At 35.8% G+C, this 1,144,076-nt stretch overlaps 2 protein-coding genes, 1 long non-coding RNA gene and 2 pseudogenes across 8 annotated transcripts; 3 read left to right on the forward strand and 2 right to left on the reverse strand.

Annotated features, from left to right (window-relative positions):
• Positions 1-76,350: 76,350 nt before the first annotated feature.
• Positions 76,351-463,643, reverse strand: LOC125961784 (uncharacterized). Its single transcript, XR_007472789.1, has 2 exons — positions 463,484-463,643; positions 76,351-76,468 (listed from the first exon to the last, which is right to left on the reverse strand). It is a non-coding gene; the product is annotated as an uncharacterized LOC125961784 (long non-coding RNA).
• On the forward strand, positions 124,040-958,168 carry RALYL (RALY RNA binding protein like). Of its 6 annotated transcripts, XM_049700753.1 has the most exons (10): positions 124,287-124,402; positions 125,133-125,232; positions 445,510-445,788; positions 763,722-763,797; positions 791,430-791,462; positions 835,423-835,470; positions 846,086-846,246; positions 882,444-882,557; positions 896,071-896,243; positions 957,203-958,168. In XM_049700753.1, the coding sequence occupies exons 3-10, from the start codon at positions 445,533-445,535 to the stop codon at positions 957,218-957,220; spliced, it is 879 nt and encodes a 292-aa protein (XP_049556710.1). In that variant the 5' UTR covers positions 124,287-124,402; positions 125,133-125,232; positions 445,510-445,532; the 3' UTR covers positions 957,221-958,168. The 6 variants fall into 6 exon arrangements, with proteins under 6 accessions (XP_004276207.1, XP_033295720.1, XP_049556710.1 ...); XM_004276159.3 differs by lacking the exon at positions 125,133-125,232 and having other exon boundaries at positions 124,040-124,402; XM_049700755.1 differs by lacking the exon at positions 896,071-896,243.
• LOC101270302 (40S ribosomal protein S27-like) lies at positions 298,276-298,524 on the forward strand (annotated as a pseudogene).
• On the reverse strand, positions 815,595-817,865 carry LOC105748309 (interleukin enhancer-binding factor 3-like). Its single transcript, XM_012535331.3, has one exon. The coding sequence runs from the start codon at positions 817,662-817,664 to the stop codon at positions 815,655-815,657; it is 2,010 nt and encodes a 669-aa protein (XP_012390785.2). The 5' UTR covers positions 817,665-817,865; the 3' UTR covers positions 815,595-815,654.
• Positions 958,169-1,128,990: 170,822 nt separating the features above from the next.
• LOC101278986 (solute carrier family 7 member 13-like) lies at positions 1,128,991-1,131,552 on the forward strand (annotated as a pseudogene).
• Positions 1,131,553-1,144,076: the final 12,524 nt, after the last annotated feature.

A 1,144,076-nucleotide genomic window follows, 5' to 3' on the forward strand; every position in this document is an offset into this window, starting at 1 on the left:
GATTGCTGGATCATATGGTAGCTATATTTTTTGTTTCTTAATGAACTTCCATACTGTTCTCCATAGTGACTATACCAATTTACCTTCCCACCAACAGTGTAGGAGGGTTCCCTTTTCTCCACACCCTCTCTAGCATTTAGTGTTTGTAGACTTTTTGATGATGGCCATTCTGACTGGTGTGAGGTGATGTCTTATTGTAGTTTTGATTTGCAATTCTCTAAAAGCCATGTTGAACATCTTTTCATGTGTTTGCTGTCCATCTGTATGTCTTCTTTGGAGAAATGTCCAAGTAGGTCTTCTGCCCATTTTTTGATTGGGCTCTTTGTTTTTTTGATATTGAGCTGCATGAGCTGTTTGCAAATTTTAGAGACTAATCCCTTGTCAGTTGCATCATTTGCAAGTATTTTCGCCCTTTCTGTGGGTCATCTTTTTGTTTTGTGTATGGTTTTCTTTGCTGTGCAAAAGCTTTTAAGTTTCATTAGGTCCCATTTGCTTATTTTTGGTTTTATTTCCATTACTCTAGGAGACAGATTGAAAAAGATATTGCTGTGATTTATGTCAAAGAGTGTTCTGCCTATGTTTTCCTCCAAGAGTTTTATAATATCTGGACTTCCATTTAGGTTTTTAATCCATTTTGAGTTTATTTTTGTGTATGGTGTTAGGGAGTGTTCTAATTTCATTTGTTAACATGTAGCTGTCCAGTTTTCCCAGCACCACTTATTGAAGAGACTGTCTTTTCTCTGTCATATATTCTTGCTTTCTTTGTCATAGATTAGGTGACCATAGGTGGGTGGATTTATCTCTGGACTTTCTATACTGTTCCATTGATCTATATTTCTGGTTTTGTGCCACTACCATATTGTTTTGATGGCTGTAGCTTTGTAGTATAGTCTGAAGTCCAGGAGCCTGATTCCTCCAGCTCTGTTTTTCTTTCTCAAATTGCTTTGGCTATCTGGGGTCTTTTTTGTCTCTGCAAAATTTACAACTTTTTGTTCTAGTTATGTCAAAAATGCCATTGGTAACTTGATAGGGATTGCATTGAATCTGTAGATATCCTTGGGTAGTATAGTCATTTTGACAGTATTGATACTTCCAATCCAAGAACTTGGTATATCTTTCCATCTCACCTGATACATCCCTATCAGCCATCAGTGTCCTCATCTGTGTCAGTCATACTTCCAGAGGGAAACAGAAGGCACATTGGGTTAGAATTCCAAAGAGATTAGAGAGATGAAAACAAAGTTAAAAGACTCAACATACTTTAGCCTGGCTATGCCTTTTATTACCTGACTTACTGTAAACAGGGCAAAAGATATTTGGATATTACAATCCAAGGAGATAAGTACCCAGAGCACAGCTCACTGTAGAAGAGGGCACATGATGGACCTAGATAGCAAATGGAGAAAAGCCACCCAATAACCTACTGCATACAGGATTCTGACTGCAGCTCAAGTGTATCTCCACAGCTCATAAATTTTAACTCCAAAACTGTAAAACATTGTAATTCTACATCATTTTAGAGACTGCAGGAAAAAAAAAAAAAAGATCCAATTTAATAGAGACCATTTTGCTTTTTCTTAACAGAAAAACTCTGTTTTTTAAACATATGAATATTTAAAATATAATTCATAGAAATGATATAGTAAATATGAGGATAATTAAACTTTAAGCAGAAACTTTAGATTATTTTTCTACTCATTCTATTTTACTTTTTTACAATGATTTTCTCTTTGCATTATTTTGAATTATCAAGGCTGGCTTTGATCTCTGAATCATCCCAGACTGGTTGTCATTCAGTTCAAATCTAATTGCTTACTTCTCCAAATGTTGACATCTCTTTCTGGGCCAGTTATTTTTGTTAACTCAGCACCCCTTATTACATGAACACTTCTATCTTTCCCTATTTTGTACCTCAGAATAGCCAGTAAAGAAGTAGTAAGCAAAATCACGTTGCTTCTAATTTGGTGTTAAAAGGGACTTTCCTAATCAAGGCTCTATTTTACCAAACTTGTAAAATACTGTAAACTTCCATGATCCCTAGCCCATTGTATATAAGCAAGTTTTTTTATAGAGCTTCAGCATATGTTGTACCCTTTCTGTGTCTCATTATCCACCAAATCCCATCAGTTTGCAGCCTTAATTCTCCTCACAATGGGGGGAGAATCAGCTGGTAGGAAACACTATTTCCACTTAAATTTGAGACCTTGTTACAAACAACTTCATCTTTGAAGTCCCTTGGTTCAGGGCAGCGTGTATTATGTATTGTGGGGTTTAGGTTCATGAAAAGGAAGGTAATTAAGATGACAGAGAGAGAAAAGATATAATTGTAAATGACACATTTTATTAAAAAAAAATGAGGACTAGAGTAAGGGAGAACATCACAATAACTGAAGATATTTAAATATGGACTAACAAAGTAGACTATCATGTCTATTTGCAAATATCTAGTATTTAAATTTTTCCAAATGACTTTGGCACTTACAACAACCAAACCATGTTAAATAAAAGTGCATCGATATAGTCTGTTGTGAGAAAAGACCTGAATATTAATGCTATATATCCCTCTGTCAGTACTGCAAAGTTTATCAGTACTATCAATCCTCATATCTAGAGAACTAATGAGTTTGCAATCTTCAAATTATTCTTAGCAAAAAATTGTATAAAAATTATGTCTAAGTTTATATTTTATATAAGCTAATATTAAATAATCAACTTTAATCTGAGATGAATTTTATATCTATGATGTAAAACAAAATGATTTAACTTATTATGTTAATTATACAACTTGTGTTGTGTATGTAAGAGGTGCCATGTTTATAAAGGTTTTATCTATTGGTCAATACACTATAGAAATATTGATAATAAAACCTAGAGGCAAGCATTTTGAAAATGTAAGGACAAAATTAAGACATACTACAAGTCTTATATGACCTGGACTATATTCATCATCAATGCTGAATTTCATTGCTTAACATTTCTTATTCGTATCAGCAGCAAAAATTTTATATTAAGCATACATAAAGGAGATTATGGAAAAACAAACTAAACAGAGAAGAAAGAAAAAAAATTGTTCTTAATTTTCAACATAGGAATTAGTGTATCATGTCAATGTGATAAAACATACAGGACATAAAATAAGAAAAATGGTTGATTTAGAACAGATCACACTTTTAGAATATGTATTTCATGGAAATTGTGTTAAAAGCTTTTTTTCTATTGTTTTAATTAGAAATTTAAAATATATATAAATTCAAGATTATTTAGCTTATATACATAAAAATGTCTGATTGGTAATATTAACCTAATGTCTTATGAAGTCTTTTAATACTTGAAATTATTTCTCACATTGACAGATAAAAATTATTTTGCTATTGATCTTTGGTATGCTGCCCTAATAAATTTGTATTGCTTCCTCTCTCCATTCATACATGACATCATTTTATTCATTCTCTGGCAATTCTATGTTGAGACTCTTCCTTAGTCTTATCCAATAATTCATTTAAAAATTTCCCCTAGCATACATATATATATATATATATATATGTATATATATATATATGTATGCTGAAAGCTCAGCCAGAAGGAAGTACTCACTCTTATTTCAGTCTGACTAAAGCTCTAATTATTTTTCACCAGGAACTCTTGAGTAATCCTATTAAATCTCACACCCTAGGGCTGTGTTATTGCCATACAAATATGTAAGCCTGAAATAACACATACCTACCTAAAAATTGCAGAATATTGCCCTGTGCTAACTGCAGTGTTTTACATGTTTGTAAACATCAAGAAACTTTTTACCTTCTTTAAAAAATGGTAATAACAAAAGAATTATATAAAATAATAAATAAAATGAAAAGAGGAAAAACTAAAAGATGAGAACAAAGAAAAACTCAGATCTGAAAAAAAATATCAGATAACCTGAAAAATGAATTAAAAAATCATATAACTGGGGCTTCCCTGCTGGCACAGTGGTTGAGAGTCTGTCTGCCGATGCAGGGGACACGGGTTCATGCCTACCTCAGATTTTGTGTGTTGGTGGGAGGATTATTGCGATAACACACTTAAAATATTTGGAAGTGGGACTGGCAAATGGAAAGCCTTCAGTGACAATTATTACTATTTTATTATTTGACCTGTATCTATAACAAATTCTCAAGGGCTACTAAAGCTCCCGAGGCATCAGTTAAAATGTGTTTCAGCTGCAAAATAACTGAAATGCCTCATTCAGACTGGTTTAATTAATAAGAAAATGTATTTTGTACATTGCAGGAAGTCCAGAAATGTGTATGTAGTAAATGGTAAGTGGTCTAAAGATCAGTTGATGCAGGGACTCAATGAGAACCTCAGTTTTTTCAATTCCTCTGCTCCATCTTTTACCAGACGGCTTCATCTTACAACTATAGCAAAAAGGTCTCTGCTACTGCAATCGTCACATTCACATACCATAACAGAAAAAAAAAAAAAAAAAAGAGACACATTGTTTTCTTTGTCTTTCTTTTTAGAGTGTAGATTTTTTTCCCCAAAGGCGCACAACATATTTATCATATATTATTGGCCTGAAGTAGTTTGCATACTCATTACTGAACCCGTGGGTCCAAAAGTGATGTTAGCTTTCCCTAAGGCTGGGTGGGGTTCATGGTCGAAAAGAGGAGTTGGGATGAAAGGAAGGAATGGGGGATACTGGATACCTTTAAAAGGCAGGTTTCTACCGAAAAGGAAGAAGAGGGAATGACTGGAGGATACACAACTGATATGCTATCTTCTATAGCAAATATGTCACTTTGAAGTCATAGTACCTATGATTATGTCCTGCACAAGATAAAAGTTCATGAAGTATTATTAACATTGATGTTGCTGATGTTGAAATGTCTTCAATAATATACAAGTTTTAATTAGCTCCAGAATGCACAATTATTCATTCTGTAGAATGTTTAATACTGTCCTAATTATACATTGATTTTATAACTTAACTGTGTCAAATTCCTTACAAATAAACACAAATCTTTGGAGAGTTTCTTCATCCCTTAAATATGCTGTCAAAAATGAGGTGACAGAAAATACACAGTGCTGAAGATACAGGTTTGTGGTTGACAACAGTAGCCACATTTAATCTCAAGTCATTCTGGTTCCTTTGTGGCACTCCCTCTTTCCCCACTAACACAAAAAACACACACTCTACAGCCCACTGCAACCCGTTAATTGACTTGACGTTATGCTTATTTCAAAGTTGAGTGGAGCAGATTATCAAAAGGGAGATATTTTTCTCATTGATACCCTTTCTCAGACAATGGTTGGCATCTCCACCCTTCCTTTCTCTTAGTGAGGAGCTATTCAGGAACCAGCTATTCTTATATTCTGTGAGTCTTGCTATTTCAAATAGCAAGGTCAGAGTGGAGCTTTACGGCTTCCTTTGATCGTTTCCCATCTATAGTAGAAATACCTTGGGAAAATATTATGTGACAAGTATTGTGTCATTTGCTGTGAGAAAAATAAAAGTTGTATGATATATACTCCTGGTCCTTAAGTAAATTAGAGTGTTATTGTAGAAGCATCATAGATGTATGTAATTTAGAAAACATATATAATAATTTTCAATTTTGTATTAACTAGAAGATTCTAAAGGTACACTTCATAAGAGTTTTAGAAAGGTAGAAGTTATTATGATTTGTAAAAATTGGCAGACTTGGGAATCAAAACGTGTTCTTTTAATATTTTTATTCCTTAAATTACTTCATATGAACGAAAACAAAGTCTGCAATAAAGATTGTAATAAAATTTTAGAATTCTTATATTTGGTTGCATGAAAGGATCATATGGCTAATTTCAAAAAAAGGCATCAGGGCTTCCCTGGTGGTGCAGTGGTTGAGAGTCCGCCTGCCGATGTAGGGGACACGGGTTTGTGTCCTGGTCCGGGAAGATCCCACATGCCGCGGAGCGGCTAGGCCCGTGAGCCATGGCTACTGAGTCTGCACGTCCGGAGCCTGTGTTCCGCAACGGGAGAGGCCACAACAGTGAGAGGCCCGCGAACCGCAAAAAAAAAAAAAAAGGCATCAGGTTGGATAGTGCAACATGAGACTAAGTGAATAAAACATTAAAATGATTTTAAGAATTGTTCAATTTAAATGTTTAACAATGACCCACACAAATTGGATGTGGGAATAAATGAAGATAATGCAAAAAGAGAATGTCAAAGTTAAATAAAGACTACATTGAAATTTCAAAATACACTAAAATCATCAATTATCTTTATTTGGCAAAGGGAAGACAATAACAGTAAAATGCATATCGGCACCAACTGTGATTTGAAATTTAAAGCTCTAAAACTCCTTTAAAATCAGGCTGGTAATGATGTACCATATGCACTGATCTACAGTTGCCTGAGGATCCCTAACCCGTGGCTTCCTTTTTTCTGTCACATTACCTTGTTAAATAAGGATGAGTTGAGAATGTTTAAGTATTCACAAGATTGTAGATAATATAAAAGTTGACAATTTTAGCAATGTATATTTTTCTTCTTGCCTTATGAGATATTCTACATATCTGTTTTAATTTGCCATGTATGCTTGTTTCCAAATTTTAAATATAATGTAATAAAAGCTATTTATATGGAGTAAAACAAATTAGTCATTCTGACTACAAATTTATAGATACATTCTGTCTGGTAAGGGAACTGGTTTAATATGATGATTACAGACGTCTATTAATCAAAGCACTGATCAGAAGTGATAACAAAAATGATCCATATTTTATCACCATCTTCCAAGACACCCAGTTCTTTACACTACTTTATTATTCACCTTTATAAATAATTCAGTGCCTATTTTCTTTTCCATACACTTATATCTCTTTCATTAACACCTGTGAAAGCTGAGATTTTATACTGAGGATATAAAAACCAGCAGCTATAGCTGAACATTTTCGTTTTTTTAGCTCAGAGAAATTATGAATAAATAAGCTCTGGGTCTATGAGATAAGTGAAATAACATTTTTATTTATATGTTTTTGACAAATTGATTATTCACATTATTTTCCTTTTCCAGGCTTAGTGGTTTGTCCTTACTAAACAGGCATGCCACCACTAGGATTTTCACAGGAGGAGAAAACTATCTTTGAAGTTATTACATATAGTTACGTAGTTTTAAGGCTTGAAATTTAACACATGAAAATTTTAAGGCTGCATGTATGAAATTTAATCTCCACCAAGTTAACTGACCAATCATCCATATTGTAAAATACATTACACATTTTTAAGAGGCTGGCATTATTTACTTTCAAAATTAATTCATTAAAATTCTTTGCTATCAAGTGACATAATCACAGGAACCTTAAATTTTATTACTTGAAGACATTAAAAGTCAAATATTCAATTCTCACATGACATTTCCCTTTCTCTCTCTCTCCCTCCTTTCTTCCCTTCTTTTAGATGAATTATTCTAGAAAACTCTCATGCCTTTTTAAAGAGGAAAAGGGATTTGAATCATTACTGACTTCCTCCCACTCTTTATCCACCTGCTTTCTCCCCACCCCCATTATTTTTGAATAATAATAATAGTTTCTGAAAGGATCAAGTGGAAGAGCACAAATATTCATTTATAATCACTTGAAGTAAAATAAAAGCTTGTTTTTGTTATATTACTTGCATGCATTGTAAAGTGTAACATGAGTCAACACACTTTTTCTGTAAAGGGCCAGCTAGTAAATATTTTCTACTTTGTGAGCCATACAATATTTGTCCCATGTCATTTCTGTCATTTTAGCACAAAAGCACTCTTACAGTATACGTAGATGAATGAATATGGATGTATTTTAATACAACTTTATTAATGGACACCGAAATTTGAATCTTATATAATTTTACCTATCAAAATATTCTTAATTTTTGTAAATTAACATCTAAAATACCTTCAAAATAATATCTAAAAATATAAAAACCAGTTTTATCTCTCTGTTCCAAAAGGGATGGCAGGCCATATTTAGCTTGCATGGTGTATAACCCCAGGTATATAATAATAATACATAGAATGGCTTCCAGTTAAATCATGATTCAGGTAAAAAACCAATAAATACACATAAAATAATATTGCTCAAATCTCAAAGTTTTTTTTTTTTTTTATTGATCTGCATAATACATAGATATTTGCAAGGTCAAGTATCTTATTCCTGTGTGTTTTCTACTGTTTTGAAGGAAATTACTTTGTTTCCTCATACATATATATGCATATATATATGTGTGTGTGTTTGGGTGTCTGTATTCCTTCCTGATAAGATGTTATAATCCAAATGCAATTAATATTAATATTTTTCAAATCATAATCATAATCAATGAGTCCATTCTGCCTAGACACCTACAGTCAATTCATATCCTCTGTAAATAATTTGGAAATATACTTGGGACAAAGTTGAAACAATCCCTGATAACTTCCTAACCTTTAGTTCCTGACCCTTCTATTTGAAAGTGCAAAATCTCTTTAAATGTCTGTTTAGAGGTTCTGGCATTGTTATATGCCCAAATCAGTCCATTTGTGTGTCCCACCTATAGATCTAGAAACACCAAACAAAGTACCTTGTGATTCTTCCTGCTTGGATGCACATAAAGAATCAGTTTGACCCTTGACTCATTGAAAATGCTTCCTTAATTGTATTTTTAAAAGCAAACTTAGAGCTTAGAGGAAAGTTCCTTTAAAAGCTTTGGTTTTACACTTGCAAATAAGCTAATTTACTTACTTTTGGGGTTAAGCATTATATTTTTGAATCATCATTTCTTGTTTCTGACTTTGAATTTCTTTCATTTATTTAAAATATATGTGTTAAATCTCAAAGAAGCAGCAATCTTTTTCTTTTTGTTTTGAATTTTATTACCTCTTTGCTATCAGAAACATGATTTGGTGGATAATTCTATATGCATTAAAGCAATTTTGCCCCCCACACCAAAAATGTAACAAATAAGAAAATACTGCTCAAGGTAATCCATTTGGGAGCAGAGAAACATTTTCAGTTATGTCATGTGACCATTATATTTTAGAATAGGAATAAATGTGCTTCACTTAATGTGTACCCTAATTTCCATATATCTTTAGGTCAGCAATATTTTTGGCATTAGCAGACATCTAGACTAAACTTAGGATAGAAGCTATATATAATTAAATAACGAGGAATGAGGTCTGTCTCCGACTTTGACAAACTCTATACTTTTTATAGGTCAGTTTGATTATAATATCAAGCCAGATCAGAACCAATTTAGAACTGTTTACAATAAATACACAGAATTTTTGCTTAAGATAGATTTAGCCTCACTAAACTTTAGACAGGTTTCTGCCTGACTCTGGACCTCTCTTGTCTTGGAGCATTTCCTTTAGAAAACCTGTAAAATGTAAATTCTTTCTCTGCCCTTTGAGGTATAAATTTTCTCCCAGCCTCTTTCCAGTTTTACAACCCAAGAATGTCTTCCTCAAGGACCTGGGAGTCATTCCTTTCAAATATAATCACCAAGAAAAATAGCACCCTTATCTCCCAGACTCCCTGAAAAGGTAGCTGTCTAACTTCGATCAAGATCAATGTCAGTTAGCAAACGTAGATGGTCTAATCACACTGACCAGTCCCCCCACTAATGCCCTCCAGCACTGCTCCACTAGCTCACCCCAGTACTTAAAAACTTTCCTGCTTTTTGTTTTAGCAGATTTAAGTTCAATCTCTCTCCCTTATTTAAATAGTCTTGAATATAGTCTTCCTTTCCTCTGGTGCAATTTTTCTTTGACATTTTCCTGCATCTGTTTTACTTGAAGTAAGTATGAGTGTTTCTGGTAGCAGACTGCATACATGCACTACATACACGCACTACATACATACATTCCCACACCAGAAAGAGTAATGCAGTAATAAATCATTCCAGGATAGAGTATAAATGCTGATAAAGCTATTCCTTGTTTCTTTATTTTTCCCCACAGAAAAACATACATAATTTCAAAGAGAAGTGGATTTGGTGGGAAAAGACAAAGTGGAAGGTCTATTCCATTAGAAGTTCAGTTAATTCTTACCTGCTACAAGTGCTGCCTCTTCCTCACATATAATGGAATGTGATTCCATTTGGAAATACCTGCTGATGGGTTATATTTTGCTTCTAATTCATTAGGTAGGTGTATTATTTATCTATTGCCACAAAAATGTTGAGTAACAGAGAACATCAGTGATATAAAATAATAAACATGTATTTGGCTCCTGAGCTTACAAAGTTCAACTGATTTGGACTGGGCTCAGCTGATCTTGGCTGCTCTCTCTAATGCTTCTGCGATCAGTGGTGAGTCAACTAGGCAGCTCTAATGACCTTGTATGGTCTCATTCACATAACTGAGTTTATAAAGGAAATCCTTGGCTGAAAACTTGGACAATTTGGTTCTGTTCCACATATCTTTCATCCTCCACCAAACTAGCTCAGGCATATTCTCTGGCAAAGGAAAGAAAGGCAAGTGGAAATACACAAATACATTACCGAGTCTTTTTTGCATCACATCTGCTAGCATCACATCTGATAACATCTTACTGAGCTAAGCTAATCCAAGATAGCAACAAGGCTAATCCAGATTCATGGTGGTGGTAGCAGTGATGTAAGAGTGAGGAACATAGTGAAAGACCCAAAAAAGTCACATGGGAAAGAGCATGAATACATAAAAAAGACCCTAAAAAGTCACATGGGAAAGAGCATGAATACAGTGAGAGGCAGACAATTGGGGCCTTTCATATGCTTGATCCACTAAGGTAGAAATGTGCTCTCTTAAGTCTATTTCTGCATCCCTTTTTTGGTTTACAATGTCCTACTTTATCCCCAGTACTTGGAGGAAAAACAGCTAATTATTTTGCAAATATATTTATACATATGGTTTTATTGTAAATTTTTATGATCCAAGCCATCATCTGCTATGGCAAAATGCTCTATTTCAAGTATATAGTAATCATGAGTTTTAGAATAATGTGTTCTCTCATCCTTGGTTGAAATTTTTTTGATGCTCTAGGCACCTTTACTAGAAGAGGGAAGTTAAACATTAATAAAGTTTTCATTTTGAAGCATTTTAATTAAACTTTGGGTGATTTTACATTTCACTTAATCCTCTTACATTATCTCACATTTTTGGAAAAAATTAATGAAAAGGACACACAGTATTCATGTTTTATTAAAGGGTGGAGGCAAACTCAGTTGAAATAGATGTTCAACATTTTGCAACACTAGCCTCAGGATTTGTTACATACAAATCCTTGAGGTAGAGCTTCCACTTTTGATAAACCCACCACCATCTCATCTCATTTTAGGCAGGATTCTGTGTTTCTTCTGTATTCACAAACAAAGACACTGCAGTTCAATTGTTTGTATGGCAGCTAAAATTATGCAAATGTTTGATTCATTGTAGTCCTTGATTTTCTTTATCAGCTTGTATTCTTGCAGGGCCAGCTAGAGTTTAATGTTTCCTAATTGTAATCTTCCTAGTTGGCCACAAGCAGCTGGTTGAAAAAAATTAATTTTGTAGTCTTTAAACTTCCCACCCTTTTACTTGAATTTACTGCAAAGCACTGTGGCAATCATGCTAATAGGAATACTTGCACAAAGTATGCAGTTTCCCCAAAACTCCAGATATATGACTAGAAAAGTAAAAATTTAGGACTCTGCAATTCAGAATACTCAATAATCCATATTTTTACTTTTTCTCTAAGAGACTTATAAAGCATTAGTTTACATGTCATCAAGGGGTAGTCTATGTGGACATCACTCAGAATTTTCAAATACTTTAGCTATTAGCCACTTGTTCCACTGATTCAATAACCGTATCTGCTAAGAAGCACACAGGAAAAAAAAAATCTCCATCTCTGTACTATTTTGACCCTGGATTTGGGTTTGAGAAGAAAAAATCTTGCTTTCCCTTCTCTTCTCTATCATTACTTACTGTATGATTTTGGTTTAAGTCACTTCCATGTCTGAATCTTAGTTCATCTTTAATACGAGCTTAATATGATCTACCATTCAAGATATTGTAGAGTTATAGACAAAGCTACACAGGTCCCAACTCGGTGACAGCTAGACTATTAGCATAATTATCATTATTATTAGACTCTTCTGAAGTCAAGGGTATCTGTACAACACTAACAACAAATTCAGTTTTTTAATTTATGAAGTCCCAGATAAATCATGCAATTGCTAGTCACAGAGATTCTCCTCATGTGTGTGTGCAACAGGCTGGGTACTTTTTATGGGGGGGATGGGTATTTTTAATCCATTTGATAAATTCATAATATAGATAATTTAGACAAATAAACAGCCATTCCTAATTTTAAAATGGTTGAAGAGTGGTAGCTTTGATCAAAATGAGTAGAAAAGTCCTTAGAATCTGCCCCACGGAAAAGAATTGGTTTTAAAGCTGAGTTCTCTATGGAAGAAGTCCTTTGCAGCCTGGAGTTTTGGCTAACAAGGCTTCAAAATAACACTTCAAGATATATGAAGTTTCTATACACTCAAATTGACTAAAAATGACATGTCCTGTTGAAAGTGGAAAACATTAAATCATATTTTCTAGTCATAAATTTACTTTTCATAGGAAAACTATTAAATTATATGGAATAGTGACAGAACAATCCTGGTACCAGTTTTCATTACTGGGTTGTAAGTGCTGTGAAAAAAATTTATTTCTTTTTGCATGTTTGTGGGGTATTTATAAAATCTGTGGAATTTGGAATTTTGTAAAATTACAGTTATATGCCAGTAGTAAATATAATTTAATACCCTCTATTCAGGAGGTACTATGATAGGCACTTCTACACACATTATCTCCTTTGATAGACTGGTGAAGCTACTCTGTTTACAAAAGAGCACTTTTATAGATAATACCTTTGTTGAACAGCAAGAGAGTTTTAATCAGTATGATAGAGCAGCTTACTTGGGGTGGTTGAGTTTGTTATTATCACATAAAGATAAGGAAAGTATCTTTTATGATAAATTTTAAATTTCCAAATTTTGTTCTTTATTTTAAATGTGTACACAATAAAAAGAGTTGACATTATAGAAATTTAATGCTAATATTTCTTGTTAAAGTAAGAAATACCACACTTATATGCATGAAATAATAATTTCTGCTGGAAATCCTAGCAAATCATTGCTACTAAGTATAAAAAGAAAATTATTAAGCAACTAGTTAGGCACAAACAGGGCTAGACTCAGGACAATAGCGGTTATCATAGGGTAAAATAACACATAAAGCTTTTTAATATCAAAGAGCAGGAGAAGTACAAAATAAATAATATTATATATTACATACAATATTTGAGTAGTTTGTCCTGAATATTCCATCACAGTCTCTGACATTAGATTAGGGCTTTTTTTACTGCCAATACATTATGTTTTATTCTATTCTTATTTAACACACTCTCACTCTGATCCCACCACCTCCCCTGGTGGCTGAAGCTGATAGTTCTGAAATCTGGAATTTTATTTTATTGTCCTCTGCATGCTCAATCTCTAACAGTTTACTGGACATCTCTCTTTGTTTTTTTCAGCAAGCAACTCCAGCTAACTATGTCCCAGAAACTTACCCTTTTTTTATATTTCTTATTTTAATTAGTGACCCTATGAGGCACCCATGATGGAGACTTGGAATTTAACCTGAAATTATTTCAATAGGCTTAATAACTACTTCTTAAATGCCTGTGTTTTCCACTCTATACTTATTGCAAATAGTTCCTTAGTTCAGATCACCATTATTCTTGTATGGCTTAATGCAATATACAGTATTGAAATTTATTGTGGAAAGTGATGGCTTAGCTGTGCCATTTGAGTAGTTGGAGGATATCTTTAAGGTCTGATGGTAATTTGAAGAAGTTGCCACAAGATAGTGTTTTCTTCTTTTTAGTTTAATTATAGACGTTTGAAACCTTGACTAAGCCATACAAGATAGGTATGATATATGAATTATATTTTCATTGTTGAAGGACTGACTTATGAAGTAGTCAATACATACATATATGAACTATGAGAGATTGTACCAATTGAAGTAAAATAGTGAGGGATATGGTATCCAAGTTTAAATCAGTGTTTTCAAAGTTTTATAAGCAATATTGAGTGCTTGGCAATAGGGTAGTCCACATATACTATTAAGCTTCAAAGAGATTCTGCACTCTAATAAGGGGAACCCTATTAGTAAGATCATAATTTTATCTGTAAGGAGAAAGCAGCACAGGAGATGATAAATCAGTTTACTAGCTTTCAGACTTTTGACTTTCTTGCATCCCAGGATTCCATAAATTCCTGGGTCTTTTGTATTCAATAGTCTTTTCTTCTCTATTGCAAACTTCCTAGTTCCCAGACTACAGTTTCTATAAAGACAGCTCCCCAGTCCAAAGCTCTAGTGTCAACTATTCTTTCTAGAGCCACACACACTTTACTATAAACCTATTTATTTTTCAACACTCAGTAGTTTCTGTTTAACCTCAGATATTATTTTTATAAAAGTCAAAGCATGAATCTTCAGTCTTCTTTGATTGTATCCTCTTTCTCATTCTGTCCCTATCCGCACATCCATCCAAAAAGATGTCGCATATTCAATATTGTGTTCTAATTTGTTCTCAAAGCTATTCGTTTGTCTTTATCCTAATGACTTTAAGGCCTTATTTCCTCATCTTCTAGCTCCAGAAGGCACTTTACATATATAAACACTCACATTCATCTCACAGAAATGCACACACACACATACATACACAAAAGTTTTGTTTTTAAAATAATAAGCCAACATATATCTGTCATATAATATTTATGTCATATTATGTATATATAATACAGTATATATTTTGATACATCTGTATTAATAAATAAAGAGTTGTTTTTAGGTAAAAGAGCTCATAATCACTTATTCAATTAATGCATATAAATCTACATCACTCCTTATTACCTTCATGTCATGATATTATATGGATGTTCTATAATTAAATTTGTTTTTTCTCTATAATGGACATTTAGGCTGTCTCCAATTTTTTCACTATTGCCAATAATATTACAGAGAATATCCTTATAAATGTGTCTATGCAAGACTTTTTCCCCCCCTGTGAAATGGAATCACATATTATGAATCATTTGACTTTGTACTTTTAAAATTTTTGTAGCTACTTCAAGCTATCCTCCAAAAATGATATATTAAGTTGCACTATCACAAAGGTAAGAAATTGCCCATTTTTACTTATATTTAACAGCAAAGATATTATTATTTATTTAGTATTTCCTGAATTTACCATAAACTGTTGTTTTTGTAAATTTACATTTATAGATATATGTTTAATGAGGTTCAACAACTTTTTAGATATTTACTGGTCATTTTTGCTTCTACCTTGAATTTTTTCATATCCTTTGCCCATTTTTCAATTGATAGTTTAAATTTATTATTCCATTTATTTGTGAGAGACTTAACATAATATGTATATAGTATATCTATACATATATACTGCTATTGTTGTTAGGATATCAATTCTCCCCCAAAGTTTTAAGTGATTGCTAATTTTATCAAAAGTTATTTCTATTTCTCATCAAAAATACCTTTTTGCTTCTCCATATTTCTGAATTTTCTATTACAAATATGTGATATTTTAGTTTAGGAAAACAAAACATAATTATTGCTTTAAAATTACTAGTAGAATTTGCGGGGGTGATAAAATTAAAGCACTGTCAGTCTTTTTTTTTTTTTTTTTTACAGCTTTATTGGAGTATAATTGCTTTACAAAGGTATGTTAGTTTCTGTTTTATAACAGAGTGAATCAGTTATACATATGTTCCCATATCTCTTCCCTCTTGCATCTCCCTCCCTCCCACCCTCCCTATCCCACGCCTCTAGGTGGTCACAAAGCACTGAGCTGATCTCCCTGTGCTATGCAGCTTCTTCCCACTAGCTATCTATTTTACGTTTGGTAGTGTATATATGTCCATGCCACTCTCTGACTTTGTCACAGCTTACCCTTCCCCCTCCCAATATCCTCAAGTCCATTCTCTAGTAGGTCTGTGTCTTTATTCCTGTCTTACCTCTAGGTTCTTCATGACATTTTTTTTCTTAAATTCCATATATATGTGTTAGCATATGGTATTTGTCTTTCTCTTTCTGACTTACTTCACTCTCTATGACAGACTCTAGGTCCATCCACCTCATTACAAATAGCTCAATTTTGTTTCATTTTATGGCTGAGTAATATCCCATTGTATATATGCACCACATCTTCTTTATCCATTCATCCAATGATGGACACTTAGGTTATTTCCATCTCCTGGCTACTGTAGATAGAGCTGCAATGAACATTTTGGTACATGACTCTTTTTGAATTATGGTTTTCTCAGGGTATATGCTCAGTAGTGGGATTGCTGGGTCATATGGTAGTTCTATTTGTAGTTTTTTAAGGAACCTCCATACTGTTCTCCATAGGGGCTGTACCAATTCACATTCCCAACAGAAGTGCAAGAGGGTTCCCTGTTCTCCACACCCTCTCCACCATTTATTGTTTCTAGATTTTTTGATGATGCCATTCTGACTGGTGTGAGATGATATCTCATTGTAGTTTTGATTTGTATTTCTCTAATGATTAATGATGTTGAGCATTCTTTCATATGTTTGTTGGCAGTCTGTATAACTTCTTTGGAGAAATGTCTATTTAGGTCTTCTGCCCATTTTTGGATTGGGTTGTTTGATTTTTTGTTATTGAGTTGCATGAGCTGCTTATAAATTTTGGAGATTAATCCTCTGTCAGTTGCTTCATTTGCAAATATTTTCTCCCTTTCTGAGGGTTGTCTTTTGGTCTTGTTTATGGTTTCCTTTGCTGTGCAAAAGATTTGAAGTTTCATTAGGTCCCATTTTTTAATTTTTGTTTTTATTTCCATTTCTCTAGGAGGTGGGTGAAAAAGGATCTTGCTGTGATTTTTGTCATAGAGTGTTCTGCCTATGTTTTCCTCTAAGAGTTTGATAGTTTCTGGCCTTACACTTAGGTCTTTAATCCATTTTGAGCTTATTTTTGTGTATGGTGTTAGGGAGTGATCTAATCTCATACTTTTACATGTACCTGTCCAATTTTCCCAGTACCACTTATTGAAGAGGCTGTCCTATCTCCACTGTACATTCCTGCCTGCTTTATCAAAGATAAGGTGACCATATGCACATGGGTTTATCTCTGGGCTTTCTATCTTGTTCCATTGATCTATCTTTCTGTTTTTGTGCCAGTACCATACTGTCTTGATTACTGTAGCTTTGTAGTATAGTCTGAAGACAGGGAGCCTGATTCCTGCAGCTCCATTTCTCGTTCTCAAGATTGCTTTGGCTATTTGGGGTCTTTTCTGTTTCCATACAAATTGAGAAATTTTTTGTTCTAGTTCTGTGAAAAATGCCAGTGGTAGTTTAATAGGGATTGCATTGAATTTGTAGATTGCTTTGGGTAGTGTAGTCATTTTCACAATGTTGATTCTTCCAATCCAAGAACATGGTATATCTCTCCATCTATTTGTATCATCTTTAATTTCTTTCATCAGTGTCTTATAATTTTCTGCATACAGGTCTTTTGTCTCCTTAGGTAGCTGTGTTCCTACATATTTCATTCTTTTTGTTGCAGTGGTAAATGGGAGTGTTTTCTTGATTTCACTTTCAGATTTATCGTCATTACTGTATAGGAGTGCCAGAGATTTCTTTGCACTAATTTTGTATCCTGCTAGTTTACCAAATCCATTGGTTAGCTCTAGTAGTTTACTGATAGCATCTTTAGGATTCTCTATGTATAGTATCATGTCATCTGCAAACAGTGACAGCTTTACTTCTTCTTTTCCAATTTGGATTCCTTTTATTTCCTTTTCATCTCTGATTTGCTGTGGATAAAACTTCCAAAACTATGTTGAATAAGTGTGGTGAGAGTGGGCAACCTTGTCTTGTTCCTGATCTTAGTGGAAATTCTTTCAGGTTTTCACCATTGAGGATGATGTTGGCTGTGGGTTTGTCATATATGGCCTTTATTATGTTGAGGAAAGTTCCCTCTATGACTACTTACTGAAGGGTTTTTATCATAAATGGGTGTTGAACTTTGTCGAAAGCTTTCTCTGCATCTATTGAGATGACCGTATGGTTTTTCTCCTTCAATTTGTTAATATGGTGTATCACATTGATTGATTTGCATATATTAAAGAATCCTTGCCTTCCTGGAATAAACCCCACTTGATCATGGTGTATGATCCTTTTAATGTGCTGTTGGATTCTGTTTGCTAGTATTTTGTTGAAGATTTTTGCATCTATGTTTGTCAGTGATATCGGTCTGTAGTTTTCTATCTTTTTGACATCATTGTCTGGTTTTGGTATCAGGGTTAACGTGGCCTCATAGAATAAGTTTGGGAGTGTTCCTCCCCCCTCCCTGCTATATTTTGGAAGAGTTTGAGAATGATAGGTGTTAGCTCTTCTCTAAATATTTGATAGAATTCGCCTGTGAAGCCATCTGGTTCTGCGCTTTTGTTTATTGGAAGATTTTTAATCACAGTTTGAATTTCAGTTCTTGTGATTGGTCTGTTCATATTTTCTATTTCTTCCTGATTTAGTCTTGGCAGGTTGTACATTTCTAAGAATTTGTCCATTTCTTCCAGGTTGTCCATTTTATTGGCATAGAATTGCTTGTAGTAATCTCTCATAATCTTTTGTATTTCTGCAGTATCAGTTGTTACTTCTCCTTTTTCATTTCTAATTCTATTGATTTGAGTCTTCTCCCTTTTTCTTGATGAGCCTGGCTAATGGTTTATCAATTTGGTTTATCTTCTCAAATAAACAGCTTTTAGTTTTATTGATCTTTGCTATTGTTTCCTTCATTTCTTTTTCAGTTATTTCTGATCTGATCTTTATGATTTCTTTCCTTCTGATAACTTTGGAGTTTTTTTGTTCTTCTTTCTCTAATTGCTTTAGGTGCAAAGTTAGGTTGTTTACTCGAGATGTTTCCTGTTTCTTAAGGTAGGCTTGTATTGCTATAAACTTCCCTCTTAGAACTGCTTTTGCTGCATCCCATAGGTTTGGGTCATCGTGTCTCCATTGTCATTTGTTTCTGGGTATTTTTTTATTTCCTCTTTGATTCCTCAGTGATCACTTCGTTTTTAAGTAGTGTATTGTTTAGCCTCCATGTGTTTGTATTTTTTACAGCTCTTTTCCTGTAATTGATATCTAGTCTCATAGTGTTGTGGTCAGAAACGATACTTGATACAATTTCAATTTTCCTAAATTTACCAAGGCTTGATTTGTGACCCAAGATATGATCTATCCTGGAGAATGTTCCATGAGCAGTTGAGAAAAATATGTATTCTGTTGTTTTTGGATGGAATGTCCTATAAATATCAATTAAGTCCATCTTGTTTAATGTATCATTTAAAGCTGTGTTTCCTTGCTTATTTTCATTTTGGATGATCTGTCCATTGGTGAAAGTGGGGTGTTAAAGTCCCCTACTATGAATGTGTTAATGTTGATTTCCCCTTTTATGGCTGTTAGTATTTGCCTTATGTATTGAGGTACTCCTATTTGGGTGCATAAATATTTACAGTTGTTATATGTGTATATATATATATATATATATATATAATATATATACTTGGATCAATACCTTGATCACTATGTAGTGCCCTTCTATGTCTCTTCTAATAGTCATTATTTTAAAGTCTGTTTTGTCTGATATGAGAATTGCTACTCCAGTTTTTTTTTTTTTTTTTTGGTTTCTATTTGTATAGAATATATTTTTTCATCCCTTCACTTTCAGTCTGTATGTGTCTCTAGGTCTGAAGTGGGTCTCCTGTAGACAGCATATATATGGGTCTTGTTTTTGTATCCATTCAGCCAGTCTGTGTCTTTTCATGGGAGCATTTAATCCATTTATATTTAAGGTAATTATCGATATGTATGTTCCTATTCCCATTTTCTTAATTGTTTTGGGTTTGTTATTATAGGTCTTTTCCTTCTCTTGTGTTTCCTGCCTTGAGAAGATCCTTAGCATTTGTTGTAAAGCTGGATTGGTGGTGTTGAACTCTCTCAGCTTTTGCTTGTCTGTAAAGGTTTTAATTTCTCCATCAAATCTGAATGAGATCCTTGCTGGGTAGAGTAATCATGGTTGCAGGTTTTTCTCCTTCATCACTTTAAATATGTCCTGCCAGTCCCTTCTGGCTTGCAGAGTTTCTGCTGAAAGGTCAGCTGTTAACCTTATGGGGATTCTCTTGTGTGTTATTTTTCCCTTGTTGCTTTTAATATGTTTACTTTGTATTTAATTTTTGACAGTTTGATTAATACATGTCTTGGTGTGTTTCTCCTTGCATTTATCCTGTATGGGACTCTCTGTGCTTCCTGGACTCTATTAACTATTTCCTTTCCCATATTAGGGAAGTTTTCAACTATAATCTCTTCAAATATTTTCTCAGTCCCTTTCTTTTTCTCTTCTTCTTCTGGAACCCCTATAATTTGAATATTGGTGCATTTAATGTTGTCCCAGATGTCTCTGAGACTGTCCTCAGTTCTTTTCAATCTTTTTTCTTTATTCTGCTCTGCAGTAGTTATTTCCACTATTTTATCTTCCAGGTCACTTATCAGTTCTTCTGCCTCAGTTATTCTGCTATTGATCCCTTCTAGAGTATTTTTAATTTATTTTATTGTGTTGTTCATTATTGCTTGTTTCATCTTTTGTTCTTCTAGGTCCTTGTTAAATGTTTCTTGCATTTTGTCTATTCTATTTCCAAGATTTTGGATCATCTTTACTATCATTATTCTGAATTCTTTTTCTGGTAGACTGCCTATTTCCTCTTCATTTGTTAGGTCTGGTGGGTTTTTATCTTGCTGCTACATCTGCTGTGTGTTTTTCTGTCTTCTCATTTTGCTTATCTTACTGTGTTTGGGGTCTCCTTTTAGCAAGCTGCAGGTTCGTAGTTCCCGTTGTTTTTTGGTGTCTGTCCCCAGTGGCTAAAGTTGGTTCAGTGTGTTGTGTAGTCTTCTGGGTGGAGGGGACTACTGCCTGTGTTCTGGTGAATGAGGCTGGATCTTGTCTTTCTGGTGGGCAGGTCCACGTCTTGTGGTGTGTTTTGGGGTGTCTGTGGACTTATTATGATTTTAGGAAGACTCTCTGCTAATGGGTGTGGTTGTGTTCCTGTTTTGCTAGTTGTTTGGCATAGGGTGTCCAGCACTGTAGCTTGCTGGTCGTTGAGTGAAGCTGGGTGCTGGTGTTGAGATGGAGATCTCTGGGAGATTTTTGCCTTTTGATATTACGTGGAGTTGAGAGGTCTCTTGTGGACCAGTGTCCTGAAGTTGGCTCTCCCACATCAGAGGCACAGCACTGACTCCTGGCTGGAGCACCAAGAGCCTTTCATCCACATGGCTCAGAATAAAAGGGAGAAAAAGTAGAAAGAAAGAAAAAAAGAAAGAAAGATAGATAGAAAGAGGATAAAGGAAAATAAAATAAAGTAAGGTAAAATAAAATAAAGTTATTAAAATAAAATAATAATTATTAAGAAAAAAAAACTTTTTAGTAAAAAAAAGAACGGATGGATAGAACCCTAGGACAAATTGTGAAAGCAAAGGTATACAGACAAAATCTCACACAGAAGCATACACATACACCCTCACAAAAAGAGGAAAAGGGGAAAAAATAATAAATCTTGCTCTCAAAGTCCACCTCCTAAATTTGGGATTTTTCGTTGTCTATTCATGTATTCCACAGATGCAGGGTACATCAGGTTGACTGTGGAGATTTAATCCACTGCTCCTGAGGCTGCTGGGAGAGCTTTCCCTTTCTCTTCTTTGTTCACACAGCTCCCGGGTTTCAGCTTTGGATTTGGCCCCGCCTCTGCGTGTAGGTCGCCGGAGGGCATCTGTTTTTCACTCAGACAGGATGAGGTTAAAGGAGCCGCTGATTCGGGGGATCTGGCTCATTCAGGCCATGGGGAGGGAGGGGCACGGATGCGGGGCGAGACTGCGGCAGCAGAGGCTGGCGTGACGTACCAGTCTGAGTCATGCTGTGCACTCTCCCGGGGAAGTTGTCCCTGGATCCCGGGACCCTGGCAGTGGCGGGCTACACAGGCTCCCCAGAGGGGGTTGTGGATAGTGACCTGTGCTCACACACTGGCTTCTTGGTGGCGGCAGCAGCAGCCTTAGTGTCTCATGCCCATCTCTGTGGTCCACGCTTTTAGCCGCGGCTCGCTCCAGTCTCTGGAGCTCCTTTAAGCAGTGCTCTTAATCCCCTCTCCTCGCGCATCAGGAAACAAAGAGGGAGGAAAAAGTCTCTTGCTTCTCCGGCAGGTCCAGACTTTTCCCTGGACTCCCTCCTGGCTAGCAATGGTGCACTAACCCCTTCAGGCTGTGTTCACGCCACCATTCCTCTCCCTTCACTCCAACCAAAGCCCGAGCCTCAGCTCCCAGCCCCACCCTCCCCGGCGGGTGAGCAGACAAGCCTCTCGGGCTGGTGAGTGCTGGTCTGCACCGATCCTCTGTGTGGGAATCTCTCTGCTTTGCCCTCTGCACCCCTGTGGCTGCGTTCTCCTCCGTGGCCTGAAAGCTCCCCACACTGCCATCCACAGTCTCTGCCCGCGAATGGGCTTCTAGTGTGTGGAAACATTTCCTCTTTCATGGCTCCCTCCCACTGGTGCAGGTCCCATCCCCATTCTTTTTGCTCTGTTTATTCTTTTTTACTTTTGCCCTACCCAGGTACGTGGGGAGTTTCTTGCCTTTTGGGAGGTCTGAGGTCTTCTGCCAGCGTTCAGTAGGTGTTCTGTAGGAGCAGTTCCACGTGTAGATGTATTTCTGGTGTATCTGTGGGGAGGAAGGTGATCTCCACGTCTTACTCTTCCACCATCTCTCCCCTTTTCCCCAGTCAAATTCGCACTGTCAGTCTTGATGTTAAATTGTAAACCTCCTTTTTCTTCTTCCCCCTTTCTGCAATCAATCTCTGGCACTTGCACACCACACAGAAAGTCAGGTATATAACTAGACAGGCAAGGGTGAAAAAGGAGAAAAGAATCAGATTCTTTATGGTATCTATTCAGATTGCTCAATGTCTTGTCATACCAATTGTCAAATATTTTAAATATCACTTCTGCCAATGTCAAGTGTAAACTCTATTTAAGGTTTCTTGTTTTACATTTAGAAATCAAATTCTACTCTTGCCCCCATACTATGACCCTGATGGTAACTAAAATTCATACAGCTTCCAAAACTCACCAAATACAGTCATGCGTCTTATCTCATGACGTTCACAAAGATATGAGAAAAGTAGGGTAGTAACTAATATTTGCATTAAGGAGAAACAGAACTGAATCAAAACTAAGATGTTACTCAACTTGTCTAATATTATTCAGTTAATCAAGTGTTGGAACCAGGACATGAACTTAGCTTTTCTGATGCTACCCATCTATCAGCATGGCTTCTCTGTTGAATTGAATTGAATGCTTTTCTCTAAACAATCCCTGCTCTTTACCAAACTCCTGTATTTTATAATACAGTTTACTTTATTTGGAATCCTTTCTTACTAGGATTGCCATATTTAGCAAATAAAAATACCAAAACACCAGTTAAATTTCAATTTTAGATAAACGATTTTTTAAAAATAATAGGTTTGTCCGATATATTACATAGGTCATACTTATTCTAAAATAATATTTATTGTTTCTCTGAAATGCTCCTTTAACTGAGAGGCCTGTATTTTACCTGGTAACCCAAATTCCAGTCCTGTTTGTTCTCAGAATCTTAGCCATTCTTTAACAAAATGGATTCTTCCTCCTTGAAATGTATCCTAACCTTCTTAACTAATCACTTTTCTTGTGACTCATTAAATTCGATCTTATATCATAGTTTTGTGGCTTCTCCTTCCTTTCTACTATGTTACAATGACTTTGACAGATACAGGTTATTCATCCTGTAACATCCCAAAACAACTAACATCCTACATAGGATGTTCAAAAAACTTCACTAACTTGAGTTAGTATATGCCAATCTCTAGCCATCATTTCAAGTTACCTGTATGTATTATCTACGACAATACACACTAATAAGAACAAAAAAAAAAACTGTTCTTGTACATTTTAAAAGAGAAATTGTCTGAAATTAGTTAAATCATAAAGATGTTTGTATATTTGGGATATCTGCATGTTTAGAACAACTTCTTTTTCAAGGTGCTAAGTAGCCAAGGTCATATCCTACCTGTTTTCCTTTTTAAGCTCCTGAGTAAAAGTCTACTTTTCTTTCAAATTCTTCAAATAATTGATCATAATCAGGATGAGAGAGCTGGGTCCGATTTTTTAAAAAATCTTAACAATAATTTATAAAGTTTCTCTTACATTCAAAGTAATTTAATTTCCAGATGCTGTCAGTGACATTGAAACAAATAATTGCCTCCATTTAATGTTTGGGTACTCTGTGCCAGGTCCTGTGTTAGAGATAAATGAAGTTACATGGTCCATGATCTTAAAACATTCACATTTGAAATTATATATATATATATGAATTTTTAATGTAGGCTCAAAGTTTCAACTTATACTTTACATCTACCTTAAAATTAGCTTAAGGAAATGATGGATGCAAAAATTCAGCTAAACAGATGTCCATCCCATCCTATGTGTGAATGAATATATATATATATATATATATATATATATATAAATGAAGTTGTGATAATATTGTCATGAAAAAGATGTTTTCAAGAAATTGTTCAGTGAAAAAAATTAATCATCATGGCAAGAACTATACAGTTTTTGCTTTTTTTGTATAAAATAAATGAGCCTATATGCATAGAAAAAAATTAAGAAAGGCAAATGAATCCACTTCAAGGAAAATGATTTTTTAATATCACTATATTTTTTACATATTTAACTCTTTTTATCTATTTTTCTGGTATACATATGTATTTTACTTTTCTATCTACCCATCTTCCATTTATATAAAAGTTAAAAAATAGTAAATAAAATTGTTCTAAGTAAAAGTTATACTTGATATTAATAATTATTTTGGATACACAGATGCAGGAAACAACACAAATAATGTCACTGAGATTCAAGCTCCTTCTGTGACTAACCTACTCAATCTCAATGAATCCAGTTACCTCCAGGTACAAACAGCAGATTTGAGGATTGGCCAAAGAATTTTGATCCAGATGAAGCACTGATGGTGTTAAATGCATCTTGGAAAGGAACAATGGCATGTTTATGCTAGGTTAAACACACACACACACACACACACACACACACACACACACACACGTCAGATTGACCATCATTGAAAAGTCTACAAATAACAAATGCTGGAGAGGGTGTGGAGAAAAGGAAAACCTCCTACACTGTTGATGGGAATGTAAATTGGTGCAGCCACTATGGAAAACAGAATGGAGGTTCTTCAAAAAATTAAAAATAAAGTTGCTATATGATCCAGCAATCCCACTCCTGGGCATATATCCCAACAAAACTATAATTCAGAAAGATACATGCACCCTTATGTTCATAGCACCAGTATTTACAATAAATAGCCAAGACATAGAAACAACATAAATGTCCATTGACAGATGGATAAAGAAGATGTAGTACATATATACAATGGAATACTACTCAGCCATAAAAAAGTATGAAATAATGTCATTTGTAGCAACATGGATGGACCTAGAGATTATCATACTAAGAGAAATAAGTCAGAAAAAGAAAGACAAATACCATATATGATATCACTTATATGTGGAATCTAAAATACAACACAGATGAACATATCTATGAAACAGAAACAAACTCACAGATATAAAGAACAGATTTGTGATTGCCAAGGGGGGGAGGATGGTGAGGGAGAGATTGATTAGGAGTTTAGGATTAGCAGGTGCAAACTATTATATACAGAATGGATAAACAACAAGGTCCTACTGTATAGCACAGGAAACTGTATTCAATATCCTTTGATAAACCATAATGGAAAAGAATATGAAAAAGAATGTATATATTTCCATATAACTGACTCACTTTGCTGTATATCAGAAATTAACACAACATTGCAAATCAACTATACTTCAAGAAAATATTTTTTTTTTAAAAAAAAGCTTTCCCCTTCTGTCACTGTCTTTATTTCAAAATGTAAATATGTCAATTCACCACAGTAGAAGTGTCTTTTTTGAGCTCAGCAAATCAGTTTGGAGTTCAGTTTACCTACTAGGAGTTAAGTTATTTTGCCCTTCCTTCTGTGACATCCTTTACTCTAGTACCTGCCTCACACAATATTATAAATATGTAGCTCAGCTGCTCTGTACTTAGAGTCTATCCATTTGGGTCAGACTTAACTTGTTAAACTCTTCCTCCTGCTGGAGGCTTTTCTATTACTTTTTTATAAGGTGACTGTTCTCTAGAATTTAGCAAGTGAAATTTATTTAACTTCAATAAAATAAATATTTGTTCCTAAAATTTTGGCATGAATTTAGCTTAGGATTTATGGGTAAGTAAAGTATATAATTTTTAAAAGAACTAAATCTATTTGTGTAATAACGTTCACATTTTAAAGAACATATTGAACATGTCAATAAAATTTGTTAAAGTACACACACAAGTGTTTCTAGATACAAAATATATTTTAATGAAGTGAAATTTTCTTTCTTTTTTTTTATTGTGTGTTCACAGAATAGATACAGAATAAACGTAGCAAAAGAGCTTTCCAGTACTCTTATAAAAAATGTGTCAACCATGTTGTATACAGAACACCTCTATGGGTGAGATGATAGTTCAGTGAGGATGTTGATTCAGTTTGTATCATTGACCGAGACTGCCAACAAGGGTACCACTTGCCAACTGGCACCCATTACCCTGGCTTTTCCCCTTAGGATAATTGCTTACCAACTAGGAATTTCATTTATTCATTGGCACTATAAATTTAACTTCAGTTTTTGAGGCAAGCTCTAATACCTCCAGAAATTTTGTCAATAAAATTATTTGAGATTCTTTTATTAGGCTATTGTTTGAAAACATGGTATTGTTGGCTGATTTTGTTCCTCTTCACTGCACTAATTGTTTATAAAAATTACACTCCATAAGCTTTTTGAGGAATCAAGTACTTTAATGAGCACACCATTTTAAAAATTGAGGATAAGTGATGTAGGAGCCCAGGCACTTTGCCCAGAAATTTGCCTCAAATTATTTTAAACATATCATCCAGCAATCATTATCTCACTAAGTTTATCACAGGTAAAATTCAGAAAGGTTATGATTTTATTTATGTCTACTCAAGTGTGATTCAATGACCTACTAGAGAAGGAGCAGGAAACTCGCTTGTACCTCCGCCCACTCTGATTAATGTGAAATTTACTGTGAGGAGTTCTGCTACCATAGGCAATGCATGAGAGGAGAGGGGTGGAGAAGAAAAATCAGCTCAGATCTAGGACCCTCCACTGATATGAAGCAGAATTCTGCTACCACTGTGGGAAGAGCAGGAATGCTGAGGGCACTCTACCAATGAGGCACTGCTGGAAAAGGTCTACCAGTGAGAAAGTGAGAGAACTAAGACACTCTTCTACAATGAGTAAAAAAGGAAGAAGAGTTTATTGCTGGGGAAGAGATAAAAGAAGAGAGAGAAAGAGACTTCTTCTATGACAAATTCATGTAGGACTTGTTGGGGAGTAACAGAAATGCTAAGAAATACTTCTCAATACTCTAGGCCTCATATTCTGCACAAGACATTAGCTGCATACAACCAAAGAAATGTGAAGCCTCTGGTTCCCTGAAGAGAACTAGGACAATCAGAAACCCACACTCAGCTCAACTTCAAGACTGACCTTCTCCTAATGTCAAGAAAAAAAAAAAAAGAGTTTTGCACATTTCTAGGTTTAAATATTATTTACCTCAACCCCTATTGTTCTTTTACTTACAATATCTAGCAGTCTATCAAAAATAACGAGACATTCTCAAAAACGCAGCACAAGAGTATAATGCATGGCAAGGCAGAATAAACAGTAAAACAAAATAAACAAACAACCAAAAAATGAGACTCAGAGGCAAAGGAAAGTATTGAAAATATTAGAGATTTTAACATAACTATGATTAATATATTGAATCATTTAGGGTACAGGGTGAAAAACAGGCATGGACAGATGGGGAATTTAAACAGAGATGGAAACTTTAATAAAGAATCAAATGGAGGAGATTGAATCAAGATGGCAGAGTAGGAGGACATGAAGCTCACCACTCCCCACAAACACATCAAAAATACACCTACATGTGGGACAATTCTCATGGAAAACTAGCTGGAAACTGGCAAAAGAACTCCTATACACACAAAACTGCAAGAAAGATTTCCATATAACCAGGTAGTATGGAAAAAAGGCATAGGGTTGGGACCTCCACCCCAGGATGGATGTGAAAGAAAGAGAAGCTCTACACACATGAACCCTCACCCTGGAAAGCGAGCAGGTCAAGCTACAGACTGGGCATTCCACTCCTGGGTTCCTACACAGAAGAGACAAGCTTGCTTGGCTGCTGGGAGAACTGCAGGGATAGATAGGAGGGCTAGAGAAGCTTAGATTCTGCTCACAAAGAATGTGTAGGTGCTGGCTTGCCAACAATCAGAGTAGAGAGAGCTCTGCACTCATAGCTGCTGCCTCACTGTGTTCCCCAATCCAAGTGGAGAAGACACCTCAACCCTGATCTCTCCACACCACAGCTGGCATAGGATCTGGGTCTAGCTATGCAGACTGCCCATGGGCCTGGGGTGTAGTCCAGTTTGGGTGGTGGTGGCCATACCTTGGTCCCCACTCCAGGCCACATCTCCCAGCCAAGGGAATTCTCCAGCCCCACCCACTGAACACTACAGCTTGGTGCAGGATCTGGGGCAAACAGGTTCTGAGAGAAGACTGCCATAAAGGCAGCCCAGATATCTGCCATCAGCATGGCCACCTCAATTCCTGCAGCCATGATGACTTTAACCCCATTGTCAGCCTAGCAGATACTCTGACTCCACCCACTCCATGCTGTAAGCTTACACTAGGTCTGAGACAACCACAACAGGGGAAGGGACGTGACCTTTTACTGAATGTGAGCAGAGCTGTGGACCCCAACACAGGTGGCACATCATTCCTCTTTTAGCATGTAGGCCTCACTTGCTGCAGAAAACCCCTCCTTTTGGGCAAAGCACACACTCAAGGGGAATGGAGCCTGATTGAGTCGAAGCCTCAGGGCTTCTACTCCAACATCTAGGGGGCAGACCAGGACCCTGACAGAGCAGCAACATCCACAGAGCATAGAGGAAGTCTCGCCTGCACAAGCTTTAGATATTCCAACACCAACCACTACCCAATCAAAGTGATAGTGGCCAGTACACCCTGAGGAAAGATGTGGCTGAAGTCCATATCAAAACCAACCCTTGCACCAAAAACACTGAACACACAGCTTACACAGAGACACTCACATAAAACACCCCTTCAAGACCAAAATAAATAACTGTTTCTCCTAAATTCACAGAGACAGAGAAAGTTAAGGAAAATGAAAAAAGTAGAGGAAGTATTCCTAATTAAAAGAGCAAGAGAACTCCCATGAAAGAATACATAATGAAAAAGAGCTCATCAGTATACCAGATACTGAGTTCAAAAAGGTGGTAAAGAAAAAAAAAATACCTGGATTAAAAAAAGATTATCTTGATAGATAATCTTGTGGATCACTGCAACAAGGAACTAGAAACTATAAAGACAAAACAGAAACAATCAAAAATAGATAATTCAATTTCTGAGATATAAAGCAATGAAACAGCAATGAATAGCTTACTAAATGACATAGAAGAATGAATAAGTAATCAAGAAGATAGAATAATGGAAATCACCCAATCAGAACAGCAGAAAGAAAGACAAATAAGAAAAAAAAGAAAGCAACATACAAGAGCTGTGAGATAATATAAAATGTGTCTACCTATGCATAATATGTGTTCCACAAGGAAGAAAAAGAGAGAAGGGGAACAAAAAGGAGAAAGTATTAGAAGAAATTAGTTCTGAAAAATTCCCAAATCTGAAGAAAGAAACAGATATCCAGGTAGAAGAAGCTCAGAGGATCCCAAAAAGATGAACACAAACGGACCTACAACAGACATATCATAATTAAAATTCAAGAGTTAATGATCAAGAGAGAATTCTAAAGGCAAAGAGAGAAAAAACAAAGAGTCAGTTACAAGGGAACACCCATAGGGCTATCAGCTGATTTCTCTGCAGAAACTTTTCAGGTCAGAGGGAGTGGCATAATATATTCAAAGTCCTGAAAGGGAAAAAGTGCAACCCAGGATAATCTACCCAGAAATATTATCATTTAGAATAAAAGGAATGATAAAGAACTTCTCAGACAAACAAAAATTAAAGGATTCAACAATACTACACTTACTCTAAAAGAAATACTGAAGGGTCTTCTCTAAATAGAAAAGAAGCTAGAATCTATAGGAAAGGGAAAAATCACAATAGGAAGAGCAAATATATGATAAGGAATGAACTTCACTTCAGTAAGCCAATATGTAGATTAAAAGGCAAACAAAAAAATTGTAAAAGAGATTACAACAACAATAATCACTAAAAGGATAAGCATGGGGCTTCCCTTGTGGCGCAGTGGTTGAGACTCCACCTTCTGATGCAGGGCACACGGGTTCATGCCCCGGTCTGGGAAGATCCCACATACCACGGAGCAGCTGGGTCCATGAGCCATGGCCGCTGAGCCTGCGCATCTGGAGCTTGTGCTCTGCAACGGGAGAGGCCACAACAGTGAGAGGCCCACATACAGCAAAAAAAAAAAAAAAGTATAAGTATGAAGATGTAAAATAGGAAATCAAAATCACAAGACATAGGAGTGGAGAGTATAAAAATGTCATTATTTAGAATGTGTTTGAGCTTGAATGATTATCAGTTTAAAGCAAGTATTGGGTTGGCCAAAAAGTTTGTTTGGTTAATTAATAGGTTGTTCAATAAAGTTCTTGGTGAAAATGAACAATGTGTCTTTTATTTTTTACTTAAAACAGAATGAATTTTTGGCCACCCCAATAGATATATTTATGGATCAACATATATGATCCCATGGTAACCACAAATGAAAAACTTAATAGATTTACAAAAGCCAAATCAAAAGGAATTCAAGCATACTACAAAAGAATATCATCAAAACACAAAAGGAAAAACTAAAAGAAATAAACAAAGAACTGTAAAAACAACTTGAAAACAAGGAATTAAATGGCAATAAGTGCATACCTATCTGTAATTACTTTAAACATCAATGGACTGAATGCTTCACTCTATGCTTCACATAGAGTGGTTGATAGGATTAAATAAAATAAAAGAACCTGCAATATTCTGCCTCTATAAGGCTCACTTCACAGTGAAAGACATACACAGACTGAAAGTGAGAGGATGGAAAAAGATATTTTAGGCAAATGAAAATGACAAGTAAGCAGGAGTAGCAATACTCATATTGGACAAAATAGACTTCAAAACAAAGCCCATAAAGAAAGACAAATAAGGGCATTATATAATGGTATATATGATAAAGGGATTAATACAAGAAGAGGATATTATTATGCTTATTAACATATATGCACCCAATATAGGAGTAACTAAATATATAAAGGAAATACTAACAAATATAACAGGAGAAATTAACAATAATACAATAATAGTAGGAGAATTTAATTCTATGCCTTTGGATTGGAAGAGTTAGTATCGCTAAATTGTCCAAAATGGGTAGCCAAAGCAATATACAGGTTTTAATGCAATCCCTGTCAAAATACCCAAAACATTTTTTGCAGAACTAGAACAAGCCATCCTAAAATTTATACGGAACCACAAAAGACACAGAATTTCCAAAGCAATCCTGAGGAAAAAGAACAAAGCTGGAGGTATCATGATCCCTGACTTTAAACTATACTACAAAGCTAAAGTAATCAAAACAGTGTGTAAATTACACAAAAACAGAAACATAGATCAATGGAACAGAATAAAGAGACCAGAAATACGCCCACACACCTATGGTCAATTAATCTATGACAAAGGAAGCAAAAATACACAATGGAGAAAGAGAGTCTCTTCAACTACTAGTATTGGAAAAACTGGACAGCTACATGTAAAACAATGGAATTAGAACATCCCCTCACATCATCAAAATGTTTTAAACTCAAAATGGTTTAACTACCTAAATGTAAGACATAATGCCATGAAACTCCTAGAAAAGAACATAGATGAAACATTCTTTGACATAAATCATAGCCAAATGTTCTTAGATCAGTCTCCCAAGGCAAAAGAAATAAAAGCAAAATAAAAGTGACACCTAATCAAATTTAAAAGCTTTTGCACAGCAAAGGAAACCATCAACAAAATGAAAAGACAATCTACAGAATGGGAGAAAATATTTGCAAATTATGCGACCAATAGGGTTTAATATCCAAAATATACAGACAGCTCATACAACTCAATATCAAAACAACAAAGAACTCAATCAAAAATTAGGCAGAAGAGGCAACTCCCTCCCGTCAGGAAAGTTGCAAAAGTCTCTTAGATAGCCTCATCCACCAGAGGAAAGACAGCAGAAGCAAGAAGACTTATAATCCTGCAGCCTGTGGAACAAAACCCACATTCACAGAAAGATAGACAAGATGAAAAGGCAGAGGGCTATGTACCAGATGAAGGAAAAAATAAGACCCCAGAAAAACAACTAAATGAAGTGGAGATAGAGAACCTTCCAGAAAAACAATTCAGAATAATGATAGTGAAAATGATACAGGACCTCAGAAAAAGAATAGAGGGAAAGATTGAGAAGATGCAAGAAATATTTTAAAAAGACCTAGAAGAATTAAAGAACAAACATCTAGAAGAATTAAAGAATAAACAAACAGAGATGAACAATACAATAACTGAAATTAAAAATACACTAGAAGAAACAATAGCAGAATAACTGACGCAGAAGAACGGATGAGTGACCTGGAAGACAGAATGGTGGAATTCACAGCCACAGAACAGAATAAAGAAATAAGAATGGAAAGAAATGAAGACAGCATAAGAGACTTCTGGGACAACATTAAACACACCATCATTTCCATTATAGGGGCCCCAGAAGGAGAAGAGAGAGAGAAAAGACTCGAGAAAATATTTGAAGAGATTATAGTCAGAAATTTCCCTAACATGGGAAAGGAAATAGCCATCCAAGTCCAGGAAATGCAGAGAGTCCCAGGCAGGATAAACCCAAGGAGAAACACATTGACACACATAGTAATTAAATTGACAAAAATTAAAGACAAAGAAATATTATTGAAAGCAACAAGGGAAAAATGAAAAATAACATACAAGAGAACTCCCATAAGGTTATCAGCTGATTTCTCAGCAGAAATTCTACAGGCCAGAAGGGAGTGGCATGATATATTTAAAGTGAAGAAAGGGAAGAACCTACACCCAAGACTAATCTACCTAGCAAACATCTCATTCAGAATCGACAGAGAAATCAAAAGCATTACAGACAAGCAAAAACTAAGAGAATTCAGCATTACTAAACCAGCTCTACAACAAACACTAAAGAACCTTCTCTAAGTGGGAAACAATAGAGAAGAAAAGGACCTACAAGAACAAACCTGTAGCATTAAGAAAATTGTAATAGGAACATACATATTGATAATTACCTTAAACGTAAATGGATTAAATGCTCCAACCAAAAGACACAAGCTCACTGAATGAATACAAAAATAGGACCCATATATATGCTGTCTACAAGAGACCCACTTCAGACCTAGGGACACATACTGACTGAAAGTGAGGGGATGGAAAATGATATTCCATGCAAATGGAAATCAAAAGAAAGCTGGAGTAGCAATACTCATATCTGATAATATAGACTTTAAACTAAAGAATGTTACAAGAGACAAGAAGGACACTACATAATGATCAAAGGATCAATCCAAGAAGAAAATATAAAAATTATAAATATATATGCACCCAACATAGAAGCACCTCAGTACATAAGGCAAATACTAAAAGCCATAAAAGGGGAAATGGACAGTAACAAAATAATAGTGGGGGACTTTAAATAACACCTCAATTAAACCAATGGAGAGACCAACCAAAGAGAAAATTAATAAGGAAACAGAAGCTTTAAATGACACAATAGACCAGATAGATTTAATCAATATTTATAGGACATTCCATCCAAAAACAGCAGATTACACTTTCTTCTCAAGTGCACATGAAACATTCTCCAGGATAGATCACATCTTGGGTCACAAATCAAGCCTCAGTAAACTCAAGAAAATTGAAATTATATCAAACATCTTTTCTGACCATGATGCTATGAGATTACAAATCAATAACAGGGAAAAATGTAAAAAAACACAAACACATAGAAGCTAAACAACACGTTACTAAATAACCAGGAGATCACTGAAGAAATCAAAGAGGAGATCAAAAAATACCTAGAATAAAATTATAGCAAAAACACCATGATCAAAAACCAATAGGATGCAGCAAAAGCAGTTCTAAGAGGGAAGCTTATAGAAATACAAGCCTACCTCAAGAAACAAGAAATATCTCAAATAGACAATCTAACCTTATACCTAAAGGAACTAGAGAAAGAAGAACAAACAAAACACAAAGTTAGTAAAAGGAAAGAAATCATAAAGATCAGAGCAGAAATAAATGAAATAGAAACAAAGAAAACAACAACAAAGATCAATAAAAATAAAAGTTGGTTGTTTGAGTTTGATAAGCTTTTGGCCAGATTCATCAAGAAAAAGAGGGAGAGGACTCAAATGAATAAAATTAGAAATGAAAAAGGATAACTTACAATGAACACTGCAGAAATACAAAGCATAACAAGAGACTACTACAAGCAACTCTATGGCAATAAAATGGACAACCTGGAAAAAAAGGACAAATTCTTACAAAGGTATAATCTTCCAAGATTGAACCAGGAAGGAATAGAAAATATGAACAGACCAATCACAAGTAATGAATTGAAACTGTGATTAAAAATCTTCCAACAAAAAAAAGTCCAGGACCAGATGGCTTCACAAGTGAATTCTAGCAAACATTTAGAGAAGACCTAACACCCATCCTTCTCAAACTCTTCCAAAAAATTGCGGAGGAAGGAACACGCCCAAAACCATTCTACGAGGCCACCATTACCCTGATTCCAAAACCAGACAAAGATACTACAGAAAAAGAAAATTACAGACGAATATTGCTGATGAATATAGATGCAAAATCCTCAACAAAACACTAGCAAACAGAATCCAACAACACATTAAAAGGATCATACACCATGATCAAGTGGGATTTATCCCAGGGATGCAAGGATTCTTCAATATATGTAAATCACTCAATGTGTTACACCATTTTAACAAACTGAAGAACAAAAACCATATGATCATCTCAATAGATGCAGAAAAAGCTTTTGACAAAATTCAACACTCATTTATGATAAAAACTCTCCAGAAAGTGGGCATAGAAAGAATCTACCTCAACATAATAATGGCCATATACAACAAACCCACAGCAAACATTCTCAGTGATGCATTTTCTCTAAGCATTTCTCTGAAAGCATTTTCTCTAAGATCAGGAACAACACAAGGATGTCCACTCTCGCCACTATTATTCAACATAGTTTTGGAAATCCTAGCCATGGCAGTCAGACAAGTAAAATAAATAAAAGGAATACTGATTGGAAAAGAAGAAGTAAAACTGTCACTGTTTGCAGATGACATGATACTATACATAAAGAATTCTAAAGATGTCACCAGAGAACTACTAGAGGTAATCAATGAATTTGGTAAAGTTGCAGGATACAAAATTAATGCACAGAAATCTCTTGCATTCCTATACACTAATGATGAAAAATCTGAAGAGAAATTAAGGAAACACTGCCATTTACCATTGCAACAAAAAGAATAAAATACCTAGGAATAAACCTACCTAGGGAGACAAAAGACCTGTATGCAGAAAACTATAAGACACTGATGAAAGAAATTAAAGATGATACCAACAGATGGAGAGATATACCATGTTCTTGGATTGGAAGAATCAATATTGTGAAAATGACTATACAACCTAAAGCAATCTACAGATTCAATGCAGTCCCTATCAAACTACCAATGGCATTTTTTACAGAACTAGAACAAAAACTCCTAAAATCTGTATGTAGACAAATAAGACCCTGAATACCAAAAACAGTCTTGAGGGAAAAAATGGAGCTGGAGGAATCAGACTCCCTGATTTCAGACTAAACTACAAAGCTATAGTAATCAAGACAATATGGTACTGGCACAAAAACAGAAATATAGATCATTGGAACAGGATAGAAAGTCCAGAGATAAACCCATGCATCTATGGTCAACTAATCTATGACAAAGGAGGCAGAGATGTACAATGGAGAAAGACAGTCGCTTCAATAAGTGGTGCTGGGAAAGCTGGACAGCTACATGTAAAAGAATGAAATTAGAACACTCCCTAACACCATATACAAAAATATACTCAAAATGGATTAGAGACCTAAATGTAAGACTGGACACTCTAAAATTCAGAGGAAAACATAGGAAGAACACTCTTTAGATCCACCTCCTAGAGTAATGGAAATAAAAACAAAAATAAACAAAGAGGACCTACTGAAACTTAAAAGCTTTTGCACAGCAAAGGAAACTACAAACAAGACGAAAAGGCAACCCTCAGAATGGGAGAAAATATTTGCAAACAAATCAACGTATAAAGGACTAATCTCCAAGGTATATAAATAGCTCATGCAGCTCAATATTAAAGAAACAAATAACCCAATCAAAAAATGGGTAGAAGACATAAATAGGCATTTCTCTAAAGAAGACATACAGATGGCCAAGAAGCACCTGAAAAGCTGCTCAACATACTAATTATTAGAGAAATTCAAATCAAATCAACAATGAGGTATCACCTCACACCAGTTAGAATGGGCATTATCAGAAAATCTACAAACAACAAATGCTGAAGAGGATGTGGAGAAAAGGGAACCCTCTTGCACTGTTGGTGGGAATGTAAATTGATACAGTCACTATGGAGAACAGTATGGAGTTTCCTTAAAAAACTAAAAATAGAATTACCATATGACCCAGCAATCCCACTACTGAGCATATACCCAGAGAAAACCATAATTCAAAAAGACACATGCACTCCAATGTTCATTGCAGCATTATTTACAATAGCCAGGTCATGGAAGCAACCTAAATGTCCATTGACAGATGAATGGATACAGAAGCTGTGGTACATATATACAATGGAATATTACTCAGCCATATAAAGGGATGAAATGGGGTCATTTTTAGAGATATGGATGGATCTAGAGACTGTCATACAGAGTGAAGTAAGTCAGAAAGAGAAAAACAAATATCATATATTAATGCATATATGTGGAACCTAGAAAAATGGTACAGATGAACTGGTTTGCAGGGCAGAAATAGAGACACAGATGTATTGAACAAACGTATGGACACTAAGGGGGGGATATTTGGGGGGGTTGTGATGAATTGGGAGTTTGGGATTGAAATACATACACTAATAGGTATATAATGGATAACTAATAAGAACCAGCTGTATGAAGAAATAAATAAAATAAAATTTAAAAATTCAAAAGAGAAAAAATAAGCAGAAGACTTAAATGGACATTTTTCCAAAGAAGACATATAAATGGACAATAAGCAAATGAAAGAGGCTCAATATCAGTAATTATTAAAGAAACAAAAATCAAAACCACAGTGAGTTATCACCCACACCTGTCAGAATGGCTATTATCAAGAAGTCTACAATAATACACACTGGAAAGGATGTGGAGAATAGGGAACACTTATACACTTTTGTTGAGAATGTAAGTTGGTATAACCTCTTTGGAAAACAGTATGGATGTTACTTTAAATACAAAAAATAGAACTATCATATGATCTAGCAATTCCATCCCTGGGTATTTATCTAGAAAAAATCAAAAATACTAATTTGAAAAGATGCATGCAATCCAATGTTCATAGCAGCGTTATTTACAATTGTCAAGGTATGAAAGCAACCTAACACAGTATTTAAATCAACTATACTTCAATAAAGATAGATAGACAAATAAACGTAAGAAATTAAATTAAAACACTTCCTAGTCTAGAAAAGAGTCAAAAGGAAATTCTAGAAAACAGAAACACCGTATCAGAAATTAAGAATCCCTTTGATGGAATTATCATGACACTTGATAGAGCTGAGGAAAGAGTTAGAGAACTGAAGGTTAGTTCAATGGAAATTATCTAAACTGAAAAAAAGAGGAAAAAATGTAAAACAACAATCCAATAGTGTATTCAAGAGCTGATGGACAATATAAACAAGCATACAGGTAATGAATATATTATAGAATATACAAAACCACCACAACCAATCAATTTACCCTAATTGACATAGAAATCTAAAAAAAAAAAAAAATACAAGGAGAATAATTATTTCCAAATTATCTGCAACATTCACAAAATAGACAACATTCTGGGCCATGAAATAAATCTCAATACATTTAAATGTTAAAATCATTTAAAATATGTTCTCTGAACATAAGGGCATTAAGCTATACATTTTAAAAAACACAATAATTTTCCATAAAATACCTAGAAAAATCTACAGTGTTCACAAATTAAGCAACACACTTCTAAAAAATCGATGGTTAATGAAGAATTTACTTAGTGAGAAAACATTCTAAATTAGATGGATCAAGAAAAATTAGAGAATATGCAAGTCACCAATATTAGGAATGATTGAGGGAGTATCATTACAGACTCTACAGAAATTAAATAGATAATAGGGATAATTATGAACAACTTAATGACAATCAATTCAACAATTTAGGAAAATAATCAGATTTCTTGGAAGACACAAACTGTCTAAGCTTATTCAAGGAAACATAAATAACCTGCATAGCCCTATATTTATTGAATAAATTGAAATTATAGTAAAAAATTTACTCAGACAAAATTTCAGACCCAAAAGTTTTCACTGGGAAATTCTACTGAACATTTAAGTAAGAAATAATCCAATTTTACATAATCCCTTCTAAGAATGGAAAAATAAGGACAAGTATCCAACTCATTTCATGAGAGCATCCATATATTTGTTCCCAAAACACAGACCTTACCAAAAAAAAAAAAAAAAAACAACAAAAACTATAGACTATTTTTCCTCATGAATATAGATACAAAAATCCTTAAGTATATTACAAACATTATATTATAAAATAAACAATCATTATATTATTAAAAATTATAAATAAAATCTAAAATGTATAAAAATGACAGTACATTTTGACCAAGTAAAATTTTATTTATTTATTCCACTGATACGAAGTTGATTCAAATTTGAAAGTCTTCCAATGCATGTCACCATATCAAGACACTACAAATTGAAAATGTTATAAAATCTCAAAAGATGCAGAAAAACCTTGATAAAATTTGATGTCAATTTATGTTGAGTGCTAAGCAAACTAGCAATAGATCAGAACTTCCAAAATCTGATAAAAGCCATCTAAGAAAAATATACAGCTAACATCACATTTAATGGTGAAACCTTGAGTCTTTTTACTGAAAATGTAGTAAAACAAAGGTGTCCAGACTTACCATTTCTACTTAACATTACTAATGTAAGTCATAATCAGAATTATAATATTGAATATCATATTGTTATATAAGCTTATGTATATATCTTATGTCCATATATATGCTTATGTATGCTTATAGATAAGTGAAATGAATGACAGCAATGATGAAAGTGATGGGAGAGAGGAATTACAATTATTTTGTTATCATAAACTAATCACACTACCTGTGAAGTAGTACAATGTTACTTGTGTGCGAACTTGAATTAGCTGTAAACTGTAATTCAAACTAAAATATGACCACATAGAAAAGTGTAAAAAAAATATAAACAATATGCTGAGAAAGAAGACAAAATGGAATTACAGTTGAACCTTGAACAATGTGGAAGTTAGGGGGGCCGACACCCCAGCAAGTCAAAAAATCTGGATATAACATTACGGTCAGTCCTCCACGTCCGAGATTCTGCATCTGTGAATTCAACCAATCACAGATCCAGTAGCACTGTAGTACATATTTATGGAAAAAAATCCACATATAGGTGAACCTGTGTGTTTCAATCATGTGTTGTTCAAGGGTCAATTGTATATAAAATTCTCAAATAAAACCACAATTTGTAGGGAAAGTTGGAAGACAAAATTAGGAGCAAAGAACAAGAGCAACAAATATGAAACAGTAACAAATATAGTAGATAACTAGTTTACCTCTATCAATAGTCATTTTGAGTGTCATCAACCCAAATGTATCCATTAAAATAGATAAGGGAGATTGTCAGGGTGGATCGAAGCATAAGACTCAACTATATGTTTTCTCCAAGAAACTTACCTTAAATATGAAAACACATATAGATTAAAAGTAAATGGATAGAGGAAAATATACCATGTTAATCAAAAGAAAGCAGGAGTAGTTATATTAATTTCAGACAGAGCAGAATTCAAAGCAAAGAGAGTTATCAGGGATAAAGAAGGGCATTACATAACAATTCTTAATGTGTATGCACTTAACAACAGAGCATCAAACTATGTTAGCCAAAAACTAATAGAATGGCAAAGAGAAATATATGAATTCACTATCATAGTTGGATACTTCAACAATCCTGTATCAGAGACGGACAGATCCAGCAGGCAGAAAATCAATAAGGACAAAGATGAACCCAACCACACCATTATTTGACTGGATATAGTGGACATTTATGGACTGTTTCATTCAAAAAACAGCAAAACACATCCAAGAATTCATTATTTTCAAGCTCGTATAGAACATTAATTATGATAGACCACATTCTGGGCCATAATGCATACCACAACAAATTTAACAGAATAGAAATCATACAATGGTTGCTCTCAGATGATGATGATATTTAATGATGATGATGATATTACTAGAAGTAAATAACCAAAAGACAAACTGGAAAATCCCCAAATTCATGGAGATTAAACAAGACATGGTTCAAAGAAAAAAATATCTCAAGGAAAATTTAAAAGTATTTTGAGCTTATATGAAAATGAAAACACAACTTATAAAAATTGGTAGCAAGCAGCGAAAGCAGCGCTTAGGAGAAAATTTATAGCATTAATGCATATATTAGAAAAGAAGAAAGGTCTAAAACCAATAATATAAAGTTTACACCTTAGGAAACTAGAAAAGAAGAGAAAATTAAATCCAAAATAAGCAAAAGAGAAGAATTAATAAGAAGTAGAGGAGAAATCAATGAAATGGAAATAGGAAATCAATAGAGAAAATCAATGAAATCATATGATTCTTTGAAAAGATCAATAAAATCTGTAAGTCTCAAGCCAGGGTAACTAAGAAAAAAGGAGAGAAGCCACAAATTACTAAAATCAGAAATTAAAAAGGAGACATTCCTAGACATCTTATAGACATTAAAATGATATTAAGGAATACTGTGTACAACTCTATACCCATAAATTTGATGAACTAGATAAAATGAACCAATTTCTTGAAAGACACAACTGCCTAAACTCATAAAAGAAGATATAGACCATCTAAATAGGTCTATATCTATTGATGAAATTGAATCAATAATTAATAACTTTTGAAAATGGAAGGCACCAGGCCCAGGTGCATTCACTAATGAATTCTACCAAACATTTAAGGAAGAAATTATACCAATTCTCTACAATCTCTGCCAGAGGATAAAAGCAGAAGGAATACTTCCTAACTCATTCTGAGGCCAGCATTATTCTAATACCAAAACCAGATAAAGATGTTATAAGCAAAGAAAATTGCAGACCAATATCTCTCATAAACATAAATGCAAAAATTCTCAACAAAAAAATTAGTAAATTGAATCTAAAAATGTCTGAAGAGAACCACACCGCAACCAAGTGAGCTTTATCCTAGTTATGCAAGGCTGAACAGCATGTGAAAATCAAATAATGTAATCCATCACATCAACAGTTTAAAACAGAAATCAATTGATCATATCAATAAATGCAGGAAAGCATTTAACAAAATCCAACACCCATTCATGATAAAAAGTCTCAGTAAACTAGGAATAGAAGGGAACTTTCTCAATTAGACAAAGACTATGTACAAAAAGTCTACAGCTAAACACCACAGTTCATGGTGAGAAACTCAAAGCTTTCCCTCTAAGATCAAGAACAAGGATAAGACATTCCTTCTCATAACTACTTCTCACCATCATACTGGTATTTCTAGCTAATGAAAAAGGCCAAAAATTAATAAATATATAAAAGATGAGAGGCCAGCACAGTGGTGTGGTAACAAACCAGATCTCTGGGAAGGAAAGAAAGAAAAAATAACCTGATTGTAGTGTTGGGTAATTTCTGTGGTGTAAATACTCCCACCATGGGGAAAATTTCGAGCTACCACCATACCACTGAATATGGAGTTAGACGTAGAGTTGGACATATGGAACACAGGGTGAGACTGGATTTTCTAGTCTTATACATACTGGTTCCAGCAAGCTGCTGAGTTAACACCCAGCAAAATACTTTATTTAAAAATTTCTTGTCTCTTTCCATTTGCTTGAGTGCAAAGGTGCCCACAACTTGCCCTTGATCTTTTTCAATATTATGAACTTGAGGCAGTAGGCTATGTCCCATAAAGTTCCCAGAGTGCTTGGTTCTCTTGGGTACATAGTGTGTGTCTTCTCCAATCCAACCAGGTCACTAGTGATATGTTGAATCTAAATTCAATGCCCAAAACAGCCATCAGGTCCTGATTTTTTTTCAACATTCTCACTCATGACATTTCATGGAGCTTTATTTTCATTTTCGTTCTCACTCTCCTTATTTCAGATAGAATTCCTATAGTGACCAGGCTCTTGTTAATGGCTCTTCCACTACCCACTCATTTAAAATCTGCCAGTATTTTTTCCCCCCGATCAGATTCTTCTTGGTTCTTGCCTCTTAAACTATACCTGAGCTTATATTGCCATGCAAACCCCTTGTATTTTTTATTAAGGTATAATTGATATATAATCAAACCTCTTGTATTTTATCTCTATTTTTGTCAGTATCAACCTTCAGACCACAATTTATGCCTCCAATTATCCACACATTTTTTTACCTACTATTTCTTCTCTGAGCATGCCATTCTGTCTGTACCAATAGCAATGTATTATTAAACTGTGACTGGAAACTGACCATGTTGCTCTGAAGGCAAAAAGAGAGATATAAATATAAGCATATATAAAAATGCTCAGTGTATGTATAAATATCATATATGATAGAATATGTAGTTACTGAGAGTATAGACATATCTCCCCTATTTGACTGTATGACAGACTCTTCAAACAATAAAATACTACAGAGATTTTAACTATATTTGCTAAAATTATTAATTAATGTAATAAAAACATATCACAAAGATAGTACTTTTTACCAATACTGTGAGAATTCTTGCATTTAAAAAATAATAATGCTTACAAAATAACTTTAATACTTTTCAGCACACAGGTCATTATACAAAAATGTAAAAAATGAAAACAACTTTTCTCAACAAGCTCAATGAAGTTTTCATTGCTAGTTTAAAAAAGAAAAACAAAATTCAACATATTAAAGGCAATATAATAAAAATTTTTGAGTTATATGCTATTCAAATAAAACACTAGATATACACTAAAATGTTAATAGTTTTTTTTCTCAAAGTTACAAGGTTGTGAATGGCTTTCTTTTTTCTTGCATTTTCCACTTTTTCCATAGTGAGTATGTATCACTCTTATAATGAGAAAAAATTTAAATTATGTCCAAAAATTACTTTTTTAAAGGAATATAATGTACTCAGTTTAGTTATTCCTTTTAAATATTACTCAATGAGCTGAAGGAATCATTGGTACACTATCTTTAACAGGAAGAAAAAATATTTATTCCATTAAATGAAAGGGCTGATTTAGCCATTAAAAACTGTATGAAGAAATATCAGAGAATAGCAAAAGTTTTGATTAAAACATCTTGAAGTTGTGGGGAACTATAAAAAGATTTTACAGTTAGCAAATATGGAAAGGCAAAAGTTAACTCAATGAAGTATTCAGGCTGCTCTTCTAAAGTAATGATTTTCAAAATCTATTTAGTCATAGACCTCTTCCTTCAAAGAAATCATACCTGGAGATCTAAGATACAAAACAGGCAAAAAAGAGAGCTGCCATTGTTGAAATAAAGATGGGGAGACCCTCAGCAGCAGCTCCTTCTGTGAGACCCTGGGGCACAGTCTAAAAATCACTTTTCTGGAGTATAGAAAAGAGCAGTAAAATTAGAACTGAGAATATTAATAACAAGCAGGTCCTAGTATATACAAGTATTATTTAATTCCATAGATATTAAAATATCCCAAATCCTTGAGATGAGTCTGTGAACAATGACAGAAAAGAAAGAAAAAAATCAAAAGAAAGTATCCTGAGCCCAGAAGCTTACCGTGGCTAAAGAGTAGAGATTTATGCTGGCAGCAATTAATGAAAAGACAAACAATGCTGTGTTGCAAGAAAGAAAAAAAAGAACACATTTTCATAATCACTACCTCACAGGGAAAAAAAAAAACTTCGATTTTGAATACACAATTGTATAATACAAATGTGGTGTTCACAAGGCAGAAGGAGAGCCACATAAGGTTTATGTCTTTAAAGATCCACTTATTCACTGGAAACAGCATTATGTACATAATACACAATATAAAAATATGCACAGGCAATTGTACCACAAGATCAAAATTAAGCATGACATTTCTATAGAATGCTGGATTGAAGAGGAACAAAACCAATTCCAACTAATATAAACCAAGTAGAATGTGCTGCATACAGTTGTAATTGTATCTTGAATGAATAGGACTGACAGGAGGGTTTAGAAAACTTAATTATTCTCCCTTTGACCATTCAAACGCTTCCTGTGGGTTAGGTTATTTCCCTGACTCTGGATGAGATCTAGTGCAAGTTTATTATCTCAGATAATAAAAAGACTTACAGATTCAATGATTGGTATATTCAGTCCTGTATGACAAAAATAAATAAACTCCAACTTTCATTTAAAGGTAAATCTCCAGTTTAGGTTCGATACCCTGTATCTCCACTCTTTGTTTTAGAAAAGGAAAGGAAAGTTAGTTAAGGAAAAGGAAGGGAGAGGAAGACAGAGAAGGGAAGTGAAGGAATGTCTCCCACCTTCATTGAAAAGGTAAAGCTCCCTACTGCCTTGGACCTGCTTCAGGCTGGCAGGCTGAAAGTTGAGGGTTCTTAGTAACATTTCTCTTTCCTGGTAGCCAGTTCCTCACCCCTGCTCTTCAGGCTGCCTCTGACTTCCCCAAGGCTGAAGAGAAAGAGGGAAGGGATGGATAGAGGTAAGGGAAAGAAAAAGTCACACTTAACCAGTATCAATCTAATCTAATCTGATCTCCATTTCCTATGACCTGATCATATGTTTAAAGCAGACTTTTTTCTCTTATCATCTGTCCTTTCTGGGTCATACTAACTGCAGCTGCCATGGGAAGGGGCTAGCCTGTCTTTGGCTTGCTGCTTAAAATCACCCATCAGGGTCTGCATCTGTCACCTCATCTGACCAGGACACTATTTCTACATCTGACTGATAGGGACAGAGTAAAGGGGCAAAGTAGGTAATTAAATAGTTAACCCCGCTAGGGGATTGTAAGTAAAGGAAAAAGTATGGGAGTTAAGTAAGTTAAGTAAGTTAATGATCATTCAAGAAAGCAGGTTTGCTTAACCACAAAACCAAGCAGGCTTTGCTTAGCAACAAAACCATGCAACAGAAGCATACCCCAAAAGAATAAAATAATGGTGACATGAGACCCACTTCCTGCCCAGTGATCTCAGTAATTTAATGACCCCTAGGATATACTCTTTGCACACATAAAAAACAATAATTTATGGAAAGGTGACATTTCAAAATGAAAGACCCTCATTGTACTGAGACCCAAAATAATTTTTCCATAGTGCCATGACAGTCCTGGCTCGACCATGTAGGAACAAGAAATATTCCCTGCCCAACCTGGAGGAGGAGCTGCTGATGAAAACTTGACATCTACTCAAGAATTTGGAAGAGGGTGGTCTTTTCCCCTTCCCCACTTTTCCTTTGATTATAAAACTGTAGCCCACTAAGTTCTCGGGGCACATCACCCTCTTACCTGTCCATTTGTAAGCCTCACAAGCGTTCTATTCTAATCACTTTTTTTTTACTTACAATTATCTTTGTTTATTTAAATTTTGCATTCACCAAAGTTTGTTTGTTCTCTTTCTTGATTTTTTTTAAATTGATACCATTTCCTTTGTTTAAATTTTTCTTTTTGTTTCAAATTTAAAATTATGTTTCTCTTCCCAACAATTGCAATTTCATTAAAATGTGTCTAGATGTGACTATATTTTCAATGCTATCCAAGACTCATCTCTGTATTAAAATCTGGGAAATTATCCACCATTTATGTCTTTAAATATTACCTCTTGTTCATTCTCTGTTCTCGCTTTCCATATAAATGAGAGAGTGTCCAAGATGAAAGCCAGTCTTTTTTTTTTTTAATTTGATTTCAGAAAAGGCATTCCATCATTTCTATGATATTCAACTTTGTAAAAGTCAAATAAGTCTAGCCCACACACAGGGATACGAATCCAGGACACAGATATTATTAGGGATTATTCTAGAGACTGCCTACCACAATAATTAAAGTAATAAATCACTTCTTATCTATCATTTTGCTTCGCACAGAATTCTTTCTGCACTGAGACATAAAGAACCAGAGGTCCTAGGAGTCCCCTGAAATGCCACCTAGCGGTTTCAGACCTTGAACCCACCATCAGTGCTAGCAAATTAATCCCCATAGAGCCTGTTCCCTGCTGCCCTGGCTCCTCCTGCCACTCTTATCTGTAGTTCCATTTTGTTATGGACATAATTCAGACATTTGTCTACTGTGTTTCCCAAAATCCAAGGGACAGGGAGTTAACTCTCACCGGAGGTTGACTCTCAGGTTAACTGTCCTTCTTGGGGCTCCTCTCCCTAAGGGCGTGGGGTGATTAGCAAGCAAATTCTGCTCATCCCCACAGGAGTTTGAGGTAGGTGCAACAGCTTATCTAAAGAAATCCCCTCCCTAATCCTCAGGCCACTTCAACTTCAATCCTTTAATACCTCAAGTATTTTTATTTTGTAAATTTTATATTTATTATAACAAAAATGGCATGTTAATTTGTGCATTCTGCTTTAATATAACTCTTGGTATGTAAATGATTTAACTGAATTCTATACAATCATGCTGATTGTGGCAGCGGTAAGGAACAGAATTAAAAAGTGTCTGCAAAAGAGGCTGGGTGGGAACAGTAGAGGAAGAAAAAGGGTCAGAGGCCCCTCAGGTGCAGATTCGTTTCCAGTGGCCTAAGGTCCACCTTTTTCAAGAGCAATGCTCTTAGCGATGCTCAGGCTCATCATTCAATGAGCTAAAAAGTTGGGGGATGAGGGGGTTGTGGGCGGGAAGGTGTGTCAGAGGGGAAGGGAAGGGAAGTCAGTTGTTTGCGTGTCTACAAAGCCAGTCTTCAATGGCTCCTTTGCAGTCCCACCACGTTATTTGGAAAGTGGGAGTACTTACGACCTATGGATTTGTATTTGCCCTTGGAGCTTGAACCAAAACTAGGACAAAAATAGTGACATTTTAACATCCTGTAGTATTAACTAATGGAGCAAAGACGATTTTCATCCTGTGCACATGAAATACAACTGCCACAGTACTGCCAGAAAATCATATCTGAAATGAAAACATGATTATAATGATAGAGAAACCTATAAGTTGAACTAGTCTCTTCACAATATATAGGAATAGCTATATTTATATATATGATCCTGGTAAAACAATAAATCATCTCTTATCAGTACTCTTAATTTTAATTAATAAGCTAATAAAGTTTGAAGGACAAAAATTAAATTAATTAAGCAATTGTCTCCCTGAAGTCAAATTTTATTATTCACCAACACACCTCACATGCACACACAAACAAACTCAAACACATGTTGTGCTGATTAAACTGATGGCTGTTTTCTGTGATTTGGAAATGGTTATGAGCATATAAAGATTCTCAGTGTTTCTTAAGGTTTGCATAATGACTCTGATACTTAGGATACCACAGTAAAACAAATCCAAGCACAATATATGTAGAGAAACAAAAGTAAAGTGGATAACTGAAACAATTATCTTGAGATTTCATGCCTAATTTGCTGAAATATCCAGATAATACCAATTACAGGCTATGAGTATAAAAGCTTCTGGAGAGAGGAGTCATCTCAAGCCAATACCCCACTATCTGGCAATGAAATGTTGTTTTTTGAGGAAACAAGGCTTTTTAAATTTTCTGTTTAACATATGGTTACAGAAGGCAGGTCTCTTCCTCCAGGAAAAATCACTAATGAGCATATGCTAAAAAAAACTCAAATCTGGTGGCAGGATCTGAAGATGCAGGGCAATCTTACCAGGCTTTACCACTTGATAATAGGAAAAAGCATTTAAAATTTTCTGAAAATGTTCCTTCCAGGTATTAATTCTTCTATTGTTTATTTCTCCTTCTCTACCTCCTTTGCTTTGTATTCTAGTGAGTTGGTAAGTATGCAGGGATGTCAGAACACATTTTTAAATAAACTTAAAAAAATTTAGATTAGTTTTAGATTCTCAGACAAGTTGGAAAACTATTTCCCTTACCTCCTCACCCAGCTTTCTCTATTATAACATCTTACGCTACCAGGGTACATTTGAAACAACGAACACTGGCTCATTACTATTAATTCAACTTAGATTTCACTAATCTTTTTCTGTCCCAGGATCTAGGGCACCACATTACATTTAGCAGTCACATCTCTCTACTTGCCTATAGTCTATGACAGTTTTTCAAGTTTTCCTTGCTTTTCATGACCTTGAGAGGTTTTTGAATAGAAGGAAATTATTATATATAAAAGTTCTCAGTTTCTGTTTGTGTGATGTTTTTCTCCTGGTAAGCCTAAGGTTTAGAGGTTTTTAGGAAGAATATGATAGAGGTGAAGTGTTCTTCTCACAGCATAGTAAGAGTACAGGTTATCAACATGACTTTTCCCTGACAATGGTCACCTTGACCACGCGGCCAAGGTAATGTTTGCCAGGTTTCCCCACTGTAAATTTAATTTCCTCTTTTCATACTCATTTCTTTAAAAGTAGTCATTTGGTGCAGTCAACACTCAATGATTAGGAAGCTAGTCAAAACACATTTTCAAATGCATAATTGTCTTTAGTTACAAAGTAATTTTGAGTCTGATTCTTCCATTGGACACAAAATCTATAAGTTTAGCTGCATCATATTTTGAGAGGAAAACAGCAATTCTATGTAGATTTTCATATTGTTCCATGTAGACTTTTGATTCAAATATTTTTGCCTTCTCAGGGGTTAATGCAGTATGCATGTGTTTGTGTATCTACATGCACAAGAAATTAATGTAAATATTTCAAATATAATTTTTTTGTATTTAAAGGAAACAGTGCATTTATAAATGCACAGTACCGAATATCTGACAGTAATTTGGCAGTATACCAATTATATTAAGACCTGAGTATACTCATAAATAATTTATCCCAATATTTATAATAAACATTTTTTATTGTTTTGAGTGCCATTTATTAATATCCATTCTTTGTAGAATAAAACAATGGAAAATAAAGCAAATATAAAGAAAATTTAAATTGCCCAAGATGTAAATACCTAAAATTGTAAATGCCTTGCATCAACTATATGTACTTATAAATCTTTCTATTCAAAATGCCTTTCAGAGTGAGCACACTTTTCCTTTATAGGTGTAAATATCAGTTTATTGTCCAAACCTTAGGCCAACTTGTCATAAATAATTGGAGAGATTTTCTCAAACTTACAATTGTATAAATCATGATGCATATATCTTGCATAGAATTTCCTCTCACCAAGATAATTTTTCTCGTTACTCATGATCCATCAACTAGATTGTCTGAGAAAATGAGAGCAATACAGTCAAAGGAACATGGAAGAAAGATTGGTAGCCAAAAAAGAAACAATAATCTAACATATTAGAATAACTTAAAGACACAGGTTGACTTTCAGAGCAGAATAAAATTTTTTTTAATTTAATTGTGTAGAATAACATTCACTTATGCAATCAACAAATATTTATTGATCTATCAAATACTAATTACATGACAGTCACTCTTCTAGGTATTTGAGTTTTAAGAAAAATCGCCTGCCCTTTCAAGGTCATATTGGAACATATTAACAGGTACGCCCAAGATTATTTAATTATCAAGCAAACATGCCTTGTTGATATATGCACTTTCTTAAGGAGGCTCATCTTTTCATTCACTCAGCATGTCCTATGTGCATCCCTGTAAAACATTTTGCAAAATATAATTTAAAATAATTTTAAGACCTTTCTGGGGACTCACCTTTAATGGGAAGTTGGGGTTATTACTAATATTTATGATTTAATGTTTTGTCCCTGTCACCTATAGTCAACAAAAAGAAACTCATGCAGTATTTCTTGTAAACCCCTCTTCTAGTTGTAATTATGTTATTTCCTCCATATTATTAAATATTTTCAACATTATATGAATGGCATCTGTCATTTGCCATTTATGTTTCTCCAATTTTCCCTTATAGTCAAAAATTCTGTATGTATTCATCCTTTTAATCAAATATTTGATAACTTCCATGATTTCTTAGGAAAAATTCCTAGAAAATAAATGTTGGGGTCAAAGCACATTAATTTTTTAAGACTTTTAATATATTTTACCAACATTCCCTCTGAGTAGATTATTGATTTTGATTTTATTGCTTACTGAAATGTTTTCACCTCTTTCATTTCTTGGATCTTATTTAACCAAATCATTAGTTGGATCCTGGACTGGCATAGTTCATTTTACAGTTTATAGCAGGGTTTATTTAGATAGTTCTCCACCTACACTATAGGTAATAATTGCTCACTTCTTATTTTATTGATTCTTAATATAAAAGTGTCTGAATCAGTTAGATCTGGCAGCTTACATGCTTTCATTATGGAAAACATCCATGCTTTTTAGTATTTCTCACTGCCTTCTTTATACATTTTTCTCATTTTTTTCCTAGAATAGCTTTAAACTACTCTTTCAGGCTGCACAGTAGGCCCTGTGATTCAAAGATTCAGCATTTCTGCTTTCAACAATTGGACAGTAACCACTGAAGTCTAGGTCACATAATTATTGAAATTTTGCCAAACAGAAATTTGAATGGTAGCAATGTGAGTCATTTAGTTAATGCATCTGCATCTCTCTGCACATCTTATTTACTGGCAGATTCATCTCTGTTATCTCTAGGGAAAGCACTAATTCTTATTTACTGTGAGAAATAAGGCCTGAAAAAAATTCACCTTATAAAGTTGGAGCAGAAATATTAGATAAAACAACGGGTTTTTAAAAGGCTTTGGATATCAATAAGGAAATAGAGAGTTTTGGTTAAATAAAGCAGTGACTTTATTAATATCCACAACCAAGCTGTGGATCTTATCTAAGCTATTTTTGCTTTCATCTCATGTTGAGTAGAGAAAACAGGGCAGTACTTGCCACTTCTCAGCAAGGGCCTTGACAGTATGTTGCATCAACTTAGAGGTAATACCTGAGAGACTTTAAATACTACTAACTTGTGTTTTGAGGGTATTCACAGCAAAGACATACCTCTTGAAGAAAACGCAATCCAGGTTAAACCCAGGAACCTGTGCAAACATTTCCACAAAGGTTCTGAACAAAAAATAGTACTGTAAATAAAAGTTGCTATTGAGAATTTTAAGAAGAATTTAATTGGAGAAGCAGCTTTTGCCAAATATGTACCTGCTAAGGCTTAGCCTCCCAAGCCAAAAAACTTCACAGAAGGGAAGGTCCAGAGGCCAGAAAGAGTCAGTGAGGACAAGCCTGTTTGTACTGAAGAAAATGCCTTCCTGACTAGGCAAGCATTTAATCCATGCACTGCTCAGCTGTAATCATCATTCATCACCATTGATTCACTTTGCTGACTCAGAGAAGTTCAGAGTTAGGTTACTACAGTAATAATGTAATGTAATGTGGAGTTTATTTTAAAGGCAGAATTAATTTTAACACCTTTATAAATTACTTTAGTTCTGTATTTATAGAACCATTAAAGTTTTGAAGGGGTCAGTCATTTTTTAGTTACACTTTACTGCATTTATAAAGAAAGTTATGTGTTATGTTGGTATGGGTGAATTAACAGATTTCAAAAGCTCTAAGGGTGTCGGACTCAAGAATATACTCTGTTCTGAAACATAAGTTATGAGTTCCTCTACCCTCTCAGCATCTACAAGTTTATTCTCACACTTAAGTGAATAATTCTCCCCAACACTTGCTTTCTCATGGGAACCAATAAATTCTCGAAAAATCTAAACATCTTTAAAAGGTAAAGTGCTGATTAACCAAAGGTAAAACTAGTCTTCTTTGTAAGTGCCTCCATTATTTTTCTTTATCATCCATCATGCCCTCTTGCTTTAAGCACAGGCTGTGACTGACCAAAGAAGAAATGAATTACAGAAACAAAGTTAGAAAAAACAACCTAAATACCTCTTCTCTCCACTGTGTAAAGTGTAAGAACTATATGTAAAAGCATAAAAGGTAAACTTGCTTATCAAAGAAGGTATTGGAAAAGAGGCATGCTGCATGATAATTATATGTTAAGATCTTAAGATTTTATATGATGATACCTTAAACTCATCTTGGAAATTAATTGAGATATTTTCTTAAGAATAATTACCTCTAAGACTATGGACTCTAGAAAAAATCATAAAGATGCTGTCAAACATATTTCAGTAAGCAGCAAATGAACCACACTTGCAACCATAAATCATTAATCTTTAATCACCAGCCAATTTCTCAGTAAGCTCATTGGCATAGAAACTGTAAGATACTCAAAGGATAGTTCTCGCCAATCTGGCATGCATGGCTGGCTTGTGCGTTTAATTACTGTTTATGCATCGGCAGGATCCAGGCTTTTGTATGCAATAAATAGAATGCAGTCATAGTGTCCAGATGGTTTTAGATGCAAGGCCCAGGGATCATGTTTGGAGATTACAGGACTGATTTACTTTCTGTTTGCACCAGTTCAATTGTAAAAATCATGCTAACAGTATGCATATCAAGAATTCTGCATTATGGAAATAAATGCAGTGCTATACTGGTTACTTTGAAAGACATTTAAATTTGACTTTACCTTATCATCAGAAAATTTAAAGAAGTTTTGAAGCAAAATTAACGTCTTTGTTTAATATTGTGTTCTTTTATTTTTGAAGGAGACAGAAAGACAATACCTACCTAGGGTCTAATCACTACCCCATGAAATGGGTTTTTAAAATAAATGAATATATGAACAGATGTTTTCTAATAACAACTCAAAACAATCCTTTCACAAATTAAAAAAATTCTCATTATTCATGGTAGTATTCTTAATAATAAGTTGTAGGAGTGATAAAAGTGTAACCACTGACTCATTTTCTCCCACTCTTTTGACTTAATTCCACATTATAATATTTTTAATGACAAGATCTGAAATAAAAGTGAATTAAATAAAATATTATCTATTGATAATTACTTTATTTTCCTCATATGAGTTATTTTTGTTTTTGGAAAATTCAGATACAGGTTGTTAAATGCAAGTTTTGCTGAAATAGTAGAACATTTTCAACATATGGATAATCCAAAATCCTTCAGTGTCATTCTAACTGGTTTGAATCATGAGCTTTGCCACCACTCTTTATTAAAAGGAGGAGGAAAAGAAAAAATTTTTTAAAGTTTAATACTCTTTTAAATGACTGGTTTGAGGACTAAAATTAGAATAAGCTAAAAAAACAAAAAAAAAAGAGGATATTCTGTACTCAATTTCAAAATCTATAAGAACATTTCTATCCAGGAGTCTGTAATTGAACATTTACAGCTGTTTGCTGAAAAAAAAATCTATAAGAAAGAAAATTGTTCTAAAACTGGCCTTTGACAGAATTTGTGAATGGGTAGAATCTATTATCCCTCTGGGAAGTAATTAGAATTCCTATTAAAATGTCTTAGTAGAGACACCAATTATTTCAGAGTCACTCTGAGAAACATGTCCATTTGTATGTCATTCTTGGGAAGGAGCCTAACCAGACTTACAAAGAGATTGTGATTTTTAAGGAGAATACAGTTTAATAATGATCATCTAGCTATTCCATTTTCCCTATAAAATGTCTTTAGCTTATGATTTGGCAGGTTTGAAATACAATTTATCAGCATTCTTAATGGTTTGTCTGAGAAAATGTGTTAACATGTACCAGGAGATGCCGATGGGAGACCTCAACACACAAGGGGATGGGAGGAACCCCCTGAGCAACCAGGTAAGACATGCAGGGGAGTGAGGGGGCAGAAGAAATGGAGGCCAGATGGGACCAGCGCCCCTGAGGGGTGGCTGGGGGAGAGGAGTTCCCATGCCTGGAGGGACCATGGGGGGTTTGGAGGATGGGGGAGAGGTGGTTAGTGTTTCCCCTGACCACTCGGGCTCTGGGAAGCCTGCTGAGGTCCAGGGCCTGATCATCTGCACTCCAAAGCCAGAGGCACTACAGGGTCCCTCTGACAGCATTTATCCTAAGCCCTGCCCCGCACCACCACCACCCCCAGCACCTTTTCTGGCCACGTGGGTTCTAGACCTAGATCCCACCCCCATCTAAGACCTGTCCCACCTAAGCACCTCCTCCACCTAAGCGCAACCCCCCCCCCCCCGCCCGCCCTGTGACAAGCAAGGTCTTTTCTGGCCATTTTTTTTTCTATTTCGCTATTGTGGTTCTGTTTTACCTTCTGGTTTTTGTTTCATTTATATATATATTTTCTAACATACCTGTTAGTTTTCAAATCTTATTTTATTTTTTGCTCTTTATTATTCTGCTTTTTTTTTTTCTTGTGTCATATGAAAAAATTCTTGGGAAGGTAAAATTTTCTAAGACTGAACCAGAAAGAATTAGAAAATGTAAGCAGACCTATCACAAGTAATGAAATTGAAACTGTAATTAAAAATCTTCCAACAAATGTCCAGGACCAGATGGCTTCACAGGCAGATTCAAACAAACATTTAGAGAAGAGCTAACACCTATCCTTCTCAAACACTTCCAAAATATTGCAAAGAAAGGAACACCCTCAAAGTCATTCTACAGTGCTGCCATCACCCTGATACCAAAACGAGATAAAGAAATCACAAAAATAGAAAATTACAGACCAATATCACTGTTGAACATAGATGCAAAAGTCCTCAACAAAATACTAGCAAACAGAATCCAACAACACATTAAAAGGATTATACATCATGATCAAGTGGGATTTGTCTCAGAAAAGCAAGGATTTTTCAATATATGTAAATCAAACAATGTGATACACCATATTAACAAATTAAGGAATAAAAACCATACGATCATCTCAATAGATGCAGAGAAAGCTTTTGACAAAATTCAACACCCATTTATGACAAAAACTCTCCAGAAAATGGGCATAGAGAGAAGCTACCTCAATGTAATAAAGGATATATATGACAAACCCACAGAAACATCATTCTCAATGATGAAAAACTGAAAACATTTCCATTAAGATCAGGAAGAAGACAAGGATGTCCACTCTCACCACTCTTATTCAACATAGTTATGGAAGTCCTAGCCACAGCAATCAGAGAAGAAAAAGAAATAAAAATAATACAAATTGGAAAAGAAAAAGTAAAACTGTCACTCTTTGCAGATGACATGATATTATACATAGAGGATCCTAAAGATGCCACCAGAAAACTACCAGAGCCCATCAGTGAATCTGGCAAAGTTGCAGGATATACAATTAATGCACAGAAATCTCTTACATTACTATACACTAACAACGAAAGATCAGAAAGAGAAATTAAGAAACAATTTTGCAACAAAAAGAATAAAATATATAGGAATAAACCTACCTAAGGAGGCAAAAGACCCGTACTCAGAAAACTATTAAACACTGATGAAAGAGATCAAATATGACACAAAGAGATGGATAAATATACCATGTTCTTGGATTGGAAGAATCAATACTGTGAAAATGACTATACTACCCAAAGCAATCTATAGATTCAATGTAATCTCTATCAAATTACCAGAAGCATTCTTCACAGAATTAGAACAAAAATTTTACAATTTGTATGGAAACACAAAAGACCATGAACAGCCAAAGCACTCTTGAGAAAGAAAAATGGAGCTGGAGGAATCAGGCTTCCTGACTTCAAACTATACTGCAAAGCTACAGTAATCAATACATTATGGTACTGGCACAAAAACAGAAATACAGATCAGTGGTATAGGATAGAAAGCCCAAGGTTAAACCCACACACCTATGGTCACCTAATTTATGACAAAATAAACAAGAATATACAATAAGGAAGACAGCCTTTTCAATAAGTGGTGCTGGGAAAACTGGACAGCTACATGTAAAAAAATGAAGTTAGAACACTACCTAACACCATACACAAAAATAAACTCCAAATGGATTAAAGGCCTAAATATAATACTGGACACTATAAAACTCTTAGTGCAAAACATAGGGAGAACACTCTGACATAAATCACAGCAAGATCTTTTTTGACCCTCCTCCTAGATTAATGGAAATAAAAACAAAAATAAACAAATGGGACCTAACTAAACTTAAAAGCTTTTGCACAGCAAAGGAAACCATAGACAAGACAAAATGATAACCCTCTGAATGGGATAATATATTTGCAAATGAAGCAATGTACAAAGGATTAACCTCCAAAATATACAAACAGCTCATGCAGCTCAATATTAAAAAAAAAACACAACAATCCAATCTAAAAATGGGCAGAAGACCTAAATAGACATTTCTCCATGAGTACATTCAGATGGCCAAGGCACATATGAAAGGATGCTCAACATCACTAATCATTAGAGAAATGCAAATCAAAACTATAGTTAGATATCACCGCATACTGGTCAGAATGGCCATGATCAAAAAATCTACAAACACTAAATGTTGGAGAGGGTGTGAAGAAAAGGGGACCCTCCTGTACTGTTGGTGGGAATGTAAATTGATACAGCCACTCTGGAGAACAGTATGGATGTTCCTTAAGAAACTAAAAATAGAACTACAGTATGACCCAGCAATCCCACTACTGGGCATATACCCTGAGAAAACCATAATTCAAAAGGACACATGTTCCCCAACATGGAAACAACCTAAATGTCCAACAACAGATGAAAGGATAAAGAAGATGTGGCACATATATACAATGGAATATTACTCAACTATAAAAAGGAATGAAATTGTGTCATTTTTAGAGATGTGGATGGACCCAGAGTCTGTCATACAGAGTGAAGTAAGTAAGAAAGAGAAAAACAAATATCATATATTAATGCATGTATGTGGAATCTAGAAAAATGGTACAGATGAACCTATTTTCAGGGCAGGAATAGAGACACAGATGTAGATAACAGACATGTGGACACAGGGAGGGAAAGGGAGTGTGGGATGAATTGGGAGATTAGGATTGATATATATACACTACTATGTGTAAAATAGATAGCTAGGGGGAATGTGCTATAAAGCACTCAGCTCGGTGCTCTGTAATATCCTGGATGGGGGGGATGCGGGGTGGGAGGGATGTCAAAGAGGGAGTGTATATATATATATATATATATATATATATACACATACATATAGCTGATTCATTTAATCATACAGCAGAAATTAACACAACATTGTAAAGCAATTATACTCCAATTTAAAAAAAGCAAAAAAACAAAAACAAAGAAAACAACAACAAAAAATAATCTATCAGTATATCTAATTTAAGGACCGAGCAACTAACAGAGAAGTAATATGTTTGCATGAGAAATAACAAAAACAAAACAGTAAACAGGCTCACACACCTACAGCCACTTGATTTATGACAAGGTAACCCTGAAGTATATTGGGTAAAACATGTTCTATTCACTAACCCTTGAATCAATTGTATATCCACAAGGAAAACAATTAATCTTGATCCCTACCCCACACCATACATAAAAATCAATTCCTATGACTAACAAATCCACTCCTTGGCATGTACCCAACATAAATGTGTTAATATATGTACAAAAAACATGAAAAAGAATGTTCATGGAGGTATTCTTTGCCATGGCCCCAAACCGTAAACAACTCCAACTTCTATTGGCATAGAATAACAGTAATTTGTTCCTGGCAAACTTTTGGAACACAATTTGTGCATCAAAAATTTTAAATATTTTTTAAGGGTTTGGCCATATTATTCTTCTGAATTTTTGAAGTTAATGAATTATATCAAGGTGGCACATTCTATGGATACCTTGAGTACTATTCATAGGTATTTGCTGAATGAGGCAAGCATAAACATAGGCTGGAAAGAGTCCAACAGACCAGATATTTCTATTTATATCTGGGTGCCTGGTTAGGAAGAACTTTTGTAAAGATGCCAATTAAAAGTTGCCAGATGCTTCTTTATCTACCTGGATTTCTGGAGATTATATATATTATTATTTTATTATATATATTATTATCTTATAATATATGTAATCTCCAGAAATATGTAAAATATTACACATTTTTAGACAATATGCATTTATATAGTATACAATATAAAATACATACTATATATATATCATATATTTTATATTATATTTAAGTTATGTTCAACAATGACTATATGTGTGTGTGTGTGTGTGTGTATATATATATATATAGAGAGAGAGAGAGAGAGAGAGAGAGAGATTCACCTTTGATCATATCTTCTGTGTACTGTGAAGAATTGGTTCAAATGGTTTAAAAGCTTAAAAAAACTTCAAACTTAAAAAAGTAGTTATTCTTAAAGTTGAGAAATTGAAAAACTACAAAATTACACTTGAGTGTAATATAAACTCATTCCTGTAAAATAAACTGATTCCCAGATGCCATATACATCTTAATTTGTTTTTCCTCTGGCTGTAATGTCTTCAACTTCTAGTGCCACCACCATCCTCTCTACTTATCTAAGTTCGTTCATCAGTTAGTCTGCACTAGCATTTCAAATAGATCTAGAGACCATGCAATGTGGATTCAAACATATATATATGATATAAATTTTCCTATCCTCAAGATGCCTTCAGTCTATAATATCAAATCCATTTGTAATTAATAATTTGAGCTCAGATAATTCATTTTCATTCTGGTATAGCAGAGGAAAGATGGCATCTCCTACTTCCTTTCTCAGAAATAATTTACAATTGATTAGAAGAGCAAGGACCAAATATCATCTTCTGTGAAATTAAGATTTATCTATATTCCTGGACTACAATGGCAATCAAGGTCAAAAAGAAATATTATAAGACTTTGAGAGAGGATGTCCATCAGACATTGCTGGTAGAGAATCCTACTCTGAGGAAGGTGGCACACACCTAAAAACAAATAACTCCTTGTTTAGAACAATGAACATCATTACAGGCACCTGCTGTAAGAACTTCCCTGAACCAACAGACAAGTCAAATTTGCAGAAAGAGGTTTGTAGAGGAGGTGTGGTGAAGAAAACAATGCTGTCAGCACATCTATGGCTTCCAAGCTCTGTTCGTTGTTGCATGGAGAGGTATAACACCTAAAAGATCCAGCCCTGCCTTACACACACACACACACACACACACACACACACACACACAAATATGTGTCACAGAGGATTTGTACTAGCCAGAAACTAAGCTTACTCCCTTCTCAACATAAACATCTTGGTTTAAGAAGAATATACCTCATAGAAAGGTAAGTAATAATCACAAAGAAACCAAAGGAAGTATAAGATGCTCCATGACAAAAGGAGAAAGGGAACAGGAAAGGCTAATGGCAAGTAAAAGACATTGGCCAGAAATATCTCTTCACACTGTAAATGAAATGAAATGCTCATGAATGGAATGAAATGCTCATACATACAGTCATTTGTATATGAAATAACAAAAAATTGCATGTGTAAAAGACCAAAGCACAGATATAAAAATTCAGGGTTAATATGGCAAGTCAATAGGAATAATTAAACCATGAGCTGGTAGAACTCAGGAGAAATGGAATTTTAATAATTAAGTGAGTGGACATGTCAAATGCTATAAACTATTTGACATTGGCTAGGATGACAGGATAAGTCTTCAAAGAAGAGAAAAAAATAATATAGCTATTAAAGGATGAACAGAATTGAGGTCAATCTGGAGACAAAAATAAGTCTAGTCATATATAACATGTACAAAGGCATAAGTGTATTTTCACTTATTGTTATCACTAATTGGATAAATTGTTATCCACATCTGAAATATGGGATATGAGAGAGAGAAAAGGGACAGGAATTGTAGATAAATACTGGATTTTGAAGAGTATTTTTTGCCATGCTAATAAATATAACTTCATGTTATTAGTGAAGAGGATCTGCTAGTGCTTTATATCAGAGGTTTCACATGATCATTTGTATTTTAGAAAGATGATTATGTCAACAGTAAGGGAGGAGGATAGATTAGGCTGAAAATGGGGGGTAGACAAAGCTATGAGAATAATGGTCATTCCTTTCAACAATCTAGATAAAATATAATGTCATAATTGTATATATTGACTATAGGGATAGAAAATAGTGGGGAAAAAATGTTTAATAATAAATATCCACAAAACTGCTTGGTCAATTGAAAACAGTATGAAAGGAAAAGGACTTAAGAATGACGCTAAGTTTCTGCAATTCTTGACTGGTTGTACGTCATCATAGCAATCAGTATACACAGGTTTGATGGAGGGAAGCAAGAGGAAGAGATAATGAGTTACTCATAAGGGAGTATATTATAATAAATCGAATAATCCAAATTACTAAACTTGAATAAAAGATGATAAGGTATCAATGCTCAATACCATAATGATACTGGCAAATTTTGGCTGTTGTTAAAATAAGGAAACAATCCATGTTTTCACAACAGATTTCATGAAGAATTTTCATCCAGCACGGTTTTAAATGTCTTAAAATATTAAAAATCATCACAAATTGTGTTTCTCTAAGTAGCACTAAGCTGTTGGAGGAGAATTTGCACAGAAATTAGGTAATTTTGAAAAGTAAATCTTCAAGGAAATCAACCTAAATTACTGAAATCATGTTATAGACTTGGTTAGGAAACATGAGTACTCTCTACTTAAGAACAACATTACCTTCCTGTTTTTTCCTAAAGTAATGTGTTCTTTGTAACTTTATAATATCAACAATTCTAGATAATAACAACTCATTCTATTTATTTCAATCTTTTCATTTAACTTTTACTTTCATGTTGATTAATATGATGAATATAATCTAGATTTTCTGTTGTGCTATATAAATTTAAGGATACCTTTTTTCTTGATGAGTATAGTTGCTTTACAATATTATACTAGTTTCAGGTGTACAATATATGGACTCAATACTTTTGTAGATTATACTCCATTTGAAGTTATTACAAAATAATGGATATATTTCCCTGTGTTTAAAATATATTCCCATTGCTTATCTATTTTATACATAGTAGTTTGTATCTCTTAATCCCATACCACTGTCTTGCCCCTCCCATTTCCCTATCCCCACTGGTATCCACTAGTTTGTTTTTTATGTCTGTGAGTCTGTTTCTGTTTTATGTATACATTTGTGTGTTGTATTGTTCAGATTCCACATATAAGTGACAACATACAGTATTTGTCTTTCTCTGACTTTTTCACCAAGCATAATATTCCCTAGATCCATCCACTTTGTTGCAAATGGCAGAATTTCATTCTTTGTTATGACTAATTTTCCTGTATGTGTGTGTGTGTGTGTGTGTGTGTGTGTATACACATTTTCTTTATCTCTTCATCTGTTGATGGACACATGGATTGCTTCCACATCATGGCTACTGTATAATAATAATACTGTTATGAACATTGGGGTGCAAATATCTTTTTGAATTAGTGTTTTCTTTGTTTTTTCAGATGTATACCCAGGAATGGAATTGCTGGATCATATGGTAGTTTTATTTTTAGATTCTTTAGGAACCTCCATACTGTTTTCCACAGCTGCTGCACCAACTTACATTCCCACCAACACTGAACAAGGGTTTCCTTTTCTCCACATCCTCACCAGCATTTGTTATTTGGAGACTTTTTCATGATAGCCAATATGACAGGTGTGAGGTGATATCTCATTGTGGTTTTGATTTGCATTTCCCTGATGATTAGTGATGTTGAACATCTTTTCATGTGCCTGTTGGCCAACTGCATGTCCTCCTTGGAAAAGTGTCTATTCAGGTCTTTTGCCCATTTTTGAATTTTTTTTTTATATTGAGTTGTATGAGTTATTTATATATTTTGGATCTTAACTCTTTTTGGTCATATCATTTGCAAATATTTTCTCCCATTTGGGAGATTATCCTTAAATTTTGTCAATAATTTCTTTGCTGTGTAAAAGCTTTTAAGTATAATTAAGTCTCATTTTTTAAAATTTTTGCTTTTATTTCTTTTGCCTTAGGAGACAGATCCAAGAGAATATTGCTATGAGTTCTGTCAAAGAGTGTTCTGTCTATGTTATCTTCTAGTTTTATGATTTTATGGTCTTACATTTAAGTCTTTAATCCATTTTGAGTTTATTTTTGTATATGGCATGAGGAAATGTTCTAATCTCATTCTTTAACTTGTAGATATCCAGTTTCCCCGGCACCACTTACAGAAGAGTCTTTTTATCCATTTTTTATCCTTGCCTCCTTTATTTAGATTACATGAACACAAGTGCATGGGTTTATTTCCAGTCTGTCTATTCTGTTCCATTGATCTATAATTCTGTTTTTGCACCAGTGTCATGCTGTTTTGATTACTGTAGGTTAGTAGTATAGTCTGAAGTCAGGGAATTGATACCTACAGCTTTGTTCTTTTTTCTCAAGAATTGCTTTGGCAATTCAGGGTTTTTCATAGTTCATTATGAATTTTAAGTTCATTTGTTCTAGTTCTTCAAAAAATGTCCCTGGTATTTTGATATGGATTGTGTTAAATCTGTAGATTGCTTTGGGTACTATGGATATTTTAACAATATTAATTCTTCCAATCCAAGAACACAAGATATCTTTCCATTTCTTTGTATCACCTTCAATTTCCTTACTCAATGTTTTATAATTTTCGGAGTATAAATCCTTTACCTCCTTGGTTAAGTTTATTCCTAGGTATTTTATATTTTATGATTCAATTTTAAGCTGGATTTTTTTAAACTTTTTTTTTCTCCAAGTTCATTATTAGCATATAGAAAAACAACAAATTTCTGTATGTTAATCTTGTATCCTGGAATTTTACTGAGTTCATTTATTAGTTCTAGTATTTTTTGGTTGAGACTTTAGGATTTTCTACATATAGTGTCATGTCATCTGCAAATAATGACAAATTTACTTCATCCTTTCCAATTTGGATGCTTTTTATTCCGTTTTTGTGTCTGATTGCTAAGGCTAGTACTTTCAATACTTTGTTAAATATAAGTGGTAAGATTAGGCATACTTGTCTTGTTTCTGATTTTAGAGGAAAGGCATTCAGTCTTTCACTGTTGAATATGATGTTAGCTATGCTTTTGACATAAATGGCCTTTATCACGTTGAAGTATGTTCCCTCTACACCAACTTTCATGAGAGTTTTTTTACTATGAATGGATGTTGAATTTTATCAAATGCTTTTTTTGAGTCTATTGAGATGATCGTGTGATTTTTATCCTTTCTTTTGTAAATGTGGTTTATCATATTAATTGATTTGCAAATATTGAACCATCCTTGCATCCCTGGAATAAATCCCACTTGATCATATTATATGATTCTTTTAATATACACTGAATTCAGTTTGCTAATATTTTGTTGAGGATTTTTGCATCTATATTCATCAAAGATATTGTCCCTTAATTATTTTTTTTCTATTTTGTGGTGTCTTTGTCTGATTTTGGTATCAGGATAATGGTTGCTTTGTGCGATGAATTTTGGAGTGTTTTCTCCTTTTCAATTTTTGTGAAAAGTTTGAGAAGGATAGGTCTAAGTTCTTCATATGTTTGGTAAAATTCCCCAATGAAGCCATGTGGGTCTGAAATGTAGATCGCTGGGAGATATTTTTTGGTGTGTGTGTGTGTGTGTGTGTGTGTGTGTGTTGTTTTGTTTTGTTTTACAGATTCTATTTCACTTCTAGTGAACAGTCTCTTCAAATTGTTTGTTTCTTCTTTACTCAGTTTTGGCAGGCTATACGTTTCTAGAAATTTCCATTTCTTCCTTTATATCTGCTTGTATTTGCTTTATATATTTAGGTGCTCTTGTATTTGGTGCATATATGTGAACAAGTGTAATATCCTCTTCTCATACTGATCCTTTTATCATTATATAATGCCTGATTTGTCTTTTGTTAAAGACTTTGTTTTAAAGTCTATTTTGTCTGATATGAGTATTGCTACTGCTGCTTTCTTACTGTTTCTGTTTGCATGAAATATCTTTTTTCCATCCTCATTTTCAATCTGTGTGTGTCTTTAGCTCTGAAGTGAGTGTCATGATAGCAGTGTATACATGGGTCTTGTTTTTAATCCAATCAGTCACCTTATGCCTTTTGATTGGAGCATTTAGTCCATTGACATGTAAATTAATTATTGATAGGTATATACTTATTGTCATATTATTACTTGTTTTCCAGTTGTTTTGTAGTTCTCTACTCAGTTTTTCTTTTGTTTCTTCCCTTTTCATTTGTTTGATGATTTTCTGTAGTGTTATGCTTGTGTTCCTTTCTTTTTGGTTTTTGTGTATCTATTGCACGTTTTTGATTTGTGGTTACCATGGGGTTCATATATGTTGACCTATAACTATATCTACTTATTTTAAAGTGGTAGTCATTTAAATTCAAACACATTCTAAAAGACCTACATTTTTTGCTCTGCTTCCCCCCACATTGTATTTTTGATGTCCTACTTTGCATCTTCATGTTTATTCCCTTTAATTTTAAATGATAATCTTGCTGAGCAGAGTATCCTAGGTTGCAGGTTTTCCCTTTCAGCATTTTGAATATATCATGCCACTCCCTTCTGGTCTGCAAAGTTTCTGTAGAAAAATCAACTGATAACCTTTTGGGGGTTACCTTGTATATGACTCTTTGTTTTTCTCTTACTGCCTTTAGAATTCTCTCTTTAACTCTTGCCATTTTAATTACGATATAATTATGGTGTTGGTCCATTTGGATTCATCTTATTTGGGACCTCTGTTCTTCCTATACCTGGATATCTGTTTCCTTTTTAGGTTGGGGATTTTTTCAGCCATAATTTCATCAAATACATTTCCCAACCTCTTCTCTCCATCTTAACCTTCTGGGACCCCTGTAATGTGAATGTTGATACACTTGATGTTATCCCAGAGATCTCTTAAACTGTTCTCATTTTTTTGGTTTGTTTTTCTTTTTGCTCTCCTAAATGGATGATTTCCATTCTTCCCTCTTCCAGATCATTCATGTGTTCTTCTGTATCACTTAGTCGGCTGTCCTTCTAGTGTTTTTATCATTTCATTTATTGTATTCTTCAGTTATGACTGGTTCTTTTTTATATTTTCTAGTTCCTTATTAAAATTCTCACTGTATTCATATATTCTTTTCTCTAACTCAGTTAGCATCTTTATTACTAGTGCTTTGAATTCTTTATCTGGTAACTTATTTAACATTGTTTAGTAATTTACTTTTTCAGGGGTTTTCTCTTACTCTTTCAATTGAGACCAGTTCCTCTGTTTTCTCATTTTGCTTAACTTTTTTAGGTGAAAGAGTTATCCATTGCATTCTTGAAGCAGTGTCCTTATGTGGGAGCATCCCTATATAGTCTATGTGTTCTCAGGCTTTGGTGGGAGAACTGGATTTGATGTGAACACAAGTAATGTTTTTCCTCAGGGAGTGCTGGCAGTTATCACATTAGTAAGAGGTGGGGCTGGAGGAGGGAATAGGGCCCAGAGCCATGTGTGAGGTGGGGTTTTCCTATGCTCAGTGGCCATCACCTCCTTATCAGGAGCAGGGGCAGATCCCAAGTTGCTGGAGAAGAAGCCCTTAGGGTCAGGTCCAAGCTGACCCTGTTCCCTTCAAATGTGTGCTTTCCCCTCTCCCAACTCCAGCACCCCTGCCCCAGAGGGGAGCAGTGCTGGAATAAGAGGGGTCTGTGTGAGCTCTTGGCTTGTGATGGGGTGAAGGCTCTGGTGGTCTAGCCACAGACAGAGGTTTGGGCTGCCTCTGATGCACTGCCCATGCAAGTACCAGTAATGGCTTTTCCTTCCCCACTCAGACACCGCTTTGGGTCAAAGTGTGTCCCATGGCCAAACTCTATCCTCAGTCTTGGCAGCCCTTGCTCCAGTGTGGACCTGTGACATGAAGTAAACAGAGCTGGAGCATTTGCTCAGCTTAGGCTGGGGTGTATGATCGGTGATTGCAAGAAACTGGGCAGCCACTAGAACATTTTCAATCCACCATCTCTGCCCCACCTCTGGAACAAGTCAGTGTGCATGTGTTCCTCACAAGTGAGTGCAAGCTTCCCATAGCTGTCCTGTTAGTCCCACTGGCCCACCAATCAAACAAGGGGGTTCATATTCCCTGCATCAGACTCCATGGCTGTGGACACCCCACATATGGCTCAGCCTGCTCCCTTCCCAGGGCAGTTACGCACCCCTGTGATCTCCCTTTCCCTCTAAGACCCCTCACAGACACACATATCCTTACCTGATTTCTTCTTTTCCCTTCCTACACAATTCCATGTGGATCTTTCTTACAGCCTTGGTTGTACAGGAGTCTTTCTGTCAGTTTCCAGTTAGTTTTCAGTGAGAATGCTCCATGTGTATGTGTACTTTTGATGTGTTCATGGGGGGAAGTGAGTTCCAAGTCCTCCAACTATGCTATCTATCTCTTCACTTTACTTTTGTGAGTGAAAAATGTTGCCTGCCATATCAGTAAACAAAGGATGTTGCAGCCATCAAGCCATCACATTACAGCTGTCCCAAAGGTGAGCCCTGAGGGAACTCAGGATAGAAACAGGATGCCTGCCATTGAGCCATAAGCCACTGCAGCCACCCCCAAATGGTGCACCCTGAAGAGGCTCAGGATGGGAAAACCCAGGATACTGGCCACGGATAGCTGAGGTACATACCAAAGGAATGATTTCAATAAGACCAGAGTTTTATATCTTCCCATACCTAGAAAAGAGCTAATTTCTTATCTTGAGATATCTGGTTTTCTTTTTTTTTTTTTTTTTTTTTGTGGTACGTAGGCCTCTCACTGTTGTGGCCTTTCCCGTTGTGGAGCACAGGTTCCAGATGTGCAGGCTCAGTGGCCATGGTTCACGGGCCCAACCACTCCGCGGCATGTGGGATCTTCCCGGACCGGGGCACGAACCCATGTCCCCTGCATCGGCAGGTGGACTCTCAACCACTGCACCACAAGGGAAGCCCTGGTTTTCTTTAATTAAAAGTAATCTTTTGATTTTTTTTTTTTTTTTTTGGTGTTCTTTGTTGCAAAAACTCCTATATATCCTGTCTCCTCCGTTACCTCTTTGGAACAGTCTCTCAGAGCTATCTGAGGACCTGCACCCCGGGCTTAAGTCCTCAGTTTTGTCCACCAAGTAAAACATAATTGTCAACTTTCACGTTGTGTATTTTTTTCAGTCAACAATTTCGAGTATAAAGATTGCAGAAGATTTGTCATCAACATGCAAGATCTCAAGAAATGCTTTCCCCATGAGTCTTTACTTAAAATCTACTAAAGAATCAGCTTCAGACAACCAAAATGACTGCAAAAACTTTGACATTAATGATGATAAGAATTACAGACATAGTGATTTACCTATACAATCAAAATTAATGTAGGCTTTAAAGGTGAGAGTATAAAATATATCAGCAGCATGTTCTGATGATGGGTACAATAAAACTATGAATAAATAATAGAGAATGAGGAGAGCATTTTCAAAAATGACTTTTTTAAACTAAATTGGTGCTATTGTTGCTATTATTATTCTAAATGTACTTTGTATGTAATGTACCACAAAATAAACATTTCTAATTTTATCATCCCCAGTATCCTTACAATTCAAGACATCCAATGTTGGGGAGAGGAGGTATGTATGTAAAAAATAGAGGTTAATATTTACTGAATATCAAGAGGAATTTCTGGTAAAATCAAAAGGTGCTTTACTTTTAAAATATATACATATCTATGGCTTTTTCTACATATGTGTATATGTTCATATAGATAGATGATAGATTAGATAGATGATAGATAGATAGATAGCTAGCTAGATAGATAGATAGAACACCCATAAATTTTCTAGTTCTGTTCACCGGAAAATTCTTGAAACCATGATCAACCCATCAGGAATGAAACCCCTTTTCTCAAATTGTGATCTCTAAATAACATCTCCCACTAAAAGGAACCAGGGCTACTTGGATAACTGTCTGATTTCAGGCCTGAGGCAGGAAATGTACAGTATTCTTATAGCAAGACATTAAAGCAGATTTATAATTGATGAGGGAGAGAATATGCCAGGTTTCTGGGAAAGAGCATTCTAGACAGAGGGAACAGCAAAGTCCATAGGTAGGATTGTTTGCTGTATTGAGAAAAAGTTAGGAGATCCTTGTGGCTGTGGTTTAGTAAGTAAGGGTAAGTGTGGTAGGAGATGGGGGATGGTTTGGAGGTGGGCTAGATCATGAATGACTTTGTAGACCATTTTAAACAATTTGGCAAAAAAAAAAAAAAAAAACAATTTGGCTTTTCTCTGAGAGAAATAGTTCATAGAGTTATTTTGAACAGAGAAGTAACATCTGATGTTTAGTTTTAAAGGGATGACTCTGGCTGCTGTGTCGCATTACATTATTGGGGGAAGAGTAAAAGCAAAAGCAGAGAGACCAGTGGGAGCCTACCGCAGCAACCTGGGCAAGATTTAGTGGAGGTGTGGACCAGCATGAGAGAGAAAGTGGTGAGGAGAAGTGGTAGGGTTCCAGATATCTCTTGCATGTACAGTCAGTGTGTTTTGTGATGGCTAAATGTAGGGTATGAAAGAAAGAGAAATATTAAAGACCATCCCAAGGTCCTGGGCCTCGTCAGTTATAAAAATGGAGATGGCAATTCCTGGGACAATGAAGACTGATGTGTTATGAGGGAATAAATCAAATGTTAAATTTTGCATAATTGTTCACTGTTATTAAAATTATACTGAAATATTTGTTTTAAAATATTTATTTTTTCCTACCACTACATTAGACAAAAAAATTATAGTCAATCTTTGCAAACGCAACTTTAATGTCACAGGCTTTGTCAAAATAAGGGCAATTTTTTGAGCCATCTAACACATTTTAAAGAGTATATCAACTTCACTTCTATATGAGTTGTGAGAATTAGGTCTGATATTGTCCCTGGACACTTGATCATATATATAAGACTTTTTTTGAAATATTTGTCTTATAAATGTGAATATGTGATCTCAAAATATAAACTGCTCATTACACTATAATAAATCTTAATACAGTTCTATAAAGTGTTCTTGAAAGAACTAAATAAAGCCTTCTTTAAGAACTAAGAAATAATTATTGTGCTATTATTTTTAAAGAAACTAATATCATTCTTGGAGAGTTACAGTTGAGATTAACTCATAATGGTACAGAGAAGAGTTATGCAAAGTCTCCCAGTGAAACAGTACTCTGAAGTAAAGACATTCTGGACAAAATTGAAAGTATTCATGTATTTAAAGAAAGAATGTGACAAACAGAAAGTGATTGATAACCTAAGGAAAATTAGAGAAAGAATAGCAGTAGAGGCATTGGCATTTCCAAGTGTCCAGGGATGAAGGCATTTTGCCTGAGGGGTTTTAGGTATTTTGGCCCCATTGGTAAAACCATTCCCATTTGAGATAAACACAAAAGTTTATCTTTTTCAATTTCTCTAACGCTACTCATCCTACTCATCCTAATTACATGTTTTACAAGAGAACTTCTGACTACACTTTCTTATTAGGGAGAGAATAATCTGACTTCACCAAATCATGTTGAAATAATTCAACTGAAAAAAATTTTAAAACAGAATTTGATCTCACATATCAATCTGTATCATTCTCCATTTTTTTTTTTTTTTTTTTTTTTGCAGTACATGGGCCTCTCACTGCTGTGGCCTCTCCCGTTGCGGAGCACAGGCTCTGGACGCACGGGCTCAGTGGCCATGGCTCACAGGCCCAGCTGCTCCTCGGCATGTGGGATCCCCCCGGACCGGGGCACGAACCCGTGTTTCCTGCATCGGCAGGTGGACTCTCAACCACTGTGCCACCAGGGAAGCCCCCATTCTCCATTTCTTTACTCCCCTCTACATCATTCTTCCAAGGACTCACCTGTTGTCTCTCTTGATAATTCCTCTTGGCCTAATTTCTTTTGGTTGTACATAAACCACTGTGAGCATCTGTGAGAGTCACCACTGCAATGGCAATGCAATGGCATTTTGTACTCTTATTACTTAGTATCAGCAGATTTAAAAATTATTATTAATTTTTCACACATACACAAAAGTAGAAAGAATAATACAATGAAACCCCATGTAGCCTTTACATATATTTTTAAAACACATTCTTTTTTTAATTTGTTTTGTAGTAAGAACACTTAACATGAGATCTATTCTCTTAATAAATTTTTAAGTGCATGATACAATATTGTTCACTACAGGAAAATGTTGTATATCAGATCTCTAGAACTTATTCATCTTGCATAACTGAATCTTTTTACTGTTAAACAGAAGCTCTTCATTTCCCCCTCCCTTCAGCCTCTGGAGACCACCACCTGGAAATGGTGAAGACCACCATTCTACTCCCTGTTTCTATGAGTTTGACTTTTTCAGATACCTCTTATAAGTGTAATCATGAAGCATATGTCATTCTGTTACTTGTACACTTTTGGAGGGAATGTAAAATGGTGCAGCTGCTATGGAAAATAGTATGAAGTTTCAAAAAAAATACTAAAGATAGAACTACAATATGATCCAGCAATCTCATTCTGGGTATACATCCAAAGATGTATCTACACTTTCATGTTCATTCACAACAGCCAAGATCTGGAAACAGTGTAAATGTCCACTGATGGATGGATGAATAAAGAAAAGGTGATTTATATATACAGTGGAATATTAGTCAGCCTTTAAAAAGAAGGAAATACTGCCATATGCCACAAACATGGATGAACCTGGAACACATAATGCTAAGCCCTTATATATTCAAACAACGTCCCTCACCTGTCACTCAAATTTAACCACTGTCAAGATTTTATCACATTTCTCTTTTTTCATTTGCTAAAATATGTATAGCTTGTGAAGCCAAAATATGTTAAAGCAAATTCCCAAATTTATCACTACTTCAATATGCAGCTCTAAAAAAATAAACATTTTCCTGCCAAAACCCCAAAATACATGATCACATCTAACAGAAGAAACAGTAACAAAATTAAGAACAAAATAAAATAATACCCAGTCTACAACCAAATTTCCCCAATTATCTAAAAATTGTGTTCATATTGTTGCTTTATTCTAAGTAGAATCCAGATAGGGCTTTTATTTTTTTTTATATTTTTCTCTTTTAAATAAAGAAGCTCTCTCCTGGGTGGTAGGTTGTTTTTTTTTCTTAAATGGCATTGAAAATTAGTCTCTTGTCATACATTTTATAATTTCTTCCCGGAGCATTTTTTGAATGGTTTCCTAGATATGACTGGGTCAAGTATAAATGCATATATTATTTTGCTAATTATTGCTCAACTTCTTTCTATAGGGGCTAGAATAGTTTCATTCCCACCACCAATATATGAGTGTTTATTTCTTCACAGCTTCTGCACCAGGGAATGTTGTCAAAATTTTCGATGCTTACCAACCTGATAGATAATAGGTGGTATCTCAATGTAATGTGAAATTTCATTTCTTTTAATTAAGTACAATTAACTTATTTCATGTGTGTAAAGACCATTTTTAATTTCTTCTAACTACTTTGATGTCATCAGCTTTCAAAATGTTTTATCATTACCTCTTTGATATAATAGTTTTCTTCTTTTGATTTCCAAGGCACATCACTTGCCTTGCTTCTCTTATCCTTCACTGATCTTTCTTCTCTCACTCTTATGCCAGATTATTCTCCTCTTCTCAACCTCTAAATGTCAGCTAGCTCCAGGGCTCAGTCTTTGAACATCTTCTTTTCTCCATCTATACAGTAGACTTTCCATATTCTCAGATTCTTTATCTGCAGATTCAACCAACTGTGATGGAAAATATTTAAAAAAAGTTCCAATAGGCAAAACTTGAATTTGCCACATACTGGCAACTATTTACATAGTATTTACATTGTATTATGTATTATAAGTAATTAAGAGATGATTTAAAGTATATGGGAAGATGTGCATAAGTTATATGCAAATACTATGCCATTTTATATAAGGGTCTTGAGCATATGTGGATTTTTGTATCCATGTGGGTCCTGGAGCCAACACCCCCACAAATACCTAAGGAGGATTGTACTGGTTCACTAGGGGATTTCACCTTAAAATACCACCTACACACCAAGGACAATACCCAAATTTATAACTTTAGCCCTTAACTTTACTGTCAATTAAAGAAAAATACACAATTGAGTATTTGATATGTCCATTTTAATATCCAACCATGTTATTGATCATCCCCACACTCTAGAGTGAACATCCCCTAATATTCCCCTTTTCTGCCTCTTTCCTGTAATTGCTCAAGCCAACCACTTAGAGTCATCAGGACTCCTCTCTTTCTCTAAGACCCCTCTTGTAATCCAGAAACACATTTAAATTGACTCTACCAGAATCTGACCATTTTTACCATCACCTACACCATTAGAGTTCTAGCCCAAAACAACATCATCACTGTCTTGGATTTTGGGATAGCCGTCATACTGGTCCCCTGCTTTCACCTTGTCTTTCTACATACAGCAAGCAAAATGATCCTTTTAAAATAAGTCAGATCAGCTCTAGTAATTCCATTTCCAGTTATATATCTAGAAGAGTTGGAAGTAGGATCTCAAAGAGATACGCGTATACCCATGTTCATAGCGGCATCATTCACAGTAGACATTAGGTAGAAGTTTATTATCCAAATATCCATTGATGGATGAATGGATTTACAAAATATGGTATATACTGACAAAGAAATATAATTCAGCCTTAAAAAGGAAGGGGATTCTGACATATGCTACAACACAGATGAACCTTGAGCACATTAGTCTAAATGAAATAAGCCAGTCACAAAAGCACAAATACTGTGTGATTACACTTCTGTGAGGCATGTAGAGTAGTCAGACTTATAGAAACAAAAAGTACATGGTGGCTGCCAGGAGTTAGGGAAAGGGGGAAATGGAGAATCGTTGTTTAATAGGAAGAGAGTTTCAGTTTTGTAAGACGAAAAAGTTCTGGAGATTTGTTGTACAACAATATGAATATACTTAGAACTACTGAAGTGTAAACTTAAAAAAAATGGTTAAGAGGGTAAGTGTTGGTGGGTGGTGGTGGTGTGATGAATTGGGAGATTGGGATGGACATATATACACTAATATGTATAAAATGGATAACTAATAAGAACCTGCTGTATAAAAAAAATAAATAAAATAAAATTCAAAGTAAATAAATAAATAAAAACAAAAATACGATCAAGATGACACTGATCAGACCACCACATGACCAATTAATTTCAGGATGATTGTCAGAGCTAACTGTGCTATTCTGCCTGTATCCCCCCTCCACCCACCTGTGAATTCCTGAAATTCCCCTTTAAAAGCTCTTTCCCCCTGACTGGCAATGGGGAGTTGGTTCTTTGGGACTTGAGTCTACCTTCTCCCAAGGATTGCCAGCTTCCTCAATAAAGATATTTTTCCTTTTACCCGACAAAAAAAAAAAAAAGAGGGTAAATGTTATATTTATTTTACCAAAATTAAAAAAAAATTAATATCAGATCTTAAGTAAGGTATATTTCCTTCAAACCCACCAATAAATTTCCTCCTTTCTTAGAATAAGTCCAAAATTTTTCCCAGACCTTCAATGTCTTATATGATCTGCACCCCTCCCCGACTCAACATTCTCCTCTGACCTCATCTTCTACTACCTACTCTCTGACTCATTCTGTCACTGTTTTCCTGTTGTTGCTTGAACTTGTCAAAAACACTTTTCCCTCAGGTCCTTCACTATTGATGTTCCCAGATATATTTACATAACTTATTCTCTCATTTCATTTCACTACTCAGAGAAATATTCCCTGACTACACTATCTAGCTAGTACCTTCTTGCTGTCACCTTTTAACATTTTTTACTCTGATTTAATATTCTTCATACCCCTGAGCACCACTTAATATATAACACTTATTTTTTGTATTATTTTCCTCTCTCTTTTGATCGTTCATGTGCCTTAATTAGTTTTTCTACCTCAATTATTAAAATATTTTTTTCATTTCCAATGTCTCTCATAAATGAGTTGCCTTATATGTTAGGATTTTCATCATTCATTACTATTTTCTTCTCTGTGACAATATCACACTGCCTTCATTTCTGGAGATTCCTATCAAATCTTGATATTTGTTATATAAAAGGCAACAACTTATCTTTCAAAAATTGTCTTGTCTATTCTTGCTCTTTAATCCTTCACATCTATCTAAGAATCAGCTGGTCAAGTTCCATGACAATAATTTGCATAAATTTTAACTGGAATTGTGTTGAATTTTTACATTATTTTGTTGGAGAATTTACACCTCTACATTACTGGTTCTTCCTATCCTTGCATATAATGCAATTTATTTAGGTTATTAATGTTTTTCAATAAAGTATTCTGATTTTCTGAGAAAGATCTTTTACATATCCTGTGAGATTTATTTTTAGTATCTTGTACTTTTGGTAATACTCATAAATAACATATATTTTAAAATAAAAATTTATCTGATTTTCTGGTGTAGAGAAATGCCATAGAATTTATCTTATATTTGGCTACCATTTTCTAATCTCTAATTAATTCTGTCTGTAGAGTTTTTTGGGGCTTCTGTGTTGGAGATCATACATCTATGAATGCTGATATCTTTGTTTCTTTTTCAAAACAGTATGTCTTTTCCTTTCCTCTTATTCTGGCTAATCCCTTTAAAACAATATTGAATAGAAATCAAGACAGTGGGTATCCTTGTCTTATTCTTTATTTAAAAGAGAATTGCTTTTAATATTTTACTATTAAATGTTATTTTCTTCTCTAGATTATATCACATTAAGGTTCTCTTCTGTTCCTGTGTCAATAAAGTATTTTTTGTTTTAATTCCTGAAAGATTTTCATGATTATTTTATGCATCTATTGGGATGATCATACTTTTGTCTTTAATTTGTAAATGTAATAAATTACATCACATTAATAAGTTTTCTAATGTTGAATTAGACTTGCATTTCTTTTATAAACCAATTTGGTTGTGCTGTTATGTCACTAGATTTGGTTAGCTAATATTATCTTTAAGATGTTCCCATTATACATACAAAAGAGGTTAACCTGTAATGTTTCATTTTCACATGGTTATTTTCTGTTTTGCCAGCAAAGTTAAACACATGCCATTAAAAAAATGCAAAGATAAGTTCCTTGTTTTGAAAAAATTCTCTCATAGACATGTGCAAGATAGCAACTAATTTTCACTTTTTTTTTTTTACATCTTTATTTGAGTATAATTGCTTTACAATGGTGTGTTAGTTTCTGCTTTAGAACAAAGTGAATCAGTTATACATATACATATGTTCCCATATCTCTTCCCTCTTGCATCTCCCTCCCTCCCACCCTCCCTATCCCACCCCTCCAGGTGGTCATAAAGCACTGAGCTGATCTCCCTGTGCTATGCGGCTGCTTCCCACTAGCTATCTACCTTACATTTGGCAGTGTATATATGTCCATGCCTCTCTCTCGCTTTGTCACAGCTTATCCTTCCCGATCCCCATATCCTCAAGTCCATTCTCTAGTAGGTCTGTGTCTTTATTCCCGTCTTACTCCTAGGTTCTTCATGACATTTTTTTCCCTTAAATTCTACATATATACGTGTTAGCATACGGTATTTGTCTTTCTCTTTCTGACTTACCTCACTCTGTATGACAGACTCTAGGTCTATCCACCTCATTACAAATAGCTCAATTTTGTTTCTTTTTATGGCTGAGTAACATTCCATTGTATATATGTGCCACATCTTCTTTATCCATTCATCCAATGATGGACACTTAGGTTGTTTCCATCTCCAGGCTATTGTATATAGAGCTGCAATGAACATTTTGGTACATGACTCTTTTTGAATTATGGTTTTCTCAGGGTATACGCCCAGTAGTGGGATTGCTGGGTCATATGATAGTTCTATTTGTAGTTTTTTAAGGAACCTCCATACTGTTCTCCACAGTGGCTGTATCAATTTACATTCCCACCAACAGTGCAAGAGGGTTGCCTTTTCTCCACACCCTCGCCAACATTTATTGTTTCTAGATTTTTTGATGATGGCCATTCTGACTGGTGTGAGATGATATCGCATTGTAGTTTTGATTCGCATTTCTCTAATGATTAATGAAGTTGAGCATTCTTTCATGTGTTTGTTGGCAGTCTGTATATCTTCTTTGGAGAAATGTCTATTTAGGTCTTCTGCCCATTTTTGGATTGGGTTTTTTGTTTATTTAATATTGATCTGCATGAGCTGTTTATATATTTTGGAGATTAATCCTTTGTCAGTTGCTTCATTTGAAAATATTTTCTCCCATTCTGAGGGCTGTCTTTTGGTCTTGTTTATGGTTTCATTTGCTGTGCAAAATCTTTGAAGTTTCATTAGGTCCCATTTGTTTATTTTTGTTTTATTTCCATTTCTCCAGGAGATGGGTCAAAAAGGATCCTGCTGTGATTTATGTCATAGAGTGTTCTGCCTCTTTTCCTCTAAGAGTTTGATAGTTTCTGGCCTTACATTTAGGTCTTTAATCTATTTTGAGCTTATTTTTGTGTATGGTGTTAGGGAGTGTTCTAATTTCATTCTTTTCCATGTATCTGTCCAGTTTTTCCAGCACCACTTATTGAAGAGACTGTCTTTTCTCCATTGTATATACTTGTCTCCTTTGTCATAGATTAGTTGACCATAGGTGCATGGGTTTATCTCTGACCTTTCTATCCTGTTGCATTGATTTTATTTCTGTTTTTGTTCCAGTACCATATTGTCTTGATTACTATATTTTTGTAGTATAGTCTGAAGTAAGGGATTTTGATATCTCCAGCTCTGTTTTTATCCCTCAAGACTGCCTTGGCTATTAGGGGTCTTCTGTGTCTCCATACAGATTTTAAGATATTTTGTTCTAGTTCTTTACAAAATGTCATTGGTAATTTGATAGGGACTGCATTGAATCTGTAGATTGCTTTGGGTAGTATAGTCTTTTTTTTTTTTTTTTTTTTTTTGTGGTATGTGGGCCTCTCACTGTGTGGCCTCTCCTGTTGCAGAGCACAGGCTCCGGATGCACAGGTTCAATGGCCATGGCTCATGGACCCAGCCGCTCTGTGGCATGTGGGATCCTCCCGGACCAGGGCATGAACCTGTGTCCCCTGCATTGGCAGACAGGCTCTCAACCACTGCGCCACAAGGGAAGCCCATCTCTCCATTTTTTGTGTCATCTTTCATTTCTTTCATCAGTGTATTATAGTTTTCTGAGTACAGGTCTTTAACCTCCTCAGGTAGGTTTATTCCTAGGTATTTTATTCATTTTGTTGCAATGGTGAATGAGATTGTTTCTTTAATTTCTCTTCCTGATCTTTCATTGTTAGTGTATAGTAATGCAAGAGATTACTGTGCATTAATTTTGCATCCTGCAACTTTACCAAATTCATTGATTAGCACTAGTAGTTTTTTGGTGACATCTTTAGGGTTATCTATATATAGTATCATGTCATCTGCAAACAGTGACAGTTTTACTTCTTCTTTTCCAAGTTGTATTCCTTTTGTTTCTTTTTCTTCCCTGATTGCCATGGCTAGGACTGCAAATCTATGTTGAATTATAACGGCGAGAGTGGACATCCTTGTCTGTTCCTGGTCTTAGAGGAAATGCTTTCAGTTTTTCACTGTTGAGAATGATGTTTGCTGTGGGTTTCTTATATATGGCCTTTATTATATTGAGGTAGCTTCCCTCTATGCCCATTTTCTGGAGAGTTCTTATCATAAATGGCTGTTGAATTTTGTCAAAAGCTTTTTCTGCACCTATTGAGATGATCATATGGTTTTTATTCTTCAGTTTGTTAATATGGTGTATCACATTGATTGATTTGTGTATGTTGAAGAATCTTTGCATCCCTGAGGTAAATCCCACTTGATCCGCTCTATGATCCTTTTAATATGTGGTTGGATTCTGTTTGCTAGTATTTTGTTGAGGATTTTGCATCTATATTCATCAGCATTATTGGTCTGTAATTTTCTGTTTTTGTAGTATCTTTGTCTGGTTTTGTTATCAGGGTGATAGTGGCCTCATAGAATGAGTTTGGGAGTGTTCCTTCCTCTGAAGTTTTCTTGGAAGAGTTTGAGGAGGATGGGTGTTAGCTCTTCTCTAAATGTTTGATAGAATTCACTTGTGAAGCCATCTGGTCCTGGACTTTTTTTTGTTGGAAGATTTTTAATCACAGTTTCAATTTCATTACTGGTGATTGGTCTGTTCATATTTTCTATTCCTTCCTGGTTCAGTCTTGGAAGGTTATACCTTTGTAAGAATTTGTCCATTTTGTCCAGGTTGTCCATTTTATTGGCATAGAGTTGCTTGTCGTAGTCTCTTGTGATGCTTTGTATTTATGCAATGTTCATTGTAACTTCCCCTTTTTCATTTCTAATTTTATTGATTTGTGTCCTTTCCCTCTTTTTCTTGTTGGATCTGGCTAAAGGTTTATCAGTCTGGTTTATCTTCTCAAACAACCAACTTTTAGTTTTATTGATCTTTTCTTTTGTTTTCTTTGTTTCTGTTTCATTTATTTCTGCTCTGATCTCTATGATTTCTTTCCTTTTACTAACTTTGGGTTTTGTTTGTTCTTCTTTCTCTAGTTCCTTTAGGTGTAAGGTTAGATTGTTTATTTGAGACTTTTCTTGTTTCTTGAGGTAGGATTGTATTGCTGTAAACTTTCCTCTCAGAACTGCTTTTGCTGCATCCTATGGGTTTTGGATGGTCTTGCATTTTTGGTCATTTGTCTCTAGGTATTTTTTGATTTCCCCTTTGGTTTTTTCAGTGATCTCTTGGTTATTTATGAACGTATTGTATAGCCTCCACGTGTTTGTGTTTTCTATGTTTTATTCTCTGTAATTTATTTCTAATCTCATAGAATTGTGGTCAGAAAAGATGGTTGATATGATTTCAATTTTCTTAAATTTATCGAGGCTTGGTTTGTGACCCAAGATGTGACCTATCCTGAAGAATGTTCCATATGCACTTCAGAAGAATGTGTAATCTGCTGTTTTGGATGGAATGTCCTATAAATATCAATTAAATCTATCTGGTCTATTGTGTTATTTAAAGCTTTTGTTTCATTATTAATTTTCTGTCTGGATGATCTGTCCATTTGTATAAGTGAGGTGTTATAAAGTCTCCCACTATTATTGTGTGGCTGTTGACTTCCTCATTTATAGCTGTTAGCATTTGCTTTATATGTTGAGGTGCTCCTAAGTTGGGTGCATATATGTCTAAAATTGTTATATCTTCTTCTTGGATTGATCCTTTGATCATTATGTAGTAGCCTTCCTTGTCTCTTGTAACATTCTTTATTTTAAAGCCTATTTTATCTGATATGAGTATTGCTACTCCCACTTTCTTTTGATTTCCATTTGCATGGAATATCTCTTTCCATCCCTTCACTTTCAGTCTGTATGTGTCCCTAGGTCTGAAGTGAGTCTCTTGTAATCAGCATATATATGGGTCTTGTTTTTGTACCCATTCAGCGAGCCTGTGTCTTTTGGTTTAAGCATTTAATCCATTCACATTTAAGGTAGTTATCAATACGTATGTTCCTATTACCATTTTCTTAATTGTTTTGGATTTGTTTTTTTTTTTAGATCATTTTCTTCTCTTGTGTTTGCCACTTAGAGAAGTTCCTTTAGCATTTGCTGTAGAGCTGGTTTGGTGGTTCTGAATTCTCTTAGCTTTTGCTGGTCTGTAAAGCTTTTGATTTCCTGTCGAATCTGAATGTGATCCTTGCCAGGTAGAGTAATCTTGGTTGCAGGTTGTTCCCTTTCATCACTTTAAATATATCATGCCACTCCTTTCTGGATTGTAGAGTTTCTGCTGAGAAATCAGCTGATAACCTTATAGGCATTCTCTTGTATGTTAATTGTCATTTTTCCCTTGTTGCTTTTAATAAATTTTCTTTGTCTTTAATTTTTGCCAATTTAATTACCAAGTGTCTCAGCATGTTTCTTCTTGGATTTATCTTGCCTGGGACTCTTTGCACTTCTTCAACTTGGTTGGCTAATTCCTTTCCCATGTTACGGAACTTTGCATCTGTAATCTCTTCTAAAATTTTCTCGAGTCCTTTCTCTCTCTCTTCTCCTTTGGGGACCCCTTTAATGCAAATGTTTGTGCATTTAATGTTGTACCAGAGGTCTCTTAGGCTGTCTTCATTTCTTTTCATTCTTCTTCCTTTATTCTGTTCTGTGGCAATGAATTCCAGGTCACTGATCTGTTCTTCTGCCTCAGTTATTCTGCTACTGATTCCTTTTAGTGTATTTTTCATTTCAGTTATTGTATTGTTCATCCTTGTTTGCTTGTTCTTTAATTCTTCTAGGTGTTTGTTCTTTAATTTTTCTAGGTCTTTGTTAAACATTTCTTACATCTTCTCGATCTTTGCCTCCATTCTTTTTCCAAGGTCCTGGATCATCTTCACTATCGTTATTCTGAATTCCTCTTCTGGAATGTTGCCTACGTCCACTTCATTTAGTTGTTTTTCTGAGGTTTTATCTTGTCCCTTCATCTGGTACATAGTCCTCTGCCATTTCATTTTGTCTATCTTTCTGTGAATGTGGTTTTCATTCCACAGGCTGCAGGATTGTAGTTCTTCTTGCTTCTGCTGTCTGCCCTCTGGTGCATGAGGCTATCTAAGAGGATTGTGCAAGCTTCCTGAGGGAGGGACTGGTGGTGGGCACAGCTCAGTAAAACTTTAATCTGCTTGTCTGCGGATGGGTGGAGCTGAGTTCCCTCCATGTTGGTTGTTTGGCCTGAGGCAACCCAGCACTTGAGCTCACAGGCCATTTGGTGGGGCTAATGGCACCTCCTGGAGAGGTCACACCAAGGAGTACTTCCCAGAACTTCTGCTGCCAGTGTCCTTGTCACCATGGTGAGCCATAGCCAACCCCTGCCTCTGCAGAAGACCCTCCAACACTAGCAGGTAGGTCTGTTTCAGTCTCCTGTGGGGTCACTGCTCCTTCCCTGTGGGTCCTGGTGCACACAGTACTTTGTATTTGCCCTCCAGGAGTGGAGTCTCTGTTTCCCCTCACCCTGTTGAAGTCCTGTAATCAAATCCTGGTAGGCTTCAAAGTCTGATCGTCTGGGAATTCCTCCTCCCATTGCCAGAACCCCAGGTTGGAAAGTCTGACGTGGGGCTCAGAACCCCCACTCCAGTGGGTGGACGTCTGTGGTATAATTGTTTTACAGTTTGTGAGTCATCCACCTGGTGGTTATGGCATTTGATTTTATTGTGATTATCCCTCTCCTCCCATCTCATTGAAGTTTCTCCTTTGTCTTTGGATGTGGGGTATCTTTTTGGTGAGTTCCAGTGTCTTCCTGTCAATGATTGTTCAGCAGTTTGTTGTGATTCTTGTCCTCTTGCAAGAGGAAGTGAGCACATGTCCTTCTACTCTGCCATCTTGAACTAATCTCCCTTGCTCACATAATTTATGTTTTAAAAATTATTGCCATCAAGTTCATAATATTGTCTCATAATTTGATGATCTCTGCTGCATCTATTTATCTGGGCTTTACTTCTAGTATGGCTTTAATGTATATTCTTTTAATCTTATCATCCTGCCAGATGTTAACTGTATTGATATTTAAAACAAACACATGCAACTTTTTAAATTCTCTCTATTGCATCACAGTTTTATGTTTTTAATTAAGTTCTGCTCTTATATATTTTTTCTCCTCTACCTAAATGTATTTGTTTATTATTCTTTTTGTAGGTTCATAAATTGGATACTTAGGTCATAATTTATTAGGCTTTCTTCTTATCTAATGAAAACACTTACATTTCACTTTAACTGTATATCACATGTTTTGCTCTGAATAATTTTTATTATCACTGATGCCAAGTATTTTCTAAAGTCTAGTATGATTCTAACCTGACTATTGATTATTTAGAATTATATTTCATATAAATTTTTCATGTTTTTTTAAATTCCTAACTTTATTTTTGTCAGAAAGTAAGTTCTGTATTTTTAATTTTTTGAAACTTTCTGCACTTAATTATAGTAACTTTGGTTCAAAATGCCATTTATTGTTATGAACATGTTATTCTAAGAAGGAATTAATTTCTTAAATTTGAAAGTGAACTTTCTATCACCAAAATTCTGAGCTTTAGTTTTCTCATGTATTAAATGAGAATAAAAATATCTACCTTGAGAGGATTAAAAGTGACATATATGAAGTACCTATCACAGTTCCCTGACAATAGTAGATGTTTTTAAAAATAATAGCTAAATAAATGGACTCTCTTGGGTGCATATGTATTTTGTTTCATGCACTTGATTAAAATCTTCTTGAGAGGCATGAATCTGATTTTTGTTTGTGTGTGTCAATTCAGTGCTTTCTAATGTAATACCTTGCATAAGGTAACTAAATACTATCTGTGATTGATTGATTGACTATTTGGGTGATTAATTGTAAGTCAATATTTCAGAATTTTCCATAACTTTTTAAAAAATTCATGTTTCAAATGTTAATATTAAACATACAAGAAAAGCACACTGATGAATAAAGATTGTTGACTAAAATAATGTTGAATTCATTGCACCACTTCCTGTGTGGAGATTTCCTGAAAGAGTGGTTCAACGAATGATCTCTTATGGAGAAATGTTAAGGATGAACCTTAATACAGAGGCTCTGGATAGCTGTATATGTATGTGTACACACACACACACACACACACACACACACACACACACACACTCTAATGCTTCACTGAAGTCTGTTGCACACATTCAGTATTTTAGAGTACTGCTATAGGAATTAAAGAATATAATACCTCCTGCAACACAGTTAGGCAGGAAATAACAGTATCACAGCAAATGTATAATGATTCTAGTATGAGAGAACAAAGCTCAGAAAGATTTGAGGGAAACACTGAGGAGCATATGACGTGAAGAAGTAGATGCAACTGGAAGATTTGTGACAGATGTTAGTTATCCTCCCTTTCCACATATACTACAAAAGGTCCCTCTTGAAGAAAATGAGACTGAACTTTATGGCACTCAGCAATGTGCACTTAGTCTGCTTCTCCAAGAAGGCCAATGTTATCTCTGATGGGATAATTAAATTATACATGCACTATCCCCTACTCATGCAAACCAAATTATGTGCTTCTTATCAGCTTCATTGCAAGCTTCTCTATCCATCTATTAAATATTGTTTCTCCCAATAGCTCATTTGTTTTATTTTTTGAAGATGTTTTTATCTTACTCTCAGCCTTCATCTCTAGTATATAAGGTGACTCCAGTGTTGATATGTATGGCCAGTCCAACATCTGATCCTCCAATGTCTTGCTCTTAGTTGATTGCAGTTTCCTGCTCCTCTGCCTACCCTCCTTATTGTCTCAATCTTTGCCATCTCTACTCTCACCAAAAGTCGTGATTTTAGTATTCTCTCTGATCACAACCTGGTCTCCTCTACATTACTTATTCAATTATTCACATTGTAGCTGCTCAATTAAATATTTTGAAGAATTACTTTATACTGCTCTTACCTTCATAACACTTTATATAAACTTTCACCAACTCCTTTCACTTTTAGTTTTACTTTCTAAACATGTATTGCATCTGTCACTAATTCTAGTCCTCCAAATTCTCATAATCTCTTTCCTGGGCTACTACAGTAGCATGCTAACAGCCTTTTTGCACTTACTGTGGTTCTGTAGCCAATCTGTAGCCAAACTGATATTTTTATAAAGTTCATCTATTCCTTCATCTCTCCCTCATCAAGCTTAAAGTATTACTAAATATTTACATTATTTTTAAGATAAAGACTAAAATCTCTAAATGCTCCAAAGGGCTGTCAAGATCTTTTCCCTATCTATTTCTCTGGGTCCATTAGCCTTCTTTCAGTTCCTAGAAAGGCCCATGCTCCCACTTGCCCCTAAATCTGAGTGTCTGCCACAGCCTCCCTGACCCATCCTTCCCCTTCAGCCCTCTCTTTCCAGTCAATTCCTATTCTCCTAACAGAATAAAGCTTGGTATTTTTTAAAATAAATATCTATCATAGTGACAATGATATGCTTAAGAAGTTTCTTTGATATACATTTATGGAAAATACTTATCTTTTTCTTTGGCTAGATAGATTTGGCTGAATGAACAAAAATTGTCACTTCAGAAGCAACACAAATATCAGGAAATCCATAATACTAAAACTGGATGGTAAATTTCTGATAACATCAAAGAATTTATGCCTATTTTCCAAAAAATATTTTAAAATGCTAATTTTGTATATTTATCAAGGGAGATTATTAATGGTGAATAACCAATATCAATAGAAAAACATCTAAAACCCCCTGCTTGAGTTGCAAATAGTTTAATTGACAATGCTAATTTAAGTAAATATACAATTATAACAGATGAAAGTGCAATAATCAAACAAATTCAGATTTTCTTTTCCTCTATGAGTGGTTGGCTTAACTAATGAATGGAAAGTTGGGTTTTCCTTCTGACTCTAGTTATTTTAAGCATTAGACAGAGAGCTCAGATCAGTAGAGAGGTCAAGTAAAGAGGGAAGGCAGGATAAGGACTGACAAATATCTCTGGATTTGGCAAATAGTAGGCTACTAGTGTTTTTGGAGAGAGCAAAAACACTGAAAAGTGAGTCAGAAATCAGGTTGCTAAGGGTTAAGGAAAAAAATGATGGGTGACAAAACCAAGATAAGAATGCCTACTGTTATTACAAAGAGCATGGTTCTAGGGAGAAGAATATTGGAATGCTAGCTTAGAATATAGGATGAAGGGGGTCTTTCTCTTTTTTATTTTATTTTATTTTATTTTTATTTTATTTTATTTTTAGTTTTGGGTCTTTCTCTTTTTCTTCTCCTTCTCCTACACCTCCTTCTTCTTGGAAAGATTAGCTTGAGAATATAATATTTACAAGCTGAAAGAACAGTGCTAGTGTATATGAATGGGTTGAAAGTAAAGTTGAGAGGAGGCAATATTTGTGAGTTGAGATTATCAGATTAGACTAGAGAGGACAAGATTTAGAGCACAGGTAAAGTGATCAGTTTTATCAGACAGAGCTTAAGAAATGTCAGGTTTATAGTCAAATTCTAGAAATTATTAAATGGAGGCAGTATATTTTTATTGAGTACCATGTAGGTGGCACTTTTGAGAAAATAAGATAGACAAGTAAGAAAGAGATATGACAGGGCTTCCCTGGTGGCGCAGTGGTTGGGAGTCTGCCTGCCGATGCGGGGGATGCGGGTTCGTGCCCCGGTCCGGGAGGGTCCCGCGTGCCGCGGAGCGGCTGGGCCCGTGGGCCATGGGTGCTGAGCCTGCGCGTCCAGAGCCTGTGCTCCGCGACGGGAGAGGCCACGGCGGTGAGAAGCCCGCGTGCCGCAAAAAAAAAAAAAGAAAGAGATATGACAAAGAATAATAAGTACAGCTCCTTCCTTCAACACACTGGTAGTTTTGTTGGAAAAAAAAAAAAAAAAAAAGAAAAACAATAAGCCCGCATTATGTGCCAGGCACTGTGCTGGACATATTAAGTGTATTATCTCACATAATCCTGTAACCTTCTGAAGGGGAGCATTGTTATTTTAATTTTACAAACAAAGATAGTGAAGCTGAAAAAAATCAAATAACTTGCCCAACTCACAAAGCTAGTAATTGACTTACTTGGGATTCAAGCCCAGATCAGTTTGAATCTAAAACTTACCCTTCATCCATTAAGGTACACATTTGAAAAAAATACATCAAATCTTGAATGATCCTTATGTCCTCAAGAGGATTGAAACATATAGAAAATTGAAAACTAGGCAGTTAGATTTCACAGCTATGGTTTCTTTTCTGCCAAAATGAGATTGGTTGGTTTGAATAATTGTATTTGTTACTCTGATTGCTTGGGCAAGATAACGTTTCAAGTATCAAAAGGCCATAACCAAAGTCATTTATATCATGCATAAATCAAAATTGTAACAGACAAAAATATAAGTTATTTTAAGAATGTGATTATAATATTTAAAACTTGTACACATACCCAGATATTTATGTACTGGGAACATTTTGCAAATTAAGGAAAAATAGAGTGGGGTCAATATCCAGCTTCAGTTAGAAAAAGCAAAGTTTTCAATACAAATTTAGATGTTTGGCAACTCCTATAATTTAGTAAGAGAAAAAATATAAGCCATTCTTTTGATATCTAATGTGTCATCTTGTCCTTTATTATGATGCTAATAGCAATGCTGCCGCTGGTGTTTGACATGAAGCATCTGGTACATTTGGACTGAAGCTTCTAAATTTTTTCTAACAATACATGAATTGGATCTCAGGCATTGCTGTGTGGCATACTTATTGAACCAACTAAGGAGTGGTAATTCGCAGGACTTTTGTATTTATTTATACTTAATTTTAGACTTTCTCAAACTAAGGTGAGCTATCTAAAAGTCCCTGCACATTCTTAGGTACTCACGGGGTGGGAACTTTGAAAAATCTAGATGACAAACTGGTGATGATGGAATGAGGAAGTCATAAGTAGAGTAACCATACAATGTATTAACTCAGTTGGAACACATTTTAGAGCAAAAATGTTAAAATGTATGGACACCAGCACAACAGGTCTTATTAGGACTTGCCAAGGGAAACCAATGCAGAATCCAAACTAGCTCTAAGTAGCATGAGTCACAAAAGGGACCCAGGTGACTCTCAATCTACGTTTGCCTTCTCTGCAACCAGTCTACTCCACATATTGATTTGCCTGTGCTGAGTTGAACTTAGTATCAGAACACATGGAGATTAAAAGAGAAAAATATTTTAGGATATTTCAGGGAAAATCAAAAGTTAAAAAAAAATTGAAACTATTTTCAGACTGTAAGTTTCTTGAGGATAATAGTATATTTGATTTTATGTTTTAATACTGCAATTCCTTTCAAAATAGCAAAAATTAAAGAAAATTTTTGTTCTGTGATTATTAACTTTAATTAACAAATATTTGCTAAGCAGCTCCTATGGATTTGGTGCAGTCAAACACTCTGTGATAGGAGAATATGTTGGATATAATGCCTGCCTTTACAGGCTAGGGCAAAAGTGTGTGATTCATTCTACAAGAGAAGAAGAATTTAATGCATTTTACATTAAGATTAAGCAATTTTACAAGCACTCAATAAATCTGATTAATTCACTAAATGATAAAATGTTCAGGTTGCATATTAATATGAAAGAATGATAAGAATTAACATTGAAAATAATTTGTTAACCTCCCACAACTACTTAATGATATAAACTCTTCATACATATTTCTTGGCTTGGGCTTCCCTGGTGGTGCAGTGATTGAGTCCACCTGCTGATGCAGGAGACACGGGTTCTTGCCCCGGTCCGGGAAGATCCCACATGTTGCGGAGCAGCTGGGCCCGTGAGCCGTGGCCGCTGAGCCTGCACGTCCAGAGCCTGTGCTCCACAACGGGAGAGGCCACAACAGTGAGAGGCCCGCATACAGAAAAAGAAAAAAAAAATTCTTGGCTTATCGCTAATTTACTTAGAGAAAATCTTCAGTATACCATAATAAAAACAGACACAAATGCACAGAATGCTACAGAATGTGGCAAATCTAAAACTGAGATCCTGGGAGCTGTGAGAACAAAGAAGAGAAAGGGAAATCTCTCCCAGCAGCCTCAGAAGCAGCAGATTAAAGTTCCACAATCAACTTGATGTACCCTGCATCTGTGGAATACATGAATAGACAATGAATCACCCCAAATTAAGGAGGTGGACTTTGAGAGCAAGATTTATGATTTTTTCCCTGTTTCCTCTTTTTGTGAGGGTGTATATGTATGCTGCTGTTTGAGATTTTGTCTGTATAGTTTTGCTTCCAACATTTGTCCTAGGGTTCTATCCATTCGTATTTTTGTTTGTTTTCAATTTTTTCTTAATAATTACTTTTTATTTTAATAACTTTATTTTATTTTACTTTATCTTCATTCTTTCTTTCATTCCTTCCCTCCTTTAGACAATGCATCATCCCAAATTGAGGAGGTGGGTTTTGAAAGCAAGATTTATGATTTTTTCCCCTTTTCCTCTTTTTGTGAGTGTGTATGTGTATGCTTCTGTGTGAGATTTTGTCTGTATAGCTTTGATTCCACCATTTGTCCCAGGGTTCTATCTGTCTGATTTTTTGTTTTTTTTTCTCTCTTAATAATTATTTTTTTATTTTAATAACTTTATTATATTTTACCTTATTTTATTTTACTTTATCTTCTTTCTTTCTTTTTTTCCTTCCTTCCCTCCTTCCTTCCTTCCTTCCTCCCTCTCTCCTTTCCTTCTTTCTTTCTTTCTTTCTAGTTCTACTAACTCTTTCTTTCTACATTTTCTCCCTTTTATTCTGAGCTGTGTGGATGAAAGGCTCTTGGTGCTGCAGCCAGGAGTTAGTGCTGTGTCTCTGAGGTGGGAGAGCCAACTTCAGGACAGTGGTCCACAAGAGACCGCCCAGCTCCACATAATATCAAATGGTGAAAGTCTCCCAGAGATCTCCATCTCAACACCAGCACCCAGCTTCACTCAATGACCAGCAAGCTACAGTGCTGGGCATCCTATGGCAAACAACTAGCAAGACAGGAACACAACCCCACCCATTAGCAGAGAGGCTGCCAAAATCATAATAAGTCCATGGACACCCCAAAACACACCACCAGACGTGGACCTGCCCACCAGAAAGACAAGATCCAGCCTCATCCACCAGAACACAGACACTAGTCCCCTCCACCAGGAAGCCTACACAACCCACTGAACCAGACTTAGCCACTGGGGACAGACATCAAAAACAACAGGATCTACGAACCTACAACCTGCAAAAAGGAGACCCCAAACACAGTAAGATAAGCAAAATGAGAAGACAGAAAAGCACGCAGCAGATGAAGGAGCAAGATAGAAACACACCAGACCTAACAATGCAGAGGAAATAGGCAGTCTACCTGAAAAAGAGTTCAGAATAATGATAGTAAAGATCACCCAAAATCTTGAAAATAGAATGGACAAAATGCAAGAAATATTTAACAAGGACCTAGAGGAACTAAAGATGAAACAAACAAGGATGAACAACACAATAAATGAAATTAAAAATACTCTAGATGGGATCAATAGCAGAACAACTGAGATAGAAGAACAGATAAGTGACCTGGAAGACAAAATAGTGGGAATAACTACTGCAGAGCAGAATAAAGAAAAAAGACTGAAAAGAACTGAGGACAGTCTCAGAGACCTCTGGGACAACATTAAACGCACCAACATTCAAGTTATAGGGGTTCCAGAAGAAGAAGAGGAAAAGAAAGGGACTGAGAAAATATTTGAAGAGATTATAGTTGAAAACTTCCCTAATATGGGAAAGGAAATAGTTAATCAAGTCCAGGAAGCACAGAGAGTCCCATACAGGATGAATCCAAGGAGAAGTACACCAAGACACATATTAATCAAACTGTCAAAAATTAAATACAAAGAAAACATATTAAAAGCAGCAAGGGAAAAACAACAAATAACACACAAGGGAATCCCCATAAGGTTAACAGCTGATCTTTCAGCAGAAACTGTGCAAGCCAGAAGGGACTGGCAGGACATATTTAAAGTGATGAAGGAGAAAAACCGGCAACCAAGATTACACTACCCAGCAAGGATCTCATTCAGATTTGATGGAGAAATTAAAACATTTACAGACAAGCAAAAACTGAGAGAGATCAGCACCACAAAACCAGCTCTACAACAACTGCTAAACGAACTTCTCTAGGCAAGTAACACAAGAGAAAGAAAAGACCTACAATAATGAACCCAAAACAATTAAGAAAATGGAAATAGAAACATACATATCGATAATTACCTTAAATGTAAATGGACTAAATGCTCCCACCAAAAGACACAGATTGGCTGAATGGATACAAAAACAAGACCCATATATTTGCTGTCTACAAGAGACCCACTTCAAACCTAGAGACACATACAGACTGAAAGTAAGGGGATGGAAAAAGATATTTCATGCAAATGGAAACCAAAAGAAAGCTGGAGTAGCAATTCTCATATCAGGCAAAACAGACTTTAAAATAAAGACTATTAGAAGAGACAAAGAAGGACACTACATAATGATCAAGGGATCGATCCAAGAAGAAGATATAACAATTGTAAATATTTATGCACCCAACATAGGAGCACCTCAATACATAAGGCAAATACTAACAGACATAAAAGGGGAAATAGACAGTAACACATTCATAGTAGGGGATTTTAACACCCCACTTTCACCCATGGACAGATCATCCAAAATGAAAATAAATAGGGAAACAGAAGCTTTAAATGATACATTAAACAATATGGACTTAATTGATATTTATGGAACATTCCATCCAAAACAACAGAATACACATTTTTCTCTAGTGCTTATAGAAAATTCTCCAGGATAGATTATATCTTGGGTCACCAATCAAGCCTTGGTAAATTTAAGAAAATTGAAATTGTATCAAGTATCTTTTTCAACAACAACGCTATGAGACTAGATGTCAATTACAGGAAAAGATCTCTAAAAAATGCAAACAAATGGAGGCTAAACAATACACTACTTAATAACAAAGTGATCACTGAAGAGATCAAAGAGGAAATAAAAAAATACCTAGAAACAAATGACAATGGAGATACCACGAACCAAAATCTATCGGATGCAGCAAAAGCAGTGCTAAGAGGGAAGTTTATAGCAGTAAAATCCTACCTTAAGAGACAGGAAACATCCCAAATAAACAACCTAAACTTGCACCTGAAGCAATTAGAGAAAGAAGAACAAAAAACCCCCCCAAATTTAGCAGAAGGGAAGAAATCATAAAGATCAGATCAGAAATAAATGAAAAAAGAAATGAAGGAAACGATAGCAAAGATCAAAAAAACTAAAAGCTGGTTCTTTGAGATGACAAACAAAATAGATAAACCATTAGCCAGACTCATCAAGAAAAAAAGGGAGAAGACTCAAAACAATAGAATTAGAAATGAAAAAGGAGAAGTAACAATTGACACTGTAGAAATACAAAAAATCATGAGAGATTACTACAAGCAACTCTATGCCAATAAAATGGACAACCTAGAAGAAATGGACACATTCTTAGAAATGCACAACCTGCAAAGACTGAATCAGGAAGAAATAGAAAATATGAACAGACCAATCTCAAGCACTGAAATTGAAACTGCGATTAAAAATCTTCCAACAAACAAAAGCCCAGGACCAGATGGCTTCACAGACGAATTCTATCAAATATTTTGAGAAGAGCTAACAACTATCCTTCTCAAACTCTTCCAAAATATAGCAGAGGGAGGAACACTCCCAAACGCATTCTACAAGGCCACCATCACCCTGATACCAAAACCAGGATGTCACAAAGAAAGAAAACTACAGGCCAATATCACTGATGAACATAGATGTAAAAATCCCCAGCAAAATACTAGCAAACAGAATCCAACAGCACATTAAAAGGATCATACACCATGATCAAGTGGGGTTTATTCCAGGAATGCAAGGCTTCTTCAATATACGCAAATCAATCGCTGTGATACACCATATTAACAGATTGAAGGAGACAACCATATGGTCATCTCAATAGATGCAGACGAAGCTTTTGACAAAATTCAACAACCATTTATGATAAAAACCCTGCAGAAAGTAGGCATAGAGGAAACTTTCCTCAACATAATAAAGGCCATATATGACAAACCCACAGCCAACATCGTCCTCAATGGTGAAAAACTGAAAGCATTTCCACTAAGATCAGGAACAAGACAAGTTTGCCCACTCTCACCACTCTTATCCAACATACTTTTGGAAGTTTTAGCCACAACAATCAGAGAAGAAAGGGAAATAAAAGGAATCCAAATTAGAAAAGGAGAAGTAAAGCTGTCAGTATTTGCAGATGACATGGTACTATACATAGAGAATCCTGAAGATGCCACCAGAAAACTACTAGAGCTAATCAATGAATTTGGTAAAGTAGCAGGATAAAAAATTAATGCACAGAAATCTCTGGCATTCCTATACACTAATGATGAAATATCTGAAAGTGAAATCAAGAAAACACTCACTTTTACCACTGCAACAAAAAGAATAAAATATCTAGGAGTAAACCTACCAAAGGAGACAAAAGACCTGTATGCAGAAAATTATAAGACACTGATGAAAGAAATTAAAGATGATACAAATAGATGGAGAGATATACCATGTTCTTGGATTGGAAAAATCAACATTGTGAAAATGACTATACTACCCAAAGCCATCTACAGATTCAATGCAAACCCTATCAAACTACCACTGGCATTTTCACAGAGCTAGAACAAAAAATTTCACAATTTGTATGGAAAAACAAAAGATCCCGAATAGCCAAAGCAATCTTGAAAACGAAAAATGGAGCTGGAGGAATCAGGCTCCCTGACTTCAGACTATACTACAAAGCTACAACAATCAAGACAGCATGGTACAGGCACCAAAACAGAAAGATAGATCAATGGAACAGGATAGAAAGCCCAGAGATAAACCCATGCACATATGGTCACCTTATCTTTGATAAAGGAGGCAGAAATGTACAGTGGAGAAAGGACAGCCTCTTCAATAAGTGGTGCTGGGAAAACTGGACAGGTACATGAAAAAGTATGAGATTAGATCACTCCCTAACACCATACACAAAAATAAGCTCAAAATGGATTAAAGACCTAAATGTAAGGCCAGAAACAATCAAACTCTTAGAGGAAAACATAGGCAGAACACTCTATGACATAAAACACAGCACGATCCTTTTTGACCCACCTCCTAGAGAAATGGAATTAAAAACAAAAATAAACAAATGGGACCTAATGAAACTTCAAAGCTTTTGCACAGCAAAGGAAACCATAAACAAGACCAAAAGACAACCCTCAGAATGGGAGAAAATATTTGAAAATGAAGCAACTGAGAAAGGATTAATTTCCAAAATTTATAAGCAGCTCATGCAGCTTAATAACAAAAAAACAAACAACCCAATCCAAAAATGGACAGAACACCTAAATAGACATTTCTCCAAAGAAGATACACGGACTGCCAACAAACACATGAAAGAATGCTCAACATCACTAATATTAGAGAAATGCAAATTAAACCTACAATGAGATATCATCTCACACCAGTCAGAATGGCCATCATCAAAAAATCTAGAAACAATAAATGCTGGAGAGGGTGTGGAGAAAAGGCAACCCTCTTGCACTGTTGGTGGGAATGTAAATTGGTACAGCCCCTATGGAGAACAGTATGGAGGTTCCTTAAAAAACTACAAATAGAACTACCATATGACCCAGCAATCCCACTACTGGGCGTATACCCTGAGAAAACCATAATTCAAAAAGAGTCATGTACCAAAATGTTCATTGCAGCTCTATTTACAATAGCCTGGAGATGGAAACAACCTAAGTGCCCATCATTGGATGAATGAATAAAGAAGATGTGGCACATATATACAATGGAATATTACTCAGCCATAAAATGAAACGAAATTGAGCTATTTGTAATGAGGTGGATAGACCTAGAGTCTGTCATACAGAGTGAAGTAAGTCAGAAAGAGAGACACAAATACCATATGCTAATACATATATATGGAGTTTAAGAAAAAAAATGTCATGAAGAACCTAGGGGTAAGACAGGAATAAAGACACAGACCTACTAGAGAATGGACTTGAGGATATGGGGAGGGGGAAGGGTAAGCTGTGACAAAGCGAGAGAGTGGCATGGACATATATACACTACCAAACGTAAGGTGGGTAGCTAGTGGGAAGCAGCCGCATAGCACAGGGCGATCAGCTCAGTGCTTTGTGACCGCCTGGATGGGTGGGATAGGGAGGGTGGGAGGGAGGGAGACGCAAGAGGGAAGAGGTATGGGAACATATGTATATGTATAATTTATTCATTTTGTTGTAATGCACAAGCTAGCACACAATTTTAAAAAAACAACAACAGACTCATATTTCATTTAAGAAATGCAAAGAAAACCCATTAGTTTATTAAAAATTTAATTTAATTTAATGTTAATAGACATGGTAGAGACAGTTCATAGGATTCTTGATTCATGTGGCCTCTGCTTAATTAAAAATTAGAATTTACCTTTTATGCTAAATCTACAAGGTCTTTCCTGAAGCGTGTCTGATTCTGAACCATCCCCCTTGGGATATGGAGAGCACTATTAGATTATTATATTTACATATCATGAGATTTCCAGTTGATAGAAAGTGTGAAGTACTCAATCATAAGTATGATATAGCAACCTGGCTAAGACCAATTATAATATCTGGTTTCCTAGTTAAATACCTAAGAATTGATTACCTAATATAAATGGTAAAGAACTAAGACAATCAATGATGATATAATGTAACTGTATTCTTCCTAAGCTCTTTCAAGTTCTCTCCCATTGTTCTTCCTAAGCTCTTTCAAGTTCTCTCCCATCAACTTATACAGATCATCTCAGGGTACAATTCAAGTCTCCCTCATCACAATTCCATCCTACATATTGTGACCCACAGTATTTGTTTTATTCACACTCTAATAATTATGATATTTTACTTTTTTTACTTGGACAATTTATACTGTCATACACTTATTGAATGTCATCTGAATCTTAGACTTTTCTTGGAAGTGGGTTCACAGCTTTGAGCAAAAGGGACACAAATTCCTGCCCTCAAGGTGTTTGTATTCTAATGGGAGAGACAAACAATAAACAGCATAAGTAAGTAGATTATAGCATATAATAAATGGTGATAAGTGCTATGGAGGAAAATATACCCTAAAAGAAGACTAGGAAGTGTTCAGAGGGGAACTGCCATTTTTAGTAGGATGGTTACTGAAGGCCTAAAAGAGAAGATCATATAAGTAAAGAGAAGGAAGTGAGAAGCTAGCTGTGCAGTGCATAGATCAAAAAGTGTTCCAAGAGAGGCAACATCAATTACCTAAACTTTGGGGCAGGATTGTATCTGTCCTGTTCCAAGAAGAACAAGAAGGTCCTGAGCTCTTGTGGCCTAGAAAGAAATGAAGTCAGAGAGCAAAAATAATGCAGACCCTGTAAGGACTAGAGAAGGCAGTTGCCTAAATCTGCATATCAACCATACCCTTGTTTATTTTGTTTTGCCTGAAAACCTGCCATAACTGGTTCCTCCACTCCATCTTTTGTCTTTAGCTGGAGATGGTACTCATGGTGATCACTTAGGCCATTTTGGGAGTTATTCAGTTTTTCTGGGTATTTCTCACGTATACAGGAGGCCTACATGTTATTAAGCTTTTGTTTTTCTACTGTTCATCTGTCTTTTATTACAGAGGGATCTCAGCCAAGAACTTAGAGGGTACAGGGGAAAATCATTTTTCCTCCCCTACAATATCAACCCACTTTCCAGAAATGGAAACTGAGATGTAAAGCTGTTGAGTAAATGCCCCAAAATCACATGGTGACTAGGAAGCAGAGAGGGAATTTGAAATCAAACTACCCAATCCTGTGACATTTACACAATAGCCTTCCCATACCTCTACTCACCACCAATGATTGTGGCAAAAATTGACCTTGAGGGGAATAGCACAAAGAGACACTTTCAAGGTATGTTTTCACCAAAGTATAATTATTTTTATGACTAATTCTTCAAAATTTAAACATTTTTTACTATGTCTGACTTCTTGCTTCCACCATTCATAAGTTCAATATTTTGCTTTTGCAAGTTTCAGGCTTCCTAAGGGGAAGCTAAGTTTCTATCAGAGAGTTTTAAAATATTAACCATAAGGATATTGCAGATGGAGAGGTATTCTAAAGCAATTAGCTGAGACAAAAAAAAAAAAAAAAAATCGAAAACCACTAATGAAAACCTTGGGTCATTCAAGTCTATTTTGCCTTAAGGAAATAGTAACAGATTTCTGAATAAATCACTTAGTGAAAAATGACAGGGTCATTTCAAAAGGTTCTGAGCCTTCTGTGTAGTTCATGCCAAATTTTTTTGAAGATTAAGCTCTAATAATAGGTTTCAATCTCTTTGGGCTTTGAACCTCTAATAATCCTTAACTCGTCTCAAATCTTTAAAAGATGGACTTCACCTAGCATAGAGCCTAGCATTTAGTAGGCACTCAGTAGATAGTTGTTGACTGAATCAATGAATGAATGACCAAATGAATGATTAGGATCAGAAAATCCCAAACTATACTCAGTCTCCACATGTCGAAGTTTTACATTTGATCTTTGTTAACTTTTTAAAAGAAAAATAAATTGCAATATCAAAAAACTCAGAATTACCCAACCTTAATATTCTGCCTTTATGTGTTAATATTACCTACAAAACAGGTAGAATAAAAGCTTTTTGAAGTTAATGGAGAAAAGAATAAAGATTACCCTGGAAGACTAAAGAATGCAGCTGTAGAATGGCAACAACAGCAACAATCATAAAACAGCAATAGTGGGTAGTATTCATTGAGTGCTTTCTATGTGCTGAGCATTGCACTAAGTGGATTATCTAATTTGCCTCTTCATAACACCATGTAATATAGTCCTTATAACACTTTGGGGGCACTGGGTCAAATTTCCATTGTTGATGCTAGTTAACTATGCAAGCTTTGGAAAATGGCTAAAACTCTCTGTATTTCTGTTTTCGTTCTGTAAAAATAATAATAATAGTATCTACCATGTAGCTGTTTTAAAGATTAAATGTGTTACTAGATGTAAAGTGCTTAGAACTAAGCAATTGCTCTATTCATATTAGCCATTTGTATTTCTCTTTGTAAGAGTAAATAAATTGAGACCTAGTGAAAACAGTTCTTTTGCCCCTCTTCTGTTTGTCCATTTCTGTTCTGTTTCTGTCCTCTAACCTTAAAAGAACATAATTATAGGAGTGAGACCACTAGGCAATTTAACCTAACTCCTGACTTATGCTCTCCTGAATGCACACCATGCCTTGCCTAACCTGTTGACTCTTTTCCTAGATAAAAAGAAGTAAGAGTGAAGAATTAAGCAATTAAAAAATGACCAGCTCTCTATCCCCAACAGCTCCCTTAGCAATCCTGCAGGCAGATCACACAGGCAAGATAACATCTGAAGAAAGAGTCAGCCAATCTCCATGCAATGGAGAATGATGTAGAACCCAACCTCCTGCCTCGATGATTCACTGAGATTCTTCCCCATTCTTTCCCTTTAAAAACTGTCACGGCTGAGCAGAATCTTCGGAGGTGCTCTCTGGACACGAGTCCACCTTCTCTCCAGATTGCCAGCTTTTCTGATTAAAGCACCTTTCATTTCTACTGACACCTGCCTCTTGAATTATTGGCTTATGAGCAGTGAGTGGCCAAATCTGGGTTTGGTTACAGGACTACCAAGCCCAATTTTAAAATAATTCCATTTATCAAAAATGAGAGTGGAACAAATAACATGATATCACTTATACGTAGAATCTAAAATATGACAGAAATGAGCCTATCTATGAAACAGAAACAAAATCAGGGGCATAGAGAACAGACTGGTGGTTGCCAAGAGAGAGGGGGTTGGGGGAGGGATGGAGTGGGAGGCTGGGGTTAGCAGATGTAAGCTTTTATATATAGGATGGATAAACAAGGTCCTACTGTATAACACAGGGAACTATATACAGTATCCTATAATAAACCATAATGGAAAAGAATATAAAATATATATATGTGTGTGTGTGTGTGCAACTGAATCACTTTGCTGTACAGCAGTAATTAACACTTCAAAAAATAAATTAAAAAATATGAGATTGGGTATAAAGAAAATACTTACCATGGAGGTTAGTACGACTCAAATCAGAGACCCTCAGATATCGATGTCCCCTAGCATTAGCTTTCTTCATTATGCACAGAGAATTAGAAATATACCTATAGTATATTCTAAATTTTAAAATTATGGTTCAGACAAAGTAATCACGTTGCCCAGAAATCAACAGCTTATTAAAAGCTAAGCTACCAAGCGTTCCAATTTGGTAATACCAGAGTAATATTAAGTAGGAAATACAAAGAGAAATGAGGAAATTCTGAGAGAGAAATGGTGGCAACCATTAGGGTGTGAACTTATTGCCATCAGCAAGGTAATTCTGGAAGAAAACATATGACCATGGAAGGACAAATACAAACTGAAAATAAGAGGCTTGATCCTCCCTTTTGAAAATAAAGGAAGAAATTTTCCTCCCCTTCTTTTTCTTAGAATATTTGCCTTAAAAACTTCTAAGTACTTTTTCTTGTCTTCGAAGTGTGTATAATTCCTTTTGAAACTATATAGGCCTTTTGTCAACTTTATGAACCAAGAATGTCTTTCTTAAGGCCTTGCTAGCCATCTCTTTGAAATGTAAATGTCAAAGAAGACAGCACGCCTATCTCCCACTTTCTATGGGAGGGTAGGAGGCTAACTTTGGCAGGCACTTTACTCCAACTAGCAAAACTCCTGTAGTAAAGATGTGAGAAGTTTGTACTTCCTTTGGGTAAAGCCAGTTGCTAATAGGAATAGTCACTCCAACTACCAGGTGAATCTAGGAAGAACTATGCTTGACAAATTGTGTGGCCAAATCCTCTTACCTGAGGACTAGTATTGCTTATCTTGAAGAATTTGTATGGAATAGGTTGTATCTGCTTCGCTATATAAAAGAGTGAGATTTCTTTCTGTCTTTGCAATCTCTTAGTGGATTATTTTTTAATGTGCATTATTTTGGATTTAATGCTTGTTTAATAATAAAGCTGTTTTCTTTTTCTACTACTTTTATGAAGAACTCTCCTGGGTTGGGAGAAAATTTGGTTTTTAATTTTATTTCTCCAGAACTATTTAACTGAGAAAAGTATCTGTTATCAGGATGACATTTAACTCAGGTGATATAAATAATTCATTTACTACCAATGTTTGGTACAGCAGGAAGACTCTTTAGTTATTAGCCAGGAATTATTTTCAATTTCTTGATTATATATTTGATCTTTATAAAATCTGAAGAAATATACAAAGAGAAAGAAGAAATATATCAAAATAATTTCAAGTTATTAAAAAGCTAAATGAACATTTTTATCATTTCAATTAGTCATCTACCTAAGCATTCTAGATAATTAATATTCTAAAGGTTGAAAAGTATAAATAAATCAATAAAGTTATCCTTATGGTGACAGTTGTCAAATGTTTTATCCATCAATTAATCAATTCATTCATTGAATATTTTATTTGAATGACTAATGGGTGATAAACATTACTCTGGTCTCTGTATACGAGGCGTTGAAATAAAATAGAATGTTTCTAAAGGACCTGTGGATGTTAACTGTTGAGTGTGGCCAATGCCTCTCAGTTTTACCAGCGTGGCTTGGAATAACTCTGGTCTAAATAGATACAGACTGAATCGAGCATGTGTTTTATTTGACCAACTTCTAAGCACAAACCTCTTGCACAGAGCTGATTTCCTCTATTCCCTCCTCCCTACTTATTCTAGGAGGAATACAACCTTTGATAACACCAAAGACATTCTCTTTTTATTGTAAATTAGATCATCAATACTGATAGAAACAATGTGCTCACTGCTGCAAGCTCATTGTGCTTTCCCATTGATCAGTTTATGCTAGGGATCAACGAGGGTTTTCTCCTTGCTCCCTGACTACCCACCAACAACTTTGAAAAGTAAAACTATTCATTAACATATGAAAGCCAGATCCCAACACCCCCAGAAGCTGGTTTCTCTAGAATAAATCCAGTTTGATAAAAAAATCTATTCCTTTTCTAGCAGAATTAACATTAGATTGCATGGTTTTTAAATTTTGCTTTATCAATTGTTAAGCACTTACCACAAAAAAGAATATATTACTAATTCAATTATTTTTATACATAAACAATATAGTATTGTATATAAAAGATTTTCTTGTGCTTGATTTTCTCCTCAGCATAGTTTTTATCTGATCTTTGAGTAGTGATATAGTCATATCAGAGGAATTTTATTATTTATGCTTCAAACATTTTGATCCATATATCTAAGCTACATATTTTCTTGTGAATAACAATTTTATAATTTTATATGCCATAATAACATACTTTTACTAATTATTTTCTACTGAGTCTTGACAGTTCTGTCAGAATATTAACTTTAAAATATATATTTAATTGTTTGATAATATCTGGCACATAAGTATAGGGTATGAAAACTACTCAATAAAGTGTCATGTCATCTCAATTCAGAATATTAAAAGTATTCAGATAGTTATTTCATTTGTTCATTCACTCATTCAATATGTATTTATTTTTTTTTTGCGGTACGCGGACCTCTCACTGTTGTGGCCTCTCCCGTTGCGGAGCACAGGCTCCGGACGCGCAGGCTCCGGACGCGCAGGCTCACTGGCCATGGCTCACGGGCCCAGCCGCTCCGCGGTATGTGGGATCCTCCCGGACCGGAGCACGAACCCGTGTCCCCTGCACCGGCAGGCGAACTCCCAACCACTGCGCGGCCAGGGAAGCCCTATATTATCACTTTTTCTGTCTGAATGTTCTCATTTGTGAAATAGGTGTTGCTTGTAAAAAAAATACTGGTCTAACATGAGGAAAAACAATTTAAATCATGCCTGAAATGTCTCCAAGGGATACCAAATTAAAAATCCTTTCATAATGTTAAAAAACTCACACAAAATAAAACCCAAGAAACAAATATCTTAAGATCCCTTTTCTCTATCTCTCAATATTTTGGAGGGCAGTGTCTCCCAAGGTATGTGCAGGACCCTGGGGGAATACTTTTGTGGGTTCCTGGCAGTATAGATAATTTAATTAAGATGTGTAATACAAAACTCATGTGTCTATATGAGATATAACTATGCACAAATAAATATTTAGACTAGTGGGTAGAGAAAATAGAACTACATATTTTTTGATCCTTCAATCACTGCATGTGAGGATCCTTCCTTGTGTTCAGGCATTTGTTTATGTCTAGAAAGCATTTATTCCTGTTATTTATTGTCAAATGTTTCATTACTAGCTAATTTCGTATCTCCCACCATGAGAAAAAGGTAGCAACACTATTATTACTTGTAATGTCATTGCTTTTGGAACCTGTTAATACTGAAACAATTTAGGCCTTCTTGCCTCTACAATTTCCTAATACCATTCACTTAATGCTGGTTATATCTTTACTCATGATTCTAGATTATCCATCATGATGTCTGAGTGTATTGGCTTCCAGTGACTGCCTCATAGGTTATTCCCATGCTTCAGGTCCTCCAAATGCAAATCTCAGCCAGAGAATGCAGAAATGTGAAGAACATTTCATTTTCTGATCATGTTAAATTTACTATTGTAATTTTATAGACTAACATAGAACACGTCTTCCAGCCATGTGTTCTTTTGAAATCTTTAGACAGTAAATAATCACATTTCTAGAATTTGAACTCTTTCAGTGTTGGCCATGATCTCCCAAGGGATTTATGTAATAGTTATGACGATGACATCTTCCAAAGCACTCAACAATGAAACAAATTTTGAAAAGGAGGGCTTTTTCACCTTTTTCAGAATCGCAGTGGAAAACTTGTCTATTTTATCATGGCAAGCTTATTGCAGTATGTCACATTGGGACAAATGCAATGCCGTGAAATATGTAGGAGGTAAGGCTAAAATCCCAATCACAGAGCATTTCTTTTAAATACTGTGAGTGATAAATCTGAGCACTTAAGTAACATTAGAGGAAAATGCCAGGCAGGTGTCAGGTGATGTGCAGCATTTTCTAGGACTTTTTACCATATAGGGATCCTGAGCTATGGGAATCTGGGACCACATTGATTAATCCAAAATAATTAGCTGAAATAATACATTCCTCTTCAATTAGAGATTAAATCTAAATCCCACATAGGATGGAATGTTTTTCCAAAAAGCAGAAAAGGATTTTATTGTTCAGTGAAACCCTTGCTTATCCATCCTGATTTACTTATACATATTGCTCTCTTGAGGCCCATAGGGACTTTGAGTTTTTGTATCTTCAGCGGACACTGCAGATCATGAATTCGCCAAAGAAATCCTAGATCACTAGGTCTAACTGAATCATCCAGAGAAAGGAAGATGCCTGATATTTAGTGAATGATTATTATATGCCTTGATAAGGAGAGATGATTTTATTTTGTTTATTTCTCAAAAAACGTATGGGATAGACATCGTTATTTTCACTGTATTCAATTCCTTCAGCTGAAAGCCATAAATCAGCTATTAATCTTATGAAACAATGTTCAGCATTTACACTGTGGCCACGTTATCAGGTTCTCACCAATGGGACATGAGCACAAAGCATGCCTCACTTGTTTAAAGGAAATTGCTTGCATCTTCCTGTCTTTTTCCTTTCATCTGAGCTGGAATACAGAAGTGTAAGAGATACACAATAGACTCAGAAGACTAGGACAGTGGTGATGAATGGACAAACCAAACTGAGAAAAAAACAATGATCTTGTGAAGATGACATACCCACCAACCTAAACATACTTAGATGAAAGGGAAATAAACTTCCATCTCAATTAAACCACTGTATTCTTTTCAGTCTTTTTGGTATAGCCACTTGTCCTTTACTGTTCTAATTAATACAAGTGATCTTGTCCCTGGATGGCCTAGACACCTAGCATTGACTTTGAACTTGTGGAGTTCTAATGGGATATGGTGGGTACTTTCTGCTTAACACTCTTTCTCCATTGACTAAATTACTTGCAATTTCAATGTTATGTCCACAACATGCTGCTGCATCTATTTTTGTTGATTTATAATTAGAGTATGGGAAATGCGAGCAAATGGAGAGAATTATCACCACAAATTGTTCAAATGGTCTATGTTGTTTACAGAAAATCTCACAAAAAAAATTCTGTATTTCTCTGTGTGATTCTACAAATGTTAAGTTTTGAATCGCATTGCTTTTGGTTTTTAAGAATCGTCCTAGGGACTTCCCTGGCAGTCCAGTGGTTAAGACTTCACCTTCCAATGCAAGGAGTGTGGGTTCAATCCTTGGTCGGGGAGCTAGGATCCCACATGCCCTGTGGCCAAAAAAACAAAATATAAAACAAAAGCAATATTGTAACAAATTCAGTAAAGACTTTGAAAACGGTCCACATTAAAAAAAATAAAAATAATCATCCTGAATTCATTCAAGAAATCTGCTTAGCAAGAAGAAATTTTATATGTATTTTACATATTTTACATATCTACATAATTACATAGATATGAAGTTATGAGAAATGTTTTAGAAGGCTTCAGCCTTAAATCTTCAAATAAGCAAAAATACACATACCACATACAGAAAAGAGGAGCATATGTGTGTGTGTGTGTGTGTGTGTGTGTATATATATATATATATATATATATATATATGAACATAGAGTTGACCCTTGAACAACACAGGTTTGAACTGTGTGGGTCCACTTATAAGCGATTTTTTTTCAATGTAAACATTACAGTACTGTGCTACAATATCTGTGGTTGGTTGAACCTGAAGATGTAGAACACCAACCATGGAACTTGATCAAAATGGATTTTGTAGGTTCCTGGAACCAATCCCACAAAGATATTGAGGGATGACTATATATATACAATTTTTCATAATGGACATCTCATTTCCATCATAGGCATTTCCAGAAACCTACCTAGAAGCCACTTTTGTGCTCTGACCTGGAGCTGAAAAATTTCAACACATACATGAAATTACCACTTTTTTTTTTTTTTTTTTTTTTGCGGTGCTCGGGCCTCTCACTGTTGTGGCCTCTCCCGTTGCGGAGCACAGGCTGCGGACACGCAGGACCAGCGGCCATGGCTCACGGGCCCAGCCGCTCCGCGGCATGTGGGATCTTCCCGGACCGGGGCACGAACCCGCGTCCCCTGCATTGTCAGGCGGACTCTCAACCACTGCACCACCAGGAAAGCCCTGTACTTTTATCTATTGACTAATGGTTACAAATTCCCTTTTAGTTATAACACTCTTTGTAGACTTCTCCTACTAAATCCGTTGCCTGGCAGAAGGACTAGTTACATAATAACAAAATAGAAAGTATGAAGGAATGAGATCAAAGAAAGATAAATTTGCTGTTGATAGTGAAAGTGGGTAGAGTATATGGAACCAGCTGAGGAAAAGCAGATCCGAGTGCTAAGATTCAATGACAGGCTTTCGTTGCCTAAATAGGCAAGCATAAAAAGCAAATGATATACAAAATCACTAAGAGTGGAAATAAAGAAGGTAAAGGGATGCTCAAGTCACATTTTGCCTGCTTCCCAGGGTTTCCATATCACAAGACACCAAGACCTTTGCTCCAGACAAGTATTTTACAAGATATATAGCTGACCTCAGCTCCCTGTATTTATTCTCCTGGAATAATCACTTCTTAAAAAGGAAGGGTGATCTTAAGGGAGAGATTATAGCTAAAAAGATTTTGTCCAGGAAATCCAGGAAGGATAACTCTTTATAAGGTTAGGAGTTAATCTCTGCCACACACCACATCTCATGGATGGGACAGTTCTAAGGCTGTAACCATTCTCAATTGCTTTGATTTATCTGTACTCCTTGGAAGTTATAAGATTTTTTTCTATTTGAGACTATCTCAGATTTGTTACTACAGATGCGATTTCATTTTCCAGTTTTCCTGATTTAATCTATAGATAAAATGTACCAAGAATAAATAAGGATATGCTAGGAGAGGGTTACACAGATATGAAGTCAAGAGAAATGTTTAGGAAGGCTTCAGTCTTGAATCTTCAAATAAGCAAATGTATACATACTATGGACACAAAAGTTTTCCATTTGTTAAAGTTCCGCAAGAAGAAAAGGGAGGAAGAAAAGTTTGGATTTTTGAGCACTTTCTTGTTGCTATGTACTCTTCACATTGCATTGAATGTATTACCACTGTTCATCCTTTCCTTGTTAAGGATTTTCCTTTTTTTTTTTTTTTTTTTGCGGTACGCGGTTCTCTCTCTCACCTCTGCGGCCCCTCCCGTTGCGGAGCACAGGCTCCGGACGCGCAAGCCTAGCGGCCACGGCTCACAGGCCCAGCCACTCAACAGCATGTGGGATCTTCCCGGACCAGGGCACGAACCCGTGTCCCCTGCATCGGCAGGCGGACCCTCAACCACTGCGCCACCAGGGGAGCCCCTGGGATTTTCCTTATTTTTGATGACCTTAACAGTTTGGGGCAGTACTGGTCAGATATGTCACAGGATGTACCGCAATTGGAGTTTTTCTCGTGGTTAGACTGTAGTTAAGAATTATGGGGAAGAAGAGCACAGGCAAGGTGTCATTCTCATCACGTGATAAAAATGGTACATTCTTTCAATATGACATCACTGTTAATGTTCACCTTGATCACTGGTCTAGGTTAGTGGTTGTAAGTTTTCTCCACTGCAAAACTGCCCTTTGGCCCCTTTCCATACTATACTTTTTAGAAGGAAGATGCCACATATAACCTACATTTAAGGAGTGGGGATTTATATTCCTCTTCCTTGAGCACAGTGTATCTACATAAATTATTTGGAATTAATATGAGAGATTTATCCATCTGCCTTCATTTATTTATATACTCAGTGATTCAATTCTGTATGGGTTTGTAGATATTTTATACTCAGGATTATAATTCGATACCGATACTACTTGTTGCTCAAACTATTCCATTTTTGGCCATCTTTGGGAGTTTTTCAGTTGACTTCTCTGTCCCTCTGACTTTACCTCATCAATGTGTTGTGGATTGTGTGTGTGTGTGTGTGTGTGTGTGTGTTAGCACTTCCTTAGTTTCTGGCACTGCAAGATGCCCCAGGATCACTTGTGTAGTCCCTGCCCTAACCCTAAATTCAGCTATTTCTCCAAGGAGTCTTGGTTCCTTTTATTAGAGAAAGGTATTAGGAACCAAGATTTGCATGCTGTGTGGACTAGTCACTTTCGAAAATCTAGACTCCCTTCATTCACCAAGGACTGAGAACTTCTGTTCCTATCTATTGTCTCAGATTATTCTGTGCCTGCCCCTCAAATGCTGGTATTTTTTATCCACAATTCCTTCAATTCCCATTCTACATGCTATTTGAGTGATTTCATCTATTTTCATGTCTTACACTACACCCTGTACATTGCTGGCTCCCAAACTCTGACCTTTTCCCTCAACTAAAGACTCCAACTGCCTGATGAGCATAAATAAAAGAATTCCACAGATGCCTCAAGCCAGACATTCCAAAACTGAATGCACCATCGTTACCTCACCAAATGGGTTATCCTTCTCATAATCTCCATTAATACCACCACTGTGTACCCAGCCAGCCTCCAGTCACTAGAATTATCCTAGTCTCTTCTTTCATTCTGCCTCCTATTCAACAATCAAGCCCTGTTCATTTTACCTCATGAAAGACTGTCAGATCCTCTCCCTCTTTTTGATTGCTTCAGCTTCCTTAATTCCAGCCTAGCTCTAGTCTTTACCAACTGTCACATGCACTACTGACATCTCACTGTCTTCCGTCCTGCATCCTCAAAACCACCCTCCAACCTGAGGTCACAAGGACTTGCTACAAATACTAATCAGACTCTATCATTCCTCTGTTTATCATGTATTACTTATACAATCAGGCAGTTAAAAAAAGGGGGTCTTGTGTTTATGTCATTATTACTGTCGGAGCACTTGGCACAAGTCTGACACACAATAAAAGCACATACAAATAAAACATCTTGACCACACCTATACTCTAAGTTTTTATTAGCACTGTGGTAGGTGCCAGAGCAACAAAAGACTTGAGAAGAGGTGTCTCATGGTCTAGTGAAATGACTGAAAAATGAATTCCAAAAATATACGTCAAGAAGGAAAGTATCATGCTTATCATGACAGAAGAGTGATCTAAGAATCAATATAATAGCACTTTAAGGAAAAACTAATGATCAAAATGCAATGCTGTTTCTTTATGCAGTTATCCTTAATTTCTGGGTAGCAAGGTTTTGATGTAATACACTCATTTTTTGAGGCTACAGACAATTTGCTCCTACTAATAAGGAACTGAAATATGTGAATGATTTACAAGTTTGATAAATTAAATTTTCTAATATAGCCATAAAACAGGGTCTGTTTGACTCATGTCTATGGCAGTGCGCTTTCTTGAGAGGAGGATTAAAGTTGTGCCTGCAGTTAGCAACCTGGCAACTCTGGGGAGTGCTGCAAGCATTTGAACAGCCCTCTCCCTGCTCTGACAGAAAATCAAAGAGGTAAGAACTGCTACTCTATGTACCAGCAAAACAGAGCTGCCGCTGAGGTCTTTAAGACGCTGAACTGCTTTCACCAACAACATCAGGCCAATTCCACATGATGGATCCCTTACATCTGTCCCTGAAGGATCACTCACTCACCCCAAATATCTATTCAACAAGCATTTATTCCAGTTCTGTGCAAAGCACGTGACTAACAGAATTCCAATTCTGGCAGCCACTTCCAATATCATTCTGTTTAAAGGTGGACATTCATGTACAACCCAAGTGTATTTTCCATTAATGAGTATGATTTATGCCTTAGCAAGTATTTAAATAACTAATGAAGTCTGTGAGCACGCACACCAGAGGTTTAAAGAATACAGAAATAATGCCATAGATTAATTCCAATATCCCACAGACATCATCACTCAGCTTACTGCCAACTAGTATATAGGTTTATTTTTTATTCTATCCATCAATGTTGTGTGTGACACAGTTAGGATATATAGTACTCATCTGCTCTCAATGACTTTAGAATCTGATTAGAAAGATACAACTCTCTGTTTCTCTCTCTCTCCCTCTCTTTCATATACACACACATACCATCACACACAGGGACACATATTGTTAAGTAAGGAGGTAAATAAAACAATGCAGTATATACCCAAAATGAGTGGTACACAGAAAATAATTTTTTTTTTTTTTTTTACTATTTTTGCAGAGTGTGAAAATGTCTGAGTGGATTTTCAACAAATTTCAAGTGTATGTTTGGGACTTCAAGTGCAGGCTATGTGGCATTGATAGAATTCACTTAGGAGTGCTTTGGGGGCAACTGAAAGAAATTGCAATAATGCCTAGAGTAGCTGAAATGTAGTCCAAGAGGCCCATGTGGATGGATGCTATCTGCAACAGACCTGCTGTACTGCTGAGACAATTCGGACTGAGAACACACTGTTTTTAAACGTGAGACAGGAATTAGAAGTCATGAGGGCAGGTGTTTCATTTCGTAGGCATTGGCTTGTAATTGAGCTGCATCGTACATAGGGAACTCTATGAAGCATACTCCAAAGTAAAGATCAACAGATTTACTTATAGCTGTGGGTTATGAATTTCCAAACAATACTGTGGAAGTCAGCCATACAGTAAGTGTAATGGATTCAGCAAAAAAAAAAAAAAAAAATTGCTGTTTGCTTATATGATAAGAGGGCAGCATTAGAATGTGATTTTAATTGAATTTGAACCTTTTAAAAATATCTATATTTTGGATTAAAAAGACAAGGAATAAAGCTTCTTAAGACAAGGAAAGAGATACTGGGAAATGACCTGTTTTAAGGGTTGACTTCCAAGCTAGACTATTCTGTTTGGTTATTATGCTGATGCACTTGTGATGGCTTAGCCCAGACTTCAGTTCATTTCACCTCCCAAATTCCCAAATGTCAATCAAGCAGTTCCTTAAAATTTACTTATCAGTGAATTTTGCTGTTTAAAAAGGGGGATATGTTCCTTTTCATAGTATAACTTCTAAATATACAATTCAGCAAACTTCAGTTTCACTGAAAGATCATGTTACCCATTCCTTTTCAAAATCACACTGGATCCATCTCTCCAACACTTTTTTTTTTTTCAAATCAAATAAAACAAAATTAAAAACCTTATTTTAGTCACTCTTCTTCCCCTCAGGCAGGAATTTTCTTTCCATACTTTAGAGGCTTTCCTAACTACACAGAAACTAACCTCTTTTTGCTATGTTTCATTTCTGGGCAACCATTCAATCAACTTTATTTTTCAGTTCACATCAGTTAGGGAGCCTTCCTTTGCATATAAGGAGAATATTCTACATTCTTCTGCCAACGTGTTCCTCTTAAGTGTGTGTATGAAAATTACATGTGTATGTATGAAATTAGTTTTGGCTCCTATGTATTACAAATATCTAAAAGCCAAAACCGAACTACAGCTTTACAGTAGTTCTCATTTAGAAGAGCACAAAAAATGTTTACTTGTGTTCATTGTTTTGTAATGTCCTTATGGCTCCAATTTGAGAATAAGATATGTAAAAAATGGTGTCCGCATAATTTATGTCCTTGATTTTACCAACTTTTTATATCTGACTAATTTTTAGCATCATAATGCAAATACTATAGAAAATATGATAGATTATAAATATTAGCCTATTAAAATATAGAAATTTTGTTTAAAGTTTCTACATAGACATTATAACGTGTAACAGTTGAATTACAAAACCTGTGTTATTTTTCAATGACTGGATTAAAAATGTGACTTTTCTGACTAAAAAGATTTTTTTTGTAAGACAGTTTTATTATTTCTTCATAAAGCAGGAATGTTTATAATTATCCTTTTATATCCATATATTTTACCTTATATATGTTGACAATTAGTTTCTGCTGACAGGGTGTGGAAATATTTTTCTCTTTTGATAAATGAGCATCATATTTGAAAACGGTATATATATCTACTTGTTTTATAGAATTATGTGAACCGCTATATTCTAATTACAATGTTAGTCACCATCAATAATTGTATACTCTAACGAATATGCTTCTTTAACATGCCAATATTATTACTGTTTGCAAATATTCTAAGTTCGGTCTTTCCTTAGCATGTACATTCTTCTTTTTTAGAGAAATTTCATTTAAGAGCGATTTATGAAACCTACTGGTTTTAAGTTGGTTTTATACTGCTACTTGCAGCTTATTTTATTTATTTATTTTTTTGCGGTACGCAGGCCTCTCACTGTTGTGGCCTCTCCCGTTGCGGAGCACAGGCTCCGGACACGTAGGCTTAGCGGCCACGGCTCATGGGCCCAGCCGCTCCGCGGCATGTGGGATCTTCCCGGATTGGGGCACGAACCCGCGTCCCCTGCATCGGCAGGCGGACTCTCAACCACTGCACCACCAGGGAAGCCCTGCAGCTTACATTTAAACTGACTATTGGTATCATTATAAACTCAAAGAATATGCTGCCTATTTGAAGAGATGCAGAGATAGGCAGTGGTAAAGAAAGGAATACATGAATAGCAATGTAGTTCACTGTAACTTATATCCCACTTTGCGAATTCAGCAGGAACAAAGTAATGAGCATTTAAAACAAGACACAAAAACCTTACACATATCTCATCATTATTTTACATTTACAGGAAAAAAATTCTTAATTTTTTCTAACAATTAGTCACATAGAAATTTCCTATCATTTTTTTCTTTTGATAAATAATCTACCTTACCAGAGTTTTCATTTTAATTAACTTGTGATTATCCTTGGTAATGGGAAATTATATAAAACAGAGAGAAAATATATTGGTAAACTTCAAATATCCATTTTTATTCACCTTTCTTATTTCGTGTTTGACTCAAAAAATGCTTTTAGCAATTTTATTGAATTTTAAAAAAATTTATTTACTCAAATTTTCTGCAACTTTCAGACCATTTGGTTATTGAATAAACAAACATTAGTGCTACTATTGCAGTTCCTGTGCTGCACACCAATAAATATAGTTTAAAATTCTAAAAGACACAGAATCCCTGTTCTTTTATTTCTCTCAGTATCTGGTAACAGATTTGTATATCTGCAAACACTATGGTTGCCTTAATAATACCTAGTCTCTTCTTTGTTAACAAACCCTGATTTTCTTAAAATGCTAATTAAACATAGTCACTTTCCTGGCTTTCCTTACCTTTTTGCCTTTTGACCTTCTCTCCTTCCTTCTGACTAGAAGGCAGATATGATGCCTGGAGTAGAAGCAGCCATTTTGGTACCAGGATAAAAAAAGCCACAGGCTCAGCATAGCATAAAAGAGCCATAGAAGACATTGGGTGCTTCAGGACTTCTTGAGACAATGCCCCAGCCCTGGAAAACTGGGGTGTTAAAGAAGTACAGTGTGAGAGAGAATTGGCAACATTCACACCTGTAAATCATTCTTGCTGCCATTAACTGAATCCAGGTACAAAAATAACTTCCTTATTGATGGAGATTCTGAAAGTTGGGTAGAATATTAAGTTTTCTTAGGTGTTATCTCTTTTAATTTGGCACAAACATTCATTAAGACACTTAAGTGTTAATTTTGGTTGCTGAATATATAGTCAAAGGCATACTAAAGAAATCTTTAAAGTTTGTTTCCATGTTAAAACCAAAACGTATGCTATATCAGATTATGCCACCTGCAAAGTTCTGCAAGCTAAGTTAATTTTCTGGTAAGAAAGCCTTAGTTTGGGTGTATTTAATAACTCTCTTCTTATTCTAATTGGGTAATGTTGGTAAATTTAAATGAAATTTAATTTCTCTAAAATGTGTTTGAAGATATTTTCACTGCCTGCCTCCACCACTTTCCGAGAAAGATAGTACAGGCCTTGTTATTCATGCCAGCTTTGGTACTGTTTCAATTATCTCATGGTTCAGGGAGTTGTTGGGTTTTAAATGGATACTCCCGCTATGGGAAATGGCTGCTGTTTTTCACCATATTTTCTCTTATCATCCACAGATAATTAGTTCTGCCTGACAAAGCACATCACAAGGGACAACTCCATGGCTTTCATAAGCATCTCAGCAGTATCTTCCTTATGGCTAATTCTTCCTGAACCTGTTTAAAACTGCTTCACTCTAATTATTATTCCTCATCACTTGTCCACACTCTAAACATAGGCGGTATTAACAATATATGTAGCAGATATCTGCATGTCATCTTTTTAATGCTCCTAGATATTTGTATAGAAGGAAATTGGGGCATTAAAAAAACAAGCCTATTCCTCTGACACTTAGCATCTATACTCATACACCACCACTAGAGCCCTGAATAGATCATTAATGCATCTTAAATTCCTAAATATATTATGTCCTCCCACACTTCACATAAACTGATTTAACATGAAAGATAACAAATAGTCTCTCTCATTTACAATACAGTAAGTTCCCCTACATATGAACCTGCAAGTTGTGAACTTTCAAAACTGTGAACTTGTGTTTGCATGTCCAATAAAGTAAGGCGTGAGTGAAATTGCAGCTTACCCTCCCTCTCCTATTGCTGACAATCCTTCAGCTCTACCATCTCCCATCTCCTCTCCCTCCTCCAGTCAGTAACTCTTCTTATCTGTTCACTCAATGCCAGCCCCTTTGGTCCCTTGTTTTACTTTGCTCTTTAACTTAGACTTCTGAAAATTTAGTCCCTCTGATATCTCCAGGTATTTCCTTTGGAGGCTCATCCATTCAAAGAGCTTCTGATCTCAAATCCATGGCAATTACTCTCAAGATTGAAGAAACAACTGGAAAATTTAGGTTATAAAAAGCACATTTTTCTTATTACCCAGTGAGTAGTTCCATTTGTGTAGCTTTCTGTCACTTCTAGCCTAGTATGTCTCCAAATTAACTTAATAAATTTTTCCTTCACTAGTCCCAACGCCAACTTATCCCCCTGCCTTTTTTTTTTAAACCATGATACCTCTGTTCTTCCAGTAAATAGGTGGCATCAGATTATCTTTTCTCTTTTCTTCTCAATTGTCCAAAATCTGGTAGTGAAACAGTACTTAAAGCATTGACCAATTTAAACTGGCTTTGCCTCCTTAAATAAGTTGTTGATTAATCAAACCTTGAGTTATTTTATGGAGACCACACTGCGCATTTTCCAAACCTGGATGGCCCCGGAACCAAGAACCTTCAGTTTATAGAACTCTGTTAGAAATGTTGCCACCAGAGCCCCACTACAAAGTGGTCTTTCAATATGGAAAATCTGGCTTCCAGCAGCCCAAGTAGCTTGATTACTGATTTGAGGTCACCAATCAGCTTCTGCCCTAGCCCCTTAAATTTTGCCCTGAACCCTGGATCCAGGAGACAGATTTGAGAGCCTTGCCCCATGTCTCTTCGAAATAAAGCTCACTCTTTGGGCTTCCCTGGTGGCTCAGTTGTTGAGAATCCACCTACCAATGCAGCGGACACGGGTTCGAGATCTGGTCCGGGAAGATCCCACATGCTGCATAGCAATTAAGCCTGTGCGCCACAACCACTGAGCCTGTGCTCTAGGGCCTGCGTGCCACAGCTACTGAAGCCCGCTTGCCTAGAGCCCGTGCTCCGCAACAAGAGAAGCCGCAATGAGAAGCCCGTGCACCGCAAGAAGAGCAGCACCCACTCGCCACAACTAGAGAAAAGCCTGCACACAGCAACGAAGACCCAACGCAGCCAAAAAAAAAAAAAAAAAAAAAAAAAGCTCACTCTTTTCTCAAAAGCTAGAGCCATAGTATTGGCTTCTAGGTGAGTCTGGCAGTGAGCCTTTGCTCTGTAATAGTAGCAAAGTAATCTCAACTCACTTCTAAACACGTCTCTAGTGACATTCTTTCCACACTTGTTGGTTCCCAAACTCAGGAACTTCCTGGATGAAATTCAAAACTCCTGCACTCCCACCCCCAGAACACGAAGGGCCAGTAGAGTCCAAAGAAAACTGGGAATTTACATGCGAGGCTTGTTTTGGGGTGTCTGCAAGACTAGTAGACATCTGCACCTGCACACCAGAATCTTAAATGTTTATATAGAGGCTTTAATGGAGTTCAGTCATGTATACAGTACAGATTGTTCTCTCAAGGCTTCCTCCTTGAAAAGGCTTTTGATGTGTGAACAGTGGGTGGAACGTACATTACAAAGGGGGGACGGGGGTGAGAAGCCTCCAGCTTGTGGGTCACCTCATGGTCACGTACCCTTGAAGACCTCCTCCAACAACTCTGGTGAGGTTTTTCTCTCAAGCATGGAGAGCAGTAACAAACCCTTCTGCAGCTGTGATGTTCAGATTACACAGTTCTCACCAATGAGATATTTTTAGAATCTTTCCAGTGCTTTTCTTCATATCATTTGCTTCAGTACAAAATCACTTCTCTCCCTTGAACACTTAGCAACATTTTCCTCTCTTGACCACTCCTGCTTTCTTGAAACTCTCTTATCTTCCATTGCATTCTGACAGTTCCTTTGTGGTATGCGGGCCTCTCACTGTTGTGGCCTCTTCCGTTGCGGAGCACAGGCTCCAGACGTGCAGGCCCAGTGGCCATGGCTCACAGGCCTAGCCGCTCTGCAGCATGTGGGATCTTCCCGGACCAGGGCACGAACCCGTGTCCCCTGCATCGGCAGGCGGACTCTCAACCACTGCACCACCAGGGAAGCCCTCCTTTTCATTCTTAAATGTTGGGAGCTTGTTCAGAGCCGGAAGTAACACTGTCTGAGTGTGAATTCTGGCTCTGCAGAATGGTGTGTAACCCTGGGTAAATCATATCACCTCTCAGTGTATCTATGCCATATGGTCATTATAACTTCAACTGATTTTATCCATATTTATTAGCTCTGGTTAGCTCACTGTCCTGAGCTCCAGATAAATATTTCCAATTATGCAATGGAGATTTTCACTTGGATTTTTCACAGACATCTTCTTCCCTCCACTCTTTATTCTCTCCTCCCTCACCTGTCCTCACCTGCCTTCTCTGTACTTCCTCCTACCTTTTAAAACTCCAGATTATCCTATAAGCTCTAGCTGGTCTGTAACCATATGTAGGAGCTAAGATTAAGTGCTGAGAGAGAAGAGAACAGAGAAGGTGTAAAGAAAAATGAACCAAAGACAGAAAGAGAGATAGAAAGAGATCAAGCACAGGCAGAATTTGTAAACGGCCATACAGCAGCAATTGGAGATCCTTCATCTAGAGGAATGCACTAGGCATAGTAACTTGCTTCTATCTTTGTCTTCCCAGCATCGAGCACAGTGTAGAGAGCACTGCATGTCTGAAATAATGTTCACTTCCGTGAGTGAAAGAAGCTAATGGATGAGCAAATAAATAAATAAATAAATAAATGGTGGTACCCATGCCTCTGAAAATTTTTGCTCCCTGGCATTTTATTAGCTTCTGATCGCAAATCAGCAGCATCTACAAAAGCAATCTAGTCTTGGGTAATTACTACTAGAAATAAAAGTTTCATAATATTATTGAATGGCTATTTGGAACAAGCATCTTGCACTGTCAAAAGGATAATGATAAGTAGTCTCATTCAATAAGCACATGGACTTGGATACTTCTGGGAATGCTTTTAAGCTCAACATCCTGGCAGATCCCTAAGAACGCAGGTCTGTTCAACATCAGAGCTGTTTTTTGTTTGGGCTGCAGATTGAAATAATTGTCCCTAAAAAGGTTCAGGCCCTTGTTGATCTTTTTTGGTTTTTCCCCTTGGCAGGATTCTGGATCTTCATACAATGCGGAGCCAAATTATTCAGCGCTTTTTTGAAAGCAAAAAAGTTGAACCTATATATGGGAATCTGCCCTTCATCACACCACTTTGGAGAAGTGGCTTGCTTCTCCACCTCAGTGAAATATACATATCAGGCCCTGGATTCTAACAGAGAATATCATTTCTGCTTCCTGAACACCTGGTATCTAAAGCATATAGATATCCATTCAGCAACAGCCTCTATCAGCACTTTAGGCACTTGTCAAAGAATTCAACCATGATTTGACTATGATCTAGTACTTGGGAAATGCTTGCTTGAAAATCTGATATTAAGAATGTGTAGGGAGCACATTAACTGTCCATGACTCTACATTCTCAAAAGAACACAGAATCCTGCAGAAATGCTTTCACCAAGGTAAAAATTAATGTTAGGTCCTTAATTTTTATAGAAGGACAATATAAAATATTTATTTGAAAATGATTCTGTATTTATTACAAGAGAATCATTACAAAGATATATGGAATAAAATCCTTTGAGATCTCAGCATTAGGGTAAAGTTAATCCTTCCTGGTGAATTTGTGTATTTCCTTGATCAGTCAATGAGAACAAAGGTACAGAGAGAAATGTAATCCCTTGTTAAAGAAACTGATGCCAGGTACCTGGTACATTGGTTTCTCTGCAACTTTTGAAGATATTTTGTTTTATCAAACAAAATCATGCTTTTTAAAAAATTGAAAAAGAATGAAATAGGATCAATAAACAAATATTTTATTGAATTTAAATTGAATTTTATTGAATTTATTGAATTTTAGTCTGATTTGAGAATCTTTACATACGACATGCTTTGATTTCATCTTAGTTAAATTTGACTCTTGAATAAAGAAATCCAAGTCTGAATTTTTGAATATCTTTTATGATCCATATTGTAAGTGTTTCCTGGAGAAGAGAACTGAAGCATGTGTTTCTTTGTACATTTTCACAGTCATGTTAACAAAGTTTCAGCTCTGAGATTATTCCGTCAAATTTTCCCCATTATGCATCCCCAACCTTGCTTGAATAGGTTGAAAAATAATTCTACATATTGCTGGATAACTGCAAATAGTCACATACTTTAGTGTACCAAAGGAGCATTTCTCTAACACAGAATAAATTTATTTCATAATAACAAATGAATGTCTTTATAATCATTATTTAAATTGTACATGGCTTGTAGTATATGAGTAAGGAAATTGTGTAAGTTTTAATAGTCTATCTACCTCCCTAATCTGTTTATCTACTTAAATGTTATACTTGTCAATTCATTGTCATAGCCACTGGATTTTGTGGTTGATGATGATAAAAATACATTATATATAACATTTAAATTAGCATATAATTATGAGGTATTATATTTCAGGACTCTAATTAATGTCCTTATCCTGAATAGAAGAGATTCTAGCTTTATTGGTAACTATACTCAATTCTAGGAACACCTCATCAAACAACAGAGCAGGTTGCTGGAACAAAATTAGGAGATGCATTTCTTTTTGACAAAATTATATCGACCAAATCTCTCCTCCTCTGCAAAAAGGAATGTAATCTTAATGGGGAATTTAGATTTAAATTTCCTATCTTTGTTTTCTCTTTGTAAACTTTCATTTAGTGTACTATAATATTTTGATAATGGCCTTTTCAATTAATTGTGCCTCCAGTAAATGTCTGAAGAATGTTTTTTGATTTATTCTTATAAGCTTTAAAACATGTTATATCTTTGGTTGTACAAATAACAAAAAATTACAGACTGTAAGAAAAATAAGTATCAAGTTTAAATATTACATTTTGTTTGGAATTTATACATTTTTTTTTTAATCTCCTGGGCTTTGAATACAGTTGATTTAGGGACTACTAATAGAACATTCTGTTTAAGTTTTTGTTTTTATTTAAAAAAAAATTAGTTACCAATTCTTCTTGAAAACAAGCAAAAAATGATGTGTGTCAAATTTTAATGAAATCTTTTTATAGTTATGTGACAATAGAGAAAAGCCCTATGTTTGATTTTCTGTAATTTGTATAGACAAATGCATCTGAAATTGGCACTCATGCAAGAACATGTGACTACTTATAATGAATGGTGAGCTACTTTCCTGTGATGTGAAGCTTAACTGGAATGTTTGTCTATTTATAAGTTTGTAGTTTGAAATATTCATATTCTGCCCAGTGGCCTACTAGTAGTTTATTATACTTTTATTTGGAAAGCCTGTGTTTGATCCTTGTTATTCTTTTCTCTGGAGTTTTAGATGAATAAAATAACAAATAATTTACTACCAGAAGCCAAACAGACAAGGGCTGTGATCTTTTCAGATCTTAACATGTTTGACCTCTCTCCACACTGAGGAGGGAGATATCCATAAGGGAAAAAAGAAATCTGGGGAATACAGACATACAGATATCACATTCATAATTGACTATTCCCTAAAATCATTTTTTTTTTTACCAAATGTCTACTAGCACATTAGCTAGTACCAAAGATTTCTATTAATTAAATAAAGTAAAAATCAAGGAATTAATGTATTACTATGTCCTATCCCCTCCCCACATACACACTCTGAATATGTATAGGAAGATAAAAGAGGTCCAAGTTCTGAGATGATAGAAAAAAGGGAGTAGAGAATATCAGAGGAAATTAAGAATATAAAACAGAATAATTATATAAAAACAACATATTGTTTCAATGAGACCAAAAATACAGATAATACAGATCTATACATGCCACAAATTAGATTTAATTATTTCCTATTATTTCCTATAATCATTTTTTAACCAAACGTCTATTCACACATTTGTTAGTACAAAAAATGTTCATGAGCAAATACTGATTATTTAAGTGTCCAAATCTGGAGAAAGAGGCTTAGAGTGTATGTTGTCACATCATTTGTCAGCATAGAATTATTTTATTATACTTATCTGGCTTGTGAAAACTCTTCATCTCATTTCTAGAAAAATTTTGTTTTCAAATGTAAGCTTTATGTTAATAGAAATAAATAACTTAATAAATTTCATAGAAATTAAAAGTCCTTCTTATTGACAGGAGCTGGTTAATAATAACCAACAAATCTCATACTTCCATGTCTTGAATGTTATAATCCTTAAACAAACAACAAATGAATAACCCTTACCTCAAAGAAAAAAAAAGTACAGTTTAATTAAATTAATATTGATACTTAAAATCCAGATCATCTCTAAGCCACATGTTTTAAAAATTACAAGTAAACAAAGATTAAAAAATCAACAGGAGAATCATACCTATAGCTATACAACTATATCACTGTACATAAAGGAGCTACTTCATAACTCTGAATTTAAGATCTTGTGAACAGACAATAAAATGTCCATTTTTTACTCATACATCTTCAAGATTTTTCTCTTTAGGCAAAACTATTTTTCCAATGAAACCATATTGTCTTCTGTTGCCAGTCTGGGTCATAGGATAAATCAATCTCTTGATTTTTAAACACAGATGAAGATAGCTCTTTCTGGTTTTCTCTCTCTTTTTAAACATGTTACTTCCTCCGGTATACAGTTTTGTTAACCTCAGCAAGACTGTTTTCTGGAATTTTCAGGCAACATTTAATTTCACCAAAGAAACATATTGTAAAGTCTGCAATATTTTTCTAGTGTACTTTTTGTCACATGTCTTTTAGGACTCTTCTGTGTGACCCAAATCTGTCCAGTGTTTGCACTTGTCTTACATTTCTCATGTATTTTGGGGGGAGATTTTCCAGGCCCCCCAACCAATGCTCTTGGTCTCACAATTTCCCTTCCTCCCTCCTTCTCTCCTCTGTCCTTGCTTCCTCTCGTCCTTTCTTTCTATTCATTCCCCTCCCAATCCCTCTTTCTCCTCTGTATTCTCCTCCCCTCCTGCCCTCCACGCACTAACACTTTCTCAATTTCTTAGCTGTAGTGATGGCACTTTATCATTAAAGTTACTTTTCCCATTGCTAGAAAAGTAATGAAAGCTCTTCTGTTCCATTTTTTTAGTCCAGTGTCCCTGAGCAGAGTCATTTAGAATCTCAGTTTCAATTATGTAGATTTTAAGACAGTACATATGACAAGCAACTAAAATATAGTAAGCAGTTATTAAATGGCACATATTTTCCCTTTATGATGTTTCTCACTTGTATTTTGTTTTGTTTTGCGTAAATTCCCCTTCTTTTTTGTTCCCTTCAGGCTCCCTGTATGCTTATATTATATTAATACATAAGAGTGTTTTAAAATTAACTTAATATTTTAAACCTTTAGCACCTTTTCAGAGGCACATTCCTGGCTCTAGGATTACCACATTTTCATCTTTAACTCTTCAAATCTAAAGAGATATCATGGATAAATTCATAGCTTCTAAATTTAAAAACTGATATATTTTATCCTCTTTAGAATGCATGATTGTCACATCAGTAATCAATGAATAACAACAAATGGTGCAGAACACTGAACATGTCACGTGCTGCTCTTTTTCCTCTCTGTGCCTAAAGTGTATTTATCAGGAAGCTCATCAGGGCTTTCTTGTGTACACACTGTCACTTTTGCTGGAGGTCACTTTATCACAGAACTACACTCAATCTGTTTAATGCAAAATAAATACATTCAAAGTAAGAATATTAATTGACACATTAATTTGTTTTAAATTAATTTTCCTAGCATATTTTATTAATTTTATATGGAAATAGTTATGAGTGTACATAAATCATAAGAAATTTTGATACGTATTTTTCTATACTTCTGATTTTTTTGGATTCCACAAAATATGTGAAGAATAAAATATATATTAAAAATTAAATTACACAGAAATTTTGATAGTTCTTTCTTCCTTATTTTACTCATGCCATATACACTGCTACTGTTTATTTTCATATCTTCTAATCACTTTCTTTGATAATATGTACAAATTATTTGATGAGTTTTGGTATTTGCAGTTCCTCCAATAGAAGTACTGGAAAAAGTAAAGGAAACCATTCAAACTTGAAAGAGACACATAAGTGAAGTATGTTCATAGGCAGGGATTGGAAATACAATGGAAAAAATAATAAAATTAATCAAAAATTAAAATCAGCTAATTATGAAAAAATTATCAAGCAAAACAGAAGAAAATGATTTGAGGGCATTGGATGTAAAAGTGTGCATTGAATCCATGATATTGTAGCACATAATTTCTAAGTGTATATTCATATGCAAAATATATGTATGCATATATGATTCATGTATTTCAATATTTTCTAATGGAAAAACATTGAGATTATGTAGCATAGATTTCAAAGTAGATTTTTCCTTAATCATCATTATTTGTCTGTCTTATTGTAAATTTAGTATACTTTTTAGTATACTTTTCAGTTATGAATCTTCCATAGCTTACTTCAGAATGGATATAAAAGGGCCAGTTCACAATTGCAACTTTGCTTTAAAGTCTCTATCATTAACTCCTGAGGATGTGACCAGGAAGTTCATGATCATATTTTCTGTACAGATCTTTGCTAAAGAAAAAGTTAACCCCTTCATCTCTGCTTTTGAGGAAATTTCATTTCCTTCTCCATGTGTTTTATGGAATCAAAAAAGTGTACGAAAATATGTGTGCTACTAACTTGGGAATAATATAGGCAAATCAATTCCCACAAATTTATTTTAGATCTACTTAATTAATTAGAATATCATGCATTTATTAATTGGCATCAGTAGCAGTATTTGAGAATATTTAGTATCTTTCATGTATTTTTTGGAAATACTTTATTCTAGCTCTAAAACCAGATAAAAATGTAGTTCAATTCCACCTCTAATACTAACAATGGAATGCTTGACAAATTACTTAAATCCTCTGACTTTATTTTCCTAATCTGTAAAATGAGTATAATAGAATCAATGTCATACAGCAGTAACAAGAACTAAATGGGAGGCTATGCTCAGTAAATACTAGTTCCCTTGGTCTAATTTTGTTTACTCTTGGTTTTAATATGGTGATGCAACTTAAAAGATAAAAATGGCACACTGGAAATAAAATAAATGGAATATTTTGAGCACCTTACTGTCATTACATAAGTAATGGGAAAAGGCAGGGAGGATATTGATGTCTCCCTTTTTCTTCAGCAGAATTGCATTTAACATGAAGGGTAGTCATTTTATTGAATAATAAAAGCCTGACAATCACTGTGATTGGCTGACAGCCATTACTGCAGTGTAATTCTAAACAGCTTGTTTTTCAAAGTTCTTCTTGCATAACTCTTTAAGACCCAGGCACTGCCCAAGCTAGTTGAAGGGTTCAAAACTCATTTTTAAAGTAGAGTTTCTCAATACTGCTGTAAAAAAATGCATTAAACAGTATTTTCTTATTAAGTGATTAGAATCAGATATTTTTTGACATGGGAGGAAAATTTTGGAAAATTTAGCAAACAAAGGGTTTTATTGTAGGGAAGAATTAATTCATGACTCAGAGAAGAAAAAGACCACATTTGGAGAGTTTTTTTTTTTTTTTTAAAGAAGCCCAATGTATTTTACAAATGAAAAGCACAATATTTGATCTATACTATCCAGCTTAAAATCCTGTCATTTCTGAATGGAACTCAGCAAGCTTTCCAAAATTACCAGATCCACTTTGATGCATTCATCTTTCTCAGTCAGTATTTCTAATCAGCAAATCTCACCTTAAAGTATGTATAATAAGTGGGTATAGAGTTGGCAATTCACCAAAATAAATATTTAATGATATTTTAATGGTTATTTTAAAACTTTTATTTAAATTGGGATTAATACTTTATGTGGTCAATGAATGCTGAACCAGAGTGCTTGAGAAATATCTTTGCTGTTGAAGCTCTCTATAGTGGATGTGTACTTAATTTTCAGAATTGTCCAGGCTAGATCATGTCTGGTAGAGGCATTTTATCTTAAATGTCAACATTGGAAACATTGAGATAAAGATCAGGGGCAGAAATCTGTGAACTGCAGAACTGTGTCAATTGCTCATTCTCAAACATAGCGATGCTAATTAATTCCACACAACCCAGATTCAAAGCAGCACAGGGAAACCGTCCTGATATTAGTATTGCACAAAAATGAAGAAAAATAGATGTGTTCAAGCTCCCAGAAAACTGATTCTTTAACAGGAAGCAATAGAAGAATCCCACTGCATCCAGCGATGGAATCTTTGTTCAAGCGATAGGCATCCTAACCAGATGCTAGGTGGAGTAATCCTTCTCTCACCCTCACCTTCACAATCCACAGCTCAGCCACCTGGGCTCTCGCGGGCTGCGCCGCCGCCTCACTCCCGGTGCACGTCTCCCCCTCTCGACCGCCAAGTGCTCACTCTCTCCCAGGGAGCACTTACACAATGGACTCACTTGTTTCCCTGGCACCTCTCCTTTGACTTCCAGCCCCAGCCCACAACTTGGGGAACAGTCTGGCAGGAGCCTCTTGCCATGGATCAGGGACCTTCCAGAGGAGCTTGGAAGCACGCGCGCACACGCAGACAAAACAAACAATGCCTGGTCCAAGAATGAATAAATTAACGAACCCCCCCACCCCCGCCCATCGCTTTGAAACCTGAAGAAAGAAACCCCGGACCAGGTTGCCTAAATGAGAGATTTTGTTTTGTCTTTCAAACTGCGAACATTCCTGTCTGACGACTGCAAAAGAGATGCTGTGGGTTCTGTTGGCAATAAAGATTGACGGTGGCTTTGCCCGTGACAACGCCCCCCGTAGCGCGCTGAGCCAGGTTCCCTGAGAACCGCGAGGGGGAAGCGCAGATCTAGGGGGAGGGAATGGCAGAGGCCAAGGCAGTTTAGGAGGGATGAGAAATTGGAAATCAGGGGGGGAAAAAATGACTGAGTTCAGTAGGGCTTTAATAGTGAAACTTCGGGAGAGAAAGGGATGGGATCTCTCCCCAGGTAACTACGCTGAGATGAAAAATAGATGAATACACAAGGAAGTGGCAAGCAACAACAAGTTTGAGGTGAGCAGCAAGTTGTTCACTTCCTCCCAGGCGTTTGATCAGCATCCCCCGAGCTGCCCCCAGAACACGCGCTCCCCATCGGAGGCGGCGACCGCGGCAGCAGCCTCAGCAGCAGCAGCAGCAACAGCAGCAGTACCAGCGGCAGCTGCGCGCCTCCAGCCCAGCCCCGCTCGGCTCCCCCTCTCGCCGGCGCCCTGCCTGTCTTGCGTGTGCGTGTGCGTGTGCTCAGCCACAGCGTGAGGGGCACCTGCTCGTCTGGGCTCACAGCGGAGGAAGCCTCGCCGGGAGCTGCAGCTGCTGCCGCCCTTGGTGCTGCCGCTCGCAGGCGCCGGGCTCCCCGCCGCCGCCGCCGCCGCCTGGTCTGCTGGAGTTGGGCTCCGTGGGGCTTCCCCTCTCGCAGCCTCGGTCCTTCCCGGCTGCCTGCAAGTCAGCCTGGCTGCGAGTCACGTGTCAGTGCCTGAGGCAGAGACTGAGAGAAAAAAACGCGCTTCATTCCTTCTTCCACCGCCATACTGTATTTTATCCTAAATCTCATTTTTATTCCAACATTTTACTCCCTCTCGGTGAGTACCTTCTCAGTGGCATTCTTGTCCTATTCTTTTTTTTGGTCCCCCTTTTTTTTTCTTCTTCTTTTTTTTTTCCCACTTCTTTGATTACTGTTTATATTTGGGAAAGCTGGAGGAGCATGGTTTTGAGCCTTTTCCTGAATCCAAGTTTTTCTAGCATGCGATGGTTCTGTAGACAAGGCGCTGTGTCTGGGAGTCCGCGGCGACTGTGCCCGCTGGGAGCGACTCCCAAGTCCAGCAAGATATGCAACTGGTTTGAAGGAAAAAGCGATGTATGGTGCCTATTTTTTTTTCCTTTGTAAAAATAAAAAGCATGTTTCTAACTCTTTTTTTTGGCATACTCTTTTTCTGATAAGATTTTTGTATAGGTGGGATTTTACGGCAGTGTTTACAAGTTTGTGGTTTTGCAATACTGGTACAAACCACTGAGCAAAGACATGCATTTTCTATTTTTGTGCCCTTTTTGGAAGCCGGGGAGAACAAATTCGTTTTTTTCCCTCCTGTTTTTGATACCCATTGATAACATGAAACTTTTCTTGCAGCTGGTTACTGGGATTATTTTTAAGCGAATACTTTTTTCCTCCTTTAAATTAACTATGACTTTTGAACATCTGACTTTTTTAAAAAACCGAGATAATTTTATGAAAGATATCCTGATATCTATATCTATATTATCCTTTCTTCCTCCCCCTCCCCTCCCCGTAAATCAATTTTCAAATGATGGCAGTGGAAGGTTTTTTCTGGAAAAAAAAAAAAAAATGAAGTGCGGTTTGGTTTCCTTGTCAACGGAGGATGAAGTGAACAGCTGAGCAGCTCGCAGAGAGCAGGTACTTGGTCCCCTTGGAGGCGTTTCCCGGGTTTGCAATGGCAACACTGGTCCTGGCAAAGAAATCTCTGTGTGTGTATGTGCGTGTGTGTTTTGTGTGTTTGTGCGCGTGTGTGCGCGCTCGCGGCTCCGGGCAGTGTCCGAGCCCGGGGTGGGGAAAGCCGTGCAGGGAGCTAGGGGAAGCCAAAGTCAGTCCCCGGCTTCGGGCTGGTTTTTGGATGTGCGCAAAATACCGTCCCTCCCTCGGCTGCGCCCAGGTCGTCTCCGCAGCGGGCGGCGTCGTGCGCCCCGGGCGTCGCCAGCCGGGGACGCGGCAGCCGGCGGGCCCTGTAAGTTTTCCGAGGGCCACTTGCAGAGCAGGAGGGTCGAGGGTCGAGGATGCGGCTCGGGCCGGCCGGGGCGGCCCCTACGTGCGCGCGGGAGACTGGGGGAGAGAAGCGGCAGGGGCGGCATCTTCCGAAGGGGCTGGCTTCTAGCCACGGGGCCCGGGAGCTGGAGACCTTTCCAGATCCCTGAGGATGGCAGCGGCCCCCGCAAGCTCAACTCCCGCGCCTCCTGTTTGCATCGAGTAAACAACGCAGTAGGTCTTTCCCAGCCTGTTTTGCCGGTTCCGAAGGGTTTGGCTTTTTAGCGGTGCTGTCTTTGGACTTTTTCTTTCCCTGTTGTGTTGCTTTGGTTTTAACTGCCTGGAGCCTTCCAGGGTGGGGGGAGATAGTTACTTTCTGTGATGGTCAGTTGGGTTTAATGTTGAGGACGAAACTGTTAGTTTGCGTGAATGAGACTACACCCATAAGGTTGAGTGTTAAAGGGACAATGTGTTTTCCCTCTTTTTAACTACTTCATGGTGGTGACAAAGGTTTTTTTTTTTCCCCCTGAGAACCGGCCACAGGACAGGACTAGGGGTTGGTGATGGTGGTAATAGATTTCGGTGTGTTGATAGCATTGCACAGTACTCAGTGCTGAATGTATTCTATAGAGTTTATGGTATTTTATGATTGTCCTGTGATGTTTCCAGTGTAATCTGGTACTACTTTTTGGAGATGTACCACAGTTGGTAATAAAAAGCCTCTTCTGTATTTAACACAGTGACAGAATCTGCTGGAAAACTTGTTGGCCAAATAAATTTTGTGTTGTCTAGAGGCCATTATTTAAATGATTTGATTCTGAAGCTTTGTATAATTTGGATTCTGTTAAAATAAATATAAGGCAAGTGAAATAACTTTTACTTCTCAGATTAAGTTTTCTTGTAGGTTATAAAACTAGGCATAAAAACTAAATCCAATATACAAAAGGGCCCATAACAAACATGTTAATAACATACACTATGGATTTTCAAGCAAATATTTAAGTCTGCAAGCTCAGTTGGTGGAATGAAGTTTTATGCCTGTATTTCTTTACTCTTTGTGGTGAAAGAGGAGTGCAAGTGATCATTTATCTGCAGAAGATTAAAATTTATTGCAATATTTAGAAAGCTATATATTTCTAAATTCACAATGCACTCTCTCATTTCAGAGGTCTTCGGAAGTAGCAGTGTGAGTTACTTTTGTACCCAGGGTAGCTTTTCTCTGTTTAGAAAGTCCTGTTGCATGTATACACCAGACTTGATATCCTGAAGGGCATAGTTCAAAGATTTGACACAAATATTATGTAACGCAGCTGTAAATTTTGATTTTATTGCTGTGGTGAGCACTCTACTAAAATGCAGTTTTTCATATGATTTAAACGGCCAGCAAAAACATTTAAAAAGCCCCTTGCAACATTCTGTGTTTTTTAAATCATTTTTATCATAATAATGTATGTAAGTAGATATGCTCATTTATTTAAAAATGCAAGACAATGCATGTGTATAATATTTCTTTGTAGGGTGTATGCACTGTAAGTCATTTAGTTCTTTTAGAAGAGAGAGACCGTGAGTGAGAAAGAAAAACTTGAGTAATAATACCAGAATTTTCATTAAGAGGAGCACTTGCTTCCCTAAGATGGAGGTAATTGTGTCTTAAGATTGGTGTCTTAAGAATGTAGATGGTACTGTGTGATGTTTCCAAATGAGATTAAAACCATAATGGGGTGGAAGAAGATGTTCATAGGATTTCAAGTGGGAATAGATATTTAGTTGTGCAAGTATTCTGTAAATAAAGATCATGTTAAGAACCTTTAGTCATAGTAGGTTTTCATGGAATATTGATTGTCCATTATATTACATACTTATGTTAAATTTCTATTACATTGAAATTTTGAAATTTCCTCCTCCATGAATTATATTGGGAATTCCACAACTCTTTAAAAAACTGGTCACCTGGTCTGTGAGTGTTTTGGTTTAAATCTTTGAATGTGGTATCCTAGAGTTAGCACCGCCTACTGTTTTCTCATGGAAAAATAATATTGTTCTTAAATTCAGTAAGCAACCCACCCTGATTCTGATGAACTTAATCATGCAAACTACTTTTTACTGCTTACTGAGAGGAAATAAAAAGTGTTTCGCTGGGAGAGAGGGTTTGGGGTGAAGGTAGAGGATGAGGGAAAGAAGACACATAAGATTAAATTGGCTTCTGGACCACTAACTGACCTTAAATATTTTATTATCTGAATGCAACAAAGAAATAGTCACAAATTTTAAACAACCTGCTGAATTTGCTAGAACTTTTCTAGGGGATGCCAAAATTTGGACATTTTGAAAAATCCTGTATTACTGAATTAACTTTACATTTTTTGTCCCAGTCTTGAACATTGTAGAGAAAAAAAAACCCTACCTGGGGTTCTGTCTTGAGTGTGTGGTCTGTCCAAGAATTTTTAAATGGAGAAATTTTAATCATTAAAAGTAAACATTTAATTATTTCTTATTTTTATCCTTACATGATTATAAGCAAGCAAGTAGCACACTGATTTTTTTCTTAGTGTGTATCAAGCAGCCACACTGTGGTGGTGTTAGATATAAGGGGGAAAAGTTTCAAACACATATTTATAAAGGCACTCAATTACAAAAGATATGTTGCCTTTTTAAAAAAAGATAGTTTATTTTCTCTAATTTTTATGAAAGGCTAGTGGTTAAAAGAGCTACCAAATTTGTGCAGAACAATGATGCTATCAGAATGTGAAAATAATGGAATAGAAAAAGAATGCACATACATTTGATATACAAAAAAATTATATTTTCCTAGTTAGAAAAATCGCATGCTATATGAATAATTGTTTCTTAACTAAAACAGTCATTTTTTTAAAGCAGCTAGCAAGAAGTGTGTGGAAAAGCTCCTATATCTGTTACATTCTTGAAAGCATTTGACTAAAGCAAATGCTTTGCTTACTGTTTACAGATATTGTAAGCACTAATTATACAGTGCATCAAATCGAATAAAACTCTACACTGGAAGCAGAAGAGAAGTGAAATGGGTATTTAGAATTGTTTCCATGCTAAAAAGGAAATTGAAAATATTTTACTTACAATTTAATTAATTTATTCTCTCTGACTTTTCAAAATTTTATTTTTAAATGATGATTAGCTGTGACTTTAAAAAATACAGCTATTTTCTTCACTTCTTTTATCATATTGCCATTAAGAAAATTCTATTTTGTGTATGAAAAACTGAGGTAATGTTGAAATGTATTCTTCAAGTTGTTTATGGAGCTCCGAAAGAAATTAAAAATTAATCTAAAAAATTCCTTACTGGTCTGAAGTTGTTGTTATTATTTTCTAATTGTTTCATTATTATTATCATTTGCTACTTCTAGTGACATGCATAAATACCTTTAAAATCCTATTTTCATAATTCGGTGTGACGTTTTAATAAACTTCGGTAATTGACAGTGGCAACAAACTTTCACATTAGTGACAATGAGGGCAATTACTTTTACTACATCATGACTTTGAGAACAATAATTATTAAATAAAATTTAAGTAATAGTTTGATTATTGAATGTACCAGAAAGTAATTACATATTTAGCAAGTCTTACATAAATGTCTGTCATCACTCCTCTTTTTATTATTAAGTCTTGACATGTAGAATACATATTATAACCCAGCTATTGCCAACTTTTAGTAGTTCTGCTTTTTCCTGTAGCTTTTTAGATTTTCAAGAAAATATTGGGGAATTTTTTTGTTGTTTTGTTAGACTCTTGTTAAATAGCAAACTTACATTGTGGAAAATTGATTTTGTGCTTTTCTAATTCTCCCATAAAATTAAAGGTTTTTAATTTATGTATGATGCAGTTATTCTGGGACTGCATTCTGGAAAATATAGAGGTGTTGATTTCCTTTTTCTTTCCATTCCTAGGCATAGAGAGGGCAGTGGGAGAACTTCAGTTAGTGTTTAGGATAAATGTCTTCTGGACTGTCCTTGGAGACTCCGCAGCTGGGGTCAGGACTGCAAGATTTATTTCTTGGGCCGTGTATAAATCTAAATGGAGAGGAGAATTTTAGCGGAGATCATAGGAACGTTATCCTGCTTTTCTGAAAGATGCAATGGAATGCCTCAATATGCACCTTCATATTAAAGAAAAACTAGAGATTTTACTTGCATCAATATGTTTCATAAAATTACATATGACTCATCCATCTATCTATATATTTTTTTCTTGCTCAGAATAATGTAGTTGAATATTTTGTTTAAACTTCAGCGGTGGAAATTAATTGCGTTTGTACCTAATCCATGTATTTAGAGAAAATATTTATACACATTTTGGTAGCCATATGCTAAATTATAACTGGAGCAACATATTTTTGAGTCAGTTTGGAAATTGTTAACAGGCTGGAGTAGGGAAAGGCTACTTTTTCATTAAATCAAGAAGAGAGGGAAAGAAAAGTAAGACTACATTTATTGATGTGTCAGATACATGCACTTCGATGTGTCCTTCCCCTCCATGAGTGATACCATCATTTTTATATTTTTGGGGAAACTGAAACTTGGAGAGATATGTAATTTGCTCAAGGCTCCATAGGTAGTAGAGGGACAAATGATAGGAATGTCTGAATTGACACCATGTGTCTCTCCCTCTGTACAGGGATGCTCCATTTGTAGAGATGAAATGTTGTTTGTTTCCTTTTACCTAGCATAAAACAACTGCTATATATGTATTCTTGGTACATTATTTAAAATGACTGTATTTTGGTAAGTTTTTACTACTGAGTGCTGTGGCCAGAAATAACAGAAAATGGCACCATTTACACAGAGACTCTTTACTGGTGCTGAAAGGGCCTTCAAGTGACCATGCCATCACACAGCTCTCCAGGACCGTAGGATTTTCTGAACAGACCCAATACGTGGACATTTGTGAGAAGCCACTCATGCTCTGTGGTCAGGACAGAATAGATGGTTCTGTGTCTATGGTGGCTTTGATGAGGTTGTGGGAAAAGCACTGCATAAATATTTAGTACAAAATGCAGTCTCTACTCTTGAAGCTTTTGCAGTGTGATGTGGAAAGTTATTCTTTTGTAAAGGAAAACTGAACAGCCAATTCTTCATAACACAGTAAATCTATAAATATGGGTGTCTCTTCTGTCTACCAACATCTCACTATCAATATCTTCTCCACCTCAGAATTTCACTGTTACACATATTTGTATGTGACATTTTTCAAGCTCATTTTATCTGTTTGTTAAAAACATAAAACACATATAACTGCAAGATGTTATTTTAGGATGCTGTTTTTAATTGCCTCTTCAGATGTGTGAAAAAGGATTTTATTATTAGTTTCCTTGGAACTTAAAAATAATATTTTTCAGTAAAGAATAGGAAATATAAACTATAGTAGAGGCAGTGTGAATGAACGTGATGCAATGAATTTCAAAGATGATGGTCAATCTGCAAGTCCATAAAATCAGTGAATTTGGAGGCCAAGGTGAAGGGACTATCAAATGCTGCTTTTGAGTTTTGGAATCTGGATATCTTGAAAACCAGGAGTATAAAACAAAACAGGAGAAAATAAAAATATCTAGAAGAGGGCCTGGTTTGGTTGGGGGTGGGAGAATGGTTCAGTTTTGGACATATCACTAACATGAAGTTCTAATATTAACCTGGATAAAATGTCCAATATGCAATTGAAATTCAGATCTAGAGCTGGAAAGCACACTGAAAACTAGAGAAAGATGTTACAAAATTACCTACATTAAAACTTTAGGAGGCAGACATTTGGGAAACACCTGCATTTTTCTGAGTGGATGTAAAGGGATCTGGTTAAAGGCAGAGAAAGAGAAAAAGGAGGATAGCCACTGAAGCTTGGGAGGAGTGTGTGTGTGTGTGTGTGTGTGTGTGTGTGTGTGTGTGTGTGTAGAGAGAAGAGTGTTGTTCAGCAAGGCTGATGTTGTATAGGCTTGAAGGAAGATGAGATCTGAGAAAAAGGTCCTTGAATCTGTGATTAAAATCTATTAATTTTAAGAAGAAACTAAATGAATGAGACATATTAGACTTAAATAAGTGAAAAAACATTCCATGATTCTGGATATGGTGTGACAGCATCATAAAGAGATCAGTTCTCAAGATTGTATGTGTCACATTCTTATGTGGGGGGTGTGTGTGTGTGTGTACATGCATTTGAGCATGTAACATGACTAAATAGGACGACCAGTAAGAAGATTTTCTGGAACTAGGTAAATTGATTTTAAATTAAATATAGAAGAAATAGAAAAAGCAAGAATAGCTAGGGTAACTCAGAAAAAGAAGGGCAAAGGGGGCTAAGCTATCAGATATTAAAATATACTGTACATATTTTAAAAATAGATTTACTAACTCTGTCTCCTTACTTCCAAGCAATGTTTCTTCAGCAGCAATGAGCACATCTAGTGCACAAATTATGGTTTCTAAATACCATTTCCCACTCAAGGGGACCAAACTTTCTGGAGAATTTGCTGATTTTAAGTCCGGGCAGAAAAAGTATAAGATGAGCCTGGGATCTCTCATTGTGCCAGGAAGTGAGGAAATGACCCCAGACAAATAAGGTTGTATAAACCTTATTTGTAAACTGTAACTGTAAATAGGAACTAGCTTGAAGAGCCTCCCAGTTGCCAAATTCAGATAAATTTGAATATCAGTGGTTGTTGGTTCCCAATGTCAGGTGAAATTAGAAACTGGCCCCTGTACAGGGAGGGCAAAGAGAGACTGTAGAAAGAGGCAGACTACTCCAACTTGGTAGGTGGCAGTTTTAATAATCAGGACAACTTATGTACAAGGCTTTTCTTAGGTGGCTGCAAGGCAAATCGATTTCTGCATCCACGCACCAGGATCTTAAAAGTTTATTCAGATTTTCCCCACTCTCTGAAAGTGGAGCGTTGCCGTGAAACCTTTTGTAAGCCGAAGTGGTGTAAAGAGAAGAAGCAATTACCCTAGGACACATCTTGCTAATAGATGCACAAAATAAATCAGGATAAAGCACAGATGCTCACAAACACAATTAAAGGTACAGGGGCTTGCTGCTGAGATGCTGAGTGTAATTCCTGCAAAGGGAACTTGGCGGTGCCACTCTCAATGCTCTGGTGTGTGCTGTCTCTATGAGGCTCGATGCAAAATAATGAATGCTATTTTCGCTTCTTGATTTTATTCATAAAACGAAAATCCTCTTTGGATTTCTTTCAGTTAGTGAAAATGGGTACTAATGCAGGTCTTTAGTAAATGTGAAGTGGGGGAATCCCTGTATAGAAGCCTTGATGGGGTTCAGTCATGTAACCAGTCCAGATGTTCTTAACAACACATTGCTTTCTCAAGACTAAGTCCTGGAAGTGCCTAAATATGCATTCCAAGTGTTAGTGGAAGAGGGTCTGGAGACCCCTCCTCCCGTGGGCCTCGGTTGTTGGTAAGGACGCAAAGAAGAATTTGAGGTCTTAACTGTTGCAAGAGAGTTTATTGAAGATACGGAGAGAACAGAGAGAACACCTCAAGAGAGAGGCGGGCCAGGCCAAGAAAGGCAGTGGCCCGGGAGGGCTGGGGTATAGAGTTTTTAAGGCAAGGTTGTTGATTGACAGTTTTGATTGACAGCTGCAGGTTATATAACAAGAGGCTCTGCTGCGCATGTCCTTCCCATAATTCAATCTGTTATAATCAGATGTATGTATTCGTAGAATATTTATGAACATTTAATGAACCTAATGGCCGCCAAAGTTTATCTATGGACATGATAGCGTGAGGTGTGTACATGGGCCAGAGTGCGGAAGGTCCCTCCAGTCGGCCAGTGGGGGATCTTTCTGGTCCCCTGACTGTTTTGGCGTACTGATGGGGGCATGTTTGGGGCCGGGTTGGCAGATTGTTTGGCAGGATTAGGCGGCTATGGGGCGCACCACCTCTTGTTGCTCAGGGCTAGCTTCCTGCCTAACACAAGGACAGGAGAGGGGGTAGGAAGCCTCTGATTGTTTGGATCCTACTCTAGGGTCAACCAGTGGTCACATCCTCTCAGTGACTTCCTCCAACAAGAGTGACTGTAACAGACTGTAAAACATTGAATAAAGCCCATGAGTCCATCCTGATACTCTAAATAAAAAAAAAATATTAATAAATCGATTCTGAAAATAATATAAATTGAAATAAATGGTTGGCTTTCCTATTAGGAGGAACTCTTGTTTAGTTGATGAAGGACAGCTCTTCTTTACAAAATATGTAAGTGTAAGAAATGCTAGAATTAGCTGTTTGTAATTCACATTGAAATAAATGATTCAAGCAAGAATCATCAACAGGTGCTAAAACCATTAGTTACAAATATTTTGGGGAATAACGTGTTCTCCTTGTGCTCAAGGATTACTTTTTTTTTTTTTTTTCACTGCTGTGGCCTCTCCCGTTGCAGAGCACAGGCTCTGGACACGCAGGCTGAGCGGCCATGGCTCACAGGCCCAGCCGCTCCACAACATATGGGATCTTCCTGGACCGGGGCATGAACCTGTGTCCCCTGAATCGGCAGGTGGACTCTCAACCACTGCACCACCAGGGAAGCCCAAGGATTACTTCTTAATTGCATTTGGCATTTACCTTAAAGAGCTGAGTGATCGAACCCGGTGTCACTAATAGCCTGAGGTCATAAGCCTCTTGATGGATGCAGTATGAAGTCTTCAGAGCCATTTGTGAAATATTGTTGCCAGAATGTTTTAAGCTGAATCTAAAACCTATTTAGGCTTAACTTCTAATTTACAGAAAAATACAGGGAAAGTGGAAGCTGTTAAACTGAACCATGAGGAAATAATCATACAAATTCACAGGGCTTAGTATTTTTCATGAAGATACCAGACATGTGGCCTAGTCTCTTCAAAAGACATTATCACTGTGGGGAGACTTTTCTAGATTAAAAGAGACTAAAGACAACCAAATGCAGTGTTTGGAGCTTTATTTGATCTCAGTTTTTTTAAAAAGGCTATAAAAAAGATCAAATTTTGGTAGAATTGGGAAAATTTGCACATGGGCTAGGTTATAAGTGATATTAGGAGATGCATGCTGAATTAGTTAGGGATAAATGCCATGATGTTTGCAACCTAATTTCATATAAGTCATGGTAAAGTGTGTGTCTGTAAATCAAATCATTTGTTAATAATTTTTGAATCCAGGGAGTGATTATTCAGATTTTATTGTATTATTCTTTCAAATTATCTGTTTGAATATTTTCAGTAAAAGTGTTGAAAAGTCTGTTAGTTGTCATTGAGAAAAAATGTGCATATTAGGGTTAAATACAAGCAGAAATCCAGTTGTCCATGTTTAAGGTCACATGGGCTCTTTGAAGATATGAAGACAAGAAGTAAGTTCAGTTAAGTGTTAATTGTAGAAATGAAATATTATTCAAGGGAGTAATATTATTGGAGGAGGGATTATTTTTAAGCCATAATAAAGGATCTATGGATGTGTATTTACCTTTTTCAGGATGGAACTCCCTTAGCAAGAAGAGATAGAGGTATTGGGGGAGGAAAGTAATTTTCAGGAGCAAGTTTCAGAATGTTCTAAGAAGGTTGGTATGATCAGTAGTAGCACAAGAAGAGGCTGGTCACATCTTAGAAGAGGAAGGGAATTGTATCAGTTTGTTAGTTAACTAAATTCATTATTTATTCAGCCCTGTACTGGAGGATGGGGACTCAGTGGTAAGTAAGACTAGTTAAGGACCCTGCCTGCAGGGAGTTTGCCATCTAATGATTAGTTTTCTCAGGTAAACTCAAGGTGGTAGGTTGAGATTAACTAGCATAGGGATAGGAATTTAGCAGAGAATATGCAAGAGGTCTATACAAAGAGTCTACAGCCATAAGGAGGAAGTTGGCAAAATTAACCATTTGTTTTCACTAGCTGACACAATTGCATCACTCTCTCTAGCAATGCAACATGTAATTTGAATGGGTCAACAAACAATTGATTTTTCCTTGATTAGGAGATTAGCAAGGCACGCATAACGTAAAGCAAAGAGCTGGGCTTTCTAGGTGTAGTAGGTATTTTATTGCAGACTGACCATAAATCTGGGCTGGGGAAGGAGGCAAGGGCAGCTACAGAAGATGAATCGACTAAGAACAGAGAAGATTTGGGAGCCTGAAGGTCAAAATGAAAAGTAATAGTAAGTTCACTGTTTTTAATAGGATAAGAGAGGTGCAAGGATGGATGGTTTTGATCAGAGGAGAATATTGTATTTCGAGATTTTGAAAGTGGAGCACAGTCAAATGATGACACATTTCAGAGTTTGGGAAGGCATGCAGCTAACTGAGGCAGTTGCTGCTGATGTTGAGAAGTTGAAAGTGTTGTGAGGAGAAGCTGAGTGTTGAAGGGGTCACTTTTAACAGCTTTTAAAAGTTCATAAGGGGATGACAGGGAAAAAAGTGAAAAGGAAAACTTTGAAACGTGCTAAAAGTGTCAATGACATTCTTGGAAGTTTATGATCAACTGATGCCATAAAGGAATTTTTTTTCTTTTGTGACTGATGGGATTTTAGTGCTTTCTTTTGGAACATTATGAAAGCTGTATATATATATATATATATATATATATATATATATATATAAAAAATATATATACACATATATAGTATGTCTATATAGTATATATATATGTATATATATATATACATATATATGTATATATAGTATGTGTGTGTGTGTTTATCTTGTTTGTGTTTGATTAGAATTATTAGGTAATACAGAAATAAATTCTGCAATGATACTGCAACCCAAAGTTGAGTGTTATAAGAACATAACTGATCAAAACCAAAAATATAGAATACTGCAGTTCAGTACTTTCTAAATAGAGCAATAAATGACTCATATTTAAAAGAACATTATAGAGTATCTGTTATATATTTTGGAGTTCAGTTCAAACTCCTTTTTTAAAATCAGACGTCCAGTTGGCAGGTAGATAGACAGTAGCACTTGCTACTGCCAGTTCTGTTGCTGCACTGCTACTGCTTCATTCCATTTATAGATCATCCCTCCTGGATCAGACTGATTGCTAAGTGCTTAGTCATGTTGTGCCTCATCTTTGTAACACCCTGAAGGAATTTATTATTACCCTAGATGGTAATATCAGGAGGAAATTGAAGATCAAACAAGTGACTTGTCAAATGTCCCACTGCTGTCAAATGGCTGGGTAAAGACTTGAACCCAAGACTTTTTGGCTTCACAACTTGAGTTACACCACTGTGCCTTATTTAAAAGGTGGAGAAAAAGGGATACTTTGATGTGTACATCAATAGGTCAGTGACATTTGTGTAACAAAATAGACACACTCACAACAGCTCCCTATGTACAGAAGATTTAAAAACACACAATGCTTTCAGTTGGAACTGTGCTGCTATATATGTTCCAGTTCTTGTTTTCTCAGAGTCTTCCGTAGTGTTTCTGCTCTGGGCATAATTGGTGAGATTTTGAACACTTGTTTGTTCATTCAGCCAATATTTGTTGGGAATCTACCAAATCTAAGTCACTGCGTTTTAGAGATTTAAAGTTTAAAAACAAGACCAGACATTGGGCCTACCCTCATGAACTGACCGTCTACTTGGGGAAGGAAATGGTACATGTGAAAAGTGGCAATGCATGAAGTTATCAGAATTAAACAAAGTAACAGTGATTACTTATGGTTATTTAGGTCATTAAGACCCTTGAAAATTTTGGAATGCAATGCTTCTCCCTCTTCTCCAATGACTTGGCAAGATCCTCAGGTTGGGAGATTTGACAGTACTCTCTTGACATTGTTATCCAAAGTCAGGAACATATGGGAGCGTACAGGGGAAATGTGTAGCAGGAAAAGTGTTATAAAAGGGCCAAGGAAGAGGACAAAAGCAACACAAGATTTAGAGAGGGCTATCTGGAAAGAAAATTGGGAGATGACAGGAATGATAGATTTTTGAGGAGCAAAAGAGGCCAGCAGAAAATTAATATGTGTGTGACTTTGTATTCATGCACATTTTATGCCCTAAAATAGAGTCCAGTGTTTGGCAAAATGAATTTTATTTTGGAATATGTTGAGATTATTTAATATTTCAAATAAAAATATCTTATCAGAAACAAATATTATAAAAACTATAAAATGAGTTCAGAAATATCTATGCTTTTTGCTCTTCCATATAGACAATATAGTTTTAGTAATAATTTAGATTAGTGAACCAATAAAATATGAGAACATTTTGTTGTATTTAATTTCTGAAACCATACCATCATGTTTGCAGTCTTTTTATTTCAGAATCACTAGATCTTCCTTTCCTCTTCCAGACCTCTCTCCTGACATTGTTGCAGTTCTAGAAAGGAAAAATGAAGAAGAAAAAAGAAAGAGTAGGAGAGGGAGGAGGGGAGATAGAGGAAGAATGCATATAAACTTTCATTATAACTCTGTGTGTTATTACTGCCTACAGGTTGTACCTCTATATTTTTACGTATCCCTGATCAATATCAATTTTTACTTAAATCAAGTTACTCTGCTTTGTCTTCATCTATTATTTGCTTTACAAAAATGTCATCTTTACAAAAATGTCATCTCACCATACTGTGCTCCCCAAAGTACCACTGTGACATTTTGCTTTTTTATAATATTTGGTGAATTCTTAAATGTATCTTTTTTGTGTATACCATATGTTCAACTACTGTCACAAATTTCTTCACAAAGAAAGATTATGTGGGTATTTCCAAAATCATTTCCAAAAATAATTTACTCTTAAAACATAATTTTAGTAAGCAAAAAGAGTATTCACTATTATTAGGTTTAAAAAATAATGTATAATTGCTATTTAAATTCTTACTATGGACTAGGCAAAAAAAAAACATGCCTAAGTCTCTGAGGTTCCTTATTTCTGTTCCTATTTTATAGATAATAAACTGGGGAATGGAAAATCAATGAGATTAAGTTACTTGCCCAAAGTGACAGAGCTAGTAAGTAGCAGAGCCAAAACTTCAGCCCAGGTCAGTCTGATGAGAGGCTCTGAATTCTAACCCACTAGGTTACTGTCATCTCATAATATATGCTGTGTTACCTAGGATTTTATTATTTACAAATATGACCCTTTGTCTTAGTCTGTTAGGGTTGCTATAATTATACCATAGACCAGGTGACTTACAAAGAACAGAAACTTTTTCTCACAGTGCTATAGGCTGGGAAGTCCAAGATCAAGATACTGGCAGATTCAGTGTCTGATGAGTCTTTCTGGTTCATAGACAGCTGTTTTCATGTTTCATCCTCACTTGACAGAAGAGGTGAGGGAGGAGCTCTCTGGGGTCCCTTTTATATTGGCACTGATATCATTTATAAGGTCTCCACCCTGTGACATAATCACTTCCCAAAGGCCTCACATCCTAATACTCTCATATTGGGGGTTAGGGTTTCAACATACGAATTTTGAGGGGACATAAACATTCAGTCCATAACAGTCTTTCATCTGATGTTGATTTTTTTTTTTTTTTTGGCTGGCAAAACGTGTGTTGACCCCTTAGCATGTCTTCAAAGCCATTGACCTCAGATAATGTTCTCAATATACAGTTATTGAACAGTTGCTACCTTGGTTCAAGCCAGCTAAAGTAACAGCAGTTTATAAGTTTTACTTCCATCTCTCCCTTATAGCTCTTGTGTCTAGTGTCTCAGGGTAAGATAAACAGTTCAGGATGAGGAAGACCATATGGCTGGAAATCAACTGTATGAAGCCCTTTCCTGTTCAGGACTTAAGGACTGATCTGTTTAGGTTTGAATTGGAGAGGATTCTAAAAATATTATAACCTGAAAATATTGCACAATCCCCCTCCAACACATATGCAGGGTGTTTGGAAGAGAAACCCCTGCCGCTCTTTTACCTGGATGTTTTATCTTTTCAATATGCCTTGATTCCACTACAGCACATTATTTGAAGGAACAAGTAACCTAAATTCAATGTATCTTTGGTAGGGGATGTGGGGACTAGAAATAGCAGAGCTTTTCTAAAACACTAAGTTAGCAATAAAAAGAACAAAGAGAAATCCATAATTTCAAGGCATTTATCTTTGTGCATATGCCTTAAAAAGTGTGGTCTGAGAAGGAGAAAAATAGCAAATTACAAGTTTTAATCAATCCAGCAAATAAATGATGAGTATTATGTTAGTTTGCTAGGGCTGCCATAACAAGATTCTGCAGACTGGGGCTTAAACAACAGAAATTTATTTTCTCACAATTCCAGAAGCTAGAAGTCCAAGATCAAGGCGTCAGCAGGTTTGGTTGTTTTGGGACCTCTGTCCTTGACTTGCAGCCTTCTTGCTGTGTCCTCACATGACTTTTCCTCTATATGCTCACATCCTTGGTGTCTCGATCTCCAGTAATACTTGGTTAGAGCTGACCCATATGATCTCATACTACCTTAATTACCTCTCAAAGGCCCCATCTTTATATACGGTCACATGCCCAGGTACTGGGGGTTAGAACCTTAACATGCAGAATTTACGGACATGTGATTCAGTGCTTAACAAGTTTCAAGTATTCTAAGCACTGTGGGAAATACTAGGAAACTAGATCACAGTTCTGGATTTCAAGGAGTTTGCATCCATGACATTAGTGTGTGGATGATCTGGAGGTAATTCAAACCTTTCTCATGGCACCTAAAATTAGGAGACCTCATTTGAGTAGCTGGGGAAGTGTTTTTTACTCAGTCACTCAAAAACTACTCATTTTTGTGCTTTCCTGGTGGCGCAGTGGTTGAGAGTCCGCCTGCCGATGCAGGGGACACGGGTTCTTGCCCCGGTCCGGGAAGATCCCACATGCCGCGGAGCGGCTGAGCCCATGAGACATGGCGGCTGGGCCTGTGCGTCCGGAGCCTGTGATCCGGAACAGGAGAGGCCACAACAGTGAGAGGCCCGCGTACCGCAAAAAAAAAAAAAGACAAAAACAAACAAAAAAAAAGCTACTCATTTTAAGGGGCACTTTTCTTACTAGAAAGTTTAATTATTTCATCAAGACTATCTACATGCGACACTGGAAAAACAGTTCAGTGGGAGCATATGATTAAGGGTTTAATCAATGTTATAAACATTCAAATTAGAGGACAATATGAATTTAGGTTTTTAAGTGAGTAGTTGAAGTTATCATTTGATAGAATAACTGACTGATGCATTAGGAATAGGGAGCACAAGTTTGGAATTGTCTCTGTGGAGGTGATATGTAATAGTTGAAATGCAAATGCATGAATCTGAGAATAGGGAATAGTAGGCAGGGAAGAGCTTCTTGTATAGCATTTATGTCCAATGTTAGTGGGTGAAAGCAAGGCAAACCAGTGAGGAAGTTGGAAAGATTGTGTAGTTCTGTGGAAGCTGAGGGAGTAATTATTAAGGAAAATTGGTCTATCAAAAATAGAGTCTATCAAAGTAGAGTTCACAATTTGCTGTTTAAAAAGGTTATTAATACATTTAATTTGTTAAAGTATTATTAGGAGCAAAGATTTTAGCTGCAAAATCCTGTTAGCAACTGTCAAGTATAGATCAAATTCACCATTTTTCAGTCAACAATTTGAGTTTCCCTTATGTATGGTGGCAAACATATCCCATGACTCTGTCTAAGGAACACTGAAGTTGATTGGCTACACAAAGTTCTTTTCTGTAAAGTATTAAATTGTGAAATCAGTAATGAGAGTATTTGCATTAGAAAGTTGTCATTACTACAGGAACCAAAATCTTTTAAAGTTATTATCATTATTATTATTTTTACAAAATAGTAGTTTAAAAAAAGTCAGAATTTTCTATCTTTATATCTAGGTAAATCAGAATATACTAACAAATTTAGAAAAGTTATGAGTTATTATTTTCTCCTCAAAATGTAATTAGTACATCAATCAACCTTTTCAGACTTACTCTCTGAGCTGAAAGAGCTTAACTGTGCCTGGTAAATTTTTTAACTAGTCAGTTCTTTGCACTGTTGTACTTGTGATGGTTCTTAATACCTTCAGGAGGAGCATGGGCTTTCCAGAAGGAGGGTTCTCAGCTCCTCAGGAAGAGAGAACCTTGGAAGGGCCTTACAAGTGCAGGCACAAGGACCTGTGTGTAATTCCTGCCCTGGCCTTTGTGCTCAATCGCACTTTCTTTGAGCCTCAGTTTCCTCATCTGTAGAAGGTGGCATTAAATTCCTTTACCCTGGGCTTCCCTGGTGGCGCAGTGGTTGAGAGTCCGCTGCCGATGCAGGGGACACGGGTTCGTGCCCCGGTCCAGGAAGATCCCACGTGCCGCGGAAAGGCTGGGCCCGTGAGCCATGGCCACTGAGCCTGCGCGTCCGGAGCCTGCGCTCCGCAAAGGGAGAGGCCACAGCAGTGAGAGGCCCGTGTACCGCCAAAAAAAAAAAAAAAAAAAAAATTCCTTTACCCTGTCTGATTATTGGGATGATGGACAAAAATGAGCACTTAAATAGTGTTATTCAAATCTATTATTTATTTAAATGTGTAATTTCAAAAAAAAATAAGGAAGTTTTAAATCAGGGCTCTCAAGGCTGAAATTGCTCTTTTTTGACATAAAAGCGTTCTCGAACATGGCTACCTGAGAGTAGCAGCCCTGTCTAAATATGAAGTCTTTTGTTTCTAACATTTTGTATCTAGCAATCTGGGCGGAAAGAGATAAATAAGAAAGAAGGAGATGGAAGATCGTATCGGCTACATGAAGTTACCATCCCTTTGGGAGTTATGCAATGCTCTGCTTTAATATTTATTTATTTATTTATATATTTATGGCTGCATCGTGTGCGGGGTCTTTCGTTGCTCTGTGCAGGCTCTTCGTTGGGGCACGCAGGCTTCTCTCTAGTTGTGGAGCACGGGTCCCAGAGTCCGTGGGCTCTCTAGTTGCAGCATGCAGGCTTAATTGCCCCACGGTATTTGGAATCTTAGTTCCCGCTGGACAACCAGGGGAGTTCCATGCTCTGCTTTAATTTTGAATTAGAGAAGCTTGTTGCATACACACACACACACACACACACACACACACTAATAGTAATAAATAAAAACATTAAAAACGAGTTAACTAACAAATATTGCAAATATAGTCCCTCCCCTCAAAAAGCTCTTCATGTCAGATATTACAAGGAGACTATTTTTTCAGGAGGTATTGTCTTTTGGAAATTTGCTGACATCCAACAGATTCACATGCAGTTTTCAAAACACCACTGCTTACTGAACAAAATACACCGCTAGCTCTTTGTGAGTATCCTTTCACTGGACACTTTGTGACCCCAGTTATAAACTCCATGGAAGCTTTTTGGTTTAAGTCTGGTGTATTGTGAAAAGCACACCTTTCGAATCAGACAGATCTGGACTCAGATACCGGTTGGCTTTTCATCCTAATCTCTGAAAGCTTTCTTTTGTCATCTGGAAAATGGGGATGATAATATCTAACTCTAATGGCTGCTGTGAGCATCACCTTTCATAAACTGAACCACCACATGGCAATGTTTTTTATAAATGATGGCTTCTGTCTTTTAACTCAGTGGCCTTATATCGAGTTTAGAAGCATCTGAGAGCAGAAAAAAAATCCTCTGTGCTCTGACTACAGCTTTCAGACTCAGATTTCTGGGGATTTAGGGTGGAGCTTGGAAGTCTGCATATTAAAATTACCCTGGTTTTATTTTAAGGTGCTATTGGGATGGCAACCAGTGTTATAACCCCATCAGGTAAATAAAAAATGTTACAAAGTAGATTTAGCATTCTGGTGTAGTGTTCCTTTACCTTGCCACCCCCACCTGTGTGTGTGTGTGTATGTGTGTGTGTGTGCGCACGCGTGCGTGCTTGTGTGTGTGTATATGCACGTGTATATGTTCCAATACAATGACTATTTCTGAATAGGCAACTATCATTATTTGTACAGTATGCTGCTTCTCTGTACTCTCATCTTATTTGCTTTTGGTTGACAACTTAGGTAGTGTGATTATGAATTAATGCAGCTTTTCTCCTATGGCAAAACCTACACAAAGGCAGTTATTAAAGAGGAGTATGACAACAACATTGGAATAAGTGTATATCTGTGAAGCTGATAACTTTGGATTGACAATACAGACATCAGGGTAGATATTCTGATATGTTTTAAAAATGAATCTCACTTCTTTATATGCTCTCTAGTTTTATAGCCTCAGAACTGTACAAGCTTAGTCATAAATATACATATGTGTATATATATGTCTTGTTATTTTTTATAATTTAAAATTACTTTTGCAGAGTCTATATTGACAGCTGATAAGCCTTTAAGTCTTGATAACATTTTGATAACTGGTATTCAATACATTATAGATTTCTCACAATGGATATTTTTTAGCAAACTTCTTATATTACTATACCATACTATAAGCCTCGATAGAGCTAGTGGCAGCACGAACTGCTTCTCTTTCTCAATTAATGCATCGTCCATAAGAAACATTATTCCATTAGCCTCCAAGAAAGACAAGGCTACTATGATGTAAACAAAATATATACAAGTACTGATTGAAGAATGCAAATAGAAATGGAGTGTACATCATCTGCTCTTCTGAGTCATTCCCTCTACCAGAGCAGAAAATGGAGAAATGCTCATAATATAGTACTGTGCTTTGTTTTACTCATTTGAAGAATCCAAGTAAGGTCATGGGCCACTGAAAGTTTATTTTGTAGTTGGCTCAACATTTTTTATTACATTTTATTTTCACAATCTTAGTTCTTTAAAATGAGACTCTGTACTGATCATGCTTATATGAGACACACATGTACATAGATTATCCACTTTGTTTCCATAAATTGCATCAGCAGCAGCAGCATCATAACCAACTTTGCCTGCCTAAGGTGTGCTTGGCAGTGATATACAATGGCTAGTGTAATCTCCATGTTGTTCATGTAATTCTAGTGAGTGATAATAGAGTTGTGTATGATGTTAAATGTTGGTTTCTTCCTTAATGTATTTTATAATTTCATGATGAGAAGTAAAAATCAGCACTAATACCTGAATACAACCATGTGCCAGGTATTCTGTAGTCATTGTCTCTAGTATTGACATGATCCCTGAAAGGTAGGTGTTTTATTATCCCCATTTTATAGATGATGGAACTGAAAATTTAGGTCACTTGCCCTATGTCAGTCAGCAAGTAGCAGAGCAGAGATCGAAGCTGAATCCAGCTTCTGTACCCCGACACCAAAGTAAATCTCGGAGACAGTTTTGGGTGAAGTACAGAAGACCAGCTTTATTGCTTTGCCAGTCAAAGGGGGCCACAGCGAGCTAATGCCCTCAGAACTGTGTGTCCCAACCTGGAGGGGCTAGTGAGGAGTTTCATAGTAATGGTTCAAAGAGGATGTGATCAGCTCGTGATCATTCTTCTGATTGGTTGGTGGTGAGGTAAGTGGGAGTCGGCATCATCAACCTTATGGTTCCAACGGGTCTGGGGTCTTTAACTGTTTACTTCTCCCACCTGGTGAGGGTTTCAGTATCTGCAAAATAGCTCAAAGATTTTGTTGTATTTATCCTTCGATGGGGAACCAGGATCTTGCCCCAAGGCTGCACTATTGTTTCTCTTTACTGTTTGTTTCCTCCCTTGTCTTTTTTTTTTTTTAATAGTGATCTTGGGGTCTTCTTATTTTTTTAAAATTTTTATTTTATTTATTTTTGGCTGTGTTGGGACTTCGTTTCTGTGCGAGGGCTTTCTCTAGTTGTGGCAAGTGGGGACCACTCTTCATCGCGGCGCGCGGGCCTCTCACTATCGCAGCCTCTCTTGTTGCGGAGCACAGGCTCCAGACGCACAGGCTCAGTAACTGTGACTCACGGGCCTAGTTGCTCCGCAGCATGTGGGATATTCCCAGACCAAGGCTCGAACCCGTGTCCCCTGAATTAGCAGGCAGATTCTCAACCACTGTGCCACCAGGGGAGCCCTCCTCCCTTGTCTTGCATCCCCTCCCTTCCCTACTTAACAATTGTTTGAACCTGCTGGTTGGAGCTCAGGGAAGGTCTTGGAGGCTGAATGAAACCTATTTCCTTTAATTAAAGAGATGGGGGACACAGGAAGGTTTTTGTGCACAGGAGCCCCACGGGGTCCTGCTTGGTGTCAAGATTTGAAAATATGTCTGTGTGACTCCATACCTGACCTCTTTCTTGTAAATGATACTGTTTTATTATCATAACCTCCACTTCCGGTTCTGTTACCCAAAGATCATAAGAATTAGAGTTCGCAGAGCCCCTTAGTTATTCTCTAACAACTCATCTTGATTTGAAATGTACAGCTACTAGCTTTCTAGTCACAGCTTGGACTGGGGCCTAAAATGGTCTATTGAGTGTTTAGTTGTATAAATGACTGCAGCAACTTGCCCAGCTTCTCCATCAAGCCACTGAATAGTAATGTAATTAGATCCAGCACTTAGATTTTGCTTCCTCCCATGATGTTTTTATCATTTGGTGATTAGATTACAATGTCAGTGATTAGCATGCATAGTTTCCCCACTCTAAGCAATAAGAAACTCTGCATTCTATGTTTCAAGTTGGCTGCTGGGTTAATCCACTAACTGCCTGTACCTTGATCCACAATGATATACTGATGAATGGTGATGAATTCCATGAAATGCAGGAAACTGTTCTGTTGGCTGACATCAAGATGTGTTATGATTTGATATGGCTGTGTATAAATGTTTACACTCAATCAGAACCCAGGAAAATATGTTTAGAATATAGAAGAATGAATTCATGGAGCTGGAGAGCCATCCGTAGGGAAATCTATGGAGACAGTATAATAATAATAATAATATTAACATTCTCAAAAACGTATTCACTACTTGTCTATTTGCCAAGCAATATTCTAAGCACATTGCATGCATTAATGTTTTTAGTTATCACAAAAGCATTGAGGAAATCGAAGTATAGGGAAGGTAAGCCCAGGTCACAGAGTGGCAAAGCCAGGATTGCGGCTCAGGCAGTTTTATTAAAGACAGATTCTCTTTGTTTTTTAACAGTTTTATGGAGATATCATTGACATATAAAAATCGTGTATATTTAAGGTATATAACTTGATGTTTTGATATACATACACACTGTGAAATGATCACCACACTCAAGCTAATTAACATATCCATCACCCTAAGATTCTGTGTTCTTAACCATCGTGAATTCTGTCTTTCAGAAAACCTCATGTGGATATAAATGTAGTTCTGAGTAAAAAAATGCAGATTTACATGAGGATTTCTAGCACAGAGATGAATAATTCTGAATATAAATTTTGAGTAAAAATATTTTTTTGTGAATTACATAGTGTTGTTTCCTGACAATAAAATGGAAGTTTCACATTTTATTTTTTTAACATGAAAAATGCTATCATAGCCTTCTGTCTTGCCGTAATGACAATACCATCTTTTGTTTCTTTATGTTTTATTTTTTGAAACCCATTTCCAATGAGTAAATTGATGTGATCCTCATAACTCCTTTGTGTTTGGGGGCAGGTGGTGTTTTCTAAATCTATTAATAAAGAAATTAATCACAGAGCTGTGTAATGAGTAGCACAAAATCACCAGCAAAATGAATCTGAGGCTTAGAATGAGAGCACACATTTGATCTCAGAAGAAGCAAAGGCTATTGCATCATCCAAATTTTGATGAAATGGCTTAAGACTTCAAGAAACAAGGTTTTAGTAGTTATATGTGGAGCTATAGGTGGAGTACAGGTAGCATAATTGAGGTAAAGGAGGTGTGAGAACTATACAACTAGAAATGTTCCCTTTGAAAAACAAGACATGATTTCAGTATCTCGCTAAAAATATACTCTGTGAATATATGAATATGTACTTTAAAAAGATCATTATTCTCTTAAACATGTTTTTTTTTCAATTGTCTTTTCATCTTTTGAAACAAACAATTTTATTGGCAATTTTTATCATGAAGAGTTTCATAAGAAGATTTAGGTATGTAACAGAAATGACATTTCAGTAGTAATTAAGTAATAAAAAGTTCAGTAGTAATTAAGTAATAAAAAGTTCCCCATTTACTTCAGTCTACCAAAGTAGACTACCAAAGTAGTCTACCAAAGTAGACATTGTTCTCTATAACATGCTTCAAGAATCATCTGTGTTTCCTTTTCCTTACTTTCTGGGTTATTCTCAAAATACAGATATAACTGGTAACTGTCTTATTGTGTGAAAATAGATTTCTGCATATAATGAAAAGTTATTTTATATTTAAAATGACTATTATTTTGAAACAATGCATCAAACTTTATTTAAGCGATTCCCATGTTTCTTAAATTTATTTTATTTGGAATAAATGAAACATGGATTCCCATGTTTCTTAAATTTATTTTATTTGGAATAAGTAGGTTATGTTTTCCTCAAAAGGAATTTGTGTGTGTGTGTGTGTGTGTGTATGTATTTCTGGTTCAAGATACAAGTAAACACTTATAACACTGACACAAAATGCAAATTAAAAATCAGCTTTCATAAATCCATACTTGTAATTTTCAGAATAAATCCATGACATGATTTTCATGTTTCCCATTATTATACTTTAAGGAATATAATAATTGCATATTTGTATTTAGATTCTATTCTCAGAATATGTACCTGAATGTTCACAATTAACATACATACACTATGGAGTTGTGTACAACAACTGTCGCTGTATGTACCATGAATGTCCTCAGTATATATTGTTAGTGTAAGAAGGATTTCTTTATAAATAAAAGTATGGCTCTTTCACTGATATTATTGGAAGTTGAATTAAAAAAATGTTCGAGTTTAGTAAAAAATTTTTTATTGTTAAAATTCCCTTTTTTTCCCTAAATTATTAACACTACCTCAATTTTCTTTGTCTTTAGCTAATTTAATTTTCTATGGCTGTGGTCCATTATTATTATCAATTGTCGCAATCTGTACCTAATACTTTAGGCCTATTATGTACAGAATATGCTAAATTAGGCTATTTTTAAAAAATTAATTAAGTAATTTATTTTTGGCTGTGCTGGGTCTTTGTTGCCGCGCGCAGGCTTTCTCTAGTTGTGGTGAGCAGGGGCTACTTTTCTTTGCAGTGTGCGGGCTTCTCATTGTGGTGGCTTCTCTTGTTGTGGAGCACGGGCTCTGGGCATGCAGGCTTCAGTAGTTGTGGCACGCAGACTCAGTAGTTGTGGCTTGCGGGCTCTAGAGCACAGGCTCAGTAGTTGTGGTGCACGGGCTTGGTTGCTCTGCGGCATGTGAGATCTTCCCGGACCAGGTCTCGAACCCGTGTCTCCTGCATTGGCAGGCAGATTCTTAACCACTGAACCACCAGGGAAGCCCTAAATTAGGCCATATTACAGTTGTTACCCTTGGGTGGAAAATATAAGGCAAGGTAATCAGGCAGCATGTAAATCAACTTTGAATAATGAAAATTGATAAATTGCACATGAGAAATTTGTATTATTTCATATACATAAAATGAAAGTAGAATGTTGGTATGTTTTTATGTTCAAACTTTCTCTTTTTTTGGCTGCATTGGGTCTTTGTTGCTCTGCATGGGCTTTTCTCTCTAGTTGTGGCAAGCTGGGGCTACTCTTCACTGTGGGCTTCTCATTGCGGTGGCTTCTCTTGTTGTGGAGCATGGGCTCTAGGTGTGCGGGTTTCAGTACTTGCAGCACGTAGGCTTGGTAGTTGTGGTTTGCGGGCTCTAGAGCACAGGCTCAGTAGGTGTGGCACATGGGCTTAGTTGCTCTGCTGCATGTGGGATCCTCCCGGGCCAGGTATTGAACCTGTGTCCCCTGCACTGGCAGGTGGACTCCCAACCACTGTGCCGCAGGGAAGTCCCCAAACTTTATTTTTATTTGGGGCATTTATGTAGATTGAGATGGAATGTATATTTGTGCTTTATCAAATTTATATAAACTAAGTAGAGAAGATACTGTATTTGTATACATCTTCATATGCATGAACACGACCACATATTTACCAAAAAAAGGCTATTGAACTGAATATTTCTAAAATATGCAATAAAATTTATTTTGTCTTTTCAGCAGTCTGTTAACATTTTCAAATATTGTGAAAGAAGTAATTTAACATTTTTACTATAATAACTACAATAACATATAAGTGGTGGGTGTATATATATATGAGAGAAGAATTATTTGAGACAAGAATCGTTTGAGACATTTTTATTGAATTGTATGTTAGCCTTCTTTCCAGGAAAAAAAGAGTGTGGTGTGATTAACTTAGGGCTACTCAGAAGGTGATCTGTGGGACCACAGTTACTTCACCAGTGTTTGTTTTGGGTCTGCCAGGAGACAGAAACTGAGAGTTAATATTTAAGAAGCTTTATAGCAAAATGACAGAGTAATTTTTACCTATTGAGTCTGATAAACATTTTGGCTTTTCTTTTTGTATGTAGGTTTTATTTCATTTTCCTAGTAATTAATTTTTATTTTATCAGTCCACAACAGATTAAGGGTGGGGAGAAGGGAAGACTGGTTCCTCATTACAGGGTTTAAAAAGCACTGATTTATCTGATTCATGATTCCAGCAGTTCAAAGTACAACCAAAATAAGATTTAAAGTTTAATATTATTGGCATTACAGTAAAATCTGTACTACTTGAATAAATGTCATGTCCTTAATGTTTTTTTTTGACATAAAATGCAAAAGCTGGCATTACCATTTGACTAACAAACAACTTTTCATCAAAATGGTCAGCAGTACTAAAATGTATCCTTTCTGTTTATAAAGAGAATATTTATACCTTATTATTTATTGATTCTGTATAATGTAAGTGATCTTACGTTAAAAATACTACTCATATAAGGGGGATACTATATTAAGTACAGATACATTAAAATTTTAATTATTTTATAAAAAGTTCTGGATCATATTTCTTAACTTATCTATTCTGCCACTTGCATCTTCATTTTTCTCTGTAACTTTTCCCTGCTACTTAGGTAGGTTTTCTCTGTCTTTTAGACAGTGGCCTGTTTATCTTTAATCCATAAGCCAACCAATACTTTAGTTCTGAGGATGTTTGGGTGACTTTTGTGATTTCTGGTCATCCAACCCACACTACCTCATCCAGCCCCAAGGTCGAAGAGAAGAACATGGACAAAGGATCTTTAAAGAACATTTTAAAAATGACTCATTTGAGTAACTAATGTATGCATGTGGCACACACATAAAAATAAATGGTACAGAAAGTTATAAACCGAAATTTAGGTCTCCCTTCTCATCACTGTACACACTTCCTGGAATAAACTGTACCACCTACTTGTATGAGAAAATGTAAATATTCTCCCATATAAAGATATACTCACAAGAAATTCTTTATGGAGTCAGAATTTACAGTCTCAGTGAAACATTTGAAAGTAAATGTTTGCTTCTGTAAATAATGCCACACATTTGCACTTACTGTTCATAAGGCACATAACAAACATCCTCCTCATTATGCTATGACCCCAAGTGTAATTATCCCTGTGGTACACATGAAAGTGGGCCTTACATGTTGAGTAGTTTGCAGGGATGCCAGATCCTGAATCTGATCCTAGTTTGTTCTTAGAGACTGTACAGACATTTTGGCTATGATACAGTATATTCATTTCTGAAAAATCAAACAATTTGCTAAATTATGCAGTAAAATTTATAAGGCTTATGGGGAAAATGGACCTAGGCTTTTATCACTGTAAGTCTGTGTAACCAGATCATGAAGAAAAATAACACTATTTTAATAGAAATCTCAGCAGTGTTTAAAAGAAATATAAAATTCCTAATAAAAAAAGAAGTAACAGAACAGATATAAGAATTAACCTTAAAAAATGGTGAAGGTGCGGGCTTCCCTGGTGGCGCAGTGGTTGAGAGTCCGCCTGCCGATGCAGGGGACGTGGGTTCGTGTCCCGGTCCGGGAAGATCCCACATCCCGCAGAGCGGCTAGGCCCGTGAGCCATGGTCACTGAGCCTGTGCGTCCGGAGCCTGTGCTCCGCAACGGGAGAGGCCACAACAGTGAGAAGCCCGCATACTGCCAAAAAAAAAAAAAAAATGGTGAAGGTGGCAGGTGGAAGGAGGCGTAAGGAAAGAATAACACTGTGATATTATTGAGGTGAGTGAAATGCACAAAGATCAGGAAGAAGCATGCAATAAGTACTTTTAAGACTGAGTATCTGAGTCAAGAGGATAAAGGAGGCATACTACATTAAGGAATTCTTGTTGCTTGCAGCTCTGCTAATGGACTTTGTGTTCACTTGCTGCTACTTGGTGGCATAGATCCTTAACTTTTTGGGCAATAGTAAGTATAAACCAGTGCTACTGTCAACTTGAATAATAAAACAGCCAGTTTATCTCACCCAGCAGAGTGAGTTTATTCAGGAATAGCCAGAGGAATTGCAATTGAGGATATTCGAACTGTGGTGGACCATAGGCAAATCCAGAGAACAAGAAGGGGAGCTTGCTATAAGGGAGAAGGGGGTGTTCGGGAGAAGCTCTAATACCGAAAGAGTCCATTGGAGGAAGTATGGAGGCTTCTCATTGGTTGGGTTACTACAGTCCCTGATTCACTGGGCTGTCATTGGCAGATAAAAATTTGTTCTTCCTGCTGGTTAGTGAAGTAGGCAACACCTTCCTGGGGGAGATGTAGGCCTACTGTCTTTCCCTGTTTGGAGTAATGGGAGGATGTCTGATGGGTCGTGAGAGCTCCCCCTTTAGGCCTATCCCAACTCTAATTTTAGCTGAGGTTTCTTTAATTAATTCCACACTATCCAGTAGAACTTTCTGTGATGAGGGAAGTGTTGTATATCTGCACTGTTCAGTAGGCTACATATGGCTAACGACCACATAAGATGTCATTACTGGGATTGAGAAACTGAATTTTTAATTTAATTTTAACTTATGTACATTCAATTACTACAAGTGACCGGTGGCTACCAAATAGGACATTGCATGTAAAACCAACTGATTTTCACATTGTACTAGTATCATTCTTCTATTCATTAATCCATATGAGCTAATTCACTCTCCAGATAGAGATGGTGCATCAGATCAGATGGGTCTCATAATCAGTATTCTATGTTCTTGTCCTGAAATAAAATTGGACCTAGCTTACATATTTAATGCTGCTAGTAGATTTATGTCTGTAATAATAACACAAAAGGTTGTGATGGGTTAGAGTCCTTTATAAATAGAAGCCGCATGCTGGTCACTGAACACAGCTTAGCCTCTGAGCTTGCCCAAACTTTCTGTCATTAATATGTAAATCTTACCTTCAGTAGGTAAGCTCTTTCAGAACTGTGATCCACTTAGTGTGTCCTTGTTTCTCCGTGAATAATTGTTCCAGACAAGCACATTTTGCATTTTAATTTGCTGCATGAGTTTAGTTTTTAAAATCTACCATGCTATTTAAGGTCAGTGTTTTCTATTACAAAAAGAGACTATTATAATTTCCAAAATAAAAGTGGTTTAGGAAATGCATGTTAAAACCAATTTTGAAAACATCTTAAGGTATTTAAAATACACTAAATATTAAATATATTTGAACTAAATTATTTTTTAAGTTGTACGTGTACAATATTAAATAAAAATAATTATCAAAAGAGGATGACAAATTATGCATTATTAAAGAACTGGAGGCCGACACTTAAGCCTAGATCAGCAATACACTGAGAAGGAAATAATTATGAGTTAAAGGTGAGAATATAAGTGTTTTAAACCCCTCATATATCTTGATCATATAGATGTTTCTTCAGGCTTGTACAACTTGTTCCATGTATAATAGAAATCCTCAGATCCACTTGAAAAGCAGAATGCTTGGAAAGATTTTATAGTAGATAATTCTTGGAAATAGTTCTCTTACTATTTGATGTTTCATAAACATGCCTGTTTTGATATGCCCTGCATAATCAGGCTGTAAAATAATGGTTGAGGATAAAACTAGTGGGATATTTTATAAGCTGGTTTTCTTTACTGATCCTGTAGGTTAAGCATTGTATTAACATGTTTTCTGGAAAAAAATTACACTCTTTAGAAGAGAGATTTTGGAACATTTTATTTCACCATTTATGAAAAGTATGGGCGAGCTGAAACCATTTCTCATAAGTGGATAACCTGGTCATCGACAATTTATTCAAGCCTCTTTCCAAGTGATGATGATAGTATTTAAGTCTTTGTGGAGAGTCAGTGGGACATATAACACTTTATAACTGGAGAGAAGCTAATCGGGTTAGTTATGCTATCCCAATAGAAATATTGCCCAAGCAGTGTTTTGCAGAATGATAGCTTCCTGTATATCATCAACTCTAAGATGCCTGTGATGGTCAGAAGCATCATTATTTTATGCACTGATAAGGGAGAATGTGCTGTCAATTAAACTATGCCATGCTCTCAATTGTATAATATTGCTTTCTTTCAGAGATGTTAAAAAGTGAAGAATATGTGCCTAAAATGTTATAAAATAGTGCAATAATTTTATGACAAAGAATCCTCAGATGACTATTTCTGGTGCAATAGTTTTTTGAAATACTGTGGATTGATGGTTTGACATCAGGGTAGACCTTCATGCCCCACAGGTTAGAATTCCAAAGACATTTCACTCCCTGCGGAGAATGTGCCCCTCCTCTTGGCTCCCACAGCACCTGTGCACAGCTCTGAAGAAGCTTATCCCAGCAATCAATTTATTGCTCTTCTGTGCCTACCACATGATTTCTGATCATCCAGGGCATATGATAAACTTAATGCAAATTTGTTGCGTTGGGCCCAGTGTATGGTTCTTGTTAAATGACTCTTTCACGAATGAATAAATGGCTGAACAATAAACACAAGGGGTGTTGATGATGTAGTAGCCACAATGCCAAATGGAAGTCTTCTTTTTAAACTCTTCCAACAGGCTAACAGTATGATTTTCCCACATCTGAATCACAATTCAGTGACATTTTCAAGTTATCCTGGAACCTGGAAAATTTAGTGCATACGCTTAGATCATGTGACGTCAAACTGAGGCCTGGAGTTAGTTACAGTGAACATAAATTAAAAACTATAAGCAAGAAAAGCTGACTGTGTACTTTGTAGATTTTATGTGTTGTTGTTTTTTTTTAATGTAATGATCAGCTTGCTATTTTTCACTCACACTTTGTATTAAATGTAAGTTAAAATGAATAGGACACCTCTGTGTTATTTTTCTTAACAAAGTAGGGAAAGTAAGCATATTTTCCTCAAGGGAAGTGGATGAGGGTGCATGATGAAGCATAGAGTATGTGAACAAAAGGAAATAAAAAGGAATTCTAATATTGAAAATTATTAAGTAATAGTAACTTTGACTGGGTATAACACAGTAGGCTCTACAAGGCAAGGAAATAAGGACACTGGCACCAGAAGATTACTGCTATCTCCATCCTCCTAAAAAGTAATGATAATAGAAGACATGTAGACGGGCAAAGAGGAATCTTGAGATTGGTCAAACATTCTTCCTGTGACTGGATGATATGAAACTAAAGAAAATGGGGTCCTTTATTTTTCTGGCTATGACAACAATAACAATTCGATTTTTTTTTTTTTTTTTTTTTTTCGGTAAGCGGGCCCCTCACTGTCTCCCGTTGCGGAGCACAGGCTCTGGACGCGCAGGCTCACCAGCCATGGCTCACGGCTGTAGCCGCTCTGCGGCATGTGGGATCTTCCCGGACCGGGGCACGAACCCGCGTCTCCTGCATCGGCAGGCGGACTTTCAACCACTGTGCCACCAGGGAAGCCCACGATTCGACTTTTTAGTTACATTGATATTCCTAACCTAGTCATCTAAATGAATGTTTGACTAGGGTACTCTGGAAAGTTTGGATACTCTCAGGTGCATATTTTGATATGGTCATCCAGGTTTTCCTAACAAGGTAGATAAGTGTGACTAGATAATCTATTACTCATCTCTTTAAAATATTGTATTACTACTTTGAGATTAATGCTGCTACTATTATAAACAGTTATGCTGGGGCTTCCCTGGTGGCGCAGTGGTTGAGAGTCCGCCTGCTAATGCAGGGGACACGGGTTCGTGCCCCGGTCCGGGAGGATCCCACATGCCGCAGAGCGGCTAGGCCCGTGAGCCATGGCCGGTGAGCCTGCGCGTCCGGAGCCTGTGCTCCGCAACGGGAGAGGCCACAGCAGTGAGAGGCCCGCGTACCAAAAACAAACAAACAAAAAACAAACAAAAAAAAAACCCAGTTATGCCATCATAAGTATTTTAAGATTGCAGAATCCTGTTTGTTCCATGTTTATATATTCAGTCATTCAATTTGTCATTTATATAAGTATAATACATTTTGGAATGATTTGGCTTGATATAATATGTATGGTTTTACTGTGAATCAAAAGACGGTATTTCTGTATATGGAGAAATATGGTATATTTTTGTCCCTGATAAATCGACAACTGGAAAGCAGATATTCTTGTAACATTACCTTTGGGAAATGTTTATCCCAGAAATGATTGATAGAGAGCTCACTGTTTCATAATATGTTTCTAGAAGATTATGGTAAATGATAATAAAAAGAAAAACACCCCACTTCCAAATATCTTCCTGATTTTTACATAAGAGCATAATTTTTATGCACACATAATAGCTATTTGAAACAATTTCCATATTAGCCAATATTTTATTTCCCACAGGTGATGAAACTAGCCACTCATTTTGAGTTTCTTTTGCAGTGAATTTCATGCAATTAAACCAAACAAGAAGAACAATTTCTGTAAACCACAGTCTGGAAAAATTAAGTAGAATTTGTACATAAGTGATTAGAAGTACATTATTAATATATATATTTTTTCCTATACTTCATACAATTTATCTCTAATGCATTTATTAATCTAAGCTGTACTGTCATAGTAAACCCCAATAAACTCTAAATCATTTAAAATATTCTATTAAATATTTATATCATGATATTAGCTTGTATTGTGCTGAACCCTTTACACAGCCATCATCTTCAACACTTTCAGGTGAGATAAAATATATTTCTCTTGTATTTCCTCCTAATGATATGGTTGACTGTAAAAGAACAATAATCACTATTGCCTAGGGGTAAATAGGCTTTGAGATTCATTAACCATCTTAGTTTTGCCTCAGCCGTTAATCTGAGAAGGCATTTATTACTTTGCATATTACAATGAATAGAGAATATTCATTAATTAATTCTATTGGGAGGTTTTGGTACCAACATAAACAACATTTAAAAATAAATTAATTTTCTAGGAAAATAGAGAGTAGAATATATACATAATATGCACAAAGAGAAACAGAACTGCAAGTAATTATTTTCACATTTGTAGAGGGACAAGTAGTTATAACTCAGGAATTCTTTACAGGAATGGAGGTAATAACAAGAAATAGCATTTGATGGAGAGAAGTCAGTATAGCATTGTGGGTAAGTGTGTGGACCAGAGAAAGCTTGGGTTTAGATATTTGCTGTATTGATTCCTAGCAGTGAGATCTTATGCAAGTTACTTTTTTTTCTCTAAACCTGGGCTTCGTCCACATATAATGGAATAATGATATTGCTCAAAAGAGAGTATTTAAAGAATTAAACAAAGTACCGTAAACAAGTACCTTGTATTAAACAAAGTGTTATAAAATGTTCAAAGTAATGCTAAATAAAACTTACCTGTTTTTATTAGATATCACAAGTCCAAGTAATAGAAATGTGTTTTTCCCAATCCTATCATGACACAAAAGGAAATCTAAAATTAAAGCGAGAAAAACATAATATTTCTTATGTTTCAGTATCCATATACTTGATATACTTGGATGTAGGTTAACTGGAGTGCATCTGGAGGGGAAATGTCTATACTCTTCAACTTCTGGTGCAGCCCATCTTCCTAGAGCCTGCCAATCTTCTTTTATTTTTTAACACAAAGCAGAAAATTGCTGTGTTTTATTCATGACCTTAAGTATTTTTTTATATAGCTATGATTTAACTATTCATTTTTGTGTTTAGATATAGTATAACTATTTTAAATATTTTGAAGTAAATGGATACCGTGGCTGTGTATTAGGCAAGTAAAATAAGCATTGCTTGATCATCTGTGTAATGGGTACATTAATATCAGTCCCCTCAGGAGTTTTTTGAGGGACAATTGAGATTATTTATTTTCTGAAATAGTACATTGTAAAATATAAATGACATGCAGAAGTAAGTAATTATTATGCTTGTAATAAGTAAAAAATATCTTTCAAGTATAAGTTGAAATTCATCCATGTAAATCAGTAAAAGTCCAGATTATTTATTGAACGCCTACCATGTTCTGTCCTGCATGTTAATCTGTGCTGTATTAACACACTAATTAACTTTATTTATTCCAACAGTGCATATTTAACAATGCTTGTGTATTAGCTAGTTACAGAAACAAATATATAACCTGGATCCTGAATCAAAGTGCAGTGTGTTGAGTGCCATCATAGAAGTAAACACAGTGAGGCACAGTCATAGGTCTGTTTTATTGATCAGAAGATCCTGGGAGGGTTTCCTTAAGATGGTGATGCTTAAATCTGTGTGGAGAATGTGTAAAATTTCCTCTATCTCACTTTGGGAAATGATGAAAGGAGAGCACAAGTTCATCTGTACCCTGGAAGTTTATGTATAAAATTATTTTATGGGCTTGTAAAACCTCACTGGAAGGATACAGTAAATCACTTTGGCCAATAGTAATCTGGTCCCTGATGCACAAAAGGTCCTTCAGGGTTCATATGCCACTGATAACCAAGGAACTTCTGATGTAACCAACAGGGCTAAAGGGATGGGGGAAAGAATGCTATAAAAATACCAAGTCTTCGGTTGTGAGCTGAGGGTATGTGATTGGCCTTGATTCTTCTCTTTGCCTTGCCCCTCTATTCTAATCCTGGGCAAGTCTTACAGGTTCTCTTACAAAATGGATCTTGAATTTTTCCACCTTTTTATCCTATCTCCCATTGCCCTAGGCCAAGTTACATCATTTCTGGCCTAGATTTACTGAAGTAGTCTCTTAACCGGACTTTCATGTTTATACTTTCTAATCCATTCTTTACATAACAGTTAGAGGTGATTTTTCAAAAATGTAAATCAGATCATGGCATGAGTTGACTTACCCTTTCAGCAGCTTTTCATTACACTTAGAACAAAATCCAGCTTCCTTGCAATGACTTACAAGGCCCTGCCTGATTTGGTTCCTGCTTATCTCTCCAATCTTGTCTTATTCCTTCTTGCTGATTATGTTTCAGCCATAGAGTCTTTCTCAGTTCCTCAAGGAAGCATTAGTTCTGCCCAGATTCTTGGCCATTTCTCTGCATGGGAATTCTGGCCTTAGCTTTTTGCAGGACTGACGTCTTCTCGTTTTTGAGGTCTCCGGTTTTATTGCACCTACTGAAAGAGGGGCTCTTTAGCCTCAACCTTGTATGCCTTCTCCCACTCAGGTTTTCCTCTCTCACAGCACCCAGTATATGTCCTTTGTAGCACAATCCAGACTGTTTGTGCTGTTTACTTGGCTGCTACCAGTTGGCTTCTTTAGAATGAATACTTCATGAAGACAGACACCACGTCTCTCTTTTTCCCCATTGTATCTTTATCACCCAGCCCTGTGCCTGACACATGTGCAGATCCAATATGCTTTGGAAGGAATGAATGACTGAGAAATAATGAGAAGTAGGTTTTTTAGTGAGTTTAACAGGCGTAGAGGAGCCAATCACTATAGGTAGCAGCATATCAAAAACATAATAATGTATCGAGGGGTAAGCATGGCTACCTGTTTATTTAGATCAAAGAGGTGCTGCATTTCTTCAGGTAAGATCTCATATATCTTCACAAATTTCATACGCTTATTCAGATTAAAACTTAATATTTTATTTAGATGTTTGTTGAGTACCTAAACTTATCATTCACACCTTCATTTATCTGTATTATTTCAATGTATTCTTTTTTTTGTTTTGCGGTACGCGGGCCTCTCCCGCTGCGGAGCACAGGTTCCGGATGTGCAGGCTCAGCGGCCATGGCTCACGGGCCTGGCCACTCCGCGGCATGTGGAATCTTCCCGGACCGGGGCACGAACCCGTGTCCCCTGCATTGGCAGGCGGACTCTCAACCACTGCGCCACCAGGGAAGCCCTCAATGTATTCTTTTTTTTTTTTTTTTTTTTGCGGTACGCGGGCCTCTCACTGTTGTGGTCTCTCCCATTGCGGAGCACAGGCTCCGGAAGCGCAGGCTCAGCGGCCATGGCTCACGGGCCCAGCCGCTCCGCGGCATGTGGGATCCTCCCAGACCGGGGCACGAACCCGTGTCCCCCGCATCGGCAGGTGGACTCTCCACCACTGCGCCACCAGGGAAGCCCTCTCAATGTATTATTACTCATTAAAAATAAAGCAACTATTACTCAACCCATCAGTCAAACTATAAAGAATATAACTAAGAAACATAAAATCCCTCTCCTTAAAGTTTTAAATTTGGGAGAAATTATTGTTCAGAAGTCTGTTAAGAAAGTATGATAATCTATGCATGTTTGCAGGGATTTTTTGGAAAATAGATTATGCCTGTAGTAGGTTAGGTATTTCATGAAACTTGATTCAGTTACGTGTTTGTACATATTTATGTTACCTATCTTTATTGTATCTCAAGAAAAAATGTATTTCTTGAAAATACTGTGATAAAAAAATGTTTGAAAGCTGCTGTTCTAGGTGCTATCATTCTTAAAAACTTTGTGTCTAATTCTTGCTAGCTCAGTCTTATGCAAAGTTGCATGGAGAGGGAATTCAATACTTATTTGTAGGTATAACCAGAAAATGACAATTCGGTCAGTACTTACGAAACAAAATTTATGTAATCTTCTTCTCCACGATTACAATTTATAATTTTATTTAAAAATTTTGTTTTTTGGTATTTTCATCTGAGTGTCCTATTGTAGTATCAGAGTCACACTCTGTGATAATATTTTCCCCGGTCAGCTATCCCCCCTGACTCCCCTATTACTGTTAAGGAATGATGTAAAATTGATAAGGATTAATTATGATTACAGTAGTTATGGGTCTTAGAAATTATTTTCAGTATTGTAATCATGATTTAGAAAACAATTTTTCTTCTTTGACTTTTTAAATTATTACTATCATATGTCACAATTGTGTATCTATTTATCAAATATTAATCAAGGAGCTACTTTGTGCCTGTCTCTGCAAGTTAAAAGACAACCTCCTGATCCACAGGGAACATGTATTTAGGCAGAGAATACAGACTTGTAAGCAGATAACATTATGCAGTGAGAGAAATGCTTCACTAGGCACAGTATAGAACTGTAAGGGAGTGAATTGAAGAGATGCTCCCTCATTCTTGAGTGTTCAGTGAAAATTTTTTGTCTTGTGAGTGTTATTTAATCTGAGACATGAAGAATGAATATGTTAGCCCCCAGAATGTGATTGCGGTAGTTAATGTTCTAGTCAGAGAAAATAGCGTAGTATGGGGGAATGAAGGTAGAGGAGGGCCATGAAATGGACAAGGGTAAGACAAGTTAAAGAACTTAAACTCCATCCTGGGTGTAGGGGAAGTTTTCAAGTGTATGAGGAAGCACGTACAAAATTACCAGCAAAGAAGGATTTTGATAGCACTGCTAATCCAAGTACACTTGACCATTAGATGGCTTGGTTAACACTAGACAATTTTTTCTTTTTTTTATAAATTTATTTATTTTTGGCTGCGTTGGGTCTTCATTGTTGCGCGTGGGCTTTCTCTAGTTGCAATGAGCGGGGGGGCTACTCTTTGTTGAGGTGCGCGGGCTTCTCATCGTGGTGGGTTCTCTTGTTGCGGAGCATGGGCCCTAGGCACGCGGGCTTCAGTAGTTGTAGCACACAGGCTTAGCTGCTCTGCGGCATGTGGGATCTTCCCTGACCAGGGCTCGAACCCGTGTCCCTTGCACTGGCAGGCGGATTCTTAACCACTGCACCACCAGGGAAATCCTAACACTAGACTCTTGAGAATAAGACTAACACTGGACACAAAGAGTATGAACTGACAAAATCCTGCAACTTTTGTGTAGAGTTGGAAACGGTAAGAACATCAGTATTTCAAAAAGAATCTTCAAAATTTTGAAACAGGAAGCACATTATTTGCGTATCATGCACTGTATTAAATGTGAATAACTCATCAAAGTTTTATTTTGTAGGTGCTCGCGTGCACACACACACACACACACACATGCAATATATGTAAGAACTTATATGCCATTCATTTCCATGCTGTGATTTAAACATCCTCCCAGTCTCTTCTTTAAATGGCGCTTAATACTCAGGTCCCAGATCTTCAGTGTCATCTCATTCTACTCATTCATTTATTCAATTTGTATACATACATACATGTGTACATTCAGACAATCATTCAGCCATATTTTGGACAGAATTTATAAAACAAGGCATACTTCCAGTTTCTTTGGTACACAAAATAATCTGAAATGTAATTTTCTGTCCTTGGAGAGGATATAGGATGTGTTCAGAGTCATAATGGAAGTGTGTATGAATTGCTCTGTGTCTTCATCAGGAAAACAAGGATGGTCTCGTAGAGGTACTGGGATTGGAATTGATCCTTGAAGAATGAGCCTGTTGAATGCACAGTAGAGGACCAGCAGTCCTCAATGCACAGAGGGGAAAAGCACATTAAGTGGGTAATAACCCAGTTCCCCTTGTATTGCTTCAACTCAGAGGGAATATGGAACTATTTATTCCATAAAATTAACATCTTACTTGGGGTCTTACTGATCTCAGGTGGCCTCGGCCTGCAGCAGCTTGAAGCAAGATTTCTGTTCCTGGCCAGAGACTGAAGTCAGGCTGAGGCAGTGAGAGTGCTGAATCCTAGCCACTAGACCACAAGAGACCAGTGGCCAGTGACAAGACCCTGGCCTGTCAGCTGTGTAGAAATGAATTTCCACATAGAGATGGAAGGTACTGTAACAAGTAAAGTGTTTATTGGGAGGAAAAGAGTACGTGTGGATAGACACACGGGCAGACTCAGAGAGAGTTGTGCCCTTGTGGTAGTGGTAGTTTGAATCACTTTTATGGGTGTTGGGAAAACTAGTAAAAGAGTCTTGTTCAGGCTTCAGAGGCAGAAGCAGGCCTCTGCCCGATCTATGACCCTGCCTGGACTGCGCGCCTGCTTGCACACCTAACAACTGCTGCTAGCAAGTCAACCTAACAATTGCTGCTAGCAAGTCAAGCAGCACTTTCGATAAGAAAGGGAGTGGGTTTTGGAATTTCTTGAGCCCTGGGCACCTGGCCAGTCCCCCGGGGTCTGGAAAATCTTGTGACTCACATGGTGAAACCAACAGCATGGTTAAAGTGCATCCAGAGCTGCATTTTTGCACGTAAACTGATGATGTCAGTTTGCAGCCTGGAATTATAAACGGAAGCCCCCAGAACTCCAACCTGAAGTCTCATCCGTGGGGTGGACCCACCACCTGGGACCCTTCCCAACTGGGGCTCCAGATTGCTGTCCCTCGGGACTTCCCAGCTGCTGTTTGGATCTGGAAGTAGGTGTTGGCCCAATTCGGTGATATATACCCTGTTGTGCTTCTGTGATATTCTTATTCCTTTCATTCTAACAAGTGTATATTAAAATTAAGTTAAATCACCTTTCATTAAAGAATTGATTAAAGCTGTTTATTTGTGTGAAACAAGTGGTTATTTTGCCAGCGAATCCAACGAACCTTAAAACTGAAAATGGGCTTTTGGCAATACAATGGGGCATTTCTTCCAGGTTTCCTTTGACCAATCATCCTGCTTTGCCTGGTTCTGAGTCCATGTTTGGTATATCTCAGGGTCCTCCCATGTGTGCTTGTGCATCTGTTAGCCAAGATGGATTCACTATGATGTGACGCCCCCTCCCTTTTTGACCTTCAAGGAGCCTTTCTGCACGTGCGTAGTCAGTCGGGAAGGTCTCCTTTACTTAGAGAATGGGGAATATGTGGTCTTTTATCTCTGATCTGGGCAGGGCTCAGCTCTTCTCTTGCTCCTGCTATTGTGGAGCATCTGTCCACAGGGGGCAAACTCTGGCTCTTCAGTCTGGGGCCCATCTATCTCCTGCCTCATTACTGAGACTCAGTCACTCCAAGAACAGGCCACGCTAACCCAAACACCTTTTTTCACTCCTATCATAATCATTTATGTAGATGCTCGTATCTCTCACTTCATGTTAAGTTGACTCAGGTTTAAAATCTGAGTAACTGGAGAATAAGTAGGGACTTCAGAGTCAGAAAAGAGAATGGATCTTTTAGAAGAAAGAGAAATTATAGATAGAATAAACCCTGAGGTAGTTCCTGTCCAACTTTCTCATGTTATAGATGAAAATGTAAGTTATGTGACACCTGAGGTCAAGTACTCTTGCAGTGGCAGAACCGGAACTAGAACCCATGGCTCCTGACCTGCAATGACTTTCTTCCCATGTTAAGAAAATCTGATTATATAATACAGGGTAATAAAACTGTTTGCAGAATTAAAATAGGAGAACTTGAGTGTGATATTAAAAAATGGACAACTACTAAAATAATTTACATATTCCTTTTATTGTATGCCATCCCTAATTAGTTTGAGAAGTAGATAGGACATAAATGACAAATCAAAGAAATAATGTATATTTGACTAAATAAAATTTAACCTAATAGAGTCCACAGATACAGGGTTCATTGTTAATCTCTATTAGAGCTAACAGATTACATAATGACATAGAAATTTCTTCAAATTTCTATTTAAAAAATATTTGTAACAATTCCTAAAATTTTCTATGGTAGCTGATTTAATTAAGGAAATTTGCATTTTGTTCAATAAGATAATTAAATTCATAAAATTTATGAGATAATTTATACATTGAGAGTTATTACCAACCCCATGACATTATTAAATATTACAGAACAGCTTGTGAAAATGACACAAATTCATTTATTTAATTTGGATGAGGAAAATAATAAACAATAACATGCATAAACAGAACTTGTGTTTCTTTAAATTTAATTATATTTGTGAATTTCATAAATTTTCTTATGAATAATGTGACAAAAGCAAATTGTAGTATTTAAAAACGTATGTATTTACATAAGTTTAAATATAAATTAGTTTTATAGTAAATTATTCTCTAGTTATTCTCCTTAAGAGAGATTTTTACAAATCCTGTAGAAATGGAGCCTTTTTTTTCAATTTTCATACTAGTATGGTCATTACTATGGACACAACTTAATATTTCTTATTACTGTTCGCTACAAATAGCTACCATTATTGAGCACATATCAATATTTTATGCCTAACACTGTACTAAGTCCTTTACACAGAATCTTATGAGGAAAAGGAAATTACTCAGAGTCAAACAACCATTAAATAGCAGAGGTGATACGTTAAGTCCAAGCCTCTCTGATTCCAAAGCCTTGCTCTTAACTTCCATGTTAAACTGCCTTTATTCAGTCCACATATATTTAGCAAGCCTCATATAGTAGCACTCTTTCAGAAGCAATGGAATCTTACAGATGCTGTGGGAGGAAAGCACTTACTATGAGGTGACACCCCTCCCTTTTTGATCTTCAAGGAAATAATATGCCTTATTTGATGTCCTCACTACATTCTGATGTCTTTATGCTTTTCTCCCACAGTATCTGTAAGATTCCATTGCAATTGTTTTTTTTAAATATCCTCTCTTCCTGGAGAAGCCTGGAAGAGCTTCTCATGTATCTTGGCCTCCCTAGCATCTGAAAGGTTGACATTTCAGACAATCATAGAAAAGGCAGATACTCCAAAAGAGGCCTTGATAAAACGTAGTCATTTGGGAAAAATAGTCTGGTCATTTCTTCACTACTTATTCCAATATGAATTCCAAATGCATGAGAGATTTAATTTTAAACATTGAAACAATAAAAGTACTCAAAATTTGGGTGATTTGGAATGTAAAGGGGTTTTTAGTAAGTGATACCAAGGGCAAAGATTCTAAGAGAAACGATAACATTTGGCTACATAAGACAAAATTTTTCTACTATAAAATAACATGTAGGGGCTTCCCTGGTGGCGCAGTGGTTGAGAGTCCGCCTGCCGATGCAGGGGGCACGGGTTCGTTCCCTGGTCCGGGAAGATCCCACATGCCGCGGAGCGGCTAGGCCTGTGAGCCATGGCTGCTGAGTCTGCATGTCCGGAGCCTGTGCTCCGCAACGGGAGAGGCCACAACAGTGAGAGGCCCGCATACCACAAAAAAAAAAAAAAAAGAAAAGAAATAACATGTACAACTTGAAAGAAAAATGTGAAAATCGTTTTCAACATGTGAGATATGAGTGACCAATAAAATAGGCAGATATATTCAGATTTTCTAATAATCTAGTAAATAAAAAAATGATAATGAGATGTCATTTTAGCCTATCCATTTGAAAACTATTTTTTTAAGTTAACAATATTCAGTATTTTTCTGAGTGTTTGGAAGTGGGCATTTGAATATACTCTTTGAGGGCATATAAAATGGTGTAGTCCTTCTGGATTCTATTTTGTTAATATGTATGAAAATGTTTAAAAAATGTATATATTTAGTCATATAATATATACACATCAAGGAATGTACCCTAAAGAGATAGTCATACAAGTTAATAAAAATGATGTTCAGCAAAGGCATTTTATACAGTTATCAATTTATGTGTAAGATTAGAACACTTGAAACAACTTTAATTCCTATCTGGAAGGAACTAGTTAAAAGCTATGTATTATAAAAATATAGCCATTGAAAGTGGTAAAAAGTAGATTAATATTTGTGGATATGGAAAATCCCTTGACATATTGTAGATATCTTTTGGCAATTATGTTATGGGTAATTTCTTTCTTTGTCATATTTGGATTTTTATTTATGACATATTTTAACAGAGAAAAATAAAGGCTTCCATTTTATAGGAAAAAAACTGATGGATTTGGTGGAGACATGTTTATTACTGTGGCAGGTCCTGGGTCTGGGTATGTCTACGACGCTGTCACAGACTAATTCCAAACCTAGCAGCTAAGGGGCTCAAAGCGCCTAACTCACTCCAGCTTTTGTCTTCTATAGTTTAGGAACTGAGTAGAGTTAGAATTAATATTTTAGTTTTGCAATTTTGAGGCAGAAAGGAAGGACTGGCACTGCTTCCATGTTGCCATTTTGCCACCTCCATTCTTCCAGTCCCTCCATTTCAAACACTGAAATTTTCTTTGCTATTTCCCTCTCTTTGTTGTGGTCACCCTCACTGCGTACCAAGTCCCATTAACTCTCCATCCATTCTTTTTTATTCCACTTGGACCATCATCATATTCTGGGCTCTTCGGTGTGTTGATGATGCACTAGCTTTCTAATTGGTCTTGTTTCTCTCTCTCCTTGTCTTTAGTCTATTCTAACACCACTGCTAAAATGGTGTTGGAAATGTCATTATACAGCTCAGACTCTTTAAGTTACTTCTCATCACCTACTTGAGAGTGGCTTCCTTTCTTTGTGTGCTTTTGATGTTGACTGTGAAACTTTCAGTTAGGTAGCCATTGTGCCATTGATGTACACTTGCCTTTCCTTTCACATTTGTCTAGAATATCCTGCTGCAATTTTGACTACCTTGCCTTTCTTTCCAATTTTTTTTGGCAGCTCTTTTACCTATTTATTATTTTGTACCTCTCTCTGGTACAAATTACAAACAGAAATACAAAGGAAAGCTAGGTAACTCCCCTAATTTTCAGTGCATTAGGGATTTTTGGAAAAATTCCACGGTTAAAGTGATCATATGCTCTGGAGTCTAGACATTGCTAATTAGCCCTTTTTGCTTGGCCATTTCTTAGCTTTGGCATTTCTTAGATTTGTCCACTTGTCTTTTGATTCATCTGAAAAAAAAGATTCTTGCTTTTAAGAGCACTATCACATATAACTTTTATCCTTTTTTTTTATTCAATGTGATAAAGTGACATGTTTCTGTCTCATTTCTCCAACAGAAATCACCTGATTCCTAGGCTTTTATACCTGATGACCAAGGTACAATATGGCATGGAGAGTAAATATTTGATCTGTAATTGTAAGAGAGAGAGATTGGTTTAATATATTTAACAGATATAAATATCTCTTATAAACTGATCCAGATGGATGACTTTGGGCAAGTTATTTAACCTCCTTAAACTTTCCTTTTCTTATCTGGAAAGAGCTACCACTTTTGAGTGATTTGCCTTCATTGGAATGTCTTTTCCTTTTGTCAACTTTTTAAAAATTTGCAACATATTTTTTTTTCAGTTTGTAAATTTTTTCTTTGTGCCCTTGCCCATTCATCCCCATTAAAGCATTCATCCCCCTTGTAAGATGTCTTTTTATTTATTTTTTCTAGCTTTATTGAGATATAATTGAAATATAACATTGGATAAGTTTATGTTGCTTTGATACACTGACATATTGCAAAATGTTTACAACCATAGCATTGGCTAACACCTGTATCACATCACAATTATCTTTTTTTGTGGTGAGAATGTTTACAATCTCTTTAAGCAACTTTCAATTATATAATACAGTATTATTAATTATAATCACTCTGCCATACATATAAGAACTTATTCATCTTATAACTGGAAGTTTGTATACTTTGACCAACATGTCTCCCTTTATACTTACCCCCCAACCCCCAACAGTTCCTGGTAACTACCATTCCAGCCTGTTTCTATGAGTTTGGCTCTTTTAGATTCCACATATAAGTGACATCATACCATATTTGTTTTTCTCTGTCTGACTTATTTCATTTGGCATAATGCCCTCAAGGGTTATCCATGTTGTCATAAATGCCAGGATGTTCTTCTTTTTGGTGGCTATACTATTCCATTATATATATATATATATATACACACACCACATCTTATTTATCCATTCATCCATTTTGGCTGTTGTGAATAATGTTGCAATGAACATGGGAATACAAATATCTCTTTGAGATTCTGTTTTTATTTCCTTTGGATATGTACCCAGAAATGGGATTCCTGGATCGTATTTTTAATTTTTTTGAGGAACCTTCATACTGTTTTCCATAATGGCTGCCCCAATGTACATTCTCACCAACAGTGCAGAAGGGTTCCCTTTTGTTCAAACCATCTCCAATACTTAGCTCTTATCTTTTTGATGATAGCCATTCTGACAGGTGTGTGGTGTTATCTCCTTGATTTGCATTTCCCTGATGAGTAGTGAGGAAGAGCACTTTTTTTTATGTACTTGTTGGTTGCTTCTATATTATCTTTGGAGAAACATCTATTTAGTTCTTCTGCTCATGTTTTTTTTTTTGTTGTTGTTGTTGTTGTTTTGTTGCGTTACGCGGACCTCTCACTGTCGTGGCCTCTCCCGTTGCGGATCACAGGCTCCGGACGCGCAGGCTCAGCGGTCATGGCTCACGGGTCCAGCCACTCCGCGGCATGTGGGATCTTCCCGGACCGGGGCACGAACCCGTTTCCCCTGCATCGGCAGGCGGACCCTCAACCACTGCTCCACCAGGGAAGCCCTGCTCATGTTTTTAATTAGATTTTTTTTTTGCTGTTGTGTGAGTTATTTATATATTTTGGATATTAATGCCTTATCAGATACACGATTTGCAGATATTTTCTCCCATTCTGTAGGTTGCGTTTTCATTCTGTTGATGGTTTAATAAAACTTGCAACATCTTAAAATCAATTTTCTGGGAGGACATTTGACCTAATTTTGTTAAAGTATTTACTGAATTTGAAACATTAGAAAGTTTTGTTTTGTTCTAAGTGTCCCTTTCCATTTGTCTCTTTTGAACATTTTAGGAAAATTTCATTCATTGTTTGCATTCTTCTTCAATATTTATTTTCATTTAATTATAACAGAAATTTTACTTTTCGTTAACTTTAATGCAATTTCATTTTCAGTTTAAGACATTTTTTTTTTAGTAATTATTTTTTATTGGAATAAAGTTGCTTTACAATGTTGTCTTAGCTGCTACTGCACAGCAAAATGAATCAGCCATGCATACACTTGTATCCCCTCCCTTTTGGATTTCCCTCTCATTTAGGGTACCACAGTGCATTAAGTAGAGTTCCCTGTGCAATACAGTATGTTCCCGTCTGTTGTCTATTTTACACATAGTATCAATAGTGTATATGTGTCAATCCCAATCTCCCAATTCCTCCCACCCTAAGACATTTTTTAATACAAAATATTCAGAAGAGTTTGAAATACAGGTGAAGAAGTCAGTTAGGCAAACTGGTTTAGGGGAATATTCTATTATCTGTCACCCCGCTTCTACACTATATAACTTTGGAATCCGTCCTTTTTACTTTGTATGCCAGGACAAAGGTTGAAAAATTATCCTTTTTCTTCCCTCCTCCCTCCCTACTCCCTGTCTTCATCCTTCCTCTGCCTTTTAAATCTGATTCGTTGAACTGTTTTTCTCTTCTCTAAAGCTAACAGATATAATTAGAATATCACAAAATAATAACTTTGATGTTTATAGTTTTGGTGTTTATACTTTAATGTTACCATACTTTTAGTGTTATAAACTTATTCAATCATTATTCCTTCTAGAATGTTCTATTTTCCCAAGCATACTTACAATATATTTCACTATTATTTACTGAAGTCCCCTCGAAAGTCTGGAAGAGCTTCTTAGTTACCTAGTTCACGGATCTATCTATGGACTTAATTCACGTAAGGGGTATCATTTTGTCCTTTTGACTCTCTTTTTATGATCCTTATTTTATGTACCTTCTAAGGTATTGGCTAAACAAAGTTTTCATGACCTTAGCTGGTTTACAGGTATACCTCAGATTGACAGTTATGTCTCTTGAACAACAGTCATAGACAACTATAGTTCTGAATTTTGGACTGTCCTCTTGGGTTTGTATTAAACTATTTGTGTTACCATAATTTAAGGACCACTTGAAATTGTGATGGTCAGAAGATAACTTCAGAATGTTTTGCAAGATTTTGATACATTAGGCCTGTAAGTCATAGAGTGAAAACTCCAAAACTACCATTACCTTTCTAGGCTGATTTAACTGCAGAGGTGTCTCCTGGCCCTGGCAGCCTGATAATTACTGAGTAACCTTTCCATCTCCATAAGGAAGTGAGCTGCATGACTACTGAAACAGAATTCTGGGAATGAAAGACAAAAGATATGTGAGTGAAAAAGTAATATATTTATGTAAAATATATGAAATGTGAGAAAATAGGTTTTTGAAAATTCTTATAATTTTTCAAGTTAATTATCTACCTTGCCATACACCTGCTTTAGCTTGACGTCATGGAAATGAATAAAATGTGTCCTTGTTTTTGAGGCACTTATTTACCCTCTGACCCTGTGCAAAAAAGGCAGACTTAACAATAAGTAGTATTTACTGTTCTCATTAAAAAAAATTCATTTCATGAAAACTGATAAAGGAGTATTTCTGCATGGGGGGGTTAGAGATCTTGCATTGGAGATCATTGTATAATTCTAAATCCACTTATTTATATGATTATGAATAACAAGGCTAATGCTTTGAAATTAAACATTTGATTTAAAAGAAACTACAAAAATAATGTTAATTATGGGAAGTTACATTTTATTTTATTTTTGTGGGGAAAACTCAGAATTTAATCTTTTAATGACTTTTATATATATCACACCACATTGTTAATTATAGTCATCATGCTTTACATTAGATCACTAGTTCTTTTTTTAAAAAAAATTTATTGGAATATAGTTGATTTACCATGTGTTAGTTTCAGGTGTACAGCAAAGTGAATCAGTTATACATATACATATATATCCACTCTTTTTTAGCTTCTTTTCCCATATAGGCCATTATAGAGTATTGAGTAGAGCTCTCTGTGCTATACAGTAGGTCCTTATTAGTTATCTATTTTATATATAGTAGTGTGTATATGTCAATCCCAATCTTCCAATTTATCCCTTTCCCCAGAAGTTACGTTTCAGATGTCAGAAATTTATTTTTTAAATTTTTATTTATTTAAAAAAATTTTAAATTAATTTTTCTTGGAGTATAGTTGATTTACAATGTTGTTTTAGTTTCTGCTGTACAACAAAGTAAATCAGTTATACATATACATATATCCACTCTTTATTAGATTCTATTCCCATATAGGTCATTATAGAGTATTGAGTGGAGTTCCCTGTGCTCTACAGTAGGTTTTTATTAGTTATCTATTTTATATATGGTAGTGTGTATATGTCAATCCCAATCTCCCAATTTATCCCTCCCCCCCTTCCCCCTTGGTAACCATAAGTTTGTTTTCTACATCTGTGACTCTATTTCTGTTTTGTAAATAAGTTCATTTGTTCCATATCATATGATATACAAACAGTAAATGCTAGAGAGGGCATAGAGAAAAGGAAACCCTCCAACACTGTTGGTGGGAATGTAAAATGGTACAGACACTATAGAGAATAGTATGGAGGTTCCTTAAGAAACTAAATAAAGAGCTACCATATGATCCAGCAATCCCACTTCTGGGCATATATCTGGAGAAAGCCATAATTCAAAAAGATACATGCACCCTATTGTTCATTGCAGCACTATTTACAACAGCCAGGACATGGAAGTAACCTAAATGTCTATCTATAGATGAATGGATAAAGAAGATGTGGTACATATATGCAATGGAATATTACTTAGCCATAAAATAGAACGAAATAATGCCATTTGCAGCAACATGGATGGACCTAGAGACTGTCATACTGAGTGAAGTAAGTCAGAGAATGACAAATATCATAGTAATTTCTTTATTTAACTAAGGGTCCATTAAATTCATTTATGAAGGCTAAACAATTTAAGCAAAACAGTTTAATCTTCTGACTTGTTTACCATTCCTTAGTTTCTTGTAGATTTTCTATGCCAGAAATAGAGCCTAGAAACTTTGTATAGATATCAGGTTCCCTCAATAATGCATTTACTTATCCTCTTCGCCTGTGGTCAATGAACACATTTAGTTGTTTGGGAGTCATCTGGTGGGGAAGATCTCTGAAACACTTTACCTGCCTTCATTGTAGCTGATCAACAGTTGCCAGTTGTGTCTCCTGGAAAGGTAGTCAGGCAACTTCAGTTCTGAATTTTAGTCTGTCCTAAATTTGTATTAAACTAATTTTTGTTGGCATAATTTGAAGACAACTGGAAGTTGGGATGACCAGAAAGTAAGCTCAGAATGTCCAGCAAAATGTTGATATAAAAGATATATAAATCATAGAAGGAGAACTCCAGGAATGGAATCTCCAAATTAACAGCTTACCTCAGCAACGGTGCTGGCATCTCAACACAGCAGCTGATAATTCATAGTGCTTTTAGTAAGTACAGTATTAGCAGTTCAAATCAGTTGAAGCTAGATTGATATGAAATGCTAAATATTATCTGATGAATTTCTCATATATAACCAACATGATTCCAGTTGTTTAAACCTGTTTATATGGCTGTGTTTCACTGTTTATCCAGATAGTTTAATTGTACCACATGCATCCAATATAATCAACCTGAGTAATACATTTTGCAATGTGTATACACACACATACACAATGTCTATACAGCATATTTGGGAGGATGTGAACTGCAATGCATTTTTAGTCACATATTTATGAACAAGTTTTTGATTTTGCATCTTTCCAATAATATAAAGTTACTCAGGATGAAAAAGAAACAATGCAAACAAATTACTTATAGTACTCAAAGTTGATAGTAATCAAAGTTTATGCTAAGCATATGCAAGGAATGGAGTGAGAATGAATTTTTTTTTCCTGTCAGATGAAGTTACCAAGATTTTCTGATTTGTCTTTGCTGAATTACTCTCCCTGTCGGTCATTTCTGGTTGGTTTGATGCCATTCAGGGGTGAGTGTTTGGGTAGAATTGGGGCCTGCTCATAATGGATACCTGTTCTACTGTACAGTGAATCTGGCCTAATTCAGGTGATCAACTTGTCACTTCAATGTAAGACACAGGTCTGTGCTGAAAGGAAAAGAGTTCTAGGGAGGGCCCACTGGGGAACATTTTCACAAAAGACTGCCCTGTGTATGCCAGGTACAGATGTTGCAAGGACCCTGCCTTCTGATCACTCAGTATACTTTTCCAAACAATATCTTCATACAGTAACCGCAGTGATGACATTTTTACCATATCAAAAAACTAAGACAGGGCTTCCCTGGTGGCACAGTGGTTGAGAGTCCACCTGCCGATGCAGGGGACATGGGTTCATGCCCCAGTCCGGGAAGATCCCGCATGCTGCGGAGCGGCTGGGCCCATGAGCCATGGCCGCTGGGCCTGTGCGTCCGGAGCCGAGGCCACAACAGTGAGAGGCCTGCGTACCGCAAAAAAAAAAAAAAAAAGACAGACATAGTAAAAATGCAAAAGAAAAAGTTGGAAACAAAAGGAATATGGTTCCAGGCTTAAGACAAGTGTAGAAAATAACAAAATAATGGGAGATGACATGTACTTTACCTAAACTTTATTAAACTGAAGGAAAGAGTATGATATAATGTAATTTATTGAACTAATTCCTAATTAGTAAATAAACCTGTATGGTTCTTAAATGGTAAATCATCTAGATTCCTACAGGATAATGATGGCTCTCTAAATTTAGTCTCTCCAAACATCCTGCCAAAAAAAAAAAAAAAAGAAAGAAAGAAAGAAATCAATGAGGAGAGCAAGTAAGACTGCTTATAATCCATGCCTACAGAGTAACTAGGAAATGAAGAATACAGCAGACTTCAATGTACTTCTAAATGGGAAATAAATTATATGACATCCGCACATCCAGTTCCAAAGCCCGTGCTGGAATGGAGAATCAGGTGGAGACTGAGCAGTAGACAGGTGAGTTCATGAGGATCTTGCTGGTGTAAACACAGATAAGATGATTCCCAAGAAGGAGGGAGAAGTACTGAGAACAGGTCAGGCACCTGGTGGATCACAACCCTGGCTACTGGGGAATATAAGGAAGGTGGCAGCAGCCTAGGAAGACATTGCCTAAGGGTGAGATGAAAAGAGGAGGAACCCTTAAGGGCTGAGAGATGAAGGAAAGGAGAGAAGCAGTTGGTAGAAATCACAGGTATTAAAGAGGGGAAAGAGTATCATGCAATCATACAATGCATCATCCTCTTTCTGCTTAATAGTTAATTAAAAAAACTTTTAAATTAAATAGTTAATTAAAAGCACAATATAATAAAATGTATTATATTTTAGTATAATGAAATACACTTATTATACCAAAGAAGATAACACTAAAAAATTTCAAATCCTTCATTCCTGGATAGAACCATTTTCTTGTTGAGGCACAAAATCCCAAGATCATTTAAAATGAATAGAAAATATCAAGCAATATCCAAAGTACATTACTGTAAGAAGAAAATAAAAAGTAAGAATTAATATTTTTATCAGATGATTATACTTCCCAAGTACCATCCACAGAGTAGAAGAAAATGTAACATGAAATAAACATCATTAAACCAATATTTGCATATGTGAAAGAGCATTGCAAAATTGGAAATTCTAAGACTCAGAATATGAATGGACAAAAAAACTAGAGGATATGAAACAAGAGTTGATAAAACCGGGAAATATAAGAAAAAGAAACATCATCTCAAAAAAAAATGTTCCTTCTAAAAATAAAAGTATTTGGAAAATAGCTGTTAAAATATGAACTTGTAAGAAGACATTAATTTCAGTCATAAAATTAATCTAAAATTGCTTGTATAGCATTTAGCAAAATTAAAATATTTTGAAGTATGATCTACCCTTTCTCCTTCAAAAGACTATAATTATCTATTATCAAAAGTGGGGGTACATATTTTTTTCCAGAACTTTTCACGATGCTTTATGCATCCTAGGTGCACAGTTAATGTTTGCTCTGTGAACTAGAGCACGTCAGCCAGCTGTTCCTTACCTTATAGCAGAAAGACTCACATTTTAAGTAGAGGATAACTTTCCTTTTTATATTGTCTTGAAATTCATATGAGTCCAGTGAATCAGATCAGAGAGGTGTGTTGACTGAGCTTAGCTGGGAGGCAGTGGGGAAGATGGGAGAGTGGTAAAGCCTTGGAGGCAGCAGTGACAGGGTGTGAGGAGGAGAAAGGGGAACCTGAGAGCTTCTCCCTTGGGGCTTAGTGGGGGATAACGTTCAGAGTGGACACAGGGTAACAGCAACCTGAAAGCAGAAGGCACAGTGGCAGCTGCTGCCTCTCAGTGTGTTAATTCTGGCTTTCTAATAAAAAGTACAATGAATTCCACATGGTCTAGATTTATGACAATCTATACCATGCATCCTGTTTCCGGGTCAGAATTAGAAGCTATAGTGTGAACCATGGACTTGACCTCAGCTGTCAAAGAGATGAAGGCATCTTTTTTTTTTTTTTTTTTTTTTTTTTTTAGCGGTACACGGGCCTCTCACTGTTGTGGCCTCTCCCGTCGCGGAGCACAGGCTCCGGACGCGCAGGCTCAGCGGCCATGGCTCACGGGCCCAGCCGCTCCGTGGCATGCGGGATCTTCCCAGACCGGGGCACAAACCCGTGTCCCCTGTATCGGCAGGCGGACTCTCAACCACTGCGCCACCAGGGAAGCCCGATAAAGGCATCTTATATCAGACACCAGACGGCCCTGTAATATGTAGCAGCTTCCTCTCTTATACATACTGGGGATCAACATATAAAAACAGCATGAAGCTACCCAATCATATTGTTGGTTTCCCCCCCTGTTTTTGGTTTGACACTTCCAGAGTTAATAGGAAATGTCTTTTTAAAAATTAAGATGTTTTCATCATAGGGGGCTGAACAAATTCTCACCAACTGAACGTTTATATAGCTGATCATTCATTCATGATCAACTCAAATAAAAATATTCTGCTATTTTGATAACTGTAATTGATCCCTGTCATGCATTGAACCATTGGGGCATTTTCTAATTGCATCAGAACAGTAAATACGTCGTAAATTAGAATATGCTTATCTGCAGAAAACTTTTTAAAAATAGCTACATTGTGTTTATAATGTTCCTGGCACTGCTCAAAGCCTTGACGTGTGTCAGCTCATTGAGTCCTCATGGCAGTGTGACATAGTAATTATTATGTCCATTTTACAGATGAGGAAAGTGAGGTGCAGTGAGGTTAATAGGAAAGTGAGGTACAGTGAGGATAATAACTTACTCAAGATCACTCAGCTAGTAGCTGCCAAGATTCACACTAAGGCACTCTGTCTCTGGTGTATGTGCCAAAATACTGAATCATATCTGGTGCTTTTTCCTCAAAATGGATTTTACAGTGAAAAAGTGATAGATGAAAAATAGAAAGCCAGTATTTTAATTCATCATTGAAGAATCACTTGCAGAAATGACTATTTTCTAAAATTATTTACCAGTGTTTGTCAGTATTATTGTAGGCTGTAAAAATTATATATATTTCCTAAACCAGAATTGAGACAAATGAATAACAAAAAAATTTCCCGTAGCCTGTGAATTTAGCTGATTTATAAAAGTATAAAATTAAGTAACAATTATATTCTTGATTAGTTATCTTTATTTAGAAGTTAAATAATGTGAAAATTTGGAGTTTTCCAGAAAATCATTCTATCTAGAATTCTCTTCAGTTCTGATCTGGTGTGTTAGACTGTCTTCTAAAATTCTAATTAGTGTCAATTGAGGTATTGCTGATTTTGACCTCCTGACTTCCTGAGATCTAGAATATTGAAAGTCTTGGCCTCTTTCCTATAATCAATTCCAATCAACAGATATTTATTGAGTGCCTACTAAGTGTAACGCTGTTACAAAGAAATAAATATCTTCAAAGAACATGCATTGTTGTAGGGAAATTTAATGCTTCAAGATGATACAAGAAATGTCACAAATGATAGCATGACTCATTGCCACATGCATAAAATAGACAGAAAGTGCTATTGTGTTTCTGAGAGAAGAGAGAGTGCTTCGAACTCTGTTTCACCCTCATGGTTAACTATGTTCTCAAGGCAAGACTGCTGTGCATTAACCATTTGTGGGAACCTTGAGTCAGTAACTTAAACTCTTTCCAGCTAAGCAATAGACTTTTCAGCTTAACCCGAAACAATGGAAAGGGTAAACTAAAGAGGATCAAATTTGAGAACCAATTATATCCTAGGAGCAGCACTGTGCATTTTAAAAATATGTATTTTTAAGTTAAAACAATAGCTTAAAAATATAATAGTAGTAATAAGCTTGTAAAGAAAAAATCCCACCCTCTACCTCCCTGTATTAAAAGGGAAAAGCACTTTTAGTTCTCTTAAATATTTCTTTTAATATTTGCCTGCATATATTAAAATAATACAGGCATTGATTTTCTATTACACATACCTTTTCTCTTAAACAAATATGCACATACACACACAATCATGCACATGTGCATGAGCACACACACCGAGATACTTCCCCTCCTCATATTTCCCCACAACTTTTAGTAAGTTAAGGTGCATTGTCAGTATGATTGCTCTTTGTAATTTTTTCTTTCCTTTCATGGTCTCTGTTTCCTCCTGGTTTTATTTTTCTTCTTGTTTTCGTTGGTCTCCCATTTTTGTGTGTGTTGGGAGCATCCTCAAATGTCTCATGGTCCCTAGTTATGTTGATATGTAACAGTAAGGCACTAAAGCTCTGTGTGCTTGGGGTGGGGTTGGACAATTAAGTGGGAACATGGTGGGCGGGACAGCCGCTGGGTTTCCTAGAGAGGAGCCAGTGATCTGGGCTGAACTGTCTATCGATGAGCTCTTCCAAGCATCAGTATCCCCAGAATTTTTCTTTGAAGTTCATCAGAATTTCCAGGGTGGAATACTTTAGTTTTCTATCTGGGAGGTGTGTACCTCTCTATCCAAGTTCTGGAAGCTCAGTGGGAGAAAAGAGCTAAGGGTCCCATAGTTAAATATATAGACTCAATTACAGCTCCTCCCCCACAAATTTACTTCATGACTTAATTTGCCTTATTCTTCCCTTTGCTATGCCGAAGGTCTTCCCCTCCAGGGTCTCTCAGATTTTGTTTCTTAGGAGATACCCCCTTTGCAGGATTGTGTAGTCATGGTGTAGCAGCCTGAGGGTGTCCCTATCGGGGTTCATGAGTTGGGGACCTGCATTCTGAGTTAGGGGTTCTGGAGGACATGAATCAGTGCCCCTCTCTTTGCTAGTTCTCTTTAAAGTCAGACTGGCTTGGCTCTGCTGACTCCAGTTGTTATTCTTCTAAGTGCTTTCCCTAAACTTAAATGGGTATGCCTCTCTTTCTTGTTCTTTTCTTTCTTCTTATCACTTTGTCCATGTAGTTTCGTACAATTTTGTTCTCTGTTACCAACTTACTAATTTAGGAGGAAGGTCAGGAGATGGCCATACATGTTCAATCTGCCACAATGAAATAGAAGCAACTATATTATTACTGCTGTTTTTAAAATAAACTTCCCAGTAAGCCTGTGAAGTTATCCCATTTAACATATAAAGACATCGAGATTCAACTAAGGTTAAATGAGGCTTGTTTCAAAAGCTTATACTTTTCCCACTGATTCTCAGGAAAAATAAAGTATCATGACAAGAGAGGATTGCAAACTTTTTAACGTTAAGGACAACTGTTTAATATTCCCTTTATATTCTATGCTTCAAATAATTTTATTGGCCAAGCAAACTGTATATATGAAGTTGTGCACCATTGCATTATTTTCCCTTTTTATGTTTATCCAAGTACACAGGCAGATTTTTCTGAACAGCATTAAGTAGCCAGAGTTGTCCCACAGGGCAAAGGTCTTCTTTCTTCCAGTTTTCAGTATCATGGTTTTACTTTCCTTTAAGTCATCCTGAAGGCCATCAGGCTTCCTCTAACAGATTTTTTTCAAAACCCTCCCATCTTCTCCCCACCATATAGGCCCAAGTCCGCTGAAACATTTTTAGGTTTTTGTTAGGACAGCACCTCACTCCCAGGTCTTAGTTGTCTTTTCTGCTAACCCAGTTCCCACACAACATATTGGCTTAAAACACAAATGATCATTCATAATCTCTCTTTTGTGGGTCATGAATGCAGACAGCACAGTAGCTGTGGCTAGTCTCTGCTAGAATCTGGGGACTGGCTGGAAGAATCAGAAGTTGGGAGCCAGAATCATCAGAAGTCTCCTACACTCACATCTAAAGATGGATGCTGGCCGTTACTTGGAATCTGTGAAGACCTGTAAGGCATCTGAGGTTGCTCTTAACGTGTTCTCAGCATCTCAGATGCTGGCAGAAGATACAAGACTCCCAGGTTAGAGGCGAAAGACTGTTACTCAGGGCATAGCAGGCAGCATGATTTTCAAGTTCACATTGTTACTCTTCTCCTTAAGACCCATGGAGGGCATGGGGGAGGGGTGGAGTAACTTAGTTGGGTGCTGCACATGTAGTAGGTGTACATGACAGCTGAGGAGGCTTAGGAAACCTCAGTCTTTTCAAGGGGTTGCAAACAAACTTGCTCCAACTTTGTACTGGAAGGCAGCATGATCTTTATTCTCATACTTGCTATCAAAGAATTTACCCTTGTTCCAGAGGGAGGCACTGTCTAACTCATCAGGTTTTTGGTATACAAACACTTTTGGAAAGAGAATCTGGAACAAAGGACAGTAAGTTTCTCTGCTAGTAAGATGTGCAGAAGCACAAAAGACCCATTGAGAGCTTCCCTGGTGGCGCAGTGGTTGAGAGTCCGCCTGCCAATGCAGGGGACGTGGGTTCGTGTCCCGGTCCGGGAAGATCCCACATGCCGTGGAGCGGCTGGGCCCGTGAGCCATGGCTGCTGGGCCTGCGCGTCCGGAGCCTGTACTCCACAACGGGAGAGGCCACAACAGTGAGAGGCCCGCATACCGCAAAAAAAAAAAAAAAAGACCCATTGAGAAGATTGTCTCAGTGAAAGGAAGAAGAGAATGGGTATTGGAAAATAATTAGCAACTTCTGACACATTGTTTATTAGAACAAACTGAGTTATCAACAAATAATTTTACCAAAGTTTAATAAGTATAAGGGAATTTAGACTTCTTATTTGGTGTTCTAAAAGCAATCTGGCAAATTCTGCTTGCGGACTCTGATTCAGACAAGGCTTCAGATACAAAATGCTCAAAGGAAGTAAATTAGATACTGAGGAAATCTTCTATTGTTGTCTTATTGTTATTATTGTCATTAGCTCTTTGAGTATATGCATATGACTTACCACGTCTAATATGCTTCAGTAGTTTTGGATGACGTATTTTCATAAGAACATTTATTACAATTAAAGTAAATATTTAGCCTGGAGAAGGGCAGACTCAGGGGTATGCATGAAATAAGAGATTGCCAGGTAAAGAAAGAGGGAACTGTCATAGAAGACATGATGGGAAAGACCATAGCACATTTAGAAACAGACAGAAGGCTGCCAATGTGGCTAGAGCAATGTTGATGTGGGGAAGTGGTCTGAGGTAAGGCTGGAGAACTGGGCAGGGTCCAAAAGCTGAACTTGGTTTCTACTTGGAGACCTGTTTGGTGGCGAGGAGGTATACATGAGGATAGACCTGCAGGAGGCTGTGGCCATAGTCCGGGTGAGATGTTTTGGTGGCATGGACTAAAGAGCTGGCTTTGGAGGAAAGACATGGATGGATGCTTTTCAACATCACTGAGTAGAAGAATTCACCAATTCTAGAAAAAAAGACTTTATCATCCACCAGTATTATTTTCTAAGTGTCATAAGTCGTATATGGCCCTTTGAAAGCATGAAGGTTGACAACACAGGCTCTGGAGTGAGACTAGCTGTGTCCAAATCTTACTTCTACCACTTCCTAACTACATGAACTTAGGCAATGTGGCCTTCAGATCCCTCAACTGTAAAATAAGTTGCTTAGAAATATCTTCTTATAGCATCTGTGTGATTGTCAAAATGGCGATGATAATTTGTGGAAAGACAGCACAGGCCAAATATACAAATTTGTTTAACTTAAGGAAGTTTACAAGAACCTAACTGGGTGGCAGGGGTTGTGCAAAGCAGGAGGCTTTCCTCCTTATCTCCATTAGAGGAGCAAATGTCCCAGACCTTCAGGTATGTCAGAGGTGTCCCAGCATTCCCCTGACTGGAAGGCCGCCCATGTGGCTGGTCTTTCTTGGTGTTTACCTTGCCATTCTTATGTGATGCCTTAGCCCCTTTTGGCTTGTAGCAATATTTATGAATTGCTCATTAGGTGCATGTAACTAACACTCCCAACATCTTACTGCATTTTCCTCAAGGTTAGAACACCTGTGTCTTTTAGCAAGTCAAAAATTTAGGTCTGTTTGAAGTTTATTCCTGCAACTTTGTGCAATGATTTAATGATGTAATTGTGTAAAAAACTTGGCCCAAACCTAGAAGATTGTAGTACATGATAGAATGCAGGTGTTAGTTATTAGTGAATCGTTAAGTAAATCTGTAGTTTAGTTTTAGTTATTCTAAATTCTATTATAAAGTTCTTTTCTAAAAATACTTTCTTTTATTATTTTCCAAGAACCTGGAATAAAGTATCCCTTCAAGTGTAATAATCCAGACATGTCTAAACTAAGTGAACCAGCTCACAGTTCTGCTGTTTAGGCAGGGATAACAGTAAAAAGAGTCTGCCAGAGTTTCAGTTATGCAAATTTAGTAAACGGTGGGACCCAGACTAACCTTGCTTTGCATTAATTTGTAACTCTTAAAAAAACACCCACATGGAAAAAAATCCCTCTATGTATTATTATGTCAGGTGAATATGTTTTATAAAAGCTCTTTGTTAAGTGAAAAGTTTCAAAATATTAACAATTTTTATGCTTAATATTACTGAACTAATAAATTACAGCCATATTAATAATAATAATAATAATAATCAGCAATAAGGTTCGTGTGGCTTTATTCCTTCCTTAATTTGCTTAAGGGATTCCTTTACGTACCTAAGAGGAAAAAAATAGGATCACTAATTAATATGCTAGGTAGTAAAATATCTGACTGGATCAAGTTTGGTTGGGTACATCAGGCTGTCCCAAGACATCTCTTCAGAATATTCATAAAGAAATTTACCAGGTCTAGTCTTACAGCTTGAGGACGATTCAGGGGCTCATGGGAGTAATTAAAAGTAAAGATTAAGTCAGTAATGGTCCTACTCAATAACTGTATCAAACCTGGGCCAAATAATCTGCTGATAGGAAAAACAATGCCATGCCTTTCCCAGGGGATAACACCTGATCTGTCCCTCTTAATACACTTAGGAGCTCCTGGTTGTCAGAATTCAGACATCATTAATGATTATTCTAATATTGTTTCCCTAAAATAGCAGCAGTAATTTGATCCCCTCTTCTCTTGCTGTGAATACAGTCTGCCTCTGCATAGTCCTTAGTCATCCTGGGTTCACCTCCAAAACTTTTTCTCCTGGTTGTAGATTTACATTGTGAAGCTGCAGATGGGGAAAAAATTCTTCCTCTTAACCCTCTCTCGTTATCTCTTATGATGTTATTGGAGATTTTGAGTTGAGAATCAATAAAGAGAGGGGACGGGAAAAAGAGAGAGAAAGAAACATCACTTTTTATTCATGCCTCTCTTCTTATATATTTATTTATTTCATAGTCATGGAGGAACTATTTCTTGAACAAAAGTAGTTATTCATTGTGATAAAAAGGACAACACCATGAATGACAATGATCTATGCAGACAATATTGAAACAGATGAATATAAAAATAGAAGAAAGGAGATACTTTTTAAAAATCTGGCCTTACCAAATTGAGGTAAGAAATTAAAAGAAGAGTACCTGGAATTTGACTAACTAAATTATAAAGTTACTATGTTCTTCCTTTGCCCCAGTAGAATTTACTATAGTTGGCCAGATACAGTTACTTGACACTTATTCGGATTTCTCTAAATTTTTCAATTAAACAGATGTAGTGGAAGAGATCACATAAACGGTTATTTCTCATCTATCTGAGATCCACATCAATGAAGAGTAACCACAGTACAACTGTCATTTAAAACTTCCTCTTTAAGATTCCCCAGCAACTTAAATTTTATCAATAAGCTATTAAAATTTATAACTTTACCAACACATTTCTGAGATAGTAACTGAAACTTTTAACTTGATTTTTACAATTCTACTTTTTTTTTAATACAAAAACTTGAGGAAGTGATAAAAGATGAATGTGGAATTCTGTAGTCTTAAAATTGAAAAAGAGTTGAGGATTCACTTTGCATTTTATAGTAAACTAAGCTGAGTTCTAGAAAATCAAAGGATGCTATGAGAATTTTCAAGTCCAGGACCAAACTCAGTTTCTTCATGTCTTAGAGAATGTCTTCTTCACTATACTATACTACATTTAGAGAAGATTCTAAGTCTTGAAAAAAATTCCCTGAGAGAAAGTATGCAAAATAATACCTGATGTATTTGTTATTATTTTCAGTGCAATGTATTTTTCTTTATACACACATAAGTGAGCTATTAATAATACAATAACAGGAAAAATATAAAAAGCTAAATTTCTTACATTAAGGAAAATGTTTGGGAAACAAGTCCAAAATTTATAAAAATATTGGTACAGAATTTCTGGTTTTAATTTTATTTTAAATTAGTTTATCACAAAGTCCAATGTCTTAGTTCATTAAATAGCTAAGATAATATAGAAAGGAAACTGAAAATCTACTTACATACATATACTTTTTAATTTTAGGGAAACAGGCTTTCTAACAATCAACAACTGATACCATGACAGTCAAATAACAGTTAACATCTTTTTCTGGATTTTTAAAAAATTTTCTCTTTGAACTCAAATCCACATAAGCATCTGAGCAGTTGGTTGGTAGAAAGCAGAACTTCAGGTGTGTCCTAGCTTCATACATAATCTACTTAATTTATATTCAGATTCAGTGTGGTGATGTTGTGTTCCAGTTTTAAATGTCTTTTATTCTATTAGCCCATGAAATAATGGCCATTTTGGATATTGTTATATACAAAACTTTGCTTAGCACATTAATTTATAAGAAATTGCAAGATAGAAATATGGAACTATGTGGATTTTGTTTAAAAAAATGGAAACAAATAGTATAAACATACTGCTTAGTTGCTTGAAAAAATCACACACAAAATTTAATACTATAGTCTATACTGATTTTCCTTAGTATGAAAGGTGATTTTTTTTAAAACAGTCTGCCATGTACTTTCTTAGAGACTTTTACTACAGATTTCTTAGCAAGTTAAAGGCAAAATAGGGTGTAATGAATAGAAAATAGAGTGACAAGTAGCCCAATTTCTGTTTCCAACCTTAGTATATTAGAAAGCAACCATTCCATACTTTGGAAGAGTATCTCCCTTGTCTACTTCTACTCAGGCATGTCAGATGATTTTTATACCTTCTTTGCAAAGGTAATTGCTCCTAATTCGCCGATATTAAATATTTTCTTAAAATTCTAAAAAGTAATGTTGAAAGAGTGTTCCTTGTACGCAATATGACAGATAAAGAAGCTCGAAGTGATGTTTACAAGTCTTTTTTTTTTTTTTTTTTTTTGCGGTACACGGGCCTCTCACTGTTGTGGCCTCTCCCGTCGCGGAGCACAGGCTCTGGACGCGCAGGCTCAGCGGCCATGGCTCACGGGCCCAGCCGCTCCGTGGCATGTGGGATCTTCCCGGACCGGGGCAAGAACCCGTGTCCCCTGCATCGGCAGGCGGACTCTCAACCACTGCGCCACCAGGGAAGCCCTGCCATTTATTAGTTGTGTGACATGGACCACGTTATTTTATCCCTCTATGTCTTAACTGCCTCGTCTGTAAAATGGGAATGATAAATGGGACCTTCAACCTGGAGATATTGGAATAACAAATGAGTTAATACGTGCATAAGCACTCTGCACAGCACTTGGCATATTGTGTTATGTGACTTAGTCATTCATTTCTGATAACATTCATCATATTTTATATTACATTTATTGGTATTTTAATCTCCCTGTTGTAGGAAGCTGCACCTAGATACAAGGAAGTTCATTTAATAAACATGAGGGCTAGAAATACTGGTATATAATATGTAGTCACTGCTTTCAAGGAGCTTACAGACTAGTGGGAAAGAGAAAAAACAAGCTGATAACTGCAGTTGGAGAAAATGTTATGGGAAAGGTCTATGAAAGGTCCTATGGAAGCAGAGTGTAGGAAGTGTAACAGATGAAGGAAGAATTCCTTACAACTGGAGCCAGGCAGGGTGTTTGGGCCATGTTTCATTCATTTGCTCATCCTGCCCTTCATTCATCCATTCCCCCATCTGTCCAATATTTAATGAGTTCCCACTGTGATTTAGGTCAGAGTATTAAATTGTGATTTAAAAAATAAACAAACTTCTCTCCATTTTTGGAGTCTAGAATTTAGTTAAGGGGACTGATACTAAAAAATACATTCTTTAAAAAAAATTCCACTTTGACTGAAATTAATAATCATGTGTATATTTAATCTTACCTTATATGATATTTTCTTTTAAATAGTTTTTTATGAAAGCACATATGGTTGATTTTTATTTTCAGTCTTCAAATCTTTGTCTTTTAATAAGAGCATTAATTGATTTACTATTGCTAATAAGAGCTAGAGCTGTTAGACTCTAAAATTTATTGTTTTCTGCTTTGTTTATGATTTGCCTCCTTCTTTTGATGTGTGAAATTTATTTTCACTCCTTTTATTTTTTCTCTCTAATGATTTGGAGAGAAGATTTACCTTCTGTTACAGGTTCACCTATTAGTTCTATTTTACTTTAAAAACTTTTACTTTACTTAAACCTAAGTTAATGTTAATGGGGAAATTATATCAACTATTAGAGGGCAGAATGAAAGAATTAGCACTCTTTATTGCTCCTATGCCCCCACTCATCAATTTCACAGGTTTTGTTGATATAATATTAAAGTTAACTGTCATGTTTTTATCTTTAAGACACAGATATTCACAATTATATTTTGTAGTGTAAGACAAACACGGAGAGAAACTTTTAATACTCTGTTGACACTGTTAGTAAACCATGTCTTGCCTATTCTTCTTATCTATTTTATTTCTAGACAACTGGTGCTTAGTTTGGGATATAAGTTTTAAGAGTGCCATGAATATCAGAAGACAAGTTCTTTTGCCTCAGACATGAATTCCAATATTAATTAGTTTAAAAATTCTCTGTAGACTACAGATTAAAGGGAACTCAAATATATGCAGGGTCCAAGCTGGAAGTTAAATCATGAAGTGTATCAGTTATAAGATATTTAGATAAAGTCTATGGCAAAAGGGAGAGGTGCAGACCTATTTTGAAGGCATTCATATTCAATTTGTTTTTAAGCGGGGAAGGAAAAAATGACTGTAAGCCCCATCTGGCTCATGGATAGCTACTGTTTCTGTAGACACTGCTTGAGTGATTTTTACAATTTAGTGGTGAAGAGGAGAAGTCTGAGACAAACATGATTCTTTATGTATATGACCTGTTTTTTGTTTTGTTTTAATCTGGACTTTTCCCCCCTTATCCCTTGAAATAAAGAGAAAAAAATGCAATAATAAAGTAATTTTTAAAAATTAAGTTGAAATATAATCAGTAATCCCTTTCAGTTTTCAAACTCAGGTTTTGAATTAAAGTATTTTATTTTTGAATGATATTTCTTTGCCATGTGTTCTGGCCTTTTCTTTAAAAATATCTGTGTCTCATTTTTCACTTCCTTCCATGTTAGTCAGGGTTCTCCAAAGCAATATATTTTATGTTACTATAGCCAATTCCTATAGTAACATTATATATATTGCTTTGGAGAACCCTGACTAACACAGTCCCCACAACTGGCTGATCTAGAAAAGTCTGTAGGATCTTCAGGCCCTGTGATCAGGGAAGTCAATTGCCTTGGTGGGAGGGATGGGTAATTTCTCCTTTAACTGTGCCTAGCCTAAGTATTCTTCCTGAGGACTCCAATTGCCTTTGGCTTTTGAAAACATATTCTGAGTTCCAGAATATCAGTACTATGGGAATTCTAAGGTGTGTATATGTTAAATGAAATGAAAAAGTAAAGGTATGTCAGTTTTGTATCACAAAATGATGCATGCTTACGCCGAAAATCATAATTATTTTAAAAACTTAATTCAAAGAGTACTTAATGAATAACTTTTATGTGTTAGGTAATGTACCAGACTGTATAGGACATACAACTTTAGATGCAGACTCTGCCTTCCAGAATTTCCCTTATAGTACTAAAGAGTTGCCAAACCTAGATGACTAGACTGTAAAGCCTGAGACGTCATGTAAAAGGGATTTACAACTGCTGGAAAAGGACTATTTCTGGTTGGTGGAGATCATGGAAGGATTATTTGAGATAACGTTAGAAGTATGTTAAACTTAGACAGCATTGGGAGAAGCATATGAAAAAAACACATTTTAGAAAAAAATATGTGGAGTATGTAAGTTCAGAGTGTATTTGAAAATTCAAAAGAAGCTGGGTTTAACTGATGCTCCAGGTCATTGATGGAGGTTAGTACCAGTTATTCTGGAGAGTTCTGTTAGGACTGTTGTGTGGAAGGCTTTGAGGTCCAGACTTAAAAGTTTAACTTTTTTATAAAGAAAATTTTCCTTATTTGTGTTTCTATCCATAAAATGTTGCCTAACAGTAGACACTCAATAAAATATTTGTGTAAAATGAAGTCATGAAAATTGTAACTGCACATCCAAAATGACTCTGTATGTGCTTAAATTCACTCATGTAGAGTTTTTTTTTTCTTTCAGGAATTTTTTTTAAGTTTTTCAAAACCAATTTTATGGAAATAGATGAATGAATGAGATTTGCATATAATCACTGTAAACTAAATTAGAAGATTTTTTCCCCTTTAGTAAACAGGAACATAAGTAAGGATACCACTTAACAAAATTATTATAATTATGAGTAAGGTTTCAATTAAAAATATGTTGAAAAACATGGATTGAATATCATGAAATACCCAGCGTCATAGCAGAAGAAGCAATTTTCCACAATTAACAGGTCCACCAAAGGCCAGAGTTGCAAAGGGTATGTCTGAATACTGGTGAAGGGTGTAATTATCTCTGAGGTTGGAGAAGGTTTCTATGCATTGGCTTGTTTGCCGACATCTGTCAGCTGTTGCAGGTTGCCACATCTCTGTTCTAGTTTTTAGCCTTAATATGATATCCTCAAATGTGTAAGCTGAGTGGAGTTACATACAAAAGTATATGCTGGGTATTTTTCTCTGAACATATGTTCTTCCACAAAGAAGAACATTTCCCATTTCTGAAAAGCATTTTTTATTTGCCAGCAGAAACTTGTATTTTAACACATCAGTTTTCACTAAGTCACGGCGTTTTCTTAAATCAAACAGCAGGCAAAAGGTTTCCTGTGGAATAAGTGGGAGTGACTTACATTAAAAGATATTCTCTGACATAAAACAACTTCTAAAGGCTGTGCTTGCTGTTCTGAGAACCTTTAGAGTAATCTTGGCTCTAATTGATGTCCCCATCTTGTCTACATCTTAAAAAAAAAAAGGAATCTTCATGCAGTCGTGGTAGAGAAAGTGAACTGGAATCAGGTAACAGAAAGTTATCAGAATCAGGGAAGTGCTACTTTTTGACTATATACCTTTCAACAAGTGATTTAACCTCTCTTTGTGTGTCCCAGTTTACTTTTCTTATTCTAAGGGCTTTATATGAATGTCTTAATTCTCACACAACTCTAGGGAGTAGATACCATAACAGGAAATTCAACTACAAGTAATTTATTGAAGCAGATAACATGTAAGCCTAGGAAATGAACCAGGTTTCTGTCCCCTGAGTCATAACCTTACCCATTTTCTTCTGTACCTATCAAACACTATGTACTTTATAAGAATCTTATGAGGTGTAAATGTCTGAACACAGCAGGTGTTTATTAAATGGTTTTTGATTCTGAATATAAACTTTTGAGAAGTAGAGATTTTAAAAAGTTTAATTAAATTAATTAATTAATTAATTAAGGGTGTGCCGGGTCTTAGTTGCAGCAGGCGGGATCTTTAGTTGCGACATGTGGACTCTTAGTTGTGGCATGCATGCAGGATCTATTTCCCCAACCAGGGATCAAACCCCAGCTCCAGCATTAGGAGCTTGGAATCTTACCCACTGGACCACCAGGGAAGTCCCCTAAAAAGTTTAAATTTTTGACAAAAATTTTTATTCTTGTTAAAATAAAGAAAACTTGCTGGGAAAAATATTTGTGAACAATATTGTCAGTAAAGGTAATTGGAACACATTCAGGTGGTTGGTAGAGCCCCACTTTCAGCCTGAATTACTTTATGGAGCATTAGGTCACAGATTATTGAATCTTCGAATTATAGTGGAAAATTTATGCAGGATTTCATTGTTTTTGCCTACTTAAATTCCAATTACCAAAGGCTATGCCTGGAGTTGAAGGGTCATACTTAGAACAATGACACTTGGAAGAAATGAAGACCCACTTAATTATTTAATGGAACTGCGAAATGCCAAGTACAGCCATAAAATGCTAAAATTCATAGTAGACAAATCTTTTGGTATTATACATTTTCATCAGCATCATCATGGTGATACTAACATATGCCTTCTAATACCAGGTCAGAAATTATATCATGCTTGGTTTGTGGTAAATTGTTGGTTGACTGGGAGTGACTCCAGGGCAGTAGGCAATAGACTCACATCATACCAAAAGCATGTTTTCTCTGTTTGATTCTATAAGCTTTCCTAACTGGATAAGTACATTTTCTGAAATTGCATTGGCTTCATTTTCTCAGTAAAGATTTTAAGTGGGATGAAATGTTGGTTAATCATATGGGTTTGTGAGTATTTTAAACTAATTTATATTTTAAGGACCAAGCTCTTTTCATGAAAAAAAAAATTAATGAGTTATGGTTTCAAGTGAGACCATTAGGATAAAGCTGTCTTTAAGCAAGTTGGATAGCAACAGGGGAAAAGGAGGACACATGGGAATAACTAGATGTTTTGCAACACTGGGTTTAGAGTCCTTGTGGGGTATCTGTGTGAAAATTCTGGAAGATAACTAGACATACAGTACTGGAACTTAGAGGAGAACTAGTGACTTTAGACATCAATTTGAGAATCATTAGCTTATTTGGTGCTGGAAGAATGGGAGCTGAGGTAGCCACACACACAGAGTGTGGTTTATCAGATTTTTCAGTAAAGTGGAGTATCGTGGCAGTAGGATTTGCTTATTACTCTCTTCTGCTATTTATTTTTTTTAATCAGTGATTTAGATTAGCACATAGAAAGTGAGTGGGCTTTTCAGGATTCAGATATGAACTGAATGGCTTGAGTGCCTGATGCATTGAGTCAGATTCAGCTATTTTCATTTAACTGGAATCAGTGTCTGAAAACAAAATGATAATTTAGAGGAATAAATATGAAATGTTACATTTAGGTTGAAATATTAAATACAGCTCTACAGACAGGATAGCAAAACCAGGCTTTAAAAGGCTTAGTTTGAAGATGGACTAGATATTTTTTGTACACAAGTGATAGTTTCTTTGCACCTCTCCTTCCCTCCCTTCCTTTTTTTTTAAATTTTAATTAATTAATTAAATTTATTTTTGGCTGCGTTGGATCTTTGTTGCTGTGCGCCGGCTTTCCCTAGTTGCAGAGAGCGGCTAGCGGGGGCTACTCTTCATTATGGTATGTGGGCTTCTCATTGTGGTGGCTTCTCTTTGTTGTGGAGCATGGACTCTAGGCACCCAGGCTTCAGTAGTTGTGGCACGTGGGCTCAGTAGTTGTGGCTCACAGGCTTAGTTGCTCCGCGGCATGTGGGATCTTCCCAGACCAGGCCTCAAACCCGTGTCCCCTGCATTGGCAAGCAGATTCTTAACCACTGTGCCACCAGAGAAGTCCCTCCCCTCCCTTCCTTTTCCTACCCAAACAAACTAATTGCTGTCTTGGATGGTATCAACAAAAGACATTCTCTATTTCAAAATTTGTGTCTAGAACTTGGTATATTGTTGCTTTTCCTCCTCTTCCTTATTCTTCTTCAGATCTGTAACACATTCAGAAGATGATGCCAGTTTGACTGGGTGATGAGTAGATCTGTAAATTATGTACCAAGAAGTTAATGTAAATACTGTTTAAGAAATTTTTAGCCAGGTGATATTGGGAGCATGTTAACTACCTGCAAATGACTAAATGGTTGTTACTATTTATGCTTTTTCACAAACTCATTTTTTATATTTCCCCACTAACTTATTCTCGTAATTACCTTTCAAGACTCAATTTTAGAGACACCTTCTCTGTGATTACCTGCCTGATGGTCCGAGGTGGATGGATCATTCCCTCTTTTGTGTTCTCTGTGTCCCTGCCCCATCCTTTTTGTTTCAGCACTTACCACATTGAAGCACATTAATTTATTGACACATGTGCCTCTCTCCACTAGCCTGCAATGGATGTGAGAGCACAGACCTCATCTTAGTATTGTGTGTTATTCATATCTGTAGCCCAAGTCCTAGTTCAATTTTTGATAGTATGCTTTTGTACTGAATTGAACTGGGGGTAGAATAGAAATGTTCTTCTTTGCTCCGGAGGAATAAAATAGGGTCAAAGTGCAGAAGTGACAAGGACGCAGATTAGTTAAATTCATTACTAACAATTAGAGCTGTCTGAAAATGAAATGACCTGCCTTTACAATGTAGGTTAAGCACAAGGTGAATAATAATGCAGAAGAGATGTTGCTTAGCCTGACTTCTAAATTCCCTTCCAACTCCTATATCCCATGCCTTACATTTTTATCATGTGTCAGTAAATGCCTTCTTGGGTAGCCTTCAAAAGTACTTTCATATATATTATCTCATTTATTTGAACAAATGTCCTGTGATGTATGAGGGATAGGGATTATCATTCTAATTGTTCAGTATAATGAGGCATAAAGAAATTAAGTGACTTGAACAGGGATACTCCATCAGCATGAAATTTGAGACCAGAATATCCTCTTCCTCATGGTAGTTTAGCATTCTTTTATAGATAAAAATATCTGAAATGGTCTGATTTGGACATTCGGGGTACATGCTCATTTAGATATTCATTAAGAAATATGTTTTTTTCCTGTTTATGCTTTTATGCATGGTTAATTTTTTAAATGATCAAACCACTGCCTGTCTTTTTCATGCTATTTTTAATTATTGTATTTTTTTTATTGTTCTGAATAGCAAGGACAACAGAAAAGCATACATATAAAACAGTGCCTAAGAAGAAACAGTGATAACACACCACATATTTCAAAAGTCTGGCTGCGTGAAGGTCTCACTATGTGAGCATACCCCCTGCATTCCATGTCAGGACCCCCAAGAGTGGAGCCCGGGCTATTGTAGGTCAGTGGCCGGATTTGACAGCAATATCTGCCTTCAGCACATTCCCTGGAAAGGCTAGAAATAGAGAAGAGTCATTCTGGATTGCATTAAACACCTATTACGGATTTTATTTTATTATGTTCTATCTGTGTTCCTACTCTGACAGCTGTACAGGAAGGATTGCACTTAAAGTTAGATATTTCCTGCAGTAAGGTTACGATCATATGAGGAAGTAAACCAATCATTTCAGTTACCTATCCCTGTGTAACAAACCACATTAGAATTTAGTGGCTTGGGGCTTCCCTGGTGGCGCAGTGGTTAAGCATCCACCTGCCAATGCAGGGGACACGGGTTCGAGCCCTAGTGCAGGAAGATCCCACATGCCTCAGAGCAACTAAGCCTGTGAGCCACAACTACTGAGCCTGTGCTCTAGAGCCCACAAGCCACAGCTACTGAGCCCACATGCCACAACTGCTGAAGTCTGGGTGCCTAGAGCCTGTGCTCTGCAAAGAGAGAAGCCACCGCAATGAGAAGCCCACACACTGCAGTGAAGAGTAGCCCCACTCGCTGCAACTAGAGAAAGCCCACACACAGCAATGACGACCCAAAGCAGCCCAAAATAAATAAATAAACAAACAAATAAATAAATAAAAATAAATTTATATAAAAAAAGAACTTAGTGGCTTAATACAATAATTCTCTTTTTCCTCATGATTCTGTGTATTGACTATTCCTCTGCTGGTCTTAGATGTCATCAGTCACAAAGCTACATTCAGCTGGTGGTAGGACTGGGATTTCAGCCAGAGCTCCAGCTTAGTTCTCCTCCACGTGGCCTGCCCAGATGGCTAGCTTGGTATCTCATGGCGCGGTGGTCTGAGGGTTCTAAGAGAGAAGTGGAAGCTGCCAGTCCTATTCAGGCCTGACTCTAAAGTCCAGGGATGTCACCTCACATTTATTATCAGCCACATTGTGTTGATTAGAGCAACTCACAAGGGCGGTTCAGATAAAAGGGGAGGAGAAACTGACTGCACCTCTTAATGGTAGGAACACCTCTTAATGAGTAAAAGGGGTAAGGCAGGTTCTTAGTGGCCATTGTTGGTGGTCATAGGTGTATGTACTTTATTACATTGGCCAAACAGGAAAATAGTAACATGCAGAGAAGGAAGATGTGAGCTCTGGAATCACATTGCTCCTTTGTCAAGATCATAGAAGTAATCACCTAAAAATTATATGAATGATGTTTCTCTCCATATTGATTAAAAGCCCTAACAATCCTGACTTTCTGAGAGTAAATCAGTTTGCCATTAATTCTGTTGTTATGATTATGCTTTTCCTGTCTGTTTAGTTATATTTTTGTAATTTTGAGGTGAGATAAACACTTTCTGAAATATAGCAGATGATAATTTTGGGTTTGCAAATTTCTGTCATCCATATATTGATTATTTAACTGTTTGTGCTGCATTAATTATGGTTAAATATGATCAGTACCACCAACTTTTGTGTAACTATAGTAAATTGTTTCCAAAGATTCATTTATTACTATTGTTATTAGTATTATTATTATGTATTACTTATTTTTTGAATGTTAGGTAGAATTGAATTAATTTTTAAATAATTTTAAAATCAAATTCTTTAATACATATCTGACTTATGTTATCTCAGCAAAATCCTGAGTCACATTTGCGTTTATTTACCACTTATTGATCAATATATAATAAAAGTTCTCTCTATATACTATTTTGAGATCAGAAAATATGGCTCTACAATATTAGTCCAAAATGTTTGGGCATGTCTTCATTAATTCTATCTAAATTTATTCATTTTCTAGGCATTGGTGTTTGAAAATTTCATTTTCAACATATGTTTATTGCTTTATGACACAACATTAAATTAGCCATCTTAGTGATTTTAAGATATATAGATTGCTTTTCTTTTTTCTTTTTTTTTTTTTTTTGCGGTGCGCAGGCCTCTCACTGTTGTGACCTCTGCCGTTGCGGAGCACAGGCTCCGGACGCGCAGGCTCAGCAGCCATGGCTCACAGGCCCAGCCGCTCCGCGGCATGTGGGATCTTCCCGGACCGGGGCACGAACCCGTGTCCCCTGCATCGGCAGGCGGACTCTCAACCACTGAGCCACCAGGGAAGCCCTAGATTGCTTTTTTATAAGTTCATTGCATCAATTCAGATTTTTGTAAGTTTAAAAATAAAATCCGTATATGTTTATAAATGAATTGCCTGGGGATAGACAACATAATACAACACTTGACAGAGGAAATTTTGTCTCATCATTTACTCAACTCAAAGCTATATTTTTAAAAATAGTTTTTTCATCAGTAACATACATATAATATTATCATAGCAATAAAGTCAGCTCTTTTCTGTTGATAGAAATTTGCATGATACCAGTGACTGTAGGAGTCATGGTTCCAGATCAGAAGTTCTGTATAAGGTTTTCTGTTTGTAGATGTTATTAATTTCAGTGTTTCAAGCCTAGTCTTCTGATTTAACATTTCATTCTGGCAACTGTGTTCTTTCACTAGTGGAAAAATATAGAGTACTTTTTTTATTGCAGCTTGTATATGCATAAGAATGTTTGTTTTGATTCACACTGGAGACTCAAAATAACATTTCCAGTTTACTTATGAGCTAAGAGTATTTACAGATCTAAGCCGAAAACAGACCATCTTTCAATGTGTTTATCAAAATGTTTATAATTTCTTTTTCTGGTGGTATCAAATAATAAATATGGAACAAAGTCTGAGTCTGTTTCTTGAGCATTTCTGTAAACAAAAAGTAAACAAACTATGATTTATTGGCTTTTATAACTCTTTGTATAGTGAAAGATACAGCATTTAAGTGTAATTTCGCAAATTGTCTGTCGTATCCCGTTCTGTAAAATAACTACCATGAGTTATTTTCTACAGAGTTTTGAATTGATAAAGAGAAAAAAAGTTTCTAAGTTTTTAGATGAATTGTGTAGAATGTTCTGGAACAATAGTTTTCCAACCTATTGGTGATCTATTAGTGGCTGATGAAATCAATTTTAGGTTAAATTTAGCATTTTTAAAAGACTGGAATAGAATTGAGTAAACTAGATTAGAATAGAAAATAGCAGAGTACATAGGCATGTAGTAAAGAGTAGATGTTTTATGTAAGCTTTGTTTGAGTTTTATACATTTGTATGTAGTTGGTCACAGTGTAAAATATACCTCTAGCTGAGAGTCATGGTCAAATCAATTTTGAAGCTATATGCAACTTTATATAATTCTTCAGTAACAAATTTACACCTCGCTATTGAACTAAGTTTGGTGTCTCCAACTGTATTTTGATGAAACACAGATTAAAGATGAGCTGTTATTAGTCAAAAAAAGTGTGAAATTTTGGTCTTCCACATTTTAATTAAATATTGGCCTCCTGTATTAAATGCTTATTTTTAATAATAAAATGTGTGTGACTCAAATCTATTGATTTATCTCAAAGTTTTCAGTTTATTCTTCATAACTGTAGTATAGTTGTCAGTCATTCTTGAAGTATTTTGACAGGAAACTTTCTATTGATAGGATTAAATCTATTTATTTACAGGACAGAAAGAGCTGTAATATTAAGGAATATATGGTTCTATTAATCTTATGTAATTATGACCTGACAAGATACTTTCAAAATGAGATGATGGGACTTCCCTGGTAGTGCAGTGGTTAAGAATCCACCTGCCAATTCAGGGGACATGGGTTCAAGCCCTGGTCCGGGAAGATCCCAAATGCCATGGAGCAACTAAGCCCGTGCACCACAATACTGAGTCTGTGCTCTGGAGCCTGCAAGCCACAACTACTGAGCCCATGCGCTGCAACTACTGAAGCCCACATGCCTAGAGCCCATGCTCCGCAACAAGAGAAGCCACCGCAATGAGAAGCCTGCGCACCACAGCAAAGAGTAGCCCCCACTCACTGCAATTAGAGCAAGCCCACACACAGCAAAGAAGACCCAACGCAGCCAAAAATAAAATATAAATAAATTAATTAATTTAAAAAAATGAGATGTTGGATAGTAAATAATGCCAATTTCTTCCATTCTAAATACAATTTAAATCACTAGTTTATGCTTAAATTTCTGAAGTTGTTGATCAAAGATTAATATATTACTTTGTTATTGAAGACTGATATTTTTTAATATTAGTACTTGGTCATTCATATATTTAATGTTTGTGCCTTGGCTTAGCATTCTGCTAAAGCACCAAATGTGTGAATCTTCCTTCATGAGGCTAGTGTTTTAGTTGAAGAGACAAAATAGGATCCTAAAACACATGAGCTCCTTGAAGTCAGTAATGATGCATAGTTATACTTATGGTGGCTACACCTTCAGGATTTCCTTTAACAAAACTTAGTAAGTATTGTTGAATGAATGGATGATTGAATGAATTAATTTAAATAACGTAGGAAAAACTGAGGTATTGCTCATGAGTTTACAAGTTTAACATGCTCGTGGAAAAGCATGAAATAATATGAGCTCAAGTTGCTTTGAAAAGGGTTTTGAAGGAGATTGGACTACAGCTGAACTTTAAAGGATAGAAAGGGATGGGTTCTAGATGGGGGAGATTGTATGAAGAAAACTACTATCATGAACTAGAAGTGTTTGTAAAGCCTGCTCTTTCCTACCTCTTTTCTCTTTCCAAAGGGAAACAGCTTTCTCCTTAGGCTTCCATGTCTAGGTGGTTGTGGTATGCAGAATGATGACACCTAAAAGTTGTCTACATGCTTATCTTCTGAACCTATGAATGTTGTAACCCTGTAGATAAAAGGACTTTGTAGATATGATTAAGGGTACGGCCCTTGGGATTGGGAAGTAATTCTGGGCTATCCAGAGGGAAGGAATGCATGAGGAGGAGTGGTTCTCTCTTCTTTCTGTTTCACAGTGTCTTAGGTTTGAGGACCTCAGTGGTATATTGGTCAGTTCAAGCAGCATGGTTCAGGGAGCTGCTAAAAACTCTGTGATTGCTTTTAATAGGCGCCACCTTTTTCCTAGTTAACCAGTCTTGAAATGTGCCACTTACAGCCTTCTCCCCACTAATGTATTATTTTTTATCAAGATCAGATATTACAGTCTTTGAGTAGTTTTAGTTCTCATATTCATTCCCTTTTCCCCTTTCTTTTTCCCACGTTCCTTATCCTGGCCTGATCATATCTTGAGTTGCCAACTCCATGAGCCTCCTTTCTCTCACCCTTTCCATCTAGGTTCACCTAAATATAGCCCCACAATAATCTTTTAAAACTCCTTTTGATCATGCTGCTGCCCGAGTCAAAACCTTTAAATGGTTCCCTGACATTTATAGGCTCATCTGTAGTATAGCTTTCAAACTACTCGGCAGCCTAGTTTCAACTCCCATTTATCATGCCTCATATCCCATTATATTTCTATAGAAATCATCTTCACCAGACAAGTTGGCTCACTCTAAATCCCCTAAATATACCTCTTGGTTTTTTGCCATTGCAATTTTTGCCCATTTCATTCCTCTCACCTTCAGTGTACTCCCTGGCACACTTTGCCTGTTCAAACCCTAGTCCTCTTTTGTTTCGTGTCTTTCCAACTAGGAAATGTTTTGCTGTGGAATAGACTGTGGTCCTATTCTTTTAATAACAAGGAAACTTCAGAGCTCCACGAAAACTAGACCAATGATATTATATTTCCTTTCTTTCCTATCAAATGCAGTTTCAGATGATAGTAGGGTTTTTTCAATATCACTTTTATCTTTAGTTCTGAAGGTGGGAATCTGCAAATATGAAACTGTCCTAGACTTCAAAGTTGGGTCTGGCAAATCAGGCTAGCCTTCTGGCAAGGGGTGTTTTGACCCTTTGTTTTTCATTACTTTCCCTGGGACAGAGATTGAGAGCCCCTGGTGAAATCAAATTACTACCTCAGTAGGTAAATGCCAATCCTTTCAATTGGTGTGAGAAACAAAGGGATATCTCTCTCCCTCATCAGTATTCAGGGACTTATACTGAGAAAGAGTATAAACATGGGGACTTAAGCAGCAGATGTGCTCATTATTCACTCTGAGAGCAGAACTGCAGGAATCTTACAGGAAAGGGCAGAGTGATCTTGCTTGGCAGCCTTGATAAAGGAAAATGATCATAATCTATTCTTTGCATCTTTTACATAAGAAAGAAAGATTGTTTTGTGGTAATCTATGAGTTTTAGGACTCATTTGATTATTTTCCTGAGGATCCCTCAAAATACCCAGCTCTAATTCTAAACCCTTTTAGCTATATTGCCTAAAATGTCCTAAATTCTGCACCCCTACAGTACCTAAAGCAGACATTGATGATTAATCCCAGAGTGCCTGATGCCTCTTATGCACTGCCTTTCACTCTGTTTTAGTCATACCTCCATCGCCAAATTATCAGGTCCTGGAAGGAAGCCACTGCTCCATATTTATTGTACCTCCAAAGGTGCCCCCAGAGCTTTCATTCAAATGTTATTTACTGAGTGTTTACTATGAGTCAACAGTGTTATGGATACCCACATCTTGACTATGTGACATTGTTTTTCTCATCTCTAGAATGCCACTTAAAAATATCTGTTAGCAGGAAAGCAGACTCAGATATCTGCATCCAAAAACACAACTTACTTGTTCCTCGAATGTTCACTGATGTTTTCGCACTGGATACAGAATACCTTATAATATATCTGATTGGACCAAAATAATTCAGAGTTTAGGCTCAATAACTGAGAGCTATTTTTCACCAGGGTTTGCATACACTCCATCACTGCAATTGAAATCAGAGTAGAAAGAATTCCAGGAACTTTTGACTATACAAGATTCAGCATCAGGTGGTAGGCTACTCTGTTGCTGATTTTATTTTCCCAAAGGCTTGTTGCCAGGACTATCAATGTTTACCAGTGTCAAACTTGCTCCATTTTTCAGGTCATTAAAAAATTGGATAATAAGCAGAATGGTTTCAAGTGAGGACTGGAGGGCAAACTTCTGTGAGAATCCCTGAGAATAACTTAAACAATGTGTGGTAGCTGTGAATGGTAGGGCTAATCCTAGATGACATGAAGCTATCAGAAGTAGGGTACATCTTTATTTAGCAAATGCTTCAGGAGATCAGGACTCTAAGAGACACTCTGATATAGTGAGGGGCTCTTCAAATAGCTGCAGTCATGAACTAATGACAACATTTCATTTATTTCATAGAGGCTATTTAGACGGCCGTTAGTCTTCTGCCTTTTTCAGCCATACCCATTCACTTACAAGCCATAATCACCTCCCTGAGAGGCATCACTCTTAAGAGAAATCTGAAATCCAACACATACTGTAGAAATACATAATACAAAACTAAGCTCCAAAGAAATAATAGGAAATCTCAAGGTGGAAGAAATGATGTGGAAACCCACAGGTGGAACAGTAAGCAAGGGTGATACTTTTTCCCAGAGGGTATCAGTCCAATGCCTGGAGGATGATAGGAGATGCAGCCTGGGCTCGCATGAGGTAGGGACCTAAAACTTAGACTCTTTCAAAAAGCTGGTACCCCCTCCTCACCCAGTGAAAGGAGGATTAAAAAACTCTGACCAAGAAAGTTCTGAAGGTCACTTCTTTAGGCTGTGAGTAGAAAAACGGGATTCTTTGGGAGAGTTCAATCCCCAGCTGGGCCGTGCGTGAATGTGGAGTGTGATTTAACACTGTGTAGGATGCGGAGATTCCAAAGTGAAACACCTGAAACCTCCTGGGACCAACAGAAGCAAACACGAAACCTCCCTACAGGGATGTTTCCACAGCCCAGGGGTAGCAGATTGTCACCAGAAGATAAAGAAAAGATAAATGTGAAAAAAACGACATTTTCAAACATAGGAAGAGTCTACCATCCAAAAGATTTTGGCTGAAGGAGCCACTAGATTGTACTCTGGTGCAAAGGAAATTGAACCCAGAAAGAATTTCTTACAACTTCAAGTAAAAAGACAAAGAACCCAATTTAAAAATGAGTAAAGAATCAGAATAGACATTTCTCCAAAGAAGACAGACAAATGGACAATAGTCATGTGAAAAGTTGTTCAACATCATTAGCCATTAGAGAAATGCAAGCCAAAATCACAGTGAAATACCATTTCATACCCACTAGGATGGCTATAATCAAAGACTGAAAACAGTAAATGTGGAGAAAATAGATCCCTCATATCCCTCTATGCAGGTGGGAATGTAAAATGATGCAACCGTTTTGGAAGACTGTTTGGCAGTTCCTCAAAATGTTAAACATGCTGAGTTAACCATATGACCTGCATTCCACCCCTAGGTATGTACATATAGGAATTGAAAACATATGTTCACACAAAAACTTGTACATGGATGTTCATAGCAGCATTATTCATAATAGCTAAAGGTGGCACAATTCAACTCAAATATCTATCAGCTGATGAATGGATAAATAAAATGTGGTAAAGCTATACAATGGAATGGCATTTAAGATAAAAAAGGAGTACATGATACATGCTGCAAAATGGATGAACCTTGAAATCATTATGCTAAGTGAAAGAAGCCAGTTACAAAACCACACATGGTATGATCCCACTTATGTGAAATGTCCAGAATAGGCAAATCCATAGAGAAAGTAGATAAGTGGTCTCTGGGGGCTGGTTGTAAAGGGGAAGGGAGACTGACTGCTAATATATACGGTTTCATTTTGCAGGTGGATGATGAAAATATATTAAATTTAGACACCACTCTGTTATGTTGAGTTGCAAAAAAAAAAAAAAAAAAAGCAATCTGCAACCCAGTGTATAATGTATAGGTTCAAAAGCTAGTGTTTATCAAGGAATTATTGGGGGTAAACTTGGCCTAAAGTAAAATAAAATCCAGTAAAATAAAACTATGAATAAGGGAAACAGTAATAATAAATGCATTTTCTGTAGTTTATTATATTACTTTGTAGTTTATTTCCTTTCTATGTTTGTTTCAATAAACCATAGGTATATCCACTTTACAAATTAAGAAAAAACTATAATTATTATAGTATAGTCACAATTTTCAGTGTTAATTGGAAGTGAAAATGTAGAACAGAGGCTATCATAGCACTATTGCTTTCTTCCAAGATGGTTGTTTTGTTCAGTCCATTCCATCCAAGCAATTTCTATAACAAAGTATTGCTGACTGTCATGTGCTGTAGCATTCTCCAGTAAGGGGGAAGACTGGATGGGCCCTTTGCCATCTCACATCCTAATGAACCGTTCCTTGCTTTCTTTGGCATCTAAGTTCTTCTAAGGCAAGGCAAGCATACTGTTTAACAGGGAGGTGGCGGTGGGGGGGGTGGATGGGGAAAGGCTTGCATGTTATACAGTAATCTGTTAGTATATACAGTCAAATTAAAGACATTTAAAAAAGTCATTCTAACACCCTCCCTACTGCATATAATAAATCCAGAAGATGAAAGAGTACTAAGTAATTAGCCCTGAGTGTAAACGGTGGAATCGCAAAGCATTTACACATGTAATAAACTGCTGGTGTTGCTGCTTTTCAGGTGATCACTGTGAGTTTATAATTCATTCTTTCTCTAAAGGTTTTAGTGCTTTCAAGAGCAAGATCTCTTATTTTACACTGTAGGGATTACATAATTAATATGGGAAAAAATGACTCTACTGCATAGTCAGAGTAGAAGTGTATTGGTGAATACAGATAAATTAAAATCTAATTAATTTGAAATTTATGGACTGGTGGCCACTTATGCCATGACACATTGAATGCTTTAGTAAGCAACTGCATTATTCAACAGAATCCTTAGTGGGAGTGATTGACAAACGTGGGGATGTAGGTCTCCTGTCATGAATACAGATGGAGCCAGAGGTAGCTTTTTTTCCGTAGTCCTTATTTAATGATTTTATCTTGTAAAATATATTATTTAATTGTTCCCTGAATTGACTACTTCTTTGGCTTTCTGTTCTTTTAGTTTCAATTCCAATATCTAATTTAAGTTCTTTAGGAATTAGAAACCACATGTTGTCCATGACAGGAAAATGTAGTCCATTAAATTTAATTAATAGTTAAGACTAATTAACAATGGCTGAGTAATATCAAAATGATTTCAATAACAGAGTATTTAATGTGTGCCAACAATTCTAATTATTATTTTAAGAAAGATCAACTCTGAGTGTTTGTGATTCAATGCTATATTTATGGTCAATATCTTTTCCTATTTTTATAAATACTTATTGGGAGAAATTGGTGTTAATACTTGTCAAATCGTAGAAATAACTATCCAAATATATCATTGGAAAATTAAAGAAAATTATAATATAAACATTAATTGAAGTACTTTTTTGATCATTGGTATTTTAAAATTATAGTAGAAATGTTTATCTTGATCATTTCCTGAAGTTTTTAATGGTAAGAATGCAAATAAACTAGTTTTTAACTATATAATTTTAATGTGAGAACGCCTCAATCATAGCAAACACAGCTCATTATTAGTCATAATAATGTTGTTGTGGAAAGAAGACCACAGACTCAGACATTGCCATGCATATGAGTCACATTACTTGAAGGCAGGGTTGAGCATTCACCAGTAAAGGACTGAACCATGACAGCAGAGTTCTTAACAAGTCAAAAGAGCAAAGGGTCTTTTATATCTGCAGATACCAAGAACTCTTCTAAGATTTGACTTGTAACCAAGTACAGGAGACTAGAGAACTGGGTACTCTCTAAGAAAGAAGTGGCACAATAATGGTCAGTAGGAATGGTGATGTTGGAACTCATTATAAAATAATAGATTTCAAAGATGCTATATGGAAAGTTTGATGATTCATGAAAGACAAAAGCAAATATAGATTTGAATAGAGGTTATGATTTGAAAATTTGAAAGTAGAGATTAACATTTGAAAACATAAGTCTTCAAAATAATTGTTTAGAGAAGGAAAGGGAGGATGCTGATATTGAAGAAATGTAAAAGGATTTTGGTTGCTCGAGGGAGTGCAACACCAGGAGCCTTTTGGCTTGAGTTTTCAACTGACCACTTGATAAAGTTTATATATCCCTGTGTGTGTGTATCATTTTCACATATCTTTCTATAAAAATTATTATGCAGTGTACTGGCCTAAGGATGACACTGTAACACTACAATGTTTATATAGAATGTCACATTCCATATCTTTTATTCTTAATTATTATTTAAAATGAAGAAGTAGAAGAAATTCCTTCCGCATTTCTTAAAGTTTTGAAAATAGCAAATTAAACATGTTTAAAAGTTAAAAGTAATTTCTATTGGCTGAGTCTGACAACAAATCACAGTGAATAAATTAACTTAGAGGTAGATCTCATGGGATGCCAGTGTGAGCACAATCATATGGAGTTGAATTTTCAAATTCTGCTATAAATTCACAATGTGGTTGGGGATATTAGCTCTTCTTTCTTCATTACAGCTTTCCATATGCAATTTTTAAAACATTACATATTTTTTGTAACGTTATAAGAAATCCATTTTTGCTCTCGACTGCACATGATTAAAGTTAAATGCCTTTAATTTTTTTTGGTATGCATGTATTTGTGTTGAAACTGTTGTATCTTTCTATTCAAAATTTTTATATCAACTAGGTCACGGAGTACACACACACACACACACACACACACACACAAATGAAACTAGAAACAATCCAGAAATAACATAAAAAATTGGTAAGATTCCCATTCATGATAGCATCTAAAAGATATAAATGTAAAAACTTCTAAAAGAAAAAATAGGAGTGAATCCTTGTAATCTAGGGATTAGGCAAAGATTTTTTAGTGTGACAAGTATAAATCCAAAAAATGATAAATTGAACTTGTATCAAAATTAATAATGTTTGCTCTTCAAAAGGCAACATGAGAAAATAAGAAGACAATCTAGTGAGTGGAAGAAAATATTTGCAAAACAGTTATCTGATAAGGGACTTGTATTCCAAAATACATGAAAATAACTTTTTTTAAAAAAGACTTATTTTTTAGAACACTTTTAGGTTTACAGTAAAGTTGAGACGAAGGTACAGAGATTTCCCATATACTTCCTGGCCCACACTTGCATAGCCTCTTCCATTATCAACACCACTCACCAAAATGGTATATTTTTATTAAGGATGAACTTATATTAACACATCGTAATCACCCAAAGTCCATACTTTAATGTAGGGTTCACTCTTAGAGTGGTACATCCAATGGGTTTGGACAAGTGTATAAGGACATATATCCACCATTATAATATCACATAGATTATGTCACTGCCCTACAAAACTTCTGTGCTCTGCCTGTTCATCTCCCTGTCCCTTGTCAGAAATTGATATTTTAATTGCCTCCATAGTTTTGTTTTTTCCAGAATGTCATATAGTCATAATCATACAGTATGTAACCTTTTCAGATTGGATTCTTTCACTTAGTGATATGCATTTAAGCTTCCTCCATGTCTTTTCATGGCTTGAGAGCTCATTTCTTTTTAGGGCTGAATAATATTCCATTGTCTGGATGAACCACAGTGTATTCACCTCCTGAAGGACATATAAGTTGCCTCTGCATTTTGGCAGTTATAAATAAAGCTACTGTAGACATTCCTGTGCAGGTTTTTGTGAGGTCCCCTATGGGGGACCCCAACTTAAGACCAAGGACTGGGTGTGTTTGATGCTTCTGACACCCCAGGCCAGGCCCCTTTGCTGAGAAGACTCCTTGGATTATTTCCCAAGAAACTCCCACATACACCCCTTCACAAGCCACCCCTCCCAAGAGGCAGGGGGCCCTCCACCCCCTCCCCTATGTACTCTCCACCTGTGTTCTGTTTGACCAGCACAGAAATTTTAAACGTCCTCTATTCAAAAAAAATTTTTTTTTCCAACTTTTTTGGGTAAATGGCATACTATCCAGCAATAAATAGAATGGACTACCAATACATGTGAAAACACAAATGAATCTCAAAAATATTTTGCTAAGTGAAAGAAGCCAGCCACAAGAGACTACTTGTTGTATTACTTCACTTATACTGAAGTTCTAGGAAAGGCAAAGCTGTAGAGGCAGAAAGCAGATCTGTGGCTGCCTGAGGCTGAGTGGGAGTGGGGATTGACTGTAAATGAGCACAAAGCAATTGGGGGGTGGTTTAAAGCATTTAAAATGTATTGTGATGATCATTGCACAACTGTATAAATGTGCTAAAGCTGAATTGGAGAATTAAAATAAGTGAATTTTATGGTGCTAAATTAACTCAGTGGTGCTGTTAAAAAATTATTAGGCTACCCTCAAAATAGGATTTTAAGATTATTTTCTATTATTAGTAGAAAAAGTATATATATATATATATTTAATTAAAAGAAAGACATTGAAGGTAAAAGCATCCATCTGGGGAGAAGACTAGGAGACCACTACCTGTGAGATTTCAGAGTGTCTTTCATTAACTCAGTAAATTTACTGTGGTGGAACATCTGGCTGAGAAACCTGATTTTATCACCAAATGAGAAATTCCATTGTCACATGGGCCAGAATATGTGTCCATATGACTAGTTTATTTACTACTGTAGACAGAACTTTATGGCAGTGAAATGAAATTTCATTTAGAAATCATTATGAAAGCACATTGGAATATTTTGGAGAATAGTAGAGGCAAGGATTTCAGCCTGTATGAGTGGCTTATAAGCTACATCATAATCAGAAAATTGCTTGACAAACACAGAGTCAGAATTAGTGCAGTTAATTAGATCAAGTTGATATTCACTGGTATCAGGATACAATAGCGTGTTCATTCTGTTTTGCAGCCTTTTCTTTGGCCAATCAGCCCCCTCAGATAGATGACATAGATATAAATATAGATACAGATATGGATATAGAGATATAGAAATAGTTATATACATTTGCTAGGTTGCTGCCTTTCAGTCTAGCAATTATTCAGCTTGCCTTGGTGGATCTGTATTTTTCAGCACTGAAAATTAATTTGTTGATCATAATGTTTTATAGTTTGAGGGCAAATTTATTGCTTTTTGTATTAGTTATCTATTACTACCTAGTCAAAGTTAGCACCTTAAAACATCACACGTTTATTATCTCAGTCTCTGTAGATCAGGAATCCAGGACCTGGGTGCCTCTTACTCAGGGCCACATGCAAGGCTGCAGTCAAATCATCTCAAGGCCCTTCTGAGGAATCATCCACTTCTAGGCTCAGTTATGTGTGGCCCTTGGCAGGCCTCAGGTCCTCTCTGGCTGTTGGCCACGTACTTGGTATGTGGGCCCCTCTGAAGGGCAGCTCATGGTATGGCAACTGGCTTCCCTCAGAGCAAGTAAGCAGGAGAGCATCCAAGTAGAAGCCACAGTTATTTTGTTACAAATCTCAAGTAAACCCTATCACCTCTGCCACATTGTATCCAATAGAAATAAGTCATTATATATCTACTCAAGGGGATAATATTACACAAGAGACTAAAAACTAGGAGATGGGGATGTTGGGGGTCATTGTAGAGGGTGCCAACTACATTTTTGTTTGTAGAATTTAGGAGAAATCTCACTTTAGCTGCCAGCATTGTTTGAGATGTCATCAAGGATGAAAATATATTTCTTGCAAAGAAAGACTGAACTGGAGAGCAAAAAAATCAGACAATATAATAATAAGAAAGGAGAGAGGAGATATATTTTATCTGGTGGGGAATGAGAGATACAGGATTACTTAAATACAGTAAGCATCATGCTTCCATGTAAATTGCTATTATTTATTTTTTTATTTAGAAAAAATAGGAACATGTAAGCATGGAAGAGACATCTTTTGTGTCTCCCTTGTCCACTGCCTCTGTATCCCTGTCTCCTTTCTCATTCTAAAACCTATACTTGCTTTTTGATTAGTTAATTGGCAAGAAACACATTTTTCCCCTATCAAGCTGCTCTGAGGTCTCCAAAATCCAGGGTCATAATCAAATTCCAAGAATGACATTTTGCTTAAATATAAATATGACATTTAAAAAAATCTTAATACTTAAATGTGATGATAGTGGTGGTGGTGATGGTGCACCTGTGTGCTTTAGTTTAGTAAACTGTTAATAAACGTTACAAATCTGAGTAAAAGCCCTTTCCTTTTTTCTCCGTAATAGTTTGTTTTTAATTATATTTTATTAACTATTATTATTTTGCTGTGCTGAGTATTACTGAAATCTAATAATTGAGAGAGAAGATACACTAATGTTTTCTCAGTTAAATTAGGAGTCCTACCTGTATATTCTGTATTTAGTATTCTGCATAATCTGTACACAGTATCGTGAAACCAAGTTTACTCACTCTTAGGTAATATTTAGCTAAGTAGCTCAGAAGAAAGAATAGGATTTTCATTTTCCAAAGTAAAACTAAAAGCACAGCTTTTTGTATCTAAGATTTCTTTTTTGAACATTAAAACAAACTGAAAATTTTTGCTTTTAATCTCACCACTGACATTTGTAAAACTTGCTGACACCCATGAGACACTATTCCTTTGGTCCTGATGTTTTTGTATAATTCAGAAATTTTATGTCTGTAGGTCATGGAAATCCAACTCATATGAGCCAAGGAAAAACTTAGATTTTATTGAAAGATTCCTATATTACTGAAGAGAGGGTTTAAAAAACAAAGCTGCATGAAAGTCCAGAACTCTGCCCAGACTCTGTCCCATCTCTTCTCATGGTAGGTTTTCACCATGTGCCATATGAGAGAGGCAGTCTTCAAAGATCCGTAGCTGAGACCTTGACCACCAGAGTGAAAAATCCCAGAGATATTCTCTGATAGCCCAGGCTTAGGTCACTCTGGGGTCAGTCACCTGTGTCCAGGGGATCAAGATCCTGTAATTAACACTACTTGGGTCTGGTGTTTCTCTTGTACTGATCAGCTGCAACCCAGCAGGTGGCGTGATACACAAACATTATGTAAGTCATAAATCCACTCCTTTTGGCCTTTAGGCCTAATATATTTTGTATATTTTCAGAAATTTTTATAGAGTTCTAGTAAAAGTATTAAGAAACACTGTCTCTGTGCTCCATGCTTATACTGGAAAACAAGATAGAGTAGAAGAAGGAACAGTTTTCACAGGAAGAGAAGAAACCTAGGAAAGTTTTAAAAAATGGCATTGCCATCTCTCAACCTCTCATGTTTTTGAAAACTTAGCCTATTTGTTGAGTATGTTGTGCAAATATATTCAATCCCCTTCACCTTGCTAATATGCTATCTTAGAACTGTATTGGGAAGGGGCAGATATACATGAGTTGGATACCAGTATTAAATTTGGAGTTCTTATACAAGCAACTTAAATTTACAAAATCAGTGCTACTTTTTCTCAACCGAACATTCATTTCTTTCTCAAAGACATCCTTTGGAAAGATAAAATAGGCCATCTGATCCATTTTTAAAATTTCTTAGAGAGTTCTTTATGGATGTCATGCCTGACATGAGTTAACTAGGAGTCAGTAGCTTTGAGACAATCTTTGTATTTTGGTTCTTTAAGGAAAAAATTAAGTTTACTTCTGCAAACTCATTTTTTAAAGTATGGTATCTGGGGACTTCCCTGGAAGTCCAGTGGTTGGTTAAGACTTCGCCTTCTAATGTAGGAGGTGTGGGTCCAATATCTGGTCGGGGAGCTAAGATCCCACATGCCTTGTGGCCAAAAAACCAAAACATAAAACAGAAGCAATATTGTAAACAATTCAATAAAAACTTTAAAAATGATCCCCATCAAAAAAAAAAATCTTAAAAAAAATATGGTATCATTCAATTCCAAGCTCACTAGCCTACACTACACATGTAAGAAATCATGTTGCATTTGCTCTTAAAACATAGCAACTTAACTGTGACATTTACATATATGAGTTATATATAGAGCATAATCTTTGAAGTAAAAAGAGCCCGTTGATAATAAGCTGCTTTGTTTTTTTGTTTCTTTGTTAATAATGTGTAATGTTTTGGAAAGAAGATGAGCTCTGGAGACTAACTTGGAATCCCAGCTCTGCCACCTATTAGCCAATGTGAATATGGACATGATTCTCACTGTCTTTGTGTCACAAATTGTCCTATACTCAGTTACACTTGGGAAGGTTAAATGCTATGGAGTGTGTCAGGTGTCTTTGTGGACCATAACATGGCTCAGCAAATGTAATTTTCTTTCCCTCTCTTAATAGGTACTTGCCTCCCCAACTCTTTATCACTCTTCAGTTTACAAAGCTCTTTCTTGTAATTTGTGCTTTTTGAATCTTGACAGCTTCTTTTTATGGGAAGAAAGCTATTATCTCCATTTTTCAGTTAAGCAACCTGAGAAACAAAGTTGAAAGTAGTAGACATTAAGCATACTTTTTGAAAGTTATTAAAAGGCATCTGATCCAGGCCTGCTGTAAGCTATCCTATTTTTTTTTTTTACTTTTTTTAATAGTAAATGTTTATTCAAGTATGAAAAGTAATGTTTAAACATTATCCAAAAATTATGCTGAGTTTAACAAGTATAAAACAAGACTCTGACAAAAAGTTTACAATTCAGTATAAAATACTTAAGAATATACTTTGACATTCACAGTGAGGATTTCTGAAAAATAAGTTTTGCTAATAAGTTTTAGAAACAAAAATACAGTCCCAGAGGAAATAAACAAGTCCTAAAGTAGGGAACAGGTCTCCCTTAGGATGGATAGTTAGCATTTCAAAACAAGATTTGTATAATAATTCCTTTTAAAATAATGGTAAACCTGGTCCTGTGTCCTAATAAGCAGACAACAGTGGGATGGAAAGGAATTTAAGGATAAATCATGGGGGATGAGGAAGACGTGAGTGTTAAGTTAGGTATGAAATTTAAAGTTTAAATTGGGCTAAATTTAAACGTGCTGTACATATCCTTCAGGGACAGGGAAGGGATTAGAGAATAGGGAGTATTAGAGTATAGGGATTAGAGAATAAAATAAAATGATTTAATACTTGTAACCCAGTGAAGTTTAGACTTTTCAATAAAGCAGTTACACTTACTACATTAGAATTTTATACTAAAACACATCTACCCTCACCAATCTGTCCTCACCATTTTTTTTCCCCTAAGAGATAAAGGCATTCCTGACATAACAGTGAAGAAAGCACACAGTTGTCATGAGAACAAAGTTTAATGTTCACGTCCATATCTTTTGTATTTCTATTACCTATTCTACTTACTTCTTTAGTACTTATGTAGCACTTACTATGTTTGGGATGTTCTTTCTAGTGCTGGGGTTTCCGCAGCCAACAAGATAGACAAGTTCTGTGCCTACAGTAGAAAGTTTATATTCAAATATGGAAAGAAATTTAGTAAAAAAAAATACAATTTAGAAACAAGGCAATTTTAGGTGGAGGCAAGTGCTACGAAGAAAATGAAAATTAAGTGTATTAATTTCCTTTTGCTATTAGTGACTTAAAGCAAGACACCTTTATGCTCTTATAGTTCTGGAGGTCAGAAGTCTGAAGCCAGGGTGTCGGCAGGACTGTGTCATTTCTGTAGTCCTTGGGGGAGTATGTTTCTTGCCTTTTTCTTCTTCTAGAGGTTCCCTGCGTTCCCTGGCTCATAGCACCTTCTGGCATCACTCCTCTGTCTTGTTTCCATTCTGATATCTTCTACCACTGATTTTGAACATCTTGCTTCTCTCTTTTTAATTTTTTTTTTTTTTTTTAAATTTTTGGCTGTGTTGGGTCTGTTGCCACGTGCGGGCTTCCTCTAGATGCAGCAAGCAGGGGCTACCCTTCGTTGTGGTGCGTGGGCTTCTCATTGTCGTGTCTTCTCTTGTTGCAGAGCATGGGCTCTAGGGTGCGTGGGCTTCAGTAGTTGCAGTGCTTGTGGGCTCTAGAGCGCAGGTTCAGTAGTTGTGGCACACATGCTTAGTTGCTCTGTGGTATGTGGGATCTTCCCGGACCAGGGCTCGAACCCGTGTCCCCTGCATTGGCAGGTGGATTCTTAACCACTGTGCCACCAGGAAAGTCCTCTTGCTTCCCTCTTAAGAGACCCTCATGATTATTATATTTGGGGCTCACCTGGATAATCCAGGATAATCTCCTATTTCACAATCCTAACTTAATCTCATTTGCAGAATCCTCTTTGCCATATAAAATAACATATTCCAGGTTCATGGGATGGGATCATGGACCTCTTGGGTAGGGGTCTTTTTTCAGCCTATTGGGTGAAGTTAAATAAGAGAATGATCTAGAATGGACTGGGCACCTTCATATAGTGTAATCACAGGTGATTTGTCTGAGGGGTAACAGTTGAGCTGAGATAAAAATGCTGAAAGAATATGCATATAAAGCTTCTGTGTGGTAAAGTACTCTTAATGTGAAAAAATATGTTCCTTCCACTTGGCCACCATTTTCTCAGTAGAATCAAGGTAGATTAAAATATATATATATATATATATATACACACACACACACACACACACACACACACACACACATATATATATAACAGTTACCTCATCACCAGGAACCAGTGTTGAGAGTCCTGAAGAGTGGGAGATAGAGACAAATCTTGAGTCCTAATAGCTGTACTGGTGAAGTCATCAATTATGTAAGTTTAAGAACTTGCACTTTGGTGGTTTTCTCTGAAAAGAATTATTAGCACATAGGAGAGATAGAGTCTACTGATTCTTCATAACTCCAACTTTAAATCTGTGTCTCAATCATGAGTATACAGTAATACACTTGCATTTGCCTTTCAAAGCTTTCAACAGCAAAGTATTTGCATTAAATCTCAATGACTATCTCTGAAGTCACTAGGTAAGAATTGCTCATAGGCAAAGAACAATATGCCCAACTTTCTATACACAAAATATTAATTTAGAGATATTTTTAAAAAATCACTGAAAGACGGGTTGTAATATATTCACTTTCTTTCCTGAAACACCAAAATATACAATGCCATACCAATTTTGTTTGTCATTTCCCAAGTTTACCTAATACAATATGTCCTAATCTAAGGATTTGGAAATTTTCAAAGGGAAGTAGCATAAGAAACTCAGTAATATCTTTCATTTCTGGATTTAACACCATACACATTAAATAAAGGTCCATGAGATTTCAAATATCCTGACTTCAGCTTTGCACGGATCATGTTTCCTTGAGTATGTCATATCTCAGCTTTGAATTCATGGTACCCAGAATTGTACTGGTGCATACTAGATCATACTAGGTGATTCCTACAATTTCTTCAAGGACAATTTGAATTGAGATTTTATATATACATAATTTTTTTTTTTTTAAGCAAGAGAGGAATGGTGTGTTGCCTCTCATAAGTGGTTAATCTACATGAAAACAAATCTCTTTTGGGAGGAGATAACATATTTGTTGTGATCCCACGATGTACAAACATGGAGAGTAGTCAGACTGCTTTCTTCACTTGAGTTTATTTTCCAGCTTTAAAGCTCTGGGCTGCTGTGAGCCTGTGTTTTCACACTTCCCTGCCTGGAGTGAATGAGAATCTGCACCATAGCTATGCAGCTCTTTCATTAACACCAAAAAGGGTGTTAACATGCTCCTATGGAGATGTTTCTTAGGCCTGAGTCCTGGCTTGCTTTCTTTTTATTTATTTATTTATTTTATTTGTTTTTTTTTATTTTTTAAAAATTTTTATTGGGGTATAGTTGATTTACAGTGTTGTGTTAGTTTCAGGTGCACAGCAAAGTGAATCAGTTATACATATACATATATCAACTTTTTTTTAGATTCTTTTCCCATATAGGCCATTACAAAGTACTGAGTAGAGTTCCCTGTGCTATACAGTAGGTCCTTATTAGTTATCTATTTTGTATATAGTAGTGTGTCTATATCAATCCCAATCTTCCAGTTTATCCCTACCCCGCCTTTTATCCCATGGTAGCCATAAGTTTATTTTCTACATCTGTAACTCTATTTCTTTTTTGTATATAAGTTAATTGTACCTTTTTTTTTTTTTTAGGTTTCATATATAAGCAATATCATGATATATGTCTTTCTGTGTCTGACTTACTTCACTCTGTATGACAATTTCTAGGTCCATCCATGTTGCTGCAAATGACATTATTTCATTCTTTTTTAGGCTGAGTAATATTCCATTACATATATGTACCACATCTTCTTTATCCATTTCTCTGCTAATGGACATTTAGGTTGCTTCTATGTCCTGGCTATTGTATATAGTGCTGCAGTGAACATTGGGGTGCATGTATCAAATTATGGCTTGCTTTCTAAGTGTTATTCTGGATTGAAGACCCAACTTATGGTGGGAGGTCTAAGTGGAGCAGTTTCTTAAAGTCAGTCAGGACACGGGAATGTCCTAAATACCGCTGGAGAATTTCTAGATATATGAACAACACAAGGTTATTTAAATTTTTTTCCAGTATGGATTAATCATATCAATTTTGCTCTGTCTCTCTTTTTTTTTTTTTTTTGCGGTACGTGGGCCTCTCACTGTTGTGGCCTCTCCCGTTGTGGAGCACAGGCTCCGGACGTGCAGGCTCAGTGGCCATGGCTCACGGGCCCAGCCGCTCCGCGGCATGTGGGATCTTCCCGGACCGGGGCGTGAACCCGTGTCCCCTGCATCGGCAGGTGGGCTCTCAACCACTACACCACCAGGGCAGCCCTGCTCGGTCTCTCTTAAATTTCATTTTCTGTTGGAGAGAGAAAAGTGGGGTGGGGTATTTCATATCTCCACACTTGAGTATATGTTTTTCCTCAAAAATGGCTAAAAAATGTAGACTTTTACAGATGAATGAAAAAAATTAAATACTGTAAGCCAAATATAACTCTACCCAGAGTGTTCTTTCTTGAGTATGTACCACTATTTAACTTCGACCCCCAGGAGTATGCTATATTCTTTTTTCCAGTATTACCATCTTCAAAGTCTAGTATATGAATTATCAAAGAGTTTTTAGAAAGCTCAGAAGGAACTAGTTTGTCCTAAAGCTCTACCCTAAACTTTCTTTCTTTAATCTATCCACCTGAAAGTAATAGAAAGTAATGAGAAATTTCATATATATATATAATACATATGGCAATATTATGTATTATATATTATGCAATTATATATAATAATAATATACACTTATTTTTATATAATAATTTTACCCTGTCCTCCCACCCTCATTTGAAAGCCTCCAGTGACCTCCCATTTTACATGAACAAAACCCAAATTCTGAATTCTATCATGATGTATCCCCTGCCAACATTTTCCATTTTGTCTTACTTCCACTCTTTTCTCTGTACCCTGTGCTTCAGCCTTGGAGGTATCCTTTCACTTCTCTGAGCATGCCAAGTTCTTTGCTGTCTTACGATGTTTCTTCTCCTTGGAAATTTCTTCCCCCCATGCTTTATGTGTCTGTCCTCCTCTTGTCCTTCAGTCCTTGTCTTAGGAAGTACCTTCTTGGAGAGACCTTCCTCTCATAGGAATTTTATCTAAGTTGCTCCCCTCTGTTATCCTTTATTACTACATGTACTATGTAGCATATACACACTATATAGCACTGAAAAAATGTTAATTATGGGTCTTTGTATCTGTTAAGTTGATTATAGACCCTCTTTCTCAGTCGATTGAAAGTTCCACAAAGTCAGGGACCCTATCACTTTGTTCTGTAGTATATACCCAGTGCTTAGCTGGCACATAGTAATTTCAAAAGCATATTTGGATGAATTAGTGAGTAAATGAAACAATATTGATTTTTTTTTTCTCTCTTGTTACCCTATATTATCATCCTTTTCAAACTGTGAACTTTTTGGCCTGCTGGGAAGAGAAAGGTAGCAGTGGGTGGGAGGTGGGAATGGCTCCTAACTCAAAGGTTCATCCTTCAACTGCACAAAAACTCAAGCACGGTTTGCAAGGTCCTCTTTATATATTTGTTTTGCCATTTTTATTGAATTGGTATTGATCAAAGGACAATGCTGTTTTAATGGCTGAGGAGCAGACATCTAAGCAAGAGATATAAATAAAATGTGTGAGGTCACCAAAATCAAGTGACTGTGTATATGTCACCAAGACTTTATGGGCTAGACCAAACACAGAATGGGAAATTACAGAATGCTTTTATTTTTTTAAGTTTTGAAAAGTGAGGAGAGCCAAGAAAACCATTTGAACTTGACAAAATGGAGCAAAGCATTCAACTAAGTGAATTATGTGCTTCACTCCTGGTTGGCGTAGAAGTTAGATACCTCTCCTCCCTGTTTTTTAGTGGTATTTAATAAAATAATTTACATAGAAATGTGGTAAATTTCTAGTAATTAGAAGTGTATCCAAATATAGCTAGCTTCTTAAGAAAGTTTGGAGAGGGATTTGGAAAGAATTTGTGTAACCAAATTAGGATGATGTGTAAATTTTGAGTTAAGAATGAAGAGCTAACCTGAGCCTGCTGTTGGGTATTTTCCTTAGACATTGCTCACCTGTTGTATTTTCTTTTGACTTTAGTCAAGTTGTTGTAGGCAAAAATCATGTTTTGACATCCATGTTATGCTCCTACTCTGCTTGTCAGCAGCACTGCCTAGAAAACGTCATTCCATTTTTCCCATTCCCTCTTTGTTTGTGGGATTACAGTATGGGGACATGTTCCTGGAAAGGTAGCATTTATCTTGTGATGACCATCATGTAATTAAATGGAGGAAGAAATTCCAACATGATGTTACAACTGTTTAAAAGAACCTAGGTCCTTGTATAATCACTGAGTGAAACTTGGATCATTTTAGTGAACAATTACTGATAATATTCTTATGATTTGGGCCTCAGTTAGTTGGATTTGCTATTATTTGTAGCCAAAAGCATCCATTTTAGACTTGTTGCTCTTATTATCACGAAGACTTTCTGGACTTACCTAAGACAAGGGGGAGGAGGGCAGCATATCTAAAGGATTAGAAATTTCCTCAGTGGTGGAAACTTGGAGCATATATGATGTCACATAATTCTCATGGTTAATGAAATGACTGAAACTCAGAAGTGAATACATATTCTAGTGGAGTAATAAAAGGTATTGGTTGTATTTATTAAATGGAGCATTTAATAAATAAAATTTAAAAATTAAAAAGAAATTTAATTTTTTCTAGACCAGGTAAAAAATTAAAAAGAAATTTCAGCACAGCAAATTAAAGAAATCAATTAAAATAGGATATCATTTGTAAAACCCACTGTAATTTTGTTTCAAAGGCAAAGAAAAGATAGAACAACAAATAGATTGAAATAGTTGCCAAAGTAGGCTTTAGAGGATTGTTCCTGTATTATAATAAAATGTGGCTAAACAAAATATTGCAATGAGAAGCAATCTTATTCAATGATAGGCATAAAGTCTTTCCTTCCCCAGATTACCAGGTATGAAAATATCTTACTTAATAATACTGTTTTCTTCCAATTTTCCATTATGTAAAAGGTTAGTTATTCTCAGAAGTCAGGCAGTAATGCAGAAAATTGCTATTCGGATGATTGTTTTTTAACTTCTAAAGTCATCTGTGGTTCAGTGTTAGAGAGATGTATAATGTTTGGCTATATAAAATTCATTTTTATTGTCTTATAACAGTGACATTGGTGTTTTGTTAAACAAGCCAGGGCATTTCCAGTAAAATAATGTAACGTTTAGATTCTTAAGTATATATGACTCAGTAATATTTAAGGACCAGTTATGTAGCTTTCAATTTTTTCTTGTTTAGATATTTTTGCTATTTTATAACAGGATTGTTCAAGGAGAGCTCTGTAGAAGTATAAAGAGATTTTCAATGTAAAGGTTTCATAGATGATTAACAGTATTTAACCTTACCACAGTCAGGCTGGGCATTTCCTAGAGATTTTTGGATTAAAGGAGCCTATGAAGTCATTAGATGAAAGAGACATGGGTTAAAACTCATTTGGGAGAGACTCTTCATACCCAGTAATGGCAAAAGATGATTAGGGCCAAGTTCTTTCTTTCTAACTAGAGATTTTTTCCCATTGTTTTAAAATATCCACTTTGAATTATATTAATTTCAGTGAAAGATATAATAATTTGGGGACCTAAAATTAGTGTCACTTCTAATGCTACGAGTATATTCAACACAAGGCCTGATTGGGTGTCTGTATTTAAGCTGAAATATTCAAGTGAATTCCCTTCCTGGAAAAATAAAGTGAAGTACAAAGGAGTGGAGAGTTGAAGAGGGGACAGGGAAGGAAAAATGAGGGGAGAAAAATATAATTGTATATGATGTTGAAAAGCAAAAACTTAATAAATTCATTTGTTTTTCCATTTCAGCACATAAATTTAGCCTTAATGAGATTTTGGATATTATTTGAATTCCAGATATTGCTCTGTCTTATACCTCTGAGGAGCTGGGAAATTTGATCAAACCTATCATGCCTATGAAATTACAGTAATACACTTCAAAGCTACAGTTAAAAAATATTCTTACATGAGTCCCAGGATTTAAAAAGTAATTTAAGTATATCTATTCCAGGGAATAGATAATATGTCTTGTGATTTAAGAGTTATCATTAATAATGCATAGAGGGCTAATTGTTAGATGACAAAAATTGTTACTAATATCTACACTTCACCTCATGTTTTTAAGATGTGGGGACTAAACCTAAGGACAAGCCTACTAGTGGGAGACAGGTAAATGAATAAACAAAAATGAATCATATAGTGTGATAGAAAGTTACAAATGCTGTGGAGCCTGGAAGGGGGATAAGGAGTGCTGGGATGGCGAGGTTACCATTTGAAATAAGGTAGTGACTGAGAAGATGACATTTGATAAAGCCTTGAAGGAGGTGAGAGAAAGAGTTATATGGATATCTAGGAAAGAGGAACAGGGAACAGCAAGTGCAAAGGCCCTGAGGTGAGAGTATGTCTAACATATTAGAGGAATGGCAGGGAGGTCCGTGTGACTGATGAGGTGTACGCGAGAGAGAACAGTCATAGGAAATGGGGTCAGACAGAATAATAGAGGTACTTACCTGCAATGTTGAGGACCTTCTTTTTACTGAGTGAGAGTAGAAGTTATTGGAGAGTTTTGAGTAGAAGAGTAACACAATTTTAAAAGGATACCTATGCATGCTGAGTTGATGGAAGCAGTGGGACCACTGAGGAGGCTATCACAATAATAAAAGTGAGAAATGATGGTGGTTTAGACCACAGAGGTAGAAATGAGGTGGTGGCAAACTATTGGATATCAGATATACTTTGAAGGTTTAACTGGCAGGATTTGCTGATAATTGAATTTATGGTATGAGACAAAGAGTGAAGTCAAGGATGAGTTAACTATTTTTGATTTGTGTAACTGAAAAGGTGGATGCGCCATTAGATGACACAGCTTTGTCTTTTTCTCTGTCCATGGTTGATTATGTGCCAGCAGAAACAAAGTATGGTGAGAGTTAGATGTATCCAAGTTTGACCTTCTGCTGTATGAGTACAGTGAGGCAAGAGAGATGTTAAGGAGTTGGATGTATATACAGAAAGTTACTACTTTATGATGGGCCAAACAATATAATCTGGATAAATAAAAAGGTGAAGATGTGATGGGGGTAGGTGTGGATGAGAGAGAGTAGAGATTACATCATGGAAAAGAAGAGGTCAAGAAATTATGAGACCAGTTTATTGGGAAGATCATTGAAATCACCAACAAATTTGAGTTAGAGCTGGAGAGAGTGACAGAAACCAGGAGCTGATATCCTCCAGAAAGGAGGGAAATTAACAAGGTGGTTGGTAGATTAATAAAATGATGAAGGGTCATGGGTGGTATCTGATTTTGTGACAGTTAGGAGATTTTAGGAAAAATGGAGGGAAACGAACTGGTAGTGGCAAAGAGGAAAAGCTATTGTTTCAAGGACTGTGGGAGAGAAAATCAGCCACCTTAATTTGAAGGGCTGTAGGAGAAGCATTATTCTGGAGAGACAGACAAGATTTAATTAGAGTAAGAGGATGATCAGAATAGTCAGAGAAGGATGTGTGTGGGTAAAGAATTTTGCTGATAATTGAACATGACTTCTGGAAGATCTAATGATTTCAGGATTGGAGAGTGGTGGGTGATGGTATCAATCAGGGGGATGTAGAAAGCTGTAAAAGATTTTTGTTGGGTTTGAAACATGACCTTGGATCCTGGGCTTCTTGTGATGATAGACATGCAGGCAATCCTCACTTGGCCCAGTTCTTTGATTACTGAGATCAAATCAAGTTACCATCAAATCTCAGTTACCATAGAACTGTGCAAATGAAGGACTGCTGGTATTCTGAAATAAAAGGAATAAAGAAATTAATCCAGCTCCATTGGACAGAGAAAGTCCACAGGCTGAGTCTCAGGTTGGAAGTCAGGCCAGTGTACATGTGGATACAGTGAAGTGATACTGAGGGATATATGCAGGACACCAAGCCTATTGGTTACAGTGGTGATTCTGTAATATTTCTGCACATTAGAAACATCTGGGACTTTTAAAAAATATCGCAACACCCAGGCCAGCCCCCCAGCATCAGTATTTTTTAATATTCCCCAAGCTGACTCCAATGTGCAGCCACGTTTGAGGACCATGGTGCTGCAGTATCTCTTAATCCTACGCTATTCAAATCATTGTGGGCATCTGTCATGTCATCATTGCTGAGTTTCTCTTCTTCCGTTGTCATCTGTGCAAACTCTGACAGGACCTCATTTTTCAATGGCTTAGTTTGCTACATAAATAGTTGCAGAATGTTGCATTCATCAATTACATGGAATTCTGTGTATATGGAAGATCTCTAATGTCACCATGTGTTCCTTTTGCATTTTAGTTGTGCATTATTGTTCTATTGCATTTTAATGCCCTGTTTGAAACCATAATTAGCCAACAAAGATACTGACCCAAAGAATGGGAATAGATGCATGATAGTTTCATTTTACAACTTACTTCCCTACTTAAAAATCTGTGTGTGAAGATTTATAAAAGGAAAATTTTTTCTCTGATGTATTTTATTTGCTTCACAATACTTATAATTTAAGCAATTAGTATCATTGAACATTTAATATTTTTCTTTTTGCTATCATAAATCACACATCACTATAGTAATGCATACCCTTTTATGCTTCCAAACCAAAAATTGCACTGGACAAGTTTAAGCAGGAAAGGTAGACTTTATTTAAAGCTATCACAGTAGTGGAGAGAGACAAGAACTGAATTCAATTCTAAGAAATGAAGGGCAAGAGAACTTCTAAATGCTGGGGTGAGAGGAAGACCAGAGGCCATCTGTGTTTGCTAATTGGTTTTACTCAAAGCAAAAGTGAATTTTCTCTTACCTTTGTGTCAGGAGATAGTTTTATTATTTGGAGCAAGGCACAGGCAGAAGGTAGGCTCTCACCTCTCACAGAAACTGGGAGATAGGGGAGCTGTCTCCTTTGATAGTTACATTTCTAAAGGATGGCTCCCAGGTCCTTGAGAAAGACCTTCCTGTGTTGTAAAGCTAGCAAGAGGCTTTTAAAGCCTCAAAGGGCAGAGAGAGAATTTATAATTTCAACTTTTCTAAAGTAAACACTCCAAGATAAGGGAAATTAGGACCTAGAGTCAGAACAATGTCTGTCTAAAATTTAGTCAAGGCATTTTCATCAATGTACACCTCATATTAATTCTTAAGGAAGAGTTGTGAATTGCTAGGTGAGTGCAAGAATGCTTTTAAAATATTTGATTCATAGTGGAAAATCGCTGTCAGACTTTTTTTTTTTATTTGTATTGTCACTAGTAGGGTATAAGGGAATCCATTTTCCTATATGTGTGCCAACATGGATTTGGTAAAAGAGACTATTCTCAGTTTTTATTTTTATTTTGACCAATATGTTTTCTTAAAATTCACTTTATTGAAGTATAGTTGATTTACAATGTTGTGTTAGTTTCTGGTGTACAGCAAACTTATTCAGCTATACATATATATATAATAGTTTGCATCTGTTAATCCCAAACTCCCAGTCCATCCCTCTCCCACCCCTCCTCTCCCTTGGCAACCACAAGTCTGGTCTCTATGTCAGTGAGTCTGTTTCTGTTTCGTAGATAAGTTCACTCGGGTCATGTTTTAGATTCCACATATAGGTGATGTCATATGGTATTTGTATTTTAACCAATTTGTAAGTGAAAAATGGAATATCATCCTTTTAATTATCACTGAGATTGAACTTTAAAAATATATGTATTGTCCATTTGCAATTCCTCTGTTGGCAATTGCTGTTTCAGGAAGTTTTTTTTTTTTTTTTTTCTTTTATAGTGTTTATGTTGCTTTAAAAAGAAAACTGCAGTGTTAACCCTGATTAACAGTTCATAAATGGGAGAAAAATCAGTAAAATGAACCAAGAGTTAACTATAAATCTAGGTATTTGTTTTTTCCCTGTAAATTTCAAACCTCAGTTTTGACTGAATTCCTTAGTTTTTTATAAGAACAGCTGCAGTAAGAGAATATGTCTAGCTTAAGGGTATTTTCTTCATTTTGGCTTCAGGCAGAAGGAATTGCTATGTCTTAGCTTTAGCGAAATATTAGACACTGACATTTCTGTTTCATAGAAGACAATCACTGCTTGTGGAGGGAGAAAAGGAGAGGATAAATATTTTACAAGAAACATTAAATGACAATCAATCTTTCCTCTCTCTGGCTGCCCACCCTCTTCCCCAGAAACAACCACCCAGCAAACCCAGATGTGTATCTTGAATGTTTCAGCTTGTTATAGTAAATATTCTTGGTTGTAACACATCCACTGTCACCTCTTGTTTACATACTTTGGCCTTTTTAAGAGTCCCCATCTTTAAATGTCATTAAATTCTGAAAGCTTCAATTTTTCTCAGAAGGAGCCATAAATCATTGGAGAAAAGTAGCACATTGAAATGTAGTTCTGCTTTTGATATCTTCCAGATCTCTTTCTTTTCTTTGTCTATTAATTTTATCTCTCACCTCAGCAAACCCGGATGTGTATCTTGAATGTTTCAGCTTGTTATAGTAAATATTCTTGGTTGTAACACATCCACTGTCACCTCTTGTTTACATACTTTGGCCTTTTTAAGAGTCCCCATCTTTAAATGTCATTAAATTCTGAAAGCTTCAATTTTTCTCAGAAGGAGCCATAAATCATTGGAGAAAAGTAGCACATTGAAATGTAGTTCTGCTTTTGATATCTTCCAGATCTCTTTCTTTTCTTTGTCTATTAATTTTATCCTTCTGTCACCTTTCAAATAATTAATGAATTGATTGCCTTTCGGACATAGACACTGTGTATTCTTTAGGCTTGAAATAGTGAAATGAAACCCTACAAGCTCATTCTAGAGGAAACAGTCATACAAGCATATAATTTCAATGCTGTGTGTTTAACTGTAGACTTCAACAAAGGTAGAAAGTGTGAAATGAGGGAAGGAGAGGGAGGGTAACATAAGTTCACTAAATGTCTTCTAACTGCCAAGCACTGAGAGAGGTCCATTTACTTAAATAAGGGACATGATTGACTGAATGATCTGTGAGGAACACTGTTTATACTTAGTTTCCTCAGAGTTTACCATGGATCTGACACATAGTAGACATTAAATAAATTTGGGAAATAAGGGACATTTAAACTGGTCTTAAAGGTTATGTGGAATAAGTGAGCAAGCATTTAAAAAATTTAATATAGTATATACATTTTCATAAATATTATGAATATCAAAAATATCAGTTATTTCTCTCTCTAATAAATATGAATTATAAAAAATTGATTTTAAATCATTGCCTAAGAATTAAAGCTGACATTTTATTGACCTGTTAATAACATGACCTTATTGCTGATTGAGAATATTAGTTAAAACTAGTAAAATATTATGCAATGTATATTAACTACAAAAATGTACTTACTGTAAATATAATTGGCATCCAGTTTCAGGAGGGCTTATCATTTGAATGGGGAGGGCTTGCCTTTATAAAAATGACAAATTTTATCTCAAATGATAATCAATAAAATGACATTATATTTTTGTAGAATCTCAGTGAAGCTGCATAATAATCAATTATACTTTCTCTAATGAGCTGTTGGTTAGATGAGGGAGGATACTATCTCAAACTCTTTATGGTTCAATTCCAAGAAAGTAATTAAAATAAAGGTATAATTATACATAAAATCTACATATATAGGGATTATGTATATTCTATAATACATATATTAAGAATATATATTAGCTGTATATATGGAATATATATGTGGAAAATATACATATGGAGTATGTATATATGTTAAATGTATATGTGAACATATTTATGTTAAATGCATGTATATATACGCACATAATTTACAATTCTATCTACCCTAGAACCCCAAGTTACAAAGTTACAAATGGATACTATTCTATTCTCCACATAGTATTGATTTGAAATTTGAGTCTCACTGATTTTTCTTACTAACATGGGATTGTTAACTGAAAAAACTCAGTTTAAAAACCTGGCCTTGAACCCCAGGGAAATAGCTCCTCATTCAGTCCTCCCCTTCCACGTCACATTTTTATGCTTTGAATATTTGTAATGCTAATAAATTCTTTTTTAAAATTACTTCTATGTTACATTTTTGCTTAATATGATAATGGGAAAAGTGGAAAGAGGATAAAGAACTACTTCTAGATTTGAAATACAAACAAGATAATTCATTGTTAATACCAACAAACTCACCAATAAGGGAAATTTTTAAAGAAATAAGGAGAAAGAGAGAGAAACAAAGAAAGAACCATCCCTAATTGTGTCTCTATTAATTAACACTTATATGGCTATCTTAACAGAATTGTATGTCACCTAAATGTCAGTTGCCTGGGGGTTCCCAAATCCTCTGGCCTTTATTCTTCTTTTATTATGTAAGTGAAATTTAGCTAAGTTTCCATCCCAATTATTACAGAAAAGTCAGCAACTCCCCCACACTATCTGTAAGAATACTTGGGATCTACATTTCTCCCATTCACCTCTTGGCCTGATTTCACATTTCCCCTGAATTCTCAGTCTTCTGGCATCTTTGTACATTCCGGGTTAGGCATCTTTTTTTTTCTGGTTTTTCAAATCAATCATGATCACAGAACTCTTGAATTTAGCACAATTTTTTAAAAACAATTTCGGTTGTACAGTATAGAAAACAGTAACAAATTGATCCTTAGAATATTATTAACAGTCTCATAGTTATTCCCACTCTTGTAACTTCTCACAGGCTGTCATTTGTCATCAGACATCGATATCCCCATCTCCTCACTGTTTGTGATCTTGCTGAGATTCATGATCCCCACTCTTGGAGAATTGAAACTTTCCTCACTATTTTCCTTCTTCTTCTTTGTTTCTCCACATTTTATTATGTATGAAATTTAGTTCTTTATTTTTTCTGTTGCAGAAAGCTCTGACTATCCAAAAAACAACCTGTAATGCTATTTTTCTGAGTAGTTATCTGCGCTGGAGAAAAATTATGTGTCTCTCTCCGAAGGCACATTATATGTTTTCTTTCCTCCTGCATATGAAATTGCAGGATATATTTTCCTTCTCCACTCTCTATAAGAAAAAATAATAAAGTCCTCTATAGTCTTCTTTTTAATTTATTTTAGTTCCTTTTCAGGAAATAGATACTTAGAAAATGCCACTGGCATTTAAGAAGGATTTAAAGATAATAAATTGACAATTTAACATTATCATAAGTGATGCTGAAGGAAATAAAAGTGAATTGTGATTAGTTAACCAGGTATGGAGCTAAAGAATGAAAAATGAGAAATGTAGAAGATAGTTTTTTAAGTGGCAGGATTTGGTGGTGAATTTTTTATGTGAACGAGATTATGTTATTCAGGAATGCTTGCTTTTGTTATCCTGAATTTCATATGAGAAAATCAGTAGTATCCAGAGCTAAAGTAACTTTTAAACTCTTGGATGGGCAGGGAATTTGCTAATTTTTCTTAAAAGCTTGACTGAAAATTAGTAGTTCTGAAGAATATGCTGCCAATTCATTCTTCTAAAAGCTTCTCTTATAGTTTTGAAATTCTGTTGTGAAAAACCAGCTCCTGTGGAAAGCAAGGAGAACCACTGAAACGGGAAAAATAGAGGCCATTAAGTTGGAGCTTGTTGTAACAGTGAAGTCAGCCACCATCACCTGTATTTGGCAGAGACTCAAAGGCAGATGGGAGTGGGAAAGCTCAGCGTAACAAAAAACCTGGGAAGGTGTTCGTTTTTCTCTGATTGGAGGTTGTTGACATCGGAAGCTGGAGGTGGGCTGTCTAGAATGTGGGACATCTTTTGTGATTGGTTGGAGAGAATATTTGACCCTTTCTGGTTCGTCCTGAGTTTGAAGTGGGGCCAAAAATCAGGGAAATCTGGCAGTCATTGACCCAAGTCCTGCCCTTTGCTAGCTGCTTGCTGAAGAGGTTGTGGGTTGGAGTTCTTTTGTCACATATGGTCTGTCACTCCCCAGACATTACTAACCAGAACCTGCTAATAAGACAAGGCTGAGTTTATTGCTTGTCTAGGTCACGGAGAATGCTACCTCACAAAGCTTTGACAGTGCTTTGGCATGGGGGAGTTAAAGGCAGAATCTGTTGAGAATTTTGTTAAAAAATACACCAAAGTGTGGTTTTGGTTCTCAATGTGCAGGATGAGTGTGGGAATAGATAACCCTTGTTCTCTCTTTTCAATTGGACCATCTTCTCTTTGCCTCCCTTAGATGCCATTGTCCTGTGTTGAAGGTTGCATAATAGATGAAATAGTTATGTTAATTTCATGTCCTGTTTACACAAAGCAGTTTTCTTCAGAATTGTACCCTACATTCCAATGTAGAGTGGTTTTCTCTGCAAATGCTGTCTGTTCCACCCAGAGGTCTCCCGTATGGGTCTAAGAATCCTTGTGTCATTTAGCGCTTGATCTTGTTTGGTCCTGCTGATGATAGAAGGGAGACCTTCTCTGAACAAAATCAGTTAATGAAGTTTGTGTGTCTGAAACATGGTAACATAAACTATACTTTCTTCTGCTGGTACCAGGAGGCTCAGAGCTGATTGGGAGAAGCTATTGAGGTGGGGAAGCAGTGTAGCTCTTGGTGAGTAGTTGCAATGTAGGTATTGTCCTCAGGAGGGGGAAGTGTGTGACTCCAGAATGTCTATGAAGTAGATTTTTTTGTGCAGTTGTGTTTTCATGACAAGCATGCCCCCCCTTTTCTTCTTTTTTTTTCTTACTGTATGTGTCTTTCAAGTAACTTGAAGGTATATTATTCTCAAAACAATAATGTAGCATCTACTACTGGCTGAATGGAGGTTTCCTACAGAGGTACTAATTATTCAAGGCATGGAAATTTTCCTAATACTAAACTCAGATCAGAGAGTTCAAAGCCAAAAGATTCCCAATCAACCAGAGTATTATCTTAGTGAACAATGTTTTTAATCCCACACATATGTCCCAGGATACATCTTTCCTGGGGCTGCTACATTCATTTTATCCTGTTCACTGTATTCATCTTCCCCTTCCCTTGAAAAGGCCCCAGGCTCCTTATGTTAATTATTCCATCCAGTTTCCAGAGCTCTGCATGCAAAAATGTGGCACACTGAGTCAAGAAAATGTCCTGTTTTACCCTTTCCTTAAGGAAGGAGACATTCAGCTCTTGCATTTATTTGACCGAGAGGTTTACCACTTAAAAAAAATGTAGGAAAAATTAAATCTGCTCCAAGCTTACTTGGTTCTTCATAAATCTAAAGTAATTTGTAGTTTCTCTTGCTTAAAAAAATCAGAGGAGGATAATGAGGGTCTGGGAGAGACACCCACACACTACTGCATAACTAAACGGATACGTAATGTTGATCAGCTGTTTGTTATTCTTTAATCTGTTGCTGGAAGAGACTTAGAAATGTCAGCATTGTTGCTTTTATGGAGTAGGTATACATGTATTTAGAGTGTAAATAGGCAACAGTTCAATTGGTCATTGAAGAAATTGGATGACTGTGGATTGATGTGTTGTAAGATTAGAATTAACAGAGTACAGGTATTTCTTACTTTGTGTGGGAGTGTGAGACCATATAAATGACTGCAAGCTGAAACTATGCAAAGTAATTTTGATAATCCATATGGGAAGTTATGCCTGCTCTATGACCTTTCCATTTTTGTCAGCACATCAAAAGCTCTCTTACTTGAAAGTGTAAATAAAAAATTGTAAAACTAATATTTATTTAGTATACTGTAATTTAAATTATTGTGTTAGTTATAGTAAAAATTATAGCATTAAAATTAGAAACAATGAGAATTAAAATGTTTTATTTCTTTTAAATAACTTATTAATTATAGTTTGAATAGTACTTATCTGCATCTTCTCTTCATATAGCTTATGATACTGAGTGAACGTCTTTCCTTTGCCCTGGCAAATTGTCATATTCCTTTCTAAGAGTAGATCAGCATCCAATATTTTATCCATTGCACTTGCCATACCATAAAATATATCTGAAAATTTCTTTAATGAAAGCTGGAGTATCCTGTAAGGAGCCTGAACTATCTTGTGTTACTGAACCAAACCTGGGTCCCCTGGCCCACACAAAGTAAAGCTAATCTATTGATACTAGGTTGTGGTGAAGGAAAGTGCAGTGTTTACCGTAGGTGCCAAAGAAGGAATGTGGGCAGCTGATGCTCAAAAACCGCAAACTCCCAGGCGGGTTTCAGGGAAGCATTTTTAAAGGCAAATTGAGAGAGGGGAATTGCAGGGTATGTGATCAGCTGGTGAGCAATTCTCTGCTTGGTTAATGGTGAAGTAACAGGGTGGTATCACAGGGGTTAACATTATCTATCCTCAGGTCCAGTAGGCTTGGGGCCATGTGCTCATGGTCATCACATAGTTAACTTTTTCTATTTGGTGGGGGTTTTAGCATCTGTAAAACAATTCAGGAAGTGTGCTTTAGATACTGTTATCTAGATTCTTCAAGGAAGGACTAAAGATTCTGTGACAGTCATATGGCTGATTTAAAGTTTAAATTGTTATTAGTTCTCCTGGCCCAACTGCAATTTTTGTCACTACATGTTGACATCCTTTCTATCATTAATTTTTGAACCAGGCTTTTGTGACTCAGGGGAGGTCTGGGAGACTCCAGCTGGAGGCAGGCAGAGGACATGATGGGTGGAGGGGAGAGTCTGTCCTAGGAAGGCCCTAGAGGGTCCTGCTTGGTTACATAAGGTCAGTGGAAAGCCATTTAAGAGTTATATGTAGCAGAGAAATGAGGTAGGCAGCTTCACATTGTTATAAAGATATCTGTGCAGAATTTTAGAAAATGAAATGATGTTGGGGAGTAGGTTTAGAGGGGGTTTGAATATGAATCAAATGATGGAGATAGGAGAGAAGGAAGAAGAATTAATTAATGCAACACGTAAGGCTTAAACAGGGGAGTATGTGGATATGCTGTGCATTGAGGCAGGAAACTCAGCAGGTTTGTATAGCAAAATGATTATAGGGTCTGGAGGGCCCCCAGGGAATTAATATGCATGAACTGAGTTTTACATGAATGGAGTGGTTTTGGGAATTCCGGAAGTAGAATATTTTTTGTCCAGATTCTCCTGGGGAGTGTCAGGGATGATGGAGAGCCATGGTATCGGTTTCTTGACTCCACTCTAGTGACCAGTTCGGAGGCCTAGGAAAAAAAGGAGGGCTGTAAATAAAGGTAAAATGTGTTTTTGCATGAGGAACTGTATAACACAAGTATCAATGCTTCAGTACACAGGTGGCAATGTGTGGCCAGAGTTTGGGTTAGTAGCATTCTCACCATCCCTGTACAAAATAAAATCTGGCTCTGGCACAATGAGAAGTAAAGTCAGCCTGTTTGGCTGCTTAAGGGTGAACAGCTTTTGGAAAACAAGGGACCGCACCAGAGGGAAGAGACACTGTTCTATAAAGAGCACTGGTGGGAGACACACTGCTGAAGGGAGTCCTCCAAATTCCTTTGAGGCAATGAGCACTCACAAGGATGCTGGGGCAGAGTAATGGGAAATGACTGGTCAGGAATTTATATTGGACACCTGAGGCACTCCCAGAAATAATTTGGGAGACTTTGAGATGGAGCATCTTAAGTCCTACAGCTATGTAGGTGGGAGTCTATAACCGGAGAAATTGAATATTACTACTAATATCATTTCATTTTTACCAATATTCTGTTGAAGTTAGAGAACATTCAGGGTACATTTTCACTTATAATAATAAATTAAATTATTCTCTATATGTGCCTGTCTCTTCCACTAAACTGCAATCTGACTGATGGTCAATAGAGTGACATATTGGTGTTTCTGTCTTTGTAATAACACAGCACCTGGAACATATTAAGAACATAATGAATAAATGTTAGCTCAGTGAATGTATAAATGAATGAATTATAGAAATGGTATGTAGTTATTCAAATTACCTTATTTAAGTTGGGTAAAATGTGTTGTCTATTATTTACTATGTTTAAAAATAGACTGAGATAAAATTTAGTAATGAAGAACCGCATTATAAACAGTACAGAAACCACTTTTAGATAACATTTAATAGCTTTGCAAGTGTGTTTTAATGAACTTTAAGGTATACCTTCACCTATAATTGCTAAAAACTCTGTTGTTGTAGGTTGAAGATCACACATGCTTATCAAAGGTCCTATTGACTTATACTTGTTCTGTTTATTGATTACTTAATTAGTTTTCCAAGATAGCTAATCAGGGCAAGATGTAGGTATTTAGGAGTCTTTCATTAAACCATGCTAAGAAATTTAAAACAGAAATGTGTGACCTGAAACTAAAGCTTAGTAATTGCAAAACTCCTGAGAACCACGGGTATAATGTAACACTCAATCATAAGTAAAATAGTTACATATTTCTATTTTCTTCTTCAGAATAATATTTTCTTTTTGGTCCACTGGATGAAAAAAGATATCACATATACACTTCTGTGGTTATATGGATATTACAATTTCCATCTGAATCAAAGGTTAGCAGAAGTAAATGCACATTTCTATGGCCTATATATGAAACACATTTCTGTTATGACACTCTCTTTTTATTAGAAATATATGATAAAATATAAAATTCATCATATCTTTTTCATGTTTTAAAGTTGTATTTTTAAATCTGTATCAATTTTGTATTTCTGGTCACCTGTTAACTAATATAGTGTGATATTAGTGAAATCTTTTACCTAGCAATTCTTTAACTTCAGTTACTTCTTTTGAAAATGAGCTCTCTTTTTCTAATCAGTTCAAAACCACTAGCACTTTAAAATCATTCTTCAATGTTCTATGTGAAATGAATTCCTACAAATATTTACACTATCTTTTAAAAAGGAGTGACTTCTGATTTTCTACTTTTCTCACAATCACACAAGTTTTTAAAGAAAAGTTACAGGATTATTTTGCTTCTTCAACATAACTGTACATTTTGTTAGATGTTTTGGTGCCTTATTTTTCATAATATTAAAGTTTATCACAATGAATCAGAATAGATGGGATCGTGCAACAGTGAAAGCAGAATGTTAATGGTGTGTGATTAGCTTGAGGTCTGAACTATGTACCTTGAGATAAGAACACTGATTCTAGAGAATTCTAGATGCTGACTTGACTTGTGGTAAACTCATTAAACAGTTTCTGTTCTTGAAATTTTTGTGTACTAGTGATGAAGGCTTTTATTGTCGAGTTACATTTTTTTAATTAAAACTATTTTTCATATGACTTTTGGGGAACAAATGATACAGAGCTGATTTGTGAAAAGTGCTTGAACCTAACAGAGTGAGAAATTGAGGTGATAAAACTAGAAGATATCTTTAGTTTTTCTGTTTTAAGCTTAAAACCTAAGACATATATGAACTATTGAGTAAAAAAACCCCACTCATTTATTCATTCTTTCATCCAAGCATATAACTAACATTTATTAAGCATATAATATTTGCTCATATGAAAACTGAATCAAGAGAGTTTTTTGTTTCAGGGTAAATTGTTTTCATTTAAAAATTCTTCATATGGAGTAATAAAAGACTTGGGTATAACTCTAGCTGTCACTGATCCTTTCTTTAATAATGCATCTAGTCATTCAGCTGATGTTTATTCAGCAACATATGCTCATTCACATAAAATAAAAAACAATATGTTCAGGAAGTGGGGGAGATTAAAAGCACATAGTTATTTAGAAAATATGAATAAGCTTTAATTTAGTGGAATATATATGGGGCAATTAGAAAAAAATCTGTATAGTTTTAATTGTGTGAAATGTGAGGAAAGGGAACAGAAATTGCATGACAAAGAAGTAAATGAAAAGAATGTACATGTTTTTCAACTTCCTTGAATTGTATTTGTTTATTTTCTGTTATTTATAGATAATTTAGGAGTATAAATTGAATTCATAATGTGTCATTTGTCATATTAGTTTATTAAAAAGCTTATATTCCACCTTCTAGTCCTATTCTTACTCTTCCTCCATTTATGGTAAGGAAACCACACTGGTTGGTAATTGAGTGTAATAGGGATCATTCATCTCAGGAGGTGACATAGCCTCCATTACTGAATAGTTCAACACCAGTAGGAAGATTTGGATTGGAAAACCGAAGGTAAAGTAGAATATTAATGTGAAATGAAGGAAGGCATTCTACAATCTGTAGGGGAAGAAAATAAGAGAAGAACATGTAGCTCCAGTGTCTTAAGGCAAAGAGATTTTTGGAAACTAGTAACCTTTATCAATGGCAAAAATTATTCCAACAGCATTCAAAATAAAACTTAGATGTCTATGACTATGCCCAAGTAAGATTTCTTAAGCAAATATTTTGGCTGTGATGAGTTTTTAGGACATTTTATAAATGATAAATAAAAAGAAAAATATTGTTTCCAAAGCTAGACTTTGGGTGGGTCTGCGAGGTAAGTTGATGCTGGAATCCTGTCTACCAGGCTAAGTGTTTTCAGACTATCATCTAAAAAGCTTTGGTCAAGCTTCAGTGTTGCAGTGGGTTCAGTGGTGCTCCTCCTTGATCTCTCATCAGGGCCAATACACCTATCCTCAGTTGCCTCAAGTACCAGTGGTACCTCTCTTCAACTTTAGGAAACTGCCTGGGCCAGGGTTAAACCTCCTCTCAGGGGACATCCCAAGGCCACTGACCAGGAGGTGCAGGGCTGGGCCCCCTTCCCTCAGTTCAGCTGAAGGAACTACCACAACTTGAAAGTGAAGAGCATTGGAAGTGGACAGAGGATTTGAGGATTAACGGTCTTGGACCAAGATGAAGAACAAAGCCTTCCCGTAACTCTAGGAGACTTGTTCTACAAAAGCAGAATTCTTATCCTCATGGAAGTAAGTTGAATTACCAGAGCTCTGTATTCTGGTACTTCAGATCAGGATCAAGAAAACTGGAGAGACACCAGAAGTTACCCTGAGGGAACTTTTCCCAGTCTTAGCATGTACATCATAGAGCATGGAAAGAGTTAGACAATTTGAAAGCCTTCGAGGTCCTTCTATCTTGAGTGGATGGGGGAAGAGTGACAAGTTCTGTTACAGTATCTATGTGAGTATAGCCAACTTACCTAACTCCTGAAGCAGTCACCAGTGCTCCTGAGGCCACCAGTGAATGGGGGACTCATGTTGGCACCTGCCATGATGATTTGCATTCATTACAGAGGGAGGAACAGTAACCTTTCTGTTAATTAGGAAGAACATAGAAACTGCTTTTCTGGAATTTCTCTGTGCATATGTATGCAGAGTAGACTTGCCTTTCTTCCTTCCCTTTAGATTCAGCCGATTATGTGTATACTTCACCCTGGCCTATAATGTGATAAATCAGTCTCTAAATCCACCTGGACAGGTGTCTTTGCCTTAAAACCTAGGAAAATACAAACAATGGGTCTTTGATCAGAAAAGTAAAAAGAAAGTAGAAAGTATATCATCTTTCCTTCTAAATTCCAGTTTATATGTTTTCACAGACAAATTTTTAAAAATGCATAGCCATATATATTTTTAAGTAAATTTTTTCATTGATTAAAGTAACACTAATTAAAAATGACATTCAGAACAAACATTTCCTCTTTCTCCTTCTGAAAATTACTCAAGGCCAGAAGGAGAATAGAAAACAAACTTCTAATTATATTTGTGGAGACAGTAAATTAGAAGGGCTACCAAACCCGTGGAGAGAGAGAAGAGAATAAAGAAGAAAGGGGAGTGGAGACGCCCACAGTGCACATCTCAGAAAGCTAGTCAAGTTCACTTTTCAAAGGTGCAGGGAACATTCTGAGACACAAGACCAGGTTCTCTATTTGAAATAGTTAGAATGGGGTGCATTGGCTTGAGTCAGGAACTTCCCAGAATATAGTTGGTTTCCCACAAACAGAGGGTGGTGATAAATGAAGAATATTCACCTAAGCTGTACTTTTAGGAAGACATCTGTCTCCATAGCAGCGTAAATAAGGAAGTCCTTGACTTGTGAAAAGAAATATTAGTTGAATATTTCCACTAGCTGTTAATAAATAAAGGCTTATTGAACCTCAACCCAAAACTCTATTTAAGAAAAAGAAAATCCCACTCATCTTAAGAAATAGCTATAATCCCTCCTAAACACAAATCATATGTAAATAGATCATCAAGGAAAAATTCAGAGACTTAAAGGATGAGTAATCAAAAAGGAACCAACAAAATGTCTGTACAAAGATTCTGCAAAAAAAAAAAAAAAGGAAAAAGGAAATGAAAATAAAAGGCAGAAAACAAAAAATACTTACAAAAAATATGTGGTCACATAGCAGAGAAAAATTTTAACCATCTTGCCCCAAATTAAAAAATCTTATGCATCTATGACCAAGTACCAAACATAGAGAAATAAGAGCTCATGGAATACATGGAAAGACAAGAAACTTATTATTATGTGTTAAGTCTTTGAAAAATCTAAAATAGTCTTCCCTCCGTCACAGGTTTTATCATGCCTTTGATTTGGTGCATCCTGGCGCTTTCAAGGTCTCTTTCTAAAGTGGTCAACAGAAGGTTTCAGACAATGGTCAAATGGTCCTTAAATGGTTTGTTAACTGCAGGTGTCCAATCATGCCACCTAGAATGAGGAAGAAAGCAGTGTGCTTTTCAGATAGTTTGTACATGCCAGTGAAGTTGTAACAACTCCTACCCAAAAGCAACTGTAAGAGGCTGAAGAGTGTATTACTTCATGGATTTTAATAATCCATCTCAATTTCAGAGATGTTAAAATGTGAAAAAATGTGCATATTAAAATTGATGGAATATATTAAACTGAACTGTCAGAAACAAGACAAATATTTGTGGTATAAATAAATAAATACGGGTTAAGTATAACTATTAAAGCAAAAATAATGCTATATTTGATCACGAATCAAAGCTCAATTTTGTCCTTTAAACAAGAGATACTTCTATAATAAGGTGATTCTTAATGATTGATAATATAAGCATGATAATAAAAACATGGGCAATGATTAAAAAATGCCAATAAACAGCTATCAAAGACTGTGACTGTTAATTTGCAGAATGGTGAATTAAGGTCAACTGCTAATTTATACACAATTATAATGTTAAAGTATACATAATACAATGAAAGTATAGCAATTACAATTATTTTGTATACAAACAATATAGCTTAAACCTCTAAAAGCAATCCAGAAAAGCAAAAACATCCAGAAAAACAAAAACATCCAGAAAAGCAAAAACCATATGAGATAGAATTAAATAGAACAGAGTCACATTATCAGCAAACATTAATTTACCTGTCTCAGTCAGTGATAAATTAAACAAAAATAAGGGAGATTTAAATAATATAATTAGATACATTAAATTAATCTTTCTACACTACTATAACCTAAAAAGATCAAATATACATTCATAGCATCAGTGGAAAATTAATAGGAATTGATAACATCTTAGATTGTAAAGACAGTTTCAATCAATTAGTCAAAGTAGAAGTAGTACAGAAAGCATTCTGTAATAAAACACATCCCATACAGAGTGAAGTAAGTCAGAAAGAGAAAAACAAATGTCATATATTAATGCATATATGTGGAATCTGAAAAAATTGGTATAGACAATCTTATTTACAAAGGAGAAATAGAGACACAGACATAGAGAACAAACGTATGGATACCAAGGGGGAGGGGGTATGGGATGAATTGGGAGATTGGGATTGACATATATACACTATTGACACTATGTATAAAATAGATAACTAATGAGAAACTACTGTATAGCACAGGGAAACTCTACTCAGTGCCCTATGGTGACCTAAATGGGAAGGAAATCCAAAAAAGAGGGGACATATGTATACATATAGCTGATTCACTTTGCTGTACAGTAGAAACTAACAAAACATTGTAAAGCAACTATACTCCAATAAAAATTTTAAAAAAAGAAAACAAGAAATTAATAACAACATTAAAAAGTTAAAGAGTCTGACCACTGTGGTATTAAAAATAAGAAAAAATAGTTGATAAAAACCTTCTATTTGAAAAAGTAATCCTAAAATAAAACCTTGTACAAATTCTAGAAAATTTATAAAATAGAAATGGTTAATATCTAAGTAGTTGGAATGGAGGCAGGAAGCTCAGAGATATATTCACACACCTAAACATTTATATTAGGAAAAAAATAAATTAAATATCTTAAGCATCTAAGTTATGAAAACAGTGGACTTAAGAAAAGTAGGAAACATTAATAGAAGTAAAATGGGAAAATAATGGATTGAAAAAACAAAAAGAACAATAAAACTTCTTAAAAAGAGAAATCTCAGAGCTACTTTTTGAAAGAGAAAAAATTGGCTAACCTAATTAAGTAAAATGGAAGAATGCACTATGACCAAAAATAAATAAATAACAAGAGGCAAATAATCTTACACAAAGATGAAAATATTAATACATACAAATATTATTACATAGTATATATATTTATTTATTTAAATATGTATACAATAATGTTTTCCAGATATACAGTCATTACCTTTGCAAATAATGATCAGTTAACTGAAAAATACATCAAAAAAATAAACAGAAAAGCTATTATAAACAATAGAAGAATTTAGCAAGGAAAATAAATCACTTTTTTCTATTCACAAACAACATAGTTTAAACATAGAATGATTTTTTTCAAACTCCTTTTTACTCTACTAGCAAAGCAAAAATACTACAAATAACCTTGTAGAAATGTGCAAGACTTATATGAAGATTATTCTATGTGCTTGGAAGATTGACTCTACAAAAGAGGACTGATTATCTAAAAATTTCTGAAATTCCCCAAATCCCAGTAAAATACCATGGGGATTTTGTTTTAGTAACTGATGGCATTATATCTAAGTAATAAAACCAGAATAAATAGTTAAAAGAAAAATATTAGAAAGTGAAGAGTAATGATACGAAACTAGCCTTACTAGACACTGAGATTTATTATAAAGCTGCGATCATTTGACAGATGTGATTCTGTATACAAACTTAGAAAGACTGCTAGAACAATAAAGCAGAAACAAAATAAAAACAGAAATAGAAAACATACGTACAGGAATTTAATGTAAAATAAAAGTGACATTCAAATTGGGTGGATTATACAATAAATGATGTTGGACAATCTTGTATCTACCTCGAAAAAAGTAAATTTGGGACCATGTGTACTACCTTAAACCCACAACATTCCAAATTGAGCACAAAATACATGTATAATTAAAAGAAAAAAAACTGGAAAATATTGGAAGAAAAATAATTACAAATACATATACATGTGTATATAACATATGTGTGTATACATACATGTGTACAAAACTTTTGTAAATATGATACAAAACTCAAACCCAATTAAAAAATAATACGTAAGCACTTTAAACAAATTTTGCCGGTGCATTACCATAAGCAATATACAATGACAAAAGTGACAGACTGTGATATATATTTTCCAAGATACATATAAAGAGCTAATATTAGTTCGTAAGAAAAAGTTGAAAAATTCAATAGAAAAATAAGCTAAAGATATGAACTAACAGTTCACAAAAATAAATAGCTCTTAAACATATTGAATTCCTTCAAAATCACTCTCTGGTGTGTGGCTTTAGAGAGGCAGTTGCTCTCATGCATAGCTGGAAAGCAAATTGGCAGTTGCTATTGAAATTACCATGCATATCTAAGAATTTCCCTGTAGGTACATTCCCATGTGTATAAGAGGATATAGACTAAAATTTATTCACTTAATGTTATTAATGATAACAAAACACTGGAAACAAAATTAACGTCCTTCAGATAAATTACATTTTATTCACACAATCCATCTAAGAATTTTTCTATACCTATATTTCCATATGTATAAGAAAATGGTGATTAAGTGATTTATAGTCTACACTACAGAATAATAGCCACCTTTAAAAAGTATTGAGGAAGCCTTTATGAACTGATGTGTGAGCATCTCCCAGTCATATTAAATGATATGCCAACAGTGTGCTTACTAATTTTATATCATCTTTATAAAGCTATTTGAATAAAAGAGAGGCAAAGAATATTTATACGCATTTGTTGGATATGCAAAAATATATACCTAAATTCATACAGAAGACACTGATACAATTTGCAACTTGTGGGAGGAGGACTTGCAGGTCTGAGGGAGAATTGCACGTTAGGAGACTTTCAATGACTGCCTTTTTTGCACTTCCTGAATTTTGAACCATATAATTTTGCCTCACCTTAGGCAAAATAATGAAGATTATTAATTTCAGAGGAATCTACACATTGATCAAAGTTGGTTGAATTAGCTGCCCAATTTCTTGTTAATCTATGCCTAGTTAAATAGACTTTGCATACAATGAGGATTCTTGTAGCCTTTTCATGGAATATAACCTGAGTCTAAGATAGTCACTACCTGCATAGTTTATAACAAATTCTGAATATTTAATCTGAATGAGAAATTTCCAAATTCTGCTATTCAACTGCCTGGCCAACTTTTTCAATTTTCTGAATCAGGTACACAAGTATTAAAATTGTATATAATATTTCCTTGAATTTTTAAACTTAATGAAAATTATAGGTTGCTTTGATAATAGTTCATTAAAAATTGGAGTAAGATTTAGCTTTTAGCGTAACTGATCATGTTTAGTAAAATTACTTGACTAGAAAGCAAAGAATCTAATACTTTGTAAAAATTATTATTTTCAATTTAGGGAATTGCACGTGCATATGATTACTGATGTATGTAAAATCTGTGTCTTCCACTTGGCTAACTTTTAAGACCCAGATAATCAGACATTTAGAAAGTTCTTTAAATTCATGTTTCTATCACAATTTTATCAAAGTCAATCTTTACTTTGATTTCCTAGGAATTACTAGAACTTCTCTTGTTAATCAATTTACTCTTCAGCATCTCTGTCCTAAGTCTGTCTAAATGCCTGGTTTGCAATTTACAGAAATTCTGGCTAAGAAAGGTATGGAAAATTACTGGTGGAGTTCCATTCTATGACCATATTTCAGGTACTCTAAATCATTCATTATTCTTTTCTCATAAAGTAATTGTGTAATATCATGCTCAAAATTGAGAAAGATGAGAAAGATAAATTAACTTCCATAAGTTTTTTCAAGTTATTATTAATACTTGTGTTAACATGTTTTATTAGTTGATATAGAAAATTAGGTAGAAAATTAGGAAAGGTGGATTTTATCCATTACATGCGCATTTTGGTAAGTATGGTTTGAGTAAAAGCTAAATCTTAAGTTATTTACTATTTTGTCTAATATCCTTTCTTCCATTTGCTTAAACATTGTTAAATTTAATTGTAGTTGTTTCCCTGGTGGATCTCTTTATTTTTTTATTTCAGCATAAAATATGTTACATTGTTCAAATGTTTATTCTCATTCTGTACCCATAAATTCAATGATTTAAACTCAGCATCTCTCAAGAATTTGAAATTTAAGAGACTACCCTTCTTTACATTTGGAATCTTTATCAGTCTCTATTCTGACCACATTAAAAATAAGCCCATTAGTTGTTTGCAGATTTTCTGATGATGCCCATTCTAACAGGTGTGAGGTGATATCTCATTGTAGTTTTGATTTGCATTTCTCTAATAATTAGTGATGTTGAGCAGCTTTTCATGTGCTTCTTGGCCATCTGTATGTCTTCTTTGGAGAAATGTCTATTTAGGTCTTCTGCCCATTTTTGGATTGGGTTGTTTGTTTTTTTAATACTGAGCTGCATGAGCTGTTTATATATTTTGGAGATTAATCCTTTGTCTGTGGATTCATTTGCAAATATTTTCTCCCATTCTGAGGGTTGTCTTTTCATCTTGTTTATGGTTTCCTTTGCTGTGCAAAAGCTTTGAAGTTTCATTAGGTCCCATTTGTTTATTGTTGTTTTTATTTCCATTACTCTAGGGGGTGGATCAAAAAAGATCTTGTTGTGATTTATGTCAGAGTGTTCTTCCTATGTTAGTTCTTCCTAGTTAGTTCCTAGTTAGTTCTTCCTATGTTAGTTCTTCCTAGTTAGTTCCTAGTTAGTTCTTCCTATGTTATGTTTCCTCTAAGAGTTTTACAGTGTCCGGTCTTACATTTAGGTCTCTAATCCATTTTGAGGTTATTTTTGTATATGGTGTTAGGCAGTGTTCTAATTTCATTCTTTTACATGTAGCTGTCCAGTTTTCCCAGCATCACTTATTGAAGAGGCTGTCTTTTCTCCATTGTATATCCTTGCCTCCTTTGTCATAGATTAGTTGACCATAGGTGCATGGGTTTATCTCTGGGCTTTCTATCTTATTCCTTTGATCTATGTTTCTGTTTTTGTGCCAGTATTATATTGTCATGATTACTGTAGCTTTATAGTATAGTCTAAAGTCAGGGAGTCTGATTCCTCCAGCTCCGTTTTTTTCCCTCAAGACTGCTTTGGCTATTCGGAGTCTTTTGTGTCTTCATACAAATTTTAAGATTTTTTGTTCTAGTTACGTTAAAAAATGCCATTGGTAATTTGATAGGGATTGCAATGAATCTGTAGATTGCTTTGAGTAGTAGAGTCATTTTCACAATATTGATTCTTCCAATCCAAGAACATGGTATATCTCTCCATCTGTTGGTAAGATCTTTAATTTCTTTCATCAGTATCTTATAGTTTTCTGCATACAGGTCTTTTGTCTCCCTAGGTAGGTTTATTCCTAGGTATTTTATTCGTTTTGTTGCAATGGTAAATGGGAGTGTTTCCTTAATTCTCTTTCAGATTTTTCATTATTAGTATATAGGAATGCAAGAGATTTCTGTGCATTAATTTTGTATCCTGCAACTTTACTAAATTCGTTGATTAGCTCTAGTAGTTTTCTGGTGGTATCTTGAGGATTCTCTATGTATAGCATCATATCATCTGCAAACAGTGACAGTTTTACTTCTTCTTTTCCCATTTGTATTCTTTTTATTTCTTTTTCTTCTCTGATCGCTGTGGCTAGGACTTCCAAAACTATGTTGAATAATAATGGCGAGAGTGGACATCCTTGTCTTCTTCCTGATCTTAGAGGAAATGCTTTCAGTTTTTCACCATTGAGAATGATGTCTGCTGTGGGTTTGTCATATATGGGAATGTAACTTGATACAGCCACTATGGAGAACAGTATGGAGGTCCCTTAAAAAACTAAAAATAGAATTACCATATAACCCAGCAACCCCACTACTGGACATATACCCAGAGAAAACCATAATTCAAAAAGACACATGCACCTCAATGTTCATTGCAGCACTATTTACAATAGCTAGGTCATGGAAGCAACCTACATGCCCATTGACAGATGAATGGATAAAGAAGACGTGGTACATATATACAATGGAATATTACTCAGCCATGAAAAGGAATGAAACTGGGTCATTTGTTGAGACATGGATGGATCTAGAGACTGTCATTCAGAGTGAAGTAAGTCAGAAAGAGAAAAACAAATATTGTATATTAACTCATATGTGTGGAACCTAGAAAAATGGTACAGATGAACCAGTTTGCAGGGCAGAAGTTGAGACACAGATGTAGAGAACACACGTATGGACACCAAGGGGGGAAAGTGGCCGGGGGTGGTGGTGGTGGTGTGATTATTTGGGTGATTGGGATTGACATGTATACACTGATGTGTATAAAATTGATGACTAATAAGAACCTGCTGTATAAAAAAAATAAATAAAATAAAATTCAAAAATTAAATAAAAATGTGACACAGACACTAAGTAAGCAAATGCTGTTGGAAAAATGGTGCCAATAGACTAGCTCTTTGCAGGGTTGCCACAAACCTTCAATTTGTAAAAAAAATACAGTATCTGTGAAGTGCAATAAAGTGATACAATTAAAAAAAAAAAAAACCCCAGATAGGGGGTTCTGTATTTCAGCAGAGGAAATAACATACTAAACCCTTTTTGAAATACAACATAATTTGAAATTACTAGAGAGCTTCATTTTGTGTGTGTGTGTGTGTGTGTGTGTGTGTGTGTGTGTGTGTGAGATCATTTGCTGAGCACAATTTTAGTTATGAATCTGATTAATTTTGAATAGCAGATGTTAATTAAAATTTAATAACACTTCATTTAACTAGGTTACTTATTCTCAAAAGCACTCCACAACTCGATTTTACGATTCATAGAAGCAAAAATACCCACTTCTTATGCAATATAATGATTCCAAGTTAAATGGAATATAATGAGAAGAGCAGGGATGAAGTACATGTAAATCAGTATCAAATATTATTTTGTGATACTTTAGCTACATGTAATCCTTGGCTCCTAAATTAACTCACCTTTCATAACGTAAGATATAGTTATGAGATTGAAAACACTGTGTTTAATGCTTGGGGCAAAGCGAAGATGAATAAAACAGCCTCTGACCTCAAGGATATTAAATCTAGTAGAGGATTAAACAAAAGGAATTTTATGATTGCACATTAGAATTTCTGAAGTAGATGCTTAGAGGCTCTGTAATTCAGCAGCTGAGCACGGGTTTTTAGCGTCTTGCTGCCGTGTTATTCTGAGCTTGTAGTCTCTTTCCTCATCATGTCAAGATGGCTGCACTGATTCTGGGTTATGTGGCAAGGTCAAGTGGGAGAGGGGAGGAGGAAATAGATGTGTTTCTTTAGCAATGAGAAAGTACGTTCAGAAACTCTCAAGCAGATTTCCCATCACATCACATTGGACAGAAATGTGCCACACCCTGTTTCTAAACAAATAACCACCAAAGGGAATGGGTTTGCCCTGACTGGCTTGCTGAAGCACACGGCCTTGTAAAGAGGGGTTTCAACTGAACACAGTCAGGCCTCTGGTAGCAAGGAGGAAAGGGAAAAGGGATAGACTTTATTTAGGTAACTGTTAATACCCTCTGTATTATTAAACTTTTTTGAGGAGAGAAGTGTCATGATCAAAGCTGTGCTTTTTATCTTGGCAAGTGAAATGTAATTTGGCACAGTTTTAAAAGCACATCCTAGGTTTCATGGAAACTGGCTATTTTATGCTTCTCTTTTTCTTCTTTCCTTCCTTCTCTTTCTTTCTTCCTCTTCTTTATTATTTTAATTAATTATTTCACTTACTAAATATTTATATCTATCACCCTTACTTTTTTCCTGTTAAATATAATTTCCTTTCACCTTCACCTTAGTCTTACAATTATTTCTTTTATAGACAACTAAAATATCCATAAAACCTATCTTAATCCATTGTTGACCCCCTACAATTAGATTGGCTACATCATTTGTGAGGCCTAGTGCAAAATGAAGATGCAAGGCTTTTTTTTCAAAATTTATTAAAACTTTAATATGGCAACAGCAGAGCATTAAACTAAGGACGTAACCCTGTGGCATCTGCACAGGCTACATTCCTGTGAACCTGGGCCCTGATTAACAGTTTGTCCTCCATCCTATCCCCAAAGAGATCTTTTCTATTGTTCTTAGGATGAGGACCTACATCCTTAATATGAGCTAAATGTTACCATCCTAATTCTCCATCTGCATCTACAACACACTTGTCCCTGCTCTTAACTCTGGTCTCCAGCCATAGTAGTTTTCTTTCACTCCCCCTCTTATACCAAGCCACTGGACACTTGCATATGTTATATCTTCTGCCTGCCCCTCCTGTCCTGTTTATCTTTCAAATCATATCATTCATCACATCCTCTTAAAACATCCACTGACTTTGTAATTGTGGCAAACTTTTATCATGTGGCGCTGCTTTTTTGTAACAATTGTAACATTTATAGATGTTACATTTATAAATGTTACATTTATAAATAAATGTATTCTTGTTTTGCATACTTTTTTTTTTAACTGTTTCCTGGCCATTTGGTCAGGAAGATCAAATGTCTTTACCTGTTGTTTAAAATCTTACTGCCTAGCACAGTGTCAGGCATACAGAAAGAAGTGTCTCAATAAATACTCAGCAATTCAATGGCAGAATGGGGGTGATGAGGATAGAGTGGAGAATAGGACAGATATAGTTTCTGTTACAATAATGGTTATAATCTAGACAAACTGGGAGTGAGATTCTATGAAGCTAATGCATTCGTTCCATTATCTGTAAAATTTTTAAATATTTAAAATATTAAATATTTAAAAATAATATTAAATATTTATATTTTAATATTTTAAATTAAATCAATGAAAAATGATTTATATTTTTCCTCCTTATATAATTCTTACAGGTTTTATTTGTGCAGAATATGGGTTGGTTTTGATATGGGTAAGACTGGTTTGCTTAGGAATGACCATTAAGTGAATTGAAGTGCTTAACACACTCTTTGCATTGATTCTCAACCAAGAGCATTTTCTTAAGTGAATCTGAGATATATACATGCTTCCCTATGTGGCTGAATTTCAGCCAATTATACAGTTGCATCAGGAGCTGGAACACAGTGTTCAAGTGGACATCTTGAAGAAGGTTTGTCTCCCTTCTACTGTACATTCATAGAATCAATAGATTTGTTCTACTTACATTTAAAATAGAGAAATTGTTGTATTTATGCATGATGCTAAGACTGTTTTAAGTCAGCTGGAAATAATTTCTCAATATTTCTTCACAGTACTCTGTCTTCATGGTGAAAATAGATGGTAAAGTTTTTCTAGGAAAGGTTTGACCTCTGCAAGGGGTCAGATTTTGCCCTTGGTCTGAAGGTAGTTTTAATACTCGTAATAGAAAGAACTGCATTTATGTTGTGAATAGCTGACCAAATGCATAACTTTCTCTCCTTCTGAGGAGCGGGACCAAAATTCCTTCTCATTGTCTGTGATAGCAAGACAGAGGGAGGGTTTCCTTAAGTTCTTCTAAAGGTTGCTGCAGATACCAAATGACATGGTCAGAGTGCTTTGCTGGTCATCTTTTTAACTTCCTATTCCTTTAATCACAGCTAGGAGACAGGTCTCTTAGGAAGTTTCGATATTTTCCAAAGGTAAGTAAAGCTTTTATTACTAACAGTTTCTGAGTCATTTGTTTATAGAAAAAACTTAGGAAACATGAAGCTATATTTGAGGTGAAGAAACACATTTTTTTCATCCTTTCATCACTTAAATATATTAGAATGTGTTCCTGTTAAACTTCCAAAGGAAATGTATCTTTTGAATGGTGTTAGTCATAAAAGAATTGTTTTTCAAAAGGTACACATTCTCTAAGGAATTTTGTGAAAGTGGAATACAAACATGTAACCAGTTTTATTCTGTTTCTTGTTCTCCAAATTATTTTAAAATGTATATGTACGATTCCTGCAGTATACATAAAATACACGAATGGTGTCAGTTGTACATAAATACTTAAGTAAAATGTTTTCATTTAAAAATGTAAGCTGGGGGCTTCCTTGGTGGCACAGTGATTGAGAGTCCGCCTGTCGATGCAGGGAACACGGGTTCGTGCCCCCATCCAGGAGGATCCCATATGCCGCAGAGCGGCTAGGCCCGTGAGCCATGGCCGCTGAGCCTGCGCTGAGCCTGCGCTCCGCAACGGGAGAGGCCACAACAGTGAGAGGCCCGCGTACGGCAAAAAAAAAAAAAAAAAAGTAAGCTGGGTAAACACTTTCTCCATATTCAAATTCCAACATTTATAGTTGAAATTCTGAATTTCTGTAGTAGAATTGGTTTTATAGGAAAGAAAACACATCTGTCAAAGTCGGAATAATGATATAAGATTCAGATTCACTATATTTGCTTAGGTTTTTCATGAAGGGCATAATACCAACTAATAATGTATGTTATCTAATCTAGAGTGATATGAACTATAGGTAGGTACATGGTGGGCATTCTAAGCTTGAAATTTTCCTTATCTATTCAGATTGCCAATCCCCTTTCCACTCCTCTCTCTCTCTCTCTCTCTCTCTCTCTCTCTGTATGTGTACCATATATACCTACACATGAATATATATGTATGGCCATATATGGCCATACAGCCTATATGTATATGTGTATATATATATATATATATATGTGTATATATGTATATATACACACATACACACAGGCAAAACAAACAAACAAACCTGTGTCCCACTCCCAGTTTATTTCACTGTAATAAAGTTGCATTCCACACGTAATTACAGTTGACCCTTGAACAATGCGGGACTTAGGGGCATCAACATTGCCTCCTGCAGTAGAAAATCCTCCTATAATTTTACAGTCATCCCTCTGAATTGGTTGGATTCAACCAACTGTGGATTGTGTTGTACTGTAATACATATTTATTGAAAACAATTCAGGTATAAGTGGACCCATGCAGTTCAAACAGTTGTTGTTCAAGGGTCAACTTTATATACGTATATGTCCTGTGTGTTGGCTGCATAACACAATTAAATACAAATACAAAACATACAGAACTTAATTTATATTTGCAGTTAGCTTTAAAGTTAAAATGAAATGGAGTCATTTATTCATTCATTCAGCAAATGGTTACTTAATACCTGCTATGTACGGGAACACAATAACCTTATTCCTATGTGTAGGTATAAAGACTTCTTTTCTCCCAGTGCCTTTCTGTGTACTCCATTTTTGTTTGTTCGTTTGACTCAAATGAACTAGAGTAGAAAATTAAAATATGATTTTTGATTCTTCATGGTTCCAGCTAAGATTGTTAGGAAGTTTTTATCTCTTTCAGCAATGCCTCTGTTTATTGCCTAACTTTTGAATTTCTAGGAGTAATAGAATTCCATGCCTTGGAATTTTCCATGAAAGTAATTCTTACTTAGACTTGATGACCTATCATGGCACCATTCTTCAACTTGTTTTCATTTTTTGAGATGTCTCAAAATATCTAAATTTCCTAATGAAAAGTCATTGGTTAAGGAAGACTATCATTTGTATAGTGGTAAAAAGCTTTTTCTTGGTCTACTACTAGAAAGAAGAGGGAAAGAAAGTCGATTGTCGGGAAAATAAAGAGGAAAGGAAGAGATTTAAAAGCAGGACTTGTGATTTTAACTTCAACATGTAATGATCTTGGAAGTCATCAGTCATGTCCTTACAACAAGAAAAAGTTGAACAAACTGAAGGTCAATGGCTTTTCTTGGAAGCATCAGATAAATGAGGTCTCGTGGCAAACTGCCATGCTGAAATTTGGAGAGAGGCTAATGCAGAGGCACATCCAAGATCTGTTTACCTGGAGCAGAAGCCCTGGAGTAGTACACTGGTTAAGTAATCTTTAAATTATAATTTTCATGAATGGCTAGAGGCTGTGGACTAGTGTGATTGTGAAAAATTCTGAGTAGTACAGTCTTAGGGAATACACCCATACTTTCATGGGTTTTACCTCCTGAGGAACTAAGATCCTTTCTTGGTTCTGGAAAAGAGAAAAGAAGAGTAATCATTGTGAAATATGTTCAGGGTGTTCTCCATCACAAAGACCTGCTCTTCAGGGAAAAAGATCTTAAGGGTAGGGGGGATTTCTGCCACTACAGTACCTCTTGTCTTCCTTTGTCACCTGGCGGCTGCGGGGGGAGCGAAGAAACCCTTATTTGTGTAGGTCAGAACCTTGGAACATGGGGCCACTAAAAGACCAAGACTTAGTCATAAGATTACGGAACTCTCCCTCTTCTCTGTATGCTACCATCATGCTAACAGGGCTCCAGTATAGGTATAGGGAGATTATAGCTGAAAGGGTTTCAAGATACAGACTTAGATCTAAAGAGATGGAGAAAAATATATCATGCTCAAAAGAAAGCTGACATGACTATTTTAATTTCAGAGAAAGCAGATATCAGAACAAGGAAGATCATCAGGGGAAAAGAGAGTACAAAGAATTTCAGTAGCTTGTCAGTGACAGTCAAGATTCAAAACCAGAGACCCTACCTTAACCAAGACTTGATTTTGTTTATTCTATTAATATGGGGTTAAGGCTACCTTTTATGAAGCTGAGCTGGATACCTCAAATCTAGAATGGCTTCATTCATCAGTGACCATGTGTGGGGTGACCAGCTCCTGTTTTTCCCATGTCCTTTCCCTAATCAGTCTCCAGTCTCTCTGACACCAGCCAACCCTCTTGGATCACAGACCTTCCTCCCCATCTGCTGTAAACCTTGGTTTCCTCTGCAGATCAATTTAGAATGCAGGGATGCTTTCATCAAGTACCCCGCATCCATCACTTCATATGATTTAAATTAGTGAAAAGGCTATTATTATAATAAAGTTAGTGACATTGCAAGTAGAATTTGAGAGTATCAACTATTTTTGGGTTATGGGACCAGGATTGGGGTAGAAGCTAAATAGAGGAGATGCTTAGAATAAGGAACCCGTCATTTTGTCCTTCTAAATTGTGATATAATATTCCTCCAAGCAAAGATGGACTGCAGTACTTCGCATGATTCTTAAGGGCAAGGACCATAACTTACTCATCTCTGTTTCCTCCAACTTGGGATTTGTAAATAGAAGTTGTTTTAATAAATGTTAGATGAGTTACAATCCCTCATAATCATTTAAAATAGTAAAACATGCCTCAAGTTTTAGGAAAAGCTCATAAATATATGATAAATATATTGCATACAAAATTAAATCTATTTTATACAAAGGTATGCAGTGTGGCATTCATATAACACATAAATAATATAACTCGATTGTATCATAAATTTTGCCTAAATCTAACAAGCTAGCTATAAAAAGCATTTTCATTTTCTTGTTCTTTTAAATTTAAAATCATTTGATAGAAGGTTTTAGATGACCTAGGTTTCTGAAAAAGGCTGTCCTTGGAACTTTGAATAATGCTTTCCTTTTATCTCCATATATGTCTCTTAAACAAAAAGTCATTCCAATTCTTGGCCTAGGGCTGAGCTCTTTAAAAAGGAAGTCTCTTTTCCTTTTTGCAATTCAATGCACAATGTTCAATTGGTAGACCAGTACAATAATAGGTAAAGGCGCTTGAAATGTAGTTCTAAATTAAATATCTTCAAATAAACAGAATGAGGAAAATCATGGGCTGCCTACATGACCACACATTGTAAATTCCAGGGATTTACCATGAAAGGAAATTTCTCTTGTATTCTGATTTCCATCATTCATCACCAAACAAGTGTTTTGTCTGTTAAAATTTTAAACATGCCATCTTACAACAGATGAGAGTGCTACAGCATGACTCAGTGCAGCAATTATTCTGGTAATCACAGGGTTGGAATACTAGAATGTGTTAAAAGAGATTGGAATGTCACTACAGCAGTTATGTAATCATCTTTTTAAATATTTTGTGAGTCTCTTGTGTTCTATAGTTGAATCATGTAATATAGTTAATAGCATATTTAAAACCATAGAACTGTGCTCCAGTGAATTTTGTGTGTGTGTTTGTGATAGTGTGTGGGTTGTGAGTGATGATACTCTATCTACTAAACATGTATTTTGATGAATTAAAGGGTCTCTATTTCACTAATTGGTTTAAGATTAGTATATTGGTGATTTGCACTATTCAACTAAGTCTACTGGTTATTTGACTATTGAATATCTTGGTTCTTTTACTGTTGAATCAATCAAGTTTTTAATTGATACATGGCTAATTTTCCTCTTTACTTCCCTTCCTCCCTTTGTTCCCCCCTTCCTCCCTCCCTTCTGCCTTCCTTCCTTCCTATGACTGTGGGTAACATTATTCATAGTTTGTACTTCAAACAAGATGAACTTTTACTGGTAGTATAGTCTAGAGCCATTTACTAGTGACCTTTCTTAACCATTGTGTGACTCAGTTTCCTCATTTAAAGTTAACCTCATCAAGTTCTTTTGAAGAGTGCCTGAAACATATTAAAATTCTCAATATATTAAGAACCCATTCAGTGGAATTTCATTGCAAGGATTGTATTCCTTTTGGAATTTTTCAAGTCCCTGTTTATGTTTCTTCAGTATTACGTTTTTCAGTTAACACTTTACTTAAAATTAAGTTTTGGTGACTGGTGTGATGCTCTTGTTTTTACACTATTTAGTATTACTATTATAGAACTATTCATGCTTCTCTGCAGCCTGCTTTCTTCCTACTTCACAAATGCATGAATGTCAATTTCCGAACAATTTCTCACTTGGGGAAACTAGTTGTAGCCCTCTACCTCCTACCTGGGATTCTGAAGGTGTTAAATTCATAATTCTGTCACTGACGTGTGCCTCCCACATAACCCATAACACCATGCTTTCGTTAGGAAATGGTCCTAAATATATCATACAGGCTCTTTCTGCTCTTTACCTCCTGCACTGTTACTTCCTCTGGTACTCGTAATTCTAGGAAGCCTGGATCAAACTGTATACATGGTTTATCCATGCCCAGATTTCCAATAACATTTCCCATTGTAGCGTAGGATGGTTGTGCTGGTGGGAAAGGAGTGTGATTTCCCTTTATATTTATATATTATATTATATAATATATAAGACACCCACATTTCTGTGGAATGTTCAGTGGAGGTCACCAAGTCCACTTTTATAGATTCACTGTTATGGGGACAGAGCACCTCACCACTCACTCTCGAATACTACCTTCATTATTTCATTATCATCAAACTACATATATTTTTAATGACCAAGTGATTCTGTTACATTACATGCTTGATGTCCTAGTCAATTTCATTCATGGAATTTTAGATTTCCCCTTTCCTGGATAAATTCCTGTAATTATACTGGTCTCTGACAGCCTCTGCCATTACTACAAAATCACTCTTCATAACTGATGAAATATATTAAACTCATTGTTCCCTGATTGCCTCAGCTTTTCTGGCATTTGGCATGCCTTCATTTCAGCCACCAGTGGTAAAGCCAAAGCTTGAAAAGTGTCATCATTCAGAAGTACTTCACCTTCAAGTTGAAAACTAACAAACTCTGAACTGACAATTGACAAATCTGAACCTGAATTTAACCCTCTTGTATATTCTTCTTCATGTGTCTCTTGGGAAAAAAATCCAAAGAATAAAAACATTTGTGTCTCATTTGTTTATTTAAGAATAATAAGTAGTTAACACATTACAAACTACTAGGTTAATTTCATATTAACAATTTAATATACATATATGATTACTTACATTATAGTGCCATATATGATTGTATAAATTACAGCACCTGGATTTCAAGGAAAATTCTGTTTATGACTCTAATCCTTAATATGTTGTTTAAGATACTCTCATGGTCCATTTTAAACTGTATCAGAGTCTAACCTTTCTGATTACTTCTCTGCTAATGGCCACTTACTGTCCTAATTGGACTGTTCATTCCTTTTGTAGGAGATAAAATTAGAGTGTTTTCTCTTTGCATTTAGCTAATTGCTTAACTTTTCCCAATTGAAATAATTGCTACAACAGGTAGACAGTTGAAAATTTTAATTATTTAGTTTATGCCTTAAACATTAAGCTACTTTTATTTTAAAATACAGTTATAATAACAAGGAGTATTTTAAAAAATTATATACCCACCTAATAAATAAATATTTTCATATTCTGTAGCAATACATTTTAAGATCAGAATACTAACATTAAGTATATTAATTATAATTATATTGTTTTTAGTATAACTAACGTGACAATGTAATCATGTATGACAGACACTGCAATGAGAGTAATTTAAAAACATAATTTCTTTCTCACATAAAAATCTATGTTGGGGGGCTTCCCTGGTGGCTCAATGGTTGAGAGTCCGCCTGCCGATGCAGGGGACACGGGTTCGTGCCCTGATCCGGAAAGATCCCACATGCCGCGGAGCTGCTGGGCCCGTGAGCTATGGCCGCTGAGCCCGTGCGTCCGGAGCCTGTGCTCCGCAACGGGAGAGGCCACAACAGTGAGAGGCCCGCGTACTGCAAAAAAAAAAAAAAAAAAATCTATGTCCTCTCCCTTTAAGGGCATGGCCCAGAATTTGCATACATTACTTCTATGCTGATCCCATTGGACAGAACTTTTTTGCCAGGGAGGTTTTAAATATACTCATTTTCAAATATCATATGATACCACTTATATGGGAAATCTAAAAAAACAAACAATGATACAAATGAACTTATTTACGAAACAGAAACAGACTCAGAGGACAAATTTATGGTTCCGGGGGGGAAGGGTGGGAGAGAGGGATAGATTGGGAGTTTGGATTGAATGTACACACTGCTATATTTAAAGTAAAATGCCTTTCCATGAAAAAAAAAGTCATTTTTTTAAGCAGCCATCAGTTTGGCTTAAAATACCAACTCTACTACTACTAAGGATGTTAATGGCTATTGGGAGGCAACTCGCAGTCTCTACCTCCTATATTAATGACTTCTCCGGTCTTATTTCAGAGACAACATTTTTTGAGCTCTCACCATAAGCCAGATCCAGTTGATTTAAAATGAATGGAATATAATCTTTACCCTGGAGATTATAAATTAGTCCTTGTGATAAGCAGGGGTGGAGGATAGGAGTATGATGCAATGTATTTTCCAGGGGAAGAATAGGCTAAGACATTCTAGGTAGTGAAATGTATCAGAACATGTCACTTCAAAATATGCCACTTTGGTATATTGATTATTTTGAGCTGATGACACTTGAAAAACAGCAAATGCAGATAGAGGCTTTCTCTGAACTCTGCTTATCTGCCTAAAGACTTATCCTTCAAAAGAAACTCAGCTGTCAACAGTCTGGTCCCGTCCCTGGGATTTTCATCAACCAATATTGACTTTCATCACAGGAGAGGAGACTGGAAGTCCACACCACACCCAGACACACTGTAACAAGCAATGATACCTCCCATCTATTATTCTAAGGGCTCATTCATTTTTCCTAAAAATCAATTGACTTCTAAGAGGCCTGCATCCCCACTCCCCCTGTTAAGATGGTATTTAATCCTGAATTCTAAGCCACTTCAGGGAAACTCATTTTTTCCTGAGTACCCACCATGCATACATGAGGTATACATGCTAATAAACTTCTGTTTGTTTTTCCTCTGTTAATGTCTTTTATTACAGGAGTCTGAGCCAAGAACTCAGAAGTACAGAGGAAATTTACCTTTCTTCCTGCACAGTAGTGAGATAGGCTATGAAAACAAGCTGTGTCATGAAATGGCACAATGTAGAGAACAGGAATAAGTTCAATATGGCAGTATGTAGAGAGTTTGTAGAGGGAAAGTAGTAGGAGATGAGCCCATGGAGGTATCTTGTGATGTGATGTGAAGGGCTCTGTGTGTTTGAATTTTACCATGTAGACCAAGGATCCACAAACTAGGGCCCATGGGCCAAATCCAGTTTGCCAGTTTTTGTAAATAAAGTTTTATTGGAATACAGTCACACCCACTTGTTTACCTCAAGTATCTATGGCTGCTTTGCTGCTACAATAGGAGAGTTGAATAGTTGTGACGGATGCAGTAAGGCCCACACAGCCTAAAATATTTCCATCTGTCCCTTCACAGAAAAAGACTGTCAACCTTCCAGATGTAGACAAGGATTGCTCTTTGGAAGGAGCACAGGCTCCAGACGCGCAGGCTCAGCGGCCATGGCTCACGGGACCAGCCGCTTCGCGGCATGTGGGATCTTCCCGGACCGGGGCACGAACCTGTGTCCCCTGCCGAGGCAGGTGGACTCTCAATCACTGCGCCACCAGGGAAGCCCCTCTTTGTAAACTTTAAAGCAGTAGAAATCTCTAAACCTAGAAATCTGTCAGTTTTCCGAGTGACTTCTTCAAAACCAAGTTACCCCAAGTTTTCTTAAACTCGAAGCTTTTAAAGAGCTCTTCATGAAGTTGTCGTATGGTATTAATGCACAATGATCATCATTCATTAAGTCTACATTAATCTGATAGACATTATACTTCAAATAATTCCTGCCTACTGCATTACCTTTGTCCTTTGTGAGCTTAAATTTCACCTGTCAACAGCAATCGCTTTGGAGTGTGATATTTGTATATACACACAAAATAGTCTTGCCTTGGCAAATGTGTACTTGAAAGGTAATGCCTTAAGCCACGAACTTTTGCACTTTTCTTCACTTCATATATTACCATATTTTTATAAGGTTTTAAGGTTTAGTGTTTCCCTGTGTAATTTTTTCTGTTCTATTGTTATAAATAAAAGTATTTCTTTTACTAATGCAATATAAATCACTGTGACTTGTTATTAAATAAGCAGATTCTGTTAGAACTCCTTTATTCCTCATAATTTAATTTACCATCAATTTCTTGCATTTTAAATGACAACTGTGCTATCGAGCTACCTTTTGTTTTGCATAGTGAGGATGTAGAGCAATCTGATGCCTTTAGATGCAGCCATGAGTCTTTGTTTTTTCAGAGAGTCTCTGCCTTACTGGAAAACAGATAAATCCCTTCAAGACATTTTAAAAGCACTATGTCATAGTTAAAACATGAAAAACAAACTGGTAAATCAGAAAAAACTGTATTATCATGAATATGTAAAGAACTTAAAAATCATAAATAGGGACTTCCGTGATGGCACAGTGGTTAAGAATCTGCCTGTCAATGCAGGGGACACGGGTTCGATCCCTGGTCTGGGAAGATCCCACGTGCCGCAGAACAATTAAGCTCATATCTCAACAGAAATTAGAAAAATGTGGATATTAAGTTCACAATGTCAATAGAAATGGCTAATAAATATGTGAAGAGATGCATAACCTCAGTGAAATAAAAGAAATGCCAATTAAAAACATAAATAAATACTAATATTTCTACTTATCTGATTATAAAGGTGAATAAAAAGTATTAGCTCCAGTAGCTTGGGTCCATAAAAATATAAACACTCTAATCTTCTGTTGACAAGAGTATGGTTTTCAGTCTTTCTGGAAGACAGTTTGGCTATATATACTACATTTTAAGTGTTATGCTATTTACAGCATCATTCTGATAATTTTATAGGAATTTATGCTAAGGAAATAGTAGAACAAGGGCATAAAGATGCATTCATAAGACGGCTCATGTGATAGCATTGTTGGTCCTGAGAACTATTGATAGAAATAACAAAGTTATTATCCACTGCGAGCTGGCGGAATACCATATGGTGCATTCATCAGATGGCTGTCATTCAGCTACTATGTTGTAAGTGATGAGTAAAAATAATAGTTTCTTTCTTTTCCAAATACTCTTCCCTTTCCCTCCTTCACAGCATGCCTGTATTTGCCTCTAAGTATCTGAGTTTCACCTCTCTTTGAAGGCTCATCCTCCCTAAACTAGCAGTAAAATTTTGGATTTCACAAAGTTCTACCTAAGACTCATTTCCTTTCTCATACTGTCTCCCTCAGTCATATTTTTTCAAAGTGTCGTTGGTGAACAAGTCATGAGTCATGAAATCAATACAGTGGGTATTATTGGTTATGGTTGGGTAATAACCAACATTTTAAACACTTATTGCAAGGAAAATAGCATGTGCAAAGGTACAGACATGGTGGTATGTTTGAGGAATTTCAAGAATTTCTATAAAACTAAACAATTATGTTCATTTGGATAAGATTTAAAAGTTGAGCCTGGTGAGAAAGGCCATGGAGGGTGTTGTATGCTAAGCAAAATGGACAGTATTTCATCTTGAAAATGATAAAGAGACACTGATATTTTAAGCTGGATTTTATTGAGGAATTTAATATACTTTCTCTATAAACAGGCAGAATAGTGAATATTTATTCGATTTACTGAAAATGTACATTGTATCATCTTAATGCTTAGGATGCTATCCCCGCTCATCAGAACATCTCTGTAGAGACTGAGCTTGTATCGGTAATATTTTAAGAACTATTCAAGCAGCTAGTCACCATAATATTCATCATTGTAATTTCACGGTTGTTTCATTTATAAAAACTGTCTGTGATCTTTACTATTAAAGCAGTATCCCAGAGCATATGTGTCTGAATCACAGAAAGAAGACTGTTCATCTTATCCTATACAGTTACAGTATGTGTAACTCTGGAGCCACAGCATCAAATTCTTATAATCATCCTCATACCATTTGGATGTAGTAAAACCCAAATTTACCTTTTAAAAGAGCTGCTATTTTGGATAGGTTATAGACTCTGTGAACTTGGACTCCACAGGTTTCTTCAAGCCATCCTCAGAAATCCCCAGGAAGCTCGTTCTTTTTTTTTTTTAATTAATTAATTAATTAATTTAATTTTTTTGGCTGTGTTGGGTCTTTGTTTCTGCGTAGGGGCTTTCTCTAGTTGCGGCAAGAGGGGGATACTCTTCATTGTGGTGAACGGGCTTCTCATTGCGGTGGCTTCTCTTGTTGTGGAGCATGGACTCTAAGCACGTGGGCTTCAGTAGTTGTGGCAGGGGGCCTCAGTAGTTGTGGTACACAGTCTTAGTTGCTCCACGACATGTAGGAATCTTCCCGGACCAGGGATCGAACCTGTATCCCCTGTATTGGCGGGTGGATTCTTAACCACTGTGCCACCAGGGAAATCCTGAAAGCTCGTTCCTCATTATGCATCCTGAAGTCAGTAACTATGCTCATAGTCAGAGTCTATGAGAAAGGCTTTCTGAATAAGAAAAACTTACCTGGAAAGCCTATGCAAATTAATTTTTTCCCAAAATGTTTGTCACTGAAGTAAATTTAGCTATTACTAAGTTATGCAGAGATAAAGTCAAGCAGGGACTTCCCTGGTGGTGCAGTGGATAAGAATCCGCCTGCCAGTGAAGGGAACACAGGTTCGAGCCCTGGTCCAGGAAGATCCCACATGCTGCGGAGCAACTAAGCCCGGTGTGCCACAACTACTGAGCCTGTGCTCTAGAGCCCGCGAGACACAGCTACTGAAGCCTGCGTGCCTAGAGCCCGTGCTCCGCAACAAGAGAAGCCACGCAGTGAGAAGCATGCACACCACAACGAAGAGTAACCCCTTCTCGCTGCAACTAGAGAAAACCCGCGCACAGCAAAGAAGACCCAATGAAGCCAAAAATAAATAAATTAATTAATTAAAAAAAGAAAATCAGTTTATCATTGTCTTATTTTCTCATATCAATGACAATGTTCAAATAATATTACACATGCCTTGACTTGTTAAGCATAATATTCTGTAATCAAACACATAGTTTCCATCTTTTCAGAATGATTCAGTCACAATTATAGTCTTTTTAAAATATTTATTTATTTGTATATTTATTTGGTTGTGTCAGGTCTTAGTTGCAGCAGGCGGGCTCCTTAGTTGTGGCTCTCCAGCTCCTTAATTGTGGCTCACTGGCTCTTTAGTTGCAGCTCACTGGCTCCTTGATTGTACCATGTGAACTCTTAGTTGCGGCATGCACATGGGATCTAGTTCTTGGACCAGGGATCGAACCCTGGCCCCCTGCATTGGGAGCGTGGAGTCTTAACTAGTGCACCACCAGAGAAGTCCCTACAATTATAGTCTTGCAAATCTTAACGTTTCCTTAAATTTGTACAATACATTATAGTAAACAGCTATAGGCTATATTATTTGAATCATGTGAAATTACGTTTGCGTTATGAAGTTCTTAAAATAATCAACGCTATTTAACTGTACATTTAATAACTCCTCCTCCAACATTTGGGAGTTCTTGAATCTACTTTTTACAGGCTTTCTTACTTCCATGTCTTACTGGATTGTAACTTTCTCTTGGTTCCATAGGCAATGTGGCTTTCTCAAATAATATCTTTCCTTATAAGGAAAAGACAATGATTTTTGTGTGTAAAACAGAAGGGCATTTTGTTAAAATGTCAGTTTAAAGTGTCATCTCACTTATTTATTGATTGATTTTTTTGAGCCTTATGGTTCTAGTTACCTATCACATACTTTTCTTTTAGTACTTTCAGGGTCAGATTCTCAAGAAAATACAGAAGGCACCTGGGAAGTGGAAGGGTCCACAGCTTGAGGAAGGGAAATTAAAGCATTACACAAGGTTTGATCCAGTGCCCATTATTTGTTGATAGTCTGATTCAAAGGAAAAAACAGAAGACAAAGGAAAAGGAGAAGTCACTCAGGAGCATGAGAAATGCAAATAAAAGGATTATACAAGATTTGATCCCATTAAAAAAAATCAAAGAAACAAAAAACAAGTAACCAAATGATCAATGAAGGAACAGGTTAATAAAGAGCCATCTTAACTATTCACATTTCATGAAGAACCTTGATAATAATATTCAGGTTTTTAAGGATTTTCCCCTTTTGAATGTCTCTGAGTTTATTACTTTAAACTCCAACCTATTATTGCTGGCTGCTAGTGTCTGTCTCCTAGTGACTCTCAGAACCTGAGAAGGACTCTAATGGAAGTATGCTGTATAATGGCAGCAAAGATGCATCCCCAGAGGCCATTCTTTGGATTCAGAGAAGAGTCAGAGGGGAGAAGGGGTGACCTGGAAACTAATCTAAGATCCAGATGTGAACCCAGACAGTTAAATCTTATTGAAGGTCCCTGGGTGCTTTCCCTAAAAATATATCAGTGGTCCTTTTATTTCACACCACTTACGCATAAGAGCAGACTATACTCTACTACCTTCCTGAACTAAGGAACAAAATTTCCAGAAAGGGAGAGGAAGACAGAAATACTCTTAAATATTTTACAGAAGAGTAATATAGCTTCTTTGGACTCCATTTACCTATGGTTAATTATGTATTATTTTTTTTTAATTTTTTGATTTCTTTCCCCTACCAGGAGAATGATCTGAAGGCTAACTCTAAATTAACACCTTTAAAAAAATTGTGGTAAGAACACTTAATATGAGATCTATCCTTTCAACAGAGTTTAAGTGAACAATACATTATGTTTTACAGCACATCTCTGAGCTTATTTACCTTACCTTACTGAAACTTTATGCCCAGCAGTTAATAACTCTCCATTTTCCCTTCCCTCTGAATTTACACTTTTAAATAACCAATTCATGGCCTCACCTTTGTATGTTAACATTGGACACCTAAATGCAATGTTTTAGTTCTTTGATCAGTCTTTCATGAATATCAGTGAGATGACATATAAAAGTGCCCAGTAAAGAGCCAGAGGTGTCCTTTAATGTTAGCGATCTTCTTATATAAATGAAATAACCTGTGTGAGGCACAATAGAAACTATTAACATGAATTGAAAGCAGAGTCTATCCTTAGAAAGTTCTCAGTCTAATAGGGAAAATCATACTTACATCTTAATAGTAGCTAAAATAGAAAAATGTTAAGAACCATTAGAAGAACCATGAAGTCTTCTAACTTTTGACTTTGAGATGACCACTCATTGTCTACCCCCATTTCCCTAATAGTAATCCATGGACATTTACCTTATCTTCCTTATCTGGCTGAGTCAGCAATGATCTCCTCCTTAATAAGGTGGATTGGTCTAGAAAGCTTGCAGACTCCTTCATTTTCAGAAAAAGTTCTGCCATGTTCCAGTTTGGGTCAGATGAGATTGGCTTTCTAGAATTGAGTCAAATGGCTTATGTGGGAATTGGAGCTGTGATAGCTATCTTTGGAAAAGTCAGTGGTTGCATACTTTCTAATGCAGAAAATCCCTTAGAGTATTCACCTCAACAGTAAATATTTTTTTTTTTTTTTTTAGAATTTGACCAGAGAGGCTAGCTCTAAGGAGACCATGTTTTATACTTTTTTAAAAAATAGATTTTAGCACATTTAGCTCACCATAGTCAATATTTAAAGTCATTTACATATTTGATCATCAAAAACAATATTGGCAGGTAGAAAGTTGAATTCTTTGGCTTTATTTTTGTCTACTTCAACAGAGCTACTAATGAGCTCCCTGGTATTCATATGGGGGAAACCTTATTTCCTGATTGCATTTAGTTCCTGTCAAGCTGAATGTGCTTTCATTTTGACACCTACATTCTGCTTTTTAAATTCCATACTATTTGCATGGAAATTTGGGTGTATATGGTCAATCTTTGACTTATTCTATCCACACTCTTGCAGAATTAAATATCTCTGCATTGACTTTGAGTACAATGGGGACATTGGGATTTTGAGGCAAGAGAATTATTTTTTAGGTCCTTCTTCTAGAGTTAAAGGCATTAATCACAGAAAATTTCTTTTTAGATTTATATTTAAGTAATCTGACATGGATTAATGGTAACATGTGGGATAAATGTAGAAGAAACTTTTACGGTGTTTTCAACCTGGATACCAGCATCATAGAATACATTTTAATGATCTCTTCTGTACTTTCTGTAGTCCTTCCAGTGATACCGTTGTCCAGGTAAAAGATGTATTTTTCACTGTCATTTTAACATTGTGGAACTGTCCTTTCACTATCATTTTAACTTGGTGTGACTGGTTTGATTTGTGGAATGAGAGAGTTCAAATTTGTCTATCCAAGGGACTTGGTAAAAAACAAACAAATCAAACTCACTTGTCTTGAAGAAGTTCCCCTCTTGCCTCTTTTCAATGAATTGTTAAAAACAAAACAAAAGCAAAATGTTTTATCTATGTCCAGAAAATGTAGACTTAAGCCCTCTAGTTTCTAATTTGTTAAATATATTGAGTCAGGAACAAATGGCATAAAATAAGTCTTGACCAGGTTAGAAAAATGACGTCTAAAATAAAAATCAGAAGTGGTTACATTCAGAAGTGAGTCATATTAAAAGAAAAGTTTACCATAAACATGACATTGTCTTGATACATTGAGACATAATTCATCATTTGGGGAAGATAGAGGTGAACCCATAGTTTTGGTAATGAGGTGCTGCCATAATCACCTGAGGTATGTATTTAGTGAGTGGGGCTATGGATTCTCAGATTCTGGTTGACTAAGGAAAAATGTTTTCCTCTAGTTTACATTCCAAAGTCAACTGCCTTGAAGTCTGTAGACTACAAGCTGGCATCTGATTGCCCCTCCATATAGCACAGTTGATAATAGAGCATCCTATGAAAATGTCCTGTCTCTAGAGCACTCCAAGTGCCACTCAATCATGTAAATTCCTGTCCTTCCCAGTGTTTAACTTTATGAACTTTACTAGTATGGTCCTCTTTGGTTAGATTCAGATTTATTTTTTTTTCACTTTTAAAAAGGAGTCAACAGTTCTTGCCCTCAAAATTATAGACTGAGCTTAAGAACATAGAAAAGATATTATTTCTTATAAGAAGATAGGCTCAAAACATGCTTTTTCTATCTCTAATCAAATTTATTTCACTAGTTGAGAAAGCCAAAAAGAACAACATTATTTATGATGCATTCCAAATTTTACTTGGCTCTGTTTCTTTGGACCAGGAATATGTTATTGGCTAAGGAGTACGAAATCAGTATAGAACTCAGCTTATTCATGTTTTCTTAGAGTCAACCTCTTAGATTTACTGCAAAATCCAATATTACAAATATGTAAAGGTGACTTGCCCTTTTTTAGCCTCATCCTCCCACCTTTGCCTTTGATGTTAAGCTTTTGGTCACATGGGCTTTGTTTCAAACTCTCATACTCATTTGTCTCTTTAATCATGCACTCTGCTTCATGGCCTTTGTATTTATTCTTCCCTTTTTCTGGATCATCATGTCCCAGGTGTTTGAATAGCTGCTTCTTCATGTTATTCAGAATTAGGCTCAAATATAATCTCCTTGCCATATATCCCCCTTCCCCATGTTTTCTTTTTTCATAGCACTTGATGCTGTCTAGAACTGTGCTGGTAGTGTGGTAACCGCTAGCCACATACAACTTTTTAAATTTAAATTTGTTAAAACCAAAGGAAATTAAAAGTTCAGTTTCTCAGTCATACTAGCCATATTTCAAGCGTTCAAGGGCCAGCTGTAGTTAGTGGTTATCTTATTCTGTAGTACAGATCTAGAACTATTAGGTTCAATTATTTCTTTACTCTTTTATTATCTATTTCCTCTCTATGTACACTGCTGCCACCTCTCTTTTTGCCCCTCTCAACTAGAATATAAGCCACTGGAAAACTGAGATCTTGTTTATCTTCTTTACTGGTGTTTCTTCAAGCCAGGAGCAATTGGTCAAGTAGTGGATTCTCCTTGAACATTTGCTCAATAAATAAATTAATGAATATTAAAGACTAGAATGAGTGGCATTCAGGTGTGCTATTCCAGAATAGTGGTCAACATTTGAAGGATGTTTCTCACTATGGAACTGATTTAAACATGAAAAAACTATACTGTATTCATCTAAGTGACAGTGTAAGACCATCCTGGGAAATCTGTATTTTTTAGAGGTTGTTTGGTTATACTACTCTATTATTAGCAACTTCTCTACATAGATTATAGGAGAATTTTCCCTCAGTTTTCAGTTCTAGGAACAGCTGTACTTCTCCTCAGTAGTTTTTTTTTTTTTTTTTTTTTTTTTTTTTTTTTTTTAATGTTTTGGACACTACAGTTGAATGTTTTTCATTTGTGATGACCACTATATCCACTGGAGCTAGTATGGTTGTTCACGTCTAGAAAATGTGCAAAACTCCAAGGTCCATATATTTTGTCTATAGATAAAACCCAGGCTTTATTTTCCTTCCCTTCTTTTTTTCTTTCAGTGAATTTCCTCACATTTTCCTTCAATTATAGCCTGGCATTAGAAAAATCCTTTTTGCAACAAGTAAAGTATGAATAAATTTATAGGAAGGATAGATAGCAATATTTTATTTCATATCAGGGAAGAGCTTCATTATAGCTTTCTATATACTTTAGGGACAGGATAGGATATTTTTAAAGTATATAAAGAGCTAAGTGTTCTAATAGATACTTTTAGAGTGGTTAGGGAATTATTTAAATATAAGACAAATCTTTAATTATTAGGGAATTTTCAAATTTCTTTAGATGACAAACTCTAAAGAAGCAGGCCTTATTTCTTTTTCATGGTTTTAAACAACTTCTGATGACAGTTTAAATAGAGCCATAACCATAGCTGCAGCTGATACTGAAAGCAGAAAGTGAGGGCCACCCATTCGGAGTCCAGAACATGACTGAGCCGATGGCATGCAGTGTTGTGGAGCAGAAATGATGCTCACTGAGAGCCTAGGAGAACAAGGCCCTCCGCAGACACTAGTCTGAACACTACACTATTTACATTGGATTAAATGCAAGACTGAAACCTACACATGGATTATCGTTAGCTTGTTCATTTGTATTTATTTGGGGATAATTATACTCTGTGTGTGTGTGTGTGTGTGTGTGTGTGTGTGTGTGTGTGTGTGAGTGTATATACGGTTGTTTTAGTCTGCTTATTCTTGGGCTTTTCAAGGTAGAGTTAGTAGGTCATAGCAGTTGGCTGTGTCTGATGAACTTTGCAAAGGGTTAATTTGATTATTACATTTTTACGTGAAGCCTACATCACAGAATTACACACAGTGGAAAGCTAGACTATTACTGTTCTATTTTCACATTCGATTCATTTCAATATTGTTAGAAAATTAATACAGCGTTGTTTTTCTGATGGTGTTTCCCATTTTAGTGACTATAGAAATGGAGCTAATCATGTCAGCTCATTCAAGGAATACAGCTTCAGGAATGAATGTGTTTTTTTTTCCTTTATATTGAAATGGTAGTTTTCTAACAGAGATACTGAGTGTTGTGTATTCAGATATCTTTAAAGGAATACTTAATTCAGAATTGAGTGCAAAGAAGCTGTAGAAGATTATTCACTCATGTAGATACAATTATATCGTGGTAGATAATGGATTTGTGTTATTCTTAATGTCTATACATGGCTACAGCGAGACTAAAGTTGTTTTTATAACTTTTCAGTACATTAAACGAAAGAAAAATATGACAGTAGAAAGCATCTGATAAATTAAATGTGACATGTTTTTTATCCATATAAAATGGTTTCTGAGCAGCTGGTAATTGTGAATATTTCAGCAGTCATTTTTGATGTGGAATACTTCTGTGTTCCACACTAATGAGTTGTGAGTTGTACTTCATCAAATTTACAGTTTCCTTACTTTTGTAAATAGGCATGCAATACACCTTGTAAAAGCTGGTAAAAGATACTCAACTCACCTTTTAAGTGTATAGAGTTTTTTTCTTTTCTCTCTCTTTCTCTCTCTCTCTCTGTTTAACTATAAACTTTTTCTCTAAGGGAAGGTAATATAAAGAGGGGCTCACATTCACTAGGTGCTTGATAATTTCCAGCATCATGCTGTGTGCCATAGCATATTCTATCCATTGGACAATTTTTACAGCTCAAATCAACTCAAAGGAAAAAGTGAAACTATGCATTAGCCAAAGTAGTAAATGAGTGCACCAAGAAATTAGGGATAGCTTAAAGTGTTTTGATATGAAATATTTGTCTTTGTTGTTGTTTTTAATATAAATTATTTTTAGAGAATAAAAGATACCTTACATTGCTCCAACTTTTATAAAACTTTATAGAATATTTTTACAACACTCATATTCTTAATAATTCTGTAAAATGGGAAGTTTATGCACTATCCCATTTTAGAAGTTAGGGAAGTTAAATAGAGATGAGTGTTAGTCACAGAGTGGGACCACAGTGCTGACACTTGTGCTTTAAAATATAGTACTGATTTCCTAAGTGATAGAAAGAAATGAATCTAACTGTACTAGGAACATGGAAGCATGTAGAATAGGAATTATCCAAAAAGAACTAAAGATGTTAAGACCAATTAATCAGGAGGTATATTTTAATAAATCTAAAAGGCTGAAATTAGCTGTGGTACTGAAATGAATAAAACATCTTGGAACTGATTGAGTGTTATTAGCAATATTAACCCAGCTAATTCTCTGGGGAAACATATAAGATTTCTACTAAAACAAGCACATTAATGTAAACTTTGAGTGGAGAGGAAACTTAGTGTGCAGCTGCTGCCAGACTTTCAAATCAGTCAGCCCTCTCTGATCTGTTTTATACTCTGGGATTCTGTATAATATCACCCTGAAAACAGAAGTCCAATGTTAACTAACATATTGTCTCACTGCTAGTTATCTATATCTTCACGTAAACTTCCAGTGATAATAATTTAGAATCTCACTAATAGAAATAATGATGATACTTAGTGCTCTTATAGAACATTATGGTTTTCCAAGGAATGTCATTTTGATGCTTCTGGAAATATGTCAAAATTAGTAACCTGAAATCACAAAATAAGAGCCTAGGCATTCTAAATAAAATAAATTTTTTGCAGGCATAGATGAGCTCACAAATAATTAAGAGATATCCTCAAAGATCATAAGAGCCAAAGAGTGCCACATACCAAAAGAGCGCCAAAACTCAGACTGGGTCAGACATGAACTGAAGGTGGACTTAACCCAGCGCTGAGGGGGGACCTGGGGTCAGTCTTGGTACCAAGGCTTGTGATTTACCATTTGCCCACGTGAACAAAATTGTAACTTGATCTACTCCATACATTAGAACCACTGAAAGACGGTAACCTAGATGGCCCAGAAAACAGCTCCTCCGTCAGCGCAGGGAAATGACAACGAAACACTCAGCGGAAATTTACTTTTGGCTCTTTCTAGTCCTGCTAGCAGGAAGACCTAATGCAAATCTGATGCTTCTCCATGAAATCGCGCCTTCACTTTATGAGACAGGTATCATGTCTCTGTTAAGCCTTGCCTTTTCTGGACTAAACATTACCATTTTTTCAAGTATATGTGGCATTATCCTTATTATTACATAATCATGTTAACCTTCCTCTGAACTTGGTTAAACACGGAGGTTAGCATGTAGAAATTCTGAGTTCCAATTCTAGCTCTTTGAATGCAGTTTCCTTGACTCTAAATTTGAGATAATTGTTGCCTGAGATATAAATGAGGTTAGTAACTATGCAGTTCCTTAACACCTGGCACATAGTTAGTGCTTAATATTTCCTTTTTTAAACTGCTGCTTGTTTTGTAAACTGCATCACTTTGTTGTACACCTGAAACTAATACAACATTGTTAATCAACTATACTCCAATCTAAAATAAAAAGTTAAAAAAACGCTGCTTGTCTATAATAAAAATCAGTTTTGCATTGATATACCTATAATCATGTTATGTCAGTGTGGACCTGTAGTAAGGAAAACCATTGTTTAGATATGCTTCACTCATCATGAAGTCACTATTCAATTCACTATTCAGTAATAATAAATATCAATCATTTGGAAGTTGTAGAAGGGAGAGTGTTTGGAATCACACAGCCTTGGGTTATTGAGCTCCATCTCTTAACACTACCTTCAGTGGGAAACTGGAAAATTCACTTAACATCTTTTTCCTCAGTTTTGCCATGTGTAGACTATAGTAGGCAATAAGAGGTCATAACTTACAGAATTGTAATGGGGATTTAATTAGGTTACATATGTAAAGTGATTAACACAGAGCATGGCACATGGTAAAGAGTAAATGCTATTATTATCATTGTCATTATAGAGATAAGAAAAAATATTTTAATCAAACTGCACTGACAAGTTAAATGCAATACAAATGTGTGCACACAGACACACACATATACACACACACTTACACTAAAATTGATCTACTTTACTTTAGAGGAGAACCAAACTGTTACTCAGGAAACCGTTGCTTAGAAAATTTTTAAAAGAAAAAAAAACCCATTATAAAGTCAGTTAAATTCACAGTAGCAAAAATTGTTAACAATACCTTGTCAGTAAGTGAAGGTACAGAACGGTTTAAAAATACATATCTATAAAACTCAAAAAGCATAGTCATCCCAAGTCATTTAGAATGAGAGCAACCAGGCCTACACACATTAATCACTGTGAAGGCATCAGCACAGACATAACAGAGAAATATCTAATACATTTCACAGAAGATGAAAATTAACCCAAAAGCTTTGGTGTTTAAGGCGTGAGTTTCCATTATCTAAAGAAATCAGTGAAGTAGATGTTTATTTCCAAATGGTGATGGATAAGTCAAGGGTTTCCATAATTGCTTACTGAATAAATAAACACTTGACCGAAGCTTCATATGCCCATTAATCCTTGATGTGCTACAGTGGGACCCAGCCAGCCAAGGTAATGCAGATTCATCTCATGTCCCTTCTGCATGCCTGAGTAGTATTTTGTTTAGTCAAGTTGTGCTTTGCTTTGGCTTCCTTTGTTATATCAGTATATTACAGAAAAAAGAAATGATCTGGATGGGAAAGTCTGTTGAAGCTGGTGTTTTGTCCTAGCTGTAATCACTATATATAATGTATATCAGATAAGCAGAATCCCAGTAAGGCCTCCATCTTTTTCTACTGTTCCAAATCTGAAACAAGAGTCACAATGGAAGTATGCAAATCTCTCAAATGCAAAGAAAATCTAAAAAGTGATATAAAATGCTTAACCATTGATCATTTGGTATTCATCATGGAAGTAAAGAATTAAATCATTGTACATTCAAAGTGGATCAGAAATTGACAGTTGTGTGTACTGGCATTAAAGAATAATTTCTATCAAAGGGGTGTATTTTAAAGATTTAGTTCTGTATGTTACCTCTTAATGAAAATTCATGGGAAAATCCTCTCGCAGAAAGGTACAAAGAATATTTACTGTTGATAGCTTTATACTGTTAGCAAGTTATATTCACAGTGGTATGAAATACTAGTTCTGTCAGTTTTTTACAATTTATGGGACTTTTGCAGACCTTCAGCAATGCAGATAAGCATTGCTCTGCTCACTCGGAATATCAGATACATCCTCCTTGCACTTTTAAAAGCAAGTAAAGTACATACATTTATCAATCCTAACATTGATCCCTTTCTACCTAGCTCAGCAAAGAATCATGTAAATAATACAAAATTGAAAAACTGGAAGGCCAAACAGAATAAGCAGTCTTATATTTTATAATTGAAAGGAAGAAATGAGTTAAGTAATTCTACTCTGATTTAAAGTAATTATTTTTCTTTTCTTAATTCTCCCTCTCTAAAAAAGCTGCATATGAGCAGGTGACTAACCACAATGAGATATGTTTTCACAATTAAAAATAAGACAAAAACAACTTATATAAAAATTTTAAGATATGGCCCTGAGGTACGGCAATTGGTTTACTGATCGCGCTTAGAAAAATCCCCAATGTGTCTAATTTCACATTAAAACAACTATTACTTCTTAAAATGTTTATGTATCATTAATAATGTGATCTTGTGTAACAAGAATTTCATTTTTATAATAAAGGCATTTGCCACAGTGGGAGGGAAATTTGAAAAGGAACTTACTTCTTCTTTGGTTTATATTTCATAGCAATTGCAACCCATGATCTCACAGAGGAGAATATGATTAAGTGTAATACAAATTAAACCGTTAAGAAATGCTTGTGATTCTGACAGTTAATCAAGAAAAAATGTGTCTTATTACATAAAAGAAAGCTATATTGTTTTTCAAAAGAAATACTCTGTTACCATACTTTTAAATTCTACAATTTTCTCTTTCTATCTTGTTTTAAAAAAGAGTATTGTAAGTAAATTAGGATAACACACTTAAATACTTTCAGGGGCCAGGCAGTGACCTAAGTGAATAAATGACTGAAGTGGGAAATGTGTAAGATTATGGCAGCAACCAGATTGTAGTTTGACCAGCATAACACTTGCCTTGTTATATTTACTATTAAAATTATTTGGGAGGCAAAGAGTATATAGTCTTGGTGTGTACCGGGCTAGGTACAGCTACCAACTAGAGCTTCCTGTTTAATGTTACTTAGGAAGATGCTCCCAGAGCCTGTTAGATCAATGGTACTCATGTGCTTTGCATTAGGAAATATTAGCCTCTTCTCAAAAAGGCAGTTTGGAAAAGCATCATCATAGAAGTTAAACAAAATTCTGTTGTATTTACTAAACGGTCTCTTCCCGTTCAATCCATAACACTTTATATTTACCGCAATAGTATCATTTGGATCCATGGGTCTTTTCATGTCTTCTCTAAGTAATTAATGAATTTAATTGGTTGAAATATCACCTTTGAAGTAAAGTCTACTCTTTTTCGTTATGACCAATACTGTCTTTTAAAACACTCTCCAGTCTGTCCCTCTCCAACCCCACTTGTTTCAGCCCTGTTCTTCTTTCTGCTTCCATATTCTAGAATATGGAAGCACATTCCTTCACTTATCCAGTAATGGAAATTGAGCACTGACAATAAGCCAGGCCCTGTGCTAGATGCCGGTGTTAAATATCAGTGAACCAGAAAGACCCCATCCTACTCTTGGGAATCTTTACAGAGGCTAATGGGGACATTACCTAATAACTATAACTCCAAGGCCTGCCATGGGACAGTTCAGGTACCATGCACTGGGTGGCAGTCTTCCAGATTGCCTGTTACTACTTTATACCTCTACCTGTTCTTCCCCTCTATGAAGCCTTCTTCAACCCTCCAACCTGCATTAATTTCTCCTTATTTGGGACAACCATTGTACCTTCTATGAATTTCTGTTATTTCATGTATCCAAAATTACTCTGAATGCAGTGGTTTGCCTGCTTGGATGTTTCCACCCTGAACTGAAATTCGTTAAGGACAAATGCTTGATTTTACCTTCCTCTGTGGTACTTATTCAGTGAGTAATAATAATAAATAAAATATTGCAATAATAATAAGGAATAAAATAATGCAATACCAGTAATAATGAGGAAAGAATACTGCATTGCTTAATTTTTAAAATTATATAAATTAGTATTGAAGCAAGTTGACATCCAGTATATGATTAGATTTGCCAAATTCAGATGACTGTAAACCTCAGGTGCTTCTACTACTGGTGTTAATGACTGACTGACAAGCTAACTTTTCTTTAAACATAATTTTATTTCTTCATGTTGATTTTTGTATTATAAATGGTTACTGTTTATCACGAGAGTGTATTTATATTTATAGTAGAGAGTTAATAAATATGTACTGCATGAATGAATGAATAATTATTCTAATTGTAGGGGAAATTGATAAATGAAAGTTTCTAATGTTTCTTTCAGGCCTGGAATTTTTATGCCAAAATGTTGATTTTATTGGAGACTTGAAAAGTAATACAGTCCAAAGCTCGAAAGTAAACATGTTGGAGTACATGAGTATACACAAATAGAAATTCTGATAATACAGAGTTGATATTTATGAAATATTTATAATAAGCATGTTTACTACTGTAGTATTTTTTAGCCCCTCCATCTTGTTATTATTAAGAACTCTAAACTCTTGACCTCTTTGCTTTGCTGTCCTTCCCGTTGCTTTTCCATTTTTGCATCTTTCTTGTGCAGATGCTGTTCTTGGGCCTTCGGTGCCACCCCATCCATATGAAATCTCTGGTATCTCTAACCCTTATTGTGTTAAGGTCTCTCCATCCCTTAACCACTGATGACCTTATTTTCTATCTGTTACTGCTTCATCTGTGATTCCAGGCTTCAGAGGAGCCTGCCCAATCTATCCTCTCTAAGGTGAATAACCCTGTTCCTTGTTGATTAGTTAGAATCTCTTCCTATTTAGTGTTTTTTTTTTACATCTTTATTGGAGTATAATTGCTTTACAATGGTGTGTTAGTTTCTGCTTTATAACAAAGTGAATCAGCTATACGTATACATATATCCCCATATCTCTTCCCTCTTGCGTCTCCCTCCCATCCTCCTTCTCCCACCCCTCTAGGTGGTCACAAAGCACCGAGCTGATCTCCCGGTGCTATGTGGCTGCTTCCCACTAGTTATCTACCTTACGTTTGGTAGTGTATATATGTCCATGCCACTCTCTCACTTCATCCCAGCTTACCCTTCCCCCTCCCTGTGTCCTCAAGTCCATTCTCTATGTGTGCATCTTTATTCCTGTCCTGTCCCTAGGGTCTTCAGAACCATTTTTTTTTTGTAGACTCCACATATATGTGTTAGCATATGGTATTTATTTTTCTCTTTCTGACTTACTTCACTCTGTATGACAGTCTCTAGGTCCATCCACCTCACCACAAATAACTCAATTTCGTTTATTTTTTATTTTTTTTAATTTTTTCAGTACGCAGGCCTCTCACTGTTGTGACTTCTTCTGTTGCGGAGCACAGGCTCCGGACGCGCAGGCTCAGCGGCCATGGCTCACGGGCCCAGCCGTTCCGCGGCATGTGGGATCCTCCCGGAAAGGGGCACGAACCCGTGTCCCCTGCATCGGCAGATGGACTCTCAACCGCTACGCCACCAGGGAGGCCCTTGTTTATTTTTAGGGCTGAGTAATATTCCATTGTATATATGTGCCACATCTTCATCCATCTGTCCTATTTAGTTTTAATCTAACACATCCTTCATATTTTCTCTAAAACTACTTTTTACCTATAGGTTGATCTTGGTTCTAATCCAGGCAAGGGCATAGGCTCCTATTGTCTATTTTCTGAGCAGAAAATATAAAGTATGCATAAACTGCATCTGAATATTTTAGTCTTCTAATCATTTGTGTTGCTTAGCTTTGATTGGAATTGGCAACTCTAGCTTCTCTGCAGAGTGTTAGTGTCTGCAGCTTTGCCTCTTAGGCTCTGTTGACAAAATCACTTTTTAAAAAAAAAACATTATTGGAGTATAGTTGCTTACAATGTTGTCTTAGTTTCTACTGTACAACATAATGAATCAACTATACGTGTACATACATCCCCTCTTTTTTTGATTTCCTTCCCATTTAGGTCACCACAGAGCATTGAGTAGAGTTCCCTGTGCTATACAGTAGTTTTTAATTAGTTATCTATTTTATACATAGTATCAGTGTGTATATATGTCAATCCCAATCTCCCAATTCATCCCATCCCCTTTGAGTAAAGATCTTACAATTTGGTATCTTTGTGCCAGGCCATCTTGTGAAATGCTGTGACTTTTCCTGAGACGAGGTTTGTTGTTTGAAGGTATGACTGCTCTTGAAATTGTCTTGCATGCGTTTTTTCCTGCATCCTCTGTTTACCATTGCTTCATTTCAGTTCACCTTGCAAGAACTCATTGAATGTCCCACTGCCATCCATTCCTCTCAGGCTGTTTTGCAGCTAGATTGCCATAAACATCACTTTATAAAGCTGGTTATTTTACCCAGTCAGTTGTCCATTTAATGTATAGAAGTGTCTGGATATAACTGAGCAAATCATTGCACAATGCCAGGCAATTAAACCACCAGGAACTGTTACTGCTTTATCGACCTTGAACATTTTTTCTGGAGTTCAGAATAACAAGAAAACCATGTTCCAGCAGCTTCTCAAAAGCGTTCAATTTATATGTTTAATCCAATCCTAGAAATATTTATTGAGAACCAACTTTCTTATAGGTTCCAGGTCTATGATAGAAGGTTTGTGGTGTGTGTGTATGTGTGTGTGTATGTAAATTAACATGAGAGAAGTGGAGAGTTCTGACATTTGTGGTCCACTCACCTATGGTTAAAGTAGCCCTCACCTGCAGGCTGAGTTCAAACCTGTTCTTCAGGCAACACTTACACAGTCTGGACAGGGAAGAGAAGCCTAACACCACCGGTTTAGATTTGCTGCTCTACGCCTTGAGATCATTGTCTCCGAGATTAGTGTCTTGGCACCCCCAGGTCCAGGAAGCAACAATTCAGACACCATATTTGCTGACTTCTCCTGGGTTTGCCTTCTTACCTAAGTTTGTCATATTTTCAGACCACACATAGAACCAGGGCCTAAAACCCATTATATTTGGTTAAGATCCCAGGTACCCAATTTAGCATTTATACCTGCCTCTATCCGGGGCTATGTCCACAAATTAGGTGATTCACCCAGAATACTCAGCTATTGTCCCTTTCTTGTCTGTATAAAAACAACCTATACTGACAACTGTGCTAAGCATTTTACATAGATTATATCCAACTCTTACAATAATATTATGTATTACAATTTAAAAACTTGAAAAAGTACAAGAGCTGAGATCCAAACCCACATCAGTCTCTGACTTAATCTGGGATACCATAAGCTCCCTAGAACTTCTGTTGCTGCATCCTTTGGAGCAGATTGGACGCCTTTCCTCAGCAGGTCAATCATGTGTAGTTATCTGAGCTTTAGATTCTTGAGTCTACCTTCATATTTTTTCTCCCTGCCGCTCAATCTTGCAGCCAATCAGTATTAGTCATTGCTCTTAATTGCAACCAACAGATACAGACTTTAAATAACAAAGGTATTAATTATAAGGCATTTGGTAACTCAGAGAATTGGTGGTCATCCTGGAGAACCAGGCTTGAAGCTAAGTCTTCAGGAGATAAGCTTACAAGCATGTCACAAGAGCATTAGCCCTGTAGCTACTTGTGCCGTAAGATGGAGGAATGCCTACCATCCCAATGAGGTTAAGTCTGGTCCAAGAATTGACCTTGCATCATTTGGGTCATTATTGTCCCTGATGCTGTTACCAGGAATAGTCATAGGCCACAGCAAAACCCCCAAACCTCCAACAGAATTAAGAGCTTCTTCCTCACATTATTCCCATCCAAATGCAAGTGTCTCAATTCCTGCAATTGATTTCTGGAGCCTCAATCACATACCTCCATCACAATTTAAGGGAATTTGGGAATATCAGTTTGACCTTTGAATGAGAATGGAGAAACTCATATTTTGAAAATTTGTTCAAGTACCAAAGGGCTTTTCAAAAGACAGTGTGCAGCCCTGTGTATGGCCAATGCCCACCACAGTTGACTAGCCCTATAACTAAATTACCCCTGTATACTCTCCACTGCCAAATACCTCCTTCAGTCGACCAATTCACAGGCCCCAAATGCCAACTGTAATAACATTTAATAACATTTGCTGTACAGAAGTAGAACTATGAAAAAGCAGTTGGAATTGAGTGTTATTTGCAAAGCTTTTTCTAAAATGAAGAAATTGTTTCCTAATATTTGCCCATGATTTCAAGTTTTACATTTATTTACTTGGGTTTATAATATTCTTCTGAAATCTATATTGTCCCTGGTTTACCCAGTACTATACTGGTCTGCCTGAGGTCCCCAAGATGAAATAAGTAAGTCAGTAAGCAAGCAAGCAAGCAAATAAGTAAGTAAAAACAAGTCATGGGTACATTGCTCCAAGATCAGAGCGCTACAGTACACTTCACAAAGGCACATTAATCAGAGTGCTGCACCATTTACAATGACAAGTTGCCCCTCCTCATTATCACTGCGACAATACTGCCAAATAACAAAACACAAATAAAACTCTCTAGAGGAAAATGGCTACAAATAATTAGGGGCAAGGAGTTTTGTGGTGACTGAAATGCTATAATTAGAAGGGAAGATTGGAGCACTATTTGATGGAGGGGGATCGATAGAAGAGTTATTTTCTCTGCTCGCAAGAGCTTTTTCAGCTATCTTTGTTCAGTGGTAAAATGGAGTTATCTTGGAGTAGATAATGACCCTGGGCTTTTAAGGACCTGGGACCGCCTTGGGATGGGGAGGGGGCCTGATGGGGCTGGGAGGTTGTGTTATAGCATGAATTTTTGCAATCATGTTGTTAATAGTAAAAAAAAAGTTATCAAAAACAATAGTGATAAATAATTTATTCCCTTCTGTTTGTTCTGGGTTACTTTTCCTTTGAACATTAGATATCATACAATATTACTTTAAGTGAAATGCTTGTTTGTGATACCCAATTAAAACCAGTTCAATACTGAATAATAATTTACTGTCACTTTGGATCTGATTACCTAGATATTTTGTTTAGAATGTTCTAAACTGATCAATAACTAAGAGGAAACTTAAACTCTGAATTCACTTTCCCATATTCCTTTTCCGAAAGTGATCATGATATTGCGTACTTATATTCATATGGTTTATTCCTCAGGCTATTTCTTACTGTGGTTTCTTTTGAATGTGTATTTTGTAATTGGGTATCCATTTCAAAAGGTGGTTAACTCTATTATTTGTACTTAGCATTACAGAATCCCATGAACAGAGGGACTTTTCCACCTCTCAGGGATGACTTGAATTTCTTTCTACTGCTTTGCTGGCCAGTGGGTAATTGACTTGCATCTACAATATCCCTAGAAAGTGGCCACCTCGTTGTTCTTGAATATAGCCCATCTTTGGACTGTGCTCTCTGACAAACTGTCCTGTTATTAACCTGAAATTTTTCTCTTGGCAGTGTCTTCTCATTTGTCCTAGTTAGTTCTTTTAAGGTTAGTAATTTTTGTTTCTGTTTTTGCTGTTTATCTGTGGCATAATATGGTTGTTCCGCAACTTTATTGGAGGGTATATAAAGTGCTTGTTATGCAGTAGATCTTGAAATGCACATTGTGCTTATATATTTGTAATAATAAATCTTTTGGCATTTTAACACATTGGTTATATTTTCAATTTACTTAAGAAAAAAAAGAATTTAAGTTTATAGAGACTGAATGGAGTGGGAGTGAGAGTTTGCAAAGTGACATAGAGAAGTTAATTTCACAGCATACAATAATTGTTAATTTTTCCATTGAGATATATATCTGTAAACCTGACTTTTACCCTGCTGTGGAGAGGGAGCTGCAGAGACTTTAAAGCAAGCTGATTAAGAATGCTCCTCATTTAAGAAAGTTATATCCACCAATATCTCTTTAATTTAATTCTTGCTTTGTTAGTGGAGATATTGGAAAGTTTTCTTTTTCCTTTAATTTGCTATTCCAGTGCTAGTAATACAAATCCCCCTGTACTAAGTCCAGAGGAGAAGATCCCCCTTGTTTTTGCTTTTACCTGGTTCTTTCTCTGGTTATACTCTTCAGTAATTCAGAACTTTTGAAAAACTGAAACCCCTTCAACAAGTTGCTGGTTTTTTTTTTTTATTTTATTATATCCACCTCATTTATATAAATTGAACCAGAATTAATGAGGAATAATAAATGAAAAAGGAAAGCTAATCAATAGGAGATACAGAAATTATAAATACCGAGAAGAAATAAGTCTTTAAAAATCACAATAGACAGAGTTCAAATAAAATTAGGATATTTGAAAGGCCAGTTGATATGTTTTTGTGATACCTGTGGGTAGGTACCACTTGGATTCCCATTTTATAAAAGAGGAAACTGAGGATCAGACAGTTTACTTTCCCCACAGCCGCAGGACTAGCAGGTGATTGAGACTAGATAACTGGATTAAATATGGAAATAGGCTGCGTTTAAAAACTGCTAGTGAAATGGAAAGGGAACTAATACCCATTGAATGTAAACTATATGACAAGTAATCTGCTGTCATTTGGTGCTCAATTATTTCTCATTACAACGATATGGATTAGATTTTATCATCTCCATTCTGAAGACAATGAAACACAAGCTTGGAGGGGTTAAGCCATTTTCCTACACTGCCCATTTGGGCAGCTAGAATTTGACCATTGAGCTCTGACTGCAAAACCTATGACTTTTCTACTCTACAAGAGAATTGCAAACTCGTTTAAAGCCAGAAAATAACTTTACTTGAATATAAATACCAAATTCTGGGCCTTCATAGAGCTGTTGTTTTTACTGTCATTACTACTCCAATGAGTCATTTAACATACTGTCTTGATTATATGTGTACATGTTCCATCTAGATTGTATGCCCCTATGGGACAGGACTTGTGTTTTCATAATTTTTGTGTCTCACACAGATACCTACTGCAGCAGTATTCCCAATGCACCCCTTCTTTTATATTTTTTCAATCATAAACAATATAAACTTACAGTTTCATGAAACCTATCCCTCCACTTAAATAGATTCCAGCTGTGGCAATGTTTATAATTTCCTTATATCTTGAACTTTCATCAAATTTCTACTTTTAGAAATGCAAATTTGCAATTAATCAATGAATCACTCAGAAAGTAAGATTCACTCTTTTGTCATAGGGCATACAGAGGTTTGTTATAAGGTATGAGACTGAACATTGACAATTTCTAACTTATGAAAAACATTTCAACCACCTAAAAAGAGATTTGTGAGAATTTGTTAGAGGACTGGAAGTTGTTCTCTGAGTGGTGTTAACAGTGCTGAGTAAATTTTTTAATAAAGTCTTCTAAAATGAAATATAAATATTTTCATTCATATTTGATAGTGTCATAAAATATCTTTGTTCCTCTTTGAAACCTATTATATTACAAAATAATTACTATATGTAAGAGGTTTTCAGTTTTCAAACACAGATATATTTGTTATTAAATATCCTAGGATAGTTTTTGAGAGTCTGAAGTTATTGCCAATTACTAACCATGGAAAAGTGCTTTTTGTGTAGGTCTTTGTTTGCATGCCTGAGGCAATTACCATTAAAACATTTTTTCATGTGGCCCCTTTTTATCAGGATTTTGTTCAAGCTTTATTGAGGTATAATTGGCAAAATTGTGGGATATTTAAAGTGTACAATGTGATGATTTGATATACATCTACATTGTGAAAGGATTTCCCCTCCCCCATTGAGTTAATTAAGATAGCCATCACCTCACGTTTTTTTCCTTTTATTTGGTGAGAATATTCAAGTTCTACTATCTTAGCAAATTTCATTTATACAATACAGTGTTACCAACTATAGTCACCATGTTACACTGATACAGTAGATCCTCAGATCTTATTTATCTTATAAGTGAAAGTTTGTACCCTTTTGCCACTGTCTCCTATTTCCTCCACCTCCATCCCCTGGCAATCACTTTTCTACAGTTTCTTAATGTTTCTATGAGTTCAGCAGTTCTTTAATATTCCAAATGTAAGTGATACCATACAGTGTTTTTCTTTTTCATTCTGGCTTATTTTTTCACTTAGCATAATGCCTTCTAGATTCATCCATATTGTTGCAAATGACAGGATTTCCTTCTTTTTTAAGGCTGAATATCTATGTGTCTATATCTATATCTATTTACTTGCCTACCTACCTACCTGTATCTTATATTTTCTTTATGTATTCATCTGTCAAGTGACACTTAGGTTGTTTCCATGCCTTGGATATTGTGAATAATTCTGCTGTGAACATGGGAGTATGTATATCTCTTCCAGGTAATGATTTCATTTCCTTTAGATATATACCAAGAAGTGAGATTGTTGGATCATATGGCAGTGCTATTTTTCATTTCTTAAGGAACCTCCATACTGTTTTCTATAGTGACTGTATGCATTTATGTTCCCACCAGCAATATACAAGGTTTTCCCTTTCTCCATGTTCTCGCTAGCATTTATCTCATCTTTTTGATAATAGATGTCCTAACAGATGTGAGGTGCTATCTCATTGTGGTTTTGATTTGTAATTCCTTTATGATTAGTGATGTTGAGCACCTTGTCATGTGCCTGTTTGTCACTTGTTTGTCTTCTTTAGAAAAATGTCTATTTAGATCCTATTGGGTCTAACCAAATTGGGTTATTCGTTTTTGTTTTATTACTGAGATGTATGAGTCCCTTGTAAATTTTGGATATTAACCACTTAATGGATATGTGATTTACAAATATTGCCTCCCATCCCACTAGTTGTCTTTTCATTTGTCAAAGGTTTCTTTTGCTGTGTAGAAGCTTTTTAGTTTGATGTAGTCCCACTTGTTTATTTTTGTTTTTTGTTGCTTTTGCTTCTGGTATCAAATCCAAAAAATCATTGCCAAGACCAATGTCAAGGAGCTTATCCTCTATGTTTTCTTTTAGGAGTTTTACTATTTCAGGTCTTACATTCAAGTCTTTAAACCACTTTAAGTTGATTTTTGTATATGGTATAAAATGATGCCCATTTCCATTCTTTTTCATCTGACTGTCCAGTTTTCCCAGCATCATTTATTGAAGAGACAGTCCTTCCCCATTGTGTATTCTTGGCTCCTTTGTCATAAATTAATTGACCATATATGTATGAGTTTAGTTCTGGGCTCTATATTCTGTTCCATTGATCTATGTTTGTTTTTATGGAATACCACAGTGTTTTGATTACTATGGCATTGTAATATAGTTTGAATGCAGCAAGTTTGATGCCTCCAACTTTGTTATTTTTTCTGAAGATTACTTTGGCTTTCAGGATTTGTTGTTGTTGGTGGTGGTGGTTCCATACAAATTTTAGGATTGCTTTTCCTATTTCTGTGAAAATGATATTGGAATTTGATGAGGATTGCCTTGAATCTGTAGATTGCTTTGGGTTATATGAACATTTTAACAGTATTAATTGCTCCCATCCATGAACATTGGATATCTTTCCATTTATTTGTGTCATCTTCCATTTAGTTCATTAATGTCTTATAGTTTTCAGGGTACAGGTCCTTCTCCTCCTTGGTTAAATTTATTCCTAAGTGCTTTATTTATTATGATGCTATTGTAAGTGGGATTATTTTCTTAATTTCTCTTTCTGATAGTTACTTGTTGGTGTATAGGAGCACAACTGATTTTTGTTGATTTTGTATCCTGCAAATGGACTTAAATCATTTGTTAGTTCTAACAGTTTTTTGATGGAGTCTCTAGTGTTTTCTGTATTTAAGATCATGTCATGTGCAAGCAGTGACCCAGTACTGGAAGTCCTAGTTGGACGAGAAAAAGAAATAAAAGGCATCAATTTGAAGTAAAGGAGAGTAAAAGTGGCAAGAGCAGGTATCATTGTCTTGTTCCTGATTTTAGAAGAAAAGTTTTCAGCTTCTCATCATTGAGTATGATGTTAGCTATGGCCTTGTCATACATTGCCTTTGTTATGTTGAAGTATGTTCCCTCTATAATCACTTTGTTGAAAGTTTTTATCATGAATTGGTGTTGAATTTTGTAAAATGCTTTTTTTTTTTACATCTATTGAGATGACTGTATGATTTTTGGCCTTCATTTTGTTAATGTGGTATATTACATTAATTGATTTGTGGATGTTGAACTTTCTTTGCATCCCTGGAATACATCCCACTTAATCATGGTGTATGATCCTTCTAATATATTGTTGCATTTGGTTTGACAATATTTCATTGAGGAATTTGTGTCTATGTTCATCAGGGATACTGGCTTATACTTTTATTTTCCTTGCAGTGTCCCTACCTAGTCTTGGTATAAGGATAATTTTGGTCTCATAAAATGAATTTGGAAGTGTTCCTTTCTCTTCTGATTTTTGGAAGAGTTTGAGAAGAATTGGTGTTAATTATTCTTTAAATGTTTGGGAGAATTCACCAGTGAAACCATCTAATTATGTATTTTTTGTTGTTGTTGGGAGATTTTTGATTACAGATTCAATGTCTTTATTAGTAATTGATCTGTTTATATTTTCTATTTCTTGTTGATTCAGCCTTGTGAGGTTGTATACTTCAAGGAATGTATCCATTTCTTCTAGGTTGTTCAGTTTTTTGGCAGATACTTGTTGGTTGTTCAGGTTTTTGGCAGATACTTGTTCACAGTAGTCTCTTATGATTCTTTGTATTTGTGTGGTATCAGTTGTAATGCCTTCTCTTTCATTTATAGTTTTATTTCTTTGCATTCTCCCTGTTTTTTATCTTGGTAGGTTTAGCTAAAGGTCTGTTGTTTACCTTAAAAAAAAAAAACTCTTAGTTTCATTAATCTTTTCTCTTGCCATTTTGATCTCTATTTCATTTATTTCTGCTCTGATCTTTGTTATTTCACATGGCCCTTTAAAAGACATTTCCTTGTGGTTACGTGAATAAATTATTAGAAGCTGTGTTAAGGATTATAATTTTATATATATAGTAATGACTTTTCTTTTGACCAGCTTGGTGAAAGCCATGCTGACTGAAGACAGTTTGTTAGAGTTTTCAAGTTTTTAGAAGGCAGTTTACTCAATGTATTTGACAAGCCTTGTAATCCTACATTCCTGCCCTAAGGCATGATCTCCCTTAAAATAAAATATAAAACCAACTCGGGACAGTTCTACTTAGAAGTTTTACTCAATGTTTTTAGTGCACAGTAGGGTCGGGATCATACACCATACTTCATGAAGCAAACTTCCTAAGAAATCATTTTCTTCCTTCTCTTTCTCACAGGGTCAGATTCACCCAGACAGCTCTCCACAGCTCACTTCTCCAGCTCTAGCTGGAATTCCAGCTCTAGCTCCAGGCCTTTCTCATTCCAGTTTGACTCTCTTCTCCCTCTTAATTTTACATTTTCTGTGGCATGTAATTCATTCTTGTATAAAGCAGTTTAGCCTCTCAAAGGGTCTTCTAATTTTTCTCTACATTGAATTCCTAAATCAGTAGAAGAGTTTTTGGAGCCAAGCAGAGCAATGGAAGAGTCCTTCTTAGAAGGTGCAGATAGCAGAAAGCTTGTGCCTATTTATACTTTGATATTTTTGCCCTATCACAGTGAGAATTTAAGATTTCAGTTTACTTCTGGGCAATAGTCCTTTGGGAAAGCCACACCAATAGGGCCTCACAAGTTAGCTTTACTTAGGTTAATTTACCACCTTCCAGGGAACAGCCCTCAGCTTTGTAATGAATCTGATTTTTATGATCATCCAAGAGCACTTCTGTCTCACACTAATCACAATCATATGAGACCCATGTGTAAAATCAGAATGATTAATTTATATTGGCAAATGCAACTTTTAAGAGGGCAGGTCTCTGTTTGACATGCCTAGTTCATTTCTTCCCTGAGGACGACCTAGGGAGAGAGCCAAATTTTATCCTAGGAAAATTGTTTGTTATATCTAGAATAAGATTGGGGAGATTAAATAGTTCATTCTTCCATTCATTCTACCAGTATCATTTGATCACTTAGTCTAGGACAAGGGCTCTGCAGGGAAGCAGGACTACAATGATAAGTATGTCATATCAACTGTCCTCATGTTGCTTAGTGTTCATGAGAGTGAGTAACACCTGGCTGACTGAATATATGGTTAGAAAAGGCTTTTCCAAGGAAGTGATGTTTTAAGCTGACTTCACTTGAAAATGGCTATGAGTTAGCAATGAAAAGAGATTTTGTGTGTGGAGTTGGGTGGGGTGGTGGAGACAGTGGGAAGAAGGGTTTTTCAGGCAAGGGAAATAACCTGGCTAATGTGTAGATTGTGGGACTGATGTTATGTACCTAGTTAAGGCTTTGGAAATTTGTTCTGCAACAAGAGGAGGCTTATTTTCCTGAGAGGACTAATACGATTAAATTTGTATGTTAAAAAGTTAAGTCTGTTATGGGTAGAGAATATGGTTGGGGGTGAGGGAGACCCAGTGAGGCCAATTAGAAGGCTATAGCAGAAAATGCAATTAGAATGTGATGGTCATTTGGCTTAAGATGCTAAAAGGGGAAAATGAAAATGTAAATGACTTCCACATATTTATGAGGTCAAATCCATAGTATTTAAGACTGATTAAATGTGGGAGATGGATAGTAATAAAAGTGACTCTAAGGTTATTAGCATTAACAGCTGGGTAAATGGTGGCATAGAACAATGGGGAATAACCAGGTTTGAAGGTAAGGTATTATTCAATAAATTCAGTTGTGTACCAGGTACAACTGATTTAGGCTGTGTAAAATCCAAATAACAGTCATTTAAACCATGTAAACCCCTCTACCCTGATATATCAAGAAGACTGAGAGAGTAGTTCCAAGGTGATCCATTGGTTCAGTGGCATTTGCCCTTTTGTTCCAAGTTTGTTGCTTCATTGTTACAATGCAATTGTGTTTTCATTGAAGGCATGAGGATGGAAGAGTAAAGACTTGACAAGATCTCCTCTATTCTTTCCCCTTTTAGAATAAGCAGTAAGTAAATGTTTTCCTCTAAGACCACCAGAGGACTTCTTTACTTCTTTATAGTTTTCCCTGTCCTTGGCCTCCCCTTGCTGCAAAGAATGATGAGTGCTTGGTAAAAGAGAAAGGGATCATCACAGTTGGCTTGGAACAGTGGTTCTCAACCCTGTTAGACACCAAAACCCCTTTTAGTAATCTGAAGTGAAATTCATAGACAATATAATTTGCCTATATACCTCATATGAAAAATATATTTAATGATCTATTTGTCATAAAATAGAAAAATTAAACGATATGTAAATGTTTAGGCAAGGTTCAAAATGAGGTAATTGGATGTTTGCAACTCTATATATAGTGCAGTGGGGTACATGATGTTTGCAGCAATATGTAGAATCACCACAACATAGCAGTGGTGATCAGACTGACACATATGTGCTGTATTGGTGTCACAAACAGCATGAGTGGTGTTGCTATCAACCTCTTCTAAAATGTTGAACAAGTCTTGGTAACACAGTGAATAAAACAAACTATAACAACATGCTAGTTCCAATCCTGGAGGTACATTGAAGAGCATGTGGAATGCAGAACAGTTCTACAATATGTACTTTTGTCCCTCATATTGCAGGGAGACACACCTGGGACCCCACCAACCTATGCCAGTACTGTCTCTGATCATTGTGACAAGCAAATTTCCAGGAAAAAAAAAAAGTGTGATTGATACACTGTAGAGCAGAGAAGAAATGTAAGAGCAGCTGAAGGCGAAGAAAGATTGATTTCCCTGATTTTGAGTGGCATCTCATAAATTCCCATGTACTGTCTACAGCTATTACAGACATTCACCATAAAGTTAAATTAAAACTTACCCTGCACTAATTCTCATTATGTGTCTAGCCCTAAGGAGTCTGATTAATTCTGTCCAGCATAACACTAATTGAAGGTCAAGGTTTCCTTGCGAAATCTTGCTCAATACCTTAGGCACTGGGGAAATATATCTAGTGAAAACAACTTTTAATCCATGTTCTCAGGACTTTCAGTGAAATACCTAACTTATATTGTTTGATCTCTAGAAAAAAATTTTCATCATTTTAGGATATTTTCTTTTAAATTATTGGCTCATGTAGTTCATCATCCTATACTGAACTAGCTAGACTTCAACTTTTTCTTTCTTATTATTTACTATAGTCTAACTTGCCAAACTTTTTTGCTGATGGCTATTTGCCCATTAGAAATCAAAAGTTAAAAGCAGTTAATCTTGAAAATGATTAACAGAGAAACAAAAAGAAAATTAGTATAATAAAGTTTCAAATGCTTGGCTTTTTTTCTTCTGCTACATGAAGGAAATAAGAATTTTTCTTTGAAATCTGGTTCTCCATCTGCATGGACAGCCTAGTAAGAAAATAATTTTGAAATAAAAAATAATTTTGAACAACACATTAGTATTTTTAGAGACATTAAAATTATATTTTGCATTTAAGTTAAATTAGAATTATTTCACCAAACAATTTCAAGTAGCAAATAGAAAGAGATGTCAAGGAATGAATTTAAATATCAATATTTTATTGTTTTTCATTTGGAATATTTTAGTGAAGTCATTGGTCTTAAAATTTCTAAACCCCATTTAAAATATTTAGTTTAGGTAAGAAATAGTCATTTTATTAATTTATCAACCCAAAATGAAATATTTGGGGAATAGGACTTTACAGCAGAATTTGGAGAATACCCCAGAATCACAGCATTTAGGCAGGAAGACAAAATTGTGTGTGTGTATGAGTGTGCATGTGTGTTCTGTAAAATAATAAAGACTGTTACCTCTATGAATATGTGAAGTTTTGTAGTTTATTGCTATGAGGTTTGAGATCAGAAAACTATAAAGCAGGACAGATTAGCAAAAGATTAGAGAAGAGATTAGTGAATGATAGATTAGCAAATCATGGGCATAGTTTTTAGCAGGGGCTTGAAGGAAATGATGAATATGTGACAGTGAGAATATTGATATGACATTGAGGGCTAAGAAAATATGGAGAAAATAAAGCCATCTTGAACTGGTCATGGAGGAAGAATGGCTTGGCTGCACTGATAAAACTGTGTTAATGAGGAATTGAAAAATGCTTAGAAATATGAATGTTGAGAGAACGAGGAGGTGGTTGATTTAATGTCATAGATTCAGATGACAAAATGCCAAAATCTTCCAGAGATGCTTTAGGTAAGAGGGTGGTGTTACACGAACTATATGTGAAATAGATTTATGGTATCTTATTGGATAAGGGCAAGGTTAGAGGGATCCAGAACGGTTATAAAATTGTTGAAGTAGTTCAGTTATGAGGTGAACAAGGACTAGGTGATTAAACTGCTGGAAAAAAAAAGAATACAGATGCTAGAAATAGAACCTGGTAATGAAAAAATGAAAAGATATGTTTGTGTGTGTATCTATCTATCTATCTACAGGTATATATATATATATATATATATACTATTTAACCAATTTAATCAATTTTATTAAATATGAATTAAAGGAAATATTATTTTTCATTATTATTTCACAGTATATAACTGTAATTTTATTTCCTAGGGGATGGAGGTGGGGATGAGAGACTGAATTACAAGGTAACAATCCTTAAATTATTTTGAGACAGGGTTTGAAAGTGCAAACAAACCCAGACAAAAATTTCCAAAATTTAATGCTATTATCTTGTAGGTTTCTACTGAATCAGCATAAACCACATTTGTTAAATTAACCATATATCCTTGTGAAGTGAATAGAATGAAGGATTGAATTAGCTGCTGGATTAGTAATGAATCACTTGTAAATTCAAAGATAAATGTGCTGTAGTAAAGTAAGAAAACATTTATTCTGCTTACAATATACTTATTTTATATATGAGTTTAATATTTAAATCTTTAATGTTCTTAACTATCTTCAGGAATCATTTCTTTTATTTTAGTTTAAAATAGAAGAATTTTTAATGATAGCTAGTATTCCTACCTGTACATTTTCATATTTTGTCTGACACTTGGAAAATACTAATTTCATAAAATAACTATATGATAAAAGAAAGAACAGACTTTCCCAGTTTGTATATACAAAATGGATACTTTTAGAATCTGAATTCACTCTTGCAGTAACAGGATATGCTCTGAGATAAAAAACATAAACTCACTTTTCTAAAATTTAATAATTTCCAAATAAAATTTCTAATATACAATTTTATAGTTGTATTTACTAGACATGCCTTGTGCAATCCAGTAGTCATTAGCTACGTATGGCTTATTAAAACTAAATTAATGAAAATGAATACAATTTAAAATAGTGTGTTCATCTCTTGCTGTGGAGCACAGGGGTGTTATTTGAATACTCTTTGATCTTTTTAGGGTTTACTTGTTTCAGTTAATGCTAGAGTTTGGAAACCCCATACTCCTGTAAACTACTAAGAAATATTTTCTGAGACCCTCCCAGGTAAGCACTTGTGCTAGATGATAAACATGAACATTTTGTATTAATCTAATAATTGTTGTGAAGTTTGTAAGACATTGTATTAACATAAAAACTACTTACTTGTAAAAGACATTGAAATATTCAGGAACTTTCTAGTGAAAGAGACACTGAAATGTTCAAGAAAGTTATAATGAGTTATTCATTCCAGTGAAGATTAAACACCAATAAATAAGACAATACAGAAAGCATCCATTTTTTTAAATTGAAGTACAGTTGATTTACAATATTGTGTTAGTTTCAGGTATACAGCAAAGTGATTCATATATATATATATATGTATATATATATATATATTTAAGAAAGCATCCATTCCTAATCTTGACTGCAAATAGGACAAGAGGAAGCAGAGGGCACAAAGATACTATAGAATAAAAGATTTTAGTTAGATATAAGGAAATGTTTCCTGGTGTGGAAAGTAATTCCACACTGGAAGGATTTACTGAGTGACGTTATGGGATTTCTGGAAATCTTTAAAAATAGAATACATTTCGATCTCTCTAGAGAGGTATGTGATATGCCGGCAGGCATTGAGTTGGAGGATGAATTAGATTCATTGCCATGTTTTTTTCACAGCAACAGTTCTATGAATCTGTAGAGGACAATGACATTGGATAATTCTCACTGTGCTCTGCAGGGAGTCAGGTCTCCAGACTGCTTGTCCTTACAGAATCAGGGCCAAAATATTATCCTACATTCAACAACTTCTCAAAAACAGGAAATTAAAAAACCTGAAAAATACAAAATGCTAGTGTTTTGCCATTTTAAGAAGCAGTTTTTCTTGAAGTGAATTAGCATTTCCTTTCCTATGCACGCTTTAGAAGCTGTGCATAGTTCTAATTATGTCAGACTGTATATTCAAACTGTAATTTTATGGTTTAAAAATTAGAAAAGTATGTAAGGAAGTATAATTGCCACTATTTTAAAATAGTTCAGTTAAATACTGCTACAATATTTGTGTTGTGCTTGAAAATATGTACAGTTTTTTCAATGGTAATACCTTTTCCTGTCCTTAAATATATCTATAGAGTGCCTTGATTTTAACATTACCTTTTTTCCAACATTATCTTTTACAAATATTAATAAGAGTTGTTGCTTTTAGAAACTCTACAGGAAATAATAGCTGGAAAACCCTCTGTAGCTTAAGGTCAGTCATTAAAACTCACAACAGGGTAAGTAATTAGAACTACCCACTCTTAACTTGTAAATAAGCATAATTCGTTCCAAAGAGGAAATATCGAAACTCGGTTCATGTCTACTGTAATGTATTACTCAGATACTACTGAGCATTGCACATTAAGAACTTATTTCAACAACCACAACAAAGACCAAATCTGAACTGCTGATGTGGCTGTTCTGCAGTGAATGGGCTAATGTATTTACTGTGATTTCAGAATACATATGAAATAATGATTTGTGCCTTTAATCTGAGTGACATGATAAGCCCCACTCCTCACTTTGTGTGAAAATATTCCATCGGAGTTATACAAGTTTGATGTTCCAGCTACCTGGATTGTGTTCTAGCACTCCAATATTCAAGCCTGCGGCTGTGATGGAAATGAGGCAGTGGGCACCCAGGTCAGAGCCACAGAGAACCAGGAAGTTGGGAAGTGGCCTGAGTACACCCACTAGGGAGGCATTGGAAGAAACTGGACAGTTAGGAAACTGGGACAGGAGGACTAGGTAGGTTTGCTGCCATAGTTGACGGCATGGCTGCTTCAGAGCTGCAGTGAATCTCGTCACATGTCCTGTACATCAAAGAAGAAATCCAAAGCCACAGCTCACCCGAAAAGCCAATGACTAATTTTTTTTATCCATTGATGTCATTCTTAGCCAGATTTAAAATGGAAAGCAGAAGCAGGTCAGGCTGAGTCATACTCACAAGGCAGAATTTGGGAGAAGCAGGAATCAAAGGCTGGACCAGATGGCATTTTAAATCTGCAGAAAACTGTGTTTGAGAATAGCCGACCAAATAAACAATGAAAAATAATAACTGACCCTGGAAGGAGAACATGCTCCTGGGAGATGGGTGGGTGAAGAAGTCAAGATAAAATTGCCTGTGTGAGGCTTCGCCAGAGAGAAGGTTCTTTTGATAGGCAGCCTGATGTAGCAGAACAAGCCGCTGCTTTGGGGTGAGACAAACACAAGTTTATTCTCATACACTGGCTGTGTGATTCTGAGCAAGATACTTACTTAATCTCTGTTTCTTCATCTGTAAAATTCCAATAATAATTCTTATCTTCCAGGTTATTCTATTTAAAATCGAACAAGTACTGTGCATAATAATGTAGTAGAGAATCAGTGAACATTATTATGTTGAAGTTTCAGTGGATGGAAAGTGCCTTTAGCATTCATTCATTCACTGCATCATTCCTTCCTTCATTCATTCAGTAAGTAATTCTTGAATAGACACAAAATGCCAGAGAGTGCTGGAGGCAGAGGATACAATCAGGAGATAGTTACATTTCCTTAGAATATAGATCACTGGTAGCAAAGTATCAGCATAGTACTTGCTACAGAGGGGAAGGCACCAAGATTTAAGTAAAGTACAGAGAGGAATTGCATGAGTTGGGTATTTGTTCTTATCGGGATCATATGGTTTCAGACATCTCAACATTTCATGTGTCCCTAATTATTCTCTCTAGAGGGATTTCTTCCTCTCTGGGTAATAGCACTTTAGCCAGTCTCACAGGAATTGAGGCACTTACTAAAGGCTTTCATATATATATATATGAAATGTGTGTGTATATACATATATATAATATAAATTAGAGTTTGAGTAAGAAAGCAGAACCATCATGAGTGGTTTAGACTAAGGGATTTTTTTTATTATTATTGGAATTAAACATTTCACAATTGTAAGAAACACTGGGAAAATAAAGATCTGAAAAGGGGTGATTGAGGGATCCGAAAAAAACACTAATTAATGGTGAAGAAGTTCTGTGGAAAGCTGCTACCTACGCATGTGATGACAAGCATGACGTCCTTGTAAGTCAACTGGACAGCTGGACGTAAAGCAGAGATAAAGCAAGGACAAGCTGGGAGCCAATGAGGACACTCTGGAACCCACAAGGACAAACCGGAAGCCACGTCCATCTGTCACTACATCTAAACTCAGTGTTGTTGGCTATTTGCTGAAGAAACTGATGGCCTTCATCAGGGACCTGCACATGCACCTCACTCAGGACACCAAGGAACTGGAAGAGGATGGGGAGAAGGGTGAGTTTGAACGAACTGCCAGTTTGGCTGCTTTCCTGTGCGATATGGTGCCATCAAATTAGCCACAAAGGGAGTGAAATGCAGCGGCTCGCGGGGCCCTGCACAGACCTCTTGAGGATAATGAGTGATGCTTTATCGCCACCTTCCAAACATCGTGTATATTCCTGTATGGCCAACCTAACCCAATACCACAAAGGAAAGGGAATTCCGGGAGATTCAGTTTTCAGCCTTTCCAGGCTGGCACAGTGCAAAACCACCCCTGAGACAGGGAAGCCTTTTGGTATCGTTATCCTTATAGACAAACTCCCTGCAGTGTGATTCCATTAAACCCTGTCTGCATCTGTGATTCTCAGAAAGAGGCAGAGGAGGAGTTGAGAAGGGTAGAGCTAGGTGAATAAGGGGAGGCATCCAAGAATCACTTCAGGAGCATTTTCTAACTGCTCACCTCTGCTTCTGTTTCTTCACCTCCCAACGCCCTGAGATTTTAATTACATACTTTGATTTACAGCAAGAGAACTTACTCTGCTACTGCTGCAAAAATCACAGCACAGGGCTTCCGTGGTGGCGCAGTGGTTGAGAGTCCACCTGCCGATGCAGGGGACACGGGTGCCATGGCCGCTGAGCCTGCGCGTCCGGAGCCTGTGCTCCACAGCTGGAGAGACCACAACAGTGAGAGGCCCGCGTACCGCCAAAAAAAAATCACAGCACAGCAATTACCGATACTGGTGGAAATGTGCCCCTTCCATTGGATATGTCTGTGTGGAATATAGATGAGTACCGCTGTTTTGTATGCTATAGTAGTATTTGTTTGTTTTTACTACTGAATTCTCGGCTCCTTAAAGGCAAGAGGAGAGTCTTTCTTCTGTCTTTCACACTCTGTTCCAATTTATGTTTAGTCTTGTTATGCAGTAACTCTCAGTTCTCAAACTCAGGTGCCCTCAAGGGCCAAATACACAACACAAATGTGCGACCAAAGAGGATGGTGGGGGCTGAGTGCTAGAACCAGAGTAGCAGTACCTAACCTAAAGCCATTCACATGGGGCGGGGCAAGTGGGAGGCAGGGGAGGGAGAGCGAAGAGTGAGAGTGATTGATAGGGGAAGAGACCAAATAAAATGCATATACCATTACCACCTGCCCCACCCCCTGGGGACGTCTACACACCACCTGCCATCACTTCTGGGAAAATGGTGGAGGTTGCCATTTTAATATATAAAGTTTACTTTTATTACTAGGAGCCTAAGGTTCATCTAATGTGGCTTACATTAAGGAATCAAGTATTATGGATTATACTGTGACCAGCAAATGATGTTCATAAACAATACAGATCTCTAACAGCTTTGACAATAACCCTCTAATGGAAACTAAAATATTTTAATATTTCAATGAAGTAGCATATGACCTACTTAAAAAGCCCTTGATTGCAACTTATTGACATAGCTGGAGGAAAATAAGAAGTGTATTAATATATAACATTGGCTTATTTGTTCCTCCAATTAGTAAAATATTAGTTTAATAACATTAAAACTGTGAATGTGATCTGGTATTAAATAAAATGTCGTTTACTGTTATAATTAAATTAAGCTACTAAAAGAGTAAATGATCCTGAATTTACAAAAATAAATAATATTTATGTTAGTAAAAAGTCTGTATGTTGTGATAAATCTTGAGTTTCATAAATGCTAACTTATAAAACATGGCTTTGCATTTTAAAAATTTTACAAACAATACTTACTAAGAAAGTACATTTCACACCAGTTCTTCAGTTCATAATTTTTTCTAGTTGTTCAGTTTAAGCTTTTAAAATGTTGCTAAAATGTTACATCAGAAAATTAATTGCCACATTTTAAGATAAATTAATATATAATTTAGAAAAGTCTACCATATATTGGATACAGAAATTTAGAGAAAATCTTATTTTCAGCTCCAATTTTCAATTTTTTTTTTAACTTTCTATGCAATGCATGTACCCCCCCCCCCCCCCCACTTGCACTTCAGGGCACAAACGTCCACTGGCAGTGAGAGGCACTATTAAACTTTCATAGGTAATAAACCAGAGTTGACAACTGGGACATGCTTGGTGCTTTTGGAACTGCTCGCTGATGAACAAATAACTGAATGAGTAAGTAAATAAATGAACGATTTCTACGCTTTGATTATTAACTAGTCTTCCTTTTAATGGTAAACTATCCTCCAGTCAGTTGTTAAAATACATAGCTGTTTGGGAGTTTCGAGATATACCAGTCTGATACATTTTATACTTTACATAATGTTCCACCTGTCCTTTCTTACATATTGAAGGCACAAATATGTCTCTCATATATTCATCCAATATTTTTCTCATTTACAGATAGACACTATTTGTTTTTCTTTTCCAGAGTTTATTAATTACTTATAAATCACTCTTCATCTGTAGGATGAAACAGATTTACAGTGTTGCAAAACTAATGTTGGCCACAACAGTCAATACCTTGCCTACACTCTATAAGCTATTTATGTAAAAAATTGATGTTAGTCATTATAACCCAATTTATATCATAAATAAAGGGATAAAAAAATGAACAGTTAAAAAGAAATTATTGGCAGTGGAAGGTACCACTGATAGGGCCTAGAAAATTAAATTTATGAAAGCAGTGAGATACATATGATGGAAAAAGAATAAAGCTTTACGGGTCGGTGAGCCTGTGTGCTAACTCAATACTGACATTATATTCAGAGATTTTGGGTGTAAACAACAGAGAGCAAATATGGGTTTTAACCATGAAAGGAATTTTTTTTGGAAGGAAGTTGTTAGCTCATAGAGTTAAATGGAATGCTGGAAACCACAGATTTCAAAATGGTTAGGAACTTAAGACAGCTACTTGGCAAAATCATGCCATTGGAATAGTGGCTAGGATCATTCTGTTGCTGATACTGGACCCCACACTGACCATACTGACACTATTGGCACTGACACCACACGTGGGTGCTGCACTGTGGCTGTGGTTATAGTTGGTTTTTAACTGCCCTTAATTCTTTGGGTCACTTGCTCTAGATTCACAGTCCCAGATGATGTCTTCCTGAGTCACATGTTGATGCTCTGAGGCCTGGAACCAGAGAAAGCAAGCAAGTAACTGGAATGTTCTGGTTCTACTGCGGGAGGGAAGACCCTACCTCTAACCAAAAGATAATAGGAAGACAGAGTCTCCAAAACTGGAAGCGTGAATTGTATGTATGTTAAAGTGAAATTTGTATGTATCAAAATGACTAATAAGCACTAAAACCATTAAAAAGCTGTGTGATCTAAGAGGGCACATGATTCAACTTCTCTGGATATAATTTTATTTTTTTTTAATTAATCAATTAATTTATTTGGCTGCATTGGGTCTTAGTTGCAGCCTGCGGGATCTTTCATTCTGACGTATGGGCTTCTCTAGTTGTGGAGCACTTGCTTGTATCTAGTTGTGGCGCATGGGCTCCAGAGTGCACAGGCTCAGTAGTTGCGGTGCATGGGCTTAGTTGCCCCGCAGCACATGGGATCTTAATTCCCTGACCAGGGATTGAACCCGCATCCCCTGCATTGGAAGGTGGATTCTGAATCACTGGACCACCAGGGAAGTCCTTGGATATAATTTTCAAACCTGCAAAATGAAGACGGGATATCCATAATGTCTACCTTAAAGCAGCATAGGTTTTAAGTTCACTTAGAAAGATAATGCAAGCACACTGTGCAAACAACAACAACAATCAGTGAGAATCTGGACCACTGGGGGTGAAATGATAGAGTACTGGTAAAGAACATGTTTACACTATTTGATAACTAGTGATATCAGAGATGAGTAACTTGGGGGCTAGTCAGCTCTTTACCTGCATGATGTATACAATTCACCACTTCCATGAACACCATAATGACAGGTAGATGTTATTACTTTTAAGGTAAATTTTCACAAGAGTGATGAAAAGGATGAGAGCTTTTGGGAGGAGCAGGAAATAGAGTCTGTGACAAAACATAGCAATCTTTCAGGTTATTTACAACAGAAAGTGGGGTAAAATATTGTGGAGTTTGGGGAAAAACACTTTACAGAAATTCTCTTGAAAACAAAGTCAGCTACATAGTGATTGGAGAGAAATGTACCTCATATAATATACCATTATATGTTTCATAATTTTTCATATCTTTCAATATAGTTTATATCTGTAAGAAAAAAATTACTACTTTTCAGTTGCCTTAACAAATCCAAAGGTTAGAATCATCATAGAAGTACTCAAGTATTTTTCAGAATATTTTTATTTTAGCAAATTTTGCCTTGAGACATAACAGTCTCTCCCATACTTCTTTTGATAATAAATAACACTTTTATAACACCTTTTATCTAAGACCACTTCAGTATCACTATAATTTTTCCCTATCCTTTTGCTCATAATTTAGTTAAGGTATCTAAGCAAATATGTAATATTGAAAGGGCTTAAACCTCAGTGGACTAGAATTTTTAAAAATCTGTGTTTCATTGATTAAAATTTAAAAAAAAAAAGATTGTAGAACCTCACTATCACCAACTCTGTGCTTAGGAAGTCACTTTTTCTCTCCCCTTTCCAATGTTCTCATATGACAATGAGAGAGTGTCCTAAATGATTTCTAAGATTACTTTCATCTCTGAATCTATGTGATTCCATCATACCACTTCTTACTTCAGCAAGTCACAATCTCACACTGTGTGCATAAGTAGTATTGAGTTGATGTTTCTTGACATATTTAACTCTCCTGTTAAGAATGTGTAGCTGACAATGGAAAGTTAAATGTGTAAGAAACACAAATGTCCATGTATCTATTTGGATATGTGCTCTCTCACTCTCTCTCTCAAAGAGAATTATAGATATAGGTAGATAGATCTCTGTGTCTATTACATGTATGTTCTTAAATTATGATAACATAATTTATTCTATGGATATTTATATTTGTACTATTATAATTCCTGATGTAAGTCTCTTATCTAAAAACCTTAGAGGCATGTTTTTGAATTTATAATCTGAAAAGTAATATAATGCATATACCATGTTTTATATAACACCCCCAGAAGGATTTGGACAGCAACCCATACTCAAATATTCTACAAATATTTCTACATTCAAATATTTCTATGTTGAAATGTATTTACTATTCACAAATAAACATTGCAGTTGAATTTTTACCATGTGCATGTATTATACTTAGATAAAATCAAAATACTATTAAAAAAAGAAAAGCAGAATATTGTGTTCAGAAAATAAAACCCTGATGTTTAAAAAAAGAAAAAAAAACAGATTTCAACAGCTTCACGTCAAGTTCATGCCTAGTTTGCCAAATTAGTTCAGATCAGGTCAAGTTTGCCATCAAATGAATTAGAAAACAAAACCTTTAGTTTTAAGAGATTTTTGGATTTTATTTATGTGCATAATGGATTTTGAACATGTCTATGCTTTGTCTGACCAGAAAGGCCCTCTTTTTAGAAACAGTTTTTGGATTTGCTTCTGTTCCAACTAGATGTTCTGCATTGAAGCTTAACGACATCTACAGAACACATCCCTTGCTGAACACAGTTGCTTAGCCCACCTGGGGACATTTACCTCCAGCTATGACAATCATATTTTTCCTTGGGAATTTTAAATTACAGCAAAAAGACATGAGTGCATCTGTCACTTTCTCTCTGGTGGCAGAGGTTTGAGAACCATCAGGAACCCTGTTTCTTGGCTTGCGGGAAAAGTTTGGCCGCACAGAGAGAAAATGAAGGGACCCTATATGGAGATACAAGGGTGAGAAGTGGAGAGTGTCCTGTCAACGTTGCAGTCTCTGATTCTTGTTCCTGAAGCATCCCATTTGCAACCCTCTCCTTTCCAACAGTTTTGTGGTTCCCATGGCTTTAACAAACCAGTGTACATTCATTTACCTTTAGTAGTTTGAACTGGGTTTTAATTATTTTCATCTGAAAGACCCCTAACCAAGAATGGAAATATCTTTGTTGAGCTGCAGATGTTCATTTTGATATTTGAGCCTTTCCATTTGTCTTGAGTCCTACAGAGTAACCCAGGTGCCCATTAATACCTTCATCTCTAAAGGGCAAGCCTGTTTAATCAGAGGTAATGCTGTGGCAACAACTTAACCCAGAAATCTCCTTTGTTTAACACAGCAGAAGTTTGTTTCATGTTTACTGTACCTCTAAGTCAGTTTGCAGAGAGCTCTGCTTCATGTGGTCACCCATGGGCCAGGCTGACAGAGGTTCCACCATCTTTTACTTGCACCATCTGGGGAAGGTGGCCTCCTGGTCACTGTGAAGAGGAGGAGAGGACTGAGGGATCAAGCGCATACTCTGAAATGCTTGTGTCAGGAGTGACACACACCACTTCTGTGCACAGCCTTTTGTACAGAAAGAGTCAGTGACTCTACTGATGCACAGGAGGGCTCCTGGTGCTGAGAAATGGAGAGCGGAGCGCACGGGTTATTCCGTGAACTGCAGCCACACTGTCATCTTGGAATCCAATAAAATCTAGACTTAAGTTTAAGGGGTATCAGACTTAACAGTTGTGATGGACAAAACTTTTTTCTTGGAAAATAATTAATCAATGGAAGCCAAAGGAAAAGAGAGCAGCCTCTGTAGGGGACTGTGTGCCAACTTTCTGTCAGTAAAGGCTTCTGATTGGAGTTCTGGGCTCTGCATGTTGTTTCTCTTCTCTGACTGTGAAGACACCTTTCTGTCCAGTTCAGTCATTTCTTACAGATCTTCTGATCAAGATTTAAGTGATAGATGAAGGGAACTGGGGAAGGTCAGCGGGATAGTAGGTTATAGAAACATTTCCAGGAGAATTCCTTTCTCCTTTAATCACTAGTTTTACTTTCACTCAAGCATGTTAATGTAGATGTTCTTAAGTCAGGAGTATATTTATTTTGAACCTTTTAACACTGCAAATCAGCAAGCTGAGTTTCATATTCTAAAAGAACAAGGTAAACAAATGACACTAGTGAATAGAAAATATTAATCTCTCACATGCTTTAGTTTAAATAGTTATAGGAAAGTGCTCTCCTATTAAAATACATTAGCCTATAGCAAACCATTAAAAAATTCCAATGAATCCTTTTCTTCCCAAAGAAAACTATTTAAGCATTCAATCAGTTAATATAATGGATTAAAATAGAACATCATTTTGGTGGCACAATTTCAAAACAGAAGGAATTAGAGACATTCAGATACTGAACATTCAACACAAGCTATGATTTCAGCAGGGAGTCTTATTTGTCCTTTCTTCATTCTAACTCCATCAATTTCAAATTTCATTAACAGCAATGGGACACAAAAAGGTCCAACAGTGATGCTTTACAAAACCCTGCAAGTTTTGAATAATAGTGGTCTTTGTCATCATTTTATTTCCAAGTGTATGTGTTTATATTGTTTTGCTGAGGAATGACTCAGTATTTCTCCCAGTGGGCATTGAAGAATTAAGTTTTAAAAGACAATGAGTATTCAGTTTCACTGTGTATAGCTGAAATAATCTGATTTAACTTGGTTAGGTGTAAGAATTGGGGTAAGACTAAGATGATTACCTAATTACCTTTTGAGAAGACTAAGATGAATTACCTAACCTTCTTAATCATCTGCTGAAATAATTAGATTTTCAAGAATAAGAAGTTATTATTTTCATGTAAATTAAAGGTGTTTTCAGAGTAGTTAGAACTAACACAGGAAGTTATACACACACACACCCACCCACCACACCCATCCATACATGCATAAAGTGATGTTTTGTGTTTCAGTGTATATTGCCCATGAATTGTGTAAATGGCAAGCCGTATGATTTGTTCAGTAAAATTAGTATTTTAGAGTGGTAAGGGACAGAAGTAGGAACAAAGGAAACCAACGCAATTTCCCAGCTTCGAAAAAGTAGGTGTGCTACAAGTGATTATCAGTGTAAACTCTTCAGTACTGCTAGATGGTGGTGGTTAGCGCCATGTTTTAGGACTTGAATAATTACACAAACTACAGTTGGGTAAGTGGTCAGAAATATTTTCAACACTGTGAAGGAGCAAAGTGGCAGAAGCCTGGCAGCAGGATGAGGGCAGTACCTTTTAGTCACTTCGTGGGAATTAGGAGGTTAGGGTTGCTCTGGGGTCAGTAGGTTATCAGATTATCGGAGGTTATAAAACAAAGTCTCAAATTATCAGAGGTTGCAGAAATGCCTTGTTTCAGAGAAAGGAGAGAAAAAGAGTCTTACTAATAAGATTATTATTTCTGGGTAAAATATCCTCAAAAAGTGCTACTACTGAAAAATTAAATTATTAGGCAAACACACCCTGGTCTGTGATGTTGAGAAGAGAGATTGAATAGAATAGAGTGCTACTCCTTTTCCTCATAATCCGTTTCTCTCATGCCACACACACACACACACACACACACACACACAGAAACCCACTGATTTTGCATTATGTTTAGTTTCTTTGTTTCTTTTCTTTTTTTTTGCGGTACACGGGCCTCTCACTGCTGTGGCCTCTCCCATTGCGGAGCACAGGCTCCAGACGCGCAGGCTCAGCGGCCATGGCTCACGGGCCCAGCCACTCCGCGGCATGTGGGATCTTCCCAGACGGGGGCACGAACCCGTGTCCCCGGCATCGGCAGGCGGACTCTCAACCACTGCGCCACCAGGGAAGCCCATGTTTAGTTTCTTAAAAGTCTCCCAGAATCTCTATTTCTACTGTCTTCTATTCCCCTGTTAAAGGAAACCTCTTCAATTCCCATTTATTCAGTTTATTACATGCCAGGAGCTGGGCTAAACACATTAATGTATTTAATATTATCTGGTTAAAAAATTTTGTGATAACAGGCATTGACACTATTTTTCTCTTCACCATGAAACATATCTGTGGGCAATATCCTAGGAGGGAGATGTTTAGAGATTTTTAGTGGAAATATTTAGTGGCATTTAATACCCCTCACTCTTTCTTTCCAACAAACGAAAAACAACAAAACTGTTCAAAACTTACTACTTCCTTATTATATTTCTATATTACATTTTTTGTGATTATAACTGCAACTGTCATAATCATAAAGGAGAGCAATGTAAGACCTCTGGAGCTCAAATTCAGGAAAAATGGAAAACAAATTTATAGTAATCATTCATATGTATATAGGGGAAACTTTTGACATCTTATTTAAGTGAACTTACTGGACACTAAAATCCAAAGTCCTTAGGAGACTACATTCTGAAATGTAGCTTGGCTACATTTCATTAAAAAATTATTAGACTTTCTGGGATGATGACTTCCCCATGAGAAGATGCCACTTGCAAAGGATTTCCTTCATCTCTCTGCAAGATAGAAGAGGAAACACAAGGAGTGCCTGATGCAGAGCCCCAATTCCTACTTCATGAATGTGAAATGCCTAGGATGCTATAAAATCACCACTGTCTTTAGCCATGCACGAGCAGCAGTTTTGTGTGTTGGCTGCTCTACTGTCCTCAGCCAGCCTGCAAGAGGAAAAGCAAGGCTTACAGGAGGATGCTTCTTCAGACAGAAGCAGCATTAAAAGTACCCTGAATCAAGATGAATAGGAAACCATACCATAAACACATTTTGAATACAAAAGCATCATTAAAGATGAGAAAAACTTTAGATTCTTCAGCAAATTGGAGAACTGTTCATAAAGGTAAACCCTTTGAAGATGTCTGCCTTAATGGACAATGTTCTTGAAAAAAAAGTAAAGTTGGTAAATTTTAATTCTGATGAATTCAGGAAGCACAGTGAGAATTCAGTGTTGTGGAAGGTGATAATGACACTGCATGCAGCCAGCTTATAAGACACTTAACAGCTCTGATTAGCAGTAGAATAGCCTGGCCAGAGCATTAAGTCGTCTGCATGAATTTTTAAAACATAAAAAACCGAAAAGAAAATAAAAACCAAGAAGTATTTAAAGTGCTTGGCAGCAACTGAAGTAATTTATATGTAAACCATGCTAGAGATTTCAAGATATAGAGGAAGAGAGAGAACAGTGGAGACATGGTACCTCCTGGCTGCTAATGGAGGATGTCCAGTATCCACAACAACAAAAACTGTCCCTGGGCACATTTTTGTGAACATTTCTGATGGTTATCTACCACTAGGGAAAAAGGAAGACCAGGTATTTGCCTTCTGAGAACTCTGGCGGATGAGTGGCAGACATTGGGCTACACTCAGCCAATCATAAGCATCCTCCTGGTGTGTATTTAGTCTGGATGTATCATTAAAAAACAGGGATAGTTTAAAATCTATTCTGCAAGTGGCAGCAGCAACAGCACCCTCTTGGCTCCAATAGGGTAGTGGGCATGGGAGCAAAGGAGCCAAGAGCAGTTTAAAAACACAGTCTTTGTGAGGTCATCTTGAGTGTGGTTCTAACCACCAGGATTCCTTTGATTTCTGAACATTTTCAAGCCCGAATCACCCTCATGCCCTGTCATCCAGAATCTTGACTGCAGCCCACATACAATAGCCAGATACCACAGTGGATACAAATTGTCCCAGCTTCCACTGTGAGCCAGATCTCAACCATATGATTCTTTACCATTGTGAGATTCTTAAAGTTTATACCATAAATTTACTGTTTGCAGTCTGGAAGAGAGCACATAGCGATATTTAACAAATACCTCTTGAATGAAAGAGTGAAGTAGGCATTTTATGCATAATTCAGTGGAAGTTTGAGCCTCACAGATTCAAAGACCTAAAGCTATTTTATAGAATACACTAGAGCCGGTAACAGGAAGCTATACAGAGAATTACTTGAGCACAGGCAGGGGTGTTAATGGTGCAATGGTGGTATGCAAATATATGCCACATGCTTTACTAAAAACTCAATTCTAATGATTTTTTAAACATCTTTATTGGAGTATAATTGTTTTACTTTGTTGTGTTAGTTTCTGCTGTATAACAAAGTGAATCAGCTATATGTATACATATATCCCCATATCCCCTCCCTCTTGCCTCTCCCTCCCACCCTCCCTATCCCACCCCTCTAGATGGTCAGGAAGCACCTAGCTGATCTCCCTGTGCTATGCGGCTGCTTCCCACTAGCTACCTATTTTACATTTGGTAGTGCATATATGTCAATGCCACTCTTTGTAAGAACATTCAACTTAATTTGCTGAAGTAGATATAAATAATTTATAAAGATAATGTCACTCAACAAAGGACTGGAAATGTGTAAGAGTGAAATGTGAAGTCTTTGGCCAAAACATAGCCACTACTTTGTAATGGTCAATGTACCAGAATCCTGGCTGATTAAGCAATGTGACTGCCATCCATCAAGGCTTCAAAAAGACTAGTGATTTTCATTTTCTAATCTTGCAACCTGGTGGACTAAAACAAGTTGTCAGTGTACACCCTTTGAAGAGAAAATAATAAAATGTGAGAATGGTGAGTGAATATTTTTCCATGGTTTATTTAAAGAATTTAATAAAGCAATAAGATTATTAACTGAATGACGCTACCCACGTGGTGCTTTTAAAATAATGTTTAATACAGTAGTCTCTTTTTAGAACACATTACTTTGAGAATTTCTTGCTTGGAGAAATTCTGCGTGTTCTTAATTATCCTGAAACAAGTATAGTTAAAAATAGATTTTCACATAATAGTTTTACCTCCAAGGGAATGATATTTCATGTCTTTGTAGACATCTAAGAAGAAATAATATATGTATATTTAAAATTCAATTGCATAGACACCAGCATCCTTCTAAGAACAATAGATGAGTTTGGGAGACTGGAGAATTGGCCTTCATAAAATCTCACTATGGTTGTGGCTGAGTTATTTATTTATAAAATGGGCAAAATGCATTAATCATAAATGATAGCTTTTTAGAATACAGAGCAGAGTCTAGAATTATGATTATCATGTGTTTCCCACAAGATCTAACTGATATGCCATGTTGAGATGGTAACTTCTGTCCTTGAGGCACTTCATTTGGCTCTTTTCACTGCTCTCTAGAAGAAAATAAAGCTCCTTACCCTGCTTTGAGTTTGCTGTAATATGGCCTGTGATAATTTGGCATCATAGTTTATTGCTTCAGGTAAACTCATAGCATGAAAATAGGAAACTATTTATTGAGTGCTCACCACATGAGAGATCAGATGTACTAGTTCTGGGTTTCTATTGTTTGCCCCTATACATTGAACTGCTGGTGGTCTGTGAACTTGCATTTCAAATTCAGTTTTGCCCTTGGAAACTGCCTGTTCTCTCAGTACCTATTCTGCTATCGATTGCTGCCTGTTTTCTCAGACTTAGCTCCATGTTCTATGGATATGTCCCAAATCACTTTCTCATTTAGATCAGGCTTCAGTCTGGAATATGGAAATTTACATTTGATCAGTACATTATAAAAGAAACAAAATTCTAATTGCCTCCCTGGGAAATCTCACTGAAGGAGGTATTGGGAAGATACTTAACAATTTTTGTAATCCTCTGATGGATTAGTTAATGATGATTTACTTGTAATAATTATCGATAATAACAGTGGTGAGAAGGGTGATCAAATTAGGACTAAAGTGTTTTTCACTGGTTTAAAAACAGTGCTTTATGTCACTTTGACTGATTGTACAACTTTCATTCACATACAGGGAGGTCAAGAGTTGTTAGTGCGTACATTCAAGTGCTTGTCAATAAAAGAGTAATACCTCCCAGCATTCATACTACTCTGACAGTGTATTTATATATATTCCTGATACCAGCTTTAGTAATGAATACAACTTGAAATAAATTTAATGACAATTTAAAAACTTTCCACAGGTGCCAGCTTATTAATTAAAAGATTTTCATCTACAGTGTACTCTCCTTAAAGATATATGAAAATATGCCTTTAATTTGCTTTAACACTGGTTGATTAATGTTAGAAGGTTTACATTGAGAATTTTTATGAATGACCTGATTTCACAGCATGTTTAGTGAATTGTGTTTTATCCATTACTCCATCATATGATATGAAATTTTAGTGCTGGTAGTCTATATGTTTCTTAAAAGATTAGATGCTTAATTTTCTTTTTTTAATAAGAAGACGTTTATGTAGGTATGTATGTATTTATTTATTTGTTTGTTTATTTTTGTTTTGTAGGGTTTTTTTGGCCACATCTTGCAGCATGCGGGATCTTAGTTCCCAGCATGCGGGATCTTAGTTCCCTGACCAGGAACTAAGTCCCCTTCATTAGGAGTGCCGAGTCTTAACCACTGGACTGCCAGTGAAGTCCCAGATAATTTATTACTGTAGAAAGAATATGCACTTAGGTTAGAATTCTGGCTTTGCTTCATTTGATGTCGTGCAGGTTACTTAATTCCTCTAAAGCTTTGGTTTATTTATCTGCAAAGTGGGATGAATGATGTCTATTTCATAGACTTCCTCCCTCCTCACATCCAATCTGTTTTGAGCCCTGTAATTTCTTTCTGTAAAATACTTACGAAGCATAATATTTCTGAGATATAAACCGATGTATTTTCTTCCTTGGTAATCTCTAGTCCCTGGTTGCCCATAGGTTTACATCAAGAACCACCCCTGGTGGACCTTCACTGGAGAGTTATTTTCATGTTATGGAGAAGATAATCTTTACATCTGAGTTCACAGGACTGTGAGGCTTCCTACCACTAAGAATGAGGACGAGATGATGTAAGATAAATTTAGATCACATGGGAAGAAAAATAGGAAAGCTTGTTCCTTTTGCTGCTTTAGAGTGCAAGTAAAGAGAAGCAAGCAGCCAAGTTACATGTATTTCCTGTTGAAAATCCTAGAAGTGGAGAGGGAAAGGCAGCAGGTGCTTGGGTCTTCCATCATAAACGTGGGAGAAGACTGCAGCTGCCTGGGGTAGACCAGCATCAATGGTGGCGACCCAAGCAAAGTAGGAAAGTGGTATCACAAAACACTTAAGAGAAGAGAGGGTCAAAAGTAGCCATCCCAGATTTGCCTGGCAGGATGCAGAAGTTTCTACCTGCTTTGCGGTATATGGCACGATATATGCATTCAGCAGCAGTGTACTTGTATCAAGTCCCCCATGACTGAGCATGAGGTGTCCCCCTACAGAAGCTGAGGGCTGGGCAGCTTTGGAAGGAGCTGTTGGAGGACGTGGTTGATCTTAGAAGGTCCACCAATGCCACCAACTGAAGGTTAGGCCAAATCAACAAAAACAAACAAACAAACAAACAAAAATGCCCTCCCCCCGATTCTAACAGTCATATCAGGAACAGAGAAGCCAGGAAAACTCCCAGCGATCAGGTGGTAAAGGGAAATCACCAAAAAGAAAGAGAAAACCCAATGTATAGCCGTGAGCATGCCCCCTCTACTCTCAATGAGAGTGTTTAAGCATCCTTCTTCACTAAAGTCACATTCTCCTATAACATCTTACATAATTTTAAAGCTTTACTATTTATTCCTAAGTCTTTAATCCACAATGATTTGTTATATGTGTGTACCCATAGGAGGTGTAGTCAGGATCTAACTTTACCATTTTCCATGGAGATAACTCCTTGTTAAGGAACCATTTATTAGAAAGGTGTTTCTCTCCACATTGAATTGTAATACCACCACTTTCAAACAGTATTTCTCTCTCTAAATATCTATTTATCTATCTTATCATCTATCTACCTATCTATCTATCTATGGATTCCAATCTATTCCAGTGTTCTATTTGTCCACCCCTATATAACTCAATACACCATGTTTATTTATTTATTGCCATAGTTTTAAAATTAATCTTGGTATCTGGTAGGGAATGAGCCTTAACTTTGTTCTTTTCTTCAAAATTGAAAAATGTCACTTCTTGGTAGTTTTTTATAAATTTTAGGGTCAGTTTCTCTAATTCTGTGAGAAACTTTGCTAAGATTTTGATTGAAATTGGTGTAAATTTATAGTTAAATTCAGAGACAAAGGGCATATTTGCAATGAGTGTCCTCCATCCAACAACAAACAATCTCATGCTGTTTTTTTTCCTGGTCTGCTAAAGTCTCTCAGCAATATTTTGTGAATGTCCAAAGGACAGCTCACACCTATTTTGTTGGACATTTCTGGGTACGTTATTATTTTGTTGCTATTATAAAAGGGTGTTTTATCTCCCCACTTATTCTTTCAAATCAGCTATTTCTGGTATAAAGGCATGCTATTAATTTTGTAGACTGCTATAACACCCAGCATCTTTGCAGCAGTTTCCTTAGTCCTCAAACTTTACAAATACAGTTTTATCTTTTCCTTACCAGTTTTAATATTAATAGAAGTTTAGACAGATGGTTCTTTATTATATTCCTAATTTTATGTGAATATTTTAAAATGCTTCCATTAAGTATTGTTTACTTTTCATTTTTGATAGCTATTCTTTATCAATTTAAGGGGTTTAACTTTTTTTCTAAGCATATTTTTATTCAATAGACAATTTTTTTTCAGTGTTTTTTTTTTTTCCTTTTATTGAGATTGGTACATGGTTTTCCTTTTTTAACCTATTAAGTTAAATGTTACTTTAGTAGATATTCTTGTGTTGAATCATACTCTGGTGACAATATTACTTTATCCTCTTTTTATATTCCCATTTCAACAATTACCAATGTATTTCTTGGTATGATTATTATTTTTTTTTTTACCTTGTTTCAGGTCCCCCATTTCTCAGTGTTTGACCTTGTCCTCATCCCCTTCCGCACTTAAAAATTTACATGTGCATCTCTTCTCTCAACACTCCTTCTTATCTTAAAGTAAAAGGTGTCCTTAACACTCACTCTTCCCCATTCTCTCTGTTTCACCATCTTTCCATCTTCTTCAGTTACTTATGCTATTTCATTTCTGATGTACAGCTTCTTCTTTTCTACTACTTCCATATTCTCTGCTTCCAAAGGTGCTTATGCACCTGTTCCCTGCAATTCCTTCGATCTGCACTTATACCCGAGATGGTCTACCCTTTTCTTTATTTGACATCAGATTTTGTTTGTTTGTTTGTTCTTTTGTTTTGCCCCAGTGTGTGCCTTGTGGGATCTTAATTCCCTCATCAGGGATCGAACCTGGGCCCTCGGCAGTGAAAGCATGGAGTCCCAACTGCTGGACTGCCAGGGAATTCCCTGACATCAGATATATTGGAGGGATAGAAAAGGCTTGGTGCTCAGGACCTCAGCTCCCCCACCCCCCATTGTTCTCAAACTGCACTAAGTTTATCTGTGACCTAATTACTAAGTCAATTAACCTGTTTTCATCCTTCATTCAGTTGAATCTTCTTGATGCATCTAACATGGCCTGCTGTCTTTTTGATATAGCTGTCTTCATTAGTTTCTGTGACACTGTTTTTCTTTGATTTTCTTTCTATATACTTGATCATTATTGCTGTAACTTTTTTCCTTGCTGTCTCCCCTCTAAATATTAATGAATTTGTACATAGGAAAAAAACTAAAAGCATCTTTTGAAACATTAAAGGTCTGTTGATTACATAAGTTTCACTGATGATTGGAAATTCTGTCTAATGTGGTTTTTGAATGCCTCTACATTATAAATAAATTATATGGTCAAATTAATATCATCAAAAATTAATTTTTTTGCATTAGAGGTATTTTCTCTCTTTTGTCTCTGTAATGATTGAGCATATCATACATGAGAATGTCAAAAAGTGAACATCTGCTGGTTAAAATACTTACATTTGGGATGGGAATTAAATATATGTTCTTTTTCAACATTAAACCAGCTTAAGGATAAAAAATTATTGCAGTCAAGTTTTTTTTTTTTTTCCGAAATATGACTAACATATCTCTTTTGAAATAGTTATTTTTAAGGTTGTCTTTAATTTTTTCCCATGGTTTAACATTGCTAATTAAGCCTACAAAAATCTGTACATAATGCATACTGATGCATAAAGAAAATGCATCAGCTTACCAGATTGTTCTATGATGGCTTAGATTATCAAACATTTGCAAGTTAAATTCAATATTACTGTAAAAATTTAAAGAATTGGTGGAAATTAACATAATTTATCTGCTCTGTTAATGAATAACCAAAATTTTAAAGTTCTTCAAGCTATTTTATATGCCTATTAGGGTACTTTTAATTATTCATTTTTATTTAAAAATTAAATGACGTTAAGCATACAGTGTTTGATGAATATAAAAATATATACTATTGAATTATAAATCATTTTCCCTCTAGCTTCCAACTTGAAATGCCAATCATTTCACTGATCTTCATATTTCACGTAATGTAGAACCATTTATGGTCCCTGTGCTGCCATACGGAAAATAGCAATACTCGTCAACAATTTAAGCTTCATAAAGCCAAAAGGCGTTATTTCATTTGTGAGCTTCTTTTGTAATAAATACTGATCAACTCTCCTCTCTTATTTTTCTTTGTGACTTTACATGATGTTAGGAAGTTAGCACTCACCATGGAGGGTGTTTATTTGGTTTCTCCATGGCAGGAGACCACAAGCTCAGTGAGGGTGGCAGCAGGTCTTTCTTATTTGCCATTATATTCTCAGCACTTAACATAATGAATGGTTAGCATGAATGAATGCATTTATTTTCAAACTTTTGTTTCTATGCTTTTGAATATAATTATTAATTAAAAATGAGCCACCCCTATGTCTTTATCACTGCTTGGTCCCTAGGGCGTCAGAAGAATATTAAAACATGTTGCCTCCTGTCAAAGGCCTTCAGCATAACTGGAGATACAGATTAATGAATATGGATCAGTATAAGACATTATATAATTAAGATCCTACTTGAATTTCATAAAGTATAAATCATGTAGGTATTCATTATGAGGGCCTTCTACAGAGAACTAGGTCATGGAAGTGATAGCAGAATGAAGCATAAGAGAAGAAATATGTGCAAGAAACAGGGGAACTTTGGTTTCGGCATGAATGGAGCAAGACATTGAAGGCTTGCGGAAGGAAAAATCATAAAGCACTGGAGGGGCAAGAGGACCCAGGTCTCATTAAAAAAGAAAAGAGTGTTTGGAAATCGGGTAGTATTTGTATCTTGATAATAAAGGATTCTGAAAGGCAGGTAAAGTACTTTTTACCTTAGAGAGAAAAAAATATAGGGATCTAATGAATATTTGTAGGGAAAGAATAAGCTGATGGTATATTGCAGTAACTAAGGTAAAATCATAAATCAGATAAACTGAAGTACAGTGTGAAATTCAGTGAGTGAAGACCTGGGATTTAGGTAGAGACAGCAGGAAGTAAAAGAAGAAAAAGATGGGGTGACTGACTTCAGATAAGTAAATGAAAAAGAGGTGAACCAAGCTGTCCAATTTGGGTAAAGAAATGCACTGGGCTTCTGTAGTTAGAGATAGGAAAATTGAGAGATGAAGGTGAAGTTTTGACACGTGAAATTTGAGATGGTAGCCAGATAGTTACATGGAAATGTCCCCAAAAATAACGAAACTACTTATGGGCTTCCCTGGTGGCGCAGTGGTTGCGAGTCTGCCTGCCGATGCAGCGGACACAGGTTCGTGCCCCGGTCTGGGAAGATCCCACATGCCGCGGAGCGGCTGGGCCCGTGAGCCATGGCCGCTGAGCCTGCGCGTCGGGAGCCTGTGCTCCGCAACGGGAGAGGCCACAACAGTGAGAGGCCCATGTACCGCCGGAAAAAAAAAAAAAAAGAAAGAAAAAAAGAAACTACTTAAACTATACTATACAAAATAATTTCCCAAGCCCACCTACCTGCATACATATTCACACTATTTTATTCTCTTTAATTGTGTCTGTTTCTTCTAGAACATTTTCATCTTATAAATTTTATTTAGTTTTCACTATCATTTTTTTAATTTATTTTATAAATGGGTAAGTGCTTTCAGTAGGCTACTGCAGTTATCAAGAAGAGTGAAATGTTGTACAATCATTCTAAATACAAAATTGCTTATTTGAGAAAGATATAAAGTTTCCCTTCCTTTAAAATGGAGATGATAATTCTTGCCCTACCTAGCTCACAGAGTTGTTGTAAAGATCATCAGAGATGATGGGCATGAAAGCACTTTGAAAACTAAAATCCTTTACAAATGCAAGCTCTCATAATTATGATTATACAGTGCCCTCTATATGAACCTGAAACAATTTTCAATTTTCATCTATCATGTCACTCTTCTAATTCCTGTAGAGTATGTCCCACAGATTTTTATCATAGGACCATATTTTAATCAACGACAAATGCATTTTCATGAAAGCATAATATTGTTTCTATAATAAATATTCTTTGACCTCTGGATGAAGACTAATATGCATTTCAAGGACCATTATACTTCTGAGAGTTTCTTCCTATCTCTTTCATTCTATAACTTCATCTTTTCCCATTCTGTGCATTTTAATTCTAGGATAAGCACTACCCATGGGCTCTACCTGCTTGTACCAGTCTGTCCTAGGAATCAAACCAGACATTGAAGGTCTTGTAAGAACATGGCACCGTCAGCCTCATCATTTAGAGCAGCTTGGAACTGGGGCTTGGTAACGACCAGACCCAAAAGCTGTTGTGTCAAAGAAAGTTCTAATTTTTCTTAACTCTCCTCCAACTCTCTATCAAATTAGTACTGAGACAATGCTTATAGTGTTTGTTTTGGCCATTGACATAATGATGACAACAAGAGTGGCATAATCCCTTGGGTAAACACGGGTTTTATGATTATCATCTCTTTCTGCCCCCCAAATCCAGAAAAGTAAAGCAAATAGTTCAAATTCTCTAGATGTACAGTATATATTAGAGCATTTTACATGCATATGAGTAATCAAATGCTCCATTGACATATGTTAATATTGCCATTTTTGGAAAAAATTGAGTCAATTTAGTTGTTACAATACTGGGCTAATTTTATGTTCCAAACCTCTTAAAAGATAAAAAAAAAAAGCATTGCTGGTTGGAATACTAAATGCAAGAAGTTAAATTTAATCAATTTCTAAGAGACATATAAATGGATTTTTGGATAAGACAAATTTCAGATATGTACTGTTATTTTTAAAGAAATCCTTAAAAACCATCTAATCATGTGAGAAAAGTTACAATAAAAATGAAACTTCGGTATTATTCTTACTTCATCTAAAGATCATTTTAGAATGAAAATGACAGGGACTGTGATTCCCCTGCATCTACTCTCAGTCCTCAATTCTGAAGGGCTTCTTCCTAGGTCTTGGGAGGAATAGCCCCATTGTTCTGGATCATTGCATAACTTGTATTTTTATTCCTTGACACCTCTTCCCTAGAATCTTTTACAGGCCCTCTTCTCAAGGCTGACTCTCTTTGTATCAGAACCTGATGAAACTGGTCCTAGGTTTATGAAGCCCCTTGGCCTCTGCATTGTGGCTTTCCCAGCTGCACCTAGGAAAGGTGCCAGAGGTGTCAGGGCCAGCTTTTGGTTTTAGATCAATCTCAGACATCCCACACACTGCACCTGGTAAGCTGGTCTGTGGCTGGCCCTGAGCTTGACCATTCACCCTTCTGATCTAAGTCTGTTAGCCAGTTTCACCACACTTCTAGGAGGCTGTAGTGAGGAGCTGATTGTAGGAAAAACTGCCATATTCTTCCCACTATATCATTCTGCTGCCTCATAAGATGCCCTCATTATATTTCACCCTGATAACTTTAACTGTCTCTCCCTCTCTCTCTCTTTTCGTGGCACTTATACAGAGAAATGCAAACATCCACTTAGGGAAGAGGGCATCCTGTCAGAGTTGGGGCTTCTTTGATACTTGGATTAGGTCACCAAGTCACTGCAGATTTATGGAGGAAGGAGAAGCACTGCACTTGAGAATTTGCTATAATTGCCACAAGCTCCAAACCTGTAATTACTATTGCCACTCTGAGAACTTCAAGTGAAGCCTCCATAGTTAGCTTTTGCCCTTAGCTGTCCTGAATTTCCTGCCATATTTTTCTATGTTTGCCTTTGTTAGAATGTATAGTGGAAGCAGAAATTTAAAGAATCCAGCTGAATGTTTTTAGACTAGTACAAATAATGGGTTTTTAGAAATTTGTTTGATGCATAACACGTATCAACATGCAGAGGAGAAATTTAATTACTGGTAATATAATTAACTGTTCATTTTAAGAAAAATTGGGGAGAGTTGACTGGTATTTTCAGTGTTTGTGCTCATAATATAAGACTTATGTAGCATTTTGTAATTCAGCATTTCAGTATAGTCCCATGAAGTAGGTGTTATCTTTACTCCATTTAAAGACAAGGACATTAACGGGCTTTACAGATGAGGGATACTAAGAGGTCAGAGAACTCACAGATTGGCCTGATTCAGCAACTAGGGGCTCTCAGACTGCAATACCATACTTCTGGGTTCTGTGTAGAGATCCCTACATGGCAGTGACCACTACCTTACTTAAATTCATCCCTTAGTTCCACACTGTCTTCAGGGTAAACGACCAAGGAGGGTTACAGGTATTTCATTATATCACTCCATCCTGCAGCTCTGTTCTCCTCTTGCTACGTCCCTTCCTGTACCTTGGTCATCCTCGACCTCTTGTAGAGCCCATCATTTGGAAATGTCATCCCTCTTTTTAACCTGGATAACTGACTCTTATTTTAGGGACAAGATCCTTTGGGAAAACCTAAGTGTGGTCTGAGTTGGCCTCTGATGCCACCTTGTACAATCTCTATTTGAGCCATTAGCACCGTTAATTTAGCTTCTCAGGGTAATGACTGCCTCTTTCACTTTTGTTTCTGCTTTCTTTTCATCTATAAAATAAATAGAACAATAGCTACCTTGTAGATTTATTGGGAGGATTAGAGGTAACGTATGTAAGTAAAGTAACTAACAGTGCCAGAGACATGGGAATAAAACTAACAGTAACTCATATTTATTAAACTCATTTTCTGTGTGTCAGGTACTATGGAAGGCATTTAATGTGTATTATCTATAATCCTTATGTAATGATTTTATTCAGTGGTCTGAACTCAAAGCCAATATAAGCAGAAAGCACTTTTACTTTTTGTCTTCAACTGTGTTATCACATCTTTGACCCTGTGATTTGATACATGTAAGGCAGAGGCCATAATTTTTCAGACCGTTGGTTATAAACACAATTTAATTTCAACAACTGAAATTTATTTTCAGTTATTAAAATTTTCAAGCTGTCCTAAATTCAAATAAAATTCAAAATGTCTCCCATCCCCTCAGTTCAGGCCTGCCACTAGCTCTAGCCCTGCATTTTAGAGTAATTTGTGAATTGACTGGGATTTTTCTAGTCTCTCTCAGTAATAGATATCTCCGTTACTGGCAGGAGCTGTCTGCTTTGTGGGGTATACTGGTAGGCTCTTTAGAACCCTGCTATCTCCCCCATACCACCACTATTTTGGACCTCAGCTCTCTGACAATGGACGTTTGCATTTTACTTATCACCCAGCTCCAGCACACAGTAACCAATCCAATAACCTCCTTCTCTTACTTTGGCAGGAAATACTTTTCTGTAGGATCCTATAAGGATAGCAAAATACTTTCAGTGGGATGCACCGAGCCTATAGGAGATGCAGGCATTCTTGTCCTGACAAGTAATGGAATGTAGGTCTGCTTGTCTGCTGTCTTCCAGCCAGCATTCTGCTTTCTGAATTCTCTAGGAGGGAAAGGGTCAGTCATTTTGATGCTCAAATGCTTCCCCAAAATCCAGGGGCCACAAGCCAGCTGTTCCAAAATCTTCTCATCACAGTGGTCATGCAGAAATTTGTCTGCACACTTCTGCTCAGCAAGCCTGTGGTCAGAATTGAGGCACTGGTCTGATCTGCCCCACACACTACTTTTAAATCCCTTGGAGCTGGTCCCCTAGGATAAGTGTGTGGAGTGTGTGTGCGGGGCAGGAGATAAGCTGAAACCGCTCCTTTGGATAACATCTCATTGCCTTGACGACTTTCTCTCATGATGCACTCCAAATTCTGCATTTGATGATCCAGATTAAGGGCTAGGTTTGTAGCCAGTTTTGCTGCTTGTTAGGAAACCCTAGGAGAGGTGCCTAGCAGCTACTCTTTAGAGTCCTTTCTCTTATCGTTCTCTCTTTTTTTTTTTTAACATCTTTATTGGAGTATAATTGCTTTACAATGGTGTGTTAGTGTCTGCTTTATAACAAAGTGAATCAGTTATACATATACATATGTTCCCATATCTCTTCCTCTTATCCTTCTCAATTGAGGCTTTAGCTGAAATGTTTGAAGTAACAGAAAAACCCTGCTTCACATCTTGTAATATATAAAGCACTCATTTACACCTGAAGAAACTGTCTCTAGGAGTTATGTTATTTTTCCTATGGCCACTAAACTTATTTAGTGAAAGTCAAAACTCAATTTGCATCTAGGTTAGTGTGATCCCAAACAGACGGTTCTGTTCACTGTACTGTTTACCTCTGAATGCGATCGTTCAACTGTAAGTGGTTACCAAAGGGCATCTACAAGTTGAGACAGACATTAGTGGCACTCTTTGGGATTTATTTAGATACTTACCACGTAAAATGGAGCTTTGATGCTGTAGGCATATAAAGGCTTTTCTAACTTAATTGACTCCTGCATTTGTGCTGGTAACTATTAGTCATTTTCCCCCAGTAAGTGAGGAAACATTTGATATAACAAATGTGGCACCCTGCTCATTGTGAGAATTCAGTAAATATTTGTTAAAATGAAAGACTGCAGGAATTCAAAGTCCCCGATGCATCTACTAATACTGTAGAGTTTTGTGACTGCTTTCATTATGCAGGTCTCACTGTTGTTTATCCATCCATCAACCCTTACATTCAAGGAAATGTCTTTAGCATTTTTATTAGATGACTGCATGTCTCTTTACTTGCAACTTCGAGAAAGACCAGGCATTCAAAAGCAGCCTGATTGTGTCAGTGTTGAAACTTTAATCAGCAAGAACCAATTTCACAGAGCCAAGTTGTAGCAAAATCCAGAGAATTCTAACTCTAAATGTAAAATCCTTTCCTGTTTCCCTATAGCCTCAACCTTCTTTTAGCTGTTAAATTAAAAAAATGCTTATAAATGGCCACTGCAGAATAGCTTAGTACAGTACAATAGGTATTCTCATTTTTCTCTCAATGTTCAGAGGGAAAAATTCTGGATAAATTCTGGGGATCTTTGAGGAATTTTAGAAACTGTCTTCTTGATCAGATCAATTTATTAAAGATCAGTTAGTAAAAATTCCACTGGAAATATTTAGTCTTTTTCTTATAGATAATATTATTTATTGTAAAGAGAATCTATTGAAGAGATTTACATATAAAATTATGAATGAAAACAAAAATATTAAATTCAGCTACAGCTGACTTATATATATGGTCTTGTATCTTTACACCTAGTGCATTTGAAATATACACTGAGCATTTAAAAACATCTCTGTGTATGAGATTCTAGAAAATGTAAAACTATAATGAGAGAAAGTTGATCAGTAAATAGTTGCCTGAAGGAGTTAGGAAAGAGGCCTGATTGCAAAGGGGCACATTAGTTGGAAATGCTTTACATCTTGTTTGTGGTGGTAGTTACATGAATATTTCTAGCTTCGAAAATTTATCAAATGGCATACTTATAATGGGTGAATCTTTTGTATCTACATTATATTTCAATAAACTTGGGGGAGTGGAGGAGAAAAAAATCTTTGTTATTGAGTTTAGGCTATTTTACTTGTAATATCTTTTATTCTGATAAAGTGGATAGGAACATGGTGAAGAGTTTATTTTAATTATGTTTTACATGAAATAATAATAGAATCTCAAGTTTCAAATTATCTTAAAGATCAATTAGTTTAATCCTTTCTTCTTTCATTAGCTTTCCACTTAGTTGGTATCCATGGCTGCTTTCTGTGTTTTAGGAACTGAGTTAGTTGCTGGATACATGAAATCTAAAAAGGTATAGTCCCTGCCTCAGGAATGTGTATTAGTTATCTACTGCTGTGTAACAGATTAACCCCCAGCATTTAGTGGCTTTAAACAACACACATTTATCATCTCACAGTTTCTGTGAATCAGAAATCTAGGCCCTGCTTACCTGAGAGAGATTTCTATTTCAGGCTGACTTACAAGGCTGCAGTCAAGATGCCAGCCGGGCCTGGGACCTCTCATCTGAAAGCTCAACTGGTAAAGGATCTGCTTTTAAACTCACTAATGTGTATGTTGGCAGAGTTCAGTATCTTGAGTGCCGTTGCACCTAGGGCCTCAGTTCCTTGCTGGCTGCTGACTGGAAGCTGCTCTCAGTTACTTGGCTAGTGACTTAGTCCAATATGACCCCTTCATTAAAGAGCACAGACAGAGAAGGCAATAGAGAGAATCAGCTAGGAAACTGAAGTCATAATTTTTATAACCCAATCACAGAATGACAACCCCTCAACACTGCTATATAATCTTGGTTAGAAACAAATACTCAAGAGAAAGGCATTAACAAAGATATCAATACCAGGAAGCAGGGATCCTTGGAAGGCATCTTAAAAGCTGCTTACCACAGGAAGCCTACTTGATTCAGCTAACTACCCAGGCTTAATCCCTGAAGAAGCCATCTGACAAGTGCTTTAATTCTTTTCATATTAAGAATAGTGCATAAGAGTGGGGGCTTTATAATCAGACTCTTTTTGTTTAACTTCTAGTTCTACCACTTACTAACCATACGTCTGGGAATTTATTAGACTCTTTAAGCATCAGTTCCCTAATACATGACAAAATTGCCTTGAAAATTAAACACAATAATGTATGTAAAGCTTTGAGCATGGTAGCCAGCAAATAGTAAGTGTTCAATGAATATTAATTATTTTTTATTTTTATCTGTGTACAAATCTTATTCCTGACCTGAAACCTATCTCTCTGAAACTTCTTCCTGTTGGACTAAGTTGAAAAACTTGGGACTTACTAATCAAGTCAGATTCACTATCAAACGCTAGCCCTGCCTTTAGTTTGTTGCCTCCATTTTTCCCCCTCCCCTACACATTCCAGGCCTCTCTGTTTCTACAAATGTTCCTGGTATAGCATGATTTCAAGCCTGCAAGTCACTCTCTTCTTAACATTCCTGTTAGATTATTAGTCGATCTGTAAGTTGTTACACAAAACTGAAAAAAATTTTCAGGTATATTATTTATTTATTTATTTACTTATATAATTTTTGGCTGCATTGGCTCTTCATTGCTGCGTGCAGGCTTTCTCTAGTTGTGGCGAGTGGGGGCTACTCTTCCTTGCAGTGCGCAGACTTCTCATTGTGGTGGCTTCTTTTGTTGCGGAGCACGGGCTCTAGGCACGCAGCTTTCAGTAGTTGTGGTGCACGGGCTTAGTTGCTCCGTGGCATGCGGGATCTTCCTGGACCAGGGCTCGAACCTGTGTCCCTTGCATTGGCAGGTGGATTCTAAACCACTGCGCCACCAGGGAAGTCCCTTCAGGTATTGTTAATCCATGCAAAACAAATAATTATTTATGAAAGAAAGAAAGAGAGAACAGGAGGAAAAAAGGAAGGAAGGATTATTATTAATGACATGGATAGCCTATAATTATAGAATAATTTTAAGTAATTAGTTTTTTGAACATTTTTATTGGAGTATAATTGCTTTACAATGGTGTGTTAGTTTCTGCTTTACAACAAAGTGAATCAGTTATACATATACATATATCCCCATATCTCTTCCCTCTTGTGTCTCCCTCCCTCCCACCCTCCCTATCCTACCCTTCTAGCTGGTCACAAAACACCGAGCTGATCTCCCTGTGCTATGTGACTGCTTGCCACTAGCTATCTATTTTACATTTGGTAGTGTATATATGGACATATATACACTACCATTCTTTCACTTTGTCCCAGCTTACCCTTCCCCCTCCCCGTGTCCTCAAGTCCCTTCTCTAGTAGGTCTACATCTTTATTCCCGACTGGCACCTAGGTTCTTCATGACCTTTTTTTTTTTTTTTTAAGATTCCATATGTATGTGTTAGCATATGGTATTTGTTTTTCTCTTTCTGACTTACTTCACTCTGTGTGATGGACTCTGGGTCCATCCACCTCACTACAAATAACTCAATTTCGTTTCTTTTTATGGCTGAGTAATATTCCATTGTATATATGTGCCACATCTTCTCTACCCATTTATCTGTCGATGGACACTTAGGTAGCTTCCATGTCCTGGCTATTCTAAATAGAGCTGCAATGAACATTGTGGTACATGACTCTGTTTGAATTATGGTTTTCTCAGGGTGTATGCTGAGTAGTGGGATTGCTGGGTTGTATGGTAGTTCTATTTTTAGTTTTTTAAGGAACCTCCATACTGTTCTCCATAGTGGCTGTATCAATTTACATTCCCACAAACAGTGTATGAGGGTTCCCTTTTCTCCCCACCCTCTCCAGCATTTATTGTTTGTAGATATTTTGATGATGGCCAATCTGACAGGTGTGAGACAATATTGCATTGTAGCTTTGACTTGCATTTCTCTAATGATTAATGATGTTGAGCATTCTTTCATGTGTTTGTTGGCAATCTCTATATCTTCTTTGAAGAAATGTCTGTTTACATCTTCTTCCCATTTTTGGATAGGTTGTGTGTTTTTCTTGATATTGAGCTGCATGAGCTGCTTCTATATTTTGGAGATTAATCCTTTGTCAGTTGCTTCCTTTGCAAATATTTTCTCCCATTCTAAGGGTTATCTTTTCATCTTGTTTATGGTTTCCTTTGTTGTGCAAAAGCTTTTAAGTTTCATTAGGTCCCATTTGTTTATTTCTATTTCTCTAGGAGGTGGGTCAAAAAGGATCTTGCTGTGACTTATGTCATAGAGTGTTGTGCCTAGGTTTTCCTCTAAGAGTTTGATAGTGTCTGGCCTTACGTTTAGGTCTTTAATCCATTTTGAGTTTATTTTTGTGTATGGTGTTAGGGAGTGTTCTAATTTAATGCTTTTACATTTCCCAGCACCACTTATTGAAGAGGCTGTCTTTTATCCATTGTATATTCTTGACTCCTTTATCAGAGATACGGTGACCATATGTGTGTGGTTTGATCTCTGGGCTTTCTATCCTGTTCCATTGATCTATATTTCTGTTTTTGTGCCAATACCATACTGTATTGATTACTGTAGCTTTGTAGTATCGTCTGAAACCAGGGAGCCTGATTCCTCCAGCAATGTTTTTCTTTCTCAAGACTGCTTTTACTATTCGGGGTCTTTTGTGTTTCCATACAAATTGTGAAATATTTTGTTCTAGTTCTGTGAAAAATGCCCATGGTAGTTGGATAGGGATTGCATTGAATCTGTAGATTGCTTTGGGTAGTATAGTCATTTTCACAATGTTGATTCTTCCTATCCAAGAACATGCTATGTCTCTCCATCTATTTGTATCATCTTTAATTTCTTTCATGTGTGTCTTATAATTTTCTGCATACAGGTCTTTTGTCTCCTTAGGTAGGTTTATTCCTAGGCATTTTATTCTTTTTGTTGCAATGGTAAATTGGAGTATTTTATTAATTTCACTTTCATATTTTTCATCATTAGTGTATAGGAATGCAAGAGATTTCTGTGCATTAATTTTGTATCCTGCTACTTTACCAAATTCATTGATTAGCTCTAGTAGTTTTCTGGTAGCATCTTTAGGATTCTCTATGTATAGTATCATGTACTCTGCAAAGAGTGAAAGCATTATTTCTTCTTTTCCTACTTGGATTCCTTTTATTTCTTTTTCTTCTCTGATTGCTGTGGCTAAAATTTCCAAAACTATGTTGAATAATAGTGGTGAGAGTGGGCAATCTTGTCTTGTTCCTGATCTTAGTGGAAAAGGTTTCAGTTTTTCACCACTGTGGATGATGTTGGCTGTGGGTTTGTCATATATGGCCTTTATTATGTTGAGGTAAGTTCCCTCTATGCCTACTTTCTGGAGAGTTATTATCATAAATGGTTGTTGAATTTTGTCAAAAGCTTTCTCTGCATTTATTGAAATGATCATATGGTTTTTCTCCTTCAATTTGTTAATGTGGTGCATCACATTGATTGATTTGTGTATATGGAAGAATCCTTGTATTCCTGGGATAAACCCCACTTGGTCATGGTGTATGATCCTTTAAATGTGCTTTTGGATTCTGTTTGCTAGTATTTTGTTGAGGATTTTTGCATCTATGTTCATCAGTGATATTGGCCTGTAGTTTTCTTTCTTTGTGATATCTTTGTCTGGTTTTGGTATCAGGGTGATGGTGGCCTCTTAGAATGAGTTTGGGAGTGTTCCTCCCTCTGCTATATTTTGGAATAGTTTGAGAAGGATAGGTGTTAGCGCTTCTCTAAATGTTTGATAGAATTCACCTGTGAAGCCATCTGGTCCTGGGCTTTTGTTTGTTGGAATAATTTTAATCACAGTTTCAATTTCAGTGCTTGTGATTGGTCTGTTCAAATTTTCTACCTCTTCCTGCTTCAGTCTCGGAAGGTTGTCTATATCTAAGAATTTGTCCATTCCTTCCAGGTTGTCCATTTTATTGGCATATAGTTGCTTGTAGTAATCTTTCATGGTCCTTTGTATTTCTGCAGTGTCAGTTGTTACTTCTCCTTTTTCATTTCTAATTCTATTGATTTGAGTCTTCTCCCTTTTTTTCTTGATGAGTCTGGCTAATGGTTTATCAATTTTGTTTATCTTCTCAAAAAACCAGCTTTTAGTTCTATTGATCTTTGCTATTGTTTCCTTCATTTCTTTTTCATTTATTTCTGATCTGATCTTTATGATTTCTTTCCTTCTGCTAACTTTGGGGATTTTTGTTATTCTTTCTCTCTAATTGCTTTAGTTTAAGGTTAGGTTGTTTATTTGAGATGTTTCTTGTTTCTTAAGGTAGGTTTGTATTGCTATAAACTTCCCTGTTAGAACTGCTTTTGCTGCATATCATAGGTTTTGGGTCGTCGTGTTTTCATTGTCATTTGTTTCTAGGTATTTTTTTATTTCCTCTTTGATTTATTCAGTGATCTCTTGGTTATTAAGTAGTGTATTATTTAGCCTCCACGTGTTTGTATTTTTTACAGACTTTTTCCTGTATTTGATATCTAGTTTTATAGTGGTGTGGTTGGAAAAGATACTTGATATGATTTCAATTTTCTTAAATTTACCAAGGCTCGATTTGTGACCCAAGATATGATCTATCTTGCAGAATGTTCCCTGAGCACTTGAGAAGAAAGTGTATTCTGTTGTTTTTTGGATGGAATGTCCTATAAATATCAGTTAAGTCCATCTTGTTTAATGTATCATTTAAAGCTTGTGTTTTCTTATTTATTTTCATTTTGGAAGATCTGTCCATTGGTGAAAGTGGGGTGCTGAATTCACCTACTATGATTGTGTTACTGTCGATTTCCCATTTTATGGCTGTTAGTATTTGCCTATGTACTGAAGAGTTCCTCTCTTGGGTGCAGAAATATTTACAATTGTTATATCTTCTTCTTGGATTGATTCCTTGATCATTATGAAGTGTCCTTCTTTGTCTCTTGTAATAGTCTTTGTTTTAAAGTCTATTTTGTCTGATATGAGAATTGCTACTCCAGCTTTCTTTTGATTTCCATTTACATGGAATATCTTTTTCCATCCCCTCACTTTCAGTCTGTATGTGTCCCTAGGTCTGAAGTGGGTCTCTTGTAGACAGCATATACACAGGTCTTGTTTTTATATCCATTCAGCCAGTCTATGTCTTTTGGTTGGAGCATTTAATACATTTACATTTAAGGTCATTATCGATATGTATGTTCCTATTACCATTTTCTTAATTGTTTTGGGTTTGTTACTGTAGATCTTTTCTTTCTCTTGTGTTTCCTGCCTACAGAAGTTCCTTTAGCATTTGTTGTAAAACTGGTTTGGTGGTGCTGAATTTTCTTAGCTTTTGCTTGTCTGTAAAGTTTTTAATTCTCCATCAAATCTGAATGAGATTCTTGCTGGGTAGAGTAATCTTGGTTGTAGGCTTTTCCCTTCCATCACTTTAAATATGTCCTACCACTCCCTTATGGCTTGCAGAGTTTCTGCTGAAAGATCAGCTGTTAGCCTATGGGGATTCCCTTGTATGATATTTGTTGATTTTTCCCTTGCTGCTTTTAATATTTGTTCTTTCTATTTAATTTTTGATAGTTTGATTAATATGTGTCTTGGTGTGTTTCTTCTTGGATTTATCCTGTATGGGACTCTGTGCTTCCTGGAGTTGATTAACTATTTCCTTTCCCATATTAGGGAAGTTTTCAACTATAATCTCTTCAACTATTTTCTCAGTCCCTTTCTTTTTCTATTCTTCTTCTGGGACCCCTAGAATTCAAATATTGGTGCATTTAATATTGTCCCAGAAGTCTTTGAGATTGTTCTCAATGCTTTTCATTCTTTTTTCTTTATTCTGCTCTGCAGTAGTTATTTCCACTATTTTATCTTCCAGGTCACTTATCCGTTCTTCTGCCTCAGTTATTCTGCTGTTGATCCCTAATAGAGAATTTTTAATTTCATTTATTGTGTTGTTCATGATTGTTTGCTTGGTCTTTAGTTCTTCTAGGCTCTTGTTAAACGTTTGTTGTATTTTCTCCATTCTATTTCCAAGATTTTGAATCATCTTTACTGACATCATTCTGAATTCTTTTTCAGGTAGACTGCCTATTTCCTCTTCATTTGTTACATCTGGTCAGTTTTTACCTTGCTCCTTCATCTGCTGTGTGTTTCTTTGTCTTCTCATTTTGCTTAACTTACTGTGTTTGAGGTCTCTTTTTCACAGGCTGCAGCTTGGTAGTTCCCGTTGATTTTCGTGTCTGCCCCCTGTGGCTAAGGTTGGTTCAGTTGGTTGTGTAGGCTTCCTGGTGGAGGGGACTAGTGTCTGTTTTCTGGTGGATGAGGCTGGATCTTGCCTTTTGGTGGGCAGGTCCACATCTGGTGGTGTGTTTTCGGGTGTCTGTGACCTTATTATGATTTTAGGCCGCCTCTCTGCTAATGGATGGGGTTGTGTTCCTGTCTTGCTAGTTGTTTTTCATAGGGTGTCCAGCACTGGGGCTTGCTGGTCGTTGAGTGGAGCTGGGTGTTGGTGTTGAGATGGAAATGTCTGGGAGATTTCTGCTGTTTGATATTACTTGGAGCTGGGAGGTCTCTGGTGGACCAATGTCCTGAACTTGGCTCTCCCACCTCAGAGGCACTGCCCTAATGCCTGGCTGGTACACCAAGAGCCTGTCATCCACATGGCTCAGAGTAAAAGGGTGAAAGAAAGAGAGGAAAGAAAGAAAGAAAGAAAGAAAGAAAGAAAGAAAGAAAGAAAGAAAGAAAGAAAGAAAGAAAGAAAGAAAGAAAGAAAGAAAGAAAGGGATACAATAAAATAAAGTAAAAAGTTATTAAAATAAAAAAATAATTATTAAAAAAAATTTTAAGTAATCAGAAAGAAAGAAAGAACAACAAAACCAAAAAACAAATCCACCAATGATAACAAATGCTGAAAACTATACTAAAAATCAAACAAACAAACAAAAAACGGGCAGACAGAACCCTAGGACAAATGGTAAAAGCAAAGCTATACAGACAAAATCACACACAGAAGCATACGCATACACACTGACAAAAAGATAAAAAATATATATATATCGTTGCTCCCAAAGTCCACCTCCTGAATTTTGGATGAGTCGTTTTCTATTCAGGTATTCCACAGATGCAGGGTACATCAAGTTGACTGTGGAGATTTAATCCACTGCTCCTGAGGCTGCTGGAAGAGATTTCCCTTTCTCTTCTTTGTTCGCACAGCTCCTGGGATTCAGCTTTGGATTTGGCCCCATCTCTGCATGTAGGTCTCCTGAGAGCGTCTGTTCTTCTATCATAAAGGACTGGGTTAAGGGAGCAGCTGCTTCGGGGGCTCTGGCTCACTCAGGCTTGGGGGAGGGAGGGGTACGGAGTACCGGGTGAGCCTGCGGCAGCAGAGGCCGGCATGACGTTGTACCAGCCTGAGGCGCGCCGTGTGTTCCCCCGGGGAAGTTGTCCCTGGATCACGGGACCCTGGCAGTCGTGGGCTGCACAGGGTCCCGGGAGGGGAGGTGTGGATTGTGACCTGTGTTCGCACACAGGCTTCTTGGTGGCGGCAGCAGCAGCCTTAGCATCTATCTCATGCCCGTCTCTGGGGACCGTGCTGATAGTCGCGGCTCGCGCCCGTCTCTGGAGCTCCTTTAAGTAGCGCTCTTAATCCCCTCTCCTCGCGCACCAGGAAACAAAGAGGCAAGAAAAAATCTCTTGCCTCTTTGGCAAATCCAGACCTTTTCACAGACTCCCTCCCGGCTAACGGTGGCGCACTAGCACCCTTCAGGCTGTGTTCATGCAGCCAACCCCAGTCCCCTCCCTGGGATCTGACTGAAGCTGAAGCCCGAGCCTCAGTTCCCAGCCCCACCCACCCCGGCGGGTGAGCAGACAAGCCTCTCGGGCTGGTGAGTGCCGGTTGGCACCGATCCTCTGTGCGGGAATCTCTCCGCTTTGCCCTCTGCACCCCAGTTGCTGCACTCTCCTCAGCGGCTCCGAAGCTTCCCCCCTCCGCCACCCGCAGTCTCCGCTCGCAAAGGAGCTTCTGGTGTGTGGAAACCTTTCCTCCTTCACGGCTCCCTCCCACTGGTGTGGGTCCCACCCCTATCCTTTGTCTCTGTTTTTTCTTTTGTCTTTTGCCCTACCCAGGTACGTGGGGAGTTGCTTGCCTTTTGGGAAGTCTGAGGTCTTCTGCCAGCGTTCAGTAGGTGTTCTGTAGGAGTTGTTCCACATGTAGATGTATTTCTGATGTATTTGTGGGTAGGAAGGTGATCTCCGTGTCTTACTCTTCCGCCATCTTGAAGCTCCCCTCAAGTAATTAGATTTTGACTAGTACAATGATATCCATGAATATTATTCTTGAAAATGATAGTAGTTTACAAATGATCTAATGGTGGGTATAATATTATTTAACCCCTTACTTAAATAGAGATTTATGAAAATAGGTATGAAACAAACTGAAAATGAAGTGCAGCTATATAATTTGATACCTCATGGTTCTTCTTTTATATATTTCATTTAACATGAGTAGATGATTTAGCAATAATATAATCAGGATACTTAGAGTAAAGAATCCTATTTCTGTCATTGCTTAATATTAATCCAAGCCTAAAAGCAATTCTTGAGGTTGAATTGTAATTTATTCCCTTATACATAGAAAGTGGCATTTCTTATCTTTTAAATAAAATATGTCACTGATTAAAATAATCATTTAACAGCTTGATCAGATTTTTTTCTTAGGGTTATAAATATACAGTGTTTATCAATATGCTATGATGAAATCTTAACTGAATATAAATGTGATGTTATAAATATTTTTGTCTATGGATTTTCATGACTCAATAAAATATACTTTCTTGATAATCCACAATTTTGTGCAAAGGATTTCCAAAGAAAGATAAAAGTAGCTTTAAATATTTTTTTCCTAAGTGAACAATTCTTACAAGTTCACATAGAAATAGAAAGTGCTATTTTAGAAAAGTCAGGCATAGTGTTTTCTATTTTTTCTCCTTAGAAAGTATAATGAAACTAAGATCATCTTTATTTTGGCTCATAGATTAAACATGAAATTTATTTTTAACAGAAAGGTCAATATTGTTTAGTTTTGCTTGTTAAAGTAATACATGTTCCTGGCAAAACATTTGGAGACACCCAAGATATAAAGAAGAAAATAAAAAATCATCATAACCCATAGAAACCACTGTCCACATTTAGTGTATATTGTTTTAGACATTTATCATAAGCCCACTTTTTATTGGGATATTCATATTTTATTTAATGGTTTTTAAAATGTCTTTGATTTATGTAAACATATTCATGCATGTAGTAGAGATTTAAGCTTTATGTGTTCTTTTTTTCTATCTTTGTTGTCATGTTCTATTTCCATTGAATGTTCCTTTCCACTGCAAAGACATTCTATTTCCACTGCACCTACTGCCCCAACACCTAATTCCCACTTCCCTATTTCCAATAAAAATAGAATAAAATATTTTAAAATATAATTTTATATGTATTTATTAATGAATTATGCAGTGAGGTTATTTTCAGTAACTTAGAATTTTAAGTTGAAAATATTTCAGGATTTCTTGTGATCAGAAATTTATGTTTATTTTCTTTTGTAAGAAGTGCCAATATAATTAGTTTCAAAAATCTTCAGTGTTATCTGTAAATGAAGTAATTTACCATCAGCATTTGCATTTTCCTTCAAATTAGAATAGAAATTCAAATCAATGACATTTATTATTTTTCTATTGAATAACATTGAACACATTACAAATATTCATATAATCACTGATATTTTTTAAAAACATCAACAAAATTTAATGTGCACATGGGATCCTGAGGTAATGGAGAATATTTGTATGAGGATTAATTATTTTATTTAAATGAGTTCTCTTTCCTTTTTGAGACTGATAGTGAAATAAAAACCATATCTTTGGTAAAATTTTCTAGAATGAGAAATATTAAGGGTGAAATGTTTAGAAATTTAATATAACTGTGAGGAAGCTACTTCATATATCTTTTCCCAGGGATATAAGTTTAAGTAAACTAATTTTAATTTATAGATCATGTGTTAAAGTGTTCTTGCTTTTAGATAAGGGTGTAATTCTCGATATGATCATATATTAATTTGGAAGTTGATTTATTAAACAATTTTAGAGGAAATGTATTTTTTTAAAGTCTTAACTATATTCATTTTATTTAACTTTTTGTTTTGCTGCACATAGGTTAATTATTTATCAATTAAAATATTGCTCTTGTGCCTTGATAGTAATTATTGAAAAAAATATACTAACTGTTTACAAATTCAGCAAGTTGTTAGAAATGTGTTTGAACTTGTCATGTGCATCTAGAGTAAGTCCTATATCAGGATGCTTTTAAATTAACTTGAAATAAGAATAATATTTATGGATCATTTTTATTTGAAAATGTTTGTATTGTAAGATTGACTTATTAAGGACTTCTTTAAAAAGTACTAACATGTATTTGGAATGAGGCTTGTCTAAAAAAGCTTTTATATAGTTCTCACAAGTTGATTGAACATCAGGTTTGCATTTAATATTTCAAACAGCAATGTTACTTTGCTTTGAAATGTGGAAAGATAAAAGTAGAGTTTTGTCTTTTAACATATAGCCATCTGAAATATAGCTTCATTCACTCACTCATTCATTTTAATAAACATTAACAGAACCACTTACTTGTGTTTTAAGTTCTAGGTATCTAAGCACTTGCAGACCAGAACGGGAAATGACAGACACATTAAAAAAAAAAAAAAAAAGAAAAAAGAAAGAAAAGAAACAAAAAGAATTAATGAAAATTGCTTTGACATAGACATTTAAATCTTATCTATATTTGAAATGTTCAGTTATTCTTAATTAACAGAGAGTAGCAACTCAGAAATTTAAATATTTAAAAGTTTGGGGGTTTCCCTGGTGGCACAGTGGTTGAGAGTCCGCCTGCCGATGCAGGGGACACGGGTTCATGCCCCAGTCCGGGAGGATCCCACATGCCGCGGAGCGACTAGGCCCATGAGCCATGGCCGCTGAGCCTGCGCGTCCAGAGCCTGTGCTCTACAAAGGGAGAGGCCGCAACAGTGAGAGGCCTGTGTACCGGAAAAAAAAAAAAAAAAATTGTCAGTAATCTTTATAAAGTTTGGTGAAATATGGTTTTAGAAAATATTACTTTGAAAAAAATGGTCACATTACAATTATTGAGATTTTCTTCTGGTTTTGTTTATAATCAATACACATGGGGCCTAATATCTAATGTGTAAATACATTTCCATTAAACAATTAACTTAGTACAACCTTGCTGAAGACAGAATAATGGCCCCCCAAAGATGTCCACTTCCTAACCCCCAACACCTGTGAATAGCTTACCTTACATGGCAAAGAGACTTTACTGATGAGATTAAATTAAGGATATTGAGATAGAAAGAATCCTGGGTTATCTAGTTGGGGCTTGATGCAATCATAGGTTCTTTATAAGAGGGAAGCAAAAAGATCAAGGGCAGAAGAAGATGGGATGAAGAAATAGAGGTTGGAGTGATATGCTTTGAAAACAGAGGAAGGGGCTCCAGCCGAGGAATATGGGCAGCCTTCAGGGCAGGAAAAGGCAAGCAAATGAATTCTTGGGAGCTTCCGGAAGGAGTGCAGCACCGCATATATCTTAATTTTACCCCCATAAGTCTCATTTTGGACTTCCAACCTCCAGAACTGTAGAGAATAAATTTGCATTGTTTAAGTCACTAAGCTTGTGGTAATTTGTTACAGCAGCAATGGGAAACAAATACAAATTTACACAGTAATAACACTGTCAAAAGGCTTCTATTTTGGTAATTTAATTAGAATCCTAAATTCATTCACCAGATGAATCACGGCAGAGACGCTTATCTAGTAGAGCGGAATATGAAACCTTTTTATTACTTCCAGGGAAACATAGGTAGGTAGCTGCTAACTCTACCCATCACACTAAGTCTTCACAGGAAACAAAGCAGCCCAAAAGCAGGTGCTGGTGGAACCTAGGCCAGAGCCATTGCATTTATTGATTGTCATAGTTTGTTTTTAATTGAGTCTCCAGATACCACTGGAATTCTAGGGAACAGCATAAGAATAAAACATTTGAATGTGAATACTTCAGATGCCTCCTCAACTGTTACACGTTCAAAAAAGAGCCTTTCCTGGTAAATAATCTGAGTGGTGCTGTTTGTATATCAATCGCAGACAAGCAGAGAGCTAAACCCTGTACTGCTTCTCCTGTTTTCTGGGAGTATTCAGTGTTCGAGAGACCAATACTCTTTTTTACAAGGTGAGGGGAAAAACTGTAATAGCTTCTATGCCATTATTTTTGAAACTCTAGAGTTCATTAAAACTCTCTCTGGCTTTCTTCACTGCCATCTTTCTCCCTTCTTATGACTTATTCAAGGCAGATTTCAGTTGAGGTAAACAGTTTGATTTGAAGGTTTTTGTATCTGGATTTAGATGCAGTAAGAAGTGTTAAATGTTCAGAATTTTAAGTGTACAGAATGGCACAGACTCAGCTATTAAGATGGAAGACATTTGCTGTTAACGCTCTGGGGCTGCTGTTGCGACTTCAGCTTGGTCCTGTTTGTCATTCTGAAGTAGGCAGGCATTATGGTGCCTGTAGTATAAATCAGACTTTACAGAGTGCTTGGCCCCCAAGCACTTTGAACATTCTAATCCACCTCTCAGTTAACAGAACATTTTTTGATTTTTACAAGGTAAAGTTTCCCTTTTTTATTTAACCTTGCCAATGCATTATTAATCTCTATTAGTTTTCAGGTATTCTATACCAAACAACAAAACATTTTTAGCCTACGTGTTTTCTTGTGGATAAAATGAGGTTATAAATTTTGACTTTTTCTTTCAACAAATAATGTGAAAGCTAAGAGGACCTAGGAGACATTTCATTTTTTATAAAACTCAAGGTAAGCCTGAGTTTTCCTTTCCTAATAATCATCTCCTCCTTGGATTCTGTGTCTTAATTTTAATTTTTTTAAACACTTAGCTCATGGAGTTACATACCTGAAAAAATGATGTATGAAACACATGGCTGAAAACTACATTTGCTTTGGAACTAATGGGCAGAATTGTTTCAGTGCAGTGTAGCACATTTAAAAAACCAATCCAAGGAAATCTTATTATAGTTCTGTCATTTACTAAAGTTCACTTCCCTAATGTCAGTTTCCATTAAAGCAGTCTACATAAAATTATGTTTGTAAAATTATGCCCAGGTGGTACTGCTTTTAGGCAAAGCATTTTACTCATGTTCTCTGCTCTCACATGATGTCATTAGCAGCAGGGGTTTCATTTCCTAAGGAATAATGAGAACTAACATTTATTAATTACTATATGCTAGAGCATGTGCTAAGTACATTACATGCCTTATCCAAGTTAATGCTCACACTGACTGTATGATATAGTTTTGGCTAGTATCCCACCGTATAGCTAGAAAGTTGCTTGCAGGGCAATAGTCTTGAATCAACCTCTCTGACATCAAAGTCCATGCTCTTAAATACTCTGCCAGTAATTGCAAATTCAAACATGTATAAGAACATAGATTTATGAAGTTGCCCAGTATAATGTAATATGGGATGATGGAGACTTTAGCAAATTGATTACAATTTAAATGCATTTACATTTAAACTACATACTGGGCAACCGGTACATATTTGTGGATTGTATTCAGCTTTTGTCCTCAGTTTTAAGCTCTGCACAAAGACATGTTGCTTTCAAAAGCATCTACTTATATGCATAATTATTCCTTTATTAATTTCAGTTTTATCAGGGAATATAAAAATTCCTGTGAATAGAGTATGAACAGAACTATGTTGCCCAATTACCCTTTCATGACAAAGACCTGTGCTTTTGCCTAGTCATGTGGCCTATCTGGTCTCAGGATGGAAGAGGGAGCTTCTTATCTGAGCCTGGGGCAGATACTGAAATCAGAGGGATGTTCAGATTCAAAAGTCAAGGCAAAAGTTGAGCTCTGAGGAGGGCACATATATTGAAGGGACTAGAAGAACATATTAAGATCTAGCCTATAGCATTGATTGTCTTATGGCCACAGATATGAGACTGATAGCAGCTAGTAAAGGCAACTGAGGTAATACTTCTAAACCAGTCCTGTAGGTGATTGACCCAGCCATGGTGTAGGGCAGATATGGGCCATTTTTGAGGGATGAGGGGTGAACTGTATGTAAATTTTGCACATAAAGATTTAAAGATAGACAAAGTATTTAAATTATCTAAGAGAAAGCTGTGAAAAAACTCTGTAGGTACCATTAGTTTCTTTAGGTGTGGAAATCCACTTCAGGGATTTTCATTGCCCAGTTTTCAACTAACAAAGAAAGGTAGGAAAACATTTGCTATTTGTTTGATTATTTAAGAAGGAAATATATTTTTCTGACTTAACACAGTCTTTCTGGATAAATTTAATTAAATTATCCCCTCTCAAATATCTCTAATAACTCCTCATTTTAGTTATAGCAGACATCCTTAATTTGATAAGTTATTTTAGTTCTCTGGTCTTTAATTTCCATGAAACTGGGAATATGACTTATAAACTCTCTTCACTGGATATGCCAATAAAATATGAAACTTGAAAATCACTGAGACTGTGCTTGATCAGATCCCCGTCAGCTCTAAAATTCAACAGGTCAATAGTCAGTTATGACAAGACCCTTCATTACTTGGTAACCCTTTCTACTATAATGCACTTAATACACTTTTTCCCCTATTCTATTTCATTCTTTTAAAAAACAAATTTCATTTAATCCTTGACTCAGTGGTTGCTTGTGGGAACGGCTTACTTACCATTAGGGGGCACTTGAAAACATATGAGGGAATTTTCTGTTTTCTCCATAACTAATGGAATAGAGGGGACCTATTTAGTAGCCAGAGGTCAGGGATGCTGTTAAACATCCTACAGTAGGTGGGAAAATACTCTCATGTAAAAGGTCATTATCACTTTTATGAGAAATATTGTAATGGGTCATGTCCTTGAAGTTTCAAGATCACTGCAGTAGAACTAATTCCTTTTCTGATTAAGACTTCCTTGGTTTGCTCACGCTCTCTCTGCCTCTGAGCATTTCTCTTGGTTACCCTGTCCAAAACCTGATTGTTTTTTTAAGGCTCAGCTCAGATCTCATCTCTTTTATGAAGTCACTTGTAAACCTCTCACTTTAAGCTCAGAGATCTTTCTACTTTTTGATGGCCCTTGTGTAATCTTTCTCTTGAACACAAGTTTGAATAATCTCCAAAGGCATAGGCAACTTGAGAAAAATGTCACTCCCTTACCCACTTCTACTTTCCACATCAGTTTAGCAAAGAGCCTTGTAAATGGTCAAGAGATCTGGCTTTTGTTTTGTTTTGTTTTATTTATATTGATGCTCCTATAGAGAATTAGACAATAAATAATGAAATGATAATGACATTTTCACCAGCAAAAGCATCACTGTGTTAAACATGTTACCTAAGATGAAGAGCTTGAGAGCTCACCTTACGTTGTTCATTTGTATTAATTTATTGCAGGAATTAAATTAAATTAAATCTGTTTTTTAATGCCCTTTTCTGTTGGTTTTGTCTTGAATACATGACTTAAATTTCAATATATAGACTACATAATAGTAATAAAGATTTTTTTTTCCAGAAATAAAGGTAGCTTTCACGGCTTCTCTTAAAAAAATAAAAAAAGTATATAATCTACTAACTACCAGTTGACTAAAACAGGATCAAGTGCATTGGCCCAATAAACTCAATAAAGGAATCAACACTATCCTTCAGCCTGATGATCTTGACTTTAACAAGCAAGACGTGCTGTTTCCTGCCACATGTTGGTAGTGAAAGTAGCTACTGCTAACATCGTTTCCAGGACTTATGTCTGGAAACTACATGCTCTTTCAGATTTTCAACTCATTTCAAAAAGATTAACATATCCTTTGAGTTTGTAGTTTGAAAGACGACTTTGACATTAAAGTTTTAATAAGAGAATAGAATTGTGTCTTTGAATATACTAATCTATTTTGGAAGGATATTATTCAAACCATAAATAATGATGAGACTCTTCATTCTAAATTTTTTAGTTTAATAATCTACATGTGTTCTTATTACTTTTTATTGAGATATAATTGGCATATAACATTATGTTAGTTTCAGGTGTACATCCTAATGTTTTGATATTTGTGTATATTGGGAGGTGACCAGCCCAGTAAGTCTAGTTAACATCCATCACCATACATAGTTACCAAATTTTTTTCTTGTGATGAGAATTTTTAGAGCTGCTCTCTTAGCATCTTTCAAATATAAAATATGGTATTATTAATTATAGTCATAATACTGTACATTACATACTTCATGAGTTATTTATTTTATACAAGGAAGTTTGTACTTTTTAACCCCTTTCACCTATTTTGCTCACCCCGGGCAACCACCAATCTGTTCTCTGTATCCATGAGCTTGGTTTTTAGTTTTTGTTTGTTTTTGTTTTTTTAGATTCCACATATAAGTGAGATCATACAGTATTTGTCTTTCTCTGTCTGACTTATTTCACTTAGGATAATGCCCTTAAGGTCCATCTATGTTGTCTCAAATGGCAAGACTTCCTTCCTTTTTATAACTATATAAATTTCCCTTGTGTGTGTACATATGCATGTGTGTGTGTGTGTGTGTGTGTGTGTGTGTGTGTACTGCATTTTATTTATCCATTTATCCATAGATGGACACTTAGGTTGCTTCCATATCTCAGCTATTGTAAATAGTGCTGCAATGAACATAGGAGTGCATATATATTTTAGAATTAATGTTTTTGTTTCCTTCAAATAAATACTCAGAAGTTGAATTGCTGGATCATATAGTAGTTCTGTCTTTAATTTTTTGAGGAACCTCCGTACTGTTTTCCATAGTGGCTGCACCAATTTACACTCCTCCCAACAGTGAACGAGGGTTTCTTTTTCTTCACATCATCACCAACACTTATTATTTCTAGTCTTTTTCATAATAGCCATTCTAACAGGTTTGAGGTGACATCTCATTGTGGTTTTGATTTGCATCTCTCTGATGATTAGTCATACATGTTTTCATTCTTAATGAATAATGTTCATAAGCTAGAAAAACAGTGCAAATGAATTGTAGACTTTTGCTTGATGTGAAGGAAGCAAGATGATTCTATTCCATTTAGGACCTAAAAGAAAAGGAAAACAGTTCAGTTAACTATACCACCACCTCTTTTATTCCTAATTTGGATCTCAGTGTTTTAAGTAAGAGACTGTTGTATATATGTTTACCTTTCTTAAGGCATTTTCATGGCATTGGTTTTTTCACATTTTTAAGTGGCTACACAAATAGTTGAGTAGCTGAATTAACACTTCTGGAATTCTGAGTATATTAGTAAGTGTTATCTATTTATGTACATCTAGGTGCTTATTATTCCTTCTTTTCAGTTAGAGTGTGCATTTCCAGGATTTAGGGAATCTAGTTATATTTCTTCTTGAGACCCTGGGTTGTACACTCACTTTGAAAATCAATTTGGCAATATGAAGTCACATGGGGGTAATGATGAAGGTGGGTCGGTGGTGAAAATAAATGGGGAGAAAACCTCCCTTACCTTTTGCTTATTTTACTAAATAACATTTGGGAATATAATATTAGGTAAATATATTCAAATTTATTCTGGATTAGAAAGTGCTAGGTAAGTGGAAAGTAAGAGGTGGCACTTCTGTCCATTTCCTTTTGATATAATATTGCCATTTTAAATAAATCTTTTGCACAAACATGTGCATATTACCTCTTACCCAGGAACATCAAAACTGAATACTTAAGTTTATATAATCAGGAAACATTTCAACTACCATGGGCCTAAGAGTCTAAGACATGTTGAAATAAATAAAATACCAGTGCTCTCTAAAAGCATTAAAGAACCTCTTGCATTCAGTGTTTGCTGGAATTTGTCCTTTTTGGCATTGAAAGGAGATTATGGGCAATTATACGGTCAAAGCTTCTGGTTCTCAAATATAATCTTCAAAGGAATGCTGGTGCAGACCTAGAATAATTTTAACAGACTTTGAAACATCTGGAAGCAGGGAAGAAAACTTACATAGCAACAGGAATTTTGTGAGTATTTTTTGCTTTCCTCTGTCTCTCTCTAGGAGATATACACATGATGCTTCAATGTTTGAATAGAAAATAGAGAATTGTTCTCTTACACAAAAATATTGGTAACATTTTTTTCTTAAATAATATTAAGATACATTTCAAACTTTATTTTATTCTCTATTTCAAATCCTGTAGGCTTCCTCCAACACATTCTCTTTTTTTTAAACAGCTTTCTTGGGACATAATCACGTATCATTCAATTCACTTACTTAAAACGTACAATTCAGTGTTTTGCTGAGTATTTCACAGAGTTGTGCATTTATCACTACAGTCAAATTTAGGACATTTTCATTACCCCCAAAAGAAATCCTGCACTCCTTAGTCTTCATCCCCAAACCATCCCCACCCTTCTATACATTTTTATCCCAGGCAACCACAGATCTATAATCTGTCTTTATAGAGTTGCCTTTTCTGGACTTTTCATGCAAATGGAATCGTACAATATGTTGTCCTTTGTGACTGGCTTCTTTCACTTAGCATAATATTTTTAAAGTTCATCCATGTTGTAGCCTATATTAGTTCACTGTATGCTTTTACCACATTTTGTTTCTCCATTCATCTGCTGATGACCATCTGGGTTACTTCCATTTCTCGGTTATTGTGAATAATGCTGCTGTGAATAGGAGTGTGCAAATGTCTATTTGAGACCCTGTTTTCAATTCTTTTGGATATATACACAGAATTCTGGTCATAAGGTAATTCTATTTTTAATTTTTGAGGACCACCATACTGCTTTCTAAAGCAGTTATACCAATTTCAAATCCCACCAGCAGTGCACAAGGGTTCCCTTTGATCACTTTTAAATTGGGTTATTTATCTGTTTATTATTAAGTTGTGATATATTAAAACCATATTTCCAACACATTCCTAAATAAAACCACTACATGGATTAATATAGTATTTGTTATAGCTAAGTGTATAAGCTCTAGTTCTAGAATCAGAGTACAAACTCTGGCCTTGGATGAGCTATGTCACCTCTCTATCTCCTCTTTTCCTGTTCTGTGAAATGGAGATAATAATAGCACATAATCATAGGTTTGATTTGAGGGTGAAATCAGGCACTTAATGGCACACAAAACAATGACTGACAAATGATAAGTACTAATACTGCTAGTTATTACAATTATAATAATGTTATTCTTTCAGACATGAGCATCAGATTGTTTTGACAACTTGATCTCTGTGGTGTATTTATACATCTTTGTGTACATTTTCAGTGAGTGGTAAATCCTTTAGTGGTTTCTGTTCTTGTTGTTGTGCATAGCTGGTGGTGGGAAGACGCACCCCTGCACAGCTTGCTGCCTTCCTCATCATGGCTACTAGTTCCAGAGTTTCAAAAGAATACAAAAGACAAGAACAGAGTTGTTTTTTTGTTTTTTATAATTTCTATTATAGTAAATTTCAAGCATGCAAAATTAGAGATAATGATTGAAGTAACCCTATATACCTATCACCCAGATTCAACAATGATCAACAGTGGCAAACAGTGTTAGAATAAATAATGTGCAGACATAATGAAAATATCCTGACTCAAGACTGAACAGGTTTAGTTTCCCATGTATTTTTTATGTACCTCTTATTGTATTAAAATTTCCTGTATCTCTATCACAAAGAAATGTGTTTGCTGATGTTGTTCTGTCTTTGGACAGAAGGTGGGAGAAAACAAACTTTCTGAATGCAGAGTCAATTTTTACTGGAAAATGAAATGTTAAATTATAAGTTTTTAAAATTGTTTCACTTTGAAAAGCTGATTCTCTTAATAAAACATGTTGATCTTTCATCATCATGATAACAATAATAATATTACCTATAAATATTGATCACATACTATGAACCAGGCTCAACATCATCTCAATTCTCACAGCAACCCTATTAAAGACTACTATAATTATATAGATGAATAAATTGAGGCTTATTCCTAGTTATAAATTGTCCAAGGCAAGTGACAAGACTAGAACATAAATAGAGGGCTGTCTCTAGAGATTACTTCTAAGCACTATAATGTATCTAAAAACATTTTACAATCTTTAGCCTAATAATCTAGGAGTAGGAAGGCTATGAAATATTACTTTATTTAAAAATAAAGTTTTTTATGTATTTATCATTTTAATTATACCTGCAATGATATAAATCTAAAAACTATATATATATAGGCTAGGCCAGCTGCTGCACTAATAGATCCAAATATTAAGATCCCACATGCCGCAGAGCGGCTGGGCCCGTGAGCCATGGCCGCTGAGCCTGTGAGCCGCAACAGGAGAGACCACAACAGTGAGAGGCCCACGTACCGCAAAAAAAAAACACAAAAAAACAAAAAAAAAACGATTCCAAAAAATGACTAAAATATTTTGTACATTTTTATTCAGAATAATAATAAAGGTATAGCTCATATTGATCAACTGCTTACTGTGTACTAGGCTGATCATCTCATTTAATCTTCACGATAGCTCTATGAGTTAGATGACCAATATTGTCTCCTTATAGAGGTGGATTTTGAGTCTTAGGTTATATATCTTACCTGAGGGCACAAAGATAGGATGTGGCAGGACCAAGATATGGATGTGCTTCTGACTACCATGGTGCTTTTCAAAGCACTTGTAGCCATCTAGGAATAAGAATGTCATATAGGTAGGGCTGCTAGATAAAATATCGGACACTCATGCTGTACTGGGGACATGTTTGTACTAAAAACGTATTTAGCGTTTACCTGAAATTTAAATCTAACTGGATGTCTTATATTTTCATTTGTTAATTCTAGCAACTCTACATACAGGATTATAATTTAAGAGAAATAGAGAAACTGTTGATCTTGCATTACACTTTCCTATTAATGTTTAGAATAACATTACCATTGAATACTTAGCACTGTGGTGTAATTAACTATAGACATCCTCACATGGGGAAAGTAGTGGGATAAATCTGTCTTGATTATATTATGGGAGAAAAATGTGTGCTTAACTTCCCCGAAGGAGATGACTAGGGTTAGAAGCCAGGTGCACTCATCACTAGATCATCCATAATGTTGCATAAACTAACTTTAATATGAAATATCTTAATATTTAACATTAAATGTATATCAGGGCATATTTTTATATTGTTATTGAGTTCCCTTTACTCATGTGTGATATGCATTATTTTATTCATTATATATTAAAAATTATTTGAATATTACACTAGGTACTCTAAGATATATAAGTGAAAATTAATATTATCTCTGATTCTTTACAATGTGAATAATTTATTATCCAAACTGGACACTATTGAGAAATAAAAGGATGCCCTTAATAATTATTCCAGGACAACAGGTGAAAATTGGACAGTCCTGAGAAACTGGGACAAATAATCACTTTGTTGGGCCAGCTTTTTTTAAGATTTGGGATCATAGACTCTTAGAGGAGGAAAGCAATCACAGACTTAATTTACTGTAATATTATATTAAAGTGAGAAATCTGAGGGCCAGAGAAAAAAACAATATTTTCTATAGATTAATGATTCTTATTCAAGTTGATGGCATTTTTAAATTAGTGATTAATATGACAATTTTGCCATCCATTCACTGCACTACATGGGACATAGGATCATTATATTCTAAAACAATATTAACATCAGCTAAGACTCTAAAGGTCAGAATTAAATCTTTCATATTAATAACAGATATCTGTATTAATTCCTTTAGAACACAAATTCACTTCTTCTAACCCTATTAAGTATGTGTTATGTGAAGTTTATTTTATATATATATATTTTCATCTTATAGTCCAGACTATATTTTTTATATCCTAATGACTCTATGTTGTAGAACAAATAACATGTCTCTCTTTGACAGACCATAGAGCTGAACCAAGAAATGGCCAAGCCGCAGAAGCTCCATTAATACGGTCTCTGGTAAACATAAGGGCAGAACACATCTTTGGTGTTTCTAGAGATAGCTAAATATGAATTTCACTTGAAATTACTATATTATTCTTTGAGTGTCTACCATATGCCAGACACAGGTTATTAATTGGTAAACAAGAAAATACTCTCTGAAAATTTATCCCCTGATTAACATATATTTAAGCTTTCTCCTTTGTCTACAATAATGTAAAGGGAAAGACAGTATTAAGTGATGTTAAGAATCTGCACCCTAGAACAAGACTACCTGGTTTCAATTCCTGACCCTGTTAACCTACTACAGTGATATTATGTTAACTTTTTGAGCACTTTATAGATTAAGCAAAAAAAAAAAATGATTTAATAAGAGCCACTGCCTGTGTTTGATTAAAGTGTGTTTATTTTACCATTGTCCTCTTCTTAATGCTTAAAGAAAATATTCCCCAAGTATTTAAGTTGGAATTTTAAAGTGTATATTAGAACAGAGCAGGAGAATACAGTTATTTTCTGCTTGACAGCTTATGATATACATACAAAATGAGAAAGGAAATAAACTCTAGGATGAATCTTATTTCAGTAAGTTATAGCTTTTTTACTGAAAGTGGGAGATTTTTTTTTCGAAAACAACACCCAAGGTCAATAAATGTTCTTATTCTAGGTTTAGAAACTAAGATAATATTTTTTTTCAAAAATTTCTTGAAAATGAAATAAACATATGGATGGGAATTTGACAATAACCAGAACAGACTTTTTTTTTCAAAAAATGTATCTTGTTTTCAGAATGAGCAAGTCAAATATTTTATGCTTGACTTTTTCCGATGCTCCTGTCATTGAGGATACTTACTCCAGCACCCGTGCTTTCCACTGCCATTCCTGAACTGCAGAACATTATTAGAAAAAAATAGAACAGCTTGCTGATGGGGTCCACTACCTACGAAGCTTCAGGTTAACTCTCAACTGGTATTTCACAGTCTCTTTTCTTTCTTTCGTTCTTTCCTTTTTTCATTTTCAACAACTTAATTTTGTTGCCCTTTCAGTGGCTTTTCCAATATTTCACTATTCCCATCAGTTTCACCACACTTTTTCTATTCCCTCTCCCTCTAAACCAGGTGATCTCAAGCTCCTTAACTTAAATGGGGATTGTTGAACTCTCTTCACTTTTTTCCTGGTTCTGTTCTTTAGAACAAGCAGTTCAGTTCAACAGTTTCCACCATCTGTCTGCAAGTTACTGTGGCAAGCACAGTCCTCACCATTATGAGGATTAAATGAGATGATCCATGTAAAGCACTTAGCATAATGCCAAGCACATAATAATGATAACTATTATTTCTCTTTTACCCTATTAAAGAGTGGGCAAAGATTCAGCTACGGATTATTTTTTTAAAAACTTTTCCTTCAGTTGAAATACTTGCCTTTGAAAACAAGGTATTTTTACAACTGTTGGAAATTGCCATATGTCATCTAATATCCAAAAATAACTGCATAAAATAGTGGTTAGGGGGCAAGAGCCAGACTCCCTGGGCTCAAATCCCCTCTTTGTCACAAGCTATGGGACGAATATCCAGGTACTTAAACTTGCCTGTTTCCTCATTGGTTAAGATGGGTTATAAGAGAGTCTATGGCCAGTGTAATAAAGAGGAGGAAGAACATTAATATATGTAAAGTGCTTATAAGTACCTGCATGTGCTAAACACTCAAAAATGTTAGCTATGACTAGTTTCACGGTATTCAACATTCATTATTTCAGCAAATATATTGAATCTTTAATCACTGTGATTTATTTTAGAACACAAGGCAATTTAAAATATATTCCTTCTAAGGAGGAACAAATATTAACGAAATAAATACAAAAATACAAATAAAACTACAAACTATATTAAGAGCTAGGAAAGAAAACATCCAGTGGACTGAGGGAATCTGATTGACTATGTAAAATGGAGAAAGTGTGCGATCCTAAGGATGAGTAGGTGCTTTACTTGAATTTTATTTTATTTTGTTTTGATAGAGGTAATGTTTTATTTTCTGAATATAATAAAATCTAAAGCATTATCTATGTTGTTTATCTGAATGTTCACTTAGAGTCTTCTCACATGGATCCTAGATTGTCCTTTATTAAGGAAAGCAGGACATTTTTGGTCTAGAGAGATTTTACTGTGGGTTTTGTTTATATCACAAGTGAATTGCAGATCCCAAAGTCTTTTACATTGTAAGATGATATTAGTAGTTGGGATACTAAGGTCCCAGTTTTACTCTTTTAATAACCTTCTAATTATAGATTTATTTTCCTTTAATTTCAGCCTTTATATTAATGATAAAAGTAATCTGCAATCTCTCTGAAATAACTTTTAGGCTAAAAGCAATTAAGTAGATATCTTCTGGGCTCCTTAGAGAGAAAATAGATTAGACATGCAGGAAAAACTTTGTCATTAAGGGCCCAGGTAACTGCAGTCCTCTAATAGTACAAGGAATTGGGCTCAAGTAGTGGCATATAGTATAAGGTAAAAACATTTTGATCCAAAATTCCAAGTTGCGTTCATAATTGGTGAACTTACCGAGAGGTTATGAAAGCAAAACCGTACAGACTTTGGAGGATTAGGTGGCAAGTTCACTAAAAGGAAAGGCAGGAAGAGGAATCAAAAAGAAAGAATGAAACAGAGAAGAAGTAAAAGGGTTAACAAAGGTCTTGCTAAAGAAATATTTACTAGAATTCCTTTCTCACTGCTATTTTATAATACTAATTATATGTATTACTAATTATATAAATACTAAGTAAGTAATTATGTACTGAAAGTTTTCTAGTTCTTCAAAATCCATTATCAAAATTAGAAGTCTCCAACAAGACTGTCATGTTAAGACCAAGAGAAAGTCCTGGGAATTTAAAAAAAATTAGGTATTTTAAATATTTTCAGATATTTTCAATATTTTTTAAGTTATCCATTTCTCAGTTATTGTTATACCTTGTGTAACATTTTCATTAATTTAAAGATTATAAATGAATATTATGTTTATTTATTTAGAAATATTACAGTTTTTTGGGGGAAAGTAGGTGTTATTCTAACTGGACACTATATGTTTGCAGAAGAAGGAAAAAAAAATCCCTCTTCTTATCAGACACAGCTATACTGATACCCAAATAATATGTTTAGAAATGTTTTTGGATGAGCAGCTTAATTTATTGGATATTCTAAGATCTTTCACTGTAAGTTTTGCATATGAAAAAGGAGAATTTATCTCACTTTGTCTCATTTTTTCATGATTCTCTGGAATGTATTCCTTGTAGAAAGCCTTATATTTAAAGTTGTCAAACACAGTTGATCTTCAATTAGAACATGCATAAAAGTGCAAATTGTTGTAATGTCTATCTTATGCTCTACTCAAAATGAAGGAGAAATGCATAAGGTTTTATTTGAATTGAATAGACAGTCTTCATTTTACAAATGATTTGCATATAGAATGAGTGTTATTATAGGGAGTTACTAATGTAATCAAGAAGATCAGTTTCTTGTTCTCTGTTTTAAGTCATGATCCAAATCTTTCATCAAGTATGTAGCTTAGAGTTTCCTGATTGGAATGTATTATTATTTCTAATCTTATTTTTCTTTGTATGTCTTATATGTCAGTGGGGTTTTCTACCTATTGAAAATCTAATTTTTGTATGCTAGATTTTTTATTATATTTAATGTAGTCTCAAATCCTTTTAAGTAAAGAAATCTTAATATGAATTTATAAAAGAATGTAATTAAACATAGCTTCTGGTATGTTAAAAAAAATGGTTTCACCATGTTCCTCCCTTTTTGTCCCCTGTGAGATTTATTTTCTCATAATCTCATAATAACATTTTACCACTTTGTAAATTTTCTTGAAAATTATATTCAACTCTGTTGATATAATTCTACATCAATGGTTATTCTTTGTAGTAAAGAAACATTAACAATATTTTTGCTGTTTTCATTCACTTTTGGTCTATTCTTGATGGTCCTCCTTCTATTTTAGTCATAATACATTAATGTGAATTTCCCAGGAGAAAGTTTGCTGAAAATAGCCTCTCTTATCATATATGACTGTGACTTAGAAAGTTTACTTATGTCTGTGTTTCAAATGGCTAAATGTCCTTGGTTTCTATAATGGCAGGAGAAGGGCAGCAAATGAAGATGTAGACCAAATGTAACAGACTGATGCAAAACATAGTTAGATCTTGTATCAGTCTATTATCCCTATGTTTTTGTACTTTTCACTATGATTTTATAGCATCCAAGGTAAATGATTTTGAGTATAGTTGATGTGCAGACTTTTTAAGATTCAACTACCAACATTTACATTATCATTAAAAATGTAATAAAGTTCAGGTGCCATTTTATCACTACAAGTGAAGTGTCTGAATATCTGAAAAGAAGTAACTTTAGTTTCTTTGTTTGAATTTTTATGGCTTGCTGGTGTTTATACTTTATTTTCCCTCAAAATAATAAAAAATGTTGTCCTGGGAGAGACCTTAGAGGTCCATACTGAAACCCAATTATGTGGCCTAGGAAATCTGGAATAAGAGAGGTGATTGTAGTGCTGCTGTGTTCTGGTTTCCATCCCAGTACTATACTGGTTCTCATCTCTGGATGTATATGATAATCATCTGAAGCTCTTTAAACAAGATTAGACCTATACCCTAGAAACACTGAAATCCAAGATTCAGAATGGGTCCTAGGCATTCCTAATTTTTAAATCTATAGGTGATTGTGATGGACTGTAAGACTGAAAACATTTATTTCATACATTTAATTTTCCAGAAAGAATACAGGACTCAAGTGATTTCTTACTAGCAGAACTGAAATTATAATTAGGCTACTTGATACTACCTTCACTATAAAATACTGTCTCTGTTTTTAAAGAATGGAAGTATTCTATTTGGAGACACATTTTCAGTTTAACCATAAACTTGGTAAACAGTTTCCTTGCCTGGATCCACCAGCCCGCTCTGCAATTCTAACTGAATTGTTAAATTCCTCTGTGTCCTAGAGGCACTGTGTCCTTATGTGCAGACCATATCTAGAAGTGAAAACTGATATTCTTGTATAGTTAACAAAAATAAATTACTGAGTTGCCATGGCAATATTACTTAATCTTTTAATTATGTGTATCTTTGTGTGTGAATATAGAATTTTTATGTGTAATTTTTTTAGGAAATGCACTGATTCTCTGTTATCAACACACTTCTTTCTCATTTATTCATTTATTCATTCATTCACAAAATATTAAAGGTTTAACACATCTGTTACTCTCGGATACCAACATCAGTCATCAGACTTTTTCAATGCCAACAAAACTACATGATTAAGTGTCATTTAAAGATGAATTAAAGGTTATAGACATCTTTGTATCATACAAATGTACTGCTTATTTGGCACTTTGAGATTTCTTACATAGTAATCACCCTTTGGCAGTGAAAGATATTCTGTTCTTCATATATCTGCTAACTTTTTATTCACTCAATATTTATTGAGCATTCATTATGTACCAAATACAACCTAGGAACTGGGAATACAAGATGAGCAAAATTATACCTCATTCTGGTCCTCATTATACATAAGAGCTACTGGTTAAGACAGACATGAAATATAACAAATAAATGTAGAATTCAACCTGTGATAAGTGCAGTAGCCCAAGGAGCTAAGCTAGTCTGTGGTAGGAGTCAGGTTGGATGAAGGATCAAAGGAAGGCAAGGCTTCCCTGGGATGGTGGCACTTAAGTAATCTTCAGATGATAAGGAGGCATTAAACAGGCAAATATGGGATCAAACCCGTGTCCCCTGCATTAGCAGGTGGATTCTTAACCACTGCGCCACCAGGGAAGCCCCTAATATTGTTTATTCTTGGACCAAGTTACAGAAAAATGAATTCTTGTGAATGCATACCCTAGGAAAACACTGCTTTCTTAGATGTTTTATATAATTTCTTGCTATAGAGCAATAAGCCACCAACCAACCAATCAGTGTTTAATCTTTTTCCTTCCCTTTCTTCCTTTTCTTCTTTCAAAGAAATATTTGAATATTTATAGAATGTCTACACTGTGCCTGGCCGAATGCTAGGCAATGAGTACATGGCAGTGAAAGAGGAAGAGGAAACAAAATGAATTTGAGGAGGCTTTTGAGACAGCATAGGAACAGCTGTAATATGTGCACCAATTAGGAAAGGAAAAAGAATATTTTTAGAAACATTCCTGGAGAGTAGTTTCCATTTCTTGGTGTTCCAAAAATATGAACTGAAAAATTCTATTCTTCCAGATTCTTTATGCCCAAAGCTCCAAAAACCATTTTGACAAGGTAGGGTAGAAATTAGAAAGTCCAAATTAGAATACACAGTATTCAGTAGAAGGAAGAAGAATGCTGGGAACAACCTCTTGTAAAGCCTGGACTATTTTCTTTTGATAGTGACACTACTTTTCTTTTGGGTTGCAACAAAATTCAAGGGGTAGAAATAGTATCACAAAATCAGAAGTATTTTGTGTCCTTTTTCTTGTGTGACATGCTTTCCCAGGTGAATTGAGTTTGTCATGTTCCTCATTGCTGGGACCATAGCCATCTTTCTTTCTTACTCTCACTGCATGGTATGAGATTGCTACCTTCAGATACCTAGTTGGGAAGGGGGAATGGGTTCCCTCTATGCTAGATTCCCCACACATGTATCATGATATCTCAGGGGAAAAGAAATAGGCAAGACAAAAGGCCCAGCCCAGAGACACACTTCATGTTGATATGTATCTTGCTCAACTATCCAATTCTCTCTTTTCTCCATGAACTCCATTCTGCTTTAGCAAACTCACTCTTTGTCATCACTTCTGGTTTTGCTTCCATTGTTCTGCCTGGAACTCACTGTCTCTCCAGTCTTTTCAACTCCTTTATCCAGTTCTGCACCTGTAACACCATCCTTCCTACCTTCCTTAATCTAATAGACTTACTTGTCTAGTCCTATACAGAGATGCCTATCAAAATTGATAATTCAAATTATGATCTTAACTTTTACATGTTCTTCAACATCTTCTTGTCTGATTTTGCTAAACAGCAATTCAAAACTTTTCCCTCCAGCTAATTATCAAACTCGATGTCCTATCCTGACTCCAGTGGAAACTTGATCAGCCTAACGGTGGGATCCAATTGCAGGATCAGTTGTTAGGAAGCAAGATTTGTGTGTGTGTGTTGGGGGGGGTGCAGTGCTTGGAGAGTAACATCAGCAGTTGACAACTTGAGGTGAGAGGTAAATCTGGGTTTGGTTGCTTCCATTGCAGCACGTGTGCAGTCTCACTTGGGGCAGTGAAACTGGGAAGTAAAGCATATCTCTCTCTCTCTCTCTCTCTCTATCTATCTATCTACCTATCTATCTATCTTTCAAAGTATAAAGAAATTCAGGATAACAGTATATATTTTTTTACTTATCTTTGGCTGAAAATCTCTCCAAATATCTTCCTGAACTGAGATCCAGGGCCATTTTACTAATTTTGAAGGCCCATTTACTAAGATAAAAAACAAAGAGGAATTTCACCTTGGTTATTCAAAATGGAAAAGAGCAACTGGGTATGTGGGAGAAGACTGAGTGTTAAAAGCACATTAACGGGATGGTACGTACCAATGTTTGCCTCAGCAGTTAGAATAGGCTGTCAACCAGAAGTCCAGACTTTGCCTCAGCGCCCCCATCCTTTCTCCTCACTCTCTCCAGAGTCTTTTTTGTATAAAGAAGCTGATAGTGTAGTGTTCTTGTTGTACTTTATTTAGGAATGGCTCTCAAATTTAGACTTCCACAGAAGCACCTGGGGAACTGGGTAAAATGATGATTTCTGGACTACATCCTACAGATTTAGATTCTGAGCTGGCCCAGTAGTCTACGTTTTAATTAAACATTCTGTGTTTCTCTATTGCTACTGCTCCAAAAATCACATTTTGAGAAAACATTGACCTACATAATGATGTCCAAACACATTTACATGAAACAAAAGACCTTTTGAAGTCCATTCTTTATTATCATTTTCTGCTATCTGCCCTTAAATATTTTGTGCTTATGTATATTACTTGTCTTCTCATGTTCTCTCTCCACTCTGTATGTACGTATACATATGTGTATATATACATATATGAACAGACGTAGAAAATCGTTCCAGATACTTCGCTCATATTGAAATTATTTTAAAAATGAAGATTTCTGTAGAACATATAAACTCTTAAATTATTATTTATACTTTCCTTTAAAAAACATATTATTATTTCTCAAAGCTAATATTAAACTAAAAAGACATTCAGGTGGCCAGATGGTCATTGATCATAAGAGCTTTTCCACATTCGTAAAATTTCCATCACTTCTAAGGAGTCCCGCATGTATTTTGGCTTCATTCTAACATGGGCTGTGAAAAATTGGTTTCAGTTCAGATTTAGAGTTTAAATGATTTACTTCCTTTTGTCTTATTTAGAATACAGCTAGTCAGAAATGGCTCATGGTTAAACAAAATCTTAAACACAGAGCTCTTGTTCTAAATGGATTTAGTCAGCCTTAATCCAATTAAAGATTTCTCTCTTTCTTTGACCCTTTGTCAATGTCTTTGCTTATTGCTTCCAGAAATTAAGTTAGAAATTTTGCTATAATATCTCTATCAATTTCAACCTTTTTTTATTTGCTCACAATACATGCTCACATGTGCACAGACACGCATAGAAACACACAATGTATTCATGAGATGAATTCAGAAAGATAAAATATATAAGTGGGAAGTTACCTGCTATCATTACCATAGGACCTTCTACTTTAAATCTCCTAACTTATCTAAAAAACTAGAAGTTAAATACGAAGGAAATTAAGTGTTGGTTATGTCTACTAAAACGTTACAATTTATAATTCATAAACCACTTTTAAGGTAGAACAAATACTATTTTAAGGGAGAAATTGCCTATTGATCAATTTTTCTTCTCTTATATATTTTTTTGTGTTTATTTTCACATGAAAGATTTATGGGGGTTTCTTTTCTGTTTGTTGTAACAAAATTTATGGCCACTTTTTCTTATCCAAAGAAATCCAAGAAAAGCGAAACAAAAACAAAACCCCTTTTGATAAGAAACGCAGAGTGCCTGAGTGAGAGGTGTAAGGAAGAGGTAAGAAGAATCATATTCTATGGTTTAATGCTCCGGGCTTACAAAAGCGTGGTGTTGGAATGGTAATTGGATTTCTGAGCATTGCTTTTGAGAATAGACTGCTTAAATCATTGAAAAGGAAATCATTGCAGAAAAAAAGCAGTGAAGAATTGCACAGGCTGTTTAAGTACTTACAAAATGAGAATAACATAAGGAACAATGAAGAATTGGTTTAGTGCTGTTGAGATTCGACATCTTTAAAAACCTGATATTTTAGCTGTAGTTTTGATATTTATTCTATTGTTGAATATAGTTCCAATGTATTTTGGACCAATATATAAATGAGAAGTGAAATAAATGAGACCTTTTAAATGTTTTTAAAGAAAAAAACAACATTTTTTCCTCCAAAGGCTACCTTATACTTCTGCATGAAAAATAGATGTGGACAAGTATACATCTCTATTTTTAGTTTGTTTCACATGTTTACCGCTGAGGCAGTTTAATTGCTTTTCTTAAAATGTTAGGAGATTCTTAGGTCCCCGAACTTTCATGTTAATAGAGTGGCTGGCACAGAGGAAGCATTTCCCATTTATTTTAATGTGTGTCGGGGGTGGGGTGGGGCTTAGATGATGGAGGTGGAGGAAAATCTAGATATCAGCCTCTTAAAATCTCCAATTAAATTTCCCATCAGCAATTTTAAGTAAGACATGACATTTACTAGGCAAATCGAGTTTAAGACATGTCCCCTAGCCCCCTTTTCAACAATACTCACTATCCTTGTATGGATAGCATGGACATGGGCAAAACTCTTACCTTCAGGTAACTTAAGTGTATGACTCCCACCCCAGATTTTAACATTTCGCTGCAAAATAAGCAGGAGGAAATGACAAAAGGCAAAGCACAGATTTCTGCAGAGAGTCTGTTGTGCCATTTTTCATGGAGATTGTGCAGTGCAGATTTTCACTTCTCCTTGTTAGATTTGCCACAGTAGGGACATTTGTTTAGTGCACACTCTGTGCTAGACGGTCTGCTAGTTACCTCAGTTCTATATTTACTGTGCTCTCCCCAACAGCCTTTTCCTTCTTTTACAGTGAGAGAATGGAAAACCCAGATAGTGACGAAACTTTCTCAGGGATGCCATAGCTTAGATTTCATTCCACTTTTACCTGCCTCAAAAGCCCTTCTTTCCCTCTATCATGCTATCATATATATTAAGCATTAGTTATATTTGAAGACAGTTTTGTCTTTGGGGAATATTCACTGCTTTTTGGATATCCTTTTTATATCTATACTCTGTTGTGAAGTTCAAGTGCAGATGTACTTTTCTTTTTGTTCAAAGTGTGGAAGGAAAGTCACTGACAAAGTGGTAATGCACAGAGACTAGAAGAACATTCTTATTCTCCACCTGAAACCCAGCTTTAGAGAGACAGTAAGAACCACTGTGAGAAAACCAGTGAGCGTCAGTGGCTTCCTCTAGTGTAAAATTTGAAATTATTTCATGAAATGATTTTCAGGGAGGAAATTTTAGAAATTAGGAGTTTCATGTTTTATCTGTAAACGATCAGTTCAGGTCAGGGTTTAAGTGCATAAATAACCAGCATTAGAGAGTTACCCATTTGAACCAAACATTCAAAATACACTTTTCTCTTTTTCCTAAGTAGTATGTTTGGGCTTTTTTATTTATCAAAAAATATTCTCAGGGTGTAAAATCAAGATAACTTTGTAAAAATCATGTAAAATAATTAATTATGTAAAAAGCTATTTTATAAAATCATACAGCATAAGACACAAATTTACTCTTTTTTTTTTGCGGTACATGGGCCTCTCACAGTTGTGGCCTCTCCCGTCGCGGAGCACAGGCTCTGGATGCACAGGCTCAGCGGCCATGGCTCACGGGCCCCCAGCCACTCCACGGCATGTGGGATCTTCCCGGACCAGGGCACGAACCCGTGTCCCCTGCATCGGCAGGTGGACTCTCAACCACTGTGCCACCAGGGAAGCCCTGTATTTTTTAAAATAAAATTATGAATAACTGTTTTGAATTTTTTAATATTGTAAGCATTATTTAGTATAAAATTTCCTTACTGGATAGATTCAGACTATGTAAATAAAACATATATAAATTACTTACTTTCAAAGCAGATTAGTGATCAAGGAAATGTTCCTCTAGCATGTTTCTTTTAATTTATTTATTTTTTATTTTTGGCTGTGTTGGGTCTTCGTTGCTGCACGCAGCCTTTCTCTAGTTGTGGTGAGCAGGGGTCACTCTATATTGTGGTGCACGGGCTTCTCATTGTGGTGGCTTCTCTTGTTGTGGAACACAAGCTCTAGAGTGCAGGCTCAGTAGTTGTGGTGCATGGGCATAGTTGCTCTGCGGCATGTGGGATCTTCCCAGACCAGGGCTCGAACCCGTGTGCCCTGCATTGGCCAGCGGATTCTGAACCACTGTGCCACCAGGGAAGCCCTAGCATGTTTCTTTTATAACTGGGGTTAGTTTCATGTGTTTCTAACTGTGCCCTGAGATGGGACAGTGCCTGCCACAGCATCGAAGTAGCATGTAACTAGGTTTCATGATGTCACATTTACTTTCTGTGTGATATGAGGCTTATCAGTTAACCTCCCTGAGCATGAACTTCTCTTGTTTAAAGTAGGGCTTTAATGTCTGTCTCATAACAATTGCAGGGGGAATTAACTTACCAACGTAGTAATACAGTGATGGTAGCTGGCATACTAAGTACTTAGCACTGTGTCCACAATCTCCTCATCTTTACAGGAGTTAGTATATTTACCCTCAGAACAACCTTGTAAAGTATGTCTGTACAGTTCACCTCCTTTTACATATGAGAACACTGACGGGCAGAGGGGGAGGTTACACAGCAGAGTAGTGTCAGAACCAGCGTTGGAAGCCAGATGCTTTGACTCCATAAATCAAAGTACTATGTACTTGATCAACTTAGTATGCTGACTCCCACCACCTACAACACACCAAATTTCTCTTAAAAATATCCCTATCGGGCTTCCCTGGTGGCACAGTGGTTGAGAGTCTGCCTGCCGATGCAGGAGACACGGGTTCTTTCCCCGGTCTGGGAGGATCCCACATGCCGCGGAGCGGCTGGGCCCGTGAGACGTGGCCACTGAGCCTGTGCGTCCGGAGCCTGTGCTCCGCAACGGGAGAGGCCACAACAGTGAGAGCCCCGTGTTCCGCAAAACAAAAAACAAACAAACAAAAAACCCCCTATCTATCTATCTATCTATCTAGTTATGTGTTGAATTGTGTCCCCCAAAATGATATGTTACAGCCCTAACCCCCAGTACCCCAGAATGTGACCTTGTTTGGGAAATGGGTCATTGGAGATGCAATTGATTAAGATGAGGTCTTACTGGAGTAGAGTGGACCCCTAATGCAACATGACTTGTGTCCTTACAAGAAGATGATGTGAACACACAAAGGAAAATGCCATGTGAAGATGGAGGCAGAGACAGAGGCATGCAGCACCAAACAAAGGAACAGCAAGGATTGTGGGCCACCCCCAGAAGCCAGAAAGAGGCAAAAGAAGACTACCCAGAGTGTCAGAGGGAAGATAGCTCTGCTGACATATTGATTTTGGACCTCCAGTCTCCAGAACTATGAGACAATAAGTTTCTGTTGTGTTAAGCCACCTAGATTTTTAGTTTGTGGTCTTCCTGATAGGACTTCTAGGAAACGCATATATAATAGTTACATAATATTTATATAATATTATATATGTGATTGTAAGCAATGTGTCAGTGTAATAATCACTCCATAAATGTTTATTACTATCTTTTTATAGGTTAGTGGTATGGGAATCTGTGCTTATGGCGACCTTAAAAGAAAAACCTCTTCCTATATATCATTTTCTAAAGTTAAAAATCTATAAAACCTTGGAATTCTTGTATACTTCATCAGGAGACAGATATATATCTCTGTGGACACAGGTGTTTCTTTTTCCTTCAGCCTAGTAGCAAATGTACCCAGAACTTGCACTTATAATTTATGGCACCCAGGTGGGCCTCTATATGGCTGTGCCGTATTTATTTTTATTCCATCTATGTTATTTTTTTTTTCTGTATTTAGACTGTAAATTCTTAGAGAGGAGGGATTATATTTTGTACTTTTGTAAAATACATAACACCTAAAACAGAATGATGTTTATACATGGGGTATATTTTCTTTTTCAAATTTTGAACCACGACAAGAACTATTCTTTCAATCAGTGATGTTCACATTGGATGTTTGTAAGTGGGAACCACCATTGTTCAGCTCAATGGTGTCTTTTGTTCTCAAGGAGAACATTGCAAGAAGGTATACTAGTGTGCTAGGGCTGCCATAACAAAGTACCACAGACTGTGTTGCTTAAAACTGCAGAAATTTATTTCCTTACAGTTCAGGAGGGTACTCTGAGATCAACATGTTGGCAGGGTTGGTTTCTTCTGAGGCCTCTCTCCTTAGCTTATAGATTGGCCATCTTCTGTGTTTCCACATGCTCGTCCTCTGTACATGTCTGTGTCCTAATTTCATCTTCTTACTACTAGGGACACCACCTTAATGACTTCATTTTAACTTAATTACCTCTTTTAAGACCTGATATCCAAATACAGTCACACTTTGAAGTCCTGGTGGTTAAGACTTTAAAATATAAATTTTGGAGGGACACAATCAGTCCCAAACAGAAGGCATGAAATAGCTTGTGTCTGTATGGATTTTTAGCTGAGGACCTACCTAGCTTTCGAAAGCCCTAAGAAATATTTGAAAGTAGAATTGATATGGGTAGCTAAGACGTTTCTTTAAAAGCAGATTTAGTACCATTTCAACAAAAGTCAATGTATATTAGTAATAGAATTGCTTCTCAACCTGGTAATTTTTTTTTAAGTAAGAAAAATATGTATATTTAAGTTGAGAGATTTGAGATTTCATTTTTGTTGCTATTTATTTTGTTGAAATACCTGATCAAACTGGCAATATATGTTTTGATTTTAGTATAGTATTGGGTTGGCCAAGAAGTTCATTCAGTTTTAAGTAAAAATAAAAGACACACTTTCATATTCACCAAGAATTTTACTGAATGATGTATTCACTAACAGAACGAACTTTTTGGCCAGCCCAATACGTTTCTATTATTTCAAGTAATAATATCTCTAAAAAGTAATGAATGGGAAGGATAAACTAATATTCTGAAGATACTAATATGACTATTCTAAAAAATATGACATGACCTCTTCAGTTGCCCTCATTGGATTTTAGATGGACTAAAAATGCATTAGTCTCGGGACTTCCCTGGTGACCCAGTAGTTAAGAATCCGCCTGCCAATGCAGGGGACACGAGTTCAAGCCCTGGTCCGGGAGGATCCCACATGGTGCAGAACAACTAAGCCTGTGCGCCACAACTACTGAACCTGCACTCTAGAGCCCGCAAGCCACAACTACAGAGCCTGTGTGGCACAACTACTGAAGCCTGTGTGCCCATGCTCCACAACAAAGAGAAACTACCGCAATGAGAAGCCTGCACAGCGCAACAAACAGTAGCCCTGTCTCACTGCAACTAAAGCCTGTCCACAGAAACGAAGACCCAATGCAGCCAAAAATAAAAATAATTAAATGAAATAAAATTAAGAAAAATGCATTAGTCTCTTAAAGGATGCACTGTCTCAGTTTGAGAAACTTGGAAGTGTAAGAATAACAGCTAATGTGGAAAAAAAGAAAGTCTTTACATTCTTTGATGTGTAGGATTATGTGATTCTAGGAATCTGTGATTATTTCTCTCTGTACCAGAGCTTAGTAGCCTACACGGATATTAGAATTCATAGCTTTATGTAACTCAAATTTATTTCTGTATGTGAGAAGGGATGTGATTCTCTTTCCTAAAAAACATCTAGTGTAGACATGACATTATCACTCTGTTATTGGTGGGGATGTTGCAAATCTTGGATGAAAATTTCTTCTCAAAGTGCAGATTTATGGTGCTGAGTATGTTGATTCACATCAGGCATCACCTGCAAAGAAGAATATTAAGTAATAATTTGTAGTTTTCGGAATATTTACAGAAAAAAAGAGAAAATCCCTTACTCAGAGGGGACTTTTAAATTGACTCCAGATACATTAATACATACTAAATACATAATATAAGTAAATTAGGCATGTGCTATAATTGCTTTATGCTACCTGCAATATGACAAGATTGGGTTATGTGAGGTTCTTTCCTTAGATTTTGTCATTTTTAATCTCAACATGTCATAGACCCTATAATTTCCTTGTTCTCTAGGAATCAGATATTCAGAGCAACCACTACCATACTCACCACAGAGACTGAGGCCAGCCTGTCTTCCATGAAGCCTGGTAGCCCCTACTTACTTCTAGAACTGGCCTTTTCTTTCACTCCTCAAACTAGGCATCACACTGTGTTTTAAGGTCAGGAGCTAATCTCCCCTACTCTTTCTTAGCACGGTATCCCCCAGACTCACTCCCTTAGAGCTGTCCTTCTAATAGAGATGCAGGATTGGATAGAGGATGCTTCCTTCTCTGGAAGCATTGCTGTGCTGGATTAATAATCTTCCAGCAGTCATAGGAGTCATTTTTATTCCAGCTTTCTCCCTTTTCTCTAATGTGTTCTCCCCACTGTCCTTGTTGAGACACCCCTGTTTTATATGACATATGGTACTTGTCTAGAGGTTGCCAACTCAATTAAATGTTAATTTCAAGCCTAGGTATACATAATACAAGCAGTGGCAGAGTTTCTCATGTGCACTTTGATGTAAGCATTGTTTTAGTTTGTTTTTTTGTACCATATTATTTTGAGGGGCTCTTGTTCCTATAAGTTACTTACATCATCTGTAGTTCTGTTTTCAGGATTTTTCTTTCTGCATCATGGTGACTAGATTAATTATGATTGATATATTGTTGTTTTTTATACATATGTCATTTTATTCTGATCATAGTTTTCATTTGATTTATGTTCCTAATTTTAATAATTAAAACACAGATGACTATACAAGTATTTTCTTCAGCCAAAATTAATAACGTGTCAGATTCTTATGTTTACAGTAAGGAAAAATGTTTTTGAAAATGTGTTAATACTTAATTGCAATTTAAAAAATTAGCAGGGACTTCCCTGGTGGCGCAGTGGTTAAGAATTCCCCCTGCCGGGCTTCCCTGGTGGTGCAGTGGTTGAGAGTCCGCCTGCTGATGCAGGGGACACGTGTTCGTGCCCCGATCCGGGAGGATCCCACATGCCGCGGAGCGGCTGGGCCCGTGAGCCATGGCCGATGAGCCTGCGCTCCAACGGGAGAGGCCACAACAGTGGGAGGCCCAGGTACCGCAAAAAAAAAAGAATCCCCCTGCCAATTCAGTGGACACGGGTTCGATCCCTGGTCCAGGAAGATCCCACATGCCGCGGAGCAACTAAGCCCGTGTGCCACAGCTACTGAGCCTGTGCTCTAGAGCCTGCAAGCCACAACTACCAAAGCCCGCACGCCTAAAACCCGTTCTCCGCAACGAAGAGAAGCCACTGCGATAAGTCCGCGCACCGCAACGAAGAGTAGCCCCCACTCGCTGCAAGTAGAGAAAGCCCGCGCGCAGCAATGAAGACCCAATGCAGCCAATAAATAAATTAATTAATTAATTAATTTAAAAAATCAGCTGATTGGCTATGCTAGATTTATACTTGCTAATCCTTCACTCATGAAAACCAATAATCTTCACTTGTTTAGCCTCAATTTCAAACTTTTCAAGGTAGCAATGCATAATGATGTATGCAGTCATAGTTACTTTCAGAAACAAATTTTAAATCAGTACAGTATATGATAGAATGAATATTAACTCATAATATCTCCAAGTTATGTTATTTTACATTTTTAAAATATATTTTAAAATATATTTTAAAATTTATAAATTAAATTTATAATTAATGCAGAAGGTAGGAATTTACTATGAAATTTTATGAGAGAGAAAAAGCTTACAGCATTTCATATACAAGTGACTTTACATATTAGAGCTTTAGGTAGGTAATCATTTGGAGTATTTATTGACCAACACTAGTGATATTTATTTTCAGGACTTGGAACACATACATTCTTCAAGGACTGAAAAAAGGTATGTATTTGTTAATGATAAAAGTGATCTCTTTTATGACATCTATTTTTTTTTTATAAACTTATTTATTTATGATTTTTGGCTGTGTTGGGTCTTCGTTGCTCTGCGCGGGCTTTCTCTCGTTGCGGCAAGCCGGGGCTACTCTTCGTTGTGGTGCACGGGCTTCTCATCGTGGTGGCTTCTTGTCGTTGAGGAGCACGAGCTTTAGGCGCGCGGGCTTCAGTAGTTGTGGCTCACAGGCTCTAGAGTGGTGGCGCACCAGCTTAGTTGCTCCGTGGCATTTGGAATCTTCCAGGACCAGGGCTCAAACCTGTGTCCCCTGCATTGGCAAGAGGATTCCGAACAACTGCGTCACCAGGGAAGTCCCTGACATCTAAAATTTTGACATGGCCCTAACTCTGCGAGAAAAAGAATAGAAAAGTGATTTAAAAAATAAGAGCATGCGTTCAAATTGTTTTTTTTTTTTTTTTAAATCAGTGTCTTCTGAGAAGAAAGGATAAAAATAGTTTCTACTTCTCATAGGATTATTTTGGAGGGATTGAATAAGATAATGGTACATGACAAGCACACAGGAATGCAGCTACTCTTAAAATTAATCTGCTGTATTCTCCTGTCCCTGGTGAAGACAAAGCAGTTTTCTGTCCCTCTAGTTTTACCTTTGCAAGAATGTCATATGAACGTAAATATACTGTATGTAGTCTTTTTAAAGTCTTGCTTCTTTTTTCACTTAACATTTGACATTCATCTACTTTGTTCCACGTATCAATAATCAGTTCCTTTTTATGTTGAGTAGTATTCCATTGTGTGGATATGTCACAGTTTGTTTATCCATCATCGGTTGAGGTTTTTGCATTCTTACCAGAAATAAAGGAGTGTTTTAATTGCTTGACATTTTTGCCATCATTTAGTATTATCAGGATTTCATCTAATAGTTATGTAGTGGTGATGTATTTATTTAAATAAGAAAAGTACATTTTCATCAAGCATATGAAAGTATAAAACAGTCTACAGACTAACTGGTGAATACAAATTTGTACATTTTCTTCTAAGAGAATTTCACATTTCCTCCTTTACTTCAGACTTTTCAGGAGGAGAAGCTCTGTTGAATTTCACTTTTTTCTATGAGTTTTATAAGGCTCTGTGAGGCACTCTGAAAATTCAAAATTTTATAAGAAATGGTCCTTGTCTTCAGATCGCTCATAATTTATTGGAGTTTGGAGCCCTGAATAGAGGCCTAGGACTATTTAGGAGAGAGACCACAGTTCAGCGCAGCAGTTAAATGTGTGAATTTTGTTGATCGGCCAGTATGGATTTGAAAAATGGTTGTGCTGTTTATGACCACAGGGCATAAGAGAGCTTTGAATGATAAGATTTGGACATTTAAAATTACCTTCGTTTTTGAGATAGCTATAATAATACTTAATCTTTTTCAGTTTGCTTTAGAACCCTTAAATGTGGATGGTAGTGTATTCAAAATAACGGAACAGGTAGAATGGTGAGCTGCAAGAGATAGAAGAACCGAGGAAAGAGAAAAAGGGAGGTAGAAAAAGGGAGGTGTTCTGAGTAAAACCTTAGGTCTGTGCCATCTTAAATCAGCAAATTCTTTCATATTATGATTACTTAAGTACAATTCATATTCCATTATAAGCATCAGCGTTTTTTGGGGACAAATGGGCTTTCACTTGTGGCTGTAGTCCTTCAACTGTTGACTCTGTGCTTAGAATTGCACTGCAGTCATTTGTGTGGGTTCTTGATTAAAGCATAAACAGAAACTTCCAATTGGCTTTGAAAATTCTTCTCTGGGTCAAAGTATACTCAAATGTTTTTCTCACAGATACAGGTATATGTTCCTCTAACCACCATTTAAGAATGAACTGAACATAAGCATTAAGTAGAAATACAAAAAAAAAAAAAACGCTTTGTAAAAAAATGCTATTTTAAACAAAAGGGAATATCACTGAACATTTGAATATTAGACAACAGCAAAAAAGGCAAAAAGAGAGAAAAGCAAGAAAAGCTATGGAAATACATTTGAGATGTTTGTTACCCTCTTATGTGGTTTTACTTTACAAACTCTTCTGAAATTTAAATTTTCTTGGCATACACATTTTTTGAATAAATATGAGAAAAAACTATAAATATACATCACTGTGATGACACAGCTAAATTTAAGTGGTAACAAAATATATTATGGATGCTCCGTTTTTAATTTAGGATGTCTATTTTAGCACTTGCAATTTGATTCTAATTAAATGCTTCAAATTTAAAAGCTGCATATAGAATCTATTTTCCTCAAGATCCAAACCTGTACACGGCTTTTATTATTTGTTCATTCCCTTAGTCCTCAGACAATGACCATTTTTGCTTACCTTCTACATATCAAGAACTACAAAAAGCTTTGAGGCACAAAACTGAATAATATCTCCTTCCTAACCCCAAGGTGCTAACTCAAATGTGGGATAAAGTTTTCATAGGAGCCCCTATGGAAAGAGAAGACAGACGTTGACTCAGTAATGTCTGGGCTGCAATCAAGGATGAATAGAAAGACTTTCCTATCATAGATGACAGCATTTAAGGAGACGAGGATGTGTTGAGCTGCATGTTTGGATGCAGGCTTGGGGAAGCAGATGCTCTATGCAGGTTTTAGTATTGTAAGTATCAAGACAAGGAATAACAGAAAACAACTAGGGTTTGGTCATGAAAGAACTTGCATATCATGCTACAGATATATCTGTTTATCTGCCACTTACTGAGAGGGAGTCAGCATACTATATTGGTCAAGTAGTGGATGATACTCTGGTTTGTGGAGTTAAAACGCCTGGCTTCCAACACCAGTTCTGACACTCCTCTGCTGTGTACCTCCTCATCTGTGAATAGAGGTGGCCATACACACATATCTTACAAGGGCTAATTATATAAATGCCTGCAAAGATGAGAAGATCATAGCCACATTGTTAAGTACTTAGTATACCAAGTACCATTATTACATTACTACATTGGTTGGTTAATTCTCCCCACAATTTTCATGAGCTGGATGTTAATGACCTACTTTACTGAAGAGAAACTCATGCTCAGGGAGGTTAACTGACAAGCCTAACATCACATAGGTAGTGAATGGCACCACCTAACAAAGCACCATTGGAGGTTTTTTCTGCAATTAGAAAATAACTTCAGGGAGTTTTGCCTCTATGACTCTATGAATTGGGGAATCATTGACACTAGTTAAGTAAAAAGCCCAAAATGAAGACAAGGAGAATAACTAGTGTGTCCTGGATATTTTTATTTTCAGTTAATGTTTGGGAACTCACCTCTCACAGCCTGAAGCTTCTGTCTTATCCACGCGTGAGCAGTAGAGCTGGTTGGTTGCCTTGTGGTGAGAATGTGGACTGGGAATCTTACCCCACAGGAAGAGCTTGAAATATATGAGTTTCATGCATGTTCACTCAGTCTCTTCCTATGAAACACTTAGTTCCCGCTGGTACAGAGTGAGTACTTGGGGCATGCCCTGTGATCACAATCTCAGTGCCTCTGGGAACCAGGCAGACACTGAGGAAAGCAGCAGGATTAATTCCATAATAGTTTCTTAAGTTAATTCTTTGGATGCAGAACATCTTTCTTTGAATTTTTCTGGAAGTGCACAGCCCCTTTGTTTAGCTTTAATTTTCCCATTTTTTGATATTGACTTGGATAGAAAAAGTGCTTCACTATCCTCTTAATTCTATCCTAATAAATAAAATAACACAAATTTGACGATGAATAGTGACCTCCAATGCCAGTGAAGTGGTAAAGTATGGCGTGGATGAATTGGGGAAAACATGCCACACCTAAGCAAACGTACCTTGTAGTTCTGCTTCACTGCTGATGGATGAGGCCCCAGTATTTTCTTTTTTTTCAGTTTTTCAGTGGAAGCTAGAGTAGCGGAATCTTATGTTTTATCTTATTTTTCTTTTTGTGGATACGTAATTAAAATAAAACATACAAAACAATACACTGTGTGGGCCAACAGTATGAGAGCCAGCCAAAACAGGCACATTGTGTAACCTGCCAGTCAGCTGCCTCTTTCTGGGTAAGGAGAATATCAGGAGACTGCTCAGCAGAAGACAGAAATGGTTAGATCTGCATGCTAGATAGATCACTCTAGCAGACCCATTTGTCTACTGTGTCATTATCCTAGAGGTTGTAGTGAAACCATGAAAGAAGATAAAATTTCCAGAGAAATGGAAAAAGTGGAACAATCAGAGAGTCCTGGTTGAACCCTAGGCATAACCAATAATGAGAGACGGGCATATAGAAGAAACAGAAGGAGTAATCAGAGAGGAGAAATAAGTTTAAAAGAAGTACACATCATATGCTTCAGAAGAATCCAGTGAAATAAAGACAAAGTCCTTTGAATTTACTGGGAAATTAATAGGAGGAGTTTTGGTAGATGAAAAATGGTAGTGGCCAGTATATGCTACGCTTTTGAGAAGTTTAGATTAGGAAGGAAAGAATAGGTGTTGAAAGTCAGTAGAAGGGGAATTAGCTATCGGGAAAAAGTTTATTTTTATGAAAAAGACTTAAAAATATTTATTATCAGGGAAATTTCTATAATGCTTACCCAAAAGGTGGAAAGAAACTACTTTTTATTAACAACTACCAAATGTCAGTTCCAAATGTGTTTAGGTTATCTCATTAATTCTCATAACTCTGCCGAAAGCTAGCTGAACACCTTTCTTTTATAGATGTGGGAAATTTAGTTTCATAGAAGTTACATATCTTTCAGGAAGTTATGTGACTCTATAATCAATATTTATCCTTCTGTTTGTTATCCACCCAATAGTTGTTCTAGAAAGATTTAAGATGATTTAGAAGAAGAGTTAGTACATAATCATGAACCAGGAGAAAACGAGTCTGTACTTTTTCTTTATAGCACACTATCAGAGCAATATATATTTTTTAATTTTTATATTAAAACTGTATTACATGTTCCATTTGCTTCTTGCATATCAGGGAGAACATATCATGTTCTAGTTTTGTTTGGGAAATAAAACATTAAAAAAATGTTTTCTCTCATCTCTTCATGAAATGAAGGGAAGAGGTCTGCTGATATTTAATATTAATTTATATTTTGTTATCAATAATAAATTATGCTATAAAATTTAGAGCTTCATATTTGGTCAGGATCAAATTACCTTCATTTCATTTATTTGCAATGTGTTTGAATTAATTGAAAAAAACATGGGCTCCCTCTTGTGACAAAATCAATGATCTTAAATGATTTTCTGTGCCAAACTAAATCACTCATCTATGCCTTTTTGTTTTCAAATAATATTATATATAAAATTATTTAATCATTTATACTACTTTCTTTGATAATTAATTCTTTCAGTTTTTTTTAAAAAGAGACCAATATTTGATTCTAATTTGTATTAAAATATGTATATATTTTAAAATATTGAATTTTAAAGTTATGTTGAAAATACCAAGGAGAAGAGGAAAGAACAGATTTGTCTTCCCTTCTTTTGCATTTTATATGCATTAGTATATGTTTCTGAAAACTCTTTGGAGAAATTAGTCCTTGTAATATTTTAACTGGCTGGCACTCCAAGCTACGCATACAATTTATTTTATATTCTAAATGTTCCCCATGCTTGATAGATGTGCTTGTATTTCTCAAAATGTGTGGTATTTCTCTCTGTTTTGCTCTGCAATCTATCCATGTGTATTGTTTCTACATTCCCCAAGGAAGCAGCACGCACACTGAACTATTAGGAATGTCCACAATGAGAAAGTCTAACAAGAACAAATTAAATTTTCAGCTATTTTTTTAAAGGAAGGTTATATGCTATGTTTGCATGTGTGTGCATGAAAGAGTGTAGTGGGGGGAAAAATCACTTAATAGTTAAATTCAGGGACCCAGCTCTGAAAAGGTCTTTTAAGGTCATCTCAGTACCAGGCTATGAAATAAAAGAACTGGATTTAATCTTGGCCCTATTATGGACTACCTACATATCCTTGGGAAAGTCATTTTCCTTCTTGGAATGTCTATTTTCTCACCTGTGTTATAAGGTAATTAACCCACATCAGTGATTTGCAACTTATTTTCTGTGTAAACATATCTGTGGGAAATAACATATTTCTATGACTCACTTGAGTATTAATTATTGAGGCAATGTCTGTGGGGTGATAGAATAGGGACTTTGGCAGCCTGTGAATGAAGATATCAGGAGTGAGGGCTGTAAAACACAGCCCAAGACAAACATATGTTCTGGAGCTGACAGGGGTGCCATGTAAGGGCCATTCCCCGCTGGCTAATCGTAAACAAGCTAGATTCCCAGTTTTATATTTTATGTTCTATAAGGCTAAACCATTTTGGCATTGCCATATTGGTAGGTAGTATGAGAGCCAGGACTGGGATTTTACTCTCCTACCCATGTTATTCTTTTTCTATTTCTGTAATTGATAAATGGTCCAGCATTTTGCTGGAGTCATAAACTATAGGTTATATATTGCCCACCAATTTCAAAAACTTAAATGCAGGGCATGAGCTTTCTTTCCACTCCAAGTGCTATCAGTCTGCTGTGATTTTGCATAGCCTACTTCAGTCATTTATATTACTTCTGAGACTCCAGGAGGCCATTGAGTTTGTGGCCTGAAATGACATATCAGGAACTGGGGTCCATTACCTGTGTCACTAGTGTTGCATTTTGCCCAGAGAACTTCTATGTCACCAGCATCTCCTCAGGTTGAACGACAAGCTTCTCTAGGGATCAGCCACCAGGTTCTTCACCTGCTCAGGAATGCACTCCACTTCTGAATCATCTTGTCTGGATCCCTACACTCTTCTTAGTGTCATATTCCTGGGCTTCTCTCCTTTTGGAGTGGCACCTGTGTGGACTACTTGCCTTGTCTTTGAGTTTCTTTTGATTCCTGGGGTCCATTTCTCAGATCATATGCTGGTCCACAGTCTGTGGCCCATTGACCAATCCTTCCTTTTACTCTGTACCTTGTCCAAGTGCTGATTCATCTGATATCAGTCAAGTTAAAATGAGCCACAGCAATGGCTAGCGAGATATTTAACACTGTCATTTGTCCACTGCTAGTTTAGGCTAAAAACGTTTATTGGATGAGTGCAATCTAGTAATTAGATCCCTTTTGCATTAAGAAATTTGGTACCAGATGAAACCCTTTGTGGGAAGCTCAGGACAGAGAACTGTTTCTGATCCTTCAGAGAGATATGAAAAAATAAGATGGACATGGGTATCTTGGTGTGGACAGCCAGAGCTAGAAATGCATGTGTGTATTTGTTTATTCAAGGAAATCTATTGTTTGCCTTCTAATACTGTTTTAAGATTCCACTGAGAAAGAGAGACATGAAGGAAGGGAATACATTGTAATGCACATCGTATTGTGGGTGGTGGTAGAACATACAAATTTTGTATATAAGCAACCACAGGAGCCCTTATTGTGCATGGTAGCTTTCATGCTGAGAGAAAGATTTTTGTATGGCTTAATATATAAATGAGATTATATATGAGTAACCAGAGTCAATGTCATTTTTTGTTGCAGTTATTAAAATAGATAAATTACTAGGAAGGGGCTCCATAGGTGAGAGGAGGAACCTTCCATTTAGTAGCAACTACCCTCCAGCCCAACCACCCTATGATACATACAAACCTAGTTTTTTATCTTAAGCCTTTTATGGCTTGTGTTCCTGGGCATGTGTGTGAGAGTGTGTGTAAGAGTGTGTGTTTGGGGTGTGGCCGGGGGGAACTGGGTAGGAAGAGAGTTTAGAGGTTTTTTGGTTTGGTTGTTGATATGTTTAAATTGATGGACAATTTCCATTTGATGACTTGTTATAAATAATGTTAATTCTGAAAAGTTTTTTTTTTTTGTCTCAATTCAGTTTCTGGCTTCCTACATAGTGCACAAACAATTTATGAAGAGAGATGATGTACAATTTTCGTACAGGATTATTCACACTCTAGAATTTGTGCTACATGACAAAGCACTAGTAGAGACTCTTTCTTTTTTTCTGCAGTAGGGAAATATCAGTAACTTTGGAGTATCACCTCTGTGACTCTGAATTGGGGAATCATTGACCCTAGGTGGGTAAAGAGCCCAAAATGAAGATAAAGAGAGCATCTATCTTGCCTTTCCTGAATCCTGGGGATTTGTACTTTTAGTTAATGCTTGGGAACTCACCTCTCAAAGCCAGAATCTTCTGTCTAATCCATCGGTGAGCAGTAGAGCTCCTGGGTGACTTGTCCAAACAGGGACTGGGAATCTCATCACAGATGAAAGTCTTAGGATATACGAGCTTCACACATGTCTACTCACTCTCCACGTTTAAAACTCTTAGTGCCATGCTTGGTGCAGAGTGGATGCTGGGGTCATGATAGTTCCTTTCTCTTTCTCTCAGCTTTGCATTCTTCCAAAAGAAATTCAGAATATGAACTGCTATAATAGTCTCTGTTTATCCTCACATGTAATGATAATATGCAAATATCCAGCAAACATGAGATCCAGTCCCTTCCAGATAATGGAACCAAAATATTAAAGGTTTGTGAACTATCTGATTTTCTTCCTGATTTCACTGTTTCTATGCTAATTGCAGAATGATCCCCTCTCAGGAGATTAAAAAAATAAATCCTTAAACAACAGAATTTTGCCTCTCCTAAAATATGTCTATATTTATATTGATCTTTCTTTTTGTCTTTTTAAATTGCTGTTTTCATTCAGGACAGAGCAGGACTGCAGAAGGTGCATCCTCATCCCAAATGCAAAAGTGGCGGGCTTTGAAGCACTTAGCACCTTCACAGCAAAGAGAGAAGGGATGTTATGTTCCTTGATGGATTCAGGAGAGAAAAAATGTCTTATGATTCTGTTTGAGTGCTGCTTGCAAAGCTCTTTCCCATTACTAAAAACCCTTTCCTTTATAGCTGTATTCTCTCTTCCACCATAAATGTCCCCACATGTTCTTTGGCTAAACCTAGTGGCTGAGTAAGGGATTTGCTTCTTTTAACTGTTCAGTGCCTCCGTGCAGTGCTTCCTAACCCTGGCTCCCCAAGAGAGTTTCTGAGTCATAACTCAGAATATTAGTCTTTTGAAGCTAAGGTTCAGAAGGAAGGCATTTTCATATCATGGGTGTTTAATAAATCTCAACTGAATAAAACAATGGACTTAATTAAATTTTTATGTTTTCTCAAAACTATACTCTCTCCCCTAATTGATTTGCATTATTAATTTTATTCTTCCATCCAATCTTTCTAATTTGTTCCTAATATGAGGAGGCAGTAAGGGGAAGGGGTGTATGGTAGTGTGGTGATACATCCATTTGCTCACGTAACTGCCTCATTATTGCTTTTACCATATTCTAGTGCAAAAATTTAAGTACCTGTCTCCCTAGAGTAGATTTTGTGATCCTTGATGGAGGGACCATGGCTTCCTCATTTTCATGTCCCAGGACACAAGCTCATGTCTGAATTTGTAGAAGGTGTTCAGTAAAAAAAAAATGAATGAATGGATTAGTTATAGCACTGTTCAGATTTTTGTTTAAAAGATGCGTGAAAAGTTCTAGAAGTATTTTAATTTAAGCATACATTAAAACTTTAGCTATTACTCCAAAAATATGGTTTAAAATGATACCACCTAAGCGACTGGGTCAGAATTCATTAAAACTAACAAAGAAAAAATATAATTTGGTTCTGATGCAGTTTACATAACACATTAAGGAATGCTTACTAAGAAGATGACTGCTTTTAAAGGGCCTGGGAGAACTGGGAAACTTTTGACAGGGGAAATCAGAAATGTGCAGTCCAGTGAAGAATTGAAGTACTGGGAGTAATAATATGGGCTGATGCACTCAATGTAGCAGTAATGCTCTCTGAGAAGGATAGGAAATAATTCAGTTCCTCTAGACTGCATGGAAGCTAAATACAGTATGACAAGAAATAGTAGCAGTGCTCATTATGTCTGATTGCTAATTACCCCTTTGAATGATTCAGTTATGCCTGCTACTAGATAATTAGTTTAGTAATTTATGGCTGCAGCACAAACTAGTATTTTAATTGTTGAAGCACAGTTTTCACAATACCTACAGTTCATATAATATCTTTCTTTTTTTATTCAATTCTAAATTGCTTTTTTGAAGGCCTATAAAAGAGCAAAAATCCTTGAATTTTTTCCACATTATTTCATGCAAAAGTTAGGCACTTTATGGAATTTTATTTAACTTTAAACTGCAGGAAAATAACATCTTATTAAGTCCTGTTTCATTGTGCTTAATTGTTACAATTTTGTGAGCAAAAGGGGTGAAATTTTTTAGAAGATTCTATCAAGTGACTCAATTTAACAAGATGCCAAATTTCATGTTCCAGAAAGACATTGAACTTTTGATAATTTAAGTAGATAAATTTCTACTTCATGCGTGGGTTCTGTTTCTCCTGGATATCACCTAGGAGTAGCCAGTGGAGGACAGCTGTTCGCCACTCCTACCCAAGTTTGGTGTGGTACACAAACAGGTAAAGAACTAGATTGTAGGAGGGTTCTAATATTATCCTTTATTCCTATTTGAGTAATGTGATTAATTCTAGCCAAAGAAAGTAGAATTGAGTCACCATGGGTACATTTTGGTCTTGGATCGTTTATTTCTTGAATCCACCTGCAGTCCGCCAATACAGCAGCTACCTTGATGGGTTTTGTAGTGGGGTAATGGTCATTGTCTTAAAATATTTTGTCACCGTTCATAAACACTTATTTTTAGTTCAACATTCCCATCAACTTTTAGGTTGTTTCCCAAATTCAGATAGTGTTAAGAAACTAAATCTAACGAAGTTCCCTGGTGGTCTAGTGGTGAGGAATCGGTGGAGATGCTGCAAGCCATGCGGGGTGGCCAAAAAAGAAAGAAGAAACTAAATCTGAGAGAGAGAGAGAAAGAGAGAGTGAGAAGTTGATATTATGGCATGCTAAAAAATTCTGATGATTCCAATATAATTTCAGGTTTTCAGCCCAAAGGCAACATTGATCAATTAAATTCACATGACAATTTCAAGTTAATTATATATTTATTTTCTTTATTTGTGTAAATAGTGGACACATTTGACAAACTGTTGAGTAATATTATGAATTAGGATCTGACTTAAAATATGCCTTATTTAGATTTTGGATTATGAGGGCTTGAATTCTGAGTAGCTGTTAGAAAAATTGTGACTTAAAATCAATGTAATTAAGACTAGATAATTTTCACAATGAGAGGGAGCAGCATAATGCTTAGAATAACGATTTTTTTAAAATCTCATTAAGCATTTGGTTTTGCCATCCCTAATATATTAAAATGAGTGCTTTGAATATTAGTTGACAATACCACAGACACATTTGCCTTATGGCTCAGAGTTTTTATCTAGCAACTCAAAATTAAGAATGTTTGGCATTACTTGCAGCTCCCCTTTGCTTTCTACTTGGTACTTTTTTTGTTTGTTTTTTGCTGTACTACGATTCAAAATGCCCATGGTTTGTACGTGCTATATTGTTCTTGTACCTGATATTTACCAGTGAGGGATCAATGTTCTAAAGGGCAGCCCTGACTGTGTTATTTCAGTGAACATCAGGCTGGTGTTTATTACAGACTGAATCTATGCCCTTTATTGCCAACAGTCTTACTTGAAATATGTGTTCCTTGACCCATTTAATAAATGGTTCCCCACAGATAAGGCAGTGTTCAACTCTTCCTTTTTTCTCTAGATGCTTTTTTTTAAAAAAATTCTTACGCATAAGGCAGTCTGTCTAACCATCAAAGCATCATATTGACCTTTCCAACTTTGTTCAGGGTGACAGTTGGCTGGTTGTTGATGCTTCTTTTTTTCCTAAGTTGCTAACTAGAGAGCTAACAGAATTGTGTGCTGCCAGAGTCTGAGTCCAGTCAGCTATCTTCAGATGTGTAGTTCATTCGTCATTACTTATTTCAATTCTAATTGTTGATAACCTAAAATAGAATGCAGCTGTTATAAAGTGTATAAATATATCAGTAATAAGTTAGACACAAAATTTACATGTAGATAGATTTTTGCCAATATTATAAAGCCCAATAACATATTACTTTTTAGTCTATATTATGAAATTATTTTGGTTCTCCTCCCACTAGTAAAAAACAATGAAGAAAACATTGCTTATCAAAATTGATATGGTATGTTCTTAAATGAATTAATTGTTTATAGAACTCTTTAGAAGGAAAATACTATAAATCTTGTGTTGTAAGTCTCAGCCAGCTCAAATTTTTTCAAGAGTTAAAGAAATGTTGTCATGGCTTTCAGAATTGCATTGTTCACAGAACATTATTATATTTGGTGTTGAACTTTTCATGCCTTTTTCTACACTTCTTCCTTGACCTTTAATTTTCTAAATATAAAATATAATAGATTATTAGATAAAAAAATCTAAAAGAAAGGGAAAATGTTCTTTGCATTTCTGTATATGTATATTACCTATAGTTAAGATATTTTTGGACATTTTACCTCAGGAAAAGTTAGCCCATTTCCTAATATTATAAATTTGATTTACAGTGATCACCTTTATCTTATTTGAGTACACTGCTTAAATACTTGCAGTGCAGTATGTCCTACTGTGTCTCATCAGTGCTTTTAAATAATTAATTAGACTGACATAGAATTTGATAGTTCTAAGTGTTAAGAATTTTAGTCATAATTCCTTGATATATGATATTATATTGCATCATATAACTTTGTATAAATATGTAATTTTTTATACTCACACCCTCACATATACATGTGTGGATGTATGTGTGTACATATACATACAATATACAATTGGAGTTCTTGGCTGTTTACAAGTTCAACATCCAGAGGTGCTTAACAATCTCTAGAGACTCTTGTATTCAGACACGATATCTCTGAAAACAAGGGAATGAGGGAGGAGTGAGTATGGACATCATGGTTGGTGAAGAAGTAACATTTTAGCATACTAATTATTTATTTGTTTTGTTAAGCTTATTGAGCTCTATGCCAAGAATATAAATAGGAATATAAATAGGAGCAAGCCAGACTCCATGCCCACAAAGAGTTTAAAATCTAACAAGAGAGATAAATGAACACACATAATTTATAAGCAGTCAAAACAAGAGACTGCAATCAGAGAAATAGACTCAAAGTGCTCATCTGACCCAGAGAAAGGAAAGGACAATTAATTTAGTCTTGAACAATTGTCTCAGACTGACGCTGATATTGTCCTCATTCAGGGTCACAGTATTAATGACATGAGCATTTCTTGTTAAGAAATGAATTAAATGTGCCTGATAGTTTCATTAACATTATCTCAAAAAAGTTTCATTGGTTTTAAAAAAAATTGTGTACTTTGGGAGCATATAGGTATAAGCAGACAAAAAGAGCATTTTAGATCCTTAAGTGGAAATGAAACTTTGACTGCCTTTCTGTTTGCAAAATTTTGCACCATTTTATGTTTGTATGTATGTATGTATGTTGTTTGCCAAACCCAGGTGTAGGCTAACTCAATCTCAAACATAAAAGGCTAGCAGAAGTTATGATTCTGGTATAAAAGCATGCTTAAAATTGGATATAATAGAGGATTTCATGCACTTCCAGAATTCCAGTGTCAGAAGTAGCACAACTCTGGTCTCAAGGCAGACTGGATGCTTCCACAAAGAACAAAATGAGTATACTGTAATGTGAGGGTCCTGCAGGTGAGTACCAGTGAGAAGGAGGTAGGGTCTTTTCCAGGTAAGGCAGACATTATGGACAGAATACCTATCCAGACCAGAGTCATTCTAGAGATGCAAGATGGGGGCAGTGGTAGCCAGCATCACGAAGATGAACAATTAGACATCTACAAGTTCTGTGTTTGTTTGGGGCAGTGGGGCAAACCTTTTTTGAAAATCTGTTGTGAGCTTTTGAACTCTTCCTGGAAAATTGCACACATACATACAAACTGCTGTTATGTAATTTCAAGGACTTCATAGACTAACTGAAACCTTTACCGAGTTAAGGACCAGTGGTTAAATAGAGGCAGGGATAATGGAAGGAGGGTGTTTTCCTTCAGCTGAAAAAGAGCCTTACATCTCAGATCAGCCTGACTGGTGTTCAAAATTACATCCTTATCCTGGACACTGTAGTTAAAACCATGAGCTGGAGGTCTGGGGGCTGGAGGTCATTTGGCTGATCTGGCCACGTGCACTGGCGGAATCTTTGTTGTCAACTCTTTGTGCTCTCTCTCATTTGGTGTATTCTTTCTCATCTAGTTTAAGAACTAATTCATACATTTACTACTTCAGGAAGCTGTTGTTTAACATTCATTGCTTAGTACCTTTTTTTTAATCTCATAATTCTCTGCCATAATAAAGTCACAGCTTTTCGGGAGAACGGACAGTGTCATTCATTTCTGAATCTCTGTTCCCAGCGCAGTGCCAGGCACGTAGAAGGAACTCAGGAAACCTTTATTTTATGAATGAATAAAAGCCAACTGCTATATTGTGTACAGCAGGTTTTGCTCTGTGCTAGAAACTAGGATACTCTTCAGAGCTTCAGAAAGACTAAATCAATGCATAAAAGATTCACGTAATCTGCAACAAGTTATTTTATATGGATTGAATTGGGATAAATATACACAGTATAATATAAAATGCACTGCCACGCAAAGGGGAAAAAAATGAGCCAAGCATAGCACAGAATTTGGGAACAATGACTGGGGAACAATTTTGAAGTACAGACCTATTATGTGAGCAAATCTCTGGCTGTTAATCAGTCTCTCCTGATTGTTCAGCTAATGTCATTTCAAAACAGCCTGTGCTTTCTTCATGTTAACTCTTTTTTTCTTATTGAAATTCCTCAAGGCTTCAGGACTGGATAAGGGATACCTTGAGTCTGGTATAAAAGATAAGGCATTCACTGTGGAATACAAAACAGAAAAGTGGGATTATTTTCTTCCAACAGGAAAAAAAAAAAAAGTTTATTATGAGAGAAGAAGAGGCTTTTTAATTAGAGTAGGGAAAACAAGATCAAATAGAATAAATCTGTGATTTAGCCATCTTCCAAAAGTACTAGCTTTTGCTCAAATAAGTACCCCAAATTACTCAGATGTTTGTATTTGTAGAGAAAATATAGTATTTTATAGGACTCTGGACCATTTTCTTTGTTTCAAAGAATTATGTCATTCAGGACTTAAATATCAAAAAACAGATTTAACCTAAACCTGATAGTACACAAAATCAATCACAAAAACTATGATAATCAAATATCAAGAGCTTCTTTATATTTACTTATTTTCATATACATTAGGAAATTATTTCAGTTATTCAATCTCTTGCTTTTAAGAACTCTAAGTTAACTGGACTGAAATCATCGTTAAGTCAGTTTCCATAAAAATTTTCACATCTGTTTTATCATTGTACTTGAGATCTTAGAAACATATTTGTTCCCCAAGCAATTTACATGAGACCTTACCCATGGTCATTTTCTCTAGTCTGATTTCCTAAATCTTTCTAATAACATCGCAGTTCCAGCCTGTCTTCATCCTTGCTATTTTCTCTACCTAGAACCCTAACTCCAACCTCAGTTTTATCTGATAACCCTCTAGGCCTTATTGATCCTTTAAAACTCAGCTCAACTTTTTCAGTGTATTTCAGCTGACTCATTTTGTTCCTTGAGCAAAATGTACACAACTCTAAAATACCCTTGTCTCTGCCCCACTTTGGCTTTTTGAGACAGAAACTGTGCAAAGGGTTACTCTCTAGTGCCCAACACAGATGTTGGACCATGGCAAGTTCTCAAATGTTTTCCAGTACATTAATGGATGACTTTTCAAGCTCCAATCTTACAGCTATTCTAAACACTTTACATGTATTAACTCATTTAATACAACATCCATCGGAACTTGGTATCCCTCTTATACCAAAGAAGATGGCAGAGTGTACTAAGGTTTAGAGAAGTTACTTTACTTTCCCCAGGTCCGGCAACTAGTAAGTGGCGCAGTACTTACTATAATATGATAATCGCGATACTGACCCTAGACATCTGCTGCAGAGCACACACTCTTCCTGATTGTGCTCCGTTCCCTGACCTATCCTTGAAAGTACTGGATGATTGACCTTGTTCTGAAGAGAACAATGAATGATTTATTGCTCATATGCATGCTCAAAGTACTTATTAACCTCTGTCTAGTCATTAATTCAATAAATATTTATTGCATCCCTACTATGAGGCAGGCACTGGGAATATACAAATGAATAAATATACAATGACTACGGGTGACCGAGACTCATAAAGGCAAAATGTATTATTAACATTCTGTATTTTGTTAACGTGTCATAGGAACTTTAAGTCTATATTACTTCATTTTAGAGTAAGAACAATGACATTAGAGAAGTTTTAAAAACTTTGTTCTCTATCATGTAGACATTTGACTCTGACAAAGATATTAAAGTACATTTTGTAATGAATTATCATAATTGCTCTCCATAGATGCTCAATTTTAGGAATTGCTTTTGTATCCATACATTTCTCTGCAAAGCATAGAGTTTATGAAACTATCAGAAAATAAAAGACTAATCTAAAATTAAGAATCTCTATTTTATTTTTGTACTGACAATGAAAATGCTTATCTAAAAATTTTTATTTTATTCCCTGTTCATAGCCAAGCCCAACTTTAACACTTCTAGAATCTTAGTTTCCTTTCCAGTTGTCATTCTGAAGAATAAATGGAATATAGGGTTTGGATATTTGCTTTTCATGAATAAAAAGCAGTAAAAGCTGTTTCCCCCAATCCCTAAATTATGTAGCAATGACTCACAGAGCAGATAAGGGATATTACAAGATGTCATTTTCACAAGCACTTTTCTAAACCTGGCAATGGATAATATAAAAATTTGAGTATACTTTAAAATTTTTAAATGCTTTTTGATGGCAGGAGTGGCTTTCATTTTTGTTTTTATTGATAGTGTTTTTCCTTTCTTGATTTAACTGTAGTCTAGTAGACCATTTCACTCTTTCCCAAATGTCTTGAGGCATTCTAACTACATATAGCATGTTGTTTTGCAATATTACAGAAAAGGGACATACTAACATTTCCATATTTAGAAACATTTCTTGGAAGGAATAGAATCATTTTATAATCGTGCTGTTGTATGACATCATTGTAGATTTACAAGACTTTGTGACCTGTGTGTATTTAATGCATTCTGTTATATTCTATTCTTTGCCTTGTCTATTTCATTACCCCAGTTGTGGGAATCACTCAGCTATTGCTTATTCCTAATGTCTTTTTATCTCAACATCAATCCCATTCTTTTATTTTTATATTGATAACATAGTTTTATGCTAAAGTGCAATTATAATTCTTCAATAATTTACTAATTATGAAATCTGTTAAGAACAAAATATTTTTAAAGTAAATCCTCTAAATGAGAGCATTGAGTGTGTCAGGATATTCTTTTAAAATATTGATGGAAATAATTATTAATGATGACCAAATGATTACATTTTGAAATTATGGGTGATAACTAGCAAGGCAAGGTTTAATGCTTTGTTCAAATTTTTACTGTTGCAAATATGATTGATGGGTATATTTGTGCTGTTCCTCAGAAATTACTTAACTCTTTCAAGCTTCTGAGATATCTATCTATTTATGGATCTCACCTTCCTGATGGAATGAGTAATATCATTAAGTTAGGTAAGGTTTGCATAACGGTGCCTGGATTTAGGAAACAATAAATAGTAGAAAAAGTAATTCTAATTAAATTTGTCTTTTTAAAATACATATATATCATGGATCATGGTTGAATTACAATGCTGTTTACCTAAATTTGTACTCTTTTTAAGCCTAATTGTTTGCATATGCTTTTCTCCTCTCCATTGATCTTGAACGAATGAACTTGAATTACTCACCCTTCTGAAATGAATTTTAGGTCAGAAAAAGTTAGATTTCCTTTCCTTGGTGTATCTACAGCTCTTTTTGCTTTCTCATATTATTTCCAATTACCACCTTATAGTGAACTTGTTTAGGTAACAGTCTGTCTTCTGAATTATATGATGACATCCACAAGATATCAAACTCTATCTTATTTATGCTTTTAGCCCCAGTGCCAAGAATACTGTCTGGCACAGAGTAGATCCTCAGTAAGTGTTTTTTAAACTGCTGAATAGTTTATAGTATAAAAGGCCTTAGGCATCTGCTCAACAATTAATTTTTACAGCCAAATAAATCAATGTCTTGTTTAACTACAACTTAATTCTTTAATTTGTCAGGAAATAATGTTGAAATTGTATGAAATAATCAACTTCATCTGTATTTTTCTCTAATAGTTCCCTGCATGTGACAGTTGATTCTTTGCTATTTAGATGATATGACAAATGTCAAATATGATTAACGTGTAGTCTTGCATCTTCATATACTGGTCCAGTGTACATAGTTGTAGAAATTTCTATATAGGTAAAAAAATGAGGTCACAAAAGTACAATTCTTTATTTCCAAACATGACTCAAAATTAAATCTTTCCACCACTCATTTTAAAGGATGTTGTTAAGGTTCAATACTGTATCTAAAATTGTTTTTATGTTTAATGTTGGTTATATCAAGTCTTGAGTCTTGGGACAGAAAGTCATTTTTTTTTCCAAATTTTGTTTCATATGACACTATTATATGCTTTCTCCCCTAGTATAGAACTACTCCATTATCTTTGCTCTCTTCTTAATTAAAAAAGTACATTGAAACATTTGAGAAAAAAAATTCAAACTTATAAAATATATTTCACAATCATATAAAAAGAAAAGGTACGTCAAGGCTGGAACCTACTAGTATTTATAATGCTACCTTAAGTTTATAACTGATAAGAAGAATGATGTAACACATAAAGAGAATTTTGGTTAGCTTGAAAGAAATTTCAAAAAAGATTTTATTATATTTATTATGGCCTTAAAATATAAAATCAGAAAATATTAGTGTTGATAAATGGATATTTATAAAAATATCATAAGTGAATAATTTTTATTTGATCACTCTCCACCCCAAATGAAGTATATATTTATTTTTTCCTTAAAATGAAGTGAGAAAGCACAAGAATGAAGAATTCTCATGGGAGGAAAATCATAATGATCAATTAATTTGATTTTATTTTCAAATTAAAGCATCTGGTATTAGAAACTTTTGAGACGTAGTAGTGAAATGTAAAAAAAAAAAGGATAATAAGTTAAATAACAAGTCCATGCCAATTTATTTATAAATATTTTTATAACATATTTATTTAGCTTCTACTCTGTATGTAAATCTAATGGAATCAATGTCTACCTAACAGTGATTGTATACGATGTGATAAATGCTATGGTTAAAGTCTACAAAAGTGTTCATGAGACCACCTAGAAGTGACATCTGACCAAGATGAGAGGTCTAGAAAATTTTTCTAGAAAGTGTTGCATTTGGGTTGAGTCTTGAAAAAGTAGGAGGCATAATTAGGTGAATAGTAAGTAAAATGAAATGCATTTCTAACAGGTAAGAGATTAAGGCAAACATGGCAGATCAGGGAATTGTGCGGGAGTATAATCTGTACATGGAAGTGAAGAGACATAGAAATGAGCGGGCAGCAAGGGTTCAAATTCTAAAGGACAGTGTAGGTCATGTTAAGGAGTTTATCCTAAGGGCAATGGGGAATTACTGAGAGGTTAAGCAGAAGTGCCAATGTCAGTCTCACATTCTTTTCACTGGAGGCAAAGATATTGGTAGTTATAGGGGCGAGGGAGCTGGGAGAGAAGGCAGAGAATTTCTCTTTGATAGTTTCTGTTTTCTCTATAAGTAAATTGCTGAAATCGTCCCCTGTGGGTGAAGAAGAGGAGAGTGGAGTAGTGTGTTTATGGAACATGGTGAAGACTTATAGTAGCATCTGTGGGGAAATGGGGCAGAGAACTGACCGGGAAAGTTATGAGAAGTGATTGCTGCACACTGTCAAACTTCCTTTTCAGTTTATCGTGGTACTGGTTCACGTCCTTTTTCTCCTTGCTTGGAAGTCTATAAGAAAGGCCAGAAAACACTGCAGCTAAGTCCCTAAAGCACAGACATCTCAGTTTAGGTTGATGTGAAATTTAGGCTTTATCAAATATGGGAAACAGGAACAGAGTTAAGGGTGTTGGAAAGCAGCCAAAGTGATGAGCTGTGGAATCTTGACTAGATACAGAAGGGGTTGAAGACAGGTTGGAGCAGATAGATTATATACTGAAGCCTAGTAGTCTAGAATATGTGGAGAGGACATGGGGGTATGAGAATCTTGAAAGGATAGAAGGAGATGTTGAAAGTGTAGAATACTGGAGTTTACGGTTTTAAAGGTGGAGGAATTTGGGGAAAGTTCAAGAGATTCACCTAAAAGACTTAGAAACAATGATGTAGGGACTTCCCTGGTGGTCCAGTGGTCAAGACTCCGCACTTCCAATGCAGCGAGCCCAGGTTCTTTCCCTGGTCAGGGAACTAGAACCCTCATGCCACAACTAAGACCCAGTGCATCCAAATAAATAAATATTTTTAAAAATATTCAAAAAAAGAAACAATGATGTAGTTTTATAAGAGTGAAGTGAAAATGTAATTAAAAATCAATTGTCTTAAAGAATCTTATTATTTTTACTCCTATGATTATTCACCAGGAAATAATTTAGGGTGGCACAAATATTGTTAACAACTTAGGATGTTCATCAGAGCCTTGTAAATAATAGCAATGATTGCAAAAACTTAGAAGTGCAATAACAGAGGAAGGTTTAAACAAGTTATGATAAACCAAAATATTTATGGAAGAATAAGTTAGTAGAACATTTATGGAAGCAATTTTGCCTTGTCCATCAATTTTATATGCAAATGTCATTCAATCAGGAATTCCAATTCTACAACTTTACCCTACAGATATATTTATACACATGCAAAATGAACAAGGTAGTTTGTAGCTGCATAGTTTGTAAGAGCAAAATGCCCATCAGTAAAGAACTGCCTGGAACATTATGGTACATCCATTAAATGAGATATTATGAAGTTATAAAAACTTAATGTGAAAACTCTTTACTGATGTGAAATGTTCTCTAAGATACATTGTTATTTTGAAAAGTAAAACAACAACGTTCAGAACAGAGCATGTGGTATAATGCCATCTTATATTAAAAGGGGGAAGTTCATACATATATTTACATACATATGTATATACATACAAATTATTTTCAGATAAATTTATGAGAAAATAATAGCATTAATCATTGGTGAGAAGAGAATTTGGAAGATGAGGAGGACAGAAATGGAGAAAGAACTTTCATAACCATTTTATTGTACATCTTTTCATTCTTAATGAATTTTGAATCATAAGACTGTATTACTATTTGGAAATTTAAAAAACTCATACTATTGACAAAACAAATCTAAACATAAAAGTTATTGTAAACTTTTATTTTAGTGACTTGGAGAAATGTTCAAAATAATGAGTCTGGGGACAGGGGAGAGAAAATTCAAAAGATAAGGGTATATAATGAAGGCACTGTAAGATAATAAGAACGTACACCCCAAAATATCAGTATGGATATAACAGGTGATAGGATTGCATTGCAAGCAATTTTTGTTAAAGAACATTGTGAATATATCTCAGTGAATACGCATTATTTATATTTGGGTAAGTTGAAAAGTATTTTTAAAAAATACCTTTCAATAATTCCTAAAACTTCATTCTTTCTAATGTGGAAACCATGTTTTGGATAGTTTGCAATAAAATTTAATAGAGATAAATGTGGATTCTTCTATAGTATGTTGAATTTGAACAAAAGGCCAGTCTTGTGACACATGTCCCTACCAAGAACTTTTATCTGTTATCATAAATAAAATATATTCACTTATATAAATTAAGAGAATATTGCAAGAATGAGTCTCCAAGAAAAAATTAATGAAGAATAATATAGATTGTTAGAAGGCACACATAACTCACAACTAAAATGAATGGCCATTTTGTTTTACAACTTCAGCATAACTGACAATAAAGAAGTAACTTACATTAAACATTCAGATGAGCATATCTTATAAGTACAATCTCTGCAAAATTTTGGTTTCAGGCAGAAGCTAGAAATTCTAGTGACCTAAGGTCACTGAGATTTTTGACTATGTTATCTTCTAGGTGTTTTATAGTTTTGCACTTATGTTTAGGTCTATAATCCATTCTGAGTAATTTTTGTGAAAAACATAAGGTCTCTGTCTAGATTCACTTTCTTATTATGTGGATGTCCAGTTGTTCCAACATCATTTGTTGAAAAGCTTTCATTAAAAAAATATTTTTTTTCTATTTTATCTATTGACTTTCTATTTCCACTCACGAATTGCAGGTATTCAAACTCATTTCTACTCTGTACTGCAAGTTTTCTCCCCAGAATACTACACTTTTAGAAGAAATCTTCCACGTTTTCCCCAACCCCTTGTCTAAAGAAGAAATCTCTTTCATAGCCTTCCTGCAGCTTATCATCAAATCCTTATTAAAGGGAAGGTGATGACTTCATAAAGCAACTCATACCTTGGTTGGATAACCCAGTTATAATTCATTCATTCATTCTGCACACTCATTATATGTCAGATATTGGACTAAGAAGTTACACTGAGCCTAAAATTAGAAGATCTTCGTGCAATTCTCTTGAGCAATATACAAACGTCAATGTCCTCTTCTATTGACTTTGTTAGATGTTAGAGTGCCTCTCACTCCTTCTTTCATCTTAACACTTTTCTGTTCTTTCAAACATTCCTAATGTGACATTGATGCACCTTAATCAGAATGAATTATTAAGTAAGCCTTAAATCTTTGGTGTTCTTGCTGCCAAAATGGCATAATACACCATTATATTAAATTCATTATGAAGTTAACATTTGCCTGGTGGTCATATTCAATATTGTTTCTTAAATATAGAAAATGTCACTATGAGATGCCTTGAGTGAATGTAAGAGTAGGGGACTAATTTTAATTGAACTGAACATTATACTAAAGTATCCAAAGTACTATAATAAGAAAAATGCTGGATATGGCATTGGAAGGCCCAAATTTAGCTTGTATCTGATACATATTAGCAGTTGTCCACAAGTAAGTTATTTAACTTCTTTGAGCATCAAGTCCTTCTCTGTGAAATAATGAAGATAACAATACTTGCCCCATCTATCTTCTAGTGAGTTTTAGAAAATTAATATGGAGACATATATGAAAATAATTTCTAAGTAAGGTTCACTGAAGAATAATTTACATACAGTAAAAATCATCCTTTTTAGTGTACAGTTCTATCAGTTTTAACAGATCATACAGTTATGTACATACCACTGCAATCATGGTATAGAATGATTCTACCACCCATCATATTCCCACCAGCCTCTTTGTGGTCCACCCTTAATAACCACTAATATACTATATGTCTTTATAGTTTTGCCTTTTCCAGAATGTTATATAAATGGAATCATACTGGATGTGGCTTCCTTCACTTTTCATAATATTCTTTGATACTTATCTATGCTGTTATATTTATCAGTAGTTTGTTTCTTTTTGTTGATATATAAAGAAAAAGTAGTTTTATATAATTGTATTGAAATCCAATTAATATATTTTGAGAAAAAGATAAAAAAATATTTCTTTGATAAAATTATTATTAAATTACTTGATTGAATAAAGATATGTAATACATCTATTACCATAAAATATAGACAATGGCATTTTAATAGTTCTCTTAAGCCCTGTACCATCATTTTGGAAATATTTATCTATTTCTTTCAGGTGAAAACTGAATTCCCAAGGGCATAGTTTTCAGAAACTATAACTTTGTAATGTTTGTAGTCATATAGTTAGAGATGAAATTAAAAACAGGAGGTGGTTTCCTTGAAACATGGGATTGAAAGGCCAAGGTATGACTGATTGTGTAGGATTTTTTTTTCCTGTTGCCAAAAAAATGTCTTTTTGAGCTGAACAAGAGAGGTATAAAATTAAAGTAATTGCACACTTCAGATTTTAGTAACACTGTGAAATCTTGTTGGCAGTGTGCTGTTTTACAGACATTGTGGCCTGCTGGCCTGTTGCGAGGTACATCACATGTGAATGCTGTTATTATTCCCAATGATTTTCTGAATGATCTTGTGGAGTAGCTCTTATGATATAGCAGCAGTACACTGGCTGAAAGGCAGCTTGTGTTCCAGAGCCTGCTTCTTTAAATCTGAAAGTTATTCCATTTCCTTTTTTTTTGTTTGTTCCTAATTCCCTGGTCATTGTGTATAATTATATGTTAGAGGGGTGATTACACAAACGAATTACAATCACACTTGGCTTGTTAGTACATAAAGCCTTGGTTGTTAATCGCAGTTATTTAAGCAGGAGCTCACTCTCCCTGAAATGCAGATGCCACGTTACTATCACTTAGAGTTCCTCAAATCAGGCCCTGTTGATGTATCAGAAGGACCATTTTGGTGTCGTGTTCACCATGTCACTTTTGTTTAACACTGGACATTGCCTCTTGGCTTTAACATTGTTTGGTGAAACGAATCAATATACAGACATGGTGTCAGAAGTATGATTTCTCCTAAAAATTGTGATGATTTTCTAATTGTTTTTTTTTACATAGAAAATCAAATTACACCACACCTGGTGGGGAACATATTGAACTATTGTATTTCAAAGTTATTGCTGTAAACAGAAATAGGGATTTTTAAAATAACGTTTTTGATTTGAGGCTTTTTAAAGACAGAAAACAACAAGGATTAGAAGTCTCCCAGTTTCCCAAACGTCACATTACCATAAATTAGGACATATAGGATTATTTTACAGCCAACATTCTACAAAAACAAACAAATAAGCATTTTGTAGAGCAAACCTCACTTGAAAGATGCAGCATAGACCATGTATCCTCACTGTGACCTTGGGTAAATCTCTTAACCTTGTGAGCATCAGTTCTGCGTCTATAAAATGGGGATGCTAAACTTTCTCATGGGATTTTATGAGGAAAAATGAATTATATTGATAAAGTTCTTGGGACATTTACTTGGCTCACAAAAAACACTATGGAGTGTTTGTTATTTAAAAGAAATAGATCTGATAATCTTGGCAGTATATTGAATTACAATACTTTGGACAATGACTTACACATAGAAATTAGGGGCTCAGTGTTTGTCTACTACATGACAAACTTCTCAGTAAAAACACTTTTATGACTTCATTCATGATTGGTACTTTAATCTTTACCCTTTTATACAAAATATTCTAAAAATTTACCCTGGATTAGCTAATATCTCATCTGCTGCTAATCCGGTAGCCATGCATTGATGTACAACTTGGTAAAAATATCTTTTGTCAATTCATTCTTTCATTTGACCGTTCATTCATTCATCATTTATTTATTCATTCAGAATCTACTGTGTCCTTGGCTATACATATCTGTATAAGGTATTCTGCCTCTCCTTTCAAGGGAGATAACTATATGAATTTTTATAATACATGGGGATAAAATGTTACTGAACGCAAGTTTGTGTGTCCAACGCACAACAAAGAAACCAAAATGTCAGGGTTTGGAGCAGAGAAAGGTTTATTGCAGGGCCATGCAAGGAGATGGGTGGCTCGTTCTCCCCAAACCCCAAACTCCTTGAAGGGTTTCAGCAAAGCACTTCTAAAGGCAAGGTGAGGGAGGGGCGTGGTTAGTTGTTGCAAACTTCTTGGTGTCAGAATTTTTTTTTTTTTTTTTGTAGCTGTCCATGTAGGTCAGGTCACTATGTTCCTGTAAACCTCCAACAAGACAAATGTTATTCTCTGTTCTGCAAATTTTAATCTCTATATGAATGGACTCTTAAATGTCCGAGCCCTGAGAATAGGCTATCCTGTCTATTTCAGGCTATAAGTAACATTCTTTTACAAAAGGTGCAGAGCCAGCATGACTAAGCACAGGAAAAGGAATAGATCTAATATGGAGTCAGATTTGTTCTTCCCTATTACAAAAAGTTGTTTGGTGGCAGAAGAAAGATGAAGAAAAAAGTCCCAAGGGAGTTCAGAAGAGAGGAGCTATTAATTCTCTCTGAGATTGGGGAAGGCTTTAAATTGAGCTGAAGAAATAGTTTGAAACATGTAAAGAGAGAATTCCAGGCAAAGAGAACTATAGAACCAGGGGATCAAGCAAAGTATCTTAGTGTTGGGGACCTAGTCCATTTAACTGGAACACATCAGGTACATAAAGAGGGGCTGGGGGAAATAAGATTGGAAATATAGTTGGACCAGCTCATAGAGGGCTTTGAATGCAAATGAGGACTTTGTGCTTTATTCAATGGCAGAGTGTGTGCATTCATACCTGGAAAAGAGTAGATGAGTTCACATCTTTTAATGAAATCAAGCTGGATATTACTTAGATCTTGAATGAGGATGAAAAATGCCATATGACTTATTTATTTTTACTTTTCTGAAATCTCTCCTTCATTATAATAGCTTCAAAATTATTATTTTCTTCCCAAAACTGTTCTATGTGGATCACCTACTAGCTTACTCCCTTATAAGGATTTATTTTAATGGAATTGTCTTTGAAACTCTGCCACAAAACTCTTTTTATGGCAGCTGTGAGACCAAAATCCTTGACTTTGGTGGCTCACAACTTTAGAATACTGTCAGCAAAAAATAAATAAATAAAAAATAAAGGAAAAATTTAGGAAGCTTTAAAAGAATTTCTTGTAGTAGTCCTTTACATTCCTGTACATATCTGTGGGGAGAAGGGGTGGTTCATTTAGAATGATCCATATACTAATAGTATGTTCTATTTTTGCCCCCCTTTAGTCTTTTCAACTGATTTATTCAGATTTCTTTAAGAATTAAACTTCCATATGTAATATAATATTTGTGCTACAAATTCTTAAGAAGTCTCTAATTTAAATTATACACTTAAAAGCAAAGGAATGTCAAAGAAAAGTTTTACATTGAGCAGATAATCCAGTTAGGTAAATAATGATAGAATACACTTGACTCTGCTTAGATGGGATATGTTAGGCTCTTATTATCATCATCATCATCTTTAAGATGTTTAATAATCTTTAAAATACTTTTACCAAGAGATAAATAAAAAATTAAAAGTGAGTTTATGCAATTAACATTTAGTATAAAATACTCAAATTTACTTATTACTTTTACTAATAGATCTCCTTTTTTAAATTATGTTTCAAACTTTGGATGTTTTAAAGAATGAAATCTTCCTCTTTATTTGATCTTTTTGCTTTAAAAAAATAATCCTCATATGATAAAGTATTTTAATACAATATACAACATCCTATATATCTCACACTTTTGTATGTGTTAATTTTGTATACATTTCATAATTTAACAATGTGCTTTGAGTTTCCATTAGTTATTAGAAATAATTTTAAGTTGGGAAAATCTTAACATTTCAACCTGTTAGATGAAGGCAGTATTAATTCAAGAAATGAAATTTCCATACATTTATAGGTGCCAAGCCATATTATTTATGTTACATTTATTACCCTGGTCTGACATATGAAACCTGCATAATATGCAAATAAATTCCTTCTATATAAAGTATTCTGTGTTATTGGTATTGTTATTATAAATACTATAATATTATCACTGGTATGCATAATAAGATTAATTTTTAAAAATCTCTGCCTCAAAGAATAAAATGGAATTTGGTTTATCAATATGAAATTCTTGATTATATTAAAGTGCCTTCTAATTCAGGGAATTAATGTTTCTGATGCATTAAGTAGCCTAACTATGAGATTCTTGTCATTATCAGGTATAGGATGAAATAAAAGTGGGTTTATTTGCTGTTTTAATAACTGATTTCTTGTCAGCTTCGCCACTATTGGCACCAGCTTTGCTACAAAATTTAAAATGGGAAAGAAACGGAGACTTAATAGTGAAATGAAGTGTTAACTGAAGATTATTTCAAAGCAGAAAGGTTAAATTAGCTGAACACAAAATTTTAATAGCACATAATTTCCACTTCAACAGTTTCATGCTTGTGCCTGTAAAAGTCTTATTGTTATTTGCCCAAAATTTTGGAAATCTTTGGAGTTGTTTGAGTTTTAAAAAAAATCTTTTTAGTAAAAGTAGTAAGAAACTGTTATGGAAAAGTAAATTTCTAATTATTTTTCCCTATTAGAAATGTGTGTTAATTAGTTATAAACTATTGTTATAACAAGGAAATGGGATAAGTGCAAGTTTATGAGCAAACTGCATGGAACTATAATAAATTTTCTAGCTCTTTAAAGCATGTACATGTGGAATAAGTTCCTCCAATGGAGTTTCAAGCTCTGTAGGTTATTACTTAGGAAATACATTTGCAATTATATTATGCAATAATCTCTCAGACTTTATCTTGACTTTGTACTGAAGGTGAAAAGTCCAGCTCCATTGCATTGGAGCCATCCCTGCAAATGTACTTCCTACAAGTGCATTTGCTGAGGAAACTTCAATTTTTAGAAGTATGTTAGACTAAGTTTTGTGTGGTGAGTGTACTCTGTACTCAGCTCTCTATTTCTTTGAAATAAAGAAACAGAGCTTCCCTGGTGGCGCAGTGGTTAAGAATCCGCCTGCCAATGCAGGGGACACGGGTTTGAGCTCTGGTCCAGGAAGATCCCACATGCAGCGGAGCAGAAGCTCGTGCCCCACAACTACTGAGCCTGTGCACCACAACTACTGAAGCCCTCATGCCTAGAGCCCGTGCTCCACAACAAGAGAAGCCACCACAATGAGAAGCCCGTGTCCTGCAACAAAGAGTAGCTCCCCGCAGAAAGCCTGCCCGCAGGAACGAAGACCCAACGCAGTCAAAAATAAAATAAATAAATTTATTTTTAAAAAAAGAGACAGAAAAATCACGGATGTAAAGGCAACTGCTTTTTAAAGACATTTTAAAATGTATAAAACAAGTTTGGACAGATTGGAAAAGTCTCTACTATAAAATTTCCAAGGGCTTAGTGAAGGGCCAGAAAGATAGAAAAATGTGTTTAGATGTGTACTGAAGAGGGGAGACTATAGTTTCTTTTATGAGGATTGTGAATTGTGATAAATTTTAGCTGGTACGTTAGACAATAATGTTAAAAGAAGTTTCTAGTAGAGAAGATGTTTTTGGTACCTAGTGGCTAAAGAAATTATTGGTATGGTCTCTAGGATTTTTTTTTTTTAACCTACTGCAGTTGCTACTGTCTCCTCACTTTGAAGTGGATCAAGTCTGTTGTATTAATGAACTCTTTCAAGAAAACATATTAGGTTGGCATATTTTGGTTGAATGCATGATATATAAAAGTATTAACTATTTAGTCAAAGGAACAACAGTAGAGAAGATTTTTCAATTTGGCTTTAAGGTTACTAAATGACACGAGGTGAAATATGAATCAGTTTAAGAGGTCGGAAGGATTATATTAATAACAGACATTCATTCAACAAATATTTGAGTTATTTTTACCTTGTGTCAGGGATAAAATGGTGACTGAAAATGGATACAGCTCCTGACTTTCTGTATCTTACAGTCTTAGATAGAGGTGGTTTTAGGGTCCATATGGAAAATCACCATTAAGAAGAGGAACGTGTCTGTGGTGGAGCTTTTTGACTAGTTGGGGAGGTCAGAGGCTATGCTCATTAAAACATGGGATGAATGCAATCTTATTTCATATATCCAATTGATTATTTATATCAAAGGAAAGTTAGCATGGAATCATCTCTGTATAAAACTTTTATATTCCACAAACAACCTAATAAATATCAAAACATGTCTCAAGCTTCTACTTATATACCCAATGCCTTGACTCTGTGGAAAATCTGCCTTGCTTTCTAAAAAGATCAAAATCAAGAAAGCTGAAGTATCCTTAATCTTTTTTTAAATCTCATCAAAATGCTATTCCTTCAACTCTTATCATTATTCCCTTGAGGTTAACAGAGGTTTACTTGCTGATAATCTCTAAAGATTCATCATATTCCTTTTGATACCTGAAGGTTCTTGACTCACACTTACTATCTCTTCCAACCCGTATCCATCAGAATAGTATCTTTATTCCTTCATTGCCACATTTCTCAAATACATTTAATCTACTTATAAAGATATCCATGGAACCAGAGCAAACACATTTCTCATGCTCTCCCAGGCTTGTGATGTCTTACTAATTGGGGGAAAATGTTGGAGCTATAAAATGATGCAGAAAATGTAGAAGAGGTGCAACCTTAGAAAGATGTTTTAATTCAGTTTTGAACATTTTCATTTTGAAGAGGCCCTGTAGGTAACTGCAGTAACTACACCTGGAGCTCAGGTGTAAATACACCTGTAGCAAAACAGATTTTGTAGCATTAGATTTTTATATGGTAATTAAGGCACAGTTTTGGAAGGTGAAGTGATTCAGTGATATAATATAGGGTAAAAGGAACACAAGGAAGACCTCCGTGCTCCTCACGCAGGGTAAAAACATTGTGATAGAAGATTTGGGATCATAATATGCAACTTTCTTTGCTTCTGTTTGATTCACTTATCCTTTTGTAAAGTATTGATACAAATCTTACCCATACTTTATTTTCTAGATTAAATCTCAGATCTTTCTGTTCCTATTATCCCCACAATGGCTGTATTGGTCATTTTGACCTAACTCACAGAAGGCTTTGAACTTCTTTACATCATTCATGCATGTACATCTAATTTTTGTTAGGCAGATTGTAAGTGTTGAGTTTTCTCCTTTAGAATCCAACCCTGTGTCTTTCTCACCAAGAGCATTCTCTCTATTTGTCAAAATTCATTGTGACTCCTGGTTCCTTTTCATAATCACTTTAGGCAAAGGTAAAAATACTAAGCAGTTTTTGGAAGTTGCATTTCAGACAAAAGAATTGGATTACAGCTTCACAGAAAGTGATTTTTAGCATTTCATCTTGATTCTCAGAGCAGAGACAATAATATTTCTAGCATTATTTCTCATAAAATGACTACCAGTGATATCTTTAACTCCCTTCAGGATTCAGAGGAAGTTATGATACCTGTCAAATAGGCTTAAACAATAATTGCATCAGACCAAACAAGTAAAGTGTAAGAGTATCAGAATAGAAACTCCTTTTATTCCATAGGTGAGGAATAGTTTTCATTGATTTTTGTAATGTCTCCAACTAAATACTTGTTGAATAAATGAATTTTTTTTTATATTTCACAGCTTGAATAACATTTTAATTTTTTTTACTTTAAAACTCCCTATTTCTTGCAAGCATGAATTCTCAGTCTGAAATTATCAGTAAAAGTCTTTGTGATACAAAATATGTATTAATGTGGATTACTAATAGTTTTAAAATCTATTTTAGATTTTAAAACTATTAAAATTTAAATAAATTTTATTTTTAAAATTAAATAAATAAATTTTAAATAAATAAATAAATATATAATATATAATATATATAATTATATAATAATATAATAAATAAACAAACAAATAAATAAATTTTAAATATTATTTTAAAAATAAAATTTAAAACACTTGTATGTTTGTTTATGTATGTTGATACAGGTGTCACTTATCTGTGATTTATTTATTATTTGTTTATTTATTTATTCCTTAACGAAGTCCATCCCTACCTCTGTTCATAATATTACTGATTTATCACTACTAAGGCCATAAATGCATCTTGGTTAAAGAGGTGAAGAGATTGCCCCCTATAGTGAGAATTTATCACCAAATGGAGGAAAGACAAAAAGGTAGATAAATAAATAAATAAATAAATAAATAAATAGCAGTATAACATGTTCTGAAGATGGGAAGGGAGAAAAGGAAATCTGACCTAATGTCTAAATAAAAATAACTACAACGTCCAGATTTCTATGATAATCACTTTTTGCACAAGCAAAAATACTGAGCAGTCTATCAATATTGTCTATATGTCAAAATCATCTATTTTGGCCTTACAAATTACAGATGCCTGGCCCTACCCTAAATAAATTGAATCAGAATATCTGGGGATGGAAACTGTTTCTCTGTAATTTAAAAAGCTCTAGATATTATTTTAATGACCTCTGGAAATAAGATAACCATACATCTTGTTTGCCCAGGAGAGTCTTGGCTTCCATGCACTAATTTGCCGGCAGTCATTCTCTCTATCTCTGTCTCTCTCACTGTTTCTGCCCAGAGGTGTCTTCTTCACATACTTTCTTCAGGCTGTGTCATCACCACCTCCCTTTTATCCACTCAGATGGTATGGACAGGGCTCTGCATGTCTCTTGTGCTTTCCCCTTAATCTCACACACTTTTGTAAACAATTTCTGTATTAAAATCTCCAAAATACCCCAAATTAAATGTGCTTTCTTTTCCTGAAGACCATGACTGTTCATCATCATTATACACAAATACTACATGACAATTAGATGCTTAAAATAAAGCTCCTGTTTTGAATGCAGAAATCGATCTTTCCTGCTTACTTCCATAAACATTGTAACGAAGATGGGCAGCATAGAATAAACACAAAGGAACATTTGGGCCAACCATTTTATTAACCACAATAAATGGCACAAGATTTTTCCCCCAAATGACTGGAACCTGTGTTTAAGATTCAAATAGTGCCTGATGTTCCAAAACTAAGGATACATTTCACCTTGGAAAGCAATGAGTAGTTATTTGCAAATTATTTTAATTCATATCTTTAAAATAGTCAATCAGTTGACACTTTAGAGGACTTTATTCTGGAAACTCTAGTATATTGTTGGTATAATTAATGATTATTCTTATAAGAGAGGAAAATTGTAGTGTAGCAGGAAGTGCACTTTACAGACTACTTTGCTACTACTTATACTGTTGCCTCCTCCTCCTGAGTCTGGTTTCTAGATATTAAAAACAACATGAATTGTAATTCTCAAGTGTCCTCTTTCTTAAAGTTGAAGTATAGTTGCTGTACGATATAAGTTACAGGTGTACAATGTTGTGATTCACTATTTTTAAATGTTATACTCCAATTATAATTATTATGAAGTATTGGCTATATTCATTCCCCATGTTGTGCGATATATCCTTGTAACTTATTTTATACCTAATACTTTGTACCTCTTACTCCCCTACCCCTATATTGCCCCTCCCCCCTTCCCTTTCCCCACTAGTAACTACTAGTTTGTTCTCTCTATCTGTGAGTCTGCTTCTTTTTTGTTATATTCACTAGTTTGTTGTAATTTTAGATTCCACATATAAGTGATATTACACAGTATTTTTTTCTCTGACTTATTTCACTTAGCATAATACCCTCCGAATCCATCCATGTTACTACAAAGTAGTCTCTTAATTAAAATCCAGCTGTTTTCCATTTGAGCCAGTCTTCTCAGTGTAGATTACTTAGTCTGCTGAGAATTTGGAAACATTAACCACTTCAGATAATCAGAACATCTTTTAATGTCCAGCAGTTGTAAACTGCTTTGACTGAAGTTGGAAATTACATCCTGAGATTTGGTATTCAAAGCAGATTTGGGCAAATGGATTCTGATCCACAGTAGCATCATAGACTAATCTTACTGAAAAGAGAGAGAGAGGTAATACTGGGACATGGTTTTGTTTTCAAAGGAATTGATACCAGTTAATTCCCAGATATTTACTGAGAGCTTAGGCTGTGTCCTACTTGAAATAGTTAACAATTGTATTTTTAATTTAATCTGCTAACACCAGTAAACCAGTAGACAAATGGGGCCCTTGCTCTTATTGTTGTTAAATAAATAGGCTTTGGTTATTAATTAATTATATTTAAAGCTGAATATAAACAAAATATTATTCTGAACTCTTCAAGAGATATTCATCTAATATATATTCCAAATTTGGTACATTATGAAGAATAACTGGAAAATATAAAATAGAAAGGTGCACTTTAATTCATGACTATGACTCATTATCATTATCAAAAGAAAACTAAAATGAGTTAATGATCTTGAGTTTGAGTGTACATTGGTGCTTGTAATGATCTTGCCTCAGTGAGGGAAACAATGCTTACTTTAAGAGCTTTCTACAGGATTCCCTTAGGAAGACAACTGTCTTTGTTTAGCAAGGCACCTTAATGAATGCCTTTGGCTTTCTAATTAAGGACACCTGTGCACATCCTAAATTGAATAGAGTAAGAAAAACAGATAGCTTAAAAGCTCGGTGGGAGAAACTACTCGGCAGAAAGATACACAGAGAATTTTGGAGGAGGTAGGCAAGTAAGTCAAAGAGGAGATGGGGAGAAGAAAGTCAAAAAATGTAGTGATAGGCTAGGGTTCAAAATAGAGTGTTGTAGTTTCTATTGGGCTGAAAAGAGAAACCATTTTCTAGAGTCCCTGGTAGAAGGTAGAAGGACTAGTAATAGTGGAGAAATGACTTTTATATCCCTGCAGATTGCTGATTCTGAGCAATAAAGCATAGCTATGAATGTGTGCCAAAAGTAGATTTAATAATCTTGGTTGTAATTAGTTTCTGCTGCAACTGAGGGATGGTTTTCTAAAGTAAAGAGCTAGTACTCCATGAAAAAGGTTTAAAATAAATTAAATATTTTAATATTCCTTTAATGTTTTATATTAATATAATGCTTAGTATCATCTGAATTTACAGATCACTGAGTATATTAACTACCCAATACATGCTTTGTTACCATAGACAATTATTATTATTATTTAACATCTTTATTGGAGTATAACTGCTTTACAATGGTGTGTTAGTTTCTGCTGTATAACAAAGTAAATCAGCTATATATATACATATATCCCCACATCCCCTCCCTCTTGCGTCTCCCTCCCACCCTCCCTATCCCACCCCTCTAGGTGGACACAAAGCACTGAGCTGATCTCCCTGTGCTATGCAGCTGCTTCCAACTAGCTATTTAACATTTGATAGTGTACATATGTCCATGCCACTCTCTCACTTTGTTCCAGCTTACCTTTCCCCCTCCCCATGTCCTCAAGTCCATTCTCTATGTCTGCCTCTTTATTCCTGTCCTGCCCCTAGGTTCTTCAGAACCATTTTCTTTTATTTTTAGATCCCATATATATGTGTTAGCATACGGTATTTGTTTTTCTTGCTCTGACCTACTTCACTCTGTATGACAGTCTCTAGGTCCATCCACCTCACTACAAATAACTCAATTTCATTTATTTTTATGGCTGAGTAATATTCCATTGTATATATGTGCCACATCTTCTTTATTCATTCATCTGTTGATGGACACTTAAGTTGCTTCCATGATTGACAATTATTATAAAGAGCAGAAACAGTGTTCAGTGTGCCAGCAGACGAATGTGTAGAAGTCTTGGCCAGGTCAGGATATAAAGGACAGCTAGAATTTGAGAACAGTCTATTTTTAAGAGATTATTTGTACCATAAACATATTCATCACCTCAAAGTTTCCTCCTACCCTCCTTATTTATTATTCTTATCTCCAAACTTATTAAGTTATATACATTAAATATGTACAGCTTTTTTGTCTATCTCAATGAAGTTGTTTAAAAAAGATTCATGGTTATTATAAATTGTATTTTTCTAAATCTCATTTTCCAACTGTTCACTAGATTATATAGAAATACAATTGATTTTTTGTATGTTGACCTTGCATCCTACAGTGCTACAAAATTGAGGTATTGATCTTCTAGATTTTTTTATAACATTCATAAGGATATTTTCCATAAACAATGATATTGTTTAAGAATAATGACCATTATACTTCTTCCTTTCCAATTGTTATGCCTCTTATTTCTTTTTCTTAGAGTACTGCACTGGCTAGATATTCCAGTGTTGAAATAAAATGGTAATAGGAGACATCTTTTCCTGGTTCCTTCCCTTAGGGGAACAAAGATTGATATTTCATGATTATGTATGATATTAACTGTAGAACTTTGGTAGATGCCCTTTTTCAGGCTGAGCAAGTTCCCTTCTCCTCCTATCTTGAATTTTATCAAAAAGATATTTTCATTAGTGCTCACAGAAAACCTGTTTATAATAGGCAAACCTGGAAACAATCTAAATATTCATCTACAAGAGAATGGGTGAAACACTTGAATAGATTTTTAAAATATTCATACTCAGCAATAAGAAGGAAAGGAACTACTAACACATGGACCCACATGGATAAATCTTACAGACATTATGTAAAACATAAGAAGCTAGGGCTTCCCTGGTGGCGCAGTGGTTAGGAGTCTGCCTGCCGATGCAGGGGACGCGGGTTTGTGTCCCGGTCCGGGAGGATCCCATGTGCCACAGAGCGGCTGGACCCATGAGCCATGGCCGCTAGGCCTGTGTGTCCAGAGCCTGTGCTCCACAATGGGAGAGGCCACAACAGTGAGAGGCCCGCATACTGCAAAACAAACAAACAAAAAAAAACCCATAAGAAGCTAGACAGAAAATAGCTCATATTGCATTCCATGTATGATAACAGAAAAGTAAAACTAATTTATGGAATTAGAAGTTAAAAAGATGATTGCCTGAGGCTGGATAGTGTGGTTTGACTAGGAATTGACAAGATACTAGTGAATGATCTTGTTTTATTTTGTTTTTAGTTTAAATAAATTAAATAATAAAAAGCTAAAGTCAGTGACCTTCAAAAAATTAAATTTAAATTAAAAAAAAATTTAAATAAATAAATAAGAGCATACCCAAGCAGAGCTTTTTCTTCTTCCATTTTTTTGAGATATAATTAACATACAGCACTGTGTAAATTTAAGGTGTACAGCATATTGATTTGACATACTGATATCATGAAATGATTATTACAATAATTTTAGTGAATATCCATCAGTTCATATAAATAGAAAATTAAAGAAAAAGAAAAAAAATGTTTTCTTGTAATAAGAACTCTTAGGATTTACTCTCCTAACAAGTTTTATATATAACATACAGCAGTGTTAATTATATTTATCATTGTTGTATATTATATCCCTAGTACTTGTTTGTCTTACAACTGAAATTTTGTATCTTTTGACCACCTATATCCAGTTGCCCCCTTGCCCACACTCCTCCTCTGGTAACAGCAAATCTTATCTCTTTTTCTATAAGTTTACTTGTTTGTTTGTTTCTGAAGTATAACTGACAGACACAACTATGTTAGTTCCTGTTACACAACATAGTGATTCTATATCTCTATACATTTTGAAATGATAGAAATATGTTACTTAGGTATTGACTATATTCCTCACACTGTACATTTCATACTTGTGACTCATTTATGTTGCCACTGGAAGTTTGTACCTCTTAATCTCCACCTATTTTTTTTCCTGTCTGACCCCTCTTCTCTCTGGCAACCACCTACATGTTCTGTGCATCTAACTCTGTTTTAGGTTCCACATATAAGTGGGATCATACAGTATCTCTCCTTCTCTATCTGACTTATTTCCCTTAGCATAATACCCTCTGGGTCCACCTGAGTTGTTGCAAATAACAAGATTTTGTTCTTTTTCATGGCTAATATTCCATTTATATATACACACACACACACATACACACACACACACACACACATATACATACTATATATATATATATATACACACACATACAATATTCCATTATGTGTGTGTGTATATATATATATGTGTGTATATATTTACACACACCACATCTTCTTTATCCATTCACCTATTGATAGGCACTTAAATTTCTTCCATATCTTGGCTATTGTAAATAAATGATGCTGCCATGAACATAGGGATACATTAATCTATTCTAATTAATGTCTTTGTCTTCCTCAGTTAATTACCCAGGAGTGGAATTGATTGATCAGTTTCTATTTATATTTTTTTTTGATGAATCTCCTCTATTTTTTTCATAATCTCTGCACCAAATTACATTCTCACCAAGAGCCAATGAGGGTTACTTTTTCTCCACATCTTCACCAGCACTTGTTATTTGTTTTTCTTTTTGATAATAGCCATTCTGGTAGGTGTGAGGTGATATCTCATTGTGGTTTTGATTTGCATTTCCCTGATGATTAGTGATGCTGAGCATCTTTTCATTGCCTGTTAGCCATCTATATATTTTCTTTGGAAAAAATGTCTATTCAGAGCTGCTATTTTTAAATCAGGTTGTTTATTTTCTTCACATCGAGTTGTATGAGTTCTTTGTATATTTTGGATATTAACTCCTTATTGGGTATACTGTTTGCAAAAATCCTCTCTCATTCAGTAGATGTTCATTTTGTGTTTTTGATAGTTTCCTTTCCTGAGCAAAAGCTTTTTAGTTTGTTGTAGTCTCATAATTTTTGGTTGTTTCCCTTGCCTGAGGACACATTTCCCCCAAAAATATTACTAAGTCTTATGTCAAACAGTGTACTGACTATGTTTTCTTCTACAAGTTTTATGATTGCAGGTCTTACATTTAAGTATTTTATCCATTTTGAATTTATTTTTGTTCATGGAATGAGAAAGTAGGCCAGTTTGATTCTTTTGCATGTAGCTGTCCCATTTGCCCAACACCATTTATTGAAGAGACAATATATTTTACCCATTGTATATTCTTGCCTCCTTTGTCTTAGCCCATGTAAGTATGGGTTTATTTCTAGGTTCTATATTCTGTTTCATTGATCTATATATCTGTTTTTGTGACAATACCATACTGCTTTGATTACGGTAGCTTTGTAGTATGGACTGAAATCAGGAAGTGTGATGCTTTGTTCTTCTTTCTCAAGATTGTTTTGGGTATTTCGGAACTTTTGTGTGTTCATACAAACTTTAGAATTATTTGTTCTAGTTCTGTGAAAAATGCCATTGGTATTTTGATATGGATTTCATTGAATCTGTAAAATGCCTTGGGTAGTATGGTCATTTTATGTATATTAAATCTCCAATCCAAGAGCAACTTTCCATCTCTTTGTTTAATCTTCAATTTCTTTCATCAGTGTCTTATAGTTTTCTGAGTAAAGGTCTTTTACCTCCACAGATTTATTCCTATGCATTTAATTCTTTTTGATGCAGTTTGTAGATGGGATTGTTTTCTTAATTTCCCTTTCTAATAGTTGGTTGTTAGTGTAGAGAAATGCAATAGATTTCTGTATATAAATTTTGTATCCTGCAACTTTACCAAATTTATTTATGAGTTCTATTAGTTTTTTGATGGTGTCTTTAGAATTTTCTGCTTAGTATCATGTCATCTGCAAAGAGTGAGTTTTACTTCTTCCTTTCCACATTGTCTTCTTCAACTATATATTAAAAGGACCATTCATCATGATCAAGTAGGATTCATTCCAGGATTCATGGATGGTTCAATATCCACAAATAAATCATACAAGCAAAAAAAATAAAAAGAAGAAATCTATGCATCCCATAGATTTTGCATCACTGTGTTTTCATTTTTATTTGTCTCCACGTATTTTTTTTAATCAGAATCCATTGATAGTATAGTAGCACATTGTTTAACTTCCATGTGATTCTTGTGTTTGTTTGTTTGTTTTACAGTTCTTTTTTGTTTGTTTATTGTAGTTGATTTCTAGACTCATAGCATTGTGGTTGGAAAATAAGCTTTATATGATTTCAAACTTCTTAAATTTACTGGGACTTTTTTGTAGCCTAGCGTGTGATCTATTCTGGAGAATGTTCTGTGTGCACTTGAAAAGAATGTATATTCTGCTACTTTTGGGTGGAATGTTTTCCCTATCTCTCTACCTATCTATCTACCTATCTATCTATCTACTGTCTATCTATCTGGTCCATTTGGTCTAATTTGTTGGTTAACTCTTTATTAAAAACATTTAACTTTTCAACTCTATTCATCCAATTTATCTTGAGTTCTTTGAACATCTTTATGATCATTACCTTGAACTCTTTATCAGGTAGGCTGTTTATCTATACTTCACTTAGTTCTTTTTTGTGGTTTTATTGTGTTCCGTTGTTTGGAACATATTACTTTGTTGCCTCATTTTCTCTAATTTGCTGTTTTTACTTCTGTGTACTTGATAGGTTGGTTTTGTTGCCGAACTTTGGGGAAGTGGCCTTTTGTAGGAAATATCTTATGTGTCTCAGCAGTGCACTACTCTCTGGTCACCAGAACTCTATTCTCTAGGGGTGCTCCATATGTGGGCTGCATGGGTCCTTCTGTTTTGGCAAGCTAATGACTGTGAGCAGTCTGGTAGGCATGGCTGGCCCCTGGCCCAGTTCATTGCCAGACCCTGTCTTGTATGGTGGCTACTGTGGCTGGTAGGCAAGGTCAGGTCACAAGGCAACTTTCTGCAGAGTGTTTGGTGGTGGGGATGTGGTGCCTAGCCCACTGGTTGGTGGAGCTGGGATCTGGGGTGGGTGACTATGGGTCTGTGGGGCTATGGGACCAGCTCTATTGTTGGCCTGCTGGTAGGTGGGGACAGTTCCTGACATTGCTGGAGGCAGGATCTGAGGTGTCCTAAAGATGATGTTGGCCTGTTGGCAAGTGGGGCTGGATCCTAGGGAAGCTGGATGAGGGGTTCAAGTTGTCTTAAAGTTGGTATTGGCCTGCTGATGGTCAGAGACAGGGTCCAGGGGTCCCAGAACTAGTTCCAGCTCAGTGGTATGCAGAACCTGGTCCCAGGGACTCTGGGTGAAGGACACTGGGGTCCTAGAACTGGTGTTTACCTGTTGATGGGTGACATTGGTTTCTGACACTGTTTTTGTGGGATCCAGGGTGTCCCAAAGTAAGTGTTGGCTTGTTCTTGGGAAGAACCTGAGCCCATGGGTTCCTGTGGCTGGTGCCATCCTGCTGGTGGGTGAGACTGTGTCTTGACATGGCAGACAGTTGAACTATGGTGATCCTGGGGCTGGTATCATGCCAGTCTACTGTAGGCACAGCCTGGTCCTGGGATCTCTGGCTCCAGGGCTCTGGGAGTCTTAGGGGCTACTAGTTGGTACACTCAGCAAGGCTGAGGCCTAAGACCTCTGGTAAATAAGGTCAGTTTCTAGGATGGCTGTGTGGTCGGGGGTCTTTTGGCAGCTGGCTTGCTGGTGCATTGGGCTGTGTCCCCTCCTGGCTAGTTGCTTGGCTTGATGTGACCCAGTACTGGCTGTTGGGCATGGCTAGGTCCCAGGGTTAATAAGTTAGAAGGAGGATTCCAAAATGGTGCTTAATAAGCACCAGTGACCTCATGGTAAACAAGTTCACAAAATCAGCTAATGCCAGTGTCTATGTCCCCAGGGTGAGCTTCAGTTGTTTCCCGCCTCTCGAAGAGGCTTTCAAAGATCAGCACGTGGATCCTACCCAGGATCCTTTTAAATTACTGCTTCTACCCTGGTTCCCAGAGCATGTGAGATTTTGTGTGTGCCCTTTAAGATTAGAGCCTATTTCCCAATGCCCTCTGGCTTTCCCTTAAGTACGTCCTGCTGACCTTCAAAGCCAAAATTTCTGGGGGCTTATTTTCCCAGGCTAGGACCTCCAGGCTTGGGTGCTCAGACTCCTCACTCCTAGAGGAGTACCTCTGCAAGTTGCCCCTCCTGGTGTATGAGTCTTAACTATACTGCATCTCTGCCCCTCCTACCCATCTCATTTTGGTTCCTTCTTTCTCTCTTTGGTTGTAGAAGATCTTTTCTGCTAGTCTTCCAGTCTTTCTTATCAGTAGTTGCTCTGTAAATAGTTGTAATTTTGGTATGCCCTAGGGAGGTGAGCTCAGGATCTTTCTACTCTGCCATCTTGGTGTCTCCTTCCTAGCTTGATTGACCCAAATTTCCAGTGATTCTCAAGTTAGGTCCTAACTGTCAGAGTTAGTATATTCTTAAAATTTCAGGTTCTAATTATAAGTATGCTAAATTTTTTTAAAGAAGAATTTTAAGAACCTGAATTTGGCACTACTTTTTTAGTTCAATTTATTAATGTTTAAAATTTAAACTAATACAATTATATATCCTTAGATAATTTCTAGTTTACATTTTTAAAATTTATAGTAATACCTCAGCATTAGCCACCATGGTGAAGTTTGAATCTAGGACTTAAAATCTTTGCTTTAAGTATGTTTTCAACAAAATGGATCCATTAAATAAAATTGTTCCTTTGATTAAAAAAGGTGATGACTGCTTTGTTATTCCCTATTCAGAGTAGACAAACATGTAATACTGGCTGAAATATAGACTTATCACAACAAAAGTAAGAGACCAGAATCTAGTTTTTCTTGGTTGTTTTAAGACATACCCTGGAAGAAACACATACTTCTCCACTAAAAACCCAGATATTGGTTACAATCCAGCCCCTTGGTGGTTTCCATTTAAAAAAGAAAAGAATAGGGCTTCCCTGGTGGCACAGTGGTTGAGCGTGCGCCTGCCGATGCAGGGGACACAGGTTCGTGCCCCAGTCCAGGAAGATCCCACATGCCGCGGAGTGGCTGGGCCCGTGAACCATGGCCGCTGAGCCTGCGCGTCTGGAGCCTGTGCTCCGCAACGGGAGAGGCCACAACAGTGAGAGGCCCGCGTACCACAAAAAAAAAATAATAATAAAAATAAATAAATAAATAGAAAAGAAAAGAACAAGAGAATATCATAGAGTGATAGAAATGTGCTATAGCTTGCTTGGGCAGTATTGTGTAAATGTGTACGTTGTTAGCCTTCATAAAGTTGAATATTGTATTCAAGTGTTCATTTTTAATGTGTATGAATAACACCTAATTTTAAAAAGGAAAAAAAAAATGAAACTGAAAATTTAAAAAAGAACTGTGTTCTAATGTTGTCTAGAAATATATTCAAAACCAGATAAGGAAAATTGATGTTTTTTCAATAGTGTGTTTTCTTCAATTAATATATGATTTTGCTTTACTGTAGTACTTAACAAAACCAGAAAATTAAAAAAGAATAAATCGATTGGTAGAAACACATTATTGAGAACAGAGGAGTAATATCTTATTTTTTTCCTTTTTTAATTTTCCAAATATGGATAAAGATAGTATCCCATATTAGATAGCATTTTTGAAAAAATATTGTGTATAACAAAGTTGTTTCCATTTTTAATCCTATGGTCTGTAATAAAAGTACTTTGCTGGTCTGGTGAGAATGAATATTTAGCACACTAATTTTATTTTGGTTTTGACTTTTTTGTGTGCTGTTTTATGCTCAAAGAATAATTTTGTGTTTTTCTATTAAATGATTGAACTATTTATCTGTATTCTTCTGCAAAAATTTAGCTAGTCTTAAATTCCATTCAACATTTAGCAACCTCAAAAATCTCCATCAGTCTGTAATTGCCTGCACTCAAGTTGCTGAAAATGCTCATGAAAAAAGACCAACAGAACATAGACATGCACTACAAAGATCTGTGTGTGTCAGGGTATATGTTTTTTTAACAGTGGTTCCCAGTAGCACTTGCTTTTATTTTAACAATTGCTATAGGGACCTGTGCATCTGTTTCATTTCCTGCTCTTATAGGTATAAGATCATCTCTACTAATGCACCCATCATTAAAAGAATTACATTATAACCAAATAATTTGGTGTGTGATGGCATAAAGTGTAATGGTATTTGCACTTTCATGAGAAATAATGACACCATTGTAGGTCACTGATTCACTATTGATAAATGAAAGTCCTAAGCAGACACACAGTGAAAATAGCACTTTTGATTTTATCCCCAGATTGGTAAGGCACTGTATATAAGAACTATATTTGATATTATTTTTCTGTATTGTGTCTCAATTAACCTCCTTATGGAAAAGATATACTTTTGAGGTTCTTTGCTGTACGGTATATTTTAAAGGATCTTGACAATACATAAAGCAGAGAATCAGAATAAAATCAACATCAAATACAGTATTCATGTAGATTTAGCATTTAAAATAAAGATAAAATTATTTATTCCAATTTCTAATTGCAGATTTCAGTTTTATGTCTAAATGTGATGTTATTTTCCTCTAATTCACATATTTATATAACATGATATGGTGCTTTGCTAATACTCTAAAAAGGCAGCACTTAAATTTTTTCCTCTGGAGATTAGACATCTTATTTTCAAATACTGATATTGGTACATCACTTTTTCCTCTTTGTCTTCTCATTGAAATGGAGAGTATTAGTTGCTGCTATAACGTAGCAACTGTGAAGTCACTGAGGAACTCTGAGTGCTTGGGGTCAATCAGGTCACAATGTTGTGACTAATTAATAACTTTCTTAGGATGCTAACACTCTGAAAATTTTAACACCTTAATAGTACTCTGCTCTCTGTTTAATAATAACACAATGATTATAAATCACTTAAATAATGTGCCTTTGTCCTTAAGCTTAATTCCACCTATGCGCAGCCAAGCAAGCACATTGTCAATTCAAGGGTGGTAAATGTAATAATTGATGAAAGGATGAGATGATTAACTGGGAGGGCAGTTATCATCAAGAAAGAACAGAGAGACAGAATTATCCTATTTTTGCAAAGCTGTTAAGAGATAAAACAGAATGGATTGGAACTGAAAGCCAGTTTTGAAAGAAAAAAAAAAGCCTGCCACTTTTTTATGCAATGTCATTTTCTAAGAGAGAATATAGTTTTACTGTAAAATATTTCACATCTTCTTTCACTTACTCACTTTACGTATTTTCTGTTCCTGTTATAATGTTCAGATCTCCTTTTAGATAGACATTACTGAATTACATCAATTCAAAGATGTAAATAACTTTTCCATTTTAATATTTCTGAAATTAAGTTGCATTTTTAAACTGGCATATGTTTAATGCAGCTTTCCTTTCTGGAAAAACATTTCTTAAGTCTACAGGTTTTCTTGAAATAGATAGCACCTTAGAAGTCAAGAAAAAAGGGTCATTCAATAAACTAATTCATTTAACAAATATTGAGCACCTGCACTTCCAGGAATAAGGTTAGATGCTAAGAAAACTGCAGCAAGGACAGACGAGATTTCAATTTTCTTAGAGTTTTAGAAGGTAAAATAAATATATAAACAATTAGCTATAATACAATCTAGTAAACTACCACTGCAGTGTAATACAGATATATTTAAAATGCCATAGGATAACCAAAGAGAGAGTTAATAATTCTGGACATGCTATTCAGAGGAGAAAGAACTCAAGTGGTAGGATACCAAGCAGGGGAAGGAACATAAGCAAAGGCAGGGAGGTGTGAAATGTCAGGGTGTGTGCAAGGAATGATGAGTAGTCTAGAAGAACTGTAGTATAGGGCAGTTTCTTTCAAACATGAGTAGTGAACAGAGCACTTTAAAAGGAAAGAAATATCTTGCCAATCTGTAGTGTTGACTCAAGTTATTTTTATTGTTATTTTAAATATGTAATATTTATTTCATTCTACAATGATAAAAGTCCAAAAATGTATTTATTCATTAAATATGAACAAAATCACAAAACCAATTAAAATATAATTATCAACATTAATTTAAAGTGATATGTGAGTTTTATTTTGGAGCACAGTGAGCTTCAACTAAGCAATGAACTAGTTTTTATTTCTTTTTTTTTTTTTTTTTTTTGTGGTATGTGGGCCTCTCATTGTTGTGGCCTCTCCCGCTGCGGAGCACAGGCTCTGGACGCGCAGGCCCAACGGCTATGGCTCGCGGGCCCAGCGGCTCCACAGCATGTGGGATCTTCCCAGACCAGGGCACGAACCCGCGTCCCCTGCATCGGCAGGTGCACTCTCAACCACTGCGCCACCAGGGAAGCCCTGAACAGGTTTTTTTAACTAGTTTTTTTCACTGATCTGTGAATTAGATATAGACCAATCAATTTAAGTATATCACAAAATATACTTATGACTAACAATGGTTAGTTTCATTGAGTGCATACTGTATGCAAAACATTGTACTAACTTTTTTCAGTCAATATCTTATTCTTGCAAAGACTTTTTCAGGTGGCTTCACATACACCATACAGAAGTGTGCTTCCTCTCTGGTTACCCCTCTCAGACATCTTTGCTGATATATCCTCTTCTTCTAAACTTCTAATGCTGGAGTGCTTAAGGATTCCATCTTTGGTTCTATGTACTCTGTTCTTTGGTAATCTCATTTAGTGCCATGTATTTCATATCCCTCTATATCCTAGCAACAATCACATTTCTATATCCAACCCAGACTCCTCGCCCATACTACAAACTCATATATTAAACTACCTACCTGACATCACCACTTTGGTGGCAAATAGATATTTCATACTCAACACATCCAAATTTGAATTACTGATCTTCTCACCAAACCTGTTCCTTTTACAGCCATCATCATCTCAGTTGATGAAAATTCTATTCCTACAATTATTCAGCACAAAAAACCTTGGAGGTCTTCTTATGTTTTTCCTCTCATCTCATGTTCAAAGTTCTCCAGGAAACTAAATGGGTTTAATTTTCAAAATATATCCAGAATGAAGCCTGCTCTCACAGCCTTCACTGTTACCACTATTATCTATTATGTCATCCGTATTTTTGAAATAGCTCCTCATCAGTCTCCTTTCTTCTATGCTTAACTCTCCCATAATCCATTGCAATGTGTTCTTTTTCTTAAATTAATTTTTATTGGAGTATAGTTGCTTTACAATGTTGTGTCAGCTTCTACCGCACAGCAAAATGAATCAGACATACATATATATATATATATATATATATATTCCTTCCCTTTTGGATTTCCCTCCCATTGAGGACACCACAGTGCATTAAGTAGAGTTCCCTGTGCTATACAGTATGTTCCCATCAGTTGTCTATTTTATACATGGTATCAATAGTGTATATGTGTCAATCCCAATCTCCCAATTGCTCCCAGGCCACTCCTTTCCCCCTTGGTATCCATACTTTTGTTCTCTCCATCTGTGTCTCTATTTCTGATTGGCAAATAAGGTCATTTATACCAGGGATCCCCAACCCCCTGGTATAACAGCTGTGCTGTTAGGAACTGGGTGACACAGCAGGAGATGAGCTGTGGGCAAGCTTCGTCTGCCACTCCTCAAGGCTCCCCATTGCTCACAGTACTGCCTGAACCATCCCCACCCCTGTCCGTGGAAAAATTGTCTTCCATGAAAATGGTCTCTGGTGCCAAAAAGGTTGGGAACCATTAATCTATACCATTTTTCTAGATTCCACATATATGAATTAATATATAATATTTGTTTTTCTCTTTCTGACTTACTTCACTCTGTATGACAGTCTTTAGGTCCATCCATGTCTCTTCAGATGACCCAATTTTGTTCCTTTTGGTTTTGTTATGTTTTAGTGTGGTTATTTTACCATGTAAGCTACATTATGTCACTTCTTTAATTACAAAAAAAACATTTTTTTCCTTTTTTAAATTTAAATTTTATTTTATTTTGTAGCATAGTTTATTAACAATGTTGTGTTAGTTTCAGGTGTACAGCAGAGTGATTCAGTTATATATATATATATATATATATATATATATATACACGTATCAATTATTTTTCAAATTCTTTTCCCATTTAAGTTATTACAGAATATTGAGCAGGGTTCCCTGTGTTATACAGTAGGTCCTTGTTGGTTATCTATTTTAAATATAGTAGTGTATACATGTAAATCCTAATCCCTCCCACCAACCCTTCCTTCCTGGTAGCCATAAGTTCTTTCTCTAAGTCTGTGAGTCTGTTTCTGTTTTGTAAATAAGTTCATTTGTATCATTTTTTTTTAGATTCCCCATATAAGCAATATCATATCATACTTGTCATTCTCTGTCTGACTTACTTTACTTAGTATAATAATCCTCAGGTCCATCGACAGATGAATGGATAAAGAAGATGTCGTACATATATACAATGGAATATTAATCAACCATTAAAAACAATGAAGTAACGCCTTTTGCAGCAATGTGGATGGACCTGGAACTTATTATTTTTTCTAAGAGTGAAAATTCTGACAATGGCTTCTAGGGCCCATGTAATCTGCCCCCTAACTCTCCATGTTATGGAGTGTGACAGCAGTGTGCCTACTATACTTGACACTCGTGGGGGACTCTTGCTTAAGACTCCCTTCCTCTATACAATAAAATATATTTAGTAATAATAATGAAATGAAACAAGTAATCATAATGGTCAGAAAAGGATTCCAAGCAGTGAAATTTTTCTTTTATTGAATTTGTATGTATATACCAGTAAACATAAATAAATAAAGAATTAAAAAATAAAACAAGTGTCCAGTAATGGTGCTTAATACTTACAAATTATATTAATACACTTTGGGAAAAAAAGGAAAAACTATGTTTTAGTTTTTTGCAAAAATAAATACTAACATTTTGTTTTCCAGCTTTAACTTCTGCAAATTTTCAATGACTTTGTCCAAATTAATCTTCTTTGTATATTCATGTTCAATAGACAGTATAAATAGATTTGTTGATCTATCTATGCTCATATCTGGGAAATAAGAGATATACACAAACATAGAAAAATATTCTTAATATAAGACTAAATTAGAAAGGGATGCATAAAAATTCCACTTCACAATAAACTCCAGAAAATTTATAAATACATAAAAACAACAAGTAATGACATCAAATGACGAAGGTAAAATAACTCACATTCAGTTTCTTCTTGTGTATAATCACAGTATCATTCTTGTTTATATCTAGCCTACGGTTTAAGTGCAGGGATAGGGATATGCAGTAGCACAGGGTTTGGAGACTGAACTGTGCCTAAAGTGGGTTCAAATAATCCAAAACTTCACAGAAACTTCACTCTTAAAATACTCATGGATGCTCAGAGACTGACTGTATAACAAAGTCGTCAGAATTAATGTCCATATAGAATGTCTTTTTATTTATTTTTAAGGATAAATAATAAAAACAGAACAATTTGAAACTTACAAATAAAGCATTAAAATTCAAAAATAACCAAAGCAATTGTTTAGAATTTAGACCCATCAACAATAATTTTCATGGAAAGGATTTTTCACTGACACTGGTTAGAATCACCTGCACCCTGGTATACTGCTCCCACTGCCCCACCCTTGGTAGATTACTGGATTACGGGATAATAATAAGAAAACTAAGATAAATATACTTTAAAAGAATTCTTTGGATACATTTGCAGAAGTCAAGTTCTGCTTCACTTTGGCTGAATCTTTGATATACAATAAGTACACTCTGGAACTGGTGGTTGGTTAATAGAAAAAGACCTTTAATGTGTGAAATTATTACCAGATTTTTAATATAGAGCAGAGGTCAATAAACTATTGCCCAGAGGTCTAATCTAGTCTACCACCAGATTTTGTAAATAAAGTTTTATTGGAACATAGCCATGCTCATTCATTTACATATTGTTTATGGTGCTTTAAGCTACAACGGCAGAATTGAGTAGTTGAAATAGATATCAAATGGCCTGCAAAGCCTAAAATTTATACTCTGTCCCTTCATAAGAAGTCTGCAAATACCTTTGCTATTACAGTTGTGTACAAATTGGGTGTTAAAGTTTACTTTATAATGAATTTATTTATTAAACTCTGTTAATGAGAAACAGAAAAGCAAATGAAATTGATCTAGTTTGGCAAAGATGTACGCAGTAAGGATTTACTATCAGAGAAAAATGTTACTGAGGCAAATGTTTGTAACAGGACTGTGAATTCAACAGAAGAAAGATGTTTGTTTCCATTGAGTGAGATTATGAAACATTAGCTCTGTGTTTGCATTAATATTGGAACCAAAATAGCATTATAGAGAAAGAATGATTGAAGTGTTAGCATCTGTGCAAGGTAGGATAAGAGGAAATAATTTATCATGAGATAATTTATAACTTCACTTTATACAGACAGTTATTTTCATGGTACACATACTTTATATCTGGAAAAGATTGTAACAAATGTGATTTTTTTTCCGCTTCAGCTTAAGTTGTATGGCCTGCTTGACAAGTTTGGTTGTACAAATATGATTGAATACTGTACTTGTGCAATTAACTGCATGAATTATCACTTACAGCGTTTAGCAAAGAGCTTAATATTAACTTTTAGAGGCCTTGTCAATCCAGAATTGCAATGGGTTTGGAAGTTTCTTAGTCTAAAAACACACACAGGTGAGTAGTTTGGAGCCCAATACCCAAGAGATTCCCATTTTCAAACGTCCCTGGTTTTTATTGTTGTCCCTGGGTTTTATTTTTGCTCCTGTTTAATTGCTATAAATTGCTCCTGAATATAAAATTTCAGTCTTCTCTGGGTCCTGGGCTGAACCTCTGTGCCTTGCTCGTTTTCTTCCCAGGAGTCTCCTTGGACTCTTTTAATTGATCTATTTCCTCCTTTACTTTCATTTCTTATTACCAAAGGACACTGGCTGGGGCAGTGTTAGTCAGACCATTGGAGGTCAAATTATCCCCTGCTCCCTGTTCTCTGAAAGATGATTACTCGCCATGCATTTGCATAGCTGAGAGACCAGTTAGTAGACTACTATAGAGAAGATCATTTCCAGGGTAATACTGAGCCCACCTTGGAAATAAATGGACTATATATAGCTTCCTGTTTCTAAAATAATGTTTAACATCTGCCTTACAGTGTTGCCTGGAAAAATTCCTGGAGCCAAGCAGCTTTTAGTTATTGGTGTTTTAATGCTTCCACTAGACACTGAAGGCTGGAACTGTCAAGTAAGAACACGAGTCAATGAGAATTGACAAATCTGTTGAGACATTTGACTGTAGGAGGAAGGAGAAAAGGAAGGCAGGGGCTAGAAAAGAATTTGAGAAGAGAACGCATATTTATTATGTGAAGGAAAAGAATGTCTCCAAGAATACGTTTCAGGAAGAAAAGATTTGAGTGCAATTTAGGCTTAGGGTAAATTAGAGATGGAAAATTTCAACTTTAAGAATGGCAATTGGTGGTATTTCTGTGAAGGAAGCAAGGATTTCTAGAGTACAGGTAGAAGAATTCTGGAGGGATCATTCAAAATTATTTAAATTTATATTTGTATATATTTCAAACATTCATTCATATTTTTAGAGATCCTTCATATAGAGAAAGGATTCCATTTATTTTGTGGTATTTTGCAAACAGACATGAAGACCTCTGGGAGGAGTTATGAGGAGTCAAAACTTGGAAGAACTCTTTTTCCCAAAATAAGAATAGATTTATTGTTTCCCCTGATTATATAAGTAGTCATGCTAATAATTTTTAAAAATGAAGACAAGTATAGGTAAGAAAACCAAAAAAATCTGAAGTCCCATTACAAAAAGTCTTTTTGCTAACTATTTTTCATACCACTTTCTCTATAAGTACCCCTACATATACAGTTGAGGTAAATAGAATTATATGATACATGGTATTTTCATCAGGGGTCATTTTTTAAAATAGCCCTAAAAATATAGCTCTTTTTTCTTTTTCCCATTTTCCTTATACTCTCTAACCTTACCTGTCTCCAACTCAGATAACCATAATTAATGATATTGTGTATTAATCTGTACCTTAGAATCCTTTATAGTATTTTCTCTGTCATATTTCTAGTTTCCTAGGATATAAGTGAGGAAATCTTATACTATCTGACTATTTTCCTGTAAGTTATTATTATTATTATTTTTGTCTAGAGGTCATAAAATTTTGTCTGACACTTTACCTGAATATACTTATGTGTACTTAAAAAAAATTCCTGTTTGGAACTAGCCTTTTTGTGACACAGAATTAAATCTTTCCTCAAACTAGGGAAATTCTGTATTATTATCTTTTGAATTTCTGCCCCTTCTCCATGAGTTAATGTGTTTCCTTCTAGTATGACTTGTGTTTGCATTTTCTGTCTCCTGGTTTTGTCATAACCTCCTCATTACTATATTTCCCTGATTATTTTTATCTTTTTACATGTTTTCTCTATGCTTCGAAATACATTTTGCTTTTCAGTAGTGAATGACATTTTGTCTTTTAGTTCCTGAAGTCCTTAATACTTTAAGTTGGAATTCTCATTAGGGGGCTCTTTTTTCTTTCCTTCTTTTTCTCCTTTTGTCCTTTATTTCTTCCATGAAAAGACAGGGAGGAAGCTTAAATACATAATACTAAGTTAAAGAAACCAATCTGAGAAGGCTATATACTATATGATCCCAACCATATGATATTCTGGAATGGCAAAATTATAGAGATGGTTTGTCCTTCCTTCTTTCTTTCCTCTTTTTCTCCCTTCCTTCCTCCCTTCTTCCTTTCCTTCATTCCCTATTTGGGAAAATTGCTGTCTTTCTCCTCTAGCAGTGTTACTTTTCTGGGAGCCACCTATTCTAGTACTGTTTTTCCCCCTTTCCCTAGTTCTGAGGTCTGAGGTGCTTGGTATTCTCTTTTATCTTCTCGTGTCTTTGTTGATGCTTGGGGCAGGTCAAGCTAGTGGGAAGTCTCAAGAGGAAACAAACCAGCAGATGCAGGAGCAGCAGTGTCTTCTGCTGTGGCTGGTTTTGTACCAGTTCTTAAGCTCTCTGTCCTCCATTGAGCAGCCCCTAAGCTCCCAGGTCTTTATGGTCTCAAGACTTCGGCAAATCTCGGCTGAGGGATAGGACAGAAGTCAACCTACTTTGGTAGCTTTCAAAGCAGTTCTTACTAAGCCAGGGATACTCAGTAGGTGCTCCTTTCAGGGGTGGGCTGCAAGGTATGGCCATGCAGGTCATTCATGGTTCCACTTCAGAGGCCACCATGCCCATAGATTATCATAACAATGGCATCTGTAATGCTGCAGCCCTGTCCTGTGGACCAGGGAGAGTTGAATCTTCACCTTACCACCATGCTGCTGCAGTCCTCAGTGTTCCTGTGTGATCCACGGGACAAGAAATTCACTCTCTCTGTGCGTGGCAGAGTGTAAATCATCCACACACGGACAGAGCCAGCCCATCTGTTAGTGTTGTACTAAGTCTCACAGGAGAGTTTCTTAGATACAATGTGAGGGTGGGGGCTCTGGAAGTGGCCCTACATTTTTTCAGCATTTTTTTATGCTTTAACAAGAATTAAAGATGAAAGTTCCAGGACAAAACTTTCTACTATCTAGGGATTTGTAAAAAATGAAGTTGGATGTCTTATAAAATAAGTAGTTAACCTAGATCAAAACTAGTCTTACAGACTTTTTTTTTTTTTTTTTTTTTTTTTTGCGGTACGTGGGCTTCTCACTGTTGTGGCATCTCCCGTTGTGGAGCACAGGCTCCAGACGCGCAGGCTCAGCGGCCATGGCTCACGGGTCCAGCCGCTCCGTGGCATGTGGGATCTTCCCGGACCGGGGCACAAATTTACAGACTTTTTAATGACAATTTTTAGAGAGGTTTTAGATTCACAGTAGAATTGAGAGGAAGGTAGAGAAATTTTCCATATACCCTTTGCCCCCAAACATGCATAACCTTCTCCAATATCAACATCCTCCACCAGAGTGGCGCACTTGTTACAATTGACGAACCTATATTTTTGCATTAGAATTACCCAAGTCCACAGTTTGGTTCACTCTTGATGTTTTACATTCTATGGGTTTGGAAAAATGAGTAATGACATTCATCCCTCATTTTAGTATCATAGAGAGTATTTTTGCTACCCTATAAATCCTCTGTGCTCAGCCTATTCACCACCCTCCCAGCCCCTAACAACCACTGATCTTTTTACTGTCTCTATAATTTTGCCTTTTCCAGATTGTCATATAGTTTGATATATCAGTGCCCTTTTAGATTGGCTTATTTCACTTAATAACATGCATTTATGGTTTCTCCATGTCTTTTCATAACTTGTAAGCTCATTTCTTTTTAGTGTTGAGTAATATTTCATTATCTGGATGTACCAGAGTTTATTACCTACTAAAAGACGGCTTGGTTCCTTCCAAGTTTGGCAGTGATGAGTGAAGCTGCTAAATATCCATGTGAAGATTTTTGTGTGGACATAGATTTTCAGCTTCTTTGGGTAAATACCAAAGAGAATGATGGCTGAATGATACAGTAAGTGTATGTTTAGTTTTGTAAGAAGCACCAAACTGTCTTCCAAAATGACTGTACCATTTTGCATTCCCATCAGGAATGAATGAGAATTCCTATTGTTCCATACCCTCACTAGCATTTGGTGCTGTCAGTGTTCTGGATTTTGGCTATTCTAGGAGCTGTGTCATAAATTTCTGATAATGATCTTTCATGGATGCTATAGAGTCAATTCTAATGTTAAGAAGCAAGTAGTTTTATAACACAGATTTCTTTCTAGTTTTATTCTTATTCCCTAGATCCTTATCATTCCACTTTTTTTGGTAAAATTATGAAAATTAATAGGTGAACAGCAATTTGTGCTATCCAGTTTTAAAGGTAAAATTTTTCATACAAATAAAGCAATGTTCTAGAAGTCACACAGTAATTATAGAATCAGTATTTGACTTAGAACTATAAACAACCAACTTTTTTTTAGAACTCTAACATTGCCACTTGACAGTAACAAAAATTTAATTTGAGAGAATGGAAGATTCAAATACACTGCATAATGTAGTGAGGATTTATTTCCCCTTCTTTTCCTACATTACTTTTAAATTTCAGTGTGAAGGTAATACATAACCATGGTTTTAAAAAAATAAAAATAAATGATAGAAAATCAGCAGTAACTTTCCATTCCAAACCCAAAACAATAATCCCTGTTCTGAGAAGCAATCACGCTTAAGAAACTCATTTATGTAATCCAGTTGTATAAGTTAAAGCAGAGCTTTTTAATTAATTTTTTTTTTTGGCGGTACGCGGGCCTCTCACTGTTGTGGCCTCTCCCGTTGCGGAGCACAGGCTCCGCACGCACAGGCTCAGAGGCCATGGATCACGGGCCCAGCTGCTCTGCGGCACGTGGGATCTTCCCGGACCGGGGCACGAACTCGTGTTCCCTGCATCGGCAGGTGGACTCTCAACCACTGTGCCACCAGGGAAGCCCCTAAAAATATTTTTTAATTAATTAATTTATTTTTGGCTGTGTTGGATCTTCATTGCTGCGCGCAGGCTTTCTCTAGTTGCAGCAAGCAGGGGCTACTCTTCATTGTAGTGTGCGGGCCTCTCACTGCGGTGGCTTCTCTTGTTGCGGAGCACGGGCTCTAGGTGCACAGGCTCAGTAGTTGTGGTAAACGGGCTCTGTTGCTCCGCGGCATGTGACATCTTTCCAGACTAGTGCTTGAACCTGTGTCTCCTGCATTGGCAGGCGGATTCCAAACCACTGTGCCACCAGGGAAGCCCAAGCAGAGCTTTTAAAAGAGATTTGCTTACAAAATATTTTTGCAAATATTTAGATATTGTATTATAACTCTGCTCCAAAAGCTAACAAATACTTCGGTAAATCCTCCTTGCTCTCTAAATTACATTCAAACTCCTTTGCTTAGCATTCAAAATCTCCACAATCTGACCTTAATTTGTCTTTTCAGCATATCTACAAACTGCTTCTTTATATGTATGTAGTACATTCATCAAATTGAATATTCTATGAAGCTGTTCATGTTTTTTTTTAATCTGTTGAAAACCTTTCTCTTTAACTAACCATTCAAATGCCTCAAGCTTCATTAAGTGTACTGGATACCATAGAAGATTGTGTTTTTCCCTACTATGATTACCCATAATACAAATGGGTACACATTATACAAATGAATGAATACATCTTTAACAAGGCATTACACATAACAGTTTCTTGTGTTATAGTTATATTTGTATTTATGGTTGTATTTGCCCTTTAATAGATTATAAACTCTGAGAAGGGTCCCATTATTATATATTTTCCACACCAGAGGACCTACTTAGAACAGACACAACATACATTCATCTTTGATATACACAGTAAAGACTAAGATCTTCACTTTAGCTCTTCCTTGGGGAACAAATTTCTATTAAAAAAAAAGTGACCTGCAAATAAGCAAATGGTGGATACTTTATATGCGTTTAGATGTGCCTAAAGTGGTACATGGATTCTCCCTCTTTCCAGGATAACTGGAACAGTGTCAGAGAGATGTAAAATATTTTGAGACATCGATTTAAAAGTGTCATTTTGAATTTGTGATGGCTTATTTAAAGCTCTGTTTATTTAAATTTTGTATTTTCTGTTTTTAGTACACATTATTCTTTGATATTTTAAAAATATCCATCAATAGATGATATTTTAAAGAAACATAACGATATAAAAGCATGCAGTTTCATAGTTTTACATATTTACCTGGAATATGGAAGCTTTTAGGAACAGGTAACTAATTTATTTATATAAGTTGTATGGTATTTGGAAATTGTTCTGACTATCTTATTGATCTTTCATTTCCACTTATCTTCATTCTGAAAACTTTAGGTACTCACTTTTCTTACTTTTTACAGCCTTAAAATTAAACAGTTTTATGTTTTCTCTTCTATCTGTGCTCTTTGGCTCTTTTTCACAGTATGAATAGAAGTAAATGTATAAGGCATCTCTTCAGAAGGAGCAGGAATGAGGAAACCATTGAATTACCAGTTACTGGTTACTATTTACTATTTTGTAGTGCAAAGATAATAGATTTTTTGAGGATAGACACACTGATTCAACACTCTCTAGCTGTATGCTTTTGAATAATTATGAACTTCTCTGAGTTTCCATCTGCTTATTTATAAAATATTTAATATGGCTTGGTGACATTTAAGTATAAGTGGAAGCACTGTGCCTGACACATGTAGGTACACATTTATTGAATACCATCTACTGGAAAAGTTGCTCTTTATGGTACAATAAATGATTTCAGTTAGTGAGACTATTAATAGAAGCAGAAATAAAAACCATATTGAATTTATTATTCATTTTATTTTGTTATTTTAGGTTTAGTCATGGTGTTATGGGCCATTTAGACCCCAGTCTCTTTTCCACGTGAACAAGCAAGGTAGTGAAAGGACTGGTTATACATGGAATATCAAAGATAGTCACGTTCCAAAGTTTGCAAGCTAGTTAGTACTATCACCAAGTGTTCAGTTTTGGATTAGACGAGTATGTTTGGAATGCTGTAGATTCCCTCAAAGGGCAGTTTGACAGGGTTGACATGATATTGTCCTTTCCAGTGTTGTTTAGATATTTCCTTCTGTGGTAACAATCAACTCGTAACCGTGCCTTTAGTAACTAAGCAAATTTAACTACTGAGTATATACTCAAATAATTTTGAGACATAACTATCATTCTCAGAATGAACCCTCTTAGTGAAGCAAACTTTAGCTTATCTATATTCATGAAAAAGATGCAATGATATTCTTATATGTAACCTGGGAATATATATCTAAATATATCTACATACGTATCTAAGTGTATGTGTGTGTGTGTGTGTGTGTGTGTGTGTGTGTGTGTGTGTGTGTGTGTGTATTTCCAGCCCTGACTTTTAACTTCCCAAGAACACGTCAAACTACGGTCAATCAGATTCAAAGTAATGTAATTGCAGTGTTATCTTCACCCTTCTCCCATGTTTTTGTGTTTATTATAAGTAATCAGTATAATGTTAGGGCAATTTTGATATTTTTTCCATGGTATTATGGCCCCCAAATCCAAAAAAAAAAAAAAGAAAAAGAAAAACAACAGAAATCTTCCTCTCATTCTTACTGGAATTCTCACTGAGGCTAAACACATGAAGAATAACTGATAAGAACCAAAATGTACCTTAATAGCTGCTGGAGCACTTAACATTCTAATTCAAACTCTGGAAAAACTGGGTCATGACACCGCTTAGGCTCACGATCTAGTAAGGGGCTTCTTACTACCCATTAAAACCTCCATCCAGATCTTGGGATCCTACTACCATCTGGTAGTAGATAGAGAACCAGTAAGTACTACAACATGGTATAGAAACGTGTCTATGTGATCACCACTCAAATGTCTACATGGAGACAGAACAAGAGAGAGGGAACCTACAGGGCCTCTTGTAAGGCCTGAATCAATCTACTGACTCAGATCTACAAAACAGGGAGCAAAGTATGGGTTTATACCTTTCATAACATGGTGACTACACCTGCTAGTAACTGTAGTTTATTAGATGACTCAAAATCAATTCACCTATTTAACTGCTGCTTCCTGATTTGCACATATGTGTAGAATGGAAAGAATGAGCTTTGGGTAAGAAAGTTAACTTTCTACCCTTTCATGATATGCTAAACTCTTAAGATTGTATATATAGGTATAGCATTGTGTAGGTTATTAACAATATTTTATTTCATCTATATCATAAGAAGAAATGAATTTCAGAAGAAGAAATGAATGATTTTTAAGTTTGCTTTTATTTATTTATTATTTTTTGTGGGTGGTACGCGGGCCTCTCACTGTTGTGGCCTCTCGCGTTGCAGAGCACAGGCTCCGGACGCGCAGGCTCAGCGGCCATGGCTCACGGGCCCAGCCGCTCCGTGACATGTGGGATCTTCCCGGACCGGGGCACGAACGTGCGTTCCCTGCATCGGCAGGTGGATTCTCAACCACTGCGCCACCAGGGAAGCCTGCTTTTATTTTTGAGCAGTAAAGAAATCATCTCATTCCTATTTGCTAGAAGCCAACATAACTCTGTTGTAATTATTAATCACTGAGAGCCGCATGCTTATCATGTGTCCTGTAGAAGCTAGTATAATACCCAGGTTTAAAAATTAGAAATTCATAAAAGTTTCATGCTCCAAATGAATAAGCTCTCTTGAGTTTGCATGTTGTAGACTGAGTATCATCACCCTAGGATATTATTTCCATTATATGATTAGCTCTTCAAAATTCTAACTACTTTATTGAACAGTATCAAATCCTTCTTTTTATATTCAGTGTCATTTTCTGTGATTGAATTGAATAATAACCATTATTCATAATTCCATTAATTACTTATTTTTACTAAAAAGCCTCATCGCAATGACTAATATATCCCTCTTAGGGCTTGTTAACATGACACCTCGAATAAAGCACTCAGTGTCTGGTAGCAAGATGTACTTCTAACCTTCCTAGTATTGAAGATGCCCATTAATAGTACTTTTAACCTCTAGTGAGGGAAATAGGAGATGCTGGAATTGATATGTATTTAAGTTTAATCATCAAAGCTTCCATAGAACTCTATATATTTTGTTCTTATTCACATCTAAATGAAACTGCCTTTTTGTAATATATTCCTTTAGGAGAAACAGGGTAATTCTTACATACTTTTCAACATGCTAAGTTGAAATGTTGTATTTCCTAAGACAATAGGAAAGACTTTCTATAATTCCATAAGAACAAGTCCAAATAATATCCAGCATTAAAATTATATTCATAGCTTTTTTATTTCCTTTCACCTAATGATGATTGATGAACACCTGTTAATTCAGGGTATAAAAGATTTTTGCTGATAGTTTATCTTTTTATGCTGCCTTAATACATGTTTCATTAGGCAAACTTTATTAAATATTTACTATGGGAACAGCCTTGTGAGTAAAAGGAAGAAATACAATATTGAGAATATGCAACCAGCTTTCTTCAGTAGCTTATATTGTGGTAGAGGAGCTTATAATGAATTCTTTAAATTGCTTTTTCAAGCTGAAGTTCTTCCTTGTTATCAATAAAATACCGGTTTGGGGAAAATAGGAGTAAATATTAAATTAGTGAATTGTGAGGTTTCTTGGCAAATCTTAAAGAAACAAATTATCACCACAATCAAGCATTAGCTTGACATATCCATCACCTCACAGAGTTAACATTCACCACCACCAATATCCCACCTTCATAAGGATACTTACCTACTCCCTTAGCAAATTTCAAGTATACACACTGTGGTGTTAACTGGCACCACCTGTTCTTTGGATTTCTAGAGCTTACTCATCTTGCAGAGGTGAAACTTTGACTATTTGACTAACATCTCTCCATTTGCCCCTCCCTCCAGCGCTGACAACCACCCTTCTACTCTCTGTTTTTGTAAGTTTGACTATTTAAGATTCCATACATAAGTAAGATCATTTCATAATGTATGCATATATTAAAACATCAAGTTGCACACGTTAAATATATACAATTTTTATTTGTCCATTTTACAAGCTGAAAAAAAAAGACTCAAAATGAGAGACATTGAAAATCATTAATAAGATCTGACAATTATTTTTTTAATTTTTATTAAAATATAGTTGATTTAGAATGTTGTGTTTCAGGTGTAAAGTGATTCAGATATATATATATATATATGTATATATATATATATTATTTTTTTACATTCTCTTCTATTATAGGTTATTACAAGATATTGAGTAGAGTTCCCTGTGCTATACAGTAAGTCCTTGTTGGTTATTTATTTTACATATAGCAGTGTGTATTTGTTAACCCCAAACTCCTAATTTATCTCTCTCCTCCCTCCCATTGGGTAACCATAAGTTTGTTTTCTGTCAGAGTCTATTTCTGTTTTGTAAATAAGTTTATTCGTATCCTTTCTTTAGATTCCACATATAAGTGATATACTATATTTGTCTTTCTTTGTCTGACTTACTTCACTTAGTATGATAATCTCTAAGTCCATCCATGTTGCTGCAAATGGTATTATTTCATTCTTTTTTATGGTTGAGTAATATCCCACTGGGTATATATATATATATATACCACATCTTCTTTATCCATTCATCTGTCAATGGACAATTATTTTTATTTAAAGTTTGTTTACCCGTATTACCTCCTTTTAACCAGTAAAGCAGTGGTGTATTTTAAGCATTGAACACAGACAGTGGAGACTTGTTGTGCCTTATCCTCCTACGGTGTGATTTAGGGAACTCCCAGACAAGGCAAAGCCAATCAAGAAAAAATCATGGTGCTTCCTCACATTTCTAGGGAAAAGGTCTAACCTTGCACTTAATTGAGGGATCATTAAACTCATTGGCATTTCTTGAGCAAAAACCTATTCTCTTTTTTGAGAGTTTATAGATAAGATGATTTGTAAATAATTTATTTTCTTTTACAACCAGGATAATCTGAAGTATAATTTAACATCATGTATGTAGTACTAACTATAAAACTGAAATACAATGATTTAAAAAAAAACAATCTTCAAAATGTTGCAAATCGTTGCTTTTCTGTGTCTTTTAGAGCTGCAGTGTTTATTTTGCAAACTTGTTCTGGCCTTTTACTTCATGACATCTGGTAAACTTTACTGATAATCAAAGCTGAATAACTTATAACATCTACAATCAGAATGCAATCAAATCTGATGAAAAAACATTACACATGCTTATTTCATTCCTATATATATATAGTTTTTTTTTAATGAACTATTTTTAAGTGCTGCTATTTAACATCTTATCCTGTAGCTCTAGAATTAGAAAAGTTCTTTTTGTTACTGATGTCCTGGCATGAATGGGAGTGTTCAAAATTAATGTGGTATTAATGATGGCAATTAAAATCCAGGTCTTTATGTTTTATTCTGCTTGTCCTTATCTCCATTCTAATACTGATTTGGGGGTTAATACAGGTATTTGTAGGAAAACTGCATTCTGAGGAGTCACTTCTAAATACTTGGCAACCAAAATGTTACTAAATGAAAATTAATTGCTTTTCATAAAAAAAGGACATTTTACAACACTGTGCAATCATATTAAAATAATGACTGGCATTACTAATGGAAATTAAATGTGGTCTGGGTGTTCTGGCAGCATAGCCTGGGAGCTAGGTTTGCATGTCGAAGTGTAATTTCTACCCCCGTTGAGCAGAATTTTATTCTCAAAATAATTAGTTCTGTCAAATAATTAATGTTGTTGACAGGACTAAGTTGAGAATATGCAACCTCCCTCACATATATTATAATTATTGGGAATGACAAGATGATATTAAACAATAATCTTCAATTCTGGCTGTCAAACTTGATTGGATAGTTTCTTTTAATACTGAGGTTCATGTTAATAACCTTGAATGTAACATATAAGTCATCATCTGCAATGCTGTTTACATATGGAATGTTCATTGTACTCATCGAATTTACTCTGTGTGTGTGTAGGAAATGTTACTGTTTTTACAAAACACTGCAGTTCACAAGGAGATAAGTTCTAGGCCAACATTCCAATTTTAATATACTATTTTCTAAGACTCCTTAAAATGATGCAGTTATATAAATTTATGTGTTTCTTTTGCTCTTCAAACTCAAATAACATTTAAAAAATACATACTGTTACCCTTCAAATGTCATTTACACATCCAATTTAACTTTCTTCATAGATTTTTTAGAATGTTAGAAATAATGAATCATGTCTTATATACACATTCACACACAATTGATTTGCCAACGTAATTCTTTATAAAACTGTGAAACTTTGTGATATTACAATTCAAGTCATCAAAATACTTCCTATTTAATATTATTCTGTTACGTCCATGGTCAATGCAATAAGACATAAACATAATAACATATTTCAGAATGATGATTTCCCGCAGACAAAATGAAAACCAATTATATAAACCAAAAAGAACACATTATAATAAACATGTGTTCAAGAAAGTTAGAGTATATTAATCTATTGATCTATGTCTATTTTTAAGTCTGCATTTCTATCTTTCTGTCTCAGTCTCATAAAATCAAGATCTTTGGGGATGGAGCCCAGCTGTCATCTTTTTAGAAACTCCTTACGTGGTTCTTTTGTACTTCCAGGACTGGGACCTATTGATCTGTAATTTAAAAATTAGAACTTTACTCAAGGATTTTAAAAGAAGCCTTAAGTAAATTAATATATACCAGCCATGTTTCTAGGAGGCAAGATTGACTATTGTAAAGATATAGATTTTTTTCAAATTAATTTATAGTTTGTATAGCAATCCAATGAAATACCAAATTCTTAAACAATTTGGGAAGTGACAAATTATTCCAAAGTTCTTATCTAAAAGTATATAGTTACATTTCTATACACTATTTAAAAGAAACGTAGTAAGAGTAGCACTTTATATATTCATACAATACACATCTGTACATACAATAATTAGCATAATCCTCATGTGTATAAGAAATGTATTGCAACCATTGGCTAACCAAATTATTGTTCAGTGAATGGTGTTGGAATAATTGGCTGTTCTTAGGGGGGAAAATCAGATGAAGATACAGAAAAATCAGGTACATCCCTTGATCAATTTATTTTTATTCTAGGAATCCATAACAAAGTTAAAAATTAAAGTGCACAAAGATGTAGACTTACTTATGATTAGTAATAGGGAAAAATAAGCAACTCTAAAATTCCAGTAATTATTAAATTCCCATGACAGAAAAGTCTAAAAATAGAATACCAAAATTTTATTTTTAAAAAACTGAAATAAGAAATAAATTGGAAAGAAATATGACAGAATTAATTATATCCTTTGGGGGTTATTTTTATTCTTGTGTGTTTTTAGTTTTCTTAGTTCCCATGTGCTTTTAAACAAACATGAACTTATCATGAGTTAAAAAAATATATATCGAATACTATATATGGGAGTTAATTTATTCACTAAAACTTTTAAATTTCACTGAATATAATAAAATTATCTAAAAAATGGCTGAAAATATTGCTGTATGGGAAGACTTAATATCAAAATGTCTTTTCTAAAAATTTAATCTGTATATTAAATTCAGATTCCATCAAAGACCCATTTTTTTAAAATGTAATCATTTGGTACCTCCAGTGTCATGCTGAATAGAAGTAGTCATGGGGAACATACTTGGATTTTTCCCAATCATTGAGGGAAAAACTTCAAGCTCTCACCTTTAAAAATGATGTCTAGGACTTCCCTGGTGGCACAGTGGTTAAGAATCTGCCTGCCAATGCAGAGGACATGGGTTCGAGCTCTGATCTGGGAAGATCCCACATGCCACGGAGCAACTAAGCCCGTGCACCACAACTACTGAAGCCTGTGCTCTAGAGCCCGCGAGCCACGACTAGTGAGCCCGAGCGCCACAACTACTGAAGCCCGTGTGCCTAGAGCCCGCGCTCTGCAAGAAGAGAAGCCACCACAATGAGAAGATGGCACACCTCAACAAAGAGTAGCCCCTGCTCACCATAACTAGAGAAAGCCCGCACCCAGCAAGACCCAACACAGCCAAAATTAAATAAATAAAATTTTAAAAAATTATTTAAGAAAAGATGTCTAGTGTTGATTTTTTCTCAGCTTTATCGAGATTTAATTGACATATAACCTTGTGTAAGTCCTTTTAAGGTGTACAGTATGATGATTTGATACATGTATATAAAAGACCCAATCTTTTAAAAAGCTGGAAAAATAATGTACAGTATATTGTGAAGAATGAATTGGAGAGAAAAATTTGAAAAGGAAAAACATTAAAGAATTTTTTGACCCATCCATTTTGATATCAGAATGTTGGCATAGCAATAGATAAAATATTATTAACTAGAAAGAAATTCCAGAGAAATTTTTGATTACTGTGAGAATTTAATGTATTAAGAGGCCTCATTTGTTTCCAATGGAAGAAATGGTAGTATAGTTGATAAATAACATTGATATATTGGGCCATCCATCTATAAAAAAACTCAATTCTACCTTTAAACCTATAAAAATAATGAAAACAAACCAAAAATATCCAGAAGATTGTAAAGATTCAAAAGTGAATATTAATTATTCAAGTATTAAACAGATATAAGAAAGTATATTAATCAAGATATGAAAATGATTTAAAGGAAAATATTAATATACCTAATTTCATAAGAATAAAAATGCCTTGCTGATGAAAGTCACCATAGAATCAAGATACAAAGAGAATACTGGGAGATACTTAAGTAAAATAAAGAATTACTATGGTTCTTGTGCAAAGAGCACCTAAAAATTGATAAGAAAAATACAACTAATGTAGTTTAAAAAAATAGACAAATTATGTTAAAAGGAAATTCAAAGGGAGGAAAAGCATATGGATAATAAATATATGAAATGTTAAAAATCATTAATAGAGAAATGTAAAAGGAAATAACAATGAGCTATCTATTTCACCCATCAGATTGGCAAAAACTAAACTTTTAATAATATTGAATGCTTTTGTGGCAATGGAAAAATTGGTACCCTTACATGTTTCCGGTGGAACTGTGAGTTGCTATGAATAATAATTTTGGAGTTAAGATCACCATATCTAATTAAAATTTTAAAAAGTATATAATTTTACCCAGTAATCACGTTTGATAATTTTTCTACATAAACAAAAATGCCAATATATTAATCATACATGCATCGAATGTTTTTGCGGTATGCGGGCCTCTCACTGTTGTGGCCTCTCCAGTTGCGGAGCACAGGCTCCGGACACGAAGCCTCAGGGGTCATGGCTCACGGGCCTAGCCGCTCCGCGGCATGTGGGATCTTCCCAGACCGGGGCACGAACCCGTGTCCCCTGCATCGGCAGGCGGACTCAACCACTGCGCCACCAGGGAAGCCCTGCATCGAATATTTTTAAATTATTTATTGCAATGACAAAAATAAAGTGTTTGCATGGTAATGGTATAAGGGACTGGTTAAACAAAATATATTTAATCTGTTGTAGAAAATATTATGCAAGATTTAAAAAGAATAAGTAACTTTATATATACTGACTTGAAAGGATGTCCATATTGTATTGTTAAGTAACATAAGCAAGTTGCAAATAACGTGTATGATATGATACTCAAGTGTGTTAGGTAAGTTATAGCATATACATAGACAAACAGACACATGCACACATGTATACACACCAAGTAAAGCTATACTGTTTCAGATTTAATTAGTCAAAAACAATCAGTACAGAGAAGAAGTGAACCAGTGTACTTTAGCACTTATTCCCTTGGCCCCAAGGTCATGAGCTGGGAGACTGGAGAGGCTCAATTATTGCCACTCCCGCACTCCTACTCTTTTATACTGAACGTATAAATAACTAATTGGGAAAAATTTTAAATTGTCGATTTCTGTTATGCTGTATATTGACTCACCTGTCTTTGGAGTCAAATTCAGTATCAACAGCACTTCATTCCCATCTGAGGGAAGAAAGGAGAGTCAGATGCTGCCTATCCATGAACAGTACATCTGCCTCCATCTTTTCAGCATCCTAGGATTCCCATTTACCATCAGCCTGCACTGGATTCTGATTCAATACCTTTTAATCTTCTTGGTTCTAAAATAGAGTTTCATCCGGGCTCCGCAATTCCAGAAACATTTCCCTCTTTCATAATGCTTTTGTGCCTAAAAATTTGATATATTCCTATATACATTTTTTTGTCTATGTTTATATATGCTTCAAACAAGATGGGCAAATACACATTAAACAATTCATATTTTAATGGAGAGAGAGGAGAGATGTGTTAATATTGAAAGAAAAGATTAATTTTTATCTATAATTTTTTTCCTGCGTTGTTTTACTTGTCATATACTAACAGTAAATTGTATGATTTTTATCAGTTAAAAAACATTTCATGAAAAGAAATAACTAAAATTAAAAAATATATAGAATAATGTGGAGATTTTTGGATGATTTAATATTAAATGAAAATAATCTAAAATTGCATGAGATTAGAAATATTTTTCAAAAGGTAATCCCAAAATAGAATAAATAAATAGCCGTAAGGGAAATTTATTAAAATTTTAACAATAGTTGTTAGGTGGTAAGGTTAAAAAGATAAAGTTCATAAAAATGTTGGCAGTAGTATATTGTGCATAGAATCACTGAATATATGGTGACTATTTTTGTTTATTTTCTAATTTTTACTCGTGTAATTATCATTATGTGTTTAAGCTTGTTTTTCTATTTTGTGTATCTTCTTTATATTTGTTAGCATATTGTGGTACAGAACTTCATAATTACTATTTAAATGGTAGCAGTGACAAAGTTAACATTGATTAAATTGACCATGACATTAGAATGATACTATTCTCTGCAACTCCTGATTTGTTTTTATGCATCATTGTTTTTTTTGCTTTATGACCAACTCTGTTCCAACTAGATCACCATGCTGTAAGTAATATTTTAAGTGTTTACTATGTACCCAGGCATTGTAATAATTGCCTTCATCTTCTTTCTGGGTTTCTGAGAAAAGTGACATCATTATCCTAAATTTACAAATAGAGTAAACAAAGGTGAAGTAAGTTACATATCTTTCTCAAAGACATGCAACTGCTGGGAAATTGTGCTGCCATTTGAACCAAGGTCATTTGATTCCAGATTCTATGATTTTAGTATTCTGTTTTTGCCTCCAGGTCTGTAATTTAATTCATAGAAAATTGGATTTTTCTAAGTTTTATCTTTGTCATTAATTATTACAAACTTTATAATTCAAATTATCATTTGCTAAAGCACTGGTAATCAAAATATTTTATGAAGTATTAGGTTATTAGATTTTTTCAGATTTGGAAATATATTTATTTATGCTAAATGAAACAATGATTTTTCTTATGACAAGGAAGTTAAGTAGTTTTTTCTAAATCCCATTAGGATTAAAAATGGTTTTGAAATTTTAGTCAAATAATAGATTAGGTTGCAGTAGACTAATTTCCAATTACTTTGTATTTTGTCCAAAAATATGGTTTAAATTATTCAGCAGATAAAAAAATAAATCTACATTCATAAGATACACGTACTATTTGTGACCTTTAAATAGCTTAGTTGAGATGGAATAAAAATAAAAATGTACCTGGTTGAAATATCATTTTTAGATTGCATCCTTTCAGCCTAAATCAATCTGTTCTTTAAACTTTCATGATACCTGATATTTTGCTCTCTTCTGAAGGTAGCAAAGGCAATATAAGTTTCCACATCTGAAACCTGTCATAAGGCAGAGCTCAGTTTAACCAAAAACTGTATAGACTTATGTAATCAGAGAAAAGCTGTCATCTAGTTGGTGTTTATCTAGAAACCACTATACTTTGACAAATGTGTCTAGAACATACGATAGAACTGTTTTTTCTTTTTTCCCATCGACATGGTAAATTAATGATAGTGGAGTTTGTATTGTCCTCCACTATTTCTACTCTGCACTTTCCCTGCCCCATCTCCTTTTCTTAAAGAAAAACAAAAATGTTCTAGAATTACTAGGATACTATCCCCAAAGCCTATTTATCCATCAGATCTAGAAACATAATTGTTTGAGTTAGAGATTCTGTTTTGATTGATTCTTATTAACTTCAGGTGCACAGAATTAAACTAATAATTCTTGGTTGATGAGACAGGCATTATTGGTCCATATGTGACCCATTTTATTTTAATTAATTATTTAATTATCAGATACTAAAATCTAATTATGAATTCTTCAAATGTGTCATTCTTAGTAAAGCAATATGCAGAGATTGTGGCTGGGTGGGATAAACTAATAGTTTTCCAGTCTAAAATGCAGGCTGTGGCATCTGGTTAGTATCTTGCAATTAGGAGGAAATAAAAAGGTCCATCTAAGTACAAAGTATATTAATTTGCCATTAAGGATGGATTGTCAAGTCTCATTAAGCACATAGGGTTTTTCTTTGCTCCTTTCCTGCTCTGTGACACAGGAGATAAGCCTGAGTGACTTTACAGCTAACAAAGGTTTATATTTCCCTCCAATGGCAGGGCACAGGTTTGACACAGAGGTCTTACCCTGTATTCACAGAGGTGAGCTTTAGCCAATGACTTTGGACATTGGCATAGACAATTACAAGCTATTTGCTTGGGTTTATATTTCACACAGTAATTATTAGGTCCTTATAACAGTATATTTCACAATTAGCTAAAAGAGAATTTTAAATTTTTGCTCTGGAAGGCCTTGTATACAAAGTTAACCCTTTCTGAAGGAGGGAAATCAAGGACATATTTCACTAGTTGATACCTGGCAGTAGATTAATGACTGACATTTCCAAGACTGTGTTGAAGAATGTAAATAAATACTAAACTTGATGCATTAGAGTCAATGTGCTCTTGTCTCTATCATTATAAAGGGAAATGATTCAGAGAAAAAATTAAAGGAAGTCATGTTAGGCACATGGAAAAGGTCTTACAGAACTTCAGAAACACTATTTTTTTTTAAAGATTATTATCCCTCAGAATAGAATTCTCATACAATTTAATGTTCAGGTTTGCACACCTTGAAAAGAAAGTAAGATCCTCTAATTTGTGAACAAGGTAAACACTTTTCCAAGTATTACTTTTGACGGTCACTAAAGTTACAATGAATGAGTTAATCCAGTGGTTTATACTAAAATACATCGCAAACAGAAAGAGTGTTATATAATATAAATGCTGCTAAATTAGGTGTTAACTGGTCCCCAGTACTCAGCTCTGTAGCTGCATGATCAATATCACTGGATATTTGAGCTTTAGTTGGTTTCTGTGTAAACAGCACCAGTGATACAAGTCCCATCTACTTCACAAGGTTATAAAAATCAATGAGATAATAGTAATTAAGCATTTCGTGAGCTTCAAATTACTATATAAATATAAACATAAGCTAAATAAAAATCTCGAAAGGAACTGTAGTGTGACAGATATGCTGATCATTAACATTTATTAAATGAGTACTATTTGCTAAGTACTGCACAAATTATCTGTAATATTTTTTTAAAACTGAATTTTTCAAAGTTTGCCTTGTGATTGAGTTTTATCTTATAAAATGTATAACCCATTTTACTCAGAGGAAATCAAGAATGCGAAGTTAAGCATTTTGCCTTAGATCAGGGGTCCCCAACCCCGAGACCACGGACCGGTACCAGTCTGTGGCCCGTTAGGAACCAAACCTCACAGCAGGAGGTGAGCAGCGGGGAAGCAAGCAAAGCTTCATCTGTATTTACAGCCACTCCCCATCGCTTTCATTACCACCTGAGCTCCACCTCTGTCAGTTCAGCGGTGGCATTAGATTCTCATAGGAGCGTGAACCCTACTTGAGCTGTGCATGCAAGGGATCTAGGTTGCACACTCTTTATGGGACCCTAATGCTGGATGATCTTAGGTGGAGCTGAATCAGTGATGTTAGCACTGGGGAGTGGCTGGAAGTACAGATTATCATTAGCAGAGAGGTTTGACTGCACAGAGACCATAATAAACCAATGCATTTGAATCATCCCAAAACCATCCCTGCCCCCGTCCTTGGAAAAATTGTCTTCCACAAAACTGGTCCCTGATGCCAGAAAGGTTGGGGACCACTGCCTTAGATTATGATTCTTAAGCTACCACTATTTCTATTGTACCAGGCTGATGATGCATTGTAAAAATTCTAATAATAAAGGAGTTCAAACAAATCTTTTAAACTCAGACATATTTTATAAAATTTAAGAATTAATTATAAGAAGGATATACATAAACATGTTAGATGAACATGAATGTGACTATAGTTTGTAAATAAATAAATAAATTTTGGATTCCCCAAATATTGTTCTGCTTACACATTTGCTTGCCAAAATACCTTTAGAAAAAATATATACATAGCATGTTGATTTTATATATATATATATATATATATATATATAATACTATAAAAGGTATCTGGTTGGAGAAAGAGACATTTCTAAAAACAACACAATGCATTATATGCTACAGTTTAAAGAATTGGGGGGTTATCTGCCTGGATGGACACATCTAGGGTTGATGTGTCCACTCTGGTTCACTAGGATTGATGCTAGTACTTCAATAGGGTTCTTCAAAGGAGAAGATCTTCTCAGAATGAGAAGGAATTGCATGTTTTTGAGTTGCTCTGCTTCTTTGTCAAATCCTCCAATATTGAAATTTTGAAATGAATTGTGATACTGAATGAGGTATAATAGCATGATGGACTGGAATGAGGCCCACTTTGGTCTGAATCTGAACTCCACTGCTTTGTAGTTGTGTCACTTCAGACAAGTTAGCCTCTGTGTGCATCATTTGTTTGATCTCTGCAACGTGAGTAACACTGCTTGCTTGCTGTTTTTTTTTTTTTTTTGATTTAGTGACAACTTATGAACTATCTAGGACAGTCTCTGACAAATGCCCACTGAAGGGCAACTGTTAATAACCCAACACAGAACTGACAGGATGAAGTCTAGCTAAAACCTTGATAGTTCTCCTGGTTTTGTTTGTTTGTTTTGTTTTTCCCCTTGGTTACTCTTTCTTTTCTTTTTCTCTTCTTAATTTTCAGACAACGAAAAGCTATTCTTCTGGGTTTTTTTGTTGTTGTTATTGTTGGTTTTTTGTTGGTTTGTCTCATTTCCTTGCTTAGAGGTTATAACTTATGACTTACACACCCAACTTAGATTGTGCCTCTTCTCTGTATACTGTGTGTACAAAAGCGAAACATATGTAAGCCCGGATATTGTTGAAGTATTACTTTTTTAACTGTATTGACAGGTAATAAGGATTAGTTGTCCATTGACTGTCAGTCCTTACATTAATGCCTTAGTGAAGAAACTTACCAGCCAGAAGACACTATTTAAGAAATGATGGTGTCCATGGGGGTTGTGGCTGCTGATTCTCACTGAGGTTTGTACTCCACAGTGCACAAACTCATGATTTTGAGCCATTTCTTGAACATCCTTCTTTGAGGTTTGGTATCAGGAAATGTAATATCTTGTTACATTTAGATAAGGTTTCACTGGTTTAGTTTTTTTAAATGATGCATATATTCTAAATTAACTTTCTTGCTGATAATAACTATAATAGATATAAATCAATTACCTCATGAAATATAAAATATGGAAGGAAATTAATATTAATGAAAATGTATCTAATATAAACTCCTTCTCTGAAGATAAGAAACACCAATGTGTGACACCCACCTAGGTGTCCTGACCTACTTTAGCTTTACAAAGTAAGGAAGTACAATGCTGCTTCCTCTAAATAATAGTATACTTGGGAATTTACTATCACTGAAGAGTCAGAAGAGCTAATAATGTGGTAAGACCTTCTTAATGTCAGATTTTGTTTGATCTCCAAGTGTTTTTAAAGTTTAACAATGGACATCAGTTTTATCTTACTCTAAGAATGGACATTATGAGCCTTCACCGAAATTCTAAGCAGTCTTTGTGTTGTGCGTGGCTTGCACACAACGTGGGCTACCCCAGAAAAGACACAGGGTTTCGCAGATGCTAGCATTATTACAGATGAGGAAGTCCTCTGGAGAGCCCTTGGAGTTCTAACAGGTGGTCCTCTAGAAGTGGCTGTTATATGTAAAGTGTTTTATGGAAACTCAGAGATAATCAGATAACACTACAGATAATGCCCACTAAATATGCAATAGGTAAGAAAGTATCAGCACTCTTTTAAAAATCATTTTGCCTTCTGGACTCTCAAGACTATAAAATCTACTTATATATTACAATATCTATGTTTTTCTGTATAAATCTTTGAAAAGTTGAGGACCTTACTGACTGTGTTTATGACCCTAAGTGACATTCAAGTTTATTTTACCAAATAAACTACACAGCTATCAACTAAACAATAGCTACAAAGGGATAGCTATTATTTCTAAATATACTTTAGTAAAATACAGGCTTTTTTTTAATATCATGGAGGGAACTACTCCCCATCCAATTTTCTTAATAGCTCTTATTTCCTGTTTGAATCTATTGTGTATTGTGGGTGTTAAAATGTTTTCATAGTGAGGAATGTGTTTTTACACCATTTTAAAATAATGAGATCCATTTCCAGTATGGAATTGCATGTCCCTTAATTCAGTATTGAGTACATATTCCTTTCAATGCTGTTCACAAAAATTGTGAAGATGTTTAAAAGCATACCATTAAAAATAGTAGTCAAAAGTATTTCTTACATATATCAGATTCTCAAAATTGTGCTTTTTTCCTCCAGAAATATGATAATCCCTGCCAGATTGTGTATTTCAATCTATTTAGTTTACATGTGTATTTAACTTATATAGACTCTTCTATTTGATTTAGATGGTTTGCACATGCCAAGAAGGACAGTAATCATTCTTTGCATGTATAGGATATGTATATATGGAATAAATTTTCAGTTGAAAATTATATATATGGAATATATAGTATGTATATGTGTGTGTGTGTGTGTGTGTGTATACACACACACACACATATACATGGAAAAATTTCAGTTGACACAACTGGGAAAAAAACATAGCTCTTGCCAATGAGATATGACACAGCCTTTTACAAATGTTAACCTGTCAGAAAGATTTTTCTCCTCCAATGGAATCTCTTACTGCTTCTGTCAGGAATTTTGACTCTCAACACAATTCATCATACAATCATTGAAGGCAATGAATTTACCAACGAATATTGTCTTATAAAATTATCTCAAAGGTTAAAAATAATAATCTAATTGCTATTTGTCTGGTTGGGGAGTTGGAGTGGTAGTGTTGATGTAGAAGTATATATTTAATTCAAACTAACAACATCAATAAGAACTAAAAAGAATTTTAGACACTATTTCAATCATTCATTCATTTTTTAAAATTTTTCATTTACAAATTTAAATGAACTCAGTGAGAGTTAAGCATCTGTGGTATTCAAAACCCTGAGCTAAATTATATCACAGAGTTAAAATGTATATTATATATAGGTGTGTCTATATATGTATATACACATGTAATGGATAATATATTTCATTCCTGCATTTAACTTAGTAAGAAAATAAGAGACGTGTGAAAGGATAGATATAGGCCATAAGTAGTTCACTTTGATCCTACACATTTTCCCCTAAGTTGTCTATAAGGTCAAATGTACAACCATTTTATGCCTATTTGCAAAATTTTATATAATTCATTGACCAGAAAATTAAATATCTTAATTGAAACCATAACCTGAAGAAGGTATTTTGTTGCTTACATTTGGACCTGCATGAATTCTTCTAGGATTATAGTTTGAAATATTTTAAATAATAATATGTTCTGAGAAAAATTCATATATGAAGTTTGTTTTGAAACTCTTCAGTGACAACTCTATTGAACCAAACTTTCATGTCAACCCAAGGTTAAGAGTCTCTTTAACGTCAAGAAAAGCTAGAATACCTTAACTGCAGGACAAAGACTGTATAAAGCAGGAGACTCTACACCATTCTCCACTTCTCAGGTGTAAGCCTCCCTGGGTGTCCAGTCCCCAGGAGGATATCTCACTGCAAATTGTTTCCCTATCCAGGGTGGTGTTCCCTTTAGCTGCGATCCAGGTTTCATATGTGTGAGACACACAGAGCTGTTCTGCCTGCACCTTGTCATGTTGGCTTAGTACAGACATTTGTAAATTATAAACCATTTCTATCAGTGTGCATGTATGTGTGTGTGCAACTTACCATATGAATATTAATTTCTATCTGTTTCATCACCTTGGAAGCTAATAGAAGCCCAATGCAGCATATTTCTGAATACCTACAGTAGTCTGCATACAATTGGCCAATCTCTGAAATCTGACTTTCCCAGAATTTTACCCCCACAGACTATCTCATTATTTCTAGCAGAAATTATATCATTATTTGCAGCAGCATCTCAAATTTATAGAAGAAATTTCTAATATAAATGTTCAAAAAGAGCCCTAACCAACACTATTACCTGAGTACATGAAATGTACACTCCAGATGAAGCTTAGATCCACATAATTCTTGTGGTCCCTCTGTAGGCTATTGCAGACGTTGCTTGCAAAATCAAGAACTCAAAGAGAAGATGTATAAAACATGAAGGTTATTTCGGAAATTTTATGTACAGACCAAAACACTAGAACTTCTATAGCATCAGCCCTTGACAATGATACTCAAGGGCTAGGTCATATTGCCAAAGGCAAGATACCTGTAGAATCACAACTGCTCATGAATACACAGACTCAACCAAGGCTGTGATGAGTCACATGTTAATTAAAACCTCTCCAGTATGTTGATTCACAAGAACCCCTTTTGAGAACAGCGTGCTGACTTTAAAGTTGCAATGATCTCAGATATAATATTATTTGAATCTGTGTCACTCTGTGTCTCTAGAATTCCCTGTAAAAGCACTCCGGGAAACATCTGGTATAAAGCACTAGAAATCAGAGTCCAAATCCAGCCTCAGAGAAGTTATCAGATTACCAGAACATTGCCTGAGAATCTGGAAGCAGTCAAAGGGGAGATGTAAATTATCCTTGGGTCAACTCTATGTATCTGAAAATGGATAAATGTAATTTTCACTGAAGAAAAATAATCTAGGGAATAACTTTCTAACCTATCCATGTATTCTGAATAATAACTCAGCGAACATTTTTTAATGAATTCCTGTGTGCCAAATACTGTATTTAGTGCTTTACTGCATCTCTTTTAAGTCTCTTAGGAGTCGTATCAGTAATTGCTATTGTTATTCCTAAATTTCGGGTAAGAAATGAATATCAGAGGTTAAATAACTGCTCAAAGTTACTCACCTAAAAGGAGGCAGAGCTGAGACTGGAATCATTGTGTGTGTAACTCTAGTGACAGCATTCTTTAAAAGGTAGGTTTCCTCCTCAAGTCTGACAAGTTATACTAGTTATGCCAATATTAAAAGCTACTCTATATGTGTTACCAAGTCCAAGCTTGTACTGCTTGCTGCACAACAGGTCAATAAATCGAGAGACAAGTTGTTGGGGAGTAATAGCGACTTTATTCAGAAAGCCAGCAGACTGAGAAGATGGTGGACTAGTGTCCCAAAGAACCATCTTACCCAGGTTTGGATGCTAGTTTCTTTTATAGAACAAAGATTGAGGAGGTGAAGCAGTAAAGTAATAAAGGTGATAGTTGCTGCAAATATTTCCTGGTTTCAGCCAGGCTTAAAGGATGTTAATTTCTTATTTCCTGCAGCCTTTCATGGTGGGTCTGGTCAGAATGTTTTTTGTGAACTGAACAAAGGTATTTTAGCTTAAAGTTCAGGCATGGAAGGCGAGGTTCCCAGAGATGAGCCAGTATATATGCTTTAAGTTATAGGTAACAGCAGTTTAGTGATTAACTTGTAGCGAAACAAATAGAATGCAAAGGTTAAAGTAAAAAAAAAAAAAAAAAAAACAGATCTAGGGCTTCCCTGGTGGTGCATTGGTTGAGAGTCCGCCTGCCGATGCCGCAGAGCGGCTGGGCCCGTGAGCCATGGCCACTAAGCCTGCACGTCCGGAGCCTGTGCTCCGCAACAGGAGAGGCCACAACAGTTAGAGGCCCACATACCACACAAAAAAAAAAAAAGAAAAGAAAAAAGAAAACAGATCTAATATGGAGTCATATTTGTTCTTCCTTATTGAATGTGGAGACTGCAAACATCTAGAGAATTAAGACACTTAAGTGGCATAGTTATGTCTTACCTAGAGTCAACCCTCTTCTTACCTATTATTTCAGGAGTAAGGTCTTAACAAATGTTAACTTTTACTAAGCGTATGAATGGGTGATCATTAATAATAATCCTATAGCTTTTATTCAGAAAAGGGAATCCATAATTTTTAATTTCTACATCACTTGGGATTTTCTAATGTTTTGTGGAGATTCTGCCTTAGATAGCTAAGGGGAGGGGAGAATTGGGAAGTCTTGATTGTCATCATAGAAAATTATATCAACAGGGCTGGGATTTATTCCACCAAGGAGAAATTATGTTCTGAATTAGCTTTTTCAATACGTGGGTTGCTAGATGCTATCATGAATAACACTGCATCTGCCTTCATAGCTGTGGAGTTTAAGGAATTTGTAAACAAGAATTTTATCTGATCTAGACATACAGTAGGCATTTTCACTATATCATTTTTATTGCTACTTAATACAACCCCAAACATTAAAGTTTGTGAAGGGAAATTCACCGTTGCACTTATTGTAGGGAATTTATTTATATTTTAGGAGAGTACAGAAATTTCAGGGGATTGGTTGTGTGATTTAAGACCTTTCACTCTAGGGCCAGTCTTCCAAAGCCACATGGATAATGATTGAAAATTGTTCATCTCTGCAGGCAATTTAGTAGCCTACATGAAATCACTTAGTGGTCTGAATTTAACTCCTGAGGGAACAGTCATGACTGACGTTTGAACAAAGAGGACAAGAGTGGAATGGACCTGTTAAGTAGGAGTGAGTGAATTTCTCCTATGGGCATGACAATGTTTACCTCCTGCAATTTAGCTTTAAGTGACCTAAGAGTTTTAAAATGGAGAAGGATGCTTTGTTCAGTGGAGGCATACGGGGGATAAAGCAGAGTTTTATTTCAATGAATACACAAGAATAATTCTCTTACTATTTCTCCATTGCTGGCCTCATATCGTACATCAATTAGAAATGAATATTATGATGCTTTTACTTCGAATCTCCATATTTTCTTTATTATACTTGATTAAGTGAACTACACCATACCATTTACTATTTTGTGAGTCACAGAAGAAGGAAATACAAAGTTGTATGCTTTCTATTCTTTTATATTATTTCAGGGAAAATCTAGTTGGAGTTAGTAAATAGATGGATCTTATAAATTCTGGGAAAAAAATTATCAGAATAATCTCTGGGCATTCTCAAGATACTGTGTTACCTATGTGTCATTCTTAATATAATTTTTAATATAAATCACAGACTGAGTCTTAGCAGTTTGTGGTTATTCCTGTTTCAGCATAATGTGAATAGTTTTGGTGGTGAAGAGGCTTCTCATTATAGAACCCTTGGGCACTGCAGTGATCTGTGTCTTCTTTAAGTAACTTGGAACACTTCTCTGGAAATACTCTAGATCCCAGAGGAAATTAGAGGAAAAGGTAGAACCCTCTCCTTACTACTGTATGTGAATGAATATTTTAATAAGCACTTAAACCAACAGCAGGTATATAATAAGTGCCCTGTGCTTGGTAAATATAAAGTAAGTGTTTTAGAACTGCTTTTGAGATAGTTTTAATAATTTATAGACCATGTTTTAAAATACAAAATCTCCTAAATGGAACCTGTTTAGCAATGTTTATAACAGGCATTACAAAAGAAGAAGGGGGGCTTCCCTGGTGGCACAGTGGTTGAGAGTCCGCCTGCCGATGCAGGGGACATGGGTTTGTGCCCCGGTCCGGGAAGATCCCACATGCCACGGAGCAGCTGGGCCCGTGAGCCATGGCCGTTGAGCCTGCGCGTCCGGAGCCTGTGCTCTGCAACGGGAGAGGCCACAGCAGTGAGAGGCCCGCATACAGCAAAAAAAAAAAAAAAAAAAGTGTTATGTGACAAATAATGAAATGACACTGAAAACTTGTTCCATACTTTATTTTGACTGCGTGGTCCCAGCCCACTGAGGGATCTTTTCAAATAGGTCTTGGTCTCTACTTGGATGTGGTTGACTACTCACAAACCAAGGTACTAGTGCCTCGTGATCCATGGCTCTCTGCCAACTAATGGTTCAAATAGCAGTCAGTGTCATAGGGCTGTGTCTGTCCTTGTTGTATGATCCCTGATAATATAGATGTAGCGCCAATCACAACATCTCCAGTGGTTCAGAGGGAGCTTGTTTCTTAATTTTTCCATTTCCCAAGACCCTTATATCACAAGTGGGTACTAACCCTGATTGACCCATTTCCCCCAGTCAAGTCGAAAGAGTCTAATTATTATTGATTTGACCTCCCTATATAACTCAAAACAATCTTCTGCCTAGGTCATGTTGACCAGTAGAAAGTCATCCTGGAAGCATAATTACAGTCATTATCTTGGACAATTTGTGTGATTAAAGGCTCTATTTTGCATAGAATATCATATGCAGTAAATTTCATAGAATTATATCAATTTGTTCATATTCTAGAGAATATAAGTGTACCTAAGGACTTATAAATGCATACTTTTGAGTTATACCATCATATAGTTTTATCTCTTTGAATCTTTTGGTTTTAAAGTTGTTAGCAAATTTTTCTTATTTGTAAAAAATTCACTGGAATCTTTCACACTGAATGTAGTTATTGGATAAATAGACAATGTTTACATGATCCCTGATAGAATAGATATAATATCAGTCACAACATTTGTAGTGGCTCAGAGGAAGCTTGTTCCAATTGCTGAAAACTCCAAACACAAGTGGGTTCTTAACTTTGGGTGACGTGAGCTTCTATGGACTAAATTATGTCCCCTCAAAATTCATACACTGAAGCCTTAACCTCCAGTGTGATGTTATTTGGAAGAAGGGCCTTTGGGAAGTAATTAGGTTTAGATAAGGTTGTGAGGGTAGGGCTCTCATGGTGGTATCACTGTCTTATAAGAAGAGGAAGACAGGCCAGAGTGCTCTCTCCACCATGTGAGGACACAGTGAGAAGGTGATGTCTGAAAGCCAGGAAGAGAGGTGTTACCAGGAAATGAATCGGTTGGCACCTTGATCTTGGACTCCCAGCCTTCAGAACTGTGAGAAACAAATGTCTGCTGTTTCAGCCACCCAGCCTATGGTAATTTATTACAGCAGTCCAGATGACTCATGCATGAGCAAAGAAAGGAGTTACACTGATATATTCCCTAATTTATCCTTGATGCTTGGCCCTGCCCAACCATGTTCTATCATATTGGCCATGATTTCCATATGGATGTGTCTGATCTCTCACAAACCTAGGTGATGGTCTCTTAAAGACTGTAACCCTCTGCCCAATAATGGTTGTATCTGCAGCAACTCATTAAATGTCTCTCAATAGATGGTTTAACACTTATCATTACTCTGTTTACAAAATTTACTAATTTGCATTTTCCAAAATAATTTTAACTCAGTTTAACACAAAAGTTGATTAATATCCCAAATTCTTAACTAAGTTTGAAATGCTGCCTTACCAATATTCATTGCTTTCCAATTTTATAGTTATAATAACCAATAAAAAATCATTAACTTTTTATAACTATAATTGTTACATTATCTATACTTATATATTTATTTTTTTCTCACCAGTCAACTACTTGATCTCAATCTCTAGATGAAAAATACTTATTTCTCAGTAGCTAATGATTCTTTTCAGATCTACTCACTGCTATGAAGATATTTTAGCTAACATAGTTTGCTTTACAAAATTAATGCCATTTTTATTTATATAGTAATTTTTTCAATTGCTTACACAATTTTATTAAATTTTTATGTTCTGCCTTGAGCTATTGAATGAATTTGCCTCATTTTTTAAACCTTTCTACATCATATTGTCATTTTAAAACATGTTTCTTCCAAAAATATCTCATATTAATCAATTTCTATGAAATTTATCATATCACCTTTATTATTAGTGAGTCCTTATTAAAGAAAACTATTTTATATTTTTAAATATTTTTACACATAGATTTATAGATAAAAAGGAAAATGAAAAATGGGTTTCTAGTTTCTTATATCATGCTACTGTCACAATATTTTACTTGGTTTCTGAGGCACATAGTTTTAAAAAGGTGTAAAAAATAATATGATGTGAATATAATTAATATGTTTTCAAAAACTGTATAACTAGGAAATTTCACTTTTTCTTCTGAATATCATTCATAATTGTAGCAACTCAATTGCAATACTAAGATAGAAGGGCTATCTATCTTATCAAATGTTTTAATATGTAGTGTTTTTTAATTTCTATATTATCAACCATTAATTTTTTAATAAACATTGAACACATACTATTCACCAATATTTTAAAATATAATATGTGGATTTAATAAAGTGTGCATTTAACAAATGAAATCAGAATAACGTTTACTACATTTTAAAATAATAATGACTTTCATGATATACCTGGAAGCTCCAAACATTAATTCATTTTCCCTGAGTACAAGGGAATTAGGCTGTTTCATTATTTGCCTGTCTAGCTAAGCTCTTAAACAAACTTCACTTACTTCATTTCAGAGATCAGATTATCCCTCTCATTTAACTTATGATCTGCCCATTCCTCCTTTTCAACCTATTGAGTCAGAAAATACTTTGAATACTTAGGGAAGAACTGGCAGGCATCAAAACTACTTTGAGTAACCTGAAAGAGCCACTGCTGCTGGGAGAGGAGACGTGCTCAACCTTTCCAGAAAGTAGCTGAGTACTGATAATTAAATAACTTAAAAATATATTTTTTCCATCTTATATTATAGATTTTTTTGTGATCTAACAAAATTGGAATCAAATTTAATATTCATTAAGAGAATGAAGATTATGGTATAGCTTTATTACTATGTAACTATTTGTTATATCCAGTAAGATTATTTAACAACATGATAAAATGGGTATTGCAGTAATAAGTAATGGCACTTGGATGTAAATTATGATGACTTTTTTTTTTTAATTTACATTTTTTTCCCAAGTACTAGAAAGAAATGACAAAGAAAATACATCAAAATTTTAACAATGAGTATTTTTTCAGGTCGGGGTTATATTTTTTCCTTCATTGCACACATTCCCTAAAAGTCTTTACTTTTGAAAAACTACATTTGGCTTATTTCAGGGAGTAGTTTGAGGCTTAAGAATTGAATTTAATTCTAATTGTGATATTTGTTTTTATGAATGGTAGAGGTATCACCAAATATACTTGGTGATTGCCCCATGGCAAAAAAAAAAAAAAAAAAAATCAAAAGATTTTTCACAAAATAGTGTTTATGATGCTTAAGATCTGTTGAAGAATTGTCACTGCCCTGATGGATATGTTGTATCTTTCTGAATTGGGGATGGTTTTCTCAAGAATAAATTCAGACTTTTCTTTTCATTTATTTTGTCCAGAAGAGTTGCTTAAAAACATTAGTTTATTTCAGTTCAGTTTTTCTTTTTCCTTTTTCTAATTATAAGTCAAAGCAATTTTATACCAACTCGTTTAATGAAAAAATTATTCAAGTATGTGTATATGAGTTAAAGTATTTAAAAAAACAACTATCTTTCTGTGAATGCTGAGAAACTAACTGTATGCCCAGTGAATTCTTAATAATATCCTTTAACGATTAATTCATATATCATCTGCTTCAAAAAGTTGTCATTGGTCTTCTTCTCATTTGGATATGATCACTTTTTTTTCTGAAATTACAACTTTAGTTTGTATATCTTGCAGCATTTGCCAGGTTTTACCTTATCTTATAGGATTGTTTTGAGTACCAGCTTTAGATTTCAGCATATGATGAATTTTAGGGTATGACTTGGTTTTATAAATTCATTTTTGGATCCCTTTAATCTCTTCCCGGGTTCTTGAATACAGTATGTGTTAATATTGTTGTTTGACTTTTTGAATCCTGGGTATTTCTCATTGTTATTCTTATTTTTGTTGTTTGTTTCTTTTTATGGCTGAGTAATATTCCATTGTATATATGTGCCACATCTTCTTTATCCATTCATCTGTTGACGGACACTTAGGTTGCTTCCATGTCCTAGCTATTGTAAATAGAGCTGAAATTAACATTTTGGTACATGTCTCTTCTTGAATTATGGTTTTCTCAGGGTATATGCCCACTAGTAGGATTGCTAGGTCGTGTGGTAGTTCTATTTTTAGTTTTTTAAGGAACCTCTATACTGTTTTCCATAGTGGCTGTATCAATTTATATTCCGACCAGCAGTGCAAGAGGATTCCCTTTTTTCCACACCCTCTCCAGCATTTATTGTTTGTAGATTTTTTGATGATGGCCATTCTGACCGGTGTGAGATGATATTTCATTGTAGTTTTGATTTGCATTTCTCTAATGATTAATGATGTTGAGCATTCTTTCATGTGTTTGTTCACAATCTGTATATCTTCTTTGGAGAAATGTCTATTTAGGTCTTCCGCTGATTTTTGGATTGGCTTGTTTGTTTTTTTGATATTGAGCTGCTTGTAAATTTTGGAGATTAATCCTTTGTTAGTTGCTTCATTTGCAAATATTTTCTCCCATTCTGAGTGTTGTCTTTTGATCTTGTTTATGGTTTCCTTTGCTGTGTAAAAGCTTTTAAGTTTCATTAGGTCCCATTTGTTTATTTTTGTTTTTATTTCCATTTCTCTAGGAGGTGGATCAAAAAGAATCTTGCTGTGATTTATGCCATAGAGTGTTCTGCCTATGTTTTTCTCTAAGAGTTTTATAGTGTCTGACCTTACATTTAGGTCATTCATCCATTTTGAGTTTATTTTTGTGCATTGTGTTAGGGCGTGTTCTAATTTCATTCTTTTACATGTAGCTGTCCAGTTTTCCCAGCAGCACTTATTGAAGATGCTGTCTTTTCTCCCCTGTATATTCTTGTCTCCTTTATCAGAGATAAAGTGACCACATGTGCATGGGTTTATCTCTGGGCTTTCTATCCTGTTCCATTGATCTATATTTCTGTTTTTGTGCCAGTACCGTACTGTCTTGATTACTGTAGCTTTGTAGTATAGTCTGAAGTCAGGGAGCCTGATTCCTCCAGCTCCGTTTTCCTTTCTCAAGACTGCTTTGGCTATTTGGGGTCTTTTGTATTTCCATACAAATTGTAAAAGTTTTGTTCTAGTTATGTGAAAAATACTAGTGGTAGTTTGATAGGGATTCCATTGAATCAGTAGATTGCTTTGGGTAGTAGAGTCATTTTCACAATGTTGATTCTTCCAATTCAAGAACATGGTATATCTCTCCCTCTATTTGTATCATCTTTCATTTCTTTCATCAGTGTCTTATAATTTTCTGCATATAGGTCTTTTGTCTCCTTAGGTAGGTTTATTCCTAGATATGTTATTCTTTTTGTTGCAGTGGTAAATGGGAGTGTATTCTTGATTTTACTTTCAGATTTTTAATCATTAGTGTAGAGGAATGCCAGAGATTTCTGTGCATTAATTTTGTATCCTGCTACTTTACCAAATTCATTGATTAGCTCTAGTAGTTTTCTGGTAGCATCTTTAGTATTCTCTATGGATAGTGTCATGTCATCTTCAGTGGCAGCTTAACTTCTTCTTTTCTGATTTGGATTTGTTTTACTTCTTTTTCTTCTCTGATTCCTGTGGCTACAACTTTCAAAATTAGGTTGAATAGTAGTGGTGACAGTGGGCACGCTTGTCTTTTTCCTGATCTTAGGGGAAATGGTTTCAGTTTTTTACCATTGAGGACAATGTTGGCTGTGGGTTTGTCATATATGGCCTTTACTATGTTGAGGAAAGTTCCCTCTATGCCTACTTTTTGGAGGGTTTTTATCATAAATGGTATTGAATTTTGTCAAAATCTTTATCTGCATCTATTGAGATGATCATATGTTTTTTCTCCTTCAATTTGTTAATATGGTGTATCACATTGGTTGATTTGCTTATATTGAAGAATCCTTCAATTCCTGGGATAAATCCCACTTGATCATGGTGTATGATCCTTTTAATGGGCTGTTGGATTCTGTTTGCTAGTACTTTGTTGAGGATTTTGGCATCTATGTTCATCAGTGATATTGACCTGTAGTTTTCTTTCTTTGTGACATCTTTGTCTGGTTTTGGTATCAGGGTGATGATGGTTTCATAAAATAAGTTTGAGAGTGTTCCTCCCTCTGCTATATTGTGGAAAAGTTTGAGAAGGATAGGCGTTAGCTCTTCTCTAAGTGTTTGATAGAATTTGTCTGTGAAGCCATCTGGTCCTGGGTTTCTGTTTGTTGGAAGATTTTTAATCACAGTTTCAACTTCATTGCTTGTGATTGGTCTGTTCATATTTTCTATTTCTTCCTGGTTCATTCTCAGAATGTTGTGCATTTCTAAGAATTGGTCCATTTCTTCCAGGTTGTCCATTTTTTTGGCATATTGTTGCTTGTAGTAATCTCTCATGATCTTTTGTATTTCTGCAGTGCCAGTTGTTACTTCTCCTTTTTCATTTCTAATTCTATTGATTTGAGTCTTCTCATTTTTTTTCTTGATGAGTCTGGCTAATGGTTTATCTACTTTGTTTATCTTCTCAAAGAACCAGCTTTTAGTTTTATTGATCTTTGCTATTGTTTCCTTCATTTCTTTTTCATTTATTTCTGATCTGATCATTATGATTTCCTTCCTTCTGCTAACTTTGGGGTTTTCTTGTTCTTCTTTTTCTAATTGCTTTAGGTGAAAGTTTCAGTTGTTTATTTGCGATGTTTCTTGTTTCTTAAGGTAGGATTGTATTGCTATACACTTCGCTCGTAGAACTGCTTTTTCTGCATCCCATAGGTTTTGCGTCCTTATGTTTTCATTGTCATTTGTTTCTAGGTATTTTTTGATTTCATCATTGATTTCTTCAGTGATCTCTTAGTTATTAAGCAGTGTATTGTTTAGCCTCCATGTGTTTGTATATTTTACAGATTTTTTCCTGTTATTGATATCTAGTCTCATAGCATTGCGGTTGGAAAAGATACTTCATATGATTTCAATTTTCGTAAACTTAACTAGGCTTTGTTTGTGACACAAGATATGATCTATCCTGGAGAATGTGCTATGAGCACTTGAGAAGAATGTGTATTCTCTTGTTTTTGGATAGAATGTACTGTAAATATCATTTAAGTCCATCTTGTTTAATGTATCATTTAAAACTTGTGTTTCCTTATTTATTTTCATTTTGGATGACCTGTCCATCGGCTGAAAGTGGGGTGTTAAAGTCCCCTAGTATGATTGTGTTACTGTTGATTTCCCCTTTTATGGCTGTTAGTATTGAGGTGCTCCTATGTTGCATGCATAAATATTTACAATTGTTATATCTTCTTCCTGGATTGATCCCTTGATCATTATGTAGTGTCCTTCTTTGTCTCTTGTAATAGTCTTTGTTTTAAAGTGTATTTTGTCTGATATGAGAATTGCTACTCCAGTTTTCTTTTGATTTCCATTTGCATGGAATAACTTTTTCCATCCCCTCTCTTTCAGTCTGTATGTGTCCCTAGGTCTGAAGTGGGTCTCTTGTAGACAGCATATATATGGGTCTTGTTTTTGTATCCATTCAGCCATTCTATGTATTTTGGTTGGAGCATTTAATACATTTACACTTAAGGTAATTATCAATATGTATGTTAGTGTTTCAGGTTTCTTATTGTAGGTCTTTCCCTTCTCTTGTGTTTCCTGCCTAGAGAAGTTCCTTTAACATTTGTTGTAAAGCTGGTTTGGTGGTGCTGAATTCTCTTAGCTTTTGCTTGTCTGTAAAGGTTTTAATTTCTCCATCAAATCTGAATGAGATCCTTGCTGGGTAGAGTAATCTTGGTTGTAAGTTTTTCTCCTTCATCACTTTAAATATGTCCTGCCACTCCCTTCTGGCTTGCAGAGTTTCTGCTGAAAGATCAGCTGTTAACCTTATGGGGATTCCCTTGCGTGTTATTTGTTGCTTTCCCCTTGCTGCTTTTAATATTTTTTCTTTCTATTTACTTTTTGATAGTTTGATTAATATGTGTCTTGGCGTGTTTCTGCTTGGATTTATCCTGTATGGACTCTCTGTGCTTTCTGAACTTGATTAACTATTTCCTATCCCATATTAGGGAAGTTTTCAACTACACACCCTTCAAATATTTTCTCAGTCCCTTTCTTTTTCTCTTCTTCTTCTGGGACCCCTAGAATTCGAATGTTGGTGCATTTAATGTTGTCCCAGAGGTCTCTGAGACTGTCCTCAGTTCTTTTCATTCTTTTTTTTCTTTATTCTGCTCTGCAGTAGTTATTTCCACTATTTTATCTTCCAGGTCGCTTATCCGTTTTTCTACCTCAGTTATTCTGCTATTGATCCCTTCTAGAGAATTTTTAAATTCATTTTTTGTGTTGTTCGTCACTGTTTGTTTGCTCTTTAGTTCTTCTAGGTCCTTGTTAAACGTTTCCTATATTTTCTCTATTCTATTTCAAAGATTTTGGATCATCTTTACTATCATTATTCTGAATTCCTTTTCAGGTAGACTGCCTATTTCCTCTTCATTTGTTAGTCCTGCTGAGTGTTTGCCTTGCTCCTTCATCTGCTGTGTGTTTTTCTGTCTTCTCAATTTGCTTAACTTACTGTGTTTGGGGTCTCTTTTTTGCATGCTGCAGGTTCATAGTTCCTGTTGTTTTTGCTGTCTGTCCCCAGTGGCTAAGTTTGGTTCAGTGGGTTGTGTAGGCTTCCTGGTGGAGGGGACTAGTGCCTGTGTTCTGGTGGATGAGGCTGGATCTTGTCTTTCTGGTGGGCAGGTCCATGTCTGGTGGTGTGTTTGGGGGTTTCTGTGGCCTTATTATGATTTTAGGTGGCCTCTCTGCTAATGGGTGGGGTTGTGTTCCTGTATTGCTAGTTGTTTGGCATAGGGAATCCAGCACTGTAGCTTGCTGGTCATTGAGTGAAGCTGGGTCTTGGTGTTGAGATGGAGATCTCTGGGAGATTTTCGCTGTTTGATATTACGTGGAGCTCGTAGGTCTCTTGGGGACCAGTGTTCTGAACTTGGCTCTCCCACCTCAGAAGAACAGCCCTGATCCCTGGCTGGAGCACCAAGAGCCTTTCATCCACACGGCTCAGAATAAAAGGGAGAAAAAATAGAAAGAAAGAAAGAAGATAAAATAAAATAAAGTAAAATAAAATGAAGTTATTAAAATAAAAAATAAAAGAAGTATTAAGAAGAAAATTTTTTAAAGTAAAAAAAAAAAAAAAACTGACACACAGAACCCTAGGACAAATGGTAAAAGCAAAGCTATACAGACAAAATCACACACAGAAGCATATGCATACACACTCACAAAAAGAGAAAAAGGGAAAAAAGTATATATATCTTTGCTCCCAAAGTCCACCTCCTCAATTTGGGATGATTCATTGTCTATTCATGAATTCCACAGATGCAGGGTACATCAAGTTGATTGTGGAGATTTAATCCTCTGTTCCTGAGGCTGCTGGGAGAGATTTTCCTTTCTTTTCTTTGTTTGCACAGTTCTCGGGGTACAGCTTTGGATTTGGACCCGCCTCTGCATATAGGTCACCTGAGGGCGTCTATTCTTCGCTCAGACAGGATGGGGTTAAAGGAGCCGCTGATTCAGCGGCTCTGGCTCAACTCAGGCCGTGGGGTAGGGAGGGGCAAGGAGTGCGGGGAGAGCCTGTGAGGCAGAGGCTGGCGTGATGTTGCACGCTGTGCATTTTCCCGGGGAAATTGTCCCTGGATCACGGAATCCTGGCAGTGGTGGGCTACACAGACTTCCGGGAGGGGAGGTGTGGATCGTGACCTGTGCTTGCACACAGGCTTCTTGGTGGCGGCAGCAGCACCCTTTGCGTCTCATGCCCGTCTCTGGGGTCCGCGCTGATAGCCGCAGCTCACGCTCGTCTCTGGAGCTCCTTTAAGCGGTGCGCTTAATCCCCTCTCCTCGTGCACGGGAAACAAAGAGGCAAGAAAATGTCTCTTGCCTCTTCGGCAGCTCCAGACTTTTTCCTGGACTCCCTCCCAGGTAGCCGTCGTCGCGCACTAGCCCCCTTCAGGCTGTGTTCATGCCGCCAACACCAGTCCTCTCCCTGCTATCCGACCGAAGCCCGAGCCTCAGCTCCCAGCTCCCCCTCCGCCCCGGCGGGTGAGCAGACAAGCCTCTCGGGCTGGTGAGTGCTAGTCAGCACAGATCCTCTGTGCGGGAATCTCTCCGCTTTGCCCACCGCACTCCTGTTGCTGTGTTCTCCTCTGCGGCTCCAGAGCTTCCCCCCTCTGCCACCCGCAGTCTCTGCCTGAGAAGGGGCTTTCTAGTGTGTGGAAACCTTTCCTCCTTCACGGCTCCCTCCCACTGGTGCAGGTCCCGCCCCTATTCTTTTGTCTCTGTTTTTTTCTTTTTTCTTTTGCCCTACCCAGGTACGTGGGGAGTTTCTTGCCTTTTGGGAGGTCTGAGGTCTTCTACTAGCATTCAGTAGGTGTTCTGTAGGAGCTGTTCCACATGTAGATGTATTTCTGATGTATTTGTGGGGAGGAAGGTGATCTCCATGTCTTAACGCTCCCAGCATCTTGAAGCTCCTCCTGTCTGCAGTAGAGTTTTGATTACCCCTTGCAGAAAGGGCAGGAGCAAACTCAAACTGCTTGGGTCTCTGCTGCATTTTAAGTCTTTACACTCCTTTTTTTTTTTTTCCTTTCCCTTTGTGCTTATTCTTTCACTTGCTCGTAGGATGCCTCACTTGGAAGCCTTGTACCCAGTGCTTCAGATGGAGCTCCTAGTGAGAAAAAAATCAATTTTTCATTTTAGATATTACAGTTTTCATCTTTAGATGTTCCACTTCATTCTTTCTTGTATTCTTTAATTTCTCTCCTGATTATGGGTCATAGTTTTTGATCTTGGGATCTCTAGGAGGTTTTAACTGGATTCTAAAGATTTTGTATTTTATGTTGTTGACTGTCTGAGTTCTAGTTTTCATAAAGAAGTATTACGCTTTGCTCTCATAGACAGTTAAGTTGTTTTTTGGTTTAGTTTGATCATCCTGAGAGTTGTTTTTAAGTTTTGTTGGGGTGGTCCTTGAGTACTTTTTACTCTGAGGATTATTTATGCCCATTACTAAGGCCTGGTCCTTCTGATGTCTAAATTTAATGATTGAGGGATTCAATTTGGACTTTCTACTGTCACTTGTAGGAATTGAATGATACATAGCCTTTTGTGGGTCTGGGAAGCATTCAGCTCACAGCTTTCCAATAACTTTTTAACCAGCCTCATAGAAGTTCATCTACTGCATGCATATCCTAGGAATCAGCATAGATTCAAGGGACCCCTAAGGTGATTTCTGGAATTACTTCTCTGTATAGCTCTCTTCTCTCTAGAAATCTGCCTCACAAATTCCTGCCTCTTTAGACGCCTTAAACTCTGATCTATCACATAAATTCAGTAAGGTCACTGTCTCTGCTTTCAGTGATACACACACACATGCACACGTGCACACACACACACACACACACACACACACACCAACTCTATGACATGACATATGCTTCCCAGACAGAAAGCTGGGGCAAGCCTAGACCTTACTTTGTTATTTATTTACTTATTTTTGCTCAGCTGTCATAGATCTGCACTGCCTATGGCTTAATGTCAGAAAAAAAATTTGTTCCATGTATATTAGCCTGATTTTCTAGTTGTTTGAGTCAGAGAGGTAATTTAACCCTTGTTATTCCATCATGATGGAAAGTGGAAGTCTTTCTTCAACTGACGAAGAGTCATGTAACAGAGAAGCACAAACTAAATATTACATTATGAGTTAAGGCTTAATTTTTCAGAGAATATTGATAGTGTACAACACAGTGACAAAACTCTTTCATTAATAAAACCTGGTAGAAACTGGCAAGTCAGTCTTTATGTGAGCAGTTAGATACACAGAGACTTTAAGGTGATCAAAAGTCATTAAGTGGAATTACACAAAAGGCAGTTTGGACTTACAGTTATGAGAGTCATCTACATATAGTAAAAGGTTGGAGTCAGAGAAAGCATGTTGACACTTACAGTAAGAATTCAGAGTGCAGCTGTGCCCTCATTTTAAATTTGACTCAGGGTCACTGTCAAAGAAAGACCACTGGGCTCTGTAAACCATGTTTATGACCTCTTCTAACAATTCTTGTGTTTCCATTTTAACCAATTTATTCCTGTCCAGGAATAAATTTTCTTTCCTGTCCAGGAAAGAAAATGTCAACCATAAGAATCATTAATTCTTAAAAGTAGCTTTATGATATTTCTAAAAATATCTATCACATAAGAGCAAAAAGAAAATAATATTATTTCTATGGATTGCATTACTGATGTTGGACTAGAGTTGTAAGAAAGGTAGCCCTTAATACATTCTGGAGCCAAAAAATGGATATTTAGTTTATTTTTCCTCTTCAGTGTGGTTAAAATACACTAGATTATATGAGGAAGCTAAATGTTTAAAATACATATGTACACCTTAATTTTTCTTATTTGAATTGATTCTCAGAGCATTAGCTTAAGGTATGCAATAGCTCAAATTGCAAAATTAACAAAAAAGAATCAACTTTCATTTCCTTCAACCCTAACCTTGAATAATTCTTAAAGGAAGCCCTTAAATGTAGCTAAGCCAAAACAAAACAAGGCAGCAATATAATCCCTGTTTTTAATGATGCCATACTCAATTTTTATGTGAATAGCTGTTTATGAAGTCAGCCCTCATTATAAAGAGATATGTATAATGTTGTGTCCAATATTTAGTAAAATTTTAATAATCCAAGAAGTAATCATTAACAGCCTAATTTGAAACATTTTTGTGTTATGTGGTTGCTCTTGATTTTAGAAGTAGCTGCTTTAAATGAATAGTGAGTAAATTTTCAAGTATATCTAATTTACATGCCTTTAAAATTTCCACCCCTTTAGTGCTCAATTTAGAAATGTCATTTTAAATTGTTTTTAAAAAAATATACACTTATTATTTATATAGCTATAAGATTTTAAGATATTATTTGTATAAAAATATGTCACTGATAAAATGTATCAATTAGCTAGTGTTCAACAATTATCATCAATATTAGAGATTGTATCCTTGTTGAAATTTTAGTTTCACCATACTAGTTTCTTTAAATTGGTAGGCACTTTAGAAGATGATGTCTGGCAAAAAAAAAAAAAAAAAGAAAAAAGAAAAAAAAATAGTGCTTAATAAATATTGTTGAATGAATGAATGCATTTTTAAAGGCTTAAAAAATAAATCTGTAAGTGCTGGAGTACTTGGAAATAAAAGTTTCATTGAGTTTAATTAAGCACAATTAAATACTCTGCCAAACTCACAAAACAGTTTTTAGAAATACTAGCAGTCCTTAGGCAACATAGGAGCCATTAGGTAAATGAATTAAAAATGAGGTTGAGAATGGAAATTTCAGTACAGATGCCCAGTCTACTAATTTGCTGATCATTGATGAAAACTAGCTACACATGCTGTTGTTTTTTTTGTTTTTGTTTTTGTTTTTAAACTGATATTTGGTATTGGTTACAGAGAATGTACAGAATTAATTCTGGTTAAATCTTTTATTTTCAAAATATGTTTTTCTTATGTTAAATTTTCCAATAAAATTTTTAATTCCTTTTTTTCTCTTCCACAGCATTTAATGAAAATAATTGTTAGTTTCTGATAGAAGTGTTTTGATAATGAAATAGCTAACATATCTACGTATTATAGAAAATGTAGAAATTAAAATGCATGTTCTCCACCATAAATGGAGGTTACAGTACTATATTCCACCATCAGACCTTAGCCATTCTGGATTTTCTTTTTCACTGATAGATTAAGGTGGCTTATTTCTCATACTTGCTTCTGAAATATTGATAGACTTAAAAATAAAAACTACAAAAACTATCACTGTGCAGGCCTGAATTTTAGATAAATTAATCAGGAATTTATTTATAACTGTATGCTAAATAATTATAATTATTTTTCTACTTCATTTTGCAATGCAATATTCACCTTTTATTAATATATTATTAAATTTTCTTCTCAAGAAAATCAGTAGTACTTGGGGATTTGAGTTTACCTGATACACTATTGAAAAATTGTTAAAAGCCAGTGGTATCCATTCAATCTAATTATTTTCCTTTTGATTTTTTTGTTGTTGTTGTTTGTTTAAGGACTAAAACAAGGTGAGCCAACCATGACTGGCAAAACACAGACCAGCAATGTCACCAATAAGAATGACCCCAAGTCCATCAACTCGCGTGTTTTCATTGGCAATCTAAATACAGCCATTGTCAAGAAAGTTGACATTGAAGCCATTTTCTCAAAGTATGGAAAAATAGTTGGCTGCTCAGTTCACAAAGGTTATGCATTTGTACAGTACATGAGTGAGCGGCACGCAAGAGCTGCAGTGGCTGGAGAAAATGCCAGGATCATCGCAGGCCAACCACTTGGTAAGTCCCTCTCCGGTATGGGTTTCACATTAGTGTTCTAGTTTCTGAGCATATCTGGACAAGCACTACTATTATATTTATCTCTTAACCAATTATAGTACTTATATATTTATAATTTATATTTTTTTCTTGTTCTCATATTGGTTTACTTATAAGTGCCTTATTTTCTCTACAAATTTATAAGCTTGAGATCGTCTGCTTTGTAATACTTGTTACCTCCACCAGTCTTAACAGGTCCAGGCAGATAAAAGATACGCATCATGTTTAACTTTATTTGACTTGCAATGATGTCTTATCTTCTAGGAAACACTTTGTGGAGCAAAAAATAAAATAAAATAACTACTTTTTATACTTATAGCACTTGCTCTGAGGGGCTAATGTATTTTCCTCATTTACTGTTTTTTTTTGTGGGGGGAGAAGGGATAGAAAATAGCAAAAGGAAGTAAATCTTAATTACTGGAAAAGGAATATAAACTATTCTTTCTTATCTAGGCAGGAATCTTGTATGTCATGCCTGTTCAGTCATGTGCAATAATCACATTTATGTCTGATGTCCAGGGAATAATATAGTTTTTTTTTTCAAAGAAATAAGAATATAGTCTGAAGTAAAAGGAAAATTCTTAGGAGAAAATACTTTGTAGTAAGTATGCAGATAAAAATATGAATTAGACACTTTTTTCTACATAAGGAAAAAGTATAATTAACACATCAGTGATTCCCTAATTTATATCTCTTGTGAGGTTCAGATTCTTATATTAAACTGATTATACCAGGTCTTCTTTTGGATATCCACATCGCAACTTCCTTCACCTGCATACTTCTCCATCACAATAAATGGAACCTTCATTTATCCAGTTTTTCAAACAAAATCCTAGGTATCAACCTTGATTCTTCTCTTCCCCCCACACTCCAAATGTAATCCATCATCATGTTTCTTACCATCAATATATCCCAAACCCAATCAACTTTTAAATCTATACCAATAGCCGTCTTATACAGGCCACTATTATCTCAGGTGGACTACTGAAATAACCCCCTAACTGGTCTGCCTCTTCCCAGTCCTGCCAGTGTCCCTTTAAAAACATAAATGAGATTTTGCCATTAATTTGCTCTTAAGTCTGTAATGCCTTTCATTGCACCCAGAATAAGGTTTATATTCTATACCATGGCGATGATGCACCACATTACCACATCTTCAACTCCATCTCCTTCTCTCTGCCTTCTTGTACCACTTCAGTGTTGCTGGCCGTCTTGATATGCTACAAACATTCCAAGATTGTTCCTACCTCAGAGGCTTTGGACTTGGTATTCCCTCTGCTCAGAAGACAGGTCCTTGCTAATCATTCTTTCCCTGCTTTACTGTATACTGTGCTCAAATTTTACTTTCCCAGAGAGGCTTTTCTGACCAACTTATCTAAAATAAAATAGTCTTCTACCCTCTTGCCTGCACTGTCTATTCTATTATTGTACTTTGTATTTTTTTCATAGCCCTCATCAGTATCTGGAATTATATATTTTTATAAAAAAATTTTTGGCCACACCGCGTGGCTTGCAAGATCTCAGTTCCCCAACCAGGGATTGAACCTGGGCCATAGTGAGGAAAGGCCAGAATCCTAACTGCTAGGCCACCAGAGAACTCCCTGGAATTACATATTTTAACTTATGATGTTACTTCTATCATGCCCACAGACATAATAAAGATGAAGGAGCATATAAAAGAAACAAGCTATAAAAGCATAAACAAATCAAGTTAGAAGAATGTTAAGAATGTTGTATTATCAAGTTATACAATGTAATTACAAAAAATTGGGGGGAAGGTGTGGAATTCAATAAAGTGAGAGTGAAGCCTGAGGTAATAGTCTTGAGGAAAAAAAGATGTTTTACATAAGTGCTTGCAATAAAACCACAAATAATCATTACCGTATAAGAATATAGTTTTATTTATATTTCTCCAATTCACTTTTCTATATTTTAAAGAAAAGTAATGCCATCCAAAAGACATTGGTAAGTTTTACATATGTTTTTTTTTTTTTCAATGTCCCAATTCTACTTGTTTACCTTGATATTGGAATTTTCTGACCAATTTTGCTTTAACTTCTAAGTTGAAATCTCTACTTAGGGCCACATCTGAGCCAAAATCAGAGAAATACCCATTTATTGCCTCTACCCTGATTGTTATGAGATTAGTACATACTAGTAGAGATGCATTTAACTATTAATTTTTAAAAATTAATGACCAATGTAAAGTCCAGTTCACGTGTTAATGAACTATAGATAATTTTCCAGAGTCCCTTTCCTATGTCAGGGAGGGGGAAATTTCCCCCTCTACTCCTCTTGAGTACTTGTGGGTGGGCTAGTAATAAAATTGACACAACACAGATTAACAGGAGAAAAGGGAACAAATTGTAATTTGTGCACATGGAGGTCTCAGAAATGGGGCCTGAGAAGTAGCCAGAGCAGGCAGCTTTTATACTTTTGAGACAAAGAAACAATAATTTTTTTTTAACATCTTTACTGGAGTAAAATGGCTTTACATTGTTGTGTTAGTTTCTGCTGTATAACAAAGTGAATCAGCTATATGTATACATATATCCCCATATCCCCTCCCTCTTGCCTCTCCCTCCCACCCTCCCTATTCCACCCCTCTAGGTGGACGCAAAGCACAGAACTTATCTCCCTGTGCTATGCGGCTGCTTCCCACTAGCTATTTTACATTTGGTAGTGTATATATGTCAGTGCCACTCTCTCACTTCATCCCAGCTTCCCCTTCCCCATGTCCTCAAGTCCATTCTCTACGTCTGCGTGTTTATTCCTGTCCTGCCCCTAGGTCCTTCAGAACCGTTTTTCTTTTTTTTTTTTTTTAGATTCCATATATATCTGTGAGCATACGTTATTTGTTTTTGTCTTTCTGACTTACTTCACTCTGTATGACAGACTATAGGTCCATCCACCTCACTACAAATAACTCAATTTCATTTCTTTTTTATGGCTGAGTAATATTCCACTGTATATATGTGCCACATCTTTTTATCCATTCAAAAGAAACAATAAATTTGAGAGGAATTGACAGGACAAAGAAACTTAGGTTTGGGGACTTAATTAGTAAGGAGTTTAAGCAAAGTGTGGGCTTGAGTAGCACGTTAGTAAAGAAGTAAGAAGGTTTGTTTAGACAGGTTTCTCTGCCCAAATTCCCTATCGCTGGCAATAAGGGTGTTCTTCTACCTCCTGTTGTAGGGAGGGCACCTTTCACATGAGAGAGATTTATTTCCTGACTTTAGAGAGACAGAGAGGAGGGTTAGTGTCCCTCTTGCATCAGCTCTTTCTTAAGTAACTTTAATTCAAAATAATCAATATGTCAATGAGGCATATTTTGGAGCACACTACCCTGGGCCCTAACACCTGTCACTGCTCACTTATTCACTGTCCTTTTGAGAAGAATGCAGTGAGGAAGGAGCAATACCCACACTAAAATTTAGTGCCTTATTTAGAAAAACCCAAGGAAAAAAATGACGACACCAAATTACTATGCTTTGAGAGCCACAGAATTAAATTGTGCTTCTAATAAGATACATTTTTCATTCCCAGTCATTCTGGGATCCTCTCTCGGTTGTGTCCTCCAGTTAATCTCTGGAGCACCTATTTAATCAGCCATAATCACCCTTTCTGCCTGAATCCAAGTCAAAGACTTTATTCTTTTAGTTGAAATCTAGTCTCTCACTCCTTGTGTCTAAGTTGAATGCCTTTTCATACAAAGCAAGTGCTTTATAACTTAATAACCTTGCTTTTCAGGGCAAGTGTTTCAACATACTCACCTTTTCTTAAACCATATTGCTGGAGACTCAGGAACATCTTGTCTTCCAGATGTTCCTTATAGGAAGCTGGTTCCTGAAGAAAACGGTTTCCCGGGAGGTATATTAATTTCTGGCTTTAAGTATTTTGCTTTTGGTGATAGGGGAAACTTAGGTTTAGGTAAAATCACTGGCTTCTTGAAATTTTTGATACTCAAATAAACGTTTTATGATTCACAACTCCCACTAAACCCTATAAGCCCTTGACTTGAAGTGGATTGATTATGGATAAAATATAGACCACTGACATAAGAAATAGATATTAACGTCATGTACCACAACCTATTTAAGCATTGTTATTTCTCTTTAGAGTGGGAAGAAAATTAATATTAAGCCATGCATTGGGCTAGTACTTTACCTATATTATCCTATTTGACCTCAATGCATATTCAAGTAACTTCTTCTAAATAGAAACAATCTTCATATAACAATGTATTTAAAATTTATATGTACAATTTAGAAATTAGAGTTAAACATCAATAGTACCAGAAAAAATTAAACATCCTAATGTGAGTTCTTATAGTACTATGGAATTATAGATTTATCCTTAAACTAAGAATCGGTTATGCATGTGATGAAACCTAGCATTTATTAAATGGAAAATATTAATAACCATTTTGTGTCTACAAGTAAGGGGAAACACTGAAATATTTTAAGTTGGGGAGTAATATGTTGACATTTTTTAATTGAAAGAATAATCCATTAGCAGATTGATGGATGGATTAATGTGATATAAAACTAGAAGCAAGGAAATGTGTTGGGAGCCTACTGGAAGAGTCAAGGTATCTAATTATGGAAATGAAGAAGGAAAATGAGATAGGATCAGTAGGACTTAATAACTAGTTGGCACACTGGGTGAGACAGAGGGAGAGAAGACTCAAGAATGATTCCCATATTTCTGGGTTGAGTTCTCTGTTGGATTGACTTGCAGAGCACTAGGATGATGGAGAATGATTTCCAAAGGGAAAAAGATTTTTGTGTAAGACAATGAGTTCAGGATTGAATAGAGGTATTAAGATTGATGTACATGCCTCAAGATATCCAGGTACCTGTATCTAGTAGAATCTTGAATATGCAGGTCCAAACTAAGAGGAGAGATTTGGACTAAGAGTAAAATATTTGTGAGTTGGGCTTCCCTGGTGGCACAGTGATTGAGAGTCCACCTGCCGATGGAGGGGACACGGGTTTGTGCTCCAGTCCGGGAAAATCCCACATGCCGCGGAGTGGCTGGGCCCGTGAGCCATGGCCGCTGAGCCTGCGCGTCTGGAGCCTGTGCTCCGCAACGGGAGAGGCCACAACAGTGAGGGGCCCGCGTACCGCAAAAAAAAAAAAAAAAATTGTGAGTCATCAACACAGATAGTGTTAAAACTATGGGGATGGATAAGCTCACTCTGGGAAAGTATATAGAGTGAGAAGAATATTGGCTGAAGACAGATCTGTGGAGAAATCTTTGGGTCCAAATAACTAGAAGAGACTTTCTGATAAGCCTTCTGGAAATCTAAATCTGAACTACTTTATGCACAGCTCTTTGATCTCCCAATTCTAAGTTGTAGTTACTATGTCCTTCCTAAACTTCCTAAACTTATTGGATGACTACTTTCTTAGTTATTGATTCTTGTATCAGTTCCTTTAACCTACTAATGATTTCCAAACTGCCAAGGCCATATATGCAAGTGTTCTTTTTGATTCTAATATTTAAAAAACTCATTTAGGAGAGCTTAGTCATAGGACCTTTAAAGCCTAAGTTTCTTTCCATTTCAGTGTCTTCTATACCCAAAGCCATCTGCCCAGCTGAGTAGCAGAGAAAACATAAAATGAGAAATTATTTTAAAAATTGCTGGATTCTACCTAAAAATTATAGTTCATAGAGAAACTAAGGGAGATCAGTAATGAGAGCTCAAAATATTGGAACTCTAATCTGATTTTTGAAAATAGGTCACAGTCTATTATGGTTTGATTAACTTTTCTTCCTTGGATATTTTATTTTTACTCTATTTTACTATATTTTACTATATCGACAAAGATTCCTAAATTTTATACCGCAACACATGAAAAGTCACCTTGAAATAGTTCCATGGTCTGTGCATTTTACTAACATGATAATGAATATTTTATTGAATACATGTTTTTTTTCCTGAGGTTATTTCCCTTAAAGACATATAGCATATAAACTAATAATTAAGGTGATATTTTTCCCTTGGGGTAAGACTCCTATATATTTATTACCCCAGAGCAATTAAACAAAAACAAAGAAAAGTACTTATTTCCCCAAACTGCAATGAATGTTCACAGTTCTTTTTTTTAATCTATGATCAAGGTATGTCCCAAACTTGATTGTGACTTTGACATATTTATTTTGGGTGCCCTGTCCCCTTTTCTGTACTACTCTTTAAAGTTTATGCCTTTTGTTTTTCATTGCACAGTTCACTCATTCAAACTTGTGTGGCATGTGACCTCATGCCAGCTGTGACCCCAGTCTGTGAAACGTGTTTCAAAATCATTCCCTCTTCGTTTCCCCAGTGATATCTCCTCTTCTTATTCCCATGTCAAGGTTGGCACTCTGAGGAAATTTACCTGATAAATACCCTTTGTCATGTGTTTTGAGATATGATAACTTAACACATTAAAGGATTTTAAATAAATAAACTGGGTGAAGACATGGATTTTTGGTATTGCTGCCTTCCGGGTACCCATCACAGCATACACTGTGGGTATTATGAAGAAAAGGAAACTTGGTCACAACTTAATTTTGCTGTATTATATGTTTTCAGCTCTTCAGCACATCTTTTTCACCACAGTAGAAGAGGGGATATCCCTTTTTTAACCCTGGCTTCCTGCCTTTGACATGTAATGAAGGATTGCTAAACTGTGGAAAAGAACAATTGATTGTATTTTCATCCACAGTACTTGGGGATTCTTAAAAAATCAAAATCTGTGAAATTATTCTGAATAATTTTTGTAAAAAACACATTTTCTATAATGTAAAGCTCACTATAAAAATGTATTTCAATTTGGTTATTTAAAATAATTTATATTTAAAAATTTAAGAGAATCCTCTCCTTAATAATTCATTGAAATTGGATTCTAAATTTTGTTAATATTAGAAATATTTATTATATTTTTAATCGAAATTTAGCCATTGCAACTGTTTTTTCTCAAACACATTATGTGAAAGGTGAAATAAACATCTTAAATGTTTAATACTGACAATTTTTATATGAGAGGTCACACATAAAGTGTTCTTTTGTACCAAAATACCATGCAGAGGTTGGAGACTAAGTCTCGATCAATGTCAATTTCTACTGATTGCACTTTGTTTGATTACACACAGGCTATAAATAGACATTTGTAAGGTCTTTATTTTTAGATACTTTCACTCTTAGGTTGGTTGCAAAAGCACAATTTATGAACTTAGGAAGTCAGTTATTAATAATAGGAAGAATCCAACACTAAAAAATCATTTATCTGTAGAAATCATTTTTTCTCTAAAGCCTGTATACAGGTTCTTTTTGTTGAGGACCAAAGTCTAGCTTAAAAAAAGAATACATAAAATAGAGAATTAAATTAATTTTATTACATTATAAAGGTCTTATAAATGCTTAAGGAATTCAAAGAAAGAACATGAATAGGGATTGCTAATTTTAAAGTAAATCTGGTGAATATTCTTAATTCTGATCATGAGGGAAGTAATGGAAAATTCATTGATAAGAAGGAATATATTGGAGAGCAATCCTGGGTGTCGACAAAGAAGAAGAAAACAAATGCTGGTAACGATCTATCAAGGGTGTCCTAGGAGTAATGGATTTCAAAATTGTTTTTATTCTCAGCTACCATTTTGCATCCAGAGTGATCTTTTCAAAATACAAATTTAACCGTATCACCCTTTGATAAAAACTATGTATGATTTTCCATTGTTCTCAAAAAAGAAACTGAAACACTTGCTGTGGCCTACAACTTTCTATGTGATTTGTTTTCTGCTCATTTGCAGACTTACAACATCATCTTCTGAGCCTTTCTTGGTGCTCCATCTGAATTGACTTATATCAGTTCTTTGAACAAGTCATCTTTTCCTCACCAGGACATTTGTGCAGGCTGTGTGAGTGTGTGGAATATGCTTGCCAAGCTTGCCACCATCTCACCTCACTTCCCCACTTCTTCACTCCCTTCAGTTGACTGTTCATCCTTCAGATCGCAGGTCAAGTGTCATTACTTTAAGGAAACCTACTTTGATACCTCAAACCTACTGGTATCCCTTTCTAGCACATACCTTCTTTTCAATTATATTTTTATATTTACTGTTTTGTGATAGGTATCTTTTCCTTCTCCCCATACGCTAAGCTCCTGGAGAACAGTGACTATATATGTTTACATTAATCTTCTTAGCACCTTGAAGTGTGCTGACACTTCCATGGCAAATGCTCAGTAAGTATGTGCTGGGTGAATGGTTGGATGTTTAGAGGAATGGATGGATTTCACTAAAGGGCATTTTACCCCCATTTAAAAGTGTAACACAAGAAGATGAAGAGAGAAAGAAAAAAGGAGAAGGAGGAGGAAGAGAAGGAGAAAGAAGAAGAAGGGTTGGTTGCAAGTTCCCTGAAAAGCAAGTAATTGCAATGGGTTTGCTGTAAAGGGAAGGCAATATGGTCTCCATGCAAGGGGATTCAGTCTCTCAAAAGTCAGACACCTGAGAAGTAGCTATGCAATAGGCCTGATTTCTCTAATGATTAGCAATGATGAGCATCCTTTCATGTGTTTGTTGGCAATCTGTATATATTCTTTGGAGAAATGTCTGTTTAGGTCTTCTGCCCATTTTTGGATTGGGTTGTTTCTTTTTTTGATATTGAGCTGCATGAGTTGCTTCTATATTTTGGAGATTAATCATTGTCAGTTGCTTCGTTTGCAAATATTTTCTCCCATTTTGAGGGGTGTCTTTTCGTCTTGTTTATGGTTTCCTTTGCTGTGCAAAAGCTTTTAAGTTTCATTAGGTCCCATTTGTTTGTTTTTATTTCCATTTCTGTAGGCAGTGGGTCAAAAAGGATCTTGCTCTGATTTATGTCATAGAGTGTTGTGCCTATGTTTTCCTCTAAGAGTTGGATAGTGTTTGGCCTTACATTTAGGTCTTTAATCCATTTTGAGTTTATTTTTGTGTATGGTGTTAGGGAGTGTTCTAATTTCATTCTTTTACATGTAGCTGTCTAGTTTTCCCACCACCACTTATTGAAGAGGCTGTCTTTTCTCCATTGTATATTCTTGCCTCCTTTATCAAAGATAAGATGGCCATATGTGTGTGTGGGTTTATCTCTGGGCTTTCTAGCCTGTTCCATTGATGTATATTTCTCTTTATGTGCCAGTACCATACTGTCTTGATGAGGTATCACCTCACACTGATCAGAATGGCCATCATCAAAAAATCTACAAACAATAAATGCTGGAGAGGGTGTGGAGAAAAGGGAATCCTCTTGCACTGCTGGTGGGAATGTAAATTGATACAGCCACTATGGAGAACAGTATGGAGGTTCCTTAAAAAACTAAAAATAGAACTATCATATGACCCAGCAATCCCACTACTGGGCATATACACTGAGAAAACCATAATTCAAAAAGAGTCATATACCACAATGTTCATTTCAGCTCTATTTACAATAGCCAGGACATGGAAGAAACCTAAGTGTCCATCAACAGATGAATGGATAAAGAAGATGTGGCACATATATACAATGGATTATTACTCAGCCATAAAAAGAAACGAAATTGAGTTATTTGTAGTGAGGTGTTTGGACCTCGAGTCTGTCATACAGAGTGAAGCAAGTCAGAAAGAGAAAAACAAATACCGTATGCTAGCACATATCTGTGAAATCTAAAAAAAAAAAGATTGGTTCTGTTGAACCTAGGGGCAGGACAGGAATAAACATGCAGATGTAGAGAATGGACTTGAGGACACAGGGAGCAGGAAGGGTAGGCTGGGACGAAGTGAGAGAGTGGCATGGACATATATACACTACCAAATGTAAAATAGATAGCTAGTGGGAAACAGCCTCATAGCACAGGGAGATCAGCTCAGTGCTTTGTGACCACCTAGAGGGGTGGGATAGGAGGGTGGGAGGGAGAGGCAAGAGGGAGGGGATATTGGAATATATGTATACATATAGCTGATTCACTTTGTTATACAGCAGAAACTAACACAACATTGTAAAGCTATTATCCTCCAATAAAGATGTTTAAAAAAAAAGCCTGATTTAATTTTTCTAAATATAATCCTGTCTTTAGTAAGCATCAAATGTTAACATATACATATTTTATTCAAAGTTTATAGTAAATGATATATGGGTTTAAAGAAAGGTTTTATTCATTGAATACTTCCTTTACATTCCTTAAAATGGTACACTTTCATAGTTTTGTCTTATTAATGGCTAGATATTTGCACTGTACTTCATCATTGTCTAAGCTTTTCAAGCACAGATTATCTTTTTTGATGCCTATTCTGCTGGATAAGAACTGAAGCTCTGAGAAATAAACTTGCCTTATAGCACACAGATGCTTCTGCAGGATATCAAGCTCATGTAATCTCATCCTAATTATTTTCAATATTTATTCTCACCAGCAATTTTTTTCATATAAGTATATTAGTAACATGACTGTACATCTTATCATCCAAACCAGGATACTTCTGAGAGTGAGAAGGGATGCTATTAATGATTATTCTGTGATGTCAGGCTTAAACCAGCCAACTTGAATGCATGGTCTTTATTATCTATTGCATTTTTACTTAAAGTAGAATCGTCAACTTACTTGATCTTTCTCATAAGACAACTATTGTATAATATTTTAGTTAAAGTATACCAGCCTCAGTGTCAGATAAACCTTGACATTTCAATAATTAACATAATAGAAATTTATTTCTTTCTCACATAAAATACAATCAGTGTCCTAGGGAGGAGGTGGGTGAGGATGGAAGCTCTGCCCCTCTTTCATCCAGGGACCAGGCTGTGGGATGTTCTGACATCTTTCAGTGAGTGGCTACTATAGGGGAGGTGAACATTTCCTTTCTTCTCTTCAAGGTTTTCTGGCTGATATAATTATTAAATTAATATAAGACAGATTAACAGGAGAAAAATTTAATTTGTACATACAGGACCTTATAGAAATATGAAACTAAAAAAAGTGACCAAAGCAGGCAGCTTTTATACCTTGTAGACAAGGAAACAATAAATTTGTAAAGAATTGACAAAACAAAGGGGTTTGCCCTTGGGGTAGTAAATTAGTAAAGAAGTAACAAAGTTTGTTTATACAGGTTTCTAGGCCTCAAATTCCCTATTTCTGGTGATAAGGATGTCTCTTTAATTCCTGGAACAGGAAGGGTACTCTTCCCATGGGAGTTTCTTTTTTTTTTTTTTTGCGGTACACGGGCCTCTCACTGTTGTGGCCTCTCCCGTTGCGGAGCACAGGCTCCGGACGCGCAGGCTCAGCAGCCATGGCTCACGGGCCCAGCCGCTCCGCGGCATGTGGGATCTTCGCGGACCGGGGCACGAACCCGTGTCCCCTGCATCGGCAGGTGGACTCTCAACCACTGCGCCACCAGGGAAGCCCTCCCATGGGAGATTTATTTCTTGCTTTCAGGGGGACAAAAGAGGGTTAGTGTGTCCTTCCTGTATTGGCTGTTTCTCAAGTATTAATAACTATAATTCGAAAGAATCAATATGCCAAAGTGACATATTTTGGGGTGGCCTCTCCTGAGCCCCTCACTATCATGGAACACGGAAAGAAGTCAAACCAGCAGACTGGTGAAAAAAGAGGGAGGATTGTGCTCTGGAAGTTTCTGCATTTCAAGCCTGGAAGTAGTCCTCATCTTAATGCTTACATTTCATTGACCACACCTAGATGCAAATAGGACTAGGCAGCCATTCCCACCCATAACCAGTGTATCTTTAGTGTGCAGATGATTCTTTGCCACAGTGGTAAAGTAACTTGAAGAAGTTATTCCCTCAGAATTCATTTCCTAGCCTGTAAAATGGAAATAGTAGTGTTTAGTTCAGTGTACAATGCAGAACTCATATGTTTGTGAAGTGCTTAGAACATTGCTTTTATATGGTGCAAGCCCTGTAATAAAAATTTACACATGGTGATTTTAGCCCCTGAAATCATTCTAGTGCTATGAGAAATCCTCTGTTTTTTTTGCTTTTTTTTTTTTTTCTTTTTTTCTGGCTGCACAATTCTGAGCAGATTTTGAATAGATGGTATAGGCAGTCCATAATAGTAGGGTTAGTGATTGCTGAGAATAAGAAATTATTTCAGGTGATTACAAGTGTGATGGGAGATAACTCTAGAAGAGGAGAGATTTCAAATTAGTGTTATAAGGATGGGCAGATATGGAAAGGTAATTCTAGGTGGATGAAGCATTATACCTGGAGTCCTAATTCAGGCAGAAGTGAATAAAGCCCTGTGGATGAAGAATGGTCTCATAGAGAAGAGTGGAGAGAGATAAGATTGACACCAGGCTGTGCAAGGTCTTACATGATTAATCTAAGTGAGTAGAAATACTTATGAGATTGTATTCAGTCTAATAAAGACTGGCTTCAAAGGAATATCTTATATTTGTTAACTATCATTTAAGTTGCTGTTATGCTTTAGTTATGTAATATATTATTTAATATGCACATTGATTTCCTAGTAATGTTGAAATATTCATTCACTTCTTCATTCATGTGTAAAAGAATTATTAATGTTCTATTACAGCCAGGACATCAATTAGGGTGAGGTCCACAGGAAATGAAAATTACTCTCAGATTTACAATTGTTACAAGCTATTTACTGAATATTTTATTTTTTATTCTTGGTTCTCATAATGTAATTATCTGTCATTAAGTAACATGGTGCCTGTATTTTGCAATTTCTGGTGGACTGTATATAGCACTGCCTCTGTTTAGAGCAGTGTTTCCTAACCTTGGCAGTATTTAAATTTTGGGCGTTTGTTATGAGGGCTTGTTCTGTGCATTGTGGGATGTTTAGCAGCAACCCTGACTTCTACCCACTAGACACCAGTGGCACCCACTCCTAGTAGTGACACCTGAAGATGTGTCCAGATATTACCAAAAGTCCTCGGAGGGAGGACTAGTTAAAACCACCACTGGTTAAGAAGCACTACTTTAGAGTAATCATAACAAAACAAACTCCATTAATTTAGAAATCTTACAATAGTTTTAAACAAGATAAACTATATGAAAACAATGCCTTGCATTATTTTGACAGTAACTCATAATTTATAATATGGATAGATCTTTTCCCGTTGTCTGGTATATGCATTTCAGAGCAATTATTATAATGTGTTTATGGCCATAGCTTACCACTTGTATCACCAGTTGTTTTTTGTTTGTTTGTTTGTTTTTGTTTTTTTTGCGGTACGCGGGCCTCTCACTGTTGTGGCTTCTCCCGTTGCGGAGCACTGGCTCCGGACGCACAGGCTCAGCGGTCATGGCTCACGGGCCTAGCCACTCCGCGGCACGTGGGATCTTCCCGGACCGGGGCACGAACCCGTGTCCCCTGCATCTGCAGGCGGATTCTCAACCACTGCGCCACCAGGGAAGCCCTCACCACTTGTTTTTTTTAATCCGTAAAAACACAAACACCAGAAACAAATTAAACATCTATACAGTTGACATGTTTATACGTTTACCTATTTAAACAGTTTTTAAAGTTCTCTTTCTCTACACATCTTTAATATAATTCCTTTAAGAGATGTGATTTTTTTTTCATTAAATCCTTCCATTCAAACATTTCAGATCACCACTAGAAATTATGAAGAACAAGCCTTATAAAAATGTTCCATGAAAAATACTGAGTTCTGAGACTACTCAGATGCTTTAATGATGTTCAAATATATTTTATTCAACAGTACCAGTAAAAGCTTGTTAAAACAAAGAAATTAAGAATTGCAGCATCCCTAGTTGATGTTTTCTCTAGCAAATACATTAGTTCTCCCATTGTGTCTGTCCTACTCCATTTTGGTAAGAGTTATTCTCCTGCATATGCCTTCATGTACAAGTTAGATGCAATGTCTGAACATCCAGTAAGGACAGACTGACAGAGAGCCTGGGCTGAAATGATGAGCACAGTTGATCACTTCAGACATTGTAGTCTATTGCAGAACCCCTTGCAAAGTGCAGAACCCCTTGAGAAGTATACAACCCTTGTAGGGGCTTCTAAGTTATGAAAATCTTGTAGAAAACTTCCAAAGAATGCTGCCAGTAATAGAGAACATTTTTAGCAAGGCATCATTATATAAAACAATTACAATTTGTATTGATAAAAAAATAATAGCTTTTGCCTGCCTCAGTGTCTAAAGAACATATTATCATCATAATTTCTCAACTTGATAGTTTGACAAAGTTTTCAATTCCCAGGATATGACTCGTAAGCTAATCCTTCAGTTAATTTAAACATTAGCTGCAGTGAGAATATGAAAATTGAATTAGTAAATCTTTGACTTTTTTTTCCTTTTGAACTATTTGCCATTCCAGCATTTTTGTCCACTAAAGAAATGTCAAACACATCCCTATAGTTGAAACAACCAATTTTCCAACAAATTTTATATTATCCAGATATACAAAGTGGTTACCAGTTGCAAAATGTTATATTTAGATGGCCATTATATTTGTTTTCAAAAATCTATTCACAAGGCTGTGAAGGCTCTTGAATGGTATACATGAGTGAAGGCACAAAGAATTACTTATTGGATGGTATTCAGTATAAGTCATTTTTATTTCATCTTTTCTGTAGTTAAGAGAAATATGTTACCATTCTAAAATAGTAGATTTGGGCTTTCCTGGTGGCGCAGTGGTTGAGAGTCTGCCTGCCCAGGGGACACGGGTTTGTGCCCCGGTCCGGCAAGATCCCACATGCCGCGGAGCGGCTGCGCCCGTGAGCCATGGCCACTGAGCCTGCGCGTCCGGAGCCTGTGCTCCACAACGGGAGAGGCCACAACAGTGAGAGGCCTGCGTACCGCAAAGTAAATAAATAAATAAATAGTAGATTTTAGCAAGAACATTTTCAGCTATATGTTATTTTCACTCATCAAACTTCTCAAAGAAGTTCAAGATTCACTTCATTACATTTAAAAAATAACTTTTCAACATCCTTCATGGATGCTAGATAATTAATTTCATTAACCCCATTTTACAAATAAGGAAATCTTATACTGTACTAAATGTTATAGAGAGCATGTTTTCAAGAAAACAAAAGCCTTGAAACTTCCTTTTAATATTTTTCAAAATTACTGTAGATTATCCTTCATTCTACTCTCCAAACTATACATATTTGGTAACTGCTTGAGAAGTCTTTGTCCTCTTCTTCCTCCTTCCATGTTCATCCTCATAATCCACTGTTCTCAGATAATAAATACTGAAAACAACACTCTGGACTGCAGAGCACAAAACACTTTTCAGGTTTTCAATAATTAAACAGGGCTACTTTATGTGCTCTAAACAAATGCTAATTAGCAAAATTCCAAGATATGGTGAATTAAAGAACTAACGTTTGTCAGCCAGGGAGATACATGCCCCCATATATGATAGAAAGACTGAGGTATTTTCTTTATGTCTCTAAAATTGTTTATTTGACTCAATCACTGAACCTAAATTAGTGAAAGCAGTCGTAGATACTGTTTATGAGCAATTTTTCACTAAGACTATCACTGGAAACTCCTGAGCAACAGTGAGAAGAACCTTATTAGCTCTAATTTGTTCTAACTTCTTCCCTAGAACAAAGCTGGACACAATGATAGATAAAATGCAATGCCTCAAGTTATCCTTTAGTCTTGTTAGTAAAATATCTGAAAATCACAGTTGAATTAATTTCAAAATGCCTTACTGATAAGAGCATTTATTCTTTCAATAGTATTTGTATAATTGTGTTAGATGCTTGCCAACACATATCAAGCTCTAGAAGGGAGTAGAAACACAATGCCACACCAAAATAAAATAAAATTAAAATAACATCGAGTAAATTATAATGTAAAATAATACAATAAAATAGAGGACTGCCCTTAGGAAATATTTTAATCATGTAGTAAAATATGTAGACATAAAATAATATGCAACTGAATACAGCAAATATAAAATAAAGCATGAAATAATGCAGATCAAGTACCACAAAAGGAAAAGTATTGTAAGTTTATTGGGGCAGTTGTTGAGTGATATATACTGGTATTAAATCACATACAATAGAGGGTGGAAAATGTAAGATAAAACATATTATAATGCCAACATTAAGTATAATGCCAACATTTTTTTAAAGGGATGCACTATTGTAAGACTGGAGAAGATCTTTTGGGAAATGTAGACTTGAATTTAATTAGCTCAGAAACAGTCGGTGGCAAAAAATTCAAATATTAATCCTATCTAATTATAGATACTGCAGTTCTGAACTTAAATGAATTGAAACTAAAGCACAGGAATTGAAATTATACCTTCCAGTGTTTGTGAAAGATGGTGGTTAAGAGTACAGGCTCTGGACTCAGGCTTCCTATGTTAGAATCCTAGCTTTCCACATACCAGTTGGGTAATTTGGGGCAAGTTACTAAAGATCTTGGTGTTGTTCCCTTGGTGTTGTCTGTAAAATAGAGATAATCATAAGAGAACCCACCTTATTCAGTTGTTTTGAAGATTAAATGCTTCAATATATACAAAATGCTTAAAACACCACCTGGGACATATAAAGTGCTATAAAAAGCAAAGGAAAATAAAAGGCTAGGCATCTTATTAAGTCCTATTGTTAAATTGTTCTCAAAACCTTCTAAAATTTAATTCAGAAAATTGGAGTCCTGGTCTTTGATTTTGAGCTTCCTGGAGGTGTTGAGCCTATTCAAGAATGTTTCCTGTCTGGGCTCTGATTTCCTCATACGTGAGCAGAGCATGGGCTGTAAGTCCCCAAGAAGTCCTCATGTCCGTTATGGTTTGTGCACTTTTTGTCCCATTGAATAACTGCTTACTCAATTGTCACAAATACATCCTCCAGGTTGCCTTCTAAGGGGATTTTTGAATTTTATTATTTACATTTATATTTTAATACATCTGGAATTGAATTTTTTTATGTTGCCTGTTAGTGAACAAATTCACTTATCCTCATATGAATATCCAATTAATTCCATTTCTGAAGGATCTATTCTTTCCTCACTGCCCTGAAATGTCAGTGTGGACACAGAAAAATATGTAAATATTTATATATAATATAAAATATATTTCATATGTAATTAGACATATAATTTTATTTAGTATCTATTTATATATATAGTTACATTTGTGCTATAGATATTATACTGTAAATGGTACTGATACTACTGTAAATGGCATCATTTTGGACATTTCATTTCTTAATTGTTCATTACTGGCATATTTATTGATATACTCATATGTCTTCTGAATCCACTTATTACCTTGTGGTCATAAAAGATACTTAATATGATTTTAGTCTTGTCAAATTTATTGAGACTTATTTTGTAGCCTAGCATGTGATCTTTCTTGGAGAATGTTCCATGTGAAATTGAACAGAATATTTATTCTGCTCTTTTTGGATAGAATGTTCTGTATATATTTATTAAGTTCATCTGATTTAATGTTTTGTTTAAGGCCAATGTTTCCATATTGATTTTCTATCTGGATGATCTATCAATTGATGTAAGCAGGGTGTTAAAATCCCCTACTAATATTGTAATTCTTTTAATTTCTCCTTTATGTTTGTTAGTATTGGCTTTATGTATTAGGTACTCTCATGTTGGGTGCAGATATATTTGCAAGTGTTTTTTTTTTTTTATTGCTGAATCATATGATAATTCTATTTTTAGTTTTTTAAGGAACCTCCATACTGTTCTCCATAGTGGCTGTATCAATTTACATTCCCACCAACAGTGTAAGAGGGTTCCCTTTTCTCCACACCCTCTCCAGCATTTGTTGTTTGGATTTTCTGATTGATGCCCATTCTAACTGGTGTGAAGTGATACCTCATTGTAGTTTTGATTTGCATTTCTCTATTAATTAGTATGTTGAGCAGCTTTTCATGTGCTTCTTGGCCATCTGTATGTCTTCTTTGGAAAAATGTCTATTTAAGTCTTCTGCCCATTTTTTGACTGGGTTGGTTGTTCTTTTAATATTGAGCTGCATGAGCTGTTTCTAGATATTGGAGATTAATCCTTTGTCCGTTGACTCATTTGCAAATATTTTCTCCCATTCTGAGTGTTATCTTTTCGTCTTGTTTATGGTTTCCTTTGCTGTGCAAAAGCTTTTAAGTTTCATTAGGTCCCATTTGTTTATTTTTGTTTTTATTTCCATTACTCTAGGAGGTGGATCAAAAAATATCTTGCTGTGATTTATGTTAAAGAGTGTTGTGCCTATGCATGTTTTCCTCTAAGAGTTTTGTAGTGTCTGGTCTTGTCTTACATTTAGGTCTCTAATCCATTTTGAGTTTATTTTTGTGTATGGTGTTAGGGAGTGTTCTAATTTCATTCTTTTACATGTAGCTGTCCAGTTTTCTCAGCACCACTTATTATTATTTTTTGTGGTATGCGGGCCTCTCACTGTTGTGGCCTCTCCTGTTGTGGAGCACAGGCTCCGGACGCACAGGTTCAGCGGCCATGGCTCACGGGCCCAGCTGCTCCACGGCATGTGGGATCCTCCCGGACCGGAGCACAAACCCGTGTCCCCTGCATCGGCAGGTGGATCCTCAACCACTGTGCCACCAGGGAAGCCCCCAGCACCACTTATTAAAGACACTATCTTTTCCCCATTGTATATCCTTGTCTCCTTTGTCATAGATTAGTTGACCATAGGTGCATAGGTTTATCTCTGGGATTTCTATCTTGTTCCATTGATCAATGTTTCTGTTTTTATTCCAGTACCATATTGTCTTGATTACTGTAGCTTTGTAGTATAGTCTGGAGTCAGGGAGTCTGATTCCTCCAGCTCCGTTTACTTCCCTCCTGACTGCTTTGGCTATTTAGGGTCTTTTTTGTCTCCATACAAATTTTAAGATTTTTTGTTTTAGTTCCATAAAAAATGCCATTGGTAATTTGATAGGGATTGCTTTGAACCTATAGATTGCTTTGGGTAGTATAGTCATTGTCACAATATTGATTCTTCCAATCCAAGAACATGGTATATCTCTCCATCTGTTGGTATCATCTTTAATTTTTTTCATCAGTGTCTTATAGTTTTCTGCATACAGGTCTTTTGTCTCCCTAGGTTGTTTTTTCCTAGGTATTTTATTCTTTTTGTTGCAATGGTAAATGGGAGTGTTTCCTTAATTTCTCTTTCAGATTTTTCATCATTAGTGTATAGTAATGCAAGGGATTTCTGTGCATTAATTTTGTATCCTGCAACTTTACCAAATTCATTGATTAGCTCTAGGAGTTTTCTGGTGGCATCTTTAGGATTCTCTATGTATAGTATCATGTCATCTGCAAACAGTGACAGTTTTACTTCTTCTTTTCCAATTTGTATTTGTTTATTTCTTTTTTCTTCTCTGATTGCTGTGGCTAGGACTTCCAAAACTATGTAGAATAATAGTGGTGAGAGTGGACATTTTTGTCCTGTTCTTGATCTTAGAGGAAATGGTTTCAGTTTTTCACCATTGAGAATGATGCTTGCTGTGTGTTTGTTGTATATGGCCTTTATTATGTTGAGGTAGCTTCCCTCTTAGCCCACTTTCTGGAGAGTTTTTATCATAAGTGGGTGTTGAATTTTGTCAAAAGCTTTTTCTGCATCTATTGACATGATCATATGGTTTTTATTCTTCAATTTGTTCATATGGTTTATCACATTGATTGATTTATATATAGTGAAGAATCCTTGCATCGCTGGGATAAATCCCACTTGATCATGGTGTATGATCCTTTTAATGTGTTGTTAGATTCTGTTTGCTAGTATTTTGCTGAGGATTTTTGCATCTATATTCATCAATGATATTGGTCTTTAATTTTATTTGTTTTTGTAGTATCTTTGTTTGGTTTTGGTATCAGGGTGATGGTGGCCTCATAGAATGAGTTTGGGAGTGTTCCTTCCTCTGCAATTTTTTGGAAGAGTTTGAGAAGAATGGGTGTTAGCTCTTCTCTAATTGTTTGACAGAATTCACCTGTGAAGCCATCTGGTCCTAGACCTTTGTTGGTTGGAAGATTTTTAATAAAGTTTCAATTGCAGTGTTTGTGATTGGTCTGTTCATATTTTCTATTTCTTCCTGGTTCAGTCTTGGAAGGCTATACCTTTCTAAGAATTTGTCGATTTCTTCCAGGTTGTCCATTTTATTGGCATAGAGTTGTTTGTGGTAGTCTTTTAGGATGCTTTGTATTTCTGTGGTGTCTGTTTTAACTTCTCCTTTTTCATTTCTAATTTTATTCATTTGAGTCCTCTCCCTCTATTCTTGATAAGGCTGGCTAATGGTTTATCAATTATTCTTTATCTTCTCAAAGTACCAGCTTTTAGTTTTGTTAATATTTGCTATTGTTTTATTTGTTTCTATTCCATTTACTTCTGCTCTGATCTTTATGATTTCTTTCCTTCTGCTAACTTTGGGTTTTCTTTGTTCATTCTCTAGTTCCTTTAGGTGTAAGGTTACATTGTTTATTTGAGATTTTTTCTTGTTTCTTAAAGTAGGCTTGTATAGCTATAAACTTCCCTCTTAGAATTGCTTTTGTTGCATCCCATAGGTTTTGGATCATCTTGTTTTCATTGTCATTTGTCTCCAGGTATTTTTTGATTTCCTCTTTGATTTCTTCAGTGATGTCTTGGTTATTTAATAAAATATTGTTTAACCTCCATGTGTTGGTATTTTGTACCATTTTTTCCCTGTAATTCACTTCTAATCTCATAGCTTAGTGGTCAGAAAAGTTGCTTGATATGATTTCAATTTTCTTAAATTTACTGTGGCTTGATTTGTGACCCAAGTTGTGATCTATCCTGGAGAATGTTCCATGTGCACTTGAGAAGAAAGCGTAATCTGCCCTTTTTGGATGGAATGTCCTATAAATATCAACTAAATCTATCTGGTCTATTGTGTCATTTAAAGCTTCTGTTTCCTTATTTATTTTCATTTTGGATGATTTGTCCCTTGGTGGAACTGAGGTATAAAGTCCCCCACTATTATTGTGTTACTGTTGATTTCCTCTTCTATAGTTGTTAGCAGTTGCCTTATGTATGCAGGTGCTCCTATGTTGGGTGCATATATATTTATAATTGTTATATCTCCAACTTGGATTGATCCCTTGATCATTATGTAGTGTCCTTCCTTGTCTTTTGTAACATTCTTTGTTTTAAAGTCTATTTTATCTGATATGAGTATTGCTACTCCAGCTTTCTTTTGATTTCCATTTGCATGGAATATCTTTTTCCATCCCCTCACTTTCATTCTGTATGTGTCCCTAGATCTGAAGTGAGTCTGTTGTAGACAGCATATATATGGGTCTTGTTTTTGTGTCTATTCAGTGAGACTGTGTCTTTGTTTCAAGCATTTAATCCATTCATGTTAAGGTAATTATCGATTTGTATGTTCCTATAACCATTTTCTTAATTGTTTTGGGTTTGTTTTTGTAGGTTTTCTCTTCTCTTGTGTTTCCCACTTAGAGAAATTCCTTTAGCGTTTGTTGTAACGCTGGTATGGCTGTGCTGAGTTCTCTTAGCTTTTGCTTGTCTGTAAAGCTTTTGACTTCTCCATCGAATCTGAATTAGATCCTTTCTGGGTAGAGTAATCTTGGTTGTAGGTTCCTCCCTTTCATTATTTTAAGTATATCATGCTACTCCCTTCTGCCTTGTAGAGTTTCTGCTGAGAAATCAGCTGTTAATCTTATGGGAGTTCCTTTGTATTTTATTTGTCATTTTTTCCTTGCTGGTTTCAGTAATTTTTCTTTGTCTTTAATTTTTGCCAGTTTGATTACTATGTGTCTCAGCGTGCTTCTCCTTGGGTTTATCCTGTATGGGACTCTCTGAACTTCCTGGACTGAGATGGCTATTTCCTTTCCCATGTTAGGGAAGTTTTCGACTATAATCTCTTCAAATATTTTTGCGGGTCCTTTCTCTCTCTCTTCTCCTTCTGGGACCCCTATAATGCGAATGTTGGTGCATTTAATGTTGTCTCAGAGGTCTCTTAGGCTGTCATCGTTTCTTTTCCTGCTTTTTTCTTTATTCTGTTCCTTAGCAGTGAATTCCACCATTCTGTCTTCCAGGTCACTTATCCGTTCTTCTGCCTCAGTTATTCTGCTACTGATTCCTTCTAGTGTAGTTTCCATTTCAGTTATTGTATTGTTCATCTCTGTTTGTTTGTTCTTTAATTCTTCTAGGTCCTTGTTAAACATTTCTTGCATCTTCTCCATCTTTGCCTCCAGTCTTTTTCCGAGGTTCTGGATCATCTTCACTGTCATTATTCTGAATTCTTTTTCTGTAAGGTTGACTATCTCCATTTCATTTAGTTGTTTTTCTGGGTTTTTTAGCTTGTTCCTTCATCTGGTACATAGCCCTCTGCCTTTTCATCTTGTCTATCTTTCTGTGAATACGGTTTTTGTTCCACATGCTGCAGGATTGTAGTTCTTCTTGCTTCTGCTGTCTGCCCTCTGGTGGATGAGGCTACCTTGTGTTGTGTTTTCTTATTGGATTGATCCCTTAATCATTATGTAATGTTCTTCTTTATCTCTTGTTACAGTCTTTGTTTTAAAGTCTAATTTGTCTGATACAAGTATTGCTACTTCAGCTTTCTTTTTGTTTCCATTTGCATGGAATATCTTTATCCATCACTTCGCTTTCAGTCTGTTAGTGTTTTTAGAGCTGAAATGAGTCACTTGTATGCAGCTTATACATGGGCCTTGCTTGTTTTTATTCAAGCAGTCACCCTATGTCTTTTGATTTGAGCCTCTTTTCTATTTACATTTAAAGTAATTTTTGGTATGTATATACTTATTGCCATTTTGTTAATTGTTCTCAGCTGTTTTTGTAGTTCTTCTCTGTTCCTTTCTTCTTCTTTTGCTCACTTCCTGTATGATTTAATAACTATGTTTAGTGTTATGTTTGGATTCTTTTTCTGTATTTTTTGTGTATCTATTATATGTTTTTAGTCATGGTTAGTTTGAGGTTCATATATAATGATTTACATATGCATCTGTCTATTTTAAGTTGATGATCTCTTAAGGTTAAATGCATATAAAAGCCCTAAATTTTTACATTTCCCCCAATGTTTTATATTTTACATCTTTTTATTTTGTGTATCCCTTAAGTATTCATTTTAGATGTAGATGATTTTACCACTTTTTTCTTTTAACCTTATTACTAGCTTTATATGTTGTAGACCCACTAACTTCATTATATGTTTGTCTTTACCAGTGAGATTTTTTTCTTTCATCCATTTTTATTTCTAATTGTGGCTGTTTCTTTTCTGCTTAAAGGAACCACTTTAATATTCCTTGTAAGGCCAGTTTAGAGGTGATAAACTCTTAGTTTTTGCTTGTCTGTAAAGTTCTCTATCTCTCCTTCAGTTTTTTTTTTCTCCTTCAATTCTGAATAATAATTTTGCCATGTAGATTATTCTTGTTTGTTTGTTTTTTTCTTTTAGCACTTTTAATATATCATATAACTCCCTTCTTGTCTGCAAAATTTCTGCTTAAATGTCTGCTGATAGCCTTATGGGAGTTCTGTTGTATATAACTAGTTGCTTTTCTCTTGCTGCTTTTAAGGTTCTCTGTCTTTACTTTTTGCCATTTTAATTATAATGTGTCTTGGTGTGAACCTCTTGAGGTGCATCTTGTTTGGGACTTCTGTCCTTCCTGGACCTGTATTTCTGTTTCCTTCCTCAGGTTAGGGAAGTTTTCAGCTATTATTTCTTCAAATAAGTTCTATGCCCCTTTCCCTCTCACTTCTTCTTTTGGTACCTCTATAATATGAATATTAGTATGCTTGACGTTGTCCCAGAAGTTCCTTAAACTATCTTCACTTTCTTTAATTCTTCTCCCCCACCCCCATCTCCAGCCTGGGCTTGTGTGATTTCCACTAGTCTGTCTTCCAGATCACTGGTCTGTTCTTCTGTATCATCTAATCCACCATTGGTTCCCTCTAGTATATTTTTCATTTCAGTTACTGTATTCTTCAGCTCTAATCGGTTCTTTGTTATATTTTCTTAACTTCCTACTGATGTTCCCACTGTGTCCATCCATTCTTCTTCTAGTTCTTTGAGCATATTTATGATCATTACTTTGAACTTTTTTTCAGGAGGTTGCTTATCTCTTTTATGTAGTGGTTTTTCTGAGTTTTTTTCTTGTCCTTTTATTTGTAATATACACCTTTGTCTTCTCATTTTGCCTAATTCTTTCTATATATTAGGTATGTCCATTATATCGCCCCATCTTGGAGAAATGGCCTTATGTAGGAGGTGTCCTGTAGGGCCCAGCAACATGCTCTGCTTTGACCACCAGACCCAGATGCTCCAGAGGTGTCCCCTGTGTGGGCTGCATGCTGCCTTCTGTTGTGGTGTAGACAACTGTTGCTGGAATGCTGGTAGGAAAGTGAGGTCTCTGGCCCAGTTGGCTTTGAAGCCCTGTCTTACATGGTAGTTGTGGTAATACTGGTGGGTGGGTCAGGCCTCTTGGGACCTCAGCATGGCTGACTAAGAAGCCCAGCTGCATGCAACTTCTGTAGGCCCACTGGTGTAGGTGTGGTACCCCTATGCGACTGGCTGCAAAGCCTGGTGTTGTGTGAATGCTGCAGGCACTGGTTGGCAGGGCAATCCCCCAGAGCTAATAGGCTAGAGAGAGAATTCCAAAATTTCTCCTGTCACACTGGTGTCAGGACTATACAACAAGATAGCAAAAATGGCTGTCACCAGAGCCTCTGTTCCTGAAGAGAATACTAACTGCTTCCTGTCTCTCTGGGAGGTTTTCTAAGATCAGTAAATGGATCTGACCCAGGTTTTTTTCAAACTAAGTGCATCTGTGCTGGACACTGAGCATGTGAACTTTTGTGCATGTCTCTCAAGAGTGGAGTTTGCAGCATTTACTGTTTTTTAGATTTTTTGATGATGGCCATTCTGACTGGTGTGAGATGATACCAAAGGGAACCTTCCTACACTGTTGGTGGGAATGTAAATTGATACAGCCACTATGGAGAACAGTATGGAAGTTGCTTATAAAACTAAAAATAGAACTACAGTATGACCAAGCAATCCCACTCCTGGGCATAAACCCGGAGAAAACCACAATTTGAAAAGATACATACACCCCAATGTTCATTGCAGCACTATTTACAATAGTCAGGACATGGAAACAACCTAAATGTCCATCGACAGATGAATGGATAAAGAAGATGTGGTATGTATATAAAATGGAATATTACTCAGCCATTAAAAAGAACAAAATAATGCCATTTGTGGCAACATGGATGGACCTAGAGATTGTCATAATGAGTGAAGTAAGTTGGACACAGAAAGACAAATACATATGATATTGCTTATATGTGGAATCTAAAAAAATAGGGTACAAAAGAACGTATTTACAAAACAGAAGTAGAGTTACAGACGTAGAAAACAAACTTATGGTTAACAGGGGATAGGGGAGGGATAAATTGGGAGATTGGGATTGACATATGCACACTACTATATATAAAATAGATAACTAATAAGAACCTGCTGTAGAGCACAGGGAACTCTACTCAGTACTCTGTAATGACTTATATGGGAACAGAATCTAAACAAACAAAAAATGCAGATATATGTATATGTATAACTGATTCACTTTGCTGTACACCTGAAACTAACACAATATTGTAAGTCAACTATACTCCAGTAAAAATTTAAAAAATAAATAGATAAAGAGTGGAGGTGGATTCCTACAGCTCTCTGGTTTTCCTAAATGTAAGCTTTGCTGGTTTTCAAAGCTTGATGTTTTGGGAGCTTGTCTTCCCAGTGCAGTGCCCCCAGCTGGGGAGCTGAATATGAGGCTCAAACCCCTTGCTTCTCAGGGAGGACCTTCTATGTTGTGATGTGCTTCCTGCTTATTGGTTGCTGTGCCAAGGATGGGGATCCTAATTATACTACATCAAATCTTCTGTTAACTGTCTCATTGTGGCTCCTCCTTTATATTTTTAATTGTGCAAAATCATTTCTGCTAGTCTTCAGGTTATTCTCAGTAATAGTTGCTGTGTACGTAGTTGTAATTTTGTGGTACCCATGAGAGGAGGTGAACTCAGGAACTTCCTACTTCACCATCTTGATCCCAACTTCTCAATAGTTTTATTTCTTATCTCCCAATGTTTATTTCTTTCCCTGTATTATTATATTGGCTATTATCTCCAGAAAACTATTCAAGGGCAGCAGTTGTAGCAAATATTTTTCTTATTACATGAGAAAGCTGTCAATATTTTGCAATTATCATTTGCCATAGAATTTTATTTTTGTGGAAATTCCTTATCAAATTAAGAAAGTTCTCCTTATATTTCTATTTGGCTATTAGTTTTCATTGAATTGTATTCAATGTTTTCCTATATAGAAATAAATATGATTTTTCTCCTTTATTCTGTTGATATGAAGAACTACAATTGATATTTGGATGTTGAATCAATTTCACACTCGTGGAATCAATGTAACATGATAATAAAGTAGTATCTTTCTTTTTAAACCTTTATGTTCATGATAGAGATTTAGAGATTGGCCTGCATTATTTTTTTTCCTGTTATGCCCTTACTAGTTTTGTTATTGAGGAGATTCTGTCTTCATAAAATGAATTAAGATGTGCTCCTTTTATTCCTGTTCTCTGGAAGAGTTTGTACATGATTGGTATTATTTCTTTATATATATTTGGAGAGTCTACCAATTACGTGTTTTGGGGTGGGAATATTTTGTGGAAGCATTTTTAATACAGATTAAATTACTTTAATAAGCATAGGACTATTCAGATTTTTAAAATTATTCTTGTGCCAGTTTTGGAGAGATATTTTTTTTCCAAAGGATGTGCTAATTTGATATACATTTTCAAATGTATTGGCATAAAGCTCTTCATGGTATTCTCATATTTTATAGTCATTAGGATCTTCAAGTGATGTCTTTCTATTTTCTAATCCTAATATTAGTAAGTTTTCCTTAAATTTATTTTTTAAATCACTTTAATCATTTATTCCAATAACCAAATTATGGCTTACTGTATGTTCTCTATTGCACATTTGTTTTTGTTTCATTATTCTGTAATCCTATTATTTGTTTTCTTCCATTCTGTTTGGTTTAGTTTGCTACTCTTTTTATACTTCATGAATGAAGACCTAGATAATTCACTTTCAGCTTCTCATGTTTTTAAAAAATGCATTTCATCTTATAATTCTCTCTGAGCAGAGCTTTAGCTTTATCCCACAAGTTCTAATACATCATAATTTCAGAATCAATAATTGATAAATATTTTGTAATTCACATTGAGATTTCTTCTTTGATCTACGGGATTTTTTAGAAAGTTTGTTATTGAATTTATAATTTTTAAAATTGTTTTTAGCTCAATTTCACTGTAACTAGAGAATAAATTAGAATTCAAGGAGACCTTTTTCATAGCTCTGCATATCGTCAGTTTTCATAAGTGTTCTTTCATAAGCATTCACATGTATTCTGCTGTTGTTCTGTGCAGTCTTTTTATGTGTCAGAAAAGCAAAAATCACTAACTGAATCTCTCTGATTTGCTGTATCATTATTGATTTTTGTCTTTTTCTATCAATTATTAAGAGAGATGAATTATGATTATTGATTCATGTGTTTACCTTTTGAGTTATTTTAATTCTTGCTTTATATATTTGAAGCAATAATATTTGGTAAATAAAACTTGAAATTATATCTTTCTAATGGATTCATCCTTTTATTAGTATGATGTATCTCTATCTCTAGTAATTATTTTTGTCTTAAAGAAAAAACGTCTAATCTCAATATAGCTGAACTCACTTCTTTTGATTAATGTTTGCATAGTATATCATTTTTCATCCATTTTAATTTCAGTGATTCTGTCTTAATATTTAATGTATGCTTGTAAGCAAGATACAATCTGTTCAAAAATAGTCTTGGAGCCTTGTCTTTTCATTGTAATAATCTATTCACATTTAATTACTGATATATTTGAATTTATATCTACAAGTGTGCTATTTTTTGTTCATGTGTTTCATGTTAATTTTTTCTTTTCCTTTTAGATTAATCTTTTATTATTTTATATTTTCAATTATATTAGTATGTAAATTACATACACTTCTACTGTTCTTATAGTATTACCCTAGAGATTGCAACAGATATCCTTTATTTATCAATTTAATGTAATTTATTTGTTACTTCCCAAATCATCCTAGATTCATAGAATACTTTAAGTTCATTCTTCCCCTTCTCACCTTTTGTGTTATAACTGTCATGAACTTAAATTTTGCATATATTTTGCTTTATTTCTTAACTTTTTATTTTGGTGATTTTCAAGTATATTTTAAGAGTGAAGAAACCAGCTTAATGAACTAGATGTACACATGACCCTATCTTAAAATTATCAGTACATAACCATATTATTTTTTCTATACCTCAACCATTTCCTTCCTAGTCTCTAGATTGTTTTGAATCAAATCCCAGTCATCATTTAATCTGCAATTATATGTATATATGCATATATATAATATATATAATGATTTTTAGAGAAAATAAAAGCATGATCTCACTGAATAAAATTGCTACAATTCCTTAGTATCAATCTAGTAATAATTTCCTGTTTTTATAATCCTGTTTTATACAGTTTTATTAAATTATTTAATTGGAATCCAAATAAGATACAAAGATTAAGATTCATTGATATGTCCCCTTCAGTCTCCTAATTTATACATTCTCCTGATATATTCTTGTTGGAGGAGGTCATAGAGAAGATGTGACCACCACTTGCCACGTGAACTGGACCCAGGCAATTGGAGGCTCCTTACTCCCCACTGCCCACCCCCATTCTTGGAATGTGCATTCTGCTTGCCTTTCCCATTCCCAGAAACTGCCACAAGGATATAGCCTTGAGACAATATGTGGTGTTGAGACTATCTGGATGGTATATGTGGCTGAACCCAATTAAAGCCTGTATATAAACTTAGCGGGTGAGTGTGGAAAATTAGTCCTCTAAGGGCCACTCAAGACAAGCCTCATAATTTCCCTAGCTTATTAAACTTGCCACCTACCAACATGGAGTGGTCTGCTGCTTTCTTCAGTCTCTATGGCCTCCTTGTATAGGAGTCAGTTTCAGATTACACCCTGGAAGCTCCCAAAGAGGTTGTGAACTAACAATTTCCCCAGCTCCCTTTGCACTTTATCTGAAAGAACTGGGACATCTGTCCTATAAAGTTTCACAAATTCTGCAATTTGGTGATTGCATCCCTGTGGTACCATTAAACATGCTTCTCTCTTGATTGTATTTCCTAAAATTTTTTAACTGTATCTAGAGGCTTGGTCAAATTCAGGTGGAAATTTTTAAAGATTTCTTCATAGGCGATTATGTGTACTTGTATCAAAAGGTACATGTGTCTTTTTTTCTTTTCTTTTCTGTTGTGATGCTAACAGCTACTGAATATAGTATTCTATTTCTATCATTTTTATTTGCTTATTAGCTGGAATTATTCTAAAATGAAAATTCTTTCAGCATGTATATGGTTACCCTGAGTTACTGTTATTTAGGGGAAAAAAAGGATAACTTCTTTCCCTTTATACTATTATTCAGTATAGTAAGGTGATTCCTTAGCATCCTTTAAAGATTAAAGTGAATTTTAAGAAATTGTTAATAATTTTATAAGTTCAAGAATTAAACATATTTGGTATGTTTTAGTCCCTAAAGAATATTTGGTGTGTTTTGCAGTTGTGATCTCAATTAATGATTAAATTATCCTTTTTCTTGTGGCACCATATTCACATTGTTCCTGGCTCATTTTGATATAACTTTAGTGGGGTTTTTTTGTTTGTTTGTTTGTTTGTTTGTGTGGTACACGGGCATCTCACTGTTGTGGCCTCTCCTGTTGTGGAGCTCAGTGGCCATGGCTCATGGGCCCAGCTGCTCCACAGCATGTGGGGTCTTCCTGGACTAGGGCACAAACCCATGTCCCCTGCATCGGCAGGCGGACTCTCAACCACTCTGCCACTAGGGAAGCCCATTCTAGTGTTTTTGATAGTTTCCTTTATTTTTGATATGACAAAATGTTCCAAGACCATAATTTCCTGCTTCATACTGGGAATCAGTCAGTTCTCCAAAGAGCTTTGAGCTTTGATACCATTTAATGGAAAATGTTATTTAGATCCAACATTCTTCTGGGTGCTAAGGAGGCTCATTGCTACTGAATTGTTTCTTGATTCTCAGTTGCTTCAGCAGTCAGAGCTAGACTACACACACACACACACACCCGCACACCGATACACCCCCACACACACATTAAAGATAAATAAATCATTTCTGTTTATATATGTATACTTCCTATTAAAAATAAGGACTACAGGAATTTTAGTTAACCTCATCAATCTTACATCTATATCTCCTTTCAGCATTACCAGAAATCTCACTTCTCAACATCACTTTATAATTACTCATTTGATTTTTCCATAGCATACATTTAAGTGTCTCACAAAATAAGTATCATCAGCACCAATATCATTATGATTTCTGAAACAGTTTAATATTTTCTTTTTTTTGGTGTGTTTTTTCATAAAGAATATTCTACTAGGTAATAACAACAAAACTATAAACTTTTAAAGTCCTTTGAGGTGGTTCCTTTCTGTGAGATTATGTCATTAAGTAGATACCCAATTAAAATGCTGGATTATTAGGGATTGTTTTACTTTTTTGTTTTAACTTTATTGAGGTATAATTGTTGTAAAAAATTACACATATTTAATGCATACATCTTGCTGAGTTTGGACATATGCATACATTCATGATAGCAACTCCACAATCTAGATGCTAAACATCCATCACCTCCACAAATTTTCTGTTCTTTTGTGTATTTTTTGTGTGTGGTAAGAAAACTTAACATGAGATCTATCCTTTTAACATATTTTGAGGTGCACAATACCATATTGCTAGCTATTGGTGCTATTTTGTATAGCATATCTCTAGATATACACCAGCTCCTGGAAACCACCGTTCTATTCTTTGCTTCTATGAGTCTGAGATACCTCATAGAAGTGGAATCATGCAGTGTTTGACCTTCTGTGACTGGCTTATTTCACTTAGAATAATGGCTTCAAGGTTCATCTACATCAAACTAAGAAGCTTCTATAGAAGAAGAGAAACAACAGAGGTGAAAAGGCAATCTATGAAATTGGAGAAAATATTTGCAAACCATTTATCTAATAAGGGGTTAATATCCAAAACACAAAAGAATCTCCTACAACTCATTAGCAAAAAATTTAAAAAATAAAAATAACCTAATTAAAATGGACTTGAATATACATTTCTCCAAAGAAAATAAACAAATGGCCCACAGGTATATGAAAAAGTATTCAACATCACTAATCATCAGGTAAATTCAGATAAAAACCACAATGAGATATCACTTCACACCTGTTAAGATCACTATTATCAAAAAAAAAAAAAGATAACAAATGTTGGAGAGCATGTGGAAACATTAGCCACCTTGTATATACTATTGTTGGAAATGTGAAAGGGTGCTGTAGATAAAAAGTATGGAGATTCCTCATAAAATTAAAAACAGAACTACCATTCAGTACAGAATTTCCACTCCTGGATATTTATCTAAAATAATCTCAAAGAGATATCTGCACTCCCATGTTCACTACAGTGTGATTTACAATAGTCAAGATAACCCAGTGTTCATCAAAAGACAAATGGATAAAGAAAATGTGTTATATACGTACAATGGAATATTATTCAGTCTTAAAAAAGAAGGAAATCTTTCCACTTGCTTTTCTTAAACTTATTTTGTTTTACAACTATGTGCAATACTTACATGACTCCAAAATCAAAGTTAAAATAAGATATATTCAAAGACAGGTTAGCTGTTATCCCTAGCTCCTCTAAAGTATGCTCTCACCCCTATTTATAAATTTTTAAAATTAGCTGTCTTTTGTTGGTCTGTCTATCTCATTACTTGTCTATTATGTAAGATCTAATCTATTTATCTATACACTATCCATTTTAGATAAATAATGACATACTAAAAATACTTTATCCATATTTCCTTTTTTTGTGTGTAGTCTCATTGGGTAACAATTCCATATCTCTGAGATATTTTCATTCTTCTTTACAGCTGCATAGTATTCTTTTGTGTAGATGTTCCATGTACTGTACCTTTTCCACCAGACCTCTGAGATGGGTTTTTGAGTTTTCCCAATCTTTTTCTACTACAAATAATGCTGCAATAAATAAGTTTTGATATGTTCTTTCATATTTTACTCAAGGTTCTCTGGAATGGATTTCAAGAAATGAGAGTGCTGTGTCAAATAGTAATAACATCTTACATTTTGCCAGATATTTCCAAATATCTCATTTGTAGATGTTATTCGATTTTACATTCCATCTAGCAATGCATGGCTGGGCCTTTTCCCCACAAACTCCCTAAAAATGTATGTTGAAAGAATTCTGAATGATTTTCCCACCTGATGTATGATACATGGAATCTTATATAGCTTGAGTTTGCATTTCCCTAATTATGAGTGATGTGAGTTAATATTTTTCATGTATGTTAGTTTTCCTCTGCTTGTGGAAATTAAAAAATAATAATTATTTAATTAAACTCATTAACATTTTCACTGTCACTCTTGAATCATACTTATATTTATTTATTTTTCTTTTATTTTTCGGCTGTGTTGGGTCTTAATTGTGGCACATGGGATCTTTCTTGAGGCATGCAAGCACTCTTCACTGAAGAAGCACTTGGGTTTCTCTCTAGCTGCGGCACTCAGGCTTCTCTCTAGTTGTGGCATGTGGGTTTTCTATCTCTAGTTATGGTGCGCAGGCTCCAGGGTGCATGGAGTCTGTAGTTTGCAGCATGTGGGCTCTCTCATCGAGGCACACAAGCTCAATAGTTGTGGCAGATGGGCTTAGTTGCCGCTTGGCATGTGGGATCTTAGTTCCCCAACCAGGGATCAACCCGCATTCCCTGCATTGGAAGGCAGATTCTTTACCACTGGACCACCAAGGAAGTCCCTTGAATCATATTTATAAAAATGTTTTTCTATTCCTAGGTTCTATAAGAACTCACCCATTTTTTAAATTCTGTTCCTCATGATTTTTTTTATATTCATTGCTCTGATTCATTTGGAATTTATCCTGATATGTGAATAAGGAATTTTCTAATTTTACTATATCCCATATGGCTATCTCATTATAACATCATCACTTATTTTAAAATCCATCTTTTCCTTTATGATTTTGAATCCTGCCTTTATGGTATACTAAATTTCCATAAGCAATTTGTTCTGTTTTTGAATATTTTTTCCTGTTCCATTTGTATGTCTCACTTAAAACCAATCAATACTAAATTATTTTCATTAAAGAAGGGTGTGTCTTGACATTTGGTAGGGTATATCCCTCCACAATGATTTCCTTTTTTCAAAAATGTCCTGCATCTACTACCAGTTTACTCTTTCAAATCATTTTTTATTCAAATTCAAATTTTTATTCAAATTTTATTCAAAATTTTTATTCAAATTTTTATTCAAATTTTTAATTCAAATTTTCTAGGTACAGAAAAAAATATTTTTTATTGGGTTTGCTTTAAATTTATAAATTAACACGGAAGATTGACATCTTTGTGATAGAGACTGTAACCAAGAGCATGGTATGTATTTCTACTTTAGTATCTTTCAGCAATGTTTTATGGTTTATTTCATATGTTATCCATATATATTTCTTTTTCAATTTCCACTTTAGTATATTACTTTAATTTTTTTAGTGTAAATGGAGTCTTTTCTTACATTGTATCTTATAACTCATTTTTTATATATAGATACTATTTTTGGTAGTACACTAATGATCTACTAAGATCATTAACTACTTAAACTGTCTATTAAGTGGTCATATTGATATTTTCTGGTTGTACTAGGATTATGGCTCCTTTTATAATTATCACTGCTTTTTCTTGTCAAATTATATTGAGCTCCAAATGAAACAAATATTAGTGGAAGTAGTGGGTGTTTTTCTGTTGCTCCTGATATTGTAGGAAAGTTTCCTGTGTTCCCACATTAGGGTTTTGGTTTGGGGAGACCAAGTTTATGTATGTTTGTGTGTGTGTGTGTCTGTGTGTGTGTGTCTGTGTGTGTCTGTGTGTGTGTGTGTGAGAGAGAGAGAGAGAGGAATTTTAATGTAAATGTGTACTGAATTTTATCAAACATCATTTTAGCATTTATTGAGATCATATGACTTTTATCACAGATCCATTAATGTGATATATTCATAGAAATTAATGAATGTCTTAAATATTGAACCATCCTTGCATTACTAGAACAAACCTCACTTGATCACAATATGTTTGTTATTGTGTTGCTGGATTCTGTTGGATAAACTTTAGAATTTAGTATTTTACCTTGATTTTTATGAGTGAATTTGATTGGTTGTTTACTTTTTTTGAGAAATCTTAGTCAGAATTTGACAATAATATTATACTCTATTCATTATATGAGTTAGTTTGGAAGTAGTCCTTCTTTTTCTTTGCTTGGTGTAGGCTAAGTAGGTTTGAGATTATCTGATTGCTTAAAGATTTGGCAGGATTCTCCTGGATAATCTGTGCTTAGGTGCTTGGGGGTGTTTGGAACACTTAAATTACTTTGTTTATATCTTCAATAATAATTGTGATATCTTACCTCTCCCCAACCATTTAATTTTTATTATGATAGTGGTCCATTTTGTTGAACTTTTCAAAGGAAAGCTCTTGAATTTATTATTTTTAGTTATTCTATTTTTACCTTCAATATTTTTAGTATTTTTTTTCTTTTCCCGATTTTTGAGTGTGTACTACTTTTTATTTTTGATTTTAAAGTTTTATAGATTTTTATTGCTATTTGTAGCATTTGATATATTATGCTCTTATTCTATTTTTAATTCTGTAATTTTATTTTTATCTACCCTTTGATCCAAGTTACTTAATATTTTCTTTTCTCTTTTATCTTTAGGAATACCTTTTATTGTTATTAGTTTTTTGTCTTACTGAAGTTTTCTTTGTAGCCTAATTTGCGGCCACATTTTAGTGAACATTGATGTCTTCCATGTTAACTTCAAGAAATGAAGTCCCCAGTATTATTTTTTTTAATTTAATAAAGTGCAATAATATCTATCTTACTGATCATGTTGTTTAGGTTTTCTATACTCTTACTATATTTTAAATGCTCACCACAAGTACTTATCTATGTCTCCAGTGGTTTTCCTTGTCTTAAGCTTGACTTAAGCAGATTCCTCAGAAAGGCTCATGGGAATAATATTTCCTGAGTTTTTACATTTTTCCTCAAAGCTGTGGCCTTATTGTTGAAAGTCAGTTTGAATTGATATGAAATCCACCTCTTATTTTGCTTTCCTGGATTCTTTCTTTTTTTTAATTGAAGTATAGTTGATTTACAATAGTTTCAGGTGTACAGCAAAGCAATTTGTGTGTGTGTGTGTGTGTGTGTCTGTATGTGTGTATATATCTATATATATATATGTAGATATATATTCTTTTTTTGATTGTAGGTTATTACAATATATTGAATATAGTTCCCTGTGTTATACAGTAAATCCTTGTTTTTTTAATCTATTTTATATATGGTTGTGTGTATCTGTTGCTTTCCTTGATTTATAATTACATTTCTGCATGGTCTTCTGCTGTAAAGGTTTGCTGTAGGATTCTGATGACTAACTGACTTTCTTTCCATTATAAGTGACTCAGTGTTTTTGACAGAATGTCAAAAGGATTTTTAAACTATGTTTTAAAAGACACTATCTGTTGGTGTTGGCTGCTTGGGGTCAATTTTCTCAGGTATGCAATGTTTTCTTTTATTATATATTTTCAAGTCATCTTTTCTTTCAGGAAAGTATTCTTTAATTATAATTTATAATTGTTAATTTACATTGTTTGAAGTTTCTTTGCTATCTTCTATGTCTATCACTTTTTCTCAAATTCTTTTTATCATTTTTCTTCACTTATTATTGATTTTAAAAATTTACCTCCTTTCCATCTCCTACTTCTCCTAAGACATTATCTGATGTGTTTACTTGTTCATGTGTTCCTCATAACTTAGATTTTCTTTAAGAAATTATTTTTTTCTATTAATTACAAAGTTTCCTGAGTTCTGTCAGATATTTACAGATATATTTCCACTCACCTTATTTAAGAGAGTTTCTTATTTTGATCTGTGTAGTTATTTCATAAACTTCTGTAATTTCCTTAAAATAGTTAACTAATTTAGAAATTGTATGGTATAATTTTGTTGTGTTTGTAGCCATGTATTTTTGGTATGCTTTTATTGCCTATATGAATGCTTTCATCTTCCTTATTATATTTTATTTTCTCTTAAAACCTATTTTGGGACTTATGTAGCATCTATTTTTGTTTCTCATTCTAAAATTAAATTCATTATCTAATGTTTTTAGAAGAGAGACAGTAGGACAAAAAAGGTTTTCTCATTCACAACTTTAAAATTCTTATATTGTTTTCACAAATGATTTTAAAACATGTCACCTTACAATCTGAGATCTCTTTCCTGTGCTCACTTTTCAATTTAAGCTGAACCTTTCTTTTCTTTCCTTTACTTTTCTTTCTTTTGCCCTTATTGTCCTGTTCTGTTAAATTTAGAATTTTTTTGCCTGCAAATTTTTGTGGGATTTTGCTTGGAATAATATTGCTGGTTGTTAGTTAAGAGCTTAAAAGGTCAAAACTTCTCTGGAACAAAAAAGGTTTCCTGAAAATTCAGACCCCTCTTTCCAACAAATTGGATAATAACAGCCATCTTAAGGTTTTGGCTTCTATTTCCATATGGGTCTATTACATTTTCAGGGAATCACTGCTTGTAATGCTGACCAGTTATTGTTATTACTCTTCATCCAACACAGATGCAGTCATGCTTTATAGGTATTTTAGCAGGTGATGATTTTGTTCCATGTACTTACTCACCCTCAGAAGTCCAAGGGCATATCTTTGTCAGGAGCTCAGCTGAGCTGGAGAGAGTTAGCTGCCAGATATCAGAACAGTTGATTAAAACAAGAAGCCAAAATGAAAGTAATGGTCAAGCTTTTCATGTGATATACCATCATATCTTGATGGTATAAGCAAGAGATTAAACTGAGAAAAGGGCCAACTCCTCCGTGTTCCATTTTTCCCCAAGGGCTGGCATACTGGTTGAGGGTCAGGTGAATTAGCAGAGATGTGGGGGTCATCATCGTCTTCTCATTGCTTAAGGGGCCATGAAGAAAAGCTTCCTGCCTTTTTATGAACCTGAGGCTAAGGGAAGAGCAAAGGAGAAGGGTTCAGTGTGGAAAAGTACTGAGTATTGAGTCAGAATGTAGAAGAGTATTTCAAGGCTTCCTGCCTCCCCCAGCTAGTAGGTTTTGGCAGAGACTCTGAGGGAGATATCTTGGAAAGGCACCACACAAAGAAAGTTTTGAAGAGAGATGCCTGGGATAGGAATGCAGATACTCAGAAGAGCACGGCTGGCCAGGGCACCCTGAGTTCCTGACTGCAAGTCTGCAATGCCATTCAGAGACTGCAGTACATTGGCTGTGCACCACATCTGGTGTAGGGAGACAGCTTTCCCTCATGAGACCCTTCAGGTAAAGGCTTTGTAATTACAAAGTGTCAGACCTGAAAAATCCATAGGATTTCTGGCTGGGAGATGAACTTCTCAACATCCTTACTGATATTTGTTGCATATGTTGTATTTGGATTTGTACTTTCATTGCTCTCTCTGTTAGAATCCATGCTGCCACCATCACCTACCCATAATATTCACTACATGTATTTTAAGCAGTGTGAGATTATATGTTTATTTTTCTGTACAGCCAATAACCGTTAATATTTACCCAAATATTTACCCTTCCTGTTACTCCTCATTGCTTCTCTTTTTTTCCTTGTTTCTCTCTGAAGAATCCTTTTAGCATTTCATTAATATCAGTCTGATTGTAAAACTTTCTCTCAATTTTTATTTATATGGCAGTCACTCTCTCTCCCCCTACCTTCTTGTCTGGTTTCACTCTTGAAGGTTCTTTTCACCAGTTATAAAACCTAGGTTGGCAGTTATTTTGTTTCAGCTCTTTAAAGATTCCAGAGAAGTACTAGGGGATATAATATAGATATTTTCTAATAATTGAACAGTCTTGCTAACATAGCAATTAAACTTTAATCAAAATATGTGAACAAAATTATTTGCTTTATGTTTCCTCCATGATATTGAAAATATTATCAGGTTTTAGATTTCAAATAGTATTATAGCATTCCTTGCTTAACCATTTAATCACTAAAAGTGAGCTGAAAAACCTGCCTATGTAGATTTAGTTAATATAATGATTATCCAGTTCTAAAAAATATACTTTTTTATTATACAGCTTTCTACCTTACTTTGCAAAAGTAAAAGGGGGTTTATATTATAACAGAAATACTGTAGCCCTTTAGAAACTCATAAGACAGTCTCACTATTTCAGAATATAAAACTTATAAACAGAACTTCTACAAATGCTATTATTCTGAAAGTTTTCTCCAACAAATCTTTATGAAAATAAAGTTTTCTCCAACAAATCTTTATGAAAATATTTACAATAAAAAAATAAAGACTCCAAATTTCTTAGTAAGTTTTAACCTTTTTTGTTTACTAGCTATAAAATATCATAAGAAACCTATAAACAATTATTTTTCAAGGTAAGAAAATAATTACAGCATTGCAGTTGAATCTTAGTTCTGTAACTATCACTCATAGTAGAAATATAATCTAATATTTAAAAGAAAAACAAGGAAAATGAGGTACAACAAGAATTTTCAAAGCTACAGACATTTAGATGCAAACTAAGGAGACATTAGCAAGAGAATATGTCAGTTTTTCCTAGTTTTAAAGTTAAATTTACTATATTTATTATAACTTCCTGTTTTATTTATTTTCCTACTGAAATTTAGATCTTTTCTAGATAAACTCTAGAGAAGAATGCAAATGGCACATGAAATTAACCTTTTTGAAATAATTATAACAGAAACATCCAAAGTCATATTTTTGACAATATAACTTTTTATTGTTTCAGTTAACAAGCTTTTACAAAAAAAAAAAAAAAATTGTGGATGAGCATAGTTGTTGCTGTTTTGAAAAATGGGAATAATATAAGACAATTTGGACCTCAGGATCATATAAATCTAAATCTACCTGTAGTTCATAGGATTAATAGATTATTTTATATATACTTGCTAGGTGAACATGGTATAAAAAAGAGAGGAAGTTAAGATGGGATTAATTAGGTAAAGTTTTTCTGCCCTAAAAAGTGACTTTTGAGTTAAAAAAGTTGTCATTAATGAGGTGGTAGAGTTATAGGTAAGCACATTGCAGGTAAGAGGAATAGTTAAACAAGAAAGAACTGTAAGGAAAGAATATTCTTAGGTGGATGATACATACAGGTACCTAATGGCAGTGATTGATTACACTGGAGAGCAAGGAAAGGTAATTACAAAAAAATAGTGGGGATATGTTGGGGACAGATACCCACATCTACGTTGTTCAGGGTTGTATGCCCTTGTCCTAGGCTAGTGAGTGGTGCTGAATAAATATTTGTTGGAATAAATCCATGTCATTTCTTCCATGGTTGGACCAAAATAGTAACTGTAAATGAAAAGGATTCATTAAATCAGTCATTTTTCCTCAACTCTGCTTTGAATGCCTACTGCAAAGGGAATAAAACATTGCCCTGGTTCTACAGATCTTCACATTTTTCTGGAGGCTATAGAGTGACAGGAATATACATAATTTCAGTACATTTTGATAAGTTCAAAAGGAGAGTGATGAATAAAGTAGGAGTAACTCTGTCAGAAACTTTTAGGAGAGGAAGTTTTATGACTTAGTTATTGGATATCGAAAGTAGAAAAAAAAAGTTGAGAGAAAATGAGTTTGAAAATCACTCCAAAGTTGAGCTGAACTGGGAGCAATGTGGTTTCAGAAAAGTTCTGGAAAAAAAAACAAGATGGCTATACTTCCAATTAAATTTAGAACATATTTTTTTTTTCATCTGTCATGTGAACTACAGTGAGATGTGTATTCATTTGGGAAATGGAAATTCAGCAAGGTAGTTGTGTCAAAGTGGGGTCATTGTTGGTGAATCTGTCTCCCAATATGGCCTCATCCAGACACACATCTTGTTCTTAAAAGGTAAAGCAAATCAGCGAAGTTTTACAGATGAGAAAAGTCCCACTTACAAGCTAAAGCAAACAATCCTGTTAAGATATCTGTGGCTCCTTTCTTGATGTTACTTGATTTTATAATCTTGCTATTATTCAAACCTGGCACTCTGATTTTGGATCTTTGTTGTGACTTTGGCTTCCGAATTAGACCCACTTTTTTCTTCATATTCCAACTGCTGACATTTTTTATAGCTTCATGTAGTGGTCATATTAATTCTATCCAATTTACCAGCCTCATGTTTAAAATATTTCCATCAACTCATTATATATAAGAAGTGACTTTTGAAATTTGAAATAAGAAGTTATTATATTTAAAGAGTGTTCAATGTAAGACAGAGTGATAACAGAGATGTGGTTATTCAATTAAGTAGTTTAAGATGCTGGGGTGGGAGTCAAAAGGCATGAGAGAGAAAGTCCACACCCAGACACACACACACAGACACATACATAAATGAGCTCGTTGAGGAAGAAAGAAAACTTATGCTATTATTCAAAAAAATTAAATGTCAAGACATACAAATTTTAAACAATTTCAAATTCACATACAGTAAAATCAATCAAATCTTATATAATATGTTAAGGAAAAGACACTACTCATTGTTGCCAAGCATGGAGGAGAGATCAATGACATATTCTGGGTCTGAGCAAGTTGTTTCTTACAGATCTTACCTATAAACCTTACATCACCCCTCAAGCGAGGCATGTTTTCAGGACTGAGCTATGTACCTCAAACTGTTTCAAGGCAAAAATAGTAACGCTGAACATTAGAAGTGTTCCTATAAGAGTGTCTAATAAACTATTTAGTAACCTCTAAAACGAACTAGAGTAACCTTTTCTTGAGGTATTTAGAACACCATGAAAATTAGTAGCTTCCTGGCCTCTGTGCCCGGAAAACATATGAATGAATATGTAATGAAAATCAAGTCATAAACCCAAGTAAAATCAAGTTATAGGTGACAGTGGACCTTTAAGAAAATTAATGTTCTTGGCTTTTGCTGCCCATTTCCTTTTTAATATGTATATCTATGTTAGCAGATATTTATATACTATTAGCCTACTGATATGAAGTGGTGTATGCAGAAAAAGTAACTGTTGTACAAACATTTGCTGTGAGGTGAATCATCTTTCCATACATATAACTATTTAAAAATATTTAGAATACTAAATTAACCTCTAAAAAAGCATTTAAGACAGAGTTAGTGTGACATAATCACATTCTTAATATAGTTTTATTTTCTCATATTCAATTATCTTACAGAATTGAAACTTAGTAGGTTTCTTTTAGAAACTTGATTATAGTGATGTAATAGTAGTTTTAAAATAACAAAATTCCTTGCAAAATTAAGCTATCATAGCTGAAAGACATTTATTCATGTTTGTGTAGGCAACAGTGTTTTATCATTAGCTGAAATCATCTCAGTATTTTTCACTTTAAGTTAATTAGACTATCACACATTTAAGAAACTGAAAATGTAACAGACAACAATTTTTTGCAATTTCTGGGAATTCATTGTGTTTTTCTTTGCAGTCAGGATGAGTTCAGTTCAATGTGAGTGTGTATCTTTTGAAGAGAAAATATCAAAATGACTATTACTTGTCCAGTGTTTCTATTATACATAAATATAACTATTAAAAATCCAGTTACCAGGTTTCTCTGTCTTTGCAAGGGATATTTACAAATAAACACAGTTGAAAGAAGCAAAAATATAAAGCTTACCAAATACACCGCTCTGACCTATTGTTTTCTCCAGCAACTGTTAGTTCTTGGGAGTCTTGTTCTCTGCCTCAGAAAAATCCTTTTACCCAGAACAAATTCCATTTCCTTATCACAAACCAAATCTCAATCATTTTCACCCTCATTTCACTACCTCCTTTGCAACATCCTCCTATACAACAGCATCTCATGCCCTAAGTTAAATAATCCTAGATAAATCCAAGTGAATAAAAGGTAAATGTCCAAAGCATTTTTTAGGCCCAACATACAATTTTTTATAAATTATTTCTTCCAAAATATAAAGAATATGGTGAAAAGGCATCAACCTTTATAATGTGAGTCATATATTTTTGGTCTATTTAAGGGATTTTTCATACATGGTCATTCACTGGGCTCTTGATGGGCCCTATTGAACCTCATTAGGCTGTTGCATGCCACAGACTCACTGGAGGAAATCACTCCCCTCTGTTTCCCTAAGTGGTATAGCTCCATCTTAAGAACCATTTTCCTAACCAATGAACACTTGAATGAACAAAAGTAATGCTAAGGTTTTGGTTAGAAATTTTCATTTAATATGTTCCAAGGTTTCCTTTACGTTTTTTTTTTTTTTTTTGGAAATAGATTTAGCTTCTGAGAAGTGGCCTCTTATCTTCTGGAAACTACAACATGCTCAACATGTAGATCATCTCTTAAGTATGTGAGGATCATTGTAGCCTATATAACATTTTCTTAATTTGAAATACATAACAATCAAGCTACTGGCTAACAGTTTAGTGTGAAATAAATATAATAACATGTAGTTACTTGCACTAGAAAGAACAGGGGGAGTGTATAAAATTTTCACTGTTTTGGATAATTTGCTTTCGTGAAAAGTCATGAACATTAGAACATCAGAACGTAAAATGGCCTGCTCACTTGAGCTTACTTTTACACATGTTTTATTATGAAATTTGTCTACTCCCTTCCCAGATTAATTGCTTTCATATCATATACATTTGCAGGAACAATGTGACAAATGATAAAAACAAAATAAGGTCATTTTATTTGATTAAAGACAAGAGTGATTCATGCAAAATAGTATTAAAAATGACTATTTAAATTGCACATTGCTTGAACTTTTCAGAATTAAAGGGGTATGAGGTGTAGAGATGATGGATGAGGGAGAGGTGGAAAGCATATTAATGTACAAAATTCTAAGAGGATATTCAAGATTTTTACATTATGTACCTCATTTAATACTTAGAATAAAGCTCTGAGACCGATATTATTAATTTTTTTTTTCAGTTGAGAAAACTGAGACAGAGAGGGTTTGCTCCAGATCAAACAGCTAGTGAGTGTCAGAGTTTTAGTCTCATCATGGCTGCCTGACTCCAAAGACTGAGCTTCTGGCCACCAGGAGGGATTTGTAAAAGACAAGAAAATCAGCTATATTGTTTAATCACATCCCTAACACATTATTTACAGTGGTAATTTTTGTAACATTGGGCTCAGTTTTTGACTTCTTCCACACTCTTGCAACGAGTCCTTATAGGCCGAGTTTTTCTCTACCCAGTTGTCAGGGTTGCTCATGAAACTCGTTTTGACTAACAGAACATGAGAGGACATGAAATATGCTACTTCTAAGAAGCAGCTTTAAATGTGCTCATATTGTTTAATTTTGCCGCTTCTGTTTATGACCATTGTTAATGTAACAGCATGTCTCAGGCAGGGCTGCTCCTTCAGCCTGAGTCTCTGAGAAGACAATACTGCAGATCTGAACACTGACCACACTGACCACAGCCCAATACAAAGGCATAACCACTATAATTTGAATGGAAAATAAGTATTAAAGCCACTGATATTTTGGACTTAGTTGATCCTCAGCCTTAGAGAAATCTGAATAATTCATTTAGCAAGCATCTAGGAAATAATCTTACATCTAAATTGACAATTGGGAGCAATTTACAATAGAAAACCTAACTTGTTACAGTTCTTTTTTAGCATGTATGGAAAGCAGAAAGTTATTCTAGAAAAATATATTCATCCTATATAGATAGCATTGGTTAATTAAATTTAATTCTGTCAACATAGACAGAATACTATTTTTCAGCATAGTTTGGTTTACCTAATGCCAAGAAAGGGGCTTCTATGAAAATATACATCCTTACTATGGTAGGTGATAGAAATTCATTCATTTTGTATAAGCAGTGCTTTCTCTACCTAGGTAGCTTTTATAAATAATCCTGGGAGTGGTAACTCATTATGAAAACAATGCTTTACTGTGCATGTGTTCATCAAAATAATTTTCTCCATGATTGGACAGGTCTGGGGTGGGCACAGAACAATCAGTAGTTACTGAATGGAAAGGAAAGGATAGAAGTCTAAAAGCAGAGGGAAAAGAGTCACAGGCTGAGGAATGAAAGGACTATTGTGACTTCCTTTATATCACTGTGATCACTTTATAAAACAAGTTGGAATAAACATTCTCTTTAAACATTTTGATATATGTATTATGGTATGTGAATGAGAATGATACACCATAATCTGAATTGTATGAATGACCATCTTTTAAATGTGTATATTGCACAATTTCAGTGCTAGAAATTTACAAAAGTTTGTATTTACAATAGAGTTGGCCCCGAATATCACAGCTATAATTTCCTGGGCTAATGGGAAAAGAACAAATGCTGATGTAATAGGCCGTTGATTCATTTGAGTGAAGATAAAAGTTACAAGACTTCAAGTCACACTGCCCGAAGGAAGATTTTGCAATAGTTTAACAAGAAAAGCCATAAAATGTTGTCATTAGTGTCATAGCCCTGGGATTTAACACAATGCAGAAGTGTAAAGAACTGCACCACGCAGCTAAGTTATGTGTTCATTTTGTAAGCTGCTATTTAGTTTATGATACAACTTTATCCATCACATTAAATTTATGTTGATAATTTGAATTTATTGATATTGTGGTTTTTTTCATTTATGTCAGTTCAATTTTATATGTATAGGTTATGTGTTAATTCTATACCTAATTTATATATAAATAGTTTATAACTAGTTTCATGTTTATATATATTTTAAGTAGTACAAAAATATAATCTAACTCAGCACTGAGGTTTGCAAGAAATTTGCTTTTTCTTTATAGAGTTCTACTCATTAAAGAAATCCTATTCTCAAAGTATGCATATATATTAATTTATATATGTAATATCCAGTTGAGATTCTTAAGTGATTTACTTATAAAATGTCCCTACTCTAAGTAGGGCATGGGTTAGAAAATCTGTGTTGGATAAATGAATATTTAGAGAGAATGAGACTGGAAATCCTGAGTTCATAGTCTACCCTACTTCAAGGAAGTTTGGGAAGCAGTTGTGACAAAGCCTACTCTTGACAGAGCCTTATTTTAATTTTATGTGAATTATGATATCTATATTTACAGCTAACCTAATGAGATATGAAAGGGTATTTTTTGTTTAAATCCAGTAATCTTTACTGATGAAATTTAGAATCCTTTGAAGGCAATCCTTGTTCGATGTAACAACAGCAATAAAAGGCTTTGTTCACAGACACTAGCATCTTTATGCCAGGTTTTGAGAATATTGACATACATTCAAGGTGCTTACATTGATGAAGAAATAATTATGTGTTCTAAGTTCTCATCCATCATTAACTGATGACTTCCTTGGCTTGTCATGCATCCAGCTGTTGCACCCTTCTACCCAGATTGGCTTTTCAGATGTTCTCCTACACAACTAGGTACCCATTAGATGCCCTGTAGTTCTTTGAACTATAACCCAACACCCTGGAGAACTCTGCATGAAAGTTCCTTGAAACATCCTCCTCTTCCTGGAATAGTGTAGGTTGTTCATCGGAATATCTGAGTATTTTGTGAGTAAAGCTGCCCAGTTTATTGTTGTGATCATTTTAAACTGTTCTTCAAAATAATATTAGACCCATACATTTCATGCAGAGAAACTTCTTCCTTGAAACTGATGCAGCCAATGCACCTGTGTTCCTGGCCAAATTCCCTGTGATTCCAAGTGATAAAAATTTTTCCATTGAAAAAATTCATCAAACCCTTTTTCTCTTCTTTTCAACTGACCTTTATGATTCATTTGAGGCTGTAGTTTCCTTGTGAAAATATATGACTCTGCAAAACTGATCATTAAGAGGTGAGAAGTCACTATTTGTGAACTGTCATTTATAGACTTTTAGTTGTAGACGATTGGAGCATTTCTTGTATTATATTTAAGAATACTTTTTAAAAATTTGTTTTGAAATGATAGTTGCTATTTCTGTTAGTGGAACTCACTTCTGTACTATTTCTTTTAGCTGAAATCACTTCTCTGGGTTCATTTCCCAGTTTTGCAATTATCAGTTTTTTTTTTTTTTCTTTCTGCGTTTATGTTGACCTATATATACTAAAATTTGAATTTAAAATTTCTGGTCGCTGGAGATGAAAGTTTTCCTACAGAGATAATTAGGCAGTATGGATGTAGTTTTTCAACATGTGCTATAAATTTCAGTAAGGATTGTCCTCTATAATTGCTTTTAGCACTTTCTAATTTTGTCCTTGGCACCATGTTTTGAGTTCCGTGGCACCTGAAACACATCATTCTCTTTCCTCTGAAGAATGTCACTAGGCTTTGCCCTATGCAACTGCAACTGTCCTGAGACTGTGAGAGAGCACAATGACAACCAACAATAACATTAAGCTATAAACAATACCGTAATAGCACATTAAACATTAATCACATTTTCATGTAATTATATTTTTTCTGAAAAATAATTGAATGTTTGTTAACTGAAGCTCAAAATAGTACTTTCCATTCATTCATATGGTTCTTTCTCTAATATTTTTGTTTCAGTTACTGAATGATATTTGCTATTTATTTGGGAAAAAAGTGATAAAATGTTTTTTTATCCTTATATTAGTAGTTTGATTAATGAAGTGTTTTGTAGCAAGTTTATAAGTATTTAATATAAGACTTATTTTGTAATCATAAAAATGCACAGTGTGAAGACATACAGAAATAATTGTACTTACGGATGTAAGAGTGGAATTTTCTTAGAAGCAAACAAGAATTTTGTTTAACCTCCTTTGGAACCACAAAATACATCTAAGGACACTCTCAAAAAGCAGAATTGAGACTCATTTTGTTCTTTCTTTCTTTATTTATTTTTAAATTTTGAAGCTATTAACACAGCCTTTGCTATAACCCATTCGGCAGTTTGAAAAATATTTATCTTTGATGGAATTAAATTTATATTTCATGCTGATTCATTTTTCATGTAAAAGATCATGATTTTAGCTTATTGTATTGACTATTGTTTTGAATAATCATGGGAGCATTAGAAGTGGTATAGTAGAATGGGAAAAATTAGTATATGATTACTAAATAAATAGTAACAAGGCAAAGATCTGGCTGATAAAAATTACTGTTAATGACAGTGAGAACTTATTTCAGAATATAAGGGGCTCAGGTGGGGAAAAGGTGGACATCTCAGGATGTGACCAATCTGTGGTCAAGTTTTCAAAATAGATAAAATCAGGTCAGAGCAGAGAACTAACACAGGTCAGCTATGAAGGGGCTAGAGATGGGAGGAAAAGTAGGCTGCTCAGAGATAGTGAGGGTTAGGTAATAAGTTCCAAGGGAACTGTGGAGGCATATTGAGAGCATGCAAAATCCCAATCACGTCAAATCAATGTATCCTAATTTTTTAAGTTCCCAGAAATAGATACTAGGCTAACCTAAGCAAAAACAGAATTGATTGAAAGGCTGTGTGAGAGCTTATAGCATCCAGGAGAAGATTAGAGAAACAGACATGGAAAACAATAAATCCCAAGTAACTCTAGGGTCTAAAAAGTATGACTGCTTCCTAGACTCATGGGGGCACGTTTTCCGTTTTCATTCTTATGCATGATTCAGATTATAAGGAGAGAGTCCAAATGCCAAGCTCAGGTTACCCGAGCTACCTCTTGGCTAGAGAAGGGCAACGCAATTTGATTAAGGCTCTCCCTGGGCTACAAACTATAGAAGAGGAGACAATTTCTCAGAAGAAGAAATTACCCAAAGAAGGTGAAATGGATACTAGACAACAACAACAGAAATTAATAATAATAATAGCAACAAAAGGTAGAAACTCTCTAATGCCATAAGTAATTCTATAGATACCTAACAACTTCTGAAGGACCAACACAACAACAGTGGAGACACCATAGCATAAGATATAATGATATTTTTATTAAATAATCCACCATGATCACTATTTCAGTTTCATAATTGTGATTACTAGTTGTAGCAATGCTTTTCCTCCCTGAAGAAACTATGAAAAACTCTCATCAAAGATATCAAAGTTAAAGCATGTCAGTTAATCTAATTTTTAAATTGGAGCTAAGTATATATGAATACGTAAAGAATATCTAAAGAATAATATCGAGGTAATAGCTCTGGAAGAGGAAAGAAAACAAAATTGACGAACATGGAAATTGTGCTTCATTCTGTGTTTCTCTTTGCAAAACTGCTGGTTAAAAGAATTACCTTGGTTTAGGTCATCCACGTACTTTGAAGTATGATTGAAGCCTGTATCTATGAACCATTTTCAATGCAGCCTTTCAGATTTTCCCCAACAGTCATTCTCTGATTTCAGAATGTAGGATGGTTTGGTCTACTGCCATTTCATCCACAGCCATGCCAAGCTTCAAGCTGTAGTTCAGTTTAACTTCCACGTGTTTGCTCATCTACTCTGCTTATATTAGTGATTAAATGTCCAAACTCAATAGCCAAACATTCTTGGATTTAAATCCTGACCACACCACTTGCTAGTTGTGTGACTTTGTGAAATATATGCCTCTGTTTCCATATATCTGCAAAATGGTGAATATAAAAAATACCTGCCATGCACAGCTAAAACAGTTAACCAGGTACTGTTGCATAATAAGCATTCAAAAGATATTAGCTGTTCCTACGTCATTGTTCAATTCACTTGGCTTCCCTTCTTAGAGAGTCATTCCAGAAGTGTTCCATTTGAGTGACCATAGTTCTGGTTTTGATCAATTGGGCAATTATAGAAAACTGATGTATTTTGTTATTTAATGTTCAACAGAAGCCCTCTAGAAGATTGGTTACCGTCATTTCCTTAGTTTCGTTTATATTTTGACCTAATAGTCCTACTTTTTAATTGTCTCCTATTGTTTGATTATCATGAATCATATTATACAGTATAAGAGAACAACATTCCCCATAATTCCTAAAGTATGTTGGGTTTGCATATAGTTTTCCTGGCACAGGTTTATATGTATTCTTGCTATCCTTTAGAGCTAGGAATGACTCAAGTGTTTATGATATAGACTGTAAGCTCAACAATGGCATATGCTAAGTATTTTTTAACTTGGGCACAAATGGGCTTGACCCTCAATGACAAAGAGCTTGACCCTCAATGACAAAGACTAGGGAAAGCAATAAAAAATTGCATCTGGCACAATAGTCCATAATCACACCAACTCAGAAATCTACCAAAGGAATAAGCTGCACCATCTTGTAGCAGCAGAGTTCAACAATGCAGCAGTGCAGAAAGTCAGAAGAAGGGAGGCCATTCTGACATACTTGGTTTATGCCTTCACAGCCTCGCCTACAGAGGCATCCCAGGCACATGCCAGGATGCTCTGCAGCTCTGAAGTCCTCTGCAGCACCTTCTGTTTACCCTCCAAGCCCTTCCCCAAGGAATCTTGTCAGATCCTCCACATTTGCCCAATTCCTTCCACCAGAGGAGAGCTTACCAGCTAGAATGTAAGCCCATCCTTGATTGATATTTATTTTACTGGCATAGGGTTTTACTCTTTATAATATGATTTGCCTATGGAGAGTGAACTGTAAGCCGTCCATCATGGTTAAGGCCAGCACAGCCCTTTCCACCTCCCTGTGGTTAACTTCTGCCATGACATTGATGCCCTCCATTTTTAAGGGTATCAAAAATCTAGAACAGGGCTTCCCTGTGGCACAGTGGTTGAGAGTCTGCCTGCCAATGCAGGGAACACGGGTTCGAGCCCCGGCCCGGGAAGATCCCACATGCCTCGGAGTGGCTGGGCCCGTGAGCCATGGCTGCTGAGCCTGTGCATCTGGAGCCTGTGCTCCACAACGGGAGAGGCCATAACAGTGAGAGGCCCGCGTACAGCAAAAAAAAAAAAAAAAAAAAAAATCTAGAACAAAACTTATCCATGTCTTCATATATGATTGGGACCAACGCATATACTAAAAATTCACCACTTTAATACAAATACATTTATATCAATATAATCTACAAATCATTTCAAAGCAAGCAAAATTATGAGATTATTTCTTCTTTTTTGAATTTTATTTTGTTTTTTTATACAGCAGGTTCTTGCTAATTATCTATTTTATACATATTAGTGTATAAATGTCATTCCCAATCTCCCAATTCATCCCGCAACCACCACCTCCTCCCACCCTGAGCTTCCCCCACTTGGTGTCCATACATTGTTCTCTACATCCATGTCTCTATTTCTGCCTTGCAAACCAGTTCATCTGTACAACTTTTCTAGATTCCACATATATGTGTTAATATATGGTATTTGTTTTTCTCTTTCTGAATTATTCACTCTGTATGACAGTGTCTAGGTCCATCCACGTCTCTACAAATGACCCAATTTCATTCCTTTTTATGGCTGAGTAATATTCCATTGTATATATGTACCACATCTTCTATATCCACTCATCTGTCAATGGGCATTTAGGTTGCTTCCATGACCTGCCTATTGTAAATAGTGTTGCAATGAACATAGGGGTACATGTGCCTTTTTGAATTATGGTTTTCTCTGGGTATATGCCCAGTAGTGGGATTGTTGGGTCATATGGTAATTCTGTTTTTAGTTTTTTTAAGGAACCTCCATACTGTTCTCCATAGTGGTTGCATGAATTTACATTCCCACCAACAGTGCAAGAGGGTTCCCTTTTCTCCACACCCTCTCCAGCATTTGTTGTTTGTAGATTTTCTGATGATGCCCATTCTAACTGGTGTGAGGTGATACCTCATTGTAGTTTTGATTGGCATTTCTCTAATAATTAGTGATGTTGAGCAGCTTTTCATGTGCCTCTTGGCCATCTGTATGTCTTCATTGGAGAAATGTCTATTGAGGTCTTCTGCCTATTTTTTAATTGGGTTGTTTGTTTTTTAATATTGAGCTGCATGAATTGTTTATATATATTGGAGATTAATCCTTTGTCTGTTGATTCATTTGCAAACATTTTCTCCCATTTTGAGGGTTTTCTTTTCCTCTTGTTTATAGTTTCCTTTGCTGTGCAAAACTTTTTACTTTCATTAGGTCCCATTTGTTTATTTTTGTTTTTATTTCCATTACTCTAGGAAGTGACTCAAAAAGGGTCATGTTGTGGGCTTCCCTGGTGGCGCAGTGGTTGAGAGTCCACCTGCCGATGCAGGGGACACAGGTTCATGCCCCGGTCCAGGAAGATCCCACATGCCACGGAGCGGCTGGGCTCGCGAGCCATGGCTGCTGAGCCTGTGCGTCCAGAGCCTGTGCTCCACAACTGGAGAGGCCACAACAGTGAGAGGCCTGAATACCCCAAAAAAAAAAAAAAAAAAAAAAAAGGGTCATGTTGTGATTTATGCTGAAGAATGTTCTTCCTGTGTTTTCCTCTAAGAGTTTATAGTGTCTAGTCTTACATTTAGGTCTTTAATCCATTTTGAGTTTATTTTTGTGTATGGTGTTAGGGAGTGCTCTAATTTCATTCTTTTAAATGTAGCTGTCCAGTTTTCTCAGCACCATTTATTGAAGAAACTGTCTTTTCTCCATTGTATATCCTTGCACCTTTGTCATAGATTAGATGACCATAGGTACGTGGGTTTATCTCGGCTTTCTATCATGTTCCATTGATCTATATTTCTGTTTTTGTGCCAGTACCATACTGTCTTGATTATTGTAGCTTTGTAGTACAGTCTGTAGTCAGGGAGTCTGATTCCTCCAGCTCTGTTTTTTTTCCCTCATGATTGCCTTGGCTGTTCGGGGTCTTTTGTGTCTCCATACAAATTTTAAGAATTTTTTGTTCTAGTTCTGTAAAAAATGCCATTGGTAATTTGATAGGGATTGCACTGAATCTCTAGACTGCTTTGGATAGTATAGTCTTTTTCACAATATTGATTCTTCCAACCCAAGAGCATGATATATCTCTCCATCTGTTTGTGTCATCTTTGATTTCTTTCATCATTGTATTATAGTTTTCTGAGTACAGTTCTGTTACCTCCTTAGGTAGGTTTATTCCTAGGTATTTTATTATTCTTGTTGCAATGGTGAATGAGATTCTTTCCTTAATTTATCTTTCTGCTTTTTCATTGTTAGTGTATAGGAATGCAAGAGATTTCTGTGCATTAATTTTGTATCCTACAACTTTAACAAATTCATTGTTTAGGTCTAGAAATTTTCTGGCAGCATCTTTAGGATTATCTATGTATAGTATCATATCATCTGCAAACAGAGACAGTTACTTCTTCTTTTCCAATTTTGATTCATTTTATTTATTTTTCTTCTCTGATTGCCATAGTGAGGACTTCCAAAACTGTGTTAAATAATAGTGGCAAGAGTGTTCATCCTTGTCTTCTTCCTGATCTTAGAGGAAATGCTTTCCGTTCTTCACCATTAAGAATGATGGTTGCTGAGGGTTTGTCATATATGGCCTTTACTATGTTGAGGTAGGTTCCTTCTATGCCCATTTTCTGGAGAGTTTTTATCAGAAAAGGGTGTTGAATTTTGTCAAAAGATTTTTATGCATCTATTGAAATGATCAATAGATATGGATTTTCTTCTTCAATTTGTTAATATGGTGTATCACATTGATTGATTTGTGTATATTGAAGAATCCTTGCATTCCTGGGATAAACCCCACTTGATCATGGTGCATGATCCTTTTAATGTGTTGTTGGATTCTGTTTGCTAGTATTTTGTTGAGGAGTTTTGCATCTATATTCATCAGTAATATTGGTCTGTAATTTTCTCTGTTTGTAGTATGTTTGTCTGGTTTTGGTATCAGGTGATAGTCGTCTCATAGAATGAGTTTGGGAGTGTTCCTTCCTCTGAAAGTTTTTGGAAGAGTTTGAGAAGGATGGATGTTAGCTCTTCTCTAAATGTTGGATAGAATTCACCTGTGAAGCCATCTGGTCCTGGATTTTTGCTTGTTGGAAGATTTTTAACCTTAGTTTCTATTTCATTACTTGTGATTGGTCTGTTCATATTTTCTATTTCTTCCTGGTTCAGTCTTGGAAGGTTATACCTTTCTAAGAATTTGTCCATTTTTTCCAGGTTGTCCATTTTATTGGCATAGAGTTGCTTGTAGTAGTCTCTTATGATGCTTTGTATTTCTGCAGTGTCAGTTGTTACTTCTCCTTTTTCATTTCTAATTCTATTGATTTAGAGTCTTCTCCCTTGTTTTCTTGATGAGTCTGGCTAATGGTTTATCAATTTTGTTTATCTTCTCAAAGAACCAGCTTTAATTTTATTGATCTTTGCTATTGTTTTCTTTGTTTCTATTTCATTTATTCTTGCTCTGATCTTTATGATTTCTTTCCTTCTACTAACTTTGGGTTTTGTTTGTTCTTCTTTCTCTAGGTCCTTTAGGGGTAAGGTTACATTTTTTATTTATTTATTTGAGATTTATTTATTTATTATTTGAGATTTTTCTTGTTTCTTGAGGTAGGATTGTATTGCTATAAACTTCCCTCTTAGAACTGCTTTTGCTGCATCCCATAGATTTTGGATGATCGTGTTTTTATTGTCATTGGTCTCTAGGTGTTTTTTGATTTCCTCTTTGATTTCTTCAGTGATCTCTTGGTTATTTAATAAAGTATTGTTTACCCTCCATGTGTTTGTGTTTTTTACCTTTTTTTTTTCCTGTACTTTATTTCTAATCTCATAGTGTTGTGGTCGGAAAAGATGTTTGATATGATTTCAATTTTCTTAAATTTACTGAGGCTGGATTTGTGACACAAGATGTGATCTGTCCTGGAGAATGTTCTGTGTGCACTTGAGAAGAAACTGTAATCTGCTGTTTTTTGGATGGAATGTCCTATAAATATCAATTAAATCTACCTGGTCTATTGTGTCATTTAAAGCTTGTGTTTCCTTATTAATTTTATGTCTGGATCATCTGTCCATTAGTGTAATTGAGCTGTTAAAGTCCCCCACTATTGTTGTATTACTGTCAATTTCCTCTTTTACAGCTTTAGCATTTGCCTTATGTATCGAGGTGCTCCTATGTTGGGTGCATATAGATTTATAATTGTTATATCTTCTTCTTGCATTGATCCCTTGATCATTATGTAGTGTCCTTCCTTGTCTCTTATAACACTCTTTATTTTAAAGTTTATTTTATCTGATATGAATATTGCTACTCCACCTTTATTTTAATTTCCATTTGCATAGAATATCTTTTTCCATCCCCCCACTTTCAGTCTATGTGTGTCCCTGGGTCTGAAGTGAGTCTCTGTAGACAGCATATATATGGGTCTTGTGTTCGTATCCATTCAGTGAGCCTGTGTCTTTTATTGGGAACATTTAATCCATTCACATTTAGGTAATTATTGATATGTATGTGCCTATTACAATTTTCTTAATAGTTTTGGGTTTGTTTTTGTAGGTTCTTTTCTTCTCTTGTGTTTCCCACTTAGAGAAGTTCCTTTAGCATTTGTTGTAGAGCTGGTTTAGTGATGCTGAATTCTTTTAGCTTTTGTTTGTCTGTAAAGCTCCTTTGAATCTGATTGAGATCCTTGTTGGATATAGTAATCTTGGTTGTAGGTTGCTCCCTTTCCTCACTTTACATATATCATACCACTCACTCTCTTCTGGCTTGTAGAGTTTCTGCTGAGAAATCAGCTGTTTACCTTCTGGGAGTTCCCTGTATGTCATTTGTCATTTTTTCCCTTGCTGCTTTCAATAATTTTTATTTGTCTTTAATTTTTGTCAATTTGATTACTATGTGTGTTGGCGTGTTTCTCCTTGGGTTTATCCTGCCTGGGACTCTCTGTGCTTCCTGGACTTGGGTGGTTATGTCCTTTCCCTTGTTAGGGAAGTTTTCCACTATAATCTATTCAAATATTTTCTCAGGTCCTTTCTCTCTCTCTCCTCCTTCTGGGACCCCTATAATGCAAATGTTGTTGTGTTTAATGCTGTCCCAGAGGTCTCTTAGGCTGCCTTCATTTCTTTTCATTCTTCTTCCTTTATTCTGTTCTGTGGCAGTGAATTCCAGCATTCTGTCTGCCAGGTCACTTATCCATTCTTCTGCCTCAGTTATTCTGCTATTGATTCCTTGTAGTGTATTTTTCATTTCAGTTATTGTAGTTTTCATCTCTGTTTGTTTGTTCTTTAATCCTTCTCGGTTTTTGTTCTTTAATTCTTCTAGGTCTTTGTTAAACGTTTCTTTCATCTTCTCAATCTTTGCCTCCATTCTTTTTCCAAGTTCCTAGATCATCTTTACTACCATTATTTTGAATTATTTTTCTGGAAGATTGCCTATCTTCACTTAATTTAATTGTTTTTCTGGGGTTTTATGTCATTCCTTCATCTGGTACATAGTCCTCTGCATTTTCATTTTGTCTATCTTTCTGTGAATGTGTTTTTTGTTCCACAGGCAGCAGGATTTTAGTTCTTCTTGATTCCACTCTCTGCCCTCTGGTGAATTAAGCTATCTAAGAGGCTTGTGCAAGCTTCCTGATGGGAGGGATTGGTGGTGGGTAAAACTGGGTGTTGCTTGGTGGGCAGAGCTCAGTAAAACTTTAATCCACTTGTCTGCTGATGGATGTGGCTGAGTTCCCTCCCTGTTGCTTGTTTGGCCTGAGGCAGTCCAACACTGGAGCCTACAGGCTCTTTGATGAGGCTAATGGTGGACTCTGTGAGGGCTCACACCAAGGAGTACTTTCCAGGACTTCTGCTGCCAGTTTCCTTGTCCCCACAGTGAGCCACAGCCACTCCCCGCCTCTGCAGGAGACCCTCCAACACTAGCAGGTAGGTCTAGTTCAGTCTCCTATGGGGTCACTGCTCTTTCGTTATGGGTTCTGTTGTGCACACCAGTTTGTGCCTGTGTTTGTTCTTCATTGCTGTGCACGGGCTTCTCATTGCAGTGGCTTCTCTTGTTGCAGAGCACAGCTCTAGGTGTGTGGACTTCAGTAGTTGTGGCACACAGGCTCAGTAATTGTGGCTCATGGGCTCTAGAGCACAGGCTCAGTAGTTGTGGCACATTGGCTTAGTTGCTCCACAGCATGTGGGGTCTTCCTTGACCAGGCCTCTAACCCTTATTCCCTGCACTGGCAGGCAAATTCTTAACCACTGTGCAACCAAGGAAGTCCTCTTTAGTGCTTCTTATTTAAACAAACAAGCAAATATGTAAATAAACATTTGAGGCATCTATGCAAATTGTCTTACTTGAAGTGTCCACAGCATCATTACTCTACTATGTCTACTTATTGTTTTGTATTAGGCCATGCCCCAAACAATCAGAGAAGATTGTACAAATTAGTTAAATGTCAGTACCTAGAACTGGAGTGGAGAATGGAGTCAAAGAAGCCAAGAATAATATCAAAATGTTATGAAAACAGTGAATTCCAGCCAGTTGTAATTAGCAGTTCCAGCAAGTGGGCAAATGATTGTAACAAGAAATTCAGGGGGAAATGTTCTCGAAAATGAAACAAATGGACATTTGGCTTTAGCATTGAGCATCATTCATCAACGAGCCAGACTTGTGACCCTGGGGCTTCTCTACTCCACATGGAGGGCACAAGCAGGCAGGGCACTTAAAGAGTTGGAGAAGGAAGTTTAGGAATATGGAAATATGAATAGACTTTCTTGCTACTTTTCTCTTTACAAATCATTACTAACTACATTAACTACTCCCTTGTTATACAAAGTATGTTCTGCAGACAAGAAACATCTACCTCACCTGGGAGACACATGAGCTCAAATGGAGACCTACTGACTCAGAACTTGTATTTTATTAAAATCTCTAGATAATTTTTGTACACATTAAAGTTAAGGAAGCATCATGTTAATCTCCTGATGTTCTCAGAGACTCATCAGAGACCATGCAGAGAGGTCTTGAGCACAGGACTTAATCACCATAAGTACAGTATAGGAACCTGTGGTTTTACAGCATAGAGTCCTTGGGATATGATGGTCAGAATACCTGGAACTAGCTTTGTCTACAGTAAAGTGTAGCTTTTGGAAATGAATTGCAGTAACTGGTACATGGGCAATCCTAGGAGTACTTACCTGATGATTCCTTTGTAACAGATGAGCAGCATTGGTGGTATAGTGGTGACTATAGCTGCCTTCCTTTGTAACAGATGAACTACACAGTACTGGCCTTGACAGCAAGGAAACCTGGCAGCAGAGAAACTTTATGATGCCTTCAGTGGAGGACACATGGCTTGCCGACTGGTATATGACAGGCCCACAGAACAGAAAGTGCAGGTTTTTTCTACATAAGATTCTATAGCATATTGCCCTGATTCTCAAAAGAAGCTCATGAGAAACAAAACAAAACAAAACAAACAAACAACAAAACAAAATTTCCCTGAGTGCACTGAGAAATTAAACAGAAAATGAAAGAAAGTAATCACCACAGACATCTGCTAGGGAAGAAACACAAATTGAAGGAGGCAGACTGTTACTTTCACCAAACAGAAATAATAACAAAAGCAACCAAAGGAATCTATTGCATAAAAATTTACACTGGAATGACAGAAACATTTGAATTTAGAAATTCAATAAATGAATTAAAGAAGAGGTGGGTTACTGCTGAGAATTTGATTATTAGCCTAGAACACCTAGAATAAGAAATATTTAAAACACAGAGCCAAAATGCAAAGAAATGAAACCATGAAGGAAAAGGTTGAAATGAGACAAGGCATTTCAAGGCAGTGCTTTATAGGAGATACAAAGAAAAAGTTAGAGATGGAGGAAAATCAATAAGTAAAACATACTAGAGAAACATTTCCCTGAGTATGCATGTTGAAAGGGCTACAGGAAAGCTTGAATACAAAAGAAATTACCTGGACATATCTTGCTAAAATTCTCAAATTCCATGCCTAAAAAGAAAAAAATAATTCAAGCTTTCATGCAAAAATAACTTAAAAGGAAGAGTCTGTTATCAGACTTCTCATTTGCAACATGAAGCTAGAAGACAATAGAATAACATTTACAAACTACTACTGAAGGAAGACGTTTACAAGTGAAGAAATATATACTTAGTCAAAACACCATTCATCTGTCAGAAAAAAAAAAAAACTTTCAAGAAGACAAGGACTCAGAGACTATATCCATATTGTGTACCCTATTTGTCAAAAATACTTTTAAAGTTACTTTGTTAAAAGTACTCTTAATGAATCAGAACAGAGACCTAAAGAAGGGAGTAGAAGATGTGATAAGGAAACAGTAATAAGCATTGAAACTTGCACACTCCGTTTGTGTACATGAGTGAATATGTATGCATGAATCTATGTGAATAATATTGGAATGACTGGGAATTTGTAATAAAATGGCTAAATAAAGATTTTCGTAATAGAGGAAATGTACTTAAAGAAAAGCCTAGTAGTTACTTGGAATTAAGATTTTTATACAATCTCAGTAGAGCCAAGGTGGTAGAGGAGGACAGAGTCAGTAGAGGGAAAGCATTCTACTGTGGGAAAGGGGGTGAGAAGCAGTGCAGAGTGAAGGGAATTTAAAATCTCATCAACCTGGAAGGGAAAAGAAGGAGGAGGTGGCAGTTTTGCTTAGTAGGTGGGGGAAGATGGATATAGCTTATATTTTTTTTCATAAAATAGAGAAATATGTGTTTGATTATGATCGTGGAAGTGGACAGCAAACCTCTCCTGGAATGGAAAAGGAAACAGGGTATGAGATAGTTATCAGTCATCAGACTAGCCCCTCTGATACACCCAACAGGTAAAAATTCAGTTATCCTGAGGAGGAATGGAGTAGAATATAGAAAGATTTAATGAGCATTAATTAGAGCATTATTAGAGCTACTTAAATTTCTCCTAAGTTAACAGTTGTGGCTAATGTTAAATATCAATATTACTGTCAATGCCATTTAATATTTAAAATCTAATAATCACTTTATATCTTTAGAATTGTAAAACTGTGAACTCATGATGGACACTGTTTTCATAGTATTTTTCCAGCAATGTCTGGTAATTTGAACTTTCTTATTGTTTGGATTCTGGAGTAGGAGCAAATATTTTCATCAGTCATCATTAATGTGAAAAAAAATCAAAAATAGCCTTTTTTAGAAGTGAAAGTTATCAGATGACTTATCTGCAAGAGATAATTATTCATATTTATAGCTGGAATCTTTGAACACACATCTGAAAGTTCACTTTGAACATATCTGAAATGATCCCAAACTTTTCATGCACTTGTTCAAATTTTCAAATGGTTACCTGTTATGCTATGTGATTGTTAGTCTTCTAAATGTAAATCTTTTGAAGTTTAACTTGGCTAGTCAAGAGATTATATTTAACTCAAGTAAAATTTAATAAATATATTTCAGGAAATAAAGAGTGAGCATGCCAATATGATATAACTCTATATGATCACAATTTCTTTATCTAAGCCTTAATTTCATCATCTGTAAAATGGGAATAATGTTTTAACTGTGACCAGCCCTGGGCAATCTGAGTCAATCTGCATCCTCACTTCTGAGTCCTTTTGCCACCTCCAGCTGCCCCACTTCTCCACATCCCCAGAGGCCAGGATGGGCAATTTCTTCAGCAGAACTGTGTCAGGGTCACGTCATGTGTTAAATTCTGGCTCTAGCCCAGTCCAGGAGATGTATATCTTCAAAAGGAGGAACAAGAAGAGATGCCTCTGTTGGAGAAAATCTAAGAATGATGAATGCATCCATTTATCCACAAACTTACCTCAAATCACACAACCACAGCGCTGGGGCTGAGGACAAGAATGGGGTATAGTTGATAAAAAAAATGAAAATCTTACCCTTATTCCACAGTTACCATAATTATCACAGTAATTTCATTTTGCAAACCCACATAATTACTAACAAACTCAAGTCCCTAAAAATATAAAATACAGTCCTATCTCATGGACACTGATATTAGATATGGAAAATGGTTATATATGATATAATTTTGCATTCTTTGATTTCATATCTTTTAAATAGTTGTTAAGCATATGGATAGGTGTTCTCTTTCTATATTTAGTGTGACTCTCTTGGAATAATTTTCTGCAGAGATGTAATTTCAGGTACCAAGGGAACCTCAGGGAAAACTTTGTGCCTTATCTTAGAAACACCAGTAGTTTGGGACAGATTTAGAGCCCTTACTGTAAGCAAAAGCTGAGCGATTAAATTGGGGAACTTTTAAAATTTTTATTTGTTTATTTTTTGCTAATTCCTAGCAGTCAATATGTTACAGTGAACTTAGACCTTTTCTTTGTTGTTTTTATGTGCAGGAAATTGCTTCACTAGAAATAAACCTTCTTTTCCTTAAATTGTGGTTAAAGATAATGCCTTAAAGTGATGTCTCTTTGTTAACTTTTAAAGTTTATGATACTATGAATCTGTTGCTTATTTTAATAACAAGATTCTATATATATTTGGTAGATATACTTTATTATAGATTTTACCAAATGTTACGTTTAATTGTTTTTTTTTATCTTTACACTTGAGGACCATAATTTTAACAGTTTAAAAATTTCAGTATTAATTCAGAAATTCCTAGATTTTTATATTTATATGAAAGCATATTTGATAATTTCCCTGGAAGAAATTAGGATATGTCTAGACAAAAAAATGTATTTACATAAACTACACTCAGGTGACTGGGTATTATCTTACAGTTTTCTTATCTCTCTCACATGTAATTCTTCTAACCATGTTTGTTCTGTCGATTCCAGCCTTAAGATCAATATAACTGATGAAAAAGTTGGATCAAAATTATACGTTAAATAGCCCTGCCTTCTCTATCATCTCTCCTTTTATTAGGTGCTCGTGTGTACTCGGAATAATGAATCTTAGGAAGCAAAAGGACACTAGATATCCCTAGCCCAATCTCACACTCAGTGTAGAAATGCCTCTGTATAATATCTGTTAAAAATGATAATTTGGCTTCTCTTGAATGCTTTCAAGAATTATTACTTTTATTACAAAATATATTCTTGGATTAAACCTAAATCTGTATTTTTCTAATGTCTACTGTTGTCCCAAGCTTTCCATCTGCATCTTTAGAGAAGCTTAACACTTTATCCATATAATATCCATTTAGATATTTAAAACTGCCATCATTGTCCTATGAAAGTCTTATATTTTCTCTGTGCTAAACAGCTCAAATTCCTTCAATATTCTTCCCATGAATGGTTTCTAGACCTTTTGTTTTCCTGCTTGTCCTTGCCTGGTTTCTACTGAAATTGTTGGTAACTTTTGGGAACAGTGGGGATTTTAAATATATAAAGACTTTTTCAATTATTGCCTGAACACTGGAAAGGAAGGTTTTCCTGGGTCTGAATCTCTTAAGCTATACTTTACCATATTTATGTTAATGTTACCCAAATTTAATGGATGACTTAGCAATGCTTTATTTTACATTGTAATGATTTTTCAGTCAAAAAATATTAAAATCTTGTTCATATAAAATAGTATTTAGGCAAGTCCCTTTCATGCTGTCTTCATGCAATTTATTTATCTGAATGTAAAACTAAGGCATTATATTTACCACTGCTAACATTCATTTTGTTAATTTGTTTTCATAATTTCCCTTTAGAAAATTGTTTTAAATTTTTAATTTTATTTTCTAATATAATAGCAACCACTCCCAGACTTGTGTTACCTATATTCTGGTGACTAATGAATGGGACAGTATAAAATTATACCCTAGAAAACCTCTCTTCAGAACTATATAAGTGACACATGTAGATGATGATAAATAATTATCTAATACTATTTGAGTGCAGAATTTCAAAGACATAAAGCTACCAAAGTATATGTTTTTTTTTTTTGAATTTTACTTTATTTTTTATACAGCAGGTTATTATTAGTTATCCATTTTATACACATTAGTGTATACATGTCAATCCCAATCTCCCAATTCATCACATCACCATCCCCACCACTTTCCCCACTAGGTGTCCATAATGTTTGTTCTCTGCGTCTGTGTCTCTATTTCTGCCCTGCAAATCAGTTCATCTGTACCATTTTTCTAGGTTCCACATATATGTGTTAATATACAATATTTGTTTTTCTATTTCTGGCTTACTTCACTCTGTATGACAGTCTCTAGATCCATCCATGTCTCTACAAATGACCCAATTTCATTCTTTTTTATGGTTGAGTAATATTCCATTGTATATATGTACCACATCTTCTATATCTATTCATCTGTCGATGGACATTTAGGTGGCTTCCATGACCTGGCTATTGTAAATGGTACTGCAATGAACACTGAGGTGCATGTGTCTTTTTGAATTATGGTTTTCTCTGGGTATATGTCCAGTAGCTGGATTGCTGGGTCATAGGGTAATTCTATTTTTAGTTTAAACTATATGTTTATATAACCATATTTCTATAATATTGCCTATTTAGCTAGCACAGGAAAATTTATGAAATATCTTGCCAAAATCAGGATTTTCAATTTCTATAGCTTTTAATTTATGTACTATTTCTAGTATTCAAAAAGAAAATATTTATTTGAGTATCATTTAGTTTTACTAAACTCAAGTTAGTTTCTAGTGTTTAAATAACTACCTGAGGATCAGAGAACTTCCATAGTAGCCCTAAACAAAGCTCTTTTTTCTGGTAGCTGCAAGGTTGATATAGCTGAAAATGAAACACAAAATGTAATTGTGTGTGTTGTTATATTACAATTCCAGTTTAATTCACAGTCTCAGTAAAGGTCTCATATGAGTCAATTAGAGCATTAACTGATAGAGAATGAGACGCTAAATCTTGGAAAGGGTACTCCTGTTGTTCAACATAGATGAAACTGACAATCTTGGGCCCCAGAGCATTTTGAGACTCCCATTCCAGTGGAAATAACTTTCCCTCCAGTATCGGAGAACACTAGCTTTCTTTCTCTTGAAAAACCTGTGATAACCTCATTTGGGATGAACATCTGAAAAAGGATGCCAATTCGCAAGAACTACTTCCTCCCCTTGCTTCTATACCCATAATTAGGATAAAATGTCATCATATTCCAAGAGCAACAGTTATATATTATTACCTAGGAGAAAACAGCTTACACACCAAAAGAACTGCAAGTCTTTGCAAATATATGTCAAGAAATCTGAGGAATGAATGGGAATGGATTCTAAGGATGTTAGACCAAAGGAGAATGGAATAGAAACTGAAATCTGGCTGAGTTCATTGATATGGGTGGAGCTGCTGGAGATTCTGTTTTTATGAATTAGGTGTGCAGCTGGAGATGGCTCTGAAAGATTACTTGGTTCATCGACTGAATGTTGTTGGACCTCATGGTAGTAGCCTACAGTTAATGAGGTTGACACCCTACTGCTCCTCTAGCATGATGTGGAACAGGGAATCCAAGGACTTAGGGAGTTAGAAATGTTGGACTGAATTTATCATGTATAACTATGTTCCGTGAGAAGGCCCAGAAAACATTGCCCTCAGTAAGGCACTGAGAAAACACTTTAGTGAGGGAATACCTGCATTCTTGAAAAGCTTTGTGGTTACTCTCCTTTCATGGAGGTAGGGCAGAATTTTTTACTGTAGGCACTATTGACATTTTAGATGGAATTATTCTTTGTGTGAGGGACTGTCCTGTGCATTGCAGGATGTTTAAGAGTATTCCTGGTCTTAACCCTCTAGATGCCAGAATTACCCTCCCCTGAGTCATGACCATCAAAAATATCTCCAGATATTGCCAACGTGTCCTGAGGGAAACAAAATTAATCCTGGTTGAGAACCACTGTTCTATGGAGTGAAGCCCATATTAGTTGCCTATTGCTATTGTAACAAATTACCAGAAATTTTAGTGGTATAAAACAACAAAGATTTATTCTCCTACATTTCTGGAAGTTGGAAGTCTGACATAAGTCTTACAGGGCTAAAACAAGGTGTCCACAGTGCCTCTTCCTTCTGGAGACTCCAGCAGAAAATCTGTTATTTGTCTCTTTCAGCTTCTAGAAAGAGCTCATGGCCCCGTTTCAATATTCAAAGTCAGCGTAGGATATCTTTTCTCTGACCACCTGCCTGTCTCTCTCTCGCTCTTAAAAGGACCCTTGCAATTATATTGAACTCACTCAGATAATCATGAACAATGTCTCCATCTCAAGATCATTAACTTAACCACATCTGCAAAGTCCATTTTACCATGTAATGTAATATATTCACAGGTTTCTGATATTAAGATGTGAACATCTTTACGAAGAGGAAGGAAGGGGATTGTTCAGCCTACCACACTATCATTAAATGGGTTCCCTGATTTCAATGGGGATTATAGGATCCCAGAGTAGCAAAAGCCAATGCCAATATTTAATTGCCGAAGACAGATAGGAACATGTGTTCTAAAGGTAGCAGGGACATATAGGTAATCAGAATGCCTTGGCCTCATAGATATCTTTGGAGGTAAGCAATCACGCTTTCTCTAGGAACAAAATACGTGGGCAGACTACTAGAGTATCACTTGACCTATGTAACTGGAAATGTTCTAGGTCTGGTGGCCATAGACCTGATCTGAGTCTCCACAATGAGGAGCCATGGCTCTTCACTCCCTTTCCAGATCTATGTCAATTCACAGGTCCAGAGTCTCTTGATTTAGGGGGAGGCCAAGTCCTCTTGAAGAAGTACCCTGCACCGCTGGTAAAACTACACACCTTAAATCTCCCTCTAATTCTTCCCCAGATGGATGTGGACCATTTACTATGTTTGAATGTGCAAAGTCAACCCATTTAAAAAGTGACCCATCAGGCTGCTAGTTTTGAGTAGGGATGAGAAAATGAGAAGGCTCTGCACCAAGTTCAGGCTGCAGTGTAAGCTTTCTTACCACACAGGCCTCATGATCTAGCAGATCCAATAATGATACTTCAAGTGTCATTGGCAAAGAGAATTTCTATATAGAGCCTCTGGCAAGCAGACCTCTAGGTTTTGGACCATATATATGTCTTCCTCTGCAGGTAATTACCCTCCTTTAGAGAAACAACTTCTGGTTTGCTGTGGGGCCTTGGTAGAGACAGAATGTCTACCACAGGACACCAGATGGCCATGCAGCCTGAGCGCCCCATTGTGAGTGTTGTCTGACCCACTTAGCCAGAGGGCTGAGATCAGCTATACAAATGGTATAAAAAAGATCCAGTTTGAGCAAGGATCCAGAAAGTTGTGGGAGGTAAATTAATTTGCATGAATGAGTATCTTGGGCTCCTTTAACATGAATCATATAGTGATTATAACTAACCAGGTATTTTAAAGACTATCTGAAACACAACTCTTTCTAAGGACAAATTAACTACTGAATTTTCCTAAAGTTCCTATTGGGTGTGCCTTTATTTCTGGTTTGATGCAGTGAGGGGGATTTAGAGTCAGATTTTGGGGGGTTCAAATTTTAAGTTTGCTATTTACTCACACTGTGAATCTTCGACAATGTACATAACTTTTCTGAGCTGCCTCAATTTCTTCATCTATACAATGGAATAAGCCCAGTTAACATGGGCTATTGTAGTGATCATTTTGCAACTTATACAAATATTGAATCATTAAGTTGTACACCTGAAATGAATTTAATGATATTTCAGTTATATCGCAATAAAAAAGTAAACAAAAAAATTATACAGTAGATAGAACAGCACAAAATTGTCAGTTTCCTACATTTCTTCATCCCGTGCCTCTCCCCAGTAACTAAAGATGAAAAGGCTTAATTGCCTTGTTCCTTAGTACATTGAACACAAAACCAATTCATTTGAATTAGGTCAGGCAGAAGTTCAGTCATTTGGCTAGTAGTATCCATCCATAATGGAAGTATTACAGTGTGTGTTTTTTCATAGGGGCCATTAGACTGTAGGCCATTTGAATGTCTTTAGAAGAAAGAATGATGATCTTGAATTGCATAGAGCATTTTGTGCTTTCTCATTCTATAACATTTTCCCTTTGCCTTTTTAAGAGAAAGTCCTTCTGCAACAAGAGAACTTAAAAACTATATCCTGGTGATATTGTGCTATATTGTAATAAAAATTACAAATACCCAAATAAATTCATAATATGAAAAAAATTGTGGGGCAGGGTTGGGGACTATGAAAAAAAAACAATCAAAACAGTGGGGATATGTTCTTGAATTAGAAACAATTATATACTGAATGACTAAAGGTTTTAGAAAGCTATGACAAAATAAGGATTTCTTTTTCCTCTTTACATATGCTACAGCCACTTATTTTTCTGTTTGATTCATATTACACTTATTATATAACTGTGGGCACTTTTACTTTTGTTAGCTATTTTATTTTATTTTTATTTTATTCATGTACTACAAATATATATTGACCTTCTGAATGTTCAGAAATAATATAACTAAATGAGACAGCACACCCATGATTTTTTCAGATGGTTGCAGACATTATGGTTCAATTATCTAAGTTAATGAAGGAATAGAGTCAGACAGCTAATCCTGAGAGTACATAATCCAAATTTTACTGGGTAATGTAGTATTTTTAAAAAGCTGAAATGAGGCAGGTGACATACAGTTTTTCTAAAACCAGTTATTATTTTGGGGTAAGTTATTTAAATTATTGAAGTGCATTAGGCCTCAGTTTCTCAGGTTACACTGTTTTGTAAAACGAGTATACTCTTGAGTCTGTGATTATATTAGGTTTTTCAGACTGACTATGATCATATATCTGAATATAATTTTCCTCATTAATGGTTTCTTTTTATACCTATCCTATATCATGGAACAACTTCTTCCTATTCATCATTTTCATTGAATGTGGACAGAATCTCATCTTAGAGTTATTCAAATTATGCCTAAGGAATGACTACTTGCCCTCATTTCTCCTCATGACTTCCAGAGGACTAAGAGGGCTATTAATGGTTTAGATTCAAAGGCCTTCTGAGGTCTTTCTGGAGTAGAGTGTATAAGGAAAAAAAAAAACAACATAGGCCATAAAGATCCCTCAAAAGACCTGCAGTAGTAAAGTGTGTTATTGTCTGCACAAAGAAGTGTAAATTGATGTTTGCTTTAAGTGTAATAATTGAAAGTGTATTGTAATCTAGAGGTTAGTGGTTCTCAAAATTTGGATTGTTTCAAATATGTTAAATTCTTAAAGGTCTGAATCCTGCCCCAGATTTATTGGGGTGGGGTAAAGGAAGTTGGGGAAGGGTAGACAGCTTTGTTTTTAATTGGATTCTAATGCATCAAAATTTACCCATTGCCAGAACCAGTATTTATGGCCTGAATATTGGCACATCCTCTTACTGAACTAGAGTGATCATATAATAACTTCTCTAAACAGGGATTCATTTGAAAGAGGGATCTCTTTAATAATTATGTCAGTACAAAAGATAGGACTTCTGGGGCAAACTAGAACCAATACCTAAAACTTTTTAAAGAGAATTGAGAAACTTCTTTCCTCTTGTGTAAAAAGGAAGTAACATCTTTTCGAATCAGTTTACATGCTGTTTCACATTGTAATATTTTCCTTAAACCTCCCCCTTTCAAAACTCATATTATTTGTCTACATGATACAAAGATAAATTGTTTTGAGGATAATAAAGGTTTCTGAAAACAGAATATGAATAACAAGTCACAACCTGGCTTGTCTTTCCTTCCTTCCATTAAATCAACTATTTAACATATTATGGGAACAGATGTGGAGATTTCTTTTTTTAGTAAATTAGGCTTTACAGGGAGATTTAAAAAGATTGATTTTATGGACTTTCCCCTGCTCAGTTTACAATCAAATGAATGAAACTCAGTTCATACACATGAGCAAAAATAGGTCATAAGCAGAAGGAAACCAACATTAAATGCATACTGTATAAAGAAGGCATCTAAGGAAAAATCAGTATTGAATGGATTTACTTGTGAGAAGGGAGGTTTTAGCAAACAGAATGATATGGGTTTTGGATTAAATAAGACGGGAAGAATGGTTCAAAAAGAAAGACAGTAAAAATGATTGTAATCAGACTCATAGGTGGGATCTAAGGTTTGCTAATTGTGATGGTTAAATTTTGTGTCTAGTCATATGATCAAACACTAGTTTAGATGTTGCTGTGAAGATGTGTGTAGATGTGATTAACATTTACACTTACCTGCCTTTTATGTAAAGGATATTAACCTTGATAATACAGATAGGCCTCATCCAGTCATTTGAAGGCTTTAAGAGCATAAATTGAGCTTTCCCAGAGAAAAAGGAATTCCGCTTGAAGACTATAACATACAGATCCTTCCTGAATCTTCAGCTTGACCTACAAATTGTGGACTCAAGACTCCAGCGTCAACTCTTGCCTGAGTTTGCAGCCTGATGTACTACCCTGTTGATTTCGGATATGCCAGCTCCCACAACTGTGTGAGCTAGTTCCTTAAAATTACACACACACACACACACACACACACATACACACACACATATATATCTACATAACATAAGTAGAAAATTTTACAATGACATATAAGGAAGCAATTTAGTCTTAAAACATCTGCATTTTAATTGGAGTGTTTAACCAATTTATATTTAATATAATTATTAACATGGTTACATTAAAATCTACCATCTTGTTAATCTGTTTCATTCATCCCACCTTCTCTTTGTTCTTTTCCTCTTTTCCTATCTTCTTTTAGATTAATTGATTTATTTTTAGAATCCCATCTTACCTCTTACTATTGGATTATTAGTTATATCTCTTTGCATTTTACTTTTCAGAGGTTGGTCTAGAGTTTACAATTTGCAAGTTTATATTATCACAGTCTACCTTCAAATCCTGTTATAATATAACTTCATGTATAAAATAACATTACAACAGTATACTTCCATAAACTTCTATGGTCCTTTTCTGGCCATTTTTTCACATTATATTTTATATATATTACTAACACCTAATACATTGTTATTATTTTTGCTTTGAACTCTCAATTATCTTTTAGAGAAACTAAAAAATGGGAAAATATTTTATGTTTATCCATATTTACCATTTCTAGTGTTCTTTTTCCTTTAATGTAGACTCAGTTTTCCTTCTGGGGTCCTTTTCCTTCTATCTGAAAAACATCACGCAGATCTACCGGCAACAAACTCTGTTAGCTTCTGATGGGCTGAATTCTTGGCCTTCAGTCTTGAAGGAAAATTTCTCTGGATATAGAATTTTAACTTGACAGTTTTTTCTGTCTATTCTTTCAAAATGTCATTCCATTGATTTCTGATTTAGATAATTTCTGATAAGACTGGTAATCTTTGCTGCTAAGTACAAAATATGTCTTTTTTTCCTCTGTTTTTACAATTTTTTTCACTGGTTTTCAACAATTTGATTAAGATGTACTTGGATATGGTTGTCTTACGGTTTACCCAGCTTAGAGTTTTGACAGGTCTTGTAACTGAATGCTTATTGGTTTTATTAAATTTGGAATATTTTTCAAATATAGTTTCTGCTTTCCCTTCCTTCTTGAACTCCAATTCATGTATTTTAAGCATCTTAATATTTTTAAACATGTGACCAAATTACTACTTTTTTCTCATTTATTTTTCTCTGTGCTTCAGTTTGGATATTTGGTATTGATATGTCTTCATTGATCTTTTTAGAATAAGTGTCAAATCAGCTATTAATCCCATCTATTTAGTTCTTCACTTCGGATACTGTGTTTTTGATTCATAGAAGTTCAATTTGGCTCTTTTCTTATATACCTTTCATTTTCTCTTCATTGTATTCATGTTTTCCTTTAAGCTTGAGCCTATTTATAATATCTCTTTCAAAGTCCATGCTGAAAAAAAACAAGCTGATTTAAAAAAGGCCGAAGACCTTAATAGATACTTCAGCAAAGAAGATACACGGATGGCAAATAAGGATATGAAAACATGCTCCACATCATAAACCATCATCAGGAAAATTCAAATTAAAATAGCTGTTAGATACTGCTACACACCTATTAGAATGTCAGAAAGTCTCAGACAAACCCTTATGCAGATTTCTGAATCTCTTTCTCCATTTTCTTTAGGCTTTTGCCCTAGATATTCGAGCTGCTTCAGTTTTACCAAACGAATATCTCTGCCTCTTCAACTCAGAAAGCCTACTGTTTCTACTTATCTTCACCCTCTTTCCACCTTTCCAGCACAGTGATCTGGAAGCAGCCTCCTTGCAGAAAGCTGGGATGGTTATCATAGGACTCACTTCGTACATTTCCTTTTTCTCTGTTTTCACAGTCCAGTGCTGTCTGCTGTTCAGTATCTGAGCATGTTTGTTTCATATATATTTTTCATGTTTTTAGTTGTTTATGGCAATAGGACAAGATGATTCTAGTAATTCTGTCAGTTGAAAGTGGGAGTAAATAATGCTTTACTTTGCATTTTTAATCCATCAATAAAGCTAAATATTTGGGTATGTCTCCACTCTTCTGTCATCAGACTAAAACTTGATTAAGAATTCTTATCATATTTTTTCTTTCATGTCCATTATTGGGCAATATTTGTTTATGTGACATACAAGGTAAAAGTCCCTGGAATGCAGAAAATTCTGGCTAGTTTTCACCCAATGTTGCAATAATCACAATTAGGTTTTGTTTTCATTTTACTTCCATAATGATGCAGAAATCTTCAACCTCAGATTTGTAAAATAAAATGGAAAAACATTGACTATGATTTATAATATTATTACATTTTTATTCTGCAGTAGAAATTAAAAGTCTTTTCTATTTATTTCAGTGATACCAAATCTCCCATTTAGTCTCCCATTAAAATCTCATATATGTCTGTTGCTGGTCTATAAGTCAGAACTAAATATTTGTGTTTATTTTTTGTTTATAATCAAATATAAACATAAAATATTGTATTTGAAATATATACCATTATGTAAAATAAAGTTCATTTTTTGAAAACTAAACTAACTAAAGATAGCTTGAAAGACTTGCTTCCTTCCATAGAATCCTAGAAGGGGAGCAACTGTTTTGTGTTAGTTTAGTTTAAGAACAATTTTTTTCCATGAAACAACTTGTTTTACAATTTTAGGCATTAGTGCTGGTCAATAATTGTCTAGTGTGGCATGGAAAGTGTTCTCACTCACAAGATTGAGAAGAACAGCTCAGTCAATAAAGGATCATTCTTGTGGGGCGTATCTTGCTGACACAGCAAAAGCTCATTCATTTTTTTTTAACACCTTTATCAGAGTATAATTGCTTTACAATGGTGTGTCAGTTTCTGCTTTATAACAAGTGAATCATTTATACATATACATATGTCCCCGTATCTCTTCCCTCTTGCATCTCCCTCCCTCCCACCCTCCCTATCCCACCCCTCGGTCACAAAGCACTGAGCTGATCTCCCTGTTCTATGCGGCTGCTTCCCACTAGCTATCTATTTTACATTTGGTAGTGTATATATGTCCATGCCACTCTCAGTGCTGGTCGGCACTGATCCTCTTTGTGGAAATTTGTCCGCTTTGCCCTCCACACCCCGGTGGCTGCGCTTTCCTCCGTGGCTCTGAAGCTACCCTCCTCCACCAACCGCAGTCTCCGCCCGCGAACAGGCTTCCTAGTGTGTGGAAACCTTTCCTCCTTCACAGCTCCCTCCCACTGGTGCAGGTCCCATCCCTATTCTTTGTCTCTGTTTTTTTCTTTTGCCCTACTCAGGTACGTGGGGGAGTTTCTTGCCTTTTGGGAGGTCTGAGGTCTTCTGCCAGCGTTCAGTAGGTGTTCTGTAGGAGTTGTTCCACATGTAGATGTATTTCTGATGTATTTGTGAAGAGGAAGGTGATCTCCATGTCTTACTCTTCCGCCATCTTGAAACTGCTCCGAAAGCTCATTCTTAAAGCACAGGTCTATCAATGAGTACCTGTGTTCCATAATGAATAGAGACTTGCACATTCCCTCCATTTTATTAATCAGGTCAAGGTAATGGGAGAGAATCCTCTCATTGCATATCCAAGAGTCTATATTTGAAAATTAGAAGAAGTGATGTCAACCACATAAATCTGATTACTTTTGAGACAGCAAGCGATTAAAGACAACCCAGGCTTTGATTACCCTACAGTCTTTAGAAATGGGAATACTGGATATGAAACAGTTGATTATTCTATCACATCCTTCCTTGATTGTAAAACAAACAAAAATACCTTACAATAGTTTATCCATTAGTTATTATCTACCATAAGGCACAATCAGTGTATATTTTCTTCAATCACTTACTTGTTAGTTTGAAAAAAAAAGACTCATTAAAACTCTGTATTTTAGACTTTCATTTATGTACACTGTGAGATTTTTATGTTAGTTTCTTCTTTACCCTAGAAATATAAATAAAACAAGCAGTGAACTTAAGTATTAAGGAATACAAGTATAGAAAAGTCTTTTTAAAGCATGTGTTTTGATTACTATAAATAAAGTTGTTTAACAGTTAGATATTTATATTTAATTTCAGATTGCATGAGAACACATGGCTGGAATTTAGGAAAATTGTGCCAACTTTTATTTTGCCTGTGACAGTAGATAAATCAGTAGCTGAATTGAATGGCAGATGCATTGGTTTTTTTGCAACCAAAAGTGAATGACTTCAGGCAATACATTTGCTCTTCCGGTTGACACAGTTGCCATCACTCCCTGTAGCAGTATAGCTTGAGGTTAAGACTGCAGTCTCCAGAGGTAGAAAGCTTGAAATTTAATTCCACATTTTCTTATGGCATGACCATGGCCACATTACTCCAGGTCTTAATTTACATATCTGAGAAATGAAGAGAATCACAGTACCTTATAGCACTTTTGTAAAAGTTAAATAAATGTATATAAATATTTCTTGAAACCATATCTGGCATATAATAAGCCAGCAACAATTGTAATAGCACTAGTAGCAGTAATAATATCTGGTCTTTCCACAAATATTTTACCTGCTTGGCTCCAGAAGACATTTGAATTTGTAACAGAAGCTCTAAACCTTAGTTTACACTGTTCCAGAACAGAGCGACATGGTTATTGGCAGAACTCCTGGCCAATCTACTTTCCAGTCTACAGAATCTATTACTATTTTTGTAATTCCACCACCTTGGCTGTTTTCCTGTTCACTGAACTTTTGACTGTACATAGAAGCTGACAGGTGTTTTTCCAGAGCTGACACCAACTGCTTCACACAGCTGCTATCTGACAGTTTTCAGGTCCTTCTGAGGAGAGCACATGACAGAAAGGCCATCAGACAAGCAGGCCAACAGTTACATTTGGCATAATTACATGCTTCTTCAAGGAAGGAAACAGTCAATCTCACAGTTTTTAGTCAGGCTGACACTATCCACCTATTTTGCAAGGTACATTCACAAAGTTCAAATAGTTGATTGACTGAAGCTGAGGAGGAAAGTCTAAATGTCAGCCTTTTAAGATGGAATTGGTGGCAGCTCTCTAGCAGCCTGGCAGGTAGAGTAAAAGTCTAGAATTAAGAGTGACAGAGGAATGGCCAGTGTTGAAGAGAAGTCTGTGTTAGCTGGAAAAGAAGAGTCAGCCCATGGTTAGAGTATGTATGGGTTTTGATTAGGGGTAGAAAGGCTAGAATGCATACTGATTTATGTTTGCACAATTATTTCAACATTCAAAAGAGAAACGTCCGTGATTTTACTAAGTTAAAGCTTTAAATCTCTTTACTTTTGTGATGTTAATATAAATTCCTCCTTTTTCAAACGATCCCAAGATACTGAGATTCTGCTTAAAGATCATTTTATATATTTATTACATTTTTATCATGCTGGTCTCTGCTTTAAGAGGTGTGAAAATCTAGGAAAATAATAAATATATTACATTGATAAGATGGCAGAAGGTAGATAAAATAAATTCAAAGTTAATGAGAAAATAAAATATGTGAAAAGTTTTGATTCATGGTATTTCAGTATAAAAATAAAGTAAATATTTTAAATAGTACAACAAAATAGTAGATAAAACATCTTTAATAAAACTCAGCATCTAATGTGACACCATTAGCTTTACTCTGTGTGTTTCTAACACTAACTCTTTTTTCCCCCCTTATTGTGAAATGAGAGGCAATTAAATTCATGTATTAGTGACCTGGACTATAGAAGTCATTGCATAAATTAAACACAGTCTTCTTGCTCTTCAGAATTGGAGAAAATTGTGAGAAGATGAGAATTATTAACTAGATTCTGTCCTATTTTTTTCATTAGTTAAGTATCTAATAAGTTTTCAAGAAAGAATTATGGTTATCCAGTTCTATCCAATAGACATACCATGTGAAACACACTTAAATTTAAAATTTTATACAAATCTAAAAAAGAAACAGGGGAAATTAATTTGTAATATACCTTATTTAACCTACTATTTAAAGTATAGTTTCAACATATAATCAATGTAGAAACTATTGTGATAATGTACAAAATATTAAGTGGTTAACCAATATAAAATTATTAATGAGATTTTTACATCATTTTTCATGCTAAGTTTTCAAACCCTGGTGTGTATTTTACACTTATAACAATTCTCAATTTGATCAATAGCCACATATGGCCAGTGGCTATCTACCACAACCAACCACACCGATTTAGATACTTTACCTTCATTTCATTCATTCACTCATTCATTCATTCATTATGTGCTCGAAATCCATAAGTGAGATAGTAATTGATGCCAGATGTATTTTATTTTCTAAATTACATACTAAACTGTATTTTCAAGTTCTTTTTGGTAATATTTTGTTTTCAGCTAAAGAATATCCACTGTTAGAGGTTTTTCTCAGACGTATCATCATTATAAATATTCTTAAAATTATTAAAAACATTGTTCCAGTTGCTATTGCTGCATAACAAGCTACCCCACATTTTATCAGGATAAGACAACCATTTTATCATGCTCACAGATTCTGTGGTCAGTATTTAAAGGGGCAGAGCAGGAGTGGCATGTCTGTGATACCCAAGTTCCGGAGCCTTGAATGTGATTCAGGAAGTCTGAAGAATGACGCAATGTCTGGGACCTGGAATCATCTGGAATCTTTTTTCACTCCCTTATCTGTGGCTCATATGGGTGAACTGGGAGACAAGAACTACCAACCACAGCACCTCCATCTGGCCTCTCCCTGTGGTCTGGCTTCCCCCTGTGGCCTGGCCTCCTTACAGCATGGCACGTCAGGGTGGTTGGGCTTTTCCCGTGGGGCTCAGGACTCCAAGTGTAAGTGATTCAGCAAATAAGACCCAAGTTGCATTGTCTTAAAATTCCCACAGTGTCATTTCCACTCCTTTCTATTGGTTACGTGCTAGTCATTAAAGTTCAGTCCAAATTCAAAAAGAGGTGACTCACTTCTCCATTTGAGTGTCAAAGAATTTGAGAACATATTTTACAATCATCATATAATTTTGCTTTTTGAAAACTTTGCTCCCCCATGTCCACAGTTATGTGTGCTCTATGAACTTTCCTCAGTATTTATCTATTGTAACTCCAGATAATCACTGTATCCAGAGATTCATCAGAGATCTCATTTCTGCATGCCCAGAGTCTGACAAAATGCCACCTTACTGCACACGTAAGTTATGGACTTGTGAGGATTACATTAACTGATAACATGGTAAGTATTCTGCAGAGGCTTGGAACACTTTATATACTCAATAACTGTTAGCTTTAAGTGTCCTAGAGAGCTGTTACCATAATGATACTCTTTAAGTTCCAGCTCTACTGCCTTTGACATGTTTTACCTTCATTAAGTTGCTTCAATTCTCTAAGTCTCTGTTTCTTCTTTGTAAAAGGAAAATAATAGTCAATTTTATAAGATATTAGGAGTAATCCATATAAATGATTATTATAGTGTCTGGTACATAGTAAGCAAAATATTTTATGAAAGTTTGTCCTGAAGTTTTAATTCCAACAAACTTCTCTATAGACTATTCTGTGGAGGAAGGACTTTTAATCAACAATGCAGAGGAAGAGGTAGTTACTTATTCTAATCAGTAGAGAGGGACAAACCTGGGGCAGTTTAATGATGATATATTTTATTACATAATATCATTTGTGTTCTTGAAATAGTCTAAGTCTAATCAAATCAAATTTCCAGATTGATATTAAAAATGACTGAGCATTGAAAATATTTATAATTAATTAAATAAAATTAGGATAATTAGGTGTCTTCTTACATGTCTGATTCTTACCCTAGTGTAGAAGGTTAAGAAAAAAAAGAGTTCCACACAATGTTTCATTGTGATATTCCTTTTCATATATTTTAGTACATCCAATACTTCCAAAGAGGCTAAGAATTGCTCTTCATATATGTTCAACCATAATTACATACTCCAGTCATGACTATCAGAGTTTAAAACTCTGGTTAATTTTACCAATAAACATTGAAGACTTTTTGAACTGCAATGATAACTACTGTTATAAAAAATGTAACTTGGATTTTTTGTTCAAATTTTACTTTTATTTCCTGAACAGTAAAAAGACATAAATGCATAAAGAATCACACTTTCTTGGAAATAGTATATCAGACTGGTGAGTTAGCATCAGCTGTTACCCACTTCACAATGTAACTGAAAAAAAGTTCCAGGCATCCTACTTAGCTTGTTAAAAGATCTGTCATTTTTCCACATGACACATTTGATTGGTATTGCTACAAATATGTAATATTTTCTTGTTTTTGTTTGTTTTTGTTTGTTTGTTTTGGGGTTTTTTTGCGGTACGTGGGCCTCTTACTGCTGTGGCCTCTCCCATTGCGGAGCACAGTCTCCAGACGCGCAGACTCAGCAGCCATGGCTCACGGGCCCAGCTGCTCCGCGGCATGTGGGATCTTCCCGGACCGGGGCACGAACCAGTTTCCCCTGCATCGGCAGGCGGACTCTCAACCACTGCGCCACCAGGGAAGCCCTGTAATATTTTCTTGAACATTTTTGTTATCCTCCTATTTATAGTTCACTTATGATGGTAAGATAACTATTTTAAAATGTAGATGAAACTGTTTAGTAAAAACATCACTGAGAGGAGTTAGGAGAGCTGGGTTGCAGTCCTGCTCAACTGCTAACAAAGTAACTGATTTTTGAGCATGCCCCTAACCCCTCCAGGCAGGTTTGGTATATAATGGTTGGTATGGTCTAGAAACTATAAGGGCCTTTACCTACAAATGTTCGTTGATTTCATAAACTATGCATAGATTTATGTCTCATTGTAATGATCAATATTACATATACAATTTTTATAGACTAAAAGCTATATATAGTTTGGGATGTTATGAAACACTAATTTAAACTTCCTTTATTCCTAAGTAATCAATGGCATTCTTAACAATGACATCCTTCCTGACTCCCATGTATTTGCATACTAAACGACACTGAGCTGCCTTAGTGACAGAAATCAATGACAGTGATTTGGTCTTTGATATCTTTGTTCCCTGTGTTTTATTTTTACGATAAAAACTGACCCAATATTTTCTTGATCTTCTGATAAACAGCAGTGCTCTTTCCATGAAATGAAATAACCTTATAGACTTTTCAATCTTTAGTTCACATGTGAACTTACTGAAATCAGCTTGCAGCTAGCTAGGGTAAGAATGCTTCCAGATTGTTGAGTCGGAAGGTTTTCTAAATTAATTGTTGAATTCCAGGATATGAGTAATAAAGTTAATTGATGAAAGCTATGTCTGTATATGGTAAACTTTCTTCCTATCTACTTTGAGACCTTAAAATGATCTTTAGATTGTTTTATATTTCTGGAAGAGTGAAGGAAACATCCCTGAATAATTATAAAGCTTAGTCCAAAAAAAAAATCCAACATCTTTGATGACATAGTATATGCCAAGCTTTGCTTGGTAGCTTAAATATCTTACATCATTAAATCCTTGCAACAAGGATGTAAGTTGTTATTGAAAAGTCAAGAAAACAGAGGCTTAGAAATAGTGAAATTATTAGCCACATTTATTCAGCTGGGAAAGTTTAGAGCCTGCATATAACCCATGATCACAAAGTTTAGGATACCCCACATTTGATGATATTTTTAATTGGAAAAAGTCAGATGATATCAGAACATATTACATGCAGAATATATACAGAAAACTTATGGAAGCAAATACACCACATTCACATAACTTCTTATCTTTCTTAAATACCTTTAGAGATTTACTCTTTAATAAATACCTTTAGAGATAATATAGATTAAACTTAATAAGGATTTAATCATTTTGATTATTTTTTTCTTATTCTCTTAAGAAAGTTATTAATATTTAAGTGTATTTTCTTTCAAGTTTCTTTTTCCATGCAGTAATATTATTTTGTAATCGCCTGAGATATGCAGAAGCAAAAGAAATTCGACTGATATTGTGTTAAAGAGCTGAGATTGTGAGTCGAGAAAAAAATAAAGTAACTATCACACAGAGGTAACGGATCCACTAAAACACATCTCTTTTCCATCTCCTAATATCTTCTTAGGATGATGGAGAAAATGCTAGACAGATGATTTTTCACTTCCACTAAAAGCTTTCTGTAAATGACATTTCCTAGAGTGACTCTGTTCTCTGCCATGTTACTCAGCATCTAGGGAAATGCAACGCTTTTTCTGCCTTACTGATTGTTCAATGAGTAATATATTCAGGGTCCTTCCTTGACTTGAGACATTTAAGTCAACCTTCATCCAGAATGTGTGCTTGAGTCTTTGTGATTGTTATGGGTATTTTTGATAATGGTGTTGAATTGTGTTAAACAATTTAGAATCTCTCACTTTCCTCTTAAGCATCAGGTATTGATGTATGTGCCATGATGTCACTCATTCTTTCCCTGAATGCATTAACCTTCATTCTCTGTGTTTGTGTCTGGTCTGCCTGTCTAATTTGGAATTAAAACTGTCTGGGAAAAGCCTAATTTGGTGCTGTGTACATTCTAAAGTCATTGCATGAGCTCAGTAAATGTTTATTAATGAATATAATTGTCAACATTGTTAGTGGGTATTATTGATTCATAGTAGTGATAATAATATGCATTGATTGTTACTGGAAGGAGGTAACTAGACCTAACTTGTCTTAATGAGAGAAATACAGTTGCGTGTGTATACATATACATCTATATTTATTTTTGTGTGTATACACACACACACACAATTATATATGTGTGTGTGTGTGTATGTATATTTAACAATGGTTGTTTTTCACATCCACATTGTAACAGAAAATGTTTCTTGGATGACTGTTTTATGCTTCATTTAAATATACTTTAATCTAAAATGACAAAGGAAATAGGAAGCATACATCTAAATGTTTGCATTGGAATTTTAATTTATTCAGAAAATACCTTTTATTTATACATTAACATATTTGTCAAATGTGCAAAATACTCTGCTACATATTGGAGACAAAGGAGAAACAAGAAATGGTCCTGTTTTCAAGCTGCCCATCATGCAAGGTACATATGAGTAAGCAGACACTTGCAGTCTTGGGTGCTGAATGCTGAGACAGGGTCAGGTGTGCAAAGCTTATCTAAGATTCCCTTAGGAAATTTGCTTTTTAGGATTCTTTCTTGATTCCAGGAGAGGACCTTATTAAGCACTACCATGTACTAGCCCAAGTTAAGCTTCAAAAGAACCATAGGAGGTATTTGATTTCCATTTCCATATGAGAAAACTTCAACTTAGCGTTATTTGTGATTGACTTGTCCAAGGTCACAGAGCAGCTATTTGAATTCAGGCTTGCCATACCCGAGTCCAAAACTCTTTCTACTTAATGACTCCCTAAATCAAGCCGTCAGATCCAAGCACTTAGAAAATTAGGAAGCCTTCCTTCATTTGATCTATTAATGGATGCATAATAAACCTATGATTTGACTTATTAAGAGTTATTATCCATAGAAGTATAGTAACTAATATTTATTTATTTTTTTTAAACATCTTTATTGAAGTATAATTGCTTTACAATGGTGTGTTAGTTTCTGCTTTATAACAAAGTGAATCAGCTATACATATATCCCCATATCTCCTCCGTCTTGCATCTCCCTCCCACCCTCCCTATCCCACCCCTCTAGGTGGTCACAAAGCACCGAGCTGATCTCCCTGTGCTACGCAGCTGCTTCCCACTGTAACTAATATTTAAATGCTTAGTCTCAAGCTAATATTGTAAAATTAAGCTGGAAAATAATACTAGTAATATTTTCTTTAAAAAAAACTACATTGCAGGTTTCTATATGCTCCTAGGGCTAAAGGTAAATCTAATATTCTTCTTAATATTTAAAAATATGTCTTATGACCTGATAATACTCTGAACTTACTGGAGAGGCATATTCTTTTCTTATGCTTTGACTCGGTAATGTAAGTGTACCATATAAAGTATTTTTGTGATGCCAACATCACTGTACAAAAATTGTATGACTCATTTTCGTTCACTTTATCTGAGTTAAAAAGCAATATTTGTGTCCAGGCCTGAAAAATGGATGGCTACAGCATGTATTATTAAATACAGTAGTCAGTGAAGTCAGCATAAGCTTCAAGTAGCAAGCAGTACTCACCCTTGAGAAGCAAGAAGTACAGACATAGCCCAGTCAAATGCAAATTATTTTTCTTGATGTTGCCATTTATCTATTCATAGAACATACGGTTATGGAATAAACATAAATTAAAAGTGGACATTTTCTTCACTCATTATGATGGGAACATTGAGATACAGTATTTTTGGGTAAATGTTATAGTATCAAATTATATTTTCTATTAATTTTTAAGTTTACTTGAGGTTGCAAGTTCCTTGAGATGGAATCACAAGAGACTAAGTCCTAGAGAATCACTCACTTCTTAAGGCATTGATAATTGACTTTAACCTACAGTCCATTCCCACTTCAGAGCAATCATATTGAATTTCAGAAGGCTGTATGTTAGTTTTTAAATTTTATTTTTAAGTCCACAAATTGTGTTTCAGAGACACTTATTCCATAAGATATAATAGTATTGACAGTTTATGTAGAAAAAGTGTTGTGTAAACAAAATTAAATAAGTATGTTTTTTCTATAACACTTTTTAGAACTTTTCATCTCCCAGAAAAGAGTTACAGAAAGCAGGGTTTCCAAACTTATTTGACTAAGAAATTTTTTATGATTAGAAACTAAAATTAAGGATTTTCCAGGCAAAATACCACAATAGTTATAACATGCTGTTTTCATTAGCTGAAATTTTAAATTATATGTATAAAACTTATATAAAATTTACATAATATATAAAACATATAATTTATATATCTATATAAAACTTAAGGACTTTCTAGATATCTCAAGTTATTGTTGAAACTCTGAAACTGAGAACAACAGCTGATGCTAGTCCACAACCTACTTAGAATGGCTAAACACATTCATAATAAGTGAGTAAAAACAGGGTGCTCGGCAGTTTTTAAGTCTCCTTCAACCCATATGAGAATGCCAGAAATTCAACAGGATGATGGCATAAAGCCATGGAAATAGAGTTGTCAGCCTCGCTAGAGACTAAAACGTCATTTCATATGCCCACTTCTATTCTGAGCCTGTACCACCCCTACACACACACACACACACACACACAGGAGTGCAGGGGACTCCTACTACCTCTCTAAGCCAAGGGAACCACTTCACAGCTTTGTGGTTTTCTGGAATGTCCAGGGTGGCATTGCTCTCTTCAGTTGGTGAAATGTTGAGCTGAAGAAACGGGTAGAACTCACGTGTGTATTTGAGGGACATTTAGCAAGATGATTCTTTTTTTTTTTTTTTTTTTTTTTTTTTTTTTGCTGTACGCGGGCCTCTCACTGCTGTGGCCTCTCCCGTTGCAGAGCACAGGCTCCGGTCGCGCAGGCTCAGCGGCCATGGCTCACGGGCCCAGCCGCTCCGCTGCATGAGGGATCTTCCTGGACCGGGGCACGAACCCGTCACCCCTGCATCGGCAGGCGGACTCTCAACCACTGCGCCACCAGGGAAGCCCCTAGCGAGATGATTCTTGAGAGAGCTTGATTTAGGTCACTAGATTAAGGAATGTATGTGAACATAGAGACTAGTACCTGATTCTCATGCTTAAGCTTTTTCAAGCTGTGGACAGTTACGGTTTAAAAAAAAAAAAAAAAAAAAAAGGGCAGAAGGAGGAAAGAGGTTTCTGTTTCTTCATGCCCAGAGTATGTTGAATGTATGAGTTTAAAGTGGACCAAGTGGCTCAATCAATCATCAAGATGGCTTTTGCACAGCAGCCACCTGAGAAGGCAGAAAGAAGCTGTGCCGCTAGGAATGGCTGCCGGAGGCGGAAGGAGCGTTAGAGCCACCTGACTCGCTTTACGGAGCTGTGCAGAACTCTGCGTAGGGTATATGGTATAGAGCAGTGTCTCGAGGATGTCTTTGAGGAAATCACATATGTGCCTCACAAAAAAGCCAGTATTTGTAGATGGGCCATAGTGGAGAGCATGATGGTCAGCCAATATTAGCCAGATGAGAACTACTAAGGAACTAAGACTTTTGCATGCCTGCCTGAAATTCCTCCTCGCTTGCACTGACCCTGGAAAATACAGGAGTTAGAGGTGGCAGGATAGCTGATGACTAAGTCACACTCCCTTCCCCACTGGGAGATCCAGAACCACAGTTCAGACCAAAATGAAGGGAAAAGAAGAGCATTTAACTAGTTATAAACATGAATTTTAGATTTATTTAGGACTGGAGTTATCAATAAATAAGAGTTGTTTTTGTTCTTTCCCCCATCCCCTGATACGGGACTTGTTCTAATCAATGATGGTGACTGTAAGGCTATAACATCTCATGGAGATGTATTCTAGGGATCTGAAAAGGATTCCCCAAAGAACACATTGAACACATGGGTCTTGAGAAAAATAAAGCTTGTTTATTTACATTTATTTTTACTTATTATTTATTTATTTATTTTGGCCATGCTGGGTCTTCATTGCAGTGTGCAGTCTTCTCTAGTTGTGGTGCGTGGGCTCAGGAGTTGTGGTGCACAGGCTTAGTTGTGGTATGTGGGATCTCAGTTCCCCAGCCAGGGATCAAACCCCAGGCCCCCTATATTGGAAGCATGAAGTCTTAACTGCTGGACCACCGGGGAAATCCCAAGCTTTTTTTCTTAATTGTATCCTATTAGATTCTGTCCGTCCGATATGCCAGTTACAGGCATTATGTTTAATTTCCTTGAAATTAATTTTATGTTGAATTATCAAGTATTCATTATTAAAATAATACAAATTTACTAACTTCAGATGAGGTTAATGATGCCACAATCTTGGAAGTAGCATATATTTCATATACAGGTGCATAATTTATATATAGTAGCTTATGAAATATTAATGAACATAATTGTGGAAATACATATTTTAGAACATTAGATTATTTATCAGGAAAATACTTTTAAACAGCTAATATTGTATTTTGTTATCCTAATTCATAGCTTAAAGCCCAATTATTAATCATATTCAGCTGATCATATCTAGCACTGTCAGAACAAGAGGTCTAATGGCAACTTAAATTAACATCTGTGTCACATTTTAGGAGAAGAGCAATAAGAATGCCAAAAGGGGAAAAGAAGCATAAGAGTATGAAATAAACTCAGGCATTCTGTGTTGTAAAATTATTTAAAAAGTCATATATAATATTTCTATATCATGTAGCTTGTGGCAGAGACATCAGTCATCATATTACCTGTACATTGAACATGATGAATTGATTGTGTTCCAATGAGAGGACCTAATTACTTAGAGAAATGAAGAGGACATATGAGAGGTCTTTAGCCCCAATGGCCATATATTATCATTAATAACACTGAATCCTGTGTGGTTTAATTCCTCTGTTCTGTACATTTTGGAGCACAGAATCTTCCTAATTCATTTCTTTAGAGAGAGATCAGATAATTAATCATTCTCCTAAAAATAGCGAGGGAAAATATCACATGAAATTCAAGCAATAATGATCAGAAGTTTTGCACATCAAATTTTTTTTTGGTCCTTGTTAAACCCCCATAGGTAACAAACATTAAGTTTATGCATAATCATTGGTTCAGAATATAGTTGTTAAACTCATTCAGTAATTTCTGTAGCATATGTGATCATCAAATTATGTTGTCACCTTGCTACAGGTATAAAACAGAATCAAGACTCAAAATTATTTCAACAGTCTGGAATTCAAGGTCAAAATCAATAAGATGAAATTTAACAGAAGAAATGAAAACTTGTGTGTTTGGGCATTAATGGTCATTTGTGCAAATGTAGCATATGGAGACGTATGTTGATAAATGAACTGCTGAATAAGAGCCCACTTAAGAGTGAGAACATTGCACAACAGTTGAAGGACACTCTTGTGGAAGGAGGATTAGAGCTGTAGGCAGGTGAAACTATGGAATTTATCTTCAGATGGTTTTAAATTCAAGAAATAACATGTTAGGGTTTCCCTGGTGGCACAGTGGTTGAGAGACTGCCTGCCGATGCAGGGGACACGGGTTCGTGCCGCAGTCTGGGAAGTTCCCACATGCCGCAGAGCGGCTGGGCCTGTGAGCCATGGCCGCTGAGCCTGCGCGTCCCTAGCCTGTGCTACGCAACGGGAGTGGCCACAGCAGTGAGAGGCCCGCGTACCACAAAAAAAAAAAGAAAGAAAGAAAAAAATAATATGTTAGCAACCAGAACTATCAAATATGAAAATGACTACTTTGCAAGATAGTGAATGCTTTCTCCCTAGTGTCCTTGGATACTTCCAAGCAATGACTATATAACTATGACAGGAAGGCTGATTCTATAAAAAGCATTTCTGCAATCAAATCTGGAAGAAATGATTATGTCACTAAGGTCCCTTCTGATTTTAAGATTCCTGGATAGTATTTTTTTTCACTTATGTAACCCATCACCTCTCTCCATGGCATTTATATTCTATCTTGCTAATCACAGCTGTTTATGTACATGTCTAGTTTCTTACTAGATTTTTTTCTTATACAGTGAATTCCATAAGATTAGTAAGTGCATTTTATTTATAGTCTTACCTCCTATAGGAGGTCTAGAAGCCTTGAACATAAAAGCACAACATAAATATTTGGGAATATTATAAAATTAATATGTAATAGTACTTTCTTGAACATATAACATTTTCATGAGAGAGGGCTCTCAAGAACTGTGAGAAGTCTGAGGTTTTACCCAGCTTGCATGTTAAGAGGTTAGCCCTACCTCAGTTTTATGTATGCTGACTGAACACTCAAGATTCTTGGGTCAGAGAATGTTAACAGAGGACCCAGGATGCCTGGGTTAGAGACACAGGATTTTATTACTCACAATAGAGTGAAGACTATGAGCATTAACATAAGTGAGTCAGTTCCCCTTACCACCAGGTATGGGTGGCGAGTGGTCATCCATATGGGCCAAGATGGTGCATGCATGTAGCCAATGGGTTGCATTACAGAAGAGAAACCTGAACTTGGAACCCCAAATATTTTATAATGGAGAGTAACCATGTTTTTCCTCTGCTCCAGAGGGAGAAAATATATCATCCTAGGCTGTTTGTTATATGAATATCTTCGGATGAAAAAATAGTTCAAAGGAAGTTTAGTTGGTGCCTCTCACAAGACATGCAAAAACACAAGAGACCCATGAAGAATTGTCTCCCACTCATAAAATGCTTCTGCATTGTGAACAAAGGGTGCAGAGTTTGAGCCACACTTTGATATAGCACTGTGTGAAAATGATGGGGAAAAAGAAAGCACTGGAACATGAAATTTATAAATACATTGTGTTAGAAGTGACCTCAAGACTATGAATTACCATTAGATAAATAATTTGTACAGGGTACAAATAGCAGTGGCTAGCTATGGCCTCTCATGATATTGGTCACTTTTTCATTGTTAGAACAACTCTGATTCTATCTTCACAATAGTTTATTTCTTCTTTGATGTTCAGATGTTACTTTTGTACCTTTGTTAGTCTGTACTTTAGTTCTTATTTTACTGGCCACACGTGTGAGCAGCTAACCTGTCATTTTGAAGGGATGGTGTTCCTAACCAGGATGGGAGACTTAAAAAAATTGACCTATAAAACACAACTTCCAAAAAGACAGGTCCTCTATAAACATTTCTGTAACTTGGTTGGTTTACATACCTTAGAGACCAGCAATTCTATTTAAAGGCATAAGAAGATGATAGTAGATATTATCATGAAAATATACAGGGACAAGATCCTTATTTACTTTAAAAGTTTCAGAGAGAGCAAGTTCCTTTTCCAAAATAACAGTATTCACTCTATTCAGAAATAACAAAGGCCTTCATTCTCTTTGCTTTCTTTTTTCTTTCCTCTGTAGATAGGCAAGATTTGTAAATTATACAGATCTATTTAGGATACACAGAATGTATGGTTTAAATTTCTATAAATTCTGTGGAATTTTTTGCTATAAATAATTACTAATTTTAATTGAATGGAACCTGTTATCATCATTAACATCAGGTTCTATTTTTGAAGTACTTAATTGAATGTGGGCCTTTGAATACTGTTGAACAATGATAATTAATGCATACAAAATCAAGTAGATGATTATAATGATATACTATCCCACAATAGTAACTGAAACAGAGGAAATATCCCATAACTTATAGTTGAACTGAGCAGACTGGGTTTATGAGGACAAAGAATAAAAATCAGAATTTTCATAAAATGTTTCAATAATTATGAAAATAACTGAATATCATTTTCATTATTAAACTTTCATTTCTGCCTTCATCACTCTCTGATTTTCATACAAGGATAAGGATATCCACTAATAGGTTAGTACTGTCTTATCTAATACATACATTTTTAGCCTGCAGGCTCTCTGAGAACCACTGAGACATTCTTCTTGGGTGAATATACTGCATTGGTAGATTCCAAAACTACATTAAGAGCATCAACATTACACATGTGCTTTTACACCTCGTCTACTTACAGTACATTTTAAAATGTACTTGTCTGGATCTTATTCTTTTACTTTAACATAAGAATAAGGCAATGACTATCTTATTCGTTTCAGAAGAAAAGATGGTGTCTCTAAATGTTACACTGAGGTTCCAGAGACCCTTATCCTTTCAGTGTGACAAGGTGGTTCTGAGCACAGGTAGAAAAGACAGCTGGATGGAATCCTAACTCTACCTCTAACTCTTTGTGCTACATACAACACGTTCCTTAATCACACCAACTTAATCCTCAGTTTCCTCTTGTTTAATGGTGACAATTCCTACCAGATGAGGGTCATGCATATCCCATGAGACAAGATATACAAAGGACTAAGCATAATCCTTTGCACGTATTCAACTATATGATTTCAGCTTCTCTGGGTCTTAATTTCTTTAACTCTAAAAATAAGATTAGACTATATGATCTCTAAGGCATTTCCAGCTCTAACTTTATTGGAATTTTACCTGGGGTTCCTCATTTAATATTGCCTATAGTTCTCCTTACTTTTGTTATCTTTCTAGGGTAAAGTTTTTTTGTTTGTTTGTTTGTTTGTTTGTTGCTTTTTATCCACTGAGTATGTAGTACCTAGAGACTAGAGTACAAATGTATGATCATAAATATATAGCACACCATCATGACAGACATCTAATAGTCAGACAGGGCAAGTGAGGATTTTTGATACGTAGTCTTGCTACTCTCCTGGCTCTAGTTCACCTTTGATAACCAAATCATTGATGAGGACCAGAAAGAGAGGCAGAGAGACAGAGAGGGAGGGAAAAAGGAACTGAGGGAGGAAGGGGAGGGGAGAGGATGAGCATCCCATAGATTCCACAAACTGAGTGCTACCTAGATGTTGATTAAAAAGATCAAGGGATAGGGTATGACAGAAATCATAAGCATTCTACAGAATTGGAGTTCTAGATTCGGAGCCTGTTTTCACTGAGAACGGCTCTTGACATGCAGAAATGAGCCCTATATTTGTAAAGGCCAATTGATCAAATGTTGTTAGACAGTAAACTCAATTGTCTCTTAAATTCTAGATATTATCTGATACTATATTAGATACTTAAAGTAGTTTAGAAGCTTTTTCAGCATGAAAAATAGCAGTAAGCAGTGTCTCTAGTATATTTAATGAGAATTAGCAGATAGGTAATTTAGAATGTATATGGCAGGCATATGACTCAATAATTACCTACTTTCACTTAAAAATTACCCATTTTCTCTGAAGTTGTAACTGTAGATGTTTTAGTTTTTAGAGGAGGCAATCATACACATACATATAAATAATTAATTAAAGACCTCAAGGCCACTGTCCTATGCAGAAGTTCAGATAGGTTTTCCCTTGCCCACGAATGTAGTTACAGATTTAGGACTTGTATTAGATCATTGTTGGTATATCTGATATAGCCCTCTTGCTTCCCTGGATTGTAAATAGCTAAAGGACTCTGTCTTAGTCATTGATATAACATTAAGACACAGAAAACGCTACCATCCTTGTCACTGAGGAAATATGTGCTGAAACAATGTGAAGTTGAACACTTGATTTTTCTCTTTTGATCTAAAAATTTCACAGACATAGAAAACAAACGTATGGTCATCAAAGGGGAGGAGGGAGGAGAGGGATAAATTAGAATTTGGGGATTAAAATATACACACTATTATATATAAAATAGACAACCAACAAGGACCTACTGTATAGCACAGAGAACTATACTCAATATCTTATAATAACCTATAATAGAAGAGAGTGTGAAAAAAGAATATATATATTTTTATATATGCATATGTATAAACGAATCACTTTACTACACACCTGGAACTAACACAACACTGTAAATAAACTATATTTCAATTTTTAAAAAAGTAAAAATAATTCAAAAGTCATTCTAATATATCTTAAAGGAATAGTTTAGTGTCTCAAACTATTTCTGTAAATCTTATATGTTTTTGCCCATAGAAATGCTGGTTTTGCTTTTCCAAAGTGTGTTCAGTGGTCTTCCAAGTTGAAATGTATGGGGTTCCTTTGAACAGCATCAGGGCTTTTCTCCTTGGCTACAGTCAGAATTCTGAGAGTATCTTTTATCTCATCAGTTGAGTGTTATATGAGAAATAACTAGCCCACCTCTCTACTTCTATGATGTGGGGAATACACTTCCTCCTTCAAGAACCTTACAGAATGTTCCTTCCTCTGTGAGGTTCTCCTGAAATCTCCTAGGCATGTTTAGTTGAAATGTCCTCTATAAGCTAGCAATACTTTGTAAACACTATTACTATAACAGTCATCACTTTGTATTGTAGTGTGTTATCTTTGTCTCCTTTGTTAAACTGAATTACCTCGTTAAGCCAACAACCAACATCTCTTGGTTATGTCATCATGAGGGTGCCCTCCTTGAGTCCCATACATTGAGCATATTATTTCAAATACATGGCATGAACAGAATACAAGTTCTCTCATTCTCGCTTGTATCCAGCCCAAGTGAGAATGAACTGAACGGAATACTTTAAAAAGTATGACCTACAAAATGTTATTTCCAATGAACCAGTTCCTCTGTTAACATTCCCTGTATTATTCTCAAGGGAAAGAAATATTTTTGCTCTTCTCAGAATTAGCTGATTGTTACCACTATGAGCTTGTAGAATATATCACCTTCTAAAAATACTTTTTTTTTTTTTTTTTTTTTTTTGCGTTACGCCGGCCTCTCCCATTCGGGAGCACAGACTCCGGATGTGCAGTGTCGGTGGCCATGGCTCACGGGTCCAGCCGCTCTGCGGCATGTGGGATCTTCCCGGACTGGGGTACGAACCTGCGTCCCCTGCATCGGCAGGTGGACTCTCAACCACTGAGCCACCAGGGAAGCCCTAAAATTATTTATCTTTTAACATAACACATATATAAAATTTACGTCTTCATTTTAAATGATTTTTATACTAAGGACAGAGAAAACATACACTGAACAAACATTTGTTATTTTGTTACTTTCAAAATGTTGACATAAGTTACAGTTATACAATAAAAAGACTTTTTCCTGTGATATATTTAGTACCATAGTTTAAAAAACTGTGATCCTATAAATCTCAGTGTTCTTGAGGTGAATAGGGTCTCTTGAAAGAAAGTGGAGGTCACAGTGGATTTACTTTATGTGTCAGACGTGTCACCTTTGGGCACTGTATTAGTTTCCTAGGGCTGCAGTAACAAAGTACCAAACTGGGTGGCTTCAAACAAAAGAAATTTATTTTCTCATAGTTTTGGAGGTTAGAAGTCTGAAATTAAAGTATCAACAGGGTTGGTTCCTTCTGAGCTTCTGGTGACGACCAGAAATCCTTGGCATTCCTGGGCATGTAGATGCATCCTCCAGCCACTGTCTCTTTATCATTGGCATTCTCCTTGTGTGTCTCTGCCTCTTATTATAATTTCATCAGTTTTTTTGGATTAGGGCTCACCCTAATGACCTCATTTTAAACTGATTACATCTGCAAAGACGCTCTTTCCAAAAATGGTCACATTCACAAGTACTGGGGGTTAGAACTTCAACATACCTACTCATATCAAACACATATGTGTTCATTATATCAAACACACACATTCATTCAAAATGTATGTATTCAATTCAGCATCTGACAGGCACAGTTGAGTCAGGGTTTGTAATTCCAGCACTAGAAAAACAAAGACAGACGTTGTTTGAAATTCTCAGCTTTACCTATGTTAACAAGCACTATTGGGTGTTTTGGGGTCTTATGTCTGTGTGCATTAGTATATCAGTTCTATACCAGGAAAACAGTTGGGCATAGCGCACATTATAAACACAAAAATCTGTTTTAAATGAATGAATAGGTTTTACTAGGAAGATCATTGAACATGTAATCTAGACACTTGATTTTACAGTACAAGAGGCTGTTGACAGTATGAATGTTGAAACCTAGGCTAGTCTCTTAATCACTTTTATGAATTCTCAAAGTTTAATTTGTGAAGAAAGAAGTCCAGGAAGATGCCTATAATACATATTGACACATTGATTTTTCTTCACAGGTAAAATTTTAAAATTGCCTAAGAATAAGAAAATTTCCACTTGAACCAAGTCATCCCCTACATAAACAGATGGGAGTTTTCTACAGGAAATCCACTGCTAAACACCCAAGGAAAGAATGGTTTCTGCTCATTAGATTTGGGGATTTTCCCTTTAATTCTTATTAAAGATCTTTCTGCATAATTCCATAGCTTCATAGCACACACTTAAGACAGTGTAGATCGTGGAATTGCAAACATCTTCATGTAAAATCTTCTGGTAGCATCTTCTGAATTCATATAATAGAGACAAACTTGTATTATGTTATGTAGTAACAAGGGTGATTCTTGTAATGGAAAATGTGGAAATGGGGCAGATAGGTGTCTGTGACACACAGCCAAAATTCAAGGGAATAGGAAAAGATATATCACTATAATCTATGGACCCTGAAAAGTTATTAATAAACTGATAGAATCCATTTTTTTTGACAACAGCTTTTTGAGATATAATTCACATATAGTGTACCACTTTAAAATATACAATTCAATGATTTTTAGTATATTCACAGGATTGTACAACTATTACCATAATCAATTTTAGAACATTATCATCACCCAAAAAAGAGACCCCATGCCCTTTGACAGCAACCCCTCCCCATTTTCCATCCACCCCCAGTTCTAGCCAATGACTAAACTACTTTCAGTCTCTATGTATCTACCTATTCTGGACATTTCATATAAATGAAATCATACAAAATGTGTTCTTTTGTGACTGGATTCTTTCCCTTAACATATTTTCAAGGTTCATCCATGATGTAGCATGTGGATATACCACGTTTTATTTATCCATTTATCAGTTGATACAAATTTGGATTTTTCTACTCTTTGACTATTATGAATAATGCCACTATGAATATTTGTGTACATGCTTTTGTGTGTACATTGGTTTTCTTTTCTCTTAGGTACACACTTAGGAATGGAATTGCTGAGTCATATGGTAGCTTTATGTTTAACCTTTGGAGGAAATGCGAGACTGTTTTCCAAAGTGTCACCGTTTTACATTCCCACCAGCATTGTATAAGTGTTTCAATTTCTCCACTCCCCTGCCAACACTAGTGTCAGCCTGTGATTATAGCCATCCTAGTGGATGTGAGGTATCTCATTATTATTTTAATTTGCATTTTCCTGATAGCTATCTAATGATGTTGAACATCTTTTAATGCACTTAGTGGCCATTTGTTTATCTTCTTTGGAGAAATGCTTAGGTTTATCAGATACATGATTTGCAAGAATTTCCCCCTATTCTGTGGGGTTTTGTTTTCACTTTCTTGACTGCGTCCTTCAAAGTACAAAGTTTTTGTTAATTTTGATGAAGTCCAATTTATATATTTTTTTCTTTGGTTGCTTGTACTTTAGGTGTCATATCTAAGAAAACATTGACTAATCCAAGATCATGAAGATTTACATCTATGTTTTCTTCTAAGAGTTTTATAATTTTAGCTCTTACATTTAGGCTTTTGCTCCATTTGAGTTAATTTTTGTATATGGTATGAGACAGGGGTTCAGATTATTTTTTTTCTGCTTCTGTAGTTCTTATATTACCTACAACCTTATTCAGACTCTCCCCTGTATATCTGATCTTCTCTACCTCATGAATTCTGCTCACTCATAACTCCTGATTACTCATAGTTTCTGCAAATCAAGCTTTCAGCTGTTTCACATTGTCTATGCTCTAACTTAAAGACTCTTGGCTTCTTTTCTATCAACTGATAAACCTTCTCCATGTATCTCCAATCTCCAGTTGAGTGTCCTGAAAAAGAAAATCTGGCTGACACTAGACTCCAGGATCTTAACTTGGGCTAAGCTTTGGAAAAGCTCCCTAGCAGCTTATCAACTGGCTTTTATCCAGTATATGCACACACTTTTTAGCATCTACCCTTAAATAGAGGACTATATGAAACAGAATGTGGACACTTAGTATATTAAATCATATGTAGTCATGTGCCTTCAAACAGAGCAGAAGTGATGGACATGTTAGAAGGTAAGCTTTAAGTACACAGGCATTTTTGGTTTTATGTATCCAGTGTAAATCTCTGTACATACAGACCATTTGTAATTTCATGGATTGTATTTTTTTGCCTCCAAGCTGGTTCATTTAAAGCAGAGGCCAGAATAGCTTATACATTTTTTATCTTAGGCCTAGAGGAATATTGCATATATTTCTTTGGTTTGAGATATAGCTTTTCCTTGGCAAAGTGAACATCTTTCTTCATAGCTGCCTAAGTTCAGGTCTAGTCTCTCTACCTTTTCCTATATTGAACACACCCATAGACGCACCAGTCTTTCTTAGAACCTCCCCATCTGCTTGTGTAAATTTATCTTCCATGTGACTATACCTCATGAGCCACTATTCTTTTCCTCACTGTCTCATTCATGGTAGCATCTGTGCCCATTTTAATGGTCTTGTACCTTTCTACATCAGTTTCCACCATGTTTTCTTACAGATCTCAACATTTTCTACTTAGCTTCATTTACATTCATATCTCCACCCTAATCTTCATTCAGTTCCTATGATCTGGCTTCTAGTTTCCCAGCCCAATTTCAGTATCATCTATCAATCAACCCCAATACCTAAAAAACATTAACATCTCTGAAATATTTATTCTTATTTAAACTTAACTTTTTTGTTAGAGATGAAAAGAGTCATAGTACAATCTACAATGAATTAGACAAAATAGGATACTTTGAGCAATATAAAAATGTTGCCTAGCATTTAGTGATATACTAAAAAATCTTCTAAATTATTAAATTATTCACCATAAGACAAAAAAGTTCCTCCATTATAGGTCCTAAGTGGAAACCTTTTAAGGGTTTATTTTATTATCAAATTATGTTATATTATACATATATATATATATATGTAAAAATGAGTATAATTTGTTACAAAAAAAATCAATATTCAGAATATTTATATTGTTATCAATAGCATTGGGGTAGCAAATAATTGAAGCATTATAATTTAACTTAAAAAAATGTGCAAACAACAACCAACCTGTCTCTTTTAATAGAGAATACATTTTATTATTATAGCACAAATCATTATTTCTCCTATCTCCACAATCATTACTTCAGTTAAAACCAATATGCTTTTGGCTAACATAGGAGAGGAGACATTTTCATGTTGACAGCCCTGAGATTTTTTTTTTTTTAACCTAAATGATTCCAACCTATTGATCCTGAATCCAAATATTCAAATAAAACTGATTCATTTCATTAATGGAATGTTTAAAACGGAGAAGTCTATCAAGTTGTGGTTTCAGCTTGAGTGAACCATCTCCATTTAGAAAATTGATAGTCCAGTCACACTTTTATTAACCTTGAATTTTTAGAGCATGGTTGCTTTTAAAGAGAGAGAGAGAGAGCAAGCGAGAAATTATCTCTAGTAACATTTTACATCATTGACAAGTTAGAGTCAGATATAAAATGGACATTAGAGGTAACTTTGTTTATAATAACCTCTCCCCACACAAGTTAAATGAATAATGCATATATTTAAATATGTAAGCTAGGTAACATGTAGAGCAGTAAGTAGGAAGTACTGCTGAATAGCTGCTAGGACACAATGCACACTGGTAATTCTAAAAAAGAAAAAAAAAACTCCAGTAAAAATAATAATTCCCCAGTGATAACTTTTATGCACTAAATTATGATAATAAGTTAATAAATTACTGAATCATATTTATGAACTGTTGAAAATGCCTCTTGACTCATTAAGAGAAAGGCATTGTTGGGATATGATTTGGTGCCCAGAATTAACTGGACACAAGGTGACTCAATCTAAGCAGTTCACAAAATACTAGAATACTTACTGGAAAACTGATTTAGAAGGAGACCATTTGGTGGAGTAGCTAGAATGCAGGTTTGGAGTCTAATACTACTAGATTCAAATCCTGGCAGCAGTGCTTGAAGTTATGAGTCTTTGGGTAAGTTACTTAATTTTCCTTAGCCCTTTAAAGTTAGGATAACATGTACTTTCATAGATTTGAATGTTAGACAAAGTATTTGTAGTTGTGATTCCTAAAAAGGAGCCACTCTAATAATGGTGGCAATAAAATATGAAACATAACTACTAAGGGCCATCGAAAATCCCATCTTCTGGCAACAGCATTTTTCCCTCTGTAGAAAATCACAGGGAGTGAAATTAAAATCAGAAAAGTGTTTTTGGTGTCCAAGAAATCAGAGCAAGAAGGATTTGTACTATGAGCCTGATGTTTAAGACACGCACCTCCAAAATAAAAAATATATATATCATGAAAACTGAGCAGGCATGATATTTAGTGAGTTTAACCCTTCCAGGGAACAAGGTTAGAGAAACTCAGACACCTGCTTCCCTAACCTCCCATTCTTTCCATCTGGTTACCACATTTCAAGTGACATACACGTTCCTTAGAGGGAACGTGAGAATTTGGGCCAGCACCATCAGTTTTCCAGAGTTAGAAGAAACAATCTTACTCAGCAAAGAACACCTTCTTCCCTCATACATTTTTGTTAAGCTATGCCTCTTGGCAATTTATGTAATGTCATTCTTAGGTTTCCTCACGGGATTAGTTCCAGGACCCCCACAGATACCAAAATCCATGGATGCTCAAGTTCCTTATATAAAATGACATAGTATTTGCATACAACCTATGCACATCCTCCAGTATACTTTAAACTATAGATTACTTATAATACTTAATAGAGTAAATGCTATGAAATAGTTCCCAGCATGCAGCGAATTCAAGTTTCACTTTTTGTAACTCTCTGAATTTTTTTTTTTTCAAATATTTTCTATCTGGATATTTTCTATTTAATCTGAAGATGTAGACCCTGTGGGCTGAATGTAATGTTAAATTCATTGGCCTTAACTGCTTGATTGTCATTCTTCCTAGCAGACAGTCTGGTGGGAACAAGTTATGATGAAGCCAACCCAGCCCAAATACAGAAACAAAAGTGAATTCACTTTTTTCAAGTCTCCAGTTTCTGTCCAAACTGCTTTTTGATACCTACAGACAAATTCTTCCTGGTCCCAACTCCCCTGAATAATTCTTAATTACCCAGTTGAGGGTATAGAGAAGAAAGGAATCCCTGGGTTTACAAGCATTTTTTTTTTCTTCCATTGGTATTCTTTGATTTGCTGTTGCCCTAGCTTCCTTCCTCCAACTCTTCAGCAGGGACCAGAGTGCTCAGCAGGGCTCTCCTGGGAAGTTGGGAGGGTTCAGTAGCTGATACAGTGTAGACACACATCAATGTGTGAGACCTTTTGCAACGTTCAATTTACTTTTGTTCTCCAGCAACAGAAATCCCACTTAGGAGTTTAAAAAAGTAGTTGGTTACCATTCATGTATTTTTCTTAATTTCCAATTAAAACACTATGTTCAGATAAGAACATTTTGTAAGTTTTTAGTTATCTATGTTCAGATGATAGTGTATAACTGACCATAAAAATCACTTACAGATATTTTATTTTATTTTATTTTATAGTTTTCATTCATTGATCTCCAGGCAAGTCAGTAAAGAAGACTTGCATCTTATTTTAATAAAAGTGATCACTTTATTTATTTATTTATTTATTTTTAGTCATCCATTTTATACACATCAGTGTATACATGTCAATCCCAATTGCCCAATTCATCACACCACCACCCCACCCACCACCACGTTCCCTCCTTGGTCTCCATAAGTTTGTTCTTTATATCTGTGTCTCAATTTCTGCTCTGCAAACCAGTTTATCTGTACCATTTTTCTAGGTTCCACATATGTGCATTAATATACGATATTTGTTTTTCTCTTTCTGACTTACTTCATTCTGAATGACAGTCTCTAGATCCATCCACGTATCTACAAATGACCCAATTTCATTCCTTTTTATGGCTGAGTAATATTCCATTGTATATATGTACCATATCTTCTTTATCCACTCATCTGTCGATGGGCATTTAGGTTGCTTCCATGACCTGGCTATTGTAAATAGTGCTGCAATGAACATTGAGGTGCATGTGTCTTTTTGAATTATGGTTTTCTCGGGTATATGCCCAGTAGTGGGATTGCAGGGTCATATGGTAATTCTATTTTTAGTTTTTTAAGGAACCTCCATACTTTTCTCCATAGTCGTTGCATCAATTTACATTCCCACCAACAGTGCAAGAGGGTCCCCTTTTCTCCACGCCCTCTCCAGCATTTGTTGTTTGTAGATTTTTGGATGATGCCCATTCTAACTGGTGTGAGGTGATACCTCATTGTAGTTTTGATTGGCATTTCTCTAATAATTAGTGATGTTGAGCAGCTTTTCATGTGCTTCTTGGCCATCTGTATGTCTTCTTTGGAGAAATGTCTATTGAGGTCTTCTGCGCATTTTTTGATTGTGTTGTTTGTTTTTTTTAATATTGAGCTGCATGAGCTGTTTATATATTTTGGAGATTAATCCTTTGTTGACTCATTTGCAAATATTTTCTCCCATTTTGAGGGTTGTCTTTTCGTCTTGTTTATGGTTTCCTTTGCTGTGCAAAAGCTTTTAAGTTTCATTAGGTCCCATTTGTTTATTTTTATTTCCATTACTCTAGGAGGTAGATCCAAAAATATCTTGCTGTCATTTATGTCAAAGAGTGTTCTGCCTATGTTTTTCTCTAAGAGTTTTATAATGTCAGGTCTTACCTTTAGGTCTCTAATCCATTTTGAGTTTATTTTTGTGTATGGTGTTAGGGAGTGGAGTGCTCTATTTTCATTCTTACATGTAGCTGTCCAATTTTTCCAACACCACTTATTGAAGAGAATGTCTTTTCTCCATTGTATATCCTTGCCCCCTTTTTCATAGATTAGTTGACCATAGGTGCGTGGGTTTACCTCTGTGCTTTCTATACTGTTCCACTGATCTATATTTCTGTTTTTGTGCCAGTACCATATTGTCTTGATTACTGTAGCTTTGTAGTATAGTCTGAAGTCAGGGAGTCTGATTCCTCCAGCTCCGTTTTTTTTTTTCCCCTCAAGGCTGCTTTGGCTATTCAGGGTCTTTTGTGTCTCCATACAAATTTTAAGATTTTGTGTTCTAGTTCTGTGAAAAATGCCATTGGTAATTTGATAGGCATTGCATTGAATATGTAGATTGCTTTCAGTTGTATAGTCATTTTGACAATATTGATTATTCCAATCCAAGAACATGGTATATCTCTCTGTCTGTGTGTATTACATTTAATTTCTTTCATCACTGTCTTATAGTTTTCTGCATACAGGTCTTTTGTCTCCCTAGGTAGATTTATTCCTAGGTATTTTATTCTTTTTCTTGCAATGGTAAATGGGAGTGTTTCCTTAATTTCTCATTCAGAGTTTTCATCATTGGTGTAAAGGAATGCAAGGGGTTTCTGTGCATTAATTTTGTATCCTGCAACTTTACCAAATTCATTGATTAACTCTAGTAGATTTCTGGTGGCATTTTTAGGATTCTGTATGTACAGTATCATGTCATCTGCAAACAGTGACAGTTTTACTTCTTCTTTTCCAATTTGTATTCCTTTTATCTATTTTTCTTCACTGTTTGCCGTGGCTAGGATTTCCAGAACTATGTTGAATAATAGTGGTGAGTGTGGACATCCTTGTCTTCTTCCCGATCTTAGAGGAAATGGTTTCAGTTTTTCACCATTGAGAATGATTTTAGCTGTGGGTTTGCCATATATGGCCATTATTATGTTGAGGTAGATTTCCTCTATGACCATTTTCTGGAGATTTTTTATCAGAAATGGGTGTTGAATTTTGTCAAAAGCCTTTTCTGCATCTATTGAGATGATCATATGGGTTTTCTTCTTCAACTTGTTAATATGGTGTATCACATTGATTGATTTGTGTATACTGAAGAATCCTTGTATTCCTGGGATAAACCCCACTTGATCATGGTGTATGATCCTTTTAATGTGCTCTTGGATTCTGTTTGCTAGTATTTTGTTGAGGATTTTTGCGTCTATATTTATCAGTGATATTGGTCTGTAATTTTGTTTTTTTGTAGTCTTTGTTTGGTTTTGGTATCAAGATGATGGTGGCCTCATAGAATGAGTTTGGGAGTGTTCCTTCCTCTGCAATTTTTTGGAAGAGCTTAAGAAGGATGGGTGTTGGCTCTTCTCTAAATGTTTGATAGGATTCACCTGTGAAGCCATCTTGTCCTGAACGCTTGTTTTTTGGAAGATTTTTTATCACAGTTTCAATTTCATTACTTGTGATTGGTCTGTTCATATTTTCCATTTCTTCCTGGTTCAGTCTTGGAAGCTTATACCTTTTTAGGAATTTGTCTGTTTCTTCCAGGTTTTCCATTTTATTGGCATAGAGTTGCTTGTAGTAGTCTCTTATGATGCTTTGTATTTCTGTGCTGTCTTTTGTAACTTCTCCTTTTTCATTTCTATTTTTATTTTTATTTGAGTCCTCTCCCTCTTTTTCTTGATGACTCTGGCCAAGAGTTTATGAATTTTATTTATCTCTTCAAAGAACCAGCTTTTAGTTTTATTGATCTTTGCTCTTGTTTTCTTTGTTTCTATTTCATTTATTTCTGCTCTGATCTTTATGATTTCTTTCCTTCTGCTAACTTTGGGTTTTGTTTGTTCTTCTTTCTCTAGTTCCTTTATTTGTAAGGTTAGATGGCTTATTTGAGATTTTTCTTGTTTCTTGAGGTAGGTTTGTATTGTCATGAACTTCCCTCTTAGAACTGCTTTTGCTGCATCCCATAGGTTTTGGATCATCGTGTTTTCATTGTCATTTGTCTCTAGGTATTTTTTGATTTCCTTTTTGATGTCTTCAGTGATCTCTTGGTTATTTAGTAACGTATTGTTTAGCCTCCATGTGTTTGTGTTTTTTTATGGTTTTTTTCCCTGTAATTGATTTCTACTCTCATAGCATTGTGGTCAAAAAAGATGGTTGATGTGATTTCAGTTTTCTTAGATTTACTGAGGATTGATTTGTGACCCAAGATATGATCTATCCTGGAGAATGTTCCATGCACACTTGAGAAGAAAGTGTAATCTGCTGTTTTTGGAAGGAATGTCCTATAAATATCAATTAAATCTATCTGGTCTATTGTGTCATTTAAAGCTTGTGTTTTCTTATTAATTTTCTGTTTGGATGATCTATCCATTGGTGTAAATGAGGTGTTAAAGTCCCCCACTATTTTTGTGCTACTGTCAAGTTCCTCTTTTATAGCTGTTAACAGTTGCCTTATGTATTGAGGTGCTCCTATGTTGGGTGCATATATATTTATAATTGTTATATCTTCTTCTTGGATTGATCCCTTGGTCATTACATAGTGTCTTTCCTTGTCTCTTGTAACATTCTTTATTTTAAAGTCTATTTTATCTTATATGATTATTGCTACTCCAGCCTTCTTTTGATTTCCATTTGCATGGAATATCTTTCTTCATCTCCTCACTTTAAGTCTGTATGTGTCCCTGGGTCTGAAGTGGGTCTCTTGTAGACAGCATATATATATGGATCTTGTTTTTGTACCCATTCAGCAAGCCTGTGTCTTTTGGTTGGAGCATTTAATCCCTTCACGGTTAATGTGATTATTGATATGTATGTTCCTATGACCATTTTGTTAATTGTTTTGGGTTTGTTTTTGTAGGTCCTTTTCTTCTCTTGTGTTTCCCACTTAGAGAAGTTCCTTTAGCATTTGTTGTAGAGATGGTTTGGAATTCTCTTAGCTTTTCCTTGCCTGTAAAGCTTTTGATTTCTCTATTGAATCTGAATGAGATCCTTGCTGAGTAGAGTAATCTTGGTTGTAGGTTCGTACCTTTCATCACTTTCAGTATATTATGCGGCTCCATTCTGGCTTGTAAATTTTCTGCTGAGAAGTCAGCTGTTAACCTTATGGCAGTTCCCTTTTATGTTATTTGTCATTTTTCCTTTGTTGTTTTCAATAATTTTTCTTGTCTTTAATTTTTGCCAATTTGATTACTGTGTGTCTCGGTATGTTTCTCCTTGTGTTTATCCTGTATGGGACTCTCTGCTCTTCCTGGACTTGGGTGGCTATTTCTTTTCCCATGTTAGGGAAGTTTTTGACTCTAATCTCTTCAAATATTTTCTTGGGTCCTTTCCTTCTCTCTTCTCCTTCTGGGACCCCTATAATGCAAATGTTTTGCATTTAATGTTGTCCCAGAAGTATCTTAGGTTGTCTTCATTTCTTTTCATTCTTTTTTCTTTATTCTGTTCCACAGCAGTGAATTCCACCACTCTGTCTTCCAGGTTACTTATCCGTTATTATGCCTCAGTTATTTGGCTATTGATTCCTTGTAGTGCATTTTTCATTTCAGTTATTGTATTGCTCATTTCTGTTTGTTTGTTCTTAAATTCTTCTAGTCTTTGTTAAACATTTCTTGCATCTTCTCGATCTTTGCCTCTATTCTTTTTATGAGGTCCTGGATCATCTTCACTATCTCTATTCTGAATTCTTTTTCTGGAATGTTGGCTATCTCCACTTCATTTAGTTGGTTTTTTGGGGTTTTATCTTGTTCCTTCATCTGGTACATTGTCCTCTGCCTTTTCATCTTGTCTATCTTTCTGTGAATGTGGTTTTTGTTCCACAGGCTGCAAGACTGTAGTTCTTCTTGCTTTTGCTGTCTGCCCTCTGGTAGATGAGGCTATCTAAGAGGCTTGTGCAAGTTTCCTGATCACAGTTTTTTTTTATAAATCTATTTTCCAATTACCAAACTATTCCATCACGTGTAATTTTGTTTCTTGACAGGACAAGTATGTTTTCTAACACTAACCTTCTCTATGGGCCAAGAACTTGCTTAAAGTTTCTACTAAGGCAGCCTCAGTGATTCTACTGAAAATCCAGTGATTTGTGTCTAGCAACTAGAGGAACCTCATACCGATCAATGGAGCAGAAAGGGAGAGATTGGTAGGGTCTCCCTGTTACTTAAAGAAGCAGGGTGCAAGCTTAAGGAAATATAAAATAAATAACAGAAAAAAAAGAAACACAAGGTTCAATAAACTGAGTATAAGCTTCAATATGAAAGTTAACTATTTTAAAAACTAGCTTCTCTGAAGTAAGAAAATTTCAAATAATGCAAGGTGCCCAGTGCAGTGAAGTATGTTCAGAAATATAAAACCAGAAAGAACAGGCAAAAGTCTTTCTAAAGTAATGAGACATAGCTTTAGTGCAGTGGAATAAGCCCTTGGTCACCATGGCATTTAAATTTCTCAGAATTCTCCGAATCTATCATTGTTTGTCCTAAACTGCACCCTGTTCACTTAACTTCTCTATCATATTTGGTGATACCACCATCCACCTAGTAATTCACTCCAGAAACCTGTATGTATTTTGTAATTTCTCCCTTAGGTTAATCTCTTAATTACCTAATTCTGCTGATTCATTGCCCAAATATTCCAGATTTTTTCCCCTTCCTTTCAATTTCTACTACCAATATCCTTGCTCAGGCTCACATAATTCTTATATTGAGTGAATGAAATAGACTCTTAATAGGTCCCTATGACTCCAGTCATGTCTCATTCAAGCCCATGCTCCATAGATTTGGCCATAGTCATACATCTAAACAAGGATGAGCAAACTACAACTTGTGAGCCAAATCTGACCTGCTGTCTACTTTTGTACAAACCGCAAACAAAAAATGATTTTTATATGTTTAAATGGCTTTGAAAAAATCAAAGGAAAGTAATATTTTGTGACACATGAAAATTATATGAAGTTCAAATTTCAGTATACATAAATAAAGTTTTATTGGAACACGGCCACACTTCTTGTCTCTGGGTGCTTTTGCACTTTAACAGTAGACTTGAGTAGTTGCAGTAGGGACCATAGTCTCCATGAAGTCTGAAATATTTACTATCTGGCCCTTTGCAGACAGCGTTTGCCCAGCCCTGCTCTAAAGCAAAAAGATGACCCCGTCATTCCTCTGCTCAAAGTCTTTTTTTTTTTTTTTTGTGGTATGTGGCCTCTCACTGTTGTGGCCTCTCCCGTTTGCGGAGCGCAGGCTCCGGACGCACAGGCTCAGTGGCCATGGCTCACGGGCCCAGCCGCTCTGCGGCATGTGGGATCTTCCCGGACTGGGGCACGAACCCGTGTCCCCTGCATCGGCAGGCGGACTCTCAACCACTGTGCCACCAGGGAAGCCCTGCTCAAAGTCTTTTGCTGATACTTCATCACCTACAAGATAAATCAGTCTCCTGAGCATGACATACAGACCTCTGTTATCTGGGACTTATGTCTGTTCAACATCAGACTCTTTGTATTACCTTCTGCTATGTGGTAGTACCTTGCCTGGGTTCCTATGTGTTTCTCCCTAGAATGCCTCCTTCCTCCCTTTTGTCAAGCTAAATGTTTCTCCTCCCTTTAGTAGTATGGAAGCCATCTCCTCCAGGGATTTCCCTACACCTCCCTCCACAGTGATGTGTCCTCCCTGACTTCTCTTGTCCCACTTATGACATATTTTGTGGACATTGATTTATGCATGTGTCTAAATAACAAGCTCTGGATTTTAAGCCTATTAGCTGGAAAAGAGTCTTGTTTACTTTTCTACCCCTGGTGAATATCACAGTGTGTTTCACTTAATATTGCCTCAAGTAGTGTTTGTTGAATAATTTAAAAAACCTGACATGTGAGTTAATTAAAAATAGCTTAGGTTTAAAAGAGGACTTTGTATATAATTATAAAAAATATCATTCTATAATAAAAATGTAACATAAAATTATTTCCAAACATTTAATTTTTATAAAACATTAGAAAAAAATATGTGATTTTCAGTTTGGGAATATTGCAGAAAGAAGTGTATAAACTTAAGTTAGTTTTTTACATGGAAAAATAAATTTCTATCATAGGGCTGGATAACACATTTAATAAATACTTAACAAATAAGCTTGTTATTATCCCTTATTAACATGTATCATTGACCAGTAAAAATTTCATAAATGTATTATGATTATAAATGGAGAAAATTAAAACCTCATGTAGCTGAAATATTTTATATGCATTCTCTAGGCTAGAAGAAAAGATTTAGTATGGTGACAATAAATTTCTAGATGATGCTTTGTATATATTTTGTGAGTTAACAAACTATATAGCAAAATAAGCTGCTTCCTCCCATAGGAGCTAATAAAATAACCACAGTAAATATATCACTATTTAAATATTAGTGAAATGTTATTTTAAAAAATTAAGATAGTCTATATTTATTGAACTTACTATGATTAAAATTTACTCTTGATTATTGAGATATAAAAAGGAATTACTTCCTTTGATATTTCTAAGGAAGAAAATCTAGTGTTTTAAGTGTTTTACCATTCATTTATTTTATCACTTCCCTCGAAAAAAAGCATGTGGAATGATTCAATTGTATGTATTGGGTTGGCCAGAAAGTTCTTTTGGGTCTTTCTGTAACATCTTATGGAAAAACCCAAACGAACTTTTTGGCCAACTCATAAATGTATGTGTGTGTGTTTCAAACAAGGGAAGCTTTGCTTCCTATATGAAAAAAAAAGGTACTCTTGCTTCAAACTAATTGTTCCTAAAAAGGACACTCTGCTTTTGTTATTGCAGAGTGATGTGAGAAATCGGTCCAGGGTTTAAGAGGGTATGTACCTATATTCTTTCTTTTGTGATCAACCTATTCATTCTCTTGGCCTGATCTAATTTGACAATAGGATCATTTTCTGTTTTGAATATAATTTTTACATTGCCACTCTTTGCCAAATTAATGGGTAATATCCTAAGCACATATAATGGTGGGTTTTCAATCACTATTTGACTTATTCATTCCTGAAACTTTTAATTTAAAAACGTGCTTTTATTTTTTGCCTTAATTTTGGTTTTATTATTTTGCTTTTTTTCCCTGAAAGCAAAATAGCTGGTGTAATCTTTAATTTCACTCTGTCCCCTAAGTGGGACTCATCCTTGTTTCACCAAATTAATTCATTTTTTTAACTTTTTATTTTATATTGGAGTATAGTTGATTAACAATGTTATGTTAGTTTCAGGTGTACAACAAACTGTGTACAGTTTATGTGATTAACTGTGATTCAGTTATGCATATACATGTATCTATTCTTTTTCAAATTATTTTCCCATTTAGGTTGTTACATAATATTGAGCAGAGTTCCCTGTGCTATACAGTAGGTCCTTGTTGGTTATCCATTTTAAATATAACAGCGTGTACATGTCAATCCCAAACTCCCTACCTAATCCTTTTTTTTTAACCATGTAAAATAATAACACCAATCCAGGGGATGAGCTGAGGCATTTGGTTCTTTTTTGTACCAACAAATCATGGACTGATTGTGAGCTATTTTCCTACATTGTTGGTTTATATTAGACTCCTTCTCTCAGCTTGATTTATTTAACCTTGTGACCATCCACTCTCTGTTATTTGCCTGCTGAGCACACAGTCTCACTTTTGCACACTGCCTAGAAAGGTCTGCTCTTTAAGAAGTTAATAGGTAAAGAGAGATTGGTATTTGAGGCAAAATGTATTCCTAGGAGGATGTTCATCGCTGACATTTGCTTTCTTTGCAGATCTCCCAGTCTGAATTTGCAGGCCTTGGGGCTCCATGCACAGCCCATCTGGTGAAGCAGCCCTATGCCAAGATGATTTGGATATGACTGAGGGGAATGAGGAGGGAATTTGAAAAAATCATTTTTATGAAGATTTGTTTTTCTTTTAATGCAAAGCCCCATTGTTGGAATGAACATGATTCTGCCACCCTGAACAAACTGACAACGTGATATTAGAACTAAACATCAAAGAGAGCCTGCTGAAATGTCCATTTATATTGGGAAAGGCATCAGATTTAATGTTTCATGTATTTCTACTTAATAGTTTGCATCATTGTGCTGTTAGTTACCATCAGGAAATAATTAGATTCAATAAGAGGTTTAGGAAATATTTAGTGAGCTCCTATAATGCATAAAGCAAGGTTATAGAAAATCTTAGATATGTGAAGGTATCTAAGATATGGTTCCTTCCTTCAAGAAGGTTCCAAAATGGCAGAGCTAAGATGTAGTCAGAGAATGCTATAAATACATTTGATATATACAAATAGGATACTATTAATATTGATAACACATATCTTATTATTATATATTATTACTTCACTAAACTATATTACAAATTATTTAATTTAATAATTTAATCTTATAACAAGTAATCCCCATTTTACAGGGGCAGAAACTGGGGCCACAGAGAAGTTGTGGTCTCATGTTCCATAGGTAGTCAGGAGTGGAGCGTGTCTGTCTTATTTCTTAACCTATGATATTTACCACTAAGCAACAATACCTAGAGAAAGCAAAGACAGAGAAGAGGAAACCAAAAATGTGTTCAATGCTGTGGTAGACGAATACCTCTATTGGAGATGATATAAAAATGAAATACTCATTTTTACCAGCCTTCCTGAAATAATGACATTGGGGCAGATTCTGCCCAAAAGTCTACTGATGAGATTTTAAGTAAGTCAGATGAGGCTGACTCTGCTTGGCTTCACCCTACCCTATCTTCCTGCTTTATACACAGATACAGTGGCCAAAGCTGTTGCCACCATCCTGTAACATAAGAAAAAATGCAAGAGAATTCTACAGACCTGGCTCAGAGGACTTTATGACCATCCCTAGCAGCTGTCCTCCTCTACACTTACTGTATATTGAGAAAAATAATGCTCTGCTGGTTTAAGTCAGTGTAAAGCAGGTTTTCTGATATTTAAAGCTAAACAGTAACTTAAATAACAAAATCCACCTTTAACCTAAGCTAGTGATGCTGTGATGATAGTAGCATCTTCCTCCTTTTGGACATTTTTGCTTTCATTGATTTTCATGGTTCTATTTATTCTTGGTTTTGGGATAACTGTCTGGTTACTATATTTCTTCTGTAGACTCTTTCACTTCCTGTCTCGGTGCAATTCCCATTATTCCCCAAGGTCACATTATTTTCTTTTTTCCAGCTTTATTAAGATATAAATGACATATAACATTGTTTAAGTTTAAGATGTAAAATTTTATACATTTATATATTGCAAAATGATTACATGACCTCACATAATTATCATTTCTTTTTTGTGGTGAGAACATTTAAGATTGACTGTCTTAGCAACTTGCAAGTATATAATACAGTATTGTTAACTATATTCATCACACTATCCATTAGATCTCAAGAACTTATTCATCTCATAAGTGAAAGTTTGTACCCTTTGACCAACATGGCCCCATTTCCCTCAGCCCCTGGCAACAATAACCAGTCTACTCTCTGTTTCTATGAGTTTTGATTTTTAAGAGCCTATATATAAGTGATATCATACAGTATTTGTCTTTCTCTAACTTATTTCATGTAGCATAACGTCCTTGAGATCCATCTCTGCCATTACAAATTGAGGAGTCCCTTATTTTTCATGGGTGAATAATATTCCACTGTGTGTGTGTGTGTGTGTGTGTGTGTGTGTGTGTGTGTGTGTGTGTATGCCGCATTTTCTTTATCCATTTGACCATTGGTGGACACTGAGGTTGTTTTCCATATCTTGACTATTGTGTCTGATGCTGCAATAAACATCAAATAGCAAATATCTCTTCAAGGTAGTGATTCCATTTCTTCTGGATATATAACCAGAAGTGGCATTGCTGGATCATATGTTACCTCTATTTTTTAATATTCAGGGGAACCTCCATGCTTTTTCCATAATGGTTGTACCAGCTTACATTCCCACCAACAGTACACAAAGTTTCCTTTCGCCACATTCTCACCAACACTTGCTGTCTCTTGTCTTTTTGATAATAGCCATTCTGACAGGTGTGAGGTGATATCTCATTTGGTTTTCATTTGCATTTCTCTGATGATTAAGTGATGAGCATCTTTCTATGTACTTGTTGGCCTTTTCTATGTCTTCTTTGGAAAAAAAATGTCTATTTAGTTCCTCTGCCTAGTATTAATTGGGTTATTGTGTTTTTGCTATTGAGTTATGTGAGTTCTTTATATATTCTGGATATTAATCCCTTATCAGGTATAATATGATTTGCAGATATCTTCTCCCATTCTGTAGGTTTCTTTTTCATTTTGTTGATTTTTTTGGTGTTGTGCAGAAGCATTTTAGTTTGCCGTAGTCCCACTTATGAAATTTTGCTTTTGTTGTTTTGTTCTTGTGCTTTTGATGTCATAACCAAAAATATCATTCCCAAGACCAATGTTAAGGAGTTTTTCCCTATGTTTTCTTCTAAGAGTTTTATAGTTTCAAGTCTAATGTTTAAGACTTTAATACATTTTGAGTTAATTTTGTGAGTGGTGTAAGAAAGGGGTACAAATTTATTTTTCTACATATGATTATCCAGTGTCCTGAATACCATTTATTAAAGGGATTTCCAAATTTTCCCACATGTTTGGAAAATATTAAGCCATTATTTCTCAAAATAAACTTTCTGCCTACATCTGCTATTGTTCTTCTGGAAACTCCAATAATTTGCAAACTGGTTCTTTTGAAGGTATCCCATAGATCACATAAGCTTTCTTTAACCTTTTTCATTCTTTTCTTTTTTCTCCTCTCTATAATTTAAAAGGGCCATGTCTTCTAATTCACAGATTTTTTTCTTCTGATTGATCTTTTCATATGTTGATGCTCTCTATTTCTTTTTTTATTTCATTCATTGTATTCTTCAGCTCCACAATTTCTGTTTGTTTCCTTTTTTATAATTTCTTTCTCTTTGTTAATATTCTCATTTTGTTCATGTATTGTTTTTCTAATCTCATTAAATTGCCTTTTAGTGTCGTCTTTTAGCTCACTGTGTTTCCTTAAAACAATTATTTTGAATTCTTTATGAAGTGCATCATAAGTCTCCATGTCTTTTTTCTTTAACAAATTTACTGGAGTATAATTGCTAAACAATGTTGTGTTAGTTTCTGCTGTATAACAAAGTGAATCAGCTATATGTATACATACCTCCCCAAATGCCCTCCCACTTAAGCCTCCTTCCAACCCTCCATATCCCACCCTTCTATGTAGTCACAAAGCACCGAGCTGACCTCCCTGTGCTATGCAGCTGTTTCCCAATAGCTAGCTATTTTACATTTGGTAGTGTATATATGTCATATAATACTCTCTCACTTCATCCCCACTTACACTTCCCCTTCCCTGTGTCCTCAAGTCCATCCTCTACATCTATGTCTTTATTCCTGTCCTGCCTCTAGCTTCTTCAGAACCTTTTTTTTTTTTTAGATTCCATGTATATGTGTTAGCATACGGTATTTGTTTTTCTCTTTCTGACTTACTTCACTCTGCATGACAGACTCTAGGTCCATCCACCTCACTACAAATACCTCAATTTCATTCCTTTTTAAGGCTGAGTTATATTCCATTGTATATATCTGCCCCATCTTCTTTATCCATTCATCTCTCGATGGACACTTAGGTTGCTTCCATGTCCTGGCTATTATAAATAGTGCTGCAATGAATATTATAGTACACATTTCTTTTAAAATTATGGTTTTCTCAGGGTATAGGCCTACTAGTGGTATTGCTGGGTCATAAGGTAGTTTTTTTTTTTTAGTTTTTTAAGGAACCTCCATACTGTTCTCCATAGTAGCTATATTAATTTACATTCCTACCAACAGTGCAAGAGGGTTCCCTTTTCTCCATACCCTCTCCAGCATTTGTTGTTTGTAGATATTTTAATGATGGCCATTATGACCGGTGTGAGGAGATACCTCATTATGGTTTTGATTTGCATTTCTCTAATGATGAGAGATGTTGAGCATCATTTCATGTGTTTGTTGGTAATCTGATATCTTCTTTGGAGAAATGTCTATTGAGGTCTTCTGGCCATTTTTGGATTGGGTTGCTTTTTTTTCTGATATTGAGCTGCATGTGTTTTTATATATTTTGGAGAATAATCCTTTGTCTGTTGTCTCATTTGCAAATATTTATCTCATTCTGAGGGTTGTCTTTTCGTCTTGTTTATGGTTTCCTTTGCTGTGTAACAGCTTTTAAGTTTAAGTCCCATTTGTTTATTTTTGCTTTTATTTCTGTTACTCTAGTGGTGGGTCAAAAAAGATCTTGCTGTGGTTTATGTCAGAGTGTTCTTCCTAAGGTTTCCTCTAAGAGTTTTATAGTGTCTGGCCTTATATTTAGGTCTTTAATCCATTTTGAGTTTATTTTTGTGTATGGTGTTAGGGAGTGGTCTAATTTCATTCTTTTACATGTAGCTGTCCAGTTTTCCCAGCACCACTTATTGAAGAGGCTGTCTTTTCTCCATTGTATATTCTTGCCTCCTTTATCAAAGATAAGGTGACCATATGTGTGGGTTTATCTCTGGTATTTCTATCCTCTTCCATTGATCTATATTTCTGTTTTTGTGCCAGTACCATACTGTCTTGATTATTGCAGCTTTGTAGTATAGTCTGAAGTACAGGAGCCTGATTCTTCCAGCTCCGTTTTTCTTTCTCAAGATTGCTTTGGCTATTCAGGGTCTTTTATGTTCCCATACAAATTGTGAAATGTTTTGTTCTAGTTCTGTAAAAAATGCCATTGGTAGTTTGATAGGGATTGCATTGAATCTGTACATTGCTTTGGTAGTATACTCATTTTCACAATGTTGATTCTTCCAATCCAAGAACATGGTATATCTCTCCATCTGTTTCTATTGTCTTTAATTTCTTTCATCAGTGTCTTATAGTTTTCTGAGTACAAGTCTTTGACCACCTTAGGTAGGTTTATTCCTTTGTATTTTATTCTTTGTGTTGCAGTAGTACATGGGAGAGTTTCCTTAATTTCTCTTTCAGATTTTCATTGTTAGTGTATAGGAATGCAAGAGATGTCTGTGCATTAATTTTGTATCCTGCTACTTTACCAAATTCATTGATTAGCTCTAGTCATTTTCTGGTAGCATCTTTAGGAATCTCTATAGATAGTATCTTGTCATCTGCAAACAGTGACAGTTTTATTCTTCTTTTCCAATTTGGGTTCCTTTTATTTCTTTTTCTTCTCTGATTGCCATGGCTAAAACTTCCAAGACTAGGTTGAATAACAGTGGTGAGAGTGCACAACCTTGTCTTGTCCCTGATCTTAAAGGAAATGGTTTCAGTTTTCACCATTGAGAATGATGTTGGCTGTGGGTTTGTCATATATGGCTTTTATTATGTTGAGGTAGGTTCCCTGAATGCCCACTTTCTGGAGAGTTTACCATAGATGGGTGTTGAATTTTGTCAAAAGCTTTTTCTGCATCTATTGAGATGATCATGTGGTTTTTAGCGTTCAATTTGTTAATATGGTGTATCACATTGATTGATTCACATACATTGAAGAATCCTTGCATCCCTGGAATAAATCCCATTTGATCATGGTGATCCTTTTAATGTACTGTGGATTCTATTTGCTAGCATTTTGTTGAGGATTTTTGCATCTATGTTCATCAGTGATATTGGCTTTTAGTTTTCTTTTTTTGCAATATCTTTGTCTGGTTTTGGTATCAGAGTGATGGTGACCTTGTAGAATGAGTTTGAGAGTGTTCCTCCCTCTGCAATATTTTGGAAGAGTTTGAGAAGGATAGGTGTTAGCTCTTCTCTAAATGTTTGATAGAATTCACCTGTGAAGCCATCTCGTCCTGGGCTTTTGTTTGTTGGAAGATTTTCAATCACAGTCTCAATATCAGTGCTTGTATTAGGTCTGTTTATAGTTTCTATTTCTTCCTGGTTCAGTCTCAGAAGGTGGTGCTTTTCTAAGAACTTGTCCATTTCTTCCAGGTTGTCTGTTTCATTGGCATATATTTGCTTGTAGTAATCTCTCATGTTCCTCTGTATTGCTGCAATGTCATTTGTTATTTCTCCTTTTTCATTTCTAATTCTATTGATTTGAGTCTTCTCCCTTTTTCTCTTGATGAGTCTAACTAATGGTTTATCAATTTTGTTTATCTTCTCAAAGAACCAGCTTTTAGTTTTATTGATCTTTGCTATTGTTTCCTTCATTTCTTTTTCATTTATTTCTGATCTGATCATTATGATTTCTATCCTTCTGCTAACTTTGGGTTTTTTTGTTGTTGTTCTTTTTTCTCTAATTGCTTTAGGTGTACGTTTAGAGTGTTTATTTGAGATTTTTCTTGTTTCCTGGGGTAGGATTGTACTGCTGTAAACTTCCCTCTTAGAACAGCTTTTACTGCATCCCATAGGTTTTGGGTAGTCGTGTTTTCATTGTCATTTGTTTCTAGGTATTTTTTGATTTCCCCTTTGACTTCTTCAGTGATCTCTTGGGTATTTAGTAAAGTATTGTTTAGCTTCCATGTGTTTGTATGTTTTACAGTTTTTTTCCTGTAATTGATAACTAGTCTCATATCTTTGTCATTGGAAAATATATGATTTCATTTTCTTGATAACAATTTCAATTTTCTTAAATTTACCAAGGCTTGATTTGTGACCCAAGATATGATCTACCCTGGAGAATGTTCCATGAGTGTTTGAGAAGAAAGTGTATTCTGGTGTTTTTGGATGGAATGTCCTATAAATATCAGTTAAGTCCATCTTTTCTAATGTGCCATTTAAAGCTTGTGTGTCATTTATTTTCATTTTGGATGATCTGTCCATTGGTGAAAGTGAGGTGTTAAAGTCCCCTACTATGATTGTGTTATTGTTGATTTCCCCTTTTATGGTTGTTAGCATTTGTTTTAGGTATTGAGGTGCTCCTATGTTGGGTGCATAAACATTTAGAATTGTTATATCTTCTTGTACTGATCCCTTGATCATTATGTAGTGTCCTTCTTTGTCTCTTGTAATAGTCTTTAAGTCTATTTTGTCTGATATGAGAATTGTTACTCCAGCTTTCTTTTGATTTCCATTTGCATGGAATATCTTTTTCCATCCCCTCACTTTCAGTCTGTATGTGTCCCTAGGTCTTAAGTGGGTCTGTTTTAGACAGCATATATATAGGTCTTGTTTTTGTATCCATTCAGCTAGTCTGTGTCTTTTCATTGGAGCATTTAATCCATTTACATTTAAGGTAATTATCAATATGTATGTTCCTATTACAATTTTCTTTACTGTTTTGGGTTTTTTTTGTTTTTGTAGGTCTTTTCTTTCTCTTTTGTCCTGCCTAGAGAAGTTCCTTTAGCATTTGTTTTAAAACTGGTTCGGTGGTGCTGAATTTCTTAACCTCTGCTTGTCTGTAAAGGTTTTAGTTTCTCCATCGAATCTGAATGAGTTCCTTGCTTATTAGAGTAATCTTGGTTGTAGGTTTTTCCATTTCATCACTTTAAATATTTCCTGCCACTGCCTCTGGCTTGCAGCATTTCTGCTGAAAGATCATCTATTAACCTTATATGTTTTATGTTATTTATGGCTTTTCCCTTGCTGCTTTTAATATTCTTTTCTTTGTATTTAACTTTTGATAGTTTGATTAATATGTGTCTTGGCATGTTTCTCCTTGGATTTATCCTGTATGGGATTCTTGTGCTTCCTGCACCTCATTGACAATTTCCTTTCCCATGTTAGGGAAGTTTTCAACTATAATCTCTTCAAATATTTTCTCAATCCCTTTCTATTTCTCTTCTTCTTCTGAGACCCCTGTAATTCGAATGTTGGTGTGTTTAATGTTGTTCCAGAGGTGTCTGTGACTGTCCTCAATTGTTTTCATTCTTTTTTCTTTATTCTGCTCTGTGGCATTTATTTCCACTATATTCTTTTCCAGGTCACTCCTCCATTCTTCTTCCTCAGTTATTCTGCTATTGATTCCTTCTAGAGAATTTTTAATTGCATTTATTGTGTTGTTCTTCATTGTTTGTTTGCTTTTTAATTCTTCTTGGTCCTTGTTAAACATTTCTTGTATTTTCTCCATTCTATTTCCAAGATTTTGGATCTTCTTTACTATCAGTATTCTGAATTCTTTTTCAGGTAGACTGCCTATTTCCTCTTCATTTGTTTCGTCTGATGGATTTTTACCTTGCTCCTTCATCTGCTGCATATTTCTCTGTCTTCTCATTTTGTTTAACTTACTGTGTTTGGGGTCTCCTTTTCGCAGCCTGCAAGTTTGTAGTTCCCATTGTTTTTGGTGTCTTCCTGCAGTGGGTGAGGTTGGTTCAGTGGCTTGTGTAGGCTTCTTAGTGGTGGGGACTGGTGCCTTGGTTCTGGCGGGTGGGGTTGGATCTTGTGTTTCTGGTGGGCAGGACCACATCTGGTGGTGTGTTTTGGGGTGTCTCTGAACTTACTATGATTTTATGCATCCTCTCTGCCAATGGATGGGTTTGTGTTCCTGTCTTGCTAGTTGTTTGGCATGGGGCATCCAGCACTGGAGTTGCTGGTCATTGGGTGGAGCTGGGTCTTAGTGTTGAGACAGAGATCTCTGGGAGAGCTCTTGCCAATTGATATTACCTGGGGCTAGGAGGTCTCTGGTGGTCCAGTATCCTGAACTTTGCTCTTCCACCTTGGAGGCTCAGGCCTGACAGCTAGCTGGAGCACCAAGACCCTGTCAGCCACACGGCACTCTTGTTTCCAACAGACGCTGCAAGCAGAGATCCAGGAGACTGACTGATGTGGTAGGAATTCTCACCTTCTGCTGGCTTCTGTCAGGTGTCTCAACATCTCTTACTGCAACAACTTTGTGGCAAGCAGTGTCCATGCATTAAATTTGTATCCCATTCTCATCCCAGCTGTTGGTTAGGAAGATTTGCCCTCTACCCTTCTAGGTTCTTCTAGGCTGGTCCTTCAATAGACAAAATAGGTAATCGGCAAGAGCTTACTCTATGGCACATAGAACTTGACTCAACACACTGTAATAACCAGAAAAGAATATATAAGACTGGTAGAATCTCATGTCCATATCTCCTTGTGGTGGGGTTCCCCCCTTCCGCATCTTTACTTAGATTCTCCCCACATGGGGAAGACAGCACCCTCAACAGCTGGTTTGCATGACTTGGAATTTGCCCCGGGGATCTCCATGTCTTCAGGATGGGTTACTGAAAGATTATAGTGATTTTTTGCCGGTGTCATGTTTTCTCGATTTTTTCTTGTTCTTTGAAATTTTTCACTGCTGTCTTTGCATATTAGGTCTTTACCACCAGCATGTTGCAGAAAATTTCCTCCCCACAGCCCTCTGACTAGGACTTCTGAGGCTTTTTTTGACCGGCTATGGATACACCTGCTCTAGGCTTCTTGCTCCCTCTTGTGGCAGAATTCTTAAGCTTGTGTGTCTTTTCTAGATCGTTCAATGCACCAGCCTTCCTTTTGTTTTTCTAAAATATGGCACTAAAGCTCAAGTTTGTGTTCTCTCTCTGGTTCACAGATTTGGGCCGGCTTTTTGTGTGTGCTCACTAGTCACCTGCCAAAGCTCTCTCTTGCCACCACTGTGGGAAGTGTGCACAGCGAGCTAGCCACAGGGTTGAGGGTTGTGTGGGTGAGATGCAAGTAGCACTGGGGGTGCCCATGGGCCGGCTGTAGGGATCTGCAGGCTAGGTATTCCCAGTGGCACATGGGAGGGCCTCTTGACAGAGTCTGTGACACAGTTAGTTGGCTCCACATCCCTTTAATGCCCTCTGAGAGCCCTATCTGCCACTCTCCCAGCCTCTCCCTGCCCCCAGTCAGGCAGCTCATGATTCAGTATTCTGGATGAGGTGGGAGAGAAATGATCCTCTTTGGCAGCATCTCACACAGCTTAGGAAACTTGGTGCTTGCTCACATGCTCTCACTTTCCACCTTGGGAGAAATCAAAACTGAGATTATCTCTATTGGTTTTAAGCTGTTTTAAGGGGCAGGGGCAGGGGGCAGTGTGATGTGGATAAAGTCAAGCTGTTCTCCTTACCCTGCTCAATGCATCTAAACTTCTTGTTGTGGGTCCAGTGGTGTGCTGGAATTTCTCTGGAAATTGGGGCTTCCACAAAGGCTCTCTTGGCCATGGGTGATTGTCTAAGACATTGAGCCTCCCAGATTGCAGCCAGGAGTGGCTGGAGCCCATTCATAGGCCGCTTCAGGGTCCACAGCCAACACTGAGGGTTATATGCCTAGTGCCTGAGACATGGGTTGGCAAGACCCATCCTGTGTCTGTTGGCATTTATTGCTGTATCTCACAGCTTCCACATGGGCACTTTTGAATGTGGATGGATGCCAAAATGTCATTGTTGAGGTGGGGACCAAAACAAGAGATGTTTGATTCAGACAGGATGCTGATGTCGCTGCCATTTCCATTCTTCTCTTCTAATTTTCTCATTGCATGCACTCGTCCTAAGTGAGCTCATCCACACTTTGCTGTCAAATAGCCATGTATTGTTGCCATAAAAGTACCCTAATCATGACATCATAGTCATTTGACTCCCCAGTCTGCATCCTAGACCTTTCCCCTGAGCTCCAGACCAAAATATACCCAACAATCACTTTAAGTTCAGAACACTCAATACCTGCTTCACATCTTTACAAACAAATTTTGTTTTCTTATCTACTCAGTCACCCAAGTCAGAAATCTAAGAAGTCCTTTTAGACTTCTCTGCATTCTCCCTTTATTTCTAATCATACACCAAATTCTGTCCATTTGTGATAACGCATGAATCTATTTAATCCATCCTTAGAGCTGCTCACTTAGCTTACCCTTTTGCAGCATTTTCTCACCTGAATTACTGCAGCAGGGCCTTGATGTATCTCCCTAATTCAAGCCTGCCCTGATTCCAATCGATTCCCCTACATTTTCACCAGAGTGATTTTCTATACTAAAAATGCATTGGTTCCATTTGTCCACTGAGATCTTTCCAGGATTTTCCAGCACTTTTAGGATTTAGTGCAAACTTTCAGCATTTCCTGACCTCTGTGTAGTTATCTAATCCATTCTCTAGCTGTCCTACCCCTTGTGTTCATGTCCATTTATCCACTGAAGAAATAATTACTGAGCACATGATATGTGTGAGAACCAGGCTAACTGCTGGGGCTACAGACTTTCCTTGACCTTCATTGTGCTTAAAATGGAGTAAGGGAGACAGACAATTTAAAAAGTCAGCGAAATGAGATCAACTTGTGATGAGTAAAATAAAATAGATTTCTTTCATTGAGAACGATGATGGGGGAGAGTAGTTTCTATTGTATGATCTGACAAGGTCTCACTGAAAAGACAGTCTTGAAGTTGAAACTTAAAGGATGAGAAGGACTCAACCACATGAAGTGTTGAGGGTAAGGATATCCTAAGCATAAGGATCAGAAATTATAAATGTCTCAAAGAGGTAGAGTCTGGAACGTTCTAGAAATTGTCAGAAGGACTGTGAGGGAGACTAAGTAGTGGGACAGATGTTAATATGAACTACTTGTAATTCCCCCCCAAAAGTGACACACTCTCTATTGCCTCTTCTTTATGTGTGCTTATAATAATAATTATTATTATTATTACTATTACTATAATTATAACTGGTCATTTTTTCAAATTCCTTTGGGGAACAGGACTTAGGTACCCCTTCCTAACTTCTCATCCAATACTGTGAATAACTCTGATAGTAATGATCACATTCCAGTGTAATTACATGCTTGTTTCTCCCCTTAGACTAAATTCTTTATAGGCTTATGCTGAGATTTATTCATGTTTAAATCAACAGTATCTAGCAGAGAAGCTAGTATTGATATGTAATTAGAACCTGATAAATGCTTATCGGATAAATGGATGCATGAATAAAGAATTGTGCCATTGTACTACTGCTACTGTGTGATAGCTGAGAAAATATGAAAACAATCAGGGAGAAAAGGGGAGGGGAAGAAAGGATTCTGACGTAGGTATGTAATTTCACCAGACTTCACAGTTCAAGGCGAGGAGAGGGCTATCATTTTATTCACTCTAGAGCAAAAGAAAACAGAGGTGAGAGAGTTCAAGTAACTCACCCAAATTGGCACCTGAGTAAGTGAAAGAGCTAGGATGCGACCCCTAACCTGGCTGGCCGAAAAGTAAGCGCTGCCCCTACTTTGAAAACTAGACTTAAATAATAAGTAATACTTTCTCTGACACACGTGGACACTTGCACTATAGGCTACAGACATGTCCTTGTGGTTATGATTTGATTAAATCTAATATCTGTGTAGCTCACTGTCAGTCACTTCATTCAAGTCTCTGCTAAAATATCACTTCTTGAAAAATGCTTTCCCAGAGTTGACGTTAAGAAAAATCTCACCGTCCTTGTTCTAGACCTTCTTTCTCAGTTTTTTTTCCTTCTTTCTTATTTTTAAAATAACACTTGTTCCTACCTGGCATTTTATATTCATTTGCCTACATTTTATGATAGGAGAACTTTTATGGAGCCAATGACTTGAGTGAGAAAGCTAATACAAAGTTTTTCCTTCTTCACGAAGTTTTCTCTGAGCAACGAGAAATATAAGATGGATATTTTTTTCCTCTTATAAAATCAGTGCCCTTCACCTAACAGCATGTCTTTAGACTAATCTATTTGAACCTTTAATGATAAATAATGAATTTCCATGCCCTACTCACTCAAAATATTTTATTTTGAGTTGCTTGTAAGCTGTGAAAGTTGGGAAAATATTCTAAATAACATGGGGCTTATTGTCTGTCAATACAAGATCTCCATTTTGGTTGCCTTTTTGTTGATCTCAAACACTTTTTTCTTAAACCTTTGCTGCCTACATAAAGGGCAGATGTTAACACATGCAATAAAGTGGATCTGAGTGCCCTCCACGCAAATGTGAGATTGATGAGAAATACACTGAAGGCTGTCTGTACTCCCAGTGCCAAAAATATAGTCCTGTTTTCTTGCTTGTTCCTGCAGGGTGTACCATGTTTCTTGCAAGAATTCTTACATACTCCTAATTCAAATTTCTGCAAACGTTTTAAAATATTTCTACAAATATGTTGAAAACACAGAGATCTGACACACACTCTTTAAGAGGTTATTGTTTCTGAAATTGTAGCACATGGTAATAGGGTTGTTTTCCATCTATTCTTATTCCTTAACCTTAACCTCATATCAGTTTGCAATCCATCGATGTGTCACATTCAGGGTTTGCTACCAAGAGAAACTTAACTGTCAGGTTTCCTTTTCCCTTTTAGAGGATGAAGCATGCTCTGTAGTTTTTACTTATTATATGTGATAGATGAAGGAAAACAGCGAACGCCACAAATATATAAAGGCAGGAAGGTAGATCTTTGAAAAGCCCTTTGGTGCCACCCTGTGGTAAACATTTGGTATTTTTGAAACTGTTTTGGGACATTGGGTTCTCAGTCTACTTGCATACACATTATCTTCCTAAAATCCAGCGGCCCCATTATCCTTGAAAAGGTGATTTTTTATTATAAAGTAAATCAACGAACTGTCTGAAATTGATTTGGAGAACATTTAACTTTTCAGCCAAAGTTCTTTCTTTCTATTTTTTTCTTTAAATGTGAAATAGGGGGAAAGTTTTAACTTACAAACTTCATTTAAGGAATTCCAAAAAAAAAGAACATTATCTTTGAACAATATCTCTCATTTGGGTTTCCATCTTAGTACACAACCTCAGGTAGGTGTATATTTGTGTTCTAATCAAAAGAGCATCATCCCTCTGACTCTTTTTATTTCCAACATTAATATGGCTTACTAGGACACAGACACTATTGTAAGCAATCCACAAAAACTAACATTTAATCTTCTTGACAACGTTTTGCAGTAATTACCGTCACCACAACCATCATCATCATCATCTTCAGTTTCCATTCCTGCACTGGCTTCTGTAGCAGAGCCCCTTCTTCACTGCTCATGGCCATGGTAAACCTACTGATCATTGCTATCAGCCTCTAACTTCTGCAGAGTCTCTCACTTACAAGGAGTGTCCCCAGTCTACAGTCTCTGCACTGGATCCATTACTAGTCCTAGACTGTACTGTGTTTGGGACAAGCCCTGTAGATGTTCAGGTCCACTGGCAGTCATTCTTTCTCCCTATGCTGTTGGCCCAACCAGCATGAACTCCTGCCACAATAACCTAGCGCACCACTTCCTCACTTCCTTTTTTTCAGAAATACATCTCAGGTTCCAGGTTAGAGAAAATTAACAAAATATTAATTTAGCAAATGATGATCCAGTAGTGGAGAAAGGACACTGGCCAGATCAGCAGGCCTGGACGTGGTGCTGGATAAGTCATTGCCTGGGCAGGTAGCTGCCTGATCATTTCTCTCATGTTTCTGAAATACATAAAACAGAGATATCAGCTTTTTGCTCTGCCTATCTGATACAGTTATTGTGAGAATAAAATGAGACAAACACAGATCTTTAGAAACTATGAAGTGCTGTAACAATCTGATTATTTATGGAAGTGTGGAGAAGGGTACAATTTAGAATATGTTTTTTCTCAATATATTATAATTATTTTCTCTCTATATATAATTATTTTCTTTCTTTTTTCCCTAACACATGTAACTTTGAGACCTTCATGTGATACTATTTTATAATTAACACAGAGAAATTTATCCGTGGCTTCAGCAGTCCCTGCTCCTAAAATTTCATTTACCAGAGATTATGAAAATATGCCTGTTTTCAGGTGTTTTTTTTTTTAACAAAACCTATTTTACATCAAAGAGAAACAGCCCTCCTAAGACTGTTTAACTCCTGATTTAGTTTAAGTACATACCTAGTTAATGACTATTTGACTAAGTAATCACCTCATAAAAACCATAAAAGAAATGTATGCTGCAAGTTTGAAACATTGGTGATAGACCAGTTTTAAGGAAATATAATTTTATATGCATATATACACATAGACATAAATATAAGGATGAAAAAAGTATTTATTACATAATTTCCAAATCAAAATTGAAGAATATTAAATTGGCAGTTAAATATGGCATTAAGACTCCAAAATTTGAAAGCCAAAAATAGCCAGAATAAGAAACTCCAAATTGTTCTGAAATGATCTAGCAGAAATTTTTAGGAGACACAACATTGTACAGATCTTCCACGACTTACAGTGGGGCACCATCCTGACAAAACCATCATTCATTGAAAATATCACAAATCGGAAATGCATTTAATACACCTAACCTACCAAACATCATAGCTTAGTCTAGCCTACTTGAAATATGCTCAGAACACTTACATTAGCCATCTAACACAAAGCCTATTTTATAATAAAGTGTTGGATATCTCACACAATTTGTTGAATACTGTGTTCGAAGTGAAGAACAGGACAGTTGTATGGGTCCAGAATGGTTGTAAGTGTATCAGATGTTTAACCTCGTGATCACATGGCTGACTGGGAGCTGCAGCTTGATGCTACTGCCCAGTATCATGAGAGAGTATTGGACCACATTATCACTAGCCTGTAAAAAGATCAAAATTCAAAGTACAATTCCTACTGAATTTGTATTGCTTTCAGACCATCTTAAAGTAAAGAATTATAAGTCAGACTATCATAAGTCAGGGACCATCTGTATAAATGTTTGCTGGTGGATAATGCTGGGGCACTTACTAGATACAGAAGGAGTGTTTTGCTAGTGGGAAGCAGCTGCATAGCACAGGGAGATCAGCTCGGTGCTTTGTGACCACCTAGAGGGGTGGGATAGGGAGGGTGGGAGGGAGACGCAAGAGGGAGGAGATATGGGGATATATGTATATGTATAGCTGATTTACTTTGTTATACAGCAGAACCTGACATACCATTGTAAGGCAATTATACTCTAATAAAGATGTTAAAAATAAAAAAATTTAAAAAAAGAGTAGCCCCCTCTCGCCGCAACTAGAGAAAGCCCATGTGCAGCAACGAAGGCCCAACGCAACCAAAATAATAAATGTTTAAAAAAATAAATTAAAAAATAAAATATATACTAAATTAAAAAAATAAGAAGGAGTGTTTTGGGGATATCATATTAAGACCTATAGTTTGAGACCTTTTTCCCTAGTGTGGTTATGGATGAAGCCAATTATACACACACACTTGACCAATTAATATTCACTCACCATGTGAAGAAGCATTCTGATTTACAAAGCCTATTTCAGTAAGCATGTTTTCCATTTAAAATTTGAAATCAGGTCAGATATCCAACAATTTTCTCAAGTGTGTTCCAACATGCCTGAGGCCATAGGTAGACAGAACCCCTGATCATTGTGCAAACTCTGCTCTCATCCATTATGAAACTGTAGAAAGCAGGGTCGTTCAGTCAAATTGGGCAACTATTTTGCTCAAACTGGACCCTGATCTTTAAAAGCTCCACTCTATCCTCCACCTCTGTTTTTCTCCGCATCTGGTGAGGAATCTGTAGGTCCAAGTGTATGTGTGCATCCGAATTCGCATCCTTCTTCTCAACAGTGTTTCTCAAACTCTGTTGGAGGAAAGACCCATTTTTGTCCCCCACTCTGTTGAGGATCAATATTTTGATTAAAAAACAATAAAAATAAATTCCTAGAAAGATAAAATTTATTTTAAAAGATATATAAATTCTAAGCCTCTAGGGTTTTTTTTTATTTTTAGTTTCAACAGACATAAAATTACTCTATCAAGTTGCTGTAATGTTCTTTACAAAGAACTCTCAATTTTTGTAGATATTGCCTTGAGTTCCAATAACTAAGAGTTTATAGACAGCAGGCTGTCTGTGAACACACATTGAGTAGCATTGTTCTAAACCGCAGTCTCAATACTTGAGACCCTCAAATTCCCTATCCAAAGGCCCCATACCACCTCCAAGGGCCTGGAGCCTCTCCTCCAAGTTTTTTCTCTCAAAGGTGGTAAGGAACCCCTAGGCCTGAGCATGGCCCAGGGACAACTGTTGGCTTGGCGGAGGTTGTAGGATTGTGGCTGGAGCTTGAGCGCGTGGGCCTAAGTGTCCTCAAGTGAGGACATGAGACCCCATGCAGGACCAGGTCTGGGATGAGAAGAGAGGGGCCCAGGCCCTCAGTAGTGCCTTCCTTTACTCTTTTCCCCTCCTTCCTGAAAATGTTGGATTTGGACTGGGGTAGCATTGCTGTTTTGTCAGTGCTTCTGTGCCTCTGAGAGTCTTACTGCTCCCCAGCCCTTCTGTCCCTTGAGTCCAATCTCCTTGGAACTGCTGGTCCAATCCTGCAGTTCCTGCCTGCCTCCTGTGTGGCGCTTCTGCTGGCCTTCATTTTCCATGCAGTTGTTTCATATACCCATCTGGGGTTATTCTTGTTCCTTTTTTTTGGTGAATGAACTTATAAACAATTATCAGGTTCTTAAAGGGAAATAAAGTGTGCATATGCTAAATTCATAGATTCCTAAGATACAATTTTTTAGAAATGACACTGATATTTGAATTCTGGCTGCTTTAACAACACCTCTTTGCCAAGCTGCCTCTGAAAAGTCTATTGAGGATACTGGTCCTGGCCCCAGCTCTGCCGTGATTCCGTGGTTCAGTTTAATTCAGCAGAGATGTGGTGCACACCTGCTAGGGGTCAGGCACTGCACTGGGTGCTGGGAGAATCAGGCTGCAGAAACCCAAGCCCATCCACTTAAGCAGTACACAGTCTCATCGGCCTTTTTTTTTTTTTTTGCGGTACGCGGGCCTGTCACTGCTGTGGCCTCTCCCGTTGTGGAGCACAGGCTCCGGACGCGCAGGCTCAGCAGCCATGGCTCACGGGCCCAGCCGCTCCACTACATGTGGGATCTTCCCGGACAGGGGCACGAACCCGTGTCCCCCGCATCGGCAGGCGGACTCTCACCACTGTGCCACCAGGGAAGCCCTCATCGGCCTTTTTTAAGCAGACATAGAATCAGAAGTCCAGAGCTTAGGCAGTTACCCCAAATCTCCCAGCCAGTGCATGGGCCAGTGGAGGAGCCTCACAACAGGCCTTTGGCTCAGAGTCCAACGATCTTTCTGCTTATCATTCTTCCTCACATGTCTGAGAATGGAGCTAGCAGAAATTTCTGAATTATGTCAGTCTTTGCTGCATACTGTATACATCCAGATGATTTGTGTAAGCAGGAGTTTCTACTAGGTCTGTTAAGTTCCTTCCAATTTGTAGGAGGCATGGAATAGTGGAAGGAGTCAGGGGCTGGAAGTCAAATAACTCAGATCTAAACTGAGCATCTTAATTTACAGTTTCTCCTTGATCAACTTCAACCCTGAACCTCAGTTCCTATCCATGAATGGGAATCTTGTCTACTTCATAGGGTTCCTATGAAAATTAACGATAATGATATACATGTAAGTACCTATCCCCAGTGCTGTGTTATATTATGAACTCAGTAAATGAGAATTCCTTTCCCTTTCTAGTACATTTTTTGAAATCCAAACACTTGGGCCTATTAGATGTAATTGTACATGTTAAAAATACTAAGTAGAAGGTGCAAATTCATTATAACTGTGCCTGGTTCAATACTGGATTTGTATCAATATACTATTTTGGGGGAATAGATTTAGATTCAAAGAAAAAAACTGAGCAGATACTGAAGAGGACATATAAATCCCAGCCCCCGCCCCACACACAGTTTCCCCTATTACTAACATCTGATATGTTTGCTCCAATTAATGAACCAATATTGACACATAATTATTAACCAAAGGTCATAACTTTTTCATATTTCCTTTGTTTTCACCTAATGTCTTTTTCTCTGTTCCAGGATCTCATCCAAGATACCAGGTTCCATTTAATTGTCAAGTCTCCTTAGGATTCTCCTTAGAATTCTTGGCTATGACATTTTCTTAGACTTTCCTTGTTTCTAATGACCTTGATAGTTTTGAGAAATACTGGTCGGGTATATTGTAAAATGCCCTTCAGCTGGATTTTGTGTGATGTTTTTGTCATGATTAGACAGGGATTATAGATTTTTGGAAGGAAAACCACAGAGGTATAGTGTCATTTTCATCACATCATATTATGGGTACATACTCTCAACATATTTACAACAGCTGACACTGACCTTGATCACCTGGCTGTAGTAGTGTTTGTTAGGTTTCTCCACTGCCAGTTTCCTTCCCTTGCTCTCCTTTCTGTATGGTGCTCTTTGGAAAGAAGTCATTTCATTCAACCCACACTTAAGGAGTTGAGAATTATGCCTCCCCTCCTTTAGGATGGAGTATTACATATTAATTTGGAATTCTTCTCATGTATTTATAAATTTACTCAGCTATTTATATCAGTATGGAGCCATGGATATATGTACACACACACACACACACACACATATATATTTGGAGTTATAATCCAATATTGCTTCATTTTATTTGTTGCTTACATTGTTCCAGCTTTGGCCATCGGGAGCTCTTTCAGTTCGGCCCTGTGCTCTTTGATATAGCCCCATCAGTGTGTGTGTGTGTGTGTGTGTGTGTGTGTGTGTGTGTGTGTGTGTGTTGTAGCACTTCCTTACTCTCTGATGCTGCAAGATGTTCCAGGCACATATTGTCTACTTCCTGTCCCACTCCCAGAATCAGCCATTTCTCCAGGGAGCTTATGTTTTTATTCAGTGGAGAATGACATTAGAAACTAAGATCCCGACACTAGGTATCTTGTTGCTCCTGGTGTGCCATTTCTTTCAGGCATTTGGATCTTAATGACCACATTCATGGTGTTATTTTATCATGGTTTATCCTATCTTGCAAAAATCTGAAAGTGCTATTCTGTGAAGAAGCTATTGAGTGTGTTTTGTAAATATTTCATTCACATAGGGTTTTCAAGTAAGTGACTCATGGTCTGACGTGTAGAAAGTGTCATTAACTTCCTATAAGTTATTATATACATGAGAGAGGTAAGGTAATTTTTTTTTTAAATTGGGGTATGACTGTTTTACAATGTTGTGTTACTGTACAGCAAAGTGAAATAGAGTTCCCTGTGCTATACAGCAGGTTCTCATTAGTTATCTATTTATACATATTAGTGTATATATGTCAATCCTGATCTCCCAATTCATCCCACCACCCCCCTTCCCCTCTTGGTGTCCATATGTTTGTTCTCTTCATCTGTGTCTCTATTTCTTCCTTGCAAACCAATTCATCTGTACCATTTTTCTAGATTCTGCATATATGTATTAATATATGATATTTGTTTTTCTCTTTCTGACTTACTTCAGTCTCTATGACAGTCTCTAGGTCTATCTACGTCTCTATAAAAGACCCAATTTCTTTCCTTTTTATGGCTGAGTAATATTCCATTGTATATATGTACCACATCTTTGTCCATTCATCTGTCAATGGACATTTAGGTTGCTTCCATGACATGGCTATTGTAAATAGTGCTGCAATGAACATTGGGGTGCATGCATCTTTTTGAATTATGGTTTTCTCAGGGTATATGCCGAGTAGTGGGATTGCTGGGTCATATGGTAATTCTATTTTTAGTTTTTTAAGGAACTTCCATACTGTTCTCCATAGTGGCTGTATCAATTTATATTCCCACCAACAGTGCAAGAGGGTTCCCTTTTCTCCACACCCTCTCCAGCATTTATTGTTTGTAGATTTTCTGGTAATGCCCATTCTAACTGGTGTGAGGTGATATCTCATGGTAGTTTTGATTTGCATTTCTCTAATAATTAGTGATGTTAAGCATCTTTTCATGTGCCTTTTGGCCATCTGTATATCTTCTTTGGAGAAATGTCTAGGTCTTCTGCCCATTTTTTGATTAAGGTGTTTGTTTTTTTTGATATTGAGCTGCATGAGCTGTTTGTATATTTTGGAGATTAATCTATTTTTTAAAAAATTAGCAGTGATATACACATATTTTCCATTTGCCAACACTTTTTCTTCCAAGGGTGACAACATCCCAGTTTTCCTGGGACTGAGGGAGTTCCCAGAATGAGGTATTTTGATTTTTAAAACTGGGAAAGTCCTAGCAAGCATTGGTTAAATGTCCACCCTAACCAGAGCTCTTATAACCATTGCAATTAGGTATTAGGCATAGACAGACTCAGGCAGAGATACATAAGTATGTGTATTTATATGTGTGTATGTGACATACACACAAACACATATTAAATTTGGGATTTTATCTGAATATTTTTATCACACATTCCCTTGCTTACTGCCTGGCTCACAGTAGGCACTCAATAAATATTTGTCAGCTAAGTGAATGATTTATTATATGAATCCATAACATGTTTGATTAATGCAATAATTATGTGGCCAAACCTCTTGTTAAATATTTTCATATTACATTTCTGTTTTTAGAAATATTTTCCATCTACTTTCTCTTTATCATAGTTCATTCATCCATATTTTCTCTATACTGTAGATATGTTGTGGTGTACAGAATAGTTTAGAAATTTTACTATTACAGCCACATCTGTAGTGGGTGTACATTCCCAAGAAGACAAAGCATTATCTTCCTGATGGACAAAATAGAGGGTTTCCTTTTGTGAGCTTGATTTTTTTTCCTGTTTTTGATAATTTGTCTCTCTTTGCTGTTTTTTATGAATTCATTATTCCTTTTTTGTAAACTTGTATTTGTATATTTGTCTTACTAATAAGAGTTCTTTCCTAGCAATGCTACTAGCCTGTTTTCTAATATAGACTGAACTTTTTTCCCTCAGATTGTGGTTGGTCTGCTTGCCATGTAGAAGATTTCAATTTGGGGAATTTTTGTTTGTTTCTAGTGGTCAAATATATTGATTATTTCTTATGATTTCTGACTCGTGTCATTGTGACCTAAAAAAGTGTTATTTATTACAAAAACAGCATCAAAAGTGGCTCATATGGCTGTCTGTGTGCAACCCAAATCATAAGTACCTGGCCATATCAGTTACCAGAATGGCAGATGTTGCAAAAGCACAGCAGAAAAGCCTAGTCCCTGTGATGAAATCTTGCATTTGTAAGCTTTGTTAGCAGTCCATAAGCTGCTTATCTCTGATCCAGAACAAGACCACTAATGCATTTTATGAAGCCAATAAGCAGCCACTACCTGCTTTGGGAAGTAACTATGAGAAACAAAATAGATCCAGCCTGTTACTGTACTCCAGAAGGGAAAAGATAAAATAAAAATTAATAAGTTTCAATATTCCTTTTTTGAGAGAATATGATTCTTTTATTTGAGGCATCACATTTTCTTTTCTTTTTATTAGAACAGTGTAAAAAACTTTCGGAAGATGTACATCTCTGTATTACTTAGGGGTACTGCTTTGTGTGGTTTGGTGTAAAAGGGAAAACTGCAAAAATCATTTAAATGTACTCTGAATAAACAAGGGATAAAAAGAGTAAGACAACTTTCGTTCAATATACTTGGAACAGCATAGCTAATGTAAGTTTAAAATGCATGCTTATGAATCCATAGTGACACAGTGACAAAGAAAAAGATTGTCACTGCATGTAAATTGCTTGTATTTTCCAGTAAATATAATTTAGTTATGGTAGTAAAACATACCGTGCAGAATGGATTATGTTCAATCTTTCTTTTGGAGGTGGTTGCAAAGTGTGATTACTTGTGATCCAAGTTCAGGGAGTGCAGAAGCTCTTGAAAAGATTAGGGGCAAAAAAAAAGAAAGAAAAGAAAAGATTAGGGGCTTATGAATTACTGTGGGTAAAGAACATAAATGGTTGGAAATATAAAATATATAAGTAAAAACAGAATTTCAATATAAAAGATTTAAAATGGAAAGAGTTATGCTTGTCTTATAGAATTATGTCAGAAAGCCTAAAGCCTTTATTTTCATAACACCTAAAAATGAATCCTTTAAACACAATAAATTTAAGCACAGTAAACTCTTAGTTGGAAACAGTAGAAACATAAAAGGTGTATTTCTTTAAAAATATACATCTCTGGGCTTCCCTGGTGGCGCAGTGGTTGAGAGTCTGCCTGCCAATGCAGGGGACGTGGGTTCGTGCCCCGGTCCAGGAAGATCCCACATGACACAGAGCGGCTGGGCCCGTGAGCCATGGCCGCTGAGCCTGCGCGTCCGAAGCCTGTGCTCCGCAACGGGAGAGGCCACAACAGTGAGAGGCCCGCGTACAAAAAAAAAAAAAAAAAAAAAAAAAAAATATACATCTCTGAAATAGTTTGTCGTGTATTGATCCTTTCAAGAAATAATTGATTCTAAATGTAATTACAAAATTTTGGCAGAAAGCTCATATGATATTTTCCTGTCTTTTAATATTGTAATAATCACGATAACAATAGTTAGAATCTACTGAATACTTGCCAATTGCAAGACGTTGACTCTTAGGTATCTTATATGTAGTAACTAATTGAACCCTCATAGCAGTCGTATGAAGGAGATTCTATTATTAACCCTATTTTAGATAAGGAAATTTATTTATTTATTTATCTATTTATTTATTTATTTATTTATTGGTTTGTCTTCCTTTTTAATTTTTTTTAAACCTTTATTGGAATATAATTACTTTATAATGTGTTAGTTTCTGCTGTATAACAAAGTGAATCAGCTATATGTATACAGATGTCACCATATCCCCTCCCTCTTGTGTCTCCCTCCTGCCCTCCCTATCCCACCCCTCTAGGTGGACACAAAGCACCGAGCTGATCTCCCTATGCTATGTGGCAGCTTCCCACTAGCTATCTATTTTACGTTTGGTAGTGTATATATGTCAATGCTACTCTCTCACTTCGTACCAGCTTACCCTTCTGCCTCCCTGTGTCCTCAAGTCCATTCTCTACGTCTGCACCTTTATTCCTGTCCTGTCCCTAGTTTCTTCAGAACCATTTTTTTTTTTTTTTTAGATTCCGTATGTATGTGTTAGCATATGGTATTTTTTTTTCTCTTTCTGATTAAATCACTCTGTATAACAGACTCTAGGTTCATCCACCTCACTACAGTAACTCAATTTCGTTTCTTTTTATGGCTGAGTAATATTCCATTGTATATATGTGCCACAGCTTCTATATCCATTCATATGTCTATGGACACTTAGGTTGCTTCCATGTCCTGGATATTGTAAATAGTGCTGCAATGAAAATTGTGGTACATGACTCTTTTCGAGTTATAGTTTTCTCAGGGTATATGCCCAGCAGTGGGATTGCTGGGTCATATGGTAGTTCTATTTTTAGTTTTTTAAGGAACCTCCAAACTGTTCTCCATAGTGGATGTATCAATTTACATTCCCACCAACAGTGTAAGAGGGTTCCCTTTTCGCCACACCCTCCCCAGCATTTACTGTTTGTAGATTTTTTTGATGATGGTCATTCTTACTGGTGTGAGGTGGTACCTCACTGTAGATTTGACTTGCATTTCTCTATTAATTAGTGATGTTGAGCATCCTTTAATGTGTTTATTGGCAATCTGTATAACTTCTTTGGAGAAATGTCTATTTAGGTCTTCTGCCCATTATTGACTGGGTCTCTGTTTTTTTGATATTGAGCTGCATGAGCTGCTTGTATATTCTGGAGATTAATCCTTTGTCAGTTGCTTCATGTGTAAATATTTTCTCCCATTCTGAGGGCTGTCTTTTCATCTTCTTTATGGTTTACTTTGCTGTGCTGAAGGTTTTAAGTTTCATAGGTCCCATTTGTTTATTTTTGGTTTTATTTCCATTTCTCTAGGAGGTGGCTCGAAAAGGATCTTGCTGTGATTTATGTCATAGAGTGTTGTGCCTATGTTTTCCTCTGAGAGTTTTATAGTGTCTGGCCTTATATTTAGGTCTTTAAACCATTTTGAGTTTATTTTTGTGTATGGTGTTAGGGAGTGTTCTACTTTCATTCTTTTACATGTAGCTGTCCAGTTTTCCCAGCACCACTTATTGAAGAGGCTGTCTTTTCTCCATTGTATATTCTTGCCACCTTTATCAAGGATAATGTGACCATATGTGGCATGCATGTGTTTATCTCTGGGCTTTCTATCTTGTTCCCTTGATCTATGTTTCTGTTTTTGTGCCAGTACCATACTGTCTTGATTACTGTAGCTTTGTAGTATAGTCTGAAGTCAGGGAGCCTGATTCCTCCAGCTCCGTTTATCTTTCTCAAGATTGCTTTGGCTATTCAGGGCCTTTTGTGTTTCCATTGCAAATTGTGAATTTTTTTGTTCGAGTTTTTGTAAAAACTGCCATTGATAGTTTGATAGGGATTTCATTGAATCTGTACCTTGCTTTGGTAATACTACATTTTCACAATGTTGATTCTTCCAATCCAAGAACATGGTATATTTCTCCATCTGTTTGTATTGTCTTTAATTTCTTTCATCAGTGTCTTATAGTTTTCTGAGTACAAGTCTATTACCACCTTAGGTAGGTTTATTCCTAGGTATATTATTCTTTTTGTTGCAGTGGTAAATGGGAGTGTTTCCTTAATTTCTCTTTCTGATTTTTCATCGTTAGTGTATAGGAATGCAACAGATTTCTGTGCATTAATTTTGTATCCTGCTACTTTACCAAATTCATCGATTAGCTCTAGTAGTTTTCTAGTAGCATCTTTAGGATTCTCTATAGATAGTATCATGTCATTTGCAAACAGTGACAGTTTTACTTCTTCTTTTCTGATTTGGATTCCTTTTTTTTTCTTTTTCTTCTCTGATTGCTGTGGCTAAAACTTCCAAAACTATGTTGAACAATAGTGGTGACAGTGGGCAAGCATGCCTTGTTCCTATTCTTAAAGGAAATGGTTTCAGTTTTTCACCATTCAGAGCAATTGTGGCTGTGGGTTTGTCATAGATGGCCTTTCTTATGTTGAGGTACTTTCACTCTATGCCTACTTTCTGGAGAATTTTTATCATAAATGTTTTATGTTAAAAAGTTTTTTATCATAAAACTTTTTATGATAAAAAGTTTTTTATCATAAAACGAATTTTCTCAAAAGTTTTTTCTGCATCTATTGAGATTATCATATGGTTTTTATCCTTCAATTTGTTAATATGGTGTATATATTGATTGATTAGTGTACATTGAAGAATCCTTGCATTCCTGCGATAAACCCCAGTGATCATGGTGTATAACCCCTTTAATTTGCTGTTGGATTCTGCTTGCTAGTATTTTATTGAGTATTTTTCCATCTATGTTCATCAGTGATATTGGCTTGTGGTTGTCTTTTTTATGATACCTTTGTCTGGTTTTGGTATCAGGGTGATGGTGACTTCATAGAATGAGTTTGGGAGTATTCCTCCCTCTGCTATATATTGGAAGAGAAGGATAAGTGTTAGCTCTTATCTAAATGTTTAATAGAGTTTGCCTGTGAAGCCATCTGGTCCTGGGCTTTTGTTTGTTGGAAGATTTTTAATCACAGTTTCAATTTCAGTGCCTGTGAGTGGTGTTTTATACTTTCTGTTTCTTCCTGGTTCAGTCTTGGAAGGTTGTGCTTTTGTAAATATTTGTCTATTTCTTCCAGGTTGTCCTTTTTATTAGCATAGAGTTGCTTGTAGTAATCTCTCATGATCATTTGTATTTCTGCAATGTCAGTTGTTACTTCTCCATTTTCATTTCTAATTCTGTTGATTTGAGTCTTGTCCCTTTTTTTCTTGATAAGTCTGGCTAGTGGTTTATCAATTTTGTTGATCTTCTCAAAGAACCAGCTTTTAATTTTATTGATTCCTGCTCTTGTTTCCTTCCTTTCTTTTCCATTTATTTCTGATCTTATCTTTATCCTTCTGCTAACTTTGGGGTTGTTTTCTTGTTTATCCGACTGTTTTAGGTGTAAGGTTAGGTTGTTTATTTGAGATGTTTCTTGTTTCTTGAGGTAGGATTGGATTGCTATAAACTTCCCTTTTAGAACTGCTTTTGCTGCATCCCATAGGTTTTGGATTTTCATGTTTTCATTGTCATTTGTTTCTGGGTATTCTGTCATGTCCCCTTTGATTTATTCACTAATCTCTTGTTTATTTAGTACTGTATTGTTTAGCCTCCGTGTGTTTTTATTTTTTACAGGTTTTTTTCCTGTAATTGATATCTAGTCTCATAGGAAAAGACACTTGATAGGATTTCAATTTTCTTAAATATTCCAAGGCTTGATTGTGACCTAAGATATGATCTATCCTGGAGAATGTTCCATGAGCACTTGAGAAGAAAGTGTATTCTGTTGTTTTTGGATAGAATGTCCTATAAATATCAATAAGTCAATTTTGTTTAATGTGTCATTTAAAGCTGTGTTTCATCACTAATTTTCATTTTGGATGGTCTATCCATTGGTGAAAGTGGGGTGATAAAATCCCCCACTATTTTTGTTCTTTTTTTTTGCGGTTCGTGGGCCTCTCACTCTGTGGCCTCTCCCGTTGCGGAGCACAGGCTCTGGACGCGCAGACTCAGTGGCCATGGCTCACGGGCCCAGCCACTCCACAGCATGTGGGATCTTCCTGGACAGGGGCACAAACCCATGTTCCCTGCATCGGCAGGCGGACTCTCAACCACTGTGCCACCAGGGAAGCCCCAATTTCCTCTTTTATGGCTGTTAGCATTTGCCTTATGGATTGAGGTGCTCCTATGTTGGGCACATAAATATTTACAATTTTTATATCTTCTTTTTGGATTGATCCCTTGATCTTTATATAGTGTCCTTACTTGTCTCTTGTAATAGTCTCTATTTTAGAGTCTATTTTATCTGATATGAGAATTGCTACTCCAGCTTTCTTTTGATTTCCATTTGTATGGAATGTCTTTTTCCATCTCCTCACTTTCAGTCTGTATGCATCCCTGTGTCTGAAGTGGGTCTCTTGTAGACAGCATATATACAGGTCTTGTTTTTGTATCCATTCAGTCAGTCTATGTCTTTTGGTTGGAGCATTTAATCCATTTATGTTTAAGGTAATTATCAATATGTATGTTCCTGTTACCATTTTCTTAATCGTTTTGGGTTTGTTTTTGCAGGTCTTTTTCTTCTCTTGTGTTTCCTGCCTAGAGAAATTCCTTTAGCATTTGTTGTAAAGCTGGTTTGGTGGTGCTGAAATCTCTTAACTTTTGCTTCTGTGTAAAGGTTTTAACTTCTCCATTGAATCTGAATGAGGTCCTTGCTGGGTAGAGTAATCTTGGTTGTAGGATTTTCCCTTTCATCACTTTAAATCTGTCCTTTCACTCCCTTCTGGCTTGCAGAGTTTCTGCTGAAAGATCAGCTGTTAACCTTATGGTGATTCCCTTGTATGTTACTTTTTGCTTTCCCTTTTCTGCTTTTAATATATTTTCTTTGTATTTAATTTTTGATAGTTTGCTTAATATGTGTCTTGGGGTGTTTCTCTTTAGATTTATCCTGTATGGGACTCTCTGCTCTTCCTGGACTTGACTGACTATTCCCTTTCCCATGTTAGGGAAGCTTTCAACTGTAATCTCTTCAAATATTTTCTCAGACCCTTTCTTTTTCTCTTCTTCTTCTGGGAACCCAATAATTCAAATGTTGGTGTGTTTAAAGTTGCCCCAGAGGTCTCTGAGACTGCCCTCAATTTTTTTCATTCCTTTTCTTTATTCTGCTCTGTGGTAGTTACTTCCACTATTTTTATCTTCCAGGTCTGTTCTTGTGCCTCAGTTATTCTGCTATTGGTTCCTTCTAGAGAATTTTTTATTTCATTTGTTTTGTTGTTCTTCATTGTTTGTTTGCTCTTTAGTTCTTCTATGTCCTTGTTAAGCATTTCTTGTGTTTTCTCCCTTCTATTTCCAAGACTTGGGATCATCTTTACTATCATTCTGAATTCTTTTTCTGGTAAACTGCCTATGTCCTCTCCATTTGTTTGTTCTGGTGGGTTTTCACCTGCTCCTTCATCTGATGCATATTTCTGTTTCTTCTCGTTTTGCTTAACTTACTGTGTTTGGGGTCTCCTTTTCTCAGGCTTCAGGTTCATAGTTCCTGTTGTTTTTGGTGTCTGCCCCCTGTTGGCAGGGTTGGTTCAGTGTTTTGTGTAGGCTTCCTGGTGGAGGAGACTGGTGCCTCTTTTCTGGCGGTTGGGGCTGTATCTTGTCTTTCTCATGGGCAGGGCCTCATCCAGTAGTATGTTTTGGGATGTCTGTGAACTTAGTATGACTTTGTCAGCCTCTCTGCTAATGGGTCAGGTTGTGTTCCTGTCTTGTTAGTTGTTTGGCATGGGGTGTCCGGCACTGGAGCTTGCTGATCATTGAATGTAGCTGGATCTTAGTGTTGTGATGGAGATCTCAGGGAGAGCTCTCACCATTTAATATAATGTGGGACTGGGATGTCTCTGGTGGTCCAATGTCCTGAACTCAGCTCTCCCACCTGAGTCTCAGGCTGGAACACCAAGACCCTGTTAGCCAAACGGCTCAGAAGAAAAGGGAGAAAAAAAGAATGAAAAAATATAATGAATTAAAAAATAAAGAATAAAATTATTAAAAAATTATTAAAATATAAATAATTTTAAAGTAATAAAAATTAAAATAATAAAAGAAAAGAGCAACCAAACCTATAAACAAATCCACCAATGATAACAAGTGCTAAAAACTATACTAAGATAAACATAAACATCAGAAACAAGTCAGTCGTAGACAGAAAACCCCAAGACTACAATTGCTCCCAAAGTTTACCACCTCAATTTTGGAATGATTAGTTGTCGATTCAGGTATTCCACAGGTGCAGGGTACATCAAGTTGATTGTGGGGATTTAATCCACTGCTCCTGAGGCAGCACAGAAAAATTTCACTTTCTCTTCTTTGTTTGCACAGCTCCTGGGGTTCAGCTTTGGTTTTGTCTCCACCTCTGTGTGTAGGTCACCCTCAGGCATCTGTTCTCTGCCAAGACAGTTTGGAGTTAAAGGAACAGCTGATTAGGGGGCTCTTTCTCACTCATCCCAGGCGGAGGGAGGGGTACAGTAGTTATAACTGGAATGTGGGGTGAGCCTGCAGTGGCAGAGTCTGGTGTGACTTTGCAACAGCCTGAGGCACACTGTGTGTTCTTCCGGGGAACTTGTCCATGGATCATGGGACCCTGTCAATGGCATGCTGCACAGGGTGGTGTGGATAGTGACCTGTGCTTGCACACAGGATTTTTGGTGGCTGCAGCAGCAATGTTAGCATTTTATGCGCGTCTCTGCAGTCTGAGCTGATAGCTGCGGCATGCACCAATCTCTGGAGCTCCTTCAGGCAGTGCTCTGCCCTCTGTGGGCAGACAGGGAAGGAATCCCCTCTCTTTGTGCACCCCATAACAATGGTCTCTTGCCTCTTAGGCAGGTCCAGACTTTTTCCCAGACTCCCTCCCAGCTAGCTGTGGAACACTAGCCCCTTTCAGGCTGTGTTCACATAGCCAACCCCAGTCCTCTCCCTGGGATGTGACCTCTGAAGCCCGAGCCACAGCTCCCAGCCCCCACCTGCCCCAGCGGGTGAGCAAACAAGAGTCTCAGGTTGGTGGGTGCTGGTCGGCACCAGTCCTCTGTGTGGGAATCTCTCCACTTTGCCCTCTGCACCCCTGTTGCTGTGCTCTCCTCTGTGGCTCTGAAGCTTCCCACCTGTCCATCCCCGTCTCTGCCAGTGAAGGGGCTTCTTATTGTGTGGAAACTTTTCCTCCTTCACAGCTCCCTCCCAGAGTTTCAGGTCCCGTCCCTATTCTTTTGTGTCTGATTTTTCTTTTTTCTTTTGCCCTACCGAGGTATGTGGGGATTTTCTTGCCTTTGGGGAAGTCTGAGGTCTTTTGCCAGCGTTCAGTAGGTGTTCTGTAGGAGTTGTTCCATATATAGATGTATTTTTGATGTATTTGTGGGGAGGAAGGTGATCTCCATGTCTTACTCCTCTGCCATCTTGAAGGTCACCCCAGATGAGGAAATTTAGACACAGAAATGTTAGATGTCTGGGGTCACACAGTAATTGGAGTGAGTAGAAAGCAGTTCAATATAGATTATTGGTAATTTGTCCCAATAAACTAAACTGCAGCTATATTTTCAAAAGGCTGGGAAAAGAATAAAAAAGAAAGAAATATAACCAAGCCACTGACTGGGGCAATTTAAAGAAAGTTATAAAATATACTTTGGTCAAATTTCATTGGACTGAGCACTTAAATCTTGTGCATATATAAATAATAAGATAAATTCAAAATTAAACAAAAACTTTAAGGAAGAAAAAATAATTTAAAAAATAAAGCTATAAAAGTGTCTTCCTAGCTTGTCAGTTATTGTTATTTCTAAATCATTGAAACTTGCAATTTAATGACTAGAGATGCTTCCTAGAGAAATTGTTCCTTAACTACATTATATAAAAGAATTGCTGGATGTGAAAATACTATTAAAATTAGGTTTCCAGTGCTGCACCCTTTGAGATTCTGAGTGAGTTGGCCTGAGCTGGGGACAGTTGTCTGCACTCTCTCATTTGTTTGTTGCAGGCTGGACTGGGCAGGTGTGGCTTCCAGGTGCCTGCTAACAGAGAGAATGAATGTCTGGTTGAGAAACACAGGAAAATTGCTTACACTATCTCTCCAAATGAAAGACGGATCTATCTTACTAAAAATGGCAAGAAGAAACTCATGTGTAGATAAGACTAGCATTAGGTAAACAATATCCATTAAAATAAAGTGGCCGTGCATTTGAGAGCAAGTTAGACAAGGCTTTAAGCCATGAATAACTTTGCCAGGAATTGCAGAAGCAGCAAAGCAGAAGTAGTGAGGCCATAATGTAATAATAATGGTAATACTAAGCTAACATGGACCAGCTCTTCCCATGTGCATGTCACTGTGCTAAGTGTTATGTTGTACTATTTAATTTAGCAACTGTTATTTTCTCCATCTTGCAAGTGAAGATTCTGAGACTTAAAGAAGTTATGTGATCTGCCCAAACCCCCAAAGTAGTGGGCAAAACAAAGATGCAGACCCAGTTCCAGTCTGCCTCTGAGCTCATAGTCCACATTAGTGCTTGTCAAAGCTAGTGTGCATATCTGCCACCTCGGAATCTTGTTACAGTGCAGTTTCTGATTCAAAAGTTCTGAGTAGAGCCTAAGAGGTCGCATTTCTAAAAACCTCTCGGGTGATGCCAATGCTTCTGGTCAGAGCTGACTACATAATTGGTAGGGTCCAATGCAAAATGAAAATGTGGGTCCCCTGGTTAATCATTTCTGAACTGCAGAGCATTAAGTCAAGTTCAGGTGCTTCTTAGCAGGGCCCTGTGCTGCTGTCCAGGTTCCAGACCCATGGAACCATCCCTGCATACCATGAAGACTATGGAAATCACCATGCACTAAAGTCTGTCTTGTCCACATAGAGCTAGTGCTTTTTGTAAGTGCTGGGCAGTAGTGGGATATCAGTAAATATTTCTCATAATAAATTTTCCTTTAAGTTTAACTGTACATTATAAAGAACTGATTTCCATGCTTCTCCTCACATGAGAATTTTTCAAGTTCAAGAACCTACTGTGCTTGGCACATAGAAGTCAATTGATCTAATTTAGATTCTTCTTTCTTTTGAGAGCTTCAGAAGCTTTCTAAATTTTCTGAGCACCCTTTTCTTCATTTTAACATATTCATACCATTCATTCTTAACCACTTACAGAATTCTATGGATTCTTTAAAATAATATTCAGGAAAGAGAGGCTTTTGAAAAACTACATAGCCTTACACAATTAAAGGATTAATATTATTAGGTTTTGCAGTCTTTCAAATATTTTTCTAATTTACACTGAATCATTTCTTAAAGTCAGAATTCTCTCTGCAGCTTTTACTCAGAATAATTTGCTTCATAATGCTTGACAAATTCCATATAGAAACTTTGCCATTCCACTTCTACAGAATTTGAGGCCTACAAGCCACCTTCTTTCCTTGGGCTACATAGTACAGTGTTTTGAGGCAAGGTATCTTCCCTTTCAAGTTACAGCTCTTCAAATTATAAGCTCTAGCAAACTAATTAAGTTATTAAGCCTTGGTGTCCTCATCTGTAAAATGAAACCCATTAATAGTACCTACCACATAGAATTGATATAAACATTATTGTTAAGATTAATTTTCAAATATCAATAAATATAAAGCACTATCGCTGTGCCTGGCACACAGTAAGGACTAAGGAAGTCTTCATTGTTGCTGTTGTTATTAATATTAGTGTTATTATTATGCTCAGTGTAGGTTTCAACGTTGGTGTCAGAATTGATCTTACAAGAACAGAAGAAAAATTATTCTCTCTACTCTGAGATTCTGTGCTGAAATTATAAGAATATGATCAGTTTACATCTTCCCCATCTCTCCAAGTAGACTCTGGCCCTAGCTCTTCGAACTTGCTCAAGAATAGGTTGCTTAACTTACCTGTGGAATAGCTGACAGATTCTTAGATGTTTAAGGCTGGAAGGGACCTTGGATATCATTGAATTCAACTCCTTGTTTCTGCAGAGGCTGTACAAACAGTGTGCTTACTAATAAAAGAGCTGGGACCACAGTCAAATTTTTCTTCCCTTCTTCCTTTTTTTCACTTTCTTCTTTTGAAAACATGTACATATTTTGGATGATAAGGAGGATGCAGTGTATATGTTGCATATGGCATTTCCTGACCTCAGGAAAACATCACCCTGATACCTGTCCTTGAGTAATGATAGCATAACTAACTGTAAAATCAGGCTATATAGGCAGAAGCCACTTATTGTATTTCCTTGTGTGCTATTATATTTTCAGTCTTTTTTACAATGCCTAATGGCTAATAGGTATTTCAAAAATACTTAATAAGCAATCATAAGCACATTTCCTTTTAATTAGAACCATCTCATAAAGTTCCACTTTTAGATACTTTATAATATTTTATGGAAATTTTTCTAAAACGGATTAGCACTTTTTTGCTGTACTCTTTTTATTAAACTGAGTTTAGTTTGCCTAATTTAAACTAACAGAGAACTGTTATGGAATCTTTCTCTTCTGTTAGATCTTGATTCCCAACTGTATCAGCTTTAAACAGCTACCCCCCGCTTTTCTGCTATCATGTTAAAAATTATGAAAAAGAAAAAGGGTAAACCAGACAGTGTCTTAGTGCTGAGTTTGGGCTTTTGCACATAATAGGATAATATAATAGTTCTATTATAATAGAACTGTGGAGGGAACAATTCAAGGCAAAAGTAGTAGTGAGTGAAAATTGGAGCTATGCTGCTATAAAAATGGGAAGGAAGATGTGTTTGATGCCCCAAAGCAGAGAGAGCAGTGGATGGTAGTAACCTAGAGAGAAGCAAAGGAAAAGCTTGTCCCAAGTTGTATTTCAGCATGAAGGGCTTGTTCAAAGTTTATTCTAGGAAGAATATAGAAGGGTTTGCTTTATTGATAATGTCAAATAAATCCCAAGAGCGATTTTCTTCCAGCTCAGAATTCAGTCTCAGACATGAACATTCATTATTTATTGGGCCAGACTATGTTGCAGGCATTGAAAAATTTTAGAATCTAATTGGGGCCATTAAACTCTGAGCAGGTTTTTACAGAGTTGCCTGAAATTTCCTAGAAAAATGGCAGCCATAAATGTAGAATTCCCTCAGGGCTAGTGTGCCCAAGGGGTCAGGTCATGTGCTCAACAGAGTCTCATGGGCATCAGTATAATTTTCCTAGAGAAGTCCCTTTAAAGATCATAAAACAAATTCCTGTCTAATTTCCTTACTGTCTAATGAGAAGGATTCAAACACCTGTGTGGTGTATAAACCCTACCAACATAAAGTCCTGTGGATCATGAAAAGCTCACATAGTATATAATGGGAAGTAAAGGAAGCAAAAATACTTTTTAGTTTGAAAAATAGACATATCTCTGTTTCAAAGTATAAGATTTGAAGTACGTATCCCAAGGTGATACCTATATGGGAAAAAAAAAAAAAACTATTACAAGATTGATTTATTAGTGAAAGATCTGTAGTCTTATAAAAAGTAAGAATTAGATAGACCCTATACCTTTATTAGATAAAATTTTAAGTGAATATCTCTTGACGGCATTGTACACATCACATGCTCAAAAATTCAAGATATGTATGGCTAACTAAAATTTAAATATGATTATAATATGTACAGTTCTCAGAAAACAAATGATAATAATGATGATAAGCCTAATAGAAACTTAAATGTCACCCTAAATGAAGAGCTAGCTCTTAGTTTTATTTCATTTTTAAATATTAAGTCAGTTCCATTCCTTGGTTATGACATGCTGTTGGATTTGTTCTTTAATTTTATTGCTTAAACCTTCAACAGAAACAGGTTTTCTATTAGGTAAAGAATTAGTGAGTCAAGTTACAATATTAGTCTAAAAGCATGAAACATTATTTTGATCTAGTTCACCACATAAAATAATTATTATTACCCATATTCTGTTTTAAAAAAGCATTCGTTCTTATGAATAGGAAATATAGTGGTTAGGATAGATGTGTTTGTGAAATTAATAAATCTCCTAATTAGTATCTTGAAAAACACTTGACCACTTAAGTCTTACTTTTTCTAGTGGTAAGTCACCAACAGCAGCAGAATTCAATTTATATTCTCTTAATGTTGAGATTATCAGTGACCTTGATAAAAGTTCTCTTAGAGAAGTATGGGGAGGAAATTTTCAATTGGGTACATTTAGGAGAAAGTGTGCTGTGGGAACATGGAATCGAGGATTACAAACAGTGCTTTGAGAGGCTTTTTGTCATTCACTAAGTTAGAGGATACTTGAGGGCAGAAAATAAGGTAATGTGAGCATACTGACATCGAGCGGCACGTGGGGATTCCAGGCTGTGCCACCAGGCAGTTGCCTTCATGTGCCTGCACTGTGTTAATTCTGCCTGGCTTTACCCTCTAAATGATTTGTCAGTAAAATTCTGAATATCTAAATAAAGAACATAGAAAATCGACTCCCATTCTCTACTGTTGTTGTATTATTAGTTTTTGACCACACGATGGAGACCTTTCTTCACTTTTCCTCATACTGATTTTTCTTTTAAGAAAATCCACCCAGGTAAATACTAGATGTAATAAAAGACATTTAAACTACCAGAATATTCCTCTGCAAAAAATGAGGCTCCATTTGACAAGGAAAATTAATTCAATGAGTATTCACAACCAGCCAGAGATTATTTCAGATGTAACTTGAGATTGCTGAAAAATATTAGTTAATTAAGGAACATCGATTTTAATGATTCTTAGAAGAGACACTGAAAAAACATAAATATATAACTGCTTGAGAAAGAATGCTGTTTCATAGTGATTGATTTAATACAAACTGTCAGTCTGAATCAAGTTTTAAATTTATTAAAAATAGTTGAGTGATTGTACACAACATATTATCAAATTACATTCCATTGTATGCATATTTCTGCCAAATTTAATATATATTACCAAAGGTTATCGGTCTTTGACCTTTGATTAATAACGTTTTAGAATAGAGTAATAATGAGTAATAATAAGGTTTATTATTAATAATAAGTAATAAAAAGTTTGGAGAACCTTACTGTTTGCTGTGTGTTCACAGGCTTTATTTCATGTGATGCTGAAGGACCAATCAAATCCGTATTCCAGAGAAAATTTAAAGGCCTGACAGATTTGGACAAAGTAAAATTGGTACCATTACCTCCCTCCATCTTACATATTTATTCTACCCTTGGCATAGCCTTGTTCTTGAATGTATCTTTAATTAGATATCCTAAGTAGTTGCAATGTTTTTAAATTAAATTGCAGCCATAGAAGGACATAGTTCTTGTCATTTCTGGGCTGGATTGAACGAGCTAAAAAACGTTGTAAAATATTAAAACTTAGCATTCCTCTCCCCAGTTCAGAATCCCGTTTTTTTCATTAGGTGGCACAACTCTTTTGGAATGATTCCCTTTTAAACCGTGATACTTTTCCATTTCAGCATCTGGGTCCCTGAAATTCCTGTCCAAGGGTGACATCTTTGTGTTAAAGCATTGTTTGGAGGAAGCCTAAGTGGTAGTACATTCATTCTTTTTTATTTTTATTTATTTTTTGTTTTATTTTTGGCTGTGTTTGGTCTTTGTTGCTGCATGCAGACTTTTCTCTAGTTGCAGTGAACGGGAGCTACTCTTCCTTGGGGTGTGCGGGCTTCTCATTGCAGTGGCTTCTCTTGTTGCAGAGCACAGGCTGTAGGCGCACAGGCTTCAGTTGTGGCACACGGGCTCAGCAGTTGTGGCTCGCGGGCTCTAGAGTGCAGCTCAGTAGTTGTGGCACACTGGCTTAGTTGCTCCACGGCATGTGGTATCTTCTCGGACAAGGGCTCGAACCTGTGTCCTCTGCATTGGAAGGCAGATTCTTAGCCAGTGCACCATCAGGGAAGCCCAATGCATTCATTCTTAACCTAATTTTCACTTAAAGTCCTTCCCACTGCTCTCCAGAAAAAAGTCTTTCTGAGCTCACCAACAGTAGCAAGGTTTATAAGTCAATGGATAATTTCTAGTATTGATATTTATCTCTTAGGGTCTCTCACTGATACACACAACATATCTTTCTTCCTGCAACAGCGTTCTTCTAGGTTTCATGCTACATTTCTAGCCAGTCTTTCTCAGTTTATTTTTCCCTATTTTCTTCACTTATGAATCTATATTCTGATAAATTCCAGATTTATTTCTCTAGCTCAGACCCCTTCTCTAAGTTCATACCTTGTAGCTAACATTGAATTCTTGATGTTTTCCACTTTCCCATTGTAACAAATGGTACAATCATCCATTCTCTCACTTGTTTAAGCCAGAAACCTGATGCCCATCCCTGATTCCCCTTTCTCCTTTAAAACCCCCAATTCCAATATACTCTTTACAATTTTTTTTTCAAATTATGTACCCCCCTCCCAAATTAAATTCTTTCTATCTCTATTGCCATCAGCTGATCCAGGCCATCATTTCCCACTCATTCTACTGTATTAGCCTTCTAATTGGTGTGATATCCTTCTCTCTTGCCCCTCTTTCAATCCATTTTCTGGAACCTCAATCAAAGTAATCTTGTAAGAATATAAATAAACATGATGATGGGCTTCCCTGGTGGTGCAGTGGTTGAGAGTCCGCCTGCTGATGCAGGGAACATGGGTTCGTGCCCCGGTCCGGGAAGATCCCACATGCCTCGGAGCGGCTGGGCCTGTGAGCCATGGCCGCTGAGCCTGCGCATCCGGAGCCTGTACTCCACAACGGGAGAGGCCACAACCGTGAGAGGCCCGCATACCGCAAAAAAAAAGTCATACAGCATCTTAGCTTTCCTTTGTAAGAGCATTATCTCTGAGAACCTGGAAGAAGGAATAAGGACTCCAAGCATAATTCTAATCACCAAAAGAGAATATCATTTAAGTGAAGGGAAATTTAGGAGAATCAGCCAACACCGTTTAGAATTTGTTCCACCTAAGATTAGCACAGAAAATTACAAAAAAGAAAGAAAGCAAGAAAGGAAGGAAGAAAAGAAGGAAGGAAGGGAGGGAGGATCTAAATTGAAAATAATTCAGAATGGGTAGAAGACTCTGGAAACTGAAAATCTGACATCACAAAGGTTCTACTGATTAGGAACCTGGGAGTCATCCTAAACACAGCTTGGCTACACAGTGTGCTCTGCAATGAATTCTTTTTTTTTTAAATTTATTTTATATTGGAGTATAGTTGATTAACAATGTTGTGTTAGTTGCAGGTGTACAGCAAAGTGATTCAGTTATACATACACATGTATCTCTTCTTTTTCAGGTTATTTTCCATTTAAGTTATTACAAAATATTGAGCAGAGTTCCATGTGCTATACAGTATGTCCTTGTTGGCTATCTGTTTTAAACATAGCAGCATGTGTATGTCAGTCTCAAACTCCCAATCTCTCCCTCCCCCCACCCTTCCCCTCTGGTAATGATAAATTCTGGAGATTATCATACTAAGTGAAGGAAGTCAGACAGAGAAAGACAAATGATACCATATGCAAAATCTAAAAAGGTGATACAAATGAACTTAATTACAAAACAGAAACAGACTCACAGACTTAGAGATAAAACTTATGCAACAAATTCTTATTATAAATGGGACTGGACTTATGTGAAAGGAGGTTTGTAACACACATCAGATATGTGCATATTGCCAGGGAGGCCAATGAGCTTTCAAAATTTTTACAACAGCCATTCTTACAGGTGTGAGGTGATAACTCATTGTAGTTTTGGTTTGCATTTCCCTGATAATTAGTGATGTTGAGCATCTTTTCTTGTGCCTGTTGGCCATCTGTATGTTTTCTTTGGAAAAATACATGTCAGAACAGATATTGTCAAAAAGACAAGAAATAACAAGTGTTGGCGAGGAAGTGCAGAAAAGGGAACACTTGTACACTGATGGTGGGAATGTAAATGGGTGCAGCCACTATGGAAAACAGTATGGAGTTTCCTCAAAAAATTAAAAATAAAACCACAATTTAATCCAGCAATTTAACTCTTGGATATTAGTCTGAAGGAAACTAAAACATTAATTCAAAAATTACAGAGAAAGGAACACTCCCAAGTTTGTTCTATGAAGGCACCATCATCTTAATACCAAAACCAGACAAAGATATCACAAAAAAAGAATATTACAGACCAACATCACTGATGAACATAGATGCAAAACCCTTCAACAAAATACTAGCAAACACAATCCAACAACACATCAAAGGTATCATACACCTTGATCAAGTGAGATTTATCCCAGGGATGCAAGGATTCTTCAATATATGCAAATCAATCAATGTGATACACCATATTAACAAATTAAAGAATAAAAACCATATGATCATCTCAATAGATGCAGAAAATGTTTTGGACATAATTCAATACCGACTTATGATAAATGCTCTCCAGAAAGTGGGCATAGAGGGAAAATACCTCAACATAATATAGGCCATAAAGGACAAACCCACAGTAAACATCATTCTCAATGGTGAAAAACTGAAAGCATTTCCTCTAAGATCAGTAATAAGACAAGATGTCCACTCTTGCCATTATTATTCCACATAGTTTTGGAAATCCTAGCCATGGCAATCAGAGGAGAAAAAGGAATAAATGGAGCCCAAACTGGAAATGAAGAAGTAAAAGTGTCACTGTTTGCAGATGACATGATGCTATACAGAGAGAATCCTAAAGATGCCACCAGAACACTACTAGAGCTAATCAATGAATCTGGTAAAGTGGCAGGATACAAAATTAATACACAAAAATTTCTTGAATTCCTATACACTAACAACAAAAGGTCAGAAAGAAAAATTATGAAGCACTCCCATGTAACGTTGCAACAAAAAGAATAAAATATCTAGAAATAAACCTACCTAAGGAGATAAGAGGGCTGTACTCAGACAATTATAAAACACTGATGAAAGAAATAAAAAATGACACAAACAGATAGAGAGATATAACATGTTCTTGGATTGAAAGAATCAATATTGTCAAAATGACTGTACTAGCCAAAGCAATCTACAGATTCAGTGCAATCCCTATCAAATTACCAATGGCCTTTGTCACAGAATTAGAGCAAAAAAATTTTACAATTTGTATGGAAACACAAAGGATCCTGAATAGGCAAAGCAATCTTGAGAAAGAAAAATGGATCTGGAGGAATCAGGCTCCCTGACTTTAGACTAGACTACAAAGCTACAGTAATCAAGACAGTGTGGTACTGATACAAAAACAGAAATATAGATCAATGGAATAGAATAGAAATCCAAGAGATAGATCCACACATCTATTGTCACTTAATCTATGACAAAGGAGGTAAAAATATACAATGAGGAAAAGACAGTCTTTTCAATAAGTGGTGCTGGGAAAACTGGACAGGCAGCTACATGTAAAAGAATGAACTTAGAATACTCCCTAACACCATACACAAAAACAAACTCAAAATGGATTACCGACCTAAATATAAGACTGAACACTATAAAACCCTTAGAGGAAAAAATAGGAAGAACACACTTTGACATAAATCACAGCAAGATCTTTTTTGACCCACCTCCTAGGGTAATGAAAAGAAAAACAAAACTAAACAAATGGGACCTAATTAAACTTGAAAGTTTTTGCACAGCAAAGAAAACCATAAACAAGGTGAAAAAACAACACTCAGCATGAGAGAAAATATTTACAAATGAAGCAACTGACAAGGGATTAATCTCCAAAATACACAAGCAGCTCATACAGCTCAATATCAAAGAAAACAAATAACCCAATCCAAAAATGAGTGGAAGACCTAAATAGACATTTCTCCAAAAAAGATATACAGATGGCCAAGAGGCACATGAAAATATTCTCAACATCACTAATTATTAGAGAAATGCAGATCAAAACTACAATGAGATATCACCTCATACTGGTCAGAATGGCCATCATTAAAAAGTCTACAAATAACAAATGCTGGAGAGGGTGAGGAGAAAAGGGAGCCCTCTTGCGCTGTTGGTGGGAATGTAAATTGCTACAGCCACTATGGAGAACAGTATGGAGGTTCCTTAAAAAACTAAAAATAGAACTACCATATGACCCAGCAATCCCACTACTGGGCATATACCCTGAGAAAACCATAATTCAAAAAGACACATGCACCCCAATGTTCATAGCAGCATTATTTACAATAGCCAGGACATGGAAGCAACCTAAATGCCCATCAACAGATGAATGGAAAAAGATGTGGCACATATATACAATGGAATATTATTCTGCCATAAAAAGGAATGAAATTTGGTCATTTGTAGAGACATGGATGGACCTAGAGTCTGTCATACAGAGTGGAATAAGTCAGAAAGAGAAAAATACCGTATATTAATGCATATATGTGGAATCTAGAAGTATGGTACAGATGAACCTATTTGCAGGGCAGGAATAGAGACACAGACGTAGAAAATGGATGTGTGGATATGGTGGGGGGGGGGGAAGAGGGATGGAATGAATTGGGAGGTTGGGATTGACATATATACAGTACCATGTGTAAAACAGATAGCTAGTGGGAACATGCTATATAGTTCAGGGAGCTCAGCTTGGTGCTCTGTGGTGACCTAGATCGGTGGGATGGGGTGGAGGAGGTCCAAGAGGGACAGGATATATGTATAAATATAGCTGATTCACTTTGTTGTACAGCAGAAACTACACAACTTTGTAAAGCAACTATACCCCTATTAAAAAATAAAAGATATAGCGCACCAATGTTCATAGCAGCATTATTTACGATAGCCAAGAAAAGGAAGTAACCTAAGTGGTGTCCATCAACAGATAAATGGATAAAGAGGATGTTTTATGTTTATATACAATGGAAAGTGTATATATATATATACACACACACACTCACACACACAATGGAATATTTCTTAGCCATAACAAATAATGAGGAATCTAAAATAGTCAAACACATAAACATAGAGAGTAGATTGGTTGTTGACAGGGGCTGGGGGAAGGGGGAAATGTGAGTTGCTGTTCAATGGGATCAGGTTTCAGTTATCCAAGATGATTAAGTTCTAGGGAGCTGCTATTCTACCTTGTGCATATAGTTAACATGGTTCTGTACACTTAAACATTTGTTAAGAGGGTAGATCTCATGATAAGTCCTCTTACCACAATAAAAAGAATGATTGTATAAACAACAGACTGATGAACTTGACAATAATTCCTAGTAAAATTCCATAAGTCTTATGCTTGTTTTAGGAACATTCTGGAAGAAAAGTGGTGATATGAGAGGACAGCATGTGATCACTAACAAGCGCCACACCTCATTTCGTTTTCTGATAGTGTCAGTAGGTTGATAAATTAGCTAAATGCCTATATAACATCTCTGAATTTCAGCAAAATCCTGATTATCTTTTCTAATTACTGAAAATCTAGTAAGATCCATATTCATATATATATATATATACTGCATACATATATATATACTGCATATATATATATATACTGTATACATATGTACTCGCATACATGCATGCATGCAAGCACACACATGTCTTCTTCTCTTTTCAGTATCTTTCTGTCTGAACTTTACATTTAGTATATTCCAGTATAATAGTGACCTTGATTTATTCTTGCTGAAAGCAATGTTATCAATTCTATTATTTTGTAAAGTACTGCACAGAGACTACTTGGAAGATAGTTTTGTGGAAAACCTTATGAATATCTCCAAACAAGCATTATTTTGAATAAGAAATGAAGGAGAGATTTTCCCAGAGGAATATACAGTGTTTTCACCTCAGCAGTACTGAATTCTCACTGCACACTATTTCAGAGCACAACTCCATAATGTCTTCGTGCTATGTGTATCACATTTCCAACCGGAATGGAATACAGTTCAGTTTAAATATCTATCTCACAAATGTTTATGATAGTAACTGCAACTGGCTGCCTTTTTCTGGCTATAAAATTAAAGAGTTTAGCCATAGATTTAGGCTTAGCATAAATTAATTTCTTTACTACAACTGATAGAATTGAACATTTTTCCCTAATATTGCCTGTGGTTGTTAGAATTCTGGAGACTTTGTCTTGAGTGAATCTCCATTTAATTCACTTTTCTGGAGATACACTATAAAATATATTTGTATTACTTTAAAATACCCTGTTTCTCAATAATAAAGTCTATAGCTAGGTATGATCACAAGCTAATGACACCCAGGTAGACCGTGGACAGTAGGAGATAACTAATTATCATATCAGGTAAATAAAGTGGAAACTGGATCTCCCTTGTCTTCTTTTTAGATTTTTTTTTAATTTTTAGCTGCACAATTTGAAATAGCAAAAGATGGCTGTTTCAATAAAAATAACATTTTAAAATGGATTTGATATTCAATTGAAATACAGCAACTTTACAAAATAGGGTCCTGATTATTTCATAGATAAAAATTCCTTTTGATAAAAAAAAATAAAAATTAAAAAATTGGAAAAAAACAATCCTCTATTGACAGACATGTGCTAATACAAAAAAAATAAAAAAGCATACAATTTCACATGTGTGCAAAAATAACTAGGCCATGTGCCTAGAAGTAGGATTTTTGCTTTAAAAGGTGCAATTAATAAATTTGCTGGACTTTAATAAAGTGCTGTGTGGAATAAAAAATCATTTTGATAAACATGATATCCTTTTTAAATTAAGATAAGAGAAAGGAGTAATAAATCATACATATTTAAAGCAAGAAAATATCACCACCACCACCAATAAAAAATATTAAAAAACAGACTATGAGTCAATACTAACTACACATTAAATTGCATGTGATATTTGAGAAATGAAGACCAAACAGCTTATTTTTGCATATATGCTAACTTTTCTGGTCATACCTTTGCAAATTAGAGCAGCTGGGAATATTTTCATCTCTCTTGCCTGTTTTCACTCTTAAGACAGAGAGGCATCCTAGCATCATAGAAAGAGCTGTCAAAGACTTTGCAATCAGTCAAACCTAGATTTGAATACTTCTCCCACTTGCAGTTGTTTTAATTTGGGGCAAGTTACTTAATTATTTTAAACATTTCTTCAAAGTTGAATTGTAAAAGTTTGTACATTAAGAAGGGTTAACTAATGATCAAATGATGTACTGAATGAACTAAGCACAGTTCCTGCCAAAGAAAATCTTCATTAGTTAGTAGTTGTCTTCATAGCTGTAGTTGTAAGGATTGCAGATGAGATTAAGATTCAGCCTGATGGTATTAATTTCTGTATTAGACTAGATTAGAATTTTATTAGATTATACTTTGTGCATGATTTCCAAACTGAAATGAGTGCACATGTAAACTAAATCCTCTAATCACGCAATTTATGTGCTTCCCCTAAACATACCCTCTTCATATTTGCTTCTTTCCTCTATGCTTTTGGCAAACCTTCCCTTGTCTTCATATCTACTTTTCAAAGACCTATGCATTAATTAAAACCCAGCTGAACTGTTATATCTTCCATGAAGTCTTTTCAGATATCACAATTCAAATAAATCTGTCCCTCTCTGCCATTCCCATAGTATCTATCATGTTCTTAAATTTGTACAGCTATTTATGAAATATCTGTCTGCCCAATTAGCCTGTGAGCTGCTGGAGCCAAAACACTGCATGTATTCAATTTTATACGCTCTGTGGCTCATAACACAGCCTTGTGTACTCAACACATCTATTTGTTTAACCACAAAATTTTCTAGCCTTTTCTATTTGAAAGGCATTGAGGATACAGCATCCATAATAACAGGTAATAACAACACATGTTTTGCACTAAAGATTTGCTTTGTCTAGTTGTTACATTTCTAGTAGACTCTGCCATCAAGAACATAGCTGTGAACCTGAAAAAAAAGGAAAAGCTTCTAAATACTAGTGAAAACACTTCTCCTGAAGATCATGACTTACTCTGTAGGAGGCACAGTACTCAGGTCAGAGTGTACTTACTTAATAATGTATGTAAAATTAAATTAAGGGATTCATATGTTAGTTATCTGGTTTTTACTGGCAAAAATAGTACTCTTTAAGTCCAGGTGCCATAGGTTATAATCAGGAATGGATGGAAATCACTTGGAGCAGACTAAATGACAACATTATAAAGTGTCAACAGTGATGGATGATATAGAATAAATTATAAGAAGTAGCAGGACACAAAATTAATGCACAGAAATCTCTTGCATTCCTATACATTAATGATGAAAAATCTGAAAGAGAAATTAAGGAAACACTGCCATTTACCATTGCAACAAAAAGAATAAAATACTTAGGAATAAACCTACCTAAGGAGACAAAAGACCTGTGGGAAGAAAACTATCAGACACTGATGAAAGAAGTTAAAGATGATACAAACAGATGGAGAGACATACCATGTTCTTGGATTGGAAGAATCAACATTGTGAAAATGACTATACTACCCAAAGCAATCTACAGATTCAGTACAATCCCTATCAATCTACCAAGGGCATTTTTCACAGAACTAGAACAAAAAATTTCACAATTTGTGGAAACACAAAAGACCCTGAATAGCCAAAGCAACCTTGAAAAAGAAAAATGGAGCTGTAGGAAACAGGCTTCCTGACTTCAGACTATGCTACAAAGCTATAGTAATCAAGACAGCATGGTACTGGCACAAAAATAGAAATATAGATCAATGGAACAGGATAGAAAGCCCAGAGATTAACCCATGCACATCACATATGGTCATCTTATCTTTGACAAAGGAGGCAAGAGTATACAACTGTGAAAAGACAGCCTCTTCAATAAGTGGTCCTGGGAAAACTGGACAGCTACATGTAAAAGAAAGAAAGTAGGACACTCCCCAACACCATACACAAAAATAAACTCAAAATGGATTAAAGACCTAAATGTAAGGCCAGACACTATAAAACTCTTAGAGGAAAACATAGGCAAAACATTCTACGACATAAATCACAGCAAGATCCTTTTTGACCCACCTCCTAGCATAATGGAAATAAAAACAAAAATAAACAAATGGGACACAATTAAATGTAAAAGCTTTTGCACAACAAATGAAACCATAAACAAGACAACCCTCAGAATGGGAGAAAATATTTTCAAACAAAGCGACTGACAAAGGATTAATCTCCAAAATATACAAGCAGCTCATGCAGCTCAATATCAAAAAAAAAAAAAGACCCAATTCAAAAATGGGCAGAAGGCCTAAATAGACATCTCTCCAAAGAAGATACACAGATTGCCAATAAACACATGAAAGGATGCTCAACATCACTAATTAATAGAGAAATGCTAATCAAAACTACAGTGAGGGGCTTCCCTGGTGGTGCAGTGGTTGAGAGTCCGCCTGCCGATGCAGGGGGCATGGGTTCGTGCCCTGGTCCGGGAAGATCCCACATGCTGTCGAGCAGCTGGGCCTGTGAGCCATGGCCGCTGAGCCTGCGCGTCCGGAGCCTGTGCTCTGAAAGGGAGAGGCCACAACAGTGAGAGGCCCGCATACTGCAAAAACAAACAAACAAACAAAACAAACAAACAAAAAATCTACAGTGAGGTATCACCTCACACCGGTCAGAATGGTCATTATCAAAATATCTACAAACAATATATGCTGGAGAGGGTGTGGGGAAAATGGAACCCTCTTACACTGTTGGTGAGAATGTAAATTGATACAGCCACTATGGAGAACAGCATGGCAGTTCCTTAAAAAACTAAAAATAGAACTATCACATGACCCAGCAATCCCACTACTGGGAATATACCCTGAGAAAAGCATAATTCAAAAAGAGTCATGTACCACAATGTTCATTGCAGCTCTATTTACAATAGCCAGGACATGGAAGCAACCTAAGCGTCCATCGACAGATGAATGGATAAAGAAGATGCGGCACATATATACAATGGAATATTACTCAACCATAAAAGGAAATGAAATTGAGCTTTTTGTAAGTGAGGTGGATGGACCTAGAGTCTGTCATACAGAGTGAAGTAAGTCAGAAAGAGAAAAACAAATACTGTATTCTAACACATATATATGGAATCTAAAAAAATAAAATAAAATTGGTTCTGAAGAACCTAGGGGCAGGACAGGAATAAAGATGCAGACATAGAGAATGGACTTGAAGGCACAGGGATAGGGAAGGTTAAGTTGGGACAAAGTGAGAGAGTAGCATTGACATATATACACTACCAAATGTAAAATTGCTAGCTATTGGGAAGCAGTTGTATAGCACAGGGAGATCAGCTTTGTGACCACTTAGAGGGGTGGGATATGGAGGGTGGGAGGGAGATGCAAGAGGGAGGGGATATGGGAATATATGTATATATATAGCTGATTCACTTTGTTATACAGCAGAAACTAATACAACATTGTAAAGCAATCATACTCTAATAAAGATGTAAAAAAATATATATATAGAATGACAAGCTGGGCCTTTTAGTGGGAGAGCAACCAACTCCACCCATGTTAATAGACTCTGAAGGGTTCCAGTTGAGTAGAAATAAAGTAAACATCACCATGGTTAAGCATGCCTTCAACAAAGAGTCCTTTGTAGCTATTAAATAATTCATCATCAGCTAAGATAAATGCACTCATCATAGCAAACAGCTGTAGAAACCAAAAGCGGCCACAAATTTTAACAGTTAACCACAGGTCTTACAAACGTGGTCATAGCAGTACATCCAAGTTGGAAACACTCTAAAATGTTTGTAAGCTATCTTTACCAAAATAAGAATTCTGTAACTACTTAGGATTTTTCCATTAGTGGATAAAACTTTACTGAATATTATTTTATAGATAATTAAAAGACATATTCCATATGTTGTATAAATCCAGCTAGTCAAGACCCATTTTGATTGAAACATCAATTGGATTAATAATAGATTAACTCAGCTATGCATTCAACAAGAAGAACATGAAAATAGCAATTCTCAGGCATAATAATTCCAAAATATCTTGACTAATTTGAGATTGTATTCCTTGTTGAGCTTGGAGTTATGATTATGACATAAAATGAGAAGAGGATTATCATATGTCTGGATTCCTGGAAGTGCTTAGCAGTATTTAGAGGATATTAGCTTTAGATTAACAGTGGTCAAACTAAAATTGCAGTAGATCTATTTAATTGATAGCTGAATCGACAGTTGAGCTCACCATCTAGGAATAAACTTATGATTCAGTGTTTGGAGTCATCAGCATATAAATTATAGTTGAAACCATAGAATTACACACAAACATCACCAGATAGAGTGTGAAGGCAGGGAATCTTCTAGGATTAGAGTTTAAACAATAGGGAAAGTTCAATAAAAAACAGAAGGAATGGTCAAAAAGGTAGGAGGGAAACCATTGTGCAGTGTGTCACAGAGAGAGAACACCAAAAAGTTGGGGGAGGTCAACATGTTAAATTGACAACCACTCCCAATTTTCATGAATTCATTCTATTGATGCACAAATGGTGGAAAAGTGGTAAACCACTATGCTCCTCTAGGTTGGTTCCACTACATTTATTGAGTTGAAGCCTTTCACCCTGTAAGTCACACTCCCAATTCTGTTTGTGACTCTGGAAAGTCCACATCCATATATTCATCATGTGGTTAGGGATAACCTGCTGTTAGACAGATTATGGTGGTATAAGGATATTACAAAGATAGTCATGATTCCTGATTGCTGCCATTATGAAGTGTACATCCTATTTACTAAGGATGGTGTTTGCTGAACATTTACATTAGGTTAATTAATATGTTAAGTATTCTCTAGTTGTTTTCTCATTTGATTCTCACAACAATTCTACAAGGAGGTATGTCATATTATAATCCATACTTAATGAAGACAAAATCAAAAAGTGAAAGAATTTTTTTTAAATTTATTTACCTTATTTTTGGCTGTGTTGGGTCTTCGTTGCTGCAACAGGTTTTTCTCTAGTTGCGGTGAGCAGGGGCTACTCTTCGTTGTGGTGAGCGGGCTTCTCATTGTGGTGGCCTCTGCTATTGTAGAGCATGGGCTCCAGGCACATGGGCTTCAGCAGTTGTGGCAAGCGGGCTCAGTAGTTGTGGCTTACGGGCTCCAGAGCACAGGCTCAGCAGTTATGGTGCACAGGCTCAGCAGTTGTGGTGCACAGGCTTAGTTGCTCTATGTCATGTGGATCTTCTCTGACCAGGGCTCGAACCCATGTCCCCTGCATTAGCAGGCAGATTCTCACACTGTGCCAGCAGGAAAGCCCCCAAAAATGAAAGAATTTTTAATTGCTATGCTATGTTGGGAGAAGATAAAATAAGTCCAATTATTTTCTAGTTTACATCCCTTCCAATTTTTATAACAATTGTCGTGCTCTCTAAGTACTATCTTTTGCAGAAGAGCTATTCCTTTTATGACAAAATTTTCAGGCCTTTTGTTTTCCTGGATAAATTTATCAGGATATTCTAAATGTGCACAATTACCTCTTCTAAAGCATTTTTCGATATAGTCTTTCAAACACAGTGGAATAATCACCTCTTTTATAGTGGAAACTCCAGATCTCCTAACATTACAGTCAGCTTTTCAGCAATTATATACAGTGTTGAGGGATTTAAACAAAAGTCATAAAAACCTGTCTTTCTTTTCATATAAAGTGGAATTATGTCACCTTGTCCTTGGATACGAATAATTTGGGGGTCATTATTTCTTTAGATCTAGGAGATAAAATGGCACTGAAAGTACAGATCTGGGAGGAACCTTATTCCACATAAGGTTTTTAATATGACACCTGGAATATGCATATTCAATAAATTTTAGCACCTATTACTATCAGTTTTCTGTTCTAGAGATGAGGAAATTGAATAATTCAGCTTTCTCACTCTCAACAATTAACTTTATGCCCTATAACCCAATCTCTGGATTTACGGCATCATTGGTATTCTCACTCTGAGCATAATAAAGACTACCTTTGGCTTATGAACCTCTGCTTATTCCTGGCTTAAGACGCTGAGACACAATTTTTTCAGTCCTTCCACCCCAATTCACTCTGTTTATTTGATCTCTTTCTATAATGTAAAGTGTACTTTTCCAACAAAATCCATTTGAGGGTCTAGTAGCACTACACACCTTCTTTAGAGCTTCTGATTTTTTCTTACTTATCAGGATTATCTGATTGTATTACCAGAATTTAATTTTTACACACATTCAGAAAAAGCCACCTTCCTTTTTAACATCACTCTTTAAAGTTATTCTTCTTATATTTGCTCTAAAATTTCTACAATTCACTCTCCTAAAATTTGGAATTATGATCCTTATCAGTGATTCCTTTCTAGATGATATAAATTCAAAATTGGAAACAAATGTTTCTCTCTGTAGTTTGTTAAGCTGAAGCAACTTCCTTTATTATCAGGGAAGGACCCTTCTTGTGACACTTGTAAGTAGGACAAGTTAAGAGATATACACATTTCATTTATAAGAGTAAAGGTATCCAGAAGAAACCCCAAAAATGTCTCCCCTTGTGACATCTTGATTCTGTCAGTTGGATGACCTTCAGTAGGACAGACAGATCACCATATCCTGTGTCTAGCTGGCCAGCCTGTGTGGAATACATTCCCACAAGAATAACACTTCACTTTTTTCCCTTTCATTGACACCCAAATGTTTCTCTCCTTTTTTCCACCCAGTGATTCTTTTACTAGTGTTTATCTTGTTGACAAGCAGGGCTATTCCACACTTATTTTTTAGACTGTTTTCTTTTTCACAAAGAAAATCATTCCATGGCCATAAAAATCTATCACACACAGTGACATGGATTTTTTTAGAATGTGAGGAGAAGAAAAATATATAACAGTATTAAAGTACATCTTCAAATCTATTTAAAGTTAAGGTAATGTCTTGTGTTCCTTACAGAAAAAAACACCTTCACAGTTTATTTCTCTCCATTTCACCCAAATGGAATGGCTCTTTATCTGACTTTCTAACTACTATGCTGCTGCTTGTCTTTATCTATGTGAAGCTTGAGTTTGTTGTCATATCTGAAAATTAAAATAGGAATATAGTCAAACTACTTTACTTTTCAGAAAATATACATAGAGCTATGTATACATAGAGCTGTATATACATAGAGCTATATTTAATTATGATATTAAAGTTTTCTATACTTCATGTTCCAAAATTCTGTGAGTTTATGATTCTAAATGCTTGTGAGACTCACAAATTATTATTTCATTTGATATTATTACAGTTATGGCTAATTCACATTACAAAAAGTTCTAAATGTACACCTAAACACCCTGAAATGTTTTTCAAAATTTATTTTTCCATAGAATTAAACACAATGAAAATGGGGAAATGGAAGAAAATCGAAGCTAAAAGAGAACCATATGTCTTAATATTGGCCCCTCACATATTTTATGCTTGCTTATCACTTGTGTTTTCTGGCATGTTAATTCATTCAGTGAATTTATGGTGGGTGGAAATTGAAGGCAGGTATTGAAGTATGATGTGCACCATGATAATTAAAATTCTATTGAGTAAAAATGTTTTTATTCCTTCCTTAAATTTTACTACTACTCAGTTGAACAATGTTTCTGTCAATGAAGAAGGGATGCGGTAGAGAAAACTGGAGCACCACTTGCAGACATTTCATCTAAATAGCAACAATTAGATAAGATTCCATCAATTCAGCTTTTGTCTCCTCTAGGATAGCTTGGGTCTGTCAAAACAATATTGCCAGGTATTTAAGGACACAAGGAGTTAGACTTGAAAATATTACTATTGTTATTGTTATTATTAAATGCATCCAGGGGTCAGGTGGGTCTTTGCTAAAAGATTTTTATGCATTTTCTCCTGTTCTCATATCACAGGTAAGAAAAACAGATTAAATTTATTTATTCATTCACTTAACCAATTATTTATCGAGCTTTTTTTCTGACCCCAGAGAATTCTTTTTATTACATCCAAACAGGGAAGGTGAGCTAGTGATGTCTTCTCTGGCGATGGCCATGTCTCTGCACATACCCTCTCTCCCAGCCACCTCGGCCCTGAGCTCAGCCAGCCCGGAGGGTCTCTCCTGGACAACAGAGTGGAGGCCGGTGGGGGCAGCAGGAAGGGAAACAGCTGTGGGCTCCGGGCCCCTACATGGCATCCCAGGTCTCCCCCTTCCCACCCACTCTGAACCACCAACAGCCAAGGGCCAGACAAGGCTAGGAGACAGGAGGGGAAAACTGGGAAGTAATCTCTATAAACAAACCACCCTGAAATTCTAGAAATTTGGTATATGCCAATTTAAAAAAACAGCTGAAATATTTGCTGTCATTGGCTGATGTTCTAATAATAAATTCACTCACTTACTATTAGACATAATAAATGAAGTAAAATGTATATTAGATGTGGATACATTCTTTAGAAAAAAGAAAGAGTAGAGCAGTGTGAGGAAGATCTGGATTGCTGGAGGGATAGCAGGGGAGTTTTGGATTATAAAGTGTCATTCTTTCCTCAGTTAAAGTTTTTGGCTTAAATTCTACTTTATTTGACATCAGGATTATAATCTCTGCATTCTTAGGTTTCATCTTGTCTGGTAAACTTTGCCTGTTTCTTTGGTTTTTAGCCTTTGAATCACTGTATTTCAGGTTTATCTCTTGTGTATAGCATAGTATTTGATTTTGTTTTATGAGCCAAATTGAAAATCTATTTTTTCATTAAATGAGTATACCCTAATGACATTTATTAAATGACTAATATGTTGGGTCGCAGTTCTGTCATAGTATTTTATGTTGTAATTACCATGTGTATTATGTTATCTTATTTTTACAGTGTTTTTCCTCTGTGTTTTGTATGTCCTCTTTGTTTTTGATATTGTCTGTTTCTTTCATTCTATACTATATTTTGGTACTTATAAAGGTTTCTATTTTTGTTCTAGTAGTTACCTTTGTTTTAATACTTTTACCATGATCTTAATTCTTTTATTTTAGTTTCTCTTTTAAATGTTTATATCTCTTCTGTCAGTTTTTAATTAGACTCCTACATAATGCAGATGCAGTAGTCAATGAACTAATCTTCCTTCTTCTTTCCTCATTTTTTCTTTAAATTTCATTATTTTGTCAGAACATATTGTATTTGCATAGTCTTCTTCTATACTTCTTAATTCTATAATTAAACATGTGAAATACTCACCATCAATCCTTTTGCCAGAGTTTCTCCAGTCAGCTTTCAACTTGAAGTTCATCCTCTAATAGATTCCTTTGGAAAGGCACATGTGTTCTTTGAATTTTTGCACATTCAAAACTGAGTTTCTACCATATGACGTTATTTATAAGTGGAATCTAAAATATGACACAAATGAACTTATCTGCGAAACAAAAACAGACTCACAGGCATAGAGAACAGACATGTGGTTGCCATGGAGTGGGGGGGAGGGATGGATTAAGAGTCTGGGGTTAACAGATGCAAACTAGTATATATAGAATGGATAAATAACAAGGTTCTATTGTATAGCACAGGGAACTATATTCAATATCCTGTACTAAACCATAATGGAAGACAATATAAAAAAGAATGTATATATAATATACAACTGAATCACTTTGCTGTACAGCAGAAATTAACACAATATTGCAAATCAACTATATTCCAATAAATAAATAAATTTGTAAAAAGAAAAAAAAAAACCCTGATTTTCTATTACTTTGACACTTGAAGAGCTCAGTTGGTGTCAGAATTTCTTTTATTTATTTATGTTTTTCTTTTTTGCGGTACGCGGGCCTCTCACTGTTGTGGAGCACAGGCTCCGGACGTACAGGCTCAGCGGCCATGGCTCACGGGCCAAGCTGTTCCGCAGCATGTGGGATCTTCCCGGACCAGGGCACGAACCTGTGTCCCCTGCATCGGCAGGCGGACTCTCAACCACTGCGCCACCAGGGAAGCCCTCTTTTATTTCTTGAAAATGCTGGTTCACATTGCCTTGCTTTATATTTCATTTTTGAGAAGTCTGGTTGCCTGTCTACTTCTCATGACTTTGGTCTTCATCAACTTTGGAGGACCTGAGGATGTTTTAATTTTCTCTAAAGTCTAAAAGTTTTACTTAGATATATTTTGGAGTTGCTTGTTCCAGTTCAATTTTTTCTGATATCCAGTTGGCCCTTTCAATGTGCAGATTCAAGTCTTATTTTATGGAGAGTTTTCTTGGATTATTGTTGTAAATATTAGTTCTGTTCCATGGTTTTAATTTGCTTGGTCAAGGACTCCAGATATACAAATATTGGACATCCTTTGCTCATCTTCCATGTCCATCATTTTCAGTCTGACCCATTCTGTTTTCCTTTTTTGTGTCATATTCATTCTTCTGGTGGCTGTTTTCTTTCATCAAGGCCCTTTTCATTTGAATCTGTTCTCACTTGGTTATCTTGTACCCTAGCCTTCATTTGTAATATTTAATTTTTTCTTCTGTTTCTTTCCTGTGTTCAATTAATTCTCATTTTATTTCTTTCTCTTTTATCTATTTATGCACTGAATGTTTAATTTCCAATTCAAAGTATTTTAAAAGTATTTCTTAATGTTTGTTTGAGGATATTGAATTCGATTTGGCATATTGTGTTATAGTTCTCATCAGCTTTTTGGTTGGTTTGTTGAGAAAATTTTCATAAGCTGAAATTCTTTAATTAAATTTTCTTGATTTTTGCATGATAGTTTTGTATGGATGTAGTCTGCTCTTTTCTGTTCCTCTATGTTTCATAGTTCGAGAGTGTTCACTTGTTTTAGTTCTGCCCTACTCTGTGCAACTTCTTTTATAAATGGTGTTTTGAGAGCGCTGTGGTGAGTGGAAGGATTTGTATGTTTTTCCTTTTTGTGTCTTTGGTTTCTTTAGCTTTCCCCTCTTGTTTCATCCTTGTCATTCACAGCCATATGTCCAAGTTGTACCTCCTCATCGTCATCTGACTCCTCCCCTCTCCCCAGAAGCAAAGGTTCCTAGCAGTTGCCACTTTCAATGCCACTCACTATCCCCTAACGCAGTGCTATGAACCACCAAGTCCTCACCTGTGCTCAGTATTTCGGCATTTAGTATTGAACTTTCTCTCTTTAGTTATGATTTCATTTGTGTTTTATCTAAGTCATCTTCATTTATGTATTATTTTCAACTGATTCTCCTAAGCCTCCTCTCGCTCTCCCTCTCAACACCCACAGGCTTACAGGGTGGGCATTGGAACTGCTATTGGAATTTTTTTCCTACTATTTACAGGTAATCTGAAGATTACTACATTTTCTGTTTCCTAGTGTTGCTAAAAGTGTGGATCAGCTGTGATTATACCTGTGGATCATCTCTCATTGCTGGTGTTGTAGGTTTTGAGGGGAGGGTGAGTAGGGAGAATCAAACTCAGGCAGCCACCATTGACTTCTAAACTCATCGATCTTCAAGATCTGAAATAAGGTCAACAGAGGAGATTTTAATGAGAAAGTTACATCAAACAAAGACCTGTAGGAGATTACCATGGGAATTTGGGGGCAGAAACATTCAAGCAGAGGAAACAGAGAAGGTCTAAGGTGCAAACATGTCTGACATGTTTGAGGAAATAAATGAGGGGGCTGGAGTAGCCTGTGGATGTGGATGTAGGTGGTGTGGGGAAAAGAGCAGTGTGAGAGGTCAGAGAAGTGAGGGGATGGGGAGCATTGTAAAGGCTGAATTAACTTGTCTGAGGATTACATTTGGTGGAGGTGATATTCAATTCTAAATCTGTCTCCAACCTGTGTTGTTTGCACAATATAATGTTAATGTCCATAAAAAAGTTTTATGAAATTCATCCAAATTAAAACTATAACTCAGAATCTCCAGTTTTGGATTGGTAAAATAATCTTGCAGTGTGGAAATATGGACCCAATTTATCTCTGGTGTCTGCCCTTCCCTTGAGCCTGTTATACATTTCCACTGACATCCCAGTACACATTTCTAGGGAAGAATTGAACCATTTTAACATGCAATTCAAAACAAATAGACAATCCTTTACTTTATACCCTTTAAATCTCTAAAAAAATATATATAGTAAATATAACTAACGAAACAATAAACCAAAGATTTATTAGAAGCAAAAGTGAAACAGTGAAAAAATTACAACTCCTAATAATAAAACTTATAAGACTGACATTATGTAGTGTTTATTATGTGCTAGGAGCCATTATAATTGCTTTCTATATGTTAAATCATTCATTCCTCAACAACTCTAAGAACTAAGTATCCTCTCAATTCTATTCTAAAGGTGAAGAAATTGAGGCACAGTTAAACATCTTCCCTAAGGCTTCCCATGAAATTTAGCTGATCTTGTTTATAGAATCATTGCTCTGCACAAGTGTAGATATATTATCTCCACAAAAACCTATTGGACTGTTAGAGGGAGATTAAGTTCTTTCTTCTAGCTGCCTTTTCATATCTGATTATTTCCCTCTTGTTTGTCATTCCCTGATAATTGACACTAGGTTGGGATCTACTTTCTCATATGACTCCACTTCCTTAGCAAATTGATGCGTCCTTCCCTTTTATCCACAAAGAAATAAATTCCATAGCATTCTTACTGTAAACACACTGGGGGTAAGTGTGTGTATTTCTTTAAAATAACCTAGTGGATGGGACTTCCCTGGTCATCCAGTGGTAAGACTCTGTGTTTCCAATGCAGAGGTCATGGGTTGGATCCTGGTTGAGGAACTAAAATCCCACAGGCCGTGCAGCATGACCAAAAAAAAAGGAGTGAACATTAATAAATAAATAAATAAATAAATAACCTAGTGGAGATTATAAAACCTCTCTTCTGTTTTAAATTTCTTTCTAATATCTTTGTGTCTAGTTAGTCACTGAGTTTATTGAAAAAGATAGACAAGTTTGATCTCTCTTTTGTGTTGTCTTGCAATTCATTAGATACATGCTTTCTCATCAGGAGCACCTGGGAGCATCTGAAAAAGAGGAGTGAAGGAACCTTTTAAATAAGTCTACTCCATTTAAACTCTCACCATTAAACATTCTATATTCAAGTAAATGAGTCACTTCTAAGGGCCAGGAAACAAATTCAAATAAATGAATGAATGCATTAGGTTACAAGGATGAATAAAATTGTAAGCTGATCATTAAAGCACAGGACAATGTGTTCTGTAAATAGACAGAGAAGAGCACAGAGGAGACCAACGTTCTTTAAGTCAAAGATAAGTCAAGATAAACCAGTGTGTCCTAATCCTCCCTCTCCCCATATTCTATTAGTGGAATGTTGATCTGTGGATCCGTTTCCTTGCATCCTGCAAGAAAGCTTTGTAGAGAACTGTCAAACATACAAGTATTTGCACAGTGACACATACACATACATACTGCAGGCACAAATGAGAGAAAGAGTATTTCCTGTATGTGTGCCTAGTACACACAACACACTCAGCAGAAATGTATTATATACTGGAGAAATTAGTGGTCACTTTAGATGCATTCTTTTTCTGGTTAATTTAGGAGAGTTGAAAAGTAAATCTCTTGAATGACGTAAGTTAACATGAAACATTGGGGACATTTTTGTTGGCAAAGTTAACATGAAACCTTGGGGACATTTTTGTTGTGCACAGGATGAAAGTATCATAGCTTGTGACAGTAGAAAGAGCATGTGAAGTATCATGGATTCAAATCCTAGCTTTGCCATTGACTAGACATTCATTAATTTTCCCATTCATTTATTAACAAATGTTTACTGAGCATCTAATCTGTGCCAGGCACTGTTTTGGTGTTGAGATGGCAGTCATGAACAAAAACAGGTAAAATTCCTAGTATCATGCAGCTTATATCCCATGGAGGGATACAGACAAGAAGCAAGATACATAAGTGAAATATGTGGTATAGCGATAAAAGGGGACAAGAAATGTGAGGGGTGTGGTGTTCAAAATTTCAGGCACAATAGCTAGTGAAGTACTTACTGGAAAAAAGTGCTATTTGAATTAAATACCTGAAAGATATGAAGGGCTTAGTGCAAGATGTTTAATCTCTCTGCATTTAGTTTCCTCATCTGTAATTTGGGGAAGGATTAAATTGAATGGTCTATGTCAAAGTAACTAGCTAAGTAATGGCACCTAATTGATGCTTTCTACATAGTTGTCCTTTTGGCACCCAGGTTCAAAGTCAGCACCACAGAGGATTGTCAGAGGTTCTCCAGCAGAGTTGAAATGCTTTAAAGGAAAAAAGACATACAACAGAGCCAGTTAATCATGGTAAAGGTTATTTTGGCCTCTGATTATACATTTCAGCATGAATATCACCTGTGGAGGTAGACCCCAGCAGACAAATTAAGGCAAGTTTTCATTCATGATTAGAAGGCTACATCTGATTCCAAGGGTGCAGCGTACATTTACCGATATATCTGACTGCATTAACTGCTGTCAGTGTTGATGGCTCCGGCTACTGATCATCAACGAAAAATGAGAAAGAAGAGATTATGTTTTATTCATTCAGGACTAATTTGCATGTGTCTTGATGCAGAAATAATGCAATGCAGTCAATAGATGGTGCCAGAGAGTTGGTTCTCATTGCAAGGTCAAAATTAGTGTGTGCAAGGATTCTGACTTCTTTTCTCAGACCATGTTAAACATTTCTCATATTTGATGAACTGTTAACATAAGAAAAATCTAAAACTTTATGTTAGATTCACATTATTGTACATCATAATTAAACATCTTCAATTTAGTAAAAATATTACATACGTTATTTGAACATATATCCAATGTACTGAATTGAATTATGAATACATATGTGTGTGTGTATACACATATTTTTTTTTAATTAATTTATTTATTTTTGGCTGTGTTGGGTCTTCATTGCAGTGTGCGGACTTTCTCTAGTTGTGGCGAGCGGGGGCTACACTTTGTTGTGGTGCGTGGGCTTCTCATTGCGGTGGCTTATCTTGTTGTGGAGCACGGGCTCTAGGTGCGTGGGCTTCAGTAGTTGTGGCACGCGGGCTCAGTAGTTAGGGTGCACGGGCTTAGTTGCTCCGCGGCATGTGGAATCTTCCCAGACCAGGGTTCAAACCTGTGTCCCCTGCATTCGCAGGAGGATTCTTAACCACTGTGCCACCAGGAAAGTCCCACACACATTTTAATAATATTGGAACAGCTTAACACAAATTATGCAGGGAATACATCGTGGTGCTATCTACCTATTTGAGGAGGTTTTCCCATCAAATCATTCCTCATTGTAGTGTCTTCTTCAGGATGGAAGGCACCATGTCTTATTCACCCATCAGTCTTTTGATCAAAATGACATTTCATAGTTTCATTCATTCAGGAAATATTGTTTGAATTAAAATATCACAGAGTGATACTGTTTTCAAGACCTCCCACCTTTTGTATTATTTTTATAAAACAGTTTAGTAATTAATAATATTCAATCTTTTATATGCATACTGATTACACATGTTTTATCCAAAACTTTGTTACAACATGGAGTACGTGATTTTTTTTATAAATTTATTTTATGTATTTATTTTTGGCTGCTTTGGGTCTTCATTGCTGCATGTGGGCTTTCTCTAGTTGCGACGAGTGGGAGCTGCTCTTTGTTGTGGTGTGCAGGCTTCTCATTGCAGTGGCTTCTCCTGTTGTGGAGCACAGGCTCTAGGCACACGGGCTTCAGTAGTTGTGGACATGGGCTTAGTTGCTCCGCAGCATGTGGGATCTTCCCAGACCAGGGCTCGAATCCATATCCCCTGCATTGGCAGGTGGATTCTTAACCACTGCACCACCAGAGAAGCCCCAAGAGTACATGAATTTTTAAAACCATTAAATTCACTTAGAATAGTGCCAAGCAACATGGAGAACATAATATCAATGTTGTTATTAATATTATTAATATAGTTAGTATCATTGATGTAGTCCATGGTTATAGTACTATTAAATAATATGCATAGAACCACATTATTAGATTACTTATTTCAAAGCATAAGGAATGATAAAAATATGTATTACATTAAGACAAATAGGAAAATTTAATGAATCACAGAGATGTACTTCAAACTCCAAGTTTTGGCAGAATTAAGTTTACATATAGAAGCAAATGTTTTCTGTGTAATAAATATAGTGTTTGAAGTTATTTCATCTGAAAACGTTTGAGGTGTCAAAAATAAGCAGCAGAATCTGTAATTTTGTCATTTAAAATATACTACAGACTATGTAAATTGACAAAAGTTAACTATTGAAAATTATAACAATTTCATAAAACTTTACATATATGAAAAATTGTTTAAAATAGAAATAGACATTTTAGTAAAGATGAGGAAATAAAGACAATTATTGAAGTAGATTTGGGGAGCAAAGTAGATAATGTATTAAGCCAACTGTAGTTGAGATGGAGCAGAATGTCAAATTCTGTGCATAAAGCCTGGGAAAGAAAAGCGGGTTAATTGGATTAAGGTAATTTAAAAGAGCAGAGAAAGGTCTGAATATCTTGAATTTCAGAAAATGAGAAGATTTCAATGTCTTTGTATAGAAAGCATCTTAGAATCTTTTGCTAGTACACTCAGATTTGTACTTGACATGAAAATTGATCATGTTATTAAATCTCAAGAGACTGGAATGTCCCATAAGGATTCCAGTATGAGGCAATTTGGTGTCAAATGTGTTTCTACAAGTAGATATGACATTGGACTATAATTTTAAGAGGAGATGAAAATTTTAAATCTCTTCTACTGAAGAAACTTTTTGTTAGCAAAACTTACAATTTTGAATAAATCAATGACACCTAAAAACTTAAAAATTATTTCTTTATTATGAGGTTCATTGTTCTAATAACAAGACAATGGATACTATGTTTCATGATTCCATCACTTCCATTTTATTATGATTTTAGTTAAAGAAATGGGATTGCACTATTATTCATGCCAGAGTATACTCATAACCACTGCTGCTTACTTTGTTACTCACTGAGTAACTATAGTTCTAACCTACAATGGCTTTAGAGTAACAGCCTAGGAAAGCTTCATAATAATCCCCTTTCAATAACATCTACAATAATTGAACATAATTCATTAAAATTTCCCATTTTTTGCTGAGATCTAACTCCTTAAAATTGCTCTGTCCTGGACATGTATGTGTTTTCATCTGAATAAACTATCTTAAGCAACGAAGTTAGGTTTCACAACTCCATATTATGGGTCTAAAACAGCCTGGATAAACTTCCTTAAGAGATAAGGCTGTTTTTCAATTCTATACCTGCTTAACCCCAAAATTCTTGTTCAGTCTATTTCTATCTCTGGGGCCCATATGGTCTGGTGTCTGGGACAGTTCTGATTTATGCCCTTCTAGTTTAGCATTTGTCCTCCACCAAAGTGCCCTACTTTAGATGATAAATTATATGGTCTCTCTAGATCACACTAAGAAACAAGGATTATTTAATCAGGATTCAGATACTGCATCAGTTCACTGGAAAGCTAGAAATGTGGTTTCTACTTAACAGCTTTAAAAAAAATTAAAAAGAGAATCTAAACATCTAGTCAAGTTAGTGTCTATAAGACATTTGCATAAATATCACTGTGTACAACAGTTAGTCTAACACTAAAAACAAACATGGTATGAAACTTGGGGGTGAGTATCAGAGATAAATATTAGAAATTTTTCCATGCTGCAAAAATGATTACTTTAGAAAAAATTTTTCTCTGAGTAAAATATTAATAAAGGATACTCTTCAAGTGCTTTTAATTCCCTGCCACTATTTTTTTTAACTGACATACAACAAAATAGGTTATTTTTTCAGCCAAGGGAGTTCTAAGAATATTATTATCAAAATAATCATCTATACATAAATATAGATCAGCTGAGCATGAGGCCAAAGTCCTTAAATAGCCTATGGAGGCTTTGCAATTGCTGTTCCCTGTACTTTGGAATACTTTTCTTTCTGAGATCCCCATCACTTGCTTCCACTCCTTCAGGTCTTTGCTCAAATGTCATCTTCAAATGGAGCCCTTTTTAGTTGAATTAAAGCAGTAGTCCCACATTCTCCACACACCTTATTTTTTCCCCTGCTTTACTCTTCTCAACAGAACTTGTGCTTTCTAACATACTGTGTAGTTTACATTTTTCTTATTCTTTATCTGCCCTTCTACAATGTAAGCCCATTGAGAGTAGGGTTTTTATTTTGCTTTGCTTTGTTTTTTAGGTTTATTTCTTTCACTGGTATTCTTGTGATGTATAACACAATGTCTGGCATATTGTAGGTCTTCAATAAATATTTGTTGACAAAAAGAATGAAGAAATAGATTCTGAATATGCTGAATTTCAGCTTTGAGATGATGCTTTGACACTCTTGTTGGAAGTATGTTTCAGAGATTAGCATGGTGACCCACTGGAACAGCAGCCTTTTTTGATTACTCTTAGATATTAGCCATCTCTGAGAAACAGCAATGGTTAGCACCTTATGTGCATACATAGTACAAAAGCTCACAATAATGCTACAAGATAGATATGAAATTAAATAATATGAATCTTTCTTGTAGTTATCAAAGGATAGAGGGTTCAGTTTATGACCAGTCAGTTGTTGTTTATTTGTTTGTTAGTTTTGTTTATCCTGTTGCAATGGGACATATTTGCAATATGACTGAGCACAAAGTGTAAGACTGATGTTCACTCCTGGATTGTGGATCTAGCCTCATTTCCTTTTATATACACCACGTTTGTTTGAAGATCTGCTTCCCAGGGCCCAAGACAGCTTTCTTTCTGATATTATTGAGGTTCTCATTTGATAGGCAAATATTAATCAGTGATTCTATGGGAAGACTTGAAAAACAGTTGTTCCCTTGAAATAGCTTTTTCCATTCATAGTAACATGACCAATCTCATTTAGATTAATCCATGAAAATGGGACAAGAAGTGAAAATGTTATCACTGACTGATTACTGACAATGTGCTAGGTATATCCAGTCATTGTTCGAAACTAACAAGATGAAACATACTTTTTAATTAAATTTTTATTGGAGTATAGTTGATTTACAATGTTCTGTTAGTTTCTGCTGTACAGCAAAGTGAGTGAGTTATACATATACATATATCCACTCTTTTATAGAGTCTATTCCCATATAGGTCATTACAGAGTATTGAGTAGAGTTTCCTGTGCTATACAGTAGGTTTTTATTAGTTATCTATTTTACATATAATAATGTGTATATGTCAATCCCAATCTCCCAATTTAGTCCTCTGACCTCCTTCCCCCTTGGTAACCATAAGTTTGTTTTCTACGTTTATGACTCTATTTCTGTTTTGTAAATACGTTCATTTGTGAATTTTTTTTTTAGATTCCAAATATAAGTGATATCGTATATTTGTCTTTCTCTGTCTGACTTAGTTCACTCAGCATGACAGTCTGTAGGTTCATCCATGTCACTGCAAACGGCACTATATTGTTCTTTTTTATAACTGAGTAATATTCCATTGTACCACATCTTCCTTTATCCATTCCTCCATCAGTGGACATTTAGGTTGCTACCGTGTGCTGCCTATTGTAAATAGTTCTGCAATGAATATTGGGATGCATGTATCCTTTCAAATTATGGTTTTCTCCTGATATACACCCAGGACTGGGATTGCTGGATCATATGGTAGTTCTCATTTTAGTTTTTTAAGGAATCCCATACTGTTCTCTATAGTGGCTATACAAATTTACATTCCCATCAAAGTGTAAATGCTCTCCAGCATTTATTGTCTGTATATTTTTTGATGATGGCCATTCTAACCAGTATGGGGTGATGCGTGATTACAGTTTTGATTTGCATTTCTTCAATAATTAGTGATGTTGAGCATTTCTTCATGTGTATGTTGGCAATCTGTATGTCTTTTTTGGAGAAATGTCTATTTAGATCTTCCACCCATTTTTTGATTGGGTTGTTTGTTTATTTGCTATTGAGCTGCATGAGTGGTTTGCATATTTTGGAGATTTTTTTTTTTTTTTTTTTTTTGCAGTATGCGGGCCTCTCACTGTTGTGGCCTCTCCCGTTGCGGAGCACAGGCTCCGGACGCGCAGGCCCAGCGGCTGTGGCTCACAGGTCCAGCTGCTCCGCGGCATGTGGGATCCTCCCGGACCAGGGCATGAACCTGCATCCCTGCATCGGCAGGCAGACTCTCAACCACTGCACCACCAGGGAAACCCGAGATTTTTTTTTAACACCTTTATTGGAGTATAATTGCTTTACAATGGTGTGTTAGTTTCTGCTTTACAACAAAGTGATTCAGTTATACATATACATATGTTCCCATATCTCTTCCCTCTTGTGTCTCCCTCCCTCCCACCCTCCCTATCTCACCCCTCTAGGTGGTCACAAAGCACCGAGCTGATTTCCCTGTGCTATGCGGCTGCTTCCCACTAGCTATCTATTTTAGGTTTGGTAGTGTATATATGTACAAGCCACTCACTCACTTTGTCACAGCTTACGCTTCCCCCTCCCCATATCCTCAAGTCTATTCTCTAGTAGGTCTGTGTCTTTATTCCCCTCTTGCCCCTAGGTTCTTCAGGTTCTTCATGACCATTTTTTTTCTTAGATTCCATATATATGTGTTAACATACAGTATTTGTTTTGCTCTTTCTGACTTACTTCACTCTGTATGACAAACACTAGCTCCATCCACCTCACTACAAATAACTCAATTTCGTTTCCTTTTATGGCTGAGTAATATTCTATTGTATATATGTGCCACATCTTCTTTATCCATTCAACTGTTGATGGACACTTCAGTTGCTTCCATGTCCTAGCTATTGTAAATAGAGCTGCAATGAACATTTTGGTACATGACTCTTTTTGAATTATGGTTTTCTCAGGGTATATGCCCAGTAGTGGGATTGCTGGGTCGTATGGTAGTTCTTTTTTTAGTTTTTTAAGGAAACTCCATACTGTTCTCCATATTGACTGTATCAATTTACATTCCCACCAACAGTGCAAGAGGGTTCCCTTTCCTTCACACCCTCTCCAGCATTTATTGTTTGTAGATTATTTGATGATGGCCATTCGGACTGGTGTGAATTGATATCTCACTGTAGCTTTGATTAGTATTTCTCTAATGATTAATGATGTTGAGCATTCTTTCATGTGTTTGTTGGCAGTCTGTATATCTTCTTTGGAGAAATGTCTATTTAGGTCTTCTGCCCATTTTTGCATTGGGTTCTTTGTTTGTTTGATATTGAGCTGCATGAGCTACTTGTAAATTTTGGAGATTAATCCTTTTTCAGTTGCTTCATTTGCAAATATTTTCTCCCATTCTGAGGGTTGTCTTTTGCTCTTCTTTATGGTTTCCTTTGCTGTGCAAAAGCTTTGAAGTTTCATTAGGTCCAATTTGCTTATTTTTGTTTTTATTTCCATTTCTGTAAGAGATGGGTCAAAAAGGATATTGCTGTGATTTATGTCATAGACTGTTTTGCCTGTGTTTTCCTCTAAGAGTTTGATAGTATTTGGGCTTACATTTAGGTCTTTAATCCATTTTGAGTTTATTTTTGTGTATGGTATTAGGGAGTATTCTAATTTAATACTTTTGCATGTACCTGTCCAGTTTTCCCAGCACCATTAATTGAATAGGCTGTCTTTTCTCCACTGTATATTCTTGCCGCCTTTATCAAAGATAAGGTGACCATATGTGTGTGGGTTTATCTCTGGGCTTTCTATCCTTTTCCATTGATCTATATTTCTGTTTTTGTGCCAGCACAATACTGTCTTGATCTATATTTCTGTTTTTGTGCCAGCACAATACTGTCTGTTTTGTGCCAGCACAATACAGCACAATACTGATTCCTTCTGCTGCGTTTTTCTTTCTCAACATTGCTTTGGCTATTCAGGGTCTTTTCTGTTTCCATACAAATTGTGAAATTTTTTTCCAATCCTGTGGAAACTGCCAGTGGTAGTTGGGTAGGGATTTCGCTGAATCTGTAGCTTGCTTTGCATAGTAGAGTCAGTTTCACAATATTGATTCTTCCCATCCAAGAACATGGTAAATCTCTCCAAATATGTGTATCACCTTTCAGTTCTTTCATCAGTGTCTTATAATTTTCTGCATACAGGTCCTTTGTCTCCTTAGGTAGGTTTATTCCTAGATATTTTATTTTTTTGTTGCAGTGGTAAATGGGAATATTTTCTTAATTTCACTTTCAGATATTTCATCATTAGTGTATAGGAATGCTAGAGATTTCTGTGCATTAACTTTGTATCCTTCTACTTTATCAAATTCATTGATTAGCTCTAGTAGTTTTCTGGTAGAATCTTTAGGATTCTCTATGTATAGTATCATGTCATCTGCAAACAGTGACAACTTTACTTCATCTTTTCCTATTTGGATTCCTTTTATTTCTTTTTCCTCTCTGATTGCTGGGGCTACAACTTCCAAAACTATGTTGAATAATTGTGGTGAGAGTGGGCAAACTTGTCTTCTTCCTGATCTTAGTGGAAATGGTTTCAGTTTCTAACCATTGAGGACGATGTTGGCTGTGTGTTTGTCATATACGGCCTTTATTATGTTGAGGTAAGTTCCCTCTATGCCTACATTCTGGAGGGTTTTTATCATAAATGGGTGTTGAATTTCGTCAAAAGCTTTCTCTGCATCGATTGAGATGATCATATGGTTTTTCTCCTTCAATTTGTTAATATGGCGTATCGCATTGATTGATTTGCCTATATTGAAGAATCCTTACATTCCTGGGTTAAACCCCACTTGATCATGGTGTATGATCCTTTTAATGTGCTCTTGGATTCTGTTTGGTAGTAATTTGTTGAGGATTTTTGCATCTATTGTCATCAATGATATTGGCCTGTAGTTTTCTTTCTTTGTGATATCTTTGTCTGGTTTTGTTATCAGGGTGATGGTGGTCTTGTAGAATGAGTTTAGGAGTGTTCCCTCCTCTGCTATATTTAGGAAGAGTTTGAGAAGGATTGGTGTTAGTTCTTCTCTAAATGTTTGATAGAATTCACCTGTGAAGCCATCTGCCTGGGCTTTTGTTTGTTGGAATAATTTTAATCACACTTTCAATTTCAGTGCTTGTGATTTGTCTGTTTATATTTTCTACTTCTTCCTGCTTCAGTCTCGGTAGGTTGTCCATTTCTAAGAATTTGCCCATTCCTTCCAGGTTGTCCATTTTGTTGGCATAGAGTTGCTTGTAGTAATCTCTCATGATCCTTTGTATTTCTGCAGTGTCAGTTGTTACGTCTCCTTTTTCATTTCTAATTATATTGATTTGAGTCTTCTCCCTTTTTTTCTTGATGAGTCTGGCTAATGGTTTATCTATTTTGTTTATCTTCTCAAAGAACTAGCTTTCAATTTTATTGATCTTTGCTTCATTTCTTTCTCATTTCTTTCTGATCTGATATTTATGATTTCTTCTGCTAACTTTGGGGGATTTTTGTTATTGTTTCTCTAATTGCTTTAGGTGTAAGGTTAAGTTGTTTATTTGATATATTTCTTGTTTCTTAAGGTAGGAATCTATTGCTATAAAGTTACATCTTAGAACACATTTTTCTACATCCCATAGGTTTTGGGTCGCTGTGTTTTCATTGTCGTTTGTTTCTAGGTATTTTTTGATTTCATGTTTGATTTCTTCAATGATTCCTTGGTTATTAAGTAGTGTATTGTTTAACCTCCCTGTGGTTGTATTTTTTACTGATTTTTTCCTGTAATTGTTATCTAGTCTCATAGTGTTGTGGTTGGAAAAGATACTTGATATGATTTCAATTTTCTTAAATTTACCAAGGCTTGATTTGTGACCCAAGATATGATCTACCCTGGAGAATGTTCCATGAGCACTTAAGAAGAGCATATATTCTGTTGTTTTGGGATGGAATGTCCCATAAATCTCAATTAAGTCCATCTTGTTTAATGTATCATTTAAAGCTTGTGTTTCCTTATTTATTTTCATTTTGGATGATCTCTCTATTGGAGAGAGTGGGGTGTTAAAGTCCCCTACTATGACTGTGTTACTGTCAATTTCCCCTTTAATGGCTGTTAGTATTGGCCTTATGTATTGAGGTGCTCCTATGTTGGGTGCATAAATATTTACAATTGTTATATCTTCTTCTTGGATTGATCCCTTGATCATTATGTAGTGTCCTACTTTGTCTCTTCTAATAGTCTTTATTTTAAAGTCTATTTTGTTTGATATGAGAATTGCTACTCCAGCTTTCTTTTGGTTTCCATTTGCATGGAATATCTTTTTCCATCCCCTTACTTTCAGTCTGTATGTGTCCCTATGTCTGAAGTGGGTCTCTTGTAGATAGCATATATACGGGTCTTGTTTTTGTATCCATTCAGCCAGTCTATGTCTTTTGGTTGGAGCATTTAATCCATTTACATTTAAGGTAATTATCGATATGTATGTTCCTATTCCCATTTTCTTAATTGTTATGGGTTTCTAATTGTGAGTCTTTTCCTTCTCTTGTGTTTCCTGCCTAGAGAAGTTCCTTTAGCATTTGTTGTAAAACTGGTTTGGTGGTGCTGAATTCTAGTAGCTTTTACTTGTCTGTAAAGGCTTTAATTTCTCCATCATATCTGAATGAGATCCTTGCTGGGTAGGTTAATCTTGGTTATAGGTTTTTCTCCTTCATCACTTTAAATCTGTCCTGACACACCCTTCTGGCTTGCAAAGGTTCTGCTGAAAGATCAGCTATTAACCTTATGGGGATTCCCTTTTGTGTTATTTGTTGTTTTTCCCTTGCTGCTTTTAATATTTTTTCTTTGTATTTAATTTTTGATAGTTTGATTAATATGTGTCTTGGCATGTTTTTGCTTGGATTTATCCTGTATGGGACTCTCTGTGCTTCCTGGACTTGATTAACTATTTCCTTTCCCATATTAGGGAAGTTTTCAACTACAAACCCTTCAAATATTTTTCAGTCCCTTTCTTTTTCTCTTCTTCTTCAGGGCCCCCTATAGTTCAAACGTTGGTGCATTTAATGTTGTCCCAGAGGTCTCTGAGACTGTCCTCAGTTCTTTTCATTCTTTTTTCTTTATTCTGCTCTGCAGTAGTTATTTCCACTATTTTATCTTCCAGGTCACTAATCTGTTCTTTTGACTCAGTTATTCTGCTATTGATCTCTTCTAGAGAATTTCAATTTCATTTATTGTGTTTTCATCATTGTTTTTTTGCTCTTTACTTCTTCTAGTTCCTTGTTGAACGTTTCTTGTATATTCTGTGTACTACTTCCAAGATTTGGATCATCTTTACTATCATTATTCTGAGTTCTTTTTCAGTTAGACTGCCTATTTCATCTTCATTTGCTAGGTCTGGTGGGTTTTTACCTTGCTCCTTCATCTGCTGTGTTTTTTTCTCTTTTCTCATTTTACTTAACTTATTGTGTTTGGGATCTTCTTTTTGCAGACTGCAGGTTCATAGTTCCTGTTGTTTTTGTGTCTGTCCCCAGTGGCTAAAGTTGGTTCAGTGGGTTGTGTAAGCTTCCTGGTGGAGGGGACTAGTGACTGTGCTCTGGTGGATGAGGCTGGATCTTGTCTTCTGGTGGGAAGGTCCACCTCTGGTGGTGTGTTTTTGGGTGTCTGTGGCCTTTTTATGATTTTTAGGCAGCCTCTCTGCTAATAGATGGCACTGTGTCATGGCTTGCTAGTTGTTTGGCATAGGGTGTCCAGCACTGTAGCTTGCTGGTCATTGAGTGAAGCTGGGTCTTGGCATTGAGATGGAGATCTCTGGGAGATTTTCACCATTTGATATTACTTGGCTCTGGGAGGTTTCTTGTGGACCAGTGTCCTGAATTTGGCTCTCCTACCTCAGAGGCACAGCCCTGAGGCCTGGCTGGAGCATCAAGAGACTTTCATCTACATGGCTCAGAATAAAAGGGAGAAAAAATGGAAAGAAAGAAAGAAAGAAAGAAAGAAAGAAAGAAAGAACGAGAAAGAAAGAAGATAAAATAAAGTTATTAAAATAAGAAATAGAAAATAATTATTAAGAAAAATATTTTAAAAAGTAAAAAAATAAAATAAAATGGACACACAGAACCCTAGGACAAATGGTAAAAGCAAAGCTATACAGACAAAATCACACACAGAAGCATACAGATGCACACTCACAAAGAGAGAAAAAGGAAAAAAAGAAAAAAAAAATATATATATATATAATATTTCTCCCAAAGTACACCTCCTCAATTTGGGAGAAATTTCCCTTTATCTTCTTTTTTCACACAGCTTCTGTAGTTCATCTTTGGATTTGGACCCACCTCTGCGTGTAGGTCTCCTGAGGGCGTCTGTTCTTTGCTCAGACAGGACGGGGTTAAAGGAGCAGCTGATTTGGGGGCTCTGGCTCACTCATGCTGGGGGGAAGGAGAAGTATGTATGTGGGGTGAGCCTGTGGCATCAGAGGCTGACGTGACGTTGCACCAGCCTGAGGCGTGCCGTGTGTTCTCCTGGGGAAATTGTCCCTGGATCACGCAACCCTGGCAGTGGCGGGCTGCACAGGCTCCTGGTAGGGGAGGTGTGGAGAATGACCTGTGCTTGCACAGAGGCTTCCTGATGGTGGCAGCAGCAGCCTTCGCATCCCATGCCCTTTCTGGGGTCCACGCTGATAGCTGCAGCTCGCGCCCATCTCTGGAGCTCTTTTAAGCGGCCTTCTTTATCCCCTCTCCTTGTGCACCATGAAACAAGGAGGCAAGGAAAAGTCTTTTGCAGGTCCAGATTTTTTTCCGAACTCCCTCCCCACTAGCTGTGGTGCACTAGTCCTTTCAAGCTGTGTTCACACAGCCAACCCCAGTCTTCTACCTGGGATTCAACCAAAGACTGAGCCTCAGCTCCCAGCTCTCACCCGTCCTGGCGGGTGAGCAGACAAGCCTCTCAGGCTGGTGAGTGCTGGTCGGCACCAATCCTCTGGGCAGGAATCTCTCCACTTTGCCCTCCACACCCCTGTTGCTGAACTCTCCTCCGTGGCCCCGAAGCTCCCCCCCACTGCCATCCACAGTCTCTGCCTGCCATGGGGCTTCCTAGTGTGTGGAAACCTTTCCTCCTTCACAGCCCCCTCCCAGTGGTGCAGGTCCCGTCCCTATTCTTTTGTCTGTTTTTTTTTTTTTTTCTTTCTTCTTTTTCCCTACCCAGGTACGTGGGGAGTTTCTTGCCTTTTGGGAGGTCTGAGGTCTTCTGCCAGAATTCAGTAGGTGTTCTATAGGAGCTGTTCCACATGTAGATATATTTCTGATGTATTTGTGGAGAGTCAGGTGATCTCCACATCTTACTCTTCCGCCATCTTGAAGCTCCTCCCCTATTTTGGAGATTAATACCTTGTCGGTTGCTTCATTTGCACATATTTTCTCCCATTCTGTGGGGTGTATTTTCATTTTGTTTATGGCTTCCTCTGCTGTGCAAAAGCTTTTAAGTTTCATTAGGTCCCATTTGTTTATTTTTTGTTTTTATTTTCATTACTGTCAGAGGTAGATCAAAAAAGATCTTGCTGCAATTAATGTCAGAGAGTGTTCTGCTTATGATTTCCTCTAAGAATTTTATAGTATTCAGTCTTACATTTACGTCTATAATCCATTTTTGTGTTTGGTGTTAGAAAATGTTCTAATTTTATTCTTTTACATATAGCTGTCCAGATTCTGCAGCACCACTTATTGAAAAGAGTGTCTTTCCTCCTTTGTATATTCTTGCCTCTGTTGTCATAGATTAGGTGACCATATGTGCATGGGTTTATCTCTGGGCCTTCTACCCTGTTCTATTGATCTATATTTCAGGTTTTTTTCCAGTACCATACTGTTTTGATGACCATAGCTCTGTAGTATATTCTGAAGTTAGGTAGCCTGATTCCTCAAAATCAGGCTTTTCTGTTTTGTTTTGTTTTTTTGTTTTTTTCTCAAAATTACCTTGGCTCTTCGGGGTCTTTGTGTCTCCATACAAATTATAAAAATTTTGGTTCTAATTCCATGAAAAATGCTATTGGTAATTTGACAGGAATTGCATTGAATCTGTAAATTACTTTGGGTAGTATAGTCATTGTGACAATATTGATTCTTCCAATCCAAGAACATGGTATATCTCTCCATCAATTTACATCATCTTTGATTTCTTTCATCAGTATCTTATAGTTTTCTGAGTACAGGTCTTTTGCCTCCATAGGTAAGTTTATTCCTAGGTATTTTATTTTTCTGATGTGATGGTAAATGAGATTGTTTCCTTAATTTCTCTTTCAGATATTTTGTTTTTAGTGTATAGGAATACAAGGGACTTTGTGTATTAATTTTGTATCCTGCAACTTTACCAAATTCATTTATGAGTTCTAATAGTTTTCTGATAGCATCTGTAGGATTTTCTATGTAGTGTATCATGTCATCTGCAAACAGTGAGAGGTTTACTTTTTTTTCAATTTGGATTCCTTTATTTATTTATTTTTTCTTCTCTGATCACTGTGGTTAAGACTTCCAAAACTATGTTGAATAATAGTGGTGAGAGTGGGCAACCTTGTCTTGTTCTTGATCTTAGAGGAAATGCTTTCAGTTTTTCACCATTGAGAATGATGTTTGCTGTGGTTTTGTCATATATGGCCATTATTTTGTTGATGTAATTTCCTTCTATGCCCATTTTCTGAAGAGTTTTTTTTATCATAAATTGGTGTTGAATATTGTCCAAAACTTTTTCTCCATCTATTGAAATGATCACATGGTTTTTATTACTCAGTTTGTTGATGTGGTGTATTACATTGATTGATTTATGTATGTTGAAGAATCCTTGCATCCCTGGGATAAATCTCACTTGATCATAGTGTATGATCCTTTTAATTTGTTGTTGGATTTGTTTTGCTAGTATTTTGTTGTAGATTTTTGCATCTATGTTTATCAGTGATGTTGGCCAGTAATTTTCTATTTTTGTGATATTGTTGTCTGGTTTTGGTATCAGGTGGTGGTGGCCTCTTGGGATGAGCTTGGGATTGTTCCTTTCTCTGTAATTTTTTGGAATAGTTTCAGAAGGATAGGTGTTAACTCTTCTCTAAATGTTTGATAGAATTCACCTGTGAAGCCATTTGGTCCTGGACTTCTGTTTGTTGGACGTTTTTTAATCACAGTTTCAATTCCAGTATTTCTGATTGGTCTGTTCATATTTTCTATTTCTTCCTGTTCAGTGTGTACCTTTCTAAGAGTTTGTCCATTTCTTCTAGGTTGTTCTTTTTTTTTTTTTTTTTTTTTTTGCATATAGCTGCTTGTAGTAGTGTCTTATGATCCTTTGTATTTCTATGGTGTCAGTTGTAACTTCTTTTTCACTTCTAATTTTATTGATTTGAGTCCTCTCCCTTCTTTTCTTGATGAGTCTGGCTGAAGGTTTATCAATTTTGTTAATCTTCTTAAAGATCCAGCTTTTAATTTCATTTGTCTTTGCTATTATTTTCTTCATCTGTATTTAATTTATTTCTGCACTGTTCTTTATGATTTCTTTCCTTCTAGTAACTTTAGCTTTTGTTTGTTCTTCTTTCTCTAGTTGATTTAGGTGTAAGGTTAAGTTGTTTGTTTGAGATTTTTCTTTTTTCCTGAGGTAAGTTTGTATTGCTAAAAACTTCCCTTTCAGAACGGCTTTTGCTGTGTCCTATAGGTTTTGGATCATTGTGTTTTTATTGTCATTTGTTTCTAGGTATTTTTGATTTCCTCTTTGATTTCTTCAGTGATCCATTGGTTGTGCATTAACATATTGTTTGCTATCCATGTGTTTGTGTTTTTTACAGTTTTTTTTTTTTCCTGTAGTTGATTTCTAGTCTCAGCATTGTGGTTGGAAAAGATCCTTGATATGATTTCAATGTTCTTAAATTTACCAAGCTTGATTTGTGGCCCAAGATGTGATCTATCCTGGAGAATATTCCATTTGCACTTGGAAAGAAAGTGTATTCTGATGCTTTCAGATGGAATGTCCTATAAATATCAATTAAATCTCTCTGGTCTAATGTGTCATTCAAGGCTTGTGTTTCCTTATTAATTTTCTGTCTGGATGATCTGTCCATTGGTGTAAGTGGGGTGTTAAAATCCCCCACTATTATAGTGTTGCTGTCAATTTACCCTTTTATGGTTTTTAGCATTTGCCTTATATATCGATGTACTCCTGTGTTGGGTGCATATATATTTATAATTTTTATATCTTCTTCCTGGATTGATCTCTTGATCATTATGTAGTGTCCTTTCTTGTCTCTTGTAACAGTCTTTATTTTAAAGTCTATTTTGTCTGATATGAGTATTGCTACTCCAGCTTTCTTTTGATTTCCATTTTCATGGAATATCTTTTTCCATGCCCTTCACTTTCAGTCTGTATGTGACTCTAGGTCTGAATTGGGTCTCTTGTAGACAGCATATATAGGGGTCTTATTTTTGTATGCATTCAGCCAATCTGTGTCTTCTGGTTGTAGCATTTAATCCATTTACATTTAAGTTATTTATCAATATGTATATTCCTATTGCCATTTTCTTAATTGTTTTGGGTTTGTTTTTGTATTTTTTTTTCTTCCCCTAGTCTTTTGTTCTCTTCTCTTATGGTGTGATGACCATCTTTAGTGTTTTGTTTGGGTTGCTTTTTCTTTTTTATTTGTATATCTATTGTAGTTTTTGGGTTTGCTGTTCCCATGAAGTTTTGGCTTAGCAGTTTATATATGTACAAGTTTGTTTTAAGTTGCTGTTCTATTTCCTGCCTAGAGAAGTTCCTTTAGCATTTGTTGTAAAGCTGGTTTGGTGGCGCTGAATTCCCTTAGCTTTTGCTTGTCTGTAAAGCTTTTGATTTCTCCATCAAATCTGAATGAGAGCCTTGCTGGGTACAGTATTCTTTGTTGTAGGTTTTTCCCTTTCATCACTTGAAATATTGATATATCATGTGACTCCCTTTTGGCCTGCAGAGTGTCTGCTGAAAAATCAGTTGATAAACTTATGGAGATTCCCTTGTATGTTATCTATTGCTTTTCCCATGTTGCTTTTAATAGTTTTTTCTTTGTCTTTAATTTTTGTCAGTTTGATTAATATGTGTCTCAGGGTGTTCCTCCTTGGGTTCATCCTGTATGGGATTCTCTGCACTTCCTGTACTTGAGTGAGTGTTTCCTTTCTCATGTTAGGGAAGTTTCTGGCTTTAATTCCTCAAATATTTTCTCAAGCTCTTTCCTTGCTCTTCTCCTCTGGAACTCCTATAATGCAAATGTTGCATTTAATATTATCCCAGAGGTCAAGATGAAATATTAATATTCTGATATTGTAGTTAGAAAGCCAGAGTTCTAAATACTAGCTTCACAATACTTGGAACAAGTGAGCATTCAAAAAGTGTTAGTGCCTTTATTTCCCTTACCACCCTAGAGCTCCACTGTATTTGAAAAATGAATGTAAATATATAAACTTATCCAAAATTGAGTATGGATTTCCTATAAATTAGAGAAATTGTAAAAATTTATAAAAGTATTATCTATTTTTCAATATCATTTAAATGCATATAAAATGAGTAAAACTCTTTGTATCTTAAAATGCATTAAGTTTAAGGAGCCATATGTGATAGATCAATTGACTATTCTCCCATTCAATATCTAAAGTATCTTGGAAGGTTTTCTCTTTCATTTTGCATGACTCTGATTGTAATTTTATAGCTGAAGTCATTCTCAAACACATAAGACAATGGAAAAATCTTTTACATTGTAAAAATGAGCTCACTTTAACCTGCTGATTCAGATTTTACATAATGCTAAAAATTGTTTCAGAGACCACATTATGAGAGTGAAAGGAATTTCAGCTGCTGACACTGTAAAGATTGCTTTCACTGTATTTTTATAAAGCATACTGAAAATCTATGTGCTTCAACAGACCTTGCATATAGTGACAAGTACATAAATTGATGTGCTGTTTCAATGGTAATTTCTTTTTTGAATTGAATAATTGGTGTTGGATTTTCCTCAATCTCTTGTACCCTCAAAAACTGTCTAGAGCAGTGCCTGGTACATAGCAGTTTCTTATTAAATGTTTGTCCATTTGTCAAAAAAGTTTTATTTTATTGAAAAACAAAAGAATATGCTTTCACAGTAAGTTTCCAACAGCTCAAAAGAACTGCAGTCCAAAATGAGCCTCCCTCCTTTCCTAGAATCCCAGTCCTATTGCCAGATGAAACTCATCCAAGCTTCCTGGAAGACATCAAGTTGGCAGAGAGCATTCATGCAGATATGTTTTCCTTCATGATACTACATTAATAAAATGATTTAAAAGAGTGTACACTACCAAGTTTTAAAAGACAAAAAGGGTGTTCATCTGCAAATGAACACCTTCAACAATTTCAAGGAGACAAATTTGAATGGAAGAAAGTTGAATGAGAAAACAGAACAGAGAAAGAGGATGCCTTTCCAAAAAATGGGGGAACAAACCAAGAAAGAAGAAAGGAAATTCAGTAAACGGTGGATCCAATGCCAAACAAGGCTGTGCAACAGGACTAAAGAGTGGTCAGTCCTGGTTGAACTTGGCCCCACCAAGCGGAGGAGCAACTGGAGGAGGAGGATTCTAAGAGAATATCTCAGAAAGAAAGGGAGTCCTTCATTTAACATAGAGTGCTATTTTCTTTATTAAGTATATACCTATTTTTAAAGTATGCATAGCATTTCTCTGTGAAAGCACATATTTCTCTTTCACTCCTTCCCCTTGTCACACTTGGTTATTATGAAAATGTATACACAGGAAATTGTGGATAAGCTTTATAGTTCCAGAAACAGCAGGAAGTATGCCAAAGACAGAGTCATCAGTGCTAATGATCACATAGGAAGAGGTTCCGACAGTTTGTTACAAGATGATGAATTAGGCAATAGCCCAGGAGGAGAACTAACCACCCAGAGCTGATGTTCTGTCTGCTGGGAGATGAAGCCTTTCTGTTTGACCCTAATAGCTATTAAAAGACACAAATAAGGAAAAGTGAAGTAGTGTTATGAACTGAAAGTTTGTTTCTCCTCAAAATTTATATGCTGAATCCTAACCACAATGGGTATTAGGAAGTGGGGCCTTTGGGAGATAATTAGATCATGAGGGCTCCATCCTGATGAATGATGAAGCCCTGAATTCATGCTCTTAAAAATGGGACCCCTGGGAGTTCTTTCACCCTCTTTCTACCATGTGAGGATAAAATAAGAAGTCAGAAATCTGCAAACGAGAAGAGGGTTCTCACCAGAATACAACCATGTTGGCAAGCTGATCTCAGACTTCCAGCCTCCAGAGCTGTAAGAAATATTGATAACTTTCCGTTGTTTTATAAGGTACCCAGTGTAAAGTATATATATATATATATATATATATATATATATATATATATATATATAACAGTTCAAACTCACTAAGACAAATAGAAAACTGAAGGTGATGGAAATTCTCTGTCTAGGCTACTTCAGACAGAGTAGTGAAAATGGGAGGCATTGGGAGAGGAGTTGGAGAAAAAAAAAGAGAGATAGAGAAGACTGCATCTTGGCTTTGTATTAAGCCAGATTCTCCTTCTGGCCTTATGTCTCAGTTAGCAGCTGGATATGGGTTCCCACAATAGATAAAGGTGCTCCAGTAGAAAAAGAGTGAAGAGAGGTCTTGCTAGATGGACTCTGACTTGCTCCCAGGGAGGAAATTTACTACAAATGGAAAGACAGAGAAAAGACACCTGGTGAATTTTTCTTCAGTATTAGTGGTTTTAGGCTCTATCAGCATTCTGTTTATTGGCTTATCTCCAGGTTACTGGCCAAGATACTAATCAGACTAGAACAGCATTGTTGCAAGTTGGGTTCTCCAGGAAGCAGACACTGCAGATTGAAATTAGTATGAGGGGCTACAATAGGGATCAACACCTTTATGAAAAGGTGAGAGGAAACTGGATTGGGAGGATGGAGAAGTGGAGCTGTGATACAGATTCAATAGCCTCAGCCCTTCCCAGGGAAGCTCTGAAGTTGATACTGTCTGTCTGAGTTGTTCTCCATTGGACCCAAAATGTCTCTCCATTGGGTCCATTGGACCCAAAATGGGAGAACGTTTATCCCACTGCCTGGATAAATCGTCTAATGAGGACCACCCCTGAAGCGTGTTTCCTTGGTCAGTGCAGCTCTCTGCATATGAGACAGTCTGACAAGGGCTGTGACCTGAGGAAAGACAGCTTGCTGAAAACTTTTCCAGCTGCTGAGGCAGGTGATCCCTTAAAGGAGATCTAAGTGGTGTCACAGTATGCTTGAGACATCAGAAGAGCTTGACAATGACAGAGGCAGCAATGGAAAGGAAAAAAAAAGAAGGCCTATAAAATCTATGACAGTGGGCTAAGAGGAGGTGGATGGTCAAGGCAAATTTTGTCAGGAAGGAAATATAATAACCATTTGGCTTTATATAGGTATAATAATATCAACATTATTTATTCTTTTTGCCTTTTATATTCAACTGCTGAAATTCAGGAGATGAATGGTTATAAAACAAAATGTGTTTGTTCTTCTCATTAATAATCAAAACATAAAATTATAGATAACTGATGTTTGGGAGGAGAAAGTGGAGACAGAGTAAGGTTACAAGATAAAGTGGGAAAGCAAATACCATCTCTATTAATGGCACAAGAAATGGAGGGTTAAGTAAATTATTCAATTTTACCTGGTTACCAAAGAGAAATGAAAATAGCGACATGACTATATTGAAAGGAAGGGCGAATGAAAAGTAATGATGGTGTAAATGACCTATCTTGTAATATGAGAGCAGGAAATCAAATGATATGTTAAAAACTAGATAAATCAAGAGAAACCATAGAATCATATTATTTAAAGAAATGTAAGGAGCTACCTGGAAGACTTTTTTTAAAGCTGTTAAGAAGTAGTTGACCTTAAGGGTCAATACCAAAATTAGCAAGGAGTTAGGCAGAGAATGACAACTTTTACTTATAAGCTTTCACACTATTTGTATTCCTAAACATTTATATATGCAAAATATTTTTAAATTTTAAAAGCTCTTGTTATATGTTTCTAGAAATTTTCTATGGCCATAAAAGTATACTTTTGAAATACATACAGTCAGTCTTGTTTTTCTGCACCTTAAGCTGTTGAATCCATATCCATTCCCACAAATGGTTGATAAAAGTGCCTGTTTCATCTTCTGCCCTGTGTTAAAAAAATGTGTATTATAAAAATTTTTACCTTTAATAATATGGTGGTAAAATAAATATTCTTAGTGATTTATGTGCATTTCTTTATCAATTAAATTAGCTCATATTCATATATTCATAAGTTTTTCCTGTGATGTGCATGCATATTCATATTTCCTTGATATATGTTTGAGTTATTAGCTATTTTCTTATTTATATATATGTATGTATATATATATATATATATATATATATATATCCATATAAACACCAGCACCAACTAGTTTATATATCACAGCTTTATAATGTGTTTATATGTTTTAACATCTGATGGGGCTTTTCCCATTTAATATTCATATTTCTATCCCCCTATACCCATTCACCTCAAATCCTATCTGTTTTTACATGTTTATTCTTTCTCTAGATCACCTTTCAAGTGTCAGAAAATAATGTTTGCAGTTTTATTGTTTGTTTGCTTTTGGAGGGGAACAGTCTTATGTTGGACTTAGAAATGAATATGGGAGAATTGCCATCTTTGCAATGTTGAGTTTGCCTATCCAAGAATAAAGTATTTGGGCCTTTTATTCATTTGGGGTTATAGTATAGAATTTTTGCGTCAATACTCATAAGCAGGATTGGCCCCTAGGTTTTACTTGTTTGTTTTGTGGTTATATATTTATCAGATTTCATTTCGATGATATGTTGAATATTTTTAAAAAGCTTGGAGTTTTAAAGTTTTGTCTAATCTTCATAAGTTCTGGATCAGTTTAAATAATAGTAGAAACATTTATTCCACAGAAATATGGTTGGTACTACCTTTGAAATCATATAAGCATGACATTTTACAACTTTCTCAATTCTCTCTACTACAGTTGTGCTGTTTGTGTTTAAAATTCCTTTTAAAGAAAATTGTCCTAAATTTTCAAATTGATGAACATAGAGTTGAAAATTGAGAATTATTTTAATTTTATCTTTAATTATTTCTTCTATTAATATTTCTAACTTTATGTTTTCTCCTTTTGTTTCTTAACTAGTTTATTAAGTAGTTTATTTTAACATTTCTTTTAAAGAACCACATGCTGGATTTATATATTAATTATACTGTATTTGTCCCTTCTAAATGTCATTAATTTCTGTCTTTATTAGTTTTTCCCATCTGTTTAATTAGATTTATTTCACTTATTTTATTTTTAGTTTCTTTAGTTCATTTAATTTATATTTTGATGTGTACTTAAGACTATAAATTTTCCTGTAGTGAGAGCTTTGACCTACATCATAGATTCTTTTTTTTTAGTGTTTTTTAATCATTATATTTTAGAAATTCTATATTTTTGTTTTTGCTTTTCCTTAGATTCCAGATTTTTATTTGAAGATGTTTTTGAGGGGGGATCTTATTTTTTATTTGATGTTTTCATCAGAAAACAGGTATATATTAATTGTAAATTGTGGAATTCACTAAAGTAATAATTGGAGCCTACTATAGAGCAAATTTTGAATATATATCCAGAAGAATTTGAAAAGATAGTATATATTCTATTTTCAGGCTGTAGAGTTTAGTACATTCGTATACATCTAAAATGCCTTACCATATGAATTATATTTTATACATATAACCCAGCTTATAAATTCTTACCATTTTGGGATTACTTGATGAGCCATAGATTAAAAAATATAAATAAAAGTCACCTACTTTTCTGATAAGTCTACTTTATTCTTCAAGTGTTTCTCTTTCATTTTTGCTTTATTTGTTGGGTGACAAATCTTTATTGTGAATTATATATGTAGTCTTGTCTTGTTTACTGTTTTGGCCTTTGAATCAAACATGACTTTTACTATTATAAAAATCTCCCTATTCTTCTTGTTTAAATGTACCAGATTTAATTTCTAGACTCTCTGAGTTATTTTGTTATATGCATGCCTTTCATTTATGGCTTTCATTTATAATGATTTTATGAAAATCATTTCAATATTTTTTTGACATATTTGTCTTTTATTACGTATGTTTTTTTGAGAAAAAAAAAGGGAACTTCACCTAATTGTATGCTCATTTACTCCTTGATTTTGCTCCTTTTCTTCCCAGATAAACTCGCCTTGCCAGCATAGAAGGCGAGTTGTGCAAAATGCTTTTTTTCTCTTTCCTTTGAGCTGAAACAGCTCTATTTAGTAATATTAAAGTTTCTGTTTTGTTCTCTCCTCATGGATCCACACTAGTGATAGTTATCCAAATTTGAAAGTTGCTTTCCTCATGACCTTACAAGACCTCCAAGTTCAGTTCTCACAGAAAATTTAAAAAGTCAGCCCAGAAGTTTGCAAACTCAGAAACCCATGATTCAATATGTGACTTCTTCTCCAGCTCCCTTAACTTCACTCAATTTCTTCTTCTTTTAAATATACTCACACCTCTCAATCCTTAAAATATTTCAAAGTCTTCTCATTGCTTTCAGGATAATGCCCGAATTCCTTCACACAACTTCTCATGCCTTTCCTGATATGAATGTGCTTTCATTTCTTACCTTGCCTCTGAAAACTTCTTGTATTCTATGCTACAGTCACACTAATATATATTTTAGCTCCATGATTAACTCATGAATCTTATTTGGATCTATATTTGAACAGTATATAAAGAAAAATATTTTTGAGAAATATGACTACTAACTGGATTTTTGATGATATTAAGAAATTATTCTTAAGGTTTGTAGATGTGATGATAGTATTATGGTTTTGTTTAAATAAAGAAATCCTATCCTTTAGTTATGCTGAAATAGTTAATGGAAAAGATGATATGTCTGGATTTGGTTCAGAATAATCTGGAATGGGACAATAGATTAAACAAACTTGTTTTGAGCTGATGATTGTTTAAGTTGGATGATGTGTGCATGGTATTCATTACACTAACCTCTTGACTCCTGTATATGTTTGAAACTTTCCATAATAAGAAATAAAGAAAATCACAGGTCTTGACTAATCCAGCTGATTTTAGGTATTTTTCAGATCTTTTTTTACTATCAAATAGGAACCATCTGGCAAAAAGGAATGAAAGCAATACTGGGCCAGTTTTTGCTTACTCTAGTATTTTCTGGAATTTAGACGTGTTTGGTTTTGGCACACTGAGAACCGACAACCACTTTGATGGCATGTGCTTTGATAGACTTCTGGATCTGTATGTGTTTTCTTAGTAAAACAAAGATAACAGAACTCTTATTCTGCCAACCATGGTTGACTCTACTCTTGCATTAGGAACTAGCTTTATCACATATATTGAACCACCATAACATACTTTGCATTGTTATGAAAAACCCATTTTTCTTTCTTTTGACTTCATGGCCTGTGTCCTTTACTTCTGAGGAACACCAAAGTGAATATGTTCTCTGGACAAAATGCTTTCATATTCATTCACATGAACAAAATATGCATATGAAATGACTGTGCATATGTACACATACACACAAAGATATATAGTTAACACTATAAACCAGACTCTGGACTAGATTCTGAGGATATAACAATGAACACTGTACTTACAGGAGGTTAGAGTTTGGGAGGCTGGGTGGGATAGAAAGACATTAAAAACAAGTACAGAACAGTTCTTCATCCTGGCCCCACATTTGTAACTCCTCAAGAAACTCAACAAATTATGTACCTGGGTTCCATCCAAAATCAAATGAATCAGAATTTCTGGAGATGGGACCAACTATAAGTATTTTTAAAATTTCCCCAGGTGATACTAACATGTAGCAAGTATTCAGGACACTGATAAATGGCAAGTTTTGCAAGTCTTCTCCTGTGGTCAGATGAAAAGCTTTTCTTTGTCACCTTGCCTTCCATTGCTTCCTCTACTCCCAGAGCTGATAAGATGAAAAAAGGAGTTGTAAAGATAAGAGAAATGGCAGTTTGATGGTGCTTGGAATTTCTTCACTTATTTATTCTGCAAACATTTATTGAGCACATGTTATGTGCCATGTGCTGGGCATTCTGGTAGTTGCTGAGTAATACAAAATTAATAATACATTGTTCCTGCTCTGTCTATTGAGAGAGACAGGTAAGTAATCTGATCATGACTGCTAACACTAAGTGCTGAGTTGTGAAGATTAGTTTTAGATAGCCAGGTAAAATTGAGGAAGTGGAGTGGCTTTATTCAAACAGAGGAAAGAAGTCTCCCTTTATCTTTTCTCTTTTTCCACTAAACACATTTGTGGAAGAAAAATGGGTAACTTGTCCTACGATATTTTTATTTTAATTTTAAACTATTTATTTCCACTGCCCCTGTACTTCCTGTAAGCTTCAAGTTACATCTAAAGACTTGATCATATTCTGGTTCAAGTTTTGGCAGGAACACTTCATAGATACTTTTGAGTACTTTCATCAAGAGACCAAAGCTATCTGTCCCTCTTTTGGGATTTTAGTGACCATTTATGATCATTGCCTAAATCTGATATTCCATCAAGGACTCTAAAATGGTGATCTTCTATTATTCCTTCTTAATTTATTTGCTGTAATATTTCTGTGAAAAGACATTTCCTCTGATCAGCTCTTTTAGTTATGCTGCAGTACAGTGTATATAGGAAAATCAAGATAAATTCTTGATTATTTATCAGTTTTCAAAATAATGAATTGGTTAATATCAGTTAAAGGTGACTGATGAAGCATTTGTCTTACAATTTTTATGAACTCATGCTTTTAAATACTTCATGTTTTCATTCCATTACAGCTATTCTTTTTTTGTTTTTCCTCAAATCTTTCCAACTTTAGTCAGTGAGAACCACTTCAGGGTGGCTCCGAAGAAATTGAAGAGATGACCAGAGTCATCTCTTATAGCTTCTTTGTTTCTGGTATGATAAAATGTAACCAACTTATCTTGTACCTTTCCTGATCCACACCCGGAATGAGCCAGTCTTTTCAAGTATGTCTATAGGAAATGGTGTATGGGGACCCATTGTGCAGTCTTTTGCCTGTATTCATATAAAATGGAGAAGATGGCTGTACATTTCTGAGAATGAATGAGAGGAATGGGCGCTTCCACATAGCTATGGAGTGTATGGTGGTCAGGAAATGTTGCCTTAGAGACAAGGATTCTCCCCTAAGCTTTCTCATTAAAACTTTTAGGCAAATATCTGTAGACTATGTCACCTTTCTCCCATGGTGTATCTCCTTGGATGGTGAAGAAAAGCCATGTGATACTAGCAGACAATTATTTTATAAAGTACTACCACTACCTGTCATGGAATGCTGTATCTGTCAAGGTATTGATATAATGTTGATCAGAAAATGTTTATTAAATAGTCACTGTGTTAGGTATAGGGGATTCAAACGTGACTAAGACTTTACATCACCTTGTCCTTCAGTTCATTTAAATAGTGCTAAATGCTACTGTGGGAACTCAGAGAAAGAAGTGAAACATTCTGCCAAGTGAAAGAGAGAGCATTCGAGGAGGAGGAAGAAGTTTTTGAGTAAAGTTCTGGACAGGAGTAAAACTTTGGTGTGGAGGGGCTGGGGATGGAGAAGAGGATGTAAGATATTATTTAAAACAACTAGAACAGCAGTAGTAAGACCTAGGAATTTCAAAAGGGTGGCTGATTCATGTGGTTGCTGTATAAAGTGCCTCATTGGAAGTCTGAATATGATGCTGAGAAGACACATGGGTCAGTTTGTTAAGGCAGGGAGACCACTTACAAAGATATTATCTAAACTTAGGTAATTACAGTGAGAAATAAATGGAGAGGCAGATTGCTGAGACACTGTAGCGATAAAGCAGCCATCTTGGTGAGTGAATGTGAGGGAGGATTTAAAGATTTACAGATGACAAAGTAATTTTGCTTATGATGACTGATATTACTTGGTTGATAATGGACTTAGACCATACCAGGGTAGTTAAAGCTCAAAAAATGACCCAGTAGGATAAAAATATTAAAGAACTTACAAAATCAAGCACTATAAAGAAATGAAGTAGACAGGAATCAGAGAGATTCACTAATAAATGAGTTATTTAGCAGAAGTGAGGTTAATTAACTTGCTCGACACCTCATTCATCTATTCATTTATATGAATGAATTATCACATCATTCATTCACATTCTTTCTGTCCAGGATCATCTTCTCAGCATAGTATTCAAACATCCACCCAGGTACTTTATACTGCAAACACACAGATCCACTACCCTTTCCACTTTGAAATCAATGTAATGTTCATGGTACCTTGCTATGTGCAAGAAACAGAAAAAATAAAACTTGGTCCTGCCCTTGGAGCTGTTACAATATAGTGGTAAATTACAGCTAGCAGGTGATAGAAAGTTGGGATAAGAAGCCAGAACTCCCAATCTAGTGTTGGTTTTGTCACAACACCTCTCACTCTTTGACTCCATATTTTATACCAAAGATAACATGGTATTTGCCCACTTTTGCTACATGTTGACATTATAATTGATCATGAATAGTCTCTGTGCTTGGGAGTTATCACTTCAGAACACTCATGTGAGTGTGTTTATGTTTCTGAGCATATTTATGATCAACTCTGTCCAAAGCAAACATTAAGGATTCAAAATCCCTCTTCAGTATAGTATGACTATTCACCTCTTACAAGTCAGGCCTTAAGTAAAAGGTGTGCTTCTACCACTAGTGGAGTAGATGTATCTAACTTTTACCCTGGTTCTATGTATTAGATTAGTAAATGACAAATTCTTTAAAAATTAAGTGTTTATTAAATAAGCATAAATTCATTCATTTCCATCAAAAACTAACTTTAAATATTTTACTTCTTAATACATCTCTGTAAATAGAGCAATTCACAAATTAAGTCTGCATTTAAACGGATTCTTAGTCCTTTCACTCTTTTTTTTTTTTTTTTTGTATTCATCTTCCTTTAGTCTCAAAATGTCCCCAGGTGGTTGAAGCTGACTCTTGCTTATTTGACATCAAAATTCTTGAGTGCTTGGTCCTTCGCAGCAGGGTTTAATTTTTTTACTTTAAGATATCTTCTCTAACTATCTCCCACTGACAAAAAAGAGAAAACCTTCTTCTTTTGTCTTTTGCACAGATTTCCGACTGCTGTTGGTATCCTATTTATAAACTTTCTGCTCAGGATCAGTTCTAACTTTTTTCCCCTGAGAAGACACCTAAAGGACTTCAAAGATCTTCTGTTTTGTTTTTATACTTTTCCTATATAAGGAATTATTCATAACTCTTTCTGCCAGGCATTCAACGCATTTTGAACACAATGCTTATAAACCAATTAACAGTTTCTCACTGTACTGTCCCTTTAAAAGGGACTTCAGGAAGGAAACATCAGATATCTCATCTTTCTTAAAGAGATTATTGCACAAAAATGTGAGAATTTTAATAAGGTATTCTCACCAAGAAGTTCTGGTTTCTAGAAATGTGCTCATCTAATTGTGTTGGAAAAATTTGCAAAGACTTTGCTTTACCAACTTGACTGTGGTTTAAGAAAAGAGTTAATGAATTTTTAGAATTTGAAGAGATGGTAGAGGTTTGACAGCCCCAATCTCTCATTTTTCAGGTGATTGCACTGAGGCCCACAGAAAGCTGGGCACTGCTAGATTCTGAAGGCTTCAGGAGGGCTGGCTTAGGCCTGGACTTCCTGTTCCCTGCTTGCTGCTCTCTCTATTCATTACATTCTTCATCATCAGTCCAAATGTCACTTCCTCTCCAGGTTCTTTCTGACCTCTTCTTATTTCTTCAAGCCCAATTGTATAGTCAGGATGATTACACAGGACTTTATAAGTACTAAAAAGGTAGTTCTTACCTTTTCAAGACTGAATAATCCTGGTGGACAGGACAATTTATCTCTTATCCCTAGCATTTTTTTTTTTAGCCTGTACTATGCCCTCCATAAAAATTCATTAAATAAAAAAAACTCCTGCCTGCCTGTTAGTGTGACCTGTTCTTGCTTACTAAGTAATGCAAGGAATCCAATCTTACAGAATATTTTAGAATAATTTCTTCAGAGGAAACACAGTTTGACTTAAATTGGGTCCTTAGATTTAGTCTTACTTATTTTTACTTAAAATTTGATTATAAGAAGACATATGCCAATGTTGTTGGTGAAAAAAGAAAAGGAAGACAAAACTCAGTGTCATCAACTTTTAAATAACATAGGGTTCTTAAAACATAAACATGCTTAGTTAAATAATTAAAATGAAGGATTTTAAAGCAAAAAACCCATAAACAACAAGATATTTGTACTGCCAGTTCCAAACTGTTTGAGAATGATGTTATTCTGAAAGTTTAACAAATAAATATAGCAATTGAAAATTAACCTGCATTTTTCCATGAACCTTCTTAGACATGTTTATTAAATGTTTTTAATTTTTAATTGTAATGTAACTTTGGGTAATTTAAGTGGTTTCAGAGATCAGTTTGAGGAATTTCTTTCTTAAAAAATGTATTTAAATATAATCAATTTACAAGTTCAACTGTTTTTCCACCAATGTTTTAAACTAATTTATCTTAAATAAAGTGTTACAAAATACCCCTTAGGAAATTGACAGTAACACATTCATAGTAGGGGACTTTAACACCCCACTTTCATCAATGGACAGATCATCCAAAATGAAAATAAATAAGGAAACACAAGCTTTAAATGATACATTAAACCAGATGGACCTAATTGATATTTATAGGACACTCCATCAAAAAACAACAGAATACACATTTTTCTCAAGTGCTCATGGAATATTCTCCAGGATAGATCATATCTTGGGTCACAAATCAAGACTTGGTAAATTTAAGAAAATTGAAATTGTATCAAGTATCTTTTCCGACAACAACGCCATGAGACTAGATATCAATTGCAGGAAAAGATCTGTAAAGAATACAAACACATGGAGGCTAAACAATACACTACTTAATAATGAAGTGATCATTGAAGAAATCAAAGAGGAAATTAAAAAAATACCTGGAAAAAAATGACAATGGAGACACAACGACCCAAAACCTATGGGATGCAGCAAAAGCAGTTCTAAGGGGGAAGTTTATAGCAATAGAAGCCCACCTTAAGAAGCAGGAAACATCTCGAATAAACAACCTAACCTTGCACCTCAAGCAATTAGAGAAAGAAGAACAAAAAAACCCCAAAGCTAGCAGAAGGAAAGAAATCATAAAAATCAGATCAGAAATAAATGAAAAAGGAATGAAGGAAAAAATAGCAAAGATCAATAAAACTAAAAGCTGGCTCTTTGAGAAGATAAGCAAAATAGATAAACCACTAGCCAGACTCATCAAGAAAAAAAGGGAGAAGACTCAAATCAATAGAATTAGGATTGAAAAAGCAGAAGTAACAACTGACACTGCAGAAATAAAAAAGATCATGAGAGATTACTACAAGGAACTCTATGCCAATAAAGTTGACAATCTGGAAGAAATGGACAAATCCTTCAAAATGCACAACCTGCCAAGACTGAATCAGGAAGAAATAGAAAATATGAACAGACCAATCACAAGCACTGAAATTGAAACTGTGATTAAAAATCTTCCAACAAAGAAAAGCCCAGGACCAGATGGCTTCACAGGCGAATTCTATCAAACATTTAGAGAAGAGCTAACACCCATACTTCTCAAACTCTTCCAAAATATAGCAGAGGGAGGAACACTCCCAAATTCCTTCTACGAGGCCACCATCACCTTCATACCAAAACCAGACAAGGATGTCACAAAGAAAGAAAACTACAGGCTAATATCACTGATGAACATAGATGCAAAAATTCTCAACAAAATACTAGCAAACGGAATCCAACAGCACATTAAAAGGATCATACACCATGATCAAGTGGGGTTTATTCCAGGAATGCAAGGATTCTTCAATATACGCAAATCTATCAATGTGATAAACCATATTAACAAATTGAAGGAGAAAAACCATATGATCATCTCAACAGATGCAGAGAAAGCTTTCAACAAAATTCAACACACATTTATGATAAAAACCCTGCAGAAAGTAGGCATAGAGGGAACTTTCCTCAACATAATAAAGGCCATATATGACAAGCCCACAGCCAACGCCATCCTCAATGGTGAAAAACTGAAAGCATTTCCACTAAGATCAGGAACAAGACAAGGTTGCCCACTCTCACCACTGTTATACAACATAGTTTTGGAAGTTTTAGCCACAGTAATCAGAGAAGAAAAGGAAATAAAAAGAATCCAAATTGGAAAAGAAGAAGAAAAGCTGTCATTGTTTGCAGATGACATGATACTATACATAGAGAATCCTAAAGATGCTACCAGAAAACTTCTAGAGCTAATCAGTGAATTTGGTAAAGTAGCAGGATACAAAATTAATGCACAGAAATCTCTGGCATTCCTATATACTAATGATGAAAAAATCTGAAATTGCAATCAAGAAAACACTCCCATTTACCATTGCAACAAAAAGACTAAAATATCTAGGAATAAACCTACCTAAGAAGACAAAAGACCTGTATGCAGAAAATTATAAGACACTGATGAAAGAAATTAAAGATGATACAAATAGATGGAGAGATATACCATGTTCTTGGATTGGAAGAATCAACATTGTGAAAATGACTCTACTACCCAAAGCAATCTACAGATTCAATGCAATCCCTATCAAACTACCACTGGCATTTTTCACAGAACTAGAACAAAAAATTTCGCAATTTGTATGGAAACACAAAAGACCCCGAATAGCCAAAACAATCTTGAGAACGAAAACTGGAGCTGGAGGAATCACGCTTCCTGACTTCAGACTATACTTCAAAGCTACAGTTATCAAGACAGTATGGTACTGGCACAAAAACAGAAAGATAGAGCAATGGAACAGGATAGAAAACCCAGAGATAAACCCACGCACATATGGACACCTTATCTTTGATAAAGGTGGCAGGAATGTACAGTGGAGAAAGGACAACCTCTTCAATAAGTGGTGCTGGGAAAACTGGACAGATACATGTAAAAGTATGAGATTAGATCACTCCCTAACACCATACACAAAAATAAGCTCAAAATGGATTAAAGACCTAAATGTAAGGCCAGAAACTATCAAACTCTTAGAGGAAAACATCGGCAGAACACTCTATGACATAAATCACAGCAAGATCCTTTCTGACCCACCTCCTAGAATAATGGAAATAAAAACAAAAATAAACAAATGGGACCTATTGAAACTTCAAAGTTTTTGCACAGGAAAGGAAACCATAAACAAGACCAAAAGACAACTCTCAGAATGGGAGAAAATATTTGCAAATGAAGCAACTGACAAAGGATTAATCTCCAAAATTTACAAGCAGCTCATGTAGCTCAATAACAAAAAAACAAACAGCCCAATCCAAAAATGGGCAGAAAACCTAAATAGACATTCCAAAGAAGATATACAGACTGCCAACAAACACATGAAAGAATGCTCAACATCATTAATCATTAGAGAAATGCAAATCAAAACTACAATGAGATATCATCTCACACCAGTCAGAATGGCCATCATTAAAAACTCTAGAAACAATAAATGCTGGAGAGGGTGTGGAGAAAAGGGAACACTCTTGCACTGCTGGTGGGAATGGGAATTGGTTCAGCCACTATGGAGAACAGTATGGAGGTTCCTTAGAAAACTACAAATAGAACTACCATATGACCCAGCAATCCCACTACTGGGCATATACCCTGAGAAAACCAAAATTCAAAAAGAGTCATGGACCAAAATATTCATTGCAGCTCTATTTACAATAGCCTGGAGATGGAAACAACCTAAATGCCCATCATCGGATGAATGGATAAAGAAGATGTGGCACATATATACAATGGACTATTACTCAGCCATAAAAAGAAACGAAATTGAGCTATTTGTAATGAGGTGGATAGACCTAGAGTCTGTCATACAGAGTGAAGTAAGTCAGAAAGAAAAAGACAAATACCGTATGCTAACACATATATATGGAATTTAAGAAGAAAAAAAAATGTCATGAAGAACCTAGGGGCAAGACAGGAATAAAGACGCAGACCTACTGGAGAACGTACTTGAGGATATGGGGAGGAGGAAGGGTGAGCTGTGACAGGGCGAAAGAGAGTCATGGACATATACACACTAACAAACGTAAGGTATATAGCTAGTGGGAAGCAGCCGCATGGCACAGGGGTATCGGCTCGGTGCTTTGTGACCGCCTGGAGGGGTGGGATAGGGAGGGTGGGAGGGAGGGAGATGCAAGAGGGAAGAGATATGGCAACATATGTATATGTATAACTGATTCACTTTGTTATAAAGCAGAAACTAACACACCATTGTAAAGAAATTATACCCCAATAAAGATGTTAAAAATAATAATAAATAAATAAAAAATTTTAAAAAAATACCCCTTAAATACCAGATACAGGGGAACTAAAGGTAATTGCCTGATTTCCCAAATAATATTTTAAAATTGACTAAAAGTACAAAAATTACCACCCAAAACCTAGGGAATATTTTCAAAACTAAATTACTAAGTAAAACTTTAGAAGTTGATATTTAATTTAGGGAAAAACTATTTGATGGTATTCATGCCTCAAATACAAATATTCTCAAATTCAAACACATCTTTTCTTCTAAAAGGCCATCTTTGACTTCTTTGTCAAATCCCTTAATATTTCATTACTACGTACACTTATAAAAAGTCTGTCTTTTCTAGCTCTCCATTTTCCATAGATACTACACTGTATGACTTTTCATCATAATTTATAGACACTTGATCTTTTCTTTGTGAAATGATGGTGATGGGAGATACCGTTTTTTAATGTCCTTACTTGAAAGAATATTTTCCCCCTTGGAGATTTTCTGACTCATGAAATCCCAAAGTAAAGGAATCACTGATTTAGAAATATGGATGTTAAATTTGGATTTCTTGTACAATGATTATATTAAAAGTGCAGTTTATTCCTTTCTTCAAAAAATCTGTGCAATTTTGTAAATGTTCATATGGCAGAAATAGGTCTTAGTTTGTGGTTTGCATGTAAATGTACAAAGCTTGATCACAGACATAACACTTTTACTTATGGATACTTTTAGGAAGATATTGCAATCAAAACCATGTCCTAATGTTCCCAGTGTGTTTCCAAATCCTGTGTCCCTAATAGCATTTAGTCAGGTCAGCAAACAGATCTTAGAGTGAGCCCATGAGATATCTGAATCTGTCTCCATGGATTCAGTGTGTTATGCTTAAGAGCAGATGACCATTTAAGATCCCCACCCAATCCTAGAACAGGGTTATGGATTCCACTCAGTTAATTATGCCACAGTTATGCCCAACCAAATGATTATTGAGGACCTTCTATGCTCAGCATTTATGGGAAACAGAAGAATGAATGAAGATATTGTAATCCTCTCAAAATGTTTTCAGTTGCTTAGAGTTGACTACATACACGTGGATAAGTTTGATGTACTATTGCACTCTGGGGGAATAAATGAGGAATTAAAGGAAAGAAGAAGCAGAAAAATTTCATCAAGGTGGGACCATCTGAGTTAAACCTTATAGGCTTAACTTATTTTTCTCCAGCTGTCAATGTCCTGGATGAAATAAAATTTGATCTTGGTTTGTCCTTGTTAAATAAGATAATAAATAGTTAAAATTGTTGCATTAGTAAAATGCATTATAAATAACATGGTTCAGCTATTTTCAGACAGTACTAAATACAGATTGGAGATGATATAAACAGTTAAAACATGGTCAAGGTTATTCTTATAACCTTAAAAAGAAAAAAAGTATGGTAAATGGGAACAAGAATAGATTACCTATTAAAAATAGTATGTTGGGCTTCCCTGGTGGCGCAGTGGTTGAGAGTCCGCCTGCCGATGCAGGGGACACGGGTTTGTACCCCGGTCCGGGAAGATCCCACATGCTGCGGAGTGGCTGGGCCCGTGAGCCATGGCCGCTGAGTCTACGCATCCGGAGCCTGTGCTCTGCAACGAGAGAGGCCACAAGAGTGAGAGGCCCGTGTACCTGAAAAATAAAAAAAGGTATGTTATTATATCAATAATAATTAATTTGTCTATTTCTTAATAATCATAACAAACCATGTTTTTCAGAGACTTACTGAATCAGAAAAATGTACCTACAACATATTCTATCTAACCATTTAAATTGGTGATGAACCTGGAAATAAAATGAATAAAGATTGCTTCTGAATGGAAAATGATTAAAACCAGCAGTATTTATTGATATTTTGTGCAATAAAAGAAAATGAAAGGTGCAATTACTTCAGCTACTTTCTCAGTTAAAGCAGTTTTTAAGGAAAACTTCTTAGAGCAATGGCTAAACTGGCTCCCACATGAGATGACTTTTTTATGACATTTTCAATGTACCTTCAGTGCATGTACTCCTAGTCTAAATTATTAGCCTGAACTACTTTTCTTTTACCCACTTCAGATAGCATTTTTCTTAAAGAAATAAACACATATAGCACAAGTGGAAAATAAAACCACTTTCTATTTTGCTATTTATAGGAGGTTGAACTTCTTTGGATTGCTGGATCTATAGATTTTTCAGAACGCGTGTTTCAGAGTGAGGTCAAGTGGTATTAATTTTCTCTCAAATTACCAGCCAACTGAAAAAAAAAAAATCATTAGTTCAAAATTTCGAATTCAACCTATATTGTAAGTTATACAAGAGCACTTTGCTTTTCTCACTTTTTTTGTCACTGTCTATATGAGAATGGACAACAACTGATTACTAGGGCTGAATTGTCAGCTTTATGGATTACCTGCTACAAAAAGAACCTCCTCTGCCCAGCAAAATGTGTAACATTTTTAAATACAACCAATAACAGGTGTGTGATAAAGAATTTGAAAGGAGGCTGCAAAAGGTCAGAAAAATTATTTGACTCTACTACAACATGAAGTTCTTTCTTGAGTCTCTTTCTTATTTTCACATTTTCCTGAAGAAAGCTAATGCTGATTTAGCATTAGTGCATAAAATAAATAATGGTAACAGCTGCCATTTATTGAATACATGACACTCTGCCGAGTCTCTGTGCTAGACACATCTGTTTGTTCAGTCTGTAAATATTTATGGAGTACCCAGTATATATCTGGTAGTACAGAAGGAATTAGAAAAAGGAAAGTGACCACTGCCCTCAAGGAACTTATAATAAAAAAAATATTGAAAGAGATGTGTTTAAAGCAATGACAAAGATATGGGAATTATGAAAAAACTGATTAGCCTTTGGTAAAGTTTTTGTTTTCTGGAGGAGTTGAGGATTGAGCTGAATATTAAAGGATAGTTAGAAGACTTTCACATAAAGATCAATCCAATGACATTCTAGATAGAGAAGTTGTGTGAACAAAAGTACTGATGGGAAAACTGTATGTGTTTAGGGAGCTACTGAGATTTTGACATTGAGGAGGTTGGGACTGGCAAAAGTTAAGGCTGAAGGGAAGTTATGTAGACTTAAAATCATGAAAGAACTGGTGTGATATGTTAAGATATTTAAACTTTATCCTATAGCTTTGAGAAGCCTATCAAGAGTTTCAAAAGTTCTGCATAGCTTATATACATATGTTACATACGTGTCCAAGTAGAGTTTATATTTATGCAGATGTGTTACCTAGGGCTGCAGAAAAAAATTACCATAGACTGGGCGGCTTAAACAATAGAAATTTATTTTTTTCACATTTTTGGAAGCTGGTAAGCCCAAGATCAAGTTGCTGGTAAGGTAAGTTCCATTCTGAGGCCTCTGCCCTTGGCTTTTATGTAGTCATTATGTCACTGTGTGCTCACACGACCTCTTCTTTGTGCTTGAACATGGTGAGATAGAGATAGAGAGAGAGAGAGAGAGAGAGCGCGCGCAAGCTTTATGGTATCTCTCGTAAGGACACTAATCCCATCATGAGGACTCAACTTCATAACCTCATCTAACTATAATTACCTCCTAAAGGCCCCATCTACAAATAATATCACATTGGGGGTTAAGATTTCAACAGAGGAATTTAGGGAGGAAAAAAACGTTCAGTTTATAACAGGAGAGAAAAAGGCTGTTGTAGTAATAAAGGGGTGGGATAATGAGACTTGAGGTAGAGGTGATAAGCTGGAAAGAAGGAATCAAAGAGCAGTTATGAGGTGAAATCAATGGGCTTTGGTGATTGATTGATTAGAGCTGTGGAACAAAAAGCCATCCACTTTTTTCCATCTCCACTGTCACCCATCAACCCCAAGCCACCAGGTGAGGCTACTGCACTAGGCTTTACCCTGGTTTCCTCCCTGCACATCGCCCAACTCCCACCCATTTTCTACACTGCAGCCCCTCACCCCACCACCCTCCTAGTCACCCTTCCACCACAGTGACCCTGAATATCTTCCTTCAAGTCCCTGATTCTTTCCCACTTCAGGGCATTTGCACATTCTGGTGGAAGAAATAGATAAGTATACAAATAAATACAACTCAGTATGCTAAGTACTACTGGATCACAGAAGAGGAAGTCACTAATGGAGGTACAGCCAATTCTGCTATAACACAATATAAGCTTTTCTAAAAATCACCACACTATTCAAAACTGTGAAATTAAAAAAAAAAAAAAACACGACTAATGAGAAAGTTGAGGTTTGGAGCACAACACTAAAACATTTCATTCATGACATATTTTTAAAATTGTTAAGAACCTAACACAAATGTAATACTTTTATATATATTAATAGTTAACAAGTACATAAATAATACAATATATAGGGTATTTTTACCTTAAAATCTGAAGTTTGTGTTTGCCATTGGAAGAGTTGCAGTTGTGCATTATTGTGAGGTAGAGAAAGGATGGAGAGCTGAAATCAGAGGGAAGGTTGTAGCATATGTGGCTCATAACACGTGCAGTGAACTGAGGTAGCATGGCTGAGGTGTGTATGGGTTCATTTTGTGTATTTCTACTCAGTTTAAGTTCAACTGATGCCATTTTTTGCATTCATTCCCTGTTTTTCATTGGGAAAATCACACAGAAGCAACCTCAATCTATTCCCTTATATCAATTGTTCTGGAAGAAATTCAAAACAAGCATTATAGCAGAACTGAGTGTAACTGTGCCTGGAGCAGATGGGAAAATCACCCTTAAGACGGTGACAGGAGAACTGAGTCTCGAAACATGAAAAAGTGTGTACCAGCAGAGAAGAGAGAAGGGAACTGGGCAAAATGAACAACATGCATACAGGGCGCCTGGTGTGAAAAAGTTCATCTTTGGCAAATTTCCCAATGTGTGATTTTCCTATATTAATCCTTTATATATATATATTTTTCTTTTTTGAAAATTCTTTTCCTCATAGTAACTGTTCTAATTTGCCTCCTTTTCCAACACTTGATTTGTTATTGCTTATAATTTTGGGGAAGATGATTTGCCTTCATTTGATATCTAAAATCTTAATTTTATATGTGCTTTTATTTTTGTGTAATTCACCAGATAACATGACAAACATCATATGCATTTCAATTCCTTCATGTTAACAGCTGAGTTAGATTTCCCTTGATGTTAAATATTACAAATAGTCCTTCTAGATCCCAAATTAAGGAAACATCATTTTCATACTTGAAATGACTAAAATTGCAACTTTATGAGTTCTAAACCAGGGATAATCATGTTTTCATTTTATCTGTACTCTGAAATATTGCAAACTCAAAGGCTAAAATTATTTAGGATTTTTACTTCATCCAGAGAATATTGTTCCTAGGGGTTTAATTTAAATTAGTCTATTACAAATTAATAAAACAGAAGATGCGTTTTGCATAATATGGTTTTTCATCTATGATTCAATTTCATTTCAATTCATATATCATAACTTCCAGTGCTCCCTCCTGTGCTGAGTATCATAGATATGTTTTCACACTTCTGAAGGAAGTACACTGAATGGGAAGAAATACTCAGTGTAAAGCAACAATACTATTTAATTCACTCAAATGATTGTGTTAATTGACTTCCTGATAGACATGGGCCTTGTTTTTCCACATGGATGATCAAATTTATTTTAGAGGCTAATCATTTGAGGACACTGCAATCCAAGTTACTCCATAGCTTACTACTTCATATTGGAAATGCCTTTATTAGTTGGAACAGTCACTTGAGAAACAGTATCATACAGCAAAATCATTGAACCTATTCAAACTGTGTAGTATGTTGTCTCCTTCAGGGTGCTATTCATTGTACTACAGAAAAGTTCTAAATACTTCTTTTATTTTCCACAAAAATTCTTTAGTACTTTTGTGTTCTAGGTATTCATTAACTCTCCCACCACATTTTGAAGACAATTGTTTTACTGAAATCTCTGAGTTAGTTACTGTAGTGACTCTTATTATCTAAGGACTGTTATGTAGATCCTTTGATTCGTTTCTATTCCTATTTCCCCTCCTGAAATTTTGCTCATTTCACATTGCTCACTTTGCTTATTTTTGTACTTTATGGTTAGGAAAAGTATGGGAAAGATAATAAATTTATGTCAGTTAATTCTACCACTCTTTATTGTGATAAATCAAAGAAAAAGAATTAAAATGGATTAATGAGAACTTTAAGTATTTGATTTATTCAGCTTTCCTCTCCAAATGCCATTGATTAACTGGGCTACTTCTCTATTCTTCATTGGTTTTTTTTTTTCTTTTTTTCTTTAACTTTGGAATGAATATTTGTAATATAAAATAAGTCTGGATAAAATGTCCCTCTATGATTTAAATAATATGTTATGTTCATCTGTGTAAAATTTATTTGGTTGAGACCTTGGAATCCTATCATCTAAGAATGTTAGGTGACAAAATGACAATGAAAAAATACAGTCAAAGATGTGTCCAATGATAATATGAAAATATAGTAAATTAGAAATTACTAATGTAGAGGTCCACCCAGCATTTCCTCGGGGTTTAGCAGTGCTTCAGAGTTAGCAAGGTGTATTATTTTGTGCATTTACCATCATACCTGGACTCTCTGACTTGACAAACTGAGAACAGGGACGTCACAGCTAATTGTCCAGCCATGAAGAACTGAAGAGGCAGACCTACAACTCAACTGTCTGTGATGTTTTTTCAAGAATTTAGTGCCAGAGAAATTTGCCTTCAAAAAGGAAGTTGTGAGAAGGAAGAAGAACTACAATCATGCAGCCTGTGGAACAAAAACCACATTCACAGAAAGATAGAAAAAATGAAAAGGTAGAAGACTATGTACCAGATGAAGGAACAAGATAAAATGCCAGAAAAACAACTAAATGAAGAGGAGAAAGGCAACCTTCCAGAAAAAGAATTCAAAATAATGATAGTGATCCAGGACCTCAGAAGAACAATAGAGGCAGAGATTGAGAAGATGCAGAAATGTTTAACAAACAGCTAGGAGAATGAAAGAACAAACACCTATAAGATTTAAAGAACAAGCAAACAAATATTAACAATAAAATAACAAATGAAACGTACACTAGAAGGAATCAATAGCAGAATAACTGAGACAGAAACTCGATAAGTGACCTGGAAGACAGAATGGTGGAAATCACTGCTGTGGAACAGAATAAAGAAAAAGAATGAAAAGAAATGAAAACAGCCTAAGGGACCTCTGGGACAACATTAAACACACCAACATTTGCCTTATCAGGTCCCAGAAGGAGGAGAGAGAGAGAAAGGACCCAAGAAAATATTTGAAGAGATTATACTCGAAAACTTCCCTAACATGGGAGAGGAAATAGTCACTCAAGTCCAGGAAGTGCAGAGAGTCCCAGGCAGGATAAATCGAGGAGAAATATGCCAACACACATAGTAATCAAATGGACAAAAATTAAAGACAAAGAAAAATTATTAAAAGCAAAAAGGGAAAAACAACAATAACATACAAGGGATCTCCCATAAGGTCAACAGATGATTTCTCAGCAGAAACACTACAAGCCAGAAGAGAGTGGCATGATATATTACTGTGATGAAAGGAAAGAATCTACAACCAAGTTTAGTTGACCTGGCAAGTATCTCATTCAGATTTGACAGAGAACTCAAAAACTTTACAGACAAGCAAAACCTAAGAGAATTCAGCACCATAAAACCAGACCTACAACAAATGCAAAAGGAAATTCTCTAAGTGGGAAACACAAGAGAAGAAAAGGACCTACAAAAACAAACCCAAAAAATTAAGCAAATGATAATAGGAACATACATATCAATAATTACCTTAAATGTGAATGGATTAACTACTCCAACCAAAAGACAGGCTTGCTGAATGGATACGAAAACAAGGCCCATCTATATGCTGTCTACAGAGACTCACTTCAGACCTAGGGACACATACAGACTGAAAGTGGGGGGAAGGAAAAAGATATGCCATGCAAATGGAAATAAAAAGAAAGCTGGAGTAGCAATACTCATATCAGATAAAACAGCTTTTAAAATAAAGAGTGCTACAAGAGACAAGGAAGGACACTACATAATGATCAAGGGATCAAACCAAGAAGAAGATATAACAATTATAAATCTATATGCACCCAACATAGGAGAACCTCAATATATAAGTCAAATACTAACAGCTATAAAAGAGGAAATCAACAGTAGCACAATATTAGAGGGAGACTTTAACACCCCACTTATACCAATGGACAGATCATCCAGAGAGAAAATTAATAAGTAAAAACAAGCTTTAAATGACACAATAGACCAAATAGATTTAATTGATATTTAAAGGACATTCCAACTGAAAACAGCAGATTACACTTTCTTCTCAAGTACACACAGAACATTCTCCAGGATAGATCACATCTTGGTCACAAATCAAGCCTCAGTAAATTTAAGAAAATTGAAATCATATCAAGCATCTTTTCTGACCACAAATCTAGGAGATTAGAAATAAATTACAAGGAAAAAAATGTAAAAAAAAATGAAAAACATGGAGACTAAACAATACATAACTAAATAGCCAAGAGATCAATGAAGAACTCAAAGAGGTTATAAAAAAATTCCTAGAGACAAATGACAATGAAAACACGATGATCCAAAACCAATGGGATGCAGCAAAAGCAGTTCTAAGAGGGAAGTTTATAGCAATAAAACCCTATCTCAAGAAACAAGAAAAATCTCAAATAAACAATCTAACCTTACATAAACCAACTAGGAAAAGAAGTACAAACAAAACCCAAAGAAATAGAAGGAAATAAATCATAAAGATCAGAGCTGACATAAATGAAAAAGAAACAAAGAAAACAATAGCAAAGGTCAATAAAACTAAAAGCTGGTTCTTTGAGAAGATAAACAAGGTTGATAAACCTTTAGCCAGACTCATCAAGAAAAATAGGGAGAGGACTCAAATCAATAAAATTAGAAATGAAAAAGGAGAAGTTACAAGAGACACCACAGAAATACAAAGCATTGTAAGGGACTACTACAAGCAACTGTATGCCAATAAAATGGACCACCTGGAAGAAATAGATAAATTCTCAGAAGGTATAACCATCCAAGATTGAACCAAGAAGAAATAGAAAATATGAACACAGCAATCACAAGTAATGAAATTGAAACTGTGATTAAAAATCTTCCAACAAATGAAAGTCCAGGACCAGATGGCTTCACAGATGAATTCTATCAAATATTTAGAGAAGAACTAACAACCATCCTTCTCAAACACTTCCAAAAAATTGAAGAGGAAGGAATACTCCCAAAATTTTTCTACGAGGCCAAAATCACCCTGATACCAAAGCCAGACAAAGATACTACAAAAAAAGAAAATTACAGAGCAATATCACTGATGAATATAGATGCAAAAATCCTCAACAAAATACTAGGAAACAGAATCCAACAACACAGTAAAAAGACAATAGACCATGGTCAAGTGGGATTTATCCCAGGGATGCAAAGATTCTTCAATATATGCAAATGAATCAATGTGATACACCATATTAACAAATTGAAGAATAAAAACCATATGATCATCTTAATAGATGCAGAAAAAATTTTGGACAAAATTCAACACCGATTTATGATAAAAATTCTCAGGAAAGTTGGCACAGAAGCAACCTACCTCAACATAATAAAGGTAATATATGACAAACCCTCAGCACACATGATTCTCAATGGTGTAAAACTGAAAGAATTTCCTCTAAGATCAAGAACAAGACAAGGATGTCCACTCTTGCCACTATTATTCAACATAGTTTTGGAAGTCCTAGCCATGGCAATCAGAGAAGAAAAAGAAATAAATGGAATACAAATTGGAAGAGAAGAAGTAAAACTGTCACTGTTTGCAGATGACATGATACTATACATAGAGAATCCTACAGATGCCACCAGAAAACTACTAGAGGTAATCAATAATTTGGTAAAGTTGCAGGATACAAAATTAATGCACAGAAATCTCTTGCATTCCTATACACTAACAATGAAACATCAGAAAGTGAAATTAAGGATATGATCCCATTCACCATTGCAACAAAAAGAATAAACTACCTATGAATAAACGAACCTAAGGAGGTAAAACACCTGTATTCAGAAAACTATAAGAGACTAATGAAAGAAATCAAAGACGACACAAACAGATGGAAAAATATACCATGTTCTCGGATTGGAAGAATCAATATGTGAAAAAGACTATACTACCCAAAGCAATCTACAGATTCAATGCAATCCCTATCAAATTACCAATGGCATTTTTTACAGAACTAGACCAAAAAATCTTAAAATTTCTATGGAGACACAAAAGATCCTGAATAGCCAAAGCAATCTTGAGGGAAAAAAAGTGGAGCTGGAGGAATCAGACCCCCTGACTTCAGATTATACTACAAAGCTACAGTAATCAAGACAATATCATACTGGACAAAAACAGAAATATAAGTCATTGGAACAGGACAGAAAGCCCAGAGATAAAGCCACACACCTATGGTCAACTAATCTATGACAAAGGAAGCAAGGATATACAATGGAAAGAAGACAGTCCCTTCAATAAGTGGTGCTAGGAAAGCTGGTCAGCTACATGTAAAGAATGAAATTAGAACACTCCCTAACACCATACACAAAAATAAACTCAAAATGGATTAAAGATCTAAATGCAAGACTGGACAGTATAAAACTCTTAGAGGAAAACATAGGAAGAACACTCTTTTACATAAATCACAGCAAGATCTTTTTTAACCCACCTCCTAGAGTAATGGAAATTAAAAAAATAAACAAATGGGAACTAATGAAACTTAAAACCTTTTGTAAAGCAAAGGAAACTATAAACAAGACAAAAAGACAACTCTCAGAATGAGAGAAAATATTTGCAAACAAATCAATGGACAAAGGATTAAACTCTAAAATATGTAAACAACTCATGTAGCTCAATATTAAAAAATACAAACAACCCAATCAATAAATGGGCAGAACAACTAAATAGACATTTCTCCAAAGAAGACATACAGATGGCCAAGAGGCACATGAAAAGATGTTCAACATCACTAATTATTAGAGAAATGCAAATCAAAACTACAATGAGGTATCACCTCACACCAGTTAGAATGGGCATCATCAGAAAATCTACAAACAACAAATGCTGGAGAGGGTGTGGAGAAAAAGGAACCCTCTTGCACTGTTGGTGCAAATGTAAATTGATGCAGCCACTCTGGAGAATAGTATGGAGGTTCCTAAAAATACTAAAAGTATAACTGTCATATGACCCAGTAATCCCACTACTGGGCATATACCCAGAGAAAACCATAATTCAAAAAGACACATGTACCCCAATGTTCATAGCAACACTATTTACAGTAACCAGGACATGGAAGCAACCTACATGCCCACTGACAGATGAATGGATAAAGAAGATGTGGCACATACATACAATGGAATATTACTCAGCCATTAAAAGGGAACAAAATTTGGTCATTTGTGAAGACATGGATGGACCTAGAATCTGTCTTACAGAGTGAATTAAGTCAGAAAGAGAAAAACAAGTATCATATATTAGCACATATATGTGCAATCTAGAAAATGATACAGATGAACCGGTTTGCAAAGCGGAATTAGAGGCACAGTTGTAGACAAAAAATATATGGACAGCCAGGTGGGGGGAAAGCGGGGGGGAGATGGTGGTGGGATGAACTGGGAGGTTGGGATTGACATATATACACTAAATATGTATAAAATAGATTACTAATAAGAACCTGCTGCATAAAAAAATAAAATAAAATTCAAATTAAAAATTTTACTAATGTAAAAGGTTAAGGAACACTTACAGCTTAAAAAGTTATCTTTCATTATCATATCCAAATAATATAAAAGAGAGAATCAGTCTTTCACTTCTACAGTCAAATATTAAATAATTAAAACAGGAAAGTGAAGAGAAGTGGATGATGAAGTCTAAAGAGCTGGATTGTGATCACCCAGTTTTTGAACATAGCATCTGTTATTTCATATATTTCTATAAATTTATTTGTGAAATAAACTCAGACAAATGTGAATCTACAGGGAAAAAATGACATAACCACTTTAGAATAGTGTGATTGCCAATTTTTTTCCTTGTAAAAGTGATTTCTGAGGTTAAAAGGAAAAGAAATCTAGCATCTGTAAGCATTTTACAGTTATAACATTTTTACAGGCAAGTTAAAGCACTGTTTGAAGAATTTCCACGTGACTGGTATTTATTAAACCTAAAAGTTAAAATTAATTCTTCAGTTTTATTGCAGTACAAACATTTTGTATTGTTTGTCTGTTTGTCAGTATAATTTTATAAAATATCTAGAAATGATAAATGTGTTTGTGATGAACTGCTACTGAAGGAAAGTCAAAGGGACTTTGGTTTCTGTCATATATAAATTATGGCATTCTGGATTACAAGGAGGGTTATCTTTCTCTACACATCTCTCTTGAGATAGAATCTGGGACATTCTAGCCATCTGTGGCTAGTTGAAAGTATAGATTATGTTTTAGCTTTCTGAATCTCTTTGCTGGAGACAAATTAAATTGTGCATTTTTATAAGAACAGTTTATTTTCATCACTAAGTTGTTGAAGTGGTACAAGTTGAGAAGAGGTACAATAAGATACAAAAATGAATAGTAAAACCTCCAAGTTATTATCCAATTGCATCCCTAAGGAATTAATCATCATTGCATTTAAGAAAGATTAATGGTACACCTCCTAAGTTACAAGTACTGGCATTCTATTTCCCCTGCATAGTCTAGGGTGGCAATGGTAAGGCCTATAACAGGAGGATGCTCCAGGTGCTATGTGAATCACACAAGACAGTGGCTCTATCTCTCCTGGGAGAATGGCAGAGATGGGATATCCTCACAGAAACAAAGCACATGCAAAAGAAGTGATGCTAGACTCAGTATAGTGGGAAGATATAGTCTGAATTTTTTCATATGCATAGATGCAAAAATCTAAACAAGAGCAAAATATTAGTGAATTGAATGCAGTAATCCATAGAAAAGATAACATATCATGATCATTTTGGATTTATTCTAGAAATGCAAGTCTGGTGTAACATTTTCAAATCAATCAAAATATTTCAAAATAAATGAGAAAAATCATATGCATTAGTAGATGCAGAAAAAGATTTGACCAAATTCAACATCTAATAGTGATTTTTAAAAACTCTTGGAAATAAAACGGAATGTCTTTAATGGGATAAGGAGTTTCTGAAAATAAAAATATATGCAAAAAAGCAAAATTGTACTTGGTGGTAAATTATTGAAACTCTTTGCCGTGCAATAAAGAGTGACAAAAGAATGCCCACTCTAACCACTCATATTTAGCATTACACTGGACATCATAGCCATTACAGGAAGGAATAAAAACTGTCCTTATTTACAGATAACTTGATTGAGCTATAGAAAATATAAAACAATATAACTGTAGACTGTTTTAATCAATTAGAATTAGTTTAGCAATTCCAGAAAGTCAAGTATACAAAGTCAATTTTTTTCTCTATACCATCAGGGGCAACAAACATATAGAAAGTGAAATTTTAAAGGCACATTATTTAAAATTGTTTTTAAAACTTCCAATATTTCAGAATAAATCTAATTGCAGATGTGGAAAATCTCTACACTAAAACCCACAAAATCTGTTCATGAATTTGAATACCTACTATTAAGATACAATTTCTGCCCAAATTAATCTATAGATTAAATGCAATCCTAATCAAAACCCCATTAATTTTTTAAAATAAAAACTGACAATCTTATTTTAAAATTCAATATGGAAATAAGAAGGACTAAGAATATACAAACACTCTTGAAACAAATAAAAAATTGGTAGATGTACACCACTAGATATCAAGGCTTATTATAAAGTTACAATAATTAAGACAATGTGTGTGGTGCAAGGATAAATCAACAGACTGAAGAAACTGAATATGGAATCCAGAAATTGATTTATATATATATATGTGTGGTCAATTGGTTCATAATAAAAGTTACACTACAGTTCAGTAGGAAAATAGTCTGTTTAAATTATGTGTGATAAATTGTATCTCCATTTAAAAAAAAAAAAGAGCTCTAATCTTGACCCCTTACCTCACACCATACAAGAAATAAATTTCAATTATATTGGAGATCAAAAGGTGAAATTAATAAAACTTCTAGAAGTAATCATAAGAGCATATTTTCATTATCTTGGGGAGCACAAAGCTTTCTTAAAGGTAACAGAAAATAATAACTACAGCAGGAAAATTTGGATTTTATTAAAAGTAAGAACTCATGTTTATTAACTGCATCATTTAGAGAGTGAAAAGAAAGCCACAGTGTGGAAGAAGGTATTTGAGAGATATATATTTTTTACTACTGATGCATATGATTTTTTCTCATTTATTAACTATTATATCCGACCTTCATTTCTAGAATAAACCCAGTGAGCTATAGAAAATAACTTCATTTCTAGAATAAACCCTTCATGATATGTTATCCTTTCTGTGGATCACCACATATAATTTGTTAATATTTTGCTCTGGTTTAGATTTTTGCATCCATGCACATGAGAAAACTTAGACTATATTTTCTCACTCCATTGATTTGAGCATCGCTTCTTTTGCATGTTCTCTCTCCCTCTACATATATATATATATGACAAAGGACTCCTATCCAGAATTTGTAAAGAATTCCTACAAATCAAATTAAAGGGAAAAAAACACTGAAAACTCAACAGAGAAACGGAGATAAAGTTGAAATTACACTTTAGAAAAGAGGATATACAAATGAACACAACACAATGGTTTTCAACTCATTAATCGCCAGAAAAACGCAAATTAAAACTGTGATCTCCCAGTACACAGCTACCAAACTGATTTAAATAGATATACTGACAAATGTTGCCAAGGATGTGGAACATCTAGAACTGCCATGCATTGCTGATGGGAATGTAAATTGATATAAGCACTTTGGAAAACATTATAAATCTACAACAATTAAAGCAAGGTCTTGGGCATATCTATTACATCTGATCATAAATTACCTTGTGAACTAGTAATTCCACTCCAAAATATAAATATATACCCCCTAAAATCAAATATATATGTTTACCAAAAGACTTGTTCAAATATATTCATAATAGTGTTAATTCTAAAAGCCCCAAACTGAAACCACCCAAAAGTTCATCAACAGTAGAATAGACAAAAAAAATTGTAGCATATTGATACAACCAAATACTACAATAGAGATGAAAATGAACAGATTATGTGGCACCCACCAACATGTTTAAATATTCCAAACATAATTTTGTGCACAAGAAGCCAAATACAAGTATCTACAGGGCATGATTTTATTTATATAAAGCTTAAAAACACATACAAATAACTATGGTGTTATTAGTTGGTATGGTGGTTAACTTTGGGAAGAAGTCACTGGGAAGAGACAGAACAGGGACAATTTCTTGATCTGGATGCTGATTACACAGTGTGTTCCCTTTGTAAAATGTACTAAACTCCACATGCATTCTCTGTGTGTGGGTTATTTTTCAATATAAATTTTACTCACATGAATATTACATACAGAAGTATTAGTCTGGGCATTTGGGAGAAGCAGACAGAAATATTTACACTTAATTATAAAAAAAAATCCCACTATAGTCTGTTATAGTGGTCAATATTGTCAGTAAATAATTATGTTGGCATAAAAGAAGGAAAAGCAAAAACCCAAATGATGGTATTTGGAGAAAGTTTCAAAACAGATGTTTTCTTTGAATTAACTAAGGTAGAAGGGAAGGCTTTTCAAAAAATAAGCATAGTGAAAATATTATCAACGGACAGTTAGGTTTATGGAACAACCTAAATCTAGGTGCTTTTCCCGTATTATGAAAGGTGGGTGATGCTAAGAATATATGTAAGAGGAAAAGTTAAGGCCTGATTATGGAAGATCAAAAATGTCATGCCAAGAATTTTAGATGTTTTTCTCTAGTTATTTGAAAGCTACTTAAACGAGTTATCAAAATCTGAGGGGATTAGAAAGAACATTCTGATAGCAATATGAAAACTGGATTGGCCAGTCGAAAGATTGGAGCTAAGAGACCTCTACATTACTAGTGGAGAGATTTGAGCAGAAAAAGGTGGTGATAGTAGGAATGGAGAAAAGAAACCTACATAAGAGGGATATGTTGGTAAATTAGTAATAACAGGACTAGTTATGAGAGAAGGAGCCATAGAATATGACTAGTCAAAAAAAGCTTGAGTATGATGTATCACTCACTCAATGTGGTAGACAGAATAATATTCTTCTTAAGATGTCCATGTCCTAATCCCCAGAACCTGTGAATCTGTTAACTTACATGGCAAATAAGTCTTGGCAGATGCTGTTAAATTAAAGATCTTGAGATAGGAAGAGATTATCCTGGATTATCTCAATTGGCCATGTAATTATAAGGGCCCTTATAAGACCCACAGCAGGATCAAAGTGAGTAAAATGAGATATGACAGTGGACGAGCTATTGAAGTAATTCACTTTGAAGATAGAGAAAGAGGCCATACATCAAGAAATATCAGCAGCCTCTAGAAACTGGAAATGACAAGGAAATGGATCCTCCAGATTCTACTCTGAAACATCTAGATGGAATGCAACACTGCCTACAATTTAATTTTAGTTTTTTGACCTCCAGACTTAAGAAAACAAATTTTTGTTGTTTTAAGCCACTATTATTATGATAATATGCTACAGCAGCAAAGTGAAACTAATAAAGATTTTGGTACCTAGAAGTGGGGTGTAGCTGTAACAAATATCTAAAATCATGGAAGTGGCTTTAAAATTAGGTAATGTAATAGCTACAGGCTAGAGGAATTTTGAGTATGATAAAAATCCTAGATTGCTTTTAACAAATTGTTGGTAGAGACATGGATGTTAAAGTTGCTGCTAGGCAGAACTCAAAAGGAACTGAGTAGCATGATAGAGAAAATCTATATTGTCTTAGAAAACACTTAACTCATAATAAGTAGAATGTTAGTAGAAATAAGGACATTAAATCTGAGTTGAGGAATGCTGGTGAGGATTCAAAACGAAATGAGGAATATGTTATTGAAAACTAGAGGAAAGTGCATCCTTGTTATATAATGGTATAAAGCTTAGCTGAGTTATGTTCTACAGTTTTGTGGAAAGCAGATGAACTGTTATGTGTACATATAATATAATCATATGGTTAAGTGATGAGCTTAGATATTTAGCTGAGGAAATTTCCAAGCAATAAGTTGAAGGTATGACCTGATTTCTTCTTGCTGTTTATAGTAAAATGCAAGAAGAAAGAAGTAAGTTCAGGAAAGAGCTGTTAAGCCAAAAGGGAAATGCCCAGACTATCCAGACTGCAAAAGATGCTAAAATAAATAATAATAAAATTCACAGTCAGGAAATCATGCTCTGGAGATATTGCAAAGTGTGTGGCTGGACAACCTTTTGCTAATGCTTTGAAAGTATAAGCATAGACTGTGTGTTCAGTCACACAGAGAGCTCTTTGAAGAGATAATAAGCATGTGTCTCATGGATCCTCTCAGTTATCTCAGCAGAATCTAGAAATAGAAATGAGATTATCCACAAGAGAATTGTGGATGATCTTCTTGTCCAATGGAGTCATGCCCCATGCCATTCATGGGAGATCCACAAGGTTCTTGAGGAAGTTATACAAGCGTAAATGCTTGAACTGAAGGGACAAAGAAAGGACAAAATAAACAAAACCTACTTGACTCCCAAAATTCTACAGAAAGAAAACAGTGTGATAAAACTTCACTACTGCAAACATGTACTACCCTCAAGAAAAAATAAGGATGTCTCTGAGGGTGGAGCTTCAGGCCCAGAGGATAGAACCAAGGGCCCAGAGGGCAAAGCTATGGCCCTTGAGGTAGGAACCAAGAACCACATAGGATTATTCCCAGGCATTGAAACATAATGGAGTGGGATAGACATAACCCTTTGGGAGCTAGAGGGAGACTGTAGTGGAAAGAATAACAACTTTTCTAATATGTCCACATCCCAATCCCTAGAACTTGTATTTATGTTACCTTATATGATAAAAGGGATTTGGCAGATATGATTAAATTAAGGATCTTAAAATATTGATTGAGCTTATCTGAGTGGGCCAATGTAAACACAAGAATCCTTATAGGAGAAAGTCAGGAGGGCCAAAGTAAGAAGAAGGAGATACGGTGATGGAACCAGTGGTTGGAATGGTGCACTTTTAAGGTGGAAGAAGGGGCCATGAGCCAAGGAAGACAATCAACCTTTAGAAGTTGGAAAAAACAAACAGATTCTCCTCTGAATTCTTCAGAAAGAACGTAACCCAGCTAACACGTTATTTTCAACTTCTGACTTCCCAAATTATGAGAAAAAATATTGTGCTATTTTCAAGCCACTAAATTTGTGGTAATTTTTACAGAAAAAATAGAAAATCAATATATTAATTTATTTTATAAATAAATATTAGTAGAGCAAGTAGTATATCTCAGACACTGGGTGGGCTGCTAGGGACATAGTAGCAAATGAGCAGGCATAGTAGATTACAGTTTTGTGGTTTTATGGTATGTTGTAATCTGGCCAAAAACAACGGAAGAGAAGCATGTTTTTCTGCACCATGTTGAATTTGATATGACTTTTGAAAATCTACATGAATATGTTTAGTAATAATACCTATTATTCTGGTCACTTCTAAATATTTTCTTATATATCAACTCATTTAATTCTTATAATAATTATATTAATTATAAATAATAATGTGAGGATGCTATAGATGAGGAAACTTTTACAGATGAGGAAACTGTGGTATGTATATGCAAAGCAACTTGCCCAGGATCGCAAAGCTGGTGAGTGACAGAACTGGCATTCAAATAAACCAAGCCAGTCTGGCTCAGAATCTTAAGTTTTAAAACATGTTTAGCAGATATAGAATTTGAATCTCTAGTTTTGCATAGTTGGATTAATAAACATAAATTTCATACTGGTAAGGAAAACAAGAAACAACAATGGCATATAAGCCAAGAAATGGAGTTTTCAAGAAAAAAGCTAATAATTAACATTGTCAGATATTGATTAATATCAAGTAGAATGAGGATTAACCAGAAATGCCTTGATTTGGTATTCGTTTTATAAATATTTTCTTATTACCATTTTCTGAAGTCATGTTTATTCATCACTGTTTCTCAGTAATGTGTCAGGTCTTTGCACATAATTTTCAGCAGTTTATTTGTTTCATCTGTTTTAGCGTATTTGGGTGGCTGTCACTAAACCATTCATGTCATGGTCACCAACTCACATACATATATCTTGGTTTACGTTTCTATGATGTCCTCTAGGACAGATACTATTTCTTCTGCTTCCACTGAAATTTCTCAAGATATCTCGTCCAATGATCTGTATTGAATGAGCTCTTGTCAGATACTTATCGACTTATTACACAACTTTCTATCACCACTCACTGCCAATTTTGCAAAACTAAAAGCAGCATTTAGAGTGTGAGGGTTCTGGATACATTTATCCTCTTTGATATAGACACATACTTTCACTGGTATTTTCATTAAAACATTCATTTTAAAAACCTTTAGATTCACATAATATCTATTAGTAAATAAAATTTCAAGATTAAGATCATGGCTATTTATCTTCCTTTACCCTCTATATCAAGTATACACTTAACCAGTTTTTGTAGGTTGGAGTGATGAGGCATAGAATTCTATTAACTACTATTGTCTTAATTTGAGTAATGAACAATTGTTTGAAATATGATTGCAAATTGGAAACAAACTTAACATAATAACTTTTATCAACATTATTTGTTGAATAATAATTGTATACTATCATTCACTTCATATATCAGCATATGTATTTCTTATAAGCTTTCTACTCATCTCAGTAATTTTCTCACTAATACTTTATGATCACCTGTGACTGTTCTTTCACTCCTACCATGGCACTCATCCATATAGCCTCAGAGAAGAGTGGACCTAATTACTGTCAAGGACTGGTTTTTTATACATTCTCATAGGACAGACCACACATCTACTTTCAGAGCAACTATTTTTGAACCTATAGAATATATTTTTCATATTATCACTCAATTAATGTCTGTATTTCCCCACTAAAATAAAAGCTGCATGAACAATCACAACTGTTTTTGCTCAGAGCTCTGAAGTGCACAGTTTGAGTGCACAAAGTATATGTATTAGGTATATGAAAGAAAAAAGGTTAAATTAATTTCAATGAAGGATAATAGCTGGAGTCCTAAATTTTATAATAATAAAGAATCAGGTTAATCTGATCAGGGTGGGAACATGGGTAGTTATGCTATTGGAAACTTGTACCATCAACTCCCCCAGAAAATAGCAAAAGCAAAACACAGATTTTTTTCTCATTGAATCAAGATCAGATAGTTACAAGCTGAAATCCCCTTTCTTTCTCTGTTATACTATTTTCTTACAATCATTTCTCTAGGCAGTCTTAGAAGTTAAGAACCAAAGGTTTTTTAAATCGAATAATCACCTTTTCATATGCTGTATTTGTGTTCATGTTTTGTGACCCACCCCTTAATGACTTATTTAAGTATTGCACAATCCTGGCAGGATTTCTAAAGCTTTCCAAGGCATAATTTAAAGATAACATGAGATTTAGTGTTCATCAAACTGAAGGAGACAGTTTGGAAAATAAAATTTGATACTCTTTTTTTCCCCACCTATAGCTCCTGTTTCTATATCTAAAGCCATTTAAGAAAACATCTAAAAATAGTTTTTATGACAGTAAGAAAATTGTGAATTTCATTTACATATTTACTGTTCACATACTGCTGTGCTGGTAATGGCAGATGCAGACTTTATTCAAATAGTTGTCATTGAATACATATGTGAGGTCAAAGACTATCCAGGTGGTTCTGAGCCCCTTAGCAGACACAAATACACACAAAATGAGGATTGGAGCTGGATTCCTAAAATACCGTTCTTCTATGTAACACTAAATTATACCTGAAAATTCAATCTATTCAACTCAGCAGGCTGAAGTCGCTCATCAATGTGGTACTTGTAACTAAATATGAACAGGAAAGGAATTAAGAGAACGGGACTGCTGTGTATACTACTTTGTAGACAGGCTGAAATGAATTCTATTAAAATATACTTAAGATACTTTATGCATATTTTATATTGGAAATGATTAGACATTTTAGAGTAACAATTTTGATAGTATCATTAGAAACCAAAATATGCTGAATATGATCCATAAATATAAATTTATTTTTAGCTAGTATGTTTTAAAAGTCTGTAAAGATTCACACATCTAGTATTGGTCTTTGCCCATTTAAAATATTATAGTTTAAACAATAAAGAAAACATTGTAACATCTAGCCAAATATTTTTAATATTTTTTTTGTGTGTGTGTATGTGTAGTTAACTTTTTGACCTATTTTTATCTATTTTTAATTGAAAACTTTCCCTGGGCCATTCTAAATTACCTGATTCATTTCCATGAAGAACATACTCCAAGTGCACATTAGACCTTAGGTTAATACAAATATATCATATGCATTGATTAGGCTCCTATTCTACCATTACATAAATATCTTTAGAATCCTTGTATATGCATCTCTAGAATCCTTTATTTGGAGTACTAAGATGGGTGACTATCAGCATGCATTCTATATTGAAATTCTGTGTATCAACCTTATTCTCCATTGTCTTACACATTGAAATCAGGTATATTTTCCAAAATAATGGCAGTAACCCCAGAAATTCAAACTGAAGTAAAATCCTAGATAGTGTTCCCTGTTCTCTACTGTTTTCTGAATTTGTTTTTATTGTCTGTCATTTATTTGTTCAATATATAAGATAGTGGTGTCATGGATTGGACATGGCTTTTTACAGTTCAAACTTGGATTCAAATTCCAGCTCTACTTCTTGCCAGCTTTATGAACTTGACACCAGAACTTCAGTTCCCTTATCTGTAAAATGAGATAACACCTCCTTCCTCACATAGCTGTTTTAAGATTAAATAAAGTAACAGAAGTATATTTTTAAAAATAAGAACAATAAGCCCAGCAATTCAAACTGAAGTAAAATCCTAAATAGTGTTTTGGCACAAAGTAAGCACTTAATAATCATTTATATGATTCAATTCAATTTTTATAATTAGTGAACAGTTTTTAATTGAAGTATCTCATGTACTTACTTTGCTTACATTATGAAACTACTATTGGTGGACTCTAGGGGTAGTGATTGAAATTGCAATATTTGGTCCTAACCATAATAATGTATACTCATTAAAGCAGAAAATGCAAGGCATCTTACAGTAAAGTGATAAATCCCCTGGTTCAGCCTTTTTTGGCATCATGTTTTTATTCCTTGCTTAATACCAATAAGAATTTGAGGTAACTAACCCCCTACTTATACTCCACTATACATGTATACAATAAAGTATAGTTTTATATAGGCAAAAGACAGCAAGAAGGAAAAACAATAGACTAGAAAGACAAGACCAGATGCTTGAATTCAGAGACTAAAGAGAAGAGAATTGGACCAGTTTGATGGAAGGAGCTGACTGAGATAGAATCAGCCAGAAAAAAGAGAAAGGCAGTGTCCTAAGAAATCCACATGTGGTGCAACAGGACTTTGACCACTTTATTTCTCCATGGAGCATTGCTACATTTTGCCTTCCTCTGCTTCAGGTGTCAGTTGGCTGGCACCACCATTGCCTGCATTTTCTCTGCTTTTTTAAGCATCTTCTTCAGCTACATTCTGGCCTCTAGAGTATGACATCCTTTAAACACCCCCAGACACTGTTTTGCTAGGTAGCTTTACAACTCACAACTCTCTGGTTTTTAAGATAGGTAGGTGGGTATGTGGATAGAGAGATAGAAAGAATAGATAGATGGATAGATATATAGATAGATAGATAGATGATAGATAGATAGGTAGATAGATGATAGATACATAGATAAGAGTATATTTCCTATTTTGTAAATTTTGTTATAGTGAAATTCTATACATAATTTTCATAATTATGGAAACCCTTATGACTTTAAGCATGTTTTACTTTCTCATCATTATGCCTTGTAAACTCATAAGTGTCTCTCCATCTCAGGATGCAGTGGAGATGGTGTTTCTGAAACAGAGTTGTGAACTACTGAACACATGTTTTTCATAAATAAAACACTTCCAGGGAACATGGTACAGCAATTCCCCTACATCATGTTCACATCCAATAAACTATATTATTGTGTTCCTATGTCTGCAAGGTAATTCGTTATAGTTTTAGTACCTTTTATGTGGCTATGATCTCAAAGAGACTGTGTTTCTTTAGGTCTAGGATTACTACATCTTTCATGTATAATTTGTTAACAACATTTATTAAAATATGTTGAAGTTAGGTAAACTATTTACACAGGCATAAATAACTCATTTCATACTCTAGGAAATTCAAGGTTGATTTAATTGTATATGTTTTAGTCTTCTTTAAAAAAATTTTTTTAGTAACCATTAGGTATTTGGACCTATCCAAAGGTTATGATTAAAAAGATAGTATTCAATCTATTCAACTTGAGACAATGCAAATTTATCCAAAAATAAATGGGCAAATAAGATGATTAAGAAGATAAAACTAAGTCTGAATAATCAAATTTAGGCTAAAGGAAAGATGAAACTGAGATAAAATGGAATGGGAACCATACAAAAAAGAGTAGCAAGCAAAAGTGAGAATGCTCAAAAACAATTACCACTAAGGAGATCTGGTGAAAATAAAGTCCCATTAGAGTGAGTTATAAAGGAGAAATATTTTAACTGTATTTAATACTTGGTATTACATATTTCAAAAATTTAATGATTTCAAAGACTTTTTTGATATTAGAGCATAAGGAATTGGAGAAAGTCCAAAGAAATCAATGAAGACAGTAATAAAATCCAATTATAGTTTACAAAAAATCTTAGAAAAGTCTTTTCCAGATACATAAAAAAATTTAATGAACCAAACCGAAGAACAAAGAATTGACTTGTTTGTTTATTGCTTCACTTTCAACAGCAATCAAGTATAAAGAAGCATCATTCAGGATTTTTTTTTCCTCATTTGAACCAATATTTTTAATGAAAACTTGAACCGAACATTAAGAAGTTTTGTTTCCTTTGATTTAAAAAGAACAAATGGTGAATATATTAGTAATATGAGGTACTAGGTAAAATGATAAGATTTTTATATGATAGCCACTCAATATTTTAATTAATAACTATTTTTAGATTATCCACTAACAGGAGAGCACTTGACTTTGGACAAATAGACAAGGGTCCAGTTTCAGAGGCATTAGGCGAGAGAGCAAATCACTTAATATAGACATGTACAAAAGATGTAGATATACTGGCTTAAATTGTTGAAAAGATGGATCAGTGACTGTGCTGGGGCTGAAAATTATTTGGATGTTATCCCTGAAAGATTCTGAGGAAAGAACTTCTGTCAAGGATTTATAGGGACTTCACCAGCAAGGAGATGTTTCAATAAAGAGAGCAGAGTTCATGGAATCTGAAATAGTACATAAATGAACTTATCCATGAAACAGAAACACACTCACAGACATAGAGAACAGACTTCTGGTTGCCAAGGGAGTGGTGGGGGAGGGATGGATTGGGAGTTTGGGATTAGCAGATGCAAACTATTATGTATAAAATGGATAAACAGCAAGGTCCTACTGTATAGCACTGGGAACTATCTTCAGTATCCTGTAATAAACCATAATAGAAAAGAATATGAAAAAGAATACATATATATGTGTTCATATGTATAGTTGAATCATTTTGCTGTGCACCAGAAACTAACCCATCATTGTAAAACAACTATACTCCAATAAAGTAAATTAAAAAAAAAAAAAAAAAGCAGAGTTCATATCTGAGAGGAGAAGGGGCAGCGTTTCCACGGGGACAGCTGACATGGTAGCGAGGGAAGGATAAAGAAGGTCCACATCTGTACCTCGTGCTGTTGAGTGATAAGAATGACATAAGAGAAAGGTTAAATTTCTGTCCAAACTGGAGAAAAATTGACCGAAGGAGTGTAGAGATATCACTTATATCACTTAAGGCTATAATTTCAGACCTAGTGTGTTCAGAGGAAAAAACTGTGGGCTAACTCCTAGGGAATCTGGACTCAGGTTCCTGCTGGAAGTATGGGGGTCAAGGCCCTTGAGGTCATGCCCCACAGTTCCCTTCAGTTTTCCATCCAACAAACTTGTAAGAGCTGTCTGTTGTGGAGTAGACATCTGTAAATGAGGAATTTTGGCAGCATAATTTTGTTACACTGAAAAAATAATTTTATTACACTGAAAAATTTTAACATTTTATTATTCTAGTAATTTTCTGAAATATAGATATCATGGAGTTCAAGTTAAATACTTCTATATGGTCTACATACTATGTCTTGATGAAATTCTTAGAAGTTTTATCCAAGTCAACACATATTGTAATTTTTAAACCAGATAAGGATGTTAGAACTCTGGATGGGCTAAAAATTTGATACTCTTGGCATTCTCTAAATGTTCTTTTGGTGTTTTATTTGGAGGAAAGGATGAGGGCTGGGTGTGGGGAGGAGAGGCAGGGAAGGTGACATGTCTGGGAAAGGGAAGTCACCACTGCTGCGAGGTGAGCAGACTTCTCTTGTCCCAAGCAGTCCGCTGTGCTTCTGAACTTGACTGTCCCTGCCAGCAGCCAAAACTCTGCAGTTAATTGCATCCACCCCGCTTAGAAGTTAGTTTAACATCACTCGTTGTTATGGAAACTTGTCCCTTGTGGGTCCTCATCCCCTGCTGCCTAAATAGCTGCCAAAAGTATCCCTTTGACCTTACATGGCATGTTATAGTGCACGGGCTCTGGAGAAAGGCCAGACAGTTCAAAGCAGGGCACGACCTCTTGCTCTCTGTGAGACTTTATTCTGAACACTTTGCTCTCAGCCTCATTTTACTGAAACATAAAATGAGGATGATGATGATAGTAATAATAATAATAACAATAATAATATGATAATAATAAATCCATCATAGAACTGTTTTCAGTATCCAATGAGTAATACATATAAAACTCTTAGAAGAGAATCTGGCAACTAATATGAACTCCCTAAATGAATGTTAGCTCTTATTAAACCACACAGTGTTCACTTCCTGTGATGAGTTTGGGCAAATGTCATTCTGTTGATTTCAGTACATTACTAGTGACCCTTTTATTTAACTCTTCTCCAGCAGCTGCCAAATGCATCACCCCCTAATTTGGTCCTAAAATAATTTTGGTCTAGTCCCCAATTAAATGCTGTCAACCCAGCTATGTAAGTCATGCAGTGTCCCTGAATGTTACCTGTACTTGTCCTCATTTGGCTAAAGTTTACTCATTTCTAAATTGGAGGTAAAGATAGCTAAGTAACAGGATTGTTGTGAAGATTATGAAGATTAGTGATACAGTATATAACTAGCCCAGTGATTGACACATAGCACAGAGTAGTTCTCTTTCTGTCTCTCTCTCGTTCACACACACGCGCGGGCGCGCACACACACATACACACACACACACAGAGGCTTGCTTCTTCCTCTTTTCCTTTCTTTTTTTCTTTTTTTTTGCGGTACACGGGCCTCTGACTGTTGTGGCCTCTCCCGTTGCGGAGCACAGACTCCGGACGCGCAGGCTTAGCGGCCATGGCTCACGGGACCAGCCGCTCCGCGGCATGTGGGATCTTCCCGGACCGGGGCACGAATACGTGTCCCCTGCATCGGCAGGCGGACTCTCAACCACTGCGCCACCAGGGAAGCCCCTCTTTTCCTTTCTTTCTTTCCCTCTTCCTTCCTTCCTCCCTTCCTTCCTTCCTTCCTTCCTTCCTTCCTTCCTTCCTTCCTTCCTTTCTTCCTTCCTTCCTTCCTTCCATTAAAGGAAATCATATTGTGCGGGAGTAGATATGGAGATATTTTATAAAGCAAGCAATGCTTCTTTTGACCTCTGACATTACAGGCATAAATCTGATTTTGAAGACAAAACACATCTATTCAGTCTGTATTTTTTAAGACGGTTGGAAAAACAGAATGATATGCTGGCACCTGTCTTCTTTTCACTGACATTTTGTGCCTTATTATGTCTACATTCTTCCTCTTCATTCTTTTGGCTGAAATTTGCCCAGGTTCTGCTTTTACTAAAGCCCCTTCTCTCCCTCAGCCACTGCCCCTGCCTCTCTCTCGTCTTCCTACCTGTACTGCAACGTGGTACTCATGAATCTGGCCTTAATTCATTAGGTATATTTGAGGTCCCCAATTTTGATGGTTTAAAACAGGATTTAATCCACTGACGCGAGATATAAGATTCAAGAGTGGATGCTTCCTATACCCTGAGGTGAGAAAAGTAATGTAGGAAGGAGTTGATGAGAGTAAAAATCCCTATATAGAGCCTGAGAAAGTCAGCTTTGGTACAAGGTGTGCCAAACATTGATGACTATGAGTCAGGATATTTTTTAGGGTTTTTTGGGGGTTATTTTTTGGGGGGTTTCTTTTTTTTTTTTTTTCCGGTACACGGGCCTCTCACTGCTGTGGCCTCTCCCGTTGCGGAGCACAGGCTCCAGACGTGCAGGCTCAGCGACCATGGCTCATGGGCCTAGACGCTCCGCTGCATGTGGGATCTTCCCAGACCGGGGCACGAACCCGTGTCCCCTGAATCGGCAAGAGGACTCTCAACCACTGCACCACCAGGGAAGCCCCAGGATATTTGTTTTAACATGCATCTGTGTATGTGTGATGATGAGTGAGGCTGGGTGAGAGGTTGTTGCATATGTGAATGAAATTAAATTGTCACATGGTCTTTGCGAAGAATGTTCAGATTGATGTTAATTATAGATAATGAAGAACTAACAGTGTAAAAGAGAAAAACTACAAATTTGATTGTACCATGTAATATTGTTAAAATTAATAGCATTTGTGTCATGTAATTAGGCTATTTCTACCTAATAATCATTAATGACATGGTTATTCATATCAAAATTATATATAACACATACGTCAGACAAACTTTGTTTTAATTTGTTTGACTGTAATAGGTTTTATGTTTGTTGGTCTTACGGAATGAGTAATTTTTATAAAAGAGAACTTGCTTGTTCATTGTGACTTTGTTCCAGTAAATTTAAAAATATATCTTCACATCTCTGAATATAAGCAATTTCATCTAAATCAATGAACTCATTCAGACTCATCTTGGGGCCAAAAGATAGGTGTGAAATGACAAGTATTTGCATTAAGTAAGAAAGTAATTTTAGTCAATAAGCATGAATTTTGTTATTGTACTAATTCATTGAAAAATAATCTGTGATCATATTGTTTTTATCATTTAAATTTGTTCATAAAAAGTCACTTATTCAGCAAATATTTGCTGAGACCCTATTTTGTGCCAGGTACTGATCTACTCTCTGAGGAAGAGGAAGCCCTGTCCTCTGGAGGCTTATGTTCTAATAGGCAGAGACAGGTGGAAAACAAACAAGTGAATACAGATTATGTTAGGTGATCACAATGTGCTATGGAGAAAAATTAAGCAAGTAAGATTGTGGAACATAAGGTGTATTATATGTCATTCAGAAAAGGCCTAATTTCTTTTTGAAATATTTTCATCTCACTATTGTTGAAAACACAAGGAAAATCCTCCTAGTGTTTCAGAATGTATGTAGATATATACAGATACTGACTATGCCTTATAGTAAGAAATACCCATAGTGGTCTTTGACGGAGCATCTTATTAAACAGTGCAGTTTTTTAGTCCAAAGTCAAGGAAACTAGAGAGGAATACTGCCAAAAACTTGTTAAAATGCTGTTCTTGGTATCTGTGAATATGAACTGTAGTAATTACTTAAGTGTAAAAGTATTCATGACACTGAAATAATCCTTCTATTAAGAAGAACTGTGGAAATGATATCTCCTCCTATTAGTAAGTAGCCTGAGTTTGCTAACACTAAAAAAGAATTTTGACAGTTGAAGACATTTTCTGGTTTTGGCTGGAAGATGAAGATTTATGCATAATCAAGTCATATCACATAGAAATTCTTCACTAGTGTACAAATCCTTCTGTATTTTAAATAAAAACTGCATTTCAGACACCCTAATGAGCACATAAAGGAGATTTGAAAGCACGTACTCTTGTGGAGTGTTTGAGAGAGGTAGTATTCCTGAGTTTCTGCTGTGTGCCAGGCATTGCTTTCAGAGCAGAGAGTACAAGACATACAAAGACAAAGCTTCTTCTGTGTCCAGTTGAGATGACAATGTTCAGGTAAGGACATTGTCCTTAAAATACCCAAAATACTGTGCCCAAAATACTGTGAAAATAGAGGTCTGAGGACTAAAACGAGGAGAGGTGGCGGCGTGAAGGCGGGAGAAAGCTTTATGAAAGGCTTCCTTCTGGAGGGGGCAGAATGTGTAGCACAGAGTAGGTACTCACTAAACCTGAGACCCTGTTGTGCGTTCTTCTGTACTAGGCCTGGGGATATAATGTGAAAACATGTAATTCCCACTTTTCCTGAGAAGCAGTCTGTTTAGAGAATTAGACAAACCTAAAAGTGATAATTGCTTTAATAATTGAAACTACGAAGTGCATCGGGAGCTCAAAGAAGGAAAGAATTTAGTAGTTTCAAAATAAAATACAAATCTAAACATTCCAGAGTGGCTAAAAGACATGAGAATTCAAAGGATAGTTTTTAATTTATGTAAATAAATAACTGGGGTTCTTATATTTCATATTTAGATTTTCAGTTTTACTATTCTTGCTAATTATATGAATCTATTCTTAATTCAACATTATTTTGAGCACAGCACTTTAATAGTGGAGATTTTATTAGAGAACTTAACTGATATCAGTTGGGGGGAGGTGGAGGAAATACAATTTGCTCTAGAAGATTTGCATTAGATAGAGTAGTTACAGGCTGTAACATCTCCCCTGTAATTTTATGAGAATGGTATTACCCTGGCTTTCACTGTGTGATTGCTGGTTACCTTCTGTCAGTGAGCAACAGTCTTACTGCAAAGCAGGAGCACAACCCTCTCTTTGTCTCCGTGGTCAAAGCAATTACTTCTTAGAAAGTCGGATTTTTTCAGAATGACCATGTACAGGAGCAAACGCAGACATCAGAGATGTAAGTAAATTCTGACCCAACTTTTTCATATGACTGTGGTGAGAGAAACATACTTGTTTTCTTAAAAGACTAATCATGACTTCAGATATATCCTGGGAGTAGAAAAGATATTGTAGCTTTTTTCACCCTAACCTTTATCCCTGTTACATGCTTGAAAGATGTTGGGGGGAAAGGGGCTAATTCACTTGTTACTATGGAAACCTTTGGAAAGGTTTACAAAATTAACAGAGAAACAGATCAAATGCAATTTCAGTCTAGCTCAGCATCCTTCATACAGGCATGATAACTGGATAGTTCTCTCTCTCTCCCTCTCTCTCTCCTTTTTTTTTTAAAAAAAAACAACTTATATTTATTCATCCAATTTCAATCATAACTCTCAGTGGAAATAAAACAGTTCTGAATGAAGGGGAGAGAGTTAATTGTGAATGACAAGCTGAATATTTAACGAGATATTCATTGCCAAACTTCTTGGACAGAGCATATTTGTCATACTTCACTACAGGCATCATTTTAAAGGGTTAAAAGGAATCATCTGTAATCTAACCTAAAGGGACTGATTCTGACTGAAAAGGAGCAGCAAAATCACCCTGGCCTAAAGTCCAGAACAAAGATGATTAGGAACTGAAAGCCATTAGGATTTAGCTAAAAATCAAAGAGTCTTATAATAAAACTGTGTTTTATGGTAAAGCAATATGCCTGTCATGGAAAGCTTTCCAATCACATCTCTCTCCAGTAAGCCCAACTCGTTATCACTTTATCTTTTCCATTGCCTAAAGTAATTATTACCATATTTAGCCCGGTGTGTCCTGTCACTGACTCTATTTGCCATCTTAGACAGGTAACTACAACTTGTTCTATAGTCAAAGTTTGCACTTTTTCATTATTCCTATGATGTCTTTAGATATTATCAAATATTTTAAAACATAGCAAGACTATCAGCAACAATTACTCCATCAAAAGGCCAAAATATGATAGACATGTGATTTTCTTTTTTGAGAATGACCTCATTTTGGTCAATTTTTCACTGAAGACCAGAACACTAATATTTCTCTTGTTCCAAGAAGTTTTATGCATCACAGAAAGCTCTGAGGGACAGGACTGCCAGTTTGATTTTCTATGCCTGATTGCCTTTTGATGCCATTTCTTTCTTGTGATTGAGAAACAACATATAATAATTGCTACTTTTTTCTTATAAAAATGATTGGTATAAAATCTACAAATATATTGCTGATTAATTCCCTTGTGATTTCCTCCCACAAGAATGAATCTAAATTATGCATGTACTTGAAAACCATCTTGCACTTTTACTCCTGTATCTTTTGTACACCCCCTCATTTTTTTCCATGGGAGTAATCATTGCCTTAATACACATGACAAATAAAAGATTCTCAGAAAAATTTTACTGAGTTTCTTCCCCTAAAATGTGCTTGCTGAAGTCTGCGATTAAGCAGCAGGAAGAAATTGTGAATTACATGAGACAAGTCAGAAGATGTATAATTATACAGGATGAACACAGTAGGGTGTACTGAATGATTTAGTTTAAAAAAAACTAATGTGTTACTTACATTTAATTGTATCAGTTAGCTGTATTACATTGCATTAACTGTTTCTATATTCTAATCATATAAAATATTGGACAGCAAGAATATAGTAAAGTTAACGTACATAGAAAGCTTAGCAATAAAAGCAAATAGAATCCTTAAATGAATTTCTTTCTTATACTAACAATATTTGCAAAAGCAGAATGTAATACAATTGTTTGCTATCTAATGGATATATAAAAATATCTGAATTATCCCATCACCAAAATACAGTGCATTTCCATTTTCAGTCATATCTTTTATGTGTTTTTGATCATGTAAAAAGCATAAACTAACATAGAGGTAATTGTAATCCAATTAAAGCAATAATTGCACACTTAACAAATTTCAATGTGGGAAAGAAGGAAAATGTTCTTATGATTTTTTTTTTAAACTGGAAAAGTACATAAATAAACTTTCTAATGTTCTCATTCCCTAAAAATTTAATATAATGTCCTTTTGTAAAAATAATGCAACTTTCTTTTAGAGGCTCCGAAAGGAGGAATAGGAAAGGTGCATATGATTATGCCAGGGATTTGAAAAGAAGCAGGAGAGCAAAGATACCTGTAAAAGACATTTTAAAGTGTAAATGTCACTAAGTCTTTGGAAATTCCTGGGAGATTTTGAAATCCATTCCTCACTCATGTCTAGATTAGTTATGTATAATTCCCTGTAGAGGAGAAGGAGAGAAAGGGAAGAGTACCCTTTTCCTTGCTTTTGATGGAGCAATTGTTATAGAAAAGAAATCGCTCCAATGTTCATTAAGATAGCAGATCTTACCTATGCATAACTGCATAAGGACTTTCAGTTAGATACAGAATTGGTCGAGTGGTAATAAAAAATGTTTCCACGTGTCAGATGTTGATTTCACCAGAGCCAGGCAGGTAGAAACCACTTTAAGGAACTCTAATATATGTAAGCCTATTTTTACAAATTAGGTTGGGGTGGAAATCATCACCAGTATAAATTTTTCTGTTAACATTTAAATACTGAATTTTTATACATATTGAATCAATCTATTTATTGAAGTGTGCAGCTTATGTTTAATTTTCAAAAATCTTTATAAAACAAGGTACACCTGTAATCTCCTTTGCTGAAATTCCAGATGACCTTGAGAAAACAATTTTTTGTTTTTAAAAGAGACATGGAGATAAATTCTTAAAGATGAATATGTTTTGAAATACAGACTTAAGAGAAAAACTAGAGTAGGATCCATGTGATATTAGATAGAGAATTTGAAAAATACTACAATCCTTGTACCACAGCAGAGAAAACTGTGTATATCTAATTTTAGGTATGTAACGTTTTATCTTATTACTAACTAGGAACAGATATTCATTTTTGATTGCTAATGATATGTTTGGGTGATTTTATCTATCTTATTATGGAAATATGTGATGAGATCACTTCAGAAATCTGAATACTAGTCACAGTTCTCTGCTTGTAATCTCAGCCAAGGTCTGTTATCTCTGTGGGTTGCAATTTCTTCTTCTATACCTTCAGCAGACAGTGCAGAGAAGACGTTTTCTAAGGTGTCTTCCATCTCTAACCCTCAGTGCTTTCACAACATAGGCCTCATCAAGTAAGACTCCTACTCGAAGACGTGTGACAAGTTCTCATTGCCTAAACTGTGGCTCCGGGCTCATGTGCTTCAGATCCATGTGACCATGGATTTACTGTAAGAGGTCCTAGAAACCATATGAATATTAATCACTGCCTGTACAATGATGAAAAAATACATACATCCCCCATATGTATATCATGTACACATACCTATATACCCATATACTATTTTTTGGTTCTAATGAAAACTAATATATTTAAAAGGTCATAGTAAATTTTAATAGCTTTTAATGTCATATGTTTTATATTTTATTTTTAACAACTGTATCACACAGGGATCTCATTGTGTTTCAATGTTTAAAAAAGGTGTTCTCATATTCTCAAATATTGGGAATTGCTGAACTAGAAAATGAAATACAACCACGACCTTGTAACACAGACATTTATATCATTGTCACTCACTGCATATTTCCTTCCTGATACTATGTTCTAGCCTTTATTGGGCTACTTCATTATCCCAAACATTCATACTCTCTCATCTCCATGTCTTTGCCCATACATCTTCCTGTTGATGGGTGGCCTTCACTTGCATCTTCATGTATAGAAATCATCTCTGGTAGAGGTGTCACTCAAATGTCATCTCCTTCTTAAAGGTTCCCCCAGTTTCCAAGTCAAACTTATCTTTTTGTTCTTTTTTTCAGAGGATAAATTGTAATTTTATTTACACTTTCTATATTCTGTCATATACATTGAAAATTGTTTATTCCACTAATCTAAGATTTTTTTTTTATGTGAGGTACCTTTTATTCTTTCTTGAAGCATTCTCAGAGCATAAAGAAATGCTTCGCCCATAACAATCCATCACAGACTAATAATGCTTAATCATTAAATAAATATTTATTGATCACCTGTTATATTACCTTCAGACACTGCTCTAGTGCTATGGCTGTAGCAATGAACAAAACAAAATTCTATTGGAGAAGGGAAGATGACACACAAATAACTATATATTACTCCATGTGATGCTAAGTACTATGGAAAAGAATAGAGCAAAAAAGGGAAAGGGACTTTTGGAAGGTGAGGTAGAAAATTATTATTTTCTATAGGGTAGTCAGTCAGGAAAAACTAAGGTGATTAAGGTGACAGTTGATCAGACATCCAAAGGAAATGAAGGAGCAAACTCTGCTTCCTGGATAGTTCAGGCAGAAACGGCATGTGCAGAGTCCCTGGGGTAATTGGGATATTGGAGGACCACAAAGTAGGCAATGTTGAATTAATGAAAAGATATGAGATTGGTATTAACAGATACACACTACTATATATAAAATAGATAAACAACAAGGGCCTACTGTATAGCACAGGGAACTATATTCAATATCTTGTAATAACCTATAATGGAAAATAATCTGAAAAATAATAGATGTGTATATATGTATAACTGAATCACTTTGCTGTATACCTGAAACAAACACACCATTGTAAATGAAATATACTTCAATTAAAAAAAAAAGAGAGAGAATTGGAAAGAAAAAGCATCAGGAGCATTGGACGGATAGAGTAAAACATATTGAGTAGGCCAAAACGTTCTTTCTGGTTTTTCCATAAGACGTTATGGAAAAACCCGAACGAAATTTTTGGCCAAGCCAATAGAATTAAGTGGAATCGTATATTTTATGTATAACTCAATTGAGATATAAAATGTATTTATTAACTTTTAAGAAACACTATCCACACTTTTAAGTGACTCATGCAATTTTTTTTAAATGACAATTGTAAGAATGCATAAAATTCATTACACTTTGTAGTAGGCAAGGCATTCAATCATTAACTGCAAGACAATCAAACAGCAGTCATCCAGAGGTCAGAAAGATATTATTCGAACAAGAATATTTTCTGATTTACCATCTTATGAATATCCTTGTATTTTTGATATTTTAAGATTCTCTCTCTCTTTAAAAATCTTACAATGAGAAAAAAATAAATTTATAGTTTTATAGAATTGTTATAAGACTTCTTAAGGAATGGACAGAAAGACACAGACTGCTGTCCTTCCTGGAGGACACTATTAAATTCAATCCCTGATTTCTCTGTTATTGATGCTTGTTGGGAATTCTGCTCTGAGATCTGCAATTTCTCCAGTCATTTTTTCTCTCAAGTTCTTTATATGAATACTATAACAGGTATGGATTGATAATTTGTTACATTATATATTCCTTCATGAAATCATGTCTTCATGGATAGAATCAGGATGGTCTGATTGAGCATAATGGGACCATAGTTGTTAGTTTGGGAGCAGAGATGTACAGGCTGACTGATAACACCCTTGATACAAATTGACCTTATATGGAAATACATATCAGTCAGCCCAGCATCCGTAATCATTTACTTTACTTTTACAGGCTCCAGCCTACAACTGATTCTGCCTGTGGGAATACTTATTCATTTCTCTCTCTCTCTCTCTCTACCTCTCCTCCATGTATTTTTCTTTTTTTCTTTTTTTTTTAAACGTTTTTATTGGAGTATAATTGTTTTACAACGGTGTGTTAGTTTCTGTTTTATAACAAAGTGATTCAGTTATACATATACATATGTTTCCATATCTCTTCCCTCTTGAGTCTCCCTCCCTCCCACCCTCCCTATCTCACCCCTCTAGGTGGTCACAAAGCACTGAGCTGATCTCCCTGTGCTATGCGGCTGCTTCCCACTAGCTATCTACTTTACATTTGGTAGTATATATATGTCCATGCCACTCTCTCACTATGTCACAGCTTACCCTTCTGCCTCCCCATGTCCTCAAGTCCATTCTCTAAAGGTCTGTGTCTTTATTCCCATCTTACCCCTAAGTTCTTCATGACCATTTTTTTTTTCTTAGATTCCATATATATATGTTAGCATATGGTATTTGTTTTTCTCTTTCTGACTTACTTCACTCTGTGTGACAGACTCTAGGTCCATTCACCTCACTACAAATATCTCAATTTCGTTTCTTTTTCTGGCTGAGTAATATTCCATTGTATATATGTGCCACATCTTGTTAATCTATTCATCTGATTATGAACACTTAGGTTGCTTCCATGTCCAGGTTATTGTAAATAGAGCTGCAATGAACATTTTGGTCCATGACTCTTTTTGAATTATGGTTTTCTCAGGGTATATGCCCAGTAGTGAGTTTGCTGAGTGGTATGATAATTCTATTTTTAGTTTTCTAAGGAACCTCCATACTGTTCTCCATAGTGGCTGTATCAATTTACATTCTCACCAACAGTGAAAGAGTGCTCCCTTTTCTATACACCCTCTCCAGCATTTATTGTTTCTAGATTTTTGGATGATGGCCATTCTGACTGGTGTGAGGTGATATCTCATTGTAGTTTTGATTTGCATTTCTCTAATGATTAATGGTGTTGAGCATTCTTTCATGTGTTTGTTGGCAATCTGTATATCTTCTTTGGAGAACTGTCTATTTAGGTCTTCTGCCCATTTTTGGATTGGGTTTTTTGATTTTTTGTTATTGAGTTGCATGAGCTGCTTGTAAATCTTGGAGATTAATCCTTTGTCAGTTGCTTCATTTGCAAATATTTTCTCCCATTCTGAGTGTTGTCTCTTGGTCTTGTTTATGGCTTCTTTTGCTGTGCAAAATCTTTTAAGATTCATTAGGTCCCATTTGTTTATTTCTGTTTTTATTTCCATTTCTCTAGAAGGTGGGTCAAAAAGGATCTTGCTGTGATTTATGTCATATAGTGTGCTGCCTAAGTTTTCTTCTAAGAGTTTGAGAGTATCCGGCCTTACATTGAGGTCTTTAATCCATTTTGAGCTTATTTTTGTATATGGTGTTAGGGAGAGTTCTAATTTCATACTTTTACATGTACCTGTCCAGTTTTCCCAGCACCACTTATTGAAGAGGCTGTCTTTTCTCCACTGTATATTCTTGCCTCCTTTATCAAAGATAAGTTGATCGTATGTGTGTGGGTTTATCTCTGGGCTTTCTATCCTGTTCCATTGATCTACATTTCTGTTTTTGTGCCAGTACCATACTGTCTTGATTACTGTAGCTTTGTAGTATACTCTGAAGTCAGGGTGTCTGATTCCTCCAGCTCCATTTTTCGTTCTCAAGATTGCTTTTGCTATTTGGGGTCTTATGTGTTTCCATACAAATTTTGAAATTTTTTGTTCTATTTCTGTGAAAAATGCTGTTGGTAATTTGATAAGTATTGCATTGAATCTGTAGATTGCTTTGGGTAGTAGAGTCATTTTCACAATGTTGATTCTTCCAATCCAAGAACATGGTATATCTCTCCATCTATTGGTATCACCTTTACTTTATTTCATCAGTGTCTTATAATTTTCTGCATACAGGTCTTTTGTCTCCTTAGGTAGGTTTATTCCTAGATATTTTATTCTTTTTGTTGCAATGGTAAATGGGAGTGTTCTCTTAATTTCACGTTCCGATTTTTCATCATTAGTGTATAGGAATGCCAGAGATTTCTGTGCATTAATTTTGTATCCTGCTACTTTACCAAATTCACTGATTAGCTCTAGAAGTTTTCTGGTAGCATCTTTGGATTCTCTATGTATAGTATCATGTCATCTGCAAACAGTGACAGCTTTACTTCTTCTTTTCCGATTTCAATTCCTTTTATTTATTTTTCATCTCTGATTGCTGTGGCAAAAACTTCCAAAACTATGTTGAATAATAGTGGGGAGAGTGGGCAACCTTGTCTTGTTCCTGATCTTAGTGGAAATGGTTTCAGTTTTTCACCATTGAGGATGATGTTGGCTGTGGGTTTGTCATATATGGCCTTTATTATGTTGAGGAAAGTTCCCTCTATGCCTACTTTCTGCAGGGTTTTTATAATAAATAGGTGTTGAATTTTGTTGAAAGCTTTCTCTGCATCTATTGAGATGATTATATGGTTTTTCTCCTTCAATTTGTTAATAGGTTGTATCACGTTGATTGATTTCTGTATATTGAAGTATCCTTGAATTCCTGGAATAAATCCCACTTGATCATGGTGTATGATCCCTTTAAAATGCTTTTGGATTCTGTTTGCTAGTATTTTGTTGAGGATTTTTGCATCTATGTTCATCAGTGATATTGGCCTGTAGTTTTCTTTCTTTGTGACATCTTTGTCTGGTTTTGTTATCAGGGTGATGGTGGCCTTGTAGAATGAGTGTAGGAGTGTTCCTCCCTCTGCTATATTTTGGAAGAGTTTGAGAAGGATAGATGTTATCTCTTCTTTAAATGTTTGATAGAATTCACCTGTGAAGCCATCTGGTCCTGGGCTATTTTTGTAGGAAAATTTTTAATCACAGTTTCAATTTCAGCGCTTGTGATTGGTCTTTTCGTATTTTTCTATTTCTTCCTGGTTCAGTCTTTGCAGGTTGTGCATTTCTAAGAATTTGTCCATTTCTTCAATGTTGTCCATTTTATTGGCATAGAGTTGCTTGTAGTAATCTCTCATGATCCTTTGTATTTCTGCAGTGTCAGTTGTTACTTCTCCTTTTTCATTTCTAATTCTATTGATTTGAGTCTTCTCCCTTTTTTTCTTGATGAGTCTGGCTAATGGTTTATCAATTTTGTTTATCTTCTCAAAGAACCAGCTTGTAGTTTTATTGATCTTTGGTGTCGTTTCCTTCATTTATTTTAAATTTATTTCTGATCTGATATTTATGATTTCTTTCCTTTTGCTAACTTTGTGGTTTTTTGTTCTTTCTCTAATTGCTTTAGGTGCAAGGTTAGGTTGTTTATTTGAGATGTTTCTTGTTTCTTAAGGTAGGATTTTATTGCTAAAATCTTCCCTCTTAGAACTGCTTTTGCTGCATTCCATAGGTTTTGGGTTGTCGTGTCTCCATTGTCATTTGTTTCTAGGTATATTTTGATTTTCTCTTTGATTACTTCAGTGATCAATTGGTTATTAAGTAGTGTATTGTTTAGCCTCCATGTGTTTGTGTTTTTTACATATCTTTTCCTGTAATTGATATCTAGTCTCAAAGCATTGTGGTTGCATAAGATACTTGATACGATTTCAATTTTCTTAAATTTACCAAGGCTTGATTTGTGATCCAAGATACGATCTATCCTGGAGAATGTTTCATGAGCACTTGAGAAAAATGTGTGTTCTGTTGTTTTTGGATGGTATGTCCTATAAATATCAATTAAGTCCATCTTGTTTAATACATCATTTAAAGTTTGTGTTTCCTTATTTATTTTCATTTTGGATGATCTGTCCATTGATGAAAGTGGGGTGTTAAAGTCCCCTACTATGGTCGTGTTACTGTAGATTTCCCCTTTTACTGCTGTTAGTATTTGCCTTATGTATTGAGGTGCTCCTATGTTGGGTGCATAAGTATTTACAATTGTTATATCTTCTTCTTGGATTGATCCCTTGATCATTATGTAGTGTCCTTCTTTGTCTCTTGTAATAGTCTTTATTTTAAAGTCTATTTTGTCTGATATTAGAATTGCTACTCCAGCTTTCTTTTGATTTCCATTTGCATGGAATATCTTTTTCCATCCCCTCACTTTCAGTCGGTATGTGTCCCTAGGCCTGAAATGGCTCCCTTGTAGACAGCATATATATGGGTCTTGTTTTTGTATCCATTCAGCCAGTCTGTGTCTTTTGGTGGGAGCATTTAATCCATTTACATTTAAGGTAATTTTCAAAATGTATGTTCCTATTCCCATTTTCTTAATTGTTTTGGGTTTGTTATTGTAGGTCTTTTCCTTCTCTTGTGTTTCTTGCCTAGAGAAGTTCCTTTAGCATTTGTTGTAAAGCTCGTTTGGTGGTGCTGAATTCTCGTAGCTTTTGCTTGTCTGAAAAGGTTTTAATTTCTCCATCAAATCTGAATGAGATCCTTGCTGAGTAGAGTAATCTTGGTTGTAGGTTTTTCTCCTTCATCACTTTAAATATGTCCTGCCAATCCCTTCTGGCTTGCAGAATTTCTGCTGAAAGATCAGCTGTTAACCTTATGGGGATTCCCTTGTGTGTTATTTGTTGTTTTTCTCTTGCTGCTTTTAAAATGGTTTTGTTGTATTTAATTTCTGATAGTTTGATTAATATGTGTCTTGACGTGTTTCTCCTTGGATTTATCCTGTATGGGACTCTCTGTGCTTCCTGGACTTAGTTAACTATTTCTTTTCCTATATTAGGGAAGTTTTCAACTATAATCTATTCAAATATTTTTTCAGTACCTTTCTTTATCTCTTCTTCTTGGGCCCCTATAATTTGAATGTTGGTGCATTTAATGTTGTCCCAGAGGTCTGAGACTATCCTCATTTCTTTTCATTCTTTCTTCTTTATTCTGCTCTGCAATAGTTATTTTCACTATTTAATCTTCCAGGTCACTTATCCGTTCTTCTACCTCAGTTATTCTGCTATTGATCCCTTCTAGAGTATTTTTAATTTCATTTACTGTGTTGTTCATCGTTGCTTGTTTCCTCTTTAGTTCTTCTAGGTCCCTGTTAAATATTTCTTGCATTTTCTCTATTCTATTTACAAGATTTAGGATCTTCTTTACTATCCTTATTCAGAATTCTTTTTCAGGTAGACTGCCTATATCATCTTCATTTGTTAGGTCTGGTGGGTTTTTACCTTGCTCTTTCATATGCTGTGTGTTTTTCTGTCTTCTCATTTTGCTTATCTTACTGTGTTTGGGGTCCCCTTTTTGCAGGCTGCTTTTGGTGTCTTTCTCCAGTGGCTAAGGTTGGTTCAGTGGGTTGTGTAGGCTTCCTGGTGGAGGGGACTAATGCCTGTGTTCTGGTGGATGAGGCTGGATCTTGTCTTCTGGTGGGTAGAACCATGTCTGGTGGTGTGTTTTGGGGTGTCTGTGGCCTTATTATGATTTTAGGCAGCCTCCCTGCCAATGGGTGGTGTTGTGTTCCTGTCTTGCTAGTTGTTTGACATTGGGTGTCCAGCACTGTAGCTTGCTAGTCATCTAGTGAAGCTGGGTCTTGGTGTTGAGATGGAGATCCTGGGAGATTTTCACAGTTTGATATTACGTGGAGTTGGGTGGTGTCTTGTGGACCAGTGTCCTGAAGTTGGCTCTCCCACCTCAGAGGCACAGCATTGACTCCTGGCTGGAGCACCAAGAGCCTTTCATCCACATGGCTCAGAATAAAAGGGAGAAAAAATAAAAAGAAAGAAAGAGGATAAAATAAAGATAAAATAAAGTTATTAAAATAAAAAATAATTATTAAGATTTAAAAAAAAGTTAAGTAAAAAAAGAAACAAAAACAAAACAAAACAAAAAAATGGATGGACAGAGCCCTAGGACAAATGGTGAAAGCAAAGCTATACAGACAAAATCTCACACAGAAGCATACATACACACTCACAGAAAGAGGAAAAGGGGAAAAATAATATATCTTGCTCCCAAAGTCCACCTCCTCAATTTGGGATGATTCGTTATGTATTCAGGTATTCCACAGATGCAGGGTACATCAAGTTGATTGTGGAGATTTAATCTGCTGCTCCTGAGGCTGCTGGGAGTGATTTCCCTTTCTCTTCTTTGTTCTCACAGCTCCCGGGGTTCAGCTTTGGATATGGCCCTGTCTCTGTGTGTAGGTCGCCTTTGGGCGTCTGTTCTTCGTTCAGACATGACAGGGTTAAAGGAGCAGCTGATTCAGTAACTCTGGATCACTCAGGCCTGGGGGTGAGGGGCACGGATGCAGGGCAAGCCTGCAGCAGCAGAGGCTGGCGTGAAATTGCACCAGGCTGAGGTGTGCCGTGTGTTCTCCTGGGGAAGTTGTCCCTGGATCATGGAACCCTGGCAGTGGCGGGCTGCACAGACTCCCAGGAGGGGAGGCGTGGATAGTGACCTGTGCTTGCACACAGGCTTCTTGGTGGCAGAAGCAGCCTTATCGTCTCATTCCCGTCTCTGGGGTCCACACTGTTAGCCACGGCTTGCGCCGGTCTCTGGAGCACATTTAAGCAGCGCTCTTAATCCCCTCTACTCGCGCACCAGGAAACAAAGAGGGAATAAAAAGTCTCTTGCCTCTTCCGCAGGTCTAGACTTTTTCCTGGACTCCCTCCCAGCGAGCCATGGTGCACTAGCCCCTTCAGGCTGTGTTCATGCAGACGGTCCTCTCCCTGCGATCCAACCGAAGCCCAAGCCTCAGCTCCCAGCCCCCGCCCGTCCCAGCGGGTGAGCAGACAAGCCTCTTCGGCTGGTGAGTGCTGGTTGGCACCGATCTTTTCTGCAGGAATCTCTCCGCTTTGCCCTCCGCACCCCTGTGGCTGCCCTCTCCTCTGTGACTTCGAAGCTCCCCGCTCCGCCACCCGCAGTCTCTGCCTGTGAAGGGGCTTCCTTGTGTGTGGAAACCTTTCTGACATCACAGCTCCCTCCCACTGGTGCAGGTCCCGTCCCTATTCTTTTGTCTCTGTTTTTTCTTTTTTCTTTTGCCCTACCCAGGTACGTGGGGGAGATTCTTGCCTTTTGGGAGGTCTGAGTTCTTCTGCCAGCATTCAGTGGGTGTTCTATAGGAGCAGTTCCATGTGTAGATGTATTTCTGATGTATCTGTGGGGAGGAAGGTGATCTCCACGTCTTACTCTTCCGCCATCTTCCTCAACTTCCCCATGTGTTTTTCTACATATTAATGCTCCACAAAGGCAAAGGTTACTTTGGTGAGCATTTGTACATTTTCCTTTAACCTGTCTACATTCAGAAAACAATGTGGCTATCATACATCATCTGCTCTCTTAGTTTCTCTTGTCTAAGAATCTGTACTGTATTTGTATCTAGACCTGCATAAAAACCTTGACATTTACTCTGTCAGTTGTACAGGTAAATGTTCTCTGCAAAATGGCATTTAACTCTCAAAGAATGTTACAGTTAGAAATTATGCTGTAGATTTGTATTTACTGAGCACAAAAGATACACGTGTGGCAACTAGGCTCTTAGCAAAAGAAGGTTGGTATTAAAGTAGATATCAATACATCCTTTTAAGATATTGTCATGAATTCAGGGATTTTTACATGACTGTAAGAAAAGATGACCATTCAAAATCAATGACCACTATTGATGGATAGTGGGAAAGTATAGGAAGTAGTCTTTGTTCTACTTAGAAACAACTTCTTAAAAACCATAATCTAGTGTAATTATGTCTTTTGGACAGTCTATGTATTTGGTTGAGCCATATTAAATTGTCAGTTTTGTAAGTCAAAAATGGCAGTTTCACATCATTAAATGTAAATACCAGCTATGACAGAATTTGGCCAAAAAAAGGTGAGGGACAGGTAGCTAAAAGTCATCACACCAATACCAGTTGACACTAAGTCAAGGACATTTATAGCTAAGCTAATGATGAGTATTTGATATACTAAAAGAATAGACTTAAGTGAAAGAAGGCATTCATTGTTGTTCCTTATAATATGTAAAGTGAAACTTTCCAAAAAGAAAGAAAGTGTATTCAGCCTTGTCAACATAGATTAATTAAGATGACATTTTCTTGGCAAGTGACACATCCAACTGGGCTTCAAAAATTATTGAAACTTTAGAAATTGCCTACCTTACACCAAATTTAAAATGTTTATTATAAAAATTTGCTTTCTAATTTTACATGATTTTATCATTAGACCTTTGCTTTTATCCAAATGGAAAATGCAACAGCTGTAAATGAATTAATAATAATACCAGAAATGATAAAAATAACATTTGACATTTATTGAATTCTTACCATATTCCAAGTGCTGTTTTACTTATTTTGTTATCTCTAATGTAATTTATGTAATAGAGCAATAATCGAACATGTAAAAGTAATAATATAGTAATCCATAGCACTTTTGATTTTCATTGCACTTTCAAAATGTTATTAATAATTTTGATATCTAATCTCTAGGAAATTGAACAGAAAAAGTTAAATTAAAATATTTTTTTAAAACTTTTTCCCATCTTTTACTGACCTTTCATAAGCCTTTAATTTGGTGAACAGGAGCCAGCTGGCCTAAGAATGTGTGAACTTCATATGGATTTCTTAATTAATATTCTTGCCAAATCTACCTTTTAATATCATCCTCAGAACTAGGGTGGACAGGAATGGCCACTTGACAGACCACACTATTTTTAAAAAATATATTTTTGAAATATAGTTGACTTTCAAAGTTTCAAGTATGATCAAAGTAGTGATGCATATATATACACACACAAACACATATATATATATATACTTTTTCATATGCTTCTTCACTATAGGTTATTAAAAGGTATTGAATATAAAATTCCCTGTGCTATAATTAGTACTTGTTGTTTATTTATTTTTAATTTTATTTATTTATTTTATAAAGCAGGTTCTTATTAGTTTTCCATGTTATACATATTAGTGTATATATGTCAATCCCTATCTCCCAATTCATCCCACCACCACCACCCCCCCTCCCCACCACGCTTTCCCCCACTTGGTGTCCATACATTTGTTCTCTACATCTGTGTCTACTTCTGCCCTGCAAACAGGTTCATCTGTAGCATTTTTCTAGATTCCACATGTATGGGTTAATGTACGATATTTGTTTTTCTATTTCTAATTTCACTCTGTATGACAGTCTCTAGGTCTATCCACGTCTCTACAAATGACCCAATTATGTTCCTTCTTATGGTTGAGTAATATTCCATTGTATATATGTACCATATCTCCTTTATCCATTCGTCTATCGATGGGCACTTAGGTTGCTTCCATGACCTGGCTATTGTAAATAGTGCTGCTATGAACATTGGGGTGCATGTGCCTTTTTGAATTATGGTTTTCTCTGGGTATATGTCCAGTAGTGGGATTGCTGGGTCATATGGTAGTTCTATTTTTAGTTTTTTAAGGAACCTCCATACTGTTCTCCATAATGGCTGTATCAATTTACATACTCACCAACAATGCAAGAAGGTTCCCTTTTCTCCACACCTTCTCCAGCATTTGTTGTTTGTAGATTTTCTGATGATGCCCATTCTAACTGGTGTGAAGTGATACCTCACTGTAGTATTGATTTGCATTTCTCTAATAATTAGTGATGTTGAGCAGCTTTTCATGTGCTTCTTGGCCATCTGCATGTCTTCTTTGGGTGAATGTCTATTTAGGTCTTCTGCCCAGTTTTTGGTTGGTTTGACTTTTTTTTTAATATTGTGCTGCATGAGTTGTTTATATATTTTGGAGTTTAATCCTTTGTTGGGTGATTTGTTTGCAAATATTTTCTCCCATTCTGAGTGTTGTCTTTTTGTCTTGTTTGCAGTTTCCTTTGCTGTACAAAAGCTTTTAGGTTTCATTAGGTCCCATTTGTTTATTTTTGTTTTTATATTCATTATGCTAGGAGGTGGATCAAAAAAGACCTTGCTGTGATTTATGTCAAAGTGTTCTTCCTATGTTTTCCTCTAAGAGTTTTATACTGTCCAGTCTTACATTTAGGTCTTTAATTCATTTTGAGGTTATTTTTGTGTGTGGTGATAGGGAGTGTTTTAATTTCATTCTTTTACATGTAGCTGTCAGTTTTCCCAGCACAACTTATTGAAGAGACTGTCTTTTTTCCATTGTATACCCTTGCCTCCTTTGTCATAGATTAGTTGACCATAAGTGCATGGGTTTATCTCTTGGCTTTCTATACTGTTCCGTTGATCTATATATCTGTTGCTGTGTCAGTACCATATTGTCATGATTACTGTAGCTTTGTAGTATAGTCTGAAGTCAGTGAGTCTGATTCCTCCAGCTCTGTTTTTTTCCCTCAAGATTGCTTTGACTATTCAGGGTCTTTTTTGTCTCCATAGAAATTTTAAGATTTTTTGTTTTAGTTCTGTAAAAAATGCCATTAGTAATTTGATAGGGTTTACCCTGAATCTGTAGATTGCTTTGGGTAATATAGTCTTTTTCACAATATTGATTCTTCCAGTCCAAGAACATGGTATATCTCTCCATCTGTTTATGTCATCTTTGATTTCTTTCATCAGTGTCTTATAGTTTTCTGAATACAGGTATTTTACCTCCTTAAGTAGGTTTATTCCTAAGAATTTTATTCTTTTTGTTGCAGTGGTGGATGGGGTTGTTTCCTTAATTTCTCTTTCTGATTTTTCATTGTTAGTGTATAGGAATGCAAGAGATTTCTGTGCATTAATTTAGTATCCTGCAGCTATACCAAATTACTGATTACCTCTAGTAGTTTTCTGGTGGCATCTTTAGGATTATCTATGTATAGTATCATATCATCTGCAAACAGTGACAATTTAACTTCTTCTTGTCCAGTTGTACCCCTTTTATTTCTTTTTCTTCTCTGATTGCCATGACTAAGAATTCCAAAATTATGTTGAATAATAGTGATGAAAGTGGACATCATTTTCTTGTTCCTGAAATTACAGGAAATGCTTTCAGTTTTTCACCATTGAGAATGATGTTTGCTGAGGATTTGTCATAAATGGCCTTTATTATGTTGAGGTAGGTTGCTTCTGTGGCAACTTTTTGGAGAATTTTGACCATAAATCGGTGTTGAAATTTGTCCAATGCTTTTTCTGTATCTATTGTGATGATCATATGGTTTTTATTCTTCAATTGGTTTATATGGTATTTCACAACGATTAATTTGCGTATATTGAAGAATCCTTGCGTCCCTGGGATAAATCCCATTTGATCATGGTGTATGATCCTTTTAATGTGTTGTTGGATTCTGTTTGCTACTATTTTGTTGAGGATTTTTGTATCTATATTCATCAGTGATATTGGTCTGTAATTTTCGTTTTTTGTAGTATCTTTGCCTGGTTTTTGTATCAGGGTGATGGTGGCCTCCTAGAATGAATTTGGGAGTGTTCCTTCCTCTGCAATTTTTAGGAAGAGTTTGAGAAGGATGGGTGTTAGATCTTCTCTAAATGTTTGATAGAATTCACCCATGAAACCATCTATCTGATCCTGGACTTTGTCTGTTGGAAGATTTTTAATTACAATTTCAATTTCATTACTTGTGATTGTTCTGTTCATGTTTTCTGTTTCTTCCTGTTTCAGTCATGGAAGGTTATACCTTTCTAGGAATTTGTTCATTTCTTCCAGGTGGTCCATTTTATTAACATAGAGTTGCTTGTGGTAGTCTCTTATGATGCTTTGTTTTTCTGCAGTGTCTGTTGTAACTTCTCCTTTTTCATTTCTAATTTTATGATTTGAGTCCTCTCCCTCTTTTTCTTGGTGAGTCTGGTTAAAGGTTTATCAATCTTGTTTACCTTCTCAAAGAACCAACTTTTAGTTTTATTGATTTTTGTTGTTGTTTTCTTTCTTTCAATTGCATTTATTTCTGCTCTGAGATTTTTTATTTCTTTGTTTCTACTAACTTTCAGTTTTGTTTGTTCTTCTTTCTCTAGTTCCTTTAGGTGTAAGGTTAGATTATTTGTTTGTGATTTTTCTTGTTTCTTCAGGTAGGATTGTATTGCTATAAACTTACCTCTTAGAACTGCTTTTGCTGCATCCCATAGGTTTTGGATCATCATGTTTTCATTGTAATTTGCTCTAGGTATTTTTTGATTCCCTCTTTGATTTCTTCAGTGATCTCTTGGTTAATTAGTAACGTATTGTTTAGCCTCCATTGTTTGTGCTTTTTTACGTTTTTTTCTCTGTAATTTATTTCTAATCTCATAGCGTTGTTGTTGGAAAAGATGCTTGATATGATTTTAATTTTCTTACATTTACCGAGGCTTGATTTGTGACCCAAGATATCATCTATCCTGGAGAGAGTTCCATGTGTACTTGAGAAGAAAGTGTATTCTGTTGTTTTTGGATGGAATGTCCTTTAAATCTCAGTTAAGTCCATCTCGTTTAATGTATCATTTAAAGCTTGTGTTTTCTTATTAAGTTTCTGTCTGGTTCATCTGTCCATTGGTGTAAGTGAGGTGTTAAAGTACCCCACTATTATTGTGTTACTGTCGATTTCCTCTTTTATAGCTGTTAGCACTATCATTATGTAGTGTCCTTCCTTGTTCCTTGTAACATTCTTTACTTTAAAGTCTATTTTCTCTGATATGTGATTTGCTACTCAACTTTCTTTTGATTTTCATTTGCATGGAATATCTTTTTCCATCCCCCACTTTCAGTCTGTATGTGTCCCTAGGTCTGAAGTGGGTCTCTTGTAGACAGCATATATATGGGTCTTGTTTTTGTATCCATTTAGCAAGCTTGTGTCTTTTGGTTGAAGCATTTAATCCATTCACATTTAAGGTAATTATCGATATGTATGTTCCTATTACCATTTTCTTAATTGTTATGGGTTTGTTTTTGTAAGTCCTTTTCTTCTCTTGTGTTTCCCACTTAGAGAAGTTCCTTTATCATTTGTTGTAGGGCTGGTTTCTTGGTGCTGAATTCTCTTAGCTTTTGCTTGTCTGTAAAGCTTTTGATTTCTCCATCGAATCTGAATGAGATCCTTGCCATGTTGAGTAATCTTGGTTGTATGTTCTTTAAATATATTGTGCCACATTCATCTGGCTTGTAGAGTTTCAGCTGAGAAATCAGCTGTTAACCTTATGGGAGTTCCCTTGAATGTTATTTGTTGTTTTTCCCTTGTTTCTTTTAATAATTTTTCTTTGTCTTTAATTCTTGCCTATTTGATTACTATGTGTCTTAGTGTGTTTCTTCTTGGGTTTATCTTGCCTGGGACTCTCTGCACTTCCTGGACTTGGGTGGCTATTTCCTTTCACATGTTGGGGAAGTTTTTGACTCTAATCTCTTCAAATATTTTCTCATGTCCTTTCTCTCTCTCTTCTCCTTCTTGGACCCGTATAATGTGAATGTTGATGTGTTTAATGTTGTCCAAGAACTTTCTTAGGCTGTCTTCATTCTTTTTTCTTTATTCTTTTCCATGACAGTAAATTCCATCATTCTGTCTTCCAGGTCACTTGTCCATTCTTCTGCCTCAGCTATTCTGCTATTGATTCCTTCTAGTGTATTTTTCATTTCAGTTATTGTATTGTTCATCTTTGTTTGTTTGTTCTTTAATTCTTCTTGGTGTTTGTTCTTTAATTCTTCTATGTCTTTTTTAAACATTTCTTGCATCTTCTTGTTCTTTGCCTCCATTCTTTTTCTGAGGTCCTGAATGATCATCTTCACTATCATTATTCTGAATTCTTTTTCTGGAAGGTTGCCTATCTCCACTTCATTTAGTTGTTTTTCTGGGGTTTTATCTTGTTCCTTCAACTGGTACATAGTCCTCTGCTTTTTCATTTTGTCTATCTTTCTGTGAATGTGGTTTTTGTTCTATAGGCTGCAGGATTATGTTTCTTCTTTCTTCTGCTGTCTGCCATTATGTGCAAGCTTCCTGATGGGAGGGACTGGTGGTCAGTAGAGCTGAGTGTTGCTCTGGTGGGCAGAGCTCAGTAAAACTTTAATCCACTTGTCTGCTAATGGGTGAGGCTGAGTTCCCTCCCTGTTGATTGTTTGGCTTGAGACAACCCAACACTGGAGTCTACAGGCTCTTTGGTGGGGCTAATGGCAGATTCCAGTAGGGCTCACACCAATGAATACTTCCCAGAACATCTGCTGCCTGTGTCCTTGTCCCTGTGGTGAGCCACAGCCACCACCCACCTCTGCAGGAGACCCTCCAACAGTAGCAGGTAGGTCTAGTTCATTCTCCTATGGGGTCACTGCTCCTTCCCTCTGGATCCTGATGTGCACACTACTTTGTGTGTGCCCTCAAAGAGTGGAGTCTCTGTTTTCTCCAGTCCTGTCAAAGTCCTGCCATCAAATCCCGCTAGCCTTCAATGTCTGATTTGGTGAGAATTCCTCCTCCTGTTGCCAGATCCCCAGCTTGGGAAGCCTGATGTGGGGCTCCGAACCTTCACTCCAGTGGGTGGACTTATGTGGTATAAGTGTTCTCCAGTTTGTGAGTCACCCACCCAGTGGTTATGGGATTTGATTTTATTGTGATTGTGCCCCTCCTACCATCTCACTGCAGCTTCTCCTTTGTCTTTGGATGTGGGTGTCTTTTTTGGTGAGTTCCAGTGTCTTCCTCTCAATGATTTTTCAGCAGTTTGTTGTGATTCTGCTGCTCTTGTAAGAGGAAGTGAGCACACGTCCTTCTACTCCACCATCTTGCACCAATTAAATACATATTGACTAGAGTGAAAGAATAAGCTTATATATCCCATGAGGAAACTAAGAAATTAACTTTAAAAGGCAAAATATATTGTTTGATCAATACCCCTATTCTCTGAATCATATAAAAACAGAAAAAAATATCCTGAGGGAAAGTTTTACATATATAAACATGCAGTGAAATAGTCACACATGAGTACATTTACTTTGTGTGCTATTTTTTCTGCAAAAGGATTAAAAGTTTCCAGAACTGAGAAAAGCAAAATGCTTTGCAGCGATTTAGAAATTCATTGTGAGTCATTACACTCTTCTTGTTCTAGAGCACCTAAATTGTTTGGCATAACCTTTCGATTCATTTTCTTTTTTTGTAATTATTGGTTTTCTTGGCATTATTTACTGAATTGCACTCTACTTCTGACTGTGAAATTTCTGACACCTTTAGTTATACAGGGCTACATTATATATGTGTTAATGTTGACTCAAGGACTTAATGGTCTCTTATCATTAACATATATTATCTCTAGAGCTTCATTTGCATTTTAAAATAAAGATAAAATCCACATCTATTACCTTAAACTCTTTATAGATACTGTGGCATAATTTTTTGTAATGTTTCATGCCTTTTGCTGCTTATCATTGGAAAGTATTATAAGTATATTTTATATTATATGATTCTTTTGATCCTTAGTGAACTTGAAAATGCCTTAGAGGAATGGCTGGATGTATTTCCTTAAATAAACACACATTGTTATTCAAATTGCTAGTATCTGTCTTCTTAATAGGCTCCACAGGCAATGGGAATTTTGGCTTTGAAGTCACCTCTGCTGGGTTCATGTAGATGTCTGACTACTTTATACCTTTTTCCTTCCATAATTGAACAGTGTCTTTCAACTCAAGTTTGTTTTTAAATGTACAGCATATAGTCATAACTTTTACCTGTACCTTCAGATTATAATTTTTGGTATTTTATGTTATATCATAATCAAATATAACATAAAATACAATATCAAAAATATACTATACCTGTAAATGTATACAGACTCCCTGGACTATTTAATTCTATCTAATTTATAGTGTCAGTAATTAATGAAAGTTGGTTCAGAATTAAATAAAAATACACTTACACAAATTCAGAAAACAGTTATTTTTAATTGGAGTGAGAGGAAAAATTAATTTACTCTTTTACTTCAGCTTTGCTGAGGTAGCACAGGGAAAATGGTCACTTGAATTTTAAAAGTGGTCATAATTTTTTTCTGAATTTGTCCTCCCAGAACTATTTATATGAAAGTAGCCTTTTTCTAATGATCATTTCTAAAAAAGATGATACACTCAAGTGATTAATGGGTACAGAGTCTCCCAAAGAGACTGTAGCAAGGATACTCCATGAACGTATCTAGAATTTACTTGTTTATTCACAATTTAGAGAGAAAAAAATTTCAGATTATTCACCATGCCAGTTCTCCAGAACACAAGCTAAATTTTGAGAGAGGATGCTGTTTGAATGGACATGAAAATTTATTTGAAATTGAAAGAAAAACAAATCATTTAAAATTCTTTAAAAACCTTCTTTGTTACTTGAATATTTAAGGAAGCAGTTGATAAGCAAGCATAGGAACAAGATATAAGAAATTATGTCATGAACATGATAGATATGTTGTTGCTTAGATTCTCTTTTGAGCCTATGAAAGTAGGGCTTTGGAAGTTGGAACCATGTTAAGTAAACCAGTTCTCTTATAATAATACAGTAATCTATCCAGTTAAAGATGCTTATAAGTTGTTTTTGTCCTATGGAAACAGTCATGTAATGTACTTAGCTGGGGAAGCTACTAATCATTAGTAATACTATTTCTCCTAGATTACTACTGGCAGTAACTAAATCAACAGTTGTAGTAATTTTCCATTTCACATCAGTATTAACTGAAAGCCTTCATATTATTTATCCACCTAAACTTTTTTACTTAGGTGTTACAGTGAACAGATTTTTCAATCATTGCATTTTCAAGCCCAGTTAAGTAAATCTTACATTGTTTATCTGGATGTTGAAGGATCAACTGGCCCAAAATTCTAAGTTGCCCACGTTATAAATTTTATCAATGTTAACTTAAGAATAGGTTGTAAGGTGTAAGAAATATCTGTTATAATACTTTTTCCCAAAAAACGTGTTCTAAATATTTTAATTCAATGTAATCACATCAGTTGTAGCAATATAACTTTATTTTGGGACCAGGGTCATTAAACCTGGAAATGTATAAGGTATGCTGCAATGATGACTATATCACACTAATCTTTGTATTTTTTAAAAAAAAAATTTATTGGAGTATAGTTGATTTATAATGTTGTGCTTGTTTCTGCTGTACAGCAAAGTGAATCAGTTATACATACACATATATCCACTCTTTTTTAGATTCTTTTCACATACAGATCATTACAGAGTTTTGAGTAGAGTTCCCTGGGCTATACAGTAGGTCCTTATTAGTTATCTACTTTATATATAATAGTGTGTATATGTCAATCCCAATCTCCCAGCTTATCCCTCCCCACCCTTCCCCCCTGGTAACCATAAGTTTGTTGTTTTACATCTGTGACTCTAATTCTGTTGTGTAAATATGTTCATTTGTACCATTTTTTTGACTAAGATTCCAATCACTGGTATAGAGTGATACTTAAAAATATGACTGTCAAATAATTCTTTGTCTTGGAGACTTTCTGGTATAGTGGACATTTTTTACATTTTGCTATACGTTTTTGTGTGTTTAATAACAGTATAACTTCATAGCACATGCTTATCATTGTCATATTTATGTGATAATAAAGCTGGTTAGGGTACTCTATGAAATTATGACTTTTGGTCATTATTGTTTTTATGATTATTATAAAGTGATATGACTTAAGAAAAATTATAAACTTCTCCCCTATGTTTATTCATCATGACTAACATTTACAGAATGCTTTTGCTATAGAATAACATGTATGTCTTAGATATTTTATTAGCTTCCATCTAGAAAAGTAAAATAGCAGAGATCTCCAAATAGGTTATTATGAAATTGTTAAGATTTTTTTGTATTTATTGGACAGCAGTATATATCTACATTAATTGTTCTAATTTAAATAAATTTTAACTATCAAATTTACTGAAAACCCAAGTAAGTCTAGAGGTTATTTCCATTGATAAGCAAGCATCATCACTCTGTGTTATCAACTAACACTAGTTGATAACTCTGGTTTCTCCTTTCAGTTATCCTGAGTCAGTGTTTATATCAGTATTAACTGAAAGCCTTCATATTATGTATCCATCTAAACTTACTCAGGTGTTACAGTGAACCAATTTTTCAATCATTGCATTAAAATATATGTTAAGAAAGCATTGTCTAATTTTATGACTTTAAAAAACTTATAAAGCATTTCTTGATTATCTTACTATTAAGTAAGATAATCCTTCGTGTATGGATTCATTTCTTGCCATCCCATTTTGAATATTTCAGTTTAGTGTATGATGCTGAATTTTCTTTCTGTCCTCTGAGGAATTCTTTCCATCATTAGCTCCTTATGTTGCTTCTTCTGTTTAGAACACCCTACTCCCCTATCTTAGTTAATTCCTACTCATCCATCAGGAACCAGTTTAGGCAATCACCTACAGATTAATTTCTCTAAGCTCTGCATGGCTAGCAGAGTTGATCTCTATATGTATTCCTTTGTACCCTATGTGTGCTTTGTGTGTAAATTATAATGTATCCAGTCATTTGGCTATACCCCCTGAGGACAGAGACTAGATCTATTTCTTCACTGCTACATCCCCAACATGGTCTGGCATTAGAAAGTCCTCAATCAATTGTTGTTGAAGGATTAAAGGAATAGATTTCTTTACTTATGCACCTCTTTCAGCAACTAGAAACTGCGGTTATCACCCCCACCACCCCCTCAAATCACTATGATTCAGTCTATTGTTGAAATATCTTTTCCTTTTTATATTCAAAAATATCCATGGATGATGTTCAATGTGCTAACCATTTCTGGTCTTAGCTTTTAGAGTTATTTTTTTCTGTTAGCAACTCTAATATATTTATTTCATAAGAGGTATCAAAAGGAATCTAAAACCACTTATACTATGTGTTGGGTAATTTAATCATGTTTACCCCAAATTTAAGGCATACTTTGGAAGTGACATGGAAAAATGGCTTTCTCCCAAGGACTTCTGTTGCACTAATCATTGAGCTAATTTCTAGTTAATTTAAAGTTTCCAGGTTTTTTATCATTATGTTTTAAGAACTGAAGACTTAAGCTGGTAACACATTCAGCATTAAAACTTGTTTCTCTACACTCTCAGTTTTTTTCCCCTATCCAGGATTGGCTCTCTTTATAGGTGTCATTATTTGTTAAATCAATTTTGCATCAGTTAGAGGAACAAATTGTTTGTTTCTCCACAGATTTGTAGCTATTAATCTCAGCAGTAACTCAGTGGTTGATTTTTTTCAGACCTCAACATCACAGAGACATAGACTAGAAGGAGTAGCTTGAATCAAGTCCAAGACCTACTGGCTGAGTCTGTGAAAGTTAAGACTTCATGTCATACATAATACATCTGTGTTACTAAGTTTTGATGCAACTTTTAACTTTGGGATATATTTAGAATGGTCATATAAAGTAATTTCTTTGTCTACTTTCTTATTCTTTTCTTTCAATATCCTTTCCATTATTCTCACTACTCAATAGTGATACCAACTAGAAATTCTTGAATTGTAACTAAAAGTGACCTCATTTCCAAAGCATTTAAAGTTATTGCAGGTAAAAACTCTTTCAAGGGCTTTCAATGTATCAAATATGTGGGTGTACAATCTGTGTCAATAATGAATATTTCACATTAAATGGGCCTGAATAGTTACAGCACAAACGTTTTTCTCAGCATTGGCAAATTTCTAACATAAAAGCTTAGAATGGAACCGTTGAAAAGAAGCTATTAGAATAATGCAGAGACTCTGAAAGGATCTCCATGCTACACATTTTTTCTTTTATAAGTATAATTGAGATTTCCAAAATTTTTTACTGACAAGTCATTTTACCTTCTGGACTTGGTAACTGAAAAAAAAAAAAAAGATAAATTTGTTTAGAGGAGCAATAAGGAATTCAATAAAGAATTGAAAGCAAAATATTATGTGCTTGCTAAATTTATTTCAAGTGTCTTACCTGAGTTAGAGCACTGAGCTAAAAGGTCCAAGGTCATAGATTTGAGCTTTCTGTGGCCTGGATGGTTTAACCCTCTTTCTGGATCAGGGACCACTGTGGTCACCCTGCCCAGCCATACTTCAAAGAAGGACCTACTTCCAAGATAACACTGACGAAAGAGGGAAGACAGACCAGGCTAGGGCCAATACACAGCCATCAGAACTACAATGTCTCTAACGATATATATATATATATATATATATATAGCTACTTTTACATATATAATATTTGTGCCATATTGCTTGTGACACCTTCATATACAAAATGGAGTACACCTATGTTTGAATAAAAAATTATTTGTTTTAATTTTACCTTATGAAGGCAGTAAAATTCAATCACCTTAACTTTCTTTTTGATCAAGTATCAAGTTTGTACACTTGGAATTTCACAGAATATAAATATCTACAATTTCAGAAAAGGCTTGCTTCACAAAGGGATGTGAAGTTAGTTTCAATTAATATTTTTCATTATAGGTTTTTCATTTTAGCAGGCAAAGGTTAAATTTTAGGTAATTAAAAGGACACTAAACTAATAAAGTATGCTATTATCTTTTCCTTCAAGGCATCAAAATGAGTGTGACTAAATTTCTCTAAGGAACTTTACTTTGCTTACCATGAAAGAATCTAAGAATATAAGATTTGTTTCATTGAGGAAGACTTAAGATGGGTTCAGGTCCTGCTTTGAGTAAAATTAGTAGGAAAATTTCCAATTTTATCTAGTTAGAATGACAGTATAACATGGTATCTTTTTAATAACCACATATTTTATACCTCCATTAACAGTTCAAACCACAAACTACTGATTTACTTCCAGTCTGAACTTAAAGTTATCATGTTCATCATACTCAATCACAGTGTCCCATAGACTTGGATATGGTTGGACAGAATTGCCAGGACTTTCATTTGATTCTGTGCTCCATTTTTTATAAATGTTACAATGACAAAGAAGCAAGCAAAAAAGACTGCAGAGTTATCTTGGCTAATGTCTGCATTTCATAGAGGAGGAAAGAATTTGTTTTATTACCCATCAGTAATGGTGACCAATAAATGTGCTTGTCCACCTTCCTTCCTTGGGAGTTTAGGGGTTTATTCAGCACTAGTTATTTCACTAAAAACTAATATTGTTAGGCAGTAAAGTTAATGTATAATAGAAATACTTATGATAATATTTTCTTATATTTAAATAACATCAATTTTCAAGTAGTTCTTATTATTACAATATTCTATCTTCCTATTTATAGCCACCTTTACTAAACTCACCATTCTGCTACATAACTCTTTCCTATATGCTTTCCCATCATTCTTTATTATCTCTGATGAAATGCTTACCATGCTGCAAATTCTATTTATTTCTTCTCATAGTTCTCTCTAGTAAACTATGATAATTTTTAATCTTTGTATTTTGTACCTTACCTGGCTCTGTACCCTGCTCATGGTAGGAGCTCAATGATTATTTGATGAATGAATAAATGAATGAATTCACTAATACGCTTGAGACTTTGGCTTTAGTTTTTATATTCTATTTCTATTATATTTTTAACTTACACTGCTTACATTCAGTAACATAAATAAATGAACACATATATCTACCTTCTAATTAAATTGTCCCTGAGGGAGCCATAATATTCTTGGCAGTTTTTTTAAATGTGCATGGTTACAAAGGTTTAAACCTTAACTCCTCTTCATGGTTGGCAATCTAATAACTATTCCAAATTCATAATTTGAAAACTTTATATTGTCTATTTTTTTTTTTTTTTTTTGCGGTACGCGGACCTCTCACTGCTGTGGCCTCTCCCGTTGCAGAGCACAGGCTCAGGACATGCAGGCTCAGCGGCCATGGCTCATGGGCCCAGCCGCTCCGCGGCATGTGGGATCTTCCCGGACCGGGACACGAACCCGTGTCCTCTGCATCGGCAGGCGGACTCTCAACCACTGTGCCACCAGGGAAGCCCCTACATTGTCTATCTTTTAGTAAAAATACAAAATACAGGTTTCATATCTGAATTAGAGATCGTTCATCATCATTTTTTAACCGCTTTAGAGTGCTAGATACCTTTGTTAAAGATATTCAGTTAGCCGTCAATTTATCTTTGCTATAAGAACAATGTCCAAGGCTGTTGACCTACTGCTCCAATTCCTGGCAAACTTAAAAAGTACCATCTTTGACATTCGTTTAGAATCCATCTTTTCTATCTCTTCTGGCCCAGAGATACAGGCTTTGATGGAGGACTTCTAAAGCAACTTGCTTTGGCCTCTACCCTGTTACTTGCCAAATCATTATAAAACCAATTTTTTAAAATCCTCTATATTTTTATCAATGTAATTACCAAACTGTTTAGTTATTCCTCTGGATCTTATTTCATCATTTCCCCCCACACTGTGCATATTACACTATTTAAGATTTTATAGGCAAGCCTCTCATTTCCCTGAAATTTGTGCTTGGAAGTTCACCAGATAACTATCAAATCAATAGTCCATAATTAAACTCTCAGCAGAAGTACTCTGTATATTTCACAATACCTAATTAATCTTCCCCAATGGAACACGTCAATATTATTTTCATAATGGGAATAGTATTATGAACTCTAGGAATATTCTATTTTTTGCAATCACTTATTAATTTTGAAGCATAGCTTCATTCATTCTTTTCCTTGATGTGCAATCAACCTGCTGTTTATCATGGTCTGAATTTAATGGCAGGTAAGGTTGTTGTATATACTTCAATTGTATGTATTTCATGAATATCCTATAAATTTCCCACTGCTTAAGATCTGCCTAAAGCAACATTATTTTTTAATCATCTGAGCACTAATGTTATTCAAATGCATTGTACAAAAAATATTATTTTCACCTTTTGGGAAGTGGCTTAAGCATAGATTTTTTTTTTTCTTTCTAGATATAACATAATTGCCAAGTTCATTAAATAATATATGAAGATACATTTTCATGACAAAAAAACAACCAAGAATGGATATAGGCCACACTGGTTTCTTTCCCCATTACTGTAGAAATTTGATTTGTGATAATGGTAGTTAATTATTTTGAACAATAATTCTGATCAATCTAGTCAGTTTACCAAGGAAAAAGGATAGTATTAAAGAAGAACTTTGGGGGCTTCCCTGGTGGCACAGTGGTTGAGAGTCCGCCTGCCGATGCAGGGGACACAGGTTCGTGCCCCGGTCCGGGAAGATTCCCACATGCCGCGGAGCAGCTGGGCCCACGAGCCATGACTGCTGAGCCTGTGCGTCCGGAGCCTGTGCTCCGCAATGGGAGAGGCCACAACAGTGAGAGGCCCGCATAACACACACAAAAAAAACAAAAAACAAAAAAACTTTGGTAACATTACAATGGACTACTAAAATAGATTAGTTTGATGTATGCTTTAATCAAGAAGTGGTGTGTCCTTTAGTAGAAAATACATCTGTTCTCACAGCCAAAAATAAATTAATTAATTAATAAAAAAATGATGTTTCATTAAAAAACTTAATTTTCAGTTCCTTTAATAACAATGCTTTTTACACTCACCATGTTCTAGTTGAGTGTGAACATTATGTAACATATATCTGTGAGTTCTTCAACTTAGAAATATGAGTTACTATGAGAGATAATAAAACTGCCAGAACCCAGATAAGTGAATCTCATAATGAATGATACAGATTTCTGTATACCCTGCTCATAAATATTAGAAATGATGAAAAGCTTAATCTAGTTGTAAGCAACCTGAATAAATTCATTTAATTTTTTTTTCCTGGATGCATACTGGAGTAGCAAACACATTTAAACATTGAGCAATATCATCAGTTTCCTTTAAATTTGAAATGAAGATTATGAAAATAATTACTCTTTACAAGCAAGTAGGTTTGTATTTTCATTGGCTATAAAACAATAAACTATTACCACTTCTCAAAATTTTAAGAGAACAAAAGCATTTCTTTACTATAAAAGTAAATTCAGATATTTTAAATGGACTTAAAGCAACTTGAATATATAAAATCAAGAAATCCTTAAATAACTATCAGTTTGAATAACTGCATTATAGACAGACCTGTTCAGTGGCAACATAATTCATCCAGATTATATTTATATAACTTTCTTTCTGAGGGTGTAGTCTTATGTAATGTCTTTCTTACAGATAATGGTTGAAAAATTAGGGAAAGTCCAAAAGAGGTGTTTTAGTTACCACCTAGCAGTTTACTTGGTTTATGTGGACTATAACTAAAGGATAATCATTAACCTAATATGATTTAAACTCTATTTAGACTTTTAAAAGAGAGAAAACAGCACTATGCCATCTTTAACAACAATATTTTAAAACATAAATTGCCTTAAATTCATGTTGGAAACAAAATATCATATATATTATATAAAATATCCATAAAATATGTATGGATATTTTAAGTGATAAAAGCATTAAATTCATTTATACATTTAGCAAACATGTAATGATAAATAAACTATACTAGGGGCTGTAAATATACATACGGTGGTCTACATCCTTAAGAAGTTTACACAAATACAACACAAGCTGTGCACAAAATTCCCTTGTCATCTTGAGAAAATGAGATTATTCCTGCCATGGTATTTAAAATTTGAAGGACACATAGACTATTGGTGATTAGAAGTAGGGAGGAGGGTATATAATGAAACAGAAATGGAGACTTGGAAGAGACCAGGTGGTTTAGAGAATAAAGAAGGGTTAAGTTTATTCCCAAGTAAGAACTCCTCTTGAGTAGCTCTGCTGGAAACGGGGTTATGAGATGTAAATATGAATAGACATCAGATTGGAAGATCTTCAACGGTTTACTTTAGAAGTATGACATTCATTCTATGATAATAATAACATCAACTATTGAATATCTCCTGAGATGTATGAGGCATGATTCTAAGCACCTGAATACATTATCTCAGCGATCTTCATAACAAGCCTATGCGTAGTTATTGTCTCCATTTTACAGAAGAGGATGCCAAGCCTTAGAGACATGCAATAGTTCCCCCTAAATTGGTGAATGTGTGAGCCAAGAAACAAACAAAACAGAACAACCCTTTCTGACTCCAAAGATCTAAATAAATTCTCACTGTATTTTCATTTCACATACCATCAATGAGAAGCTACAAAAAGTTCTGAGCTGGACAGTGAGACGTGATAAAAATAGTAGCTTAGGAACACTAATCTGACAAGGGTGTGTCATATGATTTGGAGATGGCAAGGCCAGAAGCAATGACACAGTTCATCTTAGTAGAGGAATAAAATAATAAAGTCCAATAGTTGGTGGTGGTATGGGAATTGAAACAAAAGGACTAATACCAAGAGGGAATGAAAAAATTATTTTGAGATTAACGAATGAGTATGTTAATGAGTAAAAAGAAGTGGGAAGAGGAGAAAGAGAAGGATGCTGATGATGATGGGTGGGTGGAGGAAGAGAAGAAAATAAAAATGGTATAGGAGGAGAAGGTACAGAAGAAATAGGGATAGAGAAGAAGAAAAAATGAAAAGGAGGAACAGGAGCATTTATTTGCTGAAAAATCCCATTTGACAAAAAGTAAACTAAGAAAATAGGCTACATGGAATATTTATTTACTTCTTATGACGACCCTATATGTCAGATATTATTATCTCTAATTTTACAAGGGGAAATGAAGACTTGGAAAACCTCGTTTGCCTGGGGCCATAGAGCCTGTAAATTGTGAAGCTGAGATCTGCACCCACAGGTGGGAGGGCAGAGCTCATGTTCACTTGACCTTCCAGTAACTCTGTGTGGTGAGCAGGGTGGGATTGTTAACCCTCTTTCAAGGATAAAGCTCAGATAAGGATTTTACCTGAGAGCATGGAGTAGGATTTTCTGCTTTAAAAATCTCCCTCTAGTTTGGAGTACAGAGAAACAGCATACATAATGATTATGCAAGCAATTTATCTGGTAATCATCTTTGAAGCCTCTTTCTCCTTCATCCTCCATCTTTAATCCATCACCAAACATCACTGATTGTATCTCTTAAACTGCTCTGTACTCCAGCCACTACACTCCACCTTCACGCCTACCTAGCTATTGCAAGCATTAAATATCTTGTATCTGGGCTACTGCAATAACCTTCTAAATGGTGTCTCCTACATCTGTTATTTCCATGCTGCAGTTTGTTTTTTATACTCTAGCCAGAGTGATGTCATAAAAACCCAAATCTAGTCTTCACATTTAGCTCCCCAAAATAAAAATAAAATAGTGATACAAAACACCTTTAATGGCTTTCTATTACCCTCAGAAAAAGACCAAAGTCCCTGAGCCATCTCTGTACCTTCAGCCTATATTCCACGTAGCTCTCCCACCTCAGCCACACTGTTGTCATTTTCCATCCTTCAACAAGCTGGGACTCCATTCATGGTGTTCTCTTTCATAAAACACTCTTAAATCTTCACTCCCATTCCCCACACTTTCTTTGTTTAACACACATTCCTTGTCCTTGAGACCTCAGGTCAAATGTAAGTTCCTCAGGAATCTTCCTTTATCCCCCAAATAGAGGTTTCCCTTTCCTTCAGGCTCTCAAGCTTTCTATGCTTTTCTATTAACTCTCACCTCTGTTGGTAAATATATATTCACAAATGTGTTCTTTGCATTTGTTCCTTGCATTTATCTGTTCCTTGCATTTGTCTAGAAGCACCAGGAGAAAAAAATCACATATTTTGCTCATTGTTTTATACCTAGAACCTGCACCAAGATAGAGTAGGTGTTAAGTAAATATTTGTTATTGAACCATAAATGATTAATAGCCCTGTCTGTGTTTATACACTAGCCCCTCCATTTACTAAATGCATGGCCTTGGGTAATTTTCTTAAACTCTACAACCTTTTCTTTCCCCATCAGAGGAAAAGGGATAGTCACAATCCAATGAGTAAGATTATTCACACAAAACTCTTAACATATATAAAGTACTAAAAAAACCCTATTATTATACTATCAAAATATCAGAGATCCCAAAGAACAAAACTAACATTTATAGAAGGGGAAATGTCTCTTTGTAGAAATTAAATAAAAATAAAATACTTTTTAATCTTTTTGCAGTGCCTAAAAAGGATGTACTTATAACTTACTTGAAAAGACTATTTAATTTTTCTTATTTATTGAAGTACAGTTGATATACAATGTTGTGTTAATTTCTTCTGTATAGCAAAGTGACTCAGTTATATATATATATATATATATGTATATATATGTATATATATGCATATATATTCCTTTTCATGTTCTTTTCCATTATGGTTTGTTACAGGATATTAAATATAGTTCCGTGTGCTACACAGTAGGACCTTGTTTTTTATCTGTCCTATATACGTTTGCCTCTGTTATTTCCAGACTCCCAATCAATCCCTCCCCCACCCTTCTCCCCCTTGGTAACCACAAGTCTGTTCTCTATGCCTGTGAGTCTGTTTGACAAGACTATTTATATAATCATGATTTTAAATGCTTATTTTGAAAATTAATATGCTTTTATCCTAATCCTTTTGGGGCCCAGAGTCAGTTATTAGTTTTGGGGAAAGTCAGAATGACCAATAAAAATAGAAACTGTGACCCACCATACTATTATCTTTTTGGTATGCTAATACTTACTGCCATAAGGTAAATGGAGATTATGAAGAATGTTTAAATGACCAACTAGCTTACACTTTAGGAAGCAGGTATAGGGTAATAAACCTAGTGTTATATTCAGTCTGTCATCTGTTATTCATATGTCATTTGTTTCAGACCCCTAGGGTATACTGTCTCATTCACTTATACTATATAAAAATTTCCTCATATTACCAAATTAAAAAAATTGAACTAACCTAAAACTGTAGGATTCCTTTTCATTCACTCCATGGTTTTATTCCTGATCTACCTATCATTGTGGGTTTATTAACACAATGCTTTATGTGGGGACACATAATTTAAAAAGTATATAATATTAGCTTTAGTACTGGAAACAGAATGATGAAGTTAGTCCTAAAGATGGAGAAAGCAGGAAAACAATACAGTGGTGTTTATAAGAGAAAAACTCAATTTTAGCTATATAGAAAACAAACTTATGGCTACCAAAGAGAAGGGGGGGAGGGATAAATTAGGAGGATGGGATTAACATATACACTCTTCTATATATAAAATAGGTAACCAACAAGGACCTACTATATAGCACAGAGAACTATACTGAATAATTTGTAATAACCTATAAGGGAAAAGAATCTGAAAAGAATGCATACACACACACACATATGTAACCGAATCACTGTGCTGTACACCTGAAAGTAACACAGCATTGTAAATCAACTATACTTCAATGAATAAATAAATAAATAAGTAAATAAATAAATAAAGTGCTTATCTTGGCATCAAGTGGGCCAAAGTTAGAACACTTCCAAGCCCCACCAACCTGTTTGCTCACCCAAATATCAGGAATGGTAGCAGAATTTACATCATATGGATGTTTTATTAAATAGGAAAGTATCTTCAAAACCCTTAGCCCTGTGCACGGACTGCAGAACAATGCTTGCTATTGCTGCAAAATAAATGTGAGTTCTGACCTACATACGAAGTAGTCTTTTTGTTTGAAAATATACACAATCATTTTATTTTGGGATACTGCTGCAAATAAATCTTGCTCTTTGTGTATGAACTGCATGATTTATGCACACAGATTGCAATATACAAATTCTGCATAGTCTATTTGAATCAACAAGTGGGCAGTCAGATTTATCTCTGCTTATGTTTGAATATCTTTTGTTGTTAATTCCATTTTCTATTCCTGTTGTGCATATCACAACTTAATTTAAATCTCTGACAAACTAATTTACTAATTGAAATCATTTTTAGAGCAAAAAAATAAGTCTTTACTCATCTTTTAAAAATATTATAATTGGCTAAAACAATGAATTTTGCTATAGTATCTGTGTTTATTATTTTTACCTTAAAAGAATATGCCAAAGGTAATTTTTTCTTTCATTTTTAAGGCATAAACTTGTAAAAATCTTTCATTTGTTATTTCTTTATTGTTAAAATTGCATAATATAACAGTTTTATTTGGGGTATTGTGGATGCAAAGATCAAACTGCAAAAGCAAAGGGGTTTATATATATATTATTTTTTTCTTTTTAAAAATTTATTTTATTGAAGTATAGCTCATTTACAGTGTGTTAATTTCTGCTGTACAGCAAAGTGATTCAATTATACATGTATATACATTCTTTTTTATATTCTTTTACATTATGGTTTATCACTACAACAATGAATAATTGAATATAGTTCACTCTGCTATACAATAGGACCTTGTTGTTTGCATCTGCTAGCCCCAAATTCCCAATCCATCCCTCCCCCCATGACCCCCTTGGCAACCACAAGTCTGTTCTCTATGTCTGTGAGTCTGTTTCTGTTACATAGATAAGTTCATTTGCCTCATACTTTAGATTCCACATATAAGTGATATCATATGGTAGTTTTCTTTCCCTTTCTGACTTACTTCACTTAGTATGATCATCTTTAATTGCATCCTTGTTGCTGCAAATGGCATTATTTCATTCTTTTTTATGGCTGAGTAGTATTCCATTAATACACCAAAAATGCATCTATTGTTTTTGGTATTCTGTTCTTGTCACTCACTAAAGACGTGGATTACTCTTATAAGAATGGTCTGATCTAAGTCCCTGTATCTTGGCAGTTCTAACTGAAAATAACACTATCTATGAAATAAGGGGAAAATGACATGTGAAATATTCATTAAAGTGAATGTTGATGGTACAGATAAACGTGTAAAACCACGGATAGTATGGGAAGTATCACAGTAAAGTAATTATAAGTCACACCAAGGTATCCAGGGGTAAAAATGGAAGTAACCAACATTAAATACATATATTTCAATTAAACACATGGGTTTGGAGAAGACAAATGTAAAATATGATGTTGTAAATTATGACATACGACACAATATAGTATAAAAATATTATATAATATAGATCTATAATATCTATAATATCAAGAAGTTCAATGATATTTTTGCTGGCCACAGATGGGCAGGAGCAAAGTTGTGCTTGCCGTATTGATAGACTGTCTATTAACACCTTAGATACTTCACAGTACTAAAGGGAATAATACCCCCAAGAAGTAGCCTGGATATCAGCAGCCTAGATAATGAATTTCTGGCACTTATCCCTGCAGTGCTGTCCCAAGTTCTTCATGCTATATCCCCATGACCTAGAACAATGTTTGCTACATGAGTCATGCAATAAAAATTAATGAAGGACAGAAAGTGAAAAATCCTATCCAACTCACAATACAGTTTCTTCAGTTAAAAAGCAATGCAAAAAAAAAAAAAAAAACCCAGTTGAAAAATGGGCAGAAGACCTTATAGACATTTCTGCAAAGAAGACATACAGATGGCCAGTAGCACATGAAAAGATGCTCAACATCACTAATTATTAGAGAAATGCAAATCAAAAGTACAATGAGGTACCACCTCACCCTGGTCAGAAGGCCATCATTAAGAAGTCTACAAATAACAAATGCTGGAGAGGCTGAGGAGGAAAGGGAACCCTCCTACACTGTTGGTGGAAATGTAAATTGGTGCAGCCACTATGGAAAACAGTATGGAGGTTCCTCAAAAAACTAAACATAGAGTTGCTATATGATCCAACAATCCCACTCCTGGGCATATATCCAGACAAAACTATAATTTGAAAAGATACATGCATCCCAGTGTTCATTGCAGCTCTATTTACAATAGCCAAGACATGGAAACAACCTAAATGTCCATGGACAAATGAATGGATAAAGAAGATGTGGTACATATATACAATGGACTACTACTCAGCCATAAAAAAGAACAAAATAATGCCATTTGCAGCAACATGGATGCAACTAAAGATTATCATACTAAGTGAAGTAAGTCAGAAAGAAAAAGACAAATATTATATGATATCACTTATATGTGGAATGTGAAATGAACCTATCTACAAAACAGAAACAGACTGACCGACATAGAAATCAGACTTGTGGTTGCCAAGGGGGAGGGGAAGAGGTAGAGGGATGGACTGTGAATTTGGGGTTGGTAGATGCAAGCTATTACATTTAGAACACATAAACAACAAGGTCCTACTGTATAGCACAGGGAACTATATCCAATATCCTGGGATAAACCATGATGGAAAAGAATATTGAGTGTATATATGTGTAAAACTGAGTCACTTTGTTGTACAGCAGAGACTGACTTAACATTGTAAAATAACTATACTTCAATTTTAAAAAGTAATAAAACAATGAAATTTATAGACAAAAAATTTTAAAATTTTCCTCTCAGTGTATTCTGCAAACTCTATCATGCATGGCTCCTGAAACTGAAGAGAACCAAGTTTAACTATATTTCAGTCACCTTTTAGTCCAGCGGTAGAGTTTCCCATGTGCCAACTGCCAACTGAGCCTCATCCCACCTGCATGGACTCAGTGTAAATGAATGAATCTCTAACCTAGTTGTACGTGAATGTTCCATTTTCTTTTTTAGGCTGGTATGCTAGCTTGAAACCCATTCCACTTGACTGGAACACTGATAATCTACACTTTTTATTGGGACCATCAAACATGAGGCTCTCTTCAGCCATGAATTAAGCTGGTTGAACTTGAATCAACCTTCCTAAAAGGAGGATGCTACCATCAAACTATGAGTAAAAAGCATGCTCCTTTCCTTAAGATCCAAACACTTAGAAAGAAAATACAGGTTCAGAGACATCATTCAGGATGTCTTCTCAAACATTGCAGTCTTTATTTCTGACGATGTTCTTTGGAGGCTAGCCTTTCAGTCAGTTCCCAAATGCCACAAAGTCAAACACATGCAATTATGACACATTTTTTCCTAAAATATTCTTCCCAAGCTGCAATACTCAAACACTAACTATAGCCAGACTTTCCTAGCAATGTGAGAGACATAGGAGGCAGATTTGAGCATAGTTAATTATATTTCATAGGGAACAAAGAATTACAATATTGAGCAAGCTATTTTAATTTAATATTTTTTCTCAGTGCAATAAATATACTCATATATTGGGAAAAGTTAATGTTTCCAAAGATACCTGAATTCTATATCAGCACATAAATCTTGTATTAAGCATCTCTATAAACAGCCCTAAGCTAGGTGTTTGAGACAGCAGTCAAACTACTGTATCTTTTATGATAAAAAGATAACATAAAATCTCGTCTTCTCTTCCTAGCAAAAATAATTTGGGGAATTACTAAAAACAAGTAAAGGACAGTTTAGGATACATGTAGTTGAAACTTTAGTAATATTTCTGTGTTATAGAAATTGAGGGATTGAAAAAGTTTCATGAAACAGATGAAATATGAACTACACATGCAGAGTATGTAAGAATCGCTTAGGCACTTGAAATATCAGATATATGAAGTCCCATCATATTCATATTGTCTACCCTATGATGTTATTAGGTAAACACTTCCATTTCCGAACAACATGATTAGAGGTCCATTCTCAGCTGATACACAGTTGAATTTGATTGTTTGTGTGTGTGTGTGTGTGTGTGTGTGTGGTACATGGACCTCTCACTGTTGTGCCCTCTCCCGTTGCGGAGCACAGGCTCTGGACGCACAGGCTCCACGGCCATGGCTCACGGGCCCAGCCGCTCCGCGGCATGTGGGATCTTCCCTTGTTGATTCTGAATTGCGTGTTCTCTAGGAAAATATTCAACCATTTCTTATCATGTTTTGAGTATCCAGAGTTGCTTGCTATGCTCTAGCTAAAGCTCTTTTACCTAATATTTAGTACAATTATCCCTCCACCAACCCCTAATATGAAAACACTTTTAAAAGAAATAGTTCATGGGTTTTTTTCCCTTAAATTCTATTTAACTCTTATACAAATTTTGAAAGACAAGAGAGATCCTAATATTAGTACCAAAATAATGCTACATTAATGGAGTTCTTTCTTGCCAGGTTCTGTACTAGGCAATTCATATTTTACAGATGAGAAAACTATGGCATAAAGAGGTAAAGTATCTCAGGGAGGTAGTAGTGAGAAAACCAAGACATGAAATTTCTGTCTGGTTCCAAACACCATGGTTAAATCACCACATTTTTAGGCAAAAATACTTTTAAAACTCAGAATTACTGAAAAAATATTAGTTGCTATTATTAGCAGTTATATTTAACTTTTTGTTGCAATAAACTTAAAGGTAAAAAATGCTTCATTTCATTTTAATTTATAAAGTATGTTAACAGATATAAGTATTATATTGACATTATATTGACCTTTATACATATTGCTCAATATTAGCCTATGTACCATTAACAGTCCAACTTTTAAGGGAGATATTTTATGACCTTTTTCCCCTTTCCATCTGAATAATCTACATCTAGCAGATTTCCCTATAGAACTAAAGATTATTTCAGACTTTAATGTACATAAACTAGTGCCACTAGAAGGCACACATATCTAGTAAAGAAGATGCCCATATGAAATGTGTATGTATAATTCCAGGATAATTAGACTAATATTCAGATGAAGTTCATGCAAATCAATCACATGCTTTCATTAAAAAATACACTGGTTATTTACTCTATGTCAGACATTGTGCTAGGTGTTGACATGTGATCAAATTAGGTATGATTCCTTCGCTTGATGAACTTGCAGCCAAATATTCAGATAAATAAATCAATGATTGTACTAAATTCTGTGATAAAGGGAAGCACAGATTGCTGTGGGAGCCAGAGGAGTACCATTCAAATCAGATGGTGTAATTAGGGAAGGCTGGAGAAGGTGCTACTTGATTTGAGTTTTGAAGAGTAGGAATTCAAAAGAAAAGGTGAGCATTCCTGGTGTAGAAAATAAAGGAAGAGCATCAAGAAGTACAAAGTTCTTAAGAGATGTGATTAAGACAAGGCTAGAACCAGGCTATGATTCATTCACATGCCAAACTAAAGATTTAAGTGCTCTCCTGTAATCTATGAGAAGTCATTTCAGGACTGTTAGCAGCAAGTGGGGTTAGATCTTATAGATTCTCAAAACTTGGATCTTATAGACACTTTTAAAACTTGGATTTGCATCATTGTCAGCAAAACTCTTACAGATATTTTTTATACACTTTGTTATTTTGTATTTTGTAAACTTCTCCCTAAATGGCAAAATCATTTGGGAAAATATGAACAAATATCACCTTTGCAGCTACATCTTGTACACAGCACAGATATATATTGTTATTAATGTGAGCATCATAGACAATAAAATATTACTCTGTAGTAATTGAACATACGTTAGTATACTATGAACCACAGCTCTGAATGTCTTGACATTTGTGCGCATAAGGTTTTCTAAATGACTGTAATGCTATAATAAATGTAGTGAAGTTTAATGGAGTGGTCTAACACAAACTGTCCAAACCTATTAATAAGTTTTTAAACTTTGCAATTTTTGAGAGAATTAAAATGTATTATTTTCTTAACTGATGGAGCTTAATTGTAAAATTAAACATTTATTACTAAACTAACCATTCAGTGTGAAGCTGATTAAGAGGTAAATGGCTTATTAAATAGGAACCATTTTGTTAATACATGAATACATATCATTTTTTAAAGAAGACATTTTAATTGCCAGCAAAAACATAAAATTAAATAATGGAAATTTTAAAATTAATTTAATGTGTCCATTTTTAAGATACAGTTTTTACTCTGAATGTTTAAATTTGTATGTTGCTTCTTCCATAGGTCTCATTGAGAATTAAGCTCATTGGGATGATTAAATTTGGCTAAAAATATTCAGGTCTAATGCTGTGGTTTTCTTTTGTAAGTTCATAAACAATTCTCAAATGCTTTTGTTGGTTCATAAATGCTTCACATTGTATTATCACTGGAAAGAGTACTGTCTCAGATATTAACCAATTGAATTAAAGAGCTTGCAGTTTAGTACAAAAGAAACTAAGAAAAATTAAGATCAAATAGAAACATGTAAAATAAAATCATGTAAATTAACTATCAGTTCACAACCCAGGACCCTCCTGGTATAATCTTAAACCAGCTCCCCACCCCTCTCCATGCAAGGAGGGCAAGGAGAGCAGAGAAAAATTCAGACCGCTCCAGTGCGGCAGGTGGCAGGTGGCAGGTGGCAGGTTTTATTGTTGTGCTTTTTTTTTTTTAATTGAAATACAGTTGATTTACAATGTTGTGTTAGTTTCAGGTGTACAGAAAAGTGATTCAGTTATATATACATATATATCTCTTTCAGATTCTTTTCCCTTATAGGTTATTACACAATATTCAGTATAGTTCCCTGTGATATACAGTAGGTCCTTGTTGGTTATCTATTTTACATATGGTAGTGTGTATATGTTAATTCCAAACTCCTAATTTATCCCTCCTCCCCTTTCCCCTTTGGGAACGATAAGTTTGTTTTCTATGTCTGTGGGTCTGTTTCTGTTTTATATATAAGTTCATTTGTAAAATTTTTTTTTTAGATTTCACATATAAGAGATATCATATGATTGTCTTTCTCTGTCTGGCTTACTTCACTTAGTATGATAATCTCTAGGTCCACCCATGTTGCTGCAAATGGCATTATTTCATTCTTTTTATGGCTGAGTAATATTCCATTTTATACACACACACACACACACACACCCCACATCTTCTTTATCCATTCATCTGTTGATGGACATTTAGCTTGTTTCCATGTCTTGGCTATTATAAATAGTGCTTCAATGAACATTGGGGTGCATTTATCTTTTTGAATTATGGTTTTCTCTGGTTATATGCCCAGGAGTGGGATTAGCAGGTGGCAGCTTTAATAAGCAAGGGAACTTACTTAAGAGACATGTCTTGGGCGGCCACAAGACAAGTAGATTTCTGCACCTGCTAACCAGAATCTTAAAAGTTTATATAGAAGCCTTAACTGGGTCTGATTTCAGGTGGCCTCGGTCTGCAGTGGCTTGAAGCAGGGTTTCAGTTCCCGGCCAGTGATTGATGTCGGCTCGCGACGGTGAGAGCATCGAATCCTAGCCATTAGACCAGTGGTCAGTGACAAGGTTCTGGCTCTATGGCTTTTCAGAAAAAGAATTGCCACAAATATTGAAAGTAGTGGAACAAGTAAAGTATTTATTAGGAGGAAAAAAAGAGTAAGTACGTGTGGATAGACACACAGGCGGGCTCAGAGAGAGAGTCGTGCCCTCATGGAAGTTTAAGTCAATTTTATGGGGCATTTCTTCCGGGTTTCCTTTGGCCAATCATTTTGGTTCAAAGTCTGTATTTGGTATAAAATCATGTATTTGGTATAGCTCAGGATTTTCCCGTGTGTGTGTGCATCTCTTAGCCAAGATGGATTCTACCGAAGAGGCCTATGGGTAGTGAGCATTAGCTGGCCTCACTCTCCTTTTGACCTCCAAGGAGCCTTTCTGCTCACGTGTAGTCAGGGAGGTCTCCCAACTTCAAGAATGAGAAATACGTGGTCTCTTATCTTCTATACGGGCAGGGCCCAGCCTCCTCTCTCAATTGTCCTGTTATTCCTGTCTTGGAGTATTGGTCCACAGGAAATGAACTCAAACTGTTTGCCCTGAGAGCCCACCTGTCTCCTGCCTCAGGTTCAGTCACCTGTACTTGTCCAGATTGCCTCATCATCACATCATCTCAAGGCTGTGTCCTTGGGACAGCTTTTGGGAATGGGGAAGGCAAGGGGGATGTACATTCCAAGGACAGTGTAGGGGAAAGGAAACCTCCAATTGTCAGGGTCCAGCTCACTGGTCAAACTGGCAGTCACGTCTTCTTGATGATCTCCCCTACCATTAACAACTAGATAAAAGCCAAGGAAATGAAGAGTATAGACACAAAGAAATATGAGTTAGAGAGAATTTTTCAAAGAGAAATATTATGTTCTATGTCTTGAAAAAATAATGGAAATTATTGAGCAGGAAAGAGTGAAAATATTTTTCAGGTAGAAGAAATCATTTGAGCAAAATCATGAAGGAAACAATTAGCAACACATCTAGAGGATGGATTAAAGTGGTTCACTTGAAGGAAGCAGATGAATCATTTTTAATAACAGTGAAATATCTCTTTGGAAAAATGCAGCTGAGAACTATTAGTTGAGTATGATTTAATGAGAATCTTTAAAGTTAAACCTCAATATAAAAGAGTCAAAAGTAACTGGGATGCCTTAATAAAAAGAGTGAAATGATATAAAAAAGAATTGATATAAACATATGTAAGATAAACAGAACAAGAAATCCAAGTATTAACCTAGGCATGTGTGTTTTGATGGGTTTGAGAGAGGTGGCTAGAGCAATAGAAAAGAATCGTATCATGAGGACTTAGTTCCATGGTAAATGTGGAGAATAAACAGAGCTAAAGAATAAGTCTAAGTATCGTGGTCTAATGGCATGAAAAAATTGGAGGAAGACAGTAGTGTTTGTGCTTAGAAAAGAGCAGTTGGAAAATGTTTCTTTAGGAAAGGAAGATAGCCAGCTCAGGTTTCTTTGTTACACGTTAGGTATGTATCACATCCCTCTGGAAACAGAAGACTTCAAAAATGAAGTGAAAGATTTTGAAAGATCTAGAGTCATTCATAGGAAGATAGTTTTGAAACATGGAGAGTTAGTTTCTCTCTGTAGGATGAAGTGCTGAGAAAAAAGGACAAAAGACTAAGTCCTGAGGGTTATTGTTAAAAGTCAGGAGAAGAAAGGAGGAACAAAGTTCTCTCTCTCTCACTGGTTGCAGAGTAAAAGTAACCAGTGAGAGAGAAGAAGTTATACAACAGAGTTTAATTTCTTCTAAAAAGAAAGTCCATAGTTCAAAGGAAACTTTTAAAGCTTTCATTGAGATGCTCAAAACACATTAATACATTTTGGAACTTGCATTAAAACTCCAGGGGTTTAAAAAATGAATCACAAAAATTGAATTGTATAGGGCATAAGGTTGATGGCTCTGCACAAATGGCTGAGAAGTTTCTGTATTATTCTGGAGAAAGCTTTTAGTAATTGAAAGTTATCCTAGCAGTCTTAGCTGGAGGGTTCAGTGATGACAAGCACCTGGAAATGCAAAGATAATAAGAGGATTATGTTCCTAACATAACCAAAGTGTCAGATGACACCTATTTGGGTTAATATTATAATGGTACATTAATATGTTATGTCTTCTGAGGCCTGAAGAGTCTTGAAAGAAAAATAAAGGAAGGAAGATGAGAGGGAAGAAAGGAAGGAGGGTGCTTTTTTTTAAATTAGGAGGCCACCAGAAAAGGAGTTATGGTTTATCAAGCCGTAGGTACCCCAAATGGATTTGGATGAATGGTTATTCTAAAGGGATCTGACTCTCCGCCTATGTATGTACAGCTTCAGTATCATACCCTAGATGAGACTGAGAAAAAACCTGGGAAAGAAAAGACACCAAGTCTCACACAGAAGGTGGAAAAGATGATGATGACAGCACTGTTAGCCCTAGGGGCTAACACTGCTTGTTGTAGTCTCCTCCAGGTTCACTATCCATTACTCCATCCCCACTGTCTGCTCCTGGACAGTGATTTTATCCAGAATGTCTTTGTAATTTACAGAAGAAAATGCCACCTTGAAGGAAAGAATTTGTGCCATGGCATACATACATACGTACCTACATACAATGCATGCAATCCCTCCCTTGACAACCTCGCTGTCAGAAGGAAATACTTAGTTTAAAGAGATTTAATTTTCACAGTCTTCTGTACTGCATATTCTTTAAGTTGCTAGCTGACTAAAAATGTGGACCAATATTATCCAAGGTTTGGAAATGACACTGGCCATTTATTTCCAAGACCATATATATTTTTTTAATTTAGGTTCTCCCTTGAGCCATGGGGTGGACAGCTGAAGATGAGAAAAGACAAAGAAGAGATGAAAAGATATAAATGAGAACTTGATAGTCACATAAGGATTAATTTTGTAAAGAGCTCAAATGTCCTTGATAACCTTGTCTATTATGAGTTTAGATAGAAAAACACTGGCAAGAATCTAGACAGGCATTGGGCTATAGCCTTGTGAATTTAATGGATAAATATACAGTATAACATCAAATACCTTCCTGGACAATTGGTGAGCATTTTTTTATATAACAGGAAAAGTTTCTGCAAACAAAAGGAGTCCGTGTTCAGATCATACAGTACTTAAAAAAAAAATTGAGATATTTCAAACTATCATGCAATTTTATTTTTTCTGAAGAAATTTCCTCAGCAAACAATTACAAGCATGGAATAAATGATCAATAAATGTAAACAAAATTATAAATATTAGTCGAGTCCAGGAAGTTAATTGGAACAAAAATATTTGTTAAAAAAAGATTAATCCTAAGAAGTTAACTATATGCAAAAGAAGAAAGAGGGATACATCCACATAATTGTTACCTCCTGTTTCAAATTTTATCAGCTCTCTGCCTTACATGTCATAACAGTGACTCCAGGGAGTAAGAAAGATCTAGAGAAAATTGGGAGAGGTAGAACTAAACTCCTACAGGTCAATGATTTTGATGTGCTCTAAGCATTTAAAGCAAGGAAAGGCAGGTATAATGGAACATCCCCGAAGGGAAAATAATATGTTTCCTAGGGTAGTATGTTACACATTGGTCCTGGTGAAGTGTGACAGAGAATCAGGCTGTCCTTCAGCAGTCAGATTAGGTTATCCATCAGGCTGACTTCTACACATATAGTTTAAACCAAGAAAGAATTGTCCTAAATTCTGTGTGCTCCTAAGGGGAAGAATAATTGAAAACAGAAGTTAATGGTACTTATTGACCAAGTGAGATCACTGAATAACATAAAGCCTGACATTATTCAATTTATCTCTTTTCTGGTGCCTGATAGAGTTATTTCTCTTCTGCTGTTTCCTGGCAATCCCAAGAAAATAAATTACAGTCGCATTGTCTACTAGTTTTAAAAATGTATTCAATTATTTTTGTAGCACTTTTGATAACTGTAACACTTGCTAACTTCAGACAAGTTGACTGCAGGATTAATGTAATCATTTCTATAGAAAGCATTTCAAAACTTTAAAATGACAGCATTCTAAAATAAGATAGTGATTCCCTGACATGGGATAAAGCTAAATGGAGAACATTTCTACTCTGTGTTCTTTCCTCTGCTTCAGAGGTCACTTTGCATTTGAATCTACTCCTCACTCCTTCATTTGAAACAGTTTGGCCTCAGTGAGTATCAGGAAATAAAAGACACTGCCACAGGAAATGTCACCTAAGCCTTCTGGTTGATTGTCTTCCCCTCACCAAGCTAAAAGTACCTCTTGTGGAAACACTGTCAATTAGTGCTCAATATTTGAAGACAGATTGGTCTAAGAAAATGGTTTCAACATTTCAGTCACCAATTTTATTCATAGCTGGAGAGTTACTTTTAAAACTAAGTGTTTTTAAAACTGAAACTATTTAGTCTAAAGAAGAAAAGCCTGAGGAGTAACTGAATAGTTTCAAGCTTATGTCAGCTGAGAACATCTGGTGACACTTTATCCTAAGGGCTGCAACAAAAAAGGCCAAGATATAGATTGTCTAGAAATAAAGAGTTAGCACTTTTTTGCTCAACATCAAAAGAAAATTGAGAGAGGAAGTTTATTCAGTCCTAAAAGGAAATAAATTTTGACACATGCTACTACACAGATGAAACTTGAAGACATTATGCTAAGTGAAACAAACCAGACAAATATTGTACAATTCTACTTATATGAGGTAGCTAGAGTTGTCAATCTCGTAGTAAGAGAAAACAGCATGGTGGCTGTCAGGGGTTGGGGCTATGGGGGAGTGGGGAGTTATTTTTTAATGGTGATGGAGTTTCATTTTGGGAAGATGAAAAAGTTCTAGAGATGGATTGTTGTGATGGTTACATATCAGTGTGAATGTACTGAATGCCACTGAACTGTGCACCTAAAAATGGTTCAAATTGTCAATTTTGTTACCTATATTTTATCACAACTTAAAAAATAAAAAGAAATAAGGATGAGAGATATTGGGGAATTATGAGAGGGATGGAATAAGAGCAGACATTTCATTAGTTACTGCTCCCTCTGCATGATCCATAATTCGAAGCTCATAGCTCCCTGAAACACCCCTGACCCCACAGATCCTGCCCCACTCTGGCCGGAGAGGTGCAGGGAGGCAGTCGGAGCCCCACTATGTTAGGCCCAGACACAAACCTAGTGTTGCTCAGTTTGCCTAAAAATGCTGCTGGACTGAGCCAGACATTCTCTTGCCATTGTCTCTCTCCCTTTAGGTCTCAACTAAGCACAGCAGGAAGCCACACTCTTTAAAGAGACAAAGAAATGTGATCCTACCCCAGCAAGTTCAGAGCACCAAGTGCTTGACCTTTGTGGGGAAGAAACTAGATTCCATTTAATTGTGCAGTCCCATTTAAAACACACCTCAGGGGACTTCCCCAGCAGTCCTGTGGTTAGAACGCACTTCCGCTGCAGGGGGCGCAGCTTCCATACCTGGTTGGGGAACTAAAATCCCACATGCCATGCAGCACAACCAGAAAATAAATTTAAAACGTGAAAATATAAAATAAATAAAATAAAACACACCTCAGCATGTGTGTCAGTCAAGTATTATTTGTGAACTACACTTTGAAAATCGCCAATCTAAATTACTCACAAAAAGTCAAGGTCATTCAAGGTTTCTTAAAGGAGGATCACTAATAGAAGGCCCAGAATTGCCTTCTGTTTTGCTGGTACTGAAATCTGAGCGATTCATTTTATTTAGAGAAGCAGAGATCTGGGATTGGTATCTGAATGGTGCTTCGGAGTTAGATCTTTTCATCTGCACTAGGGATGATAAACATTGATGATATTAAACCTTGAAGTGCAGGCAGTTGTTTGAAACTGTGAATCTCTTCCAAAGTAATTAATATACTAAAGCATATTTCAGCATAACAGGAATTATCTTTTTGTGTATGTATAAGTTCATCTAGGAGAAAGAGTAGGTGAACATAGAACATTCACCCAGTTGAACCTAGTCAAAGAGGAATGCATAACCCCCACCCTAAACATACACACACACACACACCCCTCAAACATCTACCAGCTAAATGCACCAATCACCTTGGTCCATGCATACCTGGTGCTACAACCTTCCCTACAATTTCAGATCACCCCCTTTCACCACTTCGCATTGACTCACAGACTACAGCTCTTCCACAAGCGTCTTTTTTCAAGATAAAGTGCCATATTTATGGCAATGTTTATGTGTTTCTTAATGGTTTAGCATGTGTAAAACTATGCTACTGTTTTTATTAGGATCCTTTTTTTAATATAAATTTATTTTATTTATTTATTTATTTTTGACTTCATTGAGTCTTCGTTGCTGCGCGTGAACTTTCTCTAGTTCCGGTGAGCGGGAGCTACTCTTCATTGCAGTGTGCGACCTTCTCATTGTAGTGGCTTCTCTTGTTGCAGAGCACGGGCTCTAGGCGCACGGGCTTCAATAGTTGTGGCTCATGGGCTCTAGAGCACAGGCTCAGTAGTTGTGGCTCACAGGTTTAGTTGCTCCGCAGCATGTGGGATCTTCCCAGACCAGGGCTCAAACCATCGTCCCCTGCATTGGCAGGCAGATTCTTAACCACTGCGCCACCAGGGAAGCCCCTCCTTTTTTTTTAATGTATCACTGATGAAGTGTTTGAGTGCTGTGCAACAACCCACATTTTCCCATAAACTCTGTGGTTTTTATTGTGCAATTTGGTGTAGTATAGTGTTTTTAGGGACACAAGTTATAACAGAAGTGACTCTTTTGGGTATGTTGGGGTCACAAGGTTTACTCTCCACTGTTCAGTAATGCAAAGAAAATGTGGTTTCTTTATTTTTCTGCAACTATCCAAGTTTCTTCATGAGACTCCCACTTGTTAGGTAGCATATAGAATTTTTACTCTCATGAGGTATCTCTTATTTATGCAAGTAATGCCAGTCTGGAAACTCTCCTTCCAGAATCCCACACAGAAACTGGCTAAACAACCCTGTAATTTTGCCTTTTCATTCAACCCAGTCATTGGATTTTTGACATATATATCTCATTGCCTACCTCCTACTTCTATTCCTGTCTCCTTCTTCCTATACCCCTTGGGGTTAAAAGTGCATGACTTCCATTTCTATAGTTTTTGGCTTGGACTTCTCTTACATGTTATGTCTCTTCCAGAGGCTAGTAGCCTCATGGTTCAGACAGATTAGTTGAAGCAGTAGCTTCTCCAGGCTATGGAAGAACCTAAGATTGGGTCTACAGGGTGCCTCTTGATATTTGCTAAGAAAGAGTAAAGGCATGGAGGAATTCCTTTTATCTCTCAAAAAGCCTGGTTTTCAAGTTTTTTTTCTAACTTCAGAATCAAAAAATCCCACTCTGGATATCAACATTTAAATTTTTTTCTCTTTGCATTCTGTGACAAAAATTTGAATCCAAGTCAGTAGACACCTCCCATAGGAGGGGGAAATCAACCAAAAGAAAATGTGAAATAAGAATAATACTACTAATAAATTTTTTCAAGAAATACTAGTTCTATCACAAATATATAATATATCACAAATTATATTATTCTATTTGGTTGACATAGACGTAGTATTTTATGTCAGAAAGTAAAAAACACAAATATTTAAAACATATAAAACTCTGAAACTTTAGTGATGTGTTGAATACATTGAGGAAAATCTTACTTTTTAAAATTCTCAGATTCAAATCAGACAATTTGGCTAAGAGTAACTTCCTACTCCAGAAAGGGCACAGCAGTTACTTCATACTCAAGCATAGTATATGATGAAAAGAAAATCAAGGGATTAGTCACGGTCCATAAAAAGGAGTCCTGTGGCCTTTTAATTTTATTGAGCTATACCACCAAACACAAACTCTTGGAAGGCATTCTTTCTCATATTTTAGAGAGAGAAAAGTAGGTAGAAAAATAAATTCTATTTATTCACTGATAAATTTCATTAAAATGGTCTAGTGCTCCCCAAGATAGCTCAATGAGAAACTAGCTCCATGTATAAAATCAAAGGAATATAGAGAAATCTGTCAATATACCTAATCTCATACACTCAACAACAATATGGTTCTTCAAAATAATTAGTAAGATTGACTTAAAAACCAAATTTAAGGTACTTAATGTCTAATGTTAGTTTTGTATATAGATATTTAAGTAAGTTAATTTTTATTTAAATTAACTTTCAATTTATTGTTACACACTTAAGTCTTACTTTTCTTAAGATTTAGGTTCATTCATCTTACGTACTTTAAAATCCAATTTATACATTTGGTAATTGTATTAAAATAATAATAATGGCTTTTTCTTAATACATTCTTTGATTAATATTCAAATTAATTCTTTTTAAAGAAATTGAATTTATCTGTAAAGTTAATCCTATTTACAAATAATTATAATGTCTTAAACATTTATATGACATTAAATAGATAACTTTAGTACCTCTGGTCCTCTCAATATTTTAAATGCCTACAAGGTAAGACATAAATATAGCATACACATTTTTTCTAAGTAGATCCTATAAATATTATTAAGCTCTAACTATCATTTCAAATACCTTAAGTAACAAAGTTTAAGATTACACTAAATATTTTAAAAGTTAACAGAAAAATAATAATAATGACTTGATATAATTTGTCATTTCTCTGCTTATTTTTTCATCTTTTCAATGTTTAAAGATACTTAAGTAAGGAGACTAGAGTTTCTATTGTAGTCAGACAGAATCCAAGATGATGATATACATATTTATCTCTTAATCACATATTTGAGCCCAAAGGAAAACATTGGTCCCTCTGTTTTCTCAGGTTCTAACCAAGGTACAGGTAAACATCTTAAAATTTTTCTTAGAGTTAATTTTCTTATGCTTGGTCAAAAATAAAAGACAAGTCCACATATTACAGCTGAGAATTTGTTTTGCAACTTAGTGAATCACTTGTTCTCCTTTTCCATTTTATCATGATCCGTTTAAACTGTTTTTAGCTCATTGGGTGATGAAATATAATTCTGCAACCCCACTAAGGTTTCAGGTAACTTCCAGCACTACTTGAATGAATTCATCTAATCTTCTCACTACCTGAGAGGATTCTGCATTTTGTTCATAATTTTTCCCTCTAACTCTTGGCCGTAATTCAACAGAGAGTTTATTAGCACAAGCATATCTTTGCAGGTAGAAATTGTAGGTCTAGAGTTGAATGCTATGCATAGTTTACCTAATAGTCAAATAAAATGTGCATCTTTCAGTTGTCATAGTATGAGCTTGAAGAGTATGTGGATAATATGGATGGAAGATGAGTAAGATAGGAGAGAAGCAGCTCAGATGAAAAATAAGAAGATCTAGTTCTAGCCCGGCTCTCGTATTTAATCTTTGGAAAATCTCTAAGGAAAAGATGATCTATTATAATCCTGCCCCATGTTCCTATATCTGAAATTCTCTGAGTTACTTACAAAACAAAGTAAGTGGTATATTGTCTGGAAAGTTTATGAAACCAGTAGCTACCATAGCAAAAAATATAGCTTACAGTAAAGCATCTCTTTCTCGTGTTAACATTCTACATGAATGGATCACTTCAAGTATTGATACATTGACTTTGCATCCTGACTTCAAGCTATACAATATTTAGTTCTCTGATCAGAATCTGGAATCTGCTGGCTGGATGAATACAAATGTTTAATATTTGTTTAATAATATAGAAATATGTAACCATAATCAAAAATTCCCAAATACTTTTATTAAGACATTACTATTCAACCTATTGATTATATTTTGATGTAGGTTTTGATCCAGTACAAAGTATCAATGTGCAGGTATTTTCCTGCATTTTTTCTTACATCCTTTATGTCCTTTGTCTCCTTTCTACTTTCCTTGGCAATCTTCAGTCACCCTAACATCTGCTCTCTGCAATTAACTTGATCATTTTTGTTTTTGATACTTTCTGTAAAGAGAATTCTCTGTAATGGCAGCAGTATTGCTCTGAGAATTGAACAGCACAATAAGTTAACCTCCCCATTGTATAATAACTAGTTAAGTGAGGCCATGAAGTTAAAAGAAAATTATATGCCAAATGTTCAAAGAAATGTAGATAAAAATCTAGACATAAGAATCCTTCTGTAAGAGATAATGGAAGTTTTAAGAAAATAAATATTATTACCTTTTTGCATTGTTTCTTACCCCATTGTTTATAGCCTTTTCATTTTCATCCACATCATTTTAATAGTTTAAATGATCTCACTGTCTGATGCATTTGCTTCTAACATTTTCCTACAAACTTGTGGTCATATCACTCTGCCTTAAGCACAATTTCGAATTATCCTTCTTTTGAGCCCTGTATTCATTTATTTTAAAAACCATTTTTGAGCACCTACAATGTGCTGAGAAACTGTTATGCACTGTCTCTTAGAGCAAGTCACCAATAAATATCATATTCTATATACTATGAAAGAGGTAAACCTGGACAGCACAGAAAAAGGAACTTGACTAAGGAGTCAGGAAAAATTGCCCTCAAGAAGTGATAGCTAAACTGAATTTTAAACCAGTTAGGCAAAAATTCAAAGGGCATAAGTTGGTAAGAGAAAAGACATAACATCTTTGGGCATCTACAATATAGTATATAAAACATTTTTATCCAACATAATCAAGTCTACTTTTAGTAAAATAGTTAAAAGAATCATTTAAGAAATGATATACTAATACTATATTAATTAGATAGATATTAGGCAACTATAAAAAAATGTAGTGCTTTTAACAAGATAGAAATTGCTTTCACATATTGAAGTCTGAACACAAGCTACCTGTGAGTGATATGGTAGCTTGTGATGGAACATGGGCACTTGCTATCTTGTTATGATTTTATTCCTGCAGTGTTGCCCTTCTGCTCTTGGTTGAAGATGGTAAGCCAACAGTTCCAGCCAGCTACTCCACCTGCTCTCATGCCCCGTCTTTCTTCCCTGCACTCACTTTGCTCATATATGGACAAGATGAGACAAGACCCTAGACATCATCTTCTTACTTACCTGACCTTGGAAACGTGCTAGTCCTTTTGTGACCACGTCATTTTGCTTTTAGCGCATTTTATGTGATCATGATAAATATGAGTGATGGCCTGAACAGGCTCCTTTGACAAGGAGTTTGGTCTCTGGTGAGATCAGGTCTTTGGTCTGATACCCAGTTGGTGGCATCATTCCAAAGTGTTTTGACGTGTGCACCTTTTTGTCCCCATGTTGAGGTAATTTCAGGCAAGCCTATGGCTGCAAATCCCAACTACCCTCTATGGATAACTCATACTTGTTGTCTGTGGCCCAAACAGAATCTGGATTTGAATTAAAGAGGTGATTCTTACCCCCTTCTAATTGACCATCCTACCTACTTTCTCTCAAGTTCCCTTTATCATTTACAGGTAGCACAAGGAAGATTAAACAGGCTGAGTGATTAAGTAGACATCCAATGACAAAACTATCAGTAGTATTTTCATGTTAAAATCATTACATTTTCTGATTGATTTTCTTGAAATCTCTGCACTTGGCTTCAGAGATGTACTAAAGTTGGATACCACTCTCTCCTTTCTCAATGTGAAGAGGAAAGGAAACGATAGTTCATAAGTACTGCACACCCCCACAAGAGAGCTCTCCCCATTCCAACACCTCCTCTTTTATTGAATGAAGGACAGAGAGATAAGGAGGAAAGAGGAGTGATAGATGTCACCACCCAATAGTCATAGGAAGGTAGATTATAATAATAATAAGAAGAAAAAGAATTAAAATAATAATAACCACCACAACTTCTAACCATTGAGTGCATTATACGCCAAGCTCTCTCTAAGAGTTTTACATATACTCATTCACTTAATTACTCCCCAAAGCACTATGAGGTAGTACAATATTCTTTGATGGATCAAGTTAGGTAATTTTCCCATTTCCAATCTAGTGAGTATTGGAGCTAGAATTTGATCCCAGGCAGTCTTTCTTCTGAGCCTGGTGCTATGACCAGCTATGAATATATTGATGCTTAAGCACCATGGAACATTGAGGCTCAACTGTCGAGATAACAGGGAGAGTGAAGATATACAGTTTGAAGGAGCTGTTGAAACACGGCAAAAATGGCATATGTATGCTATAAAGCTAGCAGAAAGGGGATGGATCAGAATAAAATGCTGGTGTGGCCAAAGAAGCAGTCCTATCTCCTACAGACAGGTGCTATGCCCCCCAAACCAAGCAATGGTCTTTTTGCAGGGACATTAAAAATCAATTTTGAGCCCCTATCAGTCTTTTCTGTCACAGCTGCACACATCATAACATGCTGTCAACAGAAGCACCTTCTTAAGGCATCAAGAACACTGAGGTACAGCAGGTACTTTAAATCTCAATAGTCCCCTTCTTTTATATTTACTGTATCAGTATGTCCACATGTCTAACAAATACTGTAACCATGAATAAACTGTACTTCATTTCAGTCTTGCAATGTCAAATTGAAATGTTTAAATGTTTTCTAGATAGAACCAGCAAATTGTTTTTACTGAATTAGATTTTTCAACATGGTTGAATTTGCGTGTATGAGTGTTGTGTTTGTATAAAACTGCCTCTTTAAGAAACAAGAAATTATCTATCTTACATTGTTTTATATTATTGAACTGCACATATTTTACATATTAATACAAATGTAATAATAAAATTATATGGCCCCAGTAAAAATCCAAGAAGATTCTAGTAATATAATATTGTGACTAAATTTGTAATCCACTTAATCATTCTTTACTGCAAATGCTTTGTGACTTGACAGCTGTTATAGAAAAGGTAAAACACGGCATATTGTAAAAAAAGAAATCAACCTCTTACTGAGTGGCCTTGACACTTGAGAATGTCATTAAGCTAAAAGTATTGAAATCAGAGTTTTAAACCATGTGAGCTGTGATTAAGCTGAACATTTCCAAAAAGGTTTACAGAAAGTTGTTATAATTTATTGCCATGAACAAATAAAGGCAACCCACATTTTTTTAAATATTTGATATTAGTAATATGCCCATAAAGTATAAGGGACATACATTAACTACACCAATATGCCATGGATTTTATTACCCATGAGGCACCCACAAACCCCCCTCCAAAAAAAAACAGTAGGAATACTGAAATATGAAGTGATAAAATGTTTCAGACATGTTCTCAGATGTCTAAATTCTAAGTAAACAAGAAAAGAAACAGAGTAAAGCAAATAAGAGAGGTACATAAGAAATAGAGCAATACAAACTCATTTATAGGCAGCCCTTAGAAGGAAAGAAAAAGATTACATGATAAGCACACAAAACTACCTGAATAACTTTCCTAAGATCATGGATGGCACATAACAGCCTCTCAGTGATGGTTTCCTATTCTTTCCTACAAATAGCAGCTGAAACAGGCAAATACATTCTAATGACAGTTACATCCTAGTCAAAAACCACACCTACAATTGAAAAATGTTTGCTTTGCCAGCATTGAGTTGTCATATTTCTAAGAAAAATGTTGATGGCTTAATGTCATTTTATTTATGTACATATTTTAGGAACCCACAGGTAACACAGGACTCTCTTCCCAACAATTCCACTATTAACATAATAATTTATACAGCATCATCTGCTGACACTGGAGCCCCACTATAAGGAGGAATGTAGTTGTGCATAATTAATTATATTCATATTTTAATATTCATATTTATGATGACATTTTCTTGTCATGATTTATTATCTAAGATTTATATGCAGGGCAAAGACATAAAAAAAGATAAATTTTAAAATTCTGTTCTATTTTTTCATTAGCAGAACTAATTGATTTGTAGATTAGCATATTTTCCTCCCTTTTTAAAATATACAAAAATTATTATTCTTCCCCAGCAATTTCTTACTTAATTTAGGAACAAAAAATGTGAACTCAACCATACTTATTTGAAATTTCCTGTGGTACTGTATCTTGTCCCCCTCTTAAATTTAACAGTGATAACATATATGTTAATTCACTAACAAGAAAAGTTTAAATTAAGGAGGGAAAGTGCTTCTGAGAAACAGAATTCCATATATTCTATGTAGCAACATGGAGTTAATTTGTTGTTTTTGAATATGAGTAGAATTTAGAAATATTTTTGATAACATGAATATTTGACTATATGCTATAAATTAAACTCAAATAAGAAGGTCGAATATTACTGTAGCAGTAGAGGACATTACAAAATAAAAGTATATAATCTCTATCCACTAGAAATTTCCCTAGAAGTTAGTTTCAAAAGGTAAAACTAGCACTGATTTCACAGAGAAAATAATAATGGATACTGATTTATACAGAAGGACAATTTTCCCTACTGCAACATTTAATTACAGAAATTCTTTCAACCTCATGGAAACAAAATCCCCAATGTGCAGTTTGTGGATCTCCTTTATAGTTGTACATAGAGATGATTAATATGTAATTCAATATTTAAACTGGACTTGGAGAATTATATTTTAACAATGCAGGAGCAATGGATTTGATTAAATAACACTTCCATTTAAAAGAAGTTATGATGTCTGGACTTAATTTAGGTCTTTAATCCATTTTGTGTTTATTTTTGCGTATGGTGTTAGGGAGTGTTCTAATTTCATTCCTTTACATCTAGCTGTCCAGTTTTCCCAGCACCAGTTATTGAAGAGACTGTTTTTTCTCCATTGTATATTCTTGCCTCCTTCATCATAGATTAGGTGACCATAGGTGTGAGGGTTTATCTCTGGGCTTTCTATCCTGTTCCATTGATCTGTATTTCTGTTTCTGTGCCAGCACCATACTGTTCTGATTACTGAAGATTTGTAGTATAGTCTGAGGTCAGAGAGTCTGATTCCTCCAGCTCCGTATTTCTTTCTCAATTTCACTTTGGCTATTTGGGGTCTTTTGTGTTTCCATACAAATAATGAAATTTTTTGTTCTAGTTCTGTGAAAAATGCCACTTGTAGTTTGATAAGGATTACATTGAATCTGTAGATTGCTTTGGGTAATATAGTCATTTTCACAATATTGATTCTTCCAATCGAAGAACATGGTATATCTCTCCATCTGTTGGTATCATCTTTAATTTCTTTCATCAGAGTCTTATAGTTTTCTGCATACAGGTCTTATGTCTCCTTAGGTAGGTTTCTTCCTAGGTATTTTATTCTTTCTGTTGAAATGGTAAATGGGAGTGTTTCCTTAATTTCTCTTTCAGGTTTTTCAACATTAGTGTATAGGAATGCCAGAGATTTCTGTGCATTAATTTTGTATCCTGCTACTTTACCAAATTCACTGATTAGCTCTAGAAGTTTTCTGGTAGCATCTTTAGGATTCTCTATGTATAGTATCATGTCATCTGCAAACAATGACAGCTTTTCTTCTTCTTTTCCGATTTGGATTCCTTTTATTTTTTTCCTTCTCTGATTGCTGTGGTTAAAACTTCCAAAATTATGTTGAATAATAGAGGGGAGAAATGTAAGACCAGACCCTATAAAACTCTTAGAAGAAAACATAGGCAGAACACTCTAGGATATAGATCACAGCAAGATCCTTTTTGACCCATCTCCTAGAGATAGGGAAATGGAAACAAAAATAAACAAATGGGACCTAATGAAGCTTAAAAGCTCTTGCACAGCAAAGATTGAAAACACAACCCTTAGAATGGGAGAAAATATTTGCAAACAAAGCAACTGGCAAAGGATTAATCTCCAAAATTTACAAGCAGCACATGCAGCTCGATATAAAAAACAAACAAAAAACAACCCAATCCAAAAATGGGCAAAATACCTAAATAGACATTTCTCCAAAGAAATATACAGATTGCCAACAAACACATTAAAGGATGCTCAACATCACTAATCATTAGAGAAATACAAACCAAAACTACAATGATGTATCACCTCACACCAGTCAGAATGACCATCATCATAAAGTCTACAAACAATAAATGCTAGAGAGGGTGTGGGGAAGAGGGAACCCTCTTGCACTATTGGTGGGAATGTAAATTGATACAGCCACTATGGAGAACAGTTTGGAGAGTATGGAGGTCCCTTAAAAATCTAAAAATAGAACTACCATACTACCCAGCAATCTCACTACTGGGCATATATCCTGAGAAAGCCATAATTCAAAAAGAGTCATGTACCACAATTTTCATTGCAGCACTATTTACAATAGCCAGGATTTGGAAACCACCTAAGTATCCATCAACAGGTGAATGGATAAAGATGTGACACATATATACAATGGAATATTACTCTGACATAAAAAGAAATGAAATTGAGTTATTTGTAATGAGGTGGATGGACCTAAAGTCTGTCATACAGAGTGAAGTAAGTCAGAAAGGGAAAAACAAATATCGTATGCTAAAAAAAAAAGATTCTGAAGAACCTAGAGGCAGGACAGGAATAAAGACACAGATGTAGAGAGTGGACTTGAGGACACAGGGAGGGGGAAGGGTAAGCTGTGACAAAGTGAGAGAGTGGCATGTACATATATACACTATAAAATGTAAAATAGATAACTAGAGGAAAGCAACCAAATAGCACAGGGATATCAGTTTGGTGCTTTGTGACCACCTAGAGTGGTGGGATTGGTGGGGGGGAGATGCAAGAGGGAAGGGATATGGGGATATATGTATACATATAGCTGATTCACTTTTTTATACAGCAGAAACTAACACACCATTGTAAAGCAATTATACTCTAATAAAGATGTTATTAAAAAAAAGTTATGAATACTGAATTTGTGGTCTGTATGTTAGTAAAATTTTAAAAAAGAATGGGGAGAGAACTTGGCTACTTTTCATATGGTAATTATAATGTGGTTAGTACATATAGTTCCTTAGATGAGACAAATTACACTCATAATTCAAAAAACTGATGCTCTATTTCAATAAACATTCAATTGACAATTCAACTTGAGTATCATGAAGTTAATGACTATTTAGTTAATGGAGATATATATATACATATATATGTATATATTTTTTGGCTGGAAATTGTTATCCTTTGTAAATTACAGGCTGGAGAATACTTCTAGACAGCAAAATAGAAAACACACTAATTAATTTCAGTTTATGACATGCTTTGTTCCATTATGTATAAACTTCAAGGGAAAAGCAAAATTCAAGGGAAGAAAGAACAGAGGAAAATATTAGAGGTTAATTGCCTTAGTTGATCTCACAGTAGTTTTGACAACTCTGATCCATTAAAATATGTGTAAAAATAGATTGTTATATTCTCAAAAAATGATGTGTTGAGAAATTTTATTCTACGTGTTGAGGTTTTAATTCCATTTATAATTTGAATAAAAGTTGATTAAATTATATTTATAGAAATCTCAATTATTGTATGTGTACATTGTTGAGAATCAGACGTTGAAGGCTAGTGGGATTTGATTACAGGACTTCAACAGGACTGGGGGTAACAGAGACTCCACTCTTGGAAAGCAGACACAAAGTAGTGTGTGTGTCGGGACCAAGATGAAGGAGCAATGACCCCATAGAGTCTGAACCAGACCTACCTGCTAGTGTTGGAGGGTTTCCTGAAGAGTTGGGGGGTGCTCTCTCTCATAATGATACAAGGACACTGGCAGCAGATGTTCTGGGAACTATTCTTTGACGTGAGCCCTCCCAGAGTCCACCATTAGCCCCACCAAAGAGCCCAGGTAAGCTCCAGTGTTGGGTTACCTCAGGCCAAACAAACAACAGGGAGAGGAACCAGCCCCACCCATCAGCAGACAAGCAGATTAAAGTTTTACTGAGCTGCACACCAGACCAACAGCCAGGTCTACACACCACCAGTCTCTCAGGAAAACCCATCAGGGTTTCCCATCAGAAAACTTGCACAAGCCTCTTAGATAGCCTCATCCACCAGAGAGCAGACAGCCGAAGCAAGGAGAACTACAATCCTGCAGCCTGTGGAACAAAAACCACATTCACAGAAAGATAGACAAGATGAAAAGGCAGAGGACTATGTACCAGATGAAGAAACAAGATAAAACCCCAGAACAACAACTAAATGAAATGGAAATAGGCAACCTTCCAGAAAAAGAATTCAGAATAATGATAGTGAAGATGATCCAGAACCTCAGAAAAAGAATGTAGGCAAAGATCGAGAAGACACAAGAAATGATTAATGAAGACCAAAATGAATTAAAGAACAAACAAACAGAGATCAACAGTACAAAAACTGAAATGAAAACTACACTAGAAGGAATCAATAGCAGAATAACTGAGGCAGAAGAAAGGATAAGTGACCTGGAAGACAGAATGGTGGAGTTCACTGCTGTGGAACAGAAAAAAGAAACAAGAATTAAAAGAAATGAAAACAGCCTAAGAGACTTCTGGGACAACTGTAAACACCACAACATTCACATTATAGGGGTTCCAGAAGGAGAAGAGAGAGAGAAAGGACCCGAGAAAATATTGGAAGAGATTATAGTCATAAACTTCCCTAACATGGGAAAGGAAATAGCCACCTAAATCCAGGAAGTGCAGAGAGTCCCATACAGGATAAATCCAAGGAGAAGCATGCTGAGACACATAGTAATCAAACTGGCAAAAATTACAGACAAAGAAAAATTATTGAAACCAGCAAGGGAAAAGCAACAAATAAAATAAAAGGGAACTCCCATAAGATTAAAAGCTGATTTCTCAGAAGAAACTCTACAAGGCAGAAGGGAGAGGCATGATATACTTAAAGTGATGAAAGGGAGGAACCTACAACCAAGATTACTCTAAATGGCAAGGATCTCATTCAGATTTGATGGAGAAATCAAAAGACTTACAGACAAGCAAAAGCTAAGAGAATTCATCACCAACAAACCAGCATTACAACAAATGCTAAAGGAACTTCTCTAAGTGGGAAACACAAGAGAAGAAAAGACCTACAAAAAACAAACCCAAAACAATTAAGAAAATGGTCATAAGAACATACAAATTGATAATTACCTTAACGTGAATGGATTAAATGCTCCAAGCAAAAGACCCAGGCTCGCTGAAGAGACACAAAAACAAGATCCATCTATATGCTGTCTACAAGAGACCACTTCAGACCTAGAGACACATACAGATTGAAAATGAGGGGATGGATAAAGATATTGCATGCAAATAGAAATCAAAAGAAAGCTAGAGTAGCAATACGCATATCAGATAAAATATACTTTAAAATAAAGAATGTTACAAGAGTCAAGGAAGGAAACTACATAATGATCAAGGGATCAATCCAAGACAAAGATATAACAATTATATATATATATGCACCCAGCTGAGGAGCACCTCAATACATAAGGCAACTGCTAACAACTATAAGAGAGGAAATCGACAGTAACACAATAATAGTGGGGGACTTTAACACCTCACTTACACCAATGGACAGATCATCCAAACAGAAAATTAATAAGGAAACACAAGTGTTAAATGACCCAATAGAGCAGATAGATTTGATTGACATTTGTAGAACATTCCATTCAAAAACAGCAGATTACACTTTCTTCTCAAGTGCACATGGAACATTCTCCATGGGTTACAAATCAAGCCTCAGTAAATTTAAGAAAATTGAAATCATATCAAACATCTTTTCTGATCAGAGCACTAAGAGATTAGAAATCAATTACAGGGAAAAAAATGTATAAAACACAAACACCTGGAGTCTAAACAATACATTACTAAATAAACAAGAGATCACTGAAGAAACCAAAGAGGAAATTAAAAAAAAAAAAACCTAGAGACAAATGACAATGAAACCACGACAATCCAAAACTTATGGGATGCAGCAAAAGCAGTTCCAAGAGGGAAGTTTATAGCTATACATGCCTACCTCAAGAAACAAGAAAAATCTCAAATAAACAATCTAACCTAACACCTAAAGGAACTGGAGAAAGAAAAACAAACAAAACCCAAAGTTAGCAGAAGGAAAGAAATCATAAAGATCAGAGCAGAAATAAATGAAATAGAAACAAAGAAAACAATAGCAAAGATCAATAAAACTGAAATCTGGTTATTTGAGAAGATAAACAAAATTGATAAACCATTAGCCAGACTCATCAAGAGAAAGAGGGAGAGGACTCAAATTAATAAAATTAGAAATGAAAAAGAAGTTACAACAGACACCATAGAAATACAAAGCAGCCTAAGAGACTACTACAAACAACTCTATGTTAATAAAATGGACCACCTGGAAGAAATGGACAAATTCCTAGAAAGGTATAACCTTCCAAGACGGAACCAGGAAGAAATAGAAAATATGAACAGACCAATCACAAGTAATGAAATTGAAACTGTGATTAAAAATCTTCCAAGAAACAAAAGTCCAGGACCAGATGGCTTCACGGGTGAATTCTCTCAAACATTTAGAGAAGAGCCAACACCCATCCTTCTTGAACTCTTGCAAAAATTTACAGAGGAAGGCACACTCCCAAACTCATTCTTTGAGGCAAACATCACCCTGACACCAAATCCAGACAAAGATACTACAAAAAAAGAAAATTACAGACCAATATCACTGATGAATATAGATGCAAAAATTCTCAACAAAATACTAGCAGACAAAATCCAGCAACATGTTAAAAGGATCATACACCATGATCACATGGGATTTATCCCAGTGATGCAAGGATTCTTCAATATATGCAAATCAATCAATGTGATACACCATATGACAAATTGAAGAAGGAAAACCATATGATCATGTCAATAGATGCAGAAAAATCTTTTGACAAAATTCAGCACCGTTTATGACAAAAACTCTCCAGCAAGTGGGCATAGAGGGAACCTGCATAATAAGGCCATATATGACAAACTCTCTGCAAACATCATTCTCGATGGTGAAAAACTGAAAACATTTCCTCTAAGGTAGGGAACAAGACAATGATGTCCACTATCACAACTATTTTTCAACATAGTTTTGGAAGTCCTAGCCACGGCAATCAGAGAAGAAAAAGAAATAAAGGAATACAAATTGGGAAAGAAGAAGTAAAACTGTCTCTGTTTACAGATGACATGATACTACATATAAGTAATCCTAAAGATTCCACAAGAAAACTACTAGAGGTGATCAATGAATTTGGTATAGGAGCAGGATACAAAATCAATCCACAGAATTCTCGTGCATTCCTATAAACTAATGATGAAATATCTGAAAGAGAAATTAAGGAAACACTGCCATTTAACATTGCAAAAAAAAAAAAAAAAGAATAAAATACCTAGGGATAAACCTACCTAGGGAGACAAAAGACCTGTATGCAGAAAACTATAAGACACTAATGAAAGAAATTAGAGATGATACCAACAGATGGAGAGATATACCATGTTCTCGGATTGGAAGAATCAACATTGTGAAAACGACTATACTACCCAATGTAATCTACAGATTTAATGCAATCCTTATCAAATCACCAATGGCATTTTTTATGGAACTAGAACAAAAAATCTTTAAATTTGTATGGAGACGCAAAGACCCTGAATAGCCAAAGCAGTCTTGAAGGAAAAAAATGGAGCTGGAGGAATCAGACTCACTGACATCAGACTATACTACAAAACTACAGTAATTAAGACAATATGGTACTGCCACTAAAACAGAAATATATATAAATGGAAGAAGATAGAAAGCCCAGAGATAAACCCACGCACCTATGGTCAACTAATCTATGACAAAAGAGGCAAGGATATACAATGGAGAAAAGACAGTCTCTTCAATAAGTGATGCTGTGAAAACTGGACAGCTACACATAAGACAATGAAATTAGAACACTCCCTAACACCATACACAAAAATAAACTCAAAATGGATTAGAGACCTAAATGTAATCCCAGACACTATAAAATTCTTAGAGAAAAACATAGGAAGAACACTTTTTGACATAAATCACAGCAAGGTCTTTTTTGATCTACCTCCTAGAGTAATGGAAATAAAAACAAAAATAAACTAATGGGACCTAATGAAACTTAAAATCTTTTGCACAGCACAGGAAACAAGACGAAAAGACAACCCTCAAAATGGGAGAAAATATTTGCAAATGAAGCAACTGACAAAGGATTAATCTCCAAAATATATAAACAGCTCATGCAGCTCAATATTAAAAAAACAAACAACCCAATCAAAAAATGGGCAGAAGACCTAAATAGACATTTCTCCAAAGAAGACATACAGATGGCCAAGAAACACATGAAATGCTGCTCAACATCACTATTTAATAGAGAAATGCAAATCAAAACTTCAATGAGGTATCACCTCACACCAGTTAGAATGGGCAGCATCAGAAAATCTACAAACAACAAGTGCTGGAGAGGGTTTGGAGAAAAGGGAACCCTCTTGCACTGTTGTTGGGAATGTAAATTGATACAGCCACTATGGAGAACAGTATGGAGTTTCCTTAAAAAACTAAAAATCGAATTACCATATGACCGAGAAATCCCACTCCTGCGCATTTACCCAGAGAAAACCATAATTCAAAAAGACACATGCACCCCAATGTTCATTGCAGCACTATTTACAATAGCCAGGTCATGGAAGCAACCTAAATGCCTGACAGACAAATGGATAAAGAAGATATGGTACATATATACAATGGAATATTACTCAGCCATAAAAAGGAATGAAATTGGGTCATTTGTAGTGACGTGGATGAATCTAGAGACTGTCATACAGAGTGAAGTAAGTCAGAAAGAGTAAAACAAATATCACATATTAATGCATATATGTGGAATCTAGAAAAATGGTATAGGTGAAGTGGTTTGCAGTGCAGAAATTGAGACACAGATGTAGAGAACAAATGTATGGACACCAAGGGGGGAAAGTGGCAGAGAGTGGGGGTGGTGGTGTGATGAACTGGGAGATTGGGATTGACATGTATACACTGATGTGTATAAAATGGATGACTAATGAGAACCTGCTGTATAAAAAATAAATAAATAAAATAAAAGTGAAAAGAAAAATACAAGGTCCAGCTGTATAGCACAGGGAATTATATTCAATATCCTATGATGAGCTATAATGGAAAAGAATTTGATAAAGAATATATATATTTATAACTCAGTCACTTTGCTGTACAGTAGAAATTAAACACAACATTGTAAATCAATTATCCTTCAATAAAATTTTTAAAAAATGACCTCCTGGTGCTATACAAGCACCACAATCTCAAAGTCATAAAAAGGGGCTTAACTTTCTAACCAGGGCTCTGCCCAAAACTCCAATATTAAAATAATATTGATATACTAATGAGCAATAACTAAAATCTTCTCAGAACAATTTCCACCAATCCTGAAAGTGTTAAGCTTCTATATTTTGTCTTAAATAACTTTTCTTCTTAGGACATATGTAAATACACAGACAATGGGTGATCTGTGGAATCTAAGAGAAGCAGGAAATACATATATATATATATATATATATATATATAATGAACATATCCATCAATTCCAACAATTTCCTTGTTCTTCCTTGTAATTCCTCTTTTTCTACTTCTCCATCATGTTATTCCAACCTCAGGCTACTACTGATCTGATTTCTATCACTAGAGATTAGTTTGAATTTTCTAAAATTTTAAACAAATGAAATCAGAGAATGAGGAGATACTATTTTGGGAGGAGGTGGAGGTCTGGCTTTTTATACTGAATGATAATTTTGATATTTATTCATCTTGTTATAAGAATAAATAGATCATTAACTTTTTTTCTTGGTCATATTTTATTGTATGAATATACCACAGTTTGTTAGTCCTTCCCACTGTTGGTGGACTTCTGTTTGTTTCAAGTATTTGACTAATACAAAATAAAGCTACTGTGAACATTTGCAAATACAAAGAAAACTACTGCATGTTCTTGTCATAACTTTCCAATGAAATATGCACATTCACATCAGTTTATTTGTAGAAAAGGAGGAATACCCACCTAAGTAGCATTTTTTTTCTTCTCTACCTGTTTTCTTTTTTGGTAGGTAAATAAGAACATTAGAGTAATTGTATCAGTTATCTATCACTACATAACAAGTTATCTCAAAGCCTCATAGCCTAAAATAACAAACATTGACTATTTCACCATTTCTGTGCATTGGGAATATGAGAGCAGCTTACCTGGGTGGGTCTGGTTTAAAGTTTCTCACAAGGCTACCATCAAGGTGTCAACTAGGGCTACAGCCATCTAAAGGTTTAACTGGGGGAAGACAGTCTTTCAAGTTCATCCAAATGGTTGCTGCTAGGGCTTGGTTCTGCACCATGTGGCTTCTCCACAAGGAGACTGAAGACATGGCATCCATCTATCTCAGAATGAAGAAGAAATCCAAGAGAGAGTGAGAGTGTACCCAAGATGGGAGACACAGTCTTTGTATAACCTAATCTAAGAAGTGACATCCTATTTTTTGCTATATTCTATTCATTAGAATTGAGTCACACATTCTATTCATTAGATGTAAGTTCAGCCCACACTCACACAGAGGTGAATTACCTTCTACTTCTTGAAGGAAAGAGTATTATATTACTTTTCTATTGCTGCTATAACAAATTATAGACATACCTCTTTTTATTGCACTTTGCAGATACTGCATTTTTTACAGATTGAAGGTTTATGGCAATCCTACATTGACGAAATCTATCAGTGCCACTTTTCCAAGAGCATTTGCTCACTTTGTGTCTCCATGTCACATTTTGGTATTCTTGCAATATTTCAAACTTTTTCATCATTATTATATTTGTTATGGTTATCTGTGATCAGTGATCTTTGATGTCAGTATTGTAATTGTTTTGGGGCACCAGGAACTGTGCCCATATAAGATAACAATGTAAAGTTGTGTGTATTGTAACTGCTTTACCCGCCAGCTCTTTACCCATCTCTCTCCTTCTCAGGCCTCCCTATTCCCTGAGACATAACAATATTGAAATTAGGCCAGTTAATAACCTACAATGGCCTCTAAGTGTTCAAGTGAAAGGGAGAGTCACACGTCTTTCACTTTAAATCAAAAGCTAGAAATTATTAAGCTTAGTGAGGAAGGCATGTTGAAAGCTGTGATAAGCTGAAATCTAGGCCTCTTACACTAAACAGTTAGCCAAATTGTGAATGCAAAGGGAAAGTTCTTGAAGGAAATTAAAAGTGCTACTCCACTGAACACACAAATGATAAGAAAGCAAAATAGTATTATTGCTGATATGGAGAAAGTCGTAGTTGTCTGGATAGATCAATCAGCCACACTATTTCCTTAAGTCAAAGCCTAGTCTAGAGCTAGGCCCTAACTTTCTTCAATTTTATGAAGGCTGAGAGAGGTGAGGAAGCTGCAGAAAAAAAAAAAAGTTTGAAGCTAGCACAGGTTGGTTCATGAAGTTTAAGGAAAGAAGCCATCTCCATAACATAAAAGTACAAGGTGAAGCAGCAAGTGCTGATGTAGACGTCACAGCAAGTTATCCAGAAGATCCAGCCAAGATACTTAATGAAGGTGGCTACACAAAACAACAAATTTTCAATATAGATAAAACAGACTTCTATTGGAAGAAGATGCCATTTAGGACTTTTATAGCAGGAGAAGAGACGTCAGTGTCTGGCTTCAAAGCTTCAAAGTATAGGCTGAATTTCTAACTAGGGCCTAGTGTAGCTGGTGACTGTAAGTTGAAGCCGATGCTCATGTGCTATTCCAGAAATCTGGGGCCCTTAAGAATTATGCTAAATGTATGCTTCCTGTGCTCTGTAAATGAAACAACAAAGCCTGGATGACATCACATATGTTTACAACATGATTTACTGAATATTTTAAGCCCACTATTGAGACCTACTTCTCAGGAAAAAAAAAATAAAAAATTCCTTTGAAAATATTACTGCTCATTGACAATGCACCCAGTCACCCAAGAGTTCTGATGGAGGTGTACAGTGAGATTAATGTTTTCATGCCTGCTAACACAACATCCATTCTGTAGCCCATGGATCAAGGAGTAATTTCAACTTTCAAGTCTTATTATTTAAGAAATATATTTTGTAAGGTTATAGCTGCCATAGATAGTTCTTCCTCTGGTGGATCTGGATGAAATAAATTGTAAACCTTCTGGAAAAGATTCTGCATGCCATTAAGAACATTGTTGATTTATGGGAAGAGGCAAAAATATCAACACTAACAGGAGTTGATTCCAAATTTCAAGGATGATTTGGAGAGGTTCAAGACTTAATTGGAGGAAGTAACTGTAGATGTGGTAGAAATAGCAAGAGAACTAGAATTAGAAGTAGATCCTGAAGATGTGTCTGAATTGCTGTAATCTCATGATAAAGCTTTAATGGATGAAGAATTGCTTCTTATGGATGAGCAAAGAAAGTGGTTTCTTGAAATGGAATCTGCTCCTGGTAAAGATGTTGTGAACACTGTTGAAATGACAATAAACGATTTAGAATATTACTTAAACTTGATGAAGCATCAACTAGTTTTGAGAGGACTGACTCCAATTTTGAAAGCAGTTCTACAATGGGTAAAATGCTAGCAAACAGCATTGCATGCTACAGGAAGAGTAAATCAATGAAACAAACTTCACTGTCATCTTATTTTCAGAAATTCCTACAGCCACCCCACACTTCAGCAACCACCACCCTGGTCAGTCAACAGCCATCAATATCAAGCCAAGTAAAAAGATTACTACTCACTGAAGGCTCAAATGATGGCTAACATTTTTTACCAATAAAGTATTTTTAATTAAGGAACGTACATTTTTTAGCCATAATGCTATTACACACTTAATAAACTATAATATAGTGTAAACATAAATTTTATATACCCTTGGAAACCAAAAAATTCACGTGACTCACTTTATTGTGATAATCTGCTTTATTGTGGTAGTCTGGAACTGAACCCACATTATCTCCAAAGCATACCTGTACCATAAACTTAGAGAATTAAAACAATACAAATTTATTATCTTGGAGTTCTGTAGGTCGGAAATCCAGCACAGGTCTCACTGGGCAAAAGTAAAGGTGTCAGCTGGGTGGTATTCCTTTCTGGAGACTTGTGGGGAAAATCTGTCTCCTTGTCTTTTCTAGCTTCTTAAGGCTTCCCACATCCCTTTGATCATGGTCCCATTCTTCCATCTCCAAAGCCAACAATAGTGGGTTGAGTCCTTCTCACCCTGTATCACTCTGACCTTCCTTTCTTCTTACTTCTTCCATATTTAGGGATCATTGTGATTACACTGGGCCCACCCAGATAATATGGGATAATCTTTCTATTTTAAAGTCATCTTAATTCCCCTTTGCTATGTAATGTAACACATTCACAGGTTCTGGGACTTAGGAAACGCATGCCTTAGTGGGACTATTATTCAGCTTACTACATGTTTGAAAGAATTTGTGGACATGGTTTTTAAGCTACTACAGTAATCAATCACTATCAGATAATGTCCCTAGAATCTGTCTCCTCCCCAAATATGTGCACTCAATATCCTCTCCCTTAAAAATATTCATCAGAAGCTAATAAGCACTAACCCATGTAGCAAGCTGCCTGCACTAGTCATTCAATATCCAATGGAGATAAACTTCCCTACCTTTCTTTTTCTCAAGCATTTGTTGTTGCCAAGAGCAATAGGATAAAATTTCTACACTTAAAGCAGGAACAGGTAATTGGGTGTAGTTTGAGGAATGTACCTCTGGATTCAGAAAGAATCTAGTTTAAATGTGGGTTCTGCCAGAATACTAGCTGTGTAGCCTCATGCAAGTTATTTGTCTCTCTTGCCTAAGGTTTAACTACCTGTAAAATGGTGAAAACAATATTGAACATTGCATAGATATTGTGCAGGTTAGTTTATAATTCAGAAATTTATTAGTTATTTAGTCTTCTCCATTGTCGAAAATCTAGTATATTTTTATAAAATGGCTACTATTAACCCCACTACATATCTGTGATGTTAAATTTTTCTAGTGCCCATAAGTCACTAATAAATATTTCTTTAAAGCCATATTCTAGACTTTCCACCAATTATTTGTAATTCTGAGCCCCTGAGACAAGTACAATACCTAACTCACACATCAAGAATTCCTTTTGAGGAAAAAATTGAAATTAGGAACTATCATACAATCCAGAAATTCCACTTCTGAGTAGTTATCCAAAAGAAATAAAAATGCTAACTCAAAAAGATATCTGTACCCCTATTTCATTGCAGCATTTTTATAGTTGCCAATATGTGAAACAACCTTAGTGTCCATAAGTGGATGAATGGATAAAGAAAATGGGATATATATATATATATATATATATATATATACACACACAATGGAAGATTATTCAACCATAAAAAGAAGGAAATTCTGCCATCTGTGACAACACAGATGGATTTTGAGGGCATTATGCTCAGTGAAATATGTCAGACAGAGAAAGACAAGTAGCATATGATATGTGGAAACAAAAGCAAAGAAATGAAAAAATGAAATGAAAAAAACAAAAACAATAACAAAACCAAGCTCATAGATACAGATAACAGATTGCTCATTGTCAGAGGGGAGGGGAGTGAAGGGTATACAAAGTAGGTGATGGTGGACAAAAGGTACAAACTTCCAATTATAAAATAAATAATTCATGGTGTTGTAATGCACAGCATGGTGGCTATAGTTAATAATACTGTATTGTATACTTGAAAGTTGTTAAGAGAGAAGATCTTAAAAGTTTTCATTATAAGAAAAAGAAATTTGTAAGTATTTGTGGTGATAGATGTTAATTAAACTTATCATGATGATCCTGTTGCAATATATGCATATATCAAATCAATATACTGTACACTTGAAACTAATATATTGTTATATGTGACTTATATATCAATTAAAAATAATTTTAATTTATTCTATTTTTAAGGTAAAATTGGTATATAACACTATATAAGTTTCAGGTATACAACATTGTGATTAGACATGTGTGTTCATTATAGAGTGATCATCATCCAAACTCTAGTTACCAGCCATCTTCATACACTGGACTCCTTTCAACCATTTTGCTTACCCCCTGGTCCTCTTCTCCCTCCAGTAACCACTAATCTGTCCTCTGTGTCTATGAGTTTGTTTCTGTAACTTTTTTTATTCACTTTTTTTCAGGCTCCATATATGAGTGAAATCATATGGTTTTTGTCTTTCACCTTCTTATTTATTTCACTTAATGTGATACCATCAAGGTCCATCCATGTTGTCAAAAATGGCAAGATTTTATTCTTTCTTATGGCTAAGAAGTATTCCATTGTGTATATGCACCACATCTTCTTTATCCATTTATACATCAATGGACACTTAGGTTGTTTTCATATCTTGGCTATTATAAATAAAGCTGCTATGAATATTGGGGTGCATATATCTTTTCAAATTAGAGTTTTTGTATTCTTCAGATAAATATCCAGAAGTGGAATAGCTGGATCATATGGTGGTTCTATTCTTAACTTCTGGATGAATCTCCATACAGTTTTCCATAGTGGTTGCACTGATTTACATTTCCACCAACATTGTCCTACAGTTCACCTTTCTCCACATTCTCTCCAACACTTGCTATTTCCTGGCTTTTGAAGATAGTCATTCTAACATGTGTGAGGTCATATCTCCTTGTGGTTTTGATTTGCATTTCTCTAGTAATTAGTAATGTTGGACATATTTTCATGTGTCTGTTGACCATCTATACATGTTCTTTTGAAAAACATCTATTCAGATCCTCTGCCCATTTTTAAATCTGTTAAGTTGTATGAGTTCTTTATATATTTTGGATATTAACCTCTTGTCAGATATGTGATTAGCAAATATCTTCTCACATTCAGTAGGTTGCCTTTTCATTTTGGTGATGATTTCCCTTACTGTTCAGAAGCTTTTCAGTAGACCCATTTGTTTATTTTTGCTTTTCTTACCCTTGCCTTTGGAATCTGATCCACAAAAACGTTGCTAACATTGATGTCATGGGGGTTACCCCATATGTTTTCTTCTAGGACTTTTATGGTTTCAGGTCTTACATTCAAGTCTTTAATTCATTTACAGTTGATATTTTTGCATGGTGTAAGATAATGGTCTAGTTTTATTCTTTTGCATGTGGCTGTCCAGTTTTCCCAACACCATTTTTTTGAAGACTCTGTCCTTTCTCCATTGCATGCATGTTCTTGATCCTTTGTCCTAAGTTGATTGTATATTGTGAGTTTGTTTCTTGGATCTCAATTCTGATCTATTGACCTATGTGTCTGTTTTTATGACAATACCTTACTGTTTTGATTACTATAGATTTGTAGTGTAGTTTGAAATCAGGGAGCATGATACCTCCAGATTTTTTCTTCTTTCTCAAGATTGTTTTGGCTATTCAGGATCTTTTGTGGTTCTATACATGTTTTAGAATCATTTGTTCTAGTTCTGTGAAAAATGCCATTGGAATTTTGAAAAGGATTGCATTGAATCTGTAGATTGCTTTGAGTTGTATGGATATTTTAACAATATTAATTCTTCCTATCCATGAGCACAGAATATCTTTCCATTTATTTGTGCCTTCTTCAGTTTTCTTCATCAATGTCTTATAGTTTTCAGAGTATAGGTCTTTCACCTACTTGGTTAATTTAATTCCTAGCTACTTTATTCTTTCTGATGCAATTGTAAATGGTACTATTTTCTCAATTTCACTTTCTGATAGTTTGTTATTAGTGTATAGAAATGCCACTGATTTTTGTAGATTGGTTTTGTATTCTACAACTTTACTGAATTCATTTATTCGTACTAACAGGTTTTTTTGGTGGAATCTTTAGGGTTCTAGCAGTTTTTTGATGGAGTCTTTAGGGTTTTCTATATAAAACATCATGCTATCTGCAGGTAGTGATAGTTTTCCTTCTTTTTGATTTGGATGCCTTTCATTTATTTTTCTTGCATAAATGCTATGGCTAGGACTTCCAATAAAATGTTGAATAAATGTAACAAGTGTGGGCATCCCTGTCTTGTTCCTGATCTTAGAGGAGAAGTTTTCAGCTTTCCACCATTGAGTATGATGTTAGCTGTGGGTTTATTATATATAGTCTCCATTATATGGAGATACATTCCCTTTACACCCACTTTGTTAAGACTTTTTATCATGAATGGGTATTGAATTTTGTCAAATGCTTTTCCTGCATCTATTGAGATGATCATAAGAGTTTTATCTTTTGTCTTGTTAATATGGTGTATCACATTGACTGATTTGGGGATGTTGAACTATCTTTGTATCCCTGGAATAAATCCCACTTGATTATGGTTTATGACCCTTTTAATGTGTTGTTGAATTCAGTTTGCTAATATTTTGTTGAATATTTTTGCATCTCTGTTCATTAAAGACATTTTTATTTAAGTGCCCTTGTTCAGTTTTGGTATCAGGGTAATGCTGGCTTCATAAAATGAGTTTGGAAATGTTCCCCTCTCTTCAGTCCTTTGGAAGAGTTTGAAAAGAATAAGTATTAATTTTTTTCAATTTTTGGTAGAATTCATCAATGAAACCATCTGGTTCATTCTAATCTTTATTATTTCCTTCTTTCTATGGACTTTAGGCTTTGTTATTTTTTTCCTAGTTTCTTTAGGTATGAAGTTAGATTGTTTATTTCATATTTTTCTTGTTTCTTGAGGTAGGCTTTAATTGCAATGAGCTTCCTTCTTAGAACCACTTATGCTGAATGTCATAGATTTTGGATATTGTATGCTTTCATTTGTCTCTATGTATTTTTTAAATTTCTTCTTTGATTTCTTTGATAACCCATTGATTGTTCAATAGCAAGTTGTTTAATCTCCACATATTTGCACCTTTTCCAGTTTTCTTTTTATAGTTGATTTGTAGTTTTTATATACTATTGTAGTTGGAGAAGATGCTTGATAGAATTTGAATCTTCTTAAATTTATTGAGACTTTCTTTGTGGCCTAACATGTGGTGTATCCTGAAGAATGTTCCATGTGCACTTGAGGAGAATGTATACTCTGCCACTTTGGGATAGAATGTTCTGATTATGACTATTAAGTCAATATGTTTTAATGTGTCATCCAAGGTCTGTGTTTCCTTATCATTTTCTGTCTGGTTGATTTATCCATTGTTGTAAGTGGGATGTTAAAGACCCCTGCTATTATTGTATTGCTGTCAATTTCTCCCTTTAGGTCCATCAATATTTGCTTTGTATATTTGAGTGCTCCTGTGGTGAGTGCATATATATTTATAAATTTATAAATGTAATATTTTATTTGCTGGATTACTCCATCATCAATAATATCAAACTTTTCTTGTCCTTTATTACTGTGTTTGTTTTAAAGTCTATTTGTCTAATATGAGTATAGCTACACCAGCCTTCTTTTTGTTTCCATTTAAGTGGAATAGCTTTCTCCATCCCTTCATGTTCAGTCTGTATGTCCTTACTTATGAAGTGAGTCTCTTGTCAGCAGCATATAGATGGTTCTTGCTTTTTTCTTTCTCTTTTTTTATCAGACACTCTATATCTTTTTATTGGAGAGTTTAGTCCATTTACATTTAAAATAATTACTGACATTTTGTTCATGTTTGCTGTTTGTTTTTATAGTTCCTCCTGTTTCTTTCTTCTCTCTCTCTTGTGGTTTGATGGCTTTCTTCATTGTTCTGTTTAGATTCCTTTCTCATTTTCTTTTGTGTATTTACTCTGAGCTTTTGCTTTATATACATATAACATCCTATGTATATAATAGTCTGTTTTAAATTGATAGTAATTTAAATTTAAGCATATTCCAAAAGTTTACATTTTCACTCCCCCCTCATGTTTTATATTTTTGATGTCACATTTTATGTCTTTTTATTTTATGCATTGTTAGCTAATTATTGTAGTTTTAGTTAATTTTACTATTTTTGTCTTTTAACCTTCATACCTACTTTATCATTGATTGATACACCATCTTTACTATAATATCCAGTGAGATTTTTTCTTTTGTATGTTTTCTTGTTATTAATTATGTCATTTCTTTTCAGCCCAAAGAAGTCCCTTAACATTTCTTGTAGGGCCAGTTTAGTGGGGATGTGTTGGTTGACCAAAAAGGTTTTTTTGGTTTTTCCATAAGGTGTTATGGAAAAACCCAAATGAATTTTTGGCCAACCCAATACTTCTTCAGTTTTTTATGATCTGGGGAAAACTCTTGATCCTTTCTTCAATTCTGAATGATAACCTTGCCAGGTAGAGAATTCTTGGAAGATTTTTCCTTTCATGATATTGAATATGTCATGCCACTCTCTTCTGGCCTGCAAAGTTTCTGTTGAAAAATCTAATAGCCTTACCTTGAATGTAAGAAGTTGTTTTTCTCTTGCTGCTTTCAAGATCTTCTCTTTATCTTTAACTTTTCCCATTTTAAGTGTAATGCATCTTGGTGTGGATCTCTTTGGGTTCATTCTATTTGTAAATTTTTGAGCTTCCTGCACATGAGTATCTGTACCCTTCCACAGATTAGGGAAGTTTTCAGTCATTGTTTCTTCAAATAAGATTGCTGGCCCTTTCTCTTCCTCTTCTCCTTCTGGGACCCCTATTATGAGAATGTTATTCCACTTGATGTTGTCCCAAAATCCCTTAAAGAATTTTAACTTTCTAAATTATTTTTTTTCTTTTTGAATCTCTGAGTGATCTCCATTGCTTTGTCTTCAAGCTCAATGACACATTATTCTGCTTCATCGAGTCTGCTGTTGAATCCCTCTAGTGTACTTTTAAGTTTAGCTATCATATGCTTCAGTTCTGTAACTTCTGTTTGGAACTTTCTTAAATTTTCTGTCTCTTTGTTGAAAATCTCACCATGCTTTTCATTCTTTATTTGAATTCTGTGAGCATCTTTATGACCATTACTTTAAAGTCTTTAATTAGATTGATTACTTATCTCCATTTTATTAATATATTTTTCTGAAATTTTGTATTGTTCTTTTGTTCAAAATATATTCCTCTGTCTCCTCATTTTGCCTGATTCTCTGTGTTTGTTTCTGTGTATAAGATGAAATTACTGTCTCTCCCAGTCTTGAAGGAACAGTCACTCGAAAACTGGGGGTGTGTTTTGGTCTGTCTGTGCAGTGCCTTGGTGATGGTCACCTGCCAAGACCTGTCTCTGTGATTGTTTCAGTCTCTTGGGGCTCAGAAATGCCAAGAATTCAAGGGCATCCTTTGTGTGCGGTGTGCACACCTTCCAGATCTGGTGGCACAGGGACTGCAGTAAAACAGTTCTGGGCCTGGGTGAGCCCACCCCCTAGGTCTGGTGAGGCAGGATCTACTGTGAATGGGCACAAGTCTGGGGCAAGCCTGTCCACCAGGTCTGGTGGGAAAAACAATTTCTTTTGAGGAATCATGTTTTCCTGGCTTCCCATTTTATGGGCAATTTCTAGCCATAATAATTATTCTGAAGGCTTTTTAATAACAATATTTTATTCATAACTTTTAATAGGCCATAAGCTAATTTGCTATGTGCATTTAGATGTTTATTTTAAAATTAAAACCCTTATTTTTGACTACTAAATGAAAACTGTTAAACTGATGGCATTATATGTGAATGGTATTTTAAATTTAGTTTAAAAATTCAACATTGAAAATAAAATCATGTGAGTTTTGTCATAATAATATGAATACAACTTTGGGTGGAACACAGCATGGTGGTAAAAATAATGTTCTTAGTAAATTAGGATACATATGGAGCAGAAATGTACCTGGAGCTTGTTATGTTATATACATAATTCATAATTGCATCAATCAAGCTGTGATATTCTACTAATTTATACAAACTGAGCTGTAAGTATCACATTTTATAAATATTTTTAGGTTTACACAGTCAGAAAACAACACTAAAAGATTTTGGTGATGAATTTTATTTTGAACTAAAAAGACAACATAAGTATGTTATCACATAAACTCTCTTTGCTACCTATCATCAATTGAATTTTAGAAATGTTTGAGCTTTTGAAGAATTACTTTGCAAATCCTCTAAATTTTGCTTACATTTTATTCAAAATTAGCTGGAAATCTCTAATAAAAGTGTTCAACAAAGTTCAAATTTTGAAGTCTTTAAAGATTTTCAATTATTAAAAGCAAATCTCACAAATGAAAAGAAAAAATCTTACAGAAGCAAGGACTAGAATAAATTAAACAATGTAAGTTATAAAGGTATACAAGATTTAAGTTTGATTTTTCTATGATAATGCTTTGAAATAATTCAACTGTAGGGAAAAGCCCTTTGATGGAGCTTCTATTTATAATTAAATAGTTGTATTTAGTGAAATTGAGGATCCCTGTTGTTATATGGCATCTACATTTGCTGAGACAGTCAAAAGGATGTTAAGACATTTTGGACAAGTTTTATCTTATAAAAATATGTCAAGAAAAGTACTCTGTTGAATAGAAGTAAAAAGACGGTACCTATGAAAATGTTTGGACTAATATATTTACACATATCAATGTAAATATAGAATTGAGAATATTTTCCACTTATAATTATCTCTGATCTTATTTTCCTCAGCACCTATAAAAGTATTTTCTCAATTAAAATATTATATTTGCAAAGCAGAATCATTTGAAAGTGTCAATAATTTCAAAACTATTAAAGGTAAAATGCAATTTTGATGATCTGAGAAATTCTATGAAAATTTTTAAATAGAATAATTGAAAAATAAATTTTACAGAAAAATGTAAGTGACAAAATATAAGAGAGGCTAAGCCAAATAAAATGATCAAAGCAACATGGGAAATTACTTAGTTATGTTATTTTTATTTCAGATAATAAACCTAAATTTGTGTTAGTTTTGCTTTATTCTAAACATATTTATTAAAAGAATATTTAAAAATCATTTTTGATTGCCAGTCTTTTTTTAAACCAGTGATATAATAAGCCAACTTGTTGATCAATTAAATTTTCAAAATTATACAATTTTAATAATTTTATTTCCCTATTCACACTCAAAAATGACCAATTTAGTTACTAAATTGTATGGTCACTCTAACTATAACCTTTTTTGACTACTTTTTACCTTCAACAGCCATGTTGAGTCCTAAAATTTCAGATAATACATTCACTAATTCATTGCGTTAAGTCATTCATGCATTCGACAAACACTTATTAAGCCCCATCTATTAGCTAAATATTCTAAGTTCTTTGAATATATTTGTGAACAAAACAGACAAAGATCCCTGACTCATGGAGCCAACATTTTACCATGGGGGTGGGGGGTGGTTCATCTAGCAACAAACAATAGACATAATAAGTAATAAATTGTATCACATATTTGCAGGTGATAAATACATTGGAAAACAAAAATGAAAGTAGGGTAATGGGGATTCTGAATGTGAGAAGTGTAGGGAAATGAAATGTCACAACATTAAACAGGTAAGAAAGGTGACATTTAAGCAAAGATTTGAAGGGATTGGGGGAGTTCACCATGGGATTATCTACGGGGAGAGGAAGCTGGGATAGAGGAAGCAGCTAAAGCAAAGAGCAGGGATGTACCTGACCTGCTTGAAAAACAACAAGGAGACCAGTATAGCTGGAGAAGAGAATACTGGGGAGTGTAGCGGAATATGAGGTGTGGAGGGCAAGAGAGGGAATGAGGCTGGATAGAGGGAGAGTAAGATACAGGTGGAATATTTTTTGTTTTTGCAATATCACTTTTTATTTGTTTTCTTTTTATTGTCTTCTTTGCAAAAGTATAAGCACTATGAAGAGTGTACTTTTTCTCTTGTCAAAATCTATGTAACCTAGGCTTAGTGTAGTGCTTTACCCTATAAATGAGTGAGCTCCCATTTTTGGTGTCTAGAAAAGTATTGTTCATGAGTTACTCCTAGAACTACATGATTTAAAAAGTGCTCAAACTTGACTAACCTATAACAATTTTTAGCGAAACTGATGGAAGTACAGGCATCAGAGGATATTTTAATCTAAATTGCCTTCAAAAATAAATCATGACAATACAACAAATTAAAAATATATTTTGATACATATGGCAAAAAAGATTTATGCTTCAATGTGAACTTTCTGAAAATTGAAGAAAATGATATCAATATACATAGAAAACCATCGTATAATGGCTCAGTAAATGTACTTAACTTCCAATAACGAAAATGGAAATATTCTTGGTGGGGGAAGAAAATTGAAGGTAGGATGTATGTTTAAATACCCGTGAACTGAAGATATATAAAAGGACTGAAGCGACGTAAATACTTTATCAATGACTTTTAAGCCAGTGACAGAAATAATGATTGAGAACTAGACTTAGAGTTAGAAAAGAGAGTCCTTTCCAAGCTGTGCTATCAAATGGTCATATGGTCTGGGTAAACCACTCTATCCTTCATGCCTAAACTTTCTTATAATAAAAGGACATGCTTGCCTCTTTAAAAAAAAAAATCTATCATTTATTGTGCTGGTGTGGCTGTTTTGTTTTGGTTGTTTACTCTCGTGAGGAGTGACAAGTCATTTTAGTATTATGAAAATTGGCTCAGCTTCTGATCAGAAGCTCTGAATTCCAACTTCACTTCTGCTACTATATGACCCTTAAAAGTTTTTTTTGTTTGTTTGTTTTTGGCGGTACGCAGGCCTCTCACTGTGGTGGCCTCTCCCGTTGCGGAGCACAGGCTCCGGACGCGCAGGCTCAGCAGCCATGGCTCACGGGCCCAGCCGCTCCGCGGCATGTGGGATCTTCCCGGACCGGGGCACGAACCTGTGTCCCCTGCATCGGCAGGCGGACTCTCAACCACTGCGCCACCAGGAAAGCCCAGAAGTCTTTTAATCCTTTCCAAAATTTCCTTTCATTTAGAATTGTATTCACTAACTGTTCTCACACTTAAGGTCTGTGATGTATGGGCAACAATCTGAATCAGAAGCATACAGAGTTGGTAAGGATGCCATAATGTCACCAAATATCTTTTTACAAAACCTTCCTGTTGGTGGTAGAACATTCGAAGAAATAATGCAGAACACTGATGTTTATACTATAATATGATCCACAAAATTATTTTTGCGGTTTTATTGTCTGATGAGGGCAACACATCACAAAGCATTTAGTAAAAGGCATCTGATATGAGGAATTTCAGTTCTGCAAAAGGGTATGTATTTTCCAAGAATCTCCTTGGGATGATACTGATTTCCTTCCAGGTGGAATAATTTTATCCTCTAAATATTTTTTTCTTAATAATATCAAGATATTTTTTATCTGATTAAATCTCATGTGTTCTTTTCTTTATCTTAGCTTGGCTTTGTTATTCAATATCAGATAAACCATGTCTTTCTGGTTTTTGATGAAGGATCTTAGATTCTTTGTATTAGCTTGATTTCTTGCTCTTTCATGTTTGCATTCTCAATCAAAGAGTTCTTTGAAATTTTGTTTTCTCATGGAATCTTAACAGTAAGATTTAATTTAATGGATTTCTACATGCTCATGGAGACTTTATGAAAGATTCATCTTTTTATTTTAATAAATGAAATTATGAAATATTTTGGTGTTTTGCCAATAAATTATGTCTTGCCAAAAGCAATAGATTTAATTTTAATTGAAAAGTCAAACTTTATCTATAGAAAAAGATGTTTGGAGTGAGAACTCCTGCGCTCAGAGTCTTGGCACCACTACTTATTAGCTAAGTTACTTTGTGCAAAAACTCATACTTTCTCAACTTCAATTTGTATAAGTGGGAATTGACAATAGGACCCATGACCCAAGATTATTGTGATGATTATTTTTTAATGTGTGTGAAAATGTGATCAACTGTAAATGATATACAAATACTAGCAACTACTATCATCATCAAAGATGAGGTTAGAGTAACATTATTACATTCTAAGCCTTTAGACAAGCATTTTTCAAGTTTCTTCCCTAAAGGCACTGTTTTTATGCTCAGAATTCTTATTACGCTCTTTTCAAAACAGTTAAAAAATAAAGTTCTTAAAAGATAATTGAAGGAAGGGATTTAAGCTAAATGTATTATATAGCCATGTGTCTCAAATTTCAATGTGCATAGCAATTACCCGGGTGTCTTGTTAAAATGCAGATTCTGATTCATTAGATCTGGGATGAAACCTGGATTCTGCATTTCTAACAGCTTCCTACATGATACAGATGCTGCTTGTCTGCCAACCAAACTTTGAGTATCAGAGTTGTATACTACTCTCCACATAAAATGCTTTTAACTACCTAACATTAGCTTTGGCATTTCATCATATTTATGAATTATAAAATGCATATCACTGTAGCGTTGGTGTTTTAAACCCTGAATACAAAGCCACCACAAAAAGGACCTGAGAAAATAAGTTCATATATACACATATGGAAAGAGAGACATTAGAAAAGGAAGAAAACAGAAAGAAGCAATACTCAAATCTTGGGGTCTACTTTACTTCACTGATTGAGATCTGAGCTCCTAAAGAAGTTGATAATCTAGACTCTCTATTCATTGAATTTTATTTTCCTTACAGAATATTTTTCCCCAAGTATGAAACTAAATAAACTCTTAGGATGCAAAGAAATTAATAGTGTTAAGTCTATGAATTTATAATGAACATATGGCTAAGATTATTTTTCACTAGGTATTTTTATATTAATTATCATAACAGTTATCTCCACTATTGATGTCAATAGATCATTAGATGTATTTATAAAATTGTTAATCAAAGTTCTAAATATATTCATGATGCTGCTGGAACATTTATCGAAATTTTATATTTTATTCATTTGGTTTCTAGAGGTTTTATCTCTTAATAAAACATGTTGTTCTTCATTTTTATCTTTGTGGAGATTTGTAGAGATGGTCATGGAATATAAAAATGCATTCTTCAAAAAATTTATCCAAGATTATATGAGATAAAATGATAGAAAAAATCATCCAAGTTGAAAGTTTTAAGAATTAAGTAAATTTCAGTTTGATGATTGTTACCATTTGGTTTTTGCTTTACACCTGTTTGAAACTATGTTTGTGTTTTCTGCTAAATTACTTTAAACTAGACGTTTATTAAACACGCACCAAAGCCACAAAGTTTCATCTAGTTTCATGGCTACTTATGCCTCAAGGCAAATCAAAGGTATTTTGACAATTAGCTAATGGAAGTTCAATGGGAACAACAAAGTTAAACAAAAAAAAGAACAGAAACAAGCTGAGGGTTTTGCAGAATTTGCTGATAGATGTGGGTTTATGAAACTGCTAACATTATAACTGGTGTTTTGGAAGAAAACCACTTCATTTACCAACAATGGACACTTAAGGGCATTCTCAGCGATAGAAAACAGGGCAGCACGTTCACGAAGTACAAAGTCTACATCTTTATTGTGGCATTCACCACATTTCCTATGGTTAGCTGCAGGTTTACCTTTCTCTGCGATATCCTGGGAACAGAAACAGCATTTATATCTATTTACCCAATACTTAGCACAGTACCTGGCACATTCTGTATGTTCAGTAATTATTTAATCAATGAAAGTGAATGATTTGTATCATCTCTATTTTCTTCGTAATATAACCATTATGTAATAGACATAAATAAAAATGGGCATTCAAGTATATATGTCCAATTTTTTTACTTCAGTTTCTATTGGGAAAAAATTCAGTTTGGATCTAAATAAGTCACATGCAATGATCAGACTTACCAGTTAATTACTAATAAGTTCAAGTTTCCATTTTTATTTGTCCTTTTAGACCAAGCCTGGAAGCATTACAGTATTTTCTGGTAACAAATGGGAATCTGGCCAACCAGTGATCTTTGCATTAGCATTCTAATAACCAGAGGCCAGTGTGCCATAGTGCTGTGTCAGAACTAATTTATGAAACTACATCCAAAGGCTCATTAAAATGGTCACAATTCAGTGACTGCCCAGTGAAATTAGACTACAGTTTCATTCCCATAACAGAGAATATTTTAACATACTATTAAGGACATATTTCAAGTGGTAAAACTAGCTTTGATTCTGTGAAGGGAAAAACAACAAGATAGAAAGCCATTTACTTTTGTGCAAAATTGGTTCCACTCTCAGATTTAGGCTTAAAATGCTTCAAATGGTCATATTTTAGAATATATACTTGCCTCTCCAAGTCTGGTGCATTTTTTCTCTTAGAGTAAAAGCATTTCTGGGCAGCTGTATCAAACCACAGGGTTGTGAACCTACATGGCCAAGAAATCTCAAGCAGCTCAGTTGAAAGTCGAATGTGTCTCCCCCACTGCTGCCAGACAAATCTCCCTACAGCATTTCTTTAATCATACATCTTCCCCCATGATGCCGAAACTCCTGGGGACTCAGAATATATTACTTTACAGGCTGCTTTCCACAGCCAAACCAGATTTAAGTGGCATAAAAAATGTGGCATCCAAAGTCTGGTTAAGAGCAATGACATAGTAGGAAAAGTTCTAGAACATGAGTCTGGTGCAGCTCCAGTCCAACTCTCAATCATCTCTTGCAGGGCAGGGGCAGGGTATCCCCTCTCCTACTAGTTCAGTGCCTGGCACATGGGCTGTACTCAGTAATAAAGACTGCTGTAGTGAAATGAGCTGATGATATTATTATGAAAGTCATTTAATTTCTCAGTATCACAAACATCTATATACGTGACATGGGAATAATGATCCCTGTTCTACTTATTTCACAGGATTGTTCTGAGGATCTAAACTAATAATAACTGCCAAAGCACTTTTTAGTGGTATGGTGCTTATACTAGGATAATGTATGGTTTTATGCATTAACTTGTCAAACATAACAGACTATTTTCTTTATTTCCTGAATTTTTATTCAATGGAACAGTAATGAATCCCTAAATCTTCCAAATGTGAAGGATAAAAGACTGAATGACTTTTCCTGGCAGTCTATATGCCATAGCTGAATTATTTAAACTTTTATTTAAACCTGGGAAAGGAAACAAAACAAAAAAATCCCAAGAATAAAGATATTATTTTTAATTAATTTAGGAAAATATTTCTTTTCATTTGTTTCTCCATCTAAAAAATAACACTGGTAATGTGGACGCCTTATTATACTGTAAATTAGACGTCACTTCAATATCAAGGCTAAATTTCTCTAGAAATAAGAGGATATTCCAAATTGAAAACATGGCAAAGAAATAAATGTGAAATATTTTTCTAATCATTTCAGGGTATCTCATAAACCAGTGTTCTGGGGGCACTCTGTTTTGCTGGATGTTAACAGGTGTGCTATCCAAAAGATACTCGCTTTCTCTCTCTTTTATATATATATATATAAATATATATACATATATATATATGAAAGCATTTGAGTTAAACATAACTGAATGTTTCTGTTTTCAGAATCTTTTAATATGCATTACAAATACTTGAGAAAGGGATACATTATTGCATTTTTACCAAATTTATTTTACCGTTACTTATTAATTTGGCAACATTCTTATTAACACTTTCTAAAACATTGTTTAGATAAATACCACTTTAGGAAATGTTCTGACAAAGTGTGTTTGGCTGGACACATTACAACCCACGCAAGGACACACATTCTGGCTTGTATGAATTTAGTTAACCGTTGGATCCCTTGAGCACCTACTGTATCAACAGACCTCTGCAGGATGCTAACTAAAGGGCATAAGATGTTGAGTGAAGTTATGACTGCCTTTTAGAAGTCCAAAGTCAAAGGGAACAAACACTCAGTAGTCAGTGCTGTGGGAACGATGTAATGAAGTAAAATGGGAGTGCAAAGAGGGAGAGTCACGTCTGTTTGGGTGTAGAATTGGAGGTATCTTCCCAAGAGTCAAAAGCACAAAATGATTGAATGCTTTTACTGTCATCTTTAGTAGTACCATAACAAGGACTGGTCAAATAAATATATTTGCATGTGTTGGGTATCCTTTTCAAGGGTGATGCTTTTGAACAGTACCTGTCTCCACTTGCCTCATCTCATTTACCTCAAATCAGAATAGGTTCATCTCCTTGAATTTTTTTCAGTTCTGTGACTTTATAGTTATTTCTATCATGGTATTGACTTCACTTATTTAGTTTAAAAATAAAGAAGAAAAGAAAATTGATTAAATTTTAGAGCATTTAATATACTTTAAGTAATTTGCTATGAAAAGGTGGTTAGTAGCCCAACAGGATATTTTTCAATTATTTGAATCTGAAATTTAATATTAGAAGGATAATTTGAGTACATTTTAATTTTTTCCTCATACTTTTTCATGCTCACTTGAAATATTGAAACTTCAAAATAGATACAGGGTCTGTCTTATAAGCCTCATGGTTGGTTCTTACAGAGGCTCATAATGTCACATGAGAAAATGCAAATACCTCATCTGTTGTCTCCAGTCATCTCCTAGTCATGGGTAGAGCTTTAGCTCCCTTCTGCTGTATTCCTATGCCTGGACAGAGTTGGGGGAGTTTCTCTACACAGGTGTGATGTCTAGTGAACCTGTTACCAACCAGGGTTCTTGACCTCCTTAATCAATAGAATGTGATCAGGGGCCAAACAGGAAATTCAGGCAAAGCTTTATTGGGCCTACTTCTCTTGCTTGCTCGCTTGCCCGGGGTGGGGGTGGGCTGGGGAAGGGGTGAGGTCGGGCGAGCTGCTTACTTATATGGGGTGAAGGTAGGGGTGTGACCAGGGTTCAGTCCACAAGGGTGGCTTAGGGGGGGTGCCCACTCCTTTCCTTATGTTGTGTTCAAGGGCACGTGCAGTACCCTGCTTTTGCTCCTGATGCCCTGCTTTTGCTTCTGGCTCTCCAGAAGTGGCAGTTGGTCTTTTTGGTCTTTTTGTGTCTTGTTGTCCAGAAGTTGCCCCAATTGTGCTTGCACACAATTATTTTTAGTCTCTTATAGTTTCTTTGTATTTTGTTGCTTGAGGAGACGTTTGTCCAGGTACAAATATTGCAGCACTGAAGCAAAGGGTCCCAGCTCCCAGCCTGTCTCAGACCCAAACAGAAACTCTTCAAGAGACTTCTTTCTAATGGTGCTTATCTAATTTTACCAACCCCCTCTATGAGAATATGATTCTAATACTAAAATAATAGAGTCCACCAGCTTGGTATATAGGTACATCTATAGGCATTTCTGCATAACAAGTAGGAATTTTACTAGGATTTTTTTGGTCCATCTCAAAAGAATTTGTTAAGAATGATTAAACTTACATCCTTTCTTGAGGATAGTATAAGATTTCTAAATATTAGTATTAAGTATGAATCTGTATGCAAACTCAGGAATTTAAGAAATAACACTTTATTTTTTGTATCTCAACATTTTACTCCAAAGTCCCTATCTTGTGAGAGTGGCAGAAAATTCAACCTTGGTCATTCTTCCTCTTGTCTTGCCTGTGGGTGCCTTGCACAGTGCCAGGACAATCAGGGAAGAAAGTCTCAGGAGGTCTCTCTGTAGGTGACCAAAAAGTTCAATGTTAAGAGGCCATTTACACTGCTTTTAGGCTTCTTTCAAGGCCAACAGCTCTTGAGATAATGAGAACCTGAGCCTTGGCTTCCAAATAAGCTGAGTTGTTCCAAAAACACAATTAAATCTTGTATTTATAAAGTTCAATACAAAGGAAATACTCATTCATCCAGACCCTGGCAACGCTTCATGTTCACTGATTAACTGAGCTCACTGCCCCCTGTCCCTTCTCCCCTGTCTACGTCCAGCCTCTCTCATCTCATCCCCATCCACTAATACCAAGTTATAGATGATCTTCACTATAGCAGGGTAAAATATATAAATTTGCATATTTAAGCATACATTAATGCTTATATATAAACATTCAAAGAAAAATTATGCACGTGAACACTATTCAGTGTCTGTAAGGAACAAAGGTTTTCTGCATTTTCTGTTACCTTTGAACAGATGCTGATGTCTGGAAATACTGAGTTTAGCAACTTTCCATAGAAGGCTTTCCATTGTATGTACTGGTTGTCAAACTCAGAACCACTGGCTACATATTATTTCAAAAATGGACGTTACAATACTTGTTGATAGACTTAAATCTCAAGTTATTTTTTATTTACTTAGAATATTTTTATGTTTTCAGTTCAAAAGTAATGGAGTCTAAGCTAGAAACACACATATTGTGTCATGATATTTCATGGACATGTACCCTCTAGCATCACTGTGAAGCTTATAAAAATAATAGAAATCTTCATTTGTTTCACTCACTTTTTTTGTTCCAACTCTGTCATATCTGAAAGGTTTAGACAGCCTAGATCTTGGTTGGGCCCTATTCCAAATTATACAAGAGTCAGTGTCTTTATAATTCATTCTCAGGACTGTCCTCAACTCAGAATCCAAAATAATTTCCCACTCAAATCAGATGTAAAGTTCTAATTGGAGTCTCTAACAATCTTCTCACATCCACTAATCCATCCTCCCAACTGCGCTTTGTTTCTTCTAGTTTCCCACTCACAATCTCTGCTGAAACCCTTGTTCACAAAAATCCACTGGCTCTGGTCTGAATATTTATCAACACGCACCTTACCATCTTTGTTACCAATATTTTTGTAATTCTTTATCACTTACTATCAAATTAAAAAATTGTGTATATATATTGAATTTAAATATATAAATAAAAATTAAATGTGTATATATAATTTATGTATATATATATTTATATACAATAAAATTTGTAATGTATTTGTTATACAAAATGATGCTATACTGTAAACTTACTTTCCTACTATCCGGTTTAAGAAATAGTACATTATGATTAACTTCGAAGTCCCTCAGATGTCCTTCCCAAGTCCCACACCCTTATCTGCCCCTTTAGAGGTAACCTTCATCTTGAATTCATTGCTTATTTCTGCTTTCTTTTCTTAGTTTTATTACCTGTATTTTCATTCCTATGCAACATATTGTTAAATTTGTATTTTTATTAACATAAAAGGACTCAGTCTGTCAGTTTTTCCATGACATTATTTTTTGCTGTGTCACATTCCTTGAGATTCATCAATGCATCAGTATTGTTGCCAATGGCTCTAAGTTTCTCTCTCTCTCTCTCTCTTTCTCTCTCTCTTCTGCTGTATAGTATTCCATTGTGTAAATATATCAAAATTCATTTATCCAGTTACCTGCCAATGGATATTTGTGTTTTTCCATGATTTTTTTCTATTTTACTGTACTGCAATAAACATTCTTGTACTTATCTTAAGGTATACACATTCAAGAGTTTCTATAGGGGCATGCCTCCTGGTTCATAGGTTTGAGCATTTTAAGTTTATTATAAAGTATCAAATTATTTTCCAAAATAGTTGTACTAATTTATGTTTATACCTGCAATGTATACATGTGTGAGTTGCTCACCAAAACCTCACCAACTCATGATATTGTCAGACTTTGTAAATTGTTGTAAATCCAATCGGTATCAGTTGTACATCATAGTGTTTTCATTTGCACTTACCATTACTACTGAGATTGAGAGTCTTTTCATGTGTTTATTCAGCATTCATATTTCTCCTTCTGTAAAGTGTCCCTACTAGTTTTTGCCCAATTTCCTATTTGGTGTTTTGTCTCTGTTTCCTATTAGAGGAATGAATATATATTCCGAAAACAAATCCTTTGTCAAGGATTCCTTCATCCAATTTGTGCCTTTTCTTTTCATTTTTTTTATGTGACTTTGGATGGGCAGAAATTCTTAATTTTAATGTAGTAGAATTTATCATTCTTATAGTCTAAGGCTAGTGTTTTTTATGTCTTGTTTAAGATTATCCTTCCATACTCTTATCTCATAAATATATTCTACTATATTTCCTCCTAAAAGTTTTATATTTTTGCCTCTCACATTTAGGTTTTTAATCCAATAAGTAATTTATTTCTCTGTGTGATGTAAGTTAGAGGTCCAATTTCATATGTGTTGTTGCAGCCTAGCTTTTACCCCTTCATCTGCTGTGCCAGCTTTTTCATAATTCAAGTATCCATACATGTGTATGTCAGTTGGGGGGTTCTGTACTCAGTTCCATTTTTTCATTTTCTTTGTACCAAAACTGTAGTCTTAATTACTACAGCTTAAAAATAAATCTTGATAAGGTAAATTTGCCAATTTTTTTTCTTATGTATATCATGGTTATTTTGATGTTTTGCTCTATCATATAAATTTTAGAATCAACTTGTCAAACTCCACACAGACACAAAAAGAGTATTTGGGGATTTTATTGAAAATACATAGAATCAATAAATCAACTTGGGGAGAAATTAAATATTTATTATATCAAGTCTTCCAATTTCTCTTTTTATGTAAGGTAACTGTAAAATCCCCATAAACAGTTTTATAATTTTCTCCATAAACATCTTTAAAATTTTATAATGTATTTACCCTTAGTTACTTTATTTTTATGCTATATAAATGGTAAATTATATATTTAAATATGTATTACTATGTAGTGGTATGCAATTAAATTTTGTATATTGGCTTTAACTCCAACAAACTTACTAAACTCTCTTACTAATTGTAGTAATTTGTGGCTGCTTTGGAGTTTTTATGTGGCCCCACATATTATCAGCAATTATGACAGTTTCATTTCTTCTTTCCCATTTCTGATGTTGCTTTCCTGTCTTACTTCACTGACTACAATATCCAGTATGATGTTATATAGAGTTGGTGATAGTGAATGCCTTTTTTTATTTTTTAACATCTTTATTGGAGTATAATTGCTTTACAATGGTGTGTTAGTTTCTGCTGTATAACAAAGTGAATCAGCTATATGTGTACATATATCCCCATATCTCCTCCCTCTTGTGTCTCCCTCCCACCCTCCCTATCCCACCCCTCTAGGTGGACATAAAGCACGTGGCTGATCTCCCTGTGCTATGTGGCTTTTAAATCCCTTGATCCTAAAGAAAATGTGCCCTGTGTCTCACTATTAAGTATGCTATTTACTATGGATTTTATATAGATATTCTTTGGGAGGTGAAAGAAGTTTCCTTCTCTTCTTTTTTTTAATTTTTTTCGGTATGTGGGCCTCTCACTGTTGTGGCCTCTCCCGTTGCGGAGCACAGGCTTCGGACGCGCAGGCTCAACGGTCATGGCTCACGGGCCCAGCCGCTCCGCAGCATGTGGGATCTTCCCGGACCGGGGCACGAACCCGTGTCCCCTGCATCGGCAGGCGGACTCTCAACCACTATGCCACCAGGGAAGCCCTCCTTCTCGTCTTAGTTAAGGATTTTCCCACATATGGATGTTGAATTAGATGAGCATATGTTTCCTATCCTTTAATGTTAAAGATGACTAACAAGAACCTACTGTATAGCACAGGGAACTCTACTCAGTACTCTATAATGACCCATATGGGAATAGAATCCAAAAAGAGTGGATATGTATATATGTGTAATTGATTCATTTTACTGTACAGCAGAAACTAACATAACATTGTAAATCAACTATACACCAATAAAAATTAAGTTAAAGAGAGATGACATTGTATTTCATCTAGACATTTTGGTTGTTTTTACTGATGGGTGGCTCATCCATCCCCGGACAGCATATTTAGTCCCCTGTACAAGAAATAGAACTTTGCCTTTCTTTTCTGTCAGAATAATGTCCCTCACTTCTTTCAAAGTTTTCTTGAAGTTCACCTCCTTTAGATTTTCTTTTTTTATCATCCTCTTAAAATTTTAACTTTATTAAATCAAATTGTTTATGTCATTTCCCAAGCCTTTACCACCCAACCTCATAACAGTTTTACACATTTTTTTTAAGATTAGGATTGGTCAATTATTTGAAAATACTCTTTTGTCATGTACTTAAGCATCTTCTTGTCTTATCTTAGAGACTTTATTATAGTTTTAGTTCATGAAGACAAGAGATGTGCTCTTTATTCCTTCTGATCACCCCAGAACTCTGTAACTGCACATTCCAGTTGCTGAGTGCATTTTGTTGTTTCCACAGTAAAGCTGGTATGCTTTACAGTTCCACCCTTCTAACACTTGGAGAAGACATCACCAAAGAAAATATAACAATTCCTCTTAGGAACAAAGCTTTATTCCATGAAAATGTCTATACAAACTGAGACGTTCCTGGCAAAACTCCAGATCAGTAGGATATCTCAATCTCTCTCTCTGTCTCTCACTCTTTCTATTTTTAGTAAGAATTCCTGATCCCCCACCTTGTTCAACATTTTTTTTCATAGTACTTTTCACCTTCAGATATGTTATATAGCTTTCTTATTTGTTATGTTTGTGGTTTAATATCTATCTCTCAAGCCCCCTCCCCATAGAAGATAAGTCCCACAAGGGCATGGATCTACCCTGTTTGGTGCATGATGTGTCTCAAACAGTGCCTGGCCTAGAGGAGTTGCTCAATAGATACCTGTGAATGAATTAATGGCATATAACATTTGCATAGACAAATGACAAAAATAAAAATACAACTTCATGATTTACTTTTCTCAAAAGGTTTAATATTTTCTTAATCAGTACTATTTTATTTTATGCTTTCAGATATCAACATGGCAGGAGAACCCAAACCATACAGACCAAAACCTGGAAATAAGAGGCCCCTTTCTGCAATTTATAGGTAAGTAAGCAAACACTATTTTATGATATGTAGTAATGAAAAATTCTTTCAACTTTAAAAGGCAATATAACCTATAAGGAATCAAATATTTTGAAAAGCAATTCTAACTGGCATAAAGTACAACAAAATGCTCGTGGCCAAAATATAAATACATCAAGCAGCATTGGCAGCGATCTTGCCTAACCTTTTCATCCTTGCTTAAACAACCCTTCTACAAGATATTCCTCTAATAAAATCTAATAAAAATCTCTCATGACTCTACCTAACAAGTGGTGGAAAGGTTAATATTTGTTAACTACTGCATGCCATGTACTACACATATTTTACATATGCTATTTAATTTAATTTAATTTTCACAGCAATCCTGCAATGTAGATATTGCTACTCTTCATCTTACAGATCAAGAGCCTGATATGCAGTTTCTTAGAGATCTTTCCTAGGTCACACCACTGATAAGTGATGGTGCCAATACTCAAACTCATGCTTTCTGATGCCATGCCCTGAGTTCTTTCCAACAGATCACTCAGCCTCTTTGTTACAAATGACATGTTCATTTCATCTCCATTTCACCAAAAAACAAATGTAATCCTTCTCATTTCTAGAGAGGCATTAACTGTTCCTTTAAACTTTCCTCATATATTTGGATCTGAGTCAACTTAACACTGTGGTCTTTCTCCTCTACATGCCCCAGTTTATCAGTGTGTATGCCTATAATCTCAATTCCAGGTAGACGGAGTAGACTATACTTAGCATCTTTATTGTTCTATATATACTTCTATTAGGTTACGGAAAATTCAGTTGATTTGGAGAAGACGTCAAGATTAAACTCATGGAAATTTTGGTTCCTTTAAAAACGGCCACTTTAAAAAAAAAAATAGTGCTCTGCCGCTAAGCCATATGTCCCACTTCATGTAGTTTTGCCATTGGTTTTTGTAATCTAAGTGCTGACTTTACATCTCTCTCTGTTAAATTCCCTTTTGTTAGACTTAGCCAATTGTTCCAGGCTATTGAGATCTCCTATCATCCAATTTATTTGGTCCTGTCCCAGATACATAATCTTCATTCTGTCAGTGTCCACATCCAAAAAGCTAATGTAAGTGCTGAGCAAGGCCCCCTTTTTCCTGATGTCATTTGGATAAAGGAGAATTGAGTTATACATATCGAAATTGATTATATTCTGATATAGTAGAGCAAAAAGAGTGCTCAAAAGATAGTTTGGAGCTGTTTCCTTGTCTTTGTTCTCAGAAAATTAGAAAATCTCCTTTTCAGCCACTCACAGCTTCATTTCTCGAGCTATAAAATAAAAGGGTCAGAACTAGATGAGTTTTAAGGTCCTTTTCAAGCCTAATGTCCCAGGATTCTCGAATGTATGACCATCAGCGATCTTAAAAAATACATTGGAAATATATCTTAATTGCTGTTTTCACTTTGGCTGTGTACATTTATTTACTTTTAATAAAAATTTTTATATAAAAAAGGAAAGCTACAGGACTTAACAATTGTTGATAATTGGTCATAAGACAGTATTTATGTTAAAGGTCAGAGATGAAGTCATCAACAAAAGGCAAATGATGCTTTCTGTACCTTGTTTGAGGTAGAAGACAATGTTTAAAAAACTGAGAAATGCAAATAATTTTTGATCAGATTGATTTTAAAATTTATGCATAGAGCTGCAGCTAATGCAGAACGTTTGAAAAGTCATAATTTCAATTATTACCAGAAGAAGCTGTCAGTGGCTTTTATTCTCATCAAAGAGCTACCAGTGTCTGTGCGATTATGTTAATTTTCATATTTTCCCTGTTCTTGGAGTGTTTTGATTTTCTTACAAGAATAGAAGCTTATGACAAGAAACAAATGCCTTTTTAACTGTTATTTCTCTATTACTAAGTTTTGCTGAATTGTGAATTCAGAAGAATTAGAAGCAGAAGTTTATTTAAATCTGATATATTGTATACAAATCATATTAGTGGGGAAATATTTATTTATCCTATTTTCATCTGTTTACACAAAAGAAGGCTGGGATGTTATGAAATTGCAAAATGATAACAGAGGGAACAAAAGAGAGTGAACGTGCAGCCGAGAAAGCCCTTTCATACACGTGCCCTCATTCTTACATAAGCTTAATAATAATAATACTTTACTTTTATGTAGACAAAATGTGTTTTCATAGTCATTATTCATCTGTTCACCACAGAACTCCACAGGGTTGGTATTATTTGCCTTGCTTTATAGATGAGAAAACTAAGTTTCCAAGGCAATAAAGGATTTGCCCGAAGAAAGGTAACAAGATTAGGAACTGAACACTGTTTTTCAGCTTTCAACTCTAAAGACCTTGCCACTTGATCACAACTCCCTGTATTTACTGCTACCATCTAAACAATGCAGATCCTAAAAAGCAGAGATCCTACCCACCAAAACCAATAATCAATTATGTTTCTGTCCATGATTATCATGACAGCAGGTGGCAAAAGAAAGCCTGCACACTGTACATAGTATAAGAACAAGAGTTACCACCAATCTGTGTGATCATAGGGCAAAGGTTTTGAGATTCAAGTTCTTTATCTAACATAATAGTTGTATAATTTTTCTTGATACTGTAAAATGGAATAATTGAGATGAAAGCACTTAGCTCATTGTGGGGAATATAGTAGCAGCTTGAAAAGAGGTGGTTTCTGCTTTCCTATTTTTTACATCTTTGGGTCTGTTTCCTTATCTGTAAAATGAAAGAGCTGGAACAATTTCATTTGTTCATTCATTCATTCTTTCATACAAGACATATTTATTGTGAGTCTACTATGGTCTAAGCACTAAGGTGGCTGTTCTTCTAGACAAATGGCACAGAAAATGCCAAGGCTGAAGGACAAGGAGAGAGCAAAATAAAATAAAAGTAAACTAATTTTATGGTTATAGGTAACCTCTGATCTACCTTGTGCCCTAAACTACTATGTCTCTATATCTATTTACACTATTAGGGATGTCAGTGATCTGCTATCAGACTTTCTTCTTAACTTATGTCCATTTTACCTGCATCATCAACCACAAAGTAGTATTTACATAGAATATTCACTGAGGCATTGCTTTGATTTGTTACTTCTTTTAACAGGATTTTCAGTTTAGCCAAACAACCTTCACTAAGATTTTGTCATGTGTTAAGTTAACATGGTACACATAGAAGACACAATTTTTAAAAAACTGAGTAAAGCTTTAATATATTAATATCTTATCCATGAGTTAGATATACATATATATAAGGAAAATAAATGAAGTATACATACATTTCTATAAGGAAATAAGTGAGAGAGTTATAGATTCTGCCTGGTAGACAGGGAGTGAAAAGTCTGGATGCCTCTCGAGCAACTTCTGAACGCAGGCATTCACTCTGCAGACAAACGGGAAGAAGGGCCTGCCAGCCAGAGAACATTTGCAGGGACACAGACACAGAGATGAAGATGAGCATCTTATGGCGAGAGCTAGGATAGACCACTCGGACCACCATGCTATGGTGACTCAGGCTGTCAGCATCCTTATCTGGCTGCTTATCAGACTAAGGACATTTGGCTTTTATTCTGCAGGCAACAAGGAGCCATTTTAATATGATGAGTGACTGGAAATGGGGTGTGAGTGAGAGTCACAGATACATCCAAGGTTTCTAGGGGAATGATCACATGATTCTGCCGAAGAAATAGGAAAGGCATGATGAGCAGCAGCAGGGTCATGTTTGGGGTTGGCGGAAGGAAGTAAAAAGAAATTATTGCAGTCTTGCACATGAATCCATAGAGACAGACAATTCATTAAAATAGCACTTATAATGAAAATGTCTCCTATTAGAGGCTATTTGTAAATGACACATAATGAATCATTTGTGAACATTCCATAAATATTGGATCTAGTCCTAATGGTGAATAGCAAATCCATTCTCTAGAAAGAATATTGTAACTTTTAATAAATTGCTGCTTCAAATGTGCTTTGAACATTACACAGTGTCTATGGTGCTGTGAAATAAAGTGAGTTTCCCAGCATGCCAAGTTCCAATTAATGCTAAACAATTGCTAAATAAGAATAACTGTATGATGGTTTTGCTTCTGCTTGCAAAGGAGACAGACCTTTCCCCTCTGATGTGAGTAAAGCTGACAACCAGAGCACACAGATATTATTTATCAGAGCTGAACAGCACAGGTTTTAACACCAAGAGGAAACCCTCTGGGTCACTGGGAGCACAGCTCAGTAAGACACATAAAACTCCAAGTTTCATCCTACTCATTTCATGGATATTACTAGACATTATTCCCAAACATGGTTTTATTGTTGTATACAGTTGATTTTCAAAGCAACCTTCTCACCTCACAGAGATGGCCATGGGAATCAAGATTGCCAATGCAAGTACCTTTAAGACTCCTTAAGATTGTCACAGGGTAACCTATAGTATTACCATTTTAAGATCACCACACTTAGAGGTGATAGCCATGAATGCGGGTTACATTATAGGAATGTCAATGATCAAAAAACTTTCAGAGTGTGAACCGAGCAAGGTGACTCTACAGCAAAATATCTCTGGTAATTTGTTTACCACTTGACCTACATGAGTTCTATTTTCTTCCTTCATGGTAACTCTGGCACATCATGGGAAAGGGGGACCCTCGGGTGACCCACAGTGTCTCATAGAACCTTGACAATAGAAATGAAAGCAATAGAAGCTAATTTCAGCTAATGCTAAATACCAAACATCATTATGGAGGAAAAATGACCCGGACATCTCCACTGCATTAACTTGCTCTGTTTGCTGAGAAATGTTTATCAATTCTCTATTGATTATTTTATTTATTTTACGTCTTCTTTTATAATGTCAAGGAAAATTCACTTTCAGAAGTTTAATCCTTCCAGTGTCAGTGCCTCCCTTTGCACTGGTAAAGGCTTCCATTTCACCTGCATAGTCAGGTGAGTCCACTCAGGAAGCCATCTAGGAATGGGCTCTGTGGTTTTTAAATGGACTGTGAGGAGGACAGGGAAATGTATTCCTACCCCCTGCACTAATGCATCCTGTCCTGAAATGTATACAAGCCCAACATTGACATGCCTACAAGGTTCAACTTAAAATTCAGTTGTTGCTGGGTCTGTGTAGCAACTACGATCTCTTTTTGCTCCTGATCCAATCTTTCCTGGGCAACGAACTTACTATCATGAAAAGTGTAGTTGTCAATATCCACAAGAGAAACACACAAAACAGTGCCTACTTCCAAAACTCAAAGCTGAACATCCATATATCTGGGTAACTGAGGGTGTCTTCTCTTTAATTCACACTTCCCAAGCAAACATAAAATGCTGCTGAAGCAGAAAAGGTTCCAAACACTCACTTTGTGGATGCTTCAGAATTGTGCATATGCTTGATGAAGAGAGGGTTAAGTGGCCTGGATCCTAAAACTGGCAAAGCTTCACAAGTGGTTCGAATTGGATCTCTTATTCCTTAGCTTTTCCAGCTGCATAAAGGAAGAAGAAAAGTTTCCTGAAAGACGATATGTGTTTAAGGAGCCTGGAACTGTTACAGATGTTTTCCACATTTTAGTTATTCTCATTATTATGATGATTCAAAGAAAATGTCTATAATAAATTATTTTAAGAAGTTATTTAAAATGAGCTGTGAGCTATGATAATGTTGCTAAAATTTGCATGGTTAACTAAATAGCTTAATGTTTCTTATAACTGCCTAAAGAGAAGACTTTAAAAAAAAAAGAATTACACTTATAGTATACACCTCGTATTTCAATACTAAGTGAATGCAATTTATAAACCTTCTAATGTGAAATGTGTAAAAGAAATGCTGACACAATACACATTAAATAGTTCTGCTGCAGGCGATTCTCTACTAGGTTAAAGGATGACCTATTTGCAGTCTTCTGTTATGTTTTTAATGCATAAATATCCATGAATATTTTTTTGCATATAGAAATAACATGGTACTTGTATAAGGAGACTGGATGGTACAGTCCTTGATGCAGAGAATTCGTCTCTAGGGCTTTTTGAAACATTACAGTTCTATTTGTTTGATTTGAGGCAATTTATGATAAAATCAAAGGAAGCCAAATGATACAACAAATTTTAAGAAGAGGTAAGAGCCAAGAACAAGATATGAGTTAGGAGTGGGGCAGGTGGGTAGGATCAGGCAAATTATACTTAGAAAATGTATGTAATAATAAGGTATTAAAATTGGGCATCAAACTTATCCATGAGATTCCTAGCAGTCAATGCAAAAAGGGGGTACATGATAATTTATGTAATCATCTATTAAAAGAGAGTACTCCAATCTGTGATGAGAAACTATTTTTTCCCTAATTCTCTCTTCTGAGAGAATTATTAATCGTATATGAAATCATTTAAACAGCATAGTAGATACCACCCTCAGTAGCAGTTATACAATACACATACACGCACGCACACACACACACACACACACACACACACACACACACACAATATTTTTAAACTAATGGGAGTTTTATTATGAAGTCTCTCAACAAAAGCCAAGGATAAACTGCAGTAGAACAAGCCACACAGTCTTTCTTTCTGCTTCTCCCAAAGCAGTTTACCATCCTGGGACAAACTGCATGAAACTCAGAAAGAGTGATGCCCCCAAATGGCTAGCTCAAATTACCCACATAACTGCATGCTGGGAGGAGAGGGCTGAGCCCTTGGTTTTCTTGTCTACCCAGTCCCAGAGACTGGAAGAAAAAAGACCATGCTTAGATGTTTATGACCTTTCATACAGAGGCCTCTTGACCTTTTACTTAATATTCTTCCTCTGAAATTGGGAGAAATGGAAAAGGAATGACAAACCTAGCATGGGAGAGAAAGTGCTGCAATTTCACCTCATCCTCACAGTTGGCAGGTGTAGATTAAGACACACAACTCTTTTCTTCTAGCTGGTAGTTTTACCATACTTTAGAAGCTCCTGCCTGTCATGAAATAGTTGTTTTCTTTCATTTGTGAAAACAGGGTTTTCTGTTGAATCAAAGCCTCCTCATCAAGAGTACTCAGGTGTTATTGTATTGGTGTTATATATTCCCTGTGCCTCACTCTGTGTTTTTCAGACTTTCATGATGGGATATTAGAGTTAGAGCACTGACAGTAACACTTCTGGTCTCCACCAGAGCATAGGAGGATGGTGAGCATCTCTCATGGCTGGGTCACTGGGGAAGTGTTCCCTGCCTAGAGGAAGGTGCTTTCTGGATTTTATCTTCCAAAAGACATCTTGCTTGGTCAACAAGATGGAGTATCTTCACTATCAGTGCTGATTTCATATGTTTTCCTTCTTTTATTTTTTTGATCATTACAATAACGTGTTATTTTAAGATAGCCCTTGGTAGAGAGTTTAAAGCCATGAGCTTCTAATCTAAGTTGTTTGTGTTTATTTTTGAAGAGTTAGTTTATTCCTCTTTTACCCAAAAGGGCTCATATAATTTCCATCTTCTCAATCTCTACATAAATTAAAAATTCCAGAATAGGTTGCCTATTCTACAAGATTACATGGAAGGGAGCATGAAAAAAAATTGAAATGTATCTAAAGTCCTATTTTTAAAGAAATCAAATTAAAGCCTAAAAAATTTTTACTGTGGGAGTGATACCCTCTCTTTACACTGTTTTTACTATAATTAAAAACAAAATCTTCTCCAAACCCAGAAATCCTCTGCACAGTTAGTAGAGAAAGAAAATACTTATTATTGAATAAGCATTAATTCAGAATGCCATACTCATCACAGGTAATCCACTAAGAGATTGCAAAGACAGAAAGAAATCTCACTCTTTTATATCCTGAAGCAGCTATAACCCATTTCATACATGTTCTCAGGATATACATAACTATTCCTCAAGTAAGAGGCCTGACAGCACCATTCATCATGCATAGTTCATTGTAAATTCACCAGGTAATTAGGGTGACCATCTGTGTTAACCAATTGGTAGTTGGATTTATCCAGAGGAAAATTAACCTTCTCATATCTTTGTGACAGGTAGTAGTTTCACACCTTGGAACACCTAAATTAGACTCCTACCTTCCCACAGAAATGGGGAGATAGGCATGCTATCTCCCTTGATACTTAAATTTCAAAGAGATGGCTCCTGGGTCCTAGAGAATAGACACGCCTAGGTCATAAAGCCCTATCTAATCTTCAAAATGATTTATATACATTTCAAAGAAAGAAGAAAGTCCTTACAATGACAAGTTTTCTAAAGTAAATGCTCAAAAGGAGGGGAGGGAAATCTCTTCCCTTATTTTCAAAAGGAAGTATTAGTTTTAAGTTCTTAGGTTTTTGTATCAATTTTTTAAAGTACAATTGAGAGTGATAATTAAAGACTGGCTTGTGTTAGACTGATGGAAACTCCTTTTATTACACTCTTGCCCCAGAGGTTAACCTTTGTACTGCTTCACTGACTGCTCCTCTGAAGCACCAGGGCTTCTGTAACATTCCCATCACACATAGGAAGATGCTTTATGACCAGACTGACTGCTTATTTTCTAACAACTGGAAAAAAAGTAGGAAGAAAAGTGTCATGATGTAGAAGAATGTCAGCCCATACAAAATGAAGAGAGGAGAGGATAAAATGAATATGTATAATATAGATGGATGTGATTGGATTAGTGAGAAATTAAATAGCTCTTTTTCCTCTATTATATTGTCTCACCTTTACAATGTCATTGTTTTTTTTAAACCACATATGGCTATTTTATAAAATTAACTAATTCTACCATCTTTATAAAAAAGTATCTTATAAAAAATTACTTTATAAAAGAGTATTTCCCCCTGGTCAATTAAAGTTTGAAAATATCACGAATTTTAAGGTAATAGAAAATGTTGAGTTATAGAAAGATTTATTCTAAAGTTTTAATTATAAGCAAGTTCTGCACAATAAAAAAGTGAAGTTTATAAGTTTGTTATAAACTTTGATTGGCTTTAAATATATTCATTAGAAAATAGTTCACAATTTTCTTGTAAAAATTACATAAAACTTTTGATGTCTTTGCAAGAATAATTCTTCTGACTGAGTTAAGTACTAAAAAACAAATGCTTCCTTTTTTGATATCTAGACAGATGAGGGCAAAAAAGGCAACATAGTCTCACCAGATTATCAGTCAGCTGTGCATGATAAATTCTTTGAACTAAAATTCATCCTTTTGGAAATTAATTGACTCTATTAAACTTTCAAAATTCCTTTCTAGTGGAATGATGACACGATTGATAATTCATCCTATTGGTATTGTTAAATACCAAAATAGAGCACTGGGGGATATCCTTCCAAATTGAAGTATTGAAATGTATTTAATGTATGTTTATTCTTTGCTGGAATCAAAGGACAAGGAGCTTGTTCTGAGTTAAGAACATTACATTGCAAATGAAACTGAGTTGCTGTATAGTTTGCACTTTAGTATTTGTTTGAAATATCTTCTCTCCAGCAAAATCTCCACTTATGTTTCAGAATTACTCAGTCTGAAAACATATTAGTGGTCATTAGAAGGTGCACTGAATTGTAAGTTTGGAAACCTGCAACCACGTCCTGTGTCTGCTACTACCTGCCTGTGCCACATATGTAATTATAAGCAATCTAACCTCTTTTAAGCCCAGTTTTCTCAGAATAACATGAAGGAATCATTAAATCATTTCTTAATTTATTCCCATTTCTAACATTCTGGGATCCTGCTATTTACTTTCTAATCCAGAGAGTAAAGTAAGGTGTAGGTGTTTCATTATCAAGTTTATGTCTTTATTCCTTCAAACACTATCCAGTATCTTAAAATATTCATATTCATATCTTTCATATCTTTTGACTAAGTAATTCCATTCCTGGAAGTATGTCTAAGTAAATAGTCCCAAATATTTAAAATATAAAAAAAAAAAGAAATTATTCCCAGATGTTCTTTACAGTTTTATTTATAATATTGAGTAATCTGATTCAACCAAAATATTATGCGGTAATTGATATGACACACCCAGTAGATGGAGTGTTCACAAGGTATTCAAGTTACAAGAGAAAAGATTTAAGATATGAGTAGAAAAAAAAAGCAAAATTATATATGCAGCATATATAATAGCATCTAATTACATAAACAGTATGTATTATAGAAACAGAAAAACAAAACTATGTACAAATGAAACAAATATATGCAAAGAAAAAAATAGAGGTCAATATATCAGTTGTAATTGTCTTTGGACAGTGAGGATATGGATAATATTTTTATTACAACTTTAGTACTTAATGCAAATTTTCTTTAATGAGAATCTGATAACCCAAAAGAGAGAGAGACAGATTTTAAAAGCAGATTTTACCAGTGATAGATGATAAACACAAAAGCACTCACACGGGCAAGAATGAGGAATTTTGTGTTCACTGTTGTGTAAAATCAGTTAAACAGATACAGCCCTTCATCTTTAGAACTAGACTCTTAGTCATCATGGTTATTAAAATGTTAATTTTCTAAAAGGGCAACTTCATTAACATTTGTCTTACAGTTCAGCTCAGGCCAACAGCCCTACATGGAGAAGTGGTCCCTGCCAGGGCTAACTGCAGGATTAGGAGTGAACAGTGCAGAGAGGAGTGGAAGGAGCAGGGTGCAGGGGGGAGAGCAGCTGAAGTCATCTGATCTTCAAAAACAAAAAAGTCAAAATTTATGAGCCCTTAAAGTGGTGCAATAAAATAACTAATCATGAATGCCTGGGGATGGCAGTTCTTCTGACTACAGATTAGTGAGCCAGTAGTAAGACAATGGTGCTTGCCTGACAATAACTGTCCCCTTGTAGTTAAAGCTGTATTTCAGCCACTTTGCTGCTGCTGCTGCTGCTTTAAAAGGGCATAGTGTAGTGAGCTACAAATAGTAACATAATAGTTTTGAATAAAGCACAGGTTATAGCCTCAGTATGCAGTATGTAGTACATGACAGAAAGAGAAGGCAGAGGTTTTGTGTTCCTGACTCTTAACAGAGAGAATCTATTACTGCAGGACAGCTAGTCATAATGAGTCTGGGTACAGTAAATGTATCAGGATGTACTTTTAAGAAAATGATACACCAACCAATAACTAAGTTTGAAAAGGAAGCAGAGGATGACCCACAAAATACAGATAATCATGTGTGAAATAGCATTTTGAGTTGGATTGCCTAGCAACTGTTACAGGCACCTTAAGTGCTATTCTTACTAAAGCTATCCACAACATCAGGGTGAAGGCATTATTATGATATTGTGACAATTCTAGAAGAACTTAAGTAGAACTGTAACTTCTAATTGCTTGATTTGCTGAAGACTTTGTTTTTCTCATTTTTTTTACTCTTTATTACCTACACTCAATGTAGCACATCCCATGTTTAGAGGGTTAAGAAAAGAAATATTATATGATTAATATTTGAAAATACAAACTAAATTGAGTGTAAAACAATTGAAACATGTGGCATAAAAAAACACATAAAGATACTGTGAAAGAAATAAGTAATACCAGACATCCATTTTAACTGAAAAATCAAACATATTATTTTTAATATAATGCTGAAGAAATAAAAAACAAGAAAAAATAACTTTGTGTGTAGATGAGAATACTGTGGGCAGGCAGTTATCAGACAGATATTGTATACTCAGCCTGGCCAGAGAGAGTTGTCATCCAGTGGTCAAGTTATGATTATTGGGCATAGACCCAGATCCAGAACAAAGCTCCAGTCCTGGGATATTGACTGAAAAAGTCTGGGAAGGCAACGACACAACCCAGTCAGCTGGTCTGCATGATGGATCTTGAGATAGCACCACCAGAATTTATCAGGAGCCAAGAGAGAAACCAAACGTTAGCCACAACTCAAAATGATAGAGACAGAGAGAGAGAGAGGGAGAGAGAGAGAGTCAGAGAGAGATGAAAGACAAAATAAGAATTTCACATGGGGTCAGTCCTAAGAGTATATGGTAGAATGATGGAGACTTGGAGAAGAATTTCTGATCCCAGCAATTTTGAATGGACGACACAATCTCAAAGCCTCGAAGAATGACTTATCTCTAAGCCTCTATAAACAGAGCTGATTCAGGGATTGACCAAATTCAGCCTATATTAGAGACACTTAGTGGGTTTAATGGAGGAGAAGAAAACAAAGATTCACTGATACAATCATTCACCAAGTAATTAACAAAACACCTACTGGAGTTTGTTCTGGGAACTGAAAATATATCGGCTAACCAAATGTGTAAGAATCCCTGACCTGGTCTTCAAGTGTGAGGTAAGTGAAAATAAAGAAAAATAAACAATGGAATTAACCATAAGTTAGAAGGTAGGTGTTAAAGAAAATGTAAAGCAAGGAAAGAGGTATAAAGGAGTGGGAAGGGGATAAGTGTTGCAATTTACAATAGGGTGGTCCATGAAGACCTAGCTGAGAAGGTAACATTTGAGCAAAGATTTGAAGGAGATGATAAGCAGGTAAGGTTTTACCTGGGAGAAAAGTGTCCTGTGAAGAGCAACTAGCAGCATGAAGGCCCTAAAGCAAAAACATACCCATGTGGTTAAGAAAAAGGAAGGAGGCCGATTTTCCCCAAGCAAATTGTAGAGATTTAATGGGGGGCACCAAGTCATGTAAAGCCTTGTAGACCATTGCAGTTCTTTGGCTTTTACTCTGAGTGAAAAGGAGGGTTTTTGGAAGGTTTTAAGCAAAGGAGTACCATGACAGGACTTAAATTTTAAAGGGTCACTTTAGCTTTATGTTGAGAACAGATTATAAAAGAACGAGGGAGGAACATGGGAAAACAGGCAGGAGATTTTGGTGACTCAGATGAAGTGGTAGCATCTGAGATGAAAACAATGGTTATGTTATGGATATATTTTGAAAGCAGAGTCAACAGACTTACTGACAGATTGAATGTGGACTGTAAGAGAAAGTACAGAGTCAAGGATATTATTTTCCACTGCTACATAAAATTTACTGGCTTAAAAAGTGTATTATTTGTCATATCCAGCAATCTGAGCTGGGCTCAGTTGAGTGGTTCTGTTCTGTGTGGGGTCCAAGATGGCTTCTACACTTACATATCTGGTACATCAGCTGGGGATGGCTAGAACGGCTGTGGTGGCCAAGCATCTTTCTCCACATGGTTTTGCTCTGCAGTAAGCTTAGACTTTATCACAGCACAGAGGGCTCAGATTAGTCAGAATTTCACATAGTGACTTAGTTCAAGAAGGAAGAAGATGCTGCCTATCCTTGTAAAATCTGGGTTGGAAATTGTACAATGTCACATCTGTCACATATTCTATTCATCAAAGCAAGTCACAAGGCCAGTCCATATGTAAGATGAGGAGCATAGACTTCACCTCTTGATGGGTGGACAGAAGGGACTGATGATGGTCAGACTGTCTACCATAGATGTCTCCAAGGATTTTGTACTGAGCATCTGGACATATGAAGTTGCAGCTGAGTGAGCCAAGGAACACTCACAGCAGAGGTTACAGTAGGCCAAGGTAGGTGGTAGAGATTAGAAGTGTAGCTTTTGAACTTACTAAGGTTGAGATATCTGTTAGGCATCCAAGTGAAGATGTCAAGTAGACAGATGAATACCCAATCGGGAGTTCAGTGGGAGGTCTGGACTGGGTGCCCACATCTGTGAGTCAACAGTATGTAGATGGTACTCAAAGCCATGAGACTGGATGAGAGCAAACACCAAAGGAATAATTAAAGATAGAAAAGAGAAGAATTCCAAGAAGTGGGCTCTGGAACACACTAATATTTGAAGTCAGGAACTAGCAAAGGAGACTCAAAAGAAATAGTTACACTAAGTTGTATGAAACCCAGAGGAGAAAATATTTTCGGGAAGAAAAAATCAACTAGGTCAGCCCTTCAAAGGTCATTTTGAACTAATAATTCACCAGTGGACTCAGCATTGTGGAAACCATTGCACTCTTTAACAAAACTGTATCCATCAGGTTTGGGGTCATGGCTAGATCCTGCACAGTTAACTTAGGGAACAGCCTAGGAGAGTCTGGGACCTGGAATTATAAAACCATGCTCTTGTAAGACAGCCATAGCTGTAGAGTTAGAGGGACACTATCATGAATCCCTGCGCTAAAACACAGCCTAGCCAGTCAGGTGGAAATTTCAATACAATCCAAGAGGACGTAATGTTGAGTAGCCCAGGCAAACAATTTGCATCACACAATTTTGTCAGCATGTGACCGTGGATGTCATTAAATTCTGACATTAAGAGGCAGAATTTTTTCTAAACCAGAAGGATGGAGAGCTGTGTCTGAGAGGGCCCGAGGTTACCAAGACAGGAACTCAGGCAGGAGATTATCTGCCAGACAGGTTTGTCACTGGGAAGAGCAGAAACACAGTTAAGCAACACATGCAAACATGAGTTATTGTTTCCAAGCCTGTATCAGACATTAGCTACAAGTTAGTCTAAATGAACTTCAAGTGTTTGACTAAGACAGGGCAGAGGAGAGTGGTGAGGTTGCACCTGGGACCAAAATGGGTGTGAGAATGTGGGGCACAGGTGAGCAGTGTGGACTGGAGGGAGGCGGGGTGGTTGGCAGGGGAGGCAGGTGAGGACAAAAGTCGACTGCTCATCTCAATCTACTGGGGTGGCCCCACAAATACATGTGTTATGTCATTTAGCACCATTCACACTCTGAACAACTTATTGTGATGGCAATCAAAAGACCTCCCAGAAATGTATCGGCTCTGATAGCTTCATTTAAAATGGAGGAAAAAAGATAAATGGCATTAGAATTCTGCAAAGAGCAGGGCTGAGGATTGAGATGGGAAGCTGGATAACTCTGTGACTGATTACTGGCCTCCCTCGTCTGTGCTCTTGGCAGATGCACAGTTTCTCTGTAAGATTTAACAGCTATTAGCAAGTGACTAAAGAAGACAATTGAAAGAGACAGCTGAGCAGCCACTTGCTAGTTTTTCTTAAATTTATGTCCCTTCACTACATAGGGTTGGAAGTGAGATGGGCAAATCTTCCAACGTGAAAATAATTGAGTTTGAAAGTATCTCTTTTCAGAAAATCATTTTTCTTATTTTAATAGAAACATCCAGAGTTGTGTGCATTCCCTCGCAATGTAAGTTATGATGAGGTTGACTGTGGAATCATAACAGAGCAGGGCTGAGACATTCTACTCTGCCTTGGCCAAAAAGCTACCATCCCTACCCCTAGCTCCACTCCCAGTTGGAGAAAGAGTTTCAAGGCCCCCAGGGGAATCTACCAATGGTTAATGATCTTTCTTAACAGAAGATTCCTCTTTATTCTTCACCTCCATTCCTCTTGCCATGGCGCAAGCCTCCCGGTAAAGTTATGAAAGAACATTACGCCTGTCCAAGGGAGATGAGCCTTGCAGCCTCAATTTCCAAGGTGGCAAAAGTCGTAACTGTGAATGTCAAAACTGCCACTGAGATTCTTGGTTGATACCACAGCCATCCATTAACTTGTTCCTGGAGTCAGAAGCGCAGATGGTGGTAACCACAAATAGAATGTACCAGAGGGCCTGATGAGAGCCCTAAGCAGAGATTTCAATTGGACATGAAAGCCCTTGAAAAAGGTATCACAGGAAATAAAGGGAAAAGTTTTTTTTTTTTTTTTACTCCAGAGAAATGGAATCCATTGTAGCAAATTCCACCACAGGAGCTGGCTCTCTACAGTTTTGAGGTGAATTTGACCTCCTCTAATGACCAAAAAATAACATATAGGAAAATGGTAAAGATACACTATCATATGAAGAACTGAAAGTCTTAATCAGACTGCCTGATTTATCATCCTGCTCTATGACTTTCTAGGTTAATAGATCTTGGGTAAATTACTCGATCCCTCTCTGACTCTGTTTCCTATGTATAAAATATATATGATAACGGTATCAACTTCAAGGGAGGTTGTGAGGACTAAATGTATCAAAAGGCTTAAGTAGTGTGTCAGATTTAGAATATTGGCTATTATTATATATGTGACATTAGGTATACATTATTATTTGTACACATTGGTGTATGTCTAGAAATCTAGGTTTCACTGCAGACTTTATACCTCTTTATTCCTTTTGTAAGTTTGAGCAAATTTCTGTGCCTTCTATTAGCACAAAGTTGGTAAATACATATTTGGAGACCATTCTTCTCCTTTCTCTTCCTATTTCTATCTCAGACATAGGTTAATTACAGCACTGTTACACCCTGAGACCTAAATAGGTTTTATAATTCTTGTCAACATGTTGTTCCCAGCAGCCACCATCAATTAGTACACATTGACATGAAAATTAAAGCTTATTTGACCTCTCAGATTAAGGAAATGATAGTTCCCATTCTTAGCCACCCCAGAGTATCCCATTGCAGTCCCATCCCAGAACTCTGCTTTGTCACAAATTTCTCAGTGTGGTTGACAGGACACAGCAAAAGGCTACACATGGGATAATCCTTGAGCATCTATTCTAACATTACACCATTGTAAGTAGCCACCCCTGGAAAAGCACCATGGTTGGCACGAGAATGCTCTGAGTGCTGATTAAGATCAGTGGACAACAGTGTCTTGAACTCTTGTTCCACCAAAGACACTGACTGATGATGTGAACTCAGACTTCTTTGGGTTGGTGGAGATGAGGAGGTTGGCGCCTGCGCAGCCCAGTGCTCCTTCCCAAGCGGGCACCAAGGAGGTTGTCCTTCCTAACAAGCCTCTTGTATTGCTCCCCACAGCAAGGGTTCCTAGGCATCTGGGCCCTGGTCAGTCGGCACAGAAGACTGGGCTGCCTTTGCTTTTATTTTTTCTTGTTAGGTGAGGAGAGAAGAGCCAAAATAATAAGTACCATAGACAGATTCCAACGTTCACTGAATGTCAAAGAACTCACCTATGAATATCCGGTTCCTGTTACATAAAGAAGACTCTTATGTGTTTGTTTTGTTTTGTTTTGTTTCATTTTTTACCTTTTGGTGATAAATGAATTTTTAAGAATACTGACAGAATTGTTTTATTTTTTAATGTTCAGTAAAGGATAGCATCTAAGAATCACCTTACAAGTACTTATCTTTGATCAAAATCATAAGTTTTTGTTCATATTTAAACACTTACTTTGAAAACAAAGCCTTTTTAAATTAGAGGACCTTGGAATGATGAAAATGTTCTGTGGATGTGTTTAGATTATAAATGGCTAATGATGAAATTTAGGTTAAATTTTAAATATCAAAATAAGATTCCTATAATCCTTAAGAAGGTTATTAAGCTATTCGTAAAATAGCATATCAAGTTACTCCATAAATAAAGAGCAATTGGTTAGCAAGTGTTAACTCACAATGACCTGGACCACACCCTGCCCTGTATGGGGTCAGATAGACCAGAGGCCCAGCCAGTGTGTAGCATTTATTTTGTTCTTTCCCATTTCTTAGAGGATAGAGCAGAGGCTAAGAGTATAGACTTTGGAGTCAGGTCTGTGATTGAATTCAGACTCCATAACTTTGCTGTATGACTTTGAGCAAATTACTTTGTGTTTCTGAACTTATTTTTTCATCTTCTATTGTCAAAATTACATGTATACAGGGCCTGGCATAGTTTCTAGAACATAGTAAGCTCTGGCTATGGTGATCATCATTAGACTCTCCCAGGGTTCCTGGAGAGAGTGATGGGACAGATAGGAATCAGCCACACAGTTCCTTACATAAAATGCCTGCAATTATGTTTGTCTTTAAAATATTATTTGAAATGCAGATGAAGATCAATTCTTTTTGAGAAAAAAAATAGTATGTAATGATAAAAGGTTTTCCATCCCTTTAATGGGTTAATTCATTCATTCATGGGTTGAAAAACTGTATTTCAAGCATCACTAGATTTCAAACTAGACTCTGATGTATATCTAAGAATGTAATCCTCCTCCATTTTTCCTCCTTTCTAGTTTAGGTTAAGCACACATGAGCTACTTCCAGAGAGAAATCTTTTCTTTTTTTATTTACTCCTATCCTACAGAACAGATTAAAGGCTGGTGACAGATCCAGGCACAGATTTGCTCACTCAGCCCACACTGGTGGACATCAGCTATGTTCTGGGTACCAATGGCTAAACAGTTCTCCTGCCCCTTTCTGAGCTTTGCATCTATGCCTGGAATCCTGACCCCAGATATTCTCTCTAAAACCATTTTCTTCCCATTCTACACACTCTGTCTGGGACCCTCATTCTCTCCTATGATGTCACATACTAACTATGGGTTGATGACATGACTCCTAAACCTGTATTTCCCCAGATGTTCTCCCTGAGTTCCAGGCCTACATTTCCACATCTGCCTCCAGCATATCTTCTGCAACATATCCCAACATGACTCATTAATATATAACTGCTAAACAACTTATTCCCCAGCCTGGACTCCCTGTATCTGATGTATTTAGTTATTTATCTAATTCTCTCCACACCCCTAAGAGTTAGGTCTATTGTTACCTTCATTTTGTAGATGAGATCATTGAGGCGCAAGGAAAAGCTCCTTACTTTTCCAAGGCTGTGCAGCCAGAAGGTGGTAGTGTCAGGACCAGAATCTGGCAGTCTGATTCTGGAAGCTGTATTCTCAGCCCTTTGGTACATCCATCTTAAATGTAGGTCACATGTGGGTTATCATTCCTAAAGAGAATAGATCAGATAGTAGTGTTGCTGCTCCATAATTTTAACTACAAAATCCTATAAATATAGTAGGGGATCATAGTTATGTCACTTTGGATTCATAAAAAAACACTAGTTTTGCAAAAACAAGGTAGTTGAAGTCATTTCTGCCAAAACCCAGTATATGCCAAGGCACAGGAATGTGAGGAAGCAGGATGTCACTTGATGGTGAGAAGTTGGCTCAGCTTGGTTGGAGCATAGAATCTGTAGGCTGAAGTGGTAGCAGACAAAAGACTGGTAAGGTACCCTAGAACCAGATATTGAATGAACTTTTAGTTATATTAAAGGGTTTATTCTGTAGGCAAATAACGGAAGTAGGGGTGGGAGAGCAAGGCAGGGAAAGTTCATCTGACAAAATCATTACCAAGAGCCTCTTATGAAGTAGACATGATTCTAAGTATTTGAATTACAGTGAGTTCTTACCTTCAAGGATTATACAGTCTTAATGGGGAGCCTGGAAAATATGCTTCCAATTTTTAATACGTCATGATTGAGTGTTACAGGGGCCTATTATGGGGACAGTTATGAAGCACTCCTAACCAACCTATGGTGCCTTATAAGGGAATATTTCCTAGAAACACTCAGATATTTGTAATGAAGGGAATTACATGATCACATTTGTATTGTAGAAAGATAGTTCTGCTAGTAGATATGGCTATTCCAAAGAAATACTGAAGAAGGAAGGTCACAGAGGATATTATTCTAATAGCCCACATAAAAGTTGATGACCACTTGAACTAATAATAATAGGGACGGAAGATAATAATAATAGGGATAATAGGGACGGAAGATAATAATAGGGACCGAAGAACAGAATGAAGAGGACTTTTGGCAATAGAAACAACAGAACTAGGAGAATCTACTGAAAGTGAGTGTCGCTAGAAAGGAGTTAATGAGAAAGATTCTAATCTTTCTAGTTTGATTATCTGGATGGCTGATTATGCCATTCAGTTAGGGATAAAGAGGAGCAGAATGAGAGAAGATGATTAATTTCATTTGGGGCATGTTAAGTTAAAGGCACCTATAATTGGAGTTGTATGGTGAGTGGATATAGCCATGCATAAACAAATTGTGTGATGCTGCAGACTTAAGTTTGTGAATATCCATCATTTGAAGACATTTGAAATCAAATACGATTTCTCAGTAGAACACAGAATGTATAAAGAGAGGAAATGCCATAAGGCACGTGCAAACAAAATGAAAAAAACAAAATAAATAAACAGATGTGAGGCAGCACACCATGCAAGACATGACCACAAGAACTTTGGAGCCAGATTGCCTAAGTTCAGATCCTACTTCAACCATTCTTCAGCTGTGTAACCTTGTGCAAGATAGTTAGCGTCTTTGGGTATTAGTTTCCTCCTCTGCAAAATGAGATCTACCTCAGAAGTATCATGATGTTTAAATAAGTCAATGTTTATAAAGCACTTTGAGTAATGTCTGACCCTTAGTAAATTTGGTTTAGTTTTTTGTTCTTGTTAAATACAAAGTATAATAAGTCTTTTAGCCGCAAATATTGATCTTCATTTCTCATTTTATTTTATTTCTCTACTGTGTCTTATTTTTCTAAAGGCTGTGATTTGTTTACCTTATTCTACTCTTAATTCTAGTGGGTCTTAAATGAGGAGTTATTAAATTCACTACCTATTTCATGTTAAAAGAAAATCCCAGGAAAGATAAAATCAATCATTTTCTTCGCAGAACAATTACCTTATAAAAAAACTCAAGAGAAGTTCTCTCTGGGCATATCACAATGTAATCACCTGTTTCTAAGGATCAAACTGATAAACAATTTTCTCCAAAAGGATGTTTTTCCTAGTAGTTTTCTTCTTTTACATTTTTTTCACTTTTCAGAATGAAAATTACAAAAATGAGCTTTTTGTATATTCAAGCAGTTTCAGCCCTTAGAGTTAACTACCTTTCTTTGGCATAGTCGTGGCCATAAAGGTCCCCTCTGTGGGGACCAAGATTTCCTGCTCCATGTCACCACTGAAAATGCTTGTCTTCATGACTTACAGTGACTAGTTCACAATAACCTTGCCTTTCTGCTCAATTCATAGAGCATCAGCAGACATCTCCCTCCTGGGCCCATTGGAAAGCTTAACAAAGAACTGTCAGGAGCTTCTTATCCAAGCAGAGAGGCAAGTTTAACATTCTTACCAATCTTAATAAACTCTAAGTTAACTTTTTAACAAGGACTATTGTCTTGAGACTATAGCATAGTGATGGAGATAATAAGTAATAGAAGTTTAGAGACAGGATTGTCCCTATAAGATGAAGGTGTCAGGAATGGCTTTTTAAGTTAGATAAACTCAAAAGATAAATAGAATTTGATAGGGAAAAGAAGGAATAAAACAATATTCCAGTATAGAAACAAAATTTAAAGACACCAAAGCAAAGCTAAACCAGATTTGTTTGGGCTATATATAGACAAATTTCCTGGAATAAAGTAGTTAGTAATAGAAGTGATAAAGAATAATGTGGAAAGTTGGTGTGAGGCACGTTTGCGAAGAGCTTTCAAATGACAGCTGAAAAGTTTGGGCATCATTCTGTAGTTATTGAAATCATCAGGAAAGGTGGTGACATGAAAACAGCATTTAGGGGAATTAATCTGTCAGTAGGGTCAGAGACTGAATTGGTGATGTAGAGAAGGAATTCAAATTATTCTGAACTTTGAAGTCTGGGAGAATATCTTGATAGGTAGCAAAATAAAGAGTGCCACTTTTGAGAAATTGTTTCCAACTCCTTCCCACAATATAATCATATTTCAAGTGATGGAACACTTTTTTTCTGTAAAGAACATATAGTAAATATTTTAAGTTTGTGGACATTCAGTCCCTGTTACAATGACTCAACTTACTACTGTAGCACAAAAACAGTCTTAAACAATATATAAATGAATGAGTATAACTGTGTCCCAATGAACTTTATTTATGGACACTGAAATTTGAATTGCATATAATTTTCATGACTCATAAAATATTCTTCTTTTGATATTTTCCAAACATTAAAAAATGTAAAAAACACTCTTAGCTTCAGGTTGTGTAAAATCAGGTGGTGAGCAGGATTTGGCCTATAGACTGGAGTTTGCAAACCCCTGGTTTATAGAACATCAGTCAGAACTCTATCCAACATCATTTTAAAAACTTTGGATTCTCTTCTGAGATCTTATATTGAGCACTTGGAAAGAGATGGTTGAAATGGCAAGTCAAGTGGTAAAAGTCAAAGGAGACAACTAAGTAGATAGTAAGACTAACCCTATAAATCACTGGGGTCAGTGGGGCAACATATGTACCTATATGCTCCAATCCAACAGCTACTTACTTCAGAAAAAAAGGGAAAATCAATCAATAAATATTACTTCAAACACATTCTGAACTCAGCATTCTAGTAATTGCACAGGGAAAGACAAGTGGTGGGTCTTGCCTCTATTCACGTTGATTATGATGCCCGTAAGTAAAGTGGCACAAATGCAGTTTCTAAACAAGTGGTGTGGGTGGCAGCATGGAAGGAAGCTTAGTGTGAGTCCAGCGTATCAAGTTGGAGTAACTCTGAACAAAGAAATTACATTTGGAGAGACCAGTTAGGCTGGGATAGGTGACAAGAACTAGCCTGGGAACTGAGTGAAGAGAGAGATAAGAGGAACATAAAGGAAAAATTGACCAGACATTGCTAATTAAGATGTGCAGAATGAAAGGGGAGTCATACATTAAATGTTTTAAATTTTGTTTACTATATTATTCAATGCCACTAAGAAGCATGCAGAAGTGAGAGGCAAGGGGGCCAGTGTAGGCCGTGGGAAATGGAGAACTAGGCGACTGGAGGTTAGCACCTGACACAAGCAAATAACACACGTGCACTGAAGTCTGACTGATGTTAGGCTGAATTATTGGCAAACACGGGGAGAAGGTATTCTATTCATACCCTCATGTTAGCTATTTCTCAAGTGTTATTAGATGGAAAAATAAGGGAGAAGTGCTATCATCATCACGTTGATGTTCCAAATAAGTTAACCATCTTCTGCATCATGTTATATAGAATCCCCCTCATTTCTTCAAGGTAATTTCATCATTTGGCACTAGTCGTATCTTATAAAACAAGCATATCCAAACATATTTCACTATTTATCTTCAGTATTTTTTCTCTTAGATCTGTTTACCTATCCATATCATAAATGTATGGGAAAAACAAGCACACAATATGGCCAATAATTTACATGGAGGCGGGAATAATATTGGAATTCAGGAGAAGAAAAGGTTACATAAATATATGCCTCCAACTCTTAACACCAACTATTGGTTTTCTCTGCTTCTTCCTTATATGCTGCTATTTAGAGAGTTTGCTAGGGCAGCTGCTCCCTAAAAGAGTCTCTCCCTGCTATAAGTTTTCACCCAAAGAAGCAGGACATTGGGCAAAGAACCATATTGGCTCAGCCTGTAAGTGGACCAAAGCATATTTCTAATAAGCCATTTTTTATTTTTGAATTTTATTTTATTCATTTTTTTAAACAGCAGGTTATCAGTCATCCATCTTATACACATCAGTGTATACATGTCAATCCCAATCTCTCAGTTCATCACACCACCACCCCCATGCCCCGCCACTTTCCCCCCTTGGTGTCCATATGTTTGTTCTTTACATCTGTATCTAAATTTCTGCCCTACAAACCACTTCATCTATACCATTTTTCTAGGTTCCACATATATGTATTAATATGCGATATTTGTTTTCCTCTTTCTGACTTACTTCACTCTGTATGACAGTCTCTAGATTCATCCGTGTCTCTACAAATGACCAAATTTTGTTCCTTTTTATGGCTGAGTAATATTCCATTGTATATATGTACCACATTTTTTTAACATCTTTATTGGAGTATAATTGCTTTACAATTGTGTGTTAGTTTCTGCTTTATAACAAAGTGAATCAGTTATACATATACATATATCCCCATATCTCCTCCGTCTTGCATCTCCCGCCCTCCCACCCTACCTATCCCACCCCTCTAGGTGGTCACAAAGCACCGAACTGATCTCCCTGTGCTATGTGGCTGCTTCCCACTAGCTATCTATTTTACGTTTGGTAGTTTATATATGTCCATGCCACTCTGTCACTTTGTCCCAGCTTACCCTTCCCCCTCCCCGTATCCTCAAGTCCATTCTCTAGTAGGTCTGTGTCTTTATTCCCATCTTGCCCCTAGGTTCTTCTGATCATCTTTTTTTCTTTTTTCTTTAGATTCCATATATATGTGTTAACATATGGTATTTGTTTTTCTCTTTCTGACTTACTTCACTCTGTATGACAGACTCTAGGTCCATCCACCTCACTACAAATAACTCAGTTTTGTTCCTTTTTATGGCTGAGTAATATTCCATTGTATATATGTACCATATCTTCTTTACCCATTTGTCTGTCGATGGGCATATAGGTTGGTTCCATGACCTGGCTATTGTAAATAGTGCTGCAATGAGTATTGGGGTGTACGTGTCTTTTTGAATTATGGTTTTCTCTGGGTAAATGCCCAGAAGTTGGATTGCTGGGTCATATGGTAATTCTATTTTTAGTTTTTTAAGGAACCTCCATACTGTTCTCCATTGTGGCTGTATCAATTTACATTCACACCAACAGTGCAAGAGGGTTCCCTTTCTCCATACCCTCTCCAGCATTTGTTGTTTGTAGATATTCTGATGATGGCCATTCTAACTGGTATGAGATGATACCTCACTGTAGTTTTGTTTTTCATTTCTCTAATAATTAGTGATGTTGAGCAGCTTTTCATGTGCTTCTTGGCCATCTGTATGTCTTCTTTGGAGATATGTCTATTTAGGTCTTCTGCTCATTTTTGGATTGGACTGTTTGTTTTTTTTAATATTGAGCTACATGAGCTCTTTATATATTTTGGAGATTAATCTTTTGCCTGTTGATTCGTTTGCAAATATTTTCTCCCATTTTGAAGGTTGTGTTTTTGTCTTGTTTATAGTTTCCTTTGTTTGCAAAAGCTTTTAAGTTTCATTAGGTCCCATTTGTTTATTTTTGTTTTTATTTCCACTTCTCTAGGAAGTGGTCAAAAAGGATCTTGCTGTGAATTATGTCAAAGAGTATTTTGCCCATGTTTTCCTCTATGAATTTTATAGTGTCTGGCCTTATATTTAGGTCTTTAATCCATTTTGAGTTTACTTTTGTGTATGGTGTTAGGGAGTGATCTAATTTCATTCTTTTACATGTAGCTGTCCACTTTCCCCAGCACCACTTATTGAAGAGACTGTCTTTTCTCCATGGTATATCCTTGCCTCCTTTGTCATAGATTAGTTGACCATAGGTGTGTGGGTTTATCTCTCTGCTTTCTATCCTGTTCTGTTGAACTATATTTCTGTTTTTGTGTCAGTACCACATTGTCTTTATTACTGTAGCTTTGTAGTATAGTCTGAAGTCAGGGAGTCTGATTCCTCCAATTCCGTCTTTTTCACTCAAGACTGTTTTGGCTATTCAAGGTCTTTTGTGTCTCCATACCATTTTTAAGATTTTTGTTATAGTTGTGTGAAAAATGCCATTGGTAATTTGATAGGGATTGCATTGAATCTGCATATTGCATTGGGTAGTATAGTCATTTTCACAATATTGATTCTTTCAATCCAAGAATATGGTGTATCTCTCTATCGGTTGGTATCATCTTTAATTTCTTTCAACAGTGTCTTGTAGTTTTCTGCCTACAGGTCTTGTCTCCCTATGTAGGTTTCTTCCTAGGTATTTTATTCTTTTTGTTGCAATGGTAAATTGGAGTGTTTCCTTAATTTCTCTTTCAGATTTTTCATCATTAGTGTATAGGAATGCAAGAGATTTCTGTGCATTAATTTTGTATCCTGCAACTACCAAATTTATTGCTTAGCTCTAGGAGTTTTCTGGTGGCATCTTTAGGATTCTCTATGTATAATATCATGTCATCTGCAAACAGTGATAGTTTTACTTCTTTTCCAATTTGGGTTCCTTTTATTTCTTTATATTCTCTGATTGCCAGGGCTAGGACTTCCAAAACTAAGTTGAATAATAGTGGTGAGAGTGGACATTCTTGTCTTGTTCCTGATCCTAGTGGAAATGATTTCAGTTTTTCACCATTGAGAGTGATGTTTGCTGTGGGTTTGTCATATTTGGCCTTTATTATGTTGAGGTAGGTTCCCTCTATGCCCACTTTCTGGAGAGTTTTTATCATAAATGGGTGTTGAAATTTGTTAAAAGATTTCTCTGCATCTATTGAGTTTATCATATTATTTTTATACTTCAACTTGTTAATATGGTGTATTACATTGATTAATTTGTGTATATTGAAGAATCCTTCCATCCCTGGGATGAATCCCACTTGATCATGGCGTATGATCCTTTTATTGTGCTGTTGGATTCTGTTTGCTAGTATTTTGTTGAGGATTTTTGATTCTATATTCATCAGTGATATTGGTCTCTACTTTTCTTTTCTTTAGTATCTTTGTCTGGTTTTGGTATCAGGGTGATGGTGGTCTCATGGAATGAGTTTGGGAGTGTTCCTTCCTCTGTAGTTTTTGGAAGAATTTGAGAAGGATGGGTGTTAGCTCTTCTCTAAATGTTTGATAGAATTCACCCGTGAAACCATCTGGTCCTGAACTTTTGTGTTTTGGAAGATTTTTAATCACAGTTTCAATTTCATTACTTGTGATTGGTCTGTTCATATTTTCTATTTCTTCCTGGTTCAGTCTACGCAGGTTATACCTTTCTAAGAATTTGTCCATTTCTTCCAGGTTGTCCATTTTATTGGCATAGTGTTTCTTGTAGTAGTCTTTTAGGATGCTTTGTATTTCTGCGGCGTCTGTTGTAACTTCTCCTTTCTCCTTTCTAAGTTTATTGATTTGAGTCCTCTCCATCTTTTTCTTGATGTGTCTGTCTAATGGTTTTTCAATTTTGTTTATCTTCTCAAAGAACCAGCTTTTAGTTTTATTGATCTTTGTTATTGTTTTCTTTGTTTCTATTTCATTTATTTCTATTCTGATCTTTATGATTTCTTTCCTTCTGCTAACTATGGGTTTTGTTTGTTCTTCTTTCTCTAGTTCCTTTAGGTGTAAGGTTAGTTTGTTTATTTAAGATTTTTATTGTTTCTTGAGGTAGGATTGTATTGGTATAAACTTCCAACTTAGAACTGCTTTTGCTACATCCCATAGGCTTTGGATCATCATGTTTTCATTGTCATTTGTCTCTAGGTAATTTTTGATTTCCTCTTTGATTTCTTCAGTGATTTCTTGGTTATTTAGTAACCTATTGTTTAGCCTCCATGTGCTTGTGTTTTTCATGTTTTATTTATGAAATCAGAAAATTAGCTGGAAGCAATCTTAGCCTATTTTATAGTGGAGAAAGTAAGACTCAGAAGGTTTTTAGTGGCTTGCTCAAGATGTCACAACTAGCCAGAGGCTTCAGGATTATAATTTTCCTTTAATATGTTAGGAGGTACAAAGAATACCTGGTTCTTTGGAGACACAGAGGAGGCAGGAGAACCCTAATCTGTCACCTGGCTTCCCCTGTCCTAAGTTGTTTTGTTGCCAATAAATGACCATGAATGGTATGCTGCTTCTCTCTTCATTACAAAATATTTACTGGAAACAAATTATTCAGTCAATATTTAACCAAATATATTATAAATTGTTCCACTACTCAACTATAAATAGATGTATTAAAAATTCTACAAATTGCTGTAAAAAAGAAAATAAGTAAATGTAGAGAGTGTAAATCAGAATTAGACTAACAATAGTATTATCTTAATTAAATGCTACGTTTCCATTCCATGTCTCTCTCATTTTATTTAGCCTCTGCATTAATCCAGCCAGAATTTGAATTAGTCCAGATTACGTCTTAATATATTATTTGTAGCTTTTTACTAGTTCCAAATTGTGCATTTTCATCCAAACAGGTATAATAATTCTGTCAGATTCATATAAAAGCAATTTTAAGTGTACAGCAAATTGTTATATTAAAATAAGTTTTTCATATCTTTTTTCATAGACTTGAGTCAAAGGAACCTTTCCTGTCTGTTGGGTGAGTATATGTCTAAATTTTTAAAATCTCAATTCTCTAATTGATTTTTAATTCAAATTAACAAGGTCTTCTGAGACAGTATTTTCAGTCCTTTTAAGCCCATATTCAAAGTCATAACCTACCATTGATTCATCATTTCCTCAGCAATAGGGCTATCTACATTTAAAAGGCAACTAAAATGCTCTCTGGGCTGTTTTCTGATCTCAGAAATTTAACTAATGAATGCATATGAAATCCTGTATCCTATGTAAATCTAAAAAGGTACACAGTGATTATCTCATCAAGTAAAAGTGTGCTCTGATTGGTTTTAAAAATTCCTCTGAACCACAGCTTCAGTATTCCTCGTTTGTCTACTCATTTTTGTACTGTTTCCTTTCAATCTACTCTATTCAGTATTTCTTCCCCCTTTTTCTCTAAATCTGTATCCAAAATGTTTTTCTTTTTCCCTTTTCTCTCATTTCACTTTTTTTCCTCTGCTGCTCCCACTGACTGCTTCTCTGAACACAAAGCTGAAAAACTCTGAAGCAGATTAAGTAAGACTAATGCTTACCCTCTCTGATAGTATCATTCTGAGTCACAGTACATGTTCTAATAAAAATATACTGTTGACAAGAATATGCACATACTATTTTTAGCCATTTAGCTAATTAAGACTCAGCAAAGATGTTTTTACTGATCTATTACATAATCCTTTGACTAACATATTAAAATGTTTTATTAAGGGACTTCTGCCTCATTATGGTTGATGTTATAAAGTATCAAAAAGCATTGGAAGATGTGACATCTAGTTTAGAAGAAATCATGCTGTATTTGATAAGAAAAACACCCCCCCACACACACATAGGCAGTCATGACCAGAAACATAGGATGGGGTTAGATTTTTAAATGATGACATCAGTTTTCTTTTATTAATTTGCTTGTAGCCGGTGAATATTTCTGTCACTCATTGAAAAAAATGGTTCCCTCTGCCCTTCTACTCCTCATAAAAGCCTTTCAGAATGCCATTTGAATTACAGGAATCAAAATAATTGTTAGGGGTTCTGGGAGAGAAAAACAGTAAATGCATTTATTGGAGGACTTCATGAAAAATGAAAGGTCAAGTTGATCTGGTCCAAAAAATTCATTAGCACATACTTCTTTCTTTCATTGATCATCAGATCCTATTTTTAAAAACTTTTAAGCCTGAAGTAATCTTTTGTTTTGAGTGCATATGTGCCCTGCCCTCAAGTCCAGAGGCTGGAATAGCTTCTCTTTATGCCTCAGTGCAGTTGTTCTGCAGCATTTCCTGTTCTCTCCACTACACTGAGGTGGAATCCACTTTTTATTGCAAACCTCTATTTTACAAGGGCAGATGCTCAGTAGTCTTTGTTTTAAACTTATCAGGAATTTAGAACTCAGTATTAGAGCACTGAGAAAAACTCTATCCAAAAGAAAGATCTATCACTCAGCAAATACTACTCAAAATGGGAAAACTGGCATGGCAGTAAGAAGATATTGCTTTACTTAGACTTGTCTTAAAATAAAGTGGGGAAACAAGCAACCCAAATAGTTCTGCTGACTGGATACTTTAATTTATAGCTAAATGTCTTCATTCTCCTGTAAGAAAATGATTTTGAATAAGATTGTCCAAAAGTATGTATGAATCTCTATCCTGACCCTGTTCAGTAAAAGGAAAGGGTGATAATGAACATAATGGACACATATGAGCCTATTAGGCAACAGATAATCTACTATAAGAACCATGATTCAAATTTGTGTCTTTAATTTTGTCACTTGCCAAAGGGAATAAATATGCATGATGTACTGTCTATGGTATCAGTTGACATGTGAGTATTTAAGGTCGAGTTTTTCTAGAGCCCTGCATATCTTATTACATTAATTTTAATTCTATGTTCAATAAAATTACATTAATGAATAAATCAGTACTAAATATTGCATACTTCAGTCCATTGTCCAACAGTGTCTGAAAGCACTTATTAATATACTGTACTTCTAGAAGTTGCTTCCACCCTCGTAGACTCCGACACTTACAAGCTAGTTTTATTAACTTAGTCAGTTTCTTAAACTCCCAAATCTCAGGTCCCTAATCGGTGAAATGGAGATAAAAAAAGAAAATTTAAATCAAGGATTTAGCACTGTTCTTGGCACATAGTAACTGTTCATAAATGTTAGCTATTATTACAGTTATGGAAGTTATATTCATAAATAATGTTCTAAAAACTCAATCACAGAGGTCTGAAATAGTTTAGAGAATACAACTCCACTTCTATAGCTGTGCTTTGAGTTGCATGGGGAAACCAAAAGAAGTTTTTATAATGGGGAGAGAAAAATGAAAATTGTGAATGGAATAAACATGAGTACCAATATTCTGCTTCATATTTTAATGATGAACACTAACAATTGTTATTTAAAACTTTAATGGGACCTTAAGAAACAAGAAACATCTCAAATAAACAATGTAACCTTACACCTAAAGCAATTATAGAAAGAAGAACCAAAAAAACCCAGTTAGCAGAAGGAAAGAAATCAAAAGATCAGATCAGAAATAAATGAAAAAGAAATGAAGGAAAAAATAGCAAAGATCAATATAACTAAAAACTGATTCTTTGAGAAGATAAACAAAATTGATAAACCATGAACCAGACTTATCAAGAAAAAAAGGGAGAAGACTCAAATAAATAGAATTAGAAATGAAAAAGGAGAAGTAATAACTGACACTGCAGAAATACAAAGGATCGTGAGACATTACTACAAGCAACTCTATGCTAATAAAATAGACAAACTGGAAGAAATGGACAAATTCTTGGAAATGCACAACCTTCCAAGACTGAACCAGGAAGAAATAGAAAATATAAACAGACCAATCACAAGCACTGAAATGGAAACTGTGATTAAAAATCTTCCAAAAAACAAAAGTGCAGGACCAGATGGCTTCATAGGAAAATTCTATCAAACATTTAGAGATTAGCTAACACCTATCTTTCTCAAACTCTTGTAAAATACAGCAGAGGGAGGAACACTCCCAAACTCATTCTATGAGGCCACCATCGCTCTGATACCAAAACCAGACAAAGATGTCACAAAGAAAGAAAACTACAGTCCAATATCACTGATGAACATAGATGCAAAATTCCTCAACAAAATACTAGCAAACAGAATCCAACAGCACGTTAAAAGGATCATACACTATGAACAAGTGGGGTTTATCCCAGGAATGCAAGGATTCTTCAATATATGCAAATCAATCAATGTGATAAACCATATTAACAAATTGAAGGAGAAAAACCATATTATCATCTCAATAGATGCAGAGAAAGCTTTTGACAAAATTCAACACCGATTTGTGATAAAAACTCACCAGAAAGTAGGCATAGAGGGAACTGTCCTCAATATAATAAAGGCCATATATGACAAACCCACAGTCAACATCGTCCTCAATGGTAAAAACTGAAACCATTTCCACCATATGATCAGGAACAAGACAAGGTTGCCAACTCTCACCGCTATTATTCAACATAGTTTTGGAAGTTTTAGCCACAAAAATCAGAGAAGAAAAAGAAATAAAAGGAATCCAAATTGGAAAAGAAGAAGTAAAGCAGTCACTGTTTTCAGATGACATGATACTATACATAGAGAATCCTAAAGATGCTACCAGAAAACTACCAGAGGTAATCAATGAATTTGGTAAAGTAGCAGGATACAAAATTAATGCACAGAAATCTCTAGCATTTCTACACACTAATGGTGAAAAATCTGAAAGTGAAATTAAGAAAGCACTCTCATTTACCATTGCAACAAAAATAATAAAATATCTAGGAATAAACCTACCTAAGGAGACAGAAGACCTGTATGCAGAAAATTATAAGACACTGATGAAAGAAATTAAAGATGATAGAAATAGATGGAGAGATATACCATGTTCTTGGATTGGAAGAATCAACATTGTGAAAATGACTCTACTCTCCAAAGCAATCTACAGATTCAATGCAATACCTATCAAACTATCAATGGCATTTTTCACAGAAATAGAACAAAAAATTTCACAATTTCTATTGAAAGCCCAAAGACCCCCAATAGCCAAAGCAATCTTGAGAAAGAAAAACAGAGCTGCAGGAATCAGTCTCCCTGACTTCAGACTATAGTACAAAGCTACAGTAATCAAGACAGTATGGTAATGACACAAAAACAGAAAGATAGATCAATGGAACAGTATAGAAAGCCCAGAGATAAACCCACTTACTTATGGTAACCTTCTCTTTGGTAAAGGAGGCAACAATATACAGTGGAGAAAAGACAGCCTCTTCAATAATCGTCCTGGGAAAACTGGACAGCTACATGGAAAATAATGAAATTAGAACACTCCCTAACACCATACACAAAAATAAACTCAAAATGGATTAGAGGCCTAAATGTAAGGCCAGACACCATCAAACTCTTAGAGGAAAACATAGGCAGAACACTGTATGACATAAATCACAGCAAGATCCTTTTTGACCCACCTCCTAGAGAAATGGAAATAAAAACAAAAATTAAAAAATGGGACCCAATGAATCTTAAAAGCTTTTGCACAGCAAAATAAACCATAAACAAGACAAAAAGACAATCCTCAGTATAGGAGAAAATATTTGCAAATGAAGCAACTGACAAAGGATTAATCTCCAAAACATACAAGCAACTCATGCAGCTCAATATCAAAAAAACAAAAAGCCCAATTCAAAAATGGGCAGAGACCTAAATAGACATTTCTCCAAAGAACATATACAGATTGCCAACAAATACATGAAAGAATGCTCAACATCATCAATCATTAGAGAAATGCAAATCAAAACTACAATGAGATATCATCTCACACCAGTCAGAATGACCATCATCAAAACTCTACAAACAATAAATACTGGAGAGGTTGTGGAGAAAAAGGAGCCCTCTTGCACTGTTGGTGGGAATGTAAATTGATACAGGCACTATGGAGAACAGTATGTAGGTTCCTTAAATACTAAAATTAGAACTATCATACGACCCAGCAATCCCACTACTAGATATATACCCTGAGAATACCATAATTCAAAAAGATCATGTACCAAAATATTCATTGCAGATCTACTTACAATAGCCAGGACATGGAAGCAACCTAGTGTCCATCAACAGATGAATGGATAAAGAAGATGTGGCACATATATACAATGGAATATTACTCATCCATGAAAAGGAATGAAACTGAGTTATTTGTAGTGAGGTGGCTGGACCTAGAGACTGTTGTATGGAGTGAAGTAAGTCAGAAAGAGGAAAACAAATACTGTATGCTAACACATATATATGGAACCTAAAAAAAGAAAAAAAAATGGTCAGAAGAACTTATGGGCAAGATGGGAATAAAGATGCAGACCAACTAGAGAATGAACTTGAGGATACAGGGAAGGCAAAGGGTAAGCGGTGACAAAGTGAGAGAGTGGCATGGACATATATACACTACCAAACGTAAAATAGATAGCTAGTGGGAATCAGCTGCATAGCACAGGGAGATCAGCTCAGTGCTTTGTGACCACCTAGAGGGGTGGAATACGGAGGGTGGGAGGGAGGGAGTTTCAAGAGTGAAGAGATATGGGGACATATGTATATGTATACCTGATTCACTTTGTTATAAGGCAGAAACTAACACACCATTGTAAAGCAATTATACTCTAATAAAGATGTTAAAAAAATAAAATAGAATAAAATTTTAATGGGAAGAAGTATTGATAAAATTTTAATGTGCATCTCTTCTTAATGTAAATTAGGGAGCAAAATTCTTCCTTTGATAAATTTGCTACAGTAATAATGAAATAAAATGTTTAAGTGTCACAAACATAAATTCAAATTAAATATGCCAGCAGAAAAATTTGTCAGAGAAAGTTATAACACCAGGAAATATTTGTTTATGGAAAAAGGTTAGGAAATTGTGAAAGGAAATTAAGTGAAATTTCAGATCTTAACCCTTCAACTATGTGGTGATTTAAGTGGAACTTTCTTTCCTATGCACCAATAAATGATTAGTAAAATAATTTCATTGAGAAAAATTTAAAAATAGCCTTTATCCTGGAGTGAGGAATGAAGGCTCATCCCAGAGTTTGATTCTGTTAATTCAGGTAGGTCAATAGATGCAGTGTTTTCCAAGGCTATCTAGGCAATTCTGATACCAGCCAGGGCTGGAACCACTGTCTACATCATGTATGCATCCTCCCTCATCCTTTCCTTACAAGCATACACAGGTTGTTCTTGCAGACATTTATGGTCTCTGGAATCTCCTTAAAAATCTTTGAAATACAACTTCCCATGGTCTCTCTCTGTTTTGGATATATATGGCGGAAGTGGACACATTGATTGAGAACTGTCTTGGAGTTCATCCATCAGAGACCAGAATAGATGTAAACAGATGAAAATTTGTGCCATGGAGATCACCATGGTGCCTAGGGAACACACTGCCTGTGTTCATTCTAAAGTCGTCCTAGACCTAAGGTTGGGATTATATTATTAAATACTATAGCTTAATATTTAATAAATATTCTACTACATGAAGATAAAAAGTTTTATATTAAAATTATTATAAGTATATTTAATATAAATAAATTTATATGTAACATGTATCACATATGTAAATTTATTTAAATATATCATAAAATACATTTTTATTATAAATATAATAAATTTAAATAATAGATTTAAAAATTCAAGTTCTTGCCTATCTAACCCACCTAAAAGTAAAAAAAATCAATCAACTCTTTTTTAGAATGGAGCTTAGGCTTGAGTGCTAAATGAGTACTAGATGGTTGATATTCTACTCATCCTCAAAACATTACATTTTAGAGCAATTTAGAAAACTCTTCTGGCAAGTGTTTTCTTGTATGAGGCATCAGACAGATTCTGATTTTGGAAATAAGTTGGAAGAGAACAGACATCAATTTGTATTCAGAAAAGTGAGTAAGAACCAAGCAATGGTCTCAATTAAGTGTCTAAGATATAAATATTAGTTTGAAACTAGTCATGCCTTGAAAAATCTTTTTACAGCTTTTTAATGAAAAAAAGAGATGAGGGGAAAGGAAGCTCCTGTTCATTTGACATTTGAGATTCATAGTGTAAAAAGACATGTCAAGACAATGCATGAATTCCCTTCAAGAGCAAGTGGCTGTCGACACTTTGCAGACACTGAGCCACTTAAAAGTATATTCAAGGCACTAAGTAAAATTTTCCATGTGAATTATTTCCTCTTACCTCTTTAACATGAAGTTAACCTTTTTCAAAGACTTTTACTATGAATGAGTTGTATTTTGGAATTGAAACTTTGAATCATACCAATGATTTTACAGTTGATGAATTTTTGTATGAGCAGCTTTATTATGAGGATGATTATTTACTGCATGGGTAAAACTTTTTTTCAGATTTTTTCATTATATTAGAATAATTTAAATAACTCAGAAGAATATGAAATTTTTATTGGAATAGCTCAGAATATATTGTTTCTCAGGCTTGGCTGAGAGACATTAAAAAACACATCAAGGATAAAAATCTCAAAATTATTATATTTATCTCAGTTAAAACACTGGCTCTATGAGCGAGCTAATCATGGCCCAGCCAATGGAGTTCCTGCATCCCCTGAGAGGTATCTGACCTATTCTACTTAAGTCCAACCAAAAAGGGGCTAACACTGCCAGGGCAGCAAAACTCACCCTACAACTAAAAGTATTCCTAAGTAATTGCTAATATATATATATATATATATATACATACACCACACTGCATGGCATGTGGAACTTCCCCAACCAGGGATCAAACCCATGGCCCCTGCAGTGGAAGAACGGAGTCTTAACCACTGGACCACCAGGGAAGTCCCATGCTAACAGCTTTATTTTGTTAAATAATTTTCCTTGGGGAATATTTCCCCCTTTACTTTCCAGTCTTGGAACTGAATTTGGAGCTTCAGTGTACTTCTGCTATTGTTATAAAGACATTATTAAACCTCAACATTCTTATTAGGTCAAATATTTGTACTAGTTTACTTTTATCTAGGTTTTGTTTGAGACTTTGTATTTACTGACAGATGCTGTATATTATTATACCATTAGCTACCTATTTTAGGAGACTAAGTTCTGTAATTTGGTTTTCTTGGTTTGTATCCCATTCTGTCTTTTCTTAACTAGGTGCCTTGGGCAATTTCTTTAACTCCTCTCTGCTTTCATATTCTCCCCTGAAGTAATAACTAACTCTTAGGGCAGTTGTGAATAAGATAATATTACAAAGTGATTAGAACAGCATCCAACACATAGTAAACAGGGATAGATATCAATTGTTATCAACATTCTGTGCAACATCTAAGTTATGTTATAAATCTTTCCTAAAGGAGTGAGTTCCTCTGAATTACAGAAATTTCAACTAATTAAGTCCAAAGGTCTGAATATTCTAGAAGAGTGGTAATGGATTGAATTCTTGGAAAGGAAGTTCAGAAGAGTGAAATCAAGCACAGTAGTGAAGAAATACTTTACTTGGGAGATCTTTGAGGAAGATAGACAAGAAAGACAGAAAAGCACAAAGACAGGAAGACAGTTTTGGAGTGTGCTCAGATTGATATAAAATAACAAGTACAATATTTAAAATTTTAATAATAGGAGCATGAAAATAGGAAAGCAATGCCAATTTAGGGATAGTTGCAAAAGAGCATCAAAAAGTAAAAAGAGAGTTATATGACTGCTGTAAAATGATTGGTTTTTACCAATCATTTAGGAATTAAAAGATGGTCTTAATCTAGGATTTGAGAAGTTGAAGAAATTGGCCAGATTGTCAGGAAATTTTTCAAGACAAAATGTAGGACTTGAGTTTATCTTCAAGGTGAAGTAAGAATTCAATAAAGAGGTTTTAAGAGTAGCATTTCTGGAAGAAAGAATTGGAAGAAAAAAATGGCAGCAGGGAGAAGAGACTGCACAAAGCACATCAGACATCCCAGTCTAACAAGCCTGAAGGTTCATGAAAAGACAGGAGAGAGATTAAGATTGGTGAGTTAAAGTAGTGGCTATATACTGAGAAATTATGATAATGCAAGGAACTTCCTTTACATTCTAAGGATTCAGTAGAGTCATTGGATGGTTGTATGTGTATTTGTTTGTCTGTTTTGCTTTTAACTGAAGAATATTCTCCAAAGTGAGGTCATAGTAGAGTCACTTAGAAAGCTGTTGCAATAATTCCAGCATGACTTGAAAAGATTCAGAACTTGAGCAGAATGAAATCACCTCCCACATGTTAGAATGGCTGTCATCAAAAATTTGACAAAAGATAACAAGTGTTGGTGTGGATGTGGAAAAAAGGGAACACTTGTACACTGTTGGTTGGAATGTAAGCTGGTGCAGCTGCTATGGATAATGGTAGGGAAATTCCTCAAAAAATTAAAAACAGAACTACTTATGTGATCCAGCAAGCCCACTTCTGGGTATATATACAAAGGAAATATTTTAAAATCAGTATCTGGAAGAGGTGCCTGCACTCTCATGGTCATTGCAGCATTATTCACAATAGCCAAGATATGGAAACAACCTAAATGTCCACTGACAGATGAATGGATATAAAAAATGTGATAATGTAATATATGTGTGTATACACACACACACACACACACACTGAAATATTATTCAACCTTTAAAAAGAAGGAAATCCTGCCATTTGTGACATCATGGATGAACCTGGAGGACATTATGCTCAGTGAAATAAGCCAGACACAGAAAGACAATACTGCATGATCTCACTTATATGTGGAAGCTGAAATAGTCAAACTCAGAAACAGAGATTAGAATGGTAGTTGCCCGGGAGGTGGGGGAAATGGGGAGACAAATTTTCAGTTGTGCAGGATGATTAAGTTCTGGGGAACTTATAGTTACAGCATGGTAACTATAGTTATTAATACTGTATTGTGTACCTGAAATTTGCTAAAAATGTAGATCTTACGTGTTCCCACCACAAAAAAAGTAACTATGCGGTGTGATGGATATGTTAATTAGATTGACTCTGATAATCCATTGCATAATGTATATGTATATCAAAACATCACGTTGTGTACCTTAAATGTATACAATTTTTATTTGTCAAAAAAATATCTAAAAAAAGAATGGAAAAGAAATGCCTGATGAAATATTTTCTTTAATTGTATCAGAATCAGTGTGATTGAATGATGTCCTAGAGGATTCTCAACTGAATTTGGTGGATCGTGGTGACAGAATGACAAGCAAAAGTCCAGCTATAGTGTTGAAACTAAGGGAAAGTGAGCAAGAAACTGTCCGTAAGCTTTAAATATGCCCAGCAGACATCATGGAATCACTAATGGCCAATTCAATGCCTATCTTTTGATAGTGCAGTTCCAATTTTCTCTAGGTCCCCAGGGAAAAAGGGATAAGAGGATAAAGCCAATTTTCTTCTTCTAAAAATCTATTTTTAAAATTTTTTTAGACTCAGGGTTACCACAAAATTAATGATTCCTTTAGCAACTGAACTTGTTTCATTTTTTTCCAAGGTCCTCCAGGCTACTTCTCTGGAGAGTACACAAACTTTCCACAGTGCTATTTTTATAATCTAAAGCAGTTGTGCTTTCAGGCCTGATGCTACAACTGTAATTTTAATTTATCAACCTGTCACTCAGTAAAATGCTGTAAAAACATTTGAACACTTAAACCCATCATTTATTTCTGCACTTGTCAATGACAGTCTTCTGTACTTGTCAAAATCATTTAAACTGTGCTACGATAGCATATACAATATCACAAATAAATTGGGTAATCAATCGTGTATGTGTATATTTTGACACTGGTGTGTTGAAAGCATGGATTCCAGGACATAGTTTTAAGAAGCAAGAATTCATTACACTTCAATAATAAAATACAGTAAAGTCATCAAAGAGTCTTCCTCAATTCTTACAATTTAAAAATGTCTTAGGAAACAGAGGGGCTGATTGTGACTGAAACATCTTTTTTTTCTTTGGTGAAATGTTCTCCTCAGGGAAAAGGAAGTAATTGCAGATTATAGCAGGGAGGAATATAGTGTTACCTGGAGGGAAGAAAATACATAGGATCATCAAGTAGATTTATTTAAGTTCTGCTTATAAAGAAAGCAGTCGTGCAGGACTTTATAGCTGATGATATTTCTAAAGAGTGTTATCAGCACTTTCACTACTATCTAATTCGTTCGTATAATAAAATGTCACATTAAGCCAAATGTCACAGTTCATATCAATTTTACTTTGAGAATTGGTAACATTATATATCATAGGCAGCCTCCCCCCCAAAGTTTGGATGAGACCTTTGATCATAATAAATTAAAGCATTTAAAATTGATCTATCATTTGATTTAATATATGTAGAAATAAAAAGCACCTGTTCAGTCACTAAATCCATTCAACCCAATAACAAATCTGATCTCATATAGGCTATATGTCTGTATAAGACAAAATGTTGTTAAAATTGTAACTTAAATAATATTGACTAAATAATCTGTACCATTTAAACTCTTAGCTATTAAAATTTTCACCATTTAATTATTTTTAAAAGGCAAGTCTAATGAGATTTAAAATATGCGGAGGATTTAAAATCACTTCATTATCACACAATTATAACTTAGTCAAAGTAATTTATAGCATCAAATACCTATACATAAGAAAATAAATAACTAAACTTGGCATACATAAAATCCCACCATGGGAAGAACTAATCTTGAGTGATATTATGGAATCAAATCTAAAGCAGTCAAGGCTTTGACAGGTATGTTAACTTATACAAATACCACTGTTTCTTTATTGCCACCAGCACTGTTGTTGAGGAACAAGTTTCTAAAGTGTCAAGCCACATTGGAAAGGGTATGCATATAATCTGATTGATGAAAGATATATTTATTGAATGTATATATGAATAAAATAGAAATGGTGGCTCAGATAATTTAGATGCCATATGTAGAAATATTGCATGAAGAGAGTGCTATTGATTCAATTTGAAATGAAATCTTAGTCTCCTGTACTTTTAAAATCTGTCCTGAAAACAATCGCTCACTGGAAATAAGTATGCAAAATAAAGTGCTTAGCTTTCATTAATCTGAAATCAACCCAACTCAAAGGAAAGAAAATTAGTTACGTTTATTTGAAGAGAATAAATTCTTGCTCCTATTTTTTTTTTTTTTTTTTTTTGCAGTACGTGGGCCTCTCACTGTTGTGGCCTCTCCCGTTGCAGAGCACAGGCTCCGGACATGCAGGCCCAGCGGCCATGGCAGCGGCATGTGGGATCTTCCCGTACCGGGGCACGAACCCGTGTCCCCTGCATTGTCAGGCAGACTCTCAACCACTGCGCCACCAGGGAATCCCTCTTGCTCCTATTTTAACTCCATAAAATATACCTAAAACTGGCTTTCCAGTTGAATCATACTTGATTATCTAAATAACTTCCTGGAAGCAAGCACTCTTCTTAGAGGGTTCAAGTTATTAATTAGCCTTTATTTTTTGTTGCTCACTGAATCATTACTGATTCTCATATAGATAAAATAGATACTATAACTCTTTTAAAACTGGAAAACTGAGACATAGAGAGGTGATGTAATCTCCATAAAGACACATAGCACATTAGTAGCCATTTTGGAATGGAGTCCAGCCTAGGCCTTTTGCTTAAAGAGCTGCCAATTTCATGTGTACTAACATTTCATGCTCTCTTCTGAGTTTCATATTCATTTGAATCATCATGAATACCTAAATAATAGCTTTAATTATTCAGGAAAATAATTATGTACATAAAAAGTTATTTATTGCTTTTAGAGTCATTGTGAATCCCAGATTTGCATTATAAAACTGCTGGCAAAAGTTTCGAAGCCTCACTTTCCAATTAAATTCTGTTCATCCAGCCAAGAATGATTGATCTATATTTCATCAACCTTAAAATGTGACCTTTTCAACACTTTTAATGACATTTTCAAAATACAGAATACTTTTTGATTCAAAAGATTTCCTACTTAATGCTGCAGAACAAATCAGTTATCACAGCATAATCAATAGTGGCCAAATATTAGCAAAAACCAGGCATCACTTCTGCTTTAAGAGCTTATCAGGGAAAAAAAACACATTGAGTGGCTATATTTTTGCATGGTAACTAAGGTTTATATTAAAATGAAAAGCTAACCCCCAAATGTTTTATATTTTTAGAAACCTTACTATTTCTTCTGTGAACTTTTTACTAGATCACACTCAAAACTCAACATTTAGAACCTGCAGGCCATGTTCAACTTCAAAATGATATAATGGTGCCTGTGGTTTGACTCAATGGAAAGCTACCCTTAACTATAGCTTCCCCTTAGCTTCAATGAAAAGCATATGAAAGATGGAGCACCTGATAAAACATTTCTCTCAGATGTTGGCTAAATTATCATATCATGAAGGAGGTATTTCAATGAAGTGTATGTTATAGCCCAACTGGATACTAAAAATCTTGAAAACTGTTTTAAAAAGTAAGGCTTTCTAAAGAAGTTATTTTTAAAATGTGTTCCTTAATCATGGACCCTTGATTATCCACACTAATCTCAGTAGGCCCATGGCAGGCTAAATACTCCAAGTTCCCTTATAAGACCACCAAGTCACAGATTAAGGCACTGCCTGATAAATCAAAGCACTCAGTCCTAATTTTCTTCAGTCATCGAGTTTTCATCTGAAGCTCTTGAGAAAGAATTTGATAGCATCTCCGCCCTTTGCACAATGAACAGCTGTTCAATTCCAATAAGTGCATCAATTCATTATTTGAAGGGCACTGTAAGTGTGTGTGTGCAAAATGTTATGTGAGAACAACATCAGCTGCTATTCTAAACTAACCTACTACACAAGAATAGTTTCCTATTGCGTGATTGAATACTGAGCTTTCCTTCCATATTACAAAGATCACACGCCAAATTATTGCTGGAGAATTTAGTAAAATATTTAGACATTTATTTTTGACAGTGATGGAGGGTGATGCCAAATTATGTAGACTTAAATAACTAATATGTTGAAAATATTCTGCAATTCACAATATTTTTGAGAACACTGTTAATGGCTTAATATTTAAACTTTCAAAGTACAAGTTAAAAACAAGAAGTGAAAGTTATGATGCCATTTCATTCTAATCAAGACTTCATTTCCAGGATCTTTATCCTTAGTTCTGAATATCAATTCAGTTATATTTAGGTGAAATTTAAACAGTGCAAAATTCCGTTCAAGTAATCTTGCTAGGTGCAAAGCCAATTATAAAGCTGGATTAGACCAGTGTTTCTCATGGACTCAGTAAAACATTGCCAATCCATGAATTGTTTTTTTACCAGTTTATGACTAATTAAAGTATAAAAAAGACAAATAAGCATTAGAAACTTTTATAGCATTTTGATACTGCTGTGACATCTAAGTGTATGATATTGTATTTTATGAAATTATTAGTCTGTGATGGATTGGTAATTTTAAAATTAAAAACCTGGTCCCTCACTACAATAAGCTGAGAAGCCTTGGCTAAAACTAAGTCTTTGCTTCAAGGACATTATCATCTAATGAAGAGGGTAAAAACAAATGAGTTGGTGTCTATAATACAAAACATTGCTTGGTAATTCTAACTTAAAGAAGATAAAATAAAAATAGGCAAATATCTGTAATGTAAGGCATTACTTGATTATCTTTGAAAGACAGGTTGTTATAAACAAAAAGTCATCAGACTGTTGATATTGGACACAGTCAGGCAGGTTTTGTTTCTGTTTTGGAGATAGCTAGTTGTATCATTTGGCTACACCAAAGGGTATCTTAGAAGAGACACTGAATTTAAAAAAATTAAACAATGACCACATCAGAAAGACTGGAAATCCCTGACTGTGTTTCAATCTTTCATCAACTCCTCTCTCCCTTCCTCTCCTGCCTCCTCTCTCGTCTCTTCTTTGCCTTCATTATTCCCCTCTCTCCTCCCATTCCCCCATGTTTTCTACTCCTACCCCTTTGCTTTATCTCCCTCTCCCTTTTCCTTTCTGCTTATTCTTTCATATTCCTCATTTTTAAAAATATATGCCCCCCAAAAGAGCTTATGTCTTCTTGTCTAGTCCTCAACTATCCCCTTTGCTTTGCAATAGATTTCACCATTAGAAGGAATGATGGTGTAAGTGAAATGTTTGCTGGGCGCCAGAAATCACATTAACCACTAACACTCCAACCGATGCTCTAGTTTCACAATTGAGAAAAAAATTCTGCCACTATCTTAATGGTCTATGAAAAAATTAGGGTAAACCCAACACAATATACCATAATTTTTCAACATTAGATTAGGATAAGACTTCTTTTTATTTAAGACTTAGCAGTTTATCCTCTTTGAGGAAACTGACTATCCCAGAAGACCTGGATATACTGTCATTTTACAATCCCAATAAACTCCTAGGACCCTGCTCAATCACACTCCAATGAGACCAACAGACAGCAAGACGTGCACATGTACACACACACACACACACACACACACACACACACAGAGCTATTTATCAGGTTTTTGGTGATTTGCTCTGAATTATGACCAAGCAGCAAAGGATCACCAGATATCTGAAAAAAAATACTCTAACATGAAAGAAAGACACCCCAGAGAAAATCAGAACTCTACAGAAATAGAGGAAATATAGAGAGTGTAAAAGTAAACTAAACAAACCAACAAAAAACTCTAAAAATGTATAACTACTATCCCTAGAAATAGGAAAATATGCCATGTTTATGTGCAAAGGAATAGTTAAAAAGGAATATATGGAGGACAAGAAAATTTTCTTAGAAATTAAATTAAGGGACTTCCCTGGTGGCACAGTTGTTAAGAATCTACCTGCCAATGCAAGGGACACGGGTTTGTGCCCTGGTCTGGGAAGATCCCACATGCAGTGGAGCAACTAAGCCTGCATGCCACAACTCCTGAGCCTGCACACCACAGCTACTGAGCCCACATGCCACAACTACTGATCTCGTGTGCTACAACTACTAAAGCCTGCGTGCCTAGAGCCTGTGCTCTACAGCAAGAAAAGCCACCACAGTGAGAAGCCCATGCACCGCAATGAAGAGTAGCCCCTGCTCGTCGCAACTAGAGAAAGCCCGCACAGCAACAAAGACCCAACACAGCCAAAAATAAATAAAAAATTTAAAAAATGAATTAAATTAAAAACATTTTAAGAGAAATGAAGAATTCAATAAAAGTTTGGAATATGAACTTAAAAGACCAAAAAGACAAAGCGATGAAAAACTGTAAAGTTCTAAAATAATTAGAGAGTTACTCCAGGAGTTCAATATCTAGTAAAAGTTGTTTCACAAAGAGAAAACAGAGGACATTATCAAATAAGTAATACAATAAATGTCCTAAAACTGAAAGATATGTGTTTTCAAATAGAAAGACACTCAGCACAGTGAATGAAAGATGACTCAAACTACGGCAGGTTAATTACTATAGATAAGAAGGCCTTAAACCTTCAAACAGAGGAATAAGGGACACAAAGATTCTGAATCAGAATGACATCAAATTTCTCAACATTAGGAAAACTTACAGACAATGGAATAATGCCTTTTAAATTCTGAGAGATAAATGATATTCAACCTGAAAATCCAGACTGTCAACCTCACCACACACACCATCAAGCATGAAGATTGGAAAAGATACAGTGGACTCTTGTTATTTGTGGTAGTTATCTTCCATAAATCACTTCAACCACTGCATTAGCAAACACGCAGTCATTGCTCCCAGGGGAAGTGTAGGGTTAAGTTCCTGTGAGCCTCTGATCACATTTTTGTTAACCAGTCAATACATAACTTTGCTTTATGTGTGTTTCTCTTTAAAGACAGCCTATTTCCTGTATGGTGCTGGTTCATTAGCATTGAACTCATAGCCAACAGCACCATACTTCTTGCTTGAAGGAAGCTTATCTAACACAGGCATTTTCTTCCTAAGGCACACCACAGACTTCTAATGCTTAGGAACACTAGACAGCACTTCAGCACTTTGTTTGAGGGCCATTTCAAATAGCAAAATCACCAACAAAACACAAAAGTACAAAAAATGTAGCACTAAACAGACCATGAAAAATAACACTTGTTTACAGTATGAGAGGTAAAACAAGAAGGCAGGGTATCGCCTTATTCAATCTCAGCTGGAATGCTGCCTCAGCAACTGAAATATTTTGCTGCTCTGTGCATGTCTCTGAATGACCATGAAAGCATTGCAATATTGAATTGGGAGTTACAAATAAACTTTGTAAATTCACAAATACAGAATCCACAAATAATGAGAATCAACTGTATTTTTTAGAAATCTAAGGATTAACAAACCTTTTCTAAGAAATCTCCTGAACCTTGTTTCACTAAAATCATTGAATTAAAAAAAAAAAAAAAAAAGAGGGTCTAACACAAAAAAGAACCAAGTCTCCTGATGGCTGGTGAAGAGGAGTCCCAGGATGGTAACTCTGTAGCAGACCTAGAGCGGACCAGTCTGGGCAATGGAGAACTCCAGGAAGAATGAAAAACTAAGGCCACTATAAATACCAAGTCAACAACAGTTTTTAAGAAGGAAATGTAATTATTGCACAGTATATTGCCCAACTGTAAATAATATTTACTTGGTCATAACAGTGAAAACACTGAATATTGACTTAATCAAAGCAGAAGAGAATTAATGAGAAAAAAATCATGGAAGCTTGGAAAAAACATTGGAAAAAATTCTTCAGTACAAGCAAACAGAGCAGTATTCTGAGGCTCAAAAAGAACTCATTTATTTGAATAAAATTTAATTCTATTCAGAATGAATATGTGGTCAAAAGGTACAAACTTCCAGTTATAAGGTAAATAAATCCTAGGGATGTAATTACAGTATGATGATTATAGTTAATACTGTATTGTATGTTTTGAAAGTTGCTAAAAGAGATCTTAAAAGTTCTTATCATGAGAAAAAATGTAATTATGTGTGGTGATGGATGTTAACTAAAATTATTCTGGTAATCATTTTACAATATATACATATATCAAATCATTATGTGTACATCTGAAACTAATACAATGTTATGTCAATTTTACTCAATTAAAAAAAAAGATTTACTTCTAGAAACTGAAGAATATTATAGAAAATGTCTGTTAATTTAGCTCAGTAATGCTCAGAATGAAAGTATCTTTGAGAAACATTAGTAGGTTATGATAAGATATTAATCTAGAAAATTTCAGTATCAACAAAACTCCTGATTAAGTGCAATGCTTCATTTGAAGAAATAAATGGCAGATTTGATACTACAGGGGAAAAAATCCAATAAATGGTATATACCCAGAGAAAATTATGATAAATATTCCCTGAGTAAAATAGAGGAAAGGGAAGTGGAAAAATGAGAACAAAGAAAAAAATGGATGAAAGACCATTAGGTTTAATCTGTAATAATATGTGTTCCCAAAGAGAATATGAAAGAGTCAGTAATGAAAGGTAAAATATAATTCATTGATTTTAATGAGATTTTTAATATTTGAAATGTAAAGAAACATATAGGTGTCCATACCAAAAGAAAAATCTAAGAGAAAAATTAAAACTTTAAGAGGAAAAATAATGTTGGACTCAATTTTCTTGGTGATGTTAAGACAATGATGGACGTAGTTTTGAGAGAAAGGATTGGAACACAATCATTCTGTGTTCAGCTATGTCGTTTTTCATTTATGAAGGTAATAGAAAGATGTCAACAGAAAATATATTATACCATGTACCAAACACAGACAGAATTCTATAAATGTAGCTGCTAGTCTGATTTTGTCCACCCTGTGTTACCGACCAGGTTCTCGTCTTCTTTAAGCAACAGAAATTGATAAGAGGCCAGACAAGAAATTCAGACAAGGCTTTAATGGGGCTCCTGCTGCAGTAGCAGGGAGTGAGAACAAGTAACATGTTCCCTTGCTTGCTTTCTGGGTGGGGGGGCGAGCTGGTTCCTTATATGGAGTGAGGGTAAGGGTGTGTCCAGGGGTTGGGCTGGAGGGGTGGCTTAGGACGTTTGCCCATCCTTTTGGTGGTATTGTGTGCAGGGGCGCATGCCCAGTACCCCCTGTGTTTACTCCCGACCCCCTGCTTTTGCTCCTGGCTCTTCAGAAGTAGCAGTTGGGTTTTTGGTCTTTTTGTATCTTGTTGTCCATAATTTGCCCCAACTGCACATGTACGCAGCTATTTTCAGTCCCTTATAGTTTCTTTGTATTTTATTGCTTGAGGAGACATTTGGCCAGGTGCAAACATTGTAGCACTTCCCCCAGCCTGTCTCACCTGGACACCAACATCATGAAGATCAACTTAATTATAACAATTATTTAGTCACGTTCTTTAACGGGGAAATTCATGAAGCAGGCTAAATGATTGCTTGAGAATGATTGTGGGAAAAATTTGACATTTCTAAAGTTCATCTAGAGATGAGAATATAAAAGAAAATTTTGAAGGGTGTTAATTATGAGGGAGATTATCTCTTCTACAAACATGAAATTTAGGGATAAGAATTGCTTTATTATCATTGGGGATAAAATAAAAACCACAATAAGACATGTTTATACGAGAAAGTGATAATTGACAAAGAGTGCAAACCAAGTCAATGAGGAGGGGACAAATGATTCAATATGCTCCTTTTTCTTCTATAAAATTTATAGGAAACACTAATCTTAAGTAATAGGTATTTAGTGCAATATGAGTTTGTAATAAAAAGAACATAGAGGTTATTTCTTAATAGTTAGGTATTTTGTGAAAATGGGCAATTAAAAAAAACAAGTAAATGTGCATAATGGAAGAAAAAGTTTAGTGTATAAAGATTTGCTAAAACTTTCAGGATATTTTTGAATAAAAATAGTGATAAAAAGCTAACATTCCAATTCTAATTTAAATGGTTTTACTATTTTACATTAATTCCTTCTTGTTTCAGATACATATCTATTGTATTTAAGTAGTTTTCTTCTTACTATTTTATTTATGATATATTATAAGGAATGTCTCATAAATTTTACCTAATGTCTGTCTATCATCTACTAATGAAAATCATATTTTTCCTCCTTTAATTTCTTTTTGTGACAGATTGTTTATAGATTTCCAGGCTTCAAACTAGTTTACATTGACTTCATGTTGCTCTTTTATCTAATGAGATTAAGGCTGAATTCCTTTCTTTTTCATATTTTGTCTTTAACAATGAAACCTCTAAAACTGTAATTTTTTTTGGTCAGGTTCTTATTGTGACCCATAGGTTTTGGAAGAAGCATTCTTTTTATTTCTTTCTAGATAATATTAAAGTTCAATTTTTAATTCTTCTTTAATTCTGCATCAATTTGATTAAAGAGAGTCAGGGAATCTAGAACTGGTGCCAAAAGGAAAGGGAGTCAGATTCAGGTCATCACCTTCCTAAAACATGTATGTGAAGAGCTAAATGTTACATTTTAAAAATGTAATTTAATTTTAATAAAATCATGAAATTTCAGCTTGGAAGATATCCCAGAAATACATAATGCATTAATTCTCTTCTCTATAAAATCCCTAACAAATGGTTTTGGGGGCTCTTTTTGAGACATATGTGTTTGTTACACTGTGTTATGCTAGATCATATAATGTTTTCCCACAGTATTTTCCTTTTAATGATTCTGTTTTCTTTCCCAAACTACTAGAAGCTCAAGATATTTGGAACTCATTATTCTAATTCTTTGTTATACTTAGCAGTAACATTCTTCCTTGTAATTACTACTCTTCAATAATTGTCCTCCCTTCTGGAGCCACAATGAATAAATTCAGTGTCTCTTCCACTAGACAGCCTTTCAAATGTTTGAATAATTAGCTTCCTTCCTTCCCAAAGTCTTTTTTCTCTAGACCAAACATTCTTATTTAATTCAACCATTTTTATATAGGGACATTGTTTTGAAACTTATTGCCATCCTAATTTCTTTCATCTGCATGTGTTCCGGTTGGTTGAAATCCTTCTGAAACTTCACTGAAATAAGCTGAACTAAATATTTACAGGGATGTCTCAAAAGTGAAAGTGCAATGGAATTGTTACCTCCTTTTCTAAAAGACACTACAGTTCATTTAATGCCTTCTAATATTCCATTGGCTTTATGGTAGTAGTATCATTCTCCTGGCTTATACTGAATTTGCAGTTGAAGAAAGTACCTGAATATTTCTTACAACAATATCTGGTAAGCCATAGACAAGGTGATTTATGCTCTGTACTTTAATTGGTCATATTGATACCTTGCTTCTGTCATTTATGAAATCAGGATAATATTAATACTAACTCTAAGGATTTTTAAGACAATTAAATGATTTGATATATATAAAGCACTTAGAACAGTGACCAATGAATGCTAAACTTTCAGTAAATTTTAACGTTATCATTGGTGATATTATTATTACTCTTATCCCATTTGACATCACTCTCAATTTTTTTTTTTTTTTTTTTTTTTGCGGTACGCGAGCCTCTCACTGTTGTGGCCTCTCCCATTGCAGAGCATAGGCTCCAGACGCACAGGCTCAGTGGCCATGGCTCACGGGCCCAGCCACTCCGCAGCATGTGGGATCTTCCCGGACCGGGGAACGAACCCATGTCCCCTGCATCGGCAGGCGGACTCTCAACCACTGCACCACCAGGGAAGCCCCCTCAAATATTTTTATAAGTTAGTTTCTACAATGGGGAACATATGCAGTTGATATATTTACCCTTGAAGGAAAACGGTTTAGAAAAATCATTATCATCCAATAAGTTAAATAATAGTAATAATAAAAATATCAACTGTACAAGTTATGAAAAAAGATTCACTTACAAATAAACAACATCTAACCTTTCACTATGTATCACATGTGAGCATTCTTTTTTTTTAATTTTATTGGAGATTAGTTGATTCACAATGCTGTGTTAGTTTCAGGTGTACAGCAAATTGATTCAATTATACATATACATATATTCTTATTTTTTCAGATTTTTTACCCATATAGGTTATTACAGAATATTGAGTAGAGTTCCCTGTGCTTACAGTAGGTCCTTGTTAGTTATCTATTTTATACACAGTAGTGTGTGTGTGTTAATCCCAAACTCCTAATTTATCCCTCCCCCACCACCTTTCCTCTTTGGTAATCATAGGTTTGTTTTCAAAATCTGTGAGTCTGTTTCTGTTTTGCAAATAAGTTCATTTGTATCATTTTTAATTGGATTCCACATATGAGTGCTATCATATGGTATTTGTCTTTCTCTGACTGACTTACTTCACTTAGTATGATAATCTCTATGTCCATCCACATTGTTGCAAATGGCATTATTTCATTCTTTTTTATGGCTGAATAATATTCCATTATATATGTTACCACATCTTCTTTATCCATTCCTCTGTCTATGGACATTTAGGTTGCTTCCATGCCCTGGATATTATAAGTAATGTTGCAATGAACATTGGGGTACATGTATCTTTTCAAATTATGGTTCTCTCTGGATATATGCCCAGGAGTGGGATTGCTGGATCACATGGTAGTTCTATTTTTATTTTTTAAGAAACCTCCATAATGTTCTCTATAGTGGTTGTACCAATTTACATTCCTGCCAACAAAGTAGGAAGGTTCCCTTTTCCCCACACTCTCTCCAGCATTCATTGTTTGTAGACTTTTTTTTTTTTGTTACTTTAACATGTATTGATTAAAAAATAATAATAATAATAATAAAGGGGAGGGGAAATTTTCAACGTCATTTCAGGATAACTATTTCCTGGTATAAAAAGACATTATTCTCAAACAATAACTTTCTAGGAAAAAAAAAATACATCATGCAATCAAAGTTTTAAAAAGTTTCACTGAATGTTTCAAACCCCTGGGAACAAATTATGTAATAACCGTTTTGACCAATTTTTTGCCTGACTGAATAAACGCAAAATTTTGCAAGTCAACGCAGAGGCAGGCCTTGCTGCAAAAAAACCTGCTGACCAGAGCCCAAACTACACTCATTCCCAAGAAGGACTCCCGCCAAGAGACGGGGGTCTCATTCAAGAGCCAAAACGCCTGTGTGCCTCTGCGCACAAGGGAGAAGCCACACAAGCTCAAGCCTGCACCCTGAGGTGAGAGGGCAGCAGCTTTCCGGGCCTTCTGGACTCTGCCGTGGACGTGCGCCCAGCAGCACAGGCCCTGCTGAGGCTCGGCTCTTCACTGGAGAATTGTGCTATGTATTAAGCTCTTCCTGCTGGATTATTTTTAAAGCCCCATTAAAAAAAAAAAAAGAAAAGAAAAGAAAAATGGAAAAAAAACCTCTAGAATCCCATGCATTTGCAGGTGTGATTACGACTTGCAAAATTCCACGTTCTCTCTTCCTTAAAGCCTGTCTGTTTCTTGCACTAATAGTGGAAGCACAGTTTTGATACCTTTGAGAGTTCACCTCTAGCTAAAGCAGCCACAGAACATTGCATCCCGGAACAAGAACCCACCAGAGCATTTACAAAAGGTGGAAGAGGTTAACTTAGCACAATATACAATTCCCCAACGTTCCCAACGTTTCACATGCTTATGAAAAAACAACAAAAAAAAGGCCGGTTGCTCTGGATTCAGATGTGGTGAAATCGTTACTGTCAAAGGCATCAACCAGATTTGGGAATTTGTTAAAAGGTTAAAAATTCATACAAAACCTGCTGTAAATTAAGACTAAGGTAGATTAAAATGCATTATTATCTGTCTCTTAAATAAAGTAATGCTTTCCATAAAAAGCAAAGGTGGGCTTTTGCCTTGATGCTGACCAACGCTGGCTCTAGAATTCTGTGCAATTCTGCACAAAAAACGCATTCTCTGAAAATTGTTTTCCACTTATTGTGAACTTCAATATGACCAAGTTCAAAGGCAAATCACAATAAAAACTTCCATTGTCTTAAATTCTGCAGGCTAAGAGTTTCAGACAAGCTGCGGTGACAAGCCACGGTTGAGAAACCCAGTGAAGCACAGGGCACAGCACGGACACTTTGGGTTCTGGAGTTCGAGAAAATTGGAGTAAAAAGTTGATTTTGTGTGCAATACTTTTAGATGCTCTAGGAAGACCCAAAATCATGATAGCCGTAGCAGTCTGTGAAAAAGTCACCTACAAAAGGGGGAGACAGAGCAGAGAAAAGAAATTATAATTTGTAGCCGGCGGTCGCCGAGTTGCCTCCATACCCGTAGCTGCCATACCCGGCGCCAGCATTCATGTAGCTCCATGGTTGGCGCCACCAAAGCCTCTCCCTCGACCTCGACCTCGGATGTTCCCTCCTCTTCCCCGTCCTCGGAGATTGGGGGGCGGGGGCACTTCGTTGTGCATGGGACCCCCCATGCCGAACCCAGGGTTATGTGGCTTAGCAGAAAATTTCGGTCCACCTCTCACAGGCACGGGGGCTCTCTTCTTCTTGTTGGCCTCAAGGGCTAGAGGGGCGTCGGGGAACAGCTTTTCTAGCGCAGCAAGGGCGGCATATGCTTTGGCCACCTTTTTGTTTGAGCCAGCGCCTTGAAACTTCTGTCCGTCCACCTCGACCTCCATGACGAAGCGCTTGTCGTGGCTGCCCCCTGTCTCTGAGATGAGCTCATACTTGAGGCCACGCCTCTTCTCATTAAGTTCCATAACAGGGTTCTTGCCATGCTTGGTCAGGATCGGCCCCTGCTGTTTTACGTTCTCGGCAGTGGGATCTGAGGGGAAGGCAGCGCTGGGGGTCGAGACAGCTTCCACCACAGGTGGAGGGGCCACCACGGCTGGCTTCGCCTCTGTCTCCTCAGCTGAGTCTTCCCCCTTGCTGGAGTCTCTGCCTTCGGCACCCGTGGGCAAGCCCATGTCCTGTAACACCTTAACGGCCACGTGCAACTTGGCAGTCTTTTTGGAGGGCCCAGAAGCCTCGAATGAGTTGCCGTCTACCTCCACAGACATGGTGAAGATGGGGGCGTGAACTGGACCGGTCTGGGAAACCAGTTTGTACTGCAGCCCTGGCTTGAGCTGGTTCAGTCTCATCAGGGCATTCATCGCTTGGGGAGGCTCTGCTTTCTCCTCTTTCTTCTGAATCTTCTTCTTCTTTTTGCTGGGAGACTTTTCCTCCCCATCTTCCTCCATTGGGCGTTTCATGGGCGTAATGGCGTAGGTGGTACTGGGGGGTATTTGCACTGTGTAGTCCACTGGGTTTTCATTCTTTGGTTTCTTGGGCATCTTCGAAGGCAAGGGGTCCATACCCAGGACCTTATGGAGCTGGCCAAACGCAGCAAGTCGCAGAGCATGCTGCGCACTCTGTGTGATATCTTCCCGTTGCTGTCTGTCTAGATGTCCAATAGCATCAGTGGCTTCTTTTTCACAAGGGTCATAAATGCCAGAACCATCTGGCATCACGATGCCTGAAGCCAGGCACTCCAGCACTCTCCGCAGGGCCTCGCCAGCACCCATTGGTCTGTTGGCTGTGCCGATGGACTTCTCACAGAGAAGCTCGAGGGGCCATCCTCTGAGGGGACCCCAGGTGGGAATGCGGGTGCACAGGTCCCTCAGGACCCGGATGACAATGACACACGACTTCAGCCCATTGGCTCTGGCCTGGAACCACTTGGCGTGTCGGAGGGACGCCAAGGCAGCAAGGCATTTCTGCCTGTCCAGAACGTCCGGGGGATCGTTGACTGATAGCGTTTCTCCAGCTAATACTTTCTCCATTTCTTCTCTGACAACAGGGGATGTCAGGTGGATGGTCAGGGACAATGGAGGCTCTTTTGTGTTTTTTATCACAATCGCGGCATCGTCGACAGATTGGAGTATTTCGTACTTGTCATCTGTAACAGCAGCGAGCTGGATGGCCAGGTTGTCAGCCACCTTGTCCAGGAGGGCGGTCGTGGGCTTCTCCTTACACAGCAGCACCAGCTCCAGGTCCAGGTCCCCCTTGAGCAGCAGGCCCTTTGCCACGAGGCCAACACGCATCATGCCCCTCAGGGTTCTAGTCACATGCTCTGCCTTCTGCTCCCCGGCCCCTTCTTTGGTCTCGTCCTCTGGGGGCACATCCACATTCTCAGACTCGGCGTGATCGCCACTACCTTTCTCCTGCTCATCGATCCAGTCGGACACAGCCTTGAGAGCCCGCTCCGTGTGGGACACCATGTTCTGAACTGCCTCCAGCTCCTTTTGTGTCGGATAAACAGAAGAATGCTTTGCCATCACATGGCGATCATCATTCACAAAAATTCTCACTGGACGCATTTTTACTTCTTTTCCTGTAGTGTCTGGAAATCAAATTTTTCCTTATCTTTTCAAATTGTGACAGATTTCCTTGGTGTTATCAATACTTCAACTATCTTGTCCGCGTCCCGTTCTCCGACCGCAGCTGCCGCCCTCCTGCCAGATCCCGCCGGGGTCTCGCCCCAAAAGCCACGCGGTGCGCACCGGGCTGCTGAGTCCAACTGCAATCTGTTTGTAGACTTTTGATGATGGCCATTCTGCCCAGTGTCAGGTGATACCTCATTGTAGTTTTGATTTGAATTTTTCTGATAGTGATGTTGAGCATCTTTTCATGTGCTTTTTGGCCATCTGTATGTCTTCTTTGGAGAAATGTCTATCTAGATCTTCTGCCCATTTTTTGATTGGGTTGTTTGTTTTTTTGATACAGAGCTGCATGAGCTGTTTGTACATTTTGGAACTTAATCCCTTGTCAGTTGCTTCATTTGCAAATACTTTCTCCCATTCTGAGGGCTGTCTTTTCATTTTGTTTATGGTTTCCTTTGCTGTGAAAAACTTTTCAGTTTAATTAGGTCCCAGTTTTTTTTGTTTTGTTTTTATTTTCATTGCTCTAGGATGTGGATCAAAAAAGATCTTGCTGCAATTTATGTCAAGGAGTGTTCTCTCTGTTTTCCTCTAGGAGTTTTATAGTGTCTAGCCTTACATTTGGGTCTTTGATCCATTTTGAGTTTATTTTTGTGTATGGTGTTAGAGAATGTTCCAATTTCATTCTTTTATTTGTAGCTGTCCATTTTTCCAAGCACTACTTATGAAGAGAGTGTCTTTTCTCCATTGTATATTCTTGCCTCATTTGTCTGAGATGACCATAGGTGCATGGGTTTATCTCTGTACTTTCTATCCTCTTCCATTGATCTATATTGCCATTTTTGTGCAGTACCATACTGTTTTGATGACTGTAGCTTTGTGGTAGAGTCTGAAGTCAAGGAGGCTGATTCTTCCAGTTCCATTTTTCTTTCTCAGGATTGCTTTGGCTATTCAGGGTCTTTTGTGTTTTCATACAAATTTTAAAATTTTTTGTTCTAGTTTTGTGGAAAATGCCATTGGTAATTTGATAGAGATTGCATAGACTCTGTAGATTGCCTTAGGTAGTATAGTCATTTTGACAATATCGATACTTCAAATCCAAGAACATGGTATATCTTTCCATCTGTTTGTGTCATGTTCGATTTGTTTCATCAGTGTCTTATAGTTTTCTGAATAAAGGTCTTTTGCCTCCCTAAGTAGGTTTATTTCTAGGTATTTTATTCTTTTGATGCAGTGGTGAATAGGATTGTTTCCTTAATTCTGTTTTCTTATTTTTCATTGTTAGTGTATAGGAATGCAAGCAATTTCTGTGTATTAATTTTCTATCCTGCAACTTTACCAAATTCATTGGTGAGCTCTAGCAGTTTTCTGGTAACATCTTTAGGATTGTCTATTTAGAGTATCATGTCATCTGCAAGCAGTCACTATGTTACTTCTTCTTTTCCAATTTGGATTCTTTTTATTTCTTTGTCTTGTCTGATAGCATGGTTAGTACTTCCAAAACTATGTTGAGTAATAGTGGTGAGGGTGGACATCCTTGTCTTTTTCCTGATCTTAGAGGAGGCCTTCAGTTTTTCACCATTGAGGATGATGTTTGCTGTGGGTTTATCATCTATGACCCCTATTATCTAGAGGTTGATTACCTCTATGCCCACTTTTTGAAGAGTTTTTATCATAAATGGGTGTTGAATTTTCTCAAAAGTTTTTCTGCGTTTATTGAGATGATCATATGGTTTTTATTCTTCAGTTTGTTAACGTGGTGTATCACATTGATTGATTTGTGTATATTGAAGAATCCTTGCACCCCCTGGATAAATCCCACTTGATCATCCCACATGATCCTTTTAATGTATTGTTGGATTCTGTTTGCTAGTATTTTGTTGACGATTTCTGCATCTCTGTTCATCAGTGATATTGGCCTGTAATATTCTTTTTTTGTGGTATCTTTGTCTGGTTTTGTTTTCAGGATGGTGGTGACCTCATAGAATGAGCTTAGGAGAGTTCCTTCCTCTGCAATTTTTTGAAAGAGTTTCAGAAGGATAGGGGTTAACTCTTCTCTAAATGTTTGACAGAATTCACCTGTGAAGCTGTCTGGTCCTGGACTTTGTTGGAAGTTTTTAAATCACCGTTTCAATTTCAGTACATGTGATTGGTCCATTCATATTTTCTATTTTTCCTGGTTCAGTCTTGGAAGGTTGTACTGTTCTAAGAATTTGTCCATTTCTTCTAGGTTGTCCATTTTATTGGCATATAGTTTTTTGTAGGTAGTCCCTTATGATCCTTTGTATTTCTACAGTGTCAGTTGTAACTTCTCCTTTTTCATTTTTAATTTTATTGATTTGAGCCCTCTCCCTTTTTTTCTTAATAAGTCTGGCTAAAGGTTTATCAATTACATATGGTCATTCTTAAACATGTAGAATCCAAGAATGCCTAAACTGGATTGTCTTGGTTAAAGTCCAACCAGGAGACAAGAGACAGAAACCTCACCAGTAATTTTAACAGGGCAAATGTAATATGAATAATTATGAACTAGTAAAATATGGTTACCTGCTTAAAAAAGGTAAAAGAGACTGCAAAAGTATATGAGAATAGAAAATGTAGGGAACAACTACTATCACTATGGCTGAAGGAGAGTATATAAAGAAGGAAAAAACTAGAAGAGCCTCTATCTCCTAGGCTGAGATTCACATCCCATTTGGAGGGGGGCTGGCTGCAGCCTATTGGAAGTCACAGGAGTTTGTTGGGGTGTTGGTGGACTGGGGATAATGAGAAGGCATCCTCCTGCTGGGGTGCCAGTTGAGCTTCAGAGGGTGTCCTGTATGGTGCTGACAGCTGTGCCAGAGAAGCAAAGAGAAAAACACATGGGAACCACGAAAAAGAAACCCCTTTTTCTTCAATGCCTTTCAGTTTTCCTCCAAGCACTCTCTACTGACAAACCCTAACATGGTGCCAGCTGCCAAAGGAACAATGTTTACAAGATCCAGCTCACAAAGCAAGAGTAAAAAGAAGGTGGATTTAGAGCTAACCGGCAATAAATTGATATTTATTGGCAGAAAGCTCTAACCCAACATGATCTAACCCAATTATAATTGTGTACACGTTCTAATATTAATCTTCTGGTGTTTAAAAATTATAATATAGACATTTTGTTTCCTTACAAAAAGTAATAACAATAAATACTGTAGTGAAAAGTTCCACAGAAGTCTGATATTCAGTTAAAAAAATATCTACTGGGTGACTACAAACACGCTGGTTTTTCACAGCTCACAATCTAGTCAGATAGACTCATGAATTGTCAATAACAATATAAATATGTTCAGATGGAAGTATGAATAAGAAGCTCTAAGAATGAAACCTGCACATTTGTGAATAAATTCAGCTAAAACAAAAAGATGTGTAATATGTTACAAGATATTGACATGAGTCCTCCTAGAATATTTTATTGTGAAAATTTCAGGGCCAAAAAATTCAGATAAATTAGAGTAAGTTCAAAGAAGGAAGATAGGAATGATGAATGGAACAGAGAGATTGGTTTGTGAAAGGAAAGGCTAACAGAAATAAATCTATATAGATTAGCTATGTGACAGGAAAAACAGAGAGCTGACAAGCATGAGTCAGATGTAAATTCAAAAATCTATAATCAAGGAATAGCACAGTAAGTGGACTTTAGTCTAACTTCACAAACTTTTAATTGGGGAAGATGTAGGGCTTGAGTTATGCCCTAAGAATGGATTCATATCCAACAGAAAGAAGATACGTGTGTTGACAGATGGAGAGCTTGAGCTAAGCCCCATAACAGGAAATTTCTGTTGAGCAACCAGTTGGGCTAATGCAGAAAACTGTGTAGAGATACAAGAATATCTGTGTCTGAGAGCAAGGAGCTATTCTGTGCCACCCCAGAGAATAGGTGTTTGGAAAGGCTGAGTAATTAAAAGAGTAATTGAAGGAATTGTTAAAGAATGTCAGAAGAAGGAGCAGCATGTGGAGAGTGCTGAATGTCGAAGAGTCTGAACATTACCTCGGAGACCATGGGGAGTCACTGGAGGATTTTTTGTTGTTCTTATTTGTTTATTTTTTATATTCTGTAAAAAGAATTGTGTAAACACAATTTTGGAATTATATGTGTGAATATCCTTCCTAGGGAACACAGCATAGAGAAGAGTAACAAGCATAACCCATTCAAAGTGATACTTCCAAAATCAGAATCCCTGTGTTAGCCAGAAGAGAGAAAAAATATTTCTCTCTTTTTCCCTCCTCTTTCTTGTCCCCAGAATTCAGTCTACATACATGCTTCAATTAAAAAAATCATCCTTTAAATGTGTGAGACAGTAAGCTTGACTCACAACAACTAACAGACCAGAACTCTTAAATGTACTGGGTTGATTGTTTTAATCTTTGAACTTCTTAGTCACTCCTTCTTTCTAAGCTTTTAGGTCCTGGTTCACAGTTAGCCAGGAATTCTATGAATGTGCCATAATCCTTGGGTTCCTCCCCCATTCCAAAATCGTTGGTAGTCAATTGGGTATTTTGTCAATGCAATTTAGATTTACTAGCTTATTCCATTTATTTTTGCATTTTGAATCCATGTGTATATGTGTATCCACTACACACACACACACACACACACACACACACACACTATCCAAAGTAAATATACAGATTTATTTGTATTCCCTAAAATGAAAATGGACAAATTTTTTGTCCACATACAGCTTAGCAAAGTTCATAAATCTGTTCAACTGTATATACTCTGACAGTCGGAAACCCGCATCAAATTTTATGACAAGTTAGAAGTAGAATCCTGTAGGTATCTCTGAGGAAAATTTGATTCACTGGGAACCTCAACTGTAGAGAAGTATGCTCTGGAAATTCAGCTATCTTGCATTATAATTTCTGCATTCACAACTTCTATAGGTATTCTGAAGAATAGCTATGCTAAAGAGAGAGAATAAACTTCGTAAAGCACTGTTCTCCATACTTGTCCCACATTTTTCTACCACTAAATCTTGACCATCTAGAAGGACTACTTTTGAACATTTACTTCTCAAATCCCTACATCCTTTTTCAAACATTAAAATGTCATCTCTTTAAAGAAACCTTGTTTGATTCCTTGTCCCAACCACATCCTATTTCTTCTGCCTATAAGCTCTCATAATAGTTTATTTGTATTTTGGCATTTAACAAATTTGGCTTTGAATTATGTCATATATGTATTTGTCTAGTCCCTTAAACTAGTTTGTATTTGCCTAATCCCTTAAAGCTTGAGGTTAGAAGCCACGTTCTACTGATATGATATTATTATTCACAACTCCCAGTATTTTCCTTACAATAAGCATTCAATAACTGATCATTCAATCTAATTTAGGGATCAAGATATAGTAATTGAGAAGGTTCCAATCATTATTGGTAGGATGTCTGTTAAGAAACCATTAAAAATGTTCCCTCCTTGTGCTAGGAAATTTATTAATATTCTTCAGATTATATTTTAATGATGTTCTGTGATAGAAAATTAAAATAAATACTTCTGTGTATTAGTTTACTCAAATAAAGCTGGTTTTATGAATTCAAAAGGGATTATATAAAATGGACCATATATACTGCAAAACCCAATGAGTTGTGATTTCTTCTTCTATTATTTAAAAAGTTTAAATGAAATTCCTGGAAAGTTACTAGGTCTCATTTAATCTCCAGTAATGAAAAACAGTGTAATTTACCTGGGTAGTGCAAAAGAAAAAAAGAGACAAAAGAATAGGGACAGGGCCAGCACCACAGGGAGGGAGCTGTGAAGGAGGAAAAGTTTCCACACACTAGGAAGCCCCTTCACTGGTGGAAACGGGAGGGTGGGCAGAGCAGGGGAAGCTTCAGAGACATAGAGTAGAGTGCAGCAACAGTGGTGCAGAGGGCAAAGCAGAGAGATTCCCGCACAGAGGATTGGTGGCGACCAGCACTCACCAGCCTGAGAGGATTGTCTGCTCACCTGCCAGAGCAGGTGGGGGCTGAGAGCTGAGGCTCCAGCTTTGGAGGTCAGATTCCAGGGAGAGGATGGGTTGGCTGTGTGAACACAGCCTGAAGGGGGCTAGTGCACCACAGCTAACCAAGAGGGAGTCCAGGAAGAAGTCTGAAACTGCCTAAGAGGCAAGAGACCATTGTATCAGCGTGCACGAGGAGAGGAGATTCAGAACACCACCTAAATGAGCTTCAGAGATGTGCACAAGCTGTGGCTACCACCGTGGACACCAGAGACGGGCATGAGATGCTAAGGCTGCTGTTGCAGCCATGAAGAATCCCATGTGCAAGCACAGCTCACAGTCCACACCTTCCCCACAACAGGAGACTGTGCAGCATGCCACTGCCAGGGTTCCGTGATCCAGGGACAACTTCCTGGGGAGAACACATGGTGTGCCCCAGGTTGTTGCAATATCATGCTGGCCTCTTCCTCCACAGACTCGCCCTGCATTCTGTACCCCTCCCTCCCCAGGCCTGAGTGAGCCAGAGCCCCCTAATCAGCCGTTGCTTCAACCCCCTCCTGTCTGGGTGAAGAGCAGACTCCAGAGGGTGACCTATATGAAGAGGTGGGGCCAAATCCAAAGCTGAAACCTGGGCGCTGTGCAAACAAAGAAGAGAAAGGGAAATTTTTCCCAGCAGCCACAGGAGCAGTGGATTAAATCTCCACAATCAACTTGATGTACACTGCATCTGTGGAATACATGAATAGACAAAGAATCATCCCAAAATTGAGGCAGTGGACTTTGGGAGAAACTATAGACCAGGGTTGTGCTGTATGCGACTGACTAGTTTCTGATTATTATTTTTATCTTAATTTAGTATTTAGCACTTCTTATCATTGGTGAATTTCCTTATAGGTTTGGTTGGTCTCTTCTCTTTCCTTTAATTACTTTTTAATTTTCTTACTTTAATAATATTATTTTTTATTTTAATAACTTTACTTTCTTTCCTTCTTTCTTTCTTTCTTTCTTTCCTTCTTTCTTTCTTTCTTTCTTTCTTTCTTCCTTTTTCTCCATTTTCTTCTGAGCCATGTGGCTGACAGCATCTTGGTGCTCTGGCCGGGTGTCAGGACTGAGCCTCTGAGGTGGAAGAGCCAGGTTCAGGACATTAGACCATCAGAGACCTCCCAGCCCCACATAATATCAATCAGCAAGAGCTCCCCCAGAGATCTCTGTCTCAAGGCTAAGACACACCTCCACTCAACAATCAGCAAACTCCAGTGCTGGTCGCCCCATGCCAAACAACTAGCAAGACAGGAACACATCCCCATCCATTAGCAGAGAGGCTGCCTAAAGTCATAGTAAGTTCACAGATACCCCAAAACACGCAAGCAGATGGGGTCCTACCCACCAGAAAGACAAGATCCAGCCTCATTCACCAGAACACAGGCACCAGTCCCCTCCACAAGGAAGCCAACACAACCCACTGAAACAACTTTACCTACTGGGGGCAGACACCAAAAACAATGGGAATTATGAACCTGAAGCCTGTGAAAAGGAGACCCCAAACACAGTAAGTTAAGCAAAATGAGAAAACAGAAACACACAGCAGATGGAAGAACAAGGAAAAACTCACCAGACCAAACACATGAAGAGGAAATAAGCAGTCTTCCTGAAAAAGAATTCAGAGTAATGATAGTAAAGATGATGCAAAATCTTGGAAATAGAATGGAGAAAATACAAGAAATGTTTAAGAAGGAGCTAGAAAACCTAAAGAGCAAACAAACAATGATGAACAATGAAATAAATGAAATTAAAAATTGTCCACAAGAAATCAATAGCAGAATAGCTGAGGTAGAAGAACGGATAAGTGACTTGGAAGATAAAATAGGGGAAATAGGGGTGGGATAGGGAGGGTGGGAGGGAAGGAGATGCAAGAGGAGAGAGATATGGGAACATATGTATATGTATAACTGATTCACTTTGTTATAAAGCAGAAATTAAAACACCATTGTAAAGCAATTATACCCCAATAAAGATGTTAAAAAAATAGGGGGAATAACTACTGAAGAGCAGAATAAATAAAAAATGAAAAGAATTGAGGACAGTCTCAGAGACCTCTGGGACAACATTAAATACACAAACATTCGAATTATCAGGGACCCAGAAGAAGAAGAGAAAATAAAAGGGACTGAGAAAATATTTGAAGAGATGATAATTGAAAACTTCCCTAACATGAGAAATGAAATAGTCAGTCAAGTCCAGGAAGCACAGAGAGTCCGATACAGGATAAATCCAAGGAGAAACATGCCAAGACAAATATTAATCAAACTATGAAAGATTAAATACAAAAGAAAAAATATTAAAAACAGCAAGGGAAAAGCAACAAATAACATACAAGGGAATCCCCATAAGGTTAACAGCTGATCTTTCAGCAGAAACTCTGCAAGTCAGAAGGGAGTGGCAGGACATATTTAAAGTGATGAAGGGGGAAAAACTACAACCAAGATTACTTTAACCAGCAAGGATCTCATTCACATTCAAAAGAGAAATTAAAACCTTTACAGACAAGCAAGAGCTAAGAGAATTCAGCACCCCCAAACCAGCTTTACAACAAATGCTAAGGAACTTCTCTAGGCCGGAAACACAAGAGAAGGAAAAGAACTACAATAACAAACATAAAACAATTAAGAAAGTGATAATAGGAACATACATATTGATGATTACCTTAAACATAAATGGATTAAATGTTCCAACCAAAAGACATAGACAGGCTGAGTGGATACAAAAACAAACCTGTATATATGCTGTCTACAGGAGACCCACTTCAGACATAGGGAAACATACAGACTGAAAATGAGGGAATAGAAAAAGATATTCCATGCAAATGGAAATTAAAAGAAAGCTGGAGTAGGAATTATCATAACAGACAAAATAGACTTTAAAATAAAGACAAGAGACAATGAAGGACACTACATCATGATCGAGGCATCAATCCAAGAAGAAGAAATAACAATTGTAAATATTTATGCACCCAACATAGGAGTACCTCAATACATTAGGAAAATGCTAACAGTCATAAGAGGAGAAATCAACAGTAACACAATAATAGTAGGGGACTTTAAAACCTCATTTTCAACAGTCGATAAATCATCTGAAATAAAAATAAATAAGGAAACACAAGCTTTAAATGATGCATTAAACAAAATGGACTTAATTGATATTTATAGGACATTCCATCCAAAAACAACAGAATACACTTTCTTCTCAAGAGCTCATGGAACATTCTCTAGGATAGATCATATCTTGGGTCAAAATGAAGCTCTGGTAAATATAAGAAAATTGAAATAGTATCAAGACTCTTTTCTGACCACAACACTATGAGAATACATAACAATTACAGGAAAAAAACTGTAAAAAAAATAGATACACATGGAGGCTAAACAACACACTACTAAATAACCAAGAGATCTCTGAAGAAATCAGAGGAAATCAAAAAATACCTAGAAACAAATGACAGTGAAAACACGATGACCCAAAACTATGGGATGCAGCAAAAGCAGTTTTAAGAGGGAAGTTTATAGGAATACTACCCTACCTCAATTAAAAAGAAAAATCTCAAACAAACAACCTAACCTTACACATAAAGAAATTAGAGAAAGAAAAACAAACCCCAAATTCAACAGTAGGAAAGAAATCATAAAGATCAGATCAGAAATAAATGAAAAGGAAATGAAGGAAGTGATAGAAAGATCAATAAAATTAAAGCTGGTTCTTTGAGAAGATAAAAAAAAATGATAAAGCATTAGCCAGACTCATCAAGAAAAAAAGGGAGAAGATTCAAATCAACAGAATTAGAAATGAAAAAGGAGAAGTAACAACTGACACTGCAGAAATATTAAGGATCATCAGAGATTACTACAAGCAACTCTATGCCAATAAAATGGACAACCTGGAAGAAATGGACAAATTCTTAGAAAATCACAGCCTTCTGAGACTGAACCAGGAAGAAATAGAGAATTTAAACAGGCCAATCACAAGCACTGAAATGGAAACTGTGATTAAAAATCTTCAAAGAACGCAAAGCCCAGGACCAGATGAATTTACAGGTGAATTCCATCAAACATTTACAGAAAACGTAACACCTATCCTTCTTAAACTCTTCCATAATATAGCACCCACATATTTTGGAACACTCCCAAACTCATTCTATGAGGCCATCATCACCCTGTTACCAAAACCAGACAAAGATGTCACACAAAAAATAAAACTGCAGGCCAATATCACTGATGAACATAGATGAAAAATCCTCAAAAAAATACTAGCAAACAGAATCCAACAGCACATTAAAAGGATCATACAACATGATCAAGTGGGGTTTATCCCAGGAATGCAAGGATTCTTCAATATATGCAAATCAATCAATGTGATACACCATATTAACAAACTGATGGAGAAAAACCATATGATCATCTCAATCGATGGAGAGAAAGCTTTTGACAAATTTCAACACCCATTTATTATAAAAACCATCCAGAAATAAGGCAGGAAAGGAACTTACCTCAACATAATAAAGGCCATATATGACAAACCACAGCCAACATCATTCTCAATGTTGAAAAACTGAAACCATTTCCACTAAGGTCAGGAATAAGACAAGGTTGCCACTCTCACCACTATTATTCAACATCATTTTCAAAGTTTTAGCCACAGCAATCAGAAAACAAAAGGAAATAAAAGGAATCCAAACTGGAAAAGAAGAAGTAAAACTGTCATTGTTCACAGATGACAAGATACTATACATAGAGAATCCTAAAGATGCTACCAGAGTACTACTAGAGCTAATCAATGAATTTGGTAAAGTAGCAGGACACAAAATTAATGCACAGAAATCTCTTGCATTCCTATACAATAATGATGAAAAATCTGAAAAAGAAATTAAGGAAACACTCCAATTTACCATTGCAACAACAACAAAAAATACCTAGGAGTAAACCTACCTAGAGATATAAAAGACCTGTATGCAGAAAACTCTAAGACACTGATGAAGGAAATTAAAGATGATACCAACAGATGGAGAGATATACCATGTTCTTGGATTGGAAGAATCAACATTGTGAAAATGAGAAAACTACCCAAAGCAATCTACAGATTCAATGCAATCCCTATCAAACTACCATTGGCATTTTTCACAGAATGAGAACAAAAAAAAATCACAATTTGTGGAAACACAAAAGACCCCGAATAGCCAAAGCAATCTTGAGAAAGAAAAACGGAGCTGGAGGAATCAGGCTCCCTGACTTCAGACTACACTACAAAGCCACAGTAATCAAGACAGTATGGTACTGGCACAAAAACAGAAATATAGATCAATTGAAACAGATAGAAAACCCAGAGATAAACCCACGCACATATGGTCATCTTATTTTTGTTAAAGGAGGCAAGAGTGTACAATGGAGAAAAGACAGCCTCTTCAATAAGTCGTCCTGGGAAAACTGGACAGCTACATGGAAAAGAATGAAATTAGAACACTCCCAAACACCATATACAAAAATAAGCTCAAAATAGATTAAAGACCTAAATGTAAGGCCAGACACTCTAAAACTCTTAGAGGAAAACATAGGCAGAACACTCTATGACATAAATCACAGCAAGATCCTTTCTGGACTACCTCCTAGAGAAATGGAAATAAAAACAAAAATAAACAAATGGGACCTAATGAAACTTAAAAGCTTTTGCACAACAAAGGAAACCATAGACAAGATGAAAAGACAACCCTCACACTGGAGAATATATTTGCAAATGAAGCAACTGACAAAGGATTAGACTCCAAAATATACGAGCAGCTCATGCAGCTCAATATCAAAAAAACAAACAGCCCATTCCAAAAATTGGCAGAAGATCTAGACATTTCTCCAAAGAAGGTATACAGATTGCCAACAAACACATGAAAGGATGTTCAGCATCACTAATCATTAGAGAAATGTAAATCAAAACTAAAATGAGGTATCACCTCACACCAGTAAGAATGGGTATCATCGAAAAATCTACAAACAGTAAATGCTGGAGAAGGTGTGGAGAAAAGGGAACCCTCTTGCACTGTTAGTGGGAATGTAAATTGATAAAGCCACTGTGGACAACTGTATGGATTTTCCTTAAAAAACTAAAAATAGAACTACCATATGACCCAGCAATCCCACTACTGGGCATATACTCTGAGAAAACCATAATTCAAAAAGAATCATTTACCACAATATTCATTGCAGATCTATTCACAATTGCCAGGACATAGAAGCAACTTAAGTGTCCATCAACAGATGAATGGATAAAGAAGATGTGACACATATATACAATGCAATATTACTCACCCATAAGAAGAAATGAAATTGAGTTATTTGTAGTGAGGTGGATGGACCTAGAGTCTGTCATACAGAGTGAAGTAAGTCCGTAAGAGAAAAACAAATACCATATGCTAACACATATATATGGAATCTACAAAAAATAATGGTTCCAAAGAACATAGGGGCAGGCCAGGAGTAAAGACACAGATGTAGAGAATGGGCTTGAGGACATGGGGAGAGGGAAGTGTAAGTAGTGACACAGTGAGAGAGTAGATTTGACATATATACCCTACCAAATGTAAAATTGATAGGTAGTGGGAAGCAGCTGCATAGCACAGGGAGACCAGCTCAGTGATTTGTGATCACCTAGAGGGGTGGGATAGGGAGGGTGAAGGGAGACGCAAGAGGGAGGGCATATGGGGATATATGTATACGTATAGCTGATTCACTTTGTTATACAGAAACTAACACAAAAATGTAAAGCAATTATACTCCAATAAAGATGTTAAAAAAAAAGAGTGTGAATGTGCAGCTCTACACAATCACTTTACCACTTCCTATTTCCCATTAAAGTTTGAAGGAATCTGAGCAAATAGAATATAGATACATTGTAAAGTAGAATAAAAGTTGTAAATGTGTTCAAGATTTAAAATTTCAAATATAAACTCTTTGTGTTAAACATTCAAAACTAGTGTTTCAGTTTTCTAAAAAGTCAATTACTTGCCCTTTAGCACTGACCATGCCCCCAAAGGGCAAAAAAGACACTTACAGGAATTAGCTTCCTCCTGGACAATGCCTTAAACATCTAATTTATTATCATTTTTATTTCAATGGCCTAAGAACCAGATTGTCACAGAAAACTACCACAGAGAAAGTTGCAAAAGTTCCTCCTTTAAAAGCCAAAATATATTAACTCATGAGCATAACAGCACCACTCTTGGCTTATAGCGGGGAATGGGGATCTTTTTTAATGTGAAAGACAAGTTTTTCCTACCAATACAATTCAGGATACATAAAATACCTTGTAATGCTGAATATGACTCCTGGAAATGCCATTTTTTGACATCTAACTTCAAATAGAGATTGACACAGAAAGAAAAAAGAAGAGATTTTTAAGAGAGAGAGAGAATCTGCAGGAGGAAAAAAAAAAGACAAAAAAAAAAAAAAAAGAACTGAGGGCGGGAAAGATACTGAGGAAAGCACAGCAGGCATGAATCAGACTTGTCCCGTGGTGACTCATCTCCTTGAATCTCTTCCTCTTCCCTGGAAATCCAGCTTGATTTTACAGCTTATGACCTGAGCCAACTACAGCCATGGCATTTCTGCTAAAATCCAAACCATTAAGACAAAAGCAGCCTTGCCAAGATTATACAGATTTGTTTGTGCATTTTATTTCAGTTTTAACTTGACAAGTAAAATTGAGTTTATGATGGCAGAAAGTGGGACTTGGAGATCAATTTAGGATGCTTAGCTATAACTTGTTCTTGTAAATATGCCTTAGCAGTCAGGTTGAACAAAAAATAAGCAGATTGGACAAGATAAGTTAAGCATAGACTGAGAAAAATAAAAATATATTTTTTTTCTTATGCACTTTTCAATTTCCAGAAGGCTGGTAAATTATTGAAGTATTTCTTAAAGGTATAAGACGTGAGTAGAATCATCACTGTCATCCACATTAATAATAGTTCATATTTTCTTCTTGCTATTAAACTCCACTCTCTGAAGTTATAAAGTATTTTAAAAGAGTTTCAGAAAAAAAGGTAAAACACTTTAGCCACTATTCTCTCTCTATCTGGTCACATCTGAAAATACTGAGAATTAGCACTGTGTGGAAATTACTGTCCTATCAAGCAATAGCTATTTAATGCATCTAAAATGTCTATCACCATGTCTGATGCTTAGGTTAATATCAAATTAATGTATTAGAATCAGTAACTTCTCAACATTATTTAATTATTATCATTATTATGACTGTTAATATTTAATTTCTAAGATAGTTCCCAGGTCCTTAAGAAAGACAAGGCAAGAGGCTGGGAGAATATTTACATGTCAAAATGTCAGAGAATTTATCAATACAATTACAAGTTTTCTGAAGTAAATGCTTAAGCAAAGAGAGGTCAGAGGACTATATTCAGGAAGAAATCTATAGTTTAGGCAAGCTGGGCAGGATATTAAGGCCATCTTGATCACCGCTAGACTGTGAGATTCCTGAACAAAGACAGAATAATTTCACTTCTAAATGCAAGTGCCTCTTACAGTTCCTGACATATAGGTCCTTACTCAAGTTTTGGCAAATGAGCATATGAATGACTATGCTGTACTAGAATACTTATCTGTGTTATTTAGGATATTTAATATATCTAGACCTCAGTGTCCTGTAAAATTAGGATAACACTCTACATCTTATAGACTACTGTTAAGGTTAAATCAGATTATGTATGGAAAAGCATCAAGAATAATGTTTCAATAACTAGAATGTTTCCTTCCCCAGGCATCATGTTTCATAAACAAAGTCTCAACAAAATTCTTAAAATGATATATTGTTTTGATTATCTTTTTTTTCTTTGCTTTGGCTGTTGGAAACTTTATTTGTGTTATCCAAATATGAATATTATTATACGTACATTTGTATTCAACAAACATATTCTTTTTCCCCCCAGCTTTATTGAGGTATAATTGACATATTGTGTAAGCATAAGGTATACAAGATGTTAATTTGACACACTTATATATTGCAAAATGATTACCACCATAGAGTTAGTTAACATGTCCGTCATACCACAAAATGATCGTTTCTTAAGTATCTGTCATCAAATGAATAGATAAAGATGTGGTATGTATATTCAATGAAATATTATTCAGCCATGAGAAAGAAGGAAATCTTGCCATCTGTGAAAACATGATAGACCTTGAGGGCATTATGCTAAGTGAATTAAGTCAGAGAAAGACAAATCCTGCATGGTATCACTTATATGTGGAATCTGAAAAGCAAAACCCATAGAAACAGTAAAATGGTAGTTGGCTGGAGCTGGAGTTGAAAGAAATGGGGCTGGTCAAAGTGTACGAACTTTCAGTTGTAAGATAAATAAGCTGTGGAGATCTACCAATATGTTCTTAAAAATAATCAGCCATAAGGTACAACAATGATGACTCATGACAAATGTGTATGAAAGTAACATAACCTTAAACTTGAGACTTCCAAACAAAAGTTTGGATAAAGTGTCATCATACCCCTTATCTGCAGAAGAAACCAAATCACAATGAAAATTATATGTACTGCTATTTCAGGAAACTTTTGAGGTGAAATTTATACCTTGGATTTGGTGCTAGCCAGTAAGTTTTCTTTAAAATCCCTCAACACAACATCATAGTTGAGTCTAACACCGGCAATATCAACTAAAGTATTAAACATTACGACTTAAACAATCTGTGACTGTGGGACAAAAAGGGTTACTTTTGCTCTTACTGCTTCAGCAGTGGTCTCATTTTCTTCCTTTGTTTACAGAGGTAGATATACAGCAGCACTGCTCTGGCTAGACAATGCTTGGTCTTCCATCAGACACTCACATGGAATAGGTCTTCACTTTGCACTTCAGAACTTGCGTTCAAAGTCATTGTGTTCCATTAGACTGGTTGGAGGTGAAACCAACCCTCTCTGATGGGCTATGTATGCTATAGCAGGTTTTCTCCACCCTGCCATATGTAACAAGTGTCAGGACAAATACATACACTTATCCGGAAAACCAGAAATAGCAAGCCCTACTCAATATGTTCTTTCACTTTTCCTAACATAAGAATAGTTAGAAAGTAAAGGACCATTAAGTTGACCATCTGGGGAATATAAAATGACTTGCCTGTTGTACAGTGGTTAAACACAGAATTGCCATATGACCCAGCAATACTCTTTTTAGGCATATACCCAAAGGGGATGAAAGCAGGAACTCTAACAAATGCTTGTGCACCGATGTTCATAGTAGCACTATTCACAACAGCCAAGAGGTGGAAACAACACAGATGTCTATTAATGGATGAATAGGTAAACAAAAAGTATATATATACAATGAAGTATTATTTAGTTATAAAAAAATGGAATTATGATATGTTACAACATCGATAAACCTTGAAATATTATGCTAAGTAAGATAAGCCAAACAAAAAAGGACAAATATTGTATGATTCCACGTATATGAGGTACCTAGAATAGGGAAATTCATAGCAACAGGAGCAGTCACTGGGGCTTGGTGGGCGGGGCCAGGGGAAGGAGGGAATGGAGAAGTATTGTTTAATGGATACAGAGTTTCAGTTTGGGATGATAAAAAATTTTGGAAATGGTTAATGGTGATGTTTGCACAACATTGTGAATGTACTTAATGCCACTGAATTTTGGCATTAAATATTGACTACAGAAAGCTTAGAAAGGTAAATTTTATGTTATATATATATATATATTACAACAATAACAAATGAATAAACATTTTAAATGATTAGTCCCATGCAGTAGAGATACTCCATTCATCACGGGATTAAATTTCTTCCAAGCTAGGGAGGGTTGCATGGTGTCATAAAAAATAGCTCCAGACATGGATTCAGAAGTCTTTCTCTGAAGCTTCAGCTCTGTCACTTACTAGTGATAAAAATTTGAGATAGCCTCTTAGGTCCCGTGCACATTAGTTTTTTTCCAGTTATAGTATCCAACAGAGTTGTTGTGAGGACTTAAAATTAAAAGGAAATAATTCATATAAAGTGCTTTGTAAACAACAATTGTACAAGTGGATGGGGGAAATTTTTTTTTACATTCCTTTAAGGAGCTTGTTAATAATCTTATCACTAAAATGTATGTATTAATTCCTATTTAAATGCCCTAAATTATTGTTATTGTTGGTAAGACTCAAAGTGTTTTTTTTTTAATTTTTCTCTCTATAAAGTATTGAATCACAAGTTTTTAGAATCAAAAGGAAATGCTGGATTTCTGAGGAAACTACATTTCTATTTACTTTTCTAACAATGAATGCATCATTAAACCCTTTCATTTATGTTATTTCAATACCATTTGTTTAATGTTCATTTAGCCTCAGTATACATACCTTAGGAAAAAAGGATAGCTATATTATATCTTGTCTGGGGTAAGAAAAATGGTCCTACAAGTAGTTCAAGTATTAAAAAATTAATTTTGCTTTCTGCTCTCAGCTTCCATTCCAAACTACTCAATCCATTATCAGTCTTTTCATTGTCAAACATATAATGAGTTTGATACGGCATTATATCCAATTAGACATTATCTTGTAAAGCCCTTTGGATACATAATTACATTGAAAAATAAATATTTAAAAGTAACAAATGTATTGCTATCACATTATAAATTAATACCAAAATTGCTGTTGTCAACAAATAATTTTTTGTTTCCCTCCTTAGTGGTTATGTCTTTGACTATGATTACTACAGAGATGATTTCTACAATAGGTATGTAAATTTCTCATCCTTCTTTCCCTTTGACTTAAATTATGTTTTAACTGTTCTGTACATTTCATTCACAGGTATTATTGATTAATACATTTAAATAATATTTTATAGTAAAAAAAAGTCCCAATAAAATATAAGATAGCCAGATTTTTCTATTTTGATTGTACTTACTGAAATATAGTAGATCTTGGACTTTCAGAATTCAGAGGTGCTTAAGCCTAAAATTTGGTTTCTAATGTTTGGATGATATTCTAAAGATTGAATTAACCCATATTATTTTCCAGATGTGTAGGTGACTTGGAATTCTTCAAGACTGAGAGATTTATAAATTCAGAAAATGAGTACAACCTTCTAAAATACATCTGCTTTCATACAACACATAGATTCAGTAAAAATTAAGGACAATTCTTGCTTTGCATAGCAGTGTGTGACCATAAAAGAAAACCATGCAGAGTGATGTTAATAATCAATGGGGGGAAATAGGATTTTTCCATGACCTTTAACAATTTTTTGTCAAAACATTAAAAACTCTTTTATGTTATAAATATACATATTTACACATGTATACATATATTTAAATTCCCTCTTCATACGTATAGGAAAATACAGTGAAACTAATAGCTATTTAGTACACTAATTTAAAATTTTAACACTGTAATGTAAAAATACTGAGAATTAGTTTGCTTCATTTCTTTGTAAAAAAAGACTTATCGAAAGTAATTTGAACAGCACTTGCCTTCTTCTTTTATTATAATATGGAGAAAGCACCTCTTTTATTCCTTGGTGAATTGTCATACTCCCAAGACTGGATCAGCTTTGACATTTTATTAATGTTGTGAACTACCTCTGAGACTTCCCTCAGTATGTGGTTCTTTTGCCAAGTGTCACTTCCTCTGGGACATCTTTGTCCCCTTCCAGCACATCACAACCACTTTCTCATTTATGTCAATATGTTTTAATTTCAACTTACAATAGCATATTTTAATATAACATCTTTAATTTCTGATATTTTCCTTTTAGATGTAATTTTATGTAAAGGAATGCATTTATCTCTGGCTTAAACCACTATTTTGCTTCATCTGTGGGCACTGTGTTTAAGGAAGTCAATTTATGATACCTTGTGGGAATTTTTTTTTTTCAGGTAAACTGTATATCAAATAGCTTTGTGGATTTTGAAGGAATTTTTGGCATTCAGGGCCATTTTTAGGCTGTGCAAATCAATCCTTAGGGCTTTCTGGGGAGCATACTACTTAAAATTCATATAAACATATCGGATGTAATATATATATTTGGAATAAAAGAATATGTTTTATTTTACTAAGTTCCTCTGCCTCCATCTCTAGAGTCTCTTGAATACAAGAGTGTCCACAGCCCTATAGTCAGCTATTTCTCCTCTAATTCCATTTACATTTAATTTTATTTCCAGTGTTACTTTTCAACTCTTTGCTGCACCAATCCCTTCTTTTGATTATCCATTTTTATAAAATGCCACATGGATTTATCACCAGCAGACAAGGAAACAATACAACTACACATTTGCTATCCTTGTGTGAACTAACAGATGCACAGGGACAAATCACTGACAGACTTTGAAAGAGGTGATGTGATTGGCCACTGATCATCATGAGCATCTGTCATTTACTTATTGATTTGTGGACTGAAAAACTAGCAGCAAAGCTTGGACTTTATGAAATTACTCACAGTTAATATATATGGGGTAACTGAAATTTGTTTTGTGCTGTTGGGGGACTGGTGTTATTTAACTAAGCATTGGTAATTGAGATATTAGAGATATGCAAAACAAGGACTGACTGTGTGTAGATAGATCATTGGACCACACACACACAAAATGAGGTAAATATTGTTTAAGGCTTTAATTGTAAATAAATTCATTCAAACAAACAAACAAAAATTCCAAGGCATAAAAATGCAAACAGAGAAAAACAGAATAGACATTTTAAATAGGGAAGAAACTTCATAATCCCTTGTAAGGGTCTTGCTCTCTCTGCTCCAGCCACGAGGGTCCTTTTTCAGTTCCACAAGAACACGGTGTTCCTTCCTGCCTGGGGACCTTCTTCTGATTGCTCCTTCTCATACCTCACTCCACCGTCAGTTAACTTGACTTCATCCTTCAGATCTCAGCATGAACACCTCTCTCAGACTAAATGAGGTTCCTCTGTTCCCCTCTCAGCACCTGTTACTATTCCTTCACAGCACTGTTCCTGGTTTTTATTGCTATATTTCTCTCTGCAACAACAGTATTTGATTTATGTCCTTCCTTCCTCCAAAAGGGCAGGGAAGATGCTCAGTTTTGCTTATTGTATCCTCAGGGACTATCATCAAGTCTCACACATAGTGGATACTCAATTTTTGTGATTAATTCATCTCCTTAGATTTAGAGACATTTTGTTTTCTCCAAGGTCACATAGTTAATTAGTGGGAGAACTACAATCATAAACTAGGTCTCCATTTATACTCAACAACCAACTGTGTGGATATGCAAAACAGAAGAGGAGCAATGTCAGTCTATGGTTTTACATAACAGGAAATAAGCTTATCTGCATGGAAATTAGATCCACAACCATACCTTTATCACCACTATGTTCAAACTACTGAGTTAAGCAAATGATTTCTCTAGTCAACCCTTTAGGACCAAACATGAATTTTTAAGGATGGTTTTCTCAAATAATTTTTATAATTTCTATAAAATATAATATTTTATTTTAAATATTAAATAGCTTATAATAACTTGTCCTAATGATGTGAAGATCTGACAGCATTAAAATAATCCCAGTTACTACGAAAGATAACATTTAAATATTCTTTATTTAAAAATTTTAGTTTTTGACAAATGTAAATTTTAGTTTTTGACAAATGTAAAAACATTTTCTGATATGCTTTTATGTTTCAGGATGCAGAACACTGTCTTCATTGCTATGAATAAAGTTTTCAATTAATATACATTGTCTTTTAATCTGTTAATATGAAAATGTTTTTGCATTGTAATCTCTTAAGTATTTTCTATCATGTGATTTCCTTCCACATTGAAAGAATTTCTACCTAAAATGAAGTAGATGGTAGGAGACCCAAGTTCTGGTAATTAACCTGTAACTTTGGGCAACTAGGTAGGTTTTCAGTTTTTCATTTTTAAAATGAAGCCAATATCTGCATTTGCATTTTATCAATAAAAATCATTAGATAGATTAGACAGATGATAGATAGGCAGATAGGCAGATTTTACATGCAAAAGAGCAAGAGTCTTAATCAGCAAATAATTACAGAGCCTGAAGCTTTCAGATGACACTCCACTACACAAAAAAGCTAACTCTGAACAATTTCCAAAATCATTTATTTGTCTTATATAAAATCTGTTTGGTTTATAAGTGTTCAAAGATCAGTATGGGTGTATTGCTAACAGACTCTCTGAGCAGTCTGTGCCCTCATTAGTTTATGTTTCATTTTTTCACTTGGCTAAGAAAGACAGAAGCATCTGCCACTAGTAGAGGTAGTCAGGAGTTCCCTGTGAACATAGATCCCCAGGAAAGGAAAACAGAGTGGAGAGGCTGGAGAAGAGAAATAGCTTACCAAGTCAGTGCTAACAGTTTTATCCACACTAATTCCTCCTTAGTTACTCTCTGCTTGTAGTTATGGTTAATTTCTTTTCTCTTTTTACTAGTGGTGCAAACTTGGGCAACTTATTTAATACCACAAAAACTATTGTCTCATCTATGAAGTGAGCATGAATTTAATGCCTACCTCATAAGATTGTTCTAAGGATTAAATGAAGTAACACATTTTCATGACCTGCATTATGCCTGGTATGTTTTTTGTGCTTAATCCATGTTAGCTACTAGTAACCATTAACGGTAACCATTAACAGTGATGGAGAATATGTTTCTTATACTGTTATTCATGTAGCAGTGTCCCTATGACAGAGCAATACACTGGTTGCTCAGTTGTCCTTCCATAATAGTCCATCGTGACACCTCTGGATCATTCTGTTTGCATTGTTTTCCCTCCTCCTACTCCCCCCCAGAACATTCTAGTTGCAGCTGAACACTCTTATCTGCAGAGAGAGACCATTCAGTTATTTCCATTAACTCCATGCTGCTTGGTTTTCTGTCAGGAAAATGGAAATCATACAGTTATGTTGAACAAGGAGAATTGTTTGTAAAAATTTTCTAACTATGTATTAAGGAACTGAAAAGGCAAAAACAAATAAACAGCAACAATAAAACCCACAGTGGTATGATGGAGTTAGCAAACTACAGGAAGCAGCTACCACCTCTAGGGTTGGGGAAACAGAGGAAAAGATGGGATTATCAAATATCACTGTAGAAAAGGGGATTTGCACAACTCACAATGTGAGTAGGAGGTTCTGCTTAGCTGCTGCTGCTGTATCTGAGCCCAGAGGGGGAACCCGTGGGGCTGGAACCCAGACCTCTAAGGGGGCAATACCAACTGGTGCCAGGATCTCTGAGGAAGTGTGAAGACTGTTCTGCAAATGTTGCAAAATTACTCAAACTGGATTCAGTTGCTACTACTGGAATGAATTTTTGCTGCCAGGGTTAAGAAACAAGGCTAGAGTAACGCTGACAAGAAAAGGGACCCAAAACAAAAACAGGAAGCAAAGCAGGAAGGGTCAAGTTCTCTCTTCCTCTTCCAGTCTCCTTCTCAGGTCCTTAATTGGCTGAGCCTAGCAAGGAGCCAGCTGGACCCCACAGAAATGTGGTTTGCAGACTCCCAACCCCAGATGTGACTGAATGTCTCACATAAGCTGAGAGATAATACCTTAATAACTGACATTGATTTACATCCTATTGTTAGCCTATTTCTGCCAGTTTTGGGAATTCTAATGTAATTTGGGATTTTCAACCCTTAAACTGTTTCAGCTTAGAAAACTTCTCTACACAAAGTTCCATCTTAATGTAATTGTTTTGGTACATTTATCCAGCAGTAATTTTTCCAAAAACTAATTTAGTGTCTATCCATGGTTTCAGGGATCATGAAGAGTATCACTAAATAATAGAATTGAGTGGTTATTCTAAACTTTCATTTTTTGTATTACACAAAGAATTGCTCAATAATTTACAGCATTCAGTGACATTGTCTTTTAAAATGTCAAGTGTGACTCTACATGAAAAACATCACGTTATTAAAATGAAACATAAATATATATACTCTTCCAAGTAAAGTGAAAGGAGGAGTATACCTAAAATTATATTGAACACCCCTGAGGAATGTTTTCAATTTCTGAGATATTAGCAGTTTTAATCCAACCTTTTTTCAATAGTATCAGGAAAGGCACTGAGCCATTTATAACCTCCAGTAATGAATAAATGTGTATTGACAGAGAAAAAGAAATGCCAGAGCTGCTTTTCCATATTTTATATATATATATATATATATATATATATATATATATATATATATATATATATATATATATATATATATATCAGTGATTCAAAATCTGTATTGTTCAGATCTGGATCCATTTTGACCTTGTGTAAATTAACATAAGAGAAGCTACCAGAGTTGAAGTTAATGAAAAAAACTCTGTCAAGTTGCACTTGTCTCAGATCATTGATTATAGAGCACAGTATATATTCATGAATACTGGAAAAACATATTAGCAAGAAGCAACATCTATTTCACTGTGCAAATTTAAATTACCATCTGATAGAATGGGATTCCACTTAAAACATTTGGAAACAGTAGCATGGCCCAGTTGACAAAGGGTGTGATTTGGAGTTAGAAGCAAGTTTCAGGCCTCGGTGTGCATGTGTTGACTGGTTAAACTTGGGGGAGTCATCTCATCATTTTTTCACAGGTTTCCTTCATGGGCAAAATGGCTTAACAACACACACATTACAGAATTGTAATAATTAAATAGGAGAATCATTTTATTGATTTATAACCTCACCATTGCTATTTAATTACATTCACTTTTTAATTACCCACAGCTGTATACAAGATATAAAAGATAGAAAAATTGTACAAAATATAAAGGTTAAGTTAAGATCAAAATATTGCCAAAAAAAGATCATTGACAATTTCAGAAAGCCCTTTAAAAGCATGTTCAAGAAGCATTTGTACAAGATTGGGGATGGAGCCTGATGTGGGGTGGGTTGTTGGCACGGGTGGCTTCACTGAAAATCTTGGAAAAGTTTAGGGAGAAAAAACAGAAATGAGAATTACTCATTGACTGGTCTCAAGTGTAGTGTGCCTTTAAAAAGTATTTTCGGATTCAGTTGTAACCAAAAGCTTATTTGAAGTCAAGGTAGAAATTATAAACAGAATTTTGAGTACTTCAAACAGTATAGAAAAGAGATATACTAATAGGCTAGAATCATTCATGTGGATTTCAAATATATCCTTTCTTAAAAATGAATAGGCACCTTAATTTGGTTTTATAGACTATTTTTACCAGAAGTTAAGCATGCTGAAGACGGAAGGGTGCAAGGTTGAATCAAGACAGAGCTGGAAATCTTCTCTGGTCCTAGAGTTAATGATCTTCATTTATCTGCTAAAAGACCCCAGTGAGAACACGGCCCTGAATTTGTTGTCAGAATTTGGCTCTGGGCAGGTCAGTTATTTAACCCTAAGTCTAGACTACATTGTTTGGTTAGCATTTAACCACGTAGGGACTGTAAGTTTGGGTTCATAAATAAAGAAAACGAAAAACTCTTTTTTATGAGGGAAATTTAGAAGAAAACAGGTAATTACTGCTTCTTAAATTACTATTTATCTAAATGAAATTTTAGTGTTCAGTGTAATATGCAAATATTACATTTTCAATTTTTTTTCACAAATTTTAAAATCACATTGGTTGACAGTGAAAAATAGGCATCAAGTCAAAACTCCATCAATCAAGAAATGATTTACTAGTCTGTGGTGTATCTACTTGAGAAAATGCACCACAGCAATTAAAATAAACATTAGGAAGACCATTTAGCAAACTTGAGAAACGTTCTTAATATAAATCAAAGAGAATTAGCCAGGATACATGACTGTACATATATTATGTTTTCAGTTATGTGCAAAATATGGATGCTTGTGGGAAAAAAAATAGAGAATGACAGTAGTTGTTTTAGGGTGAGAGATTGGTAGTTGTTTTCTTTCCATGTATTTTTTCTGAAAATACATGTAAATGTTGCTTTATTATTGTTGAAGTTTAATAATAATAAACTTTTAGTAAAAACAAGAATTCAAAATTATATTCATTTTATATGTCAGCATAACTTTAAATTGCCTTTGTCCAAAAAGCAACTTATTAAAATAACTAATATCCTTATTCTTTCTAGAGACAAGGTATGTCTATTTTTATCAAGTAAATCAATATTAAAATTGTTTACCAGTTTTTAGCTTTTGCTTGATAATGAAATTATACATGAAATAATGATAATGATATTATTAAAGAAAACAAAATTCCAAACAAGAAATGGGGACATGAAAAGTAGAAATGTTTATTCAATAAAATAGACCCTCAAACGTCCTCAGTTTGTTGCTTTTATTAAAATCTGACTACATTTATGTTATTTACTGATTGAAAGTAGGTCTTTTAAAGTTTTTATTTTAAAATAGACCTTAGGGAAGGGAGAATTATGTGTTTGACTTCATTATAAATCATTAGCTATTTGACCTGTAAACATTATGGGAAAAACAGTATTCTAACAATATTAGGGGAAATGAAGGACCATTACAGAAAAGGAAAGGGAATGTAATTCTGGGAGTGGAAGAACAAAAAACCAAGAGGACGGAAGAAATTTTAAGCTTTTAACTGACCTTGGAGATTTGGATTCTATTTAATTCTATTGTATGGCAATTTTTGTTGGACTATTTTCTTTGATTTGCTATAGACAGGATTCGGATGAGAAAGACAATGCTTGTGTCTCCTTCACAGGCTGCCTTTCACCTACTTCCTTCTGCATTTAGAAGAGCCCCTACATCTCATCCTGCAATCCCAGAAAGCTGACCCCTTCCCATCCTTATCCTGTTATGTTTTTATGCTTTAGGACAATACCCAGTCTTCCTTCTTTTTATTTCTGGTAAACTCAACTTTGCCCAGTGAAAATTAACAAACATCCCAACTCCATTAAAATTTAAAATTATATTCTCACAAGAAATGCCCATTTAGCTTTGTTTGTATATTACAATATCACTTTTTAAAAATTAAGTTCTGATGCCGCATATCTTCCCAACACAGTGACAGAATAAATTGGTAAAACCTGATTCCATGGTGAGAAAGGAGTCATGTTTCTTTGAAGCAACACATCAAAATATTCAGAGAACAAGGGTTACTTCCTATAGGAATTTACAACAAAGAACACAACACACACTGAGCATTTTACTAAAATGTACATCCTATACTAAAAGTATGTCACAAGTACAGTGAACAAATGTAGCTCTCTTTTCTCCACAGGAGAGTAGGCCTGGCCAACACTGGAAGCTTTGTAATCCCTGTTTGGGGGGAAGCAATAGAAATATTGATAAACATTGCAGTTAAAATATTATTGAATTGCATTTTAATTGAAGTAGCAGTGAATATGGTGACTTTACTTGGCCTGCATTTCCAGTATAGCATTTTTACATCATTATACATTTTAGTTGTGCTTTAGAAATTTTCTTAACCCAGTGTATAGATTAGTTTATTTAATGAACCTGCTAAATTGCATTTTCAAGTCCTGGGGAAATTGTTCCTCCAAAAGAGCTTGCCATTCATCTCAAGCAGCAACTTCTACCCTGGGAGAGATCAGTCAATTGTCATATTTCTTTTCCCTCAATAGCTCTGGGTGTTTTAGCTCATGAAAAGTGCCTTAGTATCTTGGTTCACTGACTTAAGTTGCTCTGTGATTTCAACTTATAAATAAGTAATGTAGACTTTGTTTTGTGATTGAAATGAGGGGCAGGCTTAGTTGACCCTTTTGATTTTCCAGCCCTTAGTGGTATGAATGAGATTCACAACCCTTTTCAGCCTCATCCTGTCTATATCTTTTGAAGCAAACTATAATGTGTTGACATCCATGACCTGCTATTTGCTGGCAGTTCTGTGGCTCTAATGGACTTTGCTTATGCACAGAGGATGACACCTCTCTTTAACTCTGTCTCGTTTCATTTATTTTCCTTTCCAGACATCTCTTAGTATTTCCCTAGCATGTTTCCAAATCATTTTTGGACAGTGTAGCTCTCTAATGTAGAAGACAATCCTAGTACTAAGTTCTGCTTTAAAGGTGTTTTATATACAAATTTTCTTCTCCATACTGTCATAGTTTTCATTGTTTATGAATGAATATTTGGAAACCAGCCTATCTTGTTATTATATTTCATTTACTATTTTCCAAAAAGAGATGATCACATTTCCATCTGTATGTGTAAATGAGATGTAATTTTATGAAATAACCTATTATAGAAGGTTTTAGATATTTTAAAATTTAAAACTGTTCTAGTTTTCTCATTTCTGTCTTTCACATTATTTTTATTGACTGTTTTAAAGCAGTTATGAGAATGTAATCCATATAATGGTGTCACAGTAAACTACATAATAATCATCATTCTAAGTCAATAACACTATTTTCTTTATAGTGGACAAAGTAATAATACCTCTGGTTCACTGGCAAATAGAATATATATATCATATTTTTTTCTCTGAACCTTTTATTCTGCTCAAATGTGCTAAGTCACACAAAAATTTGTTATGTGTATGCAGTATAAATAATATGAAACTTTGAATCTATTAATTATATATTTATATAAATGAGTAAATATTCTTATACTTTTGAGTCCTTTCATTGTTTAATGGAAATGCCTTGGTTGTAGTGAATACCATTTTTCACTTTTTAGCAGAAACTTCAAAGATTTTACTGGTATTCTTTTTTGTTAGAGAATTTTTTAATAGCTAACTACAAATATCTCTAGTCTCAATTTGCATGTCTATCCAATAGTCAGAATAGTAAAAAAGTTATCCTGATAAATATTTCCCACCAGTTCTTTAGTCAACAAAGGTTTGTCCTCATGCTATGGGCATTTCATTCAAACTCAGCCTCCTTTTTTCTGTAGTCAGCTGAGCCTTTCATTACTTAAGGAAATCCTTAGAGAGAGGTAAGGAACAATATTGATTTGTCTCTTATAGCTGCCCTCTTTAAACTAGACATACTCCTATTTTTTTTTTCCTTCTGAGTTGTTTTCTGATCATACAGTAATTTTCTTTGTCCCTGATTCTGCATGGTCTATTCCTCCTTTCACACTTATGTGCTAATAAGTATCTGATGTGTTAAAGGAATATTTCTGTTCCTAAAATGGATAAATCTGTTAAATCAAGAAAAGAAATATACTTGGGAATGAAGGTCGACATAATTTCAACATATTGAAAAGCTCCTTGTTCTTTCATACCTTAAAAATGAATTCATATTAAGGGTCAGATTCTGATGCCCAGAAAGCATAGACTATATTAGCATCCTGTTTCTTTAGCAAAAAATGAATCTTCTTGAGGACAACAATGATAACAAAAACATTTATTGACATTTTTTACAAGGCCATTCTCTTAATCGTCTCACACATTTGATAGAACACTTAGGCATAAACCAATTCTCAGCCACGTTTGTATTTTGTGAAGGTTATTTGATTACCATGGGCGTGTGCCTCCACCTCCCCGTGCAGTAATTCCGCTGAAGCGTCCCAGAGTGGCTGTAACAACTCGCAGGGGGAAAGGAGCCTTTTCCATGAAAGGGGGATCAAAATCTACTGCCAGTGGATCTTCTTCATCAGGCTCTAAATGTAAGTATCTTCTTTATTTTATTTCTCTTTAAAGAAGGGGGGTGATACTTATCACTGCATGAATGTCTATACTCAAATTAATCAATGATTATGGAGCATCTGCTGTGTACAATATATGAGAGAAATGTAAAATGTATAAGAAATGGTCTCTGCTTTCCACTACACTACACTGCAGTAGAAAACTGTTTTATTAGAGCAAATAATATGCTTTTGGCCCACCTAGCTTGTGACATATTGAAGTCTTGAAATATAACATGTTGCTTTTAATGAAGAAAAAAATTCACTTCAAAATAGAGTGAATATAGTATCTTTTCAGGGAAACAGTATGCAAATTCAATGCATGTTTTGAATATTTGAGCACTGGGATAATTAAGATAGGCAGAGTAGACAGGTTAAAAGGGTAACTTTCCATACTATTCTAAATCATGAGAATTATGTGTCTGAAAACATGTAATGTCTTAAAAAATAATATATAATTTCACATTAATTAGTAAAAAGTAGAGATACAAACTTCCCAACTAAACAGATTGCTAAATTTTTATATGGACAGATTCAGAAAACTCTAATTTATTAGTAGAATATTATTCCTAAGGAAAGGATAGCAAAATTTCTTGCATTTCTTGAGATTACATTCTACAGAGAAAAGACAGACAAGAGCAAGCAAAGTAAAATCTGAGGTGTTACACAGTAGATCATCACTATGTAAAAGAATAAAGTAGAATAAAGTTGGGAGCACTGTATTTCATTGGATGATGTATGACTGCCTCTCTGACAAGGTGGCATTTCAGCAGAGACCTCATGGAAGTAAGGGAGTGAGAGGGTGGGCTTGAAGCTATCAAGGGTAGAGTGTCTGGGTAGAGGGAAAGGTCAGTGCAGAGATCTTACATTAGAACAAGAAACCAGTGCAGCAGAGGGAGAAAGAGGAAATTAGGCAGGAAATAAGGTATAGGGAGAGCGAGTTCCAGGGCAGCTTGTCAGGCCATTGTAGGGATTTTATAGTTACTCTGCATCTCAGTCTTTCAAGACAAATAAGGCAAATACTGTTATTCCAATGTCACTGATGAGTAAGCACAGAGAAGTTCACATAGTAAATGGTAGGGCCAACACTAGAACTAATGTTTTTTTTCATTTTCATCCCTATATACTATCTACTCTAGAACATTGCCTTCTGTCTTAGTGCCATCAGAAATACTAAGAAAGAACGTTCTTGAAATACTTTGTTTTTACATGAGAATGTGCAAGATGTAGTTACCGGAAGCACTAATGTTTCCAGTAACAAAGTTTTGTGCACTCAGAACTTGACTTAGCTAATATAACCTAAATAGCAAATTACATAGATTTACAGTTTCATATGTACTGACTTATACATTTATCTAATTATTCTATAAATAAAAAATGTGAATTCCCTTTTTGAGTCTTAGTAATAAAAGAAAATGAGATTCTGCAACAATCTCTAAACAGTCTTATATGCTCTCTGAGTATTGTCCAAAAACAAAGAAGTTTCTTGAATTTGGTTCTTGCTGTGGAAAATTGAACATTGAATTGCCTGCTAGGTTTATAGAAGACTTTTTTACCCTAGTAGTGTTAACTTAATTTCAAATAGAAATATCTTAAGCACCTGTGGATTCTTTGCCCTGTAGTCACTTTGAAAACAATGTTTACCAATGGAAACGTTATTGATATTTTGGCCATGGCAGTTCTACATTGTGTAAGAGTATTCCAAGCTTTGCAGAACATTTAGCATCCGTGATCTCCAAACCTGAAAGGCCAACAGCACTCCTCAGTCTTTGTAACAACAATGTGTACCCTTATACATTTCTAAATCTTCCTTAAGGAGATGGTACCACCCTGGTTTAGAACCAATGGATGGTGGCCCTTCTTGGGCAAGAGCAGTTTTGTACAACTCAGCCACTTGATTGCCATAAAACAGAGTGATGCAGAGAAGAGTGGTATTTTACAGTGGTTATTTTGATATAAATATCTTAATATTCAAATGCTTAAGCTGCATTTGGCTTTTTGATTTCTAGTTTTCTTGGGTCATGGAGAGAGAATGAGAATTATAAAATCTTTTTTAAGGATGTTATTAAGAATTTCTCTTGGTTTCATTATAATGAGATTTTGTCTGGAAAATAGGATATATTTTCTCCTTTTAGTATAATACTATGTGTTTGTTTTACCTTGTTGGTTGTATCATCCAATCCTCTGTAGAATTTGTTCTTTTGTGGCAAATTGATATGTCAAATTCTGAAAGTGATTGTTTAAAAATCCTCTACCAGATAGTGACTTTATACAGTTCTTCTTTTCTTCAGGTTTTATTTTATATCCCACATTGCTTGGATGGTTTTTATATGATGTTTTATAATAATAAGAGGAGAAAAATTATAACTAACTTTTTTGGTGTTTGTTCTATGATAACTATTGTTTTAACCATGTATTTTTATATATTAGTGCATATAAATTCATTTAAATATATTAATTTTACATATATTAATTCATTTGTTTCTCATAACTGCCTATAAGTGAAGTATTATTATCATTCCCATTTTATAGGTATAGAAAATGAGGCATAGAAAAGTTAAGGAATATCCCTAAAGTCACAGAGATATTTAATAACAGAGCCAGGAACTACAGCCTGGTTCTAGAGCATCTGTGTCTAGAGTATAGGCTCTTTAGTCTGTGCCCTTTTCAACACTGCCTCTCTATAACTTCTTGGAGAATCGTAACTTTTATTTATATAATATCTCATTTACTATCTTTAGCCTAGAATTTTACTCTGTTTGATACTTTGCTTGATCCTTTACTGATAAGGCTCTCTTTTGGTTTGCATTTCCCTAATATATCCATTTATTCTCCACCTTTCTTTGTCGTTAGTTTCCTGGGGCAAGTGTAATAAATTATCACAAACTGAATGGTTTAACAACAGATATTTGGAGGCTGAATGTCTGAAATCAAGGTGTCAGCAGAGCTGTGCTCTGTCTCTGGAAGTTCTAGGGGACAGTTTGTTCCGTACCTTTCTTTCAGCTTCTGGTATGCTGGCAATCTTTGGCATTTCTTGGTTTACTGACCTACCACTCCAATCTCTGCTTCCATCATCACATGGTCTTCTCCCATGTCTTTGTGTCTGTGTCTCTTTTCCTTCTCTTATGAAGACACTAGTTATATTGGATTAAGACTCACCCTAATGACCTCATTGTGATTATATCTGCAAAGATGTATTTCCAAATAAGGTCACATTTACAGGCACTGGAGATTAGGACTTCAACATATCTTTTGGTAGAATATTTTAACCCATAACACTGTCACTTTATTTTTGCATATTTCCTAAAACAACATATACCTGGATCTTGTTTTTGAAAGCAATATGAAAGTATTTTTTTTTGCAGGGAAGTTTAATACTTTTACATTTATTATATTAACAAATGTATTGGATTATATTTCTTCCATCCTAATTCCAAGTATTTAACTTATTGTTTCCTCTTTTCTTCCTTTCCTTATGCTTGCTTAATGAATTTTCTTTTAATTCCTATCTATTCCCTCTCAACTGCCTTAATTTAGTTATCTATTTTATACATAGTATCAATAGTGTATATATGTCAATCCGAATCTCCCAATTCATGCCCCCATTCTCCCTTGGTATCTGTATGTTTGTTCTCTATGTGTGTCTCTATATCTGCTTTGTAAATAAGATCATCTATACCAAATTTTTCATATTCCATATATATGCATTAATATACAACATTTGTTTTTCTCTCTCTGACTCACTTCACTCTGTATGACAGTCTCTAGGTCCATCCACATCTCTACAAATGACCTAAGTTTGTTCCATTTTATGGCTGAGTAATATTCCATTGTATATATGTACCACATCTTTATCCATTCCTCTGTTGATGGACATTTAGGTTGTTTCCATTTCCTGGATATTGTAAATAGTGCTGCTATGAACATTGGGGTGCATGTATTTTTTGAATTATGGTTTTCTCAGGGTATATGCCCAGTAGTGGGATTGCTGGGTCACATGCTAGTTCTACTTTTAGTTGTTTAAGGAACCTCCATACTGTTCTCCATAGTGGCTATATCAATTTACATTCCCACCAACAGTGCAAGAGGATTCCCTTTTCTCTACATCTTCTCCAGCATTCATTGTAGGTAGATTTGTAATCATGGCCATTCTGACTGGTGTGAGGTGATATCTCATTTTAGTTTTGATTTGCATTTCTCCAATAATTAGTGACTTTGAACATCTTTTCATGCGTTTGTTGGCCATCTGTATGTCTTCTTTGGAGAAATGTCTATTTAAGTCTTTCACCCATTTTTTGGTTGGGTTGTTTGTTTTTTTTGATATTGAGCTGCATGAGTTGCTTGTATATTTTGGAGATTAATACTTTGTTAGTTGCTTCACTTGCAAATATTTTCTCCCATTCTGAGGGTTGTCTTTTCATCTTGTTTATTGTTTCCTTTTAAGTTTAATTAGATCCCATTTATTTATTTTTGTTTTTATTCCCATTACTCTAGGTGGTGGGTCAAAAAAGATCTTCCTGTGATTTATGTCAAAGACTGTTCTGCTCATGTTTTCCTCTAAGAGTTTTGTAGTGTCTGGCCTTACAGTTAGGTCTTTAATCCATTTTGAGTTTATGTTTGTGTATGGTGTTAGGGAGTGTTCTAATTTCATTTCATTCTTTTACATGCAGCTGTACAGTTTTCCAGACACCACTTATTTAAGAGGCTGTCTTTGCTCCATTGTATATTCTGGTCTCCTTTGCCAAGACATGAACTTTAGAAAGCTTCTATTTCACCACTCCCAAACCACCTTGCCTCCTCCTCCACCACCCTTCTCTGCCATACAAGCTCAAGTTTTATACATAAATGTTAGAGTTTTAGTTTCCAGCTTCTGTTAAATATTTATGTATTTTATATCTTTTCTTTCTCATATACTCTGTACTTAGTGCTTCTTTGACCACTCCAAGTGTCTGTTGTCATTACTACACATTAGGACTTAATTTAAAATTTTGTGAGTTTTTTTAGTTATATCCATTCTCCTTTAATTCTTAGGTTTTAGGTTGCTTCTAAAATAATTACTTCGGGTAAATGGATAATATAATTTCTGAATCTATGCATACCTACAGAAGTCTTTATTTTTCCCACATATGCATATTTTGACTTGGTCTAAATTAGTTAACTATATTTCTTTTTCTCTTAGTATCCGATGTACAATATCCTAACATCTTAACCACTTCTAGTATTCTACTTAAATACTGATGTTTGTATCCTTCTCTATCCCTTGTTAGTATTTTCTTTATCTCAACTCAGAAATCTCAGCAAGATGTATCTAGAAGTATATCTTTTATTAATTTTCCTTTGGACTTTATGAACCTTTTGAAAATGAAGGTTCTAATCTTTTGTTGAGGGGAGAGGGATCTTCTTGGAGGTGGCGTAATGTGTGGTATCTGAGACAGAGCACTCAACATGGCAGGGCACTGCTAACATTCTCTGTATTTCCCTCAGTGGAGATTCACAGGCATTGCTTTTAGTAATATTTGTTAATTTTAAATATATATTAAACAATTCCCCCATGTTAATGTTATATTTCACAATTAGAGTATAATGAAATAATTGGTTAAACTAAACATACACGTGGTTCTTATATTAAGTGAAACCAACCAAAGCACATAAATATAATGTGTGAATTTAATGGAGAGGAAGTATACTTAACTTATTGAATGGAGAGCAGAAATGTGAAAAAAATTTGGAATATTAGGTTTAACTAGCAGGGCTTTTTTTTTTTTAATTAGTTTATCTTATTTATTTATTTATTTATTTATCTATTTATATTGAGACAAAATTGACATATAATATTGTGTAAGTTTAAGGTGTACATCATGTTGATTTGATACATTTATACATTGCAATGTGACTACCATCAGAGTTCTAGCTAACACCTCTATCATGTCACATAATTATCATTCATTTTTCTTTTTTTAACATCTTTATTAGAGTATAATTGCTTTACAATGGTGTGTCAGTTTCTGCCTTATAACAAAGTGAATCAGTTATACATATACATATGTCCCCCTATCTCTTCCCTCTTGCATCTCCCTCCCTCCCACCTTCAATATCCCACCCCTCTATGTGATCACAAAGCACTGAGCTGATCTCCCTGTGCTATGTGGCTGCTTCCCACTAGCTATCTATTTTATGTTTGGTAGTGTATATATGTCCATGCCACTCTCTCACTTTGTCCCAGCTTACCCTTCCCCCTTCCCGTATCCTCAAGTCCACTCTCTAGTAGGTCTGCATCTTTATTCCCATCTTGCCCCTAGGCTCTTCTGACCATTTTTGTTGTTGTTGTTTTGTTTAGACTCCATATATATGTGTTAGCATACGGTATTTGTTTTTCTCTTCCTAACTGACTTCACTCTGTATGGCAGTAACTAGGTCCATCCACCTCATACAAATAACTCAATATCATTTATTTTTATGACTGAGTAATATTGCATTGTACATATGTGCCACATCTTCTTTATCCATTCATCTCTTGATGGACACTTAGGTTGCTTCCATGTCTTGGCTATTGTAAATAGAGCTGTGATGAACATTTTGGTACATGACTCTTTTTGAATTACTGTTTTCTCAGGGTATATGCCCAGCAGTGGGATTGCCGAGTCGTATGGTAATTCTATTTTTAATTTTTTAAGGAAGCTCCATACTGCTCTCCATAGTGGCTGTATCAATTTACATTCCCACCAACAGTGCAAGAGGGTTCCCTTTTCTCCACACCCTTTCCAGCATTTATTGTTTGTAGATTTTTTGATGATGGCCATTCTGACCGGTGTGAGATGATATCCCATTGTAGTTTTGATTTGCATTTCTCTAATGATTAATGTTGTTGAGCATTCTTTCATGTGTTTGTTGGCAACCTGTATATCTTCTTTGGAGAAATGCTTATTTAGGTGGTCTGCCCATTTTTGGATTGGGTTGTTTGCTTTTTTGATATTGAGCTGCATAAGCTGATGGTGTATTTTGGAGATTAATCCTTTTTCAGTTGCTTCATTTGAAAATATTTTCTCCCATTCTGAGGGTTGTCTTTTCGTCTTGTTTATGGTTTCCTTTGCTGTGCCAAAGCTTTGAAGTTTCATTAGGTCCCATTTGTTTATTTTTGTTTTTATTTCCATTTCTCTAGGAGGTGGGTCAAAAAGGATCTTGCTGTGATTTATGTCATAGAGTGTTCTGCCTGTTTTCCTCTAAGAGTTTGATGGTGTCTGGCCTTATATTTAGGTCTTTAATCCATTTTGAGTCTATTTTTGTGTATGGTGTAAGGGAGTGTTCTAATTTCATTCTTCTCCATGCAGCTGTCCAGTTTTCCCAGCACCACTTATTAAAGAGGCTGTCTTTTCTCCACTGTATATTCTTGCCTCCTTTATCAAAGATAAGGTGACCATATGTCACCTTATGGGTGGGTTTATCTCTGGGCTTTCTATCCTGTTTCATTGATCTATATTTCTGCTTTTTGTGCCAGCACCATACTGTCTTGATTCTTGCAGCTTTCTTGTATAGTCTGAAGTCAGGGAACCTGATTCCTCCAGCTCCATTTTCTTTCTCAAGTTTGCTTTGGCTATTCGGGATCTTTTGTGTTTCCATACAAATTGTGAAATATTTTGTTCTAGTTCTGTGAAAAAGGCCAGTAGTAGTTTCATAGGGATTGCACTGAATCTGTAGATTGCTTTGGGTAGTATAGTCATTTTCACAGTGTTGATTCTTCCAATCCAAGAACATGGTATATCTCTCCATCTATTTGTATCATCTTTAACTTCTTTCATCAGTGTCTTATAATTTTCGGCATAGAGGTCTTTTGTCTCCTTACGTAGGTTTATTCTTAGGGATTTTATTCTTTTTGTTGCAATAGTAAATGGGAGTGTTTTCTTAATTTCTCTTTCAGATTTTTAATCACTAATGTATAGGAATGCAAGAGATTTCTGGGCATTAATTTTGTATCCTTCTACTTTACCAAATTCTTTGATTAGCTCTAGTAGTTTTCTGGTAGCATCTTAACGATTCTCTATGTAGAGTATCATGTCATCTGCAAACAGTGACAGCTTTATTCCTTCTTTTCCAGTTTGGAATCCTTTTATTTCTTTTTTTTTCTCTGATTACTGTGCCTAAAACTTCCAAAACTTTGTTGAACAATACTGGTGAGAGTGGGCAACATTTTCTTGTTCCTAACCTTAGAAGAAATGGTTTCAGTTTTTCACCATCGAGGACGATGTTGACTGTGGGTTTGTCATATATGGCCTTTATTATGTTGAGGAAAGTTCCTTCTATGCCTACTTTCTGGAGGGTTTTTATCATAAATGGGTGTTGAATTTTGTCAAAAGCTTTCTCTGCATCTATTGAGATGATCATATGTTTTTTCTCCTTCAATATGTTAATATGGTGTATCACATTGATTGATTTGCATATACTGAAGAATCCTTGCATTCCTGGGTTAAACCCCACTTGATCATGGTGAATGATCTTTTTAATGTGCTGTTGGATTCTCTTTGCTAGTATTTTGTTGAGGATTTTTGCATTTATGTTCATCAGTGATATTGGCCTGTAGTTTTCTTTCTTCATGACATCTTTGTCTCGTTTTGGTATCAGACTGATGGTGGCCTAGTAGAATGAGTTTGGGCGTCTTCCTCCCTCTGCTGTATTTTGGAAGAGTTTTAGAAGGATAGGTGTTAGCTCTTCTCTAAATGTTTGATAGAATTCGCCTGTGAAGCCATCTGGTCCTGGGCTTTTCTTTGTTGGAAGTTTTTTTTATCACAGGTTCAATTTCAGTGCTTGTGTTTGGTGAGTTCATATTTTCTCTTTCTTCCTGGTTCAGCTCGGAAGTATGTGCATGTCTAAGAATTTGTGCATTTCTTCCAGGTTGTCCATTTTATTGGCACATAGTTGCTTGTAGTAATCTCTCATGATCCTTTGTATTTCTGCAGTGTCAGGTGTTACTTCTCCTTTTTCATTTCCGGGTCTATTGATTTAAGTCTTCTCCCTTTTTCTCTTGATAAGTATGGCTAATGGTTTATCAGTTTTGTTTATCTTCTCAAAGAACCAGCTTTTAGTTTTATTGATCTTTGCTATCATTTCCTTCATTTCATTTTCATTTATTTCTGATTTGATCTTTTTGATTTCTTTCCTTCTGCTAACTTTGGGGGGGGGGTTTGTTCTTCTTTCTCTAATTCCCTTAGGTTTAAGGTTAGGTTGTTTATTTGAGATGTTTCTTGTTTCTTAAAGCAGGCTTGTAGAGCTATAAACTTCCCTCTGAGAACTGCTTTTGCTACATCCCATAGATTTTGGGTCATTCTGTTTTCATTGTCATTTGTTTCTAGGTATTTTTTGATTTCATCTTTGAGTTATTAATTGATCTCTTGGTTACTAAGTAGTTTGTTGTTTAGCCTCCATGTGTTTGTATTTTTTACAGATTTTTTCCTGTAATTGATATCTACTCTCATAGCATTGTGATCACAAAAGATACTTGATATGATTTCAATTTTCTTAAATTTACCAAGGCTTGATTTGTGACCCAAGATATGATCTATACTGGAGAGTATTCCATGAGCACTTGAGAAGAAATTGTATTCTGTTGTTTTTGGATGGATTGTCCTATAAATATCAATTAAGTCCATCTTCTTTAATTTATCATTTAAAGCTTGTGCTTTCTTCTTTATTTTCATTTTGGATGATCTGCTTAGTGGTGAAAGTGGAGTGTTATAGTCCCCTACTATGATTGTCTTACTGTCAATTTCCCCTTTTATGGCTGTTAGTATTTGCCTTGAGTATTTAGGTGCTCCTATGTTGAGTGCATATTTACAATTGTTATATCTTCTTCTTGGACTGATCCCTTGATCATTATGTAGTGTCCTTTTTTGTCTCTTGTAATAGTGTTTATTTTAAAGTCTATTTTGTCTGATATGAGAATTGCTACTCCAGCTTTCTTCTGATTTCCATTTGATTGGAATATATTTTTCCATCCCCTAGCTTTCAGTCTGTATGTGTCCCTAGGTCTGAAGTGGGTCTCTTGTAGACAGCATATATATGGGTCTTGTTTTTGTATCCATTCAGCCAGTCTATGTCTTTTGGTTGGAGCATTTAATCCATTTACATTTAAGGTAATTTTTGATATGTACATTCCTATTCCCATTTTCTTAATTGTTTTGGGTTCATTATTGTAGGTCTTTTCTTTCTCTTGTGTTTCCTGCCTAGAGAAGTTCCTGTAGCATTTGTTGTAAAGCTGGTTTGGTGGTGCTGAATTCTCTTAGCTTTTGCTTGTCTGTAAAGCTTTTAATTTCCCTGTCAAATCTGAATGAGATCCTTGCTGGGTAGAGTAATCTTGGTTGTAGGTTTTTCTCTTTCATCACTTTAAATATGTCCTGCCACTCCCTTCTGGCTTTCAGAGTTTCTGCTGAAAGAGCAGCTGTTATCCTTATGGGGATTCCCTTATGTGTTACTTGTTGTTTTTCCCTTACTGCTTTTAATATTTGTTCTTTGTATTAAAATTTTGATTAATATGTGTCTTGGCATGTTTCTGTTTGGATTTATCCTGTATGGGACTCTCTGTGCTTCCTGGACTTGATTAACTATTTCCTTTCCCATATTAGGGAAGTTTTCAACTGTAATCTCTTCAAATATTTTCTCAGTCCCTTTCTTTTTCTCTTCTTCTTCTGGGACCCTTATATTTCGAATGTTGGTGCATTTAATGCTGCCCCAGAGGTCTCTGAGACTGTCCTCTCTTCTTTTCATGCTTTTTTCTTTATTCTGCTCTGCAGTATTTATTTCCACTATTTTATCTTCCAGGTCACTTATCCGTTCTTCTGCCTCAGTTATTCTGCTATTGCTCCCTTCTAGAGAATTTTTAATTTCATTTTTTGTGTTCTTCATCACTGTTTGTTTCTTCTTTAGTTCTTTTAGGTCCTTGTTAAACTTCCCTTGTATTTTCTCCATTCTATTTCCAAGATTTTGGATTATCTTTACTGTCATTATTATGTATTCTTTTTCAGGCAGACTGCCTATTTCCTCTTCATTTGTTAGGTCTGGTGGTTTTTTGCCTTACTCCTTCATCTGCTGTGTGATTCTCTGACTTCTCATTTTGCTTAACTTACTGTGTTTGGGGTCTCCTTTTTGCAGGCTGCAGGTTCGTAGTTTTCATTGTTTTTGGTGTCTTTTCCCAGTGGCTAAGGTTGGTTCAGTGGGTTGTGTAGGCTTCCTGCTGAAGGGGACTAGTGCCTGTGTTCTGGTGGATGAAGCTGGATCTTGTCTTTCTAGTGGTCAGGTCCACATCTGGTGGTGTGTTTTGGGGTGTCTGTGGCCTTATTATGATTTTAGGCAGCCTATATGCTAATTGATGGGGTGTGTTCCTGTCTTGATAGTTGTTTGGCATAGGGTGCCCTGCACAGTAGGTTGCTGGTTGTTTATTTGGACTGGGTCTTGGCGTTGAGGTGGAGATCTCTGGAAGATTCTGCCATTTGATCTTACATGGAACTGGGAGGTCTCTTGTGGACCAGTGTCCTGAACTTGGCTCACCCACTTCAGTGGCACAGCCCTGACACCTAGCTGGACCCCCAAGAGCCTGTCCTCCACATGGCTGAGAGTAAAAGGAGGAAAAAAAGAAAGAAAGAAGAAGATAAAATAAAATAAATTTATTAAAATAAAAATAAAGAATAATTATTAAGAAAAAAAATTTTTTTAAGTAATAAAAAAATGGACAGACAGAACCCTAGGACAACAGTACAAGCAAAGTTATACACACAATATCACACACAAAAGCATACACATACACACTCACAAAAAGAGAAATGGGGAAATATATATATATATCATTGCCCCCAAAGTCCCCCTTCTCAATTTGGGATGATTCATTGTCCATTCAGGTATTTCACAGATGCAGGGCACATCAAGTTGATTGTGGAGATTTAATCCACTGCTCCTGAGGCTGCTGGGAGAGATTTTCCTTTCTCTTCTTTGTTAGCACAGCTTCCAGGGTTCAGCTTTGGATTTGGACCCGCCTCTGCGTGTAGGTCACCTGAGGGAGTCTCTTCTTCGCTCAGACAGGACGGGGTTAAAGGAGCAGTTGATTAGGGGGCTCTGGCTCACTCAGGCCTGGGGGAGGGAGGGGTATGGAGTACGGGGCGAGCCTGCGGCAGCAGAGGCCAGCGTGACGTTGCACCAGCCTGAGGCGCGCCGTGCGTTCTCCTGGGGAAGTTGTCCCTGGATCACAGGACCCTGGCAGTGACGGGCAGCACAGGCTCCCGGGAGGGGAGGTGTGGATAGTGACCTGTGCTCACACACAGGCTTCTTGGTGGCGACAGCAGCAGCCTTATTATCTCAAGCCCATCTCTGTGGTCTGCGCTGATAGCTGCGGCTCACGCCAGTCACTGGAGCTCCTTTAAGCAGCGTTCTTAATCCCCTCTCCTCACGCACCAGGAAACAAAGAAATAAGAAAAAGTCTCTTGTCTCTTCGGCAGCTCCAGACTTTTTCCCAGACTCCCTCCCGGCTAGCCGTGGTGCACTAGCCCCTTCAGGCTGTGTTCACGCCGCTAGTCCTCTCCCTGTTATCCTACCGAAGCCCGACCCTCAGCTCCCAGACCCCGCCCACCCCGGCGGGTAAGCAGACAAGCCTGTTGGGCTGGTGAGTGCCGGTCGGCACCGATCCTCTGTGCGGGAATCTCTCCACTTTGCCCTCTGCACCCCTGTTGCTCCACTCTCCTCCGTGGCTTCGAAGCTCCCTCCTCCGCCCCCCGCAGTCTCCAACTGCGAAGGGGCTTCCTAGTGTGTGGAAACCTTTCCTCCTTCACAGCTCCCTCCCACTGGTGCAGGTCCTGTCCCTATTCTTTTGACTCTGTTTATTCTTTTTACTTTTGCCCTACCCAGGTACGTGGGGAGTTTCTTGCCTTTTCGGAGGTCTGAGGTCTTCTGCCAGCATTCAGTAGGTGTTCTGTAGGAGTTGTTCCACATGTAAATGTATTTCTGATGTATGTGTGGGGAGGAAGGTGATTTCCCGTCTTATTCTTCTGCCATCTTGAAGCTCCTCCGACCTTTTAAAAAAGAGATCTTTGTCGTGAGGGGCAAGCGTAAGACATAAACAAAGTTAACATCCGTATCAATTCCTCACAGACACAGGGAGAGATTGCCTGCCAGAAACTCAGTGAAATATAAAAAGATCAATCCATAAAATGAGATGAAAGACAGAAATCTTTCCCAAAGTGATTCATTCAGCTTCAAAAACAGAATAATCAAAATTACTCAGAAGCAAACTATTTCCATTAAGAATGTGGTCTGGGAGTTGGACAAACTAGCTTTTGAGTCAAGTAGTGCTGTGGATTGATGGCTGGATTTTACACTCTGTAAAACTACATTTTCTCATCTTCCAAATGGACATGAGGATACTCAGCTCATATCTGAGTTTATGGATAAAATGTTAGTAAATCCATAGAAGTAAAGTAATTTCAGACCTACTACAGAAAAGAGAAAATATGAAATCTGCTATAGAACTAGTAGATAAAAGATGATAGGGACAGATACCAAGACTTGAGACAGAAGGCATTAGAGCAGGTCTGGGAGAGCTCACTATAAGTGAGTCTGACTGACTAAGAAAGCTGGGGTCATCAGAGATAAGGATACTGCTATATCTTCTGTGACTGCATTAATAATAACTATAAATTGAATGTCTTTGGGCTAAGGTACAATTTTTTTGAACTTCGATTTTTTTTCAGGAGCCTCCATACTATTTTCCATAGTGGCTACACCAATTTAATTCCCACTAGCAGTGCACAATGGTTGCTTTTTTCTCCACATGTTCCTCAACATTTATCTCTTGTCTTTTTGATAATAACCATCCTAACAGATATAACGTGATACTTCACTGTGGTTTTGATTTGCATTTACCTGATGATTAATGATGCTGAGCATCTTTTCATCTACCTGTTGGCCATCTGTATGTCTTTTTTGGAAAAATGTCTGTTCATATCCTCTCCCCACTTTTTGATCAGATTATTTTTTTGCTATTGAGTAGTATGAGTTCTTTGTATATTTTGCATATTGGCCCCTTATCAGATATGATTTACAATTATTTTCTCCCATTTAGTAGGTTGCCTTTTCATTTTGTTGATGGTTTCCTTTGCTGTACAGAAGCTTTTAAATTTGATGTAGTCCCATCTGTTTATTTTTCTTTTGTTGCTTTTGCTTTTGGTGTCATATTCAAAAAATCATTGCCAAGACCTATGTCAAGGAGGTTACTGCCTGCATTTTATTCTAGGAGCTTTATGGTTTTAAGTCTTACATTCAAGTCTTTAATCCATTTAGAGTTATTTTTTGTGTGTGGTATAAGATTGTGGTCCAGTTTCATTCTTTTGCATGAGCTTGTCCAATTTTCCCAACACCATTTTTTGAAGAGACTGTTCTTTCCCCATTGTACATTCTTTGCTCTTTTGTCATAAATTAATTGACCATATATTCATGGGTTTATTTCTGGGCTGTCTATTCTATTCATTGATCTACATGTCTGTTGTCATGCAATACTATTTTGTTTTGAATATTATAGCTTTGGAATATAGTTTGAAATCAGGGAGCATGATGCCTTCAGCCTTGTTCTTCTTTCTTAAAATTGATTTAGTTTTTCAGGGCCAATTTGTGGTTCCATACAAATTTTAGAATTGCTTGTTCTATTTGTTCTTCTACAAACAATCTAGTCTTTCTTATGTGTAATCAGTGGGAAAATTTTCCATGTATCTTTTCCTTTTGACATATTTGGACTCCAACTTCTGTCCTCTTTGTTTTTTACTGTTCTTTTTTTTTTTCTATTTTTCCTCTTTATTGTGAGATAGTTTCTTTCAACTTTTGCTCTCCCAACTTTGCTTTTTAGCAATTTTACTACTAACACATTTTTATTCAGAAATCAAGTTTTTAATTTCTAGAAATCCTTGTTTGAAATTGCTTCTGTTTAAGTGTTAAGGCCATGGCATTTTTATTAACATTTTCTAACATTGGTTTTACATCCTCAGTATCCACTTAGTCCAGTTATTTGCCTCATCTCCCTCCTACAATTTATTCTGTAAATCACTTTCTTTCTTGGAGAATTCCTCAACATCTGTGCACCTCAAGCTATTTTTGTCTCTCAGTAAGTGAGGGGCTATAAGCCAATGCGATTTCTTATCAAATTGACTAGTAGCTATCTTGGACCTCTCTTTTGACATGTGAGAATTTCCTTGTTCTCAGGTATAAACTGAGATAGATATCCACTCAACAGTGCATTTCCCCTCAGGGAATGCCTCTGGTGTCAACGGGACTCTCAGACTCTCCAAGGACTATACATTGCAAGGTGCTAGGTATAGTCCTTTCATCACTCTACTGAATCCCTCTCCTCTTCCCCCACCCACCCAGGGCACAATAACATTCCAGCCTTCTGGCAGAGGCAAACAAGCCCTATTTTGAACCCCTATATACTTGGCTTCTTTTCTTGCCACTGTATGTTCAAATACTCCAATTCCATGCCTCCACCTTCTTTCAGAGGACATGGGGTCTTAGGTATATATGGATGTTCTTCCAGTTTCCATGTCAGCCATAATTTATCTTGCTTTATAATTTAAATTAATATTGTTTTGGGGGTTGAGGCACCAAAACATAGACTGTATTCATGTTTCTATCCCTCAGAAATCCCCAGATACTGAAAAATCTAATGATGTTTGTTCTTATATTGGAATAAATCAGTAATGAAAGGATGTTTATAAAAAGCAAATTGCCAAAGTCAGCTACTTGCAGACAAAATGAAAACTACCCTTTTGTAAGGACTATCTAGTAAAATAATTATTTGAAATACATTATGGATGTATTAATTCTCAAATTATGTTAAATAAACTTATTAGCACAGAAAGGCAACAGACTGATCAATTCTGTGTATGCTTCATATAGTTCTATGTATTTAAAGGCTCAATTCACAAAAATTAACTTTAGTGTTATTTTAGTGAAATATAAATCTAAACAAGATTTGTATATAATTCACTGGCAAGCATAACCAGAATCACAATTGCACATTCTCTCTAAAAGCATATTGGCAGACAATATTATTTATACATACACACAGATAAATATGTATGTATATTTGTGTGTATATAAGTATTCATTATTTGATAGTACTTCTGTAATTAGCCTGGTATGTAAGAATAACAATAATTTTCAAATTCAAATCACACAAAAAATTTGAGTGAAGTGTGAAATACACTGTGTTAATATTGGCTTAAGTGAATGAATATTTACTGAGGTATACAGTTTGGTCTTTTATTAATAGTTGTTTCCCAGTACTTAATGACTTGGCAAGTTTAAGGGAGGAAATTAATGTTATAGCTTGGACAATTTGACTTTCTTATTTCAGAGTTCTTAATAGTACTAAATTCCACTGAGGAGAAAAACCATAAAAAGACAAAATATATTAATGCTATAATTTGCCAAAGTTGAATAATGATAAGTGTTTAAAATGGATTGCTCTTTTTAAAAAAAGTAGATTACCACTAGGTATTTCTGTCCCTTTTCAAATCAACTTGAACTAATACTATAATCAACTTGTCCTGTCCCACATCATGGAATCATAAGATAAAGATGTGATATTGCTAATAAACACTTTACAAAATAGAAAACATGAACACCTATGACCTTTAGCTGAGTTTTTAGTTGAAAAACCAGTGGCTTCTGAAAAAAATACAATATTAAATCAATTTCTTTAAATAATTAATTTAAATTCTAATGTCTATCAAGAGAAATCCTAGTAAGTTCTGATGCCTTTGGTGTCCTGTCAATGCACTTTTAGTGACAGGACAGGTGAAAGACGGATATAAAATCCCTGAAGTGCCTAACAGGCAAATAAAGGCAGTTCAATTAAATTTAAGAAGTAGTAGTTGTGGAACTTCCCTGGCAATTCAGGGGTTTAGACTTCGCCTTCCAATGCAGGGAGTGCAGGTTTGATCCCTGGTCAGGGAACTAAGATCCCACATGCCTCGTGGCCAAAACAAACAAACAAACAAACAAAAATCATAGAAGCAATATTGTATCAAATTCAATAAAGCCTTCAAAAGTAAAAAACAGTAGTAGTTGAGAACATATCTTAACACTAAGGAAGTGTTGCGTTGGTTTATTCACCCCAAATGCACATAATTGCTTTACAAGGTTGTGTTACTTTCTGCTATATAACAAAGTGAATCAGCTATACGTATACATATATTCCCATATACCCTCTCTCTTGCATCACCATCACACCCTCCCTATCCCACCCCTCTAGGTGGACACAAAGCACCAAGCTGATCTCCCTGTGCCATGCGGCTGCTTCTCACTAGCTATCTATGTTATATATGGTAGTGTATATATGTACATGCCACTCTCTCACTTTGTCCCAGCCTACCCTACCCCTCCCTATGTCCTTAAGTCCATTTTCTACGTCTATATCTTTATTCCTGTCCTGCCCCTAAGTTCTTCAGAACCTTTGGTTTTTTTTTAAGATTCCATATATATGTGTTAGCATACGGTATTTGTTTTTCTCTTTCTGACTTACTTCACTCTGTATGACAGACTCTAGGTCCATCCACCTCACTTACAAATAACTCAGTTTCATTTCTTCTTATGGCATAGTAATATTCCATTGTATATATGTGCGATATCTTCCTTATCCATTCATCTGTTGATGGACACTTAGGTTGCTTCCATGTCATGGCTATTGTAAATAGAGCTGCAATAAATATTGTGTTATATGTCTCTCTCTCTCTTTTTTTTTTTTTTTTTTTTTTTTTTTGCGGTACACGGGCCTGTCACTGTTGTGGCCTCTCCTGTTGTGGAGCACAGGCTCTGGACGTGCAGGCTCAGCAATCATGTCTCACGGGCCCAGCCGCTCCATGGCATGTGGGATCTTCCCGGACCAGGGCACAAACCCATGTCCCCTGCATTAGCAGGCGGACTCTCAACCACTGCACCACCAGGGAAGCCCAACACGTCTCTTTTTGAATTACGGTTTTCTCAGGATATAGGCCAATAGTGGGATTGCTGGGTCATATGGTAATTCTATTATTAGTTTTCTAAGGAAACTCCATACCATTCTCCATAGTGGCTGTATCAATTTACATTCCCACCAACAGTGCAAGAGGGTTCCCTTTTCTCCACACCCTCTCCAGCATTTACTGTTTTTCAATTTTTTGATGATGGCCATTCTGACTGGTGTGAGGTGATACCTCATTGTAGTTTCGATTGGCATTTCTCTGAAGATTAGTGATGTTGAGCATCCTTTCATGTGTTTGTTGGCAATCTGTACACCTTCTTTGGAGAAATGTCTATTTAGGTGGTCTGCCCATTTTTGGATTGGGTTGTCTGTGTTTTTGATACTGAGCTGCAGGAGATGCTTGTGTGTTTTGGAGATTAATCCTTTGTCAGTTGCTTCATTTGCAAATATATTCTTCCATTTTGAGGGTTGTCTTTTTGTCTTGTTTATGGTTTCCTTTGCTGTGCAAAACCTTTTAAGTTTCATTAGGTCCCATTTGTTTATCATTGTTTTTATTTCCATTTCTCTAGGAGGTGGTCAAAATGGATCTTGCTGTGAATTATGTCATAGAGTATTCTGCCCCTGCTTTTCTCTATGAGTTTTATAGTGGCTGGCCTTACATTTAGGTCTTTAATCCATTTTGAGTTTATTTTTGTGTATGGTGTTAGGGAGTATTCTAATTTCATTCTTTTACATGTAGCTGTCCAGTTTTCCCAGAACCACTTATTGAAGAGGCTGTCTTTTCTCCATTGTATATTCTTGCCTCCTATATCAAAGGTACAGTGACTGTATGTGCCTGAATTTATCTCTGGGCTTTCTATCCTGTTCCATTTATCTATATTTCTGTTTTTGTGCCAGTACTATACTCTATTGATTACTGTAGCTTTGTACTATAGTCTGAAGTCAGGGAGACTGATTCTTGCAGCTCTGTTTTTCTTTCTCAAGATTGCTTTGGCTATTCGGGGTCTTTTGTGTTTCCATACAAATTGGGAATTTTTTTTGTTCTACTTCTGTAAAAAATGCCATTGGTAGTTGATAGGGATTGCATTGAATCTGTAGATTGTTTGAGGTAGTATAGTCATTTTCACAACGTTGATTCTTCCAATCCAAGAACATGGTATATCTCTCCATCTGCTGGTATCATCTTTAATTTCTTTCATCAGTGTCTTACAGTTTTCTGCATACAGGTCTTTTTTCTCCTTAGGTAGGTTTATTCCTAGGTATTTTATTCTTTTTGTTGCAATGGTAAATGGGAGTGTTTCTTTAATTTCTCTTTCAGATTTTTCATCATTATTGTATAGGAATGCAAGAGATTTCTGTGCATTAATTTTATATTCAGCTACTTTGCCAAATTCATTGATTAGCTCTAGTAGTTTTCTGGTAGCTTCCTTAGTATTCTCTAAATATAGTATCATGTCATCTGCAAACAGTGACAGTTACTTCTTCTTTTCCAATTTTAATTCCTTTTATATTTTTTCTTCTCTGATTGCTGTGGCTAAAACTTCCAAAAGTATGTTGAATAATAGTGTTGAGAGTGGGCAACCTTGTCTTGTTCCTGATCTTAGTGGAAATGGTTTCATTGTTTCACCATTGAGAATGATGCTGGCTGTGGGTTTGTTATATATGACCTTTATTATGTTGAGGTAAGTTCCCTCTATGCATACTTTCTGGAGGGCTTTTATCAAACATGGCTGTTGAATTTTGTCGAAAGCTTTTTCTGCATCTATTGAGATGATCATATGATTTTTATCCTTCAATTTGTTAATATGGTGTATCACAATGATTGATTTGTGTATACTGAAGAATCCTTGCATTCATGGGATAAACCACACTTGATCATGGTGTATGATCCCTTTAATGTGCTATTGGTTTCTGTTTGCTAGTATTTTGCTGAGGACTTTTGCATCTATGTTCATCAGTGATATTGGCCTGTAGTTTTCTTTTCTTGTTACATATTTGTCTGGTTTTGCTATCAGGGTAATGTTGGCCTCATAGAATGAGTTTGGGAGTGTTTCTCCCTCTGCTATAATTTGGAAGATTTTGAGAAAGATAGGTGTTTGCTCTTCTCTAAATGTTTGATAGAATTTGCCTGTGAAGCCATCTGGTCCTGGGCTACTGTTTGTTGGAAGATTTTTAATCACAGTTTCAATTTCAGTGCTTGTGGTTGGTCTGTTTATATTTTCTATTTCTTTCTGGTTCAGTGTAAGAAGCTTGTACTTTTCTAAAAATTTGTCCATTTCTTCCAGGTTGTCCATTTTATTGGCATATAATTGGTTGTAGTAATCTCTCATGTTCCTTTGTATTTCTGTAGTGTCAGTTGTGACTTCTCCTTTTTCATTTCTAAGTCTATTGATTTGAGTCTTCTCCCTTTTTTTCTTGATGAGTCTGGCTAATGGTTTATCAATATTTTTTATCTTCTCAAAGAACCAGCTTTTAATTTTATTGATCTTTGCTATCGTTTCCTTCATTTCCTTTCCGTTTATTTCTGATACGATCTTTTTGACTTCTTTCCTTCTGCTATCTTCAGGTTTTTTTGTTTCTCTTTCTCTAATTTCATGAGGTGTAATGTTAGGTTGTTTATTTGAGATTTTTCTTGTTAATTGAGGTAGGATTTTATTGCTATAAACTTCCCTCTTAGAAATGTTTTTGCTACATCCCAGAGGTTTTCAGTCATCATGTTTCATTGTCATTTGTTTCTAGGTATTTTTAATTTCCTCTTTGATTTCTTCTGTGATGTCTTTGTTAATTAGTAATGTATTGTTTAGCCTCCATGTGTCTGTATTTCTTACAGATTTTTTTCCTGTATTTGATATCTAGTCTCATACCATTTTGGTTGGAAAAGATACTTGATATGATTTCAATAATCTTAACATTACCAAGGCTTGACTTGTGACCCAAGATATGCTCTATCCTGGAGAATGCTCCATGAGCTGTTGAGAAGAAAGTGTTTTCTGTTGTTTTTGGATGGAATGTCCTATAAATATGAATTAAGTCCATCTTTTTTAATGTGTCATTTAAAGCTTGTGTTTCCTTATGTATTTTCATTTTGGATCTGTCCATTGGTGAAAGTGGGATGTAAAAATCCCGTACTATGATGTGTTACTGTCAATTTTCCCTTTTATGGCTGTTAGCATTTGCCTTATGTATTGAGGTGCTCCTATGTTGGGTGCATAAATATTTACAATTGTTATATCTTCTTCTTGGATTGATTCCTTGATTATTACATAGTGTCCTTCTTTGCATCTTATAATAGTCTTTATTTTAAAGTCTCTTTTGTCTGATATGAGAATTGCTAGTTCAGCTTTCTTTTGCTTTCCATTTGCCTAGAATATTTTTTTCCATCCCCTCACTTTCAATCTGTATGTGTCCCTAGGCCTGCAGTGGGTCTCTTGTAGACAACATATATATGAGTCTTATTTTTGTATCCATTCAATCAGTCTATGTCTTTTGGTTGAAGCATTTAATCCAGTTACATTTAAAGTAATTATCGATATGCATGTTCCTATTACCATTTTCTTAATTGTTTCAGGTTTGTTACTGTAGGTCTTTTCCTTTTCTTGTGTTTCTTGCCTAAAGAAGTTCCTTTAGCATTTGTTGTAAAGCTCGTTTGGTGGTGCTGAATTCTCTTAGCTTTTCTTGTCTGTAAAGCTTTTAATTTCTCCATCAAATCTGAATGAGATCCTTGCTGGGTAGAGTAATCTTGGTTGTAGTTTTTTCTCCTTCATCACTTTCAATATGTCCTGCCACTTCCTTCTGGCTTGTAGAGTTTCTGCTGAAAGATCAGCTGTTAACCGTATGGGGATTCCCTTGTGTGTTATTTGTTGTTTTTCCCTTGCTGCTTTTAATATTTTTTTCTTTGTATTTAATTTTTGATAGTTTGATTAATATGTGTCTTGGCATGTTTCTGTTTGGATTTATCCTGTATGGGACTCTCTGTGCTTCCTGGACTTGATTAACTATTTCCTTTCCCATATTAGGGAAGTTTTCAACTACAAACCTTTCAAATATTTTCTCAGTCCCTTTCTTTTTCTCTTCTTCTTCTGGGACCCCTATAATTCTAATGTTAGTGCATTTATTGTTGTCCCAGGAGTCTCTGAGACTGTCCTCAATTCTTTTCATTCTTTTTTCTTTATTTTTCTCTGCAGTAGTTATTTCCACTCTTTTATCTTCCAGGTCACTTATCCATTCTTCTGCCTCAATTATTCTGCTATTGATTCCTTCTAGAGAATTTTTAATTTCATTTATTTTGTTGTTCATCATTGTTTGTTTGCTCTTTAGTTCTTCTAGGCCCTTGTTAAACATTTCTTTTATTTTCTCCATTCTTTTTCCAAGATTTTTGATCATCTTTATTATCATTACCTATTTTTCAGGTAGACTGCCTATTTTCTCTTCATCATTTGGTCTACTGTGTTTTTACCTTGCCCCTTCATCTGCTGCATATTTCTCTGCCTTCTCGTTTTGCTTAACTTACTGTGTTTGGGGTCTCCTTTTTGCAGCCTACAGGTTCATAGTTCTTGTTGTTTTTGGTGTCTTCCCCCAGGGGGTAATATTGATTCAGGGGCTTGTGTAGGCTTCCTGGTAGAGGGGACTGGTGCCTGTGTTCCAGTGAATTGGCCTGGTTCTTGTCTTTCTAGTTGGCAAGGCCATGTCCGGTGGTGTGTTTTGGGGTGTGTGTGAACGTAGTGTGATTTTAGACAGCTTCTCTGCTGATGGGTGGGGTTTTGTTCCTATCTTGCTAGTTGTTTGGCATAGGCAGTCCAGCACTGTAGCTTTCTGGCCATTGAGTGGATCTGGGTCTTAGCATTGAGATGGACATTTCTGGGAGAACTCTTGCCAATTGGTATTATATGGGGCTGTGAGGTCTCTCGTGGTCCAATGTCCTGAATTCGACTACCCCACCTCAGAGGCTTAGCCCTGACACCAGGCCAGATCACAAAGACCCTGTTAGCCACCTGGCTCCGAAGAAGAGGGAGAAAAAAAAAAGAAAGAATAAATAAATAAATAAATTTTAAAAATAAAATAATTAAAATAAAAATATTATTTAAATTTAAAAAATTTATAATGTAATAAAAAAATAAAAGAGAGCAACCAAACCAATAAACAAATCCACCAATGATATCAAGCACTAAAACTATACTAACATAAACATAAAAATCTGACACGTCAGTCACATACAACAAACCCCAAGTCTACACTTGCTCCCAAAGTCCACCACCTCAATTTTGGGATGTTTCGTTGTCTATTCAAGTATTCCACAGATGCAGGGTACATCAAGTTGATTGTGGGGATTTAACCAACTGCTCCTGAGGCTGCTCAGAGAAATTTCCCGTTTTCTTCTTTGTTCACACAGCTCCTGGGGTTCAGCTTTGGTTTTGACCCCACCTCTGCATGTAGGTCGCCTGAGGGCGTCTGTTCCCCACCCAGAGAGGATGGGGTTAAAATAGGGGCTGATTTGGGGGCTCGGGCTCACTCAGGCTGGGGCGAGGGAGGGGTACAGAATGCAGGGCCAGCCTGCAGCGGCAGAGGCCAACATGATATTGCAACAGCCTGAGGCACGTCCTATGTTCTCCTGGGAAAGTTGTCCCTGGATCACGGGACCCTGGCAGTGGCGTGCTGCTCAGGCTGCCGGTTGTGGGGAGGTGTGGATAGTGACCTGTGCTTGCACACAGGATTCTTGGTGGCTGCAGCAGCAGCGTTAGCGTTTCATTCCCGTCTCTGGTGTCCGTGGTGATAACCACGGCTCGTGCCTGTATCTGAAGCTCGTTTAGGCAGTGCTCTGAATCTCCTCTCCTCGCTCACCCCAAAACAATTGTCTCTTGGCTCTTAAGCAGTTCCAGACGTTTTCCTGGACTCCCTTCCGTTTAGCTGTGGTGCTAACCCCTTCAGGCTGTTTTCACGCAGCCAACCCTAGTTCTCTCCCTGGGATATGACCTCCGAAGCCCCGAACCTCAGCTCCCAGCCGCCACCTGCCACGGCAGGTGAGCAGACAAGCCTCGCAGGCTGGTGAGTGCTGGTCGGCACAGATCCTCTGTATGGGAATATCTCTGCTTTGCTCTATGCACCCCTGTTCTTGTGCTCTCCTCCATGGCTCTGAATCTTCCCCACCGCCACCTCCAGTCTCCGCCAGTGAAGGGGCTTCCTAGTGTGTGGAAACTTTTCCTTCTTCACAGCTCCCTCCCAGAAGAGCAGGTCCCATCCTTATTCTTTTGTCTCTCTTTTTTTTTTTTTTTTCTTTTGCTCTACCCAGGTATGTGGGGAGTTACTTGCCTTTTGGGAAGTCTGAGGTCTTCTGCCAGCGTTCAGTAGTTGTTCTGTAGGAGTTGTTCCACATGTAGATGTATTTCTGATGTATTTGTGTGGAGAAAGTTGATCTCCATGTCTTACTACTCCACAATATTGAAGCACCCCTCCCCATGATTTTAATATAGAGGTGAAGCATCAATCAGAGAAACAATGTTAATATCCAGCCAAGTATTAACAATGTTAGTATTAACAATGTTAATATCCAACATCCCATTTCATCTGTTATTTTGGCCTAATTACATATTCTGCTTTTAGGTTTCTGGACAGAGGGTTTAGAGAGGGCTCAATAGAGAATACTGAATTGAGTTTAGAAGGATATGTGGATTTGAAAAGAGAATAAGAGAGTCTCCTACTTTTCTGGTTGGAATCTCCTACTTTTCTGGGTGAAAATAGAATAAGAGAGTCTCCTACTTTTCTGGGTGGAGAAGAGCAGAGGCTTTGCTTTCAGATTGCCTGGTATGGAATTTGTGTTCCACAACATACAGGCACTGTGGTCTTGAGGAAATCCTGTAATCCTTATATGCCTCTATTTTCTATCTGTAAAATGGAAATAATAATACTGTATATCCAATAGTTTGTCATGGGAATTAAATTACTTATGCATAGCTTAGGCAAGTCTTGTCAAATAGTCAATGTCAGTGAAGTTTATTATTACTATTAGTTGTAGGAGTGGTACAGCAGAGAATAGCAGTTAAGAGTATGGGATATGAAACTGCTATAACTGGAATCCAGTAGTGGCTCTGCCATTTATTAGCTGTGTATTTTGGGACAAGATACATTGTTTGTTGTGCCTTAGTTTCCTCATCTATAAAATGGGAATGATAATTTTACCACCTTCTCCATAAAGTTTTTGTGAGGATTAAATGAGTTAATACATGTAAAGCTCTTAGAACAGTGTCTCCTGTTATTAAAGTCTTAATAATAATACATAATAATAACTGTTATTATTTTTATCTGAAGCAAAGATTTATCACTAATAATGTCAGTTAAGAAACAGAGAATATTATGATTAAGCAAAATGAAAGACAAAGATGGATAACAGGACAGTGAAAAGTTGTGGAGAATATTGAAGGGTTGGAATTTCATCCAGGGCTGAGGGAAAAGACTCTCAGCAAAGTGCTACCTGATCAAAATGATAGTTTAAGAAATTTATATGGTGGTTGTATTCATGTGCTAAGTTTGCCATAACAAAGTACCACAATCTAGATGGCTTAAAGAACAGAAATCTATTTCCTCACGGTTCTAGAAGTTAGAAGTTGGATATCAAGGTATGGGTCATATTGCTTCCTTCAGAGGGCCTTGAGGGAAGGGTCTGTGTCAGCCCCCTCTCCTTGGCTTGTAAATGGTCATCTTCTCCCTGAGTCTTCACATCATCTGCCCTCTGTGTTTATGTTTCCAAATTTCCTCTTCTTATAAGGACACTAGTCGTATTGGATTAGGGCTTACTGGATCTACTGACCTCCTTTTAACTTGATTACCTCTTTAACTGCCCTGTGTCTAAATACAGTGACAGTTCGGAAGCTGGTGGGGCTAGAACCTTCATATATAAAATTTGAGGGAGGTACAGAATTCAGCCCATAACAAAAAGTTATGTGCATATAAAGCCTAAACAAAATGTGGAGATCCTGGCATATCCTTCAGCTCTGTTATTTTAATAGCCAAGTTCTTGGATATTTTTTCATTTAAGTAATTAGCTGAGAATGAAATTAAGGCCCATTTAGCTCATCCTGGTAAACACACTGAATTTCTCAGACACACGTGACTTCAGTGTCTGGATGTTGATGAGTACTTTGTATAAAGAGAGTAATAAGTCCCTGCTAAGATCACAACCTAATATTTAGATACACAGCAGCCCAACCAAAACAATTACAATGTGTTTATAATAAATAAATACATTTGTGAGCATCTGTGCTTGGCTTGTTCACTAGGGTTTAATGCGGCTCATTAACATAACCAGATTTAAAAATACAGACAGAAAAGAAGGCAAATAAAAGGTTCAGCAGAATCTTTATATCAACATAGCTTTTGAACATTTGAGATGGTTTTCTCAGTTTTACTGTAGAGCTTATGCTTTTCTTTGTACTCCACTAACAGTTCCAGGAAAGTGCTAATCATTCCACTGTGAGATTATAAAAGTTTGTGAGCATTAGGTCCAATCAATAAACCTTAACACTTCTTACTTCTTCTGCTTCTTCCTCTTCTGCTCTTTTCCTAGGTCTGGTCCTAATAAGCAGTCCTTGACTACTCTAATAGTCTCTTAAAACTAGTTTTCTTGACTCTGTGCTCTCCTTAATCTCGTTAATTACATGCCCAACTACAGGATTATTCTAAACCAAATGCTTTGTCAATTCCTCACTCAGGATTCCAAATTACTACCATTTACTAAGTAAGAATCCAAACTCTTCAGTGTAGTCATCCAGGTATATCTGATCTGGTACTTCCATTCCCAGTTTTCCCCTTACTCTTCTCCTAGCTTAATGGAAGATTTATTTAAATGTTTCAAAACTCACGTTCAGGTACTTCCATCTGAAAGCCCTTTCCTTTATCTCAAGAAATGTGTTATCAACTCATTATCTTCTTACATACAAATAAGTGTTATTAATGATTTTACCTGTCTTACAAGGTCTGGCTCAAGTTAATGTCATTCTTATGAAACAAGTTTGAATCCTTCTGTGCTACAAAGGTATCGTCTGTCCTCTAAAGCCAAACCACTTGTTCATCTTCTTATTAGGAGACTTAAGCCCTTCTACTTAATTTTATAGCTATTTTTATGGACATCTAATCTTTCCATTTTAGATTACAAATGTATCCTTCAAGTCACTTTTGCATTGCACAACATATATTCTTAATTACTTACGGAATGTGTGTCACCAATATTATTTTGGCTTTTTGCATTTTCCTTTTGGTTTTTTGTATATTTCACAGTTGACTATGAACTACTTCTTTAGAAATGCTACTTAGTTATAGAATATCTTGAGTTAGTGAAACAAGGGGACAAATTCTGACCTACACTCCAGGGTCTAAAAGAGGCCAGGATGTTGATGCACGTTTCCAAGCTCTTTAAGATTTGCTTCTTCCTTTACTTAGAAGATCTTGTTTCCTTGCTGAAATCCAAAGTATCTTTCCAGTCTTAGCTCAAGTCTCCATTTTTTCATGAATATTTTTATGATCAGTGATCTAACCATATGGAAATTAATTTTGCTTCTGTTTTTACTCACATAGTTAACATAATTTCAATTACCACCAAACTGATGTTCCATAGATGAAATAGATGTGACCCCTAAGAAACAAATATTCCATAGACAAAATAGACGGGATCTTTCATTTTCAAGATCTTACAGTCTGGTAGGGAAGACCAAAAAGTAACTTCAACATCAAGCAATAGACATATTTATTCCTCCATGATTTTACATATTTTATGTTCTTATGTATTATAATAAGTTGTTTACCTATTTTTTTTTTGGCTCCACTAATTGTAAACTCCATGAGAACAAGGAGGCAGGCTTGGGGCAAAAAAAATCAATCAAACAAGCAAGGATAAAACACAGCTTTGGAATCAGGCAGCCCACTCTAAACTTGATTCTGTTGCCTCTTTGCTAGGCTACCTTAAACACATTACTTAACTTCTCTAACATTCACTTTTCTAATCCATAGAACAACTTTAATAATATATGCTTTGTATGTTTATCTAAGTGGTATGGTATATGTGCAGCTACTAGTGAAATGTTAGATGCATGGATGCATACAGTAGGTATTTAATGAATAGTTATTGAATAAAATAATACATTCATTCCCCATTTCATTTTCACTTTCTAAAAATATACATAAATAATTGGTATAAGTGTACATAGGCCAGGTACTATGAATGCATACACATGCACGTATATGTAATTGCTTTTTCTAGAAAATTCCATCCATAGGGGTGGTAACTACCGAATTATATTTACATATGTAAGTTGAGAATTACTTCAATTGCTTCACTTTTTTAGCAAAATTCTTTAAAGTCTGACTTTTGTTTTTTTAATTAATTGATATTGGAGTATAGTTGCTTTACAATGTTGTGTTAGTTTCTACTGTACAGCAAAATGAATCAGCTATACATATATCCCCTTTTTTTTTTTTTTTTTTTTTTTTTGCTGTACACGGCTCTCTCACTGTTGTGGCCTCTCCCGTTGCAGAGCACAGGCTCAGCAACCATAGCTCATGGGCCCAGCTGCTCCGTGGCATGTGGGATCTTCCCGGACCGGGGCACAAACCCGTGTCCCCTGCATCGGCAGGCGGACTCTCAACCACTGTGCCACCAGGGAAGCCCCTATCACCTCTTTTTTGGATTTCCTTTCCATTTAGGTCACCATAGTGCATTAAGTAGAGCTCCCTGTGTTATACAATGTGTTCTCATTAGTTGTCGATTTTATACATAGTGTCAATAGTGTGTATGTGTCAATCCCAATCTCCTAGTTCCTCCCACCCCACTCCAAAGTCTGACTTCTGAAAAATATTTACTAGGCTGGCAAATTAGCTTCTTCTGCATATTAGTTTATAGTCGGAAGACCTAAGCTCGAACCTGAACTCCACCTGTTCTGATTACTACATTACACAAAATCATAAATTTTAGGGCTTTGAGAATGTCATGTAAATTGTCAGATTCTCAGCTTTCTTATTGATGAAATAGTGTATATAAAAGTGATTGATAAATTTAAGTTCTATGCAAATTATATTTTTGATATTTATATAATTTATCAAAGGCTGGGGGGAAATTAAAAGAGTAATATAAATTAACGTGAATTATTGTTAAAGGTCACATGATTACAAACATTTTTAAATTTTCTTAATAGTTCATAAGAAACACAGTGTTGGTGAGGGAGGGTATATATAATTATTTAGACCAGGGCTTCCAAGGCTTCGTATTTGTTTGATCAGATAATTCTTTGGTGTGGTGTTGGGGGTTAACCTGTACACTGTAGGACATTTAGCAGACCAGATGCCCACTAGATGCCAGTAGCACCACCCTTTCCAAGTTGTGGCAATCAAAAATGTATCCAGACAGTGTAAAATGTCCCCTGCAGGGCAATATTACCCTTTGTTAAGAACCACTGATCTAGACAGTTAGCTTAAGAGTCTTCATTTGCCCCTGGATAGACTTACCCCACAGGTGATTAAAATAAATTTAAATACTTTTCACCACATAAATCAGAGAAGCACACATTTTTTGATATAGGCAAATGGTGTCATTCTGTGTGCCTAATTTCCTTTTTGGATTATATCTCATGTGACAGCAAAAGGCACAGATATCATTTTGTTGACTGTTATCAAAACACAGTAATATTTATCACCAAATCAATGAACTGTTTAGACAGAGCAAGTCTGAAATGATTTAAGGTGGCTTCTTTATTTTTTTTCTAACTAAAAACTACAACGATAGTTTAAGAAAAATATTTGATTATCTGTATGATATAACCTGGCTCCTAGCTTCTCTAGAGTCTAAAAACAAGCTAAAGGAGTCTATCCTAGGAACTCTGTTAGTTGTTTTTCAATTTATCATTTTGCTGATCTTGAAGAATAATTCTAAATTCAAGTCTGGTAATCACCGATACAAAAATAAACTATTGTACTCAACTGGACAACCAAAGATTTTTATGACAGTATGTTTTCTTTTGTTTATAATTTTTTGCAATTTTCTTTTTGTTGAACTTATCTAGAGGAAAGAGTAAAAGACATTTTCTTTTGAAGGTAATATTACTGATGTCTTCTAAAACACCAATATGTGTGTATACTCAACTACGAGGGCAAACTCTTCCTCTATATTAACTTGAAATACCAGCTCTCTAACTGGTTACTGACAAATTTATTTTTGTACCTTTGATCACTCCCATAAACTCCAGGCTTATATACCCAACTGCCTACTTATCACTTGTATTTGGACACAAATAGGCATCTCACAATCAAGTCTAAACTGGCCCTCTGATCTTCCCCCTCAACTTGAACTTCTACAAGTCTTCCTTATCCCAGCAAATGGCAAGTCCACCCTTCCAGTTACTCAGACCCCAAGTTCTGGAGTTCTCTTTGACTCCCCTCTTTCACCTATACTTTACTTCTAATCATCCGCAGATTATTTCCCCTCCATCTTTAGAATATATGCAGAATTCATCTACTTCTCACAACCTGACTGCTAATATCTTGGTCTGATCCAATCTACTGCCATCTCTCGCTTGAATTATAATCCACAGGCTTCTTACTGATCTCACTGATTCCACTCTTGCCCTTCTGCAGTCTTTTCACAACACGAAGTCAGAATGATGCTCTTCAGGTAAATCAGTGACACCTACATGACTCAGAGTAAAAGCCACAGTGTTACTCTGGCCATAAAGACTCTGTACAATATTCTCCATGTGTTTTTCCCTTTCTCAAGTCCCCGCCTTACCTCCTGACTGTTCATACTCTTCTCCCACTTGCTCTTTCCACTCCAGCCACGTTGACCTCTTTGCTGTCCCTTACACACCCCAAGTACACGCTTGTCTCTGACCTTTGCATTTATCGTTCCTCTGCCTCATATTTCCCCCATCCCACCATCTGTAGACATTCCCATGACTTGCTTTCTCCCCTTACTGAAACTTTTCCCCCAACGTCACCTTATTAGTGGAGTTTTCGCTGACCAACCTGTATAAAATGACAAATGTCACTCCCTAGCAAGGTCTTCCCTAACTTCTTGTCTTCATTATTTTTTCCCCATCTGGAGGTGTATATTTCACTGTAGTTTGAATCAGTGTAGTTTGTAGTTTAAGATAATATAATTATCAAATAATACATATTGTTACACTACTATTAACTAGACTTAGCTATATCAGTGTTTTTTTCATTGTGTTAAATGTATACTTGTAAAGAAAATTGCTGCAAACCTCTTTATCTCCCTCCCATATATAGATATAGATATAGATATATAGATGTTTATTGTCTTCTTCCACACCTAGATGGGAGTTCCACAATTTCAGGGACTTTCATCTCTCTTGTTAACTAATACATCCGCAGCTCCTGGCAAGGAGCCTGACAATAATGGGTCTCCATAAATATTGTTGAGCGAATATGTTACACACTTGAGTTAAAAAATGAGAGCAGTTTAAAATAAATGAGAGTAGTTCCTGCTCTTGTCCTGGAGAGAGACATTTAAAGAAATGATCATGCAAAGAATCATCTGAAAGAAGTATGGCTGGGAGGGGGATGAGATTGTTGAAGAAAATGATCAAAAGTTGAGGATGACTTTACAATGTAGGTAGCATTTGAGCTGAATAAGTATTAAATGGCATTTACTAGGTGAGGAAGATGAGAGTGTAAGACAGGCCAATGAAAACAACAGAAACAAAGGTATGGATGTCTGAAAACACAAGACGTATTCAAGGGACACTGAACAGGTGTGACTACGTAGAGACTAAGATAATTAGAAAAGCAAGAAGAAGATGAGGCAAGAGATGGTAACTTGGAGCTGGCTTGGAAATAAAATAATTTTCTCAAATTCTAAAATTCATAATTTTTAGATTGCAGGATTCATAATCTTCAGTAATTAGATCTCATTTTCCCAAGCCTCTAGCTTGTCTATATTAGGGGAAAATTGTATAGCAGCAAGTTGATTTAAAGTATTCGTTATTATTCTTAGCAAAAGAAATACTCCTGACTCGCACTAATACTCTATATAAATATAAATAATGGTGTTATATCCTCTGCCAATGTATCTTAAAAAATGAGGATTATGGATTTAGAGTACTAGGTGGAATTGAGAAAAGAGTTGTTACCACAGGCATGGGTTACTTTCGTATTCTTTCCTCATAGTGCTTCTGGAGAAAAGGCGTATTTCCATGCTAATTTTCTTTTTGCACTTCCTCTTTGCTTATCTATCTCCCCAAAATACAGGCAACTCAAAAGTAGTACCCAGCACATACACAAAGCTTTTAATAAAATTTGTTGGTCTGTTTGAAGTTGGCATGCAGTGTAACCATATCTGCATACACATACCTACAAATTTTCTGGTATTTGGTAATTCTTACTGTGTTTAATACACTGAACTAAGTTCTGTTAAGAATGCAAGTTCTATTAATGAAGGAAGGAAGGAGAGGGAGGGAAAGAGATGCCCTCTCTTCATTCAAAAAATTTGGTTGTAGAGAGCCAATGATGGGGTAAATCCATTAATGTGTCTTGCTTCATACAACCATCCAATATTCCTTCTTTTTAAAAAGTTGTATCATCAGAAATCTGAATAATTTACCCAGGAATCTGAATAATTTTTTGTGGATCTGGTATATGATGAGAAGACAAAAAGTTTCCATTAGGTACCAATTTGATATAGGATATCTTCTTAAACCTGTTAATATCATTTTTTTTTAATTAAGGAGGACAGACTTCACAGCCTAGGACTTCATGGTAAGCATCAGGAACCTCATCGGTCAATAAGAGGAGAAGGAGCTTATTAAAACACAGAAAAGCGTGACTCCTAAAATTCTTCAATGCCTAATTAGGTCTTCACTCTCAAGAAGTTTGCAAGTTAATTTGAAAAGTAGATATATAAAGGAAAAATCAACTAGCAATATGTGTCTAGCAGTAAATGTGAGATGCTGTTAAATAGATTACAGGTAAGAGATACACCCTTCAGTGGGTTAAATGAAGGAGAATTAATAGGGGAGGCAAGACTAAAACTAAGCTCCAAAAGGCAGGTAGACATATTTAGGGAGAGAAAGTCTTTGCTGGAATAGGCATGTAAATAATAATAATAATGGCTTCTGCTTCTACCATGTATTTTACCTGGTGATATTCTGATCATGGTGCTAAAGTGCTTTATGTTCATTATCTCATTAAATTCTTATAACAAGCCTTTAGGGTAAAGGATGGAAGTTAAAGATAAGGAACCTAAATCTTAGTGATTACAAGTGGCTCTCCAATGGACATAGATGCAAACTAGAGTCTATCTGGTTCCATATACTATTAGATTAAGCATTAAGCTGTTCTGTTCAAGTGAAGAGTTTGCTTTAATAAGAAATGGAATATACACCTGGAAATATACTTTGGAGCAGACCCTAAATACCAGTTTAAAGAGTTGGTGCATGTGTGCTTTTGGTCTTTTTCCTATAGAAATGGGGACATTCTGGAAGTTTTCAGTAGGGAGGACTTATGACTTTTATATATATTACTCTGAGTTCACTATGTAAGAGGCCGGGTGAACTAAAAGCAGAAGCCCAATTGAGAGTGCAGTGGAAATGGATAGGAAAAGAAAGATGTGAAAAGAAAGATGTAAAAAGAAAATGGACAAGGATGTTTTATACCTAAGACTCTCCTTAACTCTGAACTGACTTTAATTTTCAAAAAAAAATATCAGAAATCCAAGTTGCAAAGATTTTTAAAATTCTAGGTTTGGAAATCTATAGTTATAAAATATACATCTATTTTGATAGAGTAAGTAAAAACAGACAGGAGCTTAATCCATGGTGCAGTGGAAAATTTGTTAACAGGAGCCCCCCAAAAGTAGAAAAAGTCAGAAAAGATTGGAAAGAGAAGTATATCAGACACAGAGGTGGCTCATACCAGCAATATCATCTGGAAACCAGACACAACAGCACAACACCATATTCCATCTATAGAAAATGAATACAACTGAAGGAGGGAGCAACAGGGCTACAACCAACTAGGCCAGGTGAGCAGGCAGCCTTCTCCCAAGCAGAGCACTGAATGCAGTAAGGAAACAACTTTCACAATTGCTCAAGAAGCAAGACTATTCCTAAGCCTTGTTTTCCAGGACCATGATGATCATTTGCTGCTAACCATTCCAAGATTGGAGCTGGGCAGTTTGCACAGGGCTGGAGACTGATTCAACATTCCCTGGGAGGGACCAGGAAAGAGCAGATAGGATGTCTGGATTACATCCTTAGCTGTATCTAAGCTTGAATCCCATTAACTAAGTAGCCCCAAATTTTATAATGATATCGCTCTGAACTTAAAAGACATTTCACAGTGTCTACATTTCTACATAAGTCTCAATATAGTTTCTACTAAATAGGGTATTAGTGATTTGTTTAGTTATGTTTTTTTAAGGAGATAGTCAACCTCATTTCTGGGCTGAGGAGTGACTTCACTTACTAAAAAATATATCCCATTTGTTTCCAGCCACAGTCCCATTTCTCCTGCACTGAAATCTAATGTTTTAAGGTAAAATATTTTCTATTAAATTTGATAGGTTTAAGTAAAACTACATGACATGCTTCCATCAAAGGAAATGAAAATCATTCTTCAAAGCTGAATCAATTTACAATTGTGACAGATGATGTTTCGAATATAGCTGTGATTCAACAATGGCACTTTGATGTCTTAGAAATAATTGCCATAGGAGCAATTTTCTATTTTAAACCATGTTCCACTTTCAGTCTGTTTCTTCATAATAGGAACTCTCTACAGGATCGCTTATTCTTGTAGTTTTTATTTTGCTAACTACTTTGTAACATAAATAAAAATCTGCTTGTTATGAAAAATTTCTGGTTTTATAATAGAAAATGTTTTTTCATGTTTATATTGGAAAAAATCTATTCTTCCTTTGAGCAATTAGTGTATATTGATACATAATTTATCATATAGATTATATCATATGTCTTAGTTGACAACTACCTCTATTTCAAGCAAACATATATTGCCTTTAGTTTTTAACTACTTAGAAAAAAACTCTGAAGACTAAAGAATCAATCAAACTAAACACTCAATTTCTTCAGGAATATCCAAGCCAAGTTTATTATAAACTTGAAAGGAAAAGTGACAGAAAAGAATAATAGACTGAAATCAGGATCTTTACCCCAGATATTGAAGCATAGCTCTCTGCTGAGACATGGATACCCAAAAACTCACCTAATGAATGCTCATAGACAGGTTTAGCTCTTCTAGATTTATAGCTTTAAAAATCTTTGATCTCATTATTGAGGGCTCATGACAAAGTTTCCAGTGATTCTCAAAGAAATGAGAAAATAAGAACAGTGCAGTGAATTTTTCATAAACATCGACATACTTCATTGAAAGGATTGTCCTTAAAATAGGAAACTGACCTTATCTTATCATTGATAGTAGGATGTTTGTTGTGTTTAACATCCTTATTTGCCAAATTAAAAGTAGTCAACCTTGTGTTAGTTCCATTTTTAGATAGTCCCATTAAACACTCAAAACCTGGAAAAGGAGCCACGACTGTAGAAAATATCAGTGGAGACTTCAGTGAATTTCCTTTCCTTCGAAGCCCCAGGGCTTAAAAAGAGGCACACACACAACCCATTGCTGCAGTTTTTAATAAAGAAAGTAGCGAAAGTACAGCAAGTTGGAGAGAGTTCTCTAGCATTTAAGACACTTCTTTAGAGGACAAATGTTATGTCTTGGTTTCAATCAGTCACTAAGGAACTGGATTAAAAATATCACTGAAATATACATTACAACATAGTCCTCAAAGCAGTATCATAGTTCTCAAAGCATACCTGTCATGATTTAATCATTCCTCAATCTGAATCTGTCTTACAGTACAGATTTACTCTACCATTTGCACTGAATTTAGTATCTTTAGTTAGTGTATAAAACATTTCTAGATTCCTCTATCCCATTGCATAACTTTCAGTGAAAAGATTTAGTATCAAATGTTCACATCGCTGGGAATCACTGCTTGTAATTGGCAAAGTCATCCAGTATTGCAAGATCACTGGAAGCAATGAGAAACAGATAAGATTGAAAAGTATCCTATGTAATGTGACACAGTCCTGAGAAAACATGGGGTGTCTGTGAGTTGTGCTTAAGTGGGTCGTGGTGCATTTGACATTCTGTTGCATTCTTTCCCTTTTCCCCTTTCCAGTGAAATCAGATGAATTACAGACAATCAAGAAAGAATTAACCCAGATCAAAACTAAAATTGACTCCTTGTTAGGGCGCCTGGAGAAGATTGAGAAGCAGCAGAAGGCGGAGGCAGGTAAGTGAAAAAGATCTGTGGCCACAGACATGTCAGAATTAAACCATTGAAACAGTGTCAATCACGGAGACAGCACAGGCCCAGAGGGATACTGGCTGAGTTTAATAGAGTTTAGTACATTTACATGAATACAGTCTTTAAGCTTAGACTTGCAATGATGGAATCTGATTTTTAACTTTTTAGAGAAGGTGAGCCAATTTGCCTAAAATTCATATTTTTAAAAAGAAGGGAAAAAAGGAAAAGTATTTTGATGCTAATAATAAGTAACAGTTGGATCATAATTAAAAGTTTACATCTCAATATCAAGTAACCTTTAAGAAAATTAAATCAATTAATGAAATGTTCTATTGGGCTAAAATTATATTCATATTTCATTAAATTAACTGCAGCAAAATTTAACAGATTTCAAAAACCATGATTATAAAGCCTCACTCTTGCATTGCTGCAACTCTGCAAAACTTCAGAACCCATTTGCAGGATCTCAGTATCAATGGTATGCCTGGCCACCCAAGGCCACATCATTTGACTTACTTCTTTAACTTAATGTACTCTCTCCTTTGAATTATCTTCCCTGACCCTCATTCCATGCTAATAAAACTCTAATACCCTTTTATATGGCAACAGACAGTTTTAAAATCATACACTATGAGAACTGGCATAAACTTAGAGATGAGCTAGTTCATAATTTGCAAATTGTATTCTGCAGGGTCTTTGATGCCTCACAGGCTCCTTGGAGATGAGATGAGTGCTGGAAGAACACCCAGGAGGCAGATGAACTCATGCCTCCTCCAAACCCAGCCTTTGCTGCAAACAGTGTAGTTCTACCTGTATATGTTTTATATGTTGAGATTCAACATAAGACTTCATTTGCTAAAAGGGCTTCACTTTTTCAAAAATAAACAATACAGTTTTGAAAACCATTGATCAAATCTGGCCTCTGCATTTTGCAGAGGAGAAAATGAAGGTTCAAGGAGGTAAACTGACTTTTCCATAACCACATAAATAGTTTGTGATAGACCTAGGTTTCAAACCCAGATCTTGTGAGTGAAAGCACTGCCCTTTCCAATGTTATAGGAACATTGGAACAATCTCAGGTTCCACCCATGGGCTGGTCCCAGGATTTCCCTGAAGTGAGGCTACCTGGGTAACAACTAACTGATGAGAACCACTTGGGATCTAGCGCCACTGAGTTACAACAAAGAGGAACCTGCCTGTTTGTTGACTGTATCACTGGGGAGATGACTAGAGCTTACCTTCTGGTAATGAGGCATGCAGGGTTCAAAACTGAAAAGAAGCCAGCAGTGAGGTAGTGTTACAGCATAATGGGTGACAGAAATATACTGTGGTTTAAATCCTCACAACTTCTTAGCCTCAGTTTTCTCATTTATAAAATGAGAACAGTAATGGCTACCTGGCAACGTGAGAAATGAGTAAAGTAGCGCATGTAAGTTGTATAGTACAGTAACTAACATAGAGTAAAGGCTCAATAATTGGTGCTATTTGGTTTTGTTAGTAACATAAACATATATAGGCAAACGAATATTTCCTACTACTATCATGCAGCCTATTTCTAAAACAATAAGCCATATACCTAGCACATGGTAGATTCTCATTAACTTTTGGTAAGTTAATGTGCATTAGAAGTGGTAGATAAATAATAGATAAAATAGGCTCATTTTTATTAAAAACTTCTGTTATATTTTCTATTGAGGAAAAATATGCTGCCTACACTTCATAATAGAGAAATTTAGATTTTAGAAAGTTTTTTTATATGCTGTCTATGGCACTAATCTAAAGTGTTGCTGGAATTGAAATACCCTGTGATGTTGCCTAAATCAATATTTCCCTTTGAGGAACTTCTGTGAAATTCATTATTATGTAAAACAACCCTTACAGCAAAGGACTTTGATAACCAATTTGCACTTCAGTTTAAAGGATTATGGAGAACTCATTTAAATATAAATCACCTCAACGAGAAAAATGTGATCCTTATTCCATCATATTATAATTTCCAGTTTCCTGCAATGAATAATACCTTCCACATATCTTCTTAGAAGATCATCTATAAACAAGACACTAAAATTCAAAGCTTGCATTTTCTTTTCATGAAAGACTGTCATCTTATTTCTGTACATGCTTAAACTTTCCCAGTCATGAGACAGTTATTTTTAAAATGATAGGCTTAGGCCTTTGATATTTATGTCTTTCTTACTTGAACATGTCAGGAAGAAAGTGGAATTATTTAATTTGTAATTTCAGTTTTGTAGTAATTTCTCCTGAACAGTATTCATATTTATGGAGATAAGATGATCATTTTCTATATTTTCTTTATGAAAAGAAAGCAGGGCTGTATGGAGTCAATACTACATTATGGAAAGTGGAGAGAAATACATTAAAATTCTTTTTAATTGCTCAGTACTTCCTTATTAACTTTAAGGAGACACCCATTTTAATGTTTATTTGGTTGCAAGCCAATTATACGGTAGTTAACATTTATTCTTCACTATTGCTCTTTTATACATCTCTCATTCCCAGTTTACTCTTAGTCATTTGATGATGAAAGTTTCCAGCATAGAATAGTGGCAGGAAGGAGATGGAGGTTTACAAACAGAATAAAGCCACACAGCATGGAACTTGTCCTGAGTTCAAGTTTCATAGGATCACTTTTTTTCTTTTTCATTTGAAGTGAATTCCTAAGCTATCAGGAATAATTGTAACGAGGTATAATGACATAATTTTGGATTTTCTGTACCTTAAATTACTGCTAATAGATGTTTGCATGGCATCCTATCTCTTCCTTTGATGTTGTAAACTTCCTCAGAACAAGGTCATGTTTTCTCTAACTTTTATGACTTTTCCAACACCATGTACTATGCATTGAACACGATTTAGCAGGTCATTTAACTCTTCTAGGTCTCAAGCCCCTCAAATATAAAGTAGAGGACGGGACTATGGCCTCAAGCATATATTTCAACTTTTAAATTATGATTAGTATGAATCTACCCTGCATATGTTATTTTTTTCCTATTTGAATAATTCAAATAATATTACTTTGGGATATGGTGACTATAGATTATTGAAAACAACAAATAACGCATATCAATTTAGCCTACAATTGTGCCTCATTCCTAGATAATTCTTTTAAAAGAGAATCGTAAATTGCCACATATGAAGACCACAATTTATATGTGGTTTACACAGTGATGTAAAATGACCATAAAGGGTGAAAGGAGTGAGAAGGAAAACTAAAGACTGAGTATCGTACAATGAGCAATGACATCTTTTAAAAAATCAAATTTCAGGCAAAGACTCTGTGATATGAAAAGGCAATTAGGTCTTCTTTAATTCAACTTTATTCTCAGTGATGTGCTTCCTATATGACCAGCCAAACTCACTTGGACAATTCCAATGAGATTAGCCAACCTACCCTATCCATTAGACCTAACCACTAGAGATGTCACACATCAGTCCCATCAGGATAATTTCATCCTGCCTATATGTTTGGTAAAAGATACAGAAATTTTTTAATAAATTAATGTCCAAGAATTAGAATGTTACAGATAAATGTCAAGATATATAACTTCTTTTGAAAAATTGGAATCCTTCAATACTGCTGCCATATTATACATGACATGCACTTTTCAGTTTGCTAATATCTTTATCCAGCCAATTCACACATTTATGTTACTTGCTTGGTCCTTGATCATATTTGTGTCTCATACGCCTATGGTAAGTTCTCTTTATACGGAGACAAAATGGACTTTGCTTTCACTTGGTTCAGTTACTCTTTTTATGTCCCCTAAAACCAAGCTTAATATCTAATCCCTTGTGGATGTATCAGCCAATTAAATATATAAAAGAGCTGTAGTATTCTCATCCTTCCAAAACTTTTGAATAGAGTCAACATAATTGGCCCATAGATGCTCAACTTAGCTGCATTCAAATCTTGGTCAAAGCATCTTTGACGTCTTCTTTTCTCTAGATAAATATCAGTAATTTCTTCAGCTGCTTCTCATGTCATTTAGTTTTGCATCTTGAAACATTGTCATCTCTCTTCTCTAGTCACTGTATAGTTTGTCAACTACAGAGTGTGGTACTCAGAATGGAAGACATTGCTCCAGATGATCTGACTGCTGCCACCTATAACATGGTTACTAGTTCTGTCCTGAATACCTAACTGCTATCTTACACTTTGTATTAGAATGGTGATGTGTCTGGTTACAGATGTTGGACTGAACACATGAATTGAGCTCTGCTCCCTCCTTAATCTGCATTAAAATAATGACAGGTTTAAAAAATGAAAATCCCTAGGCATAAAGAAAATGGGAACAAAATTTTAGAAGCTAAACAGCAGATGGAGAAGTGTACCTGACTTATCACATCCTAGAAATAAGTCCAGTTTTAACCACAGAACTCCAAAAGTCTCAGAATCAAAGCCATTATATTCCTCTGGAAAAGAGGGTATAAATGGCTGAAAGTCTGTTAAAGAAACAGATTCCTGTGTTACCATTCCCAACTGTCCCTGGCCCACTAGAAGCCTTGAGAAGTTTCCTCCAGAAAAGCTAAAACAGCATATCTCAGGGCTAATAGACAAACAAATTTGAGAGCAGCTAAAAACAGGGAGAAAAGCAGAAGTTTACACAATTACTACAGAAATTCCAAGCATTCTTCTCCCCTTCAGCTGCCAGACTACTGGAAAGACACTAGGAGAGGTTTTATTTGGGAATATGAGTAGCTGAAGAGAAAAGTTTTAAAGATGTTGGCATGGATGCCACCCAAAGAAATAGTCAACAGGATCACCCTGCAGAAATGATATCCCCTTATACTTACAAAACTTCTCATCCACATTTTAATACCCCACTGTTAATACGAAGAGACAAGGTTCACCAGATGGCAGAAAACATTTAATGTAAAAATCAAATACCAAAAAAAAGAAGAGAAAAATAATTAAAAATTGGAGGAAACAGATTGTGCAGGAAGAATAAAACTTCAAAATAAAAAAAATAATAAAAAATAACAAACCACTGATTAATACCCTAAGAAAGAAAGGGAAGGTATTGCATTCATGAAATAAGAACACAAGACTAAAACTCAGTATTTAAAGGTCAGATAAAAGAGCTTTTAGAAATTAACATAGGATAGCACAAATAAACAGTATTGAAAGACAAAATTGGGGAAACTCTCCCAGACAATACAGAAGAAAATTCATGTGGAAAATCAGAAGGGAAGGATATGAAAGTTACTGGATGACTATCTGAAAAACAGGGTTTCAGAAAGAAAGAGAAGGAACATCCAAAAACAATTTTTTGGGGGGAAAAAATCACCAAAACTGAAGAACATAGTTAACCAGATTGAAAGGATCCACTGAGTACCTGAAACAGGGCATGAAAACAGATGTGCTTCAAAGCATAAAACTTTGATATTTCATAACATGGGGGCAAAGAGAAAATCCTACAGGCTTCCAGAGAGACAGAGAGGAAAAGAGAGAGAACAGTTTTTATATAAGGAAACAAATCAGAATGTCAATGGGCCTTTCAGCAGCCACACTAAAAGCTAGAAGGCAATGAAAACATCCTCTTGCAACCTACAATTCTATACCTAATTCCCAAACTATTAAAAAGTGAGGGTAGATTGAAGATATTTTCAGATGTATAAGGCTTAAAAAACTTACCTCCAATTCACCCTTTCTCTGATAATTACTAAAGATATACTTCACCAAAACAAGGAGTTAAACCAAGAAACAGAATAACATGACTTTCCCAAAGCAGGGAATCCAAAGGCAAAGGGAATCCTCAGGATAATGATAAAGAAGATTCTAGCATATGAGCTGTGAAAGAGACCTGGAAAATAATGAGTACAGATCAGACCTGCTCAAACGTTCTGGGAGAGACTTTTTCAAGAAGATGAAATGGATTCAGTGGCTAATAGTTGGGGAAGTGAATTGGTTGAGATGAGAGTTACACATCTGATGGAGGGACAGGTAAGTTTGTTTAAGCATATAGAAGGAGTACATGTACTTAGTACAAGTACCAAATTTAAAACAAACAACCTAAGGCAATTTTTAATTCCAAAGAAAGTAAAATATTGTTTGGGAAAGAACAAATTATTCATTATATACTAACAAGTTAGCTGCCCAATGCATTTACATTTTTAAATTTATGTAAAAACCGAAAACTGATCTAATACAATTTACAATATAACACTTGAGGGAAATGGGAAGTAAGTGGGGATGGGAAGTAAGCTGAATCCTCAGCTTCCCAAGGGTGATGTTAATAGATAGTGTATAAAACTAATCAAGAAGTAGCAATATAAACATGCTATTTGGAAATATAAGGGCACATATTTAAAAGAATCAGCTAAGTGAGTATAAAACCCTTAAAGAGCTGGAAATGGTAAGCAAATGGGAAGAGAAAACTACTGTTTTTCATTAAAAAGTCTTGTAGAAATATTTAACTACAAAAATCAAATGTTTTAAAGGAGCTCAATTTACAGGGGAAAAAAGAGATTGAGTTGTCTCTAGCAAATGGATCAAAACTTTTCCAACTGCTTCCTAGAGAGCTCCAGTGGCCATCCCTCAGATAAGTGTCACTGGACACTTGTTAAAAATGGCAAGGAAGACTTCATTCAAGACTACTGTAATAGAGGTCAAAACTATTGTAATAGGGGATGGAAACTGAACTCAGCTCTACCAAAACAAAAGGTAGGAGGGTTTTTAAATGCAAGAGTGAGCTGACTGAAAAGTGTTAGAGGATGTTAGTAGGGAGGTTGATCAATATGATGAGGCCATCCATGTTTGCTGATTGACTCTATGGAAGTTAGGCTCCTACTGGCCCAGAGAGACTGGGAGCCAGGAGTCCTATCTTTTTCTGATGATTACATGTCAAAGGGGGAGCCTCCAGGTCTTGAAAAGACATGCCTGGTTATAGAAGATGTACAACTCAAAGGGGCATAGAATTTACAGGCGCAAGGTTTCTAAAGTAAATGCTGTAAGAAAAAGGAGGTCAGGGCCCATAATCAGAATGGAGTCTGTCAAAAGTGCAGTCAAGCTGATGGGAACGTTAAGGCTTTCTTAGTAACAACTCAATCGTAGTCTTTAAAAATTGAACTCTTTCTCCTCTAAATATACTCTTCTCTCTGCACCCTGCCTCTGTCACATCACCATTACATAAATCCTGTCAATCACATTGCCAACCTTGATATCATCTTCCATTCCTACTATAGCCAGTATTGCAAAATCTGGCTTTTGGCATCTTTTTACTCCATCCCTTCTATTTTCTCAGTGGTACTGCTGATACTCAAGCCCGCTCAATTGCAGTCACCTTATTTTTTTTAAGAACTTTTAGCTGTTCTTTACACTTCTAATTCCTCCCTAATTCATCTACCTTGGGGCAAATAGATTTACACTACTAAAACATCCGAGGCCCCAGACTTGGGAATCAAACAGAACTAGGTTCACATCCTACTAGAGACCTAGTCCCAGAACTTACTACCTGCATAAAATTTGGAAAAGTCATTATAAAATTTATAAAATGGGTAAAATAATGTCTATTCCTTAAAATTATTGTGAGATTTAAATAAACACAATATCTCAGTAATTTTTTAAGTGATTTATATTGAATCTATGGTCACCTCAACTATCGAGGATACTTCTTGTGAACAACTTTGAGGTCTTTTTCACCAGGAGTGTACTTATGTAACTGGTATGTTAATCTAAAGGCATTCTTCCTGCATACCTTTCCCGATGCTCATTTATGTCATTGTTAGTGACACCAGCCATAATAAGTGCATCTTTCTAAATGGCATTTACTGGAATCATTGAGTTAAATTCATATTATACACAGGTATTGTAGAATTTTTTAAAACAATACAGTTTATACTGCAATGTGAAAACAATAGTTTGAGGCTACTAGATGGCTCTGATGAATAATGTGACTGTTTTTATATCAACATCCTTTCTAACCATCTGCTAAGTACAATACAGCTAGCAATTAGCTAGCAATTAAGCCAGTATGTCAAAAAACTTAATTGCCAACTCAACCAATTTTCAAAGTTATATTAATGATAATAGCTCTACAGCAAAGTGAATTTAATAAAAATGCTTTGAACATAAATCCCAACAATTCTAACTTGCCTTCTAAATCATATATACATGATGAAATAGAAATGAGAGGTACAGAGAAAAATATTTGAATATGAGGATTGAAATTTTATATCAAATTCTTTCCTTTTAGGGCTTTTTAAAGCCTGAGGCATTTTCCTTTAAACAGAAGTATTTACCTGTCACTTGCACTTCATTTCCTTTGATAGCCATTGTTTAGTTTGAACATGTGCTTTTAACTAAGCAAATTTCTTCATTCTTGAATTTAATATTGTCTGGTTCTTCCCTCCTACACGTTGGTGGGAATGTAAGTTGGTGCAGCCACTGTGGAAAACAGTATGGAAGTTCTTCAGAAAACTAAAAATAGAATTACCATATTATCCAGCAATCCCACTCCTGGGCATACATCAGACAAAACTATATTTCAGAGAGATATATGTACCGCTATGTTCATAGCAGCACTATTCGCAATAGCCAAGACATGGAAACAACATAAATGGCAATCAACAGATGAATGGATAAAGAAGATGTGGTACATATATACAATGGAATACTACTCAGCCATTAAAAAGAATGAAATAATGCCATTTACAGCAACATGGATGCAACTAGAGATTCTCATACTAAGTGAAGTCAGAAAGAGAAAGATAAATACCATATGATATCACTTATACATGGAATCTAAAATATGACACAAACGAACCTATCTAGGAAATGGAAACAGAACCATGGACATAGAGAACAGACTGGTGGTTGCCAAGGGGGTGGGGGTTGGGGAAGGGATGGAGTGGGAGGCTGGAGTTAGCAGATGTAGGCTTTTATATATAGGATGGATAACACAAGGTCCTACAGTATAACACAGAGAACTATGCTCAATATCCTATGATAAACCATAACGAAAAAGAATAGTTACAAATAGAATGTATATATAATTGAATAATTTTGCTGCACAGAAGTAATTAACACAACATTATAAACCAACTATATTTCAGTAAAAATAATTTTTAATTTAAAATAATTAAAACCTCAAAAAAAAATTGTCTGGTTCCTGAAGAGATTCAAAACACTCCCCTGGGGCTTCCCTGGAGGCGCAGTGGTTGAGAGTCCGCCTGCCGATGCAGGGGACATGGGTTCGTGCCCCGGTCCAGGAGGATCTCACATGCCGCGGAGCGGCTAGACCCCTGAGCCATGGCCGCTGGGCCTGCACGTCCCTAGCCTGTGCTCCGCAGCGAGAGAGGCCACAACTGTGAGAGACCCGCGTACCGCAAAAAAAAAAAAAAAAAAAAATCTAAAACTAACGCACTTTTCTCACAAAAGAAATGTTGTGGTTGCCCCTCACTCTGACTTAAAAAGTCAACAAAGACTCAAAATAATGCCACTGTTCAAAGGCAGTCCTCCTCCTGCAAGCACCTGAAGACTTCATAGTTTATTTTTCTCCTGGAGACTTGTCAGTTATAAACATGAACAATTTTCCTTTCAGAAATTCTCATACCTCACGATTGATTTTGCCTTAGTGGTGCGGGGCTCTTGTGTAGAATGTTTCAAGGAGGTTTCTTTTAGTTTCTTTGAATTTGTATTTTTGCTACCATGGTGCCAAATTCAAAAATCACTGTGACTCTATGAAAAGAATTTGATACCCAGACATTTATTTTTGTTTTTTTAGTTTCACAAAAATTCATGAATATATTCAACAAATATTTAATTTACATGTAAGCCTCTGAGCCACCAGGGATACAAAAACGTATAAAAAGTTTTCTGCCCCAAAGAAGCTTCAGTAGTAGAGACACAAATGCATGCGTGCGTGTGCACGCACACATGCACTCACAATAAAAAGTAAAAGTGAGAAGTAGAAAAAGAATTATGCAGATAAAGAGACTGTTATGAAGTTAAGAATAAACTAAAAAACTAACTACTAATAAACTACTCATTTCTAATAGAAGTAGAATTAGATAATTATTCATAAAAATAGAACAAGTTGCTTTGTTTCTTTCTATTTCAACAAGATAATAACTGGATCAAAACTGCTTGGTAAACTGTGAACCAACAGTTTTATAAACAAGATATGCTTTCATGTGTGATTTTTTTTTCATGAAACCTATCACTGCTTAGTGATTATAACATTTCCCATTGAGATAATGACAAAAATCTATGGTGGCCACATTACTAAAGCACAGACTGAGTGTATTTCTGTTAAACTCCTATGAATCAATTGCCATTATAATTAAGCTTTTTTCCTCAACCCAGATAATGTCTTCCATGCAGCTAGCTTTCTAATTAATGAATGGATGAATGAGGATGTTATAGGATGTTTTTGCAATGAACTATATTAATACACAACTGCCTTTGAAATAGGTCATCAGAGGAATTACAGGTATGTTGTATATTAATACACAAAACAGAGTAACTTAAAACACTATGTCTGGGCTTCCCTGGTGGCGCAGTGGTTGAGAGTCCGCCTGCTGATGCAGGGGACACGGGTTTGTGCCCCGGTCCGGGAAGATCCCACATGCCGCGGGGCGGCTGGGCCCGGGAGCCATGGCCGCTGGGCCTGCGCGTCTGGAGCCTGTGCTCTGCGGCGGGAGAGGCCGGAGCGGTGAGGGGCCCGCGTACCACAAAAAAAAAACACTATGTCTGTCTAAACAGAAATTAAGGGACCACATCAAAGCCAAAATTGTCTTTGTAATATATGATTCTTAATGATCAGTAGTGATGAATTATTTTGATATGGACAACTTATCTATAGCAATCAAGTAATCAATATAGATTCAACTCAAGAACTATTTAGAACCTCTTAAGAGAACATGTTTTTGTGCCCTTTATAGTTTAAAAAATGCATTCACCTCTTTTTCCTCATTTGAGCATACTGTAGCCTTCTGAAAGATATCATCTTTATGCTCATCTTTTAGAAAAGAAAATTACAGTTAATAGAACTAGTAATTAGCAAAAGTGTGGATCTCAAATCTTATATTCTCTCTAATACCTTATCTCTTCTCTGTATAAGGCATTCAATGAAGGGTACAGAGAACATCAAAATATTTCTTGATAACTGACTACTATTGCACTTTTCACTTTATAAAAGATTGATATCTTTATTATCCCCTTAGAGTGTGATAATGACCTTTTGAGGCAATAGCTCAAGTTTCAAGAAAGCTTAAACACTAATGAGAAAAGGAGAAGACAACAACAGAACTATCTGATACACATTTTGGTTGATGAAAAGAGGAGGGATTGTATTCAACTAAGAAGATCAAGAAAGTCAACTTGGATTCCAAAGATAACTGAATCAAATTGTTACACAAAGCCAAATGAGGACTATACAACTCCGAGATCTGGTCCTACATATATTCTCTGAAAATCCATTACACCTTTTGGACCAGAGATTTTCTAGAGAAAAAAAAAAAAAAAGAAACAATATAACTTTCAACATCAAAAAGTGACGGTTCTTAGAGAACATATATTTCTGAAGTCATTAGAGAAGAAATAGATATGCCAGACCAAATGAATTTCCAATATAATGTGAATTTTAACCAGAAGCCCATTTGTGTGTTATTAACAAAAGAATAAACACAATGACTTAAAATTGAGAAAGTTTGACTTTAGGAAAAGTTGTAATATTAGGGACATGTTTTATAGAATAATAATTATCCAATCCCAGACCTTCATTCCTTTTTCTTTCTTAAAATACCAACACCAGGACTTGAGAGTCAGGGCATTTGAACCAACAACATAGTGACCCAGAGCAGCTAGAAGTGAGGGGGTCACGTGATAAGTACAAAAACCTCTTTTAGGAGAAAGAGTGGAAGATCACACTACAGTAGCCAAATCCATGTGTCTTCCAGGATCAGCGATACAGAGGCAACAAGGTGGAGCATAAGGCATGATTAATATCAGAGGATTCCAAACTTTTCAGTGCTCTCACTAGTCTGCCCATCACAGCTTTTTTTTTTAATTAAAATATAGTTGATTTACAATATTGTGTTAGTTTCAGGTGTACAGCAAAGAACAGAAAAAAACTGGTCTGGAACTGAACCCTGAACCCGCAATATCTCCTTGGAGTTATGCCTGTATTTATATAAGTAACTATTACTACAATTTTAAACAATTTATAGGAGAGGATATCTTCTTACTTATACATAATGTTTATCCATTTATTGATTTACATATTAGTTATGTTTGAAAAGATTTGTGCTGAGTCAAAATGTATATAACAATGCTTATTTTCCTTTTAACTCACATTACAAAAACTACCAAGAATGAATACCCCAAAATATTTTGTCTCTGTAAACTTTCCTTATTGCTGTAAAATATAAATAAATAAACTCAAAGTGCAACATCTTTTAAAACTCGAATAATGGGATAATCATCTGATAAAATAATAATAATCAAAATGAGTGTGAAAAGCACATAGCTTTTGACATAGTCATGTACACATGGCAATAAGAGAAGGAGGTACATAAGATAATCTCATTTATTCAATACCCAGTGCTTCTTGGTATTTTCACAAGAGAAGAAAACCAACCACTAGGGGAAATAATTATTATGTTGTCAGCATAATTCCCATTTGGGCACATTTCTGTGAACGAAATGCACACACCCTGGCATTAGAGGGAATTCCATTAATGTAGAATGTAGCTTCATTTGTTGAGCACTTACTATTTGCAAATCACTAAACTAAACACTTTGATTTACTACTCCAGGTCCTGAAAGTTAAAATCTCTCTATCCTGATTGCGTGGATGAGAAAACTGAGGCACAAGGAGGGTTTATCATTTCAGCGTCGCAAAGCTTGTAAATGATGAAGCTCGACATTGAACACGGGCTCTCTTACACCAGAATTTTATTCTTAACCCTTGTGGTTAACCACATCTACCAACAGAATTTAGAGTAAAATATCAAAGGATTGTTCACATGAACATGTTGTTGACGGCCAACATATCTGCTTTTGTACTTTTTTCCTCAGTTTTTGTCTTCTTCACTTAAGTTTGAACTTGTCAGTGAGAGCATTCTTCATCCTCCTTCCTTGAGTGAACACATTCTATGTTTTATCTGATTTTCTTTTTTTTTTTTTTTGCTGTATTTTCTCCTTAGAGAGGACATCCTTATCAGAAAGAACTATATATAACCAGAAAGATCAATCTGTTTATGTAAATCTTTGTTTCCTTATATACAAGTACCATCGGCATTCCCCAATTTTTTTGCTAATTCTGTTAAAAAATAATATGCTTACATGTAAATACACAGAGATATGAACATAAGTTACATGACTGAATAAATTCAACCTTAACATAATTTACTTTATCTTCCTCACACAATAGTACAGAGTTTACCCATTCATAGACTGTTTTTTCATGGTTTATCCAAATGGCTCATGAGCAACCCAAAGTAGTAGTCATTTGCTTTTTCCCCCCTCCACCAGAAGCTCAGAAGAAGAAATTGGAAGAGAGTATAGAGCTGATCCAAGATGAATGTGTGTCAGAGAATGCAGATCACTCTACAGAGGAGCCTGCTGAAGGAGGGCCAGATGCCGATGGAGAAGAGATGACTGATGGGATAGAGGAGGACTTCGATGAAGATGGGGGTCATGAGCTGGTAGGAACTAAACATTTGGTGTCCACACCCTTTGGTAATAGTACCAGCATGTCAGCGACTCATTCATTCTAAAATATAGATTAATTATTGGGGGCTTATTTCTTTCTTACATGCACATATTTAAGGCAAACTCAGGCAGTGCTTTGCACATAATAAGTGCTCAATATATTTTTGCTAATTTAAAATATGAGGGAATAAATGAATGAACAGGAATATTATATATGAGATTAGGTATATTTACAGCCTCATATGAAAGATTCTCTTTCTCAAATGCTTCATCATGAAAGGAATCTTGTGTTTGTGCAGTTACACATGAACTGTACGTGGGTATAATATCCTGGTAACAAAACAACAATTTACTGGACGATACATGGTTCCCCTCTTATTTAGTAGTGTCACTCACTGATGATAATTATATTAGTTATAAGGCCAACAGCCCTTTTTACACTCTGCTCACTATGATGATCCTTCAGTGTATAGCCAGTTTATCATCTTCAGTGCCTGTGCTGCTTGATAACCAGTTTTTATGAGTTGCGGATTTGACTGAGACTTGATTCTTTACATGTTTTGTTTTCCCCAATGTTGTAATCATTATACTGGTCATTTCCAGATGTTCTTTCCTGTATAAACACACCAGGGACTTGGTAAATATATGCTGATGAGAATGCTACTCCTCATATTTTATCAGCCATGAAATTAAATATACTATCTTAAAGGGACTGACTAATAAGAATAAGGCAAATGTGTGTGTATGTGTGTGTGTGTTGCCAGCTCTCAAGTATCTATGGACTGATTGCATTAAACTTGACTTATCCTAGGTAATATCAGATTCCAATTTGTTTTAATACCTACTGTTATTTAACTGATTTTGTCGTGGTTGTTATTTTGGCATGGTAACTAACCTATCCCTAGTTTCATTTATGGAATTCTATATTGATTTTTAACATTCCAGCTGTTTAAATTGCATGGTACCTTTATTTAAACTTTTCAGATATGAGCCTTTAACAACCACCCTTATTTTTACAAAAGTCTGTATCAGTTTGAAGGACTTGAGTACCTATTTTTAGATCTAGAGTCTGTTGAGCAGGAACTAGAATGAAAGACTAACAAGTTTCTCAGCTTCTCCTTAGGCAGGACTTTAATCCAACAACATAAGTTCCCCAAGCCATTCTAATCAGACTTTTGCTGTCACCGTCTCATTGTGACTGCTTTTGTTGAGATCTCTGGAGGCCTCCATGTTGCCATTACCAATGGTTGCCTCTCCGTTCTTATTTTAATTAACCTGTCAGCAGAATTTGGCTGAAAACTGCTTAGGAGAATTTCTCAGAATACTAGTTGTTCATTCTCATTCACCCGTGCTAGAAACTTTCCCTCCATATTCCCACTAAATAATGGAATAGCCCAGGACTTTGTCATGGGCCACCTTCTCTTTATACACACTTTCACAAGGTAACTTCATCAAACACCAGAGCTTTGAGTATTATTTATAGGCCAAAGATTCCTAAATCTATATTTCTACTTTTCATCTCTTCCTGGAATTCTAATCTCAAGTAGATGCCTCTCTCCTCATAAATGTTCAATAAACAATTGAAACCTAACATGCCAGAAACATTCTTGATTATTTCCAGCCATCTTATTATTTTCCAGCCTTCCTCTTTCTGGTAAACAGCATCATTATCCACACAGTTGTTAAAAACCAAAAAGACGACGATTACCTTTGATTCGCTCCACCTTCCCCCATACATTCTACCTCCAAATCATAGCCCAAAGCTAGTTACATCTCCACTACAGCTAAACTGACTTTTTTGCTTCAGCCCATTCAATCCATTCTCCACATAAAGGGATAAAAATCTTTTTAAACTGTATACCAGATAATGCTACTCCCTTGCTTAAAACCCTACAGTGCTTTTATCACACTTAGAATCAAAATCCCTAAGTGCATGAATTTAAATTGAAATTGGGTGGAAGATGCCAGGAGAGAGAGAGAGAGAACTTGCTGAGGAGAAAGAAAGTCCCCAGTGCTGACGGGAAAGGGATTTAGGACACAGTTTTATGTATAGGCTGACCTTCGACGTGAAGAGGGACACTCTTTCATTGCAACAAACTGTAGTAAGCCTGAGGATTTGGTGGCAGGTGCTTGAGGGAATTCAAGCATGAACTGTAAGTCAGAGGGTGATAATCTCTGGAGAGTGAGGAGAGATTGGCATTGTCACATATTTAAGGAGAAAGGAGAAGATTTGAAGAAGCGAGTATGGAAAACATAGAACATCACTAATTTGGAAAACATAAAGATTGACGGTTAGTGTCCACAGCCAGCTGAGGCTAGAGACCAAGAATTAAAGAGTAGTAGTTTGCAAACTTTAAGGTGCATCAGAATAACCTGGAGTTTGTTAATTCCCATTCCAGATGGTTAAAACACATATTGCTGTCTCATTCCAAGAGTTTCGGATTCAGTATGCTGAGTGTGTCTGGGAATTCACGTTTCTAATGGGTTCCCAAGTCATGCTGATGCAGCCAGTCTGGGGTTCTCTTTGAGAACCACTGTTGATCAGGGAAGGAGGGGAACATAGAAGGGGGCTGAGAAGGAGAAAACAGAGGCACGAAGGGAATAGAAATCCTTATACCATTAAGGACCAGAGGAAAGGAAAGGAAATGAATAAGAGAAAAGCAATTGTTGTACTCAGAGACTGAGATATTTCAGAGGAGTGACAGGTGATGAGAAAATCCATGGGAGGGGGGGATGGAAGTGGGATCATAAGAAAAGTCACTGCATATGAAGAATTCAAGGAACTGAGAGGCTCAGATGTAAGATAGCTCATCTACATGTGCATGAAATCACTCCAAATATCAGATAGAAGTACAAGGGTAAGACAGCTATGAAAAGTCAGCTGGCATGAAAGAGATAGCAAGGCCCATTTTAGTCCCAGATCTGTCACTATCCAATCCAATCGATTCACCTTAAACATAACTTCTCTGAGTCTCAACTTTCTTATCTACAAAATAGTAAGGTTAGGTCAGAAATTTCTAAAATCCATTTTGTTTGATCTTTCCTCTGAGTGAGTCTGTGTTCCAGGAACACCATGTCTGAAAGAGCAACGGTTGAGCATGCAACCAAGGGAACAAAACCAAACCATGGTGTTTGGTTTATGTTCTAAACACACAGAAAGTAACTGATCAGAACTATTTCTGCCTGAATGTTCTCAGGTTTTCTCCCTCAACTCCAGCATTATAATTGGGGGTTTAGCTAATTGGAGGTAAGGATACTATCTCTAGTATCTCATTTCATTTCTAAAACTTGGAAAACAGTTAGTGAGGGTGAGTGTAGTACTCAGTCCCTGCAGTCTAAATGGAGACAGGGGAGTCCCTCCCAGTGATTGGCCAAGAGAAAATTCCCTGTTCTGGTGTCTACTATTTTCTCTTTTCCAGACCACATGAACAAAATCATCCTTGGTTCCTGAAAAGGAAATTAAAAACACAAATCTTCTCTTTTTGAAGAGTGGGTATGATTACAGATTCGGCAAGGATACAGTATAATTAGGTCTTTAGCACATACAGTAGCAACCAAAAGGAAGAACTGGCATCCACGTGCTCAGTCAGCTGCTCAAAGAAAATCTGAAATGAATGGGAAACAAGACTTGTATCTGAAGCAAAGGAGATCCAGCAAAATGTGATAATGGGACAGCCATAAGTGGCGGCACCCCTTGTGGAGCATGCGGGAAGCTGCTCCATATATTGCCTAGATCTAAATATCCAGTTAGTGAAATCGATTTCCATTAAGCAATCCATTCAACTAACGTTCAGGTGCCTACTGTGTGAATCAGATGCTACAAAAATTGTACAGATAACTAAAACTATTGCTTTATGTGTAAAATGAAATGTTTAAGTAAATGGTTCTTTTTCTCAAGTAGCTTAGTGCCTTAGAGAAGACTGATTTCCTCATGTACTTGGACTTCATAATTTATAAGAAGCAAACCAGGGCTAGAAATCTGTGATTCTATAATAATCTATGCCTATATATTTCATTAGTGCCTATCAATTAAGACTTGAATATATTTAAAATTGAACTCTATATTGACGCATTATACATACACTATTAAACTGTTACCATACTCATTTCTGAATAAATCTATTAGTAAATATTTATTGATTGACCACTAATGAGATTTTTGCTATGGGAATAAAGAAGGAAATCATATTTCTTCCACCAAAAAGGCTATCAAGAACTCAACTTGTTTCAAAATGGCAGAGTAGAAGGACGTGCTCTCACTCCTTCTTGCAAAAACACCCAAATCACAACTAACTGCTGAACAATCATTGACAGGAAGACACTGGAACTCACCAAAAATGATATCCCACATCCAAAGACAAAGGACAAGCCACAATGAGATGGTAGGAGGGGCACAATCACAATAAAATCAAATCCCATAACTGCTGGGTAGGTGACTCACAAACTGGAGAACACTTACACCACAGAAGTCCACCAACTGGAGTGAATGTTCTGAGCCCCACGTCAGGCTTTGGAACATGGGGGTTTGGCAACAGGAGGAGGAATTCCTAGAGAATCAGACTCTGAAGGCTACCAGGATTTGATTACAGGACTTTAACAGGAATGTGGGAAACAGAGACTCCACTCTTGGAGGGCACACACAAAGTAGTATGTGATTGGGACCCAAGGGAAAGAGCAGTGACCCCATAGGAAACTGCAGCAGACCTACCTGCAAGGGTTGGTGAGTCTCCTGCAGAGGTGGGGGCTGGCTTTGTCTCACCGTGAGGACAAGGACACTGGCAGCAGAAGTACTGGGAAGTGCCCTTGGAGTGAGCCCACCCAGAGTCCACCATTAGCCCCTGTAGGCTCCAGTGTTGGGTTGTCTCAGGCCAAACAATGAACAGAGAGGAAACCCAGCCCCACCAATCAGCAGACAAAAGGATTAAAGTTTTACTGAGCTTTGACCAACAGAACAACAGCCAGCTGTACCCACTACCAGTCCCTCCCATCAGGAAAATTACACAAGCCTCTTAGATAGCTTCATCCACCAAAGAGCAGACAGCAGAAGCAAGATGAACTACAATCCTGCAGCTTGTGAAACAAAAACCACATTCACAGAAAGATAGACAAGATAAAAAGGCAGAGGGCTATTTATCAGATGAAAGAACAAGATAAAACCCCAGAAAAACAACCAAATGAAGTGAGATAGGCAACCTTCCAGAAAAAGAATTCAGAATAATGATAGTGAAGATGATACAGGACCTCGGAAAAAGAATGGAGGAAAAGATCGAGAAGATGAAAGAAATGTTTAACAAAGATCTAGAAGAATTAAAGAACAAGCAAACAGAGATGAACAATACAATAACAAAATGAAAAATACACTAAAAGGAATTGATAGCAGAATAACTGAGGCAGAAGAATGGATAAGTGACCTGGAAGACAAAATGGTGGAATTCACTGCTGCAGAACAGAATAAAGAAAGAAAGAATGAAAAGAAATGAAGACAGCCTAAGAGACCTCTGGGACAACATTAAACACAACAACATTCACATTATAGGGGTCCCAGAAAGAGAAGAGAGAGAGAAAGGACCAGAGAAAATATTTGAAGAGATTATAATTGAAAATTTCCCTAACATGGGAAAAGAAATAGCCAACCAAATCCAGGAAGTGCAGAGTCCCATACAGGATACCGCCAAGGAGAAGCACACTGAGACACATATTAATTAAACTGGTTAAAATTAAAGGCAAAGAAAAATTATTGAAACCAGCAAGGGAAAAATGACAAATAAAATACAATGGAACTCCGATAAGATTAACAGCTGTTTCCTCAACAGAAACTCTACAAGGCAGAAGGGAGTAGCATGATATACTTAAAGTGATGAAAGGGAGGAAACTACAACCAAGATTACTCTACCCGGCAAGGATCTCATTCAGATTCGATGGAGAACTCAAAAGCTTTACAGACAAGCAAAAGCTAAGAGAATTCAGCACCACCAAACCAGCTCTACAACAAATGCTAAAGGAACTTCTCTAAGTGGGAAACACAAGAGGAGAAAAGGACCTACAAAAACAAACCCATAACAGTTAAGAAAATGGTAATAGGAACATACATATCGATAATTACCTTAAAAGTGAATGGATTATATGCTCCAACCAAAAGACACAGGCTTGATGAATGGATACAAAAACAAGACCCATATATATGCCCTCTGCAATAGACCCACTTCAGACCTAGGGACACATACAGACTGAAAGTGAGGGGATGAAAAAAGATATTCCATGCAAATGGAAATCAAAAGAAAGCTGGAGTAGCAATACACATATCACATAAAATAGACTTTAAAATAAAGAATGTTACATGAGACAAGGAAGGACACTACATAATGATCAACAGATCAATCCAAGAAGAAGATATAACAATTATAAATATATATGCACCCAACGTAGGAGCACCTCAATACATAAGGCAACTGCTAACAGCTATAAAAGAGGAAATTGACAGTAACACAATAATAGTGGGGGAATTTAACACTTCACTTACACTCCAAACAGAAAAATAATAAGGAAACACAAGCTTTAAATGACACAATAGACCACATAGATTTAATTGATATTTATAGGACATTCCATCCAAAAACAGCAGATTACACTTTCTTCTCAAGTGTGCATGGATCATTCTCCAGAATAGATCACATCATGGGGCACAAATCAAGGCTCAGTAAATTTAAGAAAATTAAAATCATATCAAGCATCTTTTCTGACCACAATGCTATGATATTAGAAATCAATTATAGGGAACAAATCATAAAAAAAAAAAATGGAGGCTAAACAATACATTACTAAGTAACCGAGAGATCACTGAAGAAATCAAAGAGGAAATTAAAAAATACCTAGAGACAAATGACAATAAAAACACAACAATCAAAACCTATAGGATGCAGCAGAAGCAGTTTTAAGAGGGAAGTTTATAGCTATACAAGCCTACCTCAAGAAACAAGAAATATCTCAAATAAAAAATCTAACCTTACACCTAAAGGAACTAGAGAAAGAAGAACAAACAAAACCCAAAGTTAGCAGAAGGAAAGAAATCATAAAGATCAGAGCAGAAATAAATGAAATAGAAACAAAGAAAACAAGAGCAAAGATCAATAAAACTAAAAGCTGGTTCTTTGAGAAGATAAACAAAACTGATAAACCATTAGCATGACTCATCACGAAAAAGAATGAGAGGACTCAAATCAATAAAATTAGAAATGAAAAAGGAGAAGTTACAACAGACACCACAGAAATACAAAGCATCCTAAGAGACTATTACAAGCAACTCTATGCCAATAAAATGGACAACTTGGAAGAAATGGACAAATTCTTAGAAAAGTATAAACATCCAAGACTGAACCAGGAAGAATTAGAAAATATGAACAGACCAATCACAAGTAATGAAATTGAAACTATGATTAAAAATCTTCAAACAAACAAAAGCCCAGAGTAAGATGGCCTCACAGGTGAATTCTATCAAATATTTAGAGAAGAGCTAACACCATCCTTCTCAAACTCTTCCAAAAAATTGCAGAGGAAGGAACACTCCCAAACTCATTCTATGAGGCCACCATCACCCTGATACCAAAACCAGACAAAGATACTACAAAAAAAAGAAAATTACAGACCAAAATCACTGATGAATATAGATGCAAAAATCCTCAACAAAATACTAGCAATCAGAAACCAACAACACATTAAAAGGATCATACACTATGATCAAGGGGGATTTATCCCAGGGATGCAAGGATTCTTCAATATATGCAAATCAATCAATGTGATGCACCATATTAAAAAATTGAGGAATAAAAACTAGATGATAACCTCAATAGATGAAGAAAAATCTTTTGATAAAATTCAACACCAATTTATGATAAAACTCTCCAGAAAGTGGGCATAGAGGGAACCTAACTCAACATAATAAAAGCCATATATGACAAACCCACAACAATCATCATTCTCAATGGTGAAAAACTGAAAACATTTCCTCTAAGATCAGGAAGACAAGGATGTCCACTCTCACCACTATTATTCAACATAGTTTTGGAAGTCCTAGCCACGGCATTCAGAGAAGGAAAACAAATAAAAAGAATACAAATTGGAAAAGAAGAAGTAAAACTGTCACTGTTTGCAGATGACAAGATACTATACATAGAGAATCCTAAAGATGCCACCAGAAAACTACTAGAGCTACTCAATGAATTTGGTAAATTTGCAGGATACAAAATTAATGCACAGAAATCTCTTGCATTCCTATACACTAATGATGAAAAATCTGAAAGAGAAATTCAGGAAACACTTCCATTTACCATTGCAACAAAAAGAATAAAATACCTCGGAATAAACCTACCTAGGGAGACAAAACACCTGTATGCAGGAAACTATAGGGCACTGATGAAAGAAATTAAAGATAATACCAACAGGTGGAGAGATATACCTTGTCCTTGGATTGGAAGAATCAATGTTGTGAAAATGACTATACTACCCAAAGCAATCTACAGATTCAATGCAGTCCCTTTCAAATTACCAATGGCATTTTTTACAGAACTAGAAAAAAAATCTTAAAGTTTGTATGGAGACAAAAAAGACCCTGAATAGACAAAGCAATCTTGAGGGAAAAAAAGTGGAGCTGGAGGAATCAGACTCCCTGACTTCAGACTATACTACAGACTTCACTAATCAAGACAATATGGTACTGGCACAAAAACAGAAATATAGATCAGTGGAACAAGATAAAAAGCCCAGAGATAAACCCACGCACCTATGGTCAGCTAATCTTTGACAACGGAGGCAAGGATATACAATGGAGAGAAAACAGTCTCTTCAATAAGTGGTGCTGGGAAAAATGGACAGCTACATGTAAAAGAATGAAATTAGGACACTGCCTAACACCTCACACAAAAATAAACGCAAAATGAATTAGAGACCTAAATGTAAGACCAGACACTATAAAACTCTTAGAGGAAAACATAGGACAAACACTCTTTGACATAAATCACAGCAAGAGATTTTTTTACCTCCTAGGGTAAAATGGAAATAAAAACAAAAGTAAACAAATGGGACCTAATGAAACTTAAAATGCTTTTGCAAAGCAAAGGAAACTATAAGCAAGATGAGAGACAACCCTGAAAGGGAGAAAGTATTTGCAAATGAATCAACAGACAAAGGATTAAATTCCAAAATATATAAATAACACATGTAGCTCAATATTAAAAAAAACAAACAACCCAATCCAAAAATAGGCAGCAGACTTAAATAGACATTTCTCCAAAGAAGCCATACACATGGCTAAGAAGCACATGAAAAGCTGCTCAACATCACTAATTATTAGAGAAATGCAAATCAAAACTACAATGAGGTATCACCTCACATCAGTTAGAATGGGCATCATCAGAATATCTAAAAACAACAAATGCTGGAGAGGGTGTGGAGAAAAGGGAACCCTCTTGCACTGTTGTTGGGAATGTAAATTGATACAGCCACTATGGAGAACAGTATGGAGGTTCCTTAAAGAACTAAAAATAAAATTACCATATGACCCAACAATCCCACTACTGGGCATATACCCAGAGAAAACCATAATTCAAAAAGACACATGACGCCAATGTTCATTGCAGCACCATTTACAACAACCAGGTCATGGAAGCAACCTAAATGCCCATCAACAGACAAATGGATAAAGAATATGTGGTACATATATACAATGGAATATTACACAGCCATAAAAAGGAACAGAATTGGGTCATTTTTAGAGACGTGGATGGACCTAAAGATTGTCATACAGAGTGAAGTAAGTCCGAAAGAGAAAAACAAATATTGTATATTAACGCATATATGTGGAACCTAGAAAAATGGTACAGATGAACCAGTTTGCAGGGCAGAAATTGAGACACAGATGTAGAGAACAAACTTACAGACACCAAGGGGGGAAAGCAGCAGGGGTTGGTGGTGGTGGGATGAATTGGGAGATTGGGATTGACATGTATACACTAATGTTTATAAAATGGATGACTAATAAGAACCTGCTGTATAAAATAATTAATTATTTATTTTTTTAAAAAAGTAAATAAAAAGGAATAATTGCAAAAAAATAAAATAAAATAAAAAAAGAAGGCTATCAGTTACCTGAGGATAAAAGCTACAGACAAAACATACAAAGCCCTCTATTATGATAAGACCAATATGAAAGATGTAATTTACAAATGGGGAATCACATAAAGTATATTTAATATCCAAAATACATTAGATATTTCATATTAGGTAGGTGGTGGGTGGGTGGGTCGATGGATCAATAGATAGGCAGATAGATAAATAGATTTTTTGATAAAACTACTAAAAACTTCACAAGACATTTACCTTTCAAGCTCTTTTACTTTTTCCATATCCACCAAAATTGTAATCCCCTTTTATATAAAATAACATAATCCACAAAGAAGTAGTCTGTGTAAAAATGGAAATTCTATAGAAAAGTGAGTGCTTAATGCTCTGCTAATTCAAAAGGGTGAATGAACTCTCCCCAGGTGTATGGGGAAAGATGAATGAGAAAGGTGACTCTGTACACCTGAGGATATCATGAGCTGTCAGCTACGTTCAGGAGCCTTTGAGAGGCTAGTCAGTGCTTTCCAAAGCAAAGTTTTTGGTGCACTCACATCCAAAGACCCTAAGGTGCTTGCTAAAAATGCTGATATTGACTATCTGAGGAAGAGCTCAGGAATTTGTAGTTTTACCAGGCTGAGGTTTGAAACTATAGAGCTACATCAATTCCCAAAGGAAACTATAGACAGACCTAGCATTTAAATGCATTAGAGAATTTGAGTTGTTTTGAATTCTACTTGTAATTACTTTTGCTGACTACATGCAATCAAATCAGGCAAATCTAGTAAGAATCCACAGTGGAATTACCTAGCTGGATTGTGTAATAGTTGGGCATGAAATCTCATTACTACATTGTAATATATCTTTCAGCATTTAACAAAACATTCAACTAAGCAGTGAGTCACCTGTGCTTAACAAACTCTTGAATTGCTATGCACATTGGGGAAGGTCTGAACCACAAATCCAATGCTATAGTTGAAGAGAACTCAAAGCAGGCTTTCTGATACACCACTGAAAATCTTGAATGTGTAAAGCATTCTGATCAATATTCTTGGCCTTCATGAGCTAGACTGAAAATGTTTCCTTCTCTTTGAAGCTTTTTGTTTCTTTCCTAATGAAATCCTTCACCTGGATGCTCCCCCATATCAACTGTGCTTTGATCTCTTTTTAATATCACCATATGGACTAAACTAGCTAGAGGACAAAAAAGAACTTGGGAGACACATTCCCAACGGTAGTGCCAACTGAATTGGTTAGAGGTATATATCACAAGGGAGCAAGAAAGTGTTTACTTAACCTGTTTGATTTGGGTCTGTATTCAAAACCTTCATCTTGAACTCTGTCAATCCATCATATGCTATCTTCCCTATCCTCCTGAAAACAGATACTAAGGACATAAAGAAAGCCTCCATTCATAATTTAAATAGAGTTAGGGATAGAATGAACAATCATTGTGCATGTGTCCTTCAAGTGACCTGGCCTGGGTGACATGCTTTTGAGGCAAAAATGGCCAAGGCCATGACAGCTAAGTGGCCAGCTCTTCTCAACAGAAATAGGATATGGCTAAGACTTTGAGGCAAAGGGTGTGATTGGCTGACATAGCTGCCCTGGCTTCCCACCTTGGAATCCAGCCTCTTTGGGAGCTCTGATCCTTCTATAATAAATGTTCGTCAGAGTGAATTTCAGACTATTTCTTTTGGCATCTCCCATGATTTCAATCATTTTTATTTTTGCTAAAGAACTCTGCTTAGCTCATTAGGGTGAACTTTATTTTCCTCAGGAGGCTAAATGGCTTAGTTGTTAAAAACATGAACTCTGTCTGCAGTCAGTTAAATTTGAAATTCTGACAGAAGCAGTTCAAATCTCCATGACTTTGTGCAAGCTAGTTATCTATGTCTTTCATCAGTAAAAAGGGATTGATGATAATATATGCCTGATCTGGGATTGTTGTGAAAAGTAAATGAGGTAATATCCAAGAAGCACACGCCTAGCACAAAGTAGACAGTTAAAATTTGCTAAGTGTTTGTGGTTTGTTCTTTAAATTCATTCGTTTAATTTTGCTAACCCTAATGCTTCCATGCCTATGTAGGTATAAATTAGGTCATAGTTAAATTAAAGTCTAACAGCATCATAGGAACTCTTGCATAGTTGCAGTACCTGGCCACCCCCTGTCTCTCCCAGTTGTTTCTGGGAGGTTCCAGGAAGTGTCTCAGCTGTGTGCAGGATCATGTCTGATTATGTGCTCCAGCTGCCTGCCCACCACCTGCTCTCCCCTTGAGGGTACAGTTTTGCCGCAGCCTTTGCTTCTGCCTTTTGTGACAGAACATTGCTCTACGCCAGTAGGGCTGCCTCTTCTGCACCTAAAGATGCAATATCCACAAGGTTCACCTGGAACAGGTTCCTTTCATCTCTCAATGTGAAGCCACACCAGGTTCCAAACTAAAACTTGAAGAATGATTCCCCTCTCTCTAGCTCTAAGTTAGAAGTTGTCATCCAGAGCTTGCATCCTGAACCCACAAAATCCTTGAAGCCCAACAGCTCAAGAAAAGCAGCCTTTTTAGCTGTTGCCTGATATTTGCAACCCCTCCCTGCTTCCACCCTTGTTCCTCTCACATTGCTCTCCAAGAGGCAACCAATTTTGTCCTGTTAAAACTTAAGCCAGGTCATTCCATTTTAAATTCACCAATAGCTGCCCACCTCACTCAAAGTAGAAACATATGTCCTTACAGTGATCTCCAAAGGCCTGTGTTATCTGGTCCCTGTCCGCTCTCTGATGTGGCTCTGAGTTCTCTCTCACTCAGCCCACGACAGCTACACTGGCCTCCAGACACACACCATTCAGCTCCTGCCTCAGAACCTTGGCATTTGATGCAGCCCTGAATGTGGAGATCAGGAAAGTGGAGTCCAAATCATAAAGGGTCTTGATGCTGTGCTAGATGCTTGAAATTTATCCCATAAATTTCAAGTAAGTAAATCAGGAATTGCCTGTACATAACAGAGGATTGGGATGCAGTGTAACCTAGTGGTCTTATGCAAATTTTTCTGGAGTGAGATAGAAGTAGAGTTTCCAGATCTGGCAAATAAAAACACAAGACACCAGTTAAATTTGATTTTCAGATAAAAAATGAATTAATTTCTAATATAATCATCTCCCTAATATTCCATGGGACATACTTCTAACAATATATATATATATATATATTTTTATTTATTTATTTATTTATCATTTATCTGAAATTCAAATTCAGCTGAACTTCCTGTCATTGACCTGGCAACACTCCATAGAAATAGTTTTGACTACTGGCCTTCAATACATTATTTAACTTTTTTCAGCCTCTGTATTGTTATCCATGATATTGGAATAATAACGCCCCCTCATAGGGCTCTAGTAAGAATTAAATGAGATAATTCATGAACTGCACTTAACAAAGTCTCTAACACAACTTAAGAAGCAAATTGCAACTATTGTTATCCTTATTGAGATTATCATTATCATCTCATTTTGCAAGTGAAGCTTTCAATAAAACATTACAAAATTTCTAGCAACATAATCTTTCATATGGAACTTTGTCTTTAAAGTCTCTAGAGAGTCAGATTGGTTTAAAAGCACTTTTTATTTGACAAGAAAGCCTTCGGGAAACAAATATAATATTCTGAGAAGAATCATACTTTGCTTTCATCTTGTTAAAATTTTCTTTGATTTTATACATGCTGGCTTATTCAATTCAAAAGGATGCCTTTTCAAGTGCTTTTATGAATTTTTTAATAAAGATAATGCTAACAGTAGCCTGTGGTGATATATGGCTTTTATTTTAGTTTTTGCTATAGATTTGCTCTGCAGCTCATGTGATCTGGCTCCCGGTTTTTATTTTTCTTAACAACAATTTTATTGGAGTATAATTGCTTAACAATGGTGTGATAGTTTCTGCATTATAACAAACTGAATCAGCTATACATATACCTATATCCCCATATCTCCTCTCACTTGCGTCTCCCTCCCACCTTCCCTAACCCACCCCTCTAGGTGGTCACAAAGCACCGAGCTGACCTTCCTGTGCTATGCGGCTGCTTCCCACTAGCTTTCTATTTTACACTTGGTAGTATATATTAGTCCCTGCCACTCTCTCACTTCATCCCAACTTACCCTTCCCCCTTCCCATGTCCTCAAGTCCAATCTCTACATCTCCTTCTTTATTCCTGTCCTGCCCCTAGGTTCTTCATAATCTTTTTTTTTCTTTAGATTCCATATGTATGTGTTAGCATACAGTATTTGTTTATCTCGTTCTGACTTACTTCACTCTGTATGACAGACACTAGGTCCATCCAACTCACTACAAATAACTCAATTTCATATCTTTTTATGGCTGAGTAATATTCCATTGTGAATATGTGCCACATCTTCTTTATCCATTCAACTGTTGATGGACACTTAAGTTGCTTCCATTTCCTGGCTATTGTAAATAGAGCTGCAATGAACATTTTGGTACATGGCTCTTTTTGATTTATGGTTTTCTCAGGGTATATGCCCAGAAGTGAGATTGCTGGGTTGTATGGTAGTTCTATTCTTAGTATTTTAGGGAACCTCCATACTGTTCTTCATAGTGGCTCTATCAGTATACATACCCACCAACACTGTAAGAAGGTTCCCTTTTCTCCACACCCTCTCCAGCATTTATTTTTTGTAGATTTTTTGATGATGGCCATTCTGACTGGTGTGAGGTAATACCTCATTATAGTTTTGATTTGCATTCCTCTAATGATTAGTGATGTTCAACATTCTTTCATGTGTTTGTTGGCAATCTGTATATCTTCCTTGGAGAAATGTCTATTTAGGTCTTCTGCCCATTTTTGGATTGGGTTGTTTGTTTTTTAGATATTGAGCTGCATGAGCTGCTTGTAAATTTTGGAGATTAATCCTTTGTCAGTTGCTTCATTTGCAAATATTTTCTCCCATTCTGAGGGTTGTCTTTTCATCTTGTTTATGGTTTCCTTTGCTTTGCAAAAGCTTTGAAGTTTCATTAGGTCCCATTTGTTTTTCTCTAGGAGGTGGGTCAAAAAGGATCTTGCTGTGATTTATGTCATAGAGTGTTCTGCCTATGTTTTCCTCTAAGAGTTTGATGGTGTCTGGCCTTACATTTAGGTCTTTAATCCATTCTGAGTTTATATCTGTGTATGGTGTTAGGGAGTGTTCTAATTTCATTCTTTTACATGTAGCTGTCCAGTTATCCCAGCACCACCTATTGAAGAGGCTGTCTTTTCTCCATTGTGTATTCTTGCCTCCTTTATCAAAAATAAGGTGACCATATGTGCATGGGTTTATCTCTGGGCTTTCTGTCTTGTTCCATTGATCTACATTTCTGAGCAACATTTCTTTTTTTGCGCCAGTACCATAATGTTTTGATTACTGTAGCATTTTTTTTTTCTCATATGCGCAGGCCTCTCACTGCTGTGGCCTCTCCCATTGCGGAGCACAGGCTCCGGACACGCAGGCTTAGAAACCATGGCTCACGGGCCCAGCCGCTCCACAGCACGTGGGATCCTCCCAGACCGGGGCATGAACCCGCGTCCTCTGCATCGGCAGGCAGACTCCCAGCCACTGCACCACCAGATGCCTGATTAATGTAGCTTTGTAGTATAGTCTGAAGTCAGGGAGCCTGGTTCCTCCAGCTCTGTTCCTCTTTCTCAAGACTGCTTTGGCTATTCGGGGTCTTTTGTGTTTCCATACAAATTGTGAAATGTTTTGCTCTAGCTCTGTGAAAAATGCCAGTGGTAGTTTCATAGAGATTGCATTGAATCTGTAGATTGCTTTGGATAGTAGAGTCATTTTCACAATGTAGATTCTTCCAATCCAAGAACATGGTATATCTCTCCATCTGTTTCTGTTATTTTTAATTAGTTTCATCAGTCAGTGTCTTATAGTTTTCTGCATACAGGTCTTTTGTCTCCTTAGATATGTTTATTCTCAGGTATTTTATTCCTTTTGTTGCAATGGTAAATGGGAGTGTTTCCTTAAATTCTCTTTCAGATTTTTCATCATTAGTGTACAGGAATGCAAGAGATTTCTGTGCGTTAATTTTGTATCCTGCTACTTTCCCAAATTCATTGATTAGCTGTAGTAGTTTTCTGATAGCATCTTTAGGATTCTCTATGTAGAGTATCATGTCATCTGCAAACAGTGACAGCTTTACTTCTTCTTTTCCAATTTGTATTCCTTTTATTTCTTTTTCTTCTCTGATTGCTCTGCCAAAACTTCCAAAACTCTGTTGAATAATAATGGTGAGAGTGGACAACCTTGTCTTCTTCTTGATATTAGTGGAAATGGTTCCAGTTTTTCACCATTGAGAATGATGTTGGCTGTGGTTTTGTCATATATGGCCTTTATTATATTAAGGTAAGTTCCCTCTATGCCTACTTTCTGGAGGGTTTTTATCATAACTCGGAGTTGAATTTTGCAAAAGCTTTTTCTGCATCTATTGAGATGATCACATGGTTTTTCTCCTTCAATTTGTTGATATGGTGTATCACATTGATTGATTTGTGTATATTGAAGAATCCTTACATTCCTGTTATAAACCCCACTTGATCCTGTTGTATGATCCTTTTACTGTGCTGTTGGATTCTGTTTGCTACTATTTTGTTGAGGATTTTTGCATCTATGTTCATCAGTGCTACTACATCAGCCTGTAGTTTTCTTTCTTTGTGACATCTTTGTCTGGTTTTGGTATCAGGGTGATGGTGGCCTCATAGAATGAGTTTGGGAGTGTCCTCCCTCTGCTATATTTTGGAAGAGTTTGAGAAGGATAGGTGTTAGCTCTTCTCTAAATGTTTGATAGAATTCACCTGTGAAGCTATCTTGTCCTGGGCTTTTGTTTGTTGGATAATTTTTAATCACAGTCTCAATTTCAGTGCTTGTGATTAATCTCTTTATATATTCTATTTCTTCCTAGTTCAGTCTAGGAAAGTTATGCTTTCATAAGAATGTGTCCATTTATCCAGGCTGTCCATTTTATTTGCATCTAGTTGCTTGTAGTAATCTCACATGATTCTTTGTATTTCTGCAGTGTCAGTTGTTTTTTTTGCCTTTTTCATTTCTAATTCTATTGATTTGAGTCTTCTCCTTTTTTTCTTGATGAGTCTGGCTGATGGTTTATCATTTTTGTTTATCTTCTCAAAGAAACAGCTTTTAGTTTTATTGATCTTTGCTATTGTTTCCTTCATTTCTTGTTCATTTATTTCTGATCTGATCTTTATGATTTCTTTCCTTCTGCTAACTTTGGGGTTTTTTTGTTCTTATTTCTCTAATTGCTTTAGGTGTAAAGTTATGTTTTTTATTTAAGATGTCTCTTGTTTCTTGAGTTAGGACTGTATTGCTATAAAATCCCTCCTAGAACTGCTTTTGCTGCTCCATGGGTTTTGAGTCATCATGCTTTCATTTGTTTCTAGGTATTTTTTGATTTTTGCTTTGACTTCTTCAGTGATCTCTGGGTTATTAACAGTGTATTGTTTAGCCTCCATGTATTTGTATTTTTTACAAATTTTTTCCTGTAGTTGATATCTAGTCTCATAGCATTTTGTTAGGAAAAGATACTTCATATGATTTCAGTTTTCTTATATTTACCAAGGCTTGATTTGTGACCCAAGATATGATCTATCCTGGAGAATGTTCCATGAGCACTAGAGAAGAAAGTGTGTTCTGTTGTTTTTGGGTGGAATGTCCTATAAATAACAATTAAGTCCATCTTGTTTAATGCATCATTTAAAGCTTGTGTTTCCTAATTTATTTTCATTTTGGATGATCTGTCCATTGGTGAAAGTGGGGTGTTAAATTCCCCTACTATGATTGTGTTACTGTCAATTTCCCTTTTTATGGCTTTTAGAACTTGCCTTATGTATTGAGGTGCTCCTATGTTGGGTGCATAAATATTTACAATTGTTATATCTTCTTCTTGGATTGATCCCTTGATCATTATGTAGTGTCCTTCTTTGTCTCTTGTAATAGTCTTTATTTTAAAGCCTATTTTGTCTGATATGAGAATTGCTACTCCAGCTTTCTTTTGATTTCTGTTTGCATGGAATATATTTTTCCATCACCTACTTTCAGTCTGTATGTGTCCCTAGGTCTGAAGTGGGTCTATTGTAGACAACATATATATAGGTCTTCTTTTTGTATCCATTCAGCTAGTCTATGTCTTTTGGTTGGAACATTTAATCTATTTACCTTTAAGGTAATTATAAATATGTATGTTCCTATTACCATTTTCTTAATTGGTTTGGGTTTGTTATTATAGGTATTTTCCTTCTCTTGTGTTTCCTGTCTAGAAAATTTCCTTTAGCATTTGTTGTAAAGCTGATTTGGTACTCCTGAATTCTCTTAACATTTTCTTGTCTGTAAAGTTTTAATTTCTCCATTAAATCTGAATTAGATCCTTGCTGGGTAGAGTAATCTTGGTTTGTGTTTTTCCCCTTCATCACTTTTAATATGTCCTGCCACTCCCTTCTGGTTTTCAGACTTTCTGCTGAAAGATCAGCTGTTAACCTTATGGGGGTTCCCTTGTGTGTTATTTGTTGTTTTTCCCTTGCTGCTTTTAATATTTTTTCTTTGTATTTAATCTTTGATAGTTTAATTAATATGTGTCATGGCCTGTTTCTCCTTGGATTTATCCTGTATGGGACTCTCTGTGCTTCCTGGATTTGATTAACTATTTCCTTTCCCATATTAGGGAAGTTTTCAACTGTGATCTCTTCAAATATTTTCTCAGTCCCTTTCTTTTTCTCTTCTTTTTCTGGGACCCCTATAATGTGAATATTGGTGCATTTAATGTTGTCCCAGAGGTCTCTGAGACTGTCCTCAATTCTTTTCATTCTTTTGTCTTTATTCTGCTCTGCAGTAGTTATTTCCACTATTTTATCTTCCTGGTCACTTATCTGTTCTTCTGCCTCAGTTATTCTGCTTTTGATTCCTTCTAGAGATTTTGCAATTTCATTTATTGTGCTGTTCGTTATTGTTTGTTTGCTCTTTAGTTCTTCTAGGTCCTTTTAAACATCTCTTGTATTTTCTCCATTCTATTTCCAAGATTTTGTATCATCTTTACTACCATCATTCTGAATTCTTTTTCAGGTAGACTGCCTATTTCCTGTTCATTTATTTGGCCTGGTGGTTTTTTGCCTTGCTCTTTCATCTGCTGTGTGTTTCTCTGTCTTCTCATTTTGCTTAACCTACTGTGTTTTTCCTTTTCACTGGCTGCAGGTTCGTAGTTCCCGTTGTTTTTTGTGTCTTCTCCCAGTGGCTAAGGTTGGTTCAGCTGGTTGTGTAGGCTTCCTTGTGGTGGGGACTGGTGTTTGTGTTTTGGTGGGTGAGGCTGGAACTGATCTTTCTGGTGGACAGTATTGAGTTCTGGTGGTGTGTTTTGGGGTGTCTGTGACCTTATTATGATTTTAGTCAGCCTCTCTGCTAATAGGTGCGGTGGTGTTCCTGTCTTGCTAGTTGTTTGGCATAGGGTGTCCAGCACTGTAGGTTGCTCATTGTTGAGTGGAGCTGGGTCTTTGCATTTAGATGGAGATCTCTCAGAGAGCTTTTGCTGTTTGATATTACATGGGTCTGGAAGGTCTCTGGTGGACCAATGTTACATGGGGCTGGAAGGTCTCTGGTGGACCAATGTCCTGAACTTGGCTCTCCCACCTCAGAGGCAAAGGCCTGACAGCCAGCTGGAGCACAAAGACCCTGTCAGTCAAATGGCTCAGAAGAAAAGAGGAAAGAAGAAAGGAAAGAAAGAAAGAAAGAAAGAAAGAAAGAAAGAAAGAAAGAAAGAAAGAAAGAAAGAAAGAAAGAAAGAAAGAAAGAAGAAAGAAAGAAAGAAAGAAAAGGAGGAAAGGAAAGAAAGGAGGAAAGGAGGAAAGAAGGAAAGAAAAGAAAGAAAGAAAGAAAGAAGAAGAAAGGAAGAAAGAAAAGAAATTTATTAAAATAAAAAATAATTATTAAAAATAAAAAAATTAAGTTATGAAAAAAAGAAAAAAGAAAGAGAGAAGAGAGAAACCAAACCAAAAAACAAATCCGCCAATGATAACAAGTGCTAAAAACTATACTTTAAAAAAAACAAAACACAAAACAAGAAAACAGACAGAATCCTACGACACATGGTAAAAGCAAATATATACCGACAAAATCACACACAGAAGCATACACATACACACTCACAAAAAGAGAAAAATCAAAAAATATATATATATCATTGCTCCCAAAGTCCACCACCTCAATTTTGGGATGATTTGTTGTCTATTCAGGTATTCCACAGATGCAGTATACATCAAGTTAATTGTGGAGATTTAATCCACTGCTCCTGAGGCTGCTGGGAGAAATTTCCCTTTCTTTTCTTTGTTCACACAGCTCCTGGTGTTCAGCTTTGTATTTGGCCCCGCCTCTGCATGTAGGTCCCTTGAGGCCATCCGTTCTTCCCTCAGGCAGGACGGGGTTAAAGTAGCACCTGATTAGGGGGCTCTGGCTCACTCAGGCGGGGGCGGGGGGGGGTACGAAATGCAGGGTGAGCATGCGGCAGCAGATGCCAGCGTGACGTTGCAACAGCCTGTGGAACACCGTGTGCTCTCCTGGGCAAGTTGTCCCTGGATCACAGGACCCTGGCAGTGGTGGGCTGCATAGGCTCCCAGGAGGGGAGGTGTGGATAGTTACCTGGGCTTGCACACAGGCTTCTTGGTTGCTGCAGCAGCAGCCTTAATGTTTCATGCCCGTCTCTGGTGTCCGCGCTGATAGCCACAGCTCACACCTGTCTCTGGAGCTCGTTTAGGTGGTGCTCTGAATCCCCTCTCCTCACACACCCCAAAACAATGGTCTCTTGCCTCTTAGGCAGGTCCAGACTTTTTCCCGGACTCCCTCCCGGCTAGCTGTGGCACACTAGCCCCCTTCAGGCTGTGTTCACGCAACCAACTCCAGTCTTCTCCCTTCACTGACCTCCGAAGCTGGAGGTCAGCTCCCAGCCCCCACCCACCCCAGCAGGTGAGCAGACAAATCTCTCGGGCTGGTGCGTGCTGGTCAGCAGTGATCTTCTGTGCAGGAATCTCTCTACTTTGCCCTCTGCACCACTGTTGCTGTGCTCTCTTCCGTGTCTCTGAAGCTTCCCCCCCCCCACCACCACCACCACCACCGCCATACCGCCGTCTCCTCCAGTGAAGGGGCTTCCTATTGTGCGGAAACTTTTCCCCCTTCACAGTTCCCTCACAGTGGTGGGTCCCGCCTCTATTCTTTTGTCTCTGTTTTTCCTTTTTTCTTTGCCCTACCCAGGTATGTGGGGAGTTTCTTGCCTTTTGGGAAGTCTGAGGTCTTCTGCCAGCGTTCAGTAGGTGTTCTGTAGGAGTTGTTCCACATGTAGATGTATATCTGATGTATTTGTGGGGAGGAAGGCGATCTCCACATCTCACTCCACCATCTTGAAGTTCTCCCTCCTGGCTACCAGTTTAATCACAGATGGTCAATTGTGGTTTTGAAGAATCTGAGAATGTGACAAGACTTAATATATCACATTTTCTATGGTCACCCAGCTATTCATTAAAAGGACCAAGAAATTTTTTAATAAAATCATGGAAACTCAGTAATGTGCCATGTATTTTTAGTTGCTAACGATTCAAAGAACAAGGCAGTGGCTTCTGATTCTCTGGAGCTCTCACTGGGTAGGAGAGGGACGTGCTCCAGCCAGAACAAATAAACAGATATTAACAAAACAGTGTGATAAGTGCAAATATCACATTCATCATGACATATGGGAAGTGAAATGACAGAGCAAATGAATATGAACAGACTTCACAAAGGTTGTGACATCGGGGTTTGATTCTTAATGAAAAAGCCTGTGTAAGGAAAACAAAGGCCTAGATTGCATTACCAACAGAAAATGGAAAATACCAAAAGGAAAGGCTTGAAAGATTGATGTCTATTGAGAAGTTGGTTGATTCGTTTAGCTAAAGCAGTGGTTCTCAGTGGGTGGTCCCAGGACCAGCAGCATTATATGATGTGGCAACTTGTTAGAAAGGCAAATTTTCAGAAAAGCAATTTCTTAGGGTGTAACTCAGGCTCACTGAATCAAAAACTCTGGGAGTGAATCTCAGCAATCTGTGTATTAACAAGCCCTCCAGGTGATTCTGATACCTACAGTTTGAAAATCACTGGACTATAGCAACAGGGTTTTCAACTCTGGGTGCACATAGAATCACCAAGGGAGCTCTTTTATAAATCTCAAGGACATGGGCCTCAAGCTTTAACAATTAAATCAGACCAAACTTGGGGGTGGGGCCCAAGCAAAAGTCCAAAGATGTCTTAGCATGTGGCCAGGCAGGGAGAACACTTGAGATAGAGCACATCGTACATAAAAGAGGAAGGGTGAATAGGTACTTCATCAAAGGAGAAATATGCACATAAAAACTCACTTGAAACCATTAGTATTCAGGAAAACAAAAATTAAAACAACAATAAAATAACACTGAACACTGCCCCCACCCACCCCCAGAATAGCCAAAATTGACTGATAGGATCAAATGTTGGCAAAGATGTGGAGTGCTGAAACTCTCCAACATGGTTGGTAGGCAAATAAAATGCAACAACCATTGAGAATGTCTGGCAATTTCTTATAAAACTAGACATAAAGAATCAGCAATTCAGTTCCTAAGCATTCAATAGAAATGAAAATATGTGTCCAGGAAGTACTTGAATAAGAAAGTTTTAGCAGTTCTACTTCTGGTATCCCAAAACTAGAAACAATCCATCAACTGGAAAATAGATATATAAAATGGGGTCTATTCATAAAATGGATACTAGTCAGTAATACAAGGAAGCAAACCATTGATACATGCAACAATGTGGACAAATTTTAGAAACATTCTGCTGAATGAAAGAGACCTTGTACAAAAGAGTACAGTATTGTGTGATTGCATTTAAATAAACAGAAGTTTCCTGAAGGGTCAGAGTTAGGGGCAGGGATTGATTTTCCTGGAATGTCATTCTCTTCCTTGTCCTGGTGAGCATCCATTTTTATTTCAATATTCAGCTCTACCTAATACCACAACCTATAGGAACATTCCTGATATTTCTAGAGGTAAGTGTGTCCTTTATAACCTACACAGACCTCTATTAGGACACTCACTTCATTGCTGCTACAACTTTTTTTAAAGGTCTATCTGCACTAGCCTAAAATCCCCTAGCAGGCTGTATGGTCTCTTTTGGTTTTGGGTTCCTCATGCATAGCCCAGTCTTCAGCCTCCAGTAGGCCATATGGGGATGGGTTAGATAGGTGGAATAGAGGGATGCTGAATTACTTGACAGTATTTGACACATTATATCATGTCTCTGTGTACATGCTGTTCCTCCTTTGAATATCCTTCCCCACTCTTTATTTCATCTGACTGGTCATCACATGCCATTTCTTCAAGACCAGTGTCACATGTCATGAATAATCCCTGAACAAGGCCCCCAACCTGTCCTGGACACAATTGGATTTGCTTCTTTCTCAGACCACACTGTACGAGTCTCATTATACTTAACTTGCTATACTGTAATTAGTGATTTCCCTTCTTTCTGGCTCACTGATCTGTGACTTCTCAGGGCCCATTTTATTTGGTATTTTTCCTTAGTGTGGGGCTTAGCACATGTTAATGCTAATGCATATTTGTTAAAGAAAGAGAAAAACATCCTCAGATTACCTCAAACTAGGAGCACTTTTATCATTTTAAGTACACTTTATTGTGTATTGCAATCAGATTCTGTTCTAAATATTACTTGTGTATGCATGCCCTCTGTGATTTAGAGCATTATCATATAAAGCAGAGGAGCAAACAGTTTTCATTATAACTTATTCACTGGGTCATTCAGGCAGCAGCCTGCATCTTAAAGGCACTGAGGAGGAACAGCAGACGGAGGCTTAAAACCTGCACATCAAAGTCAACACAGCAGTATTGACTCTGCTGTGTTGGTTTTCAGTGATTTTGTATTATTACCTCCCATGAGGGATAAAAATGCAAATTTTAAGTAACCTGAATTTAGTTAGCAAAGCTAGAACACTGAGCTATAAAACAAACCAGAAAATAAGCTTCCTCATCTGCAATTTTTAAGCCTCAAAAGTACAAAAAAGGTGAAAATCACAAGTTCATAAGAAAATAAACCTCAGAGAATTCAAAACTAAAGTATGCCCCAATAAGTACACTAGATGTTATGATTCCAACTACAACAGGAGGTCAATATGTTCTTTAGAAAATGGGCTTTAGAGCTAAGGGATTTTGAGATGTTAGAAGTATTGTGGTGGACAAGCAATTTTCAAACTGCCTCTACTAATGTTAAGAGGCAGAAAAATAAATGTAGAGTATAGACTCAAACAAAATAAAATATTTTCACAATCCCAGAGTTCTATACAGAGAGAAACAAAAGAGGAAGAGAAGAGAAGGGTTCTGAAGTCCTTTAGAAATGAGAGGCAGTCCAAAAATGTCTTGAGTATATAAAAAGAGAGGAAAAAACTGCTTTTCTAGTAATGCTATAATGTCCTAGGAAAATAGAGCAATCTGAAGTATTAATGCTGTCAGATTTCAAAAGGCTAGTTATGAAAGTCGTTGGAGAAACAAAACAGTCCTGCCAACAAAAAGACCCTAGGCTACCAACATAGAATATAAAGTGCAATTTTTTGAGGAAACATTCACACATTTACATGCATGTAAGCTAGCACCAAAGTGACCGCTATGTTAATGTCAAAGAAAAATTGTACTGCATGGAGTTAAACAGTAAAGGAAGACTTTTTTCAAGGATGTGGCAGTAGGGGTCAAGACCATTACAATGGAGGAGAAAGCTTGAACTCAACTCTATTGAAACAAAAGGCAACAAAGTTTCTAAGTATTGGGATGAGCTGGTGGAAAAGTACTAGAGGACATTAGAGAGGAGGTTAGTCAAGGTGATTAAGCCATCTGTGTTTCCTAATTGTCACTGGGAGATAGGGGGCCCTTATCTTCCCTGATGATTACATTTCAAAGGGACAGCTTCCAGGTCCTTGAGAAAGAAATACCTAAATTGTGAAAGAGGCTAGGAGAAGATTTACACCTCAAAGGGGCAGAGAAAGAATTTACAAATACAAGTTCTCTAAAGTAAATGCTCTAAGAAAATGGAGGTCATGGGCCTGTAGTCAGGAAGAAATCTGTCTAAAGTTTAGTCAAACTGAGGGGAACTTAAGGCTGTCTTGCTCATCAGGACAAAATCTCACACATTTCATACAATTATCTCCCCAAGAGACAAAAAGTTGAACCTCATGACAGTCTCCTGTACATCTAAGAGATCTCAGAGCTAATTGCAGAGCTACCCCTTTACAAATATCAAATTAAAAACAAATATGGACTCTACTAAGTTAGGGTTAGGGTTAAGGTTAGGAGATGCTTTATTTGAAAGAATTATTGCAAGGGAAGATGGAACTATTGCAGTAGAGAACCTTGGCCATAAAATCTGCAAGCATCTCAAGAGTTAGGATAAAAGGGTTTTTCTTTTTATAGAGAGGAGTAAACAAGACTAGAACAAACTGGATGTTGGGAAATGGGGTGAATAGTAGACTGGGTAATGTTTTATCCCGGGGGCAGCCTATTTTCCAGGAGGGATCCTTCTAGAGGGGCTTTATATTGGCCCAGTTTGATTGTGGGCCAAAGTTCAGAGTCTCGGAAGGAGAGAAGTTTATCCAAAGTTTGGTTAACAATAATTTTATTCTCACTGATCAATAGGGATAAAACAGTTTAGCTAATCATTTATGGGTCCAAGAAGAGGAATTTGGCTGGTCTGTGTCTAGCTGTGTCATAGGTAAACAAGGAGGCATCAGTGATCTTATCTGAGTCATAGTGGAAGGATGTTTCTTTGCAGTAAGCCTTTCCTAAAACACAAAGGGTGGAATAGGGGGTGAGGGGGGTCTTAACTTTCACTGTTTTTTAGGATCACAGGGCTCAAGTAAAATTCAACATTATCATGCATCTAGAGGTTGTTTGGCCCTTGATTTTGGAGATATCTCTACACTGTAAACATTAAAAGGTGAGATTATCCCTGATGAGACTTATTTCTATGTCAGAAGTTAGAAGAAGGACCCAGATTCACTAGACCTCCAAACAAACACTCTAAGAAAAGAGGTAAGGGGAATTTGGTCTCTTTGTCCTTTTTAAATAGAGAAAAGAATTTTCATTTACCCTGACAAAGTGCAGATATAAGTTAAGCAATTCAGTTCAAAAAGGGTTATTGGGGGTTTAGATTTAGATGAACAAGCTTTTAATAGCTGTAGGACCTTAGGCAAATCATTGACTCTCTGTGGCTCACTCCCACATATATATATATATATATTTTTTTTTTTTTTTTTTTTTTTTTTGCGGTCAGCGGGCCCTTCACTGCTGTGGCCTCTCCCGTTGCGGAGCACAGGCTCCGGACGTGCAGGCTCAGCGGCCACGGCCCACGGGCCAAGCCGCTTCGCGGCATGTGGGATCCTTCCGGACCGGGGCACAAACCCACGTCCCCTGCATCAGCATGCGGACTCTCAACCACTGCGCCACTAGGGAAGCCCTCACTCCCACATATTTTAAAGAAAGTTTTTGCAAGTTATTGAGAGGAATAAATAATATGTTTATAAAAATTCCTGCTATGAGTATATATGTATGCAAACAATCTCTCCCCTCAAGTACCAAAATTTCCAGTTGTAGGAAATTTTAATAACTTGAAAAATGTAAATGATTTGATTACAGTGTTTGTACATGTTCCCTTGTAACTTTATCTTAAAATTTCAGCATATTTTATTAAAATCTTATGTCATACATCAAGACATTCTTTTGAGATCATCTCTGTTGAACTGAGGAATAGAGGTTTGTAAACTAACATAGAACCACTTGAAATCTCTGAAAAAAGTTTCAGTGATTTCAAATTTGGAGAAAGTTATTTTCATTTCTATCAGGATAGATACTAAAAAGTGGTCAAGAAATAAGAAGGTACATAATTATCCTATTTAGGAAGAAGGATTTGTCTATCATGTATGTAGCCATACATAATCACACTTGACAAATTCTAGATTTTTATGTTTTAGTCTTTGGATCTGACTCCATCCCCACCACCTACCACCTAATCCTCACCATTGGAACCTTGGTTTCCTCACATTGATCTGAATGCAGAGACTCCCATCCAAATGATGAAACACACACACACACACACACACACACACACACACACACACACACACACGAGGATTTCTATATATGGAATAGAAATGTCATATCCTGGCTGCCTAGGATGTAGCTATTATTCCATTAAGAATGAGTACGATTTTACATACCCATATTGGTGACATAGGGTCCTTAAAATAGCCCACACATGTGGTTTGGTCCTAATGCCTATTTTTATGGGACAAAACACATACTATAATTTTCACATTGTCTAGCCAAACATTAAGTCTAGCCAAACATTGTCTAGCCAAACATTAAGTCAATAAATTCTTCTAAGATTGGAAGAGGCAAAAACAATCTTTCTCTTCCTGTAAATTATTCCCAAATCCCAAAGGGCAAAAACAGTTGGAAAGAGGATCCAAAGTGACACTGAATTTTATGCAACATAAAAAGTTTAGCCTAGATATGTGTTTTTCCATTCATGCCATTTTAATTCAAGCAGCCAGCAAATACCTATTAGATTATTATTATGCACAGGCACCATTTTAAGTACTGGTAAAAGACAGTGACTAAGAAAGAAAAAGCTTCCTTAGTGGGGTAGATAGAGGGTGTTTCATTCTTCAGCGGAAGCTTACATTCTAGTTAAAGACTTACACTCTAAAACATTCTTCAATCTAAATCTATTCCATAAAATCAATACAATTACTAGAGTATTAAATTCATGGTTACTTGACTGTTCATTTTTAAGCACTCCATCATTATTTAAATTTGAACTTTCAAATTAAAAGGTCTATTTGGAATTCACTGAAGAAAATAAATATGATAGATACTTTAAATAGAGGGTCTGTTAAGGGTGGATAGCAATATAAATACAACGTGAATTTTGTTAACCACCAGTAATTGACCAGTGCTATCTAATTTCTACCTATAAGGAAAATAGTATTGAAAAATATGTGATATTTAAAACTACTAAAATTTGAAAATTTAAATTTTTTAAATTTATGTATAATTTTTTAAAGTTACTTTCCATTTACAGTTATTATAAAATATTGGCTATATTTCTCATGTTGTACAATACATTCTTGAGACTATCTTTTACCCAATAGTTTGTGTCTCTCTCCCACCCCTATATCGCCCTCCCCCCAACTGGTAACAACTAGTTTGTTGTATTTTTTAGATTCCACATATGAGTGATATCATGTAGTATTTGTCTTTCTCTGTCTGACTTATTGCACTTAGCATGACACCATCCAAATCCATCCATGTTGCTGCAGATGGCAAAATTTCGTTGTTTATTATGGCTGAGTAGTATTCCTATGTGTGTGTGTGTGTGTGTGTGTGTGTGTGTATATATATATATATATATGCCACATCTTCTTTATCCATTCATCTGTTGATGGGCACTTTGATTGTTTCCATATCATGGCAATTGTAAATAATGCTTCTATGAACATTGGGGTGCATGTATCTTTTTGAATTAGTGTTTTTGGTTTTTTCAGATATACAACCAGGAGGGAATAGCTGGGTCATATTGTAGTTCTATTTTTAGTTTTTTGAGAAACCTCCATACTGTTTTCTATAGTGACTGCACCAATTTACATTTCCACCAACACTGTACAAGGGTTTTCTTTTCTCCACATCCTCACCAAAATTTATTATTTATGTTCTTTTTGATGATAGCTATTCTGACAGGTGTGAAGTGATATCTCATTGTGGTTTTGATTTGCATTTTCCTGATGATTAGTGATGTTGAACATCTTTTTGTGTGCCTGTTGGCCACCTGCATTTCCTCTTTAGAAAAATGTTCAGTTCTTCTGACCATTTTTAAATTGGGTTATTTGGTTTTTGATGTTGAGTTGTATGAGCTGTTTATATATGTTGAATATTAATTCCTTATTGGTCATATCATTTGCAAATATTTTCTCCCATTCAGTAGGTTGTCTTTTTGTTTTGTCAATGGTTTTCTTTGCTGTACAAAAGATTTTATGTTTAATTAGGTTCCATTTGTTTACTTTTGCTTTTATTTCCTTTATTTTAGGAGACAGATCAAAAAACATATTGCTGCAATTTATGTCAAAGTGAATTCTGCCTATGTTTTCCTCTAGGAGTTTTATAGTATGCAGTCTTACATTTAGGTCTTTAATTCATTTTGAGTTTATTTTTGTATATGGTGTCAGAGAATGTTCTAATTTCATTCTGTTACATGTAACTGTCCAGTTTCTCAGCACCACTTATTGAAGGGACTGTCTTTTCTCCATTGTATATTCTTGCCTCCCTTGTCATAGATTAATTGACTGTAAGTGCTTGGGTTTATTTCCAGGCTCTGTATTCTGTTCCATTGATCTAGGTGTCTGTTTTTGTGCCAGTGCCATACTGTTTTGATTACTGTAGCTTTATAGTATAGTCTGAAATCAAGGAATGTGATTCCTTCAGCTCTGTTCTTTCTCAAGTTTATTTTGGCTATTTGGAGTCCTTTGTATTTTCATATAAATTTTAAAATTATTTGTTCTAGTTCTGTGAAAAATTCCATTGGTATTTTGATAAGAATTGCATTTAATCTGTAGATTGCCTTGAGAAGTATGGTCATTTTAACAATATTAATTCTTCCAATCCAAGAACACTATATATCTTTCCATCTGTTTGTGTTGTGTTCAATTTCTTTCATCAATATTTTAAACCTACCTAAGGAGGCAAAAGACTTTTACTCTAAAAACTATAAGACACTGATGAAAAAAATTACACAGTATATTTAAGAAATAAAAATAATTTGAGGAAATGACATAAAGCATAAGAGAACCCAAAAGAAATAATTTCATTTCTATAAGAAAATAATTCTGAAATATGTAAACACATATGCTTATGAATATGCTCAGCAAAATTTATTATATATTTGTTAAAATGTTTCCATTTTTCTGTCAGCCACTCATGAGAAATAAATAATTCACTGATTGCCTAGTAGGTGTAGATTTGCTTCATTTGACTTTTAAGGATCATTTTAACTAGAATTACCTCCAGTTTAGGGGAAACATAAAGACTATAAATTGCATTTTTGTAAAGGGAATTTTTTTTAAATGGCACTGTAACCATGGATATATAATTTAGAGTCATAACATTTTAACCAGACTTTGTCTATATTCACTTCCTGGTTTCTAAGACTGCCTATGTGCACCACAGCATCTCTACATGTATTCCATTAAATTCTCTGGTGCTTTTTCACTGTTTACTGTTTTTAAATGGAAAATTGTGTGCCAGTGAAGATTCCAGACACTGAGTTTCATGTGAGCATGTTCACTGCATTTGTTTAACAACCAGGTGAAAATAAGTGTCTTAACCTTTACCTACCTATCCTTTTTTTTTTTTTTTGGTGGTGCGTGGGCCTCTCACTGTTGTGGTCTCTCCCGTTGTGGAGCACAGGCTCTGGACACGCAGGCTCAGCAGCCATGGCTCATGGGCCCAGCCGCTCCACGGCATGTGGGATCTTCCCGGACTGGGGCACGAACCTGTGTCCCCTCCATTGGCAGGTGGACTCCCAACCACTGCGCCACCAGGGAAGCCCTACCTACCTATCTTTATATACAAAGAATGAACATAGAAGTAATTCATTTCATCTTATTAAATAATGATTGTTGGATCCCTCACACAATATTAATATATTCCTTGAATTTTCTGGCACTAATATTAAATGAATATTAAAAATTTTTTAAAATTATCATCATTTTATTCTTCCAAATCTGTATGTTAGTAATACTTCCTATATTCTATAAAAGCAGTCCCCAACCTTTCTGGCACTAAGGACTGGTTTTGTGGAAGACAGTTTTTCCACAGACCAGGGCGGGAGGGTTGGTTTAGGGATGATTCAAGTGCATTACTTTTATTGTTCACTTTATTTCTATTATTATTACATTATAATATATAATGAATTAATTATACAACTCACCATAATGCAGAATCAGTTTTCACTGCCACTCACTGATAAGGGTTAGATATGAGTCTGCAAACAATTGATTTATTATGGTCTCTGTGTAGTCAAACCGCACTGCTAAGGATAATCTGTATTTGCAGCCACTCCTGAGTGCTAGCATCACTGCCTCAGCTCCACCTCAGATCATCAGGCATTAGATTCTCATAAGGAGTGTGCATTCTAGATCCCTTGCATGCACAGTTCAGAGTAGGATTCTCATTTCTATGAGAATCTAATGCCACCACTGATCTTACAGGAGGCGGAGCTCAGACAGTACTGTGAGCAATGGGGAGCAGCTGTAAATACAGATGAAGATTTGCTGCCTCACCCGCCGCTCACCTCCTGCTGTGTGGCTCAGTTCTTAACACACCACAGAACAGTATTAGTCCATGGCCCAGGGGTTGGGGAACACAGTTCTTATTTTTTTTTCTTAGACTATCAGATTTTTATTACTTTAAAAAAATGTCAATATAATGCAAAATGAAAATCAAGTGCATATGGCATATCATTCTTTTTTTTTTTAAGGGCGTTAACTCTTTTTTCTTTTTTGAAATATATTTTATTTATTTTTTTATACAGCAGGTTTTTGTTAGTCACCCATTTTATACACATCAGTGGATACATGTTAATCCCAATCTCCCAGTTCATCACACTGCCACCGGCCCCCCACCACTCTCCCCCCTTGGTGTCCATATGTTTCTTCTCTGCATCTGTGTCTCATTTTCTGCCCTGCAAACCTGGTACATGTGTACCATTTTTCTCCATTCCACAGATATGCATTAATATACGAGATTTGCTTTTCTCTTTCTGACTTACTTCACTCTGTATGACAGTCTCTAGATCTATCCACATCTCTACAAATGACCCAATTTCATTCCTTTTTATGGCTGAGTAATATTCCATTGTATATATGTACCACAACATCTTTATCCATTCATCTGTTGATTGGCATTTAGGTTGCTTCCATGTGCTGCCTATTGTAAATAGTGCTGCAATGAACATTAAGGTGCATGTGTCTTTTTGAAATATGCTTTTCCCTAGGTATATGCCCAGTGGTGGGATTGCTGGGTCATATGGTAATTCTATTTTCAGTTTTTTAAGGAACCTCCATACTGTTTTCCATAGTGGCTGTATCAATTTATATTCCCACCAACAGTGCAAGAGGGTTCCCTTTTCTCCACACCCTCCCCAGCATTTGTTGTTTGTAGATATTCTGATGATGCCCATTCTAACAGCTGTCAGGTGATACCTCATTTTAGTTTTGATTTGCATTTCTCTAATAATTAGTTATGTTGAGCAGCTTTTCTTATGCTTCTTGGCCATCTGTATATTTTCTTTGGAGAAATGTCTATTTAGGTCTTCTGTCCATTTTTGGATTGGGTTGTTGGATTTTTTGATATTGAGCTGCATGAGCTGTTTATATATTTTTAATCCTTTGTCCGTTGAATCATTTACTAATATTTTCTCCCATTCTGAGGGTTGTCTTTTCATCTTGCTTTTAGTTTCCTTTGTGTGCAAAATCTTTTAACATTAATTAGGTCCCATTGGTTTATTTTTGTTTTCATTTCCATTACTCTAGCAGGTGGATCAAAAAAGATCTTTCTGTGATTTATGTCAAAGAGTATTCTTCCTATATTTTCTTCTAGGAGTTTTATAGTGTCTGGTCTTACATTTAGGTCTCTAATCCATTTTAAGTTGATTTTTGTGTATGGTGTTAGGGAGTGTTCTAATTTCATTCTCTTACATGTAGCTGTCCAGTTTTACCAGCACCACTTATTGAAGAGACTGTCTTTTCTCCATTGTATATCTTTGCCTCCTTTGTCATAGATTAGTTGACCATACATGCATGGGTTTATCTCTGGGGTTTCTATCCTGTTCCATTGATCTATAGTTCAGTCTTTGGATCAGTACCATATAGTCTCAATTACTGTAGCTTTGTAGTATAGTCTGAAGTCTGGGACCCTGATTCCTCCAGCTCCGTTTTTTTCCCTCAAGATCACTTTGGCTATTCGGGGTCTTTTGTGTCTCCACACAAATTTTAAGACGTTTTGTTCAGGTTCTGTAAAAAAATGCCCTTGGTAACTTGACAGGGATTGCATTGAATATGTAGATTGCTTTGGGTAGTGGAACCATTTTCACAATGTTGATTCTTCCAATCCGAGGACATGGTATATCTCTCCATCTCTTTGTATCATCTTTAATTTCGTTCATCAGTGTCTTATAGTTTTCTGCATACAGGTGTTTTGTCTACTTAGGTAGGTGTATTCCTAGATATTTTATTCTTTTTGTTGCAGTGGTAAATGGGAGTGTTTTCTTAATTTCATTTTCAGATTATTCATCATTAATGTATAGGGATGCAAGGGATTTCTGTGCAGTAATTTTTTATCCTGCAACTTTACCAAATTCATTGATTAGCTCTTTTAGTTTTCTGGTGGCATCTTTAGGATTCTCTATGTACAGTATCATGTCATCTGCAAACAGTGACAGCTTTATTTCTTCTTTTCCAATTTGGATTCCTTTTATTTCTTTTTCTTCTCTGATTGCCATGGCTAGGACTTCCAAAACTTTATTGAATAATACTGGTGAGAGTGGACATCCTTGCCTTGTTCCTAATCTTACTGGAAATCCTTTCAGATTTTCACCATTGAGAATAATGTTTGCTGTAGGCTTGTCATATATGGCCTTTATTATGTTGAGGTAGGTTCCCTCTATGCCCACTTTCTGAAGAGTTTTTATCATAAATCGTTGTTGAATTTTGTCAAAAGCTTTTTCTGCATCTATTGAGATGATTATATGTTTTTTTTTTCCTTCAGTTTCTTAATATGGTGTGTCACATTGATTATTTGTGTATATTGAAGAATCCTTGCATTCTTGATATAAACCCAACTTATTCATGGTGTATTATCCTTTTAATGTGTTGTTGGACTGTGTTCACTAATATTTTGTTGAGGATTTTTGCACCTATATTCGTCAGTGATTTTGGTCTGTAATTTTCTTTTTTTGTAGTATCTTTTGTTTTGGTATCAGGGTGATGGTGCCCTCATAGAAAGAGTTTGGGAGTGTTCCTTCCTCTGCAATTTTTTGAAAAGTTTGAGAAGGATGGGTGTTAACTCTTCTCTGAATGTTTGATAGAATTCACCTGTGAAGCCATCTGGTCCTGGACTTTTGTTTGTTGGAAGATTTTTAATCGCAGTTTCAATTTCAGTGCTTGTGATTGGTCTGTTCATATTTTCTCTTTCTTCCTGGTTCAGTCTTGGAAGGTTTTACTTATTAAGAATTTGTCCATTTCTTTCAGGTTGTCCATTTTATAGGCATGGTGTTGCTTGTCGTAGTCTCTTAGGATGCTTTGTTTTTCTGCAGTGTCTCTTGTAACTTCTTTTTCATTTCTAATGTTATTGATTTGAGTCCTCTCCCTCTTTTTCTTGATGAGTCGGGCTAAAGGTTCATCAATCTTGTTCGTGTTCTCAAAGAGCTAGCTTTTAGTTTTATTGATCTTTGCTATTGTTTTCTTTGTTTCTATTTCATTTATTTCTGCTCTGATCTTTATTTCTTTCCTTCTACTAACTTTGGGTTTTGTTTGTTCTTCTTCCTCTAGTTGTTTTAGGTATAAGGTTAGTTTATCTGAGATGTTTGTTGTTTCTTGAGGTAGGATTGTATTGCTATAAACTTCTCACTTAGAACTGCTTTTGGTGCATCCCATAGGTCTTGGATCATTGCGTTTTCATTGTCATTTGTCTCTAGGTATTTTTTGATTTCCTCTTTGATGTCTTCAGTGGTCTCTTGGTTATTTAGTAATGTATTTTTAGCCTCCATGTGTTTGTGTTTTTTATGTGTTTTTCCATGTTATTGATGTCTAATCTCATAGTGTTGTGGTCAGAAAAAATGCTTGATATGATTTCAATTTTCTTAAATTTACTGAGCCTTGATTTGTGACCCAAGATGTGATCTATCCTGGAGAATGATCCATGTGCACTTGAGAAGAAAGTGTAGTCTGCTGTTTTTGGATGGAATGTCCTATAAATATCAATTAAATCTATCTGGTCTATTGTGTCAGTTAAAGCTTGTGTTTCCTTACTAATTTTCTGTTTCGATGATTTCTCCATTGATGTAAGTGACCTGTTAAAATCCCCAACTATTATTGTGTTACTGTCAATTTCCCCTTTTGTAGCTGTTAGCAGTTGCCTTATGTATTGTGGTGGTCCTATGTTGGGTGCATATATATTTATAATTGTTATATCTTCTCCTTGGATTGATCCCTTAGCATTATGTAGTGTCCTTTCTTGTCCCTTGTAACAATCTTTATTTTAAAGTCTATTTTATCCGATATGAGTATTGCTACTCCAGCTTTCTATTGATTTCCATCTTTTTCCATCCCCTCACTTTCAGTCTGTATGTGTCCCTAGGTCTGAAGAGGGTCTCTTGTAGACAGCAATATATATAGATCTTGTTTTTGTATCCATTCAGTGAGCCTGTGTCTTTTGGTTGGAGCATTTAATCCATTCACGTTTCAGGTAATTATCAATATGTATGTCCTTATTACCATTTTCTTAATTGTTTTGGGTTTTTCCTTCTCTGCTTTTGGAATTCCCACTTAGAGAAGTTCCTTTAACATTTGTTGTAGAGCTGATTTAGAGGTGCTGAATTCTCTTAGCTTTTGCTTTTCTGTAAAGGTTTTGATTTCTCCATTGAATCTGAATGAGATCCTTGCCTGGTAGAATAATCTTGGTTGTAGGTTGCTCCCTTTCATCACATTAAATATGTCATGTGACTCCCTTCTGGCTTGTAGAGTTTCTGCTGAGAAATCAGCTGATAACCTTATGGGAGTTCCCTTGTATGTTGTTGTTTTTCCCTTGCTGCTTTCCATAATTTTTCTTTGTCTTTATTTTTTGCCAATTTGATAACTATGTGTCTCGGCATCTCTCTCCTTGGTTTTGTCCTGTATGGGACTCGCTGCACTTCCTGGACTTGGGTGGCTATTTCTTTTCCCATGCTATGGACGTTTTCGACTATAATATCTTCAAATATTTTCTTGGATCCTTTCTCTCTTCTCCTTCTGGGACCCCTATAATGCGAATGTTGTTGCAATTATTGTTGTACCAGAGGTCTCTTAGACTGTCTTCATTTCTTTTCATTCTTTTATCTTTATACTGTTCTGCAGCAGTGAATTCCACCGTTCTGTCTTCCAGGTCACTTATCCGTTCTTCTGCCTCAGTTATTCTGCTGTTGATTCCTTCTAGTGTATTCTTCATTTCAGTTATTGCATTGTTCATCTCTGTTTGTTTGTTCTTTAATTCTTCTAGGTCTTTGTTAAACATTGCTTGCATCTTCTCGATCTTTGCCTTCATTTTTTTCCCGAGATCCTGGGTCATCTTCACTACCATTATTCTGAGTTCTTTTTCTGGAAGGTTGCCTATCTCCACTTCATTTAGTTTTTTTTCTCGGGTTTTATCTTGTTCCTTCATGTGGTATATAGCCTTCTTCTTTTTCATTTTGTCTATCTTTCTGTGAATGTGTTTTTTGTTCTACAGGCTGCAGGATTATAGTTCTTCTTGCTTCTACTGTCTGCCCTGTGGTGGATAAGGCTATCTAAGAGGCTTGTGCAGGTTTCCTGCTGGGAGGGACTGTTGGTTGGCAGAGCTCATTAAAAGTTTAATCTGCTTATCTGCTGATGGGTGGAGCTGGGTTCTCTCCCTGTTGGTTGTTTGGCCTGAGGTGACCCAGCATTGGAGCCTAAAAGGGCTCTTTTGTGGGGCTAATGCTGGACTCTGGGATGGTTCACACAGAGGAGTACTTCCTAGAACTTCTGTTGCCTGTGTCCTTGTCCTCACGATGAGACACAGCCAGCCCCTGCCTCTGCAGGAGACCCTGCAACAGTAGCAGGTAGATCTGGTTCAGTCTCCTATGGGGTCAGTGCTCCTTCCTCTAGGTTCCAATGCACACACTACTTTGTGTGTGCCCTCAAAGTGTGGAGTCTCTGTTTCCCCCTGTCCTGTCCATGTCCTCTAATCAAATCCCACTAGCCTTCAAAGTCTCATTCTCTAGGAATTCCTCCTCCCATTGCTGGACCCTCAGGTCGGGAATCCTGATGTGGGGCTCAGAACCTTCATTCCAGTGGGTGGACTCCTGTGGTATAATATTTCTCTGCTTTGTGAATCACCCACCCAGCAGTAATGGGATTTGATTTTACTGTGATTACTCCCCTCCTACCATCTCATTGTGGCTTCTCCTTTGTCTTTGAATGTGGGGTATCTTTTTTGGTGAGTTCCAGTGTTTTCTTGTCAAAGATTGTTTGGGACCCCTGTTCTGTAATATCAAATCTATAAAATACTGGAAATTTTAGTTATGGTTTCTTTATTCTAAATCTAAAATGTTATTCACAAGTAATATTCTATCTGGAAATATCTAAAGTTATTTCTTAAAAATATCAGACAGTTCATTCATCCGAAGTGTTAAAGTATATTCAAATTACACATGATGTTTTTCTTTTGGCAGTACGCAGGCCTTTCACTGTTGTGGCCTCTCCCGTTGCAGAGCATAGGCTCTGGACCTGCAGGCTCAGTGGCCATGGCTCTTGGGCCCAGCCACTCCGCGGCATGTGTGATCTTCCCAGACCGGGACACGAACCCATGTCCCCTGCATTGGCAGGCGGACACTCAACCACTGCGCCACCAGGGAAGACCCACATGACAATTTTTCAACATTTATTTATTGGATAGATTAATAAACATTTCCAAAACGAGTTAGTTAATTATACATACTGACCTCTCCTTGTCTTATCCAGAGGTAATTGACTTTATTGGCCTAAGAATTTTATCCATCAAATGACTAGCATTCTTTTTCAAGTTTTGATTTTTTTTAACATCTTTATTGGAGTATAATTGCTTTACAATGGTGTGTTATTTTCTGCTTTATAACAAAGTGAATCAATTATTCATATACCTATATCCCCATATCTCTTCTCTCTTGCATCTCCCTCCCTCCCACCCTCCCTATCCCATCTCTCTAGGTGGTCACAAAGCACTGAGCTGATCTCCCTGTGCTATGTGGCTGCTTCTCACTAGCTTTCTATTTTACACTTGGTAGTATATATTAGTCCCTGCCACTCTCTCACTTCGTCCCAGCTTACCCTTCCCCCTCCCCATGTCCTCAAGTCCAATCTCTACATCTCCTTCTTTATTCCTGTCCTGTCCCTAGGTTCTTCATAATTTTTTTTTAAGACTCCATATATATGTGTTAACATATGGTATTTGTTTTTCTCCTTCTGACTTACTTCACTCTGTATGACAGACACGAGGTCCATCCAACTTACTACAAATAACTCAATTTCATTTCCTTTTATGGGTGAGTAATATTCCATTGTATATATATGCCACATCTTCTTTATCCATTCAACTGTCGATGGACACTTAGGTTGCTTCCATGTCCTGGCTCTTGTAAATAGAGCTGCAATGAACATTTTGGTTCATGACTCTTTTTGATTTATGGTTTTCTCAGGGTAGATGTCCAGAAGTGGGATTGCTGGGTTGTATGGTAGTTATATTCTTAGTTTTTTAGTGTACCTCCATACTGTTCTTCATAGTGGCTGTATCAATATACATTCCCACCAACAGTGCAAGAGGGTTCCCTTTTCTCCACACTCTCTCCAGCATTTTTTTTTTTTTTTGTAGATTTTTTATGATGGCCATTCTGATCAGTGTGAGATGATATCTCACTGTAGTTTTTGTTTGTTTGTTTTGGGTTTCTTTTTGCGGTATGCGGGCCTCTCACTGTTGTGGCCTCTCCCGTTGCAGAGCACAGGCTCTGGACACGCAGGCCCAGTGGGCATGGCTCACAGACACAGCTGCGTCACGGCATGTGGGACCTTCCTGGACCGGGGCATGAACCCGTGTGCCCTGCATTGGCAGGCGGACTCTCAACCACTGCACCACCAGGGAAGCCCCTCACTGTAGTTTTGATTTGCATTTCCCTATTGATTACGGATGTTGAGCATTCTTTCATGTGTTTGTTTGTAATCTGTATATCTTCTTTGGAGAAATGTCTGTTTAGGTCTTTTGCCCATTTTTGGATTGGGTTGTTTGTTTTTTTGATATTGAGCTACATAAGCTGCTTGTAAATTTTGGAGATTAATCCTTTGCCAGTAACTTCAATTGCAAATATTTTCTCCCATTCTGAGTGTTGTCTTTTCGTCTTTCTGGTTTCCTTTGCTGTGCAAAAGCTTTTAAGTTTCATTAGGTCCCATTTGTTTATTTTTGTTTTTATTTCCATTTCTCTAGGAGGTGGGTCAAAAAGAATCTTGCTGTGATTTATGTCATAGAGTATTCTGCCTATGTTTTCCTCTAAGAGTTGGATAGTTTCTGGCCTTACATTTCAGCCTTTAATCCATTTTGAGTTTATTTTTCTGTATGATGCTAGGGAGTGTTCTAATATCATTCTTTTACATGTAGCTGTCCAGTTTCTCCAGCACCACTTATTGAGGAGGCTGTCTTTTCTCCACTGTATATTCTTGCCTCTTTTACCAAAGATAAGGTTACCATGAGTGCATGGATTTATCTCTGGGCTTTCTATCTTCTTCTATTGATCTATATTTCTGTTTTTGTGCCAGTACCATACTGTCTTGATTACTGAAGATTTGTAGTATAGTCTGAGGTCAGGGAGCCTGATTCCTCCAGCTCCGTTTTTCTTTCTCAAGATTGCTTTGGCTATTCGGGGTCTTTTGTGTTTCCATACAAATTGTGAAATATTTTGTTCTAGTTCTGTGAAAAATGCCAGTGGTAGTTTGATAGGGATTGCATTGAATCTGTAGATTGTTTTGGGTAGTAGAGTCATTTTCACAATGTTGACTCTTCCAATCCAAGAACATGGTATATCTCTCCATATCTTTGTATCATCTTTAATTTCTTTCATCAGTGTCTTATAGTTTACTGCATACAGTTCTTTTGTCTACTTAGGTAGGTGTATTCCTAGATATTTTATTATTTTTGTTTCAGTGGTAAATAGAAGTGTTTCCTTAATTTCAGTTTTGGATTTTTCATCATTAGTGTATAGGAATGCAAGAGATTTCTGTGCACTAATTTTGTACCCTGCTACTTTACCAAATTCATTGATTAGCTGTAGTATTTTTCTGGTAGCATCTTTAGGATTCTCTGTGTACAATATCATGTCATCTGCAAACAGTGACAGCTTTACTTCTTCTTTTTCAATTTGGATTCCTTTCATTTCCTTTTCTTCTCTGATTGCTGTGGCTAAAACTTCCAAAACTATCTTGAATAATAATGGTGAGAGTGGGTAACCTTGTCTTGTTCCTGATCTTTGTGGAAATGGTTTCAATTTGTCACCATTCAGGATGAGGTTGGCTGTGAGTTTGTCATATATGGCGTTTATTATGTTGAGGAAAGTTCACTCTATGCCTATTTTCTGGATGCTTTTTTTTATCATAAATGCGTGTTGAATATTGTTGAAAGCTTTCTCTGCATCTATTGAGATGATCATATGGTTTTTCTCCTTCAATTTGTTAATAAAGTGTATCACATTGATTTATTTGCATATATTGAAGAATCCTTGCATTCCTGGAATAAACCTCACTTGATCATGGTGAATGATCCTTTTAATGGGCTATTGGACTCTTTTTGCTAGTATTTTGTTAAGCATTTTTGCATCCATGTTCATCAGTGTTATTGGCCTGTATTTTTCTTTCTTTGTGACATCTTTGTCTAGTTTTGGTGTCAGTGTGATGGCGGCCTTGTCGAATGAGTTTGGGTGTGGTCCTCCCTCTGCTCTATTTTGGAAGAACTTGAGAAGTATAGGTGTTATTTCTTCTCTAAATATTTGATAGAATTCACCTCTGAAGACATCTGGCCATGGGCTTTGTTGGAAGATTTTTAATCACAGTTTCGATTGGTCTGTTCATAGTTGCTATTTCTTCCTGGTTCAGTCTCGGAAGGTTGTGCATTTCTATGAATTTGTCCATTTCTTCCAGGTTGTCCATTTTATTGGCGTATAGTTGCTTGTAGTAATCTCTCATGATCCTTAGTATTTCTGGAGTGTCAGTTGTTACTTCTCATTTTTCATTTCTAATTCTGTTGACTTGAGACTTCTCCCTGGTTTTTTTTTTTTTTTTTTTTTTTTTTTTTTTTTTTTGCGGTACGCGGGCCTCTCACTGTTGTGGCCTCCCCCGCTGCGTACGGACGCGCAGGCCCAGCAGCCATAGCCCACGGGCCCAGCCGCTCCGCGGCATATGGGATCCTCCCGGAGCGGGGCACGAACCAGTGTCCCCCTGCCTCGGCAGGCGGACTCTCAACCACTGCACCACCAGGGAAGCCCTTCTCCCTGTTTTTATTGATGAGTCTGGCTAATGGTTTATCAGTTTTGTTTATCTTCTCAAAGAGTTAGTCATCTTATAGTTTTATTGATCTTTGCTATTTTTTCCTTCATTTCTTCTTCATTTATATTTTACCTGATCTTTATGAGTTCTTTCCTTCTTCTAACTTGGGGTATTTTTGTTCTTTTTCTCTAATTGTTTTAGGTGTAAGGTAAGGTTTATTAATTGAGATGTTTCTTGTTTCTTAAGGTAGGATTGTATTGCTATAAAATTCCCTCAGAGAACTGCTTTTGCTGTATCCCACAGGTTTTGGGTCGTTGTGTTTTCATTGTTATTTGTTTCTAGGTATTTTTGATTTCCTGTTTGATTTCTCCAGTGATCTCTTGGTTATTAGTATTGTATTGTTTAGCCTCCATGTGTTTGTAGTTTTTCTGGATTTTTTCCTGTAACTGATATCTACTCTCATAGTGTTGTGGTCAGAAAAGATACCTGATATGATTTAAATTTTCTTACATTTACCAAGGGTTGATTTGTGACTCAAGATATGATCCATCCTGGAGAATGTTCCATGAGCACTTGAGAAGAAAGTTTATTCTGTTGTTTTTGGATGGAATGTCCTATAGATATCAATTAAGTCCATGTTGTTTAATTTATCATTTAAAACTTGTGTTTCCTTATTTATTTTCATTTTGGGTGATCTGTCCATTGATGAAAGTGGGGTGTTAAAGTCCCCTAGTATGATTGTTTTTCTGTTGATTTCCCCTTATGGCTCTTAGTACTTGCCTTATATATTGAGGTGCTCCTATGTTGGGTACATAAATATTTTCAATTCTTATATCTTTTTCTTGGATTGATCCCTTGATCATTATGTAGTGTCCTTCTTTGTCTCTTGTAATACTCTTTATTTTTTAAGTCTATTTTGTCTGACATGAGACTTGCTACTCCAGCTTTCTTTTGATTTTCATTTGCATGGAATATCTTTTTCCATCCCCTCACTTTCAATCTGTATGTGTCCCTAGGTCTGAAGTGGGTCTCTTGTAGACAGCATATATACAGGTCTTGTTTTTGTATCCATTCAACCAGTCTACGTCTTTTGGTTGGAGCATTTAATCCATTTACATTTAAGGTAATTAGTGATATGTTTTTTCCTATTACCATTTTCTTAATTTTTTTCAGTTTGTTATTGTAGGTCTTTTCCTTCTCTTGTGTTTCCTGCCTAGAGAAGTTCCTTTAGCACTTGTTGTAAAGCTGGTTTGGTGGTGCTGAATTCTCTTAGCTATTGCTTGTCTGTAAGGGTTTTAATTTATCCATCAAATCTGAAGAGATCCTTGCTGGGTAGATTAATCTTGGTTGTAGGTTTTTCCCTTCATCACTTTAAATATGCCCTGCCACTCTCTTCTGGCTTGAAGAATTTCTGCTGAAAGATCAGCTGTTAAACTTATGGGGATTCCCTTATGTGTTATTTGTTGTTTTTCCCTTTCTGGTTTAATTTTTTTTCTCTGTGTTTAATTTTTGATATTTTGATTAATATGTGTCTTAGCCTGTTTCTCCTTGGATTTATCCTGTATGGGATTCTCTGTGCTTCCTGGACTTGATTAACTATTTCCTTTCCCATATTAGGGCAATTTTCAGCTATAATAACTTCAAACATTTTCTCAGTCCCTTTCTTTTTCTCTTCTTCTTCTGTGACCCCTATAATGCAAATACTGCTGTGTTTAATGTTTTCCCAGAGGTCTCTGACAATGTCCTCAATTCTTTTCATTCTTTATTATTTTTATTGTGCTGTGCAGTAGTTATTTCCACTCTTTTATCTTCCAGGTCACTTATCCGTTTTCTGGCTCTGTTATTCTGCTATTGATCCCTTCTAGAGAATTTTAAATTTCATTTATTGTGTTGTTCATCACTATTTGTTTTGTCTTTAGTTCTTCTAGGTCCTTGTTAAACGTTTCTTGTATTTTCTCCATTCTATCTCCAAGATTTTGTATATCTTTACTATCATTATTCTGAGTTCTTTTTCAGGTCAACTGCCTATTTCCTCTTCAGTTGTTAGGTCTGGTGGGTTTTTACCTTGTTCCTTCATCTGCTGTGTGTTTCTCTGTCTTCTCATTTTGCTTAACTTACTGTGTTTGGAGTCTGCTTTTCGCAGGCTGCACATTTGTAGTTCTTGTTGTTTTTGTCTGCCCCCAGTGACTAAGGTTTTTTCAGTGGGTTGTGTAGGCTTCCTGGTGTAGGGGACTAGTGGCTGTGTTCTGGTGGATAAGCCTGGATCTTGTCTTTCTGTTGGGCAGGACCACGTCTGGTGGTGTGTTTTGGGGTGTCTGTGGCCTTATGATTTTATGCTGCCTTTCTGGTAATGGGTGGGGTTGTGTTCCTGTCTTTCTAGTTGTTTGGCACAGGGTGTCCAGCTCTGTCGCTTGCTGTTCATTGAGCGGGGTGGGTCTTGGATTTGAGATGGAGATCTCTGAGAGATTTTTGCCATTTGATATTATGTGGAACTGGGGGTCTCTTGTGGACCAATGTCCTGAACTTGGCTCTCCCACCTCAGAGGCACAGCCCTGATGCCTGGCTGGAGCACCAAGAGCCTGTCATCCACACGGCTCAGAATAAAAGGGAAAAGAAAAAAGAAAGAAAGAAGAAGATAAAATAAAATATTATTTAAGTAAAAAATAATTATTAAATAATTTTTTAAGTAATAGAATAAAAAGAAAGAAGAATGCAACCATACCAAAAAACAAATCCACCAATTATAGCTAGCACTAAAAACTATGCTAAAAACAAAGAAACCCAAAAAAATACAGACAGACAGAACCATAGGACAAATGGTAAAAGCAAAACTATGCAGACAAAATCACACAGAGAAGCATACACTCACAAAAAGTGAAAAAGAAAAAAATATATATATCGTTGCTCCCCAAGTCCACCTCCTCAATTTGGTATGATTCCATGTCTATTCAGGTATTCCACAGATGCAGGGTACATGAGTTGATTGTGGAGATTTAATGCACTGCTCCTGAGGCTGCTGGGAGAAATTTCCCTTTCTCTTCTTTGTTCGCACAGCTCCTGGGGTTCAGCTTTGGATTTGGCCCCGCCTCTCTGTGTAGGTCACCTGAGGGCATCTGTTCTTCCTTCAGACAGGACAGGGTTAAAGGAGCAGCTGCTTAGGGGGCTCTGGCTCACTCAGGCCGGGGGTAAGGAGGGGTATGGAGTGCGGGGTGGCAGAGGCCAGAGTGACATTACACCAGCCTGAGGTGTGCCATGTGTTCTCCCAGGGAAGCTTTCCCTGTATCACTGGACCCTGGCAGTGGTGGGCTGCACAGGCTCCCGGGAGCGGAGGTGTGGACAGTGACCTGTGCTTTCACACAGGCTTCTTGGTGGCTGCACCAGCAACCTTAGCATCTCATGCCCGTCTCTGGAGTCTTCTCTGATAGCTGTTGCTTGCACCCGTCTCTAGAGCTTCTTTAAGTGGCGCTCTTTATCCCCTCTCCTTGTGCACCATGAAGCAAAGAGGCAAGAAAAAGTCTCTTGCCTCTTCGGCTGCTTCACACCTTTTCTCAGACTCCCTCCGGCTAGCTGTGGCTCACTATCCCCCTTCAGACTGTGTTCACGCAGCCAACCCCAATCCTCTCCCTGGGATCTGACCTCCGAAGCCTGAGCCTCAGCTCCCAGCCCCCAGCAGACAAGCATCTTGGGCTGGTGAATTCCTCTGTGTGGGAATCTCTCCCCTTTGCCCTCCACACTCCTGTTGCTGTGCTCTCCTCCATGGCTTCGAATCTCCCCCTCCTCCACCACCCACCTTCTCCGCCCGTAAAGGGGCTTCCTAGTGTGTGGAAACTTTTACGCCTTCACAGCTCCCTCTCACTGGTGCAGGTTCCATCCCTATTCTTTTGTCTCTGTTTTTTTTTTTCTTTTTTCTTTTGCCCTACCCAGGTACGTGGGGAGTTTCTTGCCTTTTGGGAAGTCTGAGGTCTTCTGCCAGCGTTCAGTAGGTGTTCTGTAGGAGTTGTTCCACATGTAGATGTATTTCTGATGTATTTGTGGGGAGGAAGGTGATCTCCACATCTTACTCTTCCACAGTCTTGAATCTCCTCCCTTGAAATTTTTAATGTTCCAAATATAATTGATCCATTACTAAGTGTTATATACATAGAACTTTACTGATATTTTACTGCTAGTTTTTAAAACATTGAGTGTGGTGAACTTCAAAAACTTCAGAATAAATATTTTAAAAGTAGTTAAATGAATGATCATTTGATAAATATCAATGCAAAAACCTTGTACTTGAGCAAGCTAAGAAAGTCATTACAGCAGTATTTCTGATGGAACCAATGTTATACCTGTTCAAGCTACACTGACTCTAATAATCTGTGACAGAAGAAGAAATGGGAAAAGTTATGAAAGCTTTTCATTAAATCAGAAATTGAAAGAAAGGAAAAATATGGCTTGTTTCAATTGTATTCATAGTTCAACAGACAGGATCACAGTGGAAAAGAAATTGTCTAAACAGTGCCAACCTTTTATAATCTTTGCCCCATATTCTGAAACTTAATCCCTGAATCTATTTTCCTGCAATGGTATGAAATTTTTATCCAGGCAGCATTTCAAATGCAAAGGGGCGTCTTCAGTTCACACCCTCCCACCCCCCCATCCCCTTCCCCCACCCCACCACCCACTCCCACACCATGTGTCTTCATCATCAAAGCAGTAGGGGGCTATGTTTGGCTGTTTCCCATGAATAAAACTCTCACAGATGCAAACCAGCCCACACTATCAGCCCTACTCTACCTCAGAATGTTCCCTCACAAACCTTCACTGTCTCTAGGATGATTCTGAATATAGAAAAATCACAAGCTCCAGGGTAGCCTGAGATAAAATGAAAGTTCAGGGCTTTGGAAGTGTGATAAGAATTCTAATCAACTGGAACCTGCTAAGTATTCTGGATACCTTGTGCATTTTTGATATTTTCTATCTTGCCACATTTTTAGGAATACATTTTAGTAATGTTCAGTAACATTTCCTAAAAGCAAACTTTGCTAGCCTGTGGTCTACTGGAAGTAACATCTATAGCTGTCATTTAAAGCTGTGTGAATTGGACAAGGTGTGAAATCTTTGGGGCTTAGTTGTTTCAAAAATGTAGAAAAATAGCTTATCTTTAAAAAGGCAGAAAGCTGAAAAAGTGTGATATAATATATACATGCACATACACACACACATACACACACACACACAGAGATTTTTATTTCATTCCAAGTCAAAAAATAAAAGGAGGAAAAGGAAACAATATATTTTACTTTCTTCCAGGAATAATAATGAGTTTTTTATATACATCATTTCATCTATTTTCTAAAATAACTTTAGGGAGTAGGTATTTTATGAGTAATTTGATTTTAGAGATGTTAAGTAACTTCCCAAAGGTCATCTCGATAATAAAGGCAGAATCAAGATTCCACCAGGGTCTGTAAGATTCCAGTGACCTTAGATATTTTCATGGATTACTGTTCACAGATTTTATTGATTTTAATCTGTTCTGTACTCTTATGATTTTTGCCATATCTATAAACCATTGGTAGTATTTTAATTTTTTAAATTAAATTGTCTTATCTTTTTAAATTTAAAATAAATGTATCTTTAAAACTAAACTTTAGTCCATTCCAGTAAATGAAAAACCATGTTATCCTTTTTCATAAGTAAGAAATATATTTTAAATAAATGTAATGAAAAGACAAAACATTTTTAAAATTTAGCTTGTTTTTTTTTATATGTTGAAAAATCTTGTGTTCCTGCTTCTCTCTCTCTCTCTCTCATTAAAAAATATCATAGACTGTAATAGAGAAATGTCAGAACAAGCATGAGCAGAAACTTTCTCTTTAATGCAATCAGAACTGGAAGAACACTGAGAGGGACAATTTTCTCACGATGCAAGTCAATGTTTTTCATGCATCTTCCCACCTAACAACGTCTTGGACACCTTTAGCAGTTTGTTTACCATTCTGCAAACGTGGAGCTCAGTCGTGCTGCCCTGCACTTCACGCTTGATGCGATGATGACTGAATGACATTCTGATTGGCCATCACCCTCCTGCAGTCATCTGCCTTGCACAGTTTTCTACTTGAAATTGGCAGAAATTTTGTATGCAGATTGACTTGTTAGTTCACATTAGAAAAGTATGCCAAATTTTATAAAATTTGATATGTCTTTTTAATCATGTGGATAGCTTCTCCATTTAAATACCTTGAGTGCACCTTATTCTTCTGGATTTTATCTGTGTGCTAAGAATAAACAATTTTTGCTCCTGTAAAAAATATTCAATATCATCTCTTAAAAATTTTTGTCTTAACCTTTACTACAAGGAAAACTTTAATATGAATAGAAAGAGTTTGAAATATCATAGTATGTATATGAAAAGTAATAACTGTGAAACCAGTTATTCTCAAATTTTACCTAGAATTTTATAAGGTTTTAAAATTTAAGATACATTTCATTTTCTAATCTTTGGGGCCACATTTTATATCCATAAATACTGATGCTAAAAGCAAAAGACATTTTCCTTTGAACTATCTCTGTAAACATTAATCAAGTAACTATATCTGGAAGTAAATTAGGTTGAAAAAATTTACCCATATAATTGAATTTTTCCCTATGTGAGGTATGGTATTTTCTTATGATATATTTTCTTCTGATAAAATTGTTTATTCCTTTTCGTAGCTCAAATGGGTTCAGCCAATGAGATGATCACACTAAAATATTCAATAACTGTTAGCTATTATTATTGCTTTATAGGTATGTAAGCATTGATAGTGCTATAAGAAGAAAAAAATGAGATAGAAGTCCAGTTACAAAATAACGTTGTCCATCACCCCCTAAAATAAAATTTATTTAAAGTGTAGTAAGGCTATGTGCTGATAAGTAAATATTTGTAATTCTTCTTTGTGACTCAGAAGCCAGTCTCCTGTGTTCTTTTACTCACCTATATTGTTAGCAGCAAAATAGAGAATTTGCAAAATCATGTCATAAGTGCCTTCCCTATCGGCTTCCCAGCACTCATCTCCCAAAACTCCATTAGGCAAAATGTAGCTCCTGAGACCCGAACAAACCAACAAAATCCTTGGGGACATTCTGTCTAAAATTTCACCTACACCATTATTTCCCCAGCACCTCCCGCCAAGTACGCACATTTTTTAGAGGAAGGTTTGTGCAGAGAGCATGTCATTGCCTACATTCAGACATGGGCATCTATTCTGTGATGGTTATTTCAAATCAAGTATTTATTTTAATTTAGCCTTCAAGTAAGGGCAACTTAATGTGATTCTGGACTGGATTTTTTTACCACCTCCAATTAGACCCTGGGCAGGTGACTTTCTTTCCTTGTGCCTCAGACTTTTCTTCATTAAGATGAGTGTTTGTAAAATGCTGCAGAACTCATTTATCATTTCAGATGTACATTGCAAATGTAGGAGATATTATATTTATGGGCCAAGTAATACCACACAGCGTTTATGCAGCAATAAAACTCCAGGGGTAGGTGATAACAACAGAAAGACAGGCAGACACAGTGCCCTTTCTCTTTAGCACACAACACAGTTTAATGGTTGATCTTGAGTCTTCTGTGGATTTGCAAAGTCAAATCTGATAAACAGGTGATGATACAGCATTCTGTTCAGGTCTATAAAATATGACTTCCTAGAGGAATCTAATTATAAAGGAAAAATATTTTCAAATAAAAGTTTGTTTTCTGATTTGGGGAAAGATTTGCTCACAGAAATTTTCTAAGAGAGAACTCAGCTTATGTTAAATTATTTCATCAATTTATTGAATTAAAATGCTCCCAGCTCTTATTTATCTTTAACCACATCAGAATGATCATATAACTATTTCTAAATTCTACATTCTCTTGTAATATAAAAAGGAAAACAGAGGTAAGTGAGCTGGTATCCCAAGCCTATTTCAAAAACTAACTAGCAGTGGATATGACAAAGTCCAATATCCAATTCCTTCTACATGTTACAATTCTGGGAATTTTTTACAATCATAATAATCCAAGGCACTATGACTCTGAAATCTCTCTGAGTCATTCAGGATTTTATTACATCCAACATAATTTGAGTGTTAAGAGTATTCTGATAATATTCCAAAGCTTAAGTTTTTTTTTTAATTAACTGTATTTCTCGAATATACTGATAAAACAAGGCTTTATTATTACAATAATAACATAATTATTTCTTTCATTTCACTTGCTCTCTCAGATTAATTTTGCTCAATTTTGAAATTGAAGCTATTTTATTTTCTAATTCTTTGACAGGTGTATACAGTAAATTTAATTTAATTTAAATTAAATGAGAATTGTTAAATAACCATGAAAATCTTCCCCCAGATATTCTGAATAGTCATGAATTAACTATACAATTTCCAATGGCTTTTAAAATTCAGCCTCTAAACCAATCAATTCTAAATCACATTTTCAGTTATATATAAAGTAATTTTAAAAATATTTCTTCTTGTGGTAACAAAACTAACTACCCAAAGAACTGTAGAAAACAGTAAAATGTGTAAAATTTCAAAGTTCATAATAATCTTAACGTTAATCAGCATTTGGCTTCTAACACTGGAATTAACTTAAGCAATTTGAAGTATTATCCTAAAATTATCATTATCTTTACCAGCCCTGGGAATAGCTAATGGTTGTTAGACACTGTATAATTAGCATGAGAAATCAGAAATCAATGTATGATCAAATACAAGTTATGTGCCAAATAAAATTACTATAATTTATCAATTCAGCTACTCAAATATGATTGTCAGTGAGCCCAAAACACTCAAAACACAATTATAATTATCTTCAGAAAGTATCAGGGAACAGTCTGGAAAAAATTAAGAGAAATGTTTTAATACTTTGTATAACAGAACATTCAAGCTCTGGTAAATCATATAATTTAGCAATTATTTTTCAGTAGTAAACAATTAAATTTTTACACAGACTTTTTAAATAATAAAACTTGTAACCCACATTAGATAATTTTACTCTGAAGTTAAATGTTCTTTTTTCTTAATCAAATGTATTTTTACAACGTAAAAAGTCTCCTTTAGACAGAGGCCTAAGTTCCCTGGTGGTCTAGTGGTTAGGATTTTGTGCTCTCCTTTAGACAGATACTTAAAGCAAGTTTTTAATTTAAATGATTTTGAATTAATTCAAGACAGGACTTTAAAAAAAAAAATCCAGAGAAAGGCAGGTAGGAGGTTATATGCAAATCCTAGTACTTTCCCAGTAATTCCATCTCTTTTGTCCCACTCATCATAGGAGCACCAGTGTATTTTCACATCCCAGTTGAGATCACCTGTGCTAAAATTAATGATGTGCCCAGTCTACCTGCTTACTGTTCTCACATCTGGACAGAACAGAATATTAGAGAAGTCACTGGTCTTAAATAAAGCAGACTGGGTTTGATTTAGTCAAGACACTCACTGCCTGATCCAAGGATTTGTGACTGATATAAGGATGATTCTTCCCAACACCCTACCTCAATGGTTTCTCATAAAACTCAAATGGGAATATATGTATAAAGTGTTTTATAAACTTTCACACACTATACAAATAAAAGTTATTATGATGCTTGTGGTCCATACCCACAGTGTTAACCCAGTCCCAGATTCTAAGAATAGCCCAAACCCAATCTCTACCTGGGGCAAATCAAGGGAGTCTTAGCTAAGTAATTCAGATGCTTCAGACTGTAAGACATTCTTGTGGTCTCTCTTACTGTAAACTTATTAGTTTCTCTAGGTTTATTCTAACAACTGGATCCTTCCTTATTCCTGGGAACAAATGGGGTCCCAAAATATAAGTGAATAAATGAATCAAAACAAGAAAATCTTATTCTTCAGATTCCTGCTCTAATGTTCTGTCTGATACCGTTCACCTCCCCCTGGAGTTGGTCTCTGCCTTCCTCTCCCTTACTACCTTTGGAGAAATGACCTGGATCCATGTCCCATAGATGGGAATCTCCTGGTACTTCTATACCTCTCAAATTCTGTCTGTCTGATTTGTCACCACACTCTAGGTTTGTCTCAATATATAGTTCAGCCAATTAGCAGATTTAGAGTCAACGAAGTAAATTCTCTTCTAACCACTATTATCTACAAATGGAGCAAGATTCCTTGTGAGGTAAAGAGTTCTGTACCCCCCTAAGCTAGTCAAGGCAAAACTATGTTCCCACCAGCAATGGAAAGCCCTGCTGCTTTGGTTGGGAGGTTAGACAAGATCATTCTACAATCCTAGGTAACCTGCTTAACTCCTCTGTTACTCTGACTTGCTAGTGCTTCTGGAGTGACAATAGAGAGGACAATGTATGCCTTCTGACATTGTTGCACTTTACCACACTAAACAAATTGTTCCTATAATGAACCCAAAAGAGAAGATACTATTCCCCTTTTATTTGAATACTACTTGTTATTTCAGTTAAATGAAATGTACTCCAGAAACACAAATTATCTGTGTGTCTAGATGTAAAGACTATTACTGCACTAATGTATTTGTTAGAGATAGTAGCAATTGGATACAAAAATGATGTAATTAACTCTGAAAATATTTTTTTAATCATGTATAGTAAGCCATGTCCCAAACCAAATATCCATAAAGAATATGACATTTCTAATTGTAATTTTACATTAGCACGCTATTTTCAGTTCAATATTGAAAACTCTTTATATTGTATCTATACAATCAATGTCATAAACTAAAACGTGAATGTCAAAAGTTTAGCAATCACTTTATAATATTTGTAAGAACACAATTTATTTGAATTTGGTAAATAAAGTTAAATTAACATTAGTTTTGTTTTCTTTTTCCTTTTACTTTTATGATGGTTTTATAATATTGTTTTGTATTTTCCTTCATTTTATGAAAGGACACCAAACATCTGAACATTACTTATGTAGTATATTCAATGATGCTATAGAAAATGACTGATTTTCCCAGTTTTCACATCTTTCCATTTGGTTATGGAATAACAAATTCTAATGATTTGGATATTTGTGATCCAATATAGTATAAATAGCTAGGGTTTTGTCTCTTGGTCATGAGAGAGAGATGGAGAATAAGATAAAGACATGGGAATAAGGGCAGAATAATGGATGTGGATTATAAAACTGAACTGTTAGGAATCAGAGGGAAAAATAAGTAAGGAGAGAGAAAATGGGATGGAGATAGGAAAGAAGCAGTAAGAGTGACCAGGTAATACGTCCAGAAGACAGTTGGCCAGTGGAGTCATAACTTGCCAAGAATCACTATAGTTAATGTGCGCTACAGACTGGGTCACAAGTTGCACCCAACTTAAATAAGTTTGATGGTATTTAGGACAACTGAAGCCAGAGAACTCCCACCAAAATAACTATACAAGCTAGTAAATTAAACATCCCTAGTTCCACGGATGCTTATAAAAGACAGAAGACTCCTGAAACAAAAGACTCTGCTACTCACAGCAAGAGAGTACAAGTATCAGGATAGCTGCACTGGTTTTCTTGACCCAAGACCCAAGTCAGAGATGGAAGGCCAGGTAGAGTTTGCATGCATCGCAGGAGAGAGACCTTGAGTTTAGGAGATCTAATTTCCTAGCAAGCAGTAAGCAAACCTGTTCTTTGTCCAGAGGGAAACTAGATTTATTGCAGAACTATGTGGTACATTCCTGAGTACGGTCCTCAGTTCTCAGGATTGCCAGCCAAATAAATAATTCTGAGAAGTGGGCTTTGAGAAAGAATAGTCAGTTTTGTGATGTTAGCACACTCAGCAAGACATGTAGGAATGTGAGTGGCCCACAAGGAACGCCTCTCAACAGTGAAACAAAGTGGTTCTCAAAGAGCAGGATGCCCAGATTAGCATCACTCACAGCCTTAAAAGAAATGCAATTTCTTGGGCCTCATTTCAGACCTAGTTGTCGTAGACTATTCAGGCTACTATAACAATAGACCACAGACTGGGTGGCTTATCAACAACAAACATTTATTTCTCACAGTTCTGGAGGCTGGGAAGTCCAAGATCACTGCATTGACTGGTTTGGTGTCTGGTGAGAGCCCACTTCTTAGTTCATAGACTGATGTCTTTTCACTGTGTCCTCCCATTGCAGAAGGGGTGATGAAACTCTGCGAGACCTCTTTTCTGAGGACACTAATCCAATTTTTGAGGATTCTATCTCACGATCAAATAACTTCCCCAAAGCCCTACAGCCTAATATGATCACATTGGGCATTAGAATTTCAACATACAAATTTGGAGAAGACACAAAATTCAGCCCACAACACTAGAAAAACAGAAATTCAGCAATCTCAGTTTAACAAATCCACTCAGTAATTCTGAGACCCACTAAAGTTTGAGAACCAACAGTGTAACGAAAAGAATTCTTGATAGCAGTCAGGATCCCAGAACTAGTCAAGGCTTCGACCAACTACCTGGACATGTCACTCAGCTTGTCTGTGCCTTAATATCTTCACCTATAGCAGGAGGAGATAATTTTTTTTTAATTGGGGTATAGTTGTTTTACAATGTGGTGTTAGTTTCTACTGTACAGCAGAGTTCCCTGTGCTATAAAGCAGGCTCTCATTAGTTATCTATTTTATATATATTAGTGTATATATGTCAATCCCAAACTCCCAATTCATCCCACCCCCCCCTTTCCCCCTTGGTGTCCATACGTTTGTTCTCTACATCTGTGTCTCTATTTCTGCCTTGTAAACCGGTTCATCTGTACCATTTTTCTAGATTCCACATATATGTGTTAATATACAACATTTGTTTATCTCTTTGTGACTTACTTCACTCTGTATGACAGTCTCTAGGTCCATCCACATCTCTACAAATGACCCAATTCCTTTCCGTTTTATGGCTAACAGTCCACTGTATATATGTACCACATCTTCTTTATCCATTCGTCCGTCAATGGGCACTTAGGTTGCTTCCATTACCTGGTTATTGTAAATAGCGCTGAAATGAACATTGGGGTGCTTGTGTCTTTTTGAATTATTCCTTATTGCTCATATTTGATGAAATCCTCTATTCCTTGTCATGTAGCTTTATCAGTATTGCCTGACCTTGAAATGCACATGGCAAGCATTGGTAAAACCAGGAGAGATCAGCTGGCAAAGCAGATCCACAAGGTCTCATTACCATCCTCCACAGTCCATAACCTGGGGCTAGCCTCCCAGGTTCCCAGAACGTCTTTGTCAGCAGGCTGGGACAGGAAGAGTACCTCAGACAAATGTTAACCAATCTGGTATAGGCTGGCCAATCAACCCAGAAGATCTGTTTATGCATTTATAGGGAGACTAACTGAAAGAGAGGCTAGCCCAATGTTCTCTGGCCTGAGCATTCTCCTTCAGTAAATCAAGCTGCTCAGAATTGTAATCAGAAGATCTACTTGGAAAGCATGATTTAGAACAGAGTGTTAATTGAATGTCCTTAGTCTGCCTGATGTGTCCATGTCTGTAATAGGAATATAACTGTCATTATGGGCCAAGTACACTTCCAGGGTCTGGTCACCTTCTCCTGTGGACAGCCCCTGAATGGCACAACCAAACTGCCCTCTGAGACTTTCCTGGTTTTGTTTGTTTCCAAACAAGTCTCTCTCAGATCAACATATTTTTTTTCCTTTGGCTGATTTAATAATCTTCATTTATGTTCTAATCAAGTCTCAGAGACCCTAAAATCTTCAGCCTGTCTTAAGTGACATTGCATATTTTCTGCCCTGATCAGTTCAGTTTTGATCATCAAGTTGTAGTCTCAGAAAACAATTTGATCATCTTATTTCCAAATTTCTGGCTGGTTACTACACTCTTGTTTTCTCCTCTGTTTTCCACACCCTCCTTCCCTAAATGGTCATCACCCTAGTGAAACTGCACTCCTTTTCAGGTGGGACTCGAACCAGCCAAAACTCATACTGGGACTTGAACCCATGATCCCTGACTTAGGAGGGGACTCAACCCCCCTGTATTTTAATTGAAACTGCTCATCTGGTGTCAGGATTTACTGAAGTTCAGGTTATTTTGTGTCGGTGAAGAAAGAATTCAGTGAGAAGCAAAGTGGCAAGCAAAGAGTGAGTTTATTAACATAGATGCTTGTGAGAAATACAAGTGGGCAGGTGGTAGGGGCTCTGCCTCAAGGACTGAGAGGACTTTATTTTCATAAACAAAAGTGGGGAGGGGGAGAAGATCACCTTCTTCCACATTCTTGAGCAGACGTCTATGCTTACATCATTAGTTCCTCCTTTGACCCTATGTGGTTTAACTGGGACTATCGTGGTGCTATTTAAATCACATGTATATTATTAGCAAAAGGATGGTAACATATACTATGAATAAAATATGGTAATTCATCTCAGCTTTCGGTATAATGTCCCCTTCCACCTATATTTCTGACTTGACTACATGCAGAAGTGCTACTCTTCAAGGACTATTAACTGTCTGACTTCATGTCACAAGATTCAGATGCCATATCTATTGTCGTGTGTTTTAACTATCAGGGGTTGTGGCTTGAGTGTGTCTGGTGCTTGGATGTACCTGGTCTTCCTTCAAGGTAGTGTAGATTGTTGCTAGGTTACTGGATTCTTTCCTTGAGTGGTCATTAGCTTATAACAGTCTCCCAAACTCCCTTAAAATTCCCTTTCTATCTTGAATCCCCAGTGGGATTTCTAAACTGACTATTTAGTTATCCTACTCTACCCCTATCACCAGGATTGGAGACTATCAGCCTCCAAGAATCACATAGTAGAGCAGCTGCCTTCATTTGTACCATTCTGGTGAGTTACTGTCCTCTTGGTTTTCATTCCATTATGGATTTTCTTATGTGATTCTTTCACCTTACAGTATTATGCAATTTTGGCCCCAAGAGCTTATTAATAGAAGGTAAGTTTTAATTTATAATGAACAGTCACTCCTGGAAATTTGTTTATGTTATTTAGAAATTTGAATTGAATTGAATTAGATCTCATTTGTAATAAGGGATTTGTAAAAGCCAAATGTATTCACATTGTCTATAAAAAGTGAATGGCTGAATAATTACTCAATAAACATAATTAATGGTGACAACAAATATAGATTATTCTTGTTCATGAGACTTGCTTTTCCATAAAATGTTATATAGCTTGCATTACCCACATATTTTCATTTACCTTTTTTGCTCTGTAGATGCTATTTAGAAATATAGATTATCTATTTATTTATTAGTTATAAATCTCAAATAGAAAAAAGATAACCAGAAGCATTTCTGACATGAAAGAAAGAATATTTCTTTAAAAGTATTATGGAGATTTTTTGGTAAAACTCTAAATAAGGTGTATTTATTCAATATATTCCTGTACTTATTTTATTTCAAATATATTAATGCATGAGGTTTAAAATTAAATGTGATTTCCCTGTAGATTAATACTATCTTTTTCATCTTTGTAAAATAGAAGTAAATTGCTTGGTTCAATACAAACTAAGCCCATTTGAGTGGCTTTTTTTGTTGTTTTTCAGAAGTAGGAGAGATTGAGACTTGAAAAAGAATTCATCATCAGGAGAATTTATTTTAAAAGCATCCAAGCTCCTATGCAGCCAGAAGATAAATTACCCACTAGTCAAGAGAAGGAAAGCACAATTAATTTCACATTATACTAAACCAATCAGCTCCTTAAATGGCTGTCTTTTTTGAGAAAAAGCAGCAAGAAAGCCATAGTTGTTCCTTCCTCCCATGCCTTTAGAAGCAAACAGCTAGTCTTTTCTCAGACTACAAGTTCTATGGAAAGCAGGGTGAATATATATATTTTTTTCTTTTTTTATATAAATTTATTTATTTTTGGCTGCGTTGGGTCTTCGTTTCTGTGCGTGGGCTTTCTCTAGTTGTGACGAGTGGGGGCTACTCTTCGTTGCGGTGCGCGGACTTCTTACTGCGGTGGCTTCTCTTGTTGTGGAGCACGGGCTCTAGGCACGTGGGCTTCAGTAGCTGTGGCACGTGGACTCAGTAGTTGTGGCACATGGGCTTAGTGCTCCACTTCATGTGGGTTCTTCCGAGACCAGGGATCGAACCTGTGTCCCCTGCATTGGCAGGTGGATTCTTAACCACTGTGCCACCAGGGAAGTCCCAGGGTGAATATATTTTGTTGTTTTTAGATAAGGAGAATTCTATTCATGACTTGTATCCATATTTCACAGTGCAAAGTTAATGAAGCTTTTGTCTTGTACTAGTGATAGGCAAATGCTTTGAAGTTTTATGACAAGGAAGTAAGACTTCAATAAATTATTTCCAAACCTACCTTTCTTCTTTCCAGTATAATTATTTTTATGTAATCATTTATTATCAAGGAATAAAGGAAGGGTTGAGGAGAAATCATACTGGGGTAATGGAATATGCACAAAAAATCTGCAGGCTGCGTTTTTCTTCCTAACAAAATGGATTATTGCTAAACAACCATTCATTACCTTTTTTGAGACCAGCAGGATGGTGTTAGAATATACTAAATTAATGTCACCTGCCATCACTTAACCTGAAGAAACACAATGATTAGTAAACTTTACATACACAGCTGCTGCAGCATTTTAAGCATCTTCCATATGTAATAAAAATGTGATCAATGGAGGCCTTCGAGGAAAGAGTGCAATGCAAGCATATAAAGAGCCTCGGTTCCTTCCTGCACACAGGTGTTATCCATCAAAACCCCCAAACCACAATGCCTTGTGTCTGCATGTCAGTACCATTCTATAGGCTAAGTTTAATTCTCTTTATTAAGGTATTCATTTTGCATTGATAAGGGATGATCTTTGGTATGCACATACAGGAAATGTACAAAGTCTCCTTTACGCCATGCAAAAAAGTAGCACACTGACTTTGAACCATTAAGTTCAAGACTTTGTGCTTTAAAGATTAATTTACTCTTCCCACATACATGCACACAGCCTGGCACTACATAAAGAACACAAATAATAACATTTTCATTTTTAAAAATACATATATGTTGGATCAGTAAGGATATAGTATAGATTGCATGAGGAAGAAGAGAGGGAGAAGAAAAAGAAAGAGGGACTGAGGGAGAAAAGCAAAAAGTGAGTGAGAGAGAGAGAGAGAAAGAAAGAATATCAAAGTATCAAAATGTACTTAGGCCTCACCCATGAAATTTTCTTTCCTGGGTATATAAGTTTTTTTAATGCTTTGACTGGAGAGAAGACTATTAAGGGTATATATTTTGTTATTTTTAGTTGTTTGATTTATGAAAGTTTTTAATCAAAATTGTTAGGCATTTATTAGTAGGATTATATTTATAAGTAGAGCAAGTTTTACAAAAGTACTTCTAAGGGTCCTTTGAAAAATGATTGTCCCTGATTAGTTAATTAAATGTGGTAAATGACATTTGTAAACTCTTACATATTATATATCATGTTTTTAAGTACTTCATTTGTCTGGTTTAACAAATAAAATCTTTCTGAGAATGAGATAATTCTTAAAATCTAGTAAGTTACATGTATCAATATGATGGCCTAAAGTTTTCTTAGACTTTCTAATATCACACATGAACATAAGATGTGGATGTAAGATTTCAGATCACAAAACTGCAATCTTATGTCTCAATTTTTAATTGCATATTCTAAGCTGAAATCATAAGACTGTCACATTAATAGACTAAATTATCTGAAATAACATGTTTACAGTACCAAATGTTCACAGATTTCTTAACACAAAAATATTAGTACTCTGATTTCTGTTTTTGTAAACATTTTATGTTCAACTCTAAATCTTCCTAGAATTAAAAGACATGTACTCACTAAGGAAGATGACATCCAGTTAACTAAAATTATTGAGGTGTACATCTATTCTTGAGTGTGAAAGTTACACACCCATGAAGGAAGAGAAAATACCATCCAGGTTCACTGAGTTCCTTTCGACTGTGATCTTGGTAGGTCATGTGACTTGAAGCTGCAGACACCCAGAGCAACTCTCTCCACCTCAATTGCCATATCAGTCTTTTTCATAAGCTCTATATCACAGGACTCAAAACTTTAATAAAGGGTCAAGTTACCTAATTCTCTGGCTACTCATAGGAATCACCAACTATTGGAAAGGGTAGCCTGTACATATGATCTGTCAGCCCTCACTCAGCCACATAAGAATGGGCCTTGAGTCTGGAGTACTTTCTTACTGAGAAATAAAGAGCCCATGCAGTCAGCCTTACAGCCTTGTATGGAAATACTTTCCCTGTTTTAAGCTAAATAAGTATTCCTTTGTCCTGCTTAAATGTGTACATCAGTGGTCCTCAGGGACACCTCCATCTTTCAGTATTTCAAACTCCATGAGAGTGGGTTCCAGGTCCTTCTACAGTAGCAACAGGGATAGTCATAGACCAATTGCCCTCCATCCACTGCCAGGGAGACTCGCTATCTATAGGGACCAGCACACACTATTAGAGCTGTAAAGTATCGTTCCATCCAACGTTTGACTGTGTTAGGTTTTCCTTGACAACTTTGATACCAAAATACAAAGACAAAAATGTTTGTATTTCTCCCCTGGGACTGATAACCAGGAGCACTGCAAGGTATTCTTCTCCCCCATTATTGATAACTGATGCACAATGTTCTTCTCGCAGCAACTCCCATCCAAACTGATTTGCTTGTCTTTGGTTCATAAGACATACACATAGGTTTCCCATCTAACTGCAAAAAACCTTTGAAGTTGTTGGATAATCGGTGTCATTATATTTTTTACTTAAATAGAAAGACCTTGAACTTAATAGGATTCTAGGATAAATAAATGCCTTTCTCTACTAATCTAAATAAACTTGCATTATTTTATCTTCATATTCATATTCAATTTCTCAATTCAATTCTTCAACCAATTGAATTTTGACTCTTATATGGTGTTTTCTGGCTCATGGTTGCACCATGGGTCTTCCACTGTCCTTCCTGTCTCTAGCTTTCTTCTTTTGCAACCAAGGTTGTATAACTCAGATCAGAGTCCTGTACTGGCTTTTTCTCTTATCCCAGGTACGTAAGGCTTAGGAATGCACTGTTCAAAGCCTTTTCCAGCGGAAAAATATCCTATGTTCACTCTTTAGGGGCAGCAAAGATTCATGAGCAACCCAAATCTCTTTCCTTAGCCTAGAACTTCAAGTGGTTCTCTTCTGACCTGGACAAGAACTCAGGTTGAAAAATAATTGTTGATCTCAGTCAGTAAATTAGCTAGATTTTAAAAAATCATATCATGCTATAAATATAAATAATTTTAGTGTTGTATACAACAAAGTATCTGAGAACTTAAGCTTCTCAAAAGTATTTGTCCTAAAGACTTAAGACTTGTTTTATCCTTCTCCTAACTAAGTCTTAAATTCCAACTTATTTATTTATGCATGATATCAGCAATGAAATATAAATCTCTATATTTTAAAATACTTTTTTTCTTTTCTCAGTTTCTACAGATAAAGTGATCTGAAGTAATGAATGATGTCATAAAAGCAGAAAAGAAACTGTGACAACACCCAGAAATATGAAAGGAGGCTTCTTACTGCATAATAGTATCTTTGGTTCAATTTATAAAAACCCAAATAAAATGGACAGTATTGTTCAATTTTAGAAATTCCATTTCTTCTATGTTCTAAGCTGTATAATTGTCAGGTTTTTATGGTTTAGACTGTAAATGTGTTTTTTCCCTTTGCTAATTACATTTTTTTTTAAGTCTTAAAATATGGAGGACATTTATGAATGGTAAGGGAGACACCGTATACAAATGTATATTTGTAAAAGCTATTTTTATGATTAGCATGTTTTACTTTTGGTCATATATAAAAGTCAGGTGATATTGCAATTATACACTTAAAACTTATTTCCAACAATGTCATGTAAGAAAAGATGCATTTTATGCTAGTTTTTATAATTTATTTTTAAGTTATAGTTTAAAGTACTTCAGATCATAAGGATAATACTTGAAAAGTTTTATTTCTGCCCTCAATAAGCACCATTTTTATTAATAAATAATGCAAATATTTCAGATGTAATTCAATAGCTAAAGGACTGTTGGTTTGCCGTATGATTAAATTGAGCATTCTCTGCTCGACTGAACTGAAATGACCCAATTACTACCCAATATTTCAGTCTGGGTAGGAGATCCCATGGACAGGTTTTAATGCCCATACTGGTGAGAACTAAATTGGCAGGGATGATTGCCTTGTCTTTGGATCCAAAAGTTCAAATTAGTACATACATCACTTCAGTTCATCTCCTATTGCTCGGAACTCTCCATTCCCTGGTATTGCAAGTGTTTTCCAGATGCCCTTAGCCATTGTCTTGTGCTGTGGAAATGGAAGAAACCATCTTCACAGACTGTAGGAGAATTCAGCATATAATTTCTTAATAAATACTGTTTCTTTTAAAACAAAGTTGGTGTGTATCTTTCTTTTGGGGTGCACTTAGTTTTAATACCTGGTTTGAATTTTTAAGTAAGTTGTAATGCCACAAAATCAATGCAATAATGAAAGTAGCATAACTTTAATATGCATATTATATGTTCTTTATGCCTTAACTTTTCATGGAATGACTTGTATTCTGAAACATATTAATTTGTCATGTAATTGAAAATCAGATGGCCCTCAGTCCATGAAAGAAGGCACTCTATGGTTTATATTTCTAGAAGGCATATTTTTTACTCCAAATATAGAATTTTAAGAAAATATTTCAGGATAGAAAGCAAAACTACCTGAACATAGTTTTAGCTCTGCCCAGCTAAAACTCTGCACTAAATGACTGCCAGCTCTTCATTAAAGAGCAGAGAGAAAACATTTAGCATCACCAAGAGCACTTTGTAGATTTAAAGCCACCTTTGTTCAAAGAAATCGAGGGTCTAAAATCAGCTTTGTATGTTTTCTCTTATTTTTCTAGTTTAATTCCTTTAAGGCGATTTATCTTCTTTCTCTATGACTTTCAAATATAAGCTAACGAAATCTTATACAATTTCATCCAACAAGGAATATCACAAAAAATTTCTGAAAAAAAAAGAATTAGAACTCTGTTATTAAAGAAAAGAAATATATTGCATTTTCCTATTTAAAGTCTTTAGCAATTTGATAAAGACTTTAACCTAGGGATTAAACCTAGAACCTAGGGGTCTGTATCAGGAATGTGCTTCCTTTTTAAGGGAATGTGAAAAACACAATGTAGTACACTGGTTTTTGCCATAATGGGTATTGGAGAAATTGTAACTGTTGTGATTGAATTCTGAAGCTGCAAAGAACATGTATGCGGTTCTACAAGGGAATAGAATCAACAGAGTGATTTCTTGGTTTGCTGCCAATAGATGCCTGGGGTATTCTGATGCTCCAGAAAGGAAGTGTTGCAGGTATTGTGTATTAAGAAAATACACATGTGGATATTTTTCCAAACTTGCCATTTGTCCTCATAGTAGTCAATAAACAGTGTAGCATTTATAACCTGGCATTATTATAAATTAAGAGCATTATCCTTTCTCAGGTATTCATTAACTATTCTCAAAATAAAATGAATATTCAGATGTCCAAAATAATTCTTTGTTATTAGAGTCTGATTTTCTCCACACAGACCTTGAAACATGAAACCATGGGTCTTTCTCTTTATTCATTACCCATTCCTGGCTTAAGAATTTCTTTTGATGACAAGGATGGAATAAAATATACACCAGATCAACAAAGTATAAATTGTTGGGGATTGTAATCCCTGAAGGTTTAGTTTAATAAATGAAAAGGAAGATTTTTAAGAGATGAGAAGGGGAGTGTATACTTCTAACAATAACATCAGTCTCATAAAGGGAAAGAAAAGGAGCATTTGTTGCTGCATTCAATTCAAGAAAAATATGGGACAATAGGCCCACTGCTTGGGAAGTTAGATAAACTGGGCACTGGTGATAGTGGGAAGGAAAAAATACCAATTTTGCATCCATCTTCTTCAATAAAAGAATAGTTTTCAAAGCAGGAATACACACACACACAAAAGAAACAAAATAAGAAGAAACTATTTTAAATAGATTAAAGTTCAGAGAACAGGAATTACAAATGCAAATGCCTGCAGAGGCCTAATAAGAAATATAAATGCACTAATCGGGCCTGAAGTAAGTTAGCAAACATTCAATGCAACTATGCTGATGAGGAGATACAGCTGGCTGCCTAATTCAGAAATGCAGACCTGGATTGGCAAGGTTTCCTGATTTTTCAAGAGAAGGTAGGCATCCAGAGTTTAAATGAGATATCCTATTTTGTTTTGTTTTAATATGAATATGAAGGTGAATGAAACCATATCTGTGATTTATATCCAGGATTTAATAGTTGTAAAACTTAAAGGAAAAGCTTAAAGTAATAAGAAACCACAAATTCAGTGGTATCTCTGGTGAGCAAAGAAGGGAGAATAGAATAAGAGTATTCAATAGCAGCTGTAATATTTAAGTTCTTAGGAAAATATTTGAATCAAATGTTTTAAATCAAATACATATCAAACTAAGTATAGGTTACACTGGTGTTTATTTTATCTTCTCTATGTGTTTTGTAGGCTAAAAATATTTCAGAATGATAAAAGTATGTAATTTTTTTCACAATGTTTGTGCATAGGTAGATAGAGATGTGCATATTGAAGACACAGAGATGTGGGTGGTATAAATAGCATATAAAGAGGTAGAAATTTGGATCTTTGAATCTGTCGGAAGTCTGTAAGTTTGTAATCTACCTTTCTTAGAGATGTTCAGATTCCTAGAAAAGAATATAACTTAGAAGAGATGCCTTATTCTAATGTTCTAAGCCATTTTTGCAGAGGAGGGATTTACAAGTGCATTTCCTATTTGTTAACGAAAAGTCTTTCTATCAGCACTTGAGATACATAGAACCACTTTAGGAATTTAAATATGGTTCATGCAAGACTGGGGTGCCTGAGCATGTAAAATAGCCCTCATGTTTATGTGCTGCATCTGTAATATAAGGACTATGCCGTCTCTATCTTTATATCCTGTACAAATGGTACCTGTACATAACAGGTTATTTCTCCATAAATATTTGGGGAATTAAATGAAACATGGTATTCTCCAGGTTTTCACCTTAAAACTAAAAAAATGTTTTAAGGTATAATTTGTTAATCTGCTACTATGTTCTCAGCACTGTACTAATATCTTTATACGCACTATCACTAATGCACACAGGAAAACTGCAGGATAGGTATAGTTAGCTCCAGTTTCCAAGTAAAGAAGGCAGATCATTTATTCAGTCAGTTCTTTATTGAGTACCAAATCTATGCTAAGCACTATTCCTGACAATAGGAGTCCAGCTGTAAATAATGAAAACTGAAAGTCCTGTCCTTGAAAAGCTTATACAGTTCAGGGGAATGACACACAATAGGCTAATTAACAAGCAAGTGTATAGTATTTCAGATGATAATGATGATAAACATCGAGTAGAAAACAAATCCAGAAGGAAAGAAGAACTGGTGAGGTTTTATAGGAGTGTTTAAATAGGCTGATCAGGAAGTCTCCTTGGTAAGGTGGCATTTGGGCAAAGATGTGGAGTAGGTGAGGGTGTGAAACTTGAGGTGATTTATGGGAAAAACGTCCTGAGCAGGAGGGACAGGAAGTAAATCCTCTGAAGCAGGAATGTACTTGGTGTGTTCAGGAAAGGTGCAGTGTAGGTGCAGTGTAGCTGGATTGGAATAAATGAGGGAAAGAAAAGTAAAAGTAGATGAGGCCAAAGAAAAGCCAAGATTTCACATCACAGAGCTTAGAGGTGATTGAGTCCATTGGTTTTATGCTACATTAGATGGTAAAACAGAGAAAGGTTTTGAGCACAGGAATTATATGATCCAACTTAAAGGTTAAAAAAATCATTTGGGCTCCTAAGTCCGGAATAGAATACAGAGCAGAAAAGAATCCAGAAATCCCTGCATTTTAGGTTGATAAACAGCTCTGTGAGTTTGGCCTGTAGCTAGACTGGTCTGATCAGAGCAGAGAAGCCTGTTCATTTATACAACAAATCTGTGTTGAGGCCTTACTCTATTCCATATATATACTTGACAGTGGGCATGCAGATGTAACACAGACACAATTCCTTTGTTCAGGGTACCTAGTCTACTGAGTAATATTGAAAAATAGCTGAATAAAGGTAGAATAGAAAAGTTCAAAAACAATGCTGCAAATCAAAAAGAACATTGTATGGCAAAGTCTTGTTCCTTACAGCTCTGATGGAAGTAGATTGAGAAGCTTTTTTTTAAATTACCTTTGTTCAACCAGCTGAAACAGAGAAGCATAGGTGCCTCAAAGTATAAAGGGCAAAGCTTGGATTCACCACAACTCTTTACCCTCATCCCACAGACATTGAAGGAAACAAAGCTATTCCCCAAGTGATGATGTGAGGGCTGGAATTCCTACAGCCATCTTCCAATGATGAGGAAAGTAGCCAACAAATTGAAGATGACAGAGAAAAAAGATGGAAAATACCTGGAAGCTTACAGTGTCTTTAAGCCACTAAATGAATAAGCTCTGGAGCCACTCTGCTACTAGACTTCTTATTATGTGAGTTAATAAATATGCTGCTTATTTCAAATAACTTAGAATTGTATTTCCTGCTAAACACAGCTGAAAAAATATCCCAAATAATTTTTGTAATTATGTAAAAAAAAAAGAAGAAGCTAATTAGAAGTAATATGTGTTGGAGGGGATAGTTTTTTGGGATTTTTAAAAAATAATATTTGTCAACAAAGAGCTTCAGACTCTTTTTCAAATGCTCTGTTCTGGCAGAGAGCAAAGCAGTTAAAGCAGAAGAAATACATCCATTAATCCCAGCACAACCAAACTAGAAAAAGTCTTTCTGCATAAGCAAATTGTACCAGAAACTGTGGCAATTAACTTCCATAGAAGCCTGAACCTTGGATGAGGAAGCAACCAGCATGCAAGTGGTGAGAGCCAATCAAGAAATCTCACCTCCCCTTCTGACTGCAAATAGGAGACATAACTCTCTGTGTTTATAGACAAGTGTATGAGCAAAGGGAGAAATCAACATGGAATATATCAAAAACAAACTGCATTATAAGGAAGAAGGAATATTTCAGCCAAAATTAAGAAAATGATCAGATCTCTAAAATATATATCTTTTTCATAAAAAAGGAGAATATTTTTTTTAAATAGTTGTTCTGTGTTTTAAAAAGAAAGGTATAATATAATGAAAACATAATAAAATTTGACCACAGAGACATTTTTAAAAGAGCTGATATAAAAACAGTAATTTTTTAATGAAAAAAAGAAAATAAAACAAGAATCCCCAAAACAAAATAACCAAAAGCAAACTTTTTGCTTCAAAAAACCAAATAATTGTTTTGGAGGGCAAATTTAAGAGACTTCAATGGAATATAGAGTAAAAGTAAAGAAGTGAACATATAAAAAAGATGACATTAAACATAGAGGGCAGAGAAACAAGATCCAATGTAAGCATTACAGGGGCTGCTCAGAAGAAAACAGAACGAATCAAAAATTTGTGACAATCAGACACAATTGAAGAAAATTTACAAAGTTCAAAAAGGCTTACCATATTATCAGAATATCAATTTTAAAAGAAAATCCAACATTACTTACAGAAAAATCTAAAAATAAGCAAATAACAAAACTTAGAAAGTTTTCAATCCGTCTTTCCAAAATAGGGAAAACTGAAGTTCTGAAAAGAAAACTTTTATATTCAAAGTGCTATACCTACAAACCTGCATTTAATATGTTAGGGCACCAGTGAAATATTTCATATATCTATAGACTCAGAACACATACCATTCACATTGAATTCCTAAAAAAATGACTGAAAAATTTACTGGCAAACATTATACCATATGATTTCAAAAAAATAAAGACAAAAATGCAAGACACATTTATCATATAAATACCTAATGGTAATCACTCAATTCAATAAATCATAGAGAACTGCATATACATAATTGTTATGATGATATTTATAAAATGGAATGCAAAAATAGCAAACAAAAACATTCTTAAAAACATGATTTATATGTAAATATAATTGCTGCTAAACAACAGCCTGCTTTTATAATTCCAGATTGAGTTAAAACAGTTGATTAGGAGAGGACAAGAGAAGGACATATGTTAATGCCTCATCTTATGCAGCTTCATTCATTTAACAAATGATTGAGCATTGAGAGTGTCAGACTCTCTTCTAGGTTCTTAGGATGCATCAGTGAACAAGAGATGAACCCCTCATCTTGGTGAAGTTTAAAATTGAGTGTGTCAAGTCTATATTTTATATAAAGGTAACCACTAACAGAATTAGAAACAGAGTACATAACTTACAAATTCTCAAAGATGACAAAATCAAGCATGACATGGTCTGTACCCCAAAAAGAGAAAGAAGAAGAAAGAAGGAGGGAAAGAAAGGAGGAAGGGAAGGAAGGAAGAGGGGAGAGAGGGAAAGAGGGAAGGAGGGAGGGATGAGGAAAAAAAGGAAATCAGGCATCAGGCAGGCAGGCAAGCTATTGAGTGTGAAGCAAAGTATTATTTTTAATGCCTAAATATAGAATGAGAATATACCATTTAAAATAGTAAATGAAATAGTTTAATCACCCTATTGAGTGGCAAAAACAACCAATATTGGGTTAGTAGTATCTGTGAAGCACTGCTTAGAAGAGTCATAAGAAAAATAATACTAAAAAGTTAAAAATGAAGAAATAAATCTTCAAAGAAGTTTCAAGTTCAGAGGTTTTATAAATGTTACCTGTTAAATATTCAAAGAATAGTTCATTTCCTTGCCATTAAATCCATTTCAAGATGCATAAAAAGACCTAGTCCACCCAATTCATTTTATGAAGCTATTATGACTCTCACATAAAAACATGACAAAAAGGTAACACGCAAAAGTCAAATATAGATAACTCACTAATATAGAAGTAAAAACCTGAAATAAATCAAAAATACAAGCAAAAATACAACAAAATGTAAAAATCCCCTATGACCAACTAGGACTTCTTGACAAAAATTCACATACACTCTCACACACAAGTACATGCTTGTGCGTGTGCACCCATGAAAACACACGCACACACCTACATGCATCTTAAAACAACTTTACACTTCATACTATAACAGATGTCACAGTTGAACTTACATTAAAGTAAGAATACCCTCTACTTAAATTAATATTTCTAACTTATTCTAGATGAGGAAGCTAGTGCAGTAAAGCAAGAAACAGAAATTTATAGTTTAACAATTAGAAAGAAGAGAACATTTTTTGATTGGGTTAGGATGTGATTATCAATGTCAAGGGCCAAGAAAATAAGAAGAAATACTATTAGGCTTAATTATGAGTTAAATTTTTTAATATTTAATAAAAGTAAAAACATATAGCTTTGTATTATACAAATAATAACTGTGGAAAATGTAATGAATAATATTCCTTTTTATAACATTATAATACATAGTTAAAATACTTCGGAATAAACCCAATAAGAAATGCACAAAACTACATAGTACACACCACAAAATTTTATTCATAGAATAAAATATATGACTAAATGAATAGATGTAAGATGCTCTTAGATGGTAGGTTTGAAGTTATAAATAAACCAATCCTTCGTACGTTAATTCAATATAAAATTTTCCCTAAGCCTCAAAGATCTTGTCCACTCCTTTGGCTTTTCATGCCATTTTATATGCTGATGAGTCTCAGAATTATACTTATCATCCTGACCTCTCGTTTTCTATAGCCAACTTCTCATTGGACAGTTTCACTTCAATGTTTCACAAGCATCTCAAACTTAACTCTTGATTTTCCACCTAAAATGGATCCTATTTCTAGAGAACCCATCTCTATAAATGGCACGTTTTTTACTTTTTGCTGTATGCGGGCCTCTCGCTGTTGTGGCCTCTCCCGTCGCGGAGCACAGGCTCCGGAAGCGCAGGCTCAGCAGCCATGGCTCACGGGCCCCCAGCCACTCCGCGGCATGTGGGATCTTCCCGGACCGGGTAACGAACCCGTGTCCCCTGCATCGGCAGGCGGACTCTCAACCACTGCGCCACCAGGGAAGCCCTATAAATGGCACTTTTATCTATTCATTACTAAACCAGAAACCTTGGAGTCATCTTAGCCTTGTTCTCTCTCACCTCCTGTCTCCAATCTTCCACTGCATTTTGCTGCTTCTACCCCCAAATATACCCGGGGTCCCTTTACTTTTCTCAATTCTATCTAATATTTCAGAAATCACCCCCCAAATTATCTCCTTGTTTCAACACTACCTATAACTCCAATCTAAAAGTCACCTTTAAAAATGTCAATGTAAATTGCTATACCTTTATTTCAAAGCTTAAATAGTATCTCAAAGTCATTAATGTGAACCCAAAGCCCTTGGCATTCCCCATGAGGCTCCAAAGGGCCAACCCCTCCTGGCCTTTCCTATCTCTTCTGTTTCTTCAACAAACTGGGATCTTTTACACTTCAGGCCTTTGCCTTTGCTAGTTCCATGTATAGAACGCTCACCTTCCATCTCTTCATAAAGCCAGCATGCACCTGTTCACCAGTTACCAGCTAAGGGTTTATACCATTCTGAGGTAGTCTGCCCCATCCTTTGCCCTAAATCCATTATTCTTTATCAAAACACCTTGATTGCTTGTTCTGTGGTATTTCCTCATTTGTAAATTACATACTTGTTTATATTTTTACTGCCTGTCTTCCTGACTAAATTATGGATCTTGAGAAGAATGGCTTTTTGTCTGTTTTATTTAACATCCAGTATCTAGATCAGTGCCTTGCAATAGCAGAAAACCAATGATAATATCAATGAAATTTGTGTTTTAATGGAAATCTTGTTTATTTTTAATTCCCTCTGGACCAATAAATAAATAACAAAAAAAATAATAGAGAATTCTGAAGGAAAGCAATAAAGGAAGGAGAAGGAAAAGAAAGAAAAAAAATGGCAGCAGGTATTTCTTTTCCTTTTTTTTTCTTTGATTTCTTAACACTCTAGTTCAATTGTTATTGTAATGTGATGCCAAGTTCTCCTTCCTTTATTGCTTTTCTTCAGAAGGAGAAGAGAGAGATTAGAGAGTCAAAATACATTTAATAAACTTATAGGTGTAAATTAGATCTCCCTGGAAAGACCCCCTTATATGTAAGAACTTAATATTTAATAAAAGTATTTCTTATATCAATAAAAATGGTACAAAATTAATAAATATATATGGGGCAATTATTTAAGCACTTAAAATATATAAAATTTAATACCAGTCCTTACATTACCTATCACAATAAATTAAAGATTTACATTTAGAGTTAATATTTTTAAAAACACTTTAAAATTTCAACAACATTGTCCCTTCTCTGGGTACAGAAGAACTTTCTATGCCTAAAAACAGTAGGAACTCAGCAGGGAAAATATTTTTTTTACCAAAAAGATGGAATGTTTGTAAGTCAGCATTATCAAACAAATGAACTACAAGAAGTTTTGAACATTTAAGATTAATATCTATTTTAGGAAAATATCAAAATTATAAGAAACTTCAAGCACATCACTAGATATATGGGCAAATGGCATAAACAGACAATTTGGAAAACCTGACAATCAGTCTTTCCTTGAACACCAACTAGCCGGTGGCAGGGATATCATCTGAGCACTTACTCCTTCTGGAAGTGGATATGGTCTTGTTATGGTCCTGTGTTTAGCACAGGAACTGAGATCACTTATTTGTCTACATAACCTTACAGGATAGTTGTTAGGATTGTTCTTTAGCAGTGGTGATACAATACTGAGTATAACAGAAACTGGTGAAGTGATAATTCTGCTTCTTTCTCACCTTTGGAAAAGTCATCAGCCCCACAGGGGATGAGGTTAATAAGAAAAATTATATGGATATACATGACATCTGCCTCTGCTCTGTGTAGCCATCCCTTTTCTGATAAATTCTGCAACTATTTCCAGACTGGGACTTTATGGCAATATGTTTGTGCCATTTCTTCTGACTAATCCATACACAATTGAAATTCTTCAATGACTAAATAGCACTAAATATAAGATTACAAATTAGAGTAACATTGAGATTCTGTTTAACAACTATAAAAATAGAAAATATTATAGCATAGTATAATATTCAGTTGTGGTTAGGAGACAGTGGGGGTCAAACTCTTAAATTCTTATATTTAAGCACCCCCATAAAATGCTAGTGGGAGTACTAATTGGCAAACTTTCTCAAAATAGATTTGACAGTATATCTCAAGAATATTAGCAAATTGTGTAACCATTATAATTATGTAGAATTTCTAATGACATGGTGGAAAGTAAAGAGGGAGATCAAGAGGGCAGAGTATGATGACACTGAGTTTACCTCCCTCCACAAACACATCAAAAATACATCTTCATGTGGAACAAATCTAATTGAAAACAACCTGGAAACTTGCAGAAAGGCTCTTCTACAACCAAGACTGTGTAGATCCATATGGAGTTGAGTAAGAAGGGAGGAGAAGCAATCAGGTCCAACCCACACCCTTAGCATGGGACACAGAAGAGGAAGGATATCAAGGGCTCAGGGATCCTCCCTCCCTCACACATACTGGGCACCCCATTCCTGGCATCAGGAAGATGAGTCCCCTTAGCTAGTTTGAAAACAAGCTGGACTTACCGAGGGCTGTAAGAAACTGAAACTCTGCTTATGAAGAGTGTGTACATATGCTTCCTTACTCCTGGGAACAGCACAGAGGAACCAGATTGAAAAGTGTCTGGGGATCCTGCCAGTTTTACTGTGACCACACAAGATGCACCCAAGTCCACACAGGGCACCTGCTCCAGCCCTTCTTGCTCCAGCACTGCTCTCCACTACAGAGAGGTGCTGTTGTTATAGAGACTGCACAAATTAGAGGGAATGGAGCCAGGACCTGACCCTCAGGACTTCTAGTCCAGGACTATGGGCCCCACCCCCACTCCCAATAAGGCATTGATGGCCACTGAATAGAGAAGAAGTCTCAACTCACACCTGGCTCTGGCTTGAGCCCCTCCATCTCCAGCCCCACCTCCACAAAAGTGGTAGCTGCCAGCACAGCCCAGGGGAAGAAGAAACACATGCTCACTTTAGATCCACCTCTCCCAACAAAGTCACAAAACACATGCATACTTCATAAGGATGCTCCGACACATGGAAAATCCTTCAAGATTAGGATAGGTAACTGTTTCACCTAATTTCATAGAGACAGATAAAATTAAACAAAATGAGAAGACAGAAATGTGTTTCAAGGAAAGAAGAAGAAAAAACCCTGAAACGAAAAGAAACCCTAATGAAACAAATAATTTAACTGATAAAGAGTTAAAAGCAATAGTAATAAGAAAGTTAATGAACTTGGGAACAGAATAGATGAACATAGTGAAAATTTTAACAAGGAACTAGAAAATATGAAAAGAACCAGTCAGCTGAAGGTACAATAACTGAAATGAAAAATACATTAGAAGGAATTAGGAGCAAACTAAGGGATACAGAATAACACATAAGCAATCCAATAGAACAATGGAAATTACCCAATCAGAACATCAAAAAGAAAAATAATTTTTTTTTAAAATGAGAACAGTTTAAAGACAACTGGTACAACATCAAGTGTACCAGCATTCATATAGGTGTTCCAGAAGGAGAAGAGAGAGAGATTAGGGAGTCAAAAATACATTTAATGAAATTATGGGTGTAAACTTCCCAAACGTGAAGAAGGAAACAGATACCCAGGTACAGGAAGAACAGAGGGTCCTAAACAAAATGAACCTAAACAGACCAACCACAAGTCCTATCATAATTAAAATGGCAAAGGTGAAACACAAAGAGAGAATTCAAAAGGTAGCAAAAGAAAAATAAGGAGTCATATACAAGGGAACCCCATAGGCTAACAGCTGATTTTTCTGCAGACACTTTGCAAGCCAGAAGAGAGTAGCATGATATATTCAAACTGCTGAAAGGGGGAAAACCTGCAATCTAGGATACTGTATCCAACAATATTATCATTTAGAATTAAAGGAGAGATAAAAAAAAAAACTTAGACAAGCAAAAACTAAAAGAGTTCATCAATACTAAAGCTACCTTAAAAGAAATGTTAAAGGGTCCTCTCTAAGTGGAAAAGAAAAGTCTGTATTGAGAAGTAAGTATCTATAGGAAAGGAAAAATCCACTAGTAAAGGCAAATATATAGTAAAGACTGTGGATCAACCACTTAAATAAGCTACTACAAAGATTAAAAGACAGAAATTGTAAAATAAACTATAACTAAAATAAACAGTTAAAGGATAGACATGAAAATATAAAATATGATATCAAAAACATAAAACATGGAGGAGAAGAGTAAAATACAGATCTTTTAGAATGTGTTTGAACTAAAATGACTTCAACATTTTTTTAATTGAAGTATAGTTGATGTATAATGTTGTATAAATTACAGGTGTACAATATAGTGATTCACAATTTTTAATGGTTATATTCCATTTATGGTTATTATAAAATATTTGCTATATTCTCCATGTTGTACAATGTATCCTTGTAGCTTATTTTATACCTAATATTTTGTACCTCTGACTACAACTTTAAAACAAATACATATAGTCATATATCAACATATTTGCACTGCATGGTAACCACAAGTCATAAATATACAATAGATACTAATAAACAGGAGAGAAAGGAACATGATACTAAATAGTGCTAAATAAAATAAAGCATAATACTAAGGAAAATTTTCAAACCACAAGAGAAGAGACTGAAGAATAAGTAAAGAACAGAGAAGAACTACCAAAACAACCAGAAAACAAATAAAAAATCAAAAGAATTACATACCTATCAATAATCACTTTAAATGTCAATGAAGGGAATTACTTGGCAGTCCAGTGGTTAGGACTCCATGCTTTCACTGCCAAGGGTATGGGTTTGATACCTGTTTGGGGAACTAATATCCTGCAAGCTGTGTGGTGTGGCCAAAAATTTTAAAGTAAAATAAATAAATGTCAATGGGAAAAAATGCCTTGATCAAAAGACATAAGGTGGCTGATTGGATACAAAGCAAGATCCTTCTATATGCTGCCTACAAGAGTCTCACTTCAGAGCTAAAGACACATACAGACTGAACATGAGGAAATGATATTCAATGCAAATGGAAACAAAAAGAAAGCTGGGGTAGCAATATTCATCACACAAAGTGACTTTAAATGAAAGTCTAAAATAAAACACAAAGAAGGAAATGTTATAATGATAAATGATCAATATAAGAAGAGGAAATATTATTTGTTAACATATATGCACCTAATATAGAAGCACCTAAATATATTAAGCAAATATTAACAGACATAAATGGAGAAACTGACAAAAATACAATAATAGTAGGGGACAATAATACCCCACCTACATCAATAGATCATGCAGACAGAAAATTAATAAGGCAACACTGACCTTAAAGGATGCATTGGACCAGTTGGACTTAATAGATATCTATAGGACATTCCATCCAAAAACAGCAAAACACACATTCTTTTCAAGAGCACATGGAACATTCTCCAGGATAGATCACATACTAGGCCACAAAACAAGTCTCAACAAATTTAAGAGGATAGAAATTATATCAAACATTATTACCTACCACAACGTTATGAAATTAGAAATCAATTATAGGGAGAAAAATAAGAAAAACTCAAGTACACGGAGAATAAACAACACACTACTAAAAAAAATCAATGTATCAATGAAGAAATCAAAGAGGAAGTCAGAAAATACCTCAAGAAATATAAAAATAGAGCCACAACTTTCCAAAACCTATGGTACTTAGCAAAATCAGTTCTATGAGGGAAGTTTATAGCTATACAAACCTACCTCAAGAAACAAGAAAATTCTTAAATAAACAATCTAAACTACCATCTAAAGGAATTAGAAAAAGAAGAAAAAACAAAGCCCAACATCAACAGAAAGAAGTAAATAATAAATATCAAAGAGGAAATAAATAACATAAGACCAAAAAAAGGAACAAAAAACAATGTAAGAGATCAATGAAACCAAGAGCTGGTTTCTTGAAAAGATACACAAAATTGATAACTTTTAACCAGGCTCAACAAGAAGAAAAGAGAGAGGACCCAAATAAACAAAATAAGAAATGAAATGGGAGAAATAACAACCAATACCACAGAGCAACATGTGAAATCATGAAGAAACAGACAATCTGAAAAGACAGATCACGTGTAGTAAAATTGAATTTGTAATTTAAAACTTCCAGTAAACAAAAGTCCAGGACCAGACAGCTTCACATGGGAATACTACCAAATATATAAAGAAGAGCTAAAAACTATCATTCTCAAACTATTCCAAAAGATTGAAGAGGAGGGGATACTCCCAATTTTATTCTACAAGGCCGTATTTTTACTGACACAGGTACATGACTCTCAGGGTAAAACTTGAGCAGAAAAAGACCTTATTCACTGGTGATTAGGGCTGAGTTAAGGAGAGGAAGGAGAAGTCAAGGCAAAAATCCATAAAATGTGCTAAATTGGGATTCCCTGGTGGTGCAGTGGTTGAGAGTCTGCCTGCCGATGCAGGGGACACGGGTTCGTGCCCCGGTCTGGGAAGATCCCACATGCCACGGAGTGGCTGGGCCCATGAGCCATGGCTGCTGAGCCTGCGCGTCCGGAGCCTGTGCTCCACAATGGGAGAGACCACAACAGTGAGAGGCCCATATACCACAAAAAAAAAAAAATGTGCTAAATTGATTTATTGGAAATGGAAGGATAAAATTTTACTTACCATGACTTCTCTTGGTAAAAGAACTGTATGCAGTTAGAAGGACTACTATGACCTACCCCTTTGCTCAAATAATGCCAATAATAAAAGAGGAATGGATGGAATCCTACTAATTCAGATCTTCTCTTCTGTTCAAGGAATATTTAAATGAAGGTTCAACCTCCAGGTAGCCTTCTCCATTATTCTTTCATTCACCTTCATATTATCACATAGACACAGACACACACACAAACAATTGTGTCAAATAAATCTTTACTGATCATCTATTAGAAAATGTCCAAAATTATTAGCCTGTCTCAGGTACATAATCAGGTTATATACCTCCTAGAAGGTCTAGTCTGTAGGTAAAACTAGCCCTGTGAAAGAAATTCTTTTCTTGCCTATTTTGGACATTAATGAAATGCCAGGTAACCTGAAATCTGTCAAAATATGTCTTCTAAATATGATCCTGTCCACAACTCTGTCCCATGCCCCAATAATCAACATTTAGTTTCTTTTAAGTTGAGACTGAAAGCCTTTGGAGAAAAGCCATCCATGGATTTCACATTCTTCTGACTTCTTACTGTATAACATTACCACTATTTGAGGCAGACTAATTTTTAAAGTTTAGGAAGAAGAGCCCCATTTAGGGCCACTCATACCTCTGAACTTCACTTCTCTCTGATTAGCTCCAAACAAACAAACAGAAAGAACATCTAAGGTTAGCTTTACTGTCAGTTTTCTGTTCCAGTGAAAGAGACTTTGATGTAAATACCCTCTCTGGAGTCATAATTTCCCTATATGCATTGTGTTCTCCTTATGTTATTTTTAGATATCTTAAAAATTCTAGTCTTATCCTTACACTTGGGAGAAAGTATTATTAACTTTTTTTAACATCTTTATTGTGGTATAATTGCTTTACAATGCTGTGTTAGCTTCTGCTTTATAACAAAGTGAATCAGTTATACATATACATATGTTCCCATATTGCTTCCCTCTTGCATCTTCCTCCCTCCCACCCTCACTATCCCACCCCTCCAGGTGGTCACCAAGATGATCTCCCTGTGCTACGCGGCTGCTTCCCACTAGCTATCTATTTTACGTTTGGTAGTGTATATATGTCCATGCCACTCTCTCACTCTGTCACAGCTTACCCTTCCCCCTCCCCATATGCTCAAGTCCATTCTCTAGTAGGTCTGTGTCTATTCCCATCTTACCCCTAGGTTCTTCATGACCTTTTTTTTTTTTCTTAGATTCCATATATATGTGTTAGCATATGGTACTTGTTTTTCTCTTTCTGACTTACTTCACACTGTATGACAGACTCTAGGTCCATCCACCTCACAACAAATAACTCAATTTCATTACTTTTTATGGCTGACTAATATTCCATTGTGTATATGTGCCACATCTTCTTTATCAATTTATCTATTGATGGACACTTAAGTTGCTTCCATGTCCTGGCTATTGTAAACAGAGCTGCAATGAACATATTGGGACATGACTCTTTTTGAATTATGGTTTGCTCAGGGTATATGCCCAGTAGTGGGATTGCTGGGTCATATGGTAGTTCTATTTTTAGTTTTTAAGGAACCTCCATACTGTTCTCCATAGTGGCTGTATCAATTTACATTCCCACCAACAGTGCAAGAGTATTCCCTTTTCTCCACACCCACTCCAGCATTTATTGTTTCTAGATTTTTTGACGATGGCCCTTCTGACTGGTGTGAGATGATATCTCATTGTAGTTTTGATTTGCATTTCTCTAATGATTAATGAGGTTGGGCATTCTTTCATGTGTTTGATGGTAATCTGTATATATTCTTTGGAGAAGTGTCTATTTAGGTCTTCTACCCATTTTTGGATTGGGTTGTTCGTTTTTTTGTTATTGAGCCTCATGAGCTGCTTGTAAATTTTGGAGATTAAGCCTTTGTCAGTTGCTTCATTTGCAAATATTCTCTCTCATTCTGAGGGTTGTCTTTTGGTTTTGTTTATAGTTTCTTTGCTGGGCAAAAGCTTTTGTTTCATTAGTTCCCACTTGTTAATTTTTCTTTTTATTTCCATTTCTCTAGGAGGCGGATCAAAAAGGATCTTGCTGTGATTTATGTCATATATTTTTCTGCCTATGCTTTCCTCTAAGAGTTTGATAGTTTCTGGCATTACATTTAGGTCTTTAATCCATTTTGAGCTTATTTTTGTGTATGGTGTTAGGGAGTGTTCTAATCTCATAGTTTTACATGTGCCTGTCCAGTTTTCCCAGCACCACTTATTGAAGAGGCTGTCCTTTCTCCACTGTACAGTCTTGCCTCCTTTATCAAAGATAAGGTGACCATATGTGCGTGGGTATATCTCTGGGCTTTCTATCCTGTTCGATTGATCTATATTTCTGCTTTTGTGCCAGTACCATTATGTATTGATTACTGAAGACTTGTAGTATAGTCTGAAGTCAGGGAGCCTGATTCCTCCAGCTCCAATTTTCGTTCTCAAGATTGCTTTGGCTATTCGGGGTCTTTTGTGGTTCCATACAAATTGTGAAATTTTTTGTTCTAGTTCTGTGAAAAATGCCAGTGGTAGTTTGTTGGGGATTGCATTGAATCTGTAGATTGCTTTGGGTAGTAGAGTCATTTCCACAATGTTGATTCTTCCAATCCAAGAACATGGTATATCTCTCCATCTATTTCTATCATCCTTTATTGCTTTCATCAGTGTCTTATAATTTTCTGCATACAGGTTTTTTGTCTCCTTAGGTAGGTTTATTCCTAGATATTTTATTCTTTTTGTTGCAGTGGTAAATGGGAGTGTTTTTTTAATTTCATTTTCAGATATTTCATCATTATTGTATAGGAATGCCAGAGATTTCTGTGCATTAATTTTGTATCCTGCTACTTTACCAAATTCATTGATTACCTCTAGTAGTTTTCTGGTAGCATCTTTAGGATTCTCTATGTCTTGTATCATGTCATCTGCAAACAGTGACAGATTAACTTCTTTTCTGATTTTGATTCCCTTTATTTCTTTTTCTTCTCTGATTAACTTCTTTTCTGACAGATTAACTTCTTTTCTGATTTTGATTCCCTTTATTTCTTTTTCTTCTCTGATTGCTGTGGCTAAAACTTCCAAAACTATAGTGAATAATAGTGGTGAGAGTGGACAACCTTGTCTTGTTCTTGATCTTAGTGGAAATGGTTTTAGTTTTTCACCAGAGTTTGGGAGTGTTCCTCCCTCTGTAATATTTTGGAACAGTTTGTGAAGGATAGGTGTTAGCTCTTCTCAAAATGTTTGATAGTATTCGCCTGTGAAGCCATCTGGTCCTGGGCTTTTGTTTGTTCGAAGATTTTTAATCACCATTTCAATTTCTGTGCTTGTGATTGGTCTGTTCATATTTTCATTTCTTCCTGATTCAATCTTGGCACGTTGTGCATTTCTAAGAATTGGTCCATTTCTTCCAGGTTGTCCATTTTGTTGGTAGAGTGTTGCTTGTAGTAATCTCTCATGATCCTTTGTATTTCTGCAGTGTCAGTTGTTACTTCTCTTTTTTCACTTCTAATTGTATTAATAGAGTCTTCGCCCTTTTTTTTCTTGATGAGTCTGGCTAATGGTATATCAATTTTGTTTATCTTCTCAAAGAACCACCTTTTAGTTTTATTGATTTTTGCTATTGTTTCCTTCATTTCCTTTTCATTTATTTCTGCTCTGATCTTTATGATTTCTTTCCTTCTGCTACCTTTTTGGTTTTTTTGTTCTTCTTTCTCTATTTGCTTTAGGTGCAAGGTTAGGTTGTTTATTTGAGATGTTTCCTATTTCTTAATGTAGGATTGTATTGTTATAAAGTTCCCTCTTAGAACTTCTTTTGCTGCATCCCATAGGTTTTGGGTTGTCGTGTCTCCATTTTCATTTGTTTCTAGGTATTTTTTGATTTCCTCTTTGATTTCTTCAGTGATCACTTCGGTATTAAGTAGTGTATTGTTTATCCTCCACGTGTTTGTACATCGAGTTACAATTACAGATCTTTTCCCTTAAATGATATCTACTCTCATAGCGTTGTGGTTGGAAAAGACACTTAATACGATTTAAATTTTCTTAAATTTACCAAGGCTTGATTTATGACCCAGGATATGATCTATCCTGGAGAATGTTCCATTAGCACTTGAGAAAAATGTGTATTATGTTGTTTTTGGATGGAATGTCCAATAAATATCAATTAAGTCCATCTTGTTTAATGTATCATTTAAAGCTTGTGTTTCCTTATTTATTTTCATTTTGGATGATCTGTCCATTGGTTAAAGTGGGGTGTTAAAGTGTCCCTCTATGATTGCGTTCCTGTCAATTTCCCCTTTTGTGGCTGTTAGTATTTGCCTTATGTATTGAGGTGCTTTTATGTTGGGTGCATAAATATTTACAATTGCTATATCTTCTTCTTGGCTCAATCCCTTGATCATTATGCAGTGTTCTTCTTTTTCTCTTGTAATAGTCCTTATTTTAAAGTGTATTTTGTCTCATATGAGAATTGCTACTCCAGCTTTCTTTTGATTTCCATTTGCATGGAATATCTGTTTTCCATCCCCACACTTTCAGTCTGTATGTGTCCCTAGGACTGAAGTGTGTCTCTTGGAGACAGCATATATATGCGTCTTGTTTTTTTATCCATTCAGCCAGTCTGTGTCTTTTGGTGGGAGCATTTAATCCATTTACATTTAAGGTAATTATCAATATGTATGTTCCTATTCCCATTTTCTTAATTGTTTTGGGTTTGTTATTGTAGGTTTTTTCCTTCTCTTGTGTTTCTTGCCTAGAGAAGTTCCTTTAGCATTTGTTGTAAAGCTGGTTTGGTGGTGCTGAACTCTCTCAGCTTTTGCTTGTCTGTAAAGGTTTTAATTTCTCCATCCAATCTGAATGAGATCCTTGCTGCATAGAGTAGTCTTGGCTGCAGGTTTTTCTCCTTCATTACTTTCAGTATGTCCTGCCACTCCCTTCTGGCTTGCAGAGTTTTGCTGAAAGATCAGCTGTTAACCTTATGGTGATTCTCTTGTGTTTTATTTGTTGTTTTTCCCTTGCTGCTTTTAATATTTGTTCTTTGTATTTAATTTTTGATAGTTTGATTAATATGCTTCTTGGCATGTTTCTCCTTGGATTTATCCTATATGGGACTCTCTGTGCTTCCTAGACTTGATTAACTATTTCCTTTCCCATATTAGGGATGTTTTCAACTATAATCTCTTCAAATATTTTCTTGGTCCCTTTCTTTTTCTCTTTTCTTCTAGGACCCCTATAATTTGAATGTTGTTGCATTTAATGTTGTCCCAGAAGTCTCTGAGACTGTCCTCAGTTCTTTTCATTCTTTTTTCTTTATTCTGCTCTGCAGTAGTTATTTCCACTATTTTATCTTCCAGGTCACTTATCCGTTCTTCTGCCTCAGTTATTCTGTTATTGATACCTTCTACAGTATTTTTAATTTCATTTATTGTGTTGTTCATCATTGCTTGTTTCCTCTTTAGTTCTTCTAGGTCCTTGTTAAATGTTTCTTGCATTTTGTGTATTCTGTTTCCAAGATTTTGGATCATCTTTACTATCATTTTTCTGAATTCTTTTTCAGGTAGACTGCCTATTTCCTCTTAATTTGTTGGGCCTGGTGGGTTTTTAGCTTGCTCCTTCATCTGCTGTGTGTTTTTCTGTCTTCTCATTTTGCTCATCTTACTGCATTTGGGGTCTCCTTTTGCAGGCTGCAGGTTCACAGTTTCCCTTGTTTTTGCTGTCTGTCCCCAGTGGCTAAAGATGGTTCAGTGGGTTGTGTAGGCTTCCTGGTGAAGGGGACTAGTGCCTGTGTTCTGGTGGATGAGGCTGGACCTTGTCTTTCTGGTGGGCAGGTCCACGTCTGGTGGTGTGTTTTGGGGTGTCTGTGGCCTTATTATGATTTTAGGCAGCCTCTCTGCTAATGGGTGGTGTTGTGTTCCTGTCTTGCTAGTTGTTTGGCATAGGGAATCCAGCACTGTAACTTGTTGGTCATGGAGTGAAGCTGGGTCTTGGTGTTGAGCTGGAGAACTCTGGGAGATTTTCGCCATTTGATATTATGTGGAGCTGGGAGATCTCTTGTGGACCAGTGTCCTGAAGTTGGTTCTCCCACCTCTGAGGTACAGCACTGACTCCTGGCTGGAGCATCAAGAGCCTTTCATCCACATGGCTCAGATCACGTAGCTGTAGGTAAGAGGCCTCTCTTCCTTGCCACATGGATCTCTCCTTAGGGCTGCTTGAGTGTCCTCATGACATGGCAGCTGGCTTACCCCAGGATGAGTGATCCGGCCCGCTGTCCCCACGACTGTCATGGCTTCGGCTGCCGGGGCCCCTCCAGAGCCAGCAGCCTCAGTGAGGCCTCCCTCCCCTCGGGCTCTGGGGCAGTTCTGTGATGGCAGAGGGAAGAGACCCTTATCTGGGAGTTCCACTTATTAACTTTTTAGTGATTTTGTTTGTTAGGCTCTATAGCCGAAAGCACCTTTTCTTTATAGATGAATAGAAAAAAGTCTATGTAGAAGACTGGCTTTCTCTTTAGCCTTCCTGAATTATTTTTCTGTTGCATTAAATTCCTTCTTGATAACTGTAGGATTCAAAGCAAGTCAAATGTGATTAGTTCATTGTTGTTTAATATAAAAATCTTTATCTTCTAAAAAGTGTCAAAACTATTATCAGAAACCAAAAGTATTTTTACCGACCTTTTTTACTTTGATACTTTCTCTTTTACCTTGCTCTGCTAACTGGCAATGTATTTTGAGTTACTCACCCTGGCATTTAAAAAGGCCTTTTATAATTTCAGTACATTTTCAATTTATTAATCTGCAAACTTCTCCTTTAAATAGAATATATATTCTTGTCATCTAAATCTCTCTAATACACAGATATGATCACATCACTTTCCTTGTTTAAAAAACAAAATTATATTACTATTTAAAATTTGGATGGCTTGGCATTACTTAAATACTCAATCCAGCATTTAAGCTCCAGAATAATCTGAAATCAGTTTACACATCTGCGCTTCTCTTTTCCTACTTTCCTATAGGCAAAATGTTGTTAGCAAAAACAACCACACTTTAGTCTCTCATTTCAGTAAAATTAAAGAAATATAGTTGACTCTTGAGCAACATAGGGGTTAGGGGTGCCAACCCTTCAAGCAGTCAAAAATCTGCATAAAACTTACAGTCAGCCAGATACCCAGTTCTTCCATAGATCAAACTGATCACAGATCCTGTATTACTGTAGTATCTACTGTTGAAAAAATTTCATGTATAAGTGGACCTGTGTATTTCAAGTCCATGTTGTTCAAGGGTCAATTGTATTTACAATTTTTGTATAATATCCATTATAATTTATATACTATTCTGGCTAGAAAACCTCTACGTTCAGGGAGCTGCCAGTGCTCTTATCCCCCCTCTCTCAAATTTATATTTAATAAAACTATGTATGTATATATGCATTTATATACACTCCATTCATTAGTATTTAAGGTGAGCACTATTTATAATTGTTTATTCATTTGCTTTCATTCAATACATATTTATCGATTACATCCTGCAGACACAAAACATAGTAAGACAAAAATCTATGTTTTTAAGAATTCACAATCTAAGGACGTTGACAGAAACATAAACTAAGGAGTAAAGTACTGGGTGATATTTTTGTGCTTATCTGTAATGGTGGCAGTGGCAGGCCACTCTGAGGGATGAGGTACCCACACAAGCCAGACATGAATCACCAAAGGGAACACTGCACACAGCCTGGCTCCCAAGGATCAATAGTCATACCCCTGTTGGATTGTGTGTGGACTCACAGATTTCTAGCAAGTACAAGAATGCTGTTTCAGCCCTCTTATTAGGACTCCATTCTCTTTTTCTTCCCCTATATTTAGTTTAAGCACAACCTAAATAAGTGTTTTCACTTTTATTCTTTGTTTCTTATTGGGAAATTTGCATACATTTCAATTGGAGTATAATTGCTTTACATTGTTGTGTTATTTTCTGCTGTACAACAAAGTGATTCAGCTATATGTATACATATATCTCTATATCCCCTCTCTCTTAAGCCTCCCTCCCTTTCTCACTATCCCATCCCTCTAGGTTGTCATAAAACATAGAGCTAATCTCCCTGTGCTATGCAGCATCTTCCCACTAGCTATCTGTTTTACATTTGGTAGTGTATATATGTCAATGCTACTCTCTCACTTCACCCCAGCTTACCCTTCCCCCCTACCCCATGTCCTCATGTCCATTCTCTACATCTGCGTCTTTATTCCTGTCCTGCCCCTAGGTTCATCAGAAACATTTTATTTTCTTTTTAGATTCCATATAACATACAGTATTTGTTTTTCTCTTTCTGACTTACTTCGCTCTGTATGACAGAATCTAGGTCCATCCACCTTACTACAAATGACTCAATTTCATTTCTTTTTATGCCTGAGTAACATTCCATTGTATATATGTGCCACATCTTCTTTATCCATTCATCTGTCAGAGGACATTTAGGTTCATATCATGTACTGGCTATTGTAAATGGTGCTGCAATGAACATTGTGGTACATGTATCTTTTTGAATTATGGTTTTCACAGGGTATGGGCCCAGCAGTGAGATTGCTGGGTCATATAGTAGTTCTATTTTTGTTTTTTAAGGAACCTCCATACTGTTCTCCATAGTGGCTGGATCAATTTCCATTCCCACCAACGTGCAGGAGGGTGCCCTTTCTCCACACCCTCTCCAGCATTTACTGTTTGTAGATTTTGTGATGATGGCCGTTCTGACCGGTGTGAGGTGATACCTCATTGTGGTTTTGATTTGCATTTCTCTAATGATTAGTGAAGTTGAGCATCTTTTCATGTGTTTGTTGGCAATCTGTATACCTTCTTTGCAGAAATGTCTATTTAGGTCTTTTGCCCATTTTTGGATTCAGTTGTTTGTTTTTTGATATTGAGCTGCATGAGCTGCTTGTATATTTTGGAGATTAATCCTTTGTCACTTGCTTTGTTTGCAAATATTTTCTCCTATACTGAGGATTGTCTTTTTGTCTTTTTCATGGTTTCCTTTGCTGTGCAAAAGTGTTTAAGTTTTATTAGGTTCCATTTTTTTGTTTTTGTTTTTATTTCCATTACTCTAGGAGGTGGGTCAAAAAGGATCTTGCTGTGATTTATGTCACAGAGTGTTCTGCCTATGTTTTCCTCTAAGAGTTTTATAATGCCTGGTCTTATATTTAGGTCTTTAATCCATTTTGAGTTTATTTTTGTGTATCATGTTAGACAGTGTTTTAATTTTGTTTTTTTCTTACATGCAGCTGCTCAGTTTTCCCAGCACCACTTATTGAAGAGGCGGTCTTTTCTCCATTGTATATTCTTGCATCCTTTGTCAAGGATAAGGTGACCATAGGAGAGTGGGTTTATCTCTGGGGTTTCTATCTTATTCCATTGATCTATATTTCTTTTTTTGTGCCATTACCATATTGTCTTGACTACTGTAGCTTTGTAGTATAGTCTGAAGTCAGGAAGTCTGATTCCTCCAACTCCATTTTCTTTCTCAAGTTTGCTTTGGCTATTTGGGGTTTTTGTTGTTTCCATATAAATTGTAAAATTTTTTGTTCTAGTTTTGTGAAAAATGCCATTGGTAATTTGATAAGGATTGCGTTGAATCTGTAGATTGCTTTGGGTAGTATAGTCATTTTAACAATATTGATTCTTGCAATCGAAGAACATGGTATATCTCTCCACATGTTTTTATCTTCTTTGATTTCTTTCATCAGCATCTTATAGTTTTCTGCATACAGGTCTTTTACCTACTTAGGTAGGTTTATTCCCAGGAATTTTATTCTTTTTGTTGCAATGGTAATTGGGAGTGTTTCCTAATTTCTCTTTCTGATTTTTGTTGTTAGTGTATAGGTATGCAAGAGGCTTCCATGCATTAATTTTGTACCCTGCTACTCTACCAAATTAATTGATTAGCTCTAGTAATTTTCTGGTGATATCATTAGGATTTTCTTGTATGGTTTCATGTCATCTGCAAACAGTGACAGTATTTTACTTCTTCTTTTCCAATTTGAATTCCTTTTATTTCCTTTTCTTCTCTGATTTCTGTGGCTAAAACTTCCAAAACTATGTTGAATAATAGTAGTGAGAGTGGACACACTTGTCTTGTTTTCCTGATCTTAGAGGAAAGGCTTTTAATTTTTCACAATGATATTTGCTGTTGGTTTGTCATATATGGCATTTATTATGTTGAGGTAGTTTCACTCTTTGCCCACTTTCTGTAGAGCTTTTATTATAAATGTGTGTTGATATTTGTCCAAAGCCTTTTCTTCATCTATTGAGATCATCATATGGTTTTTATTCTTCAATATGTTAATATGGCATATCACACTGACTGATTTGAATATATTGAGGATCCTTGCATTCCTGGGATAAACCCCACTTGATCATGGTGTATGATCCTTTTAATGTGCTGCTGGATTCTGTTTGCTAGTGTTTTGTTGAGGATTTTTACATCTATGTTCATCCGTGATATTGGCCTGTAATTTTCTTTTTTGTGACATCTTGCTATCGTTTTGGTATCAGGGTCATGATGGCCTCATAGAATGATTTTGGGAGTGTTCTGCCCTCTGCTATATTTTGGAAGAGTTTGAGAAGTATAAGTGTTAGCTCTTCTCTAAATGTTTGATAGAATTCACCTGTGAAGCCATCTGGTCCTGGCCTTTTGTTTGTTGGAAGATTTTTAATCACAGTTTCAATTTCAGTGATCGGTCTGTTCATATTTTCTATTTCTTCCTGGGTCAGTCTTGGACAGTTGTACTTTTCTGAGAATTGTTCCATTTCTTCCAGGTTGTCCCTTTTACTGGCATAGAGTTGCTTGTAGTAGTCGCTCATGATGCTTTGTATTTCTGCGGTGTCAGTTGATACTTCTCCTTTTTCATTTCTAATTCTTTTGATTTGAATCTTCCCCCTTTTTTCCCTGATGAGTCTGGCTAGTGGTTTATCAATTTTGTTTATCTTCTTAAAGAGCCAGTGTTTAGTTTTATTGATCTTTGCTATTGTTTCCTTCATTTCTTTTTCATTTATTTCTGATCTGATCTTTATGATTTCTTTCCTTCTGCTAGTTTTGGGGTTTTTGTTCTTCTTTCTCTAATTGCTTTAGGTGTAAGGTTAGGTTGTTTATTTGAGATTTTTCTTGTTTCTTGAGGTCGAATTGTAATGCTATAAAATTCCCTCCTAGAACTGCTTTTGCTGCATCCCATAGGTTTTGGGTCATTGTGTTTTCATTGTCAATTGTCTCTAGGTATTTTTTGATTTCCTCTTTGATTTCTTCAGTGATCTCTTTCTTGTTTAGTAGAGTATTCTTTAGCCTCCATGTGTTTGTATTTTTTACAGTTTTTTCCTTGTAACTGATATCTAGTCTCATAGCATTGTGGCTGGAAAAGATGCTTGATATGATTGCAATTTTCTTAATTTTACCAAGGACTGATTTGTGATCCAAGATGTGATCTATCCTGGAGAATGTTCCGTGTACACTTGAGCAGAAAGTGTATTGTGTTGTTTTTGGATGGAATGTCCTATAAATATCAATTACGTCCTTCTGGTCTAATGTGTCATTTAAAGTTTGTGTTTCCTTATTTATTTTCTTTTTGGATGATCTATCCATTGGGGTAAGTGGGGTGTTATAGTCCCCTACTATTATTGTGTTAGTGTCGATTTCTGCATTTATGGCTGTTACTATTTGCCTTATGTATTGAGGTGCTCCTAGGTTGGGTGTATAAATATTTACAATTGTTGGGCTTCCCTGGTGATGCAGTGGTGGAGAGCCCACCTGCTAATGCAGGGGACGTGGTTTGTGCCCCAGTCCGGGAGGATCCCACATGCCGTGGAGTGGCTGGGCCCATGAGCCATGGCCGCTGAACCTGCGTGTCCAGAGCCAATGCTCCACAATGGGAGAGGCCACAACAGTGAGAGGCCCGCGTACTGGAAAAAAAAATAAAAAATTTACTATTGTTATATCTTCTTCTTGGATTGATCCCTTGATCATAATGTTGTGTCCTTCCTTGTCTCTTGTAATGGTCTTTAGTTAAAGTCTATTTTATCTGATATGAGTATTGCTACTCCAGCTTTCTTTTGATTTCCATTTGCATGGAATATCCTTTTTTATGCCCTCACTTTCAGTCTGTATGTGTCCCTAGGTCTGAAGTAGGTCTCTTGTAGACAACAAATATATGGGTCTTATGTTTGTATCCATTCAGCCAGTCTGTGTCCTTTGGTTGGAGCATTAATCCATTTACATTTAAGGTAATTAATGATATGTACATTTCTATTACCATTTTCTTAATTGTTTTGCTTTTGTTTTTGTAGGCCTTTTCCATATCTTATGTTTCCTTCCTAGGGAAGTTTCTTTAGCATTTCTTGTAAAGCTGGTTTGGTGGTGCTGAATTCTCTTAGCTCTTACTTGTCTGTAAACCTTTTGATTTCTCTGTCGAATCTGAGTGATATCCTTGCTAGGTAGTGTAATCTTGGTTCTAGGTTTTTCCCTTTTATCACTTTAAATATATCCTGCTACTCCCTTCTGGCTTGCAGAGTTTCTGTTGTAAAGTCAGCTGGTAACCTTATATTGATTACCTTGTATGTTATTTGTTGCTTTTCCCTTGCTGCTTTTAATAATTTGTTCCTTGTTTTTTATTTTTGTTAATTTCATTAATATGTGTCTCTGTGTGTTTCTTCTTGTGTTTATCCTGTATGGGTAAACAGGATACCCATAAACCTTTGGTTTATCTCTGCACTTCCTGGACTTGATTGACTATTTCCTTTCCCATGTTTTCAACTATAATCTCTTCAAGTATTTTCTCAGACCCTTTTTTTTCTCTTCCTCTTCTGGCACCCTTATAATTAGAATGTTGGTGCATTTAATGTTTTCCCAGAGGTCTCTGAGACTGTTCTCAATTATTTTCATTCTTTTTTTAATTCTATTCTGTGGTAGTTATTTCTACCCTTCTATCTTCCAGCTCACTTATCTGTTTTTCTGCCTCAGTTATTCTGCTATTGATTCCTTCTAGAATATTTTTAATTTCAGTTATTATGCTGTTCATTACTGTTTGTTTGCTCTTTAGTTCTTCTAGGTTCTTGTTATTTTCTCAGTTGTATTTCTGAGATTTTGCATTATCTTTACTGTCATTTTTCTGAATTTTTCTTCAGTTTCTTTGCCTCTTTCCTATTCATTTATTTTGTCTTGTGAGTTTTTATCTTGCTCCTTTGTCTGCAAGATATTTCTCTGTCTTCTCATTTTGTCTAATTTACAGTACTTGCAGTCTCTTTTCTCTAGGCTGCAGGGTCACAGTTCTTCTTGCTTCTGTTCTCTGTCCCTGGTAGTGAGGTTTGTCCATTGCTTGCATAAACTTCCTGATGGGAGGTACTGGTGCCTCCGTTCTGGTGGGTGGAGCTGAGTCTTTTCCCTCTGATGAACAGGGCCTTGTCAGGTGGTATGTTTGGGGGTGTCTGTGAGCTTAGTATAACTTTAGGTAGTTTTACTGTGTGCTGATAGGTGGGTTTTCATTCCTGTCTTGTTTGTTGTTTGTTTTGAGGCATCCAGCCACTGAGAGCTGCAGGCAGTTAGGTGGAGCCAGGTCTTGGATTCAGGTAGAGGCCTCCATGAGAATTTTCAGAGATTAATCTTCCCTGTGGCCTGGAATTCTCCAGTGGTCCAGCAACCTGGACTCAGTGCTACCACAGAGCTTCAGGTCCAACTTCCAGTCAAGGAAAAAAGCCCAGGAAGGTCACTCATCCCAGTGATAAAGAGGATTAAAAAAAAAGACTAACAAAACCCCAGGCAAATGGTAAAAACAAAATCAAACAAAAACAGAAATAAGTAAACACACAGAAAAGAAACAAAAACAGAATGAAATAAAGCAAAAATAGAAACAAATAAAACAAAAACCAAGAGAACAACCAGAAAAACAGAAGAATCCAAAAACAAAATCAAACAGAATCAAAACTAACAAAACACAAAACCTAAAAACAAAGCCAAAGCATTGTGCCAACTGAAGAATAAACCAAAGAAACAGAACTGATAAAAATTATTTTTTTAAAAAAGGGGTGGGGCTTCCCTGGTGGCACAGTCGCTAAGAATCTGCCTGCCAATGCAGGGGACATGGGTTCAAGCCCTGGTCCGGGAACATACCACATGCTGTGGAGCAACTAAGCCCGTGTGCCACAGCTTCTGAGACCGCTCACCAAAACTACTGAAGCTCACATGTCTAGAGCCTGTGCTCCACAAGAAGAGAAGATATTGTAATGAGAAACCCATGCACCACAAGGAAGAGTAGCCCCCGCTCACCACAACTAGAGAAAGTCCGCACACAGGAGTGAAGTCCCAAAGCAGCCAAAAATAAAAAATAAATAAATAAATAAGGGGGGTAGGAGAAGCAGAACAACATAAAAACAAAGTAGAAATGGAAATATGAACATTAATTAATTAATTAAAGTAAAAGAAGAAATAAAGGAAAATAAAAAACAACAGAAAAACAAAGTAAACATAGAAATATATTTTTAAAAATCTGTTATAAAACACGAAGATCCCAAAAGACTAAATAAAAAATTTAAAAATTCTAAAACAACAACATACAAAACAACCCAGAACCAACAACAGAATGAATCAAAACATAATAAAAATAATATTTATGTTTCCCTGGGGTCTCAGCTATAAATGTCCTTGCACATGCCGTGAGCCACAGCCCACCTTTGCCTCCCCAAGAGGTCCTCCTCTGCCTCTGGGCTGGTCCCTGGACCTGCTATGTGTCCTTTGGGGACCACTCAGACTCTGACCTGACCCAATTCCTGCATGTGTTTGCTCTTAAAGTTCACAGCTGCCAGAGCTACACTGTTTTCATTTGTGAGAATGCTCATTGTCTACTCAGATATTCCATAGACACAGGGTCTACCTAGCTGATCACAGGGATTTAATCTGCAGCTTGTGCAGCTGATGGAAAGATTTTTGATCCTCTTCCTTAGTCACCCTGTCCCTGGGGTTCAGCTCTGGTTTTACCCTCACCTCTGCCTGTGGTCCCCACAGGAGTCTGCTCCTGGGGCTGCCCTAGAGCACTTGGGTCTGCCCTAGTGAGAACAGGGCACAGAAGTGGTATGACTACTTGGATAGTGGGAGCCCTAGAGGTGCCAAATGCCATGGGCACAAGAGATATGGCCCTAGTGTGGGCCTTTTCTGGTGCCTGGCATAAGGCACATGAGGGCCATCCCTGGCTGGGTTTTTTTCTGGTGCCTGGAAACAGGTGCACTAGGGCCAGCTCTGAGAGGGATTTTTCTATTGCTTGGTGGCCAGCACCCAAGAGCCAGCCCTGAAAGGGCTTTTATTTATTGTCCATCATCAGGTGGAACGTGTGGGGAGAGAGAGGCTACAATAGAGGCTCTTCTCCCTGCGTGTGACTCAGCAGTAATGCCCTGTTTCCATGGCAGTCCAGTCTTCTTCCATAGGCTTCACTGCTGCAGATTTCCTCCCTCCCATCCCCTCAGTTCATCTCCCAACAACCAATAGCAGTTCTTGCCTGTTCTCCAATTCCCATGCTCCAGCTCCAAGCCCCATTTCACACCTGTGAACACAGGTCCGAGTCTGGGGCCCATAGGGCCTCAGTAGGGACCATCTGTGTGGTTCTCACTCTGTCCTGTCTGCGGCAGATCAGCCATTTCACCCTCTTCTGACAACCTCAAAACTTCCCTTCTGTCCCAGTCAATTTCCCGGTCAGAAAGGGGATTACCCTGTCAGAGAGGGGTTTTCCCCAAATTCAGGTATCTCTCCTCTGCTTCACCTCCCCCACCCTGGGGTGCAGGTCCCATCTCACTTCTCCCTCCTTGTCCCTTCATTTTTTAGTCCTACCCAGCTATTCAGGGATCTTTATAGTCCTTGACAGTGTCCAAGGTCTTCTTCTAGAGTTCAGCTGGTGTTCTGTGAGAACTGTTGCATCTATAGCTGTATTCCTGTTGCATCCATGGAGAAAAATGAACTTCATGTCCTTCTACTCCTCTGCCATCTTAACTCCTCCTCATGTCTTCACTTTAGGTGCTGATGAAGGTTATCTTTCAGGCCTGATATAAGCCATGCATAGAGAATCAGACCTAATAAATAAAACATGGATTATCAAAAATCTATCAATAATCACTACTGTAATTATGAAAAATATTTCTGTCACTAAATTTTGTCAAACTCACATTTTATTGTCTTATTAATGTCACTAGTAAAGCTCATTTATCATATATACAATGTACTAGCTTAGATACTCATTTCATTATATAATCAACAAATTGACTCCTTACAAAAGTTTGTGTGGCTGTGAAATATTAAATTTTCTTTCCCAAGTCCCAAGCAAATTGTCATTTTTATTTTTTATATGTAAGATAAATAGAGCATTTATTGAACACCTGTTGCATGTAGACCCTGGTGTAATGGAGGAATACAGCAAAATAACTCAAAGCAGAATTCAAGCTATAGCCTCAAGCAAAAATAAAATATATTAGAACTACATTTTCCAATTTGACTTCTAGAAAAAGGGCTTACCTTTCTATGCCTGAAAAGTAGAGGAGCCAAGGATATAAATGTTTGATAACCTGAAATAAATCTGTCAAGAAATCCAGCTGCTACTTTAAAGCAAAAGAGAACCCACAAAAGATATGAAACAGTCTGAATCCTTACTCCTGAAAACCCCAAATTTATTACAGAAAACCTCACCTTGGAAGGCCTTAGAATGTCTGCTAAATAATGCTCAATTCATTTTGGTTACCTCCCAAGATTCTTTTTTTTAAAATATCTATTTATTTATTTATTTGGCTGCTTTGGGTCTTCATTGGGGCGCATGGGATCTTCACTGTGGCACATGGGATCTTTGTTGTGGCCCTCATTGCAGCACATGGGCTCTTCATTGAGGCACACAGGCTTCTCTCTAGTTATGGCGTGTGGGTTTTCTCTTTCTAGTTGTGGTATGCAGGTTTTCCCTTCTCTAGTTGTGGCACAGGTTCCAGAGCACGTGGGCTCTGTAGTTTGTGGCACATGGGCTCTCTAGTTGAGGTGCATGGGCTTAGTTTCCCAGTAGCATGTGGGATCTTAGTTCCCCTACCATGGACTGAACCCACGTCCCCTGCATTGGAAGGTGGATTCTTTACCACTTGACCACGAGGGAAGTCCCCCAGGATTCTTGAAGGATAGTTTTAGCAAGTGTTAGAGAACACTGAGGTAAAATGCCTTGTAACTCCTTGGAAAGTTCCATGTTGAGGCAGGTGAATCAAATATAGGTGGTCTATGAGTCTCTAAATGAGGAGTGGGTCTACCTGTGAAGAAAAATGATATGTGAAGTGCTTGTTTTGATGGATTAATAACAGGAGTCATCACACAAAATGTTCTGTTTTCCTTCATTGCAACAGCCTCAGCACAAGCTACCAACATTGGATCAGCATATGTTTGGGGAGTAGTGACTGGGCTACAACTACTTTCTTTTGTTTATTAGTTCCAAGAAGCAGGTTCTCTAGTCCTTATATACTAACACAAGTTTGATGGGCAGTGTGAAACCAGAAAACTCAAAGATTTGAAAAGGTATGTGTTCTCACAGAACCTGTACTGGTAGAGATATGAAGTCTGGAGAGGAGGGTAAATGCAAGAATAGGAATTCTGAGGAAGTGTGAGAGTAAAGCAGGCTGATTTTTTTCCTTTCCCACCAAACTCTCACCTTTCCTGGGACAGTCCCCAGTGAGGTCTTCTTAAAAGTTTAGAAGTTTAGTAATATCTGTGATCAGGAGAAAGTTTTTCTATTTGTCAAGCTTTTAAAAACATCTTCTTAATGAGACTGATGTTAACATAGCATTTTTCCAATTCCAAGAAAGCTGTATATATTAGCTGAGGGCATGAGTCAAGTTATAGCCAAAGACAAGCTCACTAAGCAAAGGAAAGTTTTCCTTTTGTGTCTGAAGTTTCATAGACTCTTCCATGTTTGAAAGCTGCACAGATGCTGACCTAGAAGCCACCAAATACAGCCAGCATCAAATATAGCCAGCATCAAATATTGCTCATGTCAAGAGCATAGAAGGTATGGACATTTGAAGCCGCACAGAGATAGCAAAAAGCAAGTCCAGAGGCATGGGTATACCTCCTCCATTCCATGTCCCACCCTAACTTACCTAAAGTTTGCTTATATATGTTTTGCCTGGCTTGTAAGCAACTCAGAGGAAGAGAATGGGAGAGGAATCCCGGCTGACATGTGTAAAATCAACTGACATAAATAATAATATCTAAATATAGCAGAAGAACATTTGGATTGAACTAAGTACCTAAGAGTTTAAAATTAATTTTCTGCTGCTTAAGAATAAGTAAGGCAAGGACAACAAAGATATGTTCAGTTATGAAATAAAATCCTACTTTTTCACCTTTGAGATGTATGTGGTCTTTTCAAACTACAAATGCTATTATAGTAATATCTAATTTGTCCTCTTTGTATAAAAGATTTTAAATAAAGTAATACAAGAAGATTCAACTAATCCGGTCTCTGAAATATGAAGTACCTAGAAGGGTTATTTAAAGCCAGATTTCTTAAAACTGTAAAATGATTTGGTGAGAAAGTGAAAAATTAAATGGAATGAAAATTATCCTTCCTTGCAATTTAGCTATTTTGAACATAATTGTGGTAACAACTTTAAAATACTTTATAGCAGTTCTAATATTAATTTCCCAATATCTCTATGCTAAATTATTGGCTAAAATAACTTGTATTCCAATATTTATTCATTCTATTCATTAATTCATTCAATGTATTATTATGAAGCCCTAAGAATATCAGGCACTGGGGCTATAGGGACATAATCTTTGCCTGCAGAGATCCTATGATCTCATAAGGAGATAGGTATGTACACACATAATTATACAGTGTGATAAATGTAATGATACAATAATGAATAAGGTATAATGGTAGTGCAAGCTCAGTTTGGTTTGGTACAGTTAGAGAAGACAAGCCAGGCAGAAGAGGAGCCGATGGCAAGCAACAGGAAAACATATGGAGGTCTGAAACAATGGCATCTCCAGGGACCTATACAAGAATAAGGATAATTTTCATTTGGTCTCTGTGATACTTCTCTGATCGTCTCCAGGGAAGCCTGGAGCCATGGGACTGACCCTTGGTCAAGAAAGAAATAGTCATAGTCATATCTAGTGATTAAAATATGCTATTTAAAATCTAAAAATCCTTGAGACACTTTTTATTAGCTTGTCTACATTGTTCATTGAAAATCAATAGACTTCTGCTTCCAGCCAAGATGGAGTTACAGGGATTAGAACTAAAAACCTGACAAAATATATGAGACAACAGCTTTTGAGACATAGTTAAATGAAGAGCACTGATCCTGAGATATAGGACATAAATAGAGTGAGTCCTACAATTGCCCCAGTTTACTGACTGGAGATAAGTTTCTAGGTGATGGCAGAGAAGAACAGCACAGGCAAGACCCTAAGTTAGTGTACATGAGTTGAAGATGTAGTACTGGGTAGTATACAGAAGATCCAAGAGCTGTACAGAGAAAGACCTTCAGAAATCATGAGAGTTTCTTCCTCGAGTACTGAATTGGGTGCTGATCAGCACTAGCATATGAGGAAACTACCTGAATTTGAGGAATAACCACCCCCAAAAGAGAGTAGTGCCTGGAAATCTCATAGCACTGAAAACAGTGTCAGTACCCAATAGTCATAGTGGGAAACTTCATAATTCACTGGATATCCATTAGAGTAGTAAAAACGATCTTGCTTCAGTAGTGAAAAATTATCCCTAAACTAAATGTTGCTCTGGTTCCACCTATTAAATCTAAAAGGAAGACCCAAGGATCAAACTGTTTTCTGGCATTGAATCAGAAATTATCAGGCATGTAAAATTCAGGAGACATGACCCATAATGAGGAGAAAAATGAATCAAATAAAACTGAACCAAAAATCATACAGGTGATAGAATTAATGGACAAATATACCATAACAGTTATTATATTGAATTCCTTATGTTTGAGAAGCTAGAAGAAATTTGAATGTGCTAAGTAGAGACATGAAAGATATCTTTAAATACCCAAATCAAATGTCTAAAAAATGAAAAAAAATACATTATCTGAGATTAAAAAAAATACACTGGATGGAATTAACAACAGATTAGGCATGGCAGAAGAAAAGATTACTGAATCTGAGTACATCAATGGAAAATATCCAAGATTTTCATACGTTATAAAAAGATATATTAATAGCTGGCACATGGTTTAATCAGTCATGCAGTCTGGCTTTAGCAAAGTGACTAGTGGCTTGTAAAAGACCCCACAGTGAACTTGTGCTTTGACTCCCTTAAGACCAAGGTATTTTGCACTCTCTTGGTGGCTCACAATCTGAAGATAAAGCATATTCTGTGCAAAAAAAGAGCCCTATGAGCTGTACCTGGAAGTTTCACACCTCTCTGATATTTATATATGTTATCTTTCTCCTGCTATGCTATATCTTTTATCTTTATTAAAGTCTTGGATGACTATACCCTGTGTAATTTTGTGTTCAATTATATAACACTGTGTAATTGAAGGAAAATACACAGTTTTTTAAAGAAGGGGAAGTAGATTGTGATAATAGAAACATGATAATTTAAGGTGGGATGAAAGAAGGATATAAACAGATTGGATTTCTGTTTCTTGTGTGGGAATAGAATGAAATTTAAGAGAGACAACATAGTGAGGTAGATAAGAATATGGATCCTAGGGTCAGAACTCCTTTGGCCATTGCCTAGTTGTGTGACTTTTGTGTTTGAGCTTCCTGCATCTCAGTTTCTTCATCAGTGTCTGGCAAATCTGGCAGATAGCAAACACTATCTGAATGCTTGCAATTAATTTGCTTTCATTTCTATCCACAGACTCACTGAAATCTATTCCTGTTTTATTAATTTTACTAATTAATAGTACCCTTAAGATTGGGATTAGATATTTATTTCAAAGAAACAAAAACAAAACAAGAAAATAACAAGGAAGACTGTATGCCATAGTGAATAATGTATCTTTTATCTCCAAATCATTTACTCTAATACAGTTATCTTCTTACCAATAAATATCAATTTTTAAAAAGCAATTTTTGTCAACAGGCCTATGTAGAATTGATATATGTCTCAATAAATTAAATGGTTATTTTTATCTTAAATAATATAAAAGCAAATGTATTTAGAGTAGAGTAGAATAGAAATATTCTGGAATGAATAAACAAAGAAAATTGAAAAATTCAATGGGGAGAACAATGCCATACAAGGGTAAAATAAATCTCTTCTTTTAAATCACTAAATAGAATCATCTGCTGTATCTTGGATGACTGCAAAAGGAAAGAAAAGAGACAGAATAATTTATACCACTATATTAGCCTGGAGGTTTTGAATATTAATAAGTCATTGCTACCTATTTCACTAGCTCAAGTGCTTATCTACATACATTAAGTTGTTAAAAAACCCACAGTAAATTTAGTGTTATTTCTTAATTTAAACTGTAAGGAGGTCAAAAGACTTTGCATTTTAAAATATTCTGTCTTTGAAGCACACTTTGAAAGTGAAAAATTCTAATTATAGTTAATAAAAACTTAATTTATTAAGGACCTTATTTGGAGGGAATGGTAGAATGAGGTATCTTTGTCAAGAACTGTGAAAGACTTCAAGTTTTACACTAATAAGTTATCCTGTTTTTACTTTATTGATACTGAGAAAACCACAAGACTCCTGGGTCAAGAGACAAAAGATTTTATTACTTATGCCACAACACGCAATGTGAGGGTCAAGTCTACATTTGTTGGTTCCCTTTGCTCCAAGTTCTGGTGATAAGTAGAGGCCCAGATGGATGCTGCATATACACCTGGCTTTTGTCACACCTGAGGAACCCTGAGCTTAGGGAACTCAAGTATTTTATAGGGGTTGCAAGGAAACCTGCTGTTTGTATTGGAGGGAGCCATCTTTATCATACTGGCCAGTAAGAAAATTCACCTTTTGCTCTGGAAAGACACACTATATCTAACTTCCAAGGCTGTTCACTCTAAAAAGATTCTTGGAAAGATAGTCCAGAACACAGGCTGTCAGTGCCTCTGCTTGCAAGATATTTATAAACAAAAGATACCTATGGAGAATTGTCTCCTAACAATCCTTTAGGGTATTTTAATACCTAATTCTTTGCCTTCTATTTTGTCCAATTAATTAAGTATATTGGCTGGATATCAAATGAAGGTGACATAAATTCAAAGTGGGAAACAAAGGCAGAACCTGACCCACCATGCTGTTCTATCACCATCATACTCCCTCCTCCCTTCCTCTATACACCACTTCTGGTAAGTTCTTTAGTCACAGTTGGCCATTCCCTGAGACACATAGTGTTAAAACTCTTGATGCTTCAATCTTCCATCAACTGCAGCTGTGTTCAGAGCAGTGGCAAACGTTGGTAAAGGCCAGGGAGGTAATGGTGGCATCCATGGAGATGATAAGCAGGAACCGCAGGTGTCACTGAGGCTATGACAGGCAGGTCGATGAAAACAGCTGAAGAAATAGTGACTGAGCAAGATGATGGACAAAATTACAAGCCTTCATGAACCTCCCAAATGATAAATAAGGTAATCATTAAAAATACACTGTGATGTCAGCCCTGTTTTGGTTCTGGAAGCACAAGAGTGAGCTGACTAATGGAGCTGACAGTTTAAGGACAAGAAAAGAAAACAATCTTAAGAAAGAAAAACAAAGCTGGAGATATCATATGTCCTGATTTCAAACTATACTACAAAGCTACAGTAATCAAAACTGTATGGTACCAGCACAAAAACAGACACATAGATCAATGGAATGGAATAGAGACCCCAGAAATAAACTCAGACTTATGTGGTCAATTAGTTTATGACAAAGGAGTCAACTGTATACAGTAGGGAAAATAAATGGTGTTGGGAAACAATTCAATAAATGGTGTTGGGAAAATTGGACAGGTATATGCAAAAGAATGAAACCACACTTCTTTCTCACACCATATACAAAGATAAACTCAAAATGGATTAAAGACGTAAATCTCAGACCTGAAACCATAAAACTCCCAGAAGAAAACAGAGACAGCATGCTCTTTGATATCGGTCTTACCAATATATTTCTTTTATCTATCTCCTCAGAAAAGGGCATCAAAAGAAAAAAGTAAACAAATAAGATTACATCAAACTAAAAAGCTTCTGCACAGCAAAGGAAAGCATCAACAATATGAAAAGGCAACCTACTGAATGGGAGAAGATGTTTGCAAATAATACATCCAATAAGGAGTTAATATCCAAAATATATAAATAATCACATAATTCAGTATGAAGAAACAATTTGATTAAAAAATGGGCAGAGGACATGAACAGACATTTTTCCAAGGAAGACATACAGATGACCAACAGACACATGAAAGATGCTAAACATTACCAATCACCAGGGAAATGCAAATAAGAACTACAATGATGTATCCCTCATACTTGTCAGGATGACTCTTATCAAAAAGATAACAACTAACAACTATTTACAAGGTGTGGAGAAAAGGGAACTCTTGCACTGCTGATGAGAATGTAAATTGGGGCCACCAATTGGAAAACATTATGGAGATTCCTCAAATAATGAAAAAATAGAACTACCGTAGATTCAGCAAACCACCCCTGGGTATTTACCCAAAGAAAAGAATACTAGTTAGAAAAGATATATGTACCCCTATGTTCATTGCAGCATTATTTACAACAGCTAACGTATGGAAGCAACCTAAATGCTTATCAATAGATCAATGGATAAAGAAGATGTAATATACGTGTATTGTTTTGGTTTTATATACATGTATATAAATATATGTATATAAAACCGAAGCAAAACAGAGACTGACTCATTGATACAGAAAACAAACCAGTGGTCACCAGAAGTGAGGGAGTTGGGAAATGGGTAAAGTAGCTGAAGGGGATTAAGAAGTATAAACTTCCATTATAAAATAAATAAGTCATAGGGATGTAATGTACAGCATAGGGAGTATAGTCAATAATATTGTAATAAATTTGTATGGTGCATAATCTAGAAAAATATTGAATCACTATGTTGTACACGTGAAACTAATATAATATTGTATGTCAACTATACTTATAAAAAATAATAAATAAATAAATAAGAAATAAGAGATATAAGTAAAATGCACAGTGTGTTATATATTGTGCCCTGTCTGGTGGTGACTTCCATCTGTACTATGATGATGAAAACTCATCCTTCTGCAGAAGAGTATGTGCTTGACAATGAATCACTGGATATTCTCTAAACAGAGGATATGGAGGAGACACATTGGACTGTTTACAACCCAGCATAACCACTGGAGATGAACACTTGAGGACAAGAAGTCCAATCTCCTATTTGACACAAGAATGCCCTCTAAAACACCTGGCAAATGGTTGTTTAGTTTTGTTTGAAGTTTCAATGCCAGAGAGAGCACTATTACAATTCCCTAAAATAAAATTTATATACTTTTATTTTAGACATTTGTTCTCATCTTTCTGTAGGACAGATTCCTAGAAGTGGAACTACTGAAGAAAGGGACATTTCACAGGTTGATAGCTACTAATAAGTTGTTCATATGCATACACAAAAAACACATGCTGTACTGATTTACATGATCAGCATGGCAGTCACAGGAAGACAGATAACAACTCAATCTCAGAAACGATACTCTAGTAGCTCAACTTATTTCTCACAGATCAGTTTACTTTGGTTTAAATAAAAATTGAAGGAGATTAGAGAACTTCTGGTTACAACTCTGATATGTAAAGAGTTTGATAGCCATCAAACTAAGAAAACAGCATTACAATAAGAAAACAGCTAAACAAATGGAAAATTGACAACTTTTCTTAGGCTCAACAGAGAATTCAGGTCACACAGCCAACCACCACCTCAAAATCTGGAGAGGGAGACAGACACTGAGAATCATAGCCAAGACCAGCTTACCTGGAGCAGAAGCCTCTGGAGCCACAAACTAGTGGGAATGCTTGTTTGGTAATTTTTTCTTTTTCTGCTGTGATTCTTATTATTTATTTTCTTCTGCTTACTGTGGGTTTTTTTGTTTTGTTTTGTTTTTATTGGAGTATAGTTGATTTACAATGTTGTACAAGCTTCAGGTGTACAGCAAAGTAAATCCGTTATACATATACCCACTCTTTTTAAGATTCTTCTCCCATACAGGCCATTACAGAGTACTGAGTAGAGCTCCCTGTGCTATACAATAAGTACTTATTAGTTATCTATTTTATATATAGTAGTTTGTGCATCTGAACCCCAATCTCCCAATTTATCCCTCCCCCCTTGGCCCCTGGTAACTGAAAGTTTTTCTACATCTGTGACTCTATTTCTGTTTTGTAAATAAGTTATTTTGTACCTTTTTTTTAGATTCCACATATAAGCGATATCATATGGTATTTATCTTTCTCTGTCTGACTTACTTCACTCAGTATAGCAATCTCTAGGTCCATCCATGTTGCTGCAAATGACATTATTTTGTTCTTTTTTGTGGCTTAGTAATTAATATTCCATTGTATATGTGTATCACATCTTCTTTAACCATTCCTCTGTTCATGGACATCTAAGTTGCTTCCATATCCTGGCTATTGTAAATAATGATGCAATGAACATTGGGGTGCATGTATCTTGGGGTGCATGGTTTTATCTGGGTATATGCCAGGAATATGATTGCTGGATGATATGGTAGCTCTATTTTTAGTTTTTTAAGGAACCTCCATACTGTTTTCCATAGTGTCTGCACCAATTTACATTCCCACCATCAATGTAAGAGGGTTCCTTTTTCTCCACACACTCTCCAGCATTTATTGTTTGTACATTTTTTGATGATGGCCATTCTGACTTGTGTGAAGTACCTCATTGAAGTTTTGATTTGCATTTCTATAATAATTAGTGATGTTGAGCATCTTTTCACATGCTTTTCAGCCATCCATATGTCTTCTTTGGAGAAACGTCTATTTAGATCTTCTGCCCATTTTTTGATTGGGTTGGTTGTTTTTTTGATATAGAGCTGCATGAGCTGTTTGTATATTTTGGAGATTAATCCCTTGTTAGTTGCTTTGTTTGCACATATTTTCCTCATTCTGAGGGCTGTCTATTCATTTTGTTTATGGTTTCCTTTACTACTCAAAAGTTTCTAAATTTAATTAGGTCCCATTTGTTTATTTTTGTTTTCATTACTCTAGGAGGTGGTTGGAAGAAGATCTTGCTGCGATTTTTGTCAAAGAGTGTTCTGCCTATGCTTTCCTCTCAGAATTTTACAGTGCTCAGCCTAACATTCAGGTCTTTAATCCATTTTGAGTTTATTTTTGTGTATTGTGTTAGAAAGTGTTCTAATTTCATTCTTTTACATGTAGCTGTTTGGTTTTCCTAGCACCATTTAGTGAAAAGTCTGTATTTTCTCCATTGTATATTCTTGCCTCCTTTGTCATAGATTAGGTGACCATAGATGTGTGGGCTTATCTCTGGACTTTCTATCCTGTTACACTGACCTATATTTCTGTTTTTTGTGCCAGTACCATACTTTTTTGATTACAGTAGGTTTGTAGTATGGTCTGAAGTCAGGGAGCCTGATTCTTCCAACTCCATTTTTCTTTCTCAAGATTGCTTTTGCTATTTGGGGTCTTTTGTGTTTTCATACAAATTGTGAATTTTTTTGTTCTAGTTCTCTGGAAAACACCATTGATAATTTGATAGGATTGCATTGAATCTGTAGATTGCTTTGGCTAATATAGTCATTTTCACAGTGTTGATTCTTCCAATCCAAGAACATGTTTTATCTCTCCATATGTTTGTGCCATCTTTGACTTCTTTCATCAGTATCTTATAGTCATCTGAGTAAAGGTCTTTTGTCTCCTTAGGTAGGTTTATTCCTAGGTATTTTTTTTGTGTGTGTGGTACGTGGGCCTCTCACTGTTGTGGCCTCTCCCGTTGCAGAACACAGGCTCCGGACGCGCAGGCTCAGTGGCCATGGCTCACGGGCCTAGCCGCTCCGCGGCATGTGGGATCTTCCCGGACCGGGGCACGAACCCATGTCCCCTGCATCAGCAGGCGGACTCTCAACCACTGCGCCACCAGGGAAGCCCTATTCCTAGGTGTTTTATTGTTTTTGATACACTGGTGAATGGGATCATTTCTTTAATTTCTCTTTCTGAACTTCCATTGTTAGTGTATAGGAATGCAAGAATTTCTATGTATTAATTTTGTATCCTGCCACTTTACCAAATTTATTGATGAGCTCTAGCAGTTTCCTGGTGGCATCTTTAAGATTTTCTATGTATAGTATCATGTCATCTGCAAAGAGTGGCAGTTTTACATCTTCTTTTCCAATTTGGATTCCTTTTATTTCTATTTGTTCTCTGAATGTTGCAGCTAAGACTTCCAAAATTATGTTGAATAAAAGTGGGGTGAGTGGACATCCTTGTCTTTTTCCTGATCTTAGAGGCAATGTTTTCAGTATTTCACTGTTCAAAATGATGTTTTCTGTGGGTTTGTCATGTATGGCCTCTATTATATTGAGGTAGATTCCCTCTATGCCCACTTTCTGGACAGTTTTTATCATAAATTGGTGTTGCATATTGTCAAAAGTTTTTCTGCATCTATTAAGATGATCATATGGTTTTTATTCTTCAATTTGTTGATGTGGTGTATCACATTGATTGATTTGTGTATATTGAAGAATCCTTGAATCCCTGGGGTAAATCCCATTTGACTATGGTGTATGATCTTTGTAATGTGTTGTTGGTTTTTGGTTGCTATATTTATTGAGGATTTTTGCATCTACGTCCATCAGTGATATTGGCCTGTAATTCTCTTTTTTTGTGATATCTTTGTTTGTTTTTGGTATCAGGGTGATGGTGACCTCTTAGAATGAGCTTCGGAGTGTTACTTCTTCTGCAATTTTTTGTAAGAGATTCAGAAGGGTAGGTGTTAACTCTTCTCTAAATGTTGGATAGACTTCCCTTTGGAAGCCTTTCGTTTGTTAGAAGATTTTTAATCATAGTTTGAATTTCTATACTTGTGTATGGTCTGTTCATATTTTCTATTTCTTATGGTTCAGTCTTGGAAGGTTGTACTTTTCTAATAATTTGTCCATTTCTTCTAAGTTATGCATTTTATTGGTGTATAGTTGCTTGTAATAGTCTCTCATGATCCTTTGTATTTCTGTGGTGTCCATTGTAACTTCTCCTTTTTCATTTCTAATTTTATTGACTTGAGTCCTCTCCCTTTTTTCTTGATGAGTTTGGCTAAAGGTTTATCAATTTTGTTTATCTTCTCAAGAACCAGCTTTTAGTTTCATTGATCTTTGCTATTGTTTCTTCATCTCTATTTCATTTATTTCTGCTCTGATATTTATGATTTCTTTCCTTCTCCTAACTTCGGATTTTGTTTGTTCTTCTTTCTCTAGTTGCTTTAGGTGTACGGTTAGGTTGTTTATTTTACATTTTTCTTGTTTCTTGAGGTGAAAGTGAATTGCTATAAACTTCTCTCTTAGAACTGCTTTTGCTTTGTCCCATAGGTCTTGGATCATTGTGGTTTCATTGTCATTTGTGTCTAGGTTTTTTTGATTTTCTCTTTGATTTCTTCAGTGATCCATTGATTATTTATTAACTTACTGTTTAGCCTCTAATGTGTTTGTGTTCTTTCAGGTTTTTTTCCCTGTAATTGATTTCTAATATTACAGCATTGTGGTCAGAAAAGATCCTTGATATGTTTTCAATTTTCTTAAATTTACTGAGGATTCATTTTTGACCAAAGATGTGATCTATCCTGGAGAATGTTCCGTGTGCACTTGAGAAGAATGTGTATTATGCTGCTTTCATATGGAGCATCTTATAAATATCAGTTAAGTCTATCTGGCCTAATGTGTCATTTAAGCTTGTGTTTCTTTATTAGTTTTCTGTCTGGATGATCTGTCGCTTGGTGTAAGTGGGGTGTTAAAGTCCTCCATTATTATTGTGATACTGTCAGTTTTGCTTTTATAGTTGTTAGGATTTGCCTTATATATTGTGTTGCTCCTATGTTGGGTACATATGTATTTACAGTTGTCATATCTTCTTCTTGGATTGATCCTTTGATCATTATGTAATGTCCTTCCTTGTCTCTTGTAGCAGTCTTCATTTAAAAGTCTATTTTGTCTGATATAAGTATTGCTACTCCAGCTTTCTTTTGATTTACATTTGCATGGAATGCCTTTTTCAACCCCTTAACTTTCAGTCTGTGTCTGTCCCTAGGTCTGAAATGGATCTCTTGTAGGCAGCATATATATAGGTCTTGTTTTTTGTATCCATTCAGCAAGTCTATGTCTTTTGGTTACACTATGTCTTTTGGTTGTTTTGACTAATTGCTGGAAGTTAAATGTAGAGTAGTATGAGAGTGATCTCAGTCTTAAGGTATCCCCACTCTTTCATGGGTTTTACCTCCAGGAACCCCACCAAGGTTTCAAGGTGAAAATCTAAGAAAAGTCCCCTTGGGTTTTGGGCAGAGAGAGAGAAAATTAACCATTTTGAAATATGCCCAAAATAGTCTCTATAACAAAAACCTGTTCTCCAAAGCAAATGACTTTACCAGACTCTTATCTACATAGAAGAGAGCAATTATCCAATTCAGCTCCCCCTAGACTTTGTCTCAGAGGAGGAAAAAATGGCTAAGTACATGGTTGAAGTGAGTCCTGAGACTCAGCCTCTCAAAACACTGACATTTAATCATAAGATCATAGAACACTTCTCCACCCACACATCTTACCACCATAAGAACAGAGCTCCAGTATAATAGCAGTGGATTATCTGAACAAGTTGCAACATGCAAGAATTTATTAAATAAGAAGTTCTTAGGAAAACACAAAAGGGAAGTGAAAAAAGAGGACATTGTTGAAGCTTCTGACACAGTAAACATTAAACACAGCCCAGCTCTTAGCTAGATTAATGCAAAACCTCACACAAAGGCTTATTTTCTGTCCAATACATTGCGTGGTTACCAAAAAAAAAAACCTGTAAGACATGCTAACGGTAAGCAAAACACAATCTGAACAGAAAACTATCTTCCAAGTCAGACTCAGGTATGACACAGATTTTGGAATTATTAGGTACAGAGTTTAAAATAACTTTGATTAATATGTTAAAACCTGTAATGGAACAAAATGGACAACTTGCAAGAACAGATGAATAATGTAGGCAAAGAAATGAAAACTCTAAGAAAGAATCAAAAGGAAGTGCTATAAATTGAGACTACCATAACAGAAATAAAGAATGCCTTTAATGGGCTCATCAGTAGACTAGATATGGCTGACAAAGGAATCAGTGAGCTTGAAGGTAAATCAATAGAAATCTCCCATGAAATAGAAGAGAAAAAAAAGAAAAAAGAATGGAAAAAACAGAATATCTAAGAACTGTGGGACAATTATAAAATGTGTAACATACACATGACAGAAATACCAGAAAGAAAAGTGGGGAAAGAATAAGAAGAAATTCTTGAAATAATAATGGCAGATGGTTTTTCAAAGTTAGTGACAAGCACCAAACCACAGATCCAGGAATCTCAGAGAATACTAAGAAGGAAACATACCAAAAAATCTACACCTACCTATACCATATTCAAAATACAGATAACTGAAAAAGAGGGATGGGGGCAAGAGAGAGAGAGAGAGGAGTTTTTAAAGAGCTAGAGAAAAATAGTACCTTACCTATAGAGGGAAAAGGTAAGAGTTATATAAATTTATTATCAGAAACCATGCAAGCAAGATTTTTGGTGAAATATTTTAGTTGGTGGGGAAAAAAAAAGCCACCAACCTATAATGCTATACCCAGTGAACTTATCTTTCAAAATAGACTTTCTCAGACAATAAAAATAGAGAGAATTTGTTACCAGTACACCTGACAAGCAAGAAATGTAAAAAGTAGTTCTCTCTTATGCTGCCTCTTTTGTAATATATGCAGAAAAATCATTTGATAAGGTTCAGCATTTTGTATAAACATACTAGAACACTAAGACTAGAAGAAAATTATTTTTTTACATAAAAAAGCTCTGTTTATTAGAAATTTTCATATGTTAGATACTTTTTGTTTTAATGTAAGGAATAAGAAAGAATACTCCCTACAACTCCTCCTGTCCAACATTTATTCACTCATAGATACTTGTTTGTCATCCACTATACTGCACTCGCCTAGGCACCAGGGATGCAGTTGGAAAGAAAACAGACCAAATTTTTTTTAATAAATAGAAAGAAAGAAAGAAAGAATAAATGTCAGAAATTAATCTACATATAGAAAGAAAGAGTATTAGAGAAGGAATAAAGATAAAATATTTTTATCTTTTTCATAAGTAATAAGGGTAACAATATATTGGGTGAACATAGCATATAGATAAGTAAAATGAATGACAACAATGATAAAAGTGAAGGGAGTGGAGAATTGGGGTTACTATGTTATATGGTATATGCACTATTCATGAATAGCATAGTGTTATTTGAAAAAATGACTTAGATTAGTTGTAAATATATATTGAAAATGTTATGGCAATCATCAAAGAAATGTCTTAAAGTAGCATAATTGATTATGCTAAGAGAGAATATAAAATAGAATAATATACAATGCTTAATTAAAACCAGAGAAGGCAGAAAAAAAGAGGTAAAAATTTTAAAAAGAAATACATAGCAAATGCAATGAATATAAAACTGTTAAAAACATGGTAGATATTAATCAAACTATAACAATAATCAGGTTAAAGGTGAAAAGCCTAAGTATACCAGTTGAAAATATAAATGGTTAGAGTGGAAAACTAAGCAAGACCCAATTATATATTATCTACAAGAAACTCACTTTTAATATAGACATGGGTTAAAAGTTATGAGGAAGAGAGACTTATCATGCTAAATCTTAAGAAATCAAGATTATTTATATTAATTTCAAACAAAGTAGATTTCAGAACGATGAAAATTATCAGAGATAAAGAAGGGTGTTTCATATTGATTAAAAGTTGAATTCTCCCAGAAGAATCTCTAAATCTTTAAACAATCCTTAAAATGCATGCACATGATGACAAAGTATCAAAATACTTGAGAAGTATGAGAAGTAGACAAATCCAATAATATAATTGGAATATGAAATAGACAAATCCAGTATTATAGTTGGAGACTTCAACACCCCTCTTTCAGTAATTAATAAAGATCCAGCAGTCAGAAAATTAATAAGGATATAGTTGAACTGGATAGCACCATTATTCAATTGGATATTGACATTTATAGAATACTTCATCTCACAACAGCATTATATACATTCTTCTAGAGCACACATGGAACTAAAATAGAGCATATTCTGGGTCATAAAACACAGCTTAACAAATTCAAAAGAATAGAAATCATATGTTGTCAGAACAGTGGAATTAAACTAGAAAACAAAAATAGAAAGCTTCAAATTCCCAAAAAATTTTGAGAAAAAAAATGCTTCTAAATTTAAAAAGGGGTCAAAGAAGAACTCCCAAATAAGTTTTAAAATATTAGGACTAAATATAAATAAAAGTAAAAATACATTTGATAAAAATTGGTGGGAAAGAAATCATAAAAATCAGATCAGAAATAAATGAAAAAGAAATGAAGGAAACGATAGCAAAGATCAATAAAACTAAAAGCTGGTTCTTTGAGAAGATAAACAAAATAGATAAACCATTAGCCAGACTCATCAAGAAAAAAAGGGAGAATACTCAAATCAATAGAATTAGAAATGAAAAAGGAGAAGTAACAACTGACATGGCAGAAATACAAAAGATCATGAGAGATTACTACAAGCAATTCTATGCCAATAAAATGGACAAGCTGAAAGAAATGGACAAATTCTTAGAAATGCACAACCTGCCAAGACTGAATCAGGAAGAAATAGAAAATATGAACAGACCAATCACAAGCACTGAAATTGAAACTGTGATTAAAAATTTTCCAACACTATGGAGAACAGTATGGAGGTTCCTTAAAAAACTACAAATAGAACTACCATATGACCCAGCAATCCCACTACTGGGCATATACCCTGAGAAAACCAAAATTCAAAAAGAGTCATGTACCAAAATGTTCATTGCAGCTCTATTTACAATAGCCCGGAGATGGAAACAACCTAAGTGCCCGTCATCGGATGAATGGATAAAGAAGATGTGGCACATATATACAATGGAATATTATTCAGCCATAAAAAGAAACAAAATTGAACTATTTGTAATGAGGTGGATAGACCTAGAGTCTGTCATACAGAGTGAAGTAAGTCAGAAAGAAAAAGACAAATACCGTATGCTAACACATATATATGGAATTTAAGAAAAATAATGTCATGAAGAACCTAGGGGTAAAGCAGGAATAAAGACGCAGACCTCCTAGAGAACGGACTTGAGGTTATGGGGAGGGGGAAGGGTGAGCTGTGACAGGGCGAGAGAGAGTCATGGGCATATACACACTAACAAACGTAGTAAGGTAGATAGCTAGTGGGAAGCAGCCGCATGGCACAGGGATATTGGCTCGGTGCTTTGTGATAGCCTGGAGGGGTGGGATAGGGAGGGTGGGAGGGAGGGAAACGCAACAGGGAAGACATATGGGAACATATGTTTATGTATGACTGATTCACTTTGTTATAAAGCAGAAACTAACACACCATTGTAAAGCAATTATACTCCAATAAAGATGTTAAAAAAAAAATTTTCCAACAAACAAAAGCCCAGGACCAGATGGCTTCACAGGCGAATACTATCAAACATTTAGAGAAGAGGTAACACCTATCCTACTCAAACTGTTCCAGAATATAGCAGAGGGAGGAACACTCCCAAACTCATTCTAGGAGGTGACCATCACCCTGATACCAAAACCAGACAAGGACGTCACAAAGAAAGAAAACTACAGGCCAATAACACTGATGAACATAGATGCAAAACTCCTCAACAAAATACTAGCAAACAGAATCCAACAGCACATTAAAAGGATCATACACCATGATCAAGTGGGGTTTATTCCAGGAATGCACGGATTCTTCAATATACGCAATTCAATCAATGAGATACACCATATTAAAAAAATTGAAGGAGAAAAACCATATGATCATCTCAACAGATGCAGAGAAAGCTTTTGACAAAATTCAACACCGATTTATGATAAAAACCCTGCAGAAAGCAGGCATAAAAGGAACTTTCCTCAACATAATAAAGGCCATATATGACAAACACACAGCCAACATCATCTTTACTGGTGAAAAGCTGAAAGCATTTCCACTAAGATCAGGAACAAGAAAAGGTTGTCCACTCTCACCACTATTAGTCAACATAGTTGTGGAAGTATTAGTCACAGCAATCAGAGAAGAAAAGGAAATAAAAGGAATCCAAATCGGAAAAGAAGTAAAGCTGTCACTGTTTTGCAGATGACATGATACTATACATAGAGAATCCTAAAGATGCTACCAGAAAACTACTAGAGCTAATCAATGAATTTGGTAAAGTTGCAGGATACAATATTAATGCACAGAAATTTCTGGCATTCCTATACATTAATGATGAAAAATCTGGAAGTGAAATAAAGAAAACAGTCCCATTTACCATTAAAAAAAAATGAATAAAATATCTAGGATTAAACCTAAGGAGACAAAAGACCTGTATGCAGAAAATTATAAGACACTGATGAAAGAAATTAAAGATGGTACAAATAGTTGGAGAGATATGCCATGTTCTTGGATTGGAAGAATCAACATTGTGAAAATGACTTTAGTACCCAAAGCAATCTACAGATTCAATGCAATCCCTATCAAACTACCACTGGCATTTTTCACAGAACTAGAACAAAATATTTCACAATTTGTATGGAAACACAAAAGACCCCAAATAGCCAAAGAAATCTTGAGAATGAAAAATGGAGCTGGAGGAATCAGGGTCCCTGACTTCAGACTATACTACAAAGCTACAGTTATCAAGACAGTATGGTACTGGCACAAAAACAGAAAGATAGATCAATGGAACAGGATAGAAACCCAAGAGATAAACCATGCACATATGGTCACCTTATCTTTGATAAAAGAGGCAGGAATGTACAGTGGAGAAAGGACAGCCTCTTCAATAAGTGGTGCTGGGAAAACTGGACAGGTACATGTAAAATTATGAGATTAGATCACTCTCTAACGCCATCCACAAAACATAAGCTCAAAATGGATTAAAGACCTAAATGTAAGGCCAGAAACTATCAAACTCTTAGAGGAAAACATAGGCATAACACTCTACGACATAAATCACAGCAAGATCTTTTTTGACCCCCTCCCAGAGAAATGGAAATAAAAACAAAAATAAACAAATGGGAATTAATGAAACTTCAAAGCTTTTGCCCAGCAAAGGAAACCATAAAGAAGAACAAAAGGCAACCCTCAGAATGGGAGAAAATATTTGCAAATGAAGCAACTGACAAAGGATTAATCTCCAAAATTTACAAGCAGCCCGTGCAGCTCATTAACAAAAAAACAAACAACCCAATCCAAAAATGGGCAGAAGACCTAAGTAGACATTTCTCCAAAGAATATATACAGACTGCCAACAAACACATGAAAGATCGCTCAACATCATTAATCATTAGAGAAATGCAAATCAAAACTACAATGAGATATCATCTCACACCAGTCAGAATGGCCATCATCAAAAAATCTAGAAACAATAAATGCTGGAGAGGGTGTGGAGAAAAGGGAACACTCTTGCACTGCTGGTGGGAATGTGAATTGGTACAGCCACTATGGAGAACAGTATGGAGGTTCCTTAAAAAACTACAAATAAAACTACCCTATGACCAAGCAATCCCACTACTGGGCATATACCCTGAGAAAACCATAATTCAAAAACAGTCATATACCAAAATGTTCATTGCTGCTCTATTTACATTGGCCAGGAGATGGAAACAACCTAAGTGTCCATCATCGGATGAATGGATAAGGAAGATGTGGCACATATATACAATGGAATATTAGCCATAAAAAGAAACGAAATTGAGCTATTTGTAATGAGGTGGATGGACCTAGAGTCTGACTTACTTCATACCGGGTGAAGTAAGTCAGAAAGAGAAAGACAAATACCGTATGCTAACACATATATATGGAATTTAAGAAAAAAAATATCATGAAGAACCTAAGGGTAAGACAGGAATAAAGACACAGACCTACTAGAGAATGGACTTGAGGATATGGGGAGGGGGAAGTGTAAGCTGTGACAAAGCAAGAGAGTGGCATGGACATATATACACTAACAAACGTAAAATAGATAGCTAGTGGAAAGCAGCCACATAGCACAGGGAGATCAGCTCAGTGCTTTGTTACCACCTAGAGGGGTGGGATAGGGAGGGTGAGAGGGAGGGAGACACAAGAGGGAAGAGATATGGGAACATATGTATATGTATAACTGATTCACTTTGTTATAAAGCAGAAACTAGCACACCATTGTAAAGCAATTTTACTCAAGTAGAAATATATAAAAAAAAGAAGATGTTATGTATATATATATGTGTATATATACATACATACACACACACAATGGAATCGTATGCAGTCAAGAAAAGAATGAAATACTGACATTTACAACAGTGAGGATAGATTTAGAGTATATTATGCTTAGTGAAATAAGTCAGAGAGAGAAAGGCAAATACTGTATGATATCACTTATATGTGGAATCAAAAAGATAATACAAATGAATTATATACAAAATAGAAACAGACTCACAGATATAGAAAATAAACTTGTGGTTACCAAGGGGGAGAGAGGAGGGGGGAAGGACCATGAGAGGGGACGGGGGAAGGACCTTTAGAGGTATGGGATTAACAAACTATTACATATAAAACAGATAAGCAAAAAGGATTTACTGCAGAGCACAGGGAAATATACCTATTATCTTGTAATAACCTATACTGCAATATAATCTGCAAAAATACTGAATCACTATGCTGTACACGTAAAACTAACACAATATTGTGAATCAACTATACTTCAATAACAAAAATAATAATAATAAGTGGCAAGTTCATATCATTACAGGCCTACCTCAAAACAAGAAGTCTCAGCTAAACAACAAAAAGAATTAGAAAAAAGAAGAACAAATAAAACCCAAAGTTAGTAGAAGGAAAGAAATAACACAGATCAAAGCAAAATTATATGAAATCACCCTAGAAAATAGAAAACATCAATGAAACTAAGAGCTGGTATTTTGAAAAGATAAACAAAATTGCTAAACCTTTAGCAAGACTCATCAAGATATGAAGAGAGAAGGCCCAAGTAAATAAAATTACAGATGAATGTGGAAAAGTTACAAACAATATTAAAGAAATACAAACAATATAAGAGAATACTAGAAAAGATTATATGTCAAAAATTGGACAACCTAGAAGAAATGAATGAATTCATAGAACCATGTATGCTTCCAAGGACGAATCAGAAAAAAATAGAAAATCTGAATGTTTGTTTATTAGTAAAATGCAATTGAATCAGTAATCAATATACTCCCAACAAACAGAAAGTCTAGATGGCTTCACAGAGGAGTCCCACCAAACATTTAGAGAAAGGAGAGTTAACACCTATCCTTCTCTAACTATTCGCAAAAAATTGAAAGGGAGGGAACAATCCCAAATTTATTCTACAAGGCCAGCATTACGCTGATACCAGAAACAGAGAAAAACCTACAATAAAAGAGTATTACAGGCCAATACCACTGATGAACATAGATGCAAGTATCCTAAAGAAAATATTAGCAAACTAAATACAATATATTAAAAAAATCCTACATCATGATCAACTGAACTTTAACCCAGGGATTTAATGAAGGTGTGATATCTGCAAACCAATCAGTGTGATACACCACAATCAATAAAACAAAGAATAAGAATTACAGCATCATCTCAATAGATGCACAAAAAACATTTGATAAAGTTCAACATCCAGTCATGATTTAAAAAACATAAACATTCAAGAAAATGGGTATAGAAAGAACATACCTCAACATTATAACAAACTCACAGCTAGCATCATACTCAATGGCCAAAAGCTGAAAACATTTCCTCTAAGATCAGGAACAAGACAAGAATGCCTATTCTATACTTTTATTCAACATAGTGTTGAAGTCCTAGCCACAGCAATCAGACAAGAAAAAGAAATAAAAGGCATCCAAATTGAAATGGGAGAAGTAAATCTGTCACTATTTGCAGATGACATGTTACTCTATATATAGAAAACCAAAAGTCTGTCAAAAAGCTATTAGGGGCTTCCCTGGTGGCACAGTGGCTGGGAGTCCACCTGCTGATGTAGGGGACACAGGTTCATGCCCCGTTCTGGGAAGATCCCACGTGCTGTGGAGCAGCTGGGCCCATGAGCCATGGTCGCTGAGCCTGTGCCTCTGGAGCCTGTGCTCTGCAGTGGGAGAGGCCACAGCAGTGAGAGGCCCGTGTACAGCAAAAAAAAAAAAAAAAAAGCTATTAGAACTTATAAATAAATTTTAAAAATTGAAGCATACAAAATTAATATATAGAAATCTGTTGCATTTCTATACACTAATAATGAACTATCATGAAGAGAAATGAAGAAAAAAATTCCATTTAAAATCACATCAAAAAAAATACTTAGGAATAAATTTAACCAATGAAGAGAATGACCTGTGACTGTAATACATTGATGCATGATACAAGGAAATGGAAAAATATATCATGTTCATTAAATGAAAGAATTAATAGTGTTAAAATATCCATATTACACAAAGCAATCTGCAGAGTAATGCAATTCCTATCAAAATACCCATGGCATTTTTCACAGAACTAGAACAAATAATCCTAAAATTTGTATGTATTCACAAAACATGTGAAATAGCCAAAGAAATCTTGAGAAAGAACAAAACAGGAGGTATCACACTCCATGACTTCCAACTATAATACAGTGCTACAGTAATCAAAATAGTATGGCAGTGGTGAAAAAATAGATATATAAATCAATGGAATAGAATAAAGAGCCCAGAAATAAACCCACTCACTTATGGTCAATTAAACTACAAAAAAAAGGAGGCACGAATATACAATAGGGAAAAGACAGTCTTTTCAATAAGTGTTGTTGTGAAAACTGAACAGCAACATGTAATAGAATGAAACTACACCATTTTCTCATACCATATAAAAAAATAAACTCAAAATGGATTAAAGACTTAAATGTCATATCTAATACAATAAAATTCTTATGAGAAAACATAGATGGTACACTCTTTGACATTGGTTTTAGTTATATGTCTTTGGATCTGTCTCCTCAGTCAAGGGAATCAAAAGCAAAAATAAACAAATAGGGCCAAATCAAACAAAAAGCTTTTGCACAACAAAGGATATCATCAACAATATGAAAAGGCAAACTACCAAATGAAAGAAGCTATTTTCAAATGACATATCTGTTACAGGGTTAATATCCAAAATATATTCATAAGCACCCTGAATAAAAATAGGAGAAAGTCCTGAACAGACATTTTTCCAAAGAATACATACAGATGACCAGCCGGTCCATTAAAAGATGTTCAACATCACTAACCATCAGGGAAATTCAAATCAAATGAGATATCACCTCACAGCTGTCAGAATAGCTATTACCGAAAAGGCAAGAAATAACAATTGCTGGTAAGGATTTGGTGAAAAGAGAATCTGTGTGCACTGTTGGTGGGAATTTAAATTGATACAGCCACTATTAAAAATAGTATGGATGTCTCTCAAAAAATTAAACATAGAGCTATTATATGAGCCAGGAATTCCCCCTTTAAGTATTTATCAAAAAAAAAAAAAAAAGGTAAATGCACCTCAATGTTCATAGGAGAATTATTTACAATGGCCAAGATATGGAAGCAACATAAGTGTCCATCAACAGTTGAATGGATAAAAAAGGTATGGTATTTATATACAATGGAGGACTTCCCTGGTGGCGCTGTTGTTGAGAGTCCGCCTGCTGATGCAGGGGACACGGGTTCATGCCCCGGTCTGGGAAGATCCCACATGCCGCGCACTGGCTGGGCCCGTGAGCCATGGCCACTGAACCTGCGCGTCCAGAGCCTGTGCTGCACAACGGGAGAGGCCACAGCAGTGAGAGGCCCGCAGACTGCAAAAAAAAAAAAAAAAAAATAGGAAATATATACAATAGAGTGTTACTCAGCCATAAAAAATTAAAAATTTGCCATTGCAACCACATGGTGTTTAAGCTTCCCAGGTTTTGGTACTTTGCTATGGCAGCCTTAGAAACTAGTACACTCTTTATGATGTCTCCAGTGGAAATGGCCATTGTGAAGTAACTGCTGTGTTGGGCATAGCTGTCTTTTACCAGTGCATACTACATTCTGATGTCAGAGGGAAAGAACTATCTTTCTTTCTACCAGAATGGAATGGATGCATCCAAAGTTCCCCAGGGGACATTTGATGCTAGGTTATTGTATTTAATGATATGTTGCTAAAGGTATAACAAAAGGCAAGAACTTACTTACAACTTCTACAGAAGCCCAGATTTATCCTATATTCCTTGCCAATCTTGAGGTACTTCCCATGACTCAGAGCAGTTTACTGATTTCATCAACATCACTAGCAATACTCCATTTATCAGAGCAAAATGACTCTTTACTTCAGCCTAAAACCCATCTCTTGTACCTTACCCTGACCTTTTCCCAGAATGATTGAAAACTAAAATGTCTATACTTCTCAGAAGAAACTACACTCCTGTGAATCCCAAGTATGTGGTCTATCTCCCTGCTCTAACACAATAAACTTGTAAAAATGTGATAATACATTTTTCAAAGTCTTGGTTTAAAAACTCTTGGAGTCCATGGGCTTCCCTGGTGAGACAGTGGTTAAGGATCTGCCTGCAAATGTGAGGGACACAGTTTTGAGCCCTGGTCTGGGAAGATCCCACATGCCACAGAACAACTAAGCCCGTGCACCACAACTACTGAGCCTGTGCTTTAGATCCCGCGAGCCACAACTACCGAAGCCTGCACACCACAACTACTGAAGCCTTCACGCCTATAACTCACAAACTGCAACAAGAAAAGCCACCACAATGAGAAGCCCACTCACTGCAAAGAAGAGTAGCCCCCACTCTTCACAACTAGAGAAAGCCCACGCAGCCATGAAGACCCAACACAGTCAAAAATAAATAAATTAAAAATATGTATATATAAAAACTCTTGGAGTCCAGTCTCACAAATTATCATCTGTTGATGATATAAAAATGATCAGGATATGATAAATTTTAACATTATGTTATTAGTGAAGAATCACTGAGTCAAGGTCCAGGACAGGACAGAAATTCAGAGAAGAGACCTTGGAATATTTTACCCTTAGACCGGTGGCCAATTCCAGAAAAAGTGACTGAATAAGCAGTGTTCTTGACAGCTTCAAGGCTAGGGGTAAAAAGTTGGATTGTGGAGCCTTCATGTTTTGCAAAGGCTACACTGCTGGAATGAGGGTGCAGTGAAAATAATTGCCCTCACAAAGACATCTGGGTGCCAAAAGAAAAAAGAATTTTTTTCACAGCATTTACCTTTATTTGCATCACATTGTATCATTTACAGAGTAAGACAGTGCATTCAGAATCTTGTCTTATGCTTTTGTAGATATGTTCCCAACATTTGAATAAGCTCCTCCACATAAGTGGCAGGAAATGGCTTTTTTTCTATTTAAAGATCCAAACCACCATCTTTCTTCTTTTTGGTGGTGAATACACTGTAGTGCATATAAGAATTGAAATATAATATTGTACACATGAATATAATATAATGTTATAAACCAATGTTACCACAATAAATAAAATTTTCTTAAAAGAATATAGTTGAATTGTAGGACACCCAGATGGTATCCAAAAATTTATTCTTGGTGATGTGTGGGGAACCACCCCCCACACACACACACACAGGAACTGGTGTTCAGAATATCCACACATATGGCAAGAGGGATTTTTCAGATGTGATTAAATTAAGGATCTTAAGGAAACTGTTCTGGATTGGCCCCCAATACAATTTCAAATATCTTTATAAGAATGATTTGATATAGAAGTAGTTGATGTAACGATGGAAGCAAAACACAGTAGTGATGCAAGGAAATAGTCATGGACCAAGAAATGCAGGTGGCCTCCAGAAGCCAGAAAAGGCTAGAAAGAAATTTTCCTCTAGAGCCTCCAGAAAGAAACAGCTCAACAAATACCTTGACTTTAGTCCAGTGAGACTAATTTCAGGCTTCTGGTCTCCAGAATTGTAGAAGAATAAATTCATGCTTTTTTAAGCCACACAGTTTGTGGTAATTTGTTACAGTAGCCACAGGAAAGTAATATAGACCTTATTACTTTAAAAATTTTTGCCAACTTGATATAAAAATTATCTGCTTACTTTAATTCTTTTTGCTATTATCAAAAATGATGGATGTTTTTCTTATGATTTTTTTGCCATTAGTGTTTTCTTCTATGAATCATCTTCTCATATCTTTTGCCCTTTTTGGTGTTAACTATTAATGGTTATATATAGTTTCTTATTTACTCTTCCTATTTCTTCCTCAATAAATTAAAGTATTTGACTCAATCATTTGAGTGGTTGGGGTCCTATCACTCATGATAATTGTCCCTAAGTAACTGTTGTTTAAATTTTTGAGAGACACCAGTCATAAATTATCCATTGCTGACCATTGCATTTCTGCAAAACCCACAGACTAATAATTCACCTTCTTTATATCAGCTGTGTCCTCTTGTCTTAAAACTGGTAGACTCATTGCTGTGACAGATGGCCAGCATCCAGAAAGAACCTAGAAATTCATCACTGTCTTCTTTTTTAAAATGTATGTTCTCCTTCATGTCTTAGTCTTTAGGTCACTGCCTTTGCTCTCCAAATCTGACACTGGCTCCCAGATATGTCACAAATGCTGCTACCCAGAATGAGCTTTAATTACCTGATGGTTCATTTCTGTGGCTTTTAAAACAAGCATGCTGGAGACCCATCCCAGACGTACACAATAATACATTGTATATTTAACTAACCCTGCAGTTACTTGTTATGTGTGCTCCCAGTTATAATATGTTCATACTCCTTCTAGCCACACTAGTCTAGTCCTTCTGTAGCAGAGAAGAGCAAACCTGACTCCATATTGGATCTACTCCTTTAGCTCTAACCTTTATGCTCTATTTTCTGTGCTTAGTCATGCTGGTTCTGCACCTTTGTAAAATAATGTTCCCTATAGCATGAAATATACATGATAGCCCATTCTCAAGGCTCTGACTTTAAAAGTATAAGACTCTTCCACTCATATAGAGATAAAAAGTTGCAGAACAGAAAAAAACAATTGTCTTGTTAGAGATTTATAGGGACATAGTGACCAGACCTGCTGGACAGCTCCAAGAACAAAGGATTCCTGCACCAAGAGGTTTGCACCAACCACCCACATCCCCTCCCCTTTTAGTATAAAAGAAGCCTGAATTCTAACCTGGGTAAGACGGTTCTTTGGAGCACTAGTCCACCATCTTCTCAATCTGCTGGCTTTCCAAATAAAGTTGTTATTCCTTGCCCTAACAAGTTGTCTATAGATTTATTGGCATGTCGTGCACCAAGCAGTAAGAGCTTGGATTTGGTAACACTTCTGTCCCCAGTATTCTTCAGTAGCACAGTTGCTTATAGCTCATGTTCCTGCCAGGTAAATTTCCTTCGCACACATGAAGAACTGAACATATTAGACAGTCATCAACACTCATACACTTTGTATCTGAATATTTATACATCTGATATAAGTTTTTTCTGGAATATGAAACTGTGTTCCCACCTCTACCCTTACATGCACACAAATACTGTTACCTCTACAGCTCGTGTCCCACCACACTAAGAAGTCCCTGACCCTTCTAACTGCTTCTTATCAATACACATAACTTTGTTAGGTTAGGTTTTATGATAATATGATTTTACCTACTTCTTGAGATTGTTAGGAGGAAAAATTATGCTAAGGGATATGGAACTGTGTATATTTAAAATATAATTATTTATCAAGTTAGTTGAAATTGAAGTGTATTTGCACTTTAATGTGATCTGGAAACATCTGTAGCTCTGAATGTAATTCTTTTCAATATTGGTGTGTACTCCTATTTTCATTATTAATGAAATGAGATATTATATCAAAAGGAATTATATCAAACCTTCAATAATATCTAACTGATGTTAAGTGAAAACCTCTAAACTGAATTTTTCTTAAGAAACTATGTTTTACTCACTTTACTGAAAATCAATCTAGTTATCAAGGACATAAAATATTCCAAGCACAAATTAAAACATAAAATAGGCAGTTTAAAAGGTACTGTCCATAAATAATCAATAGAGAATACTCTTAGGGAGTTATTTTTATAGTTTCAGAGATATTCAAAGAAAATTTTACCTTCATCCAGCATTTCCAAAGACCTGAAGTAAAGCTTTTATTACAAAGTAGATTAAAGAAAATAACCTAAAAGTAAGCAATTGTCTCAAATAAATTGAAATACTTTTACCTTAGTTTTCAATTAATTTTTGAGTACATATAGAAAGTTATTGGAATATTAAAAAAAATAAGAGTAATGATATTCCCCTGTGTCTGGATGGCTGTGAAGTAAAATTACTAGGTTGTTAATAAAAGATAATAAGACCATTCCAATCCAATCAAGATAGTAAAGTAAAAGGATGCTGAACACATCTCCCCGAACAAACACATCAAAAATACAGCTAAATGTGGAGAACTCTCACTGAAAAAGGTGAAAACTCCTCACTGAAAACTTGGAGACTGGCAGAAGGGCTCTTCTACAACCAAGCTTGTAAGAAAAGATCCACACAGACTCTGGTAGGAAGGAAGGAAAATCAACTTGGTCAGGACCTGTACCCCTGGTAGGGGGTCACAGAAGTGGAAGAGGATATCACAGGCTTGGGGATCCTCCCTGGGAAGGCACCCCAGCCCTGGGGTCCAACACCATGAAGACAAGTCCCCTTAGCTGCTTTGAAAACCAGTGAGGCTTAACAGAGGGCAGTAATAAACTGAGACTCCACTCTAGAAGGGCATGCACACATGCCTGCTTACTCGCAGGAAAACTCAGACAAACTACAAAATGTGAGAACCTATTTGCAAATGATATGACCCACAAGGGGTGAATATCCAAAATATATAAACAGCTCATAAACCTCAATATCAAAAAAAACCCAAGCAACCCAATCAACAAATGTGTAGAAAACTTGAACAGACATTTTTCCAAAGAAGACATACAAATGGCTAACAAGTACATGAAAAGTTGGTAAATGTCACTAATTGTTAGAAAAATCATATTAAAACCACACCTATCAGAATGGCTATCCTTAAAAAACCTACAGATAACAAATGTTGGCAAGGAATGTTGAGAAAGGGAACACATGTATATTGTTCATGGGAATGTAAATTGGTGCAGCAGCTATGGAAAACAGTATGGAGGTTCCTCAAAGAACTAATAAAAAATAAGGATATATTGCATAGCACAGGGAAATATAACCATTATATTGTAATTACTTTTAATGGAGTATAATATGTAAAAATACTGAATCACTGTACTGTACACCCAAAACTAAAATAATATTGTAAATCAACTATACTTCAAAAAAGTTCAAAATAAAAATAAAAAAACTTTTAAAACAAACTCGTAGAAAAAAGAAAACAAAGAATAAAAATCACATGATCATCTCAGTAGACACAAAAAGCATTTGACAAAATTCAATATCCATTTCAAATAAAAACTCTCATCAAAGTTTGTATAGAGGGAACATATCTCAACATAAATAAGGTCATTTATGACAAACCCACAGCTAACATCATAGTCAATGGTAAAAAGCTGAAAGGTTTTCTTCTAATGTCAGGAAGAAGATAAGGATGCCCACTCTTGCCAATTTTATTTAAGACAGTATTGAAAGTCCTAGCCACAGCAATCAGACAGGAAAAGAAATAAAAGGCATCCAAATTGGAAAGGAAGAAGTAAAACTGTCACTATTTGCAGATGGCATGTTACTATACATACAAAAGTTTAAAATCTCCACCAAAAAACAATTAGAACTAATAAACAAATTCAGCAAAAATGCAGAATACATGATTAATATACAGAAATCTGTTGCTATGCTATACTAGTAACAGACTATCAGAAAGGGAAAGCAAGAAAACAATTCCATTTAAAATCACACACACAAAAATAAAATGCCTAGGAATAAACTTAACCAAGGAGGTTAAAGACCTATACTCTGAAAACTATAAGACATGGATGAAGAAAATTGAAGATGATATATGTAAATGGAAAGATGTCCCATGTTCACTAACTGGAACAATTTATATTGCTAAAATGTCTATAATACCCAAAGAAATATACAGATTTAATGCAATTCAAACTATCCATGACATTTTTCACAGAACTGGAACAAATAATCTTAAAATTTATATGAAATCACAGGAGATCTCAAATAGAAAAAAAGTAATCCTGAGAAAAAAGAACAAAGCTGGAAGTACTGTGCTCCCTGACTTCAGACTATACTACAAAGTTACAGTAACCAAAACAGTATGGTACTGGCACAAAAACAGACACATAGATCAATGGAACAGAATAGAGAGCACAGAAATAAACCCATATGCCTATGGTCAATTAATCTTCAACAAAAATATGCAATGATGGGCTTCCCTGTTGGCACAGTGGTTGAGAGTCCGCCTGCCGATGCAGGGGACACGGGTTCGTGCCCTGGTCTGGGAAGATCCCACATGCCACGGAGCGGCTGGGTCCGTGAGCCATGGCCACTGAGCCTGCATGTCTGGAGCCTGTGCTCCACAACAGGAGAGGCCACAACAGTGAGAGGCCCGTGTACTGCCAAAAAAAAAAAAAAAAAAAGAAGAAGGTAACAAAAAGCAAATGTTGGTGACGATGTGGAGAAAATGTAACTCTAGTACACTGTTGGTGGGAATGTAAATTGGTACAGACACTATGGAAAACAGTAAAGTTCCTCAAAAACTGCCATATGATCCAATAATTCCACTGCTGGGTGTATTTCTAAAGAAAACAAAAACATCAAATAGAAAAGATATATGCACACCAGTGTTCATAGAAACATTATTTACAATAGCCAATATATGGAAGCAACCTGTGTCCATCAACAAATGTAGGATAAAGAAGATTTGGTGTATACATAATGGAATATTACTCAGCTATAAAAAGAATGAAATTTTGCCATTTACAACTACATGGATGGACGTGGAGAGTACTATGCTTAGTGAAATGTCAGACAGAAAAAGGCAAAAACTGTGTTTTGATTTATATGTGGAGTCTAAAAAATTAAACAAACAAATGAATATAACAAAACAGACTCACAGATATATAGAACTAACTACTGGTTTCATGTGGGAAGAGAGATACGGGAAGGGTCAAGATAGGTGTAGAGAATTAAGAGATACCAACTACTAGGTATAAAATAAGATACGAGGATATAATATACAGCACAGGGAATATAGTCAATAGTTCATAATTACTTTAAATGGAGTATAATCTATAAAAATATTGAATCCCTCTATTGTACACCTGAAACTAATATAATATTATATATCAACTCTACTTCAATTTTTTAAATAGGAAGAATAAAAGGATTGAGGCAAAAACAAAGACAAATAAAAAATAAGAATAACAAAAAAGATACCAAAGAGACAGAACAAACATTGGTGGTTGCCAGGGGCTGGGAGGAGTGGGGAAATGGGAGCAACTGCTCAATGGATAAAGGATTACTTTGGGGGTAATTAAAATGTTTTAGAACTAGATAGAGGTGGTGGTTGCACAGCACTGTGAATGGGCTAAATGCCACTGAATGGTTCACTTTACAGTGCTTAATTTTATCCTATGGGAATTTCACCTCAATTAGAAAATAAAGAATAAGCAGGAGGAAGGAAGACATTGGTGATACAGGTGAAAAACTATTGGCCATGATTTAATAATAGGTGTATGAGAGTTCATATACTATTTTGTCTGTTTTGTATTTTCCATAAAAATTAAATGAAAGCAAGAATAACAAAAAAAATGTTTTAAGAGCAATGAGCATTTCTGTGGCAGAGACAAAGTCACTTTAATTTTACTCCAGATATTCATTTGTCCAATTAAAAAATAAAGCATTCCATCTTCCCTTGCTGGGCTATGACTAAATATTGTGACTAAATGTGGGCCGATGAGATGTTAGCAAAAATGTCACGTGGATCTCTAGAAAAGGAAGGAGATAATCTCTCTTATTCTTGTTGCTTGCCTGGAATGTAGATATGATATCTGGATCTCTAGCAGCCCTCTTGGATTATGAGGTGAACTTGAAGAAAAAAACCACAGTAGTCAGCCCTCAGTATCTACAGGCTCCACATCCACAAATTCAACTAACTTTGGATCAAAAATATTTTTTAAAAAATCCAGAAATTTTCAAAAAGCAAAACTTGAATTTTGCACATGCTGGCAATTATTTACAAAGCATTTACATTTTATTAGGTATTATAAATAATCTAGAGATGATTTAAAGTATATGGGAGGATACATGTAGGCTATAGGCAATTTTATGTAAGAGACTTTTTATATAAGGGACTTGAGTACCCTCAGACTATGGTATCTGCAGGGGGTCCTGGAGCCAATCCCCCAAGGAAACTCAGGGATGAGTACTGAGGTACAGAGCAGAAATGTAGAAACCAGGATGCTTGAGACATAGTGGAAAATCTGTATCATTCCTGAACTATCAACTTCAGGTTTATTTTATGAAAGAAAGAAATAAGGACTTCCATGGATCTGGAGGCTAGGACTCAGCACTTCTAGTGCAGCGGCTGTGGGTGATCCTTGGTTGGGAAACTAAGATCCCACATGCCGTGTGGCCACAAAAAAAAAAAAGGAAGGAAGGAAAGAAACTCCTATCTTGTTTAAACCATTGTTATTTGTAGAATGTCTTTTCTGGTGTGTGTGTGTGTGTGTGTGTGTGCGCGCGCGCACGCGCACGTGTGTGTGTGCGTGTGTGTGTCTCAACATAACCCTATACACTAGTTTTCAAATTTCTAAGGGGAAATTTCTCTTGCTAATAATTCATACATGAACAATTCTCTGTGATTTTAAGCAACATTATATGCTTCAAGCCCTTAGTCCTTATATTTCCTTCCCAATTCTCTAGTAGCCAATGTAAAGAAGAAACAGAAATTTATCAATTAAGCCTACAAAGAAAACTTCTCTAAACAACAAGGATTGTGTATATGTGGGGCAAATACATGGATTACATAATTGTAAACATAAGTCATGTGTTATTTTTTTCTCAGACTCTTGACAAAGATGCACACAAATCTGTGTGACAAACTATGGGAAATGAGAAAATCCTGTTTTTCCAGTATCAGACATGTGCTGAAATTATTCAGCATGGCATTATTGGGTGTCCTGTCTGCTTTTTTTTTTTTTTTTTTTTTTTGGCAGCATGCGGGCCTCTCACTGTTGTGGCCTCTCCCATTGCGGAGCACAGGCTCTGGACGCGCAGGCTCAGCGGCCATGGCTTATGGGCCTAGACGCTCTGCAGCATGTGGGATCTTCCCGGACCAGGGCACGAACCCGTGTCCCCTGCATCGGCAGGCGGACTCTCAACCACTGCGCCACCAGGGAAGCCTGCCTCTTTTTAATTATGTGTCAATTAACAGAGAGTGAAGGTTACTAAAATGTTTTCCTCCTCTTATGTCTTTCTTCTTCCTAAGAGAAAGAATTCCTGGGTCACTTTCTCTTACTTTGTCCAGCTTCAATACAGTATTTTCTGGAAAGTCCACTGTATGTATAACCAATGGTCTTGTGGTGGGAGTGAGAAAGTGATATTTCAAAACACCTTTCAGGACCATGTTTCTCAGACCATAAGCCCACTGACACTCTAAAATGTCAGCGTTAATAGATAAAAGCCCTCAGTGTAATAGATGCTTTCTATAGGCCATTAAAATTCAGTGTTGAGATCAAACAAAAAATATGCACATGTAACATTTTTCCTATACGGATTTTTAAATCCTGGAACTAATATTTTTTAATCAGAAGAAAAATTATTCTATTATCCTCTATTCTATTGTCCAAGACAATTCATTGGAAAGAATTGACCTAGAACACACCCTAAGATTTTTCTGGCAATAAAGGCTATTTAAGAAATGCTGTAATTTCAAAGCTTCTTCCAGTTGTCTATGTGATTAAATGTAAAGGTCAGATGCAGTAGACCCTTTGGTACAGAACAACAGCTCACAAATTACTGACTGCAAATTCTGAGACACTTCCAGGGAATCAGTAAGGTCAATTTTTTTTCATGAAACACTTAGACATTATTGATCATTTTCACTGTATTCACATTTGCATGCTGATGGTGCAAAAAACAATGGTGGTTAAAAATGCTGGTGCCTTTGTCCGAATCAAAGCAGTGGCACCAAGCTGTAGTAGCACTCCTTGTTTTCTTCATCTCCATATCCACACAATCTCAGTTAAAAGAGAGAGCCAGTTTCACTTAAGAATGACTTTGATGAGGGCTTCCCTGGTGGTGCAGTGGTTGAGAGTCCGCCTGCTGATGCAGGGGACATGGGTTCGTGCCCCGGTCCGGGAAAATCCCACATGCCGCGGAGCGGCTGGGCCCATGAGCCATGGCCGCTGGGCCTGCGTGTCCGGAGCCTGTGCTCCGCAACGGGAGAGGCCACAACACTGAGAGGCCCGCGTATTGCAAAAAAAAAAGAAAGAAAGAAAGAAAAGAATGTCTTTGATGAAGCAGTAAAGAAACTAATTGTATTAAATATTGAGAATTTAGGGAAATTTGATCTGCCACAATGTGGCTCTCCAACAATTTTTCTGATGAGTTTAGTGGTGGTATTAACAAATGTAATTTTTTTAAATATTGTACAATGAAAAGTATCACCATGTGGAAGATCTGCATAATTAAGGAAACCAATAATTTCCAAATGACCAAAACATGTTACAAAATCATACATAATTTTAATGTAAGCACACAAATATCTTATTAATATGGTTTTAGATTCCACATTGCAATTGTCTTTTTTTAATTTTATTTTATTTATTTTTTTTAAAGAGCAGATTCTTATTTGTTATCCATTTTATACATATTAATGTATATATATGAATCCCAATCTCACAATTCATCACACCACCACCACCACCCTCGCCACTTTCCCCCCTTGGTGTCCATACATTTGTTTTTACATCTGTGTCTCAATTTCTGCCCTGCAAACTGGTTCATCAATACCATTTTTCTAGGTTCCACATATATGCGTTAATAAACGATATTTGTTTTTCTCTTTCTGACTTACTTCACTCTGTATGACAGTCTCTAGATTCACCCACGTCTCTACAAAGGATTCAATTTTATTGCTTTTTCTGGCTAATATTCCATTGTATATATGTGCCACACCTTCTTTATCTATTTATCTGTAAATGGGCATTTAGGTTGCTCCCATGTCCTGGCTATTGTAAATAGTGCTGCAATGAACATTAGGGTGCATGTGTCTTTTTAAATTATGGTTTTCTCTGGGAATATACCCAGTAGTGGGATTGCTGGGTCATATGGTAGGTCTATTTTTAGTTCTTTAAGGAACCTCCATACTGTTCTCCAGAGTGGCTGTATCAATTTACATTTCCACCAACACTGCAAAAGGGTTCCCTTTTCTCCACACCCTCTCCAGCATATATTATTGTAGATTTTCTGATGATACCCCTTCTAAAAGGTGTGAGGGGATACCTCATTGTAGTTTTGATTTGCATTTCTCTAATAATTAGTGATGTTGAGCAGCTTTTCATGTGCTTCTTGGCCATCTGTATGTCTTCTTTGGAGAAATGTCTCTTTAGTTCTTCTGCCCATTTTTTGGATTGGGTTGTTTGTTTTTTAAATATTGAGCTGCATGAGCTGTTCATATATTTTCAAGATTAATCCTTTGTCCATTGATTCATTTGCAAATATTTTCTCCCATTCTCAGGGCTGTCTTTTCATGTTGTTTGTAGCTACCAGTGTTGGCAAAAGCTTTTTAAGTTTCATTAGGTCCCATTTGTTTATTTTTGCTTTTTACTTCCATTACTCTAGGAGGTGTGTCAAAAAAATTATTGCTGAGATTTATATCAAAGAATGTTCTTCCTATGTTTTCCTCTAAGAGTCTTATAGTGTCCAGTCTTACATTTAGGTCTCTAATCCATTTTGAGTTTACTTTTGTGTATGGTGTTAGGGAGTGTTTTAATTTCATTCTTTTACATGTGACTGTCCAGTTTACCCAGCACCACTTATTGAAGAGACTGTCATTTCTCTATTGTATAGCCTGGCCTCCTTTGTCATAGATTAATTGACTATAGGTGTGTGGGTTTATCTCAGGGCTTTCTATCTTGTTGAATTGACCTATATTTCTATTTTTGTGCAAGTACCATACTGTCTTGAGTACTGTAGCTTTGTAGTATAGTCTGAAATCAGGGAGTCTGATTCCTCCAGGTCCGTTTTTTTCCCTCAAGACTGCTTGGCTATTCGGGGTCTTTTGTGTCTCCATACAAATTTTAAGAATTTTTGTTCTATATCTGTAAAAATTGCCATTGGTATTTTGATAGTGATTGCATTGAATCTGTAGATTGCTTTGGATGGTATAGTCATTTTCACAATATTGATTCTTCCAATCCAAGGACATGGTATATCTCTCCATATGTTGGTATCATGTTTAATTTTTTTCAGCAGTGTCTTATTGTTTTCTGCATACAGGTCTTTTTTCTCCCAAGTAGGTTTTTCCTCGGTATTTTATTCTTTTTGTTGCAGTGGTAATTGGGAGTGTTTTCTTAATTTCTCTTTCAGATTATTCATCATTAGTGCATAGGAATGCAAGAGATTTCTGTGCATTAATTTTGTATCCTTCTACTTTACCAAATTCATTGAGTAGCTCTAGTAGTTTTCTGGTAGCATCTTTAGGATTATCTATGTATAGTATCATGTCATCTGCAAACAGTGACAGTTTTACTTCTTCTTTTCAAATTTGGATTCCTTTTATTTCTTTTTCTTTTCTGATTGCTGTTGCTAGGACTTCCAAAACTATGTTGAATAATAGTGGTGAGAGTGGACATCCTTGTCTTGTTACTGTCTTAGCTGAAATGCTTTCAGTTTTTCACCATTGAGAATAATGTTTGCTGTGGGTTTGTTGTAAGGTCTTTATTATGTTGAGGTAGGTTCCCTCTATGCCAACATTCTGGGGAGTTTTTATATAAATATGTGTTGAATTTTCTCAAAAGCTTTTTCTGCATCTATTGAGATGATAATATGGTTTTTCTTCTTCAATTTGTTAATATGGTGTATCACATTGATTGATTTACATATATTGAAGAACCTTGCATCCCTGGGATAAATCTCACTTAATCATGGTGTATGATCCTTTTAATGTGTTTTTGGATTCTGTTTGTTAGCATTTTGTTGAGGATTTTTGCATCTATATTCGTCAGTGATATTGCCCTGTAATTTTCTTTTTTTGTAGTATCTTTGGTTTTGGTATTGGGGTAATGGGGGTTTCATAGAATGAGTTTGGGGTGTTCCTTCCTCTGCAATTTTTTGGAAGAGTTTAAAAACGATGGGTGTTAACTCTTCTCTAAATGTTTGATAGAATTCATCTCTAAAGCCATCTGATCCTGGACTTTTGTTTGTTGGAAGATTTTTAATCACAGTTTCAGTTTCATTACTTGTAATTGGTCTGTTCATATTTTCTATTTCTTCCTGGTTCAGTCTCAGAAGGTTGTGCATTTCTAAGAATTCGTCCATGTCTTACAGGTTGTCCATTTTATTGGCATAGAGTTGCTTGTAGTTGTCTCTTAGGATGCTTTGTATTTCTGTGGTGTCTCTTGTAACTTCTCCTTTTTCATTTCTACTTTTATTGATTTGAGTCTTCTCCCTCTTTTTCTTGATGAGTCTGGATAATGGTTTATCAATTTTGTTTATCTTCTCAAAGAACCAGCTTTTAGTTTTATGGATTTTTGCTATCATCTTCCTTGTTTCTATTTCATTTATTTCTGCTCTGATATTTACGATTTCTTTCCTTCTGCTAACTTTGGGTTTTCTTTGTTATTCTTTCTCTAGTTCCTTTAGGTGTAAGGTTATGTTGTTTATTTGAGATATTTGTTGTTTCTTGTGGTAGGATTGTATTGCTATAATCTTCCCTCTTACAACTGCTTTTGTTCCATCCCTTAGGTTTTGGATCATCGTGTTTTCACTGTCATTTTTTCTAGGTATCTTTTGAATTCCTATGTGATTTCTTCAGTGATCTCTAGGTTATTTAGTAACGTATTGTTTAGCCTCCGTGTGTTTCTGTTTTTTACCTTTTTTTCCCTCTAGTTTATTTCTAATCTCATAGTGTTGTGGTTGGAAAAGATGCTTGATATGATTTCAGTTTTCTTAAATTTACTGAGGCTGGATTTCTGACCCAAGATGTGATCTATCCTGGAGAATGTTCCATGTGCACTAGAGAAGAAGTGTAATCTGCTGTTTTTGGATGAAATGTCCTATAAATATCAATTAAATCTATCTGGTCTATTGTGTCATTTAAAGCTTGTGTTTCCTTATTAATTTTCTGTTGGATAATTTGTCCATTGGTGTAAATGAGGTTTTAATGTCCCCTACTATTATTGTGTTACTGTTGATTTCCTCTTTTGTAGCTGTTAGCAGTTGCCTTATGTATTGTGGTGCTCCTATGTTGGGTGCATATATATTTATAATTGTTATATCTTCTTCGATTGATCATTATGTAGTGGCCTTTCTTGTCTCTTATAATATTCTTCATTTTAAAGTCTACTTTATCTGATATGAGGATTGCTACTCCAGCTTTCTTTTGATTTCCTTTTGCATGGAAATCTATTTCCATCCCCTCACTTTCAGTCTGTATGTGTTCCTAGGTCTGAAGCGGGTCTCTTGTAGACAGCATCTATATGGGTCTTGTTTTTGTATCCATTCAGCGAGCTTCTGCCTTTTGGTTGGAACATTTAATCCATTCACGTTTAAGGTAATTATCGATACGTATGCTCCTATTACCATTTTCTTAATTGTTTTGCTTTGTTTTTGCAGGTCCTTTTCTTCCCTTGTGTTTCCCACTTACAGAAGTTCCTTTAGCATTTGTTGTAGAGCTGGTTTGGTGATGCTGACTTCTCTTAGCTTTTGCTTGCTGTAAAGTTTTTGATTTCTCCGTTGAATCTGAAAGACATCCTTGCTGGGTAGAGTAATCTTTGTTGTAGGTCCTTCCCTTTCATCACTTAAATATTTCATGCCACTATCTTCTGGCTTGTAAAGTTTCTGCTGAGAAAACAGCTATTAACCTTATGGGAGTTCACTAGTATATTATTTGTCATTTTTCCCTTGCTGCTTTCAATAGTTTTCTTTGCCTTTAATTTTTGCCAAATTGATTACTATGTATCTCAGCGTGTTCCTACTTGAGTTTATCCTGTATGGGACTCTGCATTTCCTGGACTTGGGTGGCTATTTCCTTTCCCATGTTAGGGAAGTTTCTGACTATAATCTCTTCAAATATTTTCTCGCGTCCTTTCTCTCTCTCTTCTCCTTCTGTGACCCCTATAATGAGAATATTGTTGTGTTTAATGTTGTACCTGGTGGTGTCTTAGGCTGTCTTTATTTCTTTTCATTCTTTTTTCTTTACTGTGTTTCAGAGCAGTGAATTCCACCATTCTGTCTTCCAGGTCACTTATCCGTTCTTCTGCCTCATTTATTCTGCTATTGATTCCTTCTAGTGTAGTTTTCATTTCAGTTTTTGTACTGTTGATCTCTATTTGTTTGTTCTTTAATTCATTTAGGTGTTCATTAAACATTTCTTGCATCTTCTCTATGTTTGCCTCCATTCTTTTTCCGAGGTCCTGGATCATCTTCACCATCTTTATTCTGAATTCTTTTTCTGGAAAGTTGCCTATCTCTACTTCGTTTAGTTTTTTTTCTGGGGTTTTATCTTATTGCTTCATCTGGTACATAGCTCTCTGTCTTTTTATCTGGTCTATCCTTCTGTGAATGTGGTTTTTGTTCCACGTGCTGCAGGATTGTAGTTCTTCCTGCTTCTGCTGTCTGTCCTCTGGTGGATGAGGCTATCTACGAGGATTGTTTAAGTTTCCTGATGGGAGGAACTGGTGGTGGTTAGAGCTGGCTATTGCTCTGGTGGGCAGAGCTCAGTAAAACTTTAATCTGTTTTTCTGTTTCTGGGGGGCCTGGGTTCTCTCCCTGTTGTTTGTTTGGCCTAAGGTGACCCAACACTGGAGCCACCTGGGCTCTTTGGTGGGGTTAATGGTGGACTCTGGGAGGGCTCACGCCATGGAGTACTTCCCCAAACCTCTGCTGCCAGTGTCCTTGTCCTCACGGTGAGACACAGCCACCCCACTCTGCTGCAGGAGACCCTCTAACACTAGCAGGTAGGTCTTGTTCAGTCTCCTGTGGGGTCACTGCTCCTTCCCCCTGGGTCCTGGTGCACACAAGGCTTTATGTGTGCCATCCATTAGTGGAGTCTCTGTTTCCCCCAGTCCTGTTGAAGTCCTGCAATCAAATCCCTCTAGCCTTCAATTCTGATTCTCTAGGAATTCCTCCTTCCATTGCCAGACGCCCAGATTGGGAATCCTGACATGGATCTCAGAACCTTCACCTCAGTGGATGGACTTCTCTGGTATAAGTGTTCTTCAGTTTGTGAATCACCCACTCAGCAGATATGGGATTTGATTTTATTGTGATTGCACCCCTCTTACCATTTCACTATGGCTTCTCCTTTGTCTTTGGATGTGGGGTATCTTTTTTGGTGAGTTCCAGTGTCTTCATGTCAATGATTTTTCAGCAGTTAGTTGTGATTCTGGTGCTCTCATAAGAGGGAGACACAGCTCTTGTTCTTGACTCAGAGTGCATTCAGCCTCCTCACTTGGCTTGTTTTAAAAGTGAAGGGTTCATAGGGAAAGATGATGGAAACAGCCTCTGTGTTCGTCTCATGTGAGTTTTCCTAGACATTGCAGTTAAGGTTTAAGATGCTAAAATTGTTGAATTTTCGTGTAATATCAAAAATATCCACAATTATCTGGAAAGGTTACAAAAAATAATTTTATTTTAATGCTTGTTTTGCAAATCTGAATTTATTCCAACAGTTATCACTAGATGAATGCAGAAAACTGCACCCAACTGTGGGTGCCCTTGTAGGAATACATAAAACACACTGGAGCACACATGTCACAAGGATATTGCGATGCACCCATGCACATCTGATGTTCTAATAGATTTCACTTCACCCTCCCACTGCCACTACACAGAAACTCACAAGGTGCAACCCTTCTAATTGCCAAGGACACATGGTCCCACACTCTCCCCTCTTTAGTTTTCCCGATTTCCTCTCAACTTATCTTGTACTTTTCCTCTGTTTGTGTTCTCTTTTCTTTCTCATCTCTCTTCTCTCTCTCTTTTTTTTTTGTCTCCCTTTTGTTCTCTTCCTCTCACCCTTAGGGTGGTGGACCTGGGAGCTATGTAGGTGGTTCCATGACCCAAATAGGTGGTTCACCTAGTTCCATGAACAAACTTCAGGTCTTTGGCAAGGTAAAGTGCTGTATTATAGTATTTCTTAACTATTTAATGTGTAAAACTATGCTACCATTTTTATTAGATTCCTATCTGTTTTTAAATTAGATTCCCAACGAGTTCTTTGCATGTCACTGAGAAATTTTGAAATGCTCTATCTGTTCTTAACCTTGTTTTCATAAAACTTTATTTTCCTGTGCTTTTTATGAATGCATGTGTGCCATTAATGCAGAACTGACTGTACTCCTCCCTAAGTATTTTCTTCATAATATTCTTTGAATGCTACCTATACTTCACAAACTTCATCCAGATTTTCTTTGTATATTTTGACCAAAGCACTGTATTGCAACACCTTCAATGCAGAAGCAGAAATGAAAATCCACTGTCTTCTATTATGCCAGACGTTTAAAAATTTTGAAAAATATGCAGGATCACTGTTCTCATGAAAATTTTTTTGGTTTTGGAAAACAGTTATTTTCCATAAAAAAGTTAACTGCTTGCGTTTATTATTTTAGGTGCATTTTTTTTAAACATCTTTATTGGAGTATAATTCCTTTACTATGGTGTGTTAGTTTCTGCTTTATAACAAAGTGAATCAGCTATACATATACATATATCCCCATATCTCCTCCCTCTTGTGTCTCCTTCCCACCTTTCCTACCTCACCCCTCTAGGTGGTCACAAAGCACCGAGGTGATCTCCCTGTGCTATACAGCTGCTTCCCACTAGCTATCTATTTTACATTTGGTAGTGTATATAAGTCCATGCCACTCTCTCATTTCTAGATTAATTATTAATATATAAATATTTTTAACATTTTTCTTAATTCCTGGTAGGATAAATATCAGGAGACATAACCCACATAAAGGAAAGCTCTTTAAGGCCCTCAGTATTTCAAGAGTATAACGAGGTCCTGAGACCAAAAAATTAAGGAACTTTTAGTTTAGAAAAGCACATATTTATAAGCTTCTCAATTCTGAAACACAACAACCAAGTTGAAACACAGTATCTAAACTGCTCTCTTTGTAAAAACTATATGAAGATTTAGTTTTCCAACTGGTAAGAGAGAGGCAGATCCCTGAACTTGGGGCATTATGGAAATAATCTCTTTGTTATTTTGTGTAGAAGTAAACAAGAATGAGCTAGAGCAGCCTGGAGAATTTATAACAAAATGTTCAGAAAATGTCTTGAGGAGATGGCAGGAAGAGTTGAGAGTTCAAGCTTATAGGCAACAATCAGGGCATGCAATGGCCCAAATCCAGCTCTTGAAAATCTCACCAATAACAGGAAGATTCTATATTTCCTGTGATAAAATGCAAAATAAGAATACAGATTATTTTATTGGGTATTCCAATAATATAGAGCCCAGAAAGCTGGAGCGTTAGGGATCACTCTGGTATTTATGTTTGTATCAGACATTTACCTTATGTCACTGACACCTCCTTCACACCTTCATTGTCCTATATCAAATGTGAGGCCAGCCCATTTCCCAGATGACATCAGTGGGTAAAAACTGGAGAAAAGCCAGTTTGTGTTTGCTTGTATATCTAAATGCTAATCTACTTCACTGATAATCTTTTACGTTTCCTGCATCTCAAAAAATAAAATAAGGCAGCAAGAGGAGCTCGTTCTGCCAATGGAATTATTCTTGATTTATTTCTTTGTCCCTTATCCTTTAGGAAATGCATCTTGCTGTAATTCCATCAAATGTGACACTCTGATGTAGACTCTGATAAATAAATAAAAATCAAGGAAATAATTTATGCAGAGAACTTTGGTCAAGTTATGTAATTTCCATTTTCTTTTTTGGTAAAACTAAGTAGTATAGGGAACAAATTATCAATTTCAATCCCATTAATTGATATTAAATAATATTATTTTAAAGACACTTTTAATTTATTATATTTTTTACCATTAAATATTGACTATTTTAAAAGTACATTTAAATGTGTTTACACTAATGGACAACATTTTTTCTAAGAAAATAAATACTGATGATAGTTGACAACATCTGGAGGAACCTCTAGGGTAAAGTGAGTACCTTCGGCCCTTGTTGCTTGTAGAAAGTGATGGTGGTAGAATGAGCAACATGATCCAAATCTGGGGACCCCCTTCTTGTCTTTCTAGAACAATCTATCAATTCAGGTCTGCCCATCCAAGAAAGCATCATATAGCATAGATATATTTCACAGGGGAACAACAATCTCAGGAATATGTAACTCAGCTTCCATGTGAAATTATACTTCTGAGGGATTTTTCCTTTTTCTTCCACATTATTCTAACTCTGTAAATTATATTCTCAGGAAAAGCATGGGTAGTTCACATACCATGAATATTTGATCTGTCAGATTTAGAAGAAAATGATCAACATTTTTGTAGCCTACTGTCAATTCTATTTCTTTTTGCTTTTTTTACTTTATTCCACATTTTATTTTAGAAAAATTAGATAGCAGTAGTCATTCTTTATTCCATTTTGCAGTAAACAATTTATGATAATAATTATTAATGTTTTTGCTCAATTTTTCCTATTGTTATACCATTAAGTAACATTAACTTCTTTCTTTTTTACACTATTTTGAATATTGAATTGGTAACCTGTCTTGCAGGGGGGTAAAGAGGCTTTGGAATAGTACAGTATAATAGCAGTCAGTCACTTTGTTTTCCTCTCGTACATGAGTTTTTAGACAACATAGCTTTTTTAAAAAACAAATCACTCATTTCATGATTTTAAAACAAGAAAGAAAAAAAAAACAGTTATGGACACAGAGGCACAACACTACCCCCTAGATAATACTAGGTAAACATAGAAAATTCAAAGAAGCACAATTTTAAATAATCTTTTATAAAAGGTTATTGCTTGATCATTTTAGAATCTACTATTACTGTTTCTGAGGGGAAAATATTAAGTATATTTTTCCTCCTAGATTCAGAGATGAAGAAATTATAAAAATAATAATGCTAGGCATAATAAGAAAAGAGAAAATATCCAGATTCATAGTAGTAGTTGCTCCTCTGTTGTTGCTAAAACTAAATAATTTCTAGAACATTAAAAGCAGCTACAATTCTTGTCACTCCTTGATTTCCTTTATAAAAAGTGGACTAAGTATGAATGCAGCCCCATTGGGAAGAACATAGCTCTCCTTTTAGTAACCATTATCATGAAAATGAAGCTTAGAACATCTAAACAATAAACAAGACATATCTTTTACATGAGACATGAAGTTCTGAGCTATACTATCATTTTGGTATTAAACTAGAGGCAGATTCCAAACAGCAGCTCTTTATCATTTTGATAACTTCAAATGACAGGTAGATATAAGTAGGTATTGCTATTACTGTACCTAGGAAATCATAAGCATTGATGTGCAAGACTCCAGGATAATGAGTTTTTGAAAGAGATGTCTCCAGTCTGGATACCACTGTTATTATTAACTAGCAAATTTCTCAAATACATTTTATAAAATTTAATCACATTCCAGTATCTTTCTGAAGATAGTCAGTAGTACCCCTTCTTTGTGCTTTAACCACAGGGGTTTTTTTTTCCTCTCCTTTTTTCAGAGGCCTAGTATGAGGAAAACTACTGTGTTGAACCCCAAAATTTTTAAATCCTTTGACTCAGGTTTGTGAAACTAAGCCCCAGCTTACTAAAATTGTGGGTGGGTGGTCCTGTCAACATTTCCCAAAGTCTAGGAATTGAGAACGGTCAGTATTATATTTCTTCTAAGTAGCTCAATAGAAAATCTGTGTCACTATGCATTTGCTTTCTAGAGTCCACAAGATAAACACTTCCAAGTCAAGGGCAACAATCATAGCAGATGGTAAATGAACACTTGAGAAACCAACTTTGGGATTTAATTTACCTTTTCAACTAAGAAACAGGAATAGTGTATGAGAAGGCCAAGAAAGTTGGGGAATCATATCTCTATTTAGACTTTGAGGATGAATTTCTAAATAGGACCAAGTGATTCCCCTGATGTTTGGGAAGCTTGGAACAATATGAGCTGTCTCTCATATTCTATACCCCTTTATGTCCCTTACAATATGTATGGTGTACATGGTGGGAATACACTATCTGTTCATTTAAAAATAGACTTAAACAGGGCTTCCCTGGTGGCACAGTGGTTGAGAGTCTGCCTGCCAATGCAGGGGACACGTGTTCGTGCCCTGGTCCGGGAAGATCCCACATGACACAGAGCAGCTAGGCCCGTGAGCCATGGTCACTGAGCCTGCACGTCCGGAGCCTGTGCTCCACAACGGGAGAGGCCACAACAGTGAGAAGCCAGTGTACCACAAAAAAAAAAAATAGACTTAACCAGAGCAGAATGGACAACTTGGAATCCCTTTCTTCCTACTGGTGACATTGTGACGAAGATGGTGATAAACAAGAGTTCCTCTAATTAGCTCACAGTAATAACAACTCACTGCACCTTCTAGTTACAAAGTATTTTCATAATCCCGAGCTCAACTGCCTGTGAGGTCATTGCCATTATTATCATTTTTATTTTTAAAATAATGAAACTCAGACAAAACAAAGATTTTGAGAAACATTCTCCAAAGTCAAAAATGTAAGTAGGAAGCATAATAGGAACTTAAAAATGAGTTTTCTTACTATACACCCAAGCTTCTGAGGAATCTAAATTCCTTAAAAATTCAAGGAGTATGTAAATAGAGAGTAGTGTCTTATTAATCCTGGTCAATTAATATACATTTCTTATTTGGAAACTGGCAGAGAATTATGACTCTTATTTACCACAATTGCTTTGAAGCATTCACAGAAATTTGTTAATAATTGAGCTTGGTAATTGAGCTTCGCAGGCTGAAGCACTTGGCAAATGTGTCATGAGTGAGACAAAGAGCAGGCCGAGAAGCTCATTAATCATTGCTTTCCTTTCACTGATTACAGAAAAGTAAGAAACTCAGTGCTGCTAAAATAAGGCTACAAAATTTCTTTCACAACAAAACATGGTCCCTGAATTTCCAGACAGAACAGCTTTGAGTCATGATTGAAGTCAAATATGATTCTTTCAAAGCGTTTTCTTGTAAGTAATTTTATTAGTAAAACTATTGTAAACAATATGTTAACAAAGAGATTGTACTCTGATTTTCACAAGTGATGTTTCTATGTATGCATCGTTTTGGCTTAGATGAAAGCAAACAAATAAAAAGATGTATCACTTCTATCTCCCCCCACCAAAAATTATTTAAAATAGCATCATTTAAAATACCAGTCAATGCTTTTTCATAAATCCATACACAAAACAACAAAAAAAGGATAATAATATATTGAAACAATTTTTGCATTTGTGTTCATCTGGAGTGGTAAAAATTCTTATACTATAGGTATGATAATAGTGTAATAAGGTTATGTGACTGTCTTTTTAAAAATATCAGAACTTGTATTTCCAAATAAGTGTTAGACTTTCCTCAAACCTTTTGGAAATAAAGTGGAATATAAATGCACAAATGAAAAGTGAATGATGCTGTCAGCTCACCATACATAATCCTGTAACACTTCCATTGCTCAAGTTGTTTCTATTCCCCTTTTAGAATTACTTTCAAAGTCTGTGGCACCTCATTTAAATGAATGTAATGAGAGCGAATGCTCATCCTCTTGGCAGTCTTTTATTTTTGGAATAATAAAAAGGTCATTTGTTTCAAATTCTGGTAAGTTTGGGGAGTCTATGGAGTTGTATTTAGAAGTCTATTTCTCACAATCAAAGAAATATTAACTTGAGCATTAAGAAAAGAAAGACTTAACCAGAATGCCAGTCTAGACCAGACAGGTATGGGTTTTCAACTTTCAGGGTTTTGTTGTTGTTGTTGTTGTTGGTTCTCTCTCTCTCTTTTTTTTTTGGTCAGGAGAAAGTGGTGTAAAGTAGAGGAGTGGGTGTATTTTCAGTATAATTTTTTCCATTGTCTTCTGTCCAAAGAGCAAAAGATAATCAAACATATTTCATATCTTGATTTCTATTGTCAGGAATGTAGGTTAAAACACAAGTATCATTCCCATTCACAATAATAAACTGAAAGAGAAGCACTAGGTGGGTTTTCTAGGACCACTCAAGGAGCTTCTCAATTAACATTTCCTAAATTCTTGCACCTAAAAACAATACCACAATTTTCTGGTGAATCTTCCTAAGACAAGATCTGTAATATTTTTGAGTAATTATGAAGAATGGGAGAGTCTAAGCTGAGAAAAAATAACTTCTGTTTAAAATTTAATTTCATTTGGAATTAAAACACCTATTCATTACAATTGTAGTATTTAGATTATACTGGATATTAGGTCCATAATACAGTATATACACTGTCCATGTGAAACAGTCCTAATGAACATAGCCTTTTCTTTTTTTCTAAAAAGTAATATTACACTGGCCTTTCTATCTACATAGAAAGTTCTGGGACCCAATGTTAGATTCTTTTTAATGTGAAGAATCTTTACCTCTTTAAAACAGTACATTGTATCACTGACTCAACCCAGAGTACACATGCTCAGCCTCGCTGTGATGGGCTCATGATACAATAGCTCTAGAAAAGATACTTTTCATTCAATGGCAACAACCAATGGACCAGAAGTTTGAATAATTTGAGATATAATTTCACAGAAAGTTGAGAAAAATAAAAATTGCAATGACAAGTGATAAAAATGAATGAAATATATGAAAAAACAAGATTTTAATATAATAATTTCTCTGCTTTTGATATACTTCCCCCTGCTGAACAAATTCTTCCTGCTTGGTATTGCTCTAATTGAAATGGTTTGGTACACCTAGATTGAATTTTTAGTTCATCCAGGAGCCCTCGTGGAACACAGAGAGGAAAAATATCACCAAATTGTTATTCTGTGTCAACAAAATGACTACTTATTACTACAGATTCTGCAGGGGAAATATTCGGGCATGCTGATTATTTGCCACTATGTCAAACCAGTGTTGTTTTTTGATAGTGCTTTCTCTAGCCACCACAACTAAGAGTACTAACAACCACATTTTTTCACTATGTGCCAGGCTCATCCCCTGAGGAAGGGACCACTGTAATTCTCATTTTACAGGTGAAGAAACTGAGGTCCAGAGTGGTTAAACTATATTATCAAGAAACAGAAATTTTCATAAGGAAAACAGTGTGTCAAGAATAAAAATGAAGGATTAGGAACCAAGATGGCAGAGTAGAAGGACGTGCTCTCACTACCTCTTGTGAGAACACCAGAATCACAACTAGCTGCTGGACAATCATCGACAGGAAGACACTGGAACTCACCATAAAATGTACCCCGCATACAAAGACAAAGGAGAAGCCACAATGAGATGGTAGAATCAAATACCATAACTACTGTGTGGGTGACTCACAGACTAGAGAACACTTTTACAAAAGAAGTCAACCAACTAGGGTGAAAGTTCTGAGCCCAACGTGGGGGTCTGGCAATTGGAGGAGGAATTCTTAGAGAATGAGAACTTGAAGGCTAGTGGGATTTTATTACAGGACTTCAACAGGACTGGGGGAAACAGAGACTCCACTCTTGGAGGAAACACACAAAGTAGGGTGAGCATCAGGACCCAGGGGAAGGAGAAGTGACCCTAGGGGAGACTGAACCAGACGTATCTTCTAGTGTTGTAGCATCTCCTGAAGAGGCAGGCAGTGGCTGTGGCTCAGTATGGTGACAAGGACACTGGCAGCAGAAGTTCTGGAATGTACTCCTTGATGTGAGCCCTCCCAGAGTCTGCCATTAGGCCCACCAATGAGCCCAGGTAGGCTGCAGTGTTGGGTTGCCTCAGGCAAAACAGCCAACAAGGAGGGAACCCAGCCCCACCCATCAACAGTCCAGTGGATTAAAGTTTTACTGAGCTCTTCCCACCAGGGCAACAGTCAGCTCTACCCACCAATAATCCCTCCCATCAGGAAACTTACACAAGCCTCTTAGAGAGCCTCATCCACTAGAGGGCAGACAGCAGAAGAAAGAAGAACTACAATCCTACAGCCTGTGGAACAAAAACCACATTCACAGAAGGATAGACAAGATGAAAAGGCAGAGAGCTATGTACCAGATGAAGGAACAAGATAAAACCCCAGAAAAACAACTAAATGAAGTAGAGATAGGCAACCTTCCAGAAAAAGAATTCAGAATAATGATGATGAAGATGATCCAGGACCTTGGGGAAAAAATGGAGGCAAAGATCAAGAAGATGAAAGAAATGTTTAACACAGACAAGAAAAAATAAAGAACAAGCAAGCAGAGATGCACAATACAATAACTGAAATGAAAAGTACACTAGAAGGAATCAATAGCAGAATAACTGAGACAGAAGAACAGATAAGTGACCTGGAAGACAGAATGGTGGAATTCACTGCTGCAGAACAGACTACAGAAAAAAGAATGAAAAGAAATGAAGACAGCCTAAGAGACCTCTGGATCAACATTAAATGCAACAACATTTACATTATAGGGTTCCCAGAAGGATAAGAGAGAGAGAAAGGACCAGAGAAAATATTTTAAGAGATTATAGTCGAAAACTTCCCTAACATGGGAAAAGAAATGGCTACCCAAGTCCAGGAGGTGCAGAGAGTACCATACAGGATAAACCCAAGGAGAAACACACCGAGACACATAGTAACCAAATTGGCAAAAATTAAAGACAAAGAAAACTTATTGAAAGCAGCAAGGGAAAAACAACAAATAACATACAAGGGAACTCCCATAAGGTTAGCAGCTGACTTCTCAGCAGAAACTTTACAAACCAGAAGGGAGTGGCATGATATACTTAAAGTAATGAAAGGGAAGAACCTACAACCAAGATTACTCTACAGGACAAGGAAGTCTTTCAGATTCGATGGAGAAATCAAAAGTTTTACAGCAAGCAAAAGCTAAGAGAATTCAGCACCACCAAACCAGCTCTACAAAAAATGCTAAAGGAACTTCTCTAAGTAAGAAACAAAAGAGAAGAAAAGGACCTACAAAAACAAACCCAAAACAATTAAGAAAATGGTCATAGGAGCATACATATTGATAATTACCTTAAATGTATACAGATTAAATGCTCCAACCAAAAGACACAGGCTCACTGAATGGATACAAAAACAAGACCCATCTATATGCTGTCTACAAGAGACCCACTTCAGACCTAGGGACACATACAGACTGAAAGTGAGGGAATGGAAAAAGATATTCCATGCAAATGGAAATCAGAAGAAAACTGGAGTAGCAATACTCATATCAGATAAAACAGGCTTTAAAATAAAGAATGTTACAAGAGACAAGGAAAGACACTATGTAATGACCAAGGGATCAATCCAAGAAGAAGATATAACAATTATAAATATATATGCACTCAACAGAGGAGCACCTCAATACGTAAGACAACTGCTAACAGCTATAAAAGAGGAAACCGACAGTAACACAGTAATAGTGGGCGATATTAACCCCTCACTTACACCAATGGACAGATCATCCAAAATGAAAATAAATGAGGAAGCAGAAGCTTTAAATGACACAATAGGCCAGAGAGATTTAATTGAAATATAGGACATTCCATCCAGAAACAGCAGATTACACTTTCTTCTCAAGTGTGCATGGAACATTCTCCAGGATAGATCATATCTTGGGTAACAAATCAAGCCTCAGTAAATTTAAGAAAATTGCAATCATATCAAGCATCTTTTCTGACCACAACGTTATGAGATTAGAAATGAATTACAGGGAAAAAATGTAAAAAATACAAACACATGGAGGCTAAACAATACATTACTAAATAACCAAGAGATAACTAAAGAAATCAAAGAGGAAATCAAAAAATACCTAGAGAAAAATTACAATGTAAACACGATGATCCAAAAACCTATGGGATGCAGAAAAAGCTGTTCTAAAAGGGAAGTTTACAGCAATACAAGCCAACCTCAAGAAACAAGAAAAATCTCAAATAAACAATCTAACCATATACCTGAAGGAACTAGAGAAAGAAGAACAAACAAAACACAAGGTTAGCATGAGGAAAGAAATCATAAAGATCAGAGCAGAAATAAATGAAATAAAAACAAAGAAAACAAGAGCAAAGATCAATAAAACTAAAAGCTGGTTCTTTGAGAAGATAAACAAAATTGATAAACCATTAGTCAGACTCATCAAGAAAAAGAGGGAGAGGACTCAAATCAGTAAAATTAGAAATGAAAAAGGAGAAGTTACAACAGCCACCACAGAAATACAAAGCATCCTAAGAGACTACCACAAACAACTCTATGCCAATAAAGTAGACAACCTGGAAGAAATGAACAAATTCTTAGAAAGGTATAACCTTCCAAGACTGAACCAGGAAGAAATAGAAAATATGAACAGACAAATCACAAGTAATGAAATTGAAACTGAAATTTAAAGTCTTCCAACAAACAGGAATCCATGACCAGATGGCTTCACAGGTGAATTGTATCAAACATTTAGAGAAGAGCAAACACCCATCCTTCTCAACTCTTCCAAAAAATTGCAGAGGAACAAACACTTCAAACTCATTCTATGAGGCCACCATCACCCTGATACTAAAACCAGGCAAATATACTGCAAAAAAAAAAAAAAAATACAGACAAATATCACTGATGAATATAGATGCAAAAGTCCTCAACAAAATACTAGCAAACAGAATCTAACAACAAATTAAAAGAATAATACACCATGATCAAGTGGGATTTATCCCAGAGATGCAAGGATTCTTCAATATATGTAAATCAGTCAATGTGATAAACCATATTAACAAATTGAAGAAGCAAAAACATGATCATCTCAATAGATGCAGAAAAAGCTTTTGACAAAATTCAACACCTATTTATGATAAAAACTCTCCAGAAAGTGAGCATAGAGGGGACCTGCCTCAACATAATAAAGGCCATATACGACAAAACCACAGCAAACATCATTCTCAATGGTGAAAATCTGTAAGCATTTCCTCTACGATTGGGAACAAGACAAGGGTGTGCACTCTCACCACTATTATTCAACATAGTTTTGGAAGTCCTAGACATGGCAATCAGAGAAGAAAAAGAAATAAAAGGAATTCAAATTGGAAAAGAAGAAGTAAAACTGTCACTGTCTGCAGATGACATGATACTATACATAGAGAATTCTAAAGATGTCACCAGAAAACCACTAGAGCTAATCAATGAATTTGGTAAAGTTGCACTATACAAAATTAATGCACAGAAATCTCTTGCATTCCTATACACTAATGATAAAAAATCTGAAAGAGAAATTAAAGAAACACTCCCATTTACCATTGCAACCAAAAGAATAAAATACCTAGGTATAAACCTACCTAGGGAAACAAAAGACCTGTATGCAGAAAACTATAAGACACTGATGAAATAAATTAAAGATGATACCAACAGATGGAGAGATATACCATGTTCTTGGATTGGAAGAATCAATATTGTGAAAATGACTATACTACGCAAAGCAATCTACAGATTCAATGTAATCCCTATCAAATTACCAATGACATTTTTTATGAAACTAGAACAAAAAGTCTTAAAATTTGTATGGAGACAGAAACGATCCTGAATAGAAAAAGCAGTCCTGAGGGAAAAAAACGGAGCTAGAGGAATCAGACTCCCTGACTTCAGACTATACTACAAAGCTACAGTAATCATGACAATATGGTACTGGCACAAAAACAGAAACATAGATCAATGGAACAAGATAGAAAACCCAGAGATAAACCTACGCACCTATGGTCAACTAATCTATGACAAAAGAGGCAAGGATATACAATGGAGAAAAGACAGTCTCTTCAATAAGTGGTGCTGGGAAAAATGGACAGCTACATGCAAAAGAATGAAATTAGAACACTCCCTAACACCATACACAAAAATAAACTCAAAATGTATTAGAGACCTAAATGTAAGACCAGACACTATAAAACTCTTAGAGGAAAACATAGGAAAAACACTCTTTTACATAAATCATGGCAAGATCTTTTTTGGTGCACCTCTTAGAGTAACGGAAATAAAAACAAAAATAAACAAATGAGACCTAATGAAACTTCAAAGCTTTTGCACAGCAAAGGAAATCCTAAACAAGACAAAAAGACAACCCTCAGAATGGGAGAAAATATTTGTAAATGAATCAACGGACAAAGGATTAATCTCCAAAATATATAAACAGCTTATGCAGCTCAGTATTAAGAAAACAAACAAGCCAATCCAAAAATGGACATAGGACCTAAATAGACATTTCTCCAAAGAAAACATACAGATGGCCAAGAAGCACATAAAAACTGTTCAACATCACTAATTATTAGAGAAATGAAATTCAAAACTACAGTGAAATATCACCTCACATCAGTTAGAAGGGGCATCATCAGAAAATCTACAAACAACAAATGCTGGAGAGGGTGTGGAGAAAAGGGAACCCTCTTGCTATGTTGGTAGGAATGTAAATTGATACAGCCACTATGAAGAACAGTATAGAGGTTCCTTAAAAAACTAAAAATAGGATTCCCTTGTGGTGCAATGGTTGAGAGTTCGCCTGCCGATGCATGGGACGCAGGTTCATGCCCCAGTCTGGGAGGATCCCGCATGATGCAGAGCAGCTGGGCCCTTGAGCCATGGCCGCTGGCCCTGCACGTCTGGAGCCTGTGTTCCACAGTGAGTAGGCCACAGCAGTGAGAGGCCTGTGTACCGCAAAAAAAATAATAAAGAAAGAACTAAAAATAGAATTACCATATGATCCAGCAATCCCACTACTGGGCATATACCCAGAGAAAACTGTATTTCAAAAAGACACATGCAGCCCAATATTCATTGCAGTACTATTTACAATAGCCAGGTCATGGAAGCAACCTAAATGCCCATCGACAGACAAATGGATAAAGAATATGTGGTACATATAAACAATGGAATATTACTCAGCCATAAAAAGGAACAAAATTGGGTCATTTGTAGTGATGTGGTTGGACCTACAGACTGTCATACAGAGTGAAGTAAGTCAGAAAGAGCAAAACAAATATCACATAGTAACGCATATATGTGGAACCTAGAAAAATGGTATAGATGAACTGGTTTGCAGGGCAGAAATTGAGTCACAGATGTAGAGAACAAACATATGGACACCAAATGGGGAAAGTGGTGGGTGTTGGCGGTGGTGGTGTGATGAATTGGGAGATTGGGATTGACATATATACACTGACGTGTATAAAATTGATGACTAATAAGGACCTGCTGTATAAAAAAAATGAATTAAATAAAATTAAAAAAGAAAAAATTCCACATTTATCTTTAGTGGATGTGTGGTTATAAGTCCAGTGTGAAAAATAAAGATACCTTGAAAATGATGAATTAAATTAAAAAATTATTTCATAAAAATAAAGAACAAAAATGAACTATGTATGTACAAATAATACTGAGATACTCAAGATAAACATTCCTCCAGATTAAGTGGGTTACAAGCCTTATGCTCATCTGAAATCTTGTCATAAACTAAAATAATATACTATTTCCAATCAAACAAACTTCAGCTTACACTGAGAGACTATATAATCATACATTGCACTGAATAAAAATTTGAATGTACAAATATGCATTAAGGAAGTATATTGTTTATAGGTTAAAAAAGATGACTTAAATGGAATTTTAATGAGAATAATGGGGAAAGAATAATTTTTACTAGCAGGAATTGAATAAATATATTCATTGAAATCAATGAAGGGGTCACTCCCTGCATTTTATTTAACTTACAACTCAAAAACAAATTCTTATGGGCCTTGATGGTGCTCATTTGTTGGAAGAATTGTTAAATGGTTCTAAGTGATTGCATGTAACTCATTACTCTATAACATTCAATCATTACTGAATTCTTAATATTAAGAATTATCTACGTATTATGGTTAAAGTTAAGTTATACGATTAAAGCTGCATTAATCAAGAATTAAAAACTATTCCAAGTTATTGGCAATATTAAATGATAGGTTGTATTGTTAAATCACTGAGGAGTATTATGCTAAGTTTTATAGTTTTCTTAAAATGAATGTTTAGTTTTTCTTCAGAAATAGTAGTATTGAGTTTATGTATAAATAATACATGTAATAAACAAAAAGCAATTAATAATTTTAAATGGTAGATTATTAACTGCGGCCTTTTTAACAAAGTTTTATCTTTCAATAAGAATTCAAAACAGAGGAAGACCACTCAAAGCTGAAATATTTAGGAAAGGATTCCTAGCAGACAGGGAAGTGAGATGAATATACCGGGCAGTCATTAAATAAGCATTGGATAAAAGAGAGGAAGCCAGTCACAAAATCATGGCAGAAAAACATGAACATAGTTTCTATATGTAGATGCAGCTTTAAAATATTGATTTTTGTATTACTAAACACTATCCGTATTCTAAAATTAGTTGAAAATTTTGCTTTCAAAATTCACTGATAAGGAGGAGGAATTGCAATGTATTAGTAATTGAGTTTTACATTATACTTAGTCTGAGTAGAGCATGCTTATTATTTCTATTATATGATTTGTGGTTACTATGCCTTCCACTAAATCTCCAATACATTTTTTAATTAGATAATTTTAGAGCTTTGTGCAACAAAATTCAAATATGTATTGCTTTTTGAGGAGAAACAAGGGAAAAAATTTTAATATTCTTGTCATTTCTAGATTCTTCATGAAACTAAACATATAATCTTTAATTAAGTAGGTGTAACTAGTTTTTTATCTTGATTTTGTAGGGAAAATATCTTTGAATACAGAAGATAATTTTGCAAAAACAGAGATGAGTGGGCAGAGAATGATTTGCAAAGTAAAATTTAGTATTTTTTTTACCATTTAGAGAAAGTAGTTTCAAGTGAAACAGTTTCTTTTTCCCCCTTTAAAGCCATTAATCATAGGGAAAGAAGCATAGGAGCAGAACAAGTAAAGGTGTTATAGATTAATTTCTGTATCACAAGAAGCTACAGGGAAATTCAAAGTAAGTGTGATATCATAACATAAGGCCCTTTTACATGTGCTTTAATTTCAAAAATTTCTTTGGAAGCTTGGAAACTACATTGTCATTGATTAATTGAATTTCAGAATTAAAGGGGCTATGTTTTATAGATTTTCTTTTATATACAATTTAAACCACAGTTCTATTCAGCACATCTTCACAAATACAAACAGCAAATAATTGAAAATCTGCTTCTCTTTCTTCTAAATTCTCATTGTTGCCCTTCTTCTCTAAGCCAGTGTTTGACTTTTACCAATTTCTATACATGCTCCTTAGGCAAGGTGCCAGTCAGTGTGACTCCAGCTGGTGCATGAACTAGAAGGGGCTTCTTATATCACCAGACAGAAAGCCTACAGGTGAAGGCACAGGTGCCATGGCAAGGAGAATCAAGGTAGTACAGTGATAGAGAATGCACAGAATGAAATCAGGACTGGGAAGAAAGAAGCCTGTTGCCCAGTGGTGCTCCCAGTGTTAATTTGTTAGATTAATTTAACCGTGTAGCATATCAACAAAAGTAAAGCAAAGGTGCCTACTCATTCAATAAGATACTGTGTGTGTATCTTCTTAATATATACACATATATAACAGTATAAATATATATAGCTTCTTGAGATATATAATACATATACATATGTACATGTATAACAGTATGTATATATATGCAGATATATATATATTTACATATACAGTAGCCCTCCCTTATTTGCGGTTTCACTTTCCACAGTTTCAGTTACCTGTGATTAATGGTTGTCTGAAAACATTAAATGGAAAATTTCAGAAATAAGAAATTTATATATTTTAAATTGCACACCATTATGAGTAGCATGATGAAATCTCACACCATTCCACTTGGCCCAGCCCAGGATGTGAATCATCCCTTTGTCCAGTATGTCCCATCCATTAGCCACTTGTAGCCCTCTCAGTTTTATTAGATCTACTGTCACAGTAGCACAGTGTTTGTTTAATTTATAAATTAAACTTCATCATATGTATATATATATATATATATATAGGAAAAAACAGTATATGTAGAGTTTGGTACCATCTGCAGTTTCAGGCATCCACTTGGAATGTATCCTGTGTGGATAAGAGGGGACAATTGTAAATATATATATATATATATATATATATATATATATATATATATTTTATTATTCCTAAAGCAGAACATGAACTTGTTAAATGTACAGATTTTTTCTCCTTGGATAACTTTTTGAGATAAAATTAAGAACTATATTTGAGCACACCAATTTTTCCAACAAAAAACAATAATCAAAGAAAAAGACTAATAGTAGAGCTTTTAAAAATAACTTTACTCTAGAATTATCTCCTATAGAAAACAAGCATTTTTTTAATGTTTGGGAGAACTTACCATGTGAAATCCATCTAGAATTCTAAACGTTGAACACATCACAGGAGCATGGCAGTAACCTAATCTATTTTTTTTTTCAAAAATGTAAAATATTTGTTTTCTTCTATTAGATACTTTGGATAGTAAAAAATGCAACATCTGAATTTTTTTCAAAATGGAATGATGCATGCAAATATTTAGCAATATTTACCTAAAATATTTCTTTTTTCCCCACATTAAACTTTGTTTAAATGTTCTCAAAATTTTGAGAAATTAGCTCTCAATTAGAGATACATTTGATGTGTATGTTTTAAAATATTCTAGAAAGTAAAAACAAGGGAATGAATAAATAAAACAAGAACGGCAAAATGTTGATAATTACTGAATCTTGGTGATGAGTATATAGAGGTTTTATATGTGATTCTCTCTGATTTTGTGTGTTTGAAAATCTTCAAAGCAATTTTGAAAAATTTGCTACAGCTTTTTACTAAGTTGTTTCCATTTAGAAATACAGATTTCAGAAACTAACAACAACCACAAAACAAATGATACGCAAACATTTTTCCTTCTAATTTGTACAATGTACTGTTATCATCCATCTGTTTTATACCATTAAACTTGAATGGTCATTTGAGAGAAACATTTCTGAGGTCATTCTTCTGATTTAGATTGAATTGGCTGAAGATCTAGAAAGATTGTCTCTTGCAGTCTCCTGCAGCCTTCCTGGCAGTGTCTTGAAGATACAAACAACAATACAAACATATATTTACGTGATAATGTCTCAACATCAGAACCATTACCTGCTTTCAAGAATTTGAGTCCTTCTTCCAGCTTCTTACCAAGATGGCCATCTTCCCGTTAAGCCAAATAAACTTTTAAGCAATGTGAGGAATACAAAACCAAACATGAATACAGAGCTAGCTCTGCTTTGGCCTGGATGGTTCAGGATGATGACTTATGCAGTGAAACAAGCTGTTGCTGTTGGTGGGCATTCTTGCTGTCACTAGCCACTTTGCAGACTCAGTCTCAGTGGTAAAGCTCATATTGTCTCCTGGTGAACTAACTATACTTACCTGTCATGATGTTATTTAGCAGACTTCACTTCAGTTGACCTTTTGACTGGATCAAAAGTAAGCACTACGCTTGATCTTAGAACACTAGTCTCCACAAAGCCCATGGGAATGACTTATTCCAAGTTTAAAGATATTCTGGAGGAATATATAGTAGATTTTGTAAGTTAAGTTGGTGATATGATGTAATCCCAAACATTTCATAAGTGAAAGCATGTCAGAACTTACCTCCAGCATTTTGTCACAATTTAAAAAGAAAATTGACATAAACGTTACCTGTATGCATTGTAGTTAGCTTTTTAAAAGTAATTGCTGACTCTTTTGACAATTTCCTCATATCTTGTGAGGCTCTAGAGTGGCTTGGTAGAATATATTTGCTAACAGCAACTATCATTGTTTTAAAATGTGTAAACTAGAGTAATATTCCTTGAAGTACCAGGCATAAATACAATAAAAATGAAGTATCTGTAATCAGACTTAATAATAATTCTCTATGTCTGAGGGCTCACATAGTGTTTGCAGGTCTCCAATTTCCACAAAGAGATATTAATGGTGATACTATACTCACAGCCATTTTCCCAAGACTAAAGTAGGTACATGAGGAAGACCTCCATCTCAGCAGCCTCCTTCTCAAATTTCTTGACAATTTACCTCTTGATTCTATTAATCTCTTTTTCCAGTTCCCAAATACCTAATATGTCTATTTTAATATTCAGAGTTTTTATTAGTCCTCTGAATGTTTGCATAAAATCATCATATTCAGTCTTTGTCCATATTATTCACATAAAACATGGTGTATGGATCAAGGAAGACAACAATACTATTTCATTTTGCAGTTTCTTTGAGCACTGTCTTTGCTTTGGAGGCACAGACTTAGGATGAACAATTTTTAAACGAAGGATATACTGTGAAAACCCATCAGAATGACAAAATAACCCAGAATCACGTTATATAAGAAAGAATTGAGGAAATCAGGGCCAGAAAAAAATGAAGATTTGGGTTGTCATTTGGATAAGGAAAGAAAAGGGAGTGATGGGATAGAAATTACAGATATAGGTTGAGACTCGATTGAAAGAAAGAATTAGCGGGAGCTCTTAAAATGAAATGTGGTGGCCCAGGAGGCAGAGAATGTTCTATCACTGGAGGTATTTAAGGGAAAATGAGATGAGCATCTGTATGGAAAACTTTGAGCTATTTGTCTAGATAACTTCTAAGGTCTCATCCAGTTGCAAAAGTCTCTGATTCTTTCATCAATTCTGAAATTAGTAAACAGAGCTCTCTATTGCAAACAAAACTGGCCACGGGTTTCTTTTACAACAGCAGTGGGGAAAAATCAATCTTCTCCAAACTTTAATGTTCTCCAAACATAAAAACTGTTTCTTTTCGAATTATGGTTTTCTCCGGGTATACGCCTAGGAGTGGGATTGCTGGGTCATCTGGCAGTTCTATTTTTCTTTTTTTTAGGAACCACCATACTGTTTTCCATAGTGGATGTACCAATTTACATTCCCACCAACAGTGCAAGAGGGTTCCCTTTTCTCCACACCCTCTCCAGCATTTATTTTTTGTAGATATTTTGATGATGATCATTCTGACCGGTGTGAGGTGATACCTCATTGTTGTTTTGATTTGCATTTCTCTAATAATTAGTGATGTTGAGGATGTTTTCATGTGCTTTTGGCTATGAGTATGTCCTCTTTGGACAAATGTCTATTTAAATATTCTGCCTATTTTTGATTGGGTGGTAGGTTTTTTTGATATTGAGCTGCATAAGCTCTTTGTGTATTTTGGAGATTAATCCCTTGTCAGTTGCTTCATTTGCAAATATTTTCTCTCATTCTGAGGGTTGTCTTTTCTTTTTGTTATGGTTTCCTTTGCTGTGCAAAAGCTTTTAAGTTTAATTAGGTCCCATTTGTTTCGTTTTGTTTTTATTTTCATTACTCTAGGAGGTGGATCAAAAACGATCTTGCTGCAATTTATATCAAAGAGTGTTCTGTCTATATTTTCCTCTAAGAGTTTTATAGTGGCTGGCCAACATTTAGGTCTTTAATCCATTTTGAGTTTACTTTTGTGTGTGGTGTGAAAGAATGTTCTAATTTCATTCTTTTACATGTAGCTGTCCAGTTCTCTAAGCATCACTTATTGAAGAGGTTGTCTTTTCTCCATTGTATATTCTTGCCTCCTTTGTCATAGATTAGGTGACCATAGGTGTATAGGTTATCTCTGGACTTTCTATCCTGTTCCATTTCTGGTTTTGTGCCAGTACCATACTGTCTTGGTGACTGTAGCTTTGTAGTGCAGTCCGAAGTCAGGGAGCCTGATTCCTCCAGCTCCATTTTTCTTACTCAAGATTGCCTTTAGGGCTTTTTGCGTTTCCATACAAACTGTAAAGTTTTTTGTTCTAGTCCTGTGAAAAACGCCAGTGGGAGTTTGATAGGGATTGCATTGGATCTGTAGATTGCTTTGGGTAGTATAGTCATTTTGATGATATTCATTCTTCCAATCCAAGAATATGGTATATCTCTCCATCTGTTTGTGTCATCTTTGATTTCTTTCATCAGTGTCTTATAGTTTTCTGAGTAAGGTTTTTTGCCTCCTTAGGTAGGTTTATTCCTAAGTATTTTATTCTTTTTGTTGCAATGGTAAATGGCAGTGTTTCCTTAATTTCTCTTTCTGATTTTTCATTGTTAGTGTATGGAATGCAAGAAATTTCTGTGTATTAATTTTGTATCCTGCAGCTTTTCCAATTCATTGATGAGCTCTAGTAGTTTTCTTGTAGCATCTTCAGGATTTTCTGTGTATAGTATCATGTCATCTGCAAACAGTGGCAGTTTTACTTCTTCTTTTCCAATTTGGATTCCTTTTATATCTTTTTCTTCTCTGATTGCTGTGGCTAGAACTTCCAAAATGAGGAATGGATAAAGAAGATGTGGTACATATATACAATGGAATATTACTCAGCCATAAAAAGAATTAAATGATGCCATTTGCAGCAATGCAGACAATTATCACATGATATCACATATGTGGAATCTAAAAAAAAAGAGTACAAATTAACTTATTTACAAAACAGAAGTAGAGTCACAGATGTAGAAAACAAATGTATGTAGGGGATGGCAGACATAAATTGGGAGATTGCGGTTGACATATGCACACTACTATATATAACATAAATAACTAATAAACACCTACTATATAGCACAGGGAACTCTACTCAGTACTCAGTAATAGACCATTTCAGAAAAGAGTCTAAAAAAGAGTGGATATATATATACATATATATAACTGATTCACTTTGCCATACACCTAAAACTAACACAACGTTGTAAATCAACTATACGCCAATCAAAATTTTAAGAAAAACAGTTATATGCACCAAAAAATTGAACAAAAAATGTAAATCTAGATTAAAAGTTGAGATATTTTATTTTATTTATTTTTTTTGCAGTACACGGGCCTCTCACTGTTGTGGCCTCTCCCGTTGCAGAGCACAAGCTCCAGACGCGCAGGCTCAGCGGCCATGGCTCACGGGCCTAGCTGCTCTGTGACATGTGGGATCCTCCCAGACCAGGGCACGAACCCGTGTCCCCTGCATTGACAGGCGGACCCTCAACCACTGCACCATCAGGGAAGCCCAAGTGATATTTTAAAATAAATAAAAACTGTTTCTGTAACTCCTTAAATGTAGGTTTTGCTTAATTGTTCATTAAAATCTCAAAAACATTAATTCTAAGTAACGCTTTGAATGCTGGGACTTCCCTGGTGGTCCAGTGGTAAAGAATCCACCTTCCAATGCAGGGGTTGCAGGTTCAATCCCTGGTCAGGGTACTAAGATCCCACATGCTGCGGGGCAACTACTGACCCCGTGACTCACAGCTAGAGAGTCCACATGCCACAAACTACAGAGCCCACATGCTCTGGAGCACATGCACCACAACTAGAGAGAGAAAACCTGCATTCCACAACTAGAGAGAAACCCTGCCGCACAACTAGAGAGAAGCCTGTGTGCTGCAACAAAGATCCCACGTGCTGCAACAGGCTCAACGTAGCCAAAAATAAATAAATAGAATAAATAAATAAAATAAATATTTAAAAAAAAACAAAGTAGTTGAATGCTTATTGTTTTCATATTTTAATGAGCTCTTTAATAAAATATGTTTCTAACACATCATATATAGCCCTAACGTATTTCACATGTATAAACTCCCAGGTGTATATTTAATCCCAAGAATAGAAAGGGTTATTTTAGAATATGCCAGTGTTCCTTTAGGCTACTATTAACAGCATTGATGGTAAGAACACCATCTTAGACACTGAATAGAAATGGGTTCTTGTTTAGGCTGTGCCACTGACTTAGCTATGTGAACTTCTGCCACCCAACCTTCCTAACTGAACCGGTTTCTTCACCTGTAAATCATAGATAATATCACCATTTATCTTGTATTATTATCATAAGTTAAATACAATAATGCACAAAAAGTACCTAAAATACTCTTGACGATAGCAATTATTCAATAAATATTGTTTGCTATTATTGCTGCTGCTGTCATTGTTAAAATTTAACTCAAGAATATGAAGTAAGTTTTTACATTTTACAAATCTTCAAAAGTGTAATCTAGGAGTTCCTTGATATTCCAGTACTCACCTGCATAGCAGTTCTCACAAATTAGAACGTTTTCACTTTTACTTCATTCTTATTTTCAATTCTATGACAAATATTTGGTCAATGTAATAAAGAAGCAAATTTTCAATGGGAAATTTTTCAAAATTGGTATCATAGATTTATGCTTGATATCGTCCTAATAAACTTGAAGTAGCACATTATGCTTAGTCCCCAGGTGTGACCTGAAAGTTGTGCTTGACCTCATCATACACTGTTACACAGTAATTTGCAGTATTTATCAAAGTATAATTGATAATTATCAATTATACTTTGATAAATACTTATAATCATGAATATCAATTATATTAACAAATATTAATGTTATGTTTTATTCAAAGAAAAATTATTTTATTAAGCTAAAATTATTTGCCCAAATTTTCTGCATAGGACTTTTGAGCAGAAGTAAGATTAATCAGCATTTTAAAAAAGTTTTCATAGCCACAGGCTTTCATGAATGAATTCATGTTCAATGGTAGAATAAAAAAAAAAGTTCAAAACAGATATATTGTCTGTGATTTTAGCAGAAATTATTTCCAAAGAATTGTGAAAATATTTAGGAATTAACAATTTGTCATCAAACACATTAAAATTCTCTATTGATATGATTCATCACATATATATATATATAAAACATAAAATTTTACATGTTATATATGTACATATCATCCATTACCATACCAGTTTTTCCCGTAACCCAAAGGCAACCTATATTAATAGTTTACTATCTACTATTTCAACCCTCTCTTTTTCCTTCTGCCATCTTGGTACAGTGTATAAAGAATTTACTTCAGCTTGATTCACTTAATCTCTCAAAGGGCTCATTTTAAGAACGTACATGTAGCAACTTTATCCCCCAAATGCAACATATTTTAAGAACTAAAGCTGCTTTCTAAAAAGGTAGGATAGAGAAAACAGAGAGGGTATGTTTCACTCCATTGAGTGATAACATCCAGTTCCTACAAATTAATTAATTAATTTTCCAATCTTCATAATATTATTGTAAATATAGAGTATAAAGTCATGACTAGGGATTGCATTGAATCTGTAGATTACTTTGGATAGTATAGACAGTTTACAATGTTAATTCCTCCAATCCATGCATATCAGCAATATATGGAAGCTAAAAACATGAACTCACAGGAAAACAGAACAGAATGGTGGCTGCCAGAGGCAAGGGGTCTGGGGTGAGCAAAATATGTAAAGTGTGTCAAAAAGTACAAACTTCTAGTTATAAGATAAATAAGTTCTGGGCATGTAATGTACAGCATGGTGATAGTTAATAACAGTGTATTGTATATGTGAAAGTTGGTAAGAAAGTAGATCTTAAAAATTCTCTTCACAAGAAAAAATAATTTGTAACTATATGAGGTGAGGAATGTTAACTAAACTTATTGTGGCAATCATTTTGCAATATATATGTATATAAAATCATTATGTTGTATATATTAAATTAATACAATGTTATATCAACTATATCTCAATAAAACTGGAATAAAATAACATCACGGCTAATATTCAGACACTGAAGTGAAAGCAATAAGGAGGGGAGGTAAGAAGAGGATAAGTATGAATAAAAGCAGCAGAAGAAAATTTTTCCAAGCCCCACTTAGTAAATCAAAAGAAAAATTCAGATGATAACCCAAGGCTAATGATTTCTGAATTCACATTTTATGTAATATCTTATTCACTCTTCTTGTAATATGAATATTTTTTACAGAAATAGCTTAAAATTTCTAAGCTTTTGATTGAAATAAAAAAACGATCTAAATTTACTCATTAAGTTTTATGCCATTAGTGTTATTCTTCAATGTATTTTCCTGTTCAGTGAATCGTGGACCAACATATAAGAAATATTAATGGAAGACAAAGTACTCAGGCCAAAAACGCAGTGGATAAAAGCTCAAACAAAATCTTTGTTAAAAACCTTAAAATTAATTTTTGTTCTAAAACCTCTTTCAGATTGTTCAGAGAGTGAGAAAGAGAGAAACAAGGGAACAGTATCATTACTTTCAAGCACAAATTTTTAAGTATTACAAAAATTCTTTTTAAATTATTCTTGCGAGTCTCAGGAATATAGACTTGTGTTCAATAAATCTGTGAAGAAATACAGGAGGCTCCATGGCCCTTGAGGTGACAACAGAGCATAGAGGTTAAGAACCTGGACCTGGGTCCATGGAAAAGCCTGGATCAAATTCAAGCTCCACTATTTTCTAGCTTCATGAAATCGGGCAAGTCCTCAACATCTCTGATTCTTAGATTCCTTTTGTATAAAATGAGGATAACAATAGTACCTGCCTCATGGGGTTGTGATAATGCATTACAATGCTTAACAGAGTGCCTGCCTATAGCAATTATTATTAGCTAATAAGGTTATCAAAATTAAGATCTCTTAAGAAAAATAGATGACCATTTTACTTGCTTATTCATGGATAAGCAACAAACAATTGCTGCTTCAAAAGAGCTTGACTCTAGGGATTCCAAAAAAAGCTCCATGATTTGACAGTCCATCAAGCAAAGCAGAGGGAAAGGAAGCCTCTAGAGAAAAATTGCCTCTAGCACAAAAATGCCCAGCTCCAACTCTGCATTTTATTAACACATTGGGAGAAATTTAAAGTAATCTGGTAACAGAGTTCTTAAAATGGGATTTTTCTCACATCTTTTCAACAGTACCTTTCAACACTCAAGTAAACATATTCATTTAGAACCTAGTCTACCACAAAAAGCAAATCAGGAGAGAAAATAGTTTTTCTCTGTTGTCAATCCAAGTCATCACATGAGAATATGTCAGTAATTTTCAAAAAGTGCCATGAACATAAAAATTACCATTTTAGAGACAGTTGTTTTAGTAGTTTCATGCTGTTTGTCAGAATCAGAAATTAAGTGATTCTTCCAGAAAACTGGAGAATAAAATAGATGAGCTCCCTTCACATTTGATGATGGGGAATGGGGGAAGAGAAGTGCAGTTTGTTCATCAGGCGTATTGAAATTTTGAAACTTTGCAAAATACCTTATAAATAAATATCTCAGAGGCATGAAGTGATTGTTTTAAAAAGTCATTCTATAGGCCAAGTATTTGACCTTTCAGTTCTATCTTTTGAATTCTATCAAAACTTTAGCCTTACAAGTTCTAGACCATAGTAAATACATTTCATCAAATAAACAACAATCTTATATACAAGAATTACAATTTGTATTGTAGTCATGATAAAAAGCACACAAAACTAATTGACTCATTCAGAGCCATGCAGGCTTAACAGTGTAGGAGAAAGAGTTAGCCAAACTGGGCTTGAACACTGATGACACTTTCCATTACCTCTCAACTCTGACATCTTAAGCTCTTTGAAATTCAATTTCTTCTTTGTCAAATGTGCATAACAATATCTACTTTCAAAGTTACTGTAAGACATATGCAAGATGCACATGAAGAGCCTGGCACTTCATAGGCTCTCCATAATCAGATGTAAAAAGAAATCCCACATTTTCAACAATAATTTGCTGCTTAGAACAAGCTTTGAAATTTATTGATTGTAGAGTGCAACAGGTGCCTTCCCAGTAACCTGGTAAAGGGAATTTCCTGCTTCCAAACAGATGCAGATGAACATAACTGATTTTTAATAGCATGGACTGTCCTTGTCAGGAAACTGACTGCCCATGCAAGACTCCAGATCAGTTAGGATCCTGAAGATGCCCACTGGGTAGGTGGTAATGTCAATGAGACATGAAACCAAAAGGCAAGGCATAGAGTAGTCAATGGGTCAGGTCTTCAGAAAGGTCTCATGTCCACTGGTTCAGAAATAATATTAGAAAAAAAATAGGCAAGGGCTTATTATGGGGGGATGGAGGAAAAGAAGTTGTTCCACCTTTATCTGAAGCAGTCCTGAGACCTTTTATTCTAAACATCCTAGACAGATTCATGGAGATCCACATCATCTCTAGAACAGCCTTCTGTTAGCATATAAAGGTAATGCCACCAAATCTTTGCCTCTTCATCGGCTGGAAGAATTCTTGCAGTACTATTGCAGCTCCAACTGATTGTTTAGTTGAATAAAGTCCTAAAAGAGAACTTTGGTCTTCTTTTCCAGCTACAGTTTATGCTTTTGTTATACTCTCTCTTACAGCTCAGGGTCAATTACCCAGTCACCCCTATATCTAGAGGATATATATTACTCTTTTTTACTTTCTGAACATTCATTTCTCCATCCTACCATCTAGTAGCTACTTTCCTTTCCCTGCAGCTGGTTATAATTAATAAATTAGACACATCTCAGCTGTTTTCTCTTAGCAGAATCTTCGCAATGACTCTCTGTGGGAGTTTGGAAAAAAAGATTTCTTCAGAAATGTTTCCAACTAAAAATTTAGTAGTTACCAAGTGATAGAATCCAAATCTTCAAACTAGTCATTTTTGGATGAAAACTGAAGCTGTGAGCATGTGTGTCTAGAGACCCCTCTCAGTTTAAAGAGCCAACACTCGGAACCAGTGTCTAGGTCTTCTGATTCTTGGTTAGTTATTGCATTGCTTCTCCTCTTAAAAGTTCAGTATAATTTAACAAAACTCAGAACACTTTTAACAGAATTGCATAGAAATTTGGGGGAAAATCGATTCCATAAGATAGGCTCAAATGAGACAAATGAATACAGCTAGACACAGGAGTCATAAAAATCAGTGAAGAGTGGGAAGAGGATGGATGATTTGAGTCAATTCATTATATCATGAGCTGCATCCTTGATATAGTCCCTCAAGAGGACACTTATAAATGTCACCTAACATTTCCAATCATCAGACCAAAAATCGTTATGTAATCAGGGGCAACTATGATCCCCACACCTACCTGCAAATACTAATTTCACAAAAATGATATTTACCTAATGATTCAATGGGACAATGAAACCAAAAATGTCAGTAAAGAATGGGATTAGGCAGGTGCACAGTTCTCACAGTGATAGTTTTACTCTCCTGATGGCAAACTTGTTCACACACTGTCAAAAAACAGTCATCAGAGGCTTACTGAGCTGAGTTCTACACAGTGGGAGTTATGGGAGATAAAAGATTAACATTATGAGACATGGGGCTTACATACGTATTGGGGCTACAAAATTTAACATAGACTAAGAACCGCAAAAGAACTCTCTAAATTATAAAGTATGGGTTCAGATATCAAGTACTCACATAATCTGATAATGGAAATGAAGTTATCCCATGTAAAGATTTATGTGCTTTTGTTATTACTACTCCATATATATATATATATATATATATATATATATATATATATATATATATACACACATATGGGGGGAGAGAGAGATTTTTAGGAAATGCCTCATGCAGCTGTGGGGCTGGCAAGTCTAAAATTCATAGCAGGCAGGAAAGTCAAGTAAGAGTTGATATTGTAGCCTTAGGTTCAAATTCAGCTTAGGAGTTTTTGCTCAGTCTTTGATCTTAAGACCTTCAACTGATTCGATGAGGCTCACCACATTATGAAGGGTAATCTGCTTATTAAAGTCTACTTATTTAAACACCATAAGTTAGCCATTTAAACACCATAAGTTAGCCAAGTTGACACATATATTTTACCATTACAGTTGTAGACATTTTATAATAATCAAGGAAATACATACTTGAAGGAAAATCACACTCATCACAGTGCTTTCCACAACATGTGACATTTTAAAAATGTAGCCCCAGAATTCTTTGACATTCCCCTCACTGAGAGGTTGCAGGGAAGCCTCTCTCTCTCTGTGTACCTTGAGCTTCTCACAGCATGATGGCTCCATTCAAAGAGGTCATGTCCCAAGAGGGAGCTTCTAAGAAGCATTTCAAACTGCATCCCAGAAGGAATCTATGTGACATTTTATGACCTATGTTCAGAGGTCGTATGCTAGAACTTCTCCATATTCTATTGGTTGAAGCAGTCACAAGCATTCCCTAATCCAGGAGAAGAGGACATAAACCCCATCCCTCTCTGAGAGGACTGTCAAAGAATTTGGACTCCTGTTTAAAAACTGCCACAAATATTTAATATTAACTGAGCTGCTACTATGTCCCAGGCTTTGTACTGGACTTTCATGTTTCATTTAAACCTCCAAACTTCTTGAAATGTGGTCATCACATATAAGTAAACTGAGGGCAAGATATATTAAAACACTTCCCAAATGCACACAGCTAGCACATGGTGGAGCCAAGATTCCCACCTAAGGCATTCTGCCTCTAAATACCTACATATTTTGTATAACACCATCCTGCCTCCAATTCAAAAATAGAGATGGAGAAATGTTTTAAAAACTAAAATCAAATTTAATAATAATTTTTTAAACTGCCATTGGAAGTAGACATTTTTGTTTAGGTCCACCCAGTGTTAATTCATTCCTCTGATAATAAGCCAAGCTGCTACTAGCTCATACAATGCCCTGAGGCAAACTAGAAAAAGTTTCTCATCTAAGCAGATGCAGCTCCAATGTATCATGCCTTGGCAAATGGAGCCCAGGCTAGATATCAGTTCCTAGTCACCACCTCAGTAGAGACTAGTACCCTCCTGAAATGAAAAACTGTATATGAAAAACTATATACATTGACCTTGTCCCAAACCAACCTTGTTCCTCAGAGAGGTGAATGGAGCCCACTCCTCTCTTTGCTCCAACTGGAATATGACTCAGGTCTGCTAAATGAGACTCAATTCCAGAGTTTTTGTTGAAACTATTAGAAAAGGAAATTAATTTCTTTGCAGACTCTTCTAGCAGTAAAGATAGCATAAAGTAAGAGTGGTTGGGGGGGGTCACTCTTTACTTCAAAACCTGAAATAAAGCCACCAAGAGAAAAGCAGAATAAAGAGGTAAAGAAGAGACTGGGCCCCTGGTTCCAGCCTTGCCTGAAGCTACATCTATCCCTGTTTCTTCAGATGCTTGAACTAATAACTCCCCTCCTTTCTTTTTAATTTTAAAAACAAACTTGTGTTTAATTTATGACACAATCAAAAGTGTTCCAATTAATACTTTTCCTTGGTCATGACTTCATTGTCCTTAACTGTAAAAAAAACTAAATAAACTTGAAAATCCTTTCTAGCTCTATCTTCCTATCAATCTCCCTGAGACACAATTTCCTCATCTTTACAACTAGAATGTAGGACTGAAGGATGTTCAGTTTCCTTCCAAAGCTATGATTCTGTGATTTTTATATAGCTCAGGGGAGAAAATGTCCTAGTGAATTATTTCTATCTCAATAACCTCAGAGAATGGTGTCAGATTGGGCACAGTTCTGTAGCACTGCCATCTGGTGACTATTTGCTTCATCTATACTTTTTTCTTTAAAATCAACAAATTCAAAGGAAATCAAGATGGTAGAGTAGGAGGACACGGAGCTCACCTACTCCCATGAACACATCAAAAGTACATCTACATGTGAAGCAATTTTCACAGAAAGCAAACTGGAGACTAGAGGAAAGACACTTATACAACCAAGGCTGTAAAGAAAGATCCACAAGAAGCTGGGTAGGAATGGAAGAGAAGCAGTCAGATCAGAATGACACTCCTGGGAAGAGACACAGGAAGGGTATATCATGGGCTCAGAGATCCTCCCTAGGAATTGAGTAGCTCAAACCACATCGGGTGCCCCAGACCTGGGATTCAACACCCAGAAGATGAATCCCCTTGACTGGTTTGAAAACCAGTGAGACTAACAGCAGGACTGTAAGAAACACAGACTCCACTCATGAAAAGCATGAGCATGCCAACTACTCCTTACTCCTAAAACAATGTAGAGGAAGCAGATTGAAATTGCCCAGGGCTCTGGCCAGTTTCCTAGACCACCCCTGCACATGCCCCAGCCCATGCCAGGTGCCCATTCCAGCCCCTCTTCCTCTGCAGTGCAGCTTCCCATTAGGGCAAAGGCTGCCTTTGCCAAGGAGAGTGCACATCTGTGGGGAATGAAGCTGACTTGGACTTGGGATGACAACTGAACTGTGTGAGGGCAGCCATTACTGGAGTTCATGGAGGTGGTAGATCAGGAGTGGTCTAGAACTCTGACTGGTATACCAGGACTACCCCCGTGTGTACCCTGATCCACACCTCGTGCCACCTCCAGCTCCACTTGCTCCAGCACTTCACCCCTCTGGGACAAAAATGTCAGTGCTGGGAGAAGGGAAAGCACAAAATTAAAGAGAAGAGAACCAGCTCAGATCTGACCCTCAGGGCTTCTGTTCCAGCAACTTGGGAACTGACCCTGCCCCCATTAAGGTGGTGTTGCCACTGAGCAGAGAAGAAACCCTAGACACACCTGCCTCTGACTATAGCCCATCCATCTCCAGCTTCATTGCCAACCAAGGTGTTAGCTACCACCACACCCTGGGGGAAGACATGACTCATGCTCATGTCAGATCCAGCTTTCCCACCAAAGCTACTGGGCACATGCAGAATGTATAAAGATGCTCACAAACAAGGACACCCTTTCAAGACTGGACTAGGTAACCATTTCATTAAATTTCATCTAATATCTCAAAGAAAGTTAAGCAAAAGAGAAGATATCAGAAATTGTTTCAAATGAAAGAGCAAGAAAAAAATGCCTGAAAAAACAACAAAACACTGATAAATAATATACTAGATAAATTGTTCAAAGCAATAGTAATAAGAATCCTAACTGAAATAGGAAAAGAATAGATTAACACAGTAAGAATGTTAACAAGGAACTAGGAAACTAGAAACAGAACTGAAGAATATAATAACTGAAATGAAAAACACAGTAGAAGGAATTAACAGCAGACTAGATGATACAGAAAAACACAAAAGTGATGTGGAAGAGAGAATAATGGAAGTCACCAAATCAGAGCATCAAAAAGAAAAACAAATTTAAAAATGAAAATAGTTTAAGGGACAACAGGGAGAACTTCAAGCATACTACATTCACATTAAAGGAGTCCTAGAAGGAGAAGAGAGAGAGAAAAGGATTGAAAATATATTTGATAAAATTATGACTGAAAACTTCCCCAAGCTGAAGAAGGAAACAGGTTTCCAGGTACAGGAAGCACAGGGATTCCCAAACAAGATGAACACAAAGAGACCCACACCAAGACATATCATAATTAAAATGACAAAAGTTAAACATAAAGAGAGAATTCTAAAGGTGGCAAGAGAAAAACAGAGTTGCATACACGGGAGACCCCATAAGGCTATTGACTGATTTTCTTTTTGCAGAAACTTTGCAGGCCAGAAGAAAGTTGCATGATATTTTTAAAGTGCTTAAATGGAAAAGCCTAAAACCTAGGTCACTCTACTGAGCAGGATTAGTGTTCAGTATTGAAGGAGAGATAAATAGCTTCTCAGACAAGCAAAAACTAAGAGTCCATTAATACTAAACCAACATTAAAAGAAGTGTTAAAGGGTCATCTTTAAGAGAAAAAGGAACAATAACAATAAATACATATATTTATATGTATTTAAACATATAAATACATTTATAGAAAAAGAAAAATCCCAATAGTAAAGGTAAATATATAGTAAAGGCTGTGGATCAGCCACTTAAAAGCTAGTGCAAAGATTATAAGACAAAAACTGTAAAATCAACTATAACTACAATAAAGTGTCAAAGGATACACATGAAGATGTAAAATATGACATCACAAACACAAAACATGGGGGAGGGAAGTTAAAATACAGATCTTTTAGAACATGTTTGAACTTAAATGACTATCATTTTTAAAAAGTAGATATAGTTATGGGTCAATATATGTGAACCCCATGGTAACCATAAATCAAAAACTACAATCGATACACAAAAAGTAGAGAGAAATGAACCCAGCATAGCACTTCATCAAATCACAAGGGAAGAAATTAAAAGAATATGAAAAGAATAGAGAAGAACTACAAAAACAACCATAAAACAAGTAACAAAGTGGCAACCATAACATACCTATCAATAATCATTTTAAATATCATTGGACTAAATGCTCCAATCAAAAGACATAGGGTGGCTGATTGAATAAAAAACAAGACCCATTAATATGCTGCTTACAGGAGACTCACTCAGAGCTAAAGACACACAGAGACTGAAAATGAGAGGATGGAAAAAGATATTTCATGCAAATGGAAATTACAGGAAAGCTGAGTTAGCAACACTCATATCAGAAAAGAGTCTTTAAAAAAAGTCTATAATAAAAAATAAAGGAGGGCATTATATAGGGATAAAGGGATCAATACAAGAAGAGGATTTAACATTTATTAATATGTAACTAATATAGGAGCACCTAAATATATAAAGCAAATATTAACAGACATAAAGAAAGGAATTGACAATAACACAATAATAGGGGACTTTAACACCCCACTTACATCAATGGAAACATCATCCAGATGGAAAACCAATAAGGAAACAGTGCTCTTAAATGATATGCTAGACCAGTTGAACTTGATAATTACAGTGCATTCCATTCAAAAAGAGGAAAATACACATTCTTTTCAAGAGCACATGGAATTTTCTCCAGTATAGATCACATGCCAGGCCACAAAACAAGTCTCAATAAATTTAAGAGCATAGAAATTATACCAAGCACGTTTTTCTGACCACAGCAGTATGCAACTAGAAATCGTTTACAGGAAGAAAATAGGAAAAATACAAACACATGGAGACTAAACAACATGTCAATAAAAAAAAACAATGTGAACCAACAAGGACCTATTGTATAGCACAGGGAATTCAGCTCAATATTCTATAATAACCTAAATGGGAAAATAATTTGAAAAAGAATAGATATATGTATATGTATAACTGGTTCACCTGAAACTAGCACAACACTGTAAATCAACCATACTCCAATAATTTAAAAAAAAAAATAAGAAAAAAGAGAGCCCAAATAAGCAAAGTAAGAAATGAAAGAGGAGAAATTACAACAATATCACAGAGATACAAAAAAAAAGTAAATCATAAGAGAATACTACAGTGAACATTTTGTACATGACTCGTTTTAAATTATGGTTTTCTCAGGATATATGCCCAGTAGTGGGATTGCTGCGTGGTATGGTAGTTCTATTTTTAGTTCTTTAAGGAATCACCATACTGTTCTCCATAGTGGCTGTATCAATTTACATTCCCACCAACAGTGCAAGAGGGTTCCATTTTCTCCACACCCTCTCCCACATTTATTGTTTGTAGATTTTTTGATGGATGGCCATTCTGACCGGTGTGAGATGATATCTCATTGTAGTTTTGATTTGCATTTCTCTAACGATTAATGATGTTTCTCTATTTACAATAGCCAGGACATGGAAGCAAACTAAGTGTCCATCAACAGATAAATGGATAAAGAAGATGTGGCACATATATACAATGGAATATTACTCAGCCATAAAAGGAATGAAACTGAGTTATTTGTAGTGAGGTGGATGGACCTAGAGACTGTCATACAGAGTGAAATAAGTCAGAAAGAGAAAACCAAATACCATATGCTAACATATATATATGGAATCTAAAAAAAAAAAGAAAAAAGAAAAAAAAATGGTCAGAAGAACCTAGGGGCAAGATGGGAATAAAGATGCAGTCCTACTAGAGAGTGTACTTGAGGATATGGGGAGGGGGAAGGGTAAGCTTGGACAAAGTGAGAGAGTGGCATGGACATATATACACTACCAAACATAAAAAAGATAGCTAGTGGGAAGCAACTGCATAGCACAGGGTGATCAACTCAGTGCTATGTGACCACGTAGAGGGGTGGGATAGGGAGAGTGGGAGGGAGGGAGATGCAAGAGGGAAGAGATATGGGGACTTGTGTATATGTATAACTGATTCACTTTGTTATAAAGCAGAAACTAACACACCATTGTAAAGCAATTATACTCCAATAAAGATGTATAAAAAAAAATAAGAGAATACTACAAACAGTTATATGCCAAAATATTGGACAAGCTAAAAGAAATGGATAAATTTCTAGAAACATACAATCTTCTAAGACTGAATCAGGAAGAAATAGATAATATGAACAGACGAATCACTATTTGTGAAACTCAGTTAGTAATGAAAAAACTCCTAGCAAACAAAATTTCGGAAACAGATGGCTTCACAGGGAAATTCTACCAAACATATAAAGAAGATTTAATACCTATTCCTTTCAAACCCAAAAGATTGAAGAGGAGAGAACACTTCCAAACTAAAAGGTCACAATTATTTGATACCAAAACCAGAAAAAGACACTACAAAAAAAAGAAAATTAAAGGCCAATATCTCTGATGAATATAGAAGCAAAAATACTTTTAAAAAGTTAAAAATACTTGGGCTTCCCTAGTGGCACAGTGGTTGAGGGTCCGCCTGCCGATGCAGGGGACACGGGTTCGTGCCCCGGTCTGGGAAAATCCCACATGCCACAGAGCGGCTGGGCCCATGAGCCATGGCCACTGAGCCTGCATGTCTGGAGCCTGTGCTCCGCAACGGGAGAGGCCACAACAGTGAGAGGCCCGTGTACCACCAAAAAATAAATAAATAAATAAAAGTTAAAAATACTCAAAAAATTAGCAAACTGAATTCAACAATACATAAAAAGAATCATACACCATGATCAAGTGGGGTTTATTCTAGGGATACAAAGATGGTTCACTACCTGCAAATCAATCAATGACATACACCCCATTAACAAAAAGAAGGATTAAAATCCATAATCATGTCAATAGAGGCAAAAAAAAAGTATTTGACAAAATTTAGCATTTTTTTATGATATAAACACTTAGTAAATTTGGTATAAGAGGGCACATATCTCCACATAATAAAGCCATTTATGAAAAACTCACAGCATACTGAATAGTGAAAAGCTGAACTTTTTTCATCTAAAGTCAGGAGCATGACAAGGAAGCTCACTCACACCACTTCTATTTAACATAGTATTAGAAGTCCTAGCCACAGCATCAGACAAGAAAAAAAATAGAAAGGCATATAAATTGCAAGGGAAGAAGGAAAACTGTCACTATTTGCCGATGACATGACACTTTATATAGAAAACCCTAAAGTCTCCAAGAAAAAACTCTTAGACTTAATAACCAAATTCAGTAAAATTATAGGATACAAGAATAATATACAGAAACCTGTTGCTTTTCATACACTGTAGTGAACTATCAGAAAGAGAAAGAAAGAAAACAATTCCATTTAAAATCACATGAAAAAGAATAAAATACCTAGGAATAAACTTAACCAAGGAGGTTAAACACCTATGCTCTGAAAACTATAAGACATTGATGAAGAAAATTGAAGATGATACATGTAAATGGAAATATATCCTATGTTCATTGATTGGAATAATTAATATTGCTAAAATGTAAATACTACCCAAAGAAATCTACAGGCTTAATTCAATTCCTATCAAAATACCCATGACATTTTTCATAGAACTAGAATAAATAATCCTAAAATTTATATGGAACCACAAAAGACCCTGAATAGCCCAAGCAATCTTGAGAAAGAAGAAAGCTGGAGGTACCATGCTCTCTGACTTCAGGCTATACTGCAAAGCTACAGTAATCAAAACAGTATGGTTCTGGCACAAAAACAGACACATAGATCAATGGAAGAGAATAGAGAACCCAGAAATAAACCCACACACTTATGGTCAATTATTCTATGGCAAAGGGTACAAGACTATACAATGAAGAAAAGACAGTCTCCAGTAAGTGGTGCTGGGAAATTTTGACAGCTATATGTAATAGAATGAAATTAGAACATTTTCTTACACCATATAAAAAAATAAACTTCAAATGGATTAAAGACCTAAATGTAAGACAGAAACCATAATACTTCTAGAAAAAAAATAGACGGAAGACTCTTTGACATAAATCGTAGCAATATTTTTTGGCACTGTTGCCTAAGGCAAAGGAAACAAAAGCAAAAATAAACAAATGGGACCTAATTAAACTTAAAAGCCTTTGCACAACAAAGGAAATCATCAACAAAATGAAGACAATCTACTGAATGGGAAAAAATATTCACAAATTATGTGTCTGATAAGGGGTTAATATCCAAAATATATAAACAGCTCATACAGCTCAATATCAAAAAACCCAAACAACTTGATTTTAAAAATAGGCAGAAGACTTGAATAGACATTTTTCCAAAGAATATATACAGATGATCAACAAGCACATGAAAAAATGCTCAAACTCTCTAATCATCAGGAAATGCAAATCAAAACCACAATGAGATATCACCTCACACTTGTAGCGATAGTCAAAAAAAAAAAAGAATAAAAAGAAAGAGAAACAACAAATGTTGGCAAGGATATGGAGAAAAGGGAACCCTTGTACACTGTTGGAGGGAATGTAAATTGGTGCAGCCACTAGGGAAAACATTATGAAGCCTCCTCAGAAAACTAAATATAGAATTATCGTATGATCCAGCAATTTTACTCCTGGATATATATGCAAAGAAAATGAAACACTAATTGGAAAAGATTCATGCACCCCAGTGTTCATTGCAGCATTATTTATTATAGTCCAGATATGGAAGCAACCTAAGAGTCCATCAACAGATGAATAGATAAAAATGATGTGGTATATAAACAATGGAATATTACTCACTCATAAAAGAATAAAAGTGTTGCCATTTGAACAACGTGGATACCCTAGAGGGTATTATGCTTAGTGAAATAAGTCAGAAAGACAAATACTGTATGTTATCTCTTGTATGTGGAATCTAAAAAATAAAACAAATGAATGAATATAACAAAACAGAGGGTCACAGATATAGAGAACAAACTAGTGGTTACCACTGGGGAGAGGACAGGTGGCAGAGGTAACATAGGGGTAGGTGATTAAGAGGCACAAACTACTATGTATAAAATAACTAAGCTACAATGATATATTTATTGCACAGCACAAAGAATATTATATTTTATAATATTTTTAAATAGAATATAATCTATAAAACTATTGAATCATTATGCTGTCCACCTGAATATAATATTGGAAATAAACTACACTTCAATTAAAAATATTTTATTTCATATTACATAAGCTTCTGAAATAATTTTTCAGGCCTGGAACATCTAAAATTAAAATAAATAAATACATTGTAACAAACATTGAGGATCAACTGAGTATAAGTCACTGTAAAGAGCATATGAAAGTATCTTAAACAGGCTCTGCCATCTCAGAATTTTAATTTCATGAGGACATTGTATGGCTTGTACCATGAAGATAACAAAATAAAGTAATAGAAGTAAGTGAGAAGACCACAGATAATGAAGGATTTAAAAGTATTAGTGAAAAAATTATCAACATGAATTTTAAAAGTCCAATGGGTTAGTGTCATGCTAGATGGAGAGAAAAGCATGGGAAAAGGGAAATGCACTGATTTATCAAAGGAGATATTGAGGAATAGCTAGCTTTTCTCCAAGTGCTCTTCTAGTTTCACATCTACAGATGTGTTGAGGGGTAAGTGTTTTAAAAAGTAGTTGTAGATCATATTTTAGAGGAACTTGAAAGGTAGTCTAAGCAAGAAGAGTGCAGAACGGATTGGTGGTGGAAGAGCAGAGATGGGAATACTATCTGGGGTGTGAGACCAATATGATGTCCTAAGGACCTAACCTAAAGTGCTAGTTGCAGGAGGAGTGGAATTAAAAAAATATCAAGAGGGGAGGGGCAGTATAGCTGTAGGGGCTTAAGAGGTACAAGCTATTAGAGATAAATAAGCTACAAAGATATATTGTACAACATGGGGAATACAGCCAATATATTATAAGAACTATAAATGAAGTAAAACCTTTAAAATTTATGAATCACTATATTGTACATCTGTAACTTATATAATATTGTGCATCAACTATACCTCAATTTAAAAAAAAAACAGTTACAAAAGATTCCATGAAGTTTGACAATTGATTAAATCCTTAAGCTGGAGAAAAGCAATCTTGAGTTTTTAAGCACAGATATCCATAAAAACAAGTGTATAATTTAAAAAATATTAAAAAATTAAAAAAACAGGACTCAGGAAGAGGAATTTTCTTCTGTGAGGGGTAGCGGGGATGGTGGAGAAAATATCCTAAACTCAGGTTTAGTTCATGCTAAGGTTAGAGTTCAGAAGGATTTCTGGTTAAAGACATCCAAGGTATATCTAGGAGTAAAAGTTTCAGTCTCAAAGTCTGGATATAAAAATGCAGGATTTGGAACCACTTTTGAAATAATTGTTAAATTCATAAAAGTAGATCAAGTGGACAACTAGTAGAATATAGAGAGAAAAGATTAAGTGTGAAACACTGAAGAACACTAACTTTTAGACGATGGGAAGAGAAAAAGAAGTCAGTAGAGGAAACAGAAAAAAAGACTCAAAGACCTGAAAGGAGCATCAGGGTGGGGCAGTGTAAAGAAGCCAAGGCAGAAAAGCATTTCAAGAAGAAAAATCAACAAGGAAAAATGCATCAGAGACTCCAAAAGAGTGAAAGGATAAAATTAACAAAGACCACTGGTTGAACCACATGACAGTTGTTACTGTTTTGGTGAAATGCTGAAGACAGAAGCAAGAGAAGGGATAATGAAAGAGTTCAGTCAGAGTTCTTAACATACTCTCAAGAAATCTGTTGTACAAGGAAAAGAGATAGAATGATAGCTTAAGGGGGAAAATGTCACGGGAAGCTGTGTGTTTATAGGAGAGAAGAGCCTTGGTGAAAGTGAAACATTTAAAATGACATAAAGGAGATATCGGCTGACAAGGCAAGATTCCAAAGAAAAGGAACAATGTTGGGACACAGCTGTAGGCACCATATCTGGAAAGAAGGAAAAATAATTTTTCCCCAAGTAGGAATAAATTATCAGTAGATTGGTGAAACAAAGATTAATTTTATGGCAGAGAGAAGATAAAGTCCCGTAAGCTGTCACTTAGGTTCTTGATAAAGAAGACAAGAGTACACAGGATGACCAAATTGTCCCAGTTTACTAAGAATTTTTCCAACTAGCACAGAAAGTCCCTGGAAAACCCCTCAGTCCGGGGCAAACAAGGATGGTTGGTAACCATAATTTTGTATCAGTTGAGTGCTGCTGATATCAGATGGGTGTGGGTTAGTATTTTGTTAAGATTTGCTTTGTTAAGGAAGAAATTTTAGAATACTTTTATGGGGAAACTTGATAGGAGTTAAAGACGGATAAATAGAATCCTGAGTAGCAGTGATGGGCTGTCTTATGTCTCATTAGAGGACAGGAATCTGTAATGTCATTCAGTAGGCTCTCATCTGCACATGTTTGTGCTCAGCAGGAAAAGAACACAAACTGAGAAAGCAAAGGAATGCAGTACAGTGCAGTTTAGGGAATTTGTTTAGGCTTATTGTAGGAAATGCCCATAAATTCTTATGACTGTTTTCAAATGTGAGAAAATGTCACTTTCTTTTAATATATGAGTTGAAAGATTTTGAAGAATTTTTATCAGCTAATTTCTGGCTCTGATGATTTCTCACTTTTTCCTCCTCACCACCTTCCTTCTTCTGGTGTTGAGCATCAAAGGACACAGTCACAGCACAGCATGACTCCTGGCCCTATATCTTCATGTCTTTATGTTCAGTGAACTAGTGCAGTAGATTGTAGCATTTCTGGAAGTCATTCAGAGATAGTTAGCAAAAGCTTAACTGTACACAGAAGTGACTGTGAACAACGTAATAAGTTTGGGGTTCAAGGAACAGCAAAGAAGCCAGTGCTGTTGGAAAAAATGAGAGAAGAGAAGAGGCAGAGAGATGACCAGGAGGGTCCTGTAGACACTGCAAAGACCCTGACTCTTACTCTGAGTGAGCTGGGGAGCCATGAAGAGTTGTGAGCAGAAGACTGACATGAACTGACTCACAATTTTAAAGTATCACACTGTTGAGAATAAACTGTGGCTACGAGAACAAGAATTATAGCTTATTTATCTCTGAGTTAAGGGTGGTGAGGGAATATTATTTTTAAAGCTGGCAACAGATTTCCTCACAAGGAGAATATGTTTGTTTAGAAAAATAAAGCCTTCAGGACAAAGGCCACAATTGACTAAGACAAAGATACAGAGAACTGAATTGTTCTGCATAATAGACTTGGAGAAACACTGAGCTCTGAGGTATGTGTGAGAAGGAGATTAATGGATAGGGAGCATTTGGAGAGAGGAGGGCAGCCCAAGGCAAGAGGACCAGAGATTCAAGAACAAAGTCATCTTCCTGTAGTGGGAAGAGGGACCCTTGGGAAGGAAAATATGAAATATTCAATTTTGGATCATCCAAAACATGATCCCAGGAAATAAGAAATCCTTCAGAAAATAAAAACTCTAACACACACAAAAGCCTTCTGTGACTAGTATCTTGAGGAAATAAAGTATTTTGAGGACAGTGACCATTTGGGGTTGACATGAGTGAAGAGAAAATGTCGTGAATACAGGACAAGGTGTGAATATAGCCAATAACTCAAGAAGTATATGTAGAGGCAAGAGAGGATCATAGAAAAATTTTCCTGGGAGAGATGCTGAGTACCTCATCATTGCAAGAAGGATTCAAAACATTACTATCTAAATAGTAAAGGAAGAATAACTCCAATGCTGAATGGATAGAAGCAGGTAATAACCAATATAACCACTGGGGTTACATTAGTATTCACAGTGTGCTGTTAATAATAATAAAAGGTGGGGGTGAATTAATCAATGTCAAGGAATAAAATTCATTTATTAAATGAAATTTGAAATAGCTAACCATGATTTTTGCTGGGTAGTACTAATATTATATCTAATATATATATATATATATACATATATGAGCTTTATAGTTCCATTACATTTTTTACTTCTCAAGTACCATTTATTTGAGCTTACTGTGTTCCAAATGCTATGCTATGTGCTCTATAAGACCTCTATAACCTAGGTATCATTACTACCCCACTTTAAATACCAGACCACCAAGTCTCAGATAAAGAAACTTGCTCAAGTATGTACAACCACTAGAGAGAGGAGGGCAGGGCACAGCCAGAATTTGAACTCAGGCTGCAGATTCCAGTGTCCATACTCTTAATGACATCCCTGTATACTTCCATTTCACATGTCACACATCCATCATCATGTTTTAACTCACACACATGCCATTAATTCAAAACATGGAAGAACTGAATCTGTTTGGAAAAATGTCTGTAATAGATACTAAAATGTACTATTTGAGGATATTCAAATCCTGTGGAAAAATTAACAAGTGTTTATGTTAGAGGAACTCTAAATATTGTACTACAAAAGAGAAATGGACAAAGTGACCTATTCCATGGAAATAAAAACAAGAAAAGGAAAAAAACATGTGGAATCATTACAGCTTTGAAGATGAACATTTTCTAAGCTTCCTTTTGGAGTTCCATGTCTTTAATATAGCTGCTCTACCAGTCTGATCAGGCACTGACACTGTAGTTATGGTAGAGTGGAAACAAGGGAACTGGAGATTGTATAATTCATGGTACAAATAAGAGGAATTTTAACCAGCATTTCTTGGCCAAGGTTTTTTTCTTTTTCTTCTTATAGTTGCTTCCAAGATAAATTCAAATTGATGACTCAACCATCCTGGTCTTGTGGAAAACTCACAATCACAATGTAACATGATTAGATAATAAGGGAAATGACAAACTATTAGGAAGAGATTAAGAAAGGAGAGCCCTGAGATGCTGATAAGACTTAAACCTATATTGGCATTTTTTTAATGTAACTGGAAAATGCCACAGCTTTTAAAGTAAGTTTGAAGAAGTATGACTTTTTCTGCCCTTGAAATACTTTTTTTGATGAAAGAAGATGAAATTTAAGTAGTTCAAGTTTTATGATATAATTGACTTTATAAGGAAGGAATAAAAATGATTGGAAATTAATGACTGCCCAGTATCTTAGGTATTTCTGTGACTCTTGCCCACAGGATTGGCAGTTTTCTTCCAAAAGCAGGACTATTTAGGCATCCTTTTCTTTCATTACAAGCTCATGCAATACGGCTACAATTACCGAGCACACAAGTCTATGAAACACCAAGGGCATATTGAAAATTTATCTAAAAAATATAGATTGGGCACCTACTCTGAGGTAAGCATTAGGACTTGGGATCCAAAATTAGCAAGACACAGTTCTTAACCTTGACTCACTCACAGTCTAGAAGAGAGTCAGACATGCAAGCAATCAGAACTGATACTTGGCTAGCGTGACCTTTCTACCTGTCTAAAACTCTGTTGCTCATATTATGTTAGTGCCTATGCCAAAGTGTTTATTAAATACTTTTAATATCACCCCTGTAAGCAACTACAATGTAGTGGTGTTATTGCCTCTATTAAAAGCACATATTTAATGCCAAAGAAACAGAGAAATTACATTCAGCACATCTTAAATTGAAATGGAAATGATGAAGAGCCTCACATGCTCTGTAACAATCTCTCCAAATGTACCACCACACAGCACTATTTATGAAGACTTTTAAGGTTAGGAAGGACCTTAGAAACTAGTTAGACCAACCTCTTCACAGCCCGTGTGCCATGGCTGCAGGGCCTGCGCTCTGGAGCCCATGAGCCACAAATAAGAGTAGCTCCCACTCACCACAACTAGAGAAAAGCCTGCGTGCAGCAACTAAGACCCAATGCAGCCAAAAATAAATTTTAAAGAAAAGTCGTTGAAAAAATTTTAAAATAACCAGGAAAAATGTACAATAACCTACAAAGGAACCTCCATTAGGCTAAAATCAGAGTTCTCAGGAGACTCTACAGGCCAGGAGAGAGTGGAATGGCATTCTCAAAATATTGAGAGATAAAAACTGTCAGCCAAAAATACTGTACTCTGCGGAGTTATCATTCAGATATGAAGGGAAAATAAAGGCTTTCCCAGACAAAAGCTGAGGGAGTTCATACCACTCGATATGCCTTACAAGAAATGTTGAAAGGAGGTTTTCTACCTAAAACAAAAAGGCAAAATTGCACAAAGTTTTGAGTAGGGTGACAAATAGGCGAAATCATAAAATTGCAACTCTATATCAGAATTGGCTGTTAAGCAATTACAGCATAAAGGTTGAAGGGGAAAAGTCAGTAACAATAACTATAGATATTTCAATTTAGTAATGAATTAATAATATCAAAAGGGATAATTTCAAACAACAAAAACATAAAAGGGGAAGAGGAAAATGTTGGGACCCATATAGCCAAGTGAAGGTAAGATGCTTTCAGCAGAAGAAGTACTATTTTGTCTATGAGATGTTTGATACAAACTTCATGGTAACAACAAAATATAAATCTAGAACAGATACAATTTTTTTTTAAAGGAAACAGAAAAACTTCATAGAAAACTACCAAACTAAAATGGCAGAGAGAAACAAGGGAAAAAAGAAACAATTGAGATATAGAGCAACCAGAAAACAAAACATTAAATGGCAATGCTGAGTTCTCACTTGTCAATAATCACCCTAAGTGTAAATGGATTAAATTTATCAATCAAAAGACACAGAGTGGCTGGATGGATTAAAAAAAAAAAGGACCAACTACATGCTGCCTACAAGAGACTCATCTCAGCTCTAAAGGTAAAAATAAGCTAAAAGTTAAGGGATGGAAGATAATACTCCAAGCAAATGGCACCCAAAGAAAGCTGGTATAGCCATACTTATATCAGACAATATAGACAACAAGCAAAACAGTTACAAGAGACAAAAATGAACAGTATTAATGATAAAACAGACAATTCATCAAAGACATAACAGCTATTAATATAAATGAACCCAACATTGGAGCACCAAAACATATTAAGCAGTTATCAGCAGACCTAAAGGGAGAAATGGACAACAACATTATAATAACAGAAAACTTTAACATCCCACTTCCATCAATGGATAAATCATCCAGACAGAAAGTCAACAGGATAACAGCAGCCTTAAAGGAAACATTATACCGATGGACTTAAGAAATTTATACAGAAAAATCCATCAAAAGGCAGCAGAATAGACATTCTTCTCAAGCACACATGAAACATTCTCAAGGGCAGACTGTGTGCTGGGACACAAAAAAGTCTCAGGAAGTTTAAGAAGATTAAAATTATATCAATCATCTTTTCTGACCACGATGGTATGAAATTAGAAATCAACTACAAAAAGAAAGTTGGAAATATCACAGACATGTAAGACCAAGCAACATGGTACTGAACAACTATTGGGTTAATGAATAAATCAAAGGAGAAGCCAAATAATATCTGAAGACAAATATAAATGAATATATGACGTACCAAAACCTATGGGATGCAGCAAAAGTAGTACTAAAAGGGAAGTTGATAGCAAATACAACCTATAAGAAACAAGAAAAATCTCAAATAAACAATTTAACCTTATGCCTAAAGGAACTAGGAAAAGAAGAATAAATGAAGTGCAAAGTCAGTAGGAGGAAGGAAATAATAAACATCACAGAAGAAATAACTGAAATAGAGACTAGAACAACAGTACAAAAGATAAATGAAACTAAGAGCTGATCTTTGAAAAGGTAATCAAAACAGACAAACCCAGGGCTTCCCTGGTGGTGCAGTGGTTGAGAGTCTGCCTACCGATGCAGGCAGCGTGGGTTCGTGCCCTTGTCCAGGAGGATCCCACATGCCATAGAGCAGCTGGGCCCATGAGCCATGGCCACTGGACCTGTGCATCCAGAGGCTGTGCTCCGCAATGGCGGGGGGGGGGGGGGGCAGCAATGGGAGGCCCATGCATCGCCAAAAAAAAAAAAAAAATTGACAAACCCAAACCTTTAGCTAGACTCCCTAAGTATAAGAGGGATAAGTCTCAGATAAATACACAGAAACACAAAGGATTAAAAGAGAATACTATGAAAAGCTATATGTCCACAAATTGGACAACCAAGGAGGAAATGTATAAAACATAGAATCATACAACCTTCCAAGACTGAATCATGAAGAAATAGAAAGTCTAAATAGACCAATCACTCATGAGGAGATTAAAACATCAATCAAGATCTCCCCCCACCCCCCAAAAAAAAGAAGAGAGTAAGGGAGTGTTCAGACCATCAACACTGAATACGTGACTGAAACCCAGTTAAAGCCTCTACATAAACTTTTAAGATTCTGGTGGGAAGGTGCAGAGAACAACACGTCTTAAAAGCTGCAGGTCACAAGTCTCTTCTGTTCACAGGCAAGAAACATGCAAGAATCAAGAGCAAAGGTATTTCCATCCTTGTGGCTGACAGGGTCTTCATGCTCTGGCCTGGTGCCAGGCCTGAGCCTTTAAGGTGGGAGAGGTAAGTTCAGGACATTGGACCACCAGAGACCCCTCAGCCCCACATAATATCAATCAGCAAGAAGTCCGCCAGAGAGCTCCATCTCAATGCTAAGACCCAACACCACCCAACGGCCAGCAGACTCCAGCACTGGATACCCCAGGCCAAACAACTAGCAAGACAGGAACATAACCACACCCATTACCAGAGAGGTGGCCAAAAATCATCCTAAATTCACAGACACCCAAAACACACCACTGGATGTGGCCCTGCCCACCAGAAAGGAAAGATCCAGCCCAATCCACCAGAACACAGGCAGTAGTCTCCTCCACCAGGAAGCCTACACAGGCCTGAACAAACCTCACCCACTGGGGACAGACACCAAAAACAATGGGAACTATGAACCTACAGCTTGCCAAAAGAAGACCCCAAGCACAGTAAGTTAAACAAAATGAGAAGACAGAGAAATATGAAGCAGTTGAAGGAGCAAGGTAAAAACCCACCAGACCAAACAAATAAAGAGGAAACAGGTAGTCTACCTGAAAAAGAATTCAGAGCAATGAGAGTAAAGATGATCCAAAATCTTGGAAATAGAATGGAGAAAATACAAGAAATGTTTAACAAGGACCTAGAAGAAATAAAGAGCAAGCATACCGTGATGAACAACACAATAAATGAAATTAAAAATTCTCTAGAAGGAATCAAAGCAGAATAACTGAGGCAGAAGAATGGATAAGTGATCTGGAAGATAAAATAGGGCAAATAACTACTGCAGAGCAGAATAAAGAAAAAAGAATGAAAAGAATTGAGGACAGTCTCAGAGACGTCTGGGACAACATTAAATGTACCAACAATAGAATTATCGGGGTCCCAGAAGAAGAAGAGAAAGAAAAAAGGGACTGAGAAAGTATATGAAGATATTATCCTTGAAAACTTCCCTAACATGGGAAAGGAAATAGTCAATCCAGTCCAGGAAGCTCAAAGAGTCCCATGGAGGATAAATTCAAGGAGAACATGCCAAGATACATATTATTTAAAAACTAAATAAAAAGAAAAAATATAAAAAACAGCAAGGGACAAGAAACAAATAACATAAAAATAACAACAAATAATATAGGGAATCCCCAGAAGGTTAACAGCTGACCTTTCAGCAGAAATTCTGCAAGCCAGAAGGGAGTGGCAGGACATATTTAAAGTGATGAAAGGGGAAAACCTACAACCAAGATTATTCTAGCCAGCAAGGATCTCATTCAGATTCGATGGAGAAATTAAAACTTTTACACAAAAGTAAAAGTTAAGAGAATTCAGCACCACCAAACCAGCTTTACAACAAATGTTAAAGGAAATTCTCTAGGCAGGAAACACAAGAGAAAGAAAAGACCTACAAAAACAAACCCAAAACAATTAAGGAACTGTACTAGAAACATACATATCAATAATTACCTTAAATGTAAATGGATAAAATGCTCCAACCAAAAGACATAGACTGGCTAAATGGATACCAGAACAAGACCCGTATATATACTGTCTACAAGAGACCCATTTCAAACCTAGGGAAACATACAGATTGAAAGTGAAGGGAGAAAAAAAGATATTCCATGCAAATGGAAATCAAAAGAAAGCGGGAGTAACAATTCTCATAACAGATAAAATAGACTTTAAAATAAAGACTATTAAAAGAGACAAGGCAGGACACTACATAATGATCAAGGGATGAATCCAAGAATAAGATAAAACAATTGTAAATATATATGCACCCAAAATAGAAGCACCTCAATACGTAAGACAAATGCTAACAGCCATAAAATGGGAAATCAACTGTAACACAATCATAGTAGGGGATTTTAACACCCCACTTTCACCAATGGACAGTTCATCCAAAATGAAAATAAATAAAGAAACACAAGCTTTGAATGACATATTAAACTAGATGGACTTAATTGATATTTATAGGACATTTCATCCAAAAATAACACAATATACTTTCTTCTCAAATGCTCATGGAATATTCTCCAGGATAGATCATATCTTGGGTCACAAATCAATCCTTGGTAAATTAAAGAAAATTGAAATTGTATCAAGTTGACCACAATGCTATAAGGCTAGATATCAATTACAGGAAAAAAATGGTAAAAAATACAAACATATGGAGGTTAAACATTATGCTACTAAATAACCAAGACATCACTGAAGAAATCAAAGAGGAAACCAAAAAATACCTAGAAACAAATGACAATGAAGACATGATGACCCAAACCCTATGGGATGCAGCAAAAGCAGTTCTAAGAGGGAAGTTTATAGCAAAAAATCCTATCTCAAGAAACAAGTAATTTCTCAAATAAACAACCTAACATTATACCTAAAGCAATTAGAGAAAGAAAAAAAACCCCAAAGTTATCAGAAGGAAAGAAATCATAAAGATCAAAGCAGATATAAATGAAAAAGAAATGGAGGAAACAATAGCAAAGATCAATAAAACCAAAAGCTGTTTCTTTGAGAAGATAAATAAAATTGATAAACCATTAGCCAGACTCATCAAGAAAACAAGGGAGAAGACTCAAATCAACAGAATTAGAAATGAAAAAGGAGAAGTAACAACTGCCACTGCAGAAAAACAAGGGATCATGAGCGATTACTACAAGCAACTATATGCCATTAAAATGGACAACCTGGAAGAAATGGACAAATTCTTTAAAAACACAACCTTCTGAGACTGAATGAGGAAGAAATAGAAAATATGAACAGACCAATCACAAGCACTGTAATTGAAACTGTGATTAAAAATCTTCTAACAAACAAAAGCCCAGAAACAGATGATTTCACAAGCAAATTCTATCAAACATTTAGAGAAGAACTAACACCTATCCGTCTCAAACTCTTCTAAAATATAGCAGAGGGAGGAACACTCCCAAACTCCTTCTAGGAAGCCACCAGCACCCTGATACCAAAAGCAGACAGAGAGGTCACAAAGAAAGAAAACTGCAGGCCAGTATCACTGATGAACAGAGATGCAAAAATTCTCAACAAAATACTAGCAAACAGAATCCAACAGCACATTAAAGGGATCATACACCATGATCAAGTGGGGTTGATCCCAGGAATGCAAGGATTCTTCAGTATACGTAAATCAGTCAACGTGATACACCATATTAAATAATTGAAGAATTAAAACCATATTATCATCCCAATAGATGCAGAAAAAGTTTTTCACAAAAGTCAAAACCCATTTATGATAAAAACTCTCAATAATGTAGGCAACTTACCTCAATAAAATAGATGTCATATATTACAAATCCACAGCCAACATCATTCTCAATGGAGAAAAACTGAAAACATTTCCTCTAAGATCAGGAAAAAGACAAGGCTGTCCACTCTCACCACTATTATTCAACATAGATTTGGAAGTTCAAGGCACAGAAATCAGAGAAGAAAAAGAAATGGAAGGAATCTAAATCAGAAAAGAAGAAGTAAAACTGTCACTGTTTGCTTCTGATGACAAGATAGTATACATAGAGAATCCTAAATATGCTACCAGAAAACTACTAGAGCTAATCAATGAATTTGGTAAAGTAGCAGGATACAAAATTAATGCACAAAAATCTCTTGCATTCCTAAATGCTAATGATGAAAAATCTGGGAAAAAAAATTAAGGAAACATTCCCAATTACCACTGCAAGAAAAAAGAATAAAATACCTAGGAATAAACCTACCTAAGGAGACAAAAGACCTGTATGCAGAAAACTATAAGACTCTTATGAAAGAAATTAAAGATGATACAGACAGATGGAGTGATATACCATGTACTTAGATTGGAAGAATCAACATTGTGAAAATTACTATACTACCCAAAGCAATCTACAGATTCAATGCAATCTCTCTCAAGCTACTAACGGCATTTTTCAGAGAACTATAACAAAAAAATTCACAATTTGTATGGAAATACAAAAGACCCCAAATAGCCAAAGCAATCTTGAGAACGAAAAACAGAGCTGGAGGAATCAGACTCCCTGACTTCAGACTATACTACAGAGCTACAGTAATCAAGAGAGTATGGTACTGACACAAAAATAGAAATAGAGATAAGTGGAATAGGATAGAAAGCCCAGAGATAAACCCACTCCCTTATGGTCACCTTATCTTTGATAAAGGAGGTAAGAGAAAAGACAGCTTCTTCAAAAATTGGTGCTAGGGGAACTGGACAGTTACCTGTAAAAGAATGAAATTAGAAACTCCCTAACACCATATACAAAAATAAACCCAAAATGGATTAAAGAAGTAAATGTAAAGCCAGACACTATAAAACTCTTAGAGGAAAACATAGGCAGAATATTTTTGACCTAAATCACAGCAAGATCCTTTTTGACCCACCTCCTAGGGATATGGAAATAAAAAACCAAAATAAACAAATGGAACCTAATGAAACTTAAAAAGTTTTGCACAGGAAAGGAAACCATAAACAAGATGAAAAGACAACCCTCAGAATGAGAGTTAATATTTGCAAACAAAACAACTGACAAAGGATTAATCTCCAAAATATACAAGCTCCTCATGCAACTAAATATCAAAAAAACAAAACCCAATCCAAAAATGGGCAGAGGACCTAAATAGACATTTCTCCAAAGAAGATATACAGATTGCCAACAAACACATAAAAGGATGCTTAACATCACTAATCATTAGAGAAATGCAAATCAAAACTACAATGAGGTATCACCTCACACTGGTCAGAATGTCCATCATCAAAAATCCACAAACAATAAATGCTGGAGAGGGTGTGGAGAAAAGCGAACCCTCTTGCACTGTTGGTGGGAATGTAAATTGATAAAGCCACTATGGAGAACAGTATGGAAGTTCCTTAAAAAACCAAAAATATAACTACCATATAATCCAGCAATCCCACTACTGGGCATATAGTCTCAGGAAACCATAATTCAAAAAGGATCACGTGGGCTTCCCTGGTGGCGCAGTGGTTGAGAGTCCACCTGCCGATGCAGGGGACACAGGTCTGGGAAGATCCAGTCTGGGAAGATCCCACATGCCATGGAACGGCTGGGCCCGTGAACCATGGCCACTGAGACTGCGCATCTGGAGCCTGTGCTCCACAACGGGAGACGCCACAACAGTGAAGCTGTGTACTGCAAAAAAAAAAAAAAAAAAGGATCATGTGCCACAATGTTCAGTGTATCCCTATTGACAATAGCCAGCACATGGAAGCAAACTAAGTGTCCATTGACACATGAATGAATGAAGAAGATGTGGCACATATATACAATGGAATATTACTCAGTCATAAAAAGAAACATAATCGAACTATTTGTAGTGAAGTGGATGGAATAGAATCTGTCATACAGAGTGAAGTAAGTCAGAAAGAGAAAAACAAATACTGTATGCTAACACATATATATGGAATCTAAAAAAAAAAAAAAGTTTTTGATGAACCTAGCGGCAGGACAGGAATAAAGACTCAGACCTAGGGAATGGTCTTGAGGAAATGGAGAGGAGGAAGAGTAAGCTGGGACAAAGTGAGAGAGTAGTATTGACATATATACACTACCAAATGTAAAATAGATAGCTAGTGGGAAGCAGCTGCATCACACAGGGAGATCAGCTAGGTGCTGTGTGACCACCTGAAGAGGTGGGAAAGGGAGGGTGGGAAGGAGAGACAAGAGGGCGGGGATATGGTGATATATGTATACATATAACTGATTCACTTTGTTATACAGCAGAAACTAAAACACAATTGTAAAGCAATTATACTCCAATAAACATGTTAAAAAAAAATCCCCAAAAGAAAATGTCCAGGACCAGTCTAACAAACATTCAAAGTATATTTAATACATATCTTTCCCAAATTCTTCAAATAAAAATAAAATTGAAGAGGAGGGAACACTTTCTGACTCATTTCATGAGGCCAATATTATTCTGATACCAAAACCAGAGAAGGACAACAGAAAAATGAAAATTACAAGACAATATATCTGATGAACATAGATGCAAAAACCCTCAACAAAATATTAGCAAACCAAATACAATAATACATTAAAAGTATCATGCAGCATGATTAAATGGAATTTATTCAAGGGATGCAAGGATGGTTCAACATTCATAAATCAATCAATGTGATACACCACATTAACAAAACAAAGGATACAAATCATATGATCATCTCAATAGATGTAGAAAAAACATTCAACAAAATTCAACACCAATTTATGATAAAGACTCAATAAAATGGGTGTAGTTGGAACTTACCTCGTAGGAATGTACAGTGGAGAAAGGATAGCCTCTTCAATAAGTGGTGCTGGGAAAACTGGACAGGCACATGTAAAAGTACAAGATTAGATCACTCCCAACACCATATACAAAAATAAGCTCAAAATGGAATAAAGACCTAAATGTAAGGCGAGAAACTATCAAACTCTTAGAGGAAAACATAGGCAGGATACTCTATGACATAAATCACAGCAAGATCCGTTTGGACCCACCTCCTAGAGAAATGGAAATAAAAACAAAAATAAATGAATGGGACCTAAGGAAACTTCAAATCTTTTGCACAGCAAAGGAAATCATAAACAAGACCAAGAGACAACCCTCAGAATGGGAGAAAATATTTGCAAATGAAGCAACTGACAAAGGATTGATCCCCAAAATTTATAAGCAGCTCATGCAGCTTAATAACAAAAAACAAACAACCCAATCCAAAAATGGTCAGAAGACCTAAATAGACATTTTTCCAAAGAAGATATACAGACTGCCAACAAACACATGAAAGAATGCTCAACATCACTAATCATTAGAGAAATGCAAATCAAAACTACAATGAGATATCACCTCACACCAGTCAGAATGGCCATCATCAAAAAGTCTAGAAACAATAAATGCTGGACAGGGTGTACAGAAAAGGGAACCCTCTTGCACTGTTGGTGAGAATGTAAATTGATACAGCTACTGTGGAGAACAGTATGGAGGTTCCTTAAAAAACTACAAATAGAACTACCATATGACCCAGAAATCCCAATACTGGGCATATTCCCTGAGAAAACCATAATTCAAAAAGAGTCATGTACCAAAATGTTCATTGCAGCTCTATTTACAATAGCCCAGAGATGGAAACAACCTAAGTGTCCATCATCGGATGAGTGGATAAAGAAGTTGTGGCTCATATATACAATGGAATATTACTCAGCCATAAAAAGAAACGAAATTGAGCTATTTGTAGTGAGGTGGATAGACCTAGAGTCTGTCATACAGAATGAAGTAAGTCAGAAAGAGAGAGACGAATACCGTATGCTAACACATATATATGGAATTTAAGGAAAAAAATGTCATGAAGAAACCAGGGGTAAAACAGGAATAAAGGCACAGACCTACTAGAGAATGGACTTGAGGATATGTGGAGGGGGAAGGGTAAGCTGTGACAAAGCGAGAGAGAGGCATGGACATATATACACTACCAAACGTATGGTAGATATCTAGTGGGAAGCAGCCTCATAGCACAGGGAGATCAGCTCGGTGCTTTGTGACCGCCTGGAGGGGTGGATAGGGAGGGTGGGAGGGAGGGAGATGCAAAAGGGAAGAGATATGGGAACCTATGTATATATATAACTGATTCATTTTGTTGTAAAGCAGAAACTAATACACCATTGTAAAGCAATTATACTCCAATAAAGATGTTAGAAAAAAGAAGATGATAGATTGTTGGAAAGGAAGGAAAGAAGGAGAGAGGGAGGGAGGGAAGAAGGAGGGGAAAGAAAGAAAGAAAGATAGAAGGAAAGAAGGCAAGAAAGAAAGAAAGAAAGAAAGAAAGAAAGAAAGAAAGAAAGAAAGAAAGAAAGAAAGAAAGAAAGAAAGAAAGAAAGAAAGAAAGAAAGAAAAAGAAAGAAAGAAAGAAAGAAAGAAAGAAAGAAAGAAAGAAAGAAAGAAGAAAGAAAGAAAGAAAGAAAGATGGTAGAGAGACAGATAGATATGTTGAAATAATAGCTTGCTTAAAACATGAAAAATTAGCCAATATCAATAGGAAAATAATTAACTGCATCTCATGGGACACATTTTGCCTTTCTAATGGAGAAGAATCATTTACATCATTACCAGTATTCTACTACTTATATAGTTGTAAAATAGCTTTAGATCTACAGTGTAGGACCTGAAAGTGTATTTTAGACAACACCTAATTTTACATTGAGAACTTTCAACAATTTGTCCTTTCCTAAGTCTTTTACATTTTTCCTACCATATCATTCTAATATACTGATATATTAAAGCACTAATGTATTTTCTTTAAAAATATTCTATAAATTTAGCAGAAAGTGTTTCTTTCTTAGTACCCTCCTAAATATTCATTTTTCTTCAACATTGTCTTACAACAACATGATCTTTAAAGTAGAACAGTGTCTCCAAAATTATTTTTTTATAAGATTTTATCAGGGGGTGTTTCTTAACATTCACATATCCAGGTTCTTCCCTGAAAATTCTCATTCAGTAAGTATGGAAAGGGACCTAGAGATAATATTTTTTAATAAGGACCATATATGGTTTTTATGATCAGACAAGTTGGGAAGTGTTTAATTAAATCAAGGCTGAAAATAATACAATGGCTAAATATAATTTTGAGTATCCTTAAGTTAATTAAATAAATAATAAAATTAATTATCCTTAAAATTAATTAAATTTAATTAAACTTTTATTTAATCCATGAGGATTATCAAGTTTTTTTTGAAAAGAGTGTCTAAATTCATGATCATTTATCATCTCCTAGATTAAGTATTTTACCAGAGTATAAACATTAATTGCAACTGAAGCACCTCCCTGTTAACTTTCAAAGTTGCTTACACTATCTCTACATTTTCTTCACCTTACAATGTATAGTGTGATAACATCCTTTGAGTCATTAAAATTATAACAAAGTGATCAACAAACAATAAACTAAGATCAGTCACCAGGAATAGCAGAGAAAGGTGATCCACCAAAGCCTAAAATATTAATAGATTTGGGAGAGAGGCAAAGATGAGATCATAAGTCAGAGTAATATCTGAATCTGAAGAGTAAATCTAAGGTCAGATTTTGCATGAGTGCACAAACAGACAAGAGAAGCTTAAGAAACAAATATGGTAGGTCCAGATAAATTTTCAGCACAGCGCTCTTCAAAGACAGACTCTTTAATCCCATAATAAGGGCTAAATCTCAGCCAGCACACACCAGTATATTGAAATATTTTTATACTACTTGATAAATGGTCACTATTCTAAGTCCCCCATCCCTCCTAACCAACCCCCCATCCAAAAACCAAAGGGTTAATATCTGACACAGTAGAGGACCCCCCTAAACTCTGTGCCAGCCCTACTGCCAGCAGTTATTCTGATTGCTTTAAGCCTACATCCTACAGGCGGTTAAATATTTTGATTTTTACTCCTGCTCAGAGGATGCCTCCACTGATCTTTCAATGTACTCTTAAACACACACTTGAAACTACCAAAAAGAAATTTATTTTCTCCTAGAAAAAAAAGAGTATTTGGCCTGTTATTCCAGCTTTTGAATCTTCACGTCTTATTAACCTGAAAATGGCAGCCATGTCCTTTATTTGTATTGTGACTTTAAAATGAGACAGTGTATTTTTGTACACCTGAAACAAACACAATATTGTTAATCAACTATATTTCAATTTTTAAAAATGTTAAACATAAGGCAAAAAAATGAGATAGTGCATTAAATAGGTGCTGTATTTAGTTATTTTGCCAATTCGTAAATGAAAAATATTTTGCTATGTCTTTTCTACTATTCCTGTGTATCTTCCTTCTAAATTCTTCTTAAAAGAGCCAGAAAATAAATTAGTAGACATCTATTTTACCTGTAAGGGACTATGGTGAATGTTATTATATTTAAACATAGACCTAAACAAAGCAGTACAATTTAAACAAAAAAACTATTTTATCACACACTGGTACAATGTTTTTTTGTTTTTTCTTTCATGGGCCCATTATGTAACTCAATTCCAGTTTTCTTTTTTCTTTTTTCTTTTTGGAGGAAGGAATTGATTTAATTTTGTTTAATTCAGTCTTTTTTTTTATTAGAACAGAAAGTCAAAAATTGTAATCATCCTCATCAGTTCACTCAGTCCCATGTAATTAATTTTTTTTTCATCTTGATCTTTTGTTAGCACTTTTGTGAATTCATCAGTTTTCCACTAGAGTTCTGAAAATGCTTATTCATTCAGTTCAGAAGTATAGTCAGTTACCAGAAACCTGTACTTTTCAGAGTCTTTTCCATGAATTCCTTGAAGATGAAACACTTTTATAGGAACATTTTTTCAAAAGCATCAGAGTACACACAGAACTGTCTGTAAATGACAAAAGACTTAAAAATGACCACGGTTAAAGATTTGATGAAAGTTCACATTAATGCAATTGACAAGGAAATTTAGTTATTCCTGAGATATACATTTAAAGTAATAACTAGAATTATGACTTATAACATTATACCAGAGCATATAAGATTTCTAGAAATTTCATGTAATATCTGAAACATTTATATTATTTCCATGCAAATAACAAAAAGAAAGTTTAGTATTAGTTGTTTTTCTTGATTGTTTGTTTTTTTTTTATACTGCAGGTTCTTATTAGTCATCAATTTTATACACATCAGTGTATACATGTCAATACCAATCACCCAGTTCAGCACACCACCATCCCCACCCCACGGTGGTTTTCCCCCCTTGGTGTCCATACGTTTGTTCACTACATCTGTGTCTCAACTTCTGCCTTGCAAACCGGTTCATCTGTACCATTTTTCTAGGTTCCACATACATGCGTTAATAGATGATATTTGTATTTCTCTTTCTGACTTACTCCACTCTGCATGACAGTCTCTAAATCCAACCATGTCTCAACAAATGACTCAGTTTCATTCCTTTTTATGGCTGAGTAATATTCCATTGTACATATGTACCAAAACTTCTTTATTCATTCATCTGTTGATGGGCATTTAGGTTGCTTCCATGACCTGGCTATTGTAAATAGTGCTGTAATGAATATTGGGGTGCATGTGTCTTTTTGAATTATGGTTTTCTCTGGTTATATGCCCAGTAGTAGGATTGCTGGATCATATGGTAATTCTATTTTTAGTTTTTTAAGGAACCTCCATACTGTTCTCCATAGTGGCTGTATCAATTTACATTTCCACCAACAGTGCAAGAGGGTTCCCTTTTCTCCACACCCTCTCCAGCATTTGTTGTTTGTAGATTTTCTGATGATGCCCATTCTAACTGGTGTGAGGTGATACTCACTGTAGTTTTGATTTGCATTTCTCTAATAATTAGTGATGTTGAGCAGCTTTTCACGTGCTTCTTGGCCATCTGTATGTCTTCTTTGGAGAAATGTCTATTTAGGTCTTCTGCCCATTTTTGGATTGGGTTGTTTGTTTCTTTAATATTGAGCTGCATGAGCTGTTTATATATTTTGGAGATTAATCTTTTGTCCCTTGAGTCATTTGCAAATATTTTCTTCCATCCTGAGGGTTGTCTTTTGGTCTTGTTTATGGATTCCTTTGCTGTGCAAAAGCTTTGAAGTTTCCTTAGGTCCCATTTGTTTATTTTTGTTTTTATTTCCATTAATCTAGGAGGTGGATCAAAAAACCTCCTGCTCTGATTTATGTCAAAGAGTGTTCTTCCTGTGTTTTCCTCTAAGAGTTTTATAGTGTCTGGTCTTACATTTAGGTCTCGAATCCATTTTGAGTTTATTTTTGTGTATGATGTTTGGAGGTTTTTTAATTTAATTCTTTTACATGTAGCTGTCCAGTTTTCACAACACCACTTATTGAAGAGACTGTCTTTTCTCCATTGTATATCTTTGCCTCCTTTGTCATAGATTAGTTGACCATAGGTGCGTAGGTTTATCTCTGGACTTTCTATCTTGTTCCATTAATCTATGTTTCTGTTTTGTGCCAGTACCATATTGTCTTAATTACTGTAGGTTTGTAGTATAGTCTGAAGTCATGGAGTCTGATTCCTCCAGCTCCGTTATTTTCCCTCAAGACTGATTTGGCTCTTTGGGGTCTTTTCTGTCTCCAAACAAATTTTAAGATGATTTGTTCTAGTTGTGTGGAAAATGCCAGTGGTAGTTTGATAGGGATTGCATTGAATCTGTAGATTGTTTTGGGTAGTATAGTCATTTTCACAATATTGATTCTTCCAGTCCAATAACATGGTATATCTCTCCATATTTTGGTATCATCTTTAATTTATTTTGTCAGTGTCTTATAGTTTTCTGTATACAGTTCTTTTGTCTCCCTAAGTAGGTATATTCCTAGGTATTTAATTCTTTTGATTGCAATGGTAAATGGGAGTGTCTCCATAATTTCACTTTCAGATTTTTTATCATTAGTGTATAGGAATGCAAGAGATTTCTGTGCATTAATTTTGTATAGTGCAAATTTACCAAATTCATTGATTAGCTCTAGTAGTTTTCTGGTGACATTTTTAGGATTCTCTATGTAGAGTATCAGGTCATCTGCGAACAGTGACAATTTTACTTCTTCTTTGCCAATTTGTATTCCTTTTATTTCTTTTTCTTCTCTGATTGCCATGGCTAGGACTTCCAAAACTATGTTGAATAATAATGGTGAGAGTGGACATCCTTGTCTCATTCCTGATCTTAGAGGAAATGCTTTCAGTTTCTCACCATTGAGAATGATGTTTGCTGTGGGTTTGTCATATATGGTCTTTATTATGTTGCAGTAGGTTCCCTCTATGCCCACTTTCTGGAGAGTTTTTATCATTAATAGGTGTTGAATTTTGTCAAAAGCTTTTTCTGCATCAGTTGAGGTGATCATAAGGTTTTTATTCATCAGTTTGTTAATATGGTTTATCACATTGATTGATTTGTGTATATTGAAGAATCCTTGCATCCCTGGGATAAATTCCACTTGACCGTGGTGTATGATCCTTTTAATGTGTTGTTGGATTCTGTTTGCTAGTATTTTGTTGAGAAATTTTGTACCTGTGTTCATCAGTTATATTGGTCTTTAATTTTTTTTTTTTGTAGTATCTTTGTCTGGTTTTGGTATCAGGGTGATGGTGACCTCATAGAATGAGTTTGGGAGTTTTTCTTCCGCTGCAATTTTTTGGAAGGGTTTGAGAATGATGGGTGTTAGCTCTTCTCTAAATGTTTGATAGAATTCACCTGTGAAGCTATCTGGTCCTGGACTTTTGTTTGTGGGAAGATTTTTAATCACAGTTTCAATTTTATTACTTGTAATTGGTCTGCTCATATTTTCTATTTCTTCCTGGTTCAGTCTTGGAAGGTTATACTTTTCTAACAATTTGTCCATTTCTTCCAGGTTGTCCATTTTATTGACATAGAGTTGCTTGTAGTAGTCTCTTAGGATGCTTTGTATTTCTGCAGTGTCTGTTTTAACTTCTCCTTTTTCATTACTAATTTATTGATTTGAGTCTTCTCCCTCTTTATGTTGATGGGTCTGTCTAATGGTTTATCAATTTTGTTTATCTTCTCAAAGAACCAGCTTTTAGTTTTATTGATTTTTGCTCTTGTTTTCTTTGTTTCTATTTCATTTATATCTGCTCTGGTCTTTATGATTTCTTTCCTTCTGCTAACTTTGGGTTTTGTTTGTTATTCTTTCTCTAGTTCCATTAGGTGTAAGGTTCTATTGTTTACTTGACATTTTTCTTGTTTCTTGAGGTAGGCTTGTATAGCTATAAACGTCCCTCTTAGAACTACTTTTGCTGCATCCCATAGGTTTTGGATCATCATGTTTTCATTGTCATTTGTCTAGGTATTTTTTGATTTCCTCTTTGATTTCTTCAGTGATCTCTTGGTTATTTAGTAATATATTGTTTAGCCTCCATTTGGTTGTGTTTTTTACTTCTTTTTTCCCTCTAATTCATTTCTAATCTCATAGCATTGTGGTCAGAAAAGATGCTTGATATTTCAATTTTCTTAACTTTACTGAGGCTTGATTTGTGACCCAAGATGTGAGCTATCCTGGAGAATGTTCTGTGCGCACTTGAGAAGAAAGTGTAATCTGCTGTTTTTGGATGGAATGTATTATAAATATCAATTAAATATCTTGTCTATTGTGTCATTTAAAACTTCTGTTTCCTTATTTATTTTCATTTTGGATGATCTGTCCATTGGTGTAAGTGAGGTGTTAAATCCCCCACTAATGTTGTGTTACTGTCAATTTCCTCTTTTATAGCTGTTAGCAGTTGCCTTATATATTGAGGTGCTCCTATGTTGGGTGCACCTATATTTATAATTGTTATATCTTCTTCTTGGATTGATCCCTTGATCATTATGCCATGTCCTTCCTTGTCTCTTGTAACAGTCTTTATTTTAAAGTCTATTTTATCTGATATGAGTATAGCTACTCCAGCTTTCTTTTGATTTCCATTTGCATGGAATATCTTTTTCCATCCCCTCACTTTTAGTCTGTATGTGTCTCTAGGTCTGAAATGGGTATCTTGTAGACAGCATATAGATGGGTCTTGTTTTTGTATCCGTTCAGCAAACCTGTGGCTTTTGGTTGGGGCATTTAATTCTTTCATGTTTAAGGTAATTATCGATATGTATGTTCCTATGACAATTTTCTTAATTGTTTTCAGTTTGTTTTTGTAGGTCCTTTTCTTTTCTTGTGTTTCCCACTTAGAGAAGTTCCTTTAGCATTTGTTGTAGAGCTCTTTTGGTGGTGCTGAATTCTCTTAACTTTTGCTTGTCATTAAAGCTTTTGATTTCTCCATTGAATCTGAATGAGATCCTTGCTGGGTAGAGTAATCTTTGTTGTAGGTTCTTCCCTTTCATCAATTTAAGTATATCATGCCACTCCCTTCTGGCTTGTAGAGTTTCTGCTAAGAAATCTGCTGTTAACCTTATGGGAGTTCCCTTGTATGTTACTTGTCGTTTTTCCCTTGCTGCTTTCAATAATTTTTCTTTGCCTTTAATTTTTGCCAATTTGATTACTATGTGTCTCAGCACGTTTCTCCTTGGGTTTATCCTGTATGGGACTCACTGCACTTCCTGGACTTGGGCAGCTATTTCCTTTCCCATGTTAGGGAAGTTTCTGACTATAATCTCTTCAAATATTTTCTCTGGTCCTTTCTCTTCTTCTCTGGGACCCCTATAATGCGAATGCTGTTGCGTTTAATGTTGTCCCAGAGGTCTCTTAGGCTGTCTTCATTTCTTTTCATTCTTTTTTCTTTAGTCTGTTGTGTAGCAGTGAATTCCACCATTTGTCTTCCAGGTCACTTATCCATTCTTCTGCCTCAGTTATTCTGCAATTGATTCCTTCTAGTGTAGTTTTCATCTCAGTTATTGTATTGTTCATCTCTATTCGTCTGTTCTTTAATTTTTCTAGGTCTTTGTTAAACATTTCTTGCATCTTCTCAATCTTTGCCTCCATCTTTTTCCGAGGTCCTAGATCATCTTCACCATGATTATTCTGAATTCTTTTTCTGGAAAGTTGCCTAGCTCCACTTCATTTAGTTGTTTTTCTGTGGTTTTATCTTGTTCCTTCATCTGGTATATAGCCTTCTGCCTTTTCATCTTGTCTACCTTTCTGTGAATGTGGTTTTTGTTCCGCAGGCTGCAGGATTGTAGTTCTTGCTTCTGCTCTCTGTCCTTTAGTGAATGAGGCCATCTAACCAATTCCAGTTTTCTCTGGTAATTCTGTTTCTTATTGAAATGACTGGGCTTTCTCATTAAAACAATTCACACAAATTCATTTATGCACCAGCATATCTGTGTGGTGACTGGAATTTGTATGTTGCTTAGACTAGATGTCTAGGGGCAAGCCATCTACTTCTTTCATTGGAACCTGGAAAAAGGCTTTCACAACCATTGTCCTCAGTGTCCTCCCATGAACATTGGCCATTTATATGGACAGAGTCAGAGTTTTTCCTTCTTTGCAGCAGCATTAAACTCTTCACAGAAAATGTTGCACAAACTTACCAGATAAGCCATTTTTCTCCTGTTAAATGTAAAGTGACGGGGTGCAGTTTGGGGAGGAGGAAGTACTCAAGATTCCACAAGGCACAGTGCGAAATCCACAAAAAATATGATCACTAAGATCCTTTCCAACTCTAAAACTTCTATGAGAATTCTATAATGTGTTCCTACTGCTTGGGTTGTTCAATTAGACCAAATGGAGGGCTCAAGTGATAAAGGTTAAACTAGTACAAACATACAGCAGAGGACACTGTTATACAAAATATATAAGAAATAGCAAAAAGTAGACAAAGTTATGCAGTTTCAACTCATTCTCAATCCCTTCATATCTCATTATGTAATCAAAACCAAATATCAATTGAAGACAAGGTAATATCAGAAAAAAATAATCATGAGTCACATTGACTATGAACATTTAGCTGTGGTGATACATATATATCATATATATAATATTTATACATTCATACATTTTCATACCTCCAATATATATTCATAAATTTATACATATTCCTCTTCCAAAGTTTCCTTTGGTTATTTCATTTGGGGGACTTCTATGTCTCTAACCAGATTCTAAGTTAGACCCCCCAAAACCACTGCTCCTATATAATGATTGCAATTATTCTTTGATTACCATTATTAATCCAATGATTTGAAAAACTTAATAAAAGCTGGAAACTACAAAATCTAATCCATATTGCACAGGGTGACAGGAGTTATCTGTTCAAAAAGTAAATCTGATTACATAATTAGTGTGTTCAAGACACTCCATAGTTTCCCACCTCCCTTAGACTCAATATGAAATCCGAGACCTTTCATGATTTGGTCCCTGTGGACCTCATCAACCTCATCTTGTCCCACTCACTACCCACCCGCCACTTCTGTTCCTGAGGTGGCAGTTTGGCTTTTTCTCAGTTCCATGTTCTCTCACATGTCATTGGGAACTTAATTATGCCATCCCTCAGATTGTAAAACAAGCCTTTTCCGCCAGCTGCTTTAGCAGTCTATTCATCTTGCAGACTTCAGCTTGGGCATTACTTCCTCAGAGAAGCCTTCCTTGACCCAGTCTATGTTAGGTATCCTGATATGTATTCCAATCGCCTTATATCTTTTCACAAAACTTTGCATATTTGAAACTGTTCAGTTTGCCATTTGTAATTATTTTGTTCATTTCTGAATTCTTGTTTCCAATAAATTCCATATGGAAAGGATCACGTCTATCTTGCTTATCTGCATAGCCCCAGCACTTCTCATAGTACCTGACATTTCACAGATATTCAATAAATACTTATTGACAACAAAGTGCACTTGGAAAATTCAAAAATTTCTGAATTCATTCTTTAATGGCTCTTAGTGTTTTTTGGTTTGGTTTGGTTTTTGGTTTTGGTTTTTGGCTTTGGTTTTTTGCGGTACGCATGCCTTTCACTGTTGTGGCCTCTCCCGTTGTGGAGCACAGGCTCTGGACGTGCAAGGCTCAGTGGCCATGGTTCATGGGCCCAGCCACTCCGCGGCATGTGGGATCTTCCTGGACCAGGGCACAAGTCCGTGTCCCCTGCATTGGCAGGCGAACTCTCAACCACTGCACCACCAGGGAAGCCCTGGCTCTTAGTGGTTTTTAACTGACTTTCTTATAACTAAAAAAATTGTTTTACTTTTTAATTTTCTTTTGTTATAAAAGATTTTATGATGCCTTCAAATTCTTGAACTAAATGAAATACTCTGAATATATATGCTTTTATAGAGCCATCTAGTGTCCATATTGTTTAATGAAGCTAAAAATAAAATAAGGCCGAAAAATAATAACAGTATGCTTAACAGTGAAGAGTGCATAATCTCCACCTGGCAGTAGCAATTTAACACATCAATTGGGCACTTGAATAATTTTTTTCCTGAACTTCCTCTGCCTTTCACCATGTAGACACTGTATTAGTCATTCTAGCATTCTGGTAACTAAAGATTTGATGAGAGATGTTTGGCTAATGTGGTATCTTGAACAAATGTGCTGCTACCTGTTCCCTTCTGAAACCTAAAACATTAGGAATTGAATAAAATATACATAAACATATATCATCTCACACCAGTCAGAATGGCCATCATCATAAAATCTAGAAACAATAAATTCTGGAAAGGGTGTGGAGAAAAGGGAACCTTCTTGCACTGTTGGTGGGAATGTAAATTGATACAACCACTGTGGAGAACAGTATGGAGGTTCCTTAAAAAACTACAGATAGAACTACCATATGACCCAGCAATCCCACTACTGGGCATATACCCTGAGAAAACCATAATTCAAAAGAGTCATGTACCAAAATGTTCATTGCAGCTCTATTTACAATAGCCCAGTGATGGAAACAACTTAAGTGTCCATTGTCAGATGAATGGATAAAGAAGATGTGGCACATATATACAATGGAATATTACTCAGCCATAAAAAGAAATGAAATTGAACTATTTGTAATGAGGTGGATAGACCTAGAGTCTGTCATACAGAGTGAAGTAAGTCAGAAAGAGCAAGACAAATATCGTATGCTAACAGGTATATATGGAATTTAAGGAAAAAAATGTCATGAAGAGCCTAGGGGTAAGACAGGAATAAAGACCCAGACCTACTAGAGAATGGACTTGAGGATATGGGGAGGGGTAAGGGTAAGCTGTGACAAAGCGAGAGAGAGGCATGGACATATATACACTACCAAACATAAGGTAGATAGCTAGTGGGAAGCAGCTGCATAGCACAGGGAGATCAGCTCGGTGCTTTGTGACCGCCTGGAGGGGTGGGATAGGGAGGGTAGGAGGGAGGGATATGCAAGAGGGAAAAGATATGGGAACATATGTATATATATAACTGATTCATTTTGTTGTAAAGCAGAAATTAACACACCATTGTAAAGCAATTATACTCCAATAAAGATGTTAAAAAAAAAGATCATTTTAAATAAGAGCTGAAAAGAATTTTAACTAATGAGTTACTATTATATAGAAAATAACTTTATGCTATTTGTTATGTGAAATGCCCCAAATTCTTTTGCTTATGTTGATTCTTATTTTCTTTTGTTAAAATCTATGCTACAATATTAAAAGTAACATGACAAAGTAAAAAAAAAAGAAAAAAGAAAAGAGGATAGGAAACAGCAGATAAGAGATATAATGAAATTTTGGAACCTAGGAAAAAGAAGAATGGATGGTAACTGATGTCACCATTAAGCTAAAAGCTACAGAAGACAGTGGGGGAACGTGGTAAGAAGATGAACCTCAGAGTACCTCAGAAATTAAATATATAAGTACACCCTTCTCAAGAAGGTCCTATAGGATATATAGGATATATAGTTTATACTCCAGCAGAGCATAAACTAAGAAAAAAAATAATAGCATGGTATCCAGGACACAGAATATCCAAAAAAGGAAAGAGGTAAAGGGAATTTACAGGATGGTCAAATAAGGAACTCTCAGAACTCCAGCTACGAAGTAGCATAGAAAACAACCAGTACAAATTAAAGCAGAAAGACAGAGCCTCTAAGAAATATCTAAAAAACAAGAAAACAAAACAATCTGCTGTTTGAATAAATGGAGAGGATATTACAGTTCTTCCAGAATATTTGGGAATGAATTAGACATAGATACATGAAAATTTTCTGAAAGATAAGAAAAAATATAAAAACAATAAATTACCCAGCTGAGAATAATATTTAAAAAGTAATAATAATGTAAAAATTAAATATCGATTTAATCAATTGTGAGATAACTACATTGAGAAGATAGGAAGAGAGAAACTAGTGGGGGGGGTGGATGCATATAAATAACTAAATTTCTTTGGCTAAATATTTTAATATCTGAACTAAAAAATTTTAAGTAAAAATCAACTATATCATTTAGAATATGGAGGCAAACTCAGAAAAGAACAGGAAGTAGCTTTGAGACGATCAAGATGGCAGAATAAGAGAACCTTGTGGTCACATCACCTTATGAATTCATCAAAAATACAGCTACATGTGGAGAAACTCTCACTAAAATCCAACTGAAGACTGGCAGAAAGACTCTTCTACAACCAAGGCTGCAAAGAAAATTCCACCTGGAGAAGCAATGAAGTCAGAACCCACGCCCCTACCAGGGAACACAAAAGAAGGGAATTTCATGGGCTTGAGGATCTTCCCTGGGGTGTGAGGAGTCAGCTGCATATTGGGCACCCCATCCCTGGAGTCTGACACCAGGAAGATGAGTCCCCTTAAGTGGTTTGAAAAGCAGCAGGACATAATAAAGGGCTGTAGGAAACCAAGACTCCACCAGTGAAGAACACACACACAGCCTTGTTTACTCCCAGGAATTGCACTGAGGAAGCGAACTAAAAACTGTCTGAGGCTCTGGCCGATTTTCTGAGACTGCCAGAGCACTCACCACAGTCCATACTGACACCTGCCCCAGCCCCTCTTGCTCCAGTGCTGCTTTCCACTAGAGAGAGGTGTTATTGCCAAGAAGAGTGTGCAAATTAGAGGGAACTGAACCAGCTTAGACCTGATCCTCAGGGTTTATGGTCCAGGACTCTGAGACCCATCCCCATCCCCAATAAAGCAATGATGGCCATTGAACAGAGAAGCCCTAGCTCACACCTGGCTCTGGCTCGAGCCCCTCAATCTCCAGCCCCACCTACCCGGAAGGTGGGAGCTGCCAGCACACCTCAGGGGAAAAGAAACACATGCCCACTTTAGATACAGCTTTTCCATCAAAGCCACTGGGCAGACTGTATAGGGATGCTCCCACACAAGGACAACCCTTCAAGACTGTTTCATCTAATTTCATAGAGACAGAGAAAGGTAAATAAAATGAAAAGACAGAATACATTTCAAAAAAGAACAAGAAGAAAACCCTGAAAAAAACCCTAAAGAAACAGAAATAAATAATTTACCAGGTAAACAGTTCAAAACAATAGCAATAAGACAGGTAACAACTTGGGAAAGAGTAGATGAACACAGTGAGAATGTTAACAAGGAACTAGAATATATGAAAAAGAACCAGAGCTGAAAATTATAATAACTGAAATTTAAAAACACACTAGGGCTTCCCTGGTGGCACAGTGGTGGAGAGTCCGCCTGCTGATCCAGGGGACACAGGTTCATGCCCCGGTCTGGGAAGATCCCACATGCCATAGAGTGGCTAGGCCCGTGAGCCATGGCCACTGAGCCTGTGCATCCAGAGCCTGTGCTCTGCAATGGGAGAGGCCAAAACAGTGAAAGGTCTGTGTACTGCAAAAAAAAAACAAAACACACACACACTAGAAAGAATTAAAAACAGACAAGATGATACAGAAGAATGCATAAGCAATCTGGAAGATAAAATAATGGAAATCACCCAATCAGGACAGCAAAAAAAAAAAACCATGAGAACGGCTCAAGACTCCTACGGTACAACATCAAATGTACTAACATTTGCATGGTAGGAGTCCCAGAAGGAGAAGAGAGAGGGAAAAGGGTCAAAAATATATTTGATGAAATTATGACTGAAGACATCCCAAAGCTGAAGAAGAAACAGATTCCCAGGTACAGGAATCAAAGAGAGTCCCAAACAAGATGAACTCATAGAGACCCACAAGAAGACACAACATAATTAAAATGTCAGAAGTTAAAGAGAGAATTTTAAAGGCTGCAAAAGAGAACAAAGGGTCACATACAAAGGAACCCCATAAGGCTATCAGCTGATTCTTCTGCAGAAACTTTGTAGGCCAGAAGGGAGTGGCATGATATATTTGAAGTGCTGAAAGGAAAAAGTCTAAAACCTAGGATACTCTACCCACAAGGTTATCATTCAGAATTGAAGGAGAGATAAAGAGAGCTTCTCAGACAAGCAAAAGCTAAAAGAGCTCATCAATACTACACCAACATTACAAGAAGTATTAAAGGATCCTCTTTAAGTGGAAAAGAAAAGACTACAAAAAGAGGTAAGAATTTATAGAAAAGGAAAAATCCCACTAGTAAAGGCAAATATATAGTAAAGGCTATAGGTCAACCACTAAAATAAGCTAGTACAAAGACTGAAAGACAGAAATTGTAATATCAACTATAACTACAATAAACAGTCAAGGGATAGACATGAAGATGCAAAATATAAAAACAAAAGTAAAAAATGTGGGGGGACAGGGGAGTAAAAATGTAAATCCTTAGAATGTGTTTGAACTTAAGTGACTACCAGTTTAAAACAAGTAGATATAGTTATAGGTCAAAATATATAAACTCCATGGTAACCACATCACAAAACTATAATAGATACATAAAAATTAGAGAGAAGAAAAGGACACAAGCATACCACTAAAGCAAATCATCAAATCACAAGGGAAGAAACTAAAAGAAGAAAAGAACAGAGAAAAACTACAAAAACAACGATAGAACAAGTAACACAATGGCAATAAGTACAAATCATCAATAATCACTTTAAGTGTCAATGGACTAAATGCTCCAAGCAAAAATCATAGGGTGGCTGATTAGAAAAAAATAAGACCCATCTATATGCTGCCTACAAGGCTCACTTCAAAGCTAGACACACACAGACTGAAAGTGAGTGGCTAGAAAAATATATACCATGCAAATGGAAACTAAAAGAAAGTTGGGGTAACATTATCATATCACACAAGGTAGACTTTGAAGTGAAAACTACAACAGAAAACAAAGAAGGGCATTACATAATGATGAAGGGATCAAGACAAGAAGAGGTTATACTATATGGGAAAATAATCTAAAAAGAGTGGAGATATATATATATATATATATATATATATATATATATATATATATAAACAGATTCACTTTGCTGTACACCTGAAACTAACACAACATTATAAATCAAGTATACCCCAATAAAAAAAAGAAGTTATAGCATTTGTTAACATATATGCACCTAATATAGGAGCACCTAAATATATAAAGCAAATATAAAGAGATGTAAAGAAAGAAATTGACACAAAAGGAAATCATCAAACCACAAAAAGAAAAAGAAAGAAACAAAGAATCAACTGGAAAACAAGGTTTGAAATGGCAATAAATACACATGTATCAATAATTACCTTAAATGTCAATGGACTGAATACTCCAATCAAAAGACATAGAGTGACAGACCGGATTAAAAAACCAAAGCCTACAATATGCTGCCTACAAGAGACCCATCAAAGGGCAAAGGATGTAGATTGAAAGTGAGGGGATGGAAAAAGATATTTCATGCAAAAGGAAATGACAAGAAAGCAGGAGTTGCAACACTCCTATCAGACAAAACAGACTTTAAAGCAAAGGCTATAAAGAATGATAAAGAATGACACTATATAATGATAAAAGGATCAATACAAGAAGGGTATTTTACACTCATCAACATATATGCACCTAATATAGGAGCACCCAAATACATAAAACAAATACTAACAGACATAAAGGGAGAAATCAATAGGCATACAATAATAGTAGGAGACTTTTACACCCCACTCACATCAATGAACAGATTTTCCACACAGAGAATCAATAAGGCAACAGAGGTCTTAAATTATACAATAGAACAATTAGGTTTAATTGATATTTTCAGGACACTACATCCAAAAAAAACAGAATATACATTCTTTTTAAGTTCACATGGAACATTCTCTAGGATTGACCACATCCTAGGGCATAAAACTAACCTTAACAAATTTAATTTATAAATTATTTCATGCATCTTCTCTGACCACAATGGCATGAAACTAGAAATCAACCACAAGAAAAGAATGAGAAAAAAATGTTTACATGGAGACTAAATAACATGATTTTTAAAAACCAATGGGTCAATGAGAATAAAAAGGAAATTAAAAAATACTTTGAGACAAATGACAATGAAAACACAACCATACAAAATCTATGGGATGCAGCAAAAGCAGTTCTTAGAGGGAAATTCATAATGATACAGGCCTTCATTAAAAAGCAAGAAAAATCTCAAGTAAACAACCTAACCTACCACCTAAAAGAATTAGAAAAAGAAGGACAAACAAAACCTAAAGTCAGAAGAAGGAAGGAAATTATAAAGATCAGGGAGGAAATAAATAAAATAGAGATTAAAAAAATAATAGAAAAAATCAACAAAACTAAGAGATGGTTGTTTGAAAGGGTAAACAAAATTGACAAAACTCTGACCAGGCTCATCAAGAAGAAAACAAGAGAGAACCCAAATAAACAAAATAAGAAATGAAAAAGGAGAAATTGCAACTGATACCACAGAAATACAAAAAACCATAAGTGAATACTATGAACAATTAAAGGCCAAAAAATTTGACAGTGTAGAAGAAATGGACAACTTTCTAGAAACATACAGCCAACCAAAATTGAATCAAGAAGAAATAGATAATTTGAACAGACCGATCACTAGAAGTGAAATAGAATTTGTAATTTAAAAACCTTACAAACAAAAGTCCAGGACCATATGGATTCACAGGCGGATTCTACCAAACACACAAAGAAGAACTATAGTGATTCTTCTCAAACTCTTCCAGAAGAATGAAGAGGAGGGAATACTCCCAAAGACATTCTATGAAGCCACCATCATCCCGATACCAAAACCAGACAAAGTAACCACCAAAAAAGAAAATTACAGGCCAATGACTTTGATGAATATAGATGCAAAAATTATCAACAAAATATTAGCAAACAGAATCCAACAACACATAAAAAAGATCATACACCACGACCAACTGGGATTCAGCCAGGTTCATAAGGATGGTTCAACATACACATATCAATTTATGTAATACACCACAAAATAAAATTCAAAAACCACATGATCCTCTCAATAGATAGAGAAAAGAATTTGACAACATTCAACATCCAATCATGATAAAAACTCTTATCAAAGTGGGAATAGAGGGAACATATCTCAACATAATAAAAGCCATTTATGACAAATCTACAGCCAATATAACACTCAATGGTGAAAAGCTGAAAGCTTTCCCAGTAAAATCTAGAACAAGACAAGGATGCCCACTCTCACCATTTCTCTTCAACATAGTATTAGAACACTTAGCCACAGCAATCAGACAAGAAAAAGAAATAAAAAAATATCTAAATTGGAAGGGAAGAGGTAAAATTGTCACTATATGCAGATGACATGATATTATTTATAGAAAGCCCTAAGAAATCCACACAAAAACTACTAATTCTAACAAATGAATTCAGCAAAGTAGCAGGATACAAGATTAACATTCAGAAATCAGTTGCATTCCCTTACACTAACAATGAAATATCAGAAAGGGAATGTAAAAAAAAAATACGTTTTCAAATTGCACAAAATAAAATAAAATAAAATAAAAACCTAGGAATAAACCTGGCCAAGGGAGTGAAAGACTTATATGCTGAGAACTATAAAACACTAATAAAGGAAATAAAAGAGGATTCAAAGAAATGGAAAGATATTCCATGCTCTTGGATTGGAAGGATTAATACTGTTAAAATGGCAATACTACCAAAAGCAATCTACAGATTTAATGTAATCCCTATCAAGTTACTCATGACATTTTTCACAAAACTAGAACAAATAATCCAAAACTTTATATGGAACTATAAAAGACCTGGAATTGGCAGAACAATCCTGAGAAACAACAACAACAACCACAACAACAAAAATGCAAGAGGCATAACTCTCCCAGACTTCAGACAATACTACAAAGCTACAGTAATCAAAACAGTGTGGTACTGGTTAAAAAAAAAAAAAGGCATATGGATCAATGGAACAGAATACAGACCTCAGAAATAAACCCACACACATACAGTCAATTAATCTGTGAAAAGAAGGCAAGAAGATAAAATGGGAAAAGGCTTATCTCTTCAGCAATTGGTGCTGGGAAATTTGGACAGCTGCAAGTAAATCAATGAAGTTTTTTAAATTAATTTTTGCTGGAGTATGGTTGCTTTACAAGGTTGTGTTAGCTTCCACTGCACAACAAAAGGAATCAGCCATACACATACAGATATACCCTCCCTTTTTGACTTCCCTCCTATTTAGGTTACCACAGTGCAATGATACCACAGGTATGATTCCCTGTGCTATACAGTAGGTTCCAATCAGTTGTCTATTTTATACATAGTATCAATAATGTATATGTGTCAATCCCAGCCTTCCAATTCCTCCCTCCCCACCACTTTTCCCCTTGGTATCCATACATTTGCTTTCTACGTCTATGTCTCTATTTCTGCTTTGCAAAAAAGATCATCTATACCATTTTCTAGATTCCACATATACGAGTTATACAATATTTGCTTTTCTCTTTCTGACTTACTTCATGCTGTATGACACTCTCGAGATCCAGCCACATCTCTACAAATGACCCAATTTCATTTCTTTATATGGCTGAGTAATACTCCACTGGATATATGTACCACAACTTCTTTATCCATTCCTCTGTCATGGACATTTAGATTGCTTGCAAGTCCTGGCTATTGTAAATAGTGCTGCTATGAACATTGGAGTGCACGTATTTTCTTGAATTATGGTTTCCTCTAGGTATATGCCCAGTAATGGGATTATTGTGCCATATGGTAGCTCAATTTTTAGTTTCTTAAGAAACCTCCATACTGTTTTCCCTAGTGGCTCTATTAATTTACGTTCCCTCCAACAGTGTATGAGGGTTCCCTTTTCTCCACACCCTGTTCAGCATTTATTGTTTGCAGATTTTTTTTCAACACCTTTATTGGAGTATAATTGCTTTACAAAGGTGTGTTAGTTTCTGCTTTATAACAAAGTGAATCAGCTATACATATACATATGTTCGCATATCTCTTCCCTCTTGCGTCTCCTTCCCTCCCACCCTCCCTATCCCACCCCTCTAGGTGGTCACAAACCACTGAGCTGACCTCCCTGTGCTATGTGGCTGCTTCCTACTACATATCTATTTTATGATTAGTAGTGTATATATGTCCAAGACACTCTCTCACTTTGTCACAGCTTACCCATCCCCCTCCCCATATCCTCAAGTCCATTCACAAGTAGGTATGTGTCTTTATTCTCGTCTTGCCCCTAGGTTCTTCATGACGTTCTTTTTTCTTTCTTTCTTAGATTCCATATATATGTGTTAGCATACGGTATTTGTTTTCCACTTTCTGACTTACTTCACTCTGTATAACAGACCAAGGTCCAGCCACCTCACAACAAATATTTCAATTTTGTTTCTTTTTATGGCTGAGTAATATTGCATTGTATATATGTGTCACATCTTCTTTACCCATTCATCTATTGATGGACACGTAGGTTGCTTCCATGTCCTGGCTACTGTAAGTAGAGCTGCTATGAACATTTTGGTACATGACTCTTTTTGAATTATGCTTTTCTCAGGGTACATGCCCAGGACTGGGATTGCTGTGTCGTATGGTAGTTGTATTTTTAGCTTTTTAAGGAACCTCCATAATGTTCTCCGTAGTGGCTTTACCAATTTACATTCCCACCAACCGTGCAAGAGCGTTCCCTTTTCTCCACACTCTCTTCAGCATTTATTTTTTGTAGATTTTTTGATGATGGCTATTCTGACCAGTGTGAGATGATATATCATTGTAGTTTTGATTTGCATTTCTCTAATGATTAGTGATGTTCAGCATTCTTTCATGTGTTTGTTGGCAATCTGTATATTTTTGTTGGAGAAATGTCTATTTAAGTCTTCTGCCCATTTTTTGATTACGTTGTTTGTTTTTTTGATATTGAGCTGCATGAGCTGCTGGTAAATTTTGGAGATTAATCCTCTGTCAGTTGCTTCATTTGCACATATTTTCTCCCATTCTGAGGGTTGTCTTTTCGTCTAGTTTATGGTTTCCTTTCTGTGAAGTTTCCTTAGGTCCCATTGTTTTATTTTTGTTTTTATTTCCATTTCTCTAGGAGGTAGGTCAAAAAGGATCTTGCTGTGATTTATGTAATTGAGTGTTCTGCCTATGTTTTCCTCTAAGAGTTTGATAGTGTCTAGCCTTACATTTAGGTCTTTAATCCATTTTGAGTTTATTTTTGTGTATGATGTTAGAATTTCACACTTTTACATGTACCTGTCCAGTGTTCCCAGCACCACTTATTGAAGAAGCTGTCTGTTCTCCACTGTATATTCTTGCCTACTTTATCAAAGATAAGGGGACCACATGTGTGTGGGTTTATCTCTGGGTCTTCTATCCTGTTCTATTGATCTATATTTCTGCTTTTGTGCCAGTACCATACTGTCTTTATTACCCTAGCTTTGTATTATAGTCTGAAGTCAGGGAGCCTGATATCTCCAGCTCCGCTTTTCTTTCTCAAGATTACTTTGGCTATTCGGGGTTTTTTCATTTCCATACAAATTGTGAAATTTTTTATTCTAGTTCTGTGAAAAATGCCAGTGGAAGTTTCATAGAGATTGCGTTGAATCTGTAGATTGCTTTAGGTAGTAGAGTCATTTTCACAATATTGATTCTTCCAATCCAAGAGCGTGGTATATCTCTCCATCTATTTGTATCATCTTTAATTTCTTTCATCAGTGTCTAATAATTTTCTGCATACAGGTCTTTTGTCTCCTTAGGTAGGTTTATTGCTAGATATTTTTTTCTTTTTGTTGCAATGGTAAATGGGAGTGTTTCCTTAATTTCCCTTTCAGATTTTTGATCATTAGTGTATAAGAATGCAAGAGACTTCTGTGCATTAATTTTGTATCCTGCAACTTTACCAAATTTATTGATTAGCTCTAGTAGTTTTCTGGTGGCATCTTCAGGCCTCTCTATGTATAGTATCACGTCATCTGCAATCACTGACAGCTTTACTTCTTCTTTTCTGATTTGGATTCTTTCTATTTCTCTTCCTTCTCTGATTGCTCTGGCTAAAACTTCCAATACTATGTTGAATAACAGTGGTGAGAGTGGGCAACCTTGTCTTGTTCCTGATCGTAGTGGAAATGGTTTCAGTTCTTCACCATTGAAGATGATGTTGGCTGTTGGTTTTTCATACATGGCCTTTATTATGTTGAGGAAAGTCCTCTCTATGCCTACTTTCTGCAGGGTTTTCATATAAATGGGTGTTGAATTTTGTCAAAAGCTTTTCCTGCATCTATTGAGATGATCATATGAAGTTTCTCCTTCAATTTGTTAATATGATGTATCACATTGATTGATTTTCGTATATTGAAGAATCCTTGCATTCCTAGGATAAACCCCACTTGATCATGGTGTATGATTCTTTTAATGTGCTGTTGGATTCTGTTTGCTGTATTTTGTTGAGGATTTTTGCATCTATGTTCATCAGTGATATTGGACTGTAGTTTTCTTTCTTTGTGACATCTTTGTCTGGTTTTGGTATCAGGGTGATGGTGGCCTCGTAGAATGTGTTTGGGAGTGTTCCTCCCTCTGCTATATTTTGGAAGAGTTTGAGAAGGGTAGGTGTTAACTCTTCTCTACATGTTTGATAGAATTCGCCTGTGAAGCCATCTGGTCCTGGACTTTGGTTTCTTGGAAGATTTTTAATCACAGTTTCAATTACAGTGCTTGTGATTGGTCTGTTCATATTTTCTATTTCTTCCTGATTCAGTCTCAGAAGGTTGGGCATTTCTACGAATTTGTCCATTTCTTCCAGATTGTCCATTTTATTGGCATAATGTTGCTTGTAGTAATGTCTCATGATCCTTTGTATTTTTGCAGTGTCAGTTGTTACTTTTACATTTCTAATTCTATTGATTTAGAGTCTTCTCCCATTTTTTCTTGAGGAGTCTGACTAATGGTTTTTCAATTTTGTTTATCTTCTCAAAAAACCAGCTTTAAGTTTCATTGAACTTTGCTCTTGTTTCCTTAAATTCTTTTTGATTTATTTCTGATCTGATCTTTGTGATCTCTTTCCTTCTGCTAACTCTGGGGTTATTTTGTTTTTCTTTCTCTAATTGCTTTAGGTTTAAGGTTAGGTTGTTTATTTGAGGTGTTTCCTATGGTAAGATTTTATTCCTATAAACTTCCCGCTTAAAAGCTGCATCCCAAAGATTTTCGGTCGTTGTGTTTTCATTTTCATTTGTTTCTAGGTAGGTTTTGATTTCCTCTTTGATTTCTTCAGTGATCTCTTGGTTATTAAGTAGTCTATTGTCTAGCCTCTATGTGTTTGTATTTTTTACAGATTTTTTACTATAATTGATATTTACCCTCATAGCATTGTTGTCAGAAAAGATACTTGATACGATTTCAATTCTCTTAAATTTACCAAGCCTTGATTTGTGACCCAAGATATGATCTATCCTGGAGAATGTTCCATGAGCACTTGAGAAGAAAGTGTATTTTGTTGTTTTTGGATGGAATGTCCTATAAATATCAATTAAATCCACCTTGTTTAATGTATTATTTAAAGCTTGTGTTTCCTTATTTATTTTCATTTTGGATGATCTGTCCATTGGTGAATGTGGGGTGTTAAATTCCCCTACTATGATTGTTTTACTGTCGATTTCCCCTTTTATGGCTGTTAGCATTTTCCTTATATATTGAGGTGTTCCTATGTTGGGTGCATAAATATTTACAATTATTATATCTTCTACTTGGATTGATCCCTTGATCATTATTCAGTGTCCTTCTTTGTCTCTTTCAATATTCTTTATTTTAAAGTCTATTTTGTCTGATATGAGAATTGCTACTCCAGCTTTCTTTTGATTTCCATTTGCATAGAATATCTTTTTCCATCACCTCACTTTCAGTCTATATATGTTCCTAGGTCTGAAGTGGGTCTCTTGTAGACAGCATATATATGGGTCTTGTTTTTGTATCCATTCAGCCAGTCTATGTCTTTTGGTTGGAGCATTTAGTCCATTTACATTTAAGTTAATTATTGATATGTATGTTCCATTTGTTCCAGTATGTTCCATTCTATTACCATTTTCTTAATTGTTTTGGGTTCTGTTATTGTAGGTCTTTTCCTTGTCTTGTGTTTCCTGCCTAGAGAAGTTCCTTTAGCATTTTTTGTAAAGCTGGTTTGGTGGTGATGAATTCTCTTACATTTTGCTTGTCTGTAAAAGATTTAATTTCTCCATCAAATCTGAATGAGATCCTTGCTGGGTAGAGAAATCTTGGTTATAGGTTTTTCTCCTTCATCACTTTAAATATGTCCTGCCACTCTCTTCTGGCTTGCAGAATTTCTACTGAAAGATCAGCTGTTAATCTTATGGGGATTCCCTTGAGTGTTCTTTGTTGTTTTTCCTTTGCTGTTTTTAGTATTTTTTTCTTTCTTTGTATTTAATTTTTAATAGTTTGATTAATATATGTTTTAACATGTTTCTCCTTGGATTTATCCTGTATGGGACTCTCAGTGCTTCCTGGATTTGATTAACTATTTCCTTTCCCATATTAGGGAATTTTTCAACTCTACTTTCTTCAAACATTTTCTCAGTCCCTTTCTTTTTCTCTTCTTCCTCTGGGACCCCTATAATTCAAATGTTGGTGCATTTAATGTTGTCCCAGAGGTCTTTGAGACTGTCCTCAGTTCTTTTCATTCTTTTTTCTTTATTCTGCTCTACAGTAATTATTTCCACTATTTTATCTTCCAGGTCACTTATCCATTCTTCTGCCTCAGTTATTCTGCTATTGATCCCTTCTAGAGAATTTTTAATTTCATTTATTGTGTTGTTCATCACTGTTTGTTTCTTCTTTAGTTCTTCTAGGTCCTTGTTAAACATTTCTTGTATTTTCTCTGTTGTATTTCCACAATTTTGGATCATCTTTACTATCATTATTCTGAATTTTTTTTCAAGTAGCCTGCTATTTCCTCTTCATTTGTTAAGTCTGGTGGGTTTTTGCCTTGCTCCTTCATCTGTTGTGTGTGTTTCTGTCTTCTCATTTTCCTTAAGTTACTGTGCTTGGGGTCTCCTTTTCACAGGCTGCAGGTTTGTAGTTCCTGTTGTTTTTGGTGTCTGTCCCCAGTGGCTAACGTTGGTCCACTGGGTTGTGTAGGTTTCCTGGTGGAGGGAGCTAGTGCCTGTGCACTTGTAGATGAAGCTGGATCTTTTCTTTCTGGTGGGGAGGTCCACATCTTGTGGTGTGTTTTGGGGTTTCTGTGGCCTTATTATGATTTTAGGCAGCCTCTATGCTAATGGATGGGGCTGTGCTCCCTTCTTGCTAGTTGTTTGGCATAGGGTATCCAGCACTGTAGCTTGCTGGTCATGGAGTGAAGCTGGGTCTTGGCCTTGAGATGGAGATCTCTGGGAAATTTTCACTGTTTGATATTACATGGAGCTGGGAGGTCTCTTGTGGACCAGTGTCCTGAAGTTGGCTCTCCCAACTCAGAGGCACAGCCCTGATGCCTGGCTGGAGCACCAAGAGCCTTTCATCCACATGGCTCAGAATAAAAGGGAGAAAATACGGAAAGAAAGAAGATAAAATAAAATGAAATTACATTAGATTAAAATTTTAAAAAGTTATTAAAATAGAAAATAATTATTAAGAAAATAATTTTAAAAACTATAAAAGAAAAAATTGACAGACAGAACCCTAGGACAAGTGGTAAAAGCTAAGATATAGAGACAAAATCACACACAGAAGCATACAAATACACACTCATAAGAAGAGACAAAGGGAAAATATATATCTTTGCTCCCAAAGTCCACCTCCTTAATTTAGGATGATTCAATGTCTATTCAGGTATTCCACAGATGCAGGGTACATCAAATTGATGGTGGAAATTTCATCTGCTTCTCCTGAGGCTGCTGGGAGAGATTTCCCTTTCTCTTCTTTGTTTGCACAACTCCCGGGGTTCAGCTTTGGATTTGGACCCGCCTCTGTGTGTAGGTCACCTGAGGGAATCTTTTCTTTGCTCAGACAGGACAGGGTTAAAGGAGCAGCTGCTTTGGGGGCTCTGGCTCACTCAGGCCAGGTGGAGGGAGGCATACGGAGTTCGGGGCAAGCCTGTGGGGGCACAGGCTGACATGACTTTGCACCAGCCTGAGGCGTGCTGTGGGTTCTCCCGGGGAAGTTGTCCCTGGATCATGGGACCGTGGCAGTGGCAGGGTGCACAGGCTCCTGGGAGGGCAGTTGTGGATAGTGACTTGTGCTTGCACACAGGCTTCTTGGTGGCAGCAGCAGCAGCCTTAGCGTCTCATTCCCATCTCTGTTGTCTGTGCTGATAGCCGCGGCTCGCGCCCGTCTCTGGAGCTCCTTTAAGCGGCGCTCTTAATCGCCTCTCCTCACACACCAGGAAACAAAGAGGGAAGAAAAAGTCTCTTGCCTCTTCGGCAGCTCCAGACCTTTTCCCGGACTCCCTCCCGGTTAGCTGTGGCACTCTATCCCGCTTCAGGCTGTGTTCACACAGCTAACCCTATACTCTCCCTGGGATCTGACCTCCCAAGCCCGAGCCTCAGCTCTCAGCCCCTGCCTGTCCAGGTGGGTGAGCAGAAAGTGTCTCGGGCTGGTGAGTGCTGGTCGGCACCCTTCCTCTGTGCAGGAATCGCTCCGCTTTGCCCTCTGCACCCCTGTTGTTGCGCTCTCCTCCATGGCTACGAAGCTCCCGCCCTTCGCCACCCACAGTCTCCGCCCGTGAAGGGGCTTCCTAGTGTGTGGAAACTTTTCCTCTTTCACAGCTCCCTCCCACTGGTGCAGGTCCTATCCCTCTTTTTTGTCTCTGTTTTTTCTTTTTTCTTTTGCCCTACCCAGGTACGTGGGGTGTTTCTTTCCTTTTGGGAAGTCTGAGGTCTTCTGCCAGTGTTCAGTAGGTGTTCTATAGGAGCTGTTCCACGTGTAGATGTATTTCTATTGTATCTGTGGAGAGGAAGGTGATCTCTGCATCTTACTCTTCTGCCATCTTGAAGATACGTTTGTAGATTTTTTGATGACTGCCATTCTGACTGGTGTGAGGTGATACCTCATAGCAGTTTTAATTTGTATTTCTGTAATAATTAGTGATACTGAACATCTTTTCATGTGCTTCTTGGCCATATGTATGCCTTCTTTGAAGAAATGTCTATTTAGGTCTTCCACACATTTTTTGATAGGGTTGTTTGTTTTTTGGATATTGACCTGTTGGGCTGCTTGTATATTTTGAAGATTAATACTTTGTCAGTTGCTTCATTTGCAAATATTTTCTCCCATTCTGAGGGTTGTCTTTTCATCCTGTTTCTGGTTTCTTTTGCTGTGCAAAACCTTTTAAGTTTCATTAGATCCCATTTGTTTATTTTTGTTTTAATTTTAATTACTCTAGGAGGTGGGTCAAAAACATGTTGCTGTGACTTATGTCAAAGAGTGATCTGCCTATGTTTTCCTTTAAGAGTTTTATAGTGTCTGGCCTTATATTGAGGTCTTTAACCCATTTTGAGTTTATTTTTGTGTATGGTGTTAGGGAGTGTTCTAATTTCCTTCTTTTACGTGTAGCTGTCCAGTTTTCCCAGCACCGCTTATTGAAGAGGCTGCCTTTTCTCCATTGTATATTCTTGCCTCCTTTATCAAAGATAATGTGACCATACGTGTGTGGGTTTATCTCTGGGCTTTCTATCCTGTTTCATTGATCTACATTTCTGTATTTGTGCCAGTACCATACTGTCTTAATTACTGTAGCTTTCTAGTATAGTCTGAAGTCAGGGAGCCTGGTCCCTTCAGCTCCACTTTTCTTTCTCAAGATTGCTTTGGCTATTCGGGGTCTTTTGTGTTTCCATAAAAATTGCAATTTTTTTTTCTAGTTCTGTGAAAAATGCCATTGGTAACTTTATAGGAATGACTTTGAATGTGTACATTGCTTTGGGTAGTAGAGTCATTTTGACAATATTGATTCTTTCCAATCCAAGAACATGGTATATCTCTCCATCTGTTTATGTCATCTTTGATTTCTTTCTTCAGTGTTTTATAGTTTTCTGGGTACAGGTCTTTTGCCTGCTTAGCTATGTTTATTCCTAGGTATTTTATTCTTTTGGTTGTAATGGTAAATGGGACTGTTTCCTTAATTTTTCTTTCTGACATTTCATTGTTATCATATAGAAATGCAAGATGTTTCCATGTATTAATTTTGTATCCTGCAACATTACCAAATTCATTGATTAGCTCTAGTACTTTTCTGCTGGCATCTTTAGGATTTTCTATATATAGTATCATGTCATCTGCAAACAGTGACAGATTTACTTCTTTTCCAACTTAGATTATTTTACTTTTTTTTTCTTCTGTGATTGACATGGCTAGGATGTCCAAAACTATGTTAAATAATAGTGGTGAGACTGTACATCCTTGTCCTTTTCCTGATCTTAGAGGAAATGCTTTCTATTTTTCACCATTGAGAATAATGTTTCTTGTGGGTTTGTCCTACATGGTCTTTTTTATGTTGTGATATATTGCCTCTATGCCCACTTTCTGGAGAGTTTTTATCATAAATGGGTGTTGAATTTTGTCAAAAACCTTTTCTGCACCTATATGGTGTATCACATTGATTGATTTGAATATATTGAAGAATCCTTGCATCCCTGGGATAAATCCCACTTGATCATCGTGTATGATCCTTTTAATGTGTGTTGGATTCTGTTTGCTAGTATTCTGTTGAGGATTTTTACATCTATGTCCATCAGTGATAATGGCCTGTAGTTTTCTTTTTCTGTCATATCTTTGTCTGATTTTGGTATCAGGGTGATGGTAGCCTCGTATAATGAGTTTGGGAGTGTTCCTTCCTCTGCAAGTTTTTGGAAGAGTTTGAGAAATATAGTTGTTAGCTCTTCTCTAAATGTTTGATAGAATTCACCTGTGAAGCCATCTGGTCCTGAACTTTTGTTTGTTGGAAGATTTTAAATCACAGTTTCAATTTCATTACTTGTGATTGATATGTTCATATTTTCTATTTCTTCTTGGTTCAGTCTTGGAGGGTTGTAGTTTTCTAAGAATTTGTCCATTTCATCCTGGTTGCCCATTTTATTGGCCTATGGTTGCTTGTAGTACTCTCTTATGATCCTTTGTATTTTTATGGTGTCAGTTGTAACTTCTCCTTTTTCATTTCTAATTTTACTGTTTTGAGTCCTCTCCTTTTTTTTTCTTGATGAGTCTAGCTAGAGGTTTGTCAATTTTGGTTAGCTTCTCAAAGAACAAGCTTTTAGTTTTATTGATCTTTGCTATCATTTTCTTTGTTTCTATTTCAATTATTTCTGCTCTGATCTTTATGATTTCTTTCCTTCAACTAATAAATTAATGAAGTTACAACACACCCTCACACTATGCACAAAAATAAACTCAAAACAGCTTAGGCAAAACATTCTCTGACATAAATTGTAGCACTGTTTTCTTCAGTCTCCCAAGACAATAGAAATAAAAACAAAGATAAACAAATGGGACCTAATCAAACTTAAGAGCTTTTGCACAGCAAAGGAAACCATTAAAAAAAAGAAGACAAGAGACCTTCAAGATGGCAGAGGAGCAAGATGTGAATATCACCTTTCTCCCCCCAAATACATCAAGAATACCTCTATATGTGGAACAACTCTTACAGAACACCTACTGAAAGCTGGCAAGAGACCTCAGACTTCCCAAAAGCCAAGACAATTGTCAAGTAACTGAGTAGGGTAAAAGAAAAGAAAGAGACAAAGGAATTGGGACAGACCTGCCCTTCTCAGAGGGAGCTGTGAAAGTGGAAAAGTTTCCACACACTATGAAGCCCACTCACTGGTGGGGATGTGGGGGCAGTTTCAGAGTCTTCAAGGAGAGGGCAGCAACAGGGGTGCAGAGGACAGAATAGGGAGATTCTGGCACGAAGGACCAGTGCTGAACAGCACTCACCAGCCTGAGAAACTTGTCTGCTCGCCTGCTGGGGAAAGTGGGTGCTGAATGCTGAAGCTCGGGCTTCAGAAGTCAGACCCCAGGGAGATGACTGGGGTTGGCTCCATAAGGACAGCCTGGAGGGAGCTAGTGTGCCACAGCTAGCTAGGAAGGAGTCCAGGAAAAATCCTGGGCATCCCAGAGAGGTAGGAGAATTTTGTTGCAGAGTTCAAGAGGAGAGGGTCAGCCCACCATAGGAACTTCCTGCTCCATGGGCTCACCGATGCCAGGGAACCATCTATGCAAGCGTGAGAATGAACTGTTATCTCGGACGCCAGAGGCTGCTGCCACTGCCACCAAGGGTCTTGTGTGCAAGTGCAGGTCAGTACCCACACCTTCCTGGGAGCCTGTGCAGCCCACCACTGCTGAGGGTCCTGTGATCTGGAACCAACTTCCCCAGGGGAATGCACATTGCACCTCAGGCTCTTTCAACTTCAGGCTGGCCTCTGCCATCACAGGCACTCCCCACACAACCCAATTGTAACTAACGTATCCCTCCCTCTCTCTGGCCTGAGTGAGTAAGTGAGCCCTAATCAGCCGCTACTTTAGCCCCCTCTTGCCTGGGGGGCAGGGAACAAACACCTGAGGGTGGCCCATACACAGAAGCAGGGTCAAAACCAAAGCTAAAACCCAGGAGCTGTGCAACCAAAGAAAACAAACGGTAATATCCCCATGCAGTTGCAGGAGAAGTGGATTAAATCCCTGCAATCCACTGGGTAAGCCCTGAATCTGTAGAATACCTGAATAGATAATGATTGTTCCCACAATTGAGGTTGTGGACTTTGGGGGCAACTATGGACTTTGCAGGAGTACATGCAGGGGTAAAGCCAGATCAGAGCATGAGCAGGCCCCACAGTGCCCACAGCAGGTCCAGAGACCTACCAACAAGTATTGGAGGACTTCCTGTGTAGGCAGGGATTAGCTGTGGCTCACTGTGGGGACAAACACACTGACAGCTATTGTCACAGGAAAATAGTATTACTATTTTTTTCTTTTGTTCTGTTATTCGTGTTTTATTATAATTTTAATTTTTCATTTACTTTTTCTTTTCTTTTGTTTTTTATGTTTTTATTTTTAATATATTTTTATTTCATTTACAATTTTTCCTATTTCTACTGTAATTTTTCATTATATTGTTATATCCTTGTTTTTGTTTTTTCTTTTTTTGTTTTGTTTTTCCCTTATTTTTAAATACATTTTATATTTTTCTATTTTTCTTCACTTCTTTGTGTTTTGTATTTTTTCCTTTTGTTTTCATCTTTCTTTTCTATTTACATTTTTTGATCATTTTTGTATGTTTCTTTTATGCTTTCTCTGCCTTTTTTAAGTTTGCTTTCTGCATTTGATTTGTTTTTCAATTTAATTTTTTCTTAGTTTAGTTTTTAGTGTTTATTTTCATTTTTTGGATTCTTGGTTGGTTTGGTTGCCCTCTTCTTTTTATTTTTCTCTCTTTTTTTCTTCTTTTTCTTTTAGTGAGTGTATGTGTGTGTTTCTTTGTGAAATTTTGTCTGTTTAGACTCCCCCACCAGGAAGCCTACAAAAAGCCAGTGGACCAACCTCAACCACTGGGGGAAGACACCAGAAGTAAGAGGAACTACGACCCTGCAGCTTGCAAAAAGGAGACCCCAAACATTTTGTTTGTAAGTTTACAAACACATTTTGTCTGTAAGTTAAACAAAATGATAAGACAGAGAAATATGTTGCAGATGAAGGAATAGGATAAAAATCGACAAGACCAAATAAATGAAGAGGAAATAGTCAGTCTGCCTGAAAAAGAATTCAGAGTAATGATAGTAAAGATAATCCAAAATCTCAGAAATAGAATGGAGAAAATACAAGAAACATTTAACAAGGACTTAGAAGAACTAAAGAGCAAACAGTGATGAACAACAAAATAACTGAAATTAAAAATACCCTAGAAGGAATCAATAGCAGAATAACTGAGGTAGAAAGACAGATAAGTGAGCTGGAGAATAGAATGGTGGAGTAGTAACTCCACAGAAGTAACTGCCACAGAGCAGAATAAAGAAAAAAGAATGAAAAGAATTGAGGACATTTTCAGGGACCTCTGGGACAGCATTAAACACACAAACATGTGAATTATAAGGGTCCCAGAAGAAGAGAAAAAGAAAGTGTCTGAGAATATTTGAAGAGATTATAGTCAAAAACTTCCCTAACATGGAAAAGGAAATAGTCAGTCAAGTCCAGGAAGTGCACAGACTCCCATACAGGGTTAACCCAAGGAGAAACATGCTGACACAAATATTAATCAAACTATCGAAAATTAAATACAAAGAAAAAATATTAAAAGCAGCAAGAGAAAAGCAACATATAATATACAAGGGAATCCCCATAAGGTTATCAGCTGAATTTTCATCAGAAACTGTACAAGCCAGAAGGGAGTGTCAGGGTATATTTTAAATGATGAAAGGAAAAAAAACTACAACCAAGATTACTCTACCCAGCAAGGATTTCATTCAGATTTGACAGAGAAATCAAAAGCTTTACGGACAAGCAAAAGTAAGAGAATACAGCACCACCAAATCAGCCCTACAATAAATGCTAAAGGAACTTCTTAAGTGGGAAACACAAGAAAAGAAAAGGACCTACAAAAAAAAATGAAAACAATTAAGAAAATGGTAATAGAAACATACATATCAATAATTAACCTTAAATGAGAATGGAATAGATGCTCCAACCAAAAGACACAGATTGGCTGAATGGATACAGAAACAAGACCTGTACATATGCTGTCTACAAGAGACCCACTTCAGACCTAGGGACACATACAGACTGAAAGTGAAAAGATGGAAAAAGTTCGTCTGTGCAAATGGAAATCAAAAGGAAGCTGGAGTAGCAATACTCATATAAGATAAAATACACTTTAAAATAAAGAATGTTACAAGAGACAAGGCAGGACACTACATAATGAGCAAGGGATCGATCCAAGAAGAAAATGTAACAATTATAAATATATATGAACCCAAAATAGGAGCATCCCAATACATAAGGCAAATGTTAACAGCCATAAAAGAGGAAATCGATAGTAACACAATAATAGTGGCAGACCTTAACACTCCACTTACACCAATGGACAGATCATCCAGACAGAAAATTAATAAGGAAACACAAGCTTTAAATGACACAATAAGCTAGACATATTTAATTGATATTTATAGGACACTGAATCCAAAACAGAGGAGTACACTTTCTTCTCAAGTGGTCACGGAACATTCTCCAGCAGAGATCATATCTTGGATCAGCAATGAAGCCTCAGTAAATTTAGGAAAATTGAAATCATATCAACATCTTTCCTGACCACAACACTATGAGATTAGAAATCAATTACATGAAAAAACTGTAAAAAAAACACAAACACATGGAAGGTAAACAATATGCTACTAATTAACCAAGAAATCATTGAAGAAATCAAAGAAGAAATCACAAAATACCTAGAGACAAATGGCAACCAAACCACAATGACCCAAAACCTGTGGGATACAGCAAAAGCAGTTCTAAGAGGAAAATTTAAAGCAATATAATCCTACCTCAATAAACAAGAAAAATCTCAAATAAACAATCTAACCTTACACCTAAAGACACTAGAGAGAGAAGAACAAAAAAGAAAAATAAAAACACCCAAATTATTAGAAGGAAAGAAATCATAAAAATCAGAGCAGAAATAAATGAAATAGAAAAAAAGAAAATGATAACAAAGATCAATAAAACTAAAAGCTGGTTCTTTGAGAAGATAAACAAAATTGGTAAACCTCTAGCCAGATTCATCAAGAAAAGAGGTAGAGGACTCAAATCAGTAAAATTAGAAATGAAAAAGGAGAAGTTACAACTGACACCATAGAAATACAAAGGATCATAAGAGAGTACTATGAGCAACTACGTGTGAATAAAATGGACAACCTGGATGAAATGGACAAATGCTTAGAAAGGTACAACCTTCCAAGACTGAACCAGGAAGAAATAGAAAATATGAACAGACCAATCACAAGTAATGAAATTGAAACTGTGATTTTAAATTTTCCAACAAACAGAGGTCCGGAAGCAGATGACTTCACAGGTGAATTCTATCAAACATTTAGAGAAGAGCTAACACCTATCCTTCTCAAACTCTTCCAAAAATTTGCAGAGGAAGAAATCCTTCCAAACTCATTCTAGGAGGCCATCACCCCCCTATTCCAAAACCAGACAAAGATGATGAAAATAGGAAATTACAGACCAATATCACTGATGCATATAGATGCAAAAATCCTCAACAAAGTACTAGCAAACAGAATCCAACAACATATTAAAAGAATCCTACAACATGATGAAGTGGGATTTATTCCAGAGATACAAGGATTCTTCAATATACGCAAATCAATAAATGTGATACACCATATTCACAAATTGAAGAATAAAAACCATATGATCATTTCAAGAGATGCAGAAAAAGATTTTGAGAAAATTCAATACCCATTTATGATAAAATCTTTCCAGAAATGGGCCTAGAGAAAACTACCTCAACAAAATAAAGGCCATATTTGAAACACCCACAGCAAACATCATTCTCTATGGTGAAAAACTAAAAGAATTTCCTCAAGATCAGGAACATGACAAGGATGTCCACTTGTGCCACTATAGTCAACATAGATTTGGAAGTTCTAGCCACAGCAATCAGAGAAGGAAAAGAAATAAAAGAATACAAATTGGGCTTCCCTGGTGGCGCAGTGGTTGAGAGTCCGCCTGCCGATACAGGGAACATGAGTTCATGCCCCGGTTCGGGAAGATCTCACATGCCATGGAGTGGCTGGGCCCGTGAGCCATGGCCGCTGAACCTGCGCATCTGGAGCCAGTGCTCTGCAACAGGAGAGGCCACAACAGTGAGAGGCCCGCGTATTGCAAAAAAAAAAAAAAAAAAAAGAATACAAATTGGAAAAGAAGAAGTAAAATTGTCATGTTTACAGATGACATGATACTTTACGTAGAAAATCCTAAAGATGCCAGCAGAAAACTACTAGAACTAATCAATGAATTTGGCAATGTTGCAGGATACAAAATTAATGCGCAGAAATCTCTTGCATTCCTATACACTAACAATAAAAGACCAGAAAGAGAAATTAAGGAAACAATGCCATTCACCTCTGCAACCAAAAGAATAAAATACCTAGGAATAAACTTACCTAAGAAGGGAAAATACCTGTACTCAGAAAACTATAAGACACTGATGAAAGAAATCAATGATGACATAAACAGATGGAGAGATATACCATGTTCTTGGATTGGAAGAATCAACCTTTTGAAAATGACTATACTACCCAAAGCAATCGACAGATTCAGTGCCATCCCTATCAACTTACCAATGGCATTTTTCACAGAAATAGAACAAAAATCTTAAAATTTGTATGGAGAAACAAAAGAGCCCAAATAGCCAAAGCAATCTTGAAAAAAAACAAAAAACGGAGCTGAAGGAATCAGACTCCCTGATTTCAGACTATACTCTAAAGCTACAGTAATCAAGACAATATGGTCCTGGCACAATATCAGAAATATAGATCAATGGAACAGGATAGAAAACCCAGAGATAAACTCACACACCTATGGTCAACTAACCTATGACAAAGGAGGCAAGGATATAGAGTGGAGAAAAGACAGTCTCTTCAATAACTGGTGCTGGGCAACCTGGACAGCTACATGTAAAAGAAAGAAATTAGAACACTTCCTAACACCATACACAAAAATAAGCTCAAAATGGATTAAATACCTAAATGTAAAGCAGGACATGTAAAACTGTTAAAGGAAAACATAGGAAGAACACTGTATGACATAAATCACAGCAAGATCCTTTTTGACCCACCTCCTAGAATAATGGAAATAAAGACAAAAATAAACAAATGGGACCTAATGAAACGTCAAAGCTTTTGCACAGCAAAGAAACCATAAGCAAGATGAAAAGACAACCCTCAGAATGGGAGAAATATTTGCAAACTAATCAATGGATAAGGGATTAATCTCCAAAATATATAAACAGCTCATGCAGCTCAATATCAAAAAAACAAAAACCCAATAAAAAAATGGGCAGAAGACCTAAATAGACATTTCTCCAAAGAAGATATACAGATGGCCAAGAGGCACATGAAAAGCTGCTCAACACCACTAATTATTAGAGAAATGCAAATCAAAACTACAATGAGGTATCACCTCACACTGGTTAGAATGGCCATCATCAAAAAATCTACAAACAATAAATGCTGGAGAGGGTGTGGAGAAAAGGGAACCCTCTTGCACTTTTGGTGGAAACGTAAATTGATGCAGTCACTATGGAGAACAGAAGGAGGTTCCTCAAAAAACTAAAAATAGAATTACCATATAACCCAGAAATCCCACTCCTGGGCATATACCCAGAGAAAACCATAATTTAAAAAGACACATGCCCCCCAGTGTTCATAGCAGCACTGTTTACAATAGCCAGGTCATGGAAGCAACCTAAATGTCCATTGACAGATGAATGGATAAAGAAGATGTTGTACATACATACAATGGAATATTGCTCAGCCATAAAAAGGAACGAAATTGGGTTATTTGTAGAGACTAGGATGGACCTAGAGACTGTCATACAGAGTGAAGTAAATCAGAAGGAGAAAAACAAATATATATCAATGCATATATGTGGAATCTAGAAAAATATTACAGATGAACTAGTTTGCAAGGCAGAAATGGAGACACAGATATAGAGAACAAACATATGGACACCAAGTGGGGGAAGGGGAGGTGAGATGAAATGGGAGATTGGAATTGACATATATACACTAATATATATATATTATTATATATATTATATAATATATATAAAATAGATAACTAATTAGAACCTGCTGTATAACACAGGGAACTCCACTTTGCTGTACAGAAGGAAGTAACACAACATTGTAAAACAACTATACCTCAATTAATTTTTTTTTTTAATTAAAAAATAAATAAATAATTTGAGGACAAGGTAAGTGGAGTGTTCATGTTTAAGAGGTACAGAGTTTCAGTTTGGGAAGAAGAAAAATGTTTAGAGGTGGATCATGGTGATGGTTGTATAACAACAATATTAATATAGTTAATACCACAGAACTGTACACTTAAAGTGATTGAAATGCTAAGCTTTGTGGTATGTACAATTTATCAAAATAAAAATAACAATTAAATACCTAAAAAAAATTGAAAAGACAACCTATGAAATGGGAGAAAATATTTTCAAATGATGTAACAGACAAGGGCTTAATTCCCAAAATATACAAATAGCTCTACAGCTCAAAACAAAAAAACAAACAATCCAATCCAAAAATGGGCACATGACCTTAATAGATATTTCTCCAAAGAAGAAATACAGATGGCCAGTAGGCAAGATACTCAACGTCACTAATTATTAGAGAAATGCAAATCAGAACTACTATGAGGTACCACCTCACACCAGTTACAATGGCCATCATTAAAAAGTCTACAAATAACAAATGCTGGATAGTGTGTGAGGAAAAGGGAACACTCCTACATGTTGGTGGGATTATAAGTTGGTATGGCCATCATGGAAAACAGTATGGAGGTTCCTCAGAAAACTAAAATAGAATTACCATATGACCCTACAATTCCATTCCTGCAAATATACCCAGGCAAAACTATAACTCAAAAAGATATATGCACCCCTATGTTCATAGAAGCACTATTCACAATAGCCAAAACACGGAAACAACCTAAACAAACAACAAACAATCCATTGACAGATGAATGGATAAAGAAGATGTGGTACATATATACAATGGTATACTACTCAGCCATTAAAAAAAGAATGAAATAATGCTATTTGCAGCAACATGGATGCAACTAGAGACTATCACACTAAGTGAATTAAGTCAGAAAGAGAAAGACAAATACCATATGATATTGCTCATATGTGGAATGTAAAATATGGAAAAAATGAATCTATCTACAAAAGAAAAAGAGACTCATAGACATAGAGAACAGACTTGTGGTTGCTAAGGGGGAGGGGGGCAGAGAGAGGCATAGACTGGGAGTTTGGACTTTGTAGATGCAAATCATTACATTTAGAATGGATAAACAACAAGGTTCTACCGTGTAACACAGGGAACTATAATCAGTAACCTGTGATAAACCATAATGGAAAAGAAAAAATAAATAAACTAGAATTTTTTTGAACTTCAAAAAAAAAGGAAAGAAAGAAATTGACAATAATATAATAATATTAGGGGACTTTAACACCCCACTTACATCAACAAGGAAGTCATCCAGGCAGAAAATCAATAAGGAAATGGTACTCTTAAGTGAAATATTAAACCAGTTGGACTTAATAGATAATTACAGTACATTCCATCCAAAAAAATAGAATACACATTCTTTTCATATGTTAGAACATTCTCCAGCATAGATCACATGCTAGACCACAGCACAAGTCTCATCAAGTTTAAGAGGCTAGAAATTATACCAAGCATTTTTTTCTGACCACAATGATGTGAAACTAGAAATCATTTACAGGAAGAAAAATGGAAAAACACAAGCACATGGAGACTAAACAACATGCTGCTAAAAAAGCAATTAGCTAACTAAGAAATCAAAGTGGAAATCAGAAAATACTTTGAGACAAATGAAACAAAACTTTCCAAAATCTAGGGGACACAGCAAAAGAAGTTCTAGGAGGGAAGATTTTAGAGATACAAGCCTACTTCAAGAAACAAGAAAAATCTCAAATAAACAGCCTAACATACCATCTAATAGAATTAGAAAAAGTACAAACAGAGCCCAATGTCAGAAGAGGGAAGGAAGTATTAAAAACCAGGGAGGAAATAAAATAGAGACTAAAAAAGAATACAAGAGATCAATGACAAAGACGAATATAAAAAAAAAGTTTTAAAAATTGATAAACCTTTAACCAGGCTCACTAATAAAAAAGAGAGAAGACCAAAATAAACAAAGTAAGAAATGAAGAGGAGAAATTACAACCAATATCACAGAGATACTAAATATCATAAGAGAATACTACTTATAGCTATATGCCAACAAATTAGATGACCTAGACAAAATGGATAAATTTCTAGAAACACATTATCTTCTAAGACTAAATCAGGAAGAAGACAATCTGAACCGACCAATCACTAATTATGAAATTGAATTAGTAATCAAAAAACTCACAGCAAACAAATTCCAAGACTGGAAGGCTTCACAGGGGAATTCTACCAAATGTATAAGGAAGACTTCATGCCAATCTTTCCCAAACTATTCTCAAAGAATTGAAGAGGAGGGAATACTCCCAAATTCATTATACAAGGCCACATTACCCTGATACTAAAACCAGACAAAGACACTACAAAGAAAAGAAAATTGCAGGTCTCTGATGAATACAGATACAAAAAATATGTTCCGCCTATACCAACTTCAATAAGAGTTTTAATCATGAATGGATGTTGATTTTTTTTGCATCTGTTGAGTTGGTCATGTGATTTTTATCCTTTGTTTTGTTAATATGGTGTATCACATTGATTGCTTTGCAGATACTGAAACATCTTTGCATCCCTGGTATAAATCCCACTTGATCATGGTGTATGATCTAAATATATTGCTGAATTCAGTTTGCTAATATTTTATTGAGCATTTCATGACATTAGTATTTTTTTTATTGTCCCTTAATTTGAATTTCTCTGAAGTTTCTTTGTGGTTAATTCAGTTCATGCATTTTGGCAGGAATAACAACTAGCTGCCCATTGTTCCATTACTGGTTAGGTTAGCTTTGAAAACTTGGCTAAGATGGAATTCTTCCATTTTCTCCAATGTGGCTACTATTTTTTCCTTTGATATTAGTAGATAATTTCTAGGGGAAAACTATTTAAATATTTTATCAAATTTTAACAACCATTGAGCATTCTTGTGTGAATCAATTATTATGATGATTGCAGCAAAATGTTTTTTTAACTTCATTATTTCTTCTGGTTTTACTAATTCACATTCTATTGTGCAGAGTTTTAAAATCTCTAGTGCAGGACTGCATCCTCACCATCAAACCTCTCTCTGAAATATGAAAGAAAACAAAAAAAAATGTCATTATGTGGCCTGAAATCTGATTTTTATGGTATTTTCTTTTAAAATATAAAAAGTTCTTCCAATGTAAGGGTAAAGTCTACTAAGCATAATGTTGGTAAAGTATAAATCCAATATGTGTTTAATATTAAACATTAAATACCAGCATGGTCCCTTTTTAACTCAGTTGTATTTCTTGTGCTCACTGATTAACATGATCTACAATTTTTAAAACACAATAACCACAGTATTTCTGAAAAACAGGAAAACCTGAGTAAAATTATATGTTCTGTAAGATGAGTGCTTGTTAAAGCCCAGAGGGACTTACAGCTGTCTAATTCCCACATGATGAGGAAAGAAAGTCCCCAAGTGGACAAGTTATTTATACAAGATCATATCAATAATTAATTTTTAAAAAAAGGCCCAGAGCAGAGATCTCCTGTTTTTTATATGTTACATTATCTAAAAGGCATGTCAATTAAAAAACTAAAATTTTATAACACAAAGTGGTTAAAAAACAAGCTTCCCTATTTCTCTTCAGATAGTTATGTTAAATCTTTTGAGAGTCAAAATTATCATGACTAATGACTTTTTGAAAACTGTTAAAATTGGAAAAAGGAGAACACCAAGCTCCCAAAAGCAATGGGGATTTTTCCCGAGAAGCAGGGCTTTCAGAAAAATAGGTGTGGGGACTTTTCTGTCTCCCAAAGAGGTACTGAAATATTCCTCATTCAGCAAGAGAATCATCCCAGCTGTTCGGGCTGTGTGTTCAGTGGTGTCCATGCTGTGTGCTCTTAGTCATGTAGTGACAAGAATAGCTTTCCTGGAAGTGGAGCACAGTACTTTGTTCTCTATCTTCTGATCCACCTACTGTCTCAGCAGCATGAGATGCCTGAAGAACTTTACTGCCAGCAGAGTTTATAACCCAGCCTTTCTATCCCTAGTATTCTAAAGTAGACCTCCTAAGGGTTTTGTTTGATGACTTTGCAGTCTTGAGAATTTTTGAGCTTTCAGGACATGGTTTCAGTGTATATTAGAATAACAGTCATCCACTTTATTTCCTTAACTGGAATTGTGCTTAGTTACAGGAAGAAAGGGGTTTGGAGCAGACTTGTCAAAACTCTCAGTGAGGGCTTCCCTGGTGGCGCAGTGGTTGAGAGTCTGCCTGCCAGTGCAGGGGACACGGGTTTGTGTCCTGGTCCAGGAAGATCCCATATGCCACGGAGCGGCTGGGCCCGTGAGCCATGGCCGCTGAGCCTGCGCGTCCGGAGCCTGTGCTCCGCAACGGGAGAGGCCACAACAGTGAGAGGCCCGCGTACCGAAAAAAAAAAAAAAAAAAAATTCCAATGGCATTTCACAGAAATAGAACAAACTCCTAAAATTTGCATGGAACCACAAAAGACCCCGAATAGCCAAAGCAATCTTGAGAAAGAAAAACAAAGCTGGAGTCATCATGCCTCCTGAGCAGTATCATATTGGCATAAAAACAGACATATAGATCAATGGAACAGAATAGAGAGTTCAGAAGTAAACCCACACATATATGGAGAATTAATTTATATATTAAGCTATCATTCAGCCATAAAAAAGGATGAAGTCTTCCCATTTGCCATGACATGGATGGACCTTGAGGACATTATGCTAAGTGAAATAAGTCAGTCAGAGAAAGACAAATACCATATGCTGTCACTTATATGTGGAATCTAAAAGGTGAATAAACAAACTCATAAATACAGAGAACAGATTGGCGGTTGCCAGAGAATAGATTGGTGGGGGCTGTGTGAAATAGATGAAGGTGGTCAAAAGGTACAAACTTCCACCTATAAGTAAGTCATGGGGACAGACTGTAGTTAACAACAATGTATTGTATATTTGAAAGTTGATAAGAGAATAGATCTCAAAACTTCTCATCACAAGAAAAATATTGGCAACTATGTGTGGTGATGGATGTGAACTAGACTTACTGTGGTGATCATTTCACAACAAAATTGCCGTACACCTGAAACTAATATAATGTTGTGTTTCAATTACATGTCAATTAAAAGAACAGAATGCTTTGGCATATTTTTTACTGGTTACTTTTTCCCTCCCCCTGCTGGAAGCATAAGGGGATTTTTCTCTGATACTCATTGTGGGGACCTAGTTAAGTTCTTGAAAGTAAAACTCACAAAAGTGTGATGGCCCTCCTATGACTGGACCCCCTGAAGTTTTCCTCTCCCAGACTTGTCCACATGAAACTTCTAGCAATTCGTCGACTACATTTTAGTTTTTCCTACCCTAATACTGGTCCTTGCAGAGGTCTCTGCTGGTGAATTTCTGCTCTTGTAAGTTGTGATTCTCTGTATCTTCCTGTCTGTCTCTCATATTTTGGGCTCAACAGTTTTCCCGGTGACCTCACTTCTCTGAGAGATCTAAAAAGAGTTGTTAATTTTTCAGTTTGTTCAGCTGTAAAGAGCTATTGTTAGGACAAACTGAAGACTTCTCTGCTCTTTAGATGTCATACTAGAAACCAGAGCTCTTGAGGTAATATTTTAATTACCTTCCTGAGCTCCTTCATCTGGGTGTTAATTTATAGTCCAGAGTCTCTTTCTGCTCTACTGAACTGTTCAAATAGCTCAAGATCACCATCCTCTATCTCCTGCTAGCAGCAATGTTTTACATAGATTTTCTGTACAAATCTATTCCCTGACAGGATAAGGGCACATAGGAACGTTCAGCTCAAGCTCACTGCTTCACTTTTGTCCGCAAAGCTTCCAAGCCCTGAGACCAGAATGTATATCATCCAGATCCTAATAAACTAGATAGTATGCTTCCTGGCTCTCCTAAGAGACCCACACATATCCTTGTCAAGACTCCTCTACTCTCTATTTTTAAATTACCATATCTGGTTTTGGTATCAACAATTCAGAGAAAAGAGAAAAACGGTCCACATTTCACTCCCACCCCCATCTCCAGCCATAGATGCTTCCACATGCAACTTTTATTATGAAAACAAAATGATTTAGAAAAAGGAGAAGGATAGGGTCTGAGTAACTCTAAAATTTGTTCTATTTCTGCCATCCCATGCTTTAGGAAGGAAATATATCGACAGACCAGACCAAGAATAAGGGCCTCAAACACATGCCTTCCTAAAGTTCAGTATGTATTCCTCATCTGACTATGAAATGACATTAACAACAGAATTTACTTTTGTATCATCAACTGTGCCATCCTCTTTCTCACAGATGGGATATAGGTACTGGCACAAAAGTCACAGACATAGGCACTCTGTTAGAACAGTGTGCATTCTTTCTGTATGAAATGATCCCAGGTGAGGAAAAAAATTTCCTGACCATCTTCCCCACTCTCAAGCCATGGATTTTAAACAATGTCAGAAGAATTGAAGTTCTACTGTGTCTAGAATTTTTATCTATTTTGTATACTGATATGTACAGAGCACCTAAAACAGTGTACATTTTAGGCACTTCGCAAATATTTGTAGAATGGCAGAGAAGGCATTGGTTTAATATACCAAAACTTGGAGGCAGGGTTCTGGAGGTATAGCTCAAAGAAGCACTCTAATAATGTAAAAAAATCCATATTAATAAAAAGTCTGATTCCATTTTGATTTTTGACTGTTGACAGATTTTAAGTGCCACTACTCCCTTTCCTTTTCTTCCCTACATCTGGACAAGCTGATAAGAAAGCCTGCTGTTTCCTCCACTGGCACCAATAGGAACTTAAAATCACATGAGCACCATCCCATTCAAATGGGAACTCTCACCTCAGCCCTACTTCCTCACCACCATAGAACACCAAGCTAGTAGCTCTTGTCTGCCCTCTCAAAACATTTTTGGACCTGCTTGGGATCCTACCCTGCCTCCTCATGAGAGCCTTATTATGAGAATAATGAATGCTTCCATATCCTCTTAGTGCATGTATGTCATCATTAGTTTTGATATCTGAACCAAATCTTGGATGACAGGGGTAGTGTGTGCATCCCATCTCAGTGGGGTAACTACATCTTTTAAGATTAGTTTTTTATCTTTAAAAAACATGTTAATTTTATATTCTATCCCATAATATTTGCATGTTTAAAATAAATGCTTCAAGATAAATTTTGAATGCTTAAATGCTTCAAAATTTTTCCCCAAAAAGAGTACTTTGAGTGAAATTGACACCTAAGGAAGATGAATAACATTCATCCCATGGCTTCACCTATTCCCTGGCATACAGTTATTTGAGCAATGAGTATTTCAGTTGGAGAGGTATAGATGCAGTCCTATTCCATTAATTTATAAATGACAGAAACTAATGCCAAGAAAACAAAAGAAATTTCTAAGGTTACTCAGTCAACCTGAACAAAGATCCTTTGACTCCAATATGTCAAATATTTCCAAAATCTAGTTTATTGTTTTTATTTTGATATATATCTAACATTCATCTAATACAATCAAGGAGTTTGTATAAGTTATTCAGAAGCACAGTCAAGCATAAACACCGATTACAAATTACTATTTTAGGAATTAAAAGTACCGAGACAAATGGTGAGTTACAAGTAAACAGCTATCAAAAAGCAATCATCATCTTTTCATATACTTGTTAGCCATTTGCATGACTTCATTGGGAAAATGTTTATTCAAGTTGTCTGCCCATTTTCAATTGGATTCTTTGATTTTTTGCTATTGAGTTATATGAGTTCCTTATATATTTTAGATATTAACCCTTATTAGGTAGATGGTTTGCAAATATTTTTCTCCCATTCCATAAATTGCCTTCTCATTTTGCTGGGTGTTTCTCTTGCTGTGCAGAAACTTTTTAGTTTGATGTAGTCCCACTTGCTTATTTTTGCTTTTGTTGCTTGTCCTTTTGGTTTGAGCGCAAAAAATCATTGGTAAGATCAATTCAAGGAGTTATTTTCTGTTTTCTTTTAGTTTTACAATATCAGGTCTTATGTTTAAGTCTTTGATCCCTTTTCAAGTTAATTTTTGTGAGTGGTGTAAGATAGGGGTCTAATTTTGCATATGAATATCCTACTTTTCCCAACACCTTTTATTGAAGAGATTGTCCTCTCCCCATTGAGTATTCTTGGCTTCTTTGTCAAATACTAGCTGGCTGTACATGAATGCATTTATTTCTGAGCTCTCAATTCTGTTCCATTGGTCTATGTGTCAGTTTTTTACACTAGAAAAAGAAGTACAGACTATTCCCAAAGGGTTTTGTTGTAACTGTAGTAATATATCTAGAGATCTTCAGAATACTGTTCTCACAGCCAAGATTTGAATTAAAGTCTGTTTATTGAGTTGCAATAACCTGTGCTCACAGGCCATTGTTATTGTGCCACTTGTGAGAGAGAGGAGAGTGAGGTTAATGACACACTCATGGCTGTGAGTCAGACTTGAGTGCTCCATCAGTCCTAATCCAGTCCCTGCACAAGGGGAGGTATTGCTGAGATTGGATAAACACAGGACCCATGAAAAAGTCACCAAGAAAAAACAAGCCAATTCTTATGGTTTATATTGTTGTTTCTTGGCTTCTTGGATTATGGATTTATTTATTTGTAAGTAAAATCATAAATATATATAAAAACATATACATAAAATACATTAAAATTAGTTAATTTAAGTGAATAGCTGGGTGAACTTGACAAATTAATTTCTTAATTTCCTCATCTATTGGTACTGTATCACAGGTGGTTGATTTGATTTAAAGAGTTAATATAAGTGTTAAACACAGTTCCCAGCACATAGTAGATGTCATGTAAATATTAGCTATTATTAGTATTACCATGTTGAAGCTCACAACCAGTATATAAAAAGTCTTGGTTTATATACGTCTTCTTCTCTAAACAGGGGTTCCTGGAGGATAAAGATCATTAATTCAACAGATTTACTGAGACATACTGTGTTACCCCAAGCTGGGCCAGATGCCAGGGTAAAATGGTGAACAATATCCAGACCTTGTCTTAGTCATTCCTGCACATGCACTGATTCACACTGTACCAGGCAAAAAGCAGATGCTCAGAAGAGTGTGCCCTAAGTCAGTAAGTAGCTGAAAATATAGAAAAAAGTAAATAATGCTGAAAAGATGAATCATGCCCCTACTAGATAATTAACCAGGGAAATGTAAAACCCTGCATATGTGTACTAAGTGACCTGTTTGTCAAAAACTGAGTCTAATTTGCAACTAACTACAAAATGTTTTTAAAGGACCTTAGAGAAGCTGAAGCACTCTGTATATAATGCAGATAGTGAAAATTAAAATAACCAAATTATGAAACTAACATTTATGGATCCCTAAGGTATGTCAGGTATACTACCAGGAGTTTTGTATTAGTATTTGCTTCATCAATAAATTACCTTATTTAATTTTATTAAAGAAAAAAATAAGGATTATCAGTCCCATTTTTCAAAATAACAAAATCGAAAGTCATTGAGTGACATAGATGTGCTAGTAAGTGGCAGATGTGTGTGTGATTCAAACCAAGATCTGCTAACAAGTGGCAAACATGTGATTCAAACCTTGGATTTTTTGTCATTCTTTAACTTCCTTATGGTACAAACTTTATTACTTGTTTAAGGATCAAAATTAACGAGGTTACATATCCATAGAAGAAACCTGACTTGGAATTTTTCATCTCATTCCCAATTAGCTGTGTCTAAAATGTTTAATTGTGCATAACTGTTTAAATGCTTAACATGTAAAACATAACTCTACTATTATCTCAGACACTTTAGTTCAATTTACTCACAAGTTAAATTTTTTATTATGTTAAGGGCTGTGACAAAATCTATTTGAGTAAGAAAGGAGGAGGAAAGTAAAGCACTTAACTATAAGAAGATCGGCTGAAGCCTTTCACAGATATGAACAGAGTAAAAACTGTGAATTTATGTTAGCTTTTAAATTTAAGTTTCAGACTTAAGAAACTGAAGATGGGAGAAAGTACTCAGCTTCAACGGGTAATAATGTATTTCCATGGAACGATTTTTTATTCAGTATCATAATGGGTGCAGGAAGATTTGCTGCTCCTAAAGGGGTGTTAACATACTCTTCACTCAATGTGGGGGTCTCCCTAAGTATTTGGGCTGCTTGCGCCATAGTGTCTATGATGGCTGCCCTTAGTCACGCAGAGCTGGGGACCATATTCCCTAGAAGTGGAGCACAGTATTATTTCCTCAAGAGATCTCTTGGACACTTTATTACTTTCTTCTATCTCTGGATCAATCTATTGCCTTTCTATCCTGGATGTTTTGTTCCTGAGATGCCAAAGAAATGTTTAGCATTGGCCATTTTATGGTGCTTGGGAATTCTGAATGATCGAGGAGTGAAGGAGGTGACTTGGTTTCAGACTGTCAGTACAGTTGTGAAAATGACAGTACTCTGCTTCGTATCTCTAACTGGAATCGTGTTACTGGTGAGAGGAAGAAAAGAGAACTTAGGCAGGTTTGAGAAAGCTTTCGATGCTGAAGTTTCAGATGCCTCACAGATTGCTGAAGCCTTCTTACAAGGATTATATGCATATTATGGCTGGGGAGTCCTTGTTCGAATAGCAGGTAAAGTCATTTTCCTAAATTATAAAAAACACCACCACGCTATAAACATACAATGGTTAATCAGCTTAATTCTAAGAAAGGAATACTACATTGTTTTAATATAATGTGTTTCTCTCTTGCTTTTATCAGGTGAGTGGGTGGAAATGCATTAAACTCTCTACAAATGTGTCTTTCCAGCTTTGGAAAGTGAAATATTTTCTAGGTGTTTACAAATGGAAACATAGAAGTGACACAGCTTAAGGACCCCAAGACAACTGCATTTTTTTACTGAACAAATATTTTAATAGTCTACACTTTGTAGTTATAACAACACTCATCAGAGAAAAATTTTAAATACAGAAGATATAAATTAAAATAAAGATTACCTGTAACCAATTATCTTGTATGTACACACATGTTGGGGTCACACTGCACATATACCCTTATAACTTTATTTTACCTAAAGCACATAGTGAGAATTCAAAATATTATTAAATATAAATGCTTTTAAATGAATTCACAGTATTCTATCATATGTAATTTGACCATTTTTCAAACTCTTTCCCATTGTTGGATCCCAGAGTTGTTTCTAGTTTTCCACTTTAAAATTTTATACTTATTGTTCCAATCAGCATCCTTTTATGTAAATCTTTGTGGGTTTCTCATTGCTTTATTAGAAAAAATCTTGAAGTAAAATTAATAAGTAAAGCATACAAATATTTAGAAATGTCTTGAGAAATATTGCCAAATTGTCTTTCAGAAAGGCTCTACAAATATATCTATTAGTTGAATTAAAATGACTAGACTTGGCTTCATCAAACCTTGTTCATTCTTTAGTCACCTAAAGTTGTGAAAATCAAATTTCAGTGTTATAACTCATTTTTATTCAATTTCTAATGGGTGGGAAGGGTTTTGCAAATGTTCATGACCATTTATGTTTCTTCCTTGTAAGACAGGTAAATGGTTTTCCCAGTTTGCTTGCTTTTTATTTTGTTCATAAGATTTTTAAAATTTCAGTTTTAAAGACTAGAATTTATTTATGTTTATTTAGTTATTTATATAATACCTATAAGTATCAAACTATCCATCTTTTAATTTTTCATTGTTTTCATACTTGAAAAGTCTTTCCCCATCTCAAGGTTTAGATAAATATATATCTGTGCTTCTTTCTCTAAATCTTTATGGTCTTATTTTGTATTTTACTTTTTAATACTTATGAATTATTTTGAGGGAGTTGCATACTGTGAGTTAATAATATAATTTTGTATTTTCCAAGTAAACATATATGTCAATTTTGGTGTTGGCAATATACATTCAAGTTTAATTTAAGGTTTAACTAGTCTAGAATCTTAATCCAAGGAGTGAAAAGAGCAGGAGAGTCTACCCTAAAGTCCTAGAATATTGTGACCAGATTAACAGATGAGCTATTCCTTCATTAACACGTACTTGTAGTTCTATTGAATACAGTGATGGCCGTAAGGTAAGGGAAGATTTGCTCCAGTCCTCCTGGCCTAGAATCCAGGTTTTCAGAGTTATTTTCTTATCCAAAAAAGCTCATGTTGAGTATATCAGAGATACAACATTAAAACCCAGAATTTAGCAAAATTCTGTTGCTACTAGAATCAATAATTTGCCCAAGCTTGGTAAATAAGCATTCAACAAAAATGAACTCTTGTTGTGTGCAGTCGTTTCTTTTACTTACTATGTGTTATATTGAAGCCACTTTCAAAGATTATATAATTAGCCATTTTTTATGTGTGGCACTTTTTTTTTGCAGGAGAGCTGAAAAACCCTAGTGAGAATATCCCCAAATGTGTGATTACTGCACTTATCCATGTGGCACTGATCTACTTATTGGTTAACATTTCCCACCTAGCCGTCCTGACTCCGAAGGAAATCATGTCCTCAGGTATGGCTACACAGAACCAGAGGGAAGACACTCTGTTTCATTCTACTGAATAAAGGGAGTTTCTAATGTACAGTGGATTTTTTGCATACTTTAAGAGAATTATGCTAAATTAGTTCATGTCTGGTTATTTATTTATCTATTTATTTAAAGGTAAAAGTTCAAAAGGTCAAGCAATCTCTTTTGAGCATATAGTAAAGGGTAAAGTTTAGGAGCAAAAATATGGAAAACACCAAGAATTGTAAAAGGAAAAAAAGCAGAACACAATGGAAAGAATAGAATAGAACAGAATAGAATGGAATAGAATAGAATAGAAAATATGAGAATACTTATCAAAATCCCTTGGAATATACTTAATAAGGTGCATATGGGTGCTCTGGGATAGCATTTGCCTCCAGGAAATATAACTCATACTCTGTCTCTAGGCATATCCCCAAAATCTATACAGACCTTGAGTACTTAACTTTTCTTATTACTGAAGTAGAAATGAATCCTTCCACAATATATATATATCTATATAGAGATATATAATTTCAGTTTACCATAAAAATGATTCAAATTTTCAGAATTTTTAAGAATTACTACTTTATAGTAAAGAAACTAATTTTTGCTCTAAAAATAGACAAACTGAAAGAGCCTCAATTCTCAATTGAACTTAATATATCTAAACAAATATATTAATAAAGTATATATGTTTAAAACTTTACATTTCCAGTTATCATAAGGCCCTAAAGATAAAAGAAAATCAATAATAGGCTCTCATTATAAAGAAAAATAATGAAAATAAAAATAAGGCCTATACTACATCTAAGCTTGAGGCTCCTCAGTTATCTCAACTCTAAAATGACACTATTTACAATAGCCAAGACATGGTTGCAAACTAAATGTTCATCAACAGATGAATGGATATAGAAGATGTGGTAGATAGATAGATAGATGATAGACAGACACACTGGAATATTATTCAGCCATAAAATAGAATGAAATATTGCCTTTTGCAGTAACATGGATGGACCTAGAGATTATCATACTGAGTGAAGTAAGTTAGACAGAGAAAGACAAATATATGATATCAGTTATATGTAGGATCTAAAAATCAATACAAGTGAATTTATTTTACAAAACAGAAACAGACTCACAGATATAAAAAACAAACTATGGTTACCAAAGGGGAAACTGGGGGGAGGAATAAATTAGGAAAATAGTATTAACAGATATACATCACTATATATAAAAGAGATAAACAACAAGGATTTACTGTATAGCACAGAGAACTGTATTCAATACCTTATAATAACCTATAATGGAAAAGAATCTGGAATATATATATATATATATATATATATATATATTCCAGATTTTATATATATAACTGAATCATTTTCTGTACACCAAAAAGTAACATGATATTCTAAATCAACTATACTTAATTTTTTTAATATAAAAAATAAAATGAGATGAGTATATTATTTGGTCATATCACTCATTAGTAGTAATAACAAATGTGAAAATATATGTGAAGGTACTCTGGAACACCTATTGCACAATAATATTCTGCTTCAGAAAGATCACAGATTAATTAAAACAGCCATATATTTGAAATAAAAAGACCTAACTGCAAAAATCACCTTTCAGATATTGCAGCTTTTTTCACTTGGTAAGGATTCAATAACTCTTGGTTTCAATTCTCATGTCAGTAAAATAGGGAGAAAAATTGTTGCCCTTTGTATTGCATAGCATAATTAGAGTAAGAAAAATCACTTTATAGAATCTACAAAATCAAGTTATGTGAATTATAGTGGTTAAAACACAAGGAAAAAATACTCTGTGGTGATCCTAAACATCCAAAGGAAAGTAATATTTTTCAGTGAAATTAGCCCTTTGATGTTAGAAAATAAAACCTGTGACTTCCCAAATTTTATAGAGTAGAAAGATAGTAAATAGTTTCATTTTCATTTAAAAATTTTAGACAAGACATGTTTACATTAGTAGACTCAGTTTGAGTCAGAGGGTGAAAACCCACAGAACTATCTTCGAAATGTAGTGAATTCAGTAGGACACATATAGATTAAGCCCATATCTTTGCTAGCCTGAGTTTGCGGTCAGTTTGGGGCTATCATCAAACCAGTCAATTTTCAACAAGTATGCCCTTGAAGTAAGAGTGTCAGAGAGGAGCTAGATAAACTCTTCACACATCCCTGGCTGACTGGGGAACTGCAGGGGAAAACCACGAGAGTCAGGAAGTAAGTAAAAGCCAAAGCAACTTGAAACCTGGCTGAACTTTGAATGTGCTTCCCAACATGCACACAGATTGACTGTGAAAGTATAGAAGCCTTATGGATTTGAGATGTTTGAGCATAAATTCTGCTCAAATCATTAACTGACCACTAAGCTATGCAGCTAACAGTAGCAACCTCTAGGAATCCAAACATGAAAATTAAAATTAAGAATTAAAATATGAGAAGACATAGTAGTTTCACACCATGAAGAAAACAGGATTTATGAGTTTACCAGGCAAGTTACAAAAACAACAACAACTCAGGAAAATGTATGAAGAAATAATGGTTTGGAAATTCTGAAAACTGATGAAAAACATTAATAAATAGATCCAAGAAACTCAATGACCCCACAATAAATACAAAGAGGATCAAACCTATACCTATAAAAGCCAAATTGTGAAAGCCAAAGCAAAGCAAAAGAGAAAGCAGCAAGAGAAAAACTACTCATTGTATACAGGGAAGTGATAATACAATTAATAACTGACTTATTTTTTAAAATGGAGGCCAAATAGCAGTGGAATGACAGTTAAAGTGCTGAAAGGGAAAAAAAAGCCTGTCAACCAAGAATATGATATCAAGTGATAATATACTTCATAAGTGAAGGCAAAATAAAGACATCACCAGAGAAGCAAAAACTGAGAGAATTCATTGCTAGCAGACTTACTGAAGGAAATTCTTCAGGCTGAAGAAAGTAATCTGAATGAAAAGGAAGGAAGAAAGAGAACCAGAAACAGTAAGTATATGGGTAAATATAAAAGACTCTACATGTGTGTATACACATTTTTCTTTGAATTTTAAAAAAATACCTAAGATTATTTTAAGCAATAACTCTGAAACTTAAGTGTAGGGTTTATAAAATGTATAGATGTAATATATATGACAATAATAACACAAAGAAAACAGAAGGAAATGAGCTATAGTGGAGTAAAGTTGCCATATTTTACTGAAATTAACTTGAAATTGATTTTGATTAAATTAAAGGTGCATGTTGTAATTACCAAACCAACCACTAAGAAAATAACTCAACAAATCAACAGAGTAATTAAAATGTCACATTAAGAATATCTGTTTAGGGACTTCCCTGGTGGTGCAGTCATTAAGAATCTACCTGTTAATGCAGGGGACATGGGTTTAATCCCTGGTCCGAGAAGATCCCACATGCCGTGGAGCAACTAAGCCCATGCACCACAACTACTGAGCCTGTGCTCTAGAGCCCACAAGCCCCAACTACTGAGCCCGTGTACCACAACTACTGAAGTCCATGTGCCTAGATTCCGTGCTCCCCAACAAGAGAAGCCACAAAAATGAGAAGCCCGTGCACCGCAGTGAAGAGTAACCCCCACTCACTGCAACTAGAGAAAGCCCGTGCACAGCAATGAAGACCCAACGCAGCCAAAACTAAATAAATTAATTAATTTTAAGAAAAGAATATCTGTTTAGGGAATTTCCTGGCTGGAATAGTTAGGACTCAGCACATTCACTGCCAGGGACTAAGTTTGATCCCTGGTTGAGGAACCAAGATCCCACAAGCCATACGGTGCAGAAAAAAAAAAAAGAATACCTGTTTAACACTAAAGGAGGCAGTAAAGGAAGAATAGAAGAACAAAAAGACATAAAAACAAATAGCAAAATGACAGATGTAAATACAACAATATCAATAATATTAAATGGGAATAGGTTAAACACTGCAATAAAAAGGCAGAGACTGTCACACTGGTTAAAATCATCAATCAAACTATATGCTGTCTAAATGAGACACACTTTAGATTCAAAATCACAATTAAGTATAAAGTAAAAGAATGGAAAAATTTATACGTGTAAACATTAACTGTAAGAAAGCTAGGAATAGTAATATTAATAAGAAACAAAATAACTTTAAGACAAAAATATTGCTAGAGACAAAGAAAGGCATTTCATAATGATAAAAGGGTCAATGTATAAGGAAGATGTAACAATTATAAATGTATACACACCTAATAACACAGTCCCCAAATACATGAAGCCATACTAATGTAACTGAAAGGAGAAATAGGCAATTCAGCAACTATAGTTGCAGCTGTCAGTATATCACTCAATAACTAGATAGAAAGTCAATAAGGATATAGAAGATCTGAGCAGCACTATCAATCAAACTGATCTAATTGACATTTATAGATCACTCCACCAAACAGAAGCAGAGTATACATTTATTTCAAGCACTTATGGGACATTGTCTAGGATAGACCTAATTCTAGGATATAAAACAAGTCTCAAAAAATTTGAGAAGATTTCTATCACACAAAATATTTCCTTCAACAGCAGCAGAAACAAAATAGAAACCAACAACAGAATGTAATTTGGGAAATCCCACATATTTGGAAATTAAACAACACACTTCTAAATAACCCATGGGTCAAGTAAGAAATCACAAGACTCTCAACAACTATGAAGATTTAACCCTGATTGAAAGCTTGCAAGTTAGTCTGGCACAGTTTCAGGGAGGCTGGAAATGGAGACAAAGACAATTTATTTTTCATAACAATAGCAGTAGCTAGAATGTCATTTTTATGCTGGTTCCCAAACCTCAATTCCCACAAGACAAAGCAAAGAAGGCCAGGTGATACTTCCACATGACCGTAGAAGATCCCCAAACTTAGGGAATCCAAATCTTTTATATCTTTTATAAGTCTTTCTTCAGAAGGTGGGTTCCAGGAATGGCTCTAAAAGACAAAAGATCATTATTGTCCTTCCATCCCCATATTTTTCAGAGTCTAAATGTTCCCTCCTGGGCTCCCACAATTGCCACTGTAATAGAACTTAGCAAAGCAGGTACTCAACCAAGCAGTCATTATCCTTGTAATCTATGACCATGTCAATCCAACAAGAGGATTCAGGTGGGATGTAGCTTATACTTTTTCATGCAAAACCAAAATGCCACTGAGCCAGGCTAGCTATGTTCTTGAATATGCCATTTCCATTTGATAAGAGAGATTTGTTGGGCTCGTCATACCTTTTTAATAATTGAATACAATTTGATTCATCCCAAAATGAGAATATTAGGCTGGAAAGTCACAAGGCCTCCATGAGTCAGGTGTTCAGTTTTACAATATCCCAGTATCAAGCTAATATTTTTTTCAAAAGGAGTTTACCTGGTAGTTGTGTCAAGGAGGAAACAAGCCAAAAACCTCAAGGGCTACCTCCAGCTATAAGGTGCCTCTCTTTGCCAGGAAATGCAATAAAAAAAAAATCATCAATCACAGAGACTTCTAGGTCAAAGGAGTAATTATGGTTGTGGATCCCGACATGTAGAAAGTGTGCCATAGTTTGCTGGGCAGCTTTCAATACCGCCTGTTGATTTGTTCCTCCACTCAAAGGATACTGATCTGTGAATTAGCTGATACAGAAGACCAAGTAGAGTGCCCAAGTGAGACACATACAATCTACAACACACAAAGTATCCGTAAGGTGCTGGGTTTTCTTTTAGTAGTAGGGGACCAGAGACAATATTTTTCTAGACTACCAGAGAGACTGAGTGTTGTGAATTTACCCACATGTTCCCCAGAAACCTTACTTGGCAAGCAGTACCGCAAATATTGTTGGGATTCATCAGCTTGTTGGTAGAAGTGTAACAATACCAACTCAGATCTGTTTAGACTGAGGCTTTTGACTTGCCCACCAACTGGACATGAACAATACAGTATAAACTGTGGATATCGGACGGCAGACAATACAGTATAAACTTTGGATATCTTGCAAAATCCTGAACACCAACTGGTGGCAAATATGAGGGGAGTTTAGGAATCCCTAGGGTAATACTCTGAAAGTATGTTGAGCAAGTGAGATAGAAAAGAAATGTTGGTAATGTTTGAGACAGAATACCAGCCGGCAACAATCTATTCAGTGATTTTTTCCATTACAGTCACAATGTCTGGAATAACCACAAATGGGGCTATAGGAGCAACAATTGAGCATTTGGTAATAATCCACTGTAAAGCTCCAGCTCCCAGTAGCTTTTGTCACTGGGCATAGTTATATTGAGATATTGCATCTTTTACCACCACCACCACCACCCCCCCCCCCGCTGCCTTTAAGTTTTCAATCAGGTCTGTGATCTTTCTCCTACTGAGATTCTATGTTGTTTTGTTGAACCACACAAGGAGGAAGAAGGAGAGGGTTTGGAAGGAACACACATGTCTAATACTCTCCACTTGCATCTCTACCTGAACAGGAGAATTGCCTCTGGACTTTTTGATCATTTATAGTACAAGCATCTAAAATATCAATACCAAAAATATATCCAAAAGTGGAAGCCATGATAATACAGTACTTTGAATTTGCCAAAAGTGGTTTATTCACAAAGGAATTTCTGTGAGTAGAGGGCTTCACTTCTGCACTGTGAATTCTATCCAGATCCCGTTAGCTGAATCTAGCCCTCACTTCCCATTCCTGGATTTGTTGGTACTTGGGAACCCATATCTAAACGCCTTCATAAAGTTTCCCAGTATATTTGGATGGGTATAGCCTCACGGCAGGGAGACCTCAGTCACACCCCTAATCATTTTCTCCTCAAGACACCTGAGGTTAAGGGAGAGAAGAGGAGAGACCATGGAAAAAGAGAGTGGCTTTGTGCCACTAAGATACATTTTTTAATCTCGAATTAACAAAACTGCCTCCAGAAGACAGAGAATATCGGAATAGATTTATATTAAGAAAACAAATTGAATTAATAATTTAAAATCTTCCCACAAATCAAATCCCCAGTAGCCCCAGTAGCTTCTCTGATGAATTGTATCAAACATTTAAGAAAGAAATAATGCCACTCCTAAACAAACTCTTTCAGAAAACAGAAGAGGGAACGCTTCCCAATTTATTTTATGGAACAAGTATTTCTATGATACCAAGCCAGAATAATTATTTTCACAAAGAAAGAAAATAACATACAAATGTTATATACAACATGTATTGTTCTATGAACTACAATGCAAAAATTCTTAAAAACATTGGTAAGTTGAATCCAGAAATATATAAAAAAAGGATTATACACCATGAACAAGTGAGGTTTACCATTGGTTGGTTTAACATCCTAAAATCAATTAATGTTTTACTAATACGGTAACTAACAAAGATCACATTATAATATTGAGATTCATAAAAAGCATTTGACAAAATGGAACACTCCATGATTTTTAGAATATTTTGGGAAAAAATGGGAGAGAAAGAACTTCCTCATTTACATAAAAAGCAATTTCAATGTACCACTACTACTTCTTTGTCTTTGTGACAATTACAATTTAATGTTTGCTAAGTTAATTAATTAAAAATACTATACAGTACCAACATTTTGTCAGTTACATAATTAGTGGCTTTTCTTTTTTTTTTTTATAAACCTCTTTACTGGAGTATAATTGCTTTACAATGGTGTGTTAGTTTCTGCTTTATAACAAAGTGAATCAGTTATACGTATACACATGTCCTCATATCTCTTCCCTCTTGCGTCTCCCTTCCACCCACCCTAACCCACCCCTCTAGGTGGTCACAAAGCACCGAGCTGATCTCCCTGTGCTATACGACTGCTTCCCACTAGCTATTTTACGTTTGGTAGTGTATATATGTCCATGCCACTCTCTCACTTTATCCCAGCTTACCCTTCCCCCTCCCCGTATCCTAGAGTCGATTCTCTAATAGGTCTGTGTCTTTATTCCCGTCTTGCCCCTAGGTTTTTCATGACTTTTTTTTTTTTTTAGATCCTATATATATGTGTTAGTATACGGTATTTGTTTTTCTCTTTCTGACATACTTCACACTGTATGACAGACTCTAGGTCCATCCACCTCACTAAAAATAACTCAGTTTAGTTTCTTTTTATGACTGAGTAATATTCCATTGTATATATGTGCGACATCTTCTTTATCCATTTATCTGTTCATGGACACTTAGGTTGCTTCCATGTCCTGGCTATTGTAAATAGAGCTGCAATGAGCATTTTGGTAAATGACTCTTTTGATTTATGGTTTTCTCAGTGTATATGTCCAGTAGTGGGATTGCTGGGTCACATGGCAGTTCTATTTGTAGCTTTTTAGGGAACCTCCATACTGTTCTCCATAGTGGCTGTATCAATTTACATTCTCACCAACAGTGCAAGAGGGTTCCTTTTTCTCCACACCCTCTTCCGCATTTATTGTTGGTAGATTTTTGATGATGGCCATTCTGACTGGTGTGAGATGATATCTCATTGTAATTTTGATTTGCATTTCTCTAATGATTAATGATGTTGAGCATTCTTTCATGTGTTTGTTGGAAATCTGTATATCTTCTTTGGAGAAATGTCTATTTAGGTCTTCTGCCCATTTTTGGATTGCGTTGTTTGTTTTTTTGATATTGAGCTGCATGAGCTGCTTGTAAATTTTGGAGATTAATCCTTTGTCACTTGCTTCATTTTCAAATATTTTCTCCCATTCTGAGAGTTGTCTTTTCGTCTTGCTTATGGTTTCCTTTGCTGTGCAAAAGATTTTAAGTTTCATTAGGTCCCATTTGTTTATTTTTCTTTCTATTTCCATTTCTCTAGGTGGTAGGTGAAAAAGGATCTTGCTGTGATTTATGTCATAGAGTGTTCTACCTATGTTTTCCTCTAAGAGTTTGATAGTTTCTGGCCTTACATGTACGTTTTAATCCATTTTAAGATTACTTTTGTGTATGGTGTTTGGGAGTGTTCTAATTTCATTCTTTTACATGTAGCTGTTCAGTTTTCCCAGCACCACATATTGAAGAGGCTGTCTTTTCTCCACTCTATATTCTTGCCTCCTTTATCAAAGATAAGGTGACCATAGGTGTGTGGGTTTACCTCTGGGCTTTCTATCCTGTTCCATTGATCTATATTTCTGTTTTTGTGCCAGTACCACACTGTCTTGATTACTGTAGCTTTCTAGTATAGTCTGAAGTCAGGGAGCATGATTCCTCCAGCTCCATTTCTCATTCTCAAGACTGCTTTGGCTCTTCAGGGTCTTTTGTGTTTCCATACAAATTGTGAAATTTTTTGCTCCAGTTGTGTGAAAAATGCCAGTGGTAGTTTGATAGGGATTGCATTGAATCTATAGATTGCTTTGGGTAGTAGAGTCATTTTCACAATATTGATTCTTCCAATCCAAGAACATGGTATATCTCTCATCTGTTTGTATCATCTTTAATTTATTTTATAGGTGTCCTATAGTTTTCTGCATACAGGGCTTTTGTCTACTTAGGTAGGTGTATTCCTAGATATTTTATTCTTTTTGTTGCAATGGTAAATGGGAGTGTTTTCTTAATTTCACTTTCAGATTTTTCATCATTAGTGTATAGGAATGCAAGAGATTTCTGTGCACTAACTTTGTATCCTGCTACTTTACCAAATTCATTGATTAGCTCTAGTAGTTTTCTAGTAACATCTTTAGGATTCTTTATGTATAGTATCATGTCACCTGTAAACAGTGACAGCTTTACTTCTTTTCTGATTTGGATTCCTTTCATTTCTTTTTCTTATCTGATTGCTGTGGCTAAAAATTCCAAAACTATGTTGAATAATAGTTGTGAGAGTGGGCAACCTTGTCTTGTTCCTGATCTTAGTGGAAATGGTTTTTCTTTGTCACCATTCAGGATGATGTTGACTGTGGGTTTGTCATATATGACCTTTATTATGTTGAGGTAAGTTGACTTTATGCCTACTTTATTGATTTTTTTTTTGATAAACAGGTGTTAAAATTTTGTCAAAAGCTTTCTCTGCATCTATTGAGATGATCTTATGGATTTTCTCCTTCAATTTGTCAATATGGTGTGTCACATTGATTGATTTGCTTATACTGAAAAATCCTTGCATTCCTGGGATAAACCCCACTTGATCATGGCGTATGATCCTTTTAATGTGCTGTTGGATTCCCTTTGTTAGTATTTTGTTGAGGATTTTTGCATCTATGTTCATCAGTGATACTGGTCTGTAGTTTTCTTTCTTTGTGACATCTTTGTTTGGTTTTGGTATCAGGGTGATAGTGGTCTCGTAGAATGAGTTGGGGAGTGTTCCTCCCTCTGCTATATTTTGGAAGAGTTTGAGAAGTATAGGTGTTAGCTCTTCTCTAAATGTTTCATAGAATTTGCCTGTGAAGACCTCTGGTCCTGGGCTTTTGCTTGTTGGAAGATTTTTAATCAGTTTCAATATCTGTGCTTGTGATTGGTCTGTTCATATTTTCTATTTCTTCCTGGTTCAGTCTCGGAAGGTTGTGCATTTCTAAGAATTTGTCCATTTCTTCCAGGTTGCCCATTTTATTGGCATATATTTGCTTGTAGTAATCTCTCATGATCCTTTGTATTTTTGCAGTGTCAGTTGTTACTTTTACATTTCTAATTTTATTGATTTAGAGTCTTCTCCCTTGTTTTCTTGGTGAGTTTGGCTAATGGTTTATCTGTTTTGTTTATCTTTTCAAAGAACCATCTTTTAGTTTTATTGGTCTTTGCTGTTGTTTTCTTCATTTCTTTTTCATTTATTTCTGATCTGATTTTTATGATTTCTTTCCTTCTGCTAACTTTGGGGGTTTTTAGGTCTTCTTTCTCTAATTGCTGTAGGTGCAAGGTTAGGTTATTTTTTGAGATGTTTCTTATTTCTTAAGGTAGGATTATATTGCTATAAACTTCCTGCTTAGAACTGCTTTTGCTGCATCCCATAAGTTTTGGTTCATCGTGTTTTCATTGTCATTTGTTTCTAGGTATTTTTTTAATTTCATCTTTGATTTATTCAGTGATCTCTTGGTTACTAAGTAGTGTATTATTTAGCCTCCATATGTTGTTATATTTTACAGGTTTTTTCCTGTAATTGATACCTAGTCTCATAGCATCGTGGTTGGAAAAGATACTTGATATGATTTCAATTCTCTTAAATTTACCAAGGCTTGATTTGTGACACAAGATATGATCTATCCTGGAGAATGTTCCATGAGCGGTTAGGAAGAATGTGTATTCTGTTGGTTTTGGATGGAATGTCCTATAAATATCAGTTAAGTCCATCTTGTTTAATGTATCATTTACAGTTTGTGTTTCCTTATTTATTTTCATTTTGCATGATCTGTCCATTGGTGAAAGTGAGGTGTTAAAGTCCCTGACTATGATTGTGTTACTGTTGATTTTCCCTTTTATTGCTGTTAGTATTTACCTTATGTTTTGGGGTGCTCTTATGTTGGGTGCATAAATATTTACAATTGTTATACCTTCTTCTTGGATTGATCCCTTGATCGTTATGTAGTGTCCTTCTTTGTCTCTTCTAATAGTCTTTATTTTAAAGTCTATTTGTCTGATATGAGAATTGCTACTCCAGCTTTCTTTTGATTTCCATTTGCATGGAATATCTTTTCCCATACCCTCACTTTCAGTCTGTATGTGTCCCTATGTCTGAAGTGGGTCTTTTGTGGACAGCATATATACGGGTCTTGTTTTTGTATCCATTCAGCCAGTCTATGTCTTTTGGTAGGAGAATTTAATCCATTTACATTTAAGCTAATTATCGATATGTATGTTCCTATTACCATTTTCTTAATTGTTTTGGGTTTGTTATTGTAGGTCTTTTCCTTTCCTTGTGTTTCCAGCCTAGAGAAGTTCCTTCAGTATTTGCTGTAAAGCTGGTTTGGTGGTGCTGAATTCTCTTAGCCTTTGCTTGTGTGTAAAGCTTTTGATTTCTCCATCAAATGTGAATGAAGCCCTTGCTGGGTAGAGTAATGTTGGTTTTAGTTTTTTCCCTTTTATCACTTTAAATATATCTGGCCTCTCCCTTCTGGCCTGCAGAGTTTTTGCTGTAAGTTCAGCTGATAACCTTAGGCTAATTTCCTTGTATGTTATTTGTTGCTTTTCCTTTGCTGCTTTTAATATATTTTCTTTGTATTTAATATTTGTTAGTTTGATTAATGTGTGTTGGTTTCCTTGTTTCTTCTAGGATTTATCCTGTATGGGAGTCTCTGCTCTTCCTTTGCTTGGGCAACTATTTCTTTTCCCATGATAGTGATGTTTTTGACTATAATCTCTTCAAATATTTTCTCAGACCCTTTCTCTTTCTCCTCTTTTCTGGGGCGCCAATATATTTCAAATGTTGGTGCGTTTAATGTTGTCACAGAGAGCTCTGAGACTGTCGTCAATTCTTTTCATTCTTTTTTCTTTATTCTGCTCTGCAGTGGTTATTTCCACTATTTTATCTTCCAGGTCACTTATCCGTTCTTCTGCCTTAGTTATTCTGCTATTGATCCCTTCTAGAGAATTTTTTATTACATTTATTGTGTTGTTCATCACTATTTGTTTGCTCTTTATTTCTTCTA

The sequence above is a fragment of the Orcinus orca genome, chromosome 17 (assembly GCF_937001465.1).
Source record: "Orcinus orca chromosome 17, mOrcOrc1.1, whole genome shotgun sequence".
Classification (NCBI taxonomy): Eukaryota; Metazoa; Chordata; class Mammalia; order Artiodactyla; family Delphinidae; genus Orcinus; species Orcinus orca.

Coding starts and splice junctions, on each gene's coding strand:
- RALYL (XM_004276159.3), top strand. CDS start 445,533: ATGACTGGCAAAACACAGACCAGCAATGTCACCAATAAGAATGACCCC. Junction 445,789..763,721: donor CATCGCAGGCCAACCACTTG/GTAAGTCCCTCT, acceptor TTATGCTTTCAG/ATATCAACATGGCAGGAGAA. Junction 835,471..846,085: donor AGAGATGATTTCTACAATAG/GTATGTAAATTT, acceptor TATTTTGTGAAG/GTTATTTGATTACCATGGGC.
- LOC105748309 (XM_012535331.3), bottom strand. CDS start 817,664: ATGCGTCCAGTGAGAATTTTTGTGAATGATGATCGCCATGTGATGGCA.